Source organism: Geotrypetes seraphini, chromosome 5 (assembly GCF_902459505.1).
Source record: "Geotrypetes seraphini chromosome 5, aGeoSer1.1, whole genome shotgun sequence".
Classification (NCBI taxonomy): domain Eukaryota; kingdom Metazoa; phylum Chordata; class Amphibia; order Gymnophiona; family Dermophiidae; genus Geotrypetes; species Geotrypetes seraphini.
This window is the reverse complement of record NC_047088.1, coordinates 157,641,242-158,781,944: the sequence shown is the minus strand read 5'-3', so window position 1 is coordinate 158,781,944 and position 1,140,703 is coordinate 157,641,242. Positions and strand designations below refer to the sequence as shown.

Sequence of the window (1,140,703 nt, the reverse complement as noted above, 5' to 3'; positions counted from 1 at the left end):
ATCTCAGCTGGGTATAAGATTTCCTCAGTGGAGGTTATTTCCTACAGTAGCACTAAAAATAAGCACTGCTGTATAAAGCACAGACTTGAGGCAGCATTTAAACCTACCTTGGTGGTACACACATTCTCCCAGATTCTATATATGATGCCCAAATTTGCGCACCCGGCTTTTAGACACACTTCTAAGATGCCTGTGCAAATAAATTAAATAATGACCTCCGAACCATTTATAATCAGGTGCTAACAACCAATTATTGATGTGATTTGGCACTTATTAAAATCTGTGCGCACATCTGGATGAATGTTATTCTGTAAGGCATGATGCCTAACTCCCATGTATTTATCTAAAAAGGGTGCATGGTCATCGGCATGTTGGGGGACATTCTGAAAAATTGCACATGGAATTACAGAATACTGCCTAACCATACATAACTTTGGAACAAACATTTACACCAGATTTCAGCAGGAGTAAGTCTGACACCCAAAAGAGGTCGCTCAACAGTTTTTAATTTAATACATTTACGGCCTCTTTTACAAAGCCGCGCTAGCCGCTGCTCTGCGCTAATGGCTCCGAAGCCCATATAGATTTAAAGGGCTTCGGGGCCGTTGTCACGTGGCAGCCACTAGCGTGGCTTTGTAAAAGAGGCCGTTAATGCAGGTACCAAATTTATATTAATTTTCCATTGAAAATTGGATTGTGAGCAAATGCACATGGAAAGAAGTTAAAATAATATACATACTGTGTTACTTATAACTAAAAATAGGCTTGTTGGCCTAATGATTTATTATGCATTGTTCAATATTCAGTGATGATTGCTAACTAATGTCATTATTCCACAGTAAATATAAAATGATTGTTATGTGCAAATGCTGAATGGTAGTCCTCCATTCAGTCAGTATTCATCAGTGTGGTTTTGGAGCAAATTGGATAGGTCTTTCTGTGCTGAGCAACAAGGCGAAGGAGGAGCTGCTTCTGTTCCTTATTCTTTGTGACACTTGAATTATACTGCTGCGTTAAGACAATTGATCTTTCAGCGGAGTTGTTGACTTCTATCATTGATGATTCTGACTGCTTCAAATGCTGGTATTTTGGATCATCTCTCCAGTTTACGGGATCTGTAACCAGAAATTGTTAAGTCTTTTCTTGTCCATTCATGTCAAGAACACCAAAGAAGACATAAGTTCTGTTTGTTATATATGATGCTAGACCAGTGGTAGGCAAACTCATTAGTCAAAAGAGCCAAAGATCAGCAGTACAACGATTAAGATTTCTTTTGAGAGCCAAATTTCTTTTCAAGAACCATGTTTTTAGGAGTCGTTTTAAACTAGCTACTAACATTCAATAAAACCAGATATTATAATAATAATAATCTTATTTATTGACAAAAAATATTTTTTATATTACAATATAAATATGACAAAACATGTATTTAATGACGCCTCGCTCACCGCACGTAGTTGAAATCGATTCGTGGTAGAGCCTAGAGAACGACACGGGGAAAAAATTTGTCCCCGTCTCCATGAGCTCGGTCCCTGTCCCCACAAACCATCTGATCCCATCCACACAAGCCTCGAATAGTTTTATACTTAACTTATTAAAGTATAAAAAAAACCAATATTCTGTACAATTGTCAATTTATAAATCAACGTCTTCTCCCCACTCTTTTCCCCATTTCCCTTCAGCATCTGCTCCCCACTCTCCACTTCTCATGCCCATTTCCCTTCATTGTTCTCAGTCCACTCTCTCTCCACTTCCCTTCAGCAAACACGCATAAAATCAAGCAAGCAATTTTATATCATTTTCATTCTATTCATTCATAGAAATTAAAGTCTAAATAATGCCAGTCACATAACAAAACATGATTTTATAAAAATAATTCCCTGCACAGTCAAGCCTGCAAGGATTACTAGATGTCTTTCAGCAGCTCCCCTCCCTCCCCCTTACTTCTTGGCGATTTTTTTTTTGTCTTCTAGCTGCCCGAGACAGCTTTCATCAAATCGCATGTGGCTGCCAAAACATCTCCTCTAATGCAACTTCCTGTTTCCGGTTGCGTCAGAGGAGAAGTTTCGGCAGCCACACGCGAATTGATGAAAGCCTGCTTAGGCAGCTGGAAGACAAAAAAAAAATTGCCACGAAGGTAAGGGGGAGGGAGATGCCCGATCGGTGACATGCCATTCTCTAGCTCAGGGATACCCACATTTTTTGGGCTTGCGAGCTACTTTTAAAATGATGATCTACCAACAATAAAATTTAAAAAAATACAAAGCACTGTACGCAGAGAAAATTTTAATTATCATTTATATTCCGGGGGATTTTCAAAGAGGTCAAGGCAGATGACTTTATGCAATGTCACCTCAGTAACAACTATACAAAAATAGACAAATATACCCCTTCCCTTTTTACTAAACTGCAATAGCGGTTTTTAGCACAGGGAGCTGCGCTGAATGCCCTGCGCTGCTCATAGGCTCCCTGCGCTAAAAACCGCTATTGTGTTTTAGTAAAAGAGGGCCATAGTGCAAAATATAGATAGCAGATATAAATTCTCAAAACTGACACATTTTGATCACTAAATTAAAAATAAAATCATTTTTCCTACCTTTGTTTGGTAATTTCATCAGTCTCTGGTTGCACTTTATTCTTCTGACTGTGCATCCAATATTTCTTCCCTTCTTTCAGCCTCCTGTATGCTTCCTCTCCTCCAGACCTCATTCCCTCCCCCAACTTTTTCTTTCTTTCTCCCTGCCCCTTTCTTTCTTTCTCTCTCTATGCCCCCTTTCTGTCTGTCGCCCTGTCTTTCTGTCTCCCGTCTCCCTTCTTTCTTTCTGTCTCCCATCTCCCTTCTTTCTTTCTGTCCCCCGTCTCCCTTCATTCTTTCTTACTCCCTGCCCTCCCCCAAGCCACCGCCATTGGGGAACAGGCTGCCGCCGAGTTCTGAGCTCTCCCTGCTTCCCTTCCCCATATAGAGGACGCTGAAGCACCGGGCCGACCAACCTTCTACACCCGATGTCAATTCTAACATCAGAGAGGAAGTTCTGGACCAGCCAGGCAGCAATCAGCTGGCCCGGAACTTTCTCTCCAATGTCAGAATTGACATCGGGTGGGGAAGGTTGGTTGGCCCAGTGCTTCAGCATCCTGTTTACAGGGAAGGGAAACAGGTTGGGCATCCCTGCTCTAGTTAGCAGAGCCACGAGTCACACTCAAGTGGCTAAAGAGCCGCATGCGGCTCGTAAGCCGTAGTTTACCGACCACTGTATGAGGAAGGAAGGGGAGAAGAGGAAGACCTGTGCAGGTATGTACAGGTGAAGATGTGAAGTCCTCTATGGCACTATAGGTGAAGGTAGACCCCCTTGAAAATCCCCAGAATAATAAAAAATAGGCTAATATTGTTTAAAGGCCTAAAATGACTGAGAAGCCTCAAATGGCTGAGAATACACTCTGTTAAAAGCTTGTCAGCTTTGTACACAATCTATTTCTGTGTTCCTGAGAAAAGCATACTTCTGTTTTCCTGAGAAGAGCAAGTCATGCAAAAAGCAATGCTGAAAATAACAATTCTTATGAAAAGCGACCCTCCACCCAAGTCAACATGGCCATCTGTTAGAAGTTTCATAAGAATAAGGACATGAAACTTACATCATAAGAATAAGGATATGAAACTTAGAAGATTAACCACAGTTGGACCCAGGTGTTCAGAATTGAGGATCATGGTATATTAAAAGGACATTTATGGGGAAGTAGAATAGTTCTAGAGAAAAGGGACGTAACGCACAGTATCACTCAAAAACAAGTAAAAATATTAACCAATCAATAAGCTAATAAATGTAATGACGTGTTTAAGTGACCAATGAAAATGTAAAATGTAATGTGCACCAACCTGGGCTTGGGCTATCAAAAGCATATAAAAGAGAGCTCTTTTGGCTATGAAAACAGAACAGATTGACCTGGTGCACCAGAATATGCTTTGTTACTCTATATGTTGTAAGGTTTATTCTTGTAAGCAGTTATTGATTTATTAATAAAAATTATATTACTTATACCAGCATATCTAGTGTCTTGAGGTCAGTTCTTGAAGACCCCAAACAGTGGGCTTCTTCATGTGCTATACCAATGAGACTGAGTGACTTGGGAGGGCAGTTAAGACATGTCACTGAACTTATGGATTGTGGTACCTGAAGGTTTGCCACCATCTTAGACTTTACTTCATTGCTTAGTCTATCATCAGAAAAGACCAGACCAGCCAAAATTTCTGACATGCACCACAGATGTTGGTGAATGTTGTTGAAGCAGCTTTGGTAACAGCCTTGTTTAGATATTTCTGGAGTTCTGAAAGCAAAAGCAAGTCTTGAGTGGTGCTTTAATAGAAAGAGGTGCTTCATTCCAGTAGTGAATGTAGATGAAGCTAACAAAGAGAACCAGTTCTTTGATGTCTTGCATTTCATTGTCAATGAGAACTGCTGAAATAGAAATATCTTAATACTATAGATGGCCTTCGCCATCCACTGTGCATGGCTCCAGCTGCTTAAAATAATGGGTTCACATTATCTGCATCCAGGCAACCAACAAGAACAATTAAACAGAGCTCATGAAGCTCCTTGTAGTCTTTCCTCTGGCCGACCTTGATGAAAATGGTCCAGGGAGCCCAGGTGGGCTTTGGGGGTCAGTTTGGGGGATCTTGTGTTCAGGGGGGATGCCAGCAAGAGGGAGTGGGCATCCCTCATGCTGGGGATTGTTTTGGGGGGTGGCAGTAGGATGGATTGGGCATCCCAACTGCTGGGGATGTTCGTGAGGCGGGGTTTCCCTGCTGCAGCAGCTGAGCGGATCGCAGCAGGGAGAGTCCCTTGCCAGGATCAGCTCAGCGGCAATGCAATTCTCTAACTGGCAGGCAGGTTAGGCAGGGTTAGGCACGATTCTGTATAGGATGCTGGTGTGTGATTTTCAGCCGCTGCTTAGGCAGCAGCTGAGACCGGCGTCCTATACAGAATTTACCCCTTTGTGCCTGATTCTCGAAATGTATGTCCTCATTGAAGGTGATGGTAAGCATCCTATCATCATCTGGCAGCCAATCAGAGAGCACTTTAAAAAAAAAAAAAGTATACGGTGCAGGACACCTACATTGTAGGCCTCTGTAGCGCATAAAGAGATGAGTACCCATGTTTAAGCAAGCCCAAGATGGGGCATGGGTATGGTTTCACCCGGAAGTGGTCTTGTGCAAGCTTAAGCATCGGTACGTGTCTCCGTAGCTGTGAGACAAATGCATTAAATGTAGGCCTTCAAAATGCTGGCCTACATTTAAGACGCCTGTCTGGGAGTGTAGATACGATTCTGAATAGGAAGTCGATGTGTGATTGACATGCGATCGGTGGTTGCTTCTTAGGCGGCCGTCAATATTGGCATCCTATACAAAATGAGGACCTTTGCCTCCAAAGGAAAAAATCTAAGGGACTTATATTTCTCTTAACAAGGTTATACATAATTTGACCATACATCCCGTTTGGAATGGGACCATCCCATGTTTAGGGAGCCTGTCCTGTTGTTCTGGAGCATAGCTTTGGGATGTCAAAATGTCCTGTTTTCAGGGGCCTGACACCAAAATGTCCCGTTTTCAGGGGCCTGACCCCCCGGTACCCCTCCCCCAGTACCTTTTCTTAATCCTGGTGGTTGCCTGCCTCCTGATGTCTTCTGGCAGCGGCAGAGCGGCACGCCTGCCTGGTCCCACGCCGTTCACTGAATGGCTGCCGTTAGTTCTCGTGAGTTCCATGAGAACTGACGGCAGCCAGTCAGTGAGCGGCACGGGACCAGGCAGGTGCGCTGCTCTGTCACTGCCAGAAGACATCAGGAGGCAGCCGCCAGGATTTAAAAAAGGTACTGGGGGGGTTCCAGGATCCGAGGTTCTGGGGGGAGCCGGGGTCCGGGGCCTGGGGGGGTCCTGCTCCGGAGAAAAAAATTAAATGGTCACATTAGTTACACAGTACATAAATATGGCTTTATAAAACAATTATATGGTACAATTGGAGTCTGATCTAAACTTGATATTAGAGGATGAAAATTGGTCATATGTTATTCAATCTATGAATAAGACATCAATTTCAGCACAACTCGGAGAAGCAAACCTTAAGGTGCATAAGTTTGTGCCTACCTTAGTGCCTTTGCACTGAAGGTGATGTGGAGAACAGGGCACATTTTTCTACAGGTGGTGGTCCTGTCCAATCTTAAAGATTTTCTGGGTCTAGATATATACTATTTTTAAAGCTATTTTGGGTATGTGATATACAATTAAAACCGGAATTATACATCTCATGTGTAGGGATTCTTTCCTGCAGAACAAAAAAATCCTTGCAAACTGTCTAGCAGCAAAAGTAGTAATTTCTGCAGTTTGGAAGTCATTAGACGGACCTTCACTGGACAAATGGTATTGGAAACTTCTTTATGTACTCATCATGGAAAAGCTGACAGCAATGAAACTGGGGAGAAGTTTGAGACACACTGGAGGTCTTTACGGAGCCATATGGATTCTTTGGCCTTAGTTCTATAAACGATATCTAAAGTTTGGCTAGATAGGGGTGCCTATCTAGATGCCTACCTTAATCATTTAATAAGCTTAATTGGCACCAATACCTTAGATGAAATTAAAATTAATTGGGTGGTAGGTGTCTAACTTGGTAGGCTTTTGGGTATGTGCCTAGCCTAAGTTGCCTACCATAAAGTGGGTTTGGTTGGAGCAGATCATGGGTGGGTTTTAGGTGTAGGCATCTAAAGTGCAAAGACACTTTCTTGGGCAAGAAGTACCCACATGGAAACACAAGAGAACCAGTATTTAGGTCAACCTGTATGGGCCAGTATTTAGGCCAAGAAAACCCTGGCATAAAAAGGGTACTGTGGATACTTTTTTATTCATTAATTCACAACGCCCAAGATGTAATTGTAATTTGTTTGCTTTTCCATCATTAAAGGGTTGTTTATGCCAGAGCTACTTTCAACAACTCCTATCTTTTCAGGCAGCTTCTTGTGATAAAGAGTTTGTAAATCTGTTAGTTGACTCTGTCTCTTATCAGCAGTTCAGGAAATTATTAAAAACCTACTTATTTAAGAAATGTTTTGTAATCTAGGTCATTTGTTTTTATTGTCACTGTTTCAATTTTCTTTTGCAAACCACATAGAACTCCTAAGGAACTGTGGTATATAAATAAAATTTTATGTTTTGCTATGTTTAGGTGCTGCTAGGTACGATTCTATAAACAGCATCTAACTGAAGATGGACGGGCTCTATGCCCTGCGTTCCTTGGCACCTATGTCTTGGATGCCGTTTATAAAATTGGGGCTTTTGTCTTGACTCAGAATCTTGCTTTGATTTCTTAAGTAACCAAAAGGTATGGTGAAATTTATTGCAATTAAAGTGCTTTATAAGTTAATTTGGATACATTGCCTAATCTCTGCACCTGAAGGGGATGGGGGAGAGGAGGAGGGAGGTTTGGCAACGCAAAATTACGGTATAGCGGTATATAAGAAATCAAATCAAATCAAATCAAAATTGTTATTGAATATTTTTTTTGGGGGGATAGCCCTGCTAAGAGGGTTACTTTCAGATATTTGGAATTTGATAAAGGCTGTTTTTGTATATTACAACTGTTCAATAAATTACAAGTTATTGAAAAAAAATGAAGTCTAAAGAAACTTTGGGGTCCTTTTATCAAGCTGCGCTAACAGGGTTAGCATGTCAGACATTTCATCACGTGCTAACTCCCGTGGCCGGCTAAAAAACTAATGCCTGCTCAATGCAGGCGTTAGCGGCTAGCGCGGCAGGCGCGCGCGGTATTATGTGTGTTAAACCCCTACCGCAGCTTGATAAAAGGGCCCTTTTGTGTTTGCTGTACACATCCCTAATGATCAGCAGAGTTTTACACTCGGAAGGTTCCCAGGTATGTACAAGGAGGCAGGTAGCTCATTAGATTGTCAGTTTAGAGGTTCTGCCAACTGCTAGCCATCAGCAAACCTTCCTAAAATTAACCAGGCAAGATAAATGTCAGCTGGTTTACAATTAATGATCTCCTGAAGAAAAGCAGGTCTTTAAGGGCTCCTTTTATTAATTTGCGATAGCGTTTTTAGCACATGCAGGATTTTAGCGCATGCTAAACCTTCACTACGTGGCTAGAACTAACGCCAGCTCAATGCTTAAATGTTTAAATAGAATAATCTCAAGGAAACTTCTAAAACTTCTAAAAAGATTATGGTGGATAAAAAAGTTAAAAAGTTTAAAAAAAAAGTTTACCTAAATAACTGCTATAAAAGAATGTGGGCCAATGAGGAATAAAAACACTGGTATCCCTACCTCTATTGAACATTACTAAGGGTGGAGGAGGTATACCTGAGGCCACATTTTGCCAGATTTGAAATATATGAGAGCATGTGGAACAACTTGTAATTTTGTGGAGAGGGATATTGGATATTGTGGAGGTTGGGTGAAATATTCGAGACTTGTATTGGTATTGTGTCATCTACCTTGGGAGGAATGGAAAACTTACATTTGTCTACTGTTTGTACCATATGTGTGCAACTAAAGGGCGAGCCAGATAATATGTATGTAAGCAATGTGTTAACCGCTTAGTTTTATGTGGTATACAAATTGTTAAATAAATAAATATCTCATAATATGTATGGAAGTAACTAGCCAGTGCTGTTGTTCATTCTCTGGCTGCTAACTTGTTCTTTACCTCTTGTTGATGTGTTTGTACCTGGTTACCATAGAGCAGGGGTGTCAAAGTCCCTCCTCGAGGGCCGCAATCCAGTCGGGTTTTCAGGATTTCCCCAATGAATATGCATGAAATCTATTTGCATGCACTGCTTTCATTGTATGCTAATAGATCTCATGCATATTCATTGGGGAAATCCTAAAAACCCGACTGGATTGCGGCCCTCGAGGAGGGACTTTGACACCCCTGCCATAGAAGTTAATTTTACCCCAGAAAAGATGCTCCTCAGATTAAATCACTTCTGAATATTTCCATAACAGTTCTAACTTAATAACCAAATAGGACAGGTCAGAATTACAGGGGAAAAAAAGAACTGTTTTATTTGTATTCCTATCATTTCAACATTGTTTTACCCACATTTGCAAAGAAGACAGAACCGTTCATATGTTCATTTGTGGGAGCTGTGACCGCAGCTCAGGTCTTCATAGGAAATCCCTTTAAAAATGAATGATATGAGTTGGTTTCCTCAGTCCAGTGACCAAAAGACTTTTGAGACATGGTTTTCTGTGCTTTTTTTTTTTTTTTCCGAGCTAGTGACAGTTCTGGATGACGTGTTCCTGCGCAGTCCTCGCCACCCTGCTAATGGCCCTTTGATTAATGGGTAGTGTGCAGTTCCCCCTGCTGGAAATGGCTATGAGCATGACAGCTTGTATACAGTTTCCAGCATTATACTGATTTTTAAAGTGTACTAGGGAAGGTTCATAAAGGCAGTAAGGCCAATTGTTCCAGCTCTATCACACAGAGAACCCCACATGACAAACCTTTCTTGATCCATGATAGTTCAAATAATGCATGCCAGTGCGTCAGATACTTTTGGTTCAAGTCTTTTCTGGTGGCTGCTCCGAGACATCTGACTTGCATCACATACAAGCTAATTTATCGAGAACTATTAATAGGCACGGAATAGGAGAAACCCTTCAATTAATCCTGCTCTATGTGAGTTGCTGTTACTGAAAGGCTGCCATGATGACTTGTCAGCCTCCTTCCTATAAGAGAAATAAAAAAGCACATTTAAGCAGAACATACACATTTGGCAGGCTCGTTCTGCTTTTGTAATCCATTAGTTTCAAAGTGGTTTAGCAGAAAATGAGCAAAGAAACAGAATATCCAGCAGTGCAGCTTATTCTTTAGAGCACAGTGCTAACGGTATCAAAGTCCTTAGTGATCTGGGTACTTGGCAGAGATTTAAGGTATTTTGAATGCCTACTGGCATCTTCTTGATTATGTCTAACATAGTACACGACATAGGTAATAACCATGGCAAACCAGCCAAACATTATGATGAACATGGCCACATCTGTCGTCTTCTGCTCGAAACTGCAGAAATCGATCCCTGAATCGAGGAGCCGGATAAGAGACTTCCCAGTGTATTCATCTTGCACAGATGTGTGACATGTAATCTCATCCACGGTCTCGGGATCAAGCTGCAGTTCCTGTAAGGCCACTTGGAGGATGCATTCGCAATGCCAGGGGTTATTAGCAAGTCGGATTTTAGCTCTCACTTTTGCTAGAGCTTCCTTGGAGATACTGTGAATATGATTATTTGAAAGGTCCAGAAGCTTCAGCCTTTCCGTCATCCCTGTGAAAGCTGAAGTTCCTATTTTCTCAATAGAGTTTTGAGATAAGTCCAGCTCCTGCAAGTAGTTCAAATGTCTGAAAGCATTATCAGGGATCTGGGAAATTTTATTAGCATTCAGTTTCAAGAACGCAGTCTCTGCTGGGATATCATTTGGAATGCCTACAAGGTTTCTTGAATTGCAGTAAACGACCATTAACCCAGCATCATCTGAGCAAAGACACTTTCTTGGGCAAGAGGTACCCATGTGAAAACAGAAAAGAACCAAAAAAATCCCTCCTTTTGGAAACAACTTTGCAAACTTAGAAGTCTTCCAAACCAGAATCATTCTGATTAGTCTGTTCAGAATGTAGAAATATGTTTTCCCAAAGTTGCCGAGTACAACCGGCAAGGTTTCATTTATGGACAGGAGTCATCTGCCAGGCAAGTGAGAAGTGGGAGAAATTCCAAAGCATGTTCTGGAAACAAAAAAGGAAACACTATTTATTGTAATAGGACTCACATAACCCCAGTGTTGAAGCAATTGCATTGGTTACCCATACAGCAAAGAGTTCACTTTAAGATTCTTTCAACTATACATCAGATTTTGTATCCTGTTTCCCCGGTTGTCTTACAGGTTTTTTGTTGGTTGTTTTTTCTAAAAAAAAATTATCGGCTTAGAAGGTGTTTGAGATCAGAAAATAGTATGAAACTGAGTTTAGAGGGCAGGATGTCAATCTCTCATGTCAGGATTGGTGCAACGATGCTGGCTGGGGCAGGTGCCAAGCTTTGGAATGTGTTGCGTGGAATTTTGCGATACTGTGCTGGGAGGATGAATTTTAAGAAAATGCTAAAATCTCAACTGTTTGTTAGCGCATTCCTGTATTAGTTCTTTTCTTTTTTTTCTCTTTTATGAGAGCTGTTTGCAATTGTGTCTGTATGTGGTGTTTACCCTGTTTTGATTGTAATCTTTGTAAACCGTATAGTTAATATATGGTATATAAATTTTTTAATAAATAGTACCATGAGCAGGAATGCTGTACAACAAAATTGCACCCCCTTGATATATTGTCACCTTTGGTGTGTATTTGATTAGCCCAATAAATAAATAAAAATAAATAAATAATTGCTGTCAATTAACACCAATTATAGCCAATAATTGGTCATTAACAGCAATTAGCAGCTTATTAGCTAATTCTTATGCATGCAAATGCTCTTACTCTATAACTTATAGACTAAATTTTGTATTTATTTATTTATTTGGTTTTATACCCTGTCCTCTCAGGAGAGATCAGAACGGGTTACAAGTTTACATAAAAAAACTAAGCATGGTAAAATATAACATGACAAACTGGCACAGTGTGACACAGCATGACGAGGTACAACAAAACGTAGGATGGCAGCTTAGCATGATAAATATAATATCGTAAGCCATGGCAAACACAGCATGGCAGACATACGGCGTCTTTTACAAAGGCGAGCTAGCGGCTGCGCTGTGCTAACGGCCCCGAAAACCATAGAGATTTAAAGGGCTTCGGGGCTGTTGCCGTGTGGCTTTGTAAAAGAGGCCGATAGTATTATATATACAAGCGCATATTTGTTGTTCTTCATATCCTTGCTTTCTTATTCTTTTTTATGAGGCTGCTATATTAGATTTTATGCTCAGTTTAATGCATCATTTATATATTTATATTCCATGTCATACATCCGTGCTTTTGCTTTATAGACTTGGTGTATTATGTCCTGTGCGCAGTTTGATACATTATTTATGGTCTTATTTTGCCGCTAGTCCATGGTCTAAGTCAAAAAACCCACCTAAAGTCACCAGATAAGCACTGCAAACACATAAAACAGACCCCCACACACTACCCCAGTGATCACCAACCTCCCCCCCACCCCCATAAAAATTGTAATCATAACCTTAAAATTCTGCCTCCAGACCACCATCACCTGGCCGCCTGGCATAGGAAAGCCTAGTCATCCAGCACAGAGGCAGCTTAAATCATCTTGGGGGTGGGTTACAGAGAAGAGGACCCATGCCCATAAGCCCCTGTAATCACTGCATTGATACTTAAACATGTGCACTGCCCTATACACCCCCAAAACCCTTTTTTACTGGCATATAAGTGGCTCCTGCAGCCATAAGGGCTATTGGGGTGGTAGATAAGTGGGTCTAGGGGATTCTGGAGGTGGTTTGGGGGGGCTCACCATGACCTATAAGGGAGCTGTAGGGAGGAGAAGACATGGCACCCTTTTTGTGAAGTTCACAGCAGTGCCCTGTAAGGTACCCCACTATTTAGGTGGCATGTCTGGGTGTGCAGTCCATCACTTTGCAGACCCCTCCCACGTCCAACAGGGCTTGTTCTAGGCGTTTTGGACTTGGACAGAAAGTTGGACGGAAATGTGGTATAAAGATGGACAATTTAGTGACTTGGACGATCAGATCTGCAGGATGTATAATTAGACGATTTTCGAAATGAAAAAAAAGTTGGACGTATCTTTCGAAAATGTGTCTTATGCTCTTTTTAACTTTGGACGACTTGCGAGATGGACGTAAACGGACTTAGACGTCCCTTTTGATTATGCCCCTCGACATATATATTTATGAATTTGCCATTATATATCTCTTGTTTGGTTTAATACATTATATATTGTTTTATTGATTTGTGTAAGTTTTATGAGTGTATTGTAAGATAGTTTATTTATATAGTTTGATTTGTCTTTTTATGTTTCATCCTTTTTAGTACTATCAGTCCCCTGAGGAAGGCATTCCAGGATGCCGAAACTGGGATCCTAGTCAGGACTTTTTAATGACATTGTGACTTTTATCGCTAATAAATGTAACTGTTTGTGGATTTAGACATCTTGCTTGCCTTTTTTCTTGTTTGTCTGTCACATATTGAGGCAAGTTTCTTCTTTCATTCTTTCTTTGAAACATAGTATGGCAGACATAGTACAGACATAGTATTATATATTCAAGCGTAGCATGGCAAACACGCTAGACAGACGTGGCTAACCTAGTATGACATGACAGTATGGCACTTAATATGGTAGAACCTGGCACGGTGGACATGGGATAACAGATATTATGTAGTGGATATAGCATGTGAATTTGTAGCGTGGTAGACATGGTACATGGTGCCAAAAAATTGGCACCAATAAAAATGAGTGCTAAGCTAGAAGTGGCGCTCAGGGGGAAATTCTATAAGAGGTGCCTAAAGATAGTCACCTAAAGATAGTCACCTAAATAAATAGGCACATAAAGTTAGGCACCCAACTTAATTACCGTAGTAAATTGTCTTCAATTATGAACTTTAACAAGTTCAATTGAAAAAAATAAAAAACTATTTGTGAGATAGGCACAATTCTATAAAAGATGGGTGCCTATCGCATGGCGCCTAGCAGCACCTAACTCCAAAGTAAGCATATTTAGGGGGAGAGAAAGACTTAGGCACCACTAGGCACAATGCTTTAAAGGACTTAGACACCTATAATGTAGGCCTTTGAAACCCTGGCCTATTGTACAAGCGCCTAAAATTTAACTTGGGCGCTGCTAAGCACAATTCTGTAATAGGCACCTAACCTTAGCAGCCTATCTTTTTTAAGCATCAATTATAGAATCTGTCTGTCAAGAATTGGGCTTTCACGGAATTTAGAGTTGAGTGTCATTTATAGAACTGCGCTTACTGCAGGATTCTCTAAACAGCGCCAGTGTTGGTGGCTGCTTTAAAAGAGGCCGATCGTGTGTCAATCACGCAACGGTGCCTCTGGGAAAGACAGATGCTAGAAATGTAGGTCAGGGTTTTCAAGGCCTATATTTCAGGTGCCTATCTTTGATGTGCACCGTGCCTACGTAGGCACTTTATGGCGCCTAACACCACTTCCAGCGCTAGGGAAGGGGAAAGGGATTGGGACTTGTATACCGCCTTTTTGTAGTTTTACAACCACACTCAAAGCGGTTTACATACAGGCACTTCAAGCATTTTCCCTGTCTGTCCCGGTGGGCTCACAATCAATCTATTGGAGGAATGGCCTAGTGGTTAGGGCTGCAGCTTCGGTACCCTGAGGTTGCAGGTTCAAGCCCAGTGCTGCTCCTTGTGACCCTGGTCAAGCCACTTAACCCTCCATTGCCCCAGACCCATTAGTCAGATTGTGAGCCTACTGGGATAGATAGGGAGAAATACTTGAGTACCTGAATGAAAACCACTTAGGCTATAAGTGATCTATAAATACGAAAAATAAATAAATCAATCTAATGTAACTGGGGCAGTAGAGGATTAGGTGACTTGCCCAGAGTCACAAGGAGCAGCATAGGGTTTGAACCCACAGCTTCAGGATGCTGAGGTTGTAGCTCTAACCACTGTGCCACACTCTCCTCATGCCATGTTTATAGTGGCATTAGGCGCTGGTAGGCACCTCCGGAGGTGTGATTCTAACACCTGTTGTTGAGTCACCAGTAGGCACTTCAAATTTACAGTTAATTGGCATTTCCGTGTTGTTAGGCACTGGTAGGGCGCCCGTTGGTGCCTAAGTTAAGGCACCATTTATATAATTTTCCCTTCAGTGCCCAATTTTGGGTGCAAAGAGTTACACCGAAATCAGGCGCAGATCCCACTTTTTTTGTAACCCTGTGCACAAATTCCAGGCACTCACCTGATCCACACACGCCTTTCCCATAGCCATGCCCCCTTTTCATATCCACACGAACAATTTACATGCAGATCCTGGTGCCTAAAGATGAGTGTGTAAATTTCAATTAAGGGCAAGTAGCACCGATAATTGATCATTCACAACCAATTATTAGTACCAATTGACTCATTAAGCAATTGCATTGCTCGCACACATTGGGTGTGTCACCCAAATTACATGCAATAACTCAAAAATATGTGGTACAATTTTGCCTCATTCAGAGAAATCATATCAAATCGAAAGGCCGTTCTAGCTAATTTATTACCCAAATTACATGTGCACAATTTTTAGCACCACATACAGAATTAGGGCATATGTGTGCAACTTTGCACACTAATCGCAAAGTTGGGCCTGAAACATTTTAGAATTAGGGGATCTCTGTATAACCGTAAGTTAAGAACTATTAAACTCACACTGATGTATACATGCAGAAGATTTTACCAGAGGTACAAATAACTGACATATGTATAGGTCCATGTCATACCCTTAAAGAGCTAAAAGTGATTTTTGCGTCCTCCAATATTTCCCTTTTGAAACAATGAAAGACAAATAATAATACTGTACAGTAATTATTATTGTGTCTTCTTGTGTGGTATATCACAGCCAGTGCTGACTGGTTTTAACTCCATTAATTCCGGTACTATTTTGCTTCAGGCACTAATTAGATGGTCTACAGTTTCATCTTTGGCTTGGCAAAATTGGCATTTGCTGTCATTTGAAGTATTTTCAATTTTAGCTTTCATAACATTATTATTATTATTTAAATAAGCAAAGAAAGATAACTTTCAAGATAAATATTGTTCCTGTCTTTATATGTCCTTTTAGTCTCTTTGTCATGGTTTTTATTTTAACCTTAGACATTTGGTAAACACTCCTTCTCTCATATGAAGAGCTTCAGTTTTGAATAATAGCAAACTTTATAAATAGAGCACACACTTTAAAAAGTGATTTACTATTAACCTGTATAGCTTTTAATCTTGACCATGTCTAGTATGTTTTTAAAGCAAAAATCTTACTACAGGAATGAATGGTTAATAAAGTTAATCGGAAATGCTTTCATCAGTTTAAGTTATTGTGAATGTAAAATAAGTTACCTTAGATGAAATAAGGTGATTCTCCATGCTGTCCATCTGGTTGCTACCTTTGGTCACTTATCATCTTTTCCCCCAGCTTCATGTAATTGACATGACAAAGCTGTTCAGTCAATGAAAACAGTAGCAAGAGTTGTTAGAAAACCCAGCTCACTACTTGTTGCCAGTTCAGTTCTCATTGTGCCTCTCTTTGCCACTAACAACAGCATGTGCGTTCGAAGCCAATCACAAGGCACAAGTTCTGTAACTGGAGTCTTTCTCCCCAACAGCAGTAGCCTGTCGAAATAATCCTCTGATTTTTTAAAGCTGCAGTACACATTACCTTCCTTGAAATGTTGATTTGGCTTTGCTTTTTCCCCTTTTAGTTTTATTCTGAGAGCGCTTTTCCTTGCTTCTCTAATATTTGTTTTCTTTGTATGTTGTTTGGAATAAAGGACTGGAACATGTAGGCAAGCATTTTATGTGCTTTTATAAAATTGACTGGCCATTTAAATCAACTGTCTGGGGCTAACGGAGCATTTTTAATGGCACTTAACCGGATAGTGCTGCTAAAAGTAACCAGTTAGTGCCCAAGCCGAAATCAATTATTCTGTGAACATTCCAGGAGTAGAGTCAGCAAGCAGCTGGTTGTGCTGATATTCAGTACTTAACTGTTTAAGATAACTGTATAAATGGGACCACATGAAATGCAGTTCCGTCTTTGTGTGGTTCTTCATAGCCCCCATTCCACCTACCTTTTTGGCTAATCATGGGTTACACCTCAAAGCAGTGTAGGATTTATAGTTCTTGATTTTACCCATTGAAATCATCCTACAGGTCCCATAATGCATCAGGACATCATGATAGGCTTGTCAGAAAAACTGGACTGGTCTAAAATCTCCCTCTTGGAACTGGGTATCTTGGAACTGGGTAATTAGGCAGTGCTGCCATTTCTTCTTGGGTACCATTAAATTTTGCAGGGGGGTGGCTCAGAAAATTTCTGAAAAGTTACTAGAGGTTTCCAAACATATGGGCTAATTACAACTCCACAGAATCTTTCAACTTGATCACTAATGGACAACCAGGAATGCTGAGCAGGTTTGGTAAATATCTCTAATAACATAATAGTAATGGGGAATTTCACACAAATATTTAGAATTGTAAGTTTAAGAATTCAACAAGGAAAACATTTTAACATCGGTTCCAAAATACTTTCCTTAGAACTTACACAGTGCGAGAAATATGCCAGAAGAAAAGACTTTGGAGCAGGGCATACTGGTGTGTCCACCTATCAAAAGTAATTAAACTAGACAGAAGCTAGGGGAAAGTGAAACCCCCTACTGTTGTAGGCCTTTGAGTACTACCTTATTTTCTCAATGGTCAGTCCACCCCTGCTTTGGAGTAAGTCTCTAAAACAGTGTCATAAGGAAAACTGTAGGCCTGTCCTAGATTTCTGACAACCTCATCCTGATGCATTATGGGACCTGCAGCACTGATTTCAATGAGTACAGTCAGGAACTACAGATCCCACACTGCTTTGACATATAAATTTGAAACTAGGACTGGCCCAAAAAAATCTCTCTTTTTGAATTGGGTAGCTTGGCAGCTATGCTTAAGATGCTGTGGGCACTCAAATTTAGTTCAGTCCTTCTATCAGCTTTTTATATATGAGACTGAGTTAGTCTACTGGTATCATTCTGTCACAAAGTCTCTAGATGTGGTATAGGTAGCTACTAGACATGAATTCCTAAGGTTTAAATATTAGACAAGAACAGAATAAGAATTTGAATTGTTCATGGTAAATTTCAATGTCACTTTACCTTCAAGAAGTGCATCTAACACAAAAGAGCAAACAAGGATTTCTGAAAGCAAAGAGCTTAAGAAGATGCTGGACTCCTAAGATATCAAGAAGCAAGCTAAAATTTGGAACCAAATGTACAACTGGACATGAAAACAGAACTGAAGCAGCAGGGAACAAGCTCAAACTGGGGAAGAAATATCCAATCCTGCCTTGTGCTGGTCGTTGTTGGGCCAAATCAGGAAACAGAAACTAAGATTACCTGAGATGTGGCTATGAGTGGGCTGGCTAGAGCCCGGCTCCCAAGAAGAAGAATAGGCTTTTTCTGGAAGACAGATGCCTTTCAACCCCAAGTCACAGGTTTTAGGCTGTCATTTTACATTTCCCATGAATTTCAAACAAATGGTGTTTTGAGCCAACAGATTTACTTAAAGCCTCTTCCCTGTATAAATTTGGACAATAACAGTTGCAGAGGCAAAATATAAATAATATTTACAAAGTCTCTTATTGTTCTTCTCAGCCCTTCTCCTCATTAGAATACGTGGATATTCTCTGCTTAATAACAGTGTATTAAGTAGTAACGATATATTTAAAAGAAAATGATCACTTACAGCCTCTGCTGTTAGAGGCACTGAGTCTCAGGAATTCTGAGGCTCTTAAGCAGTGCTTTTAGGTAACATGTTCCCAGTTTGATACACAATTGTCCCTAGGGAGCCTGTAGCTCTAAGCGATTCTTGCTTTGTCAGTCTCTGGAGCTGTTCCAGGAACTTGTGTAGATGGTAGGTTGTCCTGATCAGCCTACTGGAAATACACAACTGTGCCCAGCTTGTTCTTTACTCAGGTTCCCTGTTCCTACTGTTCCAGTCAGAGTGCACAGCTTAAGTGACTGCCGCCTCTTAAAATGCTCTTAGGTTCCTCCTTATAAACTGTGCTTAACATCTTTTATATCATTTTGGTAACCAAGTTAGGAATTTCAATAGGAAACCATCCAAAGAAATCTAGTCTAATATTGTATAGTATATTCCAAAATTTAAAGGTTCCTTCTGATTTAGAAGAGGCAAAAGCCTTTTCTTTGGGTGTGCCATAGTTACCAATAGATGAAAAGTCACATTATAAAAAATTAAGTTATTGGCATAAAATCTGCCTAATTATGGTACTCACATATGCTCCCATTTGTGTTATGGTGATTACATAGCTTTCTCAATGTCTTGTGAGAGAAATATGTCATTCTATGTGAGGCAAGAAGGACATGCCATTTTCTCCATAATCCATGGCTGCAGGGTCATCCTCCTAGACCAGAGGTTGGCAATCGTTTTAAACCAAAGAGCCAATTTATCCTAAACATTTGACCCAAGATTTACAAAGAGCCGCAATAGGTAGAGAAGGGAGTTTGAGATATTCCAGGTCTCTCACTCTCTCTTCCCACCCCAAGGTCTAGCTTCTCTCGCCTCTTTCTTCCCGCCAACCCCCTGCAGGTCTCTGCACCTCTCTTCCCTCAATCTTCCCTTCCCCACCCATGTCTGTCCTCTTCCCCCCCAACCCATAGAAAAGGTTATCTCCAGGTCCTGACCCTTTAATCTCCCTCCCAGTCCCCAAGCCTACTGAGGTACCTGTTGGTCTAGCGGGGTCTTCATGGCAGGAGTGCAGCCTGGCTGCTGTGACCTTTCGCAGTTGCTCATGGCATATCCTGTAGTACCATGACAGCCATTTTAGAAGGCAGCTACATGGAGGCTGGAGTGATAGGGCCATGCTCCTGCTACAAAGACACCCCCCTCCCCCCCAATGAACCACCAGCTACTTCGGAAGGCTTTGGGGAAGAATCATAGGGTTGGGTGGGAGATTAAAGAGTCAGGGCCTGGAGAGCCACATCTACATGGCAGAAGAGTCGCATGTGGTTCGTGATCCATAGGTTGCCTACCCCTGTCCTAGACCAAGTTCAGAAATCTTTACAATTGCATTTGTCTGTCATTAATAAAGATATCAACAAGAAACATACTTCATCATTAATTAGTTAAAGCATAGGAGCCAACCTTTCAAAATAATGCCTATGTAGGCATTAGGGGTACTCAAGTCTGTAAAAAGGAAAACAAAGTATGGGCACAACTGGCTAGGTTATATTTAGATGTAGAGCACAGCAAATAGTACACATTGGAAGGACTGATAACTGAAAGAAGAGCTAGGGAAGCACTGAATGTTCCACCTGTCTCTCTTCCTCCCCAACTTCATCTCATCTCCACCAATTTACTCCACCCCAATTTTCAATTTCTCCCTCCACCCACAGCCTATCTACACCACAATCAGTCCAGCCTACCCTATCAATACCATCCATACTTGAGCAGGATGATTGTTTTATTTTTGTGAACAAGGAACATGATGTTCCTTTCCATTTCTCTTTCAGTTTGAGACTAGACTAATGGTTATCTCCATTACAAAACATTTTCAGCTCATGACATCATATACTGCCAAAACTGTTCCCCCTTGACCCTTCAGTACAATAAATTGTATATCCTGGTTACTATAAGGCTGGAGGAGAAAGGCAATCTACCAGCTATTTCCCACCCTTGACCCAGCCCAGCTAAACAAAAATCTCTTCACAAATGGAAAAAGGGGGCAATGTCTGGAAAGCAGTATGCTGTATACTGTGACCTCTTGAGGTATTATAAATACTGCCAGGAGGTGCAGGGTGAGGCTTTTCCTGATTAGACCCCAAGTTTAAGCAGAGCCACCTTAAAAGTAAGGAGCAAGTAGTTGCCCACAGAAGCTTACTTGCCCTTTTGACCATATCTCATGTGATGAACTGCATTTCCCAAGGTGCATTGGGCTCTTCAGCTCAGATCTAAGAGAGGGGCTGGATAAACAGCAGTCCTTCCCAGCTGGTACTGATTAACAGCAGTGCAAACAGACAGAGAGAACATAAGAATTGCTGCTGCTGGGTCAGACCAGTGGTCCATCATGCCCAGCAGTCCGCTCCCACGGCGGCCCCTAGATCAAAGACCAGTGCCCTAACTGAGACCAGCCCTACCTGCATATGTTCCAGTTCAGCAGGAACTTGTCTAACTTTGTCTTGAATCCGTGGAGGGTGTTTTCCACTATAACAGCCTCCGGAAGAGCGTTCCAGATTTCTACCACTCTCTGGGTGAAGAAGAACTTCCTTATGTTTGTAAAGAATCGATCCCCTTTTAACTTTAGAGAGTACCCTCTCATTCTTCCTACTTTGGAGAGGGTGAACAACCTGTCTTTATCTACTAAGTCTATTCCCTTCAGTATCTTGAATGTTTCAATCATATCCCCTCTCAGTCTCCTCTTTTCAAGGGAGAAGAGGCCCAGGTTCTCTAATCTCTCGCTGTACGGCAACTCCTCCAGCCCCTTTACCATTTTAGTTGCTCTTCTCTGGACCCTTTCGAGTAGTACCGTGTCCTTCTTCATGTATGATGACCAGTGCTGGATGCAGTATTCCAGGTGAGGGCGTACCATGACCCGGTACAGTGGCATGATAACCTCCGATCTGTTCGTGATCCCTTTCTTAAGCATTCCTAGCATTCTGTTCGCCCTTTTCACTGCCACCGTGCATTGCACGGATGGCTTCATCGACTTGTTGACCAGTACTCCCAAGTCTCTTCCTGGGGGGGGGGGGGTCTCTCCAAGTACTGCCCCGGACATCCTTCCATAGTGTAGAACCCATGAACATCCAGAATCCAGAAGGGAGAGTACAAAGCTTGGATAGTAATGCTGAAGGAAGGGCGCCAGGGAGCCAGATAATAGACTCATGAATTTTGAATGACCAAGCCAGGCTACATAGGATAGGAGCTCAAAGAAAACTTCACTTGTTTTGCCTTAAGGGTTAATTTTTGTGTGAAGAGGAAACGATAGCCAGAGAGAGTAGCATGATGGCAGAAACCCTAGCTGTTTGTTTTCTTACCCATTCTCAAGGTAAATTTGTTTTGAACTGGTGCAGCTTGTGAAGTCTGTAACTACCAGGGAGAATGTGGAAGGGCCTGATCAGAACAGGTGTTTGAGGTGGAGTTCTCCCATCCTTCCATTTTTTTAATCAGTTTGTACCTGGCAGAAGTGAAGCAAAGTAACAGGTAGTGAAAACCAAAAAGACTTGGAAATTGTTCCCATAACAGTAATATTTTCTTTCTTTCTTTCTTTCTTCCTTCCTTTTTTTTTTTTTTTTTTTAAAGAAAAATAAAGAACTGCTTGGTGGGATAGATTCCAATGTTCTTATTATTGGAAGATATCATGTGCAGAGTCTTGCAAAGAACTGTTTCTGGCTAAACCTGGAGCAAGCATTTATAGATAAACTGTCTGTACAGAATTGGGCTAGGCTCCAAACCCTGCTCTATAAATCTTGTTTTGTTTTTACTTTCAAAGCACTAAAGATAAAAGAAAGGATGGAAAGAATTGGTTATTGAAAAGATTTTTTTTTTTTTTAGAAGTTAAAGGACAAGGGACTATTAGTTCTGTACTAAGCTTTGAAATAAATAAAGTGTGATTTGTATGCACAGCACTTCGAGTCAACCTCTTTGATACAGACTGTGAAACTCAGGAGAAAGCTCAGCTTTTGGAGAATAGCTGGTAGGGGACCAGCTTGGCCTTGAGGTTGTCCCCCGGATTTGATGATGCAACTGCCTAAGCAAGAGGAGATCACAATACTAATGCTCAAAGCATGGGAAACAAGGTTCTGGATCTAGAGGGTGTGATGGAAGAAGCTGAGCTGGATTTAGTGGTGATCACAGAAACACGGTTGGTGATGAGTCACAACTGGGATATACAGCCAAACCTTGGATAGCGAGTAATGTGGTGGGCTTCAGTTTCACGCTTACACTTATAAACATAAGCAAATTAGCATTTTTGTATTTGTAACACTTATGTGAAATTATTATGTTCACCATGGTGGTTATATGCATGATTTATAAATAACAAAAATTTTTTTCCACTGAGTTCGCACATTATCTTCATTCCTTAATCTTATAAGTCTATTCGATCTTATATTTGTTAACATGGATCTTTATTTGATTTATTTTTGCACATCAATTTATATTGATTTATGTATTACACATATCCACTTAGCTTTCATATTTATTTTCATTAGGACCTCTGAGGAAGGAGTGTTTTCAGAAACAAAGACCTTGTCAGGTCCCTTGGTTTGTTATAAGGTGGTATTTTTAACTACATAAAATAAAATATTTGGTATAATAAACATTGCCTGCATCTCATATACAGGAATCTGCAGTTTGTTTTTTGTTTTTGCTAAAGATCATATTAATGCCACACAATTTTTTGGAAAATAGATCTTTGGATTATGAGACCAGGCTGAATTTGTTGGAGACTCAAGCTTCGACATGGGTGAAAGACAGTGGGAGTTTACATTTAAAACAGGAGATTTGGGAGAATTGCTGTCAGGAAGAGTCCTCCCTAAGTAAAGGAAGAGTCCCGTTGGACTTGAAAACGGCTAACGCCATTCCACTCCACAAAAAGGGATGCAAGACGGAGGCTGCAAATTACAGACCAGTGAGTCTCACATCGATAGTGAGTAAACTTATAGAAACACTAATCAAACGCCAATTAGATGCAATCCTGAACGAGGAGAATCTATGAGATCCCCATCAACATGGTTTTATGAAGGGAAGGTCCTGCCAATCAAATCTGATCAGCTTCTTCGACTGGGTAACAAGAAAGTTGGATATAGGGAAGTCCCTGGATGTCATGTACTTGGACTTCAGCAAAGCATTTGATAGTGTCCCACACCACAGGTTATTGTGCAAGATGAGTTCGATGGGATTAGGTGAAACATTAACTGCGTGGGTTAAGGACTGGCTTAGAGGTAGACTTCAGAGGGTAGTGGTAAACGGTACTCTCTCCGATACGACGGAGGTGATCAGCGGAGTACCACAGGGCTCGGTCTTGGGCCCAATCCTATTTAACATCTTCGTAAGAAACTTGGCTAAAGGGCTTCGAGGTAAAATTACATTATTCGACGATGACGCCAAACTATGTAACATAGTAGGCAAAAGCACAATAGACAAAAGCACAGTGCCCGACAAAAGCTCAATGCCCGACAGTATGACGCAGGACCTGCTCCTGCTGGAGCATTGATCAAAGACTTGGCAACTAAGTTTCAATGCCAAAAAATGCAAGGTCATGCACCTTGACGGCAAAAATCCATGCAGGACTTACACGCTACATGGTGAGATCCTAGCAAGGACTGTAGCAGAATGTGACTTGGGGGTGATCATTAGCGAAGCCATGAAGACTGCCAATCAAGTGGAGAAAGCTTCATCCAAGGCCAGACAAATCATGGGTTGTATCCATAGAAGCTTCGTCAGCCGTAAGCCCAAGGTCATAATGCCATTGTACAGATCCATCTGGAATATTGTGTACAATTCTGGAGGCTACATTAACAAAAAGACGTGCTGAGAGTTGAGTTGGTTCAGTGAATGGCCACCAGGATGGTCTCAGGACTCAAGGATCTCCCGTATGAGGAACAGCTGGGTAAGTTGCAGCTATACTCACTCGAGTAACGCAGAGAGAGGGGAGACATGATCGAGACGTTCAAATATGTCACGGGCCATAACGAGGTGGAAGAAGATCTCTTTTTTCATAAAGGACCCATGGCAACAAGAGGGCATCCGTTGAAAATCAGGGGAGGGAAATTTCATGGCGACACCAGAAAATATTTCTTCACCGAAAGGGTGGTTGATCGCTGGAATCTTCCACTACAGGTAATTGAGGCCAGCAGTGTGCCAGATTTTAAGAAAAGATGGGATTGGCATGTGGGATCTCTTCATGGAGGAAGTTAGGGGGTGGGTCATTAGTGTGGGCAGACTAGATGGGCCGTGGCCCTTTTCTGCTGTCATTTTCTATGTTTCTAGAAGGTGCAATCTCAGAATTATAAATTTTCCTAAAGCATTTTCAGTTAATGCTCCGGATATGTTTAGAAGATATGTGTCAGCATAGCTATTGCTAGCATTCAGCATTTTCAGTTGGCATAACTAATGTCAGCAAAGGCCTATGGGAAATTATATCAATCTCACTCTGGAATGTAGATGCAAATAGATCCTGAAAGCTTATTCACAGAAAGCATCCAGGAAGACGGTTTCAAGTAGCCCTGATTAAATCATGATCAGCTAAAAGGTGTTAATGTCTGATTAAGAGGGTGCTTAGGACAATGGGTCCAGGTGCACAGATAACTAAAGTTAATCAGAAACTATTGTCAGGGACATACTGGAAATCACATATGACTTCAGCCTATTCTTCTCCTGTCTAGCATGTTTAAGTTCTGTTAAAGCTCAATAGATTCTGGTTTTTAGAATAAGTTTCCAAACTATAAAAGCCCCCTCGCAGCATCACCCCCCTCTCTTGGCTCTCTGGTCTTCTCTTGTTTCTCTTGAGATCTCTTTCTCTGTCTATCTCTCTGTCTATCCTTCTCTTTATCTATGGAACCCGAAACTTAGACCATCACCCCATCCTCCTTTCTCTCTCTCTCTCTCTTGATCTCCCAGGAACTTCAGACTCTCTGTCTCTCTTTTCCTCTGAACTCTGTAAGGCAGGGAAACTGCTTTGCTCTCTCATTAATTGTAATGCTTAATTGTAATGCTTATAAATATTGCTTTCCTGTAAGCTTATTTCTTTAATATATTCTTTATGCAATCACCTCTGGCTGTGTTTCTTATTTGATTCTACTCATAAGAACATAAGAATTTGCCTCCGCTGGGTCAGACCAGAGGTCCATCGCGCCCAGCAGTCCGCATCCGCGGCGGCCCATCAGGTCCATGACCTGTCATGTTATCTTGATTTAGCCCTATAGCCCCCTTGTTTTTATCTATACTCTTTTCATACTCTTACCCTTATCTGTATCCCTCAATCCCCCTATCCTTCAGGAATCCATCCAATCCCTCTTTGAATTCCCGTAGCGTACTCTGCCCAACCACTTCCTCCGGGGGCGCGTTCCATGTGTCCACAACCCTCTGTGTGAAGAAGAACCTCCTGGCATTTGTTCTAAACTTCTCCCCTTCCAGTTTCTCTGAGTGCCCTCTTGTGCCTGTGGTTCCCCGTAGTTTGAATAATCTATCCTTGTCTACCTTCTCCATACCCTTCATGATCTTGAAAGTTTCTATCATGTCCCCCCTAAGCCTCCTCTTTTCCAGGGAGAAGAGCCCCAGCTTGTCCAGCCTGTCAGCGTATGAACAGTCCTCCATACCATTTATCATTTTCGTAGCTCTTCTCTGGACCTTCTCAAGTATCGCCATGTCTTTCTTGAGGTACGCGACCAATATTGGACGCAGTACTCTAGATGCGGGCGCACCATTACACGATACAGTGGCATGATGACTTCCTTCGTCCTGGTTGTAATTCCCTTCTTAATGATGCCCAGCATTCTGTTAGCTTTCTTCGAGGCCGCTGCACATTGCGCTGATGATTTCATGGTTGTATCCACTAGTACACCCAAGTCTTTTTCAAGATTACTCTCCCCCAGCAATGTTCCCCCCATTTTGTAGCTGTACCTCGGGTTCCTTTTCCCTATATGCATGACCTTACATTTTTCTATGTTAAAGCACATTTGCCATTTGTTTGCCCACTCTTCCAGTTTGCTTAGGTCCCTTTGCAGGTCTTCGCACTCCTTTGTGTTCCTAACTCTCCTGGTGAATCTTCTGTGAGGGAACTGAACCTGGGACCTGGCGTGTGTAAGGGCGCCTCTCACATAACCCTACAACCTAACCTTGTGGGGGACCTGACACTCCAAACCTTACATTTTGGGGGCTTGTTTCGGTCCTTCCTGATGATTTCATCTGGGTAAGTAGAATTCAGTTTTTTTCCTTGTATGCACTGTGCAATAGGATTATTGGCTGCCTAAGACAAGGTGAGAGATGGTATTTTCCACTCAAGGTAGAAACAATTCATATATATTGAATTACGGAAATAGGCTCTTTCCTCATTGGGATTATTTGTGTGTGAATGAGTAAGTGTTATGGCTGATTCTTAATTTATGTCTATCCTCTTGCTGTTGGAGTTCTTTTCCATGTATTCCATTGTATTTTAATGATGTAAACCATTTGGATCTGTCGTAATAACAAGTAGTATATCAAGTTTTAATAAAACTAAAACTATATGATCCAGCAATTATAGATTTACCAAGTCCTCCATTAGCTTTACAAAGAAAGGTATTGCTGCTATTGATCTGTAATTAGAAACTAACAAAATGGACTCTTTTAGATTCTTAATTATTGGCATAACTATAATATGTTACTCTTTCTGTAGAAACTCATCTACCTCACGCATATAAGTTAACCAGTCATCGGGTACGACTAGTGTGATGAGCTTTTGGTTTTGTGGTTACTGTAGGGCCACTCCAGAAGATTGCTTTGCTATACCAGGGGAATTTCTGCCAGATTTCTACCAGGTTCTTCAATTGTCTGTAATCACCTTTTCTTGATACACAATTCAGGTGGTAACAGTGTGTGGCAAAAGAAAGCGTAATAAAAAGAACAGATCAATTGCTGCCACATAAGGCTAAGTACTAGCAAACTCTAGAAGAAATGCTGGGACTTAAGGAGTTTAAAAAAAAAATGTATATGTTTATTTGTATTTACTTATTAATTGGGACTTATTAACTGGGACCCCCTTTTATGAAACCGTGTTAGGGCTTTTTATTGCAGGCTGTGGTGGTAAAAGCTCCGGCGATTAAAAAAAACCCTAACACGGCTTCATAAAAGGAGGGGTGTGTTTATGAAGAGATTCACATAAGGTGGTGTACAACCTATGCACAAGTCAGAAGAAAGAGACTTTCATAGAACAGGTGGAATATTTGTAACAGAAGGTAGAATCATGAGTGCAATCAAAACTAATAAATGTTAGGTTAGAAACTGATAATAGAGAATCTTATGAGGACTGTAAAGGACATGAAAGAAAATACAAGATCAAAAATGCTTTTAAATAGACAGGCAAACAGATATAATAGGCCCATTGTGTGCTAATAATCAAAATCTTACAGTGATTTCAAGGAAGAATGGGATAGCCAGTGTTGGTTAATTTATAATGGAGTGACACAATCCCATTTATTTGAATTATAAACAAATTTAATAGTGGTATTTTGGATAAGCTGAAAACATTTCAAAGATGAAAAGGGGAGCTCAAGGACGAGAGCAATGCAATAATCAAGATGTGAAGTTATAAAGACATGAATGAGAGTCAGTAAGAAATGCTTTGGCCAATAAATCTTTTTTTGCGTTACCTCAAAAATGTATGCTTTGAAGGTTAGTTTATTGTCTAGGATAATTTAATTTCAAAGTTGTAGCACACTAAACCAGAAAAAAATAGCTCAAGGTAGATAACAAAATCAAGCCAGTCCATTGTCAGTTACAACTAAAATTCACATCATACAAATAGAGGTTACGTAGAAATCAAATTTATTGTGAACTGAATTATTGCATTGGATTGTACTTCTCAAATAACTATAGGGTAAATATTCAGCTAGCTGTGATAAGCATTTTTCTGCAAACATTATTCTCAGGTATTCGATGCCAGGCAATGTCTGGACTTCAGCATTGAATATTTGATTTACGTGGAGCTGGCTAACACAGAACCAATTAAGTTGTTAATCAGAACATAACTGGCCATGGGGTTGCCGCATTCAGGTAGGACTGTGTTTTAAGCAGTCCTATTTACGCAGTTACCCTGGTCAGTGCTGAATATTGGTACTTAACTAAGCACCAACTCCACCTCCAGAATGTCCCCAAAATAGCTGGTTTTTATTTAGGTGTTAACTGCTAATTTTCAGTGGCGATAACTAGTGCCACTGAAAATTAGTGATTTAACTGGTCAATGGCTGTTCGTGGCCATTGAATCATTTTGAATATCAATCAGTATGGTTTTAATGAACCACAGATTTGTATGTAGTTCTTTTGCTGAGAAGGCTTATTGAGATGGCTTTTGGGAAATCTACTGCTTAATCCTAGGATAAGCAGCATAAAAGCTGTTTTACTAGAATCTAGCTAGGTGTAACCAGGGTTTAAAAGTAGAGAAAAAAATGTATCTCTGTAGCTTTAAGAATTCTGAGCTATACGTGTCACCTTTAGAATTCTGGACAGCACAGCTCTCTCTCAGGATATGTTCTAAAACTGTCAAGGAGAGCAGTTGTTAGGGTGTACTGATAGAGAGAGGTGACAGAGTACTTGTTCTTGTGAAATTTGTCTTTTAAAGATACATTTTCACTTTAGTGATTTAATTTAAACTGAGATTTGTTTGAGATGAGAGATTAGTTTTGTGTTGTGATAGGTGACATGGCTGTCAAGGGTATTTTAGAAATCTCATTTTTGTTAAGGTAATTTACGTTTGTGGTAAAGGTATTGGTAAAATTTAGGGCTCCTTTTACTAAGCTGCGCTAGCGGTTTTAGCGCACGCTTAGCATGCGCTGGATTGCCGCACATGCTAGACGCTAATGCCACCATTTAGCGCCATCTGCTAGCGGATCTGCTAGCGGACAGATTCCGCAGGAGGGGTTACCCGGAAAAATCTATACGTCATGCGCATTTAAGGGCTAGATACGCTCAGAGGGAGTTACTTTTGGGTATTCAAGAGGATGTTGAGGGGAGCACCCAAGAAGTATTGACATGTGTGCTTCCTTATTCGAAGGCCACTAGGATGCTGGTGGGGTATATGCACTGCTACTGGCACATAGTACAGATTCATCCATCTCTTAGTGAGTTCCCTCGTGTGGCATACTCTAGAGGTAGGACCCTGGGGCAGAGATGTGACCCTTTAAAATATGAGAAGAAGACTGTGAGGGAGAGAGGATCCCACAATCTCTGTGGAAAGTGCCAGTGGTGTTCTTCTACCATTATAGGGGAGGTATGGAGACCTCCAGGTAGATCAGTATCTTTATATTCGAATACAATTACAGATTGCACATCTGAAGATGTAATATACGCGATTGTATGCCCCTGCGAGCTGATCTACATTGGTAGAACTAACCGTAAGATCAAGACTCGACTTAATGAACACAAATCACGGATTGTCAACAATGTTGTTCAGGCCCCCTTGGTAACCCACTGGCAAAAATATAAACATGGGGTGGATCAATTGAGGTGGCGTGTGGTGCAGAGAGTCACGGGGAGGGAGGGTGAGAAGGATGTACGGAGATTGAATGAGATTGAACAGAGAACAATTTTTACATTAGATACTGTGGAACCGGGGGGATTGAATGCTGAGATTGACTGGATCACATTGATTGGAGGGTGAATGGACCAATGGACTGCTGCGTGGGGGGGTGTGTCTCATTAAGGAAATTATTTACACTGAGGACGCCGCCGCCATCTTTCACAGACACTACACTTGTGAGTCGGATGACTGCGGCTTCCTTGGTGAGTCTTGATGAGAGAGAGGGGGGGTAGTTATGTTGTTATTAAATTTCTGAATGGGGAGCGGTGAGAGGTTGAGAAATGTCACGGTCACTGCCCTAAGATGTTGTTTATTTGTTATGCAGGGAGACCCTTGAGACAGCACAATCAGTGCGAAACATGTCGGGTCGGACTCCCAGGTCTAGCTGTGCATAGACGTTAAGTATACAATTTTATGCATTTCACAACTTTCTATTTATTGAATTGATAAACTTATAAAAAACTAATTTAAATGCAACCACAGCGCTAAAAACGATTTACCAATGATGAAGCACCACGTAAATCTCTCGCTTTAGAAAAGATTATTATTGCGGTGGAGTGGTGGGGCTGAGGTATTTCGACCAAACTTATTGCTTTATTTTGCTATAACAACCCAGTTACTATATTTATATATGACCATTGAGCGCCATGGCATTAGTTCTTGATGCGTAGCGCATGCTAAAAACGCTAGCACATCTTAGTAAAAGGAGCCCTTAGATATACTGTATTAATATGCTTTTGAGCAGTAGTAATGTTAAATAAAGAAATTAGACTGAAGAAAACAATGTTTCTTGGTAAGTAACTTGGTCAGAGGTTTCCTATAAAATTCAGTGTAGACTGTAGAGGTTCCTCTCTGTAAGAACCAGGTGAAATTAAAAGGAGAAATTGAAAGGGGATAGGTTTAGAACAAACGCCAGGAAGTTTCTTTTTCACACAGAGGGTGGTGGATACCTGGAACGCGCTACCAGAAGAAGTGATAAGCAGGAGCACGCTACAGAGCTTCAAAGAAGGTTTGGATAGGTACCTAGAGGACAAAGGGATTAAGGGGTACAGATAGGAGTAGAGGTAGGTTATAAGGATAGGATTAGAGGATTAGAGGTAAGTTACAAAATTAGTCTGGGACCACTGTTTAGGCGATAGGCCTGATGGGGCCGCCGTGTGAGCTGGGCAGGATGGACCTCTGGTCTGTCCCAGCGGAGGCACCTTCTTATGTTCTTATATGTTTGGTAAAGTAGCTACTTTCATTTAGCTGGTGATAATACCAAAGACTTTGGCTGAAGTTGTTAAAGTTTTGAAGATTGCTGATTAAAGAATTTGTTTAGATACAACTGGTGACAGCTTCTGAGGCAGGGTGTTCCAATTTAAACTTGTGCTCTGCAGTGGTGAATTTACCGTGAGATAAATTTTTAAGTTTTTAGTTCTATTTAGTTTTATTTTGTTGGTTTCTACTTTATTTTGTTCCTTTCATCTACCTTATTCATAGTTTTACAGGGTTCTGTACTTTTTTCTTTTAATTTTCACTCTGACGAGTCAGAAAACATCTTGGATAGGAGGAGTTTGACAGTTATAGAATCACAGCAAAACTGTCAACTAACCTAAAGGCCTGGAACAGTTCATTTTCAGCAGAGGCCCTTCCTACCTGCGTGTGGTGATTGGAGATCGCTGCAGGGAGATCGTTGCTGGAGGCGGGACCAGTGGAGGCATGGTTGATCGCTGCTGGTGGTTGCCTAGGATGGGGCGGCATCTGATCTCTCATTGGGGAGGTGCTGGTGGTGTCTCCGGATCCGTGGAGTGGGACCGTGCCACGGACTCCTCCTCACGGTTGTCTGATGGATGCAGAGTGCTGTATTTTTGGGGAGCTGCCCATGAGCATCTGCCACCCACTGAAAGCAGTGCGGCCCGGCGCTGGATTGTTCTATCTCTGTGCATCTTCTGCCTGGAAGCGAAGAGTCGGGGCTGCAGCAGCTGGAAAGCCCGAGTGATATCTGTCCCATCTGGACTTTTGCCATTGGGATTATTTAAAATATGCTGAGGCAACAGAGCTGCTTCAGGAAATTGAACTTCTGCCAGACTTATTTGATTTTGGTTTTCAATTTTTTCTTCCAGTTTATGAATTATTTTAAATTCTATTCCATTATTTTTACCCCTATTTTTTTTATTTTATTAACTGAATTCTATTGTTTAAAGGTTCCTCCCTTCTATTCTTTCTTACATATTACTTTAATTCATTTAGATATTATTTACATAGATAGTGCTCCTATCTGTAAAGTTAGGGATTTCTATGAAATATTCTACATCCTTCTCTCCTCTCCACTCCTTGCCCTCTATAATCCTCCCTACCCTCTTCTAATCCCTTCCTCTGTAATGTAGCCTAGAGCTTGTATAAGTATGTGCAATGCACAAATGGAATAAATAAATACATTAATTAATTAATGTAAATAAATTAATGTAAATTTGATTAAACCTTGGTTTCTATTTATTTAAGTAAACTGTGTAAAAAGTGGGTGGGATTAGTTTAGGGGTTCTTAATCATCTTTTTGTTTGGGGAAGTTTAGATAGGAATTGAAACTGCATATACATTTACCTAGTTAGTGGTAGGTTTCTTTCTTTTAGTTTTTTTAGTTAGGAAGTAGGTCTCTACTATCATAAGCGCACTGGAAAAGATGCCCACCGTGAAGAAGATCGTCTCAGAAGACTTATTTACCTGAGTCCGCAAGACAAAGAACCTGTAAAAAAAAAAATTTTATACAACGCATCAATTCCAGCTTAGAGGCTGTTGTTTCTGAATGAAAAACACACTCAAAGTTGATAAGAAAACTGAAAAGACATTACTTATCTGATAGATCAGAGGTAGGGAACTCCGGTCCTCGAGAGCCGTATTCCAGACGGGTTTTCAGGATTTCCCCAATTAATATGCATGAGATCTATTTGCATACACTGCTTTCAATGCATATTCATTGGGGAAATCCTGAAAACCCGACTGGAATACGGCTCTCAAGGACCGGAGTTCCCTACCCATGTGATAGATTGATTTTGATAGGTGTAACTTCTGAAGTGTAATTTGTGGTATCTGGAAAAGAAACAAAGGGCTCCTTTTACTAAGCAGCACTAGTGGTTTTAGCGCGTGCATAGTGCGCACTGCAATGCCACGCACGCTAGACGCTAATGCCTCCATTGAGCTGGTGTTAGTTTTTGGCGCGTAGTGCGGGGTTAGCACGCAGCAATGTAGTGCACGCTAAAAACGCTAGCGCACCTTAGTAAAAGGAGCCCAAAGTCATTCTGTTATTTTGCAAAAGTAATAATTTGAATATTGGCATTTTTATATTTAAGAGCAAAACTTTTATTAAAATATATTGTACTCATCAAACATCAAATGTGTCTTTACTCATTTTAAATCATCCCGGTATTTAAATTTATGGGATGAGAAAAATTTAAATGTTAACCTGGTTCTTCTCTAAGGAAACATGGTTAAACCCTCAGATAACATGACTCAATTGTTGAGAATTCTACCTTAGGGAAGGCTCAGGTTACACTTCAGGTTAATGGCGCCTGTTAGATCTGGCTATACTTCTCCCTTTTTGAATATATTGGATCTATTGATTGAATAGTTTAAATGAGAAGGATAAAGTGTTTGATACACAGAATATTTTTCCCTTAGGAGAAATATCTTCCTCCTGAAGAAACACTGAAACACAAAATCGTGTAGAGCAGTGGTTCTCAACCCTGTCCTAGGGGACCCCCTAGCCAGTCGGGTTTTCAAGATATCCCTAATGAATATGCATGAGAGAGATTTACATACCTGTTACGTCCATTATATACAAATCTCTCTCATGCATATTCATTAGGGATATCTTGAAAGTCCGACTGGCTGGGGGGTCCATTAAGAGAGGGTTGAGAACTACTGGTGTAGAGGAAAAATGTTTAGAATATCATGGACTGTTTGAAGCTGACATTTGGACTTTGGGTTTTGCACATCTATTTTAGAGATTTTTTGTTTGATTTTTCACGTTGTATTTTTCACCGGGGGGGGGGGGGGAAGTATAGCCAGACCTAACAACGGGCACCATTAACCTACAGTGTTGGGCAAAGAAATGATTGCAGTACATCTGATCAAGTTAAGTGACTTTAAATGTATTAAGCTTATGTTAAAAGACTTATCTATTCTTTGCTTATTCTGACAGTGAGTTGGTCAGGTAGGCTATTGGTGCCATGATGTTTTAAGTATACCGTTGCTGGCTGGATTGGTGCATGATACACTGAGGGGTCCTTTTACAAAGCCGTGCTAGTGGTTTTATCGCACGCGCCAGATTAGCACACGCTAGCTGGAAATCTACCGCCTGCTCAAAAGGAGGCGGTAGCGTTAAGACCCTAGCAAGGCTTTGTAAAAGGAGCCCTGAGCACTTTATATATAATTTAGAGATAAGAAAATAAAAACATCATTTTAGTTTTGGGGAGATTTTTTTTATTTGATTTATTAGTGAGAGTTTGAAAAATCTTAAATCATTACAAATTGATTTTCTCCTCTTTGTTTGTGTAGTACAGGAGTAAGCAATTCTGGTCCTCGAGAGCTGGAGCCAGGTCAGGTTTTCAGGATATCCACAATGAATATGTATGAGATGGATCTGCAAGCACTGCCTCCTTGAAATGCAAATCTATCTCATGCATATTTATTGTGAATATCCTGAAAACCTGACCTGGCTCCAGCTCTCGAGGACTGGAATTGCCTACCCCTGGTGTAGTATATTAACATTAATGTCTAAAGTGCAACCTCAGAACAGGTTGGAGCTAAATGTTGATGTTGTGAAAACATAGAAAATGGGAGGCATGCCAGGCAGGGCTGGATCTTTCCTATGAAGAACATCTAGATAAGTTGCAGCTTTACTCTCTTGAGGAATGCAGAGAGAGGGGAGACATGATAGAGATGTTCAAATATGTTACTGGCCGTATTGAGGTGGAAGAAGACATCTTTTTTCCTTACAGGACCTACGGTAACAAGAGGGCATCCGTTAAAAATCAAGGGTGGGAGATTTCATGGTGATATTAGGAAGTATTTCTTCACTGAAAGGGTGGTTGATCATTGGAATGATCTTCCACTTCAGGTAGTTGAGGCCAGCAACGTGCTCGATTTTAAGAAAAGATGGAATAAACATGTGAGTTCACTTTGAGGAAGTGCTTAGGGGGGAAGGTTCTAGAGTGGGCAGACTTGTTGGGCCAATGGCCCTTTTCTGCCGTCATATTCTATGTTTCTATGTCCAGAGGCATGTCATGGGTGCTGTAGCATTCTCAATGACTATCTCTGATTCTGGGAATCACGTCAACATACAGGGAATGCAAGAAAACTATTAGGACTTTCACCACCTATAAAGGCAAATAAGTGCTACCATGGCATGTCTCTGTGATTGCTAGCATTGTTGCTGAATGGAAGAGACTGTGAGTCTGATTGCCTTCTCTCTCTACCTAGGTTTACCATATACAAGTCCTCTCGATCCCACCCATTTGCCAGCTGGAGCCCAGCTCTCACCCTTCTGCTCTGCCTGCCCACATAAACCTCACCCCTGCCATCCTTTCCCATACCTATCTGTGAACTTCTTCCACATCCATCCTTGCTCCTGCCCTAAGGCACTGCTTTAGCAAAGCCTTTGACAATGTACCACACAGACAGCTAATAAATAAACTGAGTACTCTTTGGGGATGGGCCCCAAAGTGATGGGCTGGGTCAAGAACTTGTTAAGTGGAAGATGACAGAGGGTAGTGATCAATGGAGATCGCTCTGAGGAAAGGGATGCTACTAGTGGTGTGCCTCAAGGTTCTGTTCTTGGGCCTGTTCTTTTTAACATTTTTATAAGTGATATTGCTGAAGGGCTGTCAGCTACCATTTGCCTCTTTGTGGATGATACTAAAATCTACACTAGAGTAGACACCCTGGATGGTGTGAATGACATGAAGAAAGACCTGGCGAAGCTTGAAGAATGGTCTGAAATTTGGCAGCTAAAATTTAATGCTAAGAAATGCAAAGTCATATAGTTTAGGGGGGTGAAGAACTTTTGTGCATGACGGAAGCGCAGGACTTGGGAGTGATGATCTTAAGGTGGCCAAATAGGTTGAAAAAGTGAGGGCGAAGCTGTTAATAATTTATAATTTTTATAATTTATAATGGTTATAATTTGAAAATGGAAATAAGGTGATTTTATTAGACTAATTTTAATATATTTTTGACTAGTTTTAAGAGACCAAAACCCCCTTCCTCAAGTCAGGAGGAGTACTGACCTGAGGAAGGAGATTTTGGTCTCTGAAAGCTAGTAGAAAAAAGGATATGTCCAATAACATGGTATCTATTTTCCATTTTTGTTTTATTTCTATTTGTTATATTTATAATTGGTATTTGGCAATCTTTTCAAATTTACATCTGCTGTCTTTATATTTCGCATAGTACTAGAAGACATGCATCCCTGTTTATGTAGTGCTGCATTCTATGCAGTATCTGGTTTCTTAGGATGCAGTTTCATTCCCGTCTACATATTCTATTTTTAGCTTGCGGCTATTTATTCTATACTGGGTGAGAGTATATCTGTGCTCTGTGCGTGCATAAAAAGACATGCTTTTCTGTCGGCATTAACTGTGCAGGATCGGTCTGTACTAATCTGGCTTGTTTAGTATTACAATGAGTGTAATGATGTTCTAGTGCTCACTGCAAAGGTTAAGATGCTGCTTTTTCCTAGGTGTGACTTGTGGATTATTACTAAAAATATATATTTTTTCATATAGAGGAGAGGGTGTTTGAAAATGATTGGCCCCGGGTGTCAAATATGCTAGGTATGCCACTGATGGATGGATTCGGAGTTCCAGACTACAGAGTTGTGCGGGGACAGAAATCCCACCCATCCCCGCCCGTCTCCGCCAAGATCATCTCCATCCCCACCCGTCCCCACCAGGATCCTCTCCGTCCCCACCCGTCCCCGTCAGGATCATCTCTGTCCCCACCCATCCCCGTAAAGAATTACCTCCATCCCCGCTCGTCTCCATATAAAGCAGCAATTATTTCTGACAGGATCATCAATTCCACAGTTTCTTTTGTGTATGCGCTGCTGTTTTCCTCGTGGAATCTCTTTGGTGGAACTCTTTTTTTGTTTTCTGTTCAGGTAATTAACTTATAAACCCCCTCTTTTACTAAGGCTGACGTGTCCATTATATTATATGGACGAACCCTGCTTCCAAAGCCTTCCATCCTCATGGGAGTCCCGTTGCCTAGAGAGGGGTCCCCGTGGGAGTCCCATGGGCCAGAGGGGGGTCCCCGTGGGAGTCCCGTGGGTTAGGGGGGATTCCCGTGATCCCCGTTCCCATGCAGACCTCTATTCCAGACCCAATACTACAGCAGTCAGCGCCGATGGTTATCACAGATGCACAGCATGCATGCCCAGTAGAGGTCAGCTCAGGTCACACAGATCACCTTATCTTCTGGAGCGTGTTGTGCGGCAAGCAAAAAAAACCTCCTTTTTCCTCCAGTCTTTTGCATTGCACATAGCCAGCAGCCACCAAGGCCCACAGAGAGAAAGAAAATTCAAGAGGCCAGCCGGGATACGGGAGGGACTTGCTGCACGGTCAGTGCAGGTGCACCAGTGTTCTGCTGCCTAAGTTAGCCTGAAGTTGGGACAAAATAAAATAATACTCTCTGTCCTAAGATTAGGAGCAACTATAAGGAGGATGTATTAGGAAGTTCCTCCCAATTGCCTGTTCCCTGGGAAAGAGAAAAAGAAAAGGCTATGGATTGGCTGCCAGGTCCTCAAAAAATAAACTTCAATAGAATAGATTCTATGGATTTAAGATAAGTAGAGGACTTCTTTTTTTTTTTTAACAATCTGTAACTTGTGCTCTGCATATGTTACTGAGACCTCTGAGGCTGTTTGCTATTTGTGACCATTTGCATGGATAGTTTCCATTGTATGCAAATCATCCTCATACATATTCATTGTGAAAATCTTGAAAACCTGACAGTGTTGTGGACTTCGAGGACCGTGATTGTCCAGCCCTGGCCCAGACAATGGTTCTGCATATTTATCAATATATGTGGGGATTAAAAATAAATAGCAAAAACACCCAGAGTACAGATATATACAAATCTGGTACTTGTATCCAAATAACTATCAAGCTAAAAATTATTAAATAACGTGAAGAGTGTGCGTAGTCCCTCCTCACACATCAGTCACCATAATCAAGAGACCAGATTTAGAGACCCATCATGGCAGCATTCTGTTCCCTTTTTTACCAAACCATAAATTGTATTCCTTGTCATCAACAGCAGATGAATCCAGAGACTAGTGGAATTACGTCCATCAATCAGCAGGTGGAGATAGAGAGCACTGAGATGTCCTCGGGTATATCTTGGAGCCTCCTTGCCAACCAGTATACTCTATCTCCAGCAGGCTGATGAATGGGTTCCTCACAACTCCTGGATTCTGCAGTGGATTTTGAGCCAGGCTTGGCTGCAGCTTCTGGCTTCAGTTTCCTGGATCAGAAAAGAGAAATATTCCTGTGGCTTAGACCTCAGTTGAGAAATATTCTAGTGGCTTAGGCCTCAGATAAGAAATATTCCTGTGGCTTAGGCTTCAGTTGAGAAATATTCCTGTGGCTTAGGCCTAAGTTGAGAAATATTCATGTGGCTTAGGCCTCAGTTGAGAAATATTCCTGTCGCTTGGGCCTCAGTTAAGCTGCTGGATGTTGGCTGTATGGTGCCAACTTTGGGGGGCAACACCTGGACTCTTCCAGGTCCCTTCCCCCCTCCCCCCCCCCCGAAGCACCTGGATATCTAAATCCCGTAAGCTCACTCGTTCTGTGGGCGTGGAGTTACAGAGGTCACCGTTCTCTTTGGAGAGACACCGGTAGGAGGAGTTTTTTTTTACTCCTTTCCTGCGTAGGGAAGCTGAGGCTGCTTCAGCCTTAGTCGCTCACAGTCATGTTTGGAAGTTGATTTTTCACCCTTCCCGTCATTCCTTTTTGGTCAGAGCAGGCAAGGATTGCTCCTGCTCCCATGTGCTATTGGGGTTAGCCTCTGTATGATCGTGGGATACATACTTTCTGTATCTCCTTGGACATGTGCTGCAAGGCAGGATTTAGGGACGGGGGATTTCACGTTCACTTGTTTATTTCCCTCCCTATGTTTGGACTGCTTTGAAACATCCCACTAGTCTCTGGATTCATCTGCTGTTGATGACAAGGAAGGTAAAATTATTTCCTTACCTGATAATTTTCTTTCCTTTAGTCACAGAAGATGACTACCCTGTTGTGGGGTTTGTCGCTCTTAGGCAGTTTGGGCATGCTTTTCGGCTGAAATTGCATTCTTGATTGGTTCGGGTAGCACATGTGAGGGAAAGGAGTTGCATATGTTTCATATGTCTCATATGTTTCATGCCTTTTATGTGCTTTATTTCAACTGCTTTGAGAAGATATATACTGGTTAGCCCGGAGGATGTGCATCCTAGATATAACTGAGGACAATTCAGTGCTCTCTATCTCTACCTGTTGGTTGATGGACGCAATCCAACTAGACTCTGGATTCATCTGCTATGACTAAAGAAAAGAAAATTATCAGGTAAGGACACAATTTTACCATAGTCACATAGTAAGAAAGATGGAATAAATAAATAAATAAAACAAAAGTACTTATCTATGCAACAGTAGTAAAAAAAGAAGTCACTCAGGTGTTTAAGACTCTGCTGCCCAATCTAGAATCAAGTTTTTCAACTTATGGTCCGATGGCGAGGAAATCCCAAACTTCTCCCTTGTAATAAGAAAAACCCAATCAAAAAATGTGCAAGTGTCCTTGTGATAATCCAAACTATGAAAAAATATATTGCCGTTAACACAATGTCGCTCCCCTCGACTTCGGCTGAGTTTCAAATTTCTTCTTCTGGAGGGGTGTGCATGGATGAGTTCTGACAACGCCACCCTGGACTTAAATTCTTGACCATATAAACACTAAAATTAGAATCCATAAATATCCAAGCTGCTGACCAAAGTTCCTGTGAAGCAGCTTTGAGCTGGGATGGAATGGGGGGTGGTGTGGTTAGAGTCATAAATTGCAGGGGTGCCTGTCCTATGTGATTAAACTTGAAAGCCCAATATTGTTGCATCCCATCCACTTGCAGGAACATTGCTGCTGGCGCTGGTAAGTGGCAGGGTTAAGGTTACCATAATTTTCTCTGGGAAACCCCGGACACATGATCCCGCCCTGTTCTGCTTCTAGCTCCACCCTTTTCTGCCCATCCCCACCTACAGATCCACCCAGTTCTACCCCCCACAAAGCCTCCTCTCTTCTTCCAGATGAGCTCCAGCCACGTGCATGCACGTGGATGTGCATGCACGGATGTGTGTGATGTCATCTGCGAATACTCAGAGGCCCTACAGACGAGGCCGAAGCTCGCCGGGTTTTGGAAAGTCTGTCTGGGAGCCCGGACAGTCCTCAAAAAGGAGGACATGTCCAGGTTTCCTGGACGCCTAGTAACTATACGTGGGGGGGGGGGGGGGGGGGTAGGTTTGGGGCAGTGCTCAAGAGGAAGAAAAGTTGAAGGAGAAGGGGAAAAGAAGGGGAATTTCCCTATGGCTGTGGGACAGGGACAGTATGGTTGTCCAGAGAAACCTAAAGTTGGAGAAACTGCAAGTTGAAGTTTTTCCAATGAATTTGATTTTTCTTGATCAGAAAATATATATTTTGTTAATTTTTTAAAGTCCATCTTGGGGTCCCACAAAGCCACTGATTACATAAAGCTCCATCTTTCTTAAAAATGTGCTATTATTGTTGCTTAATGGAGCAAATTTCTTAGTATTATAGCAATAAATTATGTTTTCACACTCAGCAATAATACATTGATAAAAAGACATTACATGCAAAAAATTTGGCAATATTTTATTAAATGAACCTTCAATATCTGCACTTTATTGTGGAAAATAATAGACATTTAACATATGAGGGCCTGCTGAAAAGTCCTCAGCCCAACCAAGAAGAGAATGATGTGGAACCCTGAAACTTACAAGTTATTCCACACTTTTCTTGACACTTTTCATTTCATATCAACGAAAACATAAAAGTCAAAGCTATATTATCAAGAAACTTGCTCCATTAAGCAAAAATAGTAGCACATATTAAGAAAAATGGAGCTTTATTTGATCAGTGGCTTTGAGGGACCTCAGGATGGGCTTTAAAAAATTATTTTCTGATCAAGCACAGTCAAATTCTTGGGAAAAAACTTCAATTCACACAGTTTTTCCAGCTTTAGAATTTTCTGGACAACCCTAAGGAACAGACAAAGGGGTTGATGCAGAAAGCCATAAATTAGAGCCATGTGTGGATGGCTTCTGCTGCAAAATTAAAACCCTGTGACTGTGTGATGAAGTCAATGAGATGCTAATTTCAAGCATGCAGAACTCGTGTGCCAATCAAGAGAAACTTCCAAACACTTGTGCACAATTTCTGTGATGAGAGTGACTCATTGTAAAGGACAGAGTGTCATGAATTTGATATACTGCCTTTCTATGATACAACCAGCATACATATCAATAAGAAAATCTCATATAGATTTGTCTTAATACTTTATAAACTCACAGACCTCAGTGATACCATCTGTATGCCGCTAAACTTTTAGATCATACAGAAAAAATTGGTATCCCTAATCGTCATCGGTCTCATAGTTATTTTGCTATAGTTTTTTAAAGTGTTCCAATAAATATATTTAAATATTAAAGTACTCATCTTATACTACGCGGGTGGGGGGTAAGCACTCCGACGTAGTCCTACGTTTCGCCCGTAAGGGCTGTATCAAGGAAATCCCCCTGCAACATTATTGAAACACTTAAAAAAACTATAGCAAAATATCTATGAGACCGATGACGATTAGGGATACCAAATTTTTCTGTATGATCTAAAAGTTTAGCGGCATACAGACGGTATCACTGAGGTCTGTGAGTTTATAAAGTATTAAGACAAATCTAGATGAGATCTTCTTATTGATATGTATGCTGGTTGACTTGAAGGAAGATCTAAAAAATCTAATAGAGTCAGTGGCTAAATTGTATTTCTATGGTACAACCAAAGTTGTTAGTATTTATATATAGGTACTTTCTCTGTCTCTAGTGGGCTCACAATCTACCTTTTATTTTGCTTGGTTTTTTTGTATATGGAGCATTGGAGGATTAAGGGGCAGATTCTCAAAACTAAAATCTGCCTTTAATGTGCTCGCCAAACCATTTCTAGCTGATTTAGCGGGCATGTATTTTAGCTGCAGATTATCAAAATGGCTTAGGGAGGTCTTTTCCAGGGTTCTAGCAGTCTCCGATACTGCCATGCAAATGTAGTAAAACGAGGTCAAAATGATCACTCCAAGCCAGCCAAAATTTACCGACAGGTCTGAGGTGTCATTGCCTTACTTTCTGATCAGTACCTGAGCACTGACTGGCTCAGTCACTGACAAGAAAGTAAGGTTTGACAGCTCAGACCCTCCCCCCACACACACATACATGCAAATTAAAATAATAAATAATAATTAAAAAACAAATTAAAATTTGGCAGGAGAGATGCCCACTCTCTCCTGCCACATCATTGACACTAATAACTCCCCCCCAGCAGCAGGATTAATGTCCACTCCTTCCCACCACAAAGCAACGCTCCCCCATATCGTTGGCAGCGGGAGAGATGCCCACTACCTCCCACCTCCAACGTCAAACGATTCCCCTCCCCTCCCAACTGCCAACCCTCGGCAATGGGAGGAATGCCCACTCTCTCCTGCTGCCCATGATGCTTCCAATTTTAAGTGATCTAAAAAATTTACAATAGTTATAATTAGCTCATACTTTCTGTGTGGAAATGTAACCCACTAGGCCCATTATGGGGTAGGCTTTATCCAGTAAATCTTATTCTTTCAGAATAAAATGATTGGATACTACAGCACTGTAATTTTCAAAGCAAACTCCTGGTCTCAATTTTTAAAAAATCTAAAGATCCTTCGTGATGATGAGAAAAGAACTTTAAAGTCCAAATACGCCAGACATGGTTTCAAAATAATTCTTCTACTGTAAAAACCATAGCTAACCATCTGCTGACACCAAGTGTTGAGATGGGAAACTGCATGAACCAACAAACAAAAATCACTCCAATGTAAAAAATACACCAGTAAATATACTATAGTGAAAGAAAAGACTCAGATCAACAGAGAGATGTACCCACACTCTTCCACCCTGACATCATAGACAAAAACGTTCACAAAAGTTAAATACTGGAAGGTGGGAGCCTAAAAATAGCCAAGAAAAAATTGTGGAAAAACCACTGATTATATAACCACTGATTATAATCATTTCGTGGCATAAGACCACTGCTTCAGGGCCAACACTCCAGCCTGTGGTTATAATCAGTGGTTTTTCCATGTCAGCCTATGGTTATAATCTGTGGTTTTTCCACGATTTTTTCTTGGCTATTTTTAGGCTCCCACCTACCTGTATTTATCTTTTGCAAAAGTTTTTGCCTGTGATGTCAGGGTGGAAGAGTGTGGGTATACCTCTCCATTGATCTGAGACTTTTCTTTCGCTTTAGTATCATATTTACTGGGGCATAGACGGTGTATTTTTTACACTGGAGTGATTTTTGTTTGTTTGCTGATTATATTTCCCTCCAGTCCTCTCTTTTGTTATTTTGTTGGTTAAACTGCATGAACCAGCATGAATTTTTAAAATGCTGTGCTTGTTTCTTCAAGATTGAAAATAAAGCATTCTTTAAACTAAGGGTTCCCTTTACAAAGGCGCTTTAGGGCCTTAACACGCGGAATAGCGCGCGCTAAAATGCCCCGCACGCTAGCTGCTACCACCTCCTCTTGAGCAGGAGATAGTTTTTCAACTAGCGCATGCTAATCTGGTGCTTGCGCTAAAAACGATAGCGTACCTTCGTAAAAGGAGTCCTAAGTATTCCTACTGAGCAATAAGCTATGAAAAGGCATTCAGAGGCTGGAGACAATTTGCAAACGGTACATATGAACATAAGAATTGCTGCTGCTGGGTCAGACCAGTGGTCCATCATGCCCAGCAGTCCACTCATGCGACGGCCCTTTTGGTCAAAGACCAGCGCCCTGAGACCAGCCTTACCAGTGTACGTCCTTGTTCAGTAGGAACTTGTCTAACTTTGTCTTGAATCCCTGGAGAGTGTTTTCCTCTATGACAGCATCCGGGAGAGCGTTCTAGTTTTCCACCACTCTCTGGGTGAAGAAGAACTTCCTTACATTTGTACGGAATCTATCCCCTTTCAACTTCAGAGAGTGCCCTCTCGTTCTCCCTACCTTGGAGAGGGTGAACAACCTGTCTTTATCTACTAAGTCTATTCCCTTCAGTACCTTGAATGTTTCAATCATGTCCCCTCTCAATCTCCTCTGTTCGAGGGAGAAGAGGCCCAGTTTCTCTAATCTTTCGCTATATGGCAGCTCTTCCAACCCCTTAACCATCTTAGTTGCTCTTCTCTGGACCCTTTCGAATGAATAGAACAATAAGTATATGGAATTGGAAAGGAGCAGCAATCGATAACTTTTGTTTTCACACTGTGAGAGGCGCACACCGAAGTAAACAACAGTGGAGCATTATTGATTGCTGCTCCTTTCCAATTCCATATACTTATTGTTCTATTCATTCAGTGTCCACATATTGGAATACAGAATTTACAATTGAAGGCTGAATAGCCACATAAGCATTATCTCGTCATACATTCAGACTCCTGAGGCAGGGTCGCTTAGGCCCAAAACACGATTGAGTCTTTTAATTCAATAAACGAGATTGAACTCCAATCAGTAACCTTCGTTGTTTTTCTTCGATGTTTTGTGAAGGTAGTATCGTCTGTGTTTTCTGCATAATTAAGAATAGCACATAACTGGATCTGATTTCCCACAACGGGATACTAAATGAAAGTTGAAAAGTTGGAGGAAATGAATACTTCTGCGGTGAAAGGAAATAATTTACTTGAGCAAAATCTTTTCCAGAGAAAGGAAAATGCTAAAACCAGAAGGCATAATCTGAGTTTGAGGGGTGGTAGACGCAAGTTTCAAGTTTATTAGGATTTTATATACCGCCTATCAAGGTTATCTAAGCGGTTTTTACAATCAGGTACTCAAGCATTTTCCCTATCAGTCCCGGTGGGCTCACAATCTATCTAACGTACCTGGGGCTATGGAGGATTAAGTGACTTGCCCAGGGTCACAAGGAGCAGCACGGGGTTTGAACCCACAACCCCAGGGTGCTGAGGCTTTAGATCCAACCACTGCGCCACACACTGCTCACGCTTAAGAGTAATGTTGGAAAATTCTTCTTTAAGGAGAGTGCGCTCCCGAGGGAGGCGGTGACAGAGTTCAAAGGAGCATGGGATGACTACAGAGGATCTATAATCAGAAAATAATGGTAAATATTGAAGAACTAAGGCCAGTACTGGGCAGACTTGCATGCTCTGTGTCCCGTACAGTATATGGCCATTCATTTGAGGATGGGCTAGGATAGTTTATATGGGCTAGAGTGAGCTTTGACGGAGACTCCAGTAGATGGAACCTATGCACAGTACCGAGCAGAGCTCTGGGTTTCTGGCCCAGAAATATCTAAGAAAAAGAACAATTTAAATAAAATCATTAAATTATACAGAGTGTATGTTTGGGCAAGTTTCCAAGTTTATTAGTTTTTAATATCCCAATCATAAAATTAATATCTGACCGGTTAACAATAAAAATTTTAATATAGATTAGAAAGAAATAGTGGGGGTGTGTAAGAAAAATTAGGGTAAACATATATGACACATACAAACAGACTAGAAAGTGAGAATAAGTTGGGAGGAGAAGAAAAGTTACATAATTATTAGAGGAAAATGAGATAGAGGAATGGGATAAAACATGAAGGATGAGGGTGCATGGAAAAGGTGATGCATGCTGAAGAAGGTTGGTTTTTGGAGATAATAATAAATAGAAAATTTATAGATTAAGATTTATCGAAGGCATCTTGAAATAGATAAGTTTTAAGATGGATCTTGAATTTGGGTAGATGAAGTTCGTCACGGAGGTATTGAGGAAGAGAATTCCATAAAGTGGGAGCTATTATAGCATAATTAGTTTTTCTGGTATAGTAGGAGTCTTTTAAGGATGGAATGAAAAGAAGTTTTTGGTCGGTGGATCTTAAAGAACGGGACGAACTTTGGGGTATCAGTAATTTGTCAAGAAATAAAGGTAAGTGAGAGAGTTTGATTTTAAAAGAGAGCAGAATAGTTTTATAAATTATGCGGTGAGTAATAGGGAGCCAATGAGCCTCTTTGGGCAGGCTGGATGGACCATTCAGGTCTTTATCTGCCATCATTTACTATGTTACTGTGTTATTATTTACACACCTATGTGAGCAAACTTGCATATAAATGGCTAGAATTCTGGCATTTACATGTGTACTTGACATCTCATTTCAGGTGGCTCCATATAACCCCTGGCAGAATTTGTCTAACATGTGTACCCCATTTCTTTTATTTTTAACGTGTTTCAATTTCAATTTAAATAAATAAACAAACCATTATACATCATAGAATAGCACAATTATTAAACAAACCATAGCCCTAAAGGAAATAATAAAATGGCTCTATTCAAAAGTTTGCATACCCTTAGGAGCTCAGTCTATAAACGGCGCCTAAATAAATGGTGCCAGACACGTGTCGATCACACCTAGGCACCATTTGCAGAATCGCAGCTAGAAGCACCTATGTAAAAACATAGGCGCCTCTGACACTGGAGGAAGCTCCCTCCAAAGGTGTAAATGGTGGCACACAATTTATATTATTCTATAACATTGCACCTAACTTCCAGGAATGCCTCCTGATTTGCTCATGCTCCTTCTATAGCCACGGAGAAAAAGAAGTGCGATGGGACAATGAACTATCCAGCAAACAAGCACAGCCAGCAGGATGATGTATTGCTGTTTATTAATATCCAAGTCAAATGTTCAAAACCCAACACAGTACTTTGTTTCAGCGCACAAAGTACTGTTCTATGCAGTTTGCTTAGTGCGTTTTGGACACTTGCAGAATTGGATTTCGGATATATTTTTTAATGTCAAAATCTACCCTTCACTGTCAGAACTAATATCACAGTACCCATGATGCAGATGTACTTTGTGCGCCGAAACACAGTACTGCCTCTCTGACACAAATGTGATAAAGTAGGTGGAGCTGACAGGACCTTCCCAAGCGTGTGGACATGAACGCTCTTTAGCGGAGGGGGGCATGCCGCTGGAGGAAGGGGATGGAAGACCCGCGCTGCGTATCTCTCACAAGCGACTCAAGTACCCCTAGGGCAAGGGTAGGCAATTTCGGTCCTCGAGAGCCGGAGCCAGGTCAGGTTTTCAGGATATCCACAATAAATATGCATGAGATAGATTTGCATCTCAAGGAGGCAGTGCATGCAAATCCATCTCATACATATCCTGTGGATATCCTGAAAATCTGACCTGGCTCTGGCTCTCGAGGACCGGAATTGTCTACCCCTGCCCTAGGGGTATGTGTATCACTGTTGAGAAACACTGCTTTACAGGATGGATTAAGGGAGGTTTCCTCTGTAATCCCCTCATTGTCTCCCCCTTCCTCATAATCACAAGGCCGAGAACACATAAATGCAGATATTTTGTCTCGAATGGTGGAAACCCAGGGAGCAGACACTCACCCAGACATGGCTGAGCTGAGGGGGAGAGAACGCGACAGAGTGTCCGAAACCCCGCCACTTCCCCTGCTTGACACTGCTGCCCAGACCCAGAATAAACCTCAGGAAAACCCGGCACTCCCCCTTCTGGCTAAATTGTCTCACAAACACAGCAGCAGTGAGAAAGAGTTCTCCTCAGGAAGGGGGAAGGGGAAGTAGGTTACCAGGAAGTGACTCAGGGGAACTTAAAAGGCCGAGCTAGACCCAGGAGGGGTTTGCTAGAGGGAATCTAGGAGCTGGAGAAACTGGTTGGAAGGGCTTGGCACTGACAGAGTTTGTAGGAGGTATGACTCTACTGCATTTAAACATGCCTTTGTTCTAGCGCATTTTAAGACCTGGAACCAAATGCTGCCTGTTTCCTGCACCAAGAATAAAGACTGTTCAGCACGTTTCATACCCTATGGAGAAAAAAAAATTGCACTTACAAGAATTATGAGAGAGACTCCAAATAATAGGAGAGTGGAAGCAATTAACCAATTAGAGCCTTTTTGCCCTATAGATATGGATCTTCTTAATTTGGCTTCCAGAAATCATGAGTAATTGTAAATCTGAGCACTGGGAACTTGATTTTTAATTAAAATTCTAATTTTCAGTTGAACTGCTCTTGTGAATGTGTGGACAGGATATCTTGGAAATCTGCATCTAACACAGTGAAGTAGCAATGTGTCACAAAGGAATACTGGTATAGCCATTTGGAATGCAGAAAATACTCTAGAATGCATATTACCAGGGAAACCGGAGCATCATGTGTTCAACCATTTCTTTGTCATGCCAACCAAATACAAACTTAATAAATGCAATGCAGAAGTTACCTCTCTTGCAGCCTGGCATTCAGAACTCTCAAGCAGAACAATGTGGTCACCTAGAATGCATTGCAAAGCAGGAAGATCAAGAAGGAAACATACAGATGGCATTTTTCTGCCCTCAGCCACAATTCAAAATGCGCACCCACAAAGTTAGTTCGTCTCCCATTTGTCACTTCTCAGAGTCCAAGATATCAAAGAACAGATATAGTCCTATTGAAATACCTCCATGTAAAGTGCTCAAGCAACGCTATACCAGGTGCCAGCTGCCAGAGCAAATGATACCAACTCTCCACTCCAAAAATGAAGACCAGATAAATGCAAACCTGCTGGAAGGAGGTCACAAAAAAGAATTTTCAGTGGGACACATTTCACCAGGAATTTCTCTGGAGTGCAATGGCTGTCAGGGATTCTTTTGTGAAAGTCAACGAGTTAAAAGGGCCGACGCTGTAAATCCATTTAACTGGAATGAACCTGAGATTTTTCTTCCCCAAACTGAGCCCCTTCTACATGCAAAAGGTTCATTTATTCAACCTCAAAACCATCCTCAGATGAACTTCATGACTGAAAGAAGTACAGTACAACGACATCAAAACAGTCTTCAAATCTGTTGCAAGCAACAAGAGCAAGCCACCATTCCTATGCCAACACCGAGAACTAAAATGGACACAAAATACTGTTTATCTCCAGATTTCTTCAGAAACTGTAAATTATCAGCCATAAGCGCTACTGATTCTCATCATTACAACATTCACCATGCAACAGGAAGTTACTTCCAAGAACCACAGTATGTTCGGAAGGAGAGCACAAGTTTTAATCTTCATCAGTTATGCAGTGTGAATCAAGCCAACAGCCTGCAAAAGTCCAAAATGCACTTTCAGATAAATTCAAATGATCAAGCAAAGGGGCAGGAAAACATTGCTCACTTCACAGGTCAGAACCCAAAGTGAAACCTGAAAAAGTTTCAGACTTTTTCTTTAACATGTTGGGCTCTTTGGGTTCCAAGTTGCTGCTATTAATTCTAGTGTGTGTAACCTGGGGCTCTGGAGGTGAGTATTTATTACTACTCCACAGAAGTTATCACAACAGATAAGAAAAACAAAGGGGTCCTAAGTGAACAGGGAGGCAGTGACCCCAAGGCCTTCACTGGTAGACTCCCAAACCACAGTATTTACCACTGTACTACAAAGAAGCAAGTCTAGTTAAATGTGCTTCTTTCTTAAAAAATCATCTTTATTTTGTGTTTTCTCTCAGATGAAAGATGTACAACAGAAATTAAGTACCAGGTAGTTCAAAGTAAAGACCTCTTGAAAAAAGGAATAATCGTTATTTTTTCTTTATCATATACCTACATTTTAACAGGCAGATCCTCTTTCCTTCTGTTGCAACAGGGCTCTCTTTCTTCTGGCTCTCTTGGCCAGCCTCAATACAGACTCGGTCACATTCTTAATAATAATAACAGTTTATATACCGCAGGACCGTGAAATTCTATGCGGTTTACAATGATTAAAAATGCTACAAATTGAGTAGAACTAACAAAGTTAAAAACTAGTGACTAACAGCTCTAGAGATCAGTTATTGTGGAATAAGATTGTACAAATCAGCTACCCAAATACTTCAGGAACAGATATGTTTTTAGGTGTTTCCTAAATTCCCCATAAGTAGTAGGCATAAGCAGTTGTTCCAGGTCTTTACCCCATAATGCTGCCTGATGTGAGAAAAGATGTTGATGATGTCTTTTAAATTTACATCCTCTAACCGGTGGAGAAACAAAATTCAAGTGTGAACTTCTCTTATATCTATTGGTTGAAAAAGAGAAAAAGTCAGTTATATATTTAGGGGCTGAACCGAATAGTACCTTAAAGCAAAAATATCCAAACTTAAACTTCACGTGCCTCCATCGGCAGCCAATGCAGAAGTCGCTAGGAAGGTGTTACATGATCGAACTTCTTCAACCCAACACTGCCTCCTGGATTTTATATAGGTTGCCATAATATGTGTGCCAAAATTTGAGCCTCAGGAGAGATGCACACACAAATTAATTAACAAGCAGTTAACAATTGGACTAAATCAGCAACAAGTTGGGTTAAATGGTAATAATTAGCATTTGTACACATATCTGCATATTGTGCACATATCTGCACTATTCTTTAACATCAGTGCTTAAATTTTCTAGTGCGCAACTCAAAAGGGGCATGGCCATGAGAGGGGCATGGACATATCGGGGAGGGGGGTGTTCCTAGAAGATAGAAACATAGAAACATAGAAATAGACGGCAGATAAGGGCCCACGGCCCATCTAGTCTGCCCACCTTAATGTCCCTCCCCTACCTTTGCCCTGTGAAGAGATCCCATGTGCCGATCCCATTTGGCCTTAAAATCAGGCACGCTGCTGGCCTCAATCACCTGTAGTGGAAGACTATTCCAGCGATCAACCACTCTTTCAGTGAAAAAGAATTTCCTGGTGTCACCTCGTAGTTTCCCGCCCCTGATTTTCAACGGATGCCCTCTTGTTGTCGTGGGACCCTTGAAAAAGAAGACATCTTCCTCCGCCTCGATGCGGCCCGTAAGATACTTGAACGTCTCGATCATGTCCCCCCTCTCTCTGCGCTCCTCGAGCGAGTATAGCTGTAATTTGTCAAGCCGTTTTTCGTATGGTAGATCCTTGAGTCCCGAGACCATCCGGGTGGCCATTCTTTGCACCGACTCCAGTCTCAGCACATCCTTGCGATAATGCGGCCTCCAGAATTGCACACAGTATTCCAGGTGGGGCCTCACCATGGATCTATACAATGGCATAATGACTTCCGCCTTCCGACTTCTGTGATGTTTTAGAATATTCTCATTTATGTGCCAAATTAAGAACCCAAAAAATAGAGGAGTGGAGGAAAAAACAATCTACAAACTACAACTTTTCACCAAACTACTGAGCAAATCACTCTGAATAAAAGAAAAGGTACAATGACGAAAGCACGCAGTGGCACGTCAGTCGCGTGCAGGTCATTGGCGCATCAACAATCACGCACTGACACCTGCATGCAGGACAATTGCACACCATTTCCAGTGCTTTTATGGCTTATTGGTATTGTTATGAGGGGTGTGTGGAGGAGGGAACCCCCAACCCCCAACTATACTGAAAACTCCCAAACAGCAAGAGAATGGAAATTTTCAGTGTATTGGGGGATTCCCCCTCCCAACCCCCCCCCCCCCCAATGTTAGCGCGACTACTTACAAATGTACTGGGAAGATCAACCCTACCCCCCTCAATATGCCATAAAAGCTCTGGAAACAGTGGTGCGCAATCGTCCTGTGTACAGGTGTCACGCTTCCATTGGGCGGGGTTGGGAGGAGGAACCCCCCCAGTACACTGAAAACTTCAGTTCTCTCGCTGTTTGGGAGTTTGCGCGAGCAGTTTCCCCACCCCCCCAGAACGCTAATAGTAAGGCGTGAAAGCAGCAGAACCGGTGGCGTGCATTGATCCTGCACGCAGATAGCATGGGATTGTCAGTGCGCCAATGTCTGGCGCACTTTTGATGTGCCACCAAAGAAAAAGCCTCAGGTTAACAGTGAGCCTATATATACTCGATCTCCACCACCCACATCGTCGGCATAAAAAACTTTTATTCATGTGATTATTGTCAAATATTAAGCAATTTTTATGTTGAACAATTGAGGACCTCTGAAAAAATATACTTACCAGTAATTGATGGCAAAAAATATAAACTATATTGTTCCACCACTTGTAAATCTCATCATGTGATATATGTCCTTCAGTGCAGTTGCAATATGATGTACAACATAAGAACATAAGAACATAAGCAATGCCTCCACTGAGTCAGACCCGAGGTCCATCGTGCCCAGCAGTCTGCTCACGCGGCCGCCCAACAGGTCCAGGACCTGCGCAGTAGCCCCCTATCTATACCCCTCTATCCCTTTCTTCAGCAGGAAATTGTCCAATCCTTTCTTGAACTCCAGTACCGTACTCTGTCCTATTACGTCCTCTGGAAGTAGTAGTTTAAATCCCACTTTTTCTGCACTTAATAGTCTTTCAACCTTGTTAGAGCAGTGATTACTTAGATTGCGAGCCCACTTAGGGCCCACTAGTATGGTGAAGACAGTGCATCCCTTTCATGTGAAGATTAAAGAACACCGTTTTAATGTATCAAGCTCCTGTCTTCTGTCTTGGTACATTAAAATGGTGCTCATTATTGTTCAGTCAAGTGCTTGTTTATACCCTGCGATTTTTCATTTAGATATACATACAGTGTGATTAGTGGTTTTTCAGACCAATGATTAAGATGGATCCAGTCCATCAGTAACATAGAAATCTCATAATTTCCAAGGGCCAAAACAGATGCTTGGTCTGGACCTCTGAAGTCTTCCTCTGTTAAGTTGTCTAGTAATGAGTTGGGACCCCACATTTCTGTTGTTAATAGGGTGCTACTGTTTTTGTGGGTTTTCCTCATCTTGAATATTGAGAGTTATTATTAATCATTCCAATCTAATGTAATCTAATCTTTTATTTGTGTGTTGCACATACCTATTCAGCTCTAGGCGACATTCAGAGAGGGCTTGAAAGGGGATCAGGAGGAGGGTCTAAAAGGGGCCTTGAAAGGGGGTGAGGGTAAGAGGGGGGCAAGAAATCATAGTTGTCTAGTCAACTTACTGATCTTTACAGATCATATTTGAACAATATCCTTGACTCAATAAAACTTTGACTTGAAAAAAAATACTCACTCTCTCACATCGCAACCTTTTATATCATCATCTAGAAAGTCAGACATACCACTAAGGTTCAGTCTACCAAATTAGGGAGTCCTATTGTGTGAAACATGGTAGCTCCATGGCAGGAGCAACTGGAAACTATTTTGCCCAACTGGAGGGGTGACTCAGCGTCCAGATAAACTGGAGGATGAGGGAAGGATGACGGTATAAGGCAGAGATATGACATGGTTCTGGGGAGTAGAAAAGTTAAAACCAAAGGGGCGAAGCTACTGGGCTAAGCCTTTGATTCCTTCTCTTGCCCCACACTGGTGTTGAGAAGGTATTGGTTGGGTCATTAGGCCACCAGGGACTTGTGGAGAACTCTTCCGTGGAGAGAAGGGACCCTTAGACAAAATGTAGCGTAGGGCAGGAGCAAGGATAAGGCACTGGCCCACGTGATTTTAACTTTTGTAAGGGCAGGGAAATGCGGAGGATTTATTTTTAAACTTTGGAATTAATATTCAGCTGGCAGTGCTGAGCATTTTACTGATCATGGCCAGGAATTCATTGCTGGGCCATATCCAGGTTCCAGCTTTGAATTTTTAGGTATATGGAGCTAATGAAAACATAGCCAGTTAAATGACATATTCAGCTTTTAACCAGCAATAGTGAACCACATAAAGATAGGACTGACTTTTCTGTGGTCCTAGTTATGCGACTGAATATCATCACTTAACCAGTCAAGTGTTGAGTGTGCCTCTGGACTGCTCCAAAATAGCTGATGTTTGGAACTAACCAGGAATATTCAGTGGCATTTAACTGCGATAGATAAAACTGGTCTTTCCCTTAAATCTTATTTGCTACCATTGCAACATTTTTGAAGAAACATGAAAAGCATAGCATGAATTAATATTGATAGATATTATCTGGAAAGGTTTACTGCACAATATTCTCTTTAATTTGTACTCCTAGTTACCTTAGAGCAGTAGTCTCCGATCTTTTTCATGTATACAGCTGCAGCGTGAAAACAAGAAAGCTCTGAGGTCCACCAAAAGATTTCAACTTACACAAACTACTAATTTTGTAAGCCACCTTGACCTTCTTGCTCTGACTGAGTATTGAACATTACAAATTACAGTAATACTAACATTGATTCTACAACACCTCAAAGATGTATTTTAAAAACTCACTTCATATTGAATTGTCAACAGTAGAAAATTCCATACATAAAACACCCGAGTAAAACACTTAAGAGCAAGAATTAAATGAATACATTTCCACGATGTGAAGAGCCTATTCTGTCAGATTTTCAGGATATCCACAATGAATATGTATTACCCCCTCTCATGCATATTCTTTGTGTGTATCCTGAACACCTGACTGGCTCGGTGTTTCCCCCGAAGTGAGTTGAGAACCCCTGCCTTAGAACTATAGATATCAATGACCAGTAGTGGGTCCGTGGCACTAGGTTGTAGGAAACTAGCAATGTCCTTGAAATCAATTCATGGGTTATGGATCAACATGGATCAATAGACTCACAGCAAAGGACATACAACGTCTCCAGCATGTACAAAATGCAGCAATCATACTTCTAGAAAACCTCAATGCCTGCAACCCTGTCTCCTAAGCTCTATCGTCAGCTCGCTGGCTGCCCATAGCCAACGTCATGTTTTCAAGGGCCTGATGCTAGCATTCAAATCCTTTCACAACATGGCGCCAGGCTATATGACAGCCAACCTTCCTCCGTTTGTGCCAAACAGGTTCCTCTGCTCCCAGGATGAAATATGCCTCAAAACACCCCCCCCCCCCCCGGTCATGCCCTTCAACTACAAACCGCCAAACGATGTTCCTACTCCCACTTCATACCGAGCCACTGGAATCAACTGTCTCCACAGATCAAACCCTTTGAAGGCCTCCTCAACTTTAGGAAGCAAATAAAAACATTCTTCTTCACCTAACTCCTCTGCCTACGACCGATGGATTACAAAGAAATGTATATTGGTACTAGATCCTCACTATGTGTCATGTTAGGATATAAACTTGTGTTGATGAACCTTACACTGTAACTATGGCAAATTGAACCTGTATATTATGTATATTGGTATTAGATACCTAGTAAGTGTCAAATTAGGATAAAATCTTGTATTAAAAAACCCTCATACTCTGTTAACTGTATATTATGTATGTTAACCTGGAACCCGTTCTGAGCTCTTTGGGGGAGAATGGGATAGAAAACAAATTAATCCCCCCCCCCTATTACTACACCACGATAGCGGTTATTAGCGCAGGGAGCTGCGCTGAAAGCTCCGTGCTGCTCTGGATGCTTGTAGAGTTCCTATGAGCGTCAGAAGTAGCACGGAGCATTCAGAGCGGCTCCCTGCACTAATAACCGCTATTGCGGTTTAGTAAAGTGTGTGTGTGGGGGGGGGGAGGGATTAAATAAATGCAATGAACGGTCAGAGTTGCAAATGATAATGCACATATTTTCAACTGTTATCTTCTCATATTTTTTAGGTGCTGCTGTAGCACAACCACTTCATGGCATCAGTTCTAGCAGTGGCAGTGGCGTCATTAGCTCCGATTTTCAGCACTGTCCTCTAACAAGTGTCAATGCTCAGAATTTCCACACCTTTCAAGGGAATAACTCTGAACTCTTGTCAGGATTTGCAAATATAGGCTTTCCGAGCACACCAGAGATGAGAAGTAACCAGGTTCTTGCACCAAATGTATGCAATCAAAAGAACCAGTTGTGTGAGCATGGTTTGAACAATCACATAGAAGGTGCGTCAGTATCAGTATGCCAGCCTCAGGAAAGTCTTAATTTGTCAATTCACGGCAATCAGAACTATCAGTACAAGTGCCATTCTAGCCAGAGTAAGAATGAACTGTATTCATCCAAAAATTTGCAGAGTGAGATCAATCTTCAGGTTATACAAACAATGCAGGAAATAAATCTCCCTCTTCAGACCGGAAATGATTCTTTGAACCCTTGTCCACTGACCTCGCCTTCTGATCTGCCTTGCAATTTCACTCAAGACTCTGGAACGCAGACTGTGAAAAATGTTAGTCAGAACCTAGATAGCTCCCCAAAGGATGCCGAAGACAATTATGCTACGGTTACTTTTGAGGATTCTATAGAAATGTTTGATTTGAGTCTGCTGCAGAATGCCCCAACTAAGACCACAGACACCCCGTTTTACCTTTTTGATGAGAGTCAAAGTTTCAATGATGTTTGCTTTACAGTCAATTCTGCCAACATATTCTCTCATCTCCTGGATCTGGAATTATCAAAGCAAAAAGATTTCACTTTAGCTTTGGAGGATCTGAACTTTGAGAATCTGATAGAGCTTGAAACGGCATTCAATGATGACGTATGCTGGAAAGATATTTTAAAACTGTATCATTGTGCAAAAAATGGAAAGATGGACAAAGTACAAAAATTCAACAATATGAAAACATAACTAAAATGAATAAAGAGAACATTGTAATATCATTATACGGAATAAAGAAACTCAGTCCTAATACATATAAAAAGTATAAAATATTTTTTGTCTATTTGACTGATCAGATAACTATGGCCCTCTTTTACAAAGCCACGGTACAGGTTTCTACTACAGACCAAGGTGCAAAATGCCCCAGTGTTGCTTCGATGCTCATAGGAATTCTATGAGCATTGGAGTAACGTTGGAGCATTTAACACTCCGGGCTGTGGTAGAACCTAAGAATTGCCGCTGCTGGGTCAGACCAGTGGTCCATCGTGCCCAGCAGTCTGCTCCCGCGGTGGCCCTTAGGTCAAAGACCAGTGCCCTGAGTCTAGCCTTACCTGCGTACGTTCTGGTTTAGCAGGAACTTGTCTAACTTTGTCTTGAATCCCTGGAGGGTGTTTTCCCCTTTAACAGCCTCCAGTTGAGCGTTCCAGTTTTCCACCATTCTCTGGGTGAAGATCTTCCTTACGTTTGTATGGAATCTGTACCACAGGTTTGTAAAAGTGAAGGTTCATTCATTTTAGGCCTTAATAATATATGAATGTACATACGAGGGGATGCTGAAAAGTTCTCAGCCCAACCAACTTCTTACATTCTGAGTGCTATTTTAACACTGTAGCTGAAAAGAGTGTTATTTTACCCACCTCCTTTACTAACATGTAGTGCGGGTTTTAGCGCCGGCAGTGGCGGTAACTGCTCCGATGCTCATAGAATTCCTATGAGCGTTGGAACAGTTACAGCCGCTGCCGGAGCTAAAACCCACGCTACATGTTAGTAAAGGAGGGGGTTATTTTGTTAAGTGCCAACTTGCAGAAACAAAATTCTATGTTTTGACATTGTTTCAGATGGAACCATGTCCATGTCGTCCTCTTCATTGTTGGGCTGAGAACTTTTCAGCACGTCCTTGTTATCTAAAAATAATAGAGAGAAAAGAAACTTCTGACTGTCTGCAAAGACAAAATGTCAATTTGTGTACAGAAATTCTGTTCAATTTCAGGGTCAAGGCTGAAATAACTATAAAACATTTTGCTCTCTGTAGGTGTTCCCAACTGATCTGCTGATGGGAAACCCTGCAGGAAGCAAAATTTCCTGCTGAATGCATACATCCTTTCATTTTATTTTACAATTAAATGAAAATGTTATGCTTGACATAGACTCATGAGATCAATAATAAACCAAGTATTGCAGCTTGTAATTTTGCTGCTTTGAAAGTGGCATTTTAATATAGAAACAGTAATTGTGGCTAATATACCTTCTACAGCAGGGGTGTCCAACCTGTGGCCCGAAGTATTTTGTGAGGCCCCGGTCAAGGACGATGCAGTGTTTTCCTCTGCTGCCCCCTGGTGTTTACCGTCTTGCCGGCTCCCTCCTCTGTCTTGCTGCAGAGTTTGCATGTTTGTGCAGCCCCAGAAACATTTTTTTTGACCAATGCGGCCCAGTGAAGCCAAAAGGTTGGACACCCCTGTTCTACAGTATATATTTTTTTAATTTATAAAACTTCCAATTACACCAAGCTGTGCCATCATGATTCCTTTGGTAACTCAGCCACAGATACAGAACAGAGCGACAAAACTGGAGCATAAGAAGTTACTCATAAGAAAAGCAGAACAATTTTTCCCAAAATCCAATCTTCCCCCACAAACTTTTGCAATTAAGATTACCAGTTACAGTAAACTTTCTCAGAATATATATTAGCAATCAGATCCAACATGCTTCAAACTCCTGTATCATCATCAGTAGTCTCTGTACATTCATCACATATCCTACCCTTCCCTTATCTCCCGTGGCTGTATTATATCCTATTATCACAGAGAACGTTTTAGTATCCTCTATTCAATTTGTTTCTGTGTTTTCCACCATGCTTCCAAGAATTGCCACAGCTTTTCATGGCTGGACAACTGATGAGTACAAAGAGCTCTGATTTTGTCCATCCTATAGATTTCCCACAATTTAAAATCCTCTTCTATTATTCTATTTGAGATTTTGTTCTTCCAAAACTGGTTCAACGCCCACCTTGCTGCTATCACACTGGTTAACAAGCATTTTGCTACTGGAGTTCTGTCACCTGTACCTTAACAAGGGCCACATGCTGACTCTAAATCTGAAAACAGTTTTCGTCTATCACATACTGTTTTTAATTTATGTGCCAGTTTGTGTTTATATCATTTTCATCAATAACGCTACCGTGAAGCATTGGTATTTTACTGTTTCTGTAACACAATATTGCATTTTAGGGCAACTCATCAATCACATATACCAGAAATTTGAAAGTTTATACTAAAAAGTGATTGTGCTGCTTTTTCTACCTGTGAATTTTTATATTTTATTTGGTTTTGTCTAAGATATTATAATTATGAACAGACAAGGTTGTGTTAACCATCCTGATAATTTCTGTTAAGTCTGCGGACAATTTACTGCACAAGATCAGCAAAGGAATCTGTCCAGCAGACTTCAAAGTGCACACAAGCATTATTTTGGCTGTACAGCTGGCAACCAAGATAAAGCGTGGGCACCTCATATGTGCTGCACTGTCTGTTATTCTGAATTAACACAGTGGCGATGGACAGAAATGGTGATGCGTTTCAGCACCTAAGAAGTACATTTGGTTTCGAGAAAAGTGAAGCTAAAATCAAAGGTGTTTTTGTTGATCCAAAATCCGTGAACTGATCCTTGATGATGCATTCAAACAGAAGCTGAACCCAGCTGAATCAGCAGCATGTGAAGCATTTGTGCTGGTTGTTCAGAGTTTTCTTGGTAATCATAGATCAGAGAATTATGCTGAGCTTGTGGAGAACATGCTGACAACATATCAGCTAATGGGTGCCAGAATGTCACTTAAAATGCACTTTTTATATTCTCACCTCCACTTCTTCCCACCCAATCTTGGTGACGTCAGCGATGAACACGGGGAAAGATTTCATCAAGGTGATGGCAAGCAGATAGGGAAAGTTCAATCACAGTATGATGGGAGACTATTGTTGGTACTTGCAAAGAGAGACAAATGTACAGTACAAGCGTAAAAGTATGTGTCTCAAACATTTCTGAACATGCTGACATCACTTTTGTGTGAGTTAAGAGAGGTGTAAATACATACTGTAACATGTCTCCTTATTGTCTTCATGTTTGTTTTCAGAGTAAACTCCTTAATACAAGTTTGGTGGGACACTGTTCATACTTGCAATATTGTGCCGATATGGCAAAATGTTTTTAAAAAATCAGTAACGTGTATCTCAGAAACCTGACATGCTAGTTGAATTTCAATTACAGATCTAAAATCAGCGTCATTAAATTAACTAAGAACACTTCTGAAGTTCTCAGTAGCAAAGAAAAAACTTTTCTTTGTGGACCAGTGTTATCGGAGAATAGCCCCTTTCTCCAGGGTTATTGCATGTTGAGAATTCATAAACAAACTTCTGGGGTCCTTTCAATAAGTTGTCTTATCTCCTGCAGCAGTTCCTACACATGATCCCAGAACCTTTGTACGTCAGGGTATTCCTACCACAAATGCAACCAACATACTTCTTGCCCGCACCACCTCCAATATAGAAACACAGAAATATGGCGGCAGATAAAGACCAAATGGCCTATCCGCAGCATACACTGTCTCCTGTTCTCCCCCTGAGAGATCCCACATACCTGTCCCATGCTTTCTTGAGTTCAGGCACAGTCTTTATCTCTAATACCTCTACTGAGAGACTATTCCATGCATCCACCACCCTTTCTGTAAAAAGTATTTTCTTAGATTACTCCTGAGCCTATCACCACTTAACTTCATGCTATGCCCTCTCATTCTAGTGCTTCCTTTCAAATGAGACTTTCCTCATGAACATTTGTGTCACAGTGGTATAACGAAGGTGACCAGCACCTGGAGCGGTGGCACCCCTCTCCCCCCACCGCCACACACACACGTGCACGCTCTTTCTCTATACCTTTTTAACTTCTGCATGAGAAGCGATGAACTTGCTGCCCGCGTTGGCTTCGGCGCTTTTTCTGATGTAATTAAATCTTAGCTGCCAAATTTCAGACCAATATTCAAGCTTTGCTAGGTCCTTCCTAGGTTATTCACACCATCAGGGGTGGCTACTCTATTGCAGATTTTAGTATCATCTGCAAAGAGGCAAATATTACCCAATAGCCTTTCAGCAATATTGCTTACAAAAATGTTAAAAAGAACAGCTCCAAGAACCAAATCTTAAGGTACACCACTGGTAACAACCTTTTCCTCAGAGCAATCTCCATTGACCACTAACCTCTGTCGCCTTACATTCAACCAGCTGAACTACTTCAACTAACAGCCAATCTGTCGATCAAATCGTGAAGGATTACGGAAGATTGGAAGGTGGCAAATGTTACACCGAACTTCAAGAAAGGTTCGAGGGATGATCCGAGAAACTACAGACCAGTGAGTCTGACCTCGGTACCGGGAAAGATGGTAGAGACGCTGATAAAGGACCGCATCATTAAGCACCTTGACGGACACAATCTAAAGAGGACCAGTCAGCATGGCTTCAGCAAAGGAAGATCTTGCTTGATGAACTTGCTGCACTTCTTCAAGGGGGTAAACAGACGGATAGACAAGGGTGACCCAGTCGACATTGTATATCTGGATTTTCAGAAGACGTTTGACAAGATTCCGCATGAACGACTACTTCGAAAAATTACGAGCCATGGAATAGAGGGTGAAATACTCACGTGTATTAAAAACTGGTTGGCGGATAGAAACAGAAAGTGGGGCTAAATAGACAATACTCGGACTGGAAAAGCGTCACGAGTGGAGTACCAAAGGGTTCAGTGCTTAGATCCGTGCTCTTCAACATATTTATAAACGACCTGGAAATTGGTATGATGAGCGAGGTAATTAAATTTGCAGACGATACGAAGTTATTCAGAGTAGTGAAGACGCAGAAAGATTGCGAAGACCTGCAACATGACATAAACACGCTCGAGAAATGGGCTGTGACATGACAAATGAGGTTTAATGTGGATAAGTGTAAGGCAGCAGTCTCAAACACGCGGCCCGCGGGCCACATGTGGCTCTCCAGGTTTTATTTGCGGCCCGCGGTCTGGAGGCGATCATTCTCTTCCTTTTGGAGCAGCAGTCGGCTCATTCGTTCAAAATCGTGGGTTGGCGGCTCCTTGCGCTATCCACTCCTGCATCGGAAGCCTCTCTGATGTCACAACATCAGAGAGGCTTCAGACGCAGGCACGGATCTCGCAAGGAGCCGCCATCTGCGGCTTTGAATGAACGAGCCGGCCAGACACGCTGCTGCTCTAGTGGCGTACCAAGGGGGGGGGGGCGGTCCACTGTTCTCCCTAGAGTGTGGCTCGCGGCTCGTCTAGAGCAGTGGTGCCCAACCTGCTTCCCTTCCCTTCTCACTGCTGCCATCGGGGATCAGGCCAGCACCGTGTTCTTTGATCTCCCTGCTTCTCTTCCCTGCGGGGCCAACCAACTCTCGTGGCCCGACGTCAATTCTGACGTCGAGAGGACATTCTGGCTAGCCAATCGCTGCCTGGCTGTCCGGAACGTCCTTTCTGACGTTAGAATTGATGTCGGGCAGCGAGAGTTGGTCGGCCCCGTGCAGAAGAGAAGCAAGGAGATCTTGGCCTGTTCCCGATAGCGGCAGCGGCCTATTCTGCGGCGGCGGTGGCATGGGGGAGGGCAGAAAGAAAGAAAGAAGGTGGGGTGGGGGACAGGGAGCCAGAAAAAAAGCAAAAAATGGGGCACGGAGGAAGGAAGGAAGAAAGAAAGAAGGAGGGGGGGACAGGGAACCAGAAACAAAGCAAAAAATGGGGCACGGAATCAGAGAAAGACAGACATAGAGAAAGAAAGAAAAAGTTGGGGGAGGGAATGAGGTCTGGAGGAGAGGAAGCATACAGGAGGTTGAAAGAAGGGAAGAAGTTTTGGATGCACAGTCAGAAGAATAAAGTGCAACCAGAGACTGATGAAATTACCAAACAAAGGTAGGAAAATGATTTTATTTTCAATTTAGTGATTGAAATGTGCCAGTTTTGAGAAAGAAAAGATATTGAACTTTAAATGTGAGTGCTGCAGAAAAAAATAGAGTACTTGGAGGGCCGCAGAAAAAAATAGTTAATGTCTTATTAAAGAAATGACAATTTTGCATGAGATAAAACTCTTTATAGTTTATATATCTTTCTTTTTAACTGTTAAAGGAAAGTTTTATAAACTATAAAGAGTTTTACCTCATGCAAAATTGTCATTTCTTTAATAAGACATTAACTAATTTTTCTGCAGCCCTCCAAGTACCTACAAATCCAAAATGTGGCCCCGCAAAGGGTTTGAGTTTGAGACCACTGGTGTAAGGTGATGCATGTCGGTAACAAAAATCTTATACACGAATACAGGATGTCTGGTGCGGTACTCGGAGAGATCCCCCCAGGAAAGAGACGGGAGTATTGGTCGACAAGTCAATGAAGCTGGCGGTGGCTTAAGAAGGGGATCATGAATAGATCGGTTATCATGCCGCTGTACCGGGCCATGGTATGACCCCACCTGGAATACTGTGTCCAGCACTGGTTGCAGTACATGAAGAAAGACAAGGTACTACTCGAAAGGGTCCAGAGAAGAGTGACTAAAATGGTTAAGGGGCTGGAGGAATTGCCATACAGAGAGAGGAGACTGAGAGGGGACATGATCGAAACATTCAAAATAATGAAGGGAATAAACTTAGTAGATTGAGATAGGTTGTTCACCCTCTCCAAGGTAGAGAGAATGATAGGGCACTCTCTAAAGTTAAAAAGGGATAGATTCCGTATAAATGTAAAGAAGTTCCTCTTCACCCAGAAAGTGGTAGAAAACTGGAACGTTCTTCCGGAGGCTGTTATAGGGGAAAACAACCTCCAGGGATTCAAGACAAAGTTAGACAAGTTCCTGCTGAACCAGAATGTACATAGGTAAGGCAATGACCTTTGACCTAAGGGCCACCACGTGAGCGGACTGTTGGGCACGATGGACCACTGGTCTGACCCAGCAGCGGCAATTCTTATGTCCATAGTCTTGCTATTACATTACTTGTGGTGCTTTGAAGGGGTTTGATGTTGGAGGGAGAGGAAGTTGGTTGAACACTATGGGGCTCATAATCAAAACTTAAACATGTCTAAAAACCCGTCCAAGTCAGCACTTGGACGACCTCAAAGACAGGTCGTCCAAGTGTCGTAATCAACCCAATTTTCTCGATGTGTTGAGGGATTCTTTAGGCCTCTGAATCCTGCTGTGCGCCCAGAGCTAAAAGGGGAGTATCTGGAGGAGTGGTTAGGGCACGATGTGTGAATGTGTGTGGGGGGGAGGGGAGGCAGGGATGTGGGCCAACCTAGACTTAGTCATCCTGCATGGATAATCGAAGGTTTTACAAGACATCCTGGACAGAACTTAAACGTTGTGAGTTAAACGATGTAAAAACAGGTATAAGTGCCAAAACGATATCAAAAGTGACCAGATAACCACTGCAGAGACAAAGTAAATATCCCCATACACTTCCCCAGTGTTCACTGACCCCATCACACACCCACAAAGATCGGACTAAAAATGTACATACCTGTCTCCAGAACATCAGTACCTATATGACATTTTCTCTGCGTATAGTGTGCTTTGTGATTTTTTTTAATTTTACGGTTACCATTATGAATTAATAAGATATTATGTGTACATGAAAACTGAATGGAAGAAATTGGAGGTGGGATTTGGGGCGGGGTTAGGCAGGATTGGGGTGTGGCTAGGATGGGATTGGGGCGGGGCTAGGACAGGATTGGGGGCGGGACTGACAATTAATAGATATCCTGTTTTGATGAAAAAAATAAATGGTCACGTTAGGTATAGGAAAGCCTAGTACCGCTGCACACAGGTGTCTTAAATAGCCTGTGGGGTGGGCTAGTGAACCATAGAGAGGAGGACCCAGACCCATAAGCCACTCTAACCACTACATTTATGGTGGAATATGTGCACCTCCCCCAAACCCTACTCTACTGCCATATAGGTTTTACCTGCAGCCATAAGGGCTATGGGAGTTATAGACAAGTGGGTATAGTGGGTTTTGGGGGGCTTACCATAACCTATAAGGGAGTTATGGTGAAATATTTATGTTGCACCCTTTTTGTGAAGTTCACAGCAGTGCCCTGTAAGGTGCCCCACTGCTCTGTTGCCATGTCTGGGTGGCCAATCCATTACAAGATTGATCCTCCCATGTCTAAATGGTCTTGTTCTGGGTGTTTGGGTCTTGGGTGAAATTTCAGTCGAAAATGTGGTATAAAGATGGATATACTGGCGGTCTGGACAAACAATAGCCTGGACGTCCACATAGATGATTTTCGAAAAAAAAAAAATAAAAAATTATTCTAGACATATTTTTCAAGAATGGTCATTTTCCCAGTGCCAACTTTGGGCTTCTAGCACCATACGACCAAATTTGACTTAGCCATCTGTTTTGGATTATGCCCCTCCACGTTAAACAGTTAGCCTAATTCTACATATGGTGCTCATAATTGTGCATGCAAATATAAGTGCATACCCAATTTGCATGAACAATTTAATTGATAAGCCAATTAGCAGCGATAATAGGGCACTAATCAATTATTAGTGCTAAATGGCATTAAAATTTGCATGCAAATTTATAGGCCCTGGGATCAGCGTGATCTGAAAAAGGGGTGTAGCCCCTGGAGGCCAGTTTTAGGGAGATCCACACCTAATTTAGGCACGAGACATTTACACCAGTTTTTACTTGGTGTATATCCTACCTAAATTTGGGCATGGATCCTGGTGCCCAATTCTGAGTGTGTTCACAGAATAGCACTTAGCGCTAATTTTTATGGATGCCCAAATCTGGGCACCATTTAAAGAATAAAGTCCATTATGTTTGGCTGCAATGTGCATATATTGTATTGTGTTTAAAACCAATAAAAATATGTTTGGATAAAACCCTAAGGGGCTCATAATCGAAAGAGAAAAATGTCCAAAAAACAGCCTAAGTGGGCAGTTGGATGATCATAAACGAAAGATGTCCAAGTGTTGATAATCAAAACAGGTTTTGGACGTGTTTATAAATAACCTAGGCCTTCCCAGTGCCGCTGAACGACCAGAGCTATATGGGGCGTTTCAGGAGGAGTGTCGAGGGTGGGATTTGGGCGGGATATGGGCCGTGCTAGACTTGGTACATGGTCTAAGTCACAAAATACTATATAAAGTGACCAGATAAGCACTGCAAACACATAGTACAGACCCCACACACTACCCCAGTGATCACCTGGCAGCTTTTCATAGGAAAGCCTAGAAGAGCTACACAGAGGCGGCTTAAGTCATCTTGGGGGTAGGTTAGGGACCCATGGAGATGAGGACCCAGGCCCATAAGCCACTGTAATCACTGCATTCATGGTGAAATGTACATTCCCTCCCAAAAACCCCAAACCCTTTTGTACTGCCATATAAGTGGCTCCTGGAGCCATAAGGGCTAATGGGGTTGTAGACAGGCGGGTATAGTATGTTTTGGGGGATCACCATGACCAATAAGGGAGCTGTAGTGAGATGTTTATGGGGCACACTTTTTGTGAAGTTCACAGCAGTGCCCTGTAAGGTACCCCACTATTCAGGTGCCATGTCTGGGTGTCCAGTCAATCACTTTGCTGACCCCTCGCACGTCCAACAGGGCTTATTCTAGGCATTTTTGACTTGGTGAATATTTGGATGAAAATGTGGTATAAAGATGGATGATTTAGCAGCTTGGACGATCAGATGGCTGGACGTATTATTAGACGATTTTCGGAAAAAAATAAAAATCACAAATAGAGCCCTCCATTTTGATCTGGTTTTGGTACAACTTTTTCCAAAGATTTGGTTGCTTGTGTTTTTTACATCATCTGGGAAGATAATTGCCTTGTTTCACACATGGGTATAGAACAGACGCAACACGGTGCAGTGGATAAACAGAAAAATAAGTGTCTAGTAAATGTTGGATGAATCTGTTGCAGTAACAGTACTACTACTATTTATCATTTCTATAGCACTGCTAGACATACGCAGTGCTGTACATTAAACATATAAGATGCTTGAGCAACTGATGGAGGTACGTTGCAGGTGATAAGGAGTCTGATCAGCAGACAAGGTACTTGTTGCCACATCAGAGGCAGACAAGACACAAGTAATAACATTTAATAGTAGTTCATTTTAATCCAAAATCTACAGTTTTTTTTTTAAAAATCATTAAATTCAGTTGCCAGTTGTCTAAGAGGTGTTAAGTTTTTACATATTGATACTAGCATTTTATACACACTGTTCTATCTAGGTGGAACAACTTGTTTAAGACTAGTCTCAACTAGAGAATGACACAGGGACACAGTCTGTCTCCATCCCTATCCCCATCCCTACCGGCTCTGTTCCAGTCCCCTGCAGTTATCCATGGGTACTAGTCCCCGTGTCATTTTTCACTTTGGGATCTCAAAATGGTGGTACTGACCTCTAGCGGTAGTCTTATGTACTACTGCTAGGGTCAGCCTTGCATCTAAAGATTACAAATTCAACCAAGCACCTAATCAGCTCAGAAAATAGCCTAATGCAACCCCAGCAAAGAAACAGCCCACCAAGTCAAAACTGAATTGCAATGGTTTTGCTGCTTCCTTTGCCAATAGAACAGTGGCTCCCAAACTATGAGTTGGGGGCCCTTAAATAGGGTCACTTTATCAATAGATAGGGTTAGAGAAAGTGGGCTGGTCCTGCTCCCTCTGGATCTCCATTCTGATACTTGTCCAGTAATGGGGGTCAGCATGAGGCCTGTGAGTTAGAAACACAGAAAAATGAAAGCAAATAAAGACCATGTTGGCTATCCACTCTGTTCATGCTATCTACTAGCCCTTTCTCTCCCTTATTCTATGCACTTGTCTCAAGCTTTCTTGAATTCAGATAGAAACATAGAAACATGATGGCAGATAAAGGTCAGACTGTAAAGCTCTCCAATGAGCCTCCTTATTATTTTCACTATCCCACATAACATATTGACCCGTAGTCAATACCATGCGCATAACGTCTAGTATGAAAGTATGCGCTCCAGCCATGGATTCAAAGAACCCGGCTGTGAAATTACTTCTTAAACCTGTCTCTGAGATATATTGCACTAATGTTTCAGCCTTTTTTTCCTGTAAAAGAGCTGGAGATACCTGTGCTGGAGGTATGATTTTTGGATATGTGTTCTGACTTGAATAGTCAGATGGGGGAACGGTTAATGAAATCATTGTCAGCCTGGAATGCGTCTCAGTCCCTACCAAATCCAAGCCACGCTCACACTGAGGCCATACCCATATGGCTGCCAAGGCCAGAGGCTCAGCATACAAAACTTTCCCGACTCTAAGCTAATCTTCTAATGTTAATAATCCCTTGTCTGAATACTGGGAGCAGTGCTCTCCTATCTCTTGTACTAAACAGTTTAATTGTGAATCAGAGGCCTCTCTATCTGTATGTCTCAGAATATTCTTCAATTCTGACAGGGCACGCTGTAAATCTGACAGGGAATTGCCCATACTTACTTGAAGGGATCTCGGAGGATGAGGTGCACCAAGTCTAATCGTCAGACGGAGCAAGCAGGGCGAGGGTTGGCAAAGGTCCCTCTTCGGGCGCCACTTGTAGGAATGCCACAAAGGAAACACAAACACTCAGGCTTAGAGTCGAGAGGAGGCGCTTCAAATGAATGGTCTCTCCCTCTTTTTATTGAGAATCATATCTCCATTAATTACCTAGTTAATGCTCTACAAGGTTATAATTTCATAATGCATTTACAGTGAGGATTAAACCAAGGCAATATATTGTTTATCTATATCAAAGCTACTATCTCACGTGACATATGAATACATAATAACAGTTATAATAAAGTGATTCCCAATGTGTACCTTTCTGATATGTCTCAAATCTTACTATGGCATGTGACAGTCCAAAGGTTATAGTGCATGCTTCTTAAGCTCTCTTGATTAGCCTTGCTCAGGCAAAGTCTGATTGTTGCCCATATAAGGGATGCTTAAACAAGATAAGAGAAAAAGGGTAAATGTATGTCAGGTTAATATGTGGCCAGAGTTTGGGATGCCTCAGCCTTCTGCTCAAGGTGCAACCCTTGTCCTTGCTTAGAATGTATACGTGGCAGGAGGAAGAGGGAGAGGAAATGAGAAACAGGGCCTCAGAACCAAACCCAGGCCTGGATCCACACATAGGCCTCGATCCGCACACAGGGCCTAGGTCGGTGTGCCGACCCGGCCTGCGTTCAGAACCGCCTGCGTGTTAACCCTGCCTGTGTTCTGATGCCCTGGATCAGAACTTATCAGATCTCCATCCCTACAGATTGGTCACTGTAGAAACAGGATACTGGGCTAGATGGACCATTGATCTGACCCAGTATGGCTATTCTTATGTTCTAACTGCTCTTAGTCACTCTTCTAGAAGCTGGGCACACAAATTTTATCATGCAGAACTTCTAGGGAGGGAGGGGGGGGGCGGGATATGGACATGGGAGGACAATTGGTGGATAAAGAGTGTACCTAGAAATTAGGGGTGTAGGTTACAGAATACAAGGAATAATACGTTTAATTGCCAACAGTTAGGTAAAAGCACGTACATCAGCCTTTGACATGACGTATGTATTCACGCATAAAATTAGGCAAGAAACTGTGGACTTATTCTTGCATTCTATAATGGCAGTTCCACATCCTTAACTAGCATCATCCCAGTACCTAAAGTCTGGAGCTCTTTATTTAATAACTTGTAGTAATTCATGATGTTAGCTATCTTTGATTGGGCCCTTTCTAATTCCTGTAAGTGACATTCACTAGAAAATATAATATCTTTCACATTTAAGTAATAGAAAATTGATCATACATACTTTTTAATTAATCAGAATACAAAGGATGCTCAAAGATGCTCAAGAACTATTATGCGTAAAGGTTTAAGATGAAACCCTTTAAGAGCAATTCTATAACCTAGGGGCGCATGCTTGGATGCTAGCAGGACGCCTAGGAGCTATTCTGTAAATACCCACTTAACTTGCATAGTGCATATTTGCAAAGGGACATACTGTAGAGGGGCAGAATATGAGCGAGATAATGTCTGCATGTCCCTGCCACATTTAGGCACCAGCACTTATACCACCTCTATGGTTGGTGTCACTGTGGCCACGTATACGTTCAGCATTCTGATACTAGGTTCTGTAGGGTAACCAGATGTCCGGGAACACCCGGACATGACCTCTTTTTAGAGGACTGTCTGGGTGTCCGTCCGGATTTTGGAAAGCCTGAGCTTGGGGCCGCATCTGGGGGGGGGAGGGTGTTCTCTTAGTATTTGCAGATGCGACGTGTTAACGTCACACACATTTGCACAATGTCATTGTGTCGCATCTGTGCATGCTCAAGGCCTTCCAGACGTGGCCCGAGCTCAGGGAAGAGGACAAAATTTGTATGGGGGCAGAACGGGGCCAGGCCAGGCTGTGGTGGAACAGGGTGTGACTGGGGGTAGAAAAGGCTGGGATCACGTGTCCTCTTTTTTAACTTTAAAAATCTGATAACCCTAGGGTTACACTACTATTTTATAATAGATCCCATTTGTAGAATTGCCTCCTTAGGGATTAATAATCAAAGGCACATCTGGTTAGTGGGCACTGCTAATCCGGTAAGAGCTGGTTGCCAGAATAGTCAATAGCACTAACTGGATACTGCCACCACTTATTTCTTCTGAGCCCTTTGACAGTATCTGGATAATGCTGGAGTAGATAAGGGGAAAGGGTTTGATGGAGGCAGAAGTTATTCAGTTAGAGCAGGGGTAGGGAACTCCAGTCCTCAAGAGCCCTATTCCAGTCAGGTTTTCAGGATTTCCCCAATGAATATGCATTGAAAGCAGTGCATGCACATAGATCTCATGCATGTTCATTGAGGAAATCCTGAAAACCTGACTGGAATACGGCTCTCGAGGACCGGAGTTCCCTACCCTTGAATTAGAGGAATCATTCAGTCCACTAACTTTCTGAATAAAGACTGTCCTAACTTTATCTGGTTAGCCATTCAGTTAGCAGCGTGAGCATTACTGCTAATTAGTTAGTGTTGCCAATCAACCCTGAATCTGGGATATCTAGGCCCTGATTCTATAAATGATGCCTAAAGCTAGGCGCCTAGATCTGTGCGTATTTAGCCAATCTAGGTACCTAACTTAATTTTTTAAATTGGCTAAATTGGCGCCGATAATTGAAAGCGCCATTAAAAAAAACAAAAACGATTAATTAGCTGGTAGGCATCTACACCGAGGTGACTACCAGCAAGTAGGTGTGGTAAGGGTCAGAATCTGGGTAGATTTTGGGTGCGGTTTGACATAGGCGCTAATAGGCAACTAACAGGTGCACTCATTTCGGCCAAGAAAACCATGGCCTAAATGGCAGTGTGCCTACGGATTCAAGACTACTTAGGCGCCATTAGACACAATTCTATAAAGAGCGCCTAGCAGATGACTTACAATTGCGCTCAAAGGTGCCCAAGAGTTAGGCGTCGTTTATAGAATCAAACCCTTAGTGCTGACTGGTATCCAGTTTCCAGCACTGAATATCTAAATAATATTTAACTGTGTCAGTTGGCATTAAAAACAAAAAAAAAAATGACCACTGCGGTTAATATCAGGAGTTAATTTCTTATTATATTTTTTTTTTTATAATTTATATTCCGCATATCCTACAATTCTATGCGGATTACAAATTATTCAGGTACTCAAGCATTATTCCCTAACTGTCCCAGTGGGCTCCCACTCTATCTAATGTACCTGGGGCAATGGGGATTAAGTGACTTGCCTGGGGTCACAAGAAGCAGTGTGGGATATGAACCCATATCCTCAGGGTGTTGAGGCTGCAACTCTAACCACTGCACCACATACTCCTACCACACACCACATACTCCTACCACACACCACACTCCTACCACACACTCCCCATAATAAATCATAGAAAAGAGGCCGTGACTCAATCATTGCTATTTTCTCTTTGAGAGTAAATATGTAATTATAAATCAACCAAAATTGTATCTCAGCTCATTGCAAAAAAAAAGTTTGAGGCTTTATCATATGAATTTTTTATGCTTACACCTAATAGATGAAAAAGTCTGCCTTTCGTGATGGGCATTGAGTCTAATTTCATACTTATATTTGTTTTCACATCTTTCATTTTCTAATTTATATTACGTCCAGCTTTTACTAACTAAGCTGATACAAATCTCTTGCCACTTTTTCCAGCCTCTCCCTATATTCCAGGTTTTTGAAGTTGGAAGCATTGACGCCCCTAAATCCATACATGGCTCCCCACCAGCAGGCAGCCATTACTGCTGTGGAATCGCTGTCTCCCCCATGAAAGAAACCACGGTGTGCCAGTTCAACCCAGGAGTCTTCTGCTCCAAGGATAGCATCGTAGGCAATCATAGGAGCATCATGCCCGCTGCTTCCTCCCCAGCCACTGAAGCTAAGAGATCTGTAGAATTCATCTCTTTCTTTCACGCCGTATACTTCAGGGAAAGATGCCTGTGATTTCCCATCCGAAATCCCTCTTTTGACAAGGTAATCTCGCCAGCGAGTTTCAAAGTATGACCTGCCAAGAAGTCAGAATTGCAAATTAATCTGTGCTGAACTCCACAAGACAGAAAAGCAGAGCAATGGAGTTGGAGTACTAAACTTTCAACTAATTTTTCCTATTGTCTGACTCTGACTCCTACTATGTATAGTTAATCTAAGAGACATTTGATTAATTACAGAAACACATGATATTTCTTTATGTACAAAAGTGTGCCTAATAGACCATCAAACATATTTATTTAAATCTGAACAAAGAACCTGAACAAAAAGCAATCAAATGAAAATATGCAATGCCTTGTTATACACTTACCCCCTATTCTTCGAAACCGCGCTAGCGTTTTTTAGTGCAGAGAGCCACACTGAATGGCCCGCGCTGCTCCCAACGCTCATTGTGTTCCTATGAGCGTCGGGAGCAGTGCGGGCCATTCAATAATAATAATTTTTTTTATTCTTATATACCGCCATGCCCAGTGAGTTCTAGGCGGTTTACATCAATTAGAGTAGTATCTGCGTTGACAAACAGATTTACGGGAGGTGGTGGAAGAAAGGGAAGAGAGAAGCTGTCACGGTTTCGTAGAAGAAGGGGTTAATATTTTAACTAATGCTGGGTTTTACTAAGCTGCGGTAGAGGTTTCTATCATGGTCCGGAGTGCTAAATGCTCTGATGCTCGCAGAATTCCTATGAAAGTCAGAGAATTTAGCGCTCAGGGTCTCAATAGAAACCTCTACTACAGCTTAGAAAAAGGAGCTTTAAATCTCTGAAGAATTTGTCCTCTGTCAAATCTTCCTTCATTGATGCCCTCAAATCTGATCTAATTATTTTCAGAGCAGAGAAAAATCTCTCAATACTAACTTGGGTCAGTGACAAAGCAGTAACCACCAGGACAACATCTAAAAATTTCAAGATTTAACTTATATTTACCAATACCGTACTTTAGATCCAGGACAAAAAAATATAGATGTACTGCATAAAATAATAAATTTACCATAGGCTGTAAGGGGTAAATTCTATAAACGGTGCCCCGATTGTAGTTAGCAGTAGGCATCCTACCGCTGTCTAAATAGCCAATCAGGATGCATGTTTGCTAAAAACAAACAAACAAACTGAGGCAGGCCGCCTACATTTTAGGCGTCTGTTGCGGATGCAGGGAGGCACAAAGGGACATTTAAGCACACGCAAGGCTGGGCATGGGCATGATTTCACCCATAAGTGGCCTTGAGTGAGCTTAAGTGGCCCTAGGTGTCTCCCTAGGGCCGCAATAGGCGCCCGAAATGTAGGCCAACAAAAAAGTGGTCTACATTTCAAATAAACGCAGACGCTAAGCTGATCGCTGCAAGGAAATTTCCCTGCTGAGATCAGCTGAGCGGCCAGGAACATGCCCCCTGCGAAGTCAGCCGGCTGGAGAGATGCCCACTCCCTCTTGCCACCAGCCCGAACCTCTGATACTCCCAACACTCCCTCTACATCCATTTGGCAGGAGTGATGCCCACTCCCTCCTGCCACCAGCCCTCCGAAACCCCAACACTCCCCAATACCTACCCGACATTCTTTGACATTTCCCAACACCTAATCAACACTCCCCAACACACACCCAACATTCTCCAACACTCCCTAACACACCCCAACACTCCCTCACACCTCAACATCCCCCCACCGACACCTTTCGGCACTGGGGAGGGACCTAAGGCTCTGACTGACCAGATGCCTCAGGCTTCTCCCACAGGGTCTTATGCATCCTTCCCAGAGGTTGCACTGGGAGTAACCTAAGACTCCGATTGGTCAGATACCTCTGGCCAGAGGCCACTCCCAGTGCACCCCAGAATGAACTGGGACATTAGATTACAGAGATTAAAAATCCAACATAGCCATGTTTTGCCATGAAGCTTGGGTCTGAGTATATACAGTTAAAATAATCATAACTAATACATAAATATTATAGGCTAAATACAGTAAGTTAGGTGCCATCGACTTGTGTTGGAGTCCTAGTGACTTGATAATGATATCAAGTTTCTGTAGCAAAATACAGAAGTAGATTTCCAGGCCTTTCTTCTGCGCAGTATAAATTCAATGTTGTCGTCCCATCAAATGAGATCTTCTACCTCCAATACTGCCCATTTGGTGATTCCCAGATGAGTGGTACATTGTTAGTCTGACATCTCTGCTGAAACCTGTCTGCCTTGGGAGGCCCTGCTGGGTAGTGAAACTACTGACGGCATAGCTTTCAACTTCACTGATATGTGCAAGCCCCAGTGGCTCGACAAACCCATGTACCATGACTGGAGAAATTCAGTAAAGGGTACCCAAATTTGTATGCTGAAAGAAAAAGAGTACCAATTCTATAAATGATGCTGAAACCTAATGTAAATCCTCACACCTAAATTAGGCACAGATCTACTATTCACACAAATTCTATGTCCTGCCCATGCCCCTCCCAAGGACACATTCCTTTTCCAGTTCTATGTGAAAAATTTACACGTGCATCTAGAATCCCGAGTAGGAAGATAGATGCATAAATTCCAATTATTGCTAATTAGCACCAATAAATGCTAGCACTCAATTCACGATAATTGGCCAGTCATTCAATTAAATTGGGTGCATGTGTCCAAATTTGTACAAATGATTTTGAGCACCATATATAGAATTTGGGGGGTATGAGGGCAATTTATATAACAGTACACTTATATTGAGGCACCTAGAGGACACCTATTCTATATATTTAAAAAATAGCATAACATGGTAAAAAATATGCACCATAGTCCTGACTATAGGGTAATATCCCCCAAACTGCGAGTTGTGCTGCAGAAGGATGAAATATACATTTTTCAACTATGCCTACTTCTCCAGTAGCTGTAGTGAGCCCTTCAGTTTGTACCAAAGCAACTGATCATCACTACAACTTAAGAAACAGGAGGGAGGGGTATGGGGATCATCCCTGATAATACATTTATGTCATGCTCTGTAAGACAAAATTGAACCAAGTTAATCAACCCTTAATATAAACCCAGGTGGAATGAACAACCCACCTGTCAAAGTGCGACCAGCACTAACACATATGGAGCTCTGAGAGACTCACTTTATTTTATTTTTTTATGTTCAGTATTTTATTCTTTATATCATACTGGCAGGAGAAGATCTCCAGCTGTGGACATACACTCTGTCCGAGACAGTAAGCAGGCAAATTCTAACAGGGCAGGATGTCAGGACTCCTACACACATCTACCAGAAAGAAGATTATTGAAGTACTAACCTACAGTAATCTTCCATTCTGTTGCAACGTGTCTATAGGTGACATTACCTAAGCAGACTCCTGAGTGTAGGTCGGGACAGATGAGCCTGCCCTTAAAATGGAGGACCCAAAGGCTGTATCCTCATGTGATGCCACATTAACTCTGTAAAACTTTGTAAATGCATGTAGAGTGGACCACGTAACTGCCTTACAAATCTCCTCGGAAGGGGACTGCCCCAAGACTCTGCCCATGAAGAAGCCACACCTCTAAGTGGAATGTGCTCTCAGGAAATTGGTGGCCGTTTCCCATAGCCAATGTACGCCGATGAGATCGCCTTACAAATCCATCTGGAAAAAGTCACCTTAGATGCTAACATACCCAGCTTAGCAGCATTGGTGATAACAAAAAGATGATCTAAGAGATGAAATGCATTAATCACTTCAAGATAACGAAGAACTTTCCACACATATAGCAAGTTCAATACTTTGTCACTCTTCTTGGAACCCATAGAATGGAACACAGGTAACCTGACCTCCTGATTGATATGAAAGGCTGACACCACCTTTGGCAAAAACGAAGGGCCTTCTCTAAGGAAGACTCCCGCTTCTGTAAGTCTGAGAAACAGCTCTCTGCAAGATAATGCCTGAATCTGAGACTCCTCACTGAGACGATGGTTATCAGGAACACTGTCTTCAATGTCAGATCCGGCAGTGATGCTTCCTGCAAAGGCTCGAATGGAGCCTTACTGAGCCCCCTCAAGACAATGTTAAGATTCCACAATGGGAACGGCTATCATACTGGAGGCCACAACCTGAGCTCTCTCCCGTCAAACACCTGGCTATGTCAGGATGCGAGGCCAAAGAGCCCTTTTCCACTCAGGCTCTGAAACACGAGAGACTCTGGTCTCTTAAAATCATAGCCTGCTGCTCTAACTACTAGGTCACTCCTCCATTCATATCACTGCAGTCAGTTGGAGAACAGGCAAAGCCCAGAGATACAGCAAAACCAAACCAGCTCTGATCATATAGATTAAAGCCATATACAGTTAAAGAAAGGCTGATTTAAAAACTCTTTTAAGAATGACATGTAAATATAATGGATCTGGAAGGCTAACTCTTTTAATCATTATGAGAGTAACTTTATAAAGCTGTTACATCAGGGGCAGCAAAACTTCTTTTGTTTGGGGATGCCCAAACCCGGCCCCTCCCCCGACTCCACCCAAGCGCCGCTCCAGACCCCGCCCCCTATAATAACAGTGCTAATTGTAATGCCATTTCTTCCATTCATTCTTCATATACACACAATATCATCTTAATACCAATATTTAGTAACCACAAAATTAAACTACACAATGCAGACTGAAACATCATTCCTTAATGCCATGCTCTGAAAGTTTTTTCCGCGCTCTCTCTCTCTTAAAGCAGCTAATATAAGGCAAATCAACCCCATTCTACCTCTGTTTAAAATGTAACAAAATTCAAACATGCATATCAGCACATAAAAAAGCCTCTCCTTTCTCAGCCCCCAATGACTGCTGCTTTAATAGGAATTCCATCTACTAGCTCAGGGGTACGCAATTCCGGTCCTCAAAAGCTGGAGACAGGTCAGGTTTTCAGGATATCCACAATAAATATGCGTAAGATAGATTTGCATCTCAAGGAGGCAGTGCATGCAAATCCATTTCATACATACTATCTAGTTTTCATTTTCCCTCCTTTTTACTGAGTCTACCTACAGCTTTCCTTCTCTTTCCCTAATCCCAACTCTTCTATTCCACTTTCACTTATTTCCCAGTATCTCATTAACTATAGCCTCTTTCTTCTTCCCTTCCAATAAATGTCTACCCTGTTTCTTTCCTTCTATCCAGTGTATGCCTTCTTTCTCTCCTCTTCCATCTAGCATCTTCTCTCTCCTTCATTTATTCAGCTTCTTTCCTCTTTCCCCTTTCCATCCAGCATTTGCCCTCTTTATCTCCTCCTTCTCTGTGTTCTATGCTGTAAGGTAGAAATGGCAGGCAAGCTGAACACAGCATGCACAAAGATCTCTAAACTCAGGAAGCTGGAAAACTGGATTTCAAGTCTTCTGACTGCCTCACCTGCCCAGTTATCCCAGTCAGTGACTTCTGAGACCTCTGGATTACACAGGGAAGGTACGCAGTCCGGTCCCGATCCTGGACGTGCCTCCACGGAACCGTGCAGCCTGTGCTCCACCCACTAGCGGACGAACCCTAGGTGAGCTAGCTCCCAATCCCAGAGCTCCAATCTGAAGTGCAGGTTGTCCAGGGAGCTTACTGCAGTGGCAGGTAACCCCCCAGAGGCAGACTTTACTCCAAAGTCTGCGATCTCCCGCCGAAAGGATGTCCCCGCAGGGTATTTCCACAGTACAAGGGCAAACCTGCAAAAAGTATTAAAATAATACACTAAATTTCAAGAAATGAAGCACGAGCAGAAGAGAAGAGCTCCTACAGCTTGGCCTGTAGGAAAACAAAACTGGGATCCAGATAGCATGTCCCAGGAGATGGGCACAGTGGGAGGAGCTCAATCCTATTGACTGAAGTTTCCTACAGCCTCTGGTAATAGGGGATAACTACTTTCCACCAATTCCCAGAATAAAGAGGTATTGTACAGAATTAGAGGTAGAGATAGGATCATGGAAAGGGTATAGATAGAAGAAAAATAGGGATTAATGGGTTATAGACAAAAAGATCACTTACAGGTCATGGACTGATGTGGCCGCCGCGGGAGCAGACTGCTGGGCGCGATGGACCTCTGGTCTGACCCGGCAGAGGCAACTTCTTATGTTCTTATCCAGCTTCTGACCCCTTTCTCTCCTACCATCCAGCATTTGCCCTCTCTCCTCTTCCATCCAGATGCGCCCTCTTTCTCACCTCCCTTCTAGCCAGTGTGTAGCTTTCTTTCTGTCCCTTTCCATCCAGCATCTTCTCCCTTTCTTTCTCCTTCCATCTAACATCTCTCTCTCCATCGTTTATTCAGCTTCTTTCCTCTTTCCCCTTTCCGTCCAGCATTTGCCCTCTTTATCTCCTCCTTCTATCCAGCTTCTGACCTCTTTCTCTCCTACCATCCAGCATTTGCCCTCTCTCTCCTCTTCCATCCAGATGCGCCCCCCTTTCTCGCCTCCCTTTCCAGCCAGTGTGTGCTTTCTTTCTGTCCCTTTCCATCCAGCATCTTCTCTCTCCCCCTCCAGCATCTGCCCCTTCTTCCCGCTTCCATTTAGCCATCTATCCTCTCTCATCTTCCATCTGCTCCCTCCCCTTCTACCCAGAATCTACCACCCTCTCTGTCACCCTACTCCCCTTGCGGCTGGTTCTACAGCAGCAGCAAACAAAAGTACATCCACTACACATGGCTGCACCGGTGCTTGCTTCTGGCCTTGCCCTCTCACGTCATTTCCTGTTCCAGCCAGCAGTCATACATGTGCCCAGTGCAGCCCCAGCGGTGGATATATGTTGGTTTGCTTCTGCCTATTTAAAGTAACAGCAGCGGCACTGACGGCGGCAGGCAAATGGGGAAGGTGGAAACCTTTGGGTGTTTTATGGCATTTGTGGCTTCCCCTGTTCTGACGCCTATGGTTTGCATATGTAAAGCATGATTTACATGCAGAAAAGAGCTTTAATAAAGTCACACTATGGCGCATGTATTATGGAAAGTATATGTATAAAAAGTTTGCTCTTTGTTTTATCTGTGCTATACAGATCCTGGGGACTTAGTTTGGGCAAAGCTGGAGCAGAAATATGAAGCTTGATAACATTTCATAAAAAACATGCACACATTTATGCCATCTTCGAAGCACATGCAAAGTTGTCTATCAGCATGTGTGTGCTCTTGGGTGCGATTTCAGAAGCCTGCTTTATAAAGGCACATAAAACAAGCACTTTATGGACAACTTCTCACACGGGTTTCTTGTTATGAAACCAAGCCCTATAGTTTCATTAACCTTTGATATTTATCCCCATTTGTATATAGCAAATCAACTGGCAGATTCTGTTCTTGTCACAGCTCCAGCATCTAACCATCACTTTTTTTTTTTTTAATAAATCTTTATTAAGTTTAAAACAATCATAGCGCATAACAGTTATTTACACAAATAATTTTTTTAATAAAGTCTATTATATAGTCAACCCACAGATATCACCATATAGGGTAAACACCTCAAAGTGTTAAGAGAATCTGTTAAACGAAAGGACTACAATCTTAAAGCAATCTTCCAGTAAACTGCAATTTTCTGAGCAGCCAGGAAGAACCTAGGGTAATACAAACAGAGAAAAAAACTACAGAGCAGGTACCTTTTGTAATAACATATAACCCAGAGCTAAAATAAAAGATCTACACCCACTACAGATGAAGCATGAATCACTAAATGGAATAATTCCTGTTCCACCAGTTCTAGCTTTCCGGAAGCTATCTATCCTAAAATAAAAACTAAAGCGAAACAAGCTGCAAACACAAGTTCAAAAAGAGAAAAATCATTCATAACCCACAATCTATCAAGCTGCACACTCTGTCACTAAATAGCATAGAACCTTAAAGGCATACCACATTACAAAACTATTCTGTGCAAAAAAGAACATATTGATGCAAATCTATTAAGATGGTATGCATTATTCAGTATAGAAAATACAAAACAGAGTGAGGGAAAGATAAGGGCAGCTCTGTCATTAGGTGAAATGAGGCAGTTGTTCGAGGTGGCAAATCTTCTGGAGAAGCAAGTATCCTAAAATAATGCTGCAGGGGAAGCTTCATTCCGCTTTTGGTCGGGAGGGGGGGGGGGGGGGTTAGAAGCTATGAGGACCTGCAAAGGGACCTGGACAAGCTGGAAGACTGGGCAAACAAATGGCAAATGCGCTTTAACGTGGAAAAATGCAAGGTCATGCATATAGGGAAAAAGAACCCGTTGTTCAACTACAAATTGGGGGGGGGGATTGCTGGGAGACAGCAGTCTAGAGAGAGACTTGGGTGTGCTGGTGGATGCATCACTGAAGCCATCTGCGCAGTGCGCAGCAGCCTCGAAAAAAGCCAACAGGATGCTGGGCATCATAAAGAGGGGCATAACAAACAGGACGCGGGAAGTCATCATGCCATTGTATCGAGCGATGGTGCGTCCACATCTGGAATACTGCGTTCAATATTGGTCGCCGTACCTCAAGAAGGACATGGCGGTACTTGAGAGAGTACAAAGGAGAGCAACGAAACTGGTAAGAGGGCTGGAACACTGCCCATACGCTGAGAGGTTGGATAGGCTGGGGCTCTTCTCTCTGGAAAAGAGGAGGCTCAGGGGAGATATGATAGAGACCTTCAGGATCATGAGGGGCATAGAGAGGGTGGATAGGGAAAGATTCTTCAGGCTGAAAGAGACAACAGGTACGAGGGGGCATTCGGAGAAACTGAAGGGAGATAGGTTCAAAACAAATGCAAGGAAGTTTTTTTTCACCCAAAGGGTCGTAGACACCTGGAATGCGCTACCGGAGGAAGTGATCAGGCAGAGTACGGTACAGGGATTCAAACAGGGATTGGACGGATTCCTGAAGGATAAAGGGATCGTGGGATACTGAGAGAGGTGCTGGGATGTAACATAGGTATAGAAAGCTAACCAGGTAATAAGTATAGAAACCCAACCAGCTCGTGCATGTGCAAGACCGAAGGGTTAGGACTTCGATGGGAAGATAGGACTCAATGGGAAACCAAGGTGGCAAGGGGGCCCCTTCTAGTGATTCAGACAGGTCGTGACCTGTTTGGGCCGCCGCGGGAGCGGACTGCTGGGCAGGATGGACCTATGGTCTGACCCGGCGGAGGCACTGCTTATGTTCTTATGTTCTATGACTTGTGAAGAAGCAGCAGTACCAATAAATTAACAAAACATGAGCACAGGGCCTGTGTTCATATGCACATTGAAGGCTGGGCCATGTCCTCCCTGTATGGAAACAAGTCTGTCAGAAGGGGTGAAACACATCAGAATCTTTAGTGGAGATGATGGAAGAGAGCTGGGAGATGCAGAACCGCAAGGAGGGAAAGCAGAAGAGAGAAGAAATGCTGGACCAAATGGAGAATAGGGGAGAGACAAGATGGGAGCTGCTGGATGGAGGGTAGCAAAAGACAGAGTAAAAGGGGGTCATGTTGTATGCGGGAGAGAGAGGGAGATACTAGAAACAGGTGCAGGAGAGGAAGATATAGGACTCCTTTTACTAAGGTGCGCTATGCTTTTTAGCGCGTGCTAACCACACGCTAAATGCTAACGCATGCATGTTAGTCTATGGACACAGTGCGCGCTAAACGCATGCTAAAACGCTTAGTACACCTTAGTAAAGCAGGGAGATAGAGATTTTGGATGAGGAAGAGATAGAGAATGGAAGGGCTAGAGTAAGGGCAAGAGATGGAAAGGTGTAAGTAGATGCAGTAACAAGAGGGAGACTGAAGACTGGATAAGAAAGAGGAATGATATGAGTGACAGAAAGGTTGAAGAAATAAATGTAAGAAAGCAGAAATGAAAATTTAACTGTCAGGGGTGAATGTAGGAAAGGAAGTGAAGAAATTACTAATAGAAAAGAGACCCTGAAAAGAGTTAAAAAAAAAGGAAAACAGGGACCAAAATGAACAGAATGTAACAGTCAAACAACAAGGATTGAAAACATTTTCTCTTCAACTTAGTAATTTGAATATGGCTGTTATTGGAATGTACAACTGCTATCTTCATATTTTGCAAAGCATAGGTAGAATTGTCTCTCTTTTTCCTCTGAGTTTCTAAAATTTCAGTTTAATTTTTATGTATATATTTCTATTTTTAGTTTGTGATCCCTTACTCTGTATTTGGTAAAAGCATGTGCTTGTTTTGGCCAAGACCTTTTTTGTTAAGGAAAACATTCTCTTTATTCTCAATGGGATAATTCGACAAATTGAACAGTAGCAAATCACTTGGACCTGATGGATACATCCCAGATTACTGATAGAATTGAAAAATGAACTTGCACAGCTATTTATAGTGATTTGTAAATTTTCTTTAAAATCCAGCATAGTACCAGAAGACTGGAAGGCGGCCCTCTGGACACCAATTTTTAAAATGAATTCCAGAGGTGATCAAGAAAATTATAGACCGGTGAATCTGACGTTGGTGCCGGGCAAAATGGCAGAGACCATTATAAAGGACAACATGACAGAATATATACATAAGCATAGATTAATAAGAGAAAGCCAACATGAATTTAGTCAAGGGAAATCATGCCATACCAATCTACTGCATTTCTTTGAAGGGGTGAATTAACATATGGATAAAGGTAAGCCACTTGATATTGTGTATTTGAATTTTTAAAAGGCATTTGACAAAGTACCTCATGAAAGACTTCTGAGGAAATTAGAAAGTCATTGGATAAGAGGTTCCAAAGATTGGAATTGCCTTTGAAGCCCATTCCAGCCTATCTGAATCTTGTCATTTGCAGGACACAGACCGTAACAAGTCTGCCAAGCACCGGCTTTAGTTCTTTAGAGCTGGAGTCCGTCGTCTTAGTGGGGGCGCCAACACCAGTCCTCCTCTCCATCCCCCCTTCCCAAACCCCCTGCCGTGGACATGTGTCCCTTCCCTTCCCCTGTACCTCTTTAATTTTCCTGGTGCGAGCAGCATCACGAAGTTGCTGCCTGCGTCGGTGTCAACTCTCTCTCTGACATCACTTCCGGGTCCCGTGCCTAGGAAGTGACATCAGAGTGAGAGCCAAAACCAAAACGGGCAGTAAGTTTGTGATGCTGCTCGTGCCAGGAAAACTAAAGAGGTACATAGAAGGAAAGGGCGCACATGCACAGCAGGGGGGAGGGGTCGGGAAGGAGCAGGGGAGCAGAGGGCGGGGCAACTCATCCTCACTATGCCACTTCTTGAGAATACCTGTATGTAAACCGCTTTTTGAGTGTGGTTGTAAAACTACAAAACGACAGTATACAAGTCTTAATCCCTTTCCCTACATTGCCCTCTGACAGGATCCTCAGTAAACCAAAACTGCAGACTTGTACACGGTGCAGGCAAATTTTATTTTGACAAATAAATCTTAACTAAAAACCTTTTACCAGACAGGGGACCCAACACGGTCCGTGTTTCGGACAACCTTCATCAGGGGTCCATGGTAATAAAGGTAAAAAGAAATATATCACAAAAAGAAGCCTGGAAAAATAGCGTTTGGTAGCACACCAGTGAATCTCTGAAATGCACTACAAGTTCGTCGACTGTGACCCTTGAGGACCAGAGTTGCACATGTCTGGGATAGGCTTAAACATAAAATACTTACCATGCTTCCAGATTCTCACCCACATCACGCTTTGATTCTTGAATGTAGTTTTTGGCACTGGGCAACACATCTAGCAATCCCTTTCCCCACTCATGGGGAGGTTTGCGATTGATGGCGTAAGAGGTAAACAGCGCAGAGGCCAGTGATCCAAGATAGCCGGTAGGATGATGATGGGTCATACGCCCGCTCTCAATGCTCACTTGAATCAAGTTGACTAACTGCTCAGGATGGCGAAATCTTAGGCCAATACACATTGCTCGCATTGCAGCACCACATCCTCCTCCATGTTTATTAAATGGAAAAATCCAGCCATCAGATTTTTCTGGTTGCAATCGCAGGGCAAAATCCATGCAAGTAGAACCTGGTGAGAGAAAAAAGGAAAAAATAAATAAGAGGACCATTCCAGATAAGCAGCTGGTTCTTGGCCCCATGGATAAGCATGTGATTGCAATAATGAATGCAGCAATTCCCTCTCAGGATTAAAATGACTTAAATTTGTCACCTTTAGTCTCATTAAGTACTGGAGTCTATCACCCCCTCTCTGCCAGTAACTTATCATCATTTTCAGATGGAAGAGGATTGTTTTGATGATTCTCACTCTATGACCTCTCTAGGGCAATTGAGTCCTTTGGTGTCTCCAAATCCTCAGGTATCAGTGAGGGTCAAGTGACCAAGCCATCTCATTTCCCTCTTTAAAGGGAGATATCAGTGGCACAGCTGAAACGTCATCTAATGTTTCAATACTTGATATCTGAAAGGTAGTATTCGATAATCATAGCCTGCAAACGACACTTATAGTTAGGCCAGATAGATAGAGGGCAATTCTATAACATAGGCGCTTTCACTAGGAGTGGCCTAGTGATTAAAGCAGCTGCCTCAGCACCCTGAGGTTGAGTTCAATTCCTACTGCAGCTCCTTGTGACTCGGGGCACATCACTTAACACTTCATTGCCCTAGGTACAGAATAAGTACCTGCCTTTTAGGCAGTGCTGAGCATCGCTGAGCACGATTCTACAAAGGACACCTATCTTGGATGCCCAAACTGCACCTAACTTTAGGCGCGCTTTGCAGAATCAGGACCATAGAAGGGTAAAGAGGATGGCACTTGATATACTGTTTTTTTTCTGTGTGATTACAATCAGAGCAGTTTACATGATTGTAACCACACAGAAAAAGCAGTATATCAAGTGCCATCCTCTTTACCTTTCTATGGTGACTGTGTGAATGTAAGTGGTGACTACTTGTTTTGCCTGATCTTTTTCTTTCCTATTTTGCAATTGGTGTTCTTTCAGTTTTTTTCCGATGAATAAGCCTGTACATTGCTTGACTTACAAGTCAGATATAGAGGTATAGAAAGTCCTAATAAACTACCATATTAATGTTTAGAATAGTAGCTTGTACATGCTTATGTGTACATATATACTATTTATTTATTCTTTATTTAGCCTGTCCTCCCAAAGGAGCCCAGAACGGGTTACAAGAGTACATTCACAGTATAAGCAGGACAAACTTTGGTGGGAAAAACAAACTTGGTGTACATAGAGGTATAAATTTCAGCTTTTACAGTATAGTCATAACATACAGATTTGGAAATATAGACTTAGTAGACATAGGGTGTTTTAAAATTGCAGCATTTTCCAAAAAGACATAGCCTAACATAAGGTAAAATAGCTTTGTAAGTTTGTGCGTCATTGAAGTATGGTGGGTTTTTGATCCGGTGGACCGCTGTAACAATCAGTCAGGGATGCTGATGTAAGCTAAGGAGCTGAAATTCCATAGACTGTTTAAAGATCTGACAGATGGGGGATGATGTGCCATAATCTGGGTATGAAATGGGAATACGAGCGTTTCCGGGCTGTTTCAGATATGAGTGAGCGTCCGTGTGGAATGGCTAGACATTTTTCTGCTTGGGATTTCAGTGATCGGTTAGGGACATAAATTTGTAGTTTTGATGATATTTAGCTTGGTGTCATCTTGTGGAATGTCTTGAAAGCTAGAACTAGGGCTTTAAAAGTGCAGCATTTTCGGATAGGCAGCCAGTGCATGGATCTTAGTGCAGGGGTGACGTGGTTGCGGAAGCCCAGGTTTTTCAGGAGTTGGATTGCAGTGTTTTGCACGCCTTGGAGACGTTTTTTGTGGGTAAGCCTACTAGTAGCGTGTTACAATAATCTAAGTGGGATAACACAAATGCATATAGTAGCTGGGCAAAATCATTCTCTGAAAAGTAAGCATGGATGCACATTAGCTAGCGTAGGTAATAGAAACATGAAGACACTAATTTTGATATATGATCCAAGAGCGACAGGTTTGAGTCGAGAATCACTCCCAGATTGTGGACGTTGTCTATGGCTGTAAGGGTGTCATTTCCCCAGAAGGATGGGCGGGGATATGTGCAGGAATCCTTGTGTGTCCAGAGAAGTTCTGTTTTTGACACGTTGAGCTATAGTTTGTTTGAAGTCATCCAGTTCTTTATTTCAGTTAGGCAGCAATGAGGTTTTTTGATTTGTGCGTCTTGATGTTGACCTAGGGGGAGGTAGAGCTGTATGTCGCCTGCATAAGTGTGGATTTTGATTTGATATTTTTCTATGATGTCGAGTACTGGTACAGGTTGAAGAGGAGTGGGGATAGCAATGCACCCTGGAGTACTCCGTAGCAGAGAGGTTTTGGTTCTGATAAGGAGGGTCCTAGTAGTACTTTCTGAAATCTTTCTTTTAAGAAGGAGGAGAACCATGCCATATCGACATCACCAGTGCGACATCACGGATTCCGATGGAGTGTAGTCTGGACAGGAGAAGTGAGTTATCAATAGTATCAAAGGATTAATAGAACCAGCAATGCGTTTTTACCCTCATCGAGGATTTTCCAGCTGTCATCTACGAAGTATAGAAGCGCCGTTTCTGTGCTGTGGTACTTCATGAATCCTGATTGGAATTCAATGAGTGTCGGGAGCAGCGTGGGCCATTCAGCGCAGCTCCCCGTGCTAGAAAATGCTATCGCAGTTTCGTAAAAGGAGGCCTAATTGTTTTGTTAGCCAATTTAGTTGTGTGCGTATCTTGGGATCATGCAGAAAATTGTGCACCATTTATAGAATCCAGGGGACAGAGTGTATTTGCAAAATGGGAGCAGATTATGGACAGAGCTGACGCCTACATGCATACCTTATAGAACACTTTAACTTAGAATGGTTGTAAAACTATAAAAAGGCGGTATGCAAGTCCCAATTCCTTTGTCAAATTTCTCTGACTCCACTTCTGCCTTGATGTATTCCTAAAACACTCCCAGATAAACTCAATTAATCTTAACATGCTAATGTAATTTTGAAAGATTTTGTATTATCGTTGTCTGTATTCAGTCTCTTCCTCTGTAAACCACTCTGAATTATTTGTGGTATTGCGGTATATAAAAATAAAGTTATTATTATTATTTGGTCTGAGCATTAACACTAGCTATATGGCTGGTCTAAATGGTTGTGCCTAAATACTGTGACCTGGATTCTCTAAACGGTGGCCACCTAAAAAGCAATGTTGACGTTTAGAGAATCGAGCATCCAGGAAAGATAGGAGCTGGAAATGTAGGCCAGGGTTTTCAAGGCCTACATTTCAGGTGCCTATCTTTACTGTGAATTGCACCTAAGTAAGTGCTTTGTGGCACCTAATGCTACTTCCAAAGTTAGCTACGCCTATAGTGGCATTAGATGCTGGTAGGCACCTTCGGAGGTGCGATTTTAGCACCTTTTATTTAGGCGCCGATAGGCGCTTTACATTTGGCGTTGCTTGCCATTTCAAACGGCATTTCCTAATTAACTTAGGCACTGGTAGATATAGAATTTCCCTCTGTATGCATATTCAACCTGTTACGCAGGTATCTACAGAGCAGAGGCCCTCAACCCAGTCCTCGGGACACAACTGGCTGGTCAGGTTTAGACTTTTACCCATTGAGCCTAAGCAGCTCTCACTAATGTCTTTCTTCCTCACATTTGATATGATAGCGTAGGGATCTGCTAAGCTATGATCTTCTCAGGTATTTTCACCTTCACATGGCTAGGATCACTAAGCTCTCATGGTAGGAACCCCTACAACTAAAAGGAAGCATCTGTGGCTCACCGGGTAAAAGCCCTGTGCTCATCTTCTAGAAGTCATGGGTTCAAATCCCAGCACATATTTTAATTGTGACATTCTACCTTACAGGTAAACCTTGATGATCTCACAATGAGGTCAGCATTGTGCAGCTGCACATCTCCATTTGCAATGAACATAAACAGTGCCTCCGCTGGGTCAAACCCGAGGTCCATCATGCCCATCAGTCCGCTCATGCGGCGGCCCATCAGGTCCAGGACCTGCATAGTATCCTCTATCTGTACCCTTCAATCCCCTTTTCCTTCAGGAAATCATCCCATCCCTTCTTGAAACCCAGTAGCGTACTCTGTCGTATCACACTTTCTGGAAGCGCATTCCAGGTGTCCACCACCCTTTGGGTGAAGAAGAACTTCCTAGCATGAAGTAGAAGCCATGCTAAGGTCTGTATCTGGGGTTTTTTCTGTTTTTAAGCTTTTGCAAATAAAGTTATGTATGCAAGCTATATATTTTTTTTCATGTGCTTTCCTTGCTTTCAAGAATAAGCTGATTGGAGCACTGTTTAGTCAGAAAAAAAGAGTAGCTTTTTAGCAAAAAAATCCAAAGCTGGGTTTTTTCATATACTCTGGTTCAGTTAATGGATGTTTTCCTCTAATTAGCAAATAGCATTGCTGTTTGTCCACAAAAATAAAAGGTTTTGCATGAAATATATCTGTTTTGATGTGCCCTGTTTATGTGGTGCCTTTATTAAATGTATTTTGAGCTTAATAAAGCAAAAATAAAAACCCAGAGAGCTATTTAGCAGATCACATTAAGGACATCCAAACTGTGCCTAAGCTCCGTCCATAGAACTCAGGTCTATTTAAAGCCCAAATTATGCTGAAAAATAGACTTACTTTACAATGCCTAAAGGACCTAGTTTTACAATTGCTATACAACTTGCTAGCTCACTGTGTAGCACACTGGTTAAACCTACAGCCTTCTACCCTACTGTTGCTGGTTCGAATCCGTCACTCTCTCTGATGCAAGCAAAATAAATAAAAGTATTAAACAGATCCAACTCCCAGTATCACAATTCCAACTCGCAGTATCACAATTATAATAAAAATCACCATTCTAATAACATCATAATAATAAAATATTATAACATTAAGGACATTTCTTGGACGTCAAACTCACACCTAAAGCTTAATTCTCTAAAGGACGTCTCAAAATTTGGATGCCTAAACAGTGCTGAGCTTTGCTGAGTGCGATTCTACAAAGGCCGCCTATCTTGGACGCCCAAACTGCGCCTAACTTTAGGCGCGCTTTGCAAAATCTGGGCCTAAGGGCCTGATTCTAAAAACAGTGTCCCAATTGTAGGTGATAGTAGACGTCCTACTACCAACTAACAGAACAATCGGAATGCATGTTAAAAAAATAAAAATTGACGGGGCAAATGATGCCTACAATGTAGGCATAGATTGCGTGCATACAGAGACGTCTAGGTACGCCTAAGGCCGGTGTAGGCATGGTTTATGCTGAAGTGGCTTTAGGTGTTCTTAGGCATGCCTAGGCATTTCTAATAGGCGTGTGTCAGATGCCTTAAATGCAGGCCTGTAAAACGCTAGCCTACATTTAAGGCGTCTGTAAAAGAAAATAGTTGTGATTCTGCAAACAGTGCCTACCGATGACTGACATGCAGCGGGTGTCCATTTTGTAGGCATCGTTTTCAGAATCACGCCCTACATCTGCTCAAGAATAGATGGAAATAATCATGTGCAAACTGTGATTCCATCCACGTTGCCTCCTACTGTACAAGCATATGCCAGCTTGCAAAATGCATACTTAGGCTTAATTTGTGCCTGTAAAACAATATTTTACATGTGAAAATGGTTTCATAAAATGAATAATATCAATTCTAATAAAGGATGTGTGATCCAACAGTAATAATAGACGAACCATGTAAAAGCATTAATATAATAAACAAATATTACTTTATTACGTTAATGCTTTTACATGGTTCATCTATTACTTTATTTTATATCATTACCTACCGGTGCACTGGCACCTGTCCTGGTTTTTGCTGCCATTTTCACTTTTATCCCTTTGCTGCTCAGTTATTAGAAAGGATATGCATGGCTTTTATCATCTCCAAGTCCTTATTGTTCTGATGATGTCATATTTTTAGATATACAGTATATATTTTTTATATGCAAAGTTTGTTTAGCCCTTACTTTTTTATACTTTCTCACGATTTTAATGTTGCCACTTAGCCTTGTGATTATAAGAATTCCCATCATGTGCACCAGCACATATTTTACAAACAGTTTCATTACTGAATTTTGTATAATTTTCATTTTGTTTGTGATATATAAATTTATGATCTTAATTTTTGACATTTTGCTTTGTTTTCTCATCCTCTCTAGCACTTTATATCATAGTGCACCAACCATTTAGGTATGTAACCTCATGCACCTTATTATTCCCCCGTCTCCCACAGTTTTCAACATCTACATGGCCGTACTTGGGAACCTATTACAAAGCTTGAAAATCAAGTTCTACATCTACGCTGACGACATCACCTTAGTTTTTCCCCTATCCTCCATATCTCCGGAGACAACAAACCACCTGCATCCACCCTAAAACAAATTGATCTGTGGATGACCGATTTCAAATTAAAACTCAACTCTGAAAAAACCAAATTCTTCCTGGCAAGTCCAAACGACAAAATCAAAGATTCTACAATCTCCTTAAATTGTCATGTCTTTCCTATCACAGATTCCATAAAAATTCTGGGAGTGACACTTGACCACAACCTCACCCTTGAATCTCACACCGACTTACTGGTCAGAAAAGGCTTCTCCACCTTATGGAAACTGAGAACCATCAGAAAGTACTTCAATGCAAGCTCTTTTCGACTACTGGTACAGTCACACATCCTAAGCCTACTAGACTACTGCAACATTATCTACCTGGGGTCCTTCAAAAAAAACATTCAAAGACTCCGCATCATCCAAAAACTCGGCAGTCCAACTGATCTTTGGGCTGAAAAAATGGGAACACATATCCCCCTACTACCAAAAACTCCACTGGCTACCCATGGAAGCAAGAATCCAATTCAATTTTGCCTGTATCTGTTTCAAATCCATTCTTGGTTTGGCCCCATTATACCTGGTTCCCCATTTCTCCTTAAACTGCCCTTCCAGACCCACCCGCAGAGCCCACGTCTTCAGCCACCCAACTCTAAAGGCCTGCCGATACAAAAGTCACCTAAACAGAACACTTGCCTTCCAAGCAGGACATATAAATGACTGCCTGAGCAGAATTATCTCGCACTCCTCATCCTACCTAAACTTCAGGAAATTATTAAAAACTAGCCTTTTCAACCGAACTACAACCTAGCCCTCCCTCCCTCCCCTGCTCCCTAAGTTCTCTTTCCCTACCCTTCGCCCTGCCCACCCACTTTTGTCCCTATTTCATCCGTTCCCCCGCACACGCATATTTATTGTATCTGTATTCGCTGACTGTAACATCTCGCTGATTGACCTGCCCTTCTCTGTTGTAAACCGTATTCGCTGATTCTTTGTTGTATCTGTATTCACTGATAGTAACCATTCGCGTATCTGTATTCACTGTTTGTAACTATTCGCTGATTGTCCAGCCCTTCTTTATTGTAAACCGCCTCGAACTACTACGGCTTTGGCGGTATATAAGAAATAAAATAATAATAATATTCACAGGAAATATTACCTTTCTGTTTCACCGCCACTATTCATATGGTTTCCTTCACTTGGACATTTGGATAGACTTGTCACACCACCTTCACATTCACATATATTTCATCTTGTTTTCACCATTATTACTTTCACATTCATCTCTGTTGGATCACACATCCTTTATTAGAAGTGATATTATCCACGTATTGACACCATTCACATTTTACAGTAATTAATACACATTTTAAATCCTTTATGACCACTAGTCAGTCAGGTTTTCAGGATAGCCCTAATGAATATGCATGAAAGAGATTTGCTTGTAATGAAGATGATAGGAATGCAGATCTGCCCCATGCATATTCATTAGGGCTATCCCGAAAACCCAACTGGCTAGTGGTCCTCCAGGACAAGGTTGGGGACCACTGCTTAAGGACCTTTGAGTAAAGCTTTACAAGACAAAACACAGATCATGTTGGATCCACATTAATGATTTTCGCTCTAGTTGAGCTTGGATTTGTTACATTGTTTTCTCATCTGGATTTGTTTTATCCTATTACTGGACATTAAACATTGTCATCAAGGACATCTGTTTCACAGTTTTTTGTGTACTTTCGGTAGTCTCCTTTCTAACTGTGGAATGATTGGGTTTCTGTTGTGTGCTGTCTATAAAATGACCCTCAATTTGTCTCTAAAACAAGAAATACCATCAGAGTTGTAATGAGCAAACTGCCTGCCTCCACCAGAACAGCAATGGAAAACATTATTTTCTCAAAGTATTACCAGCAGACCGTCCATTCATGTCCTCCATGCTGTCTTTGTATTTCTCTGCAAGGAGAGAATACAGCTTTGGTAGATTGATCTCTTTCCCAGCCTCAATCAGCGCTTCTGCTGTAGCCAGGTGCATGACGGTGTCATCGCTAACTTTCCAGCCCTTTATGTCTATGTTCCCCACCCCTCCCAGTTTAGCCAGCTGCTTGTGAATATCTTCGCCACTTCGGTTGAACTCCCAGCTGCGATTTTTGAATCCTAGGGCGTCACCAGCTGCACTCAGCACCATGGCTGCCACGTATTTCTCAATCAGACCAGAACACATGACGACACTGGATGTAATTCCCTCTTAAACCTGTACAGAAAAATATTCATAGATATTAGTCGCTAATTATAGAGTACAGTTGCGTTCCATAGCATGTTAAACAGATGAGCAGTGGATGAGGCAGTAGGCTCAAACCAATTTATTAATTTGTCAGTATAAAACAGGTGGTAAAAAAAACATAATAATAAGCGTCCAGTAACTTAAATGTCCATCAATCCAACATATTTCAGCACTGGAGTGCCTGTATTAAAAGCAACTTTAACAGGCGCCATTTAGCTAGGTTTAAAAAAGATTTGGATAATTTCCTGAAACAAAAGTAACTTAGTAGATGATTCCAGATAAAGATCCGAATTTCCATAAGCCATTACTAAGATGGACTTGGGAAAATCCACTGCTTATTCCCAGGATAAGCAACATAAAATATGTTCTATTCTTTGGGATCTTGTTAGGTACTTATGACCTGGGTTGGACACTGCTGGAAAAGTATACTGGGATTGACGGACCTTCAGTCTGTCACCATTTGGCAACTCTTATGTTCTTACAAGAATATCTGTAGTTTCTTCTTAATTCCTCTAAGGAACTTTCTAATATAAGAGATATCAGAAGAGCATTCCAGAGCATAAGGCCAGTTACATCTTTGTTCCGATAGTGCCTAAAGAGTCAACATGAAAGGATTGAATAATAAAGACAATTCTGTTGGGAAGATTTTAAAGACCTAATAGGGATATAAGGAATCAGAAATCTTGAGATGTAATGGGGATCCTTATCAACCCTGGATCGGTAGCATGGAATGTTTCTACTCTTTGGGTTTTGACCAGGTACTAGTGACCTGGATTGGCCTCCATGAGAACAGGCTACTGGGCTTGATGGACCATTGATCTGATCCAGTAAGCCTATTCTTATGTTCTTCTATGAGCCAAGTATAACACAATCAAACCATTGTAACATCACTGATAGTGGTCAACGATGCCACTATGATCAGCAGAGCTCTGGAAAATATAAGAACAGTGCCTTTGCAAAAGCAGACAGCCCTCATTCAGGAGAACTGTGATTTATGTTTCCTAATGATTTTCTTTTACTTGGGTTGGGTATTTCATCCCTCCTTTGGTTTCCAAATCACACCTCTTCCAATCAAAAACAAAGTGATATAGTTATATCCTTTTCATTACACAATGTGTCTCACCATTTCTGGATTTAAGCATAGGTAATGTAGGTAATTCAAAAGCGCTGTCATCACTGCCATTCCTCAATCTAGACTGTGTCACTGTCTCCAAATAACTCAGTCCTGGAGCAGCAGCAATGACAACAAATGAACTATACTGAATAAACTGGGGGGAGGGGGTAGTGTCTGGACAAATCCTGCAGCCCCCCGCATGGGTGAGGAGGGCGGCAGGGTGTCAAGTACTTCCTGCTCTCCACTGAATTTGTGCAATGCATTTGCTGCTGCTCCAGCATCCAGTAAAATGAGAGATTGCAGGATGGAATGGAGGAGTCTTAAGTCCCTTTATTTCCTGACTAGTCTTTAAGCCCGTTACATTAACGGGTGCTAGAATAGAGTGTCTATCTGTCTGTGTTTCTTTATCTCTCTCTCCTTGGCCGCTGTCTGTGTCCTTCTGTCTACCCCCCCTCCCCCGAGCAAAGCTGTCTGCCCCCAGCACACACCTCCCACCCAAAGCAGCCCCTTTTCCCTCTCCTTATTTCTCCATGGCCCCTTCTGTCTCCCCCCAGCACACCCCTCCCCCAAAGCAGCCCCCTTTCCTTCTCCCTGTCTCTCCATGGCCCCTTCTGTCTCCCCCAGCACACCCCTCCCCCAAAACAGCCCCCTTTCCTTCTCCTTGTCTCTCCATGGCCCCTTCTGTCTTCCCCCCAGAGTAAAACTGTCTGTCCCCAGCACACCTCCCCCCCAAAGCAGCCCCCTTTCCCTCTTCCTATCTCTCCAAGGCCCCATTCCCTCTCCCTCTGGCCCCCTAAATTAATCCCCCTGCTTACCCTCCCTCCATCCCGGCGTCTTCTGGCCTGCTCCTCTTCAAAGCAGGCCGCAATCATGGTGGCTGGCCCCAGCGAACTTCGCAGGCCGCTCCCCAACCCGGAAGCACGCTCCCCCCCCGACGTCAGAGGGAACGTGCCACCGAGGCCGGAAAGCGGCCCGCGAGGCCCGCCAAAGCCGGCCACGATCGCAGGCTGCCCCGAAGAGGAGGATCAGTGGCAGCGGCAGCAGTGGTGAGCGAGGGCGGGAGGTATGGTCCAGCTTGCTTCGGGTTGGTGAGGTGAGGGCGGGAGGTCTGTTGAGCTTCCTTCGGGTTGGTGAGGGCGGGAGGAGGGGAGTGGCCAGAGTGATCATTGGCCGGGTTCTGAAATGGAACACGGCCACGGATCACACACCACGGCCGCAGTAATCATGCTTTTTTAAAAGTGCATGCGCCACTAACCTTTTATTATATAGGATATGCAGCTTATTGTGCTCACATTGAAATGGTTTACAAAAACATCTTAGGAACCAAAAAACAGAAGAGAAATCAGCTCTCTTTCCTGCAGTATGTTCCATAAATTAATGTGACCATTTATTTTTTTTTCATCAAAATGGGACATCTATTAATTTTCAGTCCCGCCCACAAATATAGTGCAAAATATAGACAGCAGATATAAATTCTCAAAACGGACACATTTTGATCACTAAATTGAAAATAAAATCAGTTTTCCTACCTTTGTTGTCTGCTGATTTCATGAGTCTTCTGACTGTGCCTCCAATATTTCTTTCTTTCTTTAGCCCCATCCCCTTTGGGTCCAGGTCTCCCTCTTTCTTTCTCTAGCCCTATCCCCTTAGGGTGCAGGTTTCTCTCTTTCTTTCTCCAACCCCATCCCCTTTGGGTCCCAGTCTCTCTCTCTCTTTTCCCTCTGTTACCCTCCCCAGATCCAGCGTCTGTTCTCCTTTGTACCAGACCTTTTGGTGGAGGATGGGCTAGGGAGGGCTTCAATGGCTAGGAGGGTGTAGATGGCAGGAATGAGTTTTGACGGAGATTTTGGCAGTTAGAACCCAAGCACAGTACCAGGTAGAGCTTTGGACTCTTGCCCAGAAACAGCTAAGAAGAAAAAATGTAAAACATTTTTAAACTGAATCAGGTTGGGCAGACTGGATGGACCATACGGGTCGTTATCTGTCGTCATCTACTATGTTACTATGTCTCCCTTTCTCTCCCTTCTCTATTACGATCTTGCATCTCCCTGTTCTTTCTCAGGGTCTCTCCCCCTCTTTCTGAACCTCCCATAGTCCTGCATCTCCATCCTGTCTTTCCCCTTTGGTCCAGGCCTTTCTCTCTCTAGCCTTTCTAATCTGTTTACAACCCTTACCCCTTTCTCTGCCTCTTTCTCTCCTTCCTCCCTCCCTCCCTCCTTCCTATGTCCCCCTCACTGCCTTCCAGCCTTTGTCCCACCCCCCGAAGCCACCCATCCTAACTCCCTCCCTGCCGCGCCGAAGCCAGTCAGCCTGCCCGTCTGTCTGCCTCTTTCCCTCCGAAGCTTGGCCTCCAAAGCCTGCACATAGTTTCATCCTTCTTCAAATTTCTACCACCGATTCTTCTGCTCCCCACCTGGTCTGCCACCGCAACCCGCTGCTGCTTCCCGCCCGCCGCCACAGCAACAACTGCAAGAAAGGAAGGTCCAGGCATCGGCCCAGAAGTCTTCTCCCCGACATCAATTCTGATGTCGGAGAGGAAGTTCCGGGCCAGCCAATCGTCAGGATTGACGTCAGGGAGAAGGCTTCTGGGCCGGCGCCTGGACCTTCCTTTCTTGCGGTTGTTGCTGCAGTGGGCGGGGAAGCAGGGAGAGAGCCCATTCTCCCATGATTGCCTGTCCCATTGTCCCCACGCACAGCTTCGGGATGCCGTCTTTGAAAATGGTGTCCCGAAGCTGTGCGTGGGGACAACGGGACAGGGAGTCTGAAAAAGGGACAGTCCCGTTCAAAACGGGACATACGGTCACCTTATCCATAATACACCTTGCTTGGATTCTTATTCCCATCATTGCTAAAAAAAAACAAAAAACAAAAAAAGAGTTAAACTTATTAAACATTCTGTTAAAGAAATAAGGTTCTAGTGATTTACTTTTTACATCTCTGATAAGGGGATTCCATTCAGAGAAAGAAAGGTAAATTATTCCAAACTGAGAGGGCAATTACTAAAAATATACCACTGCCAGTGCAATCAAACCATATTTTTCAAAACGAATATATTTGTAATAGGTACTGTTGACCTGCTCTTAAGGTTCCTTGCTGGGGACACATTGGATCAATAATCATTCTAGAGAAGTACAGTTGATCACTAACTACTCTGAATTATCTTGCATAAAAGTTAATATCTTGAAAGGTATCTTTGAAGAAATAGGCAGAAAGTTTGTTTGGGGGAGGGAGGGGGAGATAACTCTTCTCCCTCAGCCCTGGACCACACCCCTTTTCTTCTTCTCTTAAGCGTTAGCAAAGAAGCTATTCACATGTTTTCGCTTTCACTTCTGAGAACAATGAAGCAGCACTACTGTCGGTTCAAGTTACACCAAGAGATCGGCAGTTTCCCGAGCAATGTTCCTGTGTCAGATCCTAAAATCACGCTGTCACACAAGGGAAAAGTCTGCAGCTTACCTTAAACAGTTCGAAAAGGAGCTCAGCAACTTCCCCAACAAACACATCAATAATTGAACTCTAATCAGTGACTTCACTTCCTAGTTTCGCTGTCCATAGAGCAATGGACATTTTGCTTTCCTTTGCTGCCACTTAGCGGACTGCAGAAGTATAACAATTACCCCATAAACTGCCAATGGAGATGGGGAGAATTTTCATAAGAGCTGCTTTGCTGAAAGTCTCTCAAATACAGTAAAACCTTGGTTTGCCAGCATAATTCGTTCCAAAAACATGCTTCTAATCCAAAACACTCGTATATCAAAGCGAATATCCCCATAAGAAATAATGGAAACTCAGACGATATGTTCCACAAACCATAAGCTTTAATACAAAATACTATATGTACTAATATCGCAGGACCTCGCTTATTTAGAACAGTCACTACACTCCCTCAGCGTCAGAGAGAGAAGAACCATCGGCTCAGTTATGATGATGTGACAGGTGTATACTGTATGTACTCGTATTGCAAGACTTTGCTTGTTTAGATCAGTCACTACACTCCCGCAGCGACAGAGAGAGAAGAACCATCGGCTTGAAAGGTCACTTTGGGAAGCCACAAAACTTAGAGACTTGAAGAAAGCACAGATGGTTTATTAGCATACGTATGCGACTCCCGAGCTCCAAGCTGGCTTCAGAAGTGCCGAAACCAGGACGTTACAGAGATATTTATACATTCTTCTGGCTATACAACTGAATTCTAGAAAAAATTGTTCACGTGTTACTTTTCTTAACAATCATTGGTCCTCAGCTCACACTAGCAGGTCACTAGCAAGTCACTTATCTAGGCCCTGCAGTCTTTCTGTTACATGTCGTTTATGCTGAGATAGCCATAAGAAGTTAGAATGTCCACGCTAACACCCAGTACAGGCAGGCTAGAACATAAGATAAGTTAGGTCTGCAGCTAAACATAATTCAGCATTTTATTAAAGAGAAAACTTAGTTCAACACTTAGGAAAACCAGTCTCAGACTCCTTCAGGCTCAGTTGTGATGATGTGATGCGTGTATACCTAAGGTGACCATACGTCCCATTTTGAACGGGACTTTCCCTTTTTCTGATCCCCTGTCCCATTGTCCACATGCACAGCTTCAGGACGCCGAAATGTCCCGTTTTCAGCGACGGCGTCTTGAATCTGTGTGTGGGAACACCGGGACAGGCATTGTGGGAGAATAGTAATCTCCCTGCTTATTTGCCTGCTGCCGCTACAATAGCTGGAAAGGCAAGTTCAGGTACCGGACCAAAAGCCTTCTTCCTGACATCAATTCTGACGTCGGAGAGGAAGTTCCGGGCCAGCCAACCGCTGCCTGGCTGGCTCGGAACTTCCTCTCTGATGTCAGAATTGATGTCGGGCAAAAGGCTTCTGGGCCGGCACCTGGACTTGCTTTTCCTGCGGTTGCAGCAAAGACAGGAAAGTAGCAGCGGGCGGCATCGTCAGATCAGGGAAGGGGAGAGGAGCAGAAGAATTGGGTAGGCTTCATAGGGAGTGAGAGAGGCAGACAGACAGGCAGGGAGTCCTGTAGTTAGCGTTCTCATATTCAGCGCGGCAGGGAGGGAGGCTGGCTGGCTTCGGTGAGGAGGAGTGGGACAAAGGCTGGAACCAGTGAGAGGGAGGCAGGCAGACAGGCTGGCTTTGGCAAGGGAGGGGCACTAAGGACATAGGAAGGGGCACTAAGGACAGAGGAATGAGGCACTGGGGGCACTAAGGACATGGGAAGGGGCACTAAGGACAAAGGAAGGAGGCACTGGGGACACTAAGGACATGGGAAGGAGGCACTGGGGCACTAAGGACATGGGAAGGGACACTAAGGACATAGGAAGGAGGCACTGGGGGCACTAAGGACATATGAAGGAGCACTGGGGTAACTAAGGACATGGGAAGGGGCACTAAGGACAGAGGAAGGAGGCACTGGGGACACTAAGGACATGGGAAGGAGGCACTGGGGCACTAAGGACATGGGAAGGGACACTAAGGCCATAGGACGGAGGCACTGGGGGCACTAAGGACATGGGAAGGGGCACTAAGGACATAGGAAGCACTAAGGACATAGGACATAGGGGGCACTAAGGACATGGCAAGGGGCACTAAGGACATAGGAAGGAGGCACTGTGGGCACTAAGGACATAGGAAGGAGTACTGAGGCCACTAAGGACATGGGAAGGGGCACTAAGGACATAGGAAGGAGCACTGGGGGCACTAAGGACATGGGAAGGGGCATTAAGGACATAGGAAGGAGCACTGGGGGCATTAAGGACATGGGAAGGAGGCACTGGGGGCATTAAGGACATAAGAAGGAGTACTGGGGGCACTAAGGACATGGGAAGGGGCACTAAGGACATAAGAAGAAGGCACTGGGGGCATTAATGACATAGGAAGGAGCACTGGGGGCACTAAGGACATGGGAAGGAGGCACTGGAGGCACTAAGGACATAAGAAGGAGCACTGGGGGCACTAAGGACATGGGAAGGAGGGAATAGAAAGGGATAATTGTTGGGCATGAGTGCAGAAAGAAATGAAAGAAAGGTTGCGCAGTCAGAAGGAAACGCAACCAAAGACTCATGAAATCACCAGAGAGTAAAGGTAGGAAAAAATGAATTTTATTTTCAATTTGGTGATCAAAATGTGTCAGTTTTGAGAATTTATATCTGCTGTCTATATTTTGCACTATATTTGTCTATTTTTCTATACTGAGGTGACATTGCATATTTTAAAGTCATCTGCCTTGACATCTTTGAGAACCCCCCAAATATAAATAATAATTAACATTTCCTCTGCGTATAGTGTGCTTTGTGGTTTTTAATTTTATGTGTACATGAAAAATGAATGGGATAATTTGGGGGCGGGGCTAGGGCATGATTGTGGCGGGGCAAGGGCGGGATTGGGGTGGGGCGAGGGCAGGTTTGGGGAGGTGGGATTGACAATTAATAGATGTCAGTTTTGATGAAAAAAATAAATGGTCATGTTATGTATACTGTATGTACTCGTATTGCAAGACTTTGTTTAGAACAGTCACTATACTCCTGCAGCGTCAGAGAGAAAAGAACCATCGGCCCAGTTCTGATGTGTGTATGCTCTATGTACTTGTATTGCAAGACCTTGCTTGTATATCAGTGGTCTCAAACTCGCGGCCCTCCAGGTATTATTTTGAGGCCCTCGGTATGTTTATCATAATCAAAAAAGTAAAATAAAACAGTTTCATGATCATATGTCTCTTTAGCTATAAATTACAATATTATTATTAAGACTTAGCCAAAAGGAAAGATTTATAAACTATAAAGAGTTTTACCTCATGCAAAATTGTCATTTCTTTAATAAGACATTAACTATTTTTTTCTGAGGCCCTCTAAGTGCCAATAAATCCAAAATGTGGCCCTGCAAAGGGTTTGAGTTTGAGACCACTGTTGTATATCAAGGTAAAATTTAATAAAACGTTTTGCTTGTCTTGCAAAACACTTGCAAACCAAGTTACTTGCAATCCAAGGTTTTACTGTACTTATTTTTGTATTTGGTCAATTTTCTATACTGTTCTCCCCAGGGAGCTCAAAACGGTTTACATTAATTTATTCAGGTACCCAAGCATTTTTCCCTGTCTGTTCTGGCGGGCTCACAATCTTTCTAATGTACCTGTGGCAATAGGGGGATTAAGTGACTTGCCCAGGGTCACCTATAAATTTTGCATCAGATTAAAAGAAAAAGGAACGTATATGCATGTTTTCCTCTTGAAACTTGCATTGTGGTCCTTGTCTGCTGTCAGTTGCTTTATTTCTATCTAATTTATCACTTCTGTGCTTGCAATGGAATCTGATGGGTGACTAAGGGCTAGATTCACTAAGCAAACCGATTGTGTACCTATCAGTTTGCGAGCCCTTTGTGACCCAATTTCCCTCTGACCCGATTCATTAACCTGTGTCCCGATCATCCTCCAATTTTGGCATACAAATGAGGGGAAACGGCATTCAAATTAGAGAATGACACAGGGAAAAAATTTATCACCATTCCCGCCCCATCCCTGCGAGCTCAGTCTCCGTCCCTGCCCCGTCCTTGTGAGCTCGGTCCCGTCACTGCCTTGTCCCTGTGAGCTCGGTACCGTCCCCGCCTTGCAAACTGTTAGATCCCACCCTCACAAGCCTCAAATAGTTATGTTTTTATACTGAACTTACTTTATTAAAGTATACAAAGAGACAATATTCTGTATAATTGTCATTTTATAAATACAAATAATACAGAGCAAGGATCAACAAAATCCCTGTCTTCCCTCCCTTTCACAAATATCCCCTCCACTACTGTGAAAACTGAAGAAACCAAATTACTACAGAATGCTACATAGAAAAATCAAGCTAACAGAATACTTCAGTCACACATGGCAGGAATAGTGTTAGGGGAATGCAACTAGGACAACTACCCCCCCCCGTTGGAGAGAGCCCTAAGCCAGCTGGAAGCTAAAGAAGCACAGCCAGGGCTTTGCGGTCCCCAGTTATGTCTAATACCAGCTCTAGCAGGATACATATTTCAAAGCTGAAATATTCTAATCACAAAATATAAAATACATTTATTTTTTTCTACCTTTTGTTGTCTGGTAATTTTATTCTTTAAATCACATTGTCTCAGGCTTTGGTTTTTGGATTCCTTCTTTCTTCATCATGGCATGGCTAGCTCCTGAAGGTAAAATTGGCACAAGAGGAGCTGGGGAGGAGATGCTGAGTCTGACCCAGGTGCAAGACTTTTCACCACTTCCACGAGGCGGTGAAAGGTCTTGCCCCCATTTCTGCGGTAAACCTGTTGCAAATGTCTCTATTCCTGCAGATTTACTGCGGTGACCATGGTTTACTGCGGTAAACAGTCCCCGTATCATTCTCTAATTCAAATTATGGCAGGCAGCGATTCACAAACCAAAACCCTGCAACACCGACTGGGCTGGCCAATCACAAACAAGCGATTGCCGAGGACCTTTCCAATTGCCCTACCTTCTGCCACCCTGCTCTCTGCCCTGATTTTCTGCTCTCTGCCCCAAACTCCTGCTTTCAGCCCTGATCTCCTGCTTGCCCCAAACTACTGCAGCCCCGACTCTCCTGCATGTCCCGATCTCCTGCTGCCCTGAACTCCTGCAGACCCGACTCTCCCACCTGCCCCGAACTCTGCATGTGCAGACCATCTACAGGCAAGGAAGATGGAAATGCAGGACTAGAGAGAGGGGTGATAGGAAACAGGAGAAAGAGAGAGAAAGGCAGCAATAGGAGTGCTGGAGAGTGGAGAGAGAGAGATGAGAATAGCTGGTGGGTAGATGAGAGCTGAAAAGGGAACTAGGGTCTAGAGGATGAAAGAAGAATGAGGGTAAAATCAAATGGCAGATATAAACACAGAGAAAAGTGGGAAAAACCATAAAAAGGAAAGATTAGTGGCTGACAAATGTAGCAAAGAAATGGAAAGGCAAACCTGATGGACAGACAAAAGGAAAGTGGTAAAAAGACTGGGGCCAGCCCGAAAAGGAAGAAAAAAAAAAAAGCCCAAACAACAAAGTTAGATGAGACGCTGGATAGAATGGCATAGAACAAGGACAGACAGTGGATTGAAAGGATAGAGAGGGCAGGTGTCATCATGATGGGAGGGGGGGGGGGAATAGAGAGTGCAAAGAGATCAGATGCTGGAAGGAAGGACGAGAGTGAATAGAAGATGAGGAAAGCAGAAACCAGAGATGAAAAAGGTTAAAAAAAATTCTTTTTTTTCTTGTTTTAGGATAAAGTAGCTATACTAATAAATGTTTATAAATAGAAAATGGAAATAAGGTGATATTTTTATTGAACTAATTTTAATACATTTTTGATGAACTTTCAAAGGCCAAAACCCCCTTCCTCAGGTCAAGACAGGATACTGTAACAGCAATATTCCATATTCCATGCAATATTCCATGCTACCAATACAAGGCAAGCAGTGGCTTCCCCATGTCTTTCTCAATAACAGACTATGGACTTTTCTTCCAGGAACTTGTCCAAACCTTTCTTAAAACTAGCTACACTATCCGCTCATACCACATCCTCTGACAACGAGTTCCAGAGCTTAACTATTCTCTGAGTGAAAAATTTCCTCTTATTGGTTTTAAGAGTACCGTATTTTTTTTGCTCCATAAGATGCACCTGACCATAAGACGCATTCAAGATTTAGAGGAGGAAAACAAGAAGAAAAACATTCTAAACCAAATTCTCCCTGCCAGGCTCTACACCGAATCCCACACTCCTTGCCAGGCTCTGCAGCCTGTCCCACTCCCTCCCAGGCTCTGTACCCTGTCCCCTCTCTGGTGGTCTAGTGGTAGGCCGAGACAGGGCACAAGGCAGGCCAGGACAGGGCAGGACAGGCAGGCCTAGTGGCAGGACAGGCAGGCATGCAGGGCCCCCACCCCACCCCCTGAAAGGGCCCCCCACCCGGAGGCAGGCAAGGTCCCCCCTACTTTAATTTCTCCGGCCTTCCAGAGCTGTACGGCAGGAGCTTTCAGCCTCCTGCCCTAACATTCAGCTTTCTCTCCAGTGACAGGCAGAGTCGGAGCGGCAAGAAGGCAGGTGAAAGTTTTTTGCTTACTGCCTTGCCGCTCCGTGAATGGCGGTCCAGCCCTACAGCCTCCTGTCCTTCTCTCCTTTCTCCCCCCGAATTGCACTGGCAGCGGCAGAGTACAAGCAGGTAGGTGTGAGTTTTTTTGCTTCTTGCCTTGTCCCGCATCGCTCTGTGAATGGGGGGGGGGGGGGAAGGTGCATTTTAGAGTGAAAAATACGGTATTTCCCTGTAACTTCACTGCAATGTTTAAGTTGCTGGCCTCTTTCTAGGTAAACCCTTGTTATGCGACTCATGGAGTATTACTAAAAAAATATTTTTCATATAAAAGGGGGGGTGTTAAAAAAATGATGGGTCCTGGGTGTCAAATATACTAGGTACACCACTGCATAGAATTTATTTTGAGAGGGAAAACCTTTAGCTGTTATGATCAAGTTTTATTAACCAGGAGGCCGCTGTGCTTCTATGTTCAGTTGTATTTCAGTGCTCCCATTTTCCTAGCTGCAGGCCATAAGAGGCAAGTTGTAGACAAATTTTAGTGGCATAAATGTTGTGGTAATGATTTATTTTACAAATATTTACAACCATAGTCCAAAATTATGGTGTTGTGTTCCTGTAAAGAAGTAGTTATTTGACCAATAATAAAAAAGAGCTATGATGACCCTGAAGATTTGGATTGATTTTGTCCAATTTTTCATCTGTCTTTTCTGGGCAAATTAATTAAAAAAATAATGGTGCCCTAGTTAGAAACTAATAAAAATGGCCCAGGGACAGATAAGTTTTCACTTAGGGCTCCTTTTACGAAGCCGCATTAGCGGTTTAACACGTGTAATAGCGCACGCTAATTCGCTGGCCGCACTAGCCTCTACCTCTCGATCAGGTGGTAGTTTTTCGGCTAGCGTGGGGGTTAGCGCGTGATAAAAAGTCAATGATAAAAAGTCATAACCCCGCCTCCAGCCAAAGCACTTAAAGCGCAAGCTTTTTTTGCTTTGTCAACCGAAGTTCAGACCCCCTTGTGAGAAAAGTGTTGCCCACAGAAGAGAAGGACTCTGCAGACTTTGGACCCTTGACTCTTATTTACATTGTGTGTAAACCAGAGTGTGAACTCTTCCCCCCATGCAATCCGCTAAGAAGATCGACTGTCGGCTCCGGGCGGCTTTCCCGCAGAGGAGAGAATCCTGCATTCACCGTGGGCCTCATCTGGGGCAGCCTCCTTGGAGCGGCTGGGGCACGGGCAGTGTGTCTGAGAGGGAATGCATGGATGGGAGAACATCGCAGGGGAGGAGACATAGGCATCCTGGGACTGTCTGCCAAGTCTCTTCCCTGAAAAAGCCCTTTCTAGAAACGTCAATCGCTCCTCCTAAACTTACTTGCTCCACTTCATCACTGACGCTGAAACCGTGGATTGAAGACAAAGTTTTATTTTATTTTTCTTTCCAGCTTATGATTTATCTTTAATCTTATCTATTGTTTTGCCTTTTGTCTTTGTTTTGTTCTATTTCTATCATTTAAATTTCTCCAGAATTCTACTGTTCAACGGCTCCCCCTTCTGCTTCTATTCCTTTCTCTCCTCTCTTCTACCTTCCAAAGTATTTAGATCAATGCTGTCTTGTTAAAATGTTTATTTTATTTTTATTTTTCCTCTAACTCTACTTTTCACTTCTCTATTACCCTCCAGGTACTTTAGTTAGATTGTGAGCCTTCGGGACAGTAAGGGAATTTTTCAAGTACCTTTCTTATTTCTAATCTTAATGTATATTTTCTGTAAACCGCTTAGAACCTAACGGATGTAGCGGTATATAAGAAATAAATTACATTACATTACATTACAATGTGCGATAAAGCCGCTAATGCGGCTTCGTAAAAGGAGCCCTTAGGGCAGGGGTGTCCAATGTCGGTCCTCGAGGGCCGAAATCCAGTCGGGTTTTCAGGATTTCCCCAATGAATATGCATTGAAAGCAGTGCATGCACATGCATATTAATTGGGGAAATCCTGAAAACCCGACTGGATTGCGGCCCTCGAGGACCGACATTGGACACCCCTGCCTTAGGGTTTAGCATAGAAACAACCTTTGTATCACTAATAGATAATTATCTTTGGATATGGGGGTACGATTATGTTGTTTGTTCGTCTAGCAGCCTTTAACTAGGGTTACCATATGGCTCCTGAAAAAGGAGAACGGATTAAGATATCCGGGTTTTACTTCCATTGCTTTCAATGGAAGTAAAACTCAGAAGTCTCGATCCATTCTTCTTTTCTGGAGCCATATGGTAACCCTACCTTCAACACTGCTGAAGAACGTAGCAGGTTTTGGTGTCAGGAGCAAGTTTCTGGAATGGTCTGTTAGAAAAAAAAGGTTAGGCTCCTAGCTGGGAATTAAAATAGGGTGTTCTGCAAAGGTTCATCTTGTTCCCTGCCCTCTCTAATGTTTATACAACCATTGCAAAAATGATTGAGAAATCAGTGTTGAATATATTGTGAGCTGAGAGGAAATTGCTTTAATAAACTGTATTGATTAAACACCTGCTGGGCAGAGCTTGGCCATTGGTTGCAGTGCATCAAATTAAAACCGGACCATGAAGTGACGGACCTTTTATGGGTAAGGAATTGGGGTATGCAGGCCATCATTTTTTTATTTGGTTCACTTTCCTATACCCTTCACAAGATTTTTCATTTTGTGTTTTGTTTCAGGGATAACTTCATCAATGCTGCACACAACATTTTCATTTCTATAAAAAGTACTATAATGACTACAAAGGCAAGAAGGCACTATGACAGAAGACTACAAATGAAGAATGGATACAAATTCCTATGACGTCTGAAATGATATGGGAAATGTCAGTGATGTTCCCCACGTCATAGAAACATAGAAATTGACGGCAGATAAGGGCCACGGCCCATCCAGTCTGCCCACCCTAATGACTGTCCTCTGCCTTTACTTTGCGAATAGATCCCACGTGTCGATCCCATTTGGCCTTAAAATCAGGCACGCTGTTGGCCTCAATCACCTGAAGTGGAAGACCATTCCAGCGATCTACCACCCTTTCGGTGAAAAAGAATTTCCCGGTGTCACCGTGCAGTTTCCCGCCTCTGATTTTCCACGGGTGTCCTCTTGTTGCCGTGGGACCCTTGAAAAAGAAGATATCCTCCTCTGCATCGATGCGGCCTGTGAGATACTTGAACGTCTTGATCATGTCTCCCCTCTCTCTGCGCTCCTCGAGCGAGTATAGCTGTAATTTATCTAACCGTTCTTCGTACGGGAGATCCTTCAGTCCCGAGACCATCCGGGTGGCCATTCTCTGGACCGATTCCAGCCTCAGCACATTTCATGTTGTTTTAAATCTGAAAAAGGAAAACAACCACTAAATTTCCCCTGTATAAATAGTGACCGGTCAAATATGCGCAGGACATTGGTGCGCCGACAATTCCGCCCCAAACATATGCGTGCAGGACAAATTTGCCCTGCCCCCCCACCCCTATGCCTTCCCGTTTGCGCTCTGAGGGGGGGGGCGGGGTGTTGGGGGGAATACCCCCAATCCCCTGCATTCTCCGTTTCTTTTCATTTGTATTTCTCCCATTTTTCTCTTGTTTTCAAGCATGTCATGTCTCAGTCAATGATAAGTACAGTGGAACCTCGGTTTGCAAGTAACGTGGTTTGCGAGTGTTTTGCAAGACGAGCACAACACTAAGCAAACTTTCGTCTCACAAACCGAGCACTGCCCCGATAAACGAGCACTTACACTGCAGGAAGCGCCACTTCAGAGGGATTCCTCTTCCGTCTGTCAGCCAGGCTTCCATGCCGGGTGCCTTCCGCATGTTGGAGAGCCTCTATATGAGCTACGCAGCCGAATGCCGTCCCACTTGCATATTGTGTATGATCACGCACAACGTCAATCATCGACGTTGTGTATGATCATACACAACTTGCAGGTGGGATGGCACTTGGCTGCGTAGGCTGAGATAGAGGCTCTCCAACATGCAGAAGGCACCCGGCGTGGAAAACTGGCCGGCGGACGACAGAGGAATCCCCCTGAAGCGGCACTGTGGGGTTCTCCAGTGGCTGGCAGACGGAGGAGGCAGACGGAGACGGCGCTGCAGCACTTGGCACCCGACAGGTAGACACCCCTGGGCCACCCCTCGCCACTTCCTTGGCACCTTTTGGGTTCTGGAACTAATTGTCAGCATTGTCATTATGACCTATGGGGACATGTGCTTTGATATACGAGTACTTTGGATTACGAGCATGTTTCTGGAATGAATTATGCTCGTAAACCAAGGTACCACTGTATGTTAAACGACCTCCCCTTTTTTATATTTTATATTGTAAACCGTTTAGAATTATGATTAGCGTTTCATCAAATTTTAATAAACTTGACATGAAACTTGACAGTGTACCGTATTTTCAATAGTGTGCAACATTGCTCAATAATGCATTGTTTATCAGTAGATGCACTATTAAAGAATAGTGTATGCTATTGTGCCACAGTGTACACCATTTACAATAGTCTCCATGATTATAAAAAGCAAACAAAAAATCTCATATAAAGGAAACTAAACAAAACTAGTCTATTTCAGATTATGGTCAGAGATCCTGAGGCTCAATGCTGGTACAGGTCTGCCACAAACAGAATGAAGACCAGAACTGAACTGAACAAGGTGAAAGGGGATAGACTCAGAATTCACCCCTAGGCTCTCGAGACTACGATGGGAACTCACGGCAGCCATTTTGGATGACTGATCTGCATGGGGCAGGAGTGTAGGAAGATTGCTCTTGCCCCGAAAGATCGCTAGACCACCAGGTAAGGTCCGGGGAGGTCCGGGAGATGGGAGGGAGGAAGAAGTGATTCAGGTTTTAGGAAATTGCGAATAATCGAAATAGCAAGTCCTAAAACCGCGAATCGCGAGGGTGAAGTGTAATCACATGCAGCAGGAAGACAGAAAAAGCACAGTGAGATTGACCAACGGGGTGAATCAGGAATTCATCAAGGTTGTCCATATATAGCAGTGACAGAAAAGAGGCTCTCTGTGTTCAGATTGTTTCTTTGATAATAACTTGAAGTGAGGGGTTGGATTAAGGAATAGAGTAACTTTGCTTTGCTCTGATCAGTGCTGACCACTCCAACTTCAGATTAGAGAGCTGCACGGGAACGGGGACGACGGGAATCATGCATGATCCGCGGGGATCCCGTGGGTTCCCCCTTCGGGTCGCGGGGATCCTGTGGGGACGCCTCCGAGGGTTGCGGGGTTCCGGCGGGGTTGGATGTGAGGCTCGTCTTCTCCCTACGATGTCAGCGCTGACGTCGGAGGGAGGGCTTAAGCAAAGCCCTCCCTCCCTCCAACGTCAGCGCTGACATCAGGAAGACTTCCGTTTCGATCGGCTGTGTGCTGCGATTGGCAGTGGCGTTCCAAGGGGAGGGGGGGAGGGTGGTTCGCCCCGGGTGCAGCCATAGGGGGGGTGCACAGCTGGCCAGGTCCCCTTACCTTTGTGGTGCTTCCTCCGACCGACCGACAACAGGCCCGGTCTGACAAACCTCCCTGCCCTGTAGCCGTGAATCTAAATTACCTTCTTACAGCAACTTCAATACTCCAGCTGCTGTAAGAAGGTAATTTAGAGATTTGTCGGACCGGGCCTGTTCTGTTGTCAGTCGGGCGGGGAAGCGCCACAAAGGTAAGGGGCAGGGAAGGAGAAAGGGAGGAAAGGTGGAGTGGAGAGGAAAAGACGCTTAAGGGAAATGGGTAAAACTGAGGGGAGAGAAGGACACTGAAAGCACTGGGGAAGACAAAGGGGTGGAGAAGGACGCTGAAAGGAAATGGGGAAGATGGGGGGGGGAGAAGGACGCTGAAAGCACATGGGGAAGACATAGGGGGAGAAGGATGCTGAAAGGACATGAGGAAGATGGAGGGAGTGAAGGATGCTGAAAGGACATGGGGAAGACAGAGGGGGGAGAATGACACTGAAAGCACATGGGGAAGACAGAGGGGGAGAAGGACACTGAAAGCACATGGGGAAGACAGAGGGGGATAAGGACGCTGACAGGACATTGGGAAGATGGGGAGGAGAAGGACGCTGAAAGGAAATGGGGAAGAGAGAGTGGGGAGAAGACGCTGGCAGGGAAGAAGACAGAGATGCCAGACTATGGGGGAGCGGAGGGAAGAAGATGGGTGCCAGACCAATTTGGAAGGGGGGAGAAAGGGAGAGGCACAGTAACAGAGCAAATGGAAGATGCAGAGAGAAGAGAGATAGTGGATGGAAGGAATTGAATGAGAACATGAGGAAAACAGAAATCAAGCAACAAAGGTAGGAAAAAAATTCTATTTCTTTTCTTTTCTTTTTTTTTTGCTTTAGGATAAAGTAGTATATTAGTTGTGTTGATAAAAATTTATAAACATTAGAGGCTCTGGTAGAAACCCGTTTACAAAGTATGTATTCTTCCCAATTAATATTTCCAAATTAATAAAGTCCTTTTGCTTTTTTGTAAATGGGTTTCTACCAGAGCCTTTAATTCAGTTGCATAATTAAATGAAATAACTATTTCTGTAGTTTATAGGGAAAGGTGGAGACAGAGGGGATTCTTTGCGGGGACAGAGGGGATTCCTCGCGGGGACAGGTGGGGACGGAGGGATTTCTCATGGGGATGGGTGGGGATGGGTGGGATTCCTCATGGGGATGGGTGGGGATGGGTGGGATTTCTGTCCCCGCGCAACTCTACTTCAGACCCTTCCCTTCTCCCTGCAGGATGGAGGTTGGGGGTGTACTATATTAGGGGACATAGAGGTTCTCATGTTCTCTGGTCTGACTCGGGTAACAGGGGAAACTAGGTATAGCAGAAAAATTTGTTGTACCCTGTCACCAAGCCAGAAATGCAAACCAATCACGGACAATACAAACCAGCACTAGGAGTTGGGCATCATCTTTGCAGTGCACCTCCTCTGTAATTATATCATACTTACGAGGGCCGACTGAAGAATATAGTATGGGAACAACCAAGAGACCCAAATATAGAAAAAAACGTAAAAAAATTTTTTTCGAACGTTCACATGTTGTTATAGGAGGCTTGTGATCCCTAAATCAGTGTTTTTTTTTATTTTGACATTTTAGTAACTTTTGGGGAGGATGTTGTAAAATTGCAACGCTGGGCCTGTAAGGTAGCAGAATTTCAATAGTGTCACTCTCTCTCTGAACACATGTAAGGAATAATTAAAAGTTTACAGCTTATAAAGACCCACCTAAGTTTATGTATATACACAACAACAATAGTATAATAAAGAAAAAAGTAATTTTTATTATCAATTTAATACAAAAAATGAGTATCATATAAAAACGCAAATTTTTCCCTGTGAAGCGCCCATTGACTTCTATCAGCGGTAATCAAGAAATTTCGTGTTTTTGCACAAAAAATTTCATGTTAGCGCAAATCTTTTGGCAGTTTTGTCCCAGCGTTGAATCTTCTCCACTGGTTGTGGGCCAGCAAAGGAAGACACAAGTGTAACCTGTCTGTTGTCAAACCATTTCACAGCACAAATGTTGTGATTTGACTCCACTCTGACATCAAAGCTTCCTCTTCCCTTTTTCTTCAAGCTTTTCTCATCCTCAAGATTACAGTTTGGAAGGCGCACTTGTCTGGCTGTTCCTGTGTAATGAATTCCACAATCCAGCAGCCTAACTATCAATGGGATGCTGGTGAAAAAGTTGTCTGCATAGATAATAATAATAATAATAATAATAACTTTATTCTTGTATACCGCAATACCATGGAAGTTCAATGCGGTTAACAATAGAAGAGACTGTACATTTACAGCGATGATACATATTACAGTGTTGTTACATTTACAGAGATGTTACATAAATAGCAATAATAAAAAGGCATATACTAAAGAAGAGACAGTACGTATATAGCGATGTTACATGTTATAGCGGTGGTAAATGGAGGCAATGAAAAGGCAGGGCAATTAGGTAAAACAGAAATTGAGAAAGAGAGGCCATAGTGGCTTGGGAGGGGGGCGTAGTCAGAGGGAATGGAGGCATGTCGAGGTCAGTAGGATGCAGGGAAGGAGGGAAGGCAGCGTTAGCGGAATTTGTCGAAGAGGTAGGTTTTTAGTGACTTCCTGAACAGGTGGTAGGGCGGGGAGTTGGAGATGAGGGCGGTAAGGCAATTGTTCCATTTGCCCGCTTGGAATGCTAGGGTTCTATCAATGAATCTCTTGTAGAGGCAGCCTTTTAGGGAGGGAAAGGTGAATAGGTGGGCGTTTCGTGTGCGAGAGGGGCCTGCTATTTCAAGGTGCTCAGACAAGTAGATTGGGGAAGATCCTGTAAGAGTTTTGAAACAGAGGCAGGCGAACTTAAAGATGATCCTTGCCTCAACTGGAAGCCAATGGAGTTTAGTGTAGTAGGGGCTAACATGGTCATATTTTTTGAGATCATAGATGAGGCGGACGGCCGCATTTTGGACTGTTCTAAGACGTTTGATGGTATTTTTATAGGATCCCAGGTAAATAATGTTGCAGTAGTCTAATATGCTTAATACCAGAGATTGAACGAGTAGACGGAAGGCTTGGTGGTCGAAGTAGCGTTTGATGGTGCGCAGTTTCCAGAGGGTACAGAAACATTTTTTCACCTGGGCACTGGTATGGTCATCGAAGGTTAGGGTGCGGTCCAGGATGACTCCAAGGATTTTTATGGTGGGTAAGATAGGGTAATCTAGCCCATTCAATCTGAGGGAAGTGTTTGTTAATTTGTGGTTGGGACTCGCTAGGAAGATTTTGGTTTTTTCAGAGTTCAATTTTAATTTGAGTTTTGAGGTCCACAGTTCTAACTTGGTGAGGATAGATGCGATGAGTTTTTCCGTTTCTAGAGTGAGTGAGGTAATGGGGACAATGATGGTGATGTCATCTGCGTATATGAACGATTTTAGGTTAGAGTTTGCTAGGCTTCGTGCCAGAGGGGTCAAGTAAATATTGAATAGGGAGGGGGATAGGGGAGAGCCTTGTGGGACTCCACAAGGGTTACGCCAGTGGTGGGAGAAGGCTCCATTAGTGTGGACCTGGTAGGTACGGTTTGTTAGGAAGCCTGTGAACCAATCTATTACCTGTCCGGAGATGCCGATGGAGTCAAGGCAGTTGAGCATAATGTCGTGGTCGACCAGGTCGAAGGCACTACTCAGGTCGAATTGAAGTATCAGGGCGCTTTTACCCAGAGAGAACAGGTGGAGGAGGTAATTTGTCAGGGCAGCTAGGACGGTTTCGGTGCTATGATTTGGGCGGAAACCGGACTGGGAGTCATGAAGAATATTGAACTTGTCGAGGTAATTCGTAAGGTTGTTGTTGACAAGACCTTCCATGAGTTTTTGGAAGAGTGGTATGTTGGCGATGGGTCTGTAGTTGGTGATGGAAGAGATTGGCTCCTTGGGTTGTTTAGGGATTGGGGAAATGAGGATGTGGCCAAGTTCGGACGGGAAGTATCCCGTGGACAGGCATAGAGATACCCAATTGAAGAGTTCTGCTTTGAATGATGGGGGGGGCGCATTTCATGATGGTGGGAGGACAAGTATCTAATAGGCAGTTGGAATTGGCGTATTTAGAATAAAGTTCGAGGAATAGATTCCAGTCAGGATTTACAAAGGAGGTCCAGGACATGTCGGCTATTGAACCTTCAGTATCTGCTGCGCATAGGTTGAGTGGGGGATCGGGGCTGTGAGCTGAAAGAGACAGTTTTAGAGTGTGGATTTTGTTCGCGAAGTGGTCGGCTAGAGTGATTGCGGAGGGAGGGAGGTCGGAGGTGGAGCGTTTGTAGTTGTGACTATGTGGAAGTGTGGAAGCAAGTTTCATCACAACATCCCCTGATAGTCCAAGTTCAGATCTTGCCCGTATTCCATTCACACTGCCTTGGTACACATCAAAATCACAAAGTATACCAGAGATTCCAGTCCTTGCCCACAGCTTGAACCCCCATGGGTTTGGCTTGCCACGCATGTACTGTTTGATGCTGCTGAATTTCCCCCTGAAAGGGATCATCATTTCATCAACAGAGTTATGTTCTTCAGGGACCACTTTTAGGCATTTCTCTCTGAAAGCATCAAGCCATGGTCTGAGTTTCCAGAGTTTGTCACTTTTTTGTTCCATCTCAGACACGGTTAGATTGTTCACAAAATGTAATGATGTCAACAGAGACTGGAATCTGTTTCGTGACATTACATCAGCGACAGGACTGTATCTTGTGTCTGCTTCCCAGTACATACGGACTCCAGGCATTTGGACAAGACCCATCTTCAGATACATGCCAATCATCTGCTCTATTTCCTTTGTGTTTGTGTTTATAGATGATCCTTTCTTCTGAAAACTGTACTGATTTGTGTTATCTGCCAGAGCGTTGATCATATCTTCTGTCACAAACTTCTGAAAGTACTCCAGTGGTGTGCAGAGGGAATGGACATCATTACTCCAAAGCAGGCAACAGGGTTGTATGACTTCATGGCCAGATAAACAGACCTATTTACACATTCAACCATCCAATGGTGTTGCAGAACTGAACAATAGGTTCTATTAGTAATGTACATGAAGTTTTAAAAAGAAAAAAAATGGGGGAGGGTTTATTTTGTAGCCTTAAATGTGATGTTGTAATATTACAACACTGGGTCTCTGGGGGTTAAATAAGCAGAAAGATAAGTTGCTGAAGTTTTACAGCATGAGTGATGACCAGAAATTAGTTTATGGTCTTATGGTCTGTCTTTTTCTGACTTAACATTACCATTCCAAAATCAAAAAAATTCCAGAAACCAAAATATGCCTGGGCCCAAGGATTTCAGATAAAGGATCTTATACCTGTAATGGTATTGTATTATGATTGCTTTTCCTTTCTTACAGTGTTTGGACCTTTAGTCCACCTTTCTGAATAATGTGTTGCGCAGCAAGTCCCTGTCCCAAAGAGTGTGGAGGGGCATAATCAAAAAAACGTCTAAGTCCCCTTTTGGTCTAAGGCCTTAAACGTTGAAAGTAGAAGCAGGGAAAATGTCCATTATAAAAAAAAACATCCAAAAGGAGGTTTTTTTTTATAATGGCCTGCCTCTACGTTCAGCTGTTTAAACGCCCAGACCACCACTATGTCTAAACTTACACCATATAATCAACCTAAAAAAAGTCTAAGTCCCAAACGCCAAAAACAAGGGCTTTTAGGCGAAGGAGGAGCCTTAGGGCCTGATTGGCCCAGGAGCCTCAAACCCATCCCACAGGGGGTTCAGGGGGGATGGCTATCGTGGGAGGGGGGAGCATCGAGGGCAGGAGGGCCTGGGTTCCCTCCTGCCTGTATCTTAGTGGGGGTGGGGGGTTCACCGGACAGGAGGGCTTGGGCTCCCTCCTGCCCGATCGTAGTTGAGGGGGAGGGCTGATTGCCCTGCTGCGATGCTCACCCCGAAGTGCCGCGGTTCAGAGGGGGGTGGGCGATCACCATTGCGGAAGGAGAAATGAGCCATCTCTCCTGTAGCGATAGTTGCAGTAGGCGGTAGACAGGTTGCTGGGACCGCTGAGCTGCAGCGATCAGCTCAGCGGCCCCTTTTTCGGCACTTATACCTGTTTTGACTTGGTCTAAGTCAAAACGTATAAGTGCCGACTAGACAACCTGCCTAAACTTTTGGTTATACCTGGTGTAAGTCGGCCCACCTCCTGCCCTTTCCCCTCTCTAAAAACGCCTCTTTTTGCTCTATGCATTTAGAGGCAGGGGAAAGGGCTAAGCTTGTTTAAGATATGACTAAAACTAGCTTCGATTATGGGTACTTGGACAATCAGGCTTTTTGATCGTCCAAGTACCCATTTAGGCCACTTTTTAGACATTTTTTTTTTTATTATGAGCCCCTTAGAATTTAACAGCTGGATTTACCAAAGTGTGCCAACTCTGGTAATGTGTGCTATTTGTAAATGGATCCTGTAGTAAATAGCATGCCGTAATGTAGTAGCACCTTTCAGTAAATCTAGCCCTAAGTGGCAGTCTGAAATAATATGAGATAAAAGGCTAGATTTATAAGGTGTGCTGATATGTTACCATGCACTAACACTGTTAATGCATATTACTAGTAAAAAAGGTCTTGCCGTAAATAGTGCATGTTAATATGGTAGAATCTTTTTTATTATTATTACGAAATCGTTTTTATTGGTAAAGAGAATAACAACTCACAACCACAGAACACAGATAAGGATTGTAACTTTCCCAACAACAGGCAAAGGAGGGACACCTCCCCCCCCCCCTAAGAGGACTGGACTCTGATGTCCTCTCAGGGAACAAAGAGCCCCAAAGACCCCCTAACAGACATGGTAGAATCCATTTTAATGAATCCAGCCTACCTGAAAAAGGTACCTGAAAAAGACTGGGACAATATGAGATAAAGGGCTAGGTTCATTAATGTATGCTACTGTGTTATATACCATATATTAACACCATTGGTGCATGTTGTAAGTGAATACGGTAGGTCTTACAGTAAACAAACTCAGAACCATCAGAAAATATTTTGATGCAGTATCATTCCGCTTATTGGTTCAATCTTTCATTCTAAGCACACTTGACTACTGCAACATCATTTATTTAGGTACCTTCAAAAAAACCCTACAAAGACTCCGAATCATCCAAAATTCAGCGGTTCGACTGATCTTTGGGCTGAGAAAATGGAAACACATCAGTCCCTACTATCAAAAACTTCACTGGTTGCCCTTGGAAGCACGAGTTTTGTTAAAAATTTTTTGCCTTTGCTATAAAGCTATTTTCAGCTTGGCCCCTATGTACCTGGTTTCTCAATTTAATCTGGGCAGTTCCATCAGGATTCATTTGTTCTCCTTTCCATCATTAAAGGATTGCCGCTACAAAAGATACCTGGACAGAACTCTTGCCTCCCAGGCAGGTAAATGGAATGACTGGCTGGCTAACATCATCTTCCACTCCTCATATTACCTCAATTTTAGAAAATCAATAAAAACGAATTTGTTTAACCGCCTGTAACCTATGAATCTATTGCTTCACTCCTCCCATCCTGTATCTTATTTATTGTTGACTTTGCTTGTAACTTCTTTGACATTGTATTGTAACTACTTCAATGACCTTGCATTGTATTGTAACTACTTCAGTGACTTTGCATTGTAACTACTCCAGTGACTTTGCATTGTAACTACTTCGCTGATTGTCCAGCGCCTCTTGTTATAAACCGCCTCGAACTATCATGGCTTTGGCGGTATATAAAAAATAAATTATTATTATTATTATTATTATAAACAAAGAATGTTAATGCAATAGGATCTTTTAGTGAACATAGCCATAAGTGAGTAAGTAAGACATCATGTGATAAAGGGCTAGATTTATTAAGGTATGCTATTGTATTACCATCCAGTAACACTTAACACATGTTATAGTGAATAGGTTTTGCAGTAAAAAATGAATGTTAATACAGTATCACTTAAAGCCGCACATAAGAAAACCTAAGATAATCTATATATATATAAAATCGGAGGTATGTATGTGTGTGTGTATGTGCCGCGATCACGCAAAAACGGCTTGACCGATTTGAACGAAACTTGGTATGCAGATTCCTCACTACCTGGGATGATATGTTCTGGGGGTCTCGCGGCCCACCTGCACACGTGGGCGGAGCTACAAACAGAAAATCATATTTCACCCATTCATGTCAATGGAAAAAATGTAAAAAGCTGCCATTCTCACAGTAATTCAAAAACGGCTTAACCGATTTGAACGAAACTTGGTATGCAGATCCCTCACTACCTGGGGTGCTATGTTCTGGGGGTCTCGCGGCCCTCCTGCACACGTAGCCGGAGCTACAAACAGAAAATCAGATTTCACCCATTCATGTCAATGGAAAAAATGTAAGAAACTGCCTTTCTCCCTGTAATTCAAAAACGGCTTGACCGATTTGAACGAAACTTGGGATGCAGATCCCTCACTACCTGGGGTGATATGTTCTGGGGGTCTCGTAGCCCACCTGCACACGTGGGCGGAGCTACAAACAGAAAATCATATTTCACCCATTCAAGTCAATGGAAAAAATGTAAAAAGCTGTGGGACCGCTTTGAACGTAAATTGGTATGCAGATCCCTCACTACCTGGGGTGATATGTTCTGGGGGTCTCGCGGCCCACCTGCACACGTGGGCGGAGCTACAAACAGAAAATCAGATTTCACCCATTCAAGTCATTGGAAAAAATGTTCAAAGCTGTGGGACCGATTTGAACGAAACTTGGTATGCAGATCCCTCACTACCTGGGGTGATATGTTCTGGGGGTCTCGCGGCCCACCTGCACACTTGGGTGGAGCTACAAACAGAAAATCAGATTTCACCCATTCATGTCAATGGAAAATATGTAAAAAGCTGCCATTCTCACATTAATTCAAAAACGGCTTCACCGATTTGAACGAAACTTGGTATGCTGATCCCTCACTACCTGGGTTGATATGTTCTGGGGGTCTCACGGCCCACAACTCTATGTTGCTTGCTCAAGGGTGGGTTCACCCAAGAATTTATATGTTCTTGCTCCAGGAGGTGAAACTAAAATTGTTGTTTATAATCACGTTTTGCGTTAGCTGTATTGTATTCATTTTGTCAAATATTTCACATTATTATTTGAATATTGTACTTTTTATTAAGCTGTAAAAAAATACTTTCATTCACCACTATAAAGTATCTTTATTTGAATCCATTTACAGTGTTATTGCTATAATTAAATACCCGTGCAACGCCGGGGCATTAGCTAGTATGAAATAAAGAACTAGATTTATTAAGGTGTGCTACTACATTACTATGCATTAACACTATTAACACATGCTTGTGAATGGTTCATAGTCATTCGTGCGTGAGACTTCAGCGCGCCGACATTGCAGCGCCGACAATTCGGTGCAAGACACCAGCGCACCGCCTAAAAAGTGACTTTTAAAGACCTCCGACGTGGGGTGTGAGTGGGGAACCCCCCCAAGTTTACTTCATACTCTTCACACTGCCGTTGGGGGGGGGGGGGTTGGGGGTTGGAACCCTCCATTATAGAGTAAACTTAACTTTTTCCAGATTTTTTAGGAAAAAGTTAAGTTTTCTCTATAATGCGGGGGTTGTACCACCCCCACCACCCCCCCAACAGCTGCGCAGTCTAAAGTAAAGTGGGGGGGAGTTCCCTCTCCCACCCCGTCGGAGCTCTTTAAAAGTCACTTTTTATGCGGCGCGCTGGTGTCTTGCGCTGAATTGTCGGCACTGCAATGTCAGCGCGCTGAAATCTCGCGCGCTTTTGTCCTGTCACCCTTGTGAATACTGCGGGTCTTACAATAAATAACACGTGTTAATTTGGTAGCATCTTTTAGTGATTCTAACCCTAAGGGCCATAGTCTATATATGGCTCCCCAAAAGTTGGCGCTGACAAGAGAAGTACTACGTGCAATTCTATAAAAGGTATGCACACCTTACAGAATCACGCTAAACACCAGTGTATGTCACAACTTTTAGACGCACTCATTTAGGCCAAGGAAAACTGGCCTAAATCTCTGCCTAACGCATGAGCATTGGGCGTATTCTGTAAGTGTGCATAAATTCTAGGAACACTCATGATCCATCCATTCTCCTCCCATGGCCATGCCCCCTTTTCATATTCATGCACTAGAACCTGGCGTGCATAATTTTTAATTAATGCCAGTTAGCTCCAGTTATTGGTGTTGATTAGGATTATTACACAATTAAGTTGTACACACAAAATGGCTGCATTCACCAATTTACACATACAGCGTAAGGCACCATATATAGGGCTAGATTCAATAACCTGCCCGATCGTGTCCGATCCGGGCAGATCTGATGTATTCACAAACTGGCAATATTCTAATGGGGGCGATCAGAGGAACGCTCCCATCCGCTGACACAGATCGCTAGTGTGCGATCCCGACGCATGCGCAGACCATCTGTAGATGGTCTGCGCATGCATCTAAGATCCGTCTGGGCCGCGACTTTTTAAAAATAACTCTTACTTTACTTTTAGTAGCCCAGCGAGCCTGTGGTTTTAACCCGCTTTAAACCCGCAGGTTAACACCACGGGTTCACAGTACGGGGAAGGGCAGGAGAGATTTGGGGAAGAGCAGGGCAGCGATTTGGGAGAGAGCAAGGTGATGATTCGGGGCGGCAGGCAGGAGAGATTCAGGGCAGAGCAGACAGGACAGATCCGGGGCAGAGCATCGGGGCGGCAGGCAGGACATTCATGGCAGCAGAGAGCAGAGCGTGCACAGAGCAGGGCAGCAATGGAGCTGGAGAGTCAGAAAGGACATTTGCGACTGGTTCCCAGCAGTCACTTCTTGGGATGATCGGCCAGCCCAGTGGGATCGCAAAATCTGTTTTGTGAATCGCATCCCTGCCTACTTTGCATGCAGTTCCCCTCATTTGCATGCACAGATTGGAATCAGATCAGCAGAGAGGTAAGTGAATCGGGCCGGAGTAAAATTGTGTCGCAAAGGGGTCGCACACTGATCGTTGCATGATCGGTTTGTTTAGTGAATCTAGCCCATAGTATTTGGGGTAAGTGGATACCTAAGACATCGTTTATTTATTTGGATTTTTATCCCATCCTCCCAGAAGAGCTAAGAACGGGATACAAGTTAACATATATAATAAAGAATAACAGGGTTTACATAATCAAGCAGAACAGGGTATAGTAATGTAGAGCATGACAGTACATTTTAGGTCATGACATGATAGGACAATACATAGGGGAGCATGATAGTACTCAAAAACATGGTATTCCTTAATAGGATATGACAGGACAAGATCTCATACAGCATGGGGTGGCGATGTTATGAGTTTGGTATGAGATAGAAACATGATGCCAGATAAAGGCCAAATGGCCCATCCGGTCTTGCCCATCTGCAACATCCACTATCTCCTCCTCTCCTTAAGAGAGCCCACTGCCTGTCCCATGCTAGTAAGAGTGTCAGTAAGGGAAGCATAATTTGAATGCTGATTTTCTTGGTTGTCTTAGCATAGAAACATGATGGCAGATAAAGGCCAAATGGCCCATCCAGTCTGCCCATCTGCAGTAACCATTATCTCTTTTTCGCTCTAAGACAGGGGCAGGGAACTCTGGTCCTCAAGAGCCGTATTCCAGTCGGGTTTTCAGGATTTCCCCAATGAATATGCATTGAAAGCAGTGCATGCAAATAGATCTCATGCATATTCATTGAGGAAATCCTGAAAACCCAACTGGAATACGGCTCTCGAGGACCGGAGTTCCCTACCCCTGCTCTAAGAGATCCCACATACCTATCCCAGGCTTTCTTGAATCAGACACAGTATCTGTCTCCACCACCTCTACTGGGAGACTGTTCCATACATCTACCACCCTTTCTGTAAAAAATGTTTTCTTAGATTATTCCTGAGCCTGTCACCTCTTAACTTCATCCAATGCCCTCTCATTCCAGAGCTTCGTTTCAAATGAGAGACTCGACTCATGTGCATTTATATTATGTAGGCATGTAAACATCTCTATCATATCTCCTCTCTGCCACCTTTCCTCCAAAGTATACAGATAGAGATCTTTAAGTCTGTCCCCATACGCCTTATGACGAAGACTATGCACCATTTTAGTAGCCTTACTTTGGCCCGACTCCTATTGATCTAACCACTAGGCCATGCCTTCTCTGGTCCTTGGAGACTGACTAGGAGTTTTTGCAAAAAGAAGCAGATTTCCGACTGTCTTCATTGCTACAGTGAGACCTGTGTTAAACCAGCTACTCTGTGAAATGGTTTCATTTTATTTGATCTGAGTTCAGCAGGGAAATAATTTACCAAAATGGGGCTGATAAAGCTGTGTGCTAAAAAAAATGGAGCTCTAATTTCTGCTTTCACAATTGCCAGCTAAAATAGAGTCTAGTAGAAGTTAATGCACTCACTGGTATAAATGTAAGCTTGGCGAACAGCGATGATAAATCTCCTTGTCAGCTGCTCTAGCTGCAATGGGCAGTTTCTTTACACAAAACGCACATCGGCTGGCAAAGAGGGAGAGTAATGGTCTATTCAAGAGAATTTGCTGCTTGAAATTCTAGAGCTAGGATTCCTTCCTGCCTTTTTCAATTTAAAGCCTCTTTTATATTAAAATAAGCAGGGAAAGTACAAAGATTTTCGGAATGCTTTTCAACATAGATTTGTAGAAGGGTTGGGTGTGGAGACAGGGGATGTGGGTGTGTTTGAGGTTGATGGTGGAGTAAGTGGGAGATGGATGCCTTTGCTTGAGTGGGTAGGTGAAGACTACATGAGTACTTATGTAACTATCAAGGCAATTCTATAACTGCACATGTGCCCTTATGCATGATTTGTATGTTTGTGTGCATAAAGGGAGGAATTGACACCCACGGATAGATGCTAGGATGATCTGCATTAAGCTAATATTGTGTAAACAGCACTCTGCTTGGAATGTCCTTTACAGAATACAAGCTGATGCATGCATTTAGGGGAAAATTTTATATAGGACGCCGGTCTCAGCAGCTGCCTAAGAAGCGGTTGAGAATCGTAAACTGGTGTCCTATACAGAATCACATCTGCCTTAACGGACAGACGCCTAACCCCGCCTAAGTGCCCCGATGCTCTAACCGACACTCTTGTCACAGGCCAGTTAGAGAATCGCATTGCTATCAGCTGATCGCGGCAAGGGAAACCCCTTGCCACAATCAGCTGAGTGGCTGTGGCAGGGAACCCCCGAATCCCCCCGTGAATTCTCCCAGCAGTAGGGATGCCCACTTCTTCCTGCTGGAACCCCCCCCCCCCCCCGAAACTTATGAATCCCCCAACCAGTGACAACCCCCTCCAGACCCCCCCACTTCCCCCAAGCTTCTAGACCCCCCATCCTGCACCCCACACCCCCTTTACCTATTTGTAGAAAGTCCAGCCAGAGAGATGCTTACAGCCTCCAGCTGGCAGACCTGCCACATCAAAATGGTGGGCTTTCCCCTTTCCGGCGCATTCTGGGATGCACCGGGGAAGGGCCTAAGGCTCCGATTGGCTCAGATGCCTAAGGCCTCCTTCCCAGTGCATCCTGGATGCATTGGGAGTAGCCTAAGGCACAGATTGGCCCAGGTGCCTAAGGCCCCCTCCTATGGAAGGGGCCTGAGGCATCTGAGCCAAACAGAGTCTTAGGCCCGTCCCTGGTGCATCCCAGAATGCAATGGGAAGGGGACGGCCCACCATTTTGGTGTGGTAGACCCAGTGGCATAACAAGGGTGAGTGGCACCCCCCATCTTCTCCACCCCTCCACTCCTTTCCAACCCTCCGCCACATGCGCACAACCCTTCTCTTCCCCCGTACCACTTTAATTTTCCTGACACGAGCAGCATCACCGACTTGCTGCCTGAATCAGTGTCAGCTCTCCCTCTGACGTCACTTCCTAGGCACAGGACCCAGAAGTGACATCAGAGAGAGAGCTAACATTGATGCGGGCAGCAAGTTCGTGATGCTGCTCGCACCAGAAAATTAAAGAGGTATGTGTGGCAGGGGCATCAGGAAGAAGCAGGGGGGGAGGGTAGAGAGGAGGACAGGTGCCATCATCCCCACCAAGAAGGCACTCGGAGCAGAATTCCAAAGGTGAGGTTGCAATATCTAAAAGCAGTACAGTGTATTTGCAGTGCTGCAATCAATAAGCACACTAGGTGGTCACCGAGCGTGGCAAAGAGCACCTGCAGCCACACAAACTCAATGGACCTGGAGACTGAGTGGGCAGCTCTCTAATAAGTATTAACCTGGGTATCTGGCTTTTGGAAATCTCTCTCATTCTTTTTTTCTTCAATGTTATTTTTTTGTCACAATATACAGTCTTTTATTAATAATAATAATAATAATAATCAGTTTATATACCACAAGGCTATAAAGTTCTATGTGGTTTACAATAGTTAAAAAAAAGCAATAAAAGAAGTTGAATATAACTAAAAAAGTTAAAAGCCAATAATTAGAGACACTAAAATGATCAAAATAGTGCATAATAACATTTTTACGAATTAGCTGCCTAAATACTTCGAAAACAGATATGTTTTTAGATGTCTCCTAAATTCCCCATAAGTGTCAGTAAGCAAAAGCAATTGTTCTAAATCCTTACCCCATAACACTGCTTGATATGAAAAAAGATTTTGATGATGTTTTTTAAGTTTACATCCTCTAACAGGCGGGAAAACAAAATTCAGATGCGAGTTTTTCTTATGTCTGTTGGTTGCAAAAATAGGAAATAGATATATTCAGCAGGGCATTCTCTGCTTAAAGATAACCAGATTTTCAGTGAGCTATCCACTTATTTGTGCAGTGTTGAATATAACAGCTTAAACATAAATGGGCGTGTTTGCTTGTCACTGGGCAAGTAAATTTTCAAAATGATTTATTGTATTAATTTTGGGCTGAATATCGCAAAGTTATCTGGATCATAGGATTCATCAACAGACATATGAGTAGTGTGGTGGTGGAGGGTCTGTGGTGTGTGTGGTGAAGGGGAGGGAAGGCTTACAGTTAACTATCTGCTGCAAATATTCGGCTATAATCTGGTTCACTCTACTTATCTCATCCACAGCACTCTTTGCTGTATGTTCAATTACACCCTTTTAAGTATTATAACAATAGATAGAGCACACATGCTAATCTGTTAGTGCGTGCTAAGCTTTAGTAAAAGGGCCCCTATGGTACTTAAGCATGTATTTATTTGCACATGTAAACACATAATTGCCATTTTCCAAAATGGAGATGGGGCTTGTAAATGTGGATATTATAAAATTGCCCCCTAGGTGTCACTCTTAAGTAAGGATGTGCAGGTAAGAAAAATAGTTTCATTTTTCTTCACAATTTTTTTCCCAGTTTTCCAGTATTTTGGGGTTCGTTTCACACATTCCATTTAACAAGGAATTTTTAGTGGTTGCTAAACTGATTTCATGCCTATTCCTTGACTTAGCAATCCTTAACTCGTTAGTACAGTGAAATCAATTTAGTTCATGCTAAAATTGTTTTAAAGGTCACCAATGAACTACCATGCACAATTATGTTTCTTTACTTTAAATTACATTGGCTTCCAATCAACATATGCATTTGGTTTAAGATTCTGTTTGGCCCACAAAGCTCTTCACGTAGGTACGCCTTTGTATCTTTTCTGTTTCATTATTCCACATATATCTAACCATATCCTCCACTCCCTGGATTCACACCTTTAAGGCTTCCCTTCAGTAAGAAAAGGCTCGTTATGAATCTATGAGAAACTCTGTTTTCTTTTTTTCTTGGTCCACAATGATGAAACAATTTATCCCCACCACTTTAGTCTGAACTTTCTCTCAGTAAATTTAAAGCCATACTTAAGACACATTTTTGTAGGCTGTCTGTTGGCCACTGGATGAGACAGGACAGTCTGATTGTTATTGCTTCCAGTATCACCTCTATGCTGATTTCTTCCAGATCTACCTCTCCATACCAAACATCTCTACTGAAACCCAGACCTGAGTCTCAGCCTGCCTGTCCGACACTGCTGCCTGGATGTTTCACCGCCATCTAAAACTGAACATGGCTAAAATGGAGCTGCTCATCTTCCCGCTTTCCCCGTTCTCTGTCTCTGTCTTGTCTGTTCACAATCTCGGGGTCATCTTTAACTCCTCTCTCTCCTTCACTGCCCAGATAAAATACATCGTTAAGACCTGCCGCTTCTTCCTCTATAACATTACCAAAATCTGACCCTTCCTCTCTGAGCACACTACCAAAACCCTTATCCATGTCCTCATCATCTCACGCTTACACTACTGCAACTCGTTAATCTCAGGCCTTCTGCTTAGACATCTCTCTCCCTTCTAATCTGTCCAGAATTGGTCTGCATGGCTTACCGTATTTTCACGTAGATAACTCGCACCCGTGTAAAATGCGCACACGGGTATAGCGCGCAGGAAACCAAAATATATGTAAAAAAAATTTTGTATACCGCGCACACCCGTATACCGCGCATGCTGCCCGACTCTCCCGTCGCCGCCCGACTCTCCTTTCGCCCGCCCCGACTCTCCTCTGGCCACCCCGACTCTCCTCTCCCCCTTGAAGTCCTGTCCCCACCCTGAAAGCCTGATGCCCCCCCGATGTCCGATTCATCCCGCCGCAGGACCGCTCGCACCCCCAGCCCGAAGGACCGCTCGCACGCACCCGCACCCCGAAGGTTCGCTCGCACGCACTCCCACCCGCACCCGCACCCCAACCCTGAAGGACCGCTCGCACCCCCACAGCCTCCCGACCCCCCTCCATCATGTAGAAGCTCCTACCGGTGTCCTGCTGCTTCCTCTTGGCGGTCCCGGCCCTTCTGTGAGCCCTGCGCCTGCACTGCTTCTTCCGGCGGTCCCGCCCTTTCTCTGACGTCAAGCTCTCTTGCCCCGCAGACTCCCCGACATGATCGGGGCAAGAGGGAGCTCAAGCCCTCTTGCCCCAGCCAACCGCGGCACCCCCGACACGATCGGGAAAAGAGGGAGCTCAAGCCCTCTTGCCCCCCCGACTCCCCGACACGATCGGGGCAAAAGGGAGCCCAAGCCCTCTTGCCCCGCCGACTCCCTAACTCCCCGACAATATCGGGCCAGGAGGGAGCCCAAGCCCTCCTGGCTCTGGTGACCCCCCCCCCCCGCTAGTTGTTCAGGCCAGGAGAGAGCCCAAGTCCTCCTGGCCCTGGCGACTCCCCCCCACTAGTTTTTCGGGCCAGGAGGGAGCCCAAACCCTCCTGGCCACGGCGACCCCCTACCCCCACCCCGCACTACATTACGGGCAGGAGGGATCCCAGGCCCTCCTGCCCTCGACGCAAACCCCCTCCCCCCAATGACCGCCTCCCCAAGAACCTCCGACCGCCCCCCCAGCCGACCCGCGACCCCCCTGGCCGACCCCCACGACACCCCCACCCCCTTTCCCCGTACCTTTGTGTAGTTGGCCGGACAGACGGGAGCCAAACCCGCCTGTCCGTCAGGCAGCCAACGACGGAATGAGGCCGGATTGGCCCATCCGTCCCAAAGCTCCGCCTACTGGTGGGGCCTAAGGCGCCTGGGCCAATCAGCCGGTCGGCTGTGTGCTGCTGCAGGACAGGTAGGGAAAAGAAGACGAGCCTCGCGGAATCCCACGACCCTAGGGGCATCCCCACGGGACCCCGGTACCCTAGGGGGTGTCCCCACGGGATCCCCGTGACCCGAAGGGGAAACCCATGGGATCACCGCGGGTCCCACGGGATTCCCGTCGTCCCCGTTCCCGTGCAGCTCTCTACTTTCAACTCCTAACCTCTCTCACCTTGGGTTCTGCATCACCAACCCTATATGTCATATCTGTCTGTCCAAATTAGATTGCAAGCCCTTCTGAGCAGGGACCATCTATTAAATGTCAAAATGTACAGTGCTGCGTATGTCTTTTAGCATTATATGTGATAAATAGTAGTAGTAATAGTATTGTAATGATAATTATGCTTTAAAAAACAACTAATTAACTGATGATGCATGTCTTTCTTTCTTTCTCCTAGCACTATTGTTAATTTGGTATGATTGTGCTCTATCCCATTATCATTTGGCATTCCTTTCACTTCTTTGTTTTAGTGTATTTTAGATTTTGAATGTAAACTGCTTTGACCTGTGAATCAGCAAAGGTGGCGTTGTCAAGCCTGCAAATAAACAAAGGCCAGTGTCTCTCCAGCACACTAAACAAAGCAAATGTTTTTGCGGCACATTATAATTGAAATTGTAAAATTGCAAAACCAATAAAAAATTAAGTATGAGAGTTATTTATTTAAAGATCTGTAAGCTATGTATGGATAATTGTAACAATGGTGAAATTAACCCTGCCACGGTTAGCTACGGCAGTAACAGCTCCAATGCTCATATAATTCCTATGAGCGTCGGAACCGTTACCACTATGACTGGCGCTAAAAACTATGCTATGGTTTTATAAAAGAGTGGGGGTGTAAAGTAGATAGAATTGCTAATCAATGCGAAGGATGTGTTTGTTTTTGAGTATAAATTAACACAAAACGTGGCTCAATAGTTGACAAGCAAACATGCATTTCATCATTCACGTGGTGCAGTGGTTAAAAGCTACAACCTCAACATGCTGGGGTTGTGGGTTCAAGCCCACACTGCTCCTTGTGACCCTGGGCAAGCCACTTATTCCCCCATTGCCCCAGGTACATTAGATAGATTTTGAGCCCACCAGGACAGACAAGGAAAATGCTTGAGTACCTGAATAAACTCATGTAAACCATTCTGAGCTCTCCTGGGGGAATGGTATAGAAAATTGAATGAATAAATACATTTTAATTTCTGTCAGAGCTGATGATCCAAGCTTGCAAAGATAAGAAGATCTAACCGGTAGCAAAGCCTTGATTGCTTTGTTGCTCAAGTTAAGTTAGGATAGCTACTGCATAAAAAATAAAATTATAATTACTTGCCGTTAGTTTTCAAGGATCAATCACGTCAAAGAATGATGCTTGTCTAGGCAGTTGTATCCTTACGCACACAGGCACTCATAACATTGACAGACTTGTGCGTATGCGACATACATGTCATTCATTCTAGTGTATACTTATGAAGGGAATTTTTAAAAATAAAGTAAGAATCTGGAATCTCTCGTGGCACACCCAGAATCTCTCAGGGGGCACACTGCTGTGCCATGACACACAGTTTGAAAGACACTGTTTAGGCAAAGCATGCTTATATGTATGTATATATATATATATATATATATATATATATATATACACACACACAATGAAACAGGAGATGAATACTTTCCAAAACTCGGAAAGTGAAGAACAAACAGCGAAGGAAGACTCTGGTGTTCAATATCTTTTATTGGTATGTCATGAGTCGATACGATCGTGTTTTGGCCTGAAAGGGCCTGCCTCAGGAGTCTATTGGTAAAATGGCGTGATGTTTAATATCTTCCTACAAATGTCACAGAACTCGCTTAAAACATGACAAATACTATGCAAGTGGACGTAGCGATCCACAAGATAAAGACTTAGCCGCTTGTAACAAAACAATCTTCTTCAAGGGAGCGACATACTAATAAAAGATATTGAGAACCAGAGCCTGCCTTCACTGTTTGTTCTTCACTATTTATATACAGTGCTCCCCCGGTCATTCGCGGTCGGTGATTCGCGGTCCCAGTCATTCGTGGTATTTTCTGACCGCGAGTGACCGAGCAGAAGAGGGCAGCTGGAGAGAGCAACCGGAGCGCCGGCGAGAGAAGGAAATCACTTGTGGTATGCTCCGACTGCCTCTTCTTGCACTAAAGTCAGGCCTCACCAATCAGAAGCTGCTTTGACACGCAGCTCCTGATTGCTGAGGCCCGACTTTAGTACAGGAAGAGGAAGTCGGAGCATACCGTGAGTGATTTCCTTCACTTGCCAATGCTCCGGCTGCCCTCTCATGTCTCCCCTGCTAAAATCTGTACTTGTGTTTTTTCAACATTCGCGGGGGTTCCTGGAACGGAACCCCTGCGAATATCGGGGGGAGTACTGTATATATACACATTGAAAACTCCTACATACATAGCCACATATAGATCTGATTACAGGAAAGTTGGCAGAGGAAGAAGTTTAAGTAAGAAGTGCTGCTCACAAAATCCTCCTGTAGACTGTAGCAGAGTGCACAAGGGGAGGGAAGAACAGACAAGAGATCTGTGAGCAGAAATAATTTGGGTCCCTCTAACTCAGTGGTTCTCAACCCTGTCCTGGGGGCCCCCCAGCCAGTCAGGTTCCAATGCTCACACATTTCTGTGACCTTCAGCAGTAAAGATTTTTCATTTACTCTCATAGTTTCTTCTATTGTACTTTTTATCCATATACCTAAATATTTTATACCCTCTTCCTTCCAAAGAAAAGGGAATGTATCAAATAATCCTTTTGTACAATATACATTTAGTGGAAGAACCTCTGATTTGCTCCAGTTTATTTTGTAACCAGATAATTTTCCAAATCTATCAATCAGATCCAGTAAATGCGGAATGGTGGTTTCAGGATTCCTCAAATGAAGCAATATGTCATCTGCATAAGCAGAGACCTTGTATTCCCGACCTGTATAAGGAATACCCTGTATCTCCTCTGCTTGCTGAATAGCCAATAACAAGGGTTCCAAAACAATGTCCAAAAGCAAAGGAGATAACGGACACCCTTGTCTAACTCCCCTTCTAAGACAAAAACATTCAGAAAAATTATTATTAATGTATAATCTTGCATAAAGGGAATTATACAAGGTTTGAATCATTTGTATAAATCCAGAACCAATACCAAACCAATCCATTGCTTGACACATGAAGGTCCATTCCACACGAACAAAGGCCTTCTCTGCATCTGATACAGAGAAAGCCGGATGTTCCATAGTTTTTGTTAGAATTAATATGTGAAAAGCCAGTGTTGTTCGATGAATGTCTCTGAGCAACCAAATGGGTTAATTTGCCTATGAGGAAAGGCTAAAGTGGCTAGGGTTCTTTATTTGGAGAAGAGATGGCTTAGAGGTGATATGATAGATGTTCGTAAAATACTGAATGGAGTGGAAAGGGTAGATGTGAATCATTTATTTACTCTTTCCAAAAATACTAGGTAACTAGGGGACATGCGATGAAGCTACTAAATAGTAAGAACATAAGAACATAAGCAGTGCCTCTGCTGGGTCAGACCACAGGTCCATCACGCCCAGCAGTCCGTTCCCGCGGCGGCCCAACAGATCATGACCTGTCTGAATCACCCCTTGGTTTCTCATCGAAGTCCTATCTTCCCATCAAATTCTTGACCCTTTGTCCCCGCACCCCTTTCAGTATCCTACGATCCCTTTGTCCCTCAGGAATCCGTCCAATCCCTGTTTGAATCCCTGTACTGTATTCTGCCTGATCACTTCCTCTGGGAGCGCATTCCATGTGTCCACGACCCTTTGGGTGAAGAAAAACTTCCTTGCATTTGTCTTGAACCTATTCCCCTTCAGTTTCTCCGAGTGCCCCCTCGTACCCGTTGTCCCTCTCAGTCTGAAGAACCTGTCCCTATCCACCCTCTCTATGCCTCTCAGGATTTTGAAGGTCTCTATCATATCTCCCCTGAGCCTCCTCTTTTCCAGAGAGAAGAGACCCAGCTTATCCAGCCTCTCGGCGTATGGGCAGTTTTCCAGCCCTCTTACCAGCTTTGTTGCTCTCCTTTGGACTCTCTCAAGTACCGCCATGTCCTTCTTGAGGTGCGGCGACCAATACTGAACGCAGTATTCCAGATGCGGGCGCACCATCGCCCGATATAGTGGCATGATGACTTCCCGCGTCCTGTTTGTGATACCCTTCTTTATGATGCCCAGCATCCTGTTGGCTTTTTTCGCCGTTGCTGCACACTGTGCGGATGGCTTCATTGATGCATCCACTAGCACACCCAAGTCTCTCTCAAGTCCGCTGTCTCCCAGCAGTGCCCCCCCCATTTTGTAGTTGAACAACGGGTTCTTATTTCCTATATGCATGACCTTGCATTTCTCAATGTTAAAGCGCATTTGCCATTTGTTTGCCCAGTCTTCCAGCTTGTCCAGGTCCCTTTGCAGGTCCTCACACTCCTCCCTGGTCCTAACTCTGCCGCAGAGTTTGGTATCGTCCGCAAATTTTATAACCTCGCATTTTGCCTCCGTTTCCAGGTCATTGATAAATATGTTGAAGAGTAGCGGCCCCAGCACCAATCCCTGCGGCACACCGCTCGTGACTCCCCGCCAGTCAGAATATTGGCCCTTCACTCCGACCCTCTGCAGTCTACCTGACAGCCAGTGCTTGATCCATCTGTGTACATCCCCGCCCACCCCGTGGTTCCACAGCTTCTTAAGCAGCCTTTCATGTGGCACCTTGTCAAAAGCCTTTTGAAAATCGAGGTAAATGATGTCCATGGGTTCCCCTTTGTCCACCTGATTGCTTATTCCCTCAAAGAAGTACAGTAGGTTTGTAAGGCATGACCTTCCCTTACAGAATCCGTGCTGGCTTGTTCGCAGTAAGTCATTTTTCTCGATGTGTTCGCAAATGTTGTCCTTGATCATCGCTTCCACCATCTTCCCTATAACTGAAGTCAGGCTCACCGGCCTGTAGTTCCCGGGGTCACCCCTCGATCCCTTCTTAAAGATAGGTGTGACATTCACCAGTTTCCAGTCCTCTGGCACCTCTCCTGCTCTCAGGGATAGATTGCAAACATGCTGGATTGTGCCCGCTATTTCCTGTCTTAGTTCCTTTAGAACTCTTGGGTGGATCCCGTCCGGTCCCGGTGATTTGCCGCTTTTTAGCCTGTCTATCTGTTTGAGGACATCCTCCTTACTGTTCCCCCCTCATGAGCTCCTCAGAGTCCGGTATATTGGATGTGTCTTCGCACGTGAAGACCGACGAGAAGAACGTGTTCAACCTCTCAGCTACCTCTTTGTCCTCCTTAATCACTCCTTTCCTATCCCCATCATCCAACGGCCCCACCTCCTCTCTCGCTGGTTGCTTCCCCTTTACGTAACTGAAGAATGCCTTGAAGTTTTTCGCCTCCCTGGCCAGCCTCCTCGTATTCCCTTTTTGCTTTTCTAACCTCTCGGTGACATTCCTTTTGGCAATTCCTGTGCTTCTGGTGATTTTCCTCCGTTGGGTCCTTTTTCCATCTCCGGAAGGACACTTTCTTGTCACTTATTGCCCTCTTTACTTCAGTTGTCATCCAAACTGGGCTTTTTGATGGCTTGTTCTTACAGCCTTTCCTGAAACTGGAGATGTACAGGTTTTGTGCTTCCTGCAGGGTGTCCCTGAATAGGGTCCAGGCGCTTCCTACAGTCTCCATCCTCCCCTTTGGCCATGACTTCCAGTTCACCCATCTTAGCCCTGAGGCTTCTTGCATTCGTGTATAAGCACTGTAGGTCCCGGCGTTTGTCCCCCACCTCTGCTTTTACCTGGACCGCCTTCCCTTGAGTTTCGGGCTGTTCACCCGTTAACTGTGCCTCTGCTTTACCCTCATCCTATACCCTCGCAAATTTCTGCCTCCTCGTGTCCCCTCCACCCCCCTTCCCCGCTTTTCCTTGGAAATTTCCTGCCCTGCCAGCCCCCTCCCATGCTATTGTCCCCTGGGCCTTGGTTTGATCCCTCTTGCTTTGTGGCTCCTCCTCATTGCCTTCTGCTTGTACTCTGGTTCCACCCTGCCCCCTGAATCCCCTGAATCCCCCTGCCGCTTAAGTCCCTCGCATCAAGTTGCTGTTACCTGGTGCTTCCCTCGCTGTCTGATCTCGAGCTCCATCGGTTCCCCGTCCTCCTCCCTGTAGTCATCCCGTTCAGCATCCTTTCTGGATACCGTTGTCCGAAGCGTCATCAGGTCTGCTGTCGGCTTTCCCCCTCTCCTTAGTTTAAAGCCCTCTCGATCTCCTTCTTCATGTTGGCTGCCAGTATTCTTGTTCCTCCTGTGCTCAGGTGCAGGCCGTCCTGCCTGTAGAGCTTGCTCTTTCCCCAGAAGGACGACCAGTTCCTCACAAAGTGGAAGCCCTCATCTTCGCACCATTTTCTCAGCCATACATTCACATCCTGGAGCTCGGCCTGCCTCCTTGCATCTGCCCTCAGGACCGGCAGGATCTCCGAGAAGGCTATCCTCTGTGTCCTCCATTTCAGCTTCCTTCCCAGGACCCTGAACTGGTCCATTAGTGCAGGCATGCTGAAGTTCCTCCGGCTCACATCATTTGTTCCGACGTGGATAATTACTGCTGTCTCCTCTGTTTCGGCTCCGTCCAGGATCCTCTCGATTCTGTCGGCGATGTCCTTTGTCTTAGCCCCTGGGAGACATGTCACTAGCCGGTCCTCTCTCCCTCCGGCCACATGACTGTCCACCTCCCTCAGGATTGAGTCTCCTACAACAATTGCAGTCTTCCCCTTTCTCAGTAGCCTCCTCTGCCTCAGGTCCATATCCTTGGTGTATCTTGGTGCTCCTCCCTCGGGGTCCTGGTTCGCCTCGGCCCTCTCTGTTTGCCCGGCCTCTCCACTAGGTCCATCCTCCGGTGGGTTGTGGCTCTCATCATCTAGGGACGCCTGCCCGTGATGCTGCTGGTCCTGCTCCTCCACCCTCCTGTAGGCTTCTTCGATGTATCTCTCAAGGTCCCTCACCTGATCCCCGATGGAGCTTGCTGTGTCTGGTTCCTCAGACGCCTGGCATGGCTCTTCTAGAGCGTACAGCCCTTCCAGCTCCTGGACCCTGGCCTGCAGTCTCCCGACCTCCTTTTTCAGGCTCTCCAGTTCCCTGCACCGACTGCATATGTACTCCCGCCTTCCCGAGGGGAGGTAGTCGTACATATGGCAGTCCATGCAGTACACTGGAAAGCTCCGCTGTGATCCAGCTGCCTCCATTTCAGTCTATCTGCTCTGCTCTCTGGTCTTTCTCAGCTCTCCTACTCTGGTCTCCGCTCCCTCCTGCTGCTGGTGTCCTCTCTCTCTGCCTGCTGGTGTCTCTCACTCTGCCTGCTGCTGCTGCGTCCTCTCTCCCTCACTGTCTGCTGCTGGTGTCCTCTCCCCGACTCCCCTCTGGTGTGTGCTGACCCTGTAGTGCCTTGGCCCTTCTCAAGGCCCTTCGCAAAGGCGCTCTCGCTAAGGCGAGCGCCTTTGCCGCTTGCCTTCGCCGCGCGCCGAACGGCCACACACCTTTTTAAGGGGGAGCCCGGGCGCTGACGCTGCCTCTGCCTCTGACGTGGTGGGGGGCGAAGCTAACTCTCGCCGTTTACCCCTGCTACTAGCCTGCCTGCCCGCCTTCTGCCTCCTTTGGCGCTCCCCTCTCCTGCTCCTCCGGGCCTCTCCTGCTCATTGCCGCTCTCCTTCTCTCCCTGCCTGCCTGCACGCGGTCCGAGATGCAGGTCGCGCTCCGGCTCAACTCCTTTAAGGGGGATCCCGGGCGCTGACGCTGCCTCTGCCTCTGACACGGTGGGGGGGCGGAGTTAACTCGCGCCGCTTACCCCTGCTGCTAGCCTGCCTGCCCGCAGTCTGCCTCCTTCTTCGCTCCCCTCTCCTGCTCCTCCGGGCCTCTCCTGCTCGTTGCCGCTCTCCTTCTCTCCCTGCCTGCCTGCACGCGGTCCGAGTAGATTTAAAACAATCTGGAGAAGGTTTCAGGTTTATTTAAAATTTGATTATATCGCTTATAGTACTTCTAAGCGATGTACGATTTAAAATTGGGTACAGTATTTCAAATTAAAAAACATATACTAAACCAGAATGATACAATAGGGGCAGGGATTGAAATTAGAGAATAACACGGTGACAAAATTCATCACCGTTCCTGTCCCCGTGGATAACCGCGGTAAACCATCTTCATGTCATTCTTTAAGGAGAGAGGGAAGAATCAGAGTATGAATGGCCACAACCACTGACCTTCAAGCTTTGCTTTGAAGAATGCTGGTGTAGAAGGACCGAGGTTGAAATAGACACTAAAAAAATGACATGGGATTATTTCCCGAGGTTATCCACGGGGACGGTGATGAATTTTGTCACCCTATCATTCTCTAATTGAAATACAATAATTATAGGAAAGAAACATGCAAGGGAAGCACAGAATGGACTGGAATTTGTTGCTGGAGAATGTGGTGAAATCAGCTTAGCAGGGTTTACAAAAAGTTTTAATAATTTCCTAAAAGAGAAGTCCAAAGGCCATTTTTGAGATGGCTTGCGGAAATCCACAGCTTATTCCTAGGATAAGCAGCATAGAATCTGTTTTACTATTTGAGATCTAGCTAGGTACTTGGGACCTGGGTTGGCCACTGTTGGAAACAGGCTACTGGGTTTGATGAACCTTCGCTCTGTCCCAGTATGGTAATTCTTATGTTCTTAAACTTAGTTCTACGCATGCTCATTTCATGTGCAGAACTGATCAATCTTCAAAGTGCTGCTGCTGACTTCTGCTCTCTATTGAATTTCTTCAGCTGGTGGGACTTGGGGATCCCCGCCAGCTATAATACATTTCATTTTAATGTTTATGAGCGAGTAATAGGAAGCAGAGGAAATGGGGAGCTTACTACTACCACTTATGGCCTGCACTGCTCCCAATGCTCATAGAGTTCCTATGAGCGTCGGGAGCAGCGCGGGCCATTCAGCATGGCTCTCTGCGCTAAAAACTGCTAGCGCAGTTTAATAGAAGAGGGAGTTAGTGCTCTGGATGGGGATTGGTTAGTATATATTGTGTTAAACTGGTGCTTAACATGCACATTAAACTGGCAGGTTAGCAGTTAATTTTAATGCACGCTAATAAATGGACTTCAAAGTATCCCTTTTTTAGACTGCTGCTTCCACAGAAACTTCATGCTTGGATTTTGATAAAGGGTTGACTTGACCAAATTGCTTCCATGGCTATTAGGGCCAGATTCTGTATAGGATGCCTATATTAGGTGACATTAGGTGCCCCTAATCAAGGATGCTTAGCGATGCCTAGCATTGGAATCTGTGCTCAACTTTTTTTTAAAAAAATTTGGCATAGTAATTGACCACTCCAGTTTTCAGCCAATCAAAAATAAAATAAAATAGTGGCATTAAGCGCTGTAAAGTGGCTTTGTAGGTGTGATTCTGTGCCTTTTATTTAGGCTTCAAAAAATTATAACTGAGTGGTATTAGTAGTCAGTATACAATAAGAATCAATGCTCCACTCATATGAAATGACCTGTCACTCATTCTTATACTCATCTTAAACCAGTTATCTTTTATTTAGGCATCAGTAGGCACTTTGTTTTTACCGTTGTTTGCCATTTTAAATAGCATTTCTCAGTTAACTGAGGTGCCAGTAGGGCGCCTAAGTTTCTCTGCCTTTCATAGAATATCCCCCTAAGTCAGGGGTAGGGAACTCCAGTCCTTGAGAGCCGTATTCCAGTCGGGTTATATACTTAGGGCAGGGGTAGGGAACTCCGGTCCTCGAGAGCCATATTCCAGTCGGGTTTTCAGGATTTCCCCAAAGAATATGCATGAGATCTATTTGCATGCACTGCTTTCAATGCATATTCTTTGGGGAAATCCTGAAAACCCGACTGGAATATGGCTCTCGAGGACCGGAGTTCCCTACCCCTGCCCTAAGTATATAGCCCTCGATGGAGACTTTCAGGTCCTTTTACTAAGTTGCAGTAGCCAATATAGCGCGTGCTAACTGATTTAGCACACACTAATCAATTTAGTGCATGCTAAACTCTAACGCATCCATAGACTATAATGGGAGTGTTTAGCGTGTGCTAAATTGATTAGTGTGCGCTTTGAGGCTCTATTGAGTCCTGAGACCATCCGGGTGGCCATTCTTTGCACCGACTCCAGTCTCAGCACATCCTTGCGATAATGCGGCCTCCAGAATTGCACACAGTATTCCAGGTGGGGCCTCACCATGGATCTATACAATGGCATAATGACTTCCGCCTTACGACTGACGAAACCCCTTCGTATGCAGCCCATGATTTGTCTTGCCTTGGACGAAGCCTGCTCCACTTGATTGGCAGACTTCATGTCCTCACTGACGATTACCCCCAAGTCTCGTTCTGCTACCGTTTTTGCTAGGAGACTTGGGGGTAATCGTCAGTGAGGACATGAAGTCTGCCAATCAAGTGGAGCAGGCTTCATCCAAGGCAAGACAAATCATGGGCTGCATACGAAGGGGTTTCGTCAGTCGTAAGGCGGAAGTCATTATGCCATTGTATAGATCCATGGTGAGGCCCCACCTGGAATACTGTGTGCAATTCTGGAGGCCGCATTATCGCAAGGATGTGCTGAGACTGGAGTCGGTGCAAAGAATGGCCACCCGGATGGTCTCGGGACTCAAGGATCTACCATACGAAAAACGGCTTGACAAATTACAGCTATACTCGCTCGAGGAGCGCAGAGAGAGGGGGGACATGATCGAGATGTTCAAGTATCTTACGGGCCGCATCGAGGCGGAGGAAGATATCTTCTTTTTCAAGGGTCCCACGACAACAAGAGGGCATCCGTTGAAAATCAGGGGCGGGAAACTACGAGGTGACACCAGGAAATTCTTTTTCACTGAAAGAGTGGTTGATCGCTGGAATAGTCTTCCACTACAGGTGATTGAGGCCAGCAACGTGCCTGATTTTAAGGCCAAATGGGATCGGCACATGGGATCTCTTCACAGGGCAAAGGTAGGAGAGGGACATTAAGGTGGGCAGACTAGATGGGCCGTGGGCCCTTATCTGCCGTCTATTTCTATGTTTCTATATTGTATCTGTACCATCTCTGTGGACTTCTCCAGAGGGTGTAGTTCTTGTATATACCTTGCTGTTTGTATTTGCACTTTTGGTATCAGTGTTGTTCCTGTTATCTTTCTAATAAAAATGATTTAAAAAAAAAAACATTTAGCGCGCCTTTGTAACTTGCTTTTTTTTTACCAAGCATTTCAAACCACCCTCATACATCCCAAACATAGACTGTGACTGCTTGTAAAATATCATTCCTTGTCCAAGATGGATTTGTCACCTTACTCCTGCACTCCCGTTCTCTTAAGAAGATGAGCAGCTAGTAAACCTATCAAATACATACATCTTTGATCCCTGTCTCTTAAGGACTGGCAGAACATAATTATCTCAGGATGAAAGCAGTCTGTACTGTGCCCTTCTCTTAAATTTTAAATTCACAGCTATCATACTTAACAGGTGGCTTTTCCCTGCGTTTAATACTGTGCAAGAAGAATAAAAAGCCCTGTTACTGTACAAGGCCTGTAATTTTGTTAAAAGCAGATGTTGCCTAAAAGCTTCAAGAAATTATATCTTTAAGATATCTGTTCACTTAATGAAGGTATCATCTTTGATAGTTTTGGGTTCTTTTAATCTATTGATTTTGACAGGCTAAAATCAGACTTCTTGTTTGTATGACTGTGTTTTGCCATTTTGTCTTGTTTTCTATATCATTTCCTTGTGTACATGCACATAGAACATCTCATCAGCTCCGTTCTGCTCTTTTCCAGATTTTGGGTGTGTTTATGTTACATATTATTGCCCTCATCACTGGTATCATCTAGCAGTGTTTGGTTTCATTTTTGTCATCTATTCTATAGTAACTACATCATCTTCCAGAACAGTAAATTTTGTTGCCTGTAGTCTATAAATATATTCCAGAAATACTTACATAATAGAGAAGAAACATCACATGGAATTTCTTGGCTGGATAAGGTTCACACTGTGGGTACCACTGAAGCAGTTCTGTAGTACTTCTGTACCTTTTAAAAGCACACATCAAGTCAATTGACCCTACCTGTGTTAAACTGCATTGACTCACATGATAGCATAACTTCAGCAGTTGATTACTTCTGCTAGGTTGTGTATCTGAATGCAACCACTCAATTATGAGCAAGTTAATGGGAAACAACCTCTGGAACAACAACCAATTTGCATATAAAGACACAAAAGAGGGGATGGGCATACACAAATTGCAAAGCCCTTGAATGTCTCTTGGAACATGGTCAGCATGATTATTAAGAAGTAAAAGGTGTATGGCACTGCCAAAATCCTGCGTCCATCCAAACTGGATGCAGAAATGTTGCTTTGACTTGCTCCCCTGCTGCCACCCCCAAATATTTCTGTCAAGGCAGTTTACAAAATCAGTAGCATGTGTAAGAGTGAAATCTTTTGGTGGCCCTCAGAGCTTTCTCGTATTCACACTGCAGACCTTTACATGAAAAACGATGGAGACCAGTGCTCTACTACACCTTACAGGAGAGCACGCTCATTTAAATCGTCCACCTTCAATCATCTGGAATAATCTAGTTACCTTTCTGCAAGATGTCATTACAAGCGCAAGCAAATCATCCTGTCGCATTAATGTGAAAAACTGAAGTAGAAATTGTTCCAGGAACCAAGATGGATACGATTCTGTTCAACACAAACCAGTACCCCATATAAACACAAAAGAGCATTTTCTCTAATTTCTAGTCAGCACTCTTACAAAAACATTAACTTTTATGGCCAGTCACAAGTGGTGCTGACTAAGAGTGCCACCTGCTGGGAAGTATCACATGGCCTGTGAAATGAATTACGTTAACTTTCAAAGTACACTTCTTCCTCTGTATTCGCTGTGATAGGGGATTAACAGAACTGCAAATACAGAAAAATCGCAAATAACTTTTTCATATGTTATTCACTGTTTTCTATTAAAAACCATTGTGAATATAGTGAAACCGCAAATAACATGGTGGGAGACCTGGTCTGTTCCTGAAGGAGAGGCAAAACACACTGAAGAAAGTGCTGGAAATCAGCAATTCTCTCTGTAAACGCTTGGAATCAGCGATTTCTCTATGAAAGCGGATGTAATTTGGGGGGAGGAGTCAGCATGCTAAAAACCGTGAATAATCAAAACCGCAAATCCCTGCCTGGCTGGCCCAGAACGTCCTCTCCGACGTCAGAATTGATGTCGGAAAGAAGACTTCCTGTTGGGTTTAGCAGCTGTAGTGGCAGGGCAGTAAGAGCAGCAGACAAGGGGAAAGATGGGGAGGCTTTTTTTTTTTTTTTTGCGGCAGGGAGGGAAGGAGATAGGTAGGCAGGCAAGCAGGCTGGCTTTGGCCAGGGAGGGAGGGAGAGAGGTAGACAGGCAGGCAGCCTGGCTTTGGCCAAGGAGGGAGGGAGAGAGGTAGACAGGCAGGCAGGCTGGCTTGGGGGGTGGGGGTGGGACAAAGTGTGGAAGGCAGTGAGAGGGACATAGGAAGGAGGCACTGGGGGCACTAAAGACATGGGAAGGGGCACTAAGGACTTGGGAAGGAGGCACTGGGGGCACTAAAGACATGAGAAGGGGCACTAAGGACTTGGGAAGGAGGCACTGGGGGCACTAAAGACATGGGAAGGAAGTACTGGGGGCACTAAGGACAGGAAGGGGCACTAAGGATATGGGAAGGAGGCACAGGGGGCATTAAAGACATAGGAAAAGGCACTAAGGACACAGGACGGAGGCACTGGGGGCACTAATGACACAGGATGGAGGCATTGGGGGCACTAAGGACACAGGATGGAGGCACTGGGGGCACTAAGGACATGGGAAGGAGGCTCTGGGGGCACTAAGGACATGGGAAGGAAGGAGGGAGGGAATAGAAAGGGACAATTGTTGGGCCTGAGTGCAGAAAGAAAGAAAAAAAAGAAAGGATACACAGACAGAAGGAAACGCAACCAGAGACTCATGAAATCACAAGACAACAAAGGTAGGAAAAATGATTTTATTTTTAATTTAGTGATCAAAACGTGTCAGTTTTGAGAATTTATATCTGCTGTCTATATTTTGCACTATATTTGTTTATTTTTCTTTAGTTACTGAGGTGACATTGCATATTTGAAAGTCATTTGCCTTGACATCTTTGAAAACCCCCCAAATATAAAGGATAATTAACATTTTCTCTGCGTGTAGTGTGCTTTGTAGTTTTTTAAAATTGTATGGTTACCATTATGAATTAATAAGATATGTGTACATGAAAAATGAATGGAAGAAATTGGGGGTGGGGGTGGGGTGGGGCTAGGGTGGGATTGGGGCGGGGCTAGGGTGGTTTGGGGGTGGGACTGACAATTAATAGATGTCCCCTTTTAATGAAAAAAATAAATGGTCACGTTACTCATACCCCCTCTAGCATCTCCCCATTTCTCTCATATCTTTTCTCCCCATCCAGTATTACCCCAGCTCTCTCTTTCTTTCTTTCTCTCAATCCAATATTATGCTGTCTTTTGTCCCCCATATAGGATCACTCTCTCTCCCCCTCCATCCAGCATCCCTTGTATCTCTCTCTTTCTCTTCCTTCATCCAGCATCAACCCATCTCTCTGTCTGTCTTCCATCATCCAGTATCATCTTCCTCTCTTTCTCTTTCTCTTTCCAATCCTCTTCCGCTCTCTCTCTCTCTCTCTCCTCTCAGCCAGCATTGCTCCCTCTCTCTCTGTCTTTCTCTTTCCCCATCGGGCATCATCCAAAAGGTTAGCTAAAGACCGAATCAGCAATACCTCACTGTGGCACAAATAGCTGCCAGCAACATCTTCGGGCAGCCTGCATGGGCTCTGCAGGCTTCCCTCTACTGCAGTCCCACATTCAATGATGTCACTTCCTCCTTTTCAATGGGAGCACAGTCAGTGGCGTACCTAGGGTATGTGGCACCCGGGGCCCATCATTTTTTGACACCCCCCCCCCCCCATGTAAAAAAATTTTTTTTTTTTTTTTTTTGCAATAACCATGAAATGGAATAAATGGTCAGAATAGAAACAGGCAGTGAAAATTTTCTTTTATTGAACCTCATATATGTAACCATTATTCCAAACATAACATAACATAAATTATGTCTAAATTGTCATGACATTAGAAGTACATATGGAGTAGTTACAGGTGATGCTTGGGACAGTTCTGATTGTGTTAGTTCGGTTTTATGTGTTTTTTGAATAGAAGGGTTTTTATTTCTTTTTGAAGGTTTTGCAGTCTGTGGTTGATATCAATTGGTTGTAGAGTTGGGGGTCGAGTGTTGCAGCTCGAATGGCTAGGAGGTTGTCGAACAGTTTTTTTCTTTTGACGTTTTTGGTTGGAGGGTGTGTGAATGGTGCACAAGTTCTCCTATGTCTGTTTGAAGTGGATTGAATTATATAGCTGAAGAAATTAGTTACCCCCCCATTCCACACACATTAATTCTCTTCCATTTTTGTTCCCATTATAAAAAACACTGATAAGTTCCCAGAAAAAAAATACATTAAAATAAGAAGTGAAAACAAAGGCCCCTACAGATGAGAACATAACATAAGAATAGCCTAACTGGGTCAGACCAATGGTCCATCATGCCCAGTAGCCCATTCTCATGGTAGCCAATCCAGGACACTAATACCTGGTCAAAACCCAAAGAGTAGCAACATTCCATGCTACCGATCCAGGGCAAGCAGACACTTCCCCCATGTCTTAATAACAGATTATGGACTTTTCCTCCAGGAATTTGTCCAAATCTTTCTTAAAACCAGCTACACTATCTGCTTTTACCATAACTTCTGGCCACTTCATTTTTAAGTTTAGATCTTTCCTTTCAAACAGAGACCTTGCTGGATGTCAAATACAGCACAAGGTAACTTCACATGGACTTAGCTGTGCAGGAAATGTGAATCTCCTCATACACCCACCATATAGTGCAAATATGTGCAAAGGTCTGTTTTTTTCTTTCAATCACTACATAGCCTAATGCCACACAAGCAGCGCTGTTACAAACATATTCTCTAGGTCAATGCTAAGGATAACAAAGTTTCCTTCCTTGGACCAGAAGGAGATAAACCACTGGAAGAGATCCCAAAACAACACCCAAAGACCCACTCAGTGTGTGAATCAGTTGAGTGGAGTGGACTAACTGGGGGGTGGAAATGGGCCCGGAGTTTGCTCAGCAGAATTTCCCAGACCACCTCTTCCTCTCAACACATTGACACGCTGCCACCATCACCACTAGGAACACCTCACTGGGTAGGCCAGCTATGCTATAAACTTTATAAAACACATTATTATATTTTCTTATAAAGCACATATTTTAACTGACCTCTCTGACATCCTCAGCCTTTCCATTCACAAAAATAGAAGGAAGAAAAGTTCCCATTTCCTGCTGTCTCATGTCCCCGGCCTATACAATATTTTTTTTCTGCAGACCCTTCAAAAGTCTGACCAAATCCTCGTTTCACTTGCATTATAAAGTACTGAGGATGCCATCTCTCCCCAATCCCAGGTCCTAAAGTCTAAGACAGTAGCGCAAACTAATGCTGCCAGATACAGGAAAAAAAAATTTTGATTCGATTCAGCCCTATTGAATTGGTTTTTCAATTTGATTTTCCTGCCCAGTTGGGTGATTTTTTTCAAAACTCCTGGTGGGTTTTATAGCTTTTTCACCCCCTTTGGCTTCTCCTAACCACACTGGCGCTGTGGTGTAAATAAAATAAAGAAACAAAAAGGACTTTTCCTCTTTCTGTTAAATCCTAGCTCACGTTTGCAGTCCAACACCAGCTCTGGCAGGATACACATTTCAAATCTGACATGTTATAATCACAAAACAGAAAATAAAATTAATTTTTCTACCTTTTGTTGTCTGGTTATATTTCAAATCTTGTTGGTCCAAGGCTCTGGTTTTCTTCTGATAACTTGCTTGCCAGGGTCTCCTTCTTTCTGCATGCTAACCATCCATCTGCCAACTCTGTCCTCCCTTTCCATTTCCCTTCCCTTCCCAGGAAGTCTGGTATCTTTCCTTTTTTTCATCTCCCTCCACAGATCCACCTTTTCTTAAATACCCTTTCATCCGGCATCTCTCCCTCCTTCCCCACCATCCCAGAGTCCACCATCTCTCCCTTTCTTTTCCTAATTACCCTCCTATCCAGTATCTCTATCCCTCCTCCACACCATCCCTTGTGTCCAATTTCTCTCCCTTTCTGTTCCTTCCCTCCCTAAATCCCATGGTCCATCATCTCTCTCCCTCTCCTCTATTTTCAGACCCATTATTTCTTCCCCCCCCAAAGTTTGGCATATGCATGTCTCTTTGAACACCCCCTTCCCTCCGTGTACTTCTAAATCATGGTCCCCCCCCAAAGGCCTGTCCCCCCTTAAAGGTCTGCCTGTCCCACCTTGAAGGCCTGCACCCCCCTTGAAGGCCTGTCCCTTCCCCTTGTAGACCTGTCCCCCCCTTGAAGGCCTGCCTGCCTGTCCCCCACTTGAAGGCCTGCACTCCCTTGAAGGTCTGCACCCCCCCCCCGAAGGCCTGTCCCCCACTTGAAGGCTTGTACCACCCCCTTGTAGCTTCTCCCCCCCTTGTAGGCCTGTCCCCCCCTTGAAGGCCTACCTGCCTGCCTTTCCCCCCCTTGAAGGCCTGCACCCCCTTGAAGGACTGCACCCCCCCCGAAGGCCTGCACTCCCTTGAAGGTCTGCACCCCCCCGAAGGCCTGTCCCCCCCCTTGTAGGCCTGTCCCCCCTTTAAGGCCTGCCTGCCTGCCTTTCCCCCCCTTGAAGGCCTGTCTCCCCCTTGAAGGCCTGCACCCCCCTTGAAGGCCTGCACCCCCCCTTGAAGGCCTGTCCCCCCCCTTGTAGGCCTGTCCCCCCCCCCTTGTAGGCCTGTCCCCCCCTTGAAGGCCTGCCTGCCTTTCCCCCCTTGAAGGCCTGTTCCCCCCCTTGAAGGCCTGCACCCCCTTGAAGGTCTGCACCCCCCCGAAGGCCTACACCCCCCCCGAAGGCCTGCACCCCCCTGAAGGCCTGCCTGCCCCCCTTGAAGGCCTGCACCCCTTGAAGGTCTGCACCCCCCCCGAAGGCCTGTCCCCCCTTGAAGGCCTGCCTGCCTGCCTGTCACCCCCCTCCCCCTTGAAAGCCTGCTTGCCTGCCCGCCCGCCCCACCCTGAAGGCCTGATGCCCCGACCCACCCCGAAGGACCGCTCGCCCCCCTGGCCTCCCCGCACCACCTATGAAGCAGCCGCAGCAGGATCGCGAAGTCAGCGTCAGCGATCCCTGCGCTGCTTCCTGCGCCACGGTCCCGCCCCTCCTCTGACATCAGAGGAGGGGCGGGATCGCGGCGCAGGAAGCAGCGCAGGGATGCTGACGCTGACTTCGCGATCCTGCTGCGGGCTGCTTCACAGGTGGTGCAGGAAGGTCAGTGGGGCGAGAGGTCCTTCGGGGGTGGCGGGGAACTGAACGGCAAGGCCGGGAACACCCCCTTAGGGCTGGCACCCGGGGCGGCCCGCCCCCCCCGCCCCCTCCTAGGTACGCCACTGAGCACAGTAGAGGGAAGCCTGCAGAGCCAGCAGCAGGTTGCTATTAATTGGAATTGTTACAGACAGGAATGCTGGACTGGGGACAATGGGGAGAAAGTGAAAGATGCTCGTTGGCTGGGGGGGTCAGTGATGAGAGATGTTGGCTGGGGGGCACAAGGGTGAGAGAGATTCTGGCTAGGGGCAGGAATGAGAGAGTTGCTGGTTCTTTGTTTTTCTTAGTATAATTTAATGAAAATACTGAATTGTACTGAAATTCTGGATGATGAGCAACAATATTGTTTAAATGTCTGCAAATACATTTGCAGAATTTTGTAGAATTTGAAAGTGTTGTGCACAGAATTTGGATTTTTTTGGGGGGTACAGAATTCCACCAGGAGTAAAGTAGGAAACATGAAAGCAATTTGAAAGTTGTTTGGAAATCTATGGACTATTGTACTGAGAAGAGTCATTTTGGACTATAACTGGGAAATACAAGTTTATTTTTCTTTTTGAACTCCTTTCTCCTTTCCTCCTCCCAGGTCTGGTATCTGTCTTCTCCCCTTCCCTCCTGCTCTGGCATCTCTCTCTCCAATCCCTTCCTCCACTTCTTTCTTCTCAATTTATTTTCTGCCTCTTAGGACTGAATAGTAAGAGAGAATTTAGACAATTTCTATCTTTCATTGTGTCTACCTATAGCTTGCCACCTCCTTCTTTCACCCTTTCCAGTATCTAACTCTATCCTCTTCCCCCAATCCACACTTTCATTCAGCATCTGTCCCACCACTCTCCCACACTTCCATCTACTGTTCAACCTCTGTCTCGCCCCTTCCATCCACTGTCTTCCCCGCCCTTTCCATCCTGTGTTCGCCCTTGCCCTCTCTCTCTTTCCATATGGCATCTTCCGTCTTTCTATGTCCCTTCAATAAACTGTCTGTCCTGTGCCCCTTCTCTCCTTTGTACATGCTTCATTTCAGCTTCACCCTCCTCCATTTTTTCTGTCTCCACCCCTTCCCCTATGTTCTGGCATCTCTTTCTTCTCCTTTCCTTCCTACACAACCCCATGACCTGGCATCTTTCTGATCTCCTTCTCTTCTATCTCTCCCTCCCCCTTCCATTATCTGGCATTTTCTCTCCTTCCTTGCCCCTGGTCTGGCATCTGTCTCCTTTCCTTCTCTTTCCCTCCTTAGTCTGGTATCTCTTTCTTCGCCTCCCTCCCATGGTCTTGGCATCTCTCTTTCTTCTCCTCTCCCTTCCATGGTCTTCCTTCTCCCTCCTTCCCTCTCTCTCCCCAATTGGGTGCATCAGCATTTTTCTCCTCTCCCCCTAAACTCCCCCCAAATCTGTCATAGTCCTTGCACTACACAATGAATTTCTTCAACGGTACAGAAACACAAGGCCAATCCTTCTCAAAGCACAAGTCTTGCAACAAGAAAAGCTCGGAGAACCGTTTCTGCACAGCACATTCCTTGGTGCAATGTAGCACAAGGCATTCAGTGCTAAGCATCTCCCGGAGGTCTGTGAGTAACTTGAGGGAAGTCCGTGGCATTTACTGTGCTTCTGCCACCTCCGTGTTTGGTAGCCAGGCTGGCGGTAAAGGGCGGCATCACCCCACATGTTATAAGGTCCGGTTTGGGACTCTCGGACTGGCCAGCTAGTGGCCAAGGGAGCTGTTACTTACCCTGCCTTCTAGAGAAGCCCCAGTGAAGGAACGGGACACAGCCACTCACCTCTGGCTCTGGGAAGCAAAGTGTCAGGGGGTGCTGGAGCGGGTGATAGAAAAGTTGGTGGGGAGAGCGGCACTCACCATTTATGTTTCGGCGGAACAGAAACTTTCCACTGGGAGGGAAGGCAACAGCTCGGAGCGCGGCTGTCGCGTCCTTCCCCTGCTCCGGCTCCTTCGGCTGTCTGGATATGTTCTGCTGTGGCCGCGTGAGGGAGATGCGCGGGACACATCTGCTGTTGCAGCTGCCGCCAGCTACCAACAGTCTCATGCCACGTATCAGAGTGCACAGTGTTAGAGCGAACTGGACCCAGGTGAGGGGTTCTAACACTGCGCACACTGGCTTCCCATCTCTTCCGAAACAGGAATGACATAATTTCCTGTTTCAGAGAAGGGAAGCCAGCGCGCACAGTGTTAGAGCTGGTGGCCTGAGTTCAGTTCGTTTGTGGGCAAGAGGGCATTGAGAGAGTGGAAGGGAGGGAAGCTGGCCTCATCAGGCAGTCGGGAGGCCCCCTGCCTGTTTTCTCCCCCCCTAAAGCTGGCCCTGGGGCCACCCTTGGTATTTTTGGGCCCTAGGCACGTGCCTACAGGGCCTATCCTTTAATCTGGCCCTGACAGTGACTGTGCCTTGTCCAAGGAATTACCAGTTTGGAGTTTTGCATTTTTGGCAAGTATTTTTCATGGAGCACGTAGTTAATAAACTTGTGGAATCTGATGCTGGAATATGTGGTTGTCAATGTGACATACAGTAGGATTTGAAAAATGTTCCTGGAAGAAAAGTTCATAAAAAGTATTAGTCTGGTAGATTTGAAGACAGCACCTATCCCTTTAAATGAACTTTGAGAAATCGGTCACCGTTTTTGGTTATGTGTTGGGTATTTGTGATCCTGCCTTGCCAATATCAGAGACAAGGTGTTTGGCTCAAAGGTAGGCATCACAGGTCTAACTCACCATGTTCTTAATCATCCAGATTCTGATAAATTCCTTCTGGCTCCTAGGCTCCCAAAATTGCTTTCTATAAATTGTTTATAAACCATGCTATTACTTATTAATAGTTTGTTCCGTGAATGGTGTTATCCCTAAGATGATATTGATAATGATCCTTGTATAACCATGTCATGAGCGCTGAAATGTGTTTTAACAGTGGAAAGATATCTTACTGTGATGATGGGACATGAGGAGATGGAGTTGCTCACCATACAGTTCTCCCATTCAGCACTGAAAAGTGATGCCTGCTTTATTAGTTAAGAGCATTTTATAAAATCTGATACTGCTGGAGAATAATATCAAGTGAATAGAATGCTGCACAGATATCTATGCATTAATTATGCACTCAAGAAAGAGCAGCCAGCTGTTATAACAACACTGACAGTTGCTATAGCTGTCTAAGAGTCACGCTCAGCTGCAAAGGTCAGCAGAGGCAGAGGCGAGGAAGCATGTGTTAGGGTCATGTATGTCAAAAGAGCAGAGAAAAAGCAGGTCAAGGCAGCTGACCAGGGGACAACAGCAAAGATCAAATCAATGCTACAATGTATCACAGCCAAGTTTAAATTTAAGTTCAAGGTAATGTATTATACTGCCTTACTTAACAAAAGACCAAAGCGGTGTACAGACTAAAACTCACATAGAAAGGAATGCCATGAAAAAATATAGAAAAACCACATACAGCAGAGAAAACCATACACACAGAAAAAGAAAAGATTGATGCAATACTCTGTCCAACAGAAGTACTCTCACCCACCAGAGTCTTAGTAAAGAGAGCCAAAAGCCAACAGAAAAAAAAAATATCTTTAGGGCAGCCTTAAAAGACTTAAGAGGTCTCTTGCCTAAGGGCAGGGAGGAGTATATGGAGGACCTCTCATATACTGACAGATTGAAGAAGCTGGGGCTTTTCTCCCTGGAAAAGCGGAGACTTAGGGGAGACATGATAGAAACCTTCAAGATCATGAAGGGCATAGAAAGAGTAGACAGGGACAGATTTTTTAAATTATGGGGAACCACAAGTACAAGGGGACACTCAGCGAAATTGAAAGGGGGAAGGTTTAGAACAAACGCCAGGAAGTTCTTTTTCACCCAGAGGGTGGTGGATACATGGAACGCGCTGCCGGAAGATGTGATTAACAGGAGCACGCTACAGGGCTTCAAAGAAGGTTTGGATAGGTACCTGGAGGACAAAGGGATTGAGGGGTATAGATAGGAGTAGAGGTAGGTTATAGGGATAGGATTAGAGGATTAGTGGCAGTTACAAAGTTAATCAGGGGCACTGTTCAGGCAATTAGGCCTGATGGGCCGCCGCGGGTGCGGACCGCTGGGCAAGATGGACCTCTGGTCTGCCCCAGCGGAGGCAACTTCTTATGTTCTTATGTTCTTAATTTTGGGGCTTGAAAGAAGAACACTAACGGTATGGTGTATTCATGCTGAGCTGAGGAAGGAGATGGAAGCACCAGTAAGCATGAGTACATGCATTGAAGAGAACGGGTTAGAATATAGGGAATTATCAAAGCAGATAAGTAAGTCAGGGTTCCCCGAAAACAACTCTTTATGCAGAAAGCAAAGTAATAAAGTACAAGCCTTCCTCCTTTTAAGCTGTTATAATAAATGAAATATCACTTTTTAAGAAATGCAATGAGAGGATCCTTAGTTCGGAGATGAACAGTATGTACATATATCTTATTAAGGGCAGATTTGTGTCACTTTGGGGCTCATTTTCAAAAAAGAAAAACATCCAAAAATGTCATAAAGTGGCATTTGGATGTTTTTCTTGCTAAAAATGTCCACATCACTATTTTCAAAACCCCAATTTTAAATGTTTTTTCTAAGTTGTCGACTGCTTGTCTAAATTCCAAGGGGGCAGGTAGAAGGCATATTTTGGGCAGGCTTAGGACATGGATATTTTGCAGTGATAATTTAACATTTAACAAAAAGTCCAGGGTACCATTAAGACGTTTGGGGCTAGACCTGTTTTAAAAACAAATAAGGGCCAAAAGATGCCCAAACTGATCCAATGACCACTGAAAAGATTAAGGCATGACCCCTTCTTACTCCCCCTGTGGTCACTGACCCCCCTCCTACCAACCAAATATGTGAAAGAAACAGTACATACCAGTTTGTGTGACCTCTTCAAATGACCACAAAGACATCTGAGCTGAGCAGAGGAGCATACTAGGGGGTACTGCAGTAAACTGAATGCCAGAATCCTAAGAAACAAGATGGGAGAGTTAGAATATATTGCGCTTAAAGCAAAGATAGATATAATAGGCATCTCTGAGACTTGATGGAAGGAAGATAATCAATGGGACACTGTCATACTGGTGTACAAATTATATCACACTAGCTGATGCCCCGGCATTGCACGGGTATTTAATTATAGCAATAACACTGTAAATGGATTCAAATAAAGATACTTTATAGTGGTGAATGAAAGTATTTTTTTATAGCTTAATAAAAAGTACAATATTCAAATTATAAAGTGAAATATTTGACAAAATGAATACAATACAACTAACGCAAAACGTGATTATAAACAACAATTTTAGTTTCACCTCCTGGAGTAAGAACATATAAATTCTTGGGTGAACCCACCCTTGAGCACGCAAAATAGAGTTGTGGGCCGTGAGACCCCCAGAACATATCACCCCAGGTAGTGAGGGATCTGCATACCAAGTTTCGTTCAAATCGGTCAAGCCGTTTTTGAATTACAGTGAGAATGGCAGCTTTTTACATATTTTCCATTGACATGAATGGGTGAAATCTGATTTTCTGTTTGTAGCTCCGCCCACGTGTGCAGGAGGGCCACGAGACCCCCAGAACATATCACCCCAGGTAGTGAGGGATCTGCATACCAAGTTTCGTTCAAATCGGTCTAGCCGGTTTTGAATTACTGTGAGAATGGCAGCTTTTTACATTTTTTCCATTGACATGAATGGGTGAAATCTGATTTTCTGTTTGTAGCTCCGCCCACGTGTGCAGGTGGGCCGCGAGACCCCCAGAACATATCACCCCAGGTAGTGAGGGATCTGCATACCAAGTTTCGTCCAAATTGGTCACAGTGAGAATGGCAGCTTTTTACATTTTTCCCATTGACATGAATGGGTGAAATCTGATTTTCTGTTTGTAGCTCCGCCCACGTGTGCAGGAGGGCCGCGAGACCCCCAGAACATATCACCCCAAGTAGTGAGGGATCTGCATACCAAGTTTCGTTCAAATCGGTCAAGCCTTTTGTGAATTACTGTGAGAATGGCAGCTTTTTACATTTTTTCCATTGACATGAATGGGTGAAATCTGATTTTCTGTTTGTAGCTCCGCCCACGTGTGCAGGGGGGCCGGGAGACACCCAGAACATATCACCCCAGGTAGTGAGGGATCTGCATACCAAGTTTCGTTCAAATCGGTCAAACCGTTTTTGAATTACTGTGAGAATGGCAGCGTTTTACATTTTTTCCATTGACATGAATGGGTGAAATCCGATTTTCTGTTTGTAGCTCCGCCCACGTGTGCAGGTGGGCCGGGAGACCCCCAGAACATATCATCACAGGTAGTGAGGGATCTGCATACCAATTTTTGTTCAAATCGGTCAAGCCGTTTTTGAATTACTGTGAGAATGGCAGCTTTTTACATTTTTTCCATTGACATGAATGGGTGAAATCTGATTTTATGTTTGTAGCTCCGCCCACGTATGCAGGTGGGCCACGAGACCCCCAGAACATATCATCCCAGGTAGTGAGGGATCTGCATACCAAGTTTCGTTCAAATCGGTCAAGCCGTTTTTGCGTGATCGCGGCACATACACACACACATACATACACACACACATACATACACACATACATACCTCTGATTTTATATATATAGATTGACAGGGTGGATCGAATTGGTGGAGGCGAAACATTATATTTGGTTTTCGCAGTAGCCATTTCAAAATTAGACTATTGCAATGTCCTTTATCTCAGGATTACGACCATTGTAAAGCTCTGCAGGTGATTCAAAATGCTGCTGCACGGTTGATTTATGGTCTAGGAAAATTTGACCATATATCGCCGTGGTTGAAAACTTCATTGACTGACTGTACGATCACGTATTATTTTTAAGACAGTGTTGGTGTTCAAGGTCATTCACCAAGGGATCCCATGCTATTTATCACAGACTATGGCACTTTATAGGCAACTCAGAGAATTGTGATCTGAGGGGGTAGTACAATTGTCATTGACAATTTTCTCGGTAGTGCACTATGAGAGTACTAGGTCCTCCGCTATCTCTTTCATGGGAATAACGCTGTGGAATAAGTTGGCTAGACCACTAAGAGCTCTTGTAGATTTTCAGAAGTTTATTTGTAGAAGCATTTCAATAAATGTCTTTTCTGGGTTATGAATGTTTTTGTATTGATACACTGTCGAGTGCCATAAAATATGGCTGATGTGAAGGAACTACTGTATGTTTCTTATTTTTATATGATTGTTTTTTTTTGTAAAACCACCTAGTTATAGGCGGTTAAATCTTTTAATTAAATAAATAACATATGTTAAGGAGGGCCTTGAATGGAATAGGCTGAAAATTCTACAGAAACTGAAACACACCTTGGATTCCCTATAAGTAGAAATCCCATATGTAAAAGGGAAAAGGATAGGGATAGATTGTACTATTGTCTGCCTGACCAGATGCTGGTGCATGGTCTTTGTCGTAAGGCACATGAGTACAGACTTAAATATCTCAATTTGTATACTTTGGAGGAAAGATGGGAGAGGGGAGATATGATAGAGACGTTTAAATACCTACGTGATGTAAATGCACATGAGTGGAGTTTCATTCATTTGAATGGAAGCTCTGGAATGAGAGGGCATAGGATGAAGTTAAGAGGGGATTGGTTCAGGAGTAATCTAAGGAAATACTTTTTTTTACAGAAAGGGTGGTAGATGCATGGAACAGTCTCTCGGTAGAGGTGGTGGAGACAGAGACTGTGTCTGAACTCAAGAAAGCTTGGGATAGGCACGAGGGATCTCTTAGAGAGAGGAAGAGATAATGGTTATTGCAGATGGGCAGACTAGATGGGCCATTTGGACTTTATCTGCCATCATGTTTCTATGAAATGTTATCAGAAATTATACCAGGATTCAATAGGTATAAATCCTTGTGCCTAAAGTTGGGCATGGATCCTGATGCTACGTGCCCATCTCAGAGCGCCATTTTTTGGGTGCCAAAAATTGGATGTCATTTACAGAATCTCATCAAGGCTTGTTCGACCTACGACCCATGGGCCTGAATTTGGCCCACCAGGTGCTTTTTTCTGGCCTTCGGAAGCTCGACAATTCTTGTGCTTAAAGCCTGCCCTGACTCAGTTCTCTATAAGCATTAGCCACTCAGTGCTGGAAGTTTGGGTTGACCTCATAGTTTAAATTGCAAGACCAACCCAAACTTTCTGAACTACATGGCTGAAGCTTACAGAAAACTAAGTTCTGATGGGGAAGCAGGAATCTCACTGTTTCTTCTATAGCTGAAACCAGGTGAGGAAAAAACAACAAAAAACTGGGTGAAGCCTGGGGAGAAGGGTTAAATGAGTGAGACAGACTGGATGGAGGGTGCATGACAGGAAATAGGAGAGGAGATATGAAGGAAAAAAATAGTTCATATCTGTGCCTTGCATTCAGGGTTCTGTAATCATGTAAAAGTAGAGGTAGGGGTAGTGAGATTAGGAATCGCATGCATCTTGGAAAAGGAAGGTTTTAAGACTAGATTTAAATTTCTCCAGGGAAGCTTCCAATCTGAGCTGGGAAGAGAGCACAATCCATAGGGAGGGGTCAATGACCGAGAAAATGCTGGAACCTGTGACGTCGTAAACTATCAGCCTGTTTTACAAAGCTGCTAGCGGCTGCCATGCGGCAACAGCCCCAAAGCCCTTTAAATCTCTATGGGCTTTGGGGCCGTTATCGCGCAGCAGCCACTAGCACGGCTTTGTAAAACAGGCCCTATGTGTCTTATTATAGGTATTATAAGTAGACTAGTTTTTAAGCCCGTTACATTAACGGGTGCTAGAATAGATGTGTCTGTTTGTCTGTGTTTCTTTCTCTCTCTCTCCTTGGCCGCTGTCTGTGTCCTTCTGTCTCTCACCCCCCCCCCCGCCCCCGAGCAAAGCTGTCTGCCCCATCACACCCCTCCCCCCAAAGCAGCCCCCTTTTCCTCTCCCTGTCTGTCCATGGCCCTTCTGTCTTCCCCCCAGAGCAAAGCTGTCTGTCCCCAACACACCTCCCATCCAAAGCAGCCCCCTTTCCCTCTCCCTATCTCTCCATGGCCTCTTCTGTCTCCCAAAGCAGCCCCCTTTCCCTCTCCCTGTCTCTCCATGGCCCCTTCTGTCTTCCCCCCAGAGCAAAACTGTCTCCCCAGCACACCTCTCCCCCAAAGCAGCCCCTTTTCCTTCTCCCTATCTCTCCATGGCCCCTTCTGTCTCTCCCTAGCACCACCCCTCCCCCAAAGCAGCCCCCTTTCTTTCTCCCTGTCTCTCCATGGCCCCTTCTGTCTCCCCCCAGCACAACCCTCCCCCAAAGCAGCCCCCTTTCCCTCTCCCTCTGGCCCCTGAATTAATCCCCCTGCTTACCCTCCCTCCATCCCGGCATCTTCTGGCCTGCTCCTCTTCAAAGTAGGCCGCGATCATGGTAGCTGGCCCCAGCGAACTTCGCAGGCCACTCCCAAACTCGGAAGCACGCTCCCCCCCGACGCGATCCCGTGCATCAGAGGGAACGTGCCACCGAGGCCGGAAAGTGGCCCACGAGGCACGCAAAAGCCGGCAAAGAGGATCAGCGGTGAGCGAGGGCGGGAGGTATGTTCCAGCTTGCTTCGGGTTGGTGAGGTGAGGGCGGGAGGTGTGTTGAGCTTGCTTTGGGTTGGTGAGGGCGGGAGGAGGGGAGTGGCCAAAGTGATCCCTTGCCGGGTTCTAAAATGGAACACAGCCACGGATCACACACCACAGCGGCAGGAATCACGCTTTTTTAAAAGCGCATGCGCCGCTAATGTTTTATTATATAGGATTTTGTTGTAGTGAGCGGAGGGTGTATGAAGGTATAGAAAAGCATGGAACTTAAGGAACATAACTCTCGTGATTTGATTTGCATGGATTTGTTTTATTCAGTTTTATCAAGTTAAGGGGTTGCAGTTATACAGGCAAAAATAAATCTGTTTCACTGCACAATTGGCTTCTTCATTTAATCCTGATTCTAAATTGTTCAAAATAAAAAGAGAAGTATTGGGAAAACCACAAATTTTACTAATCTGGGCAGTTTTGACTGTGAAGCCATGGCAACATTTTCAGCTGATAAATTGGCTGATTTATAAAAAATCATTGGAGACATGCTTTAGTAAGACCAGCAGAGTACTGTAATAATATTTAGCAGAGATGCTCCTATATGATGGCTATCCTTCCAACTGTTTTTTTTGTTTTTTGATCCATGTCCTTAAGACTCTTTGTACTAAGATGTGGTACATAAGCACTATGCATGCTTACTGCAACTTAAAAGAGTTTATCATGGAACTACTACAGGCAGTTTTAAAGCTGTTCTTAAGTCAGATTTGTATGTAACTCAGAACCTGTAGATTTTAAGATTCTTGCTATCTCTGTTCCCAGCTGACAAAAGGGCCTACTGTCCAGTGTTCCCTCTAAGGTACAGCATGCACAACCACACACTGTTCTTAATTTGGCCAATTCTCATACCTCTTAATTTGGCCATACCTCAGGTGCTATCACCAGTGCAAATTTAGCGAATCTTCGCTGTTGTTCGCCGACCTCATTTGCATGCGCAATTTTTTGAGAATATCTGGGTTTTTAGATTCACTATGAAAATGGCTGCTGTAGCAGACCGTCACATTTTAATGCAGGTTTTGAGAAATCTGGTGCGAGTACTATAAATGAAACACATCAGTTGGCACACTTAAGCACAAACAGTTACACCTGCCATAGACATGGCACCTACATTAAGGCACACCAGTTCTGACTTACAGTGTTCTATAACAGTCTTTTGGAATCCAGACGTCATTATAGAATTGGTTCTCAGTGAGGTACCACATTATAAAATGTATTTATTTCCTGTATTTGATGTGGAGGGCATTTTCGATATGACATCCAAATCTGAGTTTGGACATTTTCTGGAAGATGCCCAAAAATCCAGTACCAAACTCACCCATTTTCAAAACTGCAAAACGTCTATCTTGTTGGTTGGTTTGTTTTTTTGTCAAAAATGGCCTTCTTAGATGTGCTCGCCTTCAGTGTCTATCTTTTTGAACCATTTTTGAAAAAAAAAGCACATCCCAAAGAAAAATGCACAAGGCAAGTCATTGGGATGTAATAGGGGCCAGCATTTTCAGTAGGGTTGCCACATAAACATCTTAGCAAAGCAATGAGGCACCCAGGGGGCACAGCAGTGAACTTCACATAAAAGGCCCAAGTTTACATCTCACCATAACCCACTTAAAGTGTATGAGGAGCCCTCCAAAACCTATTGAACCTAACTTTACACACCAATAGCTCTTATGCCTGCAGGTGGTACCTATTTGATGATCCAATAGGTTTCCACCATAAGTATAATACTTACAGTAGGACATGGGTCTGAGTTCCCATTTCTATGGTTGACTACACTGCCTACCAGGCTTTTCTAGGAACCTGCTTGCTGTTGTGCTACGACTACCGTAGTCATAATATCTGAAGCTATCATACAGGTAGGTATGTATTATTTCATTCACATTTGGGGGTTGGGGGGTTGGAAAGGGGTCAGTGACCAATGGGAGAGAGTGCGTGTATGTGGGGTCACGTTTACATCCCTTAAGTGGTTGTCTGATCATTTGGGGTACCTATTAGGAACTTATGCTTTATGGTGGCCCTTTAAAACAGTGTTGTCGCACAGCAAGCTATTTCCCCCTGAAGCAGCCATTATACACAGCAAAACGAGGTTCCTTGTTGCAGGGATTATTTTGAGAGCCAGAGGATGGGAATTGAAAGGATTTGAATTATCTACAGTTCTGGCGACATTCAGGGGCAGATTCTCAAAACTAAAATCTGCCTTTAACGTGCTCGCTAAACCGGTTCCAGCCGGTTTATCGTGCATGTATTTTAGCGGTGGATTATCAAAATGGCTTACCAAGGTCTTTTCCGAGATTTCTAGCAGTTTCTGATACTATCAAGCAAATGTAGAACAACGAGGTCATGAATATTAAAATGATCACTCTGAGCGATTCTCTCGAGTGATTCTCTACTCTCGACAGGTCTGAGCTGTCTTTGCCTTACTTTCTGATCAGTGCCTGAGTGGTGATTGGCTCAGACACTGACGAGAAAGTAAGGTTTGACAGCTCAGACCTCTCCATGTAAATAACACCCCCCCTCCCTAAACAAAGAAACTCCAAATTGAAGATCGGTAGGAGAGATGCATACTCTCTCCTGCCATGTCGCACAATCACCCAACTCTGCTAACACCCCCCCACACCCCTCCACACACGCAAATTAAAACCCGAATTTTACAGGAGAGATGCCCACTCTCTCCTGCTGCAACATACAATCACCAGACTTTACTAACCCCCGCCGCAACGCAAATAGGGGGGCAGGGTGAGGCCTAAGGCTCTGATTGGCCCAGATGCCTAAGGCCTCTTCCATAGGAAGGGCCTTAAACAACCTGGACCAATCGGAGCACCAAGCCCCTTCCCTGTGCATCCCAGGTTGTACTGGGGAGGGGAAAGCCCACCATTTTGAAGAGGCAGGCTTGTTGGCCAGAGGGAATAGGAATCGCTCTAGGCAGCCATCATATGTAAGATAAGGGGGAGGGATGGGGGTTGTCTGAGGCATGAGGTGGGTTGCGTGGTGGCGAGCAGGAGTAGGCATCTCTCCTGCTGCTGAAGGAGGGTGTCAGCACACATGTACACTGGGCCCCTAGGTACACAAGTACACTGGGCCCCCTGGCCATGCCCCGCCCATGCCTCACCCCGCCCACATCCCACCCCCATTAATCTGTTTTCTTATTTACTTCTTTATTGCCACTTGTTTGGCGGCAGGAGAGAGAGTGGTCATCTGCTGTCGGGGAGGAGGCGGGTTGCTTGACTTTGACAGCTCAATTTGTTGGGGTGTTTTTTTGCATTTATCCTGCGCATGTACCCATGACTATCACCAGTGATGGGCACATGCAAATATAGCGATCCTTCGCTACTCTCTGCTAACTTAATTTGCATGAGCATATTTCGGAGAATGTCTTGCTTTTTTAAAATCACTACAGTAATGGCTGCAACAGCGGCCCTTCAGTTTTTAATACAATTTTATGAGAATCTAGCACTAATTCTTTATGTTTTGGGGAGATTTGTCTCTAGCCGAAAGTCCCCTTGTATGATGATAAATTTTCTTTTTGGAAATGACTTTATTATGCAGTTCTCCATTGCTCCACTCTGTTTGCTCTTCTCTTAGTATTTATTTATAGTCCTTGGGGTCTTTTTTTGAAACTTGGCTGTAAAGTATATGATTTACACTGACATTATTCACTTGTGAATGCCAGTTCTTCTAGTGTTATTGAATTTATCTTGCTATTGCTGATTTTTTTTTTTTAATTTGGTGAAGGAGTGTATGGCTCCAGTGGCGTACCTAGGCTATGTGACCGCAGGGGCCCATAATTTTTTGACACCCCTCCCAAATATTTTAAAAAATATTTTTAGTAACGTTCCTCTGGGTGCAAGCCATGGGGGGGGGGGGGGGGTGTTCCCGGCCTTGGAGTCATGGTCCTGGAACTTCCCTTCTCACGACCCGGCCCGGCTCTAAGGCTCTGGGTACTCCCCGTGGCCCAGCATGTTCCCAGTCTTCTCTCCTGTCCCGTTGCGTCATTGGCAGACATGGAAAGCAAGAAGGCGAGCCACAGGTGACTTAGCAGAATCACTGCCAAGGCCGGCAGCTTTTTCAGCTTTACGGAAGGTAAAGGGGCGTCGGATGGGACAGGAGAGAAGGCTGGGAACATGCTGAGCCATGGAGACTACCCAGAGCCTTGGGGCCGGGCCTTGAGAAGGGAAGTTCCTTGACCATGACTCCAAGGCTGGGAATGCCCCCCTCATGGCTTGCACCCGGGGTGGACCGCACCCCCCTTGGTACGCCAATGGATGGCTCAGAATAAACCTAGTACAAGCAAATAACTCCAAATAGTATGTCCAAATAGTATGCCTAATGAGGTTTATAAACCTTTGAAAGTACTTATGAAAATATACCTTAGAGACCATATATTAATATAGTTCTCAGAATAAACCTGGCATTGAATTTAGAAAGGACTGAGTTACTATGGTTAAGTCATGGGAAGGCTGCCATGAACAGAATGTATATATATATATATATGACTATTTGAACTCACTGTGGCTTTCTGCACAGAAGCTAAAGATTCACAAGCCCTGCTTGAATCAAAGTTTAAAGATTTAGAAGTTCTTCTTGATTCAAAGTAGTCTCTTAAAAATCAAGTAAGAGCAATAACTAAAGCAAAATTTTTAAAATTGCATGTTTATGTTTACTATGGAGATGACACTGGAGGACCTTTCCAGACTAGCATAAAACCAATTTCTTTTTAGATCCACAATTCATCAAGTCGCTAAGACTCGAGCACAAGTCGATGGCACTTAACAAGATGTTTATGTTTATCATCATTTGATATTACCAGTTGGTAAGGTGGTTGTGGTACTTTCTGTCTATGGAGGATTATCATGCAAGTGGTACTTATCTCTGGCACTAAGGAGGTGTTGAAAAGTTCTCAGCTCAACCAACCAACTTCCTACATTCTGAGCGATATTTTGCCATTGTAGCTGAAGAGAGTGTTATCTTATACATTAAGTGCCAATCCGCAGAAATGAAATTCTATGTTTTTGATATTGTTTCAGATCATTGATTGAACTATATCCATGCCATTCTTTCTTGGTTGGAATGAGAACTGTTCAACACCCCCTTGTACTGCTAAGTGTACACTTCTTCCTCCAAATTCACCGGTTTAGGACTCGTGACTTCAGTTATTCATGAGTTTCTAAACCATGACCTACCCCAGCCTCCCGGATCTCTCTGCACTGTATCTGGTGGCCTAGTGGTGAAGTGGGGCAGGAGGGATCTTCCTACACTCCTGCCCTGTGCAGAGCCATGAACAAATATGGCTGCCCTGAGTTTCCACTGTAGTCTCGTGAGACCACGGGAACTCATGGCAGCTTACAGTATCTTGCAATTACATACATGAGTGTAACTTACAGTATAATGGAATTACATACACAAATCCTTGTCAATATTCTATCTAGATCATTTCAAGACAGCATGCCTAGCCTTTCAAATTACACAGCTCCCACTATTTCTGCTTTACCAGCTGAAGCACAATTTCTTCCCTGCCTGGGCATAAACTGTATAAATGCCAATGAACTACTATGACATCTCTCATCAGGGGTTGCTGTACAAGCACATTCCCTTCCAATGCACCATCATCACTTCTCTCAGTAGGCGTTGCTGTACAAGCACATTTCTCTCCTTAAGCAATTACTTATTTTCTTGATGTCTTCAGCCTCCACCATTCCATCAAAATCTGGGGTAGGCACCACAATCATTCTGTTTCTCTGGTGCTGGCCCCCCTCCATAGAAGATGGGGACTGCTCCAGGTCTTTGACATCATCCAAGTCACTGCTAGCATGTGACAAAAAGAACTTTACATTTGACCATTGTTAAGTTTGATTTGATCTAAACAGTACTGCTCTATCAGGCTAGGACCCCCCCCCCCCCTGAATGCTGCAATGTAACCCTTACCTCCCCTATATTAGGGCAGGTGGAGCAAGAGAGTAGTTGAAGCTGCAGGCAAAATGGTGATTTTGCATTTGCAAACTCCCCTCTTCATTCTCTTAGTCTCTACCCAGCTTGACACCACTTCTTAGACTTCCCCTCATTCCTAACTGCAGCTTCCCCTCCCCTCTAAACCACTGGCTACCTCCCATTTTCTTATCCCAGTTCTAACCTGCTTAGAACTACCTATGACCTGGTCCCTTCTTTCATACCTGCCTCCCTTCCCCATCTCGCTGCCTCAAAATATTTTCCCCAGCTAAGTGCCAGATTGCTGCCCGTTTGTGTTTCTGACTTTCTTATGTGAAAAGGTCAGTTCCTTTCTGTTACGTCATACTAGCTAACCCTGTCATTGAAGTCTTCTTGCACTATGCTATTGATCACTCTTTCTTTGAAAACAGTGAAACTATCTGAAACTCACAAGTGTACCTTTTCTATTGCTAGGTCTAGACTGTGGAATTCTTTGCTTACTTGGATTCATGAGAAGAGGAAGTAAAAACTTTTCTTATTAGTCTAGCTCAGGGGTGTCAAAAGTCCCTCCTCGAGGGCCGCAATCCAGTCAGGTTTTCAGGATTTCCCCAATGAATATGCATGAGATCTATTTGCATACACTTTCATTGTATGCTAATAGATCTAATGCATATTCATTGTGGGAAATCCTGAAAATCTGACTGGATTGCGGCCCTCGAGGAGGGACTTTGACACCCCTGTACTAGCTGTTGATGGAGGTGATTAACATTCAATGTGATGTACATCTTTGATGGCAAATTTTTTAATGTAAAGATTTGTAATCCATTTTTATTACTGTAAAGAAATTGTAAATAAATACATTCCTAAAACAATGGTATAATGATACATAAAAATTACTCAATAATACAGTTGGAAAAATGCATCCCTGAAAACCAAGGATCTTTTTCAATTCATATCAACAGCAATTCTTTCACATTATCCTTGGCCTCAGCATCCTTGATTAATATTCCTTCAACAAAAGATTGAAGAACCAAGTTGTAATTTTTTATGGAGTACCATATAATTAGTTTCTAATTTAAGTTTTAGTAACAGAAAATTCCAGATTAGAGGTAACATTATTCTGCAAAGTGCATTTATGGGCACTCAATAGCCTCAAATCTTTAGATGATGGAATTTTTAGGCAATGCTCTTGTTAAGACTTTAATGGCCTCAGAGCTGTATATCTCTGTATCTAGGTACAAAACAAAAAGGTCCAAACTCTTAAACATAAAAAATATATATATATTAAGACAGTTTGAATAAAATACTATATTTGATAGGCAGCCAATGCCATATTATCAGCAGGTGGATAGCCCTCTCATCTTTTTCTGCCTATGATCATCTTAGCAGCTGTATTTTGTCTCAGTGAAAGATGGACAATAATTCTTTGAGACAGGAGCAAGTATATAATATTGTAATAATCTAGATGGGGTAGGAACACCATTTGCATTGCTTTCTTTAAATCCAATCAAGCTAAATAAGGTATCAGTTTTCTCAAAAGCTGAAGATTTAGAAGACCTTTTTTTTTGTTTGTTTCAATCAATGTTTATTAAAATTTTGCAAAATTCAATAATATTCACATCTCAAAATATTGCAAAAAAAAAGAGCAAAGCAGGATTAATAATTCGAGGGCCCCTAGGCACACAAGTACACTGGGTCCCCGCCTCATTTATTTACCTGTTTTCTTTTTTACTTCTTTACTTCCACTTGATTTATTTTTTTTCTTTTGTTTTAAAATTCAAAACAAACAAAAATTACCATGCCAGTGTACAATTTTTCTTCTATGCAACCTTCAAACATCTCTGAACAAATCCTCTCTTCCTTCGGGCTTTGGGAAGTTCACCAACTTATATTTTACATTTGGGTAGGAGGCATGGCAGGAAGAAAATTTAGGGCTCCTTTTACGAAGTCGCAGTAGCGGTTTAACACACGTAATACCGCGCGCTAAACCGCCGGCCACGCTCTTGAGCAGGCAGTAGTTTTTCGGCTAGCGCGGGGGTTAGCGCGTGATTAAAAGTCACTTGCGTTAAAGCCGCTACCGCGGCTTCATAAAAGGAGCCCTTAGTGTCTGTCATTTTATTGGACTAATACATTTCTCAATTAGCTTTCAGAGGTTAAAACCTCTTTCTTCAGGTCAGTAAACTATATTGCTGTTACGGTATCCCTGTCCTGACCTGAAGAAGGGAGTTTTGGTCTCTGAATTAGAAAAAAATGTATTAAAATCAGTCCAATAATAAGAATCACCTTATTTCCATTTCCTATTTTTAAATGTTTATCAACACAGCTACAATAATACATAATCCTAAAGCAAAAAGAAATAGAATTTTTTTTTTCTAACTTTGTTGTCTGGTTTCTGCTTTCCTCATCATTCTCTTCCTTCCATTCACTGTCTGCCCTCTCTCTGCCTCTTCCATATGGCATCTACTCTCTTTCTATGCATCTTCCAGAAACTGTCTGCCACTCCCTACCCCCTTTGGTGTGGCATCCATCTACTTCCCTCCACTCCCCCCATGGTGTGGCATCTGTCTTCTTCCCTTCCATCTCTCCCTCCCTCCCAGCAAATTTTAGCATCTCTATCTCCTCCTTTCCTCCACTCAGATCTGGTATCTGTCTCCTTCCTCCTTTCCTCCCCCTAGATCTGGTATCTGTCTCCTCCCCTTCCCTCCATGCTCTGACATCTCTCTCTTCTCTCCCTTCCTCCTTTTCATCCCTTGTCTTCCTTCTCAATTATTTTCTGCCCTGTGTGTATGCTTGATGTAATCCACCTAGACCTTTGGATAGTGTGGAATAGAAATGTACAAAAATAAATAAATACCTGGTAGGGAGATGGGCTTAATGTTGATGTCTATGCTGGTTGAGCCTTTGAGGCTTGCTTTGTAATACTTATCTATATTGATGTCACTCCTATACCAGGAAAGGATCTGGTAAGTGATCAGTACAATACGGTATATGGGTGGATCATGCCACTGAGTCAGCCACTGACTCATGGCAACAAACACAGTGAGGAATCTATCCTGTGATGTTTAATGGCAGACTACAGGATTGGTTTGCCATTGCTTTCTCCCGCAGTGTGTGGCTCTACTATGTCACTGTTGCCCTACATGGGGCCCCTCAGCCTACATCACCTGGCATTCCCAGGTGGTCCCCCTACTTAGATTCTGACAGTAAAAGCAGGCCTACTCAGGGCAGCCAGGCCATAGGTGATCAGTCCAATACACACTATTTTTTGTTTGTTATTTGGAAGTGTGTCCCCACCCCGACCCATCTCGTACCTTATATGGAAAAATAGAGCAGGAGGCATGCCCAGTCCTTCCTGCCTGCAGGTCTGCCTTTCAAAAATTTGTGGACCTTCCCTTTCCCGGTGCATCCACCATTTTGAAGAAGCAGGTCTGCTGGCCGGAGGGTGTAGGCATCTCTCTGGCCAAACTTCCTTGTAGAGGTACAGGGGGTGGGGGGTTTGGAGGGGGAAGGGATCCTGCCAGCAGGAGGGAGTGGGCATCCCTCCTGCTGATCTCGGGGAAGGGAGGTGTCTGGGGTCAGCTTGTTCAGACAGAAGAGACTAGGCATCCCTCCTGCCAATTTCAGTGGGGGAGGAGGGTATCCCGGGGGGCCCTCATTCAAGCAGGAGGGAGTAGGCATCCCTCCTGCTGATCTTGGGTGGGTGGGTATGTCAGGGGACTCATTCAAGCAGGAGGGAGTGGGCATCCCTCCTGCTGATCTCCGGGGGTCCTCTGTCCACCTCAGTTGGCTGAGCTGATTGTGGCAGGGGAATTCCCTCGATCAGCTGAGCCAGAAGACGCAGTTTCAGGGAGTCCTGCTGGCTCAGCTGATTGGGGATTCCCGTGCCACAATCAGCTGATGACAAGTGGCATCTAACTTTCAAAATTTGGGAAATGTAGGCCAGTATTTTTCAGGCCTACATTTCAGGCGGCTATCTCCCATCAATGGAGATGTGTACCGCTGCTTACGCCCGCCCAAGGCCAGGCAAAATTATGCCAACACTCCACCTTGGGCATGTTTAAGCATCCCTACACATCTCCATAGACAAACTACACATGCCTAAAATATAGGCGTCCATCCTCGCACATTTGTTTTTTAAAAGTGCATCTCAATTGGCTGGTGAGAAGGCAGTAGGACGTCTAATACTGCCTACAATCGGGACGCTGTTTAGACAATCTGCCCCAAATAGTATAATAGTAACAATATGAGTTTAAAAGCTATATGCAATTATCTGATACTGATATAAGCAAATGGTTAAACTGAAACCAAATGACATACATACCTATGAGGGATATACAAACTTCTTTCATTGGCTAAAGATGCATCCAAAGCAGCCTGGAAAATAACCAGAAGTATAACTCATTTATACTACTGATCTAGTCTTCTCATGTGCATTCCAAAAGGGGGTGTGGTTATGGAAGGGGCATGGGCAAGTCAGGGGAATTTCAAAGAATTATGTGCAGTGGTATAGAATTTGGAGGCAGTGCTCCCAAATTGCAAACCAGGATTTACATCAGGTTTCAGTTAGTATAAGTTTTTGATAGAGCAAATGTGTGTCAAGTGCCGTTTTGTAAGGCAGGAGTCCCCAACCCCCAGTCTGTGGCCCACTATCCAGCCATGGCTGTCTGACAGCTGGGTCGCGAGAGATCCCCTTGCGGAACATCTTTCCATCCCTCCTTCCCATCCCGCACAGCAGAACCCCACCGACCCTCCCACCGCAAGGCCGACATACCTCCGTTCCAAACAGCTGCGGCAGCAGCACTGAACAGGCTGATTTGCTGCCTTCCCTGCCGGGGCCTTCCCTCTGCTGCCACGTCACTGATGACAAGGGGATGGGTTGGTGGGGTCATTGGGGTTCTGCTGCACGTGGAGGATGGGAGGGAGAGATAGAAAGGTACTGCACAAAGGGATGGGTTGGCGGGATCATCAGGGTTCTGAAAGCTCAGGGCTCCCACTGATTTTGCATTATGGCAAGTTGTATAATTTCTATTACAATATTATAACTTAATAATAATAGAAATGTAATGTATATTGTGCATAAAACTGCCCAACGAACCCGCCCCAAATCCTCCCCCCCCTCCTCCCCCATTACCAGTCCCTGAAAGATTTGCTTCTATAAAAGCGGTCCTTGGTGTCAAAGGTTGGGGGCCACTGCTGTAAAGAACACTCAGCCTGGAATGCCCTTTATGGAGTTGCACTGAGCAAGTATTTTTCCTGGCACCTAATTTTCGATGCTATTTACTGAATTTGGTCCACAGTGAGCAAAGCTCATGGTTTTTTTCTGATCTTTTTCATTTGGTGATGACATGAAATGACATAGAATATGTTGCTGACATTTCTATTATATCAACAAAGAAAAAAAACCTGAGAGAAAAAACTATATATCATACGGATTCACAACATAAGGAGTGTAATTCAAGAAGAAAGAATCCACTAATCAAATGTACTCATATCATTTAATGCAAACAAGTATATAATAAATAATTTAATTTAATGTCATCATATAGAATAAGGGAGTTGAATCTGTTTTTGAAATGAATTTATATTTATGCTTCACATCTCACATTGGATGGTTTTATTATTGAATATGAATGCATGACTATTTCACCTGCACTTTTCCTGGATGTTTGCACTTATTGGGACATGGATGCACATAAACTTTTGAATTCAAGTACTCTTCAGATGGTTAAGGATGGACAGACATTCTACTTGTCAACACGTTTTTGGACAATAACAGCACAGCCTGAATTTCATCCATTTATGATTGTTTGAATATAGAGCTGTTTAGGCTATTGAACATTATGAAATTTGATGAAGCGCTTCTGTTCCTTCTTCTGAACTGTCTCTCTTCTCTTTATTGCTTTTATTCTATATGATGACATTAAATTAAATTAACTTATTTATTATATACTTGTTTGCATTAAATGATAAGAGTACATTTGATTAGTTGACATTTCTATGCCATTGCAAACAACAATGTATAGCTGCAACAACAAAAAAAAAACCACCCGGAGATTCCACAGAAGGATAAGGAAAAACAAAAAACTATGGAATTGAGGTTCTTGATATAATAGTTTAATGTACATAAAATTCAGCAGGTAACAGGACTATCCAGGCAATACAAGTCAATTAAAAACAATCTGAAGATAATGCAGACCCGTACAGTCGAAAAACGGGCCGTGTCAAATCCATGATTTGAAATTATTATCCACCATATTTATGTGACTTTTTTTTTAGACACTCTGCACATATTTTAATTGCTACCAATAAAGAAGGGTTTTGAAGACCAGGCACACTCTGCTTATTTTCTTGTATCTTGCTGCTGCGTGTGCAGAGGTGCCTGTCTCCGAGGTTGCTGACCCAACATGGTCTGTGTTTCGGCAGTGAAAAGGGCGAACAGAATGCTAGGAATGATAAAGAAGGGGATCACGAACAGATCGGAGAAGGTTATCATTCCGCTGTACCGGGCCATGGTGCGCCCTCATCTGGAATACTGCATACAGCACTGGTCGCCATAAATGAAGAAGGACATGGTACTACTCGAAAGGGTCCAGAGAAGAGCGACTAAGATGGTTAATCGGTTGGAGGAGCTGCCGTACAGCGAAAGATTAGAGAAACTGGGCCTCTTCTCCCTCGAACAGAGGAGATTGAGAGGAGACATGATCGAAACATTCAAGGTACTGAAGGGGATAGACTTAGTAGATAAGGACAGGTTGTTCACCCTCTCCAAGGTAGGGAGAACGAGAGGGCACTCTCTAAAGTTGAAAGGGGATAGATTCTGTACAAATGTATGGAAGTTCTTCTTCACCCAGAGAGTGGTAGAAAACTTGAACACTCTTCCGGAGTCTGTCATAGGCGAAAACACCCTCCAGGAATTCAAGACAAAGTTAGACAAGTTCCTGCTGAACAAGAACATGCGCTGGTAGGGCTAGTCTCAGTTAGGGTGCTGGTCTTTGACCAGAGGGCCGCCGCGTGGGCATGATGGTCCACTGGTCTGACCCAGCAGCGGCAATTCTTATGTTCTTATAACAGCCTTCAGGGGTCCAAGTATAAATATCCCCACCTCTTTTACAAAGCCACACTTGCGTTTTTAGCACCGGCCGCTGAGGTAACAACTTGGAAGCTCACAGGAATTCTATGAGTGTCAGAGCTGTTACTGCGGCAGCCAGCGGTTAAAACGCTAGCACGGCTTTTCTAAAAGAGAGGGATCTTGCCTTGGGAAATAGAGAAAAACACAATGTCTACTAATGGGCGCTAACCCCTGAAGAAGGCTGTTATAGCCGAAACACAGTCCGTTTTGGATCCGCATTATCTACAGATTGTTTTTAATTGACTTGTATTGCCTGGATAAACAACATTGTGTGACATAAAGCAAGCAAGATGTACAAATCATAATTCTAACAAGATATAATGAGTTCTGAATAAAAACGGAGCTTTTATCTGTTTCCAAAATGACCAGTAAGAGTCTATGTATTGATGTACAAGTACAGTAAGCAGACAAGATAATGTTATCCACAATGCACTAAAAACAAAGATGGTTGACACTTATGAACAGTTAACATTGTTTCAGCGCTTCCAGTTCTGTGTTCAGTCACCGCTCATTAGCATTCAATTCCAATACCCATGAAATAAACATAAGATTTAAGACAATGAAAGAGCTAATAGTTAAAATGAGAACTATTTTAAAGCTTTTCCTATAACTTGCCAATGAGACATACCTATATAGCCTTTTGAGTTTTTAATAAAGACCATATTGAAGATATTTTATTATCCAGCCTGGTGACAGAGTTGCCAGGAAATAATTTAAGATCCCGCTGGATCCCACACTTCCTTACCTCAAAGCAGACTTATTGATACAGCTGCCTGGAGTACTCTGTAGGTGCACTAGTGGCAAATTCATGACGTGGGCATGTCTTACCCCATGGTGACAAGCAAGAGATTTGTTAGCAACATTAGCCCTCTTCAAAATAAGTTATTTCAGGACCTGTGTGAGAGCTAAAAATTATAGTTCTACCAAAAGGAAACTTTTTGCTGTTTCTATAACTTGCCTTGAGATTCTCTTTCTTTAAGGGCTAAGTTTACGAAAATTCACTACTGCATTGCTGCCTGCTAACATCATTAATGTACATTATTAGTAACTAGGTCCCATCGCATAAAATGGAACCTGTGGTAAACAATGAGGGTTAATACTTGCTCACATGCCGCTAAAGTGTGCTGTTAGTGCAGAACACTTTATTATGAGGGGGTGCTGAAACGGTCTCAGCTCAATACACGAAGAGAATGATGTGGATATGGTTCCCAATGATCGGAAGCAATGCTAAAACATAGAATTTCATTTCTGCAAATTATCACTTAATGAAATAAGATAACACTCTTTTCAGCTAGAGTGGCAAAACAATGCTCAACATTTAGGAAATTGGTTGGCTGGGCTTAGAACATTTCAGCGCCCCCCCCTCATACATCTAAATGTTGATGGGTTGGAAGTCTCCTAAGCAAATGCAGGAATCTACTAAAGTACAAGGTCTACATTGGCAACATTGAGCTTCATGAAGTTATCTTGTAACCAATGTTCTATCAAGTTCGGGTGCAATTTTAATTCTGAAAGTATTTCATCAATGTGTTTAACCGTAATTAAAATTGGATGTCATCAGCATAAATATCAAGGTTTATAAGCAGCTTACACAGTGGCAGTAGAAAAATATTGAATAGGACAGGTGAAAGGACGGAACATTGTGGACCACCACTGGTAATGAGAATTTTATTGGATCTTGTTTGAGAAATATATACAGCATAGGATCTGTTAGAAAGAAAAGAATGAAACCATTTCTATACAGTGCCTGATAATCTGATGGAAAGTAGTCTGTTAAACAAACTAAACTAAATTATAACTTAAATTTCAATAAATTTTCATGGAATAAAAACAAAAAAAACCCTTAAATTTATAGACCGTGTAATCTCCATAAAAGATGGAGCTAGACTCGGTTAACAATCATAAAGTAAACCAACAATAATAAGATGAAAAGTTTAAAAGAAAAATAGGAGTAAAAGTAAAGCAGGAAGTATAAAATAACAATAAGGAAAATTAGGCAGAACGGGTTGCTAGATGTTTAGAGAATAAAAATGTTTTACGAAAATGTTGAAAGGAGTTTAAGTCTCTAATCATAGATGGAATTGCATTCCAAACCTCCATTAATTTAAATGTGTAAGAATTCACCAGTTTTCCTTTAGATCTAATTCCCTTAAAAGAAGGGACGGAAAGTTTTAATCTCTGTGTATTTTGCAAAAAAGCTAGATCTTTCGGCATTCGTGAATAACGGAACCAGAGGTAGGAAAATACCAAACAGGAGCTTGAAAACAACACAGGCACATTTAAACTAAATCCTGAAAAAGACAGAAAGCCAATGAAGTTTTTCCAGTAAAGGGAATAGGTGGTCAAACTTCTGCTTCCAAACGATCAATTTGGCTGCAATCTTTAAGCAGTACTTGATGATGGATAGAGTCAAACGTGGCTGAGATAATCAAGGCTGACCGGGAGAGAACATTCACCTTGATTAAAACCTAGACGGACAAAGTCCACAAATAATAAAAGAAGGGTCTGAGTGTCATGACAAGACCCCTACCAAACTGATAGGGATCCAAGAGAAAATTATTATGCAAAAAGTCAGTTAGTTGGTCAAAGACTACTTTTTCAAGAACTTTAGCTAGAAAAGGAAGAAGAGATATGGGTCTATAATTATTGACTAAGCTGGGATTTGAGGAGGGCTTCTTAATCATAATCAAGTCCCTCATCAAGGTTTACAGAAAGATCCTTTTCAGCATGTCACTTTTGGTCACCTGTTCCAGTATTTATCTACCAGAAATGATTGAGAATAAACCATACAATGTGGCAATTAAAATCCTAAAAGGCAATGGCATTACTTTAGATGAGAGACATGAGGGTAGGATGCTTAGGTGTTGGTTTGGTTTCCATAGGGGAATTTACAGTATATATACAGTACATGTATCTAAAATGATCAAATTGCTGCATGGCAGATGGGATGGGTCATTTTTGTCTTTATCTGCTGTCATTGTTAGTAACATAGTGGGATCTCAGGAGGTTTCTTCATGCTCACAGTTATGGCATGTCACTTAAACCTCCACTGCCCTGATGAGCCAAAACCTTGTAGCTCGGGATTACCGCCACAGGCCTGTATATTACAGGCCCCTCCACCCAAAAACAGAGCTGTGACCTCAGAATCACCCAGGAGAAGAACCAGCCCTGTTGTACATCATGGCAGCTAGCCGACACTCTATTGGTGCTCCCCCACCACAAGCCCCAACCAATCTGCCGACCAACATCAACGACGTCCCCACACCCATGCCCTGAATGCTAGCCACAGACAGCCACATGACAGCACCCCTGCTAGGCATCTGCAACCACATCTTGCGTGCATCTCACGAATGCCTCTGCTCCCAGGGCAATGATTAGGCACTGACCACCCCAGTTTGACACCCAGAAGACCATAAGTACCCCATTCTACATGGAAGAGGCAAGCCAACATCATCCCAAGCATCAATCACCGCCTTGCCGTATAACTGAACCTCCTACCCTGATGAGCCTGCACCCCAGGAAGTAGAGAGCAACTCAACTGAGATGTACTGGAACCGCTGCTCCGCTTGTTCTCCAGATAACCCACATCTTAAAATGGGAAAAGGAAAAGGCGCAGGAGGCTTGACCTGACAAGATGCAGCCCTCACTCCTAGCCCGCGGGGCTACAACGCGTAAACACGCCAGGGTAATCACCAGCCAAAGAGGAGTACAAGAGGGGACCTCCGGGTATGGTCATAACATACACCCACGATCCCACCTGCCATACTACACCGTCACATGACAGGTACACATACCTCCTTCCGCCGAAGGGAAGCACCAGGACACCACTACCCATTGCAGCCCACCAGTGATGCAAACTTTTCTCCCAGGATGCCGAGAGCTGGAGGTACCCAGAGCCAAACTCTGGATGCGGGACGCCCTCCCCATCCCAAAGTCAATGAAGACAAAAGCACCCCACACCAACTGTCTCTACTCTGCAAGAGAACTGCCTGGCTATGAGGCAATGACAAATAAAGGTACCCACACCCCCGACTAGAAAAACCACAAATTGGATAGGGATGGCTTACCCATCCATAGAGTATGAATCTATCACTGACAGCTCCAACAGAAGAGTCCCATTACGTCCCCAAGGAACCCACCCCTGACTGACCCTCCACAAATTATGCCACACCATGCCACTACCTGGAAGGGCATCAACCCATCCCTCCGGGCCACCCAGTAAACCATGAATGCTACAATACAGCGACCAACCCAGCCAGCGCCCCTTAACACCTCTACCACCAAACAGCTGAAACGGCTCCGCCACAACCAGCCCCACACCTGACCGCAACACATTTCCCTAGCCGCCCCCCCGAAGCACCCTATCGGTGCCCCTTGACCAACATTAATGCACCTCAGCACAAAAGCCACAGATGAGCCACCTTTGAGGCACCGCCAAACTGCTCCTACCTCCGCCAGTGGGACAGGAATGAGGTTAATATGGGACCCAACCAGTAGACCAGAGGTGTGGCTCCCACAACCTAAGCGGCTGGGTCCCAGATCATAACATTGCACAGGACAAGCACCACCCGCCTTACCATAACAGCTAGGACCTGGGGGGGGGGTCAGGCCAGTATCTCCCTGCCTCCACCAGTCCCCTGCAGCCCCTCAGCAGCATTCCCCCGTTCTGACCATAGCATACCTCAAACCACCTGCTCTCTCCCTGAGAGACCACAGCACTAGCTGGTTCAGTCCCCCACCTCAACCCTTGCCGGTCCAGACCCCAGGAGGTTCTGCTGAACCACCTCCATCCAGCCTAAGAAAGCCACCACCTTAACCACCAAACAGAACCCCCCTAGTCCTTCAGCCTGCAAGCAAATAAGGGGGTGATCCAGGGATCCATGATACCCGGGCAGCAGCCACGTGACCATACCACCCCCCCCCAATGTGACCAATGAACCACTGATCCTGCCAATAAAATCAGGACCACATGTTTCTGCCCCAGAATCCGCAGCACCCCTGGTTTCTCCCGAAGGGAAACCCTGACCAGCCCACACAAGGCCGTCTGCCCAGAAGCAGAACTGCTCCAGTTCCGCAGCATGTTGGCCCACCAAGGGGGGGAGGGGGTGCCACAAACCCGTGGCACCTTGATAGCAACCATGCAGCCCAAGCCAGCCACCAGCATGCCCACTGCACAGCCTAGTCCTCCATAAGAGAACCATCAGAACCACCCGGTCCTTTCACGAAAGACACCACAGAGCCACCCGGCCCTTTCCAAAGAGCCACATGCGCCAATGCAGAACAGCCCCCAGATCTGCAGCAAGCCAGCCAAAAAGTGGTGCCCTGGACCCATTGCATCCTGACAGCAGCCACGCAGGAACTCAAGCAACCCCATGCGCAACCGTAGAACAGCTCCCCGCTCTGCGGACTGCAGCAAAGGGTGGACTGTTGTACCCTGGATGCTATGGCAACAGCTCCCCCCCCCTGCAGAAACTCCTGGTCCTGCCCAGCAAGTGTGTTTCCTCCCTGGCAGAACCACTGGTCCTGCCAAGCAAGTGCCTCCCCCCCCTCGCAGAACCTCCAGTCCTGCCAAGCAAGTGCCTCCCCCCCGGTAGAGCTTAAGAACATAAGAATAGCATTACTGGGTCAGACCAATAATCTTTCAAGCCCAATAGCCCGTTCTCATGGTGGCCAATCCAGGTCACTAGTACCTGGCCAAAAACCAAGGAGTAGCAATATTCCATGCTACTGATCCAGAGCAAGCAGTGGCTTCCCCCATGTCTTTCTTAATAACAGACTATGGACTTTTCCTCCAGGAAATTGTCCAAACCTTTCTTAAAACCAGCTACGCTATCTGCTCTTACCACAACCTCTGGCAATGCGTTCCAAAGGTTAACTATTTTCTGAGTGAAAAATATTTCCTACTATTGGTTTTAAAAGTATTTTCCTGTCCCCTAGTCTTTGTAATTTTTGATAGAGTGAAAAATTGATCCACTTGTACCCGTTCTACTCCACTTAGGATTTTGTAGACTTCAGTCATATCTCCCCTCAGCCATCTCTTTTTCAAGCTGAAGAGCCCTAACCCTAACCCTAGCATTAACGACTTTCTTTATACAAGAGGAGTTCCATTCCCCTTTATCATCTTGGTTGCTCTTCTTTGAACCTTTTCTAGCACCACTATATCTTTCTTGAGATAAGGAGACCAGAATTGAACACAATACTCCAAATGAGGTCGCACCATAGAGCGATACAGGGGAATTATAACATTCTTAGTCTTGTTAACCATCCTTTTTAAAAATAATTCCTAGCATCCTGTTTGCTTTTTGGGCCTCCACCGCACATTTGGCGGAAGGTTTCATAGTATTGTCTACTTCGGCCCAACCAAGTAAGTGCCCGTGGAACCTCCCGGTCTCACCAAGCAGATGCCCGTTGAATCTACCTAGTCCCACCGAGCAAATGCCTGCAGAACCTACGCAGTCCCGCTACCCTACCCTACCCCAAAATCCTGCAAATCCCAATAGCCATGAAACACCCAGAAGTGCCCCGTCCTGCCCCAGAGAAGCCACTTACCCACCCAGCTACAAGAGAGCAAAGCAGCTGCCTCAGAACCACTGTGACCCTCAAAAACATGTGCTGCAACTGGTGGTGCCATGGCAGAAGCCACCTAATCTCCTCCAGTACCAAGAAGAAGATGGGCATCAACCTCTGCTACCATCTTCTCCACCACCACTTGATACTCCAGGCAGAATCACCACCACTGACCAACCTGGGAATAGTTCCATTGTGACGCCCCAGGAGTGAGTCCATTTCATGTACCCTGAAACAAGAAAGCAGATACGAACAGCACAAACAACAGAAATATCCAGGGATGGACCCCAGTGACAGGCACTGAATGATGTCATCTCTCGTTCCTGGCCCATGTGGAATGCCTGCTCCTAGCCCAATCCCCACCAGGGCTCGGTGCACTCCCCCTCCCACCCACCGGCTGCCAGCCTACCCAGGGGAACCAAGGTGTGTGGGTTGTTCATTTTTTTTTGTATAATGATGTGGCACCCCAAGCCTCACGCCCTCCGCCTACACGAAGAGGCAGCAGGGGGCAGCTGCAACTCCCAGGACACAGTGCAGGGGTGACCATAGGCCACAACCTGGACCTGTAGGCTCCAGAAAAAACTCACTGACCTCCATGTGCTCGGTGAGCCGCTACAACCTCCCAGCACACAAGCACCCGCAATTCCCCATTCCCGAGTCCTACCAACGCAAATGGCGAACTCGGGCCACCTGCGAAGACTGCCCTAATCGGGAATCCCAGGGGTCAGTACTACTGCACCACTAGCCTTCCAGAAACCTGAAGGCTCACTCTGCATGTCATGCTAGACCCGTCTACTCCCAGCACTAAAGGCGAATACCGCACCATCCACAGCGACCACCATGTCTGCCAACTGCTGCTGCATGCTGCTCCACTCAGGGTCACCAGCATTAGTGGCTCAGAATCCTTCTGGATGTGTTCCAGCACCAAAGCAACAGGCCTCCAGCTCCCTGGACTAATCCCAGAGGACGTGCAACAGTCAGCAAAGCCTTGGCTGGCCCGGCCCTGGGCCACTGTCCCCCACCCCGGCCCAATCCCCTGCCCCAGTTTATCCCCTCACTCCCTGGTCAAAGACAGACCATGGGCCCATACCCACGTAAACCTCCTTGAACTCCTGCCTCACGCTACTACCTACAAACGAACATGATCCACGCACAGGCACAGCAGAGAGATAGCTATGCCGCCATGAATGCACACGTGGGTTTTTTTTTTTTTTTTTTTGTAATTATAGCCGCTAGAGGGGGGGCCCCGTTATTTGATGAGTCCACACCTCCAGATAATAATAATAATAATAATAATAATAACTTTATTCTTATATACCGCCAACAATCTTGCGACTTCTAGGCAGTTTACAGTGAGGTGAAACTGTACAGTCGGTGAATTACAGAGTATAACAGTGACCATCTGATATTAACAACATTAATAATAACAACAGTTTATATACTGCCGGACCGGGAAGTTCCGTGCTATTTACAATGAGTTAGAAAAGTTTCATTAATTGATTGGGACATTCATAGTTTAGAGATTAGAGGTTAGAGGTTAACAGTTTGCAAGATCTGATATGGGTGGAATTACGAAGGGGGCTATTGTCCTTGTTCGTTACCTATGTAATTCAAGAACAGGTATGTTTTTAGGTGTCTCCTAAATTCGCTATAGTTGTTTGAGTGTGTGATTAGTTTTCCTAGGTCTTTGCCCCATAAGGCTGCTTGGTACGATAAAAGTTGTTGATGATGTCTCTTATATCTGCATCCTCTAGCCGGTGGGGAAACAAATTTCAGGTGTGTGCTTCTCTCATGTCTGTTAGTTGGGAATGAGAAGAGGTCTATTATATATTTAGGGGCTAGACCTGATAATACCTTAAAGCAGAGACATCCTAGCTTGAACTTCGTGCGAGCCTCCATTGGCAGCCAGTGCAGGAGTCGGTAGGAAGGGGTTATGTGATCGGACTTCTTCAACCCGAAGATCAACCTGACTGCTGCATTTTGTATAAGTTGTAGTCTCTGCATTTGCTTCCGAGAGATTGCCAGATGGGTAATGTTGCAATAATCAAGGTGGCTTAGTATTAGGGATTGTACCAGAATTCTGAATGCTGAGGTGTCGAAGTATGCTCTAATGGACCTAAGTTTCCAGAGGGTAAAAAATCCTTTTCTGACTAGGGAGTCTACATGGTCTTTCATAGTTAGACCTTGGTCCAGTATTACCCCTAGAACCTTCGTTGTTGGTTGAATAGGGTAATTGAGTTTGTTAATGCGTAGTGATTCTGTCGTGTTATGTGGGTGTGGCGAGGCTATAAAGAATTTAGTTTTATCTGAATTGAGCTTGAGTTTGAATTCTGTGGTCCATCACATGAGTGGGGAACAGGCTGAAAAATTAGAGCACATAGAGGTAAGTAGGGAGGATGTCCTCAAACAGATAGACAGGTTAAAATGCGGCAAATCACCGGGCCCGGACGGGATCCATCCAAGGGTTCTGAAGGAACTAAGACAGGAAATAGCGGGCGCAATACAACATGTTTGCAACCTATCCTTGAAAACTGGTGAGGTGCCAGAGGACTGGAAATTGGCAAATGTCACACCCATCTTCAAGAAGGGATCGAGGGGTGACCCCGGGAACTACAGGCCGGTGAGCCTGACTTCAATTATAGGGAAGATTGTGGAAGCTATGATCAAGGACGGCATTTGCGAGCACATCGAGAGGAATGGCCTACTGAGAACAAGCCAGCACGGATTCTGTAAGGGAAGGTCGTGCCTAACGAACCTTCTATACTTCTTTGAGGGAATAAGCAGTCGGGTGGACAATGGGGAGCCCATAGACATCATTTGCCTCGACTTTCAAAAGGCTTTCGACAAGGTGCCACATGAAAGGCTACTTAAGAAGCTGTGGAACCACGGGGTGGGAGGGGATGTGCACAGATGGATCAAGCACTGGTTGTCGGAAAGACTGCAGAGGGTTGGAGTAAAGGGTCAATATTCTGACTGGCGGGGAGTCACGAGGGTTTGTGCCACAGGGATCGGTGCTGGGGCCTTTACTCTTTAACATATTCATCAATGACCTGGAAAAGGATGCAAAGTGTGAGGTTATAAAATTCGCAGACGATACCAAACTGTGCGGCAGAGTTACGACCAGGGAGGAGTGTGAGGACCTACAAAGGGACCTGGATAAGCTGGAAGACTGGGCAAACAAATGGCAAATGCGCTTCAACGTGGACAAATGCAAGGTCATGCATATAGGGAAAAAGAACCCGTTGTTCAGCTACAAATTAGGGGGGGTATTGTTGGGAGACAGCAGACTCGAGAGAGACTTGGGTGTGCTGGTGGATGCATCACTGAAGCCATCTGCACAGTGCGCAGCAGCCTCGAAAAAAGCCAACAGGATGCTGGGCATCATAAAGAAGGGCATAGCAACCAGAACACAGGAAGTCATCATGCCATTGTATCGAGCGATGGTGCGTCCACATCTGGAATACTGCGTGCAGTATTGGTCGCCGCACCTCAAGAAGGACATGGCGGTACTTGAGAGAGTCCAAAGGAGAGCAACGAAATTGGTAAGAGGGCTGGAACACTGCTCATACGCCGAGAGGCTGGATAGGCTGGGGCTCTTCTCTCTGGAGAAAAGGAGGCTCAGGGGAGATATGATAGAGACCTTCAAGATCATGAAGGGCATAGAGAAGGTGGATAGGGACAGATTCTTCAGACTGAAGGGGACAGCAAATACGAGGGGGCATTCTGAGAAACTGAAGGGAGACAGGTTCAAAACAAATGCAAGGAAGTTTTTTTTCACCCAAAGGGTCGTGGACACTTGGAATGCGCTACCGGAGGAAGTGATCAGGCAGAATACGGTACAAGGATTCAAACAGGGATTGGATGGATTCCTGAGGGATAAAGGGATCGTGGGATACTGAGGGAGGAGCTGGGATGTAACACAAGTATAGGAAGTAAATCAGGTAATGAGTATAAACTAACCGGGTCGTGCATGTGCAAGACCGGAGGGCTAGGACTTCGATAGGAAGGCAGGACTTAAATGGGAAACCAAGGTGGCAAGGGAGCCACTTCTGATGATTCAGACAGGTCTTGACCTGTTTTGGGCCGCCGCGGGAGCGGACTGCTGGGCAGGATGGACCTGTGGTCTGACCCGGCGGAGGCACTGCTTATGTTCTTATGTTCTTATCACCCCCACCTCTGCAGTGAGACCCAAGCAGGCCGGCGAGGCACATGATACTGCCACCCTGTCCCCTTCAGCCCAACATAGAGGCCCAGCACTCTATGTCTGCCATGTGGTCCAATCAGCCGACGGCGATGCACGTGATGTTGCCACCCCAGCTCCCTTCGGCCCAGCAAAGGCCTAGTACAAGAGTGCGGCGGTAGCCGCTACACTCCTTCATGAACGACAATCAAGCCAGCTCCCCAGATCCTGAGGCCCACCATCTCCCCCAGCTCACGCTGCCACCCTGATGTACAGGCCAGTACCCCAGGGCTTATAGGCATTCCCGGCTCCACAACATCCGGCCTGGACCCATAGCGAAGGAGACACTGGTAAAGACAATGGAACACAAACGCCACAGGTACAAACATTACAAAGCCGCCTCTGAGGGACAGGGAAGAACCCTGTATCTCGGAGGCACAAGTCCTATATACCCCATCCATCTTGCCTCGCTCTTCCTCCCCACAGCCAATCACCTCCTGGCTGTTCAACAGGAAGCAGAATTTCCTTCACACCTCCTGCCACCTCCCGCCCTCATCCCAAGCTACCCCCACCTAATCCCTGTGAACTGTTACCCATAGGGCGACCGACTTGGGACATCCAGCCCATTGTTAGCGTCGCCCCTCGAGACCAGCTCTCGGCCTCATATTTCTTTTTTTTAAATTCTTTCCTGTGCACACACCTATCTTTCTGTGCCCAGTGTGCACATTGGGACTGTATGAAATATCTACCATCAATATGCTCTGCTATTTGAACATAGAATAAATAAGCATTTTATCTGGGGTGTTTTTTTAAATCTTTCCTGTGCACTTATACACTGTATCAATGCCTATGTGTAGTGTGTGCCTGTGCGTGCAAAAAAACAGAAGCCTGTCTGGGAGAGCAATCCCCCAGTGTTTTCTTTCCTAGACAGCGCTTCACGAAAGTGGTGCTTCTTCTCCCGTGGGCAATGAAGGCAGTTACCTGGGAACTGCCTCTTGCAGTCTCCTCCCAGCCTCGGAGCTCATGTGACCTGACATCTGCCAGCAGAAAGAACGAGAGCAGCATCTGAACAACGTTGCAAGAAAGGGGAGGCAGCCTGCAGGCTGGAGGCAGAGAGAAAAGCAGCTCCATCCTTCCCTGACACCGGCTGATGATCCCCCTCCCGTGCCAGGTGTCACCCACCGGCTCCTGCGCCGAACTTGTCCTCAACTTTTTTGCACACCGTCCTCTCGCCAGCCCCGGTCAGGTGGAGCTGGAGTTTGCTGGAGGTGGGGAGGAGATGTTGGCTAGCAGTGGTTGCAAGGGGAACGTTCCCGAGCCAGGTTTGGGCTGGTGGGGTTGAGCAGCTCACCTGTGCCTGTCCTCGTCGTCTCCCCCTGTCTTGGTGCATGGATCGGGTCTCCATTAGCCCGTCGCAAGGAAGATGCCAGTCATGAAGGGGTTGCTTGCGCCCCAGAACACTTTCTTGGATACTATAGCCACTCGCTTTGACGGCACCCGTAAGTAATCTTAAAAGCTTCTTTACAAAAGCAGCAGCTTCAAAGATTACAGTTCAGCAGAATTGGTTGTAGATTGACCGAGATGGATTCTACATTGTTAGTGGTGTAGGTCTTTGTCTCTTAGGTCTGTGTTGCTTCCTTTGGCTTTGCTGTCATAAAATTCTAACAATAACACACAGAAATCTGTTCCCTGGGGCATGCCCCTCATTCAGAAGAAACTATTTCGAGGTTTTTCTAGTCTATGTTTAATGCAAGAAAATAGGCTCTTTGTTTAGGATCAGAACAAACAGGATGGGTAGGAGAGGAGGCAGAATGGAACAGTGCTTTCACTACGAGAGGGAAGAAGTTTCTTAGGAGAGTGCATTGTGTTTGCTTTTCTTTATTCTCGTGTTAATTTCATGCTGGATTTTCGAGGATACATTTGAAAGGAGAATCTAACCGATTCTTCAGCTTAAAAACTGATTAGCCAGGGGGACTGTTTGAATGGGAGACGGGATGCTATGACAAATTATACACCAACTGCCAGGCACTGAGGCAGTAAAATAATATTTGTCTGGTCATTCCGAAACGTTTGTTTTACCCATAAAGCACATGCATATTTATCTTCTCAACTGTTCCCACTTTATTATTTCCTGGGATTTCAGACTATGAACTAGAACTAGAGGTTAAACAGATTGAAATAGTGTGAGTGTCATTGAAAAGTCGATCTGAAGAAAATGATTTGCAACTAACTGATTTTTTTTTTTTTATTAAAAAAGTAGGAAGAACTAAGGTTAAGGAAATCTTTTTTTTTTTCTTCAGGATTTGGGTGTTATGTCTCATTTTTCTTTGCTCTAGTTTCTGATGAGATAGGGGCACTAGCAATCTTATTTCAGGACATCTAAACAGCATGTTATATTCCTTACATACAATGATTGATTTCTGTAGGACTGAGCCGCTTCTAGGAACATCAGTGACATGCATTGCCTTTATGCGCTCTCTTTCCATCCTCAGTGAATTTTGGTTCCACAGCTGCAAGCATCACTTCAGCACTATGGACAAAGCCCGTAAACAGAAACCCTCTTGACTGGTGTGAAAAGTTAAAACTACAGTGGAGGAAATGTACAATAACTCAGGCAATACCCACGCAATAAAATGTTCAAAAGACATTATTCCTTAGAACGAAAGCGTACCAATGAATTCACTGAACTATTGCCAAAATGAGCAGCAGTAATTACAATACTCTGGTACATTTCATAGACCTGAAACCTTTTAATTTGCTATTTGCTCTGGTAGGCTGTTCTTAAGCTGCTAATGTGCTGAAGCCAGAATAGTCTACTGTAAGAGATGTATTGCTTTCTGAGTGATCATGCAGGAAACCTAGGGAACAGCCATGCAAACAGCATGCAAAGATTGTATAGCTTACTTACTGTCATCAGCTACTGAAACAAACAAATCTAAGGGAAAGTTTCCAGAAGCCTAGCCTTACAAATGTTTTTATTCCAGTAGAAGCACTACCATAGTGCAGGGGGTGATTTGAATCTTTAAGGGTGTCCATTCTTCTGAATGCAGTAACTTGTTACCTTGTAGATCAATAGGATTTAGTTTTCAGCTTCCTAACCCAGGAAAGCTCTGTATTGAATTTGTTTTCTTCTTCACTGGGGGTGATTCAGATTTTTAAAAAATGGGTTAATGCAATATATTTTAAGAAAATATTACAACCACAGGCACTTATCTAACTAGAACTTATTACAAAGAGCTGTTTTATTCAATAGCAACTCTTAGGGTCTCGTCTAGCAAACTGCATTAACAGTTTTTAGCACAGAAAGCCGTGCTGAATGGCCCGCGCAGTTTGATAGAAGAGGCCCCTAGTGGACATAGTGCTGCATTTCAATCTATCTTTTGAATTAGAAATACTGTATTAAGTGCATGCTAAAATAATGTATAACAACTAATCCACACTAGAATGATTTATGGTTTTGAAATACATATGTGACTTAAAACATTCCTACTGAGCTGAATTTCCAGATAAAAGAGTTCGGAACAATTACAATACTGTATTTGCATTGATAAAGTAAATTCCATGGCAAATGTGACTCTGAGGTGCATGCAATTTGACGAGGTTAGCTTAAGCATGGTATATTATCAAAACAACAGAGGGCTAAATCAATATTGATGAAGTTGTTTGAAGAAATGTGTTCCAGTGATCTAAACCTGCAGGAGTCAGTATTGTTATTCTGTGTAAAACAGCCATAGCATTATTTCATTCATTGTAAACACATAGAAACAATGAACAGAATTCATTCACAAAGTAATGCAGACACCACTAGAAATATGAGCTTAGAGCAGGGGTGTCAAAGTCCCTCCTCGAGGGCCGCAATCCAGTCGGGTTTTCAGGATTTCCCCCAATAAATATGCATGAGATCTATTAGCATACAATGAAAGCAGTGCATGCAAATAGATCTCATGCATATTCATTGGGGAAAACCTGACTGGATTGTGGCCCTCGAGCAGGGACTTTGACACCCCTGGCTTAGAGGTACCTAAATATAAATGTTAGGCAAGTGAAAGCCTCACTGATAATTAGCTATAAACCTTTAAATAAGAGATTTATAACTGTACATCCTTTGATGATAAAAGAAAAAACTTGGAATTTCTTTCAAAAGCATGAACAAATTGTAATGCAGGGCAATCAATTTTATAGTGAAACATTTTACTTTAATCAAAAACATCTACTGTGGTTGAGGTGTTTAGAAATCTTCCTGTAAAATTATGGTATCATTTTTTTTTAAATGAAGCAATATTCTGCAATTCTTTTGGTTGTTTAGAAACTATTGTGTTAATATTCAGCAGCAGCCATGGTATGCGGACACATGTTCACATGCACACACACATGTATACAGTATATGCAGCATCACTCCATGGATAGGTGGTGGCACTACTACTATCTTTCACTTTTGACATTGAATAGGACAGTCCCTGCTCAGAAGAGCTTACAATTTAACTTGGACAGACAGACATGACATATAGGGTTGGGGGATGTAGAACCCAAGGTGAGAGGAGTTAGGAGTTGAAAGCACTCTCGAAGAGGTGGGCTTTTAACTGGGCTTCGAACACTGTAAGAGATGAAGCCCACCGTAGGGATTTGGGCAGCTTGGTAGAAGGCATTGGTGTAGTAAGAGGGAGCGGGGTGTGTGAACCTGAGGGAAGAACACAGGTAGTTGGATTTCCTGATTTACATTGGAGTCCGAGGCTACTTTGGCAGAAGGAAGGAATTGTGTGGAAGGAGACCCCTGCCTCCATAACCCCAAGGAAAAACTCTCTGCATGACAGAGCTAGTAGCTCTGAAACCCTTTTTGCTAGAGCAAAAGCTACTAGAAAAAAAACATCGTAATGGTAAGATCCATCAGAGATGCCTCTCGTAAAGGCTCATATGGAGATTTACTGAGGGACTGCAAAACCAAGTTAAAATTTTACATCGGGAATGGCTGTCACAGAGGAGGATGCAACCACAATGCTCCTTTTAAAAATCTGGCAACATCTGGATCTTTTCTACTCGAGCCCTAAAACACGAGTCTTGCCACTTGTACTTTGAGGGTGCCAACAATCAAATCCCTCTCAAGACCAACCTGGAGAAACACTAGGACCAATGACATTGGAGCCTTCACTGGCTTCACATTCTCTTTAGCATACTAGTGCTGAAATATCTTCCAAGCCTTAGCTTAGGCTGCGACAGTCGCTGATTTCTTAGGTCTAAGGAGGGTAGTAATAAGCAACTCTGAGAAGCTCTTCTATGCTAAGACCAAACCCTCAAGATCCATGCCGGAAGCTGAAAGTGTTCTGGATTCTCCAGGGCAATGCAGTGGCAGTTTGAGATAATTGTCCCTCTATATATGAACCAGCCTCAGCCGATGCATCCAATCTGGAGCAACCAGGATTACTAACTCCGAATGGTTTGCTATTCTTTATATGACCTAGCTTACCATGGGCTATGAGGGAAAAATATACAACAGCCCTTTCTCTAGGCACTGTTGTATTAGTGTCCATGTCAGTGCTTCCGGGCTCAAATCTTCGACAAAAGAATCAAGATACTTTTTTGTAGACTGCCAATGTCATCAATTCAAATGTTGGCTGTCTCCATCAATGCACGAGGCTATTTAAGGCCCTCTGAGACAGGGACCACTCCCCCAGGTCTAAGGTCTGCCGGTTGAGATAGTCAGCCTGTATATTGTCCACTCCCAATATGTGTGCTGCTGATAGAGCTTGCAGGTGAACTTCTGCCCAGCGAAACAGCAACTGGGCCTCCAGTTTCAATGGAGCACTCTTGGTGCTTCCCTGCTTGTTAACAAAGCATTGCCCAAGAAAACCCTGACTGCTTTGCCTTCCAGGGTGTTCTCAAACATCTGTAGGGCCAAGCAGTTGTTCCTCTGCAAGGATGACCATCAGCCCTCTGGATGACCCTCACAATGTACCCCCAGCTGTAAAGGCTGGCATCTGTCATTAAGATTGCCTAAGAGGATATGTGGAATGGCAAGTCTTTGTCCCACGACTCCGGCTGGAGCTACCAAGTCAAACTTTGACATGCCTCCGCCGTCCAGGTCAGCTGCTTCTGCAGAGAATCTGGTGTGGAGACCAGCAGGACAATAGTGCATCTTGGAGAAGATGTAGATGAGTTTTTGCCCACAGAACAACCTCTATGGATGCCATTATCGACCCCAACACCTGCAGATAGAGCCAAGCTGTAGGAGCTGGCAGCACCTGGATCTCTGTAAACTTGCTTCTTAGTTTAGTTTGTGTGGCTCTGGGAAAAAAAAAAACCCAGCCTTCTGCCATTTTGAAGCAAATTCCTAAGTATTCCAGGGATTGCATGGGATCCAAGTGACTCTTCCAAAAGTTGATAATTCAATCTAGGTCTTGCAGAAGTTGGACAACTTGTGCCCCTGTTGTCTCTCCCTTGGATGGCGCTCTGATCAGCCAGTTGTCCAAGTATGGATGCACTTGGATTCTCACCTTTCATAGGTGCACTGCGACAATGACTTTCACCTTAATAAAGACTGAATGGGAGAGCTGAAAACTGGAAAAGTCTTTCCGGTACATGAAACCTCAGGAACTTCATGTGAGCCGGACACATGCAAATATACAAATCTTCCTCTGCCAAATCTAGAGAGGCCAAAATTCTTCCAGTGCCAACAAAGCTAGGACCGAACGCTCGGTCTCCATCCGGAATTGGGGTACCTTAAGTGCTGTATTGACTGACTTGAGATCAAGATTGGTCTCTAGTTGCCTGAGTCTTTCTTGGGCATGATGAAATATATGGAGTAGTTGCTCAAGCTCGATATTTCGGCTGGTACAGTTTCTAAAGCCTGAATATCCAGAATCTGTTTCACCATTGCTCAAACCTGATCGTTTTCTTTAGCTGAGCAGCTGGAGAGACTACAAATAAGTCCAGTGGTCTGAGCAAATCCTTGCCCAAGCCTCCCAATAAGCCGATAACCTCCCTTCAATCTAAAGGGATGCAGTCACTGATCTGGCATCGTGACTTCTTGAAGGCTTCTGCAGGATGTGCAATAGAGGTCTGAGTTCTCCTGGAGTCTCTAAACCTCTGCTGAGATCCTTGAAATGATCTATGGGCAGAGGATCCCACTGAGTATTGAGGAAATCATCAAGGACCCCGGAAGAAATTAAGACCTGTCCTCCCACACCCTTCCCCAGGGGCCCATGTTCTGCTATTTGGCAATGACTTTGGGTGACAATCTGCCACATTGACCATAAGGTCGCCCAGTCCTTTTCCAAAGAGTATTTTCCCCGTAAACAGTAGCTTGCTCAAAGCGGCTTTGGAAGCGGAATCTTCTGCCCATTGTCTGATCCAGAGCATTCCATGGGCAGAGATCAAATAAGCAGAAACCTTGCTCACAACTCTAAAAACATCAGATAGAGCAGTGGTCTCAAACTCAAACCCTTTCCAGGGCCACATTTAGGATTTGTAGGTACTCGGAGGGACTCGGAAAAAATAGTTAATGTCTTATTAAAGAAATGACAAGTTTGCATGAGGTAAAACTCTTTATAGTTTATAAATCTTTCCTTTTGGCTACGTCTTAATAATAATATTGTAATTTATAGCTAAAGAGACATATGATCAAGAAACTGTTTTATTTTACTTTTGTGATTATGATAAACTTACCGAGGACCTCAAAATAATACCTGGCGGACCGCATGTGGCCTTCGGGCTGTGAGTTTGAGACCACTGAGATAGAGCATCTGCTACATAATCCACTCTTGAAATTAAGAGCTGGGAGCATGCGTCATCCCCCACCAATTGGGCTTAACACAATCTGCAATGGCAGGTGCGTGCAACAAAAGAATCCACAGCCGCTGCCTTTAGACCCAAGGCCAGGGCCTCAAATTGTTTTTTGAGGACTAAATGCACTGCGGTATTGAACATCCTTTAAAATTACTCTGCCTTCACTAGGCATCAAAGTACTTTTAGTCACTTGTGCTAGCAACAAATCCACTTTAGGTGGGACAAACAGTGGCTGAAAATCTGGAGCTACCAGATACAATTTTGTTATAGTGCTGGCAAGCCAGGAGTCTCCCAATGCTCTGTTAGCATCTGGGTAATATTTGGACACGAAGGACAAAATGTGGTCTCAGCCTTAGAGCTGCTCATAACTGAAAGTTGATCCTCAAAAGTCTGCGGGAGCTCCAGCTTTAATTCCCACAAGGATTCTGTAATTATCTCTAGCAAAGGCAGCACACCATCAGGTCTTCCCCCTGATCCAGGGCTGCCACAGACTCCTGGCTGATGGTCCCTATCTGAGACCCTGTATCCTCCAAAATTGAGGATTTAGACTAGAGTATTAAAGGCATTCATTCCAGTCCTTCATCAACTGGACTTCTGGATCCTGTGGATGACTTTTGGGCAGGGAAATCACCCTCCGAGAGGAGGAACCCCCCTAGTGCAATCACATGCATGACCCCAGATAGTGCCAAAAGCCCTCCATAATTCAAATAAGCTGCAAACATTAAACTCCCAAAATCTGGAGTAAATGACTGAACAGGAAGCCCCGAGGACTCCTGCAGGGACTCACTTTGTCTCCTTGTGAGACCAAAGGCATGTGCACATCTGCCCTTCGCCGAATCCACTGAGTCGTTAACTGAGGGCTCTAAGAGAGATTTTTGACCCACAAACTGAGCCACCTGTGACTGGAATACCCTAATGGGACTAAGCCCAGTGCACCCCCCACCCCCATGGACGCTCCTCAGCTAGTCATCCAGTGTAAATCTGGTGTTTTGAGGCAGATAGAGGCTTTTAAAACAAAACTGGGAAATCAAAGATGACCACGGTGGTCATGTTTTGGCACCAGAAAAAGGGGACTAAGCCCAGTGATGCATGGACACTCCTCAGCTAGTCATCCAGTGCAAATCTGGTGTTTTGAGGCAGATAGAGGCTCCGGAGTAATCTAAGGCAATACTTTTTTTTTACAGAAAGGGTGGCAGATGCATGGAACAGTCTCCCAGAAGAGGTGGTGGAGGCAGAGACTGTGTCTAAATTCAAAAGGGCCCGGGATAGGCATGTGGGATCTCTCAGAAAGAGAAAGAGATAATGGTTACTGCGGATGGGCAGTCTAGATGGGCCATTTGGCCTTTATCTGCCATCATGTTTCTATGTTTAAAAAAAACTGGGAAATCAAAGATGACCACGGTGGCAGTGTTTTGGGGCCAGAAAACAGCCTGGGGAAGCTGAATAAAAACACAAAACAATTCAGCAAAGGAAGGTAGGAGAACCAAATACTAGCCCCAGAAACCTTTACTGCACCCCCTGATTTTTCCCCTAGACAGCAATAGATTGTACTCACAGTTCTGTTGCAGTACTTTTGGTACTGTGCCTGTTTCAGCTGAAAACAGCAGCTGCGAGCTGGAGAAGACTTCTGCCTCAGGCAAGTATGAAATTTCTTTCCAAATGCTTGTTTCTTCGGGCTGCCAATCAGACCCTGAACATGCCTGCGACTCCAGACCTCCATAACTCTTCACGCATCTTCGGGAGAGGGGTAACACAGCCAGCATCCGATAAAGCCCTCAGGCCTGGCACGGGGCCAGACAGCCTGCTCTCAAGCTCTGGAAATAAGCATGATTGAGCCTTGTTCCTCGGGGAATGGTTCCCTAGCCAGCAAATCGTTATGGCAGGTTGGCCAGGCAGATGCCCTGTAAAAGGGTTGCCCTCCTCAAATCGCGTCGCAGGCAGCCGGGGGGAGGAGGGGGGAGAGGCTAGGGCAGGAGGGGCAGGTCTAGGGGTCCGGATTTTCCAATTGAAATATCTAGCAACCCTAGCCTAGATTGGTTAGGCGTGCCGATCGAGGGGCCTAACATTAGGCATCTTTTATAGAATTAGGGCCTTAGTGGTAGCTACCAAATATGTAAGCCCTTTTGATTCTTGGCCCATATATATTGTTTTGCTAGGAAAACAGCTTTTCTTCCCATATTTTGATACAATTAAATGCTTACATGAATATATTGATGATAAATATACTATGTATACTGGCCAATGAAGGAAATATGGAGTCAACACAGAAAGAGGCAAAAATGATCCACAGCCAGTAGCAGTTAAAAAAGAGAGTGGATCACAAAGAATAGGGTGGAACACTTTTATTAAAACTAGCCCAAAGTGGCCATGTGTTGCCTATTGCAGTCTGATTCAAGGGCAAGAACTAAAAGGGTTTTTTTTTTTTTAAAACAACATACTGTGACTTGGTGAATGAAAAGATCGCAAGCAACAGCCATGATATTCTTCCCCACAGGATTGCTATGTTTGCTTACATAGCAATCTTGTGAGGAAGAGTGCCATGTCTGTTGCCAGCAATTTTTTCCTTCACTAAGTGGAAGTGTGTTGTCAGAAACTTCCCTCTAGCTGATGCCCCTGAAGCAGCCTGCAATAGGCAAAACATGACCATTTGGGGCTAATTTTACTAAAAGGGCTCCACTCTATCTTCCATGATCGATTCTCTTCTTTTGCAATGAAAGAAATAGCCAAGATTGATAAAGAAGCAACCAAAGCTCATTCATCTAAAAGGTTGGGTGGAAATGAAGAGCCAAATTCTATAAACGATGTCCCGATTGTAGGAAGCAGGAGGTGTCCTACCAGTGTCTAACAAACAATCGGGATGGGATGTTTTAAAAAAACATCCCAACTAGGCCGTCTACATTGTAGGCATCTGTTGCAATTGAGGGAGATGCATAGGGATGCTTAAGCTCACCCATAGATGGGTATGGGCGTGGTTTCACCCAGACATGGCTTTGGGCGAGCTTAAGTGATCCTAGATGTCTTCCTAAGGCTGGAATAGGTTCCTGAAATGTAGGCCACTGAAATGCAGGCCTACATTTCAATTAGATATGGCCGCTAAACTGATCGCAACTAAGAAATCTCCCTACCGCGATCAGCTGAGCAGCTGTGGCAGGGAACCCATCCTCTCCCCACAAAGTTGGAAGGCAGGATGGATGCCCATTCTCTCCTTCTGCCACTCCCCTTGAAACATCGCACCCCCACAAGCACAGCAGGAGGGGTGCCCAATTCCTCCTGCCACAACCCAGTTAAGCATCCCTCGGCAGGAGGAGTGCCTAATTCCTCCTGCCGCAACCCCGTTAAGCATCCCCCAGCAGGAGGAGTGCCCAATTCCTCATGCCATCCCCACCCCCAAAGCATCCTCCTGTCACCCAGTGACCACCCCCCTTCTAGGGTTCCCCCTCCACAACTGGAGACCCCCACCCGTCATTCCCCCTAAAAGGAAGACCATCCCCAGCCCCCCCACTCCTTCCCATTACCTTTTAAAATGAAGGTCCATCCAGAGGGAGGCATACACCCTCCAGCAGGCAGGCTCGCCACTAGAAAATGGTAGGCCATCCGCTTTCTGGTGCATTCTGGGATGCACTGGGGAAGAGCCTATAGCCCTGATTGGATCAGATACCTAAGTCCCCTCCCATTGGGGGGACCTTAGGCACCTGGGCCAATCAAAGTCTTAGGCCTCCTTCCCAATGCATCCTAAGACTGCGATTGGCCAGATACCTAAAATCCCTCTCCTCCCTTCATCCGTACCTTTATTTTAAAAGGTACAGGGGGAGTGGGGGTAGTCTTCCTGTTAAGGGGGATACTGGCTGGGGTGTCCAGATGGGTGGGGGGACCCTGGAAGAGGGGGGGGGGTTTGCTGGGTGACTGAGAATGCTTTGGGGGGGTTGCTTCAGGGGGTGGTGGCAGGAGGAATTGGGCACTCCTCCTGCCACGGACAGTTGTGTGTGTGTGGGGGGGGGGGGAGGGCGGTACTGGCAGGAGAAAGTGGGTATCCCTCCTGCCGGCCAACTTGCAGGAGGTTCAGGGATTCGCTGTAGCTGTCACTCAGCTGATCACGGCTGCTGAGACATAGCGTCCTATATAGAATCAGGTCCGAAGGGCACAGAATAAAAACCTATTAAGTCACAAAATTCAAACTTTGACAAAGGCGGTTCTTGTATTCTTTGTATTTTGCACAAAGCCAAAGACACAATAACATTTTGCAATGGATAATATGAGGAACTGATATGTTTTTCAGCAAAATAAGCAAGTAGATAATGAACGAACCCATGAAACAATATGTTAGTAAGAAAAGCCCAGTTTGTCTCTGAAGTGGACGTATCAGGTTTTTGTGCAACACCCTTCATGTGGATTATGATTTATGAGCATAGTACTGTATATTCCTGTAAATATAACATTAAAAAGTACTGAAATAATTTGTAAAGGCTATACTGTATATTAAAATCCTTCTATGCAATCCTTTCTTTTACTGCCTCTTTTACAAAGCCGCACAAGCGGCTGCCCTGCGCTAATGGCCCCGAAGACCATAGAGATTTAAAGGGCTTCAGGGCTGTTGCCACGCGGCAGCCACTAGTGCAGCCTTGTAAAATAAGCCCTTAGTGTGTTGCTAATTTTAACTTATTTGTGCCCATTAAAAATAATCTTCCTTCATTCAATTTTCTATATAGTTCTCTCAAGGGAACTCAGAACGATTTACATGAATTTATTCAGGTACTCAAGCATTTTTCCCTGTCTGTCCCAGTGGACTCATAATCTAATGTACCTGGGGAAATGGGGGCAATAGGTGACTTGTCCTGGGTCACAAGTTGTAGCTTGGATTTGAACGCACAACCTCAGGTTGCTGAGGCTGTAGCTTTAACCACTGCATCACACAGCAGGAAATTTTTACTCGCTCCTCCTGATTTTCCACCCTCGTGAATAGGATTTTTTTTACTAACATTTGTAGTTAGTGTGCAGTAATTGCCAAACTTAACCCCCCCCCCACCCCACTTTTATAAAACTGCAGTGCGGTTTTTAGCGCCAGTCACAGCAGTAACAGCTCGGATGCTCATAGGAATTCTGTGAACATCTGAGCTGATGCCGCCGCAGCTGGCACTAAAAACTGTGCTATGGTTTTAAAAAAAGGGGGGGGGAGGGTTAAGGCACTGCAACTGTAAAATCTCAGGGCCTGATTCTATAAACAGTGCCCAACTCGGTAGGCACCATTGAAAACAGCACCTACTGAATGTCATTCAAACTTGTAGAATTGCGCCTAAGCTGAGTTACAACAATGACAATTTATTATTTCTATAGCGCTACCAGATGCACTCAGCACTATACATTGTACATAGAAGAGATGGTCCATGCTCAGAAGAGCTTACAATTAGAGGTCTGCACGGGAATGGGGATCGCGGGAATTCCCCCCTAACCCATGGGACTCCCATGGGGACCCCCCTCTGACCCACAGGACTCCCACGGGGACCCCCCCTCTAGCCAACGGGACTCCCACGGGGATGGAAGGCTTTGGAAGCAGGGTTCGTCCATATAATATAATGGACACGTCAGCCTTAGTAAAAGAGGGGGTTTATAATTTAATTACCTGAACGGAAAACAAAAAAAGGGTTCCACCAATGAGATTCCACGAGGAAAACAGCAGCGCAAACACAAAAGAATCTGTGGAATTGATGATCCTGTCAGAAGTAATTGCTGCTTTTTATGGGGACGGGCGGGGATGGGGGTAATTCCTTGCGGGGATGGGTGGGGACGGAGAGGATCCTCACGGGGACGGGTGGGGACGGAGAGGATCCTGGTGGGGACGGGCGGGGATGGGTGTGATTTTTGCCCCGCGCAACTCTCTACTTACAGTCTAATTATGACAGACACACAGAGGAAGCTAAAAGGTGGTAGGGGACTATTAAGGGAATGACATACAGATGTGTTAGTTGGATCAGTGTTTAAATGCAGCATCAAATCAGTAAGTTTTTCAGTCTGGCTTTGAATATCGCCAGAGATGGAGCCTGATGTAGCGACCCAGGCAGGTTGTTCCTGTAAGCGTCTACAAGTTACATGCCAATATATTAGGCCAGGGTTTTCTTGGCCTAAAATATCGACGCCTAAGGTGGCGGCCTATCAGTGCTTTACTCTAGCCACACCCAAACTCTACTGATAACCATGCCCACTTTCCGGGTAGGCACCTCAGTGCAGATGCCTATATGGTGCCTACCGATGTAGGTGCCTACCTGAAAATTAATTTTTTAAATAATTTTAATTGGTTTTTAATGGTGCTGTTCAATTAACAGGGCTTACTGAATCAATTTAAAAAAATACCTCCCCCCCCCCTTTTACAAAGCTGCATTAGGCTTTTTTATATCGCCAGCTATGGTGATATTAGCTCCAATGCTCACAGAAATTCTACATGCATTGGAGCTAATACCGGTGATATAAAAGCCTAATGAGGCTTCTTAAAAGGAGGATAAGTTAGGTATCTTCATCTAGGCACCTACGAGTAGGCCGTTTATAGAATCTAGGTCTCAGTGTTAACTGTTGTAGCACTGACAACAGTTTTGGAAGGCTGATGCAGAGAAAAACTGCTACCATACATAAATGTCATGACCAGTAATCCGTCTTGCAGTTAGCTGTACCGGCTGAGGTGGGCATTAATTGGTCTACATTATCTGCTAAGTTATCAGTGGCAAAGGCCTCTATGCATTAACTGTGAGGCGCAGACCTTATCTATTACCCGTGCCAAAATGAACATATTCCCTGCCAGCATGTACTAATTTCCTCATTAAACAGCTAACAGTAGGGGGTCTAAAAAAAACACAAAGGCACCATAATCCTTCAGTTGTGGATGCTAAGAGTTTTTCTTATTTCATTTCGACTCCCATCCTGCCCAGTGAATGCAACAGAACTCATATAGCTACTGTATAACGATAGCACTACAATTCTGTCAATAACTCAGCACATATGTGCTCTTGAATCATTCAGGAATTGTCTCAGTGGAGCAATGACTGGGATTCCCTCCCTCTCGGCGAATGACCTCTTTTCTACAATTTCCCAGCTATACTAAGAAGGCTGAAAAAATTCAGTTTTTGAAACCTGCTTTTCCTCACAAAGAACTGACAATTATTTCTCCCCTTATTTCATTACCTGAAACAGGAGGGGGAGAAGCAACACTGAAATGATTTACAAGCAGGTGTCACAATTATTTATTTATTCATTCAATTTTCTATACTGTTCTCCCAAGGGAGCTCAGAACGGTTTACATTAATTTATTCAGGTACTCAAGAATTTTCCCTAACTGTACCTGGTGCAATGGGGGGATTAAGTGACTTGCCCAGGGTCACGTGGAGCAGCATGGGTTTGATCCCACAACCTCAGGGTGCTGAGGCTGGAGCTTTAGCCACTGCACCACACTATCCCAATTATAGCTGTGAAATATGCTTCTGTTAGGGGGGGGGGGGCAGAGCAGATGGTAAAGGGTTTAATTTAAATGACAGTAATATGCTAATTAAAACAACCTGCCATATTAGTGAGTCTTAAATATTGCATTTAATTCACAATGGGATTTTACTGCAAGATAACACAAGTGTAGAGTTTTTTTAAATTCATTTTAGTTTTTCATTCAAACAATATCTGCTTAATTATACTAAGCTTAAGTAGTTTTATGATTGCCAAAAAGAGGATGTACGCTATCTAGGTTCAAAATCTGGAATGCCCAGAGGTAAGGCACTACTTTACTTCAGTATGGTCCTCTTTTAACAAGCTGCTTTAGGGTTTTTTATCGCCAGCTGCTGCAGTAAAAACTTTGAGGCACATAGGAATTCTATAAGCATTGGAGCTTTTACTGCAGCTGCCGGCGATAAAAAACCCTAACACAGCTTGATAAAAAGGGGCCTATATTTCTTATGACAATATGACATATGTTGACTGCTCTCAGTTTAATATTAGAAGTTGCATCCTACTCTTTTAACCTGAGAAAGTTAGTTTTGCCTGTACTCTGCTTATAGTAACATAAAGGAAGGAAACTGAGGACTCTCCTTTGAACCTTTTGTATTCTTGCAAGGGGGTGCTGAAAAGTTCTCAGCTCAACCAAGAAGAGAATGGCATGGATAAGGATTCAATCAATGATCTGAAACAATGGCAAAACATAGGATTTTGTTTCTGCAAATTGTCACTTAATGAAATAAGATAACACCCTTTTCAACTACAGTAGCAAAATAGGGCTCAGAATTTAGGAAGTAGAGTCCCCTCTTATTGAGCTGTGCAGCACAAAGTAATGTAAATTGTAAAGTTATGATAGGAAGGGAATTGCCTGGCCCCAAAGCTGAAAATCTAAGTCAGAAGAAAGGGTATACAAGAGATAATGGTGGAAATGGTGTGATAAATCAGTCCCAAAGATCGGCTCTTGGTCCTTTGTATTCTTTCTTTGCACATGCAAGTCTACTCTTCACAAAGAGGAAATTGATATTAATTAAATTTAATTTGGTTTACACAGGGTGACTAATCAGTTCATGGGAACTTCCTAAAAAAAATTTTTATGAGGAGTTTACCTGGATATATCCTCAGCAGAGAAAGCGCCCTACAGGGTTTTACCCACAAACATCACCTTCCGTCACCCCGGGAACCTTTGAAGTGCAAAAGTACCTTTTTTATATATGAAGAAATAAATAATAAAGCGCCGTGTGCAAGTTTAGAATCAAATAAATCATCAGTGTGTCAATAAAAATGTTCAAATCAAACAGTTCTTGATGATAGCAGTTTCCTCCACTATATCAAATATGAAGGAAAACTTAGCTTTCATGAGTCCGCAAGCCAGGGATGTGCATTAGGGAGGTTCAAACAAATTAATTAACACACTTTGCTTATCCACAAGGTTAATTTTATTCCTTTATATAAAAATGAAAAAAACAGCATACAAAATTTTACTTAAAACAAACAAAGTTTAAGGCCCCACTTCACTGTTTTTTTAAAACTACCTCTAAGCTTAACAGTATATTGTAATTCTTTTGCACTGTACTACTACTACTACTACTACTTATCACTTATATAGCACAGAAATGCATACGCAGCACTGAACATTTTGACATTTATAGACGGTCCCTGCTTGGAAGAGCTTACAATCTAACTTGGGCAGACAGACATGACATGTAGGCAGTGGCGTACATAGCATATATGACACCTGGAGCCCATCGTTTTTTGACACCTCCCTCAACTATATGAAAAACATGATTTTTAGTAACAATCCACACATCACACAACAAAAGTGTACCTAGGAAAAGGCAACATCTTACATACAGCAGTGAGCAGTAGAACAAGAATAGACATTTCTACTTTTCCTGATCCAATCCCTGCTGTGATATGCCACTGCTTGCAGCCACCCCGGTACACAAACAGATGAAAATATGGCCCCCATACACTCCCCCCCCCCCCCAATAGTCACTGCCTCTCCTGCCCCCCCCCAAAAAAAAAAAAATATCTACATGAAACAGTTCATATCTGTCTCTACAACAGCTGCAGATACTATGTAGCGCTACAAACAGGTCTCTGTAGTAACCTGGTGGTCAGTGCAGTGGATTGCAGAGAAAGAGACCCAAGCCCATATGCCACCCTAACAAGTACACTTGTGGAAAGTGTGAGCCCACCAAAACCCACTGTACTGCAATATAGGTGACATGTGCAGGCATAAGGGCTATTGGGGTGGTAGACAGGTGAGTACAGTAGGTTTTGGGGGAGTTTTGGAGGGCTTACCATATAATGAACAGGGGTTATGGTGAGATGTGAATCTGGTACCTTTAATGTGAAGTTCACAACAGTGCCTGTTAGGGTGCCCCACTACTCTCCTGGCATGTCTGTGTGACCAGTCCATTAAAAATACTGGCCCCTCCAACGTGCAAATGACTTCTTTTAGACATTTTTAATTTGGACTTCTTTTTTTTTCGCTAATAGCAAAAAAGTTAGATGTCTAGCTGGACAAAACATCTCGCTGTACCATTTGTAGGTTCAAAAATGGACATTTACTTCACCAGATTTTTGGATGTTTTTCTCAAAACATCCAAAGTTGGACTTAGTTCGATCAAAAATGCCTCTCCACATCTGTTTTTTGTTGGAAAATATTTTTCTAAAAATTAGGGTCTAATATCTAAAGGATTTATATTTCTCACAACCTCTTTGAAAATATACTAGGGCTTAGACACAGATCGTAAAAAAGGCACCTGAAGTTAGGCACATGGATTGGCGCTTAGCCGATCTAGGCTACTACCAATTATTTAATTAGGCTTTATTGATGCCATTAATTGAAAAATAGAGTTAAAAACAATTTAAAGAATTACCCTCCCTTTATGAAATTGCATTAGGGTTTTTAACACCGGCCATGGTGGTAAAAGCTCCAACGATCATAGAATTCCTATGAGCGTCGGAGCTTTTACCGCTGCGGTCGACAATAATAAAAAACTAAGACGGATTCATAAAAGGGGAGGGGGATTAGGTGAATAGGTGCCTACTACTTTGAGGTAGGCATCTACTCCAAGGCAGCTACCAGAAAATAGATGTGGTTAGGAGTGGATTCCGGGCAGATTTTGTGTGGTATGACTTAGACACACTCAGGCCAAGAAAATCCTGGCATAAATGGGAGTGCACCTCATGTTTCAACGTCTTCAGCGCCTAAGAGCGCTTAGGTGCCACTAGGCGTGATGCTACAAATGACCCCTAGTGCTTGATTAACAATTGCGTTCAACAACACCTACGAGTTAGGAATCAGGGCCTGAGTGCTTAAATTGTTACTCAAAATTTCACTAAGTTCCTAAATTTAGGTGCATTAGAAATGAGAAGTGGATATGAGGTGGGTAAAAAGGGAGCTTGGCAGTTATTTTCAGCACTGGACTCATACATTAGGCTCATAGATTTAAGTGAGAAATAGCAGGTCTAAATTTATACGAATTCAAGTTCCTGAATTTTGATGAACTTTCTGCTTTAAACTTAGGCTCCTAATATTGGTTGAAAATAGGGCTCAAATTTAGGGTTGTTTTTTTTTGTACTAAACCTTGGTGTGCTTTTATGGGCATTAATATGCACTAAGGCCCAGATTCAATAAATGGTACCTGAAGTTGAGCGCCTAAGTTATTTTTTTAAAATGAGTTTAATCGACATCTACTCTTTCCACTCCACTCAGTATTTTATAGACCTCTATCAAATAACCTCTGAGCCAGGGATGGAATCATCACTTGGCTGGTTAAATGCCAATATTCAGCTCTTAACATAATAATAATACTAATAATTTTATTTTTTATATACCATCCAAGCAATAGTTCTGGGCAGTTCACATCAAGAGAATGTTAAATTTCAGTGAAAATACAGAGTCAGAGAATACATTTTGACAAAAATATAAAATCAGAGAATACAACTATAAAATTAATGTACAAATCTTTCAAACAGGTAAGTTTTCATCGACTTTCTAAATGCACAATAGGATTGTGTTTGAGCAATCAAAGAACTCATCCAAGAATTCATTTTTCCAACTTGGAAAGCAAGTGTCTTTTCCAAAGAACTCTTGAAACGACATGCTTTTGGAGTGGGATACATAAACATTCCAGAATTTCTTGTATTCTTACTTGACAAGTATAATTTAAATTGGGAGGATAGGTATGTTGTTATTAAACTGAAGAGTGCTTTAAAACAAATGCAACCAAATTTAAAGATGACTGGGTAGCTATATAAGCCACCCTATCGTTATGCAGTAACCCATGGACGGTTAAATATTGAATATCAATTTAACCAGCTGTATGTTAGCTGGCTCTGTAAAAACTGGATAGTCAATGCTGAAGCCTGGCACTGAATAGGGATAATGCCAGCAGCAGACAGCATAACGCTCACCATCGCCAGCTGAATATTGACCCATAAATTTAGGAGATATGAATTTTTTTTTTTTTAAATTTCCAGACCATGGTTTTTTCCTGCCTCCAGATTGGGTTGATTTAGGTTTTTGAAAGCAAAATCAATATCTTGGTTCATCTCTGGCCTGGCTCCTCTTTTAAATCTTTTGGCTTGTCCATTGCTAGTATCAGAACAAGTGCTAGTCTTTCTATTTTAGTTGACTTGCAGGCATAAATGAGTCTCATACTTGCCCAGTTACAGATTATATGGGATTATTGTCTGCAATTCATTATGAATAACAGTAACTGAAAGAGTGTTTGATTGGAAAGCAGCAGGAGTCAGTGTTAATCTTTGGTTAGCAGCGAGCAAAAGTTGTTACCAGCTGTTCTCTGGTCTCTCTGAAATGAAAGATGGGTCTTTGTTCGCTTTCTGATGGAGAGATGTGTATATCCAAAAAAAAAAAAAAAAAAGCTTTTGCTTTTATTCTTTTCTATCCTATTTTTAAATGAAGTTCCTTTCTTAATGAATGTGTATTATATATTGTATGCCGCTTGGATCCTTTTTTAGGCTGTTATGCGGTATAGAAAGTTTTGAATAAGCATAAACATTAGATTCCGTTAACATCCTTAGCTTGATGAACTAAACAAAGGGATTTTCTCTGTTGGGTTTCTGAGAACAATATTTAGTACATCAGACCCCCAGAGACCAAAGGTAGAAATGAATGGAATAATAGCATTATCTAATTTATTTATTTGAATTTAGCTCACATTCTTCTTGTAGAACAGAGCTGAAGCACATTTGTGGTGGAAATGCAGTATGAGAGTAGTTTTGTTGCCAGTAACATTGCCAATAATGTTTCTCCTCTGTTGGCAAATTAAAACAATATAAGTGGCCAGGAGAGGAATCATGACTACTTATGGATGCCAACTGGTATTTTGCAACATAGATGGGTAAGTGCCAATATGTACACATAAATGCATGCCATTTTGCAAACCATACTAACTACTAACAAGCCTTAATTTTCTTTTGGGAACGGGAAATAAGTAATGGGGGATTAAGAGCGTGCATTCCCTTAATCTGTCCTGTCCTTAATGAACACTTCAGACAAACCTATATGTGGAAGGGAGCAGCTGTAAATTTCAGTGTTGAAATATTGGATCATACACGGGGAATGCATGTGTAGACCTTTGACCACCCATGCTTCCTTGAGATATATATACAATAAAGGTGCATGAGTGGTGGGAAGGGGGCAGGCCAAGACAAGGCATTTATTATGGTTAAGGGACTGGAGGAGTTGCCGTACAGTGAGAGATTAGATAAACTGGGCCTCTTTTCCCTTGAAAAGAGGAGACTGAGAGGGGACATGATCGAAACATTCAAGACAATGAAGGGAATAGACTTAGTAGATAAAGACAGGTTGTTCACCCTCTCCAAGGTAGAGAGTACGAGAGGGCACTCTCTAAAGTTAAAAGGGGATAGATTCTGTACAAACGTAAGGAAGTTCTTCTTCACCCAGAGAATGGTAAGGCTAGACTCAGGGCACTGGTCTTTGACCTAAGATGCGCCGCGTGAGTGGATTGCTGGGCACAATGGATTACTGGTCTGACCCAGTAGCGGCAATTCTTATGTTCTTAAAAAAAAGTTTGAGATAAAGGACAATATCCTTGGTGTTTGTTTATATATATGGAGCTGTTGCTTGAACATTTTTGGAATCTGTGCTGAACTCCATAGAGGGAAAATGAAGCCAGGACTGGGTTAGGGCCCCTCCAGGTGATTTACTCAAGACTGACCTTAGAGGTTAAATGAAGTTCATCGAATAATGGCAAGGAAATAACTTATTTACTTGGAGGACAGAGATTCTGAGGACTTATGAAGAGAGGTCTTTGGGTCACTTGGCCCACGCAGTGTGCTACGGTAAGGGCTCCTTTTACTAAGCTGCGATAGCGGTTTTAGCGTGCACTTAGCACGTGCTGAATTGCTGCGTGCGCTAGACCTTAACGCCAGCATTGAGCTGGTGTTACTTCTAGCCCACGTAGCGTGGGTTTAGCGAGCGCTAAAATCCTGTGTGCCCTAAAAACGCTATCGCAGCATAGTAAAAGGAGTCCTAAGTTAAACAAGTATTTGCAGAATAGTGCTTAGACAGGAAGTTATGTGGGTATGTGCAGAAATGCACATAAGTGCTGATATTCTAAATATTTACGCATGCAATAGCTATGTAAATGTTAGCACCTCTTTATAGAATTGCCCTTATAACTCTTTGCTAACCCATGCCCACCCCTACATTATGTCCATTTTTTATACTCTTAATATTAGGTATTCCCCCCTCCCCCCCTCCACGGATTCTGCATAAGTTACTCAAAGTTGGGCATGAATGCCAAATCTGCACCTATACCAATCAGTCAATAAAGCAATAACAATCAATTATTGGCATCAATCAGCATTAATTAGGATTTAGGTATAGACCTGACCTGCATCCTATTCTATAACATGCACACCTAAATTTTAGCAATATTATGCTGATGACTATCTTTGCATGAATTGTGCCTGGGTAGGCGGTTTAGGCCGCCGAACGCCACTTCTGGTGTTGGCGTTCGGTGGCCTAAAATGCCTATGTAGGCACTATTCTGGTTCTGATTTTCTAGGCGCTGGTATGCGCCTCAAATCTCGGTTAAAAACGCCATTTGGATGGCATTTTTAATTGAGGTATGGCGCATACCGGTGCCTAGAAAATCGGCACCAGTTCAAGAATCCAGGCCTAAGTGGGTAGCTGGTTATATCGCACAATATAACTGGCTATCCACCGATACTGAGCAAATCTCCAGCTGGGTTTGGAGATCAAATTAGACCACTAAAATAGGTGGAATATCTATGGCTTTTTAAAAAACCTAATTGACCTGCCCTGACTATCATCTTGACCAGTTAAATTTAAACTGCCAAAAAACACCAATATATTCAATGCTGATCATCAGAAATGGCCTGGCATTGCATATCTGGACTGACCACTGACTACGGGAATTAGCCCAGCTGACTCCCGAGGTCTGAATCGGCCCCATGATATTTCATAATCTTCATATCTAAATGCGTGCTCCTCCCATGCTCAACTCGTGTGAACCACCTCCTGGCTAAGCACATGCCATTGGATATCAATGCATACTTACAGTAGGTGGAAAATGGTCATTTAGGAGATAAGTATCTGAATAGCATTTCTGTTTTTATACATCTACTTTTTTCAGTCTATAATGGAAAAATCTTTCTAGAGATGTGAATTCATCAACACACATTTGATTCATCAGTGCACCTTAATTTTGGTGCTAAAGCTATTAAATTCATACTAGCCTATACATTTCTACTTATCAGGGTTCTTTTTTATATTTTCAGCTTCTTATGATTCACCTCTTAACCAGTTTCCTCCCTGTTTTAACTGTGAAAGTTATCAACGTGGGCTACTTTTAAAATGGGTTGTTTTACAAGTTCTGCTATTTTAGCACAGGGCCTCATTGCATATAATGGTACCCAATCTTAAATAGCATGAATTATGGTAAAAAAAAAAAAAAAGTCATCTGAATGGCAGCCCATTTTGATAACTTTCCCCTTAAGTGAATTTTTGTTGTTGTTATTATAATTAATATTATGATTATGTCTTTATCTGTGGCACAATACAGCCAACATTGATCTGTATTGACTTCATTAATTTGGGTCCTACCAAGGACTTGGGAATCACAGAAATATGTCCACAAAATGGATATCTTTCTAAGTAAGATAGGGTTTGTTTTGTTTTGTTTTTTTGCAACATTGATGGGTGTTATGTCTTTTAAAATTTAAAACTTTCCAAGTATTTTTGAAGGCCAATCATTATTGCTCCAAGAGTTCCAATCACTGTTAGAATTACCATTGATGTTTTTCTCCAAAGTCTTTCTGCTTCATATTGTAAGTTACAGTATTATTAGTTGTAGTAGAAGTATTGTGGTTTCACATAGCCTGCTAGATGCTCTTGGCTGTGTCTGGTACTCTAAATAGTAAGTCCTTCCCAATGAACTAGGATATTCAGAGGTATCAGAACAGGGTTTGTGAAGTTCCAAGCAGTGCAGCCTTCTATAGTTGAGAGATGGTGATTTTGTTAATGCTCAGTTTGTTCACATGTTGCTCCAAGTCTTTGGATATTGCTCTAAAGGCAACAATTACTACAAGGATGGCAACCGCAGATTTTTCCAGAGCCACTCAACTTCAATCTTCAAGTGTTGATATTTCATTATATATTTTCAACACAGCTGTCTTTTCTCATGGTATTGCCACATCTATCATCCACACAGTTTTTTTATAACCATAGTGATATTGGATGTAATGTGTAGCAAATGTCTGTCAAGTTGATGAGGCTGTCTGCACAATGTGCTGCGGCGGCAAAAAGGGCGACCAGAATGCTAGGAATGATAAAGAAGGGGATTACGAACAGATCAGAGAAGGTTATCATGCCGCTGTACTGGTCCATGGTGCACTCTCACCTAGAGTACTGTGTCCAGCACTGGCCGCCATACATGAAGAAGGACAAGGTACTACTCTAAAGGGTCCAGAGAAGAGCGACTAAATGGTTAAGGGGCTGGAGGAATTGCCGTACAGTGAGAGATTGGAGAAACTGGGTCTCTTCTCCCTTGAAAAGAGGAGACTGAGAGGAGACATAATCGAAACATTCAAAATACTGAAGGGAATAGACTTAGTAGATAAAGACAGACTGTTCACACTCTCCAAGGTAGGGAGAACGAGAGGGCACTCTCTAAAGTTGAAAGGGGATAGATTCCGTACAAACGTAAGGAAGCTCTTCTTCACCCAGAGAGTGGTGTAGAGCTGGAATACTCTTCTGGAGTCTGTTGTAGGGGAAAACACCCTCCAGGGTTTCAAGACTAAGCTGGACAAGTTCCTGCTAAACTGGGATATATGCAGGTGAGGCTGGACTCATTTAGAGCACTGGTCTTTGACCTGGGGGCCGCCGCGTGAGCGGACTGCTGGGAAGGATGGACCACTAGTCTGACCCAGCAGCAGCAATTCTTATGTTCTTATGTTATCTATATTCTGAAGTCCAAGAGGATTTTGGCCTGCTCATTTTCTACCATGGTTTTGATTTTGTGGTGCCACCAATTTGGGGTTGCAGGCAAATTATACTTTCAATAGATATCATAGCTGCTACTTTGTATCTTTCCTTGTAGTAAAGGTGGTTTAAGGAAAAAGAAACAACCAATTGTTTCACACACAATATCTTATTGACGGAGGACCTAACTTGACCAAGGTTTGGCAATAGCCTTCATCAGGGGTCATCTGATTCAAAAGTTAAAAAAAAAATCACAGAGTAGAGCAAAACTTTCTGCCAATGCAATGATGATTGACCTTTATTGATTGTTTTTACCTTTTATTGAAGAATCAGATGACTCCTGTTGCAGGCTAATGCTGAAACCTGGCCAAGGCGGGCCTTCCTTCAGTAAAATATTGTGTATGCATTAGAGAATGACATGGGGACAAATTTTTCCCTGACCCCATGGGAACTCATTTTCCCGTCTCGTCCCTGAAAGTTCTTTTCCTGTCCCTGCCCCATTCCTGCAAGCTATGTCCTCATCTGCACAAGCCTCAAAACACTTTAAAATCATAAGTGTTCGAGGATTGTGCAGTTAAGGCGGATCTTACAGGAATAGGGCAGGGACTTCTTTGATCTTATGTAAGCTTTGTTGATTTACTAATGTTAATGCAGGATCTTGTTTCTCCTCTTCCAGTGTTTGTAGTACCTGTAGCAGTCCCCTTCCACCAATGCTATGAGAAAAAGAAGCCTATCAACATCGCTGAGGGAGCGTAGAGCATAGCTGACAGATACAATTTTTTTTTTTAATTCAAAGTTTCTAGCTCTGCCTTAGTACAGTTTATAATTCCCGTACTGTATTTAGTGATTGTTATGGCCCAGATGTTAATAATAATAATAATAATAACTTTATTTTTGTATACCACCATACCCCGAAGAGTTCTAGGTGGTTCACATTAGTTAGACAGAGATTACAAGTGGTTACATATCAAATTGATCATAGAGTTGCAAACAGCAAGGAGGGAGTAGATACAAGTGGTTACATATCAAATTGATCGTAGAGTTGCGAACATCAAGGAGAGAAGTAGATGGGAGAGTAGGGAGGCGGAATGGATCAGAAGGGGGGGAGGAGGAGGATAGAAAAGGGGTATTAAGGGTCTTGGTCTCGAAATAGGTGAGTTTTGAGTAGTTTTCTAAAGTCGAGGTAGTTGTAGGCTTTGAGGACCATTTGGGCTAGCCAAGGGTTTTGTTTGGCGGCTTGGAAGGCGTAAGTTTTATCGAGGAATTTTTTTGAGTGGCATAGTTTTAAGGAGGGGAAGGCGAAGAGTTGAATTTTACAGGAGTTCTTGTAGTTGTGGTTAAGGGTGAAGTGGGGGGGTGATGTAGCTTGGGGATAAACTAAATATTGTTAATGCCCTCAATGGTATTTTCATCACTGAGTTTAGTCTTTAAGATTTCCTTAACCCTTCTGATGTATTCTTAGGTGATGTTTACAAATGCCTGGGCATTTTACAGGCAGATTTCTTAACTGTCCACTCTCTTGTTGATGCTATTATTGGGCATTTCTGTGCTTCTATGTTAACCATTTTTTACCATTTTCATAGTAAGGGTGGCACACTTGCGTAATCCAAATCCCATGGCAATTTCTTCACTGAAATTTTGGACAGTTTATAGCAGCAATGCAGTAGTTGCAATTTTTCACGGAGCTTCAAATCATCCATGTACAAAAGATGTGAAATTCAGGGAAATGTCTTTCCAGTCTGGTAGCCTACAGGCTGCCTTTCTCAGTATGACTGACAGAATCATAGCAATCACAAACAACAAAGGTGAGAGTGAGTCTCTTTGAAATATTCTTCTTCTGATGTTCAACTGACCCACTGCTTTACTGACAGCTGTCAATTCCATTTTCCACAGACTCATTGCTTTCTGTACAAATTTCTGATGTTTTTCACTCACTCCATTTATAAATCCAACTGTGTGGCAATGAGTCAAAGGCCTTCTTGTAATCAATCCAAGCTACATTCAAGTTTGTTTTTCCAATGTTTGCAGTTTTCCAGGATTATTTATCAATCAGAAGCTGATCTTTCATGCCTCTGGTTTTTCAACAGTTTCCTTTTGTTCCAGCGGAAGCAAATTGTTTTTTTCCCAAGTGGTCCTGGACTGTGTTCGCTATTATTCCTGTCAGCAGTTTGAACATTGTTGGCAGGTAGGTAATTTGTCTGTAGTTGCTTGCAACTGTCCCTTTTGTTGGGTCTTTTTTTTTTTTTTTTTGCAGAAGGCAGGTGTTTCCAGTTGTCAACCAGTCTTCAATCTGCCTTCTTTGCAGTATGCTGTTAAACTGTTCTTTTATTAGATGTAAACTGGTCAAATGTTTGAGCCAGAAACAATGCTCTTTTTAGGGACTGTCCAAATCTTGACCTTTTATTTATCATCATTATTATTAATAATAGGTCAAATATTCAAAATGATTTAAGTAGGCAGGAGAGGCTCCTAACTGCATAAATCGCTTGTGGCTGTCTAACCCCGACATTCAGCATCACTAAACCAAGCAGTGCCATTAAATATCAACTCTGACCACTCATTAAAAAAATGAGCAGATCAGGGGCAGTACAGGGAGTGGTGATGGGGAGGAGCTGGTAGTTAGCAAAGTGCCAGCAGTATTCAGTGCAGCCATTTTTTTTAGGGAAGTTGCAAGGGGCAGGAGCGAGGGGGCTTCGTTCCTACCCTAAATACCCCACAGATCACCAGAGACATCAGGTAGAACTGGGAAGCCTATCTAGGCTCAGGGGAGGACGGGTTTGGGGAGATGTTCAGGGATTTGGTAGGGGGTTTGCATGGTGGTGAGCTGGGGAGGGGGAGGGGAAGATGGGAACTTTTCAGAGGTCGGGAAGGAGATTGATGGGTTTTAAAAGGAAGAAAAGAGTTATGTGGGTCCAGGCCAATATTCAGCCTGGACCCAAATAACTTATGTGGGGCCCAGCACTAAATATCAGGAGCTAATTTAGCAGGTCATGGTCAGTGTTTTAAGAAAACACTGACCACCGCTGGCTGAATATTGGTCAAACAGTGAATAGTATATACCAAATGTATGCAGCCTTCTTCAGAGAAAAATAATGATGGCCTCTGCTTTTTGGCCCTTAAATTGTAACAGATATGAGATGGAGGAAAAATAGGAAGAGTGTGTATATGAAAAATGAATGGAAGAAATGGCATTTTCAATTAGTATTATTATTATGCAGGTGGGGTCTGGGGCGGAGCTTGGCCAGGTCTGGGGCAGAGCTTTTGGGCTCCCCCAAACAAAACAGCGTTCCGCTGCCTATGCTTCAGACACCATGCACAGCAAATTTCTCCTTGCTTAGCTTCCAGGATTTCTACCTCAGTGCTATGGTCAGTCCCTTTTATTACTTCCTGGTCCTGTCCACATGGGCTGACCTTTTCAACAACAGGCTGAACATACCAGCCCTCCTTGCTTAGTGACTGCCCTGAAAATCCCTCCTTTCACACTCAAAGCAGAGACATTTTTAGCGAGGTCACACATACATAGACCCTGTCACAGCTGTACAGTGACCAATCTGATGCTTCCCATTTGTATGGTTGATTTACAACGGTTGCTTATATAGGAGCCAGCTCTGTGAGTGCTGTGGATGCATGAGCATCCCTAATATTGAACCAATTCCTTGACTGTGTTCAGGGAGCGAGAATTTCTGTTGGTCTTAGCATCCACCAATTATTTTGAAATGTTGGCTCCCGTGGTTGCTTACATTGTACTTGCACTAGTTCTGCACATAAAGAAGAAAGTTTTGGCGACAGCTTTGCCCCCTCATGTATTCTTTCCCCATGTAACCCCAATGTATTATATAACATCTGTCTTCTCTCATGTATTCTTTCCCCATGTTTCTCCAATTTATTATGTAACATCTTTATTCATGCATTCTGTAATTCGCTGATTGTCCAGCCAAAAGAACCACCAGACCACCCATCCAACTTCAGACCTATTGCCTCAATACCGCTATATGTCAAAATTACAGAAGGCCTAGTAGCCAAACTCCTCACCAACTACCTAGATGACCATAACCTACTCCACCCCATGCAATCAGGCTTCAGAACTAACTTCAGCACAGAGACACTACTAGGCTCCCTAATGGACACAATCAGACAACACCTTAGCATAGGGAAAAAAATGCTTCTCATACAACTGGACCTAACTGCAGCATTCGACCTAGTTGATCACAACATCCTTCTACAGATCTTGGATGCAATAGGTATCTCAGATAAAGTATACTCTTGGTTTGAAGGCTTCCTAAAATCCAGAACCTACAGTGTAAAATCAAACAAAGAAAAATCAGAACCTTGGTCAAACCCCTGCGGCGTACCGCAAGGATCCCCACTATCCCCTACCCTCTTCAACCTATACACTGCTTCTCTAGGAACACATCTAGACAATCTAGGCATAACCACCTATAGTTATGCAGATGACATTACCATCCTCATCCCATATGATCAGCCTAAACCCACCATAACAAACACACTACACCGAACACTAGAAACAGTCACGATCTGGATGAAAGATCACAAACTTAAACTCAACCCAGACAAAACCAAATTCATCCTCCTCGAAAATGACATAGTCCAAACCATAACCAATTTAGAACTCAACTCAATCAACTATCCCATCCAAACCACCATAAAACTACTTGGCACGACCATAGACAGATGCTGCACCATGCAACCGCAAATAAATAAAACAATACAGAAATCCTTCGCAATCATGAGAAATCTGAGACTAGTCCGGAATTTCTTTGAAAGAACACAATTCCAACTTATAGTACAATCACTAATTCTAGGTCTGCTGGACTACTGCAACATCCTCTTCCTTCCATGCCCTGTTACTATGACTAGACAACTTCAAACAATCCAAAATACAGCTTTGAGACTCATCTACTCATTGAGAAAACATGGCCATATCCACAGAAGCCTACATCAACTCTCATTGGCTACCAATCTAAGAAAGAATACAATTTAAATTCTACTGCATGTTATTTAAAACCCTAAACGGAGACAGCCCATCTTACCTGAACAACCGCCTCATCCAAGCACCCACAACTAGACACAGAAAAACGCACTCCCCATTCATACCTCCCCCGATCAAAGAAGTAAAACGATCAAAACTACACGACGGCCTCCTAGCCACTCAAGCCGCAAGACTGGACAACCAGATCTCCAACCTTCTGACGACCACCCCAGACTACAAGACATTCAGAAAAGAAATAAAAACTATACTTTTCAAGAAATTCCTGAAGCAGCCATAACATCACGTACTCTTAATAACTCTAAAATTGACAATTGATCTACTCTTTACTTCACTAGTAATAATAGTGCTTCCATTGTTACCCCCTTTTAATTCTTTTGCAAGCCGCCTTACCCTTAACAACCCGAGAAATGTTAAAAGATCTACTACTTACCTCTCTAGTTAATCAATAGTTCTCCCATTGTAACCCCCGTTTTATTAATCTTTTGTAAGCCGCCTTGAACCGCAAGGTAATGGCGGAATAGAAATCCCTAATGTAATGTAATGTAATTATTATTATAGTACAGCTATGTTTCTTTTATACAATGGAGAAATGCCAATAGAAGAGATTTATCAGATTCTCTCTTAGGCTTCTGTGACTGGCATCATGCTTGTTGCAGTTTTACAGGTTTCTCTGTACCTGGTCAGGTAGAACCCATCATGCTGTGTTTTTCTTCAGGGTACTCTGTGAGGTCTGCAGTTTGTCTTTATTTATAATGAGTCCTTGTACCTGATTGGTTAGTGCTTGAGGTGAATTTTTTTTATTTATTTAATTCATTTTCTATCCCGTTGTCCCCAGAGTTCAGAACAGCTTACACGTTAAACATACTTATATAGTTGACAGGTTACAATTTGACATAATTACAGAACAAGTTTACTATACAATGAGGCAAGAAAGTCCATTGGTCACCAAGTTGGATTTTGGTGGGAAAATCAGATGTCCCTTCTATAGAGAGGTACCCAAACTTTTACTAAGACATGACTAGTGTTAAATTAAAAAAAATATATAATTAAATCATGAAGTCCATAGAAACGGTGCAGCTTAGTTCATATGAATACATTTGTTGTGTATTAAATGGGGTGGGAGTGCTCTATTGTGCTTCCAAAGTTCCAACACATGGAAAATAGATGTCTTTCTAAGCAGCTCCCACCATTAACTAATTAGCAGCAAGCAGCTTCATACAATGCATATAATTTGTACCAATTTACCCAGCTACAGTAAACTCATTAATTCATCAAGCTAAAGCATTTATATCAGGTGAATAGTATGCCATGCTCCGTCACCAGGTTGATAAATGTACTATTGGGCCTTTTATAGTCTTAATCCATCATCATCAAAATTCCAAATGTATTTGGCATATACAATGGGAACATCTACTTACAATTCCCAGCTAGAGCTAGAAATGGTCTTGAAATTCAGGAACAGTGAAATCCCCCAATGTCCAATTCTCATATCTGTGTCCCTGGAGGTCATTATGCATTTTTCTTTCATGCTCATATGTGAAGCAAGCATCTCAGTTCTCAATCTCAGAAGAAGAAGCAAAGTCATCATGTAGTGGATTTTACCTGTTCGATGAGCTGGTACACAGGAAAAACATCTCTAGAGATGCCAAATTATCTAGTTGCAGGTTAGAGATTAGGGGACAACCCTGTATTATCTGCCACCTTCTGTAGTAGGATTAAGGGAATGAAGGAGTTTGGATTTTCTTCTGCCTTTGGAGTTAGGAGCATCAACTCAATGAAACATCCTTAGTGTTGTCTTTGCCTATTGTCTGCCACATTGCATTTGTTTGCTCAGAGACTTCCATTGAGTAAACTGTTGATTCAGAACAACAACTTTGAAATTGCTTCACTTTTTAATAACAATGCTGAGAGGGCGTAACTACTTATCAACCTCCCAGAGGATTCTGGTCCCAGTCCTGGTGCCTACCCATAAATACTGTTTATATACAGGGGTTATTCACATTCCAGGTACATACTAGGCCAGTGCTTCTCAACAGGGTTCTCAGGGCACACCCAGCTGGTCAGGCATTTAGGTAATCTATAATATGCATGAATAGATTCACATGTACTACCTCTTTGGTATGCAAATCTGCCTAATGCATATTTATCGTGGATATCCTGAACACCCGACTGGCTAGGTGTGTGCTGAGGACTGGGTTGAGAAGCACTGCACTAGGCAACCACCTAGTGGGGCAGATAAATCCCCTGTTACAAATGTACTAGTTAAGTCAGGGGTAGGGAACTCCGGTCCTCGAGAGCCGTATTCCAGTCAGGTGCCGTATTCCAGTTCAGGATTTCCCCAATGAATATGCATATTTGCATGCACTGCTTTCAATGCATATTCATTGGGGAAATCCTGAAAACCCGACTGGAATACTGCTCTCGAGAACCAGAGTTCCATACCCCTGAGTTAGGTAACAAAGGAGGACGGACTGAGACATCCGGTTTTACTTCCATTGCTTTCAATGGAAGTAAAACCCAGATGTTTCAATCTGTTCTCCTTTTTCTGGAGCCATATGGTAACCTTAAAGCCTAAATAGTCAAGTTTAGCAGGGAAGTAAAACACAAATGTTTCAATCTGTCCTCCTTTTTCTGGAGCCATATGTTAACCTTAAAGCCTAAATAGTCAAGTTTAGCAGGGATTTATACCGGGAAGAGAATTTTTTTACTTATTCATTAATGACCTGGAATGAGTGAAGCGATCAAGCATTCAGATGACACAAAACTATAGAAAACAGTGGAGATGTAGCCTAATTGTTAGACCAGTAGCCTGGGTTCAAATCCAAATGATGCACCTTGTAATATTGGGCAAGTCACTTCACTCTCTATTGTTTCAAGGTTATACTATAAAGCAGAGGTAGGCAATCTTGGTCCTCAAGGACTGCAACCCTATTGGGTTTTCAGTATTTCCCCCATGAATATGCATTCATTGAAGAAATTCTGAAACCTGACTGGGTTGCAGCTCATGAGGACTAAGGTTGTTTACCCCTGCTATAAATTGTAGGATAGAGCAGGCGTGGGCAACCACAGTTCTCAAGGGCCACAAACCAACTGGGTTTTCATGATTTCCACAATAAAGTGAAAATTTAACTATGCGGCTATTTGAAGTTCAAGGAATAGAAGCTTGTCACTTCAGATTTAGATTTAGTAGGCCCGAATCCTAAGGAAGAGCCCGATTTTGGGTGAGGGATTTACTACTAATTTACAAATTGTGGGTAAGAGTCATTTCTCTCTAGAGCAGTGGTTCCCAACCCTGTCCTGGAGGAACACCAGGCCAATTATGTTTTCAGGCTAGCCCTAATGAATATGCATGAAGCAAATTTGCATGCCTATCACTTCCATCATATGCAAATCTCTCTCATGCATATTCATTAGGGCTAGCCTGAAAACCCGATTGGCCTGGTGTTCCTCCAGGACAGGGTTGGGAATCACTGCTCTAGAGTATTTTTATTTGGAATAAAGTCCTTTCCACAAGAAGAGGACTGAGAGAAGCCAAGACCTGCATGAAGGCATCAGTTCCTAAGATGACTTGTCTCTTGTGAGAAGAACCCTGTTTTTGATTTGTGACAAGTAAGAAGTTTTGTTTTGCGGTTAGTTCTCTGATGTTTTTGTAGCTTCATAGTCACCTCTATATCAGTGATTCCCAACCCTGTCCTGGAGGAACACCAGGCCAATCGGGTTTTCAGGCTAGCCCTAATGAATATGCATGAGAGAGATTTGCATATGATGGAAGTGATAGGCATGCAAATTTGCTTCATGCATATTCATTAGGGCTAGCCTGAAAACCCAATTGGCCTGGTGTTCCTCCAGGACAGGGTTGGGAACCACTGCAATATCACTCGGATTCATTTGTCTATCTTGGAAGAGAAGTAGAGAAGAAGAGGACAAAGTGGATGTCACACTGGCAGGAGACTAAAGGAGAAGAGTCACTAAGCTGGTATTCAACAAGCAGAGAAAGCTAAGGAGGTACCCATAAGATACAAAAGAGAACTGGAGAGTGGAGATCAAGCTATGGATCAATCATATACACCCTCTTTTACGAAAGCCAGCAGCGTAGGCCGGTGCGGGAATTGAATGGGCATCAAAGCATTTGCTGCATGGCACTCGGCTGCACAGCTTTGTAAAAGGGGGCCATACAGAGGTGCAGTACAGTATAAGATTTTGAAAATGCAATGCAATTTTGACATGTGCATGCACAACCCATGCACTAAAAATTAAAAGTTACTTATTTTGGCCACTGGAGGTGCCCCTCTCCTCTGACTGTGTTAGGAGAGAGATTGGTGAGTCTGTCAAAACAGGCACTTTGAAGCACTCCAAAATGCAACCCTCAAGACCCACTCCAATTCTGTCGAGCAAACTCAAGCCCCCAATCTCTACCTTGCATACAGTAAAGGCTTTAGCTTTTCAGGAGAAGCACTGTCTTCTGTAGTGCTGGAACCTGCTTGACTTTAGCAGAATCTTTAAACCATATTACTGCCTGCAGCGGCAGCCATCTTGAGCAGCAAGACCCTCACCCCCCACAACCAAGAAACAGAAAAAAAAAAGAAAATCAAAATGGCCAGCACCTGGGAAAGTTACAAGTAAAACTTTCCCTTCTCTGAGCTCTCCACCAGCTCTCACTAACCCTGCTTAGTTCAGGGTCACAGGCTTCAGCAAAAAAAACAAACAAACAACAACAAAAAAAACCTGTCAAGCAAAAATAAAACCCTTTTTCATACAGGTAACAAGCAGCCTTAATTCACTTCCATGGCTTCCAAAATAGGCTGTTCGGGCAAGTCTCCCAAATCCATGGCATCAACCTCACTCTGCTCTGCCAGCTCAACATGCTCCTGCTCTGAGGACAAGGGAGCCTCCTCCTGGCTATGTGTTTCTCTGGGTTGCCTCCTCAACTGAGGCTTCCAGGCTTCTAAATCTTCCTGAGCTGCGGAGCCACGCCCAGCCCTGCCCCAAGGGATGGTCACAGCTTTGTTCTGCCTGCCTTTCTGTCTGTTTAGCCAGCAATATCAAAATGGAGGAGCTTAAAGGGACAGAGCCCTGTTTCCCCTGGCTATGTGTGGAATGCATTGAAGGCAGTGTTCTGTGCGATGAGTTATGTCTGGGCTCAGCATGATTACTATATTCTTGCTTTTGCCAATCAGAGTTACATTGGTCAGCCCTAACCAACTTAATGGACGTGTTTCTGCATGTTTCAACTGGCAAAAGGCTGGTCTGAAAGTTGGGCTTGTGACAATATTCATGTTGGGTATCCTGAAAACCCAACTGGTTGCATGTGTCCAAGGGACTAGGTTGAGAACCATTCTTCTAACTCCTTCTTCAAGGATTTCTTGCCTTAATCCAGGGGTTCTCAACCCAATCCTTGGGACACAATTAGCCAGCCAGATTTCAGAATATCCATAATGAATATTCATAAGTTGCATGCACAACTTCCACTGGTGTAGCGAGGATAGGAGGCACCACCCTGTGCCCTAAACTCCGCCTCTCCCTTCCTTCTGTGCCCCTTGTTCCTTCCCCACCTCCAATATCACACTTGTGCCCTCCCTTATACCCGTGCCTCTTTAAATCTTCATCAACGCGAGCAGCTTCTCCAGTCTGTTGCTAGTGCTGGCATTGGCTTTCCCTCTGATGTCACTTCCTGTCCCCACGACCCAGCAGTAATTTCAGAGGGGAGCCAGGCTGGTGTGAGCAGCAGGCTGGAGATGTTGCTTGCAGTGGTGAAAATTTAAAGAGGTATGGGGGAAGGGTGGGTATGAGTGTGGTGTGGGGGTGGAGAGGTGCCGGCGCCCGTGGCAGTCCACCTCCCCCCTTACTATGCCACTGATCTATTCATTAAACCTGACTGGCCAGGCGTGTCCCAAGGACTGAATTGAGAAGCTCTGTTTTAAGAACATAAGAACATAAGCAAGTTATCCTGCCGCTGTATAGAGCAATGGTACGCCCGCATCTGGAGTACTGCGTCCAATACTGGTCGCCGCACCTTAAGAAGGATATGGTGATGCTCGAGAGGGTCCAGAGAAGAGCAACAAAAATGATTAAGGGCATGGAAAACCGTGCATATACCGAAAGGCTGGAGAAGCTGGGACTCTTTATCCTGGAAAAGCGGAGACTTAGAGAGGACATGATAGAGACCTATAAAATCATGAAAGGTATAGAGAAGGTGGAGAGGGACAGATTCTTCAGGCTAGCGGGGACATCAAAAACAAGAGGGCATTCAGAAAAACTGAAAGGAGACAGATTCAAGACGAATGCTAGGAAGTACTTCTTCACTCAGAGGGTGGTGGACACCTGGAATGCGCTTCCAGGAGAGGTGATAGGACAAAGGGTTTCAAAAAGGGCCTGGATGACTTCTTGAAGGAGAAAGGGATTACAGGGTATAGATAGAGGGGTACTATACAGGGTACTTCAGGATTTGGGCATAAACAATTCAGGTGGTGGGAACTTACAGGTCAAGGACCTGGAGGGCCGCTGCGGGAGCTGGCTGCTGGGCACGATGGACCCCTGGTCTGACCCGGCAGAGGCAATACTTATGTTCTTATGTTAATGCCTCTGCCGGGTCACACCTGAAGTCCATCGTGCCCAGCAGTCCAGTCACGCGGCGGCCCAACAGGTCCAGGACTTGTGCAGTAATCCTCTATCTGTACCCCTCTATCCCCTTTTCCAGCATGAAATTGCCCAATCCTTTCTTGAACTCCAGTACCGTACTCTGCCCTATTACGCTCTCTGGAAGCGCATTCCAGGTGTCCACCACACGTTGGGTAAAGAAGAACTTCCTAGCATTCATTTTGAATCTGTTGAATTTGTTTTAAGCACATGGATCCTCCTGTCTTTTTATTTTTCTAGCACCAGGAGTGTGCCACAGGCTGCTTCTTCCTGAGCTGCGTTCTGTTTGCTCCTAATCCTAACCTATTTTACAAGTTCACTAGGGGAGAGGTAAATAATTTAAACTACTTACATTCAGTAGCCCCTGGCTATATTTATGCATTTAACAGACTCAAAAACTCCAGAAGAACAAAACAAAATGTATGAAGTTGGCATCAATGTCAATTACATCCTTGTTAAATTTCAGTTCCCCTGTTGCTGTTCGCTCCTTGTTTTCTGGTATTTCATTTCTCTGTCCTCTGTTTCTTTGAGTTCTCTGATGCAATATTTGTTTTACATTTAAGAGCATAACTTCAACACTATCCTTATACCAGACCCTTAATGCCTGGGTGTTTGCAGAGAACAGTAGGATTGATACTGTGGTCTTCACTTTAAAATGCAGAAATCTGCTCTCTTATCACATATGGATCAAGGCGATCTATTGGCAAGAAGCAGAAAGTACTCATATTTCTGTGCCAGCATGCTTATTTCATTCTTGAACATTTTGGTGCCTCAAGGCACTTGGCAAAGCTTTATAACTAGAAAGTGACATGGTGAACTGAATGAATTAAATCAGAATTGTTAGTACAATCTCGTTTTCTTCCTATTGCTGCAATCAAGTGCTGTCATCACCCTCTTCTACTTTCTTAACATTTCTCTGCTCTCTTTCCTGCAAGAAATTGTAGCTCTTTTTCGTCTATTTTCTGTAAACTGCTCTGCTGACTTGTTGAAGCAAGTAATAAATAAACATATTTCACACTTTTAATTTACAGCGCTCAAAATTTGCCACCATAGGAGTTTACATTCTCAGGCTCCATTGCAGTAAACCATACAACCCCTTCTGCGCGGGAGATAACCTTTGAATTTCCAACACTAATCTTATGAGGGAGTGCTGAAAAATTCTGAGGCCGACCAACCAACTTCCTACATTCTGAGCGTTATTTTGCCACTGCAGCTGACAAGAGTGCTATCTTATTTCATTACGTGCCAATTTGCAGAAACAAAATTCTATGTTTTGACATTGTTTTAGATCATTGGTTGAACCATATCCATGTCATTCTCGTCTTGGTTGGCCTTAGAACTTTTTAGCATTCCCTCGTACTGCTGCAATAAGAAATGGTGCAGGAAAATCAGCATAAAACCGCCGTGCTTAAGGGGTAGTACAATAGGCATAAATATATATATATATATATATATGTATATATATATATATATATATATATATAAACTGCTGGTTAAGAAATAGCTCCTGATGTAAAAAATCACACCAAAATCTAGCACAAATTTGTGCTCAGTTTCTGTCCTTTAATCTTTTTTCCACTGTGTTTAATGCCAGATGCTCGAGTTTTGACTTTTCTGATCAAGTGACAATTAGGAAGCTGCTGAATGCTTTGAAAGGTGCATCTGTTTAGATTTTTGTTTTATGCTCACTTCATGGATATTTGAATCATTTCTATGAAGTTTTCCAGACTCCTGGTGCAGGCTATTGAGCTGAAACATAGGCACATGTCGAGTCAGTAAGAAGTTTGCAAGTTTGAATAAATTGGTTTTAGTTATCTACGCTGTTGTTTCTTCCTTGAATCTTTATGCCAGCTCAACACAATTCACAGATAACCAAAGATCCCTAGCCAAACTGGCCCTCCTCCTCCCTAAAAATATTCCAAATAAGACTCCTATAAAACACCCAGACTCACCTCCCTGACCCCCCAAAAATACTCTATAGTGATTAAATAAAACCCTCCAGACACTATGACCCACCTCCCCCACTCAAACCTACAAAAAGATTTCATGGTGGGCAACATGGACTCTACAGTTGAACCTCTGATGTCCCTCTCTAGAATCTCTGGGCCCCACAGGCCAGCCATCCACTTTTTTTCTGTCTTTTCTGCTTCTGATGTTGCCATCTTTCAGAATAGTGGTGACTGGATCCTACTGGTGCATTGGGCTGTATCGCTAGGGGTCAGACTACCACTACCCTATAAGGTACTAGATAAGGGGAGGAGTCAGTGAGCCCCTAGGGAGTATATTTATGAGGTCAGGAGAAGGGGATGGGAGGTATAAGAGAAATTAGGGGAGTCAGGATATCAGAGGCCCACTGGGCTACTAAGTAAATTTTGTGGAATGAAGATAAAGGCTGAGGTCAGGTATTGCAGAGTGCAGCAAGCTTGTTTTATAGGTTTTAAAAAAAATGCCTCTCATTATCAATGTGTGTCAATCCTTGCCCACATATATTTTAGACTCAATGCATCAATGGCTGTGTATTATTGCTGCAGTGATGCCCCTGTAAAGACTCTGGTGAAACCTCATTTAGAAAATTATGCACCTTCAAAAAGATATAAAAAGGATGGAGTCTGCCCAGAGGAAGGCTACTAAAATAGTGCGTGGTCTTCGTCATAAGGTGTATGGGGACAGACTTAAAGATCTCAATTTGTATACTTTGGAGGAAAGGCGGGAGAGGGGATATATGATAGAGACATTTAAATACCTATGTGATGTAAATGCACATGAGCCAAGCCTCTTTTATTTGAAAAGAAGCTCTGCAATGAGAGGGCATAGGATGAAGTTAAGAGGTGATAGACTCCAGAGTAATCTAAGGAAATACTTTTTTACAGAAAGGGTGGTAGATGCATGGAACAGTCTCCCAGAAGAGGTGGTGGAGACAGAGACTGTCTTTCAATAAAGCCTGGGATAGGCAACGGGGGATCTCTTAAAGAGAGGAAGAGATAATGGTTACTGCGGATGGCAGACTAGATGGGCCATTTGGCCTTTATTTGCCATCATGTTTCTATGATTTTAATGCAAATTTTTTAATACCGAGGTAATTTATATGCCATTATTTTATTGCATCAGAAGTAAAAGGTTTTAGGGTGTGCATGTTTCTCCCCTTTTAATCAATGCTCACTGGCTGCCTGTTGAACATCGAATTAGTTATAAAATTCTACTATTAACCTTTACAACTCATTTATACAATCAACCAGAGTTTATTGATAGTCTCCTTGTTCCTTATTATACCGCTAAATCCCTTCGTTCTATATCACAAAATCTCCTAGTTGTACCATCTTTAAAACTAATTAATACATTGAGATCCAATAATTTTGCTGTCACAGCAAATTCACTGCCTAATCAGTTACGAATGGAATCGTCGATAAAGCAATTTAAAACAAAACTCAAAAACATTTTTATTTGAGGATGCTTTTGAATAAAACTGTCCTTTTTAGGACTAAATCGACTATTGTCCCTACCCTTACCTATTATTTTACCCTTAAGTGTGCTTTCTTCAAATATTGTAGTTCAGTCCTTTTCCCCCAATTGTGTGCAGGTAGTATATGTGTTTGTTAATGTCTACTATCCAACATTGGTTTGTATAATATTTTAACTCTAATTTGTCCTTGAATAAGTGGTATAAAAATGTTTTAATAAACTTGAAACATTAGCTTATTGTGCACTGAAATTTGGTGTAGCAGTCTAACACAATGTTTACTCTTCTGAGGTCTCAGTGTGACAAATACAGGTGAATACAAAATCATTATAATGAGACATAAATATGCCAAATGCTTTTACTAAACCGTGATAGAGCTTTTTACTGCGGGCCAGTGAGGTTAATGCTCCGACGCTCATAGGAACTGAACGAGCTCCGGAGCATTTACCTCACCAGGTACCTCGCGGTAAAAAGCTCTACCGCAGTTTAGTAAAAGTAGGGTTACCTTATGGCTCCAAAAAAAACAGAGGACAGATTGAGACCTGGGTTTTACTTCCATTGCTTTTAATGGAAGTAAAACCCAGATGTCTTAATCTGTCCTTTTTCTGGAGCCATATGGCAATCTTAAGTAAAAGAGCACAAAATAAGTCAATGCCAAAATATCAGAAAAGTATTTCAAAGTATGGTAGAAACGAAAGCACAGTGCTACAGTTCCAAAGAAATATGCGTCATCAAGCTCTTAAAAAAAAATACAGCCTGCCGACTACTAGTAGGCCCGTCGTCTCAAAACACTGACCATCTGGCTCCATGTACAAAAGCAATAGGTGAGTTAGCTCAGATTGTTCCACTCCTTTGTTGCTAAGTTTTCCATATTAAGAAATTACCTTCCAACAGGTCTGGCCTCAGCTGTTTCTGTGCACTGAAGCCATGTGGTCAGTTTATCCCTGGAGCTTGCTCTAAATATTAGAGCGTCATTAAGTCTTCATCTGTATTCTTTCCCCTCCTTCAAAGCATTTTGCATTTCCTCAAAGCTTTAAATAGCTCAGGGAAATTAGTTCCACTTGTCTCTTTCCACTTATTTAAAAGAAAGGTGACATTTAATTAAGCTGTATACAGGCATGCATGGGGCAATAGCAATATCTATGAAATTGAATGTTAAATTATTTTCCATTTTCCAATATGGTAGTTATATCATGAATGGCATATGCAGATGCCTGTCTGTTCTCCAGAGAACTCTACTCCTGCTTACTGCAGTTACCTGAAGGAGCCATAACAAGTAAATGGGTGACCTGAAAGCTACAGATTAGTGTTAAAGGGGATGGGACTTGATATACTGCTTTTTCTGTGTGGTTACAATTAAAGTGGATTACATATTTTAGACAGGTACCGTATTTGCCGGCGTATAAGACGACTTTTCAGTACCTTAAAATCCTCCCCAAAGTCGGGGGGTCAATCTTATACGCCGGGTACTGTTTACATGCCCTTAGTTTACATGCCCTAACATCTCCTTCCTTACCTCCTTACGGTGCTTACGGTACTAGTAAACCTGCCGGGACATCAGCGGGGGCCATGGCGGGACATCAGTGTGACAAGGGTGCCATCTCCTTCATCCTGCGCAGCGGGAAGCAGCGGCGCTCTGGCCCCACCCCTTTTCTCTTTACTACGTCTCTCGCACATGCGGCCGTGTGTGGAATCTAGCCCTTAAGGAAGTTGCGGGGGCGAACAGGAGGCTTTTGAAGGCTGTTAAAGGAAACTGTCATGCCAGCAAACTTGCTAGGGACTTGCCCGGCACTTGCTCTCTCCCTCTATGTGTTATCTTCCTTCTATCATTGACAGTTTCAGTTTGGTTAACAGTTTAGAAAACAAATAGCATGGCAGCTCCCATGGGTTTATTGTTCTATTCAGCTTTAGTGAATTAATTAAAATTGTTGAAATAAATTCTGATGTTCTTTTAAGTTTTATTTGTTGTGCAGAAGGTGTGCGGAAGAAGGGGTAGTCTTATATGGCGAGTATATAACAAACTCTATATTTTAACTGTAAAAGTTGGGGGGTCGTCTTATATGCCCAGTCGTCTTATACGCCGGCAAATACGGTACTTATTTTGTACTTGGGGCAATGACGTGTAAATGACTTGCCCAGACTCACAAGGAGCTGCACTAGGAATTGAACTCACAACCTATTCAAAAGAGTGCTGAGGCAGCTGCTCTAACCACTAGAGACAGACTAGAGTTTTTGGCTCTACAGTTATAACAAAGAAAAATGGGGAGACCCGATGATCCACAGTGAAAACAATCCACCGATGAAAACAAAAACAAAAACTGTGGATACAGATGTTCTAGAGATAATTTATTAAACACTGACATATAAAACCATGAAAAAAGTACAATGCTAAAAAATATGGTGATAAAAATCCACCCAGACCCTAACGGTCCGTGTTTCGGTGAACACGCCTTCCTCAGGCTTAGCATTTTTTTGCTACTTCAGCTTGTCTTCGGTGTTCTTTGCTCACACGTTTAAAGACAAAAGAATGTTTTCAGTCCAATTCTTTATATGTGAGTTTGCAAACCATTGGACCTCTGAGGAAGGCATGTTTGCCGAAACACGGACCGTGTAGGGTCTGGTGGATTTTTATCACCATATTTTTTAGCATTGTACTTTTTTAATTGAATTTTCATGGTTTTATATGTCAGTATTTAATAAATTATCTCCAGAACATCTGTATCCACAGTTTTTGTTTTTGGCTCTACAGTTATGACATTTGTCATTTTACCATTCCTTGACACAAACGATAATGTTCTCTCAGTGATACTATTTAGTTTATTAACTATGCTGCCTCCACTGTAAAACTGCAGAAGCTTTGCATCTTTCAATAATCATTTTGGGCTGGATTCTGCACCTGGCACCTCCAAAAATGGTGCCGGTCCTTTTTCAGTCATATATTGGTGCCAGGTGCAGAATCGTGGCCACGTGTAAAATTTACTGGCCTACATTTCTGTCTACTTTACATGAGAAATGCATCTACAGGGGCTTCTACCAGTGCTTATGGTCACTTCTGGTGCAAGCAATGTCCACTTTGATCATAGGTACCTGTAGGTGCCTCTGTGGACAAGACATTGGCGGCCTGTTCTGTAGGTGCCTACATGAAAAAAAAAATTAGTTTTAAATGCCGTTGTCAATTACTGTGTCATTTATCGCCAATTAAACCAATTAAATTAGGCATCGGTAGGATGCCTACTACCACCTAACTTTTGGCATCCCTACAAGAATCAGGGTCTTTGTAAATCTTGATCGGAAAAATCCATTTATTTCGTTCAGAAGCATAGCTAAGAGTTAATAGAGCCCCTAGTGAAAAAATTGAGGGGTTGATGTGTAGCAAGTGGCAGCAGCTGTATTCTTGAATATTCAGTTGTCAGGCCATAGCCAGGCACTGGCATTGAATATCTAGGCAACCATTGGGCTAGGGTTACCAGATGTTTGGTCTTTCCCCGGACAAGAGACTGTTAGAACATTAGGCCCTCAGGCGAAGTGTTGGTGGTTGGTGGTGCCAAGACCGGTTAAGATGGAAGAAACAGGATTGGAGGTTCTTATCTCAGCATTCTAGCCTTCTCTTACAATAGAAATGTTGAGTATATAATTTTACGATTTTATTCTTTATTTAGATTTAGCTCAGCACTTTTCAGTAGTAGCTCACAGTGACTTTCATTCAGGTGCTCTGGGTGTTTTCCCTGTCCCTTGTCTGCATGCTGTGATGTCTGTCCAGCTTGTAACACATCTAATCTGATTTCCTCAAACTTTGCACCAAAAATAGGATTTCCTCCCCACAAAATAAACTGTTAAACTTACAACTGCAGTGGAGAGTAATGTGTTGTACACTGTGCACAGAATCACAGGTTCAGACTATGCCACAGGGCCAGCTAGCAAAATCCTGCTTAGGTCTCACCTACACAAAGGTCAAGCAAAGACAGTAGCTATCGCTAATAGACACCCCCCCCCCCTTCATTTTATGAAGTCACATTAGGCTTTTTTTTATCACCAGCCGTGGCGGTGTTAGCTCTTGCCACTTTTACCAAAGTCCCCTCTGGGCAGAGAACATAAAGATTGTTTGGGATTCCTACTGCACTGCATTGGGCAAACTTTTGAGGAGACTAAGCAAAGAACACTTTCATTGTCGGGGCCTATTTTACGCAGATCAGAAGTTTGAATGCCACCAACATTTTTAAGAAGTTGCAATGACCAGAAACTTTGGTTATCAATCTGCTTGGTTGCTCATAACTTATTTTAAATGCAGCTGTACATTTTATACCAGTCTCTGATTTGTAGAGTATTAGAGGAACACTGTGATTTATTTGTTAATCACAATGAATTATTCAATGGAGCGCCAGTAAAATTGCGCAGACCTATCTTCGTTGAAGCAATTTTGCAGATGTTCTGTTCTATTTATAAAGCTGATACATGCAAAACAGCTGTTTCCTGTACAGCAGGGGTAGGGAACTCCGGTCCTCGAGAGCCGTATTCCAGTCGGGTTTTCAAGATTTCCCCAATGAATATGCATAAGATCTATGTGCATGCACTGCTTTCAATGCATATTCATTGGGGAAATCCTGAAAACCAATGAAGGCATATGAATGAATTTTTTTTTTTACAGTCTTATGATATCATTTGCATCTAGAGAGAGTGTATGGGGGAGGAGGTCCTCTTTGTTTGTTTTCACATTGAGTGTTATCTTTACTTTTAACATATGTAGTTATTCCCCGCCTACCCCAATGTTTCTGTATGTTTGGTAAACCCCAAACCTATATTTTATGTATTTTATCATTATTCAGTTTTTATTTTTGCATTTCACCTAGAAACCTTGGAAGAGGCGATTAGATCAAATTTTAATAAAACTCTAAAACTTGAAAAAAAAAAACTTAGGGCGTCTTTTACAAAGCCGCACGGCAACAGCCCCGAAATCCTTTAAATCTCTATGGGCTTCGGGGCCGCTAGCGCGGCTTTGTAAAAGAGGCCGTTAGTTTGGGAAAGTCTGCTTGTGATATTGAAACCCCAGGGCCTCACAAAATACTCATCACAGTCCTCTCCCTCTCTTCTCTCAGAATACAATACTTTCCAAGAGAGCCAGTTCTCTCTGGGATGGGAGGGGGGCGTGGGTACTTTCCTTCATGGCCAAAGCATATATTTCTCTCTTCATAAAAAATACTCAGAAACAGATATGGGATGCTCCAACTGTACTAGAAACTAATGCAAAACATTTATTGATTTGAAGGTATTGTACGGCCTTGGATAAACACCACAGAGTACACATCTCCCATCCTTTATCTGTGTCTGTGATCCCTTTCAATACATATTGGACAAGTAGTTTTCTGGTTGCTGGGCAAATCTATTCCCTTCTGCACAAATTAACTGTCTCTTTGGAAGGTGGGGATTTCCTGGTTGCAGCACAGAGTCTATTCCCTTCAACACAAATTTAACAGTCTCTTGCAGGATTCTCTTCTGCAGAGACTCTCTTAACAAAGGGATCTTTCTCCACCATACCTTCTCTTATAGTAAAGCTCCTAGCTGGTGTTTCTCTCTCACTTTCAGTCCTTTGGCTTGTAACTCAAGCCCTCAGATTCATTCTCTGCTTCTGTATTCATATAGAGAGGTGGGTACAACATTTGACTTTTGGAGACAATTTCTCACAAGCAAGGAACTTAAAAATCAAGGAAGTTTTCACAGTGGATATTAATTGGTCCCAAATGGCAAGCCGTAAGCATCATAGCCTCTGTTGGCAAATCTACACAAATCTACCGTACCTCGGGGATATCTCTCTTGCACAAGGCCAAGCCGAACCATTGCAACCACCTCAGAATGGCATTGCATTTTTAATGTATTAGTAACGCCATAAGGAGCTGATGTTTATAATCTAATTAATAGCAGAAACCACCATGTTTATTCTTTTTTTTTCTTCTCATATTTTCAAATGAATTAATCTTCAGCTGTACGGTTTTTTATTGACTTTTCCTCTGTTTGCTTGGAGTTTCCACTCTATTTCCAGAGCAACAAAATTTCCTGTATTTCTTTACCTCTAACACATGATAAACAGTAATCACAGGGGGCAAGGGGGAGAGTAGTTATCTTTTCATTTGCTGGCAATAAGTGTTAAGTCTTCAAAATATCACCAGCTCTAGTAGTAGTGAGAGGAGGCTGGGTTATCCCTATCCCTGTCGGAAAGGTCTTCAGAAGGAGTGTTTAATCAGGATGTGTATTCATTTGAAATATTAAGGAACAGTCAACTACATTATTACCCATGTCATTGGCAAATGAGCAGAATAAATGTGAAAGAGTACATTCAATTCACAACGAGCGTGCACTGTTCATGAGTGTGCACTGTTTCCCGATAATACATGCATGCTCAAGTAGCGCATACATTCATGCACTATTACAAAGTGTGCACTATTCACAAGTGCACACTCTTTCCTCTTAGTATGCACATGTGTGAATAGTGCGCACATTTCTCCAGTATTCACTCTTTTGCAATAGTACACACATGCGTGAGTCGTTGTGAATGCATTCATGTACAACCACACAGCATGCACTATTCATGAGTACAGGCAGTCCTTAAGTTACAGACACCCAACTTAAGTATGACTTGTACTTAAGAACGCAGTTGCGACTTCATTTGATTTCACTGAGCAGTATTTCCAGTGGCATAGATTCCTACATTTTTCCTGTAGCAGATTCAGGAATGATGCATGACCACATTAAGAACAGTGTGTGGTTGTGCATGCTGTACCTTAGAGAGAACACTTGGTCCTTTTATCAGCTGGGAGCAGAGGTAAGCAGCAAGAATCTTAAAATCTTCAAGTTCTGAGTTACATACAAATCTGACTTAAAAACAACTTTAAAAACGTAACTCATTCTTAACCCGGGGACTGCCTGTACACCCTCTTTCCTGATAGTATGTGCATTTGTGTCTAGTGCATGCATTTGTGCACTATTCATGAGTATGCACGCTTTCCTGATTGTATGCGCATACATATGCCTCAGAATAAGAAAAGAGTGTGCACTCTTTGAGCCTGATTCTCGAAAACTGTGCATCCCGAGTGCATGCAGTGGTAGGCAGGTGTCCTACCGCCATCTGGCAGCCAATCGAATGCACTCTTAAAAAAAAACTCTTCCAAAGTAGGATGCCCACATTGTAGTCCTCTAGAGTGTGTCTATGGAGATGTGCAGTGCATCTACTTGGATGCAAAGTGATGCTTAAGCACACCCAAGGAAGGACATGGGCGTGGCTTTGCCTGGAAGGGGCCTTGGGCAGGCCTAAGTGTCGCTATGTGTCTATGTAGATGCGAGACAGACACTTTAAATATAGGCCTGCAAAATGCCGGCCTACATTTCAGGTGCCTGACCAGGCTGTAGACACGATTCTCTTTTAGACGCTATTGTGTGATTGACACGAGATCCGGCGGCTGTTTTCTTAGGCAGCCGCCTGATATCGGCATCCAAAAAGAGATCAGGCCTCTCCTGAATAGAGCACACGTTCTAAGAACACAAAATCCTTTGCTCCTGTGATGACAAAATGGAAAAAAAAAGGGAAAAATGTACATGTCTGAAAATGATAGGAATAATACAGAACATAACATTTTCTGATTTCATACCCCTATTGTTTTAAGCAGTGGATGAAGCTAGGATTTCTGGAGAAAGAATCCAAGAAAACTTATTATGGATTACCCAACATAACCCCTCACCTAAGGTCTGTGATGTGGGACTGTGTCCTCTGCATGCACTTAGATATAATTATTGCTAGAAATTTTAGAGAGTTGTTCAGTAAAATTATGCTGTAATCATAGGACGGTCAGAATGGGGGGATCTACAGGGGCTGTGGCCTCCCCAAAAATTGGTGTGGTTCGGTTCCCCCCACCTCACCTCCTGGCGGCTATAATTTTTAAATTTTCTTTAAAATCTTCCTCCCTCCCTCCTTCCACCTAGCAGGACCCTGCGGCATGATGACCTCTTCAGCTCTGAACTCCCCCACAACTGCCCCCTCCCCGGTTCACTTTATTCTAATGTTCCGGCAGCCGTGGCGCAGCATCCAAGAGAGCCTTCTGCCATCAGCCTGCCCCAGAAGTCTTAATTCAAGAGCTATCCGCCTAGGCGGGAACAGGAAGTTGATGCTGAATTAAGACTTCTGGGACAGGCCAACGGCAGAAGGCTCATCTCGTGGATGCTGCACTGCAGCTGCCGGAACATTTAAAATAACAGTGACCCAGGGGGGAGATGTGGGGGAGTCCAGAGCTGAAGAGATCGTGCTGTAGAGTCCCACTGAGGGAGGGGAAAGGAAGGAAAGAAGAATATATGTTGCATGCCATGGGCTGGGGGGTTGCGAAGGCAGGGAGGACAGATGCTGCACGGGCTGGGAGGGTTTGGGAAGGATAGATGCTGCACAGGCTGGGGGAGGCAGAGGAGGACAGATGTACAGGCTGGGAGGGGGGTTGGGAAAGACAGATGCTGCACAGACTGGAAGGGGGTTAGGAATTACAGATGCACAGGCTGGAGGATTGGAAAGGACAGATGCTGCATGGATGGGGTGCTAGGAAGGAAGAGAAAGAGATACTACCAGTGGGGGAGGGAAGAGAAAATGAAAATGAAAATGTACATAGGTGCATGAAGTGAGAGGGAAGAGAGCTGATATACATGGAGAAAGGAAGAAAGAGGGAGAATTGTTGGACATGATAGTGGTGGAGAGGAGGGAAAGATAAATATTACATTCTGAGGGAGGACAGATGAGTCAAAGAAGGGAAAGATGTGATTCTGGAGAAGGGTGATGAATGGAGAAAGAGGGTTGTCAGACCATTGGAAGGGGAAAGAGAGATGCCAGACCAGAGAAAGGAAGGAGAGAATCTATGTAATGTAAATGCGCATGAGTCAAGTCTCTTTCATTTGAAAGGAAACTCTGCAATGAGAGGGCATAGGATGAAGTTAAGAGGTGATAGGCTCCGGCGTAATCTAAGTAATCTTTTTTACAGAAAGGGTGGTAGATGCATGGAACAGTCTCCCAGAAGTGATGGAGACAGAGACTGTGTCTGAATTCTAAAGGGCATGGGGTAGACACGTAGGATCTCTTGGAGAAAGAGATAATAGTTACTGTGGAAGGGCAGACTAGATGGGCCATTTGGCCTTTATCTGTCATCATGTTTCTATGTTTCTAAGAAAGAGATACCAGACTGCAGGAAGGAAAGGAGAGAAATGTTAGACTATGGGAAGAGGGAGGGAAGGAGAGAGCGATGCAAGACCATGGGAGAGGAGAAAGATGCCAGAACATATAAGGGGATAAGGTGGAAGACAGAGATTCCAGATCACTGGAGAGAGAGGGAGGAGATGGTGCACAGGGATGGAGGGGAAGGGGGAAAGAGAGGGAGCAGATGGTGCACAGAAATGGGTATGGCAGGGAAGAGAGATAGAAGAAATGCTTCTTATGAGATAGATGGGAATAGGGGAGAAGAAAGAGAGAAAATATGGTACACATGGATAGATGGGAAGAGAAGATAAGATACAGAAAAGTAGATTTTGAGAAGAAAGCAGAAAAATGTAAGAAAGTTGAATGATAAAAGTTAATGCCAAATATGAATACAGGGCAGAGAGTGAAGGATAGAAAAACGGCAAATGGATAAGAAGGCCATGGAAACACAAGAGCACAGACAGAAAGAAGTGCAACCAGAGACTGGGAAATGATTAGATTACCAGACAACAAAGTTAGGGAATATGATTTTATTTTCAATTTACTGATTGAAATGTATCAGTTTTGAGAATTTATATATGCTATCTATATTTTTCACTGTCCGTAGTAACATAGTAAATGATCCATCCAGTCTGCCCAAACATGCACTCTATAATTTAATGATGTAATTTAAATTAAACTAAACTAAACTAAACCTCACGTTTGTATGCCGCATCATCTCCATAAAGATAGAGCTTGTTTTTTTCTTAGATATTTCTGGAAGAAATTAATTTCTTTCTATTTCTCAGGTGTTATGACGTATGTAGAGTCTGGCATCTTAGGGTTTCATTTGTGTATATTAGTACTTTTAGTTTGTGGTCCTGTGTTTACATAGGGGTTATTATCTGTGTTCTGCATGTGTGACCAAAAGCAGGTGTTCTGGTAGAAATGAATGTTGAGAAGCATACAGTGTGCTTTGTGTAGTTTAAATTTGTGGCTAACCATTATATTGTTGTGTATATTTGAAAAATGAATGGGAAAAAATGGTATTACAATTAATACTATCATTATTATGGGGGCAGGGTCAGGGGTGGAGCTTGGGTGGAGTCTGGGCAGAACAAATCCAATATTGAGCAAACTTTTGACTATGTTTCTAAGTATATTTATTATTTATATACTGCCTATTAAAGGAGGTTGTCTAAGTGGCTTTTACATTCAGGAACTTGAGCATTTTTTTCCTATCTGTCCTGGCAGGCTGACAATCTAGCTAATATACCTGGGGTAATGGAGGGTTAACTGACTTGCCTGGGGTTACAAGGAACAGCGCTGGACTTGAAACCACAACTGCAGGGTGCTGAGGCTGTAGCTGTAACCACTAGGCCACTCCTCCTCCTCCCCTATGTCCAGGGAGGGGGCAATTTCTATTCTGTTTATTACTACCAATCATTTTGAAAAGTTTGTTCCTATGTCCTAGGCAACCTTTGATTAGTATGATTGTTCCTGTTTTAGAAAACCTTATTTAAAGGGCAGTGTTTGTGAACTGGAGAAACAAATGAGCCTTCTATATCTGATGAGACATGTGTGTGTTAGGGTTGGGGGTGGGGGACTTATTATATCCTGTATCTGTTTTGTGCTGTCTGTTGTTCCTACTAATATTTCCTGACCGAGAGACATCACTTTTTAACTGATCCGGAAAAGCTATCTTTTGAGAAAAGGTTCTGCTGGAGTAGGATAATCAGACATCTGGGAAAACCCGGACATATCCTCTTTTTAGAGGACTGTCCGGGTTCCTGGAGGACTTTCCAAAATCCAGCAGTTTCTACAGGTTTTGAAAAGCCCCGATGAGCTCTGGCCGCATCTGGAGGGCCTCTGAGTATGCACAGATGATGTCACAGACATCGGCGCATGCTCAAGTTTTTATTAAAATTTGATATAATAGCTTATTTTGTTTTGCTAAGTGAAATACAATAATAAAAGTCATTAAAACATACACACAAATAAAGAAAAAAACACATACTATTACAATTTAAGAACTAAATATAAAATAGGGTAAACAAATCGACATACAAACCAACTAATACAGAAGGGTAGAGGGGGTAGAACTACAATTTAGTTTTTTAAAGTTTAAAGGCCGGGAGCTCGTCGGGGAAGAAAATGAAGTTTTGAGGGGTGGGGGGACCTGGGGATAGAATGGAGTGGGACTTGAGGCGGAACTGAGTGGGGCTGGAGGTGGCACAAAGCGGGGATAGTAACATAGTAACATAGTAGATGATGGCAGATAAAGACCCGAATAGTCCATCTAGTCTGCCCAACCTGATTCAATCTAAAAATTTGTTTGTGGGGTTTTTTTTCTTCTTTTTCTTAGCTATTTCTGGGTAAGAATCTAAAGCTCTGCCCAGTACTGTTCTTAGGTTCCAACTCTAGTCCATCTACGCCTTCCCAGCCATAGTTTCAAGTTTCAAGTTTATTATAAAATTTGATTAATCGCTTATTCCAAATTCTAAGCGATGAACAAATCAATAAAATCACAAAAATTGGGGAAACAAACATAACTAACAAAAAAGCCTAAATCTTACAAAATATAATAAAGACTAATTTTATACACATAATAAAAACATGAGGAAAGAATGGGAAAAGAAATACAATCTGCTTAGTAGAAGAAAAGACATTTAAGGTTAAAAACAATAGGAAGGGAAAGAAGAAAGAATCTCCAAAGATATGAAGATAAAATGAATCTCCTAGACAGTTCTTTTAGTCATTAAATGCATCTTTAAAAAGAAAGCTTTTGAGTTTGCTCTTAAATTTCTCCAAATTTTTTTCCTCTCTTAAGTAAATTGGAAGGGAATTCCAAGTTTGAGGAGCTATAATGGAAAAGATGAAGTGTCATCGTGTATTAATAATTTTAAGGAAGGAGGGGATGATTAATAAATGGTGGTCATTAGACCTCAGTAATCTGGCTGAAGTATAAGGAATCAATAATTTGTAAATGAAAGCCGGGGTTTTATATATCAGAGATTTAAAGGTAAGCAAACTTAATTTGTATATTATGCGATGTGTGATAGGAAGCCAGTGTGCTTTTTTAAGTAGAGGAGTCACATGATCAAATTTCTTGGCTTTCATAATAAATTTAATAGATGCGTTCTGGATGATCTGTAAACGTCTAATTTCCTTTTGAGCTATTCCTTTTAATAGGGCATTACAATAATCGTTTTTTGAAATAACCAAGGAATGGATTAATATACTGTATTCAAAGACTTTGGACATAAAAATTTTGACACTGAACGGATTTGCTGAAGTCTGTAAAAAGTTGATTTACAATATTACTAATACTAGTCTTATAGCCCGTTACATTAACGGGTGCTAGAATATATGTGTGTGTCTCTCTCTTTATTTCTTTCTCTCTCTCTCTCTCTCTCCTTAGCCGCTTTCTTTCTTTCTGTCTTTCTTTTTCCTTGGCTGTCCATCACCACCCCTTGCCTGCTCCCCCTGTCCATTCTCCCTTCCTTTTACCTCCCCTGTGTCCACCACCACCCCTTCACAGCTCTCCTTATGCAGCAGCAGCCCTTCTACCTTTGTTTTACCTCCCCCCTGTCCAGCAGCACCTTCCTTCTCCCCCTGTCCAACATTAGGCCTCCGTTCCTTTTTCTTCACCACCACCCCTGTCCATCAGCACTTCTTTCCTTCTCCCCCTGTCTAGCAGTAGGCGTCCCTTCCTTTTTCTCCCCTCCCTCCTCCTTTTTATCCCTATGATATACTTACCTTGCTCTGCCCCTGATCAGAGGCTCCCGACAGCCGCCCAGTTGCACCCATTGGAAAAGTTCCCTCTGCGGCATCCCACACCCCTCCTGACGTGACTCCCGCTGTCTTTCTTTCTGTCTGTCTCTGTCCCTGGCCCCCTTTGTCTGTTTGTCTTTCTGTATATCTCCCTGCCCCTGTGTCTTTCTTCTTTTCTTTCTGTCTCCCTTTCTCCCTCTGTCTGTCCGAAGCAGCATTCCCTCCCCCTCCCCCCACACCAGTTCCCTGTGCACCTGCCCCTGTGTCTTTCTTCTTGTCTTTCTGTCTCCCTTCCTCCCTCTGTCTGTCTGTGCAAAGCAGCATTCCCTCCCCCTTCCATTTCCCTCCCCCCACACCAGTTCCCTGTGCAGCAGCATTAGCGTTTCCTCTACCCCCTTTCTCTTCCCACAGTCGCGACTACAAACGCGGGCCCGAGTCCATTGCCGGCCCCCCCTTCCCTTCCCTTCCCTTCCCTTCCCGCGGGCCCGACTATACATGGCGATTCAAGCAGCGTGTGCAACAGTCTTCACACGCTGCTTCAGGTCCTTCTACTGGCCTGATTTACTCTGGCACGTCCGGAGCAAATCAGGGCAGTAGAAGGGCCCGAAGCAGCGTGTGAAGACTGTTGCACACGCTGCTTGAATCGCCAGTCGGGCCTGCGGTAAGGGAAGAGGGGGGGCGGCAAATGATTCAGGTCCCGGGCAGCGGAAAGTTGCTGGGATCCTCGGTGGGGGCGCTGAGCGGCTGCGATCCCTCTCCTCCCAGACCCCTCCCCCCCGGAGGAACGGAGATCGGCGGCTACAGCCGCTGGCTTCGGCGTCTTCTATCTACTGCGGCCAACCCTAGCGGAAACAGGAAGTAGTCAGAGAGGGCGGGCCGCAGTGGACAGAAGACAGCAAAGCCAGCGTTAAGACAGCATTTAAAAGCGGGAGAGCCGGCGAGAAGGAGGAGGTGGTGGTTTTGGCGTGAGTGAGGGCGGGAGGGGAGGAGTCGCAGGCTGTGCTGTGCTTTCACGATCTGTCTGCCGCATACGCACTCTGGCCACGAGGCCAGACCGTAAGCCGCGCATGCGCACTTCCTAGCTACAGCTCACGGAAAACGGACACACGCATAGGAAGTGCGCATGCGCGGCTTACCATTTTATTATATTAGATGGTCATGGTAGGTTAACTTATAATCGAAGATAACCCCTAGGATCTTAATTCTATTTATCAACTTTAAAGTGGTACCTTTAATAGAAATTGGAAAGATAAGTTTGGAACTATCTTTCCAGGGGAAGAACATAATATTTGATTAATTAATGTTAAGGGCTAATCTGTTGGTGTCAAGCCATTGATGAATCTGTTAAAGTTTCTCATTAATTGCTGATGTCTCAGAAGAACTATTGGGATCCAGCAGGTGTAGAAGCTGGATATCATCTGCGTAAGCAAATACGGTAAAACCAATAGATTGACAGAGTCATGAGAGGTGCGAGAAAAATATTAAACAAAAGAGGAGAAAGAATGGATCCCTGAAGAATACCGTATGATACTGAGAAACTTTCCGAAGTTGTGCTGTTAAAAGACACAGCCCAACCTCCACCAAACGGCCATATACAGACACAGACTGTGCAAGTCTGCCCAGTACTGGCCTTAGTTCTTCAATATTTTCTATTATTTTCTGATTCTAGATCCTCTGTGTTCATCCCATGCTTTTTTGAACTCCGTCACTGTTTTCATCTCCACCACTCTCTTGGGAGCGCATTCCAGGCATCCACCACCCTCTCCATAAAAAAGAATTTCCTTACATTGCTCTTGAGTCTACCACCCCTCATCCTCGAATTATGTCCTCTGGTTTTACCATTTTCCTTTCTCTGGAAAAGATTATGTTCTACATTAATACCTTGCACAACCAAACAGAAATTGACCCTAGTACTCCACAGAATCAAAGAGCAACCAAAAACAAAAACGCTGTGGAAAAGATGTCCAAGATGCAGGCTTTATTGAAGATATAAAATCCACATAATAAAATGTCTAGGATCCATAAGATGGGAATTGTGGACCCAACACGGTCTATGTTTCGATGACCCTGTCTTCCTAAGAGTCCTAAGTCAAAGAACGTGGATCAAAGGCTGAGAACAATCCTGCTCGAGCACTCTGCGTGATAGAGTAATATTATATCAAAAGCCTCATGTGCTGCTTATGGGATTTGTGCAGTGTTCCTACAAAGTGCATCTTATATTTATGCTCTCAGTGGTGATTCGTTAGGCATGCAAATTCAGACTGCAGTTATGTACACTATTGCTATTTAGATAGTAACATAGTAAATAATAGCATCCAGTGATGGACATAGTAAATGGTCCATCCAGTCTACCCATAAGTTATACTCATTAAAAAAATACATGATTAGATTAACTTGTCTCTTCTTTGATATTTCTGGGTCGTAGACTGTAAAGTCTGGTATTGTCCTAGGTTCCAAATGCTGAAGTTGCTGTCCAAGCACACTCCAGCCTATCCAACCATCCTGTTGTACCGTAAAGTCTGGCCAGTAACATCCTCCTATTCCATATTAGTAGAGTTCACATTGATGCCCACCCCAGCCCATCCTACACCGAATCACCATATATGGAACACAGACTGTGCAGGTCTGTCCAATATCAACCTTAGTTCTTTACTTTACATCTTTCATTTTCTAATTAGAGATCCTTTATTTTTATCCCATGCTTTTTTGAATTCCATCACCGTTTTCCTCTTCACCACTTTCCTTGGGAGGGCATTCCAGGCATCTACCACCCTCTCTGTGAAGAAGAATTTCCTAACATTTCTCCTAAGTCTTCCTCCCCGTAACCTCAAATTATGCCCTCTAGTTTTACCATTTTTTCTTCCCTGGAAAAGATTTGGTTCTATATTAATGCCTTTCAAGTATTTAAACATCTGTATCATATCTCCCCTGTCCCTCCTCTCCTCCAGAGTATACATATTTAGGTCTTCCAGTCTTGCTAGAAACAGCTTCCAAAACTGAACACAATACTCTAAGTGCGGCCTCACCAACGATCTATACAGGGGCATCAACACCTCCCTTCGTCTGCTGGTTACTCCTCTTTCTATACAGCCTAGCATCCTTCTGGTTTCAGCCACTGCCTTATCACACAGGTTTCAAAGATAATTTGTGCTTAGAGCCAGGTTCTATAAGTAGCACCGGTGGAAAAAAAGGCACCTAGCGCACATCAATTAAATCTAATCATACTTAGCGGCACCTAGATTTGAGTTAGGCACCACAAAGTGTCTGCAATGTAAGCCAGGGTTTTTCTGGCCTATATTGTAGGCACCTAGCTCAAACCACGTCTACATTTCGCCCCTAAACACGCCTACATTTCAGTACGATGTGGCTAGGCATGGTTAAGCACCTGGGTTTAGGCGTTGCCAAGAAAGTGCCTAGTGACGCCTAACTGGAATTCACGCAAATGTTAATTAATGTTTTAAAAATGTTTTTAATTGAGTTTTAATTATGTTTTCAATTAAAATGGCAATTAAGCTCAATTTTTTTAAAAAATAAGTTCCACGTGAAATTCAGTTAGGAGTCAGTGGGCACCACCTATCTAGGTGCCTAACAGCACCTAACTTAGGTGTCACTTATAGAATCTGGCTCTTGCCCAAAAATAGCTAAGAAGAAAAAATTAAAAATTTAAATTGAATCAGGTTAGGCAGACTGGATGGACCATTCGGGTCTTTATCTGCCATCATTTACTATGTTACTATGTTAGCGCACATCATCCCAACACCTACATTTCAGAGACCTTTTAAGAATTTACTTCTAAAGGCATAGAATTATTCCTAAATTTGTAGAAGGCCCTGACACAGGTTTCAAAGACTAGCCCTATCAGTTTGGGGGATGGATGGAAATTCCTCATTAGACCCAAAGAAGGGAGTGCTAACTGCCGACAGGTATTGAGTTACTCCAATAAAACAATCTCATTCTTTTTCTGTTTGGTGGCCATGTGTTCCCGCGAACCAAGACAGCCTTCCACACTGAGTTACCCATATGACCAGTGTTTTCCAACACGCGACCCCAAAGTCCATTACGGCCCTCAAACAGTTGGTTCAAATGCTCTTCAGATCCTGTAAATTGATTAATTAAAATCTTGCACACTTGACATAGTAACTGCAAACAATCTCTTAAATGTGTTACTCAGGTGTCTCAATTATGGAATTTGTTATGCTGACAATCCAAAATAAAGTGATATTTTAAAATATATCCTTGAAGTGTTATGGAATCAATATTAGTATTCATTTTTAATGTTTAATACCAAGTCTGAACAAGCAGGTCAAGATGGTTTACAAAATTAGTAGTATGTGTAAGCTTGAAATCTTTTGTTGGCCCTCAGAGCTTTCTCGTATTCACACTGAATAAGGTTGGAGACCTCTGCATTAGGCTCTTCCTGCCTCTGAAGCTGGTCTCCCTGTCTGGGCAGGAGCACAACCTTTCAAATCAGTTCCTATGGCAACATAATTTCTTCCCTGTGTATGCTTTGGTGTGTGTGTGTGGGTGTGGGTGGGGGGGTCTTCATTCTTGCAGAAGGTTGAAACCTTTGTTCTGTATTAAGACTTCTCCAAGTTCACCGATATCTTTAATAGTAACAGACTAATAAACTTCACTGTTGCATGTTTATTACCTGGGGGGTGCTGAAAAGTTCTCATCCCCACCTAGAAGAGAATGACATGGATATGGTTCAGTCAGTGATCTGAAACAGTGCCAAAACATTGAATTTTGTTTCTGCAAATTGGCACTTAACAAAATAAGATAATACTCTTCTCAGTAGTGCTGCCCGATTCAGAGAAAAATATTTTGATTCGATTCGATTCAATTCGCCCTGTTGAATCGACTTCCCGATTCGATTCGATTTACTGTTAATGACACAGCTTTTTAAGTTTAAATATTTTATTTAACCAAGGCAATATCATGTCAAAAAATAGGAACATCCAAACTATAACATAGCTGTAAAATTAATTAGAAACATAGATTCACAGCTTCCCCAAAGCAAATCATCCCCAAAGTTTTCCCAGCCCCCCTGCCTGATTCTCAGTTTTTCCAGGCCCCTGCCAATTCTCAGCTTCCATTCCCAGCCCCCCAAGACTCACCAGTCCCCCTGCCGATTTCAGCTTCCACTCCCAGCCCCCCTGCCAATTTCAGCTTGCATCCCCAGCCACCAAGACTCACCAGCCCCCCTGCTGATTTCAGCTTCCATCCCCAGCCCCCAAGACTCACCAGCCCCCTGCCGATTCTGAGCACTCCCTGCCGATTTTCAGCCCCCCCCACTGATTCTCAGCCCCCCCTGCCGATTCTCAGCCCCCCCTGCCGATTCTGAACACCCCCTGCGGATTCTGAGCACCCCCTGCTGATTCTGAGCACCCCCTGCCGATTCTGAGCACCTCCTGCTGATTCTCAGCCCCCCTGCTGATTCTGAGCACCCCCTGCCGATTCTCAGCCCCCCCTGCCAATTCTGAGCCCCCCTGCCAATTCTGAGCCCCCCCTGCCGATTCTCAGCCCCCGTGCTGATTCTGAGCACTCCCTGCCGATTCTCTGCCCCCCTGCCGATTCTGAGGCACCCCTGCCGATTCTGAGCACCCCCTGCTGATTCCCAGCCCCTCCTGCCGATTCTGAGCACCCCCTGCCGATTTTCAGCCCCCCTGCCAATTCTGAGCACCCCCTGCCGATTCTCAGCCCTCCCTGCCGGTTCAGTTACTTGACTGGATGTGGAATTGCGGGAAGAGAGAAGAAATGCAGAGACAGCCAAAAAAATATCCTTTGCTTCCAACTGGTCCGCTACACGAGGTCTGCTCGCTCCCCCTCGACGCTCTCACGTCCTTTAGTTTCTTCTGATGTAACTTCTGGTTTTGCAAAACCGGAAATTACATTAGATGGGAACGAGTCCTGCGGCCGGCAGTGAAAAAAGAATGAAGTTTAATCGGGATGAATCGTTAAGTCCGGTTTTTTACAAAAACGAACCGATTCGAATCAATTTACCTGATTCGAATCGGTGAACCGATTCGAATCGTGAATCGGGCAGCACTACTTCTCAGCTACAAAGGCAAAATAATGCTCAGAATGTAGGAAGTTGGTTGGTTGGGCTGAAAATTTTCAGTACCCCCTCATACTTTCTATCTCTTCAATTTACATTCTTAATAGAGCCATGTTCAGTAAAGACTTTTTTTTCCCATGGGCACAGCTTGTTTTTGAATGTTGCTTCTTTTGTGATCTGTCATTACTGAACATATTTTGTCACTCTCTTTATCTCATCCTCCTCTTGTTTTATCCCTTCTTGTTTTATCCTCATCCCTTCTTGTTTTATTTAGACTTTGCTTTTCCTACTACCCAGTGTACTTGCATTTATAGAAGCAAATGTTTATTTTTGCCTCATCTCATCTTTCTTTTCTTAGGAGCTTCATTCACCATCTTCCATCCATGTGACCTCTCAAGCTCTCTCCCCATCTCATCCAAACCCATTAAATGATCACTTGACCCTATCAATTCATTCATTTCAGAAAAAGCAACTATTCCTTTGTAAACACTCAAAAGCCTGTACACATTAGTCTCCTGTCATATGTGTTTCCCTGTCAGAAAAAAGTAACTAATAAATAAATAAATAATAGGCAAGTAATAGGCAAATGTAGACTCTTATCAGCAAAAAAATAAAAACCACAAGGAGGTAAATTGTATATACTGATATAAGGTGCTGGGAAAATCGTTGTGGAATACAAGCATGCTTAGCGCTATTCTTATAAATTGTGCCTAACCTTAGGCGTGGTTTATAGAATACATGCAATGGCCAGCCCTGCAACTGAAATTAAGACACAACTGTGTATGCCAACTACAACCTGCTGCCAATGGCCATGCATAAAGTTTGCATAGATAAGGCGTATTCTATAACTGTGCATAATTTTTAGCTATGGCCATGACCCAGCCATGCCACCTTTTAAGATCCATGCGTTAGAATTTACATGCACCACTTTATAGAACATGCTTAAAAAGTTGTGCACATTTAATTAATATTAATTAGTGCTGATGATTGCAGGTTAATGGCCAATTATCGATACTGATTGGCTTGTTAAACAATTAAGTTGTGTGTGCAATTTGTACATTCTGGGGGAAAATGTATTTTTTTTTCCTGCTCATTATCATTTGTTAATGGCATGCAATCACATGAGATAAGCCGTTGACATATCTTATGACACTACAGATCCCTAATGAATGACATTACAACTAAAGATTTATTAAGGATGCTGTAAGGTTTGGAGGCATTTTTTGTAAGTATGTGTGTGGGAGGGGGGGAGGGGGTTGCTCAGAAGTTTCCTTATTTAAGTCAGAAGTTTCCTTATTTAAGACTTCAATGTTTGGGATGAATGGTCATTAACATATATGTTCTGCTTGTTCTAGCTGTAAATGCTTTAGCATTTCTAGCGTAGCTATCGTGAAGATGCTTCATTTTTTTCAAGATAGCGTTGAGTATGTAGTTTATTATAAAGCACTACAAGTTCGGGTTATGGCAGAGAATCACACTTTTAGATTATTTTTCACATACTTTTCACTTTGTTGTTAGTATTTTATAAGAACATAAGAACTGCCTTACTGGGTCAGACCAAAGGTCCATCAAGCCCGTTCTCACGGTGGCCAATCCAGGTCACTAGTACTAGGCCAAAACCCAAAGAGTAGCAACATTCCATGCTACCAATCCAGGGCAAGCAGAGGCTTCCCCCATGTCTTTCTCAATAACAGTCTATGGACTTTTCCTCCAGGAAATTGTCCAAAGCCTTCTTAAAACCAGCTACTCTATCCGCTCTTACCACAACTTTTGGCAATGCATTCCAGAGCTTAACTATTCTCTGAGTGAAAAAATATTTCCTCCTATTGGTTTTAAAAGTATTTCCCTGTAACTTCATCTAGTGTCCCCTAGTCTTTGTAATTTTTGACAGAGTGAAAAATCGAACCACTTGCACCCACTTGTACCCACTTGCATTCAAGATTTTGTAGACTTCAGTCATATCTCCCCTCAGCCTTCTCTTTTCCAAGCTGAAGAGCCCTAACCCTTTTACTCTTTCCTCATACAAGTTCCATACAAGAGTGTGGAACAGTGTTTAAAACTACAGCTTCAACACCCTGAGGCTGTGAGTTCAAACCCTCGCTGCTCCTTGTGACCTAATCCCCCCATTTCCCTAGGTACATTAGATAGATTGTGAGCCCACAAAGACAGACAGGGAAAGATGCTTTAGTACCTGAATAAATTCATGTGAACCATTCTGAGCTCCTCTGGGAGAACAGTATAGAAAAATAAATAAATAAAATCTTGGTCGCTCTTCTTTTAATCTTTTCTAGTGCCACTATTTCTTTCTTGAGATAAGGAGACCAGAATCGAATGCAATACTCCAGGTGAGGTCACCATGCGGCGATACAGAGGCATTATGATATTCTTAGTCTTGTTAACCATCCCTATTTTAATAATTGCTAGCATCTTGGTGCTTTTATGGCCACCATCGCACATAGGGCGGAAATTTCCATCACCCAGATCCTTTCCTTGGGCATTAACCCCCAAGGTGAACCTTAGCATCCGGTAACTATGATTTGGGTTATTCTTCCCAATTCACATCACTTTGCATTTGTCCACATTAAATTTCATCTGCTACTTGGACAACCAGTTTAGTGTCATCTGCAAATTTAATCACCTCACTCATCGTTCCAATTTCCAGATCATTTATAAATAAGTTAAATAGTCCTAGTACAGACCCCTGTGTCACTCCACTGTTTACTCTCCTCCATTGGAAAAAAGGACCGTTTAACCCTACCCTCTGTTTTCTATCCAATAACCAATTCCTAATCCACAACCGAACTTTGCCACCTATCCCAAGACTCTTTAATTTTCTCAGGAGCCTCTCATGAGGAACTTTGTCAAAATCTTTCAGAAAATCTAGATACACTATATCAACCGGCTCACCTTTATAAACATGTTTATTTGCACCTTCAAAAAAGTCAAGCAAATTGGTGAGGCAAGATCTCCCTCGCCTGAACCCATGCTGACTCTGTCTCATTAAATCATGCACTTTGTCAATCTTAATTTAGTTTTCAATTTCAGATTATTATCCCTCTCATTTACAAAGCTGCACTAGCATTTTTAGTGCCGGCCATGGCAGTAAGAACTCCAACGCTCATAGAATTCCTAGGAGGGTCGGAGTTTTTACCGCTGTTACCGGCGCTAAAAACGCTAGCGCGGCTTTGTAAAGGAGTGCCTAAATTGCATGTTTTTGGGATTTACACTTAAATGGCATTTCATACATTTTGTTGGTACATGTTATATAGCATTTATTATATGGCTCTTTTTTGCAAATGTGTTTATGATTACCACATATATATTTGGTTGAATTGTTATTCCTTATGCATATTGCATGTTTATTGACATTGTAGACATCTGGTTGTTGTATCACAGTCATTTAGTTTTTTCAGGTATGCGTTTTTAATTTTTACCATATGGGCTCACCTCCTGTCATCACTTTTTTATCTTAAGTTTTAGCATGTGGGTTTACCTTCTGTTATCACTTCTACATTTACTTCTTCATTTTAATTTATTATGATGATCCTTGCTCATTTGTTCTTATTTTTACCAGTATTTATTCAAGGTTATTCATTTTAGTGAATGTTTAAGAGTGGTTATTAAATGTACGTGTTAGTGATTAGAGTTTTTCTCACTATTTACATGAGATTTACATTAGAAACTGCAAATCCACTCAATTCATTTATTATTTTTTTGATACAGTATGGGGCTCATAATCGATAGAGAAAAACGTCCAAAAACCTGCCTAAGTCGGCACTTGGATGAACATTTCTCAAAAACGTCCAAGCGCTGAAAATAAAAATGGGTTTTGGACGTATTTTTTAAACGACCTAGGTCTTCATAGTGCCGCTCAACATCCAAAGCTAAACGAGGCATTTTGGGAGGCATGTCAAGGGTGGTACGCCACTGACCCCACCGCATGCATGCACCCCCTTCCCTGTACCTTTTTAACTTCACTGGCATGATCAGTATCCCAAACCTGCTGCCGGCAGTGCTCTCAGCTCTCCTTCTGACATCACTTCCTGGTTCTACGACCAGTAAATGACTTCAAGGGAGAACAAAGGGTCAGAGCGAGCAGCAGGTTGGAGAATGCTGCTCGCGCCAGTGAAGAGTTAGAGTATAGAGGGGGAAGGAAGGTGCATCAGTGAGGAGGGATGGGGAAGGACCAGGGCCGAAGAGGAGAGGTGTCAGCGACGCCACCAAGACGGCGCCCTGCCCCCACTGCCCCACCTTACTGCGCCACTGGCTATGGAATATGAGCAATGGGCTAGTAAAGAGCTGCATGTGAATCAGATAAGCCTCTAGCTTTTGGTCTACCATAGAGAGGGCAAGAAGTGCTAAGGGAAACACTGGAAAACGGAATGAGAATGAAAGAATAGACACAGGCACTGAGAGCTGGAAGGAATGGGTTGTGAGGGGGAAGAGAGGCTGATGGTGGAGATATCAAAATGTAAAAGAGAGAACAGAGCTTAAATGAATGCAAGCTGGGAGGGCATGGGCTGTGATACGAGATATGTGAGTGAGGGATGGGACGAACAAAAAAAAAAACAGATGAGAACAGGGAAAGGAACTGTGTGGGATTCAATAAGGAGGGGGCTGATAGGGAACAGAGGCTGAGAAAACGATTCTGAGTAGAGGATCAGGTTGGAGGGAAGAAGCCCTAACGGATAAAGAGAAGAATGGAAGTGGCAGAAGGGATAATAATAATAACTTTATTCTTCTATACCGCCATAATCTTGAGACTTCTGGCGGTTTACAACTGAAGAGAGCTGGACAATCAGCGATTTACAGTATGCAGATAGAGAAATTACAGTATACAGAATCTTAGAAATGCAGCAATTACAGTATACAGAATCTTAGAAATGCAGCAATTATAATATACAGTTTGTTAGAAATTCAGAGAGGTCCTTTTGATAAAGTGGTGAAATTACATAATACTGTTTGTTTTAGAATTTTTCAGGGGGGGACATATTAGGTAAAAGGAAAAAAGGAAAAAGAGAGAGGTGTACCGTATTTTCGCGGATATAACGCGCGCGTTATACGCGTTTTTACCTACCGCGCATACCCCTACGCGCGTTATATGCCTGAGCGCGGTAGTACCAAAAGTTTTAAACATAGTTCCCACCCCGCCCGACGCCCGATTCACCCCCCCAGCAGGAGCGCTCGCACCCCCACCCCGAAACGAACCGCGTCGCAACGCGCTCCCACGCCGCACCCGCATCCACGATCGGAGCAAGAGGGAGCCCAAGCCCTCTTGCCCTGCCGAGCTCCCCGACGTGTCCAGATTACATCCCCCCCCGGCCAGGACCACTCGCACCCCACCCCCGAAGGACCGCCGACTTCCGACAATATCGGCCAGAAGGGAGCCCAAACCCTCCTGGCCACGGCGACCCCCTAACCCCACCCCGCACTACATTACGGGCAGGAGGGATCCCAGGCCCTCCTGCCCGCGACGCAAACCCCCCTCCCCCCCCAAACGACCGCCCCCCCCCAAGAACCCTCCGACCGCCCCCCCAGCCGACCTTGCGACCCCCCTGGCCGACCCCCACGACCCCCCCCACCTCCCCTTCCCCGTACCTTTGGTAGTTGGCCGGACAGAACGGGAGCCAAACCCGCCTGTCCGGCAGGCAGCCAACGAAGGAATGAGGCCGGATTGGCCCATCCTTCCTAAAGCTCCGCCTACTGGTGGGGGCCTAAGGCGCGTGGGCCAATCAGAATAGGCCCTGGAGCCTTAGGGTCCCACCTGGGGGCGCGCGGCCTGAGGGCACATGGGCCCAACCCGACCATGTGCCTCAGGCCGCGCCCCCAGGTGGGACCTAAGGCTCCAGGGCCTATTCTGATTGCACCCACGCGCCTTAGGCCCCACAGTAGGCGGAGCTTTAGGACGGATTGGGCCAAACCGGCCTCATTCCTTCGTTGGCTGCCTGCCGGACAGGCGGGTTTGGCTCCCGTCTGTCCGGCCAACTACCAAAGGGTACGGGGAAGGGGGGTGGGGGGGGTCGTGGGGGTCGCGGATCGGCTGGGGGGGCGGTCGGAGGTTCTTGGGGGGGGGCGGTCGTTGGGGGGGGGGAGGGGGGGGTTGCGTCGAGGGCAGGAGGGCCTGGGATCCCTCACTGCCCGTAATGTAGTGCGGGGTGGGGTTAGGGGGTCGCCGTGGTCCAGGAGGGGTTGGCTCCCTCCTGGCCCGATATTGTTGGGGAGTCGGCGGTCCTTCGGGGTGGGGGTGCGAGTGGTCCTGCCGGGGGGGGGATGTATCGGACGTCGGGGGGGGGGCATCAGGCTTTCAGGATGGGGACAGACCTTCAAGGGGGGACAGGACTTCAAGGGGGGACAGTGCAACGGAAAGTCAGGGGGGGTGAACGGAGAGTCGGGACAGCACACGGAAAGTCAGGGCAGTGCACGGAAGTCAGGGGGGGTGAACGGAGAGTCGGGACAGCGCACGGAAAGTCAGGGCAGTGCACGGAAGTCAGGGGGGGGTGAACGGAGAGTCGGGACAGCGCATGGAAAGTCAGGGCGGGCGAAAGGAGCGTCGGGCATCATGCGCGGTATACCCGTGAGCCGCGGTATACAAAAGTTTTTGTCCATATCATCGTGATTTCTGCGCGCTATACCCGTGTGCGCGTTTACACGGGTGCGCGTTATATCCGCGAAAATACGGTAGTTGAAGTTTAGTTGACATATTTGTCGAATAAGGCAGTTTTTATGGTTTTTCTAAAGGCGACGTAGGTCAGTTCAGCTCCATTTATGTAGTTGTCCAGCTAGTGTTGTTGTTTGTTTGCTTGGTACTTAAAAGTTCTGTCCAGGAAGGTTTGTTTTTACAGCCGGTAATGGCTTGGATATGCCGAATAGATTGCAATTTCTGGTTTGTCTCGTGGGGCTGTATAGTACAAAAGTGTGATAATAGGTATGTAGGGGCTAGTCCCCATACTAGCTTGAAGCATATGCAAGCGAACTTGAATATTGTTCGTGCTTCAAATGGCAAGCCAGTGTAGTAGTCTGTAGTAGGGGGCTGATATGGTCACTCTTCTTTAATCCAAATATCAAGCGGACTGGTGTGTTCTGAACTATTCTAAGTTTCCTCACTGTTTTTTTGGAAATGCCCATATAAATGATGTTGCAGTAATCCAGTGTAGAGAGTACTAGTGATTGCACTAGTAGTCTAAATGATAATGGGTCAAAGTATTTTTTGATGGTCTTTAGTTTCCATAATGATAGGAAACACTTTTTTACCACTGAGTTTGTGTGTTCACAACCATTGTCAAAATGATGTGTCTAATGTGACTCCCAATATTTTTATTGTTTTAGTAATTGGGTAGTCATGATCTTTTATATGCAACGTTGTTTTGGTGATTTTGTCTGTTGGGCTTGCAAGAAGACTTTAGTTTTTTTTGTATTTAGTTTCAGCTTGAAATTAATTGTCCAGTGTTCTATTTCGGTCATAATATGAGAAATGTATTCTGAGGTCTCGTTTGTTATGCTGTTCAGTGGGATTAAAATGGAAATGTCATCTGCATATATGTAGTAGTTTAAGTTTAGCTTTTGTAGTAAGTGTCCTAGTGATGACATGATAACCTGGACATACAGATGAATCAACTGGACATACTGGCCTCACTTGTGTATGCTGGACACTACAGACCTATATTTTCCATAGCCAGCCCAGCCTGTACCTTGCTGTCTGTAAACACCTGCAGCTTTGCAATGCTAACGTTCTTTGTCTCCATTCTCTGCTGGGAGGATATTTCTCCAAGGTTCTGCTGAACTGTTATCAGTGTTGTATGACTTCATATGACCAGGCACCCTGGAAAGCCATAAAACTTTTATAATGAGCAAGGATCCCTGACAGGACGATGTGGGTATAGCGAGATGAGAGAACTTGGTACCAAAACATTTGCTCCCTGCTCTGAACCAAGTTAGGGGAACCTAGCAGCTGGATTGTTGAAAGGTCACCTTTTGCCAACTTTCAGCATACAAGGACAACCATCCCGAAGATGCACAGAACTGTAAAACCACTAATTAGCATCTACAGATCTCAGCGCTGGAGAAAGAAAGTTCACCAAGAGTTCTCTGTTTCTGCAAGCCCCCCCCTACTGGGGAGGGGGGGGAATGGAGGTGAGAGAGGCGTGGGACTGAGAGGAAGAGTTAGGTATACATTATTTTATGTACCAATAAGGAATTACATAACCAGAATTCGGGATGGACTTTTTGGAACAAAGGAAGAAATTTGCTCTGTATAAAAAACACGTGCATCTAGGTAAAGCCAGAGAGATTCACTTACTTATGCTACGGGGATCTGCTAGCCCCCTGCTAAGCATATGGGTGCAAGTTCTTCTCTCCTATGCATATTCTGACTGACAATACATTTTCCTGATATGTCCTCTGCTGCTGTAATACTGTAAGTTTTTATACTAACAATAAAACGAATATTGTCTGTTTTGGAAGATACAATGCCGTCATGTAGTTATTCCAATGAGGTAAACAAAGCAGCCTTTGCTTCAGTGATGAGATGTAAATGTTGAATAGTGTTTGGTGATAGTGGTGATCCTTGTGGTACTCCCGAAGGGTTTCTCCAGGAGTTCGAGTATGTCCCATCACTAACCACACGGTAAGATCTCTTTGTTAAGAAACCCTGTATCCAGTTTTTTTACTCTTCCGGTAAGTCCTATTGCTTCTAGACAGTGTAGCATTATTTCGTGATCAACTAGATCAAAAGCACTGCTGAAGTCCAGTTGCAAAATCAGAGCACTTGTTCCATTGCTGAAGAAGCTGTATAGGTGATTAAGGATTGAAGCTAGGACTGTCTCAGTGCTAAAGCCTTTTCTGAATCCTGATTGGTGTTCATTTAGTATGCTAAATTTGTCTAGATAGTTCATTAGCTCCAAGTTGACCAATCCTTCAAGAAGCTTGGTAAATAAGGGGATGCTTGCAATGGGTCTGTAATTGGTTTTTAGGGCTAGTGAGTTTTTTTGGTCTTTAGGGATGGGTGTGATTAGTATATGTCCCATTTCTTCGTGAAATGTTCCTTCCGTGAGAGTGGTTGTTACCCAGTCAAATAGATCCTTTTTAAAATCTAATGTGGCAGTTTTCATGGTCTTGGCAGGACATATGAATGAGACTATGAAGAAAAAAAAATAAGCAACAAAAAAAGTACTTTTTAGATTTTTCTGCTCATGATTTGAATCTATGCTCCCCACAACTGAGCGAGACCAAAATTTATTGGGTGGGAATGTATTATATTGTTAAGAACATAAGAATAGCCTTACTGGGTTGGACCAATGATCCATCAAGCCCAGTAGCCTGTTCTCACGGTGGCCAATCCAGATCACTAGTACCTGGCTAAAACCCAAGGTGTAGCAAAATTCTATGCTACCAATCCAGGGCAAGCAGTGGCTTCTCCCATGTCTTTCTCAATAATAGACTATGGACTTTTCCTCCAGGAACTTGTCCAAATCTTTCTTAAAACCAGCTGCGCTATCCACTCTTACCACATCCTTTGGCAACGCGTTCCAGAGCTTAACTGTTCTCTGAGTGATTGAGATGGGTATCTGCTGGTGTCTGCTCTTGTTTCAACCTTGCAGTCACTGGGGTAAATAAGGTTTTTCATTAGAAGGATGAGGATAGGGAATAAGGTTGAGATAGCATGCAATACCATGAACTGGAAATTTCCCTTTTAAAACTTACTTGATCTTGGCCAGTCTGGTATTGAGAAGTGGGGATTTAACAATAGGGGAATGGAGAGCAATTCCTCAAAAATAAATTATAAATACATATTATCAGTGGCTTAGTAAGGTATTTTAACCTGTACTGTATTTTATATATACCTGTACTTCGCCTAGAAATTCATTGTTAGGCGATTATATCAAATTTTAATAATAAACTTAAAGATACAACCACCCAAACAAGCATCATTCCTTGACATGATTGGTTCTTGAAAACCAATGGTAAGTAATTTTAGATTTATTTTTTATGCAGTAGTTATCCTAACTTGAGCAACACAGCAATCAAGGCCTTGTTATTGTTTGGATCTTTTTATCATTGTAAACTTTGATTTTCAGTTCCAACAGAAATTAAATTTTTTTAAAAAAAGAGAATGACTGCAGATGGTGGTTGATGAAATGCGTGTTTGCTTGTTGACTATCGAGCCCCATTTTGATTTAATTTGCACTCAAAACCAAGCTCATCCATTGCATCGATTAGCAATTCTATTCTATCTACTTTAGTTTCACCGTTGTTACAAACTGCCCATACATAGTTTAAAGAACTTTAAATAAATAACTCTCTTTACCGTGAGCGGGAATTCAAGGGCACGTGCTGCTTCTCCAAGTTCATTGAGTCTTTTATTGATGAGCGGTTCAAGAGCTACGCTTTCATAGCTCACAATTTGAAAGGGTATGACGGCTATTTTGTCATCAGCTATTGCGTGAGAGGATGGCTTTGGGCTTGTTATCACAGGAGGGGGATAAGCTTTTACAAATTAGGTTTGACACGCTGAGCATTCACTGTATAGGTTTCTCTAAATTTTCTGCCCATGAAACTTAGCAGCTCCCACAAGCCATGGGATTTGAATGCAGCAAAGTTAGTGTGACCATGGCTCCAGAAAAAAGGAGAGGGATTGAGACATCCGGGTTTTACTTCCATTGAAAGCAACCAAGATGTCTCAATCTGTTCTCCTTACTTCCATTGCTTTCAATGGAAGTAAAACCCGGATGTCTCAATCCGTCCCCTTTTTTCTGGAGCCATAGGGTCACACTAAGCAAAGTGTACTTTTCTCGTTTTTGTTTTTTTTAATCATCTTTAAGCAATGAGGGGAAAAATGCCTGAGAAAAAATGTTGAGAGCACGATGACTGATGAGAAAGAGGCTTTCACACAATAGTACATCAAGAACAATCATAAGACATTAGATTTACAAAAAGAATTGGCTTTTTACTGCTGGCAGGATGTACATATTATACAACAGGCCTGTGTCCTATACAGAGAAGAAATAATGAAAATGAAAGAGAGGGTTGTAGAGGTAGAAGTAGACGAAATACCAGATGGTGAGGGCTAGAGCACTAAAGAATTGTATCGATCAGTTTAATACACCACAATCATTTCATGTGTATGGCCATGGTCAGATTTATATATTAAAAACTTAGAATGATAACTCTTCCATCACACGATGACTATCATCAACGGTTCAAGAGATATACAACCTCCAGTATCCGGTGGTTGATATACATTGAGGACAACAAACATATACATATCAGGCACGCTCTAAGGCAGGGGTGTCAAAGTCCTTCCTCGAGGGCCGCAATCCAGTTCTATTAGCATACAATGAAAGCAGTGCATGCAAATAGATCTCATGCTTATTCATTGGGGAAATCCTGAAAACCCGACTGTATTGCGGCCCTCGAGGAAGGACTTTGACACCCCTGCTCTAAGGGATAGCGAGGTGCAGGTGGAAGACCACTTTCTGACAGGGCCAGAATTGGGTTTGGCCACCTGCCAATATAAGCAAATTAGGTTTGATGAAAACTATATAACCTTACTACTGATAGTAAATCCGTTCGATATTAGAACAATCACATATGCGAATATCAAGAGAGATTCCATGACAGAAAATTTTTTCTATTCATTTTAGCTGCATAGTTGCCTCTTTCAAAAGAATTACAAAGTTGGAAGATATATAAAAATTACAGATCCTTGAATACTTGTCGGTGTTACTTTCAGTTTTGTCCTATATTTAAGCTTGCAGTTTGCACACTTTTTAAAAGTTAAATAATACCCAAAGGGCTAGGGTTCAGTTCTTCATGCAGAAATGGGTAAATAGGAGAACCTTCAGGTCAGCTTGCTAGCCCAGGTGTTTTTTTTTTTTAAGTGATGGATCTTTCAGTTAATTTTTTTTTCTCTCTGCAGTTTCTAGAAAAGAAATGATTCTGCAGGGGAAAATATATCCTGCCAGCAGAAAATGGTACAATAAGCAGTGTGGAAATTTTTGGCCAGATCTTCAACTTAACACTTTCAGGCAGAAGTCCCATGGTGTTTAATTAATCTCCCTTAGCCTGAAGATAGTTATTTTTATCAGTGCCAGCAGAGATGTTTTCTCTTTACAGAGGCACTTGGCGGTATTTTTCCAGCCTGTTCATTGGTTTATCACAGCTATCACAATGCAGGTTACAACAGAGATACCTCTATGGAAGTTTCAAAGGGAACACAAGTAATCTTCCCAGACCACATTAATGCTTACTGTATGTTGGTGTTTATTCTGTGAAGAATAGATGAGAACAAGCTTTTGTCAAGAGAATGAATGAATTAATATGTTTACCCAGGATTGTAAGTTTGGAATGATCTGCCCTGAAGGTTTTAACCCAAAAAAGATTCAAAGTAATACACTGCAAGGGGCCACTGAAAAGTTCTCATCTCAACCAACAAATTTGGGGCAATCTCCATCAAGGGCTCTACACTTAGTCCGGTGATTTTTCCACTTTGTACATTCCGTTAGACAAATACAGAACAACAACAACAAAAAAAATGCTACAAGAAGAGATAGGAAAACATACCCATATCAGGAGCTCTTGTAATTCATTTAATGCTCCTTTCTTAATGAACACTCAAAAACTATAGAGGTGCACTAGAATTTCATTATCAAGAACAGTCCACCACTGCATATATGCTCAAATCACACTTTGTTCCTCAGAATGCTACACGAAGAAATTGTGTGGTGGCCGTCCTCACTGGAACTTTTTATGATGTGATATTTTGAACAAGTGTGCAACTATTTGCATTTTGAGTTATAATAATCTATAAAGCGTCAGTGCTTATTTATAAAACCTGATAAACGTTATAAAGTGGTGAATGAGGCAGATCCGGTTTAAAAGCTAAGTCATCATCATGTATTGAATAACTTTAGAACGTTTATCATGTTTTATAAATAAGCACTGACAATTTATAAATTATTATAACTTAAAATGCAAATAGTTGCACACTTGTTCAAAATATCACATCATAAAAAGGTCCAGTGAGGATGGCTGCCACACAATTTCTTCGTGTGGCATTTTGAGGAACAAAGTGTTATTTGAGCATATATGCAGTGGTGGACCTTTCTAATGAAATCATTTATAGTAAATAGACCATTGGCAAAAGAAATTAAAGAACTGTTTATGCTTTCCCACCTGCAAATTGTAAGCACAGCATGATATTTTGACAGAATTCCCCTTCATTTTTTATGTTTCCTTTGTTCAATTACGTGTTTGCTGGTTTTCTTTAATGATTACTAAAGCTCTTGGTTCAAAAAGAATTTGCTCTTTTTGTCACCTTTGAAAATTATCTAATTTCAGAAGACACTAATGCAGGGGTTTTCAAATAGCCAGTCAGGTTTTCAGGATATCTAAAATGAATATACAAGAGATACATTTGCATATAAAGGAGGCAATGCATGCAAATGTTCTCATGCATATTCATTGTATGAGGGACTGCTGAAACATTCTCAGCCATATCAAGAATAATAATAATTTTATTTCTTATATACCACTGTACCATAAGTTCAAAGCGGTTTACAACAAGATACATACAGACAGAATGAGATGTAAGGAAAAAAAAAAAACAAGTCGAACTGGGATACAATTACAAATGTCGAGCAAGGAAACTTACAAGTTATTCCACACTTTCATTTAAATTTATATCATTAAAACAAAAAGTGTCAAAGGTGTGGAATAACTTGTAGGTTTCATGGCTCCATATCATTCTCTTCTTGGTTGGGCTAAGAATGTTTCAGCGGCTCCTCATAGGGTCCTGAAAACTTGATTGGTTAGGTGTGTCTAGAGGACTGAAACGAGAACCACTGCCTCCTAGTGACAGGGAGCACCTCATTCAACCTGTAAGAAGCTTGTGAATAAGAGGAAGGAAGTCTCTCTTAAAACAGTCTGCCATGTGTTTGATGAATATGTCAATTTGCTGGTTTGCAGAGCTGATCAACTGGATCTTAATGTAAAAAAAACCCCAAAGGGGTAGTGATCTCTGCTTTTGACTAGGGTGCAAGTGAAGCATCTTAACCATGAGCTAAAGATGCTTTCATCTTGGCCTTTTAGAAGAAACTAAGGGCTCCTTTTACTAGGCTGCGATAGCGGTTTTAGCTTGTGCTTAGCGCACGCAGAAATGCTGCGCACGCTAGACGCTAATGTCAGCATTGAGCTGGCGTTAATTCTAGCTGTGTAGCACGCGCTAAAATTCTACGCGTGCTAAAAACGCTATCGCAGCTTAGTAAAAGGAGCCCTAAGAATCTATATGACATGGGATGAAACCACCAAACTTACAATAACTAGAGAAAAAAAATCTTGACAATGAGCAGCTAAATATTGCTAAACAAATTCCAAAACAATGTCAAAAAAATATTTATAAAGGAGGAAAAGACCTCAGAAGCTATAGACTCATAAACAATGTGTCAAACTTTGCAGCTGGATCACTTCCATTTCAAAAATGTGTTCAACAATATTGTAATTTGATTTAGTGAAAATGTTTGATGTAGATTTGTGAAGGAGTCTATAGTAAGCTGCTACTTTCCCTTAAGAATACTCCCTCACAGAGTCAGGATCACCTTAAAACCCTAGGAATTGTAAAAGGTTGCACCAGAGTTAGGTTAAGGAGGCCCAGAGGGAAGCAGCGAGACCAACTAACATAGAAACATAGAAAGATGACGGCAGAAAAGGGCTATAGCCCACCAAGTCTGCCCACTCTACTGACCCTCCCTATCAAGTCTGAGTGTCTTATTAGGCCTCTGTAGAGATCCCACATAGATGTCCCATTTATTCTTAAAGTCAAGCACGCTGTTGGCCTTGGCCACCTGCTCCGGAAGCTTATTCCAGTGCCCCATCACTCTTTCCGTGAAGAAATACTTCCTAATGTCAGCCGTAAATTTCCCTCCTCTGAGTTTGAGCGGATGCCCTCTTGTGGCCGAGGGTCCCCTGAGTAGGAAGATGTCATCTTCTACCTCAACACGACCCGTGATGTATTTAAACATTTCAATCATGTCTCCCCTCTCCCTGCATTCCTTCAGAGTGTAGAGCTGCAGTTTGTTCAGTCTCTCTTCGTACGAGAGACCCTTGAGCCCCGAGATATTCCTAGTGGCCATCCGCTGAACCGACTCGACTCTAAGCACATCTTTGCGGTAATGTGGCCTCCAGAACTGCACACAGTACTCCAGGTGAGGTCTCACCATGGTTCTGTACAGTGGCATTATGACCTCAGGTTTCCTGCTTACGAAACTTCTATTGATACATCCCATCATTTGTCTTGCCTTGGATGATGCTTTTTCCACCTGATTTGCAACCTTCATGTCTGCACTGATGATCACTCCCAAGTCTCGCTCTACTGTCGTCCTAGCCAACGTTTCTCCATTTAAGGTGTAGGTTTTGCACGGATTCCTGCTACCGAGGTGCATGACCTTACATTTCTTGGCGTTGAAGCCCAGCTGCCATGTTGAGGACCAGCTCTCCAACGTAAGCAGGTCCTGCGTCATACAATCCTGCAAATTATTTTCCCTTACTATATTGCATATTTTGGCGTCATCGGCGAATAATGTTACTTTACCCTGAAGCCCTCGTGTCAAGTCCCTTATGAATATGTTAAAAAGGAGTGGACCCAGGACTGAGCCCTGCGGGACTCCGCTGGTCACTTCCAATGTTTCAGAGAAGGTGCCGTTGACCACCACCCTTTGAAGTCTACCACTCAGCCAATCTTTGACCCAAGTAGTTAGCGTCTCACCTATCCCCATTGATTTCATCTTGCTTAAAAGCCTGCGGTGTGGGACACTGTCAAAAGCTTTACTAAAATCCAAGTACACTATGTCCAGAGACTCCCCGGAGTCCAGCTTCATTGTTACCCAATCAAAGAAGCTGATGAGATTAGATTGGCATGACCTGCCCCTAGTGAATCCATGTTGATTGGGATCCCTCAGATTCCCCTCCTCCAAGATCATGTCTAACTTGCGTTTAAGTAGTGTTTCCATGAGTTTACACACTATCGATGTGAGACTCACTGGTCTGTAATTCGCAGCCTCTGCTCTGCAACCCTTTTTGTGCAGAGGAACGACGTTAGCTGTTTTGCAGTCCAGTGGGACTCTCCCCGTCCATAGGGAAAGATTGAAGAGCATGGCTAATGGCTCTGCCAGGACTCCGCACAGCTCTCTGAAGCTGAGAAACTGCAGCCACTAGTGTGTGTTCAGGTCAGCCAAGTTCAGCTTGGGACCTTGAGGGCTTGTGTTTTGACACAGTCTTTCAGCAGATGCTGAATATAGAGCCAGGTCCCATTATTTCTTCAGACTCAATTGCAACATTCGTAAATTTTCTTACCATTTTCAGCATGCCATTTGTATGACACAAAGGGTGCCATTGCAATACCACCTGCCAAAGTCAGGTGCCATGCCTCCAATCCCAAACTGTACTGCCACAATCACCCCCCCCCTGAATACATTCACCCAGCCTCCTGATCACATCTTATGCCTCCCAAAAGGCACCTGGGACAGGGGCGTCCCTCCCAAACCCTCTTCTCTGCCCCCCACTCCTTCCCCCCTCCTCCGCCAGGCACATGCATCCCTTATTTTCTCCTATACCTCTTTAACATTTCAGGCACGAGCACCATCACCAACTTGCTGTTGGCATTGAATCTCCCTCTGATGTTACTTCCTAGACATGGGAACAGTGACATCAGAGGGAGAGCCAACACTGGTGTGAGCAACAGGTACGAGTTGCTGCTCGCACCATAAAAGAGCTAGAGATATGTTGGAAGGGAGGGGGGGAAGTGAAGGCGCACATGCAGTGGGAAGAGGAGTGGGAAGAAATGGGGGGCAGAGATGAGGATGGGTGCCAGCCCTCTCACCAAGATGGTGCCCGGGGTGGACTGCCCTCCCCCCCCTTACTATGCCACTGCTCAACACCATGTGGATCCTACCAACATTTTCCATGGTTCAATGATCTTTGAGCAGGAACAGTTCCCAGTTGCTCCTGCCCTGCCAGTACCATCTGCATAATGGCATCCCTAGTGGTAGTCTTGCACAATTACTACTTACAGTCATGTTTCCTTATATTGAAACATGACCACTAGTGGCAGTAGAATGAGATCACCACTAGGATTGCCGTTTTGGAGAGACTGCCCTTTGGGAGTTGGGGGAATGTATTTGGGGGGTGATTGTGACTGTGGGGGATGTGATAGAATTAAGGGTAGGGTTGTGCTGGGGAGGAGGAAATGGTACCAGGCTTTGGCCAGGAGCATCAGGTTGTCCCCGGCATGGTAAAACAACTTCAGCTTTTGCTTGGGTGCATACCACAAGTCGCATCCTGCATTTGCAAGCATTGCAAGTAACCCACAGTGACTTAATTAGCACCACAGTAGGGAAGACAAGCTGTGTTAAAGGCTTTTAAGTTGTGCTAAGTGGCAAATAGTGCAACTTAAGGCCTGAACACAGCTTGATAACTTCTGTCCTTGGTGTGTAAGTATGAGGGGCAATCACATGAATGGGCCATGGACGGGTCCTCCAGTTACATGAATAATTTACAGAATACTTCAAAATAGCACCTGTGACCTCCTAGTGGTAGTCAACACTGGCAGAGGTCCAGAATAATGGTGTGTAATTTTATTTGTCAAATCACAAGGTGTTGTACGGTGGCTCACCCGCACGTGTTTCGGCCTGCCTCAGGAGCCTTTGTAAAACAAAACTTGATTGTGTGATATAGATATTAATGAATCACAACACGACCATAAAAATGGTAAAACGCACTGCCTATTCATCTATATCTATCTAAATCTATATCTATATTCTAATAATTTGATTCATTTACATTCATCTCTATCTATGTCTATATCTGAAACATGTGCGTGTGATATGACAAATAAAATTACACACACACCAACATTATTCTGGACCTCTGCTGTTTGTTGGCTTTCCAACTTGTTTGTGGAGGTTTTTCTCCTGGTTTTTGTCTTTCCCCTAGTGGTAGTATCATGATTCTACCACTAGGGGTCATCCTGCCATATAAGTGCACCTGCTTCTGATTAGTTGCAAGTTTGTGTGTTGGCATTTGCGTGCTATCGGAGTTGAATTTGGAATCCTATTTTATAAAGGGACAGAGGTTTAAAGTAGGCACCTTTGTTGGCCTCCTCACATAGGTGTCCTATTATAAAATTAGAGCATGAATGTACATTGTAAGTCACCTATGGTTACCCTCTGTTTATAAAGAGAATCCAATTCCTGCTTGATGTTTGTTTTATTTTTCTTTTCATTTGAAAGGATTTATATTCAGCTGCAGAGATCCTATAGGCTTTGTCTACTTTTAAAAGATGATTGAATTGTGCTTTTAATATCTGAACTAGCAGAGCCAATATCTTTTTTTTTCTCTTTAGAGCCCACTATAGGTCAGTGAGTCTCAATAGTTTTGCTCTGCAGTTATTAAATGTTTTGTTATGTCTTTGTAGACTTGTGTTTTTTTAAAACTAGGACTGGAGCTGCCTTTTGAGGGTTCCGTAATAACTTTGCTCAAGCTAAGACAATGCTGCTGTAAAATCTTTCACTTTCCCTTTATCTCAGTTGCTAAATACTCATTTGCTTTTGATTTAGGCTGAAGCATGATGAATCTCGCTCCATCTTGCATTTCCAGTAGCAAATTCTTTTAGGCTTATCTTACCTACAAGGCAAGGAAGTCTCAGGTGTATTGAAACCAGTCAGTCTCCCTGGTTTCATTAGCTCATTTGTTGAATCTGAGCCTGTAGATATCTTAACAGAAGCTCATTCTACATATGAGAGAACTCGGTGTTAGAATGTGCAAGATCTTTGTCAGAGATCAGGTCACAAAGATCTTCTGTGGCTTCAGCAGATAGAAACAGAACTGCTTCAGCTTACAGATAAATCTCCAATGCAGCTTGCACTATGGAAGCTGCCATGCAGAGGTATCTGTTCTTAGCTCCAAGTCCACAGTTTTAGATAGAGATGTGCATTTGTCAATGCATAATCAGTTCATTAGTGCACACCAACTAAAAGAAAACAAACACTTTAGGAATAAACATAGAGCTACTTACATATTTTTGTGGCAAAACATTTCAAGTCCTGGTATTAGCCATTACAAAATTGTATTGTGCATTATACTTGTACAAGAACTGCTGTTGTCAAAAAATTAATTGTTATGACATCGATTTTTGTGCAATGCCCTTTATTCTGTGCACATCTTTAGTTCTAGATCATATTAAACACTGCTTCAATACTGCTTGGCTGGCCCGGACCTTCTCTCTGATGTCATAATTGACATTGGGAGAAGGCTTTAGGGCCCTTCACTTCCCTTTATGGAGTTGCGGCAAGCGGCAGCAGCGGCGGCGGACCGGAGGGGGAGGAGGAATTGGCGGCGGGTAGGCAGGCTTCGGCAAAGCAGGGAGGGAGGGCAGTTAGGCTTAAGCAGGTCGGGTTGGGTTTCTCATCGGCAGGCCCAGATGATCTGGATGCATTTGAGGATGGTTTGCTAACTGAAGAACTGCCCCTTTGTAGTTCTTCCCAGCACTTTTTTCACAGTGGCTTGCAGGTAATTGAGCACAAGTGCGAGAGTAGCTCTAGCCATGTTAAGGACATGGACCTCGGGCTTTCAGCTACCAGGGTTTGCAGTAATGTGAGAGATGAAGGAAGGAAGGGTTTGCCAGTCAGCCAGCACACTTCTTGCAGTACTTTGCATATCTCTAGCCAGGGGGAATCTTCAGGTTGGCATGTTTTCCTGGGCAGCTCTCCTGCTGTAGGTGATGGCTCCCTTGGGATCAGGAGAAAGTTTGGGATAGAAGGCAAAGAAGTGCAGCCTGCCCGACCAACCCGGCAGTTAGGCTTAGGCAGGCTTCGGTGCGGCAGGGAGGGAGGCAGGCAGGACAAAGTGAGGGGTTTGGGGCACAAACTGGGGACATAGGAAGGAAGGAAGGAGGAAGGGGGCACTAACTTGGGACATAGGAAGGAGGGAGGGAAGGAGGGAATAGAAAGGGACAATTGTTGGACCTTTGTGAGTGAGAGGGAAGGAGATGGTGCACATGGGGAAAAAGAAAGAGGAAAATTGGGCAGCAGTAGCAGTTCGGCAGTGAGAAGGAAGAGTGAGGCAGTTGAGAGGTGTTGTAAACTTGGTTATTAATATAGACTTATATTTTGGATAGTACTACTGCTTTACAATATATAGTGGAACCTTGGTTTACGAGCATAATTCGTTCCAGAAGCATGCTCGTAAACCAAATTACTCGTATATCAAAGTGAGTTTCCCCATTGGAAGTAAGGGAAACTCGCTTGATACGTCCCCCACCCCCTCCGAGGCCAGCAGCGCTGCTCCCCCCCCACGAGAACCAGCATTGCTCCCCCCGCTCGCGAACGCCCCCCGCCCGAACAGCATTCAGTTTTACCCCCCCCCCCCCCACAATCTGGCACCTGCACGCAGCCCACAGGACGTGCTGGTGCTGGTGCCGGTGAAAGAAGTTCCTGCCTCTCGCCTGGGCCTTGAGCATCTGCGCATGCTCAAGGCCTTCTGGAGATCTCCGAGAATCTCGGAGAAAGCGAGAACCAGAAGGCCTTGAGCATGCGCAGATGCTCAAAGCCCAGGCAAGAGGCAGGAACTTCTTTAACCGGCACCGGCACGTCCTGTGGGCTGTGTGCTGGTGCCAGATGGGGGGTAAGACTGAGTACTATACGGGCGGGTGGGGGGGGGGGGCGGTTCGCATGGGGGGGGCGGTTGTGAGCGGGGGGAGCGATGCCATTTCTCAGGGGGGGCCTCGCAAATCAAGTCAACGCTCGGTTTGCGAGACAAGATTTGCAAGAATGTTTTGCTCATCTTGCAAAACCGCGTTACTCACAAACCGAGGTTTGACTGTATTTGAACACTTTTATATATGTATGGAAAGGGTTCAGAGTTAAAGTCCTCAGTAAGTAGGTGGGAAGAGAAGGAAGGGGGATTTGTTCAGAGATGTTTGGGGGTTGCATAGAAGAAAAACTGTTCACTGGTATGCTAATCTTTGTTTGTTTTGAATTTTTTAAAAAAAGAAATACAAGTGGAAATAAAGAAGTAAATAATAAAACAGATAAAAGGGGCAGGTCATGGGCGGGAACGGTTAGGGGGGTCCAGTGCACTTTTGTGACTAGGGGCCCTCTAAGAATTAATCCTGCCCTGACTTTGCCACTGTGTTCCGGGGAGAGGGAGTGGAGGCTATCTTTTTTCTGGGGGAGGGAGGGAGAGTGAAGGACATGGGGTGGAGACGGTTAGTCTTCGGGGGGGGGGGGGGGGGTTGGATTCAGTTTAGGGGCAGGGACAGTTTTGGATCACTTCGATTTCGCCTGAAACTGAGCTCATATTTCAGTCACAGATTTTGTTTGCTCTCTTCAACTGCAGGTAACTAAATGCAGCAAAATTTCCTGTAACTTACAGTGTTAGTACCAGACATGTTTCTCATGCTTCACCACCATGTCAACATCCCCTTGCATTTATGTGCTATGCCTTTTAACATGACCCTTGCTAAATTGCATTTAGCTGCTTTGCTGCCAGATATGAACGCAAGTGTATTTTTATCCACAAAACTGCAGATATTATGTACATCCACGGATACAACTGGCACTTAAATATGGGCACCCAGTTATAGAACTATCTTTTTACAATGCAGTATCTGCAAAATCTTAATGCAGTTTAGTAAAAAAGGTCCCTTCCCTCGTATTTCACAAATAATCTTATTGGTGCTCTCTTTGTTTTTAGGTGCCATCGACTCATGTTTGAGTCATAGCAGCTTGATGAGTTACAGATCTAAAAAGGAATAGGTTTTGTGCTAGTCCGGTAAGGTCCTCCAGTGTCATCCAGGTTGGATAAGTTCCTACTGGAACAGAACATACGCAAGTAAGGCTAGACTCTAATAGGGCACTGGTCTTTGATGTAAGGGCTGCCACGTGCTGGGCATAATGGACCACTGGTCTGACCCAGCAGTGGCAATTCTTATGTTCTTATCTGGTTGCAGGTTCTTTCAATCTTCCCAAACATGATGTCCTTCTCCGGTGATCTCTCTCTCTTCTGACAGTGTGACCAAAATAAGACAGTTGTAACTTCATTTGGGCTTCGAGTGACATAGCCCGTTTGATCTCTTCCAGAATAGATTTGTTAGTTCTTCTGGCGGTCCTCGGCATGCATAACATCCTTCTCCAGCACCAAAGCTCAAATGAGTCAATCTTCTTTCTGTCTTGTTTCCGTATAATGTCCAGCTTTCACATCCGTAATTGTCAACACACTCATTTTCTCTGTGGTCAAGTCTGATCTTCTTTTGGAGTGTTATTTTCTTGCCTTTGAATACTTTGTCGAGAGCCTTCGTTGAAGAGAAACCAAGTGCTATTGTGCGGAGTATTTCTTCCCTGCTAGTTGTTTCTTTGTTTATGAAGGAGCCCAGGAGATTGAAATCCTTTACAACTTCTATTCTATCGCCTTCAAGCTCAAAATCTTCATCATTTTCCTTGTTCATGATCTTCGTCTTGTTTATGTTCAGTTCTAATCCCATTGGTGCTCTCTTTAGCACTGAATAAGAGTGAAGAATAGATCAGGGATATTCTGCTCCATTGAACTCCACTCATTGCAAAACACTTTGGGCTCCTTTTACAAAGCTGCAATAACAATTCCCTCACAGCAAATGCATCGAAGCCCATTCAGTTACTATGGGCTTCAGTGGGTTTGCCATGGGAGAATTTCTACCATGACTTGTAAAAGGAGCCTTTTGTTTTCTTAATGTAATTTAATAGTGGCCTCAGAGATCACTTAGGAGCCCCTTTCTTCACTTCCCTTTAGCACATATAATAATGGGCCAAAATAAATTCAAGGGGTTGGAGGACATATATCTCATGCACAGACATGTAGGTTCCAGTGATTTCTTAGTGCTGATGTTTTTAATGGCACAATTTTTCCTCTTTTTGCTCAGACAGTGCAGTATACAGAAAATGTTTGAACTGCAGCAAAAACGTGTAAAATATGTTGGAATAGATAAGGCTATTTTGATGCATCAGAGCCCTCCATATTAAGCTTTTACAGCTATCGTTGCTATATTATATCAGCAAGATATAGTGGGGATGTTCAAAAGTGAACTGTTCAAAAACAACCCCTGTTGTTTTCTTTTTTTTTTTAAGTTCAAATAATTTTATTGAGATTTTCCAGAAATGAACAAAAACCATATAACAGCAAGATCAAGCTAACAAACTAAGGCAATGCATCATTATATATCATTACATGGAAAGCATTCTGAGATCAGCCATAGCACTGCCAAACTAAATAAGAAACCTAAAATCAAAATAGTCAATTAGAGAGGAAAAAGAAAAAGAATAGGGTTGACTGCTTGGCTATATAATATCCAGATTATCTATTATATATATACATACACAACAGCGATTTCATATCAGACCTGACAATAGTCCAGGAACGGTTGCCAAATGAGGTTTGTTTTTTGAAGAGATCCTTTCCTTTCAGCCGCTACCAATTCAAATTTGGCAATAAGGCAGACTTGATTCCACCATGCAGAATAAGACAGTGTAGATGAATTCTTCCAATTGGATAATATCTGTTTTATAGTAATGGATAACAAAGCTTTAAGTAACTTGGCTTGAGGGTCAAGTAGAGGAGTCTGGAGTCCTTGCTGGCCATACACTACTATCGCTAATGTAATAGGTTCTGTAATGTGTAATATGGCACTGATGGTGCGCCAAGTTTGAGACCAGTAGTGTCGTATAATGGTGCAGTGAAAGATCATATGATCCAAGGTTCCAGGAGATGAATGGCAGGACCAGCATTTACCATCCTGTGGGTTATCCTTATGTGCTATCTTGGCCAGTTTTATTGGAGTCCAGAATGCCTTATGGATGAGGAAAAAGAGGGACTGAGTTGAAGCAGAGGAAGCAAGTGTTGAGTGCGATGTTTTCCAGATGTCACTCCAGTCAGATACTTCAAGTTCTAAACCTGTATCCTTATGCCATATCGAGTATAGAGTAGTAAGTGAGAAGGTATCATGTTTTCTCATGATTTTATACCATTGTGATGCCTCATGCCTGGTGTACGAGATTTGTTCACATAATAGTAACAAATTAGGAAGTTCGTCCTTAATCGGGTGTTGCTTCAAATGTGCTGTTATGGCTGATTTTAGTTGTATCCATTTGAAGAAATGAGTTTGTGGTAGTTTGTTACTTTCCACCAGTCTTTGAAATGGAATCCATGTGGAATTCGAGTAGAGATGGCATAGACGATGAATTCCTTTGGATTGCCATAAAGAGTTGTAAGTCGGTTTATTTTGTATGCGGATTTTACAGTTTCCCCAGAGTGGTAGTTGCGTAGTTTCGTTCCATTTCGGTGAAAACATTGCATCTATGTGTCTTAGAACTGTACAAGTAGATGCCATTATTGGTTGAAGGTGTTGAGAATCCTTCTGTCTAGTAAAAGGTAAATCTGCCAGATGAGTAGCTGTAACAAGCGAGCGTTCCAGTAGTAGCCAACGTGGTGCAGAGGTAACGTCAGTGGTATGAAGCCATCTGGATCCCTGCCTCAGCAAGAAAGCAATATGATAGTTTTTATAATTGGGAAAGTTCACACCTCCTGATTCTTTATCATTTCTGAGCTTTTGTAGACTAATACGGGGTGGTTTGTTGTTCCAAAGGAAAGCTGTAAGTATTTTGTCCAATTTAGCATAGAAGGTAGATTTCATCAAGACTGGTAGCATGCTCAACGTGTAGTTGATTACTGGAGAAACCATCATTTTAATTGTATCCATCCTTCCCCACCAAGATAGTTTCAATGGGGACCAAGAAGACGTTAAGAGTCTAACCGAGTCCAGAATGTGGGCAGCGTTGTGTTCAGAAGTTTCTTCTAGGTCAGGTGTGAAGTGTAAACCAAGGTATTTCAATTTGTCAGGCGACCACATCAGACCAAGATCTTTAATGGACGATCCAATTTCCGGGCAGTTTAATGGCATCACTTCTGATTTGGATAGATTTAGTTTGTAACCAGAATGAGTAGAGTAGTTTGCCAGTAGTTGTAGTAAAGGAGATAAGGATTCAGGTGTGATATACAATAAGATGTCATCCGCATACGCTGACAGTTTGATATCCACCCCAGCATATGTGAATCCTTGTATGTGTGGTGACGCGCGAATTGCAATTAGGAGGGGTTCCAATGCTATGTTGAAGAGCAATGGAGACAGGGGACACCCCTGTCTCGTCCCCCTGCTAGGTGTAAAGGGTAAGGAAAAATGTTGGTTAGCATATATTTTGTTAGTCGGTGATGAGTATAGGACCTTAACCATGTTAATAAATATTGGAGACAATCTAAACCATGACATGACAGCAAACAAATAAGGCCATTCAACACGATCAAAAGCTTTTTCAGCGTCTAATCCAACTGCTACAAGTGGATAATCAATATTTTTGGCTAAGGAGATTACATGAGCAAAAGTTCTAGTGTTGTCGCAAGACAATCGATTGGGCATGAATCCAGTTTGGTCTGTATTAATCAATTTAGGCAATACCAATTGCAATCTAGTGGCTAAAATTTTTGCGTATATTTTAGCGTCTGAGTTGATTAGGGATAGTGGTCTGTAATTACCAACTTTAAGAGGATCTTTGTTTGGTTTAGGCAGTACAATCGTAGTTGCCTCAGTGAAGGATCCCCTAATGTCTCCAGTGGATTGCAAATAGTGATAAAACTCCAGTAAGTGTGGAGAAAGCCATTTTTTAAACACCTGATAAAATTCGGATGGCAGGCCATCAGGTCCGGGTGCTTTGTTAGTAGACATTAGACCTATTGCTTCATTTATTTCTTCTAAAGTTATTTCAGTTTCTAAGCCAACGTTGTCCGATTCATCTAAGCAATTATGTGTAAGGCCATTAAGAAAGGGGATGGAATCCCCAACTTGTTTTGTCTCAGTCGAGTAAAGGGTAGAATAAAATTCGTGAAATTGTGTAAGAATTTCATTGGGATTAGTGACCAGAGTATCATTATCAGTAGTTAGGGCTGAAATTGTGGATTTATTCCTTTTCCCTTTAAGATATGAAACGAGATGCTGGCCACATTTGTTACTATCTGAATAATATTTGGCAGTGTTCATAAAAATCTGTGATGCAGCTGTTTTGCTAAGGCAAGTATTATATTGAAATCTAATGTGTTGTAGTTTCTTAAGAGTTTGCATATCACTAGGGTTCGATTGGTGTAGGATCTCAAGATGTTTAATTTCAGCTTCATAGGTATCCACTTCCAGTTTATTAGTTTTCTTTAGGTGAGCATTATAAGAGATTATAACACCCCTTATATATGCTTTAAATGCATCCCACACTGAAATCCAAGAATTATCTTGGGGTGAGTTTAAAGAGAAATAATCTTGAATTGCTGATTCTATGTGATCACAGAATTGCTTATCCTGGAGGAGACAAGTATTTAATCTCCACGTTCTCTGAGAAGAAGGGACAGGAAGTGTATCCAAGGAAAGGAGGACTGCAGCATGGTCCGATACACTAATTGCTTTTATGTCAGTTTGTGCAATGGATTTAACTAAAGATGAGCTTATCAAAAAGTAGTCAATACGTGAATATGAGGCGTGGGGTGCAGAGAAAAAGGTGTATTCTCTGTCTTCCATATGGGTTATGCGCCACGGATCTATTAATTTAAATTGGGCAATAATATCTTGCAGGCATAACCAGGTTTTTGATTTTTTATGTTTATATATCGATTTTCTGTCTTTCAGGGGGTCGAGGATCAGATTAAAGTCACCACCTATTATAAAAGGGGTGTCTTGATAGGAATTTAATTGATCAGCTATGGTAGTGAAAAATGAGCAGTCCTCAACGTTAGGACCATATATGTTTAGAAGACATAAAGTTTGGGAATTTATAGATATTTTTGTGGATATCCATCTGCCCTGAGTGTCAGTGCTATGTGAGAGAATCTTTATTTGGTTTGTGTTTCTAATGTAAGTTATAACACCATTCTTTTTGTCAACAGCAGGGGAGAATTGAGGCGGGTGAGCCCAGGAGAGAGATAATTTGGCAGAAGAGGTAGCGTCCAAGTGGGTTTCCTGCAGGAATATTACATCCGCAGATAATGTTGAGATGTAATTTAGTATTTTTTTGGATTTAACTGGATTGTTTAAACCTTTAACATTTAAGGTGACACATATAAGAGGCATATATTAGAGAGAAAGTAAGAGCATAGCAAGCATACAACAGTACTTATGTATGTCAGGTCATATGAACTGTGGGTATCAAGGTATATGTGAAGATATAGCCAAGCAGTCAAAAAGAAAAGAATATAAAAACTGAGAATATACATATTATGTGATATATCAAACAGTTTACCACGGGTCAGTGAGCAAGGTGAAACTCCACAGCAGCCCAACTCCGCAGAACCACATTTTCATTAAATATGAACCCCTGTAAAACACAGTCGCAAAGTTATAACAACATTCCAATTATGTGACATTCACTAGTATACCAGTATTATATATTGTAGTGTTGCCAGCATACAGCGATAAATACTGATATTAAACCAGCTGTTATTGAGTCAGGTACAATCAATTGTACTCGGGCTTAATGTTTCCAGGTACTCTGCCAGTTCAGTGGGATTAGTAAAATCTTTCGTATGATTATTATAAGTGACCCTCAAGCGGGCCGGGTACATCATTCCAAATCTCGCTCCCAGTTGCTTTAGTTTAGGGCGATATTCCAGTAGTTGCTTCCTGAGTTTAGCTGTTTGTTTTCCCAGGTCAGGCACAAATAGTAGTGTGTTCCCTTCAAATTTAATCGGTGCCTTAGCACGTGCTTGCTGCATAATTTCAATAACCTGCGAGTAACGTAAGAGGCGCACCACCGTTGGTCTGGGGTATTGCCCGGTTCTGTTAGGCAGCGAATTAGAGGGAACCCGGTGCGCCCGATCTATTTCAAAAGGTAGTTCAAATTTAAGATCAAGCAGTTTGGGAAGAGTAGTGTGTAAAAATTCACTCATATTTCGCCCCTCACGTGATTCAGGAATCCCTAGTATCCGAAAATTATTTCTTCTGGAACGATTACTGAAATCTTCAATTGCTGCCTCTAGCTGTTCTATACGTTTGGTTTGTTTAAGCAGTACTTTAATATTATTTTCAGCTACAGACAGTTTAGTGTCTGTAGCTTGTACCTGGATCTGGAGCTGAGCAAGGTCTTTTTTAAACGCTGCAATCTCTTCCTTGATTTCCTCGTTGTCAGCTTTTACTTCAGACCGCATGGCTCTGAGTTCTTCCAATATGGTCTGTGTTGAGGCCTCCTCGGACTTGGAAGAGAGCGCTTTTTGCGGCGATACCGGATCAGTATTTCGCCGTTTTCCAGGCTTGGTTGAAGCCATCGTGCTTCTGCCAGATTTCTGTGCCGTTAATTTTAATTTTTAATTGCAGAGCGCTCAGGGGTGATCGATACCGGCTACGATTCCGCGGGAGCCGCGTTGCTATGCGTCCGCCATTAAATGCGCTCACTAGCGCCCCACCCCTGTTGTTTTCTGAGTATATAGATAACAGTGATGTTGAAGGAAACCCCTAGGGTTTCATTGTCTGTATAAGAAGAATCAGAGGCTGTGGCAGCAGTAATGAGCACCATGTCCAGGTACATGGCATTCCCCTAATATAGTTGTTTAAGAGTATCTCATACTCTGAACCTAATGTCACCAATGGATAAAAGATGTAGGTAATGAAACATAGGCCCAGTATTTTGGCACTTAAGAGCAAACAGCTTGGAAGAATTTCTCTCATGTTCCCTAATTGGCAAAGGTCTCTAGTTGCATCTTAAATTGTTAATTTAGTGCAATGGACAACTTCCTTTAGGACAGGGATAGGCAATTCCAGGTCCTCGAGAGCCGGAGCCAGGTCAGGTTTTCAGGATAGCCACAATAAATATGCATGATAGATTTGCATCTCAAGGAGGCAGTGCATGCAAATCCATCTCATACATGTTCATTGTGGATATCCTGAAAACCTGGCCTGGCTCCGGCTCTCAAGGACCGGAATTGCCTACCCCTGCACTAGGAAATGGAGATAGATCGGCTACTCGTTGTACTCGTACGTAGGTCACAAACATATCATCATAATCATCAGGCCTGACTTCAGAGTAGAGGTCTGCATGGGAACGGGGATCAAATCTCCCTAACCCACGGGGACCCCCTCTAGCCCACAGGACTCCCACGGGGACCCACCTCTAGTCAACGGGACTCCCACGGGGATGGAAGGCTTTGGAAGCAAGGTTTGTCCATATAATATAATGGACACGTCAGCCATAGTAAAAGAAGGGATTTATAAGTTAATTACCTGAACATAAAACAAAAAAAGGGTTCCACCAAAGAGATTCCACAAGGAAAACAGCAGCACAAACACCAAAGAAACTGTGGAATTGATGATCCTGTCAGAAGTAATTGCTGCTTTTTATGGGGACGAGCGGGGATGGAGATAATTCCTTGCGGGGATGGGTGGGGACAGAGAGGATCCTGACGGGGACGGAGAGGATCCTGGCGGGGACGGGCGGGGATGGGTGGGATTTCTATCCCTGCGCAACACCACAGTCTCCACTGCCTGCGCGCACTCCAGTCTGGATGGTGTCCTGATCAACCAATCATCCAGATATGCGCAACTCTCTACTTCAGAGGTCTAGAGTTTCTTTTCTAGGGATGTTCACTCATTTGAAACAACATGGGAAATATCAGTGTCTTTTACTTTTAGTTCTAAAACTCCAGGAAAGAAGCCAAAATTTGGGGCTTTTCCTGTGTTATATGTTATAAGTCAGATATGCAGTCTTTCCAACCAGTGGCGTAGCGGAGATGAGCGGTGCCCTGGGCGGTGGAGCCTCTCTCCCGACCCCCTGCCCCTTCCCCATATCTTCTTATCTTCGGCACGAGCAGCCATGAACTTGCCGCCCACGTTGGCTTCGGCACGCTCTCTGTCGTCATCCTGGATCCTGGAAGTGACATCAGAGATAGCGCCAAATCCAACGCGAGCAGCAAGTTTGTGGCTGCTTGCACTGAAGTTAAAAAGGGGGGAAAGGAAGAGGCACGTGTGCAGCAGGGGGAGGAGTTGGAAGGAGTGGGGGCGGAGAGCAGGAGGGGTGCCAGCACCCTGGGGAAGACTACACCCAGAGTGGACTGCCCCCCCCCACACCCCATACTACTATTTATTATTTCTATAGCACTGAAAGGCGTACACAGCGCTGTACATTTTAACATACAATAGATAGTTCCTGCTCAAAAGAGCTTACAATCTAATTTAGACAAGACATTTCAGGGTTGGGGAGGTTATAGTGGGTATAGGTATCTGACAGCAGAAAGGGGGAGTTAAGAGTTGAAAGCAGTTTCAAAAAAGTGGGCCTTTAGCTTGGATTTGAACACTGCCAAGGATGGAGCATGACGTATTGATTTAGGCAACCTTATTACACCACTGTTTCCAAAGAGTGTGTGCATGCATGCTCCATTTCTGATGTGTAAACAGTATAATGCACACATGCACTATCAGGAAAAAGTTTTAAACAAATTTCTGAAGATCTAACAAGAATTTCTTCTTAGTGTAGTTTGAAGATCATTCCAAAACTTTATTCCAATAAACTCAAAAGATTTGTTCAGGGTTTCATTTAGGGTGGTAGATGCATGGAATACCGTACATATTCGAATATAATCCTGCCCTGCATAGAGCCGCTAGTGATTGGCTGCCGCGAGTTCTTGCAAGGCTCATGAGAACTCACGGCAGCCAATCACTAGCATCTCTGTGTGGAGCAAGAGCGCGGGAAGACCACTTCTGACCCAGCCCATCACTGGACCACTGGGGATTTTAAAGGTACACTGGGGAGTCGAGGAGGTAAAAGTTTTAACAGTCAGCTGAGATAGGAGACGGGTGGGATCTCTCCTGTCCTGGCCCACCGCTGGACCGCCAGGTCTTACAGTAGGCCCAGTGGAGGCCTGCAAGTCATTGGGAGGGAAGGAGGGAGAGGGGACAGAGTACAGGGCATAGGTTAGGGAGGGAAGACAGGGTACAGAGCCTGGCAGGGCATGGAGGGAGGAGGGAAGGGGGCTAGGGGTAGAAGGCAGGGAAGGCAAGGGGGCTGGGTGCAGAGCCTGGAAGGGCAGGGCACTTGAATATTAACCCCCTGGTTTATATTTGAGTCAACCCTTTTCCCTCCTTTTTTTTTTTGGGGGGGGGGTAAGGTTACCTCACTTTATATTCAGGTTGGCTTATATTCAAATATATACAGTAGTCTCCTTGTAAAGGTGGAGTCAGACTGTGAATTCAAGAAAGTGTGGGACAAGTATTTGGAATCTCTTAGGGAGAGGAGATAGTGGATGCTGCGGATGGGCAGACTGAATGGGCTATTTGGCTTTTATCTGCCGCCATGTTTTTATGTTTCTATTGGTCTGACCCAGTATGGCTATTCTTTGCTATGTTTTTCTGAGTTCAGTAAATCATTTGAAAGTTGATTTATGAACCCTGGGAATCTGAATCTTGCATTCATCCATTCTTTAAAGGGTGTGCTTAACCCAGAGTACTATTTAAAGAATGGCACTAAATGTTAATTTTATTTTCCGGTGCTGATTTGTATAGCACCATTTATAGAATTCCCCCCTATATGGTAGCTCAAGCTGGTACAAATGTTGCTTTCCCAGGGCTCATAAATAAAAATGACAGAATGATTATCTCATTTTTATATTTGTCTGGAGAGCACTCAGTTGTGACAGGCAAGGGGATGCAAGACATTTGCATATTGTTGAGTTTCCTAGAGACAGGGAGACAAACTGCAAAGGTCACACACCAGTTTGAAAAGAATAATATTTAATATAGCCTTGAATGTTTTCCTTTTCCAGAGGAAGGTTTGAGATTGTATAGAAGGGATTTCTGCTCTGGGGACCTTTGGTAGCATCTTGGTCACCTGGACGTCCTCAAATGTTGGGGAGGGGGATGGGATATTTGATTTGAATTAGTTTCTGATAGAATATTAAATGATCTTAAGGTGTAAAATGTTTTTATCTTGTATTGCACTTATTGAAAGTTTTAAAATGAATAAAGAATATTAAAAAAAAAAAAATGTTGGTTGCTTCTTCTAACAGTCTTCTGGGATGGATCTAAACACCAGAGCTAAAGCTTTCAACGTTGTTAATATTTCATTGCCTGAGCAGTATGCATGTTCTCAACCGTCCATTTTCCTCTGAATCTTCACAGCAGTGTCAAAGACTAAATATTATCACCTCTTTTTAGTTTGAATTCAAGGTTGTGGCAGTCATTTTTGAAGATCAGGCCATGCTGGGCAAAAGTGAGTGGACATCGGTCCTTCCCATTTCTCCCTAGACCATTGGGCACCTGCAAAGGTAACCCTGGCTGGGGCCTAAAAAAGTGAGGAATTGAAGCAGACTTAGATTTTCTTTTGGGATGAGTGGGAGGGGGAATCTTAAGGGAGATTCTGAAGTTCAGAGAGGATGAGGTGGGGGGTACCTGGCCAGAATGTATATGTGGGTGCTTGCTAGAGTCACCAGATGTCCAGAAAAACCCGGACATGTCCTCTTTTTAGACGTCGATGGGATGACATCATATGCATACATATAACATCACCACATTAATATCTGTGCATGCACAGACACCTTCCAGACATGGTCCCAATCATTTTTTTTTAATAACCTATCTAGACATTTTGGCCCTTAGTGCATCAATCTTTTTTTGGCCATTTTCGAATATGAAGATGTCCAAATTAAAAATGCACAAAGTCAAGCCATTGGGACATCCAAGCAGCCAGCATTCTTTAGTAAACTGACCATACAGACACCTGAGCAAAGCAGAGGGGCACTCTAGGGTTTACTGCAGTGAATGTCATATTAAAAAGTCCCAGGTACACATGACATCTCTCTCGCTCACCTCCTTCCATCATGCTCTCCAGAATCTGACATCTCTCCCCTTCCTTGAATCATTTCTCCTCCCCCTCACTGTAACATTTATCTCTCCCTTCCTCCTTTCTGACTCCTGTAGTCCAACATCTCCTCTTATTTCTTCCCCCAGCCCAACATTTTCCCCAACGTTCCCTCCAATATTTCTTTCGCTCTGCCTCCTGCACCCTTCCTCTCCTCCGGTCCTCATTCCCTCCCCAACCAACATCTCTCCCTCTCCCTCCATGAGTCCAACTTTTCACTCTCTGCCTCCTGCACACTCTCTCCCCTTCCCCTGAGTATGCCATTTCTCCGTCCCTTTTTTCTGCCCTCCCCATCCAACATCTCTCCCTATCTCTCCATGAGTCCAACACTTTCTGCATGCTCTCTCTCTCTCTCTCCCCTCACCTTCCCTTGTGTGTGACATTTCTACCTACTTCCCACCCCTCCTGTCCATTTCTCCCTCTCTGTATCCTTGTGTGCTTTCTCTGCCTCAGCTCTTCTCTACCTCACCCTTCTATCTACCTTCATTTACGTCCCAAAGGACACTGCTGGTGGCAGCCAATCACATACACTGCCCAGCCAATCGCATACACTGCGGTCCTACCTCTGAGGAAACATAAGTTATGTTAGAAAGGGTGAACCGCAGTAGAGAAAAGATGCCAGTGCTGGCAGCTGGGCAGAGCTATCGGTGACGTACTTTGGCCTCTGGATGATGCTGGGATTATTACCATGGGAATTCTGTGAGAACTGTTCCTGTTCTTGTGGCACTACTGCAGAAAGGCTCACCATTCCCAGGGGATTTCTTGAGATTGTTCCTGTTACCACAGTAATTATTGCGGTAACCACAGTATTACCCATGTCACTCTCTAGTGCTAAGCAATCTAGATGCACTGTTTATAGAACAGCGCCTATCACTTATGTGTATAGCTACCAATTATTGGTGCCAATCACACATGTAAGTGCCACTAGTCTGTAAACTAGGCACCCTGTTGGTACCCAAAATTAGATAACCTACATATATATATCTCACTACAAATGTCACAAAAGAGGAAGCAAAGACCTCAGAGACCTCGTTTGTCAAAACTCCTGTTTTGAAGTTTTTTGACTTCCACAGGTCACATTTCAATCATTTTTCAAAAACTCCTCGTTATGCATTTGTTTTATTGAAAACTTTTTTTAAAAAAAATTGTTACTCATAAATTATTGTTCATAGAAAGCGCCATCATTTAAACTTTCAAAGTTTGAAAAGCACTCATATGAACTCATGATAAATTGCCACGTTTAAATGCCAGCACTGCTCCTCATATCCTACGGGGTCTCCATTTCACCAAATCGCTGAGGCTTCATCAGGGGCTGAGTGCTGAAAAACTTTATAAGAATGAACTCATTCACAAAGATGCCAGCTTGGAAAATTGCTCTTTACCCTTTGTCTTCAAATGCTTAAATTATCTGTCTCCTAAACACATATCCTGACTGCAGCTCACTTCTACTTCCAATAGGGAACTTTGTTTCTCCCAGCAAGCCCTTCTGTCTTCCCAATACCAGTATAAACAAGGTTCAGCATCTGCGAGACTTTATCCATTCAGTTACTTTGCACCCAGAATATGCACGGAAATTTGTTACCTTATTTTCAGAAAAAAATTATTAAAATCTGGCTAGACTCTTCCAGAGCATCCTCATTACTATCCTGCTGCCCCCAACTGTTATAACTGTGCTTTCTTCCTCAGGATTCCCGTTGTCATTTGGTTGTTATCCCTCCACTCCAGTAATTAATCTATCTTGCATCATACTTGTAAACATTGTACTCATCATCCTTTATGTGTAATCATTCTGCCCAGCATTCATGTTTTATTCCAGCACCTGGTCCCAAATTTTGTAACCAGAGCCTAAAGTTAAGCACCTATTTCGGAGGCGCCCAACTAGATAGGCGCCTATCTAAATCGAAGAACAAGCTCAATTAAGCTTTTAATCAGCACTGATTGAAGCATAGGCGCTTATCAAGAAAGAACGATTCTGCAACAAGGCGCCTCTAAAATTTTAGGCGGCCTTCAAAAAAATAGGCGCTATGTATGTTAGGCATGGGCGTGGCTATGTGTTAGGCACCTTCTTACAGAATCCCTGCTCTTAAGTGCTCGCATTGGCGCCTAACTTTTAGTTGTGCCCAGAGCTGGCCCATTTATTGGGCACCTCCAAAATAGGGGCCCAAATAGATGCCGCTCAGCGCCATTCACTAAACAGCACTCAATTTTACTTGAATCACGCTGAACAGTGCCCAATTAGGCGCTTAACTTTTTGGCGCGTCTTATAGAATTTGCCCTCTAATGCATTTGTGCCTGATTATGTTTGCGTGATTCTTCTGCTATCTTTGGATGTCATCTTCCTAAAATATCAAATAAATAGAATTTCCCTGCAAATCCTGCTGATCGCATTTTCTGGAGTATTACCACTAGTCTTGTTTTATTATGTCCATCGCTTTGACATACATGTTAAAAAAAAAAGCAGCGATTCAGCAAATTTGAACAAACATAAAAAAATGTCCTGAAAAAAAGGGATTAACACAGTCTAGGACAGGGTCATTCCAGCTCCAGCTTGTCTTTTTCTAACTCTTGGACTTAGGACCTACTCAACATAGTAACACACATAGTAACACTGGGCTCCTTTTACTAAGCTGCGATAGCAGTTTTAGCACTTGCTAGACGCTAACGCCAGCATTGAGCTGGCGTTAGTTCTAGCCACGTAGCGCGGGTTTAGCGTGTGCTAAAAACGCTATCGCAGCTTAGTATAAAAGGAGCCCATAGTAAATGAAATCAGATAAAGACCTGAACGGTCCATCCAGTCTGCCCATTAGTTATACCCATTAAAAACACATGATTAAATTAACTTGTCTCTTCTTAGATATTTCTGGATCATAGACTGTAAAGTCCACCTGGTATTGTCCTAAGTTCCAAATGCTGAAGTTGCCATCCAACACAGTAGCCTAGCTAAGGGGGGACAAGTTCAGGACTAATGTCAGAAAGTTCTGCTTCACACAGAGAGTGGTTGGCATCTGGAATACTCTCCCAGGGGAGATTATTGCAGAATCGACAGTCCTAGGCTTCAAAAGCAAACTAGATGCATATCTCCTTGAGAGAGGCATATAAAGTATGGTTGGCTATAAAATAAACCAGGTGTATACCTGACAGGGCCTCCGCGTGTGCGGATCGCCGGACTTGATGGACCGAAGGTCTGATCCGGAGATGGCGCTTCTTATGTTCTTATGTTCTAGCTGGCTAATGGCCATTGGTGCAGTTTTCCTACTTGCCTAGGGCTGTTTTGATGATGTGACTATTGCAAATCTTAATTGTAAGCTAATAGTTTGATTGTAAACTGCTCTTAAATCTTGTTTACTGGGCGATATATAAAGTAAATGAATTGCCCCAGCAATGGAACCATTTACTTCTCTACCTCCGAGAAGAATCAGCATTACAACGATTTAAAAGTTCACTAAAAAGCTTCCTTTCAATTGATTCTTTTGGAAATTAGCTTAGCAAAAAGCAAAAAAACACAACTGATTTCTTTAGCTCTGCCATAAATTCAGTGATCTTGAAGAATAAGCTTGCCTAGCTCATAGGGTCCCCTTTCCGCAATGTTTTTTCCCTTTATTGTTCTTTTCTTTTGACATTGTAGTTCTACCCTTTTCCCCACCTTTTCAAGTATGATGTCTAAAAGTTAGTCCATTGTATGTCTCTATGTGATTAAGGGCTCCTTTTACTAAACTGCGATAGCGTTTTTACCACACGCTGAATTGCCGCGTGTGCTAAACCCTCAATGCTCAATGCTAGCGTTAGCGTCTAGCGTTCACGTTAAAACCGTTATCGCAGTATAGTAAAAGGAGCCCTAAGTTTAAATGTACATTGCTTTGAATTTATTACAAAAGCGTTTTTATCAAATTTTAATAAAACTTGTAAACTTGTACTTTAGGAAAGCAATAAAACACACCTCTTCCACAACCGATGGATTACAAAGAAATGTATATTGGTACTAGATCTTTGGTGTGGGTCACGTTAGGATAAAACTTGTATTGAAAAATCTTGCTCTGCAACCATTGCAAATTTAACTTGTAAACTGTATATTTTGTATATTACTACTACTATTTATTATTTCTATAGTGCTGAAAGGCGTAAGTAGCGCTGTACGTTTTAACACACAATAGACAGTTCCTGCTCAGAAGAGCTTACAATCTAATTTAGACAGGACATTTCAGGGTTGGGAAGGTTATAGTGGGTATTAGATCCCTAGTATGTGTTGAGTTAGGATAAAAACTTGTATTGAAAAAACTTGTATACTTCCCCCTCCGTATTCGCGGTGGATATGGGTAGAGTTGGCACGCAAATATTAAAAAACCGTGAATAATATTTGGGCCGGTTCTGTCCCTAACCCCCGTTTCCCCCGAGCTATTTTAAGCCCTGTAAGATCCCCTCCCTTAAGCCTTACCTGGTGGTCTAGCGGGTTTTCAGGGCAGGAGCAATCTTTCCACGCTCCTGCCCCGTGCAGATCGATCACAGGAAATGGCTGCCTTGAGCACCTGTCGTAGTCTCGAGAGACGACAGGAGCTCAAGGCAGCCATTTCCTGTGAGCAATCTGCATGGGGCAGGAGCATGGGAAGATCGCTCCTACCCCAAAAACCCGCTAGACCACCAGGTAAGGCTTAAGGGGGGGACTTACAGAGCTTAAAATAGCCTTAAAAATGAAAATGCAGTTTTGGGTTTAAGACTGCGATTAAGCGAATCCGTAGATACGGAATTTGTGAATATGGAGGGAGAAGTGTACTGCAACTATAACAAATTGTAACCTGTTAACTGTTCTAGCTCTTTGGGCATAACGGGAGAGAAAACGAAATACAGTGGTGCCTCGCATAATGGACGCCTCGCACAGCGAACGCTGCGCATAACGAACTTTTTGTCTTGCTCCCTATAACGAACTTCGTTTCACACAACGAAGTCGCCCGAGGGGCCCGGGGGGGGCGGAACTACTCTCGCCGCTTCCTAATGTGAGCCGGGAACAGCAGCACCCTCCTGTCTGAATGCAGTGTTCCATCATCTCCCTCCACCTTACCTTAGATGCCGAGTTTTCCGGCTTTCTTTTTCGGCCAGCCACACACTTTCAAAGAGCAGCACATGTGCGCATGCTCTGTTGTTCAATCTTCTCCTCTGACGCAACCGGAAACCGGAAGTTGCAGGAGAGAGAACATTGATCAACTTCAGCAGCTGCGCGTGCACAGCTTTTTGAAAGCGTGCGGCTGGGTGAAAAAGAAAGCTGGCAAACTCTGCATATAAGGTGAGGTGGAGGGAGGGAAATGTAGGGCTGCAGAACGAATTATTTTGTTTTACATGTATTCTTATGGGAAAACGCGTTTCACACAACGAACGTTTCACATAACAAACTTGCTCCTGGAACGGATTAAGTTCGTTGTGTGAGGCACCACTGTAAATAAATAAAAGGTATGGACACCAAATTGACTGAGAGTGGAGAGAAACAAATTTATAATTTGCATTTGGAATATTTGGAAGAGGAGCATCCCCCCCCACACACACACATACCCTCCACCATGCACACCCCAGGCTATAACGATGCTGGTGACAGTGCACGATTGCACTTTCATATGGGTCACGCTATGGGGCCTTTTACCAAACTGCAGTAAAAAAACAAAACAAAATGGCCTTAGTGTGTCTTTTTGCAGGTCATTCCTGCGCGCTAAGGCTTTTTTTTTTCCCCACATGGGTAAATTGGCAACTTTTTCTATTTTTTGAATTAATAGTCTATTCTGAATTCAAGAAACTGTGAGACAGGCATGTGGGATTTCTTAGGGAGAGGAGAGTGGATGCTGTGGATGGGCAGACTGGATGGGCCATTTGGTCTTTATCTGCCGCCATGTTTCTATTTTTTTTTAGCGCATGGGAAGCATGCGCAAATCACAAAACTACTGCACCCTGCAGTAAAGCCTTTTTTGCTGCAGTAATCACACATTAGTGCATACCTCAGATTAGTAAAAGGTCCCCTATATGAGTAATTGAAGCACAGAAGTCAGGATCTATTTGCCTGCTAATAAGTGACTTTAGCTCTTGATCAAACTCCCCGATGTGGCCGACGCATGTGAATCCAGTTCATTCCTTTTATCCCTGCTTCTTTTTTGAAGTAACTGACAACCTATTCCAGTGATTCTATCTCCCTTCATGAATCCCATTAATAAGTACTTTCCGAAAATACCAGCTCCACACAAAGACCAGTCAGTATGTGATATTTTGGCAGAGCTGGGCATCTTATTTCAAAACTGAGACACAGACTTCAGTTCAGTAGTATTCCTTTCCTTCGGCCATCACTGCCTGAATGGATTGCTTACAGCTTCCAAGCACTGATAGCTCGTCTAAGTGTTTATTAGAAGTGAACTGTGGCTTATGTTTAATCATACAATTTTCTTAGATGTCTCTAAATCATTAGAGCATAACAAGACAAAAGTCTCACAGGAGTGCTCTTGATGGCTGTGCTGCATTATCAGCCTCTAATTGTTCTGTTCCACCTTCCTCGCTCTACAAAAGGAAGAGATGCCTGCAATAGAAAAATGGGATGTTTAATAGGGGAAAGTAGGTGACTCAATACTAGGAGATGACATAAGAGGTAAGGGCCTTAGGTCTAGGGGCTCAGAAAATTCTGTCTCACCTGTTTCTCAGAAACCGGTTGAAGAATCGGGACATGTTCCAAATTTAGATGCATTATTTTCTTTTGACTAATGAACTTGGCAAGCTGCATATGTAGTGTGGGCAGGCGCTACGAAATCTTCCCACACACAGCTTCTTGAAAATATATTTCATCCCATTTTTGATCTTCTGGCATTTCATATGCTCGATCGAGTAGTCATGAGGCCACTTAACAATAGTGATTGAAGTTCAAATATACAGTAGTCCCTTTGTACTTATCCCTGATGTATCAAGTCCAATGCTTGTAGGTCTAGCACGCTTGAGTGAGTCAACAGTTTCAACAAAATTATCTCTTCTGTAGGTTTATAAGACACCTGGGGGGAAATCTCATTGATCCTCATGAAATACAAACTCATGCAACAACTGCCCTGTATCAACCAGAAAGACTTTAGTACATGTTTTTTAAATGTATAATACTATGTATGTTTGCAGAACTATAGTAGTAGTAAGGGTGAGCGGCGGCCGGGGCAGTGGCACACCTCCCCCACCCCCTTGCTGCACATGTGCCCCCTTCCCTTTCCCTGTACCTTTTCAGCTTCTCCGGCATGAGAAGCATACCCACGACAATGTCAGATTGCCCTTTGATGTCACTTCCTAGGCGCGGGTCCCAAAAGTGATGTCAGAGAGAGCGCCGCTGCCAACGTAGGCAGCAACCTCAAGCTGGGGAAGTAAAAAAATGGTACAGGGAAGGCAAGGGGTGCACGCGGCAAGGAGCTCTTGCCTGGACCTGCGCCGCTCACAAGAACTGGTGGCAGCCATTCAGGGAGCGGCGCAGGGCTGGGTGGGAGCTTGAAAAGCTCACTCCTGTGTGTTGGGTGCGTCGCTGGCTACGAGATCAGAAGGAGGGGCTCAGCGCAGGACAGAAGCTTGAAAATCTTGCTTCTGCCCATACACCGCTGGACCACCAGGGATGCAAATAAAGGTACGCGGGGGAAGGTAAAAAATTGTTAATATCAGCTGGGATGGGAGACGGGAGGGATCTCTCCTGTCCCGGCCTAATGGCAGGCCTGCAGCAAGTCTGGGAGGGTGTCAGGAGGTTACTGGGCGATGACCTGCATAAAGGATGAGACCCCCATTTTTGGGCCATTATTTTTGGCCCAAAAATCTCATTCTATATTCGAGTATATATGGTAATCTAAAAGATGAGATGTCAAAATATGCTTTAATGGTACGTGATTTCCACATTGTATGGAAACCCTTCCGTACCAAAGCGTCCACCTGATCTTGGCTTGGACAAGTTCCTGGAGGAAAAGTCCATATTCTGTTATTGAGACAGGCATGGGGGAAGCCACTTCTTGGAATGTTGTTACTATTTGGGTTTTTGCCAGGTACTAGTGACCTGGATTGGCCACCATGATGATGACCTACTGGGCTAGATGAACCATAGTTGACCCAGTAACGCTATTCTTATGTTCTTATGCAAAAATTTAAATTTGGTTTGCCATATAAGAACATAAGCAGTGCCTCTGCTGGGTCAGACCAGAGGTCCATCATGCCCAGCAGTCCGCTCACACGGCGGCCCATCATGTCCAGGACCTGTATAGTAATCCTCTGTCTATACCCTTCTATCCCCTTTTCCTTCAGGAAATTATCTAATCCCTTCTTGAACCCCAAAACCGTACTCTGTCCTATCATACCCTCTAGAAGCGCATTCCAGGTGTCCACTACCCTTTGGGTGAAGAAGAACTTCCTACCATTGGTTCTGAATCTATCCCCTCTTAACTTCTCTGAATGCCCTCTTGTTCTTCTAGTTTTTGAACGTTTGAAGAATCTGTCCCTCTCCACTTTCTCCATGCCCTTCATGATCTTGTAGGTCTCTATCATGTCCCCTCTAAGTCTCCGTTTTTCTAGGGAAAAGAGCCCCAATTTCTCCAATCTTTCAACATATGAAAGGTTTTCCATACCTTTTATCAATCGTGTCACTCTTTTCTGAACCCTCTTGAGTATCGCCATATTCTTCTTAAGGTACGGCGACCAATATTGGACGCAGTACTCCAGATGTGGGCGCACCATCGCCCGATACAACGGCAGGATAACTTCTTTCATTCTGGTTGTAATATCTTTCTTGATAGTACCCAGCATTCTATTCGCCTTCTTAGAGGCCACTGCGCACTGTGCCGATGGCTTCATTGCGTTGTCCACTATTACCCCCAAGTCCTTTTCTTGGGTACTTTTACCCATTACCAGCCCTCCCATCGTATAGCTGTAATTCGGGTTTCTGTTTCCTACGCAAGACTTTACATTTCTCTACATTAAACTTCATCTGCCATCTCGTCGCCCACTCTCCTAGTTTGTTCAGGTCCCTTTGTAAATCTTTGCAGTCCTCTTTAGTCCCAACTCCACTAAATAGTTTGGTGTCGTCTGCAAATTTTATTACTTCGCACTTCGTCCCTGTTTCTAGATCATTTATAAATACATTGAACAGCAGCAGTCCGAGTACCGACCCCTGCGGAACACCACTCGTGACCCTCCTCCAGTCTGAGTAATGGCCCTTCACTCCTACCCTTTGCTTTCTACCCACCAACAAATTTTTGATCCATCTATGTACGTCTCCTTCCACCCCCATGGTTCTTCAGTTTCCGTAGTAGGCGTTCATGGAGTACCTTGTCAAAGGCTTTTTGGAAAGCTAAGTATATGATGTCTATGGGGTCCCCTTTGTCCATCCGTTTGTTAATACCTTTGAAGAAGTGCAATAAGTTCATTACCTTGCAGAAGCTTACCTTGCAGAAGCTATGTTGGCTTGTTATTATCAGTTTATTCTTTTCTAGATGTTCGTCAATGCTGTCTTTTATCAGTGCTTCTGCCATCTTCCCCGGATCCGAAGTCAAACTTATCGGTCTGTAGTTCCCCGGGTACCTCTCGTTCCTTTTTTAAAGATGGGCGTTACATTAGCTATCTTCCAATCCTCCTGGATCACGCCTGTTTTCAGGGATAGATTACAAACCTGCTGTAGTAGTTCCACTATTTCCTCCTTTAGTTCTTTCAATACCCTAGTGTGGATTCCGTCCGGGCCCGGAGATTTGTCAGTTTTTAATCTATCTATCTGCTTCATAATCTCTTTACCTCCTTGTTTCCACATACCTTTTCTTCTCATCTATTTCATACAATCTTGCAACAAAACTGTGCAGAAACTAAAGCTGTCTTTGTTTTTTTCACAATGTAAATACGCCATACAGTGCCCATGCTCCAAGGTCACGTCAGTCCACACCCTTCTTTAGTCTACTTTCTCTCCTTTTACTTTATAAATTTCTGGGTGATATATTAGATTCACACAACTAGCCAAATGTTAACTGCCACCGTACCTTATTTGTAAGCCTCTCAGCTACTTAAAGGCAAGCTGTTGATTTAGTTAAAGCACTGATTGCAGTGAAGTGCAGGATGTAGTCTATTGGCAAGACATTAGCAGATTGATATATGTAATGTTCAAGGCTATGCAGAGAATTAGTTAACTGAAGCAAGAGTGTGTATCTCACTGAACAGCATCTGGACCATGTGTCTCATAGGGACCGCTTTAGAAGGAAATAAATCTTTTCAAATCACAAATAATAAAGCTAGGATGTGTCCTAATCAGGCCTGAAGGTGTTAGTGCTGGTGCCACTCAGTTCGTCAGGATTAAGTGACCTACAAACACAGGATATTCAGTCTGTTTTTGCTCATAAAGAAATTATAAATTATTTGGGCAGGCATGTTTTAACTATACACTTTATCATTTTCAGTACAAGTGTATCCCTTGACATTATATCAGTTATATGAAAAATAACCTGTCAGTTCTTGGCTGCTTATCACTTATTTTTCTTATTATAGTATTTATGATCTTGGAATTTTTTGTTTGTTTGCTTGCACTCAGCCTTTTATTGTTCATGTCAAGATTTCTGTTACACTTAAATAGGATGATGCATTATGCACTTATGAGACTGAAAAAGACCTGGGTATTCAGGTGAACAGTAAATCAGAATTCAGTGTAGTTTGTGGTCGACATACCCACTTTCACACTTGGATGCTATGTGGTGCTGTCATGTAACTCTAGTAGGGGCTGGAACCCTGAAACATGAAATGAACACACTGTGGAAAAGGGAGTGTAGATGGGTATGTACCACTTCCCAGTCTTGAATCACAGATCCATGCCCTAATGTTTGCCTCAGAGAAGGGCTGTGGACAGAATTAACCTTGAACATTAAATGCTGGTGCATGTCCAAACTGCAGCATTGAATATCTTGGTTAGTGCTACACCTCATTCATTATCTAGGCACTAACCAGCCTAGTGCCTGGTTAAAATGAGGACCACCTTTTTGCAGGCCAGGGGGAAAAGCCAAGATGGCTGTTGAGCAGACCTCCTACTACGTCACCTAGTCTAGTGAGGAAATACAAAAGCCAAACGACATATGGCTTTGCCCTAAACCAAAAGGGGACTCACTTAACCCAAACAAATATTATACATTTTGCTTTGGCCTCAGTTTGGCATTTCTGGAGCTGTACTGGGGCTTAAGGTGATGCTGACTCAAGGTGCGTCTTCATTCAGTGACCTCAACATATTGCTTAGCCTCGACATCCATTCACCTTCTCTGATGCCTAGAAAACTCTCAACTGGATCAGGTGGCTTAGATGTGGAACAGAGAAGAGAGGTTTCTCTTATTGGAATATCTTCTCAGAAGGGCAAAAGAGTGTGAAAGCAGTGGATCCCAATGCTTCGGTGTCAATGGAAGCTTCCAGAGGAAGACTGCAAACTATTGGTGAGATCCCTTCCAGGAATATTACACCGTATGAAGCAGCTTTGTCTCTTAAACCTCCAGTAGTAACTTTGGACTTAATTTGGGCTGCTTTACAAAAACAGAAGTTCCCATGGCTTCTCTGGTATAGGTTTTACCCAATCAGGATTGTTGTCCCAACATGATAAAGTGATAGAACAGAAATTTATAGTTTTGTCACCAGATTTTGTACAGCTCACCCAAAGTGGGGTGTACAAGTTTGGGTACAGATCACAGATCAGTATGTAAACTAATTAGTTAATTAGGTGATAATCAATTATTGGCATTAACAAGTGTGTAATGGCAGTAATTAATAATAATAATAATAATAATAATAATAATAACTTTATTTCTTCTATACCACCATAATCTTACGACTTCTAGGCGTTATGAACCAGTTTCTATAAATGGCACTAGGGTATAGATTCACTAAGCAAACTGATCGTGTACCAATTGGTTTGCGACCCGATTTTACTCCGGCCTGATTCACTTGCACTCTGTGCCAATCCGATTCCGATCTGTGCATGCAAATGAGGGGAATGGCATGCAAAGTAGTCAGAGATGCGATTCACTAAATAAGTCTTGGAAACCGACTGGGCTGGCTGATCAGCCCAAGAAGCGACTGCTGGGGACCAGTAGCCAACGTCCTTTCCGACTGTCCTCGGCCTGCCCCCAGCCCGGCAGCCCACCTCTGCCATTCCGCTCTCTGCCCCTTCCAGCCGAGCCCTGCTGAACTCTGAACTTGTTTATTGGGGTCAAGTCCAAAAAAAGCATTACAAAATACATTTTAAACAAACTGATGAAGCTACTCGTCCTGGCAGACAAGCCTGCTGTTCAGTAAAATAAACTCAAAAAGTACCCAAAATTTGACTGATATTCATGGGGTTCAGCACTTGCCGAAAGCTCCAGAATCCTGCTTATTAAATGAGAGAAATCAAGAACTTCTAGTGTTATGCCAATATCTTTATCTCAGTAAACCCATAGGGGTTCAAAATCTTTGGGAGGTGAAATAATATACAAACCTGTGTAGAGTTAAAATGCTGAAAGAATGTTTCCATGAATTACAATAGAGAGTGCTTGTAAGCGGACTCTAAGGGGAAGAGGCTGCTGCCACCGGGGATCGCCCTTCCCTGGGAGGGCAGGAGAGTCGAGGCCAGTAAAAAAAAAAAAAAAAAATCCTGTGAAAACAGACACCAAAAGCATGTGCAGACCATCTCCATGATCGCACACTAGCAATCCGTGCGGTCGGAAGGGGGTGTTCCTCTGATCACCCTCATTTTAATTTTTTTGTTTTGTGAATTGGTTGGGCCTGCACGGATCGGGCACGGGGAGTCAGGTTAGTGAATCTAGCCCTAGGTGTCTAGATTAGCAGCGCCTAGCGGCACCTAGCTGAATTTTGTATGCAAGTCAAATTAAAATAGAAAGAGAAAAAGTTTCCTCTACCTAGCTACGACTTTTTTCAGTTCCTACTTTTGGAAATTTTTCCTCATTCCTGTTTGCAGAATTCTTCTGGCTGAGTAATATTGTTGCATGTACGGCATATTTGAGCTCTCCCTGCAAACTTTTAATGATATTGAAGCACAGAGGATGTGGAGATCGTTCCAAAATCTTCATCTTTCTTTCCTGTAGGTACTTCATTGTTAATATTGAGGTATATGTCAGATCATTGCCTCAATGAAATACAATGGGCCAATGAAAAGTTCTCAGCCCAACCAATAAAGTTGGAGCAGTCTCCATCAAGGGTATACACTTAGTCCAGGGATTTTCTACTGTTTTTCTGTATTTTTCCAATGGAATGAAAAAAGTGGAAAATCACTTTGTTCTTTATAATAGTTTCTTCAAATATATCTTGTGTGCTGTGACCGAAAAGTTGAATTTTTGTTTTATTAATCCAAAACACTTTAAGAACAATTCTATAATTGAATGTGTGCAGTTACAAGCACTGTGTACTTAAGTGCGCATAAAAAACATTTAAATGAGTAAGTACTTTACACACTATAATTCAAGGTACCATGTAAGTCCTATAGTACATAAATGCTTGGGGGTGTACTCATGAGGGACATTTTCAAAAAGGACGTCTTAAGTCCGCTTTGGATATCACCTGCAAGACGTCCAAATTCAGAGGCTCAGAAGCATCCATTTTCGAAAGGCGAACTACTAGACATCCAAATAATTTTTTTTTTTTTTAAATCGCCAAAGGATGTCCAACCTTAGGACGCCTAACTTTAAACAACATTTTTAACCACAGAAACGTCCATGTCCACAACATTCAAATCAAGACCATTTGGACATAGGAATGGCCTACATTGTAATGAACTGACTACATAGGCATGCCAACAGAGCAGTAGGACACCTTAGAGGTTGCTGCTATGAACTTCACATAAAGGGTGCTAGATGTACATCTCACCATAACTCCTTTATAATTTATGGTGAACCCCTAAAAACTCCATCAAAACCTACTATACCCACCTGTCTACTATCCCAATAACCCTTATAGCTACAGGTGGCACCTATAAGAAAGTAGAGTAGGATTTTGGTGGCCTCACACTTTCTACCATAAAGGTTGTGGTTAGAATGGCTTATGGGCCTGGGTCCTCTTCTCTATGGTTCACTAGCCTACCTACCAAGGTACTTAAGGCACCTTTGTGATGCTCTAGAAGGCTTTCACATACCAAGTGCTTCTGTTCTAGAGACAGGTATGTACCATCTTTTGAGATCTTTGTGGAGTGGGATGAGGTTAGTGACCACTGATGGGGGTGCTCATTACTTAATCCCTGCAGTGGTCATCTGGTAAGTTTGGGTACCTTTGTGGCACTTAGACAGTTTTAAAACAAGTCTAGCTCAGAACATTTAAGTTTCATCTGCATTGTATAGTGTAATGTTGTACAGGGAATCTGTATTCAAGAGTTACCCAGATAATAAGACTGCCATCAAATCATTTGCAAATTCTCAAGTGATCAACAGACAAATATAATGTTAGGGTTATCAGCTGATGCAGGGTCATAAGGGAAAAGCTGAACCAGTCAAGATCTCATTGCAAATATACATTTGTAATGTTTTTACAGAACTTAACCGAGTTAAATTTGTTGGTTTTCCCCCAAGGATTCAACATGAAAACATAACACTTCAATATATTTGATCTTGGAAATGTGCACATGCACTGGTGCAGCATCAGAATGGACTCAGCATGGGTAGCCAGTTTTAATCATGACCTGAAAGCCCTTTCCTTCATAACCCGAAATCGTTAACTGTTCAAAATCACAGGTCTCTGGAATGACCTTACTATCCCGCTGCGGAACCTGAGCTCCCTCCACTTATTCTGCAAGCAACTAAAAGCCTGGCTCTTCTCTAACATGTAATTTCTTTTTTCCCTTACTTTACCACTCGATCTATAAACTTCTGTAAACCTTTTCCTACCCTTTCTTATTTTTAAGTTCTTGTAAACCGTGCCGAGCTCTACTTCCGTGGAGATGATGCGGTATATAAACTTAAGGTTTAGTTTAGTTTAGTTTAATTCCTAGAACATCTTTATTCTTATTACACGGAGATAAAGTTGTAACCACTAAATAGTAAAGGGTTTTCTTCTTGAGAACTCTTGGGTATATCACATTCCGGGAAACCGTCACTTCTGTTAAGAGTATTTCCTAGAATAACACGCATGAAGGAGATGAACTTCTCTGGGTCACCATTCCACTGTAGAAAGTGAATGTTTGAACAGTGCAGCAGTGGAAGACTTTTGTGACTTCACAATTGGATAGTGGCTTACACTGTGACATTTTTTTGTAAAGCGAAAGTCTGTAACTGATGTACCCATGGCAACTCGAACCAGCAGCAAGGTGCCAAACAGCAAAACCATAATGGCTGAATAAACAGCTCATCCAGGCTACACCACATGAGGTAATGAGCTTAAATGAGCACTCCCACATCTCATATAGACTATCACCTGTGATAACTAGCTTCTGCGGTAGTACCTTGATACCGCGTCCTAGGCTACTGGCTATTGTAAGTGAATATCATAATGGAACTGCATAGTCCTGTCAACAAAAGGCATCTTGCATTGCATAAACTGAATGCTTCTAACAATGTTTCCATACAAAGACACATCAGTAAGTCATTGTTCCTTAGGAGAATTAGGGCTTACATTAAATTAATGGGCTGTGTCGTGGAAATAATGTCAGGTGAAAAGAGTAAAGAAACACATACTGTGATTTTATAAAGAAACACAATACCTAGTGTTTATCAAGCTAACAACAAGGTATAGTGTTTTAACAGTATTTATTTATTTTTTATTTAAAAAATTTCTAACCCGCTTAAACCTAGTCGGTTTACAAAATACAAACACAATTAAATTCAGACCCACAAACATTTGCGATAACAACATCCAATTCAACCAACATTCACCGCTACCATTAATGTGATCCCATCATCTAAAACTTCTGTAAGCCCAAACACCTTCAATATCTTCTTAACTCTGAACATCAGCGAGTAGTCTAATAATCCTATCAAATTGTTCAACGGAATAACACTTGATTCAGCTAACTTTCATCATTACCAGCAAAATAATCCAATCATTTAAAAGCTTCTGCAGAGTTGTTTTCAACACCTTCTTGAATCTCTCTATATCAGAGAGTAATCTCAATGATCCTGTTAACTTGTTCCATAAAGAAACACCTTCTGTTGAAATTATAGATGCCCTAATACAGTAGTACCTTGGTTTGCAAGCATAATTCGTTCCAGAAGCATGCTCGTAATCCAAAGTGCTCGCATATCAAAGTGAGTTTCCCCATAAGAAGTAATGGAAACTCGGATGATTCGTTCTACATCCCCAAAACTGGCTGGTGTGAGGGAAAAGTTGTGTGCGTAAGATGTGCACATAGGCTGTGACTGGTTATGCGACTGCATTAGTTTTCATCCTTCTCCCCCTCTCCCAAACAGATTTTACTGCAGCCACTAACTTGGGGGGGGGGGGGGAGTTTTCGCTACCTGGGATGTGACCCATGATACCCATTCATTCAGACATACAGTATTCACACCCAGTGGTACCTGCTGAGTCTGCCCACCGACAATCTCACAGCTTTCCTTCTGTTCCCGTTCCCAGCCAAAGGTTTGTGGACATGATGTGCACATGTGAGCTTTCCTTGCTGTGTCGCTGCAGACAAGTTCTTCTCTCCCTGACTGGTCTTGTCAGTGTTTTTTGCTGTTTGCGCCATTGGCACAAGCTTTTTGTTTTCTCCCCGGGTATCTTTTTAACATCTTTCCTTCTCCAGTGGCCCGTCTGCCTGCTACAATTTCTCTCCTCTAAGGTGTCCCACTTTGACGGACACAGGAAGTAGCGTCAGAAGAGGGCTTTCCAGGCTTGAGACGTCACGGATCTGCTCAGGATTCTCCAAGACATCCAAGTATCTGGGTAGGATCGCACTCGTGTATCGAGACAACGCTCGGCTTGCGAGTTAAAAATTGCGGGACTGTTTTGCTCATCTTGCAAAATACTTGCAAACCACGTTACTCACAAACTGATGTATAACTGTACTTGCAAAATGTATATGTAATAGTTCATCTGTTACCACTTGCATGATTCCTTCTGATCTTAATGATCTAGTTGGATGATACAAACTTACCACTTGTGTCAGGTACCAAGGAATCTTAAAGATCAATACCAGAACTTTAAAAATGATACATTTAACAGGTAACAAATGAAGGTGTTTTAACAATGGAGTTAAATGATCAAGTCTGTTTCCACCACATATCAGCCTGTATGCAAATGAATAGAGTCCAACATACTTTTGATGAGCGTACAGTTAACACAAACACTTTGATAAAACAACGTGATGACTATATTATCAGAGCAATTCTATAAACCAGGTGCTAACAGGTATGCATGTGTTATATGTATAATCTAGCATGCAGCCTAGGTGCTATTCTGAAAATACCACTTAGCTGTCATGGGGACGGATTCAGCAAATGGCACCAAAAATTAGGCACTTATTTGGATAAATGGCTACTAATCCAGGCAAATGGCTCTTTGAGATTGTGTGCCCATTAGGATCTTTTTTGCTTTGACTGCAGCAGCTCTTTGTTGCACTTCTCATGAAGCTGCATCCTTAGGCGACTGCCTATCTTATGCAATGGTTAAGGCAAGCCTAGTTAGATGGTAGCCATGCTACTGAATATCGACCTTATTAATGGCTAATGTTGCAATATCATATCATCTGACATTTCACTCATTGGCTCAGTCATCATGTTTTGAGGCAAAATGATGTTGGAAAAACATTTTTTTTTAATTTCTCAGGATGTACATCTGCTTCTTTAAGCAATGCATATTTTAAAACAATTTGCCATCTGAAAGTCGGCAGCACACACAGTCTCTTTACAGATGACATTACTGGCCTTCACAGTGCTATCATTTTTATTCCTCATTTGCAGAAATATATTTTGCCAAAATTCTGTAGCTTCTTATCTCAGCAGGTTTGCCAGCATAAGCCTTGTGTACCAGAAGACTTTAGCTGGCTGCAGTGTCATAGTAATTTGCTATTTTTCACTTTTTAATATCAACCTGTTGTTTCTCATCCAGAGAGCCTTCCAGCTTATGGGCAAGTTAAAAATAATAAATATGTTGTACTCTCGTATATTATAGAAACATAGAATATGATGGCAACTAAAGACCCCCAAGGCTTTTCTAGTCTGCTCAATTTCATTCCTCTTGCGATGTCAGAGGCTTGAATTCATCACTGGATTTCCTTCCACTTCTTTGCAGCTAAGCACCTGGGCCAGTCAGGGCCTTAGACCCCTCCCTGGTGCACCTCATGGAAATAGATGGAGCTGAAAGGGTCAATTTGCAGCAGTTTGTCTGGGTTCTGGAGCCCCAACGAGCTCTGGCCGCATTTGGTAGGCCTCTGAGCTTGCACAGATGACGTCACACATATCCGCATGTGCTCCAGGTCTTCCAAACTCGGCCGGAGCTCATCGGGGAAGAAGAGAAGAGGCTTTGTGGGGGCGGGGTCAGAGGCGGAACAGGGTGGGGCCATGTGTCCGGGGTTTTGCAGACTAAAATATGGTAACCCTAGTCAGGCGTCATGTTCCATTCACAGATAGGAGGGAAAAGGCAACATAAAACTAGTCCATAAATGTAGCAATGTACTCATGTGGCCCATTCCTGTGTACCTTATTAGCTGTCAGTAAAGTAGGCACATTTTACTTGTCCCTGGCCTGGCTCCTCAAAGTTACCAGGGAAATTTCTAGCAATTATTCAGGTCCAAAGTAAAAATCTGTAAGGTTTCAAGTGGAACTTGGCCTACCAGACTGTAGCAGGTGCAGTTCACATGTAAGTGGTAAAGTCACCTTCCATGGGGCATCACTGCTTCCCTCTAGGCCTCCTTAATCTAGCTATGGCCTAAGCTTATATACTTCCTGGACCATTCCCTCTTGGCTCCACCCCTCCTGTGTCGCTTTCCCCTTGGATTGGACTATGGGTTTTAAGGTAGCTTTGACACTTTGAGGGAATGCTATTAAGGGAGAGGGGCAATATCCTATAGACTCCCTCAGAGGCATATATGTACACATGTGTGCACATTTGGGTGTAAATGTCAAATATGCACCTAAGTGCTATTCTGTAAATCTGCACAAAACTTACATTGCGCAAATTTTACAAGTAGCTGAACAAATGGGCAGAGTCTGAGCAGAGCATGAGTGGAACTCCCATTTACTCACGTTTCTAGCATTTTAGCAAGAGCGTATGGCATCTCCATGGCTGGCCTAAGCTAATTAACATTCGGAAAAATTAAAAGGGGACAGATTCAAAACGAATGCTAGGAAGTTTTTCTTGACCCAGTGTGTGGTGGACACCTGGAATGCACTTCCAGAGGGCATAATAGGGCAGAGTACGGTACTGGGGTTCAAGAAAGGATTGGACAATTTCCTGCTGGAAAAAGGGATAGAGGGGTATAGATAGAGGATTACTGCACAGGTCCTGGACTTGTTGGGCCACCGCGTGAGTGGACTGCTGGGCACGATGGACCTCAGGTCTGACCCAGTGGAGGCATTGCTTATGTTCTTATGTTCTTAACAAATGCTAATGTTATATAATTAACAAATGCCAGCACCTAAGTTAATTAACAAACACCCCTTAAAACAGCAAAAATGACACCATTAAAGCGCCTACCGGTATCTAAATAATACATGCTGGAATCGCTTCTATGTATGTGCTTTAGGCCGTTGAAGGCTATTATGGACATGGCTATCACTGGAAGTGGCATTCGGCGGCCTAAAGCCGTGATTCATAAGAAAGATAGGCACTGGATATGTAGACCCGGAAAACCCTAGCCTACATTTCCAGCACCCATCTTTCGTAGAGACAGGATTCTCTATAGGGCACCATCATGTGATTGACACGCGATTGGCACCCTATAGAGAATCCAGGTCTAAGTGCTTGCATCTAACTGAATATGTATGTATATAACTGGATATGCTAATACCCTATAAAGAAAAGTAGACATCCACTTTCCATTATAGAATGGGAAACATATGGGCACTCTGGTACACTGTTATAGAATTATCCTCTACATGGAGAAGTTATTAAACTGTGTTAAAGTATGGCATTTTACTGCAGCTTAGCATACCATGAGAATCACTAACCTCTCGCAGTACATGAATAACACAAAATGTGATCAACTTCACAAACTGTGTTATTTAGCTCTCTGGCAACATTGGGCTATACACGGGAAACTGACAGTGTTGATGGTCAGTCTAGAAGAGGTATGCAGGCAGATTGATAGGCTGAAAAATGATAAATCCCCGGGACTGGATGGCATCATCCGAGGGTAATCAAGGAACTGAAAGGGGCTATAGCTGAACTGCTTCAACTAATAGCCAATCTGTCGATCAAATCGTAAAGGATTCCGGAAGACTGGAAGGTGGTGAATGTTACGTTGATCTTCAAGAAAGGTTCGAGGGGTGATCCGGGAAACTACAGACCAGTGAGTCTGACCTCAGTACCGGGAAAGATGGTAGAGGCGCTGATAAAGGACCGCATCATTGAGCACCTTGATGGACACGATCTGATGAGGACCAACCAGCATGGCTTCAGCAAAGGAAAATCTTGCTTGACGAACTTGCTGCACTTCTTCGAGGGAGTAAACAGGCGGATAGACAAGGGTGACCTGGTAGACATTGTATATAATAATAATAATAATAATTTTATATTTATATACCGCCTAACCAAAAATGGTTCTAGGCGGTTTACAACAAATAAGCACAAGTCATCCAGCGGAGAGTACAATTTAAAAAGATAAAACAAAATACAATAAATAAGAATTGGTCCTACAGTAGAAATGGATTTTCAGAAGGCGTTCGACAAGGTTCCGCATGAATGACTACTTCAAAAAATTGTGAGCCATGGAATCGAGGGTGAGATACGTGGATTAAAAACTGGCTGGCAGATAGGAAACAGAGAGTGGAGGTAAATGGACAATACTCAGACTGGAAAAGTGTCACGAGTGGAGTGTCACAGGGTTCGGTGCTTGGACCCATGCTCTTCAACATAGTTATAAACGATCTGGAAATTGGTACGACAAGTGAGGTGATTAAATTTGCGGATGATACGAAGTTACTCAGAGTAGTGAAGATGCAGGATTGCGAAGATCTGCAATGTGACATAAACATGCTTGAGAAATGGACCGTGACATGGCAAATGAGGTTCAATGTGGATAAGTGTATGGTAATGCATGTCGGTAACAAAAATCTTATACATGAATACAAGATGTCCGGGGTGGTACTTGGAGAGACCCCCCCGAGAAAGAGACTTGGGAGTACTGGTTGACAAGTTGATGAAGCCATCCGCGCAATGTGTGGTGGCGGCGAAAAAGGCAAACAGAATGCTAGGAATGATTAAGAAGGGGATCATGAACAGATCGGAGAGGGTTATCATGCCACTGTAGCAGGCCTTGGTCACCATACAAGAAGAAGGACACGGTACTACTTCAAAGGGTTAAGAGAAGAGTGACTAAAATGGTAAAGGGGCTAGAGGAGTTGCTGTACAGCGAGAGACTAGAGAAACTGGGCCTCTTCTCCCTTGAAAAGAGGAGACTGAGAGGGGATATGATAGAAACATTCAAGATACTGAAGGGAATAGATTTAGTAGATAAAGACAGGTTGTTCACCCTCTCCAAGGTAAGGAGAACGAGAGGGCACTCTCTAAAGTTAAAAGGTGATAGATTCCGTACAAACACAAGGAAGTTCTTCACCCAGAGAGTGGTAGAAAACTGGAATGTACTTCCGGAGGCTGTTATAGGGGAAAACACCCTTCAGGGATTCAAGACAAAGTTAGACAAGTTCCTGCTGAACCGGAGCATACGCAGGTAGGGCTGGTCTCGGTTAGGGCACTGGTCTTTGACCTAGGGGCCGTTGCGTGAGCACAATGGACCACTGGTCTGACCCAGCAGCGGCAATTCTTATGTTCTTAACGCCCAATGCTCCCAGGGATTCTTCTGAAAAAGCCAGAGCAGCACAAATGTAAAGTGCTTTTTCTCCCTCTGCAACAAAATAGCCCCAAAGAACCCATTCAATGACCCACCCTGGGAGGCTCACCCTGGACCTACCTCTTTCATTTCCTAGTGGCCTAGGTGTACTGGGGCAGTTGGAGTTGGGTGCAAAATAGCACTAGTAACTCCTAATGGTAGTCTTGTGGTACTACTATTAGAATGCAAACCACAATATAAGCTGTGTTTGATTTGCATAAAAATAAGGTGCTCTGTAAGCATTTGCCTTCTTTACATCTCATTAACATGCAGCTAGTGTGTGTTACAGTAAAATAACACACAGTTTTCCTATTTAATCCATGTTCACGGGCAAAAATTATGCACTATTCCCTTAACAAACATTAATAATTACCTCCTAACCCCTCAGTCAGCGGGGGAAGGGGGGATATTCCAGTAGATGATGTTGCCTTCTCTCTTTCCCTGCTATTTGAGTGTATCTATTCTGCAGTATACCCAAGTATTAATAACATCAAAGAGAAAGTCATACCACAGCACTAGAACCAATCCATGAGGCTGGCTTGCAATGTGTTTCATTTTTGTTGCAATATTTGCTTGCACAGCAGGGTGTAGAACTGATTCTTCGGCAGATATTTTATGAAAAATATTCAGTACCGCACACATTGCTGTATGCCAGACAACACAGGTTGAATACAATTTTTAATTTGTTTTTCTGTGGCATCATCCAACACTAGGAAACAGGATAATTTCAAGCAATATGTTTTGCAGAGTCTTTGTTAGACAAGAGCTCTGTTCAGATTTAGAAATGGCCGAATCGAGAGCACAGCTGGAACATCATGCTTGATTGCATTTCACACAAAATGTTCTCACTCTCCATTTAATACTATGTGTGAAAGATATTAGATGGCTCTGGGTCATCAAAGGCAGATGTTCTAGTTCTGTTTCTCTGCACACCTATTTCTAAACTGATTATTTTGCAAGGAAAAGCCAGCTTATTAATCTTTTCTTTAACCTGCACGAAAAAAAACGGACACAACTTAATGTTCTAAAGACATAAGCGACTAATAAGTGCCATAATTAAAATTCCTAAGGGGCATCATTTTCATTTGGCATGAACTTTATGACATGTGCCATCCTTTTATGGTGTATTGCCAGCCTGTGGTTTGAGCTACATTAATGTGCTGCATTGCATGTTGCAGATAAATAAATAAGAAATAAAGTGAATCCACCTCTATGTAGAAAAACATGTTTCCTGGGTATTCTTAACTTTCAAGAGCAGTCAGGCATTCTTGCTCATGGCAAAATTACGATTTTAATAAGAAGACAATTCTTATGACAGTGTGGGGGTAATTACTGATCTATGTTAAGGCAGTAACTTATAAAACTTGCCTCTTAGCAAACATTAGATGGCAATATCGTGCGGTATATTACTGTAACACATGTTAGTTTCAGTTACCCTGGGATACATAATAATGAGATATAAAACATGTAAATGCATGGAAAACAACCTCCTTATTATGTAAATCAAATGACACAGCTTGTGGTGAATTTCTCGAGCTTCACTATTCCCGGAGAAATAATGCCAGCTTAAAGCCGACATTATCTTCCTACTCAGGAGCAGTGGACGCTAACATGTGGCTCAGTACTCCTAAGGAACTTCTCTTAAAGGGGTTCGACAATAAGAACAGTCTGGTGGTCTGGTGGTTTCTCCCACCTCTTCCCCATGAAGATACCTCCACCCCAAAGATGCATACCATGAGGTCAATGCAAGCCCTGCTACCTGGACTCCCATCAAGAGACCCCCATTATGTAAAGTTCTATGTGATAGAGGTAAGAATAATAGTAATAACACCTATAATAGAGCCAATTCAGGAAGAATTCTAAATATGCCCATATTCTATAAATGGCGCCATAAGTTAGACGCGTAACTTAAGTGACTTTAAAATTGTTTAAAATCAGGTGCCTACAAAACTGGCACCAAGATCGCATTTACGGTGGTGCCTAAGGACACCTAAGGTCAAAGTAGGCGTTGCTAACACCGGAAAAGACCTTAGACGTCCTTAGGTGCCGCTGTAGATGCAACTCACATCAAACATACATGCTGAAAAAGTAGGCCTCATAACCCCTGTTTGAGGTAGCTACGATTCTACAAATAGCACCATTGTGTGATTGACATGCGATTGGCGGCCATCAGATGAAGTTCAACGTTGAGAAATGTAAAGTATCACATGTGGGAATCAGAAACTTGAGGTACAACTATACGATAGAAGGGATATTATTGAACAAGAGTACCCAAGAAAGGGACTTGGGGGTAATGGTGGACATGACAATGAAGCCGACGGCACAGTGTGCAGTGTCCGCTAAGAGAGCGAATAGAATGCTAGGTATAATCAAGAAGGGGATTACAACCAGAACGAAAGAAGTTATCCTGCCGTTGTATCGGGCGATGGTGCGTCCGCATCTGGAATAATGCGTCCAATATTGGTAGCCGTACCTTAAGAAGGATATGGCGTTACTCGAGAGGGTTCAGAGGAGAGCGACATGTCTGATAAAAGGTATGGAAAACCTTTCATACGCTGAGAGATTGGAGAAGCTGGGTCTCTTTTCCCTGGAGAAGAGGAGACTCGGAGGGGATATGATAGAGACTTACAAAATCATGAAGGGCATAGAGAGAGTAGAGAGGGACAGTTCTTCAAACTCTCGCAAAATAAAAGAACAAGAAGCACTCGGAAAAGTTGAAAGGGGACAGATTCAGAACGAATGCTAGGAAGTTCTTCTTTACCCAATGTGTGGTGGACACCTGGAATGCGCTTCCAGATGACGTACTAGGACAGAGTACGGTACTGGGGTTCAAGAAAGGATTGGACAATTTCCTGCTGGAAAAGGGGATAGAGGGGTATAGATAGAGGATTACTGCACAGGTCCTGGACCTGTTGGGCCACCGCGTGAGCGGACTGCTGGGCACGATGGACCTCAGGTCTGACCCAGCGGAGGCATTGCTTATGTTCTTATGTTATCTTTTAGGTGGCCACCGATACCGGCGCTGTATGTAGAATCTGGCCTGTACAGGGAAATTTTAGGAAAAAAAGGAGCCTCAAATGGTAAAATGGTTTCAAGCGTAGATATTGCTTATCTCAAGCTTGGGTAGCTATAAATACATTCAGAAATATCTGCAATTTTTCTCCACAAAACAAGAAATCTCTTTACATAATGGACTCAATTCTATAAATGGTGCCCATACTTGGGCGCTGATATAAATGGTACTCGGGAATTGGGTGCCATTTATATAATAAGAACATAAGAATTGCCACTGCTGGGTCAGACCAGTGGTCCATCGTGCCCAGCAGTCTGCTCACGCGGCAGCCCCTAGGTCAAAGACCAGTGTTTGGTGTTAGGATCCATGCCCAATCTTGAGCATGAGGATCTACACCAACTAAAACCTGATGCAAATTCTCTTGCCTAAATTTGGCGCAGATCTCCCTTATTTAGTAAAACTATGCACATATTCCAGGAATGCCCCTGACTTGCCCATGTCCATCCTTTGGCAACGTCTTCTTTTTGGATCCATGCATAAATTTTATGCACAGATCCCAGTACCTAAAGATACATGTACAAATTTAAATTAATGCTAATTAGTGACAATAATTGACTTAACACCCAATTATCAGTGCCAATTGGTTTATTTATTAATTAAATTATTTTTTATTTTTAAAAAATTTATATACTGTTTAAACCTAAACGGTTTATATATCGTTACATACATAATTCAATAAAACAAATAAAATCAAACAAACATTAACATATAATCATCTGAAAATCACGTAAAATGCCCATCAAAAGGACAACCGCAAAGATCAGTTCCTAGAAAAAAGCATTAACAAATTACTGCGTTTTTAATAGTTTTCTGAAATTACCCTTGTCATGACATTTTCATAACTGACCGATAAGTGAATTCCACAATTTGACCCCCGCACAGCAAAAGGCCATTTTACTGGTCTCATCATATTTTAAATTAACATTTGTTTTTAATAACGCTGAGTTCTCAGAACGCAGAGACCTAGATGGTAATAATTTGACATCTTACTTTTAAACAATTCAGGTATGGTTCCATACAAGAACTGATGGCAAATCATTTTTGCTTTATATTGAGATCTAAAAACAACAGGCAGCCAATGTAATTGTTGAAGATAGGGCAAGATGTGATCGTATTTAGATATACCTGTTTTCAATCTTGCTGCGGCGTTCTGCACAACTTGCAATGTCCTGCATCTTGTCTTAGTTATTCCAAGATATAGGACATTGCAATAGTCAAGTCTGAACTACTGTGCGGAAATCGTAAGGAGACAACATAGGATTTACGCAATGCAATAAGTGTATTTGCGCAAAACATGCTTGTACAGTTTGTGCAATATGGTGCACAGTTTTGCATGCCAAATACAGAATTAGAGTGAATGCAGTCCAGCTGTGCCCAGTTAGCTTTCCAGGTGTCAGCATTGAATATCCAGTGCCAATTAAGCTAGTGGTGATCAGAGTTTAAGAAAACACTGAATAGTGCTAAATATTGACCGGTATGTTTCTATGTTGCAAGCTTTAGATTAAAATACAATAGAGAACATTCAATGATTTAAAACTCATCAGTTGGCATGGGTGTGTCTTATCTGTGTGTCAGTGTATCAAGATTGTAATGTAAGTTGCATGCATACCATTGGAACTTAGATGAACACCCCAACTGATGTTTACTGCTACTACTATTAGTAATTATTTCTAGAGCGCTATGTAGCCCTGTACAGAGTTAAGAATAAGAAAGTCCCTGCTCAAAAGAGCAAGCAGGATGCCAGGGTGGGGGATAAAGTTAGGGGAGATGGTTAATCCGCTGGCTAGAGTGGTGAGCAGTGGTTATGAGGGTTATGAGTTGAAGGCTGTCTCAAAAAGGTAGGCTTTCAGCATACTTTTGAACAAGAGAAGGGGTGTGGTGGATGGACTCAGGTAGTTAATTCCAGTTAGATGAAAGGAACGAAGTCTGGAATTTGGCAGTGGAGGAGAAAGGTACAGATAAAAGCAGCTTATCCGAGGAAGGAAGTTCTCAGGGAGGTGTATAAGGAGAGATAAGAGAGGATAGATACTGATAAGTTGTGGTATGAACACACTTGTAGGTTAATAACACTGGCCAGCACTCATTTTGGTGCCTCAAATGTTAGACCTGTTTCTGGGTATATTTGGCCTGCTGATTCCAAAAATGGCACCAGTTTTCACCTATCAGCTCTAGTTTTTGAGATACAGAACATGTGCCATATACCACTCTGCTTGCCAATTAAAATATCAGGATATATATATATATTTTGTAATCATATTTTAATGTAGTGTTTAAATTAATATCTTTTAAGCATGAAGGAAACATTTTAAAAATTAAAAGAAAAGTGTATAACATGAAAATCTACTTATTTCATAAAAAAATCATGTTTGATACAAACATTTGACACACAAGAAGCTCCTTTTGTAAGACTTCCGAGAGTGGGATCTGCCAGGACAATCCCGCATAAGATTCCAACAATAGTCTGTCATCATGTGTGCATCCCATATTCCTTGGTATCTGGCTTCCATTGGTGAAATCTTTCAACTTGCTCTTCACTTGTCACCAAGGTTCTCTGGAAAGAGATCTAAGTGACTGTGCAGATAATGGACTTTGTTATGCCTAAGGCCAGGGGGTAACTGAAACTCAGCATACTACGTGACATGTCTCCTCAAGTCTGCTTATCTGCTATCCTGACCAAATGTGACCTGGGTGTTGCCAACACAAAGAACAAAAGAACAGTAAAACCAGGTTGACCAGGTGTCCGAGTGAAGAAAGCTGGTTTCTGCAACAAGCCTGCTTATGTGCTATCCTGACCTCTTGATCACAATGACCTGAGTGTTGCCAAAACAAAGAACAAAAGAATAGGACCGGGTGTGCTTGAGTCGTAGTGAAGGAAGCTGGTTACTGCAGGATCGGCTTGTATAACTATAAACTCAGCAGTTCTCACCCTATATAAGAAATGGGATTGTCGCCTAGAATCAGAAACCATCTCGTTGCAACCACAGGGCCATCCCGTGCCCTACCCACCTATCAATCGCAGGGATTCCTGAATGTGAAGGATGGTGATGCCTGGGATCACGGTGAAGTTATTCTATTTTTATATTCATCTATATATATAAGTGTAATAAAGGGTTATTGTCTATGCTTTTATATTGTCTGTGTGCTTTTCTGAGTGTCACTGATCATCCCATCTGACAGATATAAGTGGCGGAACAGACTTTAACACTCATGTTATAGTCATGCCTGTTGAAATGAAAGAGCATATCCTCTACTCATTGTGTGTAGTTGTCTGCCTTCATGTTGCCAAGAAAATTTTTCACAACACGAACAAATGAAGACCAGGCACATGATTCAATTTTATTCACTGATGCTATGAAATGTGGGCCATTTATAAGTTGTCTGATCTGTGGACCATCGAAAATTCCTACCTTCAGCTCTTCCATAGTAAGTCCAGGTAACATATGCACTATGGAGCTCATAATCAAAACTTAAACACGTCTAAAAACATGCCCAATTCAACACTTGGATGACCTGTTTATTTGGACGACCTATAAGACAGGTATAAGTGCCAAAAAGGTATCCAAAGTGACCATATAATCACTGAAAAGACAAAGTAAAGACCCCCACACACTCCCCCAGTGTTTACTGAACCCCCTCGCCCCCCCCCCCCAAAGATCAGAATAAAAAAGTACATACCTGTCTCCAGAACATCAGTACCTGGTATAGGAAAGCCTAGTACAGCTGCACACAGGAGTCTTAAGTAGCCTGAGGGTTGGGCTAGTGAACCATAGAGAGGAGGACAAAGGCCCATAAACCACTCTAACCACTAAATTTATGGTGGAATATGTGTGTCCCCAATCCCCCCCAAAAAAATCCTACTCTACTGCCATATACTGTAGGTGCCACCTGCAGCCATAAGGGCTATTGGGGTTATAGACAGGCGGGTATAGCGGATTTTGAGGGTGTATTGGGGGGCTCACCATAACCTAAAAGGGAGTTCTGGTGGGATGTTTAGCTGGCACCCTTTTTTTGTAACCTGGAAATTTTCCAAATTTCTCAATCAGTTCAAGTAAATAAGGAATGGCTGTCACAGGATTTCTCAAATAGAGCAATATATCGTCCGCATAAGCAGAGACCTTATATTCCCGATCTCTACGAGGAATACCCTGTATCTCCTCTGTTTGCTGAATAGCTAATAACAAGGGTTCCCATACAATATCAAAAAGCAGAGGAGATAAGGGACAACCTTGTCTAACCCCCCTTTGCAACCTAAAACTTTTTGAAAAATTATTATTAATATACAGTTTAGCAACAAGGGAGCTATACAATGTTGGCACCCTTTTTTTGAAATTCACAGCAGTGCCCCGTAAGGTGCCCTACTGCTCTGTTGCCATGTCTGGGTGGCCAGTCCATTACATGATTGGCCCCTCCCATGTCCAAATGGTCTTGTTCTGGATTTTTGGGATTTGGCCAAAATTTTGGTCGAAAATGTGGTATAAAGATAGATGTTCTGGCAGTCTGGACAAACAATAGCCTGGATGTCCAGATAGATGATTTTCAGAAAAAAAAAAAAAAAAAAAATTCTAGACATATTTTTTGAAAATGAGCATTTTCCCACTGTCAACTTTGGACATACACTCATATCGGACTTAGGAGTATGTTTTGATTAGGCCCCTCCACGTATTCAATGCACGAACCGTCTTTATACAAAGCCTTTACAAATTGTTTCATCAGGCCTAGTTTTATATGTAGTGGTGGCAGTATGATTCTATCTCATGCTGCCAAAGGTTCATTGATTACATTTTGTCCTCCAACCACTATATATTCCCTCAGAGGCCAATCTTTTTTTGCCCAAAATTAATGTTTGGCTCTACTATCCCAAAGGCATAAAAAGTAAGGATACTTTGTATAGCCACCATATCTAAGAAACTAGAGCTGATATGGTCGATCCAATGCAATTTTCTGAATCAGCGCCCCAAATAACCCCAGGAACAGGACAAAAAAACCCAAAGGCACCAAAACATTTTTTTTCTTGTTGTTGGCCTGTGTAATAGGAATATGAACCGTATGCGGAGGCAGATAGGGAGCCAGTGAAGTGATTTGAGGAGAGGGGTAAGGTGAGTGTAGTAAGATTGGAAGAAAAGCCATGTAGCTGAGTTTTGCACCAATTGCAGGGGAGAGAGGTGGTTCATCAGGAGACCTGTTAGAAGTAAATTGCAGTAGTCTAAGTGTGAGTTTACAAGAGTGTGGACAAGGGTCCGGGTTGTGTGCTCAGAGTGGAAGGGGCAAATTTTGGTGATGTAGAGATAGAAGCGACAGGCTTTAGCAGTCTGTTGGATGTGTGTAGAAAATGAGAGATCAGAGTCAAAGACAACTCCAAGATTGTGAGTAGAGGAGATTGGAATGATAGTAGTATTGTTTAAAGAGATGGAGAACAGAGGGAGAGGAGCAGAGGGTTTAGGAAGAAAGAGAAACAGCTCAATCTTGGACATGTTTAGCTTCAGATGGTGGTAAGACATCCAGGCAGCAATATCAGCCAAACAGACTGAGACTTTTTCTTGAACTTCACATGATATTTCAGGTATAGAGAGCTAGATCTGGGAGTCATCGGCATATAGGTGATACTGGAATCCATTGGAGGAGATCAGGGCACTGAGGGAAGAGATGCAGAGAAAGAAAAGAACAGGTCATAAGACCGAAACCTGGGGTATGCCAACTGCAAGTGGAATAGCAGCAGACAAGGACCCACCAATACATGCCCTAAAGGTGCAATGGGAGAGGTAGGAGGCAAACCAGGAATGGACAGATTTGTGGAATCCAAGCGAGGGCAGCATATCAAGGAGTAAGTATGGGCTCCTTTTAGTAAGGTGTGCTAGCGTTTTTAGCGCACACAGGAAATTACCGCACACTACACCACGCGCTATGCTTTTAAAACTAACGCCAGCTCAATGCTGGCGTTAAGGTCTAGCGCGCAGGGCTATTCCGCGCATTAAAGCCCTAGCACACCTTAGTAAAAGGAGCCCTATGTATTTTTGCTGTAATGCTAGGACAGTACAGTACAGTTCCATGAACCCCCGCAAATTTAGAAAAACCGCAAATACGATTTTTAGGCAGGGGAGAATGGAGAGGGCAGCTGGAAAGGCAGGAGAGGGCAGCCGGAGCGCCAGCGAGTGAAGTAAATCACATGCTGTATGCTCCGAACGCCTCTTCCTGTACTAAAGTCGGGCCTCACCACTCAGGAGCTGCTTTGGTAAGGCCCGACTTTAGTACAGGAAGAGGCAGTTGGAGCATACAACGAGTGATTTCTTTCACTCATCGGCGCTCCGGCTGCCCTCTCCTGCTGCCTTCTCCTGCCTGGTCATTTGTGGTTGGAAAATACCGCAAATAACCGGGACTGCGAACTGCCGAACGCGAATTCGCGGGGAAACACTGTATTCTCTAAAGGAAAGTAGACACTAGTGCTCCTGAATAGAACAGGCTCCGCCTACCAGGCTCCCAATGATAGAATTACCCTATATGAATTAATTTACAATTGGCCTTTGGAAAACATAAATCTTCAAAGTCAATTTACACAATTCACACACACACAATTAGATTTTCAAAAGTGAGTGAAAAAGATGCAACCTCACTCCCCCTAACCTTGTCCACAGGAAGAACTTTGCTTCAGCCAGGCTAATTTACACCCATATAGGTGATCCATTGGTTAAACCACATACTTGTGCATTCCCCATGAGGAAAGCACTGTTTTACACACACAAATGCTTTTTTTTTAAAAGTACCCCTCCTTATGGAAACTATTTGATGCATGAACAGTAAGAAGTGCATGTAACAGTCTTTGTTCACCTTTAAGAAAACTTGAAAAAAAAGGTAAAAAGTAATTGAGCACAGAGAGGAATAATGTTAAAAGCCATTTCCACAGGTAAAGAATGGCTTTACCCACAGAAGAGTCCTTCTAAAAAAAAATTGTTGTTTTATTATGTGGGTAAAAGTGTTCTTAGTAAACCTTGTTTGTGCATATTTTTGCTCATACCATATTTTGGGAGAATCATTCTTGGGAGGATGTGAGTCTGGGTGGAGTTTTCATTTAAATGCATGGTTTTAGATTTTAATGAGTTTCGATAGAAATCTTCAAGACAAAACTATAGTACTTGTATCATAATAGGAGTAATAACTATCTGCGAGTATTTTTGCTGGGGTAATTTTCAGAGTGATCTCAGGGCACTTGGGTGTGCAAGTTTGCTTTGAATATTAAGTGCATTTTATAGTATGTAACAGAGGGCAGATTTATGTGGACTTTCGCCAAAAGAGGATTTTGAATAGACCCGGCTCAAAGTTGCAGAAGGCGATATCATTCACGTTAAAAGATGAGTGAACTCCTTTAGTCTTTCTAGGTTTTGTAGAAGCACACTTCCACCATCACTCCAGTATAGAAAAAGAAATCTGACTGAGCATGCCTGTGGTCTGACATCACCATGGCCTGTGGGCATTAAACTAAACACTTATACCCACACTCTAGTGAATTCACAGCCCCATTTAAATATTCCATCTAAGGCTCAGTGACTCAGCTTCCTAGGAAACAACAGGGAGTGTGCCTTATGATGAAAGTTGAAAAGCACAGTAGAACCAAAATATTGTTCCACACGTACCAACTCGATTACATCAACAAAATTGTACGAAAAACAAGGAAATGGAAAAAGTCGGTACCGAAATATATACAATTAGCAATGTGTTGTGCTAATTGCTTCCTCACAGTGGGAAAGCAATTAAGCATCTCTGAAGCATAAAGTTATAATGGTTACTGGTAAGGGATGAGAAATAATATACTGTAGTTAATCTCTGACTCCTAATACACAGGTCTTCACCCAAGTACTTAGATCTCATGAAAGAATTCACATTTTTCAGTATAACAAGAAAATATAATATAAATATAGTAGGTGTTAATTTGGGGAATGACCTTACCTACATTGTATACCAGCACTCTATAATAATTATGAACAGATACTTGAGCATTTAAGGAAGAACTAGAATTTTATTTTACAGAGCAAGTTTATTTACAATACTATGTAGGCAATGTAATAATTTTAGCTCTAAAGGTAGCACTGGCGTGTGGTCGGGACCTTCAGGGGATTTACCTCATTCCCTAAAGGCCCTGAGATCACTGATCTGAATTTGATTGGTTGAGCAGGCATCAGGCAGATGCTGCTAAGCCAGTCAAATTCAGATCAGTACTGTTAGGGTCTTTAGGGAATGAGGTAAATCACCTGAAAGTCCCGACCACACGCCAGTGCTACATTTAGAGCTAAAATTATTACATCAGAGAATCCCCCGCCCAAAAGCCCTGCTTTTTTTTTTGGGGGGGGGGAGGAAGGGGGTTACTTTTTTGTCTGATTCAGTTTGACTGGTTGAGCAGGCTACCTACTCAACAAATCAAACTGCAGCAAGCAAAAAGTAAATAAAAAAGCAGGGTTATAGAGCTGGGGATTCTCTGAATCCCCTGAAAGCCCTCACCACACGCCAATAAAATATAGGGGTCTTTAAACAAGGAGAATATGCCACAAGATAGAATATTGTTAGAGAGACTGATTAATTATGCTAGGAGAAAGTAACTCACCATGAAGATCTTGAGGATAGTTTGAGGAGAAGATGATCCATTGCTGGAAGAAAAGTTCTTCGGTTACAGAATGGTTGGGAGTGAAACATGGAGACTTGGATGCAGGGATTTCAGCAAGGTGTGTTGCTGTCCCAGAAGCAATCCCAAGAGGAGGGAGCTTAGGTGAATCTTCCCCTTTTATGGGCTACAGGAGCTGGGGACAGGTGGTACGTTTAGCAGACCAATCAAAATTCAGGAATAGTTCAAAATTGTTTTCTTGATATGTCTGGTGATTGTCATCTGGTTTGGCTGGTCACATGCTTCCTAGCTGGGAAGAGCCCTGATGGGATTAAAGAGAATCATTGTCTGGGAGTTTCAGTGGCTTTTGTCTCATTCCAAACCAGTTACATAGCGAGAGTAGGAGATGCTCAAGGTGGTGGCACTTCCTCACACTCTGCCCCCCTTCCCGCTCCTTTCCCACTCCCCACATCACACTTGCACTATCCCTTTCTCCCATACCTCTTTAAATCTTCACAAGCAAGAGCAGCTTTTCCAGCCTGCTGCTCGCACCGGCGTTGGCTTTCCCTCTGTCACTTCCTGGTCCCATTTTGTCTCCGCTGCTTCCTGTGTCTTCTGATAATTCCCTTCCAGTCCATATGCCTTTTCTCCTCTCTTCTGTCTTGTTTCATCCCCTCACCACTCCTGTCTTTGATATACCAATTTTTCCTTTTTAGCTCTTCCTGCCTTTTTTTTTAACTTTTCTGCCTCTCTGACTACTCAAATTTCACCCTCGTCTTTTTTACTTTTCAACTACTTACTAACTTTTCTTATCCCTTTCTCATACTCTAGCTCTCCCATTTCCTTTCTCATGCCTTCTCCAGTCTCCTATTCCCTAAACATCTCTCTTTCCTCCCCCAGATCTGGTATCTGTCTCCTAAACTAAACTAAACTAAAACTTAATTTTATAGACCGAGTCATCAACCAAAAGGAGCTCGACTCGGTTTACAATAATGTAAAAAAATAATACATAAATTTTACAAGAAAAAGTAGACTAAAATAGTTAATTTCCAAAATATTTAGCAAACAAAAGAGTTTTCAGAACTTTCTGGACTAAAGCAACTAAATTTCTTAAAGTAAGCGGTAAAGCATTCCAGAATTCAGTTAATTTTAAAGCAAAAGAATAAATAAATTTTGTAAAGGTTCTGTTTTTACCACTGAGAGAGGGAAATGTAAGTTTTAATTTTTGAGAACTTCTGGCAAGATGAGATCTATGAACATTCTAGTCTAAAGGAATCAAAGTGGTAAAATGCCAAATAGGATCTTAAATGCAATACAAATGCACTTAAACTAATTTCTGAGATACACTGGAAGCCAATGTAGTTCCTTGAGCAGAGGGGTTACATGATCAAATTTACTCTTACCAAAGATAATTTTAGCTGCAGTGTTCTGTATTAATTGAAGTCTCTTCAGACTGACCTTTGAAAGACCAAAATACACTGAATTGCAGTAATCCAGCCTTGACAAAATGATTGATTGAACCATGCTCTGGCATCTCTCTTTTGTCTCCTCTTCCTTTTCTTTTCTTCCCTGGTCTTCCTTCTCAATTCATTTTCTGCCTCTATAAAGATTAAATTATTTCATACTGTCCAGTCCTCAATTTCCCTCTTTTCATTATGTCAACCTACAGCTTTCCACCTCTTTCCCTCACCCCTTCCAATATCTCACTAACTCTATCCTCTTCCCCCAATCCAGCTTGTGCCCTTTTTTCTTTATCCCCTACTTCCATCCAATATGTGCTTTCTCTCTCCTCCCCACTTCCATCCAGCATCTTCTCCACTCTATCCTCCCCAATTACTTCTAGTATCTGCCCTCTCTCTCCTCCCCACTTCCATCTAGCGTCTTCTCCCCCTTCTATCTCCATTTTCATTCAGTGTCTGCTCTCCCCTCTCTCTTCACTTCCACTCAGCATCTGTTCACCTCTCCTTCCCACTTCCTTCCATCATCTGCACCCCTCTCTCACTCCCCCCCTCTACTTCCATCCAGTGTCTGTCCCCCCTTTTCTCCACACAATAAACCTAAAGCACCACTCAACCTCTTTCCCTTGTCGGGTCATCTCTCTCCATTCCCTTCACTTTCGTGGGCGCTTTTCAAACTCAAAGTTTTCTCTCTAGAGAGGCTTCTCCTTTTATGTGACCTCCTGTTTCCATCTGGGTGGATCATATCAGAGGAGAAGCTTTGGGGCAGCCACGTGCAACTAATGAGAATGGCTGCCATGTCCGGGCCCCTCTGAGAGAGAACACTGAGTTTGAAAAGCATTGCGAAGGTGAGGGGAAAATAGGAAGATGGTCCGACAAGGGGAAGAAATGCCTGGACCGTGGGACCCCCTGTTGCTGTGGGGCCCAGGACAGCTGCCCTGTTTGCCCTCCCCTAATGCTAACTCTGCCAGGCCTGTTATTACTTAGGCTACAAGCCCAAAGAGTTAAACTGCTTGACTATCATTCAGGGTATTGAGAGGGGAAGACTGTAGAAACAAATTCTAGACTGCTTAGAAGAAGCTTGTCACTTCCCTCTCTACCAGCAGGAACAGAATTGATTGAAAAAGAAGTGAATAGTGCCTGGGATAAATCTGATGTTCTCTCCCTGTTAGCATAATCAGAAGTTTGATTGCTGATTGCCTTAGAGTGAGGTTCACTCATTGAAATCAAGAAGCAAGAGAAATTAATTTGTAGTGTGTGAAGGGATAAGTTACTGACAATCCTTGGGGCTGAAACCAGATTTAAAGGATATTACTAATGAATATACATGAGTCAAATTTGAATATAGTTGGCTTGATATACATCTGAATCTATCTCATGCATATTAGGGGAAAGCCTGCTACTCTTCTTGTGGTCCTTGAAGATCTGTAAATTATGCTAGAGCAGAGGTTCTCAACTCAGGCTTGGATGCACTAAAGTCAGTGATTGTTGCTAAACCAGTTTTGACTGCTTTAGCGACAATCACATTTGCTGACCCAATGCATAAAACGGCTCACAGTGTATTTTTCCCCTCAATTGCCCATTTTCTGATTCAGCCTGCAATTTAGCCAAGCGATTGACACATTCACATTGCTTGGCTATGCGCACACCCACAAAACAGGGGATTTAGTGATCCCAAAAAAGCGACTGGTCAAGATCAGTCGATTACCTGTCTAACCATAGTTCAATTCTTTTTTTTAAGTTCAAACAATTTTTATTGATGCAAACAACAACAAATACAACATTAAAACTTGTATAACAATGATGATGCATCAAATATAATAATATGATGATCATATTGATGTGGTCAATATTACATACAACACCAAGGTGCTTAGAATAATAATGAGGCATCGATGCTGGGCGTATTACACATGCACAATATCTGCTCCATTAGAAAATAAAAATAAAAATTGCTCCCCCCCACCAATGACAACATTCCCTGACATGCCCCTGAAGCACCAGCACCACACCTCTCTCCGCAGCAATGAAAATGTCATGAGGGAAGCACACTCCCTCCTGCCACCAGATGCTCCCCCGACCCTCTCTGCCCAAACCCACCCAGTACCTTTTCACAAGTTGGGAACAGGAGGGATGCGGTCCCATGTGTTCTGAGGCCCGCCAGTCCAAAATGGTGGGCTTTCCCTTTTTCGGTGCATTATGTGATGCACGGGGAGGGGCCTTAAGCATCTGAATCAATCATGGCCTTAGGCTTCTCCCTCTGTATCCCGTGGAGGGGGGAGGGGCATGGGAGCATCCCTCCTGCCAATTTTTTTCTTGCATGAAAGGGGGGATCGGCAAGGTAGGAGGGAATGTGTATCCCTCCTTCCAATTTTCGCTGGCTTGGGGGCAGGTTCGGTCCCCAGTGCCAGTTCATCAGGGAGATGTCGGGGAGGGTTATCATCATTGGGGGAGGGGCTTTTTTTAAAATTGGGCAGATATTGTCCATCTCCCCCCTCCTGGACATCACAGGCCTCTCCTGGGCCTACCTTAAGCCCTGATAGCCAAGCGGTGAACTGGGACAGGAGCAAACCCTTCTGTGTCCTGTCCCAGCTGGCTCTGCTTCATCCTACCCCTTTCTGCCTCCTGGACCTAATCATGACATATCTGGTAGTCTTGTGGTGAGTCAGGGCAGGAGCGATCCTCCTACACTCCTGTCCTGTGCAGTCCCGCTACAGAAAATGGCTCCAGGCAGGAGCTATCGGGCTGGGGCTACCAAGCTGAAGCTGGGTTTGGGATTGGGGCTACCAGGCTGGGGCTGGCCAGGACAGGGCACCTCAGGGAACATAAGAACATAAGAATTGCCATCTCCGGTCAGACCCTGGATCCATCAAGTCCGGTGATCCGCACACGCGGAGGCCCCGCCAGGTGTACCCTGGCATAGTTTTAGTCCCCATATCACTTGGCACAGGTGGGGGAGGGAGGAGAGAGAGCATTACTGTACTTGGATATAAACCCTTGATGTATATTCTAGTCAACATTTTTCCCCTTTTTTGGGGGAAAAAAGGTTACCTCAGTTTATATTCGGATTAGTTTATATTCAAGTATTCAAGTGGTTGCCATTCCTCCTGAAAGTGAAACTGGCATGGGATATATCTGATCTGTGGTTTAGGTGGGAAGGTGTGGCTCAAGGTGGGAAGGTATGGCTCACTGGTAGAGCTGCCACCTCTGCATCCAGAGGTTGTAAGATCAACTCCCAGTTCTACTCCTTGTGACCCTGGCTAAGTCACTCAATCCTCCAGTGCCCACCACTTTGAATGCCAAAGTCACAAAAAGGCAGTATTCAAGTCCTCATTCCTTTTGAAAATTACATATGGATGTTTATAGCACTAAAATGTCTGACCTAAATATCTCAAAGAAAGTGGAATGAAATAAAAATTAACTTTGTTAATTCAATTGCACTGATAGATCATAAATGGAAGAAGGCAAAACCTCAGACCATATTGCTACGTCTCATAACAGCCAAAGGCTATTGACAAATGCAATATTATGATTTCAATCATTGGTCTGCCTCCATCCTTTTCATGTGAATGCAATAATTCATTAAGTGCTATAATGGATATTAAAAAAAAAATTTCAATAGATTTTATAATTTTGTATAAATAAAGTTGCATGAGGTCATATAAAAAGTTATGTGCAAAATGGCAATTCTGTGCAAGAATAGCAATTTTATCATAAATAGATAAAGATTTCAAAGTTTATCATTGAAACTGACTCTTTTAGGAAATTATCCAAACCTTTTTTAAACCCCACTAAGTTAACTGATTTCACTATATTTTCTGGCAATGAACTCCAGAGTTTAATTACACGTGAATATTTGAAGAGCTATTTGGGAGGGGGCACGCATGGCGGGGAAGAGTGCAGAGGGTCTACAGCATGGCGATGCTGGATGCTATAGCTCCAGGCACTTCCTCTCACTACAACATTGATTTCAAGTTGACTATCGTTTCTAAAATGCCATTCTAAATGGGTTTTTTTTTTTATCCAGTAAAAAATTTTTAATCTCATAAGAAAATAAAACCTCCCATATAACAATAATTTATCAAATCAGAAATCCATCTAAAACAAAGGTAGCACCCTATCCTTTAAAAATCCCTAATATATAAATTTATTAAAATTATACAAATTTATTGTTAAGAAAAGGATCTTTCAAACTTAAAAGAATAAAATATACAAATAAATGCAAGTTGACTGCTGAGAGATAAAAAAAACAAAAATTTTAACATAAGTAACTAGCCACCAAAAAGAAAAATCTTCAGTACATTTGATAAAATATGCCATTCCACATGAGCCTTCCGGTATTAAATTGATCCATTCAAAAAACTGTATCAACTCTCTATGCTTTACTCTTTCGTTATTCCAACTTTTCATTCTAAATGTTTTTTAAATAACTTATTTATTCTCTTGTCTTTCTTTTAAAACATACATGTTAAGATTTTTAAGTCTGTTCATACCCTTTATGCCAAAGACAATAAATAATCTTAGTAGCCACTCTCTGTACTAACTCTAGTTTATATCCTTAAAAAATAAACAATTCTAAAGATTAGAACCCACAAGAGAAAATCTTCTTCTATCTTATACCTAATCTCTCAAGAGGAAGGAATGGATAGAAGACTATGAAATTAATTTGGCATCCAAGTAAGAGTTTTTGCCATGCACGGATGCCACTTTTAGTGTGACAGTAGTATTTTTCTTTATTCCCATCAATGACCCACGCTAATTTCTCCATTAGAATGCGAGCACTTACAAACACCTATTTTCTACAGACAACTTTTCAGTGCTAAAAAATATATTCTATTTTTTTAACATATGGGAAGCATGAACAGAACCCAAAAGTATAATGAGGTTATTTTACTTTGGTTTTTGGGCCCTAATGCAACTTGCAGTGTATCATCACAAGTCACATAAGGAGATTGCATAGTAATGAGATGCAAAAATGCAGTCTTATTTTGGACACACTGTCAGAAGAGAGAGATCAATAGAGAAGGGCATCATGTTTAGGAACATTGAAAGAACCAGGCAGAGCGGGTGACCTTCAGTCAGATGGCTGGAAATGTTGAAAGCAACCATGGGGATGATGCTAGAGGACCTTACTAGACTAGCGCAAAACCAATTTCTTTTTAGATTTGTAATTCATCAAGTCGCTAGGACTCAAACACAAGTCAACGACACCTAACACAATAACACACAGCAACTTAAATATCACTACACTCTCCCCCCTCTTTATTCCTATGGATGGCTCAACATTTAGCTTGCGCTGTTTAACAGATAAAAGAGGGGGGGGGGAGGGGATTATATTTGGAAAAGAAGTGGTAGGGCCAAGTTGTGGCAAAGGTAAATTACCATATGCCACACAAAATGATATTCAAAGTTTCTAATACCAGGAACTATGTGCTCATACTCTTTAATACAGGACAGCAGAAGAGACCTCAGTGTTTCTCAGGAATATCCTGTGAAACTGTCTATGGCAATAAATATATTGTCATAGAGAAATACATCCCTGGTCTCAGCTATTTCCACTGCCTGATAAAACTTCCTTCTCACTTATTATCTCTCTTTTGTTATTCAAATTATTATTGAGGATGATCAAAATATAGAGAAGAGAAAGCACTTATCTTAATTGTTTCTTCTGGTAATGTAAAATCACCGCAGAATGCAGTTTAAGAAGAAGCGAGGTAGAATAACTATCTCGCTTAAAGAAGTCGATCTCCTTTTCCAGAGTCAACCTCTTACTTTCAACGATATCCCGACAGGCCCTGTTTCGCCCTACGGCTGCATCAGGGGATTATCTAAAAGAATAAAGCGTAAAATATATTAGGATTCTCTATCTTCCTATTTAATAAACAACCTTCAAATTTATATTCACTTACTTTTAAGGAACGAGCTACTGCTTCAATGATTTCCTCATAAAGAAATGGCGCCCCGGCGTTCAGGCAGTGGAAATAGCTGAGACCAGGGATGTATTTCTCTATGACAATATATTTATTGCCATAGACAGTTTCACAGGATATTCCTGAGAAACACTGAGGTCTCTTCTGCTGTCCTGTATTAAAGAGTATGAGCACATAGTTCCTGGTATTAGAAACTTTGAATATCATTTTGTGTGGCATATGACTTTTTGAAGATATTCAGCTTGTACTGAGATAAAGGTAAATTACCACCACTTATAGTCCTGTAAGATGAATTCCCCGCTTTGTGACTATAAATGTCTAAACATTATCCTTATATTTTTATGGATAAGCAAATTATACATTTACTGAGCTCCTACCGTGTTTCCCCGAAAATAAGACCTACCCCGAAAATAAGCCCCAGCAGGATTTTCGGGGTAGGTCTTAATATAAGCCCTACCCCCAAAATAAGACCTAGTCCCGGGATTCGCCGGTAGTTTCCCTTCCCTCTCTCCTTCCCTCCCATTCCTTGTGCAGCAGGACCCTTGAGCAAGTACTCCCCCTGAGCACCCGCTCCCGCCGTGCAGCTGAACTCCCATCCAAACCCCGCTGACTGCAAGCGAGCCCTACATACCTCCCTAAGCAGCGTCGGGCCGTCAGCACTCTAAACAGGATGCTTCGGCCTTGTCCACCCATGAATTCACTGTTGCGTTACTGATGCCCAAGGTGACTAACAATAAAACATACATAGTAGCTACAATTAGAAAAAATAAAATAGAAAAAAACCAAAGAAATCTTTACACTTGATATTTTTATCACATTTTTGTAATGTTTCAAAAATTATTATATATCAAAGTATTCTAATTTCTCTTCATTCTGCATTTCACTTTCAATGAGCTTTTCTGAAAACCTAGGCATAAACATACAGCTGCTTTATCAATATTTAGTTTTAAAAATGCCTAGTGATTTCTTCCACAGATGGTGGAATCCATATACTTGATTATTGGGGTATGAACTGCAGGCCTAGCTACGCTACTTAGTTTTTGATGTGGCTTTTCATCTTTATTTATAACCTTTATGAGGCCAATTACTAAGTTTACATCATTGTCATTTAGACTTAATACTACTCTTTTATAACTCTCTGGTAAAAATAAAATTTAGAACACACTTCAGATGCAGCTCCTTACAAGCTGCTCTTTATTGATCCTGTATGTTTTTTTACAACCCCTTATCAGGCAATCGTGATGTTTTCCTGCTTGGAACATCCATTACGCAGCCATAACAGTCATTTTGATGAATGTTGTACCACGTTTTTAAAGGAATACAATACATATTCAAATGTACAATTTAGGGCAAGACGGATTGGAAGGGGCTGGAATTAGCTTTGATGACAACTCCAGCAGTGTGGGACAGTGTAACTGATGTTGGACAGACTTCTATGGTCTCCGTCTCATATGCAGCAAGACAACTCAGGAGAAATTATGTGTGTTTTATACCACATTCATATCATCTGCATACAGGTCTGTCTCGGTAGGAGGAGGGGCAGAACATCTTATACTGGAACTTAGCAAGTAAAATGAATAATTTTGTTGCTTTGTTATTGCTTTAACATTGCCTTGAGAATGAATGTGACTGTTTGGCAGACTGGAAGGACCACGCAGGTCTTTAACTGCCATCATGTACTATGTTAATGACAATGTTAATAGCTACAATTTATGATATATTACCTCAGACTGTATGTATAATTTCATAACAATTTGATAACTTTATGTAGCATTAATAATTCTTTATAATATATTTAACGATATACAAAATTTTATGTCACAATATGTTGCCTGTAACCTGCCTAGAACTCTAATTAATAAGGATTCAGTGAGATATAAGATTGCACATAACATGCTCTGGGGGCAGTGGTGTATTAAGGGAGGGGAAGGGTGAGAGGCGTGGTCCGCCCCATGCACCATGTTGGTGGGGGTCACCAGCGCCCCTCCTCCTCTCTGCCCCCTTGATCTCTTCCCACTCCTCCCCTCGCCACGCGCACCCCCTTCTCTTCCCCATACCTTTAGCTGCTCACCACTGTGAGCAACAACTTCAACGTGTTCTTAGCGACCGCATCAGCTCTCCCACTGATGTCATTTCTGGGTGCCGTGCATAGGAAGTGATGTCAGAGGGAGAGCCTCCTGGGTCGCAAGGAGCATGATGAAGTTGTAACTCAGCTCAGTGGTAAACAGCTAGAGGTACAGGGCAGGGAAGGGTGTGCGCGTGCATGGCAGGGGTGATCGGGGAACGAGCGGAGGAGGGGGCAGAGATAAGGGCAGGGGAAGGGTGCCTCTTACCCTCGCTACACCACTGTCTGGGGGGGGAGGGGAATTTTTTCTTAAAATTTCCTTAAGAACATAAGAATAGCCCTACTGACTCAGCCCAATGGACCATCAAGCCCAGTAGCCCGTTCTCACGGTAGCCAATCCAGGTCACTAGTACCTAACCAAAACCCAAGGAGTAGCAATATTCCATGCTACCAATACAGGGCAAGCAGTGGCTTCCCCCATGTCTTTCTCAATAACACACTATGGACTTTTCCTCTAGGAACTTATCCAAACCTTTCTTAAAACTAGCCACGCTATCCGCTCTTACCACATCCTCTGGCAACGTGTTCCAGAGCTTAAATGTTCTCTGAGTGAAAAAAAATTTCCTCCTATTGGTTTTAAAAGTATTTCCCTATAACTTCATCGAGTGTCCCCTTGTTCTACATGGAAACCTCTCTCTGCTAATCCGGTGGTTTTACAGATTCATGAAGGACTTTTCAATGTCAAATCTCTTCTCAAACCGCCTCCAGTGGTTTGGGACCTCAGTGTTGTTCTTGCTCAATTGATGAAGCCTCCATTTGAACCAATGTCTACAGCTCATCTGAAGTATCTCACTTGGAAAGTGGTGTTTCTCATTGCCCTCACTTCTGCTCGAAGAGTCAGTGAGCTGCAAGCTTTAGTTGCTGATCCACCTTCTCTGTGTTCCATCATGACAAGGTGGTCTTCCGTACTCATCCTAAATTTGTCCCTAAAGTGGTTTCAGAATTTCATCTCAACCAATCCATTGTTACGGTGGTAACAGCTTGGACGCTCATAGAATTCCTATGAGCATTGGAGCTGTTACTGCCATGGCCGCTGCAGTGAGATAACTTTGGACACGTCTTTTCACTAATTTAAACTAAGTTTAAAAGTTTCTTTAATTTTCATGATTTTGAACATGGACATTTGAGCAATTAAGTTACTTAAAATTATAGGAAAGTACATGAAAAACCTCCTAACTGACTAAAGATGGAGCAACGATAGATATCATGGAAGCACATTTAAGGGCCTGTCCCTGCTTGTGATTTCTACACCTGCTATGGTTCCGAGCTCTGCCAGTCAGTTTAATGGTTGTTAAATCACATGTGTTCTAATTTTGTTTTTGTTGAGTTTTCACTCCTTTGGGACACTCCATTTTTAGAATATTATTTTTTCATCCAGGAGCGCATTTGGAGCTAAAAAAACATGCTACAGTTTTGTAAAAGGGGTGGGGGAGGAGGTTAGTGCATGGTCAATTATCCCCTGTGATAGTGGGTTTTAGCGTAGGACAGCACACTGAATGCTCTACACTGTTCCCGACACTTATAGAGTTCCTATGAGCATCGGAAGCAGCGCAGGCCATTCAGCGCGCCAGCCTGCGCTACAAAATGCTATTGCGGTTTTCTAAAAGGGGGGATATATAATGTAATAAATAAATAAAGTTTAAAAAATTGCACATAACATGTTACTGTGTTACTATTCAAAGGTGCTTTTGGGGGTAAAGACTGTATACTGGTCCTATCTCAACCCATCAGCTGAAATCGCAAGCATCTTTAGGCTTTGATTTTTTATTGGTTTTCTGATGACCTTCCACAGCTGTTGGTTCCACCTAGCAGGAGCAAGAATAGCACAAGTAGAATGGATAGATAGCTGAAATGTATTCTAGTCCCCCATATTTTCTTGCCAGTGAAGGCCCATTGTTTACCTAAACAAAACAACAATCCAAAAAACCTCCTCTAATCACGTCTCTGTTATTCCAACCACGCTAATTCTTGAATCATGTTCCACCCTATAAAACCATGTAACTAAAGTTTCTCTGCTACCTCTGCTGCTTCTCGCTTTTCCAGCTAATGATCTGCTTCAGCATCTGCTGCAATCTGGAATTGTTCCGCATTCGCAGAATCCACCCCGTAGTCATTAACAAGTGGGTGAAAATCTGACTGCTGTCCAGCATACAGAGCTTTCTGTGACTTCATCAGTGTCTGTGTCTATTATTTCCTCTGTGTTCTATTCTCTATCATCGTTCACATTATAAGGGCAATTCTAGAACTGCATGCATGCATTTATTTACTGCTTATTCACATAAACAGGGTATCTGCACTTTCAATTACAGGGGTGGAGGAGTAGCCTGACGGTTAGTGAGGTTGGCTGGGGAACTGAGTTTTTCTCACTGCAGCTCCTTGTGACCCTGAGCAAGTCACTTTAATCTTCCATTGCCCCGAGAATAAACCTTAGGGGGAGGGGTTAATTTACTAAGGTATGCTAACCAATTCAGCATATGCTAATTGTTAGCATGCGCTAAATCCATTAGCGCACCTTAGTAAAATGATCCCTTAGATTGTGAGCCCACTAAGGACAGAGAAAGTATCTGCCTATAATATAAGTAAAGTGCTTTGCTTGTACCACAGAAAGCCAGTCTATCAAATCCATGATCCTTTATTTACACCTGTAAGTGACAAGTCAGCTGCTTCAGTACTATTCCATAAGGGTGTATGTATAGGGTTGTCCATTTGGAAAATCTGGACCCCCTTAAACCCGCCCCCACAGGCCCGCCCAGTTCCACCCATCCCCACTGTTTGAGCCAGAGGTTATCCAGCTACCAGTGATATTCAGACCACTAACTGGCTAACTAATTGGATAAAGTTAAGAGAGAATTTAATTCATTTTGCATTCTGAATATTGCCACTAAACATATAGCACCACTGGTCAGTGCCGATTCCCAGATATTCAACATCTGCTGGTTTCCAAATATTAGTGCTTAATATCTGGTGAGTTGCTTTTTTTTTTTACTTGCAAAGTCAATGTTTTAAACATCTCTGACTCTCTTAGGTTGAATCTCAGCCCCTTAATATTTTTAAGCCCATTTCTCATTCTTTTATTTACTACACTGGCTATGCTCAGATTTCACTCTGAAACCAGGCAAAGGTCCCGATGCACAAAAAGTTTCCTTGCAAGTAAGATTGGCAAAAGGGGTGCCCACTCCCTCCTGCCTTTGCCACCGCTGCCTGGACCTCCCAACATTCCCCCTCCCCCCCCCCCACGTACCGTCTAATGAAGATAGTCAGGAGGGATGCCCACTCCCTCCTGCCAGCCTCTTCAAAATGGCAGTCCTTCCCCCTTCCCGGTGTATCCTGGGATGTACTGGGAAGGGCCTAATCCCTGATTGGCTGTCTTCATTAGAAGGTTTGGAGGTGTGGGGAACTGCTGATCCTATGGGGGGGGTAAGGTCCTGACATGACCTTTTTTATAATGGGCACATCTGTGTCCATTAAAAAATTTGCTCTGTGTATTCCAAACAGCTGAACAGCAAGGGAAGCCCTGAAGCCGCCTGTGGCTTCGGAGAGTCCTACAGCTCAGTCGATTAGGACAAGGAGAGCAGCTTGACAGGAAGGAAGAGCTGTGCCTAGTGATTGCTCTTCTGAGCAAGCACCAGGCACAATTCCTCCACCTTTTTACCTGCAATTCTCTGCACAAATAGCATGCATATAATTTGCATGGTATTGTGCTGAGCATCGCTAGTAAAAGAAAATCACTCTCGTAATGGTATTTTTTTTTACTATGGTTGCAGAGCTTTGCGCATCTGGGCTAAGCAGGCTAGGGGGCTCATAATCGAAAAACATCCAAAAACCGACCTAAGTCGGCACTTGGACGAACATTTCTCAAAAACGTCCAAGTGCCGATAATAAAAATGGGTTTTGGATGTATTTTTAAATGACCTAGGCCTTCATAGTGCCGCTGAACGACCAAAGCTAAACGGGGCATTTCGGGAGGCGTGTCGAGGGCGGGAGTTGGGCGGGACGTGGGCCGGCTTAGACTTAGTCATACAGCATGTATAACCAAAAGTTATACAGCCCACGATCGACGGAAAACTCACCTAAAGTCACCAGATAAGCACTGCAAATACATAAAAAAAGACCCCCACATACTACCCCAGTGATCACCAACCCCCCCCATAAAAATTTTATTCATAACTTTAAAATTCTGCCTCCAGACCATCATCACCTGGCTGCCTGGCATAGGAAAGCCTAGTCGTCCAGCATAGAGGCGGCTTAAGTCATCTTGGGGGTGGGTTAGGGACCCATAGAGAGATGGACCCATGCCCATAAGCCCCTGTAATCACTGCATTGATATTGAAACATGTGCACTTCCCTATACACCCCCAAAACCCTTTTGTACTGGCATATAAATGGCTTCTGCAGCCATAAGGGCTATTGAGGTGGTAGATAAGTGGGTCTAGGGGATTCTGGAGGTGGTTTGGGGGGGCTCACCGTAACCTATAAGGGAGCTGTAGGGAGGAGAAGCCTTGGCACCCTTTTTGTAAAGTTCACAGCAGTGTCCTGTAAGATACCCCACTATTTAGGTGGCATGTCTGTGTTTGCAGTCCATCACTTTGCAGATCCCTCCCACATCCAACAGGGCTTGTTCTAGGCGTTTTGGACTTGGACGGAAAGTTGGACGAAAATGTGGTATAAAGATTTAGTGGCTTGGACGATCAGATCAGCAGGATGTATAATTAGACGATTTTTGAAACGAAAAAAAAGTTGGACGTATTTTTCGAAAATGTGTCTTAAGCTCTTTTTAACTTTGGACGACTTGCGAAATGGACGTAAATGGACTTAGACATCCCTTTCGATTTTGCCCCTCTAGGTGTATAAGCACATTTTCATAGGTTTTCCTGGAAACAGAAAAAGGAAGAAAGTGGATGGGAGATTTCTTCCTTTCACTGCTTTGTGACCAGAACACTTTGAGAGGAAGAATTCTTCCTGCTGTGTCACACAATGATAATAATTTGAACATCTGCAAAAACCTCAAGGAAGCAGTATCGTTTAGGGGGCAAAGTATTTCTGCCAGTGTTGTTCAAAATACTAGGTCAAAGTACTTACATAAAAATAAATATATATTTTAATACTTAAGTAAAAGTACAGTGAAAACACATTAAAAACTTTATTTAAGTGAAACTAAAAAAGTCATTGCCTAATATTACTTGTTCAGTAAAAAAGTAAAACTATCATAACTACAGTGAATACAAGTATTGTTAACGTTTTTATCCCAACAACTTAATTTACTCTGCATTTCAATCCACTTTTTAGTGAAACTAAATTTTTGAAAATGACTGTTATTCATGGGAGTTTGCTTTTGAGTCATTAATACAGCATAGCTAAAAAGGAGTTTATCAACTGTACTAGCAGAAAGTGGATTGTTCAGTCTGATTTAAAAAAATCGCGCAGGCTAGGCTGCAGTATTACTGATGTCTTCTGACTTCATCCGCAGGTATTGATCAAGGGAATCTCTGTCTGTAACATTTGACTTCTGCATAGCAAAGAGTACTTTATCATCATTATTGTCATTATCGTCTGCATTAGTAATGCTGTCTAATTCATCACTTGCATCTTCATCTTTATATTCATTATCATTGTCATGCTGTCCAGTTACAAAGTTGGAATCATTGTTCTAAACAATCGCCTAAATCGTATCCTTCCATCCAGAACAAGGAGATCACAGACCCCTTTCTCCTACCCATCACTCAAAGGCACTCAGCGCAAAAAGCTATATGATAACCTCCTAGCAACGCAAGCAGCAAAACTCGAACCCTCCATCTCCAAATTGTTAACCACAACATCTGACACCAAAGCATTCCGTAAAGAAATCAAAACTCTCCTATTCAAAAAGTATATTCAACCTACTTAAACTCTCCCTCCTCTTATCCCCTCTATAACTTTCCCAAGTATAGTCCACTCCCTGGTACTATCTTCCCAATGTCCCAAATAAGTAACCGGTAACCCAAGTAATCAACCTGATTCCTAACATCTCATATTAAAACCATCTACCTAACATCGTTAGGAAACCAGATAATTCTCTATGTAACGTAACCAGAAATAATTTCCTATGTAATGTAATTTCCTATGTAATGTAACTTCCTATGTTATGTAATTCCCTATGTAATGTAAGATAACCGGATAATCTTCTATGTAACGTAACCAGAAATAATTTCCTATGTAATGTAATCTGAACCCCAATTCTGTAACCTGTTTTAGCAATTTTCCAATGTAATGCATCCTCCTGAAAATGTCCAGCTCTCTTCCACTGTAATCCGCTTTGAACCGCAAGGTATAAGCGGAATATAAATCACTAATGTAATATAATTATCATCGTCATGCTGTCCAGTTACAAAGTTGGAATCATTGTTCTAACAGTTTTTCGTCTAATAGCAAACTCTGTTTGAATATCTTCAAAAGCTGATTGTAAGAACGTCAGATGTATGGGAACCCTTCACTCTTAATGACTTGGCAAACCAAGCAGAAACCCGGCAAAAGGCACAAACCCAAAGCGCAGGAGAAACAGTGTAAAAAAGTTTCTCCTGCGCTTTGAGTTTGTGCCGTTTACAAGGTTTCTGCTTGGTTTGCCAAGTCATTTATGTTACTCTACATTTGCAAAAGGTTGTGCATTTAACATCTTGGATCCCTGAGGAAGGTGTGTTTTGCGAAACATGGCCCATGTTGGGTCGTCCGCTGACAAATGTGGACATTGTATTTTAAAGGATTGTATTGAATAAAGTAGCATCAAGAACATTGGTTTTCCACAGTTTTATTTGTTTTGGATTGTCCTTGTTCTCCTGTGGAAATCTGGGTCTTCTCTTCTTGTTGTGTCTATTTGGCTGGAAACCAATAACCAGCTCAACAAACAGAAGCAACTCCACTGTTCTTATAGGCTATATTCACTGCACAGAAAAAATTAAGAGGAGATGTCCCACTGTTTCAATGATGAGTGCAATAGCAAAATCTTGTCCCCAATTTTGCTCTTTCGTTTGGTTTATTGAAGAATCGTCATTTACATCTTGCATTGACTTTTACTTTGTACTGCAAACATCAGATGTAACTGAGTAAAGGTAGTAAAAAATGATGAAATTATTACTTCAGTAAAACCAAAATATGTTATCCTGTACTTCTTTACAAATTAAAATAACAAAACATTTACTTAAGTACAGTAACGTTTACTTAGTCACTATACAACACTAACTTCACATAAAAGAAGAGAGGGATGCAGGGATAATTATATCTGATGATCTTAAGGTAGCTAAATAGGCACATAAGAACTTAAGAGTTGCCATACTGGGCCAGAAAGAAGCCTAGTATCCTGTTTCCAACAGTAACCAACCAAGGTCATAAGTACCTGGCAAGATCCCAAACAGCAAAACAGATTTTATGCTGCTTCTTGTGGGAATAAGCAGTGGATTTCCTCAAGTCCATCTTAATAATGGCTTATGGACTTTTCTTTTAGGAAGTTATCTAAACCTTTTTTAAACTCTGCTATGCTAATTGCTTTCACCACATTTTCTGCCAACAAATTCCAGAGTTTACAGGTATTTGCATATTGAATGAAGAAATATTTTCTCTAGTTTGTTCTAAATTTACTGCTTAGTAGCTTCATTGCATGCCCCAGTCCTAGTATTTTTAGAAAGAGTAAACAAATGATTCACATCTACCCATTCCATTTCACTCACTGTTTTATAGACCATGGAGCAATATAAAGGCATTGTAACATTCTCATCTTTTTTTTTTTATTCCTTTCCTGATAATCCCTAACATTCTATTTCCTTTCTTAGCCACTGTTGCACACTGAGATGAGGGTTTCAAGGTATCCTCAACGGCAACACCTTGATCCTTTTCCTGGATGGTAGTTCCAATGTGGAACCTTTCATCACATATCTATAATTCAGATTCCTTTTTCCCGCATGTATCACTTCATACTTGCTCACATTTAATGCCATCTGCCATTTTGATGCCCAGTCTCTCTCGCAAGGACCTCTTACAAATTAAGCCGATCGTGTACCGATCGATTTGCGAACCCTTTGTGACCCGATTTCCTTCCAACTCAATTCACTAACCTGTGTCCCGAACATCCTCCGATCCGCGCATGCAAATGAGGGGGAATGGCATTCAAATGATGGCAGGCAGTGATTCACTAACAAAGAACCTACAACACCGACTGGGCTGGTCAAACACAAACAAGCGACTGCTGAGAATCAGTCGCTCAGGTCCTTTCGGACTGCCCTGCCTTCTGCCGCCCTGCTCTCTGCCCTGTTTTTCTGCTCTCAGCCCCAATCTCCTGCCTGCTCCGAACTCCTGCAGCCCCGACTCTCCCACCTTCCCCGTAGTGCAAGCCCATGGTTTTAACTCACAGGCTTAAAGTGGGTTAAAACCACGGGCATAGGAAGAAAAAAAAAGTAAAAAAAAAAATTTCCTGCTCTGCCGAGCACAGAGGGCCAGAGCATGCACAGACCATCTACAGATGGTCTGCGCATGCTCAAGGATTGCTCTTCAGTGATCCAATTCAGTCTGTTGGGGGCGTGATTCTGATCACCCTCATTTGCATGAGGGAAATTTGTGAATCAGCCCCCTGGACACGGATCGGATTGGATCCCTCACGGATCAGATCCGATCTGTGCCCTTATTGAATCTAGCCCTTTGTGTCTTCAGCAAATTTAATTATCTCACTAATTATTTCCATCTCTAGATCATTGATAAATATATTAAAAAGCAGTGGTCCCAGCACAGACCCCTGGGGGTCCCCCCTATTTAAATCTCCACCACGTTTGAAAACCAATATCACTCTTCCTGCGTAAGAAGTAATTTAAACCCTCATTGGCTCACAAATAATTATTGGAGTGAATACTGAAGAATCCAAAAATCACTAAAGATATATGAGGATCTTCTAAAGGAGGAGAAAAAAGCCTCAGACTCGTGCCTGCTGCTGCAATTTAACAAGCACCCAGGCTTCAATCAGAGCTACCTCATCGGCATAAAATAAAATCCTCCTCCATCCATGCCTCCAAATCTTTTTCTTTATTTTAAATATAAATATAAATGTAAAATTTTTGGGTTTTATTTAGTTCAATTTTAAATATTGAAATGCATTCAAACCACAAAGTTGAGAGCCAAACCTCTGATACTCCTATTGCAACAGATTGTGTCAGGGTGCGACCATAAAATTGCTTCCTGCTAGTGTATAGGAACTGTGTACGGATGTGTGCTAGTATGAAATGTTGGAATGTTAACGTTCTACTATTTCAAGCACTTATCTCTTTATAATATAATTCCGCATCCAACAGTCCTTCTTCCACCACAATTGTTCCATATACAACGGCTTGACACTGCTGCTACAGGCAAGTCTGCTCAGCCCATGCCTGTAGCAGCAGTGTTAAGCCATTGTATATCTTCCAGTGTTAGAGAGATTTGTTCCAATTTCTCTGATTCATCAGCAACAAATGCTATTTATGGCACTGGTATTTCCCCCCACCTCTTGCTTGGTGAAGACTGAAGCAAAAAATTAATTTAATCTCTCCATTTTGGCCTTGTCTTCCCTTAGTGCCCCTTTACCCCTCGGCCATCTAGAGCAGTGGTTCCCAACCCTGTCCTGGAGGAACACCAGGCCAATTGGGTTTTCAGGCTAGCCCTAATGAATATGCATGAAGCAAATTTGCATGCCTATCACTTCCATCATATGCAAATCTCTCTCATGCATATTCATTAGGGCTAGCCTGAAAACCCGATTGGCCTGGTGTTCCTCCAGGACAGGGTTGGGAATCACTGATCTAGAGGTCCAATTGATTCTTCTCCTGGATTCTTGATTCTAATATATGTAAAAAAATTTTTTACTATGGAGCTCATTTTCAAAAAAAGATAGACATCCAAAAAACAGTTCAAACTGGCATTTGAACATCTTACTAGTCAAAATATCCATGTGGCCATTTTTGAAATTGACTTTCTAGACGTCTTTCTGGTTGTTTTGTCTCCAGTGCATTTAAATCTTAAGGGGGCATGTTAGAGGTGGGTTTTGGGTGGGCTTAGGGCAGGCTTAGGACTTGGATGTTCTGCATGGGATAATCAAACTTTTAACAAATCATCCAGGGTACCATTTAGATGTTTGGGGCTCGACCTGTTTTAAAAACAAATAAGGCTAAAAAGGTGCCCAAACTGACCAGATGACAACTGGAGGGATTAACAAAAAGATAGACTGGTAAAACTTAAGGTTTAAGATACCAAAAGTATTTGTGTACTCTCAGATACCCGTCTCTTAGATCAACGAAGTTTTCACTAAGGTTGTATATACGGGTTCAGATATCAATCATTGAGTACCAAAATTGCAAATAATATTGTGAAGTGCTATAAAGTGCTAAGTGAACTCAAAGTAAGTATGAAAATAAATCTGTTGCACTTATCTTAATGCACCCAATACACCCAATTTCTGAAAATAAATACATAAATGAAGAAAGATATTAGAAATTTCTTAAACCTTTAAGAATGAAACATGTGAGCGTGCCTACGATAATAAAATCTTAAAATATATATGAATAAGCTTACTTGTGTTGTCTCGAGTTTACAAGACAAAAAATGGCGCTTTGGCATCGAAGACGCCGACGCATGCGTTGTTATAAGCTACCTAATTACTCTATGCGCATGCGTGAAAGATACCGTATGGTTAAAAAATGTTTCATGAAAATATGCATATACATAATTATCTTAACTTGAAAATTCAATAAAATACTCTCCAGTCAATATTGTTGTTGAGACCCTTAGGTGACATGGTTTGTAGTCTGTAAATCCACCTGATTTCTTTTTGAGCAAGCCGTTTTCTTCTATCTCCCCCTCTAATGTTGTTTTCCTCTTTATCAATACAAAAATATTTGAGATCCTGAAATTTATGTTTTGCAGTAGAGCAATGTTCTACGAGTGGAGCTGTCATCTTATTGTGTTTTATATTGGATTTATGTTCAATGATGCGTGTGGGTATGACGACCAGAAGTTTTAAAACACGCATCATTGAACATCATTGCTCTACTGCAAAACATAAATTTCAGGATCTCAAATATTTTTGTATTGATAAAGAGGAAAACAACATTAGAGGGGGAGATAGAAGAAAACGGCTTGCTCAAAAAGAAATCAGGTGGATTTACAGACTACAAACCATGTCACCTAAGGGTCTCAACAACAATATTGACTGGAGAGTATTTTATTGAATTTTCAAGTTAAGATAATTATGTATATGCATATTTTCATGAAACATTTTTTAACCATACGGTATCTTTCACGCATGCGCATAGAGTAATTAGGTAGCTTATAACAACGCATGCGTCGGCGTCTTCGATGCCAAAGCGCCATTTTTTGTCTTGTAAACTCGAGACAACACAAGTAAGCTTATTCATATATATTTTAAGATTTTATTATCGTAGGCACGCTCACATGTTTCATTCTTAAAGGTTTAAGAAATTTCTAATATCTTTCTTCATTTATGTATTTATTTTCAGAAATTGGGTGTATTGGGTGCATTAAGATAAGTGCAACAGATTTATTTTCATACTTACTTTGAGTTCACTTAGCACTTTATAGCACTTCACAATATTATTTGCAATTTTGGTACTCAATGATTGATATCTGAACCCGTATATACAACCTTAGTGAAAACTTCGTTGATCTAAGAGACGGGTATCTGAGAGTACACAAATACTTTTGGTATCTTAAACCTTAAGTTTTACCAGTCTATCTTTTTGTTTATCAGTGGATTTTTTAGACTTGGTACATTGGTTCACATTCAGTTTTGCAACTGGAGGGATTAAGCCATGACTCACCCTTACTTCCCCAGTGCTTACTGATCCCCTCCTATCACCCAAAGATATGAAAAAACAGTACATTCCAGCCTGTATTATAGCTTCAGATGTCCACACAGACAACTGAGCACAGCAGAGTAGAGGGACGCTCTAAGGAGTACTGCAGTGAACACATAAAAAGCCCCAGGTACACATGTCACTATAACAGAGGCAAACAAAGGGGAAGGGGGAGCTGTGTGGGGGGGGGGTAGTCCATTCTCAGTGCAGCCCATAAGGGGGTGCTCAGAGTGAGGGCTGGTGTCATGATCCCACTTTGGGAACTTTCGGCAGTGGCAGTATTCAGAATTTGCTGCTCTACTGGCATCGGGCCTTCTTCTCTGCCAGCTCCTGCTTTCACAGAAAAAGGAAGTAGGTAGGACCTGGCAGAGAGGAAGGCCTGACACCGGCAAAAGCAGCGAGTTCTGAACGCTGCGCTGCTGGCTGGGGCTGACAGAGGGAGGGAGGGGAGGGGGAGAGAAATGCTGTACTCGACTGGGGAGAGGGAGGGAGACCAGGGAAGGGAGAGGAGAGGATAGAGACACCAGACCATGCAGAAGGGAGGGAGGGAAAGGAAGGAAGGAAGGAAAGGAGATGTCAGACCAAAGGACAAATGGAAGAGATGCCATGGTATTGGGGGGAGGGAAGAGAAGGAGACAGAGATGCCAGACCATTGAGAAAGGAGGAGGGAGGAGATACCAGAGCATGGAGGAGGTGGGAGAGATGGAAGGGTAGGAGAGGATAGAGATGCCAGGGCAGGAGTGGATGGAAGGGAAGGAGACTGAGATGCCAGACCATTGGGAAAGGAAGGAAAGGAGATGCCAGAGCATGGAGGGAGAGGGAGAAATTGAAGGGAAGGCGAGGAAAGGAAAGAGATGCAAGTGCATTGGGGGAGGGGGGAGGAAAGGAGACTGAGATGCTAGACCATTGGGAAGGAAGGGAGGGAGGGAAGGAAAGGAAGGAATGGAGATGCCAGAGCAATGAAAGAGAGGGAGATATGGAAGGAGGATGGAGATATGGAAGGAGGAGAGAGATCCCAGGGCATAGGTTAAGGGAAGCAGATGCCAGACCATGGGGTGAGTTAGGATGGGAAGGAGAGAAGGAAAGGAGAAGAAAGGGATGCCAGAGCATGGAGGAGGGAGTGGAGACAGAAGAAAAAAATTGAAGAGACAGAGAAAGAGGGCAGATCCTGGATGGAATGGAGAGTGAAGATGATAAAAGCAGAAACCAGAGATGACAAAAGATAGAAAAACATTTTTATTTTGTTGCTTTAGAATAAAGTAGTATTGTAGCTATATTGATAAACATTTATAAATAGAAAATGGAAATAAGGTAATCTTTTTATTGGACTAATTTTAATACATTTTTTACTAACTTTTGGAGACTAAAATCCACTTCCTCAGGCAGTACCAAAGGGGGGTGGAGGGGGCTGTCAGCCTCAGATGTAGCTCCTAGGGGGTGGTCCTCCAATCCCTTTTTATATGGGGGGTGTTAAAAGATGATCGGCCCCGGGTATCACATACCCAAGGTACGCCACTGCACTATAACATGCTTATATTGTATGGCGAGCCCTTCAAACCCACGCAAAACCTACTATACCTAATCTTGGAAATGCTGGATTATTGCAACATCTTGTACCTAATGCCACAGCTATATTTAATTGTTACCAAGCCAGGCAGTGGATGGAACTTACAGATTATCTAGTAGTCAAAAACCTGTGGAGAAAAAAGCCTCAAACTTAAGTTGCAGCATAACTTCTAGCTGCCTTCAATCTTAACACTGGCATTAAAAAAACTCCACAGAGAACTTGCTTCATATTTCAAAAAGGTCCAAACCACTGTACAGGAAAGTTATAAAATCACTTATCTTTAGCTGGAGAAGCAACCACTCAGTTCATAATCTGCGCATGCGCAGAGGCCCTTCAGATATCGGGGAAGGAGATAAGTGGTTTGGCTGGGGGTGTGGCTGGGGGCGGAATGGGGCAGGGCTGGGGGCATGGCCAAGTGTCCTCATTTAAAAAAAATGAAATCTGGCAACCCTACTAAGGATTCAATACCTACTGGTGCCTGAGACCACTTAGGCATTGCTAGGTCTGATTCTATAAATGGCGCCTAGCAGATGATTAACAATTGCACTCTACAGCACCTAGGAGTTAGGTTCCATTTATAGAATCAGGCCCTTTGGGAGTACAGGGTTGTAGAATAGTGCATAGGCAAATTAACTCCAATTAACCTCAATTGGTTGTTAGTCTTGAAATGAAAAATTAGTTTGTATGTGCATCTGGACTCTGTGCCCAAATTTGGGCTCCCAACTTTTGGCTACCTATATAGGATCTGGAAGTACTTCAGAGCTTACAGGTATTCAGATCAACTGAGTCATAATTAAGGGAACTGAATCAGGACACTAACCTAAGGATGACATGGGGATTTAAGTTTGTCTTGGTCCCCGTGGTTAACTACCGGAAACCATCCCGTGTCATTCTGTAGTGTCTATCTCAACCCCAGTCCTTCTACACCAGCAAGGCTTCAATGCAAGGCTTGAGAGTCAGTGGCTGTGCCCATTCATACTCTGATTCTTACGTGAGTCAAGTAAAGGATAATGAACCTATTGTGACATCACTGATATGGAATGAGGCATTATGACATCACAATATCTGCTCTGGATACCAGAGACTGTCATTCTTTAGTGTCTATTTCAACTTTAGTTCTTCTACACCAGCATTCTTCAATGCAAGGCTTGAGGGTCAGTGGCTGTGCCCGTTCATACTCTGATTCTTCCTTTTCTCCTTAAAGAATGACACAGAATACTCTCACTTCTCACCACCTCATAATACCTACTCAAGAATAGACTTCTTTCTTATATCCTCCTCTCTCATTCAGGACCTGGCAAACAATGTTATTCACCCAATCTCTCTTACAGATCATGCGGCCACCTCCCTACACCTACTTATCTCTGCCCCCCGCAAAGAATTTTCTTCTTGGAGACTAAACAATGCTTTACTCTTAGACTCAGAAATAGCTGACAAAATTCAATCTTTCACTGCTGAATTCTTCGAACTTAACTCCAAAGATCCAGAAATTTGCCCATCCATTGTCTGGGAGGCTTATAAAGTCTCCCTTAGGGGTGAACTTATCAACCTCGCCTCTTGGAAAAAGAAACAATCCATGAAAAAAGAGAAAGACTTAGAATCTTCTATCAAAGAGTTAGAACTACAACATATGTCTACCCACTTACATGATCCATCTATTTTTCAACGTATACAAAATCTTAAATACGAATTTAACACTTTAGTTTCCAGTACTGCTAGACGGGATATTTTTATCTCAACCTCTGGACATTATATGGGAGACAACCTTATGGGACGCCCTTTGGCTAGATATCTTAAAACTAAATCCAAACGCCTACATATCACAGCCATTCAAAACCCATTGGGGCAGATGGTTAAAACCCGGTCTCTGATCTCTTCTCAATTTGAAAACTTCTATACTACTTTATATAAATCTGATTTTTCTGCTTCAGAATCGGGGATAGACTCTTTTCTTGCTTCTTTGGTTCATCCGACCTTATCGGACTCTGTGAAATTGAAACTGGACTCTCCCATTACTGTATCTGAAATAGAAGCCGCAATATCAGCTATGCCTACCGGCAAAGCCCCAGGTCCTGACGGGTTTACCAATGAATTTTTTAAGCAGTTTCGTAATCTTCTGGCTCCTCATCTTCTTTCTTACTACGAATTCCTCCACTCTGATCCAGACAAACAATTCAACTTCACTGAGGCCACTATAGTAGTCATTCCCAAACCTGACAGAGACCCTACCTTGGTTAAAAACTTTCGCCCCATTTCTCTTCTTAATTTAGATTACAAGATCATGGCAAAACTTCTTGCACTGAGACTCAACAAAGTGATCCCCTCTCTTATTCACAAAGATCAAACGGGGTTTATTAAACAAAGGTTCATAGGAGACAATATACGCCTCTTTCATCATATTAATGCCCATGCTAAAACACTCTCAGATCCCGTAATCGGTTTGGCCATAGATGCCGAAAAGGCCTTTGACCGAGTTGAATGGCCTTTTCTATTCCAAATTTTAAAGTGGTACAACTTTGGCCCGTTCTATACAGATTGGATTAAAACTTTATATCATCAACCCACAGCTCGCATTTTAATTAATAATTCTCTCTCCAACAAATTCTCCCTACATAGAGGCACTCGCCAGGGCTGCCCTCTGTCGCCGCTGCTATTTAATTTAGCGTTGGAACCTCTCCTCTCTGCTATCCGACAATGCCCAACAATAACAGGAATTGAAACCACTTATTGTCACATCAAATTAGCAGCATACGCTGATGATGTCCTTCTCTTTATCCGAGATCCTGTTGCTTCCCTTCCCTCACTCGTTAATATTGTCTCTCATTACTCCAAGCTTTCTGGATACTCAGTTAACTGGGAAAAATCAGAAATTTTCCCTCTTAATGATCTCATTTACCCCTCAGATCTCGCCCAATTTCCCTTCACGTGGTCACACGGAGCTGTAAAATACTTGGGAGTGTTAATACATAAAGATCCGATTCAAACTCAAGATCTAAACATATCTAAAATTAAAAGTTTAGTTCTTAACACCCTGTCTCGTTGGTCTCCACTCTTCCTTTCATGGTGGGGCAGAATAGCTTCTATCAAAATGACCCTCACTCCTCAGATAAACTATACCCTCTCAATGCTTCCCTCCTTATGCAAGAAGAAATTTTTTCATTGGTTGAATAAGAAAATATCTGACTTTGTGTGGAATAACAAAAAACCTCGTATTGCTCTCGACAAGCTGAAAGCCTCTAAAATTAATGGGGGTTTGAATGTACCAGATTTTTATTTTTATTATATCGCATCATTGGCCAAATATGGAGCCTATTGGATTATTAACCCTAATACCCAAGACTCACCAACCTGGTTTGACCTGGAACGGTTTTTATGTGCACCATTACATGTTTCATGCTTGTTGACGGTGCCAGTGCCCAAACTTTTGAGAAAATACTCCTTATTGAGTGCAACGCAGCATGCCCTTCATATACTAGACGTAATCGCAGAGATTTCAATTAAAGACAGTCCACTCTTGTCCATTTGGAATAACCCCAAAATCCAAATCAATAGTAAATCTCTTTCATGGAAAAGGTGGCAGCGGGCTGGTTTGTGGTCTCTCCATCAGATAACCACTCTCACTTCGTTTGTTCCCTTTGTCACAATTTGCTCTACTTACTCATTGTCTCCTTCTGCTTACTCACAGTGGCTTTCTCTTACTAAGACGTTATCTTCTATGTCTATACGCTTTGATTATATGACATCCATTCACACTTTGTATCACTGGTCCACATTGGCTACATCAAAAGGTAAAGCGATATCTCTCTTTTATAGTATTCTAAGAGATCACTCTTTCACATTTTCCTCTCATTCCATGAAACATTGGGAATCTATGCTGACAACCTCACTTACTGATGTTGACTGGGAACTCTTCTGGTCATCGACAAACCGACCTCTTTTATCATCCAGAGTCTCACAATCAATGTTCTTCATTATGTGGAATGCGGTATGGACACCCTTTCGGATGTGGAAAGCTAACCTAAAACAAGACTCTATATGTTGGAATTGTATGAAAGAAGCTGGGACTCTTGATCACATGCTTTTCCACTGTGCTAAAGTTCGTTCCTTTTGGACATGCATTTGGGACACCATAAAGTCTATTACCAATTGTTCAGAAGAAATTTCCTTTGACATTATAATTCTCCGATCTCAACACCCTTGTTTTACACAGTCTAACTGTCCTCCTAAACTCATTGATGCAATGTTTGTGACTGCCCTTATGCACATCTTGAAAAATTGGAAGTCCTCTTCATTACTAAACTATACCTTTTGGTGGAATTCTTTGAGCATGTATCATAAATTTGAATCATATGCTTATGAAAAGAAAAATATAATTCGACTTTCCAAAAGTTTGACACAATGTAAATCACCCTGGAAATTCCTGGACTCATATGTTCAATCTATTTCATAGACACTCCTCTCTTCTTCTTCTTCTTTTTCTTTACCTTCATCTTTTTCCTCATTTTATTCTTTTTCTTTCTTCTTTCAATTTCTCTTTCCTCTTATCTTTTCTTTTATTATCTTTTCATGAACAGTCCTAGTACTTTAGATCTTTTAAAACGATTCAATTCTACATTGCACAATATAACTGAATACTTGTTATACTAAATGTTTTGTTTTATTTTTTGATACCCTGTACTTGAACTGTTTCTTATATTTTTTCAAAAAACTCAATAAAAAATATTGAACGAAGAATGACACAGAGATGGTTTCCCATGGTTAACCATGGGGATGGGGACAGAGACAAATTCTATCCTCGTGTCATTCAGCTGTAACTTCTGCCATCTCCATTTTTACTTGAAGGAGAACTGAAATTAAATAAACATCTTTTGGAAAGAGACATATCTAGCACGACTGCCAAGAAATTCAAAAGTGCTCACAGCCAGTGTATACATTATTAAAATGAAATTAACAACAGAATCGGAATATTACATTTTAATTTCATGAAGACTAATTAAAATAAGCCATGAAAGAGCCCTTCATGTTAAAAAAAAAAAAAAAAAGGCTCAGCAAGAAAATACCACACTTTTCGCTTCTGAGCATTATATAACATTTGAGGCAAACCAGTGTCACAAGCCACTAAAGAGGCACTCAGGACCGATTCTGCTGACATCGAGATAACCCACTTTCCAGCTAGTACTCGATAGCCTAGTACTCCATGGAGCTCATTTAGCTATTTAACATAGTTTTAGAAGAAGCTATATGTACGAAGGATCCATTATTAGAATTTAGCCCTACACAGCATTATTGTTGTTGGCATTGCCATAAGAATATAAGAAAAGCCATGCTGACTCAGACCAAATCCATCAATGAAGATCTCTGTGTCACAAGTACCTGGCAACAGGACCATCTCGAGCTGGAAATCTACCCTATGCAATGTGCCCCCTTGTGCTCCTATCCTGTCTACTGCATTGCATTCAAGCAGGGGATGCAATGGATGGAGTGCATTTTTGGTAACCTAACCTCCCATGTGCCCTGTGATACTGTAATCCCTGCACATAGCTCGCTACAGCTCTGCCTGGCAATTTCACGATGTAGATTTAATTCTCACAGTCTAACTAGTGCCATCTTGGCACTGAGATTCCATTTTAGAATACTAAGTTGGCAGTGGTGTGCCCATGTTTAAACATGCTCTGAAGTTAGGCATTTATATTGGTACACCTAGCTGATCTTCTTAATTGGCAAAATTGGCATTGGCAGGGGAGTGTGTGGGACAGTGGTTAGAGCTACAGCCCCAGCACCCTGGGGTTGTGGGTTCAAATCCCACACTACTCTTTGTGACCCTGGGCAAGTCACTTAATTCCCCATTGCCCCAGGTACATTAGATAGAGTGTGAGCCCGCCGGGACAGATAGGGAAAAATGCTTGACTACCTGAATAATTTGTAATCCACATAGAATTGTAGGATATGCGGAATATAAATAATTAAATTAATTTTAAAGAGAAAAAAACAATTTAAAAATGATTAAAAAAAATTAATTAGCTGATAGGTATCTAACACAGTAGATGCCTACACTGAGGTGCCTACAACCAAATAGGTGTGGTTAAGGGCAGATCTGGGGCAGATTTTGAGCGTGGTTTAACTTAGGTGCACTCATTTAGGGCAAGAAAACCCTGGTTCAAATGGCAATGCACTTAAGCTTTCAGAGAGATAGTCTAAAACCGGTGCCTAAACTTAGACACCAGTGGGCACCAGTATCGGCTCCGGTATGCCTACCAGTGCCTAAGACCATTTCAACGCCTTTAAGGCGTGATTCTATAAATCCCACTTAACAGATGATTAACTATTGTGCTCAACAGCATCTAGCAGCTACAGTAGGTGCCATTTATAGAATCAGGGCCATAATTTATATTATCCTATAGACTACATATGTATTGGGTTACCAGATGTCCAGATTTCCCCGGACAGCTTTTCAAAACCTGGAACTTCGTCCGGGTTTTGAAAAGCTTCCAACAAATCACCATCGGGCAGTAGATACCCTGCTGCCCAACGAGAGCATGCAGCTGGGGTGGGGCTAGGGCGGGATTAGGGGCAGGACTGGGGTGTAATGGGCAGGGATGGGTGTAACTGAGCAGACCTGGGGGGGGGGTCTAGGGGGTAACACTGCACATGTAGCTAGGGGCCTTGCCCTAGCAGGTTTGTGCTCTGTCCACATATATGCCCCCTTGCAGTTAGGAGCTATGGCACTTAGGTTCAATCCTGTATCCTCAAGTATCAAGAAAACTAAATGCTATTAATAGTAACAGGTTATCAATTTCATGTTTTAGTTCTTTCAGGTCTCCAGAATGAATACCATCCAGTCCTGGTGATTTGTTGCTCTTGTCAATTTGATCTATTACATCTTCTAGACTTACACTGAAGCACTTTAGTTGCCCTGAAACATTAAAATCAAAGGAGGATTACAGTGTAGGTATGACTTAGATGTACACCTTATTAAATCCCAAGGCAAAGAAATAATTTATTTTTTTCTCCTATTACCTTATCCTCCTTGAGTACTCTTTTTACCCCTTGGCTGTCCAGCAGACCAAATAACTCCCTCATCAACTCTTTGCTTTGGATATACAGTAGAACCTTGGTTTACGAGCATAATTTGTTCCAGAAGCATGCTCGTAAACCAAATTGCTCGTATATCAAAGCAAGTTTCCCCATAGGAAGTAAGGGAAACTGCTTTGATTTGTTCCACCTCCTCCCCCCCCCCCACGAGGCTACCAGTGTTGCTCCATTCTCCCCCCCTTGAGGAATCCGACGCTGTTCCAAACCTCTCCCCGCGAACCGGCATCTCCCCCCCGCTCGCGTTGCCCCCCCCTCCACCGCGATCCTACTTTCCCCCCTCCCGAGCAGTAAATGACACCCTTTACCCGACTTGGCACCAGTGCTGGTGCCCGAAGATCCTCCCTCTTCTGGCGCGGCTGGGCGGTGCGTCGGAGATCCTCCTTCTTCTGGTCTGGGCTGGGCTGGGACTGGCTTTGAGCATTTGCACATGCTCAAAGCCTTCTGGTCTCGCTCTCTCTGAGATTGAGAGCGCGACCAGAAGACTTTGAGCATGTGCAAATGCTCAAAGCCAGTCCAGCCCAGCCCAGACCAGAAGAAGGAGGATCTCCAACGCACCGCCCAGCCCAGGCCGCGCCAGAAGAGGAAGGATCTTCGGGCACCGGCACTGGTGACAAGTCGGGTAAAGGGTGTCATTGACTTCTCGGGGGGGAGGGGAAGTAGGATCGCGGTGGAGGGGGGCAACGCGAGCGGGGTGGGATGCCGGATCGCTGGGGGGGATGCCGGATCACGGGGGGGGGGGGCACTCGTACTGCGAGGCAAGCTCGGTTTACGAGGCACCAAGTTTGCAAATGTTTTGCTCGTCTTGCAAAACACTCGCAAACTGGTGCACTCGTAAACTGAGGTACCACTGTACTTAATTTTTTTTTTAAAATATCTTTATTGAATTTTCAAACTACAATTGTGCAACAAGTAATTCATATACATAAAATATTACAAGAAAAGCACAATAACATTTTTTAGTAATAGTTCGTACTTCTGTATCAAGCTTCTTTTCAAATTCTCTGTTGGCCTGCTTATTTTTTCATATTTAATTTGTCTCTGTAACAAGATGACATCTGTATATACTAAATAAAGTCCTGTTTCACATTTCTGCTGCATCTTTTCTTGAATATGTTGCTTCAAACTGTAATACAAATTTGGCTCATATCTGTAACGATGTAAAAGTATTAACATTTGTGTCATCTGGGGTAATGTATAAATTGAGCTGGTAATCAGCCAATTCACTTCTGAATTAGCAAATGTCAATTTCACAGAAATAAATCCCTATAACAAAATAAAACAAAGAAAGAATCAAGGCGCATTTTTCTGTGTAAGATTCAAGTATACAAATGAAACATTTTAGCACTAGGTGTGGGTGAAATCCCATGGACAGCTAAGATCAGCATGATTGTAACAGGAATGACTGAGTGGATGTATTTGAATAGTTAGAGTTATCTTCATATATATGGACAGACAGATGGTCAAACCTTCTATTGCATAGAACAAAATATGCCTCATAGTTATCATAATTTGCCACCAATTGGCAATGTTGACAGAGAAACAAAAGATTATGCAAGCACATGGACAGTGACCTACCTCCTGGGTCTTAAAGCCAATTCCTCCAGAGCAGAGCTGAGGGCAGTGGCAGTGCAGTGGAAGAATTCAGTTTCTAATGGTGCACACCTTTCAGAATCATGTTCAGTAATTCAAGTTCTTTATTGCTTAATATAGCTCTTATCGAGGAACGGCTGGATAAATTACGGCTATACTCACTCGAGGAACGCAGAGAGAGGGGAGACATGATCGAGACGTTCAAATACCTCACGGGCCGTATCGAGGTAGAAGAAGATATCTTCTTTTTCAAAGGTCCGACGGCGACAAGAGGACATACATGGAAAATCAGGGGCGGGAAATTGCACGGCGACACCAGGAAATACTTTTTCACCGAAAGAGTGGTTGATCGCTGGAATAGACTTCCACTTCAGGTGATTGAGGCGAGCAGCGTGCCTGATTTTAAGAAGAAATGGGATCGTCACGTGGGATCTCTGCACAGAGATAAATAGGGGAGGGTCATTGGGGTGGGCAGACTAGATGGGCCACGGCCCTTATCTGCCGTCTTTTTCTATGTTTCTATGTTTATCAAAAAATAACATCTAAGTAATTTCTCAATCAATGCTATAAGACAATAAAATAAAGTCAGAAGAAAGGTATATGTGGAGGGCCATTTTTTAAAAGGACGTCTAAGTCTGACATTGACGTTTCCCGCTAAATGTCCAAAGTCGGAAGCATAGAAACATCCATTGTCAAAAGCCGATGTACAAAAATATGTATATATATATTTAAAATCGCCTAGTTGGATGTCTTGGCTGACAGGTTATCCAATCTTTAGGATGCCTAACTTTATACTTCATTTTCAACCACAAAAAAGTCCAAGTTGAAAATGTCCAAATCTATACCATCTGGACATGGGAGTAGCCATCACTGTGATGGACTGGCAACACAGAGATGCCAACAGAGCAGAACAGAGGACAACATAACCCCCTTATAATTTTTGCTCAGCCTTCCAAAACTCCCCCAAAACCTGCTAGACCCATCTGTCTACCATCTCAATAGTCCTTATGGCTACAGGTAGCACCTATAAGAATATAAGAAGATAAGAAAAGCCTTACTGGGTCAGACTAATGATCCTTCTAGCCCAGTAGCCTGTCTTCATAGTGGCCAATCCAGATCACTATCACCTGGAAACCCCCCAAATAGTAGCAACATTCCATACTGCCAATCCAGGGCAAGCAGTGGTTTTCCCCATGTCTGTCTCAATAACAGACTATGGACATTTTCTCCAGGAAATTATCCAAACCTTTCTTAAAACCAGCTACGTTAACTGCTCTTACCACAACCTCTGGCAAAATGTGCCAGAGCTTAACTATTATTCTCTGAGTGAAAAAATATTTACTCCTATTGGTTTTAAAAGTATTTCCCTGTAACTTCATCGAGTGTCCCCCTAGTCTTTGTAATTTTTGATGGAGTAAAAAATTGATCCACTTGTACCCATTCTATAACACTCAGGATTTTGTATACTTAATCATATATCCCCTTGGCTGTTTCTTATGCCTAACTAGATGTCTAGAAAATTGACTTTGAAAATCGGAACAAGGGATTGAGGGGTACAGATAAGAGCAGTGGAAAGTTTAGAGATAAGTGTTGAGGTAGGCATAAAATTAGTCAAGGACTGCAGATCAGGCAATATACCTGATGGGCCACCGCGTGAGCGGACCGCCGGGCTAGATGGACCTCTGGTCTGCCCCGGCGGAGGCGACTACTTATGTACTTATGTACTTATGTCCTGGCGATTAGGACATCCAAGTGTCGACTTATAATGGGTTTTGTCCATTTTTATTTTTTGATTATGAGCCCTATAACATACTTATTGAATGTATATAGAAAAAATAAAAATAAGACAGATTTGGCTTCCACTGAATAACCAGATCTGGTGCCTGTATTTGCCTGCAAAACCCAAAATATTTTTCAAATAAATACATTTTCACATCTAGTTTAAATTTTTTAGTGGATGATTCCAAACATAAATACATTTGTAAAGAATTGTATTATGATGGACCAATTACATTAAAAATAGTGGTATGAATTGAAATGAATTCTGTTAGTCAAAAAGAAGGGATTACCAGGAGCTTTTGTTGACAAGAATGTAAATTTATTGATGGTATATATGGTATTAATAATTCTGACTGAAAAGAGTGGTAAACCTGATGATTGTATTTTATGTGCCAGCATTTGGATCTTGTAAGGAATTTGTGCAGAAATTGCTAACTAGGGGAGTAATATGGACTCTTTGCTCCAGAGATTAATTTTACAGCAGTTCTCTATACCAGGGGTGGGCAACTCCGGTCCTTGAGGGCCGGAATCCAGTCAGGTTTTCAGGATTTCCCCAATGAATATGCATTGACAGCAGTACATGCAAATAGATCTCATGCATATTCATTGGGGAAATCCTGAAAACCCGACTGGATTCCGGCCATCGAGGACCGGAGTTGCCCACCCCTGCTCTATACTAATGAAAGTCTCCTTAAGCCCAGCTGTCAAACATGTTGGAATAAAGAATTACAGTAATAATTGGGGTCCACTTACTAAGCTGCAGTATAAAACGGCTGTAGTGTACCTTTATAAAGGTTTTTCCTATAAGCTAAGACCACTTTTACTGCAGCATTATAATGGATGATTTTGTATTTCTCCTTTTGATGACCATGCACTAATGTTACCGTTAGCATAGGCTATTAAAAAATATTAGCAGGTGCAGGGGCTAGAGCAAGATGGCTGCTTAAGGTGCTTCCTAGATGCCATTTGAACTTTTTTTCTTTAACTATCGATGGTAAAAAGGAAATCAAAGACCTAGGTTTCCCCCCATTGAAGCGACTTCTATTACCTCTGTTTCTGGGCCAATGGACAACTATGTGTAGTGGACTTCGGGCACCCAGAGACTGGAGCAAATCTCAGCTGGGGGATGCTTGGAGGCAGAAGCCAGCTTGTCCCTCCTCAAGGATGTCACCTTGTCTCAGGAGGACTGGAGTCTACTGGTGCACCCTCAGTCTAAGGAGGTAGCTATGGAGGCCCTCCTAGAACAAGATGTTTCCCCAGTACACCAAGACTGCGAAGGAGGAGTGGAATCTGCGGTTGAGGTGGAATTGGGAGAGTCATCAAGAACACTGGTTGAAAGCTTGCAACAATATTCCAGCTTGGAGTCAAAGAAGTTATTTACCCCTGTATTAGATTCAGGTACTCAGATTTGCTTAAAGGGTTCTAGAATGGATGCAAAGGTCCGTTGCAAAGGCCTAAGGCCTTTAATTTAGAAACATTATGGAAAGCGATTTCAGCTATGCAATTATCTTTGGCAAGTCAGATACAAATTCTCTCCTCTCAATGTACAATGGTTCTTTCAGAAAATTTGGTAATTAAAAATGAGTATCAAATATGGAATCTAAAATTGTGGATTATGGAACTAAATTGAATACTTTGGAGGCTCAAGCTTTAACCTGGATAAAAGATAGTGGTAATTTACACTTTAAAGTGGAAAATTTGGAGAATGCAGTTAGAAGATATAATCTCAGGTTAATCAATTTTCCTTGGGTACCTTCAGTATCTGCTCAAGATATGTTTTAAAGATATTTAACTGAGATATTGACAGTTCCAGAAGCTTCTTATCCTCCTCTTTCTAAGATTTATTACCTTCCTGGAAAGAAGAATCAAAGTTCCATTCATCAGGCTTTACCTACAGATAGTTTGGACTTAAGAAATCTTATAGAGGGATCAGATGTAGAGACATCAGCTTCAGCAACTCTTTTGGTTCAGTTTGCTATTGATTCAGATAGAGAATGGTTGCTCAAATTGTTTTTTAAGTATAGAGATATTTTGTTTATGACATTTAGGGCTCCTTTTACAAAGGTGCGCTAGCGTTTTTAACGCACACACTGGATTAGCGCGCACTATAGCGTGAACTAGCCGAAAATCTACCACCTGCTCAAAAGGAGGCGGTAGCAGCTAGTGCGTGCGGCATTGTAGCGTGCGCTATTCCGCGCGTTAAGGCCCTAGCGCAGATTTGTAAAAGGAGCCCTTAAAATAAGAATGTATCCCGATGTGTCAAGGTCAACCCAGAATAGAAGGAAACAATTTATTTTATTAAGACCTCGGGTCTTGCAGTTAGGCACTACGTTTGTTCTAAGATACCCATATAAATGTGTTATTACTTATCAAGCATATGATATGTGTTTTTTTGTACCTCAACACTTATCTAGCTTTATTTCTGGCATAAATCAAGTCACAACTAGTACTCTCTAAGCTGTTTGCTATTTCTGTTGAAGGTTAAGATTGCTAGATCTCTCTCAAGCGCCATCTTTTTTCCTTGTAACATTTCCTTGTATCGTATTATTTCTGCCATTTTCTGATAGCCTTTTCCCTCTTCATTGTGGTTTGATTATTACAATGTAGGCAAGATTGATATTTCCCTTTTTTTTCTCTGAGAAGAGAGCATTATGTTCTTTATCTCAGATTTTTTTTCTTCTCTGTACATTGTTAAAATTGCCTTTTGACTGATATTGTAATATATATTTAAAAATTGCAATTAAAAAAAAATATTAGCATGTGAGCACTTACTGCAGGTGGTAAGGGCCCAGATGCTAATTCTATGCTAATCATTTAGCTAACTAATTAGCATAGAAATGCTCATTTTCTGCCCCCAGACATACCACCTTCGCAATAAAATTAAAAATATTTTTTAGTATGCTGTTTGGGCCATATTATTTAAACAGCGCCTAAAATATTAGGAATTTATCAGGAAAGGAATGGAAAACAAAAATGAAAAATGTTTTAATGCCTTTGTGTGTAATCACACCTTGAATACTGTGTGCAATTCTGGCCACCGCATCTGAAAATATAGCAGAATTAGAAAAGGTACAGAGAAGGGCAATGAAAATGATAAAGGGGAGGGGATGACTTCCCTATGAGAAAAGGCTAAAGTGGCTAGGGCTCTTCAGCTTTGAGAAGGGATATCTCATGAGAGATATAATTGAGGTGTATAAAATACTGAGTGGAGTGCAGTGCATAGTGAGGGTGAGAGGTGCCCAGAGCGGTGTTGCCCCTCCCCTGCCCTCTTCCTTGTCTTCCGCTTCTTCCTCACCCCACTGCCATGCACACGTGCCCACCTCTTCCCTACCCTGTACCTTTTTTAACTTCCCTGGCGCAAGCAGCTTTGCCAACTCACTACTCACATCGGCGTCAGCTCTCCCTCTGTCATGACTTCCTAAGCACAGGACCCAGAAGTGACATCAGAGGGAGAGCTGACGCCGATGTGGGGGTGAGTTGGTAATGCTGCTCGTACTGGAGAAATTAAGAGGTACAGGGTAGGGAAGGGGTGTGTGCGGAAAAAGGGTACAGGGAAGGAGTGGAGAGAAGGAGGGGTGCTGGTGCCCTTACTAAGACAGTGCCTGGGGCAGACCGCTTCCCCCTTACTATGCCACTGGTGGAGTGGAGTGGATAGATTCGAATCACTTGTTTACTCTTTCCAAAAATAGTAGGATTAGGGGACATGCAGTGAAGCTACTATATAGTAAATTAAAAACAAACTAGAGATAATATTTCTTCACTCAACATATGATTAAACTTTGGAATTTTTTACCAGAGAATGTGGTGAAAGCAGTTAGCTTAGCAGGGTTTTTAAAAAAAAAGCTTTTGATAATTTCCTCAAAGAAAAATCCATAAGCCATTGTTAAGATGGACATGGAAAAATCCACTGTTTATTTCTAGGAACAACAGCATAAAATCTTTTCTACACTTTTAGTATATTGCCAGGTACTTGTGACCTGGATTAGTGACTGTTGAAAACAGGATGCTGGGCTTGATGGATCTTCGATCTGTCTCAGTATGGCAACTCTTATTCTTAAGTTCTTACCCAAGTACTATTGTATAAATACATGTTTTGCACAATGTATATTTGTAAGGCTGCATACATATGGGGAGAATGTCCACTTACATATAAGTATAACTTACAAAATACTGGGTTACACATGTTTCTGCTACATGTAAGCAAGTTTCAAGTTTATTTATTATTTGATTAATCGCCTATTCCAAATACTAAGCGATGTACACATGGTAAAATAAATTTCTAAAATATACATAAAATAGACCATATCATTAACAAGGGTATAAATCACAAAAACAAACTAATTAAAACAGAACAAGCATACAATAGGACAGGTGGGGTAGAAATACAATCTTAGATAGGAAAGAATCAACAATTAAAGGTAAAACAAAATAGGAGTAGGAGGACAAATAAATAATTAAAGATAAGAATAGACAAAAGAGCAAATAGCGAAAGAGCAAATTAACATTTCAATTAGGTAATGAACGCATCTTTAAAAAGAAAGCTCTTAAGTTGGCTCTTAAATTTTTCCAGATTCTTCTCCTCTCTTAAATATAGCGGGAGTGAATTCCATGTCTGAGGCGCAGTAACAGTAAAAATAAATTGCCTTCGAGTGTTGATAATTTTGAGAGTAGGAATGACCAACAAAAGTTGGTCATTTGATCTTAAATATTTGGGAGAATTATATGGTATTAATGCTTTATAAATAAAAGCAGGGGTTTTATATAATAACGATTTAAATGTAAGTAAAGATAATTTGTATAAAATACGATGTGATACTGGAAGCCAATGTGCATTTTGAAGTAATGGAGTTACATGGTCGAACTTCTTAGCTCCCATAATTAATTTGATAGAGGCATTCTGAATTATCTGCAATCTTCTAATTTCTTTTTGAGCCATTCCCTTGAATAATGAATTGCAGTAATCAATTTTTGAAATAATCATTGAATGAATTAATATATTCAATGATTTAGGACATAGAAATTTTGAAATGGCCCGTATTTGACGTAGTCTGTAGAAAGTAGCTTTAACCACATAACTAACGTGGTCATGGTAGGTTAGGTTTTCATCTAAAATCACACCTAAAATTCGAATCTTATTTATCTGTTTAAGAGTAACCCCTTGGATGGAAATAGGAACAGCGAGTTTATGATTGTCTTTTCAAGGGAAGACAAAAGGATATAGGCTGGTATGTCAAATGTTTATACCCGTGGAGCTCTCAGATACCTACACCGTCAAATCATAAACGATTGTTCAAACGGCTCATGTAGGTATAAGTATCAATCATTGAGCTCCACTCCAATGATTGATACTTATACCTACATGAGCCGTTTGAACAATCGTTTATGATTTGACGGTGTAGGTATCTGAGAGCTCCACGGGTATAAACATTTGACATACCAGCCTATATCCTTTTGTCTGCATCCAGATTTATGAGGCTGGGAGCCATTATATCTTGATTGAGTGTTTCCAAGGGAAGAGCAAGGTATTAGTTTTATTAATATTTAAGGATAATCTATTGTTATCAAGCCATAAATGAATCTGGTTTAATTTCTCATTGATAGCTGAAATTTCAGACAAACTATTAGGGTCAAGAGGGGATCACTGCTAGGGGTAAGCAACCTTGAAAGAGACCTGGGGGTGATGGTGGACACAACATTGAAAGCATCAACTCAGTGTGCAAAGGCCTCAAAGAAAGCGAACAGAATGTTGGGTATCATCAAAAAGGGTATCACAACCAGGACGAAGGAAGTCATCATGCCGCTGTATCGTGCAATGGTGCGCCCACATCTGGAGTACTGTGTCCAGTACTGGTCGCCGTACCTCAAGAAGGACATGGCAGTACTCGAGGGGGTCCAGAGGAGAGCAACTAAAATGATAAAAGGTATGGAAAACTTTTCGTATGCTGACAGGTTGAAGATGCTGGGGCACTTCTCCCTGGAAAAGCGGAGACTTAGAGGAGACATGATAGAAACCTTCAAAATCCTGAGGGGCATAGAGAAAGTGGACAGGGACAGATTTTTCAGACTATGGGAAACCACTAACACAAGGGGTCACTCGGAGAAATTGAGAGGGGACAGGTTTAGAACAAATGCTAGGAGGTTCTTTTTTACCCAGAGGGTGGTGGACACATAGAACGCGCTTCCGGAGGTTGTGATAGCCCAGAGCACATTGCAGGGTTTCAAGGAAGGTTTAGACAAGTTCCTAAAAGATAAGGGGATTGAGGGTTACAGACAAAAAGAAGAGGTAGGTTACAGAAATGGACAGGAACCACATTACAGGTCATAGACCTGACGGGCCGCCGCGGGAGTGGACCGCTGGGCGCGATGGACCAATGGTCTGCCCCAGTGGTGGCAACTTCTTATGTTCTTATGTTCTAAGAGGATGTAAAAGTTGTATATCATCTGCATAGGCAAATACGGAGAAGCCAATGGATTGGCAAAGAGTCATAAGAGGAGCAAAAAATATATTAAACAGAAGTGGGGACAGGATAGAACCTTGTGGAATACCATATGTGGCTGAGAAACTAGCAGAAATAGAATCATTAAAGGAAACTATAGAAGAGCGGTTGTCCAAATATGATCTAAACCAAAGTAGGACTTGCTCAGTAATGCCTATGGATTGTAGTCTATTCAATAAGAGATTGTGATCAATCGTATCAAAAGCTGCCGAGAGGTCAATCGAGATCAAAAGAACAGAAGAATGATGATCCAAATGATAGAGTATAGATGATGTCATGCCTATCAAAGAATGTTCAGTAGAGTGGTGTTGCCGGAAACCCGTTTGATTTGGGTGTAGAATATTTGTTTGTTCTATAAAGTTTGATATTTGGTTGAATACTATTTTCTCTGTTATTTTTGCCAAAAATTGGATATTTGAAATTGGCCTATAGTTTGATTTCTCTTCGATACTTATTTTGTGGTCTTTGACAATAGGGTAAATAATGGAGGTTTTCCAATCCCTAGGCATAATGCTGTGCTGTAAGCTTTCATTGATCAGAAAAAGTATTGAGGGTCCAAAAATATCAAAGTACCGTTTAAGAATAAAAGGGGGGATTGACTCAGTTTGCATACCCTTTGCGTTAATTGTTTTGATCAGAGATTCAAGTTCTTCAATGGAAGGAAGATGAAATTGCGCGCATTTTGCAGATAGTAAAGAAGAAGATTCTACGGCATCTTGTTCAATCATTATCATTCCATTTTTACTAAACTTTTCCCTAATGTTTTTAACTTTATCCATAAAATAAGTTGCAAGTTCTTGTGCTGTTGGTAGATGGCTGGAAGATTGATCTAGTTTTTGGAAGAGGGAGTCACTGATTTTAGAATTTTGTATAGAGAAGAAACGTTTCTGGCTTTTAAAATTTGGTCAGAATAATATTTCTTTTTGGCTTGATTTATTTTTTCCTTGTAAATATTTATGGCTGGCATAAGTACAGGCACCTAGATTACAGGCACACTGATACTAGGATATGCTTGAGTTCTATAGTAGAATCTAGGCAACTTGATTATGTTACAGGATAAGCTCCTATATAGGATAAGCTCCTGTTACAGGATAAGCTAACGGCACCTACATGGGGGCACCCAGTATTAGAATTACCCCCTTATTGAAAATCAGTGCTTAGATCCTAATGTTTTCCCCCAAGATAAATCCATCCCTCTTGACACCCATTTTTTAGGGCCCTATAGTTAGGGTTAGAGAAAAATCTTTAGCATCAATTTAATAATTCAGCCCTCATAAATGCTTATAACAGACAATTTAGGAGTATTAACGCTCAAAGTTAGGAGCATAAACCCTTTGAATATCAACCTATACATTTTTCTAGTAAAAATGATGTTAGTTATACCATATCTGGTTGCTTATTTATTTAATTGATTTAAAGTTGGATTGAATTTGATATACCACTTGAACATAAGTATTAAGTGGTTTATAATACTAATACATAGGCATTGAGCTATTCTCTCTGTCTTGAACGGGCTCACAATCTAATTAAAGCATATAAGAGAAGACAGAGATATATAATTAAGAGAGAAGGGAAAAAAAGTACCCCAGTGAAAATATAGAACATTTGAAACAAAACAAACTCCCCCCCCCCCCCCGAAGATCCAAGAAAATGAAGTATTATAGTTCCACTAGTTTTTTAGCCCGTTACATTAACGGGTGCTAGAATAGATGTGTAGACTTAGGCATTTCTTTCTTTCTTTATCTTTCTTTCTTTCTCCCTGCCCCCTGCATGTCTGTCTTTCTTTATGTCTCTCTCCCTGGCCCCCTGTATGTCTGTCTTTCTTTCTATCTTTCCCCCCTGTCCAGCAGCACCCCTTCCCTGCTCCCCCTGTCTAGCAATACCCTTCTCCCTTCCTTTTACCTCCCCCCTGTCCAACAGCACCCTTTCTCTGCTCCCCTGTCCAGCAGTAGCCCTTTTCCCTTCCTTTTCCCTCCCCCCCATTCCAGCAGCACCCCTTCCCTGCTCTTATCTGATAAGTCTCCCGTGTTTTCTGAAGCAGCTCTGCCAGGACCCACTGTAGGCTCCTTATTCAGCAGGCTCCTTTTTCAGCTGGGGAAACCGCTGCATGCATCGCAAACTGCCACCGCTGCTGGGGAAACCGCCGCATGCATCGCAAATCGCCACAGGCTCCTTCTATTGTTCATGCGGTGGCATGGCCCCACGGATCACGGAACACGGAGATTGAAGTGCGTATGTGCGCTAAGGGTTTTATTATAGCGGATTAAAAGGAAAAAATAACAATATAAATTTATAAATATCAATGTCATGAAAATGAGAACGATTAAAAATTAAATTAAAGTAAACTCTAGACAGTTTATAGTTCCAAGCTTCATTTTGGACTAAAAACAGAACAAACGCCTCAATTTTATTATTCAAGAAATTGTAGGGTTATCCGAATTTCCCTGGACATGTCCTCTGGCACTCTGTCTGGGTTTTGAAAAGAAATTGCATTGGGAGGGGGCATCTGCGCATGCGCAGATGCAATGTGGTGGCGGGGTGGGGATGGGTAGAACTGGGCAGGCCTGGGGGGTGGATCTAGAGGTCCAGATTTTACTGATGTAAAATCTTGTAACCCTAAGAAAGTGACATCCATAACATTGGAATACTGTCATTGAAGCATTATGGACAGGACTATGGTGGTAGTGCAATTGTTGATATTCTGCTGCTGCTGCTGCTGCTGCTGCTTTGGTTGAGAAAGACCTGAAGCTATCTATTTATAATCAGTTACTGGCAGCTGTTATGCTCTTATGCCAGAGCTATATCATGCAACAACATGGAAGGCATAGAACAGTGATTCTAAACCTCATTCTTATAACCCCACAGTCCAGGGGTCGGCAATCTGCGGGTTGTGAGCCATATGTGGTTCTTCTTGCATGTGACTGCGGCTCTCCAGGCCCCAACTCTTTAATCTCCCTCCAAACTCCCCCATCCCCCCTCCCCTGGGCCTACTGATGTACCTGGTGGTCTAGTGAGGGTCTTTGTGGCAGGAGCACGACCCTCTCGTTCCTGCCTCTTGCAGTTGCTCGCAGAATTTCCTGTAGTACCACAAGCTGCCGCAAGAGGTTACAAGCAGTCATTTTAGAAGGCAGCCATGAGGAAGCAGGAGCAAGCGGGCCACACTCTTGCCACAAAGACCCCTGCTGGACCACCAAGTACCTCGGTAGGCTCGGGGGAAGGGAATCATAGGACTGGGAGGGAGATGAAAGGGTCAGGGCCTGGAGAGGGGAGAGAACCTTGGCTATGGGTTAGTGGAAGAGGCAGGGGATGGAGAGTGGGTGGGATGAGAGGTGCAGAGTCCTGTGAGGGGGATGGAGTTGAGAGAAGCTACACCTTGCAGTTCTTTGTAAATCTTGGGTCAAACATTTTGGATAAATTGGCTCTTTGTTGTAAGAAAGTTGCTGACCCTTGCCATATTCTATCATTTTATAGACATTCTCAGTTATTATTCATGAGATGAATCTGTTGTGCATATTTTAGATTTCCAGTGAATACCATGCATCTCATGATTCTTCTTTCTGCATATCGTGCAATCTTGATGGGTTGCGGAGGCACAGGGACAGGTTTGGGGTATGCCTGGAAGCTTAACAAGAAAAGATACAAGCAGAAGACATATTCTATAACCCAACAAAGTTCTCTCAGTTAATTGTTCATCATTTCTATTGGGAAAAGCAGAGATAGAAGTAGTATAGGAAGCTGGTGCTGGAAATTAATCAGAGAAATGGAATATCTGCCAGAAGAGCAGAGACAAGATTACTAGATGTTAATTGAAAATGTTTGTTAAGTAATTGCTTAATTTTGCTATGGTCACATCTTCCATTGTGATCTGCAGCAACCACAAAGATGCAGTTTGGATCATGTAAAAGGCAATGATTTAACACAGTTACAGATTAGTAAAGGGGCACGTACTATAAATGCAGCTATAATGATCGGGGCAACCTTCCAGTGTGACTCTCGGTCCATGCAAAACATAAGAGAATCAAATCAAGTCCCCACAGGGGGATAATTCTGTCATGCCAATGCTGAGCATTAATGCCTGGATTCTCTAAAAGTCACTGAAAGTTAAGCACCATCAGGCACCTAGATTGTACCTATTGGCGTTTAACTTAAGTTGTTTTACTTGGTTTTGAGTGGTGCCATGAAAAACCAATTAAAAACGGATTTATAAAAAATGAGGCACTGCTAGGCACCCTCTGGGACTGGCACATTACATTACATTGGTGTCTTCTATCCCGCCAATACCTTTCAGTTCTAGGCGGTTTACAACAAGAATTGGCCTGGGCATTCTCATGGAGATTATAAGGTTAATAGATGTAGTATGCGTCGAGATCTGGGTCGATCAGGTTTAGTTAGATCATTTGACAAATTTCTTGAGTAGAATAGTTTTAAGTACTTTCCTGAATGTTTTGAGTTGGGCATCGTGGGCAGCAGATTGGAGAGGTGGCGGTCTAGTCTCACTACTCTGGTGGCTAATAGTCCGCCATATATTGTTTTGCTTTGTATGCCTTTGATTAGGGGGTGGATAAAGTGTGCTTGAGTTCTCCTTGGTCTGGATGTGTTTGACCTGATTAGGCGATTGCTCAGACAGCTTGGTCCGTTTCCATTTAGGGCTTTGAATAGGGTGCAGTAGAATTTATAGTGTGATTCTCGGAAAGCAGTAATAATGTGGTCATATTTTTTCAGCTAGTAAATCAGTCTAAGAGCTGTATTTTGGACTGTTTGTAATTGTTTCAGCATGTTGGTAGGGCATGACAGATACAGTAGTCCAGGAGTCCTAGGATTAGCGATTGTACTAAGAGTTTGAATCGTTTGTTGTCGGAGTATTTTCAGATTTGCCTTAAGTTGCGCATGGCTTTATGGTGCCTTAAGTTGCACACTGGGTTCATGGTGCCTAGTGGCGCCTAGTGATGTCAAAGCCTAGAAGTGGTTGTGTTTAAGGGTGGCACTGGACTTCAGAATCACTAGGCACTACTGACAGAATTTAGCGTTATTAAAAACAAATGCTAATCCAAAATATGCTGAGACCAGTAAAATGGTCTTCTGCGGTGCGGGGGTCAAATTATGGACTCACTTGTCAGTCAATTACGTAAATGTTATGACAAAGGTAATTTCAGAAAACTATTAAAAGCGCAGTTATTTGTTAATGCATGTTTTTAGGAACTAATCTTTGCGACTGTTCTTCTATCATTAAAGCATATGCTCTAATACTTAATTTTAATCAGACTGTACGTATAGGTCGTAATCTCCTTTACCTCTTTTCCACGTTTTCCATGTTTAGCCATGCTTTCAAGATTAATTTCTATTACCCTCCAGTTGTTTTTCCCCTAAACGTATCTCTATTTTCTTTAAAGATTGTAGTTCACCCTCCTTTCCTTTTGTACTGGTAATTATTTGTACGTATACACTGTATGTTTACTTGTATAAAGTTGTTTTATTGTTTGTTTCCTAATTTTAAATTGTCATACGCATTGAAGTATTTGACATTGCGTGTACAACAAATTTTTAATAAACTTGAAACTTGAAAGGCACTTTATGTGATTTTCTGATGATTATATGCTAATGTTTGTTTTTATTTGTCTTACTGAATTATGTATGTAACGATATGTAAACCGTTTAGGTTCAAACGGTATATACAGTTTTAAAATAAATAAATAAACGTAGGCTTGTAAAACCTGGCCTATATTTCCAGAGCCTAGGATCCTTTCCAGTTGCCAGTATCCTCGATTCTGGAAGCGGTGCCTGTCCATGATTGATGCGTAGCAGGCACCGCTTACAGAATCAGCCCCTAAGTGCCAACTTTATAAAGGCATCTGCTAAGTGCTGTTCTATAACGAGTGCAAGCCTGGTGTAAGTCCTGGTGCCCAAGTTATGCCCGGAGACCCATTATTCTATAAAAGCAACAAAGAGAAGGTCAAAATACACTCCACAAATGTCCAATAAAAAAAAGCACAAAGGGCCTCAATGAACTGGAAACTAAACTAGTTTCCAGTTTATTGAGGCCATTTGTGGTTTTTGTTGTTGCCGTTGAACCCATTATTCTATAACATTGCATGCAACTTTTTGGAATATCCTGGACCTGCTCATGCCCCTTCTATGGCCATGCTCTCAGATTTAAGCACCCGATGTTATAGCGCAGCACGCAGCCAGATGTGTGCGCAAAAACAAATTGGTTCCAATTAACAATAGTTGATTGTTAGCATCCAAATTATTGCTTATTTAACAGCCAATCATGCACCTTGGAAGCATGTCCAACTTTGGGTGCCCAAATCTGGATGCCATATATAGAATCCCAGGGGATGATATAATATTCTATAAGCAGTGGCGTACCAAGCTAGAGGGGGGGAGGAGGGAGGCGGTCCATCCCAGGTGCAGCCCATAAGGCCGGGTGCTCCCAGGGCCAGCATCATCAGGGAACTTCTTCCGGCGGTGTTCACGATTCTCTGCTCTGCCGGTCCTGCCTTTTCGGAAGCAGGAAGTAGGCGGGACAAGCAGGATCAGCAGAGCGGAAGACCCAACGCTGTCAAGAGTAGTGAGTTGTGAAACATTGCCCGCAATAAAAGGCAAGTTTTCAGGAGGGGGTGACAGAGAAAGAGAGAGATCATGAGAGTGGGGAGTTCAGATGAGGGGAACCCAAGAGAAAAGAAGGGAGGGGGTAGAGAAGATAGATGCAGGCCATTGCATGGGGGTGAGAATGTAAGAGCTTAGTGCAAGTGAGCCTCCTATTACTGCTGGTGAGGGGGGTGGGGAAGGTCTGCAGAGGGAGAGGTGAGAAGAAGGAGCAGAGGCGCTGGTAAGGAAGAGAGGCACAGGTGCCAGCTGAAGCATGTCCATGCGAGAGGCATGTCCTGTAAGTACCGGTAGTCAGCCAGCGCCAGCGCCTTTCCTCCTCTCTGGCATCTCGGGGCAGGGACACACTAGTGTCCTGTAGTACACTTTCTGCGATACACTGGCATAAAGTTTCAGAAAGAGTGCATCCTTTCTCCAAATAGTGCTCCTCTTTCAAAAGTATGTGCAGTCAACAACTTTGCTTCTGAACTGAAAAATAATTGACCAATAAAACAACTGAAACAAGCATGACATGAAACAAACATTTCCTCACTGTCCACCTCTAATGATAACCGTTATCATGCTTTGATAGCATAAAGCCAATTAATTTGCTGCAATGGTATCTGCCACTTACTGTTGCAATTATGCCCAGCTGATCTATAAAAGAAGCTTAATGCCACGTGACTTTCTGACAGATTTATAACTTTTCTCAGCGTTTGCAATACAGACTGGAATCCTGATGGTTTCAAATATAGAAACAATGGCTAATTGAACAGATGTAATATTATTTTCTTTTAATAATGATGTATGCAAATGAAGCAGAAAAGGAATGATTAGAGTTTGATGTTTTTCAGTTGCTGAAAACAATGATATTCAAGCTGGCTGAATAAACTAGTGGTGACTTTGACAGCAATTTGCAGGTGGGTGCAAATGCTCTATGGGGGAACAGAGGCAGAAGGAGCCAGAGGCTTCTTGGAAAAAAAGCTCATAGTTTGCATTGCAAAACGAGAAATTTTTCTACAGAAATAAGTCATGTTGACTAACTTTCAAGCTGCTGCATTTGTGTTGCCAATAACAAGAATATTTTCCCAACTAAGAACCTCAAGGTAGAAAGAGTGCCTGCATTATTACAAACCACTAAACATAAATGTTTTGGTAGTCTTTGTTCTAAGAAAGGTTTTGGTTAGTGTCTCTCAAACTGTGTGCCATGGCACAGTGGTGTGCCCTGAAGAGATTCCGGGTGTGGCACGAGAGATTCCAGAATTTTACTATATTTTTTAAAATTCTCATCATAAGTATACACTAGAATAGTGCACGTCGCATACGCAAGAGTCTGTTGATCAAATCGTGCACTCAGCACTGTTGCTCATACCCTTCATGGTCTAACGTGGCACAATGATGACACTCAGGCGCTTGTCAACTCAAGTGGAATTTATTTGGCCGCAGCCATAACAGCACAATTACATCAAACTGTTATCAACTGAACATCATAATCAAGCATAAACGGTGATGAACTGTACACAGTAACCGCACTTCAGAAAATGGCATAACACACAATGTACATCACCAGGCAACATATAAGGAACTGATGGTCAGGCGCACAGCATCTGGCTCTCTATCCCGCACAATGTGGGGCGCCGTACAAGCTTCCCCATCTCACCGGACCCTTCCCGTTCAAGGAGGTGTCCCCTCGTCAGCTGTACGTTGTTGTGAAGATCATGGCCTGGCCCCCTGCCGTCCAAGCAAGGCGACGTGCCCCATGTCTTAACCACTGTAAAGATGTCAGCCTTCTACCCATATGCTGTGCTTACCTGCCACTACCCGTGATAGCGAAACCTCGCTTATCGCGGGTTCCCCCCAAGTGTCATGGCTGCGGCCCCGCACACGTTAACATATGCCATATATCCAGACCGATGTCGGAGCAGTGTACCCCGCCAGTACAGACGCGGACCTTGTGTTTTATTATTATATATACATCCACCTATTGAGTTTCTTGCGAGTTAGTTATCTCCACGGCTGTGCGAGATCTCACACCTTTTATACTTACCGGGGTATAATAGTTATCTCCACGGCTGTGCGAGATCTCACACCTTTCATACTTACCGGGGTATAATAGTTATCTCCACGGCTGTGCGAGATCTCACACCTTTCATACTTACGGGGTATAATAGTTATCTCCACGGCTGTGCGAGATCTCACACCTTTCATACTTACCGGGTATAATATAGGACCACAATAAGGTAGTGTGGGGAAGCCTGCTGTCTGAGGATATTATTGGTCTGTGGGGAAGCCTGCAGGCTGAGGATAACATTCGTCTACATTTTACTTGTTGAGTCCCCACAGAATCAATGTACTGAGGAACTTCCGCTGTTAAAACCATACCCAAGGTACCTATACCCTGCAACTGTGACCCTAAGTATCCCGTCACCACCCTAATCTCAGCATGTGAGACCAGTAAATGCTTTCGCAAACGATCATTCATGTAAACCCTAATTATCTCTTGAGGTGCTGTAAGCCGTAAGTTAAACCTCGTAATGTAAAACGTAAGTATGAAGGTCCTTGAGGTACTGTGCGCCCAAATGTGAGGCAACATCCCTCCCTCAACCTGATGTAAACCGAATAGTAACATCCATAAACCGAATGTATATCCAACATCCATCCCTCCACCTGATGTAGAACGAATAGTAACATCCATAAACCGAATGTATCCATGATTTTCGATTTGTAATTTTGCTACCAATCTAGGGAAAACACTGTTGAGGAAATGTCACCTGATAGGGAAGGTTCTTCGGCTAAACTATAAGGTAAACGATGTAAACCCCACAATAATGTAAGGTAGTGCCACTCTTGAGGTTATGTAACCTGATATAAACCATCCACGATGTAAACCGCGCATTGTAAAATCCATCACCCAAATGTAGACCCCTGACCCGAATGTAGACCCTGATTTACAAACAGCAATAAACTCTATGTGAGCCCTATGTAGCGCCCGATCATCCGCCCCATAACCCTTCATAACCTTCATAAAACTGAGCGTTCGTCGGGGACTCCTTACGTTATTTCCTTCTGAGTAGGGGACTCCTTACGTTCTTCTCTCCCAGATGCCTGTGAGTGATGTAAGCTGGTCCTACGGCTAAGGTCTCCGGTAATCAGCGAGGTGATAAGGGATGATAGTAAGGCCATGTAGCTGATGACGAGAGTTGAGTGAGGCAAGAAAAACAGTTAATATAGGAGGTACACACACTGTTGTCAGTAGCATCACCCCGTATAAGGGCGCGGTATGGTCAAGGAGACCTCAAGGAAGGCAAATGAGGGCTCAAGGCCTACGTCTTACTTCCCGTTCTGCAGGTAATAAGGTCGTAAGCACAGTGGTATTGAGTGAGGCACAAAAACAATTAATACATGCATGAGGTACGCATGAAGTGAGGGCAACACAACCCTTGCCTGTAGCCCCCGTATAAGGGGCCACCATGGTCATGGAGAAAATCAAGGAAGCCAAATATAAGTAGGAATTCGTAGATGCATGGAGGAAGAAATTGATACAATGGAGACCAAGAGTCTTATTTGAAGAGGGATTGATACTACCTGGAAATGGTCCCCTCGATTGTAGGATTCAGGGAGGATGAAAGTTTTTAGTGGTGAACTGACCATGTTAAGGATGGTACCTAGATGCGTACTCCTGGTGTACGAACGATCCGCTGTTAGGCCCAGTTAAGGATGGTACCTAGATGCGTAATCCTGGTGTACTTAAGATGAGGAGCTGCTCCTGGCGCCCAACTCATGGGCGCCCCTACTCGGAACAGATCCGCTGTTAGGCCCAGGAAGAGGACATAGTAAATCGTTGGGTAACATATTAATGTATTAATGATGAAGCAATTATGAGCTAACATTTATGATGTGGAAAAGGCTGGGATATGAAAGCAGATCTCATTGTGTGTCTCCCATAACCTCACATAGAAGAAGTTGGTGGCTAAGGAAAGGGGTCTATCTTTGTGACTCAACCAGCATGAGTTGAATCTCTCGGTCTCAGGATAGATAATGGGGGAGTCTAGATGGTCCTGACGGGTCTCCCTCGCCATCCGGTTTAATGAGATACAGGGGACATCTTTTATTACTTCACTATAAACTAGGTGGACTTGATGAGGCTTCTTACAGGGGAGCAGTATCGCCGAGGGACTTGGGGCTGAAAGGCCGAAGGGAAGTAGATGAAGCTGTCCGTGAAGACGTCACTCTCGAGCGGGCACTCCCCATAATTGAAAGGGGACCGGAGGGCAGGAAGTTCTCCTTGACCCAGAGAGCGGTAGAAAACCGGAACAATACTCCGGGATCTATCATAAGGGAAAAACACCCTCCATGTATTCAGGAGAAATCCAGACAAGTTCCGCTGAACCGGAGCCTATACAGGCAGAGCCGACCAGAAGGCCGCCGCCCAAGTGGACTGCTGGGCACGCTGGACCGCCGGTCCGACCCCGCAGCCACAAATCCTATGTTCTTAACCTCGGTGCTAAATTAATAAAGAAAAGATACCTATGTGAGAGAACAATCAAGGCAGTTGTGTGAGGAAACAAGGGTAACATGAGTCCAGAAAATTTTTTTTTTTTTTTTTGATTGTTTTGGACACTTAAGAAGAGACTATCCCATAATACCAACTGTCCAAATTGCTATGTTAATAGATTTAAAGGTCCTCCGCAGTCAAATCCCCCGGATAAGAATTATAGTATCATTCTAACATGATGATTGGACAGATGGCTAGGCTAGAGATAACCCCGAAAGCAGTGAATTTAAAGACTATGTACTTTTAACAGGCTGTGGCTTTCCCCATGTCTTTCTCAAAATCAGACTATGGACCTATCCCTGGAAACCTGTCCAAACATTTTCCAAACCAGCTCCAGAGCCCAACTCTTATTATCTGAAAATATTTCCTCCTATAAGTTTTAAAAGTATTTACCTGTAATTTCATCCCTCAGTCTGTAATTTTGAAAATTCGATCCGCTTCTACTCCACTCAGGGTTTTGTAGACTTCAATCACATCTCCCCCAAGCAAACAGATCTGAAAGCAACAATGGGCTTAATTCCAAAATGTAAAATTATAATCTTTTATCTTGGAGAACTGAATTTTGGAGTTCATCCTGGGGACTAGAAATAAAACTAAAAAGTTAACGCATGTAAAGAATATAACAGGTTATATTAACAGGTACCGTATTTTCACGCAAATAACACGCACCCGTATAAAACGCGCACACGTGTATAGCGCGCAGAAATCACGATGATAAGCACAAAAACTTTGGTATAACGCGCTCACGATTATACCGCGCATGCTGCCCGACTCTCCGTTCACCCCCCTGACTTCCGTGCACTGCCCCGCCTCTCCGTGCGCTGTCCCGACTCTCCGTTCACCCCCCCTGACTTCCGTGCACTGCCCCGCCTCTCCGTGCGCTGTCCCGACTCTCCGTTCACCCCCCCTGACTTCCGTGCACTGCCCCGCCTCTCCGTGCGCTGTCCCGACTCTCCGTTCACCCCCCCCTGACTTCCATGCACTGCCCTGACTTTCCGTGCGCTGTCCCGACTCTCCGTTCACCCCCCCTGACTTCCGTGCACTGCCCTGACTTTCCGTGCGCTGTCCCGACTCTCCGTTCACCCCCCTGACTTCCGTGCACTGCCCCGCCTCTCCGTGCGCTGTCCCGACTCTCCGTTCACCCCCCCCCGACGTCCGATTCATCCCCCCCCCGGCAGGACCATTCGCACCCCCACCCCGAAGGACCGCCGACTCCCCGACAATATCGGGCCAGGAGGGAGCCCAAACCCTCCTGGCCACGGCGACCCCCTACCCCCCACCCCGCACTACATTACGGGCAGGAGGGATCCCAGGCCCTCCTGCCCTCGACGCAAACCCCTCTCCCCCCCAACGACCGCCCCCCCCAAGAACCTCCGACCGCTCCCCCAGCCGACCCGCGACCCCCCCCTGGCGACCCCCACGACCCCCCCACCCCCCTTCCCCGTACCTTTGGTAGTTGGGCCAGAAGGGAGCCCAAACCCTCCTGGCCACGGCGACCCCCTAACCCCACCCCGCACTACATTACGGGCAGGAGGGATCCCAGGCCCTCCTGCCCTCGATGCAAACCCCCCTCCCCCCCAACGACCGCCCCCCCCAAGAACCTCCGACCGCTCCCCCAGCCGACCCGCGACCCCCCTGGCGACCCCCACGACCCCCCCACCCCCCTTCCCCGTACCTTTGGAAGTTGGCCGGACAGACGGGAGCCAAACCCGCCTGTCCGGCAGGCAGCCAACGAAGGAATGAGGCCGGATTGGCCCATCCGTCCTAAAGCTCCGCCTACTGGTGGGGCCTAAGGCGCGTGGGCCAATCAGAATAGGCCCTGGAGCCTTAGGTCCCACCTGGGGGCGCGGCCTGAGGCACATGGGCCCAACCCGACCATGTGCCTCAGGCCGCGCCCCCAGGTGGGACCTAAGGCTCCAGGGCCTATTCTGATTGGCCCACGCGCCTTAGGCCCCACCAGTAGGCGGAGCTTTAGGACGGATGGGCCAATCCGGCCTCATTCCTTCGTTGGCTGCCTGCCGGACAGGCGGGTTTGGCTCCCGTCTGTCCGGCCAACTTCCAAAGGTACGGGGAAGGGGGGTGGGGGGGTCGTGGGGGTCGGCCAGGGGGGTCGCGGGTCGGCTGGGGGGGCGGTCGGAGGTTCTTGGGGGGGGACGGTCGTTGGGGGGGAGGGGGGTTTGCGTCGAGGGCAGGAGGGCCTGGGATCCCTCCTGCCCGTAATGTAGTGCGGGGTGGGGTTAGGGGGTCGCCGTGGCCAGGAGGGTTTGGGCTCCCTTCTGGCCCGATATTGTCGGGAAGTCGGCGGTCCTTCGGGGTGGGGGTGCGAGTGGTCCTGCCGGGGGGGGGGGATGTATCGGACGTCGGGGAGTCGGCCGGGCAAGAGGGCTTGGGCTCCCTCTTGCTCCGATCGTGGATGCGGGTGCGGGTGGGAGCGCGTGCGAGTGGTCGTTCGGGGTGGGGGTGCGAGTGGTCCTGCTGGGGGGGTGAATCGGGCGTCGGGCGGGGTGGGAACTATGTTTGAAAACTTTCGTATACCGCGCTCACGCATATAACGCGCGAGGGGTATGCGCGGTAGGTAAAAACGCGTATAACGCGCGCGTTATATGCGTGAAAATACGGTAACTCTTTGTTGCAATGTACAAACATCATATACTCTGTATATCATGTTAATAATTTTATAGATGTAAATTACTGTCCATATTTATATCTGTGAGTGGAACAGGGCATGCCAGGACAGTAGTTATAGAAAATCAGTGAGAGCTGCGTTCAGGCCCCAGGAACTAACAACAAATCAGTGCAGAGACTAGATTTGGTAATCACAGCCCTTCACACAGCTTTCCCAAAGAGAAGCACTGAATACGTGAACTAATTCCATCTCCTCTGAGCCGGGCATACCCTCAGTCCTTCTATCGCCAGAGCTGAGTTACCAGAAACGTAGAGCACCAGAACCTTCCAGAATTTACAGCTGCTTTCCGCGAAACGAATAAAGAGAACTATAGAGCAACTGCTTTTCTGTCTAAAGGAAAAAGCCACAGGAATGCTGACATAGCTTGACTTGAATGGGAGAATGTCACTTTAAAGACAGACCACAGACAGAACAAGTTTTGCAGCAGTCGCGAAACACGTCAGAACCCAGAGTTTTTCAAAAGCGATTTCATTGACATCGGATAACTTGAATGTTCACTGAAATATTTGTGAATGGACAAATACTACGCTAAATAAGTGCAATGATTGAGAGTCCAGACACAGATTTTTAAGAGCTTGGGCGTGTCCCATAGTTTGGTCTGCGATTTAAAACTCTGAGCATTGTTTAAAAGGAGCAATTGAGTCCTGGTGTGATATTGTGAAAGCATTATCTATTGTGCCAGGTGTGTGTAATTACTATTGATAGTTTGGATCTGGCCGATTTACCTAAACTTCCATTAGTTTTGTGGGCATTTCCTAAAACTGACATATTATAATCAATAAATTGAGAAAAATGTTTTTTCAACCTCTGATATCTAAGCATTGCTTTTATTCTTTCCAAGGTCTCCTGTCTTCTTGACCCTTCTTTTCTCTACCTACTATGCATCTTTTTTTTTTTTTTTTTTTTTTGTCCTTGTCCATCCTGTTCAGTATCTCTCCTGTGCTCCTGTCCTTAATCTCACCCAACATTCAGCAGCTTCTCTCTCACTATCCCTATCTTCCCTCCATAATCAACATCTGATATCCTTCTCAGCAATAGAATTAACCTTATTTTATATTATATTTGAAAGCACTTTAATTCCAACACTTATTATTATTACCCGATGAGGAAATCAAACTGAACGCCAAAATGCGCTACGGCGCCGCCCACCTCCCGCCAGCTAACCCCGACGTGGGAAACGCACACCGGGCCACCCCACCGCCACCGCCCGAGGTGAAGAACCCGCTCCACCGCGGCCGCCGGATCCCTCCCCTAGCCAGACCGGCAGCGCCGAGAAGCCGGCACCGGATGGAAGCCGGGCCTGGGCCGCCAAGGGCACCCGGTCTGGATGGCCTCTCGCGCTCGCATGGGAGCACCGCGTGCGCCACGTGGCCGATGGTGACCTGCCACCCCGCTTCCGGTCGGCTAATGCTCACCTTTTGTACGGCCAAGCTCTGCAGGGGCACAGGAGCGCTGCAGCGCTTCTTTGCCAGCGCCTCTGCAGGCCGGGGAAAATGGGGCAGTCTAGGGTGCAGCAGCAAGGCTGTCCCCAGGACTTCAGCATCGGGACTGGGCCAGCCACTGCTGTCTGACGTGGGGCGCACTTGTAGGCAGCAACAGGATAGCCGCTCCAGCCGCCGGAGGAACCCAAAGCCGTTCGTCTCGGCGGGCTCTGGCAGGCCGCGGCTCAACAAGGGAGAGTCGGGGTGGGTGAGACGCGACCCGCGCGACCCAGCAGGAGTGAGCGCACGCAGAGCGAGCCGGCGAAACACATGGGGAGACAAACCCAAGTCGCGTCGATCTCTCCGGACCGCCGTCGGGAAAAGGGGCGACCTCCCTTCCGCTTCCCCCTCATCTCTTAACCCTCCCCTCCCCCCTCCCTCGCTGATTGGTGTTTCCTATCCTCCTCCCCCCCCCCCCCCTCCTATCTATTCGCTCCGGCTTCCGGCCGATTTGGCCTAGCTCCTCCCTATACGGGATCGGAGCTTGTTCTATCTCTGGAAATATAAGTGCTCTGTGCAGTGGTAGAAGTTTGGGTAAAAGAATTTAGTTGAAGGTTGATAAGAACATGATCTGACCAAGGGAGGGAGTAAGTTTGGAATTCTTGAAAGATATGGCTGATTGCTATTGGGCTAAGTATCATAAGAACATAAGAAGTTGCCTCCGCCGGGTCAGACCAAAGGTCCATCGTGCACAGCAGTCCGCACCCGTGGCGGCCCATCAGGTCCATGACCTGTAAGGTGGTCCTTGTCTAAGCCCTTTAATCCCTCTCATTTTTTCCTATCGATACTCTTTTTATAACCTGCCTCTACCTCTATCTGTATCCCTCAATCTCCCTATCTATCTATACCCTTTCTATAGCCTATCTCTACCTCTATCTGTATCCTATCTGTACCCTTTCTATAGCCATCATGTCAGTGGTATGTCCGGCAGAATGAATAGAAAATGAGAGTAGTAGAGTTAGGGAGAGATCTGAAATTAAAGTTGGGAGCTCTGATGTGTTGGGGTGATTAGGCAGATTGAAATGTATCAAGGGTCCCCCATGGCCGCTATTGTCATCCGACTCTAAGCACTTCAGGAGTCGGAAGACAATAGCGGCCGTGGGGGACCCTTGATAAAGCACACCAGTGCGAAACATGTCGAGTCATTCCCTCCCGGGTCACGCTTTATAAGATAAGTGAAATTTAAAAGATAAGTTAGCAAAAGCCTATTTATGCCTATTTAAAGGTTATTAAATGATATTTATGGAGTTTATTATTAAATTATTTGAATTACCGGTAAATTAAAATTAAAACACAAATGCAGGGGCTAGTGATGAAGAGCCACATAATTCTTCCCGCTTGAAATTCTTGTTAGGTGGTGGAGTGGTGGGTCTGAGGCCTGTATGCTAAATAAGGTCAAATGACGATTGGCATCTAGCACTGCATTGGTATTGATATGTAGGTGCTGGATATATTTTGGCTTTAACATCTAAGATTTTGAGAATTTAGTTAGGGTCACTAGATTCTGCAATTAAGGCTTTTAGCGGCACCTAACTTAGACATGTTTAGAGAATCTGGCCCTCTGGGCTCACACACTAACCGGTCTCCCCACCCCCTTTTTATAAAACTGTAGCATGTTTTGTTTATTTTTTTTGCACCGGCCACGGCGGGAACAGTTCTGATGCTCATACGAATTCTATGAGCGTCCGAGCTCTTACCATCATGGCCGGTGCTAAAAAACGCGTTACAGTTTTGTAAAAGGGAGGTGTTAGTGCAAAGCACAGAACACACCTACTCTCCATCCCCAGATACCCCCGCTAATACTATAAAATAAATTCTATTTTTTAGTGCGTGGGACGTGCTTGCTGATCCCCCAAACTACCAAAGGATGCCTGAGCCTGCCTTGCAGTAGCACTTTTTAACCTATAGTAAGCATGCAGCTTAGGAAAGGAACCTTCAAATATTTTGAGATATAAAAGTACTGTATCTGATCTAAAGTTATTAAACAGTTGGGACAAACATAATGTGAACAATTAAAAATTTCATAATAATAATAACAACGTATATACTGCAGTACCATGAAGTTCTGTGCAGTTTACAAAAGATTAAAAATACAATTGAATAAGAGATAGAAATAAAATGATTAGAATAAAATGATACGAATCTAAATAGATTACTAAGCTTACAATTATCCAATTTGATTCATTTATTTCATAAACCACTCAAAGAGATAAAAATATCAGGCAGTTCCTATTGCAGAATTAAATACCAAAAATAACTATAATAAAATATAATATTAACAGAAAATTCACCAAGTTCAATACAAATAATCATTATAAAATGCATAATACACAAAACATTAGGTTTTTTTTCCTCCCTAAACAAAGGGCTCCTTTTACGAAGTTGCAATAACGGTTTAAAGCGCGTAATAGCGTGTGCTAAACCGCCAGCCGCACTAGCCGCTACCGCCTCCTCTTGAGCAGGCAGTAGTTTTTCGGCTAGTGCGGGGGTAGTGCATGATTAAATGTCGCGTGCGTTAAAGCCGTTACCGCGGCTTCATAAAAGGAGCCCTAAGGATGTATAATTCAGATTTTCCCTTAGGACTGTACTGAATTCATCATCAGATTTCCATTCCCCCCTCCCCCCAAGACATAGATCTATAGAGAGATTCAGAGAAAGAGAGAGAAATAGAGAGAGAAGATCACCCAATCGTCCATATATTTTTTTAAACACTAGGGTGGAGGTTAAATATATTACATATTACTCACCACGATCATTATGGTTAGCAGTGCTAAATATATGTAGATTAATAGTTTTAAAATTTTGATAAACCACCCTTCAATAATATATCAGAGTGGGATACAACATTGAAATATCAAATAAGGAATACAGTTCCATCTTAATTACAGCTTAGTCATATCCCCCTTTTCACGAAGTCATACTAGCAGCTGCCATTTGGCAAAAGCCCCAAAGCCCTTTAAATCCCTATGGGCTTCAGGGCAGTTACCGCAGCAGCCTGCGCCATTAGACTTTGTAAAAGAGGGGGATAGTTAAATATGTAGTGATTACTGGCCGCATAAACTCTATGGCTAATGGTGACATTCAGCTGATATTCCTATAACTATCTGCATAACTAAAGCCTTGTTGCTATCTGCAATACAACGAAGGCCCCTGGGGATCTGTGGCAGCTCTATCATCAGTGGCGAAGTAAGGAGAAAGCTGTTTTCATGGATTGTTTGAAGATTTTGCACAGCAGTTTTTAACATTTTCTTATTTAGGACATGAATTAACACTTCAAGGGATTTAATTAATTTATTGATCACGTGGGCTATGCCGGCAGCGATTCATCTTTAAACTGACAGCACTTCGCTTACTACCTGAAGACACTCTTGTAACAGTGAGACGAGCTAAGTACCAAGTCTTCAATAAGTTTTGATCTGCAGTTATTGAATATTGATATGGGACAATTTAGCAATAATATTGGCAGGCAGGCAGGACGTGCTATGATGCTTAAATAACATCCACACAATGCACTGCTGCCGGTGCTGGATGGGTGGTATTGACTGTGCACATCATATTTGAAAATATTTTTTTTAATTTTTTTCCATTATACAATATTTTGTTTTGTTTTGCATGTTCAATATTGAATGTTTAGTTTTTTGAATTCCAATAATATTTATAGTTAGGTATTGGGAATTCGGTATTTAATTTGAGTATTCTCCTAAACAGATTTTATATTGTAGTAAGGAGGGGCCAGGGGGGAGATCCACCCCAGGTACCATGTTGGTGGGGGTGCTGGCACCCCTCTTCCCACTCCTCCCCTCGTCACGTATGCACCCCCTTCCCTTCCCCATACCTCTATTTGTTCACCATCATGAGCAACAACTTCAGCATGCTCCTCGTGATTGCATCGTCTCTCCCGCTGATGTCACTTTCAGGTGCCACTCACAGGAAGTGATGTCAGAAGGAGAGCCAACGCAGTCGCGAGGAGCACGTTGAAGTTCTTGTTGCTTATGGTAGTGAACAACTAGAAGTATGGGGGAAGGGAAGGGAGCGCATGTGTGGCAAGGGAACCGGGGAAGGAGTGGGGGGGCTGGGACAAGGGTGGGGGAAGGGTGCCACTGCCCCGGGCACCTCTCACACTTGCTACACCACTGCCCATCATCCTCATCATCGTGTAGGGAGCTCAGTATAGAAAAAAAATAAAAAGTAAAAAAACTGCTCCAGCCTCTGTGGCCCTAGGTGGCAATGCACACATCAAACTCATATTACTTCACATTGACTCACTTGGCACAGGCATTCAATTCTTCACTTTTTCACTTATTCCTCAGTCCACACGCAACAGTGATTCTGTTTCATAGAAACATGACGGCAGATAAAGGCCAAATGGCCCATCTAGTCTGCCCATCTGCAGTAACCATTATCTCTTTATCTCTCTCTCAGAGATTCCACGTGCCTATCCCACTCTTTCTTGAATTCAGACACAGTCTCTGTCTCCACTACTTCTTCCGGGAGACTGTTCCAAGCATTTACCACCCTTTCTGTAAAAATGTATTTCCTGTGATTACTCTGGAGCCTACCACCTGTTAACTTCATCCTAAGCCCTCTCATTCCAGAGGTTCCTTTCAATTGAAAGAGACCAGACTCATAGAAACATGATGGCAGATAAAGGCCAAATGGCCCATCTAGTCTGCCCATCTGCAGTAACCATTATCTCTTTCTCTCTCCGAGAGATCCCACCTGCCTATCCCAGACCCTCTTGAATTCAGACTAAGTCTCTGTCTCCATGCATCTACCACCCTTTCTGTAATAAAGTATTTCCTCAGATTACTCTGGAGCCTATCATCTCTTAATATCATCCTCTGCATTCTTGTTGAAGAGTTTCCTTTCAAATGAGAGAGACTCGACTCATTCTATATCCTCTTATATTTATGCTGATAATGTTTTGCTTCTCTAGTACCTGATCCTGATGTTCTTAACTCCCCTCCAGAACTGTTCAGATTCTGGTGCCCACTGGCTGTCTTCTAATAGACTTGTCCTAAATGCAGATAAAACCATTTCTTGTTGGAGTACTAGAGATCGATCAAAACTAGACTTACTGATTAATTTCATGGGTTCTTCTATACCCTCCGTTGACTCTTTTTGCTACCCTGGAGTCTTTCTCAGTTCCAGGCTCTTGTTCATTCTGCAGATTTCCTTTCTATCAAGTTCTGTTCTTTACGCTTTGTCAATTATGTTCCATTAAGTGCTTTACTCATGCTTTACTCATGATTTGTTTCATGTTCTTTTAATGGCTCTACTAATAACTAATTTTGATTATTGTAATATTATCTACTCTGTCCTGCCAAATTATTCTCTAAAGAAATTATAATCTTTACGAAAACAGTGCTATTTACCTACTCTGCCATGCTATAAGATCAGATCGTGTCACATCTGTGCTCAAACATCATCATTGGATACTAATGCCTTACTGCCTGGAACGCACCTGAGCAGGAAGCTCCATGGAGCACTGCCGTGCCCACTGAATATGGTCCCCATCCGCCTACGGAAGCCTAGAAGAGAGGAGGACCCCAGGAGGGGGCAGGAAAGAGACAAGAGTAGACTCTGCACTGTATGCTTGGGAGAAGGGGCAGGAAGGAGGCAGGGAGGACCACGTAGTTTTTCATATGGGTCTCCCTCCTTCTCTGGCATACCTTATGATACCTTATATTCCCTTAGGCTCTGCTTCTTCACTGAATTGCTATCGGATGGTGATCTCAGGTCCAAGACATGCCCAGCATGAATTGACAAGACACAGTGCTTTCTTTTTCACCGTGTCTGCTCTTTGCGATTCCCTTCCCTTAGAAATCTGTAGGGAACTCTTCCTGCCCCGTTTCAAATCAATTATAAAACTCGTTTTTTTAAACAAGTTTTCTGTTTGCCATTGTGATAGAACCTGTGTAAGCGATTACAGCTTTGTACGCTTGTCCCTCCTTCATCTCTCCTAATGTTACCTTTCTTCCCCTCTTGGTGAACTCCTTTGGATGAGTGCCTGACCTATCCTATTTGGATATCGTAGTTCTTTTTTTTCCGTTCTCTCTTTTTTTTTTTTATTCATTTTCAAATTTACAATAAGTGTAACAATATATTCAAACAAATTAACAATAAATATAACACTTAATAATCATCAATGGTACAAATAATATGCTCTTATCTCCCACCCTTCCCACCCTTTCTTTTTTTTTTTTTTAATTCTTTATTTATTGGATTATTCATTACAATACCTTAGTAACAAACATTCAAGAATGAACACAAAAATTGCAAGTGTAAATTCCATTCAAGGAACAACAAAAATATATGAGGAAACTAATCAACCATATCCTAGTCCACATTATTACTGGTAGCCAGTATTTTAAATTAAAACATCAAATCTTTATATGTACTATCTAGGAACAGGCAAATGGCTTTTATATATATTATACATCATCCTCCAAAAGTAAACTCAATATTAAAAATTAAACTTTCAACAAAGGTTTATCTTTAATAAAATCTTCCACCTGGGCTGGATCAAAAAACACATATTTATCACTTCCATATGAAATCAAGCATTTACACGGAAATTTCAAAAAAAAAGTAGCTCCGACTGCCAAAACCTTAGGTTTTAGCTGAAGGAACTGTTTCCTCTTGAACTGAGTTTGTCTAGAGACATCTGGAAAAATTATCACCCGTTGACCACAAAACATTTCTTGTTTTTTTCAGGAAATATAATTTCAAAATATCTTGTTTTTCAAGCTCTGTCTTAAAGGTCACGAGAAGAGTTGCTCGTTTATCAATTATGTCTTTAGATGACTCCAAAAACTGTGATACATTCAAACTATCAGGTAACACTATTCTATCCATTCCACCTTCATCTACCTTTTCCTTGGTATCTCTTGAGATCTTCCCACCCTTTCTTATCATATAATCAATACCTTATACAATATGTAACAATAAATTTACCCTCCCCTCCCCCCTCACAATCAAACTTGGAAGCATTGGATGGTAGCAGGAATACGTTTATTAGATGATGTTATCTCTAATGGTAAAATGCTTGAATTTTCACAGTTGCAACATAAATATAGTCTTAATAAATCAAAATGTTTTAGATGGTTGCAACTGAAGCAAGCCATTCAGGCGAGGTTCCCTGAATGGAAAAACCTTAGTAATCATTTTAGTATGGAGTTCTTATACTTTCAGGCAGACTTCTTGGGTCACCAGGCCGCCCAGTGGTATAAATTGCTGACTGGATTTATTAAAAAGAAACTAAACACTGGTCTGAGAGACATTTGGAGTATTGAGATTAAGCACCAAATTACTGTGTCTTAATGGCCACGAATTTGGACTTGGAGGATGAGATGTACAGTGTCGGCATCTATGAGACAAACTTGTTTATTTCTGTTACATAGAGCATTATGGACCCCTGTTCGATTACAAAAATGTGATAGCTCTAAGTCTAATAAATGTTGGCACTGTCATCTCGAAGCAGGGATTTTAGATCATTTATTATTCTATTGTCCATTTATTATGAATTTCTAGAAATCAATTTGGGACCAAATTAATTGTTTATTAGACAACACAGTGGCATTGTCATATGATACTGTGCTATTTGGTATGGCAATGAGAACAAAAAGTCAGATTTCTACAAATAATAACAAATTATTACATATAATGACTGGGGTTGCCATTCAACAAATTACATATAATTGGAAAAACTGGAGTATATTAAATTGTAATTTCTGGTGGAATTCCTTATGTCATGTTTATAAAATGGAAAGATTTATTGCAATACAGCGCGGTTTTTTCAGGAAATTTCAGGATGTGTGGGAGCCATTTACAAAGTATTGTACCGATTAGATGACATTTTATTTTATTTTTTCTGTTCTCTGATATTTAGGGCTCCTTTTACAAAGGTACGCTAGCGTTTTTAGCGCACGCACCGGATTAGCGTGCGCTAGCCAAAAAACTACCGCCTGCTCACGAGGCGGTAGTGGCTAGCGCGTGGGGCAGAGCAAATCTGAAATAAGAATAAAGTGCAGCAAGCAGCAGGCATATTACTTTCACAGCAGCATCAATCATTGTCCTGCATTCTGCCCTATGCACTGAGAAGAAATGGATCAGTTAAAACTTCTATCATGCCAGGTCAGTGAGTCCATGCTGGCCTGATTGTCAATCGCTCTGTGTGTGTGTGTGTGAATGAGATTGACTGTGAGGGACAGATACACAAAACTCTGGTGCTGTTCCTCTACAGTGCCAGAGAAACACTAGTCTGATTTTAGCGACTAATATTCAACACTAACAGTATGCAAATTATATACACGCTATTAGTGTTGAGCATTGGTCACTAAAGAAGTCAGAACTTCCTAGGGCATGCCCACAAGATAGGGTTATTAGATTTTACTTTAGTAAAATCCGGAACCCCCTAGACCCGCCCCAAGGCCCGCTCAGTTCCACCCACCCCCGCTCCGTTACACCCCAGTAGCCTCACCTTAAAAAAATCCATGGTGGTCCAATGGACCTCCCTCCAAGCCAACCCAACCCCCTCCCCATCCAAAATATAAATATCTCTAGTAAACTCCTGACCTGACCCATTCCCCCAGACCCTCAAAAATATTCTTTGTGGTCCAGTGGCTGGGCCAGACTGGGCCATCCAACTCAACAACCCTCCTCTCCCAAACCATGTGGGCCATGACCCCCATGTGGGCAGGAGGGATGCCCACTCCTTCATGCCTCAGGGACCACCTCTTCAAAATGGCAGCACCCCGCCCCTGTCTGGTGCATCCTGGGATGCACTGGGAGGGGCCTAAACACCATATAAGGAGTTGTTTTTGGGTTTTTTTTTTTTTTGCTTAACTGGTGCTTAGGCTCTCCCAGTTCATCCCAGGGTGTACTGGATAAAGGCATGGCATCACCATTTTGAAGAGGCAAGCCTGAGGCAGGAAGCAGTAGGCATCCCTCCTACTACTACTTTAGAAAAGGTACAGGGGAGTCGGGAATTTTGAGAGGTCCCGGTTCACATGATTGAGAAGGGTCAAAGGGTTATTGAGCTGGGGGCTGGGTCAGGGGGTGGATCAGGGGGAGGGCCCACTGGACCACCAGGGATATTTTATTTTGATGCAGGAGGGGTCAGTTTGTGTCAGGGGTGGTCCGCTAGACCAAAAATAAATATATATATAGGACCAGAGAGATTACCTATAATTTGGAGGGGGTGGAGCCGGGCCAAGATGGCGGCGCTGTGCTAGGACCCTGAGACCTGCTCTCGTTCGGAGGAGTTTTTGTACCTGAGTTCTATTATGCCGCACACAAAGCGAAAGGGTACAGTGAGGGTGTTTTCCTCCTCAACACCATCAGCGTCCTTAAATCAACCGACAATCGAGCAATGCCTAGCAACACTTGCCTCAAGACTGGGTGAGTTAAGCCCCGCAATGGGGGAGAGTCAGAGGCGCTCAACCCTGCTGGGGCACGAGATCTCTCTCTCGCCCTCACCGGATGTCCCACCTCCCTGTCTGGCAGAGACAGCTGCACTGGAGGATGAGAGCTCGGTGGCCAGAGATGCCCCCGATGTCTCCGTGGAGAGTGGCTCCATGGCAGAAGAACCTCTGCAGGTGTTGACCAGCTCTGGGAACTTGGCTCCTGACAGAGAGGACACTTTAGGAGTCATCTTGGAAACACTCCAGAGAGTGGATGTAGCGACCTGGAAGACTTCAGAAGAGGTAAAGAATTTGGGGAAGGAAATGGATAATTTTACAAAGGTTTTTGAACAGACAAATACTGAAACAAAAAATTCCATAATTAAATTACAAAATGAAGTCCAGACTTTACAAGTTTAAAGAACCGCAGCAATAAAAGACAGTGTTATGTTACAACAGAAAATAGAAAATATAGAGAACTTTAATCGCCGGTTGAATGTAAGGATTCTAAATTTTCCGAAAACTCCTGGAATTTCTTCAAATGAATTTCTGTTGTTAAAACCAGGTGTTATAGCTCTAGGGGCAACTTTCTTTCTTCATCACCCATGTAAATGCGTGATATTGCATCAAATGCAAAAATATGTATTCTTTGAACCTAGTCAACTTATAGCCTTCTTGGCAATGGCTCCCCTGAAAAAAGGAGGAGAGATATGAGTACTCATTGATTATATGACCTTCTAGATCAGCCTATACAATCCTTAATCATATAGATTGCTATTTTGTAATTTCTTATTATATTCTTCGCCGATTCTACATCTTGGATTAGATGAGGACTTGAGTTAAAGTTAAGCTATATATGTATATATATGTATATGTTTATGGATATTTGTGTTATGATAACAGATAATAATCTGTTTTGTTCTGTATTATATTGTAATCTGCATTATATTTTATTTTCTGCCTAACTTTACCTTTCTGTACAAGTTTATACTTGTTATATTAATTGAAAAATTTTAAAAAAATAATAATAAAAAAAAAATATATATATATGGTGGAAATTTTGAAATATTCTTCTGAACATATACTCCCATTGAACAAAATTTATTATCTTCCACCATTTACAAAAAAACTTCAGGAGGTTAAGGAAAGAGAGGGTGAAATTAAACAAACTCCGCAAATTAATATGGAAAATATATCTGCTTTTTTGGAAGAATCTGAGAGAGCGGAGAGAGCTACAATATTGATTTCCTTTGTTTTCCAACAGGACTTGGACTCATTTATGAAACAGTACTTTAGATCTTCAAAATCTTTATTTTATGGGGAAAATAAATACTTGGATGTTTCAAAAACAGCACAGGAAAGATGAAAACCGTTTTTATCTTTAAGGCAGGAAACAATGGCATTAGGAGCCTCTTTCCTGTTGGCATACCCCTGTAAATATGTTGTAAAGTATACACAAGTTAAATATGCATTCTTTCTTCCTGACCAGCTAAAGTCCTTTCTGGAGTTGAAAAAGATAACTTGAAGTTTGGACCCAGTGTAATTAGAGTGGCAAGTTAATTGTGTTATGGCCTTTCTTCATAAATTGTTTTCTTCTTATTTATTAAGCTTCTTTTCATTCTGAGCCAACTCCTCCTTGATTTGTGGTCTAAGGAAGGATAATCGGATATGCCACAGGCTTTGTTTTCTTTTGAATGTATAATACATCTTTATACTGTATTTCTCTAACAAGAAGTTAATTTTCTTGTAAACTTGTTGAAAATAATAAAGAATTAAAGTTAAAAAAAGAGAGATTATCTATAATTTCACAAAAATACTTTTCATGTGTAATCTTCAATCTTTGAAAAATAAATACAGTGATAAGCATTCTGCTATTACACTTATCTCTGATGAACTAATGCTTATAACGTTAATTGTCTTAATAAAGAGGAGAGGCCTCAGATCCCCTTGTGTTGTCAGTGAATTAACTCACCAACCACACTAGATAGGGTAAGAACCTCATCGGCACTCTCCCTCTCCTGCCTATTGGTACCACAAAAAATCTTTAAAAATTTCTTATATGATTCATATAAAGAACTTAGCTCTCTTAGGCAGGGGATTCTTGTTATTCTCTTTATCTCTTCTTGTTTGTCTTTTGCTTCTAGTCCATTCCCGCCTAGCTGGCGTTTCGCTATATAGCTGCGTCAGGGCGGTTGTTGAGTTAATTCACTGACAACACACAGAGATCTGAGGCCTCTCCTCTTTATTAAGACAATTAACGTTATAAGCATTAGTTCGTCAGAGATAAGTGTAATAGCAGAATGCTTATCACTGTATTTCTTTTTCAAACAGATTGAAGATTACACATGAGAGGTATTTTTGTGGTCCGCTAGACCCCCACAGATATTTTAGTTTTGGTTGGAGGTGTGCTTTATGACTTTCCTGTTGTTGGTGCCTGAGCCAATCAGCAGTCAGATACTGACAGGAAAGTAAAGGTAGGGAGCCCTACCAACAGCTCTGAGCTATCAGTAATTTAAAAAGGGGTTTTGTGTGATCCATTTTGGGCATTGCACAGAATCTGCTAACTTCATCGAGTGTCCCCTAGTCTTTGTAATTTTTGAAGGCGTATTAATGACCCCATTTTACTACCATTTTAATATAATAACATAGCAAATGAACAATCCATCCAGTCTGCCCATTAGTTATACCCATTAAAAATACATGATTAAATTAACTTGTCTCTTCTTTGATATTTCTAGGTAATAGACTGTAAAGTCCACTTAGTATTGTCTTAGGTTCCAAATGCTGAAGTTGCTGTCCAAGGTCACTCCAGTTTATCCAACCATCCTGTTTGCAGGATATCTACCATAAAGTTTGGCTAGTAATGTCCTCATGTTCCATGTTAATGAAGCTCTAATTGATGCCCTCCCCAGCCCATCCTACACTAAATCACCACATATGGGGCACAGACTGTGCAAGTCTATCCAGTACTTGGCTTAGTTTTATCGTTTACATCCTTCATTTTCTAATTAGAGATCCTCTATATTTATCTCGTGCTTTTTTTTATTCCATCACTGTTTTTCTCTCCACCACTTCCCTCAGGAAGGCATTCCAGGCATCTGCCACCCTCTCCGTGAAAAAGAATTTCCTAACATTGCTCTTGAGTTTTCCTCCCTGCAACCTCAAATTATGCCCTCTAGTTTTACCATTTTCTCTTTAAACGTCTCTATCATATCTTCCCTGTCTCTCCTCTCCTCCAGAGTATACATATTTAGGTCTTCCAGTCTCTTCTCATACTTCTTTTGGTTCAAACCCCTTACCATTTTCATCGCCTTCCTCTGGACCACTTCAAGTCTTTTTATTTCCTTCACCAGACACAGCCTCCAAAACTGAACACAATACTCCAAGTGTGGCCTCACCAATGACCTATATAGGGGCATCAACACATCTCTTCTTCTGGTTATTCCTCTTTCTATACAGCCTAGCATCCTTCAGGCTATAGCTACCACCTTATTACACTGTTTAGATGCCTTTAGATCCTCAGACACGACCACTCCAAGGTCCCCTTCTCCGTCAGTGCTTATCAACCTCACACCTCCCAGCACATATGGTTCCCTCGGATTTCTAACCCCCTGCCCCCTCAAATGCATCACTCTGCACTTCTTCGCATTGAATTTTAGTTGCCAGATGTTAGACCATTCTTCTAACTTTTGCAGATCCTTTTTCATTTTTTCTACTCCCTCCGGGGTGTCCACTCTGTTACAAATCCTGGTATCATCTGCAAAAAGGCTAACATTATGTTCTAAACCTTCAGCAATGTCGCTCACAAACATATTGAACAGAATCGGTCCCAGCACCGATCCCTGAGGCACTCCACTACTCAACTTTCCTTCCTCCTAGCGAATTCCATTAACAACCAGCTTCTAATCCAGTTCACCACTTTGTAATGACCTCGTTGTACTACATTTGCATGGCAGAGTCAGAGGCCGCTAGGAAGCTTAGAAAAGACCACAGTGAGCCATTCTGAGAATCAGGTGGTAAAATACTGCCATGTTAAACTGGCTGGAAGATGTTTAGCGAGCATTGTTAAAGGCACTGTGAGTTTTGAGAATCTGACCCTCAGTACATACAACTGTTTAAAAATTTAAAAAAAACTTTGGGGTCTTGTCCGTATTTTGGCTCTTGTTAATTATTTTAATTTTGATCCCCTCAGTTTAATTGTATTGTATTGTATATCGCCTAGAATGTTAATTATATTTTTAATAAAATCTTGAAACCTTGAAAAGGTGATGTTTCTTTTGAAACCTAGTCTGCGTTTGCTGTTGCAGGAGGGGGGGAGGGAAGTACTTTTTCTTTCAACTATCCATTTAAATATAGCTCACATAAAACATCTTTTGAATCCTTGTTTTTTTTTTCTTTCTGAATCAGACCAGTTTAAGGTCTTTCTGCAGACTCATGGCAGAGCTGAATGCAATATATATTTGAATAATATATTTGTATTATACTTTGTACAACGTGTAGTTTCTCTATATGGATCTGTAGGTACCTTTCACTCTTCTTTTGTCCCTGTTCTCTGGTTACTCCAGGCTGGATGAACTCTTCCTCCGGTCATTTTTTAGCCTTGAAAGAATGGAATACTTTCTAATTCTGTTGAAGAAAACATTGGATTATGAAATAGGAATGAAAGAACTTAATGGACAAATTTATAATCTAGGTGGCTGCATTTACATGCCTCTTGTGTGCATAAATGTACAGAATACTATCACTTATACACTTAAGAGAGCGATTATATAACTGACCATCCCTTTTATAAAACCACAGAAGCAATTTTTTGTGCAGGCTGGTGTGCTGAATGCTCTATGCTGCTCCCGATGCTCTTAGGGACTCTGTGAGTGTCGGGAGCAGTGCAGAGCATTCAGCAAGCTGGCCTGTGCTAAAAAACGCTTTCGAGGTTTTGTAAAAGGGATTTGTGTGAGTGTTACAAAGTAGGTGACTAGGTGCAGCATGCATAATGTGACCATATGTCCTGTTTTGAACGGGACTGTCTCATTTTTAGATTCCCTGTCACGTTGTCCCCACGCATAGCTTCGGGATGCCGAAATGTCCTGTTTTCAGAGATAGCATCTCGAAGCTGTGCGTGGGGACAATGGGATAGGTGCTCGCAGAGCCTGGGCTCTCTCCCTGCTTCCCTGCCGCCGATGCAGCAACAGGGCCAGGTGAGGTGAGTGCAGCGACTGCACAATGGCCGGCCCACAAGCCTTCTCCCCGACTTCATAGTGCCGCTGAACGACCAAAGCTAAACGGGGCGTTTCGGGAGGCGTGTCACCTGGCCTCCTGGCATAGGAAAGCCTAGTCGTGCTGCACAGAGGTGTCTTAAACCGTCTTGGGGGTGGGTTAGGGACCCATAGAGAGATGGACCCATGCCCATAAGCCACTGTAATCACTGCATTGATATTGAAACCCTTTTGTACTAGCATATAAGTGGCTCCTGCAGCCATAAGGGCTATTGGGGTGGTAGATAAGTGGGTCTATGGGATTCTGGAAGTGGTTTGGGGGGCTCACCATAACCTATAAGGGAGCTGTAGGGAGAAGACATGGTACCCTTTTTGTGAAGTTCTCAGCAGTGCCCTGTAAGATACCCCATTGTTTAGGTAGCATGTCTGGGTGTGCAGCCCATCACTTTGCAGACTCCTCCCACATCTAACAGGGCTTGTTCTAGGCGTTTTGGACTTGGACGGAAAGTTGGATGAAAATGTGGTATAAAGAGAGACGATTTAGTGGCTTGGACGATCAGATCGGCAGGACGATTAGACGATTGGACGATTTTCAAAATGAAAAAAAAATTTGGGCGTATTTTTCGAAAATGTGTCTTAAGCTCTTTTTAACTTTGGACGACTTGTGAGATGGATGTAAACGGACTTAGATGTCCCTTTCGATTATGCCCTTCTACGGCTTTATTTGTTGTTACTATCTCTGATTATGTGCCAAGTGGAATGAGATTATCTTTAAAACACAGTAAAGTTACAGACCTTTTTAGTGTGACCTCCTAATTGAGCAGTGGTGCTGTTTACTACGAGGAACCCTTTTCCAATGAAATGCTGGCCATTGTTGGCATTAGGGCCTCAGTGAAGAGATCAACCTTTCTTTGAACATGATGCTAATTCACTAGGAGGAGCTGGGAACCGAATGTAAAACAAACTTGAAATAAAAGTCACTGTGTTTCTGCTGATTAAACTGAGTTAATTGAACTGTGTTTTAGCCTATGATCTTTGTGACTATCATACAGCGCCCCCTACACTTCTGGAGGATTTTATGCCTTTGAGGAGGCACTGTTAGATCCATGAGGACCCTTGAAGTCCTGAGCTGTGCCCTGAGGCGTTTCCTCATTTAGGCATATCATAACTTGATATTTATCTAACAAATATTTATTGATATTCATAACCTGGACATTAGTTGTCTGTGGAGTAATGTATAGCAGAATTTTGTTGTGGATGAAACTAAATGATGGCTCCCAGTTCTAGAATTGCCCCCATAATGTAACAGTAGTTTTTCATGAAATTAATAATAAGCCTTCAAGAAAATATGGAGAAAGCAGCAGTCTGGAGAAGGCAATAAGTAAGCCAGAAGCTAGGGGGGAAAAAAAGAAAGAAAGAAAGACGTGCTTTGGAAGATGAAAAATGAAAGTTTCAAGAAGAAAGGGTTGATGAATTTGTCTTTATGCTTAATAATGCATGTATGAGGCCTGTTTGTGTAATTTCTCAAAAGACATAGTCTGCTTTCCAGCGCAGCAATTTAGAATGCCATTACATAACAATGCATGCAAAATTCAATAAGACTTCTCCGCCTGTCAGTCACCTGAGCAAAAGTAAAATTAACAACGTATTGCTGTGCTAAAAGGCCAGAAAAAAATAATTCAAAGATTGAAGTCCGTTGCAGAGAGTTTGACAAAGGCGTCTTTTGAAATTGCATGGATTTTAGCAAGACGTAGAAAGGCATTGAGATTGTCAAAGGGTGATTTTTGGCTACAGTGGAAATCCATTTTGTGAGTTTCAATAACAGTTAATAGATAGTTTAACAGTAAAATGCTTTATGGAAGTGGATGAAAGCACAGATATAAATGACATCTCACAACTGTATGGTAGGTCCATTTCATCAAATAAGAATTATTTTGGGAAGAACTGTTGACATTTGAAAGACATCTCACCTTACTTGATATTTTTTTTGCAGAGAATAAATTGATTTGGGCAAACCTAACATCTGTGTGGACAGATTGGTCTAATGAGGAAACAAGTGGAAATGCCAAATTTTGCTGCATTTCTTTCCATCATATACCAAGAAACAACTGTGGGAAAAGAAAAAAAAATGCAGTGCAACGTGACATACAGCTAGAGATAAGAGTGGTCAATTTTCTTATTAGAAGAGCTCTGAATTACTGACAGTTCCGAGTCTTTGCAGTAGAGTTTGAGACAGAGAACAATAATCTGGTTGTACATCATGACGTAGATGATTATTTCGTGGAAAGGTCTATGAAAGATTTTTGAGTCTCCTTCTTAAGTTTCATAAATATCTTGAAATGTAGGGGAAGAAAGAAAAAGAGTTGGAGACCCAAATTATATATCCAAGCTGTTTTTTTTAAGACTGACATCACATGTCATCTGGATGCACTAAAGCCCTGATTCTATAAAAGGCACCTAGAGTGGAGCGCCTACCGATCTAGGCGTCTAACAATTTTTTTAACTGGATAATTAGCTCTGATGATTGAAAGTGGTATTAAAAATGATTAAAAATTTTAAAAAAATTAATTAGTTGGTAGGCGCCTAATTCAGTAGGCACCTAACACCTTGCAGTAGATGTCTAAACCGAGGCATCTACACAGAAAGTAGACATGGCTAGGGGCAGAGTTTAGGCATGAATTGAGTTAGGTGCCAGCATATTAGTCTAAGATAACCCTTAATATACTGGCGCCTAAGTCAATTTAGGCACTGCTAACTTTGACTGGCATGTGGTGGGTGCCACTTTGCTAGGCACCTGCCAAGTTAGTCGCTGTTTGTAGAAGGAAAATAGAGAAAGTGCCCAGTAATATGATGTAAGCTATAACTGCTTTTGAAAAGTTTCAAGTTTATTAGGTGTTTATGTACCGCCTATCAAGGTTATCTAAGCGGTTTTACAATCAGGTACTCATACATTTTCCCTAAATAAGATTACAGCATTTTTCAACCTAGACTTGCCACCAGTGGCATAGTAAGAGGGGGGGGGCGAGGGGGACAGTACACCCCAGACACCATGTTGGTGGGGGCACCAGCACCTTTCCTCCTCGCTGCCCACTCCGCCTCTTCCTACTCCTCTCCTCGCCAGGCGTGCGCCCCCCTTCCCTTCTCCATACCTCTAGTTGTTCACTGCCATGAGCAACAACTTCGACGTGTTCTTTGCGACTACGTCAGTTCACCCGCTGATGTGATGTCACTTCCAGTTTCCACGCATAGGAAGTGACATCAGAAGGAGAGTCGCCGGGGTCATAAGGAGCATGTTGAAGTTGTTACTCATGGCGGTGAACAACTAGAGGTATGGGGGGAGGGAAGGGGGCACGTGCACGGCAGGAGGGCTCAGGGAAGGAGTGGGGGGGGGGGAGATGAGGGTGGGAGGGGCACCTCCACCCTTCACTATGCCACTGGTGGCCACCACAGAAAATCTCAATCTTTTGAAACATTTCAACTATAATTTGTTTGCACAGGTATTGGAAGAATTGAAGGGAGAAGTTTGAATCTAGATTTAAGGAGATAATGGAATGCAAAGAGAGGTCACTCTGTGGCACTTATAAAAAGATATGAATAATAGCTGAATATGGCTATCTGGATAATTTCATATCTTCTTCTTTGCAACTCTCCTTTCCACCACTATCCCTATAATTCTATAACCTTACCCCCAAATTTCATATATCTCACCTATAAAGTTGGCAACAACTAGTGCGGTGCTAAGTATGATTATATACAAGGTGTGAGCCCATTGTGGATGCCCAGTCACCTCTCCTGCCCCCATTTAACTGCTGTCCCACCTCTCACCCACCCATCTTGAAATTCCAGTTAACCATCCTGCCCCCACTCAATAAAGCCGGGTTTTGGACGTATTTAAAAACGACCTAGCCCTTCATAGTGCCGCTCAACGTCCAAAGCTAAACAGGAGGCATGTCGAGGGCGGGAGTTGGGCAGGACGTGGGCCGGCTTAGACTTAGTCATACTGCATGTATAACCGAAAATTTAACAACAGAGCCTACATGGAACTTGGACGTTGTGACTTAGACCATGTAAAACATGGTCTAAGTTACAAAAACCCACCTAAACTCACCAGATTAGCACTGCAAACACATAACACAGACCCCCACACACTACCCCAGTGATCACCAACCCCTCCCCACCCCCATAAAAATTTTATTCACAACTTAAAATTTCAGCCTCCAGACCATCATCACCTGGCCGCTTGGCATAGGAAAGCCTAGTCGTCCAGCCCAGAAGAGGCTTAAGTTATCTTGGGGGTGGGTTAGGGACCCATAGAGAGGAGGACCCATGCCCATAAGCCACTGTAATCACTGCATTGATATTGAAGCATGTGCACTTCCCTATACACCCCCAAAACCATTTTTTACTGGCATATAAGTGGCTCCTGCAGCCATACGGGCTATTAGGGTGGTAGATAAGTTGGTCTAGGGGATTCTGGAGGTGGTTTGGGAGGCTCATCATGACTTATAAGGGAGCTGTAGGGAGGAGAAGCCATGGCACCCTTTTTGTGAAGTTCACAGCAGTGCCCTGTAAGGTACCCCACTATTTAGATGGCATGCAGTCCATCACTTTGCAGACCCCTCCCACGTCCAACAGGGCTTGTTCTAGGCGTTTTGGACTTGGACGGAAAGTTGGACGGAAATGTGGTATAAAGATAGACGATTTAGTGGCTTGGATGATCAGATCGGCAGGACGTATAATTAGACGATTTTCGAAACAAAAAAAAAGTTGGACGTATCTTTCAAAAATGTGTCTTAGGCTCTTTTTAATTTTGGACGACTTGCGATATGGACGTAAACGGACTTAGACGTCCCTTTCGATTATGCCCCTCCACAGATCTAAAATCAGACTTGCCAGCCTGCCCATTCATATGCTTTTGTGTACTTTAACCAAGAAGGCTATAAGTTAACTGTTACCCCAGGCGCACATAAGTTCAGAGTACTATGAGTACTACACTTTTCTTGACACTTTTTGTTTAATTTTATATCATTGAAACAAAATGTGTGGAATAATTTGTAAGTTTCATTGCTCCACATTATTCTCTTCTTCGTTGGGCTGAGAACTTTTCAGCAGCCCCTCGTATTCCAATAATTGGCAGAGGGTATGATTTTCCTTCAGAACAATTGAATTGTCTTTAGGATAGAGGATAAAATATTTAAAAAGGTATTCTTGATTTCTCTAATGGAACAATGACTACTGTTATCAGTTTCAGTCAATCATCTTATCTTCTATAATTCTATTCCATTGCATTTTGCTATCTGTACTGTTGACATTTAATAAAACACAAAATACAGAATTGCGCTTCCATGCACAGACCTGGAAACCTCTTGTTAATTTAAATTAAAATGCTTATCTGGCTTCTGTTGACTAGGTTATAGATCAATATTGGCTATGGCTCATATCAAGCTCAGATGTTGGTCTTTGCACCCATTGTTAGCTCCTATGTGCAATACACTATAAGTTGACACAATTATCAGTCTTTATTTTAAACAGATACTGCCATCTACACAAATACCAAATGATGACAATGATCAGCTTATTCTTCTGTTTGCTCTATCCAGTCTGCACATTTTCTATTTGATGAGTTTGAATTTTGTGCTTGTAAATGCGAGGGGACTACAAGAGCTAAAAACATGCATTATGGTGGTAGGAGCTGTAGGCTTTCAATAGGGGTGTACAGGGTTAAAAAAAAAAATAATAATAATTTTTTTAATGTCGTGTATTGTTTATAGTGGTGTATCGCAAACTGTGTGCTACAGCACACTAGTGTGCCCTGGAAGACTCCAGGTGTGCCCCGAGATGCCAATGAAGAGAGTTGCCAGTGCCAGCTGACTGCTTACAGGATGTGTCTCTTGCGGCAAGCGGCACGTCCTGTAGTCAGTCAGCTGGCACCTGTGCCTCTCTTCCTTGCCGGCACCTCTGCTCCTTCTCCTCACTTTTCCTTCTGCAGTACCCCCCCATCCCCCTACACACACACACACTGGCGGTAATAGGAGCCCCAAAGCCATGGCTGGAGGACATCCATGCATGCATAGACATCGACGTAATGATGTCATACATGTGTGTGATGTCATCGCATCGACATCCATGCATTTCCAGGCTCTCCATCTGCAGCCCCGAGTTTAGTATGCCAGCAGTTTAAAAAGTTTGCAACACACTGGTTTATAGAAATATATATTTTTTTTTACCTTCTTTTAATTATGAGGGTAATGTTATCAATAGCATGCACTATTCACAGCAGTGCACACAACTACTCAAAAAGCCCACACTATTATCCAATAGTGGGCTTATTCATAATTAGGGTGCATTATTGTGCAATAGTGCACATTATCCCCTGGATTCTATACAGATTGCCCAAGTTTGGGTGCAGATCCTAAATCTATGCACAAACTAATTAGTTAATGAGTATTCATTTTCCAGAGGAAAAAGAAAAATAGATAAACCAAGAAATTTTTATCTCCTAAATAGTCCACAATAAGAGGGGAGTGAGTTCACAATAAAAAGAGTATCAATTGAAGGGAAAAAAAAAAAGAAATAAAGAATAATGCATCCACACAATTCCAGCAATATATCTCTTACTTGAGCATTTTACACTTGACGGCAAACAATCTTCTTGAGATCAATAAAAGATTTCAACTGTTCAGGAATAAAAAAGCAACATAATTCAAGCCACTGAAATGTATGAGGCACTTACATGGATAGAGCAACATAAATAAGGCCTCCAGATCCAAAATGTCCTGTTTAAAGTTTAAAAAAACCCTCCGACATTCTTGTGTCACTTTAGTCACATCTGGGAAGACCCAAATTTTCTGTCCAAGAACGAGAGCATTTGAATTACGAAGGTTATCATGCCGCTGTACTGGGCCATGGTACGTCCTCACCTGGAATACTGTGTCCAGAACTGGTCACCGTACATGAAGAAAGACACGGTAACACTCGAAAGGGTCCAGAGAAGAACGACTAAAATGGTAAAGAGGCTGGAGGAGTTGCCGTACAGTGAGAGATTAGAGAAACTGGGCCTCTTCTTCCTTGAAAAGAGGAGACTGAGAGGGGACATGATAGAAACATTCAAGATACTGAAGGGAATAGACTTAGTAGATAAAGACAGGTTGTTCACCCTCTCCAAGGTAGGAAAAATGAGAGAGCACTCTCTAAAGTTAAAAGGGGATAGATTCCATAAAAATGTAAGGAAGTTCTTCTTCAACCAGAGAGTGGTGGAAAACTGGAACGCTCTTCCAGAGGCTGTTATAGGGGAAAACAGCCTCCAGGGATTCAAGACAAGGTTAGACAAGTTCCTGCTGAACCGGAACATATGCAGGTAGGGATGGTCTCAGGGCACTGGTCTTTGACCTGGGGGCCGCTGTGTGAGCGGACTGCTGGGCATGATGGACCACTGGTCTGACTCTGCAGCGGCAACGTCTTATGTTCATATGTTCTTAATATTATTCAGATCTTGTTCAAAAACAAAACCAGCAACTAAAATAACTCATTGAAGACTTTCAGTCACTGATTGCTCCAAAATCTCAGATAAATTATTCAAATCCAATTTCTGATTTTCAAGGCCAACAGAAGATTGCATTGGAACATCACCATCTTGGGTATTTCTCAAATAAAATACTCTATTCATAGTAGGAGCCATCTCCAAGGAAAAATGTAGAACTTCCAAAAAGTATTTTTTTAAGCAAAACTTTTGGCAAAATCCCAGGATCCATAGACGAATTCAAAAACCGAAGATTTAATCTTTCTGTTGAAATTTTCAATCTGCTCTATCTTTCTCATTATCTTTTACGGCAACAGATCTGAATTCTTGTAGAGAAGAAATATCTAATTGAAATTGTTGAGGAAAGAGTAGTTAATGAACTGTTAACAATCAATAATTGTTGTTACTTGGTTCTCATTTGGGTTTACATGTGGATGTGCCCTTCAACCTGTTCTGTAGAGTGTGTACCTAAATTTTGTAGCATGCAACTCAGAATGAGCCTTGCGCAGGTCAGGGGAGTTCCCAGAAATGAGGATCAATGTTATAGAATAGGGCCATTTATACGCCCTCCTGCAATTACTTGCATGCCGGCATTTACATCAGATTTCATCAGGCATAAGTGCCACACCCAACATTAGGCATGAAATCTATGCTAAGCAAGTAGTCTATCAAGGGTACCCTGCGCAGCGCCTTCATAGAATGCTAGTTTAACAAGGACCCTCCTTGCGCCTAACTCTGCATGCCATTTATAGAATTCCCCCCGGGACATCAGATTTAAAGACAACATTGTGCAATATTTCCTGTTGTTCTTGATTAAAAATGCTATGAAACCAAGAGCACCTCCCCCACAACCACAGAACAGCAGCTCCCCATTGAGGTCTAGCCTCCAATGTCCAAATTGTGTCCTGGAAGTTTTCTACAATGCTTCCATGCAGGGCTGTGATGTTGCTGACCAGCATGTGCCAGTGACATCCATCCCTATCAGCCTGTGTCTCTCAAACCTCCCTCCTCCCCACCTAGGTTTATGCCACAAGTCTCTCTCTCTCTCTCAAACCTTCCCCACTTTTCAACACCGTACCTGTGTACCACTGCTTTCTCTCTCAAATCTCTTGTCTGACAACTTTCATCCAACCACTACCATAGAAACATAGAAATAGACGGCAGATAAGGGCCACGGCCCATCAAGTCTGCCCACTCCAATGACCCTCCTTATCTATCTTTGCGGATAGATCCCACATGTTTGTCCCATTTGGCCTTAAAATCTGGCACGCTTCTGGCCTCAATAACCTGAAGTGGAAGACTATTCCAGCGATCAACCACCCTTTCGGTGAAGAAGAACTTCCTAGTGTCACCGTGCAGTTTCCCGCCCCTGATTTTCCACTGATGTCTCCTTGTTGCCGCGGGACCCTTGAAAAAGAAGATATCCTCTTCCACTTCGATGCGACCCGTGAGGTACTTGAATGTCTCGATCATATCTCCCCTCTCTCTACGTTCCTCGAGTGAGTAGAGCTGCAACTTCCCTAACCGCTCCTCGTATGGGAGCTCCTTGAGTCCCGAGACCATCCTGGTGGCCATTCTCTGGACCGATTCCAGTCTCAGTACATCCTTGCGGTAATGTGGCTTCCAAAATTGCACACAGTACTCCAGGTGCGGTCTCACCATGGATCTATACAGTGGCATAATGACTTCAGGTTTACGGCTGACGAAACTCCTGCGTATGCAACCTTTGATTTGCCTTGCTTTGGATGAAACTTGCTCAACTTGATTTGCAGACTTCATGTCTTCCCTGACAATCACCCCTAAGTCTCTTTCTGCTTCAGTTTTTGTCAAGATCTCACCATTTAGGGTATAAATCTTGCATGGATTTCGGCTTCCCAGGTGCATGACTTTGCATTTTTTGGCATTGAAACTGAGTTGCCAGGACCTAGACCAGTGCTCCAGTAGAAGTAGGTCATGCATCATATCATCTGCCATTGAATTATTGTCTGTTGTGCTCTTGTTCACTACATTGCTTAGCTTGGCATCATCGGCGAATAATGTTATTCTTCCTCGGAGCCTTGTAATAAAAACACAAGTCTACTGATATATTAATATTAACTGGGTACCAGAATATAAATCTTTTGAATATTGTCCCCATATGTCCAGTGTATGGAATCCCACCTCTTCTTGAAAACTCTTCAGCATAGCTTTGAAAGGTGACTGGAGGCTGGCACAAGGTATCTTCTGGATCTGGTGTCCAGAGATCAGAATTGGGTCACCTTTGGCACTGGAGACTGTAATTTGTGTTATTTTGGAACTTCTAAATTTTTGTTGAAGAAATTGTAGACCATTCAAAATATTGTCGCAGAGCTGATTTTTTCAGCTCAATATTCTGACAGTCATGCCTCTCCTGCTGCGATCCTTGCACTGATTGCCAGTTGTGGCACTGATATAATTTAAAATATGTACTTTTGTTTATAGGACCTTGTGTGATGTGGCACCTTCTTATTTATCCCTCCCCCCTTTTATAAAACCATAGTGTGTTTTTTTAGCGCCAGCCACTATTATATTTATTAGTACAGATATTTCTCATAGGTCAGCTAGAAACTCGTTTACTTGTTTTTCTCCTAATCCAAGAGTGTTTTTATTAAAAAGGGATTTTTATGCTTCTTTGTCTTATCAAGCCATACATATTTGGAATTCAGTTTCTTCAGGGATACAAAGAATTAGCTCTTACCTATTGTTCTGAAAAATTCTAAAAGTGTATCTTTTTAAAGAAAATTATTTTGGTTGATTCTGTAATTTTAAATAGATATTTTTTAGTGATTTGCTATGTTTAATCTCCATTGAATGTTCAGAAAATAATAATTTTTGGTCTGCAAGGAACCTTGCAGAATATATGGAATATAAGATTGTATTGTTTTATTGTACCCAGGGTCAATTGTGATTCATCATAGTAAAATTGGCTGTCCTTCAACCAGTCTAGCTTAGAAGTACATGTGGGTTTTGATGAGGAGGTTGGAGAATGTAGGAAGCTTGAGAAAACAATAAGTAAGCTAGAAGCCACATGTCCTTTAAGCTTCAAAAATAAGATTTGTGAAAGCATTCCTGTGGCTCCTTCACTTTGTTGATGCAGAATTTGCAATCTGTCATTGTAATTCAAGTAAGGTAGCCCAGATGTTCAATGGTCAATTTTTTTCCTTTGCTTTCTTTTCACAGTATTTATTGATGAAAATATAGCTTTACAGGTCTACATACTGATGAAAACTGATAGTACATTTTGCACAGTTTTCAGAACTTTCCAGAAATGAAAAAAACAGTCTTAAGTTCAAGTTTTAATACAACATTTGGCTGAAGTTCCAAAGTTTCGTTCTCCAGTTTAAACACAATCAGATCTTCTGAGATAACCACTCTGAGTTTTGGAACATGAACGAGCTGTATGCGGAGGGTGAATAATGATGTAATCTTGTTTTCATAAGCAGTTACACCTTACAACATATTACTGGGAAGTTTCCATTTCCCTTGCAAATGGAGATTCAATGCATTCAAATGACACATGATGTCAGTCAAAAACACCAGCTTGATTATCCAGTCTAGATTATCCAGCTCTTTCTCCTTCTTCCTCTTCATTTCAAAGAATTCATGAAACTATAAAAGGAGACACCTGCATTTTTCATAGATCTTTCCACAAAATAATCATCTTTTTAAGAACATAAGAATAGCCTTACTGGATCAGGCCAATGGTCCATCTAGCCCAGTATCCTGTCTTCACAGAGACCAATCCAAGTCACAAGTGCCTGACAAAAACCCAAATAGTAGCAGCATTCCCATACCACCAATCCAGGGCAAACAGTGGCTTCTCCCATGTCTGTCTCAACAGCAGTTTATGGACTTTTCCTCCAGCTACATTAACCGCTCATACCACATCCTCTGGCAATGCATTCCAGAGCTTAACTATTCTCTGAGTGAAAAAAAATATTTCCTCCTATTGGTTTTAAAAGTATTACTCTGTAACTTCGAGTGTCCCCTAGTCTTTGTAAATCTTGATGCAGTAAAAAAAAATATTGTACCTGTTCTACACCACTCCGGATTTTGTAGACTTCAATCATACTCCTCACTGCCATCTCTTTTCCAAGCTGAAGAGCCCTATCCTCTTTAGTCATTTCTCATAAGAGAGGAGTCCCATCCCCTTTATCGCTCTTCTTTGAACCTTTTCTAGTGCTGCCATATCTTTTTTGAAATGAAACCAGAACTGAATGCAATACTCAAGGTGAGGTCACACCATTGAGTGAAATAGAGGCATTAAGAACATAAGAACATAAGCAGTGCCTCCGCCGGGTCAGACCATAGGTCCATCCCGCCCAGCAGTCCGCTCCCGCGGCGGCCCGAACAGGTCACGGCCTGTCTGAGTCACCAGAAGGGGCCCCCTTGCCACCTTGGTTTCCCATTGAGTCCTATCTTCCCATCGAAGTCCTAACCCTCCGGTCTTGCACATCCACGACCTGGTTGGATTTCTATACTTATTTCCTGGTTAGCTTTCTATACCTGTGTTACATCCCAGAACCTCTCTCAGTATCCCACGATCCCCCTATCCCTCAGGAATCCGTCCAATCCCTGTTTGAACCCTTGTACCGTACTCTGCCTTATCACTTCCTCTGGTAGCGCATTCCAAGTGTCCACGACCCTTTGGGTGAAAAAAACTTCCTTGCATTTGTTCTGAACCTATTTCCCTTCAGTTTCTCCGAATGCCCCCTCGTGCCTGTTGACCCCTTCAGCCTGAAGAATCTGTCCCTATCCACCCTCTCTATGCCCCTCATGATCTTGAAGGTCTCTATCATATCTCCCCTGAGCCTCCTCTTTTCCAGCATTCTATTGCTTTCCAAAGAGTATAGCAAACAAGTATCCACTTGTATCGAAATACAGATAAAGAACCTACACAATTCATAAGGAAAAAACAAACAAAGTAAAAACAAACATTATCTTCCTTTGACCTCAAATGGGAAGAGGGTAGAAGCTTAAGAAAATAAAGGAGTATACAAAGGAAAACATTATATCACAAAGGCTTAACACTTAAAATGGTGGAATTATCTAATCTCCAGTAAACATTCTTAAATTATACATTTCATATCTATGAAGGTTTTCAACTGCTCAGGTGAAAAGAAAAGATATTTATTGCTCCGATAGTGGACTCTTCATTTACAAGAATATTCCAGGGAAAAAGTTGCCCAAAGATTTAAAGTATCTTGTTTTAAAGCAAGAAAAGCTTTCTATGATCTTCAGTGGATTTAGTGACATCTGGAAAAATCCATATACGTTGTCCAAAAATTAAAGGGCTCCTTTTACTAAGCTGCAATAGCGTTTTTAGCGTGTGCAGAATTTTAACATGCGTTAAACCCACGCTACGTGGCTAGAACTAATGCCAGCTCAATGCTGGCATTAGCGGTTAACACACGCGGCAATTCTGTGTGCACTAAGTGCGCGCTAAAACCGCTATTGCAGCTTAGTAAAAGGAGCCCAAAGCATGAGCATTTTGAAAGTAAAGTTTCATAATTGCATTTAAATTTTGTTCGAATACAAATGAAGCAATTATTGTTGCTCTCGATGTTATCTCAGTGACAGATTCTTCCAAAATAGTTGATATATCACTAATATCAATGTTATTATCATTTAAGTTTCCTACCAAAACTTGCCCCAGTGGATGCTTAGTAATATGTGGAATAGAGTATACCTTATTCAAAGGTAGAATCATTTCAGAGGAATATTTCAAAACAAGAATCAAATATTTCTTAAACGTCTCCAGAGGAGAAATCCCCTTGGCCATAGGAAACTTCAAAAAGCGAAGATTTAATCGCCTATTATGATTCTTAATCTGTTCAATTTTTCTGTGAATAGTTAATTTATCTACAACAGTTATGTTCATAAATTCTTGAAGATTCATCACGTTGCTGTACAAAATAATCATCTTATGTCATTACATACAACAAATCGTTGTTCTCTGTCTCAAATTCTGCTACTTGGACTCAGAACTGTCAGTAATTCAGATCTCTTGCTGAATCTGCAAAATGAAAAAATTCTATGTTTAATTAACTTATTCTTAAATTCTCTGACATTCCACTCATAGTCAAATGTGAAAAATGATGTTTTCTCCAGAGATCCTCAAAATGTCAAAGCCTGTACTTAGCTAGTCTAAGACTAGATATAAACAAGGGAACATTATCAACAGTGGTATAGCGAGGGTAGGAGGTGCCTGGGGCAGTGGCACCTACATGCCCCCTCTCTTCCCTCCTCGCTCCTTCTACACACCCCCACTCCTTCCCCACCCCACTACACTCGTGCCCTCCCAGTGTGAGCAGCTTCTCTGGCCTGTTGCTCATGCTGGTGTTGGCTTTCCCTCTGATGTCGCGACCCAGAAGTGATTTCAGAGGGGCACCAAGTTGGTGCAAGCAGCAGGCTGGAAAAGTTGCTCGTGTTGGCAAAGATTTAAAGAGGTGAGGGAGGTAAGGGGGAAGGGAGGGTGTGAGTGTGGCAAAGGGAGGTGGAGAGGTACTGGCACCCAGGGAGGTCTGTCCCCCCACTCCCTGTCACCCCTTATTACGCCACTGATTATCAATACTTTAATCTGATACTACCTGCAAAGGAGCTATAGAATTTAAAGTGCTCTCCAAGGTATGATTCCATTCATGGGCCTGTTCCTTCAATCAAAGAAAAGGACGGTATTAAAGTTGAGATTAGTAAGTTGTGTAAATGAGTCAATTGTTAATAAATGAAAATCCCTGTGCCTTCTTGGTGATGATATTGATACAATCTTTGGGGGGGGGGGGGGTGAAAATCAAATTTCCAGAGGATAGCAGGCAGTGATGATCTATCCAAGGCAGCAAGTAAGATGAACAGTGTAAGAATAAATTAATCAAATGATAAGAGAAAACCCCATTATCTATAGTGCCCAGCAATATCCACAGGGATATCCACCATAGCTATCAACACATCTACTAAAATAGAAAAATCCCTATTACACAAAAAGGAAAGATCATCAAAGTATATATTAAAGTCATCCACAAGAACTCAGGGCTCTTTTTACAAAGGCGCGTTAGGACCTTAACGCGCAGAATAGTGCGTGCTAAATTGCCATGTGTGCTAGCCGCTACCGCCTACTCTTGAGCAGGCGGTAGTTTATCGGCTAGCACGCGCTCTAGCGCATGCTAACCCGACGCGTGCGCTAAAAAACGCTAGCGCACCTTCGTAAAAGGAGCCCTAAGTTTCTAACTCTATTTCCATGACTCTATTTCCATAGAAATCAAGTCAATTCCTTGTAAAAATAGAGAAGACATGATGGATGGGGAGAAAAAAAAATCAGAAGAAAATCCAGTTTGTGTGAAAGGGACAAACTGACTTCTAGTTTTTCAATAACGAATGATGGGAAGGAGGAACATACTTTTGCGTAAGAATCCACCTCTTGGAGGGAAAGTTAGGCTCACATAAATACCCAGCAACCCAGCGGGGAAGGGTCTTTTGTTTTTTCTCTCTGATCCCTTGCCAGAATACCTCTATGCAAAGGGACAAGATTTTGGCAGAGTCCCTGGCCATGTCTCTAACATGAATGCAAAGGGACTACAATATAGTTGAATCTCCAAGCTGCAGCATCTTCTAATTTAATGCAGAGAGGTCTTTGACTCGCACAGTTGCTGACCCTGAGGGAACCAGCCTCAGAGCCTATAAATCTGCTGGATGCTTCCAGGAAACACAGGAATGGGGAGCCTGTTTTTCTACCACTGCCGAAGAGAAATAGAAACAGAGGCAAAGAAAAGATAAGAAGTGCTAGATCCAAGCAACTTTTCGAAGATAAAGCATCACTATACCACAGATGTTCATCAGAGCAAAGTCTATCCTGAGAACTGCAAATAGGAAAGGAGAATAAGGAAGAAAAAAAGCATTACCTCTTGCTTTAATTATCTTCACTGGAATATACAAGAGGTTTAAATAGTTGGAGACATTATCCTTGTTAATTGGCTATCCAAGTTCAGTAAACACTCCATAGTATTGAGCATATTAAATGTGGACTGATTTATTGACTATAAGGAGAGCATGGAAAGTGCAGATTCTGTGCCAACTAGCATTCCACCTACCCTAGCCTTGGATCTGCCCTCAACCAATCCAAATAAAAAAATACATCTGTATAGGCCATCTGATGTCAAACCCAAACTTAGGGTTACTTTTGCATTTTTGCTGGCCTTTTAACAGAGCAACACGTTGTTCGATTTTTCTTTTTCTCATATGACTGATAGGTGGATAATTTTCAATGAATTTTGCATGCATTATTATGTAATGAAGTACTAAATTGCTATGCTTGAAAGCAGACTGTGTCTTTTGACAAATTAAACACAATCTTGATGCATGCATTATTAAAGTACAAAGACAGACTCATTAGTCTACTTTTCATGAAACTTTCATTTTTCATCTTCCAATGCACATTTTTCTTTTCCAGCTTCTCTTATGGGGAAATTTTATAAGAGGTGCCTAAAGTTAGGTGCCTATCTTAATTAGTAAATTGGCTTCAATAATGAGCGTTAACAAGCTCATAATTGAAAAAAAAAATACATTTAATTGGAAGGTAGGCATGGGTTAAAGACTGGCTCAGTGGTAGACTTCAGAGGGTGGTGGTAAATGGTACTCCCTCAGAAACGTCGGAAGTGACCAGTGGAGTGCCGCAGGGCTCGGTCATGGGTCCGATACTATTTAATATCTTTGTACGAGACCTGCCTCAGGGACTTTGAGGTAAAATTACATTATTTGCCAATGATGCTAAGCAATGCAACGTTGTGGACAGCGCAACTGTGCCCGACACTATGAGGCAGGACCTACTTTTACTGGAACAATGGTCTAATACTTGGCAACTGAGTTTTAATGCCAAAAAGTGTAAGGTTATGCACCTTGGTAGTGGTAACCCCTGCAGAACATATACCCTGAATGGTGAAAACTTAACAAGAACTGTCGCAGAACGGGACCTGGGTGTAATCATTAGTGAAGATATGAAAACTGCCAATCAAATGGAGAGAGCTTCAGCCAAGACTAGACAAATGCTGAGTTGCATCCTAAGAAGTTTTGTCAGCCGAAAGCCTGAAGTTATAATGCCGTTGTACAGCTCCATAGTGAGACCTCATCTGCAGTACTGTGTTCAGTTTTGGAGGCCTCATTATCAAAAGGTTGTGAAGAAAATAGAATCGGTTCAGCAAATGGCCACTAAGATGGTCTCAGGACTCAAGGATCTCCCATATAAAGAACGTCTAAGCAGGCTGCAGTTATATTCTCTCGAAGAACGTAGAGAGAGGGGAGACATGATAGAGACATTCAAATATCTTACAGGCCGTACTGAGGTGGAAGAAGATATCTTTTTCCCTACGGGTCCCATGGCAACAAGAAGGCATCCGCTCAAACTCAAGGGTGGGAGACTTCATGGTGACATCAGGAAATACTTCTTCACCGAAAGGGTGGTTGATTGCTGGAATGGTCTTCCACGTCAGGTAGTTGAGGCCAGTAATGTGCTCGACTTCAAGGGACGATGGGATAAACATGTGGGTTCACTCTGGGGCAGTGGCGTACCTAGCATATGTGACACCCGGGGCCCATCATTTTTTGGCACCCCCCCTATCTGTACAAAAAACATGATTTTTAGTAACAAGCTACATGTCACACATGAGTACCTAGGAAAAGGCAGCATCTTACATACTGCAGTGAGCAATACAACATCAATACACCCATTGTAAAACTAAACAAGCCAGACTAGTACAGATCAATCCTACACCGACAATCCTAACAGAAAACCATGTCTTTCGAACACACAGAACACAGAAAACACCTTCGCTTAGTATGGAATATGTCATCACAAACTAACCCCTCCCCCTTTTACAAAACTGTAGTGTGAATTTTAGCCACGGTGGTAAAAGCTCCAACACTCATAGAATTCTGAGCATCAGAGCTGCTACCACCACGGCTGGTGCTAAAAAACGCTACACAGTTTTATAAAAGGGGGGATAAAATAGAAATACATAGACAAAGGTTAAATTGAACCAGCAAGAAGCTGGCCTCTGCATACAATGCAACACCACAGAAACAGTGACACAGGTCTCCTAAAGCAATAAATAAATAGAAAATTTTTGTTCTACCTTTGTCTTCTCTGGGTTCTGCTTTCCTCATCTTCTTGTTACTCTCTTCCTTCCATCCACTGTCTCTCTTCTCTCTGCATCTTCCATTTGCTCTATTACTGTGCCTTGCTCTTTCTCCCTCCTTCCAAATTGGTCTGGCACCCATCTTCTTCCCTCCGCTCCTCCCATAGTCTGGCATCTCTGTCTTCTTCCCTGCCAGCGTCTTCTCCCAACTCTCTCTTCCCCATTTCCCTTCAGCGTCTTCTCCCCACTCTCTCTTCCCCATTTTCCTGCAGCATCTTTTCCCCACTCTCTGTTCCACATTTCTATTCAGCATCTTCTTCCCACTCTGTCTTCCCCATGTGCTTTCAGTGTACTTCTCCCCCCTCTGTCTTCACCATGTGCTTTCAGCGTCCTTCTCCCCCCTCTGTTTTACCCTGTTTTCCTCTCCACCCCACCTTTTTTTCCTTTCTCCCTCCCTGCCCCCTACCTTTCTCCCCCCCCCGGCCCGGACAACAGGCCCGGTCCAACAAACCTCCCTGCCCTGTGGCCGGCGATGTCTAAAATGCCTTCTTACACCAGCCGGAGCATTGTAGTTGCATATGGCTGCTGTAAAGGTTGTCTCTGATGTCTTTATCTTCCTAGCTCCTTTCCTATAACCCTTCATTGTAGCTCCTTTTCAACCTAACCCTGTAAACCGTGCCGAGCTCTACGCTTGTGGAGATGGCGCGGTATACAAACCTAAGGTTTAGTTTAGTTTAGAATGAAGTAAACATGCTGCCTTCAGTGACCCAGTTCTGGCCTCCTTTTTTTTTTTCAGTGACACCTTCTAAAGCCGCCGCCACCCCAAGCTTGTCTTCCCTGCATCGGGCCGACCAGCCTTCCTCTCCCCGACATCAATTCAGCCATCGGAGAGGAAGTTCAGCCCAGCTAGGCAGCGATTGGCTGGCCCAAACTTCCTCTCCGACGGCAGAATTGACGTCGGGGAGAAGCAGGCTGATCGGCCCGGTACAGTTTTCCGGACCTGGCCGGCTGTGCACCCCCCCCTAAGGCTGCACCTGGGGCGGACCTCCCCCCCACCCCCCCTTAGTACGCCACTGCTCTGGGGAAATGCTTAGGGGGAAGGGTTCTTTTAGAGGGAGGGTTCTTTGAGTGGGCAGACTTGTTGGGCTGACGGCCCTTTACTGCCTTCATACTCTATGTTTCTATCTTCTTAGGCACAATTCTACAAAAGATAGGCACAATTCTACAAAAGATAGGCGCCTGTTGCATGGTGCTTATGGGTACCTAACACCAAAGTAGGCGTTGAGAAAGACTTAGGTGCTGCAAGATATTGAATGCCTCACCTTCTCCACTGGTCATACCAAAAGCCACACCTTTACCCTGATCTACAGAGCTCTAAGCTTCTCTACGAATGCCCTAGATGACCTCAAAAAGGTCATCAGCAAGCTAATTATCTCCCACCAACGAATCACCATCCTTGGCAATTTCAACTTTACAAACTATCCCAAGACAGCCAGGACACCACTCGAATTCATAACAACACTATCAGACTTAGGTTTCTACCAGATCATCACCTCAATCACCTACGCTGCGGGCCATAGTCTAAACCTAGTCTTAACACAAAAACTAAACTAAAACTTGTTTTTTTAGACTGGATCATCAACCAAAATGGAGCTCAACTCGATTAACACTAAGTAAAACATAATACAAAAACGGAAACAGAGACATAATCTGAATTAGAGAAACAAAATGACTAATTTCCAAAATGTTTGGCAAACAAAAAAGTCTTCAGTGCTTTTTGGAATAATAAGAAGGGGCCAAAACTTCTTAATGATAGCGGCAAATTGAAAGACCAAACCACCAACCCTCACATCCAGCATTACATCTCTGAACCAGTACCCTGGTCCGATCACTACTTTATTACGTTCCATCTCACAAACACAGAAACCGTGACCAAAAACACCACCCCACTCAAAAAGATACTCAACCCTAACTCCGTCAACCTAGAAAAGCTATCATCCAGCATCTTTAAAGTAGCTGAAATGACTGGGCCCAAACCGACACCCATCAAAGAAGTCACATCAAACTGACACACACAAGTCAAGACTCTGTATGAAAACCCTCTCCATCTATTTCCAAGAAAAAAATCGATTGCATACATGCAAATCTTGATTCAACACCTCAAAGCCCAGCAAACTCCCAGAATTACCCCCCCCCCAAATGAGAGAACCCAGAACTGAAACCCTCAATCACTTTGAACCAGCCTCTCATGACAACCTAGCAAAAATAATCACTGCGCCAAATCTCCTGATGGCCACAAAAGACGCCTTCATTAAATCAGTCCTACCTCTAATAAATTCCTCCCTGCAATTGGGAACAGTACTGCAAAGCTGGAAATCAGTAATCACCAGGCTGATCATAAAAAAAAGACCCTGGATCCGAATGAACCTATCAACTACAGACCAGTCTCTAACCTTCCCAAGATCCTTGAAAAGACTGTACTATTGCAACTCCAGACCTTTGTTGACAGACAGAATACCTTCTCCCCTTACCAATCTGAGTTCAGAAAATTCCATAGCACAGAAACAGTCCTAACAAACATTATCAATGACTGCTGGATCATGCAAGACAATGAAAACGATGGACTACTGGTCCTTCAAGATCTCAGAGCTGCCTTCAATACCATTTATCACCCCCGTCTCCTTGCCAGACTTAAAAATATTGGAATTAATGATCAAGCACTCGGATGATTCTCATCATTCCTGAGCAATAGGACCCAAATAGTGCTATATAGTCTATCACAACCTTAACCAATAAAATATGGAGTACATGTCCTCTCTTCTATTCACCCTCTACATCAGACCAGTGGTAGACATCATCTTAAAATACCAAATAAAGATCCACTTGTTTGCTAACGACACACAACGGTACCTACTGCTAGGGCAGGATTAATTATTTGAGGGCCCCTAGGTACACAAGTACACTGGGCCCCCTAGCCATGACCTGCCCCTGCCCCACCCATACCCCACCCCTGCCCCGTTCCATTTATTTACCTGTTTCTTATTTACTTCTTTATTTCCACTTGTATTTCTTTTTTTCTTTTATTATAATATTCAAAACAAACAACAAAGATTACCATACCAGTGCCAGTGTACAGTTTTAGTTCTATGCAAGCCTCAAACATCTCTGAACAAAAAAGATGGAGTCGGTCCAGAGGAAGGCTACTAAAATGGTGTGTGGTCTTCATTCTAAGGCGTATGGGGACAGACTTAAAGATTTAAATATGTATGGACATTAGCTGCTGAAAATATATGCAAACTATGTAACGTGTAGAAATATTGACACAGAACTGTTACTCAGATGTTAAAAAAATCAAAAAATATATATAAGGAACCGGATAGTGTTATGTACTAACACAGCACCTGAGAAATATGCAGTAAGCAAAACCAAAGGACCTGACCTACCAGCCAGAAAAGATAATAAAAGAAATAAATATTGTAGTGCAAACTAGCTGTCTTACAATGTGAACAAGGACCCTAAAAATGTGGATAACTTCAATGAAATATAAGAAGAATTAAGGTCGCAAATAAGCCACAGAGAAAGTCTTATGAAGTTGCAAAAAACATAAATAAATTTGCTGTCCATATGGATTACAGGGGGTTATGAACTCACTCTGCAATGTGCAATTAGAAAAAAACCTCAACATACATATATTTAAACAACTGCATAAAAATGCCATGCATAATTAAAAACCCAAAGACACTGAGTGCTTGAGACAATAATCTAATGAGATAGTATGGAAACCAGATCTGTGAAAATCTATTTAAAAAAAGTCAGAGCTGCATATTTAAAATACAGTCAAAACTACATATATTTAACCAGCTGTGTAAAAAAAGCTGTGCATAATTTAAATACCAGGGACGCCGATTGCTATGCCGGCTATAAAAAGTGCACAGTTAAAGAAAACGAGAAAACATTTGTTATTTTTGTTTTGCTTTGCTTTCTCTTATTATTTTTAGCCTACTTTTATTCTATTTTATGTTTTTTTTCTGGTTTTTTGATTTGGTCTGGCTCAGTTTGTTTGGTTTTTTTTTTTTGTCCCTGCTGTTCAGCCTGGTAGCTGTCTGGCTGCTGACTACAATGGTCAAGTCAGCCCTTCTGCCTACCCGCTGTTGTTCTGAGATGGGAGTCCATCCCCCGGCTCTTCTTTGCCAGCCTCCTCTGCCGCTTCTTCAGCCTGTCCAACCAGGCTAGAGAGGAGCTGCAGGAGCGACGTCGGTGCCGTGTTAGTAAGTGCAGCTGGCGATCGGTGTTAGGGAGAGCTGAGCACATGGAGAGCGTGAAAAGAGGAAGACTGACAGGAAGGAGCAGGAGATGCGAAGGAGCCAGCCGGATACCCCTGCTGCCTACAAGCAGCCGCCTGAGACATATCGCCACCTACCACCACAGCCCGTCCAGGTGTGGAGCTCTCCCCAGCCCATCTTGCAGCTGCCAGCACTAACCCAGTTTCAGCCACCACAGCTGTAATGAGCGCGGAGAGGCCTGTTGCCGATCTTACCCGCCTTGAGGAGGGGGGCACATTGCCAATCGATGCTGGGGAGGGCCATGTTTGGAAAAAAATTTTGAGTGGTCTGTTTGCCCTCCTTCAGCGGGCCCCCCCCATACCATTTCGGGCCCTAGGCACGTGCCTACTGGGCCTATCCTTTAATCCGATCCTGCCTACTGCTAGGCTCAAACCAAGATGCTCAAATCTCCCAACTACACAAATGCATCTCTGAAATAAGAAGATGGATTACCCAAAACAAGAAGCAACTAAATGCAGCAAAAACTGAGCTCCTCTGGATATGGAGAGGTGACCCCAAGTTTGCCTACCCGTCAGTCTCTTGGGACTCGGTCACCCTGATGGCCAAAGACAAAGTACACAGCCTAGAGGTGATCCTTGATGGCGATCTTTCATTCTCTGACCATATCTCCCAAACAGTATCCGCCTCATTCTATTACTTCCGGCAGCTATGGAAAATCAAATGATACTTCTCGGAATTGGACTTCTCTCAGCTACGCTATGCCTTTGTCCTCTCCCATATGGACTACTGTAACGTGCTCCATCAATTACAAAGAGTGCAAAATACTGCCATCTGACTCCTAAAGAATCTCCGCATATGAGACCCAATCGCCACCTGGTGGCAAGCTGCCCACTGGCTGCCAGTCGACAAATGATATATATTCAAAGGCCTAGTAATGGCCTCCAAACTCTTCCACAACATTGTAGCAGCCTATATGGCTTCCAAACTTCCACTCTATGCCTAGAACTGACTGCTTTGCACGCAAGAAGAAAAGCAATTGCACGCGCCCTTGGGACATGCCCTCCACCTTGAGAATCTGGTGTAGTGATTAAAGCTGCAGCCTCAGCACCCTGAGGTTGTGGGTTCAAACCCATGCTGCTCCTTGTGACCCTGGGCAGATTGCCTGATCCCCCATTGCTCCAGGTACATTAGATAGATTGTGAGTCTGCCAGGACAGATAGGGAAAAATGGTTGAGTACCTGAATAAATTAATGTAAACAGTTCTGAGCTCCCCTAGGAGAATAGTATAGAAAACTGAATAAATAAATAGATGCAATTCTCTAAAGGATTTAGGAGCCTACATTATAAGTACCTAAATTTTAAGTTAGGTGCCACTAAGCATGATTCTGTAATGTGTGCCTAAGTGTGATTGATATGCAATAGATGCCTATCTTTTTAGGTGACAATTACAGAATCTGGCCCTCAGTGAACATTTCTTCTTAATCTTACTGCATTGCATAGGGGAATTAAGTGAAGAGGTAAGTTTTTATTGCTTTCCTAAAGTTTAGAAGCCTTTCAAGAGATCTGATCTGTGGGGGCAGTTGATTCCAGTAGCTTGGTATGAAATGCAAGTAGTATCTTCGCTCTGAAGTTGAAGGGCATGACCAAGGGGGTATTTGGAGATGTGTTTCTTCCTGGGAGCAAAGCGGCCTGCCTGGGACATATGGAGGAATTTAGCTGACATAACATAAGCATTGCCTCTGCCGGGTCAGACCAGTGCCCATCAGAATCCTCCTGCGGCGGCTCCCCAGGTCCATGACCTGTAAGTGATCCTTTACCTAAATCTTTTATTCCCTAATCATTTAATATCCTGTATAGTAACCCTCTATATATACCCTTCAATCCCCTTCTCCTTCAGGAAATCATCCAATCCCTTTTTAAAACCCAATATCGTACTCTGTCCTATCACCTCTTCTGGAAGCGCATTCCAGGTGTCTACCACCCTCTGAGTGAAGAAGAACTTCCTAGCATTTGTTCTGAATCTGTCTCCTTTCAATTTTTCTGAATATCCTCTTGTTTTTGTTGTCCCCGCTAGTCTGAAGAATCTGTCCCTCTCCACCTTCTCTATGCCTTTCATGATCTTATAAGTCTCTATCATGTCCCCTCTAAGTTTCTATTTTTCCAGGGAAAAGAGCCCCAGCTTCTCTAGCCTTTCAGCATATGAAAGGTTTTCCATGCCTTTTATCATCCTTGTTGCTCTTCTCTGGACCCTCTCAAGTATCACCTTATCCTTCATAAGGTACGGCGACCAGTATTGGACGCAGTACTCCAGATGGGGGCACACCATCGCCCGATACTGTGGAAGGATAACTTCCTTTGTTCTGGTCGTGATACCTTTTTTGATAATGCCCAACATTCTGTTCGCCTTCTTTGAGGCCGCTGCGCATTGTGCCGCTGGCTTCATTGTTATATCCACCAATACCCCCAAGCCCTTTTCTAGGTTGCCTTCTCCCAGTACCATCCCTCCCATCGTATAGCTATACATCGGGTTCCCTTTCCCTATGTGCAAGACTTTACATTTCTCTACATTGAAGCTCATCTGCCATTTTTTTGCCCACTCACTCAGTTTGTTCAGGTCTCTTTGTAGTTCTTTACATTCCTCAACAGTTTTAACCCTACTGGAGAGTTTTGTGTCGTCCGCGAATTTTATAACTTCGCACTTCGTCCCTGTTTCCAGGTCATTAATGAATATATTGAACAGCAGCGGTCCCAGTACTGACCCCTGTGGGACACCACTCATGACCCCTTTCCAGTCAGAGTAGTGTATACTAGTATCAAGCCCTTGAAATGCAGAGTTTGGCTATGGGTAGCCAGTGGGCTAATGATATAACCTGAGAGATGAGGTCCTAGGTGTGCAAATTCTTTAGGATTCTGATTGCTACATTTTCTATACACTGAAGGCATTGTACATTCTTTGTCAGTCCAATGAATAGTGAGAGAATGAAGGCATAGATGGATAAAGTCAGCTTCTGTGAAGTAGTTCCTTCTTTTCCAGAGTTGCTGGAGATAGTAGAATGAGGAAGAGACCGCTTGAGAAATATGGCTGGAGAGAGATAGGTGTGAGTCGAGGAGTATCCCTAGGCTGCGTGCATGGTCTTTCACACTCAAGCACTTTCATTTTCACATAACTTCAACAATCTTTAAAGCTCAAACAATTTTGCAAAAATGTGCTGTATACCTGCAGATACAAAATTCAAAACATATCAATTTAAACTCATTAGAAAATGCAGCCAATACTTATCTTTAAAGTAGACCTTTTTCTGCTGATGTATTGCTAAAAATTTGGGTTTCTTTTTGTGGATAGTAGTGTAGTTTATTTTTTATTTTAATATCTTTATTCATTTTAAAGCTTAAAATAAGTGCAACATATTATACAGACATTTTACACTTTAACATGTAGTGCAGTTTATTAAAACACCAGGAATGTGTTCTGAGTGAGATCTGTTGTATAAGTGCAAGGCATTCCATCATGTTTAGTAAAATATGTATCCATTAATTTTAGAATAATGTAGTACAGATTTTATTTATTAATATAGGAATGCAGAACATTTTGTAAAGTTCAGCTGAAAAAGAAAGAAAGCTGATGACGCTTTCAATAGAACCCCCAAGGTAAAATCTGAATTATAAATCTTTGCTTTAGTGAGAACAAGTAATGATTTTGTGTGATCTCATTTTAAATCCACAAAGAACCCAAGGCTGTTTTTAAAGATATTCCCTGTATCTTTTGATGTTTTATTTATCAAATAAAAGATGAACTGTGTTTGACTGGAAAGTAGCAGATCAAAGACATATGTACAGAATGAATATACAGGTTCTCACTGAGTTTCACGTTAGGACCTGGAATCCAAATGCAAGAGCTGTGGCCTTTAGATCCCAATCAGGCCATACACGTATTCTAATGATCATCAGTTATGTGTCATATAAACATCAATCATTTGGAGCTACGGAACATCGAGGTGCGAGGTGATCAATTGAGAGACCTTTCAGGGAAATACCTGGAAAATGTCACAAGCACCCAAGAATATCAACATGAAAAATGAATGTTCCTAATTAATTACAGAGACACAATCTTTATTTAATTTCAATTTGGAGGGAAAAACAAACAATGGGTAATTAAGGAAGGCTGGCTGTAAAGGATTGACTAAAATGAGTACTTTAAAAATCTTATATGTTCTAAGAAGCAGTCGTAAATCCTGACATTGATATACTGGGACACCACATGTATCCCTTTCTGAAATAAGAAATACGCATGTAGTTTTTGGTTTTACCCAATCCAAGTTCAGATTACATCTCCTTGTAATCTACACATAGAATGGCATTTTCCAAATCAGAACCTTCCAAATCAGAACATTCCAAACAGACTTCTGCCTCACATGTATTTTTGAAAGTGAGATGGACAACCATGTACTGGAAACATCCAGCATGAATATCTATTTTACAGACTGAAACAGGGAAAAACAGGAGACATGGACATCTGCATAGTAGCATTCATAGAAAATGGCCACACTGATATCAATACAGAACAGAGGGTCAGTCTAGTGGTTAGAACAGTAGACTGTAAACTAAGTGACCCAGGTTTAAATCTCACTTTAATTCTTTGCTATGGGGAATATTTGGCCCATGACATCAGCGGTTTTTTAAGCTTTTGAACTGAACCTGGATATTCAATGCCAGCCATGTCCGGGCTCGAGCATTAAAATATCCAGCTACCCAAGCCAGCCAGAAGTTAACTTTGCACCATCTGATATAGACTGGTGCAAGATTAGGTTGCAAAAAATATTAGGACTGGTTTAATTCTTTGTTTTTTGTAATTGTGAGCTCTCCAGGAACAGAAAAATGTATCTATTTTATTTCGATTTTTATCCCGTCCTCCCGGGAGCTCAGAATGGGTTACAATACGACATTCACAAGTAAATTTAAGGACAAACTGGTTGTAAACAAGGAGGATTCTGTCTGCTAGTGTCAGTTTAAGCTGAAGGGGTAGGTCTTCACTGCTGTTCAGAAGGCCATCAGTGGTGTCTACTATACCTGAATGTAGCCTTTAGGCTTGTAGTTAGCTTACATATTTAGGTATAGTAGGTATTTTCTGTTTCTGGAGGACTCTCAAAAAAAAAAAAAATTGAAGTGGGATTTGAACCTGGGTCCAGTGGAGTTCCAAGGGGGAGGGGGTGGTCCATCCTGGGTGCAGAGAAAGAGGACAGATGCTGGATGGAAAGAATAGAATGATGAGAAGAAGAAAGCAGAAACCAGAGATGACAAAAGGTAGAAAAACATATTTTTGTTGCTTTGGAATAAAGCGGTATTGTAGCTGTATTGATGTACATTTATAAATATAAGATTGATATAAGGTATTCTTTTGTTGGACTAATTTTAATACATTTTTTTTTTGCTAACTTTCAGAGACTAGAATCCCCTTCCTCAGATCAGGACAGGATAACAGCTGTATTTGCATGCCTGTCACCTCTATTATTTGCAAATCTACCTCATACATATTCATTACACACTAAACAATTTTGGAACTTATCATATCAATTCAATAGCTCTACTATACTAGAATATATTTTATAAACACAAAGAGCTATATTTGCTACAAATTTATAAACTAAAATTTCCACACATTCATTAATCACTTCTTTTTATTTTATACTGTTTGTTAAAAAAAAAAATTCACCCCACACATGTGTTAATACTTCATATCATATAAATATACACATAAATAACTTACTAAAACCATAACAACCTACCCAACTAACCCAATAAATAAGTTAATATCAAAACCACTCTATTGCAGTATTGTCCATATACTGGCCAAAAAGTTCTTGATATTGTGCAAACATCACTTCATGAATGGTAGTCCAATAGATGTTATCTTCATATTCCTTGTATCGCTGTTCACCATAAACTGAGCACAATTGCCCAACACAAATCTGTGTTACGCCTGTTGGCAACGTCTGGGGCTACAGGCTGATCTTGGCTTCAGTAATGAATCTTAGTTCTAAAAATACATAACACACACTGCTTATAATCCTAATTACAACATGCCAAATTATAATCCTCATAATTAAACATCAAAATCATTCATCAAAATCATATAATGTTCCTACCTTGTTATTCATTATACAATATATTTGTGTACCACACACCAGTGGGTGTTAAAAAATGCTGGTGCCCAATCCATGACATTACTGTGAAACAAATATGACCAGAGCATAAGCAGAGTCATGTAACTTTAAACGCAGGAAATCATTTTCCTGTCCCGGCGAGTTCTTTTCCTGTCTCTGCCCCATTTCTGCAAGCTCTGTCCTCATCTGCACAAGCCTCAAACACTTTAAAATCATACGTATTCGAGACTTGTGTGGTTAAGGCAGAGCTTACAGGAATGGGGCAGGGACATGGACAGCGACAAAACTCACAGGGACGGAATGAGGAAATTGAGTTCCTGCGGAGACGGGGAAAAATTTATCCCCTCGTTATACTCTGCTGACTACCCTAGCCAGCAGTTTAACCATTCCCTCTGACTGTAACCCCTACCCTGGCTCCTGCTTGTCATTTTTAGATTGTAAGCTCACTTGAGCAGGGACTGTCTCCTATGTGACTCTGTACAGTGCTGCGTACATCTGGTAGCGCCCTAGAAATAAGTAATAGTAATATGGAGGACTCAATTTCATCACTGTGCAGTGTCTGCTGTATCTGAATATTCAGCACCAGCTCCTATCCAGATACCCGTGCTAAATATCCAGATTTTATTTAAACATCATAGCCAGCATTTAAAAAGATCACCAATCATAGAGTTTAAATATAGACCAGATAGTATGTTATTGTTGACAAAGATCTTGAAGCTGTCAGCAGCATGGGATTGTGACATGGGTGCTCACATGTCGTGAATCTTCACTAACATTTGCTGTAGAGTTTTGGAGGCAACGTCAGCTGCCTGTTGTAGAAATGATAAACTCGCTATTGCTGGCAGCATTGCTGTTTCTCCATCCAGACATGCGGGGCTGTGGCTGTACCAGTAACACAAGGTACTCGTGTGCATGTTTCTCATTTATTAATAAAAGAGCAGACGAGGATGAGTCAGTTTGTTCTCAGCTGCTACCACCATGTAGTGCTTTGTTTTCTCTTAATCCTACAACATGATGAGGTTAACTCTAAATTGCACAGAAAATATGCTCATAGAATTTGAAATGTCTAACTATGGAAGGTTTAGTCAGCAAGACTAGCAGGTTAGGTAGCACTGCTGAACATCCACATTGAAACATCCACATTAAAGGCAAAACAAACAGTGATGACCATCAGTGAAGTGGCAAAACAGTCCAAAGAAACATTGAAAAATGATCTTTAATAATAACAAACAGAACCCAACATGGCCATGTTTTGGCAAGTGTTGCCTGAATCAGGGAGCTGTAAATTCCATGCCATATATCCATATATCAACTGTTGACCAATATCAATTTACAGCTCTAGCATCCAACTTTCTCACTGCTTGCCGGAACAAAATATTAGTAGCAATCAAACTTCATGCAGTGCACTGCTGCTCCCCAAAACTGGGCTGGTCAGGGGCAGACCAAGGGAGGAGCTGGGGCTTATGCGGGCCTAGCGATATTAGGCAAGGTGAGTTTAGGACAGCTTAAAAGCTATTCTTTATATACCCACTACCTTTATGCAGGCCCCAGAAGAATATCAAGCCTTTTTTGTTTTGTTTTCAAGTGCCCCAGAATCCTCAATCCCCCCCTCCCATTTCCCCACAACAATATTCTGTTCTCCCAGCCCATGGCCATACCCTAAATACCCGGTGATCCAGTGGGGAATCATTGGGGCTGGAGCAAAGTTCCCTCATTCCTACCCTTTATCTGTGCCTGGGAAAATGTCTGCTGCTTGTGGTACTGCCCCCAAATACCGCCCCTCCCCCACACACAATAGACCACTAGGTATTTAGGTAGGCTTGGGGGTCCTGAGGGGAGAAAGATTTGGCTGTGGGCTAGGGGTAGGGAGCAAGAGGAGGGAGCATTGTTGATGGGGGAGGATTGGAAACCCAGCTGAATATTGGCAAGCCTGCATAAGCTCCAGGAGGACAGGCCACCTAGCATTATGCCCTGATATTTACTACTGGTGCCTGGAAATAGCCCGGTTTATGTTTGCCTAAAAAAGGCTAATTTGATTTTCTCATTTACATTCCAACATAACAGGAAAGGAGTAAAAAGCAAGAGCATCAGATATTTCTACTTATCTTTTATAGTTAAGCTCTTTGTTAATGTCATTTCTTGTTGAGAACTTCAGAGTAGGAAGTCCACAAAAATCCGAGGGTCATATATTAGATCCAGGGATCAGTGGCATACCTAGCATATGTGACACCTGGGGCCCATCATTTTTTGACATCCACCCCCCATCTTTATTAAAAATATGATTTTAGTAACAATCCACATATCGCACAACAAGAGGAAAAGGCAGCATCTTAAACACTGCAGTGAGCACTAGAACACCAACACATACATTGTAAAACTAAACAAGCCAGATCCCACACAGTCAATTGATCCTGTAGTCAATGCCAACTGAAAACTATGTTTTTTTCTTACACACAGAACAGAGATACACTCTCGCCCAATATAGAATAATCACAAACTAAAAATAGAAATATGTAGACAAAAGTTAAACTGAAACGCCAAGAAACCAGACTCTGCATACAATACAACTTCACAACACCACAAAAACAGTAATACATGTCCTCTAATACTGTGCAAAGTATAAAGACAGTAGATGTAAATTTGAAAAAACTGATACATAACAATCACCACTTTACAAATTAACAAATAAAAATAAAACAAATAATGAGAAATAAGAAAATACCATTTTATTGGACTAATCCATTTTTCAATTAGCTTTCAGAGGCCACATCTTTCTTCAGAACAGTACAGTATATTGCTGTTATGGTATCCTGTTCTGAGGAAAGGGGTTTAGTCCCAATAATTGCCTTATTTCCATTTCCTATTTATAAACTTTTATCAATACAGTTACAATACTACTTGATTCTAAGTAAAGCAACAAAAAAATATTTTTACCTTTTGTTGTTTCTGCTTTAATCATCTCCTCTTTGCTCTCTTCTGTCCTCTCTCCCTTCCATGCAACATCTGCCCTCTCTTTGCCCTTTCCACCCAGCTTCTGCTCTCTCTCCATCTACTGCCCACACTCTCTCTGCCCCTTCCATTTACTATCCACCCTCTCTCTCTTTCATATGGCATCTTCCCTCTTTCTGTGTCCCTTCAATAAACTGTATATCGGGGTCCCTTCTCTCCTTTGCACATGATTCATTTCAGCTTCACCCCCTCTCCATATTCCTGTCTACACCCTATCCCCTATGCTTTGGCATTTCTCTCTTTCTCTTCTCCTTTCCTTCCTTCCTTCCTACTCCACACCATGGTGTGGTATCTCTATCTCCTTCCCTTCCCTCCCCCATGCCATGGCATCTCTTCCTCCCCTTCCATGGTCTGGTATCTCCTTTCTTTTTTCCCTTTCCCTCCCTCCCATGGACTTGGCATCTCTGGTTCCTCTACCTTGTCTTCCTTCTCCCTCCTTCCCTCTCTCTCTCTCTCTCCCCAATTGGGTGCTGCTGCAGCAGCATTTCTCCCCCCCTTCCCTGTGCAGCATCAGCATTTCTCCCCCCCCCTTCCCTATGCAGCATCAGCATTTCTCCCCCCCTTCCCTGTGCAGCAGTAACATCTCTTCCCTGACCAGCATGTCTGGCCGATTCCCCTGCTCAAAGCCGAGGGCGTCTACACCTCATGGGATCCGCGGCTGTGTTGGAAGCCTTCTCTCTGAGGGAACGCTTCCGACGCAGCCGTGGATCGTGCGAGGAGCCGACGCCCATGGCTTTGAGCAGGGGAGCCGGCCAGAAGTGAAACAACCGCCAAAGGGAGCACAAGTTGGGACGTGGACACCTCTGTTTACAGAAGGGGTGCCCACACTTTTTGGACTTGCAAGCTACTTTTAAAATGACCAAGTCAAAATGATCTATCAACAATAAAATTTTTAAAAAAACACAAAGCACACTGTACGCAGAGAAAATGTTAATTATCATTTATATTCGGGGTTTTTTTCAAAGAGGTCAAGGCAGATGACTCTATGCAATGTCACCTCAGTAACAACTATACAAAAATAGACAAATACCCCTGTCCTTTTTACTAAACCGCAATAGTGTTTTTTAGTGTAGGGAGCTGTGATGAATGCCCCGCGCTGCTCTCGACGCTCATAGGCTCCCTGCGCTAAAATCCGCTATTACGGTTTAGTAAAAGGGGGCCATAGTGTAAAATATAGACAGCAGTTATAAATTCTCAAAACGGACACATTTTGATCACTAAATTGAAAATAAAATCATTTTCCTACTTTTTTTGTCTGGTGATTTCATGAGTCTCTGGTCCTTCTTCTGTAAACCAATATTTCTTTCTTTCTGCCTATCTTTCTCTCTCCCCATGCTCCCCCCCTTTCTTTCTGCCTTTCTTTCTCTCTCCCCCTGGCCTCCCTCTTTATTTCTGTCTTTCTTTCTCTCTCCCCCTAGTCCCACTCTTTATTTCTGCCTTTTTTTCTCTCCCCCTGGTCCCCCTCTTTATTTCTGCCTTTCTTTCTCTCTCCTCCTGGTCCCCCTCTTTATTTCTGCCTTTCTTTCTCTCTCCCCCTGGTCCCCCTCTTTATTTCTGCCTTTCTTTCGCTCTCCCCATGGTCCCCCTCTTTATTTCTGCCTTTCTTTCTCTCTCCCCCTGCTTGCTTGTCTTTCTTTCTTTCTCTCTCTCTCTCACCCTGGCCGCACCAAGCCATCCTGCCGATTTTTCCACTTCCCCGATTCTTTCCCTACTCCCACCCCTAAACCAGCAGCCGATTTCTCCCTGCATCTTCCCCGAGCCAGGCCTGGCACATACATGCGCCGGGCCCACAAGATTTCACCTCCGGCGTCAGTTCTAATGGGGAGGAAGTTCCAGGCCAGCCAGACAGCGATTGGCTGGCCCAGAACTTCCTCTCCGATGTTAGAATTGATGCCGGAAGTGAAGTCTTGAGGGCCCTGCACTTTTTCCCCACCCACCAGCCCGCCTCACCTTTTGCCTCTACCTACCACGCAGCAGGCCAGCAAAGCACAACCCATGAGAGCCCACACGATGGATTGAAGTCATGTTGCCGGCTGGGTTAAGTTCGCCCTGGGGTTTGGAGATCGCCTCGCTGGAGTGACTCTGCGGGGGAGCCGGTGCCGGGATGCGGTGGTTAGATGGAGCACTTTTCATAGGGAGGGTGACTGGCTGTGCACCCCTTTGGGGCGTGCACCCGGGGCAGACCGCCCCCCTGCCTCCCCTTTGTACGCCACTGCCAGGGATCAATCCAATGTCCGATGGGACCCATTTCACCCCATTACAGGGGCTTCCTCAGGGAAAAAAGTTGGGTTTTTCTTCATGAGCGTACTGCTTCTATCACAATTCTCCAGCCAAGGTCACCATGGAGCGATACAGAGGCATTATAAAATTCTTAGTCTTATTAACCATCCCTTTTTAAAATAAATCCTAGCATCCCGTTTGCGTTTTTGGCCACCGCCGCATATTGGGCGGAAGATTTCATCGTATTGTATACGATGACACCCAGATCCTTTTCATGGGGGCTAACCCACAAGGTGGACCCTAGCATCCGGTAACTGTGATTCAGGTTATTCTTCCCAATGTGCATCACTTTGCATTTGTCTACATTAAATTTAATCTGCCACTTAGATGCCCAGTCCTCCAATTTCCTAAGGTCTGCCTACAATTTTTCACAATCTGCATGTGTTTTAACAACTTTGAACAGTTTAGTGTCATCTGCAAATTTAGTCACCTCACTCGTGGTTCCAATTTACAGATCATTTATAAATAAGTTAAACAGCACTGGTCCCAGTACAGATCCATGTGGCACTCCACTATTTACTCTTCTCCATTGAGAACGGCTCAAGAAAAAGGCAGCCAAAATCAGAACAGTCGATCAAGCATGGTCCCTACTAAAAAATACCTACATTCCGCAGATATCCAAAGGAAGGAAAAATAAAAACAAAGGAGAACCAGCTTGGCTAACTAAAGAGGTGAAGGATGCAGTAAGGGATAAGAGGAACTCGTTTAAAAAATGGAAACGCGAACACACAACGGAGGCCTGGAGCAGTCACAAGGTCAACCAGAAGAAGTGTCACAAGGCGGTAAGAGACGCTAAAAAAGCATATGAGGAAAAGATAGCGCAAGAAGCCAAAAACTTCAAGTCCTTTTTTAGATACATAAAAGGGAAAAAAAACAGCTAAGGAGGCAGTAGGCCCTCTCGACGACCAAGGAAGAAAAGGGTGCATCAAGGAAGACAAACAGATTGCAGATAGGCTAAACACATTCTTTGCATCTGATTTAACTGAGGAGGATACTGCATCAATGCCAGAAACAGGGAGAGCATTTAAAGGAGAAATTGAGGATAGCCTAACCACAGTAAATGTGGATTTGGACATGATATACTATCAGATCGACAAACTAAGAAGTGACAAATCCCCTGGACCAGATGGAATTCACCCGAGAGTGCTAAAGGAGCTTAAGGTAGAAATCGGAGAACTTTTACAATCCCTAACTAACTTGTCAATTAGAACCGGGCGAATACCAGATGACTGGAAGATAGCAAATGTCACTCCAATCTTCAAAAAAGGATCGAGAGGAGAACCGGGCAACTATAGACCTGTGAGTTTTACGTCGGTTCCTGGGAAGATGGTTGAAGCACTAATAAAGGATAGCATAGTGCAACACCTGGAAAACCACGACCTGATGAGAGCTAGTCAGCATGGCTTCAGGAAGGGGAAGTCATGTTTGATAAACTTACTTCAATTTTTTGAGGAGGTGAACAAACAAATCGATAATGGTGAACCAGTGGATATAATATACTTGGACTTCCAGAAAGCGTTTGACAAGGTTCCACACACAAGGCTTCTGAAGAAACTACAAAGGAGATATACTAAGATGGATGGGCAAATGGCTGGAAAACAGATTGCAGAGGGTGGGCATAAATGGGAAGTTCTCGGACTGGGAAAAGGTGACGAGCAGTGTACCCCAGGATTCGGTCCTTGGGCCCATCTTGTTCAATATCTTCATAAACGACCTGGAAGAAGAAACAACAAGTAATTTAATCAAGTTTGCAGACGACACAAAACTATGTAAGGCAGTTGGGTCACAAAAGGACAGAGAAGAACTCCAGAGAGATTTGAACCAGCTAGAGAAATGGGCAGAAAAATGGCAGATGAAGTTTAACATAGACAAATGCAAAGTGATGCACCTGGGTAAGAAAAACAAGGAACATGAATATAAAATGTTAGGTGTAACATTGGGCAAGAGCGAACAAGAAAGGGACCTGGGGGTACTGATAGACAGGACCCTGTAGCCATCAGCACAATGCGCAGCGGCAGCAAAGAAAGCAAACAGGATGTTGGGCATGATAAAGAAGGGGATCACAAGTAGATCGGAGGACATCATAATGCCGCTTTACAGAGCAATGGTCAGACCACACTTGGAATACTGTGTCCAACACTGGTCTCCCTACCTAAAGAAGGATATAACCCTGCTGGAGAGGGTGCAAAGACGAGCCACGAAGCTAGTTAAAGGTATCAAAAACTTGAGCTACAAAGAAAGCCTCGGAAAACTGGGATTGTTCACCCTCGAGAAGAGAAGACTGCGAGGGGCATGATAGAGACTTTTAAAATACTAAAAGGATTCGACAAAATAGATCAAGAAACACCGTTATTCACATTGTCCAATGTGACTCGGACAAGAGGTCATGGATTGAAGCTGAGGGGCACCAGGCCCAGGACAAATATCAGGAAATTCTGCTTCGCACAATGAGTGGTGGACGCTTGGAACGCACTCCCGGAGGAGGTCGTGATGGAGACCACCATTCCGGGATTCAAGGGCAAGTTGGATGCACACCTTCTCGCAAATCACATTGAGGGATACGAGTAAACAAGGTTTCTCAACAGGGAACACCTGGCTTGGCCTCCGCGGGTGCGGGTCACCGGACTGGATGGACCTAGGGTCTGATCCGACGAAGCCACTTCTTATGTTCTTATGAGAAAAATAACCATTTAACCCTACCCTCTGTTTTCTATCCAATAACCAAATCCCAATCCACAAATGAACTTGTGCATTCATTTTGCTTATTCATTATACAGATGATGTACAATTTTTTCCCTATGGTTAATTGGTAAAGTAAATTGAAAGATAAATTGATTTTGTGTTTACATGCAATGAATGACTGGATGATGCATCAAAAATTATGTAGGAAGGTCTGAAGATCTATCATGGCCTGAAGTTGTTGAAGTAGATGCTATAATGCTTCCAGTTTGGGCGAAAGGTGAACATTTTGGGTATCTGATTGGATTTAAGTTAACAAGTGTTAACTGTGGTTAAGTCTGCTGTCTTTCATATGAAGCCTTTAAGTAGATGAAAACCAATGTTAGCACCTTAAGATTTTTGGCTTGTATAGTGTTGCAGAGGTTGGACTACTGTAATGCTCTATATTTGGGGATAGCATTATCCAGATGTAGAGCAGGTGATGCGCGTCTAATTTATGGTGGTAGTAAGTTTGAACATGTTACCCCCTCTATTATGTCAACTACATATGCTACCTAATAGATCTTACTAACCTTTAGGGCTCCTTTTACAAAGATGCGCTAAGCGTTTTAGCGCACGCTAAGTGCCAACTGCTAACGCATTCATGTTAGTCTATGGACACATTAGCGTATAGCATGTGCATAGATTTAGTGTTCAAACTGCTTAGCGCACCTTTGTAAAAGAGGGGCGTATTAGGGCTCCTTTTACAAAGGTGCTCTAACATAGAAACATAGAAATAGACGGCAGATAAGGGCCACGGCCCATCTAGTCTGCCCACCCTAATGTCCCTCCCCTTCCTTCGCCCTGTGAATAGATCCCTCCCCTACCTTCGCCCTGTGAATAGATCCCATGTGACGATCCCATTTGGCCTTAAAATCAGGCACGCTGCTGGCCTCGATCACATGCAGTGGAAGACTATTCCAGCGATCAACCACCCTTTCTGTGAAAAATAATTTCCTGGTGTCAGCTCGTAGTTTCCCTCCCCTAATTTTCCACAGGTGCCCTCTTGTTGTCGTGGGACCCTTGAAAAGGAAGATATCTTCCTCCGCCTCTATGCGGCCCGTGAGATACTTGAACGTCTCAATCATGTCCCCCCTCTTTCTGCGCTCCTCAAGTGAGTATAGCTGCAATTTGTCTAGCCGTTCCTCATATGGGAGATCCTTGAGTCCTGAGACCATCCGGATGGCCATTCTCTGAACCGACTCCAGTCTCAGCACATCCTTGTGATAATGCGGCCTCCAGAATTGCACACAGTATTCCAGATGGGGCCTCACCATGGATCTATACAATGGCATAATGACTTCCGGCTTACGGCTGACGAAACCCCTGCGTATGACTTGTCTTGCTTTGGATGAAGCTTGCTCCACTTGATTGGCAGCCTTCATGTCCTCGCTGACGATCACCCCTAAGTCGCGTTCTGCTACCGTTCTTGTAAGGATCTCGCCATTAAGGGTATAAGTCTTGCATGGATTTTGGCTGCCCAGGTGCATAACTTTGCATTTTTTGGCATTGAAGCTGAGTTGCCAGGACCTAGACCAGCGCTCCAGTAGGAGTAGGTCGTGCATCATGTTGTCGGGCATTGAAACATCATCTATTGTGCATTTGCCCACTAAATTACTTAGTTTGGCGTCATCGGCGAATAATGTTATTTTACCCCGAAGCCCTTCTGCCAAGTCCCTTAAAAAGATGTTGAATAGGATTGGGCCCAAGACCGAGCCCTGTGGCACTCCACTGATCACCTCCGTCATTTCAGAGGGTGTGCTGTTCACCACCACCTTTTGAAGCCTACCTCCAAGCCAGTTCCCAACCCATTTCGTCAATGTGTCACCTAATCCTATAGAACTCATCTTGCTCAGCAACCTGCAGTGTGGTGAGCAAGATGAGTTCTATAGGATTAGGTGACACATTGACGAAATGGGTTGGGAACTGGCTTGGAGGTAGGCTTCAAAGGGGTGGTGGTGAATGGCACACCCTCTGAAATGACGGAGGTGATCAGTGGAGTGCCACAGGGCTCGGTTTTAGCGGGCAGTAACCACACGCTAACTGCTAATGCGTGCATGTTAGTCTATGGATTGTGACGATGCCGGTGCCGGCTTGAACTATGGCCCCGGTCAGCGCCCCGAATAGCCTGCGGTCCACGTGCTTCCAGGATAGGCTGGAAGTCCTGCTGGTTTCTTATTCAATAAAGAAGCACAAAAAGTCAGGAACAAATAAAGATCAAAATATAAATAAGTCTCAATTTATTGAGTCCACAAACCCTTAACAGGATTCAGTTCATTCATTTCATGAACAAAAGAAAACATGAAAGAAAAACCGGGTTATAAAATAGACAAAGCCCACACCTTCCTTGTAGGTAATTAACAGGTGAGTAATTCCATAGTCTGTAATAGTCCAATCTTAATACATCTGCCTTCACCAAGCAGGGCAGAAATGAGATTATGCACTTTCTTTGTGGAATGGAAGTGCTGCAATCAGGCCTGGGTTGAAGCAGGCCTGTCCCAACCAACTCACAAACAGTTGGTGGGGGAGGGGAGTAGTTGAATCCACTTATTTAAATCTGCTTTTAAACAGTATGCCACAATTGGCCCCACAATCCCAACCAAGGATCTTGTGTGGATTCTCCCCAATCTACCACCCCTATATAGAGTCCAAATTGCAGTCTCAATCAGCCTCCAAAAGGCAAACACAAAGAAAAAACTTTCAAACAAAATAAACCTGATTTGAGACTTCCAGGTTTAGGCACCTTTGCAGTGTGAGCCCAGCACTGCTCACCGGCTCCACACAGGTACTGCAGGTTTTCAAAATCCCCAACAGTCCATAAAACTAAGCACAGCAAACAGTAAAGGAATTGCCCTTAGCTTTCATCCATTGCAGTGGTTTCTGAATCCATGGCAGTGTCCATAAATTCCATGGCCTCTGGGTTGGCTGGCTGGCTGGCTTCAGAGACAGGGGTAACATCTGCCATCTCTACATCCTGATTCTGAGAGGGTTCAGGAGCCCAGTCCCTTGAGCCTCCTTCCTGGGTTGCTCCAGGACAGACTGATTTGTTTCTCCTGAGCTGAGCCTCTAAAGCCCTAAGCTGGACACGCCCTAACCTACAGGGGGGAGGGACGATCTGTAGCTTCTGCTGGGCTTTCTGATTAGCCCTAATTGGGCTCAGTAGTTGTGCCTTGGCTGTGTTGTGAGCCTGCCTCCTAGGCTGTTCTTTTATCAAAGGCACCTCCTGCTGCACCGGGCTATTCCCACTCTCATCTTTCCCTCCCCAGTCCTCTTGTTGTAGGGCACCCTTGCCAATGACTGAGCTCTGGGAACTGTTTGTAGGAGGGCTGCTGTACTGGTCTGCTCTCCTAACAGTCAGGGGTTTTTGTCCCTTCTCTGGCACAAACCTCACTCTGGTGTCGGGTTTGTGACAGGATGCATTAGCATTTAGCGCGTGTGTAGATGTAGCGTGTGCTAAAAATGCTTAGCACACCTTTGTTAAAGAGGGGGTTAATGTTTTTGGTACTGATTTTTCATCAAGAAGTACTCTGATATTTGTCAAATACCATTTCGTTATATCATCCATGTCAATCCTTGAGATCAGAGGTGGCAATGCAATTGTCCGTGGATGGAATACAGCAAATAAAATATGCTAGTACAGTAAAACTTTGGTTTACGAGCATAAATCTAACTAAACTAAACTAAACTAAGCCTTAGGTTTATATACCGTATCTTCTCCACGGAAGTGGAGCTCGACACGGTTTACAAAGTTTAAAAAATATGGGAAGAGAGAAGAGAAAGAGTTTACAAAGCATAAAAAGAGGGGATGTAATCAGGAGAAGAGATGTTATATGCTAGAGAAGAGCCAGGTTTTCAGTTGTTTTCGGAATAGTTGGAGGGAGCCCAGGTTCCGCAGCGGGAAACATTCTTGTAATCCAAAACACTCATATATCAGAGCAAATTTCTCCATAAGAAATAATGGAAACTCAGACGATTCGTTACACAACCCAAAATCTTTAATACAAAATACTATACGTACTTGTATTGCAAGACCTCGCTCGTTTAGAACAGTCACTACACTCCTGCAGCATCAGAGAGAGAACTATCGGCTTAGTTGTGATGTGTGTATACTGTATGTACTTGTATTGCAAGACATTGCTTGTATATCAAGTTAAAATGTAATAAAATGTTTTGCTTGTCTTGCAAAACGCTTGCAAACCAAGTTACTTGCAATCCAAGGTTTTACTGTACTAGGAACAGGGCCATTTCAGAAGCTAGGGTGCAATTGTGGAATAATTTGGTTTGGACAGCTGAGATTGATTGAAGATGTGCAACAATTTAAGCAGCTTCTAAAATGTTTAAATCTTCACTAACACTATTTTTGTTTTCTGATGTGTTTAATTCTATATGTATTCATTTATATGAATAACATTTTGATTCATTACAATCATTTCACCTTAATGTTCTGCAAGCTATTTCTCTCCTTTCCCCTCCCCCTTTTTACCCCCCCCCATCTTTCCTGTCAAAAATTGGAGTTCTCTTCCTTATTTTTCTTTTTTTTTAAATTCTTTATTGATTTTCCAAACTTCAATAGTGCAATACACAAATATATCACATATAATAAATCAATATAAGCACATTTAACTTACAAATATACATAACCAACCATTTTATCCCCCACTCCCCCACCCACCCAATGATTATATAATAAAACACAGAAGCGTAGATTTCCCCAATAACATTACCTTATTCAAATTAGTCACATCCTTCCATCCTCCCACCCATCCCAAGTATAAATATTCAGAGATCAAATTATGACAGAAATAACCCCCCACCCCCCGGATATGTACGAAAATAAACAAAAACTGACTCACAATCAAGGACCTACTATAGTGAGGTAATATAAGATGTCAACGGGCCCCAAACCAATTAAATTATATTACCAAGGCCCAAACTATCAGCATTCATCCTTTCATATCTATTAGGTAGAGCAAAGATTTGTCCACCAGAAAGGAAAATTTAAACGGTCGTAATCCTTCCAATTACAGGTAATCATCTGCATGGCTATCCTTTGGGGGGCTTAACATGTAATAATGTTCCACAAATGACCGCCTCATACGTCAGTGGAATTGATGATTCCAATATGTTGTTAATCTTACCCCATATTGACCTCCTTATTTTTCCATGTTGTTTTTCCCTTTGTCAGGGGCTTGTCTGTACATATTTATTATTGTGTATTTTATTGATGGATGTAAGTGCTGTTTTTTCAAATAACTTGTATGAATTCTTGAATGCACTGTTTTTAGATTGAAAATGAATAAAGATATACAAAAAAATAATAATTTATTTTTATTTTAAAAATTTCTATACTGTTTAAATCTAAACGGTTTACATAATTTTAAAACAAAAATATGATAAAATAAACATACAGACAATCCTCAGAAATCATGCCGACAAAATAATACCATAGCTTGCACCTAACTTAAATAATTCATCAACTCTGCCAGAGAGGAAAATTAAGGCATCTACAAATAACTGCGTCTTAAGTAATTTTCTAAACATGTGGGATCTCTTCATGGAAGAAATTAGGGGGGGGGGGTCATTAGAGTGGGCAGACTTGATAGGTCGTGGCCCTTTTCTGCCATTATTTTCTATGTTTCTATGTTTATTTATACCTTTGTTTGTATTTGCTATTTTTGTACGATATTTTATTGTAAACTGTTTAGACATTTTAGATAGGCATTTTTAATTATTATGAATATGCATGCGAAAAAGGTAGTATATCAAATTTTAAATAAACTTAAAACTTGAAACTCTTTTTTAAAGTTTTATAAGGAGTAGCAAAAAATGCTGGATGCATATCTTAGGGCTCCTTTTACTAAGGTGCGCTAGCGTTTTTAGCGCACGCAGAAAATTATCACGCGCTATACCGCAAGGTATGCTTCTAGAATAATGCCAGTTCAATGCTGGCGTTAAGGTCTAGCGTGTGCGGCAATTTAGCGTGCGCTATTCCGCGCATTAAGACCCAAACTCACCTTAGTAAAAGGAGCCCTTAATGTCTTTAATGAATTTATGTTAAGGATTTTAATTATGTTTTGTTATAATTTTGTATGTATTTTAGAACCCGCTTAGGTTAAAGCAGGCTATAAGTCTTTTAAATAAATAAATATTGCAATCTGTGGAAGCAATTTCAACTAGTGGCTGGGAGTTCTACAGACATGGGGGGAGGGGTAGAGGGAAGGAAAGATGGGAGTAAACAGATAAAAAGGATGACAGAGAAAGAAAAAAAGACAGCAAAGTCATATCATAGGAGGGAGTGCTAGAAAGCTCTTAGCCCAACCAAGAAGAGAATGATATGTATATGGTTCAATTAATGATCTGAAGCAATGGGGGTCTTTTACTAAGGGCTCCTTTTATGAAAGTGCACTAGCATTTAAGGTGCACGCACCGGATTAGCGCGCGCTAGCCAAAAATCTACCGCCTGCTCAAAAGGAGGCGGTAGCGGCTCGCGTACGTGTCAATTTAGCACGCGCTATTCCGTGCATTCAGGCCCTAGCGCACCTTTGTAAAAGACCCATCAAAAAACATCGAATTTCGTTTCTGCAAATTAGCACTTAACAAAGTAAGATAACACTCTTAAGTTAAAGTGGCAAAAAGACGCTCAGAATTTAGGAAGTTGGTTGGTTGGGCTGAGAACTTTTCAGCACCCCCCTCTTATGAGTTTTTTTTTGCTTTTGGGTCTCATATGATAGTTTATATGTTATCTGTGTATCTAAGGATTTTGTATTGTTTTGTGTGGATGTGCTTTTGCAATGTGTTCTCTTTCTGAATAAAAAGGATTTCAAAATTAAAAAAAACAAAACAAAACCAAAAAACAAGAATCCTGCAAAGGGCACAATTTCATTGAACTACAAACAGCATATCTGCCTACTAGTGACTATACAGTACTTAGAGCCATCATTAAGTCAAATTTCTCTGCACACCCCAGGAGAATCTTTTTTTTTTCTAGTCTTTACAAATCACCTTTTTTTCCAGAAGACTGCAAGGAGGAATCATTAAGATCGATCTGGATAAGCGGCACGTTTCCATCCTTTCTCCTGGGCTGCACGCTGCGCTGCGTTTCTCATTGATTCCACTGTTGCTGCTTTTGCGCTATTGATTTCAGTACTGTTTCCTGAGTAAGGGTACCTTATCTCTGGCAGCTGTTTCCAAATGCTTTCTACAAGCCAGGAACAAAGACTCAGCAACAGACAATAGTGAAGTTGAAGGTTTTTCCACTGTCATTTCGTCACTATTTGCTGATGAACTGCCACTGGACCAACCTGTGGGGAATACCAACAAAACCGAACCTTTCTGAATCTTAACTTTCAAATAAATGCTAATGAGGTTGCAGGCTGTCTTTTTATCTGTTCTGGGGGGGGAGGGGGAGGGGTCATGAAGGACAAGGTAATCCATGTCCTCCTTTTGTTATTGATTTCTGTAAGCAAAGTAAGACTGTAAAATTTCAGGAAGCACTGAAAGAGGAGTGCCATGAAAAGGATACCAGATGCATGGACCGGACTCAGGAAGTGCCGAAGACAAATATGGTTTCATGCACAGAGCAGCAGTTCATCCTAAAACCACAGTAAAATGCTTATCCCCAGCTTCCAAAAAGCAGGAAGTACCCTGCATGGAGTAGCAGTTGCAATCCTAAATAGATTGCGTGCTGAAAAGTTCTCAGCCCAAACAAGAGAATGACGTGGATGTGGTTCGATCAATGATCAGAAACAATGTAAAAAAAAACATTGAATTTTGTTTCTGCAAATTGGCACTTAACGAAATAAGATAACACTCTTTTCAACTACAGTGGCAAAATAATAGAATTTAGGAAGTTGGTTGGTTGGGCTGAGAACTTTTCAGCACCCCCTGGTAAATTAAGCCCTGATGCTCTAAAATTGCCATCAAAATCCCTTGGGTCACTGTACTGTAGTGCCAGTAACCTCAACAATTTCAAAATGACCAGCGATGGCCAAAGAACCTCACATGCAAATGAGGTTTGTGGAGGTCCACGGAAGTCCCATCTGATCAGTCATTGGAGAAAGTGACAGACATGCAGAATAGTCCATGGAAAAAGGCATAAATAAATGTGTGCATGTGCCAAGAAATGCTACATCGTAGGCACAGATGTGTCAATCATAGGTGAGCAGATGCTATTGGATAGAGGGGAGGGGGCGGAGAACTACTAGCAAACTATGAACTAGCATAAGATGTGCCTTTTATTTCAAAGCGTGCTTGTGATGCGGTTTTTAACACATGCGTGCTTCTTCATTTGTTATTTTAAAAACATTTTCCCATTGGTAATACAATTTGTATCTGGATAAATATATAGGATAAATTTACTGAGAAATTTGATGGTAACATCTGCCAGGTTTTGGATTGTATTTTTATTATTATTTTTTAATTTCCATGACATGCAATCATCATTCCCAGCCACAGACACACAAGTCTGAGACATGCTTTTAACAGTACCAGCACCCCTGGACCAGCCGGTAATTTTGGGGTGTTAAAAGTCAGCACTTCACTTTGTGCATCACCAGGCAATGTCAGAGCATCGCCTGGAGTGCCCGTTTTAATATTAATAACCTCATCGTATTACATTTGCATAGCAAAGTCGGAGGCTGCAATTATGAAATTTAGGTCAGACACATATGAAACAATAAACTTTGATGTGATAAAAGTATTATTAGTGTAAAAGTAGGTGAAATAGTAAAAAACAAAGACTCGTGAGCACCCCCTCATATCTGCTGATATTCAGTGGTATTTAACCGGACCATTAATAATAATAATAATAATAATAATTTTATTTCTTATATACCGCTGTACCGTGAGGTTCTAAGCGGTTTACAGTAGAAACAGAAGAAATGCAATAAGTAAGATTAATTAAGATGAAGAGAAAGTACTTAGAGTTCCCTGACTGTCCCAAAGGCTCACATTCTTGCTAAAGTACTTGAGAAAAATAAATTACCGGTAGTTAGGTTATAAACATAGAGTAGCAGAAGGTATGAAAACAGTTCATAGGAAAATTAATTTCGAATACATTATACATTATATATTGTTCAAGGTGGAATACAAATTATAGGAATTACCAAAAGATTTGCATAATATAGATTATCTAGATAAATTACATAACAGTGATTCGTGTACATTACATGGTGTGGTAGAGGATTCAATTTTGAGAATTACATATCAAGGGAATCAAGTGATAACAGAATATAGTGGAGATTATCAGTATATACGGTTTACAGATTGGAAGTTACCTAATAATGAAGCCATAGCCAACGATTTGTGGGCAGTCTGGGGGAGGACAAGGCACTTGCAGCCAGATTCTGTAATTGGTGTCTAAAGTTAATTGCCTATTGCATGTCAATCACACTTAGGTGCCCATTACAGAACCACGCTTAGCGGCACCTAACTTAAATTTTAGCCGGCTGATATATAGGCCAGGGTTTTAAAGGTCTACCTTATAGCCACCTTAGTCCTTTAAAGAATCATGCCTAGTGGTGTCTAAGGCCTGCTTTTACGAAGGTGCATTAGTGATTAATACGCGTTAGCAGTTTAACGCGCGTAATAGTGTGCGCTAAACCGCCAGACGCGCTAGCCGCTACCGCCTCCTTTTAAGCAGGCAGTAGTTTTTCGGCTAGCGCGGAGGTTAGCGCGTGATGAAAAGTCATGCGCATTAAACCCGCTAACGCGCCTTCGTAAAAGGAGCCCTAAGTCTTTCTCCACCCTTAAACATGCCTACTTTGGTGGTAGGCACCAATAGGTGCCATGCGCTAGGTGCCTATCTTTTGTAGAATCACGCCTAAGAAGATAGATGTCTATCTCCCAATGAAATTTTATTTATTTAAATTATGAGCTTGTTAAAGCTCATTATTGAAGCCAATTTACTAATTAACTCCCCCTTTTACGAACGCATAGCATGGGTTTTAGCACCGGCAGCGGCGGTAAGTGCTCAGGCGCTCAAAGAATTCCTAAGAGCATTGGAACAGTTACCGCTGCTGCCGACACTAAAACCCGTGCTATGCGTTTAGGTGCCTAATTGTAGGCACCTTTTAGACAATTTTCCCCTAATGCATCTAAATCCCAATGGTCAGTGCTATACCACTTAATTCAACCAGACAATTCAGACCGCATAGAACTCTTTGTCCAGTTTCACTTAAGCAGTTCAGTGCTGAATATCAAATTTAATAGGATAAGAAATAGCTGGCCGCACAAAACCAGGCATTCACCGCTGGTACCCAAACATGGACTGGCATTGAATATTTGGGCATAACGCTAGCAGCAGCCAAAAATATGCTGACCAACACTGGCTCCCTTAGATTGCCCCTATTTACTAGCATTCCTCATGCCTAAAAATGAGTGCTTTCTCCTAGAATTACTCCCATTAGTGTGCGCTTGGTACCTAACACAGTATGAAGACTGAGACATATTTTTAGATTTTATGACCAATACCTTTTCTTGTATGTTTAAGTGGAAATTAGTCTATGGAGATTATCTTGTCCTATTCACATCCCCTCATCTTCTGTTTTCCTTTAGTCCATCTTGTCTCTGTTTGTATAATCTCTCGTATTTTGTTCTGTCTTTGGGAATATGATTTTATATTGTAATCTACCTTGATATTATCACTGAAAGGCAGTGTAACAAATCAAGCAAAAAAAAAAAAAATGCTGTCTTTCCACTCTATTTCTTTCTTTTTTTTTTTATTCTTTATTTATTTTCTAAACTTCAAAAGTGCAATACACAAATATATATCATATAATCTAATATAATAAAAGGCTAAGCCGCGCATGCGCACTCCCATCGTGTGTTCCGTTTTCCGTGCGCTGTAGAGCACCTCAGATAGGAGTGCGCATGCGCGCGAAACATTCTCTCTCCTCCCCCGAGGAGGATGTCAGACGCGGCGGCTGTCAACTGTGCTGTTCTTCGGTCTGCCCTGCTCCTGCAAAGAGGCGCCGCTGCCGCGTCTTTCAACTAAGGTAAGGAGCTGGGCAGACCGATCCAGGGGAGCTTTTAAAATCTTCAGGCGCGAGCGGCGGCTTGCCGCACGCGCCCCAATGCCAAGCGACTTTTTAAAATCTTCAGACGTGAGCCTACTCACACCGTTTAACCACTGGCCTCACTATCTTCTCTCCACTGTGGCCTGCCCTCTCACAACTTCCTGTTTCCGCTAGGGTTGGCCGCAGTGTAGAGAAGACACCGAGGCCAGCAACAGCGCGGTGCAGCGCTTTTCTTTGAGGCAAGTAGAGCGTATGCACAGGGGGAGTAGGAAATGAATTTTGATGGACGGGGGAGGGGAACAGGGGGAGCAGGCAAGGGGTGGGTGCACAAGGAAGGGGGGTATGCTGCTGCTAGACATGGAAAGGAGGGAATGTTGCTGCTCAGGGAAGGAGAGAATGCTGCTTCTGTACAGGGAAGTGTGGGGGAATGCTGCTGTACTAGGAAGGGGGAATGCTGCTGCACAGGGAAGGAGGGGAATGCTGTTGCTGCTACACAGAGAAGGAGGGGAATGTGCTGTTGCTGCACAGGGAAGTGGGGGAGGGAGGGAAGGGAAAGGGGGCCAGGGAGCAATCTTGGTTTGCTTTGGGGGGAGACAAAAGAGGGCCAGGCAGGCAGCGCACAAGAATGAAAGACAGCAGGCAGAGAGAGAGATAGAAAGAAATAAACACAGACAGACAAAGGGGGCCAGGGAGAGAGACAGATAGAAAGAAAGACAGACAGACAGTGGGAGGGAGAGAGACATAAAAGGGAAGAAAGAGACAGGGGCAGAAAGAGACATAGAAAGAAAGAAAGAAAGACAGATAGACATATTCTAGCACCCATTAATGTAACGGGCTTAATGACTAGTATGTTAATAAAAGCACATTCAACTTACCAATATGCATAACCAACCATTTTCTCCTCCCCACCCCCCACCCAATGATAATTCAATAAAACACAGAAACATCTATCCCAATAACCTTACCCTATTCAGATTAAAAATATCCTCCCCCTCTCCTCCCACCCCAGGTGGACATACTCAAAAGTCAAATTAGGACAGAAATAGCCCCCTCCCACCCACCTCTTCCTGGATGTGTACAAAAATAAATAAAAACTGACTCATAATCAAAGACCTACTATACTGAAGTAATATATGATGTCAACGGCCCCCAAACCAGCTTAGATAAATTACTGTGCCCCAAACTATCGGCATTCATTTTTTGCTAATTGATTGCCATTTAATATCTACCTCTGACTAGTGTTAGCTTACTGACTTGAGCCCGTTGCCAAGTGCAGGATAAAGAGCATGATCACACTATATTGAACCAGCTACTGAAAGGGCTTAGTGAACTGGAAATAGAGAGCCTGAAAGACTGAAAGCCTGGACAGGAGACAAGAGATAACATACAACTGTAGCCCTAGACCAGTGGTTCCCAACTCTGTCCTGGAGAACCACCAGCCAGTCAGGTTTTCCAGATAACCCTAATGTATATACATGGGGAAGATTTTCATGCCTGTCACCTAAATTATATGCAAATCTCTCTCATGCATATTCATTAGGGTTATCCGAAAAACCCGACTGGCTGGAGAGGCTAATGCCTCCATAGAGCTGGCGTTAGTATTTTCCACGTAGAGCAGGGGTTAGCGTGCGCTAATCTTCCGCACACGCTAAAAACGCTAGCACACCTTAGTAAAAGGAGCCCTTAGTAAAAGAGGGTCTTTATTTATTAGGATTTATTGACTGTTTTTTTTTGTTTTTTTTAAGAAATCCACCCAAGGCTGGAAATTTGAATTCTGGGTTGCAGCTGAACCTGGCACTGAGCTGTCATTGTCAAATGAGATCTATGATTTCTAGGCCATTTTTAGAACTACACCCGGTTAATCATGTCAGGCAGTATTTGCCACCTCTTCTTCTAGGCTCGAGTTTTAATTTGAATTCAACTGAATATTGTGAAGCTTTTTTATTCAGGCTTGCCTGCCTATTTACCATAATTTATATGCTCCAATTGATACGAAGCTTGGTAGCACAACACTTGATGCGATGGGATGGGGGTCAAGTGGATTAGCTTTGTATTACACCTGTCCTGAATACAGTGCAGTGGTGGCTTGTAACATATATGATACACTATATATTTTTTTTCCAGGCTTTGAAGAGTAATGATTCATGTTATCTGAAGGACACGCTGGTCCCATAGGTACCAGAATATGCATTGAATTCAGCACTTAGGACCTTTTTTGAGTTCCTTCAAGGCCAATAATATCACTTTCTCTGTGACTTCTCCAGCTTTCTGGAGTAATTTACTGCTGGGTTTGCTAGATAGGGTAACTGCATGGCTTTGTAAACAGCTCAAAGCATTCTTATAATGTTGCAACGGGGAAATAGAGGAATTTTCTTTTAGTTTTTCTGTCTGTTCTTGGGTTGCTGGAAGGGTTGTTTGTCCAGAGTAATTGTTTATGTCTATTTATGTTGATTGTGTGTATTTTATGTACACTTAGGAGGGAATTCATAGAGGGGCACTAACCAATTAGAGAATGCTAAATGCTAATAAACCATTATATTCCTATGAGCGTCATAGCATTTAGCGTGTGTTAACCATTAGCACGTGCTAAATTGGTTAGCAGATGCTAAATTGGCTAGCACCTCTTGATGAATTCTCCCCTTATTTAAGGTTCCTTTTATAAAGCCATGGTAGCGGCTCCTGCTGCGGTAATTGCTCCAACGTCCACAGGGACTTAGGCCAGGATTCACTAACCTGCCCGATCCGGGCAGGTCCAATGAATTCAGCAAACGTCAACATGCAGATGAGGGCGATCGGAGGAGCGCCTCCATCTGCAGGCACGGATCGCTCTATAGTGATCCCCGCGCATGGATTTTTTTTCTTCTTCTTTTTTTTTTTACACTGAGCGCAGCCAGGGAATCTGAAAAGTGCTGGACCTCAGGACCGGCATAGATTTTTTAAATAGCCAATTGAGGAACTTTTGGGAGCCCATAGTTTTAACCCGCTTAAGCCCGCGGATTAAAACCACAGGCTTGCAGTGCGGAGAAGGGTGGGAGAGTTGGGGCAGGCAGGCAGGGTGTTCGGGTTCAGGGATGGAAGGCAGGCATGGTCGGGGCATGCAGGCACGTTCGAGGCTGCAGGAGGCATTCGGGGCAGCAGGAGATCGGGGCTGAAAAGGCAGAGAGCAGGGCTGTAGAAGGCAGGGCAGTTACAAACGGCTTCAGAGACTGGTCCTCAGAAATTGCTTTTTTTTGATTGGCCAGCCCAGTCGGTGTTGCAGGGTTTTGTTTAGTGGATCGCGTCCCTGCCTACTTTGCATGCCGTTGCCCTCATTTGCATACGTGTATCGGAGAATGATTGGACGACAGGTATGCGAATAGGGCTGATAAGGGGTCGCAAACTGATCGGTACATGATTGGTTTGCTTTGTGAATCTAGCCTTTAATTGGCATCGGAGCATTTGCTGCAAGGCAGCCACAACTGCAGCTTTGTAAGAAAGGGGGTTATTTATTTATTTATTGGGATTTATTAACCACCTTTATGAAAATATTCACCCAGGGTGGTTTGATCAGTTTTTTAACTGGAGTTGTGGTTTATAATCTATATATGATAAATAAAATAATGTTTGTGACATTGAACAGTAGGAGAAGGGAATGTCATTGCCCCCCTTGATACAGGCAGCTAGATTCCTCTCTAAACTCTCGGCAATGCAGATATCTAGGAGTTGTGTTGTTGAGTTGAGTTGAGTTGTATTTTTCAGTTTCGTAAGATGTTAAAAACTTTACTGTTCGTGTATACTTTGGTGAAATGAGAATGAATATTGATTCATGCTTTTATAATTTGTTTCAGGTCATTTAGGGTGTTGTTATTTTCAGAACATTTGTTTCGCTGGATTCTATGTAGGGTTTTTTTATTTTTCTTTAGTTTTAGTTTTAAGATATTTTTTTGTTGTCCGATGGACTGTTGTCTGTTTAATTTAAATTGTATTTGTGGAGACTGTGAACTATCAGATCTTTCTTTGAATTTGCAGCCTTCAGCTTACTGGTTCAGTCATTATTACTGAGTCTTCTTGATTACAGTAACACTGTTTATTTGACAGTCACCAAGAAGAACTAGCGAGACTTGTATTAATACAGAACACAGTGGTTAGACTGATCTATGGTTTGAAGAAATATGATCATGTCACATCGTTCTATTGTGAGTTGCACTGGCTGCCTATGGAGGCACAGGTATTTAAACTGGATTGTTTTTGTTATAAGGCTTTATATGGTACAGCTCCCCCTTTACTTGGTAAATATTAGACTCTCTATAGCTTCATAAAACACAGTAGAAAAACTCATGCCCTTTTTAACTTTCCTTCTGTACAGGGCTGCAGAAGTAAGAAATTTCATAATCAGACCTTAGCGTTTCAGGCGGCTCTTTACAATAAAGAACTTCGAACATTGTTGCTCACAGCATGCTCATAAACATTTTAGCTAAATCAAACAAAAGCACTATAATTTAAATGTAGGTGCTTACTTCATACATCAATGTGGTAGCTAGGAATTACTTTCTTTCCTGCTATACAAGCAACCATATTAGATCCTAACCGACCCTCAGTGGCACCACTCAGGACTCAAACTTTTCATTGTCCTGAGCTTTACGTGTCTGCTCGTCACTGGGTCTAATGATCTTTTTCATAGAGCTTAATATTTTTTTCTTAAACTTTTTAACTTTTTATTCTTTTATATTTTTATAGTTTTGTACTTAGCTTTAGACTGTGGCTAAGTCCTCTTGGCTCGAGATGTCAGTATTTATAAGGGATGTCATAGCCGACATGTTTCGCCTAAATAGCTTTATCAAGGCTTCATCCCTGCAAATATGACCAGCAAAGCCACGTATTCATAACTTATATAAATATAGGTTTACAGTAATATAGGTTTACAGTTTACACCCCGCTAGCTATCGCCTTACCGAAATACTAGCAGACTCCTTACCTCTTTACCGCCGACAACCACTGTAACCGCCAATTCTTTACACCGGAAGCGGCAGCGTTTTTTCATTTAAATATCTAGGGCTGTCTGAAAAGCCCGAGGGCACGTGATGATGTGAACTCCGGCGTAAAAGACTGTCCTATACAGTATTTATTAATTTATTTATTGTCGGACTGAATCCACCCTCCTAATTATTATTCTACATAATGGGTTAGACTAGCGACATACACTCTAACTCATTATTAAGCCCGTAAGGGGATACTGTGTTTAAAACATAGATCCACCGTTGCTCCTTATAATTTAACATTTCTTCCACATTTACCACTCCCTCCCTCCCTTCATTTAACTGATCAATTATTCTCCATTTTAACTGACTTGGCTCATGTTGTTGACTAATACAATGCTCTACTATTGGGGCTTGTAACGTTCTAGTTTTTATTCTTGATTTGTGTTCATTCAATCTTATATGAATAGGACGAGATGTGCGCCCTACATAAACCAAGTTGCAGGGACAGATCAACATGTAAATCACTTTTTCTGTTTTACAATTTGTAAATCCTGAAGCTGTTATTCTTTTCTTTGTTTGGGGATCTGTCCACGTTGTACCTTCAATGGTGTTAACACACCATTGACAGCCGTCACACTTCCTATGACTCCCTACTATATTTTTATGTCTAATACCCGTCTTTTGTTGTTGTAAAATTTGACCAATAGTTTTTCCTCTTTTAAAAGAGAACATAGGGATCTCTGTAAAACTTTCATGAAGCTGTAGAATTTGCCAGTGACGTTTTATTTGGCTTATCAGTTCCTTCCCTGCTTCAGAATATGGTAACACACAAATAAGATTATCTATTTCTTCAACCTTATTCTTTTCATGTAGTAGCAGTTCTCTATTAGCATATTTAGCTCGTGTATATGCATGACGAATAGATTTAGTTGGATAACCACGAGCTTTAAATCTATCCTATAGTTCATTAGCCGCTTCTTTAAAATCTTTTATATCTGAAGAAACTCTTCTTACTCTAAGGAACTGACTCACTGGAAGGTTAAATTTTAAGTGGTAAGGGTGGTAACTAGAAAAATGAAGTAGCGCATTATGGGAGATTGATTTTCTAAACAATTTTGTATTCAGTTGAGTATTTTGTTTATCCAATTGCATATCCAAAAATTCAATAGTATTCTCATGACAAGTAGGGGTGAACTGGAGATGGGGGTCTCTAGTATTTATCCAATCCAAAAATTGTTTCAGTTCTTGTTCTGTGCCCTGCCAGAGACACAAAATATCATCCATGAAGGGTCGGTTAGGATCTAATATGGTTGCTTGTATAGCAGGAAAGAAAGTAATTCCTAGCTACCACATTGACATAAACATTTTAGAACACAGCTGAATGTATTCTTCTTCTTCTTTTTTTTTTATATAAATCTTTATTGATTTTCAAGTAGCAACAGTGCATTACATATGAAGCTGAACATATAACAAATCAAAAAAAGCACTTTGAACTTACATATAATTGAAAGTAATATTTCCCCCCCCCCACCCCTTTATTTAATCAATAATAAAAATGCAATTCTTCTTCCAATAACCCATTCTTATTTAAAATAATACCCCATTCCCACCCTGGATGTGTAAGGAAATCAGACATAAACAAAAGAAAAATGACAACTACATAGAAGCAATAAAAGATGCCAATGGGCCCCACACCAAGTTAAATACCTTACTATGCCCCCAAATTTCAGCATTCATTTTTCCATATTTGTATCTGGAGCATAAGTTCGCCCACCAGAAAGGAAAATTAAGTCGATCATAGTTCTTCCAATTACATGTTATCATCTGTATGGCTATTCCTAACTGAATGTATTCTTGTGAATTTTATTTGAAAGTTATAAATAAACAAAAATTTTTTTTTTAAAGAACACAACTGAAGACCTATCTTTTTTCCAAGCACTTGACTAACTAACTTATTCTATTCCCTGGATCATGTTTACAGTTAATAATCTTTTGTAAACCGCGTTGAATTTACAACCACGCTGTTAACAAGTACAGTACAATGTAATGTAAATTTTTAGATTTCTAGCTCCTTGAGAAAAACAGAGCAAGCAGAAAGGGGGGAGTGGATGATATGATACATAAAAGTTGAGTAACAAACATGTTAGAAATGTCAATAGTACAATTTAATTGAGCTTCCTTAATTACCTCTTTTCCTTCATGCCTCAAGCAGGGACACAGTCTAAAAGTCATACGAAAAGAGTTATGTCTCATGGTTCAAGAACAAAATGTCTTTTCTGATCTCTGTCCAGCCACTTAGCTACGATAAGAGAATTTTGTTTTCTCTTTATTCATGGGCTCTTTCCGTAGATATTTTTACAAATTGCCGTGAGGTTGTTAAAGATTTGGAAAAGCCTTTTATTTTTGTAGTACCAAGTTAGTTACAAGTCCTTCTGCAGGAAAGAACTATAGGGAACCAAGATGCAATTTTCCCCCTCTGGCTGAACAATTTAATTTGATGTATTTGTAAATAGTACTGGCGTAATTTTTGCCTTTGCGACTTGTTTTCTTTTGTTACTGTCGCTTTTCAGCTTCTCTCTGCAATTGAGGACTTTTGTATGTTTCAATCATGGTTATTGGAAATGAACAGGTACAATAACATTCAAGAAAATGAGAGGGCTGACCACAGCTTCCGAGAACAAAGCACAAGAAAGTTAGTGCAGTACAGTCCCTACAAACAAGACCCACATTTCCACAATCTTAAGGCCCTGCTCAATCTAATTCCAACCTCCCAAACCCACCCCCTGAAACCCGCTCTGCACATCCCAAGAAATACAATACACAAAACAAGGACCACAGACCAGGGTTAAAGAAAGTTCAAAAATCTGCTTCGTGCAACATGTGGCATAAAATCCCAAAAAGGTTCCCAAGTCTGTTGGAACAATTGACCTTTAGAAGAGGATAGGGAATGAATAACTTGTTTCTCCAGTTTCAGGAGCAATATCATGTGAGTGCACCAGACATTCCAAAGTGGCGCAGCAGGAGTCAACCAGGTGAGCAGGATCACTCTTTTCCCCACTGTCACAGCTTTATGAAGGAACCTTTGTAAGTTTTGGAGATAGGCCATGTCCCACCAGGAGCCACAAACAAGAGAGCAGAAAGTCCCTGATTGGCTCAGATGCCTCAGGCCCCTCCCAAGGGAGGAGCCAGAGGTATCTGAGCCAATCAGGCTGATGCACAGGGAGGGGCCTAAGGCCCAGTGTCATCGCAGAGGAGCTGGAGCAGGAGGTGTTTTCAGTACCTCCTGCTTCCAACATCAAAGGTACAGGGCCTGGAGGGGCCTACGGTGGCAGGAGGGAGTGAGCATCCCACCAGCCTATTTCTTTGGGGGGAGGTATTTGTGGGCAGGAGGGAATGGGCATCCCTCCTGCCATTTCTTTTTATGGAGCAGACAGGCGCTTTTGGGACAAGAGGGAGTGGGCATCCCTCCTGCCTTTCTCTTCGGGGAGGGGGAGGTCTTTCCAGGCAGGAGGGAGTAGGCATCCCTCCTGTTATCTTTTTGGGGTTCCAGGGCAGGGGGGGGCGGTGGCTCAGGAGTGCTAGCGTGAGGGGGTGGCTTTTTTAATGGGACAGATGGCGTGCAGAACATTTGTTCCATTTTTAAAAAAAGCAGAAGCCATGACAGCAGTGACAGGAGGCTGTTTCCCCTGTCATTATTATTAGGGCTCTGCATTGTGTCAATCGCTCACTGAGCGATTGAGTCGGTGGGTTTGCATGCAAATGATTTGTATATCTGTGCAAATCATTTGCATGCAAATTTAATAGTGAATCAATCACTGTTGGAGAATTGGCCAGAGAATCAGCCTACAGCAATTGAGTCGCTATTGTTAGTGAATCTAGGGCATAGACTGGAATTACTGTTAATTTCCAGTATCACTCTGACAATGGCTTCTGACTGACCATAACTATCTTTGCCAGAACATACAGCTGGGGCCCATTCTCTGTCTTAAGCACCGGACCTTAGCACATCTTTTGAACCTTAGTGTTGTGCCAAGGCCTTTTGTTAATTTTAAGCACTGATAATTTAGATGTAATTGCCATAAGCCTTAAGTCTATCTGCATTGACATCCCCCAAGTTCAGATATGATTGATATAATCTTCAATAGGCCTTTGCTGACATTGGTTAGGCAAACAGAAAATGCTGGCAGTTATCAATGTAATGGTGAGCTGCCATCTCCCATACTCACTTTTATTCTTTTAAATGGAGGCGAGCTTGTGTTACCATTCTATATGGCATGCAATTTTGCAACTGTTTTGTAAACAGCCAGTTTGTCCTTCTAAGATGCCTCTCTCTTATCTCCATTATTGCATCAGCAAGTCCTCTTATCCTTAACAGTCTCTGAGCTATGAAGATAAACAGTTCCCATTATGAGTCCAGACCTCTGTCTGAGGTTGGGTCATGATTATTGGGCAGGGAAAACCAATACACTACCTCTTACTCATCATGGAGAAAATGAACAGTGCATAAGGGATGCAGGAAGTTTCTTAGGAGGTTTAGGCTTAAAGGTACCAAGATGCCATGAGCTGGATATGAGGGTATGGGAAGAGACCATATGCTATGTCTGACCCTGGTATGCAGTGCAATAGAACTTGTCAGAATAGCCAAATTAGAATCAAATTAGTCAAAAAAGCAAACTAGATGCATATCTCCTTGAGAGAGGCATATAAAGATATGGTTTGCTATAAAATAAGCCAGGTGAATACCTAGCAGGGCCTCCGCGTGTGCGGATCGCCGGACTTGATGGACCGAAGGTCTGATCCGGAGATGGCGCTTCTTATGTTCTTATGTTCTTAAATTAGTAAGTGTCAGAGATAGATACTGGAAAATCATGAATGTTGTTGTTAGGTGCCAACGACTCATGCTCAAGTCCTAGCTACGATGAATTACGGATCTGAAAAGAAATCTGTTTTGTGCTAGTCCGGAAAGGTCCTCCAGTGTCATCCCCATGGTTGTTTTCAATGTGTTCAGCCAACTCATGGCAGGTTTCCCTCTTTGCCTGGTTCCTTTGAACTTCCCAAACATGATGTCCTTCTCTAGTGATCTCTCTCTTCTGGTGGGGTGACCAAAATAAGACAGTCATAACTTCATTATTTGGACTTTGAGTGGCATAGTTGGTTTGATGTAATCTAATCTTTGGTTTATATACCGGTCATCTCCCAGTGGAGCTCGACTTGGTTCACATATAATTAAGACTAGAGTACATAGCAGAAAACATAGGAGAAGGAAGAACTAATTAAAACCTAAAGTACATAAGAAAAGCATAAGAAAAATAACTATAATATTATCATTTCATTGAGGCTGTAGTTAAACCATTTAAAAATTGCAAGAACAACAAAGTTTTCAGGAATTTACGAAATAATTGCAGCTGGCCTAAAAGCCTAATGGAGTCAGGAAGTTCATTCCAGATCTCTACAAACTTGAAAACAAACGCTCGACTTAGCTTCCCAGCAGATTTAATTCCCTTAAAGGAAGGGAAGGCTAACATATCTTTGTGTGTTTCTCAAATGGCAAAGTCTAAGGGTATTCCAACATAAGGGGATAAAAGGATCAAGTATTCCATAGAGAAGCTTGAAGATTATCATGCACATTTAAACTGGATCCTAAAGCGAACTGGGAGCCAGTGAAGTTTTATCAACAAAGGGGAAACATGATCATACTTTCGTTTCCCAAAAATGAGCTTAGCTGCAGTATTCTGTATTAACTGAAGTCATTTTAGACTGCTCTGCTTAATGCCCAGATAAACTGAGATACAATAATCTAGCTGAGAAAGCACAGTGGATTGTACCAATACTGAGAAATGTTCTTGATGGAATAGTGCTCTGACCTTCCTCAACATGCACAGACTAAAAAAACTTTTTTGTCAAGGAATTTATCTGTTCATGAAATGTAAGTGATGAGTCCAATATGACACCCAGGACTCTAGATGAAAAATCTATGTGTAATGCGATACCCGTTTTTAATGTAACAGAGGAAGGGAGGTTTTCTAATTTTGGCAGCATTCAGTTTCATTTGAATAGACAAAGCCCACAGTTGAAGTTTAGAAATGCAGCAGTCTATACTAGGAATCAGGTTGTTAAGATCAGGATCAACTTCTAATAAAATGAAAATATCGTCGGCATAGGTATATATAGAATCTGCTGATGAAAGACAAAAAATTTTCAGAGAAGTCATATATACATTAAACAAGATTGGCGACAGCAGAAAGCCCTGTGGCACCCCACAGCTGGATTTGTTAGTTCTTCTGGCAGTCCACAACATGCCTAAAATCCTTCCCCAGCATCAAAGCTAAAATGGGTTAATCTTGTTTCTGTAGTGCCCAGCTTTCGCATCTGTAATTGATCACTGAGAAAATGAGTGCTTGAACAAGTCTGATCTTTGTTTAGTGTTGCCTCCTTGCCTTTGAATACTTTGTCAAGAGTCTTCATTGAAGAGCGACCAAATACCATCCTATGGAATATTTCCTCCCTGCTAGTTGTTTCTTTGTTTACAGAAGAGCTCAAGAGATTGAAATCCTTTACAACTTCTATTCTATTGCCTTCAAGCTCCTCATCATTTTCTGTGTTCATGATCTTCATCTTGTTTATGTTCAGTTCTAATCCCATGTTATGACTTTTGGTTTTGACTTTTCTCAGTAGATACAGCATGTCTTCTTTGCTGCTGGTGATGAGCATTGTATAATCTGCATAGCGCAGGTTGTTTATATTTTGGCCACCAACTTTGAAACCGACACTCTTCTTTCAAATTTGCTTTTCTAAAGATGGTTTCACTGTACAGGTTGAACAGGTAAGGTGACAAGATGCATCCTTGCCTGAAGCTACATTTTATTGGAAACCAATCAATGTTTCCATACTCAGTTCTCACTGCAGCTTCTTGATTTTCTTATAGGCTCTCTATCAGCTGAGTTATGTGTTTGGGTATTCCCATTTGAACTAGAGTTCTCCATAGTTTATTGTGATCCACACAGTCAAAAGATTTGCTGTAATCGATGAAGCAAAGGTATAGGGGTTTTGAGTATTCTTTCCTCTTGTCCAATACCCATCTAACATTGGCCATAATGTCTCTTGTTCCTCGATCTTTTTTGAAACCAGCCTGAATTTCAGGTAGTTCTTGCTCAACGTATGATTCGTGATTATTTTGCTGGTGTGTGGAATTACTGCAATTGTTCTGTAGTTGTTACAATCCTTGACGACACCTTTCTTCGGTATAGGTATGAACAGTGATCTTCTCCAATCGGTTGGCCATGTTTTTTCCTTCCAAATCTGTTGATACAGTCAAGTGAGGGCCATGATAGCATCTTCTGAGCCTTTTATTAATTCAATTGGAATACCGTTGATACCAGGTGACTTGTTTTTTGACAAAGCTTTAATCTATGACTTCTTCTTTTAATATATTTGGTTTTCCTTTGGCTTCGGTTTCCAGTTCAATTTCTCCAATGTTATCCTCATTGCCTTGTTTGTATAAATTTTCCGTATATTTTTTCTATCACTTTTTAATGCTTTCTGGATCATTCAGTATCATTCTATTGTCATCTTTAAGCATCCCCAGTCGAGGCTGGAATTTCTGCCACAATCTCTTAATCTCCTGAAAAGCTAATCTGTTTTTTCCTATTTATATGTTCTGATTAAATTTTTTGACAAATATCCTTGAGATATCATTCTTTGTCTTGCCAAACTTGATGCTGAAAAACTCGGTTCATTTGTGATACTTTTTCTCTATCACCAGATAGTTTTGCTTGTCTTCTTTCTTCTGCTTCTTTTCTGGTTTCTTCTGAGATCCAAGGTGATTTCATGGCTTTTTTTTTCTTCTGGAGTGTTTTTATAGCTTCATCACTAATTACAGTTTTGATGTCATTCCATAACTCTCCGGGCTCTCTATCTCCTGTATCATGCAAGGCAAACCTGTTGTTTAGTTTTATCCAATAGTCTGATGTAATGTTTCCAATGTCATATTTTGGGAGGTCTCTAATAATCTCCTTCTTGCGAAGCTTCACTGATCTTGCATATCATAAGATCATGGTCGCTTCCACAATCAGCTCCTGGTTTAGTCCTTGCAGTCAAAACTGCAGATTTCCATCTCTGTCCTATGCAGATGTAGTCTATTTGATTTCGATACATGCCATTTGGGGAGGTCCATATGTACTAGCGACATTTGTGGTGTTGGAAATGCGTATTCATGACACTGGTGACCCCTTATGGTACTATCATTAAGAATCAAGCAGTCATGTAAGGGCCTTATGCTCATTGTATATAGCAGCTTGATCTTTAAAAGCAGTACTACAAGACAACCACTAGGGATCGCTGGTGTCTTTTAAATCTGGCACCAGAAAAGGTAGGAGTGACTTGAAGTTGCTTCTGTCCCCAACACACTAAACTCTAGTGTGTTGACAAGTAAGTTCAAGGGCGCTTTCAGAACTAAGGGGGTTTTGTATGGGAAATTATGTAGGGCCTATGGACTAGGGGGAAAAATAATTGGGTGAGTATATGGGCTGGGGGGAATGTTATTCAAAGGGGCAGCTCATCATTTATGAGCACTGACTGGGCAGCAGCTTTGCAACCTGATAGCTTCCAGGACAGCAACTTATTTTACCCTCTGATAATAATCTGGCTTCAGTGGCATAGTAAGGGGGAGCGAGAGGGGTGATCTGTCCCGGGCGCCATGTTGGTGGGGGCACCAGTACCCCTCCTCCTCTTTGTCCCCTCCGCCTCTTCCCTCTCCTCCCCTTGCCACGTGTGCGCCCCCTTCCCTTCCCCGTACCTCTAGTTGTTGGCCATGTGAGCAACAACTTCAACATGTTTCTCGTGACACATCAGCTCTCCTGCTGACATTACTTCCAGGTGCCGTGCATAGGAAGTGATGTCATAGGGAGAGCTTGTGAGGAGTACGTTGAGGCTGTTACTTGCAGTGGTGAACAACTAGAGGTATGGGGGGAAGGGAAAGACAGGGAAGGAGCAGGGGTGGGGGAGTGGCGCCTCCGACCCGAACACCTCTTACCCTTACTACGCCACTATCTGGCTTGCAGTATTCATTAGAAATGGTATTATTCAATTTATGTAGTACTGAGCTGTTTTGCATATATATACATGCATTGCATATTATTTATTTATTCAGCATTTACTATACCATTTGCAAGACAAAGTGGTTTACTATACGAGTACATCCCATGGTACTTCACATTAATGTGAATATTGTTTAACACACATTATAGGGCAAGTAAAGCACTCCCTCTCTCCCTACTCCTTCTTTCGTTGTTCCTCCTTCCCCCAATCCCCCCAATTTAAAAATGAAATACCTTTGCTGGCATGGCTGCCTAAGTCCTTCCAGGTGAAGACTCAGAAGCCCACTAACCCTCTTTGGAATATCACAGCATTCAGTGAGAGTCCCCCATGTATGGTCAGATCTTGTGCATGAACTAAGCATGTATGAGAACCGAACATGCACTTTTTAAAAAAAAAATTCAATTTATATACCGTTCTCCCAAGGGAGCTCAGAACGGTTTACATTAATTTATTCAGGTACTGAAATATTTTTCCCTTTCTGGCCTGGCAGGCTCACAATCTATCTAATATACCTAGGACAATGGGGAGATTAAGGGCTCCTTTTACGAAGCGGTTCAATGCATGTAATAGCACATGCTAATCTGCCAGCCGCGCTAGAAACTACCGCCTCCTCTTGAGCAGGTGGTAGTTTTTCGACTAGCGCAGGGGTTAGTGCGCGCTAAAAAGGAACGTGCGATAAAGCTGCTAACGTGGCTTCGTCAAAAGAGCCCTAAGTGACTTGCCCAGGGTCACAAGGAGCAGTGAGGGTTTGAACCCATAACCTCAAGGTTCCGAGGCTGTAGCTTTAACCACTGCGCCATGCTCTCCTGCACATGGTGCCAGTGTCAGTGGTTTGGAGCACTGCTGCAGATTTACCATGGTTTTCTGAAGAGAACTGATGCACTTTTGAGTCTTCAGCTGGCAAAAGCTTGGGGATTCTTGCCGCTATATGACTGCTGGGTGGATCTGAGGCAAACGTGGATGGGCCCAGGCCCATCTATTCCTGGCCTGTACAGTTATACAGTATATTGACTTCATTATGTCTAAGTGATACAATATAGGAAGTTATTATATTATTATTATTATTTTATTTCTTATATACTGCCAAAGCCGTAGTAGTTCGAGGCGGTTTACAATAAAGAAGGGCTGGACAATCAGCGAATAGTTACAAACAGTGAATACAGATACAGATACGCGAATAGTTACTATCAGTGAATACAGATACAACAAAGAATCAGCGAATATGGTTTACAACAGAGAAGGGCAGGTCAATCAGCGGGATGTTACAGTCAGTGAATACAGATACAATAAATATGCGTGTGCGGGGGAACGGGCGAAATAGGGACAAAAGTGGGTGGGCAGTGCGGAGGGTAGGGAAAGAGAACTTGGGGAGCAGGGGAGGGAGGAAGGGCTAGGTTGTAGTTCGGTTGAATAGGCTAGTTTTTAATAATTTCCTGAAGTTTAGGTAGGATGAGGAGTGCGAGATAATTCTGCTTAGCCAGTCATTTATATGACCTGCTTGGAAGGCAAGTGTTCTGTTTAGGTGATTTTTGTATCGGCAGGCCTTTAGAGTTGGGTGGCTGAAGACGTGGGCTCTACGGGTGGGTCTGGAAGGGCAGTTTAAGGAGAAATGGGGAACCAGGTATAATAGGGCCAAACCAAGAATGGATTTGAAACAGATACAGGCAAACTTGAATTGGATTCTTGCTTCCATTGGTAGCCAGTGGATTTTTTGGTAGTAGGGGGATATGTGTTCCCATTTTTTTCAGCCCAAAGATCAGTCGGATTGCCGAGTTTTGGATGATGCGGAGTCTTTGAATGGTTTTTTTGAAGGACCCCAGGTAGATAATGTTGCAGTAGTCGAGTAGGCTTAGGATGTATGACTGTACCAGTAGTCGAAAAGAGCTTGCATCGAAGTACTTTCTGATGGTTCTCAGTTTCCATAAGGCGGAGAAGCCTTTTCTGACCAATATTCACACTTGAATAATTAAAGCATCACTTTATATTAGCTGTTAGCTATTTTTTTCAGCAGCTAAATAATGTCTGCACATATCTTCACACACACTTTGCAAAAGTTTGATAAACTGTAAAACAATCTCTTGCCTCTCCCCCAATAAATTTTTAAAAAATCTGTATCAATACATAATGTTGTGCTGATACTTGATATTCAAAGGATTTGAACTCTTAACTTTCCTAAATTAGCATCTTTGAACTAGGCAGAGATTTAACACTGATTTTCAGCTTGAGATATCGAACTTAGGAGTCCTGCAGTAAGGGTCTCTTTTACAAAGCTGTTTAGCGTGGGCTGCTGCATTAACAGCCCCGAAGCCCATAGGGTTTTAAAGGGCTTCGGAACCATTGACTTGCAACAGTCACTAGCTTGGCTTTGTAAAATGGGGAGGGGGGATAAATGCCAAATTAGCACACGCTAACCACGCAATATAAAATATTTTTAATTTTTTCTAAGGAATTGTATCTGGAAGTGAAGAGCGGACATTCCTGCACTAATTAGTGAAGTTAATGCAGGAATACCGCCTGAGCCCTAATCACCTACAAATTGGGTGGTGGTAAATGATCATGTGGTAAAAAAATTTTAATTGCTGTGCGCTAGTGGCAATATTAGCACATGGCCATTGGTATTCAAAAAAACCCCAAAAGACCATTTTTATAGCTGCAGCTTAGTAAAAATCATCTTTTAGCATCCTAAAACCTCTATTTTAAAAGAATCCCTAATGTAATTTGTGTCATTTACCCATGTATATCACACCCATGTGAAAAAGGCAATTTCAGAAAGATGATATACAGTACACACATGGAGGAAACCAGGATGCAGAAAGTTCAAAAGGTCATGTCTTGGGAGTAGTTTAGGTATAGCTTAGACGGGCAATAAGCCTATATGTGTATTGTCCTGTCTTACATTTGGAATACAAATTCATATTAACAAGTTTCCCTGTTGGGTTTTTGCACCAGTTCAGAGTCATGTACAATGTTTAAAAAGTGCTCCTTTCACCTAGAGCTGTGCAAGAGGGATTACAGGAGTAATTCTAAAGAAATAAAACATAAGAACATAAGCAGTGCCTCTGCTGGGTCAGACCAGAGGTCCATCGTGCCCAGCAGTCCACTCACACAGCGGCCCATCAGGTCCAGGACCTGTATAGTAATCCTCTATCTATACCCTTCTATCACCTTTTTTTTCAGGAAATCGTCTAATCCCTTCTTGAACCCCAATACCGTACTCTGTCTTATCACACCCTCTGGAAGCGCATTCCAAGTGTCACCACCCTTTGGGTGAAGAAGAACTTCCTAGCATTGGTTCTGAATCTGTCCCCTCCTAATTTTTCCGAATGCCCTCTTGTAGTTTTTGAAAGTTTGAAGAATCTGTCCCTCTCCACTTTCTCTATGCCCTTCATGATCTTATAAGTCTCTATCATGTCCCCTCTAAGTCTCCGCTTTTCCAGGAAAAAGAGCCCCAATTTCTCTAATCTTTCAGCATATGAAAGGTTTTCCATACCTTTTATCAGTTGCGTTGCTCTCCTCTGAACCCTCTCGAGTATCTCCATATCCTTTCTAAGGTACGGAGACCAATATTGGACGCAGTACTCCAGATGCGGGCGCACCATCGCTTGATACAATGGCAGGATAACTTCTTTTGTTCTGGTTGTAATACCTTTCTTGATAATACATAGCATTCTATTAGCTCTCTTAGCGGCACGGTTTACAAGAACTTAAAATATAGGAAGAGAAGGAAAAAAAAGGTTTACATGAACTTATATATAGAAGAGAAGAGTAAGGGGGGATAGAATTACATTTTAGTGAAAAGCCAGGTTTTCAGTTGCTTGCGGAATAATTGGGAGCCCAGGTTCCGCAACGGGGTAGTAAGGTCGTTCCAAAGACCTGTGATTCTGAAGAGAAGGGATTTTCCCATTTGCCTGCATAGCGAATACCGTGTAGAGAGGGAAAGGATAATTTATACCTTTGGGCGGGTCTGGTAGAGTCAGGACTCGAGGAGTTATAAGATAGTGGGATTAAGGGAGGAAGGATACCGTGAATGATCTTAAAAACCAGGCAGGAGCATTTGAAATGGATTCTGGAAATCACTGGGAGCCAGTGAAGTTTGGCTAGGAGTGGGGAGACATGGTCAGACTTGCGTTTTGCAAAGATCAACTTGGCTGCAGTATTCTGGATTAGCTGGAGTCTTTGAAGACTTTTTTGTTGGTAGGCTTAAGTAGATGGCATTGCGGTAGCCTAATTTGGAGAGGATGATGGATTGGACAAGGACGGCAAAATGTTGTTGGCGAAAATAGGATTTTACTTTCCTCAGCATGTGGAGACTGAAAAAGCATGATTTAGCCAAGGAGTTGAGGTGGTCATTGAGGGAGAGAGAAGAATCGATAATGATGCCAAGGACCTTGCTTGAGAACTCAAGCTGCAGTGCAGTGCCTGAGGGTAGTGCGAAGAGGGTGGGCAGGTGTTCTAATTTTGGGTCGAGCCAGAGTAATTTTGTTTTTGATTCATTCAATTTCATCTGTACTGAGAAGGACCAGGAATGGAGTCTCATTATGCAAACTGTAATGTTCTCATGGAGGTTGGTGAGGTTCTGGTCTGTCTCAAGGAGGACAAGGATGTCATCAGCGTATGTGTAGATTGTTTCAAGGGGGGATAATTGGAGGAGTTTCAGGGAGGACATATAGATGTTAAAGAGAATAGGGAATAGGGGTGATCCTTGAGGGACACCGCAAGATGGTGTCCAAGGAACGGACATGGTGCCATTTGTGTTGACAGTGTAGGAGCGAGAGCGTAGGAAGTTTGAGAACCACTTTAGGACGGTGGATTCAATTCCTATCTCGGAAAGTTGATAAAATAGTATGTCTTGGTGGACAACATCAAAAGCTGCAGAGAGATCGAATTGTAATAGGACAACGAATTTGTTACGAGAATGTAGTTGTTGCACCTTAGAAATTAAGGAAACTAGGAGGGATTCGGTGCTGAAGCTGGGTCTGAAGCCATATTGGTAGGGATGGAGGATGGAGAATCTCTCTAGGTAAGAAGAGAGCTGGGTGGCAACTATGGCCTCTAGCAGTTTAGTTAGGAGAGGGATATTTGCTATGGGGCGGTAGTTAGATGGTAAGGAAGAGTCGAGATCGGCCTTTTTCAGAAGAGGGGACAAGGCAATGTATCCCATTTCTGTGGAGAACAGGCCCGATAGTAAAGCAGAATTTATAAACCTGGTAAGGGAGGAGATGGCCTGCGCAGGAATGTTTTCGTAAAGGTAGGAAGGGAAAGGATCCAGGATGCAATTGCAGGATTTCAGTTTGAGACAGAGTTTAGAGATCTGGGATTTGGATACAAGTTCAAAGGCAGTTTAGGATCTATCAGCAGGGATAGGGTTGGAATCGTTGGGAGGCAGAGAATTGTAAGAGACTGCTGGGGGGAAAGAACTCCGTAAGGTAGTAATCTTTTCATTGAAAAATTTAGCTAGGTCGTTTGCAGATGGGGGGGAAAGGGGAAAGGTGGAGTCGTTTTTTGAGGTTAGGTTGTGCCAGATGTTGAACAGTGTACTATTTTGGTTTTTTGATCTGGTGATTTTATCTCCATAGAAATTCTTCCTTGCTTTTTTAGTACTGTGTTATAGAACTTGATGTTGTCTCTCCAGGATTGTCTGTCTGAAGGGGATTTCGATTTTTTTCCATTTACGTTCCAGGGCTCGACATTTCTGCTTTAATTCCCTGTGGTATGGAAGATACCAGGAAGCCTTGCGGGAGTGGGAGATAGGTTTAGTAGACAAAGGGGCAAGAGCACAGTATGTAGTCCCGGAAAGGGTTACCCAATTATGCCAGTTGGAATCTGAGTAGGCATGTTTAGGAAAAGGGGGGAGTTGGTTGAGAAATTGGGTCCAGAACAGTTCACTCGTGATTTTTTTGCGGTAGGTGATAGAGTTTGTGGGTCGGGGTGGAGTGCCAAGATGAGACATGAAAATGGGAAGGCAGAAAGAGCCTAGAAGATGATCAGACCAGGTGACATGTTCCCAACGAGCCTCTTCGGCAGACGTTTTGTGCTCGGTCAGGTCAAGGAAGCTGATGATGTCTAGTGTATGCCCCTTATCGTGGGTAGGGGTGGGCAAAGGAGCGGTGAAGCCTAGGGAGGTGAGGAAGTCTTTGAATTCGGTTGCATCTTTGCTGGTGTTATCGTCTAGATAGAGATTAATATCTCCAATGATCAGTAGTCTCTGGAATTTTAGGAAGGCCCTTGTTATGGTCTCTAGAACGAGTTCAGAGGATTTGTTCCAGGGGGTTGGTGGGCGGTAAAGTAACAGGATACCTAATGGGTAGGGATGAAGTTCATCGTTGACTGAAGCTAACATGAATTCTAAAGAGGTATAGCTGCCCTTTTCAAGGAGCTGGACCTCGAAGAATGATTTGTAAAGCAGAGCCAGGCCTCCTCCTTTCTGGTTAATTCTAGGTGAGAAGAGGCCATAGTGGCCAGGGGGACAGAGTTCGTTTTGTGTGAATAAATCATCTTTTTCGATCCATGATTCTGTGATGCACAAGAAACCCGGATCGAAGTCTCCGAGTAGGTCTTTTAGTATTTGGGTCTTATTGCGGACTGATCTGGTGTTACAGTAGAGTGTTGGGACTGGGGTGAGAGAGTCGGAGGTAAGGTTGGGTAGGTTGGCTGGAGGAACAGGCTTTAAAGAGGTGTGATTGACTCCTCAGTGTTTTTTGAAAGGGTGGGTTCTAGTGCGTACTGGTGCGCGGATTCTGAGACCAGGGCAGATGTTGTTGGAGTCCAGAACTGCTAATAAGCAGCATGATCATCAATGCAATAATTCCTGCATCTAGTCAATTTCATATACACTTCTCCCTCCGTATTCGCTGTGATAGGGGATTAACAGATCCGCAAATACTGAAAAACCGTGAATAACTTTTTTATATGTTATTTGCTGTTTTCTATTAAAAACCATCATGAATATGGTGAAACCGTGAATAGCATGGTAGGAGACCTGGCCTGTTCTTGAAGGAGAGGCAAAACATGGTGAAGAAAGTGCTTGGAATCAGCGATTTCTCTATGCAAGCTGATGTAATTTGGGGGGAGGAGCCGGCAAGCTAAAAAACATGAATAATCGAAACCGCGAATACTGAGGGAGAAGCGTAATAGGTACATATACCATTTCTGGTCACTAGTAGTTGCTCATAAATCTAAAGAGATGAGAATAACTGATTTATGCTGGGCCAGGAAGTATTGTACAGTTGTGGTTAAACCTATAAGTGCGTGTTCAGTAGAATGGTTACTCCGGAAACCAGTTTGACTAGGGTGAAGAGCTTGAGTTTTGTCACAATAGTCTGAGATTTGGTTGAATATGATTTTTTCCGTTACCTTTGCAATAAATGGAAGGGTAGAAACTGGTCTGTAATTAAAACAGTCTTGAGTGCTTTCTTTATTATTTTTTATCGTGCTAACTGCTTATTGCTCCTTAAGTTTCTAAATTTAAGTGCTCATTGGTTTTGTTTTTAATAATGACCTCTTTGTTTCCATGTCAACAGTGTATCAGTGGCATCTTAACGGATTTATGGGACAAATACATATTCACTCTGGGAGTATAAATGCAGAAATAAACACAGCAAAAGCAAAAAGAGGAACCACTCCATTTTAATTATGCTTGTATTATACTTGCAGTAATTATAAATCATTTTAATTAGAATTTAAGGACCAAAAGAGTTTATGCGGCACTGTAACAGCACATTCATCATGCAGAGTAGCCCAGCTTAATTATGTTTATTTATACCTTACAGTGGCCTTAATTATAAGATGTTGCAATTTAGGAAATATGAGAAAATCCGACACGAGAATTTTGTCGTTCATGTCTAGAATGAGAATTGCTTTTATTGGTCTAGGTTTTAGGAATTCTGCAAATTAAAAATAGAAGATTTGCATGATAAAATAGCAGCTGATGTGTGTTGGAAGATTGAATAGCAGCACTACAAAGAAAAAAGGCGAGACCCAATGGTCCACAGTGAAACAATCCTCCGATGAAAACAAAAAACTGTGGATACAGGTATTCAAGAGATAATTTATTATATACTGACATATAAAAACATGAAAATTCAATGAAAAAAGTACAATGATAAAAAATACAGTGATAAAAATCCAACTGGATCCTACATGGTCCATGTTTCAGCGAACACGCCTTCCTCAGGGGTCCAATGGTTTGCAAACTCACATATAAAGAATTGGACTGAAAACAGTCTATTGTCTTTAAACATGCGGTGTTCTTTGCTCACATGTTTAAAGACAATAGACTGTTTTCAGTCCAATTCTTTATATGTGAGTTTGCAAACCATTGGACCACTGAGGAAGACGTGTTCGCCGAAACACAGACTGTGTAGGGTCCGGTTGAATTTTTACCACACTATTTTTTATCACTGTACTGTTTTCATTGAATTTTCATATTTTTATATGTCAGTATATAATAAATTATCTCCAGAACATCTGTATCCACAGTTTTATGTTTTTGTTTTCATCGGAAGATTTAATAGGTCAGTGGTCGACAAACTTTTTACAGCAAAGAGTCAATTTATCCAACATGTTTGATCCTAGATTTACAAAGAGCCGCAAGTTATAGCTTCTCTTCCCTCCAACCCCTCGCAGATCTCTGCACCTCTCAACCCTCCCTCCCCTGCCCCTCCCTCAAACCATAGCCAAGGTTGTAGAAATAGTAGAAGTAGTAGTATGTTCATATATTTTCTGCTTTACATGTACATATTTTCTTCTCTGTAAAATAACTACCGACAGCTACTTTTACAAAAATGCAGTAACATTTTGCTTTGCTCTTGTGTTTACTACAAATGTTAACACGCAATAAGTGCAAAGGCTGTGTGGTAACTGTTGGAGGCATGCCCAGCTTTCCTCTGCAGTGACTACACAGAGTGTACTTTATTGCATGTTAACACTGTCTGCAGTCATGATAAGGTGGTACAGTAATCTCTTTCACCTTAGCCTCATAGGTCTCAACGAGCCAATGAGTACTTACTTTGAATTGCACCTTTAAATCTGTGCCTAATGTGCAGCATTGACTAGGATTGCCATCTGTACACAGAGGGGCAATCCAGGATGATAAAAATGAAACCAGTTGGCCAGCCTAACAGTGATCAATAAACAGTGTGCTAAGGGCTTAGCCCTAGCATTTCTATGAATGTTAGAACTGATTGAGAGTTAATAGCATTCTGAGTAAACTGTGCTATTGATGGGTCATATCGGATTATTCTGTCAGGCATTCAGTTACTGTATTTAATAAATCCTGTCTAAAACAATTATATGAGATCAGAAAGATTTCCATTTTAAATGATGGTTTGTATCAAGTGTTGCTCTGCAAAATATGCTTGAGACCAGAGGAAAGAAGACGACCCCCCTTAAGGTTTCAGCCTGCCTTTCACGGTCTTTACTGCAAGGTGTAATTTTAAAATCCCATGAAACTGAAATGCTCAGCAGTGACAGTGCAAAACTCTTGAAGTGCAATTAGCTTGTCTTTTAATGGATGCAGTTGTTTTTCTGCACATTTTTACTCAGTGCCAAATTTATGTCTTTTGAGCAAAATTTCAAAATGAACTGGAAAATAAATGAACTGCATGCGATGTACATGATTATATGTCTATTTTTATTTGTACACGAACAAAAGAGGCAAGTGAGATATCTAAATCAATCAATTATATCGAAGTAGAAAGTCTCTGTATGGTTGTTTGTCTCGTCAACAGACTTGGAGTCAGATTTATGGGCTGGAAAAAAAAAAAGCAAGCTTACTAAAACGTGCATGTGGTGGAGGAAGGGATTACATGTATGTAGAATTTAAGGTTGGAATGAACATTCAGAAATTTACCATGCTAGAAATAAAAATACCAAGCCAGCAGAAGAGAGATCTTGCCTTGAAATGTAGCACACAAACAAAAGAGACAAGTGAGATATCTAAATCAACCAACGGTAAGTTTATTGATGTAGAAAGTCTAAGTATGGTTGTTTGTCTCATCAACAGAGTATGAAAACTAAGGTCCCAACTAGGATCCCAGTTTCGGCAGTATGAATGGCCTTCCTTAGGGGACTTACAAACAACGATCGCTTGCTGAACAAGAATATACCTCATTGTAGAAAGGCAGCGGCAAAATGTATTGGCATCTTCCAACTCTTGGCGCAGAGAGTTGGAAGACGCCAACATGTTTGGCCGCTGCTTTTTCTACGGTGAGGTATATTCTCATTCAGCAAGCGATTGTTGTTTGTAAGTCCCCTGAGGAAGGCAGTTCATACCCTTAAATTGGTAAATAACAAATTATGTGTGTGCAATGGTGTAACGAGGGTGGGAGGTGCCCAGAGTGTTGGCTTCCCCTCGCCCTCTTCTCCAGCCCCCTGCTCCTTCCCCACCTCTCCACCCCCTGCCACATGCATGCACACCCCTTCACTTCCCCCATATCTCTCTAACTTCCCCGGCGTGAGCAGCATCTCCAACATGCTGCCTGTGCTGGCTATCCCTCTGATGTGGGACCCGGACGTGACATCATAGGGAGAGCTGACACCAATGCAAGCAGCAGATTAGAGCTGTTGCTCGTCCTGGTGAAGAGCTAGAGGTATGGTGGGGGAGAAGTGAAGGTACACACGTGCAGCAGGGAGGTGTAGGAAGCAGAGGGGAGTGGAGAGCGGAGAGGGGGGAGACGTGCCAGCACCCAGGGCAGTCCGCCCTCGCGCTGCCTATTATTACATCACTGAGTGCATGCATCAAGTGAAAATTGCCCTCCTTCAATATACTTAAAATATACGACTTGTGAACGACATGCCTATTTTTAGTTACATTACGTTCCTAGGAGAGGCAGGATCAGAAAATAACATGCAAGATTGCATTTTCAAATGTACTTGCGTTATTTTCCATAAACAAATATTCACACAAAATGCAAGGACAAATTCCACTACTTTTTGCCCATGGCGAACTCTGAGTCCTGAGTGAAAACATGACTGTACTTTCTCTTTGAAAACTGGTGTGAAAACTTTGGATGAAAATGACTTCACCGTGGACAATTTGAACATCTCTCTTTAACACAAGAGAGGACCGTGGTTCAACAGTCATTGAAATCATCAAAACTTCTCTGTAGTGTCTTCTTTCAATTTTCTTAGAAGTTGGATTAAGCTATTCTTAGGATGGACCAATTAACATTATTTAGTGATGCATTAGTGGGTTCCCACAGAGAATCTCCCATGAAGGAACACCTTGTATGCCTGTGAGCAAACAGTATTTCTTCTGTACCTTCTCCTGTTCCCCCAAGATTTAATTTGTAGAACTGTTGTCTAATTATTTTGATGATCAAACCCTGGTGGCCTAGCTTCATGTTCAATATGGAGATTCACTTTGTTATAGGTCACTTTTAAAAATTCTGTCAATTTTATCATTTATTTTATATGACTATCAAAATGTTTAGGAAAGTGGACAATAATTTCACAATGGTATTTAGGTGATTCTGCTCTTCTTTCCTTCATCCAAATTACAAACTACTGTAGAAATCCCTTTTACAAAGCTATAGTAGTGAATTATGGTGCGGCAAACATGACACAGCCTATAACTGAATGGGCTACATCGCATTTGCTGCACAGGAATCGCTACCACAGCTTTGTAAAAGGAGTCCTAGCTGTATTAACAATATGTAAATACGAGGGGCCACTGAAAAGTTCTCAGCCCGACCAAGAAGTGAATGTTGTGGAGCCATGAAACTTACAAGTTATTCCACACTTTTCTTTTCAATGATATGAAATGATTCTCTTAGGCTTCCGTGACTGGCGTCATGATTATAGCAGGTTTATGGGGTCTTGCCACGTCAAGACCCAGAAACTTGCTACGATATGAAATGAGATGAACAGTGTTAAGAAAAGTGTAGAATAACTTGTCAGTTTCATGGCTCCACATCATTCTCTTCTTGATTGGGCTGTTTTCAGTGGCCCCTCGTAATTGTGCTGAGGGGAAAACCATATTGGGAAATCATGGCTAAGTCACAAATTTGAGAAGCGTTTCACACAAACTTGCTGTAACAGAATACTAATGATTTAATGAAAGGAAAAGCTGTGATATGTATTTTTTTTAATGTATAGCTCTCTCTATCTAAAATTGTAGATGAAGTATAAAAAAACATGCACAATAATAAATTAGTTTGTATAGCCCAGATTCTCTAAACAGCGCCCAAACTCAGTGACAAATGCCAATTAAATGACGCGTTTCACTGATTTTCAAGGCTCCTACCAGCGCCTAAAAAACTGACACCGAAATTGTGCCTTCATAGGCACTTTATGGCATCTAATGCCACTGTAGGCGTGGCTAATGCCGGAAGTACGTTAGGTGCTATAAAGCACCTATGGAAGTGCAATTCACAACAGAGGTAGGCACCAGAAATGTAGGCCTGGAAAACCCTACCTTTGCTGGAAGCACGATTCTCTAATTGCAGCATGATTGACATGCGATTAGCAGCCCCCAACAACAGCACCGGTTAGAGAACCCAGGCCTAAGTGCTTCCAGATTACTGTTTCAAAACTATTCCACACATTTTTTGTAAATAAATACAATTTGATCTTTCACTTAATACTGAAATATTGAATCATTGCAGCATCACATGATACCTTTGGAGTTACTGAGGGAACGGTCCACATAAAGCCTGCTGTAATCAGCATTTTTTAAATGCTGACTGTCAGAACAGCAGAAGCAGAGTGTAGTGGGCCCAGATGGGAACAAAAGAAACAAGCACTACCCCGTCAGATAGTGAGGGTTAGAAAGTACAAGTATATTCAAGAAAAAAACCTTAAAACTCTTGTTTGCACAAGTGTTCTGAGTGAGCTGGTGATAAGATTGTTCTCTTAGGTTTCTGTGGCTGGTGTCATGATTGTTGCTGGGTCTTGCGTCTGGATAGGTAGAACTGATATTTCAGCCATCATGCTGTGGCGTTTTCCGCGGTGTGCAGTTTGTGTTTATATATAGTGGATCATTAAACCTTATTGGCTGGAGCTTGAGGTGATTGAGGCAGGAAAGTCCATTTGTCAGAAATTTGAATTTTGGAGGGAAAATCCATTGGAAGTCTAAGAGAACATATAGCCCAGCTTTATGGGGATAACCTTATATATATATATATATATATATATATATATATATTTATATATTTATTGAATTTCTAAATTACATACTATATATAATATATACAAACAAATAAACACAGTTAATACAGTAAAAGACCTATACATTAGTCATGAGATGCCATAATAGGACCATATTAACAATTCCAAAATAATTTAATTACAGTAATTAACCAAGGATTCCCAAGTTTTATTAAATTTTCTCAAATTGCCACACTTAACCGCAAGTATTTTTTCATGTTTTGCATACAAACATACCAAATTCCACCAATTATTATAATCCAATTTTGAAGAGTCTTTCCAATGTATAAGAATTAATTTAATAATTATCATAACTAAATTCCTTAAAAACTGGGCTTTATAATTGCCTATCTCATCATCCAAATCAGTAGTACCCAAAAAAACTAATCTATAAGATTAAGGATGTGAGATAGAAAGCAAATCAGAAATGGAAGACCATACTTTAATTCAAAATCATTCACATAAGGGCATGTAAAGGGCATATGGTCCAAGGTGTCAATTGCTGAATTACAAGACCAACAAATATTATTCTGTTTGTTGTTAATTTTGGATAATTTCCATGACATCCACAACGCTTTAATTGTGACTGACGGACTTTCCTGCCTCAATCACCTCAAGCCCCATCCAATCAGGTTTGAGGACCCACTATACTCATATGTAAAGACAAAGTGCAGACCTCATAGCATATCCTGAAGAAATCTGCAACATAACTAGCACCTATAGCACCCATATAACCACTGGCTCCTTCCACTGCTGCCCCTTGTACCACCTCTGACCTACCATCTTTTAGCATGGGCGGTCAGAAATTATATCCAGTTGCACTGCCCAGTTTAGTGACACTGAGGGCCTGTTTTACAAAGCTAGCGGCTACAGATCAGTAACGGCCCCAAAGCCCACAGAGATTTAAAGGGCTTCAGAGCTATTGCCGCGTGGCAGCCGCTAGCGCGGCTTTGTAAAACAGGCCCTGAATATTGGTGGTTGAGTGGCTCATCACTCTGGCCTGCTTAAATCACTCTGCCCATGGTTTGTACACATGATTAGAGATAGAGCATTGTATTTTCACAGTCTTTGCAATAGGTCACTTGAAAATGATGTGTCAAAAAGGTTTCATAATAGGTGATAATTTGTGTCATGGAAATGACTGTTTCATGGCAGAGCGCACTGTGTTGCAGTTAAAAAAATCAATATTAAGGAGTGGAGGAAACCTAATGCAAACACTACATTTAAACCTCTCCACCAAAATACTTTAAATAACCACTGTGAGCATGTCCTCATAGCAGAGAAGGAACAAATTCCAGACTTGGAGTGTTATAGAATTCCAGGGATCTGTGTCCAGCTTGCATGCCAAAATTTTCAGCAGGTTATCAGCAGGTGAAAGTCTTCAAATTTGACTGTGGGTGCTGTTCTCAGCAGCCATTGTGCGATTTTAAGCAGTAGCACAGGGCAGGAACAAGTGGTGTTCATTTCTACCCTGAAGAGATTACTAGACTAATGGAAATTCCTGAGGAAACCCTACAGGTGGTCGGACAGGATGAGGTGGTGGTGGAAAGTGATATGGGGAAAGTGTGATCATGAGGGGGATTTTTCGACCAAAAATCCAAACCCAGTTCTCAGGTTGATTTCGATGCTGAATCCAAAACCAAAACTGAAATTCCAATCTCTACACTTGATGTAAAATGGAGGTCCATATGTGAGATAAATGAACCTTGAAAGACAAAGGCTCAGATTCTGAAAACTGCACTGATTTTATAGGCGTCGGTAGGTCACCCAAACTGAAACATGTCATTGAAACAATGTTTTTTTTTTAAGTTCAATATTTTTTATTGAGTTTTTTGAAAAAATATAAGAAACAGTTCAAGTACAGGGTATCAAAAAATAAAACAAAACATTTAGTATAACAAATATTCAGTTATATTGTGCAATGTAGAATTGAATCGTTTTAAAAGATCTAAAGTACTAGGACTGTTCATGAAAAGATAATAAAAGAAAAGATAAGAGGAAAGAGAAATTGAAGGAAGAAAGAAAAAGAATAAAATGAGGAAAAAGATGAAGGTAAAGAAAAAGAAGAAGAAGAAGAGAGGAGTGTCTATGAAATAGATTGAACATATGAGTCTAGGAATTTCCAGGGTGATTTACATTGTGTCAATGTTTTTAACTGAGTTTTAAGGTGTCTACTGGCGCTTACAAAATCAGCATCAGAATTGAGCCTACATAAGGCGCTTTAGCCTGCTGAATGCCACTGTGGGCATGGCCAACACCAGAAGTGATGTTATGCATCCTACAGCGCCTACGTAGGTACGATTCATGCAGAGATAGATGCTGGAAATGTAGGCCTGGAAAACCCTGGCCTACATTTCTGGCAACTATCTTTCCCCGCTGGGGCGATTCTGTAAATGGCACCAATGCGTGATTGACAGGCGATCGGCGACTGCTTTTAAGGTGGCCACCGATATCATCACCATTTATAAAATTTGGGTGTAAAGCCTAGATTTAACAAATGGCACAGATTTTGTAGGCAAAAGTATGCTACCCAAACTCAGCTAAAAATGCTGTTGAAGCAACATTTAAGGCGACTACAAAATCGGCTCTGGAATTGTGCCTACGTAGGTGCTTTAGGCTGCCAAACACCACTGTGAGCATGACCAACACCAGAAGTGGCGTTAGGCATCCTACATAGGCATGTTTCACGCAGAGATAGGGGCCGGAAATGTAGGCCCGGAAAACCATGGCCTACATTTCGGGCACCTATCTTTCCCCACTGGTACGATTCTGTAAATGTCACCGATGCGTTATTGGCATGTGATCAACGGCCACTTAAAAGGCGGCTGATGATATCGGCGCTGTTTATAGAATCCAGGTGAAACTGTTTGAATGTAAAGCCAATGCTTTCACATTTTTTTTCTAAAATTATATGCATGCATTTTCTTTACTGAATATTAATATTCTTAAATGCTACTGGATTAATTCTAATAGAAAATAATTCTATTAACTTTCTCTATTTTGGGTCTATATATATCAGATTAGGCAAATTATTGTAATGCAAATTGAGAAAAATATGTATTAATCCCCATAGACTACACAGAATTGAAGAAGTGAATAGAAAGAAAAATTAACCTTTTTGTCTTTTATGAAATTATTATAGTTCTGAGCATGTTTTCAATAGAAGACTTTTCTTGACCATGTACTCACAACGTTTTCCTGTGTCAAGACTGAGAACTTTAGACTTGGCAGCACATAATTATGCCATGTAAAATATGCCTTGCAATTATGAACAGCAGGAAACTGCATACCAAGGGTGGGACTACAACTGCCAGCACCATGCAAAATGTACAAGCACATTTCTCCCTTCCCCCTCCACAGCAGCCGGTCTCATCCTACATATGGTAATGAGGCAGGCTGTTCTTTTCTCCTGAGGGAAATCCCATTTATAGAGACCTCTGAAGTAATAATCTCTACAAAGCAACTCAGAGGTGCAAACATACGTGAAAGGGAATGCTATCCCCAGATGATGTTACCTTGAGGTATTCCTAAAACAGGCTACTGTAAAACAGGTCACCAGTATGAAAACACTAGAATAGATTGCCTTCAGGGAAAATAAGACTGCAGCTAATTCAAGTCCTAAAATGTCCAATTAAAATCAAGAATAGAATGAGGAGCTGTACAGCATCAAAACATGGAGCAGGAATGGTCACAGCCACCTGAGTCAGCATCTCATTAGTGGCTTGAAATGAATATGCATATCAGCTGAGACTGATGAAATGTAATGGCAACAGTGAACATGTAATATAAACATGCGTGGAAGGAATATTTGGATATACAACACATTACTTGTGCAATTCTAGAACAGAAGGTGCCGCCTGGTAAGGGTTTATTCTAGGAAAGTAGGTAGGTACCTACTTTTTTTTATAGTCTAACATAGGGGTGTCAAATTCAATCACATTAAGGGGCCGAAATCTAAAACACAGGCTAAGTTGCGGGCCAGCCCCCGCCCAATCTCCGCCCCAGCCCCCGCCCCCATAATAGTACTAATTGTTACACCATTTTTTCTATTCATTTTTCTTATATACACACAATATAATCTTATTAACAACACAAAATGGTTAACCACAAAATTAAACTACACAGGCGTAGGCTTGCCATAATCTTTTCTGTACTTCATTAGAATCTGTCGTCCATCATGACTACACATATGCTTTCTTAGCTCTTTTATCAGGATTAGGCTATGAGTTGTGAAATCCTAGTAGTCATTGATGTTCCACGTGTTCAAACGGGGGGAAAGGGGAAGGGGAGCTGGGCTTCATTAGAAGAGTGAGGGTCTTCCCCAGGTACCTGTGCTCTTATGTCTTCTGTGTCAATGCAGCCTTGGGAGATGAAGTAAGTTCTGAGAGTATGTCCAAAGGTGATCAGGCCAGCCAGAAGCTCTCATTCCCATGCAGGTTTGACAGATTGTTGTCCTGTGCTGGAAAGTACTTGCATAGCATTCAAGCAGTATATCTTCTGGCCGGCTTCCTCCTCATTTCCACAGTGTGCTCAAAGCCGTGGGCAGCGGCTCCAAAGCACATCCTGCGCCTGAGAACAGTTGGCAATGTTCCATCTAAGCGGTGGGTGAGTCTTCCAACTGCATTTCTGCAGTTGAGTTTTCAATGACTAGGGGCAGGCACATTCTCTGGAGTCCTGCCCCTAACTATTGAAAATGTGATACTGAGGCAGTGCCCTCCACTGACAGGCATGTAGATGGAGGACTACTGCTCGTTATAAAGGGAACATTGTTGGTTATAGAGTGCTATTTTAAATGCCCATTTCTCTAAAGCAGACAATGGTGTTCATGGAGACTATATTCAGATGTTTTTCCTTTTTAACTTTTGGAGAACCAAAGACATGTATGTGATAAGTTTCTTGACACCAATCTCCATGCATCTTTCAGGAATCATCTGCTTCATCTCACTTGTGTGAAACAGAAGGTATATTACAGCATTTTTACAGAAGAGAACAGAAGCAAGGCCTCCTGATAAATCAGGAGGTATCTTGAAGTCATTGTTTGAAGCAGTGTATGTTTGGAGAGTTAAAATAAATACTTGCAGCATCTGTGATGGTAGCTGAGCAGTGTCCAAATTAGAATATGTGATTTTGTTAACAAGCTTTAGCACAAGCTGTTTGGTTACTGCAGAATAAAAGGAAACAGCATAAGGAGATTACAGTTTTGGTCATGGCTATATCTGCTGTGTGTTGTTTTCTTCTTTCATGACCAACATTCCATCAGAAGAATTTTGAAAACTATATTAAAAGTCATTTGCCTTAGAGAGAGCTAAAAACATAGACATCAATGCAGAGCTAGCATGGTGACAATAGAAAACACTTGCATCAGTGTTTAAATTAACATCTATTTTCAGCACTTTCATATCTATAATCAGAAGTGTTGAATATACTGTATATGCAATGCAGTCACTGTACAGATGCTACCTGTTTAGGTTTGTCCACACTGAACCCTGTTTTATATAAAACATAGATATAGAATTAAGATGTTGGATCCATTCGATTCTAATAGCATTTTAGAAAAGGGTCTGCTGATACAGAAACATTTCTAAAATACCTGCTTGAGTACATGTGTATTTGCTGGTAAATGTATTTGTATTTGCATCTTTGCTTTCCTGACCACTTATCCAACTTCCCTTAGCTTTTCCAGATATTATTGCCTGTCTTCTTCTTTCTGCAATCTCTTGTAGTTGATGAAGGCTAACCTCTTTTTTCTTACCCTTTTAGTTATTACTTTTGCAAACCAAAGCAGCCTTCTTTTTCTCTTTAATTTACTGTCCTAACAAAAAGTTTTGTTGCCCTTAAAATAACTCCTTCCAGTTTTGCTCAATGCTTTTTTAGTTCCTCCAGATGTTCACATCCAGCTGACAACTCCCATGAAGTATTCTCCTATCTTGATAAAGCTTTTCTAAAGATCAGCACCCTCGCTTTTGAATGAACTTTTTCCATGTGTGTATTAATATTGAACCTCACCATCCAGTGTTCACTAGATGTTAGATGATCGCTTACTATAATATCAGAAACACTCTTCCTACTCATAAACACTGGGTCTAGTATGACTCCATCCCACATGAATTTTATTAACAACTGCTTGAACAGTTTTACCTCTAGAAAATCCAGTCTAAGATCTCCCCACTTTTAGATGACAACACAACAGAGATGCCCCAATCAATATCCAGGATATTACCACTCATGCACAGTCTTCTACTTAATTTCTGTTAACCGCATCACACTTCATGGTGTATCGCGGTATACAAATACAATTTTGTTATGTTATGTTAATATTATTAAGCTTACCTGTTAGCAGTACTTCCCCATTAATAGCTATATTTTGAATGTCTTCAATTAAATCTCTGTCTACTTCTGCCTGTGAAGGAGGGCTGTATACCACACCATTGTAAAGAATTTCTATTCCATCTTTCCAGATTAACCTACAGTGCTTTTTCCATACCCCAGTCTTGCAATTCTGTCGCTATAATATTATCTTTAACATATAACGCCACTCCTCTTCCCTTTTTCCCTATTCTGTCAATTCCTAAATATATCATAGTCTGGTATATCCCAGCCATGGTTCTCCATAAACCATGTTTCTGACCATCACTAAATCAAAGTCAGCCTCTTCCTTCACAGCTTCTTGATCCAGAACATTATTTCCTATACTATGAGCATTAGTATACACAGTTTTCCAGATGTTGTTCTTTCCCCAAATCTTTTGAAGAGGGATTTAATATTTTACTTTCCTGGGGGCTTTGTTCACTCATCTCCAGTTATTGTAGTTTAAAGCCTTCTCTAATAGCTTATCAGTGCTGTGGAAGATACTTCATCCCTTCTTTGATAGATAAACATCATCTTTGCCCAGAAACCTTAGGAAACTCATCCTATGGTCCAGGAAATTGTAACTGGATAACACAATCTATGTAACCCTGCATTCATCTCCAGGGGGAAAAAAATCTTTTTGACCTTTTTCACAATTATGAGACAGCAACCCCAAAACTTATACTCATTTAATGATCTTTCCAAACTTATTTCATCATAGGTGCATCCAGTAAAACACACTGACTAGAGCAAATAAGACATCTGGGTACATAAGAAATGAGCATCTGAGACAAATACCTAGGCCCTACCTCATGCACAGTAACTTTTCTCCAACACAATCCCCCCCACCCCCACCACCCCCGTTTACAAAACCATAATGCGTTTTTTAGCACCAGTCGTGATGGTAACAGCTTCCATGATCAGAGAATTCCTATGAGTGTCGGAGCTGTTACCGCCACGGCTGGCACTAAAAACCGTGATACAGCTTTGTAAAAGGGAGAGAGGGACTGAATTTCCCAATAATAGAATCTTTGTTTTTTTATCTATTCAAAACTAAAACATTCTACACCAGTGGTTCCCAACCCTGTCCTAGAGGACCACCAGGCCAATCGGGTTTTCAGGCTAGCCCTAATGAATATGCATAAGAGAGATTTGCTTATAATGGAAGTGACAGGCATGCAAATCTGTTCCATGCATATTCATTAGGGCTATCCTGAAAACCCGATTGGCCTGGTGTTCCTCCTGGACAGGGTTGGGAACTGGGAACCACTGTTCTACACCAACCATATTTCAGTTTTCTAAAGACAATCATTTACTCTAGTTTAGCCACATCTTCATTAGATCTCAAAGGAACAAAGAGTCGTAGATCATCCAGTTGAGTTATAAAAATTTCTTTATTCTGCTTTTTTGAGTTACAGCCCCCCTCCCTCATAAGCACCTTTCTTTGCTTGCCCCCTTTCTATCTCTATCTATAAATATACTTGTATATATTTTTCATCTATCTATATATGAAGTGGGGTAGATATTCAGCTACCAGTATGTAGCATTTTTCAAAATTATCTCCTGATATTCACCTGAGGCCTGCATAAGACAATTATGCAGGCCCCAGTTGATTTTTGGCCAGGACCCAAATAACTTTAACCCCCTCCACAAGCCTCCACAGTAGCCCAACTGCTTCCCTTACCTCTCCCCATCCCATGCAAGTAGACAGCTCCTTCCCCTACAGAATGCCTCCCAACAACCTCTCCCCCCCCAGCCCAGGTAGGCTCCCCTCCTTCCCCGGGCCTACCTGTATCCCTGGTGTTCCAGGATAATGGAGGCACTAGTTAAGCCTACTTGCTCCTAGCCCTAATACTCATAGCTGCCTTCACAAAATGGCTGCTGTGACCTCTTGCAGCTGCTTGAAGTACTTCACAGGTACAAGAGTTCTTGGCAGCCATTTTCTAAGGCAGGAACGAGTGGGCTTTGCTTCGGCCCCCATTGACCTACTGAACCACCTGGGATAAAAGGTGCTATGTTATGAGCTTTATGTTATGAGTGTTATGAGCTATCCTAACTTAGCCAGGATAGCTATGCAGGTCCTGGCACTGAATATTGCCAGCTCCTCCCCAATACTACACTAGAAGAATCCATGACCTGCCTTCTCTGCTACTTAACACCAGGGAAATGGAATATAGCAAAACCAGAATTCCAAGATTTTGTATTCTGAAACTTTCTGCATACAACCTGATCCTAGGAGATCTAAACCTCCACCTCGAAGACAGAGGTAGAAAACCTTCTTTTATAACTTGAAGTTCTATCCTACAAGATTCTAGACCCCCAAACCACACATGAAAAAGGCTACTAACTTGACATAGCAGCTTTCATGACCCAACAATGCACTCTGCCAGAGATTCATACTGCAAACGGAGCCTGTCTCGCTCCCTCTGGTCAGGAAGGTGGTATCGCTAAGAAATGTACCATGTAGGGTCTGGCAGGACAATCATACGTGTATTACAAATTCAGACTTTTATTTGTACTTTTATTGTGAAGAGCGAATAATAAATCATCTTTCAGAACATTCACATCCATAGTCTTTTGTTTTCATCTTTGGATTGTTTTTACTGTGGAACATCGGGTCTTCTTTTTTGTTTTGTTGTGTGGCAGACCACTATGTATGCACCTTCAATATCAACTGGGCACAAGGCAGAATCAAACAAAAAAACCCCAAAGATTAATCTATGAATCATGTCAACATATCGATCCTTCCAACTTCTGGAATAAAGCAGATGTCATGATCCAAGAATATAATCTCAAAGAATTAATCTCCCTATGGTACACACTAAGTATAGCTATCCTAGATGATCTGACACAAGTACAAACAAAGAACAGAATCAGTAGACGACCAGAGAAATGATTCAACAATGAACTACTTCAACTCAAAAAGCAATGGAGAAGACTCGAAAAAGAATGGAGAAAAAGAAACCAAGAATACACAAAAGCAGCATGGAGAAAACTAAACAAACAATACAAGAAAAAACAAGGAGAAAAGAAAGATGTACTATACTAACCAGATAGGTATAGAAGTTCGAGAAATTAAAAACCTATTCAAATTACTAAAAGAACTCACTGACACCAGACACTACCTGGCCACCAATGACACCTAAGTAGCAAAATTCTTTAGAAACAAGATCACAACAACCAGGACCACCTTCGCTAGAACCCCAAACCACTTTGACGAGATTTTGTTGCCACCCACAGAAAAAGAGTCCTTTGCAGCAGACAGGACATGGACCAACTTCCCAACAATACCATGGCTCAACAAAAATAGACTATAAAAAATACAGCCACACAGCATGTGATCTCAACCACTGCTCCCATATCTGTTAAAAGCCTCCAATCCAAAATGCCGCACCCACCTCATGCAATGGGTCCCATGTCTGCTTAAGATGGCATATTCTCACAAGATCTCAATGAGATCACCATCACTTCTATTTTGAAAGACTCAAATGGTGTGACAGATCTACCATCCAACTACAGACCCCTAGCCTTGATACCACTACACATCAAGATAATGGAAGGCCTAGTGGCAAAATACCTTACCAACTACCTAGAAGACCACAACTTACTCCACCCCTTACAATCTGGCTTCAGGACCAACTACAGCACAGAAACACTACTAGGCTCTCTCCTGGACACAGCCCAACAACAACTGAGCAAAGGCAACAAAATGCTGATCATACAACTTGATCTCACTGCAGCATTTGATCTGGTAGATCATGACATCCTACTACAAATATTGGAAGCAATAGGAATCACAGGTAGGGTTCACACATGGTACCAAGGGTTCCTACAATCCAGAATATGCAGAGTAAAGACACACACACACAAAAAAACCCCAGAATCATGGTCCAAACCCTGTGGTATACCCCAAGGGTATCCACTATCTCCAATGATTTTCAACCTCTACATCGCCTCCGTTGGTACCTGCTTGGACAAACTAGGCTAACAACATACAGCTACGCAGATGACATCACCATTCTCCTTCCTTTTGACCAACCAATCCTCTCCGTAACAAACTACACAGAACAATAGAAACAGTGGCACAATGGATGAAAGAACACAAGCTAAAGCTGAACCCAGACAAAACAAAATTTCTACTTCTTCAACAGAACAAAACCCCAACCATAACAAACAGAAACAAACTCTATCACATTACAAACTTAGAAATAAACTCTATCACATGCCCCATTCAATCCACCCTAAAACTACTTGGGGTGATGATATACAGATGCTGTACCATACAAACTCAAACCAAAAAAACAGTCCAGAAATTCTTCACAGTCATGCGAAACAAAAGACAAATCCGAAAATTCTTTGTCAGAAAACAATTCCAACTCCTGGTCCAGTCCCTAGTCCTGGGACTTCTAGATTACTGCAATATCCTATACCTACCATGCCCTGCAGTCATGATAAAACAATTACAAACAGTATAAAATGTAGCCCTCAGACTGATCTATTCACTGAACAAGTACGACCACATCACCGCTGCATACCTAGACACTCACTGGCTCCCAATACAAGCACAAATACTATTCAAATTTTACTGTCTACTATTCAAAGCCTTGAATGGCGACAGCCCAACCTACTTGAACAATTGCCATATCCGGAACAACTCAGCCAGACCAAGCAGAACTCAGACACCATTTACTCACCCCCCAATCAGAAGCACACAGCGCACTTAAATGTACAATGGCCTACTTGCCACTCAGGCAGCAAAACTAGACACCACCTCTCCAATCTATTGATCACAACACCTTCAGAAGAGAAGTAAAAACTTTGTCATTCAGGAACTTTATCAAGACAAACTAACGTTGAAACTGATCATTTCAATCTATTTTCGGATCCTATAACTTTCCGTTTAAATAACAAACCTGTAATTTAACCTTTTATTTGATCCTAATCCTGTAATTCGCCTGGATATGTCCAGAATACCTCTTTTGTCATTCTCTTCTTTTGTAATTCCCCTGGATATGTCCAGAATGCCTCTTTTGTAAGCCGCCTAGAACCGCAAGGGGGGTGGGGGCTGGTCAGAGCTGATATTCAGTGCCTTTACTTGGTTAATGCCCCCTTTTATCAAGCTGTGCTAGAGGTTTTTAGTGTGGGCCAGTTAGGTAAGTGCTTCAACGCTCATAGAAATTCTATGAGCGTTGGAGCATTTACCGCATCGGCTCATACTAAAAACTTCTAGCACAGTGTGATAAAAGGGGCCCTAAGTGTTTCTCAATATCTGCAATTAGGTGGTCCCAGCTGATTTAAGCAGGCCAGGGCCTCTCCTGCCCATTTAAATCACTTTGAAAATCAGCCAAAATCTGTCTATTTATCTTTCTATGCATAAACACTCACAGTCATATATACTGTATATACACCTATATTTATTGGTCTTTTTTTCTATTTTGTGAAAATAATTTTTCATTGTGTCTGCAAATACCTTGTATAATTCATTGTTTTGTGCTTGTGGTAGCTGCATTGCAACTATCATAACCACAGTGCTAGCCTCTGGAACTTGTCCAGTCCACAACGGTTTTATTACACTCTGAATGAACTGCTGAGGAAAGTCAGTTTAAGGTCTTGAGAGAGAGTACCTCTGGTAATATGACCTGCCACTGCAGTCAGATGCAAGGCAAGGCAGGAAGAAGTGCAAGTTTATTGCCTAGCCAGCCTGGGAGCCATTTACAGCATCAGCCAAATGATCTTAACCAGAAAATAATGGCACTCTGTAGTCAAAAAAAGCTTGCCAGGTTTGAGATTTTAAACCTGAGAAAGAGGAACACTGTGAACTAGGGAACTGAATTTGAAGATGTTTAAAAACCGCTGAAGGATGCTGCAGAGATTGAAATGCTAAGGGCTCCTTTTATCAAGGTGCGCTACGGGGGTTAGCGCGTCGGACATTTCATTACGCGCTAACCTCTGCGGCAAAATACTAATGCCTTGTCAATGGAGGCATTAGTGGCTAGCGCAGCAGGCAGTTTAACGCGCGGTATTCCGCGTGTTAAACCCCCTATCGCGCCTTGATAAAAGGACCTCTAAATGTCTGTCTTTTACTAATGTTGAACTGGTTTTGCAATACAGGCAGTCCCCGAGTTACAGACGACCAACTTAAGTATGACTCATACTTAAGAACATGGTTGTGGCTTCGCTTTATTTCACTGAGCAGTATTTCCAGTGGCATAGACTCCTACACTTCTCCTGTAGCAGATTCAGGAATGAGGCATGGCCACATTAAGAACAGTGTGTGGTTGTGCATTCTTTATCTTAGAACACTGGTAGGGACAATTGGCCCTTTTGTCAGCTGGAAGCAGAATCTTAAAATCTACAAGTTCTAAATTACATATAAATCTGACTTAAGATCAGCTTTAATAACGTAACTCATTCTTAATCCGGGGATTGTCTATATATTATGCCCTCCCCACCCCTCCTCCATCATAAGTTGTTCACAGCAAGGTGAGGGAGGGTGAAGTAGAGGGATAATAAGTCTTCATTTGAATGAGAAGGGTGACAAGGCCGGGCTTAGATGTGTCACTAGCCACTGGAGAAGCCGGTTTCAATTCCTGTCAGGCAAGCTTAGTTGGGGTAGTTTTCCCCCTGAGTTCAAAGGAGGGGTGGGGGCTGTTAGTTGTACAATATTAAGTAGTTTGAAGGAATAGTGGGGAAGGGAAAGGAGTAGGAAAGTGTTGGTTTTTGTTTTTTTTTGGGGGGGGGGGTTGCAGCTTTGGGCAATATTCAAGGGAAGAACTGATATTTTCTAATTTTTGATTCTATATTGGATTGCTGGTAAGGGTCAATGTTTCTGCAATATGAATGCTTCTGCAATATGGGTGTTATTACTATGTAGAGCTGGGGGGAATATTGTGTAATGTTTATTGGTCTATCTAGATACTCCTCAGCCTTGTGTCACTACAGGCTGTGGAAATGAAAAAAGTGGGATACAGAGGGGAATGCATGTTTGACTAGGATGATAATATCTAGTCGAAATTACATGTATATGCCATTCGGGAGACACAGTGTTTTGCAATTAATGAAGTTCATGTTAACTTTGAAGTCATGGATGTTAATAAAGCTGCAGCTATGTTTTGCCTCCAAGAGGTGCTCCGTTGATTATTAGCTCCTTTGGGTGAGACTGATCAGTGTTATGGTACTTTGGAGAGCTCCAGATTTCATAATATTCTTCTCGTTTTTTTACATCAGGGCAACAAATTTCCTTCCATTTTCTAGTTCTTCTTTTTCTCTCTTGTACTTCTGAATGATAGTCTTCCTTAATAGTTTAGGAGAAAATAGTGATATTCCATTCTCTTCTATAGAAACTCCATGCAATATGGGGACAACCCTACAAAGGTAACCCAAATTGGGCACCTAGGGCCTGATTCTATAAATGGCACCTAGGTTAGGTGCTGCAAATACCATAATCGCAGAAGCATAGCGATGCCTAACTAACTCCCCTCCCCCCCCCCATAAGGCTTTTTTTTATAATCACCGGCAGAGACGGTAGAAGCTCCGACACTCATAGAATTCCTATGAGCATTGGAGCATCAGGTCCATACTGTCGGTCTTAGTAAAAAGGGGGAAAATTAGGGCAGGCTTTTATGTAGTCCCATTTATGTGGTAAACCTGGCTGCTTAAGGGCTAAATATCAGCACTTGTTTTATTTATGTATTTGAGCAGATTTAATATACCACCATTCAAAATACTATCATGGCAATGTACATTGGTATAAACAGAAACATAATTAAAAAAAAAAAATCCACAAGAAAGACAAATGAAACAATAAGAACCAAAAAGCAGAGAATAGAAATAGCACAACAATAAAAAATCCAGATAATATTTTGTGGGAAAACAAGGAATTGAATAAAACATAAGTAAAATCAATAAAATTACTACATGCTGATCTAACTCTTAATGCATGACCTGCGATGGAAAATGCTGGGCAAGCATCCAATAATTTGCCTGTAATATTTCCATTAATTTTTTTTGTGTGTGTGTTAAACTGTGCTAACTGCAAAATCTAACATACTTCAATAAAAGGACTCCAAAGAATGATATAAATAGTCATGCGATTTGTGAGAATAGTAACAAACTATGGTGTTAGATTGGCAAAGCACAAACACTGCATTAGGAAGTACCACTTGCTAAACGGCCCCATTCTGAACCTGGTGTGTGGCGACTGGTGATCACTCCTGCCCTGGCCTCACTAGACCACAGAGATTACTAAAGATAGGTCCTGAGGGACCTGTGGAAGGGTGGTGGGTGCATTGAGTGATTATAAGGATCTTCAGGGCAGGAAGCATCAGATGGTGTGGTTGTTTTCAGGGAAGCCTTAGGAGGGGGTTCTTTGGGTCAGGGGGACATTGGAAGGAGAGGGTTGTATTGGGGGGGGGCATCAACAGTTGGCTGGCCCTTTTAGGAAGCCTGGGAAAAGGTGACATTGTAAATTACTGTATCTGGTATTTTTTATAAGCATATAAGAAAAACAAAGACCCTGCTCTCAGGCAGAAATTTTAAAAATAGATGCATTTGATGACTTTATAAACCAGGAATATAATAACAGAAGCTTCAGGTTTTTCATCTAGAAAGTGCTCTAATTAAAAACATGTAGTGATGTAGAATGTCTTCTTCTAGGTAATAGTAGAATGTATGTATGTGAGCGTCTGTGTGTGTGCTGAGAGTGTAAAGAGCTTTCTGTTACTAAATATATTTTGAATTGAAGCTAAACTCCTACAGCTTTTCCTTGTTGAAGCAAAAATTCTCACCCTCCTGATCTTTTGTGACAGGGTACATGAATGACTGGTAGACACAGGAGGTTGTATGAAAGTCTAGCACAGTGTCAAGAAAAAACTCCAGTCAAATGCTTGAGATGACTGTCAAAGGGCTGCCAGGGTTGTGGAGTTTTACAAATCTCTCCCTATACAGGATCTCCTATAATTTTCACACTCTGAAATGTGCCTTTAAGAAACATTACTTCTCAAAAGGGAGTCCATAGAGAATGCTCATTATGGGCCAGAATGCATCTACCTGATCATAGATTCATTAGATGAAAGTATGATTCTTTTTTGGTTGTTTTTTTTACCTTTAGGTCAATGGACTTTGTCATAATATCTCAGAGAACAAATCTACTTGTACAGTAGTTTGATTTACTTCATCTGAACTATCTCACTGGGTCTTAAAAATATACAGTCTCTTTTAGCTTCTAGATAACTTGTAGTGATCAGTCACAAGGTATAGAAAACACAATTAATACAATTATAATGTACTAGTTTTTTAGCCCGTTACATTAACGGGTGCTAGAATAGATGTGTAGACTTAGGCATTTCTTTCTTTCTCTCTGCACCCTGTCTGTCTTTTTTTCTCTCTGCCCCCTGTCTGTTTTCCCTTCTCCCTTACTTTTACCTCTCCCATGTTCAGCAGCACCCCTTCCCTGTGCCCCTTGTCCAGCAATAGCCCTTCTCCATTCCTTTTACCCCTTCCCTGCTTCTCCTGTCCAGCAGTAGCCCTTCTATGTTCCTTTTACCTCCCCCCTGTCCAGTAGTACCCCTTCTCCCTTACCTGCTGACTGTCCAGCATCCGCTAGGCTGGGCAGCCTCGGGGCTTTTGCTAGGCCGACCTGTTTCGCATTATCGAAGTGGGCCAGCCTAGCAAATGCCCTGTGGCTGCTGCCGTTGCTGGTCCGGGAGTGAGAAGGAAAGGCATCATCAGAAGTCAGCCGACGTCAGAGATCGGGGCAGGAACGTTGCTGGGGAAACCGCTGCACGTGTTGCAAACTGCCAAAGGCTGCTACTGTGTATGCGGTGACATGAAGTTTCAACTGTGCAAGCACGCTAAGGGTTTTATTATAGCGGATAAGGTTAGCAGTTGTTAATTTTTACTGGTTAGGTTTAGGCAAATTTTGAGGCAAACATAACTACATTTTCAGCAAATGAGAAACTTAAATCTAGCTGCTCAAATTTGACCAGGTAGATTTAAAACCCACTATTTGTACAGTTGGGTTCTCTACCCATGTTCAAACTGTAGGAGTAGGAGTATGAATGGAAAAAAAAATGTTAGATTTTCGTTTGATTTCTAATTGAGGTTTTTATTAGGTAAATCATATGTAATGCTTATTGACTTTATACAAATTAATGCTGGCTTTTGCAAAGCTGTGGTAGAGGTTTCTAATGTGGGCTGGCAATGTAAATGCTTTGAAACTCATAGAATTCCTATGAGCGTTACAGCAATTATCTCGCCAGTCTGCGGAAGAAACCTTAACTGTGGTTTTGAAAAAGGAGTCCTTAAATCAGATATTTTATGCAATTGGGCCAGATTCAGTAAATGGTGCTGAAAAATAGGCACCAGGAAAAATCCATGATCAGCATTCCTCTATAAAAAATATATTTTTTAAAAAAACCCAACGCTCCAGGCTGAGCACTCTTATAGAATAACACTTAGCATGAATTGTTGCACCCAACTTTGGGAACAAGTGAAACTTGGTGGAAATTCCCGGTGCTCAAATTGGGAGCACATTCCCCATATTCTCAAATACTGTGCCCAAACATTTGGAACACTCCTGACCCACCCATGACTGTCTCATGGCCACACCCCCTGGGAGCCCTTCATTATAGAATAGCAGGCAAGCAGATGTGCACGCAAACCCTAATTGGTACCAATTAACATCAATAATTGATTGGTGTGCGTTAGGTACTATCGACTCGTGTTCAAGTCCTAGCGACTTGATGAAAATCATCAAGTTGTTGTGGTAGAATACAGAAGTAGTTTGCTGGGCCTTTCTTCTGCGCAGCATAGATTTGATGTTGTTGCTATTGTTGCATCAAACGCGATCCTCCACCTCCAACACGGCCCATCTCCTGCTGCCCAGATGCATGGTGCATCGTTAATCTGACATCTCCGCTGAAACCTGTCCGCCTTGGGAGGCCCTGCTGGTAGTGAAACTACCGACGGCATAGCTTTCAGCTTCACAGATGCGCGCAAACGGCGGTGGCATGACAAGCCCATGTACCACTGTTATCCCACACGTATTGAGTGCTAATGGATTGTTAACCAATGAAGTTGCAAATGCACCTCTGGATCGCATCCACATTTGAACATATGAATTTGAGTGAGCTTTATAGAATCCAAGGGATAAAGTCAATTTTGAAGGCCATTCTTGAATGGTTACATGGGATATGCATATAAAGGTTGTAATTTTGTAACAGGATGCCTATGTGAGAAGTTCCAAAAGTTTCTATTTTAAGCTTATTTTTTTTAAAAAAAAAGGTTTAGGTGCCTATGTGCCTTTATAAAATAGGATTTGGGTGAGAGTTTTGATGAGGACGTGTGGGAAATCTGGGTTAGCATTAGTAAACCTACTTTGTCTGTTTCAATTGCTCAGATCCTTTTTTATGTTGCCCATCGGGCAATGTGGACTACTTATAAAATTTCTCGGCTGTCTGATGATGGGTCAGGTGTATGTTGGTCTTGTAAGCTAGATATTCAGTAGGTACTTTTTATCATATATTTTTTTTTTTTTGCTCTGTAATAAAAGTAGGGCAAGATTGTTTGATGTGCTTTTGGGTTTCACAATTCAACACATCTTATCGGTATGGAAACATAACACTGCTTGGTGGGTTTGCCTTACATGGAAATATGAGGATGTAATTGTTATTCAAAAAAAGTGTGGTTACCCAGTTCAGGAAGGCTTGGGCTCCTTCAGATGTTTACTGTTTGTTAACTGAGTTTTAGTTTAGTTTTTGCATTTCTATTTCACTGGACTTCTATTCTCTCCTGATTGTATTGTTGTTTGGAGGTGTTATAAGGGGAGGGGAAGATTGTATTGTATTTTAAACTAATAAAAAATATTTAAACCTATAAAATAGAATCCAAGATCTAGCAGCACTAACATACAAATGCCAAGGCACAGATTTACATTTTCTCCGAAGAAGGTATACATTTCGACATATACACTCTGGGGCTCATAATCAAAACTTTAAAACGTCCAAAAACCAGCCTAGGTCGGCAGTTGGACATCCTACTAGCAAGGACGTCCAAGTGCCAATAATCAAAACCCACTTTCTGGTTGTGCAGCAGAACTTCCAAGCTGCTGTACATCCAGAGATCAAAGAGGCGTGTTTGGAAGTATGTTATGGGCGGGCTTCAACCTGAACGTATTGCAGCCATAATCAAACTTTTCCTAGAGGGAGCTTAGACGCCGTCAGTTAGACCTGTTTGAATTACATCTAAGTTCCACAAAGGTGCACAAACTGACAAGAAGATCACTGGAGGATTTAAGGCATGACCACCCCTTACTCCACCAGTGGTCACGACCCCCTCCCACCACCCAAAAAGTTAAAAATAAATCCCCAAAACCCATAGGCTTCCCATCAGCTGATCGTGGCAGAGAAATCCCCATCAGCTGAGTCAGTTTCAGGGATTCCTGGTGGCTCAGCTGATGAGGATTCCTCCTGTCTGGATCAGCAGAGCTGCAGAGCCCTACACCCCTCCCCCAACATCCCCTGACATCCTGGACCTCCCCCTGACATCTTCAATATCCTGCTATCCCCCACAACTCCCTGACATCCCTGATATCCCGCTGACATCCCAGACCTTCCCCACCATCCCCTGACATCTCCGCCCCCATCCCCCCAACATTTCTGGGCCTCCCTCCCACATCCCTGGACCCCACCCCTTCAGATGAGAAAACAGCAAGAGGAAAGCCCACTCCCTCCTGTCGACAGGGCCACATGCTGCAACTGATGGAGCTTCTTCCTCCCGATGCATCATGGGAGGGGGAAACCCCATAATTTGCAGCACGTGACCCTTCTTGTTTTGAAGCGTTCCATTAGATGATTGGAACACACTTGGCATAAAAATGGGCAGGATGGTATTGAGAAGCAGTGTGTGAATACAAACAAAAGCTAAAGGAGAAACTCAGGACTTTTTTTTTTTTTTTTACTTTATTTTACCTTTAGTTTTTAATGCCAACAAAAAGTGCAATACAATTTACATACAAATAATAATAATCAAATAAGCACTTTTATACAATCAGAATCTATACAAAAGATAAAAATTCCCTCCCCCATCCATCATTACCATCAGGAATAATACCAAAACATAAGATATACCCCCTCCCGCTCCGCTCCCCCCACCCCCCGATGGACTTACTATTCGACTTTAGTAAGTAAAAATGTGATTGATACTAAAGAGCTATTTAAGTTGGTTTCCTAGTTCACTGATGTGAACATTACAGGAGAGCCCTCCATCTCATGAGTCCTTGGTGCTTTATTTTAGCTCTAAACAATATGACCTGGAGTTCTTTCAGGAATCTGGATTGCTTGTTATGTAAGAAGCTTTTTACTAAATATGCACATTCTTACTGTCCCTTAGATTCTTATTCCTCTGCATTAACATGGAAAGCTTCATCAAAATTTCAAATTGATCTTTTTGAGTGGGTTTCAATAATGCTAGAACAAGGGAACTTTCTTCTAAACGAGGGTCATTTTATAGTGACCCCAATTATCAAAAAGCTTAAAGAATCTATCACTCAAGTTTCTAACTATAGGCCTATTGCCTTAATTCCATTCTTTGTAAAGCTGTTAGAAGGATTGGTTCATTCATAATTGTTAAATTATCTGGAGCAGTATGCCCTTTTACATGACTGTCAATCAGGTTTTGGACCTTTATACAGCACTGAGATAGTACTGGCATCACTTTACATATGGTCTATTTAGCAGAGGGCTAGGTGCATTGGTTTTGCAACTGAACTTAAGTAGTGTGTTTGATCCTGATCATGAAATACTCCTTTTCTGCTTAGATTCCTTTGGACTTTTGAGAAATGTTGTTTGTTTTTTTTTTTTTTTTAAATATCTACCTGTCATCTTTGGGTATAAGATTGACTGAGCAGGGGATTAAGCACTATAGCTACAGTATACTGACAAAATAACCATTGTGCTTCCAGTCTGTCCTCTCTGCCATCCTCTGAGACTAGCAGGGTGGAAAATATGCTGTCAGTTGTTGAAAAATGGATGACTGATTTTAGGTTAAAGTTGAATAAAGGTTCTTCCTAGCTACGCTGACCAATTTATGGGAAGATAACTTGGTCTTGAATGGAATTGCTTATCCTTTGGCCTCCAATATTAAAATTCTGGGTCTGCCGCTTGATAAGAATCTGTCCATGGTCTCCCATGTAGATGCAGTTGTCGGAAAGGCCTTCCCCATGCTCTGGAAACTTAGGTCTATAAGATTGTATTTTAAGTATTCCTTTTTAATTACTCTACAAAGCAGGATACAATTAACCAAATTAACTATCTAAAAAAGTATTTAATACATATAATATAACTAGACAGGTTTTTATTTAAATATACTGTATTTTTATTAAATAACACAAATCTTAACACTATATTAAACATTAAACATAAATGCACTTCCAGTTACTAAAATCTGCATTATCCCACAATATAGTGGAAGAAAACCTGGAGCTTGTACTTAGTCCATTCACAAGCCTTTTCTGATGAAAATAAAGCTGTTCCATATCATAGTCTATGTGTATTATTTCATTTTTCCAGTATTCTCCAATGTTCCAACAAGCACGTATTGATTCTTAGACAAAGCTGTTATAATGCCTTCTCACTCCAATTCAGACTGTGTCCAGCCAGCCCGACTGTTTGTATCCTGTCTGAGGGGAGAGTGGGTTTGTGAACCCATGCAGTTGCTAATCTATAATGAGCAGTAAAGAAGTTGAAAACCTGCCACAGTTTCAGCTCCTGAAGACACTGGAATAGCGAAACGTGGTGCTATGTCGGGCTGGCTGGACACAGTCTGAATTGGAGTGAGAAGGCATTATAACAGCTTTGTCTAAGAATCAATGCGTGCTTGTTGGAACATTGGAGAACACTGGAGAAATGAAATAATACACACAGACTATGATGTGGAACAGCTTTATTTTCATCAGAAAAGGCTTGTGAATGGACTGAATACAAGCTCCAGGTTTTCTTCCACTGTATTGTGGGATAATACACCTTTTCAACTACTGGTGCAGTCTTTAGTACTCCATGTTTTGGACTACTGCAACATTGTATACTTGGGGGTTTTGGTGGATAAAACAATGAAACCGGTGGCACAATGCGCAGCGGCCTCAAAAAAGGCGAACAGAATGTTGGGCATTATCAAAAAAGGTATCACTACCAGAACCAAGGAAGTTATCCTCGGCTGTATAGGGCGATGGTGCGACCGCATCTGGAGTTCTGCGTTCAGTACTGGTCGCCGTACCTTAAGAAGGATATGGCGATACTCGAGAGGATCCAAATAAGAGCAACAAAAATGATAAAGGGCATGGAAAACCTTTCATATGCTGAGAGGCTGGAGAAGATGGGGCTCTTTTCCCTGGAAAAGCAGAGACTTAGAGGGGATATGATAGAAACTTACAAGATCATGAAGGGTATAGAGAAGGTAGAGAGGTACAGATTCTTCAGACTGGCGGGGGCAACAAAAACTAGAGGGCACTCAAAAAAATTGAAAGGAGATAGGTTCAGAACAAATGCTAGGAAGTTCACTCAGAGGGTGGTGGACACCTCTGCTCTACCACCTCCTCTGGAATGTGTTTCCAGAGGAGGTGGTAGAGCAGAGTACGATTTTGGGTTTCAAAATGGGATTGGATGAGTTCTTGAAGGAAAAGGGGATTGAGGGGTACAATTAGAGGGTTACTGTATAGTACAAAATGCTTTAGAGCACAATTCTTCAACCGCCGGTCCACGGACTGGTGTCGTTCCGCAGAAAATTTCTGCCGGTCCGCGCAGGGCCGGCGAGATCAATTCGGCAGTTAAATTTCCTGCCGACTGCGGTTCCTGCTCACTAATGTTCCTCCCAGCCTCAGGCGATTAAGACAGGCTGCCGACGTCGGGGCCTTCCCTCTCTGAGTCTCACCTGTTTGGAAACAGGAAGTTGAAACAAAATAGACGGGACTCAGAGAGTGAAGGTCCCGATGTGGCAGCCTGTCTTGATCGCCACCCCTGCCGAGTTGCTGAAGAGGGCCGCGGAGAGAGCTTCAGATTCAGGTGCAGGTGGAGGGAGATGGTCAGCGTGTGCGAGCAAGATCCTGGGGAGCCTTCACAGTGACTTCCTCCCCTCCCACCAGCTCTCCTACTTGCCAGGGCAGTGATTTACCTGCAACTTCCTGCAGGCAAGTACTGAGAGCTGCTGGAAGGGGAGACAGCCACTGTAGGAGGCAGGGAAGCTGCTAGATAAAGGGAGAGCTGTTACTGGACTTGGAGAGAGTTAGAAGGAGAGATGCTGCTGGGAGGGGAGGAGGGAAAGGGATGGGAAGAGAAGAGAGTTAATGTTGGATAGAGGGAGGAGGGAAGGGAGAAGAAGGAGAGATGCTGCTGGAAGGGGATGAGGGAAAGGGATGGGAAGAGAGTTAATGTTGGATAGAAGGAGGAGGGAAGGGAGAAGAAGGAGAGATGCTGCTGAGAGGGGAGGAGGGAAAGGGATGGGAAGAGAGTTAATGTTGGATAGAGGGAGGAGGGAAGGGAGAAGGAAAAAAAGGAAGGAGGGAAGGGAGAAAGAAAAAAGGAAGGAAACAGCTGGCAGGGAGATTACAGGAGGGGAAGGGGGTCAGGGTGGAATGGAGAGATCAGATGAGGGAAAGGGGAGAGAGAGGAATGAGAAAGTAGAGACATTGATGCTGAAAAGGGGGTCAGCAGAGAAATGAGAGAGGGATAAAGATGTTAGATCTGGTGTAGGAGAGATAAAAATGAAGAAGGCAGTGAAGCTGAAATGAATGATGTCAAAAAGGAGAGGAGGAACAGGCTGGATGGACAGGGACTAGGGGCATAGAAAGAAGTCAGATACATATTGAAGGGGGAGAGGGCAGACATTGGATGGAATGGGCAGATGCTGGAAGGAAAAGAGTGAAAAGAAGATGAAAGCAGAAACCAGAGACAACAAAAGGTAGAAAAAAAATAATTTTATTTCTATTTTGTCATTAGAATATATCAGATTTGAAATATATATCCTGCTAGAGACATAACTGGAGACTGCAATATTCTGTTAGCATGATATTTCTATGTAGCATTCTATAATAACTTGGCTTGTTCAGTTTTCTTGATAGTAGAGGAGATATATGTGAAGGGGAGGGGAGACATGGGTTTTGTTGGTCCGTGCTCTGTATATTTGTATTTATAAAATCACAATTGTTCAAAATATTGTTTCTTTTTATACTTTAATAAAATACGTTCAATATAAAATCATAATTGCGGCTTATGCAGATGGGATCAGATGGTTTGCGGGGACCGAGCTCGTGGAGATGGGGCGTAAACGGGGTTTTTAAATTTTAGTCCTAGTAGTTTGCCGGTCCACAAAATAATTATTTTATTTCTGCCGGTCCACGGGTGTAAAAAGGTTGAAGAACCACTGCTTTAGAGTAATAGATCACTTACAGGTCATTGACCTGGGTGCTGCCGCGGGAGCGGACTGCTGGGCATGATGGACCTATGGTCTGACTCGGCAGAGGCGATGCTTATGTTCTTATGTTATGTTCTTATGTTGGCAGGTCAGCAGAAACATTTTCATAAATTGTGCATAATCCAGAATACAGCCGTGCACTTAATTTTTAACTTGAAAGAATCAGATCATGTGACACCATATTATCAAAGATTGCACTGGCTTCATGTAGAGGCCAGAGTGCTATTCAAATTCGGTTGTATTTTCTATAAAGTTTTTGACTGACCAGTTTTATTAACCATATCAGGTCATTCTTTGTGCAACCCTTCATTTTTTGTTTTCACTTCTATAAAGGGTTATTTGTAAATTGGCAGCTTTCCTATCAGTTGGGATTCTGAGTTTCAACCTCTGGTTTTGGCTTCAACATCTTACATGCATTTTAGAACGTTGTTGAAAAACGTATCTGTATTCTAAATTTATTGCAGAGTAATATGAGCCTATTAAGATTGTTAACAATGTGTGTTTTTCATTGGATATGTTCAGTCCTTATTTTTTTGTGAACTGTCTCGAACTGAAAGATACTGCAGTAAATAAATAATTATCTGCTCATTATTAAATTAATTTACATGCAGAACTGACCTGATTCTATAACTTGCATATACAAATTTATGCAACTCTCTAGAATTAAGGGAGTGGTGCTGGAGCAATTAGATGTATTTTCACTCCACCACTATCTTTATAGCTTTTTAATATCTACAAATAAGGAAATTATACATTGACTGGCCAACAGTAAACATGACTTTCTTTCTGCTGAGCAAGTCAGTAATAACGTGTACAAGATGCAGGCAGAATTTATTGTGACAAATATAAATTTATAAAAACCTTTTTACCAAACAAGGGACCTGACACGGTCCGTGTTTCGGACAAACCTTCGTCGGGGGTCCAATATGCAAAAAGGCTTGAAAAATATGCCACAAAAAATATAGATTAAAAAATCATAAACCAAAAGGTCCAATACGCCGAGAATCGCCAACTGCTGTAAAGACGCTTTACAGCAGTTGACGATTCTCGGCGTATTGGACCTTTTGGTTTATGATTTTTTAATCTATATTTTTTGTGGCATATTTTTCAAACCTTTTTGCATATTGGACCCCCGACGAAGGTTTGTCCGAAACACGGACCGTGTCGGGTCCCTTGTTTGGTGAAAAGGTTTTTATAAATTTATATTTGTCACAATAAATTCTGCCTGCATCTTGTACACATCTGCAGTTTGTTTTTGTTTGTTCCTGGTTGGTTTTTTCTGCAGACAAGGTTGGACCCCTCCTTCCTTTTTTGTTGCTCCCAAGTCAGTAATAATATCATTTCATAAGAGCAGAGGGGAGAGTACAAACATATAATAGTGAAACAAAACAGAATATTTGCTCATAACCATTGATAAGAATTTGAGCTTCCATAATGCAGGGCACCCACAGAAGTAACTGAGATTGAGAAATGTTTTTAAACTGCTCCTTGTTTTCTTGTTATAACCTGGGGTGTTTCCTATTAGTGTATGAAGTGAAAATAGCTACTGTGCAGACATCCATCTGTTTCAGCTCCATGGGGCTTCTTATATCTTGGCTCTAAAATGCAGTGAATAAATAATGTTCCTGTTTCTAGCACAGAAAAGCGAAAAGAATGAGACACATTCTGTAACATAGATAAAGCTAAATTTAAATATTCGAACCAGAAATTATGACGTTTAAATGTAATCGTTTTCACTGGAGTCGGTCATCATAGTGATGACTCAGGATACTTTAGTAGAAAGAAATGACTCTACATTGCTCTGTGTTTGTGTTTTTAGAGGAAGATGTAGGCTCCAGTTTAGCTTGGGGTTTCCTACTCCTCAGGCGAAATGGAGCAACGGTTCACAGAAGTGTTAATGACATAGGTGGTTCATCTTGCAGGGACTGGATTTCAAAAGCGATCTGAAGTGGCTGCATCCTGCTAGTTCAGTAACTGGCCCAGTTTCTCTGTCTGAGGTTTCTCATGTCAAATGATTTAAAAGTACCCAGTTCTTTCTCCATTACTGAGATTAATAAAGATAAGAATTCTGTTTAAAACTGTGTAATCCTGGATAGAATTTCACAAGTATATATTTGCTCAGCCAATTATCTTATTTAACAAAATCTCTTTTTTCCGCCCTTCATGGGAGTGCACCCAAAAATAATTGCATAAAATGGCAATTATTTAATGTGTATATTCTTCAAGGAAGGCACATTAGAGCTTACACAGGATGTTTACAGCACTTTATAGTAACTAAGGACTCCTTTTACAAAGCTGTGTTAGGGCATTATCGTGCAGAATAGCACACGTTACATTGCCATGCGGGCTAGACGCTAATGCTAGCATTGAGCTGGCATTAGTTCTAGTCATGTAGCACGTGGTATAGCGTGCGGTAATATCCTGCGTGTGCTAAAAACACTAGCGCACCTTAGTAAAAGGAGCCCTAAGTAAATGTAACTAATTACTGTACTTAATATTTTATCATTTTTACTTATAAAGAAGTACAGGATAACATTTGTTACTTATACTGAAGTGATAATTTCACCAATTTTCACTATTTTTATCTAGTTACATCTGATGTTTGCAGTTAAAGGTAAAAGCAGACATAAAATATAAATGATGTTTTTTCGGTAAATGAAATTGTACAGCATAACCTGGAACATGATTTTGCTACTGCAAACCTCATCATACAAACAATTGATCGTTTCATTTTAAGTTTTGCTATTCAGTGAATATGGCCCAGAAGAACAGTGAAGTTGCCTGTGTATATAGAATTAGTAAGTAGACCAGTAAGTACTGGTCTCCAGCCAGACAGAACAGTGGTGAGTTGAGTCATTTTGAAGTGGAGCTGAAGTTGATAGCAGTTCTTGGTAAACCTACAACAGACTGCTGGTCATTCCAAGGAAAATTATACATTGGAGTTACTATTCAATGGATTGATAGTCTTCAGAAAGGAAGTCTGCTTGTCTGGTCCCAAGACTGAAGGGTTCCCACATATTTGATGTTCTTGCACCAGTTCTCAAAGATATTCAAACAAGAGTTTGCCTTAAAATGAAAAATTGTGTCCTCTTAGTAAGCTTTTTTTGTCCGTTTGGGCGCCTTATTTGGACACTCTTTCCCCTCTGATTAAAAGCCAAGTTCTCAACCGGTTGCGTAAGTCAGTGGTGCCTGTGTTGCCAGTGGGTTAATGGGAGGGGGGAGGGGAGGGGGATTGGTATGGGGGAGGAGGGGCAACTTCTCTTGTTGGGTGGGATTTGGCCTAGTCTGGGTATAAGAACCCAACCCGGACTCTACCGATCTCTGCCCGTTTGGGTAGTTTGCTGTTGATGTTTCTGTTACTGTATTCTGTAGCCTGATAATGTTATTGTACTTGATCTGTTTGGCCTTTATCATTTAATAAACTGTTCTGAAAAAAAAAAAAAAGAATTAAAAAAAGAAATTGTTCCAACAACTACAATTGAAAGCCTTCTCTGTAATTGGCCAGTAAGGAGATCCTAACAAAGATGAAGATGCAAGTGATGAATTATATCACACTGCTTCTAATGTAGAGCATAATGACAATGATGATGATAAAGTATTCTTCGCTAAATGGAATCAAGTGTTTCAGATAAAGGTTCCCTTGATCAATATCTACAGACCCAGTCAAAAGATATTAGTAATGTTGCAGCCTGGCTTGATTTAAAGGAATGTTTTACTCAGCCTGATCAATCCATTTTCTGCCAGTGCAGTTGTTGAACATATTTTTTTATCTTTGCTGGTTTAATAATGACTTACAAGTATACGTGCACAAGACACAGTCATTTTCAAAATGTAGTTTATTAAAAGCAAAGTGGATTGAAGAGCATTAAAATTGTTGGGATAGAAGCATTAACAATAGTCACATTCATTGTAGTTATGAAACTTTTACTTGTTATTCAAAAAGTATTATTAGGCAGTAACTTTTTTACTTAAGAAAATTTTTAATATATTTTTACTTAAGTATTTAAAAAAATACATGTATTTCTACTTTTACTTAAGTACTTTGACCAACACTGTATACAGCATATCCAAATAAAAATGACCTATGACTTACAAGTGAAAGAATGAAGGGAATAAGAGAACCAGATTCTCTAAATCCACCGTGCATTTAGCAATGGCGCTAAACCATCATTAAATGCACTTTACCACCCGATTATTAAAACGGCTCACCGTGGTCTTTTCCATGCTTTCTAGCAGCCTCTGATTGCACTATGCAAATGTAGTACAATGAGGTCATTAAGATTTAAACTGTAGTGTAACGAGTTCATAAATATTAAAATGACCTCTCCGGGCAATTCTCAAAAAGGAATTTACGAGGAATTGGGGCTGATATTTACCAGTAGGGTCTGAGCTCTTGTAGCCTTACTTTCCTGTCATTGCCTGAGTGATGATTGGCTCAAGCAAAATAAAACAGCTTAGACCCGCCACCATGAATAGCCCTGATTCCTTTTAAATGGAGTCCCCAAAAAGCATGGTAGTCTATTGTACCCCCCCATTGCTGCCCCCTGACAATGCCCCCCTTACCCATACAGAAGACTAGCTGGAGGGATGCCCCCGACATCAAGCCCCCCGACAACCTCCCACCATACCAAGCCTGGTGGTCTAGTGGGCCATCCTCTGTCTGACCCCCTGTACCCTTTGGCAGCAAGCTCCCCCCAACCCCTCACAGCCCCACACCACACCAAGCATGGTGGTCTAGTGGGCCGACCCTACCCCCCGCTCTCTGACACATACTTTTTTTAGAAGAACCAGCAGGAGGGATGCTCACTCACTCCCACCAGTAGGACTGCATTTTCAAAATAGCAGGCCCTCCCCTTCCCGGTGCATCCTGGGATGCTCTGAGAGGGAGGGGCCTAAGACTTTGATTCGCTAAGGCCCCTCCCATAGGAGGGGTCTTAGGTGCCTGGACCAATCAGGGCCTTAGGCCTCCACTGGTGCATCCCAGGATGCACAGGGAAGGGGAAGTCCACCATTTTGAAGAGGTGAACCTGTCAGAGGAGAATGAGCATCCCTCCTTCCAGTCTTCTAAAAAAAAGTAGGAAGGGATCGGATGGGGGACATCTCATTAGACCACCAGGCTTGGTGTAGTAGGGGGCTTTGAGGGCTGTCAGGGGGTAGCTTGCTGCCGAGGGTAGCAGGATGTCGGAGGGATGGCCCAGTAGTCCACCTAGGAGAGAGCTTGCTATCAGAGGTGAGCTTTTTTTAATAGGCTCATCCCTTGTGTGTTTACTGTGCACACATAACAGCTACTCCCATTTAAAAATAAAAAAAACAGCCCCTGCTCTCCTTGCATGCTGGTTCAGACATGGAGAGCAAGGGCTATGTTTTGGTTTTTTACTGGCAGGCAGGAGGAGCTATGCTAGCAATTTTTCTTCTGAGCAGAGCTCCCCTCCTCCCCCCCCCCCCCTCCATTTACCGGCAATTTTCTGCACACATAGCATGCATATATTTTTTTACCGTGGTGTTGGAGCTTAGAGAATCTGCTCTTAAGAAAGGAATGAGACAGGGGAAATGAGATAACTAGAAGATATGGATAGGGCAGAAGGTGAGGAAAAGAGATGGAAATTTGCTAGCTAGATGAAAAATAAAAAGGAGGAAATTCAGCACTGAAGTTCCTATTATATCACAAGCTCACCATGATTTGTTTCAGTTCTTCCAGGGGTTGATTTAATTGAATCAAAACAAATCTCAATGAATTTAGAAGATATAATAGGCTAAACTGATATGCTATAGAACAGCAAATCACCTGGACTGAAAGGTGCATATCCCAAATTACTGAAAGAACTCAAAAATTAAATTGCTGACATCATAGGAGCTAACTTTTCAAAATTATTGGAGGTGCTAAACCCACTAGAAATGACTCCTTCCTAGTAACAGTCAAGGAGTTTGCTCAATGTTGGGGGTGCTCAAGCACCCACAGCACCCATAGAGCTTGCTCCTATGGCTGATACACAATTAGTATTACAATTGTCTAAGACAGGGCTGCCCAAGTCCGATCCTCGAGATCTACTGGCTGGCCAGGTTTTCAGGATATCCACAATGAATATGCATGAGAGAGATTTGCATGCCAAGAAGGCAGTGCAGGCAAATCTTTCTCATGCATATTCATTGTGGATATCCTGAAAACCTGGTCTGCCAGTAGATTTTGAGGACTGGACTTGGGCAGCCCTGGTCTAAGATAACCTAAGATTGGAGGGTGGTCAACATAACATCAGTTTTTTAAAAGGGTTCCAGGAATGATCCAGGAAATTACAGAATGATCAGCTTGATATCTGTGCTCAACTAAATGGTAGAAACTATTATAAAGGACAAAATTGCTGAGGGAGTTGCTGGATAGTGGCTGCTGAACTGACTGGAGGGGTGAGAAAAAGACAAACACTATATTGGATACCAGACAGAGGCTACCTGTGAGATCAGCGGGTGGCCTTTTGGAAAACTACACTTCAGGCCCAAGGAGATTGGAGTTGCTGGATAGTGGCTGCTAACCTCATCAAAGGGGTGAGATCAAGACAGGCACTGTATTAGATACCTGCTGGAGGACACCTGTGAAGTCAACAGGGGGGCCTTACAGAACACTACAAGTACCCTGCAGAGGCTATGGCATATGGCAGCAGGTGTGCAGCCGAAGGGACATGACCAAAGGGGCATGCACCTCTGAGCCCCTCCAAAGTCTGAAGGAGGTTGGGAGGCCAGAGACTGGAATTAAACTTTGAATAGTCTCTATGTCTTTTATAGATAAGTAGCTTCTATATTGATGATTATGCTATAAGTGGTATATAAATAAATAAAGTTATATTTTACTACATTCAAGTCTATTAAAGATCCACCTAGTAAGATTGAATTTAAGCTTTTGTAAAAAGACCCCTCAAAGGTTTTGCTATATTTGCATGTAATGAGATTGTAAACAGAATGCTATATATTAGTTTCCTACATATGAGTGGTTACTGAAAAGTTCTCAGCCTAACGAAGAAGAGAATGATGTGGATATGGTTCAATCAATGATCTGAAACACCGTCAAACAGAGAATTTTGTTTCTGCAAATGGGCACTTAGCGAAATAAGATAACACTCTTTTCAGCACAGTGGCAAATTAATGCTCAGAATTTAGGAAGTGCTGGTTGGTTGGGCTGAGAACTTTTCAGCATCCCCTCATAGAACAGGTTTAATTCTTTCCATATTTTATGCACCCTAGCACTTGAACCCAGACGCTGTGCTAACTGATTATTTATGAGTCTGCTTATTATTATCCTGTGCTATCATTTTCACTCTGATTTGGAATGTGCAAAAATCTAATTTGCTTCCATTTTTAACCTGTGGATTTTCCTTACAGTTTCCTGATATAAATGGCAGTTCTTCCAAGAAGGTTCCATAGGCATATATAAAGGAAGGCATTGGTTTATATATATACACAGTCTGCAAGTTAAATACTTAGCAGCAAAGACAAAATCCAGAATTAACGGCAGACAAAAATTTGGAGCAGACACAAATGCCAAATGAGCAAAGCAAATTAACCAACCTCAGAGGGCTTAACATTTTGCATTAATGTGTTGTATTTCCTAAACCTTCAGTTAAATGCTAATCGTAATCCACAGTGCAACGGAACTGTAGCTCCAGCCCGATTTAAAGGAACTCCAATTTCATTATTGCCCTTGCAGGGTGATATATAAAGCTACTATTATGGAATTCAAGTTCATTTAAATGTGTCTGGAAAAAATAGGGTTTTTTTCATGTATCCCCAGCAAACACTTATAACTGGGTAACTCCATTTCTCTGCCCCATATGCAAGCGATAGGAGGCTATTTTTTAAAGGAAACTAGGCACTTAAGTTTCATTAAGTTTCTGACCTCTTATTTTCTACATATATCCAACATACTGCTAAGACCTGTCACTTCTATCTCTTCAATATCACCAAAATTCACCCTTTCCTCTCTGAGCACACTACCCGAACCCTTGTCCAAGCTCTCGTAACCTCACGCTTAGATTACTGCAATCTACTCCTAACTGATATCCCTCGGTGTCGCCTCTCCCCCTTGCAATCTGCGCAAAACTCTGCTGCGTGACTCATCTTCTACCAACCTCGCTACGCTCATGTCATCCCTCTCCTTAAGTCACTTCACTGGCTCCCTATCTGCCATCAAGATCTTATTGCTGACCTACAAGTGTGCTAATTCTGCTGCCCCTCAATATCTCTCCCCGCTTCTCTCTCCTTATACACCTCCCAGAGAACTTTGTTCCTCAGTTAAGTCATTCTTAATGTTACCCTTCTCCTCCACTGCCAATTCCAGACTTCAATCGTTTCATCTAGCTGGCCCCTATGCCTGGAATAAATGACCAGAATTTGTCCATCAAGCCCCTTCCCTTCCCTTGTTTAAAAGCAGACTGAAAACCCACCTTTTTGATATAGCTTTCAATCCTTTTTGATATAGCTTACTCCTGTGCCCTACAACCCAGCCAGCTGATTAACCGTTCCTCTTAACTCTATCCATGACATCTTGTTTGTCTGTCTTGCCTGTTTAGTTTGTAAGCTCTTTCAAGCAAGGACTGTTTTCTTATTCTTTGTGACTCTGTACAGTGCTGTGTGTGCCCGGTAGCATTATAGAAATAATTAGTAGTAGTATCTGGTTATATGTAGTAGTATTGACTGGTTAAATGTTACATTGTGGAGTGCTAGGGAGGTAAAATTCCTAGATATCATAAATGACTGCTTCTTGGAGCAACTGGTCCAGGAACCGATAAGAAGGGATGCTATTTTAGATTTGGTCATTAGTGGAATGCAAGACATAGTACAGGAGTTAAGTTGTATCATGTATGCTTAAGTGGAAGCCTTGCCTATGTCTCACCCATGCTCTACCCATTTGTACCTCCTCCTGACAAATACTAGCTATGCCAGTTATGCTGATAGTTGCATTATAGTGCCTAGCGCTTCAGCGAGTATGTGCATACCAGGGATGTAGCCAGACACCCAATTTTGAGTGGGCCTAGACCCAGGTTGAGTAGGATAGATCTTTCCCTCTCCCGCCCAGCTCCTGCCCCTGCACTCTGGTGTCTCAGGCCATCCTTTTCCCTCCTGGGCAATCCGGCCTTCTGGCATGGCAGTATTTCAAGCCCATGTGAGCCTCCCCATCCCCCCAGCACACTGGTGTATCAAGCCTGCCACCGCATACCTTTTAGAGAGCCATTTTTTTGCCAGCAGTAAGCAGCATGACTGTTACACGACACTTACACAGGTTCCACAGCCTTCCTTCTGATGTATTTGGCCTAAATGGAAACAGAAAGTTACATCAGAAGGGAGGTTGTGTGGCCAGTGCAAGCAGCATGTATCAGTCATGCTGCTCAGTGCCGGTGAAGATTGGCTTTCTAAAAATATGCGGCAGGAGAGATTTCAGGAGTTGGGTGGCCCACTCAGGCTGACTCATGACTATGCCACGGGTGCACACATATTAGTGTAAGACATGGAGAAATGTTGTGCCTTGGTTATAGAATTGCTCTTAAACTAAACTAAACCTTAAGTTTGTATACCACATCATCTCCATAAAGATAGAGCTCGACACAGTTTACAGGTAATTCAATAATTGAGGGAAGGACATAATAAGAAATTAGAGGTTATGAAGAGGATAGCTAGCTTTACATTTTAAATAGATAGCTTTATGTTTTCAGATGCTTTCGGAATAATTGGAATGAGCCTAGGTTCTGCAACGGGGGAGGGAGGTTATTCCAAAGCTCAGTGAATTTGAAGAAAAGGGATTTCCCTAATTTACCTGCATACATGACACTTTTTAATGAGGGGAAAGAGGGTAATTCTATAACAGATGCCCAATATAAGCAAAAGTTATGGTGCCTATTCTATTAAAAAAAAAAAGTTGATATAGAGAGATTTCATAGTTGCTACAGTTAATACAAACAATTTTTACAGGTTGCCTGAATTTGCAGATCAATATGATGAGTTCAGCAGTATTGCAAGATTCCTGTCCTGAGAATTTAAGGGGTCCTCACAGTTTCCAAAGAGATTTTAATGTCAGGTACCTGTCCACGTGTGTTAAGAACCCATAGAATCTCTTTTTTACTTAATTTCAGCCACAGGTGAGCATGGTTGGGCATGGACCCACCCAGAAGAGATGCAACTTTACCGTGACTGGCAGGAGTTCCAAGCCCCATCAGCTGAAGAGTTCTTCCTCCAGCAGCTGGAACTCTTACCACACTTGATAGTGTCATAGGCACCGTAAGAGCGATGGGCTCTGACCTACTTGTGATAGGAATTTGGCTCCTGGGCGGTCACTGTGAGCTGCACAGGGATTTTTGGGAGACCAGAGAAATTCTGGTGTACAATTCTGGAGGTCGCATTATCAAAAAGATGTGCGGAGAGTTGAGTCAGTTCAGCGAATGGCCACCTGGATGGTCTCAGGACTCAAGGATCTCCCATATGAGGAATGGCTGGATAAGATGCAGCTGTAATCACTCGAGGAACTCAGAGAGAGGGGAGACATGATCGAGACGTTCAAATATGTCATGGGCCGGATCGAGGTGGAAGAAGATCTCTTTTGTCTTAAAGGACCCACGTCTACAAGATGGCATCTGTTGAAAATCAGGGGTGGGAAATTTCATGGCGACAACAGAAAATATTTCTTCACCGAAAGGGTGATTAATCGCTGTAATAATTTTCCACAACAAGTAATTGAGGTCAGCAGCATGCCAGATTTTAAGAAAAGATGGGATTGGCTTGTGGGATCTCTTTATGGAGGTAGTTAGGGGGTGGGTCATTAGAGTGGGCAGAATAGATGGGCCGTGGCCCTTTTCTGCCATCATTTTTCTATGTTTCTAACCAGAGACTTTTCAAAAAGTTTATTCATAAGAAACAAAAACCAAAATGTTCAGCTTGGTTACAACAAAAGCAGTTTGTGCAATAAGAAAAAACACAAGCAAAAACAAGATTCAAACAGTGTCAGCATGCTCCACAACATATGAGTGCCTCTGCAGGCACAGAAAAAAAAAGAAATAAAAAATACCCCACTTTTTAAACAGTCCTTCAGGACTGTTACTGTACAACTTCGCTTTCCAGCACTTGACTGGTCTCACTGGTCTCACTCCTTTCCCAGCAGGGGCAAGCTTATCTCAGTCCTGGCTTCCAGCAGCCATTGAGTTTTCTCCTCCTGGGCTAATCAGTGCTGAGCAAACAAACAGGTGATTAGAAAGTTCTGTTTCTGGTCCGCTCCTCATAGCAAGCAGAGAAAAAACAGTCTTAAAAGTCACATTAAAAAACCAAGACATGAAAACAAAACACACTTCTTTCAGGTATTACTAATGTGACCATTTATTTTTTTTCATCAAAAGGGGACATCTATTAATTGCCAGTCCAGCCCCCAATCCAGCCCTAGTCCCGCCCCAATCCCGCCCTAGCCCCGCCTCAACCCTGCCCTAGCCCCCCCCCCAATACCGCCCCCAATTTCTTCCATTCATTTTTCATGTACACATAATATCTTCATATTAATTCATAATGGTAACCTCAAAATTAAAAAAACTACAAAGCACACTATACGCAGAGAAAATGTTAATTATCATTTGGGGTTTTCAAAGATGTCAAGGCAAATGACTTTAAAATATGCAATGTCACCTCAGTAACTATAGAAAAATAGACAAATATAGTGCAAAATATAGACAGCAGATATAAATTCTCAAAACTGACAAGTTTTGATCACTAAACTGAAAATAAAATAATTTTTCCTACCTTTGCTGTCTGGTGATTTCATGAGTCTCTGGTTCTTACTGTGTATCCTTTCTTTCATTTCTTTCTTTCTGCACTCAGGCCCAACAATTGTCCCTTTCTATTCCCTCCCTCCTTCCTTCCTATGTCCTTAGTGCCCCCAGTGCCTCCTTCCCATGTCCATAGTACCCCCAGTGCCTCTGTCCTGTGTCCTTAGTGCCCCAGTGCCTCCTTCCAATGTGCATAGTGCCCCCAGTGTCTCTGTCCTTAGTGCCCCAGTGCTTCCTTCCCATGTCCATAGTGCCCCCAATGCCTCCTTACCATGTCTATAGTACCTCCAGTGCCTTTGTCCTGTGTCCTTAGTGCCCCCAGTGCCTACTTCCCATGTCCATAATGCCCCCAATGCCTCCTTCACATGTCCATAGTGCCCCCATTGCCTGTCCTGTGTCCCTAGTGTCCCCAGTGCCTCCTTCCTATGTCTTCTCTTGCCTTTGTCCCTCCCCCCGAAGCCAGCCTACCTTCCTACTTCCTTCCCTCTCTCCAGTGCCTGATTCAACCCCTCACCCCCGCGATTCAACACTCCCCCCCCGCGGATTCAACACCCCCCACCCGCAGATTCAAACCCCCCCGTGGATTCAAACCCCCTGCCTGCCCGCCCGTGTACCGCCGCTGCCTTCCAGTCTGCCTCCCTGCTGCGCCGATTGAAACGCTGGACCGCCGCCGCTGCTTCTTGACTTCTTCCCGACGTCAATTTTGACGTCGGAGAGGAAGTTCGGGGCCAGCCAATCGCTGTCTGGCCCGAACTTCCTCTCTGATGTCAAAATTGACATCGGGAAGAAGCCATGAAGCAGCGGCTGCGACCCAACGTTTCAATCGGCGTGGCAGGGAGGGAAAGTGATCGGCTGTCCTGGTGCCCCGCGCACAGCTTCAGGACGCTGTCCCTGAAAACGGGACATTTTTGGTGTCCCGAAGCGGTGGGTCGGGACAACGGGATGGTCGGCCCATTGAAAACGGGACGTATGGTCACCTTAGGTATTACCAGCAGCAGGGAAAAAGAAAAAGGTAAGTTTGTTCCTGACTTAGACTTCTAGCTTTCTTGGAAAAAAAAAAACAACTTCATAAATCTAAAAGGCATTAAAGCTCACTTGCCTTAGTGTTCCAACACACTTCCATTGATTGCTCTGCTGCTTCCATCTGTTCGTATGGTACAGTCTCCATGGCCTGGTCCCACTGGCTCTCGGGTTCTGGCAGTCCCTCACTAGCCTCTACCAATTCCATGGCCTCTGACCTCTCCTGCCCATTTAGAACCTTCAGCCCTGAGCACTGTGTGTATCTCAAGTGTCTGGCATTCCTTTCCTTCTCCTTCTCCTCAAGCTGCTCTACCTTCCTGTGTAAAAAGACACAGCCACGCCCCAAACCTTCAGGTGTTGCAGGTGCTCTAGATGCTTGTCTCCCTCACCTCTGTAATTTCAGGGAATAGCTCTAGAGCAGTGTTTTTCAAACCCTGTTCCGCGGCACACTAGTGTGCCGCGAGATGTTGCCTGGTGTGCCGCAGGGCCGCCATCAGGGCAGTACTACCAGTCCTGCATTCAGGGGCCCGGAGCTGACAGGGAGCCCGGGCTCCCCCAGGGTCCTAGGCAGTGTTCTAAGGCAGGGGCGCCAGTAGCTCGCCAAGGCAAAGTGAGTCGATCACCCAGGACTCACTTTGTCTTGGCGATCTAATCTATCGAGCCGATAAGTCTTCTTCTCCCCGACGTCAATTCTGCAGTCGGAGAGGAAGTTCGGGCCAGCCAATCGCTGCCTGGCTGGGCGGAACTTCCTCTCCGATTGCAGAATTGACGTCGGGGAGAGGAAGACTGATCAGCCCGAAGCAGGGAGAGCATGCGTCGGCGTCGGCTTTGGGGCCTGTTATCCATTGGTGGGTCCTGTTCCCCGATGGCAGCGGCAGTGGCAGTGGCTTGGGGAACGGCAGGGAGAAAGAAAGAAAGGGGGCAGGCAGGGAAACAGAAGGAAAGAAGAGAAACAGAAAAAAAGAAAGAAAGGTCAGGGAGAGAGGAAGAAAAAGTTGGGGGAGGGAATGAGGTGTGGAGGAGAGAAAGCATACAGGCTGATAGAAGGGAAGAAAGATTGGATGCACAGTCAGAAGAAGAAAGTGCAACCAGAAATCACCAGACAAGGTAGGAAAAATGATTTTATTTTAAATTTAGCAAAGTGGAGGCAGTATTACCACAGTTTTCAAAGGAATTTGCCCAAATAACTTAATAGTTAACTGGGTAAATTTCCAGAGATGAAAACTTCCCTTCACTTACTATGCACAGTTCTGAATTTATATCTGCTGTCTATATTTTACAATATGGTCACCTTTTACTAAACCGCAATAGTGGTTTTTAGCGCAGGGAGCCTATGAGCGTCAAGATTCCAGCCAGAATATCAGCTTTGTGTTCAGCCAAACAGGCCCAGGTTTCGCACTGAATAAAGTATTTTATAATTTTTCACTATTCTGTTTACTTAATATTTCATAATAAAGTAATTATAAAATACTTTATTTGTGTTTATTTGATTCCTATTCAAGAGAATTACTTTATATATAGTCAATATAGGACAGAGTTAAATTTTTTAACATTTTCTAATGGTGGTGTGCCTCGTGATTTTTTTCATGAAACAAGTGTGCCTTTGCCCAAAAAAGGTTGAAAAACACTGCTCTAGAGCAGGGGTGTCAAAGTCCCTCCTCGAGGACTGTAATCAGTCGAGTTGTCAGGATTTCCCCAATGAATATGCATGAGATCTATTTGCATGCACTGCTTTCATTGTATGCTAATAGATCTCATGCATATTCATTGGGGAAATCCTGAAAACCCGACTGGATTGTGGCCCTCGAGGAGGGACTTTGACACCCCTGCTCTAGAGTGACATGGGCTAGGAAGTGCAAGCTCCTCACCACTCAAACTCCCTCTAGAGCAGTGGTTCCCAAACCTGTCCTGGGGGACCCCCAGCCAGTCAGGTTTTCAAGATATCCCTAATGAATATGCATGAGAGAGATTTGCATATAATGGAAGTGACAGGTATGCAAATCTCTCTCATGCATATTTATTAGGGATATCTTGAAAACCTGACTGGCTGGGAGTCCCCCAGGACAGGTTTGGGAACCACAGCTCTAGAGGAATCAGCGGGAATATCCTCAAACCTATCTGCATGAAGTTTAAACTGTGCTGTGTTTTCTCTCTTGATCCAGTGTGTGCTCTACTTTGGGGACATCTCTAGCAGACATAGGTTGCACATCACAATAGTCATTGGCAATGAATCCGGGCTGTCACTGCTGCCAGTACATCAAGCATGCTCAGTTTTCACATGTGTGAAAACTGAGCACGTAATGGGTGGCAGCAGCTGTGGTGACAGATTAGGGACTGTGCCCAAATACAGGAAGAGCACACAGTATTGTATAAGTTTATGATTTATTAAAACTTCTTATTATGACAGGGATAGCGATTCAATTAATTACAAAAAAATTGGAAAAACTGGGATAGACTGAATTTTAACTTCTGGTGGGAAACCCTATGCCAAGTTTATAGATACGAGCGAATGAATTCGGAACAGCTGGGATATTACAAAAAATTTAATGAGACTTGGAGGCCTTGGCGACATTTGTAAAAAGTGATCAATAGTATAAGCCTTTAATTTCTAAAAGGAGGTTCACACACATCCAGGGAGGGAAGGAGAGAAATATATATTGTATTATTCCTTGATGGATGTAGTGGAAGGGGGGGGAATATAGTTTGTATTGTTATTGATCGATTGTAAGTGCTGTCTATGATAATAACTGTATGTAAAATTTAATGCACTTTGTTCTTCTTTTGAAAATTAATAAAGAAGTTAAAAAAAAAAATCTTTGACATACCACACATCCTGACAAGTATAACAGAGTGGATTACATAAAATGATATTTAAATAAGAAGAAAGGAGCACCTTTAATGATTAAGGTGCACTGGTTACCTGTATAGGCATATATGACTTTTAAAGTAAATACCATGGTCTTTAAAATTTTATATGGTCAGGCTCCACAATATATGTTTGCACTTGTATCTTAAGTCTGGAAAGAAGATACATGATGCTAAAGTTCTAAATGGGACTGTGTAATAGGGGATTTCAGAGTTTTCTCATTGAGGATGAAATTCTGAGAAACTCCAGTTCCAGCCAAGGAAGGAATTTTCTGCTCTGGATAAGGACTAAGTTTTTTCATTGGGATATAGAGTTGAATTGTTATCCTTGGAGTTTTGTTTTTCCAGAGTGAGTGGAGATTTTCTACAAATGTTGGCTTGGAACATTTGAACATTTAAGCCCGGATTCTATAAACGGTGTCCCGATAGTAGGCAGCAGTAGGCATCCTACTGCTGTCTAACTGGCCAATCGGGACGCACATTTTTTAAAAAAGCTCCCAAGGCAGGTCGCCTACATTGGAGGCTAGACGTGGGCGTGGTTTGCCCCGGAACTAACCTTAGGTGAACCTAGGCAGCCTTACACGTCTCCTTAGTCCAGCGGAAGACGCGTACCATGTAAATAAACGTGATCACTAAACATTGCAGCAAGGGATCTCCCCCCCTCCCAACAAACGCGGCAGGAAGGATGCCCAATCCCTCCTGCTGGAAACCCCCCATCATAGATAACACAATGACCTCTCCCCACGCGCAGAACCCCCATCCACTGACGACCCCCCCCCCCCACATGCTGAATCCCCCCCGCTAAGCTTTAACAATGGCCGAATGGGTCTTTCCACCATCCGGCTGGTAGGTCCACCTCCGTCTAAATGAGGTGAGCATGCCTCTTCCCAGAGCATTCTGGGATGCACCTTGGAGGGGCCTAAGGCCAGATTGGCCCAGGTGCCTAAGGCCCCTCCTATGGGTGGGGCCCTAGGCATATGGGCCAACCGGAATCTTATGTTGGCCCATGTGCATAAGGCCCTGCCCATAGGAGGGGCCTTAGGCACCTGGGCCAATCAGGCCTTAGTCCCCTCCCCGGTGCATCCCACAATGCACCGGGAAGGGGCAGGCCCACCTCATTTTGATGGAGGTGGGTCTGCCAGCTAGATGGTGGGAAGACTCAGCCGGCTGGCCATCGTTAAAGGTTAGCGGGGGCTTCAGAGAGGGGGGTCATCTGCATGTGTGTGGGGTCTTTGGGAGGTGGGGGGTCATAGGGTTATCTAGGGTGGGGGGTTTCTGGCTGGAGGGATTGGGCACCCTCCTGCCGGTGATCTTCAGGGGGTGGGGGGTGTTCTGGCAGGAGGGATTGGGCATCCCTCCTGCAGCATTCGTTTGGGGAGAGGGGTCTGGCAGCCGCAGCCACGGCTGCTAAACTTATTGTAGCAGGGAGATCCCTTGCCACGATAAACTTAGTGACCACGTCTACAATAACCCAATTCTCTAACTGGCATCCGTAACATGGACATTGATTAGAAAATCAGGTTTACCTTAAGCGGCCTTAGGTCTGAATCTGTATAGGACGCCTGGTCTCAGAAGCCGATGGGCGTCCTATACAGAATCCGGGCCTTATTGTGTTTGGATTTTCATTGACTGCCTCAACTTTTGTATATTCTTTCACATCTCAATTTTGCATTTTCATTTGATGAAGATTTTTCCTTTTTTGTGCTTTCCTACTGTGGATTGGGAATATATTCTGCTTGATTGTTGGAGGAGTTTTTTTTATGACATATAATGAACTGAGAGCTCACTCTGCAGTCTCACTCTTTAGGTCTTTTTCTTCACAAACGAGTGTAACATTTTCATTTCCCATTACCAGTAGAAGGGGATAAAAAATTTATTGTATGTACTGTGTAATATCTCCAATGAAGATTATATTTATGTTTGAAGCTGGGCTGATACTAGAAAGATTGAAAGCAGAGTAATTTGTGATGCATTACTGATCTATCTGTTAGAAGATTTTTGAATGAACTTTGGAAGTTTTTGCACGTTTGAAAATCAAGGGAAGTTTTTCTGCATCACATAAAGAAGTCTGAACAGCTATCCTTATTTTCTGAGGCTTTTCCTACCCCTCGAAAGTGATGGCTTCACTAGTGGTGGGCTGATTATAATGGTTTATATAGATGAGTACTTACTGTTGTTTGAACCTGAATCTTTGCCATCTTTTCATAAGGTGACACAATTAAGGGAATGAAGAATACTACATATTCCGTTTGGAAAAGGGGTTAAATATGACAAGTTTGTGTATCCACTTTTCCTTTTACTGCTACACAGATATTGGATATTGGATTATCTGCGGGTTACTTACAATTACAGAAATGTCTTAAAACTTGGCTGTTTCAAAAGGGTATATTGTGATATGAATTTTAAATATGTTAAATAATGATTATTCTTTGAATTTTCCCTAGATGTTACTACGGGATCCTTTTACTAAGGTGCGCTAGCGTTTTTAGTGCATGCAGGAAAATACCGTGCGCTACGCTTCTAGAACTAATGCCAGCTCAATGTTCGCGTTAAGGTCTAGCGTGCACTATTCCGCGCGTTAAAGCCCAAGTGCACCTTAGTAAAAGGAGCCTTAAGTTGTTTTGGACTTGTTATCAGCACTGAACTTAACAAGTTATATATAAGCTGTAACTATTGTGTTCAAACTAGTTCTGGTATTCTTAAACAGGATAGGAGAGAATAAAAAGAGAGACTGTAGAATAGGTTAGTATGTCCTTCACTGTCCAGTTAATTGCCTAATCACAATACATTTTCTCAAATAAATGAGTCTTGAGGGCCAGACAAAACTTCATAAAAGATTTATTCATGTGCAGGGCCAGGGGAAGAGAATGCCAGAGAAAGGGAGCAGTACAGAAAAAAAGTGCCATGACGGGATAATTCCAAATAATCCTGATGTGGAGAAGGGGGCATCTGTGGAAAATCAGGGGCGGGAAACTGCACGGTGACACCGGGAAATTCTTTTTCACTGAAAGGGTGGTTGATCGCTGGAATAGTCTTCCACTTCAGGTGATTGAGGCCAGCAGCGTGCCTGATTTTAAGGCCAAATGGGATCGACACGTGGGATCTATTCACAGAGTAAGGTAGGGGAGGGTCATTAGGGTGGGCAGACTAGATGGGCCGTTGCCCTTATCTGCCGTCTATTTCTATGTTTCTATGTTTCTAAGGTTTATGTGAGCGACTGTCAAGCAGCAAAAGGCTCCGCGGGGTACATGGAGAATCTTTGCCAACTTAAAAATACTTGTATTTGTATTACTGAGACTCTTTCGCCCATGTTAACACTCGGAAACACCTGATCTCCAAACGGTGCTTTCCTTCTGTTCTGCGAGTCCTGCCCATGTGCCATCTATGCTCTCCCTCCATGCATGTCCTATATAGAATAATGCTTAGGGTGCTTACAAGTGTGAGTACTACTTTACTCTGCATTTATGAAATCCCCAAATTTCTGCACTACTAATCTTTAAGGCACTCAGGGGCTGATTCTGTAACGGGCACCACTCCTAGACACCACTCCCAGAATTGTGGCTTGACTGGACCCTAGGCACTGTAAATGTAGGCCGGGGTTTCACAGGCCTTCATTTCCAGTGCTTAAGGTCCCGTCATAATCAGGGCCAGTGGCACACAGTGATGCCAAAGTCTGTCAAAGTCCCTAACCACACCCACTTCTGGTCTTCACCATGCGTCACTATGCGCTGCTAGCTGCCAGGGACCTAGGCTCCAGTCCTGGAAGCCATATAGCGGCGCCTTTTTTTGTAATTAACTTTTAATTGGTTTTAAACGACACAGGCCTCAGCTTTGTACTATTTGTAGCGCACGGATTTTTCAATGCACAACTAAGGGCTCCTTTTACTAAGGTGCGCTAGCGTTTTTAGCGCACGCAGGAAATTACCGCATGCTACGCTTCTAGAACTAACACCAGCTCAATGCTGGTGTTAAGGTCTAGCGCGCACGGCAATGTAGCGCGTGCTATTCTGCGCGTTACAGCCCTAACGCGGCTTAGTAAAAGGAGCCCCAAATGGCAGGAAAGGAACGGTATAGTGTTATGAAGGTTCCTAAATTATCGTGGTCAGAACTGCATTAGCAATGACCGGATGGTGGTAACTGAGCAAAGTGATGCACATTGGGAAGAATAACCTGAATCACAGTTACCGGATGCTAGGGTCCACCTTGGGGGTTAGCGCCCAAGAAAAGGATCTGGGTATCATTGTAGACAATACGATGAAACCTTTTGCCCAATGTGCGGCGGCAGCCAAAAAAGCAAACAGGATGCTGGGAATTATTTAAAAAGGGATGGTTAACAAGACTAAGAATGTCATAATGCCCCTGTATCGATCCATGGTGCGACCTCATCTGGAGTATTGCGTTCAATTCTGGCCTCCTTAACTCAAGAAAGATATAGCGGCGCTAGAAAAGGTTGAAAGAAGAGCGACCAAGATGGCAAACGGGATGGAACTCCTCTCGTATGAGGAAAGACTAAAATGGTTAGGGCTCTTCAGCTTGGAAAAGAGATGGCTGAGGGGAGAAATGATTGAAGTCTACAAAATCCTGAGTGGAGTGGAACCGGTACAAGTGGATTTTTCACTCCGTCAAAAATTAAAAAGACTAGGAGACACTCGATGAAGATACATGGAAATACTTTTAAAACCAATAGGATGAAATTTTTTTTCACTCAGAGAATAGTTAAGCTCTGGAACGCATTGCCAGAGGATGTGGTAAGAGCAGATAGCGTAGCTGGTTTTAAGTAAGGTTTGGACAAGTTCATGGAGGAAAAGGCCATAGTCTGTTACTGAGAAAGACATGGGGAAAGCCACTGCTTGCCCTGTAGCAGTAGCATGGAATATTGCTACACCTTGGGTTTTGGCCAGGTACTAGTGACCTGGATTGGCCACCGTGAGAACGGGCTACTGGGCTTGATGGACCATGGGTCTGACCCAGTAAGGCTATTCTTATGTTCTTATGTATACTGTCTTGACCTGCTTGCCAGAATAGATGGGATAACAAATTCAAAATCAGCAATAAACAAAAATTAACAAAGATGCGTACAACCATAAGCTTCTTGTTATAGAATTGCTCTTATAATGTTGTTAAATGTAGGAATAATTTGAAACATCCCCAAGATATTTTACTGAAATTTGACCTGAAATTTCTCTGTTTTGGGTGTTTGCCTAGGTTTCTTCTGGCAGGTAACATCTGGTACCATTGATCTGTGCATTTTGTTTTGTTCCAATAAAGGATATCCACATGTACAGTAGACTTGACTTTCTGGCTCAGGTGGAATGTGCTCCAGTTGTATTTCCTATGTGTGAGAATCCTGTTATGTAAAATTCATCACCCGTACACTCACGAAACTTGAAGTCTGTCATGCAGCAATCAGATTAACAGCAGTAGGACAAGGCCTGGGATTCTCTCTCTCATGATCACAGAAACCCTACCACATACTAAATATTCTGTAGTCTTTGTAGCTCAGACATCATCCTGACAGCACTCCGACTCCCCTGTCTCTCTCCCATCATAGTGCTATTCCTATATGATATGCTGCTTCAAAGAGCTGTCAAAAAGAAAGAGGTTTGAACAAGGAAAATCATAGAGAAGGACTACAGGTGAAGTGCTATGAGCAGATTTTTGGCATGAGCTGAACAGAGTTTACTCCTTGTACTCTCCCATCAGTTTAGACACAAGAAACACACGTACTCAGAGAAAATAATTCTATAAATTGGCTCCTAGACGTATGGGCCACTTGCGTGCATCATAGTCACCAACAGTGAGTAATTAAACATGAATGAATAAAGTAGTTCCTAAGTTAGGGTTACCAGACGTCCGGGAAAACCTGGACATGTCCTTTTTTTAGAGGACATGTCCGGGAAAACCTGGACATGTCCTTTTTTTAGAGGACCGTCCGGGCTCCCAGATGGACTTTCCGAAACCCGGCATTTGTCCAAGTTTTGGAAAGCCCGTACCAGTTCCGGCCGCATCTAGAGGGCCTCTTAGAATGCGCAGATGATGTCACACACATCTGCGCATGCTCCAGGCCCTCCAGACGCGGTCGGAGCTGGTTGTAGAAGAGAGGAAGCTTGCCAGGGGGTGGCACTGGGGGCATAACGTGACGGGACTGGGAGTGAAATGGGATGGAGCTGGAGGCAGAATGGGGCAGGGCTGGAGGTGAAACAGGGAAGGGTTATGTGTCTGGGGTTTTCTTTTTCAAAATATGGTAACCCTAGCCTAAGTGCTATCATGCATAATTGCAGAAGGCATATATCTAGATGGAGCTTTGGCGTGTTTTCAAGTGAAGTGCATAACTTAAAGAATACTATCAGTTATGCACATCCTTTGGCACATGTAGGGCATCGACATGGTGTAAATGGTTGTGCCAAAATGTAAGCATGCCCACCTGTCAATTTTTGCTGATATTCTATGATGGCAATTTGTTGCACAGATGCCATTATAGTATTGGCACCCAGCACTTGGCTTGTCTAAATGGAAGAGTGCCTAAATAGAGGTATTCATTTAAGAAATTGCTTCCATAATGTTCACACATATAGGAGGAATTCTATATATGGTGCAGAAAGTTGGTCACTGAGAGGATCCGTACTGAGGGGCTGATTCTACAAATGGGCGTTCTAATTGTAGGTGGCGGCAAGCATCCTACCGCCATCTCACAGCCAATCAGCCGCATGTTTCAAAAGAAACACAGGAGACTGTTTCACCCATGTTCAAGCCGCAGATAAATTCTTTGGACATGCTTGAAGGAGACGCCCGTGATTCAGCTATGACAGCAAAACATGGATTCATGCCTGGTGAAATAGTATCCAACTTACTAATCTTGAAGTGCTATAGATAAGTTAACTATTTTCTAAATATATTTAAAAAGATTGAAAATAAATACATGGATATAAAAAGTTTGAGCTAATAAAGAGAGTGGAAAAGTCCTTTCAGATTCGGCGTTAAGCTATATAATCTTTAAGGCTACATCTCAGAAGGTCGTTTCTCTATAAGTAATGGTTTCTTTAAATATTTAAGGTATATACCCATAATACGTGATTAGAATAATGGCATACATGCCATACATATATATGCACATGTACATATTAACGCCAAAATTCTGTCAAAGCATTATTCTCTAAACAATGTGCATATTAATGATGTCAAGTCCTATGTTAATTGGTGTTCCGCCACTTATTTCTGTCAAATGGGATGATCAGTGACACTCAGAAAAGCACACAGACAATATAAAGCATAAACAATAACACTTTATTATACTTATATATATAGATGAATATAAGAATAAAATAGCATCAACGTATCTCAGGCAAACACTCTTCCTTCATAATTGGGAATCCCTCAATTAATAGGCGAGTAGACACGGGAGGCTGCCCCTTTAGACATCTTGGATCCTGTTCCTGGAGACGTCTTGGATTCTAAGGTTAGAGGCAAGTCCCGTCTTTTATATTGGGTGAAAAGCCGGAAAAGCTGCTGGGTTCTTAGTAAAGCAGCTGGTCCTGGTCTTTTGTTCCTTGTTTTGACAACACCTAGGTCAAGGAGGTGTTGCAGAGACCGGCCCATCTGGCTTTACTGATGTTATTTGAGAGACACGCAGGCAAAAGGAAGTCAGGATGTCAGAGAAGCAGACTTTGATGTTATCCAAGAGGTGTTACAGAGCCCGGTTTCCCATCGAGAGACAACGCAGGCAAAAGGAAGTCAGGATGTTAGTTAAGCTGGGAGGTGTTGAAGAAATCAGCTTCCCATCCTTTTGATGCGGTTTGGGCAACTCCCAGGTCAAAAAGGTCAAGATAGCAGATACTTGTTGTGGAAACCTTTGATGTTGTCTTGGCAACACCCAGATCAGATAAGCAGACTTGAGGAGACATATCAGTAGTATGCAGAGTTTCAGTTACCCCCCTGGCCATCTGCATAACAGTCCACCCCTGGATCCTCAAGTCTGCACCTCCCAATAAGAAATCATCCGCATAAAGGGAGAGAGTGTCCATTTGTATACACAATAGGTAAATCCACAATTAAGAAATGTTAACATAAGAATAACTAAACAAATATAGATTAAGGAATGAAGAAACACCTTTTTGTGCTGTAGCCCTCCCTCTAGTAAAAGCATCCCACCAAGGGTGTGCAGTGGTAGCTTCAATGTGATCTGTCACAGAATGCAAGTACATTGTTGATTTGCTTTATTTAGGATTGCTATATTTTGCATGGCTTTCTTTATAGATGGCAATAAAATACATCGGCAAAAGAAAAATTAATATTTACATTTGATATACACATACTGAAAAGGGAGCTTGAATAGCAGGAATAACAGTACTGCTAGCAACAAATACATTTTTATGTGATATTTCTTGTATAAAGGTATAACCTTGCGGTGGAATGGTCCATTGGCACAAATTGTCATCTATTTGTTGCCCATGATAAGTGGGAAACCCTAATTGGGGTCCCAATGTCAAAGGCATCACCGTAAAAGGACACATTGTTTCATTTCAAAATTACACCATTTTCTATCTAAGGGTACAGAATGTGATGTGGTTTTAAATAACATTAACTGATCATATCGTAGTATTAGTTCATAATTATGTACAGTATTTGGCACCCATTCACCTTCCCATCTAAATACATCTGCTACTCTGGAGCCAAAATATGCTTGTTTGCCAGCCAGTATTTCAGAAACAATAGTATTTACTATACCTCAGGTTCTACATTTAGGTAAAAGGGAAAATGGGAAAATTAATTTTCCCTTCATAAATTATTTCCTTATGTTCTAAACCTGGTATTCTTGCATTCCCTAATATTTCTTGCTAATTAGGCATTTTACTTGAAAGTATCACGTATAAGGAATCATGGAAATTAATAATCTTATTAATATTATATTTGTGCTCTTACTCATGGCTTACATACTTTTAGGGTAGCTTCATATTCACCATCGCTCACTGCAGTTATCTGGTATCCTGTTTTTCTTAGCAGCTTTGGTTAGGGTCTGGCTATGCTCCAGTTTCAACAGGCTTGCTATGCCACTCACATGCCTTCACTCACGTAAGAGTCAAGTGCACCACCCCCAGAGACCAGCCCTAATGTGAAGTGGCAGGATATAGGCTCACTTCTATTCCCAAGTCGGTGCCACATTATAGCGTCATGGCACGGCACTGTATGTCTGGTTTCGGGTCATCATCTTCTCGATTTGGTGAAATTTTCTCTTAACCCAGCATGTTAGTCAAATCATAAGAATAAGAGAGCAGAGCTGACCAATTCTATCACAAAGGGATGAAAGTCTATATGGAATAACATTTCCCAGTACGTGATTTTCCAAGGAAAATATTTCATCATGACTGTTTAGCTTCAATGCTTTAGTTACAATAAACACCCTGTACTGCTATTATTCTAAGGGTAATGCTATATCCCACTTTCCCTTCCCCTCACCAGCTCTCTGACTGGGAAAATTAATAGCATACACAGATGACTGAAAGCATAATATAGGTTTATTCATACAATTTTATAATAATGAAATCATGCAGTAAGGAATCAATAATTTGTTACCATATATATTGCATCATCACTCTGATATCGGAGGACCAGCGACCATCAGAGGCAGCGCATTCATTTCATATCAGCATCACACGGCTCATCAGCAGTGGAGAAGTCCTGATTCCACTGAGTTCTGCCTGTCTTTTTATGCCCAGATTATGGTCAGGATCCGGTTTATGTATCGTGCTCAAACATGAGCATATAGGCACTTTTTTACTCAAAGTATTATGGTCAGGATCCGGTTTGTCTATGTGCTCAAACATGAACATATCACAGACAAGGTCACTAACCATTTATGCACATCCTGTCTTTCCCCCCCCCCCTTCTCTCGATTGAATCATCCATATCCTGTCTTGACTAAATCTGGCTCGCCAGGTGCAAGTTATCTTTCTGAACTCTAGTTCCCCTTTTAAAAAAAGAAAGTTGTTATTTGGTATTAGGATCCTTTTAGTAGAAGATGGTTTCTTAAACAGCCATTGTTACTAAAAACAACTCTCATATCATATATATCCCATACGTATCACATTCGGTCCTTAACAATGAGTGTTGTATGTAACCATCATCACTTTTTGTTGTTTACAACAAATGCCATATGCCACATAACAATTCCAGATAGATAAAATTATTACCAGAATAACAACTATTAACAGAGGATGGATGATCCAATCCAGAGTCGTTTTGGCTGAAGGTGAGTATCCTAAAAATATATCCCACCAATGATGTGAAGTAGCATCAGCTATTCCTGACCCTATTGTCACTATCGAGTCTGCTGCAATAGTGGTGGTAAGCTGATGAGCCATAATACTTTGATTTAGGTATCGGATGGCACTCTGTATTTTGGTTGATCAGTTACTACACATACTACTTGTGGTGCTATTTCGACCATATACCTATAGGTTATTGGCATAATAGTCCATTCACATTTGTTTACAGTATTTTGCAATAAACATGGCTCATATACAGCAGATTGTAATTTACAAACTTTTCCACTTAAAGTGTTATCACAAAAAGTTAAATCATGAGTACGATTATACATATCTATCACCTGTCCATAAAAGGTGGGGGTCCAAAAGTGTTGATTTGAAACTGACCCAATTAATAAAGGCATCACTATGTATTTACACATTATACTCTGTTTGGTTACATTGTATATGGTAAAATATCCTTGACATAGGGTTTCCTCACACCTTATCTTTGAACTAGGTATTTGTAGCCAATGGCCTGCACGAATTACATCAGAAAAAACGGCCCTCCACACTTGTTCATTTGCTGTCAAAAGTTGTGTTTGAAAGACATTTTTCTGTTGTTGCTGCTGTAATGTTTGCAAAGAACATATAGTCCAATTGATTATGTGAGTAATATTAGTATCTACAAGGAAGGTTAGAGAATTACTAGCATTAAAAAGATCTAACATATCATTAGTTAAAGCATCATTAATTTTACTTCCAGGTGCTACAATTTTGTATTGCCTGCCATTTCTGTTTCGTATTTAATTCTGGGAACACAGTCTTTAAGCAACATAGAAGTGACACATGGGCAGTGACATTTACCACTACTTGACTCTGATATAGGGCATAAAAGATATACCCTCTTCTGTCATTGTGAGGGCCTTTCCATATGTCCACATTAGTTGTGATGTTAGCTATTGTACATCTCTGTCCTTTTTCACAACTAAACTTTTCCTGTTGTCGTCTGCTGGTAGCACTTCTCCATCCCCATTGAAATCGAGCATTGTCATCCAAAACCAGATGCCTAGCCGGAGTCCATCCTTCTACGTGACCCAAAGATACGATACCAAGGACTGTGACTACGCATAGGACGATTAGGGTTTCCTGTAAAATTAAACACAATATTACTCCCGTAGGTAACATTTCTCCTGTGGGACATATTCTCATTTTTCTACACCGGGCCTCATTATCAATAGCGTACGGTCTTGTCCCACTGCTATCACCTCAGCGGGAGAAGGGGGACCATTTCGGTTGCTAATCCATATTTTGGCCCCAACATTTACAGTATTCAATTCTGTAGGGGCTGTGGTTTCTCTCACCGGAGCTATATATATATAGGAATTAGCAACAGTTGTGCAATTCTTTCTCCCTGTGCTATTATTACCTCCTCCGCACCTAAGTTAATTAGTATTACCCTAACCTCCCCTTGATAGTCAGCATCAATTACCCCTCCCAAGACAGTTATTCCTTTTAAGGCATAACTGGATCTGGTTACCAATTGCTCATAATGTTCTTTCGGAATTTTTCTCTGTGTTCTCCACAGCTCTAGTGGTGGAATGTGGTACTGCTGGTAGTGTAAATCCTGGAAGGAAAGCACATGTTCATTAATAAAAGAACAAAGAAAAGAAACACATGGTACGTTTTCCCCTCTGCAAACATGACTAATTCTTGTATTGCAGAGTCACTGTCTCTGTGTTGAATTGTTGAAAAGATCCTGAAACACAAAACACACAGATTAAATAGACTTATTTCAGGGTCCTGTGGTACCATATGGCCACAGGAAAATTTAAACAGGCAGATTCTTTATTAGGTTCCTATCCTGAAGAGCTTACTTGTAAAAAGTAAGCAAAATTTCAATTCCGAATCCATCCACTTACATAAAAGTTTATTATACTTATTATTTTCCGGTAACAAGGTTAACAAGCCTTTTGTTTCATATTTATTTAAATTTAAACAAAAATATAGGTACTTAACCTCTATTTTTCTTAATCATTTTATTTTTAAACTTCCCAAGTTTAATTTTAAAATGCATTTAAATTTAATTACTCCCTAATCATACATTTCGGGCAATGCATACTTTTAAAAATACTTTATAAACCATGCAGGGGCACAAAAATTCATATTCAAAACTAATTTGAAACACTGAGATAAAGGCAAGGAAACTTTTTTTCTTTTGCACACCGTCACAAACACAATATTTCTTTTAAGCATGGCATCTATTGCTAGAATAAATCTTTCTTCTTTTCAGAAAAGTATTCTTTTACTGTAACATGCCTGAGATCCGGCTTTCACATACCTTACCTTCAAACAAATGTGCTGTATAAACCAGCAGGCACTCTTACAACTGCCAGAACACGTAACTATCTGGCTTGACAAAATTATTTGTCTCAAATCACATTCCTTATTCTAACATACTTTGCATTCAATTTCCAGCCTTGAAACCAGCTAGACTTTTTAAACCTTTATTTTTCTTTCCTAAACCATCTCGTTTAAATATCACTTTCTAATTCCTTCTGATCCTACAGTTCTGTTCTTCCAACATTCTTATAATCTTTCTTTAACATATTTTGTTGTTTTTTTTTCTTGTTCTCGTACAGAACTTTCAGACAAACAGCTCCTAAACTACTAAAGTACCTTAATTATTCTTAACAGCACAGATCTACACTGCCAAAACTCTTTTGAACTTAAATCAACATACGCAAACATTCTTTGTTTCTTGAACATCAAAAACAACAAGAACTTTTCCCCACGGCTGATCGGAATTCCAAACAGCATACATTTCCCTGTGTATGCTCGTAAAGTTTTCATTCTAAAAATCTAAAAATCCTCCTGCTGCTAACAAGGTAATTGCAAGTTACTACATTTGAAATCCACAATATGTTAATATTTAAGCACATTTTAAAGATAGATACCTATTTCTGAAAGATATCTCAGCAGCTCAGACAAAGAAAATCTCCATACTGTGGAATTTCCCTCCTTCTCTTCTTTTTATACTTATATTGTGCCACTTTTACAGCTGCTCTTTCTGCTACATCCTGATAATGTTCCAGTTTATCCTTTAATAATTTACTATTACATTCCAGCACCAGACACCGTCCCTCTAATTCTAACCTACTCTGTTCTACTCTCCCTTTCTCATTAAGTGCCGTCTGCAACCGCTTGTGCACCCCACGGTATGCAAAGGCCAACACCCAACTCCTTCGAGCCAGGGTAACTGCTTCACCTGTTTTCACAGGGATTGTTTCAAGTACTTGTACACCATTCTTTGGTTTAAGTGCCGTCTGCAACCGCTTGTGCACCCCACGGTATGCAGAGGCCAACACCCAACTCCTTCGAGCCAGGGTAACTGCTTCACCTGTTTTCACAGGGATTATTTCAAGTACTTGTACCACATTCTTTGGTTCAAATTCCCTTAATTCCTTATCCCATGATTCCGCCAATCCATGATTGGCCATTTCTGCCGCTATTATTTCATACGGGTCCCCGGTCCAGCCAGGTATCCCTGCAGGTTCTTTTTTAGATTTCTCCTTACGCCGGAACATTGTTCGGTCTTATTTAGGGAGATCCTGCCAACTACGCCAATTAATGTACTGCTATTATTCTAAGGGTAATGCTATATCCCACTTTCCCTTCCCCTCACCAGCTCTCTGACTGGGAAAATTAATAGCATACACAGATGACTGAAAGCATAATATAGGTTTATTCATACAATTTTATAATAATGAAATCATGCAGTAAGGAATCAATAATTTGTTACCATATATATTGCATCATCACTCTGATATCGGAGGACCAGCGACCATCAGAGGCAGCGCATTCATTTCATATCAGCATCACACGGCTCATCAGCAGTGGAGAAGTCCCGATTCCACTGAGTTCTGCCTGTCTTTTTATGCCCAGATTATGGTCAGGATCCGGTTTATGTATCGTGCTCAAACATGAGCATATAGGCACTTTTTTACTCAAAGTATTATGGTCAGGATCCGGTTTGTCTATGTGCTCAAACATGAACATATCACAGACAAGGTCACTAACCATTTATGCACATCCTGTCTTTCCCCCCCCCTTCTCTCGATTGAATCATCCATATCCTGTCTTGACTAAATCTGGCTCGCCAGGTGCAAGTTATCTTTCTGAACTCTAGTTCCCCTTTTAAAAAAAGAAAGTTGTTATTTGGTATTAGGATCCTTTTAGTAGAAGATGGTTTCTTAAACAGCCATTGTTACTAAAAACAACTCTCATATCATATATATCCCATACGTATCACACACCCCTAGTGTTAAAAGAGAAGATAAGAAAAAGAAAAAGGAGAAAAACCACTTTATGTACAGAATGTGATAAGATGTGACACAATTCTTGTGTGTAAGGTAGTATTTGTTTGAGATAAAAGAAACAACACTAATGCACTTAAAGGTATTCTGTAGGACATTCAGAAAATACACCTTTTTTTGTTCTGGACATAATTATTATGTCACTTAAAAGAGACCATAAACACGTACTGATGGTAATACCAAAATAACTTATGTCAGAGATGTGCACTGCACTGTTTATACCTGGTAAGTTAAATAAAGAGAGAGCATTTTTTTATTTTATTTAGCAAATATCAAATACCAATGAGCACCATTTTACCAGGTATAAAGCTTTCTAATTTTTTCTCTTCAGATATCCTCTTATAATATAACCCCTAACTAAAATATAATTGGGCTGTATGAGCCATAGCATAAAATCATTGTGAGCATGGTTTTCATAAGATACTTTCTTGTAAGTGGGGGAATCTTTTTTGGAAAGGGATATGGTACCATTTGGACTAATAGAAGGAGTGGAATAAACTCTGGAAATGGCCAATGTGCGATGTTTATTGGGGTGCCCCATAAGCTAAAACAGACAACACATAACAGAAACAGACAAACACAGAGCTCCGGCATGCTTTCTTCCATCGGTAATGATTCAGGGTTGAATTTAATCTGTAAATAAGCACACTATTAATCAAAAGAGTCATAAACAAATTTGGTATCCATTGGATTCCCACTATCAGGTCACAGTGCTGGAAGTATTTTAAATATGGCACAGTGAAATTGGTTCTCCTGACCATGTCTGGATACTAAGCTTCTAAAAGAAAGAGAGATAAAAACTTAAGTTAATTGCTCTATATAGTTTTACTGGTCTTCTTTCTATTTTCTTCCATTTCAAAGCTCTGTCACACAATCATAAGAGAATGCAAGCAGGGACGTTTTCATCTATAAAACATACAAGAGAAGTTTACGTGCAGGTACAGTGGTTCACACTGTTAGTGTTTGAGGTAAAGGACACATTTGCAAAATCACTTGGAGTGCAACTTCCTTATACTATCTAACAAAACTTTATACATTATGAAGGTCACTTAGCAATATTTCTACTTTTTTATTGTCCAACCTACCCCATATGTTACCCCAGATGTGAAATATGTTGCCTCCAGAATCCAACAAGGCCCAAGTCTGTTTTTTTTTTACTTTGGGGAGAAGGGAAGTTTACAATTTTCTGTTTAACTTTCTCTATCACCTCTCGGCATCCTTTTGCCCACTTTCTGCTATAATCTTGTGATAGAAAGTGGGACTATGTAAGTATTTTTGTGGTAGTCTGGTAGATGTATATTGCCTCCCTTGCCAAGTGAATGCAAATTGTTCTGGACATTGCTCCACTATAGGAATAGTAAAAAATGCATTGGTTCATGTTTACAATTTTTGTGGAGATCGGTACTACTATTGGTTTCCCCACCACTACTGATCTCATAGGAATGTCTGGCAATTTACCAAAACTATAGATTCCATCGGAAAGCTGTAATGTTAACCCTTTTAGGATATCTAGCCCTATTATATTTTAAGGAATCCCATAGATTAATACAGTATATTCCCAAATTGGTAATTGTCCAATTTTAAAATTTGTAATTTTTTTTTTTCTTCCTGCTTGTATAATTTTCCCCCCAATCCTGATATTTATATTCCTCCACCCCAGTGTCCACTACAGCTTGTACCTTTTGCTCCCCAGATTTCTACTAAATATTTATCTCTACCTGCGGACGCTGTTCTAATTTGGTCCAGGCAAACACTGAGGCTCGGCATTCACATTATTGATCCTCCCAACACTTCCACCCTTTTAAATCAGGATAAAGAATGGAAGCAGTTTCCTCAGGGGGAGCCGTTGGCACCAAAATATCCTCCCTCTCTCCTTTGTTCATTTGTGCTTGAGACATAGATTTCTTTCCCAGTCCTCTACTTTTGTACATTTCCCATAATGTCCTTGTATTCTTCCCATCTATTTCTTCCCCCTTTACACCATCTTTTATTAATTTCAAAAACATATTCCTCCGAGACACCCGATTAGCCCTGTTTGAATTGGATTGTCCTTTTCTCTTTTTATCAAAAGTATTTTGAGGTCCCCAGTCCCCCCGATCTCCTAACTGTCGGACCGCTTCTAAGGCTTCCAAAATAGTCCTGTCTATTTGATTGATCAACAAAGTTATCATTACCTGTTTGTATGCCGGTGCAGCATACTTAATAATTTTATTTCTCATGGACACAGTAAAAGGTAATGACATATATATGTCAGTGTGACCTATTACTAAGGCTACCTTCATAGTCTCCTCCTTAATTTTCATTTGAGCATCTTTTAATGTATACCAAATTTTATCATTTGAGGGCTAATCAGATTCAAGTGGATATCGCTTCGTGACACCCCTACTAATTATCTCTGCATTTTTTGCAAGATAAGGATCCTTCCGTAACGCATTTTGTACTGCTACTTCTTGACTAATTTGAACAAATTTAGGGGCATCTGTGGCATCCAACATAATCCCTGCTGCGCCCAGCTCCTGCACCCGAATTACCCATTGTATTAGTGGTTCCCCAGGCTGCTGTGTAAAGCGTGCCATCGTATCCATGATTTCATGTGGAGTAACATCCTTCATAACATTATTTCTAGTTAGATTTTCTCCTGTACAGACTTCCCTGTAATCTTTGTCTTCTCACAGGCTCTGCTTCTAAACTTTCTGCCTGTTCTCCTTCAACACATATATCCTCCTCACTGTTATTATAATTTGAATCCCAAATATCCCCATCCCGTTTGTTTGGATTCCAATCAGCCGGCAGATGATAAATTAAGATTTTAACTTTTCTGTAACTCACTTTCCGCCTCCGTTTCTTATATTTATATTGTGCACATTTTTCTGTTACATTTTGATAGGTGTCTACCTTATCCATTAACAACTTATTCTGACATTGTAGCATTTTAATGGCATGCTGTTGATTACACCTTTTCTTTCCCAGCTCTCCCAATTTCAATTGTAATTCCTGTTTAGCTTCATGCAAATTTCTCCAGTCTGACAAAATCATCCTTCCTTGTCTAGAAATTCCTTCTTGCTCTTCTCCTTTTGAGATTTTCACCTTTTGTAAGGAGGCACATAATTCATGTGGATCCCCACTTCCAAAAGTACAGGATTCACATAATCCTGCTTCTACAGACCACTCAGTGGCCATTAATTTACCTATACTGTCATTCCCATTCGGAATGGAGGGTTTGGGAGCCTGCTCCTCAACCCCTTGTTTTCTAGGTAGCTTTTCTGACCACATTGATCAACCCCACTTCTGGTACCAATTTGTTCCGCCACTTATTTCTGTCAAATGGGATGATCAGTGACACTCAGAAAAGCACACAGACAATATAAAGCATAAACAATAACACTTTATTATACTTATATATAGATGAATATAAGAATAAAATAGCATCACCGTATCTCAGGCAAACACTCTTCCTTCATAATTGGGAATCCCTCAATTAATAGGCGAGTAGACACGGGAGACTGCCCCTTTAGACATCTTGGATCCTGTTCCTGGAGACGTCTTGGATTCTAAGGTTAGAGGCAAGTCCCGTCTTTTATATTGGGTGAAAAGCTGGAAAAGCTGCTGGGTTCTTAGTAAAGCAGCTGGTCCTGGTCTTTTGTTCCTTGTTTTGACAACACCTAGGTCAAGGAGGTGTTGCAGAGACCGGCCCATCTGGCTTTACTGATGTTATTTGAGAGACACGCAGGCAAAAGGAAGTCAGGATGTCAGAGAAGCAGACTTTGATGTTATCCAGGAGGTGTTACAGAGCCCGGTTTCCCATTGAGAGACAACGCAGGCAAAAGGAAGTCAGGATGTTAGTTAAGCTGGGAGGTGTTGAAGAAATCAGCTTCCCATCCTTTTGATGTGGTTTGGGCAACTCCCAGGTCAAAAAGGTCAAGATAGCAGATACTTGTTGTGGAAACCTTTGATGTTGTCTTGGCAACACCCAGATCAGATAAGCAGACTTGAGGAGACATATCAGTAGTATGCAGAGTTTCAGTTATCCCCCTGGCCATCTGCATAACAATTGGTATGCCCCAGGTTCTGTTTAGGTCACCCAAATTTGGGTGTGTATCCTAGATCTGCATGTAAACGAATTAGTCAATTGGCATTAACAATCAATAACTGGTGTTAACAAGCAATTACATGGCAGTAGTCTGGAGTTATGTACAGATTTGGCCTATACCCTACTCTATAACATGCGTGCTAGAGAATGACACAGGGACAAATTTTTCCCCGTCCCCACTGGAAATCATTGTCCTGTTCCGTCCCCATGAGTTCTTTTCCTGTCCCTGCCCCATTCCTGCAAGCTCTGTCCTCATCTGCCCAAGCCTCAAACACTTTAAAATCATAAGTAGCAACATTCTAGAGCTCAGATTGTGATGTCATAATGCCTCATTCCACCAATGCCTAAGCTCTGTCCTCATCTGCAGAAGCCTCAAAACACTTTAAAATCATAACTAGCAACATTCTAGAGCTCAGATTGTGATGTCATAATGCTTCATTCCACCAATACCTAAGCTCTGTCCTCATCTGCACAAGCCTCAAACACTTTAAAATCATAAGTGTTCGAGGCTTGTGCGGTTAAGGCAGAGCTTACAGGAATGGAGCAGGGACAGGGACAAAACTCACGGGGATGGGATGGGGAAATTGAGTGCCTGTAGTGACGGGGACAAATTCGTCCCCATGTCATTCTCTAATGCGTGCCTAAATTTCATAAGGGGGTGGGCTGTGGGTGGGGATTAGTCAAATCAGGGGCATTCCCAGAAAATAGGTGTGATGTTATAGGAACACCTGCATTTGTGCACATAACTGCCATCAATAGTATTTACACCTGTTTTAGCAAATGTAAATGCTTGCGTCCAAAGTTAGGTGTGAGAAACGAACCAAGCTAGTATTCTGTAAAACGTGCATTGTGCAAAGAACCCTTGTCTTAGTGCCGATCATACGAGGGCATGCTGAAAAGTTCTCAGCCCAACCAACCAACTTCCCAAATTCTGAGCATTATTTTGTCATTATAGTTGAAAAGAGTGTTATCTTATTTCGCTAAGGGCCAATTTGCAGAAATGAAATTCAAAGTTTGGAAATTGTTTCAGATCATCGATTAAACCATATCTATGTCATTCGCTTCTTGGATGGGCTGAGAACTTTTCAGCGTCTCCTCATAATGGAGCTTAACTTTGGGCACCATTCACTGAATCAGGCTCATGGTGTCTTGAATCATATTTCTGGATGCTTTTTGACAAGAGCTGCCATGATTTAAATCTCTTTAAGAATTTGAAAAAAAAAATTAATGAATGCATTTATGATTTTGAACATGTAGCATACTTTAGGGGCACTGGTGAATGATAATTTAAAAGCAGATTGAGAACTTTAGAATGAGAAACCTTTGCATCACAATTGATACTATCCCCTCTTTTTATCTTTAAAATAATCTTTTAGGACATAAATTGGTAATTCTTGATTTTAGGAAACCAAACCAAAACTGCAGAAAATGTACAAGGTGCAGGAATTTATTCAATAAAAGTCATAAAAACATATGTAAAAACATCAATAATATAATTGTATCCAAAGACTGGTTCTTGTTGTCATGCATACTGGACCCAACACGGTCCGTGTTTCAAAAAATACTTTTTCCTTAGGGGTCCAAGATGTACAGTATGTAGAGCAGGGGTAGGGAACTCCGGTTCTGGAAAGCCATATTCCAGTCGGGTTTTCAGGATTTCCCCAATGAGTATGCATGAGATCTATTTGCATGCACTGCTTTCAATGCATATTCATTGGGGAAATCCTGAAAACCCGACTGGAATACGGCTCTCGAGAACTGGAGTTCCCTACCCCTGATGTAGAGTGTCAGGAACCAAATGGAAATAATCGTACAAAATCTCAAATAACAGACAAAAAGCTCTCCTGTCTGAAACACTGCGGAAGAAGTGTTTTTTGAAACACGGACCATGTTGGGTCTGGTACGCATGACAAGAACCAGTCTTTGGATACAATTATTTTATTGATATTTTTACATATGTTTTTATGAATTTATTGAATAAATTCCTGCACCTTGTACATTGTCTGCAGTTTTGTTTTGGTTTCCTGCCTTGCATCTTTACTGCAGTTCCTGTTGGTTTCTTTTTGCTTTGCCTTACTAATTCTTGATTTTAACATTTTAGGCAAGAGAAAGACATGGGGAAGTCACTGCTTGCCCTGGATCAGTAACATGGATTGTTGCTACTCTTTGGGTTTTGGCCAGGTACTAGGGACCTGAATTGGCCACCGTGAGGATGAGCTACTGGACTAGATGGACCATTGGTCTGACCCAGTAAAGCATGTTCTTATGAGATGTATGCATTAATATTTGCTTCTCTGTTTCCTTTATGTAGAGCCTTGCCTATTCCCTGAAATGTGCAATTCTAACTTAGCATGTTTGACATTTGTAAATTGCATATTCAGCAACATATTAATCTTTATTAACTATGTCACCTACAGAATAGATAAAGAAATTCTTAGTCCATGAAGAGTAAAAGAAGCTAGACAGTTACTTGCAAAGTACAATTCATAATTACAAAGGGCTGTTTTATGAAAGTGCAATATGTTTACCATAAGTGCAAAGTCTGTGTGAAAAATGCAGGGGGCGTTCCCTACATCTGCCCTATATTTACCTCAAAGGGCTGAGGGGAGATATGATTGAAGTCTACAAAATCCTGAGTGGAGTAGAATGGGTACAAGTGGATCGATTTTTCACTCCGTCAAAAATTACAAAGACTAAGGGACACTCAATGAAACTGAAGGGTAATACTTTTAAAACCAATAGGAGGAAATATTTTTTCACTCAGAGAATAGTTACGCTCTGGAATGCGTTGTCAGATGTTGTGGTAAAAGCAGATGGCGTAGCTGGTTTTAAGAAAGGTTTGGACAAATTCCTGGAGGAAAAGTCTATAGTGTGTTATTAAGACATGGGGGAAGTCTCTGCTTGCCCTGGATCGGTAGCATGTAATGTTGCTACTCTTTGGGTTTTGGCCAGATACTAGTGACCTGGATTGGCCACCGTGAGAACGGGCTACTGGACTTGATGGACTATTTGTCTGACCCAGTAAGGCTATTCTTATGTTGTTATGACACTCAATGAATGGGTACACCATTACATGCAATGGCAGACAGCATGGGAACACTCATGCTGTCTGCCACGGCATGTAATGCAGTGCTGGCCCGTTCTCCCAAAATAAATACATAAAAAATAGCTGCAGTAGCACTCTGAAATATCCTTCACCTTCTAGTCTCCTCCTTCTAATCTTTTGTTCTGATCCCCTCCTCCAAATCCCCCCTTCTGACTCCCTAACACATCCTCACCTTCCAACTCCCTAACACATCCTCACCTTCCAATTCCCCAACTCATCCCCACTTTCCAAACCTGTCTAAAAGTGATATACTCCCATCTCATCTGATTCCCCTCCCTGTCCACAAACAAACCATGCAAACAAGCCCCACTCCTGCAATAATGGTCCATTTGACTATGATGGGACCGATCCCGCTCCAATCCTATCTGGGACTTCATCGAGATCCAAAATGCCACTGATACCCCCTATTGGTAGACTTATGGTACTACAGGTAGGGGGCATCCCTGTAGTTTTGTGCAGTTGTGACTGCTAGCCAATGGTACTTTTTCCACTAATAAACTATCATTGCCGGATTCCCCCCTTGCTCTGTTCCAGAACTCCAATGCATTGCCCCTACCAGCAATAAACAGCTAGCACAGAGCTTTTTACTTTGCTGGCTATTTTAATGCATTCTAGCTGTCACCATGGGTCCACATTTACATCTAATGCTCAGTAACACCCAAACATCACAGTAAAAGTAACACACAAAATCCTTGTCTGAAATAAAAAGGATACCCTTTGATCATTCATCAAAGAATGGTTGACTAAAGCCTCTACTCATGTAAACATAAACAAAATGAAATCATCATTATTCCAATTTCATAATACCACTGTATGGATGTAATGAGCACAGTAGGACAATAGACAATCACTGGTAACAGTCAAGAAATTGCTTCCTCTGACAGCTGTTCAAAAGAATCAAGCTAGCACAGCACCGATTCTTATGGAAATGCAGCACATGATTTCCCGCCTGGGGGCAGACACATTCAAAGAGACCAGCATTCAAGGGCTTGATGCAGCAGAAAACTATTGGGTCAGTTTTCAGACCCAATTTCAGAACCAGTTTCCAGTCAGTGAACGCATTTAAATTTTATTTATTTATTTTATTTTTAAAATTTATAGACTGCTTAAATCTAAGCGGTTTCTATGCAAAACAGACATAATATTCAATCAAACAATACATTTCACGTTAACATCATTACAACCAATTTCTACTACATTTACCATCTAATAAAATATACTGTACTCAACATAAATTCAAGCTTAAGCCCCTTCATGTTCCAGACCTAATCATAACATTCTGTATGAGGGCGAGAGTAAAAATCAGATAATTTTTTATTCAATATACAGTGCTCCCCTGCGAATTTGCAGTCGGTGGTTCGCGGTCCCAGTCATTCACAGTATTTTCTGACCGCGTATGACCGAGCAGGGGAGACAGGAGAGGTAGCTGGAGAGGCAGGACAGGGCAGCTGGAGCGCCGGCGAGTGAAAGAAATCACTCTGTGTATTCTCTGACCGCCTCTTCCTGTACTAAAGTCGTGCCTTACCAAAATCTTTAATACAAAATACTATACATACTCGTATTGCAAGACCTCGCTCATTTAGAACAGTCACTACATTCCTGCAGTGTCAGAGAGAGAAGAACCATCGGCTCAGTTGTGATGTGTGTATTCTGTATGAACTTGTATTGCAAGACATTGCTTGAATATCAAGTTATTTGCAATCCAAGGTTTTACTATACATACTATATATATACATATATATATATATATATATATATACAGTATATACATATATACGCTGATGTGCTTCATCTTACCATGCCATGTACTGTCACACTTTATATTGCTCATCATATAATGTTCTACCCTACTAAGTCACCTCCAGTGGTATAATATATAGCCTCCACTGTATAAGATTCCACCATACTATGTACTATATTCTATAGCTGACCATGCCATGTTGTCATACAATATTTTGCCACATTTGTCATACTGTCATCTTTTCTCTCTCACTCTACTATACTATACTTCTTATCTTTTACATTATATTTGCCATACTAGGTCTACCATGCTAGGTTATATCATATTACATGTCATACAATAGTGTCATTCTAGGGTAGCCATGCTTGTAATACTATGCCCATCATGCTATGTCTCACCATACCATGTTTTGTCATGAAGTTTCAAGTTTATTATTGATTTGATATACCGCCTATCATAAAGTCTAAGCGGTTTACAAAATATAATTAAAAATATATGATAAATGAAGGGGGTTATAAACAGAACCAAATACAAATAGAAAAAACCAGAAACATGGTACAAAAGGGAGGCTGGAATAAGATTACATTGTTATTTTCAAAAAAAGCATGGGACAGGCAGATGGGATCTACTAGGGAGAGAAGATAGTGGATGCTGCAGATGGGAAAACATCTTTAAACTCACTAGAGAATTTTCCATTCTATGGGAAAAAGAAACATAGAAACATGATGGCAGATAAAGGCCAAATGACAGATCCAGTTTGACTATCTGCAGCATCCATTATCTTCTCTCCCTAGGAGATCCCAAGTGCCTGTCCCATGCTTTCTTGAATTCAGACACAGTCTATGTCTCCACCACCTCTTCCAGGAGACTTTCTGAAAAAAATGTATTTTCTTTGATTTACTCCTGAGCCTGTCACCTCTTAACTTCATTCTACGGCTTCTTATTCCAGAGCTTCCTTTTATGCCAAGTATGTATTTAAATCTCTCTCCCGCCTTTCCTTCAAAGTAAACATATTGAGATCTTTGAGTCTGTCACCATACACTTTATGATAAATACCACCAACCATTTTAGTAGCCTTCCTCTAGATGAGAGATGTCAAAGTCCCTGCTCGAGGGCCGCAATCCAGTCAGGTTTTCAGGATTTCCCCAATGAATATGCATGAGATCTATTAGCATACAATGAAAACAGTACATGCAAATAGATCTTATGCATATTTATTGGGGAAATTTCAAAAACCCGAGTGGATTGTGGCCCTCGAGGAAGGACTTTGACACCCCTGCTCTAGACCAGCTCCATCCTGTTTATATCTTTTTGAAGGTTTGGTCTCCAGAATTGTACACAATATTCTAAATGAGGTCTCACCAGAGTCTTATACAGGGGTATCAATGTTTTCTTTTTCCTACTGGCCATACCTCTCCCTATGTACCCTATCATCCTTCTAGCTTTCGCCTTCACCTTTTGATTATCAGATGTCAGGTCAAAAGCGCGCCGGGACAAAGGCGCGCGCAGCACAGAGGCGCGCGCCAAAGAAAATTACTGTTTTTAGGAGCTCCGACGGGGGGGGCGTGGGAGGGAACCCCCCCACTTTATTTAATACAGATCGCACCGCGTTGTGGGGGTGTTGTGGGGGGTTTGGGGGGTTGTAACCCCCCACATTTTACTGAAAAACTTCACTTTTTCCCTGTTTTTAGGGAAAAAGTTAAGTTTCCAGTAAAATGTGGGGGGTTACAATCCCTCAAACCCCTCACAACGCCGCCACGATCTGTATTAAGTAAAGTGGGGGGCTCCCCAACAAAACCCCCCGTCGGAGCCCCTAAAAACAGTAATTTTCTTCGGTGCGCGCCTCCGTCTTGCGCTCAGTTGTCGGCGCGTGCCTTTGTCTTCCGCGATTATGTCTATGAACTGATTATCACATACTATCACACCCAAATCCCAATCCTCTTTCATGCACAAAAGTTCTTCACTCCCTAAACTGTACTGTTCCCTCAGATTTTTTACCAACGGACTTTCCCACCCAAATTCAAATTGGTGACCAACAGACTTTCCTGCCACATTCACCTCATGCCCCAACCAATCAGGTTTGAGGACCAGTATATATAAAGACAAACTGCAGATCTCAAAGATTTCCCTGAAGAAAGCCACAACATGATGGCTGAAACCTTGGTTCTACCTGACCATACTTGGCAAAACCTAGAAAACTGCACCAAGCATAATACCAGCCACAGAAGCCTAAGAGAACAACTTTTCTACCTCATTTTTTGTGCTTTTCCTCTGTATACTGAAGTAGAGATTAGCAGATCAGATTTTCAGGTTCTACAGAGCACCAAGTGCAAATAAGTGAGCGTTGATCTTGGCATTGAGAAACCATTATTTTTAGTTTGAAATGAGGATCAATGAAGTTTAGATAGTGGTACAAGAGATGATAGCAATTAAAGACCAAAATGGCTCACTTGGACTGTTCTTTTCAAATATGGATATGAATAATTTAATTTGGCCGACTTACAAAATTTCTTGGCAAGAAAAAGTAACATTTGCAAAGTGCTGAACAGAGTTGAACTGAGACCTGTAAGAATAATATATACCTATCAGACTCAAACAGTTGGAAACCCATTTGGAAATAGTTGTAGGCTGTTATGTAGTTTCTTATCTTGTGATTTTGCCACTCATGATGGCTTGACACATTTGTTAACTTGCAATACAAATATGTGTGCATATTTCCTAAGAATTACCTGTATCATAAATACATATTTCTGTTAGAAGGCTTTCATGTGTTCAACAGAGCCTAAATCTTCACTGTCTCTGACTTTTCATGATTATTTTGGTAATACTGTGTAACTATTTTTTTTTTTTTTTTTTTGTTACTGGGTAATAAGTGTTCTTTCTTAATTGCCTATGCCACAAAAGTATAGAAAAATGGCTATCATTCCCCTCAAACTTTGCTTTTGTGACCAGGGCTTTTATATTTTGAAATTTACCTTTTTTGCTGAACATTCCAGATTTGATGAAAGTGTGAAAGTCATAGATCAGAGGAAGGGTCACTAAGCTTTTTCCACCTTCTTCATCCATCAAGATGGGCTCTACTTCTGCCACAATGTGACCAGTCTGAGGCATTTGGAAACACCTATAACCAGAAAGAGTGGTGGCTTCAAAGCTGAGTTGCCCCATAATGGAAACAAGTATCCATCTCTTTCACTGGCTCATTCAGTGCACCTCAAAGAGTATCACAACAACATCAAGACCCTTCTAGTTGCTTTGAAGTATAATGAGTATGGCTGGGAAGTCAACTGAGACTTCAAAATGGTGGCATTCCTAATGGGTCTCCAAAAGTTTCCCTGCTATCTGTACCTTTGGGACAGCAGGGACACAACGATGGGACTGGCCACAGTGGACTGAGTTCTCTGTGGGGAGAAACAATGTCCAATGGGAACCATTGGTGGACCCCCAGAAGGTGCTGATGCCACCACTGCACATCAAATTGGGCCTAATGAAACAATTTGTCAGAGCTCTAGATAAGGAGTCAGCAGCCTTCAAGTACCTTCAGGACTAAACTGTCTGAGGCAAAGGTCAAAACAGGTGTCTTCATCGGACCACAGATAAAAAAGATCCTGGAGTGCAAGGAATTTCCCAAGAAGCTAACTAGGAAAGAGAAAGCATATCGGAACAGCTTTGTCGCAGTGGTTTGGGACTTCCTGGGCAATCACAGGGTCAAAACCTATTACATTACATTATTACATTACATTAGAGATTTCTATTCCGCCATTACCTTGCGGTTCAAGGCAGATTACCAAAGATTTATGGTTGGTCTGTTACAAGAAGAGATCAGTGGTCATGACTAGTGAAGGTAGAGAATAGGGCGGGTATTTTCTGAGAGTTAGGAAGAAGATAGGTGGAAGGAGGTATTCGTGATGTTAAGACTTAATCAGGGATTTCTTGAAGAGCATGGTCTTTATTTCTTTTCTGAATAATCTGTAGTCTGTGGTTGTTATCAGTAGATTGGAGATTTGGTTATCCAGTTTAGAAACATAGAAACATAGAAAAAAGCGGCAGAAAAGGGCTATAGCCCACCAAGTCTGCCCATTCCAAGTATCCCCCCCCTGAATTTACTCCCTTAAAGATCCCACGTGAGTATCCCATTTTTTCTTAAAATCCGTCACTTTGCTGGCCGTTATCACCTGGAGTGGGAGTCTGTTCCAATGATCCACCACTCTTTCGATGAAGAAGTACTTCCTGGAGTCGCCATGAAACTTCCCTCCCCTGATTTTCAGCGGATGCCCTCTGGTGGTTGAGGGTCCCATGAGCCAGAAGATATCATCTTCTGACTCGATGCGTCCCGTGATGTACTTATACGTTTCAATCATATCTCCCCATTCTCTTCTTTCCTCAAGTGAGTACAGACGCAATTTCTTTAGTCTTTCCTCATACGTGAGATCCTTGAGCCCCTGGTGGCCGTTCGCTGAACCGACTCGATCCTCAGCACGTCCTTTCGGTAGTGTGGTCTCCAAAACTGAACACAGTACTTCAAGTGAGGCCTCACCATGGCTCTGTACAACGCTGCTTGAGTGGCTAGGAAGCCGTCGTAAAAGTTTTCCGTTTAACTTCTTTGATTGGCGGGTGTGAGTTTTTCTATGTCTGGTTGAGGTCTGCCGAAGAGAGAGCTGAGAAGGGGAGCAGGAAGCGGTTGTTGATTCACTGCTCTGAGAGGAGGCAGGCGGCGTCGGTGCTGAGCACCGAAGGAAGTAGTCAGGAGGACAGCAGGCTCGGGGTAGCGGCGAGAGTTCGCTCCGCCCCCCCCACGCGTCACAGGCAGCGCCGGACTCCCCCTTAAAGGGGAGGAGCCAGCGCGGCACACGCGGTGCCGAAGAGAGAGCTGAGAAGGGGAGCAGGAAGCGGTTGTTGATTCACTGCTCTGAGAGGAGGCAGGCGGCGTCGGTGCTGAGCACCGAAGGAAGTAGTCAGGAGGACAGCAGGCTCGGGGTAGCGGCGAGAGTTCGCTCCGCCCCCCCCACGCGTCACAGGCAGCGCCGGACTCCCCCTTAAAGGGGAGGAGCCAGCGCGGCACACGCGGTGCCGAAGAGAGAGCTGAGAAGGGGAGCAGGAAGCGGTTGTTGATTCACTGCTCTGAGAGGAGGCAGGCGGCGTCGGTGCTGAGCACCGAAGGAAGTAGTCAGGAGGACAGCAGGCTCGGGGTAGCGGCGAGAGTTCGCTCCGCCCCCCCCACGCGTCACAGGCAGCGCCGGACTCCCCCTTAAAGGGGAGGAGCCAGCGGCGCCCAGCCGTTCGGCGCCCGGCGAAGGCGCGCGGCAAAGGCGCTCGCCTTAGCGAGAGCGCCTTTGTGAAGGGCCTCAAGAAGGGCCAAGTTACTAGACCCAGGAGCACCAGGGAAAGACTGAAGGGTACAGAAGAAGCAGGCGCAGAAGGAACGAACACACACAAGCAACAGTAAGGTAAGGTAGAGCACAGCACACACAAGAAGTAGGCAGTAAGGCAAGAAGCAGGTGCAGAAAGAAGCAGGCTCACAAGGAACACGTAGTCTTAAGTGTTATATTAAAGTAGGAACAACTATGGAAGCAGAGGGAAACCAGAAGATGAGCTTTCCAGTGTTCTGCACCGACTGTCATATGTATGACTACCTCCCCTCGTGGAGACAGTCGTATGTATGCGGTCGGTGTCAGGAGCTGGAAAGCTTGAAGAAGGAAGTCAAGCGACTAGAGGACAGGATACAGGAGCTAGAAGGACTTTACACCACGGAGGACCCAATCAGGACAACTGAAGACTTCATGAGCGAGAGGCACATCGAGGAGGAAGTCAGGGAACTCGAGAAATTCATTGAGGAGGCATACAGAAAGAGGGTGGAAGAGAACGAACTTCAGATGAAAGAAGAAATTACAGCAACATCGAAGGGAGAGCAAGAAACAGAAGACCACAAAGAAGACACCGACGGAGGAAAAACGCAAGAAGGCGAGAAATTGACCAGTCGATGCCCAGAGGAAGAAAGAGAGAAACATACCGAGGACATCGACCTGAGACCGAAGCGAACATTGAAGAAGGGAAGGTCAGCGATCCTAGTGGGGGACTCGATCCTGAGGCAGGTGGACAGCCACATAGCAGGAGGGAGAGAGGACCGACTGGTGACCTGCCTCCCGGGAGCGAGAGCCAAGGACATCGTGGACAAAATTGGAAAGATCCTGGAAGGAGCGGAGACGGAAGAGACTACAGTAATGATCCACATCGGGACAAACGATGTCAGCAGGAGGGACTATAGAAGAAACACACTGATAGAACAGTTCAAGATTCTGGGAATGAAGCTGAAGATGAGGACCCAGAAGATAGCGTTCTCAGAGATCTTACCGGTGCCGAGGGCAGATGTGAAAAGGCAAGAGGAACTACAATCAATAAATGCATGGATGAGGAGATGGTGTGAGGAAGAAGGATTCCACTTCGTGAGGAACTGGACGACGTTCTGGGGCAAGAGCAAGCTCTACAGGAGAGATGGACTGCACCTGAGTGCAGCGGGAACTAGACTTCTAGCAAACAACATCAAGAGAGGAATAGAACAAGCTTTAAACTAACAAGAAGGGGAAAGCCGACAGTCGACCAAGCGTCGATGATTCGGAAAAAGGTATCTTGTGAAGATACTAAGGAGATAAAAGGCTGGGATGGAACAAGGGACAAATTACAGGAGTCGACTAACAAAGGAGAGGAGATTAGAAAGATCACAACCAAAGAGAAGAATCTAATGACCAAAGAGAAGAATCTAATGACCAAAGCACAGGGAAAGGAATTGAAGGCAACAAAATTCCAGGAGCTGAATTGCATATATACTAATGCAAGGAGCCTAAGAAACAAAATGGGAGAATTAGAAGCCATGGCCATTGCAGAGAACATAGACATCATTGGAATCTCCGAAACATGGTGGAATGAGGAAAGCAGATGGGATACCGCACTGCCGGGGTACAAACTCTATCGCCAAGACAGATTAGGACAGAAAGGCGGAGGAATAGCACTATACATAAAAGAAAACATACAATCGACAAGAATGGACATAGCAGAGACGGCCAACAAGCTAGAATCGCTATGGATTAAAATACCAGGAAGGAAAGGGCCTGAAATAAAGATAGGTCTATACTATCGTCCACCTGGACAAACCGGAGAAATCGATGAAGAAATGGAAGCCGAGATGAAGCGAGAATGCAAAAGCGGTAACACAGTTATTATGGGAGACTTCAACTACCCTGGGATAGACTGGAGTCTTGGAAGCTCAAGATGCGCCAGGGAGGCAGACTTTCTAGAGGCTGTACAAGATTGCTTCATGGAGCAGCTTGTTAGAGAACCGACGAGAGGAAATGCCACTCTCGATCTAATCCTAAATGGGCTAAGGGAACCTGCAAAGGAAGTGGAAGTAGTGGGACCGTTGGGAAACAGCGATCATAATATGATCAAGTTCAAGGTGGAAATAGGAATACTGAAAGGAAAGAGAACCATAGCGACAACTTTTAACTTCAAGAAGGGAAACTACGAAGCAATGAGAGGAATGGTAAAGAAGAAACTTAGGAACACTTCCAAAAAATGGCATACGGTAGAACATGCCTGGTCCTTTTTCAAGAATACAGTGAGCGAGGCTCAAAATCTGTATATCCCCAAATTCAGAAAAGGGTGCAACAAGAGTCGAACAAAAGACCCGGCGTGGATAACTAAAATAGTGAAGGAAGCGATAGGCATTAAGAAAAACTCATTCAGAAAATGGAAAAAGGACAAATCTGAGGGAAACTGGAAAGATCACAGAAAGTATCAAAAAGAATGTCATCGTGTGGTTCGAAAAGCCAAAAAAGAGTATGAAGAGAGGCTAGCCAGGGAAGCACGAAATTTCAAGCCGTTCTTTAGATATATTAAAGGGAAACAGCCAGCTAGGGAAGAGGTGGGACCACTGGACGACGGAGACCAGAAGGGAGCGGTGAAGGAAGAGAAAGAGGTCGCAGAAAGACTTAACATGTTCTTTTCATCGGTATTTACAAACGAAGACACAACCAACATACCGGAACCTGAACAAATCTTCAAGGGAAATCAAGCACAAAAGTTAACATCCATGGAAGTGAGCCTTGATGAGGTGCGCAGGCAGATAGAAAAACTAAAAACTGACAAATCGCCGGGTCCGGATGGAATCCATCCAAGGGTTCTGAAGGAACTAAAGGAGGAAATAGCAGAACTACTGCAGCAAATTTGCAACCTATCTCTGAAAACAGGTGTGATTCCGGAGGATTGGAAGATAGCCAACGTAACGCCCATCTTTAAAAAGGGATCAAGAGGGGACCCGGGAAACTACAGACCGGTGAGTCTGACCTCGGTTCCGGGGAAAATGGCGGAAGTACTGATAAAAGAAAACATCGATAAACATTTTGAAAGAAACGAACTTCTGAAAACCAGCCAACATGGTTTCTGCAGGGGAAGATCGTGCCTGACTAACTTACTGCACTTCTTCGAAGGAATTAACAAACAAATGGACAGAGGAGACCCCATAGACATCATATACCTAGATTTCCAGAAAGCCTTTGACAAGGTGCCTCATGAACGTCTACTCCGGAAACTGAAGAACCATGGGGTGGACGGAGACGTACATAGATGGATCAGAAACTGGTTAGAAGGTAGGAAACAGAGGGTAGGGGTGAAGGGCCACTACTCAGACTGGAGAAAGGTCACGAGTGGTGTTCCGCAGGGCTCGGTGCTCGGGCCGCTGCTTTTTAACATATTCATAAATGATCTAGAAACAGGGACGAAGTGTGAGATAATAAAATTTGCGGACGACACCAAACTATTTAGTAGAGCTCGGACAAAGGAGGACTGCGAAGAATTGCAAAGAGACTTGGACAAACTAGGGGAATGGGCAGAGAGATGGCAGATGAAATTCAATGTTGGGAAGTGTAAAGTATTGCATGTGGGAAGCAAAAACTCGAGGTATAATTATGTGATGGGAGGGAAGTTTTTGAATGAGAGTGCACAAGAAAGGGACTTAGGGGTGATGGTGGACATGACAATGAAGCCGACAGCACAGTGCGCAGCTGCCGCTAAGAGAGCGAATAGAATGCTAGGTATAATCAAGAAAGGTATTACAACCAGAACGAAAGAAGTTATCCTGCCGCTGTATCGGGCAATGGTGCGTCCACATCTTGAGTACTGCGTCCAGTATTGGTCACCGTACCTTAAAAAGGATATGGCATTGCTCGAGAGAGTTCAGAGGAGAGCAACACGACTGATTAAGGGGATGGAAAACCTTTCATATGCTGAGAGATTGGAAAAACTGGGACTCTTTTCCCTAGAAAAGAGAAGATTAAGAGGGGATATGATAGAGACTTACAAGATCATGAAGGGCATAGAGAGAGTAGAGAGGGACAGATTCTTCAAACTTTCAGAAAATAAAAAAACAAGAGGGCATTCGGAAAAGTTGAAAGGAGGCAAATTCAAAACTAATGCTAGGAAGTTCTTCTTTACACAACGTGTGGTGGACACCTGGAATACAATTCCAGAGGAAGTTATAGGGCAGAGTACAGTACTGGGGTTTAAGAAAGGTTTGGACAAATTCCTGCTGGGAAAGGGGATAGAGGGGTATAGATAGAAATTTACTGCACAGGTCCTGGACCTGTTGGGCCGCCGCGTGAGCGGACTGCTGGGCGCGATGGACCTCGGGTCTGACCCAGCGGAGGCATTTCTTATGTTCTTATGTTCTTATGTTATATTGATGTGTCGATTGTTCAGGTAGATTGGGCTGTCTCCGTTTATGGTTTTAAATAGCGTGCAGTAAAATTTGAATAGTGTTGTTTCCTGAATTGGGAGCCAGTGTGAGTTCATGAATTCTTCAGTAATGTGGTCGTATTTCTTTAAGGAGCAGATGAGTCTTAGTGCTATATTTTGAACTGTTTGCAGTTGTTTGGTCATTGTTGCAGGGCAGGGGAGGTAGAGAATGTTGCAATAATCCAGGATATCCAGGATAAGGGATTGTACTATGAGCTGAAATTGTTCTCTTTCGAAGAATTTGCATACTTGTCTTAGGTTTCTCATAACGGCAAAAGATTTCTGTATTGTTTTGTTTATTTGTGGTTGCATGGTGCAGCATCTGTCTATTGTCATGCCTAGTAGTTTTAGGGTGGTTTGAATGGGGTAATTGATCGAGTTGATTTCTATGTTGATAATAGTTGGGGCTTTGTTATTTTCGAGTCACGGCAGAAGCAGGGCAATGCTCGGGACAGAGAGCAGGAGAGTCGGGGCAGAAGCAGGGTGGCGTTCGGGGCAGAGAGAGCAGGAGAAGAGAACTGGAAAGTCGGGGCAGAGAGCAGGAGATGCAGTCAGAAAGCAGTCCTCTGCAGTCACTTGTTTGTTCATCGGCCAGCCAGTCCATGTTGCAGTTTTTGGTTAGTGAATCGCTGCCTGCCTACATTTGAATGCCGTTCCCACTCATTTGCATGCATGGATCGGAGGATAATCGGGACAGAGGTTAGTGAATCAGGTTGGAGGGAAATCAGATCGCAAACCGATCTGTACATGATCGGTTTGCTTAGTGAATCTAGCCCTATGTTCTCACTATAATCCACACAGCGAATGAAAAAATATACTTAACTTAAAGTCGTTAACAATGATATAATTCACTGTCCAAAATGTGTCAGCTGGCCACCCTGCTTTACAGAGCTCCGTTTCGGAGGACACAGCCTCCTTCTTTGGGAGCAATCACACTGTTCAAGATGGGATAGATGATCGTGAAAAGAGGATCTCAAGTTGCAAATGGCGCTTGGGTGTGGAAACGCTCACTGTAGGCTAATTTTGAAAGAATAATTTCATATACTTTTAGACATTCTTTTGTGCTTTGTTAGTGCATGATCAGACATCACTCTTCCTCTAACTTGCTACCTTGCTGTCTTGTCCTTTATAGTCTCATGACATTGCTTAAATGGCAGCTGCACCCTAACTTGTTAGTTAATAGAAAACATATTTTGCGAATTCCATTACTTTAAATGTGTTAGGTTGCTTCTCCGATTTGAACAGAAAGCAAACTTTTGCTATGAATCAGTTTAACTTTTCGACATTAGTGTTAAATGAGCAGTTTCCAAAGATAAACATATCTAAACAGAGGAGCTCTCTGCTTCATGGCTAATGGCATCTCTCGAAGACACCATTATTCTCAGTTTGTGAAGCATTAATCAGCTGCCAGGGGATTCCGGTGATGCTAAAACAATTATGTGTTGCGATAACCGCACTAGAGAAGAGAAACAACACGTTCAGTTAGATAGATGGCAATGGGACTGGCTGACTCACCCAGGAAACCGCTAAGAATATCTTAGTTTATTGTTCCCTATCCTCTTTTTGATAAACTAAGCATCCTTTGGAAACATTCCAGGAAGTGCCTCTCAGACAAAATAGGAAGACTTCTGGCAGGATAATCAAATATACACTGACTAGGTATTGTCCCCACCAGATACAATGGTTTATGGTTTATATGATTAAGGGAATTAATTTCTACTGCTACTACTACTATCTATCATTTCTATAGCTTTGAAAGATATATGCAGCACTTAGGCACACAAAATACCATATTGTGTGTCTAAGTGCTTTGAAAATGAGCCCCTCAATATACTTCCTTAAATGTGAACACATCAAAGCAGTTTACAGATTAAAAAATAATAAATTAAGAAAAGAGCACCAATTCAAAAATAGGAAAGGTGAAAAGGATATAAATAACACCTGCTGTGCCTGCTGTACCAGTCCATTGAAGCCTGTTGAAGTAGGTACATGTTCAGGGCTGCTTGAAATTTACTGAATTAGCCTCTGAGAAAATGGCTATCTTCTTATATTAGTTTACCGGGATCAAATCTCTAAATGTACTATAATCATATAAAGAAACCGGTATGGAGTATTTTCAAATCGTTTCAATGAATTATGAGTATGCCTCAGCCCCACCACTCCACCTCTGTGCTAGCTCTTAACTGCGGCGAGATTTATGTGGCACTTCATCATTGGCCACTCATAGTCATTTTAAATCTGCTAGTCTTGTTTTTTAATTCTTTTTTTGTATCTTTTTTATGTGTACCTATAAAACCACTGCTAGGGGTGAGTAACCTAGAAAGGGACCTGGGGGTGATGGTCGACTCATCACTGAAACCATCGGCGCAATGTGCGACAGCCTCAAAGAAAGCAAACAGAATGCTGGGCATCATCAAAAAGGGTATCACAACCCGGATGAAGGAAGTCATCATGCCGCTGTATCGCGCAATGGTGCGCCCGCACCTGGAGTACTGTGTTCAATACTGGTCGCCGTACCTCAAGAAGGACATGGCGGTACTCGAGGGAGTGCAGAAGAGGGCTACTAAGCTGATAAAAGGTATGGAAAATTTTCCATACGCTGACAGGTTAAAAATGCTGGGGCTGTTCTCCCTGGAGAAGAGGAGACTTAGAGGGGACATGATAGAAACCTTCAAAATCCTTAAGGGCATAGAGAGAGTAAATAAGGACAGATTCTTCAAACTGAGAGGAGCCACAAGCACTAGGGGTCACTCGGAGAAGTTGAAAGGGGACAGGTTTAGAACAAATGCTAGAAAATTCTTTTTTACGCAGAGGGTGGTAGACACATGGAACGCGCTTCCGGAGGAAGTGATAGGCCAGAACTCTGTACAGGGATTCAAGAAGGGTTTTGATAGGTTCCTGGAGGATAAAGGGATAGAGGGGTACAGATAGAACTTGAGGTAGGTTATAGAAGTGGTCAGAAACCACTTCACAGGTCGCAGACCTGATGGGCCGCCGCGGGAGCGGACCGCTGGGCGAGATGGACCTCGGTCTGACCCAATGGAGGCAACTCTTATGTTCTTATGGTCTAAACCATCTTAGCTGACAGAATCAAATGTACTTAATTGTACTTAGCTTTAAGTAGCATAGCTAAATCCAGCCAACGCCGGGGAGTTTAACCCAACATGTTTTGCACCATACAGGCGCTGTGTCGAGGGTCTCCCGAGGTGCAGCGTGTCATCCGACTCATTCAGTGTCTAGAGTAGAATGAGTCGGATGACACGCTGCACCTCGGGAGACCCTCGACACAGCGCCTGTATGGTGCAAAACATGTTGGGTTAAACTCCCCGGCGTTGGCTGGATTTAGCTATGCTACTTAAAGCTAAGTACAATTAAGTACATTTGATTCTTACAGCTAAGATGGTTTTATAGGTACACATAAAAAAGATACAAAAAAAGAATTAAAAAACAAGACTAGCAGATTTAAAATGACTATGAGCGGCCAATGATGAAGTGCCACATAAATCTGGCCGCAGTTAAGAGCTACCACAGCGGTGGAGTGGTGGGGCTGAGGCATACTCATAATTCATTGAAACGATTTGAAAATACTCCATACCGGTTTCTTTATATGATTATAGTACATTTTGAAATTTACTGAATGGCATGGCTTTCTAGAATAAAGAAATGACACAAACAAATGTGCAATAGGAAGTTGAATTTAGATGGGCAGCCCGAATAGAAGAATATATGTAATTCTCTTGGATGGTTTGTGGGGTATGGTAATTGATGTTAGAACACCACTGTGTATGGTATTGTATAGGCAACCAATGATGCTACGTCAGAAGAGCAGTGATGTGAGCACGCTGCCTGGCGTAAGAGAAAATTCCTATAGCCATATTTTGTACAATTTGGTGACTTTTAAGTAAATAGTGAGGAAGTCCAGAATAAACGATGGTGCAGAAATCAAGCCATAATCCAATTAGGTCCTGATTCTATAAATGGCGCCTAACTTCTATGCACCATTGAGCATAAATATCAGTTGCTTGATGTCATTTATAGAATTTCGCCTAGCAGTGCTTAAGTAATCTTAGGTGCCAGTAGGCATTGAAACCTTACGTGCACCTTACGTGCACTTAGAACATAAGAATTGCCGCTGCTGGGTCAGACCAGTGGTCCATCGTGCCCAGCAGTCCACTCACATGGTGGCCCTTAGGTCAAAGACCAGTGCCCTAACTGAGACTAGCCTTACCTGTGTACGTTCTGAATCCGTGGAGGGTATTTTCCCCTATAACAGACTCCGGAAGAGCATTCCAGTTCTCTACCACTCTCTGGGTGAAGAAGAACTTCCTTACGTTAGGCACCTAAGTCAAACCAGGCTTAAAATCCACTCAGACTTCACCCCTAACCATGCCTTCTTTTTGGTAGGCACCGTGGAGTAGACGCCTACCGCAAAGTCTACCGAGTTAGGCATCTACCAGCTAATTCATCTTTTAAAATCAATTTTTTTTATTGCTTTTTAATGATGCTTTCAATTAATGGCACCGATTGAGCTAATTAAGAAAATTAAGTTAGGCACCTAGATCAGCTACGTGTGCCGATTTAGGCAACTAACTTCATGGTCATTTATAAAATCTAGGCCTTCGTGCATAAAGATTTTTTTTTTGTTCTATTATGTTCTAGTCTTTATCTCTCCCTCCCCTTCCTGATTTTTATTTTGTTATATTGTCCAACCAATATCACTGCACAACAAAGTTTTTGCTTCCTGAACACTGCTGGGTGTTTCTTATAGAATTTTGGGTGCTGATCATGAATATTACATCAAAAATTACCCATCACGTACCATTTCAGAGAAATCTTCAATTTTGTCGTGATTTTTTCTTATATTTGGATGCAAACAATTTTTTCTCCCATAAGTGTCTTATCAACAACGGTTTGTGCCGCCTGGGTATGTCCATGCATAAAATCTAGCCAGGTTGGAAGCTGTTTTATGGAAGATGACATCCTGGGCATGTCTGGGCAGGTCTGAACGAGCTTGCGCTGTCTCACCATGCTATAATGGTGGCTTCCATACACCGATCCTGCTCATTTGGTTAATATAGATAGTCCGTGTGTGTATATAGTATCAGTATAGTAAAGTATAGTAGTATAGTAGCTGTAGCAATATAACAGTAAGTAAGCTTGATGCTATAGACGTTTTGGTGTCGGGCAATATGTCTCGTCGGTGTCGTAACAGCCGCGACACATTCTGCTATATCTGTGGGGAATATACACTTACGCCTCAGAGACGTTCGATGACTGCCCTTGTAAAGAAAGCCTATCATCTGTATTTTGGCTGCAAAATAGGTGATCAAGACAAGCAATGGGCGCCTCACATTTGCTGTGCGACATGTGCTGTTAGTCTGAGAGCCTGGCTCAGAGGTACTCGAAAGACGATGCCATTTGCTGTTCCGATGATATGGCGAGAACAGAAAGACCATGTGACGGACTGTTATTTCTGTTTGACTAATGTGTCTGGTTTCTCTGCCAAAAACAAGAAGTCAATTGAATATCCTAATCTGCCTTCAGCAATGAGACCCATGCCACATGATGACAGTCTTCCAGTTCCGAAACCACCAGAGGATTGGACCTTAGACGAACCAGATGAAGAAACTGCAGTGCAGGGTTCTAACAGTGACATTGACCCGGATTTTGAACCATCCTCATCAGGCGATCCACATCTGATAACACAGTCCGAATTGAACGATTTGGTCAGAGATTTGGGTCTGTCAAAAGCAAAAGCTGAGCTGCTAGGTTCGAGACTGCAGGAATGGTGTTTGCTATCACCAGGTACGAAAATTTCTGTGTTTCGAGACCGGCATCATGATATAACCAAATTTTTTGCACAAGTCGACAGTCTCTGTTTCTGTTGTGACATTGAAGGATTGTTCTCGGTCTTTGGTTGTGATCACAACCCGGAAGAGTGGCGTCTTTTCATTGATTCGTCAATGTTAAGCCTGAAAGCTGTTCTGTTGCACAATGGCAACGTTTATCCTTCAGTACCTGTTGGCTATGCAGCACATATGAAAGAAACATATGAGAATATGGAAATGTTACTAAAGTATGTCCAGTATACCAGGTATAACTGGAATATCTGTGGAGACCTCAAAGTCGTTGCTCTGTTACTAGGACTGCAGCTTGGCTATACAAAGTACTGCTGTTTCATCTGCGAATGGGACAGCCGAGACAGAGAGTCGCACTATTCTAGAAAGAACTGGCCACTCCGTAAAAAGTTAGTTCCAGGACAGAAAAATGTAGCACATGAATCGCTTGTTGACCCGACAAAGATATTTTTGCCTCCTCTTCACATTAAACTGGGACTCATGAAGAATTTTGTGAAAGCAATGAACAAGGAAGGGGAAGGTTTTCGTTATTTAAGACAGATGTTCCCAAGAATAACTGATGCCAAGATCAAAGAGGGTATTTTTGTTGGCCCCCAGATCAGACATGTTATGAGTGACAAGCGATTTGAAGATCTGTTAGTTGGGCCGGAAAAAATTGGCTGGAAAGCCTTGAAAGACGTTGTTGACAATTTTCTGGGCAATTACAGAGCCCCAAACTACATTCAGCTGGTAGACAAACTTCTCAAAGCATACAAGAGAATGAAGTGCAATATGTCACTCAAGATTCATTTCCTCCATTCACACTTGGACTTCTTCCCCGCAAATCTCGGTGCTGTGAGTGACGAGCACGGTGAAAGGTTTCATCAAGACATAGCTACGATGGAGAAACGATACCAGGGCAATTGGAATCCGTCAATGCTTGCCGACTATTGTTGGATGCTACAACGTGATGCACCAGACACTGAATATAAAAGAAACTCGGGAGCAAAACACTTTTAATTCTGTTTCATTTAGTCGCTTGTGCGAAACGTAAACTTGACTATATATTTTATTGTCAGTAAACATAAAAATGTCTATTTCTCATAGTTCTTACGTGATGCAGTAAAACCAAAACCATATTTGAGCATACCAAGTTGGTACCTGTCATAATCACCAAAAACTTTTCAGGAATCAAGACTTAACCAAAAAATTGTTGTGCAGTGTATTCAGCTCCTGGCCAGTAAAATAGCACTTAGCTAGTTAAGTGCTAATATTCAGTGGTAGATTTCTGCCCTGAACATGCCTACAACCATGTTGCATACAAATATGTCAGAAATCACAACAAGGAAAAAAACCTCAATTCTCCACTTGGGTCCTACCTACATCTCAGCCTCATATCAGCAACACAGAGTACTTTCACATTTGGCTTTCTCCACCTCAGGATCATTTGGCAAATATAGGCATCATCACCTTATAGGCCAGCACTGTTTTGGAACTCTTTGATAACACCAATTGGTGCAATTGCTAATATTGCACCTCAAATACCAGTTTTGGCATTTTGCCACATGGACCATCATTTGTCAGAGACTACTTGACATTTGTTTGATCTGATCTGTTGTATTTGTTTGTATTGTTTTATCATTTTATGATTGATGTTTATAATAAACCTGGTAGCATTCATTTCATCGACTCCACTTATTCTTGCACCTGTGTATGTAAGAGATTTGTTGTTGTGGTGCATACAAGTAGGTGCCTATGTGAAAGAGTAAGGGGTTATCTTCTGCTAATGCTACAATCCCACCTCCATACAGCAGGGGCTGCCAGCTCAAGATTAATTGGACTACATGTCCCAGACTGCAAAGGGCTTTATAGCTCAGTGCTGAGTTACCTTAACAAGATTACCTGCTGAGTCAGGAGGTGGGGTTCAGCAGGGAGGTGTTTATCTGTCACAGAGGAGAATCATTAGAGAGGTCCCAGAGTGAGAGGATCCTGAAGGATAGGGTTACCAGATTTTACTTATGTAAAATCCAGACCCATAGACCCACCCCCAGGCCTGCCCAGTTACGCCCATCCCCGCCCCGTTACTCCCATGCCATTCCCCAGCCTCCATCCTAGCAGATGCCCTTCCCAACGCGATCTGCTTTTTCAAAACCCGGCCAAAGTGCCAGGTTTTGAAAAGCCGTTCAGATGCCCGGACATGTCCGGGTAAATCCGGATTCTGGATGTCTGGTAACCCTAATGAAGAAGAGAAACCTTCCCTAGTGGTGGCTGCATTCAAGCCCTGGGGAGGACTGGAGTGAGAAAATAGCTGAGAACCCATCCAAGAAACCACTAGAGAGGAGAGCTTCTAAGCCAAAAACTCTGTAAACGGAAGTGCTTGTTTAAAGGTGACTGTCCTGTGCTTGTGGTATGGCAGCTGAGCTGAAGCCAGTTGAGATTGTTGTTGGAGAAAAGGGGTTTCTTTCTCCTAGATGTTCTACTATTTAGACTATTTAACAAGTGCTTTAAACCTGAGAGAACTGGGGAAATTGACCAAAACCTGAGGTTGCTGGACTGAATGTGATAAGGCTAACTACCTGAAGTGTACAGGATGCTGCACTAGACACAAGATATAAAAGTTAAAAGCATATCTTGCCTTTCCTAAGTCTATGAGAGAATAGGTTCACGTAGATGTCTCAATGAAACATTTTGTTGCACCTTCTAAAGTGGTTTATGTGTGCTGATTGGGTGAATATGCAGGGTTCCTGGAAAACCCAGCCAGAAATCTCTCACAGTCTACTTTGCCTTAGGACTTGCTTGTACACAGGGAGAGGTGGGTTATTTTGTAGAAGGCATTTTACAAGCATATACTGGCATATAGAACAGGGGAGGAGCAGCCTAATGGTTATTGCAGTGGCCTGAGAACCAGGATCATTGGGTTCAATTCCCACTGCAACTCCCTGTGACTCACCAAACTCTCCATTGCCCCAAACATAAAGGCCCAGATTTTGTAACTGGCACCTTTGTCAGTGGCCACCTTCAAAGCAGCCACCAATCATACAATGGCACCAGGTACAGAACTGTGCCTCTTGCAAAGGTAGGTGCTAGAAATGTAGGCAGGGGTTTTCCAGGTCTATATTTTCAGTGCCTACTTTTACATTACATTACATTAGTGAATTCTATTCCGCCAATACCTTGATTATATTGCAGTAGTCAAGAATAGATAAAATTAATGCGTGAACTAATAATCTAAAAGAAGTAGGGTCAAAGTATTTTTTAATAGAACACAATTTCCATAATGCAAAGAAACATTTCTTAACAAGCATATCGGTATGTTCCCCCAGGGTTAAATGGCGGTCAAATATAACTCCTAAAATTTTAAGAGATGAGACTATTGGATATTCTTGTCCTCTTAAATAAAGAGTTTTATCTGTAATTTTATCGTTAGGACTAGCCAGGAAAAATCTAGAGCAGTGTCCCGCAAACTTTCTCGAGCTGTAGCTCACTAAAGATAGAGGCTGCAACTCGAGGCACCCAGAAGTACGCAGACGTCACTGTGATGATGTCACGCACATGCACGTCACATGCAAAGGCCCTCTAGATGGGCCCAGAGATGTCGGAGGGGGGGGATGGGGGTGCCAGCAGGGAAGAGGGCCAGAGAGAAGGAGAAGCACTGGAGCCCACTGATTGCCTATAGGACGGGCCTCTCGTAGTATAAGTGGTGGTTGGTTGCAGCATTTTGCTAATTTATATTAGATGGATAAGATAATTTGCTTTATACTGTTGCATGCTGGGAATTTTAGATTTCTGGTGGGAATTTTAGATTTCTGGTGGAATATCTGTTGGAAGCACCCTGGAGTAGGCTGGCCAACTCTGTTAGGATGTCAGGGGCATTGCCTGTCAGGATCTTAAAGGCAGTGATGCCTAATTTAGACTTGATCCTTGTGGTAATGGGCAGGCAATGTAGTTTCATATAACAGGGATTTGAGGTTCCAATTTCCATAGTCCGTATATGAGTCTTACTGCTGCATTGTGAGCTACTTGTAGATGCGATAGCAGCGTTTTAGCGCAAAGTCTAATTGAGATAGGGTTAGGGCTTGCACTAAAATTCTGAAAGTGTCTGTTTCAAAGTATTTTCTGATGGATTTTAGCTTTCTTATCACAAGGAAAGATTGCTTTGTTATTGCATTGAATGTCTGGATTTCTGGAGTCAGTTAACACATAGCCAGTATAGTGCGATATTCAGCATTAACTGGCTATGATTTACCACATAAAGATAGGACTGACTTTTATGTGGTCCTATTTATGCAGTTAACTAGGCTGGTTAAGAGCTGAATATTGGCACTTAACTGTCCATGTGCCAATTCCGTCATCGGAACTTTCCCAAAATAGCCGGTTTTGATTTCAATGTTGACCAGTTGTTTTCAGTGCACTAACCAATAAAGTGTCATAAACCATTTCTGACCAGTTAGATTGCATTGAATATTGACTCTCAAATGTTTACCAAGACTTTTAACTATATACCCAGATATTCAGTATCAGACCATATTCGGTTGCTGATGCCTATATATCCTAATATAGGGTGGTCATCAGAAGTTATTCAGTAATAATGATATTCAGTGTCGGCATCTGGATAACTTCTGGCTCTAGACTCAGACTGACTTGACACTAAAGCCCAGATTCTGTAACCGGTGCCATTGTTGACAGCTGCCTTAAAAGCAGCCAATGATCACGTGTCAATTATGCGATGGTGCCGGGTACAGAATCTTGCCTCCGGCAAAAGTAGGCACCAGAAATGTAGGCCAGGGGTTTTCAGGCCTACATTTCTGGCTCTTACCTTTGAAATGAATCGCGCCTCTGTAGGTGCTTTGGGCCGCATAATGCCACTTCCAGCATTATCCACATCCACAATGGCATTAGGCATCCTAAATTGCCCCCAAACCCTCCCACAATTTTCCTCAGCAGTAGGGATCACCCGCGAACCCCCTGCCTGCAAGCATCGTGGCAGGATGCCCAGTTCCTCTTACACACCCATGCAAACCCAGCCCCAATCTTCGTCAGCAGGACAGATGCCCAATCTCTCCTGCTGATACTCCTGACTCCCCCCCTCAATCTTCCCCGGCTGGAGGGATGCCCAATCCCTCCTGCCACGATCCCCCGTGAAACTACTCCTGCAAGTATCACGGCAGGAGGGATGCCCAATCCCACCTGCCGACACCCCCACCCTCAAAAAGTTTTGCTGGCAGGAGGGATGCCCAGTCCCTCCTGCCGACACCCCCCCACCCCTGAAAGTTCGCTGGCAGGAAGGGTACCCTGACCCTCCTGCCGACACCCCCACTCACCCATGAAATTTCACTGACAGGAGGGATACCCTTTCCCTCCTGCCAACACTGCCCACCCTCCAAAAACTTTGCCCCCACCCCCACGAGAATGCACTGGGAGATGGGCCTAAGATTCCAGTTGGCCCAGGTGCCTAAGGCCCCTCCCAGGTAGGGTTTGGAGGGGTCCCGATGGGAGTGGGGGGTCCAGATTGGGGTGGGGGTAAATGCTCAGGGGTGGGGGGTGTCAGCATGAGGGACTTGGCATCCCTTCTGTCAGCGAACATTCGGGCAGGATTCACAGGTGTCAGCAGGAGGAACTGGGTATCCTTCCTGACAAGATGCTTGCAGGGGGGGGTTCATGGGGGATCATGGCAGGAGAGGAATAGAACAGGCTTTAAACTAAGAAGAAGGGGAAAGCCGACAGTCGACCAAGCGTCGACGATTCGGAAGAAGGTATCCCATGAAGATACTAAAGGAAAAAAGGCTGGGAAGAAACAATGATCAAATTACAGGAGTTGACTAATACAGAAGAGGAGGTTAGAAGTATTGTAGCACAAGAGAATAAACTAAAGACCGAAGCACAGGGAAAGGAAATGAAGACAAGAAAATACCAGGATCTAAATTGCATATATACTAATGCAAGGAGCCTAAGAAACAAAATGGGGGAATTGGAATCCATGGCCAATGCAGAAGACATAGACATCATTGGAGTCTCTGAAACGTGGTGGAATGAAGAAAACAAATGGGATACAGCACTGCCAGGGTACAAGCTCTATCGCCAGGACAGGTCAGGACAGAAAAGAGGTGGAATAGCCCTATACATAAAAGAAAGCATACAATCGACAAAAATGGACAAAGCAGAGACGACCAACAACCTGGAATCGTTATGGGTTAAAATACTGGGAAGGAAAGGGCCAGAAATAAAGATGGGTCTATACTATATTCCACCCGGGCAAACCAGAGATATAGATGAAGAAATGGAAGACGAGATGAAGCGTGAATGCAAAAGCGGTAACACGGTTTTTATGGGAGACTTCAACTATCCTGGGATAGATTGGAGACTTGGAAGCTCAAAATGCGCTAGGGAGACAGAATTCCTAGAGGCTATACAAGATTGCTTCATGGAGCAGCTTGTAAGAGACCCGACGAGAGGAAATGCCACTCTGGATCTAATCCTAAACGGGTTAAAGGGACCTGCAAAGGAAGTGGAAATAGTAGGACCGTTGGGAAACAGCGATCATAATATGATCAAGTTCAAGGTCGAAGTAGGAATACCGAAAGGAAATAGAACCATAGAGACAACTTTCAACTTCAGGAAAGGAAACTATGAAGCAATGAGGAAAATGGTAAGGAAGAAACTTAGGAACACTTCCAGAAAATGGCAAATGGTAGAACATGCCTGGTCTTTTTTCAAGGACACTGTGAGCGAGGCGCAAAATCTGTATATCCCCAGATTCAGAAAGGGGTGCAAAAAGAGTCGAACAAAAGACCCGGCGTGGATAACTAAAATAGTGAAGGAAGCGATAGGCAATAAGAAATATTCATTCAGGAAATGGAAAAAGGACAAAACTGAGGACAACTGGAAAGAGCACAGGAAGTATCAAAAAGAATGTCACCGTGTGGTTCGAAAAGCCAAAAGAGAGTATGAAGAGAGGCTAGCCAGGGAAGCTCGAAATTTCAAACCGTTCTTTAGATATGTTAAAGGGAAGCTACCAGCCAGGGAGGAGGTGGGACCGCTGGATGATGGAGACAGGAAGGGAGTGGTGAAGGAAGAGAAAGAAGTAGTAGAAAGACTTAACATGTTCTTTTCGTCTGTATTTACAAATGAAGACACATCCAACATACCGGAACCTGAGCAAATCTTCAAGGGAGATCAAGCAGAAAAATTAACATCCATGGAAGTGAGCCTGGAAGACGTACGCAGGCAGCTAGAAAAACTAAAAACTGACAAATCCCCGGGTCCGGACGGAATCCATCCAAGGGTTCTGAAGGAACTAAAACATGAGATAGCGGAACTACTGCAGCAAATTTGCAATCTATCCCTGAAAACAGGCGTGATCCCAGAGGACTGGAAGATAGCCAATGTTACGCCCATCTTTAAAAAGGGATCAAGAGGTGACCCGGGCAACTACAGACCGGTGAGTCTGACCTCGGTTCCAGGGAAAATGGTGGAAGCACTTATAAAGGACAACATTGATGAACATTTTGAAAGAAACAAACTTCTGACAACCAGTCAACATGGTTTCAGCAAGGGGAGATCATGCCTAACTAACTTATTGCACTTCTTCGAAGGAATTAACAAACGGATGGACAGAGGTGACCCCATAGACATCATATATCTAGACTTCCAAAAAGCCTTTGACAAAGTACCCCACGAACGCCTACTTCGGAAACTGAAGAACCATGGGGTGGAGGGAGATGTACATAGATGGATCAGAAACTGGTTGGCGGTTAGGAAACAGAGGGTGGGAGTGAAGGGCCACTACTCGGACTGGAGGAGGGTCACGAGTGGTGTCCCGCAGGGCTCGGTGCTTGGGCCGTTGCTATTTAATATATTCATAAATGATCTAGAAACAGGGACGAAGTGTGAGATAATAAAATTTGCGGACGACACCAAACTATTTAGTGGAGCTCGGACTAAAGAGGACTGCGAAGAATTGCAAAGAGACTTGAACAAACTAGGGGAATGGGCGACGAGATGGCAGATGAAGTTCAACGTTGAGAAATGTAAAGTACTACATGTGGGAAGCAGAAACCCGAGGTGCAGCTATACGATGGGAGGGATATTACTGAAGGAGAGTACCCAAGAAAGGGACTTGGGGGTAATGGTGAACATGACAATGAAGCCGACGGCACAGTGCGCAGCGGCCGCTAAGAAGGCAAATAGAATGCTAGGCATAATCAAGAAGGGTATTACAACCAGAACCAAAGAAGTTATCCTGCCGTTGTATCGGGCGATGGTGCATCCTCATATGGAGTACTGCGTCCAATATTGGTCGCCGTACCTTAAGAATGATATGGCGTTACTCGAGAGGGTTCAGAGAAGAGCTACACGTCTGATAAAAGGGATAGAAAACCTTTCATACGCTGAGAGATTAGAAAAAATGGGACTCTTTTCCCAGGAGAAGAGGAGACTTAGAGGGGATATGATAGAGACTTACAAGATCATGAAAGGCATAGAGAGAGTAGAGAGGGACAGATTCTTCAAACTTTCGAATAATAAAAGAACAAGAGGGCACTCGGAAAAGTTGAAAGGGGACAGATTCAGAACGAATGCTAGGAAGTTCTTCTTTACCCAGCGTGTGGTGGACACCTGGAATGCGCTTCCAGAGGACGTAATAGGGCAGAGTACGGTACTGGGGTTCAAGAAAGGATTGGACAATTTCCTGCTGGAAAAGGGGATAGAGGGGTATAGATAGAGGATTACAGTCCAGGTCCTGGACCTGTTGGGCCACCGCGTGTGCGGACTGCTGGGCACGATGGACCTCTGGTCTGACCCAGTGGAGGCACTGCTTATGTTCTTATGTTCACAAAAAGGTTTGTCGCCCTTACAATAACTCCTTTCAGTTTTGCCCACCGCAAGGTACAAGCGGAATAGAAATCAGTAATGTAATGTAATGTAATGTAATGTAATTTCCACTCCTTCCAGATGTTCTCATCCAGACAACAATTCCTTGATGTAAACCCCCCATCCAAACAAAGTTAGTTTTGTAAAAGTTTAGAACCTTTGCTTTTGAATGAGCCCTCTCTATACACATCTTAATATTAAACTGTACCATGCAGTGATCACTGGATGCCAGATGATCACTTTCCCCGTTTGCAAGCACTAAGTCCAGTATGACCCCCATCCCAAGTGGGTTCCATTATCAACTGCTGAACAGTTTTCCTTGTAGAGAATCCAGGATCTCCCTACTTCTAGAAGACCCCGCAATAGGGATACCCCAATCAACATATGTCATGTTAAAATCACCTATTAGCAAGACATCCCCTTTTTTAGATATATTTTGAAAGTCTACTATTAAATCTTCATCTACTTCTTCCGTCTGTGAAGGAGGCCTGTATATCACACCAATGTAAATATATTCACCATTCCCTCTTTCCAAATTGATCCACAGTGCCTCTTCCTTGCCCTGCAGATCCTGCAATTGTGTGGCTTTAATATGATCTTTAACATATAACACTACTCCCCTTCCTTTTCTACCTACCCTGACTTTCCTGAACATATTATAGCCCGGTATAACTACATCCCAGTCATGGTTCTCCATCAACCACATCTCCGTGATCACCACTATATCCAACTCCTCTTCTTCCATCCAGAATCTTGTTTCCCATACTTCAAACATTAGTATATACTGCTTTCCAAACATTGCCCCCTTTTCCCATCCATGTAGAGGTACTCAGTGATTTACTTACCTGAGGGCTTATACTCACCCAGGAGCTTTGATCACCCTGTCCCATCACTTCTAGTTTAAATCCCTCTTCAGTAGATTAGCCAGCCTGCCAGCAAAGACACTTTTTCCCTTCTTTAATAGATGCATACCATCCCTGCTCAGCAGCCCTTGGAAAATCACCCCATGGTCCAGGAAACCAAAATGCTCTTGACGACACCATCCACATAGGCACGAATTCATCTCCAGGATGCAAGCTTCTCTACCCTGGCCTTTACCCTCGACAGGGAGGATGGACGAGAATACCACCTGCGCACCTGACTGCTTCACCTTCTCTCCCAGAGCCAAAGTCACTTTTGACACATTCGCAGGGGTACCTGGCAGTATCATTAGTGCCAAAGTGGATGAGCAGCATCGGATAGTAGTCATCAGGTTTGATGAGTCTCAGCAAGCTCTCTGTAACATCTTGGATTTTGGCACCAGGTATTCAGCATACCTCTTGTGACATCGTCTGGTCTGCAGATGGACGCTTCTGTACTCCTCAAAAGTGAATCGCCAACTACCATTACCTTAAGCCTCCTAGTGGTCAAAGATCCAGTAATTTTTTGGATCTCTAGCTTTGGTCCTTCTTCTCCTTGGGATGCTCTCATCTCCTCCACTTTCAGCACAGCATACCGGTTCTTCAGTTCAAGGGCAGGGGTTGAGTACCAATCTTGCAGTGTTCCGTAATCTAAGTCCAGCTGCCTTCCCTCAGCATAGCCTCTTCTTCCCCACTGCTGGAAATCTTTGACGTCTCATGAACCATTTCATCGATGTACCTCTCATTTTCATGGATGATTCTTATTTTTGCCATCTCGTCTCTCAGTTCTTTTACTTCCTTCATGAGGGATTTAAGCTGAAGACAGCTTGTACATGGAACTACCCCCTATGCCTGGGTAACATTTTCTGTCTGCACAGAGACAGAAGTTGTAACCTGAACAGCTTTGGTAATATGATGTTTCCCAGCCATACTGTGGTGCAGAAGTACTTACACCTGGAAGAAAAAAAGAAAGGACAGAAAAATCCTACCAAAGTAATTCTTTGTCCTGGTTGGATGGAGAGCCTATAAATCAAAAAGCTCTGCCTCGGAGTGGGTGGGAGATAATTAAACTAACACCAGAGCCTTTCCTCAACAGCTATTTGTGCCCTAATCTGATGATATGCCCTGAAATGCAACCTAAATTATTAATCTAAACTAAACTAAACCTTACGTTTGTATACTGCATCATCTTCATAAAGATAGAGTTTGGCACGGTTTACAGGTAAATTCAATAAATGAAGGAAGGACATAATAAGAAATTACAGGTTATGAAGAGGATAGCTAGCTTTACATTTTAAATAGATAGCTTTATGTTTTGGAGAAAAGCCAGGTTTTCAGATGCTTTCGGAATAATTGGAATGAGCCTAGGTTCCGCAGCGGGGCAGGGAAGTTATTCCAAATCTCAGTGAATTTGAAAAAAAGGGATTTCCCTAATTTATCTGCATACATGACGCCTTTTAACGAGGGGAAAGATAGTTTGAGTTTGTGGGAGGATCTGGTAGTGTCAGGTCTTGAAGAATTCCAGGATAGTGGATTTAGGGGATGAAGAATGCCATGTAGGATCTTGAATATTAGGCAGGTACATTTAAAGTGAATCCTAGAAATCACCGGAAGCCATGAAGTTTTGACAGAAGTGGGGAAACATGGTCAAATTTGGTTTTTGCGAAGATCAACCTAGCTGCAGTGTTCTGGATTCGCTGAAGTCTTTGAAGATTTTTATTGGTTAGACTTAGATCGATGGAATTACAATAGTCCAGTCTGGAAAGAATGATTGATTGTACAAGGACAGCAAAATGTTGTTGGTGGAAGCAGGATCTCACTTTCCTCAACATGTGAAGACTAAAAAAACATTTTTTTACCAGAGAGTTGAGATGATCATTAAAGGAAAGTGTAGAGTCAATAATGATGCCCAAAACTTTGCTTGAGAATTCGATCTGCAGTGTGGGACCAGAAGATAGTGGAATGAGCGTGGGTAACTGATCTAATTTTGGGCCAAGCCAGAGTAGTTTTGTTTTGGACTCATTCAGCTTCATTTGTACAAATAAGGCCCAGGACTGGAGTTTCGTTATGCAAGCTGTTATATTTTCGGTGAGGTTAGTGAGGTTCAAATCTATCTCAAGAAGGACAAGGATGTCATCTGCATATGTAAATAGAGTTTCAAAGAGAGATAGATAGAAGAATTTCAAAGAAGACATATAAATGTTGAAAAGAATAGGGGACAGAGGTGATCCTTGGGGAACACCACATAGCGGTCTCCAAGGAGAAGACATATTTCCATTCATGTTAACAGTGTAAGAGTGGGATTGTAAAAATTTTGAGAACCAGTCTAAGACTGTGGAATCAATGCCTATCTCAGAAAGTTGGTAAATTAGGATATCATGGTGGACAACATCAAAGGCTGCAGATAGATCAAATTGTAGTAGGATAGCAAACTTATTACGAGATTGAAGCTGTTGGATCTTTGAGATTAAAGAGGCCAGCAGGGATTCAGTGCTGAAATTGGGTCTGAAGCCATATTAGCAAGGTAATAGAATGGAGAATCTCTTTAAGTAAGATGAGAGCTGAGTGGATATAATAGCCTCAGCATTTTGGTCAGGAGAGGAATATTTGTTATAGGATGATAGCTGGAAGGGGAGGTAGGGTCTAGATCAGCTTTTTTCAGAAGTGGGGTCAGGGCAATATGTCCCATTTGTACGGAAAATAGGCCAGATAGTAAGACTGAGTTGATCAATCTGGTGAGAAATGAAATAGCCTGCGCGGGAATTTTCTTATAAAGGTAGGAAAGGCACATTTGCAGGATCTTAATTTGTGGCACAGTTTAGAGACCTGGGCTTCGGATACATGCTCAAAGACTGTCCAGGATCTGTCTACTGGGATAGGGTTAGTGTTGCTGGGCACCAGAGAATTGTAAGTGACTGCTGATGGAAAAGAGCTTCTTATAGTAGCAACCTTTTAATTAAAGAATTTTGCTAGGTCATCCACTGCTAGAGAGGAGGGGAGAATAGAGGAATCATTTTTAGAAGTTAAGGAGCGCCAGGTGTTAAACAATGTGCTGCTCTGGTTATTGGATCTGGTGATTTTGTCACCATAAAAATTCTTCCTTGCTTTTTTTAGTACTGTATTGTAGAACTTGATACTGTCCCTCCAGAACTGTCTATCTGCGAGGGATTTTGATTTTTTTTCCATTTACGCTCTAGTACACGACATTTCTGCTTTAGTTCTCTGTGGTACGGAAGATACCACGGGGCCTTAAGGGAGTAGGAGGCTGTTTCAGTAGATAGAGGCTAAAATTCTGTTTTGTATTAAACCCTAACAGACTCTAAAGGTTATACTATTGCCTGACTGATTTTGCTGAGCTAAAAAAAGAGAACTACAAACATATAACCTACTAAAATCTAAGTTTACCTTTCCCAAGTTTTAATACCACCTGACAAGATGTTCCAATGGATGTTTGTTTTTTTCTCTCAGCAGAGCAAATCCTCTCAGTACCTCTTCAGGTGTGAGGAACAGGGTGAGTTTCCGGATCAGGTGAGAGGGTTTGCGGATTAGGTGTTTCAGGTTTGTGCAGATTGTCTTTGTTAAGATCAGCTGGAGGAATGTGAAGAGTAATTTAGGAGTAGTATAAGAGTAATTTGAGCCTAGGGATGGATGGACTGTGGGGTGGGTGGGTGGGCAGAGGCAAAAAGTAGTTCACAGGTTGCTACAATCTCTCTCTTAGAACCAGGCTTACTGAGGGCTAGGACATTCCTCCCCTCAAGGGTCACCTGTGGAATCTGATCTGTTAAGAAAGTCCTCAGTTTCTAGCAATGGTCTAAAGAATCAGTTTTCACCTCGTTGCCATTTTTGCTATGCTGTCCAAGGTCCATAATCCTGTGCTACGACTAACAACCTTTGTTTTTAGTTTTAAGCTCACCATTTATTGATCATTTCAGTGTCATGTTTTGATTAATTCTGATTTCCAATGTAACACTCTGTATTTGTGCTTTAACCAATTGTTTTTCCTCATTTTCTGGTCTAACTCTTTAAATAGAGTTTGTTTTTTTCCCTTTTTTTGGCAAATTCTCTTGCCTCCTTCCCCACATGTGCTGATAAATTCTTATTTATTCCTCCTACTTGTTGGAATGTCTGCTCAGGCTCAAGGATGGAAACCAATTTTGGCTGTTCACTTTCTCGCTGTTGGGATCTGTTGGTGTTAAGCACAGCTGGTGGCTATTCATGACATGTGTTGTTAATCTAATCTAATCTTCAGTTTATATACCGGGTCATCTCCCAATGGAGCTTGACTTGGTTCACATATAATTAAGACTAGAGTACATAGCAAAAAAAAGCATAAGAGAAATAAGAACTATAATTAAAAACTAGAATACATAGTAAAAAGCATGAGAGAAATAAGAACTATAGTATTATCATTTCGTTGAGACTAGTTAAACCATTTAAAAATTGCGAGAATAACATAGGTATCAGGGATTTACGAAATAATTGCAGCTGGCCTAAAAGCCTAATGGAGTCAGGAAGTTCATTCCAGATCTCTACAAATTTGAAAACAAAAGATCGACTGCGCTTCCCGGTAGATTTAATTCCCTTAAAGGAAGGGAAGGATAGCTTATATCTTTGTGTATTTCTCAAATGGCAAAGTTTAAGGGTATTCCAACATAAGGGATCAAAAGGATCAAATATTCCGTAGAGAAGCTTGAAGATTATGCATGCACATTTAAACTGGATCCTAAAGTGGAGAGGATGCGGTATATAAACTTAAGGTTTAGTTTAGTTTAGTTTAAAGTGAACTGGGAGCCAGTGAACATAAGAACATAGGAATTGCTTCTGCTATGTCAGACCAGTGGTCCATCGTGCCCAGCAGTCCGCTCACGCGGCAGCCCTTAGATCAAAGAGAAGTTCCCTAACTGAGACTCAACAAAGGGGAAACATGATCATACTTTTGTTTCCCATAGATGAGCTTAGCTGCAGTGTTCTATATTAACTGAAGTTGTTTTAGACTGCCTTGCTTAATGCCCAGATAAACTGAGATACAGTAATCTAGCTATGCAAGCACAATGGATTGTATCAACACCCAGGACACTAGATGAAAAATCCATATGTAGTGAAATACCTGTTTTCAGTATGACAGAAGGGAGGTTTTCTAATCTTGGCCCAACCCAAAGCAATTTGGTTTTAGCAGCGTTCAATTTCATTTGAATAGTGGTCCCATTGTTTCAAAAATATGTACCCAGAGATACCTATCAGTTTTAAATGGAGTCCCCCTTGTATTCAGCACTATTTAACCAGTCAGACATGGCCGCTGTGGTAGACAGCAAAAATACTGCCCACTGCTAAATGAATATTGAGCTTATTAAGTTCATTTTTATTTGATATACTGCCACAGCTTCATTCGTGGTACATGGGCTTGTTGTGCCACTGGGCCTTGCACACATCTGAGAAGTGGAAAGCTATTCCGTCGGTAGTTTTAATACCAGTAGAGCCTCCCAAGGTGGGCAGGTTTTGGCAAAGATGTCAGACTAACGATGCACCACCCAGGTGGTGGTGTAAGGGGATCAACGAATACTAGGGAAGTGTGTGTAGGGTTTTATACTTTGTCTCTGCAGTGGTCACTTTGAATATCTTTTTGACACTTATACCTATTTTTACATTGTCTAACTCACAATGTTTAAGTTTCATCCAGGAGGTCTGGTAAAACATTTGCTTATCCCTGCAGGATGACTAAGGACTCCTTTTACTAAGCTGCGTTAGCATTTTTAGTGCATACTGCAGATTAGCGCATGCTGCCTCCTGCGCTATGCGCCAAGAACTACCGCCAGCTCAATGCGTCTAGCGTGTGTGGCAATTCTGCACACGCTAAGCGCAAGCTAAAACCACTATTGCAGCTTAGTAAGTATGCTCACAGTTTTGGCTGTGAGCACGTAACACTGGCTGAGCCAGATGTGAAGGAGGAAGGAGGTAAGGGTTAAAGTTTAGTGGGCTGTGGGAGGAGGGAAGGGAAGAATAGGGAGGTAGGGGATGCTGATGACATTCAGCTTATACATCAGCTAGACTATAATAATTCCGACGAAATAACATCCGTCAACAGGAAACTAGAACTTGTCCATCAATGGCTCGAGACTAACCGAGTATCCTTGAATATAGAAAAAACCAAGGTTATGTTTTTCCCATGGAAGGATGATCAAATGCTCCTGTTTCCTATCATTATTAAAGGTTCAACTTTGCAATCAACAAGTAGCATTAAGATCCTTGGGGTTATCTTTGATAGTAAATTCACTTTCCACGAACATATCAGTAGTATTGTTAGATCCACATTTTTTAGTCTACGGCAAATTCGCTCAGTTTCAAAATTTTTATACCCCAAATCTCTAAATATTTTAATTCACTCATTAGTAATTTCCAAAATAGATTATTGAAACGCTTTGTTCAAAGGTATTGCTTTAAAAGAAATCCGTCGATTATAGATTATACAAAATGCCTCAATAAAACTCATAAAAAAAGCAAAAAAATTTGATCATGTTACTCCATTACTTAGGGAAGCACATTGGCTTCCTGTAGCTCATCGAATAACTTACAAATTAAGCCTATTAGCTTTTAAATGTCTTCTATGCAAATCTCCTTCCTTTATTTACAGAGTTTTGATTCCCTATACTCCACTTAGATCACTTAGATCCATCGATCAACATCTTCTGACAGTTCCTTCTCTTAAAACTATAAATACACGGCGAAATTCAATCTTTTCTGTCACAGCACCCCAAACTTGGAATTCACTCCCAATCAATATTCGAGAAGAATCTGAATTGGTTCGATTTAAAAGCAAGCTTAAATGCTTTCTTTTTAAAGATGCATTTGACGGCTGAGAAAACTAGAACGTACGATTTGACTTGGGCTTTTTACAGATCCCTGTGTATTTAATTCTCTTGCTTTTTTTTAAATTTACCTCCCTAATGTTGTTGACCTTATATGTTCCCTTTAACTATCCTAAAAAATTGTATTTCTTTTCCTTCTCCTTTCCCCTTGTTTCACCCGTTTGTTTAAAGCTTTTAATTATATTGTCAGTCTCCCTTTATTATCGTAAGTTTATATAATTATACTATGTTGAATAAGTGATTAATCAAATATGGAATAAACTTGGAACTTGGAAACTTGGATAGGCATGAAAGGATTAGCGGGATTGGAGGGGTAGTGGGTAGTGGGAGGGAATTGTTGAGGAACAGTGAGCCGGGATTGGTGGGAGGTACTGTGAGGAGAGGGGACTTTATAGAGTATTTTTTGGCGGTTCGCAGTATTTTGGGTTGGGAGGGAGGTTGGTAGGGTGAGGGTTGTTGAAGGACAAAGTTCCCGCCCTTCTCCCCCTCTTTTTCCTGGTTTTTCAGGGTTTGGGAAAGGGGGTCCTGGATTCTTTGGGATGGGTGGTTGGGTTGGTCGTAGTTTTATTGGCAGAAAAATTGAGGTTTGGGGAAAAATGTGGACCAGTGTGACTAAGAAAATGACGGGGGATTTGTTTTTGAGCGGCTTATGTGTGACACCGCCATGGGTGGCGGCAGGACTCTGACAGACCGCGAGCCCTGTTGGGGGTGGGGTATGGGGATTGTGGGGACATTTTTGTATATGGAGATAGTTCGGCACCGACTAGCTCCTGGGGTTGTGATTATTATGTTACACTGGTATGCTACACTGTTTTTTGATGGATGGTTATCACTTATGGATTTGTTGTACTTTGGGAGTTAATAAAGCTGCGGCCCAAATTTTGCCATTAATTTGTTTGGTGTTGTTATTATTATTAGGGTTGAGGGAATCATTAGCAGAGAGGTGCGAATGACAGAGTTAAAGGAGCCCTAAGTATAGGTCGGCTCCCATCCCACCCACATACTGCCCTAGCCACTCCTCTAGATATGCCCCTATCAGCTCTGGGCACACAGTGGCACTCAGTGGCAGAAAAAGTCCCACGGCATGTCCAGAAAGTTGGTTTCATTATTGGCACTTGAACGAACTTTCTTTTAGGTCATCCAAGTGCCAACTCGGCCTTGTTTTAAGATGTGTTTAAGTTTTGATTATGAGCACCCTAATGTTTCAGGTAAAAGTAGAATGTAAACATCTGTTTAAAGTAAATTAAAGTGTTGTATGATGTTGCTATCATTTGGGTTTTTGCCAGATACTTGTGTCCTGGATTGGCCACATGTGGAAACATGATACTGGGCTAGATGGTTCATTGGTCTGACCCAGTATGGCTGTTCTTATGTTCTTATGTCATCAACCATTCCTAGAGGCATCTTTGTGTTGGTTACTGTGTCATGTTGTAAGGATTGTATCTTAAGGGATTTCTTGTGTGGTTGCATTGGCAAGTCAGATAGCCTTATTTGCATAATCATTTATTATGAAAAGGTTTTTTTTTTAAATTAGTCATTTTTTTTAATACAATAAAATAGCAAATGCATTATTATATAGATAGACCTTATGAGGCTCATAATCGAAAGAGAAAAACGTCCAAAAACCGGCCTAAGTCAGCACTTGGACAAACATTTCCTAAATATGTCCAAGTGCCGATAATAAAAACGGGTTTTGGACGTATTTCTAAACAACCTAGGCCTTCATAGTGCCACTGAATGACCAAAGCTAAATGGGGCATTTCAGGAGGAGTGTGAGGGCGGGAGTTGGGCGGGACATGGGCCGGCTTAGACTTAGTCGTACAGCATGTATAACTGAAAGTTATGCAGCCCAGGATTGACAGAACTTGGACGTTGTGATTTAGACCATGTAAAGCATGTAAAGTCACCACATAAGCACTGCAAACACATAAAACAGACCCACACACACTGCCCCAGTGATCACCGATCCCCCAACCCCATAAAAATCATAATCACACCTTTAAAATTCAGCCTCCAGACCATCATCACCTGGCAGCCTGGCATAGGAATGCCTAGTCGTCCAGCACAGAGGCGGCTTAAGCTGTCTTGGGGGTGGTTTAGGGACTCATGGAGAGGAGAACCCATGCCCATAAGCCCCTGTAATCACTGCATTGAAACTTAAACAGGTGCACTTCCCTATACACCCCCAAAACCCTTTTGTACTGGCATATAAGTGGCTCCTGCAGCCATAGGGCTATTGGGTTGGTAGATAAGTGGGTCTAGGGAATTCTGGAGGTAGTTTGGGGTGCTCACCGTGACCTATGAGGAGAAGACATTGCACCCTTTTTGTGAAGTTCACAGCAGTGCCCTGTAAGGTACCCCACTATTTAGGTGCCATATCTGGGTATTCAGTCCATCACTTTGCAGACCCCTCTCAAGTCCAACAGGGCTTGTTCTAAATGTTTTTGACTTGGACGAAAAGTTGGACGAAAATGTGGTATAAAGATGGATGATTTAGCGACTTGGATGATCAGATCGGCAGGACATATAGTTAGACAATTTTCAAAACAAAAAAATTTTGGACGTATGTTTCGAAAATGTGTCCTAGGCTGTTTTTTTACTTTGGACGACTTGCGACTTAGACGAAAACGGACTTAAATGTTCCTTTCGATTATGCCCTCTACGTGTTTGTATTATACCTCCTGCTGTATGTTTAATCTATCTTATTTTCCTATGAAAAGTGGGATATTTAAATTAGAATATATATGCTATGCTTCATTTCAATGCAAGTTATAAACAACTGTGATAAGAAATAAAAATTGTATTGTTAACAAACTCAAACATTTTGTTTAGATGCACTTCTGAAAAGCTAAAGGCATTATAGCTTTGATCTTGTACCTCACAACAAGCGGGCATGTGTCTCTAATACATACCCTGGTTTGCATTATAGCTGCCTTGCAAAAGCCCTGAAACTAAAAAGTAAATCACTTAGAAAGTGTAAAAGTGTAGTTTTCTTCTTTCTTTTGCAGATAGCAACTTTGTGCTTGGGAATGCTCAGGTACTTAACCTGTTCCCCATCGTCTACTGCTCAGATGGATTCTGTGACCTTACTGGCTACGCCCGGGCTGAAGTGATGCAGAAAAGCTGTGCTTGTAAGTTCCTGTATGGGCTGGAAACCAGTGAGCAGCTGAAGATTCAGATCCAGAAAGCCCTGGATGAGAAGAGAGAGTTCAAAACAGAAATCATCCTGAACAAAAAGAGTGGTGAGTAAGCATTGATGGACTTTCTCATATTTGTCATAGAAATGACTGAAGGACCCCCCGAATCACCTGCTTCCTATGGCAGTATAGAGATGAGAACATGGTACATGGATGATGTTACATCTAATCAGGGAACAATGGATACATTTCTAAGGATTAGATTTATTCCACAAACACAAGGAGGAACACACGTCTCTGGAGGTCCAGGAAATAAAAGTTTATTCAAATGAATCAAATAAAAAAAATGTCAGGATTTATATCAGGTACAATATTATGTATTGCTGATGTTTAGTGCTTATGAAGTGAGACTTGGACCCTACATGATCTGTGTTTTGGCTACATTCAGCCTTCCTCAGACTTCTAAAAGTTTATCAAGGCTTCAGGTATTGCACAATTTGTGTCACCTCTCCTAGGACCTCTGAGGAAGGCTGAATGTCAGCGACACATAATATTGTACCTGATATAAATCTTGAGATTGTTTTTATTTGATTCATTTGAATAAACTTATATTTCCTGGACCTCCAGAGACTTGTGTTCCTCCTTGTGCTTTTGGACTTTCAATTTTGTTTATGGAACACCGGTCCTTTTCTTTGGTTTGTTGTTAGATTTATTCCACCACAGAAACATTTTGCTATAGCTACTGATACAAGGATTGGCTTTCAGGAAGGAATTTACAGCTATGGGACAGAAAAGGCATGCGCTGCCCATGGTTTTATGATTCTTTTGCTACATGGTAAATGCACAGCAGTTGCACAGTAATTTGAAAATAACTTTAAATCAACTGAGTGTTTATTTCATTTCAATTACTATTACTTGTACGTGCTATAAGTCCTTAGGGAGCCTGCCTGTTTGCAGTAGGCAGCATTATATCGTTTTGATTGTCACTCTTTTTAAGAAAGGTATAAAAAATGCTTGGGAAATCCAACACAGAAGAAATTACTCTGGAAAATAGGCATTTACCACATGAGTAAACATGGAGTGGGAAAAGATAAAACATGGTGTAATTATTTAGTCAGAAAATGGTCCCAGCCAACCCCCTACCCCTCCACCCTCCCGTCCCATCCCTGAGGTATCAAAGAACTACAAATCCCCAGGGTTGGGTGGGTTTGTGATGGCATGGGTTGTGCGTAGATGTGTGAGTTGTGGTGACTGGTTTATCTGTGAGTGTGTGTATGGTGATGCAGCGGTTGTATGATCGTCTAGGGGTAAACCAAAAATGGTGGTGGAGCACTTTGATTGTTCTTCCTGAAAATTTCACCTTCTGAAATCTGCTGATGACTACTGGATGTGTTTTGCTTTCTATCTTACTGTAGTGCTGTGTTTTCTAGTGGGTAGGTTCCTTTTGAGGGCCTTGTTGCTTTTGAAGCTTCTTTGTCGTATATGGTTGGATTTTTTTTGCATTTTTCAAGAGTTTGTATTTTGCTTGTATGCGACCCTTTCCACTTTCAATACAATAAGTTTTAAAAAAGAAAATGGTCCCAGTTTGCAAAATAGCTTCTCTTTATATAAGCACATGTAATTAATGCTCATCTGGTTGACCAAATGAGCAGGATTGATATTTATGAATTCAGTCAGCTTGTTGGGTCACATTTCTCTAACTAGTCTCTTGGCATTTCCCATTTAATCCCCCATTCAGGTAGCAATAAGGTTCAACTTTGCTTAGCTAGTCCTTAAAACGAAAACAACAGAGCCTAAGGCAAAGCTTTCTTGAAGTGTTCGCTATGCTCCTGTTGGGTGACAAGAAAAGGGAAAAGATCATTCAAAAATGAAAGAGCAGTCTATAAGTTTCTTCTTAGTTAATGGTTGGAATTGACAACTCTAACACACTATGGGATAAATACCACAAATTGAGCCAAAATTTAAGTGCCGGGATGATGCACACTAAACACAAATTCTACAACTGCAGTTCTATAGTGTAAGTTTGTAGTTTCATGCCTAACTTTAGGCATGCTAATCTCAAAAAGTTTTTTTGATGATACAATTCTATGCTCAGAGTCCACAAATCAGTTTAATTATTATTATACACTCCAAGCAAACCCTAAATATTTTTCGTTTAAATCGATACCGGCGGTTGTGGTAGGAGATGTTTTTGAATGTATATAAATAATGTGTTATGAAACTATTAGGTGTTTAGGGTTGATTTATTTTACAGTTTGCTGGATGAGGTATGAACACCGATATGATTCTGTTTTATAGGAAGGACCATTGAAACACAATGTGCGAAACATGTCGGGTCTAACCCTCCTGAACTGAGTTACTGACCAAACTAAAGAATAATGAAGTGGCCTAAATGGGTACTTGGACGATCAAAAAGCCTGATTGTCTAAGTACCCATAACCAAAGCTTAGGCCTTTCTCCTGCTTCTAAACGCATAGAGCGAAAAGAGACATTTTTAGCGGCGGGGAAAATGTGGGAGGGGGCGGGAGGTGGGTTGACCTAGACATAGCCATACAGCTGGTATAACCAAAGGTTTAGGCAGGTTGCCTAGTCGGCACTTATACGTTATGACTTAGACCAAGTCAAAACAGGTAAAAGTGCTGAAAAAGGGGCCGCTGAGCTGATCGTGGCTGCCATGATCAACTCAGCGGCCCCAGCAACCTGCCTACCCCGTACTACAACATTTGCAGCAGGAGAGATGACTCATCTCTCCTGCCGCAATTGTGATCACCCACCTCCCCGAATCGCGGCACTTCGGGGTGAGGATCATGGCAGGGCATCTCCCCTGCCGCAATCCTCACTCCTAAGTGTTGCGGTCCGGGGGGTGGGCGATCACCATCATGGCAGGAGAGATGATCCATCTCTCCTGCCGTGATCCACCCCCCCCCCCCCCCCAGCAATGATCAGGGCATGAGGGAGCCCAAGCCCTCTTGCCTGTACAACCCGCACCCTCCCCGACACGATCAGAGCAGGAGGGAGCCTAAGCCCTCCTACCCCAGTGACCCCCCCAACCTCCATCTCCACTAAAATATAGGCAGGAGTGATCCCAGGCCCTCCTGCCCCAACACAGCCTCCCATGTCTGGTTCCCCCGCACCCCTGATTGTCCCCCTGAACATTCCCCCACTTGCCAACCCGCGAGACCCCTCGCCGACCCCACCCCCACCCCCACACTCCACATACACCCTTACCTGAAGAACTTTGGACAGATGGACGGGTCCCAAGTCCGTCCGTCCAACAGGCCCGCCATCCTCAGAATGGTGGGACTTAGACCCTGATTGGCCCAGGTTCCTCAAGCTCTGCCCACAGGTGGGGCCTGAGGTGCCTGGGTCAACCGGAATAGACCAAGTTGCCTTAGGCTCCTCCTATGGGCGGGGCCTTAGGCACATGGGCTGGGTTAGGCGTTTGGGACTTAGGCTTTTTTGGGGGTTGATTATAGGTTGTTAGTGTAGACGTAGTGGTGGTCTGGGCATTTAAACAGCTGAACGTAGAGGCAGGCTATTATTTAAAAAAACCCTCCTTTTGGACGTGTTTTTTTTTTAGAATGGACATTTTCCCTGCTTCTACTTTCAGCATTTAGGTCCTAGGCCAAAAGAGGACTTAGACTTTTTTTAATTATTATTATGCCCCTCCACGTCTTTTTAAAAAAAACCTTTATCTATTATTGATTTATTTCTAACTTATCTATGAATTGCGGTAAATATGAAATTATAAAGCACTATACACTTTAATAGAACAATTAAGCTAAATGTTGCATGAAGCACAGAGCACTTTATAAATTAATTGAAGTGAAAAAATTTTAAGAAAAGAGCCGATGAGGATATTACCACATAAAGTTCCCGCTATGAAATATATTTGATGCTGTGGAGTGGTGGGGCTGAGGCTCATAATTTTCTTTAAATGAAAAATATTTGAGGGTTGCATGGAGTGTATAATAAAAATTAACTTTAGGCATGAGCACCTATGCCATGTCAAAGCCTGGTGTAAGTGCTTGTACCTAGCACATAGCTTCTAGTATTCAAATACAAGTGTGCATACCTCCATGACCTGCCCATGTCCCCTCCCATGGCCATGCCCCCTAGAAGACACACAACATAAAATAAGCGCACAGTTTCTAGAATAACAACTAAGGTCAGTTGCACATGCAACTACCAATTAGAGCCAATTAATACCCTTTTATGCCAATAATTAGCTGTTAACTCCAATTAACAATTATTAAATTTAAATTGCATGCACAACTGACCTTATTCTGAAAATTAAGTACCCAACTTTGCATGCTAAGCAAAACGTTGACCGTCTAAGTTTATAGAATTAGGGGATATATTTTGGCCTTCCTAAAAAAGAGGTTTAAAGGGAATTCATCAAGAGTCATTATAATAATAACAGTTTAATAATAATAATAATAATAATAATAATAACAGTTTATATACCACAGGACCGTGAAGTTCTATGTGGTTTACAATGATTAGAAAGATGCTACAAATTGAGTGTAAGTCACGTTAGGAATGTAAGTCACGTTAATTGACCCTTAAACAGGCCTGACGTCGCAGTTCTATAATAGAGCGGTGATATCTAAATTGCCATGCATTAAGGAGTAATGAGATACATAATATGCAAATGCATGTTTTGCATCTTATTACTATGCATATGTCCTAATGCAATTTGTAGTGATACACTGCAAGTCATGTTAGGAGCCAAAACCATGGTTAAATAACCCCAGCTTTTTGCTGAGTTAAGCCATGGCCCGATGCTCTTGGGCTGCAGCAGGGAGTTCTTCCTGGACCCAAACCCCCCTTGTATGCCCCATGGCCCACTGAACAGCCCCTAGTGGCTATCTGACAACTCATTGGTAGTCCAGGGACTTCTGGTGGGGTCCAAAGGGGGTCCGGTGGGACCATGAGGGGCATCTAGTAGGGTCCTAGGGTGTCAAGAGGTAGGTAGGGCAGGCTAGGATGCATTCTGTCTGAGAAGAGGGAGATGATTGGTTGGGAGATTGAGAGCGATTGGTTGGGGGATAGAGAGCGGTGGGTCTTGGGAGAGGCATAAAGGACCGGGACCTCCGAGGCTCAGGGCCTGTTCCTGATCCTTGGAGGCGGCCTCCCTCCCGCCCTTTCCTCCTAGGTCATGTGGTATTGGGGCATGGGATGTTGCAGCTACTGGGTACTTGGCTCATCCAGCGATAAGCGGTTGGCTGACAGTAAGCTGCGGAAGCTGATTCCATTGAGTCGGGTGACCTAGAAATGGGGCATGGAGGTCCATGCCACCCCCCCCCCCCAGGCCCTTGCTGACGTGACAGGGCCAGGGGGCTATATCTATGGTGGTTTCTCTTGGCACTTACGTTGTAGCTCGGGAGTTATTATTCAACTGTTAATGTTTGCACTAATTTTGGTTTCCAATAAACAGAGCTGCGGCTGGTTTTCCCAACTGAAAGTGTCCGTGTTTTGATTTATGTAGGCATGTTGCCAAGTGATATATATGCTACTAAGAAAAGGGAGGTGGGGGGGGTCGAGAGGTCAATGGTGCCTTTCCAGATCCCAATGCCTGTCCAGATCCCTGAACAAGTGATTTAACCAACCAGGAACCATTTCTGACTAGTTAAATTATTTTGAATATCAATCCCTTGGTTTTCATGTGCTATTGTGCTAAGCGTTAGTAGATAAAGTAAACTGGTTAGTGCTGTATATTGGCACCCCCTTAAATTAAACAAGTTTTCCAGTTAAAATTAACCATTGAGATGCCTGGGATATTTCACCTGTAGTATTACTTCCCAAATTAACCAGAGTATTGATCTCATTAATATAATGTTAAATTGCTTATGGATGGATGATGCCACTGATCCCTGGCAACACACACACAGTGAGGAATCTACCCTGTAATGTTTCACAGCAGAGTACATAAATGGTTTGCCATTGCCTTCTCCTGCATGGTTCTACTTTGTCACTGCTGCCCAACATAGGGTCCCTCAGCCTACAGCACCTGGCATTCCCAGTTGGTCTCTCATCCAGATACTAGACGGGCCTGATGCTGCTTAGCTTCAGATAGTACAAGCATGCCTACCCAGGGCAGCCAGGCTATAGGCTAAACTGTGTATTGTTGATGCACAAATTGCTACACATTCTATGCCATGCTGTTCTTAGACAGAGACTGCACAACCCATTTTATTGTATTTTAATTGCCTTGTTTGTTTGCATCATTCTTTGGTGTCTTCCATTTTTAGATAATAGCTAGCTATTAAAATGAATCCCTGTATTACAATCTGCTTTGGCATAATGTACATGAGGAAGCAGATGCAAAATGTAAGTCAGTAAATAACATACTCTTTGACTATTAGCAAAAAAACATCACAGAGGGAGCAGTATACAATTTAAAGTATAAGTAAACAAATAAATGTACCTAACGTCTGTGCATACATCATCTTTATTCAAACAATTATATCATTTTGTGTTCCCAGACAAGCTTTCCAATTTTTTTTTTTTTGTTTTTGCAGCTGGTTTCAATGCAGATTTGGGAAATGTTATGGATAATGATCATGCTAATAAGTTATGATAGAAAGTCATTCAAACGGCCAGTTATAATTAGAATAGTGTGCCCAATCTGTGATCCATGGATTTGGGGGATCCACAGGACATAGAAAAGAAGTATTTTCATGCAGGTATAATCCATATGAGTAGAATATAGAGGAATGTAGAGGAAGAATCAGCAACTGTTGTGGATATCATAGGAATAGCGTCAGTAATTTCAGAGGACAGAAGAAAGTGAACCTGTGGGGTAGAATCACACAGGTGGTGGTGCAGGAGGAAGAGAAAAATGGTGAGGACTGGTTTGGGTCAAAGACAGACTGGTAGAGACAGGAAAGGGGAAAGGAGTTACAGAGGGCCAGTAGGAACAGGCTTGGCATCAAGGAGAGGGGGTCTGCAATAAATGGTGGGATTGAACAGGGGTTTCCACAATTTTGGGAGGGCCACACAACCCAAAAGGTTGGGAGTCTCTGAACCAGAAAATTCCATTAAATAAGCCATTAAATAGTGTATATTAATGGGGGCTCTAGCACTGCCCCAACTGTTCAAAAATAGAGAAAGCCATAGCAGCAGCTGGGGCTGAGAGGGGGTTACCCATGCCTGATTTCCCTGATACTACAATCCTTCTCAGCAAACCCCCCTCCTGATATCAGCTCACTAAGAGCAGAACCCCCAAGCCTGAGCTCGTCCAACATCAAACACCAACCCCCAAGCAGATCCCACCCTGACCCTCATTACGCCTGTCTGGTGCCACTACATAATTACCAGGAATGTCCTATCAGGGTCTGATGTTAGGGGTGGGATCTACTTGGGTTGGAGTTTCTGATAAAGGGATTCTGCCATTGGAAGTGCTGATGCCTATAGCAAAGATCTAGCCTGGAATATTAGTTGATTGATATCGATTTTTCTTCTTAGCTAAACTAAAGTAATCTCAACATATACAGAGTACCATATTGAAAACTTTGGCCATAGAATTTTGATTTCATTCAGTGGGAACAGTGATTTTAGAAAACTGCATGTGGGGAAAATTTTGCTGTTCCTTATGGAAAGAGTTCCAGTCGTTGGCAGTGCTCCCTAAAACACTAACCTGCTTCTATATTAACCTCTCTTCCCCAATCATGACCTCTCCCCCAACTGCAGATCCCCCTCATGGTTTTTCCACTAATGACTTAATGCCTCCATTGCTCTCCTGACAGCCCCTCTCATGCCTCCCCCCTACCATAATCCCCTCAATGATGCATAGTAGCAAAAACTGGGCCCCAACCCAATTCCATCCCTGGCTTTAATGGGGATCCCTAGGGTCTAGATGCCTAAGTCTAGACGCCTCATTGTTAAGCTCAAAATGGCTTCCAAGACTACAAGCAGTAATATTACCTCTAGGGGTCAGACTTCCACATATGGGTATTTTGCCATTCCATCCCATTTAACACGTTTGCTGCCCTTTTCTGTATTTTTTCTTGGTCTGTCATATCCTTTTTGAGATATAGTGAGCAGAATGAGATACAGTACTCAAGATGTAGTCATGTCATGGCATCATTGTATTCCAAGTTTTGTTTTTTTATTCCATTCTGAATGTCTAATGACTCTCACCACATAGTGATCTAAATCATTCAATATATTCTTACAGAAATTCCAAGATCCTTTCCTTTCTGGTAACTGCTAGGATGGAACCTAACACTCGGGTCCTTTTACAAAGATGTGCTGCCAAGAACTGCATGCTAAATGCCGAGCTGCCCCTTTTATTCCCATGGCAGTGCATCTATGTAAAAATCCGCCACTGTGTGAACAAAGGGTTATTTCCCTCTTCTGTTTCACCTTCCTCTGCCTTTTAGATACAGTACTTAACTTAGTTCTCCAGTCTCATACGATAATTTGTAGTTTCTAATAATCAATTCATGATGTAACAAATTTGAATTGTTTTGTGCTATCTGAAAATGTGATTATCTTGCTCATAGCTCCATTTTCCAGATCATTAATGGATATGCAAAACATCTGCCCAATATAGCTCACTTGGGTATTCCACTACTCATTTCTTTCTGTTGAGCAAACTGATAATTTTACCTTACTTTGTTTTCTTTTCACTTTGAAAAAAACAAAAAAGAAGAAAGTTCATAAAAGCTTTCTTCAGTCCTACCTGACCCACCTTGTTCATGTTACCTTCCCTTACAGGTTTTTCTTTCTGATGAAAAACTCCAACAAACTTGAAATTATATCATCCTAAAGAGAGGCTGACTGAATTTCGGTTTCAGTTCTAAAACTGGCCCGAAATCTGGGTTCAGTCATGCTTTGATTCCAACCAAAAATGCAAGTGACCACTCTCTACCTGCCGCACCCCCACCAGAATGAGTCCTCCTAGACTGGCCACCACCCCTCCCCTTGGGAGAGAGTGGTTCCCACTGGGCTTGTCATCATCCCTGCCACGCCCCCAACCCTTTCACATTCCTACCACCTGAAAACCATCCCTGCAACCTACCTTTAAATGCCCTGGTGGTCTAGTGGCCTCTTCCAGGAAAGAGCAAAGCCCAGTTGCTCTTGCCCATGCCAGTTACTCAGCCAAAATGGCTTTCAGGTTTTCCTGCAACAGCCTTTTAAGACTGCCATGGGAGATCCCAGAAGCTATTTTGCAATTGGAACGAGCATGGGCAAGAGCAATCCTCAGTCACTTCTGCCCATGTCCGTTCCAATCATAAAGGGCCTGATTCTATAAATGGCGCCTATACTACTACTACTTATCACTTATATAGTGCTGTACATTTTGTCAATCAACCGCTAGGCACTGCTTATAAAATTATGCTTAGCGGCGCCTAGGCATGTTTAGGTGTTGCTGAGTGGCCCTGTGGTAGGCACTGGTATATTAGGCTGTTTTCCTAGCATAATTTACTGGTGCCTAACACAGACGCCCCGTAACCACACTTACTTTTCAGGTAGGCATTGCTAGGTGCCAAACAGTATACCACATGCAACACTAATTATTTATTTTATTTTTTTAAATCGGTTTTTAAAGGTGTGGTCAGTTACCATGCCAATTAAAAAAAAATTGTATGCAAATTTTAGTTAAATGTCTGATTAGGGCGCCTAATCTAGACACTGTTTATAGAATTGGACCTAAAATGTCTGCTGGGACCTCCTGCAGCAGTCACATAAGGCTGCTGCAGGGAAGTCCAGTCAGACATTTTGACTGAGGAACTGGCAAGGGCAAGAGCAACTGGGAATTGTTCTTGCCTGGAAGAGGCCACTAAACCACTAAAATATTTAAAGGTAGGCTGAGGAACAATCTTTTGAATAGTTGGATTATGGCAGCTGTGACCTTTTGCTTCAATGTCCCTGGGCTTAGGAATTGAGTACAGATTTTTTTACTCACAGTGCTACCACTAAACCAGTGAGTCTGTCTATGATTATGAGAGCAGTTAGCATTTTTTAAAATTGTACTTTATTGTTACTGTGTGTGCTAATTACATAAGAACATAAGCAATGCCTCTGCTGGGTCAGACCTGAGGTCCATCTTGCCCAGCAGTCTGCTCACGCGGCGGCCCAACAGGTCCAGGACCTGAGCAGTAATCCTCTATTTATACCCTTCTATTCCCTTTTCCAGCAGAAAAATGTCCAATCCTCTCTTAAATCCCAGTACTGTATTCTGCCCTATAACGTCCTCTGGAAGCGCATTCCAAGTGTCCACCACACGTTGGGTAAAGAAGAACTTCCTGGCATTTGTATTGAATCTGTCCCCTTTCAACTTTTCCGAATGCCCTCTTGTTCTTTTATTTTTTGAAAGTTTGAAGAATCTGTCCCTCTCTACTCTCTCTATGCCCCTCATGATCTTATAAGTCTCCATCATATCCCCTCTAAGTCTCCTCTTCTCCAGAGAAAAGAGACCCAGTTTCTCCAATCTCTCAGCGTATGAAAGGTTTTCCATACCTTTTATCAGACATGTCGCTCTCCTCTGAACCCTTTCGAGTAACGCCATATCCTTCTTAAGGTACGGCGACCAAAATTGGACGCAGTACTCCAGATGCGGACGCACCATCGCCCGATACAACGGCAGGATAACTTATTTTGTTCTGATCGCAATACCCTTCTTGATTATACCAAGTATTCTATTCGCTCTCTTAGCGGCTACTGCGCACTGTGCCATCGGCTTCATTGTCATGTCCACCATTACCCCCAAGTCCCTTTCCTGTGTACTCTCATTCAATAATATCCCTCCCATCGTATAGTTGTACCTCAAGTTTCTGCTTCCCATATGTAATACTTTACATTTCTCAACGTTGAACTTCATCTGCCACCTCGTCGCCCATTCCCCTAGCTTGTTCAAGTCTCTTTGCAATTCCTCACAGTCCTCTTTAGTCCGAGCTCCCCTAAATAGTTTGGTGTCATCTGCAAATTTTATTATATCACACTTTGTCCCTGTTTCTAGATCATTTATGTATATATTAAATAACAGCGGCCCGAGCACCGAGCCCTGCGGAACACCACTCGTGACCCTCCTCCAGTCAGAGTAGTGGCCCTTCAACCCTACCCTTTGTTTCCTACCTGCCAACCAGTTTCTGATCCATCTATGTACGTCTCCGTCCATTCCATAGTTCTTCAGTTTCCGGAGTAATCGTTCATGAGGCACCTTGTCAAAGGCTTTTTGGAAATCAAGGTATATGATGTCTATGGGGTCACCTCTGTCCATCTGTTTGTTAATTCCTTCGAAGAAGTGTAGTAAGTTGGTTAGGCACGATCTCCCCCTGCAGAAACCATGTTGGCTGGTTATCAGAAGTTTGTTTCTTTCCAAGTGATCATCGATGTTTTCTTTTATCAGTGCTTCCGCCATTTTTCCCGGAACCGAGGTCAGACTCACCGGTCTGTAGTTTCCCGGGTCACCTCTTGATCCCTTTTTAAAGATGGGCGTGATGTTGGCCGTCTTCCAATCCTCCAGGATCTCGCCTGTTTTCAGGGATAGGTTGCATATTTGCTGCAGTAGTTCTGCTATCTCCTCCTTTAGTTCCTTCAGAACCCTTGGATGGATTCCGTCCAGATCTGGAGATTTGTCAATTTTTAGTTTATCTATCTGCCTGCGCACATCTTCAAAGCTCACTTCCATGAATGTTAATTTTTCTGCTTGATTTCCATTGAAGAATTGCTCAGGTTCCGGTATGTTGGTTGTGTCTTCGTTCGTAAATACAGACGAAAAGAACATGTTCAGTCTTTCCGTAACTTCTTTCTCCTCCTTCACTACTCCCTTCCTGACTCCATCATTCAGCGGTCCCACCTCCTCCCTAGCTGGCTGTTTCCCTTTAACATATCTAAAGAACGGTTTGAAATTTCGAGCCTCCCTGGCTAACTTCTCTTCATACTCTCTTTTGGCTTTTCGAACCACACGGTGACATTCTTTTTGATACTTCCTTTGCTCTATCCATTTCCCTTCAGTTTTGTCCTTTTTCCATCTCCTGTTTCTTCACAGATTTTTTTTATTATCTTCTAGCTAGACAAAAATTGATTTTATAATACATTAGTGTGAAAAAATAATTTTGATTCAGAATAAGAAAAAAAAATCCAGAGGAGAAATGTAAGGTCTTGCACATAGGGAAGGGGAACTCCATGTACAGCTATACGATGGGAGGGAGGGTACTGGGGGAAGGCAACCAAGAAAAAGATCTGGGGGTATTGGTGGATAACAGAATGAAGCCAGCAGCGCAATGTGCAGCGGCCTCAAAGAAAGCGAGCAGAATGTTGGGCATTATCAAAAAAGGTATCACTACCAGAACGAAGGAAGTTATCCTGCCACTGTATCGAGCAATGGTGCGCCCACATCTGGAATACTGCGTCCAATACTGGTCGCCATACCTCAAGAAGGACATGGCAATACTCGAGAGGGTCCAGAGGAGAGCAACGAGGATGATAAAGGGCATGGAGAACCTTTCATATGCCGAACGGTTGGACAAGCTGGGGCTCTTTACCCTGGAAAAGCGGAGACTGAGAGGGGACATGATAGAGACTTATAAAATCATGAAAGGTGGAGCGGGACAGATTCTTTAGACTAGCGGGGCAACAAAAACAAGAGGTCATTCAGAAAAACTGAGAGGAGACAGATTCATAACGAATGCAAGGAAGTTCTTCTTCACTCAACGGGTGGTAGACACCTGGAACGCGCTTCCCGGAGAGGTGATAAGACAGAGTACAATTCTGGGGTTCAAAAAAGGACTGGATGACTTACTGGAAGCGAAGGGGATAACAGGGTACAGATAGAGGTTTACCTTACAGGACATTAAGCGAACAGGATATGGACGTTTTAGGTTAGGTAGGGAACACTTACAGGTCATGGACCTGGGGGGCCGCCATGGAAGCGGACTGCCGGGCACGATGGACCCCTAGTCTGACCCGGCAGAGGCAATTCTTATGTTATTATATGAACAGAAAGACCAAAACAAGATATTATGTCTGATATATTTTCAGTTTAAAAGTGAATATACCAAGCTGCTATGGTTAGGATGGCATGTGTTATCTCCAAAACTACAGTGGCTGTGCCAGATTGTTATAACTGGGATACATACCAGGTTATTTTCATGAGCTGACACGAACAGGGATGGCTAATGGGCGGGATGCTGTGGTAGACTGCAATTGTTATAATGATACCGAGTTATTTTTAGAATTATAAGTAACTATAGCAGGTTACAATGGTTCAGAGAGACACCAGAGCATTCACCAGTTTCTTGTTTATTCCTGCAGTTTCATATGATTTCTATACAGTAGTTACTGGATTGTTTTCAAATATAAAATGAATGGGCCTGTTGTATGCTTCCATAGAAACATGATGGTAGATAAAGGCCAAATGGCCCATCTAGTCTGCCCATCAGCAGTAACCATTATCTCTTTCTCTCTCTGAGAGATCCCACTTGCCTATCCCACACCTTCTTGAATTCCGAAACAGCCTCTGTCTCCACCAGTTTTTCCAGGAGACTGTTCCACACATCTACCACCCTTTCTGTAAAAAAGTATTTCCTTAGATTACTCTTGAGCCTATCACCTCTTAACTTCAACCTATGCCCTCTCATTCCAGAGCTTCCTTTCAAATGAAAGAGACTCGACTCATGCACATTTATGCCACATAGGTATTTAAATGCCTCTATCATATCTCCCCTCTCCCGCCTTTCCTCTAAAGTATACATATTGAGATCTTTAAGTCTGACTCTATACACCTTATGATGAAGATCACGCACCATTTTAGTAGCTTTTCTCTAAACTGACTCCATCCTTTTTATATCTTTTTGTTAAAACTAGAGCTTTAGGGATGGAAGTAGAAAAAAAAAGACTACCAGAGTGAAAGTATTGTATTTTTAATCTGTTGCGTGCTTCAATAATTCCGTGAAATTAAAGGGCCTATAAAAGGCTCCTTCATATTTCATGCATACTTGACGGAAGAAGTAAAGTAGCAATATTTAATAACAGGAAACTAATAATAGCCCAAATATTTTCCAGATAATGGTTGCTGAAAATCCTTATAGACCATGTTAGTACTCTCTGAATAGTGCCAAGGAGCTGTGTGGGTATTACATGGGTAGAGCATTAAATTCGCCAAGGACAAGCAGATATAATATTCTCACATGTGGTTGATGTCATCCACGCAACCCGATACAGACACATACCAAGTGCAATGTCATTTTAAATTTTAAGGCAGTGCCCATACCATGTGAATGTCAATGCCTTCCCGCCTGATGTCAGCTTGCAAGATCTGCAGTTCTTCTTCGGAGCTGAGAAACTATCATCTTCAGTGTTCTCTTCAGCGCATCAAACATTTTTCAAATTTTGGTGCCTCTCCGTCATTATTTCCCTTAGCTTTTTGTCATCATTCTTTATTTTTATCGAGTTCCTCCATTCCTACCAAGTTTGGTTTATTTGTCACAACTTTTCATTTTTGGCTTTTGAGCCACTTTGAGTCTTTTTTCTTCTTGGGAACATTGATAGTTTTCAGGTTGCTTTCTATTTAAGCTCGCCAGGCCATTGAGCCCTTTGACTTTGCATTGGCTGTTTCCCCCTCCATATCCAAATCGGTACCTAATAGCTTTAAGAAATTATCTTGATGCAATAGGAACATCGCAGGCTCTAATCTGCATAATTGGTGTGTCCGGTGCCTAGGACCTGAACATAAGACTTTGACTGTGTCCTCTGGTCACTGAAAGCCCACAAAGTTCAATTCAAAAAACTTTATAGTATGGCGTCAGCATCAACATCAAACATGGCTGGGGATTCGGAATCAGATGTTCAACTTCTCAAGACCCCAGCATTGATATTTCTATCAGCTGCATCAACACTGCATTGGGAGCAAAGGGGTCAACTCAGCACCAAGACTCTACTTCTTCATTATCAATGCCCTAAGTGTTGGGGGACCTGGCATACAAAAAGGCTAAGAAGTATAAACATTCTTCATCCTTTTAGGCATACCACTGCATCCTCCCAAGCATCGACATGTAGATGATCATTCTCCATCCATCCAGCTGATGTTTCTGCACAGGCGTACCTTGACATTGAGGTCTCCCCATGCCTCACTAACTGGTACAAAATTAAATTAAAAAAATAAATAAAGTTTTAATTAGTCATCTGACTACTCACAGAAATCAAACTCTGGTGATACCAAAAGTGGTGTGCTAAGACATATCTCACAAAATATAATGTGAATATGGCCACATTAAGAAGCCCTCCGATATATACTTATCACCAATACAGTGACAATTGTATATGGAAGCCACTAAGAAGGTAACGAACTTGGTTTATGTTTCATAGTGCAACCTCTTTAACCCACCACAATTCAGGGCTCCTTTCACGAAGCTGCGTTAGGGCATTAACGCGCAAAATAGCGCGCGCTACATTGCTGCGCACGCTAGATGCTAACACCAGCATTGAGCTGGCATTAGTTCTAGCCGCGTAGCGTGCGGTGTAGCGCACGGTAATATCCTGTGCGCTAAAACACTTTGTAAAAGGAGCCCATAGTGATAGAAATATCAAAATATGTGTTAATTGATGCTTATCTACTTCTCATCCACAATCTAATTTAAACCCCCCTCCGTCCCTTTTTTCAAGCTGCACTTGAGGTTTTTAGCACAGGCCAGGGTGGTAAATGCTCCAACGCTCATAGAATTCCTATGAGTGTTGGAGCACTTACCTCACTGACCCGTGCTAAAAACCTCTAGTGCAGCTTGATAAAGGGTGGGGGCAAATTAGAACTTATGCTTCTATAAACGCTGAATAATAGAGAACAGCAAATGAATAAAAGCTGATACTTAACTGGGCAATTTTCAGTTCTTTCAAAGTGCCTTTAAGCTACCCTGACAAAACCTGACACAGTGGATTTCATCAATCCAGCTGCCTCAGAGACTCGGGTGAGCCACGCTCATGTGGTTGTGCAGGAGAAAGTTTCCCAAACGTGCTACTCTGGCATTTCACAGTCAAGAAATGGTGGCTTGCCGGATCCTGGCAAAAAGCTTCCTAAAAATGACATCATCAAACTTTATTGAACTAGCAAAAATACAGTAGACAATTCAAAGATATTAAACAAATAGCAAGCTGAGGCAGCCAGTGTGACAAAACCCACAGTGTTGAGCATTGATTGGGATAATTGGGATAATTGACAATGCATTTTGTCCTAAAGGCATTGCCAATTATCAGTGCTGTTAATAATTAAGTTGTGCGAGCAACTTTGGTTACACTGTACCCTGAACCTGGCCCTTACCGTTTACAGTCCAAAATTTCAGAATTCAAAGCACAGTGTTCTTATTTGTTGGTTGAACTAGTAAAAGAGAAATGAATAATCTGCATAAAAGATTACCTAAAAATCTTGCATAATGCTGAAACACGACAATGTTGGGTTTCATTTATACAAAGAAAATGAAGCAAAAAGAAGAATTAAGGGCTCATTTTACAAAGCTGCGCCAGGGCCTTAACGCGTGCACTCAATTGCCACACACGCTAGCCGCTACCGCCTCCAGGCGGTAGATTTTCAGCTAATCCAGTGCGTGCACTAAAACCGCTAGCGCACCTTCGTAAAAGGAGCCCTAAGATGCAGGTTTTTTTTGTTTTCAGATAAGCTTTATATCTCTTTGAAAGTATAAACAGTGATATTTTATACAAAAAGAACAAATGTAGTTGCTAAATAGAACAAATTGATTACTGAAAATCAAAACAAAAATTAAAATCTATAACACTGTACCATAACAAAGACCCTTTGTTATGTAATACCTATTTTATTCTTTAAATAATTTGTCCAAAAGCTTCTCATTCTTAAGGCTGGGAACGCAATACGTTTTAAAGAATCTTATTGATTTTGAGGTTTTATCAAGATTGGAGAGGAAATAAGTCTAATAATATTTTTAAAAGATTTCTTGCATGTAAACTCTGTTTTTCACTCATAGAAGGCCTCATAAACCCTTCCCCCCTTTTACAAAACTGCGGAAGCGGTTTTTAGTGCAGGATGGCGCACTAAATGCTCTGCGCTGTTTCTGACACTCATAGGAACTCTACGAGTGTCGGGAGCATCACAGAGCATTCAGCGCGCTGGCCTGCTTTAAAAACCGCTTTCGCAGCTTTGTAAAAGGGGGTAAAATTATCCTATGGTTGATGTTTCCACGTACAGTGACAAGAAGACATGCATTTTCACACAACCCATGTGTATGGGGTAGTATTTGAGTAGTTCAAAGAATAAGTACTTATCTATCTACAGTACTTCACCTGAGGACCTGTAAATTTATTTATTTATGTATTTTAAAACCTTTATATTCCGCAAATCGCAAACATCTCTGCGGATTATAAAAAACATACAAATAAAATAATACAAACAATCAAAAAACAACAATCAAACACTAAAATCACAGATTAAATTATACTATATATCATAAGTGCATTTTTTACTATACACAGTTCGCTTCATAAATCAACAAAAGCTTCCTGAAAGAAAAATGCGTAGGGCTCATGACACTGAAAACCCTAGAACGGATTGTAACTCTGGTGATAGTACGCAAAGGTGGGACTTGCAAAAGATGTTGAGATTGTGATCGCAGCAAATGAAATGAACATATGGTTGAATCAAAGAGCTCATAATTTTGGCAACATGTCCTGAAGGGCTTTAAACACCAAAATTAAGATTTTAAACTTAACGCCATAACACTGTACAAAGGTGCATTTTAGCCATGATTGTCCAGATTCTGTGAGGCTATTTTATATAGACACATTCGTAGATGCTTATGGACTATACAAACAGAAGTTTATTACCGGACAGCTAGAATAGAATCCAAACAAGTGCCTATTTTGAGGCTCCTTATAAAAACCTATATTTGTCTTTCAAAAACTGTCTAAAATATGCACCTTGTTGGACTTCCAGCCTAGGTGATCTGCTGTAAAATTATACTTCTATTGTCTATTTTCACAGAGAAGTATCTGAGCAGATAGCAGTAGTTATGGCCAGAAAACAGAAAAAGTGTGAGGTGGAAGTTACGCAGTGACAACATTAAAAGAACTTGTGTACAGGCTGCCCCCAAATTACAGATGCCCAACTTAAGTATGACTCATATTTAAGAACGCGTTTACGGCTTCATTTGATTTCACTGAGCAGAATTTCCAATGGCATAGACTCCTACACCTCTCCCGTAGCAGATTCAGGAATGATGCATGGCCACATTAAGAACATGCTATACCTTACAGGGAACACGCGGTCCTTTTGTCAGCTGGGAGCAGAGGTAAGCAACAAGAATCTTAAAATCGACAAATTCTGAGTTGCATAGAAATCTGATTTAAGAACAGCTTTAAAAATGTAACTCGTTCTTAACCCGGGGACTGCCTTTATATTATTTTTACAAAGTGGTATTTAGCTTTGTATCAAAACAAGAAGGAAGAGAGAGGTGTAACAATGCCAGGCAAGGTAGATGTATCATGAAGACTTTTTATTGAAATAACATGGCTGTGTTTCGGTGGCAACATCTGCATCAGCAATGAGTCATAAGAACATAAGAAGTTGCCTCCACTGGGTCAGACCAGAGGTCCATCGTGCCCAGCGGTCCGCTCCCGTGGCGGCCCATCAAGTCCACGACCTGTGAAGTGGTTTCTGACTATTTCTGTAACCTACCTCCACTTCTATCTGTACCCCTCAATCCCCTTTTCTTTCAGGAACCTATCTAGACCCTCCTTGAACCCCTGTAGCGTGCTCTGGCCTATCACAGCCTCCGGGAGCGCGTTCCATGTGTCCACCACCCTCTGGGTGAAAAAGAACTTCCTAGCATTTGTTCTAAACCTGTCCTTTTTCAATTTCTCCGAGTGCCCCCTTGTACTTGTGGCTCCCCATAGCCTGAAGAATCTGTCCCTGTCCACCTTCTCTATGCCCTTCATGATTTTGAAGGTTTCTATCATGTCTCCTCTAAGTCTCCGTTTTTCCAGGGAGAATAGCCCCAGCATTTCCAATCTGTCAGCGTATGAGAAGTTTTCCATACCCTTTATCAGTTTTGTCGCTCTTCTCTGGACTCCCTCAAGTACCGCCATGTCCTTTTTGAGGTACGGTGACCAGTACTGGACACAGTACTCCAGATGTGGGCGCACCTTTGCCCGATACAGCGGCAAAATTACTTCCTTCGTCCTGGTCGTGATACCCTTTTTGATGATACCCAACATTCTATTTGCTTTCCTTGAGGCTGTCGCACACTGTGCTGATGCTTTCAGTGTTGTGTCCACTGTCTGAAGAGCCGAGGTCTCTCTGGTCTCAGTATACGTGGTGATACACACAGCTCTGAGCAAAGTGATGAGGACCGTACGAGGGGGTGCTGAAAGGTTCTCAGCCCAGCCAAACAGCTTACTAAATTCGGAATGTTATTTTGCCACTGTAGCTGACAAGCGTGTTAGCTTATTTCTTTAAGTACTAATATGCAGAAACAATTTCTATGTTTTGACATTGTTTCAGATTGAACCCTATCCATGCCATTCTCTTCTTGGTTGGGCTGAAAACTTTATGGCACACCGTCGTATATAGGCTCTTCAGGAAAGTGCTGTAAAACTCAGTGTGCTCTCACATATTAACCTAGCTCCCTTTCTTAAGAACAGCCTTACTGAGTCAGACCAATGGTCCATCAAGCCCAGTAGCCCGTTCTCAAGGTAGCCAATCCAGGTCCCTAGTACCTGGCCAAAACCCAAAGAGTAACAACATTCCATGCTACCGATCCAGGACAAGCAGAGGCTTCCCCCATGTATTAACAGACTATGGACTTTTCCTCCAGGAATTTGTCCAAACCTTTCTTAAAACCAACTATGCTATCCGCTCTTACCACAACCTCTGGCAACACGTTCCAGAGCTTAACTATTCTCTGAGCGAAAAAATATGTCCTCCTATTGATTTTAAAAGTGTTTCCCTGCAATTCCATCTGTGCTACCACTGCTCCCTGGCTAATGCTGAGAGAGGGAAGGGCATTTCCGCAGAAAAGCAAAGCATACTGTGTTATGAGAACTGAAAAACGAAGCATGTCTGATCTCACACCAGCCTCCTTTATGATCCAGGTGTCTAATTTTAAATCTCCATTCCCTCGCATATGGGTTGTTAGTACGCTGATAACTGTTCTATATTAAATCTATCCAAGGAAGAGCGCACTTTGAATGGAAGACACAGCACATTTTACATTACGTCTAAGGCGCGTAGAAAAACAGTATTATTCACCCTCTATCTATCAAAAATGCTGATCCTATGTGGTTATTATTATATTCATGAAGTAGCCTCTGGAAATTTACTTATACCGATGAGCACTGTTGTGTTAGCAGGAATTATATTCATAGGGTTGGATTATGTCCTGTTATCTCTCATTCACAGCACTGGATTGCTCAAAAGTAGCTAGGACAAGCACCATCACCTAGACTTTGAGAATCTACCAAATCCCATTCATTGTGAATAGGATCCTCCATATTTGTTTGATTTTTAATTTTTTTTTTATTTATAAAACATGATATGTCATATAAGAACATGTTTCAAAACAAACAACCAAAAAAGAAACAACCCAATCAATATTCTGCCAGTGGCGGTGAATGTTATTTTAAATGCCAAACACACAGGCTGAATTTGATCCTGATATTCAATGCTGGGCCGTGTACAGCCAGCAATCAATATTCAGGGCTCACCAGAAAGAAGGAAGCCAGGTCCTGGCCAATATTCAACTCCTCGCACAATCACTGCAACTTCCCTCCTGATCCCCAAAAGAGTACAGGGTTTCCCCATGAATTTGCAGTTCGTGAATCATGGACTCGCTCATTTGCGGTCTGCTCCAACAGCCTCTTCCTGTAGTAAAGTTGGGCTACACCAATCAGGAGCTGCATATAAGCAGCTCCTGATTGGTGTAGCCCGACTTTACTACAGGAAGAGGCGGTCGAAGCAGACCATGAGTTTGTATGTTTTTCTTTACCCGCTGGCACTCCAGCTACCCTCTCCTGCCTTTCCAGCTGCCCTCTGCCTTTTGATAAGTCAAAATTTACAGGGGTTCCTGGAACAGAACCCCTGTGAATTTTGGGGGAGTACTGTACTGTCAAACAAACCAGGAGAAAGATCTCCACAATCCAAGCAGAAACAAATAAACCACAGTGGAGATATGAAGTAATGTTGGTGTGCAATTTATTCAACAATCATACAAGTCTGTGGTGTAGCCTACAATGAATGAAACACCTCATCCAAGTATTATGAATTCTAATGAAGATACCGTACCAGTCTCTACACATACGAGCAGCTAAATCTTGGATGATGTGTTTCATTCATTGTAGGCTACACCACTCAAGTAACTGAATATTTTCAATAAGACTCCTGAGGCAGGTCATATTGGCTGAAACACATGCGTGTCGAGCCATCGCACAGACTTTTATGATTGTTGAATAAATCTACTGAACCCTTCTTGGGCACTAGGAAGTATATGGAGTATCTGGCCAAGCCCTATTTTTCTGGCAGCACTGGCTCTATTACCTGTATTTCTATAAGTCTCTGTTAGGGGATGGGTGAACTCGAGCCTATACCTTCCCGAATGATCTCTACAACAAAAAGTTTGATGAGATTTGCTCGCAGACCTCTGCATTCACGGAGAACTTTCCTCATATCCTCAGGAGGAAGACCAGCCCTGGCGTCATTGTGTCTTATTGGAGGCTGAAGAGGGACAAGAACCAAAGGCTTGGCCTTGCCTAGGTCCTGTGAATCTTTGTCTTGATTACTGAAAGGATCTCTGAGATAAGACTCTACCCGAGTACTGTTAAAAGTGCCTGGAATTATGAAAATTAGACCACCTAGAACCTCTAGAAGTTCATGGTCTCCCCCACACATACCTCCTCCCCAGTGTTTGTTATTTTAAATCTTCGGGCAGCATCAATGAGATGATTGTGCTGCCATTGGCCTGTCCCAGAAGTCTTCATTCAGCAGGAATTTCCTTTTTCCAAAAAGACGGGCTGCTGCTGAATGAAGGGATCCGGAGCAGGCCGATGGCAGCACGCTGATCTCATTGACGCTGCCCGAAGATTTAAAATAACAAATACTGGGGAGGAGGTAGGTGTGGGGGAGTCAGGAGCTGAAGAAAGAGGTCATGCAGCATGGTCCCACTTGGGGGAAGGAAGGAAAGAACATGTGATACACAGCAGCCAGTGGGGAGCACAGCCACTACCCATTTTGGCAGAGGCCATGGCCCCTGTGGCCATGTGGTCCCCCCATTCTGATTACTATGCTGTAGCCTGTGATGATACTCGGTGGCACTCTTCAGTTAGGTGCCACTGAATATTGATGCCAGAACCAGTCGGCAATGATTTAACCGGGTAGGACTCATCCTAATCTATTAAATTATGCTGAATGTTGACACCACTATCCTCCAGATTCCATAGCCGGATGCTATCCTCCAGATTCCATATATGGTGCTGAGATTTCAGTACCAGAAAAAATTGGTACAGAACTCCGTTCTATAACTGGCACTCTATTTATAGAATAGCATGTAGAGTCCATTTCCATGCCAAAATTTGGGTGCCATTATTTATGCCAGCTGAAACCTGGTATAAGTGCCTGTTTGGGAATGGGACTTTTATAAAACTCCCTTAGGAACTTCCTGCCAGTATCCTGATCATGCCCCTTTTTGAGTTGCACACTAGGGGATTTAGCTGCATGGATTATTGAATAGGGTACAGGGACATATGAATGCAAATTTCAATTATTTCCAGTTAACTGCAATTTCTCACCCCCAGCCCCGCACAGCATTCCCTCCATGGTCTCACACAGCTGTCTGCAGAGCAGCATTCACAACTCGCTGTTCCTGCTTGCTTCGGGCCTTCCTCACTGTCGGGTCCCACCTACTTTGTTTCCGCGAAGGCAGGACCCGGCAGTGAGGAAGGCCCAAAGTAAGCAGGAGCAGCGAGCTGAAGCCTCCCTCCCTGCCCTATTTCCCGCCGATACCACTGTAGCCAGCAAGCTACTTCACCCATGCTCCGGGACTCTAACACTGTGCTTGCCAGTTTCGCTTCTCCTCCCTCCCCCTCATGACGTAACTTCTGGTTTCATCAGAGAAGAGTCGGGAAGCCAGCAAGCGCAGCGTTAGAGCCCCAGAACATGGAAGAAGTCACTTGCAGGCTACGGCGGGACATAGGGCAGCTACCCTGCTTGCTCCTCCCTAATGCCGGGCAATTTTTTGGGGAGGCCAAGCCCCTGTGCTCCCCCCACCCCCGTTCTGACGCCTATGGTTGAATCTGTGCATTATGTATTAACAAGCCAAATTATGTTTTCATTGGGAGATTCAAGGTTATGAAATGCATTGCTGGGTAGTTTAAGATTATGCAGAAATGCGGTACATTTTAGGCGATTACTTAAAACTCGCTTGTTTCTGGCAGAGTATTCTGATTGAATATTGGTATTAAGAAGAGGGATGAACTGGAGATAAATGTGAAGCTGTTTTTATTTGTATATGTTTGTGAGTTGTTTGTTGAGAATCAATTATGTATTTTTTATTGTAACCTACCTAGGTGTTAAGAGAGCAAGAAATTTTTTTAAATAAATAAATATTGGGCCTAATAGTTTTTAAAAGCCATTTTTCCATTTTGTCTCTGCAAAAATTAATCCATACTGTCACTGTAATCCCTATAGAACTATAAAGCCATGGGTGATATGTTTCCCATGCCTCTCACAACAACGTAACTTTCCTCTACAATGCAATGTGCAATATACTAATGCTGCCCGATTCAGGGAAAAAAATTTCAATTCAATTCAGCCTATTGAATCGATTTTTCGATTCGATTCAATTTTCCTGCCCTACTGGGTGTTTTTTGGTTTTTTTTTCCAAATATCCTGGTGGGTTTATTTTATAGCTTCTTCACCCCTTTTATAGCCTCTTTACCCCCTTTGCCCTCTCCTACCCACACTAGCACTGTGGTGTAAACAAACAAAAAATACTTTTCCTCTCTATGTTCATGATCTAACACCAGCTCTGGCAGGATACATATTTCAAATCTGACATATTGTAATCACAAAACAGAAAATAAAATTATTTTTTCTACCTTTTGTTGTCTGATCATTATTGAAATCATGTTGGTCCCATGCTCTGGCTGTCTTCTGATAACTTGCTGCCCATTTGTCATTTTCTTCCATCTCTGTCCTCCCCTTCTGTTTCCCTTCCCTCCCCCAGAGGTCTGGCATCTTTCCTTTTTTTTTTTTTTGTCTCCATCCCCGCAGCTGCAGCGATGGACCCCACTTTCCCCAGATCCACCATCTATCTTTTTCTCAACATAAGAACATAAAAACATAAGCAATGCCTCTGCTGGGTCAGACCTGAGGTCCATCGTGCCCAGCAGTCCGCTCTCGCAGCAGCCCAACAAGTCCTGGACCTGTGTAGTAATCCTCTATCTATACCCCTCTTTTCCCTTTCTCCAGCCCTATTACGTCCTCTGGAAGCGCATTCCAGGTGTCCACCACATGTTGGGTAAAGAAGAACTTCCTAGCATTCGTTTTGAATCTGTCCCCTTTCAACTTTTCCGAATGCCCTCTTGTTCTTTTATTTTTTTGAAAGTTTGAAGAATCTGTCCCTCTCTATGCCCTTCATGATCTTGTAAGTCTCTATCATATCCCCTCTAAGTCTCCTCTTCTCCAGAGAAAAGAGACCCAATTTCTCAGCGTATGAAAGTATTTCCATACCTTTTATCAGACGTGTCGCTCTCCTCTGAACCCTTTTGAGTAACGCCATATCCTTCTTAAGGTACGGCGACCAAAATTGGACGCAGTACTCCAGATGCGGGCGGACGCACCATCGCCCGATACAACGGCGATGGTTCTGGTCACAATACCCTTCTTGATTATACCAAGTATTCTATTCGCTCTCTTAGCGGCCGCTGCGCCCTGTGCCATCGGCTTCATTGTCATGTTCACCATTACCCCAAGTCCCTTTCCTGTGTACGCTCATTGAATAATATCCCTCCCATCGTATAGTTGTACCTCAAGTTTCTGCTTCCCATATGTAATACTTTACATTTCTCAACGTTGAACTTCATCTGCCACCTCGTCGCCCATTCCCCTAGCTTGTTCAAGTCTCTTTGCAATTCCTCACAGTCCTCTTTAGTCCGAGCTCCCCTAAATAGTTTGGTGTCATCTGCAAATTTTATTATATCACATTTTGTCCCTGTTTCTAGATCATTTATGTATATATTAAATAACAGCGGCCCGAGCACCGAGCCGTGCGGAACACCACTCGTGACCCTCCTCCAATCCGAGTAGTGACCCTTCACTCCTACCCTCTGCTTCCTACCCTCCAACCAGTTTCTGATCCATCTATGTACGTCTCCTTCCACCCCATGGTTCTTCAGTTTCTGGAGTAGACGTTCATGGGGCACCTTGTCAGAGGCTTTTTGGAAATCTAGATATATGATGTCTATGGGGTCTCCTCTGTCCATTTGTTTGTTAATTCCCTCGAAGAAGTGCAATAAGTTTGTTAGGCACGTTCTCCCCTTGCAGAAACCATGTTGGCTGGTTATCAGAAGTTCGTTCCTTTCAAAATGTTCATCGATGTTTTCTTTTATCAGTGCTTCTGAAGTCAGACTCACCGGTCTGTAGTTTCCCGGGTCACCTCTTGATCCCTTTTTAAAGATGGGCGTAACGTTGGCTATCTTCCAATCCTCTGGAATCATGCCTGTTTTCAGGGATAGGTTGCAAATTTGCTGTAGTAGTTCCGCTATCTTCTCCTTTAATTCCTTCAGAACCCTTGGATGTATTCTGTCCGGACCCGGGGATTTGTCAGTTTTTAGTTTTTCTATCTGCCTGCGCATGTCTTCAAGGCTCACTTCTATGGATGTTAATTTTTCATCCAGCATCTTTCCCTCCTTCTCCACCACCCCAGGGTCTACCATCTCTCCCTTTCTCTTCTCAATTACCCTCCTATCCAGTATTTCTATCCCCCTCCACACCATCCCTTGTGTCCAACTTCTCTCCCTTTTCTGTTCCTTCCCTCCCTAAATCCCATTGTCCACCATATCTCTCCTTCTCCTCTGTTTTTAGACCCATTATTTCTTTCCCCCCATTCCCTCCCTCCATGCACTTCTACACCAGGGCCCCCTCCCCGAAGGCCTGTCCCCCCCCTGAAGGCCTGCACTCCCCCCAAAGGCCTGTCTCCTCTGAAGGTCTGCACCCCCCCCCCTGAAGGCCTGTCTCTCCCTGAAGATCTGTCTCCCTCTTGAAGGCCTGCCCCCCTGAAGGCCTGTCTCACCCTGAAGGCCTCACCCCCCTGAGGGCCTGTACCCCCCTGAAGGCTTGCCTCCCTTGAAGGCCTGCCCCCAAAGGCCTGCATGTTCCCCCCCCCCAGCCTCCCGGTCTTACCTTTTTCTGCCCATGACATCAGAGGAGGGGTGGGACTGTGGCAGAGTGAACGTGCTCCTGAAGATGATGACAGCCTGCAAGGATCGCTAAAGCACCGGCGATCCTCTCTGCAAGCTGCTCCACTGATATAATTAAAGAAAAGGTAAGAGAGGGAGACCAAGGGGGAAGCCAGAGGACACCAGCACTTCCTGACTGACCCTCCCCACTCGCCCCCTAAAACAGGAGCGGCAGTGGACGGCCAGCAAGAGGCAGCACTGACGCTCCTGCTTTAGGAGAAATGAAGGCATGGGGAGGAGGTTTGGCATTTGTCTGACAGGCCAATTTGTCTGGTAGGCCAATTTTTTTTCAAAACCAAATCGATTTGAATTGATTCACCCGAAGTGAATCGGTGAATCGATTCGAATTGGGAATCTGGCAGTACTAGTAACTACTTCTCCTCTTCAACAATGTAACCTTCCTCTACAAAGTGATGTAACTATCTACCCTTGATACTTCATGGGCTTCTTATCTTGTAAATGGCCTTGAACCTGTACTGGATAAGTGCAATTCAGAAATCTTGATTAGATTAGATTAATGGCTTTCTCATTACAAAACATTCATTTCTTTTTCTTATTTCTTATTTGAATGGTTTTTCACTTTACTTATGGTTATATTTTACACATCCAGGGAAGGGGGGTGGGTGGGAGGGAGGGAGAAGGTTAGTGTATAGGGATTAGTTTATTAAGGTTTTGTAAGTATTAATGTATGATTATTTTGAATACATTGAAATCAGGGGAGGTGGAGAGGGTGAAAATGATTCTTAAGTATTTTATTGTTGGATGTAAGTGCTGTTTTTCAAATAACTTGAAAATGAATTATTTTATGCACTGATTTTGGTTTGAAAATGAATAAAGATATTAAAAAATATATATATATTAGATTAATGGCTTTCTCATTACAAAACATTCATTTCTTTTTCTTATTTCTATTAGTATTTGAGGGCAGGGCAGGATTAACCAATAGGCCCAGTAGGCACGTACCTAGGGCCCGAAATGGTCATGGGGGCCCGATGAAGGAGGGCATCAACCTAATTTTTTCCAAACTGTAATGGACCCCCCCCCCTCGATCAGCAATTTGGCTCCCCCCTCCCCCCCCCCATCGACAGAAAGTAAGACAAGCAAGCAACGCGGGTAAAAAAAGCAACGGGAACTGTAATTTTGCAAGCGGTGCTGCTTGCCCAAAGCTTTCCTCTGACGCAACTTCTTTTTTCTGCCTGGGCGCATAGTGGGGTGGGGCGGGGCAGGGGGCTCAGTGTACTTGTGTGCCTAGGGGCCTTTGATGAATTAATCCTGCCCTGTTTGAGGGTAAGACCTATATTTGCAAAATGAAATATGGGTGCTGAGCATTTATCGTATCTGCTTATTTTGTATGATATGTGGATGAAATTTATATGTGTCTATATTTATGGTTGTTTTGTAATACTGTGAATGTATTACTGTAACCCACCTTGCTAAAGGGAGTATAACTAAATAAATTATAAACTATCTGAAAAGCAGAAAGAACATTTTGTATACTACATATCCCTTCTATTCAAGTTTTCTCATAGCATGCGCTTATAGAAAACTTTTTATAATACAGGTGTTGAAGAGCTTTGGAAAGAACGGGGATTTTTTTTTTTTTTTAACTTTATTTCTCTTCTGAGTGATTCCAGAGTGGTAAAATCAGCCAAGACATTTCTGTCAGCTCATCGTGAGATGCCGAAGTGTTAGCATTAGCAGCTGGCATGTCTGCTCTGGCCCTTCTCCAACCCGCAGTACTAATGGAGAAAATAATTAGAGAAACAATCATTTGGGTCGACATGAACCAAGTTCACTCTTTACGAAAATATATTATGTTTTTTTTCATGTTCAAAACTATAGCTATGAGGATTGACTTTTCTTGCTCTAATTTACCCCCGAGTCAAAAAGCAGCAGTGGTTTTAAAGACTTGCAATAAATTAACTTTATCAGTATCACACATGCGGGGATGTAGCTAGGCATTTTATTTATTGCATATAATTGCCTTATACTAAGCATTTTGAAGTTCGCTATTAGTGCAGCTAAGAGAACCTTCCCCTTTCAGACAGGAGCCTGACCCTTACTGAATGACTATATTATTTTAATGTTTTCAACCAGTGATATGTCACAAAGAAGCACCAGCCTGCTCTCTATGCCAATTGCAGGAAAACAGTTTCTTTTGTGAATTCCGTAATATTTCAAGCATATGCAGAGAGAGCAGCAGTACTCACCCTCAATCAATTACAAAGCTTTAGAGCTAAGGTGTTATCTATATTCATTAACTGCCTGGAAAAAGTCACCCAAAGTGGTTTACAATACAATATATTGAATAGTGGCAGATGAAATTTAATGTGGACAAATGCAAAGTGATGCATATTGGGAAGAATAACCCAAATCACAGTTACTGCATGCTAGGGTCGACCTTGGGGGTTAGCACCCAAGAAAGGGATCAGGGGGTCATGTAGACAATACAATGAAACCTTCCACCCAATGTGCGGTGGCGGCCAATAAAGCAAACGAGATGTTAGGAATTATTTAAAAGGGATGGTTAACAAGACTAAAGATATTATAATGCCTCTGTATCGATCCATGGTGCAACCTCATCTAGAGTATTTTGTTCAATTCTCCTTATCTCAAGAAACATATAGCCGCATTAGAAAAGGTTCAAAGAAGAGTGACCAAGATGATAAAGGGGATGAAACTTCTGTAGAATGAGGAAAGACTAAAAAGGTTAGGGCTCTTCAGCTTGGAAAAGAAAAAGCTGAGGGGAGATATGATTGAAGTTTACAAAATCCTGAGTGAAGTAGAACAGATACAAGTGGATCGATTTTTCACTCCGTCAATGCAGCAGGGAAATTTTAAGAAATTTCAGAATAATTGGGAGCCATTAACAAGATACTGTAAAGATTGAAATTACTGCATAGAATAAATATTAATTTTTTTTTCCTTCTGTTCATACACGTCCAGGGTGGGGTGGGTGGGAATATTTTATAATTTCTTTCGCTTATGAATAATTTTTGGGTATAAGGGAGGGGGGATAATTAACGCGAGTTAGAATTTGAAGATATATTAAGTGATGTTAAAGTATAAAATGTATGTATTTTATGTTACACTTATTGTGAGTTTAAAAATGAATAAAGATTAAAAAAAAAAATTACAAAGACTAGGGGATGCTCGAAGTTACAGGGAAATACTTTTAAAACCAATAGGAGGAAATTTTTTTTCACTCAGAGAATAGCTAAGCTCTGGAACGCATTGCCAGAGGTTGCGGTAGGAGTAGTTTTAAGAAAGGTTTGGATAAGTTCCTGGAGGAAAAGTCCATAGTCTGTTATTGAGAAAGACATGGGGGAAGCCACTGCTTGCCCTGGAACGGTAACATGGAATATTGCTACTCCTTGGGTTTTGGCCAGGTACTAGTGATCTGGATTGGCCACCATGAGAACGGGCTACTGCGCTTGATGGACCATTGGTCTGACCCAGTAAGGCTATTCTTATGTTCTTATGAAGTAATGTTGATCTCATACATGTCAACTATGCTCTGAAGGTTCCACACTTTCACATGGAAACTATGCAGTCAGTCATCACAGTGGTAGCTCTGGGGAAATTTCTAGCTTCCCTAGACTTGACGGAAGCCTACCTGCACATTCACATATTTCCAGAATACAGGAGATTCCTGAGATTCCATGTGCTGGAAATACATTATCAGCTCTTGGTGCACCCCTTTGGGTTGGCAAAGCACCCCGCATGTTCACCAAGGTGATGGTGGTGGAAGCAGTGCCTCTCTGCAGGGTAGAATTGAAGGTGCTTCCATATCTGTGCTGGCTGATCAGAGCTCTGTCATTATTGGAAGGGGAATAAGCAGTGGCTCAAGTGGTCCAGTTCTTATAGAGCCTGGGCTGAATAGTGAATTTTCAAAAGAGCCAACTGGTTCTGTCCCAATCCCTGGAATACTTAGGAGTACTATTCAACATGGAAGAAGGCTGGGTCTATCTTAAAGAGGCACGCAGGCAGATTTTCACTCAGATAATGGATATGAAGGCCAGACCAACTCCATCTGCATGGCACTACCTCCAAGTACTAGGTTTCATGGCAGCCACTATAGATGTGATCCCTTGGGCGAAAGCTCATATGCATCCTCTCCAGAACGCATTACTGTCTTGGTGATCTCCACAGATGGACTCCCTTCAAATGATTCTCCCGTGACTCTGGAATCCTGCCACAATACAAGTAGGGCCTTTTCCAGAGGGAGCAACAATTTTGAAACCTGCTTCCATGTCTATGTGGGGGAGATCTGCACATTTGTCCTCCCGCATACAGCTTTCTAAAATTGCTGCTCCATCTGAAAGTAGAGGGACTATGATATGCAGTCCTGCTCTGTTTTACAGAATGTTATATGTTTAACCAAGTCTCTGTAGAATAGTATAAGAATTATCCATATCCTGACTTAGATGTATGAAATCCCCCCTCTATATTCTATCTACAATCTGTCTCATATTGTACATGCAAATATCTATACCATGACTTCAATCTAGGCACATGTTCTGCAGTAATTCATGAATACACATAGGTGTCTATTGGGTCTTTTTACAATGCTAAATGTCAAGCCACCCATTCTATTCCAATGGGTGGCTTGGCAATTAACTTATGCTACTTGGCAAGGTACCTTTGTAAAAACCCACTAATGCATCTTTAGAGTGGTCTGAAAATAGGTGTGTTTCAGTCTTGTTTTAAAATTACCCCCTTATATGATCTGAATTCATTGTGGTTTCCTAATATAGTTAATATAATTGTATCTTGTGGTTTATGACTAGCCCCCCTTCCCCCTTTCACAAAACCGTAGCATTGGTTTTTAGCGCTGGTCGCGACAGTAACAGCTCCAATGCTCATAGGAATTTTATGAGCGTCGGAGCTGTTACTGCTGCGGCCAGCAGTAAAAAATGCTCTACGGTTTTGTAATAGGGGGGATAAATAAACTTTAAAAAAAAAAAACAAAATTAAAAAATTGTCTCTGAAGGAATGAATACTCTGATCCTGAGAACGTGAATAATAATAATTTAAAAAACTGCTTGGGCCTGAATTAAACTAAACCTCTCTCTAGTCACATCATGCTCAGATATCCTTTGATGAAGACAGAATGCAGAAATTATGCCCATAATATTTCATGCCTTCTGCATTTTCTCAAAAAGGTCTGTAGATCATTGTTCCTCCAAAGCAGTGGTTCCCAAACCTGTCCTGGGGGACCCCCAGGCAGTCAGGTTTTCAAGATATCTCTAATGAATATGCATGAGAGAGATTTGCATACCTGTCACTTTCATTATATGCAAATCTCTCTCATGCATATTAATTAGGGATATCTTGAAAACCTGACTGGCTGGGGGTCCCCCAGGACAGGTTTGGGAACCACTGCTTTGGAGGAACAATGATCTACAGACCTTTTTGAGAAAATGCAGAAGGCATGAAATATTATGGGCATAATTTCTGCATTCTGTCTTCATCAAAGGATATCTGAGCATGATGTGACTAGAGAGAGGTTTAGTTTAATTCAGGCCCAAGCTGTTTTTTTAATTATTATTATTCACGTTCTCAGGATCAGAGTATTCATTCCTTCAGAGACAATACATTTGCAACACAATTGTTGGTTTCATAGGAAAGTGTCGAACATCCATCAACAAACCCATCACTCTATATGTGATATTCTGTCTAAAGCATCAGAGCCACTAAAAAATTAATGCATTAAACCACACAGGAATCTGTTCCGATGGAAGTTCTGCCATAGGAGAATAACTGCAAATGCAAACACAGCTGTGCTCCTCTGTGACTTGTGAAAATGCTCTTAAATGCTTAGTAATGGTATACCTATTGCTGCTTCACATCCTAAAATCAAATACTATATTTTTCATCAAAGAGTTCTTTTTTTTTTTTTTAACAGAGCTATGTAGTTGTGCAAATTATTTGCTGGTTAGATTTCAAATGAGCATTTATGTTCACTGGTGAATGTATACGTCTACTCTCTGTAGAATTGTATAAGCCTCCAGTGACCTGCATCAACTGGATCATCCAAAATCAAAACCAGAGTTGCAAAGTTACGCAATGACTACAATCTGTGAGTTGAAATATATATCTGTAATTACTTCCTATCTTTAAGAGTCTAATAGAATAATGAAACCAAGATTTTATTTATTTAATTTAAAAATTTTACATAGGGCTCCTATTACAAAGGTGCGCTAGCGTTTTTAGCACACGCACCAGATTAGCGCATGCTATAGCGCGCGCTACCCAAAAAACTACCGCCTGCTCAAGAAGAGGCGGTAGTGGCTAGAGCGTGCGGCATTTTAGCGCGCGCACCTAATGCACCTTGGTAAAAGGAGCCCATAGTTTACAGACATAGTTTTAAAACAAGAACATTGTAAAATATGCATACAAATAAACCTTCAAAATCACGAGTACAAAGTAATACCATAACTTTGCATAATAACAATCATGAGTAATTCATCAATTCTACCAGAGAAGAAAATTATTTCTAGATAAAGGCATCTACAAATAACTGCGTCTTTAGTAATTTTCTAAACATACCCCTTTCACGACAATTCCGTATCTGACCCACCAAAGAGTTCCATATCTTAACTCCTGCGTCAACAAAAGGTCAGTTTTATCAGTCTCAACAAGCCTTGGATTCACAGTCGTCTTCTGTAAAGATCCCTTAACCAGTGTTGTAGCGAGGGTGAGTGGCTTCCAGGGCGATGGTGCCCTCCCTATCCTTTTTTACATTCCCCTTCTTGCTCCTTCCTGACTACCCTGCTGCGTTCGCTCCTTCCCTTCCCCGTACCTCTTTAATTTTCCTGGTGCAAGCAGCATCGCGAACTTGCTGCTCATGTTGTGTCTGTTGTCCCTTTGATGTCACTTCCTAGGCATGGGACCCAGAAGTGATGTCAGAGAGAGCCAACACCGATGCAGGCAACAAGTTCGTAATGCTGCTCACGCTCGGGACAATTAAAGAGATATGAGGGAAGAGAAGGGGTGCACACACATAGTAGGGGGTTGGGAAGGAGCATGGGGACAAAGAGGAGGTTGGGTGCTGGAACCCCCACCAAGACAGTGCCTGGGATGGACCCCACCCCCTTTACTACATCACTGCCCTCAACCCCTACTGCATTAAACTTCCAGAGGAAATTCACACAGGAATGTAAAAGGAAAAAGTATGTCTTACCTGGTAATTTTCTTTCCACTAATTGCATCAGATGAGTCCCTGAAGAATAGCTTATATCCATCTACCAGCAGGTGGAAATAGAGGATAAAGATGAATTCTTTCTATATATAGGCCAGTCCTTGTATCAGTCAATAACAAAGCAGAAAGAGCCCTAACAGAATCAGGGCAGGATTAATTTGTCAAGGGTCCCTAGGTACACAAGTACACTGGGCCCCCTGCCCCACCCCACCTACTCCCTTCTGTCTCCCTTCTCCCCACATCCATCATCTGCTCTGCCTTGCCCCCCTTCTCTCTCCCTCTACCCCAGGCCCATCCACTCACCTTTCACTCCGATTTTTTTTTTTTTAGAACGGCGACACCTCCCCAAGCATCGATCGGCAACACAGCGCCACCATCAGCAAAGCGAGCCCTCCCCCGATCGGCAACACGGACCCCCCCCAATCGGCAATGCAGCCCTCCCATCGACAGAAAGTAAGACAAACAAGCAACGCGGGTAAGAAAGGCAACGGGAACTGTAATTTTGCAAGCGGTGCTGCTTGCCCAAATCTTCCCTCTGACGCGCCCAGGTGGGAACAGGAAACTGCATCAGAGGGAAGCTTTGGGCAAGCAGCACCGCTTGCAAAATTACAGTTCCCATTGCCTTTCTTACCCACGTTGCTTGCTTGTCTTACTTTTCGTCGATGAGGGGGGGGGGGCCACATTGCCGATCAGGGGGCCCGCATTGCCGATAGATGCTGGAGGGGCCTATCCCCGTTTGGAAAAACAATGTTGATGCCCTCCTTCATCGGTCTCCCCTGACCATTTCGGGCCCTAGGCATGTGCCTACTGGGCCTATTGGTTAATCCGGCCCTGAACAGAATCAGACTTCGTCCTCACACCAATCAATAACCAGTGTGTTCTTCCCCTTAACCAAAGTATGCAGAACAAAGCAAGAAACGAGAATCAGGGTGGGAAAGCTGGACTCATCTATTACAATGAGTCCCTGAAGAGTAGTACCCAAGCAGTCTTTAAGAAGGGCGGGACACTGAGTCTGCAGCGGAAAACCCCAATTCCCTGAATGTAGCATCCACTCTAGCTGCAATATCCAGTTGATAATGCTTCAAAAACCTACATTGTCAACCAGCATATCTCTTCCAAAGAAAAAGCCTTTGACTCCACCTAAGACATGGGTACTGCTCGCATAGAGTGTGCCTGTAGCAGCACAGGAGGAGACTTGTCTGCCAGTACATAAGCTGAAGAAATTGCCTCCTTAATCTATTGTGTAATAGTAGAAACATAGAATCATGATGGCAGATAAAGGCCAAATGGCCCATCTAGTCTGCCCATCCACAGTAACCATTATCTCTTCCTCTCTCTAATAGAAACATAGAAACATCTCCTTCCTCTTTCTTATCCCTATTCCCATCTATCTATAAACAGCATTTCTTCTATCTCTCTTCCCTTTCCCACCCCTCCCATCCCTGTGCACCATGTCCTCCCTTTCTCTCCCCTTCCATCCTTGTGTATCATCTCTTCACTCTCTTTCCCTCTCCTATGGCCCGACATCTGTCTTCCCCTTTTCCTCCCTTCTATGGTCTGGAATATTTATCCTCTCCTTCCCACAGTCTGGCATCTCTCTCCCCTTCTTCCTTTTCCTCTTCCCTCCTTTGTGATCTGGAATCTCCCTGTCTTTCCCTTCCCCTCCCCCTGGCCTTAGTCTGGAATCCCTCCATCCTCTTTCCTTTCTCTGGTCTGACATCTCTCTCCTTCCCTTCCCCCCTTCTGTGGTCTGGAACCTCTATCTGACCCTTCCCTTTCTTTCCCTGGAAGTCTGGCATCTTTCTTGCTCTCCTGTCTCAGAAACATTACTATTACCACCATTACCTTGGAAAAGGTCTTGAGTGCTATCTCAAGATCAAATGGCATTGTCTAAAACTGGAAGTGCTGCCCCAGCACCACAAAGTGCAAGAAGCACTGACGAGGGGGCTAGATAGAGATATGCAAGTAAGTATTCTTGGCCAGGGAAGTAAAAAACTTCCCTGGCTGAACTTCTGCAATGACTGAACACAAAGCCTAGAAGCAGAAATGTCTCACTTTCAAGTACTCATTGACTTGTTTGTAATCCAGCCCTAAGTGGATCATGCCACCTTTCTTTGGGACCACAAATAGATGGAGTAGCAACCCAGACCTTTCACCTGCTTGGGCACTGGCACAACCGCCCCCAAGCCCAGAAGATTCTGCAATGTGTCCAGAATCACTTGCCACATGTTCAGGGTAGAACTGGGTGGGCCTAGGGGAGGGTCTACGGGGTCCGTATTTTACTATAGTAAAATCTGGCAACCCTACCTAAATCCTTCACCAACTTTTCCAGATTCTCACCAAACAAAAGCTTTCTCCTGAAGGGTAACCTGATAAGACACTGCTTAGATGCTGCATCTGCCATCCAAGTCACAGCCACAACAGCCATCGAGCCATTTCCATGGAAGCCATCTGCTTGGCTGAGTCCTGGACAAGATCATAGAGTGCATCAGTGAGGTATGCCAGTCCTGTCTTCAAGGAGGGAAGTGGAAGTGACATGGCCTCATCATATCTGGCTAGGGCATCTGCCACTTGCTGCACCCAGCTCAGGCATGCCTTAGCTGCATAGAAGCTGCAAACTGAAGCCTGCAATTACAATGCCACCATCTCAAAGGAGAATTTAAGGAAAGTCTCTGGCTTCCTATCATACATCTTTGAGGGCAATGCTCCCTTCCACTGGCAGTGTCTTTTATTTTCTTTTTTTTTGTGACTGCTGCCACCAAGGTGACAATCTTGGGTAGGTAAAGCTTATCCAGATCATCCTACGTCAAAGATACAAACATGATATGACTCAAGCCACCTTCAACTCTGAATCTGGAATGGACCATTGCACAGTAATAGGCTCCTGCATGACTGGGAAAGACCTAGGGGACTTCATAGTACTCACCATGAAAGAGTTCATGGAGGCTGCACACGTGGAGGCCGGAGGAGAAGTCTTAAGTATCTCCAGAGCCTGGGGCACCCTTTATGTGAAGTTCACAGCAGTGCCCTATAAGGTACTCCGCTACTCTGGTTCAATGGTTGTGTGGCCAGTCCATCACTTTGCTGACCCTGTCCACATCCAAAAGGTCTTATTCTGGGCGTTCTTAACTTGGATGAATTTTTGGACGAGAATGGGGTATAACGATAGACGACTTAGTGGTCTGGACAATCAAATGGCTGGTCGTCCAACCAGACGACTTTTGGGGGAGAAATATTTTGGACGTGTTTTTCGGGAATGGACATTTTACTTAGTTGACTTTGAGCGACTAGCGACTTAGGCCAAAAACGGACTTAGACGTTTCTTTTGATTATGCCCCTCTATGCGTACCTTAGAGAATCACACGTAGCACTAGTGTGTGCCATAACTTATAGAAGCATCCATTTAGGCTATTTAAAACCAGGCCTGAATACCTAGGTCTAAGTTATGCGCTGGCTCATTGGTTAGTGCATAACTTTTAGGAATGTCCAAGATCCACCTTTGGTCACATCCCTTTTAGATTCACGCACTGAACATGGCACATAACACTTTCTACAATACGCCTACTAAGTTGTGCATATAACTTCTAATTGATGCTAATTAGCATAAATTAGCAAGCATTAATTGGCAAGTATTGGTGCCAATCTATTTATTTATTTAAAACATTTTTAATCCCTCTTTATCCAATTAAGTTATTTATGCACATTGTCTGCGCATATTGATGTGCACACACAACCTTATAAACCATGTACAGAATTTGGGGGTAAGGCTATTTTTTACAGAGGGGTAAAATGGCCAAAATTCTGATTTTTCCATTAATGGTCACATGCTAATTTTCCAATTAGTGCATGGCCATCAGCGTATAAGCTTCTACTGCCATCTTTTTTTATAGCTGGTAGGGACTCATTTGCTAATTGATTAGCACATGGCAATGCCAATGCTCTAACCAATTTGTATAGATGCACCCACTGTTTGCCCCTAGACACACCTCCTCTGTGAAAAATATATTTTAGTGCATGGTTTAATGTGCATAAGCAAAAATTACTGCAGGGCACCTCAGCACACCCTGTGCTATCCCATTTTAAACTGTGGTAACCACATGTTAATGCTTACTGCAGCTTTGTCAATGGGAGTGCTATATCCAAGACTTGTAAATCGATCACGAGTAGAGAATGACATGGTGACTGTTTCCCGTGGTAAACTGCAGAAAAAACACAGGAATGGGGAAAAATTGGCCAATTGTTGGGTTCAGGAACAAGGCTTTTCACCGCGAAACAGGAAGTTACATCGGAAAGAGGGACTCAGCTTGAGGAAGGCCCCAGAGCAGGCCTGCAACATTGCCTTTTCTTTGCTGAAGTGTCTAAGATGCTGGTAGGCCTGGGGTGGAAGGCGCAAAGGGCCCAACCTCGTAGAGGAGTTGCAGAGGGTTGGTTTTTTTTTTGCCATTTTTAAACTACAGGGTTTGCTGGTGTTGCAGGACCCATGATCGGGGTGAGGGGGGCTGCTGCACTTGCGATCATGGGGGGCTGCTGCTGTACCTGCAAAGGGAGAGGGGGTTGCTTGGGTTCTGGATCTATGAGGGGATGCTGACTGGCTGATGCCAGAGCTGGAGCTGAAGGGAAGGGAGACAGGTGCCAGATTTGGTCTGGGGATTGGGGGAAGGAAAAGTGGTGCTTGGTCCATGTGGTGGAGGGACTGGAGCTGGAGGGAAGGGAGAAATGCCAGATCCACACCTGGGCACTGAAAAGAGGGGATATAGGTGTTGGACCCATGGGAAGGGGGCTAGAGGGAAGGAAGAGAGGTGCAGGACCTGCAAGGAGGAGGAGAGAGAAGGGAAGGGAAAGAGAGAAGCTGAACCAAGGGGGTGAAGAAAGAGTGTGTGGAATATTGAATATAGTGAAGAGAGGTAGGAAAAAGAGAGGGTGAGAGACACATTGGTATAAGGGAGTAAGAGAGGGGAGAAACTGGCACAGGGAGATATAAAAAAAAAAAAAGAGGGGAGATGGTGGGCATGGATGGGAACATATGAACAGGGTCAAAAAGGGAAATGCTGTAAGGGGATGGTATATGGACACAGAGGGGTAATGAGAGAAATGGGAGGGTATATGGACACAGAGAGAAGACTGCTAGACATGGAGGAGAATAAGAACTCAGAAGGAAGATGCTGGACTTAGGGGGTGGGGGCATAGGGATATAGAAGACTGATAATGAACACAGGGGGAGGGGATCATAGAATGGTGAGAAAATGAAGGCAGGGAGATGGGCACAGGAGAAATACTAGAAAAGGATGTATAGGAGACATAGAGAAGGGAGATGCTGAATATGGGGAACAATACATACACAGAGATAGAAGATGGATGGTAAGTATGGAGAAAGAAGAAATGTCAAATAGTCAATAGACCCTGGCAAGTGAGTTAAGAGGACAAAAGAAAATAGAGACCAGTGCTTGAGACCAACATGATTTGAAGAATAAAATGATGAGACAACAAAAGGTAGAAAAAAATAATTTTATTTTCTATTTTGTGATTAGAATATATCAGATTTGAAATATGTATCCTGCTAGAGCTGGTGTTAGACATAACTGGGGACCGCAAAGCCCAGACCGTGCTTCTTTAGCTTCCAGCTGGCTTAGGGATCTCTCTGAACAGGGGGCCCTAGTTGAATGAAGTATTCTGTTAGCTTGATTTTTCTATGTAGCATTCTGTAGTAATTTGGCTTGTTCAGTTTTCTTTATAGTGGAGGGGATATTTGTGAGGGGGAGAAAGGGGTTTTGTCGATCCTTGCTCTGTATTATTTGTGATTTATAAAATGACAATTGTACAGAATATTGTTTCTTTTTATACTTTAATAAAAATAAGTTCAATATAAAATCATAACTATTCAGGCATGTGCAGATGGGATCAGACGGCTTGTGGGAATGGGGACCGAGCTCAAGGGGACAGGGCGGGGACGGAGATCAAGCTCATAGGGACAGGGAGGGTACAGGGAAGGATCTCGCGGGGATGTGGACAAAATTTTTCCCTGTGTCATTCTCTAATATTTATGAGTAGATGTTGAATGGACCATGTCATTAGGGTGTTAGTAGTTGAAGTCATAGAAGTAATTCAATGGGCAGAAAAATAAATCCGAACAAGTACTCTTGTGTATGTGTGGATGATTCAACCACTTGTAATGATCCTAATAAGAACATGACATACAATCAGTTACTAGATTAGAAAACAATACATCATCTAAATGTAAATTACAGTCACCTAAAATAATGAGCTTATTATGGTCATTATTAAGCAATGAGAACCATTTCAAAAAAATATGAGTGTCCAATGCAAAGAGATGGGAAAAGGGCACATAGACAGTAAAAATTTAACTACATATAATTTTGAACAAATACAACTTCAGAAAACTGAGGAAAAGATGCCAAGGATGACAAAGATTTTCAGTGATGGGGAAGTGTAGCATTCTCTTCTTTGGTCTTCTGTTCAGTTTCCCAGCATTTGTGTCTGTCAAGTGACTACAGCCAAAAAGTATCAGACTGCAGCCCTCAGGCACTTGGACCTTCTACACATGCCTATTCCACCTGACTCCTAGAGCTAATAGAAGAAGAAAGAAAATTTTGGACTGAAAATGATCCCTGGCAAAAGAGGAGAGGATTCTGGAACTAGAAGAAGCTTTTGGGGAGATCCATGCCTGGAGCAGAGAGAGGAAAGAAAATGGCTTACCAGCAGAAACCACAGAGGAGCTGTCAGTGTTGAATCCCCAGTTGCATTCCAGCGAACATGCAATGTTACTGTTGAAGAAGCAAGTGTACAGGCCTCCAAAAACCCAGCAGACGAGCCTGCTTTCAAGACTGAAAGAATGATTTGCTGTGGTGGGATCCCATCAGCCACCCCTCTTTTTCACCATCTCATGAAGTGGAGATCTTTCTTCCAGATATGAGGCTGTAAATGATGCCCCCCAAATCAGCCCTGAAAAACTTTCTCCTAGGTCAAGAAGTCTTAAGCACAGAATTTTTATTTGAAATCACAGTGTTTCTGAGCTTTTCTTTGCCCACTCTTAACATAGCTTATAGAAAATATTTTCTGGCTAGAACAGTTCTGAGCAATCCATAGTAAATCAAAATTGTTCCAAAAGTCCCCAGTTTCAGTGCTCAGTTCAGAGAGAGGGATTGCACCCTCATGCTGACTTTCACAAACAGGGTTGCAGTTCTTAAAATGTGTCCCAGAGCTATAGTCCCCATTTCTTTCTGATAGTTCAATAACTCTGAATAACAAAGTTCAAATGCAGGTGCTTACATGAAAAAAAGAGCAGCCTGGCTTATTTTAAAAATGACAGAATTAGCAGCCCCTCCCTCCCCCCATTAAGTTGCTCAGTATCATGCACTCCAGCTTTTGCTAGGAAATACCTATTAAAATGATTACCCTATATGACTACAGGTTTGTTCTTAAAAAGCAAGGTAAAGCAAACCTTCTTCCCTCTTAGGCTTGCTCCCTATTCCATGGCCTCCATCAAGCCTAATCAAATAAGAAAGAATTACAAACTGGTGGTGGTGGGTGGGTGGGAGAGAGGTTCTACCTCGGTTCTGGGGCTGCTTTGTGTCTCACTCTTTGCTTGAAGCTACCACTCTCTAATTTGGGACAGTTCATTGCCTATTCATGATCAAACCGGGGATTCTCCCTGGTCTCTTCCTTGTGCTCTCTACTGGTGAGCAATGGCTTTGAGCTAGATTGATGTCATTCTCTGCATACACGCTGAAACCGTGGATTGAAGACAAAGTTTTATTTTATTTTTCTTTCCAGCTTATGATTTATCTTTAATCTTATCTATTGTTTTGCCTTTTGTCTTTGTTTTGTTCTATTTCTATCATTTAAATTTCTCCAGAATTCTACAGGTACTTTAGTTAGATTGTGAGCCTTCGGGACAGTAAGGGAACTTTTCAAGTACCTTTCTTATTTCTAATCTTAATGTATATTTTCTGTAAACCGCTTAGAACCTAACGGATGTAGCGGTATATAAGAAATAAATTACATTACTGGCTGAGCTACCTGAATAAATTCTTTCTTTCACCTTCCCTTTGTCTTGGGAAAAGCTATCTCAGGTAAAGGGAATTCAGCCTCAGTGTTCAGAGGAACTTTAAAGTTACTTTTTCTTTGTAGCCCATCCCTGCGTTCTTTTCCTTTTCACTCAGGGGGTTGAATGGTTATCTTCACACTGTTCTGCAGTAGTTGGTTTACTAATTGGAACAGATAAATAAAACATTGCGTTCTCTTCACTGGCTGCAAAGTTCTTTCAAGTAGTTCCTGCCGAAACACTAACTTGCTGTTGCTACCAGGATAAACATACTGTATAGCAGTGTCTCGCAAACTTTTCAAAGCCGCGGCACATTAAACAATGTGCCCAAGGCTGGAGGCATCCAGAAGTGTGTGGACGTTGATGTAGTGATGTCCAGCGCATGTGTGATGTCATCACATCGATATCTGTGCATGTGCAAAGGCCCTCCAGACAGAACCCTGAGCCGCCAGTGGGGAATACTGGAAGGGAAGAGGCATGGAGAGGCGCCAGGGAGGAGGAGAGGCACTAGCCGCGAGAGGCGTGTCCTGTAGGCAGTCAGCCAGTGCCTATTCTCCTCCACTGCATCTCGCGACACACCTGGAATGTCGGGCAGCACACAGTTTGAAATACACATTGTTAGTCCTTATATTAGGGATGGTGTGGTAGCCGTGTTAATTCACTTTTAAAGGTAATATAAATAAAGGACATAAAGGAAATAAGGTAATACCTTTTTAATTGGACTAACTTACCCTCCATTTTAGAAAGCCGCACTGCCGACCCTCCCATAGGAATAGAATGGGTGGTTTAGCATGAATGTAGCTCCAGTTGCTCGGCAGCACAGCTCTGTAAAAGGGGATTAATGCATTTCTTGCTTCGGTTTCAAAGGTAGCCCTTCTTCAGAAATGCATTGTTAGTCCAATAAAAAAGGTATAATCTTATTTTCTTTATGTTTATTACATTAGGGGTGAGAAGGGTAAAAGCTGAGGCTCATTTTGGGGTCATATGTTTACCCTTTCCGTTTTTTAGACTTGTTTCGATTTTTTCCAACATTTTATGTTAAAAATATTTTAAGGCACATCAGAACTTTAAGGAGCTTGAAACAACTTTACGCATATTAATTCATAGCTTAATGCATGTTAAATCAATTATGCACAAGAACATTTGTTAAGGCATACTAATAAACCCGATGCATGCAAAAGAATGGGTGTCCCTGCTTTATACGTGTGATGAGATTCTGGACATTAGTCCCAACTGAAAGCACGTCCTGAATGTATCATCATGGCAAGCATTTGCCCTAGCACTCAACTCTTCAGAGGAAAAAAAAAGAAGTCTGCCAAGCACATTTTAAGTTCAAATGTTCGATTTAAGTATTTTGATTTATGCTATGTTTGTCCTCGATCATTATTATTTCTGAAACCAGTTTGTGCTCTATGAGGGTACATACTGACAGCTGAGCACTGATTGCACACCTGAGACTTTGGAATGATGGTATGAGGGTTCACTGAAAAGTTCTCAGCCCAAGCAAGAAGCGAATGGCATGGTTGTGGTTCAATCAATGATCTGAAACAATGTCAAAACATAGACGTTTGTTTCTGCAGTTTGGCACTAAACAAAATAAGATAACATTCTCTTCAGCTATAGTGGCAAAATAACTCTCAGAATTTAGGAAGTTGGTTGTTGGACTGATAACCTTTCAGCATCCCCTGGTATATATTATCACCTTGGGAGTTATGGTCTGCTGAGAGGATCCACTTATGTTGACCACCGAGGGAGTGCATGGGGGATGATCCAATGTAGCATTAAAAATCTGAAAAAGCAACTGCAGAAAAGTCTGCAAATTTAATCACCTCACTCATCGTTCCAATTTCCAGATCATTTATAAATAAGTTAAATAGCACCGGTCCCAGTACAAACCCCTGCAGCACTCCACTGTTTACTCTCCTCCATTGAGAAAAATGACCATCTAACCCTACCCTCTGTTTTTTATCCGATAACCAATTCCTAATCCACAACTGAACTTTGCCACCTATCCCATGACACTTTAATTTTTTCTCAGGCCTCTCGTAAGGAACTTTATCAAAAGCTTTCTGAAAATCTAGATATACTATATCAACCGGCTCACCTTTATCAACATGTTTATTCACGCCTTCAAAGAAGTCAAGCAAATTTGTGAGGCAAGATCTCCCTCAGCTGAACCCATGCTGACTCCATCTCATTAAATCATGCTTGTCTACATGTTCCACAATTTTATTTTTTATAATTGTTTCTATCATTTTGCCCAGCACTGAAGTGAGGCTTACTGGTCTGTAATTTCCCAGATCTCCCTTGGAGCCCTTTTTAAAAATTGGCGTAACATTGGTCACCCTCCAATCTTCAGGTACTACAGACGATTTTAGCAACAGGTTACAGATCACTAACAGCAGGTCAGCAATTTCATTTTTGAGTTCTTTTAATACCCTGGGATGTATAAAGAGATTTTCATATCCTTTATATCTAAATAAGCTTCTGAAAACTCTGGAAGCTCTGACCCCTTTCTAGCTACTCTAGGGGGAAGTGTCTTCCTTGTTTCCCACTTGCCTCACGTGTCTCTGAAGCTCCACCTCAGAACTGGTCCCTTTTGGATGGTCCCTCATCCTGTCTGGTCATTGGAGCCAAAGACTACATTTCCCATGCATTTGAGGGGCCTCCCAGCTGGCTTAACTCAGCCACAGTTTCGCCTTCTGCCCCTACACAAAGCCACAAAACTGTTTCTCTCCTCTCATTACTCCCAATGATTTTGTGGTCACTCTCTCAGACAGTTTTGGTTTTTTAAAAAATTATTATCTCTGAGACTTGATACTCCCTGGTTTCCCGTATAGAGTAAGGGAAATAGGCTCTTTTCTCCCTATTCTCAAAGGGGTACTGGTTTTCCCTTTATGTGTACAACTAGAAAACCAGGCCACTGTATGGGGAAAAAGAAAGGAAGAAATATTTCACTTCCTGGTTTCCTGGTTAAACACATAAAGGGAAAACCAGTACCCCTTTGAGAATGGGGAGAAAAGATACAAGATACAGAAGGGAATAGACTTAGTATATAAAGATAGGTTATTCACCTTCTCCAAGGTAGGGCACTCTTTAAAGTTTAAAGGGAATAGATTCCGTACAAATGTAAGGAAGTTCTTCTTCACCCAGAGAGTGGTGGAAAACTGGAATGCTCTTCCGGAGGCTGTTATAGGGGAAATCACCCTCCATGGATTTAAGACAAAGCTGGACGGGTTCCTGTTGAACCAAAACGTAAGCAGGTAGGGCTGGTCTCAGGGCACTGGTCTTGACCTGGGGGCCACTGCGGGAGCGGACTGCTGGGCACGATGGGCTACTGGTCTGACCCAGCAGCGGCAAATTCTTATATTCTTATGTTCTTACATGTATGCACATATGACAAAATTCTGCCTAAGGGCTATTCTGTAAATATGCACATATCTTACATAGACTTATCCATAAAATTCAACCTTAAGTCTAACAAACTTACCCCCTCTTTTACGAACGCATAGCGTGGGTTTTAGTGCCGGCAGTGGCAGTAACTGATCTGACACTCATAGGAATTCTATGAGCATCGGAGCAGTTACTACTGCCGGCGCAAAAACCTGCGCTATGTGTTTGTAAAAGAGGGGGTTAATTTTCTCAAAAAATCAAATAAATTTTTCACGTATACCAACAGAGTAGAAGCTACCCTCTATTTTAACTTTATGATTTCAATTTCTAATTTTGTGTTCTTTAATTTAAAACTTTTAAGGGATATCTTCCAGTGTGAGGATTTAGCTGACCCAAGCCATACTCAAAAGAGTTATCGGCTTATCTGCTCTAGTTTTAGCCAATATATGTCCCAGAAAGGGTACTCCACTATTGGCCGCACACCATCATCGGATATCCCTAGTGTGCTAGTGCAAATCAGTGTATAATAAATACTATTTCTAACACACTTAACTTATACTCTGTGAAGATCAGTGAAATTAAGTTCAAGACAACAAATCAATGAAAGCAAAAATAATCACAGTAACTTAGCTTATAATTCAATCTTCATGTCCAGCAATGAAGACGACTTCTGTTTGATCTCTCTGCTACTCATTGTTCATATTGCAATGGATGAACGAGTAGCAGAGAGACCAAACAGAAGTTGCCTTCATTGCTGGATATGAAGATTGAATTATAAGCTAAGTTACTGTGATTATTTTTGCTTTCATTGATTTGTTGTCTTGAACTTAATTTCACTGATATTCACAGAGTATAAGTTACGTCTCTATAAAGAGCTGCAAATAGTAGGATTCTAGTCATTTAAGCAAATTTTTTAAGATCCTATGTGTAAAAATAGCGTTTTATGTGTGGGCAGATAAGTCCATAAGTGGCTGCATAGATTTACATAGGAACTACACATGTAAATGCCGATATTCTAGTCAGTTACATGCGCATCTGACATTAATCTAGCTATGCGCTCTCTTGTATCTTACGCAATGTGAACTTTGCAGGTGAGTGTTCACAGGATGGAACATATGGGTGTGGAGATACTTACACAAGTAGCTTATAGAATATTATAGGATATAAACTAGTCTTCCAAACTGAAGTGTGAGCATTCACACCAGTTCTGTGGTTGGAGTCATGTGCTCTCACCTAAACATATAGGTGAGTATGTACAACCCCCCCCTCCCCTTCTGAAAAACATATCTGTGGTTAAAACAGTGATGGTGGATTTTTCAGGTGGTCACTGAATTTTGGCTATGGCTAGAAAAGACCTGTAGGAGGAATAGAAGGTCCCCTTTTTCCATGAGGGAGGGGCAAGTATATAAAAGGGGAGGGCAGAGCACATTCCTGGCTTTTTGGTTGTTCCTTTCTCCCACCAAAGCCCTGAGATTCCCGGAGAGGTCAATTCTCATCAGCCAATCACTGAGTGGTGTGGGACCAGGCAAGAAGCATAAAGGTCACGCTCCTGCGTTGCACCGTTCTGCTATCAAAGCCAGCCATCCAGCAGGAGAGCATGCTGGACCACCGCAACATTAAAAAGGAACGGGGGGGGGGGGGGGAAGGTGTATTAGCTCCATAAGACACACCCATTTTTCCAACCCTTTTTGGAGGGTAGAAAAACTATGTCTTATGGAGCAAAAAAATACAGTACGCCACTGTTTCCGGTACATATTTTTATCCTAACTCGACACATACTAGGTATCTAATACCAATATACATGATATACAGTTTACAGGTTGGAATTATATTTGTTGCTCATTATCTTGTACTTTAATTATCAATTGCTCGCCAACAGGTATTGAACTTTAAGATTGCTATTGGGCTCAGTATCTGGATATCATAAAGGGGCAAAGATGAGATGAAAGTTTGGTAGGGGCAGGGATTGAGAGGGGAAAAATGTATGCTATTCATTTTCTGGAAGACTTTGCATATTGGGATAATCTCACTGCTCATAGTAACTTTTGTTTTTCCTAATCCTGCCAAATGAAAGTGGGCTAAAATTGCACAGGGTGGAATCAACTCGCTATGCCACATTAATATTGATTACGCTTCCACAGCACAATACAAGACAGGAGGGATGCCATACAGGGCAAATAAAGCTGTTCTGCCAGCTAATTAAAGGCTTGTGTGTATAAAATTATAGTAACATTTTGCTTGCAGTTTAAAAAAGATTAACTTTCTAGTTGATCATAAATGCTAGGATTGTGCTTCTACTTCAGCGGTTTCTCTTGCTCATAAATTGGAAGCAGTAAACCAGCTCGTCTACAGCAGGCCAATGCAGTCATTTGACTGCATGAGTTATGGTGGGTACCATACTAAAATGATCTCCGCACATGGGCTGAATAGCCCTACTGGGAAAAACAGTATTTGGTAGAAACAGTTCACATAGAAGCCAAGGCAGAGATTTAGATTCTGGTCTGCAGAGCACAGAATCTATATGAAAAAAAATATCAGGCTCTGAAATCCCAGATTATTTCTGTTATGTCAATTACTTGGTGTGTAAGGCCTGAATTATGATTTTTGTCATGATATTTTATAGGGATGTGCATTCATTAGAGTGCATTTGGTTAATTAGTGTTCCTTAAAACCTTTCATGCATGCTAAGTTGGTTTAACGCACATTGACCTATGAAGTAATGCATGTGTGAAGGCCCATTTTAGACAGAACTTTGAAATTGGAATTGATACATCCAGGTTGGGATGTGCCCAGTTCTGGAAGTATTTTAGAAAAGGATCAGCCAATTACAACCTTTTCTAAAATACATGCCAACATGTACACATCTACAAGGGTATTTCAGAACCTTTACATGTAAATGTCAAAACATGTCTGCTGTTTTAGAAAGCTATATGTGTAAAAGCTCCTAATTAAGCACAGAGGCCACAATATTACTGCACTTGTGATTATGAGGAAGGGGGAGACAATGAGGGGATTACAGAGGAAACTTCCCTTAATCCATCCTGTAAATCAGTGTTTCTCAACATACGGTACGCATACCCCTAGGGGTATGTGAGCCACTTGTGGAGGGTACATGAAACAGGTCTCCCACCCCCTTCCTCCATGGCATGCCCCCCTCCGCCGAGGAGCCTTCACATTCACATGCTCAGGGAGGTCCTCTCAGCTCCACCCACTTTGACACATTTGTGTCAGAGGGGCAGTACCAACAGGGCCTCACAAGCAATAGACTCGAAGACTCTACGTCAGTTAAGCTAGCACCAGTAGCAGGCCTTGTATAGACTCCGGACTCCCTGATAGGCAGTTTTGAGGGTGGAAGAAGATGGAGGGATCTTCATCGCTAGAGTTAGCTTGGTGTTGCCTGGACTGCAGGACCATCCCGGCTTCTGCCTTCTGGGTCTGCCGGGGTGGCCCCACAGTCCGGGCAACACCAAGCTAACTCCATCGATGAATAGCCCTCATCTTCTGTCACCCTCCCGCTGCCTTTCAGGGACTCTGGAGTCTATACAAGGCCCAGCACTGGTGCTAGCTTAACTGACGCAGAGCCTTTGAGTCTATCCCCTCGTGAGGCCCTGTTGGTACCGCCCCTCTGAAGCAAACATGTCAAAATGGGTGGAGCCGACAGGGCCTTCCAGAGCGCACGGACGTGAAGGCTCTTCTTTGAAGTTAGCACTGGTGCTGGGCACTGTGTGGAATCCAGATTCAAAATCAGGCAGTGGTAGGGCAGCAGAAGGAGGAAAGTTAGAGGAGGAGAAACTCTTGACTAGCTGGGGGGGGTAGAGGGAGAGAAGAAGCGATGTTGGACTGAGGGATATGAGGAAATGGAGAGAGTTGGTAAGGTTGGCTGGTTGGTTGGCTGGCTGGATGTGGAGAAATGCTGGACATGGATAGAGGACAAGGGGAGAAGAGATATGATTCTTATGGGATGGAGAGGAAGGGAAGAAAGAGGACAAAATGCACATGGATGGAGGAGAGGGAAGGGGAACTGAAGAGAAAGGGAATATATGCACATATATGCAATATATGGATGAAGAGGAAAAGAAGAAAGAGGAAGAAGGTGCACATGGATAAAGTGGAATGGAAGGAAATAGAGAGAAGAGATGCACATGGCTGTAAGGGAAAAGGAGAGGGGGAAAGATGCATATGGATGGAGGAAGGGAGGGGCATGAACTTGGGACACAGAAAAAAGGGAGGAAATAGAAAGGGAGAATTGTTGGGCATGAGTGTGTGAGTGAGAGAAAAAGAGATGGTGCACATGGGGAAAGGAAGAAAGAAGAAAATTGATGGGCATAGAGAGAAAGAGTGAAGTAGAGATGTATGGGGAAGCGAAGGATGAGAGGGAGAAATGTTGGATATGATCATGGAGAGGGAACAGTGGGACAGATTGAAAGGGATGCAAGGGGGAGGAATGTTGGACATAGTGGTGGAGGGAATAGTTTGTCTGCGGGCGGAAGCTTCTCCTCTGACGCAACCGGAAGTTGTATCAGAGGAGAAGCTTCTGCCTACAGACGCACGCGACTTCAGGCAGGCTCCAGCAACTTGAACACTGTAAAGTAAAATGCGCCAGAAGGGAAGAGGGAGGGAGATGCTCGGACCGCACAAGGGGTGCTGAAGGGCGGTGGAAAGGAACAGTCACTGAAGGGGGTGGCAAGAGGGAAGGTTGTGGTGGAAAGGAAAGAAACAGATGCTGAAGGGGGATGGAGAAGAACAGACGCTGAAAGTAAATGGAGAAGAGAGAGTGGGGAGAGGACACTGAAGGGAAATGGGAAACAGAGAGTGGGGAGAAGACGCTGAAGGGAAATGGGGAACAGAGAGTGGGGAGAAGATGCTGGAAGGGAAGAAGACAGAGATGCCAGACTATGGGGGCAGTGGAGGGAAGAAGATGGGTGCCAGACCAATTGGTGGGAGGGGGTTGGAGGAAGCAATGGAAGGGAGAGGCACAGTAACAGAGCAAATGGAAGACACAGAGAGAAGGCAGATAGTGGATGGAAGGAACTGAATGAGGAGAACATGAAACCAGACAACAAAGCAGAAACCAAACAACAAAGGTAGAAAAAAAATTATATTTCTATTTCTATTTCATTTCTTTCTTTCTTTTTTTTTTTTGCTTTAGTATAAAGTAGTATATTAGTTGTGTTGATAAAAATTTATACACAACTCTTTCTCTAGTTCAGAAGGCAGAACATTGATTTATACGGAAGGAATAAGCTAAATATTGCAGTACTGAGGCTTGTATGGATGCTGCGGGGACAGTGGTCACGGGGACGGGGATGGAATGAGGACAGTGGTTGCGGGGATGGGGTGGGGATGGGGATGGTGGTCGCAGGGACGGGGCGGTGACAGGGACAAATTTTTTCCCCATGTCATTCTCTAGATGCACAGTCAGAAGGAAGTGCAACCAGAAAATAATAAAATTACCAGGCAACAAAGGTAGGGAAAAGGGTTTTATTTTCAGTTTAGTGATCGAAATGCTTCAGTTTTGAGAATTAATATCTATTGTCTATATTTTGCACTTTGTCTATTTGTAACTGTTCCTGAGGTGACATTACATATTTTAAAGTCATCTGCCTTGACCTCTTTGAAAAAAATGAATATAAATGATAATTAACATTTCCTATGCGTATAGTGTGCTTTGTGCTTTTCAATTTTGTGGTTACCATTATATATTGCTATTAAAATTATATTGTGTGTATATGAAAAATGAATGGAAAAAACTGAATTATAATCAGTACTATTATAGTTGATTTTTGTTAGACTTAGGGGGTACTTGGTTTCAAGAAGTTGAGAAACACTTCTGTAAAGGGCTGTCCAAAACGAGCACTCAGGAGCAGCTATAAATGTAGACACTGACATATTTTGGCATCAACATCCATTTCCTTCATGGGGAATGCATGTGTAGATTTTAGTTCCGTCCAAGCCCAGTTCAAACCATGCTCACTTGCCATTTACATATAGTGCAGAATTAAACATGTAAATACCAGCTCACTTATAATTGGGTTTCCAAGATACATTTGTTTATTTATTGGAGCTTGATAAATCACCTGTACTATCTTGCAGACCAAAGCGGTGTACAAATCAAAACATTATTAGAAATTGTTTGCACAATGGTAGTTAGGAAATTTAATAATGATTAAAAAAAAGAAACTGGAAAATAACTACAAAATTAAACAGGACAGGAATCATGCACTCAAGGTTAATCAAATAGGCAGGTTGGGGGAGATAGGGAAAACATCATGAATAGGACTTCTAAAATACTTGTCTAAGAGAGTCATTTTTAATAGGATGTCTAACGGCCTCTTTTACAAAGCCGCCCATAGAGCTTTAAAGGGCTTCGGGGCTTTTGTTGCGCGGCTTTGTAAAAGAGGCCGTAAGTCTGAGTTTGTTAAAGTTTACTTATCAACAAACTCTTTATGTTCTTATGGCAGATCTCATCTATTATATAATACTTATCGCTGCTACCAGGATCCTCAGATAGCCTTTCAAGTAATATAACTCACTGAAGACAACACTCTTCATCGATATTTTCTTTTAAATAATATGCTTTTAATTTTTTATATTTTTAATTTACTGTATGTTCGCATTGTAGCATGATCGCATGAATTAATATGTAACTTGGATTTTTCTCGCAGTTGCACTCCTTCCAACGCATTTCAAAATTCTTCTTTGGGGTCGGGGTTATATTATAAATTCATGCTAATGGTTTTTAAACTGATCTGCTTACAAAGCTGATAGCTCACATTTAGCTCTCCAGGCTGCAGTAAACACCTCTACCGCAGTTTATAGGTCCTTTCATTAAGGTACGCTAACTGATTTAGGTACGCTAACTGATTTAGCACGTGCAAACTGATTTAGTGCACGCTAAATGCTAACACATCCATAGAATATAATGGACGCATTAGCGTTTAGCATGCGCTAAATCAGTTTGCATGCACTAAATCAGCTAGCACACCTTAGTAAAAGAGGGGGTTAGTAAAAGAGGGTCAAAGATAGGTCAGCTATTTATGCATTCCTATTTATGTGCTAACCTTGCCTGTTAGTGGTGAATATCGGGTCCTAAGTGTGACCCGCCCTTGAAATGCCCCGTGATAGCTGGTATGTGCTAATTGTGATAACTGGTTATCTCTCACTGAATATTCATGGATAGCAGGTTCTGAGTGATTTAAACAATCAGCAGCCATTGCCAATTGTTTAAATCAGTGTTCTTCAACTGCCGGTCCCCCGTGCAAGGCCGGCGAGATTGACACACTTAAATTTCCTGCCGGGTGTATAGCAATGTGGCACCAGTCTTGAGCTCCCCGACTGCTGTTCCACCCAGCCTTGGGCTCCAGGCGGTGCGCGGGGCTAGTGTGTGGATTGGGGCCATCGGCAGCATTTGGGCCTTCCCTCCACAACGGCTCGCTTGTGTGTCGAGAGTCCGCCCACATGTGGGATGCGTGCAGGCACCCGGCGGTTGAGAAGGTACATCTGGGTGCAGCGGGTTGAGCCCATGTGGCTAAGAGGTCGTGCCGTGTTCGCTGGCTGCTGCCGGGTTGTTGACAGCATCCAAGGGTGAGTGAGTGGTGCGGCGCTGGCCCTGAGCTTTCCTGTTGGCAGGCTGCTCATTTGTGGTGACTCGACGGCAGGGCGGTGGGTAGGGGCCTCCGGCTCATCTTAGGCGGCAGGGCCTGTGGTGCAATACTATTTGTGCTGGCTGAGGGGGGACGCGAATGTGCAGGGTGCACGGGAGTTTGGGAGCAGGTATGAGCGAGATCATGGGGAGACTTCGACAGTAGCTGTCTCCCCTCCCAGCAGCTCTCGTATTTGCCAATGCAGTGATTCACTTTGGCAACTTCCTCTTTCCTCAGAGGTGGCAAAGGACCCAACGCTGCCTAAATGAATCACTGCTGCAAGCAAGTACTGAAAGCAGGAGGGAGGGAAGGGTAGGAAGCCACTGTTGGAGGCTGGTAAGCTGCTGGATAAAGGGAGAGCTGCTGCTGGACCTGGAGGGAGGTAGAAGGAGATATGCTGCTGGGAGGGGAGGAGGGAAAAGGATGGGAAGAGAGTTACTTTTGGATAGGGGGATGAGGGAAGGGAGAAGGAAAAAGGAAGGAAACAACTGGCAGGAAGATTAGAGGAGGGGAAGGGGGAAGGGGTCAGGGTGGAATGGAGAGATCAGATGAGGGAAAGGGGAGAGACAGGAATGAGAAAGTAGAAAGAGATTGATGGTAAAAAGAGGGTCAGTAGAGAAATGAGAGAGGGACAAAGATGTTAGATCTGGTGTAGCAGAGATAAAAATGAAGAGAGAAGTGAAGCTGGAATGAATCATGTAAAAAGGAGTGAGGGGTACAGGCTGAATGGAAAGGGGAGAGGGGCATAGAAAGAAGGCAGATACCATATGGAAGGGGGAGAGGGCAGACAATGGATGGAAAGGGCAGATGCTGGATTGAAGAGACAGGGCAGACACTGGAAGGAAAAGAATGAAAAAAAGATAAAAGCAGAAACCAGAGATAACAAAAGGTAGAAAAAAATAATTTTATTTCTATTTTGGCATTAGAATAGATCAGATTTGAAATATATATCCTGCTAGAGACATACCTGGGGACTGCAAAGCCCAGGCAGTGCTTCTTTAGCTTCCAGCTGGTTTAGGGCTCTCTCTGACCATGGGGCACTCCCCTAACACTATTCCTGTCATGTGTGACTGCGGTATTCTGTTAGCATGATATTTATGTGTAACATTCTGTAATAATTTGGCTTGTTCAGTTTTCTTGATAGTAGAGGTGATATATGTGAAGGGGAGGGGAAACAGGGGTTTTGTTGATCCTTGCTCTGTATATATGCATTTATAAAATGACAATTGTACAGAATATTGTTTCTTTTTATACTTTAATAAAATACATTCAATATAAAATCATAACTGAGGCTTGTGCGGATGGGATCAGATGGTTTGCGGGGACCGAGCTCATGGAGATGGGGCGGAAATGTGGTTTTTTTTAAATTTCAGTCTTAGAAGTTTGCCGGTCCACAAAATAATTATTTTATTTCCGCTGGTCCATAGGTGTAAAAAGGTTGAAGAAGGTTTAAATCACTCTAAAAGCTCATCATAAAATGCATTCTTCTTTACAAGGAGGGTAGTGGATGCCTGGAATGTGCTCTCGAGAGATGAAAACAGTGACGGAGTTCAAAAAAGAGTGGGATGAACAGAGGATCTAGAATCAGAAAATAATAGCAAATATTGAAAAACTAAGGCCAGTACTGGGCAGACTTGTACAATCTGTTTCTGTATATGGCCGTTTGATGGAGGATGGGTTGGGGAAGGCTTCAATGGCTGGGATGGGCTGGAGTGAGCTTTGACAGAGACTTCAGTAGTTGGAACCTAAGAACAGTACCAGGCAGAGCTTTGGATTCTTGCCCAGAAATAGCTAAGAAGAAAAAAACCCCAACAACAACATATTTTTAGATTGAATCAGGTTGGGCAGACTGGATGGACCATTCAGGTCTTCATCTGCCGTTATCTACTATGTTACTATGAATATTGGTCACTCACATGGGAAAAACATTCAGCATAAAGGGATCCTTCACATGTTCATCCTCTAATGTGATATATATCATTCAGTGCAAAAAGTGCAAATAGACATGTTACATCAGTGAAACAATAGTGGGCTTTTCACTCGGCTTATTGAGCCCATGTCCTGCACACAACTTCTACGGAACAGTTTATTTCCGACTGGCATTTTTATACATGTATCTTTACCATAGGACTTCATAGGGACCCCTGAAGAAGACATTCTGTCGAAACAAGGACCGTGTTGGGACCAGGGTACAAAGCTTTTCAGCGGACTGCATCCTAGAGGTTTTTATGTGGTTTGCCAAGTTTTAATATTATTTTAATATTAATAAAGTCCATCTCAGGAACATCATTTTTCCACATTGTTTTTTGTTTCTGCATCGGTGAAACAAGCCAAATTGTAAAGACCAGAATCAACCTACGTGGATATCATATTAAGAATTGCAATACCAACTAGGACAGCACTTTGGAAAAACTGAGTACTGCACCAATGATTTTATGGTGAGAATACTAAAAGGGAACTTTAAGGCAATCCAAGAACGTAAAACCTTTGAAATCAAAATGATAAAGTATTTTGACACCTATGAGCATTGGGAGCAGCGCGGAGCTTTCAGCATGGCTCCCTGCACTAATAACCACTATCACGATTTAGTAAAAGGAGGAGTAGGTGACTTATTACTCTCTTCTGCTTGGTGCCCTGTTAAATTATCCTCCACATTTACTGGTCACTGGTAAATTTATAACTTCTTCTAAAAATGGTGCTTTAAAATTATATTGTTTTTTAGCTAGATTTAAAGCTACAACCCAATATTCAGCAGGGTGCTGACTGGTTAGAGTTATCCACATAAACTCTTTCTTTGGTTAACTTTAGCTAGATATTTAAAAGATTTAAACAGAGACACCTGACCGCTGTATATAGCTGGTTGAAATTATTTGGAATGCTGCTACTATTTGGGTTTTTGCCAGGTACTTGTGACTTGAATTGGCCTCCACGAAGACAGGATACTGGACTAGATAGACCATTGGTCTGACAAAGTAAGGCTATTCTTTTGTTCTAAATTTTAGGACAACTAATTTGGTGGCGTAATGTATCTGATTCACTTTATACAGGTTGCACTAGCTGGCAAAACTAAAGCCCTGCTCCTCAACTAAACTAAGGTCATATCCCAGACTCTATCCTAAGATAATTAGATACATTTGGTTGGGCCAAGAAGAAAAAATGTATTTAGTAAGCAGCAGGAGAGGAGAAAATTACAGTAAACATAAATATGTTTGGGTAACTCCTGAAATTAACTAAGGCCCTCTTTTACTAAGCCAAGGTAAAGGTTTCTACCGCAGCCCAGGGCGCTAAATGCCCTATAGAATTCCTATGAGCGTTGGAGCAGCGTTGGAGCATTTAGCGCTTTAGGCTGCAGTAGAAACCACAGCTTAGTAAAAAGGGGGGGGAAGGGGGGGTAAAATAGTCTTCTGAATATCAGCTTTCTAGATGTTTAGTGGTTAAAAATGGATTAATATTCTAGTTTATTATTTATATTACGCCTTTGTACTAGGTGGGTCACAAAAATACATGCATAATAAAATGGAAAGATAAACAGCATACGAAATTCGTTACAAAGCAATCATCAATAAACATACATCAACGAAGGGTCATCACAGAAGAGCGCCTTAGAGGAAGATGGTCTTAATATCAGTTAACGCCATAAAATTCCACTATGTCAGGAGACATATTTCATCTGGCAAAAAAGCTGTCGCTTCGACAGTTTCTTAAACTGGGCCAGATTTTTCTGCTGACGAACATACTCTGGAAGCTTGTTCCACTGCACAGGTCCAGTGCAAGAAAAAAAAACATTTTTTCTGATTGCTTCATATTGAAGAGTTTTATACGATGGAATTACTAGGTCAGAATGACCTGCAGAGCGCAATTGCCTAGCAGGTGCATATGGCACAATACAATTCTGCAAATGTACAGGAGAAAGTTGATGACAATTTGTATTTTACATTATATTCCACTGTCAGCTAATACATCAGAATGAAATATGCAGTTACATGCTCAAACCTACAAATCCCATACAATAAGTGAACAATTGAATTCTGAGCAACCTGCAGGTCTCGGAGACAAGATGATGGAATCCCCAAGAGCACGATGTTACAATAGTTCAAGCCCTCAAGGACAGTAGACTGCACCACCTGTTTAAACTCAAAGTTGGATAAATACATTTGTAACTTACTGAGCATTTGCAGCTTAAAATAAACCTTCTTGATTATATTCTGAACATGAGATCAAAAAGTTAATTGAGAATCCAAAATCGCCCCAAGATAGTTAACTTCTGCAGAAAAACACAGGGGTCCTTTTACTAAGGCGTGCTAATCGATTTAGCGCGCACTAACTGATTTAGCACGCGATAATCAAGTTAGCAAGCACCCATAGAATATAATGGGCGCCTTAGCATTTAGCATGCCTTAGTAAAAGGACCCCACAATGTGTTATTTAAAACAGTCATACTTTTTGGACATTCTAACTACACATCCTTTGCTACAATCATAAGTTTAGTTTTAGCAATATTAAACATCATCTTATTAGCAGTTAACCACTTCCTCACTTCTGCCAATACAACATTCAAGCACATGATAGCTTGCCGGGCCTAAGTTTCCAGACAGATTTTCAAGGGCATCAGGTCGCCAAGTGGTATAAATTAATATCTGAACATTTGGACAAAAAACCTAAAACAAATTTAAAAGACATTTGGAGTATTGAAACTAAGCAGCATATTTCTGCTACGCAATGGCCATGGATTTGGACTTGGAGAATGAGATGTACAGCGTCAGCATCTATGAGACAAACTTGGGGGGGGTTTTTTGTTATATAGAATTTTTTGGACCCCAGTTCGTTTACAAAAGTTAAATAATTCAAAGTCTAATAAATGCTGGCACTGTCACCTTGAAATAGGGACATTGGATCATTTGTTATTTTACTGCCCCTTGATAATCAATTTTTGGAAATCAATAGAGGGGAAAATTAATATGATACTCGGTGTCTCTATACCATTGTTCTATGACGTGGTCCTATTTGGGACATTGTTGAAATCTAAAAGTCCAATAGACACTCATAAAAGTAGTCTTCTGATTATGACGGGGGTGGCCATGCAATTGATAACCAGAAACTGGAAGAACTGGGACAGATTAAATTTTTCTTTTTGGTGGGAAACACTCTGTTTGTATTACAGATATGAAAGAATGAATGCAAAACAATTGGGAACTAATAAAAAATTTAAAGAAATTTGGGGTCCATTAGAGGCATTCATTAAACAGAATATTGATTGAATTGATTAAAACCTTAATTCCTAGATGATTTCTACACACTTCCAGATAGGGAGGGAGGGGTATAGGGTAATTTGTCTTAATATTTGTTCGAAGATAAGTGCTGTACCATGTTAAATCTGAATGTATATTTGTTTGCACTTTGTATAAGTTTTGAAAATGAATAAAGATTTACCAAAAAAAAAAAAAAATTTTTCACAAAGGAAGCAGATACAAGTTAAACAGCACTGCACAGAGCAAACACACACACACACACTGCATTCTGTCTTTTAGAAAAGACTCAAACCAATGCAACACTACCCCTCTTAACCCACATTCAGCAAATCCACTGAACAAAATATCATGATTTAATGTATCAAACGCTGCAGCGGTATCTAGAAAAACCATTAAATAGTACCTTGCTCAAAACCAGCATGGAGTTCATCCAATGTAGTCATCAGCAACATTTCCATACTATAAGCCTTACGAAAAGCATATTGAATATCCAACACAGGACATCGCGGTAAATGTTCATTTAATTGATGGTACACAACTCTTTCCACAACTTTAGCTAAAGTCGGAAAGACTGAAATTGGTTTAAAATTAGATATTTGATCAAAACCTAGCTTGGGATCTTTAAAAGTAGGCTGAATTGTAGCAACCTTCAAAGGATTTGGCAGAACACCTCATTTCAACATCAGTTTAACCACATTTGCCAATATATGTTGAAATGTTTGCCCCATATCGTTCAGAATTGCCGGTGAGCAGATATCTCCTGGCACCTGGGGGGAACATTACTAAAAATATTTTTTACATTTGGGGGTGTCAAAAAACAATGGGCCCTGGGTGTCACATACCCTAGGTATGCCTCTGCGTGTCAGTAGTGGGCTAAATTATGCTTACCCATCGGTCTCATAAGCAACAAACAGTTCTCTGAGCACTAAGTAGTTGTATAAAGTTTAAGGTGCTAAGCATACCCTTATGTGCATTTTCATTTATCTGTTTCCAGAAAAAGAAGGACAGATTGCGACATCCGGGTTTTACTTCCACTGAAAGCAATGGAAATAAAACCCAGATTTAGACATCAACCCTAGTAGGATTACCATATGGCTCCAGAAAAACGAGGACGGATTGAGACATCCGGATTTTACTTCCATTGAAAGCACAGGAACTAGGACAAATTGAGACATCCATGTTTTACTTCTATTGAAAGCAATGGAAGTAAAACCCAGATGTCTCAATTCGTCTTCCTTTTTCTGGAGCCATAAAGTAACCCTATCCCGAGCATCCTTGAACCACTTCTACCTTCAGCAAGCTGTCGATAAGCTCTTAAGTTACTTTTTTTTGTCTCTCACCTTCCTCCAGATTGTTGCAGAAAGAAAGAATGAATGACCTAATTCACTCCCAGTGAGCCCATCAAAGGTTATGAAATATCTTCAGTGCAGGTCAAAAATTCTTTGATTTGAAAGGTGGGCAAAAATTCAAAGACCCGAATCTAAAGCAGCCACTGAAAACATAACATCAGGCTACCCTTTGATGATTGAACAGTGATATTTTTTCATCATTACTTTGTATGAGCTCCTGTGAGGAAAATAACTTGATTTAATAAACTGCTTATAAAAGATTTTGCACTGCAGATATTCTTCTGATCTTGATGTGTTGTGTGTGTCATTTGGGAGGAATATGGAATCAGAACTATGGGAGTCTTCAACTCATTTCTGCCTTAGGCAGTGGGATATCATCACAGAGGCCCCCTGTTGTCTTATAGACCAGCAGGAGACTGACAGATTTGCAGTAGAGGGATAGAACTACTGCCAGACCTCTGTAATGCAAAATTCCAAAGCAGGAAGAGAGTCCCTCTTGCATGCTAACTGTCTCTAAAAGTTCTCGGCAAAGAAAATGGACAGATAGTTGGAAAGCAGGGAAGTGTAACATGGAGAGACAAAGCAATGAATGTAATGCAAGCTGGTTGATTGTTCAACAAGACCTTTGATTCTCTGAAGAATCTAGTCAGTACTCTGTAGCACTGGGTTTCAAGCAGAGCATAAATATGTTAGGCCTAAACCAAGTCAAACCTTCAAAGAGAATAATATGACACTTTAATTTTCAGGATTGTTTTTCAAAATAATGATGATAGTGTGGTTGCCATGCTAGTGCACTCGAAAGTATACAATAGATGAAAAGAGAATGTCTGAAAATGAATGTAGTTCTGAAGAGAGGAAAAAACATTAAACTTGCAGGTATGACCAGGAAATGAAGCTCCAGTATGACAGATAGAAAAAAAAAATCACTTCCATCACACCAAGGCTCAAGGAAAACCCAAACATCAAATAGCAGAGGGACCCATGAAAACTCCTATCTCAGAGAATGACATATCTCATAGCTGAGACTGAAATAACAGTCAAGTGCCTCAGGGAAGAGAGGGAGGGGCTGTTGAAGAAGCTATTGAAGAGGACTGTTTGTGACTTTTACAGCAGCCCTGCACCAAGCTGTGAGATGTTGCAGTTAGGACTTAATTAGTCTAATTGGAAAAGCCAGCATAACTGTGCAGAAGTTTGTTTTTGAGTTTGGGGTTGTTGTTTTTTTTTTTTGTTTTTTTTTTTTTGGGGGGGGAGTTGTTTGTTTTTTATTGTTGAAAAGAAGTTGTTCTAATGGACATCTGCTGGGGGGGGGGGGGGGACAAGGAGAACGATATGCAGAGGAAATGAAGTATTCATGTTGAACAGTGATAGTGTTCTGACAGGATTTTGGTAACCTGAACTAAAGAATATGCCTTTAAGGCATTCAGGAATTGTGTAAGAAAGCCCTGGGTCAGTTGAGGCTTTAATGCCTTTTTCCCTAGAAGCCACTTGAAAAGAGTTCTTAAAAGAATCATACTATTGAAGAAAAAATGTGGTGTTTACTCCCTACTGTTTGTTTGTTTTTTTTAAAGTAAGGGACATGTTTTCAACCGCTATCTCTAAATTGTTTTTGACCATAAGAATCATTGATGATCTCTGTCTAAAGAAGACTCCCCTGCTCTTCCTATTTACTGAATAATATCAATAGACTCTCAAAACCATCCCCCCATCAGGAGTCAACAGAGGCAAAGTCTTAAGTTTAGCAATTGTGTTAATCTAAGCAAGGGGTTCTCAACCCAATCCTCAGAACACAAGATACCCACTATGGGCCTGATATTGAAATCATAAGAATGGCCATACTGGGACAGACTGAAGATACATCAAGCCCAGTATCCTGTTTCCAATAATGGCCAACCCAGGTCCCAAGTACCTAGCTAGATCCCCAGTAGTAAAACTGATTTTATGCTGCTTATCCTTGGAATAAGCAGTGGATTTCCCCAAGCCATCTCAATAATGACCTATGGACTTCTCTTTTAGGAAATTATTCAAATCTTTTTTAAACCCTGCTAAGCTAACAGATTTCACCAGTCTCCGGCAATGAATTCCAGATTTTAATTATACATTGTATAAGAAACATTTTTTCCAATTTGTTTTAAATCTTCTACTTAGTAGCTTCATTGCATGCCCCCTAGTCCTAGTATTTTTGGAAAGAGTAAACAAGCGATTCACATTTATCCTTTCCACTCCACTCAGTATTTTAAAGACCTCTATCATATTACACTTTTGCCATCTTCTCCAAGCTGAAGAGCCCTAGCCATTTTAGCCTTTCCTCATAGGGAAGTCGTCCCATCCCTTTTATCATTTTTGTCACCCTTTTCTGAACCTTTTCTAATTCCGCTATATATTTATTTTGAGATATGGCAACCAGAACTGCACACAGTATTCAAGGTGCGGCCGTACATTAGAAAGATACAAGGACATTATAATATTTTTATCTTTGGTTTCCATTCCTTTCCTGATAATTCCATTTGCTTTCTTAGCCGCCAACACACATTGAGCTGAGGGTGTCAACGTATCCTTAACGATGATACATAGATCCTTTTCCTGGGCAGTGACTCCCAACGTGGAGCCCTGCATCTTGTAGCTATAGCTTCCTCTTTTCCACATGTATCACTTTGTACTTGCTCACATTACACCGGCATTCATATATAAACTACTAATCCCTTACTATCCATGCAGAGCCTTAAGATCCAACCAACAAAATTTACTAACTATTCCTTCGCTCAAGATTATCAACACAAGACGGCAGTTTATTTTTTCTGTAACCGCTCCACAGATTTGGAACGCTCTTCCAATTTACCTACGAAATGAGCATGATCTGAGAAAATTTAAAAGTAATCTAAAAACATTTCTTTTTAAAGATGCCTTTGATATTTAATCCATTAATTTTTTTGACTAATGTTTTTTTTCTATTATATTTCATTATTTGTTTTCCTCATGTATTTTCCCTTTTTTGTTCTGCTTTTCTATCTTGAATTGTATTTCGCTTCCCTTTATTGCCTTATGTTATGAGTATGTTGGACTATTTTTTAATTTTATGTTATTATTTATAGTCTGTAATGTATTGTTTCCCTCTGAATGTATCTTAAATTGTTAGAGTCCTGACACACCTTCACCCCCTCCCTCACTTACCCGAAGCAGCAGCAGCAGCCAGTTAGCAGAGACAGTGCTGTAAACAGGCTGTTTATGTGAGTGTGTGTGTGTGTGGGGGGGGGTTTCCAGAAATGTGTTTGTGTAGGTCTGGCCCTGCAAGGTGAAGGGCAGGAGAGGGGAAGTAGACCTATAAGTGGGGGGGAGGGGGGAGAGAAAGTGACCCAGACCATAAAGGAGGGTGGAAAGGGAAGAACAGATGCTGAACCTATAAGTGAGGGTGGGGGCATGGTAGAGAGGGGAAGAGCATGAGATGGGAAGAGAGATAAAATTATTTTTAGAGTAACTCTTCAGAAACTGAAGAACCATGGGGTGGAAGGAGATGTACATAGATGGATCAGGAATTGGTTGGCGGGTAGGAAGCAGAGGGTGGGAGTGAAGGGCCACAACTCGGACTGGAGGAAGGTAACGAGTGGTGTCCTGCAGGGGTCAGTGCTCGGACCGCTGCTATTCAATATATTTATAAATGACATAGAAACAGGGACGAAGTGCGAAATTAAAAAAAAATTTACAGATGACACCAAACTATTTAATGGTGCTCGGACTAAAGAGGACTGCGAAGAATTACAAAGGGACCTGAACAAGCTAGGGGAGTGGGCGAAGAGATGGCAGATGAAGTTCAATGTAGAGAAATGTAAAGTATTGCATGTAGGAAGCAAAAGCCCGAGGTACAGCTATACGATGGGAGGGCTGTTATTGAGTGAGAGTTCCCAAAAAAGGGACTTGGGGGTAATAGTGGCATGACAATGAAGCCATCGGCACAATGCGCAGCAGCTGCTAAGAAAGCGAATAGAATGCTAGGTATAATCAAGAAGGGTATTACAACCAGAACAAAATAAGTTATCCTGCCATTGTATTGGATGATGGTGCGTCCGCATCTGGAGTACTGCGTCCAATATTGGTCGCTGTATCTTAAGAAGGATATGGCGATACTCGAGAGGGTTCAGAGGAGAGCGACACGTTTGATAAAGGGTATGGAAAACCTTTCATACACTGAGAGACTGGAGAAACTGGGGCTTTTTTCCCTGGAGAAGAGGAGAATTCGAGGAGATATGATAGAGACTTACAAGATCATGAAGGGCATAGAGAAAGTAGAGAGGGACAGGTTCTTCAAACTTTCAAAAAATACAAGAACGAGAGGGCATTTGGAAAAATTGAAAGGGGACAGATTCAGAACCAATGCTAGGAAGTTTTTCTTCACCCAACGGGTTGTGGACACCTGGAATGCGCTTCCAGAGGGCGTGATAGGACAGAGTACGGTATTAGGGTTCAAGAAGGGATTGGACAATTTTCAGAAGGAAAAGGGGATAGAGGGGAATAGATAGAAGACTACTACACAGGTCCTGGACCTGTTGGGCCGCCACGCGAGTGGACTGCTGGGCACGATGGACCTCTGGTCTGACCCAGCAGAGGCACTTCTTATGTTCTTATGTAACCAGAAACTACAGTTATCTAGCATCTACCAATTCCCATGGGTGCCAGATAACTGAGAGTTTGCTGTATTTAAAGAAACAGTACTTTTCAACAAATGATAGAATGTGGGATAAACTGAAAACAATTCACATCCCAAAATGATCCCACTACCCTACACAGTAAGTGTAACCAGAAGCGAAAAGGATCTCAGAAATCTGCTAGATTATCACTGAAAGGCTGCCTACTATATATTAAGATGTGTGAGCTGTTTATGTTTAATTCATCATGACCTTTAAGATATTCATATAATAATTGTTTTTTTTTGAATCACAGAAAATATTTATAAAAATATTAAAAAGATACAATAACATTAGAATATTATTAGAGAGGTTTTTCAGGATTGATAATTGCAATCTGGAACTGTTAAAGTCTTGATTTATTGTTCTTCATTTGTGAACTACACTATTAACCCTTCTCTATTGAGAATATTGACCATTTAAACCTACTCTGTTTTCTGTCTTTCAAACAGTTCTTAATCCATAATTGGACATTACCACTTATCCCATGACTTTCTAATTTCCTCAGAAGTCTTTCATAAGGTACTTTGTCAAATACCTTTTGAAAATCCAAATACGCAGTATCAACTGGCTCACCTTTATCCACATGTTCATTCACCCCTTCAAAGAAATGCATTTCTCTCATTAATCCATGCTTGTCATTATATTCTTTATAATAGTCTCTACCATTTCACCTGGCACCAACATCAGACTCATTGGTCTATAATTTCTCAGATCATCTCTAGAACCTTTTATAAAAATTGCCATCAAGTTGGCCACCATCCAATCTTCTAGTACTATGCTGAATTTTAAAGAAAAATTACAAATGACTAACAATAGCCCTGCAAGTTCATTTTTCAATTCTATCATCACTCTGGGATGTATACCATCTGGTCCAGGCAATTTGCTACTGTTCAATTTGTCAAATTGACCTATTACATCTTCCAGTGTTACAGAAATTTGTTTGAGTTTCTCTGATTCATCAGAACTGAATACCATTTCTGGCACTGGTAACTCTCCCTCATCCTGTTCAGTGAAGACTGAAGCAAATAATTTATTTAGGGCTCCTTTTACTAAGGTGCACTAGTGTTTTTTAGTGCACACAGGATATTACCGCGTGCTATGTGGCTAGAACTAACACCAGGACAGGAGCATATTTCCCCTTTGCATTTCATATTATTACTCCTGCAGTCCCATTACAAGTTCATGTTGCCACTCAACAATTCATAGCGCCACTCGACAGAGCTCCTTCATCAGGAGTGGAGATTAAAGTGCTGGTGCAATGAAACACATAAGGAACAATATCCTGGCAAGGCGACAGGGGATCCTCAAGCTTTGCTGGATTGCACAAACAGGCTTGAGGATCCCCTGTCACCTTGCCAGGATATTGTTTCTTATGTGTTTCATTGCACCTGCACTTTAATCTCCGCTCCTGATGAAGGTGTTGAAACGAAGCTCTGTCGAGTGGCGCTATGAATTGTTGAGTGGCAGCATGAACTTGTAAGGGGACTCAGCTAAGTACCCTCCATTGACAAACTTTTCAATGAATTTTTTCAATGAATCTTCATTTTATTGACAAACTTCTTAATGAATTTTTTCTAGTGTTTACAATGAATTTTGAAAATAACTTATTGAGTGGTATTATGATCTTTTAATGGGGCTCAGTTAAGCACACTTCATCAAACAATTTTTGAATGAATTTTGTATGTGAGCACATTGCACTTTCACATTTTTGATCTATATTGTTGATTTTGGGAGTTTATTAAGTCTTTATTTTTCCTTTTCCTAATTGGTTTGAATGTTTGTTTAAGACTTATATAGTGTTTTGATTAATTAATTTCACAAAATTGGACTAAATGATGTATGGAGCAGTTCTTATTTAGACTTATTGTCTGGTGATGGTCATCTATGAGTTACTGCCCGGACCCACAGTCCCCTTCCATATCATGAGATGGGTCCATACTGATGTCCATTATATTAATTTTTCTTAAATATTTAATACTTAATTAAGTCCAAACATTCTCACCAAAGGGAACAAGAGTGTTAGCCAATTACGGTTTGGCTATTAGATTGGACATTATTGGCAGTTTTAATTTTATAAAACATTAATGTGTCCAGTGCCATTGCTGGCTGGCTAAATGCTTCTGAAGATGATTCCATTGATTTTATTTCATTTCACTCTGAGCACTTGCTTGTTTCTGAGAAAAACGTATTTTAAACGAAGTGGCTCCCACGCATACGAACCCTTTTTAGAAGCTTTTCTGTTAATGAAAATGTCTTTAAAAAATTACTATGTGTGCATTCCTCTGGAAAAAATTATTCTCTTAAAAATATTATACTCACAAGAACATTGATCATAACAATTCCTTCAGAAGGGAAATCAACTGAATTATTGTCAACATTTTTAGTAATTTGGCTTGTCTAAGATGAAGTTGTGTTGTTGCTCCTCTGCAATTAACACTGAAAGGAAATTACATTCTGATCCATGTTTCTAGATTAAACCATCCTACATCTCTGGGAATGAGTAAGATATCCAAGACTAGCACTAGCCAGTTGATGTACAGTTCCCTCAGGAGCTTCTTCATACAGAACATGTGTTTGCATAGTTCAGATGCATGCTAGTCATAATCCCTTATCCAGTGGCTCAGGTGGCAAGTGTTGTGTCCTGACAGGAAAAAAGTAGAGCACCACGCCTTGGGATATATGCAGTCAAACAAAAAGGCAAGGAAGGAGTCTTTCCAAGTCTTTATAAAGACTTATCACTGTTGTGTCCTGCCACTTAGAATGGTTATGGTTTAATCCCTAAGTCAGATTCTCTATACCTTTAGTCATCTTAAACCATAGATTTCACAGAGGCAGCATTAACAGACCCTGGGTCAAGGAAGTAGGGATTGAGGGATTACAAGGATCCAGAAGGAGCATTGGCATATGGCCTTTGATTGATGGTTTGTCCTTACATAACCAGACCTGGCATGTCATGATGGAGGAATGAGATAATACAACAGGTCAAATATGCCCAAGTAGTTGCTTGCAAGTAAGAATATAAGAATACCTTACTGGGTCAGACCAATGGTTCATATAGCCCAGTATCCCGTATTCATGGTGGCCAATCCTGGTCACAAGTACCAGGGAAAAATGAATTGCTCATGGAGCCAGATCCATATCATTCTTCCAATTGAACTTGAAACACAAATGTCTTTGTCATAAGGCGTATGGGGATAGACTTAAATATCTCAATCTGTATACTTTGGAGGAAAGGCGTTGGAGGGGATATATGCTACAGCCATTTAAATAACTATGTGATGTAAATATGCATGAGTCGAGTCTCTTTCATTTGAAAAGAAGCTCTGGAATGAGAGGGCATAGCCACCAAAGCAGCTAAACTGGACAGACAAATCACCATTCAACCACAGACTACAAAACCTTCAAGAAAGATGCTAAAACCCTTCTCTTCAAAAAATACATAAAACCTATCTAACATGACCAGTTCCTACCCAAACCCCACCTACCCACTCTATAACCTTAATATACTCTAAAATGCTTCTAACTACCCAAATAATGCTAACATTCCTCTATTTACCCAACACTTACCACCTTAAGATCTCGACAACTCTCTGGTAATTCTTATTACCCAACATTTATCACCTTAAGATCTCGACAACTCTTTGGTAATTCTTATGTAACTCTTATGACATCTCTTATGCTATTCCTGTAAACTTTTATGTAATCTCTGAAAACTTTTATGTAATCCACTTTGAACCGCAAGGTATTGGTGGAATAGAAATCACTAATGTAATTTAATGTAATGAAGTTAAGAGGTGACAGGCTCCAGAGTAATCTAAGGAAATACTTTTTTACAGAAAGGGTTGTAGATACGTGGAACAGTTTCCAAGTAAAGGTGGTGGAGATAGAGACTGTGTCTGATTTCAAGAAAGCCTGGGATAGTCATGTGGGATCTCTTAGAGAAAGGAAGAGAAAATGGATACTGCGGATGGGCAGTCTGGATGGGTCATCTGCCATCATGTTTCTATATTTCTATGTAATGCTAGAATTTTATGAAGACACATAGACACCTATGGAGGTAATGTTCAGCCTGTGGCCATAAGCAGCTTGCATCTAAGGGAGAAGAAAGGTTAGTAAACGGCATGGATGGACAGACTGGATGGGCCATATGCAGGGAAATTCTATACATGACACTTAACATTGAGCACACAATTTAATTGCGTAGTGAGCTTATTAGAACCAATAATTGCAATAATTTAGATTTTTGCACACATATTTCTAAGCGCTATTCTATAAAGATGCACACTTCAAATCCTTTAGTGTGCAATTGAAAAGTGGGTGTGGCCATGGGAGGGGCATGGGTAAGTCAGGGGCACTCACTAAATATGTGCACACTATTATAGAATTTTGCACTTAACTTAAGCATGGGGATTTGTTGGTGTAACCATTCTTACCTAAAGGTTGGGTGTGGATTCCTATCTTAAGCACCATTTATAGAATAGCACTCACTGCACATTTTTGGCACTCAAATTTGGGCACCAGTCAGTGGCACCTCCTACCCTTGCTACGTCACTGAATGGTGCCCAAATTTGAGTGCCCTATGCCACATGTGCACCTATCCTTCCCCTGTACATCTTTAACTTTTCACCGGTGCAAGCAGCTTCTCCATCCTGCTACCTATGCTGAAAGTGACCAGGAAGTGATTTCAGAGGGAGAGCCTAGACCAGTGCAAGCTGCAGGTTGGAGTTGCTGTGCGCACTGGCGAAGAGTCAATGAGACGCAAGGGGGGGAGCAGAAAGGAGGAGCGGTATCGGCGCCCCCACCAAGATGAGGTTGGTGGAGAGTACCGAATACTCACTCAATTTGCATGTGCCCATTGCTGGTGATAGCGATGGGCACATATGCAGAAAAAAATGCAAAAAAGAAAATAAAAAAAATCCCACAACAGCGGGAGAGATGTTCAATCTCTCCCACTGCCACACAATACTCCTCCTGCAGTGGGAGAGATGCCCACTCTCTGCCACTGCCAAGCATACCTACCCCCAGCAGCGAGAGAGATACCCATTCTCTCCCACTGCATCACAATACCCCCTCCCTGCCTCCGAACCCTCTTCCCTGTACCTTTAATTAGATAGCTGACCGGAAGGATGCCTATTCCCTCCAGCCAGCTGGCCTGCCTCTTCCAAAATGGACCTTCCCGATGCATCCTGGGATGCACAGGGAAGGGGCCTTGGCCCAGGTTGTATAAGGCTCTTCCCTGTATACACCAGGAAGGGGCCTAAGGCTCTGATTGGCCCGGATGCCCCATAGGAGGGGCCTTAGCCATCTGGGCCAGTCAGAGCCATAGGCCCCTTCCCAGTGCATCCAGGGAGGGGCCTGAGGCTCTGATTGGCCCAGTTTGTATAAGACCCCTCCTATGGGAGGGGCCTTAAACAACTTGGGCCAATCAGAGCCCCAGGCCCCTCCCCAGTGCATCCCAGGATTGGAAGAGGTGGGCCAGCTGGTCAGAGGGAGTAGGCATCACTCTGGTCAGCCATCTAATTAAAGGTTCGGGGAGAGGGGTCAGAGGCAAGAGGTATTGTGATGCAGCGGGAGAGAATGGGCATCTCTCCAACTGCTGAGAGGGGTTCACTTGGCAGTGGGTGAGTGGGTATCTCTTCCACTGCTAGGGGGTGGTTTGCTTGGCGGTGGGAGAGAGTGGGCATCTTTCCCGCTGCAGATGGGTGGGGGGTGTTGTGTGGCAGCAAGATAGAATGGGTATCTCTCCTGCTGTTGAGGGGGAGGGGTTGCTTCTTAAAATTGATTTTCTAGTAGTATACGACACTGCTGTGCCGGGGTTTTAAACAGTGCTGTCACTGATTTTTGTCACCAAAAGCCAACGCTGCTCTTGAAGAATGGCTTGGTGATTTTGAAGAATCCACCAGAGTGCTCATTTCAATATTGAAGAGCCCATTTGCATGGCAGTGTCGGAGACCGCTAGCAACCTCACTAAAAACAGAGACAAGCCATTTTGATAATCTGCCGCTAAAATGCATGCAGGCTAAACCATCGGAAAACAGTTTAGCGACGGTGTTAAACTTTTGAGAATCTGGGCCTCAGTTCCTATTAAGCACTAAGCACAAACAGGCACTGCTATTGTCAAGAACTATGCTGATAAGCAGCTGGAAACAATGGAGGTGACCAAAGCAATGGTCAATTAAACCATGCAGCTTATAACACTATGTAATGCTAAATGCTATCCTATATCGTATATAGGCCCTAAGCTAGGGCCCTAAGCTAGGTACTGTATTACAGTACAGGGGCACTCCTGGAATTTGCAGTTTTACAGAATAAGGGAGATCCGTGCCTAATTTAGGAATGAGAATTTACACCAGGTTTACACCACCTAAAACTGGGCACAGATCCCAGCGCCAATGCTATTCCATAAATGGCTTATAGAATAGCACTTAGCGCTAATTTTATTGATACCCAAATATGAGCGCCATTTATAGAAATGAGTCCTAAATCCATGATAGAATAAGTAATCTGTTATGCACCAATGTTTCTGGCTTGGACTCTCTACCTGGCCCTGATTTTTTTAGGCGTCAGTAGGCACCCAAGCTCAGCAAAAAAAAAAAAAAAAAAACCCCATCATTTAAACAATGTCTTAAATAGAGTTTCAGGGCACCTACCAGCACCTAAAAAATCAGCACTGAAATCACGCCTCCATAGGCACTTTAGGACATCTAATGCCACAGTGGTAGCGGGCCATTCTTACATGCGGGTTCTGGGAGTTGCGCAGGGATGGCACTGTATTTCAGGTGTCTCTTCCGCGCTGGCTCACTTGTATAGCCCTAAGATTCCTGGACGGACACACCCATGCTTCCCATGAACCCCAAGCGGACCGGCAAAATCGGAAGCCCCAACAGACAGAAAAGTTACCCAAAGGCTTACCCAAAAAGTTGCCTCCGAGGGACTGGGAAGCACATGTTCCTCGGAGGCATGAAGACTATATATCCTTACCCATCATGCCCTGCTTCCCTTCTCATAGCCAATCACTCTCCGGCCATCTGGTGGGAAATCACCTCCCTCCTCACCTACCTCTTCTCTCCCACTTTTACCCTATTACCTCCCTCCAAGCCTTTCAAGCAGTCTCACTACAGGTGACCAACTTGGGCCATCCAGCCCACTGTTAGTCGCCCGTCGAGACTAGCTCTTGGACTCTTTTTTCTAATCCATCAATAATAAATTTGCATTTAAAAGGGATTAGAAGCCTGGTATTTCTGAACATCTCTTAGACATGAACAAGAACCCAGAAATTCTGTAAATTTTTTTATAATACTGTCTACCTTTTCTTATTGATCATTTCACCTTCTCTTTGCTTTTGTTTCCATCTGCCTATCAGCATTGGTTAATATTTTGCCTTTCCAGCTTTTTTTTGTTTTTAAAAGCATCTTTATCCCTGGCTTTATTTTACAAATCCACATTTCATACTTTCATGTTATCAGTTATGTTGAGCCTTAGGTCTTTAAATCTTTTTTTTTTTTATGTTCTTTCATTTCCTCAGAAGATTTGCTTGCCCTGATATTAATGATGCCAGCATTTTTGCGTTTTAGAAAATAACTTTGATGTGCTTCACTAAACATTCTTCTACTCATGGTTCTATCCCTTGTAATCAGATATACTATAGATCACTGAACAAGAAAGACATGCAGAAATGACATTTAAAAACAATCTTAGTGGGAGTCCACTGACTCTGAAGCTAGGGTAATTTAAACACTATATTGGGCCCTAGGAAAATATACATATCTAGGTCCCCCCACTATGGGCCCCTATTTCTTATTTTCTCATCCTGCAATAGAGTTACTTTTACTATTTCCCTGCTGCTGCCTCCTTCTGAGGTCTTCATTCATGGCCTACCCCCTATACTTACCCAAGTTACTTCTAGAGAGGTGAAAACGGCAGGGCCTAGCTCTGGGTGCGATGGCATGAATAATTTGTGAGTGCGCATGGGGACTAGTATATATTTTAAATAAGGTGGCATACAGGTGAGAAAAATCAGGGAAACTGAGCAAGTCATTTCTACCCTTCATTGGCTCTGGTACAAACCAGTGGAGTCAAGGGTGGCCTTCTCTGAAGAGTATGATTTATAGATTTAAGATTCAAACAAATGTTTTACAAAAGGAAGAAGCAAATTTAAATTCAATCCAAACTCCAGCATGATCCGATAAAATAATTGGGTCTATGCTGGCTTTTGTAGTCTGCTGAGTTAATTGAACTGAAACAAAAATGTAAATTCCCAAGCATTAAAATGAAGAATCTGCCATATATCTTTCAAGCCACAGGACTGTACTAAATTATCTAAGCCCAATGATTTTATTAGTTTACTGGGTTGTTTATCCAGCAATGGATCTATAATAGCATTAAAGTCCCCCCCCCCCCCATATTAAATTAGAAGTAGCCAGTGGCAGAATCAACTGCTGAAGAGTTTTGAAAAATTCAGCCTGATTTGAATTAGGGGCATAAATATTAAAAAGAGTCAAAATATCTTTTCCTGAGCTCATGTGTATCTGAATACATCTTCCCATAGGATCTGCTGAAATTACACTAAATGCAGCTGAGCATTTTTTATTTACTAGGATAGCCATTCCAGCCTTCTTTCCCACTGCAGGAGTGAAAAAACTATGCTTAACCCACCACCCTTCCAACTTTTTCAATTCAATAGCAGATAGGTGAGTTTCCTGTATAAAATATATGTCCGCCTCCTGCTGTTTTAAAAAAATTGAGGTTTTTTTCCCTCTTAATAGGATGGTTAATGAAAATATTTAATGAAAATGGTTAATGAAAATATAGGACATTCAATAAAAATATTTTTAAAGACATCTTAAATGATTTACAATAAAATTCAAATTATTTCCCTTCCAACCATAAGAAACTTTATTAAGCAATCCCTATACACATCCAGAACCCCATTAAACCCACTACCCTCCCTAACCCCTCCCCTAAAAAAATTCATGTGAACTTGGATACAGATTAAATAGACACACAAAACCACTATCGCCACCCACTGCCCCACAATTTATAGTATACCATTCATCCTATATCTCTCTTTTAATTTAATTTCTTCATCCCTAAATGAACTAGAATCATTCATAACTAAGTAAGATCATTACTAATCCTGAAAATTAATTAAAACTAAATTAAATATGATTAAAAACTATAGTTATTATAGATAAAATAACCTTTCACATCAACCCTGCAGAATAATCTTATAAAGGATAATATTCAGTAAAGAAATTAGAGTATTAATAAAAACTTATTAGAATGTAATAATAATGTAATTCAACACTCATGTTTCTGTATATTGCTTTCTTCCCCAATCTTCCTCCTGGTGCTTCTGCTCCAAAGATCCCTCGGCATTTCTCTATCAGTTGACAAATATCTATGGCATGCAAGTCCGAAGCAAACTACCATTGTATAGAGAGGCCCCACTGACAAAGAAGATACAAATCTGCACAATGCTCTTTAATGCTCCCATATACTGACTAATACTATGGGCTCCTTTTATTATGGTGTGTTAGGGCCTTATCGCACGGAATAGCACATGGTAAATTGCCAAGCGCATTAGAACTTAATGCCAGCATTGAGCTGGCGTTAATCTAGAAGCGTACCACATGGTTTAGCGCACGGTAATTTTGTGTGTGTGCTAAAAACGCTAGTGCACCTTAGTAAAAGGAGCCCTATGTTAAATCTTTCAATATAAAAGTCTGGAAAGCTGACCCACCTCTCCTTTGAGACTCCAAATGATCGTTAATCATTTCCATCAAGTTACTGTACATCTGATCTGAGTGCAGCTGGCAGACATATGTATACACACAACTGTAAATCTATTCATAGGAGATCGGGATATAGTCCCGAGGACTCTGGATTTAAAGATGATCAATGGCACTGTTCAAATTTGGCCAATATGTGCTCTTGTAATCTTTGGGGGTGTTCGCCAGCTTTTGTGATTGGGGTCTTTGGTGTTGAGGCACACCTAGGAGGGTTTCGTAGGCCTTGAGTTCATTGCCGTGGTTGGGCTGGGGATGGGGGCTTTCTGCCACCACCGCCCGCCAGCTTTTTTGGTTGGGGTCTCTGGGGAGGGCCGTCCTCCTCCTCCATGCCCTTGTCATCCACGCTTTCCCCGTTCCCACAACTGTAAAGTGGCAACTGCCAGTGCTTTTCCTTTTTGGGGGGGAGGGTCACACTTAAGATTGCCATGACCCCTTGACCATGGGCAAATGATCTATGTTATTTACTCAAAGTCTTCAGCTTCAGTAAAGAGATGTGAAGAGTTTATAAATTGTATAAAAGCAGTTTACTCATGGAGCCTCAGTGGTAAATTCCTCCAACTTTCAAGCCAGGACATTCTGCACTTGCAGTCCTGATCGCCAAACTGCTCCCACCCCCTGGAAGTGAACAGACTAAAGTAAATATCTCCACTCTCCAATCAGAGTACTGAAAAAGATGTCCCACCCCAGCAAAGCATCAATCCCATTTTTGAGATTACAGAAATTGCTCAGGGAAGCAATTTTCCATAAAAATAACTTCAAAAATAAATGAAAAAAAACCCACAAAATAAATAAAGATCAAAATAAAAATTGGCAAGACATACCCATCTTCTATTTTAACAGATCCAAAACCCAACAAAAAACAAATAAAACTTTGAAGACATAAAATAGAACGGCAAGTTAACTGCCTCGCTAACTGACAGCAACTGTCAATTCTCTCAATTACACTTCCATATGATGTTGATGCATTTGTATAAATTCCTCAAGTTTCTTCAGGTCCCAAAAATGAGTGGTACTGTTGTTAAATGTAACCCGCATGACAGCAGAATAAAATAAATTGTACCTTGCCCCTAAATCCCGAAGCTGTCCACAAAAATTAAAAAACTGCTTTCTGACAGAAGCTATCTGCCTTTCAAAATCCGGAAGAAAGTGAAGTTTTTTTTATCTTGCCATTTCACTGTTTTTAACTGTTTAGCAGCCTCAAAAATCTGCATTACATGTTGAAAACACAATACTTTAATTAGCATTGGTCTAGGTCCCCTCTGATTGCTCTGAATATGAGGAGGCACCCTGTGTGCTCTCTCGATTTCAAACGGCTCCAGAAAATGAAGGGATAAAACTTCAGGAATGAGAGTGGTGAGGAATGCAATAGGGTTTTTCCCTTCCAATCCCTCTGGGATTCCTAAAATATGGACATTTTCTCTCCTGCTTCTGTTTTCCATCTCCTCCAACTCAGCAGAGATCTTCAGCAATAATTTTGTGATCCAAACGGCTCTGATAAGCAGCGTCCTCCACTGCCATAACCCTCTGCTCTAATTGTTCAGCATGAGCATTGCTTACTGTCATTTGATGGGACAAGTTAGAAACCTCACTCTGAAGTCCATTTAATTTCGATGTAGTCTCCTTAAGCAGTTCTTTTATTATCTGGAGATCCACTATAACGTGTTCCATAAGTTTGTTGGATTTCTTAGGCAAAGGAATCTTAGATGGTGTACGGCAGGGGTAGGGAACTCTGGTCCTCGAGAGCCGTATTCAAGTCGGGTTTTCAGGATTTCCCCAATGAATATGCATGAGATCTATTTGCATGCGATGCTTTCAATGCATATTCATTGGAGAAATCCTGAAAACCTGACTGGAATACGGCTCTCGAGGACTGAAGTTCCCTACCCCTGGTATAGGGGGATCAACTTTCAACCTCTTGGCATTTCCCCCAATGAAAAAGCAATATCTGTCTTATTTTGCTTTCCCATATCTGAGATTTAGTATGGCAGTATTTCAAAAAAATAGAGAAAAAGGATGTATTGTAGTCCTCCAGAGTGTTCATGTATGTGAGACAGGGGAGAGCAGTGAGATCATGCTGCCATCTTCACTCGTGGCCAAGCTCCCCCCCCCCCCCCCCCCCCCCCGATTAATCAAATTTTAATAAAACTTGGAAACTTGGAAAACTTGGACATCCCAGAGGATCTTTCAAATTCATATGTATTTTAGTGAGAAAATACAAAATTGGAATAAGAGGTTCTTTGTTGTTAAGAAATCTATGATCTTTAGATGTTTAAAAAAACCTTTCTCTACTGCATCTTTTGTTAACCTAGATATCCTCTTCTGTAATTTGATGGTTGGATCAAGCTTCAAAGGTTCATACATGGATTTATCTTCTAAATGGTGTGAGGCTTCTGCTAAATATGATGTTTTATCCATAACAATGTTGGAACCTTTCTAATGATGTTGGTGTCATCTTTCTTCAAATCATCCATTGCTACTCTCAAATTTTGGGGTAAATTATTAAATCCCTTCTTATTGGTAACTGCTTCATCATTCACTTCTTTCAATACTTTCAGTTTGAAGATGTGAATTACATTGTCAATAGGTCCTGGAGGACACCATTTAGAAATAGGTTTAGTGATTGACCTGTCCAGTTTATCTTCCCTGCCATAGAAGAAAATCTTGAGCTGTAATTTCCTAATAAATCTCTCAAAATCAATATTATACTGAAAAGAGTTGAAAGAATTGGAGGGAACAAAGGATAAACCATTCTGTAGTAAGTCCAAATTGTTGACATTTAATATTATCTTGGAAAGATTGATCACCACTGATTGTTGTATTGTGTTCTGTTCTGCTGTGATCTCATTTGGGGATGTCTCCTAGGAAATCCTCTGTTGGTATTACCTCTCCTTCTTTGATTGTTTTGTTTTGTTTTTTTTGCCTAAAAAAAGACTGAGAGTTACCGCTGCTGAACAAGGAAGATGAATCACTGGAAGAAGCATTACTGTAAGAAATGGAACTGCTTGCATTTGGATCTATAATGGCTACAATTCTATTTTCTGTGGTGGAAGTCCATGGATGCACTGTTATTGTTTTTGTAATCTGTGTCATCTCTATTAATTTTTTTTCATTTTATTCCTTTTTAGCTGTTCTTTCATTTTCTCTACATTTTCTTTTAGCCTTTAATGTTGTTCGTCATACTCACTCTGAGAAATTGCTCGCTTTAGTTTTTCCAATTCATTGTCAACATCCTATTTTATTGATGTACAAACTTCCTTAATTTTTTCGATAATAAGAAGCATTAATTAATGAAAAAATGAAAACACACACAATAGAACTTACTTGTTTGTCCCTACATATCTGTTGACATATTCAGCAACAATGTTGATTTAAAAATGTCGCCTTTAAATAAAGGACGCCAGCGCATGCGTAGAGCAATAGAAAATGGATTTTAATTTTAGCATCTAAAATAAAGGCTAATTTTATGCATAGTTGTAAAATTAGTGATGCATTATTTACTGAATCACTAACTAGAATGATATTTTTAAAAACATACTGATGCCTAAACATACTGGATACAAGCTTATCCGCTGGCATAGTTAATGCTTATACTGTGCCTTTTAAAAAGTGATACCTTTATTCACAAAACTCACTGACTAGGGCAATAGGGAATTGTAGGACTTGATAAATAGTCTGGAACAAATTATGTTATCCAGGTCTATAATACGCTGATTTGCATGTAACACATCTCATTACTTTTAATGTATGTTGTTCCTGATTTACTTCTGTGTTATACAGATTAATGCACGTCCTGCCAATTAAAGTGCATTATTGGCAAATAACTTTGGTAAACTAGTTAACAGTACTTTGTGGTAACACAGATTAGTACATTTTAAAGTGATTTTTGGTTCCTTTATATCATTCAGCCCTGCAGATGCCAGTGTATTTCCATATAACAAATTTATCACAACTTAAAGGAATAAATATGTGCTACTATCACAGATCCCAAATATTTTAAGCTCTTGGGAATCATGATACCATAGGGATATAGTAAAGGAAACACATGTGAATATCAGGGCCAAATAAAGGGCACTAACAATGGTAACAGTGATGTAGCAACATTTTGCAGTTTAATAAACATTTTGCAGTTTAATAAACATTCAAAAAATATATATACCATATATACTTGAATATAAGTCAATCTGAATATAAGTCGAGACCCTCATTTCCCCCCCCCCAAAAAAAAAGGAGGAAAAATGATTGACTCGAATATAAGATGGGGGCTTAATATTCAAGTGCCCTGACAAGACCTGCACCCAGCGCCCACTCACTCATTCACTCACTCACTCCCCTGCTAGGCTCTGCACCCAGCCCCCTTCCCTCCCTGCCCTCCCAGGCTTTGCACCCAGCCCTCCTCACTCCCTGCCAGGCTCTGCAACATGTCCCCCTCCCTTGCAGCAGCCAATCAGTCAGCGGTCTCAAAACGGAGCAGGAGGGAAGATCACTCCTGCTCCATGCATCGGCCTGCTACCAGGAACCCGAAGTATGTGGGGAAGATGGGAGGAAGGTGTGGTTGTCAATTTCAGCAGGCACAGGAGGCAGAAGGGATTCCTCCTGTCCCACCCACCTCAAGGCGGGGGTGCGCAGGGGAGGCAGGAGTTTTTGGATTCGCCCAGGACGGGAGACATGGGGATCCCTCATGTCCCAGCCCACCGCTGGACCAGCGGGTCATGCGGCAGGCTTTGTGGAGGCCTGTAATAGGTCAGGGAGTGGGCAGGTAGGTGATGGCCCAAATATAAGCTGAAACCCCCATTTTGGGGCTATTTTTGGGCCCAAAAATCTCTGCTTATATTTGAGTATATAAAAGTCACAAAAAATCTAGCCAACAGTGAAAGTTTGTGTGTGTGTGCTGCCTGATTGCAGCATTTTAACTACTTGAATTTTTTGTGACTTTTATATTGTTGTTTTCAAATATGCAGCCAAGGACCCATTAAGACCCCTGAGGAAAGCATTTTTAGTTTTGCCAAAATACGGCCAAGTTGGGTCACTTGTAATTTTATATATGATTTGTTTTTTATTGAGGGTCACTTGTGACTGTATACAGTATATCCTTTGTGGATTGTTTTTATGCTTTGTTTTTACTCTTATTAAACTACAACTGGTATATCCAATCCTGTTCCACAATTTTTGTTGTCTTTCTGTTTCATTTCTCTTGTGGAACCCTGTGGTGCTATTTGCATTTCGTTGTTTTGTCCTATCCATTTTGAACATATCCGTAATATTGTAAGTATTGACTGAAAAATAAGCAAAACCAGGAAATGCTGTGATGTACAATTTCTGCTCCATCCTTCTCTGATTATGGGAATGAATAAATATGTTTGCTACTAGACAACACCTCCCCCTAGTTCAGCGGTCTCAAACACGCGGCCCACGTGCTGCATGTGGCTCTCCAGGTTTTATTTGCGGCCCGCGGTCTGGACGTGATCAACAGCATTTCTCTTCCCCTTTCCCTTCCTTTTGGAGCAGCAGCGTGTCTGGCCGGCTCGTTCCGTTCAAAGCCGCGGGTTGGCAGCTCCTCACACTATCCACTCCTGCATCGGAAGCCTCTCTGACGTCACAACATCAGAGAGGCTTCAGACGCAGGTGCGGATCTTGCAAGGAGCCACCTCCTGCAGCTTTGAACGGAACGAGCTGGCCAGACATGCTGCTGTTCCACAAGGAAGAGAACGGAAGGGGAGGGGAAAGAGAAATGCTTCTGCTACATAGGAAAGGGGGACCCTAGGGAAATGCTGCTGCTGCTATACAGGGAAAGGGAGAGGGAGGGAAAGGGGAAGAGAAATGCCTCTCCTGCACAGGAAAGGGGGAAGGGAAATGCTGCTTCTGTTGCTGCTGCACCCAATTGGGGAAAGAGAGGGAAGGAAGGAGAAGGGAGAGGAGAGGAACAAGAGAAGAAGCCAAGTTCATGGGAGGTAGGAAAGGAAAGGAGATATCAGACCATGGAGGGGGAGGGAGAGATGCCAGGGCATGGGGGAAGGGAAAGAGACAGATGCCAGACCAGGAGAAAGGAAGGAAGGAGGGAGGGAGAGAAAGGAAGGAAAGAGATGCCAGACCATGGAAATAGGACGGAAGAAGAGAGAGATAGGAAGGGAAAGTAAGACATGGAAACGTAGATTTTGAAAAGAAAGTAGAAAAATTGAACATTAAGTTAATGTCAAAGATGGATGCAAGGCAGAAAGTGAAGATGGAGAGAAAAACAGGCAAAGGACAAGAAGGCCCTGGAAACATAGTTGAGAGCACAGAAAAATAAAGTCACCAGACAACAAAGGTAGGGAAAATGATTTTATTTTCAATATAGTGATTGAAATGTGCCAGTTTTGAGAAAGAAAAGATATTAAACTTTAAATGGGAGAGCTGCAGAAAAAATAGAGTACTTGGAGTGCCACAGAAAAAATAGTTAATGTCTTATTAAAGAAATGACAATTTTGCATGAGGTAAAACTCTTTATAGTTTATATATCTTTCCTTTTAACTGTTAAAGGAAAGTTTTATAAACTATAAAGAGTTTTACCTCATGCAAAATTGTCATTTCTTTAATAAGACATTAACTATTTTTTTCTGCGGCCCTCCAAGTACCTACAAATCAAAAATGTGGCCCCGCAAAGGGTTTGAGTTTGAGACCACTGCCCTAGTTCTACTGCATAGTCAAAGAGATCAAATTACCACCAAATGGGATTCAGAAGATGACAAATCAGGCAAAAAAATCCCCATAACAACATTGTTTAGAAAATACCAGTTAAAATAAAACAAGAATAAAGATTACTTTAGTTATATAAAATGAACAAATTTGTTCTTGCCTTTTAACACTGACCTGCCTGTGAAAGGTTTGGGTGGTTATGGTTTGACCTTTTCTATTTATGCTTTGTGAACGGAGGGAAAACATTAAAAAAGCAAATACTGTAGATCTAAAGGCCCAGATTGAATCATTGTGTTCTCTTTTCCTTAGCTGCATGTAAATAGAAGGACTGTAATGGTAGAGTAAATGTTGGTGGGAAAACATAAGTCTATTAGACCTTCAACATTTGAATATCAGATCTTTTAATTTCACTTTTATTACAGCTGGCAACCAAGAATGTGCAAAAAGAACCATTTATTCTGGGAGAGAAATTCATAATAAGAAGCCTGTCTGAAAGTCAATAAAAGCACCTATTTTATTGTTATTTTACAAAGGAAACATAGGGGCCTTTATAAAACATGGTCCTACAAAGACCTTCATCCAGTAGCAAACAAATTCACAAACACAATTTTACACCTGCTCTCTCTACCAAGAGCGAGGCAGTGAGGGCAGTTTGCCCTGGGTGTAGACAGTGGGGCATGCATGGAGTGGTCATGGGGCTGCTTTCTGCATGCATGTGACCATTGGTTCTGCCGGACCCCACCTCCTCTGACATCAGCTTCCTATGCCGGGGAAGGGGACCAGCACAACTGACATCTGTGCGCATGGGAACCTCAGGCCACGTGACCACTCCAAGCACCCCTACACCCACACATACTGCCTGGAGGAGATGGGAGTGCTCTGCCCCAGGTGGCAACTGACCCAAGTATGTCACTGCAAGCTCTGAAAGTTTAAATGAGTATACATACCCTATGGGAGTAACTCACTAGCTGGGTGCAACAATTTAGGCATATAGATGTCATGTGCTGAGCAGCAATTCTGTATCGGCATATGTGCCCCAAGATGCCATTCTAGAATGCCAACATAAGTCAGCATTGGCACGTTTAAATGTAGGGATACCCACTAATATCAGGTCTATGGCAGGCATAAATGGGTGTGTCTAAATATGGCAGTTACACATGTATCATACAGGATTAAATACCATGGCTACCACCGCTACTGACTGAGTAGCCTTGCTTCAAACCTAATGCCCCCAGCCAAGAGTGTGTGCTCATTCCAACCCTCCCCCCACAACCTTGCATAGACCAGATGCTTTACCCTTATACTGTAAATGCCCTCTGTCCTCTCCCCTTCCAACAGTATACGCATGATTAACCATGTAGCTCTAAAACGTTATGATTGTATTGTTTCTACCCTACAATATAGAATGTACCGCTACCCCTGTACCCCAAACACTATGAATGTACTACTGTGACCCGTTCTGAGCTCCTGGGTAGGACGGGATATAAAACTGAAATAAATAAATAAAGTATTTTGCATGTTGCCCATGTAACTATTAGAAATGCCTATGGCCCGCCCCATTCCTCCCCTAAATGACAGTATTGGGGTATGTCTGGACCAAGTCAAGTTTTATGGCACCCTTTTGCTTTCGTGCCTCTTTCATGGGGCCAGTCCGTGTGGCTATATTGCTTTCAACATCCAAAGGAGATACACGAGATAGGAGATAGGAGGTAAAAGGGGCACATCTCAGGAGATGGATTTGGGGGGAATGGTGTCTTAGGATCTCTTGGTGACGAATAATGCAAAAACGATGAAATCAATATTCAAAAGTGCATGCAGTTGGCCGTGGGTGCTGACCACATACATTTCTGTATTGTAAAACTAAGCTGGTGGTTTAATGCATAGCTTTGGCTGTTTAAATCACTAATAAATCCTTTTATTAAAATGAAGCAATTTTTACGCTTACTACACTTTAATAGCACAAATTAATGCATTGTAAGTGCAAAGGTTAAGAACATAAGAATTGCCGCTGCTGGGTCAGACTAGTGGTCCATCATGCCCAGCAGTCCGCTCCCGCGGCGGCCCCTAGGTCAAAGACCAGTGCTCTAACTGAGATCAGCCCTACCTGTGTACGTTCTGGTTCAGCAGGAACTTGTCTAACTTTGTCTTGAATCCCTGAAGGGTGTTTTCCCCTATAATAGCCTCCAGAAGAGCGTTCCAGTTTTCTACCACTCTCTGGGTGAAGAAGAACTTCCTTACGTTTGTATGGAATCTATCACCTTTTAACTTTAGAGAGTGCCCTTTCATTCTCCCTACCTTGGAGAGAATGAACAACCTGTCCTTATCTACCAAGTCTATTCCCTTCAGTACCTTGAATGTTTCGATCATGTCCCCTCTCAATCTCCTTTGTTCGAGGGAGAAGAGGCCCAGTTTCTCTAATCTTTCGCTATACGGCAGCTCCTCCAACCCCTTAACCATCTTAGTCGCTCTTCCCTGGACTCTTTCAAGTAATACCATGTCCTTCTTCATGTACGGTGACCAGTGCTGGACACAGTATTCCAGGTGGGGGCATACCATGGCTCGGTACAGCAGCATAATAACCTTCTCCGATCTGTTCGTGATCCCTTTCTTAATCATTCCTAGCATTCTGTTTGCCCTTTTTGCCACCGCATTGCGCGAACAGCTTCATCAACTTATCGACAAGTACTCCCAAGTCTCTTTCCTGGGGGGTCTCTCCAAGTACCGCCCAGGACATCCTGTATTCGTGTATAAGATTTTTGTTACCGACATGCATCACTTTACACTTATCCACATTGAACCTCATTTGACATATTGCGGCCCATTTCTCGAGTGTGTTTATGTCACGTTGCAGATCTTTGCAATTCTCCTGCGTCTTCACTACTCTGAATAACTTAGTATCGTCTGCAAATTTAATCACCTCACTCGTTGTGCAGTAATTGATGGTGGCATGTTTAACATGTCCCTTGCACTTACTCCATAGAAACAATTACTACACTTGTTTGTTAACATTTAATGTGCACGAATTTGTCTGTTAACTGCTTAAACTGATTTTGGTAAAGGACCATTAAATGGCCAAAAATATCTATCTTAATGTTGTACAGGATTTAAGCTTAATTCTCTGGATGACTTGAACCGTTGCTTCCATACAAACAGCAAATGCACCTGAGGTTGTGGGCTCAAACCCCACACTGCTCTCTGTGACCCTGGGAAGTCACTTAATCCTCCACTGTCCCAGGTACATTAGACAGATCGTGAACCCACCAGGACAGATAGGGAAACTGTTGGAATTTTCTGTATATAAACCGCTTTGAGTGTGGTTGTAAAACTACATAAAGGCGGTATACAAATCCCCAATCCCAATCCCAACTTTAAACATTTGTCTGTTTCAGTAATTCTATTAACATATTTTGGATCACTGAAAACCTGCATAACTTTTAGAATATGGGCTCCCATCCCGCTCATGTGCAACTAAGTAACAGCTAGAGTTACTGTTTGTTTTAGTAACTTGGTCTCACTAAATGTGAATGAGGCCTGTAGTAAAAACAAGACCAAAAAAGGAACAAAAATGCCTATATTTATGAGGGGCCGTTGAAAAGTTCTCAGCCGAATGAACAAACTTGGGGCAGTCTCCATTAAGGGCTATACTCTTAGTGCAGTGATTTTCCTTGTTTTTTGTTCCATATTTTTCCGATGGAATGAAAAAAGTGGAAAATCACTGGACTAGCCCCCTCTTTTACTAAGGTGCGCTAACTGATTAGCGCACTAATCAAATTAGCGCGTACTAAATGCTAACGCATCCATAGACTAACATGCATGCGTTTAGCGCACGCTAAATCGATTAGCGCACCTTAGTAAAAGAGGGCCGAAGTGTATAGCCCTCGAAGGAGACTGCCCCAGTTTTGTTGGTGGGGCTGAGAACTTTTCGGCGGCCCCTTGTATAGTCAAAGAAGTCACAAAAAAGGTCAAGAAAAATCACAGAATCAGGATAAAAGTGTAAACAAAACTGTTGATGAATAAGCACAATGGTTGTTAGCAATTAATCAATTCTCAGTTGTGGATGGCTGTGTAGAAGACCACAGAGTGTTGTAGAGCAGGACCCAACATGGTCTGTGTTTCAGGAGTCAATGCCTTCCTTAGGAGTCCAATTCAAACACAGTCTAATCTAACACATCTGAGATGAACGTTCTTGTACAGAGGGAGCAGAGTGAAAAGAAGCAGAGGAAGCAGGAGCTGAAGGATAAGAACATAAGAATTGCTGTTGCTGGGTCATACCAGTGGTCCATCGAGCTCAGCAGTCTGCTCCTGCGGTGGCCCTTAGGTCAAAGATCAGTGCCCCGAGTCTAGTCTTACCTGTGTACGTTCTGGTTCAGCAGGAACTTAACTAACTTTGTCTTGAATCCCTGGAAGGTGTTTTCCCCTATAACAGCCTCCAGATGAGCATTCCAGTTTTCCACCACTCTCTGGGTGAAGAAGAACTTCCTTACGTTTGTATGGAATCTATCCCCTTTTAACTTCAGAGAGTGCCCTCTCATTCTTCCTACCTTGGAGAGGGTGAACAACCTGTTTTTATCTACTAAGTCTATTCCCTTCAAATGTTTCGATCATCTCCCCAGATGATCGAAAGGGAGAAGAGACCCAGTTTCTCTAATCTCTTGCTGTACGACAACTCCTTCAGCCCCTTAACCATTTTAGTCGCTCTTCTCTGGACCCTTTTGAGTAGTAATATGCCCTTCTTCATGTACGGCGACCAGTGCTGGACGCAGTATTCCAGGTGGGGGCATACCATGGCTCGGTACAGCAGCATGATAACCTTCTCCGATCTGTTTGTGATCCCATTCTTAATCATTCCTAGCATTCTGTTCACCCTTTTCGCCGCCACCGTGCATTGTGCAGATGGCTTTATTGACTTGCCTAGCAGTACTCCCAAGTCTCTTTCCTGTGGGATCTCTCCGAGTACTGCACCAGACATCCTGTATTTGTGTATAAGATTTTTGTTACCGACATGCATCACCTTACACTTATCCACGTTAAACCTCATTTGCCATGTCGCGACCCATTTCTCAAGAATGTTTATGCCACATTGCAGGTCTTCGCAATCCTGTGTCTTTACTACTCTGGAGAGAAGAGATGTGTTTGATTAGACTGTGTTCGCAACTGAGAATTGATTAGTTGGTGACAGCAACCATTGTGTTTACTCAGCAATTTTGTTTGCACTTCTTATTAAATTTTGTTGTTTTATCATGATACTATGATTTTTACTGATGCCTAGAAACATAGAAACTTAATGGCAAATAAAGGTCAAATGGTCCATCCAGTCTGCCCATCTGCAGTATTCACTATCCCTAAGAGATCTCATGTGCCTGTCCCATGCTTTCTTGAATTCAGACAGTTTTTGTCTCTACCATCTCTACTGGGAGACTATTCCATGTATCTACAACCTTTTCTATAAAAAGTATTTCATTAGATTACTCCTGAGCCTATCAACTCTTAACCGAATTCAATGCCCTCCAATTCTGGTTTGGGCTGAACTGGGTGGGACTGGGGGGCATAATGGGGTAGCTTAAGATATGGTAACCCTAGATCTGCAGGGGCAGTTGATTCCAATAGCTCGGTATGAAGTGGGAGTAGGAACGTCATTTGGCAGTTTGCAGTTGAAGGGCATGATCAGGGAGTGTTTTGAGGTATATTTCATCCTGAGAGCGGAAGGACCTGTTCAGCACATACTGAGGAAGCTTGATTATCATGTAATCCTGTGTCATGTCATGCAAGGATTTGAACGCTAGCATCAGGCCCTTGAAGACACATTTGGCTATGGTAAGCCAGTGAACTGAGGATAGAGCCTGGGAGACAGGGTCATGGGCATGGAGGTTTTTTAGAAGTCTGATTGCCGCATTTTGTACATGCTGGAGATGCTGTACAATCTTCGCTGTGAGACCGTTGAATAGTGCATTGCAGTAGCCCATGCAGGACAGAACTAAGACATAGAGTAGTTGAGTAAAGTCAGACTCAGAAACGTAGTTCCTTATTTTTCGGAGCTTTCACAGGTAGTAAAATGAGGAAGATACCACTTGAGAGATATGGTTGGAAAGCAATAGGTTGGTCTTTTACAATTATGGTAGTTGAGTTCCAGTGTAACGAGGGATGGGTGCAGTTGCAGTGTTCTTTGCAGATCCAAAGGAGTTCCATTTTGGAGGTGTTTAGTTGTAATTTGTTGACGGACATCCAGTTTTTGATTTCCGTGAGGCAGTTTAGGAGTTTTGTGATCTGGGTGTCACAGTTTTCTCCTAGCAGTAGTTATAGCTGGATATCATCTGTGAAGGAGTGAATCTGTATTTGGTATTTGTGGGCTATGTCTAGGACAGGTCTAATGTAGAGATTGTATAACAGGTGGGATAGCAGAGCACCCTGTGGAGCATTGTATTTGATTGGTCTTGGTTTCAATAGTGAATCGTTGAGCAGTACACTTTGGGATCTATTATTCAGGAAGGAGGTGAGCCATTATAATGTAGCATCTCAGATTCCAATTTCAGAGACCTGTACATTGAGGAGAGGATAGTTAATAGTGTTGAACACTACACTAAGATCCAGTAACACCAGAAGGATATCTCCCCCTCTTTTTCTTCCTACCCTGGCTTTCTTGAACAGATTATTGCCTGGTATAACTATATCCTAGTCAAGGGTCTCTGTGAACCACATCTCCATGATTGCCACTAAATGCAACTTAGCCTGTAGATCAAGAACCTTGTTTCTAATACTTTGAGCATTAGCATACCGCTTTCCAGACATTGCCCCTTTTTCTCATTGGTGTAAAGGTATTTAGTGATTCACTTACCTGAGGGCTTCTACTTACCTGGGGGTTTGATCACCCTGCCCTAACAATTCTAGTTTAAATCCATTTTCAGTAGGTTAGCGGTAAAAGAACAGAAATTAACAAGTGGATACTTGTAATCAGTCTATTGAACTTCAAAGCAAGGCAGGCTTGGGGCTTCCTGTGGCACAGGGGACCAGAGCAATTGCCCTGGTTCTCCAATCCCAACACCAGAGCCCTAGGCATAAAATCCCTGCTAAACAGTATTGCAATCTACAGTCAAACAAACTTTGGTGTCTGCAGAAGGTACTGAAAAATAAAATGAAAAGATTTAAGCAGTAAGTAATTTTCCAGTGGGTTATTGGTACTATGACAAACCTATAGGTGATACAAATATGATCAAAAATATATTAAAGGATTTTTCCAGTTTTGCATCTATGGAAAATTGTTCACTACATTTTGCCTCTAATGACCACCAGCAAGAATCATTGCTAGAAAAATAGCAATATTCTCTATTCAGTTTGAAGTATCTGAAACCTCTTCCAAAATCAGGCATATTAATACTGTCAGTCCTTGTAATCACATTTTTTCTAGGCTTTTACTACATCTCAAAAAATACAGTTATCATTTTGGTAAATTATTTTGTCAAGAGCTACAAAGTTGAGCGTTCCAACTTCCAACCTCTGAATGCAAGATTAAAATATGTTTTTCTTGATTTTCTTGGTTTCTCTTGCATAGACTAAAAGAGATCTTTCAGCTAGCCTTGTGGCAGATGTTAATGACATTTTTAAAAACAGATGTTGAATCCCCTTGTTTGCTAGGGCCCTCGTCCTTGGCCTTTGCTCCCAGCCCTTAAGGGCTGCCAACAGGTCATGTTATTCACATATCCCTAATAAATATGCATGTGAGAGATTAACATACAATGGTAGTAGTAGGTATACAAATCTCTTTCATGCATATTCATTAGGGATAACCTGAAAACAAGACCTGTTGGTGGCCTACAAAGATTTGGAATAAATTTCAAGGACCTAAGCAGGCTCCTTTTCCCAGTGAGGTTAACTGGTGATGGTGGAATGTTTATCCGCCATACTGTGTAGTTTCTCAGAAAGCTAAGTTTCAAGTTTATTTAAATTTCATATATCGCTTAAAAATTGTCAAAGTGCTGTACATTACATTTAAAAAAAAGTATAAAACTAAGGCCGTCCTCAGCTCATGATTTTTAACCCTAAAGCTGGCTGAGAGAAGAGAGACTGCATAGCAGGTGGGAGTCCCAAGGCTTCCAGATAGAAAGTGCTCTGTAAACTTGAATGTGGATTGTGTCAGTAGTGGATAACTGCTAAAGCATAAACTGTGATGCTGAGGAGTTTTACATTTTGTACTTTACTGCTATTTTGCCTTTCCTATTTATTTGTATGAACTTTCAGTAAACTTCTAGTTTGGAACAAAAACCTGGACTGAGGTTTTTGGAGTAGAGTATAAAATGAGTGAGTGGTTCCTTAAGGCTTCTCGGCCTCTGTTAGTCCTGTCCTAGAATCCATTCAAGACACTGCAGAAATAGGCAGCTGCTGCAGCCTCTGAGGAAGGGTCAACTGAACCATTAGGTAAGGCCAGGTTGTCATCTAGGGCAGCAACTTCCAGTAATGAGTAAAGAGAAACTGAAATTGATATGTTACAAATGCCCTGACAGGTAAAACATCAAGAAGGGAAGCAGCTTTCCAACACCCATTACCCTCATTATGTCATACAACTATCCATTTTTACAAGACTTTTCTGGGATGGGTAGTATTGCTACAATCTCAATTGTTGAGCTTTATATCAAAATGTGAGGGGAAGGGGCTAGGAGCTTGAATATTAATTAAGGGAGAATGTGAAATGTTGAAAGTTTGCCTAGGGAGCTTAATACCTATATACCGGCTTGCTCTGAAGAAACCCTGTAGCCTCAAACTCTACATAAATTATGTCCCATCAAGAATGACAAGTGGGTTGCACATTTAAAGGACGATGGATGCCTGGAATGTATTCCCTGAATAGGTGCTATAAGACTTATAGTATGGCTGCATTGGGTCTTACAAGAAGATAGCAGGGTAATCTCCATGGAGTGACAATGGTTAAAACTAAAACTTAAATGACAATTGGAAAGCCAGATGTATTGTACAGTGGCATCACTAATTTTGGTAATTGTTTGGATTTTTATAAAATTGGCAGTAAGATGGATATATATATATATATATATACATATATATTATATATATATATATATATATATATGTGTGTGTTTGTGTGTGTGGAGGGGCATAATCAAAAAAATAAGTCCCATTTTGGCCTAAGGCCCTAAACGTTGAAAGTAGAAGCAGGGAAAATGTCCATTATTTAAAAAAAATGTCCAAAAGGAGGGTTTTCTTAAAAAATAATGGCCTGCCTCTACGTTCAGCTGTTTAAATGCCCAGACTACCACTACGTCTACACTTACCACATATAATGAACCCCAAAAAAACCTAAGTCCCAAAAACCCAAAGCCAGGCCTTTTAGGCGAAGGAGGAGCCAGTCCTTCACCTAAAAGCTGTATTCTGTAACCGGTGTCTGTCAAAAACAACACCGGTTATAGAATCTACCCCCCCCCACCAACAACGATCCGGGCAGGAGGGAGCCCAAACCCTCCTGCTCCAGCGACCCCCCCTCCCCCGACAACAATCTGGGCAGGAGGGAGCCCAACCCCTCCTGTTTAGGCAACCCCCTTCAACAAGATCGGGCAGGAGGGAGCTCAACCCCTCCTGCCCTGCGACACCTACCCCTACAAGATCAGGCGGGAGGGAGCTCCAACCCCTCCTGCCTGGCAACACCCCCCGACAAGATCTTAGTGGGGGTGGGGGTAGGGGTTGCCTGGGCAGGAGGGGTTGGGCTCCCTCCTGCCTGATCATGTTGGGGGGGGTGTTGCCAGGCAAGAGGGGTTGGGCTTCCTCCTGCCCGATCTTGTTGGGGGGGATGTCGCCAGGCAGGAGAGGTTGGGTTCCCTCCTGCCCGATCTTGTAGGGGGGGGTGTCGCTGGGCAGGAGGGGTTGAGCTCCCTCCTGCCCGATCTTGTAGGGGGGTGTCACGGGGCAGGAGGGGTTGAGCTCCCTCCTGCCCGATCTTGTAGGGGGGTATCGCGGGGCAAGAGGGGTTGAGCTCCCTCCTGCCCGATCTTGTAGGGGGTGTCACGGGGCAGGAGGGGTTGAGCTCCCTCCTGCCCAATCTTGTTGGGGGGGTGTCACTGGGCAGGAGGGATTGGGCTCCCTCCTGCCTGATCTTGTAAGGGGGTGTGACGCCAGGCAGGAGGGCTTGGGCTCCCTCCTGCCCGGATCGAGTCGCGGGGGAGGGGTGGATCGCTGCAGGACAGATGGCTCATTTCTCCTGCGGTGATCGTGATCATCCACCCCACCCCCACCCTCAAATGGCGGCACTTCTGGGTAAGGATCGCCGGCAGGGGAGATGCCCTGCCTCGATGCTCACCCCGAAGTGCCGTGATTCGGGAGGGGCGATCACCATCGTGGCAGGAGAGATGAGCCATCTCTCCTGCAGCAGTAGTTGCAGTAGGTGGTAGGCAGGTTGCTGGGCCGCTGAGCTGCAGCAATCAGCTCAGCGGCCCCTTTTTCGGCACTTATACCTGTTTTGACTTAGTCTAAGTCAAAACGTATTAGTGCCGACTAGGCAACCTGCCTAAACTTTTGGTTATACCTGCTGTACGCCTATGTCGCTCTTTTCTTTCCTCTAAAAATGCCTCTTTTTGCTTTATGCGTTTAGAGGCAGGGGAAAGGCCTAAGCTGGTTTTAGATACGTCTAAAACCAGCTTTGGTTATGGGTACTTGGACAATCAGGCTTTTTGATCATCCAAGTACCTATTTAGGCCACTTTTTAGACCTTTTTTTATTATTATTATTATGAGCCCCATATTGTTTTAAATTATTTATATTCTGCATATCCTAAAATTCTAGGTGGATTACAAATTATTCAGGCACTCAAGCATTTTTCCCTATCTGTCCTAGTGTGCTCACACTCTTATCTAATGGATCTGGGGCACTGGGGGATTAAGTGACTTGCCCAGGGTCACAAGCATCAATGTAGGATTTCAACCTACAACCCCAGGGTACTGGGGTACTGGGGTTGTAGCTCTAACCACTGCACCATACACTCACCATTTAGTATTGGTCTCTAAGGATCATATAGGAAGATGGCAATGTCAGGAATGATCTACCAGTGGAGGTAATGAACACCAGTATTCTAAATTTGCTTGGAACAAATTCAAAAGATAGTGGTTGCAAGTTAAGGTAAAAGACACAGAGGAAGAGGAGTTGATGTTAAGCTAAGTATGGGAATTTATAGGTTCATGTACCCAAAGGAAAAGAGGCACAACTGAGTAAGACATTCATTTTCAAAGCATATAGACATTTCAAAATGTCCAGACAAATGTCCTCCTGGACATTTCTAAATAGCATGTCTAAATAGCAAATTTGAAAGGACAGAATAAATATCTAACACGGCAGTCTGTCCAAATAGAAAGGGAGTGTGTAGGGGGAGAAACTGATACTTTGATTGAGAACCTGACCATTGCAAGGATTCAGCCCATGCCTAGGGTTACCAGATTTCCTCTTAAAAAAAGAGGACAACTACCCCATCACACTCTGCCCCCCAGACCCTCCCCCACATGAACCACATGTCTCCTTCCCCGAGCTCAGGGCCATGTCTGAACAGGGCAGGATTAATTCGTTGAGAGCCCCTAGGCACATAAGTACACTGGGCCCCCTGCCCCGTCCCACCCCACCATGCACCCAGGCGGAAACAGGAAGCTACGACAGAGGGAAACTTTGAGCAAGCAGCACCGCTTGCACAATTACAGTTCCCGTTGCCTTTCTTACCCGCGTTGCTTGCTTGTCTTACTTTCCGTCGATGGGGGGGGGAGCCGTGTTGCAGATCGGGGTGGGGTCCTCATTGCCGATCGATGCTGGAGGGGCCCATCGCTGTTTGGAAAAAACAATGTTGATGCCCTCCTTCATCGGGCCCCCCTGACCATTTCGGGCCCTAGGCATGTGCCTACTTGGTCTATTGGTTAATCCTGCCCTGTGTCTGAATGTCCTCTGCGCACGCACAGACATTGATGCGATGATGTCATGCACATGTTCATATGCGTGCGATGTCGCCACATCAAGGTCCGCACATGTGCAGAGGACATCCATGTACATCCCTGAGCTCATGACCTTCCAAAACCCGGACCTTCCCAAAAACTGCCAAGTTTTGAAAAGCCATCTGGGCAACCTGATCCTCTAAAAAGAGGGTATGTCTGGGTTTTCCTGGACATTTGGTAACCCTAGCCATGACCCCTCCGTAATTCCCCAGTGGATACTGTCTCTCCTGAAAGTGAAACCGGAAAGGAATACCAGGCTCTATGATAGCCTCAGGTATTACAATCATTCTGACCAACATAAAAAGTCAGTGTGAGGTATAGCCTAGTGGTTAGTGCAGTGGACTTTAAACCAATAGACAGTATGTATGGTTTCACACATGGAATCTAGGGCTGGCCAGCAGGACATTATTATTATTTGGTCTCCTTTTTGGATACTTTAACCCCCGCAGATTGTAGTTATTTACTCAACTTATAATTAGCTCTCTCTTGTCCTGTGTTCTCTCTCTGGGCTTCTCAGCCCACACTCGGGATTCATAGGCCATGGTGGTGACCTGAAGTTTTCAGGCTAATACACACCTAATTTGGGAGGGGGGGGGAGGAATTCTGCGGGGAGTGGGGGATGGGGTAAAAATTTACAAAGTTGTTCTTTATGATTCACTGATTTTTGTGCTTAATACTTGTTTGATCTGATTTGTTTACTGATTTCTGTTGTTCCTCTTATTGTGCAATAAAGATGATTGTTTAAAAAAAAAAAAAACCAACCATCCCAATAGACACTGGTTCAAATCCCGCTTTAACTCATATTTTTAATTGTGAGCCTTCCAGAAACAGAAATATACATAGAAACATAGAAAAATGAAAGCAGATAAAGACCATAGGGTCTATCTAGTCTGCCTATTCGTGACATAGTAAGAGGGGGTGCTCTGCCCCAGGCACTGTTTTGTTAAGGGCATTGCACCCCTCCTCCTATCCACACCCCTACCCTCACACTCCTCTCCTTGCTATGCGTGCACACCCCTTGCCTTCCCCATACCTTTTTAACTTCCCTGGCATGAAGTTGCTGCCCACATCAGCATTGGCGCTCTCTCTGATGTCACTTATGGGACCTACGCCTAGGAAGTGATGTCAAAAGGTGAGCTGACACCGACATGGGTATGTTGCTCATGCCAGTGAAGTTAAAAAAAGGTACGGGGAAAGGGAAGGGGACACGTGCGCAGCAGTGATAAGTTGAGCATTTCACTTTTGATAATGGCTCTCAGCACAAAATCATTCAGCTCATAGTCATTTTGAAACAGAAAATCTGGACTTTTTCCTGTTTGAAAATGGCTATGAGTTTGACTTTTTTTTTACATTATGAGCTGGACATCCCAGTTCTGACTTTTCAAAAATGCCCTTCCACATGGGCCCATTTGATGGCTTTGTACCATCATTTACTACGACAGTGGCGTACCTAGGGTATGTGGCACCCGGGGCCCATCATTTTTTGACACCCCCCCCCATCTAAAAAAATATTTTTTGTAATGACCATGAAACGGAATTACATTACATTACATTACATTACATTAGGGATTTCTATTCCGCCCTTACCTTGCGGTTCAAGGCGGCTTACAAAAGATTTATAAACTGAGTTACAATGGAGGAACCGATGATAAATTAGGGTGGTAAATAGATAATTTCGGGCAAGGATAAGTACAGTTTACAGGAAGTGTGTAAATGGAGGTTACATTAGTAGCATAGTTGTTATTGCTGGTGTAGTAAGGGTAGATTTTTGTCTATTTTGGCGTTGTTAATAGTAGGTGAAGTTAGGGCTGATTTAGGAATTTCTTAAAAAGTATTGTTTTTATTTCTTTTCTGAATGTCTTATAGTCTGATGTGGTCATCAGCAGGTTAGAGATCCGGGTATCCAGTTTTGCGGCTTGAGTGGCTAGGAGGCCGTCATGAAGCTTTGATCTTTTTACTTCATTGATCGGAGGAGGTATAAGAACATAAGAAGTTGCCTCCGCTGGGTCAGACACGAGGTCCATCGTGCCCAGCAGTCCGCACCCGCGGCGGCCCATCAGGCCCATGACCTGTAATGCGATCCTTCTCTAATCCCTTTTATCCTTCTATCTATACTCTGTCTAAAACCTATCTTTACCCCTATTTGTATCCTTCAATCCCCCTATCGTTCAGGAATTTATCCAAACCTTCCTTGAACCCCCGTAGTGTACTCTGTCCTATCACAACCTCCGGAAGCGCATTCCAGGTGTCCACCACCCTCTGTAAAGAAGAACTTCCTAGCATTGGTTCTAAAATTGTCCCCTTTCAGCTTCTCTGAGTGCCCCCTGGTGCTTGTGGTTCCCAATAATCTGAAGATTCTGTCCCTTTCCACCCTCTCTATGCCCTTCATGATCTTGAAAGTCTCTATCATGTCTCCTCTGAGTCTCCTCTTTTCAAGGGAGAAGAGCCCCAGCCTTCCCAACCTGTCTGTGTATGAAAGGTTTTCCATACCTGTTATCATTTTCGTCGCTCTTCTCTGGACCCTTTCAAGTATCGCCATGACCTTCTTGAGGTACGGTGACCAATACTGGACACAGTACTCCAGATGCGGATGAACCATCGCACGATACAGCGGCATGATGACTTCCTTCTTCCTGGTTGTAATGCCCTTCTTAATAATACCCAACATTCTGTTTGCTTTCTTGGAGGCCGCTGCACATTGTGCCGTTGGTTTCATTGTAGTATCTACCAGTACCCCCAAGTCTTTTTCAAGATTACTATCCCCTAGCACTGACCCCCCCATTTTGTAGCTGAACATCGGGTTTTTTTTTCCTAAATGCATGACCTTGCATTTCTCTATATTAAAGCGCATTTGCCATTTGCTTGCCCACTCCTCCAGTTTGTTTAGGTCCCTTTGTAGGTCTTCACATTCTTCCGTGGTTCTAACCCTGCTGCAGAGTTTGGTGTCATCCGCAAATTTTATAACTTCACACTTCGTCCCTGCTTCTAGGTCGTTTATGAATACATTGAACAACAGCGGTCCGAGCACCGACCCCTGGGGAACACCGCTCGTGACCTTCCGCCAGTCCGAGTAGTGTCCCTTCACTCCGACCCGTTGCTTTCTGTCTGCCAACCAGTGTTTAATCCATCTGTGTACGTCCCCTTCCACCCCGTGGCTCCACAGCTTCCTAAGAAGCCGCTCATGGGGCACCGTGTCAAAGGCCTTTTGGAAGTCGAGATAGATGATGTCTATGGGTTCTCCTTTGTCCATCTGGCTGTTTATCCCTTCAAAAAAGTGCAGTAGGTTCGTTTGGCACGATCTTCCCTTGCAGAAGCCGTGCTGGCTCACTTTTAGTTGTCCATTTTTTTCTATGTGTTCGCAGATGGTGTCCTTTATTAGTGCCTCCATCATCTTGCCTGGGACTGAAGTCAGGCTTACTGGCCTGTAGTTCCCCGGGTCACCCCTCGATCCCTTTTTAAAGATAGGTGTGATATTTGCTATTTTCCAGTCCTCCGGGATCTCCCCAGTTTTCAAGGACAAGTTGCAAATTTGTCGGAGAGTTTCCGCTATTTCGTTCCTTAGCTCTTTTAGAACCCTTGGGTGGATTCCGTCCGGGCCCGGTGATTTGTCGCATTTTAGTCTGTCTATCTATTTGAGGACCTCCTCATGGCTTATCTCTATATGCACCAGTTTTTCCTCTTGATCTCCACTTATGATCTCTTCTGGTTCTGGTACATTCGATGTGTCCTCGCTCGTGAAGATCGACGAGAAGAACTTGTTTAACCTGTCGGCTACCTCTTTTTCCTCTTTTACCACCCCCTTTCTGTCTCCATCATCCAACGGTCCAACTTCCTCCCTCGCCGGTTTTTTCCCCTTGACGTATCTGAAGAACGATTTGAAGTCTCTGGATTTCTCAGCCAGCTTTTCCTCGTATTCTCTCTTTGCTTTCCTAACCACTCGGTGACATTCTTTCTGGTAATTTTTGTGTTCTTTCCGGTTTTCCTCGGTTTGGTCCTTTTTCCATTTTCGGAACGATTTTCTTTTATCTCCTATCGCCCTCTTTACTTCTGTCGTTATCCATACCGGGTCTTTTGTTCAATTTTTTTGCACCCTTTCCTAAACCTGGGAATGTACAGGTTTTGTGTTTCCAGCACCGTGTCCTTGAATATGGACCATGCTTGGGGAGTGCGCTTTTCTGTGCCTGAATTTGGATGCTTGGTTGAGGCGGTTATTCAGGTAAGAAGGACTGTCTCCATTTAGGGATTTAAATAGCATGCAGTAGAATTTGAATTGTATTCTTTCTTGGATTGGTAGCCAATCTGAGTTGATATAAGCTTCTGTGATGTGGTCATATTTTCTCAATGAGAAGATGGTCAGAATAGAAATAGGCAGTGAAAATTTTCTTATATTCCAAACATAACATAACATAAATTATGTCTGAATTGTCATGACATCAGAAGTACATATGGAGTAGTTGCAGGTGATGCTTGGGACAGTTCTGATTGTGTTAGTACGGTTTTATGTGTTTTTTGAATAGAAGGGTTTTTATTTCTTTTTGAAGGTTTTGCAGTCTGTGGTCGATGTCAATTGGTTGTAGAGTTGGGGGTCGAGTGTTGCAGTTCGAATGGCTAGGAGGTTGTCGAACAGTTTTTTCTTTTGACGTTTTTGGTTGGAGGGTGTGTGAATGGTGCGTGAGTTCTCCTATGTCTGTTTGAAGTGGATTGAATTATTTAGCTGAAGAAATTAGTTACCCCCTCATCCCACACACATTAATTCTCTTCCATTTTTGTTCCCATTATAAAAAACACTGATAAGTTCCCAGAAAAAAAATACATTAAAATAAGAAGTGAAAACAAAGGCCCCTACACCTGAGAACATAACATAACAATAGCCTAACTGGGTCAGACCAATGGTCCATCATGCCCAGTAGCCCATTCTCATGGTAGCCAATCCAGGACACTAATACCTGGTCAAAACCCAAAGAGTAGCAACATTCCATGCTACTGATCCAGGGCAAGCAGACACTTCCCCCATGTCTTAATAACAGATTATGGACTTTTCCTCCAGGAATTTGTCCAAATCTTTCTTAAAACCAGCTACACTATCTGCTTTTACCATAACTTCTGGCCAATTTATTTTTAAGTTTAGATCTTTCCTTTCAAACAGAGACCTTGCTAGATGTCAAATACAGCACAAGGTAACTTCACATGGACTTAGCTGTGCAGGAAATGTGAATCTCCTCATACACCCACCATATAGTGCAAAAATGTGCAAAGGTCTGTTTTTTTCTTTCGATCACTACATAGCCTAATGCCAAACAAGCAGCGCTGTTACAAACATATTCTGTAGGTCAATGCTAAGGATAACAAAGTTTCCTTCCTTGGACCAGAAGGAAATACTGATAAACCACTGGAAGAGATCCCAAAACAACACCCAAAGACCCACTCAGTGTGTGAACCAGTTGAGTGGAGTGGACTAACTGGGGGGTGAAAATGGGCCCGGAGTTTGCTCAGCAGAATTTCCCAGACCACCTCTTCCTCTCAACACATTGACACGCTGCCACCATCACCACTAGGAACACCTCACTGGGTAGGCCAGCTATGCTATAAACTTTATAAAACACATTATTATATTTTCTTATAAAGCACATATTTTAACTGAACTCTCTGACATCCTCAGCCTTTCCATTCACAAAAATAGAAGGAAGAAAAGTTCCCATTTCCTGCAGTCTCATGTCCCCAGCCTATACAATATTTTTTTTCTGCAGACCCTTCAAAAGTCTGACCAAATCTCGTTTCACTTGCATTATAAAGTACTGAGGATGCCATCTCTCCCCAATCCCAGGTCCTAAAGTCTAAGACAGTAGCGCAAACTAATGCTGCCAAATTCAGGAAAAAAAATTTCAATTCGATTCAGCCTATTGAATTGGTTTTTCAATTTGATTTTCCTGCCCAGTTGGATGATTTTTTTCAAAACTCCTGGTGGGTTTTATAGCTTTTTCACCCCCTTTGGCTTCTCCTAACCACACTGGCACTGTGGTGTAAATAAAATAAAGAAACAAAAATGACTTTTCCTCTCTCTGTTAAATCCTAGCTCACGTTTGCAGTCCAACACCAGCTCTGGCAGGATACACATTTCAAATCTGACATATTATAATCACAAAACAGAAAATAAAATTAATTTTTCTACCTTTTGTTGTCTGGTTATATTTCAAATCTTGTTGGTCCAAGGCTCTGGTTTTCTTCTGATAACTTGCTTGCCAGGGCCTCATTCTTTCTTCTTTCTGCATGCTAACCATCCATCTGCCAACTCTGTCCTCCCTTTCCATTTCCCTTCCCTTCCCAGGAAGTCTGGTATCTTTCCTTTTTTTCATCTCCCTCCACAGATCCACCTTTTCTTAACTACCCTTTCATCCGGCATCTCTCCCTCCTTCCCCACCACCCCAGAGTCCACCATCTCTCCCTTTCTTTTCCTAATTACCCTCCTATCCAGTATCTCTATCCCTCCTCCACACCATGCCTTATGTCCAATTTCTCTCCCTTTCTGTTCCTTCCCTCCCTAAATCCCATGGTCCATCATCTCTCTCCCTCTCCTCTATTTTCAGACCCATTATTTCTTCCCCCCCCCAAAGTTTGGCATATGCATGTCTCTTTGAAAACCCCCTTCCCTCAGTGTACTTCTAAACCAGGGTCCCCACCAAAGGCCTGTCCCCCCTTAAAGGTCTGCCTGTCCCCCCTTGAAGGCCTACACCCCCCTTGAAGGCCTGTCCCACCCCCTTGTAGGCCTGTCCCCCCCTTGTAGGCCTGTCCCCCCCTTGAAGGCCTGCCTGCCTGTCCCCCCCTTGAAGGCCTGCACCCCCTTGAAGGTCTGCACCCCCCCACGAAGGCCTGTCCCCCCTTGAAGGCCTGTCCCACCCCCTTGTAGCTTGTCCCCCCTCCTTGTAGGCCTGTCCCCCCTTGAAGGCCTGCCTGCCTGTCCCCCCCTTGAAGGCCTGCACCCCCTTGAAGGTCTGCACCCCCCCAAAGGCCTGCACCCCCCTGAAGGCCTGCACCCCCCTTGAAGGCCTGTCCCACCCCCTTGCAGCTTGTCCCCCCCTTGTAGGCCTGTCCCCCCTTGAAGGCCTGCCTGCCTGTCCCCCCCTTGAAGGCCTGTCCCCCCCTTGAAGGTCTGCACCCCTCCAAAGGCCTGCACCCCCCCGAAGGCCTGCACCCCCTTGAAGGCCTGTCCCACCCCCTTGTAGCTTGTTCCCCCCCTTGTAGGCCTGTCCCCCCTTGAAGGCCTGCCTGCCTGTCCCCCCCTTGAAGGCCTGTCCCCCCCCCTTGAAGGCCTGCACCCCGTTGAAGGTCTGCACCCCCCTGAAGGCCTGCACCCCCCGAAGGCCTGCACCCCCCCGAAGGCCTGCACCTCCCTTGAAGGCCTGTCCCCCCCTTGAAGGCATGTACCCCCTTGAAGGTCTGCACCCCCCGAAGGCCTGCCCCCCCGAAGGCCTGTCCCCCCCCTTGAAGGCCTGCCTGCCTCCCCTTGAAGGCCTGCCTGCCCCCCCTTCAAGGCCTGTCCCTCCACCTTGTAGCTTGTCCCCCCCTTGTAGACCTGTCCCCCCTTGAAGGCCTGCCTGCCTGTCCCCCCCTTGAAGACCTGTCCCTCCCTTGAAGGCCTGCACCCCGTTGAAGGTCTGCACCCCCCGAAGGCCTGCACCCCCCCGAAGGCCTGTACCCCCCTTGAAGGCCTGTCCCCCCCTTGAAGGCCTGCACCCCCTTGAAGGTCTGCACCCCCCGAAGGCCTGCACCCCCGAAGGCCTGTCCCCCCCCTTGAAGGCCTGCCTGCCCCCCCTTGAAGGCCTGCCTGCCCCCCCTTGAAGGCCTGTCCCACCCCCTTGTAGCTTGCCCCCCCCCCCCTTGTAGGCTTGTCCCCTCTTGAAGGCCTGCCTGCCTGTCCCCCCCTTGAAGGCCTGTCTCCCCCTTGAAGGCCTGCACCCCCTTGAAGGTCTGCACCTCCTTGAAGGTCTGCACACCCCCCCGAAGGCCTGTCCCCCCCCCTTGAAGGCCTGCACCCCTTGAAGTTCTGCACACACCCCCGAAGGCCTGTCCCCCCCCTTGAAGACCTACCCCCCCTTGAAGGCCTGCCTGCCTGTCACCCCCCTCCCCCTTGAAAGCCTGCCTGCCTGCCCACCCGCCCCACCCTGAAAGCCTGATGCCCCGACCCACCCCGAAGGACCGCTCGCCCCCCTGGCCTCTCCGCACCACCTATGAAGCAGCCGCAGCAGGATCGCGACGTCAGCGATCCCTGCGCTGCTTAGGCGCTGCTTCCTGTGCTGCGGTCCCGCCCCTCCTCTGACGTGGTGCAGGAAGCTCAGTGGGGCGAGCGGTCCTTCGGGGGTGGGGGGGACTGAACGGCAAGGCCGGGAGCACCCCCTCAGGGCTGGCACCCGGGGCGCACCGCCCCCCCCCCCCCCCTTGGTACGCCACTGTACTACGATACTACATATGAAGACCCTTTTTACATAGAACATTGAGATCAGAACAGAGATATTCAGGTAGGTATGTTATTCATTCTGGGGGTATTCTATGAAGAGCTCTGTGGAACACAGAGCCTTTTGTAAAATACATATAAAGACATGCATGAGTGCACATGTAATTGCCAGCATGCACAGCAGGAGCAGCCATTTTGCATGTACTGTATACACATGAAAAAATACAAGCGGCATGAACTCGGTCACTTTCATGTAGAAGTGGCAATTTCACAACTTCCATACATAGATAGCACTGAATCCACATATAGCTGAGCCACCTTACAAACATACAAGCGCCACTAATTAAATAGCGAGGTTCCAATTTTTAACTCTTTTTTTTTATTTTGGTGGTAGAAATAAAAAGTGGAGCACTAAGGAAAATTATTCCCTTAATCCCTCATATTAAGCCCAAAATAAACAGTTTTGAAAATATGAACATGCCTCTGAGCCAGTGTAAGTCTCGAAGGGGAAATATTTCCCCCATATATAAGAACATAAGAATTGCCGCTGTTGGGTCAGACCAGTGGTCCATTATGACCAGCAGTCCACTCATGTGGCGGCTCTCTGGTCAAAGACCAGCGCCCTAACTGAGACTAGTCCTACCTGTGTACTGGTTCAGCAGGAACTTGTCTAACTTTGTCTTGAATCCTTGGAGGGTGTTTTCCCCTATGGCAGGGGTGTCCAATGTCGGTCCTCGAGGGCCGCAATCCATTCGGGTTTTCAGGATTTCCCCAATGAATATGTATGAGATCTATTAGCATACAATGAAAGCACTACATGCAAATAGATCTCATGCATATTCATTGGGGAAATCCTGAAAACCCGATTGGATTGCGGCCCTCGAGGACCGACATTGGACACCCCTGCCCTATGGTATTCCTATTTAAAATGGAATGCATGTAGAAATTTTTAGTCCATAGAAGCCACACCTAAACCATGCCCACCGTACCCCTTTGAAATCCCTATATGACGTAAATCTTCATGTGTGAGCCAGTGGCTTTCTGAAATCATCATTTATACAGGCTTGTGATCTACATATAAATGCCACTGCTTACACGTGGAAATGCTCTCAAATAACCTCCTATATATTTTACTTTGGCTGTACTACTTAATCGTGTTGTATATCCATGCCAAGACAGTATAAAAGAAGCATCACATTCACAGGGTAGAGAGCAAAACACTATAGTTTAGTAGAATTCAATGGCTTCACATCAGCAGGGTGGAATAATAAAATATAATGTAAAATATTGAGAAACAATTGTCTCATTAGCACATAATATGGATATTGTTTTACACAGTGCACATAAATTACAGCCTGAGGAAAGTACAGCTGTCCTTTAATAGGGTAATCATAAAAAATGCTTATCTTCATTTCTGGGAAATTTCTAGCATTACCCTCTTTCAGAAGGTTAATCCAGAAACTACAGTATCAATTTCTATAGTGTTACAATTTGTCATTTTCATTAATTCAATAATTTCAGTTTCATTTTCCGCAGCCTTCAGATTTATGGTTTCTCTTCACCTTAGAACCCCTTATATTTTCATGCACAATTCATTATAAGCACATCAGTGATGTCAGATGTACAACTGCAATTATGGCTATATCACAAATCATACTCTTTGGCTCAGGGTCTACTCATGGAGCACAGAAATAAGAGGGCCATAGAGGCCTGGAACAACCTCTCAGCAGAGGTGACAGAATTAAGAATGCACCGGGGGGACAGATACAGAGAGCAGTAGAAACAGAGCTGGGTTGAATTTGGGTAAAAGTAATGCATGTGGATTTAGATATAGAAATTTATGTGATCATATACCTATATAAGCAGCCAAGAAATGTCAAGTCGTATATAAGAATATAATGCAATTTTGCCATGTGAAATAATAAATAGCCATGAGGCATACAAAGAACTATGACTGACATCTGGAATATAGCCTTACTACATCAGTGTGGGTTGGAGCACAGCCTTTTATTTCGACATCTACTAATAAAGTTGTATTAAAAAAAATACAGTCAAATATCTCATCCTGACTCTACCCCCAGACCACCGCAACAACTTCCCTATGAGGAAAGGTTAAAGCGGCTAGGGCCCTTCAGCTTGGAGAAGAGACAGCTAAGGAGTGATAGAGGTCTATATAATACTGAGTGGAGTAGAAAATGTAGATGTGAATCACTTGTTTACTCTTTCCAAAAATACTAGGACTAGGGGCATGCAATGAAGCTTCTAAGTAGTAGATTTAAAACAAACCAGAGAAAATATTTCTTCACACTATGTGTAATTAAACTCTGGAATTTGTTGCCAGAGAATGCAGTGAAATCAGTTAGCTTAGCGGGGTTTAAAAAAGATTTGGATAATTTCCTAAAAGAGAAGTCCATAGGCCATTATTGAGATGGTTTGGGGAAATCTACTGCTTATTCCTAAGATAAGCAGCATAAAATCTTTTTCACTACTTGGGATCTCGCTAGGTACTTAGGACCTGGGTTGGTCACTGTTCGAAACAGGATACTGGGCTTAAAGGATTTTCTGTCTGTCCCAGTATGGCAATTCTTATGTTCTCAGTTATTCCACACTTTTCTTGATACTTTTCATTTCTTTTCATATCATTGAAACAAAAAGTGTCAAGAAAAGTCTGGAATAACTTGTAAGTTTCATTGCTCCACATCATTCTCTTCTTGGTTGGGCTCAGAACTTTTCAGCAGCCCCTCGTACTTGGGGTCCAAAGGACTTGGTGAGCAAAGAAGTAAAATGATTGGGCTAGATTAACAGATTGAGAAGAGTAATTACCTAGTAAAGTATGCCTAGTACTATTTTATAAGAAGCGTATCTGTGTTTGTGATTAGCCCTTTTCTCCTGAGGCAGCAGGATAATGTGAAACAAGGCTCTTGTCAAGGAAGGGACTTGGATTTGGATTTTCTGCCACTGGCCAGGAGTGCTGATGGAATGCTGCATATGAACTTTGGGACTGAGATATTTGTGTAAGACGGGACTTATATTTAATTGCACCTAGAAGGTGTTATGAGACTCTCCTGAGAACTGAGACTAAGAGGGGAGAGCTCTGAAGATTTACAGCACAGCCGTGTGAACTTTTCTATGTTTCTGCAAAAAGATGTCCCATTAATGTGCAGCTAAGTATTTGGTTTGTTTGTGTTTGTGTTTTGTTACGTGTAAGTTTTTTGTATTACCACACTTTTAGACATTAGGGAGTATAGTTCTGTATGCTTATAAGACTCTACATCTAGCAACACCATGGTTTTTATTCCCCTGTGGGTGGAGTTTTTTCCTGGGTGTTTGCTGGCTGTAAGAGGAGCCGATGATTGATGCAGGTCAGCTGTGTAGCTGAATACTTTAGGGGCTCTGGCGTTTTTCGCCGTGCCTCCAGCTCTGATGCTCGTTTTGTGCAAAGTGAGCGATTTATGTTAATGGCCTATAATCCTCAGTGTCTAATTTATTTTGTCAGAGTGGGTTATCTATGTACCATAAGAGCCATTTTACACATCTACAGTGTATTACCACATATTCACACAAATAACTTTATAAAATGTCCATATGTCTTTTTTTCTGGCATGTTAATATTGTCTGAAGGGTTATTGTGAGACAGAGGGCTCCTTTTACAAAGCTACGCTAGCGGTTTTAGCACGCACTTAGCGCACGCTAAATTTCCATGCGCGCTAGATGTTAATGCCACCATTGAGTTGCCATTAGTTTTTACACGTAGTGTGGGGTTAACGTGCACTAATCAGCAGTGCGTGCTAAAAACGCTAGCGCACCTTAGTAAAAGGAGCCCAGAGTAATTCTCTATAGCTGGATGGAAATCTTTCTTTGATGGGTATCATTTATTTATTTCATTCAAAAATCTTCAGATTCTATAAAATTCAACAATTGTTTTCCATTCACTACATCTTAGTGTGGTCTTGAAGGTTCCATTCATTTCTAGAACTGATGCATTGTTAAGGTCTACTGACATTTGAATGAATCTATGCATAGGCTTCCAACATGTGTCAGGAATAAATTATCCACAAATTTGTCCACATTTCCATTCAAATCATTTCAGAAGGTGATCATTCCCTGGGGTAGTTTACACTTACACAAATCCATCTTTGCCTTTTGTTGTGGAAAAGGTGAATGACTACTCATTAAAGGTGATTGTCAAATGAATTTACAACTTTCCGGATTTCTCTCAATTTCTTGAGCATCATACGATTTCTTGCAGTTAAAGATGAAAGTTAAATCAATTTATCATTAAGACTTTTTATCTAGTAAGAATGATAATCAATTGGCTGGGATAAATCCCTGAGTTGTGTGCAACTGGCATATTTCACTGTCTGACTGTTCACTAATGTTGAAAGTGCTTATGTTGACAGCTAACTTTTGTACAAGAATAAACACATAAAAAGATCCAAAATGAGCAATTACTGACGACATCTCCAGAACATTGCAGCCACTCTTTCAATTAAATAAGCACAGCTCAGTAATAGAAGCATTCAAAAATGCAGTTCAGGAACAGAAATGTGGAAAACTTAATATCCCACAGAGATCATGTAATGGCTTTTAAACAAGCGATAATGACAAAGTTCAGTCCCTTTTTACTTTATTACTAAGAACATAAGAATTGCCATTCTAGGGAAGGAAGCAATGTAATGTGACAAAGTGGCTATTTACATCATTTGAACTACAGTCCCTGAAGGTAAATTGCTGAGCCAGTCCAACAATCTTACCTGTCTTCTGGTGCAACCTCTTTGGCGTACCAATTGCTTTTTTTTTTTAGCAAGAGGTTGCCATGGTTTCCAAATACCATGCCATTGACTTTCAAGAATGGCAGTTGTGTAAGGCTGATGATGGGGAAGCAGCATGGTGATGATCATGTGTTTCAAAACAAAAGGGCAATGAGAGGAGATGTAGCTTGAACATTTGCAGCTAATTAAAGGAGGATATGTCTGAATTCCAAAAACAGCTCTGGGACATTCAAAACTGATGTGAAGGCAGTCCAGGAGGAGCTCTCGGTGCTTGGCACTGACTGAGGGCAGGATAGATGAGTAAGCAGAAGCCATGGTAGGAGTGAAAAAGCAGATGGAGGCGCTTTAGAAGACTAATGAGGAGCTGATGGCAAAAATACAGGACTTAGAGAATCAGAGCAGGAGATGCAACTTCCAGTTCTGAGGCATACTTGAGACTTATATTGATTGGGCATGATATTCAGACTGCAGGAAGTAAGCTGGCTATCTCCTACAATCAGTGCTGATCCCAGATATTCAGTATTTCTGGTGACCGTCATAGAATATCTAGTTTATATTTTGGCCAACTCAAACTTAAAAGGCTACGTTGATTTTAAGTGCTGGCTGACTAAATTATACTGGCCAAAGTTAGACCAGCTATTTGCAAATCACGGTTTGGCCATTAAACTTGGCTGGTTAGTGCTTAAAATTGGTGGTATAGCTGGTCAAGGTTTAGCTGCTAATTGCTAATATTCAATGGAAATAGCTAGCCATCTCCATTAGCAACTATCCAAACATTATTTAACTGGCCAGGAGTTGTTCCTGGCCAGTTAAATAGTGATGAATATTGGGCAGATTGTATCCAAATGGAGAATAAAGTTGTGAAAAATCTCATGTAGGTGAGTCATGAGTCTTAAGGGCTGTGAAAATAGAAAAGACCCACTGACCCAATTTGATGAAAGATATTATTTCCTGCTTCCATAGTTACTATGATAAATAGGCAGTGGCAGCAAAAGCAAGTGCGATGGACACTCTGAACTGGGGCAACGGTGACCTTTAGAGAGCACTCAGCTTTTTCTATGGCTTGTCTATGTGATGTGAACATAATAACATTACTGCAAAACTGAAAGAGAGATATCTTGGCCCTGATTCTATAAATGACACCTATCTTCTAGGTGCCGTTGAGTGAATTATCAATCATTCGCTATGTGCCATTTATAGATTCGTGCCTAGCAGTGCCTAAGCAGTCTTAGGCACTGATAGGCATTGAAATCGTAAGCACACTCCTATTTATGCCAAGGTTTTCTTGACCTAAATGAAGTATCTTAAGTCAAACCATGTCCACAATCTGTATAGAATCCACCCAGAATCTGTCTCCAGCTATGCCTGTTTTCTGGTAGGCACCATGGAGTAGACACCTACTTCAAAATGGTAGGCACTTACCAAGTTAGGTGCCTACTAGATAATTAATTTAAAAAAAAAATCTAATGGCATTTTCAATTAATGGTGCCAATTGAACCAATTAAGAAAATTAAGTTAGGCACCTAGATCAGCTAGGCATGCCAATCTAGGCACCTAACTTCAAGTGCCATTTATAGAATCTGGGCCCTTAAGTATAGATGGATGCATCTATTTGGTCTGATCTTCACTGCAGAGAGAATAACATAAGTCAAGTGATAGAGCAGAGGTTGCTGAGAAACTGGGATTACCAGCTGGAGACATCAGAGGAGAAGAGACTGCAAGTGTCTAAAGCCAACTCCTGCTGGCAGAGAGTTTTGAGTGACAGAGGCAAGCTGTTTCAACAATTTCTGACCTGGGGCATAGGGGTTTGGCCAAGTACTAGTGGATCAAAAGGAGGTTGCTGGACAGTGGCTGCTTAAACAGACTTTGAGTGATTCAATCAAACTTGAAGGCTCACTTGGGACTAGTCTATTAAAGGCTGTCCAGATGAGAGGGGGCTTGAGTGCTGAAGGAAGAAATGGTTGTATGTGATAGGAGAACAGGGAGGGTGGTAATTTTTGGTGATGGGTGTAGAAGCAATGCAGAGATTGTTTCCTTTAGTTTGGGCTTCTGGGTTTGGGTTCTAGCAGGTGTTGTTTTGAGCTGTGAGTAGGAAAAGTTGGTAGAGGAAACTTCAGGCTGGGTTGGGGTGAATAAGAGATAGGTAAAGGAGAGAAAAATGGGGGTAAGAAACTTGAGATGGGTCCTCAATAAGAGCATGTCAAGCCTGTTATTTGGAGACTGTTCACTTCCACTTTTTATTTAAGATAACATAAGAACATAAGAACTGCCATCTCCGGATCAGACCCATGGTCCATCTAGTCCGGCGATCCGCACACGCGGAGGCCCTATCAGGTATATACCTGATGTAGTTTTAGTCACCCATAACCCTCTATGCCTCTCGTAAAATAGCACTACTGTACTTTATGCACCGTTTGGATACAATCTGCCCAACATTCAGCACTATTTAACTGGCCAGGAACAACTTCTGGCCAGTTAAATAGCATTTGGATAGCTGCTAATGGAAACAGCTGGCTATTTCTGTTGAATATTAGCTATTAGCTGCTAAAACTTTAGGATGCTTTCAATTAATGCCAAGGTCTTGAATTCTGCCTTCCATAAGCAGGTTCCAAGGCAAAAAGTGCCTTGATCTACCTGGTATAAAAGACGTACCTCTTCAGAAAAGATGAGAAATATTACACTGTGAATGTTTCCTATGACCTTTTTATGCTTCAATATCCAAGAGAGGAAAAGAGAAGGGATGGCCATCCTCCTTTCATAGGATCTTCAAGTCAAGATTCAGCTTAGGGATCGGGGATGGGGACTAATTTATAGGTATGAGATTTCCTGGGGACAGACATATTGAATTAAGTCTCTGCATATTCTCCCAGTGTTAACTAGGGCAGATTTTATGCAGGCTTGAAGTTAAGCTGTTGGAGATAGGAGAGGATTGATGGATCTTGGGAGGGGATTTTAATATTACCTTAGCATTAAATCATATACATCTGGCTAGGGGAACAATTGAGCTGGCAGAACTTGTATTAGATTACATTACATTACATTGATATCTTCTATCCCGCCAATACCTTTCAGTTCTAGGCAGTTTACAACAAGAAATTAGCCTGGGCATTCCCAGGGAGATTACAAGGTATAGTATAGTATGTGTCGGGATCTGGGAATGGTCGATACGGTTTGGTTAGATCATTTGACAAATTTCTTGAATAGATGTCTGAAGATTTAAGAATCTAGTGGGGAAAGAGTTCACATTTTATTTCTGTGCTTCATTTTTGCGCATACAGGGGAGGGGAGCTGAACAAGCGGCGGCTGTAGCAGCAGGAGAGCGGGTCAGAGGAGACAGGCGGAGACAGGCGAAGGAGAAGGCAGGGGACGGTGGGAGCAAGGAGCGGGTAGTGGCGAGAGTTAGCTCCGCCCACCCGTACCGCGTCACCACCGACGTCAGCGCCCGGACTCCCCCCTTAATAGGAAGGGAGCCGCGGGCGAAGAACACAGCAGCCGCGAGGAGGGGAGCTGAACAAGCGGCGGCTGTAGCAGCAGGAGAGCGGGTCAGAGGAGACAGGCGGAGACAGGCGAAGGAGAAGGCAGGGGACGGTGGGAGCAAGGAGCGGGTAGTGACGAGAGTTAGCTCCGCCCACCCGCACCGCGTCACCACCGACGTCAGCGCCCGGACTCCCCCCTTAATAGGAAGGGAGCCAACGGCGCACAGCCGTTCGGTGCGCGCCTTTGCGAAGGAGCCTTGCGAGGGAGACAGAAACACCAAGAAATCACCTTCTTTTCTCTTTTCTCTCTGCAGGAGCACACCAGCACTTTACGGGAGCGATGGAGGACCCAGGATCCCAGAGGTACTTTCCGGTATACTGCACAGAGTGCAATATGTACGACTACCTCCCCTTGGGAAGGCGGGAGTACATATGCAGTCGGTGTCAGGAACTGGAAAACCTGAGGATGGAGGTCAGCAGATTGAGGGTCAGGGTCCAGGAACTGGAGGGACTGCGCACCACAGAGGTGGTCTACCCAGGACACAGACGGAGCAGACCCCATTGTGGACCAGGTGAGGGACCTCGAGAGATTCATCGAGGAGGCCTATAGGAAGGTGGAGGAACGGGATCTGCAGCAGCACAGACGGATGTCGGCAGACGAGACCCAAGATCCACAAGGCGACACCGGGGAAGGGCCTAGCGGAGGAACCACGCAAGAGGAGGAGTCCACGACTCCCCGGGACCCCGAGGGAGAGACACCACACTACACCGAGGACACGGACCTGAGGCAGAGGAGGTTGCTGAGGAAAAGGAAGTCTGCTATTGTGGTGGGAGACTCGATCTTGAGAGAGGTAGACAGTCACGTAGCTGGAGGAAGGGAGGACCGGCTAGTGACTTGTCTCCCAGGGGCCAAGACACGAGACATCACTGACAGGATTGAGAGGATCCTGGACGGAGCAGAGACAGAGGAGACTGCGGTAATAATCCACGTCGGAACGAATGATGTGAGCCGGAGGAACTTCAGCATGGCCACACTGACTGACCAGTTCAGGGTCCTGGGACGAAAGCTGAGGCGGAGCACACGGAGGATAGCATTCTCGGAGATCCTGCCTGTACCGAGAGCAGATGCAAAGAGGCAGGCAGACCTCCAAGCTGTGAATGCATGGTTGAGGAGATGGTGCCAGGAGGAGGGCTTCCACTTTGTGAGGAACTGGACGTCCTTCTGGGGAAAGAGCAAGCTCTACCGGCGGGACGGCCTGCACCTGAGCACAGCGGGAACAAGACTACTGGCAGCCAATGTGAGGAAGGAGATCGAGACGGCTTTAAACTGAGGAGAGGGGGAAAGCCGACAGCTGATCTGATGTTGACGCTTCGGACAACAGTATCCAGAACAGATTCTGAACGGGCTTACTGCAGGGAGGAAGCAGAGGGACCGGAAGATCTTAGAATCAGACAGCGAGGGAAACATCAGGTAAAGGGAGCTTGCTGGGAGAAAACTAATGGGCATGGAGACACAGGGAGACTGGGTGGCACGAGGGCGAAAGCCGAGGGTAATATAGAGGTACCACAAGGCGAGGGGGATCAAACAGAAGCTCAAGGGATGATAGCCCAAGAGGGGGCCGGTAGGGCTAGAAAACCCAGAGGAAAAGTGGGGAAGTGGGGTGGCTGGAATGTGGGGAAGCTGAAAACTAAGAGGGTAAAGGCTGAGGGCAAAGTAGAAGCACAGGGAACGGGAAAACAGCCCGAAATCCAAGGGCAAGTGGCCCAGGTAAATGCAGAGGTGGAAGAAAAACAACGGGACCTGCGGTGCTTATACGCAAATGCAAGAAGCCTCATGGCCAAGATGGGTGAACTAGAAGTCGTGGCCAAGGGGGAGGACCTGGATATAATTGGAATTGTAGAAACCTGGTGGACAGAGGAAAATCAATGGGATGTGGCGCTGCCGGGGTACAAACTCTACAGGAGGGACAGGACCCACAAGAAGGGGGGAGGCATAGCACTATATATAAAGGACTCTATCCACTCGGTCGGGATGGATATGGCAACGAAGGTAGAGGGGCTGGAATCGCTATGGGTCAAATTACCGGGAAACAAGGGTGCAGGTATAAAACTGGGGCTGTACTATCGACCACCTGGTACGCCAGAAGGAGTTGGACATGACTTGGAAGCGGAATTGAGACAGGAATGCAGGACTGGAAGTGTAACAGTGATGGGGGACTTCAACTACCCGGGAATAGACTGGAGTACGGGTCACTCCAACTGCACTAGGGAGACAGGATTTGTTGAAGCTGTGAAGGACTGCTTCATGGAGGAACTAGTCAAAGAACCGACGCGAGGGGGTACTACTCTTGACCTCATCCTAAACGGATTAGGGGGGCCTGCAAGAGGGATAGAAGTGGGAGGACCACTAGGCAACAGTGATCACAACACGATCAGATTCACATTAGAAAGAGAGACACCCATAGTAAGGAGGACCGCAACAACTGCGCTGAACTTCAAGAAAGGGAACTATGTTGCTATGAGGGAAATGGTGGGGAGGAAGCTCAGAAACATCTTTAGGATGGAGACTGTGGGAAGCGCCTGGACCCTATTCAGGGACACCCTGCAGGAAGCACAGAGAATGTACGTCCCCAGTTTCAGGAAAGGCTGCAAGAACAAGCGATCAAAGGACCCGGTTTGGATGTCAACAGAAGTAAAGAGGGCAATAAAGGACAAAAAAGTATCCTTCCAGAGATGGAAAAAGGACCCAACGGAGGAAAATCACCAGGCGCACAGGAAATGCCAAAAGGAATGCCACCGGGAGGTTAGAAAAGCAAAGGGGAAATACGAAGAGGGGCTGGTCAGGGAGGCGAAAAACTTCAAGGCATTCTTCAGTTACGTTAAGGGGAAGCGACCAGCGAGAGAGGAGGTGGGGCCGTTGGACGATGGGGATAGGAAGGGAGTGATTAAGGAGGATAAAGAGGTAGCTGAGAGGTTGAACACGTTCTTCTCGTCGGTTTTCACGAGCAAAGACACATCTAATATACCGGACTCAGAGGAGCTCATGAGTGGGGAACAGGCTGAAAAATTGGAACACATAGAGGTAAGTAAGGAGGATGTCCTCAAACAGATAGACAGGCTGAAATGCGGCAAATCACCGGGCCCGGACGGGATCCACCCAAGGGTTCTGAAGGAACTAAGACAAGAAATAGCGGTCACAATCCAGCATGTTTGCAACCTATCCTTGAAAACTGGTGAGGTTCCAGAGGACTGGAAATTGGCGAATGTCACACCTATCTTCAAGAAGGGTTCGAGGGGTGACCCCGGAAACTACAGGCCGGTGAGCCTGACTTCAATTATAGGGAAGATGGTGGAAGCTATGATCAAGGACGGCATTTGCGAGCACATCGAGAGGAATGGCCTACTGAGAACAAGCCAGCACGGATTCTGTAAGGGAAGGTCGTGCCTAACGAACCTTCTGTACTTCTTTGAGGGAATAAACAGTCGGGTGGACAATGGGGAACCCATAGACATCATTTACCTCGATTTTCAAAAGGCTTTCGACAAGGTGCCACATGAAAGGCTGCTTAAGAAGCTGTGGAACCACGGGGTGGGAGGGGATGTGCACAGATGGATCAAGCACTGGTTGTCGGGTAGACTGCAGAGGGTCGGAGTAAAGGGTCAATATTCTGACTGGAGGGGAGTCACAAGCGGTGTGCCACAGGGGTCGGTGCTGGGGCCGTTACTCTTTAACATATTTATCAATGACCTGGAAAAGGAGGCAAAGTGCGAGGTTATAAAATTTGCAGACGATACCAAACTGTGCGGCAGAGTTAAGACCAGGGAGGAGTGTGAGGACCTACAAAGGGACCTTGACAAGCTGGAAGACTGGGCAAACAAATGGCAAATGCGCTTTAACGTGGACAAATGCAAGGTCATGCATATAGGGAAAAAGAACCCGTTGTTCAACTACAAATTGGGGGGGGGGTATTGTTGGGAGACAGCAGACTTGAGAGAGACTTGGGTGTGCTGGTGGATGCATCACTGAAGCCATCTGCACAGTGCGCAGCAGCCTTGAAAAAAGCCAACAGGATGCTGGGCATCATAAAGAAGGGCATAACAACCAGAACACGGGAAGTCATCATGCCATTGTATCGAGCGATGGTGCATCCACATCGGAATACTGCGTTCAGTATTGGTCGCTGCACCTCAGGAAGGACATGGCGGTACTTGAGAGAGTACAAAGGAGAGCAACGAAAATGGTAAAAGGGCTGGAACACTGCCCATACGCCGAGAGGTTGGATAGGCTGGGGCTCTTCTCTCTGGAGAAGAGGAGGCTCAGGGGAGATATGATAGAGACCTTCAAGATCATGAGGGGCATAAAGAGGGTGGATAGGGACAGATTCTTCAGACTGAAAGGGACAGCGAATACGAGGGGGCATTCGGAGAAACTGAAGGGAGATAGGTTCAAAACAAATGCAAGGAAGTTTTTTTTCACCCAAAGGGTCGTGGACACTTGGAATGCGCTACCGGAGGAAGTGATCAGGCAGAGTACGGTACAAGGATTCAAACAGGGATTGGACGGATTCCTGAGGGATAAAGGGATCGCGGGATACGGAGGGAGGAGCTGGGATGTAACACAAGTATAAAAAGCTAACTAAGTAATGAGTATAGAAACCAAACCAGGTCGTGCATGTGCAAGACCGGAAGGTTAGGACTTCGATAGGAAGACAGGACTTAAATGAGAAACCAGGGTGGCAAGGGAGCCTCTTCTGGTGATACAGACAGGTCGTGACCAGTCTGGGCCGCCGCGGGAGCGGACTGCCGGGCAGGATGGACCTATGGTCTGACCTGGCGGAGGCACTGCTTATGTTCTTATGTTCTTATTTGATCAATGTAATGATTCATAAAGTAAGGGATGTGAGGATTGGAAATAAGGTATGATCAGATCATAGCTCAGTTTGAGTAGAGTGGCATATGAAACCTAAACAGTTAGGGTTAAAGTTTTGCTCTCTACTAGATGATAAGGAAGTGGTGAAAAACCTGGAAGCATGCAATTCAAAAAGTACTTTCAACATATTGATCAGGAGAATCTGCTCTGGGGTGCATTTAAGGTAGTTATTAGGACCTGAAGTGAAATATTCAGCACATACAAAGGCAAGTTAGAAAGCAGCTCATGTGCAAGAAGCTTATCATATTAGCAGCACCACAGGAACAATTATAATCATGGGCAACAAAAATTAACCATAACTTAAATAAAACTAAGCAAATTTAATCCAAAGATCAAGGAGAAAGAGAGGGAATCAGGAAGGGAAATTTCTGGCCTCTAAGCCAAGGAGGCAGAGGGTGCATAAAATGACAGTACAAGTGAAAAGGGGAAGGATGTGTTTGGACCTGGAGGACATTCAGGAGGCCTTCTTTGATTTTTACTATGATCTGTACTCCTTGAAGTGTGTAGGAGAGAGTTAAGATTTGAATCATGAGTGTTTTCAGGCTTCCTTTATTTTTCATTGCGGTATTTGGATGTTAAGCTTGCTGTTACATGTGCTATAAATGTAAGCATCTTATTTTTGGGACTATTAAAAAGGCTCTGTTTTTTTGTAGCTGATACATATAAAATGTTTCTGTTTGCCAGAGAACAATGAAGTTGTGTTTTTTTTTTTGTATACCTCAACTAAATCAAGGACTGGCTTGTGGCAGTGCACCTTGGTTGTGTGTACTAGGTCCCTACTTTCTCTTTTAAGGGTTAAATTAGTTTGCACTTTGTCATACTCTGTGTTTCTATCTGTTTATACCACTATTTATGTTTAGAGAGATGTTTTATATCTTCTCTTTTGCCTATTTCTCTCTGTGCAATTACAGTATATGACTGCTGAGCATCTAAATACAATGATTATATTATCTAATTGATATTTATATGTATCGTTTCTTTGAATATAAATGGTGTTCACCACTCCATTAAGTGAACCAAATTATTCCACTATCTGAAGAAAGAGTGTGTTGACATATTGCAGGAGACACACTTGTCAGAACTATGAGTAGCATTATCTAAGCTTAGAGAGACCTGAAAAGGGGTAGGATATTTCTTCCTTGCTATCTGAATGTTTACACCATTCAAAAATTTGTTATAAGCTGTTATGACTGTTCAGACCTGTGATGAACTATTTGTGAAGTAATGTTAAATACTATCAGGGTTGTAGTTTGTAATGTTTATGCTCCTAAAATTGACAACCCAGAATTCCTCCAGACATTATTCAGACAGATAAACCCATATATTGATGTATCCTTAATTATGGGGCATGATGTTAATTTGCCATTATACTAGATATTTGATCGGCAATCTTAGAACAGACCATCAAGTCCATGATCTCACCTGATCTTGATAGCAGTAATGAGGCAGTTTGGCTTCATTGGCACCTGGCAGATACTAAAGCTAGACAAAAGAGACAAAACCTTGTTTTTTACATACCCTAATTTAACGTGTAGAAGGATTGACTATGTGCAGCTGTCTAAGAAGCTGGTCCCATCTTTAACAGAAGCATTCATTAGACCAATTTTGAAATCAGAAACACAGCACTTGGAGTTGATATGCAGGGGATGCACTTGCCCAATCAAATGCTCTGTTGGGATCTAAATACTGAATTGCTAGCAAATGAGGATTATTATTATATATTTTTTTAAATGCAGAAAGTCACTGCTGATTGTTTTGACAAGAATAACATTGGAGACCATCCTTCAGCAACATTCTGGATTCATACTCGACCCTTCACTGACCTTGCAATTTTCATCACCTCCCTACACCATCCCTACCATCTTAATTTTCTTCCCCGCATCTCCCCGCTCAAAAAAAAAAAAAAAAAGATTTTATGCAATTTTATGGGCCTAAGGCATTGCAAATAAACAAATTAAGTCTGTAGTGGGGGAGCGGGTTTCCTAACTTTTATTTTTATTGAAAGAACAGCAGTAAAAGTGCAACTTGTGAGGCGTGCTGGGTTCTGAATTGTACACAGAAAGCCAAACATCAGCTCAATACCAGTGATATATTAGTCCAGACAATAATTTTAGTTCTAATTTTTCATACACAAAACATATCAAGAACAACCCTCAGAATATCACACACAAATAAAATTAGTGTACAGCAAACCAATAGTACAAGGCTTATCCCCTCTTCTACAAAGCCGCACTAGCGGCTGCCGTGCAGTAATGGCTCCGAAGCCCATAGAGATTTAAAGGGCTTTGGAGCTGTTGCCACGCGGTAGCCGCTAGAGTGGCTTGTAGAAGAGGGGGTTAGTGCTTTTCTTAGTGTGAAGGCAAACCAAAAAGCACAATGTCCATTTCCAAGCAACAAAACAAAGCCAGCATAAAAGAAAAAAAAAAAAAAATCAATCAAGTACAGCCCTCAGAATATCAGATGCAGGTAACTTACACTATCTTTTACAAAGCCACTTGGCAATGGTATGTGGTGCAATTACTGCAGGCCTCCCTGGTAATCGGCTTTGTAAAAGAGGGCCTTAGTGGTTTTCTTTCAGTCATTTCCATGAACCTTGAAACCTACAGTATACAGGCAATCCTTAACCTATAGCACATGGCTTATTGCATTTTCTGTGAGAAACCAAACAGGACGCGCTTCAGAAAAATGAGGATGGATTGAGATATCTGGGTTTTACTTCCATTTTTCTAGAGCCATATAGTAAACCTAGTGCCAGGGCTGGATTAACCAATAGGCCAAGTAGGCACGTGCCTAGGGCCTGAAATGGTCAGGGGGGCCTAATGAAGGAGGGCATCAAGATTGTTTTTTCCAAACGGCGATGGGCCCCTCCAGCATCGATTGGCAATGCGGGCTCCCCCGATCTGCAACACGGGCCCCACCCCGATAGGCAACGTGGCCCTCCCCATCGACGGAAAGTAAGACAAGCAAGCAACATCAACAGGAACTGTAATTGTGCAAGCGGTGCTGCTTGCCCAAAGCTTCTCTCTGACGCAGCTTCCTGTTTCCACCTGGGTGCATGGTGGGATGGGGCGGGGCAGGGGGGCCCAGTGTACTTGTGTGCCTAGGGGCCCTCGACGAATTAATCCTGGCCTGCCTAGTGCAGTGGTTTCCACTAATTTTTAAGTGAGGCTGTTCTGAGTTCAAAACAGCTAAAGGAGAGATGAAAAATATCTTCCTACTTGGGGCCATGACACCATTAACGCTTCTCAACCTTTATTACTATCAGAGCACCTAGTTGATCACACATGCAGAACGCATAAGAGCATAAGAATAGTCTTACTGGGTTAGATCAATGGTCCATCTAGCCCAGTATTTTATCTTCATGGAGGCCAGTCCAAGTCATAAGTACTTGGCAAAACCCAATTAGTAGCAGCGTCCCATGCTTCTAATCCAGGAAAAGCAGTGGCTAAGTCCATAGGCCATCCCCAGTTTGTGCAGCAGTCTTTTTTTCCTTCCCACCTCTACTCTACAGCAGCTTCTCTTTTTCCCTCCCTTCCCATCCACCCCCATTCAGCAGCCTATGTTTCCCTACCTTCCCATCCATCCCCATTCAGCAGCCTATGTTTTCTATCTGTCCCCATACTGCAGCCTCTATTTCCTTCCCTTCCCATCCAGCCCCGTACAATAGCCTCTGTTTTGTTCCCTTCCCATCTATACCCACTCCCTCCCTGGTAGGGCAGTCTCTCTATTTCCCTCCCACCCCCTGCACATCAGCCTCTCTGTTTCTCTCCCATCCCTCCCGCCCTTTACAACCACCCAAGCCTGTACAGCAGTCTCTCTGTTTCCCTTCCACTCCCATACAGCAGCCTCTGTTTCCCTCCCTTACCATCCTCCCCCTGTACAATACCCTCTCTGTTTCTCTCCCTTCCCTTCCACACACCATAGAGCAGCTTCAGTTTCCCTCCCTTCCCATACATCCCCCATACAACAGCCTCTTTTTCCCTCCTTTCCCATCCACCCCCATGTACAACAGCATCTCTGTTTCCCTCCTTCATCTTACCTCACCTCACTTCACCTCATGCAACATTCGCTTCTACTCGGTTCGAGGGTAAGAAAGATCCCCAGTCTTTCCTGCCTTCTGCCACTGCTTGACTCACCACTAAGACATTTTCAAAATGGTTGCCGAAACTTAACCTAGGTGCCTTTTTTGGATTTCAGACTTTGAACTATGTGAAACTTTTAATTTAAAATGAAGTGTAAAATAAGTGAAACAAGCATAACTGTATAGTGTCTTACTTTGATTAATACAGACATTATGAATTGTACATGCATATATTTACATCAGTTTTGCCCACAATTTCTGCAGAATTTGTGCTGCATTTATAAAGATAAATAAACACATATATGTCTTTATAAAATTGGCTGCAAATGGGTACTTTTTTGGTCTTGTACCAGTTGTAAAATTATTTTCAATTTGTACAGTATTCAGTGCTATTTAATTAATCAGGAATGGCTGAATATTAGTGGTTAGTGGCTTAAACTTGGATTAATATATTGCACGATAGCTGCCAATTTTAAGCACTGACCAGTGAAGTTTAGCAGCCAAATCAGGCCATGCAAAAAAGTAGATTTATCTGAACAGGGATCTGGTGGAAGCTTCATTGATAGATGGAAACATGTACCTTTTTTGTTGCATTGTTCTTGCAACCATGTGGATCAAATGTAGGAGAACCTATGGCCTCTTGTAGATTGGAGAGGGTACCTATTATGGCCTTAATGTAACCAGTGTAAGATGAAGTATGGTCAGACTCTACTTTGCTCAAAAGCCAGCATATGGATCCTGGATTCCAACATTCAAATGGAATAGAACAATACTGCTACTGTCCATGGTGCTGATCAAGCCAACATGCTGTCTATGACCATGGTTCATGAATTGAAACCTATTGGGAAACCCCATAAAATGCAGCCCCCCCCCCCCCCATTTAAAAAAATATGATGGTGCTGGATGGACTCAATAAGTTATGAAAAACTGAGTGCCTCTCTGACTCAGATGTTTCTTCTGCAGGGATTATTATATGAATTAGAGAGTTGGTATTGGAGAGTGAGACTAGTTTGGAGAAAACCCTGGTGAATGCTGCTTTCTTTCCATATATCACTTGTAGTTCTATAGGGTCAGAGGGAAGGGGTGACGAGGGCTTAACTATGTAGCCTATAGACTCCCCACCAACACATACAAACACATATAAATACACAATGATGTGGGCTCCAATCAGTCACCACAGATGGAAAAGGCAGAAACCGCACTGAGGAAATCCAAAGTAATCAAACCTGTTGAGAGAAATGGAGAATGTACAGAACTAAGCCACCCAACAGTGCCAAAATAGCAATAAAGGCCTTGTATCGGGTCATTAAATGAGCCTTGACTAGGGGAGTGTTTGTTTGACCTTTTGATAGCAAGAAGCCACTTTGTCTGATGCAGCTTATGCATCAATAAATTGGTTTATTTATTAAATACCACCAGCATCTATCATTTTTACTACTACTTGGAGCTGCACCAAGTTACCTAAACAACCGCCTATACTGCAATCTCACACACAATAAGGAAAACTCAAAGCCTATTCACCTACCCACCTCTCAATGGTACTCGACGCAAGAAACTTTACGACAACCTTCTGGCGACTCAGGCAGCGAAAATTGACCCTACCGTCTCCAAACTGCTGACCAAAACAACAGACATTAAAGTGTTCCGAAAAGAAATAAAAACTCTTCTATTCAAAAAACACCTCCCATCATTCTAGCCTCCATCCTACTCGCACATGCATATTCCTTCATGAATACCACCCCTATAGTATCTCCTAGCCAATTCTTCAAACCATATCCCCAATATATATTCAGAAACCTAAACAAGCAACCTCCATCTGTAACCAGAATATTTCTTCTCTCAACGTTATGTAATAATCTTCTATAACCTGAATGTGTTGTTATTCTTACTTGATATGTAAACTTCCTGGAAATGTCCAGATTTCTTCTAATTTTGTAATCCGCTTAGAACCGCAAGGCACAAGCGGAATAGAAATCACTAATGTAATGTAATGTAATATGGGCTCTTGGGGAGTTTTCCTCTGCTTGACAAAACTATCTTATAGTTACATCAATGCAGTTTCATGAATTTCCCACAGGAGGCTAAATAATGCTCTCTCTCTCTCCTATATAAATGTGACTTCCTGAAAAATGCCTCTGCTGTAAAATCAGTGGTGGAAGATTTTTCAGGTGGTCACTAAATCTTTACTGGCTAGAGAACCTTTGTGGGAGGAATTGAAGATCCCTTTTCCCATGAGGGAAGGGGGAGGTTATAAAAGAGGAGAAATTGTGATCCTGACTTTTGGTTATTTCTTTTTCCCTTTTCAGAGCCCTGAGACCAATGGGGACTCTTGAAGAAGTTTGGGAAGGAACTGAGGAAAACAAAACCAGTGTGCTTTTTTGTTGTTCCTTTGTCCTGCCAAAGCCCAAGACCGAGGGAGATTCTCAGAGAGATTTGGGAGGGAACTGACAAGACTGTGTAAATAGTTGGAACTAAAAAGGAACTGGAAATGACAGGGAGGAAATCTACTGATGGAACCAAATTATCTGCCTTCCTTGCTGAAGAAATTGTAAATAATTGACTCTACCGGGAATTGGAAGTGACAGGAGGAAATCTGTTAATGGAACCAGAGTGTCTGCCTTTCACTGAGTATGTGTAAATAGTTTAAAGACTGTTCCTTAATCAACTTCAATAAAGTTCCAGTTTGTTTCACTCATATCTCAGACTGAGCTGTTGTTTCATTGGAAAGGAGAGTGAGACGTTTGAGTGGAGTAAGTGAAATCCCGGAGTTGTCCACCCCCAGCCTGCGCCCAAGCGCGAGTGTGAAATGTGAGTCAGTGACTGACGATAGCCACTACCACCTGCTGTGTTGTTTCATCTTTTTGTGAGCCCTGATGTCGGGCAGGTGAACCCCACCCCCCAACCGAACAAGCTGGCCAGAGCCCCATGCCACGTGGTGGGGAGGCGGGAAGCCATGGCTACATAAATATTTTTGAAAACTTAGGCTTTGTTCTAGTAGTCTCTCTTCCTGTACTAAGGTGCTTCTCTTGTCACCAACTTGTTCAGATTCCAAGAAGTGAAGATTATCTTGTCATGTTGTAGTGATGTTTATGAGATCTGAGAGAATGCCTTACAATCTCATGGAAACACTACATCTATCAAGCTGTTATTATCCTGTTCCTTAAATACAGGAATTATTTAGGACATTTGCTGTTTCTTGCCTCATTCTTTTCTTTTAATACTTACTAAATAGTCCTGGCTATTGTTAAGGCTTCACAGTTTCAATGTATGTTGGCCACATGCCTGCTATCCGCCCACTTTACCAACACTTACAGACACAATAATTTCATAATTAAACACCATGCAGGATCCCATTCGTTAGAGCAATCAGCTGTAATGTTCATTATGTCTTCTAACAGACATACAGTTATTATTAAACATGAAACATCCCATTGCCAAATAAGGAAAGACAGTAACAGTGGTTCCCTACCAGCAGGCAAACCATCATTAGCAACTAGAGCTACCATTTTAGGCTCTATTCTTGATGGTTAGATTGCGTAGTTTGCATTCATTTACAGAAAGTAAAGTGCTGAACAGAAGAACACCCTCTCTGATGCCCATCTAACTCCAGGTTAAAACAACTGTTTATGCTTTTCTAGGGAAAGTCAGCATTATGCTAAGTAGAATTTGCTGAATAGGAAAAAGAAAGCAAAGACTGGGATTATACCACCATTATCTCAAGACATTCAATAGGCAACACAATGAGCTATATGAATTGTATTAAAGGAAGAAGGGAAAGAGAGACTTGGGAAGGAGACTACCACAACCCGTGATCCCCCCCCCCCCCCCAACATCAGAAAACTGAGCTCTCCTTCCTCAGGAACATCTCACTCCCTCAATCCCCCCCTCACCCATTGTCTGTCCAAAAACATGTCCTTCCTTCAGCACCTGTGTCAAAGTGGGTGGAGAGAAGGATTCTTGTCTGTGATCAGGCTCAAAAGTATAGCCAGTTTTCAGATGTGATGGGACTAAGTGTGGCCACAGAGGTGAGTACACACGTTTTTTGTGTCTGTGGCTATAAAATCAAAAAGTCTCCTCCAAAATCCTCTCCCCAAGCATACACACCAGGCATAAAAATTCCCTGATGCATATAATTGGTATGCAGTATAACGTCTGAGCTTAGACTACTGCAACTTGTTACTCCCAGGCCTTCCACTTATCTATCTCACTCCCCTCCAATCCATCCAGAATTTGGCTACACAACTCATATTCCAGGAGAACCTCTATACTCATGTTAACCCTCTCCTAAAGTCACTTCATTGGCTTCCCATCCATTTCAAAATACAATTTAAACTCCTCTTACTAACCTACAAATGCACTCACTCAGCTGCCCCTCACTGTCTCTCTTCACTTATCTCCCCCTATGTTCTCCCCTATGAGCTCTGCTCAGCTGGTAAGTTCCTCCTATTTGTGCCCTTCTCTTCAACTGCCAGCTCCAGACTCCATCCCTTCTATCTTGCTGCGCCGTATGCTTGGAACAAGCTGCCCAAATTCAAATGGCGGGCTCCATCTGTGGCAGTGTTCAAGGCCTAGTTAGAAGCCCACCTCTTCGAGAATGCTTTTGACTCCTAATTCCTCTCACCTTTGGGTTCTGCATCCCCAATTCTATATGACATGTCTGTCTGTCCAAGTTAGATTATAAGCTCTTCCAAGCAGGGACCGTCTATAAATGTCAAAATGTACAGCACTGCGTACACCTTTCAGCGCTATATAAGTGATAAGTAGTAGCAGTAATAGTAGTCTGGACAATCACACAAACCTCACACTTGAAATGTACCTGAAGGAGACTGGTAAGTATTACAATAAAAATCTTAGGTGTACAAAATACACAAAAACAGAGCTATGAAAACAATGGGGACAATATTCAACCTGGCAGTCTTTTTTTTTTTTTTTTTTTAACACTGTCCAATGCTGGCTTAATTAGTACAATATCTGGGTGCTGGCACTGAATACCCAAGAAAGTTAAAATAGCTATCTGGATTTCACTGTTGCTCAGATAACTCCTAACTCTACCCTAGCTCTGAGGACAGGATGGTATCTACCCAATCATCCATCTTTCCCCTCCTTAAGGCACCTTATGCTATGGAATTCATCTAGTTTTCAGCTCGTTTCCTCTTCTTCCCTTATGAGAACAGGCTGCATTGTTGTCTTTTCCTTCTCCTTAGCTTCTTGGCTAGAAGACTAAGGTCCCGATGGACCCCAGGGTAAAAGACCCATCATTATGAGCATTTCATTTTCCTCCTTACTGGACTCTCTAGGGGAAAAAAAAAGAAAATAAGTCTCTTCCTGCATTCCTATTTTAAACTTCCCTCCACATTTTTGAAGATGTACTGCTATTGGGCTACTTCTGGATATAATTAGTCTAGTGAAGGCTTGCCTAACCTATGGCCAGTTTAGCGACGGCATTAAAGTTTTGAGAATCTGGGCTCTGTGACTTATATCAAGTATTAACTGATGATAGTAAATTAAAGCCTTTTCAGGAGTTACAGAACACTCAGTCCCTGCATGCATCTGATTATGATGCTTATCTCCAACTTCATCACTATGCTAACAGTCTTGAATGGGCACATTTATGAGAGAATGTCCATGATACACTTAGTACTGCATATACATTTGATTCTCAGCAGCGAGTTCTATTAGCATATCATCACAGGTTCCTGCAACAAGTGACAGCTATGCTGGATTATGCATGTTAGCCTCTGCTTGGAATAGACTTGTCTCTTGATCTGATAGCATCTCACCTGGAGGAGTGTTTTCGGAACATGAAAAACCTGTCTGGTTCAGCACTTTTGTGGGAGTTAAAATATAAATATATTTTGTGCTTGTATGTTTCTTCAACTTGAACTTACATGGCTACAATTAGCATAGTGGCTCACTGTCCTAAATGTGACTCCAGCCACTTTGGGACATTTGAACATAAGAATAGCTTTACTGGGTCAGACCAATGGTCTATCTAGCACAGTATCCCATCTTCATGGAGACCAGTCAAGTTTTGATGTTGTCTCAAGATACAGTCTTTTTGGCAACAAGTCTTTCAAAATGTTTCATCTCAATGGTCCCTGCATTTTAGACAGATTTCCATGCTTTTGTTTGATCTCTTGAGGGCTTGTTTGTTTTTAGTGATCTTGTTAGCAAAGAAGTCCATTTTGTTGTGTTGGTTGGAGGCTGACTGTTGACAACCTGAAGGATATAAATGATAACTTTACTTTCTTTGGAACAACTGGATGTTACGGACATGACTTCTTCCAAAGGGATTGCTTTTTAAAGGACTTGGGAGAGATTTGGGGTACGCTTACACTATTGGCTCATAGCAGATTGTTGAATTAAATTTATGTTGACCATATCTTCTTTTATGTCTCATGCAGCAGCTCTGGAGGTGGCATGGAGAAAGGGGGAGAAAAATTAAAATTATAGTAGAAACATTTCTATCCATTTTATTATCCATGGTTTGGTTGATGATGTGTTCTGCATAAGAATTTGTATTGTTGGACTGTTTTTAATAAAAATGATTTTAAACATATAGTAAGTGATCTGGAAATTGGAACAATAAGTGAGGTGATCAAATTTTCAGATAACATGAACTATTCCAAGTTATTAAATTGCATGCAAACTGTTCAAAATTGCAAGAAGACTTTGTGAAACTGGAAGACTGGGCATCCAAATGGCAGATGAAAATTAATGTGGACAAATGATGCACAATGAGAAGAACAACTCAAATTTTAGCTAAATGAGGCTAGAATCTACATTGGGAATGACCACCCATGAAAATGATCTACAAACATGTCATCATGGACAATACTTTGAAATCTGCTCAGTGTGCAGTAGTAGCCAAAGAACCAAACAGAATGTTAGAAATTATTTTAAAAATGAATAGATCATAAAACAAATCATTTTATAATGCTTCTGTACAGTGGCGTACCTAGCATATGTGACACCCGGAGCCTATCATTTTTGGACACATACACCCCCATCTATATGAAAAATATGATTTTTAGTAACAATCCACATATCGCACAACAAGAGTGTACCTAGGAAAAGGCAGCATCTTAAACACTGCAGTGAGCACTAGAACACCAACACATATATTGTAAAACTAAACAAGCCAGATTCTGCATAGTCAATTGATCCTGTACAGTTGATGCTATAAGAAAGCCATGTCCCTTTCATACACACAGATAGATACACTCTCGCCCAATATGGAATAATCACAAACTAAAAATAGAAATATATAGACAAAAGTTAAACTGAACCGCCAAGAAACCAGACTCTGCATACAATGCAACACTACAACACCACAGAAACAGTAATACATGTCCTCTAATACTGTGCAAAATATAAAGACAGTAGATGTAAATTTGAAAAAACTGATACATAACAATCACTACTTTACAAATTAACAAATAAAAATAAAACAAATAATGAGAAATAAAAAAATACCATTTTATTGGACTAATCCCCATAAGCTCAGTCCCCATCCCCGCAAACCATCTTATTCTATCCACACAAGCCTTGAATTGTTTTATATTGAACTTATTATATTAAAGTATAAAAAGAAACAATATTCTATACAATTGTCAATTTATAAATCAGCGTCTTCTCCCCACTCTCTCTTCCCCATTTCCCTTCAGCGTCCTTAGCCCACTCTCTCTCCACTTTCCTTCAGCGCATGCACATAAAACCAAGCAAGTAATTTTATATCATTTTCATTCTATTCATTCATAGAAATTAAAGTCTAAATAATGCCAGTCACGTAACAAAACATGATTTTATAAAAATAATTCCCTGCACAGTCAAGCCTGCAAGGAATGCTAGATGTCTTTCAGCAGCTCCCCTCCCTTACCTTCGTGGCCAAGTCAAAATGATCTACCAACAATAAAATTTTAAAAACACAAAGCACACTGTACGCAGAGAAAATGTTAATTATCATTTATATTCCGCAGGTTTTCAAAGAGGTCAAGGCAGATGACTTTATGCTATGTCACCTCATTAACAACTATACAAAAATAGACAAATATACCCCCTCCCTTTTTACTAAACCGCGGTAGCGGTTTTTAGCGCAGGGAGCTTCGCTGAATGCCCTCAACGCTCATAGGCTCCCTGCGCTAAAAAACGCTATTGCGGTTTAGTAAAGGGGGCCATAGTGCAAAATATAGACAGCAGATATAAATTCTCAAAACGGACACATTTTGGTAATTTCATCAGTCTCTGGTTGCACTTTATTCTTCTGACTGTGCATCCAATATTTCTTCCCTTCTTTCAGCCTTCTGTATGCTTCCTCTCCTCCAGACCTCATTCCCTCCCCAAACTTTTTCTTTATTTCACCCTGCCCCCTTCTTTCTTTCTCTCTCCATGCTTCCTTTCTTTCTGTATGTCTGTCTTTCTCTCTCTCTCTTCTTATCCCATTTCTTTCTTGGTTTCACCCTTCCCCCTTCTTTCTTTCTCTCTACATGCCCTCTTTCTTTCTTTCTCTCTGTCTGTCTTTCTCTCTCTTTCTCCGTGCCCTATTTTTTTCTTTTTCTTTGTTTCACCCTGCCCCCTTTCTTTCTGGCTCCCTGTTCCCCCCCCCCCCCGTTTCTTTCTTTCTCCCTCCCCTCCCTTCCCACATGCCACCGCCTTTGGGAAAATGGTGCCACTGCCGCTGGGGAATAGGCTGCCACTGCCGCCATCGGAAACAGGCCGGCTCTGAGTTCGCCCTGCTTCTCTTCCCTGCGGGGCCAACCAACTCTCGCCACCCAACGTCAATTCTCATGTCGGAGAGGACGTTCCGGGCCAGCCAGGCAGCGATTGGCTAGCCCAGAACATCCTCTCTGATGTCAGACTTGACGTCGGGCAGCGAGAGTTGGTCGACCCTACAGGGAAGAAAAGAAGGGAGAACTCGGCCGGCTTGTTTCTGATGACGGAAGTGGAAGCCTTTCCCCGGCCGCAGCCTATTCCCCGGTAGGTGGCCAGCTGTGCACCCCCTTGGGGCATGCACCCGGGGCAGACGGCCCCCACCCTCCTCCCCACTTGGTTCGCCACTGCTTCTGTATTGCTTCATGATGCAACCTACCCTTGAGAATTGTGTGCAGTTCTGGTCATTACATTTTAAGACAGATATAGTGGAATTAGAAAAGATGCAAAAGAGAGTAACTAAAAATGATGAAGGTAATGGAATTCCTCTCATGAGAAAAAGATTGAGGGGTTGATATTCAAAGCAGAAATTGCTCCTGGCCAGTTCAATTGCTTGTTCAAGGCTAACCAATCATTTTCAGTAGCAGTTAATTAATTTCAGCAGTTAATTAGTTTCAGCAGTTAATTAGTTCAGCAGTTCAATGAGTTTAAGTAGTTTCAGTAGTTAATTAGTTTCAGTAGTTAGTGCTGCTGAAAATGTTCAGTTAGTGCCAAATTCAAAACCATTCATTTTGAGGCATTCTGGTGGTGGTTAAGTACCAATTTTCAGCACTGAACCAGCCAAGGTCACCACATAAATAGGACCACATAAGAGTCAAGTCTATCTTTATCCGGTGCTACATGGCTGAATATCGCCCCTAACCACATATGCTCTAGGTGGCTCCACAAACTTGGAAATTCAATGTTGAAGCCTGGACATGTCCAGCATTGAATTTCCAAGCATAACACTGGTAATGGTCAGAAAAATGCTGAGTGCTGCTGGATAAAAATCAGCATTAGGGCTTTTCAAATTGGAGAAGAGTAAATGCAAATTATTGTTTACTCTTTCTAAAAATAAAAATAGAGGATGCGTCATGAATTCACATCTTAATACAATTAAAACAAGTGGGAGAAAATATTATTACATTCAATGCATTGTTAAGTACTGGAACTCACTGCCAGTTAGCGCAGCTGGATTTAACAAAAGTTTGGATATGTTCCTGGAGGTCAAGTCTACAAAATGCTATTTAGGTAGACCCAGGGAAAGTTACTCCTTTTTCCTCGGGGCTAATAGCACGGAATCTTGCTATTTCTTAACCTGGAATAGCCACTGTTAGAAGCAGGATACTGGACTAAATGGACCTTTGGCCTGACCCAGCATGCCAATTTTTATGTTCTTGACTAAGGTCCGTATTCTCTATATGGCGCCGATATCAGCAACCGCCTAAAAAGCGGCCGTCAATCGCATGCCGATCATGTGATGGCAACTTATAGAGAATAGCACCTCTGGGAAAGATAGACGCTGAAAATGTAGGCTAGAGTTATCCAGGCCTACATTTCTGGTGCCTATCTTTGTCATGAATCAAACCTATGTAGGCATTTTAGGCCACCTAATGACACTTCCATTGTTAGCCACGCCCACGGTTGTGTTAGGCGGCTTAAAGTGCATACAGAGGTATGATTTGGGCCAGAAGGCCCTTTGAAACTCAGTTAAAAACATCATTTAAACAGTATTTTGGGTTTTGTTTTGTTTTTTTACTGAGCTTGCACGCCTACCAGCGCCTAAAAATATTGATGCTAGTTAGAGAATCTGGGCCTCGGTGTATATATTTCATAACAAACTGAAGAGGACAAAAGGGAGAAGACAAGGAAACTAGTGGCACTTTAGAGATTTATTCGTACAAAAAAAGCATAGCAGAGGCGGTAGTTACTGTATAGAAAAACATGTAGATAGATATAATGTGTTGGGAGGACGGGGGGGGGGGTGTATAACAATGCAATGTACACCATAAATGCTATTATCTTGGTGCAGCTAATTAAATGAGGATACAATGTACAGAGGGATGAAGGGAAAAGACCCTATAGTGTTATCATAGTTACTGTAAACCAATTAACACTTCCTCCTCTACTACACTTTACGCCTCTGACAGAGTAGATTATTGTCCTCAAAGGTTTATCCTAAATAAATCTGTTGGCTTATAAAGTGCCACTAGCTTCTATGTTTTTTTTGCTGTTCAACTCTGGAACTTTTATAGGAAAAATCTTTAACTCTTTTAGCAGTCAAAATAACGTTGTGCGCTGTACACGTCCCTCAACATGCAATGAATCCTATGAGAACCAAGGGAGAGAAAGCTTCGTCACTGCTGAGTTGTACAAACAGCTGTTGGTGATACGTTTTCTAGTTGTCGGTAACATTAACTTGCACTAAAATCACTGAAGTAGTTTAGGGAGTTATGATTGCGGAACATGATGGGGATAACTTTATAAAGGGTTTACAGTTGCAGGCAGTTGACATGTGTATATAGGTGTGTATTTTATAACCCACGGTGTCGATATTCGAAAGGGTTGATCACAGCAGGAGAGGCTTCTGCCTGGTTAAATTCCGCTGAGAGAACCAGCTGCTTAATTTAACTTAAGTGGTTAGAGCTGCTGAACATTTTCGCTAATAGGCCATCTCCTAACTGGATAGGATAGGGGTGGGCTGAAGGCAGAGGTAGGGCTGTGCAACAACAAAGCTTGTTAGCAGCTAACCAGCTAAATAACTGGTTAAAGTTAAGACAGCAAAACTTTATGTGATAAGTTAACCGTGCTGAATATCAGCCAGTTCCCAGTTAACCTCCGAGTCAGCAAACATACCCATATATTCAGCACTGGGAGCCACATGTGTCGCATGACTTAGTTCAGTCCACAGTTGGAAGTGACTTGTAAGCTGCTTACCGCTACAGGCTGAATATCATGTGTTGACTCCATGACTCTGTCTGTATCCTACCCAGACTCTCCCTCAGATATGTTTATACACAGGTCACACTCAAATAAATACTATGAGAAATATGCAAAGCTGCAGCCACCTAGTCGCCCATCCTGAAATACATCTCCCCCCACCCCCACCCCCACACAGCCTGTCATACCCAGCCTCAACACCCTCCAGGATGACCATATACCTTGCCTCCATCATCTCACAAACACAACACCCCCATCCTCCCCCCCCCCCCATACACACTCTGCCCCATAATCTTCCACCCCTACCTCTCCCCTGCATAACCCTGCCCTCACACACACATAACAATATAAGCACAAATATAGACATGATACCACTCACAACCCTTAAATAGCTCCCATCCACTCAGGGCTGGCCCAACCATTAGGCAAGGCTAGGAGTGGGCAGCAAAAAGCAACTGCAAACAAAGCAACACAATAGATTCTGCCAGCCACATAAATGCAAAGAACTATCAATGTATATTTTTACCTGCAGAATAACTAGGCAAATTTCAAATCGCACATACACACACCAAAGTTTAATACTTAAAAGTATGATGTCTAGTTTGGAACATGAGAATGTTACTGGCCAGACTTTATGGTAGATATCCTGCGGCCAGGATGTTTGGATAGGCTGGAGTGAGCTTGGAAGGCAACTTCAGCATTTGGAACCTAAGACAATACCACATGGACTTTACAGTCTATGACCCGGAAATATCAAAAAAGAGACAAGTTCATTTAATCATGTATTTGTAATGGGTATAACTAATGAGCAGACTTCATGGACCGTTCAGGTCTTTAACTGCCGTCATTTACTATGTTACTATGTCTTGGGATAGGGGAGATATACCCAGTAATGATCATATTTATTAGTTTATAACACTTCAGCAGATGATGTGTTTTGCCTAAAAGCAATGGCTTTATACTATCTTCAGTAGGTGCTCTGTATGAATGTTCTTAGGTCTTTCCATTTTTATGTAGTTATTTTCCTTTTAAAATGTTATATATTTTGTAAACTACTTGGAACTGTTGGAAGCTGAAGTGATATATCAAATTTTAATAAAGCATAAAACATTAGGGGCCTGAAAGTTAATCGAGCTAGGGGGATGAAGGTTTGCCTAGAACACCCACCCTGGGCACGCAGGGCAGATGCGTACCTACATTAATTGGTAATGGACTTTCATGCACAACTGTCTATGTGCTATTCTATAACACTGCGTGCCCAAAAGGTCTTGCATGCAACCCAAAAAGGGGAATGGCTGTGGGAGGGGCATGGGCAGGGCAGGGGCATTCCAGATATTTAAGTGCGGTATTATAGAATTCTGGGATTGCACGCCACAGACGCAAATCAGGATTTACACCAGATTTCAGCAAGCATAACTCCCCATAACCAAAGTTGAGCATAGGAGTTGGCTCTAAGCGCTATTCTATAAAGGACGCCTTTCATGGAGTGCCCTTTATGGAATATGAGTTCACAACTTTCAGATAGAGGTTGTATCGCTAGGTATCTTGAATGGAAACGCTGTACATGCTCATTTGCCTGTCCGGAAGGCAGCCAACGACGGAATGAGGCCGGATTGGCCCATCCGTCCCAAAGCTCCGCCTACTGGTGGGGCCTAAGGCGCGTGGGCCAATCAGAATAGGCCCTGGAGCCTTAGGTCCCACCTGGGGGCGCGGCCTGAGGCACAGGCCTATTCTGATTGGCCCACGCGCCTTAGGCCCCACCAGTAGGCGGAGCTTTGGGACGGATGGGCCAATCCGGCCTCATTCCGTCGTTGGCTGCCTGCCGGACAGGCGGGTTTGGCTCCCGTCTGTCCGGCCAACTACCAAAGGTACGGGGAAGGGGGGTGGGGGTGTCGTGGGGGTCGGCCAGGGGGGTCGCGGGTCGGCTGGGGGGGGCGGTCGGAGGTTCTTGGGGGGGGCAGTCGTTGGAGGGAGGGGGGTTTGCGTCGAGGGCAGGAGGGCCTGGGATCCCTCCTGCCCGTAATGTAGTGCGGGGTGGGGGTAGGGGGTCGCCGTGGCCAGGAGGGTTTGGGCTCCCTCCTGGCCCGATATTGTCGGGGAGTCGGCCGGGCAAGAGGGCTTGGGCTCCCTCTTGCTCCGATCGCGGGTGCGGGTGGGAGCGCGTGCGAGCGGTCGTTCGGGTGGGGGTGCGAGCGGTCCTGCTGGGGGGGTGAATCGGGCGTCGGGCAGGGTGGGAACTATGTAGAAAAACTTTTGTATACCGCGCTCACGCGTATAACGCGCGAGGGTTATGCGCGGTAGGTAAAAACGCGTATAACGCGTGCGTTATATGCGTGAAAATACGGTACTCTGACACCAACACAGGACCGACACTTTAAATCTATCTCAGTGTGAACCATACCAAGTCAAACTCAAGAGAGTTTGGAACAGGAAATGACTCCAGTTTCTTGAGCAGCTTTCAAGAAATGTTTTCAGGTCCACAAAGAATGAATAGATTTGAGCAAATGAAGACATTCAGAAAATACAACTCAATGGTAATATGAATGGGAAAGAGATGGAAGCATACGGTGGTGACAGAAAGGCAGAAAAATTATTTCAGGCAGCGAATTAAAAGAAAACCTAAGTCTCTGTTCAGTGCTTACAAGCGAGGTTGAAAGTTTGATCATTTAAATATCAAATGTCTTCTGTTCCTGGGTTGTTCTGATCATAAAGTCTTTCCTGCAGTGGCCAGGTTCTGAAAAATTTTCACCACCATGGAATTACATTATCCGTTGTGATATGTAATTCTGTGTGTATTCTTTTTGATATGTACGAGTATTTCCTCTTGCATATGATATCATGCATATTGTTAATATACATGTCTTTATATCTTCAAAAAGAGAAACAATCCAACAATAGGAACATAATATATGGAAAATGCAGCAGGCACTACCAGAAATAATTATACTACCTCTTTGCCACCTTATTATTATGCTGTCTTATCTAGGACCTGATATTGAAAGTGAATTATGTAATTTCTGTTGGCAATCAGGACTGAGCCAGACATAGAAGTGTGTGACATCATCCAGCAGAGCCAGGATGAAATTGCTCTCTAAGAGCTCAGAACTGTAATGTAAAATTCTGAGCATATGCTTCTGTGCAGAATAGTCAAGAATCCTCCATGAAAAAGGTTTCAAACTACTGGCACAGTAGCCCTGAGGCCAGTCACCCAAAGAGCAGAGACCCTTGAGGTACCTAAGCTCACAGGGCAGCCACTTCTTGAGCATCTGAAGCCATGTCTCTAGTTTACCTTTTTCCTCATTTTGTGTTGCATAGACCATCAAGAGAAACTAGAAACTTCTACTTATTTGCTTATTCAAAAATTAATGGGTGTAGGTACAAGACCTTCTTTGATAGGACCCTAGCATTTCAAGCTGGTAGGCAACAATCTTGGTTAGGTAAATGTATTCAGCAAGCTATGTTATCCTATTGCAGTTTTCAGAAATTAATTAAGACCACTTTGGTCGATAAGTTTATTACTTAGTGAGTTTTATTATTGAAATTCTATTTTACAAATATTTGTATTTTTTACTGTATTATTGTATTTTGCTGATTGTCCAGCGTTTTTTTGTGTAAACCACCTAGAACTTTTGGTTATGGCGGTATAAAAGACTGAAGTTATTATTATTATTATGTACTGGAGATTTGCTCTTTGGAGGAAAAATTAAAATATTCCTTTATAGCAGATCAGTGAAACCCTCAGGAAGTTGCAAGACTGACTCAGCCCCATTGGCTGTTTTTGAACTTTGGAAATTTCTGATGCAACAGGAAAAGATATAGTTGGGAGCTGAGAGGCACTGATAGTGAAGTTGAACTGTCACCAACTTAAAAAAAAAAATGAGAAAAGTTCTTGCCTGTTTTGTACCAAGAAGGCTCCTTTGAAACCAGAGTTAAGCCAGCCCTCCAGCCAGATGTTTGACATCATCCGTGCATGCTCAGAGGCTCTCCAGACACTGCCAGAGCATTCCAAAAGCCAGACAACTACTGGGTTTTAGAAAGTCTGTCCGGGCACCCGACCCGGACAGTCCTCTAAAACGAGGACATGTCTGAGTTTTCCCAGACATCTGGTAACCCTAACTCCGCTGCCAGTGCAGGAATATTGGGCATCTTTGGTGATCCTTTAACTTTATGCCTCTTCTCAATTAACTTTCATGCCCCTGATCTATCCCCTCTCCCAAAACATCATGGAGTCAATACTCATGAAAGGGAAAGGGCCTTTCTGTGGTTACAATTAAAGTGGTTTACATATTTTAAACAGGTATTTATTTAGCAAAGGAGAGTTAAGCAACTTGTCCAGAGTCACAGAGTTCGTGGGAATCAAAGCCTGTTCCCCAGGTTCTCAGGCTACTACACTAACCACTAGGCCGGGAGTAGGGACGAGGGCAGCGATTCAGTCAAGTTTTCAGGATTTCCACATGGAATATGCATGAGATCTATTTGCATACAATGGAGGTAGTGCATGCAAATAGATCTCATGCATATTCATTAGGGAAATCCTGAAAATCCAGCTGGATTGTGGCCCTTGTTTCCCACTCCTGCACTAGGCTACTCCTTTACTTCAAGGGATTTAACTGGCCAGAAATTACTTCTGGCAGGTCAAATTACTTGTTTGGGGTTTATTAGTCATATTCAGTGGCACTTAACTAGAGAAAGCCACTGAAAATGTCTGGTTAGCACTTAAGCTGAAACTGGCTGTTTTGGGAGTATTCTAGAAGTGGAGTCAGTATAAAGAGAACCGCATAAAAGTAAGTCCTATCTTTATGCAGTTCACCATAACAGGTTAAATGCTGGATATTGCCAGCTCTCTGGGCCAGCTCTCTACAAAAGCTGCCAAAATTTAGGCGACGGTAGCCACCCTACTGCATTTAATAATTAGAAAGCCTGACTAGGAGTTTCATTCCAATCCCATAACTTCTCTGAGGTTCATTGTTCTTTCCCTTCCTATTGTCTTTTTACCATAACTGTCTTCTCTTCTATCAATCAATTTGTATTTCTTTTCCCATCCTTTCCTCGTGTTTTATTATGTTTGTAAAGTCTGTTAGTCTTCAATATGTTTTGTAAGGTTTAGTTCTCTGCTTGTTTTATTGCCCCCTTAATTTTGTAATTTTACTGATATGTTCATTGCTTAGAATTTTGAATAAGCGAGCAATCAAATTTATAATAAACTTGAAGTTGATTGGTTTCATTGGGTTTAAGTGGTGTGATAATTTGTTGTGCCATTAAAACCCACATTAGTTTCAAGTTTCAAGTTTTATTTTGATTTGATAAATCGCTTATTCAAATTTACTAAGTGAGATACAATATAATAAAAATGAACATACATTTAGACATACTGTTTAAAATTTAAAAATAATGGGTTAGACCGACAAACTTACAGACTACCGTAATTGATACACAAGGGATGGAGGAATAAAGTTACAAATCAGTGCTTTAAAGTAGAAAAAAGAACCATAGATGGAGAAAAAAAACATTAGGGAAGGGGTAGTATAATCCTGGAAGGTAACTACTTTACAATTTGAGTATAATTTAAAGATTAAAATCATTTTTAAAAAGAAAACTTTTTAAGTTATTTTTAAAACGGCTGAGATCGTTTTCCTCTCTTATATATTGAGGCAAAGTGTTCCAAAGTTGTGGGGCCATCACCGAAAACATATCATGGCGTCTGGTTCTGATAACTTTCAATGAAGGGACTACTATGAGATTTTGGATTATAGATTGGAGGGAGCGCGGTGTATTATAAGGAATAAGCATTTTATTAATAAATTGTGGTTCATTGGTGGACAGAGTTTTAAATACTAAGTAATATTTTAAAGGTGATATGATGGTTGATTGGAAACCAGTGTGAATTGATCAGGAAAGGAGTAACGTGATCATAATTTTTACCGTTATGAATAAGTTTAACGGCTGTGTTTTGTATTATTTGAAGACGCTTCTTTTCTTTTTGTGTGATGTTTATTAATAATGAATTGCAATAATCAAGTTTAGCGATAATTAAGGAGTGGATTAAAATGTTTAGTGATTTTGGCTCGAGAAACTTAGAAATCGAGCGAATCATGCGTAATCTATAGAAGCAGAATTTAACAGTATTACTTATATGTTCGTGATAGGAGAACTTATCGTCAATAATGACACCCAATATTTTTAAAGATGTTACTATATCCAGATGAATGTTATTAAGAGTGAAAGGAATACTCCAAAAATAAATAACTGCCGCCACACAGTCTCTGGAAATGGCACTTAGGTCCCTGGCAGCTAGTGGCACATTCCGAAGCCTGGAAGTGCAGACTAAGTCAAAACTATACTGGGGAAACCAAAAACGTTTGGTCTAATATCACTGGGAGTGATTGAAGAAAGGTATCTAGAAACTGCAAAAAATCACTCTCCTATAAAACATTCAAACTCCTTAAAATGCTATGAATATCTTCATATGTAGTCAAAAATATGCTCAGAGACATAGGGCTTCTTTTACGAAGGCGCGTTAGGGCCTTAATGTGTGGAATAGTGTGCGCTAAAATGCCCCGCGCGCTAGCCGCTACCGCATCCTCTTGAGCAGGCAGTAGTTTTTTGGCTAGCGCACGCTAATCCAGTGTGTGCGCTAAAAACGCTAGCGTACCTTCGTAAAAGGAGCCCTCAGAGGCAAAAACAAAGAGCGAACCCCAAGAATGTCGCCTCACCACCCAATCATTGCACATGATTGAACAAACATCAAAAACGTCCTGTCTTCGCTGCTTGTGCAGTCTAAATGGTGATATACTTAATTGGTTGAATTATAACAAAAGAACTTATCTTTTATTGAGGGTTCCGACGTGGCCCGTTTCGTTCATGTCATTTTTTTTTTTTGCCATTTTGAGCGCAGTGGAAGCAGCCTGCATTTTTGAAGGAGCTGATTAAAATTGTTTTTGAGACAGACGCCACCTTTAAACTCTTTGTTTGAATCTTGCATATCGGTTCCCTGACACAGGAACGAAATGGAACCGCGTCGGAACTCTCAATAAAGATAAGTTCTTTTGTTATAATTCAACCAACTAAGTATATCACCATTTAGACTGCACAAGCAGCAAAGAAAGATCGTTTTTGATGTTTGTTCAATCATATGCAATGATTGGGTGGTGAGGCGACATTCTTGGGGTTCGCCCCTTATTTTTGGCTCTATCCCCCTCTTCTACAAAGCCACGCTAGCGGCTGCTGCGCGGCAACAGCCCCGAAGCCCTTTAAATCTCTATGGGCTTCAGGGCCGTTACTGCGTGGCTTTGTAGAAGACGGGGTATGTCTCTGAGCATATTTTTGACTACATATGAAGATATTCCTAGCATTTTAAGGAGTTTGAATGTTTAATAGAAGTGTGATTTTTTGCAGTTTCTAGAAGCCTGGAAGTGGGCATATTTAGGGAATGTACCAAAATTCACTGTCACTATTCACCGCTGGCTGTGATTCAGGAATGACCCTGGGTGCTGATAATGTAGGCCTGTAAAACCCTGGCATACATTTCCGGTGCCTGGGGTCCTTGAGAACCGCAAATCTGTATGTGGCATCCAGGCAACTGTTTTAAATGCCTGGAAATTCAATGTCAGAGCTCGGACATGACATGTCATTGAATTTCTGGGAATAATGCTGGCAGTGGTCAGAAGATGCTGATTGCCACCAGCTTAATATCAATCCTTACGTTTTTAAATACTAAATGGTTTGTGTGTGTGTGTGCCAAATAATGAGGGCAGTTTCCAAAAGTCATTTTCTAGTTAACTGAGCAGTTTGAAAATTGCTTACCCTTCCTGATGGTAACAGTATACATTGATGGTTCTTTGTGTGTATGTGTGTGTGTGTGTGTGTCAATTAGGATCTATTGTTTTTACTTTGACTACAGCAGCTCTTTGCTGCCTCTCCAGAAGATGCTGTCCAAGGTAACCACCTAGGGCTCCTTTTACGAAGCCGCATTAGCGGCTTTATCACACGCACATTTTTAGCGGATGCGGTAGCGGCTAGCGTGGCTGGCAAATTGACGCAAGCTATTACGTGCGTTAAATCGCTAACGCAGCTTCATAAAAGAAGCCCCTAATCTGGCATATGGTTGGGCCAGCCCTGAGTGAATTCTCAATTTTGAGCTACCATGGAATTTTCAAAACAATATCTATAAACCTGCTCTGGCCTTGATCACAGGTGTTTTTATGCTTAACAGATACAGAACCCTATTTTTAAACAGATTTGATCTTTGATATGTCTGTATAAATATGTGACTTTACAGTTCTTTCGCTTCTTAGACTAATTAAATCTTTTCCATAGGTGCCTCCTTCTGGTGTCTCCTGGACATCGTTCCTATAAAAAATGAGAAAGGGGAAGTAGTGCTTTTCCTAGCCTCTCACAAGGATATTACGGATACCAAGAATAATCTCTCCCCGAATAGTAGACGTCACACAGGTAAGAAGCATGATCTAAAATCTTCAGCCATAAAATCTTATGTTCCATTTGACCCTTAGTTATGGGTGAAATTATTGCGACAGTTGTGATTTACATCTTTTTATATATTTGCATAACTCTAATTCAGTTCAAATACTTTTTAGTCTAGAACAGGTCTTCTCAACCCAGTTCTAGGGTCACACCAAGTCCTACCTGGTTTTCAGAATATCCACAATGAGCAGGTAATAAGTTGCACACATGTGCATAAAAGATTCAAATGATGGTGTTTTTGAACTGTTTGGCTGAGCAGCAGAAGTCCCATTACTAGTGTTCCCATTTGAGTATTTGAGGCTGAACAAGTTGTTTGATAACTATTCATTTGATAAAGATGATAAGGATTTATTGCAGAAAGTACGGCTTGAATTACCATGCTGTGAACAAGTAAATGATTTAGCTATTTCAACTCTTGAAGAAGAATTGTGAAACACAGAATCTGGGTCGAGTTGAACGAGGGGGAGGTTTATGCAAGAAGGATTCTGCATGACAATTTGGAGGCACTGATGAAGTGACTTTGGAGGAGATAAGTTTGCACAGCCATCTGTTTACATCAAGGAGGGGCTGCATAGGGTAGCTGTTGATTATTTGGGACAGAGTCAATTTGGCTGACACGAAAGAGAGACATTAACTGTATTTAAGCCAATCTTGGTGCAATATACAAAACTTATAGGGCTCGTTTTATTAAGGTGCGCTAGCATTTTTAGCATGCGCTAACCCCACGCTATGTGCCAAACTAATGCCAGTTCAATGCTGGCGTTAGCGTCTAGCGTGCATGGCAATTCAGCATGCGGTAAGCGTGTGCTAAAACCGCTAGTGAAGCATAGTAAAAGGAGCCCATAATGTTTTAATCTATTTTTGAGATAGTGGACACGTGAAATTTGACTATAATATATTTAAATGAAAAAGGATATCTAACATTAAAGCAATTTAACATAAATGTAAGGATACATGTAGCTTTTTAAAAAAGGGCAATGAATATGCATGAGATTGATTGGCATGTTGTGTATCCCCAGATTTTAAATATTTTATATAATCGCTTAGTATTACGATAGGCAATATATCAAATAATCATTAAAACTTAAAACTTGATGTACAGTACTTCCTCCTTGGTATGCAAATCTATCTCATGCATATTCATTATGGCAGGGGTCCCCAAAGTCCCTCCTTGAGGGCCTAATCCAGTCGGGTTTTCAGGATTTCCCCAATGAATATGCATGAGATCTATGTGCATGCACTGCTTTCAATGCATATTCATTGAGGAAATCCTGAAAACCCGATTGGATTCAGCCCTCAAGGAGGGACTTTGGGGACCCATACATTTTGGTATCCAAAAAACCTGATGGGACTTGGCGTGTTCCAAGGACTGGGTTCTGAAGGCCTCATTGCTTCATGAAAACATACATTTTTAGTTGTATTTAATTTTATTTATTGTATTTCAACAATTTCTAACCCGCCTAACACCTAAGCAGCTTACAAAACTACATTCATAATAAGTTAATAAAGCAGACTTAATTGCAGAATATGTAGTCACTCCAATGTAGATACACTTCACATTGCAGGCTGAAATGATCAAATCAGAATTGATCTGTTTTCACCTGTTAGACTTGTTGCACAGTGGAAGCCATTAAAAAGCCTTGTGTGGCTTTAAATTACAGTGTTTATATGTGTAAATGGCTAACACAGTGTATATAATTATTTTAGAAAGTTGTGATTTACATGCGTAGATCTATGAGCATGTGGTTTCCAAGGGGGAATGTGGGCTCATTTTGGATGGGGCAAAAAGAGAAGATAAATACAGTATATTTCCAAATTTAGAAAATTTAGAAACACATGCATAATTTTTAAAAATCTGGATATCGGCATTTATACCTGCTACAAGGCACAGCTTTGAGGGGACTCTTGTGCTTATTAGTCCACCCTTTGGTATTTAAAACCACTTTCTGTGCATGAAAGTGAAGCGGGACTTGGAGCTGAATGTATTAAGGTGGTCAACAGGACCTATATACAATACGCTCTGCAGTTTGGTCCTGTGTTGAGCAGCTCACTATTCCGTAGGTGGGCTGGGAGAGGACTGCGCACACTGGCGCAACTGATAGTGGGGGGCGAGCTACTATCCTTTTCCGCTCTTCGTGATGAGTACAGCTTGGATGATTCTGGCTTCTTTGTTTACAGTCAAAACTTTTATGCTGTGTAAGGTGCTGCCTCATTGGGGACGAGAGAATTATGCCCTTCTTAAGGTCTTTCATTTGGGGGTCTGGAGAGGATTTATCTCTAGGCTTTACAAGGCCCTCATGCTTTATTCTTCTCTAGAATGCAAGTACAAAGCTAAGTGGGAGGGCCTTCTGGGTCAGCCTTTTACTAAAGATCAATGGGACGGAATATACAGAAGCCTTTTGAAAGTTTCCATTACTACTAACTTAGTTGAGCATGGATATAAGATTTTGCTCCAGTAGTATTACACCCCTGCGTGATTGCGGGCGGTGTATAACTGCTGGAGGGGTTGCGCCCAATTAGGTACTTTTTTGCACATCTGGTGGGATTGCCCTAAAGTGCAAGAATATTGGAATCAAGTTTCAATTTTATTGCAAGATATTTTACGTTATCATACCGCTTTGATACATGTGTTTTTCTTCTCAGTGGTCCGGTAGTGGGACTTGAGAATGGAGCTCAGTAGCTGGTAGCTTTAGTTGTTACTGCAGCAAGAGTTTGCTTGGCTTCTTATTGGAAATGAGCTCCAGTACCATCTGTGGTACCATCTGTGTATTTGATGACTACACTGACAGCAATGCGTAAAGACACCATGTTTTATTTTCTCCAAGTGTGGAAGCCTTATAGAGTTTGGCAACCCTTGCCACCTTGATGGGTTTTGCATCACGCCCCTTTGCGCTCTTTTTCATTTAGTAGGGGTTTACTGGTTGGGATATTGTTTCCTTTTGGGGTTTGTCATTGCTAAGGGTGGGGGGAGGGAGGGATTGGGAGGTGTTTACATCTTTATATAGGATGTCTTTTCTGTTGAGGGAGGGCTCTTTGAGTGGGCAGACTTGTTGGGCCAACGGCCCATTTCTGCCGTCATACTCTATGTTTCTATTTTTGGAAGCTGCATATTCTTTTGTCTGTAGCAATGCTTTTTTTATTGTGTTCCCTTTTCTTTTCGTAGTTCTGTACGCTACTGTTTATTCTCAATAAAATAAAATAAATCTTCTGAGAATAGGTGCCCAATAGTGCTTTAGGCTTTGATATACAAATTTCACCAGTAGCATAAGAGGTTTTTCATTATTCTCATTACTTTGTGGATAATGCAAATTTTGCTTTAGTCACCCATGCCATGATTACCTCATAATTTGATTATTCTAATTCTTTTTTATTATGATCTGTGTCCAAAAAGCTTGAAAAGATTATAATTGGTACAAAATATAACTGTTCATGTAATGATGAATACTTAATTTCATGATCACATTAGTCTACTTTAAAGTCTTAGATAAAAATGTCAAGTTTGCCAGAACTGCTAACCGTGATTTTAAAGCTCTCAGAGGCAACAGTCCATTGTATTTAGCTGTTTCTCTATATGCAACTATTAGGGACTTGTGTTCTTTCCAAGAAGCTTTCTTAATTATTTTTTCATTATCTGGAGCCTGCTAATACGCATTTTTCAAGGCAGTACCAAGACTGTGGAATTATTTCCCTGGAGAGATTAATTTATGTCAAGGTCTTTTGATTTTTCAATCCATGGCCAAAACTTGACCCTCCACACAGCCATCTAGACAACAGTTTTCAAAGGCTTTTCTGTGAATAAACCTGTAGTATGTGCACAGAAATCGGGCCTTTGAAATTGTTTAACACATACACATTTGTATATACAAACCTCTGTGTGGCTAATACGCGTAAGTAGGTGTGTTTCAGAGGCATTCCACGAGAGGGTTGGCTTGGAGAGTCCCCTTATCTACATGCTTTTGAATTAGAAAAGCATGCAGTAAGAAAGGGCAGATCAAATATGTTTATATCATTTCATTTCCCATGTCATTTGCAGCATTAGATTAAAAAATAAACAATCTATAATTTTCTAGACCACTTGATCCCACTGGTCCTGAGAGGTTGCAAATAGCAAGACCCATAAAGCAGAATATAGACTAAAATACAATGTTTTAGATTAAAAAACAACAAAGCTGAGGTAGCCTTTTTTCTCCCAGAAAGGAAGAAACATAGAAACATGATGGCAGATAAAGGCCAAATGGCCCATCTAGTCTGCCCATCCACAGTAACCATTATCTCTTTCTCCGAGAGATCCCACGTGCCTATCCCAGGCCCTTTTGAATTCAGAAAAATGGTTGGCTCAGATATAAGCTGGGGTGGGGGATTAATATTCAAGTGCCCCCACTCCCACTCCCTCTCCTACCCTGTACCCTCTCCCTGCCTCCCAACGCCTTGCAGGGCCTGCCATAAGACCTGCTGGTCCAGCGGTGAGTCCTCTCATCTCCTGTCCCGGCTGACTCTAAAAACTTTTACTTCCCTCCCGCCTCCCCATGTACCTTTTGTATTCCCTGGCGGTCTCACGGTGGGCTGGGACAAGAGGGATACCTTCTGCCTCCTGTGCCCACCAACTCTAGAAACCTTTACTTCTCTACCACCTTCCCTGCATACCTTTTGAATTTTCTGGCAGACCATGACCATTTTTACCTACTTCTCACCTCCCTTGCATACCTTTCAATTCCCTGGTGGTCCAGTGGTGAACCGAGCAAGAGCAATCTTCCCGTGCTCCTGCTTGGCGCAGAGCTGCTGGCTGAATGACTGCTACGAGTTCTCGCCACATAGTTAGCCACACCCACTTAGTGACGTTAGTCGACCTAAAGCACCTTCAGCATTTTTAATTGTTTGGGTGCCTACCGGTACCTAACAAAATTGGCGCCAGTTAGAGAATCTGGGCCTAAGAGTGCATCCTCTTTGCAAGCAGTGTGCATAGAGTAGCTGTAAGAGTGCACACAATTTGAAAAAAGAGTGCATTTTTTCAGAAAGAGTGTGCATTCTTTTCTACACATATAGGGCAGAGCATGGAAGAGGCACGGGTGTGTCTCATATTTATATGCATATCTTACAGGATACCATAAGTTGTGTGTCTAGCTTGTTGCATTTAGGCATGTTCCTTTTCCATCTGTCACTGACCTGGTATATGCAGGCATGTCAAAATGTGAGTGCGCAAATGTCGACAGGCTGGTATTCTATAATGGTATCTTGGCACCCAGATGCCGTTATAGAATTAGCACTTAGAATGCAGCAACAAGAAAATTCCAAAGAATATTTAACATTTCAAAGGCAACTCAGGAAGATCTGTATTTTTCCTAAAACCTACCATAGTTTCCTGAGACTCGCCTGAATGTAATTACCCATCAATTTATGGCACATGCTAGTTTTATTTAAATACTCTATTCCCATGCATGTTTGCTATGCCATTGCTTAAATTAAAGAGCATTACTGAGCAGAATTATTTGCTTTAAATATTTAAACAGCTATCATCATTCTACGTCCTCAAAATGATGAAAAGCTGTAATACACGGTGTTCCCCTCACCCTCTTTTGGGAGAAGAATAATGTAGAAAGATGTTAGAACCGATTATTATACCTTAATGCAAAACATTTGTTTTCTATATATCCCCTTTTCAGCAAATAAACCAAGCTTTATCTATGCTAGCTAGGTTATGCCTGTGTGCGGTGGGGAGGAAAGGAATATATTGTAATTTTCTTGAAGGGTACCCACCAAAAATGTAAAACCCTTGGCACTTGTACAAATGTTCCTTTCTAGAACAAGCTTCAGCCCCAAAATTCTGTATATGATGATTAAAATTGTGCATGCAAATGTGGGTTCATGCCCAATTTGGCACTCAATTTAATTGAAAATTGAGCCAATTAGCACCAATAATTGGGTATTATCAATTACTGGCATGAATTGGCAACGATGTGAATTTACACACGTATCTTCCTGGTTGGGATTCTATAAAGACGAGCACGAAAATTTCGCTGCATGGATCTGAAAAGGGAGCATGGCCACTGGAGGGGCCTAGGCAGTGGCATAGCGAGTGTAGGAGGTGCCAGAGGCAGTGGCAGCCCCCATGCCCTCCTCCCCACCCCCTCATTCCTTCCCTACCCCCATGCCATGCTTGCACCCTCCCTTCCCCCACCCCATACCTTTTTAAATCTTCGACAGCACGAGCAGCTTCTCTGGCCTGCTGCTCATACTGGCTTTGGCTTTCCCCTCTGATGTCACTTCCTGGCCTTGCGACCCAGAAGTGATTTCCGAGGGCTGTCGGGCCCGAGCAAGCTCACACTGGTGAAGATTTAAAGAGGTTTCGCAGAGGGGAGAAGGGAGGGCACGAGCATGGTATGGTGGGGCAGGAAAGAAGTGTCAGTGCCCCCACCAAGGAGGCACCTGGGGCGGTCTGCCCCCGCCCCCATACTATGCCACTGGGTCTGGGTAGATCAGGGGCACTGCTAGAACTGGCATGCAAATGTTACACAACATGATAGATCTGTATCTAATTTAGGCACTAGACTTTACACCAGGTTTCAGTTGGTGTCAATTCTTGCGCCCAAAATTGGATGTAGATCCCGGCACTAAGCACTATTCTATAAACAGTGGCCAACTTGGAACACTGTTTACAGAAGAGCGCTTAGGGGTCATTCCATGTCAAGTGGTCCAGAGCTTCCTACTTGACCATCTCAGAAATTGATGACATTTTTTTAGGGGATATATTGGGACTTCTAATAAAGATATCCAGAGTTTGGGGGACATGGTCTCAACCAGGTCCAGAGTTAGGGGCCCCTTTATCTGGGCCACATTTTTGTATCCACGGAAGATATTGAGCGGGGACCCTCCTTGAAACTGGACCAGGTGACATGGAATTGCCCTTAGCACTCATTTTTTCAGCACCCATATGCCCTTATACAAAGTTATAACAGCTCTGAGGCAGACTTGATTTTACATCTTTTATAAAGTAAAAGCAGTTTAAGTTTAACACTGGAGCAAATATGACAGCTCATAGAATCCTTAATGCAGCCACTTAGGTGGAACGTAGTTTATAATATATATATATTTTTAAATATTTCTTACAATCTTACAAAATTCAAAGTAAAGATATGGACACATAAAAACAAGAAAAGTAAATATACATCTCAAATTGAGAAATAAAGGAAGTCCATCTAGCCCACAAAAAGTTTATAATTTATTAAAAATTTGCTATACTGCTCATGTTGACTCACAGAAACGAGTTTAAAATAAAAGCGTTTGAAAAGAACTCCATATAATAGGGTGATTGACTCAATCTGCACCAGGGCTAGCCTGCCACACACACTAACCAAATCAGTTCCTTATACCAGTGGCATAGTAAGAGTGAGCGATGCCTGGAGTGTTGGTGCCCCTCCCCTGCCCTTTTCCCCGCCCCCGCAGGCATGCACCCTTCCCTTTCCCTGTACCTTTTTTAATTTCTCCGGCATGAGCAGGATAGACGACTCAGTTGGTTTGTTGGTTGGGGAGGCCATAAATATTTTGGTCTTTTCTGGGTTTAGCTTTAGTTTGGAGTTTGTTGACCATTGTTCTATTTGGTTGATGATAGATGAGATGAAGTGTCTAATTTTGGTTGACAATGTAGAGATGGGGGACGATGATTGTGATGTCATCCGTGTAGATGTATGATTGAAGGTTCGGATTGGATAGTTCCTGGCCTAGGGAGGACATGTATAGGTTAAATAGGGTGGGGGATAGTGGGAAGCCTTGGGGGTACCACAGGGGTTGGTCCAAGCCTAGGAGTAGTTTTGCTCGCTGGTGACTTGGTAAGATTGGTTTTTTAGGAAGCCTTTAAACCAGTTGAGAACGTGGCCCGAGATACCTATGGCATCTAGACGACTTAGTAGGTTGTCATGGTCCACCAGGTCGAAGGCGCTGATAAGGTCGAATTGGAGTATTAGTGCTCCCTGAGCTGAGTAGTTTTGCGATGTGATCTATGATGGAGGCTAAGGCAGTTTCAGTGCTGTGGTATGATCAGAATCCTGACTGGTATGCGTAAAGGATTGAGAATTTATCTAGGTAGTTTGTGAGGGCATCGTTATTCAGATCTTCCATCAGTTTGATGAAGAAGTGGATATTGGCTACTGGTCTGTAGTTGGATGTTGTAGCTATGGGGTTGTTGTGGTTCTTTACAATGGTCGCGATGAGGATGTGGTCCAAATAGTTTGGAAAATAGCTGTTTGCCATTAGATGAGAGATCCAGTTAAAGAGCATGGCTTTGAAGGGGGTGGAGGCTGCTCTCATGATGGTGGGTGTGCAGTTGTCTAGGCGGCAGAAGGTTTTTGCATATTTATTATAGAGCTTGAGAAATAGGAACTAGTTAGGGGGTTCAAAGTGGCTCCAGTTCATGTCTATCAGGATTGAGTCAGAGTGTGGTTATTGGGGGTGGAGCTAGATGGTAGATTTTGGAAGGAGGCCCTGAAATTGAGGACTTTTGACTTGAAGTAGAGTGCAAAGTTCTCAATAGTTGGTAGTTGTGTGGAGGAGGATCTTTTGTGGTGATCAGTTTCAAGAAGTGAGTTGATTAATTACATTACATTACAGATTTCTATTCCGCTACTACCTTTCGGCTCAAAACGGATTACAAAAAGAGTTATGGAGGAAGGGTTACAATGTTAGATCATAGAAGGTTTCCAAGAGAGGGAAAAGTAGGATCTGGGGTTAGGGAGGGGATGGTAAGAGGGGGGTTAAGCTTTATCATGGTATTAAGCTTTATTAAGGGATTTCTTGAAGAGTATAATTTTTATTTCCTTTCTGAACATCTTGTAGTCTGGGGTTGTTGTCAATAGGTTGGAGACTTGGTTGTCTATCTACGCTGCCTGAGTGGCCAGTAGTCCGTTGTATAGTTTTTTCCTTTTTACTTCTTTGATTGGGGGGTAAGTGAATGGGGTGTGTGTTTTTCTATGCCTGGTAGAGGTGGTTTGGATGAGGCGGTCATTTAGGTAGGTTGGGCTGTCTCCATTTATAGTTTTAAATAGTATACAGTAGAATTTAAATTGAATTCTTTCCTGGATTGGAAGCCAATGAGAATTGATGAATGCCTCAGTAACGTGATCATGTTTTTTCAATGAATAGACGAGTCTCAGAGCTGTATTCTGAATTGTCTGTAGTTGTTTAATCATTATTGCAGGGCAGGGGAGGTAGAGGATGTTGCAATAGTCTAGGATACTTAGGATTAGAGATTGTACTAGGAGCTGAATTTGTGTTTTTTCGAAGAATTTTCGGACTTGTCTAAGGTTTCTCATAACTGCGAAAGATTTCTGTATTGTTTTGTTAATTTGTGGTTGCATGGTGCAGCCTTTGTCAATAGTCATACCTAGAAGTTTTAGGGTGGTTTGCAAAGGGTAGTTGATAGAGTTGATTTCTAAGTTGGTTATGGTTGGGATTTTGTTATTTTCTAAGAGGATGAATTTAGTTTTGTCTGGGTTGAGTTTCAGTTTGTGGTCTTCCATCCAAGCTGTAACTGTAGCTAGAGTTCTGTGTTGTGTGTCTGACATTAAGAGCATTGGTTGGTCGAAAGGAATGAGGATGGCGATGTCATCAGCATAGCTATAAGAGGATAGGCCTTGTTTGTTCAGGTAAACGCCAAGAGAGGCCGTATATAGGTTGAAGAGAGTAGGGGACAGTGGGGACCCTTGTGGAACGCCGCAGGGGTTGGCCCAAGGTTTGGATTTTTCTTTGTCTGATTTTACTTTGTATGTTCTGGATTTTAAGAAACCTTCAAACCATGAGTATACTTTATCTGAGATGCCAATTGAGTCCAAGATTTGCAGTAGGATGTTATGGTCTACCAGGTCAAATGCCGCCGTCAGGTCCAACTGTATGAGCAGCATTTTTTTTCCAATGCTGAGGTGTTGTCTAGCTGTGTCGATAAGGGAGCCTGTGTCGATAAGGGAGTAGTGTCTCTGTGCTGAAGTTAGTTCTGAAGCCAGATTGCATGGGATGGAGTAAGTTATGGTCCTCGAGATAGTTGGTGAGGAATTTGGCTACTAATCCTTCTGTTAGTTTGATATATAGAGGTATTGAGGCTATTGGTCTGTAGTTGGATGAGAAGTCTGTTGGTCCTTTTGGGTCTTTTAAGATTGGGGTGATGATGATTTCGCTGAGGTCATTCGGGAAAATGCCATCTGTGAGCATGGTTTGTATCCAGTGTAGGAGTAAGGTACGGAACTTAGTGCTCGCTGATGACAGGAGATATGGCAGGCAGTGGTTGAGGTCACATGATGCGTGGCTGTACTTATTGTAGAGTTTGTTGAATTCGGTCCAATGTATCTTAGGGAATTGGGACCAAGATCTGTCTGCAGCACAAGATTCATTTTCTGTGGGGAGTATTGTGACTTCGAGTAGGTGGGTTGGGTTACTAATGAGAGTAGCTCTGGTGTTTGTAATTTTATTCTTGAAGTGTTCAGCTAGGAGGGAGGCTGAAGGGGAGGAGTTATTGTTAGTGGTCAAATAGGGTATGGTGTTAGTTAGATCTTTTAATATTTGGAATAGTTTTTTGGTGTCTTGGGTTTCCGTGCTTATTAGGTTGGTGTAATGTTTTTTTCTCTTTTCTTTTAATAAAAGTTTGTATTGTTTGTTAATTTTTTTCCAGGCGGTTTTCGTGTGATCTTGGTTGGTTTTTCTCCATTTTTTCCATTAATCTGAAGAGTTCTTTGTTGTTGATTGTGGGGGATCCTATTTTGTTGGAGTAGAAGGCCTGTCGATTTTCCATGGTGATTCTTTTGTACTCATGGATTTTGGATCTCCATCTTGCTTTGTCCTCTTCCTTCTTTGTTTTGTTCCAGATTCTTTCAAGTTGGCGTGCTTTTCTTTTAAGTGAAGTTAGTTCCGTGTCATACCACCCGTCGATTATGTATCATCTGTTATTGCCTTTCTTTAGTGGGGTGATTTTGTCTAGATTCTGGTTGCTGAGGGTGATCCAGGAAGTGTTGAAATCTATTTCATTGTTTGGATCAGCTAGTATATCGAATTGGGACCAGAATTCTGTAGGATTGAGGGAGGGTCTGAAGGTTGTTGTAGGGTTATCCGTTCTGTGTTTTTTAGATGTGTGATGGTGTGGGTTGCTCCATAGTATTTGAAAGTTGGCCCTCAGGTGGTCCAACCAGATGGTGTCTGTCCAGGTTACATCTAGGGCTTCTTAGGTATTTATAAATTATACATTTATATGTATATTTTCCAGACAATTTGATGTTTTTGAGGGTTCAGAAAACTGATGTCTATTGGAGTTTATGTGACATAGGTACTATGGGGGTGTGCTAAAAAGTTCTCCGCCCAGCCAACCAATGAGCTAAATTCTGAGCGTTATTTTGCCTCTGTAGTGAAGAGTGTTATCTTATTTCATTAAGTGCCAATTTGCAGAAACAAAATTCTAAGTTTTGACTGTTTCAGATCATTGATTGAACCATATTCATACCATTCTCATTTTAGTTGGGCTAACTTTTCAACACCCACTCATATTGCCTTTTTTTGGTGGAATTAAACATGGATCTCTCTTAGATATCTAAGAGAAACAGAGAAAAATGAAGTATGACTTAAAGTGTAATGGACAAGACAGATCTGAACTAAATTGAAATGAAATAGGGGGAAAACTGAGAATAGCTTCCAAAAAGATGATCAAATGAGATGGTTTTCAAAATGCATATTTTAGACTGTTAGTATATTATGCATTTAAGAAATATGATGTCTCTAACTGGAGAACACCCCAAGAAGCTGCTGACTTAATTTGCCTTTTGGCTTAACTAGCATAATTGATTAAATTATAATTTGAAATATTATATAAAGATAAAATAACCTGCATGTGTTGAATAACTGAGTAATCTCTTCTAAACTTTAATAAATGAGGCTACAAGCTTGGAAATGTCTAACAAATTGAAAAAAAAAGTAATTAAATTAGGAAGCAGTCTGCATCCTGCTGAGAGAAAGGCTCTTCAGGATTTAATATGAATATAACGATACCTTTACCACAGAGCATCATAGTATAATAAATGGAATCCTTTGCTCACCAGAGAGAATACGTTGACATTGAATGTAAATGCAAAGAAATGGAAAATAGTGGCTTTTCTTTAGAGCTATAGCTAGTTCAAAATGATGCTGGAGGAGGGGCACAACTATCATAGCCACACTGGATCCTGTCTGTTAATACAGTCAAAATATTCCTCTATTTCTCCATGTCCATGAAATGTAAAAATACAATTCCACAAAGAAACAGAAGCATATCAAAAATTGAAATCCTAACTTAGGTCTTCAAATAAGCTACAAACTCCTTTCACAGCAATCTTCTTTAGCACTACGTAGAAAGGAAATCCCCTATTGCAATGTGGCAGTATCAAATATTAGGGAGGGATTCAACAGGAGAGATGCAAAAGTTTAGTATCAAATCAGCTGCACTGCACAATCCCAAGTACAAGATAAAAAAATGTAGTGGTTCTCTGTGGTCAGACCACTGAAAAGTTCTCAGCCCAAACAACAAAGTTGGGGCAGTCTCCATTGAGGGCTAGACTCTTAGTCTAGTGATTTTCTACTTTTTTCATTCTGTTGGAAAAATACAAAACAAAAAAAGTAGAAAATTGCTGGACAAAGTATATAGCCCTCAATTGGTTGGGCAGAGAACTTTTCAGCGGCCCCCTCATAAGTCTCAGATCAGCTTTGTCCTGGCCAGCTGATGGTGCTGTCATCAGCCTCTGGTATGTGCTGTAGCCACTTGGAATTTCCTCCTTTGGTTACTACGGTAAAAGGATCTAAAAAGTATTTGCTTCCTTACTAATTGTCTCCATCAGGGATGTGCATTTGTTTGAAATGACACAGGAAATATCAATGAAAATCCTCATGTTAAAACTATTTATTAAGTATTTATTTATAAAATTGCAAATATATGATCCAGTGAGGAAGTAGTACTTAAAGCCTGGAACAATGAGTTTTTTTGAGCCCTAGGTGGTATTTCTGAGGGTCACTGAAGAAGGGCTGGTTATGAGGTCAATTACAGAGGGTATTAAAAAAATATAAGCTCTTAGTGGATGAATCCTCATGTTGTGGCATATCATTTTCAAATGAAAATGATAAGAAAGTCACAAAATGTTGGTATTGATATTCACCTGCTATTAGCATTGCAAGTATGACTGGAAATTCAATGCCAGGCCATGTCTGGGCTTCAGCATTGAATTACCAAGTTTGTGGAGCCAGCTAAAGCATACCCGGTTAAGTGTGATATTCAGCACTTAACTAACTCTGTGGCACCACACAAAGATAGGACTGACTTTTATGTGGTACAATTTATGCGGTTACCTTGGCTGGTTAAGTCCCAAATATCAGCACTTAAACTAGCCAAGTGCTGACTCCATCTCCAGACTGTTCTCAGAATAACCAATTTTGAGATGGGTGCTAATAGGACATTTTCAGTGGCACTACCTGGTTAAGGAGGAGTGGCCTAGTAGTTAGAGCAGATGCCTCAGAACCCTGAGGTTCTGAGTTTGATTCTCACTACAGCCCCTTGTGACTCTGGGCAAGGCACTTAAAACTTAATTGCCCCATGTAAACCACACAGATAAAGCAGTTTTGTGCTGCTGGAAAATTACTGGTTAGGCTCAAACAAGCAATTTAACCAGCCAGGAGTCATTTCTGCTGGTTACGAGCAGATTGCTTTGGATATCCAACCGCAGTGGCATAGTAAGGGTAGGAGGCGCCTGCGCCCCCCCTCCCTCCTCTCTGTGCCCCCACTCCTTCCATGCACCCCACTCCTTCCCTCCCCCATTCCACACTTGTACTCTCCCTTCCTCCCTCTTAATCTTCAATAGCACAGTAAAAAAGGTACCTATATGGTCTTAAAAACTCACAAAGTGCAAGCAATATGTTTGGTTGCTCTTATGTTGGTCTAATAAAACATCTCTCACCCAAAACGATTTCAGTAAATGAGTTCAAATTCAAAAAATATGGGAGCAATCACAGTTTGAAATCAGTTGACATGTACTAATATATTTTTGGACCTTTCCATGCCAGGCACCCAACTTGCCGAATGGTTGGTTAATTTTAAGTTTAACGCAGTACTTTTCCCACAGGAGAGTCTTAACAGCCACTTTTCTGTTATGTAACTTTCCGGCCTAATTAGTGCACTAAAATGTGACAAATCTACAGATCCTTAGGAAAAGGAATGTCATGAGCCCATTATACCCTGTCTAAACTCATCTCTTTCTCTCTTCTAGTTTTCTTGCTGTAATTGCATATGACATGTAAAGGGCTCTTTAGACAGGTAGAATGCAAGGGGGAAAGGGAAGCAAATTGCTGAAGGTTAATATGATAGAGGTGGGCAGCGTGCTCCGGAGAAGGGTAGCACAGACATACAGACAGACCACACTCTGAGCATTCAAGAAAAAACTCTTTAATTAAACAGTAGTGCAGAGCCTGTTTCTTCACAGGCAACTATAAGTTTGTGTTCTTCAAAGAAAACAAGTAGGCTTTTCCCCAGTCTTTTCCCAAACACAAGTCCCATTCTCCAAAGGGCTTGACACGCCCCAAACAGTCTTTATTTTAGATGCAGGAAACTGGCAGCATTTGGTCCCAGGTCTTAGCAGGCACTAGAACAAATGCAGGTTTTAAAATGCAGTAGAGTCTTACTTCCTACAAACTCTGTTAATGCCAAGCCCTTTCAACCAGCTTCTCCAGCTCCTAGGTTCCCTCTAGCACACCTCTTCTCCTCCTGGGTCTGGCTCGGCCTTTTAAGTTCCCCTGAGTCACTTCCTGGTTTCCTACTTTTCTCCCCTCTCCCCTTCCCCCTCCCTGGGAGAAACTCTTTCAAAGTGCTGGTGTGGTTGTGAGACAAATTAGCCAGGAGGGGGAGTGCCGGGTTTTCCTGAGGTTTATTCTGAGCAGCAGTGTCACACAGGGGAAGTGGTAGGGTTTCATACACTCTGGGCTCCTTTTACTAAGCTGCGCTAGTGGTTTTAGCACGCGCTGTATTGCCATGCACGCTAGACGCTAACGCCAGCATTGAGCTGGCATTATTTCTTGGTGCTTAGAGCGGGATTAGCTAAAAACACTAGCACACCATATAAAAGGAGCCCTCTGTCACAGTTAACATGATACAGGGACCTTTCATTTAAACTTTATGCAATAATTAACCACTGTTCAAAAAATGAAACAGAATCCTTTAAGAATACTGTCCTCTCCAGCTCAGCTTCTTCCTTTCTATTTTTCGTGAGCATCCCTGGGCCTGACGTATATTTGTCCTCTCTTCCTCCTCTTGGTTTGTGGTGTGCCCATATTTTACTTCATGCTGAAGAGAACTATGATTGCAATGGATTGTGTGATACCAAGTCAAGGCCTGCATTTTATCAAGCAGCTTATGGTGCAAAGGATGTTTGGAAATGGGATCTCCTATGTGGACTTTCTTGTACAGTGCAAACTGGAGAAAAAAATTCTTGGCATCTGCTTAATTTCAATGTTGTCTACAAGGAAACCTAAAACAGTATTACAGCTAATGGCATAATTTAGCCAGGCCCATTCATAAAGCTCAAGGCATGAAGAATTTGAAAAAGTATTAAATATAATTTTTGATACTTGAAAGGAAGATTTAGATTTACTGGATGGAATAATTGTTTCCCTTCTTGCACATCACATTAAAATAAAGAACATTAGATCAATAACTGTTTGGGTCAATATTCAAAGGGATTTATACCCTCAATAGCTAGCTTAAATACTGCACCTGATGTCAGTTATGTGCATAAGCGGTAGTACTTTATAATCTGTGCATTCCTATCTTGGGTACACCCCACACTTTCCATGCCTCTCCTATGTCCCATGTATACAACAGATTTTGCATGCGCAATTTCTAGAATACTAAGTTGAGATGCATGTAACTGCTAAGTAGTATCAGTTAGCACCAATTAGAACCTCATTATTAAATTCATTTATGCACGCAAGTGACCTTATTCTATAACTTGTGTGCACAAATTTGTGCGCTAACCCCCAGATTCTATAACTGTGGCTAAAGCTGTACGCACAAATCTATGTGTATTCTAATTGGTGCATGCGTCTTGATTTGTTAACAAGCCAATCCGCATGGATAATTGCCAATTAACAAGCAATTATTGGCATTAATTGGAGCTAATTAGAATTTATGCCCACAACTGGCATGGTCAGGGGAGAGGCATGAGCGTGTCATCGACGTTCCTAAAAGTTAGGCGTACTGTTATGGAATAAGCCCAATGTGCGCACACTTTAGGCTCAGGCATTTATGCCAGGATTTCATTGGCATAAATGGCAGCACCTACATTTTAGTTTCAGGGATGGATGCTACGCATATTCTATAAGCCGTGCCTCGCTCCAGATGCAGGTTATAGAATAGCGCTAAGCATGGATTTTTTTTTTTCCCACCAATTTTTTATAGGTAACATAAATAGAATTTCCCCCTAAGTGTATATATTTTTAGAAATTGGGGGGTGAAGTTATCAATATGGACTACTGTTAAGATGGGTTATTTTACCATTACTATTTTGCACAAGTCTCATTTTATGCAATGAGACCTGGTTACTAATAGCAGGAGTTAACAATAAAATAACCCATTTTAATGATGATATTGATAACTTCGACCCTGAATGTATTTGTACCCTATCTGTGCATTTTCAGCAGCGTTTATCCAGATAGTACTACTGAGAGCCCATCCAACCACATAGCACTCTATGGATTGTTCCAGGGCATAGTTAAGGTGGTGCATGTCCAGATGCTCAATGATATAGAGAGCAGCCTTCTTCAGTCATTATCTGCGTAGCAATGTGGTTTAATTTAAGTTAGAAAAAAAATAGCTGTCATAAATTAAACTGTTTAATTGGCCGATGCCAGTAGTAGGATTTAAGCTAAATTGGACTGCTGAGACTGTGGTGTAATGTTTGGTATTCTATTGATTTTGTTTTAAACTGTTTATTTCATATACTATATGTTATTTTGAGCTCTACTTAGGTATAGGTGGAATATAAATGTATAAATTTAAACCTACACCTAAATATTGTACTGTTAAAACACCAGCAGTGCAAAAAATAAAATTAAAGATGTAGTTTGTTGGATAAACAATGGAAAAACACCCCCTCTCCAACTATTCTTTCACTCTTCCTCAACTTATTTTGCATCTTACACTCAGGTTTTGTGTTTTTCTTTTCTGACTGTCCTAAGGGGGGATAGTAGATGGCATGGCTAGCCAGACTAGATAGTCCATATGGTCTTTATCTGCCTTCATTTTTCTCGGTTTCAAAGGTAATATTGTAGAACCCAGATAAGCAAATCCAAATGTTACAGAATTTGCCAAGTTAAAGAGCATACATTATCAAGAAAGCAACCTGCCATAACCTTCCAGCAGACAGCTTTGTGTATGTCAGATACTAAATTAGAAATGACATTGATCAAAAGAATGAGCTTGCACTGTAGCAAACCATAAAACTGAATAGGCAAGTTAATATTTGGTGTTACTACATATGTAACTAGACATTTTCAAAGAGATTCCATGTTTGATCAATAATGCAAAGACTGGGCCCATTGCAGTTTAAATTAATAAACAGTAACATAGATTTAGGTGATTCTTAGTCCCAGTTCCTGCTCCTCAGGCAGACCAGGGCTGGATATATCACCTTACCTTTGATTTGCAGCATGCAATAGATAATAAAATAATATTTGCATGTAGGCTAGTATTAAAAACAGGCACAGCGTTAAAACAAAGGTACGTGTTTAAAAGTGGTTTGGAAATATGAAACAATAAGGTATAGACTTATCTGCCTTGCAACTCTGTGAAGAGAGCTACAAAAATTCCCCTTCAAGCTCCGTCCTCTTTACTAAAAACTACCCCTTCCCACATTGCCCCATTCTTCTCTATCAATCCCCTGGACATATCTTGTATGGAAGCGAGAGTACTTCTAGTGATAGTACTGAGACTACCACTAGGGGTCATCGACTCCATTTTGCAGCTGCTGCAGGATAGGAAGGGAGCAGAGGGGGCTTAGGGACACTAGATCACCAGGAATTACCTCCAGCTAGGTCCTGGGGCTAAGGAGTCCAGGGCATGGAGAGAGGAGTGGGTTTTGGTCAAGGGGAAGGGGCTTGATTGCATGGGAGGGACTTGTAGGAGGATGGTACCTAATTTTGCAGATCTATCTGATGTGTAGCCATTATGGTTATCTGAAAATCCAAATGGCTAAACATGCCTGTAGGAGAGCATTGAGGTTCTGCTCTATTGTATACTCTTTCGGCAGGTTAATTCCTAGACTCTGGCTATGTTGCATTTAAAACGCAGATTAATTCACTGATCACCTCATGGGTTTCTCTTTCCTCGGTAGATGATGATTTGGAGATCTATACAGACACCAGACCCCCAGGCTTCAATGCAAACAGGAGACGAAGCAGGGCCGTCCTGTATCATCTTTCTGGGCACCTGCAAAAACAGGACAAGAGCAAGCTCAAGTTAAACAATGTATGTATGAACCAGTATTGACTGGCACACTAAGAACTTCAGTTTTGACTAAGGGTAGCCCTAGATGTTATTGAGTCCTGTAATAATGTGATCAAACAATAGCATTTATTGTTTTGTGCTTGTGGCATACCATGTATAATGATTCTGGTAAGTCCAAAGAACTTCTGCTATTACTGACAATGAGGCTGGGTAACGTAATCCTACAAAAAACCTGTATAACCAGTGAAATATGGTGTGATCTTTCTCTACCATTTAATCTTGTTTAACAGCAATTTTTCAATGCTTTCAGAATTATTAGCAAGGGCATCATTAGCACTGCAGTGCACACATACCTCCAATAGTGCCCAAATTTAAGCATACAATTGGACCCACAGTTATAGAATAGGGCAAGTTATGTGCATAACATAATTAACTCTTTGAAATTAAATTGGTGATAAATACCAATAACTATCATTAACAAGAACTGATTTGCAGTTGCGTACAACAAACTTATGCCCCTATTCTATATACAGCCCACCAGATATTCAGCAATATTTATAGTAATTGACCAGGAACAGCAGCTCCTGGCCAAGTTAATTAGCACTTAGCAGGGTAAGCGCTAATATTCAGCATGAGATGGCTGCTGCTTATGTTGCCAGATGTAGCCGGTTAGCACCAATATTCATTGACTCACCAGCTAAGTTGAGCGGCCAGTTAGACCTACGTAAATAGCAGGTCTCTCTTTGGCTGCTCTATCTTAGCCGACCAGCCAACTAAATAAATCCTGGAAATTCAATGCCATTCTGAGTATCGGGCCCAGTGTGCTTAACTTCTCTGGCACTCAAGTGGAAAGTGGGCATTAATATGGGAGGCGCATGGTGTGTTGGGGAGTTCTGACTACCCTTGATTGCACTTTATAGAATAGTTGCATCTATATGCCCAACTGCCGCATGTAGATGCCACCATTTACGCAAGCCTTGAACAAGGCATAAGTGTTTGTATCTAAAATTTGGTGCATAACTGCAGACATGCACTTGTTTTCTATAGCAGATTTATAGTAGCTTAGCACCCAGTTTTTGGTTTCTTTTAGCAACCTATGTAGAATTTATTTCCTAGCTCCTGTGCCCAAACCTGCTATAGTGCTCTGAATCTCAGCCACAGCCCAATGCTGTCCTGTCTCCACCTCCAAGCCAGATGCAGACAAGACAGCATTTGGAGGTCCAAGTTTGGTTGCATCAGAACTGCACAATGGGCACAAGTTAGGCTGTTAGAGGCAAATGGGGCAGTCTGATTTGTGGCCTCAGTTCCTTGCGGCTCCCAGATCCTTTATACCTGTGCAGATGCAGATAGGGTTACCAGACATCCGGATTTACCCAGGCCTGTCCTCTTTTTAGAGGGTATGTCCGGGCGCCTGGATGACTTTTCAAAACCCAGCACTTTGTCCAGGTTTTGAAAAGCAGATCATGTTGGGAGGGGGCATCTGCACATGTGCGGATGCCCTCCCGACCAACGAGAACAGGCTGAGAGGGCAGGGCTAGGGGGTGAGGCCAGAGCGTGGTGTGGGCGTAATGGGGTGGGGATGAGTGGAGCTGGGCAGACCTGGGGGCGGGTCTAGATGCAGAGCCATGAAGTTCAAACAACTTGTCATTGAACAGTTTGTAGCTGAGGACCCATGGAGGTATGGTCAGCATTGGAGGGCAGGCATTGAATACACAGTAGGTCCACACATCTACTTTCTCTCCTCTCGTTCCTTGACAGTCACAGCTGAACCAAGCTATTGGTTTTGCATCCTTGCCCTCTTCCTCTTTCTGACATTTGTGAAGGGGATGAGAGAAGATGAAAATGGGAGGAAGAAATGACCGGGTAGGAGAAAAGAAACAGAAAAAAAGAAGCTGGAGACAGGGAACGAGATGAGAGATAATTGGGATGGAAAGTAATGGAATGTAAGTTAGGCCTAGAGAGCTGGTAAGTATACTGTAGAGGATAGAACTGGTGGATTAGAGAGTGGGTAAAAGAAGGAGAAAAGAAGAACAGAGAGAGATGAGAAGAATGGAAAGGGAGGTTGAGAGCTAGAGATGTGAAAAGAAGGAGATTGTGGACTGAAGAATGATAATGGGAAAGAAGAAAGGCTGATGTCCAGCTAGGTGTAGATAAACAGAAAAGAAAGAGATGGATGAAAAGGAAGGATCAACATCAGGTAGAAATGAAAAGAAGAAATTGAAGAAGGTAGAAGAAGAAAAAAAATGAAGACATACAAATGGACAGGAGACCCTAGGAAAGGGATTAGAAGAGACAGAGTAAAGAAGAGGAGAGACTGGGGCCAATATGATTTAAAATAAGTTAAATGTCCATATGACAAAAATAGAACGCAGCATTTTATTCTTAGAAAGATGAAACATAGAAACATAGAAAGATGACGGCAGAAAAGGGCCAAGGCCCATCAAGTCTGCCCACTCTATAGACCCTCCCCTTAAGATTAGCCAATGTTTTGCCCTGACCCACGTAGGGATCCCACATGGGCGTCCCATTTATTCTTAAAATCTGGCACGCTGCTGGCCTCGATCACCTGTACTGGAAGCTTGTTCCATTGATCAATCACTCGCTCCGTGAAGAAATACTTCCTGTTTAATGATTAGAATATATCATCTTTTGGAATATCTGGCGAAGGATATAAAAAGATTTGAAGTAGTCCAGAGGAAGGCAATGAAAATGGTAAGGGGTCTGAGCCAAAAGAAGTATGAGAAGAGACTGGAAGATCTAAATATGTATACTCTAGAGGAGAGGAGGGACAGGGGAGATATAATACAGATGTTTAAATACTTAAAATGTATTAATATAGAACCAGAGAAGAGCAAATGGTAAAACTAGAGAGTATAAATTGAGGTTGTGGGGAGGAAGACTTAGGAGTAATGTTAGAAAATTATTTTTTACCAAGAGGGTGATGGATGCCTGGAATGCCCTCCCGAATGAAGTGGTGGAGAGGAAAATGGTGGCGCAATTCAAAAAGGCATGGGCTAAACACAGAGGATCTCTAATTAGAAAATGAATGGTATAAATTAAAGAACTAAGGCTGGTACTTTACAGACTTGCAAGGTCTGTGTCCCATATAATAGTATTTCAGTGTAGAATGGGCTAGGGAGGGCATCAATGGGAACTCCAGTAACTTGGAACATGAGGACATTACTGGCCAGACTTTACGGTAGCTATCCTGCTAATAACGGGATGGCTGGATAGACTGGAGTGAGCTTGAACAGCAACTCCAGGAGTTGTAACCTAGGACAGGACCAGGTGGACTTTACAGCCTATGGCCCAGAAACTCATGTCAAAGAAAAAAAGCAAGTTAATTTAATCATAAATTTATAATACGTATAACTAATGGGCAGACGGGCTGGACCATTCAGGCTTTTATCTGCCGTCATTTACTATGTTACGATGATATCAGTATATGTTCAAATGCATACCTTTTTCTGTTGCTATGATATTGCACCACATGCACAGCCTGGTTTCTCGGGTTTTCTTTTACATTTTTCTTTCTGCATTTTTAATTTGTGGTCATTTGTTTTGTATTTGGTGACTGTCCATCTGGCACAGGTGAGATTTCCTGCTAATGTGTCTGTAGGAATGTATATCAGTCAGGTTTGTTTTGTTTTTCCCAGTATAAAGGGTATTGCTGTTTCAGGGCCTATTGTAATATTCGCAGCATTGCCTTTTATAAAGCATTTTCTGACTGTAAAGCATGTTTTACATATGAAAAAAAAATGGCTTTTATAAAGTTGCATGAGTGTACAGTATATGCATATAAAAGTAAATATGCCAATAAGGAAAAACATGTTTCCATAGATCACTTGTAGCTAGTCCCAGAGCATAACTTAGGCAGACTAGAGGCAGAGTTGTAATATCCATAAGTACCTACATGTATAGATTACATGCACCCATTTATATGTACCAAAGAACAGGTATAAATTTGATTTTGTCAAACAGCTGCCAGCTGGAAAAGCTGATTTTTACTGCTGCAAAGGCTCTCTGAAGTGGTATAAATTTTAAATGTGGATATGTAAATTTCTGACTCTTTTTCAATTGATTGTTGCTGCCCCTGATGTAGACACTGTATCAATTAAACATGTTGGGCGTTGTGTAGAAACTAAGTTTGGAACAGCCAATATTCAGCCACTGGGAAGTAGTACAGTAGGCGCTGACCGCAGATATTCAATGCTGGGCCATTTCTGATGACCAGCATTGAATATCAGGGGGGGGGACACTATTTATTGTCTTATAGACTGTTATATTAATTCTATATTTAATGGAGGATTAATTTTTTGAGACTCCATTTAAAGCTGTGGTAGTGGCTGCTGCTGCTGCTGTGGAAATTGCCCCAACACCCATAGGGATTTAATGGGCCGAGTGGCAGCCACTACTGTAGCTTTGTAAAGGGGAGATTTGTCTTTTTGAGATGTAAAAATTAAAAATTGAAAGGAAAAAGAAAGAAATGTTATGAGCCATTTTAGTCATATTCAGAAACATAGAGCCAAATATACGGTATACCTATAATTTACATAAAAGTTTTACCCATACCACAAAGTTTCAGTTTCTTCTATAGATCAATCAGAGCATTAAATACCCCAAACCATTCTAAATATAAAAAACCCCCAAAAATAACAATAGAAAGTATATCTTGAAAAAGTAAAGCAGGACAAAACCCGTTAGGAAAAAAAATTACATTTATTTACAAGTCAGTGTGGACACCTTTTACTAAAGCTGTGGCAAAAGTGGCCTTAGAGCAATTTACTGCATGTCTTTGCAGTGCGTCTTGGCCACTTTTGCCGTGATCAGAAATTTTCCCATTTTCCTAATGAATGGCCAAGCACTAATTTTGGTATTAGTGTATGGCCTAATTGTATCAAACACACTGATAAAAGGAAAAAAAAACATTAAAACAAAATAAAAATCTCAAGTTGATCTGAGGGCACCCTTTACTGGTCTTTCCCATACACTAAGGCTATTTTTACCATAGCACTAAAAAAGCTTTTTTTTCCCCTATTATTTATTTAATTAATGGCCTTGAACTATTGCTATTTGCAAACATTACCACATGAAAACTTACTACCGTACTACCTATTTTGTAGATAGTAAGGAACTAATTCTATAAACGGTGCATAAATTGACCGGCGCTTAGAAAAATGGCACTGGCCGTGTGTCAGTCATGCTTAGACACCGTTTACATAATCGCGGCTAGCAGCATCTATATTAAAACTTAGGTGCCTGAAATGTAGGTGAGGGTTTTAAAGGCCTACATTTCAGGTGCCTACATTTTTGGAGAATCACATTAGGGCTCCTTTTACGAAGGTGTGTTAGGGCCTTAACGCGCGGAATAGCGTGCGCTAAAATGCCGTGTGCGCTAGCCGCTACTGCCTCCTCTTGAGCAGGCGATAGGTTTTCAGCTAGCCCGCGCTAATCCGGTGTGTGCGCTAAAAACGCAGTGCACCTTCGTAAATGGAGCCCTTAGTGGTGCCAATCAGGATGCACGTTTTCTAAAAAAAAAACAAAAAAAACTGAGAAAGGCCACCTACACTGTAGGTGCCTGTTGCGGGTGCGGGACACTGAAGCTTGCCGGAAGTGGCCTTGGGCAAGCTTAAGTGGCCCTGGACATTTCCCTAGGGCCATGACAGGTGCCTGAAATGTAGGCCACAAAACGCTGGCCTACATTTCAAATAGATGCAGCCGCTAAGCTGATGGCAACAAAAGAAATCTCCCTGCCGCGATCAGCTGAGCGGCTGCGGCAGGGAACCAACGAACCCCCACCCCCACCCAACAAGCTGGCTGGCAGGAAAGATGCCCACTCCCTTTCTCTGCCACCCTAAACCCCCCCAACACTGTTTGAGGCAGGAGGGATGCCCATTCCCTCCCGCCACCGACCCTGAACCCCCTGACACTGTCTGTAGAAGGAGGGATGCCCACTCCCTCCTGCCACTGGCCCCATCGATCCCCTGAACACCCATAGGAGGGGCCTTAGGCACCTGGGCCAACTGGAGTCTAGGCCCCTCTCCGGTGCATCCCAGAATGCACTGGAAAGAGGAAGGCCCAACATTTTGGAAGAGATAGGTCTGCCAGCAGGTAGGAATGGACATTCCTAAATGGATGGAGGGGTTTGGGAGGCATCAAGAGGATGTTGGGGTATCAGGGAGTGTCAGGGTGTCAAGATGTTAGGGTGTCAGGGAGTGTCAGGGGTGTTGGGTATGTTGGGGGAGTGTCGGTGGGTTTGGGGAATGTCGGGTGGGTGTTATGGAGTGTTGGGGAGTTTCAGGTGGGTGTTGGGGAGTGTCAGGGGTTTGGGAGATTGACAGGGCCAGCTCCAGGAGGGAGTGGGCATCCCTCCTGCTGTGGACAGTGTCAGGGGGATTCCCTGCCACTGCCATTCAGCTGATCATGACAGGGAGATTCCCTTGCCATGATCAGCTGATGGCAAGGGATCAGACCCAATTTTCTAACCAGACGTGATTCTGTATTGCCCAATTAATTTTTTTTTCTTACCAATTATTGAGGCTATTAAGGGTATTTTGCCAATTAAATTAGGCACCTAAGAAGTACCTAACTTTAGGTGCCCTTTATAGACTCACCTCTAAGGCCCTGATTCTGTAAATGGCATCTAAAGTTAGGCACTACATCAGTAGCACCTAGCTGATGTAGGCACCTAACTTAATTGTTTAATAGGCTTACTCAGCAGTGGAGTAGTAAGGGGGGATGCGGACCGTCCCAGGTGCGGAGTTCCTAAGGTGCAGAGTTCTTCCTCCTCTCTGCCTCCCCCCACTCGCTCACCCGCCCACTCGCTCGCTTGCTTCCCGTCCCTCTACTTGCCGTGTGGGCCCCTTGCCTTTTGGCGCTCTCTCCGATGTCACTTCTGGAACGTCAAAGGGGAGCTGACACCTACGTGGGCAGCATACTGCTCATGCTGGAGAAGTTTAAAAGGTACAGGGAAAGGAAAGGGGGAAGAGGGCAGGGGTGGGGTGCCACCGCTCTGGGCGCCGCTCACCCTTACCATGCCATGGTTAATCAGTACTGATAATTGAAAATCAGCACCTCTTAATTGACATATAATGCATTTCAGCTAGGTATGCATAGTACTAGATGCCTACCATAAAGTAGGCATGGTTAAGAGGCGGATCTTGTTTTGCATGTAGGCGCATGTTTTGGACTAGATGTATTCATTAAGGACATGAGAAACCCCTGGCATATATTGCTTACACCTAATATTAGGATAACTATCGACGTCAGAAGTGCATTTAAGCATGTTTCTATAGAGTGTACTTAACTTTTATAGAACCATGCTTAAGTGCCACACTAATTAACACTTAATTGCCACACTAATTGGCCATACTAATTAACATCAAAGATTCATCAATTTTCTTGAATGGGCTAGTCTTTCTGATTGCGGATTCCATAAAAATTCTGGGAGTTACTCTGGACCGCTATCTTACCCTTGAAGCGCACACAGACTCGTTGGTCAGAAGAGGCTTCTCAACATTGGGGAAATTGAGAACCATCAGAAAGTACTTTGATACTATCTCACTCCGCTTACTGGTACAATCCTCCATTCTAAGCTCACTCGACTACTGTAACATCATTTATCTGGGGTCTTTCAAAAAAAATCACTCAAAGACTCCAAATCATCCAAAATTCGGCAATCCGATTGATTTTTGGGTTAAAAAAATGGGAACAACTAACTCCCTACTACCAAAAGCTCCACTGGCTGCCCCTCGAAGCGAGAATGATGTTCAAATTTGCCTGCCTCTGTTTCAAATCCATTCTAGGTTCGGCCCCCTTATACTTGGTTCCCCATTTCAACTTAGAATGTCCATCCAAACCCAAACGCAGACTACACCTATTTAACCACTCAACACTAAAGGCCTGCCATTACAAAAGATACCTGAACAGAACACTTGCCTTCCAAGCAGGTCAACTGAACGATTGGCTGGGTAACATTATCACAAACTCCTCATCCTATCTAAGTTTCAGAAAACTTGTAAAAACAAACTTGTTTAACCAATTTGTAACCAAGTCCTTTCAAGCCTCTCCTCTCCAACCCTAACCGAATTGTTCCCAAAATCTCTTGCCTCACCTCTGTACCATGCTCTCCTGTATTTTGATGATCTTACATTGTACCTGTATTCGCTGTTTGTCCAGCTCTTCTTTATTGTAAACCGCCTTGAACTACTATGGCTTTGGCAGTATATAAGAATAAAATTATTATTATAGAATCTGGCTCCAAAGGTTCCCATGATATCCGCACCGTACCTAGTTAATGTGCAGTAATGTAGATGCACTAACAGGTTAAGGCAGGAATAGCCACTCTCCTCCCCTGACACACACCCCTGAAAAAAACATACAAAAAATTATTTAGCACTTGGTTAGCTCTCACAGATGTCAAAAATACCACAGGACGCTTTAGGCTATCCAGTGATACTCCATTTTTTTGTTTGCCCCAAATCACATAGAGCTGTAGTGGGGTTTGAACTGAAATGAACTTGCTGCTGCTCTAACCATTAAGCTATTCCTACTCACACACTTAGGGTTCCTTTTACTACGATGCGCTTTGCGCGCGCTCCAATGCCACGCGCACTAGACACTAACACCTCCATAGAGCTGGCATTAGTTTTTCCACATAGCGCAGGAGTTAGCGTGCGTTAATCTTCAGCACGCGCTAAAAACACTACCGCAGCTTAGTGAAAGGAACCCTTAAACTCAGTTTGAGTGTGCAAGTGTTCAAACATGGCTTTCATAAACTAATGTGCCGGTAGAAACTCAAAATCAAAGCAAGCAGTTCAAAAACTCCATTTTGTCATTCTCCTTCTTCAAAGGTCCCTCATTAATAAAAACACATATATTACTTCAATGTGCACAAAATATAGTTCTAAAGTGCTTAAAACAGGCTCTGGATGCAGAAATAACTTTATAAAAGTACCAAGTATTATAAAGTCAGAAACAATCTGTATTAGCACAGTTTGACACTGTAAAAACTTCACTGAGATAAGTAAGACTGATTGTGGCAGCAAAAGCTGCTGCTGTTCCTTTCTCATGGTTGTCTTACTTTGTCAGCAATCACACACAACTTACTTCTTCATAAAATACATGATTTATCAAGGGTTTTGTTCTGCTCTCAGCTACAGTTGAAGTTGTGGAAAATCAGCTCTCTCTACCCCAAACTAAGTCATATATAAAGATTGATGAAGCATGCCAGTGTTTCCATTGTAAGCAAGGAATGCTACGACAGGAACGGTGAAAATGCTACCTCCTCAGAAATAGTGTTCTAAGTGTCATTATTATCTTCCTCTCACTGCTCCAGAGTTCTGTCAAGAAGCAGGTATACTGAATCCAGGTAACTTTTCCAGTTTATTCCAGATTGCCCATCAAAAATGGTGTCTTGCTAGACTAGTCCAGAGCGGTGGTTATGTCACCCTTCCTACAGATGGAGGCAGATAACCTAGCTTTTCCAGGGACATCACCAATATATGGAGTGGTGCTTACTGGATCTCCTCAGGATTCTTCTGTCTTCAGCAAATGGTGCAGGTTGGACTAATACAATAGGATTCAGAGATAGGTCTGACTTGCTAGGGTATCGTTTACAGCCTACAGGCTCCTTTTTTGGAACCGTCTTTAAATTTATGCACAGATCTTGTGCCTAGAATTACATGCATAAATTTTAATTAATCCCAATTAGCACTGATAATTGCTTGTTAACATCCCAATTATCGGTGCTAATTGGCTCATTATTTAATATATTGCACACGCATATTTAGTGCTTTTTATAGAATTAGGCTGAAAGTGTGCAGAATTTTCAAATATTGTTGCACAAAATTTTCAATTTTTTTTTTTGTGTGCAGAATTCCCCCAGGAGTTGAGTTTGTACCTGAAACTATAATGAGTGAAGCAACTTGTCCAAGTTCACAAAGAGCATCAGTAGAATTTAGATCCAAGCTTCTTTGGGACTCAACCTAGTGCTCTAAGCACTAGGCTACCACTCCAGCTTATTCCTCACTATGAAAGGAGGCCATAGTATTTGATTAGAAAAGTTTTGTTCATTGCCCCAAGAAATATGGTAACATTTAAAGGAGCTGCACAGGGAATTGGAGCTGCTCCTATTTGCTGCATCTACAGTTGAGCATACACAATGTGTGCAGAACATACCAGAGGGAGAGGGGCCACTAGAGTCTTTGCACATGTGGTGCCAAGGCTCCACTGTGCCATAGTTAATTGCCAGTAGTGAATAAACTGGGCAATATACTTTTTTCAGTTCAACAGGACAGGAAAGGACAGGAGAGGTATGTTTGTAATGAGTGCAGGAAAGAGAGACAAGGAATAAAAGGATCATGGGAGAAGGGGAGAGAGAGAGAGGGGAGCTACCCATGGACAGTGGGGCAAGGAAGAATGAGAAGAACCATGGTACATGGATTTGGGGGCAAGGTAAAGAGAGGGAAATAGTGCACATGGATAGTGAGGCAAAGAAGAGAGGGGAACCATGACACTTGGAATGGGGGACAAGGAAGAAAGAGGAGGACTGCAGCATATAGATTTGGGAGCAGGGATATGGGAACCATTGGGATGATACCATTGGATAGAAAGAAGGAGAGAGATTCTGGAGCATGGGGGTAGGAAAGGGAGATAGGGAAGAAGGGAAATGAAGGAGACCATATGTGGGTGAAATAATTTTATGTGGGGAAGATTTTGTGCGAGTGAGTGGATGAGGAGGATTTTATGTAGAAGGTAGGCAAGCAGGAGGAAGCAGGACACGGTGGGAACGAGGAGCGGGTAGCGGCGAGAGTTAGCTCCGCCCACCCGCACCGCGTCATCACCAGCGTCGGCGCCGGACTCCCTTAACAGGAAGGGAGCCAGCGGCGCACAGCCGTTCGGCGCGCGGCGAAGGCGAGCGGCAAAGGCGCTCGCCTTAGCGAGAGCGCCTTTGCGAAGAGCCGTAAGAAGAGCCAGACCGCTACACCCTAGAACACAAGGAGAGGCAGCACGGTAAGTGGTAGCAGGCACACAGGGAAAGGGTAACAAGGGCACAGGAGGAAAGCCGCATACAGACAAGAGAAGCAAGAGGGACAGAAGGCACTGAAGACAGGAAAACAGGTAGGTCCAGGGAGGCCGCACCCACACAAAACAAAAGAGTAGCGACAGACACAGAGGGCATAGAAGTGTAGCAGTAAGAACAGAAGACAGATAAAGGACAGGCACAGAGAGCACAAGAGTGTAGCAGTAAGAACAGAAGACAGATAAAAGAGACAAACCCAAGAGTTAACAGGGGGAACTCACAAAAGCTGAAGGCAGTGGTGGAGGGTTAAGAAAAGACAAACTCAAGCAAAAAGGTTCTGACAGGCAGAGAGGGCTACGAAGAACAGGACAGGCGGAAGGAAGCAGAGGACAAAGAGGATCAAGAAGAGCCAGAATCAAGAGTGAGTGCGCAAGCAAAGAGCATACGAACCTCTAGAAGGCGGACAAGCATGGAAGCTGAAGGAGCCCAGGGATTGAGCTTCCCAGTGTTCTGCACGGACTGCCACATGTACGACTATCTCCCCTCGGGGAGACAGTTGTATGTGTGCGGACGATGTCAGGAACTGAAGAGCTTGAAGAGTGAGGTCAGTCACCTGAAGCACAGGATCCAGGAACTAGAGGGACTCTACATCTCAGAAGACCCATTCCTGACAGCCGATTACCCAACGAGAGAGAGGCACTTCAAGGAACAGGTCAAGGAACTTGAGAAGTTCATTGAGGATGCCTACAGGAGAGTAGAAGAAGAACCCGAGCATAGCACGCACAAGGAGGATGAGCTGAGCGAAGGACACAAGCTATCCGACATGAACGAGGAAGGATCCCATGGAGGGTACTCGCAGGAGGAAGAAGCAGGATCCTACCAGAACCTAGAGGGAGAAGAAATGAGTGCCACCGAAGACACTGATATGTGACCACAGCGGAGACTGAAAGAAGGGAAATCTGCAATCCTGGTGGGAGACTCGATCTTGAGACAGGTGGACAGTCACATAGCAGGAGGGAGAGAGGATCGGCTGGTGACCTGTCTCCCAGGAGCAAGAACCAGGGACATCATCGACAGAATCGAAAGGATCCTGGAGGGAGCAGAGACGGAAGAGACGGCAGTGATGGTCCATGTCGGGACGAACGATGTAGCCAGGAGAGACTACAGCAGGAAGGCACTCACCGAACAATTCATGATCTTGGGAAGGAAGCTGAAGATGAGGACACAGAGGATAGCGTTCTCGGAGATCCTACCAGTACCGAGGGCTGATGTGAAGAGGCAGACGGAACTACAAGCAATAAATGCTTGGCTGAGGAGATGGTGTGAAGAAGAGGGGTTTCAATTCGTGAGGAACTGGACAACGTTCTGGGGCAAGAACAAGCTCTACAGGAGAGATGGATTACACCTGAGCACGGCGGGAACTAGACTACTAGCAAGCAACATCAAGAGAGGAATAGAGCAAGCTTTAAACTGAGAGGAAGGGGAAAGCCGACAGTCAACCAGATGTTGATGATTCGGAAGACAGTATCCCAAAAGGATACTGAGTGGGGAAAGTGCAGGGAAGACACCAACAACGTCAAACAAGCAATGGAATACCAGCAGAGCCAGACAAATCAGGAAAGGGATAGGAGGAATCTACTACATGGGGAAGTCAACAAGGGGCAAGAAGAAGAAAATGAACGTAATGAAGAAACACACCACGCCCCACAGGAGGAAGACAAGAGAGACAATAAACAAAAGTCTGCAGAACAAGAAGGGGACGGAAAGGAAAATGGATCGCAAGGGAAACCAACAAGAAAACAAATCCATCGAGACTTAAACTGTATGTACACTAATGCAAGAAGCCTGACAAACAAAATGGGGGAACTAGAAACCAGGGCCAAAGATGAGAACCTAGACATCATAGCAATCACGGAAACATGGTGGAACGAGGACAACAAATGGGACACAGCACTACCAGGGTACAAGCTCTACCGAAGAGACAGGACACATCAGAAAGGAGGAGGAATAGCACTTTATGTAACGGATACAATTCAATCGATCAGAGTGGACACACCAACAATTAATGAACAACTGGAATCAATATGGGTTAAAATACCAGGAAGAAAGGGAACCGAGATAAAGATGGGGCTGTACTACCGCCCGCCCGGACAAACAGAAGCAATAGATGAAGAACTGAGAGCTGAGTTGAGGCGAGAATGTAAAAACGCTAACACCATAGTTATGGGAGATTTCAACTACCCAGGGATAGACTGGAGCCATGGAGTTTCCAATTGTTCAAAGGAATTGGAGTTCCTAGAGGCTGTAGGGGACTGTTACTTGGAACAGCTCGTCAAAGAACCAACGAGAGGGGCAGCTATTCTGGATTTAATCCTTAATGGGCTGAGAGGACCTGCCCAAGAAGTGGAAGTAGCGGGACCTTTAGGGAACAGTGACCACAACACGATCCAATTCAAAGTGGAACTAAGTATGCCAAAGGGGAAGAGAACCACTGTAACAACGTTCAACCAGTTTCTGACGGAGACGTACATAGATGGATCAGAAACTGGTTGGCGGGTAGGAAACAGAGGGTAGGGGTGAAGGGCCACTACTCGGACTGGATGGGGGTCACGAGTGGTGTTCCGCAGGGCTCAGTGCTCGGGCCGCTGCTATTTAATATATTCATAAATGATCTAGAAACAGGCACGAAGTGTGAGATAATAAAATTTGCGGACGATACAAAACTATTTAGTGGAGCTGGGACTAAAGAGGAATGCGAAGAATTGCAAAGGGACTTGAACAAATTGGGGGAATGGGCAGCGAGATGGCAGATGAAGTTCAACGTTGAGAAATGTAAAGTATTGCATGTTGGAAACAGAAACCCGAGGTACAACTATACGATGGGAGGGATATTATTGAATGAGAGCAACCAAGAAAGGGACTTGGGGGTAATGGTGGACATGACAATGAAGCCGACGGCACAGTGCGCAACAGCCGCTAAGAAAGCAAATAGAATGCTAGGCATAATCAAGAAGGGTATTACAACAAGGACAAAAGAAGTTATCCTGCCATTGTATCGGGCGATGGTGCGCCCGCATCTGGAATACTGCGTCCAATATTGGTCTCCGTACCTTAGGAAGGATATGGCGTTACTCGAGAGGGTTCAGAGGAGAGCGACACGCTTGATAAAAGGGATGGAAAACCTCTCATACGCTGAGAGATTGGAGAAACTGGGTCTCTTTTCCCTGGAGAAGAGGAGACTTAGAGGGGATATGATAGAGACTTATAAGATCATGAAGGGCATAGAGAGAGTAGAGAAGGACAGATTCTTCAAACTTTCGAAAAATAAAAGAACAAGAGGACACTTGGAAAAGTTGAAAGGGGACAGATTTAAAACGAATGCTAGGAAGTTCTTCTTTACCCAACGAGTGGTGGACACCTGGAATGCGCTTCCAGAGGGAGTAATAGGGCAGAGTACAGTACAGGGGTTTAAGAAAGGATTGGACAATTTCCTGCTGGAAAAGGGGATAGAGGGGTATAAATAGAGGATTACTGCACAGGTCCTGGACCTGTTGGGCCGCCGCGTGAGCGGACTGCTGGGCATGATGGACCTCAGGTCTGACCCAGCAGAGGCATTGCTTATGTTCTTATGTTCTTAACTTCAAGAAAGGGAACTATGATGCCATGAGACACATGGTAAAGAGAAAACTCAAGAACAGCACCAGAAAGGCACTGACGGTGGACCAAGCCTGGACCCTTTTTAAGGACACAGTGAACGAGGCGCAAAGCCGATATATACCCAGATTTAGAAAAGGGGGCAGAAAGAATCAAGCAAAGGACCCAGCATGGTTAACAAGAGAAGTTAAGAAGGTGGTAGGAGATAAGAAAAAATCCTTCAGGACATGGAAAAAGGATAAAACTGAGGAAAATTGGAAAAAGCACAGGAAGCACCAAAAAGAATGCCACCGCGTAGTCAGAACAGCAAAGAGAGAATATGAAGAGAAACTTGCAAAGGAGGCACGGAACTTTAAACCTTTTTTTCGATATGTGAAAGGGAAACAGCCGGCGAGGGAGGAAGTGGGACCCCTGGATGAGGGGGATAGGAAAGGAGTGGTAAAGGAGGAAAAGGAAGTGGCGGACAGACTAAACACGTTCTTCTCGTCGGTCTTCACAAAAGAGGACACATCCAATGTTCCGGAACCGGAAAAATTCTTCAAGGGGGACCAAGAGGAAAAATTATCGTGCATGGAGGTAAGCCTCGAAGACGTACTCAAACAGATAGATAGGCTAAAAACTGACAAATCGCCAGGCCCGGACGGAATTCACCCAAGAATACTAAGAGAACTTAGAAACGAAATAGCGGAGTTACTGCAACAGATTTGTAACCTATCCCTGAAAACAGGGGTAATACCGGAAGACTGGAGGATAGCAAATGTTACACCTATCTTCAAGAAAGGAACCAGAGGCGACCCGGGGAATTATAGACCGGTCAGCTTGACCTCAGTTCCGGGGAAGATGGCCGAATCATTGATCAAGAACAGTATCAGTGAGCACATAGAAAAAAATAAGCTGATGAGAACAAGCCAGCATGGTTTCTGTACTGGAAGATCCTGCCAAACAAACCTACTGCACTTCTTCGAGGGGATAAGCGGACATTTGGACAAAGGTGACCCCATAGATATAGTATACCTAGACTTCCAGAAAGCCTTCGACAAGGTACCTCATGAGCGCCTTCTAAGGAAACTGTGGAACCACGGGGTGGAAGGGGACATACACAGATGGATCAAAAACTGGTTGGCAAACAGGAAACAGAGGGTAGGAGTAAAGGGACACTATTCTGACTGGAAAGGGGTCACAAGTGGCGTCCCACAAGGGTCAGTGCTGGGACCGCTGCTATTCAATATATTTATTAATGACTTGGAAACAGGGACAAAGTGTGAAGTTATAAAATTTGCGGATGACACAAAACTCTCCGGTAAGGTTAGATCTGTAGAGGAATGTAAAAAACTCCAAAGGGATCTGGACAAACTGAGGAGTAAGGGAATCCAGGGGTACAATTAGAGGGTTACTATACAAGACAAAATGCTCTTGAGTAATAGATCACTACAGGTCATTGACCTGGGGGGCCGCCGCGGGAGCGGACTGCTGGGCATGATGGACCTATGGTCTGACTCGGCAGAGGCCATGCTTATGTGCTTATATATGAGATAATTTGTGGGGGCAATTACAGTATATGTGGGGCGGTGGGGGAGGGAGAGGAAATCTTATGTATGTGGCTCCTGAAGGGTAGTGTTGATGTTTATGAGACCCTTCTTCATGTAAAAAAAGTTGCCCGTTCCTGGACAACAGCAATAAAATCAAAGAGGGCAATACAAAATAATCAGATGTTATTCTTACAGTACTGCTTCTTCTTAAAAGGGTTATGCTAATTTTCGAACTTGAACCATTAGTTGAATTTTATTGAAATCTTGGATATCAGTTGAGTACATGGTATGCTGTTCAGTTTGCAATATGGGTCTTCTAGGAGCTGCTCTAGAAGGTTGTCATTGCTCTTTCCCATGATTTTTTCTAGTCTAACAGCTTCTGTTCCTATGGGACATTGCCAGTATGGGTGAAATGATCAAGAATGAAACAGAAACATGATGGCAGATAAAGGCCATATGGCCCATCTAGTCTGCCCATCTGCAGTAACCATTATCTCTTTCTCTCTCCGAGAGATCCCACGTGCCTATCCCAGGCCCTTTTGAATTCAGACAAAGTCTTTGTCTTCACCACCTCTTCTGGGAGACTGTTCCATGCATCTACCACCCTTTCTGAAAAAAAGTATTTCCTTAGATTACTCTGGAGCCTGTCACCTCTTAACTTCATCCTATGCCCTCTGATTGCAGAGTTTCCTTTCAAATGAAAGAGACTCGACTTTACATTATATAGGTATTTATACATCTCTGTCATATCTCCCCTCTCCTGCCTTTCCTCTAAAGTATTCAGAATGAGATCTTTAAGTTTGTCCCCATACGCCTTATGATGAAGACCACATACCATTTTAGTAGCCTTCCTCTGGAATCAACTCCATCCTTTTTATATCTTTTTGAAGGTGTGGCCTCCAGAATTGTACACAATATTCTAAATGAGGTCTCACCAAAGTCTTATACAGGGGCATCAATACCTCCTTTTTCCTACTAGCAATACCTCTCCTTATGCAACCTAGCATCTTTCTAGCTTTCGCCGTCACCTTTTCAACTGGTTTGGCCACCTTAAGATCATCACATACAATCACACCTAAGTCCCACTCTTCTGTCGTGCACATAAGCTCTTCACTCCCTAATCTGTACCGTTCTCTCGGGTTTTTGCAGCCCAAATGCATGACCGTGCATTTCTTAGCATTAAATTTTAGCTGCCAAATTCTTCAAGCTTCACCAGGTCTTTCTTCATGTTATTCACACCATCCGGCGTGCCTACTCTATTACAGGTTTTTGTGTCATCCGCAAAGAGGCAAATCTTACCCAACAACCCTTCAATAATATCATTTATAAAAATGTTACAAAGAACAGGCCCAAGAACAGAACCTTGAGGCACACCATTGATAACATCCCTTTCCTCAGAGCGATCTCCATTGATCACTACTTTCTGTCGCCTTTTACTCAACCAGTTCTTCTCCCAGCCCATAACTTTAGGACCCATCCCGAGGGCACTCAGTTTATTTATTAGACATCTGTGTGGAACACTGTCAAAGGCTTTGCTAAAATCTAAATACACCATATCTAGCACACATCCTCTATCCAATTCTCTGGTCATCCAGTCAAAGAAATTGATCAGATTTGTCTGACAAGACCTACCTCTAGTGAATCCATGTTGCCTCCGGTCCTGTAATCCACAGGATTCCAGAAACTTGACCATTCTCTGTTTTAAAAGTGTTTCCATTAATTTACTTACCACAGAAGTCAGACTTACCGGTCTGTAATTCCCTACTTCTTCCTTACTTCCACTTTTGTGGAGAGGGACCACATCCGCCCTTCTAAAGTCCTCCGGTACCACTCCAGACTCTAGAGACTCATTGAAAAGGTCAGTCAGTGGAGCTACCAGAACTTCCCTAAGCTCCTTCAACATCCTCGGATGTACACCATCTGGCCCTATCGCTTTATCTACCTTTATTTTAGCTAGCTCCTCACAACACAACCCTCTGAAAATCAATCAGAGTCTATTACTCCTCCATCCTTATTCACGTTTGTCTTCTGCGGTCCCGCTCTGAGCACTTTAGCCATGAACACAGAACAGAAATATCTGTTAAGCAATTTGGCCTTTTCTTTATCAGCTTTTACATATTCCTTCCCTTCACCTTTGAGTCTCACAATGCCACTTTTGCACTCGTTCCTATCACTAATATATCTAAAAAATGTCTTGTTTCCCCATTTTACCATGCCAGCTATTTATTCATCCATTTGCATCTTTGCTTTCCTGACTATAAGACTAGCCGCTCATAACTTTTCCATATATTTTTGCTTGACTTCCTCTTTCTGCGATCTTTTGTAGTTTATGAAAGCTAACCTCTTGTTCCTTACCTTCTCAGCTACTACTTTTGAGAACCAAAGCGGTACGTTCCTCACAAAAAGGTTTGTCGCCCTTACAATAACTCCTTTCAGTTTTGCCCACTGCATTTCCACTCCTTCCAGACTTTCCCACTCAGACAACAATTCCTTGACATAAATCCCCATCCAAACAAAGTAAGTTTTTTTAAAGTCTAGAACCTTTGCTTTTGAATGAGCCCTCTCTATACCCATCTTAATATTAAACTGTACCATGCAGTGATCACTGGATTCCAGATGATCACCCACTGTAACCTCAGAAACACTTTCCCCGTTTGTAAGCACTAAGTCCAGTATGACCCCATCCCATGTGGGTTCCATTACCAACTGCTGGAATAGTTCTCCTTGTAGAGAATCCAGAATCTCCCTACTTCTAGAAGACCCTGCAATAGGGATACTCCAATCAACATCCGGCAAGTTAAAATAACCTATTAGCAAGACTTCTCCTTTTTTAGATATATTCTGAATGTTTACTGTTAAATCTCTATCTACTTCTTCCGTCTATGAAGGAGGCCTGTATATCACACCAATGTAAATATATTCACCATTCCCTCTTTCCAAATTGCCCTGCAGATCCTGCAATTGTGTGGCTTTAATATGTTTTTTTAACATATAACGCTACTCCTCCTCCTTTTCTTCCTACCCTGTCTTTCCTGAACAGATTATAGCCTGGTATAACTACATCCCAGTCATAGTTCTCTGTGAACCATGTCTCTGTGATCTCCACTATATCCAACTCCTCTTCTTCCATCACAGCTTCTAGATCCAGAATCTTGTTCCCTTACTTCGAGCATTAGTATATACTGCTTTCCATTCATTGCCCCCTTTTCCCATTCGTGTAGAGGTATTAAGTGATTTACTTACCTGAGGGATTATACTTACCCGGGAGCTTTGATCACTCTACCCCATCACTTCTAATTTAAAGCCCTCTTTAGCAGATTAACCAGCCTCCTGGCAAAGACACGTCTTCCCTTCTTTGATAGATGCACACAATCCCTGCTCAGCAGCCCTTGGAAGGTCATCCCATGGTCTAGGAAGCCAAAATGTTCTCGACGACACCATCCACGTAGCTAAGCATTCATCTCCAGGATGCGAGCTTCTCTGCCTTGGCCTTTACCCTCGACAGGGAGGATGGACGAGAATACCACCTGCGCACCTGACTGCTTCACCTTCTCTCCCAGAGCCACAAAGTCACTTTTGACACATTTGCAGGGGTATCTGGCAGTATCATTAGTGCCAATGTGGATGAGCAGCATCGGATAGCAGTCATCAGGCTTGATGAGTCTCAGCAAGCTCTCCATAACATCTTGAATTTTGGTTCCAGGCTGACAGCATACCTCTCGTGACATCATGTCTGCTCTGCAGACACTTTTGTACCCTTCAGAAGGGAATTGCCAACTGCTACTACCTCACGCCTCCTAGTGGTTACTGATCCAGTACTTTTGGGGATTTCAAGCTCTGGTTCTTCCTCTCCTTGGGTTAGAAACATAGAAACATAGAAAAATGACGGCAGAAAAGGGCCAAAGCCCATCAAGTCTGCCCACTCCAGTGACCCTTCCCCCATGGGTTTGCTCACCAACCTCCTGCCCTTACCTCATTAGAGATCCCACATGAATATCCCATTTATTTTTGAAATCTGCCACGCTGTTGGCCTCAATCACCTGCCGTGGGAGTTCATTCCAATGATCGACCACCCTCTCAGTGAAGAAATACTTTCTGGAGTCCCCATGAAATTTCCCTCCCCTGATTTTCAGCGGATGCCCTCTGGTGGACGAAGGTCCCATAAGACGAAAGATATCCTCTTCCACCTCGATACGACCCGTGATATATTTAAATGTCTCAATCATGTCTCCTCTCTCTCTTCGTTCTTCAAGTGAGTACAGCTGCAATTTATTCAGCCTTACTTGCTCTCACCTCCTCCACTTCCAGGACAGCATAATGGTTCTTCAGTTCAAGAGTGGGAGTAGTCACAGTACCAAGCTTGCAGTGTTTCATAATCTGAGTCCAGCTGTCTTCCCTCAGCACAGCCTCTTCTTCCCCACTACTGGAAATCTTTGACACCTCATGAACCATTTCATTGATGTACATCTCATTCTCATGGATGCTTCCCAATCTTGCCACCTCCTCTCTCAGTTCCTTTACTTCCTTCATGAGGGATTCAAGCTGAAGACAGCTTGTACTTGGAACTGCTCCCTATGCCTGGGTAACATTTTCTGTCTGCACAGAGACAGAAGTTGTAACTTAAGCAGAAGCTTTGGTGATACCATGTTTCCTAGCCATACTGTGGTGCAGAAGAACTTATATCTAGAAGAATAAATAAAGAATAGGGCAGAAAAATCCTACCAAATTAATGCCCTGTTCCAGAGGCAGACAGTAGTTCACAGGTTGCTATAAGTAAAGAAATGAGCTAGGGGTTGGCCTGCCAGAAACTACAATTCTCCCTCCGTATTTGCGGTTTCAGCAATCACGGTTTTGATTATTCGCAGTTTTTAGCTTGCTGGCTCCTTTCCCCAAATTACATCAGCTTGCATAGAGAAATCGCTCATTCCAAGCATTTACAGAGAAAATCACTGATTCCCAGCACTTTCTTCATCGTGTTTTGCCTCTCCTTCGGGAACAGGCCAGGTCTCCCACCATGTTATTTGCGGTTTCACCATATTTATGATGATTTTTAACAGAAAACAGCGAATAATATATGAAAAAGTTATTCATGGTTTTTCTGTATTTGCAGATCTGTTAATCTTCTATCACAGCGAATATTTAATGCTGATCCTCTACAACCTCTCTCTTAGAACCAGGCTTACTGAGGGTTAGGCACTAGGCCAGCATTCCTCCCCTCAAGGGACACCTGTGGAGTCTGATCTCTTAAGAAAGTCCTGCTTCCTGGATTACCAAGATGAGAGCATGGCATCTCCCAGCCAACATAGGTAGTGCCCAGAAAGGTCTGCATATGTTTGAATAAACAGGAATAAAAAAAACCCCTCTGAAACTCTCAGAAATGTCCCTTAAAGATTTATTTCCAACAGTGTTTTCTTGTTGTTGTTGTTGTTGTTGTTTGGGGGGGGGGGGGTCTATTGGCTTGTAGTATAAAATTGATTGTTACTAGTCTATAATTAAAAGAGGCATTCTTTAATTTAACATAAGATACATAATTATTCACAATCTCTGTTGCACTTGGTGTGTATTCTGTATTATTCCTTTTTATTTTTTTAATGTTTCTTATGATTTTTTTTTCATGCCATTTCCTTGTTGATTAGCCCCGTGAAAGGAAAGAAAATTCCATTTTATCAAGCAAATGTCCAGTCTGAAAAACCCACAGGTCTTAATTAGTGAGTAACAATCAGTATACAGTACATATTTGACGTCTGTTATACATGTTTTACAATGTATTCATTTCCCTCTGCATTAGAAACCAGTATAAAATCCATATCAATTGTCTTGGGTTCCCCTGCATCAAATATGAGCAAAAACCTTCTCATTATTCATCTCTGCATTTGTGTCTCGTGTTCCTTCCTAGTTTGAACATTTTTTTATGGTGAAGATTTTATTCTTCTTCATGGAATTTAAACATGTAAATAAAAAAAATTTACATCCTCAAACTGCTCAATTTAATCTGGAGCCTCCCAAAAGGGACAGAATAAACCACCTGCGTATTCTATGTACAGTGCTGTGTACGTCTAGTGGCACTATAGAAATGATAAGTAGTAGTTGTAGTAGTAGTATCAAAGGCTTTACTGAAATCTAAGCAGCCCACAGCCAGCATACGTCCTCAATCTGGTTCATTTGTCACCAATTCACAGAAATCAGTTAGATTCACTTGGCATGGTCTACCGATGGTGAAACCATGCTGCCCTGGATCTCACATCCCGTTAGATTAAAATTGACTATCCTTTTCTTCAGTAGTCTCTCCATTTATCTTTCTCACCACCAAAGTTAAACGTACTGATCTGCAGTGTCCCATCTCTTCTCTGTTCCCACTTTTATGAAACGGAACTACATCAGCCTTTCTCCAATCCTATGAAACTCCCCACCACCCACCCCCATTTCCAAGGATCTACAAAACACATCCTTTAGATGAGAAGACCTTCCAGTACCTCTCTGAAGACCTTCCAGTACCTCTCTGATCTCCTTCAGTATTCTTGGATGTATCTCATTGGGTCCTATTGCTTTGTCCATTTTCAGTTTTGCAAGCAGTTCATAAACACTTTCTTCTATGAATAGTATGTTACCTACACCACCCCCATACATATCTCTTTTGAATGGTGTTATCTATATGTACGCGGGCAAATCAAAAATGAACGGCAATTGTTAATTACACAATAACCAGAACAGAGCTAGCAAAATGCAACATATGCACTCGTACATTGCTTGTTCAATAGTTTGTCCATGCACAGTGCAGCCTTTAGTCATGTGGCAGCCACGTGGTCAGAAATATGGACGCTCCATTGCAAGATTGCACCATCGAAGAACAACATTCAGTAGTGTGCTTTCTTTGGGCAGGGAGTGAAACCTGTGGAAATTCACCATCGGATATTGACAACGAAGGGTTGATGAGTGGATAAAAAGCTTTAAAGTGGGAAGAACAGGTGTAACCGACGAAGGTCATTCTGGTCACCCATCAACATTGTACACATTGACAGGGTGGATGCTTTGATTAGAGAAGACCAACAGATAACGGTGTCTCAATTGGCTGCAAATTTGGATATTGGCTATGGATTGTTGTCTATCAATCATGGTTAATTGTCTCTGCATAAGACACTCCCTCCTATTACCTAACCTGGCATTTTTAAAAAAAATATTTTTAACCATTGTTATTGGTACCACCTCAATTTGAGGGAACATATTGTTCTAAAATAATTTATTTCTGCCCCAAAAGCCTCTAACATTTGCTCCTGTGTGTTAACAAAACTGGTTAGATTTAATAAATAGCATCCAAAGTTTTGTGCCTGGATGATCTGTGATAAGCTAGTATTCTGTAAAAGACTCTCTGCACGAAGTATCCTTTATACGAGTATCCTAGCTTAGTGTGCATTTCGGCCCTGATTCTAAAAGATTGGTTCAGAGGAATGTAGCACATGGCGCTTGTCAATCTTCCGTTAGGTGCTGTTTATAGAATTTTGCCTAGCAGCGCCTAAAATGGACTTAGGTGTCAGTAGGTGTCAAAATCTTAGAAGCCTCCTATTTATTCCAGGTGATTTCTTGCCCTAAATACTGGCACCTAAGGCCAATTTAGGCACCTAGATGCAAAACATGCCCGAGATCTATCCATGATCCATCCCTAACTGTGCCCACTCTCTGATGCTTTGGGTTAGGTACCTACCAGCCAATTAATTTTAATTTTTGACAAATTATGAACTCATTATTGCTCATAAATGGCACTGATTAAGCTAATTAAAAAATTACATGCCTAGATTGACTAGATGCGCCCATCTGGGTACCATTTATAGAATATGGATCTTCATGCCTAACTTTGGGTGTGAGCATTTATGCATGCCAAAGGCTACTGAAAATGCATCTACCCATCTACCTTTAGTTAGGCACACAAACCCAAATATTCTATAACAGCATGCCTAAATCCTGGAAACGCCTCTGACCTGCTCATGTCCCTCCCATGGGCATGCCCCCTTTGAAATTGTGTGCAATGAAAATTAGGTAGGTATATTTTAAATAGAGCATAAAAAGCAAAAACAGAACCCAATACTTCCGCAGTAAGAGGATAGCAGCCAAAAGCAAAGAAGGACTGTGGAAATAATGTTCGTGATGCAGGATTTTATTCCAGCAGTGAAAAATGACAACTCAGTGACGGGAGTTGAAGCGGGTGAATCGACGCTCAAATCCCTTAAGAAGCGGCGGGGTAGCGGTTGTATTGAAGTAATCGCTATGCTCTAAGCTGATCCCTTAAGAAGCCGGTTTTTTCCTGCTTTCAAGCCCCAGATTTTTGTGGAAATCTATTGAAAAGATATTGAGAAGACAGCGTTTTTCAGATAAGTGATTTCATTATAAAGATTGATAAGACTGATATTATTATTGAAATAGACTGTTTTTTTGAAAAGTGTTTCTGAAATTGCGTCTTCATTCTTTTTGGGAGTTTTTTAACCAAGGATGTGTCTGCTGGCTTCAAGTTCTATTTGAAACCAGTTTGTCTATGTGGGTAGCTATTTTGAGAGCCCCTATTGGACACTGAGGTCTTTTCTCCCTTTTAGAGAAGATCTGACACGAAAGCTTGAGCACATTGAGGGTGTGTTTTCTTTGATACTGACATCAGTGATATCTACATATGTATTAAAGGATAGGGACCCTACACGGCCTGTGTTTCGACTAAATCATCTTCCTCAGGGGTCCTAAAAGTTACATGAATAAAGCTGTTATATGAAAAAGACAGTTATATGAAAAAGAAACCATGTTTCAATTGTATGTGAATGTCAATGATGTGACAATATTGACAATTGGTGTAAAATAAATATGTGAAAAGGTGACGAATAGTGACAAAAGTGTAGTAATGCCAATGGCTGGTGAGCCAAGTGAGAATAGTGAAAAATGAGGCATATGTGTAGGTGTATGTGCCATGTGATAGACGTGATTTGGCCAAAATAGAGATGAAATACCAAATCTCAGTGTAACTCATGCTAATTGATAGATGCAATAAATAGAGCATAGGGCATATCTGTGCATAACTTCTAATTACTACCAATTAAGTACTTGTTAACCACAGTAATTGATTGTTAGTGTCTAATTGATTAATTGTAGTTATTACACACAGATCCGTGATCTGTGCATAAATTTGGGTGACCTAGACAGAATCTGGAGGTATATGTCCAGATAGCAATCAAGTTTTATTCTTGCAGAAAACTTTTAGGGTATTTGTAGCAGCTTAATTGTTATGTAAGAAATGTTGCTACTCTTTAGGTCAGCCAATAAGTTTTTTTTAATGCTTTATGATGCATCCTTGAGGTTCAATTATAATTTTAAATGAAGACACCATTTCTAATTGCTGTAAAGTGTATTGACATTTATGGCATAACAGCCATTCCTGAACTGATTTTTATAACCTATAATGAACAGGTTTTCAAATTAAAGAGAAATAAGGCTAATGCAAAACTTGCGTTGAGATAGCAAACATTATGTATTTGCACTTAAATGTGGTCCTCTCAGAATGAAATCTATAATCATTTTATACACTGTGATTTAATTGAATGCAAAAAAGGCACTTACAAAAATATTAATAACTATAAATGTCACTAAATTCTGAATGTTCCTGTATTTGGAAGAAGCCAAATGAGCAATTCAGTCTCTAGAGAGAAGAAATACTGATTGCTTTACCTGAAGTAAATATCATAGCGCTATGATATAAGGGAGAGAGTTGCCCAGGAAGATTACATAAAATGAGGAGCATAACACAGTATATTTATTTATTTATTTATTCAATTTTTTAGCCCGTCCTCCCAAAAGAGCCCAGAACGGGTTACAATGAATATATTGGTGCATTAAAATTATAAGTAAGATAGGTACTTAGAAATTCCCTTACTGTCCCGAAGGCTTACAATCTAACTAAAGTACCAGGAAAAATGACAATTAGAAGAGTAATAAAGAAAGAAAATAGAGATAGAGGAGAAAAATAAGAAAATAAACATACTAATAAGATTACAATGATCTAAAGGAATTTGAAAGGTTAAAAAGAGGGCAGATAAGAATAGATGCAGAGGGAGAACCGTTGAAGCAATAGAATTCTGGGGAAATTTAAATGAAATTTGAACGATAAAATAAAACAAAATAAGTGGTAAAACAATAAGTATATAATATAAGGGGTTCTGAAAAGGTGGGAAAGGCAAAGTGCCTCAGGTCTCTGCATATACCCATGGTTCTTTTATAAAAAGTGGTCCAGGCTGAAAGGAGAAATAAAAATAGCTATGACCTTTATATGAGGAAAATAAATATAAACAAGAGACGTGGGGGTTTAAAGGTTGTTGGCAAGGCCCCGGAAAAGGTACTGCTGCTGTTGTGTGTTAGACTATTGCAATATTATATACTTGGGATCTTTTAAGAAAACCATCAAACAGCTGAGAATCGTTCAGAATGCTGCAGTCCATCTCATCTACAGTCTCAAGAAACTGGATCATGTAAGCCCATATTACAAAAAACTACCCTTGCTGCCCATGGAAGCAAGGGTTATTTTTAAGTTTGCTTGCCTTTGCTTCAAAACCATAACAGCCAATCTATCTATAAATTAAATACGATATATAGAACCACCAAAATAAACCAAAATGAAACTGGAGATAATTTCTTTTCTCTTTTTTTCTTTATTTATAAATGGGGACAAGCCTCAGAATATTGACTATTAGATTTTCACCCATTCAGGGTTCTTTCAAAGAGAAAGACATTTATTTTCTCTTACTCACATTCACATCACTGGCTTGAACCCATCCTCCCTACATTCTTTCTAACATTAAGTATAAATTTTATTTCCTCAATAATTTTCATTAAAACTGCTATTTAATACTATTTAATGCTATTTGATACTAAAAGTACTGTGTAATTCATTCATAACATACACTATTTAAACCTCACAGTTCATTTCAGAGACTCTGGACCTACAGAAAGTTGGGAGGCGGGAGGGACCTTAGGCGCCTTGGCCAATCTGGCCTAGGGATCATGTGGGTTGGGCAGGGAAGGGGCAGGCCCGCCTTATTTGGATGGAGGCAGGCCTGCTGGCCGGATGGTGCAAGGACTCATCTAGCCAACTTGCGGGTAAGCACTTGGGGGAGGTTCTGGGGTGGGGGGGTTTCATTGGGGGATTGAAGTGTTTTGATGGAGGGGTCATTGGGAGAGTCCTGCAGGAGGGGTTGGGTATCCTCCTACTGGCAATCTTTGGGGGGTGGGGCCTACCGGCAGGAAGGGTTGAGCACCTTCCTGCCGGTGATCGTGGGGTTCTGTGGGCAGGAGGGGTTGGGTACCCTCCTGCCACGATCGTCAGGGGTGGGGTGGAGTGGGGGGGTCTACTGGTAGGAAGGGTTGAGCACCTTCCTGCTGGCGATCATGGGTTTTGTTGGCAGGACGGGATGGGCACCCTCCTGCTGCGATCATCCCCGGAAGATTGTCGGCCGTAGCCGCGGCTGCTATAAAAATCACTGCAGGGACATCCCTTGCCGCGATTAAGTATTTTGCTGGCCTACATTGTAAGCATCTCTCGCTCTACTAGGGAGACGCGTAGGGCTGCCTAGGTTCACCTAAATTCTGAGTGTTACTTTCCCACTGTAGCTGAAAAGAGTGTCATCTTATTTCATTAAGTGCCAATTTGCAGAAACATGGAAGTGCATGTATGTCTCAATTACCATCAAACAAAGACTCATCACTACCATTGTGTTCCCAATTGCGACATATGGCTGCAAGACATGGACACTTATAAAAGCAGATAGAAAAAAAATCTTAGCCTTTGAGCTGTGGTGCTGGAGAAGACTTCTACAAATCCTATGGACTGCTAGGATCACCAACAAAGATGTTCTTGATCATATAACATAGAAACCCAGAGTTGCCCCTGGAAGGCAGGATTACCAGACAGAAACTGACCTATTTTGGACATGCGATGAGGGTGAATTCACTAGAATAGGAGGTGCAACTCAGAATGGTCAGTGGTAAAAGGAAGTAGGGGAGACCAAAGGCCCATTGGCTGGATACCATCAAGAATGACATGGGAATGAACATCAAGCAATTGAAAGAAGTCGAGGAAAACAGGGAAGCATGGCAAGGACTCGTCTACAGAGTATCCAAGGGTCAGACACGACTGAAAGGATAGTAGTAGTAATAGTAGTACTAGTACACTTCTCCCTCCGTATTCACGGTTTCAGCAATCGTGGTTTCGATTATTCGCAGTTTTTAAGCTTGCTGGCTCCTCCCCCCAAATTATATCAGCTTGCATAGAGAAATCGCTGATTCTAAGCATTTACAGAGAAAATCGCTGATTCCCAGCACTTTCTTCATTGTGTTTTGCCTCTCTTTCAGGAATAGGCCAGGTCTCCCACCATGTGATTCGCGGTTTCACCATATTCACAATGGTTTTTAATAGAAAACAGTGAATCTAATATAATAAAACCCTTACCCGCGCATGCGCAGTTGAAATGGTATAATCCCTGCCACCGTGATTTGTGCCTCTGTAGCCATGTTCCATTTGCGGCACGTGTGGCAGATTGCAGTGCATGCGGCAGTTTCAGCAACGGTGAGAGCAACGACAGGAGGGTTCACTGCTGAGAGCAATGGCAAGAGGGTGTTCTTTGGCCTGGATGAGGCCGGCAGGGTGCAGGTGCTACAAGGCGTCCGGCTGCTACTGCTGCACAGGGAAGTGGAGGGGGAGAGGGAAAGGGGGCTGCTTTGGGGGAGGGGTGTGCTGGGGAGCAGGCAGAAATCTTGGTTTGCTCTGGGGAAGGAAACAGAAGGGGGCCACGTAGGGATAGGCAGGCATGGCGCAACAGAGAGAGAGAGGCAGGCAGGGGGCCAGGGAGAGAGACAGACAGATAAGGGGCCAGGGAGAGACACAGACAGAATGACAAACAGACAGGGGGCCAGAGAGACAGACAGAAAAACAGACAGCGGCCAAAGAGAGAGAGAGAGACAAAGAAAAAAAAAGACAGACAGCGGCCGAGAGAGAGAGAAAGAAAGACAGACAGATAGACAGACAGACAGACAGGGGGCTAGGGAGAGACACAGACAGAAAGAATGACTGACAGACAGGGGGCCAAAGAGACAGACAGAAAGAAAGATAGACAGACAGCCAGTGGCCAAGGAGAGAGAGAGAGACAGAAAGAAAGTCAGGACGATTGGGCGGTTTATAAATTTTTGAATAAACTTGAAACTTGACAGAAAGCAGCCAAGGAGAGAGAGAGACAGAAAGAAAGAAAGACAGACAGACAGAAAACAGCCAAGGAGAGAGAGAGAGAGAGAGACAGACAGACAGAAAGAAAGAAAGACAGATAGACAGCGGCCAAGGAGAGAGAGAGAAAGAAAGACAGACAGACACATCTTTTCTAGTACCCATTAATGTAACTGGCTTAAAGACTAGTAACATATGAAAAAGTTGTTTGCAGTTTTTCTGTATTCGCGGGTCTATTAATCCCCTATCACAGCGAATATGGAGGGAGAAATGTGTGTTCTAGGTGAAGAGTGTCTGCAATTTAATATATTATATTTTTATAACACGTATTATGTGCCCAAAATTCAAATAGAACCAAGAAGAGAAAGAAGGTCCAACCTAGTCTGCAGTAGAAAAACCGAGCAGGAACAAACCAAAACTGCAGAAATGTACAACGATGTAGGCAAAATTTATTGTGACAACCAAAATACATTAAAAACCTTTTTACCAAACAAGCGACCCAACACGGTCCGTGTTTCGGACAACCTTTATCAGGGGTCCGTGGTAGAAAAGGGAAAAGAGCATGTGTCACAAAAAAATGTTGAAAAATACAGTAAAAACAAACCAATGGTTTATCACGCCGAGTGTAATAAACCATTGGTTTGTTTTTACTGTATTTTTCAACATTTTTTTGTGACACATGCTCTTTTCCCTTTTCTACCACGGACCCCTGATAAAGGTTGTCCGAAACACGGACCGTGTTGGGTCGCTTGTTTGGTAAAAAGGTTTTTAATGTATTTTGGTTGTCACAATAAATTTTGCCTACATCGTTGTACATTTCTGCAGTTTTGGTTTGTTTGTTCCCAAAATTCAAATGACACATCCTCTTCTTTTTTTCAAAACTTTCAATACACAAAGAGGGGTCTTTAACTATAGTGAGTTAAGTTTTTGTACTTACCATGCCTTAACAGCAAAATGTAATCCGTAGTAAAGCGCAAAGGTTGTGTGCTAATTGTTGGGGGTGTATTTAGCATATCCTCTGCTGTTACCACACTGAAAACTGCACTAGTGTATATACACTTGGTTGCAAATAGCATGGATGCCCTTAGAACTAAATTCTGAATATGGTGTCAGAAAATCAGCATGGAATAAAAATGCTTTTAGTCACTGTTCCTTTTAAGCCGAGCAGGAATCCTCCATATAAAGCCCTGCCAGTAATACCAGGTCTTGAGATTTTGGGTCCCAATGCACTCATACTGTTAAAATCTTGAATTTCTGAGCACCCCTATGATTTTCAATTATATTTGTATTTTAAGAGCGCAGTCAGAAGAAACCTCTAAAAAAGTAACACTTGATTCCTATAAAAATAGGGGGGAAATAGCTAGGTTTCACTGAGTAAGGTATTAGGGTACTGCCTGCACCTAGCTTTAGGTCAGAAAACCCCCTCAGTATTAAAAGCAGTTTGGAATTGGGGGCAAATTCATCTGAAGAAGTACCACTTCATCTGAAGACGTATGTAGCTGCTTGAAGATTAATAAAGAGTCTTTAGCATGGAGGGATTCATTGTGGTTGATTTTGTATCTGCTCTAACGAATTCATTATCAAAGGGATTTGATTGATTGATTTGGATTTAGCACAAGCCTTTTTCAGTAGTAGCACAAGACTAGCTATTTCCTTATCCCCAAAGCTTAAAACCTAAGTTATCTACTTATTAAGCTGTGTTACGTCAATAATATGCATTATTTGCCAATTAGCAGGCATTTCTTGGTAACAATGTGCATTATTTGCCAATAACTCAGGGCTCCGTTTATTAAGCTAGCGGTTTTAGCACGCGCTTAATGCACGCTGAATTGCCGCGTGCACTAGACGCTAATGGTAACATTGAACTGGCGTTAGTTCTTGGCGCGTAGCGCAGGGTTAGCGCACGCAGCAATGCAGCACGCGCTAAAAACGTTAGCGCACCTTAGTAAAAGGAGCCCTCAGTTTAAAGGGAGATTTCTGTTGCAAAACAGGTTAAATAATAATGAGCTGTGAAGCATGCCAATACATGCAAATCAGCTCATTATTATACAAAATGAATAAAACAGCTTGTGGTAAAATTCAAAAGCTATATGTTCAGCAAGAATGAACACGACCTGTGGTCTACTAATTTTCCTGTGGCTTTTATATTATTTCCATAGAATTTCTACCATCCAGCTAACAATTCCTTGAGGTATTCCCCCCCCCCTTGATAAAGTTATTTCTTATGAAGTCTAGGATTTTTGAATGAACCCTCTCTATGTGTACTTAATATTGAACCATACCGTGTGGTGTTCACTGGACCCACATAAGAACCCACAATAACATAAGAAACACTCTTCCAGTTTATAAGTGTCAGATCTAATATGGCTCCCTCTCATGTGGGTTCCATCACTAGTTTCTGGAAAAGTTCTCTCTACAAGAAAAAATGTCCCTACTTCTGAATGGCACTGCAGCAGATACGTACCAATCAACATCCAGCAAATCTAATTCACCTATCAATAGTACTTCCATTTTCATAGTTATAATGTGAATGTCCTCAATGAAATCTAATCTAATCTAATCTAATCTTCCATTTGTGAGTCGCATATACTGTACCTATACAGTCTCAAGGCCTGTATAGATATAACTTCCTCTGCCTGTATATTATACCAATGTAAAGAGTTATTTCATTCTCTCTTTACAGATTAACACATAAGGAGAAATTCTATAAATGGCACCTTAATTTAGGCGCTGGTAGGTACCCTACTGGTGCCTAAGTTAAGAGGGAAATGCCATTCTAAACAGAACTTTCAACATGTCTACTGGTGCCTAAACAAATGGCACCAGAATTGTGCCTCTGGAGGCAGCTACTGGTGCCTAACGCCCATTTAGATATGGCTAATGCCGGAAGTAAGGCGCAATTCATGTCAAAGGTAGGTGCTGGAAATGTAGGCCTTGAAACCCTGGCCTATATTGCTGGTGCCTATCTTTGCCAGAGGTGTGATTCTTTAAATGGCACCGCTGCATGATTAACACATGATCGGCAGCTGCTTTTAAGATGGCCACCAACAACAGCGCTGTTTAGAGAATCGAGCAGATAGTGCCATCTCCATACCTTATAATCTCTGAGGTTCTGTTACTTTAAAAATATATTCAACACATATTACCACTCCTTTTCCCTTTTTACCTAATCTGTCCTTGAATAAATTATAGACTAGTATAATTATATGCCAGTCATGGTTCTCCATGAACCATATTCCTTTGACTATCCTAAATCCAAGTCAGCCTTTTCGATCACACGCTATAAACCCAGAACCTTTTTCTCATACTATAGGCATCGGTGACGTAGTAAGAGGGGAGGACCGCCTTGGGCGCCGTCTTGGTGTGGGCACCAGCACTCTTCAACCCTGTCATACTTGTGCACTCCCTTCCTCCTATACCTTTTTAAATCTTCATCAGTGCGAACAACTTCTCCGGCCTTGCACTAATTTATAGAATAGCACCAAAGAGTTTCCATGTAGCTCTGCAAAGGAAACATAACAATGAGAGGCAATTGGGTGGGTCAGGTGTGTTACCTTAAAAGCACAAGTGTTATAGAATAGTGCAAATCAGTGCCCACCTTGGGCCAGGATTTACACATGGTTTCAGTTGGTGTAAATCCTTGCACCTGAAAGTCTGGACCCATGGCCACACCCCCTAGGCCCACTCAGTTCTGCCTCATTCTGCCTGTCACGCCATGTTCCACCCCCAGCCCCGCCCCCAGATGGCATCTGTGTGTGCGTGAATGTGACATCATTGCGTTGCATCTGCCCAGATGCCCCTTCCCAACGCAAGTTTGACAGGAAGCTTTTCAAAACCCGGAGAAAGTGCCGGGTTTTGAAAAGCTGTCCAGACCCCCGGACATGTCCTCGAAAAGGAGCACATGTCCGGGGAAATCCGGATGTCTGGTAACCCTACTTGTGCCCAAACCTGGGTGTGGTTCCTGTTGCTATTATATAAAGGAAATGCCCATTATAGAACACTGTTCAGTGCTGATTTTTTTTTTTCTGCCCTGAATTTTGAGCAGCATTTACTGAATTCAGCTCTGTGTGTGTAAATACCAGAACTGATATTTATGCACACGTATGCACTCATAATGTCAATAGTGCCTTGAAAGAGCTATTCTGTAACTACCTGCTTAACTTACAAAGCAGGTATTTGCAAGCAGGGTGTACATAGAGGAGGATCATGGGCAGACCAAAGGGAGGGCTCCCATTTACATTTGCAACCTATAGAGTACTGTCAGTGGCATAGTAAGGGGCTCCGTATTGGTAAGGGCTCAGGCACCCATCCTCCTTTCCACCCCCCTCCGCTCCTTCCCCGCCCTCACACTACCTGTTGGTGTAAGCTGAGTTTCCCTCAGTTTTCCGTCCACCTACCTATGTAGGCCAAGCCTCCCCAACAAACTGCACATCATCCACCTGTAAGCAGAGACCGAATATCCTGTTTGCACCACCCACCTATAAATGTGGGCTGATTCTCCATCTTCACCTTGTCCACCTGTAGGATTGGGTCAAATGTCAACTGGACTCTCCTCACAATTTGGAGTAAAATTAGTGCAGGTCCTGGTAGATCTCTCCAAAGTCTAAATCAAACCCCAGTGCTTGAACTTCAGATAGTTATTGGTTTAAGCATCCACAACAAAACCAAAGAAGAATGTTCATAGTAGCTGCATTATTAGCGTCAACAATAACCATCACAAAAAAATAATGTCTCAGGTCAGGAAGGGAAGAGAATGAGGGTGTCCATGCTCTGAGTCTGAAGACAACAGTAAAGTAAAGAAACAATTGCACTAGAGCAGGCTGCTCTGTGTAAGAGTAAGATCAGAGGAGTGGGAAGGCTCTGCTGGTTACTTTGGAGAAGAAACTTCTGAAACTCCCCTTCACAATATCTATAAACATTTTTTTGCTGAAAAATAGTGATAAGCTCAGTTATCTGAAAAGCTGTAGAAAAAGACTTTTGTGACCAATACCAGTGTAGTAGGTGTTGGCCATTGTACAATACTTGTACAACGAATGCAAGGAACCAAAATGGGGCAGAAATAGCAGTCCTGTGTGACAACAAATTGATCTTAAAGCCAGAAGGTTCTCAAGGTTTTTCTACTATATTGTAGCAAATTGTATCTTATTTTACTGTATAATTTTAGAATTTTATAGCATAATTTTAGTATTTTTATTGTATAATTTTAGTACTATTTAGAGTACTGTATTTTTAATCATTGTTTGTATAAAGTTATTAACGTATGTAAACTGCCTAGAACTTTGCAGTAGGGCGGTATATAAATAAATTATTATTATTATTATTACTGTATGTGCCCGTTTATTGTTTATTTAAAGCTTCTATACTGCTAACTAATGACTATGAAGTCAGCTCAGAGAGGTTTACATAATTAGCTTTGATGGAAATATGAACATTAACTTCAGTAATGATGATACAATACACGAGCTACAAAATATGAATATAGAATACTGCATACGTATTCTGTATGAATTTACAAAGGGAGCATTGCCATGGGAGGGGCATGGATGAGCCAGAGGTGTGCTCTTAAAATGCATGGAATGTTCTAGAACAATGGTTCCCAACCCTGTCCTGGAGGACCACCAGCCAGTCAGGTTTTCAGGATAGCCCTAATGAATATGCATGAGACAGATTTGCATGCCTGCCACCTCCATGATATGCAAATCTCTCTTATGCATATTCATTAGGGCTATCCTGAAAACCTGACTGGCTGGTGGTCCTCCAGGACAGGGTTGGGAACCACTGTTCTAGAATTCAGGGGATCTGCACACGTTGAGTGCTGGTATAACTCAGTGAACCAAAAGCTGAGTGTGTATCCAGGTACCACATGCTATTCTATAAAGGGTGCTGATTCCAGAACATCAATTATAGAATACCATTCCGCACCAATTTTTTGGCACTGAACTTTGAGCATCATTTCTTTCTTTGTTGTAGTGGGTTTTATTTTTTTCTTTAGCAGTTTTATAAAAGCCCATTATGACTCATGGCAGCAGTTTATTCATTCTGCATTATGCTGGGACTTAGAGCAGTGATCCCCCTTGAGATGCACCGCACTATCCAATTTGTGTTTTGTTCAGTCCCAAAATTACTCTTTCAATGTTAGGCGTTTGAATAGTGTAGAAACTTTGTTAACCTGTAATGCTTTGCTCCCAGAATAATTCTGAAGTATAAAACTGAGACACTTCTGCAAGTCCTGAAACACCCTAACTGCTGGAACCCTCCTCTTTAAAACAATAATTATATTAAGGCTTTTTGTTTGTTTATGCAGGTATAATGCATAAAATACTACTTATAAAATGATTCACTGTGTACAAGTATATGTACTGGCAACAACATACATTCTCTGAGGTGGAGTTTGGGCAGAGTGTAAGCAGAGTTACAATGTACAACCACACTTTATAAAATACACAAGATTGTGTGCACTTTACATGTGAATATCTGCACCTCTCTGAAGCTAGTGCACCTGACAATGGTTTCAATTAAGCCATGATTTCTGCAGCTTTACAGCAGCAATTTTATAAAGATACATAGAGGGGCATTTTTGATAGGACATCTAAGTCTAACTTTGAACGTTTTCCACAAGACATCCAAAAATTGGGGCAGAGAAGTGTCCATTTTCAAAATCACTAGTCCAAATTTTTTTTGAAAATGACTTTGTTGGACATCTTGACCACCAGGATGTTCAACCTTAGAATATGTTACTTTTTTCACTATGTTTGCCCACAAAAATGTACAAATTCAAAATATCTAAATCCAGACCATGGACATGCCAACAGAGCAATGGGGCACCTTAGAAGGCACTGCTGTGAATTTTACATAAAGGGTGCCAGATATACTGTACATCTCATCATAACCCCCTTATCATTTATGGTGAGCCCTCCAATACTCCCCCAAAACCTTCAATACCACCCCAGGTGACACCTAAATGGCCGTATAATAGGGTTTTGGTGACCTCACATTTTCCACCATAAATGTAGTGGTTATCGTGGCTTATGGGCCTGGGTCCTCCTCTCTATGGTTCACTAGCCCATCCACCAGGCTACTTAAGACACTTGTGTGATGCTCTACTAGGTTTTCCCATAACAGGTGCTGCCGTTATAGACACAGGTAATTGTGGGGTGGGGGGGGGGGACAATGACTACCGGGAGAGTTTGAGAGGGTCATTACTTAATCTCTCCGGTGGTCATCTGATCAGTTTTGGTACCTTTTTTGGAACTTCGACTTTTTTAAAACAGATCTAGCTCCAGACATCTATGTTCCATCCTGGACGTCATGGAAAATATTCAGTTATCACCACAAGATATCCAAGTGCTAAGTCCACCCATAACAGGCCCCTAACACACCCCTTTGAATTTTGGATGCAGAGCATCTAAGTCTAGCAAGATATCCTAAAAGTGACTTCAAAAATCAGCACTTGAACATTTTGCGAGAAAAACATCCAAGTGCCTATTTATGTCATTTTTTGTATGTTGTAGAGGGGCATAATAAAAAAAAGTCTAACTCCCCTTTTGGCCTAGGCCCGAAATGCTGAAAGTAGAAGCAGGGAAAATGTCCATTCTCAAAAAAAAAAATCCAAAAGGAGGGTTTTTTAAAATAATGGCCTGCCTCTACATTCAGCTTTTTAAACGCCCAGCCACCACTACGTCTACACTAACAACATATAATCAACCAAAAAAAAAGCCTATGTCCCAAATGGTATGGGGGGGGGGGGAGGCGTGGCTCGCCGGAGCAGGAAGGCTTGGGTTCCCTCCTGCCCCAATCATGTCGGGAGGGGTGGGGAGTTGCTGGGCAGGAGGGCCTGGGCTCCTTCCTGCCGATCCGATCGGAGAAGGGGGGTAGATCGCGGTAGGAGAGATTGGATATCTCTCCTGCCACGGGATTGTTATTGCGGCAGGGGAGATGAGCCATCTCTCCTGCCGCAATGGTTGCAGTGGAGGGTGGGCAGGTTGCCGGGGACACTGAGCTCATCGTGGCAGCTGCGATGAGCTCAGCGGCCCTTTTTTCGGCACTTATACCTGTTTTGACTTGGTCTAAGACGAAACGTATAAGTGCCGACTAGGCAACCTGTTAAATGTTTTGGTTATACCTGCTGTATGACTATGTCTAGGTTGGTCCACTTCCCACCAACCTGCCGCCCTTTCCCCTCCTCTAAAAACACCTCTTTTCGCTCTATGCATTTAGAAGCAGGGGAAAGGCCTAAGCTGGTTTTAGATACGTCTAAAACCAGCTTTGGTTATGGGTACTTGGACGATCAGGCTTTTTGATCATCCAAGTACCCATTTAGGCCACTTTGTAGACATTTGGGTTTTTTTTATTATGAGCCCTTTAGTGTTTGAAAATGCACCTAATAGGTGCCGGATTATTTCAAGTACAGGGCGAATCAGAAATGAAAGGCAATTGTTAAATTACGTGATAACCAAAACAAAGCAAGCAAAATGCAAAATATGTACTCATACATTGCCTGTTGGATAGTTCGTCCATTCACAGTGACTCTCATGTGGTAGCCATAAGGTCAGAAACATTGACGCTCCATTGCAAGATTGCACCATCGAAGAACACAGTAGTGTGCTTTCTTTGGGCAGAGGGAGGAAACCTGTGGAAAAACACCATCACTCAGTAAGTAGTCATAATACCATGAATCAACAAAAGATTTATAAGTGAATAAAATGGTTTAAAGTGGGAAGAACAGGTGTAACCAACGAAAGTCATTTTGGTCACCCATCAACATTGCACACACAAGGGCACATTGACAGGACGGATGCCTTGATTAGAGAAGACCGACAGTTGAAGGTATCTCAGAGGATTCAAATTTGGATATTAGCTATGGATCTGTATTTGCTATAATGCATGATAACTTGAGATTCAAGAAAGTCTGTGCACAATGGGTTCCCAAACAGTTTATTGATCTGCACAAGCAACAGCATGTAGAGGTTGTGACCCAGTTACTGAGATGGTATGAAGAAGATTTGAGTATTTTGGAGAGAATTGTTACTGGCGACAAGACATGGGTGCATCACTGTGATCTGGAAAACAAAAGGTAAAGCATGATGAAGTTAAGGAAGTGGTGCTCACCTGGCTTTGGGAGCAGCCGAAAAACTTCTCTGCAGGAATGCAGAAGCTAGTTGGACGATACAACAAATGCGTCATCTTGCATGGGGACTATGTGGAAAAGTGATATGTTCAATTGCTCACAGTTACTTCTATTAGTCATTAAATGCATTTTGCCTTTACTTTTTGATTTACCCTCGTAAAAATCAGTGTCATAGTTGGGGGGGGAGAGGAACTTGGGAATACTGTCCCCCCAATTAGTTGTTTTCCTTGCTATGACTGGCAGGGATCCACAAACCCTGCCAGCTGAAGAACACTTCTTCCTCTTCCGCCAGTTCGACAACCAGAACTCTTTAAGCTCTTCAGCCAGCAACAGTCTCCCTAAGCTGCTGCTTCCATTGTGCTATAGCTACCAGATCCCCCTGCCCTTAGAATATGGGCCAGATGGCAGAGGGTGTGGAGAAAATTTGATGCCCACCCACTTTAGGCTCAAGCCCCTCCAAAATTGACTGTCTGGCTACACCACTGGTAAAAAAATACTCAAATAACATTATGGAATAGAATGCTACTTACAATGTCGACATAGTGCCATTAAAGCATTTGAATAGACAGCATAGGGTATAAGTGGAGGTGAAACATATAGACAATAACAATGTCTGCTGTTCTTCTTCCAATACCTCCTGCCATAGAAAAATGATAGTGGATAAAGTCCATATACCTATCTACTCATGCTTATTTTATATATCACCTTTCCTCTACAGATATCAAAACAGGTTATAAGTACTCTAAGCATTTTCCCTATGTCCTAGCAGGCTCACAATTTAACTATGGTACCTGGGGCAATGGAAGGTTAAATGACTTGCCTAGGGTCACAAGGAGAAGCACTGGGATTGAACCTGTAACCACAGCGTGCTGAGGCAGTAGCTCGAACTGCTAGGCAACATCCATACCAGCCACTAAGTTCTACAATCCCCTCCTCTCCCTCCAGGATCCTCTGTGTTTGTGCTATGATTATTTGGTATTTATTTATTTAATTAGTTTTCTATCCCATTGTCCCCAAAGAGCTCAGAACGGGTTACAGGTTAAACATTTATTGCTCAAATACTTCTCAGAACAGGAGTAAAAAAAATTCTGTCTCCCTTGGTGACGCGTAGCTCCATTATTTCCTAAGGGAGGAGAAATAGCTTTTCTGTTCTATTTTCTTCACACAGTTATTTATGGGTGTAGCCTGTGCCACTCCGATTCCATTGAAATGGACTATGAAAAAAAATATCAGACATGAGATTTTCAATGGCTGCATTTCAGTCATCTCTCAATGCTATTAAAAAGCATTGCAATCGCCACAACACACTGTGGAATTATCTTTCGAAAAACAGCTTTGACTCTCCTTATCTACTGCACTAACAGGAGAACAAACCCGCCAGCCACACGTTCTTCTTTCCCCAAGCATTCATACATCATCCTCACACTCAAATTGTTACAGCTACATTATCTGAGCTATAGAGAACATTTCCATTCTGCTTTCTCCTTGCTGAAGGATGCCTGCATTTTCCCCTTCTGCTGTCTGATTCCACCCCCTCCTGATGTTAAATTGTAAATAATTCTTAAATGGTGGCCTGCTGTGAATTGGAACACCTCTAGACAGGAGCAGCAGAATGCCATTTTGTGTGGTGATGCCCAAGCTCCGCCCCAAACCATGCCCAAGCTTTGCCTCAGACTCCACCCCATAATAATACAGTAGTACTTATTGTAATGCCGTTTCTTCCATTCATTCTTCATATACATGCAATATAATTTTATTACAGTAACAATATATAATGGTAACCACAAAATTAAACTACACTGAAACATCTGCATTCTTTATTGACCACTGAAACATCTGCATTCTTTATCGACCATGACAACGTATTCAGCTGTCTAGATGCCCTAGGTATCTCGGGCCACGTACTTAACTGGTTTAAGTCATCAGTGAGAAAACCTACTCCCAGGCTTGGACCAACCCCTGCAGTGTCCCTCAAGGCTCCCCCTTATCCTCCACCCTTTTTAATCTGTACATGGCCTCCTTAGGACAGGAACTATCCAAACTGAACCTCCAATCTCACATCTATGTGGATGATATCACAATCATCATCCCCATCTCTGCACTGTCAACCGAAACCAGTCACTTTGTCGATCTATCATCAACCAAGTAGAACAATGGACAACAAACTCCGAATTAAAATTAAACTTGGAAAAGACCAAAATATTTATGGCCTCCCCGACAAACAAACCAACTGTATCTACTATCGACCTAAATGGAAGAAACTTCCCAATCAACCCAACCATCAAAATCCTAGGCATAACACTAGACCAGCAACTGACACTCAAAGCCCATACCAACATCTTAATCAAAAAATGCTTCCACTTACTATGGAAACTCCACATGCTAAAACCATTCTTAAATTTCACTTCATTCAGACTGTTGGTCCAATCTCTGGTCCTAAGCTGGACTATTGCAACATAATCTACCTAGGATCTCACAAGGAAACCATCAAGAAATTGAGACTTAGCAAGAACACAGCCGTCCGACTAAACTTTGGCTTGAAAAAATCTGACCACATCATTCCATACTACAAGAAATTCCACTGGCTACCTATAGAGGCAAAAATAGTTTTCAAATTAAGTTGCCTCTGCTTCAAGACTCTTTTCGGCACCGCACCCACCTACCTCCTGAAACACCTCAACCTGTAGGACAAACTCCACTTTTCATGCAGAACACTGCTGTTCGAATTCCCTTTCCCCAAAGGATGCAAATTCAAAAGATTCCTCAACAGAACACTCTCCTTTCAAGCAAGGGACTGGAACAACACCTTAAGTGACCTAATCCTGAACTCTCTAACATACCACTCTTTCAGAAAATCACTAAAAACCCATCTATTTGACAAATTTACCTGATCCTCCAAATCTGCTCGATACCTACCTCATCTTATATACCTCTTCCTCCCACCCTATGCCATCTCATCACATAACTGTCTTTCTATCCCTCCCCAGTTTTAATTGATGTTACCTTGCTATTCTTACAGCACCTCTTGTTGTACACCATCTTGAATTGAAAAGGTATGATGGGATATAAATAAAGCTATTATTAATGCCATGTTCTGAAAGGAGTTTTACTTCTCTCTCTCTTTTACAACAAGACTAATCAACCCCCTTCTACCTCTATTTAAAATGTAATAAAAATCAAACATCCAGATCGCCACATTGAAAAGCCTCTCTCCTTTCTCAATCCCCAATAACTGCTGTTTAATAGGTATTTCATCACTAGTTTAACAATATTTAATGCAGTTGTACCATTCCATATCTAATTCATAAAGTGGCACCTGAAAAATGGAAATGAAAATTGTCAAACTACTAAAATTTTTCTTTTACTACTGATAATGGGTTATAAACAACATTTGGGACAGCCCCCCTCATGCTCTACAATTCCTTCCCCGATGCTTTCCTTTACAGTTCCCCCCTGCTTTCCAGACCCCCTCCCTGATGCTCTCCTCTACAGCCCCCCCCCCATATTCTCCATCTCACTCCCTGATGCTCTCCCAAGAAGCCACAGTATAACACTGGAGAAAGCTAAAAATTAATTCATGTTTCCCTGTACTGTGCAAAATATAAAGATTAGCTGAAGTAAATTTCAAAAGCTGATATATTACAACCATTACACTGTAAGTTAACAAATACAAATAAAACTAAACTTGGGTAATAGGATACCATTTTATTGGACTTTTAGAGGCCAAAACTTCCTTCCTTAGGTCAGGACAGTATACAGCAATTATTGTACCCTGTTCTGATATGAGGAAGGAAGGTTTGGTCTCCTAGCATTAATCAAAAATGTATTAAAACTAGTCCAATAAAAATATATCACCTTATTTCCATTTCCATTAATAATTAACATTTATTAACACAGCTACCACACTACTTTATCCTAAACTACAAATAAATTTTTAATTTTTTCTACTTTTGGATGTCTGGTCATTTACTTTTTCGAATTGTGTTGGTCCCATTCTCTGTTTTCTGTTTTCCTTGTTTTCCTCTTAACTCTCTTACCAAGATGTACTACCAATTTGTCATTTTTCTCTTCTTTCTTCTCCTTTTCCATTTAGCTTTCTTCAATTTTTTTCTGCCTCTTTCCAGATTTAGGCCCTCTTTTGCTAAGCCGCAGTAGAGGTTTCTACTATGGCCCAGAGCACTAAATCCTCTAACACTCATAGGCATTCTATAAGTGTCAGAGCAGCATCGGAGTATTTAGTGCTCCAGGGCACAGTAGAACCTCTACCATGGCTTAGTAAATGAGGGAGTTAATTCTTTCCTACTATAGTTAATATGTAGAAATAAAACATAAAGGAAAAAAAATAATATATTTTTATTGGACTAACTTACACACACACACCCCTCCTTTTACGAAGCTGTGTTAGGCTTTTTTATCGCTGGCTGTGATGGTATTAGGTACTACGCTCATATAATTCCAATTTTAAAAAGGTGGGTTTTTTTTTCCTTTACGTTTTGTTTTATTTCTACATATAACCTTGAATAGTGGACTGACACAGCCACCACATCATTTCTGACTATACAGTCTATAGTTTCCCCCTTTTTTTCTTTTTACTGTGTCTGCCTACAGCTTGCCATCTCTTTCATTCACTCTGACACTCCTGTTTCACTTCTTATTATTTCCCTGTCTATCATCGTTTTTCTCTCCCATTCAGCATTTTACCCTGTCTCCCACTTCCGTGCAGTATCTACTCCTCTTCTCTCTTCTACTCTTCCACCCAGCATCTGCCCTCTCCCTTTCTTCCCTCCCATCTAGGGTCTGACCTCCTCTTGCCCCTTTCCTTCCAGCATCTGCTCTCTCCTTCCTTCTATTCAACATCTGCTTCCTCTCCCCTTCCATCTAGCACCTGACCCCTTCTCTCCCCCTTCATCTAGCATCTGATTATCTTCCTCTTTATATCCTGCATCCCTCTTTTCTCTACTCACATGTAATACAGTGTCTGTCTCCCTCCCTGTCCATCCTGAGTCTCTCCCCCTCCTCCTGAGTTTGCCTCCTCCTGCTACATCCAGGTGGCAGCGTGGAGCCACTATTCATCCCCACAGCTGCCGGTTCACCCCCTTCTGACATCACTTTCAGTTCCGGGGAAGAGCTGGCAGCAAGGATGAATAGAGGGGCAGCCACAAGGATGAATAGAGTGGGGAGGGAAAGAAGCAGAAGGGAAATGTATATCAGCTAAGAAGTACAGGCCTCCAGGAATGTTTGAAGTGAGATGGCAGAGGTTTTAAACTGATTGTGTGTGAGGGGCACAAAATTTTAACAGATAGTGGGCTGCTGCATAAATAGTGGTTTATCTCAAGAGGCGGTAGTTTGCTAAATTGTCATTTAACAGCCAATGTGGAGTGGAAAATAAATTGTGCATCTTTTTTGTGCCTATATCTTTTGTTTTGCTGTTGTAGTGGGGAGATTTTAGAGGGTGCCATGCCACCTGTGGCTCCTCCCATTCCAATGCCCATGCCTCTAGAGAGGCAACACAAATGAGGTTCTCGTTTTGTTACCTCAAGAGTACATGCTCTTTAACTAAGGATATTCAGGGCACAGCAGACCTGCCAAATCTCCCTTTTTTTTTTTTTTTTTTTTTGCCATTCTTGCAAAAATGAGAAAAAGGATTTTTATAGCTGTAGTAAAAATGGCATTAGCACACAGGAAAGACCTATATAAGGGCATTCTAAAGTCACTTTTTATTTTTTAACAAAGCTTATTAAAAAGACCCCTTGTAAAATTAGCATTCTAGCACCAGGACCAGCATTAGGGAGGGGCAAACAAGGCAGCTGCCCTGGGCCCCCATAGTTCCAGGGGGCCTTGTAGCCTGGCATCTTTTCCCCAGCACAGCCTGACTTAAGCAGCCTGCAACTTTCCTCTCTCTTTCGCCCTCCCACTCCCGGAAGTTCAATGGTGCTCCTAACCTACCTCAATCGCTGTTCACAGGGACATCGCAACAATTGAAAGGAGCTGCCCCAGGGCTTCAATAAGGAGGCAACTTCCTGTTCCATGTAGGCAGGACACATCATGGGGAAGACTGAGGCCCCGGGGCAGCTCCTTTCTATCACTGTGGTGTTCCTGCCGGTAGCAATTAAGGCACATTAGCACCATTGAACTGTAGGGAGCTGGCAGGAGGGAGAGATACTGGAATCATGGGGAGGGGGAAGAGGGAGAACAACTTGACCTGCAATGAAACAGGAAAGGGAACTTCTGCTGTGCTGGACTGGGAGGGAGGGAAGATGGAGGTACAGACATGAAGAGGTACTGGAGAGAGAGGGAGAGGGCAAGAAAGATGCTGGACCAACTTGAAAGGGGACGAATGACTGGCTGAATGACTAGGGGAAGAAAAAGGAAAAGATGCTTGATGGATGAGAGAGGACACATACTGGAGATCTATGAAGGACACATATAGAACTGGGGAGTGGGATGAGATAGATCCTGGCCCCAGGGTGGGGGTACAAAGAAGGGAATAGAGAGGGGAGGGACAGGGAGGCAGTGAAAAGATGCTGGTAATGGAAGGAAAAGGGATATGCATATAGTGGGTCAACACTGCATGGGAGTGGGGTGGTGAGAATAGGGACACAGGGAAGGAATGCTGATCACAGGAGGGGATACAGTCGAAGAGGGAAATTCAGAACAGGGCAAGACAAAGGTTTAGAGGGGAAACTGACAAATATAATGGCTGGATCAGGACACTTTGAGAGCAGATGCTGAAACTGGAGGAAGAAAAGAGAAAGACACAAAGGGGGTGCAAAATGATGTAGGAGGCAACCAATCAGAGTTTCTGCCACAGGGAATTATTTTTATAGACTTGAAGGTGAGGGGAACAGGAGAGGAATATCAGGTTGTGCTTGGGAGAAGGGGAAGAGGTGCCGGGCTATAGGGTCTCCTGGAACTATTTTAAGCTAGTTGCAGGAGAAGGTGATGAGAAAGTGGGGATAATGCTATACCAGAAGAGTAGAAGGGGACTGGAGGAAAAAATAATGGACCCAGAAACTTAGGGAGGGGGAGGAGAGATGATGGATAATGAAAGAAAGGGAAGAAGAAAGGAGAGATATTAGATGTAGGAGTAAAGAACTAAAAGAGAATGATCAGTATATCAGAGATGGGTGTATTGAGAGAATTAAACAAGAAAAAGCTAAATGGATACCAGTCACTAGAAAGAGAATTAGCAGAAGACACAGAAAGGCAGAAGAGATAAACTGGGACCAAAATAATAGAAAAATAGCATGTCTAGACAATAAAGGTCGATAAAAGGTATTTTATTTTGAATTTAAGTGAAATATGTTAGCTTTGGGATATGTGTATTATGTTCAGTTGCACAGCCAGACAGCTGATTGGGGGGGGAGGGGGAGCCCAAAGTAGGTGAGGCCCATATTTTCTCCATGTTTGTCCCCTGCCCAACTGCAAAATATACTGCAAATAACTGATCTGGCAGAGATTTCTGGCTGCCAGACTGAAGTCTTGTCCCTCTAGTTCAGCAGCCAGATCTTTCCACGCTCTGCAGCCAATGGCAACTCAGGAACACTGCAGCTGGCTGCAGAGCTTGGAGATTTTTGACTGCCAGATTGGAGAAGGAAGACGAGAAGATGGTCTTCAGCTGGCAGGGTTTTGGGATCCATACCAGCTATAGTAAAAGAGCTGGCTAATTTTGGTGGGACACTTATGGCTGTGCCACAGATTATGTTCAGTACAAAAAGAAATGCACTTCCATTTTTATTTCACCAGTGTTGCAGTCAGTGGCGTAGTGAAGGGGGGGCGGTCTGCCCCAGGCGCAGTCTTGGTAAGGGTGCCGGCACCCATCCTCCTTTCTGGCCCCCTTCCTGCCGCACATGTGCCCCCTTCCCTCGTACCTTTTTAATTTTCCCTGTGCAATCAGCATTACGAACTTGCTGCCCACGGCAGTGTCACCTCTCTCTGACGTCACCTCTGGGCCCCACACCTAGGAAGTGATGCCAGAGGGATAGCCGACACGATGCGGGCAGCAAGTTCATAATGCTGCTTGCGCCTGGAAAATTGAAAAGGTATGCAGGAAGGGAAGGAGGCTCACGTGCGGTGGGGGGGATCGGGAACGAGTGTGGGGTGTGGGGTGGAGAAGAGGTCAGGGGAGGGGGTGCCATGCCCCAGGCGCCATTCACCCTCGCCACGCCACTGGTTGTGGTACTTGCTGAGTTTAATTCCTTGGGGTTCCCAGTTCAATTTTGGTCTTCATATTTCTGGTTCTATTTGCAGTCCCTTGTTCTGTATTTGGGGAAGGGCTGTGTTTTGTGTGTGAGGAAGTCATCTCATTTAAAGTGGTTTTACGTGTGGTAACATTGGGGAAATCAGGGGAGGGTGAGAGACAGGGAGGAGAGAGACCTGGGGCCCCCCTCCTTAATTTCTGCCCAAGGTCCCAGCATGTCTAACACCAGCCCTGCCTAGCGCATACAGATTTCAGTGTTAAGATCGTAAGAACATGAGAATAGCCTTAGTGGGTCAGACCAAAGGTCCATCAAGTCCGGTAGCCTGTTCTCACAGTGGCCAATCCAGGTCACTAGTGCCTGGCCAAAAACCAAATAGTAGCAACATTCCAAGCTACCGATCCAGGGCAAGCAGTGGCTTCCCCCATGTCTGTCTCAATAACAGACTATGGACTTTTCCTCCAGGAAATTGTCTAACCCTTCTTAAAACCAGCTACCGCTATCCGCTCTTAGTACAACCTCTGGCAATGCGTTCTCTGAGTGAAAAAATATTTCCCTGTAACTTCACAGAGCTCCTGAGTGCATCCCGTGGTACTCTGGGTTTTTTTCTGCATTAGGCACATATTAGTAAAAGGACCCTCTAATGTACCATCCTAGAAATATGCGATGGATGTGTTGTCCAAGATGCCAAGATTCTGTCTCGTGCAAAATGTTTGAAGGCAAAACTTTTCTGTTATGACATGACCTGTAGAAAATGACTCTGCTCGGTAGGTGAGAAATAAAATTAACAGACCCTTTTACTAAGCTGCAGTAAGCATTTCCATTTCTTTTTTTTAAAAAAATATTTGATATACTGCCCATCAGTACAGCCATCCGAGCGGTTCACAATCTAATCAAGAACTCTAAATATTTTTTCCTATCTATCCCAGCAGGCTCATAATCTAGCTAATGTATGCTTACTGGAGGTCATAAACACTTAATAATAATAATAATAATAACTTTATTTTTGTATACCGCAGTACCAGAATAGTTCAGAGCGGTTTACATGACAAGAGACTGTACATCTACAGCGAAATTTACAAATAAGTCAATCAATCAATATAACTTACAGCCTGTTTTACAAAGCCACGCTAGCGGCTGCCACGTGGCAACTGCCCCGAAGCCCTTTAAATCTCTATGGGCTTCGGGGCCGTTACCACGCAGCAGCTGCTAGCGTGGCTTCATAAAACAGGCCCTTAAGGGTCCCACAGTACTTTTTGACTAGACATTCACTTCCCAAGTGCTAAAAAAAATATTTTTTATTTTTAGTGCTGGGGGTGTTTTTAGGGGTGGAAAGTAGGCGTGTTCTGTGCTAATCGGTTAGCATGGCTACGTTGCTGCATGGCAAACGATTAGTACGTGATTAGCGTGGGGGCTCGTACCACCTAGAAAATAGGTTTCGGTAAGTGTTCCCATGTTAACGGCCTCTCGTTAATGGAGAAATTAGCACCTGGCTATTAAAAGAGCAAATGGAAAATGTGGCCATTATACAGCCCTGCTGAAAGCATCCTCAGCATGCTGGAAAGCCCCACACTAGTGACAGCACAGTCCACTTTTTAGCGCAGCTATGAAAAAGGGCCCAAAATCTATGTATCAGGTTCCTGTGGTGCTTGATCACAAAATGCGTCAAGTGACTTACACTAAAATATTCCAGACACCACAAGAAAAGGGATCAAAAAGTGCCCGAACAATAAGCAACTACAAAAACAGCTTAATAGATGTCCTTGATGGGTTCTATCTACCTTTAATCTTCTAGTTCCCCCTACATCAGCATCCTGCTTTTTATTTATGTTATTGAAAATCTTGTTTTCTAAATTTGATCTAGTGATAGAATAAATATTATTATTATTATTATTATTTAATTCTTTATTGATTTTTAAATAATAACAGTGCACTACAATGAATTATCAAGAGCAAATCAGAAAAGCATTTTATACATACAAACATTTTAAAACAAATCATTTTCTCCCCCATTCCCTTAACTAGCAATAATTAAAAATATATACTTATACCTGTGGAGGGGCATAATCGAAAGGGACGTCTAAGTCCATTTATGTCCATCTCGCAAATTGTCCAAAGTTAAAAAGAGCCTAAGACACATTTTCGAAAGATACATCCAACTTTTTTTGACTTTCGAAAATCGTCTAATTATACGTCCTGCCGATCTGATCGTCCAAGCCATCTTTATACCACATTTCCGTCCAACTTTCCGTCGAAGTCCAAAACACCCAGAACAAGTCTTGTTGGACGTGGGAGGGGTCTGTAAAGTGATGGACTGCACACCCAGACATACCACTTAAATAGTGGGGTACCTTACAGGGCACTGCTGTGAACTTCACAAAAAGAGTGCCATGGCTTCTCCTCACTACAGCTCCCTTATAGGTGACAGTGAGCCCCCCCAAACCACCTCCAGAATCCCCTAGACCCACTTATCTACTACCCCAATAGCCCTTATGGCTACAGGAGCTACTTATATGCCAGTAAAAAAGGGTTTTGGGGGTGTATAGGGCAGTGCACATGTTTCAGTATCAATGCAGTGATTACAGGGGCTTATGGGCATGGGTCCTCCTTTCTATGGGTCCTTAACCCACCCCCAAGATGACTTAAGCTGCCTCTGGGCTGGACGACTAGGCTTTCCTATGCCAGGCTGCCAGGTGATGATGGTCTGGAGGCTGAAATTTAAAGTTGTGAATAAAATTTTTATGGGGGTGGGGGGGTTGGTGATCACTGGGGTAGTATGTGGGGGTCTGTGTTATGTGTTTTCAGTGCTTATCTGGTGAGTTTAAGTGGGTTTTTTTGACAGACCATGTTTTACATGGTCTAAATCACAACGTCCAAGTTCCGTCTAGTCTCTGTTGTAAAACTTTCGGTTATAAATGTTGTATGACTAAGTCTAAGCCGGCCCACGTCCCGCCCAACTCCCGCCCTCAACACGCTTCCCGAAACGCCCCATTTAGCTTTGGACGTTGAGCGGCACTATGAAGGCCTAGGTCATTTTTAAATATGTCCAAAACCCGGTTTTATTCTCGGCGCTTGGACGTTTTTGAGAAATGTTCGTCTACGTGCCGATTTAGGCTGGTTTTTGGACGTTTTTCTCTTTTGATTATGAGCCCCATAGTTTCCATAAACTATATACCATACATATTACTATCCTCCCTCCTTCCCACCCTGGATGTGCAAGGAAGTAATCTAATAAGAAAAAGTACATGTCAGCTAATGTGTCCCTATATATGTAGTCAATGGACTCCACACCTTATTAAATGCATTACTATGTCCTAAACATTCAGGCCCTGATTCTACATAGTGCGTCCTGATTTTAGGCAGCTGTCTAATCAGCCAATCGGGATACATGTTTTTTTAAAAAAAAATGCTCCCCAGGCAGGCTTTCTATATTGAAGGCGAGGCCCGCAAGACACCTAAGCTCGCCTAAGGGCCTTAGGCAGGCCTTACGTGAACCTAGGGTGCCCAATCCCTCCTGCTATAAGTATACCGACCGCCCCCCACACCCCCCGACACTACCGATCGCTGGCAGGAGGGTGCCCAATCCCTCCTGCCAGAAGATGCCCCCCCCGACACAACCGACCGCCCCCCCCCGACAACCGACACTACCGATCGCTGGCAGGAGGGTGCCAATCCCTCCTGCCGGAAGATGCACCCCCTCCGCACCCCCCCCCCCCCCGCGCTAACAGCCCTCAAACCTCCCCCCAACCAAACTACCCTTTCCTTGTTGGCCAGACGGGACTTGCCCGTGCAGTCGGCAGGCCCGTCTCGTCGAAATGAGGCGGGCTCGCCCCTTCCCGGCCCATCCTTCTGAAGCCTAAGGCCTGATTGGCCCAGGCTCTAGAAGCCTGGACCAATCAGGCCTTAGGCAAAGCGGGTCCGCCCATCCCCACTAAGTCTAAGGCCTGATTGGCCCAGGCTCCTTAGAGCACCGGATTAGCGCGCACTAGCCAAAAAACTACCGCCTGCTCAAGAGGAGGCTGTAGCGGCTAGCGCATGTGGCATTTTAGTGTGCGCTATTCCGCACGTTAAGGCCATAACGTGCCTTCGTAAAAGGAGCCCTTGCTTTATATTGCTATGAAAATTCTCTAAATTTCTTTACTTCGTTTTCCTTAAATCAGTGGGAACAATCAGATCCAGAATAATATCACCAAATAGAGATGTGGAATAGAAGCTTACAGGTTCATTCAGTTTGTGGTGTTGTGTATATCATAACCATTCCTTATTAGAGCATGAGATTGCCAGTGACCAAATGCTCTCATCTGAGGCATAACAAAGAGTTAATATGTAATGATGCTATTACAAGACTCCTTAGCACTGAATTACTTTATAAAGCATGGATGTCCCTAAATCAGGGGAGGCTATTCCGGTCCTCGAGAGCCGGAGCCAGGCCAGGTTTTCAGGATATCCACAATGAATATGTATGAGATGGATTTGCATGCACTGCTTCCTTGAGATGCAAATCATGCAGGTTTATTGTGGATATCCTGAAAACCTGACCTGGCTCTGGCTCTCGAGGACCGGAATTGCTTAACCCTTCCCTAAATCAATTATGAATTGGGCATGGTCAATAAAGATCAATTCAAAAACTCTCCTGCCTGTGAGTGTGGAGACACCAAGAAAGCAGTGAAACACTTGACAATTTACTGTCCTCAATACAGATTTGATGAAGCTCCTTATTAACCTTATCAAAGAAAAACACATTGAGAAGAATTGTTAGGCAGCTCTCCTTTCTGAGCACACTGCCAAAACCTTTATCCACACTCTCATCATCTCTGCTTAGATTACTGCAACTTGCTTCTCTCAGGTCTTCCACTCAACTATCTCTCTCCCCTCCATTCCATGCAAAATTCTGCTGCACAACTTATATTCCGCAAGAGCTGCCTTACATTACGACTCTTCTCACTGGCTCCCCATCCATTTCCAAATACAATTCAAACTCTTCTTACTCACCCACAAGTGCAATGACTCTGCAGCTCCTCAAAATCTCTCCTCACTTATCGCCCCCTATGCTCCTCCCCATGAACTCCAATCATTGGGCAAGTCCCTCCTAACCGTACCCTTCTTCTCCACTGCCAACTTCAGACTCCGTTCCTTCAGTCTTGCTGTGCCATATGTATGAAACAGACTACCTAAGTCATTATGTCAGGCTCCATCTTTTGCAGTATTCAAATCCAGGCTAAAAGCTCACGTTTTCAAGGCTACTTTCAATTCCTAACTCCCATTCACCATAAAATTACCTATGTCCTTCCTATAATTCTCTCTGCAAGGAACTCACATACCTTTATATGTCCTCTCTGTCTGTCCAAACTAGATTGTAAGCTCTTCAGAGCAGGGACCATCTATTACGTGCCAAATATTCAACACTGCGTACGCCTTTCAGCGCAATAGAAATGTCAAATAGTAACATAACATAACTTTATTCTTCTATACCGCCATAACCAACTGATTTCTAGGCGGTTTACACCAAAGAAGACAGGACAATCAGTGAAATACAAGGTGATAGGAAAATACAAAATATTTCTTATAAGTAGTAGAATCACACAAGTGTCTTAAATAGCCAAGAGGGTAGACTAGTGAACCATAGAGAGAAGAATCCAGGCCCATAAGCCACTCTAACCACTACATTTATGGTGGAAAGTATGAAGCCACCAAAACTCTACTATACTGCTATATAGGTGCCATCTGCAGCAATAAGCGTTATTAGGGTGGTAGAGAGGTGGGTATAGTAGGTTATAGGAGAGTTTTGGAGGGCCCATCATAAATTATAAAGGGGTTATGGTGTGATGTACATCTGGCACCCTTTATATGAAGTTCACAGCAGTGCCCTCTAAGGTGCCCCACTGCTCTATTGGCATGTCTATGTGGCCAGTCCATTACAGTACTGATCCCTCCCACGTCTAAATGGTGCTGATTTGGACATTTGTAACTTAGACTTTTGTGGTCAAAAATGATGAATAACTTTAGATGTCCTGGCAGTGGAGACATTTTGGCAGCCAAGATGTCCAAGTAGGCAATTTTCAAAGATATATATATATATATATATATTTGGATGTCCCTTTTAAAAATGGATGTTTTGCCTTAAAACCTAAAGCAGTGGAATTGGGAGCAACCTATTTTTTAAAAATTTCCTTGTAAGTGTCTCCTACATATCCATGATAAAGGCTACGTTTTCTGGGACCCATTGCAATTAGAATCATTTCTCCAGGGTAGTAAAACTTAGTTGGTTTGTATTATTATATTCAGATTATAATTAGTATAACGATACCTCTCTTAGAGTAAAGGAAATATTTATTTTCTTTTTGATTACCTTAATATTTGCCTATTTAAATTGAAGGTCCCCTCTCATTTCGTGGGCTAGATGGACTTCCTTTATTTCTCAATTTGAGATGTACAAATACTTTTCTTCTTTTTTGTCCATATCTTTACTTTGATTTCCTTAACATTGTAAGAAATATTTTCAATTAAAAAAAGGATGTTTCTCCACCCCTGAATTTGGACATTTAGCTGGAAATGTCTAAATTTGGATTTATCCAACAACAAAAAACCTCCCAAACCCCAAGAATAGAAACTAGACAAGGGAGAGAGACAAAAGCAGAGACGGCTCAACTATATTCACCAACCTATCAATGATGTTTAAGATGTAAGTAGATTAAACGGGAGAGCCCTCAGTAACACAGCCACCCACTAGAGAACCAGTGGAACTTGAGATTTACTATGACATCTGATCAATATCAAATAGCTTTTTTGGACGTATGGGGCCAGAAGTCCAACCAAACCCTAACCACCACTGTCTACAGAAATAATTATTTAAGCTACACCAGTTGTCACCCCACTAAGCTTAAACAATCTCTTCCTATAAGCCAGTTCCTCCGTATTCGGAGGTTATGTACAGATACTGATGAGTTCCGTATTCAAGCCCGGAAATTATACCACAGATTTAGAGAGCGAGGATACCCGCATCGTGTCCTGCAGAATGCCTATCACAGAACCCTTTATGCCAACCGGGCCTTGTTGCTGTCCTCCACTTCCCCTCAAAAAGAGGTTAAAACAGTCTGTGTGTTGTCGTTTTCTGATCAAGCGGCCACTGTTGCTCAAAGCATCAAAAAGCACTGGCATATTCTCCAGCTTCATTCCATCTTTCATGAACCTCCCTGCATAGCATATTCTCATGCCAAAAATGTTGCAGACTATGTGGTTCATTCCAGATATATTGCTGAACATAACCATAAGATCCAGGAGGGACAGCACTCAATATGCAGTGATACCTGTGATTTGTGCAAGGTTACTATTGAGGGTAATACATGGCAACACCCTAAGACTCTTAAGACATATGCTCTCAAATCTGTCACCACATGTAGTTCTATGTGGGTGATATATGTTATTACATGCTCTTGTCGTATGGTATACGTGGGCTGTACTCAAAGGAAAATCAAAACACGCTTGATTGAGCACCGCTCACGTATCAATACCAGGTCAATGAATTCCCCGCTGGTGCCTCATTGTATCCTTTTGGGACATACCTTTCAGGATTTACGTTGGTCTATTATTGAACAGGTTTATGAGAGTCATCAGGGAGATAAAGTACTGTGGTTACAACGGAGGGAGCAATATTGGATTTTTGAACTCCAAGCGTTAGCTCCTATGAGACATAATGACTATATTGAATGGCAACATACCTTTTAATTTATTGTTTTTTGAAAGTTAGTTTTGCTTTTTTTTTTATTGAATTTTTTTGCAGTTCATTTTTTCAGCTGACTCCGGGCCGTGTTTTTCTGGTCTCTTTGAAGTTCTCTGGAGTCAGGTGTTTTTTCTTTCTTTTTTCTTGTCCAATTACCTTTTGGGTCTGCTGTTTAAATTGGAGGCGTTCTTTTCAGTTCAGTGCCATTTCCTGCTTTGTCAATCCTTGCTGTGCCGGATGATTTGGATGGTCACAGCGCAGTCCAGCTGTTCCTGAAGAAGGGGGTGTGCACCCCCGAAACGGAGTCCCATTGGACGAAGAATATCTTTGCTGGCTGTTTGTTTTCACGGAGAAGCTAAGTACTTCCTATTGTTTTTTGCTTGGCTGGACTTGGACGTTTTCTGGCCCCCTGGACAAGGGGCAGAGACAATCGTAGTGGATGGTAAAGTGTGTTTTTTTGATTTATGTATATCTTTTTTCACACTTAGCACTGTTGGGTGCACTTTATTGTAAAAAATACGGAGTAGAGCCCGGGGATGTTTCACAGTTAACACTCGTTTGGGTGTAAGCAGTGGCGTACCTAGGGGGGGGCGGGGGGGCGGGCCGCCCCGGGTACCAGCCCTAAGGGGGTGTTCCCGGCCTTGCCGTTCAGTCCCCCGCCACCCCCGAAGGACCGCTCGCCCCACTGACCTTCCTGCACCACCTGTGAAGCAGCCTGCAGCAGGATCGCGAAGTCAGCGTCAGCATCCCTGCGCTGCTTCCTGCGCCGCGATCCCGCCCCCTCCTCTGACATCAGAGGAGGGGCGGGACCGTGGCGCAGGAAGCAGCGCAGGGATCGCTGACGCTGACTTCGCGATCCTGCTGCGGTTGCTTCATAGGTGGTGCGGGGAGGCCAGGGGGGCGAGCGGTCCTTCGGGGTGGGTCGGGGCATCAGGCCTTCAGGGTGGGGCGGGCGGGCAGGCAAGCAGGCTTTCAAGGGGGAGGGGGGTGACAGGCAGGCAGGCAGGCCTTCAAGGGGGGACAGGCCTTCGGGGGGGGGTGCAGACCTTCAAGGGGTGCAGGCCTTCAAGGGGGGCAGGCAGGCCTTCAGGGGGGTGCAGGCCTTCGGGGGGGGGTGTAGGCCTTTGGGGGGGTGCAGACCTTCAAGGGGGTACAGGCCTTCAAGGGGGGGAACAGGCCTTCAAGGGGGGAAAGGCAGGCAGGCCTTCAAGGGGGGGACAGGCCTACAAGGGGGGGGGACAGGCCTACAAGGGGGGGGGGACAGGCCTTCAAGGGGGGGAAAGGCAGGCAGGCAGGCCTTAAAGGGGGGACAGGCCTACAAGGGGGGGGACAGGCCTACAAGAGGGTGGGACAGGCCTTCAAGGGGGGGACAGGCCTTCGGGGGGGTGCAGACCTTCAAGGGAGTGCAGGCCTTCGGGGGGGGGTGCAGTCCTTCAAGGGGGTGCAGGCCTTCAAGGGGGGGAAAGGCAGGCAGGCAGGCCTTCAAGGGGGGGACAGGCCTACAAGGGGAGAGAAGCTACAAGGGGGTGGTACAAGCCTTCAAGTGGGGGGACAGGCCTTCGGGGGGGGGGGTGCAGACCTTCAAGGGAGTGCAGGCCTTCGAGGGGGGTGGTGCAGGCCTTCAAGGGGGTGCAGGCCTTCAAGGGGGGACAGGCCTTCAAGGGGGGAAAGGCAGGCAGGCAGGCCTTCAAGGGGGGACAGGCCTACAAGGGGGGGGGAGAAGCTACAAGGGGGTGGGACAGGCCTTCAAGTGGGGGACAGGCCTTCGGGGGGGTGCAGGCCTTCGGGGGGTGCAGACCTTCAAGGGGGGGACAGGCAGGCAGGCCTTCAAGGGGGGGGACAGGCCTACAAGGGGAAGGGACAGGCCTTCAAGGGGGGTGCAGGCCTTCAAGGTGGGACAGGCAGACCTTTAAGGGGGGACAGGCCTTTGGGGGGGGACCATGATTTAGAAGTACACGGTGGGAAGGGGGTGTTCAAAGAGACATGCATATGCCAAACTTTGGGGGGGGGGAAGAAATAATGGGTCTGAAAATAGAGGAGAGGGAGAGAGATGATGGACCATGGGATTTAGGGAGGGAAGGAACAGAAAGGGAGAGAAATTGGACACAAGGGATGGTGTGGAGGAGGGATAGAGATACTAGATAGGAGGGTAATTAGGAAAAGAAACGGAGAGATGGTGGACTCTGGGATGGTGGGGAAGGAGGGAGAGATGCCGGATGAAAGGGTATTTAAGAAAAGGTGGATCTGTGGAGGGAGATGAAAAAAAGGAAAGATACCAGACTTCCTGGGAAGGGAAGGGAAATGGAAAGGGAGGACAGAGTTGGCAGATGGATGGTTAGCATGCAGAAAGAAGGAGACCCTGGCAAGCAAGTTATCAGAAGAAAACCAGAGCCTTGGACCAACAAGATTTGAAATATAACCAGACAACAAAAGGTAGAAAAATTAATTTTATTTTCTGTTTTGTGATTATAACATGTCAGATTTGAAATGTGTATCCTGCCAGAGCTGGTGTTGGACTGCAAACGTGAGCTAGGATTTAACAGAAAGAGGAAAAGTCCTTTTTGTTTCTTTATTTTATTTACACCACAGCGCCAGTGTGGTTAGGAGAAGCCAAAGGGGGTGAAAAAGCTATAAAACCCACCAGGAGTTTTGAAAAAAATCACCCAACTGGGCAGGAAAATCGAATTGAAAAACCAATTCAATAGGGCTGAATCGAATCAAAATTTTTTTTTCCTGTATCTGGCAGCATTAGTTTGCGCTACTGTCTTAGACTTTAGGACCTGGGATTGGGGAGAGATGGCATCCTCAGTACTTTATAATGCAAGTGAAACGAGGATTTGGTCAGACTTTTGAAGGGTCTGCAGAAAAAAATATTGTATAGGCCGGGGACATGAGACAGCAGGAAATGGGAACTTTTCTTCCTTCTATTTTTGTGAATGGAAAGGCTGAGGATGTCAGAGAGGTCAGTTAAAATATGTGCTTTATAAGAAAATATAATAATGTGTTTTATAAAGTTTATAGCATAGCTGGCCTACCCAGTGAGGTGTTCCTAGTGGTGATGGTGGCAGCGTGTCAATGTGTTGAGAGGAAGAGGTGGTCTGGGAAATTCTGCTGAGCAAACTCCGGGCCCATTTCCACCCCCCAGTTAGTCCACTCCACTCAACTGATTCACACACTGAGTGGGTCTTTGGGTGTTGTTTTGGGATCTCTTCCAGTGGTTTATCTCCTTCTGGTCCAAGGAAGGAAACTTTGTTATCCTTAGCATTGACCTACAGAATATGTTTGTAACAGCGCTGCTTGTGTGGCATTAGGCTATGTAGTGATCGAAAGAAAAAAACAGACCTTTGCACATTTTTGCACTATATGGTGGGTGTATGAGGAGATTCACATTTCCTGCACAGCTAAGTCCATGTGAAGTTACCTTGTGCTGTATTTGACATCTAGCAAGGTCTCTGTTTGAAAGGAAAGATCTAAACTTAAAAATGAAGTGGCCAGAAGTTATGGTAAAAGCAGATAGTGTAGCTGGTTTTAAGAAAGATTTGGACAAATTCCTGGAGGAAAAGTCCATAATCTGTTATTAAGACATGGGGGAAGTGTCTGCTTGCCCTGGATCGGTAGCATGGAATGTTGCTACTCTTTGGGTTTTGACCAGGTATTAGTGTCCTGGATTGGCTACCATGAGAATGGGCTACTGGGCATGATGGACCATTGGTCTGACCCAGTTAGGCTATTCTTATGTTATGTTCTCATCTGTAGGGGCCTTTGTTTTCACTTCTTATTTTAATGTATTTTTTTTCTGGGAACTTATCAGTGTTTTTTATAATGGGAACAAAAATGGAAGAGAATTAATGTGTGTGGAATGTGGGGTAACTAATTTCTTCAGCTAAATAATTCAATCCACTTCAAACAGACATAGGAGAACTTGTGCACCATTCACACACCCTCCAACCAAAAACGTCAAAAGAAAAAAACTGTTCGACAACCTCCTAGCCATTCGAGCTGCAACACTCGACCCCCAACTCTACAACCAATTGATATCAACCACAGACTGCAAAACCTTCAAAAAGAAATAAAAACCCTTCTATTCAAAAAACACATAAAACCGAACTAACACAATCAGAACTGTCCCAAGCATCACCTGCAACTACTCCATATGTACTTCTAATGTCATGACAATTTAGACATAATTTATGTTATGTTATGTTTGGAATAATGGTTACATATATGAGGTTCAATAAAAGAAAATTTTCACTGCCTGTTTCTTTTTTTTTATCTTTATTCCTTTTTATTTCTTTCAACAAGTGTACAATATTATTACAATTAATTCACATAACTCACTTGACATTCTTAAACAATATTATTATACATGTTTTAATACCCCCCATCCACCTCCCATCCCTTCCCATATCAACAAAATATTTCATCCAAACTTATACATACTTGTACATCCCTCTTTCATAATACAATTAATCTTACATTAAATCTGTCCCTCCCCCCACCCTTTCTTCCTCAAACTCTTTATTCATTTTATTATACAAAGTAATGCACAACAATATATATCTCATCATAGTACATATATCCCCTTATATTTCATAACAACATATTTCCAATAAATTTACCCTCTTTCCTTTTCTATTCATACCTATATACCATGTTTCTTATATCCATTAATCAGTTGAAATATACCGCTAGCTAACTAAATTATCCTATCCCCCCCACCCCACCCCATTTCTATAAATTATCCCCTAAGGAAAAAGAATAAATCTTAATCATTATAATAATCAATTAATGGCCTCCACACCTCTTGAAACCTTTTAAAATACCCCCTTTGTACTGCAAGAAATCTTTCCATCTTGTACATATGACAAACTGAGTTCCACCAGAAACTACAATTCAGTCTAGAACAGTCTTTCCAATTAGTTGTTATTTGCTGAATTCCCACTCCAGTAAGAATCATCAATAATTTGTTGTTTGCTGCAGATATCTGACTTTTGGCCCTCATACACATTCCAAAAACCACTGTGTCATAGGATAATGCCACATGACTCTCCATTAATATGTTGACTTGATCCCAGATTGATATCCAAAATGCCTGAATACATGGACAATAAAATAAAAGATGGTCTAAAGTTCCAACTTCAATTTTACAATGCCAGCATCTATTAGACTTAGAGCAATCTAATTTTTGTAATCTAGTAGGGGTCCAGAATGCTCTATGCAACAAAAAGAACCATGTTTGCCTAATAGATGCTGACATCGTACCTTTAATTCTCCAAGACCAAATACGTGGCCATTGAGATGCATTAATCTGATGCTTAATCTCAATGCTCCAAATATCTCTTAATCCATTTTTAGGCTTCTTATTCAAATAATTAGATATAATTTTATACCACTTTGCGGCCTGATGACCCAGAAAATCTGCCTGGAAACATAAGAATTCTAAGCTGTAATGATCATTTAAAGATTTCCATTCAGGGAACCCCACCTGAATAGCCTGCTTCAATTGCAACCACTTAAAACTTTGTTTTTTATTCAGACCATATTTATGTTGCAATTGTGAAAATTCAAGCATCTTACCATTATCAATTACTTCCGTTAATGATCTTATACCTGCTTTAATCCAATCTTTCCAGACAACCTTAAACCCGCCTATTTGTATCTTGGAGTTTATCCAAATAGTCTGTTGTTTCGATTTTAAAATAGAATCAGTAGTTAATTTGTCTATAAACCTTAATGTTTTCCAAGTATCCATTAATACTCTATTGTCCTTACGTATTCTAGGCACCTTTATACCAAGCAAAAGATCAAGCCTAAGTGGAAAGATAAGTGATCTCTCCACCTTTAACCACTCTGGTAATTGTTCCAAAAGCTCTGGGAGGACCCAATACATACCTTGGCGCATGATATAGGCCTGATGATACCTATAAAAATTGGGAAAATTTACCCCACCCTCCTCAATTGGTCTTTGCAAAGACACTAAAGCCACTCTTGCAATTTTACCCAGCCAAATAAATTTAACCAGAATACTATTTAATTTTTTATAGAAAGACCCCTGAAAAAACACTGGTATCATTGGAAATGTCGATTGGAATTTTATGGGATGCTTTCAAAGCAACTATGAGAGGACAAATTATATCATATTCTGCATATAAAAAGAAACAGCTAAGAAAGCAATATGTAAATTTGGAAAAAGAAATTAAAAATTTGGAATTAAAATTGGTTAATAAATGGGAACAGGAGACATTTCAAATATTGTTAAAAAAAAAATGTGAATATAATGAAATTTCCTCTGGGTTAGTAAGGAAAGATATTTTTGCTCAACAAGCGGTATATTATGGTAGTACAAATAAGGCTGGAAGATTATTGGCTAATTATTTAAAAGCAAAGAAAAGGAAGGAAAAAATAAACATAATTAAAGATGAGTTAGGCAATTCACATTCTCAAATTGGAAATATATTAAAACAATTTTTAAAATATTATAAGTCACTGTATTCTTCGGAGTCTTATTTAAATAAAGAGAAAGATGGGTTGGATTTTTTGAGTTTAATTGAAGGTCCTAAGGTTCCTGATCATATAAAAGGAAGTTTAGATAAACCTATATCATTAAAAGAGTTACAAATGGCATTGAAATCCCTTAGAGTTGGGACCGCTCCAGGTGGAGATGGATTTACAGTAGAGTTTTATAAAGAATTTCAAATTTCCCTATTACCATATTTATTAAAATTATATCAGGATCAACTGAATAAAGGTTGTATATCAGGCACTATGGCAGAATCTTTAACTATTGTTTTGCCAAAGCCAAATAAAGATCCAACATTGGTGTCAAATTACAGGCCTATATCTTTAATAAATGTAGATGGTAAATTATTAGCTAAGATTTTAGCATTAAGATTGGCTAAAGCTCTTCCGCATATAATAGGAATGAATCAAACTGGATTTGTTGCTCAGAGACACTCTTCTAATAATACTAGACTGGCATTTCAGATGTATTATTTAACAAAACAAATTAATGATCCGGCTTTTTCGGTATCACTAGATGCTGAAAAGGCTTTTGATCGTGTAGAATGGAATTTCATGTATCAAGCTATGGAGTGGTTTGGTATTGGATCCGGATTTATACAAATGATTCAAACACTGTATAGCTCCCCAACTGCTCGCTTATATATAAATAATAATATTTCAGATGCTTTTAAGTTGCAAAGGGGAGTTAGACAAGGTTGTCCATTATCTCCTTTGCTCTTTGATATAGTTCTTGAACCCTTATTATTAGCTATTCGACAGGCAAAGGACATACAGGGTATTCCATGTGCTGGAGTGGATTATAAAGTATCCGCTTATGCAGATGATATTTTGCTTCATTTGAGAAATCCGGAAACAACAATTCCATGTCTACTGAAGGTAATAGATACATTTGGAAAATTCTCAGGATACAAAATAAATTGGACTAAATCAGAGATTTTACCTTTAAATGTGCATTGTATAAAAGGTATATTTGATTCTTTCCCTTTTATATGGAAAGAGGATGGAATAAAGTACTTAGGTATTTGGTTGAATAAAACACTCGAAGAGACAATGAGAATAAATCAAAAAATTTTATTACAAAAAGTAACAGAGATGTGTGAGCAATGGAATCCTTTACATTTGTCCTGGTGGGGAAGAGTTCAAACTGTTAAAATGATGATTTTGCCTGTGGTTTGCTATCACTGCCTGTTTCTATTGTGACCATTTATTCCATTTCATGGTTATTGCAAAAAAAAAAAAAAAAAAAATTTTTTTACATGGGGGGGGGGGGGGTGTCAAAAAATGATGGGCCCCGGGTGCCACATACCCTAGGTACGCCACTGGGTGTAAGCCATGTGACAGCCTTTTCCACTGGTTCTCTAATGGGTGGCTGTGTTACTGAGGGCTCTCCCGTTTAATCTACTTACATCTTAAACATCATTGATAGGTTGGTGAATGTAGTTGAGCCGTCTCTGCTTTTGTCTCTCTCCCTTGTCTAGTTTCTATTCTTGGGGTTTGGGAGGTTTTTTGTTGTTGGATTTGTCTATTCACCTTCCAATTTTTTCGGGTTTTTCTGATTTCTTTAAATTTGGATTTAGACATCCTATCAAAAATGGCCTTCTATGTCTTTCACCATGTGCAAGACAGACCATTCAAGTCTGTCCAGCATCAGCCTCAGTTCCCACTGTTCTTGCCCAAGGTAACACCTCTACAGCTGTGTTGCGTTTCCTTCTTATTTCTATTTGAGCATCACTTGTGTATATCCCATGCATTTTTGAATTTGTTCACAGTTTTAGATTCTATCACCTCTCTCAGACAGGTATTCCATGCACCCACCACCCTCTCTGTGAAAATATATTTCCTGACATTATTCCTGAGTCTACCTCCCTGCAAACTCCATTCATGTCCTCTAGTTCCACTGCCCCATGTCTCTAAAAGAGGTTTCTTTGAATATTAATACCTTTCAAATACTTAAAGGTCTGTATTATATCACCTGTCTCTCTTCTTTTTTCCAGTGTATACATATTCAAGTCCATCAGCTTCTTCTCATATGTCTTATGGCGAAAACACTGCACCATTTTTGTCGCTTTCCTCTGAACTGCTTCAAGTCTAGTTACATTCTGGTAAAGATGTGGCCTCCAAAACTGGAAACATCACTCCAATGGGGCCTCACCAATGACTTGTACAGAGACATCAACACCTCCTTTCTTCTGCTAGTTACGCCTCTCTCTATTCAGCCTAGCATTCTTTGGCACCGCCTAGTCACATTGTTTTGCTGCCTTGAGATCTTCAGAAACCATCACCCCAAGGTGTCTCTCCTGATCTGTGCATGTCAGTCTCTCAACACATAACATATACTGTTCTCTTGGATTTCTGCATCCCAAGTGCATCACTGCATTTCTTCACATTACATTTTAACTGTCAAACATTAGCCATTCTTCTAATTTTTGTACATCCCTTCTCATTCCCCACACCCATCAGGGAGTCCACTTTGTTGCAATCTTAGGGCTCCTTTTACTAAACTGCGCTAGTGGTTTTAATGCCACGCACCCTCGACGCTAACACCTGCATTGAGCTGGCATTAGTTTTTCTGCTTAGGGCGGGGGTTAGCGCGCGCTAAAAGCCCTACCGCAGCTTAGTAAAAGGAGCAAACTTTTCTTTCCAACCCTTCAGCAAATGTCACTCACAAATATGTTGAGTAGGATGGTCTCAGTACAGATAAGGCACTCCACTACTTAACATCTATATCCTCTGAGAAGACTTCATTAACTAACTAAGGAGGAGTGTGTGGCGCGGTGGTTGAAGCTACAGCCTCAGCACCCTGGGGTTGTGGGTTCAAACCCCACGCTGCTCCTTGTGACCCTGGGCAAGTCACTTAATCCTCCAGAGCCCCAGGTACGTTAGAGAGATTGTGAGCCCGCCGGGACAGATAGGGAAAATGCTTGAGTACCTGATTGTAAAACCGCTTAGAAAACCTTGATAGGCGGTATATAAAATCCTAATAAACTTAAACTTAAACTTAAACTTAATTGCCCTCAGTCATCTATCAGTCAACCAGTTCTCAATCCAATTCACTTCATGTCCAAATTTTAGCCCGCTGAGTTTATTTATGAGCCTTCTGTGAGGGACTGTGCTAAAGGCCTTAAACCTTCTTGTCATTGGTTAAAAACTTTGTGATGAAAAAGAAAAACTTTTTGCATCTGTAGCCAATTTTGCAAAAAATGACTTCCCGTCCCATGCCAGGGTTAAGAACTGTTGGATTAGCAATTTTCCCTTGCATGTAAGTATATCATAATGCCCACCAATCTCTTTTTTCTCTAAAGACATATCCAATTTCTTTTTGAATTGATTTAATGTTCTGACCATCGTAACTATTACTGCTGACAAAGTGTTCCACAATTTTATGACTTGTACAGTTGAGTTATATTGGGGAGGCCTTCTCATTTCTTTGGAATCCCACTCCTCTGACTTCCAAATTTTATAATTGATTGTTAAAGCTAGTCAGTGTCATTCAGTTAAATGACCTCTAAGCTTTGTCCCTGAAATATATTATGCACATTTGAGCTGTAAGAGAACATTTGAGCTGTAAGAGAACATCTATTTAAAGCACAAGGAATTTAACAATCCTGGCACAGAATTGAAACTGAAATACACAAACCCTCAAATTCTGTATACGGTGCCTTAAGTTGAACACACAAATTGATGTGCACAGCTGGTTTGCATGTTAAACTTAATTGATTAATTGACCTAATCGGTGCCAAATATTGCCAGTTAACACCTTGTAATCAATGCTAATTGGCACTAATTAAAAGATACATGCACAAATTGGAAAGCATGATTCTATAAAAAGCATGTGCCAATTCTAGAGTATGAATATGAAAAGGGGGCATGGCCAGGGAAGAGGCATGGATATATCGTGGGCATTCCTATAAGTTATGTATGTTGTCATAGAATTTGCCTAATCTACGCACAAGTTAGGCGCAGGCATTTCAGCCTGGTATTAGCTGGCCTAAATGGTGCACCTAAAAGTTATGTAACACATAGGCACTTAGCACGATTCTATAAAAGGTACACGCACCTTGTAGAATCACACTAAGTGCTGTTCTAGTCTGTGCCAGTTTTTATGGGTGTTATATATAGAATCAGGCACAAAAATGATTTAGCAAGATGTTTATTAATTAATTAAGTCATTATTTAAAAATTTATATACCGCATACAACCATGCGGTTTCCATATCGCATACATAGAATCTTGTTTCCCTCCGATTATCACATATAACATAGACATGTCAAAACAACATCGTTAATCATCCCTGTTATAATAGGGATAGAGCACAAATTCAATCAATTCAGATGTACAAACAAGCTTTAAATCATACATTGATGTCAGAAAAATTCTAGAAGACGATTATCAACTGAAATACATCTTAGCATAAGAAGACATTGGCAAATAATTGAGTTTTCAGCATTTTCTTTAAATTCATCCTCCCCGTACAAAACCGCAAGATACCAGGTAGAGAATGACACGGGGAAAAAATCTGTCCCCGTCACCGCCCCGTCACCGGCCCACCATCCTCTGCACCGCCCCGTCACCGCCGATCCCTTCACCGCCCCGTCACCGTCACCGCCATCCCTTTCACCGCCCCGTCACCGCCACTGCCATCCCATTCACCGCCCCGTCACCGTCCCCGCTGCATCCATATAAGCCTTTTTCCTTTCACTCCCTCCTTCCAATTTGAGCCGGGAACACTAGCGATCGCACGGTCCCGCGGCCACTACCTGCCTGCCCGGTCGATCCTGGTGTTTGGCCGGCTCTCTCCCTTCTCCTCACCTTGGTTTGTGGGTTTTCTTTTTCGGCAACCTGCGCGCTTTCCCAGGGAGCCGCACACGCGCGGCTGCTCAGTGTTCGATCTTCTGCTCTGCTGCAACTTCCTGTTTCCGGTTGCGTCAGAGCAGAAGATCGAGGCTGAGCAGCGGCGGGTGTGCGCGGCTCTCTGGTAGCGTGCGGGTCGCCGAGGAGGAGGATCTGCGGACTGGGGTGAGGAGAGGGGAGAGAGCTGGCTGGACACTGGAATCGATTGGGCGGGCGGGTGTGAGCTGCGGGGACCGCGCGATCCTTCATGCCTCACTGCGGGGGACAAGACCATTCACCGCCCCGCGGGCGGTGAATGGCCTTGTCCCCGTCGCCGCAGCGACTGCTAGTTTTCTTCCCCGTTTTCGGCGGGTGACCCGCGGCTAAAATGCGGTAGCCGCGGGTAAACCGCCACCGTGTCATTCTCTAATACCAGGCAAGGCATTCCATAGTTGTACGCCAGCCACAGATATCAATGATGCTCAGATCCTAGCATGCATAGTCGACATTCTACCCTCCAAATTTAATTTCATCCCATTTATATCTCTAAGCTCTTTTCTCGGGTTATAGATCTGGAAGAATTATTGTAAGATCTTTGAGGAAGCATGATACAATGTCTGATGTATAATCACAACAATCTTAAACTGCACTCTTTGTTGCATAGTTAGCCAGTGTAGTTTCTTCAACACAGGAGTTATATGGGTACTCCTAGGAACCCCTGTGATTAATCTTGCAGCGGAGTTGAAAAGCATCTGCAAAGCCCTCAACTTCCCTTTCACAACTCCTAAGTATAGTGAATTACAATAATCCACCCTACTCAGGATCAACGTCTGAACCACAGTACGGAAATTGTGTGTTGGTAATATTGGCTTCAATCTATAAAGCATTTGAAGTTGCATGTATCCCACCCTGATTATTTTTAATATTTGGGTTTTCATTGTCAAACAGCTATCTAAGCATACTCCCAGGACAGTCATCTCCTTTCTTACCGGCAGTTCCCCCCCATAACAACCACATTTTTCAACTCAAAATTGCTCTTTGGATGTGTGGCATCTTCAGATATAAGCTGCACAAACATTATGAAAATAGATTCAACAACTTTTCATAAAATCTGGAAAAACAAAAATTTTCTAATCTACTTACTTTTATCCTAATTTCTGCAAAGAGAAAATTTATATAATCAAGCCCTGATTCTATAAAGTCCACCTAAAGTTGGGCACCGATATCGGTACTGATTCTATAAAACTTGGTGCCCATTATAGAATTACACTTAAGCGTTTAAACATCCCCATTTATACCATTTATACCAGGATTTTTTTGCCTAAAGTTAGGTGCCGATAACAAAGCCTAATAGCACCTAATTCACAAAGAGGCATCTAACTCGAAAATGGGCGCCCCTAACCATGCCCTCTTATAGTGTAATTGCTTCAGGCTAGGCAACTAATTTTTCAATTATGTTCAATTAAAACCAATTGTGAGGTATTGAGTACCAATATTGCAACCAATTAAGCCTATTAAGTTAGGCGTTGATATTGGCGTCTAACTTTAAGTGGACCTTATAGAATCAGAACCTCACTGACTCCACAAATAACTTCATAATAAGTGTGCTCTCGTAACCTCACTCTTAGACCTCTCTCTCCCCCAACTTATCTTCTGCCAGCCTATCTACACTCACCTTATTCCTCTTCTCAAATCACTTCACTGGCTCCCTTTCCACCTCCATATACAGTTCAAACTCCTATTACTAACCTGCAAGTGTGTTCATGCCGTAGCCCCTCAGTATCTCTCCTCTCTTCTTTCTCATACACCTCCCCGAGAACTCCATTCTTCAGATAAGCTCTTTTATCTGTACCCTTCTCCTCCACTGCCAATTCCAGACTTCATTCCTTTCATCTAGCTGCTCCCTATGCCTGGAATAAATTACCTGAGTTTGTCCAAGTCCCTTCCCTTGCCTTGTTTAAAAGCAGACTGAAAATCCACCTTTTTGATATAGCCTTCAATCCTTAACTCTACTCCCCACTGCCCACCAACCCAGCCAGCAGATTAACCGTTCCCCTTAATTATATCCATGATATCCTGTTTGTCTGACTTGTCTGTTTAGATTGTAAACTCTTTCAAGCTGTTATAAGCAATGACCCTGAGTAGTTAAAAGATTAATGGCACTCAATGTGGGCTAAATTGCGTCCAAATTAGGGCTGCATCAGGGGTAATGTTCTGTTGGGGCTGCTTCTCCTCCTTGCTTCCCTTCTAACATGCAGGTTGTTTTACATCTTCTGGCATTTTGTGGGCTTACCTGAGATGTTTCCTCATATTCTGGAAAGTTGTATCTTATCAGAACTTCCTTCCTTGTTAAATAAGGGGCCCTTATATCTTGAGCGCGTATAACGTTTCAACCACAAGCAAGATTGGGAACCCTTGTCCTAAAGTAGTCATTGCGCGAATTCATAATTATGCTAATAAGGACGAACAATGTTGATGCCCTCCTTCATCTGGCCCCGTGACCATTTCAGGCCCTAGGCAGATGCCTACTGGGCCTATTGGTTAATCCTGCCCTGCCTATTCTCTGTACCGTTTTAATGCTTCTCTCCATCCCTCCAATTCTCCTTGCTCATGGGTACTTCTCTTTCTCCTTCTAATTCCCCTCTCCTGTGGGTGCTTCTTTTTCTCTCTCCTTCCAACCCCCTACACGAGTGTCTCCCTCTTTCTCTTTCCAACCTCCTCATCTACTGTTTCTGTCTTTCCCCTCCCATCCAGCACTATTGTACTTCATGATCTTTCTTCAGTACTCTCTCCTTTCCATAATGCTTCCCCAGCCCTCCCTTCCTCCATGCTGTTTCTCTAGCCCTCTCTCCCTCCCTCCATGCTGTTTCTCCAGCCCCCTCCCCTCCCAATGTTGATTCTTCCTCCTCCGACCTCCAATGCAGCTTCCCCTCATTACCTCTCTCTCTAGCTCCTGATTCCCCCACCTACCTTCTTCCTGACTGCTATATTTTAATCTTTGAGCAGCTGACAGCAGTAACAAGGTGAGCTTGTTGCTGCTGTCCTGCCCCAGAAGTCACCTCTCTGCAGTGACTTCCTGTTTCTGCATAAATGGGGGTAAGGTCTTGAAGAGAAGTATGTTTTAATGTTATATCTATTCTATATATGTAGGTTGTAAACCACTTAGATTTGTAGATTTGCAGTATATAAGAAATTTTTAAATAAATAAATGTTACAATGGCCTGTGCCATGTGATATATTAATGACTGGTGTAGAGGAACTGTAACAAGTGCAAATAATTACTAAAATTTAAAACCCACCTTTGGGGGGTCACAATGCAGGTTAGGGGCCTGATGGAGAAGACTGTGGTGCAGGCCCATGTGAAGGCTATGGGGGCCCAAAGAGTTTGGGAACAGCATGACAAATCCTGCCATGACTCGGAGACACTTGCTATTTTTGCGCCCCGGGCCAGCAAGACAGGGGAAGGCTTCAGTTGTTCTCCCAGCAACCACAGCATTTGTTTTTACTGTTTGCCAGCCACCAGGAGGAGAGGGAGTGTGGCCAATGGTGCATGCGCTAGGCCATACATGTGTAACGTGACCATTTATTTTTTTCCTCAAAACGGGACAGGACCCTCACATCCATTCCCCCCGCCCCCGGATCCTTCCAGGATCCTCTGGATCCCATTAAATATTATTATTACGAAATCTTTTTTATTGGCAAAGAGAATAACAACTCACAACCACAGAATACAGATAAGGATTGTAACTATTCCATTAAATATAATGCAAAATATAGAAAGCAGATATAAATTCTCAAAAGTGACACATTTTGATCACTAAATTTAAAATAAAATCATTTTTCCTACCTTTATCTAGTGATTTAATGACCCTCTGGTTGCACTTCCTTCTGACTGTCCATCCTCTCTTTCATTTCTTTCTCTTTCTTTCTGTCTCCCTGCCCCCCCCCAAGTCATCCTGCTTCCCTGAATCACCCTGCTTCCCCTGCCCCCAACAAGCCAAGCCCCCCTGCTTCCCCGACGCAGCCTGCTTCTCCTGCCCCGACAAGCGAAGCCAGCCTGTTTCCCCGATGCAGCCTGCTTCCCCTGCCCCTCCAACAAGCCAAGCCAGCCTACTTCCCCGACGCAGCCTGCTTCCCCTGCCCCCCGACGCACCCTAGCCAAACCACCCTGCTTTCCCAACACAGCCTGCTTTCCCTGCCCCCGACAAGCCAAGCCACCCTGCTTTCCCTGCCCCCCGACAAGCCAAGCCAGCCTGCTTCCCCTGCCCCCACGCACCCTGCTTCCCTGACCCAGGAACATCAAGGCATATGCAGCGACTGCACTGCAAAAGCGCCAAACCTACAAGTCTTCTCTCCGCCCCGCCTGCCCCCCCCCCAGCCCACCGTCAATTCTGAGAAGTTCCGGGCCAGCTGGCCCGGAACTTCCTCTCTGATGTTAGAATTGATGTCAGGAAGAAGGCTTCTGGGCGACAAGCAGCAGCAGTGGCAAACCAGGGGAGGGGGTGGTTTGAAACGGCGCTGAAGGGAGGCTGGTAAGCAGCGGCAGCGATGGACCGGGGGGGAGGGGGGTTGAATAAGGTGCTGGAGAGAGGCTAGCTTTGGCGTGGCAGGGAGGGAGGGGAAGCGATTGCCTGTCCCGTTGTCCCCGCGCACAGCTTCGGAACGCTGTCCCTGAAAATGGGACATTTCAGCATCCCAAAGTTGTGCGTGGGGACAATGGGACAGGGGATCCAAAAACAGGACGGTCCCGTTCAAAACGGGACGTATGGTCACCTTATACATGTGTGAAGAAGAGGAGAAGCCACTGGGCTGGCGGGAGGCCTAGTGTTTCTGCGGGGGTGCATCAGAAGACCAGAGCCAGCCAGGACAAGGAGAGGGGCCTGAGAAAGACACCAATGGTGGCATTCAAGTGTTGGGATCCTGGCCAGGTGAAAGCCAGGATCCAGATAGAAAGCTGGAGGCCCAATTGACCATTGACTATGTGAGCTGTGTGTGCATGACTAGTGTGTACATGCAGGAAGGAGGCAGAGATTGGAAGAGAACAAGGCCCTAGGACTACCACAAAGGTGGTATTTTTGTTGGCGGATCCTGGACAGAAGAGGGCCAAGTCCCGGGGGGCAGACAGGCCTAAGAAGGCTGCAGGCCATAAGGGCATGTACACAGTTAGCATGGAGGATAGGAGGGAGAGAGTGTGCTTGTGCAAAACCTGATGTCCCCAGATGCGGAAAGGCGTGAAAATCATGCTCTCCAATAGGCTGCTCTGCCCAGCAACAAAGGAGCAGCCTAGCAGAGTCCCAGCACCTCTCATGTTCTGGGCACAAGAGGACAGAGAGCAGAGGAGGCAGACACAGCTACAGTATAGCTGTGGCTTAATTTTTAAAGTCCCCTGGGACCTGGGCTTTAACACAGCCCAGGGATAGTCTATCAGTGCAGGCAGGATGGGAAGAGCAGGTAAGGTTGCTGCCTGAATGTGTAAGTTGTACATGTGTGAGTGAGGATTCCAAGCAGTGAATGAGTTCTGAACCTGAAAAAAAAAAAGTTTGGCAGTTGGGACGGACTTTAAAGCAGGAAGAATGCTTTCTATGTGAGTGTATCCTGGGAGGATTCGTATTGGGTTAATTTGAGTTAAAACATCTAAGTTTTAGTAGGGCTGTAGAGGCTTGGTATTTTAAAGCTGTCTGTGTGAATTTGAAGCATTTCAGAACATTTTTTGTGGTTTTCTAAAAACAGTTTGTGTGATGACAACCTTCAGCAAGAGCTCGGAGAGGTAGGGAAAGGGAGCTGGAGGAGTCCTTATGACTGAAAAGCATATTTGAACCTATTTTGGTGAAGGTCTGAATAATTTTATGTGATTTCTGAGTCTTGTGATGGTTGGGAGGAGCACTTTGGGGCTGGAGTCTGATTCTTTGCTTTAAATAATTAACAAAAGCTGTACTTTGAAAGAACTCCTGGAAGTGAATTCTCTTTTCCTCCGCTGAGCAAAGCTGCGGCTAGTGCAGGAACAGGGAATGAAAGCAGCCTTGGGACTGTGGGAGCTGCAATACAAATTTCTTTTGTACTTGTACAGTATATTTCTCTAGCATGAGCAGACAAGGTTACAATTAGCATTACGGCTCACTGTCCTAAATGTGTCTTTCATCGAGCCATTTTGGGACATATGGTTTAGTGATGACCCGAAATACAGCCTTTTGGGCAACAAGTCTTTCAAAATATTTCATCTCAATGGTCCCAGCATTTTGGTTTGACTCCCATGCTTTTGCTGGAAGAACAAGATTTATTGTAGATACTCTAATTCATGCTGATGTGGCCTTGAGGGTTGATTATTGTAACAGTTTATATTATGGTTTACCAAAATATCAACTGAAAAAAATCCCAGTTAGTATAAAAGATGGTGGCTCAGTTATTGAAAAACAAAAAATCATTTGATCATATGATGCCACTTTTGGCTGACCTACACTGGCTACCCATGGAGCAATGTATTCATTTTAAGATATTATATTTAGTATTCACTGCTTTGCAGTTAGAGGATCCAGTGTATTTATGGTTATGGTTATATTTATCTGACCTGTAGCAGCAATATAATCTAACCAGAGGTCTTAGGTTGGCTTCTGAAGGTCTTTTGGAGAGACCAAAAAGCATTAAATTACAATCCACTTACAATTTGGGGCTGGAGGGAGGCCTAGTGTTTCTGCGGGGATGTTACAGAAGACCAGAGCCAGCCAGGATGAGCAGAGGGGCCTGAGAGAGACACCGAACGTGGCATTCAAGTGTTGGGACCCTGGCCAGGTAGAAGCCAGGATCCAGATAGAAGGCTAGAGGAAGCTTTTACAATTTTAGGGCCCAAACATTGGAATGAATTAACTTTAGAATTGCATCAGATATATTTCTATGTTCAATAAAAAAAAATATATGTAATACCTACTGTTTGTTCATTTGTATGACACTGTTTTAGATAAAAAATCAATAAAGATTAAAAAAAAAAAGCTTGATTTTTTAGGAAATATTTCTTTGAAGCTGTGTAATGGAGTTTTATAGGTAGTATATGATGACTTGTGTTATATATTTTGAATTTGAAGAACAAAAAGAAGAGACTGCAGGGATGATGTACAGGACGCCAAGACTTTGTTAAGCAATCATAAAACACATAAAACAGTTTGTTTCCAAAAGGGGACTGGACCCAACACGGTCTGCGCATACGAGGATACGAGGCGATGATATCACACGCATGTGCAGATGCAAGGTGATGACCTTGCACATAGGTGTGTGACCTCACCACATTGCATCTGCGCGTCCACGGATGTCATCCCGACATCGGAAGCTTTTCAAAACCCAGACAAAGTGCCAGGTTTTGAAAATCCATCTGGACCCTCGGACATGTCTGGGGAAATCTGGACGTCTGGTAACCCTACTCAGGAGTCAAAATTCAAAACAACTTAATCAGCTAGAAATGATTCCTGGTCGTTTAAATTGCTTGAACCAGATAGTGCCACTGAAAATGTCCAGTTAGCACCTAAGTCAAAACTGATTACTTTGTGGGCACTCTGGGGGTGAACTCGGCACTTAATCATTAAGTGCTAATATGAACCACATATTGTATAGATAGGACTGTGTTTTATGGGTCCCATTTATATCGACACAACCACATACATGCCAACTCAGATGCTAACTGAATATTCAGCAGCTCTAATGACCACTAAATATTTGCAATTAGCAAAGGACAATCATAAATTGCTTTAAGTATCAGTTCGCCTGATATTCAGCCTGCTGTGGTCAGCATTTTTTAAATGCCACCTGCAGCATGGTTTTGATATCTGGTGTTATCATGTGAATCTCTAGGTTTCTGTAGAGTTACTTGGTCAAACCAATACTCTTGCTGTGGTCTGTCTCAATTACAACTTCTCTACTGAAGCAGATGATTCCCTTTTGATTCTGTTAGGGAACGGGCTTACCAGAGGTTAGGCAAGACACCAGCATTGCTCTCCTGAGGATCACCCACCTTGACTTCTTTCAGAATGCAAGGTTCAATTTCCACCTACTTTGTCGATTACGATGAGAAAATCTGTCTCATCTGTCTCAGCTTCGAATAGATCCATAAGTCAAGATAAGAATTAAGAAGACAATGTATGTAGTTTAGAAAATAAGTGATAACTCCATTATATCCATCCCTCCAGTTGAAAAACTATGCAAATCATCCATCATGCAAATTACAGCTCACCTTGAGTAAGGCAGGATTAGAAGACTAGGACATCCCCTTTTGATATGGACAGTAAAATATTATTTCAAACGTTGGGGGTTCTCTTTCATTGATGGAACCCTTATGAGCATGGGAGAAGTTCATCACCCACAAGAATGATCACATAGTTCTTCTCCCTCAATTTCCCCCCTCTATTGCTCCCTTTCCTCTATTTCCTCCTCCTCCTCACCAGAGGACTCCCATATCATCTCCTCTTCCTCTTCCATACAACACTTCCTTACTTATAGGCTTGTACTTTAGGGGTACCTTCCTTATTGATTGGAACTCTCTCAGAGGGGCTCTCATACCAGGAGAAAGGACTCTTCTTGTGTTCTCTGATCTCCTTACACTTCCCTTTTTGCAATTGTGGGATCTCAGGAAGATTCTTCTTCAAATGGGAGGAGATTTTCTTTACTCCCTCCATAGGTTCCCTATTTTTCTCATCACACTGGATAGTTAATGTTGGTATCCGGATACCCACAGTGCTGAATATCAAGGTATAACCTAGCCATTGCTACTTATCCAGGTACTGATCAAATTCAAACTGGTACCTGGATAAGCACCCAAATAAAATTACGTCAGCCTTTTTGCTAACCTGACTATCCAGCTAGTTACCTAGTTAGTGAACTGACTATAGCCACTAACTGGGTAAATGTCAGTTCTGTCCCCATAATGCCCTGGCTTTACCTGGATAGTGCCAGTGCACTCTGTCCAAATTTTCAGCTACATAATCTGGATATTGTCTCTGGATATCCAGTTATGGAGCCAATGAGAATCTGGAAGCTGTTCCTACACAGATAAGCCCCACTGTTCTCTATAAGCTGTATGGGAGTTCTCTGGCTACAGTGTTGCCAGTAGGGGATGCTGTGTCACCATTTTCAAAAGTGAGGGACAGGCAAGTTCCACAGGATTCCAGGGATCTAGCCTCTTTCTAGTGATTAAAAATGTAATATTAAGTACCACCCCACCCCCACTGGCAGCAGTGTAGCTAGAAGACTCCCATTCAGCCTAGAGGAAACAGTGAATACCACCCCAAAAAGTTTGCCTATATTCTGTATGTTAGTGACTCTATTTTGTGCTCAATACAAGTGAAATATCAGTGATATTCTAACGGATTCCTTTTTTCCCACAGAATGTGTTCGGAGAGAAACCTGCCATTCCTGAGTACAAAGTAGCTGCAATCCAAAAATCTCGATTCATTTTGCTGCATTATGGCACTTTCAAGGCTGGTTGGGACTGGCTTATCCTGCTGGCCACCTTCTATGTAGCTGTGACTGTCCCTTACAATGTCTGCTTCAGCATTGCCCGAGATGACAACCATGCTTCAACTCGGAGCCCAAGTGTCAGCGACATCTTTGTGGAGATCCTGTTCATGCTTGGTAAGTGCTTTCTTCCTTCCATCTACATGTCAGATCTGTATGAAAGGAGGGAGGAAGGAAAGGAAAGCTAACTCAGGCTCGATGCTCAAAAGTTATCTGTGCCAGTAAGACACATTAAAGTCAGTCTTACTGGCACGGAAGCTCAGCCTCCAGTGCTCAAAAGGGTTCTCGGGGGCTTTTACTGATCCCAGTAAAAACCATTGAAAACCCTATGCAAATACATTACAAGGAGCTCATTAGTATTTAAAAGAGCACTCCTTGTAATGCTCAAAAAGAAACACTTACTTGTTACAGGCAAAATTTTCTGGCAGATCTGGAGCTGCCGGTAGCTTTTAGTGTGTGTGTTGTGTTTCTGTATGTTTAGCACACACAATACATTTGCAACAGCTGTGCCCATTTTAGGTCCAAAAAATACCCCCAAGCCTGCAGCAGTGCCAGCAGCCACTGTTCTTCATCTACTGGCTCAGCTGATCAGCTAGGCAGAGGGAGAGCAAAGGATACCAGCAGGAGGAAGAAGCAGTGACATCAGCCTGTAGGAACTACTGGGCCTCCTCAGAAGAGCTGTGCCTACCCATTTGCTCCTCTGAGCAGGTACCAGACACAATTCATCCCCCTTTTACTGGGCTACTCCACACAAATAGCATGCATATGATTTGAATACTATTTGTGCTGAGCATAGCCCGGCAAAACAAAATATATATTTTTTACCAGGTTGCTGGAGCTTTGTGCATCCTGGCCTCAGACTAGTTCTTCTAGCACTCCTGAAGTACCTATTTCTTTTTATCCATGCTCAAAATGAAATACAGGAAGTCACCATTCAACACGCCCTCTATAGTAGGATGAGCATTAGAGAATGACACGTTGACAAAATTCATCACCGTTCCCGTCCCCGCGGATAACCGTGGGAAATAATCCCATGTCATTTTCTAGTGTCTATTTCAACCTCAGTCCTTCTACACCAGCATTCTTCAAAGCAAAACTTGCGGGTCAGTGATTGTGCCCAATTATACTCTGATTCTTCCCTCTCTCCTTAAAGAATGACATGAAGATGGTTTCCCGCGGTTATCCGCAGGGACGGAAACGGTGATGAATTTTGTCACCGTGTCATTCTCTAATGAGCATGTCTGTCATGTTGCCTCCCATTCCATTTGTAGATGGAAATAAGCCCCTAATTTAGTCTCGTGTAGCTGTGCCCTCCTTCACTTGATACTTGGAGAGCATGTCCCATCTACTGTGACTCAGATCCAGGGCCGTATTAAAGGGTAGGCCCAGTAGGCATGTGCCTCAGGCCCGAAAACATCAGGGGGTCCCACCAGTGTGATGCTATGACCAGGGCCAGCGTTAGGGAAGGGCAAATAGGGCAGCTCCAGGGGGCTCCGCTGTCCGGACATCTTTTCCCCTTGTCAGGCCATCTCCCTCCCTTCCCCTCATCTGTGCGGTGCTTTCCCAAACCAGTTTTATCTCTCAGAGGGGCCCTGATGCAGCAGTCATTCTTACTAGTTGCACGCATGTGGCTGCCCTGAAGCTTGTCCTCTGACGTAATCCAGCAGAAACCGGAAGTTGCATCAGAGAAAAAGCTTTGGGTCAGCCACATGCAACTAGTGAGAATGGCTTCCCCATTAGGGCCCATCTGAGAGAGAAAAATGATTTGGGAAAGCGCTGCAAAGGTGAAGGGAAGGGAGGGAGATGGCCCAATAAGGGGACGAGGTTGAGTGGTGCTTTAGGTTTATTGTGTGGAGAAAGAGGGGAACAGATACTGAATGGAAGTAGGGGGGTGATAGAGGGGTACAGACATTGAATGGAAGAGGGGTGAGAGAGGGGAGTAGATTCTGGAAGGAAGTGGGGAGGAGAGAAGGAAAAAGGGCACATGCTGGATTGAGAGAAGAGGATATTCTGGAAGGGGTGAGGGAAAGAGGTGACAAGCTGTAGGTAGATAAAATGAAAGAAGGAAATTGAGGACTGAATATTAAGAAAGATTTTAGAGGCAGAAAATAAATTGAGAATAAAGACCAGGAAAGAATAGGAGGAAGGGAGAGGAGAGATAGAGTTGCCAGAGCATGGGAGAAGGGGAGGAAAGAGATACCAGATCTGAGGGGAGGAAAGGAGGAGAGAGAGATGCTAAAATCTGCTGGGAGAGAGAGATGGAAGGGAAAAAGATAGATGCTACACCATGGGAGAACGGGAAGTAGATGAATGTCAAGCTCCAACGAGAGATGACCCGGTATATAAACTGAAGACTAGATTAGATTAGACCAATGGGGGGGAGGGAGAGATGGAAGGAAGAGGCAGATAGTTTCTGGAAGAGGCATAGAAAGAGAGCATATAACATATGGAAGAGGCAGAGTGAGGGCAGACAGTGGATGGAAGGAAGAGAATGATGCAAAGATGAGAAAAGCAGAAATCAGACAACAAAGGTATTTCTTTCTTTTTGCTTTAGGATAAAGTATTAAACATTTATAAATAGAAAATGGAAATAAGATAATCCTTTTTATTGGACTAATTGTAATACATTTTTTACTAGTTATGAAATTCAGAGACCAAAACTCCCTTTCTCTGCAAATTAAATACAGTGAAACCTTGGTTTACAAGCATAATTCGTTCCAGAAGCATGCTCGTAAACCAAAGTGCTCATATATCAAAGCGAGTTTCCCCATAGAAAGTAAGGGAAACTCACTTGATTTGTTACCCCCCCTCCCCCTCGAGGCCACCAGCACTGCTTCACCTCACTCCCCTACCTTGAGGCCACTGGCGCGCTTCCCCCCCACCCCCCTCGAGAACTGGCATCTCCCCCATCCACAAACACCTCCCCCCCCCGCTCGTGAACGCCCCTCCCCCCAGTGAACCAGCATCCCCCGCCCGCCCAAACACAAGCCCTTACCCTTACCGTCACGCAGCACCAACCCACAGGACGTGCCGGTGCCCGAAGATCCTGCCTATTGCCTGGGCTGGGCCTTGAGCATCTGCGCATGCTCAAGGCCTTCAGGCTCCCTTTCTCTCTCTGAGAGATTCCACATGTCTATCCCAGGCCCTCTTGAATAAGAAAGCTTTAATCATTCCTATCTGCATAAAATCTTCACCAATATATATGGACATCAGTATACTATTGGGTGTAATTCTAGACAATAAACTTGCCTACTATAAACAAATAAGTTTGGGTGTCCAAAAATTTTTCTACAAATTAAAGATGATACGATCCATTTCAACTCTCCTAAAACCAGCCTCTCTCAACATTCTTATCCATTTTCTAGTTATTTCTCACCTTGATAACACAGAAGGAAATCAGAAGATTGCAAATTCTTCACAACACAGCAGTAAAAATCATATATAAAGCAAAAAAATATATATATATATATATTGATCACGAGACCCCTCTTCTTATGGATGCTCATTGATTGCCCATTTCTCATCGCATAACATTTAAAATCTTACTTCTCACTCTTAAAACAAGACTAGAACATTCTCCAGCTTTACATTGATAAAATTTTTATTCCATATACCATATCAAGAGCATTACAATCCAATCACTAAAGTCTCCTGGCAATCCCCTCAATACATCAAATTGTTTATGACACAACACTTAAAATCAATTTTTTCTATTACTGTCCCCTCCTTATGGAATGCTATGCCACAACGTCTTAGACAGGAATCCTGTATAACAGGGGTGTCAAACTCAATCACATTAAGGGACCGAAATCCAAAACACATGCTAAGTCACGGGCCAGACTCCGGCCCCATAATAATACTAATTATAACACCATTTTTTCCATTCATTTTTCATATATACATACACAATATAATCTTATTAACACATAATGGTAATGGTTAACCACAAAATTAAACTACACAAAACACACACTGTATGCTTCTCAACATTCATTCCTACCAGAACACAGATAACCCCTATGCAAATACGGGACCAAAAACTACTAATATATTTTACTAATATATTTTTTTAAAATACCCTAATTTTCAAGATTTTGCATGCAGTACAACCCCCAGAGAAAAAGAAACAAATGTATTTCTTCCTGAGCAGTACAAAAGATAGACAGCAGATTAAAATGCTCAAAATTGACACAATTCAAACACTAATTTGAAAATAAAACCATTCCCCCTACCTTTGTTGTCTCCCTCCCTTCATGATGTGCCTCCCTCCGGCGGGTGCCTAACCTTCTGGCTGGCTCCAACCTGGCCGTTTTATGCAGCCCGCGGTCTGATGCTCCCCGGTGTCATCTTGTGGCCGGCTCCCTCCTCCTCACAGCCTTAGTGTGCACGGAGCTGCGTGCAGCGGCTCCTCATGCATCCTGCACCTGAACAGGAAGCCTTCTCTCTGACGTCGCAATGTCAGAAGGAATGCTTCTGGATGAGGTGTGGGACACACAAGGAGCCGCTGCCTGCGGCTCTGTGCATATTACGGCTGTGAGGAGGAGGGAGCCGGCCACAATATAAAACTGGGGGCAACGGACCGCGGGCCACATAAAATGACCAGGCGGACTGGATTTGGCCCGCGGGCCTTGAGTTTGACACCTGTGCTCTCTAAGAAAGTTCAAATCAAATCTTAAATCATTCTTGTTTAAAGACACATTAAATATATGAGAAAAATGTCTCAAGTGAGTAAAATCTTATGTTTTAAATTTTTTATTCATTTTCATATATCAACAAGTGTAACATAGAAATTTAAAAAGATCTCATAAAACATACACTTGAATTCCTTTCATGTATCACTGTAAATACAATATATTATTCTGTATTTATAAACAATAATACCTAAAATATCTGTATTACCTAATATGTATAATAATTGTTGTTAAAATTTAAACCCCTCTTTTCCCTCCCCTCTCAATACATATAACAATTATAATAAAATATTGACAAATATTTTATGAGATAAATTAAATAAGATGAAACCCACCCTTCTTAATAAGAGTTTTATTATGGGAAAATGATTTCATTCATTACAGAATTCTGCTAATGGTCCCAAGTGAGTAAAATCTTTACTCTCCCTTACCTTGTGTATTTTTCCGTTTTCCTCCTCTTTATTTTTTCTAAAGGCAATAGTATTCCCCTCCTTTTTACCATCATGTTCTCATGTTGGATGAATAGTATTTCCCTTGTAATTTTGTATTATTTTTTTAATCTTGTTTTTATATTTTACATAACTAATTTTATTATAAACCATTAGATGTTTCTGATAGATGGTATATCAAGGAATAAATAAACTTGAAACTTGAATGTGTCCAGTGTGTCTATTGGTCTGGATGGTAAGGGAAGGGGAATGTGTTTAGTAGTGGTTAATATAGGACCCAGTTCACGTGGCCTATATCAGGGGTCTCAAAGTCCCTCCTTGAGGGCCGCAATCCAGTCGGGTTTTCAGGATTTCCCCAATGAATATGCATGAGATCTATGTGCATGCACTGCTTTCAATGCATATTAATTGGGGAAATCCTGAAAACCCAACTGGATTGCGGCCCTCAAGGAGGGACTTTGAGATCCCTGGCCTATATAGTACCTGGTTAAAATAGGATATCAGGGACTGTGATAAGTCCTGGGATGACAGTGGTGCAATGGTCAGGCCTTATACGAACTTTATGTAAATTGAACTCATAATACCAACATATTAGCTCATGTCCTATGAAAAGTCTATGAAAATATTTTAAATGGATGTAATTGAAGCAGGCTATTCAGGTAGGGTTCCCTGAATGGAAGGGTCTTAATACTCAATATAGTTTGCAGGTTCTTTGTTTTCAGGCGGATTTTTTGGGACACCAAGCCGCAAAATGGTATAAATTGTTAAATGGATTTCTAAATAAAAAAAAGAAAACTGGACTTAGGGATATTTGGAGTATTGAGATTGGACAGACAATTTCTGCGTCTCAATGGCCACGATTTTGGTCCTGGAGGTTAAGGTCTACAAGGTCAGTATCTTTGAGTCAAACATGGATGTTTTTGTTACATCGAGTTTTATGGACCCCTACGCGTTTGCAAAAGATAGATAGTACTAGGTCTAATAGATGCTGGCATTGTAGATTAGAAGTTGGGACATTAGATCATTTAATTTTTTTTTGTCCCTGTGTAAATGCTTTTTGGAAACTAATTTGGCCCCAAATTAATAAATTATTAGAAAACCATGTAGGACTCTCATATGACACTATATTATTTGGTACAGCAATGAGAACTCAGAGTCCGATTTCTGCAAACAATAACAAGTTATTATTAATATTAACAGGGGTCGCCATGCAACAAATTACTCAAAATTGGAAAAATTATACTAAATTAAATTATACATTTTGGTGGAATTCAGTTTGTCACATATATAAGATGGAAAAGGTGTTAGTGTTACAACAAGGGAATCTTCATAATTTTAAAAAAATTTGGGAACCATTGACTAATTATTCCAATGATCAGACATAAGAACATAAGAACATAAGATCCTTGCGGGTCAACATCTTAGCACATGGATAGTAGATATATAGGGGAGGGGTGGGAAATGTATATCATATGGAATTACGAATATTGATAAAAAGGGGGGTATATATTCTATATTACAAGATGATTTGTTTGTAAATACAAGTGATATACGAAATTTGATTATAATATGTTTAATTTACTTGTAAGAATTAAAAAATGAATAAATAAAAAGTTAAAAAAAAAAAAGAAAAGTCTGCAATACATCTGTTATTGTGATCTGGGTCTCTGGTCAATAGGAGTCATGGGTCCCTAACTACCTATCACAAGTGATTAAATTAGATGGAAGCTATTGTTGTGGGCCCTTAGGCACTGGCCTCCCGAGCTCTATCTTTATAGAGAAGATGTGGTATATAAACTTAAGATTTAGTTTAGTTTTAGTTTGTCTCAATGGTCAGTCTGACCCTGCATATGTGGTGAGTATATCACGGCCTCTTCATATAAGATTGGATTGCTTCTTTTGCTGGCCTAATTTATGCTTTGAAGTTATTGAGAGAGAAGCTACATTTCATTGCTCTTTGCTTAGCCCCAGCTTACCTCCAACCTTGCTTCCTAATTAATGCATATTTTTATGCATATTACACCCAGCCATGAGTTATATGAATAAAATAATGTGTATAACTAGCCTGAATATTTTAGGAAAAAGTTACCTGCATTGAATATGTAAACCGCTTTGGTTGTATGAAGGAAAGGCGGTATATCAAGTTTATGACCCTGGACATATGAGGTTGGCATAAGCACCACCCACAGAAGTAATTTCAGTATCAGGGCTTATTATTTTTTATTCTGCTATTCACACATCACCATGTATAAAATTATGCCCATAAACAACTTAAAGGTTTTTTGAATGTTTTATCTATTAATATTAATAATAATAATAACAACAATTTATTCTTATATACCATCCACTTTCACTCAACAATAACATCTTTCAAATTAACATTTTTTTCTTAGAATATGGCACAAATGTGTAAGCATGTATAAAAAAATATTTTGTGGCCAACAGTTGACAAATAGTCCCTCTCTCCTTCCCTAATTACCAATCTAACTCTCATAAACCAGCATTAGAAAAACCACTAGTGTGATTCCTTCACAGCAATCTCAACATATCATTATGTATTCAAAAACTCACTTCCCCCTACGTTAACATTCAACACCCACTCCTTATTCCCCCCATGGGCTCAGTACTTACATGTTAGTAACAGGCTAAGGGCCCTTTGAGGCAGTCTTTCCCTCTAACCTGAATATCTATAAAGACCTATATGATTGACATAAACACTGACCTCATAAGTCTTTAAGTTTTATAGAAACAAAGAAAAGTGAAGGAGATAAATACCATATGGCCTATCCAGTCTGCCCGACTATACCATCTACTATCATTTCTTTTCCCTTAAAGATTGTATGTACTTGTCCCAAGCTTATAAACCCACAACTATAGATTATACTGTATGATCATAATTATGCATATTACCATCCTTAAAATTAAAAAATATACAGTATATGATGTCAGCTTAGGTGGCAGCCACATAAATCTTTTTGAGAATCAGGGCTTTTATGTTTTGTTTTATTTAACTGAATTCTGGACCCACAGAAGTACGATAGATTATACAACCAGTCTTAATATATTTTTAAAGACTCATGAGGTCAACATAGACACCAACCATATAAATCTTGTTAATGTATCAAGGCTTATGTATTTTTTATTCTACTCTGGATCAACATCATTGAAAACAATAAAGAACATTTGTAGAGGAGGAACTGCTTCTTGGAATATCAATAAAATATAGCAAGAAAAGAACAAATTGTCTATAAAATACTGAAAGGACTGGATATGAATTGATTATTTACTCTTTCCAAAAATAATAGGACTAGGGGGCATGCAATGAAGCTATTAAATAGTAAATTTACAACAAACCAGAGAAAATATTTCTTCACTCAACGTGTAATTAAACTCTGGAATTAATTGTCAAAGAATGAAAGCAGTTAGCTTAGCAGGGTTTAAAAGAGGTTTGGATAACTTCCTAAAAGAAAAGTCCATGAACCATTATTAAGATAGACTTGGGGAAATTCACTTCTTATTCCTAGGATAAGCAGCATAAAATATGTTTTACTCTTTGGGATATTGCCAGGTACATGTAACATGGGTTGGAAACAGGATACAGGGCTTGATGGACCTTTGGTCTGTCCTAGTATGGCAACCTTTGGTCTGTTCCAGTATGTGTCACTGTCCTGTACAGAAAGGTTTGATCTTAGATTTCAACCATTCTACTCAAATGGTTTCCACTGAGACTGCAAATGATTTTCATACAAAGGAAGCAGTTTAAATCAGAGCTTCCGAAACTGTGGGTCACAAAACCTGCCTTTAGGGTCATGACCTAGGTGGGATCTCCAAAGGTGCATTATTATTTGTACCTTCAGAGGGTCATACAATTTTATTTGGCTGCAATCATGGTGTCATGGACACAAAAAGATTAGGAAGCACTGGTTTAAAATGCATGAAAAAATGTGAAAGAAACTTTGCAATCAAATGTTTTATTTTTTGGTTACTGCTAAAAAAAAGCAAAAAAAAACCAACAAACACTACAGAAAACAATACTCATACTTTTTCTGATTATTATGCAAGTAACTTCTAAGGCGCTTTCAAACAGAGTTTTCAGAAAACAACTAAAATTTGATTTTGACTTTCCTAAATCCATTTCTACTTTTTGAAAAATCCTTCAAGTCTGAAAATGGTAACAAAATTTGTTTTATGTATGGTTGTTTGAGAAGGAGTATTTAGTACCCTAGCATGGTCCCCACATTTGGAAATACTTTTAAAAAATGGCAAGAAAATGGGTGCAATGCAGTGACATTTCTAGAACAGAAAAAAAGTTGGAGAGAGCTGCAGGTTTGTGCAAGCTGGAAAGAAAGCAAACTGTCCCGGGAGGGCAACAGCATACCGTATTTTCACATAGATAACGCGCACCCGTGTAAAACGCGCACACGGGTATAGCGCGCAAAAAACACAAATTTATGTACAGAAATTTTTATATACCGCGCACACCCGTATACCGCACATGCTGCCCGACTCTCCCGTCGCCGCCTGACTCTCCTCTGGCCACCCCGACTCTCCTTTCGCCCGCCCGACTCTCCTCTCTCCCTTGAAGTCCTGTCCCCACCCTGAAAGCCTGATGCCCCCCCGACGTCCGATTCACCCCCCCAGGACCGCTCGCACCCCCACCCCGAAGGACCGCTCGCACGCACCCGCACCCCCACCCCAAAGGACCGCTCGCACGCACTCCCACTCGCACCCGCACCCCCACCCTGAAGGATCGCTCGCACCCTCACATCCTCCCGACCCCCCCATCATGTAGAAGCTCCTACCGGTGTCCTGCTGCTTCCTCTTAGCGGTCCCGACTCCCCGACACGATCGGGGCAAGAGGGAGCTCAAGCCCTCTTGCCCCAGCCAACCGCGGCACCCCTGACACGATCGGGGCAAGAGGGAGCTCAAGCCCTCTTGCCCCAGCCAACCGCGGCACCCCCGACACGATCGGGGCAAGAGGGAGCTCAAGCCCTCTTGCCCCCCCGACTCCCCGACACGATCGGGGCAAAAGGGAGCCCAAGCCCTCTTGCCCCGCCGACTCCCCAACTCCCCGACAATATCGGGCCAGGAAGGAGCCCAAGTCCTCCTGGCTCTTGCGAACCCCCCCCCCCCCCGCTAGTTGTTCGGGCCAGGAGGGAGCCCAAACCCTCCTGGCCACGGCGACCCCCTACCCCCACCCCGCACTACATTACGGGCAGGAGGGATTCCAGGCCCTCCTGCCCTCGACGCAAACCCCCCTCCCCCCAACGACCGCCCCCCCAAAGAACCTCCGACCGCCCCCCAGCCGACCCGCGACCCCCCTGGCCGACCCCCACAACACCCCCACCCCCTTCCCCGTACCTTTGTATAGTTGGCCGGACAGACGGGAGCCAAACCCGCCTGTCTGGCAGGCAGCCAACGACGGAATGAGGCTGGATTGGCCCATCCGTCCCAAAGCTCCGCCTACTGGTGGGGCCTAAGGTGCCTGGGCCAATCCGCCCTCATTCCGTCGTTGGCTGCCTGCCGGACAGGCGGGTTTGGCTCCCGTCTGTCCAGCCAACTATACAAAGGTACGGGGAAGGGGGGTGGGGGTGTCATGGGGGTCGGCTGGGGGGGCGGTCAGAGGTTCTTGGGGGGGGCGGTCGTTGGGGGGATGGGGGTTTGCGTCAAGGGCAGGAGGGCCTGGGATCCCTCCTGCCCATAATGTAGTGCGGGGTGGGGGTAGGGGGGTCACCGTGGCCAGGAGGGTTTGGGCTCCCTCCTGGCCCGAACAACTAGCGGGGGGGGTCGCCAGGGCCAGGAGGACTTGGGCTCCCTCCTGGCCCGATATTGTCGGGGAGTTGGGGAGTCGGCGGGGAAAGAGGGCTTGGGCTCCCTTTTGCCCCGATCGTGTCGGGGAGTCAGGGGGGCAAGAGGGCTTGAGCTCCCTCTTGCCCCGATCGTATCGGGGGTGCCGCGGTTGGCTGGGGCAAGAGGGCTTGAGCTCCCTTTTGCCCCGATCGTGTCGGGACCGCCAAGAGGAAGCAGCAGGACACCGGTAGGAGCTTCTACATGATGGGGGGGGGTCGGGAGGCTGTGGGGGTGCGAGCGGTCCTTCAGGGTGGGGGTGTGGGTGGGGGTGTGGGTGGGGGTGTGAGTGCGTGCGAGCGGTCCTTCGGGGTGGGGGTGCGGGTCCGTGCGAGCGGTCCTTCGGGGTGGGGGTGCGAGCGGTCCTGCAGGGGGGGGGGTGAATCAGACGTGGGGGGGGAACTATGTAAAAAAATTTTTGTACAACGCGCTCACGCATATAACGCGCAAGGGTGTGCGCGGTACGTAAAAACCACGTATAACGCGCGCGTTATATGCGAGAAAATACGGTAACTGTTCTTGTCCTTTGCTTAACTACATGGATCATTTAGGCCATAATTTCACTCGACTTCAAAATCATCTGAATTTGTTGGAAGCAAATTGGATAATTGAACGAGTAAAGAAAAACATCCCCCAATGAATTTGCATGGCCATTTCCCATCTTTTCCATTAGCACTGAATGCTAGTTATCCCTATCAATTTCCCTTAGTCAAATCACAAAGAAAACATACTGTCATTGAACTGTTGAACATGATAATAATAAGTTTGTTCACTGCTTTTGAAATATAATGGAGTTTGATCTAATGTACTTAGAGCCTAATTGCTCAGAATTATTCCAGCACAGCTCCTGGGCACATGAGACATTTCCCTTCCAGCATCAGGGCTGGTGTTAGACATGCTGGGGCCCGGGGCAGAAATTAACCCCCCACTCCCCCCACACACAATTCCTCTCTTACATGCCCCCTACCTTCCCTCCTTCCCCACCAACCCCGGGTCCACCAATGCCCTCCTATCTAGCATCCCTCCCTTCATTTTAAAATCAGCTGCTTTAGGGGCCCCCCATGGATCAGGATGTCCTTCCTTTCTCTCCACCCAGCTCCAAAGTTCTCCTCACTTGTAAAATATGAAGGAGGTTTCTGGTGCAGCAGTGATTTTCTAGCGCTGCCCCACAGCCTCCTCAGCACTATTCCTCTGCTGTGGGCCACCCAAGAGGAAACAGGAAGTTGCATCAGAGGGGGGTGGATTACGGAAAAGGAAAAGCACCAAGGAGTCTGCGGGCATCACTAGAGAATTGCTGCTGTGTCGTTGATCTCCTTACAGTTTTACAGGTGAGGGGGGCTTTGGAACCAGGTGGGAGAAAGGGAAGGAGATCTCAGTCCACGGGGACCCCCTAGAACTGAGAGGCCTAGGGCAGCTATCCTGTTTGTGCCCCTCCCAATGCTGGCCCTGTCCAGCATATGTCACATTTCCATTTTTTTATATAAGGGCATTTTGGAAATTCAAAACATTCTATTGAGTCCTTGATGATATTTATGTTTCATTCCATTAGGGCCAGTTTTGATCATGGGGCGTGTTCTGTCCCCGCTTTATGTGGGCATTTGCTCAGTTTCTTGTATAAGAACAAGTTTAAGTGTTTATGTTAAGATGTATAAGTAAGGTGTGCTCTGTGGATTTAAATCCCCAGAGGGCTTTGCTTCTCCCAGAGGGTTTTGCTTCTCCCAGAGAGCTAGGCTGTATCCATAGTGCTTAAGCCTGCTCTTCTTCTTCAGTCTGAGAGAGAACAATTGCCATATTTGTGGACCGCGTGGCTGTATGAGAACCTGAGTCTGGCATTGTACTCCTACCCAGTTTTCGCCTTTATTCCTAACAATCTAACACAGCTTAAGTTCTTTATCTGAGTCTGGAAAACAGAGTTATTTCCATAAGGTGTGTGGACACATTCCCAGATCTCTTTGAATAGCATGGGCTCGTAGAGTAAGAAAATTCTGTGACAAAGTTGAACTGCCTTGAAGTCATCAGTTGCTTCATGTTATTAAAGAAAGCTGTTCAAGAAATACAGAGATACTAAGATTACAGAAGTAAGGTTAACTGAATAAAAGCTTCATATAATTGCCAATATAACTCAGAGTAAGTTTAACAGTATTTGGAGTCCTGTTTTTCAGAACAAAACCTGAAGGGATTCAGTGAGGAAATCTATAAAGACTGTTCAGTGAAGCTGTAAACTGTTCAGTAAGCTATACTGTATTTCCTCATATATAGGCTGTGGCCTATATGTGGGTTTTGCAAGCTGGCCCAGTGGGTATGGATTGCATATCTGGGGTGGCCTATACAGCATTTTAAAATCATTCCCTGCCCTCCCCTTACTTCCCATACTGGTGGCGGCTTCCTCGAATCGTGTGCCAGTGTTGCAGAACAGGAACGATCTTTGCTTCTGCAGGCCAGCCCCATGCTGCTTCCTGTATGGCTTTGCTGTCAGTTCTTGCAGGACTCTTCACGTGGGACTCGCATCCTGTGAGAACTGACAGCAAAGCCATACAGAAAGTAATGCTGGACTGGCCTGCGGATGCAAAGATCGTTCCTGCTCTGCAATGCTGGCGGCATGATTATAGGAGGCCACCATCAGCAAGGGAGAGTGGGGGGATGATTTTAAAATGCTGTATAGGCTGCCCAGTTACTGGTAGATAAGCCGCAGCTATTAAAATGGGGCGGCTTATCTACCAGTTTATTAACTTATATAGGCATTTTTTGCGGCCTCTACATGGGGGCAGCCTATACAGGAGGGCGGCCTGTATGTGGGGAAATATGGTAGTCAGCACAGGGGGGAATACATGATGTAGATTTCACTGCAGCATTTGACATGATCCATCACAATATTTTACCAGAGAAGGCGCATGATTATTAGAAAGAGAAAGCATCTGTGTTTTAATCAAATTCAATTTTAAGGTGTTGGCTCTCATCCAACTCTTAATCACTGTAACATGCATACCCAGTACCTGTAATAAGTCTTTTACTGAAATTTTTTATCAGAAAATAAAACTGTATATCATTAGCATATATTCATGCTTGCATTCCCAAACAGGCTAAAATATGACACAATGGAACAATATAGAAATTAAAGAGTACTGCAGAAAGAGCAGATGCTGTGGTATGCCTGCTTGAACAAAATACCAACCAGATGCTTGGTTCCCATCATGTACCTGATAACACTGGTTGGAACAGAAAAGATTTGAATCAGTTCCAAACAACATATTTTGGAACTTCTCTAGTACTATAGAACTTCTCCAGATTTTTTAGCTTCTCTAGTGAAATATCGTGATGAATCATATCAAATGCTGCAGTGATGTCTAACATGACCATCATTTATTCCTCCCCATTATCAAAACTGGCCCTAATGGAATCAAACATAGATAATCATCAAGGTCTCAGCAGAATGTTTTGGATGAAAACCATCCTGAATCAGATCTAAAAGACCGTTTGTATCCCCAAAATCTTGTAATTGATTCAGTACGGCTTTTTCAAGATCTTGACCAAAAACATCAAAGATGAAATCGGACAATAATTGCCCAGTTCAGTTAGATTCAAATTCTAATTTTTTTTATAAGGGGCATATAGATGGTCTTTTCAATAGCTTGGGAACAACGCCCTCTCTCAAAGAACAGTTCACCATTGAGGTAATGATTGAGAAAAAAAATCAGATTTCAAACATTTTATTAATACAGGAGGACAATCATCTAAACAGCAGAGCTTACTATTCAAAGAACTTATAATCTGCCTTATTTGATCAGCTGAAATCTCTGGAAATTCAGAACAAGTCACACCTGCATCACTGGCTAATTCAGTGGCGAAAGAACCATGAAAAGATGCAAGAATATCAAAGCAACAACAAAAGAATCACTTTAGATGTTCACATTTTCCACATGAGATTTGGTCATCAACTTCCTCGCTATCTTGAATAATTCCTGTGCGGTATAAATCAATTTATCATAATATTCCCTCTTGGCAAATAGAGTGATGTATAATCTTTTCTGCTACTATGCTCTGCTGGCTCAAAATGGCCACCAAGAAATCTACCAGTATAATTGCCAGGGTCAGACTTAGAAGGGGGAAGCCTGCCCCTAGGGGTAATGCTATGATATTACTGCTAGAAATCTCAGTGGCCATTTTGAGCCAGCAGACCATCATAACTGGAGCAAGAGAGCATTACTTCCACCCCATTAGACCCCAGGGATCTCTGATAAAGCCAAAGATGGAAGAGTGTGGTGGGAAAATAGGGAGTCTGCAATGGGGGACCACATTTAGGTACTTTGAGTCATGAGGTGTGTAAACCAATGTGGAGAAGGCACCATGTGGTGGGCAATTGTCCTCATGTGGGGAGGTGGTGCGGGGAACTGCCAGGGTGACCACAAGTGGAGAATATGCCAAAAGGAGATGGATTCAGTGGGTCATGATCAGGAGGAACACAGGTTGACGTGAGGGGGTTGGTGCCACAGAGAGGGAGATTGCTGCCTTCAGGGAAGGGGCATGTGGAATCAAATAATAATAATAATTTTAGGTTTTTTGTATACCGCTATACCAGAAGTTCAAAGTGGTTCACAACAAGGGAATACATACAATTAGTAAATAGAATACATAATAAGACAGTCGATAAAGAATACATCAGGAAGCATGGAGAGTTAAATCAATGACCATTGTTAAATGTGCGCATATCAAATAGCCGTGTCTTTAGTGATTTTTGAAAATCTAGGTAGGACGAAGCTTCTAGTATAGGTTTTCCAAGCCAAGTATTCAGTTTGGCGGCCTGGAACTGTCGAAGAACTTCTTGTATTGGCATGATTTTAAAGCAGGATGGTTAAATAAGTTTATTCTGTGTATACTCTTATTTGAGTTATTTAAAGAAAACTGAGAAGCAAGATAGTCTGGTAGCATTCCAAAGGCTGCTTTATAGCAGATACAACATAAGAACATAAGAACTGCCATCTCCGGATCAGACCCATGGTCCATCGAGTCCGGCGATCCGCACACGCGGAGGCCCAGTCAGGTATACACCTGATGCAGTTTTAGTCACCCATATCCCTCTATGCCTCTCGTAAGGAGATGTGCATCTAATTTGCCTTTGAATCCCAGCACAGTGGATTCCTTAATAACCTCCTTTGGGAGAGCATTCCAGGCGTCTACCACTCGCTGCGTAAAGCAGAACTTCCTGACATTTGTCCTGGACTTGTCCCCCCTTAGCTTCAAACCATGTCCTCTTGTCCGTGTCGCATTGGACAATGTAAATAATTTATTTTCCTGCTCTATTTTATCGATGCCTTTCAGCATTTTGAACGTCTCGATCATGTCCCCTCGCAGCCTCCTCTTCTCAAGGGAGAACAGTCCCAGTTTCTTGAGTCGTTCCTCATATTCCAAGTTCTCCATACCTCTTATTAGCTTCGTTGCTCGTCTCTGCACCCTCTCCAGCAGTTTTATATCCTTCTTTAGGTTGGGAGACCAATGTTGGACACAGTATTCCAAGTGTGGTCTGACCATTGCTCTATAAAGCAGCATTATGACTTTCTCCGATCTACTCGTGATTCCTTTCTTTATCATGCCTAACATTCTGTTTGCTTTCTTTGCCGCTGCCGCGCATTGTGCCGACGGCTTCAGGGTCCTATCTATCAGTACACCCAGGTCCTTTTCTTGTTCGCTCTTACCCAGAGTTGCGCCTGACATTCTATACTCGTGTTCCTTATTCTTACTACCTAAATGCATTACTTTGCATTTCTCCACGTTGAACTTCATCTGCCATTGCTCTGCCCATTTCTCTAACTGATACAAGTCGCTCTGGAGTTCCTCGCTATCCTCCTGCGATCTGATTGCCCGGCATAGCTTTGTGTCGTCTGCAAACTTAATGATCTCACTGGATATTCAGTCTTCCAGGTCATTGATATAATATTAAATAGGATCGGCCCATGTACCGAGCCCTGGGACACACCACTAGTCACTTTCTCCCAGTCTGAGAATTTCCCATTTATGCCCACTCTCTGCTTTCTGTTTTCCAGCCATTTGCCTATCCACCTTTATATATCTCCCTCTATTCCATGGCTTTGTAGTTTCCTGAGAAGTCTTTCATGTGGAGCTTTGTCGAATGCTTTCTGGAAGTCCAAATATATTATGTCCACCGGCATTCCACTATCAATTTGCTTATTCATGGTCTCAAAAAATTGAAGTAAATTCGTTTAAACATGATTTCCCTTTCCTGAACCCATGTTGACTGGGTTTCATCAAGTCGTGTGTTTCTAGTTGCCGGACTATGCTATCCTTGATCAGTGCTTCAACCATCTTTCCAGGGACAGACGTAAGGCTCACAGGTCTGTAGTTGCCCGGTTCCCCTCTCGATCCTTTTTTGAAAATTGGCGTGACATTCGCTATCTTCCAGTCATCTGGTATCTGTCCAGTTCTGATTGTCAGATTGGCAAGTTTTTGCAATAGCTCTCCGATTTCAACCTTCAATTCCTTTAAAACTCTCGGGTGAATTCCATCCGGTCCAGGGGATTTGTCACTTTTAAGTTTGTCGATCTGGTAGTATATCTGGTCCAACTCCACTTCAACTGTGGTGAGGCTGTCTTCTATTACTCCACTAAACACTTTCACTGCTTCTGGTATTTTAGCGGTATCCTCCTCCGTAAAGACGGACGCAAAGAAGGAATTTAGTTTGTCTGCAATTTGTTTATCTTCCTTGATGTACCCTTTTCTTCCCTGGTCGTCCAGGGGTCCCACCGCCTCTTTTGCGGGTTTTTTCCCTTTCACGTATCTAAAGAAGGGTTTGAAGTTTTTGGCCTCTTGCGCTATTTTTTCCTCATAATCCTTTTTGGCATCCCTCACCGCCTTGTGACATTTCTTCTGATCATCTTTAACAGAACTCTGGACTCCACTGGCAACCAGTAAAGTTTTTGGTAAAACGGGGTGATGTGCTCCCATTTTTTAAATCCAAAAATGAGGCAAACAGCAATATTCTGAATCAGTCTGAGTTTTTTGAGTATTTTTTTATAAGCTCCCAAATCCTATATAATAAAATCCTAGAGCGCGCATGCGCTCTTGAAACTTCGTGATCCCTGCCGCTGTGATTTCTGATCCGTGGCCGCGTTCCATTTTAGAACGCGGAGGTAGGGATCACTCTAGCCACTCCCCTCCTCCCACCCTCACTCACCAACCGCTGGAGGAAGCGCAGGCAAGCTCTCTCCCTGCCCGCATCCTCGCCACCCCGATTGGTGCTGCCGGCTGCTGCTGGGTGGAGGGTTTCGTGGAGCGCCGCCACACGCCAACACCTTCCCAGTCTCCTGAGCCACGTCCTCGCCACCCCGATTGCCGGCATTCAGTCTTCACGCTTCCGCTGCGCAGGCGGGGATCGGAAAGGGTAAGGGAGCTGAGTCAGCGGGGGTTGGGCTGGGAGGGAAGAGAAGCGTCTGCCTCAGGTTTTTCAAGGCCTGGCTTCTTTGGGCAGCAGCAGCGTTTACAATTCGCTGCTGTTGCCGGCTTCAGGCCTTCCTCTCTGGCGGGTCCTGCCTACTTTCTGTTTCAGGAAGACGACCCGACAGTGAGAAAGACCTGAAGCCGGCAACAGCAATGAATTGTGAATGCTGCTGCTGCTGCCCGATGAAGTTCAAGGAGGAAAGGGAGCAGAGAGGGAGAGAATGGCTTGGAGGGAAGAAGATATGGCAGGGCATGGATGGAAGGAGGAATGTATGCCAGACCAAGGGAAAAGGAAGGGGGAAAGGAAGGAGGAGATGCCATATGGAACAGAGAGAGAGAGGGCGGACACTGGATGGAAAGAGAAGAGAGAGCAGTGAATGGAAGGGGCAAGACAGAGGGTGAACAGTAGATAGAAGGGGTAGAGAGAGAGGGAGACAGACACTGAATGGAAGTGTGGGGGAGAGGAGGGACAGCCACTGAATGGAAGTCTGAGGGACAGGGGGAGCAGACCTTGGAAGGAAGTGGAGAGGAGAAAGAAAGAAGGGCACATGCAGGATTGAGGGAAGAGGATAGAGTTAGAAATAAAGATAGACAGACAGGGGGCCAGGGAGAGACAGACAGAAAGAATGACAGACAGACAGCATCCAAGGAGAGAAAGACAAATAAAAAAAAAACCAGACAGACATGTGCCCTAGCACCCGTTAATGTAACGGGCTTAAACACTAGTAGATAATATTGAGGTAATCTAAGAGGATCAGAATGGAAAGAAGGTTCGTCAAAAAATTTTTTGCTGGTGCTAAGCTTCCATAAGACTGAAATACATTTCTTAAACAGTAGGTCAACATGTTGTTCCAGAGTCAGATGTTTGTCGATCGTTACACCCAGTATTTTTATTGTCTGTTCAATATTATATTTCCGCCCACTCACGTGAATTGTAGTTTCTTTTATCTTATTGTTAGGTGTTGCTAGAAAGAATTTGGTTTTTTCAGTATTTAATTTTAATTTGAAGGCGGACATCCAAAGCTCAATCTGATTTATAATGTTTGCTAAGGAGTTAATAAAATCAAGTGACAAATGGGTTAACGGTATGACTACAATGATCTCATCTACATAAATGTAGAAGTTGAGTTTTAGACTTTGCAGTAAATTACCCAATGAAATAAGATACACGTTAAACAGCGTAGGGGATAGATGGGAACCCTGCGGCACCCTGCAAGTGTTGTCCCAGCTATAAGAGAGGGTGTCGTCCTTAAACACCTGGTAGGATCTTTTGCCCAGAAAACCTTGAAACCAGTTTAAAACATTCCCTGCAATAACGATGGATTCCAGGCATTTCAGTAAGATTGTATGGTCTACTAAGTCAAAAGCACAGCTCAGGTCCAACTGCAAAATCATAGCGCTTGTGCCTTGACTGAAGAGGGAATGTAGATAATTTAATAGTGAGGCCATAACTGTTTCAGTGCTGAAACCCGATCTGAAACCAGATTGGTTATTATGCAAGAAATTGAACTTGTCTAAATAAGTTGTCAGTGCTGCATTTACTGTCCCTTCCATTAATTTAGTGATCAGCGGGATGCTTGCAATGGATCTGAAATTAGCTATATTCTCTGATGATTCCTTGATATTCTTTATGATAGGTGTTATCATAATTGTCAGGGAGTGTTTGCAGAAGGACATAAAACATCAGTGAATGATTGAGGGGTTCCCGGATTTACAGCTGCTTTTACAGCCAGGACATAGACCTGCCCTGGGGCAGCTTTAAATTTCAATACCTATTTATTTCAATGCAGATGTGGATTCTATATGTGAAATAGGTAATCCACATCTGTAATGTATGCCCACCCAGATCAATCCTTCTACCTGCCCTACCTACCGATACCTCCTTGCCAAATGTACATACACAGCCTTGCCACCTGTTAATAGCCCCTTTACTGAAATGACATTTAAATGTGTTGACCTCTTCAGATGTTCAAATGTTGCCATTTAACATATGGGGGTGCCTCTAATATAAGGTCCTGTACTATATCGGTACCATTAGTGTCTTTTGGCCCCAGAGATCAATTGTCAAAAATGATCAGTATCATAATTATGCTCCTTATCTGCTCTTGTTTGTTTCAGTTCTTCCTTGTTTGGAAATGGCTTTATGATCAGGTCACAGTCTTGCATGGCCCCCATTCCCTGCTTTTGGTTATCATCGCATTCCTTTCATTCCTGCTGTGTAAAACCAATTGAAGATATTCTTTTTCTTCTTCAAAGCATTCTTAATCACAGCAGAAATGTTTTCTTCCCTGACATTACATCAATAATTCACTATGTAAGCTATATTTTTTTTAAAAAAGGATTTAGAGTCAAAGGAATTACTTAGAAATATGATTTAAAATATTTAAGATGTTTTAGGTCATGTTATTGAGGTTTCAGTTTGAAGGTCATATATTACAGACTCACAAAACACAGCCATGTTGTGGGCTCTTTTACAAATCTAAACTCTTTATATATGCATGAATAGCTATTTTTTTACTATAGCAAATTACGAAAAAATTATACAGCACTAACAAGAATAAAACTCAATTTATAGAGTCATTTTGACTGTTGCTGTGGCTTTCTTTAACCTCATTATCCCAGAAATAAATATATCTGGGGAAAGTAAATAACTTGCATGTCTCAGAATATCATCCAGATATGCGACGGACATTTAATCATGCCTCATAATTAAGATGTTTCATAATGAGCAGATCCTATGTGGCAATGGAAAAAACTCATTGCAAAGATTTTCTTTTAATTTTCTCTTAATGTTTCACTCTTATTTTCCAATGTTGTTCGATATTTAACCCATTAGTGTTCTGCTTCTATGGACTTCTAGCTTAATCAGAGTCTGCCCTAATGGATTAAGAGATAATAAATAGAAATGGAACAGGAAAATAAGATGACACCACTTTTCTTGGACTAACAATACATTTTTGAACTAACTTTCGAAAGCCAGATCTTCAGTTCAGAACAATGTGAACAAAAGACAAACGGTACTGGTAGATGCCTTGATTGTCCCTAATGGCACTTAAATTGCTTTAATTGGCTTTAATCGATGTGTTATTTGACATCATTTAAAACCAATTAAAAACTAATTTTAAAAAAGTAGGCCAGAATTGTACCTACATTATGTCAGCTAGTGGTGCATATGGTCAAAGTAGACATGGTTAGGGGCAGAGATGACCTTAGGCGCTTCTATGCTCGATTCTCAAAAAATCATAGGCATCAGTAATATAGGCCTTTAAAATCGCGGCCTACATTACTGGCACCTAAGTTTTTTTCTTAGGCAGTAGTAACCGCAATTCTGTTAACTGTGCCCAGGCGTGATTGGCACATGGCCGGCACCATTTTTTAAGGTGCCCAGTGGCGTACCAAGGGGAGTGCGGAGTGGGCGGTCCGCCCCGGGTGCACGGCTTGGGGGTGTGCACAGCCGGCCAGTTGCCAGGTCCAGATCCTCCTGCCCTTCCTTTCCCCCGGTCTGCGCTCGGGGCTCGCGCCTGCCTGGTCCTGTGCTGCCGCCCAAATGGTGCTGTTGGTTCTCGCGAGACTCGCGGGAGTTGACAGCACCATTCAAGCGGCGGCGCGAGACCAGGCAGGTGCGCTCGGGGCTCACACCTACCTATTACTGCCGCAGCAGATGGGGACTTGGGCGGCTGTCCAGCAGGGGAGGCTGCCGATGCAGCGCTGGACTGCCAGGATTGCATCAAAGTACCGGGGGGGTGAGGGGATGTTTAAAATACCAGGATAGCCATCTAGGGAGGGAGGGAGGGATTTTAAAAGGTACCGAAGGTGGGAAGATGTTTAAAATACCAGGTTAGCCGTCTAGGGAGGGAAGGAGGGATTTTAAAAAGTATAGGGGGTATGATTAAAAAAGTTACTGGGGGGTACGTAGGGGGATGATTTAAGGTACTGGGGTGTATGGGGGGATGATTTAGGGTACGTGAGGGGTATGGGGTCAGCCTGCCTGTCATTAGGCCTGCCTGCCTGCCACTAGGCGTGCCTGCCCTGTGCCCTGCCCCTGCCTACCACTAGACCACCAGAGGGGGGACAGGGTACCGAGCCTGGCAGGGAGGGGGGACAGGGTGCTGACAAGGAGTATGGAGTTGGGTACAGAGCCTGGCAGGGAGAATTAGGTTCAGAATGTTACTTTTTTCTTGTTTCCCTCCTCTAAATCTAGGGTGCATCTTGTGGTCAGGTGCGTCTTATGCCACCAGTGCCTCCTTCTATGAACGCCAGAGCTGTTACCACTGTGGCTAAAATCCACACTACAGTTTTGTAAAAGAGGGAGGTGTTAGTTTGTGATTACATATTCCATACTAGGCGAAGGTGTTTTCTGTGTGTTCGAAAGACATGGTTTTCTGTTAGGATTGACGGTTTAGGATTGATCTGTACTAGTCTGGCTTGTTTAGTTTTACAATGGGTGTATTGATGTTGTACTGCTTACTGAAGTGTGTAAGATGCTGCCTTTTCCTAGGTACTCATGTGTGACGTGTGGCTTGTTACTAAAAATCATGTTTTTTGTACAGATATGGGGGGGGGGTCAAAAAATGATGGGCCCCGGGTGTCACATATGCTATGTACGCCACTGAAGGTGCCTGCCAATTTAGGTACCAGAATCTGGGCCTATATGAATATATAAGTTGAACATACTTTATCCTAACACATCATTCATATGTACTTGAGTTTCCTCCAATTTTTTCTACCCTCTTCTCTCTACAGTCCAGCCATCTTATCAGCAGTCTTCTTTAGAAAGCTGTGATCACTGCTTTCTTCATAGGCATCCGGTATAAGAACTGCAGGCCACCAGCTCTCACTTCAGGCCCTATCTGGACTTCTGGGTTGTCCACATCAGAGCTGCTTCTGGTGCTAACATCTCTCCCTTTCTGAGTGCATCATCTCTCTTGCCCCCTCCATGCCATAGGTCCTGCATCTCTCCTTTTTACATTCCCCCTCCTCCTTCTGGTTCCAGTGTCGATCCCTCTCCCTGACTCCCTGTGGTCCCTCTAACTTGGAAAGGGAAAGTGGATAATATATGATATACTGCCTTTCTGTGGTTACAATCAAAGCAGTTTACATATTATATACACGAAACATTGGAGGGTTAAGTGACGTGCCCAGAGTACAAGAAGCTGCCCAGAGTCATTTTCATTGTCCTTCTCTGTACTTTTTCTAATGTAACGGAATTAGAAAATAATAATAATAATAATAATAATAATTTTATTCTTATATACCGCCATACCTAAAAAGTTCTAGGCAGTTCACAACAAGGTGAGCTAATACATGGGATACAGATAAAATACAAATTAGAATAATGGACTTAAAAACAGATAAAGACAGAAAGCATTTACAATATAATGCAGAAAAAACCATCATGGCAAGGAAAGAAGTAATACACAGAACAGATAAAATACATCAAGTTGAATATAAGGAACTTGATTGAAAAAATGAAGCAGGATGCATTAAGATATCAGCCTATTAAAGAGTTGAGTCTTTATCAATTTTCTAAAATCAAGATAGGAAAGGTATAGAGAAGGGCAATGAAAATGATAAAAGGAATGGGATGACTTCCCTTTGAAGAAAGGGCTCTTCAGCTTGAAGAAGAGACGGCTCAGGGGTGATATGATAGAGGTCTATAAAATACTGAGTGGAGTGGAAAGGGTAGATGTGAATCCAAAAATACTAGGACTAGGGGTAATAAGATGATGCTACTAAGTAGTAGATTCAAAACAAACTGGAGAAAATATATCTTCACACAACGTGTAATTAAACTCTGGAATTCGTTGCCAGGGAATGTGGTGAAATCAATAAGGTTAGTAGATTTTTTAAAAGGTTTGGATAATTTCCTAAAAGAAAAGTCTATAGGCCATAATTAATATGGTCATTATTGAGATCCCACAGGAGAGGACTTAGGCACCTGGGCCAATCAGGGCCTTAGGCCCTTCCCAGTGCATCCCAGGGTGCATTGGGGAGGGAAAAGCCCACCATTTTGAAAAAGTGGGCTTGCCGGTAGGAGGGATTATACATCCCTCTTATCAGTCTTCTACTCAAGGTATAGTGGGGAGGTCATTCAGGCAGGAGGGAGTTGGCATCCTTGCCAATTTTGGGTGTGGGTTTTGGGGTGCCCTCAAGCAAGAGGGAGTGGACATCCTTCCTGCTAATTTTGGGAGTGTGTGTGTAGGAGGAGGGGGAATTGGTCTGTCAGTGGTTGAGAGCGAGGGAAAGAGAGAGCAAATTGGGGATCTCCTGCCAATTCAGCTGATCACAACAGGGGAATCCCCAATCAGCTAGACTGGCAGGACTCCCCAAAGCCACAGTTTTGGAGAGTCCTACCGGCTCAACTGATCAGGGATTCCTCTGCCACGATTAGTTGATGGCAGGTTGAGGACTATTGTCTTAATCCCCTAACAAAGATAGGCAACAGAAAAGTAGGCCAGGGTTTTATGGGCCTACATTTGTGGTACCTATCTTTGTATGAATCACACCTATGTAGGCGCTGTAGGCTGCCTAACACCACTGCCAGCATTGGCCACGCCTACTTTAACATGTGGCAGCCTGAAGTGCTTACTTAGGCATGATCCCAGCACCTTTTATTTAGGCACTGGTAGGTGCCTCAACCTGCCATTTTTTGCCATTTCTAACAGCATTTTTCAATTAATAAAGGCGTCAGTAGGGCACCTATGACTGCCTAGGTTTAGGCAACGGTTTTAGAATTTTTCTCTTATAAGTGGTCTTTAAATACTAAAATAAAAAATAAATAAATAAGTGCTACTGAGAATGATTGGATAGCTGTGAACAAGCAATTTAACTGGTCTGCAGCTGCTTCCAGCCACTTAAATCAAGATGAATATTGACCAGAATGTATTCACAATCCTTAACATTTAATATCTAAAGGATAAAAAGGATATTATGCAAATAAATGCTTTAACAAATAAGAATTAAAATTATAAATGCAAAATTATTGATTCAAAAAGAAAAAGCGTGCTTACAATTGGTTGATCCCACAAAATGGCACATCATTCAAAATACCAGTGAAAACATTAAAGCCCGGATTCCGTAAACAGTGCCTACATCGGCCAGTGCCTTAAAAAATGGTGCCGGCTATATGTAAATCACACGTATACGCCATTAACAGAATTGCAGCTACTGAAAAACTTAGGCTCCGGCAATGTAGGCCTGGGATTTAAAGGTCTATATTACCAGTGCCTAAGTTGGACATCATGTTTGAGAAGATCGAAGGAACCAGGCGAAGAGGGTGATCTGCAATCAGATGGCTGGACATGTGGAAAACAACCATGGGGATGATGCTGGAGGACCTTTCCAGACAAGCACAAAATCGATTTCTTTTTTGATCCGCAATATATCAAGTCGCTAGGACTTGAGCACAAGTTGATGGCACCTAACAACACGTTTGACAGATAATCATGTATAGAGGTGCCTAAGGTCATCTCCACCCCTAACCATGCTTACATTGACTCTAGCCGCTGCTAGGCATCATGCTTAGATGCAATTTTGGCACCTACTGTTTTAAACAACTTTTTAATTGGTTTTAAATGGTGCAGTTTATTACCGCTCCAACTAAAATCAATTAAAGCAATTAAGTTAGGTGGCTGTAGGGAAATAACACTCCGTTCATTTTATATTGTGCTCTATAACTCTGATATCTAGTACAGTAGGACGCCGATTATCCAAACTTCAATTATCCAGATGTCCAATTATCCAGACTGTTTCCAGCGATAGGCAATAAGAAAAATTCATTCAGGAAATGGAAAAAGGACAAAACTGAAGGGAACCATAAGGAGCACAGGAAGTATCAAAAAGAATGTCACCGTGTGGTTCGAAAAGCCAAAAGAGAGTATGAAGAGAGGCTAGCCAGGGAGGCACGAAATTTCAAACCGTTCTTCAGATATGTTAAAGGGAAACAGCCAGCTAGGGAGGAGGTGGGACCGCTGGACGAAGGAGACAAGAAGGGAGCGGTGAAGGAGGAGAAAGAAGTCGCAGAAAGACTCAACATGTTCTTCTCGTCTGTATTTACAAACGAAGACACAACCTACATACCGGAACCTGAACAAATCTTCAATGGAAATCAAGCAGAAAAATTAACATCCATGGAAGTGAGCCTTGATGATGTACATAGGCAGATAGAAAAACTTAAAACTGACAAATCCCCGGGTCCGGACGGAATCCATCCCAGGGTTCTGAAGGAATTAAAGGAGGAGATAGCGAAACTACTGCAGCAAATTTGCAACCTATCCTTGAAAACAGGCATGATCCCGGAGGATTGGAAGATAGCCAATGTCACGCCCATCTTTAAAAAGGGATCAAGAGGTGACCCGGGAAACTACAGACCAGTGAGTTTGACCTCGGTTCCGGGGAAACTGGCGGAAACACTGATTAAAGAACACATCGATGAACATCTGGAAAGAAACGAACTTTTGAAAACAACCCAACATGGTTTCTGCAGGGGGAGATCGTGCCTAACGAACTTATTGCACTTCTTCGAAGGTATTAACAAACGGATGGACAGAGGAGACCCCATAGACATTATATACCTTGATTTCCAAAAAGCCTTTGACAAGGTGCCTCACGAACGTCTACTCCGGAAACTGAAGAACCATGGAGTGGACGGAGACGTACATAGATGGATCAGAAACTGGTTGGCGGGTAGGAAACAGAGGGTAGGGGTGAAAGGCCACTACTCGGACTGGATGAGGGTCACGAGTGGTGTTCCGCAGGGCTCAGTGCTCGGGCCGCTGTTATTTAATATATTCATAAATGATCTAGAAACAGGCACGAAGTGTGAGATAATAAAATTTGCGGACGATACAAAACTATTTAGTGGAGCTGGGACTAAAGAGGAATGTGAAGAATTGCAAAGGGACTTGAACAAATTGGGGGAATGGGCGGCGAGATGGCAGATGAAGTTCAACGTTGAGAAATGTAAAGTATTGCATGTTGGAAACAGAAACCCGAGGTACAACTATACGATGGGAGGGATATTATTGAATGAGAGCAACCAAGAAAGGGACTTGGGGGTAATGGTGGACATGACAATGAAGCCGACGGCACAGTGCGCAACAGCTGCTAAGAAAGCAAATAGAATGCTAGGCATAATCAAGAAGGGTATTACAACAAGGACAAAAGAAGTTATCCTGCCATTGTATCGGGCGATGGTGCGCCCGCATCTGGAATACTGCGTCCAATATTGGTCTCCGTACCTTAGGAAGGATATGGCGTTACTCGAGAGGGTTCAGAGGAGAGCGACACGCTTGATAAAAGGGATGGAAAACCTCTCATACGCTGAGAGATTGGAGAAACTGGGTCTCTTTTCCCTGGAGAAGAGGAGACTTAGAGGGGATATGATAGAGACTTATAAGATCATGAAGGGCATAGAGAGAGTAGAGAAGGACAGATTCTTCAAACTTTCGAAAAATAAAAGAACAAGAGGACACTTGGAAAAGTTGAAAGGGGACAGATTTAAAACGAATGCTAGGAAGTTCTTCTTTACCCAACGAGTGGTGGACACCTGGAATGCGCTTCCAGAGGGCGTAATAGGGCAGAGTACAGTACAGGGGTTTAAGAAAGGATTGGACATTTTCCTGCTGGAAAAGGGGATAGAAGGGTATAGATAGAGGATTACTGCACAGGTCCTGGACCTGTTGGGCCACCGCGTGTGCGGACTGCTGGGCACGATGGACCTCTGGTCTGACCCAGCAGAGGCATTGCTTATGTTCTTATGTTATGTTCTTATGTTATTGTTTAAATTTATATATAATAATCACAAATAGTTTGGCCTTACCTAAACCGCGAAGCTGGCACTAGAGCTGAGGAGGCAACTTCCGCTTAGTGTAATGGAGCTCAATGGAGCTTCCACATTTCACCTCTGCTTCATCAGGACCAAAATACACCCATGTGTTGCGCTGCTGACTTGTTTGGTCAACTTACATGCGTTCATTGTAAACAGTCCTCTAAGAACCTGCATGTCATTCATTCAAAATGGCATTGAAACATAAAGAATGCTTTGGCAAAAAAGTGTATCCCTTTAAGTATTTCCGTTTGAATTTTTTTTGCCAAAACATTCTTATCCCCACTCTAGGTCATTAGGGCTTTATGTATATTGCTGTTCACTTGAAGCCTGGGGGTTTACATATTGGACAATAAATACATGTTGGATCACGTTTGACCATCACCTTGACACTTCTGCACTTATCCTTAGCCTTCACTCATACCATCTACATCACTCTAGAGGTCTTTTATCCTCCAGGAAATGGCACTAGTCACCTTTTCCACATTAATATTTGCCTATTTTTCACAATTTTCACTCACAAGGTCTTAATTTTACTTTTAATGCCACTAAACTTTCATCAAGCACACATCAAGAAACATATCATGTTACACTCATTTATTTTCATCCATAGGACCCCTGAAGAAAACAATAGTGTCGAAACACGGACCGTGTTGGGTACAATTGTTTCCAGTGGTACAGGCCCTAGACGTTTTTATGTGGATTATTTATTTGTTCTAATAAAATCTTCATTTTCGACATCTACTCTCCACAAGTTTTTTGTTTTTGGTGTTGTTCGTGGATATCTGGATAACAGCTTTCTGAAATTGGTATTTATGCATGTATAAATATAAGTGAATATATTTGTAAAACAAAGGCCTTAGCCTCAATATCTAATATTAAAAAATGTGAGAATCATGTTGGTTTGTACATGCTTTAAAATATGTGCCTGGCTTTATAGTGCTCTACTGAAATGTACCACAAATCATGCACTATTGTATAATCTAAATGGGGCTAGGAATGATACCAGGGAACACATGGCAAACAAATTAAGCAAGGAATAGAGACATGCTGTCTCCTGACAGCATGAAGTTTAGACCATAAATATCCACAGCAGGATATGAGTCATCTTGGTTTACAGTATCATTGGTTTATTATTTTCATTTCTATTTATTGTACAACAAATAAAATAAAACATTTTCTCCCGGAGTGAAACTTTACTCATAAGGCTTGCAGTATTTTGCAGTTGTCTTTTCACTTGAAAGAATTATTTTCAGATTAAGACATCACAGATAATTTTTCCTAGCAAACCTATCACTGCTAACATGGAAATGTATTGCCACGTGTACAACAATGGACAGTTTGGGCTCTTTTTCTGGCCGGAATATTTCAAATCACATAATCCAACTTTTATCAGACTAATCATTTATCTCCTTACTCCCACGTCTGTCAATACACTGCCTTTCACTATGGAGGCCTGAAAAGATTTTATATCATTTTCTCTGTTGACTCAAGTGAACGCACCACTGGTAATGATTGTAGGGTTTATTCTGCATGGACCTACAAAGTAAATAACCAGAGGGAGCTCCAGCCACTGTACATCAGCATCTATCTGTGGTAATTTTATCATCTTTTTCCTGTTTTTGTGGCCAAAAATGCATGGCCCAAAGTGCATATGATGATGGGTACTTTGCCCATTGTACAGGACACAATATTCCAAGTGGGGCCTCACCAACAGCCTGTATAGGGACATCAACACCAGTAAAAGAAAGAAGATGTTGATTCCCCTGTACAGATCATTGGTGAGACCCCACTTGGAATATTGTGTTCAATTTTGGAGACTGTATCTGGCAAAGGACATAGGAAGACTTGAAGCGATCCAAAAGGAAGGCAACAAAAATGGTAGGAAGTTTGCACCAAAAGACGTATGAGGAGAGACTGGAAGCTCTGAATATACAGTATATACCTTAGATGAAAGGAGGGATGGGGAGATATGATTCAGACGTTTAGATATCTGAAAGGTATTAACGCAGAACAAAATCTTTTTCAGAGAAAGGAAAATGGTAAAACCAGAGGACATAATTTGAGGTTGAGGGGTGGTAGATTCAAGAGTAATGTTAGGAAATTCTTCTTTTCGGAGAGTGTTGTTGATGCCTGGAATGTGCTCCCAAGGGAAGTGGGGGGAAAGGAAAACAGTGACAGAGTTCATAAACGTGGGATGAACACAGAGGATCTCTAATCAGAAAATAATGGTATATATTGAAGAACTAAGGCCAGTACTAGGCAGACTTGCACGGTCTGGACTTCCAGAAAGCCTTCGAAAAGGTACCTCACGAGCGCCTACTAAGGAAACTGTGGAACCACGGAGTGGAAGGGGAAATACACGATGGATCAGAAACTGGCTGGCGAACAAGAAACAGAGGGTAGGAGTAAAAGGTCACTATTCTGACTGGAAAGGGGTCACGAGTGGTGTCCCGCAAGGGTCAATGCTGGGACCGCTGCTGTTCAATATATTTATTAATGACCAGGAAGCAGGGACGAAGTGTGAAATTATAAAATTTGCGGACGACACAAAACTCTCCGGTAAAGTTAGAACAGTTGAGGAATGTAAAGAACTTCAAAGGGACCTGAACAAACTGAATGAGTGGGCAATTAAATGGCAGATGAGCTTCAATGTAGAGAAATGTAAAGTTAAGCACATAGGGAAAGGAAACCCGATGTACAATTACACGATGGGGGGATGATATTGGGGGAAGGCAACCTAGAAAAGGACTTGGGGGTTATGGTGGATAAAACCCTGAAACTGGCGGCACAATGCGCAGCGGCCTCAAAAAAGGCAAACAGAATGTTGGGCATTATCAAAAAAGGTATCGCTACCAGAACCAAGGAAGTTATCCTCCCGCTGTATAGGGCGATGGTGCGACCGTATCTGGAGTACTGCATTCAATACTGGTCGCCGTACCTTAAGAAGAATATGGCGATACTTGAGAGGGTCCAGCGAAGAGCAACAAAAATGATACAGGGCATGGAAAACCTTTCGTATGCTGAAAGACTGGAGAAGCTGGGGCTCTTTACCCTGGAAAAGCGGAGACTTAGAGGGGATATGATAGAAACTTTCAAGATCATGAAGGGTATAGAGAGGGACAGATTCTTCAGACTGGCGGGGGCAACAAAGACTAGAGGGCACTCGGAAAAATTGAAGGGAGACAGATTCAGAACAAATGCTAGGAAGTTCTTCTTCACTCAGAGGGTGGTGGACACCTGGAATGCGCTTCCAGAGGAGATGGTAGAGCAGAGTACAATTTTGGACTTCAAAATGGGCTTGGACAAGTTCCTGAAAGAAAAGGGGATTGAAGGGTACAATTAGAGGGTTACTGTACAATACAAAATGCTTTATAGTAATAGATCACTTACGGGTCATTGACCTGGGGGGCTGCCGCGGGAGCGGACTGCTGGGCATGATGGACCTATGGTCTGACTCGGCAGAGGCGATGCTTATGTTCTTATGTATATGGCCATTTGATTAAGGATGGGCTGGGGAGGGCTTCAACAGCTAGGATGGTTTAGATGGGCTGGAGTGAGCGTTGACGGAGACTTCAGTAGATGGAACCTAAGCACAGTACAAAGCTTTGGGTTTCTGGCCCAGAAATAGCTAGGAAAAAGGACAATTTAAATTAGTAATTTAACGAAAGGGCACGGTTGGGCAGACCAGATGGACCATTCGGATCTTTATCTGCCGTCATTTATTATGTAACTATATTAGGTTATAAGCCATCAATGCAGCCATGTAAATAGCTGACAATATAGGCTAGTTGAAATTTGCAATCATTAGTGCTGTCCTGTATTCAATATAAACTGTGTTAAAAAAAAAAAAAACATACAGAGCTTGTTTACTGCAGAAATCTGTAAAACTTGACCAAAGCAGGATACTGGGCTTGATGAACCTTTGGCCTATCCCAGTACAGACACATTTATGTTATGTTCTTAGTGCCCTTATCCATAAAGCAGTTGCCATTATTCAGATAAGTGCTTTTGAGTATTAACCTGATAGTTTCTATCAGCTATCTTTCTTTGCAGGTAAAGCCAAAGCAAATTAGCTGGTAGATTTTCTTTGATAATTCACTGCTACAGTACAAATGTGAGTGGAAAAGTACCCATGTACTTTGCCCCTGCTATATCTGTGGGTAGACTTTGGTGGAGTAAACCAAGTCATTTCTTCTTTGAAAATCTGTAAACTTTACATGGATATAAAATTGCCAACATGGCAGGCTTAGTGTAAACCTGCTCCCATAACAGACCTTGACAATACAACTGTGCATGAGAACCAGCATTGAAGGTCTGTACTGAGTCTAAAACCCGCCGCCATGTTATTGCCCGGGTGCTTAATATCCCTTTTCTTTATTTTCTTGTGCCTTTAGATATTCTGTTAAATTTCCGTACAACTTATGTCAGCAAGTCTGGGCAGGTGGTGTATGATCCCCGCTCGATCTGCGTACACTATGCAACTACCTGGTTCTTTGTGGACCTCATTGCTGCCCTTCCCTTTGACCTTCTCTATGCATTCAGCGTCAATGTGGTAAGTAGAATACCATCTTCGGCACACTAAAGACAACTGTTCACTGCTTTCTTATCATCCAAGGATGTAATGATTAGAGCAACAGCCTCAGCACCCTGACATTGTGGGTTCAAATCCCATGCTGCTCCTTGTGACCCTGGGCAAGTCACTCAAGCCTCCATTGCCACAGGTACGTTAGACAGATTTGAGCCCACCAGGACAGATAGGGAAAATGCTTGAATACCTGATTGTAAACCATTTAGATAACTTTGATAGGTGGTATATAAATACCTAAAATAAATAATTTTTCTATTTCAAAAAACAAGGATAAATAAGCAGTGCCCTTGAGCCCTCAATCTATAGTGATCTTTCCTAATCTCCAGTGTTTCTTTCTCTATACACTGTGTTATCTACTTATTTAAGAGCCCTTTGTCTCTCGGTGGGTTTTGGTGCCCCCATCTCTGCAGTGATGCCCCCCACCAAACAGACACACGGTGGAGTGGGGTTTTTTGCTGACCATGTGGAGGGAAGGGACATGCAGGCTCCTGAAATGGTGCTGTCAGAGGCAGGGAATTTTGACACCCTTTATGCAGCCTGTCCCAAGCCAACGCCTCATTAGCTCACCTATTAAACTGGTTCTGAGACTGAAATACTCATTTTGGTCAATATTTAAAGCCATTTATACATTTCACAGATATTTGGCCCTTATGTGGATAATGCCAGGCTGAAGTTTCAACACTGACTTAATACAAACCATTTACTAGGGATCTGAATATTGGATGGAGCAAGGGCAGTTTTTCAAATTATTTGGATAGCCATGATCAGCCGCAGATGGATAAAGTATTATACATTTAGTTTAGGCCTCTTAGATAGCAATGGGAGTAAGTGGCCAATACATATATTCAGTGCCACTGACTGTACGTACAAAGGGCAATTCTATAGTACCACTGGGTAATTTTTGTGCCAATTGCATATGTGCATGTACAGAATGTCAGTACTTCCACTTATGTGCCCAGGTTAAGCAGGTTCCTGCCTGCTTAAATCATGCTTAGCAGGCAGGCTTCCAATATTCAACAGTACTTAGCTGGGCAGTGTAGCTTAATAATGGCACTAACCTGCCATCTTGAAACCAGGCAAGAGAGGGGAATTAATGTTTAAAATATTTAATGTTTAAAAAAATTGATATACTGCTCAACATCTTACAAACCCAAGTGGTGTCGTGGAGAATCAGGATAGTGCCAGCAATATCCAATACCACTGTCCATATAGCAAGTAGGTAGATAAAGCCATACCTAACAGCAGTCCTAACTATGTCTGCTTTGCTGTGCGGGTGCTGGCAACGAATATCAGAGCCACCAGTGCCACTAGACGCAGGAACGAATAGGGTTCACTCCTGCCCATCATAACCACTGGACCAGCAGGGATGGTGAGATACACCAAGGAAGCTTACTGAGATGAGAAAGCATGTTTAGTTTGAGGGGAGGAGAAGAATCAGGTCATATAAGGAGATACTTGATTGGTTCAGTGAGGTTGGGAGGGTGGATTGGGTCATGGGGTGGAGAGCGTTTATGTTTAATATTGACTGGAACCCACATAAGATCTTGTGGCCAAGACATGTCTGGTCATACCCAGATATTCAGTACCAATATCAAGATATGGCCAAGTATTGAATATCCAGGCCTAATCTAGCTAGTCACATTGTGCTGCATTTAAAAAAATGCTGAACACTGCTGGCTTTATATTGACCAAACAGATTTTACTTTCACCCAAGCCACACCCAGATCTATAAAATCTCTATGTGGTGTGGGTTGCCATATGCAAATAACAGTTTTCTGAAACTGATATACACAAGTGCTGCTATTACACATGGCTATGTTTCTACAATAATAGCCATAGTCTAAAATTTTGATTCACTAACCTTTTTACTGTGGACACAGAGAGAGGCTAAAAGCCCTAATAAATCACACCCTGAGTGGAATTTATTTTCTGTCAACTGTAATAAGGGAATGGCTGCTACACATAGAGTTACCAGATTTTTGTCCGAAGAAACCTAGACATGTGGCCCCCGCCCTGTTCCGCCTTTAGCCACACCCCAGTCTACCTCCACTCCCACCCCATTCTGCCTCTAGCCTCACCCCCCGCAAAGCCTTGTCTTTGTTTTCCAACCTCCGGGCAACATCTGGAGGGTCTCTGAGCATGCGCAAATGCTTGTGATGTCAGCGCATGCTCAGAGGCCCTCCAGATGCGGCCGGGAGGTCGGGGCTTTCCAAATCTCGAAAAACAGGTTTTGAAAAGTCTGTCTGGGCACCCAGACAGTCCTCTAAAAAGAGGACATGTCTGGGTTTTCCCGAACATCTGGTAACCCTAGTTACCCACAGCTAGCAATCTGATAGCAGCCTCAGTAAACACACTCAGTAGTACTACATGACTGGCACGCAGCATTGACTCATTACAGAGGCAGAAAGAGATCTGAGGCTCTGACTCTGGAAGTCTTCTGTCTTTCTGCAGTATTTTGGCGTTCACCTGCTGAAGACAGTCCGACTGCTGAGACTGCTCCGCCTGCTGCAGAAGCTGGACCGGTATTCACAGTACAGTGCTGTGGTCCTCACACTGCTTATGTCCATGTTTGCTTTGCTTGCCCACTGGATGGCTTGTGTCTGGTATTTCATTGGTCAGAAAGAGGTCAATGACCTGCACACTTGGGAGATTGGTAAGTGCTGACTACATCTATATAGCACTATATCAGCTCAACTTGCAGATTAAGGTAACTCACTTGCTCTAATTGTATCATGTTATGGAACTGGAGGGGCATCAATTCAGACTTTCTTTCAGAACTCTTTTAAGATGCATTAATACAAATGAAGCCATATAGGTAGAAATTCTATAAGTGGGTGCCTCGTTTTAGGCACTCCAGTGCTACAAATGTACCCTGTTTTGGTTATAGACTAACACTTCTCCCTCCGGATTCACGGGGGATAGTGACAGAGCTGGACCACGAATGGTGAAATACCGCGAATATCTTCTGGTCCGGCTCTGACCCACCCCCGCCTCCTTCCCAGCATCCTGGCCTTACCTAGTGGTCTAGCGGGCTTTCGGGGCAGGAGTGATCTTCCTACGTTTCTGCCCCATGCTGATCGCCAATAGGAAATGGCTGCCATGAGTTCCCGTAGTCTCTCGAGACTACGACAGGAATTCCCCACAGCCATTTCCTATTGGCGATCTACACAGGACAGGAGCGTAGGAAGATTGCTCCTGTCCCGAAAGCCCGCTAGACCACCAGGTAAGGCCGGGACGCTGGTGGGAAGGCTAAACTATGGGGGGTTTTTTCTTTTTTTCCCCTCTCCCAAAAATCGTGAATATGTGAAATCGCGATTGCCAAAACCGCGAATGGGGAGGGGGAAGTGTACTAGCATTATCTGGCTCTCTTGTGCTTTACATTTATGCACTTGTAGTGACACCAGCTATAGACTTGAGGTAAATGTAGATGCCTAATTGCAATGAGAGTGTGCATGACTTAACACCGGTGCTGATCAATCTTTTTGTGGCCATGGCCTCATGATGGCGACCAAATGAAATCATGTGACCCCCCTGAGGTGCACTTATGGAGAGACACCCAGGCCATGATCGCAAATGTAGGTTTTTTGACCCTATAGGGGATCCAACCCATAGTTTAAACAAATCTGATATACAGTATTCTGTGTATGGAAAAACACAGCCATATCTTGCCTATGCATAGACTCCCTTTATATTTGCACAGGATAGCATTCACACACACCCTTATAGAATAGCTATTAGGGCACATACAAGCATAGGTGCTACTGTTCTCTGCATTTCCTCATGCAAAGGGGCACGTACCAGTGAGTGCCTATTTATAGAACTGGATGGAGACCTATGTAAAAATGGAAACACTTATTTCACCTGTACAGATTGGGGGTAACTTTGTAAGACTTCTTTTTACAATGTTTTATGTGCGAAAATAGAGGCTCATAAAAATTTCCCAGGAAAGCACACACATAGAAGGGGGAATTCTATAAATGGTGCTCAAAATTCAGTGTCAGAAAAAAAATCAGCACTAGGCACAATTCTATCAAGAGTGCATACCCTTTATAGAATTGCTTATAGGGGGAAATTCTACAAACAGTGCCTCCACAGGTGTTTTAGGCCACTTTTTTTGTTTTTTTTAAGTTCAAAAAAGTTTTATTTATTTTCAATCATAAAAATAAACAAGTAATGAACATGTCACAACAGAGCATCCATAAAACAATAGTAAAAGTTTGTACACAAGGCATGGCTAATGCTGGAAGTGGCATTAGGCAGCCTAAAGCGCCTATGTAAGTGTGATTCATGACAAAAATAGGCACCGGAAATATAGGCCTGGAAAACCCTGGCCTATATTTCTGGCACTTATAGTTCCCGGAGGAGCGATTCTGTATACAGTGATTGACATGTGATCAACAGCCGCTTTTGAGGCAGCCACCAATATCAGCGCCGTATAGGCCAGTGTTCTTCAACCTTTTTACACCCGTGGACCGGCAGAAAAAAAAGAATTATTTTGTGGACCGGCAAACTACTAGGACTAAAATTTAAAAACCCCGTTTCCGCCCCATCTCCGCGAGCTCGGTCCCCACAAATCATCTGATCCCATCCACACAAGCCTCAGTTATGATTTTATATTGAATGTATTTTATTAAAGTATAAAAAGAAACAATATTCTGTAGAATTGTCATTTTATAAATACAAATAATTCAGAGCAAGGATCAACAAAACCCCTGTCTCCCCTCCCCTTAACATATATCCCCTCTACTATCAAAAAAACTGAACAAGCCAAATTATTACAGAATGCTACACAGAAATATCATGCTAACAGAATACTGAAGTAACACATGACAGGAATAGTTTTAGGGGAGTGCAACTAGGGCAACTGCCCCCTGGTCAGAGAGCGCCCTAAGCCAGCTGGAAGCTAAAGAAGCACTGCCTGGGTTTTGCAGTCCCCAGTTATGTCTAACACCAGCTCTAGCAGGATATATATTTCAAATCTGATATATTCTAATCACAAAATAGAAATAAAATTATTTTTTTCTACCTTTTGTCGTCTCTGGTTTCTGCTTTCAATCTTTTTTTCACTCTCTCTGTCTCTTCAATCCAGCATCTGCCCCTTCCATATGGTATCTGTCTTCTTTCTATGTCCCTCTCCCCTTTCCATCCAGCTTGTGCCCCTCTCTCCTTTTTACATGATTCATTCCATCTTCACTGCTCTCTTCATTTTTATCTCTCCTACACCAGATCTATCATCGTTGTCCCTCTGCTTATTTTTCTGCTGACCCCTTCCTATCATCAATCTCTCTACTTTCTCATACCTGTGTCTCCCCTTCCCCTCCTCTAATCTCTCTGCCAGCTGTTTCCTTCCTTTTTTCATTCTCCCTTCCCTCCTCCTCCTGTCCAGCAGTAACTCTCTTCCCTTCCTCCCCTCCCAGCAGCATCTCTCCGTCTCCCTCTCCAGTAGCAGCTGTCCCTTTTTTTCCTAGCCCAGCAGCTTCCCAGATTCCTTTCCCTCCTCCCCTCCCAGAAGCATCTCTCCTTCTTCTCCCTCTCCAGTAGCAGCTGTCCCTTTTTTTTCCTTGCCCAGCAGCTTCCCAGATTCCTTTCCCTCCTCCCCTCCCAGAAGCATCTCTCCATCTCCTTCTCCCTCTCCAGTAGCAGCTGTCCCTTTTTTTCCTTGCCCAGCAGCTTCCCAGATTCCTTTCCCTCCTCCCCTCCCAGAAGCATCTCTCCTTCTCCTTCTCCCTCTCCAGTAGCAGCTGTCCTTTTTTTTCCTGGCCCAGCAGCTTCCCAGATTCCTTTCCCTCCTCCCCTCCCAGATGCATCTCTCCTTCTCCTTCTCCTTCTCCCTCTCCAGTAGCAGCTGTCCCTTTTTTTTCCTGGCCCAGCAGCTTCCCAGATTCCTTTCCCTCCTCCCCTCCCAGAAGCATCTCTCCTTCTCCCTTTCCAGTAGCAGCTGGCCCTTTTTTCCCCTGCCCAGCAGCTTCCCAGACTCTGATAGTGGTTTTCTCCCCTCCCAGCAGCTCTTCTTACTTCCCAGCGCAGCGATTCACGAAGGCAGCCTCGGATCCTTTGTTGGGTCGCGCCGCCTCTGAGGAAAGAGGAAGTTGCATCATCAGAGGCAGCCGCGACTCAGCAAAAGCCCCGAGGCTGCCTTCGTGAATCGCTGCGCTGGGAGGTAAAGGAGAGCTGAAGAGAGGGGAGAAAGCCACTGTCGGAGGCTCCCCAAGATCTCTCCGGCCCAGCGCATGCTTCCGATGCTGATCTTTCCGGTCCTGCGCGGACCGGCAGGAAGTTGAAATGAGTCAATATTGCCGGTCCTGTGCGGACCGGCAAAAATTTCCTGCGGACCGACACCGGTCCGCGGACCGGCGGTTGAAGAACTGTGGTATAGGCAATCTAGGCCATATCACCAATTCCTGTACCTAACTTTAGGTGCCAGCATTTACAGCTGCTGAAACCTGGTATAAATGCTGGTGCCCAAGTTAAGTGCAATGAGACTTTATTCTATAACTATAAGCACATTTAGGAATGATCCTGACACGCCCGTGGCCACACCCCCTTTTGAGCTGCATGCTGAGTTAGGAATCATGCCTTACAGAATAGTACACAGCCAGATATATGCACAAATATTAACAAGTGCCAATTAATTTCAGTAATTGGTTATTAGCATCCAGTAATTGATAGGGGCTTGTTAATTAATTGCATGTGCATCTTAGACGTGTGCCCAAATTTGGGCCTGCAAATCTAGGCACCAAATAAAGAATCTAGGGGAAAACATACACAGTAAGGATAATTTTATAAAATTGAAACTAGTTATACGATTTCATGCTCTTAATTTGTGCCTATTTCATAAAGTCATGTATTTGCACATTTGACTTTATAAAATATTACAGTATGTACAGTAGTTTACTGTAATATGAGAGTACATGTAAACTTATGGGTGCTAGATTGAGGGCTAGTTTAGGAGGGGCCGCTGAGCCAATCAGGGCATTAGGCTCCTCCCTGTGCATCACATGATACACCTGGGCGGGGCCTAAGGCCCAGGCAGATGCATCGCTGGAGTCGGAGGAGCAGGAGGGACTGAGCACCCTTCCTGCTCTCAACTTGGACGTACTGGGATGCTGGGCCGGGGGTGGGCCGGGCCGGGGGTGGGAGGCCTACCGAGCAGGAAGGACTGAGCGCCCCTCCTGCTCCCAACTTTATGGTGCTGAGGGTGGGCAGTGCCGGTCAGGGGGGAGGTGAGTGCCGTGCCAGTCGGGGGGTGAGTCGGTTGGTAGCAGGAGGGAGTTGGCATCCCTCCTGCCATATTCACACGGGTGGGTAGGGCAGCATCGGGTGGTGGCAGGAGGGAGTAGGCATCTATCCTGCTATTTGTGGGTCGCCGGGGGTGGGATCAAGTTTGTTGGGGGGGGCCCTCAGATGTTTTTTGATAGGTCTGCCTGTCTTTTCTTTTTTTTATGGGGCAGATATTTTGCGTGTGTAACACATGCAAAATATCTGTGCCATGGAAAAAAAATGAATAAAAAAGACAGGCATGCCTGTCAAAAAACCTGCAGACCTGTAGGTAACTTAATTACTGACAGGTCTGCAGCAGTCAGGTTTGACAATAGTAAAACCTGATTCAAAATAGCCAAGTAAATGTTAGTGAATCAATCGCTTGGCTATTTTGTATGGGATATTACTAATTTGCATGCATGGATTGGGATCGGATCGCTACACAAGTTAGTGAAACGGGTCGGAGGGAAATCAGGTCGCAAAGGGCTCGCAAACCGATCAGTACACGATTGGTTTTCTTTGTGAATCTAGCCCATAGTCCACATGAGTTGTCAACTTGAACCAAAAACAAAGTTTTACTTTAGTTCCAATTAATGACACAAGAAATAGCTCAATAGTTCATATATAGATTACCAGTTTATTTAAAATTGTCCTTTGCTTCTCCTCTACAGTACAGGAAAAAAAATACTTTTAAAGATGTTAATTACTGTTCCCTTCTTTACAGATTGTAAAGTTTGATTATTAGTTCCTTGATGGAAAACTAGCAGCCAGCTTAATGACAATTTACAGCTATCAGGCATTAAAGCTCTGCAATCTGCACATGCTTTGATGGCCAAATTTAATGTATTTCTCCTCTGCTTTAGATGTAGCCAGTCTTTTAGGTGGTACAGAGTTGTAGCCTGGATGATATACACAATTCCAAAAAATCTCCTTCTCCTTTTCCTGGATCCTTCTGAGGTGCAGTGGTTCCTCATTCCACTACACAGTGCTAGGTAGTGCTGCCCAATTCAGGAAAAAAAAATTTGATTCGATTCGATTCAGCCTACACGGCCCCATAGCTTCATCCACTTTCAGTTTTTCAAGTTGTTTAGAAACGGGTATAATATCAACTTCATTTTCAGATGCACCTTTATCAGCCATCTGAGGTCCTACTCTGGGATTTTCTTTGATGAAAACAGAACAGAAGCATTTGTTAAACACCTCTACTTTTTCCTCATCATTGTCCACGTAGCATTTCATAGTATCTTTCAGTCTCGCTGGAACAAAATGCTTTTGAAATTGTTCTCAACCAGTGGACCCTGGGTTCATGGAACTGGAAGAGTAATGTCAGTATATGCTGAGAAATAATGGTATGGTTTACAATAGGAGTAGTGGGAAGATTGGATAAAAAGACTTCATGGAATTACAGTTGTTTTGCAAGCATGCACTGGGTAGATCAGTGAGCTACTTCTCCTATGCTGTCAATGAAGAAATGGGGGAGGGAGGGGCTGCTAGCTCAATATGCTTAGAGAGCAACAGAGAATTGCCATACATTACAAAGAACTGCAATATTACACAAATCTGTAGTCCAAGGGCACAATCTCATCTTAAAGGCATAGACAATGTATACTCTATACAAAACAACAAGCAGCATGCCACCATGAATATGGAGCAGAACAGCAGTATTCTATGAATTTTTAAGTGTCAGAAATGGTTACCTATTTTAGAATGAGGGGGATGGGGGTGGAGAAGAGCAAAGAGAGAATATGAAGAGAGGCTAGCCAGGGAAGCACAACATTTCAAACAGTTCTTCAGATATGTTAAAGGGAAGCAGCCGGCAAGGGAGGAGGTGGGACCGCTGGATGACGGAGATAGGAAAGGAGTGGTGAAGGAGGAAAAAGAAGTGGCAGATAGACTAAACATGTTCTTTTTGTCAGTATTTACAAAAGAGGACACATCCAAAGTGCCGGAACCTGAAAAAATCTTCAAAGGAGATCAAGCAGAAAAATTAACATCCATGGAGGTAAGCCTTGAAGACATATACAAGCAGATAGATAGATTAAAAACTGACAAATCTCCAGGCCTGGACGGAATCCACCCTAGGGTATTGAAAGAACTAAAGGAGGAAATAGCGGAACTACTACAGCAGATTTGTAATCTATCCCTGAAAACAGGCTTGATCCCGGAGGATTAGAAGATAGCTAATGTTACGCCCATCTTTAAGAAAGGATCGAGATGTGACCCGGGGAACTACAGACTGGTAAGTTTGACTTCAGTTCCGGTGAAGATGGAGGAAGCGCTGATAAAAGACAGTATCGATGAGCATCTAGAAAGGAATAAACTGATAAAAACAATCCAACATGGCTTCTGCAAGGAAAGATTGTGCCTAATGAACTTACTGTACTTCTTCGAAGGAATAAACAAATGGATGGACAAAGGGGACCCAATAGACATCGTGTACTTAGATTTCCAAAAAGCCTTCGACAAGGTACCCCATGAACGCCTGCTACGGTAACTGAAGAACCATGGGGTGGAAGGAGAAGTACACAGATGGATCAAAAATTGGTTGGCGGGTAGAAAGCAAAGGGTAGGAGTGAAGGGCCACTATTCGGCCTGGAGGAGGGTCATGAGTGATGTTCCACAGGGGTCGATACTCGGACCGCTGCTGTTCAATTTATTTATAAATGATCTAGAAATAAGAACGAAGTGCGAAGTAATAAAATTCGCAGACAACACCAAACTATTTAGTGGTTGGGACTAAAGAGGACTGTGAGGATTTACAAAGAGACCTGAACAAATTAGAAGAGTGGGCGACGAGATGGCAGATGAAGTTTAATGTAGAGAAATGTAACGTCTTGCATTTAGGAAACAATAACCTGAAGTACAGCTACATGATGGGAGGGCTGGTAATGGGTGAAAGTACCCTAGAAAAGGACTTGGGGGTAATAGTGGACAAGACAATGAAGCCGTCGGCACAGTGAGCAGTGGCCTCTAAGAAGGCGAATAAAATGCTAGGTATTATCAAGAAAAGTATTACAACCAGAACAAAAGAAGTTATCCTGCCATTGTATCGGGCGATGGTGCGCCCACATCTGGAGTACTGTGTCCAATATTGGTCGCCGTACCTTAAGAAGGATATGGCGATACTCCAGCATTTTTATTTAGGTTACTTATCCCCTATTCAGTTAAAAGAATCTTACGATCTAGTGAACGGAACCTTTTATCAATTCCTTCGCTAAAAATTATTAGTACACGAAGACAATTTATCTTCTCATGTACAGCACCCCAGATTTGGAATGCGCTTCCCATGTTTTTACGGGAGGAGAAAGTGTTTGGGAAATTTAAAAGCGAGTTAAAAACCTTTCTGTTTAAAGATGCATTTGCAAATTAATTAAATTTTATTTTATAGTGTTATTTTAGTGAATTATTTTGCCTTTTTTTGTTTTTCCAACTTCCTTTTGTATTTTCCCTGTATGTTCTTTCTTTACTATAAAAAATGTATTTCATCCCCTCTTACCTTTTGTTTATATTATAATTAATTTAGTGTATGTAATGTTTTTGTTTCCTAATGAATGTATATTTTACTGTACATCGCTTAGAAATCCGATTAAGCGATTAAACAAGCCAACTAATAAACTTGAAACTTGAGAGGGTCCAGAAAAGAGCAACACGATTGATAAAAGGTATGGAAAACCTTTCATATGCTGAAAGATTGGAGAAACTGGGGCTCTTTTCCCTGGAGAAGTGGAGACTTAGAAGGGACATGATAGAGACTTATAAGATCATGAAGGGCATAGAGAAAGTGGAGAAGGACAGATTCTTCAAACTTTCAAAACTACAAGAACGAGAGGATATTCAGAAAAATTAAGAGGGGACAGATTTAGAACCAATGCTAGGAAGTTCTTCTTCAACCAAAGGGTGGTGGACACCTGGAATGCGCTTCCAGAGGGTGTGATAGGACAGAGTACAGTATTGGGGTTCAAGAAGGGATTAGATGATTTCCTGAAGGAAAAAGGGATAGAAGGGTATAGATAGAGGATTACTATACAGGTCCCGGACCTGATGGGCCGCCGCGTGAGTGGACTGCTGGGCATGATGGACCTCTGGTCTGATCCAGCAGAGGCACTGGTTATGTTATGTTCTTATGACAGAAAAAGACCAGTTGGCCCATTACATATGAACATAAGAATGGCCTTACTGGGTCAGTCCAATGGTTCATCTAGCTCAGTATCCTGTCTTCACAGTGGCCAATCTAAGACACAAATACCTGAGAAAAAAAGAAATAGTAGTAACATTCCATGCTACCAATTCAGGGCTAGCAGTGGCTTCCTCCATGACTGTCTCAATAGCAAACTATGAACTTTTCCTCCAAAAAATTGTCCAAACCTTTCTTAAAACCAACTACATTAACCTCTCTTAGCACAACCTCTGGCTTAACTATTCTCTGAGTAAAAAAATATTTCCTCCTGTTGGTTTTAAAAGTATTTCCCAATAATTGGAAAAATCACAAAAACCTTAGCTACACATTTTGGTGGAATTCATTATGCCGTATATTTAAAATGGAACGTGCAATAGCAGTACAAAGAGGGACATATACTAACTTTATAAAAATATGGGGGCCATTGGCAAAATATTGTGATGAATAGTCATTGAGTCTTCCCTTTTCCTTTTCTTTTTTTTTTTTAGCACACAAAAGGGGGGAGGGAGTTGGGAATAATTTTACATAATATGATATAATATGCTATATAATATGTGTGTTTATTTTTATTGAAAATGTGATAAAGGATGGGTGGTTGGGGGAGGGTTATTGCATCACTAGATTTTTATGTGGTAGAAATTAATGTGCTATTGTGAAATAACTTGTATATATATTCTTTTGTGCACTTGCTGTTCAATTTGAAAATGAATAAAGAATTAAAAAAACAAAACAAAACGTATTTACCTGTAACTTCATTGGGAATCCCCTAGACTTTGACAGAGTACAAAAATCATTCTACATATACCCCGTTCTACACCACTCAAGATTTTGTAGACTTCAATCATGTCTCCCCTCAGCCATCTCTTTTCCAAACTGAAGAGCCCTAACCTTTTTAGTCTTTCCTAATACAAGAGGAGTTCCATCCCCTTTACCATTTTGGTCACTCTTCTTTGAACCTTTTCTAGTTCCACTATACCTTTTTTAAGATAAGGAGACCAAAACTGAACACAATACTCAATGTGAAGTTGCACAATGGAGTGATACAGAGGCATTATAACACTCTTGGGGCTCCTTTTACAAAGCCGTGCTAGAGCCTTAACGCGCGGAATAGCACGCGCTAAATTGCCACGCGTGCTAGCTGCTACCACCTCCTTTTGAGCAGGCGGTAGGTTTTCTGCTAGCGCACGCTAATCCGCTGCGTGCGTTAAAAACACTAGCGCACCTTTGTAAAAGGAGCGCTTGGGCTTGTTCATCATCCCTTTTCCAATAAATCCTAGCATCTAGTTGCTTTGACTGCCGCCACACATTGGGTGGAAGGTTTCAGCATATTGTCTACAATGACACTCAGATCTTTTCCTTGGGCACTGCCCAGTTTTACTCTGACCACACTACAAGGATACATCCCAGCTGCCTATCGTAGAGGTCTGTCCTCCACATTCAAATCATTTTTTGTCTTCTGCCACATTGGTTCATCATAATCCTCAATACATGAGAATACAAAACTCCATTACAACTATTTTAAATACAATTCCCAGCCCCTCTCCTCATTTTTTTTCTAGTTTTCAGATTAACGCTGGCTGAATATTAAGGTCATAGGTTTCCTTGGTCCTGCTGCACAGTAACCAGCTACTACTAGCTTTCACTACTAGTGCTGGAACTAACCTATCAATACCAAACTAGTTTGTTTACAGGGAGCTGTAGCCTATTGGTATTAACTTGGCAATTCCAGGATCTGCAGTATTTCTGGTGTCAGGTCAAAAGCGTGCCGGGACAAAGGCACGCCCAGACAATTGAGCGCAGCGCGGGGGTGTGCGCCGCCGAAAATTACTGTTTTTAGGACTCCGACGGGGGGTCGTGGGGGGAACCCCCCCACACTTTACTTAATAGAGATCGCACTGCGTTGTGGGGGCGTTGTGGGGGGGTTTGGGGGGTTGTAACCCCCCACATTTTACTGAAAACTTCACTTTTTCCCTGTTTTTAGGGGAAAAGTTAAGTTTACAGTAAAATGTGGACGATTACAACCCCCAAACCCCCCATAACGCCGGCGCGATCTCTATTAAGTAAACTGGGGGGCTCCCCAACAAAACCCCCGTCGGATCCCCTAAAAACTGTAATTTTCTTCGGTGCGCACCTCCGTCTTGCGCTCCTTTGTCGGCGTGCCCCTTTGTCTTTCACGGGGTTGTCTATGAACCGTATTTCTAGGGCATGCATCCTTTATCTGCTCTTGGTTTCACTATTTAGCTTTCTTCTTATCTCAGTTTCTTAAAAGACTGAAGATTACGAGCCATGTTGTGACAGCTTAGGATGGTCTGTTCCATTCTGATAATCTATTAGCATAATTTGTACTTGGACATAATTAGATCCTAATATAAGTCCTGATAAGAAAAATGAAAGAAAGAAAGAAAGATAAAGCCACTGAGGGCCAGATTCTGTAAATTGTGTCTACAAAAATGGATGCCAGTTGCATGTCAATCACACTTAGGCGCCGTTAACAAAATCACGGCTAACAACACCTAAGAAAAAACTTAGACTACTGCAATATAAGCCAGTGTTTTAATGGCCTACATTGCAGGCATCTAAGTTCTTTTGTAAATCGAGCCTAACTGCACCTAAGTCCTGCTCTGCCCCTAACAATGTCCACTTAGACATAAGGAGCTGTTAGGCGTCCTGCTGTAGACGCATTACTGGTATCTACACTGTATATGCCTTCCGGTGCCTACATTTTTAATGTGTTTTTAATCAGTTTTAAACAACACAGTCAATTACCGTGCCAATTAAAATAATTAAGTTAGGCAGCAGCAGGGTGCCTACCACCGCCTAACTTACAGTGCCATTTATAGAATATGGCTCTAAGTAAATAACTCAAGAAAAGGATAAATTATTCAATAATACGTATTCTTATGTGTTAAGTACATGAACTCTTTGTTCAGTGACTGGTAGCACCTCCTGAAGTAGTAATAATGTCAGCTACTGTAAATCTTTCCTGTAACAGCAAATTACTCTTGAATACTCTGGCCCATTTTTTCCTCCTTCAACTCTATAAATATCTTATCCCAGGACAAGCAGGCAGCATATTCTTGACTGATGGGTGACGGCACCGACGGAGCCCCGGTACGGACAATTTTAGAGTGATTGCACTCTAAGAACTTTTAGAAAGTTCTAGCTCGGCCGCACCGCGCACGCGCGAGTGCCTTCCCGCCCGACAGAGGCGCGCGGTCCCTCAGTTTCTTAGTTTCCGCGGAGCTAAGAAGACGCGTTTTCAACGGCTGTTGAAATTTTCTTAACTTGCCTTCCCGCTCGCGTAAACTTTTTGGCTTACATTGCCTTTTTTCTTTCTTTCCATTTTGTTTGAAAAAAAAAAAAAAAAAAAAACTTTCATTTTTTTCTTCAATTTTCGGTTTTCCCCGGCGGGGCCTTCTGCCACCATCGAAGCCTCGGCCTTCGATTTGGCGGAAGCCGTTTTTACTTTCATGCCCCCTCAACCGGGTTTTAAAAAGTGCCAGCGGTGTGCTAGGCCTATATCTCTCACGGACCCACACAACTGGTGTTTACAGTGTTTGGGTCCTGAGCATCAGGCCTCTTCTTGCACCCGCTGTGCTACTTTAAAAAAACGGACATTAAAAAATCGCCAAATTCAGCAGCGATTGTTGTTCGGTGCCGAGATGTCCGACCCCGTTCCTTCGACTCCGGCTTCGGCACCGATTCAGTCGGCACCCTCGTCTTCGACGCCGCGTGATTCCACACCGGCATCTCAACAGTCAGGTAAGCCGGCTAAGAAGCCTTCCCCGCTGGAACGTCTTCCGGCCTCGAGTGCAGTGAGTCCAATCCTGCCGCCTGTAAGACACCAGCGGAAGCGCTCCACCCCTATAGAGGTGAGTCCCTCGACATCGGGCTCCTCATCTCCGGGGCGTCGAGCGGCACCGCAGGTACCGCAGAAGAAAAAAGCGGTACCGGTGCCATCCCTCGATGACCGCATTACGGCCATCCTTCAGGTGCAGCTTAAGGAGCAATTAGAACGACTCCTTCCTGCTATCATGACACCGAACCTTCCGGTGCCAGTCCGCACCGAGCCACCGGTACCGGTTGTGGATCAACCCGTATCGATACCGATTGTGGAACCCGTGTTGCCTGCTTCCACTGTCTCGGTACCGCTTCACCTAACCTCATCGGTATCGATGCCAGTCCTTGCACCGGAGCCGAGAGCTCACCATCAATCGGTGCAGACTTCGGCACCGGTGCGACCGATAACTTCTCCTGACTCGGTATCGATGAGGTCGGGTAAGTCGGTGCGCAAAACCCGACACATGCAAACGTCGACACCTGAGTCTCGGGACCATTCTTCCCATGTCAGAGACCCTGATCTGTGGGGAGACTCAGAGGAACCCTTTCTTTCTGAAGGCGAATGTTCCTCAGAGGAGGAGGATTCGGCTGTCCCTGACCCATCCTCCAAACAGGCCACTTCCTCTTTCTCTAGTTTTTTGAAAGAGATGTGTGAGTCCTTGTCCATTCCTTTGGAGGCTGAATCCAAAAAGTCTAAAGCTTTTTTGGATGCCCTTGATTTTGATCAGCCTCCAAAGGAATTCTTGAAACTCCCCCTTCATGACATCTTGAGGGAAACTTTCTATAAGAATTTAGAGACTCCTTTAACTGTCCCAGGGGCCCCACGTAAACTGGATTCTCTATATAAGGTAATTCCCATTCCTGGGTTCGACAAACCTCAACTTCCACATGAATCCTTATTTGTCGAATCCACCCTTAAAAAGACTTCAGGAGCGAGTGTATATGCATCTGTCCCTCCTGGCAGAGAAGGAAGGGCCATGGATAAATTTGGTAAGAGGCTCTACCAAAATGCTATGTTGGCAAATAGGGCTGGTAATTATGCTTTTCATTTTTCTTTTTATTTAAAGCATCTCCTTACCACCATGGCTTCTTTCGAAAAATATCTTCCTTCACGAAAGCATCCTGCTTTTCACACATGCTTGTCGTCTCTTCTACAATTACGTAAGTTTATGGTTAGATCCATATATGACACCTTTGAACTAACATCCAGAGCGACAGCAATGTCAGTAGCTATGCGTCGTTTGGCCTGGCTTCGGGTATCCGAGCTTGATGTTAACCATCAAGATCGGTTAGCCAATGCCCCATGCCTAGGGGATGAGCTCTTTGGGGATTCCATGGACTCAACCACACAAAAGCTCTCTGCTCATGAGACGCGCTGGGATACCCTGCTCAAGAATAAAAAGAAGCCTCCTCCGCCAAGACCATATAGGCAGCAATCGGCCTATCAACGCCGCTTCACAGCTCGTCCATTGCCTACCACTGCTCAGCAACCTAGGCGTCAGAGGCAACAACAACGTCAGCCTCCCAGACAACAGCAGCAGCAACAAGCTGTAAAACAACCTCCTCAGCAAAAGTCACAGCCCTTTTGACTTCATTCTCCACAGTATAGCCAGTATCCCTATTCCTGCTCTCCTGCCTCAGCCTATAGGAGGTCGACTTTCTCTGTTCCTCAGCCGGTGGGAAGTAATCACATCGGACCAATGGGTCCTCAACATCATCCGCCACGGCTACTCTCTCAACTTTCAGACTCTTCCACCTCAAAGCCTGCCAAAAGAGTCTGCTTTGAACAGTCCTCAATCGGCCCTCCTTATTCAGGAGGTCCAATCCCTCCTCCTTCTGAACGCTATAGAGGAAGTTCCTCTAGATCAAAAGGGGCAGGGATTCTACTCCCGTTACTTTCTAGTTCCCAAAAAGACAGGAGATCTCAGACCCATCCTAGATCTTCGCGATCTCAACATTCATCTAGTAAAAGAAAAATTCAAGATACTTTCTTTAGCCATCCTTTATCCCCTTCTAAATCAAAACGACTGGCTATGCTCCCTCGATCTCAAAGAGGCTTACACTCACATACCGATCAATGTAACCTCAAGACCATATCTCCGATTCATGATCAATCATTGTCATTACCAGTACAAGGTGCTGCCCTTCGGTCTTGCCTCATCTCCAAGGGTATTCACCAAATGTCTCATTGTGGTAGCGGCATTTCTACGCTCTCACCACCTGCATGTATTTCCTTACCTGGACGACTGGTTGATCAAAGACACATCCGCTCAAGCAGTCCTTCTGGCCACCAACCAAACCATCCAGTTTCTACAACTTCTGGGATTCGAGATCAATCTACCCAAATCTCATATCATTCCCACTCAGAGACTGCAATTCATTGGAGCGATCCTGGATACACTCCTAATGAGAGCTTTCCTACCATCCAATCGTCTCCAGACTCTTCAGTCTCTATGTCACCAGGTGCTTCCACTGCCGTCCATCTCAGCAAGACAAATGATGGTACTCTTGGGGCACATGGCATCCACAGTTCATGTCACACCTCATGCCCGTCTTCACCTGCGCACTCCTCAATGGACCCTTGCTACCCAGTGGTCCCAAGCGTCGGATCCTTGCTCACGACACATATCTGTGACATCATCTCTTCGTTAGTCTCTTCAATGGTGGTTGGTATCCTCAAATCTATCCAGAGGTCTTCTGTTCCATCAGCCTCCTCATCAACTAGTCATCACCACCGACGCCTCTCTGTACGCATGGGGAGCTCACTTGAACGAGTTCCAGACTCAAGGTCTTTGGTCAGCCCAGGAAAGGAAGCATCAAATCAATTTCCTGGAACTCAGAGCGATGTTTTACGCCCTCAAGGCCTTCCAACACCTTCTCTTTCCTCAGGTCCTTCTGTTGTGCACAGACAATCAGGTTGCGATGTACTACATCAACAAACAGGGTGGGACAGGCTCTCGCCTTTTATGCCAGGAAGCCCAGAAGATCTGGACTTGGGCCATAGATCATCATCTCTTCCTCAAAGCTATTTACATTCAGGGGGCTCAGAATTCTTTAGCGGACAAACTCAGCAGAATTCTCCAACCTCACGAGTGGACACTCGATCCCGTAACTCTGCAGTCTATCTTCGATCAATGGGGCACTCCTCAGATAGACCTCTTTGCAGCTCCTCACAATCATCAGCTGCCCCTATTCTGCTCCAGACTTTACTCTCCGCACCGTCTAACAGCAGATGCTTTTCTCCTCGACTGGTCGAATCTGTTCCTGTACGCCTTCCCTCCTCTGCCTCTCATGTTGAGAACCTTGTTCAAGCTCAAGAGGGAACGAGCCACCATGATTCTGATTGCTCCGAGGTGGCCCAGGCAACATTGGTTCTCCCTTCTACTTCAACTCAGTTCCAGGGAACCTTTTCTTCTTCCTCTGTTTCCTTCTCTGCTTACGCAACAGCAGGGAACCCTTCTGCATCCCAACCTCCAGTCTCTACACCTGACGGCTTGGTATCTCTCGGGCTGAACGCGACTGATACTCTTTTGTCTCAGCCCGTTCGTTCCATTCTGGATGCCTCCAGGAAACCAGCCACTCTACAATGTTACCATCAAAAGTGGACGAGATTTTCTTCCTGGTGTCTTCTTCATCATCTTGATCCCACCTCCCTGGCAGTGGAGACGTTGTTAGATTATCTTCTTTCTTTGTCTAACTCTGGCCTGAAATCCTCTTCCATCAGGGTCCACCTCAGTGCCATTGCAGCTTTTCATGAGCCAGTCCATGGAAAACTTCTTTCAGCTCATCCCCTGGTGTCAAGGTTCATGCGTGGGCTTTTCAATGTTAAACCACCTCTTAAAGCCCCTCCGGTTATCTGGGATCTCAATGTGGTTCTTTCAGCTTTAATGAAACCTCCATTTGAACCTTTAGCTACTTCTCCTTTCAAGTTTCTCACTTGGAAAGTACTTTTCCTTATTGCTCTTACCTCTGCCAGGAGAGTCAGTGAGCTTCATGCACTGGTTGCAGATCCACCTTTTACGGTTTTTCACCATGACAAGGTGGTTCTGCGTACACATCCAAAGTTTCTCCCCAAGGTTGTTTCTGAATTTCATCTCAACCAATCCATTGTTCTACCGGTTTTCTTTCCAAAACCTCATTCTCATTCTGGGGAACAAGCTCTGCATACTTTGGATTGTAAAAGGGCTCTTGCTTACTATCTGGAGCGTACGAAACCCCACAGATCAGTTCCCCAGCTTTTTCTGTCCTTTGATCCGAATAAATTGGGACGTCCTGTTTCTAAACGTACGTTGTCTAATTGGCTGGCAGCGTGCATTTCATTCTGTTATGCTCAGACCGGACTGACACTGGAAGGTTCTGTCACGGCCCATAGAGTCAGAGCAATGGCAGCATCTGTAGCTTTCCTCCGTTCCACTCCTATTGAGGAAATCTGCAAAGCTGCTACTTGGTCCTCAGTTCACACTTTTACATCTCATTATTGTCTGGATGCATTCTCCAGAAGGGATGGTCACTTCGGCCAATCTGTTTTACAAAATTTGTTTTCTTAATGGCCAACCTTCCCTCCATCCCTCTTTTTGTTAGCTTAGAGGTCACCCATCAGTCAAGAATATGCTGCCTGCTTGTCCTGGGATAAAGCACAGTTACTTACCGTAACAGGTGTTATCCAGGGACAGCAGGCAGATATTCTTGCGTCCCACCCACCTCCCCGGGTTGGCTTCTTAGCTGGCTTATACTAACTGAGGGACCGCGCGCCTCTGTCGGGCGGGAAGGCACTCGCGCGTGCGCGGTGCGGCCGAGCTAGAACTTTCTAAAAGTTCTTAGAGTGCAATCACTCTAAAATTGTCCGTACCGGGGCTCCGTCGGTGCCGTCACCCATCAGTCAAGAATATCTGCCTGCTGTCCCTGGATAACACCTGTTACGGTAAGTAACTGTGCTTTCCTTGCAGGAACAGTTTGCTTCAGGTTTCACCACAAAAATTCAATACTTTTAGGTCAGGTATTGATTTGGGCAATCCAAAACAACAACTATAAAACTTAATTTCACATAAGATTTTAGGTAGAAAAATTGCCTTCCAAGTTGGGATGTTCAAAATTTGTAGTGTATTTCACAAAAGGATCACTGAACACAGAGGGGAGGGGGGGTCTATATTCAATGCAATTTAATCAGCCAGAAATTGGTCCTGGCCAGTTAAGTTCTGGGATAATTACTAATTTTCATCAGCAGTTAACTAGTTAGTTCTCCTGATGCCTAAGTTAATTGAAAAATGCCATCAGAAACAGCAAAAAACAGCAGTGTTGAAGCACCTACTGATGCCTAAATAAAAAGCAGCTGGAATTGCGGCTAGGTAGCCACTTTAGGCTGCGGAATGCCAAAGTATGTATGGCCAAAGCTGGAAGTCAAAGAAGTTAAATGCTATCCTCAAACTCTCCTCTCCCTGGTTTACTGAAACCCTAAGAGCCAAAAAGATAGAACTAAGAAGATCAGAAAGAAAATGGTACAAATCCAGACTGAGTGCAGACAAACCTAGCTGGAGGAACCTGCATCAAGAATACAAACAAGCCACACTTGATGCCAAAAAGGCCTATTACTCCCAACAACTACCTGTTCCCAAAAATCCTGTTCTCACTAACAAAAAAAGTTATTCGTAGCATCACAAGGAGACATCTAAATCCTAAACTCAGACCTCAACAGCGAAATGCTCTTAGACTTCTTTGCTGACAAAATACACTCCCACCAGGACCCTACCACACAACTAACTCCAACTCCCCACAACCCAATCAGAATACCCAAATCTTCATCTGAAATCCTAAATCATTTTGAAACTGTCTCATTTGAAGACCTAACCAAGATACTAAACTCCATTAACACTTCTGGCTCCATCCTGGATCCCTACCCATCACACCTCCTAGTTGCTGCCAATGATGCCTTTGTAAGCTCAATTCTTCCTCCTTATAGTCAGACTCAGTCCCTTTAAACTGGAAATCAGCCATTATCAGGCTGATTTTTTTTTAAACCTACACTCGTCCCCGGTATCCCCAACAACTTTAGGCCTGGCTCCAACCTACCCTTTATGTCCAAGATCCTAGAAAAAACTGTATTTAACCAACTCCTCTCCTACATCAACAGGAAGCCCTATCCACCTACCAGTCGGGATTCAGGAAATTTCACAGCATGGAAACCGTCCTACTTGACATTATTGGTGACTGATGGAAACTCATGGACAAGGGAAATGATGTCCTTCTGGGGCTACTTGATCTCAGTGCAGCCTTCAACACAATTGACCATTACCTCCTCATTATGCGACTTCCAATGGAAATCTTAGGCCCCCTCCCAGTATATCCCAGGGGGCCTAAGGCGCTGATTGGCCCTGGTGCCTAAGGCACCTCCTATGGGTGGGGCCTTAGGCGCCTGGGCCAATCAGTGCCGTAGGCACCAGGAAGCCTGCCATTATGAAGAGGCAGGCCTGCCTGCTGGAGGGAGTAGGTATCCCTCCGGTCAGCCTGACTACAAAAGGTACAGGGGGGAGATCAAGGTGGGCTTAGCGGTGCCGGGGTGGTGTTTTGAGATTTGGGGGGGTGTTGGTGGTTGGGGGTGTCAGGGATTCAAACCCCGCACTGTTCTTTGTGACCCTGTGCAAGTCACTTAATCCTTCACTGCCTCAGGTACATTAGATAGACTGAGCCCATCAGGACAGATAGGGAAAATGCTTGAAGTACCTGTATGTAAACTGCTTTGAGTGTGGTTGTAAAACTGCAAAAAGACGATATACAAGTCCCAATCCCTATCCCTATCTTCTCAGCCTGATATTTCTGGGACATTAAAATGATGCTGCTTATGAGGCTGATCGCAGCAGTGATATTCATATACCTTAGGAGTCAGTAACTGTGGTATAAGCTGCCCAAATCCCTATGGTGGGCTCTGTCTCTGCCAGTGTTCACGGACTGTTTAAAAGCCCACCTCTTTGAGAGTGCTTTCGACTCACCTTGGGTTCTGAATCTTCTACCTCTATGTCATGGCTGTCTGTCCAAGTTAGATCGTCAGCTCTTCTGAGAAGGGACCGCCTATTAATGTCAAAATGTACAGTGTTGCGTACACCTTTCAGCGCTATATAAGTGATAAGTAGTAGTAGTAGTAGGTATACCAAGTTTATTTAAAATCTAATAATCTGCTTATCAGGTTTCTAAGCGGTGTCCAAAAATCTAAAATTGGGATGAGGCATAAAATAAGACACACAGTCGTATTAAAAGAAAAGGGAAAGAGAGAGAACCACATCGTCAAAATAGGAAAGGAATATATTTAAGGGTTATACATGAGGAGGGGGCCCATCTGTTATAATAAAGGTTTAATGGGAAAAATTTACAGGTCAAAGTCAAATTAGAGGCTTATACTGAGCCCAGGGCAGAGCTTCTGGATGCCTTAGACCAAAGGTGTCAAAGTCAGTCCTTGAGAGCTGCAATCTAGCTGAGTTTTTAGGATTTCCCCAATGAATATGCATGAGATCTATTAGCATGCAATGAAAGCAGTACATGCAAATAGATCTCATGCATATTCATTGTGGAAAACCTGACTGGATTGCGGCCCTCGAGGACCAACTTTGACACCCCTGCCTTAGACTATGAAGAATCTCCTAAGGAACTTCTCAAGTTACCATTACCTAATCTGCTTAAGGAGGCCCTTTTTCAAAACTGGGAGAATCCTCTTTCTGTCACTGCAGCTCCAAGGAAAATTGATTCTCTCTACAGAATTATTTCTTGCTTGGGATCTGACAAACTACAGCTACAACACCAATTGCTGCTGGTGGAGTCAACCCTTAAGAAATTCTCCAGTACCAGAGTTTATACTTCTGCACCACAGGAGCGTGAGGGTCATATAATGGACAAATTTGGTCACCGTCTCTACCAAAACTCTATGTTAGCCAAAAGAATGTTCAAATACAAGTTCTACATGTCATTCTACTTTAAACATCTTGTAAAGAAGTTGGCTCTTGAATGAGAGGGCATAGGATGAAGTTAAGAGGTGATAGGCTCAGGAGTAATCTAAAGAAACACTTTTATTACAGAAAGCATGGTAGATGCATGGAACAGTCTCCCAGAAGAAGTGGTGGAGACAGAGACTGTGTCTGAATTCAAGAAGACGTGGGATAGGCACGTGGCCTTTATGTGCCATCATGTTTCTATGTTCCTGCTTTTAGAAAATGTTTAAAAAAAACACTTGTTTGATAAGTTTGTCAAATAATTATGTAATTTTCATTTATCATCTTTTATCTTTTTAATCTGATGTATTTTTCGCTGATTGTACTGATCTTCTTAGTTGTTAACTGCCTGGAACTTCGTGGTTGGGCAGTATATAGGAATAAATATATTATTATTATTATTATTTTCCCCAAACATTTTGAGGACTTTCAACAAACTACTCACAGTCCTTTCCAAATTAGAAAATATATGGCTCAGACGGCATTTGATGCATTTGAGATGTCATCCAAAGCATTTGCCATGTCCATGGCTATGAAGCGTCTGGCTTGGCTATGAGTTTCAGAAAGAGATATTAATCTTCAGGACTATCTAGCCAACATTCCATGTCTGGGGAAGAGCTCTTTGGGGATAGAGTAGAGGTGATCTTCTCTGCAGGCTGCTCCTATAAGGTAAATGATGCGGGGAGGCCAGGGGGGAAGCAGGAGGCCAGGAGGGAAGCTGGATGTCAGGGGGGGAACCAGACGCCAGGGGGGGAACCGGACGCCAGCACTTCCTGACTGAACCTCCCCCCTCGCCCTCTAAAGTAGGTGCAGCAGCGGCCGGCTAGCAAAAGCAGCGCTGCCGCTCCTGCTTTAGGGAGGGAGGGAAGGAGGGTCAGCCGAATTGGGAAGCCAATTTTTTTGTGTGTTTTAAAATCGATTCGAATCGATTCACCCGAAGTGAATCGGTGAACCGATTTGAATCGTGAATCGAGCAGCACTACTTTCCACAACACAGTTGACGATAACATTTCTTCAACAGCTAAGATTCAAAGTCAATTTTCCAAAGTCTCAACTTCAACCTTCCCAAAAACTGCAATTCATAGGAGCCCTACTCAACACTATTCATCTATGGGCTTTCCTTCCTCAACAAAAACAAGACACTTTGCTTCACCTTTGCAAGCAGGTTTTTCTTCTACAAACCATTTCAGCCAGACAGATGAAGCGGCTCTTGGGCCATATGGCATCCACAGTCCATGTTACCCCCTTTGTAAGACTCCTCCTCAGACCAGCACAGTGGACCCTAGCCTCTCAATGATCTCAAGCTCTCAATTCCTTCTTTCAAAAGATTACAGTCAGTGGTGGATTGATCTGACCAATCTTTCCAGAGGTCTACTATTTCCCATCCCTCCACATCAGAAAGTGCTCACCATAGATGCGTCCATGTATGCTTGGGGAGCTCTCCTGGACGGTCTTTGCTCACAAGGTTTCTGGTCTATTCAAGAAAAGACATTCCACATCAACCTATTAGAGCTCAGAGCAATTTGAAATGCTCTACAAACCTTTCAAAGCAGCCTTTCCAATCAAGTCCTCCCGGTTCGCACAGACAATCAAGTAGCGATGTATTACATCAATAAGCAAGGAAGAATAGGCTCTCTCCCTCTGTGCCAAGAAGCCAAGTACATTTGGAACTGGGTGATCGCTCGAAACATATTTCTCAAAGCTGTGAATGTGCAAGGGTCTCAGAAGTTTCAAGTTTATTTAGGTCTTGATATACTGCTTTTATAAACAAAGCGGTTTCCAATTTATACAAATTATTTAAAAGTTTTTTAAAAATATATAAAAGAGGAAACAAATTCACAATTACAGAACAGACATAACATGATACATATGGACAGATGGGGAGGATACATTGCTTAAAATGAAAGAAAGGGGAGGAAGAATACAAAAGGAGTAAAGAGGTATTTTGAATGAGGAAAGCTAAGTATGAATCTCAAAAGCATCTCTAAAAAGAAATGTTTTGAGATTAGATTTAAAGTTGTTAAGATTCTTTTCTTGTCTCAGGGTCAGTGGTAGAGCATTCCACAGTGTGGGTGCAATTATCGAAAAGATAGCTGACGAACTGAGGGAACTGCTATAAGAATTTGTTGGGAAGAACGTAGTCTCCTATGCGAATCATAAGGGATCAGCAATCTGTTTATGAATGAGGGAATATGATTAGAACGGACTTTGAAACAAGAAGTAATAGTTTGAAAGTAATCCTATGTGAAATAGGTACAGTGAGCTTTCCTGAGGAGAGGGGTAACATGGTCGAATTTCTTAGCATTAAAGATGATTTTTACAGCAGTGTTTTGAATAATTTGTAATCTCCTGATCTCTTTTTGAGTGATGCCTTGGTAAAGTGAATTGCAATAATCCAAGGTTGAGGTTACTAACGAATGGATAAGAATGTTGATTGAATTAGGGTTGAGTAGTGACCTGAGGGATCTAATCATTTTTAGTTTAAAGAAACATTTTTGTACCACTGAGCTGATCTGAGATTTAAAGGATAATATGTTGTCAAGGATCACTCCTAGAATTTTAATATTTGGTACAAAGTGAATTGGGATTGAAGAAATACATATTGGGAATGCAAGGGTTTCATTTTGATCCTGCAAAAAAAGCATACATTTGTTTTTTGATATATTAAGGGAAAGAAGATTTTGGCAGAGCCAGTCATACACAAGATGCAATTTTTTATTAATATCCATGATTTCAGCTTGATTGTGTCTCTGGACTGGATGGATTAGTTGGATGTCATCTGCATAGGCATAAAATATGAATGCAACTGATTGGGCGATGGGTAACAATGGTGCAAGAAACAGGTTAAATAACATGGGCCCTTGTGGAACCCCAACAAAATCTCAGCAGATTTCTTCGACTGCACCAGTGAACTCTCAACTCCAAAGTATTACGACACATTTTTTTATTGTGGGGAACTCCTCAGATAGATCTGTTTGACTCTCCCCACAATCACAAATTTCCTCAATATCGTTCCAGGCAGTAAACCTCTCAACATCTGAAAGCAGATGCTTTCCTTCTGGATTGGACAGACATTGCATTTCCTCCAGTTCCTCTCATTTTCAAGATGTTAGTCTACCCAAGACAGAGTCAGCCACAATGATCCTGATAGCTCTTCGTTGTCCCAGACAACCTTGGTACTCCTTTCTACTTTAGCTGTGCGCCAGTGATCCAATTCTCTTGCATATCTTTCCATCTTTGCTCACTCAGAGTCAAGGGTCTCTCTTATATCCCAATCTGAAATTGCTGCACCTCACAGCTTGGTACCTTTCGGCCTGACTTCAGCATTTCCTAATCTGTCTGACACAGTATAAGCCATTATAGCTGCTTCTAGAAAGTCCTCTAGTCAGCAGTGTTATTAACAAAATGGACATGTTTCAATATGTGGTGTATTCTCCACCAACAAGACATTCCATCTTTCTCTCTATCATCAGTATTTGAATTATCTTCTCAATCTTTCCAATTCTGGCCTAGAAACTACTTCGGTCAGACACCTCAGTGGTATTAGCTCACCTCTGTGCTATTAGTTCACTTCAGTGCTATTAGTTGTGACCAGTCAGGCTCTGTGCCTGATGTGTTCCCAGTTAAGAATCCTAAGAAAGGTAGAGTTAGGGCTAAAAATGTCATTTATAAGCCTATATTGGGCTAAAGGCACTTAGATTTTAGATCAGATTCTAATATTTGCACAATATACTAAAGGTAAATAGATGTTGCTTATGTAGATTCTTTATCAAACAAATTCATATTAGTGCAATATTTTTTTATAGGACTTTAGAAGTGACGCTCGTTGGACCACAACATCAGCCAAAGTTCCCTGATTATGCTAAGGATATCTTGTCAAAAAATGAGTCTTTCTTAGATGAACCTGATTATGAAGAGATAGAGACCCTCCCCAGTGACAGAGCAGTAAAAGGGAGGACTATAAACATAACATAAACAGGGCTCTACTTTTAGAAAGCCTTGTACTTTTCAGGAAGTCCACCGGGGGAGCCCAGGAGAGCCACAGGTGAGAGCAAGCACATACAGGCTGGGGCATGGCTCTCACACTGAAAAGCCAGCAGCGTTTTTCCCTCATTCAGAGAGGTCAGGGAGGAAGGAAGGTACTCTTTCTAAAGTGTAGGAAATCAGCCTAGGTGAGGGTAATGACCTGGACCCCCATGGAGGTGGAGGAGACTGCTTCGAGCCTGGAAGGTACAACACTATTCCAAGAGGAGCCTATGGAGATCCTAGAAGAAGTGGTGCCAGACATAGAAGCCATGGAAGTGAGTTTGGCTAGTAAAACTTACTGATTTCAGAACTGTGTTTTTGCTGAGAAATTTAGAAAGGAAATTTCTTCTTTGAACAGTTTTTTGTGTTTGTTGTTTTGTTCCTGAATGGAGATTATGTGGGACTATTTGCATTGCCAATCCTAAGTTTGCAACAATTGTCTGAAGCTGGAAGTTTTTAAGCTGGAAGTTTTTTTTTTTTTTTTTTTTTTAAGAAGCCACAGCATTGCTTAAGTCCTGTGTATGGAAAGGGAGCACTTTTTGTGCTCTATAAAGACTTTCATTCTACACTGCAGTTTTTGCTGGAAATGTTTTGGTTGAACTATGTTTTGAATTTTGAAATTCCAAGGAAGCTGGGAATTGTATGGGGAGAAGTTTGCCAATATCTAGGGAGGGATTTATGAAAGCTTAACTCAGCTTGTGAAAGTAAACTTGGCAATTCTCCTGCCCTCAGCTCAGGAAAGAGCTGGAGGCTTCCATAGTGTTTTGTGGTTTTTTAAAAAAAAAATTTTGAAGAGACAGAAATATGAATTTTGTGCTGTTAAAATGAATATACTTGCTGGGACTACGCAGTATCCACAGCACTTTTAGTTTTGGGGTTTCAAAACAAAGTTAGACAAGTTCCTTTGACCTAAGGGCCGCCGCGTGAGCGGACTGCTAGGCACGATGGCCCATTGGTTTGACCCAGCAGCGGCAATTCTTATGTTCTTATGTTTTTTGAAAAGTCCAGACGTAGGTGAGGCCTAATTTCAGCAGACTGCACCATTCACAGTATTCCATCATGATAAGGTGGTTCTCTGCACCCATCCTAAATTCTTCCCAAAAGTGGTCATGGAATTTCATCTCAGTCAATCCATGGTGCTACCAGTTTTCTTCCCAAAGTCTCATGCTCAATCTGGAGAAACATCTTTTCACACCCTGGACTGTAAGTGTGCCTTGGCTTACTAAACCACATAGGACTTCAACTCATCTGTTCATCTCCTTTGAACCTAACAGATTGGGCAAACCTGTAACCAAAAGAACTACAGTACTCCCCCAAAATTGGTGGGGGTTCTGTTTCAGGAACCCCTGCAAATTTCGAAAAACTGGGCAGCTGGGGTGCCAGCGGGTGCTTAAATTGTACTTACAAAGCCGGGCACATTTGCCGACCGCCTCGTCCTGGTGCTAAAGCCATGGTTACACCAATCAGGAGCTGCTTTGATATGCCAGATAGCATGTCAAAGAAGCTCCTGATTGATGTAACCATGACTTTAGTACCAGGAAGAGGCGGTCGGAAAATACCGTGAATTACTGAGTCTGCGATTTGCAAACCGTGAATTTGCAGGGGTTTACTGTATTTCCACTTAGCTAGTGGCCTATATTTCTTTCTGCTATGCTCAGGCTGAGCTGCAGCTCAAGGGTCATGTATAAACACACAAAGTGCAAGCAATGGCAGCATCAGTAGCTTTCTTACGTTCCGCTCCCATTGATGAAATTTGCAAAGCAGCTACATGGTCCTCAATTCACACCTCACTACTGTCTACATACCTATTCCAGATGAGATCATCGTTTCGGCCAAGCAGTATTACAGAATTTGTTTTCTTCTTAATGGCCAGCTCTCCCTCCATCCCTTTATGTTCAGCTAGGGAGTCTCACATGTGAGAATTTGCTGCCTACTTGTCCTAGGATTTAGCACAGTTACTTACTGTAATAGGTGTTATCCGGGGACAGCAGGCAAATATTCTCACAACCTTCCCACATCCCTTGGTTGGCTTCTTAGCTTGTTAATGGAACTGAGGAACCACAAGCGAGTCAGTCAGGAAGGCACTCGCGAATGAATGGTATGGGCAGTCGCAAAGCTTCTTAAAACTTAAATGATAGTTCACTTTTAACACTTTCCGTACCGGGCTCCATGCCTGCTGTCCCTAGATAACACCCGTTATGGTAAGTAACTGTGTTTACATGGTCTGAAGAGATACTATAATGTTTCTATATTTTATAAGAAACATCATTGGCTGCCTATAGAGAAGCTCATAGAGTTATAAACTGTCTGATTCATCATATTATATAGGCAGAGGCTTCCGAACAACTCACTTTGTTCTTTTCACTTTTGCATTATTCATCTAATAGATTGAGTAATACATTTTTATTGCAGTTTCTTAGAGGTATACATTTTAAATGTCAATTTAATTCTTCTTTTACATATGCTCCTATTTACCCTATACAAATAAGGACAGAAGCTACGGTAGTTATTGGAAATTTCGTGGAATGTTGAAAACATTTTTATATTGATAGATTGTAAAAATGAGTTATTTTAGTTAAAGAATTGTAAGGACATCTTTTTTATCCAAAGAATTGTATTTTCCCATAGAATTATTATGGCTTCTTTTTTATGTAAATCACCTTGAACTAAATGATATTAGAGTGATTCAGACATCTTGTATTAGATTAGATTAGAACTCTGCCCCTACACTGCTTAAACTATGCTCCCAGGAATACATATAGCACAGTGTATATAGAAGTGCATGTTTTATACACAGCTGATTTGTTTCTTTTGTGAGTCACATGACACACAAAAGAAACTAATCAGCTGTGTAATAAAACAGTCCTAAATGCTGTGTTTATACAAAAGTTCCCATTGCCTGTAATGCGAAGCTTTTCCATCGTGGAGATGAACTCCAAAAATTACTGCCGCGTGTGCCCTGTCATTTTCATTTCCGTATGCAAATTCAGGGTAGGATCAAGCTCCCTCTTCAAAGATGAGAACCGTGGAAGAACATACTGTAATTTTCTGCACTAGTGACTGAGATATTTATCAGCTGGGCTGCCAAAGTTGTCGTTTTATTAGCACAATAAAAACACAGAAAATTAATTTGTGATGGTTTAATAAAACTGGAAGTGAAGCCTAGTGCATACAAAACCAACAGAAATACTGTTGATTCAGTCTTTGACCATGTTGCAGGGGAGGGAGGTTAGTGTTATAAAAGGTTGTCTCAGAAAATCACCTAGGTTATGCCTACTTTATAAAAGCAAGAAAAGAATTAAACACTATAACCCCCCTCTTTTACTAAGGTGCGCTAACCGATTTAGCTTACGCAAACTAATTTAGCATGCACTAATCGAATTAGCGTGCTAAACAACTGTTTTATGCTCCAAACTGACAAAATCCCTGTGGACATTATTTGGAGAGTCTGTAATGTGACCCTGAGAGGAGAAAAACTAATCTTTATTTATGTCCTTATTTTTTAAGGAAATAAACTATCTGAAAAAGAAAGAAACACATGGGTCAATATTCAGCTGGCATTGTCAGGGTTGTTTTCAAATGCTAGCCACGGCTTTTAAATAAAGCACAGATATTCAACACTGCTAACCAAATGTGAATGATGCTGAATATCAGGTAGAATAGACTAACATGCACGCGTTAGCGTCTAGTGCACGCTAATTCGATTAATTCATGCTAAATCAGTTAGTGCACTTTAGTAAAAGGACCTATAAGGGCCATCCAGATTCAGGAAATAAAATGAGTTTATTCTGGGAACCGACATGGTCCGTGCTTTGGCAGATACTGCCAGTCTTAGGGGTCTAAAATAATATAAGAAATAATTAAGACATACGATATAATAAAAAAAACATATAAAAATAATGTTATTAATTTGAGAAGTTATAAAAAAGACTGACCAAAAAGAATACCTATTAGGTGTTCTTTAAAATAATTTAGGGGGTGCGAAAATGGGTGGGTCAGTGGTAGTCTGGTGGCGAGTCAGAGGCGTTAATTTCAGTTATGTGCATATAGAATATAGTCAAATCTCAAATTAATCACAGCTATATGATTTCAATATCATGTAGCTGTGATTAATTTGAGATTTGATTAAATAATTATCACAGAATAACATTGTATATCTCCCCAGTTGTTTGTGTAAGCATATAGAATATAGACAAGTTTAATATAATCATGTTCTGCATGCATAAAATGCTTTACCCACAGAAAATGTTTTATAAAATTACCCACATAGGAGATAATTTTTTAATATCATTCCTATACATCTGTGGCCACATACACACTTACATGAGTCTTGTAAAATAGCAGACAGTGTAGAAATATGGACTTTGATGGTGATCGTAGGCGCCAGCTCTGTGGGTGTTGTGAGCACTTCCAATATTTTTGGGACCTCACATGACCGGTGGTCTTCATTGCAAGGCCTATGGTCGGAGACCTTTTGGGCGGCTCGCACAGCAGTCTGGGCTTCCATCCCCCACCCCCTTTGCGGGATCTATTGCTGCAGCCACTCTTTCACTCTTCAGGCTGCTGGCAGCATGAGTGAAGTACACACGCTTTGGTGACCCAAAAGCTTTTCCTCTGCTTCCTGTCCCCATTTAGGCGGGAAGCAGTAGCAGATGGAAATCTTCTAGGCCTCCATAAGCAGCGTGTTTACTTCATTCATGCTGCCGGTGGCCCAAAGAGTGCAAGAGTAGCTGCCTTACCGGATCCCCTGGAGGGGAAGTATACAGGGGGGTCACTGGGGAATCACGGGGAGGGGGGGAATGTTCATTAGAGAGATGCTGGACTGTGGAGAAGGGGGAAAAAAATAAAAGAAAGATGCCAAACCTTTGGAGGAGGGAAGGGAAAGGGAAAGGAAGGACAGAGATGCCAGACCAAGGTAGGGAGGAGGAGGAGATAAGAGAAGATACCAGACCTGAATACTTGGATCATCTTCATACCATCTCAGGAACTGGGTCGCAACCTCCACACGCTGGTGCTTGTTCAGACCAGGAAGCTGCTTGGGAACCTAGCATGCGCAGACTTTCCTGTATCCCAAGTCATCTTGCATTATGGAAAATGGTGATCCATAGCAGGTATCTAAATTTGCAGCCAATTGACACACTGTTGTCTGTCGGTCTTCTTTAATCAAGGCATCCACCCTGTCGATGTGCTCTTATGTGCATGATGTTGATGGGCGACCTGAACAACCTTCGTCAGTTACACTTGTTCTTCCTCCTTTAAACCTTTTTACCCACTCAAAAACCTTTTGTTGATTCATGGTGCTATGTCCATACTGAGTCAATATCCAACAGAGAATTTCCACACGTTTCACTCCCTCTGCCTAAAGAAAGCGCACTACTTCATGTTGTTCTTCAATGGTGCAATTTTGCAATGGAGCATCCATATTTCTGACCTCATCATGACTGCCACATGACTAAAGGCCGAGGACTACACTGTGTGTGGATGAACTATCCAAAAGGAAATGTACGAGTACATATGTTGCATTTTGCTAGTTCTGTTCAAGTTATCATGTAATTTAACAATTGCCTTTAATTTTTGTTTTGCCCTCGTATTTAAGATCTGTGACAGAACAGGCCTGAACTGTTTAACATTTAGGGCTCCTTTTACGAAGGTGCGCTAGGGTTTTTAGTGCATGCACAAAATTACCACGTGCCAAAAAATGCAAAGTCATGCACCTGGGCAGCCAAAATCCATGCAAGACTTACACCCTTAATGGCGAGATCCTAACAAGAACTGAAGCAGAACGAGACTTAGGGGTGATCGTCAGTGAGAACATGAAGATTGCCAATCAAGTGGAGCAAGCTTCATCCAAGGCAAGGCAAATCATAGGTTGCATACGCAGGAGTTTCGTCAGCCGTAAGCCTGAAGTCATTATGCCATTGTATAGATCCATGGTGAGGCCCCACCTGGAATACTGTGTGCAATTCTGGAGGCCGCATTACCGTAAGGATGTGCTGAGACTGGAGTCGGTCCAGAGAATGGCCACCCGGATGGTCTCAGGACTCAAGGATCTCCCGTACGAGGAACGGCTGGATAAGTTGCAGCTGTACTCACTCGAGGAACGCAGAGAGAGGGGTGACATGATTGAGACATTCAAGTATCTCACGGGCCGCATCGAAGTGGAAGAAGATATCTTCTTTTTCAAGGGTCTCACAGCAACTAGGGGGCATCCGTGGAAAATCAGGGGCGGGAAACTGCACGGGGACACCAGGAAATTCTTTTTCACTGAAAGGGTGGTTGATCGCTGGAATAGTCTTCCACTTCAGGTTATTGAGGCCAGCAGCGTGCCTGATTTTAAGGCCAAATGGGATAGACACGTGGGATAGACACAGAGAAAGGTAGGGGAGGGTCATTGGGGTGGGCAGACTAGATGGGCCGTAGCCCTTATCTGCCGTCTATTTCTATGTTTCTATGTTTCTATAGCGTGTGGTAGCCGAAAATCTACCGCCTCCTAAAAAGGAGGCAGTAGTGGCTAGCGTGCTCGGGAATTAAACGCGCTATTGCGTGCATTAAGGCCCTAGCGCACCTTTGTAAAAGGAGCCCTTAGTTTTGGAAGAGAGAGAATTCAGTGTATTCTTTCATCTTCTATACTCTTTGGTAATATAGAATTTCCCCGTTTCATAGCATTATTTAAGACACATTTTTTTACTCTTTTTTTTCAAGAGACAGGCAAATGGATTGGCTGAAGTAAACGATAACTTTCTATTTTTATTTGTACGTCTTGGCTTGAATGAATGTATGCTGATTCATTCATTGGAGTTCCTATCATTTTCATAATTTACTCCCACCTTCAACAAAACTATAGCGCAGTTTTTAGCGTCAGCTAAGGCGGTAACAGCTACGACGCTCATAGAATTCCTACGAGCATCGGAGCTGTTACCGCCAAGGCCAGTGCTAAAAACCACGCTACAGTTTTGTAAAAGGGGGGATTAATTAGTTTATGTACACTGTTTTGTTCCTTGAATGATGTGAGTGGTATATCAAGCCAATAAATAAATATATATATATTCACATGCAGAAGACAATACACAACTGTTTTATGCTCCAAAGTGACAAAATCCCTGTGGACATTATTTGGAGAGTCTGTAATGTGACCCTGAGAGGAGAAAAACTAATCTTTATTTATGTCCTTATTTTTTAAGGAAATAATAAACTATCTGAAAAAGAAAGAAACACATGGATCAATATTCAGCTGCCATGGTCAGGGTTGTTTTCAAATGCTAGCCACGGCTTTTAAATAAAGCACAGATATTCAACACTGCTAACCAAATACGAATGATGCTGAATATCAGGTAGAATAGGAATGGCCACCACTATCTGGATAGTTATGATATTCAGACCACTATCAGTGGAACATGACCAAATAAGGGGAAATATGCTTATAAAGAGACACCTCTATCCCAGACCAGATGCCAGTCCAGACCAGAGAAGAGGAGAAATGCAAGACTAGGGAAGGGGAGAGATACCAGATCATCAGGAAAGGGAAGGGAAGAGGAGAGATGCCAGACCATGGAAGGGAAGGGAAAGGAAGGAGAAAGATGCCATAATGTGGGAAGGAGAGGAGAAAGATGGAAACATAAAGGCCTAATGGCTCATCCAGTCTACCCATCCATAGCATCCACTATCTCCATCTCTCCCTAAGAAAAACTACATGCCTTTCCCATGCTTTCTCGAAATCAGACACAATCTTTGTCTCCATCACCTCTTCCGGGAGCCTATTCCATGCATCTACCACCCTTTCTGTGAAAAAAGTATTTCCTTAAATCACTCCCGAGTCTATCACCTCTTAACTTCATCCTACACTCTCTCATTTCAGAGCTTCCTTTCAAATGAGATTCACCTCATGCACATTTATGCCATGTAGATATTTAAATGTCTCTATCATATCTCCCCTCTCCTACCTTTCCTCCAAAGTATACATATTGAGATCTTTAAATCTGGGCCCATATACCTTATGACAAAGACCACTAAACATTTTAATAGCCTTCCTCTGGACTGACACCATCCTATTTATATCTTTTTGAAGGTGTACTCTCCAGAATTGTACACTATATTCTAAATGAGGCCTCACCAGTCTTATAGAGGGGCTTCAATACCTCATTTTTCCTACTGACCATACCTCTCCCTATACACCCTAGTATTCTTATACCTTTTGCCATCACCTGGAGTCGGTGCAAAGAATGGCCACCCGGATGGTCTCGGGACTCAAGGATCTACCATACGAAAAACGGCTTGACAAATTACAGCTATACTCGCTCGAGGAGCGCAGAGAGAGGGGGGACATGATCGAGACGTTCAAGTATCTTACGGGCCGCATAGAGGCGGAGGAAGATATCTTCTTTTTCAAGGGTCCCACGACAACAAGAGGGCATCCGTTGAAAATCAGGGGTGGGAAACTACGAGGTGACACCAGGAAATTCTTTTTCACTGAAAGAGTGGTTGATCGCTGGAATAGTCTTCCACTACAGGTGATTGAGGCCAGCAGCGTGCCTGATTTTAAGGCCAAATGGGATCGGCACATGGGATCTATTCACAGGGCAAAGGTAGGGGAGGGACATTAAGGTGGGCAGACTAGATGGGCCGTGGGCCCTTATCTGCCGTCTATTTCTATGTTTCTATGTTTCTATGTTTCTTTTCAACCTGTTTGGCCATCTTAAGATCATCACATGCTATCACATCCAAGTCCTGTTCCTCTTTTGTGCACAAAAGTTCTTCACCCCCTATACTATACCGTTCCCTTTGGTTTTTGCAGCCCAAATGCATATTTGTAGGTGTGATCTAATTTTATAAGAGACCATTTATTTGCATAAATCAGCATTTACCTACAACGATAGTTTATAAAATTATTTTGTGCATTTAAATCTGTTGATGCTGTTACGTAGCTGCAAATCTGTTTTAGTATATCTATATATTCTGTAAGGAGGGGAGTTTTATAACAAGTCACTTAAAAATTTTTGAAACATGCACATATTTCATGCTTATCTCACAAGGGTAAAACCAAAATGTCTTCACACCAACAAAATATAAATTTAGAAAATAAATAACATATCCCCCCCCCCCCTTTTATAAAACCAAATTAAGTTTTTTTTATCGGCAGCCACTGCGGTATTAGCTCCAAAGCTCATACGAATTCTATGAGCGTCGGAACTAATACCATCACAAATGGAAATAAAAAAAGCCTAATGTGGCTTTGTAAAAGGAGCCCATAATTTTAACTAAAAAAATCTGGAATGAACTTTAGTGTCAATGTGTCTTTATAAAATGAGCACCCAGACCATACAGTAATGCAAACATAAAAATTTATACCTGCTTCAGGGCAAATGCAAATACAAGTATTCTTGCATATAGGTGTGCATGTTATAAAATACACATATACATTATAACTTCACCCTGAGCATAACTAAACCCATATTACATGCTTAAAGTCTTCCGGTTCCTACTCAAAAATCTCAGTTTATATTCAAGTATATACAGTAAGTACACATGCTATTGGCAGTATACCTACGTAAACACCCATATGCAGTCATGCAATTTTAGAAAAGCCCCTTTTCAAAATATAAAAGAGCCTTTGCACAAAGAAAAACCTTTCTAAAATGACCTCCATAATCCATTTCTATAAAATCCATTCCTATTTTGGTTTTTGAAATGTAGACTTGGCATTCACTGATTCTTACAGATTACCTGTGATCACTGAGTAGTTTCTTGTCTGTAAAACCAATTTTTCAAAATATTTATGGCACCAATCTATAATTCCAAAAATGCTGTATGAGAATGAAGGAACTGCAAAATGATTGCTTGTATCTTATTCTGTGCTGCTAAAGCACTTTTCAATATCATTTTCTGTCCCCTGCAGTATAATTTACTGATCTTTTCTCTCAGTAATGTATGCTGACTTTCTGTATCTTCTTTCACTCCTATATATTGTGACCAGGCATGGCCAAACTGGGCTTAGCAAGTGACTGTCCCTAGGGCACACAAACCTTAGCTGAGCAGTTTTGTGAGGTTCTTTTGGTAGCTTGGTATGGGTATAATATAGAGTTTCAACAACAATAGTGCAGTTTCTTGGTATAATTTATTGTTCCCAAATCTTAAACAAACTTCCAGATGGGATTTTCAGGTTTGCATCCCCTTGTATCATTTCAGCATTCAGACAACAAAACAATTTTCAATTCCAAGCCCTCAATATCAGAAAAGAAAAAAAAAAATCTTGTCCAAACTGCAAACTTTTCTTTTGCCAGGCATAACTCCCCTTGGGGATTAAACTTAGTAGCCCAAGGAAGGGATCTTCTGCATTTCCCTTAACAAAAATGGCTGGCTGGTGGCTTGGAAGGGTTCCACAAAATATCAGCTGTACATTGATCTGGTGCACAATGCATTTCACCAAGGCCCCTTTATCCTGAAGAGATTAACATATTTCCATCGCTTCCATGCTAGGCAAAACTATCCATCCATCACCATCCATCTCACTATCTTGCTCAGAATCACCTTTCTCAATAGCCTCTTCCTCACTAACCTCTGCCTGGGCTTGTTGCTATGAGGTGGGCTGTGGCTTTCTGGTTCTCTGTGCTCACCGGAGGAGCCTGCTTTTCTCCTCCGGCCCCCCCCCCCCTGCACCGAGGAGAGGAGCGTGGGAGCCCTGCTCCGCCCCCCTCCCGACACAGGAGAGCCGACTTTTCAAGACATCCTCACCGGAGGAGCCTGCTTTTCTCCTCCGGCCCCCTCTGCATCGAGGAGAGGAGCGTGGGAGCCCTGCTCCGCCCCCCTCCAGACACAGGAGAGCCGTCCTTTCAAAACATCCTCTTTTTCAGAAAGGGCCGCTCTGACATACCTTGCCTGGTCCAAATCCCCTTTCTTACCCGACTGAAACTTCTTACAGGACAGTATCTAGCTGCTCTGATACCATCCAGTTGACTACTTATCCAGCTTAGCTTGTTCTCCAGTTGTTCTGATCCTTACCTCATTTATTGTTTTTAAATACCACTTATTATTCCTACATGTTATTATCCTGCTACCAAGTTTGATTTTCCAGCTGCTCTGATTCTTACCCCACCTACTACTGACCATCCAGTTCATAACCTAGCAGACTACCCAGTTCACTTTCCTGTCGCTTATCCAGTTTAGATATCATTGTTCACCCTCTGCTAAGGATCGGGCTCCATGCCAACCTTCTTCCTCTTCTGACACAAATTGCCTAGCTCTTCCCCCGATAAAGCTCTTCCCCCAATAAAAAAAAAAAATCTCTCATCATGAAGCCGCCTTCATGGCTCCTTCTCCTCCTGCTCTGCTCTTCTCCCTACACCACCCCCTGCTTGAAACCTCCTTCCCCTAACCTTCCCGACCCCTCAATTGACTTTAACTTCTGCCCTAGCCTCAGAATTCCCATGTTGCTGCGCACCAGAAACCATCCCTCCAAAAAAAACCCCTCGAAGAGTCAACCATGCATCCTTAAAGCCTGTTCCCTCCGCCAATCTCCCCAACCTTGCTTCCGACTCGCTCACCCCAGTCCCAACAGTCTATTGCAACGCCAGATCCGCTTGCAATAAGATTCAAATCCTGAAAGACCTACTCGAGGACTCCGACCCGGGATTCCTATGCATCACGGAATCCTGGATCACGAAAGATGACATATTTACACAAAATGAACTCTGCTCCCACGGCTACCAAGGTCTCTTCTCTCCCAGAACTAACCGAATAGGAGGCGGTCTGGCCCTAATTTACAAATCATTCTTCGATGTCCAGCTCATCGAAAAGAGCAGCCACACCTCTCTAGAATACATGCTGGCCTCGGTCAATGACGAACTCCAACCTCACCCATGGGTATCCTACTTCTTTACCGCCCATCTACCCCTTGGAATAAATCCTCTGATCTCGTTCTCGAAACCATATCAAATGCCTTCCTCAAATTTCAAAGACTCTTGATCATTGGGGACATCAATCTCCACCTTGATGACAACTCCATCAAGGATATGATCGAACTGAAGAGCTTCCTCACCTTTCTTGGTTTCCCCCCCCCTTCACCATCCCCAACCCATGAAAAGGGACACACTCTAGACCTCATTAGTTTCCTTGATCTTACTGCCTACAAAACCTCAGCCGGTGATACCCACTGGGAAAAGGTCCCCTGGTCTGACCACTTCCTTGGGACCTTCTCCCTCCCCATTTTCATGTCGCATCTCAGGGCTCCTCCCCGCTCCTCTAATTCCATCACCTTTCGCAAAAAAATTTCAAGCGACTTGTTCTGGACAAAATTCCTCAAACAATTCTCCTCTGCTCCTAAGCCTGCAGACCCTGAATCCAACTGGCATATCTGGACCGCCCTCTCCGAGTCCACCTACCACTCCCTCGCCCCCCTTTCCACCAAATCCATCTCCTACCCTCGCAAAGCCCCCTGGTACCTCCCTTATCACAGAGAACTAAAGCAGAAATGTCGAGCTCTGGAGCACATATGGAAAAAATCTAACTCCCCTATAGATAAACAGTCCTGGAGAGCCAACATTAAGCTCTACAATTCAGCACTAGAAAAAGCAAGGAAGAACTTCTACGGCGAGAAAATCTCCAGATCCAACAACCAGAGTAGTACACTTTTCAAAATCTGGCGCTCTCTAACCTCCAAAAAAGACTCTACCTCTCTCCCCTCCTCTCCCTCAGCCGAAGTTCTAGCAAAATTCTTCAATGAAAAGATCACTACCTTATGATGCTCCTTCCCACCTGCAGTCTCCTACAACTCCCTGGTGCTCACTGACTCCAACCCTACTCTATTGGCCTCTAGCACTATTCCAGCCGACAGACTCTGGGCTGCCTTTGAGCACGTATCCGAATCCCTCATCCTCAAACTCTATCTCAAAATGAAATCTTGCAACTGTTCTTTAGACCCTTTCCCCTCCTACCTCTACGAGGAAATACCCACTCAGGCCATCTCTTCCATTACCAAACTCTTAAACTCCGCCCTACATTCGGGCCTTTTCTCCCTATAAATGGGCCATATCGCCTTATCCCCTCTATTGAAAAAACCCGACCTCGACCCTTCCACACCTTCCAGCTATCGCCCAATAGCAAATATCCCTCTCCTAACCAAGATGCTCGAATCTATCATATCGACCCAACTCTCATCCTACCTAGAGAAATTCTCCATTCTCCTACCCTACCAATATGGCTTTCGCCCCAATTTCAGCACCGAATCCCTATTGACCTCCCTAATCTCCAAGGTTCAACAACTTCACTCCCGCAACAAGTTCGCTGCCCTCCTGCAATTCGATCTTTCCGCCGCTTTCGATGTTGTTCACCATGATATTCTAATTTACCAACTGTCCGAGATTGGCATCACCTCTACAGTCCTTTAATGGTTCTCAAAATTCCTTCGTTCCTGATCCTACACTGTCAACATGAATGGCACCTCATCCTCCCCCTGGATACCAATCTGTGGAGTCCCGCAAGGTTCACCTCTATCTCCTATCCTTTTCAACATTTATATGTCCTCTCTAAAACTCCTCCATCTATCCCCCCTTGAAACAATTTACACCTATGCTGATGACATCCTTGTCCTTCTCAAGACCGACCCAAACCTCACTAATCTCTCAGAGAACATATCCTCTTATATCTCGAACCTCCAATCCTGGGCCCACACCGTCCAAATGAAATTGAATGAATCCAAGACAAAACTACTTTGGCTTGGCCCAAAATTAGTTCAGCTACCCACCTCAATCCCACTGTCCTCTGGCTCCACTCTGCAGCTCGAATTCTCCAGCAAGGTCCTGGGTGTCATCATTGATTCTACATTGTCCTTCAATGACCACCTCAACTCCCTGGTAAAAAAATGCTATTTCAGCCTACACATGCTGAGGAAAGTAAGATCCTGTTTCCATCAAAAACATTTCGCCGTTCTCGTCCAATCCATCATCCTCTCCAGACTGGACTATTGCAATTCTATCTTCATAAGCCTAATGAAGAAAAATCTTCACAGACTCCAACGGATTCAAAATGCCGCGGCCAAGCTTATCTTTGCAAAAAGTAAATTCGATCACGTCTCACCGCTCCTTCCAAGCTTCATTGGCTTCCGATAATTTCCAGAGTCCACTTCAAATGCATCTGCCTAACTTTCAAGATCCTCCACGGCATCCTTCTTCCATTAATTCCACTTTTTTGGAACTCCTCGAATCCTAATACCACCAGACCTACCCAAAAATCAAAATTATCCTTCCCCTCATTAAAAGGCATTTCCCACCCAGGAAAACTGGGGACTTCCCTCCCCTTCAGATTCACCGAGCTCTGGAAGAACCTTACCTCCCCTCTTCGGAACCTGAGTGCTCTCCAACCCTTCCGTAAACATCTGAAAACCTGGCTTTTCTCAAGAATCTAACACTCCCTCCTCATCTGACATCCTAGCCCTCTAACATTCTTCTTTCCTCTGATCTTCATCTAGCCCTTTCCTTGTAGTTCCTTTCTCATTACAATTCCTGTAAACCGTGCCGAGCTCCACGACCATGGAGATGGTGCGGTATACAAACCTAAGGTTTAGTTTAGTTTAGTTTAGTTTAGTGCTTGCAATTTGTTGCTTGGGTCTGGAGCAGGTGTGCACTCTGAGGCTAGCCCTTGAACTCTTTCTGTGGGAAATCTAAACCCTTTGCTTTCACTGCAGGGAGCTGATTTGTCCTCCCTGCAGGTGTGTTAGGGTAGCCTGCCCTCAGAGAACTTCTCACCAGACCTAAACCAGTTTGAGCTTGTTTGGGTGTGGCCAGTATTCCATTCCTGCTCTTTCCTTTCCCTGGCCCTATGGCTGCTGGGAGATGTAGTCTTTCCATCTGTTTTCCCACAACTGGCTTAGGTAAAGCTAAATCAGATCTGCCTGCTTTAGGCGCAGGGCTTTAGGAGGTTTCATTGCTGGAAGGCTTGGCTTGTAAGTATTCCTAGGGGCTGCTTTGGGACTCTCCTAAGCAGGCTTAGGAATACTTTCAAAGGTTTTAACCTCATTTCCCTCATCTGGCAAGGCTTCCTCGCTAGGAACAGGGGCCGCCCTGTGACAATATGTATACACTTTCCTGCTCATGTTGTTTTCAGTTTTTAGTCAGCATGTTATTTTCAGTTTTAATTAGCTTTCCTTCAAACAAGCTTTTCATACAACGTTTGTCCTGCATAGAAGTCATTCTGATATCATATAAGAAGTTTCTCACTATTTGGGTTGTTTTTCTAAATGATAGGGCACAAAGAATGTAAAGGTTGAAATAATTTACAAATAGTAGGCATGATGTTATGTGTGGGTCATTAGTATCCTAAGGGTTAAGGTTAAACTTATAGCCCAATGAGTTCATAAATTTTTACATGAGTGCATAAACTCAAATTAATGCACATTAATATAGGTTAGTAAACCCATTGAAGGTAGGAATGTATAGTTCTGTGTAAACATTTAGGTAACCCTAGTCAAACGATATGTTTTTAATGAATTCCTAAATTAATACAAACTAACATAATATCGACATCGTATATTATTAAACATGAAAAATTTTAATTCACACGAAATATTTGTGTATTTTACAGATGAAAAATTATTTCAAAAAATGAATATGGCTGGTATAAAATTTACAGTATACTCTTTTCCAGTTGATTCATTACAACTATTTTTTAAAAGCTGTCAATAAGACCCAAAAGGTTTGGGGGGGAAATTCTATAACTGCGCACCCCTTTTTAGGTGCTCCTGTGCTGAGTGGTGACATCCTATTCCGAGTACCCAGATTCTGTTATAAAATATTAACATAACCCTTACATTTACACAGCCACATTTGCACCAGCCATAGACTTTGGTAATTATAGTTGCGTAAATGTAGCAAGGGTGCACACAAGATACAAACTTTTTTACGGTGCACAAGTGACAGCTCCGCCTTTGTAAGCACCCTTTGCATTTACACATTACACGGCTTACATATATCCTTACATAATAGTATTTAGTCACTTTGGGGCTGATTCTATAAACAGGGCCTAGCAGCGTCTAACCTGTAAGCATCGCTCTGCGTGATTGTCAATCAACTGCTAAGTGTCCTGTACAGAATCACTCCTAGCAGCGCCTAAGCAGACGCAGGTGTCACTAGGTGTCCTAGAGGTAGGTACCAATGTATTTGTCCAGTTTTTACCTGGCCTAATTTCCCGGCACCTACCTCAGCTGCCTAGTGATGCCTAAGTTACGCCTATTCTCCACCCCTAACCAGGCCTACTTTTCAATTAGGCATTGTTAGGCATCGGAGGGTGCCTTGACTCAGGCATTGCTAGGTGCTGTGTGGATATCTGTGCACAACCTAAATTGAGCATTAAAATAATGATTTTTTAAATCAATTTTTAATGTCGTGGTCAATTACTATGCCATTTAAACCAATTAAAAACAATTAGGTTGCATTCAGAGCTAAGATAGGTATCGCTAGGCATTCACAACTAGGGTGCCTAGCATCACCTAAACTAGGAACCATATAATAATAATAATTTTATTTTTATATACCGCCTAACCAGCAATTCATAGCGGTATACACAATAGGTACTCAGCATACAATATAATAATATCATACATAATAAAATTCTAAGTAACTAATACAAGTATTAAAACTAATGAATAAGGAAAACACAATATAAACTAAAATAAGTATAGATAAAAAGATTAAAGGCTCCTTTTACAAAGGTGCGCCAGGGCTTCAATGCGTGGAATAGCGTGCGCTAAAATGCCCCGTGCACTTGCCGCTACTGCCTCCTCTTGAGCAGGCAGTAGTTTTTCGGCTAGCGCATGCTATTGCTTGCGCTAATCCGGTGCGCACGCTAAAAATGCTAGCGCACCTTTGTAAAAGGAGCCCTAAAAGTACATTATAACTACATGATAATATAAAAATCAATAATGTATATTATATGGTTTAAATAAGTGGGTTTTAAGATCTTTTCGAAATTGATAGTAAGTAAGAAATGGAGCAATAAGAAGATTCAAACATGAATTCATTAATACTGCTTGGAATGCTAAGGTCCTATCTATGTAAATGAACACTTATTCACAATAGTGCTGGTATTCTGTACACTTACACAGGTGCCCAGTTATAAAATTTCCCCATGTAGTGATTTATTAAACCTTCAGATAGTCAGGTGACAACAATACCATGTATGAAAAAATATTTAGATCATTCTAACATCTCAGCTTGTGATTTTTTGCTCGTCTACGTTCAACAATCGTAGGTTCATTGAAGCAGTTGTCTAAGCCTTTCAAAATGAAGATGATTCACCGTTTACAAAAATGAAAGGCAAATAAAGAAACTGTTATCCCTCTTTCTCTAACTAGTTGCCTAAATGTAGGCACCATGGGCCCAATTCTATAAAAGGTGCCTAGTGGCGCCTAACATGTAGGTGCCACTCTGCACAGTTGTCAGTTTGTCAATCAACCGCTAGGCGTCCTTTATAGAATCATGCCTAGTGGTGACTAGGCATGCTTAGACATCGCTAGGTGCCACTATATTAGGCCAGGATTTTCCTGACCTAATTTCCAGCACCTAACTGCAACGCCTAGTGACACTTAAGTCAACCTATTTTTCGCCCTTAAGCATTCCTACTTTTCAGTTAGGCGTTGTTAGACGTCAAAAGGAGCCTTGACTTAGATGTTGCTAGGTGCTACATGGATATCCACACGCAATCTAAGTTGATAATTAAAATTGTTTTTTAAATTGGGTATTATGGTCAATTACCACAATAAATGTGTAATCCCATACATCAAATGATCCCATGTTTTAATATCTTAATCTTATCGATATTTTAAATTTAATAGTATGCTCAGAGGCCTGGAGACTTCCTGAGCAGCTTACACCAGAGCTAAAGTCTCACCTGACAATCATTGCATATGTGCACTTATTTCTTTATGTGCTTCAATTGGGAAAATCATTCAAAACACTTGGCAGCATCAAAATTATGTTAAAAGGACTTATCTTGAAAAACTGTTTGGGTCCCGACATGGCCCATGTTTCGTATCTGCTTCATGGAACCCAATAGAAAGTCCAAACACTGCTCAAAATGTGGGTCTCTAAAATAAAAAATATATATCACATTGTCAAAAACACATTAAAAGCTTTCAAATGTCAAACTTCATATGCATATTTCAAGGCTGAACCAAAGAGTACCTTAATTTTCTTACAGATCTTCTCCATTCACCCGAATTCAATTGAGTAACTGACAAAAGACCCCATGGTTTAATGCTGTTTAATCAACCCGGTCATCACCTAAACTGCATGATGACGTCCATGCTGTTATCCAATGAGAGTGACATTCTATCAAGCATATTCTCCATTCAATGTCATTATTGAGACCATTGGGAGAAATTGTTCCCAACCTATACGAGTATATCCAATTTTGTTCTTTTTTCCATAATTGGTTCCCTGAAGCAGATACAAAACATGGTCCATGTCGGGACCCTAACAGTTTTTCAAGATATCCGTTTAATATATTTTTGATACTGCCAAGTTGTTTTGAATGATTTTTCCAATTGAAGCATATAAAAAAAATATGTGTACATATGCAGTGATTGGCAGGTGATACTTTAGTTCTGGGGTAAGCTCCTCAGGAGGTCTCTGGGTCTCTGCGCATATTGTTACATTTAAAATATCGATAAGATTAAGATATTAAAGCGTGTGATCATTCAGCACTCTAGGGTCATCTCGTAGCCCACTTTTTTGAAGCTGCTTTCAACTCTTAACTGACTGTAAGATATCTATACCCATTGTATCACTCCTTCTACCAGAAACTCCCCAACCCTGAGATGTCCCGTCTGTCCAAATTAGATTGTAAGCTCTTCTGAGCAGGGACCATCTATTAAATATCAGTGCTATAGAAATGATAAGTGGTAGTACCTTTCCCCAGATCGAGCCTACACAATACAGGAGTTGGTCATTGTGTCAGTCTACTTTAAAGGGAATAAATAGAAAAAAAAAAATAAGATAAGGAAGGAAAATAAGATGACAACTTTTGTGTTGGACTAACACAGGAGTTTTCAACCCAGTCTTCAGGACACTCAGCCGGTCAGATGAGATAGATTTGCATGCACTGCCTTCATTGTATATGCATATCTATATCATTTATGTTCAATGTGGATACCCTAAAATCTGACTGACCAGGTGTTTACTGATGACTGAGTTGAAAATCCCTGAACTAACGATAAATGTTTTACAGTATGTCTAGCCTCTGTAGAGTTTCTCCTATTTTTGTGGGAGGGGGGAGGTTTGAAAGAAAAGTATAACTGAGCAACTATACTGTATAGTGAAATTAAAAAGAAATTGAGCCTGCTTCAGCATTTAAAAAAATGCTTGCTGTGCTAACTGCATTTCTGCAAGCTGATGTGTTTACAGTTTAAAACAAAGTCGGCCCTACAGCAGATAATTATCATTAGGAGTCTATGGGCTTTCTCTGCTAGAGACATCATGGCTCCCCAGCAGTCTTTAAACAAACTCATTTGCAGATTTCTAGTCAGCATGGTGGGAATTAATAATAAGAAAAAGAAAATATAAAAGATGAGCAATTTAAAGAAAACAGTATCCTAATTGCATTCGAACTTGCTCTTTTCCACTTTATGGAAATAAAATAAAAGAGTTATTCCAGGGCTAAGCTGAAGCTTGAACAAAAGTTTGTCAGCGTTCTATGCTATTTCTTTAGTATTCAATTTTATTAAATATTTTGTCTAAACCTTAAATGTGAAATGTTTATGTTTTAATGGTTCATAGACTCCAGTAAAATAGGGATGTGCGCAGGGCAAAACATTTTGATTTGTATTTGGATTATTTCAGCTTTTTACTTGATTTTCAGATTTATTTTAACTTTATTATACTTTGTTTTATTTAGAATAGAGTAGACATCCAGGAAATTCCGGACATGTCCTCTTTTTAGAGGACTGTACAGGGGCCTGGACGGACTTTCCAAAACCCAGCAGTTTGTCCAGGTTTTGGAAAGTCCCGACGAGCTCCGGCCGCATCTGGAGGGCCTCTGAGCATGTGCCAATGATGTGACACACATCCTTGCATGCTCCAGGCCCTCCAGACATGGCCGGAGCTCGTCGGGGAAGAAGAGAGGAGGATTTGTGGGGATGTGACAGGGGGCGGACCATGGCGGGGCTAGAGGCGGAACTGAGTGGGGCCGTGGTAGAATGGGGTGGGGCTGGAAGCAGAACAGGGCGGGGCCATGTATCTGGGGTTTTGCGGTCCAAAATATGGTAACCCTAATTTAGAGGCCTTTTTTCTAAAGTACAATACAATCTGGGCTTAACACGTTTTATTGTAGGATTTTCCTGTGTGCTAAACCCAGATTTAATCTGCCACTATTTAGAGCATTGTTATGGTTATGTAATCAATAATCTATTATAATCTATTACTGCCTATATACCGCTGGAATAATCTTCCACAACAGGTAATTGAGGCCAGCAGCGTGCCAGATTTTAAGAAAAGATGGGATTGGCATGTGAGATCTCTTCATGGAGGTAGTTAGGGGGTGGGCCATTAGTGTGGGCAGACTAGATGGGCCGTGACCCTTTTCTGCCATCATTTTCTATGTTTCTATGTTTCTATTATGTCAAGCTCCATCCCTGGCAGTTTCAAATCCAGGCTAAAAGCCCACTTTTTCAAGGTTGCTTTTAACTCCTAACCCCTACTCGTTTGTAAAGCACCCATGCCTGAGAAACTCCCTATACCCTACTTGTCCTGTTTGTCTGTTTGATTACATTGTAAGCTCTACTGAGCAGGGACTATCTCTTGAATGTTTTAATGTATAGCGCTGTGTAGGTTTAGCAGCGCTATAGAAATGATAAGAAGTGGTAGTACTAATGTTCCTATTAGCATGTACAAAAAATTTATACAGGAGGACTTCAGCCCATATTCTTTAAATGGCACCTTAGGTGCCCTACCAGCGCTGTTTAAAAATGATTAATCGCAAGACAAGAATTGGAAATGTCGTATACAGACTGGTGAACTCAAATATATGGTGGAAATGTCCTTTAATTCATCCAACAACAACTCAATGACTTGACATATACATGTTTCGGCCAGAATGGCCTGCCTCAGGAGTCTTCTGTCAGCAAAAATGGATTTGTCAGCGACGGAAGACTCCTGAGGCAGGCCATTCAGTCTCAGTCGGAGAATACCGCGAATGACCGGGACCGCAAATGACCGGGGGAACATTGTATATGTTTAATTTTCTAAATTATTAACACAGTTTTCTCCATGTTGTCATATGAGGCAATTAAAAAAAATTAGCGCAGGTGCACCTACCTTCACCTATTTTGTAGGTAGTAAGGGCTCATGTACTAATCTTCTACTAATTAGCATACAATAACATAGATGCACTAACCGATTAGTGCAGAAATGCCAACTCTCCACTCCAAGATATATTCCCTTGACTAAACAATTAAAAATATTTTTAGTACATTTTATTTATTATTTATTTCGATTTCTATCCCGTTCTCCCAGAAGCTCAGAAGGAGTTACAAGTAAACATTCACAATCGTTTGAAAACAGACTAGTCATGACAACAAATAGGTTACAGTAGACAATAACAGAGCTTATTCTAAAAACCAGACTGGTCATAGTGAAGAGTACTAGGAGAAGTATATTGAGGAGGCAGTTTTTAATGGCTCGATTGGCGGAAGAAGAAGGTCTTTACTGCTCTGCGGAAGCTCATTAGTGAGTCTAGTGACCTGATCTGTGTGGGTAGTCGGTTCCATAGCTGAGGTAGGAAATGGCTGTAGGATCTTTTGTACACTGTACTCATTCGGAGGGATTTCCTTGCGGGAATACTGAGTCTTTGTTCTGCTTTGGAGCGGAGGGGGCAGTTAGGGGTGTATAGGCGTAGCTTGGATGCTATGTAGGCTGGGATTTTTTGATAGAATCTCTTGTGTGTCATGACCAGGGCTTTGAAGATGCATCGCTTTTCGACTGGTAACCAGTGAGCTGCATAGATCGCTGGAGTAATGGGGTCATGGTAGCTGAGGTTGTATAGGAGCCGAATTGCTGAGTTCTGGACTTTTTGGAGGCTTTTTAGATCTCTTGCATTAAATAGGGAGTTACAGTAGTCTAGTCTAGAGAGTATGTAGGCATATAGCATTGGGCTAAGTCTGTTTCTGGGAGGTAGGGTTTGATCCTTCGCAGTTGGCGTAGGTAGTAAAAAGATGTGGAAACCACCTGCGAGACATGGATAGCATGTTGTTATACGCTATGCCCTTGGCCAAGCCACTAGGCAGCACTAGCACTGACAGACCTTCCGGATCTAGGCATGTTCCTCTGGAATGGGGTAACCCTTCAAGTATATCTTACAGTATAATTGTCCCAAAAAGAGAGACACCAGTGCAACTTCAGACTTAAGCTAAGAAACATTTATTCAGGTCTTTATTTGTTCACAGTTCAAATCATCAGTAAATGAAACAAGGAAAACATACAACCAAAACATTCTTCACAGCATTGGTTTAAAGTCCATGTATTTCACACCCAGCCTGGTCTTACAGGCTTAAAACCTGCCTCTTCATCAGAACTGGGAGACAAATAGAAATATTACCCTCCCAGTGGAAAAATAGAAAAATACACTGCTTGAGACACTCATAATATGTGTATAGCTTGCACTGCAGGGCACATGAAGCTATAAGGCTCTAAGGACCAGATTCTCAAAACTTTAACGCCATCGCTAAACTGTTTACCGATGGTTTAGCCCAGTGGTCTCAAACCTGCAGCCCAGGGGCCACATGCGGTCCGCCAGGTACTATTTTGTGGCCCTCGGTATGTTACCATTGTTCTGGAAAGTTGCCCGCCTCACTGCTGTAACCTTACGCAAGCGCTTTCCTGTGTCTGTAAGCGATTGTTTGGAGTGGAGAGGAAAGTTGCGTACAAATGCAGGAAAGCGCTTGCGTGAGGTTACAGCAGTGAGGCGGGCAATGTTCCAGAATGTAAAGTAGCTATCGGAGGCAGTGCAACTTGTGCGTGTGTACGTAATCTCATGAACTCTTGAGAAAGTCGGCACCTCTCCTAGTGGTGACTGCTTGATGTAAGATGGTGGTTATGTCTGGTGCTGGAGGAGGTGAGAGCTGAAGGTGGTTGCGGACGCCACCACTGGACACTTAAGGCACAAGTTTTCCGGGCACAAGTCAGATATTGATTCTCCCCTCTACAAAAGAGCCTAGAGGATTACATCAAAATCTTGTCTCTTGCAGTTGATACTTTAGAATCTAAAGCAGTGTTCTTCAACCTTTTTACACCTATGGACCGGCAAAAATAAAATAATTATTTTGTGGACCTGCAAACTACTAGGACTGAAATTTTAAAACCCATTTCTGCCCCGTCTCCACGAGCTCAGTCCCTGCAAACCATCTGATCCCATACGCACAAGTCTCAGTTATGATTTTATATTGAATGTATTTTATTAAAGTATAAAAAGAAACAATATTCTGTACAATTGTCATTTTATAAATACAAATAATACAGAGCAAGGATCAACAAAATTCCTGTCTCCCCTCCCCTTCACATACATCCCCTCTACTATCAAGAAAACTGAATAAGCCAAATTATTACAGAATGCTACACAGAAATATCATGCTAACAGAATACCACAGTCACACATGAGAGGAGTGCAACTAGGGCAACTGCCCCCTGGTCAGAGAGAACCCTAAGCCAGCTAGAAACTAAAGAAGCACTGCCTGGGCTTTGCAGACCCCAGTTATGTCTAAAACCAGCTCTAGCAGGATATATATTTCAAATCAGACATATTCTAATCACAAAATAGACATAAAATTATTTTTTTCTACCTTTTGTTGTCTCTGATTTCTGCTTTCATCTTCTTATCACCTCTTTCTTCCAGCGTTTACTCTCCCTGTCTCTTCAATCCAGCATCTGCCCCTTCCATCCACTGTCTGCCCTCTCCCCCTTCCATATGGTATCTGTCTTCTTTCTATGCCCCTTTCTCCTTTCCATCCAGCCTGAACCCCCCTCTCTCCTTTTTACATGATTCATTCCAGCTTCACTGCTCTCTTCATTTTTATCTGTCCTATACCAGATCTAGCATCTTTGTCCCTCTCTGCTTATTTCTCTGCTGACCCCTTCCCATCATCAAGCTCTCTACTTTCTCATTCCTCTCTCTCCCCTTCCCCTCCTCTAATCTCCCTGCCAGCTGTTTCCTTCCTTTTTTCCTTCTCCCCTCCTTCCTCCTCCTGTCCAGAAGTAACTCTCTTCCCTTCCCCTCCTCCCCTCCCAGCAGCATCTCTCTTTCTCCTTCCCTCCAGGTCCAGTAACAGCTTTCCCTTTATTTTCCCTTGTTCAATAGCTTCCCAGACTCCTTTTCCTCCTCTCCTCCCAGCAGTATCTCTCCTTCTCCCTCCCTCCAGGTCCAGTAGTAGCTGTCCCTTTTATTCCCTTGTCCAGAAGCTTCCCGGACTCCTTTACCCTCCTCCCCTCCCAGCAGCATCTCTCCTTCTCCCTCCCTCCAGGTCCAGTTACAGCAATCCCTTTATTTTCCCTTGTCCAGCAGCTTCCCAGACTCGTTTCCCTCCTCCCTTCCCAGCAGCATCTCTCCTTCTCCTTCCCTCCAGGTCCAGTAGCAGCTGTCCCTTTTTTCCCCTTGTCCAGCAGCTTCCCGGACTTCAACAGTGGCTTTCTCCCCTCCCAGCAGCTCTCCATTCTTGCCAACGCAGCCATTCACTAAGGCAGCCATGGGTCTTTTAATGGGTCACACCGCCTCTGAGGAAAGAGGAAGTTGTATCACGGCTGCCAAAGTGAATCACTGCATTGGCAAGTACCGAGAGCTGCTGGGAGGGGAATAAGCCATTGTCGGAGGCTCCCCATGATCTCGCTGACCCTGCGCAGACTGGCAGGAAATTGCAGCTCATCAATCTCGCCGGCCCTGTGCAGACTGGCAGGAAATTGCAGCTCATCGATCTCGCTGGCCCTGTGCGGACCGGCAAGAATTTTCTACGGATCAGCGGTAGAAGAACGCTGATCTATAGCACAATTTTGCATGAGTGAAAAACTATCTAAACTTCACTTTCTGCATATTGCACTGCTTTCAGCTATGTATAGCTAAAATTATCAGAAGCAATTAAGGAAGGATTTATAAACTATAACGAGTTTTACTTCATGCAGAGTTGTCATTTCTTTAATAAGACATTAACTATTTTTTCTGCAGCCCTCCAAGTAACTACAAATCCAAAATGTGGCCCTGCAAAGGGTTTGAGACCACTGGTTTAGCCTGTACACATTTTAACTGCAGATTATCAAAACAGATTATCTCTGTCAATAGCGAGCATTCTGTCTCCGACAATGATATGCAAATGGACTCACCAACATTGAAATGAGCCCTCCAGTGGATTCTTAAGAAATGCCGAGCCATTTTCAAAAAGTGGCGTCAGCTTTTGGTGACAAAAATAAGTGACTGGTCCAAGGGTGCTGGTCAGTGTCAGAGACTGCTAGAAAGCCAGTGTTGTGATGCAGCAGGAGAGATACCCATTCTCTCCCACTGCATCACAACACCATTCCCCTTCAGGAGTGGTGAACAACCCCTCCTCCCCCCCCCCCCCGCAATGGCGGCAACACCCCTTACTACATCAGGAGAGATGCCCACACTTTCCGGCCATGCGCCACACCCCCACATCCCCGCAGCGGGATAGATATCCATTCTCCCCCACTGACAAGTGACCCCCCTGGCACCATAGAAAACCTCCCCCCACACCTCCGATGCCCCTTCCCCCTTCCCTCCAAATTGATGCATGGAGGTACATGGACTCCCTCCTCCTCGAAGTCCTGTGTTGTCAGAAATGGGCCTTCACCTCCACGGTGCATCTTGGGATGCACCGGGGAGGAGTCTGAGGCTCTAATTGGCCCAGGGGAGAGGCCTCAAACAACTTGGGCCAATCAGAGCCTCAGGACCCTCCCCAGATGCACCAGGAAGTGGCCTAAGGCTCTGATTGGCCCAGACACCCCATAGGAGAGGCCTTAGGCATCCTGGTCAGCTCTTCTGACGCTGGGGAATGTGTTTTCCCTCAATTTCTTAGTGGCAAATCTGGAACCAGGGCTGGATTTGTCACAGTATGCACATTTGGAACCTGAGAGTGCTCCACAGTAAGCTTTTTTAAGCTGAAGTAAGCACATCACAGTGCTTACTTCAGCTTAGTAACAGCATAGTTACTTATAACTGGGGTTAACAGTAAAATAATACATCTTAAAGGTAACCTATGTTGATAACTTCCATTCTAATTTGCAGCCCTTACATGTGTAAATTTGTAAAATGGGGCAGTTACACAAGGAAGCACTTTCAAATAGACATTGCAAAAATCATCACTTCCCCGTGTAACTGCTAACATTTCCATGTGAAGCTGCTGGGTCCATGCTATTCATTTTTTTCTACATGCTGGCAAATACACATTCACTCCTGCAGGTATTCTAGAAAAAGTTCTGCATCAACAGGTAAAGGGGATGGGACTTGATATACTACTTTTTCTGTGCGGTTTACACAATCAAAGCAGCTTACATACAAGGGGCTGCTGTAAAGTTCTTAGTCCAACCAAGAAGATAATGAAATGAAGCCATGAAACTTACAAGTTATTCCACACTTTTCTTGACACTTTTCACTTCATTTCATATCATTGAAATGAAAAGTGTGGAGTAACTTGTAAGTTGCATGGCTCCACATCATTCTCTTCTTGGGCTAAGAACTTTTCAGCGGCCCCTTGTATTTTTAGACAGGTACTTATTTTGTACCTGGGGCAATGCAGTGTTAAGTGACTTACCCAGAGTCACAAGGAGCTGCAGTGGGAATCAAACTCACAACTTCAGGATGCTGAGACAGCTGCTCTAACCGCTAGGCCACTCCTCCACTCCTGGTCCTTGTCCAAAATACCACCAGAACTGAGAACGTCAAGACCTAGACATCTCATTTCCAGATCTTTATGTTCTACACCAGTGTTTCTCAACTTCTTCAAGCCAAATACCCCCTAAGTCTAACAAATATCAACCGAGTACCCCTGCCAAAGCTCTGCACCTGACCCCATCCTCATAATAATAGTATTAATTGTAATGCAATTTCTTCCATCCATTTTTCATATACACACAATATAATCTTAATACAAAATGGTAACCACAAAATAAAAAAAAACAACACAAAGCACACTGTATGCACAGAAAATGTTAAATTATCATTTATATTCACTTTTTTTTTCTCAAAGAGATCAAGGCAGATGACTTTAAAATATGCAATGTGACCTCAGTAACAACTATAGAAAAATAGACAAATATAGTGCAAAAAATAGACAGCAGATATAAATTCTCAAAACTGACACATTTTGATCACTAAATTGAAAATAAAATCATTTTTCCTACCTTTATTGTCTAGCGATTTCATTAGTCTCTGGTTGCACTTCCTTGTGACTGTACATCCAATATTTCTTTCTTTCTGCCTCCTGCATGCTTCCTCTCTTCCGTACCTCATTCTCTTCCCCAACCAACATCTCTCTCTGTCCCTCCATGAGTCCAACTTTTCTTCCTCCCCTCTCCCTCCCCCCCCCTCCCGCTGACCTGAAAGGCTGGTGTCAGCTCTGACATCGGAGGGAATCCCTCTGGGTCGACTTTGATGGAGGGGGGAAGGCTAGAAGGAGGGATCCCCAGCTGCGGCTTGACAAGAGGGTGGAGGGTTGGAAGGAAGGATTCCTGGTGGCGGTTTCGACAGGAGCATGGAGGACAGGAAGGAGGGATTCCAGGCAGCGGCTTTGGCATGCAGACAGGCATCCTCTCCGGTGGCAGAGATTTTAACACATTTGTAGGAAAATGCATTTTAAATCAGTTTAACCTGAGCTATTTATTTTAAGAAGTACTAACAAATTGAATCTGCACTAAAGAATGAACATATCTACAGTGAAACTTTAACAGCTAGATGGGCTGAGCATATTCCCCATACACTCTGCTTCTACTATTAGTACCACTTATCATTTCTATAGCACAACTAGATACATAAGATGTAGTCAAAAAGAGAGGCAAACCAGGGGCAGTGATCAACAGATGAACCTGGAACAAAGAACACACAGTGACACCAGTACAGTACAACCAAAGATGATCTATTGGATGAAAACAGACTTGACACAGTTTTTCACTTTTTTCTGCATTGACACTCGAACTGCCGATTGAATCGTTGCTGATTTACAATACAGTAAAACCTTGGACTGCAAGTAACTTGGTTTGCAAGTGTTTTGCAAGACAAGCAAAATATTTGATAAAATTTTAACTTGATATACAAGCAATGTCTTGCAATACAAGTACATACAGTATACACATATCACAACTGACATGATGGTTCTCTCTCTGACACTGCAAGAGTGTAGTGACTGTTCTAAACAAGCAAACTCTTGCAATATGACTACATACAGTATACACGCATCACATCATCACAATTGAGCCGATGGTTCTTCTCTCTCTGACGCTGCAAGTGTGTAGTGACTGTTCTTTTATTTTTTTTTTTTAATTAAGCTTTATGAAAAGATACAGTCCAAAAATGCATTCAGATACATGTACGACACCGGGATCTCGAAACTAATAACACTTAGTGTAACACAGCAGTAACTACAATCAATTGTAATTGGGTTTGAAACCTTCTAAGAGATCCAAAGTACTTGGACTGCTTATAAGAAAACAGAAAGAAAGAAAGAAGGAGAGAAAAGAGAAAGGAAAGAGAAGGAGAGAAAGAGAGAGAGAAAGAGAAAGAAAGAAAGACAGGAGTGTCTATGAAACAGAACTAACATAGGAGTCTAAGAATTTCCAAGGTGAGTTGCATAGTGTCATGTTCATGGATAGTCGAGCAATATTTTTCTTCTCATAAGCATATGATTCAAATTTATGATACATGTACAAAGATTTCCACCAAAAAGTATAATCCAATGATGAAGAGGATTTCCAATTCTTCAATATATGCATAAGGGCAGTCACCAACATAGTGTCAATAAGTTTAGGAGGACAATTCGAAAGAACAAAGCATGGGTGCTGAGATCTGAGAATTATAATATCCAAGGAAAGTTCATCCGAACAGTTGGTAACATGCTTTATAGTGTAGTGACTGTTCTAAACAAGCAAAGTCTTGCAATATGAGTGCATAGAGTATACACGCGTCACATCATCACAACTGAGCCGATGGTTCTTCTCTCTCTGATGCTTCAGAAGTTTAGTGACTTTTCTAAATTAGCGAGATCTTGCAATACAAGTATGTATAGTATTTTGTATTAAAGTTTCTGGGTTGTGGAACAAATCGTCTGAGTTTCCATCATTTATTATGGGAAAATTTGCTTTGATATATTACTTTGGATTACAAGCATGCTTCTGGAACAAATTATGCTTGCAAACCAAGGTTTGACTGTACTTTTAAGACCAAGATCTGGTTGGTTGTTCACCTACAATGTTAAGTCTGTGTGCAAAGCTGAAATTATACCCCTGATGCAAGCAACTGCCAAAACATAGTTATGCTGGATCTGTATTCATCCAATAAATCACCTTTGGGGTGCCTTATTGGTGTCACAGTGTATTCTTTCACCCACTGACTGTTCATCTTGGACTGTCTGTACCAGGTCCATCCGTTGAACAAACATGCGCAAGACCACTCCTGTTTTTGACAGAGCTTACAATCTATTCAAGGAAAATAAGGGATTACAGTTACCGATATATTTATTATGGTAAGCAGTGGCGTAGTGAGGGTGAGAGGCACCCGTGGCGGAGGTGCCACTTTCCTGATCCCCCCTTCCCCTGTATCTCTAGTTGTTCACTGCTGCAAGTAACAACTTCAACGTGCTCCTCGCGACCCCAGCAGTTCTCCCTTTGACGCCACTTCCTATGCGCAGCACCCGGAAGTGACGTCAGTGGCAGAACTGATGCAGTCGCGAGGAATACATTGAAGTTGTTGCTCATGGCGGCTAACAACTAGAGGTGCAGGGGAAGGGGGACGCACGTGGCGAAGGGAGGAGTGGGAAGAAGAGGAGGGGTGCTGGTGCCCCCACCAACATGGTCCCCGGGGTGGACCGCCCTCTCCCCCTTTACTACACCACTGATGGTAAGAAAAGAAGTGGTAGAGAAACACCTTACATGCACCTTCTTCCCTAACCATAATCCTTAGAACTGGATAATAGGAAATGCCGGTCTGCCATGAGGGATCATGACAAGCAATAGTTAAAGCTGAAATACTAACTAGTACAAGATGGGGTACCACAGGGAGAAGTCATAAGAATACCAATTTACATTTATGTGACTTTTCAACAAAATAGAATCACAGTATGCTCAATTGTTTGACAATTATAGGATTTATATGCATGCAGCCTCCTAACTCATGGATGCCTAAATGTGCTAGCTACCCTGCAGAACAGCATCTGAAGGCAAACAGAAATGCACAGTTGGTCAAGCTAAAGGGCCTTAACAGGCTAAAAGTATACTTGCAAATATGAGAGTAATTAGTTGTTAGAAGAGAGATCCAGGAGAGAAAGCAACATGTCTTAATTTCTCATTGAACTATGTTGCATGTAGCCTATTTAGAAGGGCGAGCGTAAAATAAGGTTGAGCTTTGGACATAAAAATAGGAAGATCCCCACCAATGAGAACATAGGGATGTGGAAAAATGTCAAATTTTTTATTAATCATTATTTATTACATATTTCAAATGAAATACAATAAATGAAAAATACAGCATAGTCCACATTAATGGGAGGAGATAAGAAATTATTTTAACAATTATTTGCTAAGAAATATGGACCCTATCGACCTTTTCCCTTCTTAACTGAATACGCCCTCTAAATCAACCTATCCCACATCAGAAACTTCTTTTTAATCAACAATCTTTCAAGCTGAGAAAGCTCAAAGCAAATATATCTATTAGATTGTAAAGTAATTGCACATTTGCAAGGAAATTGAAGAAAGAAGTTACCACCCAGGGATGTAACTCTATCCTTCAATTTCAAAAATTCCTTGCAACGTAGTTGTGTGGACCTAGCCACATCCGGAGAAATCTGGATGGACTACCAAAAAACGGATAATTTTTATTTTGAAAATATTTTTTTCAAAACATTTAGGGGCAAATTCTTAGGTGACCAAATAAATTGAATAATAAGCCCAATTAAAGACTTTAACAAGCAATAATTGGAAATTAGACATCCAAGGCTTTGCGCGATTCACAAAATAGGCATCCAGAATTTCATAGACACCCATTAGAAAATGCTGCACCTAACGGGATAGGCGTAGGTGTGATTTTAATAAGGACGTCCATTTACAGAATCGCATGCCACTCTGCATCCTAACGTGTCTACAATCTCGCCTAAAATGTAGGCGTTGCTAAACCAGGTCTACTTTTGAGCGTGAGTTAGGCACTAGCTAGGTGTGAGCTAGGCATGGGTTAGGCATGCTGGAGGTGTTCAGATATAGTGGTTTTGATTTTGTTTTCTCGGGGTAAAGAATACTCCAGTTTGATATTAAGGTAATAAGATATTTAATAATGCATTATTCAAGCAAAGCTCATGAACAAATGTATTACATACTAAACCTCATTCCCAAAGTTTAAGAAAATAAGAGAAACCCTACTCACAATAGCTATGGTTCAGAGCAATTAGACATGTCTGATGCACAATCTTGACATCATATGATATCATCAATATGCACCTAGATAGCAGAGTGTCATAAAAAATAAGAAGCCCTACCTAAATGGAAGTTCCTGTAGCTCAGTGGTTAACAGTACTTTTTCTATCTTCCACAGGTCATGGGTTCAAATCCACCCCCATACCTTAACAGCTTCTTTTTGGTCTCATAAGATAGTATGGGTTGTGGACTTTGCCATTTACATTTGCACTCTGTCATTTTCAGGGTCCAGAGGGAAACTTGTTCTTACTCTGAGAAGGCTTATTTTTACTCTGATCTCCTAAGGTATCATCTCACATGGCAGGAACCCCTGCCTAAAAGGAAGCTCCTGTGGCTCAGTGGTTAAAGGCACTTCATCCATCTTCCACAGGTTAGTGGCAATCTGCCATCTAGGTGCATATTGATGATGTCACAATGATATCAAGATTGTGCATCAGACATGCCCACTTGCTCTGAACCACAGTTATTGTGAGTACTCTTTACACCAAAAAACAGAAGGTTTAGTATACTGGTCATGTGCTTTGATTGAGGAACACAGAGGCCAAGGAGTTTTTTTGGAAAACAGCAGAGTAATTGGACAAGTGTTGAAGGTACATGTTTGATATTTATCCTAGAGAAATGACTGCTTGTGAATCAAGAGGATATAAGCTTGGCTTTTAAATTGACATATAGCTTAATGGCAGAATGTGATTAGAGCTACAGCCTTAGCACCCTGAGGTTATGGGATCAAATCCCTCACTGCTCCTTATGGCCCTGGGCAAATCACTTTAACCCCTCATTGCCCCAGGTATACTAGATAAGAGTTTGAGCCCATCGGGACAGAAGGGAAATATGATAAAGTTGCTAAATGTAAATGTCATTTAGGATATAAGTGGTATTTAAATTATTAAAAGTCTAGTGTTTAAGCCCATTACATTTACGGGTGCTAGTAAAGCCTCCTTCCCTCAGCTCCAAACCCATTTCACCCCCCCCAACCCCCTTCTCCCATCTTTTCCTTTTCATCCCCAGCCCCCTTTTCTCACAAGCAGCATTTTCCTCCCCACCCCACTTCCCTGTACCGTAGCAGCATCCCCTCCCCCTCCATTTCCCTGTGCAGCAGCATTTCCCTCCCCCACCCCACTTCCCTGTGCAGCAGCACCTCTTCCAAGCTCCCCTGTCCCTCTTCCCTGCTCCTACAGTCTAGCAGCACCTCTTCCGTGCTTCCCCTGTTGTTATTATAAGGATTTTTTATATACCGCCTAACAAGGTTATCTAAGCGGTTTTACAATCAGGTACTCAAGCATTTTCCCTATCTGTCCCGGTGGGCTCACAATCAGTGCTCCCTCTAAGCGGGCGGGTGTTGTGGGCAATTTTTTTTTCGCTGTGCGCTACAAATATCGGGCGCCAGCGCCAACTCGCCCGATTCTCCAGTCTCGCCGCCCTGCCATCTCCGTACGCCGTGCGCTGTGACGTAAACTTGTGCGCTGCGATGCAATATTTTGTGCGCCAGCGCACGCCAGCGCAGCTTAGAGGGAACACTGCTCACAATCTATCTAATGTACCTGGGGCTATGGAGGATTAAGTGACTTGCCCAGGATCACAAGGAGCAGCGCGGGGTTTGAACCCACAACCCCAGGGTGCTGAGGCTGTAGCTTCAACCACTGCGCCGCACACTCTTCCCCTGTCTCTAGAAGACAAACTCACTGAGCACGTCCACCGTCCGGTGCCGGGCCACGAAGCAGGCGTCCTCCCCGTAGCACATGCCGTCCGCGGAAGAGGAGCAGAGCGCAGGGAAGAGGGAGGGTGAGCCTGTTAGAGCCGGTTCCTGCGCATCTGCCATGAGGTGAGCCAACCCACTGCCATTTTCCACTTTCGGCGTCGTGTTCCGGACGCAGTAGCCGGGGAGCCAGGCCCCCTAAGCTCATGCTCCGTTAATATTCAGATGCGATCATCTCTCTGTCTCGCAGCAGGCTTGCCGGCTCCAGCCAGACAAAGTTCATTTTTTAGTTCAAAGCTGACGCTGCGTCTCCTCTCTTGATCCCTGCCAGAGTCGGAAGTCTGGCAGGGATTTATTTTTTCAATGTTTACATAAAGACCCTTTTATTTTGCATCTGAGAAAAAAGGATGTGTGGCCCCGTCCCATTCTACCCCCGTCCCCACTCTATTTCACTCCCCCCCAACCACAGCCCCACGCAAACCTCATCTCTTCGGGCCAAGTCTGGAGTACATCTGTGTGCACGAGTGTGACATCATCTCGTTGCATCCACGCATGCACAGATGCACTCCAAGCCTGTTCTCAACAGCTTTTCAAAACCCAGATAAAGTGCTGGGTTTTGAAAAGCCGTCTGGATACCCAGACAGTCCTCTAAAAAGAGGACATGTCCGGGTAAATCCGGATGTCTGGTAACCCTACCCTGAAGCAAGCATTGTGTCAAAACAAATAGAGCATTTAGGTGTAATGAAAACAATGGACTAACAGTAGATAGTTATATTGCTGTGTGACAGCACTTTTTGGATTTTTGGCAACTTTCCATATGTAGGGCCATTTTACCAAGCTTAAAACAGCTTAACACAGAGTTCCTGAGGCGTCCCGAGCTAAGTTGCAAATGAGTGGACGCTACCCATATGATTTTTTAGCTGAGGAGGTATACCAGGGCAGAAAGTGGGTGCTTCTGTGCCATTCAATGCAGCATAAGATTTTATATATGTAATATGTAAACCACATAGTTGTATGAGGTGTATACATTTTTAATAATATATAAATACTTTACCACATGCTAACCGATTTGCGGCGGTAAGAGCTCATATACTACTTTGTTAATGGTCGCACACCAATGGCGACATTAGCATGTGGCCATTAAATCAGAAAATGGCCATTTTCCATCTGTTGCAAAAAGTCACCTTAGTGCACTGGAAAGACCCATGTAAGGGCATGCTAAGACTAGTTTTTGCTGCAACTTTCTGGAAGAGCTCTTTTTTGTTGTATGTAGTTATATGATTTACGATTAAAAATTTTCTATTATTCCTTTATAACTTGCATTTCCCGGTTGCGTAGCGTATTTTGAGATTAAGAAATAAAGTCCAAACAAGGGATTTTACATTTTTTTTTCAGTTTTTGTCCTTTTTTATGTAACATTTTCTATTAAATTCTAAGAACATATGGTCCCTCTAGCCTAGTATCCTATTTTCAACATAGGCCAATCCATGTCAAAAGTGCCTGACAGAAACCCAAATAGCAACATTCTATTACTGACCTGAACTTCCAGAGTTAAGCCTGCATCCAACTGAACCCCCAAGAGTTTAATTTCAGTTTTGAATTTAACATTCATATTTTACAGTTTCACCTCTTCTATAGCGTCAACTTGATTTCCCTTCCCCCAATATTGCATTAAATGTGGCAGTTTTAACCATATTACATTTGTCTTATCCAAATTTAACTTCAAAGAATGTTGTGGCATCCAATTGAAAACCACCATTAACACATCATTCATTAAAACTTTAACTGAAGACACATCAGGTAGTACAGCAAAGATTAATACAATATCATCAGCATAGAAAAAATAACACATTTTTCTGGAGCAATAAAATAAACCCCTCTTCTACAAAGCCGCACTAGCAGCTGCCGTGTGGCAACAGCCCCGAAGCCCTTTAAATCTCTATGGACTTCGAGGCCGTTACCGCGCGGCTTTGTAGAAGAGGGGGTAAGTTAAAAAGAATGGGGGAAAGGGGAAAACTCTGGGGAACTCCTTGGGTCATCTATCATTGCTGTCATTGAAAGATTCTCTTGCCAACTAGACATCTGTTCTTAAGAAAACCTTCCATCCGTTTTCAAACCTTCCCTCCTATACCCATCCCATCCATTAAAGACAAAAGCAAGTCATGATTGACTAAATCAAATGCTGCAGATAAATCTAATTGAATCAGCAACACTTCCACATTTTTATCAAAGTAATTTCTCACTTTAGATGTAAGCGCCAGAAGAACTTTTTCAATGCTATAAAGTGTACAGAATCCTGATTGAAAAGGATACAACAGATCAAAACGTTCTATATATTCCTGAACCTGTAATTGCTTCTATGACTTTAGTTAAGGTTGGAAGATTAGCTACCAGTTGATAATTCCCACAATCTGTAGGATTCAGGTCATCTCCTTTTCATAAGGGATTTAACAAAATTTTTCCCATATCTTTCGAATAGATTTCATGTTGTAGTAGTGAGTTTATCAAATTAGTAAACCATTAGAACAGATTATCTGGCAATGAGGTTAACAACGTTGCAGCACAAGGGGTCTAGTCTACAACCCCCTTTGGAAAATCATAGAACCACTGTCTTAACATCATGCATGTCAACCAGCTTAAATGAATTCCACATATAATCTACCAGAATAACCTCTAAAATTTCATCTGTTTCTACTTGAGTAATAACTAACTCTACATCCACCTGTGGTAGGGATGTTACAATCTTATTTACCTTAGACTGAAAAAATCTGCAGTGTTCTGAGCAGTAATTAGGATTAGAACTCTGACTAATGTTCTCAGAAATAAAGTGCTTCTTTGCCAACTGTATTTTTTTAATGATATATACAGACCTTCCTGCTAATAAGATCTTCTTTCTTCATTTTTACCCAACATCTTTCCAACTGTCTAACTTTGCATTTGAATATATTTAACTCAGGAGTAAACCATGCTTCTTTCTTCTCCATAACTTTCTTCGTTTGGAAAGAAGCAATTCTGTCCCTCTCTTTCCTCTTAGTCCCTCTCCTTTATCCTTCATTGTAGTTCCTTTCCTCTTAATTCTGTAAACCGTGCCGAGCTCTGCGCTTGCGGAGATGGTGCGGTATACAAACCTAAGGTTTAGTTTGGTTTAGTTTAATATTATCCAAAACTTTTGTTATTGTCACTGCCCAAATTTGAAAGTTTTTGTTCAGGCTGATTCAAATCCAATTGAGTTTGTGATAAACAAACATCTATCTTATTCTATAAACTCTCTACAAAGATACAACCTCTTGTTGTAATTATCTTATCTGGTTTTGCCATCTGACACCTTAGTGTAATAAGCTGGACATTAAATTCATTTTTAAAAATGGTCCGACCATGGTACTGGTTGAGTTTTCCTACCATCATATCAATTGTCCAGTACCCAACTTAGCAGAAGCAATAATATCAAGCATATGCCCTACTACATGAGAACTACCTTGATTTATCACATACAGACCAATTTCTGTTTTAAAAAAATTTATACAATAAAAACATATCTCCTCTAGAATCAATTTCCATATATAAATTCAAATCACCCATCAGAACAATACAACCCAATTTCAATTGAATTTGAGCTTCAAAGGTATAGATCTCTTCCATCACATTTCTCCATACACCCAAAGATTTAGATTACTACTAATCCTATACTGTTCAATAATAGTAAGAAACTTAATTTAACAGCCAAACATTCTAAATTAAGTGATTGATAACTATCTACCAAATCTACCTCCAGAACTATTTTATAAACTATAGATATACCCCAGTGTATCGCAAACTGTGTGCCTCATGAGATTTCAGGTGTACTGCGAGATGCTGGGGAGGAGGAGAGGCACCGGCTCCAGTTGAATGCCTACAGGACGTGCCTCTCACGGAGAGAAGGCACATCTTGTAGACAATCAGCCAGTGCCAGTGCCTCTCCTCTCCTAGTGTCTTCCCTTCCAGCACCTCCTACTGGTGGCTCAGGGCCCATCTGGAGGGCCTTCGCGTATGCACAGAAGTTGATGTAATGACATCACGCATGCATGTGACATCATTGTGTTGACATCCATGCACTTCCATTTGCCTCGAGCTGTGGCCACTATGTTTAGTGTGCCATGACTCAACAAAATTTGCGAGACACTGATATAACCCCTTCATGTTTAACTTCTTTATTTAAGGAAAGTATGCCAACACCAAGAGGTCAGACTAAATTCTGAATCACAGCACTCTCCTTTTCAAACCAAGTCTCTGTAAAATTAGCAAGACCCAGATCTTTTTCCTTATTAGATCCCTTATTAAATCATATTTATTACATAATGAATATACATTAATATAACAAGTTGGAATTAGTATTAAATCATTCTTTGGTTGCCACAAAGATGATAGCCTAATATGTCTTAGAAAATGTTTTCTTAGTACATTCCAGATCTCCACTTTCTAGGTCAATGCCCTAACTGAACTTTTATTTTTGCGCTAATTTATTGACAATTGATTAATTGGGCATAGTTTATCTTAGATCATAATTGTCTCATTAAATTTTTAGTCCTTCCCCCCCCCCCCCCGTCATCTTAAATACCTCTATTTTATCTTCTAATAACCCTTCAACTCCCTCCCTATTCCCTTCCCCTAAATTACCATACAGAACTGAAAAAAAATGAAAATCCAGGTTACAATAATCTCAGCCATACTTTAAAACCAACCCAAACCTAAAACCTAATTCAAAACTTTACCAATCACTCTCACCCTCATTCATAACCAACAAAAGGACAAGCACAATATCTCAGTTTTGGCTTGGTCTAATCCACCCAAGGTTGATCATGTCACAGGTGGGCGGGTCTACAAGGCACACTAAGGGAAACTTGTGCAGGTCAGCAAGATGAACCCACCAGGCACAGGATAGAAAGATGGACAAAAAAACCAAGTTTGCTATAGCTAATGTGCAATATCTCTTTCCTGGCTTTCTTTACTTTAAATACTACTCTGTTCACCCAAGATCGATGATGTCACAGGCGAGCAGGTCTACTAGCCACACCAAGAGAAACTCAAACACGTCAGCAAAATGAACCCAGCAGGCATGGTGGACACAAAAAAAGTTTGCTATTGCTAAAGTGCAATGTCTCAGACCTGGAGTTCTTTAAATAGTACTCTGTTCACCCGAGATTGATGATGTCACAAGTGGGTGGTGCTACCAGCCACACCGAGGGAAACTCAAACAGGTAAGCAAGATGAACCCAGCAGGCACATAATAGGGAAGACAGGGCATTCCAAAAGCAAGGTTACAATAGAGGCCACAGCAAACCAGGTTTCCTTAAATATCGAGAAAACTGATTATAAAGATTGCAAATTATCCATGTCAACTGCTGAGCAAATTGTAAATAAGAATGACGAACATTGTTTGAAATTTCTGTATGTAAATGCCAGAAGCCTAAAATCAAGATGGGAAAATTAGAATATATTGCACTAGATGAAAAGATAGATATGATAGGTGTATCTGAGATCTGGTGGAAGGAAGATAACCAGTGGGACACTGTCATACTGAGGTACAAATTATATCACAATGATAGGGTGCATCAAATTAGTAGAGGCATAGTGTTATATGTTAAAGAGGTCCTTGAATTAAATAGGCTAAAAATCCTATTGGTAGAAATTCTAGGTATAAAGGGGAAAAAGCTATAGAAGTGTACTACCATCTGCCTGACAAGGATGAATAGACATGTGCTGAAATGTTATCAGAAATTAGAGAGGCTAATAAACTGTGTAACAATAATAATGGGTGACTGGGTAAATGTAACATAAGGACATGCTAGGGAGATAAAATTCCTTGATGAAAGTAAGGACTTCTTTATGGAGCAGCTGGTTCAGGAACCGACAAGAAGTGAATCAATTCTAGATCTAGCTCTTAGAGGAGCACATGAGTTGGTGCAGGAAGTTCTTAGTGGATAACATGACTTGGTACTGACATTTACACTGCTCCAAGAAAGGGATAATTGTTAATTAACCACCCATTTGGACTAGGGATTTACAGAAATGATTAAAGGGGCAATTGTTTAACAGCACCTCAAAAATCCAACAATGTGGCGTCAGAGGAGAAGCTTCCACCCACACACACGCAACTGCAGGCAGGCAGGCTCAGCCGGCTTCAGCAACTTACTTTACTAATGCATGGCGAAGGTAAGGGGGAGGGAGGGAGATAGATTCGGTAGGTAGGAAGAAGGGAGGGGGCCGCGTGTGATCGGTGACCATGCGTGTTCCCTCCCTTAACTGCGGGGACAAGGCCATTCACCTCTCCAAGGAGCGGTGGATGGCCTTGTCCCCATGCCTGCAGTGAGCACTTCCCCCCTCCCCCCACCATGTCAGCGGATTACCCGAGGCTAGCCGCCACCGTGTCATTCTCTACTGCAAGCCACATGTGAATAACCGTCAGTCTTATAGGCATTTTATAAAAGCTCCATGAACATTGGAGCATAGTGTGATTCTATTTGGTTGAAAAGTCACATAAATATAAATGTAAATACTTGGCAAATTGGACTGTTATGACTTGAGACATCCTTTTCTTACCCAGACAATCTATGCAAAATTGGGCTTCACATGTCGTTGCATAATTCTGAAATAATGTATCTTTTGCCCAAAGTTTTATTTTCTGGTAAATTCTGGAAGGGAAAATAGTCCACTGTAAAAAATCATGCAAATACTTCTGCAAAGAGTGCCATGGAACCAGTGGCGTAGTGAGGGTAAGTGGCACCCCTTGCCTGCTCCTCCCGACTTCTCCTGCCGTGCACGCGCCACCCTTCCCTTCGCCCATACCTTTTTAATTTTCCAGGCGAGAACAACAGCACAAACTTGCTAAACTAAACTAAACCTTAAGTTTATATACTGCATCCTCTCCATAAAGATAGAGCTCGGCACGGTTTACAGGAACTTTAATATAAGGAAGGAAAAACATAATAAGAATTAGTGATTATAAAGAGGGTGAAACATAGAGTATGACGGCAGAAGAGGGCCGGCGGCCCAACAAGTCTGCCCACTCAAGAACCCTCCCTCCCTGGGTTATCCATCTTTTGAGCATAACTCTGTAGCACCCCCACCTGTTTGTCCATTGACTCTTGAAGTCGAGCATGATATTGGTCTCGACCACCTGGCATGGAAGTTTATTCCATCGATCAATCACCTGTTCGGTGAAGAAGTATTTCCTGGTGTCACCATGGAATCTTCCCCCTTAAGTTTTAGCAGATGCCCTCTTGTCGCCGTGGGACCCTTTAGAAAAAAGATTTCTTCCTCCACTTCAGTGCAACCCGTGATGTAGTTAAATGTTTCTATCATGTCCCCCCTTTCTCTGCGCTCCTCGAGAGAATATAAGCGCAGTCTGGTTAGACGTTCTTCATATGGGATGTCTTTAAGTCCTGAGACCATCCTAGTGGCCATTCTCTGGATCGACTCCATTCTTTTCACATCCTTTTGATAATGTGGCCTCCAAAACTGGACACAGTACTCCAGGTGAGGTCTCACCATGGATCTGTATAACGGTAGTATGACTTCGGCTGATAAAGCTCCTTCTGATGCAACCCAGCATTTGTCTAGCCTTTGCTGAAGCTTTCTCCACCTGATTGGCAGCTTTCATATCATCCCGGATGAGTATTCCCAAGTCCCTTTCTGCAGTAGTTCTTGTTAAGTTTTCACCATTCAAGGTGTATGTTCTGCATGGATTTCCGCTCCCAAGGTGCATTACTTTACATTTTTTGGCATTAAAGTTTAGTTGCCAAGTACTGGACCATTGTTCCAATAAAAGTAGGTCCTGCTCCATAGTGCTGGGACTGGTTGCACTGTCAGGTTCTGTTGCCCTGCCCACAATGTTGCGAGATTTACAGATTTGCATTTTTGAGAATAGCCAAGTTTTCAGATGCTTTCGGAATAATTGGAAAGAGTCCAGATTCCTTAGCAGGGCAGGAAGGTTATTCCAAAGCTCAGTAGTTTTGAAGAAAAGAGATTTCCCTAATTTTCTAGCATAGATAATGCCTTTTGTTGGCTATCCCTAGGTGCCAGAAGTGATGTCAGAGAGAGGCAACACTGACATAGGCAACAAGTTTGTAATGCTGCTTACGCTGGAAAAATTAAAGAGGTGGAAGGGAAGGGGCGCATACGAGTGGCGGCGGGTGGGGCAGAGAGGAGGACAGGTGCCTGCACCCTTTCCAAAGGCCACGCCGGGGGTGGACCACACCCCTCCTGCACCCCCCTTACTATACCAGTGCATAGAACACTGGTCTCTAAATGCTAATGCTAATGCTGGCTTTTATAAAGCCACAATAGTGGTTTCCACTTCAGGCTGGCAAGGTAACTGCTCCGACACTAAGAATTTCTATGAGTGTCGGAGCATTTACTTCGCCAGCTCATTGTAGAAACCTCTACCACGGCTTTGTAAAAGGAGCCCTTAATTTTAAACATCAGGCCTAAGTGCTATAATATTATGTACATAAGATATTACTCGATAGTTTTTATTTTGTATTGCTCTGTTTTTTGTTGGTTGACTTTGTTGAAGGGGGGGGGGGGGGGTTTGCCTACCAGGAAATGAGAGCCTAGAGCAAAAGATATGCTGCGTAAAATTATGCAGTCAGAAAAATAGGCAAACCTTTTAGCTATTATATAATCAACCCTTGTAAAGATCCTCAGCAACACCACTTAGGGCTCAAAGTCTCTCATTGCCCTAAGCTTTATGTGTCCAATCGTCACTGGATCTACTTTTCTAGATTTTCTATTTTTCTTATTTTCTTATTTCAAGAGCGTAATATTTACCTTTGTTTAGTATATTCATTAATTTCATAACTTTTATAGTAAGCAAATATTTAGCTCTAAACTGAGTAGTCTCTGGCTAGGGATTCTGATGCCCGACATGTTTCGCACAGACAGCTTTCTCAAGGCTTGACCCCTAGGGAAACAAAATCTTATTAACATCTATACACCCTCTATTTTGCAAATAAAGTTTAAACTTTAACTAAGCAGCAATCCTTTTTCTCCACTTATCTAACAAATAAACCGCCAGTGGCTGCGACCACTAAACCCTCAGAAATGGCGGCTGTGTTTTACTTTGGTTTTAAATAAAGCAGGGAGCCCGCTCAGCTGAGGCCTATGTCATCACGTTGCTCAGATTTTGACGGGCCCGCCCACCATTATTTTGATTGGATAACTCCAATAACTCCTTAGAATCCCTCCCCCAGGCTTTGATCTAACACGGAATTCTATGAGACGAAGCTTTGACTGCCATGGCCGGCGATATAAAAGCCTAACATGGATTCATAAAAGGGAGGGGGGTAGTTATGAAGCCACATTAGGATTTTTTATCACCAGCTACGGCGGTAAAAGCTCCAATAACTCATATAATTCATATCAGTGTCAGAGCTTTTATCGCCGTGGCCTACAATAAAAATCCCTAACGCAGCTTCATAAAAAGGGAGGTGGGGGTATTTGTTAATTTGTAAAGTGATTATTGCTATTTCTCTGTTTTTTTCAAATTTATATCTGCAATCTTTATATTTTGCACAATATTAGGGGACATGCATCACTGTTTCTGTGGTGTTGCATTGTATGCAAAGTCCAGCTTCTTGGTGGTTCAGTTTAACATTTGTCTACATATTTCTATTTTATACCCCACCCCACCCCCTTTTACAAAACCATAACATGTTTTTTAGCGCCTGCTGCAGTGGTAACAGCTCCGATGCTCATAAGAATTCTATGAGCATTGGAACTGTTACAACCATAGCCGGTGCTAAAAACTACATTATGGTTTTGTAAAAGGTGGGGGTGGGGGGTTAGTTTGTGATTACATATTCCATACTAGGCAAAGGTGTTTTCTGTGTTCTGTGTATATGAAAGACATGGTTCTCTGTTAACACTGACTGTGCAGGATCAATCTGTACTAGTCTGGTTTATTTAGTTTTACAATGGGTATATTGATGTTCTCCGGCTCACTGCAGGATGTAAGATGCTGCCTTTTCCTAGGTACACTCTTGTGTGACATGTGAATTGTTACTAAAAGTCATGTTTTTCATATAGATGAGGGGGGTGTCAAAAAATGATAGGCCCCGGGTGTCACATATGCTAGGTACGCCACTGTTCATGAGATCCATTTGTGTGCACTGCTTCCATTGTATACAAATAGATCTCATGCATATTCATTTGTGAAATCCTGAAATTCCGACCTGGAGACGGCTGAGGTTGGATGCCCCTGTACTAGAACATATGTATTGGTTTGTAAAAATACATTTTAATTGTGTTTTCTAACAATTTGTTTTCTTTTTTTACTTTCCTAGGTTGGCTACATGAGTTAGCTAAGCGCCTAGGTACGCCTTACTGCTCTGCAATCGTTGCAAAGTCACATGACTCCATCAATAGCACTGACCTAGTGACCTACATGAATGACAGTCATGAGGAGAATAGCACAGGCTGCAATCAGATTGGGGGCCCCACCATCCGTAGCTCTTATATTACATCGCTCTACTTTGCACTCAGCAGCCTGACCAGTGTGGGTTTTGGGAACGTATCGGCAAACACAGACACAGAGAAGATCTTTTCCATTTGCACAATGCTAATTGGAGGTGAGCCCATGATCAATTCTGAATCTCTTTACTATGTCCATGATATATGTAGCAATAGGAAGAGCCCGTAGGACAGGGCTTCCCAAAACTGTCTTGGCGACTTATAACCCATCAAATTCTCAAACTATTTACAATGAGTATGCTTGAGAACAATTTGCACACACTGGAAGCTCACTATGGGGAAAGTTCTATGACAAGATACCCCCTTGTAGGTGTTCAATGCCACAGGGTAACAATCCATTCTGAAATAGCAGATTCTTTTACAAAATGTTAGCATAACCCGGCATCGGTGCGCCTAATGTTTACATACTGGTAATCACACCAGTCATAAACCTTGCATAGCTACAGTTGTGCAAATGCAACAAGAGTGCATGTAGCTTACAAAATTCTGTAATTTGCATATAAGCACCAGCTCTGCTCATGCTCTTCCCATGCTCCGCCCTTATGAATACCTCTTGCATTTATATAAAGTGCCACTTAAAGGCACCTTCACAAAATAATACTTAGTTACTTTGTCTACCACTTACCATGAATAAGTTTACACTTACCCGCAAAAGGGCTAGTATTTTGTACATTTATGTGCACAAGTAGTACACAATTCAAGTGCCCAGTTATACAGTTGTCCTATATATGCAAACCTCATGCATATGGTATACCTCATGCATTTTTATTATGGGTGTTGTGGAACCCATCCAGTGGCATATTGAGGGTGAGTGGTGCCCCTCCTCTGCTCCTTCCCAACACTCTCACCCCTGCCACGTGTACGTCACCCTTCCCTTCCCCGTACCTCTGTAATTTTTCTGGCACGAGCAGCATCATGAACTTGCTGCCCGCGTCTTGTCTGCTCTCCCTCTCACGTCACTTCCTAGGCACGGGACCCAAAAGTGACATCAGAGAAAGCCGAAACCATTGCGGGCAGCAAGTTCATGATGCAGCTCGTGCCGGGAAAATTAAAGAGGTTATGAGGGAAGGGGTGCACGTGTGCAGCAGAGGGGGTCAGGAGGGAATGGGGAGGGCAGAGAGGAGGGTGGCACCCCTTTACTAAGCCACTGAAGCCATCTGGCAGTGGGATCTCCAAGACAGGTATGGGAAGCACTGCCATAGAGTTCTATTGCCTGAAACTGTATAGAAATTGGTTTATTAACAACTGTAGAACCCTTTACAGTGTTCCCCCGTGAATTCGCAGTTTGCAAACCGCGGATTCACTCATTCACAGTCTGTTCCGACCACCTCTTCCTGCGTGTCAAAGCAGCTCCTGATTGGTGTAGCCTGACTTTACTACAGGAAGAGGTGGTCGGAGCAGATCGCGAGTGATTTTCTTCACCCGCCAGAGCTCCAGCTGCCCTCTCCTGCCTCACCTGCCTTTTGACAAACAAAAAACCGCATTCGCAGCTTTTCAAAATTTGCGGGGATTCCTGGAATGGAACCCCCGCGAATTTCGGGGGAGTACTGTAGTTCTAGAAAGGATGTATTAAATTAAATTAAATAGCTGGAGCTATTCCAATTTGTTTAAACACCAGCTCTTGCTATTTTGATGATTTTCAGCTGTTCTTGTTTTGTTGATAAAAACAGAACTGCAAATCCCCAAATGCTGAGGTAGAGGAATGCTGCGCAAGACAAAAACGTGTTTATTTGTAACAATCTGCTTATTTTTCTACTCTTACCATTTATGTTATGTAAAAGGAAATAGCATACCAAAGATAGGATTTTTAGAATAAATTCATTGCATTCCATAAATGCCCCAGATCAGGGTAACCAGGGGATTAGATGCTAGTGGTTAATTATATTGGCATTCCTCTTCCATCACAAAAAGGGTAAGAGTATTGGACAGAGTAACTGATGACAGATCAAAATCAACTGGTCCATCCAGTCTGCATACTACTTTTTCTTCCCTTCTACTATACTGCCATTTTGAATTGCTGAGCGCACAAATCCCATACCTAAATCAACCCCCCAATTATGCCCTCCATCTCAAACATGTTCAATTTGATGTTAGATAGAATGTGAGCCTGCCAGGACAGATAGGGAAAAATGCTTGAGTACCTGAATGTACACCACTTAGGCTATAAGTGGAATATAAATGCTAAAAATAAATAAATAAACTTTAATAATAATAATTTATTTCTTTTATACCGTTATACCAGAAGTTCGAAGCAATTCACAACAAAAAATAACATACAATCAATATCTCAAATATAGAATAAACAGTCAGTATCTGAATACAAAATAAAAACAGTCAATAAAAGGATACATCTGATAAGATCAATAAAATTAAGACAATGGCACAATTAAGATATAAAAAGCTGTTAAGAGTTCATGATAGATTGAGCAGTAACATGACTAAGAAGAAGACATATCAAACAATCGTGTTCTTTTATTGTTTTTCTTTTCATCATTCTGGGGCTTTGTTTGCTCTCTTTTTTTAAAAATTAATTTAATTTATTTATATACCGTTTATATCCTAAGCGGTGTACATTCAGGTACTTTATCATATTTCCCTATCTGTCCCGGCAGGCTGAAACTTTATCTAGTGTACCTGGGGCAATGAGGGGATTAAGTGACTTGCCCAGGATCACAAGGAGCAGCAAGGGATTTGAACCCACAGCCTCAGGCTGTAGCCCTAACCCCTGCGCCAGTCCTCTTTCTTGTTCATAATCTAGTATCCCCTTCCTGCCTGTTTGCCCTATAAAAAATAAAATCTGAGGGGGTCCCTGGCCTTCCCACCTTGACTTTGTACATGAAAATGATTTTTTGTATCCAGGCACTTTTTTCAGCTCTGCCCCCTCCCCAGAATCTCTCATACCAAAGCCCTTATCTGCTTCCCACTTGATATCTATCATTGGTCTTAGAACTCTACAATAATTGCACTGGAAGATGGAATCTGTCCTCTGCACTTGGGAGAGTGGAGTTCAGAGTCTTCCCACCAGGTCTAGTCCTACTTAGGGTTAACATATTTTCTTATGCAAAACCCCGGACCCATGACCCCACCCACCCCATTCCACCTCCAGCCCTACCCCGTTCAGCTCCAGCCCAACCCTGTTCCACTTCTAGCCTCGCCCTGTTCAGCCTCCAGCCCCAACCTGTTCTGCCCCCAACCCCGCCCCCCACACAGCCTCCTCTCTTCCCTGACGAGCTCCAGCCATGTCTGGAGGGCCTGGAGCATGCGTGAATGTGTGTGACATCACCAACACATGCTCAGAGGCCTTCCAAATGCAGCTGGAGCTTGTCAGGGCTTTCCAAAACCCGGACAAACTGCTGGGTTTTGGAAAGTCTGTCCGTGAACCTGGATGGTCCTCTAAAAAGAGGACATGCCCGGGTTTTCCCAGATGTCTGGTGACCCTAATCCTACCATTAAGTAATTGTGTTTTTCATACATGGCCTTCCATTGACCGACATATAAAAGTTAGATTGTGAACTTACTAGGAACAAAGAAAGTACCTGTATGTAATACAGTATATGTAAACTGCTTTGGTTGTTCCACAGAAAGGTAGTATACTAAATCCATGACCCTTTACCTTTCTGTCCTGCTTTTAGCTGTTTCTGACTTATGCAAATGAAGTACCACAATGAGTTTGCACATGGCCCCTCTACCCTATGTATGGGCCATCCCTATCTCTCACACACAAGGAAGCCTACCTGGACTTTGATTTTCTAGTATGGGAACCCTGGACTAAGACCTTCCAAATACAGGGGTCTCAAACTTGAGTTTTTCAAGCCAGAGAGCATCTGATTCAAGGGGACATCTTTTGTCTTGGAAAGGTTGAACAAGCCAAGTTCTGTCTTTGCTTCTGTATTTTTCCCTGTTTGAGGCAAAATTTTGGTAGATCCATGGACCCTATGGCCCATGCCCTAATTATGTTTTAATTCAGTAGCTAGAGCAGTGTTTGTTAATCTTTATGTGGTCAAAACCCAATGATAACAGCCATATCAAATTGTATGACCCCCTCAGAAGTGCAAAATAATTATGCATCTGTGAAGAGCCCATCCAAATTTGGGTTTTGTGACCCCTTTTGGAATCTCAACCTACAGTTTGGAAATCTATGATTTAGAGGTTTGAGGTAATCCAGGGGTCTCTAACCTGAAGACCGGTGAGTCTGACATTAGTGCCGGACAAAATGGTAGAGACTATTATAAAGAACAAAATGACAGAACATATACAGTACATAAGCATAGATTAATAAAAGAAAGCCAACATGGGTTTAGTCAAGAGAAATCTTGCTTCACCAATCTACTGCATATATTTGAAGGGGTGAATGAACATGTAGATAAAGATGAGCCAGTTGATATTATGTTTTTGGATTTTCAAAAGGCCAATAGTCAATGGCTTTTAACTTGAAAACCGCTGTCCATGGAGAGAATTCTTCAAAACTCAGAACAGAAAATAATCTGAGGAAACCAGGTCAGGACTGTAGGGTAGATGGTTCAACTGCTGAAACCCACATTCTTGGATGGCAGCCTGTGATTGTCGTGAAGAAATAGCATACCTGTTGTGAGTTTTCCTCATCTTTTCTCTTTGAATGACTCCCACAAAGTGATCATAGGGTTGGCGTAACTCTCCCCAGTTATGGTTGTCTTGTGTGGCTTCAACTCCAGAAGCAAAAGTCCTTCATCATCCCAGAAGACTGTTGCTATGACTTTGCCTGCTGATTTTTCTGTCTTGAACTTTTTGGGAGTGGGGGATGATTTGTGCTTCCACTCCATTGACTCCATTTTGGACTCAGGATCTCTGTGATAGACCCAAGTCCCATCGCCAGTCACCAAATGATGAAAAAAAATTAATTTGGTCTTTTCGGAGCATCTCCAAGCCTCTTGGCCTTTTGACAAGGTGTCAGCTTTCATGAAACCCATATTACACTAATCTTGGATGCCCAACTTTTCATGAATTATTTTCTAAACTGTACCTGCTGAGATGCCCATCTCTTCATCTATCTGAATTCAAGAAACTTTGGAACAAGTACACTAGATCTTTAAGGGAGAGGAAGGGATAATATATGACATGGTTAGGCAGACTAGATAGAACATATGATCTCTATCTGCCTTCATTTTTCTCTGTTTCTTGAACAAAATTCTATATATGTCACCTAATAAAGGCGCTGAAAAAACCTACTCTTAGCACTATTCTGTAAACTTTCTCCAGAGTTAGGCATGGTTTAGCACCTGTCCGTTTGATTAACATTTAGGTGTGGCCATTTATACCAATGAAAACCCAGTATAAAAGCCTGTACCTAAACTGTGCACAAATAATATATATTCTATAACATTGTGCCTAACTTTTAGGAATGCCCATGACTCGCCCAAGCACCTTCCCTGGCCACACCCCCTTTTGGGATCTGCACAATAGAATTTACATGCACCACTTTATAGAATATGCTTAGAAAATTGTGCATATAAATACTAATTAGCTCCAGTTAGTGCCAATAATCATTTATTTAGCAATTATCCATGCTGATTAGTGTGTTAATCAATTAAGTTACACATGTAAATTGGCAATGCACACAGATTTGCATGCTCAACTTTGGTTGTAGTATATAGAATCTGGAGGACTGTAATTACAGTATTTGACCTGCTCTTGAAAAGACCTTTTGTTACTTTAGTGCAGGGCTGCCCAAGTCCGGTCCTTGAGATCTACTGGCAGGCCAGGTTTTCTGGATATCCACAATGAGCATGCATGAGAGAGATTTGCATACCAAGAAGGCAGTGCAGGCAAATCTCTCTCATGCATATTCATTGCGGATATCCAGAAAACCTGGTCTGCCAGTAGCTATCGAGGACCGGACTTGGGCAGCCCTGCAGTTTAGTTGATCATAATGAAATTTTGCTTGTATTTATTTTTATTTAGTTTTTGAGGGGGGGGGTTTGTTTGTTTTTTGTAAAATTAGTTAAGACACTGCAGACTATAAATGGCACTTAATCCAGTTCTCCTTTTCTTTGTCATCATTCTTCTACTTGCCCCCAGATGTTCAGCCCTGCCAATAACACAAATGTCGGATATAATTCATTTCTTGCAGAAGTAACGTCTGGTGCCTCGCTGCTGTCTGCCTTTATTTATTCTTGTTTACCAGACAAGCCGATCAAATGAGATTTACAACTTTCAAATGCCTCCTTGCTATGAATGCGGCAAACTCGGTTCATTATTTTTAAGCCAGCATTTCTATGTGTAAATGATAAATGCAAAGAGGCAGCTAATAATACCAAAAGATTTTGAGAGAGTGAGTGAAATATTAAAGCTGTGGACTCGATGCACTATTAAGGACACAATGTAAGTGCTATGGAGAGAAAAGTAATGAAGTGAATTTATAGGCTCTTCTCTCAGTTAAGGTACCCTGCTTTTACTTTTTTTGTTAAACCTATGGCTCTCTGCCATTCCCTTCATTTCTGCTTGACTTCATGATATCCTCTGTCTTAGCCACATTGCCTTCCCCCATTTCCTTAGCATTTTTTACCTATGATTTCTGTTATTTCTGTCTGATATCTTTTATCTATTCATCTACTATTTTCCCATTATCTTTATTTATAAATCCTGCATGATTTTCCCCAGTTCATGTTTATGCTTGTATCATTTGTCAAATGAGCCACCTGTTACCACTATATGTCTTCTATATTATTCTATTTAGCTCCATTACATATCCCACAGTAATGCCACCATCTGCAACTGGGTGAAAAGGATTAGAAAGAGAGGGAAATGCTGGCTTTACTTCCGGATCCATGTTTGATCTCTACTGCCCTCAAATCCAGTCCTAGAAGTCCACAACCCAGCCTACAAATTCACTCACTCAGCTGCCCCTCACTATCTCTCTTCACTTATCTCCTCCTATGATACCCACCCTACCCCCTCCCTCCTTGAGCTCCGCTCAGCTGGTAAGTCCCTCCTATCTGTGCCCTTCTCTTCAACTGCCTCCAGACCCCGTCTCTGGCAGTGTTCAAGACCCATTTAAAAGCCCTCCTTTTTGAGAGTGCTTTCGATTCCTAACTCCTCTCACCTTGGGTTCTGCATCCCCTATCCTCTATGTCATGTCTGTCTGTCCAAATTAGATTGTAAGCTCTTCTGAGCAGGGACTGTTTATAAATGTCAAAATGAACAGCGCTATGTACACCTTTTAGTGCTATATAAGTGATAAGTAGTAGTATTAGTAGTTGTTTTCATGATTTCCACAGTGAATATGTAGAAGGTCTAAATTATATGCTTTGGAAGCAGTTACTGCAAATAGATCTCATACTTATTCATTGTGGAAATCGTGAAAACCAGGCTGGGTTGTGGACCACCAGGACTGGATTTGCGAATCCTCGGTCTATTGACTGGACTATAGGCTCCACTGCCACAGACTCTGTCTTCAGCAAGGCACTGTAGACACCTTGTAGTGCTATTTAAATCAGGGATGTACACAGGCAAAAATAAATTGATTCATTATCAGAAAATTTGGAGGTTATTTCCTCTGATTTTCGTTCTTCTTTTTTTCTTCATTTCACATATTTGTGTTACTGGAAAAAAAAAAAAATGAATGTACAATAGAGCTTTTCAATGCCCAGAAATCAATTGTGTGCATGTTAATAAGAACATAAGAACATAAGAAATGCCTTCACCAGATCAGACCTAGGTCCATCCTGTCCGGCGTTTCGCGCACGCGGTGGCCCTTTTAAGTACATCTTTTGGGAGACCCGGATTTCCCGTATCCCTCGATATGGTTTTCAAGAAGATGTGCATCCAACTTGTGCTTGAAACCCAGAACAGTAGTCTCCGCCACAACCTCCTCCGGGAGAGCATTTCAAGCACCAACCACTCGCTGTGAGAAACAGAACTTCCTGATGTTTGTCCTGAATCTGCTGCCACTCAGTTTCAGGCTGTGACCCCTTGTCCATGTGACTTCCAAAAATGTTAACAATGCTGCTTCTTGGTCTATTTTATCAAATCCTTTTAATATTTTAAAAGTCTCTATCAGATCACCTCACAGTCTTCTCTTCTCTAGGGCGAACAGTCCCAGTTTACTGAGATGTTCCTCATAGCTCAAATTCTCCATTCCTCTGACTAGTTTCGTGGCTCGTCTCTGCACCCTCTCCAGCAGAGTTATATCTTTCTTAAGGTATGGAGACCAGTGTTGGACACAGTATTCCAAGTGAGGTCTGACCATTGCTCTGTAAAGTGGCATTATGACCTCTTCCGATCTACTCGTGATCCCCTTCTTAATCATGCCCAACATCCTGTTTGCTTTCTTCGCCGCCGCCGCCACACATTGAGCCGTAGGCTTTAGGGTTCTGTCTATCAGTACCCCTAAATCCCTTTCTTGTTCGCATTTGGCTAATGTCACCCCCCAACATCTTATATTCATGTTCTTTGTTATTCTTTCCTAGATGCATCACCTTGCATTTGTCTATGTTAAAACTCATCTGCCACTTTTTTGCCCAAGTTTCCAGCTGGTTTAGATCCTTCTGGAGATCCTCGCAGTCCCCTAGAGAGCCAACCACCCGACATAGTTTTGTATCATCTGCAAACTTCGTTATATTGCATGTTGTTTCCTCTTCAAGGTCATTTATAAAAATATTAAACAAAATAGGCCCAAGAACCGAACCCTGGGGGACGCCACTAGTCACTCTCTCCCAGTCCGAGTATTGCTCATTTATGCTCACCCTTTGCCTTCTGTTCTCTAGCCATTTGCCAATCCATCTGTGCACTTCTCCTCCTATTCCATGGCTCAGTAGTTTTCTCATAAGCCTTTCATGCGGAACCTTGTCGAACGCTTTCTGGAAATCCAAGTAAACTATGTCCACTGGATCTCCACTATCCAAATGTTTGTTCACCTCCTCGAAGAAATGAAGCAAATTTGTCAAACATGACTTCCCTTTCCTAAAGCCGTGTTGACTAGCCCTTATTAAGTTGTGATCCTCCAAGTGTTGTACAATGTTGTCTTTAATTAGTGCTTCAATTATCTTCCCAGGAACTGATGTGAGGCTCACAGGTCTGTAATTTCCTGGTTCACCTCTTGATCCTTTTTTGAATATTGGTATGACGTTTGCTATCCTCCAGTCCTCTGGTATTTGCCCGGTTCTAATTGACATGTTAGCTAAGGATTGCAATAGTTCGCAATTTCTATGTTAATGCTAATGAAATCAACTTTGTGTGCAGTAACATTTTTAAGGTATCTTACCAAACTGAGGGACCCTTTTATAAAGCTGCAGTAAGTGCTAACACATGCTTACCACAAGAACAAAAAAAAAAAAAATGGCATACTGCAGGATGTACTGAAGCATCCCACCTTAATTTTGGAATGTGTAAGAAGAGTGGGCACGTTTTGCGCTAATCAGTTAGCACGGCTATGTTGCTATATTAGGTTTCAAGTTTATTAGGTTTTTATATACCGCCTATCAAGATTATCTAAGCAGTTTTACAATCAGGTACTCAAGTAACCAATTAGCATATGATCCCATACCACATACATAATGGGTGGCAGTAAGATCTCACATGCTAATGTGCTTTAATGGCCACATGCTAATGACAAAATTGGCATATGGCCATTAATTAAAAAAAATAAAAAAAAGGAAATTCAGCCATCTAACCCTTGCGGTAAAAATAGTCTTAATGCACAAAAAGACCCATGTAAGGGCACACTAAGGCCACTTTTTACTGCTGTTTACTACTACTACTATTTGATATTTATAAAGCACTACCAGACGCATGCAACGCTGTTGAACAAACAAGAGAGGGTTCTTACTCAAAAGAGCTTACAATCTAATTAAGACGAACATAGGACAAAGGCTTATGCTGTTTAGTAAAAGGGCCCCTGAATGCACACTAACAAATGCATACTCCCAGGGGTGTAGCGAGGGTAGGAGGTGTCTGAGGCGGTGCCCCCCTCCCCCCACACCCTCTCTTCTGCTTCCTGCTTCTTCTGTACCATCCCCCGCTCCTTCCACACATCCCACACCACACTCTCACCCCTGTACCTCTTTAAATCTTTGCCAGCGTGAGCAGCTTCTCTGGCCTGCTGCTCACACTGGTGTTGGCTTTCCCTCTGATGTCACTTCCTGGCCCCGCAACTGATTTCAAAGGTAGCCAGGCTGGCGAGAGCAGCAAGCCAGAGTAGTTGTTCACGCTGGGGGAAATTTAAAGAGATATGGGGGGGCAGGGAAAGTAGGGCACAAGTGTGCCGTGGGGGGCGGAAAGATGCCAGTGCCCCCACCAAGACAGTACCTGGGGGTGGACTGCCCCAGCCCCACTCCCTTACTATATAATTTTAGATTGTACATAGATAGTGTGTTCTATGAAACTCTATCATGTGCTGAAATGTCTCAGTATTCTCCTGTTGTGAACCGCCCAGAACTACTGGTTGGGCGGTATACAAGAAAATACATTATTATTAAGAGCATAACATAAGAACGTAAGCGTCGCCTCTGCTGAGTCAGACCATGGGTCCATCTCGCCCAGCAGTCCGCACCCGCGGCAGCCCCCCAGGTCCATGACCTGTAAGTGATCTTTTACCTAAAACATTTTATTCCCTATTCATTTAATATCCTGTATAGTAACCATCTAACTATCCCCTTCAATCCCCTTTTCCTTCAGGAAATCATCCAATCCCTTTTTGAAACCCAAAATTGTACTCTACCCTACCACCTCCTCTGGAAGCGCATTCCAGGCATCCACCACCCTTTGAGTGAAGAAGAACTTCCTAGCGTTTGTTCTGAAACTGTCACCTTTTCGTTTTTTTTGAATGCCCTCTTGTTTTTGTTGCCCCCGCTAGTCTGAAGAATCTGTCCCTCTCCACCATCTCTATCCCCTTCAAGATCTTATAAGTTTCTATCATGTCCCCTCCGCTTTTCCACTCCTAAGTATGCCACTCCTAATGTAAATGTTTAATAAAGGTATCAGTAGTCGTTGTGAGGGCAATTCTAGAGCAGGGCGCTTAGGAGCCTTTTTACTAAGGTGCACGAAAATCTAGACTTAGCACTAATGTTCGCCTTAGTGCACAGTACCTGTAAAACATTAACATGAGAGCAATTACTGCCTCCTATTTTAGGAGGTGCTCACAGCTCCCATGTTAATCCTACTATATCCACTTGTGCTAATCAGAATGCACTAGCTGGATAATGCTTCTATGCCCATTCTCCACCCATGATGCCTCCTGCAAAAAATATTTTTTAAAAAACAGCTAACATGTGGTTTAGTGTACATTAACAGACAAAATGGCATAAAATGTTTTAACGTGTTTAATGCAGTAAGTCTTATCTCACATACTAAATGCACTTACAGGAAAATTCTATAAATGCCACCTACATCGGCGCGCCTTGTCAATGTAGGTGCCTAATTTGATTGTTTAATAGACTTAAATGATGCCAATAATTGACAATCAGCATCTCATAATTGGCATAAATCGTACTTATATTTTATGTTAGGCATCTAATTTGGTAGGCATCTGGTCTAAGGCACCACCTACCACAAAGTAGGCATGGTTAGGGGGTGGATCGTGGGTGTATTTTGTATGTAAGCACCTATTCTGGACTTAGGCATTGATAGGCGCCTAACTTAGATGCAGGTTTCTAGGCCAAGATAAGCTTGGCATAAATATGGTGTGCCTAAAAGTTAAGATGCGCCTAACTTATAAAGGATTGTGCTTTACGCCACACTAGACATTCACATGCTGTATTTACTTTTCCATCGGTCAAAGGCTGTAAATTTAAAAGATATCATCAACACCTTCTATCCTATCAAGTGGCATCTTGGGACAAGGATTTGAATCATTTAATTATGTCCTCTAACACTTACCATCAATTCAGATGACATTTATAAACATTTTTGGTCACGCGATTCTTTGGGCAATTGAAGTATTCCATCTATTTTTTTTCTTTTGTAAACCAAATACTTAACGGTACTGCGGTATAGAAGTGAGTTTTTGTTATGTTAAAGGAGAAGTCCATAGGCCATTATTGAGATGGCTTGCGGGAAATACATTGCTTATTCTTAGGATAAGAAGGATAAAATCTGTTTCACTACTTGGGATCTATCTAGGTACTTGGGACCTGGGTTGCCCACTGCTGGAAACAGGATACTGGGCTTGATTGACCCTCGGTCTGTCCCTGTATGGCAGTTCTTATGGCAAGTCAGACAAGATATTCAGTGGCACTACCCAGTTAAGAGCCATTGAATATCGGCATATGGCCAGCTCAGCAGGATTTAACAGGGTAGGAGTCTCTCCTACCCAGTTAATCATTTTTGAATTCTGGCCCCCATGAAATCCATGCTTATCCATACATAAACTATATATTATACAGTATTTTAAGAGGAATTAGTTATCCTTGTTTTGCTCCTTTCCAAATCCTCAGAGGTGGTACATTTGTTCCATAGCTTGCACAAATGTAATTTGACCCTTTTTTTTTGTTTTTTAGTTAATTAGGGCCCTTTTCACTCTGAATAATTTACAGGTCATGGACTTTCTTCTTGGAAGTATTTTCCTATGCATTAAGACTAGTTGTTTGTTCCTGCTTTCGGTAATGAATAATCATTTTGCATGAAATGTCAAACTGTGCCATGAGCTAATTGGGTATTAACTGTCCAGTTTACACTGACAGTTGCTAAAAATGGCTCTGAGTGTGGGTTCTGGTGAGGTGACATGAATAGAAAACCTGCCAGCAAATTATCTCTAGCAGTTCAGAAGGATAGATTGGATGATCATATCAGCTCTGTACTATAGTCTAGTATTTCTTTCTTAAAAAGTATACAGCTCTTTTTTTGTAGGCTATAAACAATTTGATCAATATTCTAAAGCACTTCTTCAAATAATAGCACCCGCCATCTGGGTAATTGCCTCTGACTGAGATAATTCCTCTGAATACCCTCTTACAGACCTCCTCAGCACTATAAAAGTAATTCTATAAACTGGCACCTAGAGATACACGCCACTTACACATATCAAAGATGCCATTATTTGATAGCTAGCCACCTATGTGCACTAGCCCCTGGATGAACTATATATTATATATGTATTATATTATATGTGTCTGACTTTGTGGTTGCCATATGACTAAAGACCAAGCACTGCACTATGTATGAATGAACTATCCAACAGGCAATGTACGAGAACATATGTTGCCTTTTGCTAGCTCTATTCCAGTTATCGCATATACAGCACATATATATAAGGGTGAATCAAAAATTAAAGGCAATTGTTAAATTATGTGATAACTGGAATAGAGCTAGCAAAATGCAACATATGTTCTCGTACATTGCCTGTTGGATAGTTCATCCACACACAGTGCAGCGCTCGGCCTTTAGTCATATGGCAAGCACAAGGTCAGAAACATTGACGCCCTATTGCAAGATTGCGCCATCGAAGAACAACATGCAGTAGTGCCCTTCTACAAGAAAATCATGTTAACCTTCTTTTTAGTTAACTACAACCCGGGAAAAATAATAATATTTAACCGTGATAATACATCAACAGTTAAATTCGCATCACAGTATCGGAAATATAAATACTCATCTAATATAATAAAATGCTAGCCGCGCATGCGCACTCCATCTGCGTGTTCTGTTTTCCGTGCGCTGTAGGGCACCGGTAGAAGTGCGCTTGCGTGCGAAGCTCTCTCTCTCTCCCTCCCCCCCAAGGCGGATGTTGGCCGCGTGGCTGTCGGCGGCCTGAGGCGGATGTCAGCCGCGGCGGCTGTCGGTGGTTGCAGGCCACGGTGGCTGTTGGCCGTGGCGGCTGTCGGCGGATGCTGGCCATGGCGGCTGAGCCCGGACGGCATTTAAAAATAAAACAGGCAAGTTTTTAAAGTCCTGAAAAGTCGTCGGCAGTATACTTCACGGCCGATGGCTTTTCAAACCCCCCACCACCACCGCCGCTGTACCTTTTAAAACCCTCCCCCCCAGCTTTGTGGTTAAGGACTGGCTTCTTCGGGCAGCAGCAGTGTTTAAAATTCGCTGCTGTTGCCGGCTTCAGGCCTTCCTCTCTGGTGGGTACTGCCTACTTCATGTTTTCATGAAGTAGACAGGACCCGCCAGAGAGGAAGACCTGAAGCCGGCACCAGCAATTAATTATAAATCTATCCTCTGCATCCCTATCCATTCAATGTTTTCCCTCTGTATCTCTTTCCCTAGTCTACCACATGTTCAGTATCTCTTCTCTGTGTCTCTATCTTACTCTGTCCAGCATTCCACTCTGTGCCACTATTCCTCCCTTTGTGTCCAGTATTGCCTCTCTGTGTCCCTATTTCTATGCTCCCTCCATACCCAGCATCTCTTTGCTTTTTTCCTGAACCTTCCCAAGTTCACTTTCTCTTCTATCTCTTCCTTTCCTCATGCAACCACCACCCCTTAACCTCCCCCCCCTAGTCCAGCATCTCTTTTCTTTCCTTCTCTCCCTTCATGATCCAGGGTCTCTCTCTCTCCTCTTGGTCTAGAATTTCTCTCTTCCTCCCTTCTTACTTCAAGGAATCTCTCTGTCTCCCTCCTTGGTCCAAGGTATATGTATCTCTCCCTCCTTGGTCTAGCATCTGTCTTTTTTCCCTCCCTCCTTCCTTGGTCCAGGATGTCTCTCTCTCTGCCCCCCCCCCTTTTGTTTCCATGGTCCAGGGTGTCTCTTTCTTTTCCCCCTTACCTTCTTAGTCAAAGGGAAGTGGGGTGGGAGGGAAATGCTGCAGCACAGGGAAATGGAGGGGCAGAAAAAGGAACGGAGGCATACTGCTTGGAAGGGGGGAGCAGTAAAAAGGGGTTGATGGACAGGGGAAGAGGTGCTGATGGACAAGGGGGGCAGAAAAATGAAGGCAGGCCTACTGCTGGACGGGGGGAGCAAGAAGGAGGTGATGATGGACGGGGGGAGGTAAAACAAAGGGAGAAGGGCTGCTGCTGGATAAGGTGAGCAGTGATGGGGTGGTGTAGGACACAGGGGAGGTAAAAGGAAGGGAGAATGGACAGGGGGAGCAGGCAAGGAGTAGTGGTGGACAGCCAAGGAGAAAAGAAAGAAAGAAAGACAGAAAGACAGAAAGTGGCTAAGGAGAGAGAAAAAAAAATAAAGACAGACACATACACATATATTCTAGCACCCGTTAATGTAACGGGCTATAAGACTAGTTATATACATAAATAAATAGTGCTCAGACCCACAACCTATTAGTGTTCAAGTGTTTAGAACCAAACAGAGGCTGCCATCAGACCATCATTGCACTAGAAATTTCTGTACCACCATAGTTAAACCTCTGTTCACAATCTGAACAATAATAACAGAATCACTTATCTTTCTGTGGGTACAACCAAAGCAGTTTGCAAATATTACCCTCTTTTACGAACATATAGCGTGGGTTTTAGCGCCGGCAGTGGCTGTAACTACTCCAGTGCTCATAGGATTCCTATGAGCGTCAGAGCAATTACCACCACTGCCAACAGTAAAACCCGCGCTATGCGCTCGTAAAAGAGGGGGCTTATATGCAGTATTTTTTTTGTCCTTAGTGGACTCACAACCTAAGTCTTGAACCTGGGTCAATTGAGGGTTAAATGACAAGGAGCTACAGTGGGAATTAAACCCAGGTTGGTAGATCAAAAGAACTGTCCATAAAATGCCAAAAATAGTGTTGCGGAGGATGAAAAAACACCATGAACACTTAAATTAATTATTAATATCCCCCTCCCCCTTTTACAAAAGAGTGCAAGAGGTTTTTAGCACCGGCTGGCACACTGAATGCTCTGCGCTACTCCGATGGTCCTAAATTCAAATGAGCATCAGGCCGGCTGGCACTAAACATCTCTTGTGCGCTTTTGTAAAAGGGGGAAGGGAGGGAGGATTAGTGAACTGTTAATTTGAAAGGAGAAAAAAGTCTCAGATCCCCCCCCCCCCCAGGTAGCACCACTGCTCTGCTCTCAGACTATATAGGGTGAATCACTTAATTGGCTAAAACTAAAAATTCACTAATGTTGGTTTTTACTAAGCCACGGTAGAGGTTTCTCTGGCGGCCCAAAGTATTAAATGCTCTGACACTGCTCCAACACTCATATGAGTGTCTAAGCAGTGTCGAAGCATTTTGCGGTCCAGGCCGCAGTAGTAACCTCTGCTGTGGCTTTTTAAATGGAGCCTCAAATTGATAATTCATTTAAGTGTTTGTGGTGCTTGTTTCATCGTCTGCAACACTATTTTTGGCATTTTGTGGGTAGTTCTTATGGTCTACCAAATCAGTTGAACTTCTCCACTTGCTGGTTTATTTGCTGAATGAAACCCAGTTCCCCAGGTTCTCAGCCCATTAGGCTACTCCTCCTCTCCAATGGGCTAGCTGGCTGCTCATAATCAGATACTCAATGCCAGTGCCTGGACATGACCCTGCATTGAATATTCAGGCATAATGCTGATAGCAGCCAAAAAAAAAAAGCGCAAACCACCGCCAGCTGAATATTTAATTCTATATAAGCTTAGCTTAAATAAGACATCACCATTACACTTCTTGCCTATCTCCATAACATGGTCATCTTCCCAATAGTAATTATTTTAACTTCTCCAAGTCTATTGGCTTTTCATGAGCTAGAGCTTGTTTTCTTACAGCTCTGATGCATGCAGTGGTCTTTGGAAATGTGACTGCCATCATTCAGAGGATGTACTCCCGACGCTCTCTCTACCACACCCGTACCAAGGATTTGAAAGATTTCATCCGGGTACATCGGATCCCTAAGCAGCTAAAGCAACGCATGCTGGAGTGTTTCCAGACCACATGGTCCGTTAACAATGGCATCGATGCCAATGAAGTAAGTGATATCATTTCTCTCTTTTCATCTTTACATTGTTCCATGCCAGTCTTCTGTCTTTCTGCAATAAAATATTCAGAACACCTCCATTGATATGAGGTTGAGTCTACTTTATTCCTGAACTACAGTAGATTTAGTTGTAATTGCATAAATACATAAAAATGAGTTGTGGAGTCAATTTTGTGTCAGTGCCCACCAAAATGGAATTTAAAATAATAAAATAAATCAATATTATCCAGACTTTGCAAGCCTACCACACATCTATATTATAAAATAAGGCCCATGTTGAGAATGACATGGTGCCCAAATTTGTCACTGTCACTGTCCCTGTCCCCATGAATAACTGCGGGAAACCATCTTGATGTCATTCTTTAAGAAGAGAAGGAAGAATCAGAGTATGATTGGGCACAACCACTGACCCTCAAGCCTTACATTGAAGAATGCTGGTGTTGAAGGACTGAGGTTGAGATAGACACTAAAGAATGACAGTCTATGGTATCCAGAGCTGATATTGTGATGTCATAATGCCTCATTCCACCAATGCCTAAGAGCCAACTTCATCAGTGATGTCACAATGGGTTCATTATCCTAGAATTGGCTCACATAAGAATCAGAGTATGAATGGGCACAGCCACTGACCCTCAAGCCTTGCATTTTAGAATGCTGGTATAGAAGGACTGAGGTTGAGATAGACACTAAAGAATGACATGGTTACATAGGCATCAGAACAGGGCTACAGGGGCCATGGCCTCCCCAAATATTGGTGGTCGATAGTTGGCTCCCGCTCTCTCACCTGTTTCCCTGTTTCTCTCACCTGTTGTACTTTATATCTTCGGGGCAGCCGCCACACACCGTCACCAAGCAGGTTTGCCCCGGAATCCTTCATTCTACTTCCGGGGGCAGGTTTTCTTATTGATGCTGTGCGGCGGCTGCACCAAAGATTTAAGGTACAAGGGTCATTACATAAATAATGCACACTATTTTTTTTTATTATTTACATGTTTTGTTTTTTTTTTTTCCAAGTATTTCTTTACAATTCTTCAATATAGTTTCCCTGCTTTGCAATGACCAAGTCCCAACGTCCGGGAAGCTTCATTATTCCATCCAAGATCCCATTTTTATTCAGTTGCCGAATGGCTTGAGTAAAGGCAGAAGAAAGCACTTCCAGAAGTTGTTTCAACTTTGGGAAAAAATCAAAGTCTGGTGGACTTATGTATGGACTGTAGGGAGCATGAGGTAACCCCTCCCAGCCGTATTTGCATAGTTTTTCAATGACGACATTCCATATGTGCAAGCAAGCATTGTCGTGAAGAATGTGTGGCCCAGCCAAGAGCAACTGAGGTCAAGTTTTGTGCATTTTTCTGCGGTATACTGATGTTAGTGGAATCCCTGTGGTTTTAGAAAGTTCCTCACATGTCGCACGACGATTTTGTTCAAGAGCATCAGACACGAATTTCACACATTGTTCATCGGTTGTTGATTTCGGCCTTCTTGGTCTTGCTTCATCATCTATGCTCACACGACCACTCCGAAAATGAGTTGCCTACGAGAAACTGTACTACAGTCCACTGTTAACTCAACACAAACTTCATGTAACGCACTGTGGATTTCTGTCGGATTTTTGCCACAGAGTTTCAATCATAATGTACGACCTCTGATCGTCAACAGACACAGTACCCGAGACACCTGCAGCCTCCATTTCCCGCACTTGTCATACCCACACTATGTACACTGCAAAGCGCCTAAGCACAAGTCCTGCTGCTTCACGCACTGAAGTGAAAGTGAAACAAGGTTTACTGCAATTGCATCATCCACTCTTCAATGTTGCCAAACTGTGCATTTTTAATGAAATGATCCTTGTACAACGCTGGGAGGAGGTAGGAGGTGCAGTCGGAAGCTGGAGATGGGCCGTGCCGCAAGATTCTGCTGGGGCTAGGGCGGAGCTCCTGCCCCCCCCCAAAAAAAACCCCCCAAACTATGCACGGAATGGTTTCTCGTGGTTATCCATGGGGACAGGGATAGTGACAAATTCTGTCACCATGTCATTCTTTACATGGAACATCACTCTCCAAGGAGTAGGCCTGCAATGTGACCATCATTTGTCTTTACCTAGCACTGGCCTTACTTCCCAACTACTAGAGCTGCTGTCAAAGCCCACTGTAGCCCATTTATAGCCATTGTGCCATATTCAGGACACACACTATAGAAATCTGCCTGACGTTGGCCTTACTTCCCATCTACTAAGTTACTGTCTAAGCACTGCTAAGTTTTGCCGTGAATCAATGCTTTCTCTGCATATGGATAACCTGAGTTTATAAACAAACCACAGTGAGATATGCAGTAATGTTGGTATGTAGAAACCAGTACGGTATCTTCATTATTTAGAATTCATAACACTTGGATGAGATATTTCATTCATTGTAGGCTACACCACGCAAGTAACTGAACATTTTCAATAAGGCTCCTGAGGCGGGCCACATTGGCCGAAACACGGGCGTGTCGAGCTCTCACACAGATTTTCATAATTGTTGAATAAATTGCACACTAACGTTACTGCATATCTCCACTGCGGTTTGTTTATTTCTGTTTGGATTGTGGAGATCTTTGCTCCTGGTTTGTCTGACCTAATCTGAGTTCATCCCACATATTTTTGAATTCTGTCACTGTTTTTGTCTCCCATAGTATTAAAAAAATATTATTCAAAAAGGTTTAACCAGGCAGGAGAGGCTCCTGCCCAATTACACCCTGCTGAGTAACCTGGAATTTGATATTTAATGGCACTTAGGGCTCCTTTTACAAAGCCATGGCAACGGTTTGACGCGCCTAATAGCACGCGCTAAACTGCCGGCCACGCTCGCTGCTACCGCCTCCTCTTGAGCAGGCAGTAGTTTCTCGGCTAGCGCGGGGGAATGCATGGATGGGAGAACATCGCAGGGGAGGAGACATAGGCATCCTGGGACTGTCGGCCAAGTCTCTTCCCTGAAGAAGCCCTTTCTGGAAACGTCAATCGCTCCTCCTAAACTTACTTGCTCCACTTCATCACTGACGCTGAAACCGTGGATTGAAGACAAAGTTTTATTTTATTTTTCTTTCCAGCTTATGATTTATCTTTAATCTTATCTATTGTTTTGCCTTTTGTCTTTGTTTTGTTCTATTTCTATCATTTAAATTTCTCCAGAATTCTACTGTTCAACGGCTCCCCCTTCTGCTTCTATTCCTTTCTCTCCTCTCTTCTACCTTCCAAAGTATTTAGATCAATGCTGTCTTGTTAAAATGTTTATTTTATTTTTATTTTTCCTCTAACTCTACTTTTCACTTCTCTATTACCCTCCAGGTACTTTAGTTAGATTGTGAGCCTTCGGGACAGTAAGGGAATTTTTCAAGTACCTTTCTTATTTCTAATCTTAATGTATATTTTCTGTAAACTGCTTAGAACCTAACGGATGTAGCGGTATATAAGAAATAAATTACATTACATTACATTACATTAGCGCATGATTAAAAGTCGCGCACGATTAAGCCGCCAACGCGACTTCGTAAAAGGAGCCCTTAATCATTTCTAATGTTCCTCCTCCTCTCCAGCACATCTGAAAAATAGCTTTGTCACCACTTTTTACATCTCTAGCCTTTTTAAATTCTGTATATATTTTTGCTATCCCTATTTCTCTCTTTGTTTGTATGAGTTTTATCTGGTAATGTTTTCTGCGTTCCTCTTCTTGCATTCTTCTGTGCAGAAAAATGCCATCTCTTTTTGCCTTTCTTTTTTCAGCCACTTGTTTGGAGAACCATATTGATTTTCTATTTCTCTTGCTTTTGTTACTTTCTTTGCACAAAGACAGTTCTGTTGCTATATTAATAGTTCCTCTCAACTGGAAAAATGTCCAAACAGATTAGCCATCATTCTAACTTCTGGACTTGAATGAAAAAAATCATTAGAATTCTTTCAAAATCCAGAAAGTTAAAATAACAGAACCTCCAGGGTAGCATTTTCAGAAGTGCTCCCTGTTCTATGCTCAGGTCCCAAAAGACAGGCAGAACTCTAGAGTAGAGAATGACACAGGGACAAATTTTCCCCGTCCCGTCCTCACAAATATTATTGCTGTCTCTGTCCCTGCCCCATTCCTATAAGCTCTGCCTTAACCGCACAAGCCTTGAGCACTTATGATTTTAAAGTGTTTGAGGCATGTGCAGATGAGGACAGAGCTTAGGCATTGGTGGAATGAAGCATTATGACATCACAATCTGAGCTCTAGAATGTTGCTATTTGTGATTTTAAAGTGTTTGAGGATTGTGCAGATGAGGACAGAGCTTAGGCATTGGTGGAATGAGGCATTATGACATCACAATATGAGCTCTAGAATGTTGCTATTTGTGATTTTAAAGTGTTTGAGGATTGTACAGATGAGGACAGAGCTTAGGCATTGGTGGAATGAGGCATTATGACATCACAATATGAGCTCTAGAATGTTGCTATTTGTGATTTTAAAGTGTTTGAGGATTGTACAGATGAGGACAGAGCTTAGGCATTGGTGGAATGAGGCATTATGACATCACAATATGAGCTCTAGAATGTTGCTATTTGTGATTTTAAAGTGTTTGAGGCTTGTGCAGACGAGGACGGAGCTTGCAGGAATGGGATAGGGACAGAAAAATGAGTTCTCGCGAGGACGGTGAAAAATCTGTCCTCTTGTCATTCTCTACTACGGAGTCTCAGTGCTTGGATGAGGCGATGATACAGGGAGAAGGGTTTTAGATTTGTTAGGAACTAGGCTTCTTAAACATGCATCCTCTGGCTGGGGGAAGGACAAAGAATGTCAGATTTCATGAAGAGTGAAGAGAATTGTTAAATACAAAGTGATCCAGTAAATAACCAGGCAGCAAGCCATGAAGTGCCTTATAACAGAAACAACCTGACTTAAACCTAATACATGCCTTCTGATCTTTTAAAATTGAAAATCAGATGAATTGCCATGTTTTGTAACATACAGAGCCTTTGAAGGTGCTTCTGGTTATCAGACAGCATAACTTTATTACAATAATCTATAACTGATAAAACTAAAGACTGCACCAACAGTTGAAATGCTGTAGTGTCCAAATATGATCTGACAGAAACATAGAAACATGACAGCAGATAAAGGTCAAATGGCCCATCTTGTCTGCCCATCCTTAGTAACCATTATCTCTTTCTCTCTCTGAGAGATCCCACGTGCCTATCCCAGGCCTAATTGAATTCAGACACAGTCTCTGTTTCCACCACATCTTCCAGGAGACTGTTCCACGCATCTACCACCCTTTCCGTAGATGGAGCATACAGTAATTTCCAAAGAGCGCAAAACCCCTTGCTCACAATTTTAGCTACTTATTTATGCATTCATTTTTCTATACCACTTTACATGAAGAACTATTGTATTGAGATTCTGATTATAAAACTGTTTCGCTTAACAGCTGCTGAGGGATTTCCCAGATGAGTTAAGAGCCGACATCGCTATGCATCTAAACAAGGAAATTCTCCAGCTGCCCATCTTTGAATCTGCAAGCCGTGGGTGCCTACGCTCTCTCTCTCTGAGTATTAAAACCTCTTTCTGTGCGCCTGGAGAATACCTGATCCGTCAGGGAGATGCTCTACAAGCCATTTACTTTGTCTGCTCAGGTTCCATGGAGGTCCTGAAAGACAACACTGTGCTGGCTATTCTGGGTAGGTAGAAATTGCTCCAAACCTTCTTTGGTTTTTTATATATTGGGATCAATATTCAAAAGAGTTTAACTAGGCAGGAGAAGCTCCTGCCAGGTTAAACCCCACTGAGCAAGCTGGCAGCTGATATTCAATGGAACTTAACCAGTTCCGTATGTGAGGTATGCTAGTATCAGAGCCGTAGCTATTTCGGTGGCAGGGGTGAAACTTTGGTTGGACAATAGAGAATGAATAATAACTTTCAGAGTTTTAAAAATGATTAAAAACATCTCTTTTTATAGAAGCTTTGTAAGTGGTTAAGAAGCAGTGACTGAAGGAATGAAGTGATTAATGGAAATATTATCTGTATATTGTTTTGTTTTATTGTGTTTTATACTCTTTTTTGGCGTTTTTATCTTATGATTATGTTTATTTTATTTGTAATTTGCTTTGGTGCAAGCGGAACATATATTTTTAAATAAATAAATATCTCTTCTAACTGATCAATGAGAAGAAAGGGAGTCCAAATCACACAGTAGAAAATATCAACAAAAAATGCACCATGTAGTACAATCCCCACAATACCAGAATGCTATCCAAAAGCACAGCGATCCTGTTCCTTAAGGTTTGGAGTCTCCCACAGTTCAGTCTCGCCCTTCTCCAATTTGCTGATTTCGTATGTAAAGATGATTTGTCTTTTTTCATTTTCTTCTGCCATTTGTATCTCACGCATGGCTGTGGATGCCACACCCTCTTACGTACTACATTGATCCCTGATGCAAACATTTATTCTAAAACAAGGCCCGTGTCAGGCCCTTTAAAAAACGTTCTGCTCTCCTTATCCTGGAGACCCTTAGTGCTTTTTTTGCTGCTATCTTTGCTAACTGGCCACCTCCTAATCAGATAGATTAGGGGTGGTTCAGAGGCAATTTAGCTAATTAGCAGCGATATTCAGGCTAAGTAACCACATAAAGGGGGTCTTTTTATGAAAGCGCGCTAGCCGATTTAGCACACGCTAAATACTAACGTGTCCATTATATTCTACGGATGCGTTAGCATTTAGCGTGCGCTAAATTGGCTAGCATGCCTTAGTAAAAGACCCCCAAAGTTAGGACAGCAAAACAGCTGGATATTCAGTACCAGAAGCTGTGCATGCCTAATCTGGTATTTCTGAGTCACGCTATGCCTAAGTAGGTTCAAATTACAGAATGAATAAACTACATTATAGTATTTTGAGGAGGACAGAATTATGAATAGGGTAATAGAGATGAGAGGATGAAGGTTCTTGATTTTACTGGTGGGATTTAGTGATATTAATTATTTTGAATTAGTTGTTTTAGCTGCACTTTGATGTGACTGTTTTAGAGCACTTATAGCTCAAATAATTGATGGTTCAAACCAAAAATTCCATCCAGAACATTTACATATTGTCAATCAAAGGTACAGAACTGGATGTTAAAGTTCTATCTTCTTTGGCCTCAGACCCACCACTCCACCGCTTAGAAAGTACTTTTAGCTGGGAGAATTACATGGCTCTTCATCATCAGCCCAATATCATATTTTAAATTCTCTAGTACATTTAAATTAGCAATTAGTTATAGTAAAAGCTCAAAGATTTAGAAGCTCAAAAGTTTTAGCATTCAAAAAAGTTTTAAAACTTAGTTTTAGTAAATGCAACCCAGTGTGCTTTATCAAGGGTTCCCCTAAAGAAAGGAAAACACAGTCAATACCCTCCATTAAACTGCTTTTCTCTAGTCATATAAGTTTAATACTGCCAACTTTTAAAATGTAACTCACCATGGCCACTATTGTCATCAGACTCCTATAATGCTCAGAGAGTAAGATGGCAGCGGCATCCTGACAACCCTCTTAAATACACCATTCAAAACAGCTGATATCCCCTAACTCCCATTGGACGAGGTCATTATCCTATCAGTGAAGCCCATTCCACCTCCATATTCAAGCCCCGTGGTTCAACAGTGTCCAGCTGGTAGATTAAACGCCTTTCCCTTTCATTTAGAAGTTTTTTCATATTACCCCCCCCCCCACCCCCACCCTTCTTGAATATTATCGATGACTCGCCATTACATCTCCTCCACCTTATGCCCTTTTCTCATCCAATATTTTAGAGCACTTGCATATATTTTATTTGCTATTAATAAAGAGGGTTTGAAGACCAGGCACGCTGTGCTCCTTCTCTTGGAATTGGATTTTTTTTTTTGTGCAGAGTTGACTGTCTCCTTTGTGGTGGTTGCTCTCCCCATCCCCACCCCAAACACACACAAGAAATTTTGTTCAAAATTTAGCTCAGGGATATAAATGAACCAAGATCTCATCTGCATCTCAAAGCTAAATTTCACTAAAATGAGCACTTTCTTGGGTTAATACAAGAAGCCCTATATTTACTTTCATTTCTTAATAACTTCTATCAATAAGCCCCAAATGATTTACAATCCAAGCATTTCAAAATACAAACAACCATAAAAATATCTCATAATCCCAGCTTAATGCCACATCCCCATCATCCCATTCCTTGTACTCCAATTCATTCACCCACAAACCACTTTATCGCCTATCTCATTCCTGCCACTTAATAAATATTCCTGTCACTCAAAATACTACGTATTTGCATAAGGCTACACAAATAGTCATGCTTTGTACCATTTCCTAAATTGGTGACATTTTGCTCTGTATTTTTAGGAACCTGGAAAATGATTTCCGTAGAGGATACATACATAGAGCTGATTTTGTCATATAAATCAGATTCCTCTTTTGTTGTCTGTGTCTGAAAATGGAACTGGCAACATTCTAATTCTGAAATATCAGGCAGCTTGTTTCTGAATTAAATCTGTTGGAGACAGCACAGCAGGGGACTGATTTCATTATTAGTGGCAGAGTACATTTTGTCCTATGTTACTTTTTCAAAATATTTCACCTGAAAAGTTTCATTTAAAAAAATGGAACAGGAAATCATAGGAAGTTAACTACCCCTCCCCCTTTTTTTTTTTAACTAACCCGCGAAAGTGATTATTAGCACAGGGAGCCGCCCTGAATGCACCGCGCTGCTCCCGACGCTCATAGGAACTCTTTGAGCATCGGGAGCACTGCGGAGCATTCAGCACGGCTCTCTGCACTAAAAACTTCTATTGCATTTTAGTATGTAAAGGTCAGTGCCCAAAAGATTTGTTTATTTGTCTTTGGAAGTTAACTTGACAAATCTTTGGGGATTTTAAATTACCACTGCATCCCTCACCAAGAGGATAAATTCTGTCTGAACAAAATCAATGCCGACTCAAAATTCACCTACATACAAAGAGGCATTCAGGACTGGCCAGATAAAGTTAGAAAACAACTTTTGTTGGGAAAATGGCTGTTCTAAAGATCTCCAGGTAAAGTTATCTGGATGGCTTTATCTGAATATATGCTCACTTTTGTGGCATTTGCCTCTCGCTTTTTTATTAAGCCTTTATAAGAAATCCTAAAAGATTCCTGTTTTATACAGACAATGTAGGCATCTTTGTGAATTTCTAAGAATATGTTCCTGAATCCAGCCCCTCTAATGCACAATTGCTGATGCTCTGATTGCAGGTGCAAATTACATGTGTGTTCTTCTATGAGGAGCAAAAGCAGACTTCTACCATACTGCTTTGTGACTTCACTTTTTGGACTTACTGTCCTCTTTCATATATATGTATATCCTTTTATAAAGGCCTTGATTCTATAAAGTCTGCCTAAAGTTAGGCGCTAATATAGGCTCTTACTTTGAGCAATAGGCTTAATCAGTTGCCTATATTGGTACAACATCTCATAAATCAGCTTTAATTGGACTTAATTAAAAGTTAGGTGCCCAACTCACAAAACTCAGTTCTATAAAATGTAGCCCAAAGCACCTACATTAAAAGTGGACATGGTTAGAGATGGATCTTGGGCATGTTTTTGAGTTAGGTACCCCTTTGTGAATCAGGTACCTTTAGGCTCTGATATCAGCACGTAACTTTAGGCATAGTAAAACTCTGGCAAAAATTGGGGTCACCTAAATGTTAGGATGCTGATCAATGCCAAAGCACGTTTAGGCGATGCTAAGCATAATTCTATTATGGGCACCTAAGTTTAATAGAATTTAAGCCTGTATCTAATAGTAGTATCAGCGCTTAACTTTAGGCGGACTTTATAGAATCAGGGACAAAATGTCTCACAAAATATTTGCTTTGCTTTGCCTGACTTGTAAATGCAAGCTGCCTCTCGAGAGAAGGGGAGCAATTTCTCCAGATGGGTTCACTTTGTGCATAATTTAACCAAGCGTTCAAAATGGATGGTGCTCGACTAGAGACAACCCATCAACAGAAATGGAGAAAAAAGCTTCAGATACATAGGGTAGTTCTCACTTTAATAGTGCACATATGCTGCAATTTTACATTATAGGCATTAAAAAAACTCCACACACTGACCAAGTTTTTTGTCTGAAAGCAAAGCAAACCGTCGTTGTGTATGCAGTACTTATCTCTTCCCATATAGGTCCTGGTCAAATGTTCTCTTCATCCCAATATGCCTCACCAACAGCTTGCCAAAAAGACAGAGCCCAATAAGGAAGTCAGGCAACTACAAAAATAAGCCTGACAAGGTTCCTTGTTTCTCCAGACTTAGCTGGTTGCTTCTGGGAATTATTGCAAAACCAAACCGACATGCACAAACACTCTAGCTCTTACTAGTTGCACTTAGCAGGTTAATTTGTTGTTTATTGATCTTTGCTCTATTGGATAAGTTTCAGAGCAGAACAGAACATGTCTGTTGCAATCAGCTCAGCGGCCCAGGCAACCCGTCCCCCTGCACCGGTAACTATCTCAGCAGGAGAGAGGCCAATTTGCTCTTGCCGTGATCCCCGTGACCCTACCCCCCACCCCCAAATATTTCCTGGCAGGAGAGATGCCTAATTTCTCCTGCCGAGATCCCACAAACCTTCCCCGAATGTTTCCTGGCAGAAGGATGCCTAATTCCTCCTGCCGGACACAATACCCCTCCACACGAACACCCATGCTATCGCTGGCAGGAGGGTGCCCAATCTCTCCTGCCAGACACAACCCCCTCCAAACAAACACCCACGTGATTGCTGGCAGGAAGGTGCCCAATCCCTCCTGCCAGACAAGCCCCCCACCCTGAACCCCCCCCCCCGAACACTCCCTCCACTCCCACCCGGACTCTCCCTAACCCCCCCCAACCCCCCAGACCCCTCTCTAACCTTAGCAGATGACCAGACAGGTCCTTCCTCCGGCCAGCCGGTAGGCCCACCTTCCTCATAATGGCAGGCATGCCCCTTCCCAATGCATTGTGGGATGCACCAGGGAGTTAGGGGGAGTCCGAGTGGGGGTGTGTGTGCATGGTCCATTAGGGGTTTGGGGTGGGGGGTTGTCTGGCAGGAGGGATTGGGCACCCTCCTGCCTGCGATCACACGGGTGTTCGTGTGGGAAGTTTGTGTCCTGTAGGAGGGATTGGACACCCTGCTGCTGGGAAACATTCAGGAAAGGTTTCGGGGATCACGGCAGGAGAGATTAGGCATCTCTTGCAATGGAGCATCCATTTTTCCGACCCATGGCTGCTACACAATTAAAGGCTGAATGCTGCACTGTACATGGACGAACTATCCAATAGGCAATGTACAAGTAAATTTATTTTAAAAATTTATACCCCACTTAAAAACCTACGTCACTTCCAAATAACATACACAATCATCTAAACCAGTGGTTCCCAACCCTGTCCTGGAGGAACACCAGGCCAATTGGGTTTTCAGGCTAGCCCTAATGAATATGCATGAAGCAAATTTGCATGCCTATCACTTCCATCATATGCAAATCTCTCTCATGCATATTCATTAGGGCTAGCCTGAAAACCCGATTGGCCTGGTGTTCCTCCAGGACAGGGTTGGGAATCACTGATCTAAACAACATTACATATACGCATAAGATAAAACTGCTTAATATCTGCACAAATGTTCAACTTCTCGCTTACTCACAAAAATGCACTTACAAACAATTGTGTCTTTAGCAGTTATTTAAAGATTGCCCCACCAGCACACAAACGTGCTTGCCCCAGCAATGCATTCCAAAGTTTCACCCCAGCTACTGAGAACACTGAATCGCTTTTTTTTTACCTAATGTATCTTAGCTACTTTATCCACTGACAACCTCATATTACTCTCAGATCTTAATGCCCTCCCAGAACGATATATCTCCAGAATGTCATAAAAATATGCAGTGGCTACATGATATACAGTCTGATGGATTATATACAGCACTATCTATTGGACAGGAAGCCAGTGCAATTGTCTCAAAATAGGTGTCACATGGGTATTTCTCTAGCTCTGTTCCTGTTAGTGCGTAATCTAATAATTGTCTTTAATTTTTGACTTACCCTCATATATTTAGTACTCTCCCTCTATCCAACTCGCTGGTCACCGAGTCAAAAAAATTGATCAGATTTGTCTGATAAGACCAGTCTCTATGGAAAGAAACCATGTTTCCTCAGGTCCTGTAACCCATTGGATTCCAGATCATAAGAATTGCCATATTGGGATAGACTGAAAATCCATCAAGCCCAGCATTTTGTTTCCAACAATGGCCAACCCAGGTTCCAAGTACCTAGCTAAATCCCAAGTAGTAAAACAGATTTTATCTACTTATCCTAGGAATAAGCAGTGGATTTCCCCAAGCCATCTCAATAATGGCCTATGGACTTCTCTTTTTGGAAATTATTCAAAACTTTTTAAAACTATTCTCTGTTTTAAAAGTGTTTCCATTAATTTACTTACCACAGAAGTCAGACTTACCAGCTGTAGTTCCCTATATCTTCCTTACTTATGCTTTTCTGGAGAAGGACCACTGCCCTTCTCCAGTCCTACAGTACCACTCCCAACTCTAGAGAAGCACTGAAAAGGTCAGCCAATGGAGCCACCAGAACCTCCCTAACTTCCTTCTCTACCCTTGATGTTTGTCATCTGGGTCCATCTTTAGTTTAGCTAGCTCCTCACAAGCACAGTCCTCTGAAAATTGATCAGGGTCTACCATACATCAATTCCTGTTTTTGTTTGTCCTCTGCAGTCCTGCTCTCAGCCCTTCAGCTGTGAAGGAACTTAAAGAGGTCTTGTCAGATAATTTTGATCAATTTCTTTGACTGAGTTACTAGAGAATTGGATAGAGAGAATGCACTAGATGTGGTATATTTATATTCTAGCAAAGCATTTGACAGTGTTCCACACAAGCTTCTAATAAATAAACTGAGTGCCCTCGGGATGGGCTCCAAAGCAATGGATTGGGTCAGGAACTGGTTGAATGGAAGGCAAGAGAGGATAGTGATCAATGGAGATCACTCTGAGGAAAGGGATGTTACTGGTGGTATGCCTCAAGGTTCAGTTCATGGTCCTGTTCCTTTTAACATTTTAGTAAGCAATATTGCTGTCTGGTAAGATTTGCCTCTTTGCGAATGATACCAAAATCTGCAATATAGTAGACACCCTTGAAGGTGTGGATAACAGGAGAAAGAACCTAGTGAATCTTGAGGAATGGTCCAGTTTAGGGAGTGAAGAACTTTCATGCACATAAGAGGAGCGGGACTTGGGTATGATAGTTTGTGATGATCTTAAAGTGGCCAAATAGGTTGCAAAGGTGATGGTGAAAGCTAGAAGGATAGATGTGAAACAAATATGAAAATAACAAAACCCATCAAAATAGCTTGCTTGCAGGAAATACTACTATGGGACATATTGTGTCATGTTTCTATAAAATGCTACAAGCATGGTTTGAGGATCCTAATATACTACAGAAATTATGGTAGCATGCTAACCATGAACTAATGGATCAGCAGCAGATTGATGATGTTCAGTCATAGTCAAATAGACCACTTATTCTGATGGTAAAAAGCTATCTGGATCCTTCTAAAAGCCCATTGAATTGATGCTGAGGAGCCCAATGTTTGCGCATCTCTTTCAATTGGAAAGAAGCACTGGAATAAGCAAGGATAGGATGAAGGTGAAATTAGATAAACTTAGAAATAATCTATGAAAATACTTTTTATGGAAAGAGTGATGAATGCATGAAATGGCCACCTGATGGAGATGAAGACTGTATCGGAATTCAAGAAAGCATGGCACAGGCACATAGGATCTCAAAGGGTTAGTAGATAGTGGATGGACAGACTGGATAGGCCATATGGTCTTTATCTGCCATCATTTTCTATGTTTTTTAATGCTATTTTGTTGTCTGGCAATAGCAGTTTTCTGGTAGCATGGGTAGGATAGGATTACTAATAGTATTCTAGAGTTGAAGAGCAAGTGTACACCTGTGACTGTTTTTCTGAGAAGCTACAGAATGAATTACTGGAGAAGCTACATCCACACAGATATTTTTCTTTGCTGCTACCATAAGGTCTAAACTACAAAACTGAAAATAAGGATCTTCGATACACTTTCAGTTTTGATGGAACTCATTGCTAAATGCAAACTGGCAGCTGTAAGACACTAACTTTACTAGGGAGTACATAATACTTTGGGAGCCAGTAGAAAAATTGTGTGCTTGAGCTAAAACTGAGTGTAAGTATTCTACATCACTCATGTTGGGTTGGTTTACAAAGGGTCTGGCTTCCTATCTACATGTATCTAATTTCCGTTTTACTTTCCTATCTAGCTGCAAGGGCATTATTGTATATGAGGTGGTTGGAGTGGGAGGACATTAGAAGATGGATTTTGTTGGTTTTGGTTTAATTTTTAAAAATTGATAACTTTAAAATCTTTTTTTCTTTTTTATAAATCTTTATTCATTTTCAAATCTTATACCAAGTGTACAATGTTCATACATAAAATTCATACAAATCACTTGACATTCTTATTAATTATTGTCTAAAAACATATGAGTATTCCCTCCCCCATCCAACCCATTCATCAAGAATAAACACATTGAACACATAACATACCTCCCCATCCCTATACTAAAAATCTTTACTCCTTGTGAGACTTTTAACAAGTGAACAATACCCAAAGATAATATTGAAATTGTATATGCAAACCCATATCTCACTCTATTTCCCCCAAATTATAAAACTGAACAATATAATAAGAACCCTTCCCCTCTCTAATAATTTAAGGTGTATATTTCAATAAAAAGTAAGAAAAATGGTATTCAATCATCACAAAAAGATGTCAATGGATCCCAGATTTTAATAAAAGTCTTATAATTTCCATTATGTATAGCTAGTGATCTTTCCATTTTAAACATATGACATAATGAATTCCATCAAAAATTGAAATTAAGTCTACTGCAATCTTTCCAATTGGTAGTGATTTGTTGAATGGCAACTCCAGTCATGATTAATAAAAGTTTATTATTAGATGAAGATATCTGACTCTTTTTTCTCATAGCTGTTTCAAATAACACTGTATCATAAGATAGTGCTACATGATTTTCCAGTAAACAATTTACTTGATCCCAGATGGAATTCCAAAAGGCTAAAATATAGGGACAATAAAATAAAAGATGATCTAAAGTTCCTATTTCAAGATTACAATGCCAGCATCTATTAGACTTTGAACTATTCAACTTCTGTAATCTAACTGGGGTCCAAAATGCTCTATGCAAAAGAAAAAACCATGTTTGTCTCATAGATGCTGACACTGTACATTTCATTCTCCAAGACCAAATTTGTGGCCATTGATAAGCCGAAATCTGATGCTTAATCTCAATGCTCCAAATATCCCTAAGGCCGTTTTTAGGTTTCTTTTTAAAACTTTAAAATCTTTTGATTGCTCACCTCACCCTAAAATCTCAAGGTGAGATAAAAACAGATCTTCACAAATCATTCATCCCCTTGATACTAAAGATTCTCTTTCCTTCCCCGGTCTCTACATACAAGTATTTCTTGTTTTTAACCATTTCTTATAATCAGCTGCCATAACTTCAAAGGGCTTAAATTCCATAGGTTGTGACCCAGACAACAAAATGTGCATGCTTTAGTTTGATTATAGTCTTGTCTTCTCATGTATTCTTTTTTTTTAGTTCCAAAATTTTATTGGAATTTTATACAAGAAATAAAAATTCAAACATGAGAGAATATATAATCGAAAAAAATTGCACTTAAAATAACACAATTATAACATAGCATAGGGTATTTCAAAAAAATCATTTAAACCAGCCCACCCAACCCCAAATGCAGAGAGTGAAATTACACCAACATCCATACCTCTACATTCATGCATTACATTTAGTCCAACAAGTTCTCATCTACTATCAACATATTCTTATATGGGTGATCATAATCTCTGAAATTTAGCTTTTTACCTCTTTTCCATTATTACAGCCTCATATTTTCTTGTCAAACAAACAGAGTTCCACCAAAACTTGTTTTGTGGGATGTAAACTTCTTGATGACACATACTCTTTTAAGTGCTTCTTTAAATATATCAGAACATCTAATTTGATGGCAGTAAACCACAGGCATCAAATTTTAAACTTTATTCTTTGTTCTATTGGAGCCACTGTAAATCAGTCAAAATAGGTGTGATATGATCCTGGATCTTTTTATTCATCAATAGTCAACCAGCCATATTTTGAACCAGTTGTAATTTCTTCAACTGTTACTTTGGTAAACTGCTTTATGAGATGTTGCAGTAGTCCAATCTGGATATTACAAAAGCATGCACTAGTAGAACTAACAGATGTCTAAGGTACCTTATTAAATTAATATTTGTAAAACCAACCCACAGAACACAAAAAAATGTGCTCCTCAAATCTTAATCTAATTCCTCTAACATGCATTTATTTAAGGTTACCAAGGCTTCATCTTGCTCTTTCCCTGCTTCTATACAAAGTTGAATATTGACTATATATAAATGACATAGGGGCTCATTTTCGAAAGAGAAAAATGTGGCACAAAGCAACAGAGGGACGTTTTTCTCTTCAAAAAGTCCAATTCACTATTTTTGAAACACATTTTTTGGTGGCAAGTCAAATGTGCGCAAGACAAAAGCACATGGACAATTGCGCATAGGCAAGTGAGCGCAAGACAATTGACTGCAATCACAATTGAGCCCAAGACAATTGAGCGCAAGACAATTCAGTGCAAGACAATTGAACATAAGAATTGCCGCTGCTGGGTCAGACCAGTGGTCCATTGTGCCCAGCAGTCCGCTCCCGCGGTGGCCCCCAGGTCAAAGACCAGCACCCTAACCGAGACCAGCCCTACCTGCGTACGTTTTAGTTCTGCAGGAACTTGTCTAACTTTGTCTTGAATCCCTGGAGGGTGTTTTCCCCTACGACAACCTCCGGAAGAGCGTTCCAGTTTTCTACCACTCTCTGGGTGAAGAAGAATTTCCTTATGTTTGTACGGAATCTATCCCCTTTTAACTTTAGAGAGTGCCCTCTCGTTTTCCCTACCTTGGAGAGGGTGAACAACCTGTCTTTAGCTACTAAGTCTATTTCCTTCATTATCTTGAACGTTTCAATCATGTCCCCTCTCAGTCTCCTCTTTTCAAGGGAGAAGAGGCCCAGTTTCTCTAATCTCTCACTGTATGACAACTCCTCTAGCCCCTTAACCATTTTAGTCGCTCTTCTCTGGACTCTTTTGAGTATTACTGTGTCCTTCTTCAAGTACGGTGACCAGTGCTGGTCGCAGTATTCCAGGTGAGGGCGTACCATGGCCCATTACAGCGGCATGATAACCTTCTCCGATCTGTCCTTGATCCCCTTCTTAATCATTCCAAGCATTCTGTTTGCCCTTTTTGCCGCTACTGGACGGCTTCATCAACTTGTCGACCAGTACTCCCAAGTCTCTTTCCTGGGGTGTCATAAAATGTTAACAACACAATCACGCGCATGTTCACGTAAAGATGTCATTGTCATCATACGTGACGGTGTTTTGCAACTGCATTTTTATCACTATGGTTACCTAGGCTCTTTGTGCTTAGAATATAAGTCATGTTTGCTCCTTTTATATGTGCTGAGAACAGCCCGCCTTTTTTTGCGCTGCCTGACTGTGTCTATTATAGGTAAAGGTCTGGTCTTGCTAGAACTTGCTCTATAACAGGTATTTGTCTTGCGCGGATTTCACTCGCCTTTGGTAAAGATTATCATGTAAATGTAATTAGCAATTAGCTTTAACACATTTTGTGAACTCGTAGAATAAAAATATCCTGCAAGAAAAACACAAATAAATGATTACAGGTGGTAAACTTAGAATAATGTAAATAACAGAACTTACTGAATGTTACACACCTCTAGTAGGTGGCCTGGTTAGATTAGCATTTGACTATGAACCAGGAGAGAGGAGGGATGAATCAGGTTAGCTTGGATCAGAGAATAGACACTGCAGGCATAGGAAGAAGGCACTAGGGGCATCAGACCACAATACTGAAAACACAATATGGAAAGCACAATATGTCTTGCGCTCATTTGACTATGAACCTACTGCAAACATAATACGGACCTATGCCCATTTACCTTACGCTATAAGATCCTGCGCGCTATAAGATTATGCGCAAGACATTAACATAAGGATGTAATGTACGTCATTGTCATACATGACTGTTTTGCAAATGCATTTTTAATCACTATGGTTACCTAGCCTCTTGTCTTGTGCGCTTGTCTTGCGATATAAAGTCCTGCATGCTATTGTCTTGTGCTCAGATGTTTTGTGCTCACTTGTCTTGTGCTCACTTGTCTTGCTCGTGCATTTGACTATGAATCCTTTGCGCTCAGTTGTTTTACGCTCAGTTGTCTCGCGCTCAGACGTCTTGCGCTCAGACGCATTTGTCCGCACGCATTTGTCTTGCACACATTTGCCTATGAACCCATTTTTTAGACAGGTTCCTATACAGTTCATATGCAATGCATCTAAATCTCAAAGGGGTATATTGAGTGTATTTTGGGCAGGACTACGGCAGGCTTATGATTTGGATGTTTCTGCAGTAATAGAACATTGTAGAAAATATCCAGGGCAAAACTGGACGTTTGAGGCTGGTCCTGTTTCAATAATGAATAAATGTTAAAAAAAAAAAAAAATGTCCAAACTGACCAGACAATCACTGAAGGGATTAAGATATGACCCCTCCCCCAGTGGTTATTGACTCCCTCTCACTCACCAAAGATGTGAATGAAACAGTACATATCAGCCTGTATGACAGCTTCAGATGTTATGTCCAGTCCTATTAGAGCAGCAAGCATGTTCCTGGAGTGGTCGAGTGGTCGGTGCAGTGGACTATAGAGATAGGAGGACACTGGTCTATATCCCACTCTAACTAGTACACTTATAGTGGAATGTGTGAGCTCTCCAAAACTCATCAAAACCTTCTGTACCAAATGTCTTTATCTGAAGTATACTGAATATTGTTTTATCCATCTTGCATATCTACCAAATAGCCCCTTTCTCAACAGTTATTTGACAAACCCTGAATATCCAAAGATATTTGCCATCCAAAAAGGCTATAATGACCTCAATCCCATTTTAAAAACATCAATCACAGAACAGATTAGAAACCTCCAAAAATACAGGTTAATTATGCTCCAGTATTTATGCTCTTGCTGCCACTAAGTGAAAGCAAAAAACAGCTTTTAGTGACAGAATATACTCCATTTCTGTCGACATTGTGCATGTCCTGTTTAAATTAATGTCTCATGTCCAACAGCAATGCATGTGTAAAGGGAAATTGCAAATCCATTATTCCTTTTCATGAACCTGGTGATATCATAAAATGCTTGGTCATGACTCTTGCAGTATTTTAGATAGTAATTTCCCTTGATGGATTTATAGCCTGAGTATCACCACTTGGCTTTACATCATATTGTGTGTAATGACAATAATGTCCCCTCAGGGCTACCTTTCATGTAGTGTCAGTTCAGTGACTTAACCTAAGATGAGGCTCTAGTCTACACTGTTTACAAATGATTTATTTATTCTTGGAAAGTGAACTTAGAGTTCCTTTCCTGTTTTAACATTCCTACATAAGACATAACACAATTGGAAATGCTTTCCTATAATACTTTAATGTGAAAAGCGACTTCTACCAAGTATAAAGCCTGTTTTACATGTACAAAAGGGCTTTTATATATTTGTGTAACCACATACACACATAAAAAGTACACACATGCAAAATGTATACCTATTTTGATACCTGTTTTGATCTGCCTGGTATAGTTTGGCCATCTTAGAGAGTCTGGGCTCTAATATATGGGCATATTTTATCAAATATATGCATACACTAGAACCCAAATTCTATACTGCCCAAGGCCCTGCAACAGCCCAGCACAGAGTATTGGTGTCAGTTTCAATGAGCACCAGAATGGTAAGTTCAGTGCTGGTTGAGTGGGGTTGGAGGATAGAGGTCAGTAGGGCCAGTCATCGAGGGCTGGGGGGGATTGAGGAAAGTAGCACCAGTCATTGAGGGGAAGAGTTTATGAAGGACAGTAATGCCAGTCATGGGGGGGGAAGATTTGTTGAGAACAGTAACACTAGTCATCAAGGGGGTGTAGAGGACAGAAGCGCCAGCAATTGGGAGGGGGGTGATGGAAGACAGAAGCACCTGTCATGAGAGTAGTGGGAAGGACAGCAGGACCAGTCATGGAGGGAGGGAAGAAGCTGGAGAACAAGATAACCTTCTAGAATGTACATAGCCTGTACAAATAAATACTACAGGACATGGAAGAGTCAATATCTATTGACTGGACTCTTGAGGCAAACATTAAGTATACATCTCATACCATCTCATATTTCACTCTTCTAGCAGTGGTTTAGGTTTCTCTCTTACAAGTTATTCTACACTTTCTTTATACTTTTCAGTTCAATTATATGAAATGACTGGGTGGCCAAACAGGTTAAAAAGGCAACAGCGAAAGCTAAAAGGATGCTAGTGTGCACAGGAAGAGGTATGGCCATTAGGAAAAAAGAGGTTTTGATTCTGTTCTGTAAGACTCTGGTGAGACCTCATTTAAAATATTGTGTACAATTCTGGAGACTGCACCTTCAAAAAGATATAAACAGGATGAAGTCAGTTCAAAGGAAGGCCACTAAAATGGTTGGTGGTCTTCATCATAAGGCATATGGGAACAGACTTAGGGGTCCTTTTATCAAGCCGCAGTAGCGGGGTTAACGTGTCGGATATTTCATCACACGCTAACCCCCACGGCCGGCTAAAACACTAATGCCTGCTCAATGCAGGCATTAGCGGCTAACGCAGCAGGTGGTTTTACACGCGGTATTACACACGTTAAACCCCTACCGCAGCTTGATAAAAGGACCCCATAAAGATCTTTGGAGAAAAGGTAGGAAAGGGGAGATATGATAAGAAACATTTAAGTACCTACGTGGCATAAATGTGCATGAGTTGAGTCTCTTTCTTCTTTTTTTTTCTTTATTCTTTATTAAATTTTCAGTTCTTACAAAAGTGCAATATAACATACTTGTCATAAATCTGAGAATTAAGCACTTATAAACATTCAGAAACAGTTCATCAACCCTTAACAAAAATCCCCCTCCCTTCCCTTCCAGAAAAAAAACTTAAATCAGAAGATCATTTAAAACATATACCTCCCCCCCCCTCCGGCTGTGCAATTATTTATCAAACAAAATTAAAACTACAATAATTCTACAAAAGACATCAATGGGCCCCAAATTAATTTAAAAATTTTTGTGTTCCCTGAGAAATCAGCATTTGTTTTTTCATATTTATACAATAAACATAAATTTGCCCACCAGAACGTAAAGCTAAGACGATCCCAATTTTTCCAGTTGTGCGCAATCAACTGTACAGTTGTACCCATCATAATTAAGAAGAGTCGCCTTTTATATTTATCTAAGGGATCCTTTACATGCAACACAGTTCCACAAATCACTATCTCATAATTCAAAGGGATCGCAGATTCTAAAATATTATTAATATGTCCCCAAATCGACTTCCAAAAATTCAGTATCATAGGGCAATAAAACAGTAAGTGATCCAATGTTGAGTTTCTTTCATCTGAAAGGAAGCTCTGGAATGAGAGGAAATAGAATGAAGTTAAGAGGTGATAGGCTCAGGAATAATATAAGGATATACTTTTTTACAGAAAGGGTGGTAGATGCATGGAATAGTCTCCTTCTTCACTCAGAGGGTGGTGGACACCTGAAACTCGCTTCTAGAAGAGGTGGTAGAGCAGAGTACGATTTTGGGTTTCAAAATGGGATTGGACGAGTTCTTGAAGGAAAAGGAGATTGAAGGGTATAATTAGAGGGATACTATACAGGCAAAATGTCTTAAATAATAGATAACTTACAGGTCATTGACCTGGGGGGCCGCCGCAGGAGCGGACTGCTGGGCATGATGGACCTGTGGTCTGACTCGGCAGAGGTGATGCTTATGTTCTTATGTTGAGACAAAGACTGTGTCTGAATTCAAAGCGCATGGGACAGGCATATGGGATCTCTTAGGGAGAGTAGGAGATAGTGGATGCTGCAGATGGGCAGGCTGGATAGGCCATTTGGCTTTTGTCTGCCATCATGTTTCTCTGTTTCTAAAATACAAAAGTGTCTTGATCAGTGCATTAACCCTGTCTCTGGGAATGCTCCAATAAATCAAGTAATAGCAACACATGTGTGAATCTGCATGTACCAATATGGAAAATGAGTTATGCATTCAGTGGAGGGTAGTGAAAACATACCTCTCCTATCTGGATATATATAATATATATATATATGTATCTGGACAAAACTGGGAAATTTTATTGTTAACCAAATAAGAAGAGGTAGATTTAGGAGAAGGGCAAAGATAGTGCAGGAAATTAACTGTTAGCAGAATCATTTAGCCTGCTGACCTAAATCTAAATCAATAATGCCAGCATGACCATTGCATAATATATATATTCTGCTTCCCTTAGATAGTAGTGTTGAATATATGTTAAATGCCTGAAAATTGACCACATAATCTTTAACTATCAGTGAATGTTTTGAAATTTGTTTGAAAGCAGTTTCCAAATCACTTGAAGAAATTTAAGAGGACTATATCTTTAAGTCAATGTGTACATGACAAGATCTAGCTTACACAATAAAAATGAAAGCCAAATGTAATGGTCTCCAGGTGAAGAAAGCAGTGCTGATGAGTTGTGTTTCTGTATTTTTAGGTAAAGGAGATTTGATTGGTTCTGACTTTTTAAATAAGGATCAGGTGATCAAGACCAATGCCAACGTGAAGGCCCTAACTTACTGTGACCTCCAGTACATCAGCCTAAAAGGCATGAGAGAAGTTCTGGAACTGTACCCTGAATATTCCCAGAAATTCATTGCTGAAATCCAGCATGACTTGACGTACAATCTGCGGGAAGGAAGTGAAGCGGATGTAAGTGACCTCCAACAAATACTCATTATAGCTTCCAATGCTCATTGGTAATAAATATTTATATCCGACACCTTTAGACCAAATTGAAATGAAGATTAATTAACTTCTAAGAGTATGGCATCATGAATGATGCAGGAAATGTTTGTGGGTGGGAATGATATTGCTTGAAAAGTTGATCGCTCAAGATTAATGTATGCAGACCACAAGTATAGCAGAATTAACAAAACACAGGAGTAGCACAGATTACCCAATGACCATACTCTTTTCTTGGCAATGCATGTAATACCATGCTTAAAAATTTCTACATATCAACATCAAGCCACTTATTTGATGTATGTGTACTGAAAGTGATGTATAAATAAGTCTAAGAATTTTCATTCCAAATATACTGCCTCGGTTTTATTTTTGCATGACTCGTCTTTGTAAAATGAATTCTTGACAATCTCATTATTTCTTTCAGTGAATACACTACAGCAGGGCTTTCCAACCTGTCCTGGGAACATTACAGCCAGTCGGCTTTTTGGATATTCACAGTAAACAAGCAAAAGATAGATTTCTTACAGTGAAGGTACTTCATGCAGATCTATCTTATGCCTGTTCATTATGGGTATCCTGAATATCCAAACAGCTGTGCGATCCCAGAATATATTTGGGAAGTCCTGGAGTGCAGCTTGGTCTTTCTGTATCTACACTCAGTTTTGGTCCAAATATGTAACAAATTCTGATCTCATTCTATCTATTGATGGATGGATTACCCATATGTTCTAAGGTTTTCTGACTTTCAGCATATCTTCAGGAGATGGATTTCTGCTTAGGTTAACTGTGTATAATAAATGTAAGAATATTCCAGTATGTTCCCTGAACAGAAGAAGGGATGGTGCAAAGCACATCAGCTTTCTGACCATGTAAGAGAGTCTCCTAGTGAGATATACTTATTTATTAAATGGATCTAAATCACCATAATATTTTTTATTGAGACATTTGTTTGTAAAACTAAATGGATTCATACTTTCCTCACTGGACATATGGGCATAGCTGGAAGCTGAGGACTCCTGGTGCCTTTTGTACCTCTTTTAGTCTGGCTTTTTCCATTAGGGAGAAGACAAACTTCAAGACCCTCAGTGCTTTGGACCTCTTAACTACTGGTTACAATAATCACATAAGAAACTGCAGAACTGATGTACTTAATGCAGGAACTTTGTTTTAGTCAATAAAATGTTTTGTAGTGGTCCACCTTTGTTTGGAAACAAGGACCCGATATGGTTTCAATTAACACATCTTCAGGATGTTCCTTTTGTGATGAATCATGTAGAGCACAACAACTTACAGAAGATTTCAGAGCTTGTGAAACAGCTTTTGTTGTCAGCTTCGCACTGAGAAGCACCTCTTTCTGTTCGGCTGTTTCACAAGCTCTGAAGTCTTCTGTACATTGGTATGCTCCACATGGTTCATCACAAAAGGAATACCTTGGAACCCTAAGGAAGATGTATTAATTGAAACACGGACCGTGTCGGGTCCCTGTTTCCAAACAACAGTGGGCCACTACAAAGCATAAAGTACTGTACATCAATTCTGCAGTTTCTTTTTTCGATTTCGTTGTTTGACACTTACTATGGACTCATTGGATTCCTTTCATTATGACTACAATAATCACACAGTCATAGAGATCTGGGCTGTTCCAGAAAGTTATGAAATGGCAATAATTTGGCAATGACATCTAGATAGAAAGAAAAAAATACAAAACAGCAACAAAATTATAGTTCATAAATCAGCAACAAAGGTTTTGACTCCCAAATCCCTTTTCAAGATACTTTTTAGAGACTTTCCCTAACTTTGAATAAGTGCTACCTAATTCTAGTTGAGGACTCTTTGTCAACTGCCACAGTGAGAATTCCCTCCACTAATGATTCTCCTCTGAGGATTCTCTCACAGTTTGTACTGCTAAGGTCCACTTTGCCACTGTTTGCTTGTTGAGCCCTGTTTTGTAGAAGATATACACTCTCTGAAGCTTTTCTGCTCTGAAGTGCAGATTCACATCTTTTTCAGTTTTGGGAGCCACTTCTCTGGACAAACAAGTGGAGAATATTCTTCTTTGCAGTGAAGCAACATCTGATTCTTGCACAAAGCTTCTCACAATTACACCAGATATCACTCTCCAGCAGCTTTATGGACTCCCACCTTGAATTCTGAATAGTCTATAACAGGGGTTCTCAACTCAGTCTTCAGGATACACCAAGCCATCTTAAAATCCAGACTTGTTGGGTGTATCTCGAGGAGTGGGTAGAGAATCACTGGTCTAGGGGGAAAGGGTTCTGAAATCAAGTTTCCAAGTTTATTATAACTTTTTATCCTGCACATTATGGTAAAACCTTGGTAGCTTACAATTCTAAATAAATTATAAGGGGTTTATCTTATACACCCCCTTTTACAAAACCGTAATAGCGGATTTTAGCGTAGGCCAGCGCACTGAATGCTCTGCACTGCTCCCGACGCTCATAGAACTCTGAGTGTCAGGAGCAGTGCAGAGCATTCAGGGCACCGGCCTGTGCTATAAACCATTATCATGGCTTTGTAAAAGGGGGGGAGGGTGTTAAGTAGACTAGACAGTGAGGGTAAATAATAGAAATATATTTATTTAAGAAAAAGAAGGGACGGGTAAAACATAAGGTAATGTGCTTATCTTTCCTTTTTCAACAATTTACTACAGAGCTACATCAAAATTTATTGAAAAGCTTTGTTAAAAAGAAAAGTTTTTAACTCACATTTCAAAAGTCCCAAGTTACTGTGTAGTCGCATGTTTTTTGGCAAAGAGTAGTACCTCAAACTAAAAATGAGGAATTTCATATATGTTCGTGGACTAGCGTATTTTCACGCAGATAACGCGCACCCGTGTAAAACGCGCACACGGGTATAGCGCGCAGAAACCATGATTTTATGTACAAAAACTTTTGTATACCGCGCTCACGGGTATACCGCGCATGCAGCCCGACTGTCCTTTCGCCCGCCCCGACTCTCCTCTGGCCACCCCGACTCTCCTTTCGCCCTCCCCGACTCTCCGTGGTAGGGTTGGACCCATGTGCCTCAGGACGCGCCCCCAGGTGGGACCTAAGGCTCCAGGGCCTATTCTGATTGGCCCACGCGCCTTAGGCCCCACCAGTAGGCGGAGCTTTGGGACGGATGGGCCAATCCGGCCTCATTCCGTCGTTGGCTGCCTGCCGGACAGGCAGGTTTGGCTCCCATCTGTCCAGCCAACTACCAAAGGTACGGGGAAGGGGGGTGGGGGTGTCGTGGGGGTCGGCCAGGGGGGTCGCGGGTTGGCTGGGGGGGCAGTCGGAGGTTCTTGGGGAGGGGCGGTCGTTGGAGGGAGGGGGGTTTGCGTCGAGGGCAGGAGGGCCTGGGATCCCTCCTGCCCGTAATGTAGTGCGGGGTGGGGGTAGGGGGTCGCCGTGGCCAGGAGGGTTTGGGCTCCCTCCTGGCCCGATATTGTCGGGGAGTTGGGGAGTCGGCCGGGCAAGAGGGCTTGGGCTCCCTCTTGCTCCGATCGTGGATGCGGGTGCGGGTGGGAGCGCGTGCGAGCGGTTGTTCGGGGTGGGGGTGCGAGCGGTCCTGCTGGGGGGGGTGAATCGGGCGTCGGGCGGGGTGGGAACTATGTAAAAAAAAATTTGTATACCGCGCTCACGCGTATAACGCGCGAGGGGTATGCGCGGTAGGTAAAAACATGTATAACGCGCGCGTTATATGCGTGAAAATACGGTACTTCTCTATATGTTGGAATGACTAATAATTTCTGATCTACGTGTTCGACATGATGAATATGGAATCAGAAGTTGCAAAAGATACGGCGGTTCATTTGTCATCAAAGTTTTGAATACTAACAAAATAATTTTATAAGAGATTCTTTGAATAGTTGGTAACCAATGAGCCTGCTTAAGTAAAAGGATAACATAATCATATTTCCTTGCATTATTTATTATCGAATTGCTGTATTTTGAATGATTTGAATTCTGCATATCTCTTTATGAGTTATTCCAGTTAAAAGTGAATTACGATAGTCAATCTGCTGGATAATGAATGAATTATCATATTCAGTGCTGAAGGCAATATACAGTAAGGGCTTATAATAATAAAAAAAGTTCAAAAAGTGGCCTAAGTTGGTACATGGACAATCAAAAAGATAGATCATCCAAGTGCAATAATCAAAGCTGGTTTTAGTTGTATCTAAAACCAGCATAGGCCTTTACCCTACCTCTGAACACCTAGAGAGAAAAGGGGCATTTTTAGAGGAGTGGAGAGGGCAGGAGGTGGGCCAACCTAGGCTTACTCCTTCTTCTACGAAACCGCGTTAGCGGTTTTTAGCGCAGAGAGCCGCGTTGCTCCTTATGCTCATAGGAACTCAATGAGCATCGGGAGCAGCGCGGGCCATTAAAAACTGCACTAAAAACCGCTAGTGTGGTTTCGTAGAAGAGGGGGTTAGTCATCTGGCAGCCATAACCAAAAAAATTTGACAGGTTGCCAGATGAAACTTATATGTTTTGTCTTAGACTAAGTCAAAACAGGTATAAGTTCCGAATAGGGGCCGCTGAGCTGATCGCGGCTGCTGCAATCAGCTCAGCAGCCCAGGCAACCTGTCCCCCCCCACCCCACACCGGTAACGATCACGGCAGGAGAGATGCCTAATCTCTCCTTTCACGATCCCCTCCCACAACTTCATGATTACTGGCAGGAGGGGGCCCAAGCCCTCCTGCCAGGAAACCTCCCTCGAACCCATGATCACAGGCAGAAGGGAGCTCAAGCCCTCCTGCTGGCCAACCTTCCCTCCCCCCCAAATCCCGCAATCGTCAATGGCCAAACCGAGGGAACCAAGAAGGCAAGCACCAACCCCAGAACCCTCTGACCAGGGGCACACTGAAGGAGACCACTAAAAAAAAAAAAATTCAGACGGCGATAGCCCAGCCCCCCACAGTGATCGGCAACACCGCCCCCCCTTGTTCGGCGAAACAGGGCCCTCCACCCCCCCTCGATCAATGAAACAGGGCCGGTGACTGCTTTTTCCCGCCGCTGCCGAAGCCTGTAAATAACTTTAACACATACCGCAGGGCTCTAACAGTGCGTGTGACACTACCGGCTTCCCTCCTCCTCCTCCTCCATCAACCAAATGGGAAGTTATGTCATGAGGAGGGAGGAAGGAGGAAGGAAGCCGTCGGCAGCACGCACACTGTTAGAGCCCCGTGGCGTGTGTTAAAGTTATTTACAGGCTTCGGCAGCGGTGGGAGAAAGCAGTCGCTGGCCCTGTTTCGCCAATTGAGGGTGGGTGGGGGGGCCCTGTTTAGCCGATCGAGGGGGGGGGCCGGTGTTGCCAATCGCTGCGGGGGGGGGAGGGCTTCGGCAGAGGCAGGAGAAAGCAGTAAATGAGAGGAAGTCACAGGCCTGGGGAGGGGAAGATGGAAGAGCAGTAGAAATACGTTATGTTGGAGCAGGGGATGAGAGGGAGGGAGAAAAGGGGAAATATTGGACAAGGGCAGGAGGGGTGCTAGATCATAGGGTGACAGGGGGGAGAGAACAACAGGAAAGAGAGTGGAAGCTATCTTTGACCCTGAGGGGGAGGGAAGAGAGAGGTGATGAGATGATTGATCATGGGGAGAGGGACAGAAGGGAATAGAGATGGGATAGTAAGATAGTGAAGGAAAAAGGACAGGGAGATGTCAGGAGAAGAGATGCTGGGCTACAAGAATGGAGGGAGGGGTTATGCTGGAAATTTTGAAATTGTGGAACCGACCAAGGGACAGGGGTGGCAAGGACATGAATGAGAGGAAGATAACCTCTAGCCCCTCACCGCTGCTGCTTTCCCACATGCGCCTGACGCTGACGGCACAAGTTCTTCCCACTTCCATCATCTGCCCTATTCTCTCCTTCCCTCCACCCCAGGCAATTCACTGAGGGGGGCAGGATAACTGATGGAATTGCTTGGGGTGGAGAGAGAGAGAAGGGGGCAGATGATGGAAGTGGGGAGAACTTGTGCCGTCAGCTTCAGGTGCATATGGGAAAGCAGCAGCAGTGGTGAGGAGGTGAGGGGCCCTCACCTCCTCCCACTGCTGCTGCTGCTTTCCCACATGCTGAATGGGGGGAAGAAGATAGAGTTAGTGAGAAAGAGGAGGGATGAAGGAAAGGGGTGGCAAGCTATGGGTAGACACAGTGAAAAGAGGGAAACTGAGGACTGAATAGTAAGAAAGAATTTAATTTAGACGGAGGCAGGAAATAGAGAAGAGAGAAGAGAATTCCCAGAAACGGGGGAGACAGATATCAGATCTGAGTGGAGGAAATGAGAAGAGAAAAACACTAAAAACCACAGGAGGGGAGAAAAGGAGAGATAGAATGAGAGAGATGCCAGACCAAGTGGAATGAACTCCCACAGCAGATGATTGAGGCCAACAGCGTGGCAGATTTCAAAAATAAATGGGATATTCATGTGGGATCTCTAATGATGTAAAGGCAGGGAGTGGTGAGCAAAATCAAGGAGAAGGGTCACTAGAGTGGGCAGACTTGATGGGCTTTGGTCCTTTTCTGCCGTCATTTTTCTATGTTTCTATGTTTCTAAGTGGGGAACAGAGGGAAGATGATGGATGCTAGACCAAAGAGGGGCAGGGGGAGCAGAAGGAGAGATGGCAGAGGGAGGTAGAGATTTTCTGGAAAGGGCAGACACTGGATAGAAGGAAGCGAATGACAAGAAGATGAGGAAAGCATAAACCACATGACAGAGGTAGAAAAAAAGTCTATTTTTGATTTTATTGCTTTTGGATAAAGTAATATTTTAGCTGTGTTGATAAATGTTTAGAAATAGAAATGGTGATCCTTTTATTGGACTAATTTTAATATATTTTTAGCTAACTTTCAGAGACCAAATTCTCCTTCCTCAGGTCAGGATAGGATACTGTAACAGCAGTATACTTTACTGTCCTAAAGAAAGAGGGTTTGACCTCTAAAAGCTAATTAAAAAATGTATTAGTCCAATAAAATGGTTTCTTATTTTCCATTTTTTGTTTTATTTCTCTTTTTTTTCAAATTTACATCTGCTATCTTTATATTTTGTTCTGTATTGGGGGATATGCACCACTGATTCTTCACCCCTAAACTGTACCGTTCCTTCAGTTTATAATACAAGGCAACATGCTGAATGCTTTGTACTGCTCCGATGGTCACAGAACTCCTATGATCGTCAGAACAGCACAGAACATTGAGCCCGCCAGCCAGCGCTAAAAACATCTTCCGTAAAAAGGGGGTAGGGAGTTTAGTTTGTGATTACTTATTCCATACTGAGTGAGGGTGGTTCTGTGTCCTGTGTATATGAAAGATATGGTTTTCTGTTAACGTTGACCAGCCTTGTTGGCGAAATGCATCAGGCATGGTTCCTGGGATCACCTTGAATATACCTGATTTGAATCTCCTTATTGGCTGCCTATCTTCTTTTGTTCCACATTGGATTCTTTGGTGGACCGCTTGCCTTATTGTTTTGTTATAAATTAACATACATGGAGTGGAACATACTAGAATGGTTACCCATATGTATGTATTTTTATACATACATATGGGTTACAGTTGGACGACATAGAGTGAGGCAGTTGAGAGGAGTTGCAAACTTGGTTATTAATATAGACTTATGTTTCGGATAGTATTACTGCTTTAAAATGCATTTGAACACTTTTATATATTTATGGAAAGGGTTTAGAGTTAAAGTCCTGGGCAAGTAGGTGGGAAGGGAAGGAAGGGGGGTTTTGTTCAGAGATATTTGGGAGTTGCATAGAAGAAAAACTGCACTGGTATGCTAATCTTTGTTTTGAATTTTTTAAAAAAGAAATACAAGTGGAAATAAAGAAGTAAATAAGAAAACAGATAAATGGGGGCGGGACAGGGGCGGAGCATGGGTGGGTGGGGGAGGACAGGGGTGGGGCATGGGTGGGGTAGGGGTGGGGCATGGGCAGGGCAGGGCCAAGGGGCCTGGCATACTTGGGTGCTTAGAGGCCCTCGAAGAATTAATCCTGCCCTGGTAATAAATGTGCATGCCATGCCTCAATTGTATGCAAACCTATCTCATGCATATTCATTGTGGGCATTCTGTAAAACTGACTGGATGTCCCGAGGACTAGGTTGAAAATCCCTAGTCTAGGGAGACAAAGAACTAAAATGTCTGCATCATTCTGTTTCTATGATATTCACTCCTAGTCCTGAGAAGCTGCCAACAGGTCAGGTTTTCAGGATACCCTAATGAATATGCATGAGGGATCCTACTGCCTCTGTTATATACAAATCTCTTGTGCATATCCATTTGATGTATCCTGGAAATTGGACTGGGAGTGAATACCAAGGCTTTATTAAACTTGAGACATATCCCATGAAACACTTCTTGTCATACATCACTGTGTGTGACTGTGAATACAATTTAGCTTCAAGGAACTTAGCCCAAATGGAGGTTTTACCCAAAAGAGTCAACCATCTCACCTCATAACTTCACATCCCTAGTACCTTGAATTCAAAACATAAAATATAAAACATAGCACGTATCTGTTTGAAGTGCTCATATAGCCAACACAGCCAAAACTCAATGGGCCTGCCTGTTTCACAGGAGCATCATCAAGAGTGGCTACCAAATCTCACATATTGTAAATAATCAGAATAGCAAATGACATACCAGTTTTCAGACATAATATCCTCCTCTAAGGCCAAATGCTCAACTAACATAGAATTTATATTCACCCCATAAGCTCACACAAGCAATCACATATTAAGACATCACATCCATTAACCAATCACACAACACTCCCCCTTCAATCATTCACCCCATGCACGACTCACTCGACCAGTCCCAAGCTTGAAAACTTGTAGTTCTGTTTGGTTGTGCATATATGTGCTTGTCTTCCAGAAGGAAATGTATTTTAGTCACATGTTTTTTCTGATTATTTACAGAATGTGAGATTTGGCAGATACTCCTGATGAAACTCTTGTGAAACGAGTAGCCCCATTGAGTTTTGGATTTGTTGGCTATATATGCACTTCAAACAGATAAATGCTACATTTTATATTCTCTTGAGTAAATAAAAACTGGAACATATATGTTTTGAAGAAAAAAAAAAGGTACTAGGGATGTGAAGTTATGAAGTGAGATGGTGGACTCTTGAGTAAAACCTCCATTTGAGCCAAAGCAGTTGAGCGTTTAGCTGTAACTTTGCTGAAGTCCCTTGAAGCCATATTGTGAATTGTGACTTTTTAGTATTCCTTTGTGTGTTGAGAGTTCTGTGAGAAATAAAATTCAAAATATGGCAATCTGACATTTGTCAGGTTCAAAAAAACTTTAGTTAATTAATATGTGCTGCTTTACAAAAATCTATTTTTTTATTTTTATTTTGGAGTGTTCAATATATTGCTGCATGGACATCTGTTAGAATAAGCTGCTTTCTAACTGTCTAGCAAAACCTCCCCATGGCTTATGTTTCTAATCATTCTGTGCAGTATAATATAAATAATGCCAGCAGAATAGAATATTGTGACAGCATAATAGCCTCCTGCTTTGAAAATAGGCATATATTAAAATGAGGGGATTTTTATGCAAACTGTAAAGGTGTCAAATCACAAAGAGCAGCTTTCTCATGTTAACTCATAGGTCCAGAATCAGACTGGTCTTAGGGGAGTGAATGCTGTACAGTTGTATAAGAGCAGCCTGATTTCTGTCCACTGATATTTTTAAAGGGTAAAATAGAAACAGGGACAGTACAAGGGTATTAGGCAGCTTAACAGAACCTTAAGCCTTACATCACCCCTCCCCCCCCACCCAAGATACTGATAGCTAAAATCATCTCATCACTATCTTCCAATGAAAATCCTGTAAATAACACATAATGGGGTGTAGTTATTAAGCGTAACAGCATAATTTACTGTGGGAGTCACTAAACTGCACTATTCTACTCCCATGGAACATCAGGTCACTAACACATGGCATGGCCTGATACTAGTGGGAAGCATCTTTAAAGGAGCCGGTACTTTTTGATATCTCATGAACTTCCCACCCACAGATAATCCCCTCGAATGCCAGTCAAATCTTCTTACCTCCCTCCCTTGAAATCACACACCCTGCACACAGATACACCCCTTTTCTCCCTGAGAAGGCATCCATTCATTCACCTACCAGCAAGGTACACCTCCCCCAGTGGTGTAGTAAGGGAGGGCAAATAGGACACCGGCACCTCCCTGCCCCCCCCCATGCCATGCTCACGCCCTCCCTTTCCTGCGTCCTGTACCTTTTTAAAATCTTTGCCAGCACGAGCAACTACTCTAGCCTGTTGCTTGCGCAGGCCTGGCTCCCTCTGAAATCACTTCTGGATCGCAGGGCCAGGAAATGATGTCAGAGGGAAAGCCAGCATGAGCGGCAGGCAGAGAAGCTGCTCGTGCTGGCGAAGATTTAGAGGGACGGGGTGAGAAGGAGCGGCGAAAGTGTGGCATGGGGGCACCGAAGGAGCAGGGGGTGGAGAGGAGGGCAGGGAGGCATCACCACCCTGGGCACCTCCCACCATTGCTATACCACTGCTCTCCACTGCCAAGTCAAGCATGCCACCCTCCATGAAATGTATCCCTCCCCCCAAGACACCCTAATGTGTTAGACACCCTAGGGTTCCTTTTACTAAGCTGCGATAGCGTTTTTAGCGAACGCAGGATTTTAGCGCGTGCTAAACCCGCGCTATACAACTAGAACTAACGCCAGCTCGTGCTAAAACCACTATCACAGCTTAGTAAAAGGAGCCCCTAGTGTGTAAGTATCTCCTTTTTAATATACAGAATTGTTTCTGCTGATATTGGTCTCCTGTACAAAACTCTAAGCAGAGTAAAAATTCATACCCTTAAGGGCAAGAAACTAAAAGTGCAAGCTTACAGTATCATCTGCATATCAAAATACCGTTATTTTCCCTGCTTCATAGAAATCACCAAGGAAAGTGCCAGCACTCGCACATACAGTATATGCAGGATAAAGATCACTATCGTGGCTGGGAAGATACTTAACATCCAGTGCTTCTATGTTTGGAAGCAAACATAAATAACATGAAAGCTGGGAATATCCAATGAATAGGGGAAAAGATTCTATACAATAACAGTCTCACATATGTCCTCCTCTTTTCCTCCCTCCTCCCATTTCAGTCCCTGCTTCATTGTACCTCTTTTTTCCAACTCATTTCCTTGACCATTTCTTCCTCTTCCCTGTTGATGCTCGATTCTCTTTCCGTCTTTCCTTTTCTCTTTTCAACTTGATCCTTCCTCTCACCTTCTTTTTCCAGTTACCTAATGGTTGCAACCAAGTCTTATTCCTGTGACTTACCAAAAACCAAGCTGCTTTCAAATTGCATGCAATCCTGTGGGACTCTGAAAGAGTGGCCAGCTGCCACTGTCTTCTCCCTGCTGACACATGCTTATGGTTTCACAGGAAGTAATATACAATCCACAAAGCCACTGGAAGGGCCTGCTGTGAGAAATGCAGACTTTAGAAACAGAGGCAACAGAGGCTCCCCATAAAAACGAAAAAGAATCCACAAAGCACAACAGGACACAGGAGTGAAAAGTTAAAATTCTTTATTTCAAATTTCAAACTACACCAACAAAACACTGGAGCCTAGACCCAACACGGGCCGTGTTTTGGCAAATTTAGGCTTCCTCAGGGGTCCTCAGAAGGTAAAGCAATCAAATACACAAAAGAAAAAATAATAAAAATATGAACATAAAAACTTGATGATACCACATTTTGATAATACTACATAAGATGCATAAAAATATGAAATCTAATATATAAAATAATATGAACATAAATTACATAATGATGATGCATTGCAATAATACTGCATAAGACACATAAAAATAACACATTGCAACAATACTACATAAGATCCATAGTAATATCAATTTAAAAAAACCCACGGTGTGGACAACAACCTGGACATCCATCAGCCTGAGCCCCAGTGCTAGTTGCTTATCTAGATAGTGTGCCTTCCTTTTCTTTTAACCGTATATTTAAAATAAAAATTAAAAAAATTGAGACAAGATGGACCTTGAACATCAAGTTCGTTCTTCCATAGCATATGGTCATTGCACCTGGTTTCCTAATTTTACAGATTCAACCACCACCTGGTTGTTTGATTTAATTGGTTCTGCCCCATGAAATATCATAATAGCTCTCAATTCAGTCCTTCTATTTCACTCAGTAATTGCGAACCTCAGGCTAACAATCAAGTGGAATTTAAAAGCAATCTTACCCAGGGAAATGACTTTGAATATTGTTCTCCCTATCCATTTAGGTTCTGACCTGCCCTTCTACCCCCCACCTCTCTCTACTTCTTGTCTATTCTTTCTTCTTCTTTTTTTAATCTGAATCAAAGTGGAATTGGCAAAGTAACATATAACATTGTAACATAGTAGATGACGGCAGATAAAGATCCGAATGGTCCATCTAGTCTGCCCAACCTGATTCAATCTAAAAATTTGTTGGTTTATTTTCTTCTTCTTCTTATCTATTTCTGGGCAAGAATCCAAAGCTCTGCCCAGTACAGTTCTTAGGTTCCAACTACTGAAAAGTTCTTTTTATTATATAGACTTACACCAAAAAAGCATTACAATTCAATACATTACAAATTGACAGCAGCAAATATCATATAAATAATACAAACATAAACTGACATTTCACTATCCCCACACCAAACCTGTACATATGAAAGTAAACAGCCCCAAACCCTGTACACAAAATGACTAGAACCCTCCCCCCCTCCCAGCAATAAATAAACATAAATACAAAAACTCAGTTAAAACAAAAACTGTAACACGCGTCAGGGAGGCCGAAGCCACACCTCCTTCCACAGTAAACGCCACTGCTGTTCGCTCCTTCTTTTTCTCTCTGCTTCTGCAACTTGGCACACTGCACGCACCACATCCATCGCCACTGTGTCCGGTGCCAGCTATCGCTGCCTCAGCGACATCTGGCAACGTGCCATCCAAATGAAATACTTCAGTATGGATAAAATAATTAAAAAAGTTTCACCATACACCCTCTTCCCCCCACCACCCCCATAAATCCAATCCGCATAACTCAGACTTTCAAACAAACCCACCTGAAACCCCAAATCCCTGGCCACCCTCCTCCCCACCTCAACTGAAAAGGGGCAAAAACACAAAAAATGTTCCATTGTGTCTAACACTCCCTGGCACTCCCCCCTTGGACACTCCCTGTCAGTCACAGGTCTACACTTTAGATTCGCCCGGACATACATCTTGCCATGCAGTGCCAGCCATGCCACATCGAAGTACATAGGGGGCAGGCCTGGCATCGCCACATAACGGAGTGCCTGCTGTTCACTTATCACCGGGCAATCCTTCAGCAGAGGTTCCACCGCATAACACTGGTGCAGCACTCTTTCCGTCCATGTCTTCCTCCCCTCCACCACTTCATCCACCGTTACCCTCCAACTCCTAACTAAACGGGCCATGTCCGCCTGACCCGGCACCCCTGCCAAAACTCCCACCACCCGCTTATTCCCTATTTCCACTCCCCCCAACCAGTCTTTCCAAAACACTGTATCCCACGTCTGAACACTTTCCACCCATGCCATCCTTTCCTGCTGTCCCCTCACCAACCCCCCCAAATGAAACTGGAGGAAGAGGGAGGAGAAAAAAAGAATGGGGTTCACCATCCCCAAGCCCCCTTGTTCTTTCGCCAAATACGTTACCCCCCGCTTTATTGGATTTAAGCGGTTACCCCAGAGGCACTGAAAAAAAAGACTGTACATCATAGTGTGCAACCCCTGCGGGAGCAAACACACATAACTAAGGAATAGGAACAAAGGAACCAAATATACTTTCATTAGACGCACCCGTTCCAGAAATGTCAGCTTCCACTGCTTCCAGGCTTCCACCTTCTGCCGCCCTTCCTGGATTTTTCCCTTCCAATTCTCCATTTGATACGCCTCATCCCCACTGAAGACTACCCCCAGCACCTTCACCCTCCCCTCTGGAGGCAAGAACCCACTTGTACTCTCCACCTCCCATGCCGGATCCCCGAGTTTCAACAAATGACTCTTTTCCTGGTTAATGCACGCCCCTGTGGCTCCTGAATACTCTCCCAGTTTTTCCTCCATCCACCTAAACTCTCTATTTGAAGACACAAACACAGAGATGTCATCGGCATATGCCACCACCCTGACCTTTGTGCCTTCCCCCATATCTATCCCTGTTAAACCCCCATCCTTCTCCAGCCGCTGCAGCAATGGATCGATGGCAAATACATATAGCAATGGACTTAAGGGACAGCCCTGTCTCACCCCTTTCCCAATGGAGAAACGCTCCCCCCTCCACCCATTCACCAAGGGAAAGGTTGCTGCCTCCCTATACAGAGTCTTCAACCCCTCCACAAACTGCACAGGAATCCCATACTTTGTAAGAACCCCCCACAGATATTTGTATGGCACCCTATCAAAGGCTGTGGCTTGGTCCAAGCTAACAAGCACCCGCCACCCCTGGGCCCTCCGACCCCTCTCAACTGCCTCTCTTACTGTTATCGCTGCTTCTATCGCCCCCCTCCCTTGCACGCCACACATCTGTGCTGGTGCCAGTACTGATGCTGCCACCTCTCCCAGTCTTGCGCACATCATCTTTGCTAAAATTTTCCTATCTGTATTAAGCAAAGAAATTGGCCTCCAATTTCCCACCCTTGCTTCTTTCCCTGGCTTCGCAATCAAAACCAATACTGACTCCCTCATGGACCTCGGCAGAACAGGCTGACAGCTAAGCTCCGTAAACAGCCGCACCAAGAAAGGTATCATCTGCTCACAAAATGTCTTAAAAAACTCGGTTGTCAACCAATCTGGACCGGGTGATTTCCCTCTGGTCAGGCCGGCTATCGCCTGTCTTACCTCCTCCACCGTCCATGGGCCATTCAGCGCTTCTACCTGCTCCTCTGTTAACCCTCCCCCCACCCCAGGGGTCCCCTCTATATATTCCTCCCACCCCTCCCTTTCCTCTTGCCCAACTTCAAAGAGCCCCCCAAAATGCTCTCCCACCACCCTCAATATCCCTTCTCGTGACTCCTGCTCTATCCCCACATTGTCCCACAAACTCCCCACCTTCCGCCGCCTGACCCTCTCTTTGCATGCCCTGAAAGGGTCCGGTGAGATGAAATGCCCATAGTCCCTCTCCCACACTAAGGACCTATATCTATCGTACTGTAGTGCTTCAATTTTTCCCTTGAGTACCTGAATCCCCTCCCCCTTTTCACCCCTTCCACCCTCCAATTTAATTCCTTCCTCAGGGCTACCAGCCTCCCCTCCCTATTTTGTGATGCCCTCCTACTTATTTTCTTGAAAAAACCCTTGATCCTACCCTTCACAACCTCTCACCATCCCCCCAATGATCCGTACGCGCTTACAGTAGACAGCTGGTCTGTCCAGAACTCCCTAAAGGCCTCCTGTACACTCTCCTCCTGGAGCCATGCATTGTTGAGCCTCCACAGACCCCTACCCATAACTGGGTTCTTCCCCCCTATCTGTATGCTCACCAAAGCGTGATCTGTAAATTCAATATACTGCACTTGGGAAGGGTCCTGACAGTCTTCCCTCCTTACAAAAAACCTGTCGATACGACTGCGGCATTTCCCCCTGCCAAACGTAAACCCCCCTTGCTTCCCAAAAACTGTATAAATATCAACCAGCCCTGCCCCCTCCCCCACCTGTTTCAAAAATAATTCATCATATCCTAAAGAAAATTTCCTCCCTTCCCTATCCTCCTGCCTCACCACTGCATTAAAATCCCCTCCCCACACCACCCTCCTGGCCGTGTATAAATATGGTCTGATCCGGGAGATTAGAGCTTTACGCTCCCACTTCCTCTGAGGACCGTAGATGTTCACCAACCTTACCTCCTCTCCCTCCACCCTTACATCCATATCTGCCCCCTCCCCCCACCCAATTCCACCACCCTATGCACTTCCACCGCCCTGGAGTTAAACAGAATTGCCACCCCCCCATAAGCCTCCTGGGCTAATACCCAGTATGACGGCCCCCATTTCCAGTCCCTTTTAGCTTTCCACAATAAACTTGGATGGTCAACCCTTGTTTCTTGCAACATGATAACATCCAATTGTTTGGAAGCCAGGAACTCATAAACCAGAAACCGCTTTCTCTCCGTTCGGAGACTAGCAACATTCAAAGTTGCAATATTCAAACCGGGACCCCCCATCATGATACTAATTTAGTTTTCTTCCCCCCCCTTCTCTTCGCTCCCTTCTTCCATTTCCCTCTTCACCACCACCCCTGGCGGGACCGCCTCGCCCTCCGCCAGAATCAACTCTTCCCCAATTCCTTCCCTATCCTTATCTTCCCCTTCCTTAATCACATCCCTCCCCACCAGCAAAACATCCTCTCCATCTACTTCCATACCCTCCTTCCCACCCACCTCTGTATTTAGAAAAGCCCCTCTCCCATCCCCTTCCTCTCCCACTGTCTCAACCCACAACCTCTCCAGAATCACCGCTGGGTATTCCTGCTGCCCTCCCTCCCGACCTTTCTTCCCTTTCCTCTTCTGGGACACCCCACCTCCATCCTCTTCCTCCTGTGCCAATACACTAAACCTATTAGTATCCTCAACCCTATCTCCCCTTCTTTTCCTCTGGTGTTTCCCCACCTTCTTACTACGTACCTTTTCCCATGTACCCTCATCCCCACCCCCACCCTCTCTCTCAAGTTTCAAGTTTATTAAAATTTGATAAATCGCTTATTACATACTAAGCGAGTAACATAAAATATAAGATAGATCAAGAGTTCATTATACATCATTGAAGTGGGTTAAAAACAAACAAACATGATACATAAGGGAATGGAAAGTAAGAGAGAACAATTACAATATTAATATTTATCTTAATTATGAGGAAAAGAAAAACAAGTAGGGAAAAAACATGAGGAATGGGATTGAAATTGATAAAAATGAATTATTTAAACATTAAATATTAAATAAGATGAATTATTTTAAACATTAAAAGCATCTCTGAATAAAAATGTTTTTAAAATATTTTTGAATTTGTTGAGATCTTATATGTAAGGGCAAGGCATTCCAGGTTTGAGGGGCCATTACAGAGTATATGTCGTGACGTCTGGTTCCGATAATTTTCAGAGAAGGAATCATTAGCAGTCTGCCCACTCTCCCCCTCTGCTTCCTGCACCAGCCCTTCACCCTGCCTCACCTTTTCCTGGCTATCTTCCTGACCATCCTCCTGATCCCGTTCCTCCTCCTGGGCCCGCTCCTGCGGTTCCTCCCCTCCCCCATTATTTTCCTCTCGCCACCTGTTATGTGCAGCCCTCGGACACTTGCTGAACGGGTGTCCCAGACATCCACACAAGTTGCACCGAATGAGATCACACTCCTCCCCAATATGCCCCTTCCCTCCACATTTTACACACATCAGGGTAGGACACACCATACTTAGATGCCTAAACGATCCACATCGAAAACATACCCTGGGCTGTCCCTTGTAAAAACATTGGATGCACTCTCTCCCAATTATGCCACTGGTGGAACATGCTGTATCACATTACCCACTTGACTTAGCTTCATGCTGGCCGTCCATCCACCAGCCCAGACCCTACTCGGGTCCATGATCTTCACTAATGGAGTCCGAAGCACCCCATACCGATTCAACCAGTATGTCAGGTCTGAACTGGGGATGGACTCATTTCTCACCAACTCTGTCACTTGCACAAGGTCAGGCTAACTCACAGGTATGGCTTTAAATTCTGCCCACTGCTCCCTCCCCCTCACCTCCTCATATTTTTCCCAAAATAACTCTAAACCCCTCTGTTTCTGGAAACTGATGTCATACTCCGGAACCATTACCGGATGAATACAGGCATACAGGTCCTCAGGGATGAAGCCCAACCCCAGAACCATTCTCAACACCCTGTCCCTTGCTGGCATATTCCCCACCCCCACCCACTTCAACTGAACCACATTTCTTCTCTTGAAAATACCCACCTCTCCCCCTCCCCCGCTACCCCACCCCCCACCACCATTCCCATTCCCTCCACCATCCTCCCTCCTCCCCCCACTCTCCCCTTGCGCATTCCCCCTCCCCCGATTCCTACCCCCCTGTCCCGATCCCCCAGCCACCACATCTGCAAAAGATATTCCCCGTTTAACCCCTTTCCGGGCACCATGCCCACCACCACCAGATCCCCCACCCTCTCCCACCCCCTCCCCCTCCCCAACACCCCCATTCACATCCATAGGGATCTGTCCTGCATTCAGTTCTTTCAACTGCAGTTCTTTAGAACAAGGCAAAACTTGCTTTGTCCATTGCTGCCGTTGTGGCAGCACAGCTTCATCACCTACAGCCACCTCCTACTGTATTTCTCTCTGTAGATTATCAGGTTCCAGCTCCTGACTCCACTCCACTCCTTCCAACACACTGGAAACACCTCTTTGCTGTACTCTGCACTTTGAATTAGGCTGAGTTCCCTCAGCACAGCTCAGATAAGACTCCACCTCTTTCTCAGTCATATTCTCAGTCACATTCTCAGTTCCACAAACGATTTCACCACCAGTTCTTGGGAACTCCACCCCTGAGCTGCATTCTGGGATTTTCCTTGCCGATGGAACTCAGGTGTTTCCAAACCAGGCTGCTGCTCAATCACTTTCAAATCACATTCCTCCTCCTCCTCCAAGAATTTTAGCAAGTTACTGGGCAAACTAGTCTCAGCTGCCTGCTGTTCCAGCACTCCCTCAGGTGCTTTTATTAAAGTTTGTGGTAGCTCAATTTCTGTTTGTGATTTCTCAGTCCCTGCTAATGCTTGCTCAAACTCTATATGAAGTTTTTCAGTCCCTGCTTGTTCCAGGTAGTTCACTCTTTGTGTGGCTTTCTTCTTCCTGCGCTCCTTTGTCCGCCCCTCCTCCACTCTGGTTTCTGCTGTGTCTGCACTCTTTTCCCAGCTGTACCAATTCAGGCTGTCTCCCAACTTTTCTCCAGTAGCCTCTGTGGTAGCTTTTTCTTCCACTGCTGTGGGAGTTTCCTGCACTTCTTCCAACTGTCCTGATTCTGCACAGGGTTCTTCTGCAGAAACTGCTGCCTGTAATTTCCCCTGTTGTCCCTGCAGCCCTGCCATTCTCTCTCTGTTCCGATACACTTCAGCCATGGGGTTAGACACATCTTTTGTAATACCAGCCATCTCTGTTATGCAGTTCTCCACCTGCCGCTGAAGGTATTGCTGTTCTTTCTTATACTTTTTCTTTTGCTTCTCTGGAGCCAGCTTATACAGAGTGGACACCATACGTTGTTTCTTTTGTAAGTCCTGCAGCTTTTTCTCCAGTCCAGCCATCCCCTTAACTGTTAATATGGCTCTTGTGGCCAAATCCATGTCCTTCTCCACCTCCTCCTCCCCACTGAAAATATCCTCCTCTGACCCTTGTGAGAACTCCATATCCTCTACCACTGTAACAGCCTGGGCTTTCTTCCTGCCCATCTCCACCTCCAACTCCCAGGCCCTGCCAGACCCCTGTTGTACCTTCATGCTCCTTGGTGTCAATTCTGGAACAGGAACCCTTCCTCTAGGAGCTCTGGGGTCTGGCTCTTCTGGCCTCCTCCAGCCTGATGGCCCAGGCTTTTCACCATCTGGTTCCCTCCTTCCTTCCATATTAGGCCCTCCAAACCAGGACCTTCCCTGAGAAGGGACCCCAGGTTTCATAGCTCTGCCTGGGGCACAGAGCTAGGCCCAGCTCCCACCTTCCACAGGCCTCTGGTTCCCAGTTGCAGCTCTCTCTTCAGCTCCTCTCACAACCACAGTCACACACAGATTGGTTCCAACTACTGAAGTCTCCGTCAAAGCTCACTCCAGTCCATCTACACCCTCCCAGCCATTGAAGCCCTTCCTAGCCCATCCTCCACCAAATGGCCCTATACAGACACAGGCCGTGCAAGTCTGCCTAGTACTGGCCTTAGTTCTTCAATATTTACTATTATTTTCTGATTCTAGATCGTCACCATTTTCATCTCTACCACCTATCTCGGGAGCGCATTCCAGGCATCCACCACCCTCTCCGTAAAGAAGAATGTCCTTTAATTGCTCTTGAGTCTACCACCCCTCAACCTCAAATTATGTCCTCTGGTTTTACCAGTTTCCTTTCTCTGGTTATCAGGTTACAGAACAAGCCCCAAAGCCATTTTCCCCCCTAAAACATTCTCAGCAGGGTATAACTCTTGAATCCAAGCTTCCCAATTTGCTACTAAATTAAAGCAGAGCCTCCTGTATATCCTCCCTGGACACTTGATTTCCAAGGATAGATATTGTCCTGTAGTTCATCTCCCTTATTTGGACCCAAGATTCTGAGGGCTTCAGCCATGTCAGGAGAGTTCCTCAGCTTTGACCAAGCCGGTCATTAGGAATGGAAGTCTCTAGAGTTCATTGCTGATTCTGAAGATGAGAGAGGATGAGCCCAAAGAAAGAAATCCAGACGGGATGCGAGGGGTGCGTGTACAATCAGAAAAGCAAAGCAGGGAATGTTACGCTTGCTGATATTTAAGGTAAACAATCATCTGGGCTGATGCTATAATAAGAAAGGAAGGTAGCTGGGTAATTTAGTCGAGACGAGAAGACATATTTGAGTGTTATAAGCAACTGAAGAGAAAATAAAGGCACCCAAGAGCTGACTGTAACTAGAAAAGTACACTACTCTAGCCTAAAGACAGAAAAGGAAAACCAATTTTAGAGATAGGGGATTGAAGAGAAGCTACTGACAAGGCAGGTCCCTCTGTCTCAAGCCAGCCCAAACAATATGCCTTTTTCGATAATTAAGAACAGCATTAAATGAGGGCAGCTGTGCAGAAGGGGGACAAACAAAATGGTCAGAATGTTTGTGGTAGATTAGCATTGCCAGACATGGGGGGAAACAAATGTGCTGGGGAAACAAACAATGTTACAGAGGTCAAAGCTGTTTAGCTGCAAAAACATTTTTCAGAAAAATGTTACGCTTTCCTAGAGTTGACAGAGGAAGAAATAGAAACTAAACTTGACAGTAGCTGGAATTGGGAGAGAGTAGTAGAAAAAAAAAAATGGTTCACGGTTTATTAAATTTGATATACTGCCTCTCATTACAAAATATAGCGAGGAGATTTACAATAAAACCAATTAGAGATTGGGAAAAGAATGCCAAGAAACAAGACTATCTTCTGCTTTCTTTCGATAGGATTTTCCCCTGCTCTCTCCTCACCCATCATCTCATCCTCCTAGCAACAGAAAGCAAAATGTTTGCTTTAACATAGTAAATGACAACAGATAAAGACTTGTTTGGCCCATCTAGTCTGCCCAACAAGGCGGCTACAGTGGTACCTGCTAAACCATGCAGGTTATATCCCCCTTTACCCTATTTAAAGTGTGAAGGTCATTTAAGTTTTGCTTTGGTTAAATACTCTTTCTATAATTGGGATTTTCTCTGTTTATCCTATGCATTTTTTTAATTCCATCACTGATTTTGTCCCTACCACCATCACCACTGCAAGGGTATTCTGGGCATCAACCATCTTCTCTGTGAAAATGTATGCCTAAATCTAACTCTGCATCCCCAGGAAAGACACTTAGGAGTACTGGTCGACAAGTCGACGAAGCTGTCCGCGCAATGTGCAGCGGCGGCAAAAAGGGCGAACAGAATTCTAGGAATTATTAAGAAGGGGATCACGAACAGATCGGAAAAGGTTATCATGCCGCTGTACCGGGCCATGGTACGCCCCCACCTGGAATACTGCATCCAGCACTGGTCGCCTTACTTAAAGGACACAGTACTGCTTGAAAGGGTCCAAAGAAGAGCAACTAAAATGGTTAAGGGGCTGGAGGAGCTGTCGTACAGTGAGAGATTAGAGAAACTGGGCCTCTTCTCCCTTGAAAAGAGGAGACTGAGATGGGACATGATCGAAACATTCAAGATAATGAAGGTAATAGACTTAGTAGATAAAGACAGGTAGAAAGAACGAGAGGGCACTCTCTAAAGTTAAAAGGGGATAGATTCCGTACAAACGCAAGGAAGTTCTTCTTCACCCAGAGAGTGGTGGAAAACTGGAATGCTCTTCTGGAGGCTGTTATAGGGGAAAACACCCTCCAGGGATTCAAGATAAAGTTAGACAAGTTCCTGCTGAACCGGAAAGTACGCAGGTAAGGCTAGACTCAGTCAGGGCACTGGTCTTTGACTTATGGGCTGCGGTGGGAGTGGACTGCTGGGCACGACGGACCACTGGTCTGACCCAGCAGCGGCAATTCTTATGTTCTTATGTCCTCTAGTTCTACTGCTTCCCTGGTATCGCCAAATGTAATGGCCATTGTAACTTCTGTGAATGTTGGCTTGTAACCCGTTCTGAGCTCCCGGGAGGACGGGATAGAAATCAAATCAAATGAATAAATAAATAGTGCAGGTTGTCCTGGCTTTCTCTGTACAGTGGTGCCTGAGTTCTAGCTATATATGTCAGCATGGTCTATCCATGAGGAGAACAGCTTTCAAAATGTTCACACAGGTTAAACACATTTACCCAAGTTAACCAGGTTTTTCAAAATTGCCCATTCTCTGTGCTGATAAAAATATGTGGGCTGTTTCATAGCCTTGTGGTGCAATCAGTAAGTCACTTGTCTGCCGGGTCTACTATCTAAGTTCAAATCCTACACTAGGATTTCTGAACGCTAGCTGGCACCTGGTCATCTCAAAGGGAAGAAGACAATTCCAGCATAAGTCCAAAGCCCTGAGTCACTTTTCATTTCATAAATTCATCCTATTGAATACCATAGACTGCTTTGTTTCTTTACCTCCTCCACTGTTGCTTTTGTCTGATCTAGCCAACTCAACCATCCATCCAGTTTAGTCAGTAAGTCCCAGATTTTCTAACAGGCGCTAATTTTTTAGGCTCCGGTAGGCGCCTATGCTTCAAAAAAATGCTGTTGAAATGATATTTTTAGCTGAGTTTCAAGGTGCTGGAATCACACCTCGTTAGATGCTTTAGGCCGGCTAACACCGTTGTAGGCGTGGCTTACATCGGAAGTGGCCTTAGGTAGGCTAATGCACCTACTCAAGCGCGATTCACATGAAAGGTAGGTGCCAGAGATGTAGGCCTGGAAAACCTTGGCCTACATTTCTGGTGCCTGATTTTGACAGAGGCATGATTCTGTATCCGGTGCCATTGTGTGATTGACACGCGATCGATGGCTACTTTGAAGGCACTGTTGCTTCCTAATGCCATAAACTCATCATTTTATGTATCCTTCTTGTAAAGAACAGCTTACTTAACAGTATGCATCCGTTAGCAAAATAGAAATAATAAACAGTAGTAGTAGTACTACTTATTATAATGTGCGTGTCATAAACGTTTTGTTCTTTTGTAAAAGTATATACAGTCTTTTGGTGTAGCAATACTCACAACACAGCTCTATGAATATCTTTATCCTCGTAGGAACACACTGCATGGCCGTGAATAAGTGAAAATACCTGTGAATAGCAAAAATGGATTACTCTTTATTTTGCATGAGTAAGCAAATCTGTGACTATGAAACATACAGACTTGTAGCAAGATTACACGGTAGATGGCTTTGGCATGGGAGGCAAAAAGTGACTGAGGAAGGCAATGGCAAACTATATGTTTTTTTGTTTACAGCATTTATATTCTAATTATAACCTAAGTGGTGTACATTTTCCCTATCTGTCCTGGCAGGCTCACACTCTATCTAATGCACCTGGGGCAATGGGGGATTAAGTGATTTGCTCAGGGTCACAAGGAGCAGTGTGGGATTTGAACCCACAACCTCAGGGTACCGTGGCTCTAACCACTGCACCACTCGCTCCCTGCTAATAGTCTGCCAAGAAACCATCACACAAATGGCTGTCTCCATAAGTTATCTATGTGTTGTGTACAGGGAGACTACCTTTAATTTTGGTACATTCATAACATAAGTACTTTTAGCAACAGGGAAATGGGGTGTTCCTGAGGGTAGAGGGAAGTACATATGCAGTTTTGATTTTAGAATCTGTGCATGTACTGTTCCTTGTAGACCTGGCCCACAAAGAATTCAGGTGCAGAGTACCTGTGAACTTTGCTGGTGGGATTTTCAGAAAATTAGCTTGAAGATTAGACCCTGCAACCTACCCGACATAAGAAAAATTGTCCCAAAAGTGCATGATACGTACACATCCATTCAGAGTGCCCCATGATTTTGTACTACCAAGAGAACTGCTGTTTGCAAGTCTGTTAGCAACATATAATTACATGCTTTAAAACTTGAAATCAGCTCCTAAATCCATACTGTGTTTTCGCATTGCATTGTTGCAGCATAGTGAGAATGACCTGACTCACAAAGAGACAGGTGTACAACAGCATGGATGATTGGAGCTGATTTAGAATTCCTCACAGCATATTTCAAAGGGGGCAGAATATCCCAGAGCCTTTCATCCGCTTGAAGAACAAATGCCTTGTTCTAAGAATAGCTCTTGCAGCTAAATATAGGCACAGCTTGTTTCTCTTGCAATGGACCTGCCTGCGGGAAAAATCACCGGGGAAACTATAAATAGAATTATAATATGCCTGCTCCTTCTACACTGCCAATCTAATTACCAAAGCCAAGTGAAGGATGGTTTTAAATGCTTCTCGACTAGCACAAAGGACATAAAGCCATTTTCCTGATTTATTATGGAATCCTATTTATGTTCTTGCTGTTGTATCTAACTCAGAACTCCAGGCTTTAAGATTGTGTTTGCAATTCTGTTCTACACCAAGGCTATTATGCAGTTATGATTCAACAATTGCTACTTTATTATTTCTTCAGCTGTCGCAAACATTGTTTAAAATGAGCCCTGACGGTTGTAATATTCATCAAGCTTTAAGCAGTCACAATTTTGAGCAAGAAGGATCTGAGCACCATGATCATCTGTCTATGAATTTGGAAGTGGGACTGGATATTTTTTATACTCAGTTAAAAAAAGGGCACTTTTGCTCTTATCTTTTTTCATACTTATCTTAAATTGTAATACTGTGATTAAGTTCTGTCCTCCAGTGTTGTGTTAGTTAATTACAGTTACTAGTTACCCCTTAGCCTAAAGTAACTAGTTACCATCATATACTCATTTAGGTAAGTAATTGATTACTGATTACAATTACCTGCTTAGAGTAATTAATTGATTTTCCTTTACCAATACCATATCCAAGAATACTTAGATTACATGAAAAGGTAAAATATCCATCTTAAACATAACCACAGTGTGAATATTGCATAACTTCATCTCTTGATGTTTATTTATTTCAGCGAGGTGGAATGGGGCGTGACTTGGATGGAACAGGGCAGAGCTGGGTAGAATTGGGCGGGGCAGGGCCAAGGGTCCAGATTTTACAATAGTAAAATCTGGTAACCCTAAGCAAGAGCGAATGAGCATAGCTCCTCCCTGTTCTCCCACTAGACCATAAAAGATCAGGCAAGGTAAATCCATAGGATCCTGGAGGAGGGGAATTGTGGATGTCAAAGAGAAGAGAGGGGGAATGGAGGAACTTGCCTAGTGCTTGTGGGGGCATGGGAGGGAGGGAAAGAGATTGAAGGGATTTGGCTGGTGTTTGGATGGGGGACAGTGGGAAGGAGGGGTATCCTGCAAAGGGTTCAAATGCTTCCAGGGGGAAGGCAGGGAGGGAGATCAGAAGTGGGGCTCATGTGTTTCTGTAGGATGGGAGGGAGGAAAGGGGATGGCAACAAGTCAAGTCAGGATACAAAAGCTAACCAGGCACCAGACAATGTTATGTACTGGTATGTGTTATTTTTATGTATGTTATCATGGAAACCGCTGAGACTCCAGGCGGTTTATAAATTTTTTAAATTAAACAAATAAATATTTACACCTGTACGTGGTTAACTTGCCACATAAAGTTAAGACAGCCTTTTTTCTGGCTAACTTTGTGCAGTTGCTCAGATGGTTAGTGGACTGAAGATTGCTGCTAAGCAGTTTTGGCATGGAGGGTTAGAGGGGATCAGAGCTGACAGTGGGTCATCTTTTGTGACCCATGACCCATGTGATCCATCATGCCTTTGACCCATGAACCACTGTGTATTTTCCCAGCTCCAGACACTGCATCAGCAAATAAGGCTACTATCCAATGTCCGTGATTGAGATGGTTTACAGTTATTCTTAGACATCTTGACTGATATTTCACTACTCTTACATAGCTGTTAGAACTCCGAGCACATCATAACATGTAAACATAGAATTAAACTGAATTCAACAATCATCCTAGAGAAATAATTTTGCTGCTTTTTTCACTTTATCACAGTACACTAAAATCAGAAGGAAAAATCTTATTATTTTCAGCATTATATTAAAATTTTGAACTGCTACAGATATATTTTATTGTGGGTCAGTTGGGCACGGACACTGACCCGTGATCCACATGACCATCCAATATTTGTGACCCATGACCCATTGACCTATTTTCAGCTCTGGAGGGGATATTCAGTAGCCCTATCTGGTTAAGTGCCACTGGAAATTGTGTACATCTCAACCTAGACAAGTCTACTTTAGACACATACAATCCCTCTACATCAATACGATCTTACTTATTCAGGGGAATTCTATAAATGGCGCTTAAATTTAGGCATTAATTCTGCACCCAACTTTAGGAATGGAAACGTGTTCTAGCATGTGCCAAAAAGTGGGCTGAAATGCCTAGTTATAGGATAACACCTATGTGTATCTGCGTGCAAAGGGATATCTCAATTCCTATCTCTACATACTATCCAAAGTAGGACTTCATAAGCATTTAAATACTGTTATTTGTATTACTATTATAAATTGCTTGTAAGTTTCATTAGGTGGTATAATAAATTGAATTAAACTAAGGTATGTGGATACTTTCCCTTTGACTATTACCCCATAGAAAGTACACTTGCACATTTCTACTGCTTAGTATGTACAAATTTCCCAATTCACTTAATCTAATCTGTTTAGAACCTTTGCAAGATTTGGCGGAATATCACATTTTAATAAACATAAACATGTGCATATTTTAAAAATATCAAAACTCTATCCTCCCAGGAATGCTTCCTTTCAGGTTAGATAAATGTAGGCAAGCAATAAGTAGAATCTGTCTGTTCAAGTGGTCAGATAAATACTATCAACAAAGAAACAGTCCCCACTCTCGAACTGTAAAGTCACTTGGCTAGTAGATAACAATTTGCAAAAAGCTCCCGACTCTGAGGCTTTTTTTCCCCTAACTAAGTTTGGTAAAAAAAAAAAAGTTGTTATCTACTAGACAAGTGACTTTACAGTTCAAGAGTGGGGACTGTTTCCTTGTTGATAGATAAATGTAGGAACACATGCAGACTGTTTGGGAATAAATTTAGGCACATAATCAATGCAATTTTATAAATTGATATCTCTGCACAAAAACATTACTCTGTGTATGGAGATGCCTTTGACATTGTCCTTTAAAAGAGCCCCTAAAGCCCCTCACTGTCAAAAATAACTGTATAAAGTGGATTCCAGAAACCTGCAGTTTCATATCTGCCAAAATTCCTCTATCAAGACTATGTTTTTCATAGGGATGGTCTGTCATTTGCAATAAATCAAAAATGAACACTGATTCTGTATTTAGCTAGTAATTAATTTAGATTCAATTTAGATATTAACCTTTGAACACATCAATTTAAATTCTACGGGGACACGCCTCAGATTTAGGAGTATATCTTTCCCAAACTGGGACTTTTTCAAGAGAAAAATGAATTATTCTCTTGCCTCCTTATAACATCATTGGCGTATTCCCCACCTCTCTACCAACTTATTAATTTATTTATTAACTTAATTTAAAATTTATATAACCTGCAAAAATTGTATAACCTACATTAATTTTTCATATAAATACTTACTAATTTTATTCCCATTAATTGAATAATTTAATCCTTAAAGCTTATTAAATTTAAACAGAACTTAATTAATTATTTTGGTATGAGGTACACATAAACTCTAACGAATCAGTGTGGCATCTTTGAAACTCAAGACCAACCCCATACTTCATCTTTTTCGTTCATCTAGTAAATCTTCTTCGGGATTAACTCATCCAAATTTTACAATTCAATTCATTTCAATCCAATTCATTTCCTCTATATGTTTTCGACATATTATTTCTTTACTGGTTGAAAGTACTCAAGGTGATTAAAATGCTAAAATGCTCATATATTCCTATACTGTGTGTAATTCATTTCTTCAGTTCATACTCAATTCAATAAATTAATAAGTTGGTAGGGAGGTGGAGAATACGCCAGTGATGTTATAAGGAGGCAAGAGAATAATTCAGTTTGGGAAAGATATACTCCTAAATCTGAGGCATGTCCCCGTAGAATTTAAACTGATTTGTTCAAAGGTTAATATCTAAATTGAATCAATCTAATTTAATTAATAGTTAAATATAGAATCAGTGTTCATTTTTGATTTTTTGCAAATGGTCTTTAACATTTGTTTATTTTGCTAATAGATTGCCATTTGACTTTTATATTATTCTGTCATTTGCAATGATATATCCCATGTCAGCACATGTCATTAACCAACGGAACAAATCAGGAAAAAACATGCCTCAGTATTCAGTTAGTGCCAAAATGATTCCTGGATAATGCTGGGCCCTGTCCATCTTCAGCATTGAATATCCAGGTTTGTTTGGGGGGTTTTAGCCATCTAACACAGCCTGTTCAGTCAATATTCAGTCCTTGCCCACATAAGCTAAATTACTTAAAGGCAGATGTGCTATTTATGTGACCCAATTTAAGCAGTTTACTTATGCGGTAAGGGGCTAAATATCAACCCTTAACCCAACTGCACCCCTGTAATGCCCAAGAGTTAAGTGCTTTTGAATTCAATGCTAACCAATCATCTTCAGCAGAGATTACCAGATAAGAGGTGCTGAAAATGACTGGATAATCACCAAAAGCAATTTAACCGGTTGTGGCCAGTTCCAGCTGGTTAAATCATTTTGAATATCGGCTGGATAGCATTTTGTGTTTTGTTGCTTGCCAATAACAGTGAAAAAAGAGGGAGATACAGCCGTATATATATGAAAAATCAAGAGAAAATGTACTGTGTGTTCAGTTACCAGAAAAACCCACTCACACCCAATCATCAACCAAAAAGAGACAGAAAAACATAATAATAATAAATATAGAAAAACGGAGAAAAACAGGCCTCATTCACGAGTAGCCGGGACTAAACAGTACCCTAAGCCACTCGTATCATCACTGGTCCAAAAAACTCCGTACATGTATATTATTGCAGTCAAACTTTCATTTTATAAACTGCTTTTCAAAAGTTTATTTTCTCTCAAGTATATCAATTTTGTGTGAATAAAAGGTTAATTCTGTGTAAAACAAGTTGTAATGGCTACAGTTAGGAGTGAAAAAATGATTTCAAATTCATATCAAAGCATATAAAGCATGTGAGGGTTTTACCAAAACTTATCTCGGGGAATGCTTCTCTCATCACTGGTAATCTTTTCATCCAATATATCAAAATACTTGTACTTGTTTCCCAGTACTTGTTCTTGTTCCCGACAGAAAGCACTTCTGTTTAGCCCTATCAGGGCTACTTCAGGGGAAAAGTTCAGTGAAGTTTGCTTAACATTGCTCTCCCCAAACACTTTCACAAGATAAGAAAGTAGCAGCACGCGAGTCCCTGTTAGAAAGGATTAGTAAATATATAGATTAAAAACTTCATCCTTTTTTGAAGACGATTAAATCATATATTCAAGATACAACACATTTTAAAAGAAATCTTAAAGACCTCGAATCAGACATTCCTTATAATGGTATTCTTGTCACGTTGGATGTCTGTTCCTTATACACCAATATTCCCCAAGATGAGGCCCTTCAAGTCCTGGAACTACTTTGGAATTCTAGACCAGATTCTGCCAATGTTCCAACCCAATTTTTATCAAAACTAAGTTCTATTGCATTGAAAACCAACTATTTCATCTTTAATGGAGATTTTTTTAAACTTTCAGGAATAGCAATGGGTTACGAGGCTTGGGTAGTGAGGCTTGGGAGTAAGCTTAATTGGAGACAGCTGGGACTTCGTGGACAGCTAAGTTTTTCTTTTTTTCTTGCTCAAGTTGCAATATTTATGACTGTGCCTCTGGACTGCAATCTTTTTTCACACAATGTTTGTATGTGAGATTTTGGCTTGCTGGATGTGAGGTGTTTTTTTTTGGGGGGGCTGCTATTGTTCCTCATTTTTTCACCACTGTTTTTGATATAGTGAAGACACATAAGTGGATTGGTTTTTTTAGCCATACGAAGCTTAACTGAGGTTTTTTCTCCACTTTTTTTCTGTGTCTTCTTTTTTTCAGACTGTGGGTGTATGTGTGATATGTTGGTGGCCTAGAAGTATCCCATAAGACCCTTGAATGTTCGATTTAGGGCACATTTAATGTCCCTATCCTTAGTTAGTTTGAAGTGGCATCCTTTGCCCCCACTATAGCTAATTTATTTATGTCATGGTTTGAAGATAATCTAATTTATAAACTGCCAGAATTTCAACATGTATTAAAATGGTGGCAGTTCATTGATGATGTTTTTTTGATTGGGGAGGCATTGTACAATAGCTCCTAGAATTTGAAAGAGTCATTAATCATTGTTATACCTCTATTAAATATACAATGTCGTACAGTACAACTCAAATTAATTTTTTAGATGTTTTGATTCGATGGAAAATTAACATTGTTGAGATTTGATAGCATGCATCCCACTCATTTGAAAACAAGTATCCCGTTTGCATAGTTTTTAAGGTACGCAATTTTAAGGAAAATTTTCTCCAAGAAGCAAAAATTCTGGAACAGAGATTTATATCTCAAGACTATCCCCATCCTCTGGTTAAAAAAAGCCAAGAAACGCGCATTGAATACTCCCAGGGAGGCTCTTCTAGAATACAGACAACCTCAAAAAGAGAAGGATATGATTCCTTGTATAATTAAGCAGACTCAGATGTCACAAAAAGTTATTTAAAAATATTTTTTAAAAATCTAACTTTGCTTAGGACTCTTCTATGTTTTGCAAATAAAAAATGTATTTTTTTCTCAGTCAAGGACAAAAATTTAGGAGATTGGCTGTGCCATACATCTGAAGTATTTGATAATGAAGAAGAGATTAGTATACAGGGTCATAGCCCCTATGGACATTGTGCTAATTGCAGCATTATGGTTACCATTTCTAGTTTTGTTAACCCCACAGATGGTAAAAACTACATTAAAACATAACTCTAATTGTCAATCATCCAATGTGATTTATGCAATTCAATGTTCGTGTGAGCTTTTATATATAGGGAAGACATCACGTACTTTAACAGTTAGATTAACTGAACATAAGAGTTGTTTGAATACCCGTAGAATGTCAGCTCCAATAATAGCTCACTGTGTAGAACTTCAACACACTTTCAATAATTTGAGCTGTTGGGTGATTGAAAAATTAACTCCATCATTAAGAAGAGGTGATATCAAGAAACTATTATGGCAAAAAGAACAACAGTGGATTCATCGCTTGCAAACCCTGGACCATTTGGATCTGAATACCACATATGAATGGCAACCGTTCCATTGAATTAGTAATACTGTTTTTACTGATATTTTTTTATTATTATTATTTTACTTTGGGATACTATCGCTGTAAAATAGGTTTTGTATTTCTGAACCGTTCCTTCCTTTTTTGACAATCTCATGTTTAGCATATCACGCATCACGTTTGTGATGATGTCATGACACCCGGCTCCTTCCTTTTTTGAACGAACTGGGCGCGTCTCTAAGTCTCGTGGCCATTTTGTGGATTGCTACTGCTACTTGCTTTTCTTGTGAAAGTGTTTGGGGAGAGCAATGTTAAGCAAACTTCACTGAACTTTTCCCCTGAAGTAGCCCTGATAGGGCTAAACAGAAGTGCTTTCTGTCGGGAACAAGAACAAGTACTGGGAAACAAGTACAAGTATTTTGATATATTGGATGAAAAGATTACCAGTGTTGAGAGAAGCGTACCCTGAGATAAGTTTTGGTAAAACCCTCACATGCTTTATATGCTTTGATATGAATTTGAAATCATTTTTTCACTCCTAGCTGTAGCCATTACAACTTGTTTTACACAGAATTAACCTTTTATTCACACAAAATTGATATACTTGACAGAAAATGAACTTTTGAAAAGCAGTTTATGAAATGAAAGACTGATTGTAATAATATACATGTACGGAGTTTTTTTTGGACCAGTGATGATACGAGTGGCTTAGGTACTGTTTAGTCCCGGCTACTCATGGATGAGGCCTGTTTTTCTATTATTATTATTATGTTTTTCTGACTGTTTTTTGTTTGATGATTGGGTGTGAGTGGATTTTTCTGGTAACTGAACACACATTACGTTTTCTCTTGATTTGCCAATAACAGTACCATTCTTTGCAAATAGCGTGTAATATCTACAAAGCATGCACACTAGTTTCAAAGCTTTCATGCATGCACTGTTAGAAAAGAGTGAGCACTCTTTCCAAAAGAGTGCACCTTTTTTTGAAAATACTTTACACTCTTTGCAAAAAAAACAGGTGCACTCTAAAAGATATTGCCTCTGAAATAAAAGTCAAGACTAACCAAAATGAACAAAACGAACAATGTTACAAACGACATAGGAAACGAAACAAAAATGATTGTGCTGTTCATCCGTAATTTTTCATGGGTGCCATTAAGATCCTTGATACGAGCATTGAGTTGAAATAATAAATATCATTGCACTTAGAGATAGATAGTAAATGGTGTGGGCTAGCAAGCGTATCTTAGCAGATCTAAACAAGCTACCTAGGGAGGATTAACGGGCATTTGCATGTAAAGAAGAGGGTATAGTGGTTGAGATTAGTTTTGGAACCAGTTGTCACTCTCAATCAATGTACATAATTTATAGAGCCAAGTAACCTGTCTAACACTGCTGAAATGTTTTCATTACAGTCGGCGGTGAAGCAAATTCTGCACGATATGCCGTTCAATAGAATTTGCATAAGCTAAGTGCTTGAGTGGGAAAGTGACAAGAGGGATTTCATAGAAATTCATAGAGGAAGACACAGAACAAGGATACTAACTCAGATTTGGAGGTCTAGGTAATGTGGTAAATAGCACATTTTGCAGGACTGTTTTCGTTTTAGCTGAAACTTAGCTTACTGAAGGAGGGTTGTTTTGAATGATCTACGCCATCCAAGATATCAAACAAAATGAGGTGAATCTTGAACCTTAATATCAATTGCTCATACAACCCTGTCAAATTGAGGCATAAAATGAGGCCTTTTTTCCCTTTAAGCTAGTGAAAAAATAACTAGAGTTCCAGAGGTGCAGAACTATTGTTAGTAATTTGTAATTTTTTTTTTTTTTTAATCCTGCATAGTACCGGAAGATTGGAGGGTGGCCAATGTGACACCGATTTTTAAAAAGGGTTCCAGAGATGATCCAAAAAATTATAGACCAGTGAGTCTGACGGTGCCAAGCAAAATGGTAGAGACTATTAAAAAAAAAGAGCATAATGACAGAGCATATATATGAGCATGAATTAATGAGAGAAAGCCAACATGGATTTAGTCAAGAGAAATCTTGAATCACCAATCTAATACATTTCTTTGGAGGGGTGAATGAACATGTGGATAAAGGTGAGCCAGTTGATATTGTGCATTTGGATTTTCAAAAGGCAAAAGTACCTCATGAAAAACTTCTGAGGAAATTAGAATGTTATGGGATAGGAGGTAATATTTTATTATGCATTAATAGCTGGTTGAAAGATAGAAATCAGAGAGCAGGTTTAAATGGTCAATATTTTAAATACAGAAGAGTAAATAGTGGGGTTACCCAGAGGTCTGTGCTGGGACCACTGCTTTTTAACATATTTATCAATGATCTAGAGATGGGAATAACTAGTGAAATTATTAAATTTGCTGATGACACAAAGTTGTTAAATCGCAAGAGGATTGTGAAAAATTGAAAGAGAACCTTATGAGACTGGGCATCAAAATGACAGATGATGTTTAATATGAATAAGATGCATGTGGGAAAGATGGACCCGGACTATAGCTACGTGATACAGGGTTCCATGTTAGGAGTCACTGCCCAGAAAAACGATCTGCGTAGGTGTCATCATTGAGGATTCATTTAAACCCTCAGCTCAGTGTGCGATAGCTAAGAAAGCAAATAGAATATTAGGAATTGTCAGGAAAGCAATGGAAAACAAAGATAAAAAGGTTATAATGCCTTTGTATTGCTCTATGGTATGGCCTTACCTCGTATATTGTGTGCAATTCTGATCGCCGTATTTCAGATATAACGGAATTTGAAAAGGTACAGAGAAAGGCAATGATCATTTTTAAAGGGATGGAACGACCTCCCTTTGAGGAAAGGCAAAAATGGCTAGGGCTCTTCAACTTGGAGAAGAGACTGCTTAGGGGAGATTTGATAGAGGTCTATAAAATACTGAGTAGAGTGGAAAGGATAGATGTGAGTTGCTTGTTTACTCTTTCCAAAAATACTAGGACTAGGGGACATGTAATAAAGCTACTAAGTCATAGTTTTAAAACAAACTGGAGAAAATTTTTCTTTACTCAACGTGTAATCAAACTCTGGAATTCGCTGCTGGAGAATGTGGTGAAATCAGTTAGCTTAGGTTTGGATAATTTCCTAAAAGAGAAGTCTATAGGCCATTATTGAGATGGCTTGGGGAAATCCACTGCTTATTCCTAGGATAAGCAGCATAAAATCTGTTGTACTCGGGAAATAGTTAATTTCCCCAACGTGACATATGCTAAAACCAATGCAGGTGCATACATTTCTGCTGATCTCTGCACAATTCAGATCAGAGAGCTGAAGAGAGACTGAAAAGTGGAGAGCTACAGATTCCAGGGTGGCAGTGAGAAGCAGAAAAAGTCAGAGGGCTAGAAAGTGGCAAAGAAGAGCTGCAGATTCCACTCAAGGTGGCAGTGAGAAGCAGAAAAGGTTAGAGGACTGGAAAATGGCAAAGAGAGATGCAGATTCCACTGAGAAAGATAAGTTGTTGAAGTTTTACAGTGAGAGTGATGGCCTGAAAAACATTGCATAGGGCAAAAAATGAAGATTTAGTTTGTATGATGATTGAATGGGTTTGGCAAAGAATAATAATAATAATAATAATAACTTTATTCTTGTATACCGCAATACCATGGAAGTTCTATGCGGTTAACAATAGAAGAGACTGTACATTTACAGCGAAGTTACATATTACATTGACATGGTCAAAGAAGGCATGAACGCATGTCATTGACTGGTTTGATGGTAATGAAGCAAGCCAAAAAATATCATCAAGAATTGAACATTGACCCTGAATGTGACTATTCTGAAATTTGACTACAGAAATTTAAGAAGCGCCATGGTGTTAAATATCTCAAAATCTGTGGTGAAAAAGCTTCTGCTGATTACGAGGCAGCTGAAAGATACATTGATGAAATTGCTAAGAGGATATCTGATGGAAACCTTGGTCCTGAACAAATTTACAAAGCTGATGAAAGAGTTCTCTAGAAAAACACTGACAACAACTGATGAACGAGCACTATCTGATTTTAAGGACACAAAGAACAGGGTAACTGTTCTTGCATGTACCAATGCTATGAGAACACACAAATTAAAGTTGGCAGTGATTGGAAAAAGCCAACATCCACAATGCTTCAAGTGTGTACATCATCTACCTGTGGACTATTATGCTAACAAGAAAATATGGGTAGCCAGAGACACATTTAGTGATTGGTTCCATAACCAATGTAGCCCTGATTCTTGTAACAGCACTCTAAGTTAGGCAGTGGTAGGCACCCTACCAGTGCCTAACTTAATTGTTTTAATTGGTGATAACATCATGGCAATTGACCGTGTCATTTTAAACCAATTAAAAATACATTAGAAGAATGCCTACAAAGAACAATGGCTCTCTCCCTCCATAGAGGTACCTACCAGTGCCTACATTGAAAGTAATCATGGTTTATGCCAGAAGTGAATATAGACACCAGTAGGCACCTTTATGAATGCGATTCTCGTCGATAGAAGGCACCAGAAATGTAGACCTATATCTGGCCTACATTTCCGGCATCTACTTTCAACATGACATGCAAACGGCATCGTTTACAGAATCCTGGCCTTTGTGCCAGCAGCAAGAGCTCATTGTAGAGAAGCTGGACTGGAGAACTGTGAAGTTTTACTAGATCTAGACAACTGCTCTACACATCCACCTCAAGAACTTATTGTGAAAAGAATTGTTTCTGCCATTTACCTCCCACCCAAAGTTGCATCCTTACTACAGCCTTGTGACCAAGAAATTTTACGTTCCATCAAGACCAAGTATAAGGACAGTTTTCTAAATTATATTATTGATACAATTAACAGAGGCATAAGAATTCAAGACTTTCTCAAGGAGTTCAGTCTTAAGGATGCCATTTATGAGCTTGCCAATGCCTGGAAATATGTAACTAAATCAACATTATAAAATGCTTGGCATAAACTTTGGCCATTAACAATGTTCAATGAAACTGAACCTGAAGAGAAAGATTTTGGTGGGGCACATGGTCGGGTTGGGCCCATGTGCCTCAGGCCCCGCCCCCAGGAGGGACCTAAGGCTCCCGGGCCTATTCTGATTGGCCCAGGCGCCTTAGGCCACACCAGTAGGCGGAGCTTTGGGACGGATGGGCCAATCCGGCCTCATTCCGTCGTTGGTTGCCTGCCGGACAGGCGGGTTTGGCTCCCGTCTGTCCGGCCAACTACACAAAGGTACGGGGAAGGCGGGTGGGGGTGTCGTGGGTGTCGGCCAGGGGGGTCGCGGGTCGGCTGGGGGGGCGGTCGGAGGTTCTTGGGGGGGGCGGTCGTTGGGGGGAGGGGGGTTTGCGTCGAGGGCAGGAGGGCCTGGGATAGCTCCTGCCCGTAATGTAGTGCGGGGGGGGGGTAGGGGGTCGCCGTGGCCAGGAGGGTTTGGCTCCCTCCTGGCCCGATATTGTCGGGGAGTTGGGGAGTCGGCGGGGCAAGAGGGCTTGGGCTCCCTTTTGCTGCGATCGTGTCGGGGGGGGGGGCAAGAGGGCTTGAGCTCCCTCTTGCCCCGATCGTGTCGGGGGTGCCGCGGTTGGCTGGGGCAAGAGGGTTTCAGCTCCCTCTTGCCCCGATTGTGTCGGGGGTGCCGCGGTTGGCTGGGGCAAGAGGACGGGAGTGCGAGCGAGCGGTCCTTCGGGGTGGGAGTGCGAGCGGTCCTGCGTTGGGGTGAATCGGACGTCGGGGGGGGGGAATCAGGTTTTCAGGGTGGGGACAGGACTTCAAGGGGGAGAGGAGAGTCGGGGCGGGCGAAAGGAGAGTCAGGGTGGCCAGAGGAGAGTCGGGGCGGGCGAAAGGAGAGTCGGGCGGCGACGGGAGAGTCGGGCAGCATGCGCGGTATATAAAAATTTCTGTACATAGATTTGTGTTTCCCGCGCGCTATACCCGTGTGCGCGTTTTACACGGGTGCGCGTTATCTACGTGAAAATACGGTAATTAGGCAGATGACACTGAAAGTTTTTTAAAAGACCTCCACTGTTCTTGCACCATCATCAGATAGCCAAATACAGACAGACAAGGATGCATATTGGACATTTATGACTAAAAAAGACTGTGTGTGACTAAACTTGGAACAAGTTTGTGTTTGAAGTGCGTAATGTCTGCAATTCTTTCCCCAGTAACGCGCTCTCTTTCAACCCCTTTTAGAAAGCACTAGTAAAGGCTTTGTTAAAGGGGTCCTTTCTGAATAATGCAACTCTTTCCTCTGTTGTGCGTACTCTTTCCATAAACAACATGGTGCTCGTTCATAAGCTGTTGTCAGTGTTGGAAAATTGTTCAGCTGTGCACTCCTATATTTTATTTTATTATGGGGTCCACTTATTAAGGTGCGTTAACCAATTTAGCACAAGCTAAAGATTAGGGCAAGCTAAATGTTAAGGCATCCATTATATCCTATGGGTATCTTAGCATTTAGCGCATGTTAATCTTTGGTGCGCGCTAAATCAGTTAGTGCACCTTAATAAAAGGACCCCTATATATTTTATTTTATATCTGTCCTACATGAAAATTTGAGGCAGTGACATGTTAGCCAGTGCAGGCAAGTTTGTGTTTAAAGTGCTTGAAGTGTTTAATGTTTGCCTTATTATTAATTTTTTTTTTTTTTTTTTTAAACAAGGTTGTTGGCAATTTTATAGTCTGTCTTTTTCTGACTTAATATTACCATTCTGAAAACCCAAAAACCCCAAATATGCCTGGTCCCAAGGATTTCAGATAAAGATCTTGTACCTGTACAAGTATTCATAGTTCGATCTTAAAATTTCCCTTTTATGAGCATCCAGTCTTCAGCCTGGCATGCTACTCATAGATAATACAGTAAAATGAGTTTTAGGTTCAAAATAAATTAAACTAACGCAATAATTTCCCCAATGTGTCTTTCCTTATCATTTTCTTTTCTTGCAAGGTTATAAATCAACTGAAAACCAAGACTTTTTTGTTGTTTTTATTATGTTATAAATTGTTCCTATTCCTTGAAACATTATTAGGTCAAATTTGATAAGAGACTCTGCAGTATCTTTACTTATCATAGTTTCACAGTTAATTGAAATTTTATATACCGCCTTATCAAAATTCAAAGCGGTTTTACAAAATTTATTTTAAAAAGAAGGGAACAGCAAAACAACATCAGAAAGCGAGAGACAAAGGACTCACAAAAAGACAGGACATGCTGAAACGAGAGGAGACGGGGAGGAACTACAATATTTGGAAAGAAAAGAACAAAAAGAGGAAAGAACAAAAGGAGGGGGAGAACGAGGGACTCCGCTAAATTGGCTGACCTAACGAAGGCTTAAAACGTTCTTAAAAGGACAATCATAAATCAAACACCTCTTTAAAAAGAAAGGTTTTTAAGATAGATTTAAAGTTATTTAAGGATGTGATGTCCCTTAAGTAGATTGGAGCCGAGTTCCAAAGCGAGGGGGCCGTTCTCATGGTATTGATGTGCCTTAAAGATGGGATAGAAAGCAGACAATACAAAAAATGTTTAAATTTACATTTCAGATTCACTATCCAGCTATTATGGAGATAAGTCTATAAGGAACTGCTAATGTTAGGCAGCAAGCATATGCATAAAAGCTGGTATTATAACTTTTTACATGTGTATGTAAATACAAGAGTGGTTTGAAAAGTATGGTAAAAAATCAAATTAAACAATGTAGTCTCCATCGAAGACTAGACTTAGTCATCCTGCAGGGATGATCAAATGTTTGATGAGACTGTCTAGGCGAAACTTATATATTGTGAGTTAAACGATGCAAAGACAGGTACAAGTACCAAAAAGGTATGAAAAGTGACCAGATAACCACTGCAGAGACAAAATAAAACCCACATACTCCTGAGCCATGCCCAAGTCATGCCTGGGGCTCTGATTGACCCGGACGCCCCATAGGAGGGGCCTTAGATATCCAGGCTAATCAGAGCCTTAAGCCCCCTCTCGGTGCATTTGGGAAGGGATCCGAGGCTCTGATTGGCCCAGGTTATTTAAGTCCCTGGACCATTTGCTGATTTTTGTCACCAAAAGCTGACACCACTCTTAGAAAACGGCTCGGCAATTGGTACGAATCCACCAGAGTGCTCATTTCAATGTTGAAGAGCCCATTTGTATGTCAGTGTCAGAGACTGCTAGAAACCTCGCTATAGACCAATGGTCTCAAACTCAAACCCTTTGAAGGGTCACATTTTGGATTTGTAGGTTACTTGGAGGGCCTCAGAAAAAATAGTTAATGTCTTATTAAAGAAATGACAATTTTGCATGAGGTAAAACTCATTATAGTTTATAAATCTTTCCTTTTGGCTAAATCTTAATAATAATAATATTGTAATTTATAGCTAAAGAGACATATGATCAAGAAACTTTTATTTTACTTTTGTGATTATGATAAACATACCGAGGGCCTCAAAATAGTATCTGGCGGGCTGCGAGTTTGAGACCACTGCTATAGACAGAGATGAGCCATTTTGATAATTTGCCGCTAAAATACATGCAGGCTAAACCGTCGGAAAACAGTTTAGCGACGGCGTTAAAGTTTTGAGAATCAGGGCCCAAGTTCTTAACTACATTCCTTTTCCCTGGGAGCTAAAAGTGGTGAATAAAGACCGTTTCCTTCACACGGCCTCCTTCACTAGAGCTTAAGTCTAGTAAAATCAATAAAACAGCTGAATCTTTATCCAAAACAATAGAGGCAGTCATCTAATAAAACTACAGCTGTCTGTGCTGTGGTATGGTCTACATTCTGATAACTACAAACCATCCCTTGATAAACCAGCGCTCATTCAGTAAGTTGATAATCTCCCATTGGTCATTCAGTAAGTTGATAATCTTTTCACTTTGATGCTCATGACAACAAAAGATGACTAATGAAGTGAATGCATAAGTAGAGGCATACTCAAGGGGAAGAGACAACAAGCTGCCAGAATCAAGAAACATTCTCTTCAACAAAGGATAAATTGCTGTAGTTTGCAAGCTAGCAGGAAGAAGGCCTTCCCTTAATGAAGCATTAAAAATACATGATAGCTGATCTACTTGCCCCTTTTTTGCAGTAACAATTCATGAGGGAGAAGGATTAAGCATTTCAGGAGCTGAATTATTCACAGGTATAATTCTAAAGATTTCTTCCACCATAACAACACTCAACTGTTCATCTTAACCACTTAGTTACAATTAAAATATTCTCTCTTAATGATTCTCTTGTCTCATTCATACCCTATCTAATCTTATTCTGTTTCTCATAGAAATGAAACACGACCTTGTATAGTTCTCTAAGGGGCTACTACAGCAAGGAGAGGAGTGTTTGAAATAGTTCCCTCAGTGATTTTGTTAATTCAGATAATGTACATGAATATACACTTTTCTTCACCCTAGCAAGTGCTTTATTGTAATTAAAACATAAGCATAAGCATTTGTCATATTGGTATAGACCAGGGATCTCAAAGTCCCTACTTGAGGGCCGCAATCCAGTTGGGTTTTCAGGATTTCCCCCAATGAATATGCATTGAAAGCAGTGCATGCACATAGATCTCATACATATTCATTGGGGAAATCCTGAAAACCCGACTGGATTGCGGCCCTCAAGGAGGGACTTTGAGACCCCTGGTATAGACCAACAGTCCATCAGGCCCAGTACCCTGTTTCCAACAGTGATCAGTCCAGATCACAAGTATCCAGGAAGATCCATAAAAAGTAAAACAAATTTTACTTTTCCCAGCTACTTATCCCAGAAATAAGCAGTGGATTTTCTAATGTCCATCTGATTTCAAGAAAACTTGGGACAAGTACATTGGATCTCAAAGGGAGAAGAAGAGATAGTAGATAGCATGAATAGGCAGACTAGTTAGACCATATGGTCTTTATCTGCCTTCTATGTTCTAATGATGGTCCAAGGACTTTTCTTTAAAGAAATGGCGCCGTTGACGACTTCGGAAAAGGTAGGCGCCTTAAAAGTAGGCCAGGGTTTTCAAGGCCTACATTTCTGGTGCCTACCTTTTATGTGACAGAATGTGTAGTTACTATAATGAGAAAGGAGGGACGGTTCTTGATACAGCCTATCGGTGAAACATGTCAAATGACAGGTCCCTTCCCAATATGAACAACAAAACAAAAAAAGATAAGTTTGTAGCTTATTGAACTTAAAAATTGCTCAACATTTTGATTAAATTATTGACTACAGCACTTTAATTAAATAAGCACTTTGTGGCATAAAGCACTTTATAGAAAAGCACTTTAAAAATCGCCAAAAGAGTTTATAGCAGGTCCAATGAGGAGGCCAGTGCTGAAAGTACCATAGCCATTGAAAACACTTGGCTGATACTGGCACTTCTGAGGTCCTTGCTAAACTTAAAGAATATGATACTATGTTGATTTGAACTACCTTTTATGTGAAGCCAGCTTTACACCGCCTAACACAACTTCCAATGTTAGCTATGCCTTCAATGGTGTTAGGCAACATAAAGCACCTCCCGTAGGCGCGATTTCAGTGCTATTTTGTTAGGCGCCTTGAATGTTGTTTTAAGACCGCTTTTAAACAGCATTTTGCGGTTAACTTAAGTGCTGGTAGGGCACCTACTGGCACCTAAGTTAAGGCGACTTTTGTAGAATATGGGCCAATGTGCATAAGCATCCTGTTATTCTATAAGAACATGCATAAGGCTAAGTATGTTTAACTACAGGTGATAATCCCCCATCCACGTAGACTAAGATGAGTACAGTTTTTACTTTAAAAGTATTTTTTCTACTCTAAACTATTTAAAGAAACTATGGGCTCCTTTTACTAAGGTGCGTTAGGGCCTTAACACGCAGAATAGCGTGCACTACATTGCCATGTGTGCTAGACCTTAACGCCAGCATTAAGCTGGCATTATTCTAGAAGCATAGCGCGCGGTTTAGCACATGTTAATTTTGTGCGTGCGCTAAAAACGCTAGCGCACCTTAGTAAAAGGAGCCCTATATTTAAAGCATATTTATTAAAAAAACAATAAATGAGACCAATGACGATTTTGTTGCTGATATGCCGTATAGGAAAAAGTTCAACACTTATACTAGCTGCACCGCTGAGGTCTGTGAATGAATTATCTTAAGGCTTCCTGATTGAGATTTGTATAACTTGAGCCTTAATAGAGAATATCATTGAAAGTTTATAGTCAGTAGTTGCTTGTAACTACAAGAGAGGCATGGGTAGGACATTGGTAGGGCTTCCAGTTACGCATGCAACTTACAATTTTTCTCTGCATATACAGCATCCCCATCTGCACAAAAGTAGAAGGTGTAAAAGGTATGTGGATCCTTTTCCTAGACTTTTTTTTTTTTTTTAATTTATTGAGTTTTCAATTTATACCAAGCAAGAAAACTTGTACAGAAAGGAAAATATACACAAGTCACAATTACCCTCCCCCCCTTTTACAAAACCGCGCAAGAGGTTTTTAGTGCCAGCTGGTGTGTTGAATGCTCTGCGCTGCTCCGATGGTCATAGACTTCCAATGAATGTTAGCACAGCGCAGAGCATTCAGCATGCCGGCTGGTGCTAAGAAACTCTTGTGCGGTTTTATAAGAAGTGGGGGGAATATCAGGAAATACTACTGTATATAAGAAACTATTACGTATATATTCCTCAAGTCCACAATTGAAGATCTAAGATTACAATAACTGGCATCGAAAACAAAAAATTAAATATAAGAAAAATCGCCACCTAAGGCCTGTGAAGTAGGGAACATCTATTAATTAATAGAGAGCTAATTGCTAAAATTTTCTAGATTGCCCTCAATACGCTTTGGGGCTCATAATCGAAAGAGGAAAACGTCCAAAAACCGGCCTAAGTCGGCACTTGGACGAACATTTCTCAAAAGCGTCCAAGCGCCGATAATAAAACCGGGTTTTGGACGTATTTAAAAATGACCTAGGCCTTCATAGTGCCGCTCAACGTACAAAGCTAAACGGGGCGTTTCAGGAGGCGTGTCGAGGGCGGGAGTTGGGCGGGATGTGGGCTGGCTTAGACTTTGTCGTACAGCATGTATAACCGAAAGTTTAACAACAGAGCCTAGACGGAACTTGGACGTTGTGACTTAGACCATGTAAAACATGGTCTAAGTCACAAAAACCCACCTAAACTCACCAGATAAGCACTGCAAACACATAACACAGACCCCCACACACTACCCCAGTGATCACCAACCCCCCACACCCCCATAAAAATTTTATTCACAACTTTAAATTTCAGCCTCCAGACCATCATCACCTGGCCGCCGGGCATAGGAAAGCCTAGTCGCCAGCCTAGAGGCAGCTTAAGTTACCTTGGGGGTGGGTTAGGGACCAATAGAGAGGAGGACCCATGCCCATAAGCCCCTGTAATCACTGCATTACTTAAACATGTGCACTGCCCTATACACCCCCAAAACCCTTTTTACTGGCATATAAGTGGCTTCTGCAGCCATAAGGGCTATTGGGGTGGTAGATAAGTGGGTCTAGGGGATTCTGGAGGTGATTTGGGGGGGCTCATCGTCACCTATAAGGGAGCTGTAGTGAGGAGAAGCCATGGCACCCTTTTTGTGAAGTTCACAGCAATGCCCTTTAAGGTACCCCGCTATTTAGGTGGCATGTCTGGGTGTGCAGTCCATCACTTTGCAGACTCCTCCCACATCCAACAGGGCTTGTTCTAGGCGTTTTGGACTTGTAGGAACTCTGTGAGTGTCAGGAGCAGTGCAGAGCATTCAGCATTATGATTTGAGGCTATCGCTTGAGGATACACATGAGGTACATTATTTAAAAAAACATGAATGGCAGCAATCTCTATGGCTGGTCCACAGTTATGGAATGCTTTGAATGGTCTATTACGGCTATGTCAGGAACTGAAATCTTTAAAAAAATATTTTAAAACTCACCTATTTATAAGAGCATTCCTTTTGATTAGGGGATATATTTTTTTCCTTTTCCTGCTAAGCCTGATTGATTACTTGTAAAGATTTGTGAGTTTGGTGTACTGTTATCATTTTAATTTAGATTTGTGTATGTGAATATTGAAATCCACTTAGATTATAAACGGAATAGAAATTTTTAAAATAAATAAATTAATATGTTTGCTGTGTAGTTTTGAATACCATACTATACAGTTTCTTTTACCCCGCAAAGTGTCAACAAGGAACCAATGCGGTTTATAGTAGAGATACCCACAAATCGGGTTCCACAAATTTAACAGATATTCAAGAGAAATTAATAGAAAAAAGATATGGCTTCGACATTTTCCTAAACTGATACGAGTATGACTCAAGTTGACATAAATATAATGGTAAACTATTCAAAACTTTGGGTCCTTGATATTAAATAGTAGATTCATATAATTGATTACAATGGATATGTAGTGGAGAGGGAAAATTTAATTTAAAACAATGTCTTTGTGCTGGATTTTGTGTTATTTTGCAAAATGTTTGGCCCTATTTAAAAGCAGGCCTTTGGCACCCAAAATAACAACGCTCAAAACTCCACTTTCTATAAAGTCACCACACAAACAAAAACCCATCTGATTTATACAAAGTGTCTGGTAGTGGAAGGAGTGTGTGCTGTTTCTGAGGTGATAATTGCAATCTGGATTGCTTTATAACATTGGGGAATATGGAGTTTATGATATGATACAGAACTGGGAGATATAGAGTTTATATTGAGATTCTGTCCAAACCTGCAGAGAATCTAGACTTCACTCCCACATAGAACAATTGTTGACTGATACTATCAATTATAACTGTAGTTTTACCTGATAGCTAAAACTAGCTGTGGGGAAAAAACTAGCTGTGGGGGGGGGGGGTTGTGGTTTTTTTTTTTTAATGCATAGAAGGCCAAGGTGTTTCCTATGCTAATTTTTAAAAAGGGGTTTAGAGGAATGGGTGGGTGATGTAGTGATGGGGATGATGTGCAGAAATGTCACTTTGGATCCCCCCCATACCTTGCTTACCCCCTTTTTTGCTATCCCAAATATTTCTGTCTAGAGACACCAGTGCTTAACATGAGCACTCAAAGAGCGATACAGTATAATACTATAAATGAACTTCACGGTTTCCCCCCCTTTCCCATCTGAGACTAATTTCTGAAATTTCTAATTAAATGCCAAGAACATTTCTTCAGTGTATAAGTCAATTAAAGGGAATGGTTGTCATTAGCACAGTTTGCCGAAAGCAGGGGGAGTTCAGCAGTAATGAGATTCCAGGGAGCTTTGCCCTGTTATTGCTGTTCTCCAGGCAAATGAGATGAGAACCATGCTGATTCTTGATCAGACAACAAAAAGGTTCGAATGGAGCTTGTTGAGGCCTTTACATATTCTGCACTGGGAGATTTGGGGCAGATAAGAGATGTCTTACACGACAAGTCAAGAAGTATTCATCTCAGCAGCAGGCTTCCTGAAGCTGGGAAATATGTTATTGAAGACCAGAGATTACATCTTTTCCATTGTCACCTACGATGAAATGGTAGTGGATAATTTGGACCCTGGCTGGTCATCATTAAATCCATCTGTTATAGTTGTTCCTTTTTCTTTATTTAACTTTGTTTTTGGGAATACTCTAGGGTTTATGAAAATAAGCACAGCTAGGTGTCATATATGCAAAGGTTACAAGAATAGGAGCCAGTTTTTCAAAATGATTGGGGGTGCTCAACTCAGCCCACATTTGGTATGAAATGACCTAGGGCTCCTTTTACTGAGCTGCGAGAGCGTTTTTAGTGCACGCAGAATTTTAGCGCGCGCCAAACCCACGCTGCGCGGCTTGAACTGACGCCAGCTCAATGCTGCCATTAGCGTCTAATGCGTGGGGCAATTTGGCACGCGCTAAAACCGCTAGCGCAGCTTTGTAAAAGGAGCCCCTAGTTTTAGGTTAATGGAGCACACATAGAAAACCAACTAGCAGAAAAGTGTTCACCAAGTTTTGATGGTATGTACTTTCCCAGTAGGCAGAGCACTGTTCCCTCTCTGATCTAGCCAGTACATGCCTGCAAAATCACTGTACTTCCATCAAGTCTTTTAATCCTGCCTCTCTTGCTGTAACCTACCATCCCCATCCTTATTGTAAACTACCGTAGTACAGTTACATTTAAATCATTTATATTCCACTATTGCCAACAAATAGTTCGTGTCGGTGAATAGGAGAACCACAAGTTCAATAATTACTGTGTGATGAGTGATTGAAAGTACTTTGATAAATCAGATGCAGAATCACTCCAAAATAATAAATAGTAGTTCATAAAGATAATATCAACTTATAATGAAACCGTGCTTGGAGACATGGAGGTGACAACAAGGGGCGAACCCCTAAACTATCACCTCACCACCCAATCATTGCATATTCAATATATTTTCAGTTGATATCTTAAACATCTTCATTAACTGTGTACCCACAGGTTGATACTTTTTCATACTGTAATGATTCAATAACTCTTCAAAAAAGAAATTATCTTAAATCCCAGGTTCCGACGTGGCCAGTTTCGATCCTGGGTCAGGGAACCAAAAAGTTTGAACTGGTGGAGGAAACATTGTGCTAGTTACAGCTTTAAATGATTTCAGATTTTTGAGACATCCCCACCCTTGAAGCACCATTTTGGAGTCAAACATTTTGGTTCCCTGACGCAGGATCGAAACGGGCCACATCGAAACCTGGGATTAACTTGGGGCTCATTTTTTTTTTGGTTTTCCCTTCACTTAATTCATCATTGTTATTTCCCTTTAGTCCATTTAATAGCTTCTAGCCTCACATACAGTACATGACACTTTTTTGTACTCTTTTTGCACTCAGTAAGTGCATTTTCCATCAAACACTTTTTGTGTACACAACACTTACACTTCTCACTTGCACCATTCTTCATGCAAAGCATATGGTTCCATATCACGTGGTTCTTTATTCGCTATTTTTCATTTATTTTTTTATTCTTTATGTCTTCCACTGGTTCTTTCATATTCTCTCACACTCTTCCTTTGTCACCACTTAATAATTATTATATATCCCTTGGTGATGTAACTCTTTCCACCCATTAGGACCCCCGATGAGGACTTGTTGATCGAAACACGGATCATAGAAACATAGAAACATAGAAAGTGACGGCAGATAAGGGCCAAGGCCCATCAAGTCTGCCCACACCTATGACCCTCCCCTACCTCCCTTTGCGAAGAGAACCCACCATTCGATCCCATTTAGCTTTAAAATCAGGCACACTGCTGGCCTCAATCACCTGTAACAGAAGACCATTCCATCGATCCACCACCCTCTCGGTGAAGAAGTACTTCCTGGTGTCGCCATGCAATGTCCCTCCCCTGATTTTCCATGGATGCCCTCGTGGTGACAAGGGTTCCTTGAAGAAGAAGATATCCTCCCCCACCTCGATGCGGTGCGTGAGGTATTTGAATGTTTCGATCATGTCCCCCCTCTCCCTGCGTTCCTCTAGAGAGTAGAGCTGCAATTTATTCAGCCGTTCCTCATACGGGAGATCCCTGAGCCCAGTGACCATCCATGTGGCCATTCGCTGGACCGATTTAAGTCTCAGCACATCTTTGTGGTAATGTGGTCTCCAGAATTGTACACAGTATTCCAGATGGGGTCTCACCATGGCATTATGACTTCGGGCTTACGGCTAACGAAACTCCTGCGTATGCAACCTATGATTTGTCTGGCTTTAGATGAAGCTTTCTCCACCTGAGTAGCAGTCTTCATGTCCTCACTGATGATTACCCCTAAGTCTCGTTCCGCTACAGTTCTCTCTAGGATCTCACCATTAAGAGTGTAAGTCTTACATGGATTTTTGTTGCCAAGGTGCATGACCTTGCATTTTTTGGCATTGAAGTTTAGTTGCCAGGTCCTGGACCAATTTTCCAATAGGAGGAGGTCGTGTGCCATACTATCGGTCTTGGATTTGTTGTCAGGTACTGTTGTGTTCTTGTCTACTATATTGCATAATTTGGCGTCATCGGCGAATAACGTTAATTTACCCTGAAGCCCCTCAGCCAAGTCCCTTATGAAGAAGTTGAATAAGATTGGGCCCAAGACCGAGCCCTGCGGTACTCCACTTATCACCTCTGTCGTTTCGGAGGGGGAGCCATTCACCACCACCCTCTGAAGTCTACCTCCTAGCCAGTCCCCCACCCATGTAGTCAAGGTATCACCCAAACCTATAGAGCTCATCTTGCTCAACAACCTGCGGGGTGGTACGCTATCGAATGCTTTGCTGAAATCTAAGTACATGACGTCCAGGGACTCCCCAATATCCAGCTTCCTCGTCACCCAGTCAAAGAAGCTGATCAGGTTGGATTGACAAGACCTCCCCTTTGTGAACCCATGTTGACGGGGATCTCGCAGATTCCCCTCGTTCAGGACCATATTCAATTGGTGTTTGATTAGAGTTTCCATTAGTTTGCTCACTATTGATGTGAGACTCACTGGTCTGTAGTTCGTAGCTTCCGTCCTGCTTCCTTTTTTGTGGAGTGGAATGACATTAGCCGTTTTCCAGTCTAGCGGGACTTTTCCTTTGCTAAGGGAGAGATTGAAGAGTGTTGATAGTGGTTTCGCCAAGGTGTCTCTTAACTCCCTGAGTACTCTGGGGTGTATGTTGTCTGGCCCCATAGCTTTGTGAACCTTGAGTTTGGATAGTTCACTGTAGACACTACTGGGCATAAACACGAAGCTGCAAAACGGGTCTATCGAGCTATCCCCTGTTGGTAGCTGAGGGCCGGGTCCCTGCGCCTCACGGGTGAAGACTGAGCAAAAGTATTCATTTAACAGTTTAGCCTTCTCGGAGTCTGATTCTACATAGTTCCCGTCCGGTTTCCTAAGGCGTACTATCCCTCCTGTGTTCCTGTTTCCATCACTAATATACCTAAAGAATGCTTTATCACCCTTTTTGATGTTCTTTGCTAGATTCTCCTCCATCTGCAATTTGGCCTCTCTGACTGCCGTTTTGACGGCTCTTGACTTGGCCAGATAGTCTTCCCTGGAGCCCTGCTTCCCTGAATGTTTGAAGGAGATGAATGCTCTTTTCTTCTCTTTTATGAGGTTTGAGACCTCCGTAGAGAACCACTGCGGTTTGTTTTTTCTTCGTCGTTTACTTACAGATTTAATAAATCGGTTTGTTGCTTCGTGTATGGTAGCTTTCAGTGTTGACCACAATTCCTCTACATTATCAGTCTCTGCTTGGTTTTGTAGCGACTGATGGATGAATTCCCCCATGTTCTCGAAGTTGGTGTCCTTGAAGCTGAGGACCTTAGTTAATGTGTTGGATTTGGTGAAACCTTTTCAGAGGTTAAACCATACCATGTTGTGGTCACTGGATGACAGAGTGTCTCCCACAGAGACCTCTGTGACACTTTCTCCGTTGGTAAGTATTAGGTCTAGAATCGCCTGATCCCTAGTTGGCTCCAAAACCATTTGCTTGAGTCTTGCTCCCTTTATAGAGTTTAATAGCCTTCTGCTGCTGCCGGTCGCAGAGGAAAGTGTATTCCAATTCACATCAGGCATATTGAAGTCACCCAATAATACTGTGTCCCCACGCAAGGTGATATTCTCTATATCCTCGATTAATTCCAAATCAAGGTCTTCCTGTTGCCTTGGAGGTCTGTATACTATGCCAAGGTACAGGCACTTGCCCTTTCCCCTGGCCAAATTTACCCAAAGGGATTCCCCTGTGTACCTAACATCTGTGATTCTGGTAACTTTGATGTCATCTTTGGCATATAGTGCTACCCCTCCTCCCATTTTGCCCTCCCTGTCTCTGCAGAACAAATTGTAACCCGGTATGACCATGTCCCACCTGTGGGAGTCCATGAGCCAGGTTTCGGATATCGCCACCACATCTAGGTCGGCGTCACTCATTTCCGTCTCCAATTCCAGAATCTTGTTGCCTAAACTGTGGGCATTGACATACATAGCCTTCCAAATCCTAGGTTTGTTATGGCTATCTAGTGATATTCCCGATTGAGCTCCATCGGCTCCTTTGGTATTGTTTGCAATGTGTATTCTCCTTAGACCCTGAAACACAGTGTGAACTTACCCCGGACTCGAAAATGTCAGTATCCCCCCCGAACATGGAAATGTGAGCACCCCCCTCAGACCCATGATTGCTATGTGTATATACCTCAGATCCCAAATTGTATTTGCAGCTTACTTCATTAGGTAGATTATTAGTGCCCGTACCCTCCCCCAACTTACCTAGTTTAAAGCCCTATGGAGTAGGCAGGCTAATCGGTGTCCAAAGACTTCTTCTCTCTGCTGGACAGGTGCAACCCGTCTGGTCCCTGTAGTCCTTGTAGTGCCCCTCCTTGGTTCAGGAACCCGAAGTTCATCTCCTTGCACCATCCTTGCAGCCAGTCGTTTGCCTTCTGGATCCAATTCTCTCTGGCTCTTCTCTTGCCCCTTACTGGAAGGATAGAGGAGAACACAACCTGTGCATCCAACCTCCTCAGCTTCTCACCCAGGGCACCAAAGTCCTCAGGTATCCTCTCCGGGGTGCTCCTGGCGGTATCGTTGGTTCCGACATTGATAAGAAGCATGGGGAAGTGGTCTTGGGGCTTGATGAGTCTGTCCAAGCAGGCGGTTACATCCCGGATCCTGGCTCCTGGCAAACAGCAAACCTCTCTCGATTGAATATCTGGTCTGAAGATTGGGCCCTCTGTGCCCCTCAGCATTGAATCCCCAATTACCACCACTCTACGCTTCTTAGGGGGGGGCCGTTCTGATGTCTCTGGGACCGGAACCTCCTGCTGGATATCTTCCTGTTCCTCTGGGACCGGAACCTCCTGCTGGATATCTTCCTGTTCCTCATTGTCAGGTCCTCCCTGAAGCAGCTGGAATCTGTTCCTCAATGGGATATGCGGGATTGATGTAGAACTACCCTGTGTGTGAGAAAAAGAGACAGCATATGAGGAAGGTTTTTTGTGTTTGCCTGTGGAGGAGGTTACCAGCTGCCAGGAGTCAGCGTCGTCAGCCTCCTCCTGAATTCCAATTGTTGGTCCCAATGTAGCATGATTGGTGGTTTTGGACGTCCCGAGGATGGTCCTGCCAGGTTCCTGTACGGTGATCTGGGACAGTTCCTGGATGACTTCATCGATGTAGGCCTCGTCGTCCCGGATACTTCTTAAGTGCGTGACCTCCTCTCTCAGGCTATTCAGTTCTTGTAAAAGGCTGTTATCTAGTTGATCCGTCGTTTCTGTCTGCGTAGAAACTGTAGCCATTTTTGTGGGGATGGCCTCGGTCTGTACAGATACCTCTGTGCTCTGTCTCAGCTCTCCCTCTGTTTCCGTGGCCACCCCCTCGATCCCTTTGGTGACTGGACCGCCTGCCTTGATTGTAGTCCTGTCAGGACTCCATGATCTGTAAAGGTGGTCTGTTTGTATGCAACAAATATCTTGTTGGTTTAAATAAACATTTGCCTGCATCTTGTACAGTTGTCTGCAGTTTCTTTTTGGTTTTCATCGTTTGTGCCCTCACTGCAGATTTGTTAGATTTTTGCTTTGTTCAACTTAACATTAGTGCTTGCACTACCAATATAAATTGATCTTGATGCAAATATTTCCTAATACATCTAAGTTTTCTTAAAGTCCAAAGAGCACTTCTAGCAGGATAATTAATCTGAGTGTCCATAGTCAGTTTGCTGTCTAGAATAATTCCCAGCAGTTTTAAAGATTACATTACATTACTGATTTCTATTCCGCCATTACCTTGCAGTTCAAGGCGGATTACATTCAAACTAAAACAAAATTACATTCAAAATTTGAAGGAATAGAATAAGAGGTGACATAGAATTTTTAAGGTAATATATATTGGATAAAGAGTTACCAAAGGGAAGTGAAGGTCTTTAGGAGATAAGAATAGGGTGAAATTATGGGTTTTAGATAACTTATAATGAATGCCATCTACTTTAAGGGCTCCTTTTACTAAGGTGCGTTAGTGGTTTTAGCGCAGCTTAGTGAGCACTAAACGCTAACGCTTCCATAGAGCTTGCGTTAGTATTTTTCATTTAGCGCGTGGTTTGCGCACGCTAATCTTAAGCGCATGCTAAAAACTCTAGCGCACCTTAGTAAAAGGAGTCCTAAGAGTTAAACCTTCCCCTTGTATGTCTTTGGAACCAATTAATAAGAATTTAGAGCTTCTTTTATCAAGGTGCGGTAGGGGTTTAACGCACAGAATACCGCGTGTTAAACCGCCTAACGCGCTAGCTACTAACGCCTCCATTGACGAGGCATTAGTATTTTGGCTTGCCGCAGGGGTTAGCGCGTGCTGAAATGTCCGACGCGCTAACCCCCATAGCGTACCTTGATAAAAGGAGCCCTTAGTTCTATCTTAGTTTTATCTTGTGAAAAAAAAGTGAAATTTTCTGGTTAATATCTTGTAATATATTATCCAATTGAAACAAGACAGTAGTATTATCAGCATAGATAAACATGCAATAAACTGCTGTCTCTAATTTTTTTTCCTATTGAGAGTAATACATTGAATAAAATAAACAAAACGTCTTGCATCTTGTCTCTGTAGGATCTGAATGACAAAAACCCTTGAAACCAAGTCAATATATTTCCAACTATTCCTATGTTATTTAAAGCATTAAGAAGAACTTTATTATCTATCAAATCAAACGCACTTGAAAGGTCTAGCTGCATAATAAGACCTCATTTTCCCTTGCCCATATGCTCAAGATGGAATCTAAATTGAGACAAATGCAGTATGTCAAAGCGATCCAAATAATCCACCAATTATTCCTTTACTAGACCCTCTATAATTCTTACAAAGTAAGGGATAGATGCTTTTGGTCTGTAATTTGTAGCTACATTCTTAGATAGTTTAGAATTCTTCATTATAGCCTAGGTGTAAGAATAATTTCTCCATACTCTTTTGAAAAGAATTAAACTCATTGAAAGTAGATTTTCTATCCATTGTAACAAAATAGATCTAAATTCCTGCGGGGCAGACTTTAAGAAAGTCACTTATCAAGAAAGCAATGAGATTTAGCATATTTGTTATATATTCTATCTAAATCAGCTATATTCAGCTATAATCTGAAATCAGAAGCTCCTATGCTTAATATACCTCAAACCCAACACGCTTTATTTGATACACTTCTTATTATAGCATTAAGACTTATACTCTCCAATTGGAAGACGTTTGATTCAATTTCAGTACATTTTTGGTTTCAATCTGTACTACTCCAACATAAACGTGAAATGTTGATCTCTACTTACACACCTCTGTCTTCCAAGGTCCATCTTAAATGGACTGTCTTTATGGACTACCTGGATTCTCCCTAATCTATCTTTCTCACTGCATTTTTCATAAATATTTATCTTTCTCATTCTCTTTACTTGCCATCTTCTTTTTTTCTCTCTTATCTCTTTCTTCTTTTCCTTCCTTGGCCTCTGAGGGACTCTTTTCTCTTTTCTATCCTCTATTTCCCTTTTTTTCCCTTAGATAGCCTTCCCTCCCGACGTTACTCTTTTCCTCTTCCCCTTTTTCTTTCTTTCCCTTTCCTCCCTTGTCTTCTTAACCTCCTTTTACTATCTCCCCTTGCTTGCACATGAATATTGCAATTTCCTTACCATTATCCCTGGAAAATACTTTTCATTATTAATTCTTATGATTGTCCACTATTGTTATTATATTATCTGTACACCCTCTTTTCTTTTTGTATTTTACAAAAATTCAATAAATTTTCAAGTAAAAAAAAAATTAAAAAGCTATATTATTTGAGCAAAAGTACTCCAAATCATGTCTGTCGGACAATAGTCTGTCATTAAGAAATTATCTGAATACTATACCTAAATCACAAGGGGCTCCTTTTACTAAGCTGCGATAGCGGTTTTAGTGCGTGCTTAGCGCGCGCTGGATTGCCCCGCGTGCTAGACCCTAATGCCAGCGTAGCGCGGATATAGCGTGCTAAAATTCTACATGCACTAAAAACGCTATCACAGCTTAGTAAAAGGTCTCTCATGTACAGTATATGCAGTTCTGCAAACAAATTATTTATCTTCATTTGAAAATAATCTGTTAATTGAATAACTGAAGGGGCTAATTCACCTCTTAATGTGTGCTGAAATTACTCTCTCAGTTCCCTGAACCCACAGCACACTGGTTGAGAGTGGACTCCCATAGCAGAGGCTATAGTTCTTTCCAAGCAACAGAACTGTAAATTATTTTTCTCATTGTTTTCAGTTACTACATTAAAGAAACTTTGCTTTACAATTGGAAGTCCATTCTGTGATGTTATATGCCTACAGTGCTGGGTTTAAACTGCCTGATAATTCCCATGGAAAGATCAGATCAATAATGCTTGCTGAAATGTTACATCTAGTATTCTGTAAAGAATAGAAAATGCTGCCTTTTCTTTATAAAATAGACTTTAAATAGGTCCAGGGGTAGGGAACTCCGGTCCTCGAGAGCTGTATTCCAGTCGGGTTTTCAGGATTTCCCCAATGAATATGCATTGAAAGCAATGCATGCAAATAGATCTCATGCATATTCATTGAGGAAATCCTGAAAACCCGACTGGAATACGGCTCTCGAGGACTGGAGTTCCCTACCCCTGGGTTAGGCAGTCTGTTATAGAATTACCCTCATGATTTAGAACAGGGGTGTCCAATGTCGGTCCTCGAGGGCCGCAGTCCAGTCGGGTTTTCAGGATTTCCCCAATGAATATGCATGAGATCTATTTGCATGCACTGCTTTCAATGCATATTCATTGGGGAAATCCTGAAAACCCGACTGGACTGCGGCCCTCGAGGACCGACATTGGACACCCCTGATTTAGAAGGATATGGGGTTGAGGCACTACTATAGCAATACCCACTTTTTCAGAGTGCCCTGAACAGCCACATTGGTTACACACTCCAAAGCTATCCCGGAGCTGAGCCAGGAGTTGATTAGCAGAACAGTCCAAGGAATAAGAAAGGAAGTCAGAATTCAGTAGCTGGCCCAAGAAGGAACCAACCAAGAAACTCGAATAGTTTGGAGACGATGCACCCTTTACTCACTTCCAACCTCTATGTCTCCTGTCAGCTCTTTCTCCTGCTGCCATGCTATTTCTTCAGGCTGATGTAGCATGATGAGTCCATCTGGTCCATCCCCCTTGTCTCGGATCTAAAAGGGGCCTGGTCGTTTTATTTCTGGGAAAAAGAGAAATGATGATAATCTCCATTCATTCTTTATTTGAGACTTGACTACAGGGCATTTCCATTATAGAGCTGTCAAAGAGGAGGAATTTTTCAGAGATTTTGCACACCATGGTGTCACATAAGCCACAACTCCACTATATCCCACCGCCCCCGCCCCCATGTCCCTCCAGGAAAAAAAAAAATTACTTATTTATCCTGGTGACTGTAAAGAAGGAGGACAAGGGCTAAATACCAACTACTCCCCACCTTTGACCCTGCCCAGGTAGCACATGAATTTTTATTGCTTATTCTTGGTCTTTTCTCATGCTTTTTTTTAACTTTCATGTTTCTTCTCTTTTATAAATTCTTTTGTCTACATTTCTCTATCTTCCATGTGTTTGTTTCCCCAGAGCCTTTTAGTCTCACTTTCTCATCTCACTTCATATGCTTTCCTCAGCTATTTGTCTCTTCTCTCCTTTCACTTTTTTTCAGTCCTTCTTTCCCAGTACAAAACAGCTACTCTTCAGTAGCTTGTGTTCCCTCTGCCTGCTCCTCTTCCAGAACATGTCTCCTTTGTATAACTCCCTTCCCCTATCACAGCTCATTCTCTCTCCCCAAGTTCCTCTCACCTAAGGTTATCATATGTCCGAGCAAACCCAGACATGTCCTCTCTTTAGAGGACTGTCCAGGTGTCTAGACTGCTTTTTAAGATCTCTCCCTCTCTCTTCTCCCTCCTTTGCTATTAGCTCTTCATCCCCCCTACCTCAAAGTCTGATACCTCCCCACGAGGGACCAGCACCTCTTCATCATCCCTTCCCCAACCAGGACAAAATTAAAAAGAGCTATTGTAAGGGCAACAAACCATTTTGTAAGGAAAGTAAGTAAAAGTAAGAGGAAAATAAGGCCGCTTTGGTTCTCAAAAGTAGTAGCTGAAAAGGTAATAAAAAAAGAGGTTAACTTTCATAAACTACAAAAGATCATAGAAAAAGGAAGACCGGCAAAAATACCTGGAAAAATTAATAGAAGCTGGTCAAGTAGACAGGAAAGCAAAGCTACTAATGGAAGAAAAATTAGCCGGCACAGTAAAACAAGGGGACAAGACATCTTAGGTATATTAGTGATAGGAAGAAATGTAAAAAGTGGTACCCTCCTGTCTCACCTCACACAAACCTTCCAGGCCACGTCTGGAAGGCCTCTGAGCATGTGCAGATGTGATGTGATGACATCACATGCATGCCCGCATGCATGTGACGACATTATATTGCATCCACACATGCTTGGTGGCTCTCCAGATGCGACCCTGAGCTTGAGGTCTTCCAAAACTTGGACAAGCTGCCAGGTTTTAGAAATCTGTCCTGACACTTGGACAGTTATCTAAAATGAGAACATGTCCGGTTTTTCCCAGACATCTGGTAACCCTAATTTGAACCCCATTCTATAATGAAAGTAGGTGCCCGCTTCTCTTTATGACTTACCAGCATAAACCACCTTACACATGCCTTTGTAGGTGTGAGAGGGTGAGGAAATCTTTTGTTCACTGTATCTTTCAAAGGTTTCAAAGTGCAGGAAGTCAGCAGAGAACTACTATTGCCTCCGATATCATAGCAACAGGGAAGCTGTTTGCACATTAAATAGACTCCTTCTACTGCCAAGAGCAGAGAGCTACTATTGGCTGTTTTGATTCAGAGGTTTTTTCCCCCAGCCTGAAAACAGTGAAAATGAAGAGGCAGAGAACAGTTGGAGTGAGAAAGGGAAGTGAGCAGTTTGGAGTAGGGAGGAGCAACCTGTCTCTCTCTGGTTAATAGTTTTGTGGGAGCTAGTAGAGAGTTTCTCTAAGCAGATGGCTACATTTATTCATATAGCTTTGGGGGATCAGTGTCCCAGAACCCTGAACATATTGGCAAAGGGAGAATTTCTATTTGTCCTATTTACTCTCCTTTTACATGATGGTGTTCTTCTGGCCTGCCTCCTGTGCACATAATCAGCCACATAGGAGGCATAAGTGCTAATCCCAAATCTACGTGTAAAATAATGGGCCAGTTAGATGCTAACAATTAATTATTGGTATTAAAAAGCCCTTAATTGATAGTACTTAGGAGTTACACGGGGGTCTGCCCTACACTCTAATCTATAACATGTATGCCTACATTTCATAGCAAGTGACTCAAAGGGGGAATGGACAAGGGAGGGGCATAGGTGGGTGAGGGGCATTCCCAGAGATGAGGCACAATGTAACTCAAAGGGGGTGTGGCCATGGGAGGAACATGGGTGGGTCAGGGGAATTCCCGTAAATTAGGTATCACCTTAAGCAGGGATGCACGGAGGCGACTCCTCCCTCCTGCCCTCCCTCCATCTAACAGAACGGCCCCACACTTGTGGCCCCCCAGGTACTATTCTGCAGCCCGCGGTCTGGCCAGCTCCCTTACAGTCCCTGACCGAAGTTATTTTTAAGTTCAAAGCTGCCGTGGCAACTCCTCTCACAGCCACACCTGCGTCGGTAGCCTCTCTGACATCACGTCAGAGAGAAGGCTTCCGACGCATGCGGGGATCGTGAGAGGAGTCGCCACAGCAGCTTTGAACTTAAAAATAACTCCAGCAAGGGACTAAGGGATCCGTGTCAGGAGGTAGTTAAATAAGCTGATATGTTAGAAGTAATTTGTATGTTTGAATTTTACCGCGCCCACACGCTTTGAAATCTTTTGCAAACTCTCCTTCGGTTCCCTGAGGCAGGAATGAAACGTGTCACGTCGGAACCCGCAAGCTAAAGATAAGTTTGCTGTTTCAGACCAATAACATAATGTTTATTGTTTTTTGAAATAATGTAGCTTTGAGCACCAATGTAAACATTTATAACAGTGACAAGGTTTACAACTAGTTTTCTGAATTATGCGATGATTGGACGGTGAGGTGGTAGTGTTGGGGTTCCCCTGTTATCACCTCCATTTCTCTGAGCATATAAATTCACTAACAGTTGTACACAATTATAAGCATGTGATCATCTACTATTGAGTGATTATTTCATATTGTTTTTGTCATCGATTTTAATCACTCTACTCTCGACTTTTTAGAGAGGTTCTTGCTCCATTTTTGTTTGTGTGTCCAACTGATAGCAGGTGTGCAAAATCCAGATATTTTATAGCATCATATCTAATTTCTGGGTATGCCCCTGACTCGCTCATGTCCCTCTCTTGGCCACATCCTCTTTGAGTTACATGCTGCAAATTTAGGTGCACATCTAATATAATAAAATGCATGCGAACTCCTACCTGCGTGTTCCCTGATCTGTATGTCCGTGGAGGAAGGAGTGCGCATGCACGCCTACAATTGCCCCACACTCGCGGCCCTCCAATGCATCAGAGCCGGAGGGAAGGGGAGTGGGAGGCAAGAAGTTTGGCAGCAGTGACGCCATCCCTTCTTTGTTTGCAGTTCCGAGCCGCTGAGGACTCTCCTGAAGGCCCTGGCGGAGGGTTGGCCGCTGTCCCTGCACGGGACTGGCGAGCTGAAGGTGGTCTGGGCGACGGCCACCGGCGGCTCGAACCTCCGTAGGCACAAATCCCTCTCCAACCTCTCCTGCCTCACCGATGCCGAAAAGAAGCCCCGCCGGACATCCTTGGCACCCGCCCAGGCCCCGCTGTCGCTCTCCCTTTTGCGAAAAGTTCGCAAAAGGGTTCTGGAGACTGCAGGAGCAGGAGAGGGAGGAGGAGGAAAGGAAGAGAAGAGAGCCACACACCCATCTTCCTCCTCTTCTGCACTGCCCCAGCGCCGCAATACCTGCTGCCTTACTGGGGGGCCCGCCCTCGGTGGTCAGGTAACCTGCTGTCACTGACGCCTACACCCTAGGCCCGCGGTGGTTGTGTTCTGCGTGAGGCGATTTCCAAATCTCAACAGGATGGCTTGCGCCGAGCCCCTTCTCAAATAAGCCTGTTTGGGGAAGGGAAATATTTGGATTTAATTTGGGTGGTGTGTGTGCTGGGGAATCAGTGAATAATCTTACATTATTTTAGGTAAAGGGGGTGTTGGGAAGGGGGGAAGGGAACAATCTTGCTTCCAGTTGGGGAGAGGGGTGTGATTTGTTGGGGACAGGAAACAATCTTGCTTTGATTTGGGGGGAGGGTTTTAATTGGTTGAGAACAATAAACTATCTTGGTTTTCTTTGGGGGGAGGGGTGTGATTGGGAGAAAGGCTACTGCTGGACAGGGAACATGGGAGGAAAAAGGAAGGGAGAAGATACAGAAAGAAAGAAAGACTGACAGACAACCAGGGAGAGAGACAATAAGATGGGGGGCCAGGGAAGAGACAGAGACACACAGGGGGACAGAGACAGAAAGAAAGAAAGGGGGGCAGGGAGAGAGAACAAAAACATAAAGTAAGAAAGAAAGAAATGCCTCAGCGACCCATTGTGTTAAAAGTCTACGCATCTATTCTAGCACCCGTTAATGTAATGGGCTTAAACACTAGTGTTCTATAATAGAATGTAGGGCAAATCCTCACCTAGATCCTAATTACTGCCAATTAAGTGCTTGATAACTCCAGTAATTGTTAGCATCTAATTGATTCATTATTTTATGCACAGATCTGGGATCAGTGCCCAAATTCGGGCAACCTATACAGAACCCAGGGGAATGTGGTTGCCAAATATTCCTGTGCTTGGCACCTGCATGGGAACAGTGTATTAGAACGTACATATGGAGATCTGAAAATGCAATGACTGCAGTGCTTATGCCTTGATTTCCTTAACCTCTCCCTGACCCCTCCCCCTTTCTTGTGTGTAATGCTATACACTAGGTTGTGAACAGCGTGTTCATTTTTACCAGTACTGAGAGAGAAAAAAAAATCAAATCGTGTTCTTAAGCAGGTAAACACATTTATCTTTGTGAACAGTGCTGATTATTGTCCCATTAATTTTCTGTCACTGCACTGGGTTTTTTTTCTTTCTTTTTTCTTTTAAATTTAAAGGCACAAAGCATCTATTTGTTCACATTTTAGTTTGGAATTATGTTTCTTCAGTTCTTTCTTAGTAAATGGAAAACTAAGCTTTATTTCATAACTGATACACCCACAAATGTGATATACATACTTTAAAAAGCAGAACTCTTCCAGGTTGCTTGCACTAACTTTGGTAAGATACAGTAACGCAGTAGATGGTGGCAGATAAGGACAGAAATGCCTTGTATAGGAGAGAGGAGATGAAAAGTGGTCATCGAGGCCTTAGAACTTCCGTTGAGAAATCAGTGCTGGCAAAGTCCAAATCACGGGTGTTATGTAATGACTATTGGGGGGTCCAAAAAAATACGTGATGTTCCTTATAGTCATACAATTAACACATCAGCATTCAATTTCAGTTGAATAAACAGGAAAAGTTATGCTTAGACTCACCTACCTTGGGCGATCATTAGAACAGGAACTTGTAGCTTCTAGTAATAACATGACTACATCTCCTAACTACTTAGTTATTTCACCCCAGTAGCATCGCTAACTTTAAAAGTATAAGAACATAAGAATAGCCTTACTGATCCATCTAGCCCAGTAGCCCATCCACGTGGTGGCCAATCCAGGTCACTAGTACCTGGAAAAAACCAAAATAGTAGCAACATTCCATGATCCAGTCAATAATGAAAGAGATTTAATATGGTTTAAATCATACTTTATTGGTCAGCCATCAATATTCAGCTTCACTTAATCAGGCAGTACTGCTGAATTTTGGTACTAATTGATCATTTCAAAAGAGGGTAGGAAAAGGGTGTTCTTGAGGCAGAGTTGGAGAGGAGCTAGAAGCTATATGGGTGCCAGGAATATTCAATACTGGTGCCTGCATAACTAAGTGACCAATTTGAACCGTACAAATAGCAGTCCTAACTTTGGTCATTTAGTTATGCAGGTGACCAAAGCACCCACAGAGCTATCAGAAGTGGCCTGAAACTCATTGCCCCTTCCTCTCATCCCCAATCAGCATGAGCACCCCCTCCCACCCATCCCCAATCAGCCTCAGGAACCATTCTTAACCCACCCTTAACCCACCCTTAACCCACTCTTAACCCACCCACCTGAGTCCTAGCAAGGTCCCCTAGGTCTACCTATCATCTCTGGAGGTCCAGTGTTTCCTGGCGTAGGAGCAAACTTCATTCTTTCCTGCTCCTTGCAGTTCCTCAAAAAAAAATTTTACTGCAACCTCTAGTGGTAGTATCACATTCTAGCAGAAGAATCACTAACTATTACTAAAAGTCATGGCAGCCATTTTCTTAGAGGAACCATAGGAAGCAGGAGGTTTGCTCCAGATCAATGGACCTTTGGAATACCAGGGATGATAGGTAGGCCAGGAGGAGGTCTGATAGAGCTCAGGGCAAGGTCAGGAAAGGGTGCCAGTGTTGATCAGGAGTTGGGGTTTAGAGGGGGGTGACAATGCTGATGGAGGAAGGGTGCTGCTGATGCTAATTGTAAAAGTAAAGAGTAGCCTAATGGTTAGTGAAGTGGACTTTGATCTTGGCAAACTGGGTTTGATTCCTACTGCAGATATAAAAAAAACTTAGATTGTAGTGCAAAGGGCAAAGGATTCTAGGCAATAGGTTATCTCCCTCTTCCTGCAAACTGTTTGTAGAAGGATGTCAATCACATCTTTCAACTCCACCTCCTTCCCCAGTGGGCTATACTGTCATCTTCAGTTTTTCCTTCTGCAAGCAAATTTAGAAGGTGTTTCTGATCTTCTCTGACAACTTTTATTATTTTCCGGGTTTATTCTTGAAATTTTGAGGCTTCGGTGCCAAAAGGACCCCAGTTAGTCTGGGGCAGTTCTGCCTGGGAAAAGACCTAGATTTTCATAGCAGTAGCTAGCAGGACAACCATTTAGGTCCCTGTATAGCCAGCCTGCAATAACTTTTTGGATCTTGGGGTCTGTTCCCCTAGAAGCTAGCTCGCATCCCTGATTTATCAGAAACTTGAGTGCAGACTTTATGGTCACATGGCAGTCCAAGGGCTTTAACAAGTGCCGGCTGCATTTTACCTTCCCCCTTCATGGTGCATAATCTTTTTGGAGGTTGAGGTTTTGGTCCAGCTTTGGCCTGACTAGCAGTCCAACGATAACAGCATTTGGATGTGCAGAATCCAGTCCAGAGGCAGAAGTCTTCTCTATGATTTCCAGCTAGAGTTTAAGCTGAAGCAGGTAGGCACCAGTACAGCTCTGTGTGTACTGGCTATTGCAGCCTATGGGGAAAATCGGGGGGGGGGGGGGGGGGGGGGGGGCTTTGAAGTTTTAAATTTTAAGGGTTTCTGGGGCCAGAGACAGGGTCCCCTACCTCAAAAAACACTTTCTATAATTTTCTGAAGTTTAGTGAAGCTTCCCTGGACCTTTTTTTGTGCAAGATTCCTCCCATGGCGACCATCTTGAATTTCCCAATTTTATTTAAAAAGACTCTGTCTCAAAGCCCCTTGATTTTGATTAAAATCAGTTGGGACGGACTCTTCAGGCCTTTCCACCCCTGTATCATACCAGCTTTGTGCTGGATGGCTGAGGACCGTCCAAGCGCCACATGCCGCGGGGCACCTGACAGGGCAGAGCCATGTGCTTAGCCACCTCCAATACCTCAGGGACTGGAGAATTACAGAGGGCTTGTTTTTCAGGGAAGAAATTACTTCTGGAGCCCTTAAACCATGCATCTGCACTTTGCAAAGTGCAGAAGCATGGTTACAACAGAGCCCAAGAGAGAGCAAGCTGAGTCCCTGCAGGAGTCATCTGGCCTTTCTGGACAGGGCTTTACCCCTGACTTTGTGATCTTAATGTGAAAATCCTACTTAAATTTTCAGGGTTCTTGTGTGCCATCTGCGGGCAAGCCAGGGGCTATGAAAGAGGATCTTCCCTCTCAGAGCACTCTCTCCCCAGGAAAGAAGGCTAATCAGGACCCAGAAGGCCAGTCAGATAGAGACAGAGAAGAATGGGGGTTCCAATTCTATGCCTTTATTGTCCCAGAGTGAGCAGTCACTGCTAGGGGATTCAGGTTCTCAGTCAAAGATAGTTGTCAAGAGGCAGTGGTGGCCCTTGGCCAGGGGGAGGACCTCTCAGTGTGCCATCTTTTTATGTCAGTGACATGGTTGGATATTATCATGGATTCACTGCAGGAATTAAAGTCGGATTCTTCACAGACCCAGGCTACCCAGGGCTCGGTTATGAGTGGCACTCTGTTAATCACAGAGCATTGGGACTCCCCAGAGGATTCCTTACGGATGGCTAAGAAGATGTCAAAGCTTTACCCTATAGCTCCTGATTTTCAGTAGCTCTTGGTACAGCCTAAAGTGAGCCAAGTTGCTCAGGTTATCAAGCATTTTTTAAAAGTAATTTTAAAGGATACAAAGGATCGCAGGATGGATTGTTGCTCTTAAAAGCCAATTTGAGGCCCTGGCTCTGGGGACTAAAGTTGTTGCTGCGGCCTCCTTCATGGCACCTAGGTTACATTGGATTCAAGAAACAGATGACGTTGTATGCCCCCAGTTTGTGCTAGCGGGGATGTATTATGTGGCAGTTGCTCTCTATGTCATCATTAGAGTTTTAAGCAAAGCTGCTTACTTGATTTCTGCCCACATAATGCCCTAGATCAGACAATATGTGAGGGATTTAGCTTCTAAAGCCACATTGAGCAGGCTTCTGTTTAAGGCCAGATGCTCTTTGGTAAGGGATTGAATGCTCTTATGGCCAGTGTGGCAAATCATCACCCTAAGGCCTTGCTAGACAACAGACTTTGGGCCCCTAGAGGGTCTGGTTGGGGTAATTTTCAAGGATCTCGGAGATCTTGTCAGTACCTTGGAAGTTCTTCTACTCAGAGACTGTATTAAGGGTCAATGCAGAGGTTTGGTGGTACCAGAAAGCCCCAGGCCATTGGGTCTCACACTGCAGCAGCCTCTAAGAAAGCCCAATGACGCCAGGTCCCTGGCCATGCCTCCACAGATAGAAGGATGATTGTTGGCTTACTTGGATGCTTGGGCACAGATCTGCCCAGACCACTGGGTCCTGGATATTATCCATGAGGATTACAAGATCAAATTCTGTTGACCTCTGCCAGACCCCTTGTAGACTTTCCAGCCAAATGACCAGAAAAGCAGGCAAAGTCTAGGTGACAGTAAAAAAGCTATTTGATATTCAAGCCATAGATCCCTTACCCACTGAAGAATCAGGCTTAGGCAGATACGATATATATTTCATAGTGCCCAATAAAGGCTCAGATGACTGAAGTACATTTCTGAATCTGAAGTCAGTAAATGCGGTATTGAGAGTAACTCACTTCTGCATTGAAACTATGCAGTCAGTAATTGCAGCAGTAGCAGCGGAAGAAGTTATGGACTCCCTGGATTTGACAGAGGCTTATCTTCACATTCCCATGTTTCCAGAACACAGGAAGTGCTTGAGATTCCATATCCTAGAGAAGTCTTCCAGTTCTCTGCCCTGCCCTTCAGTCTGGCAACAACACCATGCACCTTCAACAAGGTGATGGTTGTGGTAGCAATGCATCTTCACAAGGCGGGAATGCAGGTGCATCCATACTTGGACAATTGGATGCTCAGAGCCTAGTCCAAATCAGAAGGGGAACAAGTGGTGACTCAAGTAATCCACATCCTGCAAGGCCTAGGTTGGATAGTTAACTACCAGAAGAGACATTTGAAACTGATTCAGTGCCTGGAGTACCTAGGGATTGGTTTCAACATGACAGAGAACAATAACTTCCTTCCCATGCCATGCAAGCAGAAACTCAGGAAACAAATTTCGGAAAAAGCTTTTTCTGGCAGTTTGAATATACTTTGTGGTGTGAGAGCTTTTCAGTTTTGAAATGTTGTCGTATCACTAACTTTAACATTACTGAAGTTTAAAAGACTACAGCCAGTTTTCCAGCAATCGTGAGTGGGTCTCCTGACGAAGGACACGAAACAGGGCCGCGTCGGGACCCCAAACCCCTCATTGAGCTAAGTTATGATTCTATTAATCACGCTTAAGTGATGTTCTGACAAGTATAAAACAAGCATAAGAAGAAAGGAGAAAATCCTATACTTTATATCATTTCAAGAACTGTAACAATTTTTATTAACTAACATCCTGGCTTGAAGTATGATCTCTACAGAAACAGTTGCAATGACTGGGAGGTAAACTCTGTTCCCATTCTAGGGGGGTGCGTTCCCCCCTTGTTGAGTTTCACATTTCTGAGCAACGTAAAACATATTGATTACACTTCATAGACAGGTTTGTGTTGAATGCAAAGTCAGTTCATATATTATTTATCAAAGCAATTTCTGACTTCTTCTAGTTTTCACTAGTGACATCCCCGCCATCTCATAAGGAAAATTATTTGCTCCTAAGGCTTGGCACTACCTCCAGGTTCTGGGGTCAATGGCGGCAACCATAGAAGTGGTTCCTTGGGCGAGGGCACATATGTTCCCTCTCCAGTATTCCCTATTATCCCTCTGGTCCCCACAGGCAGACTCGCTCCAGCGACTGCTTTCCTAGTCAGTGGACTCACAAAAATGCTTGTATTGATGGCTCTGCCCAGACTCTAGGTCGAAGAGTGTGCCTCTGCACATATCCTCCTGGTTGATATTGATTACAGATGCCAGCCTTTACGGATGAGAAGGTCATTGCAACAGGCATTCAATTCAGGGCTGTGGTCTCTTTCTCAGAGAAATGGTCTATCAATCGTCTGGGGTGAGGTTTCATTCATCTGGCATTGCAGATGGGGGAGAACTCCCTGGAAGGATAGGCAGTGTGAGTGTTCTTGGGCATTGCCAAAGCAGTAGTTTATGTAAACTGACAGAGTTTCACCAGGTGTGCCAAAGCAGGAGTTTATGTAAACTGACAGGGTTGCACCAGGTGTGCTCCCTTACATCTGGAGGCTCAAATGTTATTCCATTTGGCAGAAGCCCACCTACTGGCACTCTTAGCAGCTCAGGCAGTAGGAGCAGAGAATGTATAAGCCAATTGTCTCAGCCAACAGATCTTGGACCCAGGAGAGTGGTTATTGTCTGAGAAGACGTTCAATCACATTGTTCAGCGTTGGGGATGACCAATAAGTTTTTTAAATTAAGTTTCAAGTTTTTATTAAAATTTGATTAAATCGCATATCTATTTCCTAAGTGATGTAATGAATCTTATGGCCTCAGCTATAAACAAGAAAGTAGATCACTTCTGCAGCTGATGCTTAAAGCCTGGAAGTGCCAGATTGGACACTCTGGTTCAACCTTGGCTGGGGGAAGGGATGCCTGCATGTTCCTCCATGGCCCATGATAGGCTAAATCATCTGCAGAATAGCAAATCTCCCAGGGCTAGTGGTCCTAGTGGCTCCAGAATGGCCACATTGGCCATGGTTTGTGGATCTAGTTCATTTCCTGAGTAACAAGAGCTTCAAGTTATCAGTTCATTTGGATCTACTCAGTCAGGGTCCAGTTCCCATGGAGGATCTAGAATAGAGAATGACATGGTGACACAATTCATCACCGTTCCCGTCCCCGCGGGAAACCATCTTCATGTCATTCTTTAAAGAGAGAGGGAAGAATCAGAGTATGAATGGCCACAACCACTGACCCACAAGCTTTGCTTTGAAGAATGCTGGTATAGAAGGACTGAGGTTGAAATAGACACTAGAAAATGACATGGGATTATTTCCCGTGGTTATCCGCGGGACGGGAACGGTGATGAATTTTGTCAGCGTGTCATTCTCTAATCCAGAACACTTCAAGCTTACAGTATGACTCTTGAGTGCAAAGCCTTAGTGAAGAAAGGATACTCAGAAGTAGTTATGCAATGTTGTGTGACAGAAGAAATAGAACCCTTCCAAACCCCGATTTCCATGGTCCTAACCTTTCTGTAGCCTGGTCTTGAAAAGAGGCTGTCGGTTGACTCTCCTAAAGTAGGTCTCTCATGTTTTAAAGCTCAAGTGGAAAAGGGTTCCCTGGAAGCTCCTCTAGATGTGGCTAGGGTCCTGAAGGGGGCGCTCAGACTGTGTCCTCTGGTGCATATGCCTTTCTCGTCATGGAACCTTATCATTGTGTTGAAGGGGCTCAGTAAAGCTCTGTACGAGCCTCTAAAGGAGACATCACTGCTAGATCTTTCTGCTAAAACAGTGTTCTAGTGGCAATCATTTCTGCAAGAAGAGTCTCGGAGTTACAGACACTATCATGTAGAGAACAGTTTCTTAAGATTACAGAAACCAGAAATTGCTTTGCGCACAGTTCCTTCGTTCTTACCGAAGGTTGTTTTCACCTTCCATTTCAATCATGAAGTCTGTTTACCAGCGTTCTAGCCCACAAGCTTGAAGAAACAGTACAAAGTGTTGAAATTGCTGAATGTACGGAGAGTTCTTCTCCACTACCTGGAAGAAACCAATGAATTTCATCCCACAGACCTTTTTGTTTTGACCAGCCAGGCTAGACAGGTCAGGACAGTTTCTAAAGAATCCATTTCTAGATGGATTTGAATGGTGACATATTTGACATACATTGGCTGGGGCAAGCAGCTGCCTCTCTCTCTCTCAAAGTGCATTTCTCTGAAAGTGAGACTTCCTCATGGGCAAAGACCAGGGCAATCTTGTCTGAGGAGATTTGCAGGGCAGTTACATGGTCTACTCTTCATACCTATACAAAGTTTTACAGAGTGGATGTAGTGGCACCAGTGGACACAACCTTGGTTTTAAGGTCAGGTTAATCTGTCCCATGCTAATCTGTCCCAAGATAGACACAAGAGACTGCTTTGGTATGTTACCTATCATCCAGAATCCTTTGCCCTTTGCGCTACAAGGGAAAATTAGGTTCTTACCTCAATAATTTTCTTTGTAGTAGAAGGGCAAAGAATTCCAGACACCTGCCCTGTCAGTTACTTCGCCTGCTTTCTGACTTTGATAGATGTGTATATCCAGAGCTGGGGAATTTTCGCTGCCAGTTGGAAAAGAAAGAAACATATCAGGGGGAAAAAAAACAAGGAAGATCTCAAATTTGTATGGGATGAGACTTTCAGTTCTCCATTTGAGTTAGTACTGGTTGCACGCAGACAGGTGGGTTGTTCGTTCCACCTAGGCTTTTGATGTTGATTATTAATATTATTTATTATATTTGTTACAGAGCAGAACAGAATTAATTTGTCAAAGAGGCTCCCCATGCCACTCCTTTGTATTTTCTTAGTTACAGTGGTGATTGACTGCTTTGGTACAAACTGAAGGTGGCAGTACAGTCCACTGGGGAAGGAAGTGGAGCTGAAAGATGTGGTTGACATCCTTCTGCAAAATGTTCACAGGAAGAGAGAGACAACCTATTGTCTGGCATCCTTTGCCCTTCTACTACAAAGAAAATTATCGAGGTAAGTACCTAATATTTCCTTGTGAGAGCACTAGGGATAGGTACCTGCACATAATATATACAGTGCTGTGTATATCTAGTAGCACTATAGAAATGATTAGTAGTAGAGTGAGAGGCGGTATCAATGCTTATTAAGAGGGGCGGGAGTCGGGTATATGGCTCCAGAAAAATGTACTTCCTGCAGCATCTCTGAACTATACCAAATTTTCTCGTTAACTGCACGATATGATAATCTCCACTTCATAGACTTTCAAAGGTTCTATAATGTACCTCTACTGCATTCTTGCACTGCACTAAACTATATCTCCATAAATTGTACTGTAAGTCGCCTTGAACTTTTTTAGGCATAGCGCGACTCATAAATCCCTCATTAGATTAAATTGAGACATCCAGGCTTTACTTCCAATCAATGGAAGTAAAACCCAGATGTCTCAGTCTATCCTCCTTGTTCTGGAGCCATATGGTAATCCTAGGTAGGAGGAGGTGCTAATGATAATTGGAAGGGTGGGAAGAGGATCTGATACAACTCAAAACAAAAGGGGTGTTCTGGTGCTTATGAAGGGGTTGTATGGCCTATTCTTATGTAGATCCTGGCCAATATTCATTTAGGATCCATATAAGTATCTTATTCAGATCCCACCTGAATATATTAGCTGGTACCTCACCTGTATACATCCCAAATGCTATCTTCAGTTTGGTCAGACTCTAATATTCAATGCTAGTTCCCAGTCATGACCCTGCATTGATTATCTGGACCTAATTCTTCTCACAGCAATCAGCAATCAGATAATTATCCAGGTATCAGCAGTACCCAGAAAATTTCTGATTTCACCTTAGCTTTGCCTACAAATTGCCCCATTACTACCTGGATAGTGCTGAGGTGGTCAGCGAGGATTTTCAGCAGCATTATCTGAGTAGTGGCTTTGAATATTAGGCCCTTTATTTCTAAAACTGATCGTGTAACTTTTTTTTTTTCCAGTATATGGAAAATGAATTTATGCAGTCTTGCAAGCTCAGTATCTTTAGATTATAGTTATATTTATCAACAAGAGACATCAAAGAATCAGTAAAGATCCCTTTGCCCATCAAAACACTTGTAACATTCTCTTCTCTTTGTAGCTGGAGCATGAAAGCAATGGCGACCTGATCCAGAAACTTCCATCCATCTTGGAAGATGAAGAGGCCGAAGATGATGAACGTTGTCCACTGTCTGCAAGCACCAGGAGCATAAATGCTTTGGAAAACTCACTAAATCTGCCCAAAGCATTCAGCTCCCCCATGCTTTCACCGCTATCCCCTCGAGCTTTCAAGACACCAACCAAAAAAGCGGTCAGCTTTGGCACTCTGATTAATGGTAACGATGACATCAAATCCAAACACAAATCAGGGGATGAAGGAAGACCGTGCAAGCTCCAGCTCCCTGTTCTCAGCATCAGTGCTCCTCCTGTGCTGAGCCCCAGGTATGCATCTAGAAATTTCCCTGTGAAATCCTTTACATTATGGCTGCATGGCCTTATGGAGGACAGAAAATTTCATGCAACTCCTCTGCCTTGCTGACAAGTATAACAGTGCTAGATCAGAGATGCCTTTATTTTCTGCAATTCAGCAACAGGATTTTCCATTTGTAAAAATTGTGGCTTATTGCCCATGCACATTGCGCCCAATTATCAATGCTACCACAGCCTCCTTGTTGATTCCCTCCTACTGACATACTGCTGGCCTGCACCTGTCTCTTTCCATCTGTGCTGGCTCATCCTCAGTGCTGCTGTCATGCTCCCACTGCAACTTGCTTTCTGCTAGACTGGCAACCAGGCTATAGCTGCCTCCCTTCCACCTAGTCTACCAAGTCATCACACCACCCTTTCACAATCAAATGGCTCGCAGTAAATAGAGCTGTGTGATGCTGGCAGTAGAAAATAGGCAGTTACAGCAGGAAGCAGTTGCAGAGAGAGGAGATCTTTGGACATGAGTCCTGCAGAGAAATTTTGAAGATGAGAAGGAAAATTAGAGTAAAGAGGAGGATAGAGAAGAGAAGGAGAGGTCAGGAATGAGAGCACAGAGAAGAAAAAAAGGGAAGCTAGAAAAGAACAGAAATGATTTTAGAGAGAGAGGACAGGTGGAAGGAAACTATAAAGAGTAATAACATGAAAGAAAAAGGAGAAGATTAAAAAGAATGACTTTGAGAGTTAGGAAGATAGATCTCCCCCTCTTCTACAAAGCCACGCGGTAACGGCACCGAAGCCCATAGAGATTTAAAGGGCTTCACGGCTGTTGCCGCATGGCTTTGTAGAAGAGGGGGTAGGGGAGGGCATCTTCAGAAAGGGGAGAGACATATTGTACTGATAGAGGGGGGATGTAACAAAAGAAGAAATAGAAGACAGGCTAGAGCAGGGGTAGACAATTCCGGTCCTCGAGAGCCGGAGCCAGGTCCTTGAGAGCCGGAGCCAGGTCAGGTTTTCAGGATATCCACAATGAATATGTAAGAGATGGATCTGCATTCACTACCTCCTTGAGATGCAAATCTCTCTCATGCATATTTATTGTGGATATCCTGAAAACCTGACCTTGCTCCGGCTCACGAAAACTGGAATTGCCTACCACTGGGCTAGAGGAAGTGAGAAAAAAAGGTTTAAAAAGCACAAGAACTTAAAATGGAGACAGGGAGTAAGAACAACAACAACAAAAAGATCCAGAAACGCCCAACAATGACTGGAAAACTGTATATTTCTTAAAGGTAAATATTTTTGTACACAGTAAGTAATGTGGTGCAAATGTCAGATAGATGTAACTTCAGATGTGCCACAAGGATTGGCGTCGTCAATTTTGCATATATATGGCTCCAGTTGGAAGGCTTTTGGAATGTTAGAAGGGAGATACAAAATACATGCTGATGATGTACAATTTGTTTCCTTTTAAGAAATCAGCCAGTGAAAGAATTTTGTTTTTAGTTTTGTGTTTAAGATCAATTAAAGCTTGGTTGACAGCAAACAGATTTAGTCTGCATATTATGAAAACACAGGTTCTCTTTTTATCCGGCGTAGCCTCTGCTGTTTTTCCCTCTGCATTCTGGTTTGATGGTATTCAGATACCAACTGGGAGCTGTGATATTTAGGGATAATTTCAGATACATCTTTACTGAGGCCACCTTTTAAGTCTATCACACAAAAAGTCTTCTATAAATTAGAAGTACTTCCCTACCTATGAGATTTTTTGAAATTTTGCAGGGTTTTGTGTTTACAAGCATTGCAAGTAGGCCAAAATGTGACCTCAAAATTTCATGTTTTAAGCATACCTCTCCTATCCTTATGCAGCTGAATTGGTTGCCTATTATTAAGAGAATTTGGTTTAGGATTGCAACATTGATAAAGTTCTTAAACGATGAAACTCTCTTGCATACGAGCATTTCATCTGCTTTGAAAATTTATTGACCAAGAGAACTTTGCATTTATCCGATAAAGGCCTTCTCGGTGTGCTTTCCTGTCACCATATCAGGCTAGATAAATACCGTTCTGTTTTTTATAATCACTGGGGAAGCATTATGGATTGCTGTGCCATTTACTCATAGTTTGCATTTCATATCCTCTACGCTCTCATCTAGAAATCATGAAAGCTCATAGTTCATTGTTTCAAATAAGCAACTCCTGCTTAACTAGACCTGTGGCTTAATATGTACAGTATGTTTTGTTCTCTTATTTCATGTCTGGAAACACATTATGATGATATTTTGAATAAGGAGCATAGTTAAGAATAATTATGCTATGTAGTGGAGCTATGGATGTGAACTCATTTTGATGTTTTATGTGGTGGATACATACTTTTAAGCATCTTTATGTTATGGTTTTCTTCTACTTTTTATGTTTTTATTGTATGTATTATGTTTTCATAGATAGATAGATATGGCATTATTTATATTTGTTTCCCACCTAGACATTGGAGATACAAATGGTATATGAGTTTATAAAAATATGCTGTAGAATCTTGAAAACTGATCTACATAATTAACTAACCCTGGTCACCAAGTTTGGTCACCAAGTGTACCCATGAGCCAACTGATGTAGCCTAGTATTTCTCAAAGGTCCTGAAACAAGCTCTTTAGTTTCTTCTCTTTAAAGGGGAGCCAAACTTTCCAGACAGTGGACTCTTCCATTAGTAGTTGGGAAATCAGTCACTCAGGTGGGCAGCTAACTTGTCCTGTGCAACTGCTGTGTGATCTGAGAGTAATATACAGTGGTGCCTCACACAACGAACTTAATTCGTTCCAGGAGCAAGTTTGTTATGCGAAAAGTTCGTTATGTGAAACGCGTTTTCCCATAACAATACATGTTAAAAAAAATAATTCGTTCTGCAGCATAAAATATGCTAAGATGACATAAAAAAAGATAAATTTGTCAAAATGGTGGTCTTGCTGAGGCCAAACTCTTTGACGAGGTCACACTGTTTTACCCCACATTCACTCCTTCTAATTATTTCCCGTTTCATTTCAACAGAAATCACCTTCCTGCTTTTTTTAGAAGCCATGATATATAAAAAATATTGAGTTTATCTTAAAAGGACGACTGTATACAGTGAGAGAGGGCAGTTAAGCGCAGTGACTAACAACTGCCTGCAGTGCCTGCGCGGAAGGATGCAATACATCGGCAGCTCGGGCGACTTCGTTGTGTGAAACGAAGTTCGTTGTGTGAAACGAAGTTCGTTGTGTGAAACGAAGTTCGTTGTGTGAAACGAAGTTCGTTGTGTGAATCAAGACATGAAGTTCGTTGTGTGAAGCGTTCGTTGTGCGAGGCGTTCGTTATGCGAGGCACCACTGTACTTGAATTTGTACCCTGCAAAGCGAACACTTGCTGAAAAATTTAGCAAAGAGACCTTCCTAAATTTAGCCATATAGCAGCTGAATATCGCCAGCTATCTGTATAGTGGCAGCATTCATTCACCACTCTATATGTATACTCAGCTCCTCGCTTCTGTAACACTGAATCCAAGTAAAATATTTAAACACTGTAGCTGGTGTTTAAAAAATCATCTAATCACCATTGAAAGCTGCAGTGCTTCCCATTAGAAACATAGAAACATAGAAATAGACGGCAGATAAGGGCCACGGCCCATTCAGTCTGCCCACCCAATGACCCTCCCTATCTATCTCTGCAAATAGATCCCACATGTCTATCCCATTTGGCAAAGAGGCCTGAATTTATCCATATAGCAGCTGAATATCGTCAGCTATCTGTATAGTGGCAGCATTCATTCACCACTCTATATGTATACTCAGCTCCTCGCTTCTGTAACACTGAATCCAAGTAAAATATTTAAACACTGTAGCTGGTGTTTAAAAAATCATCTAATCACCATTGAAAGCTGCAGTGCTTCCCATTAGAAACATAGAAACATAGAAATAGACGGCAGATAAGGGCCACGGCCCATCCAGTCTGCCCACCTAATGACCCTCCCTATCTATCTCTGCGAATAGATCCCACATGTCTATCCCATTTGCAGCAGAATTCAAAATGGCCCTGGAGTCATAGGAGCAAGCTTTGAGATTCCTTATCACCCCTAATATTGAGCAAACTCCTTTATCGTGTCCAGGGAGCAGTAATTTGGATTGCATTTGGTGTCCTGAATCATTTTCAAATGTTGCTGCCTACACTGGGAGTATGGAAGAAAAAATAGACAGGGGCTTTACTATTTTTCTGTCAATTCAGTTAACTGATTCAGCAATTTTATTTTATGTTTTTTGAAAGAGAAATGAAGGAGTATAAATCCCCTAGATCAGGGCCTAACAAAAAGGAGAAAAGGTATCATGTGGGAAATTCCTATTTGCAAAATATCTGTTTGTGGAAGATGATCCATTGTTGAGAGGAATGCCTTTGTATTTAAGCGTGGGTGCTGTTCTATAACGGGGCATGTAACTGTATTTACATACCGATCTCTCATTTCAGTCCTGTTTTGGCACCTTTCATTTATTAGAATTTGTTTCCACCAGTAGCATAGTAAGGGGGGAAGTGGACCGCCCTGGGTGCTGTCTTGATCAGGGCAGGATTAATTCGTCGGGAGCCCCTAGGCACACAAGTACACTGGGCCCCCTGCCCCGCCCCCACCCCACCATGCACCCAGGCGGAAACAGGAAGCTGCGTCAGAGGGAATCTTTGGGCAAGCAGCACCGCTTGCACAATTACAGTTCCCGTTGCCTTTCTTACCCGCGTTGCTTGCTTGTCTTACTTTCCGTCAATGGGGGGTTGCCAATCGGGGGGGCCCGCATTGCCGATCGATGCTGGAGGGGCCCATCGCCATTTGGAAAAAACATTGTTGATGCCTTCCTTCATTGGGCCCCCCTGACCATTTTGGGCCTAGGCGCATGCCTATTTGGCCTATTGGTTAATCCTGCCCTGATCTTGATGGGGGCACCAGCATCTCTCCTCCTCTCCACCCTCGGCCCTACCCCACCCCTCCCTACCATGCACGCACTAGAAAGTGATGTCAGAAGGAGAGCTGAAGCCAGCGCAAGCAGCAGGTTGGAGATGCTGCTCGCAACGGCGAAGTTAAAAAGGTATGGGGGAAGTAAAGTGGCCGGCATGGCTGGGAACAGGGAAGGAGTGGGGAGGCCGAGAAGATGGCAGGGGGCACCGCCGCCACAAGCACATCCTACCCTCGCTATGCCACTGGTTAGCAGCTGTATAAGCTTAGCACCTAACATTAGGCACTATATATAGAATTCCCCAACGTGTTTGTGGGCGCAATTGGCTGCCCACACTCACTGTGGGGTTAATTTAAAAAAAAAAAAAAATCATCCTAGAAGTGGCATAAAGGGGCAAATTGACATTTTTCTCACCAACCCCTTTAATTCTCTATTTTCGTAACCTATTGTCTAGATGGATTTCTATGCTGTTCATTCGCAGTTTGCCTAAATCTCAAGGGGGCGTGTTAGAGGTGAGGTGTGGACAGGACTAGGATGGGCTTATGACCTGGATGGTTTTCTGCCATAATTAAGTAAAAATAAGAAAAAGGATCTGCAAAAGTTAGAGGAATGGTCTAATGCCTGGCAACTAAAATTCAATGCAAAGAAATGCAGAGTAGTGCATTTGGGGATTAATAATTGGAAGGAACCGTATGTGCTGGGAGGTGAGAAGCTGATATGCACGGACGGGGAGAGGGACCTTGGGGTGATAGTATCCAAAGATCTAAAGGCAAAAAAACAGTGTGACAGAGTGGTGGCTGCTGCCAGAAGGATGCTGGGCTGTAAAAAGAGAGGCGTAGCCAGTAGAAGGAAGAAGGTGTTGATGCCCCTGTACAGGTCATTGGTAAGGCTTCACTTGGAGTATTGTGTTCAGTTTTGGAAACCGTATCTGGTGAAGGATGTAAGAATACTTGAAGCGGTCCAGAGGAGGGCAACGAAAATGATAGGAGGCTTGCGCCAGAAGACGTATGAGGAGAGACTGGAAGCCCTGAATATGTATACCCTAGAGGAAAGGAGGGACAGGGGAGATATGATTCAGACGTTCAAATACTTGAAGGGTATTAACATAGAACAAAATCTTTTCCAGAGAAAAGAAAATGATAAAACCAGAGGACATAATTTGAGGATGAGGGGTGGTAGATTCAAGAGCAATGTAAGGAAATTCTACTTTATGGAGAGGGTGATAGATGCCTGGAATGCGCTCCCGAGAGAGGTAGTAGAGAGGAAAATGGTGATGGAGTTCAAAGAAGTGTGGGATGAACACAGAGGATTTAGAATCAGAAAATAATAGTAAATATTGAACTAAGGCCAGTACTGGGCAGACTTGCACAGTATGTGTCTGTACATGGCCTTTTGGTTGAGGATGGGCTGGTGAGGTCTTCAATGGCTGGGAGGGTGTAGATGGTCTGGAGTAGGTTTTAACAGAGATTTCGGCAGTTTTTTGGATTCTTGCCCAGAAATAGCTAAGAAGAAAAAATTTAAATTGAATCAGGTTGGGCAGACCGGATGGACCATTCGGGTCTTTATCTGCTGTCATCTACTATGTTACTATGTTTTAGAATACGTCCAGGGCACAATTTAGATGTTTGAGGCTAGAACTGTTTTAATAATAAATAAGTGCCAAAAAAGTACCAAAACTAACCAGATGACCACTGGAGGGATGTGGGCATGACCCCACCACCACCACCACCACACTCCCCCAGTGGTCACTGACCTCCTCCCACTCCCCCTCAAAGAGGTAAATGAAACAGTACATACCTGCCTGTATAACAGCTTCAGATGTTCTGGGCAATCCTATTAGACCTGAAAGCAGATCTCTGGAGTAGCCTGATGGTCAGTGCAGTGGACTATAACGAAGGTGACCCAGGCCCATATCCTACTCTAACTACTACACTTGTAGTGGAGCATGTGAGCCTTCCAAAAACCTACTGGACCATCATATAGGTGACACCTCCAGGCATTAAGGATATGGAGGTAGTTTACAGCTAGGTCCAGTAGGTTTTCAGAATGCTTTCCACACAATATCAAATCATCAAAACAGTCCAGAAAGCATTTCCAGTCATGTGCAACCTAAGGCAAATCCAAAAATATTTCAACAACGAACAATTCAGACTCCTGGTCCAGTCCCTAATCCTCGGACTCCTGGACTACTGGAACATCCTTTACCTGTCATGCCCTGCCAACATATTAAAACAACTACAAACAGTACAAAATACAGCTCTTAGATTGATATACTCACTGAAGAAATACGACCATATTACATCCACATTCCAAGACTCGCACTGACTCCCAGTACAAGCACTGCACCCTCTACAAAGCCCTGAATGGAGACGGACTATGCTATCTAAACAATTGCCTAATCAGGAACACTACATCTAGACCAAGGAGAACACAGGCACACTTTACCCACCCCCCAGTCAAAGGCATGCAAAGTAAAGAAATATATGACGGACTATTAGCAACCCAAGCAGCAAGACTAGACCGCCACCTTGCCAATCTGATAACCACAACGCCCAACTACAAAACCTTCAAGAAAGAATTGAAAACCATGCTATTCAAGAAATTTGTCAATTGATCTTACTAAACCTTCTCAACTCCCAGATCCTAATGCTTTTTCCTGCTATCAACCTTGTAATCTCTCTTGGAACGCCCAGGCCAATTCTTTTGTAAACCGCCTAGAACTGAAAAGTATTGGCGGGATAGAAGACACCAATGTAATGTAATGTAACAATATAAGGGGGTAGAGGTAAGATGTGTACCCGAGACCTTCTATGTGAACTATGAAGTTCAATGCAGTGCACCTCCTAAAATGCCCCACTCCTCTGCTGGAATGTCTGTGTGGCCAGTCTACTAAAAATGCTGGCCCCCTCCTACATCCCAATGGCTTGTTTGTGCATTTTTCTTTTGCCCATGTTTTGTTTTGTTTTTTCAAAAATGGTTCAAAAAGATAGACGTACATCTGAAAAATAGCCATTTTGAAGAAAACAAGATAGATTTGGTACTGGATTATTTTGCATCTTCTGTAAAACATCCAACTCAGATTTGGACGTCATATCAAAAATGGCCCTCCACGTGTCACAAGTGCTGAGCCAGGACCACTAGCAGCCCTCCCATAGGATAGGGCACATCAAGACACCCCCTGTGGAATGACTAAAACTACTAGACACGATTTCCCCAGATGTAGGGGAAAGGAACAGAGGCTATTGAAGAAAACAATTTTTTTTTTCTTTGAGGTTACAGAGAGGCAGACAATAACTGGCAAGGAGGAATGTTTAAGTGAACTTTTGTTAGAGGTGGGAAATGGGGCAAAAGTGAAAAGAAAGCAGAGGAAAATAAGCAAATTCAAGCGGTATGTGCTGTTATTTTCTATGCTTCTATGTTTCACAATATCAACAGTAATAATATAGTTTTACACTGTTTGTGTAAGTTACCTTTTCAAAGGCATAATTATCAACACGGGCTACCCTTAAGATGTGTTATTTTACCGTTAACTCCACTTAGCAATTAGGTCTCATTATGTAAGATGGGACCTGTGCTAAAACAGAACAAGTTAGTGGTAAAACAAGGCCTCTTAATAGTACCATTGATGAGGACATCCGAGTGTGTGTGTCATGTAGTATATTAGAACAAGATCAGCTGATGTATAGCCTGTTCCAAAATACATGAGAAGTGGACATCCAAGTGCTGGCTACGTCCAATATGAACTTCCATTTTACACACTGAAATATCCAAACTGTGAATGGAACAAGCCAGAGGACATGGATGTCTGTGTGACAGCAGAGAATCAGAGGTTACAGGTTCAACTTGCACAGAACATGTTTGTAATTTTCTTTTTCTTTTTATTGTGAGTCATCTAGGGACAGAAAAAAAATCTCCTGAAACTTCCCTTACTTCCTCCAGAGAAGAACTGCTCAATGGAGCACGATTCTGTAACTTGGATATGCCATGTTCTAGGTCTCTATCTTTTAAACTATGGACATCCTTTCCCCTTCTGAAATCGGAATTGGGCATCCATTTGGTTCCTCCCTAGTCCCACCCAAAACACACCCAGACTATGCTTTGCCATTAGAACATACTATAGTTTTACATATCCATATCCTTGCTTTGTAAAATCAGGATTTGGACATCCGTGCAATATGAATGTTGAAATGTCGAAACATTCAAGATATTGAAGGGAACTGACATAGTAGAGAAAGAGAGACTGTTCACCCTCTCCAAGGTGAAGAGAATGAAAGGGCACTCGCTAAAATTAAAAGAACATAAGAATTGCCGCTGCTGGGTCAGACCAGTGGTCCATCCTGCCCAGTAGTCCGCTCACGCGGTGGCCCTCAGGTCAAAGACCAGTGCTCTAAATGAGTCCAGCCTCACCTGCGTACATTCCAGTTTAGCAGGAACTTGTCCAACTTTGTTTTGAAACCCTGAGGTGTGTTTTCCCCTATAACAGATTCCGGAAGAGCGTTCCAGTTTTCCACCACTCTCTGGGTGAATAAGAATTTCCTTATGTTTGTACGAAATCTATCCCCTTTCAACTTTAGAGAGTGCCCTCTCGTTTTCCCTACCTTGGAAAGGGTGAACAGTCTGTCTTTATCTACTAAGTCTATTCCCTTCAGTATTTTGAACGTTTCGATCAAGTCCCCTCTCAGTCTCCTCTTTTCAAGGGAGAAGAGGCCCAGTTTCTTCAATCTTTCACTGTACAACAACTCCTCCAGTCCCTTAACCATTTTAGTTGCTCTTCTCTGGACCCTTTCGAGTAGTACCATGTCCTTTTTCATGTACAGCGACCAGTGCTGGACACAGTATTCCAGGTGAGGGCGCACCATGGCCAGGTACAGCGGCATGATAACCCTCTCCGATCTGTTCGTGATCCCCTTTTTAATCAATCATTCCTAGCATTCTGTTCGCCTTTTTCGCCACCGCCACATATTGCATGGACGGCTTCATCAACATATCGATCAGAACTCCCAAGTCTCTTTCCTGGGAGGTCTCTCCAAGTACAGCCCCGGACATCCTGTATTCGTGCATGAGATTTTTGTTACCAACATGCATCACCTTACACTTATCCATGTTGAACCTCATTTGCCATGTCGCAGCCCATTTCTCAAGCATGCTTATGTCACGTTGTAGATCTTCGCAATCCTCCTGCGTCTTCACTACTCTGAATAGCTTAGTATCGTCCGCAAATTTAATCACCTCGCTCATCGTATCAATTTCCAGATTGTTTATAAAGATGTTGAAGAGCACAGGTCCAAGCACCGAGCCCTGCGGCACCCCACTGATGAGCTCTTCCAGTCCGAGTATTGTCCATTTATCCCCACTCTCCGTTTCCTATACTCCACCCAGTTTTTGATCCACGTGAGTATTTCACTCTCCATGATTCGCAATCTTCCGAAGTAGTCGTTCATTTGGAACCTTGTCGAACGCCTTCTGAAAATCCAGATAAACAATGTCGACTGGATCGCCCTTGTCTATCCACCTGTTTACCCCCTCAAAGAAGTGCAGCAAGTTCGTCAGAAAAGATCTGCCTTTGCTGAAGCCGTGCTGTCTGGTCCTCATCAGACCGTGTCCGTCAAGTTGATCAATGATGCAGTCCTTTATCAATGCCTCTACCATCTTTCCCAGTAGCGAGGTCAGACTCACCGGTCTGTAGTTTCCAGGATCTCCCCTCGAACCCTTTTTGAAGATCGGCGTAATATTTGCCACCTTCCAGTCTTCCAGAATCTTCCCCGATTTGAATGGCAGGTTGGCTATTAGTTGAAGCAATTCAGCTATAGTCCCTATCAGTTCCTTGATGACCCTCGGATGGATGCCATCCGGTCCCGGGGATTTATCGCTCTTTAGCCTATCAATCTGTCTGTATACCTCTTCTAGACTGACCGTCAGCCCTGTCAGTTTCCTGTCTTCATTTCCAGCATAGAGCCTGATGGGTTCCAGTATGCTGCGTATATCCTCTTCAGTAAATACAGACGCAAAAAATGTGTTCAGTTTTTCAGCGATTTCTTTATCTTCCTTTAGTACTCCCTTTATTCCATGGTCATCCAATGGCCCCACCGCTTCCTTCGAGGGTTGTTTCCTCTTAATGTATCAAAAGAACGGCTTGAAGCTTTTCGCCTCCATGGCTATTTTTTCCTCGTAGTCTCTTTTGGCTCCTTTTACCGCCTTATGGCACCTGCGTTGATGTTGTTTGTGCTTATTCCAGTTTTCGTCCGTTTTTTACCTTTTCCATTCCTTAAACGAAGTTTTCTTGTCTCTGTTCGCTTCCTTCACCTCTACAGTGAGCCACACCGGTTCTTTGTTCTTTTTCCTCTTGGATCCTTTGTTGATACATGGTATATGAAGATCTTGTGCCTCGGTGACTGTGTCCTTAAAAAGGATCCAAGCTTACTCTAGTGTTTTTACAGCGCTTATCCTCTTCTTAATCTTCTTCCCCGCCATGAGTCTTATCCCTTCATAATTCCCTTTTCGGAAGTTCAATGCCGTGGTCGTTGTTCTGGTCCGATATTTCACCCCTGTATACAGGTCGAAGCGGATCATGTGATCGCTGTTTCCCAGCGTTCCTTCTACTTCTATACCTTGTGCCGGTCCTCGTAGTCTGTTTAAAATTAAGTCCAGTATTGCATTTCCTCTAGTATTTTCCTTGGCAAGTTGATCCAGGAAGCAATCTCCTACATGGCAAGTTGTTCCAGGAAGCAATCTCCTACAGCATCCAGGAACTTGGTCTCCCTAGCACAGCCGGAGGTGCCTAGGTTCCAGTCTATCCCCGGATAGTTGAAGTCACCCATGATAACTGTGTTGCCTCCCTTGCAGTTGCGTTTAATCTCGTCCGTCATTTCTCCGGACTGCCCTGGGGGTCAGTAGTAGATGCTGATCTTCATTTCCAGTCCATTCGTTCCTCCGTACAATCTTTCAAACCTGGGATCTGGAACCTTTCAAAGCAAATACCTATTGATATCATGGCTTTTTTCATGTTATTTACTGCTTTGCTGTTTCTACTTATATACTAAACATTTTGAAAATCAATAAAGATATTTGAGAAAAAAAAAGCAAATACCTATTTTATTTTGCACAAAATAATAGGATTCACAACCCTGTCATGAATTGGGACACACATAAATTGCTTCTTCCTGTGTTTACACCCCCCACAGCATTCACACTCTTCTTCCTTTCCCTTATACTGTAATCATATATATTAGTTGCATTCTCTTTCACTCCCTCCATTTGTCCCCAGCAGTTACATTTTCTCTCTCCCTTTCTCTTCCCATCCTCAGTTTCATTCTATATTTCCTTCTCTCTCTTTTCTCCAGAAGTCATATTAACTGTTTCCTTCACCCCCCATTCCCAGCAGTCACATTATCTCTCTTTACTGCCCCCCAGCAATCAGTCTTCCTCCCTCTCTGTCCCCAGCAGTCACATTTATTTATTTATTTATTCATTCATTCAAATTTTCTATACCGTTCTCCCAAAGGAGCTAAGAACGGTTTACATTAATTTATTCAGGTACTTGGGCATTTTCCTCTCTTTGTCCCGATAGGCTTACAATTTATCTAATGTACCTGGGGGGGGAATAAGTGACTTGTCCTGGGACTTGTCCAGGGTCACAATGAGCAGCATGGATTTGGTGTCCTTGCAGATAACTGCGGGAAACCATCCCAATGTCATTCTTTAAGGAGAGAGAGAAGAATCAGAGTATGAACAGGAACAGCCACTGACCCTCAAGCCTTGCATTGAAGAATGCTGGTGTAGAATGACTGAGGTTGAGATAGACACTAAAGAATGGCAGTCTGGTATCCAGAGCTTAGATTGTGATGTCATAATGCCTCATTCCACCAGTGCCTAAGAGTCAACCTCATCAGTGATGTCACAATGGTTTCATTATCCTATAATTGGCTCACAAAAGAATCAGAGAATGAATGAGCACAGCCACTGACCCTCAAGCCTTGCATTGAAGAATGCTGATGTAGGACTGAGGTTGAGATAGACACTAAAGAATAACACAGGATGGTTTCCCGCAATTATTCCCAGGGACGGGGATGATGACAAATTCTGTCACTGTGTCATTCTCTAGTTTTGAACCCACAAGCTCAGGGTGCTGAGGCTGTAGCTTTAACCACTCCCCTCATTTTCTTTTTTTTCCCACCACCCCTCTTGACCCCTTCAACTTCTTTCTTTTCCTTTTTTATTGTGAGCTAGTGCTGGATGGTGTTTTTTCATAGACATTTCAGCTGCTTAAGCAGCCTATTTACCAGCCTGCACCTCATGCCACTTCCCTCATTAGTCTTTACATCAGGGGGGATCAGTTAGTTGACAGACCTGCATACCGCTTTGTGCTGCTGTTACAGACTCTGCCTTGCCGCAAGGACCTTATTGATGGAACCATACTTCACTGCTGTTTCCTCCTGTGCTAATTGCCCTGGGGACTTCCTAATCTAATCCAGATGTTCAAACTGAACCAGTGTGCAATCATTATGGGAATGCAATTATGATCAGAGGGAACTATAAAAGGCTAGCCCAGTGATTCTCAAACCTGGTCCAGGGAGCATCCCAGCCAGTTAGGGTTACATGAATGAGACAAATCTGCCTGAGGTGAAGGCAGTGCATGCAAATCTCTCTCATGGTTTTTCATTGTAGATATCCTGAAAACCTAACTGGCTGGAGTACCTCCAGGATTGGGTTTGAGAATTACTGCGCTAGCATTCACAAAGAATAAAAGGATCATTAAAAAAAAAAAAAAAGAACATAGGCCTAGAATCACTAAACTCACCGCTGTTGGGCGATCCGTGGCCGAGTCTTGCCGAGCAACCGATTCACAACAGCTTCAGCATTGCAAATGATGTGACCGGATGCACGATCGAGACATATGTGCACATCATCCTTGTTGGTTGTAGATGTGATTTGCGCATGCGCTAGCTCTTAGCACAAGCGAGGTCAAAGGGGGAGGGGTGGCTGTAGTTTGTTGCTGGCCCTACGAGTGGACATATTTAAAAAGGAATCATTTCAGTGCAGCCAGATTATGGAACAGAACATGCTTTTGTAGGAACAGAACACGCTTTAAACCCACAGGTTAAAATCAAGGGCCGCACTGGATCGTGGGGAGGTTGAGCCTTTGGCACTGTCTCCTTTCGCTTTAGCTCCCCATAACTCTGGCAGCCGAAGTCACTTTCCTGGGGACCCACACGCTGTCACCCTCTCCCTGCAAATGCCACTGCTCTGAGCCTAGGGAGAGGAACCCTGCCATTGCCAGAGAGGGGAGGGAGGGAGTGTGGAGAGGTCTTGAGAAAAGGAGAGGAGAACAGGCGGGCAGGGTTTGCTGGACCTTCGCTGGTTGTTTTGTAACCTCGATACTGGGACTTCAGGGCGGCAGAGAGCAGGAGAGTCAGCAAGGACAGTAGCAACTGGTCCTCAGCAGTCGCTTCATTTCAGATCAGCAACCCCAATCGGTGTTTCTTCTTCTGCTTAGTGAACCGCTGCCTTCCTACTTATGCATGCCATTTCCCCTCATTTCCACATGCGGATTGGATCAGATCGGATGGGAGATTGATCGGCCAGAAGGTTAGTGACGGGTTGGAGTCGGGAAATGCTCGCAAACTGGTCGGGACACAATCGTTGAGTTAGTGAATCTAGCCCATAGTACAGAATATAAAAAAGCTCTGACAACCCAGTAAAAAATACCGGTTTAGAAGCAAATTTGTTTTGCCGGGCTATGCTCAGCACAAATAGCATGCAAATTATATGCATGCTATAGGGCTCATAAGAAAAAAAAGGTTCAAAAAGTGGCCTAAATCGGTACTTGTACGATCAAAAAGCCAGATAATCAAAGCTGGCTTTAGATGTATCTAAAACCAGCTTAGGCCTCTAAACGCCTAGAACAAAGAGGCATTTTTAGAGGAGGGGATGGGAAGGAGGTGGGCCATCTTAAACTTAGTCATACAGCAAGTATAACCAAAAACTTTAACAGGTTGCCCAGTCAGAACTTATATGTTTTGACTTAGACCAAGTCAAAACAGGTATAAGTTCCGAATAGGGACCGCTGAGCTGATCGCGGCTGCCGCGATCAGTTCAGCAGCCCCAGCAACCTGCTCACCACAACGATCATGGCAGGAGAGATGCATCATCACCCCTGCCGCAATCGCAATCCCCCTAAACTGCCACGAACCGTGACAGGAGAGATGCCCAATATCTCTTGCCACAATCGCAATCGCGATCCACCCCCCACCCCTGACTCCCTCAAATACTGGCAGGAGAGAGCACAACCCCTCCTACCAAGGTGCACCCCCCCACGCAACCCCACCCCACCCCGACAATACTAGAAGGTGACTCCCCACCCCCCTCAAATATGGGCAGGAGGGATCCCAGGCCCTCCTGCCCACGGTGCACCCCCCTGCGACCGCCCCCCCCCCCCCCGAGCCTCCGATCGGCTCCCCTAACCCTGTGACCCCCGACACCCCCCCCCCCTTGAACTTACATTAAGATGGACGGGTCTCAAGCCCACTCGCCATCCTCCGAATGGCAGTCCTAGGGCCTGATTGGGCCAGGCACCTAAGGCCCCACCCATAGGAGGGGCCTTAGGCACCTGGACCAACCGGAATTGGCCCAGTTGCCTTAGGCCCTCCTGTGGGTGGGGCCTTAGGCACATGGGCTGGGTTGCTCTGACGCTCATAGGAATTCTATGAGCATCAGAACAGTTACCGCTTCTGCTGGCGCTAAAACCAGCACTATGCACATAAGTGTAACTGACCTGGTAATGCATTCCAAAGTTTCACTCCTGCTATTGAAAACATGCAGGCTCTAATTTTTGCATGAAGTATGTTTGTCTCTGTCCACTGACAGCCTCATAGCACTTTCAGATATTAATGCCATCCCTGGACGGTATACTTCTAAGATTCCTGATTCACTAAAGGATATGGCATTAAGAAGGTAATTTATCAAAGGCGCTTTATCTGCCTGACGTTGTTGACGGTTAAACGTCTGATCTTGCAACACTGGACCCAGTCGGGGGCTATCCCCTTGGACTGTTGGATCCTTCAAATGCATGAGTTAGCCCGCTTTGAGCTTGGTTATTATAAACATTCTACTAATCCTGAGGTACTGGAATACTTAGCCTTATGGCAGGTGTTCGTACATCTACCTATGGTTTCCAGATTGGGGGGGTCAGGGGGAGTGTGATTGATGGGGGTATGGATGTGGGATATGCTTGTGGGAGTGGATGGTGTGCTTGTATGGGCAGCTGATGAGTTCTTTGTTTAGGGGGTTTCGCAGGTGGATTTGTTTGGTTGTTATATATAGAAAAAATACTTGTTGGGGTTGCCCTGAGAGACACTTCATTTTTGCTTTTGGATATATGTAGAGGTCTCCTTGGATGTGTTATGCACTTCTGACTGAGTTCATTGTATTTTTGTTGACCATTGTTCTATTCTTTTTTTGTATTTTATTGGTCTCTCTTGTTGACTCCTCAATAAACATATTTTCAAAAAAAAAAAAGAAGGTAATTTAAATTTTGTACATATGTGGTCACGTCAGTATAGTAACGGTCTCTTATAAAATACCAATTGATGTAAAGTACAGATGACAACATGATGGTGTGTACTTTGTTAGGGACGGAGTTTGGGTGTGACATGGGTGCAGCTCACAAATGAATCAGTAGATTATAAAATTATAATCTACACATGTACTTGAATAATCTAAGCACAGACATTTACATACACAAGCACGCATGCGCACAGACCCAGATATGAGCCTGTCCTACCTTAGTTCATTGTAACTAGCAGTTTAAACTGTTGTTAGGATCCAGGCAGTGAGAATAGAGGACTGGAAGGCCATTCTAGACACAGGAATGGAGGAGTGAAGTTTCTGCATCTGGTGAAAAGCAAAAGATAAATGAATCCTCTCCAAAATAAATTACAATACGTATGTCTGGGAGAAGTCATTCTAACCGCAACGTAGGGGCTCATTTTCAAAAGAGCAAAATGTCCAAAAAAAATGACAAAAATGGCATTTGGATGTTTTAATCAGCAAAATGTCCAAATGCCAATTTCCAAAACTCGTTTTTTAGATGCATTCCAGTTCATTTTCCCTGCAGTATGACTAAATCTTAAAGGGGTATGTTAGAGGTATGTTTTGGATAGGATTAGGTTCAGGATTAGCACCTGGACATCTTGCAGGGATAATCAAACCTTTTTGAAGACATCCAGTGCATCATTTAGATGTTCAGAGTTAGATCTGTTTTAAAAGTGAATAAAGGCAAAAAGGAACCCAAACTTGGGGTTACCATTTGTCAAGGAAAACCCGGACATGCCCTCTTTTTTTTTTAAAGGACTGTCTGGTCGCCTGGAGGGATTTCCAAAACACAGTAGTTTGTCTGGGTTTTGGAGATCCTGATCTCAGACGCCACATCTGGATGCCTTTGCGCTTGTGCAGCCGTCACCATGACATCAAATGCCGTCACGATGACATCAAATGCATGCACACATGTGTGTGATGTCATTACGTCAATGTTCCTGCATGCGTGAAGGCTTCCAAATGCGGCCTTTGAGCTCAGGGAGGTTCATGGGGGGGGGGGGGGGGCAGGGATTTTATATTGCTGTATTTGCAGGTTAATCCTTGAATGTTGCCAGGAAAAGATTAATAAATGTGATCGTTTTGAGGAATATCATGCCTTTAAATTTGATTCCAAGGCTTTTAAAACACTTATGAAAACACACATACATATTTAGCTTGGTAGTGGCTGATTATCAGTGCCGCATGGCCTGTTAAACCATTAAGTTGTACGCACAATGTGGCTGCATGGTCAAATTTGTGTGCAAAACTTGTTTCCACATATAGAATCGGGGATGTGTGTCCAAGCATATAGCATATTGCAATTCTACTTCAGCTCTGCCTAAATTATGCCACCAGGAACACCTAAGTGAAGATCCAATAAAAGTAAGTGTAATAATACTATAAATGGTGAAACCAGAGGGCATAATTTGAGGCTGAGCAGTGTGAGATTCAAGTGCAATGTAAGGAAATTCTTCTTTATGGAGAGGGTGGTGGATGCCTGGAATGCACTCTGAGAGAGCTGGTGGAGAGGAAAACGGTGACGGAGTTCAAAAAAAGCGTGGGATGAGCACAGAGGATCTAAAATCAGGAAATAATAGTAAATATTGAAGAACTAAGGCCAGTACTGGGTAGACTTGCACGGTCTGTGTCTGTATATGGCCGTTTGGTTGAGGATGGGCTGGGGAGGGCTTCAATGGCCGGGAGGGTGTAGATGGGCTGGAGTGAGCTTTGACGGAGACTTCAGTAGTTGGAACCAGTCTGTGTGTGACTTTGGTTGTGAGAGGAGCTGAAAAGAGAGCTGCAACTGAGAACCAGAGGCCTGTGGAAGGTGGGAGCTGGGCCTAGCTCTGTGCCCCAGGCAGAGCTATGAAGCCTGGGGTCCCTTCTCAGGGAAGATCCTTGTTTGGAGGGCCTACTATGGAAGGAAGGAGGGACCCAGATGGTGAAAAGCCTGGGCCATCAGGCTGGAGGAGGCCAGAAGAGCCAGACCCCAGAGCTCCTAGAGGAAGGGTTCCTGTTCAAGAATTGATACCAAGGAGCATGAAGGTTCAACAGGGGTCTGGCAGGGCCTGGGAGTTGGAGGTGGAGATGGGCAGGAAGAAAGCCCAGGCTGTTACAGTGGTGGAGGATATGGAGGACTCACAAGGGTCACAGGAGGATATTTTCAGTGGGGAGGAGGAGGTGGAGAAGGACATGGATTTGGCCAAAAGAGCCATATTAACAGTTAAGGGGATGGCTGGACTGGAGAAAAAGCTGCAGGACTTACAAAAGAAACAACGTATGGTGTCCACTCTGTATAAGCTGGCTCCAGAGAAGCAAAAGAAAAAGTATAAGAAAGAACAGCAATACCTTCAGCGGCAGGTGGAGAACTGCATAACAGAGATGGCTGGTATTACAAAAGATGTGTCTAACCCCAAGGCTGAAGTGTATCGGAACAGAGAGAGAATGGCAGGGCTGCAGAGACACCAGGGGAAATTACAGGCAGCAGTTTTTGTAGAAGAACCCTGTGCAGAAGCAGGACAGTTGAAAGAAGTGCAGGAAACTCCCACAGCAGTGGAAGAAAAAGCTACCACAGAGGCTACTGGAGAAAAGTTGGGAGACAGCCTGAATTGGTACAGCTGGGAAAAGAGTGCAGACACAGCAGAAACCAGAGTGGAGGAGGGGCAGACAAAGGAGCGCAGGAAGAAGAAAGCCACACAAAGAGTGAACTACCTGGAACAAGCAGGGACTGAAAAACTTCATATAGAGTTTGAGCAAGCATTAGCAGGAACTGAGAAACCACAAACAAGAAATTGAGCTACCACAAACTTTAATAAAAGCACCTGAGGGAGCGCTGGAACAGCAGGCAGCTGAGACTAGTTTACCCAGTAACTTGCTAAAATTCTTGGAGGAGGAGGAGGAATGTGATTTGAAAGTGATTGATCAGCAGCCTGGATTGGAAACACCTGAGTTCCATCGACAAGGAAAATCCCAGAATGCAGCTCAGGGGAGGAGTTCCCAAGAACTGGTGGGTGGAATCTTTTGTGGGACTGAGAATGTGACTGAGAAAGGGGTGGAGTCTTCTCTGAGCTGTGCTGAGGGAACTCAGCCTAATTCAAAGTGCAGAGTACAGCAAAGAGGTGTTTCCAGCGTGTTGGAAGGAGTGGAGTGGAGTCAGGAGCTGGAACCTGAGAATCTACAAAGAGAAATACAGCAGGAGGTGGCTGTAGGTGATGAAGCTGTGCTGCCACAACGGCAGCAATGGACAAAGCAAGTTTTGCCTTGTTCTAAAGAACTGCAGTTGAAAGAACTGAATGCAGGACAGATCCCTATGGATGTGAATGGGGGTGTTGGGGAGGGGGTGGAAGAGGGTAAGGGATCTGGGGGTGGTGGGCATGGTGCCCGGAAAGGGGTTAAACGGGGAATATCTTTTGCAGATGTGGTGGCTGGGGGATCGGGGCAGGGGGGTAGGAATCGGGGGAGGGGGAATGCGCAAGGGGAGAGTGGGGGGAGGAGGGAGGATGGTGGAGGGAATGGGAATGGTGGGGGGGGTAGCGGGGGAGGGGGAGAGGGGGTATTTTCAAGAGAAGAAATGTGGTTCAGTTGAAGTGGGTGGGGGTGGGGAATATGCCAACAAGGGACAAGGTGTTGAGAATGGTTCTGGGGTTGGGCTTCATCCCTGAGGACCTGTATGCCTGTATTCATCCGGTAATGGTTCCGGAGTATGACATCAGTTTCCAGAGACAGAGGGGTTTAGAGTTATTTTGGGAAAAATATGAGGGGGTGAGGGGGAGGGAGCAGTGGGCAGAATTTAAAGCCATACCTGTGAGTAAGCCTGACCTTGTGCAAGTGACAGTGTTGGTGAGAAATGAGTCCATCCCCAGTTCAGACCTGACATACTGGTTGAATCGGTATGGGGTGCTTCGGACTCCATTAGTGAAGATCATGGACCCGAGTAGGGTCTGGGCTGGTGGATGGACGGCCAGCATGAAGCTAAGTCAAGTGGGTAATGTGATACAGCATGTTCCACCAGTGGCATACATTGGGAGAGAGCGCATCCAATGTTTTTACAAGGGGCAGCCCAGGGTATGTTTTCGATGTGGATCGTTTAGGCATCTAAGTATGGTGTGTCCTACCCTGATGTGTGTAAAATGTGGAGGGAAGGGGCATATTGGGGAGGAGTGTGACCTCATTCGGTGCAACTTGTGTGGATGTCTGGGACACCCGTTCAGCAAGTGTCCGAGGGCTGCACATAACAGGTGGCGAGAGGAAAATGATGGGGGAGGGGAGGAACCGCAGGAGCAGGCCCAGGTGGAGGAACGGGATCAGGAGGGTGGTCAGGAAGATAGCCAGGAAAAGGTGAGGCAGGGTGAAGGGCTGGTGCAGGAAGCAGAGGGGGAGAGAGAGGGTGGGGGTGGGGATGAGGGTACATGGGAAAAGGTACGTAGTAAGAAGATGGGGAAACACCAGAGGAAAAGAAGGGGAGATAGGCTTGAGGATACTAATAGGTTTAGTGTATTGGCACAGGAGGAAGAGGATGGAAGTGGGGTGTCCCAGAAGAGGAAAGGGAAGAAAGGTCGGGAGGGAGGGCAGCAGGAATACCCGGCGGTGATTCTGGAGAGGTTGCAGGTTGAGACAGTGGGAGAGGAAGGGGATGGGGGAGGGGCTTTTCTAAATACAGAGGTGGGTGGGAAGGAGGGTATGGAAGTAGATGGAGGGGATGTTTTGCTGGTTGGGAGGGATGTGATTAAGAAAGGGGAAGATAAGGAAAGGGAAGGAATTGGGGAAGAGTTGATTCTGGCGGAGGGCGAGGCGGTCCCGCCAGGGGTGGTGGTGAAGAGGGGAATGGAAGAAGGGAGCGGAGAGAAGGGGGGGAAGAAATCTAAATTAGTGTCATGATGGGGGGTCCCGGTTTGAATATTGCAACTTTGAATGTTGCTAGTCTCCGAACGGAGAGAAAGCGGTTTCTGGTTTATGAGTTCCTGGCTTCCAAACAATTGGATGTTATCATGTTGCAAGAAACAAGGGTTGACCACCCAAGTTTATTGGGGAAAGCTAAAAGGGACTGGAAATGGGGGCCGTCATACTGGGTATTAGCCCAGGAGGCTTAAGGGGGGGTGGCAATTCTGTTTAACTCCAGGGCGGTGGAAGTGCATAGGGTGGTGGAATTGGATGGGGGGAGGGGGCAGATATTGGATGTAAGGGTGGAGGGAGAGGAGGTAAGGTTGGTGAACATCTACGGTCCTCAGAGGAAGTGGGAGCGTAAAGCTCTAATCTCCCGGATCAGACCATATTTATACACGTCCAGGAGGGTGGTGTGGGGAGGGGATTTTAATGTAGTGGTGAGGCAGGAGGATAGGGAAGGGAGGAAATTTTCTTTAGGATATGATGAATTATTTTTGAAACAGGTGGGGGAGGGGGCAGGGCTGGTTGATATTTATACAGTTTTTGGGAAGCAAGGGGGATTTACGTTTGGCAGGGGGAAATGCCGCAGTCGTATCGACAGGTTTTTTGTAAGGAGGGAAGACTGTCAGGACCCTCCCCAAGTGCAGCATGTTGAATTTACAGATCACGCTTTGGTGAGCATACAGGTAGGGGGGAAGAACCCAGTTATGGGTAGGGGTCTGTGGAGGCTCAACAATGCATGGCTCCAGGAGGAGAGTGTACAGGAGGCCTTTAGGGAGTTCTGGACAGACCAGCTGTCTACTGTAAGCGCATACGGGTCATTGGGGGGATGGTGGGAAGTTGTGAAGGGTAGGATCAAGGGTTTTTTCAAGAAAATAAGTAGGAGGGCATCACAAAATAGGGAAGGGAGGCTGGTAGCCCTGAGGAAGGAATTAAATTGGAGGATGGAAGGGGGTGAAAAGGGGGAGGGGATTCAGGTACTCAAGGGAAAAATTGAAGCACTACAGTATGATAGATATAGGTCCTTAGTGTGGGAGAGGGACTATGGGCATTTCATCTCACCGGACCCTTTCAAGGCATGCAAAGAGAGGGTCAGGTGGCGGAAGGTGGGGAGTTTGTGGGACAATGAGGGGATAGAGCAGGAGTCATGAGAAGGAATATTGAGGGTGGTCGGAGAGCATTTGGGGGGGCTCTTTGAAGTTGGGCAAGAGGAAAGGGAGGAGTGGGAGGAATATATAGAGGGGACCCCGGGGGTGGGGGGAGGGTTATCAGAGGAGCAGGCAGAAGCGCTGAATGGCCCATGGATGGTGGAGGAGGTAAGACGGGCGATAGCCGGCCTGACCAGAGGGAAATCACCCGGTCCAGATGGGTTGACAGCCGAGTTTTTTAAGACATTTTGTGAGCAGATGATACCTTTCTTGGTGCGGCTGTTTACAGAACTTAGCTGTCAGCCTGTTCTGCCGAGGTCCATGAGGGAGGCGGTATTGGTTTTGATTGCGAAGCCAGGGAAGGAAGGGTCAAGGGTGGGAAATTGGAGGCCGATTTCTTTGCTTAATACAGATAGGAAAATTTTAGCAAAGATGATGTGCGCAAGACTGGGAGAGGTGGCAGCATCAGTACTGGCACCAGCACAGATGTGTGGCGTGCAGGGGAGGGGGGCGATAGAAGCAGCGGTAACAGTAAGAGAGGCAGTTGAGAGGGTCGGAGGGCCCAGGGGGGGCGGGTGCTTGTTAGTTTGGACCAAGCCACAGCCTTTGATAGGGTGCCATACAAATATTTGTGGGGGGTTCTTACAAAGTATGGGATTCCTGTGCAGTTTGTGGAAAGGTTGAAGACTCTGTATAGGGAGGCAGCAACCTTTCCCTTGGTGAATGGGTGGAGGGGGGAGCGTTTCTCCATTGGGAAAGGGGTGAGACAGGGCTGTCCCTTAAGTCCATTGCTATATGTATTTGCCAACGATCCATTGCTGCAGCGGCTGGAGAAGGGTGGGGGTTTAACAGGGATAGATATGGGGGAAGGCACAAAGGTCAGGGTGGTGGCATATGCCGATGACATCTCTGTATTTGTGTCTTCAAATAGAGAGTTTAGGTGGATGGAGGAAAAACTGGGAGAGTATTCAGGTGCCACAGGGGCGTGCATTAACCAGGAAAAGAGTCATTTGTTGAAACTCGGGGATCCGGCATGGGAGGTAGAGAGTACAAGTGGGTTCTTGCCTCCAAAGGGGAGGGTTAGGGTGCTGGGGGTTGTCTTCAGTGGGGATGAGGCGTATCAAATGGAGAATTGGAAGGGAAAAATCCAGGAAGGGCGGCAGAAGGTGGAAGCCTGGAAGCAGTGGAAGCTGACATTTCTGGAACGGGTGCATCTAATGAAAGTATATTTGGTTCCTTTGTTCTTATTCCTTAGTTATGTGTGTTTGCTCCCGCAGGGGTTGCACGCTACGATGTATAGTCTTTTTTTTCAGTGCCTCTGGGGTAACCGCTTAAATCCAATAAAGAGGGGGGTAAAGTATTTGGCAAAAGAACAAGGGGGCTTGGGGATGGTGAACCCCATTCTTTTTTTCTCCTCCCTCTTCCTCCAGTTCCATTTGGGGGGGTTGGTGAGGGGACAGCAGGAAAGGGTGGCATGGGTAGAAAGTGTTCAAACTTGGGGTACAGTGTTTTGGAAAGACTGGTTGGGGGGAGTGGAAATAGGGAAGAAGCGGGTGGTGGGGGTTTTGGCAGGGGTGCCGGGTCAGGCGGACATGGCCCGTTTAGTTAAAAGTTGGAGGGTAACGGTGGATGAAGTGGTGGAGGGGAGGAAGACATGGACGGAAAGAGTGCTGCACCAGTGTTATGCAGTGGAACCTCTGCTGAAGGATTGCCCGGGGATATGTCAACAGCAGGCACTCCGTTATGTGGCGATGCCACACCTGCCCCCTAAGTACTTCGATGTGGCATGGCTGGCACTGCATGGCAAGATGTATGTCCGGGCGAATCTAAAGTGTAGACCTGTGACTGACAGGGAGTGTCCAAGGGGGGAGTGCCAGGGAGTGTTAGAGACAATGGAACATTTTTTGTGTTTTTGCCCCTTTTCAGTTGAGGTGGGGAGGAGGGTGGCCAGGGATTTGGGGTTTCAGGTGGGTTTGTTTGAAAGTCTGAGTTATGCGGATTGGGTTTATGGGGGTGGTGGGGGGAAGAGGGTGTATGGTGAAACTTTTTTTATTATTTTATCCATACTGAAGTATTTCATTTGGATGGCACGTTGCCAGATGTCGCTGAGGCAGCGACAGCTGGCACCGGACACAGTGGCGATGGATGTGGTGCGGGCAGTGTGCCAAGTTGCAGAAGCAGAGAGAAAAAGGAGGAGTGAACAGCAGTGGCGTTTATTGTGGAAGGGGGTGCGGCTTCAGCCTCCCTGACGCGTGTTACAGTTTTTGTTTTAACTGAGTTTTTGTATTTATGTTTATTTATTGCTGGGAGGGAGGGGGGGGTTTCTAGTCATTTTGTGTACAGGGTTTGGGGATGTGTAGTTTCATATGTACAGGTTTGGTGTGGGGATAGTGAAATGTCAGTTTATGTTTGTATTATTTGTATGATATTTGCTGCTGTCACTTTGTAATGTATTGAATTGTAATGCTTTTTTGGTGTAAGTCTATATAATAAAAATAACTTTTCAGTAGTTGGAACGTAAGCACAGTACCAGGCAGAGCTTTGGATTCTTGCCCAGAAATAGCTAAGAAGAAAAAAAAAATTAAATTGAGTCAGGTTGGGCAGACTGGATGGACCATTCGGGTCTTTATCTGCCGTCATCTACTAAGTTACTATGTATATGTTACAGTACAATTTTATAAATTCCGGGGTTTTTTTGCTTATAAAGCGGGCTTTGCATGTGGCAAAAGCTTTATAAAATTATGGCCCATCAGTATTAACAGCCTTTTGAAGCACTCAAAAACAGTACTCTTGTTCATTACAAAGTACATAATATAACTTGCTTCTTGGCAGCCTATTCATTTTGCCAGCAGTTTCCTACATTTCATCCAGTTACTAATGTGGTGCCCTGCTGCAAATGGAGAGATGATGAGAGGAATTTTAAATCCATCAGCCTTTAACTTTCTGTTGGGTCCTGGTGTAGGTCTCATTTGGGGCCAGTAGCTCTTTGAATTCTTCATAGTGTTATACAGATTCTCTTTGACAAACCCACAGCTGCTGTAAAAACCCTCAGGCCAATATTCAAAGGATGGTCTACACATAACAGATTTTCATAAAATATATGCAGCTAATATGCCAGATTAGTCTTCTACAGTGGCAAGCACAAATATCTAACTAAGAAAGCAAGCAGTGGGAGTGGTAAAAAAAATATATTTGCGGGTCTCCACCACTTCCAACTTTATCCAAGTTTCCAAGTTTATTTACATTTTAATATACCGACCATCAACTCGTATCTGGCTGGTTTACAAAACTAAAAACATAATAGTAAATTTTTTTAAAAAAATTTTAGCGGAGTAAAAAGAAATAGGTACTACATGAAGTAGATGAAGAAAATGATGTATAAGGACTTAGGGGAGAGTAGGAGAGGAACGTTTATCCCTCCTTCTCACCCTATATGCTTCTACTGTCCACCCCACCCCAACTCTATGTACACACAGTAACACCCTGTTTCTTTCAAAACTTCATATCTTTTTTCTTCCCTTGAAAGCAGGAGACTGAACCTAGGTCTGTAGCTACCAGAAGAATCTGATGCAGAGAGTGGAGACCTGGGGCAGGAAAGAGGGGCAGCAGTGTAAGTGGAGACGTAGAACAGACAGCAGTGATCCTTGGAGACCAAGATTGAGGGTAATGGGATGGCTGACACTGGTGAACGCAGAGATCCAGAGTAAGATATTGCAGTAAGCGTTAAGGTACAGGACAGAAGTGATAATCAGGGGTCGGTGTCAACGTTCCTTCACTATTCCTTATGGCCGTATAGTACAAATAGGCATTATTAGAATAGAGCTGCCAAAGAAAACTACTATGAATCCTTCTAGATGAGATATAGCACGATACGGCTTCTGCTTGTGTTTCTTTTCACACTCGGCTGGTAATGAAATCATTTTTTCACATAACTTTTTGTGACAAACAAGAATTCTTGCCTGTGGCTACCTGAGCAGAACTAATAAGAATACTCCAAGCATCCTCCTGCGGTTTTACTGAATGACTGGGTGCATGTGTGGCAGATTTACAGCAAATGGAGGGTCAAGCACATCACCTCTGTGTCATGTCTGGGCTCTTCCAGCCCCGTCTAACAGGAATTTCAAATCTTTCAAAACTCAGCCAGCAACACACAAAGCCCTGTGGATGAGGCAGACAGCTGGCCTCCCCAGCAACTACTGAATGTGCAAAAAAAAGATTATTCTTTTGAATGTACAATATATCTGGTTTAAGAAATGCAACCTTGAACAACTTTAGTTAGAGACAAGGGAATCTTAAAGTTAATCTGTTGCCCATCTAGGACAAGGTCTGCAGATAGGGGAGAAACTGGTGTAACAAGTTATTTAATGTTTAAAAGCATTTCTGTACCAAGACAGGGAACCAACCTGGAAGTAACTGAAATAATTGTAAAACCCAATTTTTAAACTGTCTAGTGCAACTCCTGAGACATAACGATGAGCCAAAAATAACCTACTTAAACTTATAACTATGTACAGTGGTACCTTGGTTTACAAGCATAATTCGTACCAGAAGCATGCTCGTAAACCAAAGTACTTGTATATCAAAGCAACTTTCCCCATATGCCATAATGGCAACGCTGACAATTCGTTCACAACCCAAAAGGTGCCGAGGAAGTGGTGAGGGGTGGCCCAGGGGTGTGTACCTGTCAGGTGCCGGGTGCTGTAGCGCCGTCTCTAGGAAACACCTCCTCCGTCTGCCAGCCGCTGGAGAACCCCTGAGCCCACACATCGCCACTTCAGGAGGATTCCTCTTCCGTCCGCCGGTCAGCCTTACACGCCGGGTGCTTTCTGCATGTTGGAGAGCCTAAGAGAGCCCACGCAGCCGAGTGCAGTCCCACCTGCACGTTGCATATGATCACGCGCAACGTCGATGATTGACGTTGTGCATGATCATACGCAACGTGCAGGTGGGAGACAAAAGTTTGCAGAGTGTTTTGCTTGTCTTGCAAAACCCTCGCAAACCGCTTTACTCGCAAACCGAGGTTCCACTGTATTTGTAACTATGACCTAACTGTATTAATAACTGTAATGATCTACCTGTACTAGCAAGTCTATTGAATGTCTGTGCCAAACTGTCCATTGTAACTTCCTGGGTAACTGACCCAACCTCTTGTAATGTAATCTGACTTTGAACTGAATAGGTAAAAGTAGAATAGAAAATCTGATCAATATAACAAGTGTTTTCCAAACAGCATTTGAAAATATAATCAAGGTGGCACAGTGATCCATTAAGGAAACTTCGCTATATAGGAAGAATACAAGGAAAAATAATTTTATACAGCAAACCTAAACTTAAAAATAATGGGTCACTAAACATTAGTCTACAAGACAAGGGAGGGGCAAAGTTTTTATAAACTACAAAAGATCACAGAAAGAGGAAGACAGGCTAAAATATCTGGAAAAATTAGGAGAAGCTGGTCAAGTAGTCAGGAAAGCAAAGATACAAGTGGAAGACAAAATAGCTGACATGGTAAAATTAAGTAAATTAGTGATAGGAAGAAGTGCAAAAGTGGCATTCTGAGACTCAAAGGTGAAGGGGAGAAATATATAGAAGCTAATAAAGATAAGGCTGAATTGCTTAACAAATATTTCTGTTCTGTGTTCACAGCTGAAGCGCCAGGAACAGGACCACAGAAGACAAACACAAATAGTGATAGAGGTGTGGTAGACCCTGATCGATTTTCAGAGGATTGTGTTTGTGAGGAGCTAGCTAAACTGAAGGTGGACAAATCAATGGGGCCAGATGGTGTACATCTGAGGGTACTGAAGGAACTTAGAAAAGTTCTGTCGGCTCCACTGCCGGACTTTTTCAATGATTCTCTAGAATTGGGAGTGGTACTGGAAGACTGGAGAAGGGTGGATGTGGTCCCTCTCTACAAAAGTGGAAGTAAGGAAGAAGTAGGGAACTAAAGGCTGGTAAGTCTGACTCCTATGGTAAGTAAATTAATGGAAATGCTTCTAAAACAGAGAAAAGTGAAGTTTCTGGAATCCAGTGGATTATAAGACCCAAGGCAACATGGATTCATTAGAGGCAGGTTTTGTCAGACAAATATGATCAATTTCTTTGACTGGGTGACCAGAGAATTTGATAGAGGGAGTGTGCTAAATGTGGTGTATTTAGATAAGTGTCCCGCAAACTTTTCCGGCCGGCGGCACACTAAATACAGTGCCTCAGCCGGAAGATACCCGGAAGGTGATGCAATGACATCACATGCATGCGTGACATCATCACATCAACGTCCACGCATGTGTGGAAGCCCATCTTGCCGTGAACCTGCCATTACAGGGATCTGGGAGGTGCAGGGAGAAGAGGAGAGATGCCAGCCAAGGGGAGAGTTGTCCACGCAGGCTGATTTCCTACAGGACATGCCTCTCGCTGCAAGAGGCACATCCTGTAGGCAGGCAGCTGGCATGGATGACTCTCCTCGCCAGTGTGTTGCGGCATACCAGAAATCTCAGGAGACACACTGATGTACCACGGCACACAGTTTGCAATATACTGATTTAGATTTTAGCAAAGCCTTTGACAATATTCCACACAGGTGTCTACCCTTGGGATGAACCCCAAAGTAACAGACTAGGCCAGGAACTGGTTGTGTAGAAGACAACAGAGGATAGTGGTCAATGGAGATCTCTCTGATGAAGTTACCAGTCATGTACCTCAAGGTTTGGTTTTTGGGCCTGTTCTTTTTAACATTTGTAAGTGATATTGCTGAAGGGCTGCAATGGAGTAGACACCTCTGATGGTATGAACATGAGGAAGGACCAAGCGAAGCTTGATGAATGGTCTGAAATTTGGCAGCTAAGATTTAATGCTAAGAAACATAAGGTCATGCACTTGGAATGCAAATATCCAAGGGAACGATACAGTTTAGGGAGTGAAGAGCCTTTGTGCATGAAAGAATAGCAGTACTTGGTACTGATGGTATGTGATGATTTTATGGTGGCCAAACAGGTCAAGAAGATGATGGCGGAAACTAGAAGGATGCTAGGGTGCATAGGGAGAGGTATTGCCAGTAGGAAAAAGGAGGTATTGATGCCCCTGTATAAAGTCTCTGGTGAAACCTCATTTAGAATATTGTGTACAATTCTGGAGATTCACCTTTTGGTCTTCGTCATAAGGTGTATGGGGACAGACTTAAAAATCTCCATATGTATACTTTGGAGGAAAGGTGGGAGAGGAGAGAGATGATAGAGACATTTAAATATCCATAAAAGAAAAAGAACAAGGAACCGGTGTGGCTCACTGTAGAGGTAAAGGAAGCAATCAGAGACAAGAAAACTTTGTTTAAGGAATGGAAAATGTCAAGAATGGACGAAATCTGGAATAAGCACAAACAACATCAATGCAGGTGCCATAAGGTGGGGGGCCAGAAGAGACTATGAAGAAAATATAGCCAAGGAGGTGAAATACTTCAAGCTGTTCTTTCGATATATAAAGGGGAAATGACCCAGAAAAGGAAGCAGTGGGACCGTTGGATGACCATGGAATAAAGGGAGTACTAAAGGAAGACAAAGCAATCGCTGACAAACTGAACATATTTTTTGTGTCTGTATTTACCGAAGAGGATATACACAGCATACCATAACCCATCAGGTTATATGCTGGAAATGAAGACAGGAAACTGACAGGGTTGCCAGTCAGTCTAGAAGAGGTACGCAGGCAGATCGATAGGCTTAAAAGCGATAAATCCCTGGGACCAGATGGCATCCATCAAGGGTCATCAAGGAACTGAAAAGGACTATAGCTAAACTGCTTCAACTAATAGCCAATATGTCGAACAAATCGGGAAAGATTCCGGAAGACTGGAAGGTGGCAAATGTTACGCCGATCTTCAAAAAAGATTCAAGGGGAAATCATGGAAACTAAAGACCGGTGAGTCTGACCTCGGTACTGGGAAAGATGGTAGAGGCGCTGATAAAGGACCGCATCATTGATCACCTTGACAGACACGGTCTGATGAAGACCAGCCAGCATGGTTTCAGCAAAGGCAGATCTTGTTTGATGAACTTGCTGCACTTCTTCGAGGGAGTAAGCAGGCAGATAGACAAGGGCGACCCAGTCAACATTGTATATCTGGATTTTCAGAAGACTTTCGACAAGGTTCCACATGAACGACTACTTCGGAAAATTGCGAGCCATGGAATCGAGGGTGAAATACTCACATGGATTAAAGACTGGCTGGAGTATAGGAAACAGAGAGTGGGGGTAAATGGACAATACTCGGACTGGAAGAGCGTCACCAGTGGGGTGCCGCAGGGCTCAGTGCTTGGACCCGTGCTCTTCAACATCTTTATAAAAGATCTGGACATTGGTACGACGAATGAGGTGATTAAATTTGCGGACAATATGAAGTTTTTCAGAGTAGTGTAGACACAGAGGGATTGCGAAGATCTGCAACGTGACATAATCAAGCTCGAGAAATGGGCATCGACAGGGCAAATGAGGTTCAACGTGGATAAGTGTAAAGTGATGCATATCGGTAACAAAAATCTCATGCAGGAATACAGGATATCCAGGGCAGTACTTGGAGAGACCTCCCAGGAAAGAGACTTAGGAGTTCTGATCGACAAGTTGATAAAGCCATCTGTGGGGTTTGAGGCACCTGGGCCAATCAGGCCCTAAGGCCCGCCATTCTGAGAAAGGCGGGCATGCCGGGTGGACAGGTTTGGGATCCGACCGTTCGGCCAACTTCTTTCAGGTAAAGGGGGTATTGCGGGGTCAGTGGGTGGGGGGGGCGATCGGGGGTTTGTCATGGGCAGGAAGGCCTGGGATCCCTCCTGCCTGTATCTTAGTGGAGGTGGGGGGTAGGGGGAGTCACTGGGACAGGATGAGTTGGTCTCCCGCCTGCTTGGATCATGTCGGGGGGTGGGATCTTCGGGCAGGATGGCTTGGGCTCCCTCCTGCCCGATCTGATTGGGGGGGGGGCTGCGTCAGGAAAGGAGGGGTTGGGCTCCCTCCTGCCCGATCCGATCGGGGGGGGGGGGTGGATCGCGGCAGGAGAGATTGGCTATTTCTCCTGCCACGATAGCAATCCGAAGTGCCGCGGTTGGCGGCACTTCCAAGTATCATTATCACAGCAGGGGAGATGAGCCATGATTATTGCAGTGGGGGGTAGGCAGGTTGCCGATGCTGCTGAGCTGATCGCGGCAGCTGCGATCAGCTCAGCGGCCCCTTTTTCAGCGGCCCCTTTTTCAGTTCAAGTTTCAAGTTTATTAGGATTTTATATACCGCCTATCAAGGTTATCTAAGCGGTTTTTACAATCAGGTACCTAAGCACTTATACTTGCTTTGACTTGGTCAAAACATATAAGTGCCAAGTAGGCAACCTGTCTAAACTTTTGGTTATACCTGCTGTACGCCTATGTCTAGGTCGGCCCACCTCCCGCCCTTTCCCCTCCTCTAAAAACTCCTCTTTTCATTCTATGCATACTTGGACGATCAGGCTTTTTGATCATCCAAGTACAGTACCCATTTAGGCCACTTTGTACACGTTTTTGTTTTTTGATTATGAGCCCCTTAGCATACATCATTTTGGTGCCTAAATTTTGGTGCTCTTTATCTGTTGAATCTGTCCCTAAATGCTTAACACAGTGTAGTAAAAGGGCCCTTATTTGTTAGTAGAGAAAAATTTGGATGTCATGTAGAGAGATAGAGTTGTGTATGAAATACAGTACAGGCACAATATTCTTTAGCCAAAATCCTTGGGACCAGGCATATTTTGGTTTTTGGAATTTTTGGGTTTTTAGAATGATAATGTTAAGTTCTGTTGCGGGGAACCCAGGAGCTTGCTCCAAACAAATTTCATGGATTTTTCATTGACAGGGATGGGAAGACACAGGGCATGGAATCAATGTTTTACTGAATCTATATGAATCACATCACATCACTGATTAGGAAATTTGTAAAAAGACAGAGAAAAAGAACAGCAAGACCTGCCCATCAAGTAAGAGAGAGAGAGACAGCAATTTGTTGATCGACATTTGATAAAACAAAAATAATAAGTATAAGCTGACTTCAGCCATAAGCTACAGTGTATGGCCGTCCCTAATTGTACTTTGGAGCCTCTTATACCCCATATCATCAGCTATGTAGTTACACTTATTATAAGGGAGTAGAGAGTTGTGCGGGGACAGAAATCCCACCCATCCCCGCCAGGATCCTCTCCGTTCCCACCCATCACCACCAGGATCCTCTCCGTCCCCACCCGTCCCCGTCAGGATCCTCTCTGTCCCCACCCATCCCCGCAAGGAATTATCTCCATCCCTGCCCGTCCCCATAAAAAGCAGCAATTACTTCTGACAGGATCATCAATTCCACAGTTTCTTTTGTGTTTGCACTGCTGTTTTCCTTGTGGAATCTCTTTGGTGGAACCCTTTTTTTGTTTTCTGTTCAGGTAATTAACTTATAAATCCCTTCTTTTACTAAGGCTGACGTGTCCTTTATATTATATGGACGAACCCTGCTTCCAAAGCCTTCCATCCCCATGGGAGTCCCGTTGGCTAGAGGGGGGTCCCCGTGGGAGTCCCATGGGTTAGGGGGGATTCCTTCGGGACCCCCACAGGACCCGCAGGATTCCCGCGATCCCTGTTCCCATACAGACCTCTATAAGGGAGATGACAAGCTGAAGAGCTCTAGTCTTTTGCAATACCATAGCGGGATAACTAATACCAGAGATTAAAAAACTAAGGGTCTGAGTCAATATAGCACAAGTGGAAGCATGGAGACTGGGATATTTATATAAGAGCCAGGAAAAGAAAATGTATTTCAGCTTTCATCAGTACTACTCCTTAAACTTCAGTGATTGTTTTTGTCTAGAACATTTCTATGACAATCCAAGGAATTGATTAGAAAACTCACCCTCAAATGTCTTGCCACAACATAGCTGCAATAATTATTCCTTTGTTTAGCACTTTCCTTTGAAACTGTAAAAGGAAAGATAAGTGGTCATTATTATCCCACCTAGAGACAGAAAATGTATTTAATTACTCCTATGCCATGTCCTGGGGAGAGATCACACTATGACATCAATGCTACTGAAACCCAGAGCAGCATGATCTGTTAGTTATTATTAGCTTCATCCCGTCCATTATCTACAAGAAATGCTTCCCCTAATACCTTCTCTATTTCAGTTGCAAATGCTGTAAAAAAAATCATGCAGACTGAATACAAATTATTCCTCATAAGGGGATTTTTAGAAGCCAGCTAATTTAGTTCAACTAGTGAAGAGTACTCTAAAATTATTTGCAGTGGCCATTAGCAAAATTTAAAGCTTTTATAATTCAACTCATGTCAGCCTCTTAAAGGTCTCAGCTATAGAGAACCGCTTCTATTCGGTCACTGAGGCTAACACTGTCCCATCACAATAGCATTTTACACTTGTGCAAAAAAGATGACAAATAGGAGGAGTGGGTTTTCTTTTTTTTTTTTAAATTAACTCGTATTTCAGTCAACAGATACCGGTAATACACTTCTCCCTTCGTATTCGCGGTTTCAGCATTCACGGTTTCGATTATTCACGGTTTTTAGCTTGCTGGCTCCTCCCCCCAAATTACATCAGCTTACATAGAGAAATTGCTGATTCCAAGCATTTACAGAGAAAATCACCGATTCCCAGCACTTTCTTCATCATGTTTTGCCTCTGCTTCAGGGACAGGCCAGGTCTACCACCGTGTTATTCGCGGTTTCACCATATTCACAATGGTTTTTAATAGAAAACAGCGAATAACATATGAAAAAGTTATTTGCGTTTTTTTCTGTATTTGTGGTTCTGTTAATCCCCTATCACAGCGAATACGGAGGGAGAAGTGCATGCACATATGTCTGCATATAGTGGCAAGAACCACATGACTAATGCAGCATAATAGGTGATGTATTACAATCATATATAAAGAGAATACTACAAGGGGGGTGCTGAAAAGTTCTCAGCCCAGCCAAGCAACTTCCTAAATGCTGAGTGTTATTTTGCCACTGTAGCTGGAAAGAGTCTTATCTTATTTCGTTAAGTGCCAATTTCCAGAAACAAAATTCTATGATTTGACATTGTTTTGAAAGAAATAAACTTCTAATCACAAGCCAACATGGCTTCTGTAAGGGGAGATCGTGCCTAACGAACTTACTGCACTTCTTCAAAGGAATTAACAAACGGATGGACAAAGGGGACCCCCATAGACATCGTATATTTAGATTTCCAAAGAGCCTTTGACAAGGTACCCCATGAACGCCTACTTCGGAAACTGAAGAACCATGGGGTGGAAGGAGACGTGCACAGATGGATTCGAAATTGGTTGGCGGGGAGGAAGCAGAGGGTAGGAATAAAAGGCCATTACTCAGACTGGAGGAGGGTCATGAGTGGTATTCCACAGGGGTCGGTGCTCGGACCGCTGCTATTCAATATATTTATAAATGATATAGAGAAGAGGGACGAAGTGCGAAATAATATTTAGTGCTGCTCTGACTAAAGAGGACTGCGAAGAATTACAAAGGGACCTGAATAAGCTAGGGGAGTGGGCGATGAGATGGCAGATGAAGTTCAATGTAGAGAAATGTAAAGTATTGCATGTGGGAATGCGAAAACCGAGGTACAGCTATACGATGGAAGGGATGTTATTGACTGAGAGTACCCAAGAAAGGGAGTAATAGTGGACAAGACAATGAAGCCGTTAGCACAGTGTGCTGCGGCCGCTAAGAAAGCAAATAGAATGCTAGGTATAATCAAGAAGTCTATTACAACCAGAATGAAGGAAGTTATCCTGCCGTTGTATCGGGCGATGGTGCACCCGCATCTGGAGTACTGCGTCCAGTATTGGTCGTCGTACCTTAAGAAGGATATGACGATACTTGAGAGGGTTCAGAGGAGAGCGACGCGTTTGATAAAAGGTATGGAAAACCTTTCATACACTGAAAGACTGGAGAAACTAGGACTCTTCCCTGGAGAAGAGGAGGATTAGAGGGGATATGATAGAGACTTACAAGATCATGAAAGGCATAGAGAAAGTGGAGAGGGACAGATTCTTCGAACTTTCGAAAACTACAAGAACGAGAGGGTATTCGGAAAAGCTGAAAGGGGACAGATTCAAAACCAATGCTAGGAAGTTTTTCTTCACCCAGCGGGAGGTGGACACCTGGAATGCGCTTCCAGAGGGCGTGAGTATGGTATTAGGGTTCAAGAAGGGATTGGACAATTTTCTGAAGGAAAAGGGGATAGAGAGGTATAGATAGAGGACTAATACACAGGTCCTGGACCTGTTGGGCCACTTCACAAGCAGACTGCTGGGCACGATGGACCCCTGGACACGATGGACCCCTGGTCTGGCCCAGAAAGGCACTTCTTATGTTCTTATTACATCAGGCACATAAGGCATCAGTTTGTGCCCAGGTATTTTGTGTGGCAGGCCCTCAATCGTGGAATGCTCTGCCAGAATCAATTCATCATGTAAATGCATTTTTAACTTGTTGTAAATATCTGAAGACATATTATTTTCTAAATGCTTTTTCTTAAGTTATAATGGGATTTGGTTGCAAATATGAACTGTTTTATGTATTTGTTTATTATTAGGGTTTTTTTTAATATACCGCTTATCAAGGTTATCTAAGCGGTTTTACAATCAGATACTTAAGCAATTTCCCTATCTGTCCCGGTGGGCTTACAGTCTATCTAACGTACCTGGGGCTATGGAGGACTGAGTGACTTGCCCAGGGTCACAAGGAGTAGCACGGGATTTGAAACCACAACCCCAGGGTGCTGAGGCTGTAGCTCCAACCACTGTGAATTGTGTATGTCTACAGTACTTCCCCAAAATTTGCAGGGGTTCCGTTCCCCCACGAATTTTGAAAAACCGTGAATGCGGTTTTTCACCTGTCAAAAGGCATGGGAGACAGGAGAGGGCAACTGAAGAGGCAGGAGAGGACAGCTGGAGCACCGACGGATGAAGAAAATCACTCACGTTCTACTTCAACCACCTCTTCCTGTAGTAAAGTCGGGCTACACCAATCAGGAGCTGCTTTGACATGCAGCTCCTGATTGGTGTAGCCCGACTTTACTACAGGAAGAGGCGGGGGAACACTGTATATGTAAACTGCATAGATTATGGGATAAATAAAAATAAATATTTGGGGGCACAGAGTCGTAGAGGGGTGACCCACTAGACCACCAGGTATTCTTTTAAGGGGGGGTGCGATTGATCAGATTGGAGTGAGAGAAGGGGTGCTGCTAGATACCACTTCAACCAACCCTTCTATGCTGCTCCAGACCTACCAAATATTTTCCACACACAACATGGATCAAACTTTTTTTTTTTGCATGGCTGGGGGAATACTTAATGACCTCATTAACATACCCTTACTATTTCGAAAAGCCCTGAAGACATTCTTTTATGCTAAACATTTTGGAAATTAAACCATTTTTATCTTTTAATTTAGATTTTTTTTTTTTTAGTTCATCTGTGTTCCTCTGTATTATGTTACCATTTAGTGTTAACCGAGTCAAGCTCCATTTTGGTTGATGACCCGGTCTATAAAACTAAATTTTAGTTTAGTTTAATGCATATTAATGAGGTCTGCACTCATGGTTTCCATACAAGTTAACAACACCCATACTGAAACCATTTCTAAATTGGTCAGGGAGTTAGAACCATGGTAATGTTTTTTCATAGACCCCTGAGGGTCTGCTTTCCTTCTGCTACTACTACTATTACTATCCATTCAGTCATGTCCGACCTTTAGATACTCTGTAGGCCAGTCCTTGCCATGCTTCCCTTTTATCCAAGGTTTCTTTCAATTACTTGATGTTCATTTCTGTGTCATTCTTGATGGTATCCAGCCAATGAGTCTTTGGTCTCCCCTGCTTCCTTTTACCACTGACCGTTCCAAGTAGCACCTCCTTTTCTAGTTAATTCACATGTCCAAAATAGGTCAGTTTTTGTCTGGTAATCTTGCCGTCCTGGGACAATTCTGGGTTTATATGATCAAGAACATCTTTACTGGTGAGCCTAGCTGTCCATGGGGATTATAGAAGTCTTCTCCAGCACCACAGCTCAAAGGTATTGATTTTTCTTCTGTCTGCTTTCGTGAGTGTCCATGCCTCACAGCCATATGTCACGATTGGGAACATAATCAGTCTATATTTGAAGGCAACTGAGACGTCCTTGCATTTCCATGCTCATCATGGCTCATGCCCCAGTGCTAATCAATGCTTGATCTCTGCTGTCAAACCACTATTGTGATCAATGAGTGACCCGAAAAAAATGAAGTTGTCAACAAGTTGTTTCTTCATTGTTGATCTTTATGTGAACTTTCTTCTTCACAGTAGTCATTATTTTGGTCTTCTTTATGTTCAGGTAAAGTTCCATCTTCTTGCTTTCTTCTTTCAGCTTCTTGAAGTCCTTCTCACTCTCTGCCAGCACAAATCCCCATTCCTTATTTTCCCTCCTCATATCTTAACAAACCCCGAGTCTCTTCTTTCCTCACAGTCCTCTTCACATTCTCATTGCCCCAAATTTCAGCCCTGCTCTCTCACCTCCACTTTCTGAACTTTGAACAACTAAAGAAAGAGAGGCACCAGTGGCAGATAGACTGTAAAAGCAATGGGCCATTGGCATTGGGCCACATAAGGGAGCAAGTAATTGTGAGAATTCCCTGAAGCAGGGAAATGAGAAGAGGCCACAGCAGACAAGTTCCTGATTGCATTGGGCAGCATATTGTGCATTCCTGTAGATTTCTTGCACATACCAATTCACTTTAGACTCTTTGGCCACCCCTTCTCAACAATCATGATCACCCCAACACTACGCCTCCCAGAATAATCTGGGTACATGGACTATTTGACAACTGCCTATCTTGCCCACCCTTCTTTCTAGGAAAAGTACTTTCTATTGTTTCTTTGAGTTTATGTGGTTGTTGAGATATATTACTTTGCTTTGACTTTGGCTGTGTCTTTGGTATACCTGAGATGCTACTGCCCCAGACAACTGCCTAATCTTGCTTCTGGCTGATCAGTACAAATTAGAGGACAAATAGAACAAATAGCAATCACATAGAGGCCTGCTCAGGAGTGCACAAAGATGCCAAGAAAACAGAAGACACCAGTATGCCAATGTAAGAGGTTTATTGGAAAACTCAATGTGTTTGCATTTCAGCAAATGCCTTTGTCGGTGGTACCGTGTACGACACCGATGGTGAAAAGACTGTCCCAAAATTTTGGTATTGATATTTGATCATGATAGGTATTTTGGTCTGTAGAGGTAGTTGCGTCTTGGATCAAGAGGTTGCAGGGAGGGATAGCAATGATGCTTTCAAAGACAAAATTGTACCTTCCTAATGCGATCAGAGATGTCAACCAATAAAGTGCAAAACACCTTCACAAAGGATCAGAAACATACTTGTTCAAGATTTTAAGAGCAGATGTCACTGGGTTTATTTTAGAATCCCAAAACACAACCAAAAACTCTTATCCAAATATACTGTGTGAGGGCACCTTCAGAGGAAAGGAGGAAAAGCCTCAGACTCCAATCTGCTGCAATTAGAATTTATGCACAGTGGCATAGTAAAGGGGGGTGGTCTGCCCCAAGCGTCATCTTGGTGAGAGCACTGGCACCCATCCTCCTCTATCCCCCACCGCCGTGCCCCTCCACGTTTATAGCATGTGCAAGTTAAGCATTCAGCCCTTTCCATAATTAATTTGTTGAGCTTCCCTAAAGAGAGAGGGAAGATGGTTTGTCTTTCGAAAATGGTTGTTTTCTTACTGCTGACTTTGGACATCCAGCGCCATATGCCCAAATTAGACTTAGACTGATATTTTGAAAATGCCCCTCCACGTTTATAGCATATGCAAGTTAAGCATTCACGGTTCTATGATTAATTTGTTGAGCTTCCCTAAAGAGGGAAGGAAGTGGCCTAGTCATTAGAGCCCCTCCCTCACCCTCTTCTCCATCCCTCACCTCCACACATCCCTTCCCCGCTCCCTCCTGCCAAGCATGCGCCACTTCCCTTCCTCCGTACCTCTGTAACATTCATGGTGCAAGCAGCAACCCCCAAGTTGCTGTCATGCCAGCGTTAGCTCTTCCTCTGAAGTCACTTCCTGGACCCATGCCTAGGAAGTAATGTAAGAGGAAGAGCCAACGCTGGTGCAACAGCAGCTTGGCGGTTGTTGCTCACGCCATGAACATTACAGAGATACGGCAAAAGGGAAGTGGCACATGCGTGACGGGAAGGAGTGTGTGGAAGGGGATGGAGAAGAGGGCGTGGAGGGGCTTTATTGACTAGGCTACTTCCTTCCCTCTTTAGGGAAGCTCAACAAATTAATCATAGAACCCTGAATGCTTAACTTGCATATGCTATAAATGTGGAGGGGCATTTTCAAAATATCAGTCTAAGTCTAATTTGGGCATATGGCGCTGGACGTCCAAAGTCAGCAGTAAGAAAACAACCATTTTCGAAAGACAAACCATCATACGTCTAGAAATATATATATATATATATATATATAGTTTTTTGTGTTTTTTTTTTAAATCCTCTATCTGGAAGTCCAACAGGTCTAGGCCCAACAGGTCTAGGACCTGTGCAGTAGCTCTCTATCTATACCCCTCTATCCCTTTTTCCAGTAGGAAATTGTCCAATCCTTTCTTGAACCCATGCACCGTACTCTGCCCTATTACGCTCTCTGGAAGCGCATTCCAGATGTCCACAACACGCTGGGTAAAGAAAAACTTCCTAGCATTCGTTTTGAATCTGTCCCCTTTCAGCTTTTCCGAATGCCCTCTTGTTCTTTTATGTTCTGAAAGTTTGAAGAATCTGTCCCTCTCTACTCTCTCTATGCCCTTCATGATCTTGTAGGTTTCTATCATGTCCCCTCTAAATCTCCGCTTTTCCAGGGAGAAGAGCCCCAATCTCTCCAGTCTTTCAGTGTATGAAAGGTTTTCCATGCCTTTAATCATTCGTGTCGCTCTCCTCTGAACCCTCTCAAGTATTGCCATATCCTTCTTAAGATACGGTGACCAATACTGGACACAGTACTCCAGGTGCGGGCGCACCATTGCCCGATACAACGGCAGGATGACTTCTTTCGTTCTCTAGAGCGCTTTGCTTTAAACACACTAACAAAATAAAAAATACTACATCTTGGAATTGTCTGTTGCCTTAAAAAAATCAAAATGTAAAATATTGTCAAAACGTCAAAGCATACTGATCCATTCAGCACAATATATGGAGGAAGTTATTAGCCTGAGAAATGGCCTCATGTTGTTTATAGTATATGGAAATATGGGCAACAGGAACTGATTTATCTTTCAAATGAGCAGATGATCCAACGGGAATGAGAAATGAGGATTGTAGGCTGCCTAGTGTTGTCATGGCTACCTTGAGGACCAAAATCCATCATGAAGAGACACGACCTCATTTTGATTCACTAAATTGTGTCTTATTGTTAGTGCTAGAAGAGAAAAGGGGAAAAATTATAAAATAATTTACTAAAAAGACAAGTATTCTGCTGGCTGATAGCACTTAATGAAAAAGAAGTCTGGTCTCAAACCATGAATGCTTTGGAAAAGTTTTCAGGCCATGAATAATTGTCCTGCACTGTGTGATCTGAAGGACATTATTACTGCCATACAGTATACTGTATTACGGATCATTTACCTAGAAGATAGCCCCTTGATGGGTCTTATTGTTGATTATGGTTGTTTTCCAAAGGTTTTCTCCCATTCTTTGTGCAAAGCAAGATTAGATGCAATAATTTCCTGACCCCATTTGCGAGCTCTATTACAACACATCAAGAAGCAGGATTCCCAATATCTACTATACAGTCTGCATTGAACTTTTTCCAGTACATTTCAAAGACAAACTGAAATGAAGACATAGACTCAAATGCGCCAGTACTTAGAAGTCTGTTCCAAAAACTTGCCAACATAATACATTTCTTTTAAAAAGGGTAAACTTATAACAGGAAGTCTAGGTTGGACGTCTAATATGTGTCTTTAAAATTAAACCTGACAATCGCAGCCACAATATACAATACAGGAACTGGCATGAATGATGAATGTATGTGATCAAAGTGTGCACGTTTATGTAAGTGCACAATTTATACCAACGAGCAAACAGAGGAATTGTCTCTGCATAGAATCAGACCAACAAAGAAAAGCAAAAGAGAAAAACACCAAAAATGGCATAAAGTGGCAATTGGACGGACATTTTGTTTGCTAAAACGTCTAAATTGCCATTTTCAAAACACATTATTTAGACGGCTCTCTATGTTGTTTGAACTGCATCCAAATTTCAAGGGAGCATGTTTGTCATTATAATGGACTTATGATTTGGATGTTTTGGGATGTTTTTCTGCAATGATGGAACATTGCAGTAATGGAACTTTACAGAAAGCATACATGGCAAAATTTGAATATAAAAATTGGCAAACTGGGACAGACCGAAGGTCCATCAAGCCCAGTATTCTGTTTCCAACAGTAGCCAACCCAGGTCCCAAATACCTAGCTAGATCCCAAGTAATAAAACTGATTTTATGCTGCTTATCCTAGGAATCATTAGTGGATTTCCCCAAGCCATCTCAATAACGACCTATAGCCTTCTCTTTTAGGAAATTATCCAAACCTTTTTTAAACCCCACTAAGCTAACTGATTTCACCACATTCTCTGGCAATGAAAGAGTTTAATTACACGTTGTGGGAAAAAATATTTTCTCTGGTTTGTTTTAAATCTACTACTTAGTAGCTTTATCACATATGCCCTAGTCATAGTATTTTTGAAAAAAGTAAACAAGCGATTCACATCTACCCTTTCCACTTCACTCATTATTTTATAGACCTCTATCTTATCTGTCCCCCCCCCACCCCCCGATCTGTCTCTTCTCCAAGCTGAAGAGACCAAGCAGCTTTAACCTTTCCTCATAGGGAAATTGTCCCATCCCTTTTATCATTTTCATCACCCTTTTCTGTACCTTTTCTAATTCTGCTATACCTTTATTGAGATACGGCGAACAGAACTGCACACAGTATTTGAGGTGCGGCCGTACCATACAAGGGCATTATAACATTTCATCTTTGCTTTCCATTCATTTGCTGATAATTCCTAACATTCTATTTATTTTCTTAGCCGCCACCACTACACATTGAGCTGAGAGTTTCAATGCATCCTCAACAATGACACCTAGATCCTTTTCTTGGGCAGTGACTGCTAACATAGAACTCAGCATCACATAGCTATAGTTAGGGTTCCTCTTTACCACATGCATCACTTTGCATTTGCTCACGTTAAATGTCATCTGTCATCTCCCAGTCTCACAAGGTCCTCTTGCAGTTTTTCACAATCCTCTTGCAAATTAACAACTTTGATCAATTTTGTATCATCAGCAAATTTTATTATCTCACTAGTTATTCTCATCTCTAGATCATTGATAAGTATGTTAACAAGCAGCAGTCCAAGTACAGACCCCTGGGGAGCCCTACTACTTACCACATAACAAACTACAACTCACAAACCTACTACTTATCCTTCTCCATTGAGAATATTGACCATTTAAACCTACTCTCTGTTCTTTCAACCAGTTCTTAATCCATAGGATATTACCTCCTATCCCTTGACTTTCTAATTTCCTCAGAAGTCTTTCATGAGGTACTTTGTCAAATGTTTTTTGAAAATCCAAATACACAATATCAACCAGCTTACCTTTATCCACATGTTCATTCACCCCTTCAAAGAAATGCAGTACATTGGTAAGGCAAGATTTCCCTTTTGGCTTTCTCTCATCTATGCTTATTTATATGTTCTGTCATTTTGTTCTTTATAATAGTCTCTACCATTTTGCCTGGCACCAATGTCAGACTCACCAATCTAATTTCCCAGGTCAGATCTGGAACCCTTTTTAAAAATCGTTGTCATGTTAGCCACCCTCCAGTCTTCTGGTACTATGCTGGATTTTAGACAAAAATTACAAATTACTAACAATAGCTCTGCAATTTCATTTTTCAAATTCTATCAGTATTCTCGGATGTACACCGTCTGGTCCAGGAGATTTGCTACTGTTCAGTTTGTCAAATTGATCCATTACATCATTCAGTGTTAAAGAGATTTGTTTGAGTTTCTCCGATTCATCAGAATTGAATATCATTTCTGGCACTGGTAACCTCCCCCATATCTTCTTCCGTGAAGACCGAGGCAAGGAATTCATTTAATTTCTCCGCTATAGCCTTGTCTTCCCTGTGAGCCCCTTTTTCCCTCGGTCATCTAGACCAGTGTTTCTCAACTTGGTCCTGGAATACCCCCTTGCCAGTCAGGTTTTCAGGATATCCACATTGAATTTGCATAAACTTGATTTGCATACACTGCCTCCATTATATGCAAATGTCTTTCATACATATTCATTCTGGATATCTTGAAAACCTGACTGGCAAGGGGGTACTCCAGGACCAAGTTGAGAAATACTGGTCTAGACTAGACTTCGGTCATCTAGCCTAGACCAAGGCAAAGAATTCATTTAGTCTCTCCACTATTTCCTTGTCTTCCTTGAGAGCCCCTTTTATCCCTTGGTTACCCAAAGAATGCATAGAGAGAGACATAACCAGTAGAAGAAAGCAGTGGCGTACCTAGGGTATGTGGCACCCGGGGCCCATCATTTTTTGACACACACCCCCCCCCCCCCCCCCCTCTGTAAAAAAATATTTTTTGTAATGACCATGAAACAGAATAAATGGTCAGAATAGAAACAGGCAGTGAAAATTTTCTTATATTCCAAACATAACATAACATAAATTATGTCTGAATTGTCATGACATCAGAAGTACATATGGAGTAGTTGCAGGTGATGCTTGGGACAGTTCTGATTGTGTTAGATCGGTTTTATGTGTTTTTTGAATAGAAGGATTTTTATTTCTTTTTGAAGGTTTTGCAGTCTGTGGTCGATGTCAATTGGTTGTAGAGTTGGGGGTCGAGTGTTGCAGCTCGACTGGCTAGGAGGTTGTCGAACAGTTTTTTTCTTTTGACGTTTTTGGTTGGAGGGTGTGTGAATGGTGCGTGAGTTCTCCTATGTCTGTTTGAAGTGGATTGAATTATTTAGCTGAAGAAATTAGTTACCCCCTCATCCCACACACATTAATTCTCTTCCATTTTTGTTCCCATTATAAAAAACACTGATAAGTTCCCAGAAAAAAAATACATTAAAATAAGAAGTGAAAACAAAGGCCCCTACAGATGAGAACATAACATAAGAATAGCCTAACTGGGTCAGACCAATGGTCCATCATGCCCAGTAGCCCATTCTCATGGTAGCCAATCCAGGACACTAATACCTGGTCAAAACCTAAAGAGTAGCAACATTCCATGCTACCGATCCAGGGCAAGCAGACACTTCCCCCATGTCTTAATAACAGATTATGGACTTTTCCTCCAGGAATTTGTCCAAATCTTTCTTAAAACCAGCTACACTATCTGCTTTTACCATAACTTCTGGCCACTTCATTTTTAAGTTTAGATCTTTCCTTTCAAACAGAGACCTTGCTAGATGTCAAATACAGCACAAGGTAACTTCACATGGACTTAGCTGTGCAGGAAATGTGAATCTCCTCATACACCCACCATATAATGCAAAAATGTGCAAAGGTCTGTTTTTTTCTTTCGATCACTACATAGCCTAATGCCACACAAGCAGCGCTGTTACAAACATATTCTGTAGGTCAATGCTAAGGATAACAAAGTTTCCTTCCTTGGACCAGAAGGAGATAAACCACTGGAAGAGATCCCAAAACAACACCCAAAGACCCACTCAGTGTGTGAACCAGTTGAGTGGAGTGGACTAACTGGGGGGTGGAAATGGGCCCGGAGTTTGCTCAGCAGAATTTCCCAGACCACCTCTTCCTCTCAACACATTGACACGCTGCCACCATCACCACTAGGAACACCTCACTGGGTAGGCCAGCTATGCTATAAACTTTATAAAACACATTATTATATTTTCTTATAAAGCACATATTTTAACTGAACTCTCTGACATCCTCAGCCTTTCCATTCACAAAAATAGAAGGAAGAAAAGTTCCCATTTCCTGCTGTCTCATGTCCCCGGCCTATACAATATTTTTTTTCTGCAGACCCTTCAAAAGTCTGACCAAATCCTCGTTTCACTTGCATTATAAAGTACTGAGGATGCCATCTCTCCCCAATCCCAGGTCCTAAAGTCTAAGACAGTAGTGCAAACTAATGCTGCCAGATACAGGAAAAAAAAATTTTGATTCGATTCAGCCCTATTGAATTGGTTTTTCAATTCGATTTTCCTGCCCAGTTGGGTGATTTTTTTCAAAACTCCTGGTGGGTTTTATAGCTTTTTCACCCCCTTTGGCTTCTCCTAACCACACTGGCGCTGTGGTGTAAATAAAATAAAGAAACAAAAAGGACTTTTCCTCTCTCTGTTAAATCCTAGCTCACGTTTGCAGTCCAACACCAGCTCTGGCAGGATACACATTTCAAATCTGACATATTATAATCACAAAACAGAAAATAAAATTAATTTTTCTACCTTTTGTTGTCTGGTTATATTTCAAATCTTGTTGGTCCAAGGCTCTGGTTTTCTTCTGATAACTTGCTTGCCAGGGTCTCCTTCTTTCTGCATGCTAACCATCCATCTGCCAACTCTGTCCTCCCTTTCCATTTCCCTTCCCTTCCCAGGAAGTCTGATATCTTTCCTTTTTTTCATCTCCCTCCACAGATCCACCTTTTCTTAAATACCCTTTCATCCGGCATCTCTCCCTCCTTCCCCACCATCCCAGAGTCCACCATCTCTCCCTTTCTTTTCCTAATTACCCTCCTATCCAGTATCTCTATCTCTCCTCCACACCATCCCTTGTGTCCAATTTCTCTCCCTTTCTGTTTCTTCCCTCCCTAAATCCCATGGTCCATCATCTCTCTCCCTCTCCTCTATTTTCAGACCCATTATTTCTTCCCCCCCCCCCCAAAGTTTGGCATATGCACGTCTCTTTGAACACCCCCTTCCCTCCGTGTACTTCTAAATCATGGTCCCCCCCAAAGGCCTGTCCCCCCTTAAAGGTCTGCCTGTCCCCCCTTGAAGGCCTGCACCCCCCTTGAAGGCCTGTCCCATCCCCTTGTAGGCCTGTCCCCCCCTTGAAGGCCTGCCTGCCTGTCCCCCCCTTGAAGGCCTGCACCCCCCCGAAGGCCAGTCCCCCACTTGAAGACCTGTCCCACCCCCTTGTAGCTTCTCCCCCCCTTGTAGGCCTGTCCCCCCTTGAAGGCCTGCCTGCCTGCCTTTCCCCCCCTTGAAGGCCTGCACCCCCTTGAAGGCCTGCACCCCCCCGAAGGCCTGCACTCCCTTGAAGGTCTGCACCCCCCCCCCCCCCGAAGGCCTGTTCCCCCCTTGTAGGCCTGTCCCCCCTTTAAGGCCTGCCTGCCTGCCTTTCCCCCCCTTGAAGGCCTGTCTCCCCCTTGAAGGCCTGCACCCCCCCTTGAAGGCCTGCACCCCCCCCTTGAAGGCCTGTCCCACCCCCTTGTAGGCCTGTCCCCCCCTTGAAGACCTGCCTGCCTTTCCTCCCTTGAAGGCCTGCACCCCCTTGAAGGTCTGCACCCCCCAAAGGCCTACACCCCCCCCCCCGAAGGCCTGCACCCCCCCTGAAGGCCTGCACCCCTTGAAGGTCTGCGCCCCCCCCCCCCCGAAGGCCTGTCCCCCCTTGAAGGCCTGCCTGCCTGCCTGTCACCCCCTTCCCCTTGAAAGCCTGCTTGCCTGCCCGCCCGCCCCACCCTGAAGGCCTGATGCCCCGACCCACCCCGAAGGACCGCTCGCCCCCCTGGCCTCCCCGCACCACCTATGAAGCAGCCGCAGCAGGATCGCGAAGTCAGCGTCAGCGATCCCTGCGCTGCTTCCTGCACCACGGTCCCGCCCCTCCTCTGACGTCAGAGGTGGGGCGGAATCGCGGCGCAGGAAGCAGCGCAGGGATCGCTGACGCTGACTTCGCGATCCTGCTGCGGGCTGCTTCACAGGTGGTGCAGGAAGGTCAGTGGGGCGAGCGGTCCTTCGGGGGTGGCGGGGGACTGAACGGCAAGGCCGGGACACCCCCTTAGGGCTGGCACCCGGGGCGCACCGCCCCCCACCGCCCCCCCCCCCCCCCCCCGCCCCCACCTTGGTACGCCACTGGAAGAAAGTCAGTGCAGCCCTGGATGAAATGCACATTGGTGTCTCAAGAGCTAAGAAACTCTTTGACTATTTATACACAGGTACTAATTACAATTAAAATAAAAGGCACAGGTGTGGATTCTTATGCTTCATTGCCATCTCAACCTGTGAGTGTCAACTTAAATATATATCAGCCCAAATATTCAAGGGTTTGTAAACTTTTGATTAGGACAATCTGTGTGAGTTCAGTTACCATTAAGATTACTAAAGAATACACACAATTCTGTGATGATAAACAGCTTCATCTGAATTAAAGAATGGTGTTTTGCAGGATCATTCATATGTTCGACAAAGGGATATATATGTAAACTTATGATCACAACTATAGGTACAGAAAACAGGTGCCAATATGTACTTTCACTTTCAGGTTTGCTCGGACTCGCACACCTTTGGTTTTCACTCCCAGTGTGCTTAGAGGCTTGCACGGGCTTCCTTCCACTTCTAAAATAAATTATAATCAGCACATTTTAAGGTGAAAAAAAAATCCTCTCTTCAAATGGAAGGTTTCCAGCAGTAAGGGCAGGGATTTTGTTTGCACTGTTTTCTGAGCATTAAGGAGGGAATAGCAAATGATCTCATTTACATCTTGTTTGACTACATTTAAATAAAATTTGCTCAGATCTTTAGCATGACTGTTGTTTCCTGTGCTGCAGCCATCTGAACATTCTGTGCAGATTAACCCCAATGCTAGTCCAGTTCTAATCAGCTCTAGTGCTGGTGTTAGATTCTGAGCATTGGCCCACTAGATTTTACATATTCAAGCATGATGACTTTGGGGACATGATGAGGGAGATATATGAAATGAAAAAGAGAGTCAGAAAAAGAAAGAAATTACTGATAAACTCTGGAAATCCATCTCAACAAAATGTTTTTCAATAAAAATCCTAGTGAACCAGTTAATTTGGTCAATCAATTATTGTTCCTGCCTGTGCTGTTTTATGAAGTGCAAATAAACTATATCAGGAGCTGTGCTAAAGTGGCTTGGAGAAGAGACAGCTGAGGGAAAATATCATAGAGGTCTATAAAATGCTGAGTGGAGTGGAATGGGTAGACGTCAATCGCTTGTTTACTCTTTTCAAAAATACTAGGACTAGGGGGCATGCAATGAAGCTACTAAGTAGTAAATTTAAAATGAATTAGAGACAATATTTCTTCACATAATATGTAATTAAACTCTGGAATTCGTTGCCAGAGAATGTGATGAAAGCAGTTAGCTTAGCAGGGTTTTAAAAAAAAGTTTGGATAATTTCCTAAAACAAGTTCATAAACCATTGTTAAAAATGGACTTGGGGAAGTCCAATGCTTATTCCTAAGTTAAGCAGCATAAAATCTGTCTTACTCCTTTGGTCATTATCTTACTCCTTTGGTCATTGTTGGAAACAGGATATTGGGCTTGATCGACCTTTGGTCTGTCCCAGTATGGCAACTCTTATATTCCTATATTAATCTGTTGACTCGTTTTTGACCACTAGTTTTAAGTTTACGATCAGCTGCTGAAAAGATTTCAGCCCAGCCAAGAAGAGAATGATTTGGAACTATGAAACTTACAAGTTGCTCCATACTTTTCTTGACACCGTTCGCTTCAATGATATGAAATTAAATGAAAGTGTCAAGAAAGGTGTGGAAAAACTTGTAAATTTCATGGCTCCACATCATTCTCGGTTGGGCTGAGAACTTTTCAGCGGCCCCTCATATTTGAACTCAGGGGCCCATGAGAGGAGAGATTTCCTATAGCCTTTGTTCCTTTACTACTAATCCAGAAGGGAAGCACTGGAGATAAAGCAGAATGCACAAAAAGGCAGACTTGAAAACAAAGGAACAATTTTATGTTGAGGATTTCACTTAGGTGCCAAAATCAATGAAAACAGTTTTAATCAAGCCAATTGTGACGCTTCAAGACAGCTTTCCATAGGGAAGATTAAAAAGGCAGTTGCTTTCACTCCTGCTTCCTGCTAAATCCAGTAATTAACTGCTGGCTTCTTTGGAATATGTACGAATCATCTCAAAAGTGCCTGCACAGGAAGCTGAAGGAATCAGTCTGTTAGCAAAAGGCTTTGGAGAAGTCTGTTGTACAGGACTTGAACAAACCTTTCAAGGAAAAGAGATAAGAATTCAGGTGTGTTTAGCATACATAATTGGTTTGCGTGTGCTTGAGCAGACTCATTTTCTTGTAGCAGAATGGGTGCGTGTTCAGATGAAAAGTTACCGCAGGGCTGTTTTGCATTTCATTTCTCTCTCTTTATCATGGCATTTTTGTTCTTTTCTTACTTTACTGATACAGTATTATCTGTCATAGTTCAATTATTATGATTAGGTTGGATATTCAAAAGCATTTATCCACTATGGGGGCAATTCTATGACTAGGCACCCCCATCTATTTGGCACCTAATCACTTGTATCCTCTTCTCCTCCTGTATCTTCCGGCCCTCCATTGTTCTCCCTACCCTTTTCTAACCCCTTCCTCTGTAATGTCGCCAAGAGCTTGTATAGGTATGTGCAATGCACAAATGGAAGAAAAGAAATAAAATAAAATAGATACCCAAAGGGCATGCAGTAGAAGCATATCCTAGAATGGAATTTAGACACCCAGGTTCTATTATAGAATACTAACATAATTGGCTATCAACTTGTCTAACTCACTCAGCATTCTAAGAATCAAGCATTTTGTAGCATCATAAATTTACCTCTGTAGTTTCAAAATATCTGAATGTTATATAGGTAAAATGTATCTACGGTATATAGCCTTGCAGTTGCTTTGTCAGTGGATTGACTTATGTGAAAAAACAAAAACCAATTCATGCATATTTGAAACTCTAATATTATTACATGTGTAATAATATAATGTTTTGTGCTTCTCAGGGGCATTTTCAAAACTCTAAGATGTCCAAAAATGGCATAAATTGGCATTGGATGTCCTAATCGTTGGGACAGGGGGGAGGTAAAACAAAGGGACAAGGGCTGCTGCTGCATAAGGAGAGCAGTGGTGGTGGACACAGGGGAGGTAAAAGGAAGGGAAAATGGACAGGGGGAGCAGGCAAGGGGTGGTGATGGACAGCCAAGGAAAAAGAAAGGCAGAAAGAAAAAAAGCGGCTAAGGAGAGAGAGAGAAAAAAATAAAGACAGACACACACACATATGTTCTAGCACCCGTTAATGTAACGGGCTTAAAGACTAGTTAAATAAATATAGATGCCACCTGCAGCCATAAGGGCTATTGGGCTAATAGACAGTTGGGTATAATAGGTTTGGGGAGAGTTTTGGAAGGCTCACCATACATTAAAAGGGGATTATGGTGAGATGTACCTCTGGCACCCTTTCTATGAATTTCACAGCATTGCCCTCTAAAGGTGCCATACTCTACTGGTATGTCTATGTAGCTAGTCCATTACAATGTTGGCCCCTCCCACATCCAAATGGTCTGAATTAGGATGTTTTGAACTTGGTTTTGTGGTTGAAAATGGGAAATTAAGTTGGACGTCCTAAGGGTTAGATGTCCTGGTGGCCAAGACATCTGACAATTTTAAAAAAAAAATTTGAGATATCGTGCGGTGTTGCCGGTTTTGAAAATGGACGTTTCTCCACCTTCGACTTTAGATGTCTTGCGGGAAATGTCCTAAATCGGACTTAGATGTTCTATCAAAAATGTTATTGGTTCTAATGGTGGGTTCCAGATTGTCTCTAGTTATTTGGGTTTTTTAATGTGCTTGAGCAAATGTAGTGACTATGCCTAGTGCACTCAGATAAATTTCCTTTGCTGGACAGAGATTTCATTCCCTCTAGTTGAAATAAATTCCACTCCATACCCATCCCTCCCAAGTGAAGGCTTTCTATGGGCATGTTTGACTGGCAACTTACATGTTATAGCTGAACCCAAACCATCAGTATAATTTGCCTACTTTCTTGGGGGGAGGGGGAATGGTAAAGAGGTTATAGTGGCAGGATGGTGGCAATTCAGCATTAGCATCTGCAGCATTTGAGGGGGCGCTGACCCCTGCCCACACCTACCCAAACTATACCTATGAAAACAATTCATTCCTCATAAGGAAATAGGGGTTCCAACAAAGATAATTTCTACAATCTCCCATAGCATACGTTCAAACACACAGCAGTGCAGAACTGAGCAATAAATCAGAATATTTAGTAAAAAATCTATTTCTGGCAATTAACATGCTGGGATGATAACCTTGAAGCTTGATTCAGAATACCTCTGTTGCTGCTCGTGATCTTGGACAAGTCACTTAGGGGTAAATTCTGTAAATAGCACTCAGAATTAGACACCTGGTAAAATCAGTGCTAAGTTCTATTCTGTAAAGGGTGACTCAGGCTGAGCATCAAAATTTGGCACAAAAACTTTTACCTACTAAAACCTGATGTAAGTGCTGGTGTGCAAGTTAGGGGCATATAATCTTGTTATAAAAGAGTGCATAGGCACATGTAAGTCCAAATTAGTTCCAATTAAATCCAATTGTTAAAACCAAATTGACAAATTGACGAGCGCTTTTCCAAAATCCACTGTCCATTTTCAGTTTTGAGTTAGATGGTTAATTTCATTAATCAAGGCAAGATTCATTTATTTTAGCTTATTCCTGTGCCAAAACTCACTAAATCCCTGAGTTTTGGCACAGGAATAAGCCACGGTAAATGAATCTTGCCTTGATGATCAAACACCTTGGTATGTGACCTGGTACATCTGCAGAGAGGCGGGTAGGAAACAGAGGGTAGGAGTGAAGGGCCACTACTCGGACTGGAGGAGGGTCACGAGTGGGGTCCCGCAGGGCTCAGTACTAGGGCCGCTGCTATTTAATATATTCATAAATGATCTAGAAACAGGGACGAAGTGTGAGATAATAAAATTTGCGGATGACACCAAACTATTTAGTAGAGCTCGGACTAAAGAAGACTGTGAAGAACTGCAAAGGGACTTGAACAAACTAGGGGAATGGGCGACGAGAAGGCAGATGAAGTTCAATGTTGAGAAATGTAAAGTATTACATGTGGGAAACAGAAACCCGAGGTACAACTATACGATGGGAGGGATGTTTTTAAATGAGAGTACCCAAGAAAGGGACTTGGGGGTAATGGTGGACTTGACAATGAAGCCGACGGCACAGTGCGCAGCGGCTGCTAAGAAGGCAAATAGAATGCTAGGCATCATCAAAAAGGGTATTACAACCAGAACGAAAGAAGTTATCTTGCCATTGTATCGAGCGATGGTGCGTCCGCATCTGGAGTACTGCGTCCAATATTGGTCGCCGTACCTTAAGAAGGATATGGCAATACTCGAAAGGGTTCAGAGGAGAGCGACGCGTCTGATAAAAGGGATTGAAAACCTTTCATACGCTGAGAGATTGGAAAAACTGGGACTCTTTTCCCTGGAGAAGAGAAGACTTAGAGGGGATATGATAGAGACTTACAAGATCATGAAGGGCATAGAGAGAGTAGAGAGGGACAGATTCTTCAAACTTTCAAATAATAAAAGAACAAGAGGACATTCGGAAAAGTTGAAAGGGGACAGATTCAAAACAAATGCTAGGAAGTTCTTCTTTACCCAGCGTGTGGTGGACACCTGGAATGCGCTTCCAGAGGGCGTAATAGGGCAGAGTACGGTACTGGGGTTCAAGAAGGAATTGGACAATTTCCTGCTGGAAAAGGGGATAGAGTGGTATAGATAGAGGATTACTGCACAGGTCCTAGACCTGTTGGCCGCCGCGTGAGCGGACTGCTGGGCACGATGGACCTCAGGTCTGACCCAGTAGAGGCATTTCTTATGTTCTTATGTTCTCTGTGCTGCTCTACTAGGCTTTCCTATGCCAGGTGCTGATGTTCTGGAGGCAGATATGTAAATTTTTTATTCCATTTTTTTATGGAGGTGGAGGGGGGTCAGTAATCACTGGGGGAGTGTGTGGGGGTCTGTGCTTTGTGTCTACAATGGTTATTCTGCTCATTTTGGAGACCTTCTGGGCACTTAGACCTGGTTTTACAAGGCCTAAATCTAGGCAGTCTTGTTACACTTTATACTAAGTCTAGGCCAGCCCCTGTCCTGCCCAGATCCCGCCCTCACCACTCCTCCTAAAACGCCCCTTTTAGCTCTGGGCATACAGCAGCACTGAAAGGGCCTAAGTCGTTTTGAGATACGTCTAAAACCTGGTTCGATTATTGGCATTTGGATGACTTGTCTTACAGATCGTCCAAGTGCCGATTTAGGCCAGTTTTTAGACGCATTTCTGTTTTGATTATGAACTCCATAGTGTTCCTAAGAGTTCATCTCTTTCTGCAGCATTATTTAATATTTTTCTCATGCCACTTTGCACAAAGTTGAAATATTTGGGAATTGAAAATCGTCTTTACGCTGATGATATTCAGTTTGTATTTAAGATTTTGTCAATTCATGCTGAAACATTAGATTTCTTGAATTTCTCTTTAGATAAGATCAGTAATTGACTGTTTGATAATCATCCCAAATTGAATATGGAGAAAGAAATCATTTTGCTTTTGAGTCATGTTATTCATGATTTCCAACATTGGTTACATTTAAGGAAGTGACGATTTCATTTGTAATAACACTTAAAACTTTAGAGGAGTATATTTAGATACTTCTTTGAAGATGAAAGAGCATGTTTCTTATATTGTTAAAAAAAAAAATAAAAAAATTTTAAGCTGAGGTATATTAGATAGACTGTAAGCCCACCAGGACAGAAAGGGGAAAATGCTTGAAGTACCTGTATGTAAACTGCTTTGAAGTCAGAGTTAACCAGTTCTAATTTTCGTTTGGTTATTCAAAGTCTGATTTTTCCACATTTTGACTATTGTAATTCCTTGCTAATGGGTGTTGCTAAGAAACATTTGAGATAGTTACAGGCTGCTCAGAACTCTGTGGCAAGGTTAATTACTGGAACTTCTAGATGTAAACATATATCACTCCTGTTCTTAAAGAATTGCTTTGGTTGCCAGTTGAGTATCGTATTTGTTATAAATTGTTGCTACTTGTTTTTAAAACATTGGCTGGCAGGAAATCTCCAGTTTTGTTAGACTCCCTTTGTATTTATCGACCAACACAGAGCTTTCATTCCTTGAACAGAAATGCCCTGGTGATCCCATCTGTTCATAAAATTCACCACGAAGAATATAGGAAATCTATATTCTACGTGCATGGACCACCGTTATGGAACCAATTACCTGAGCAACTATGAGGGCTTGGTAGTGTTGACTGTTTCAAGATTTTGTTGAAAACGTTTTTGTTTAGGGAGATATATCAATGTTGATTTTATTGTTTCGCACTCTAATATCACAGCTTTAAATATATGATAAGTTAAATAAATATGTAAAGTGCTCAGACCCTACAACTAAAACTGTTCAGTGATTTCACTAAACTATGGTTGCCATTGGGACCATCATTGTCTTTACTGTCCCATCACCTCCTGTTGTTATCTTAATATTTCGCAATGAAATTGGTTGTAAAGAAAGTTGACATATTTTGCTGCTTATTCCTAACACTAGTGAATTTGATATTTATATCCCGATTATTTATTTCCTCCAAAAATAACTGCAATTCTGCATCACCACCAGTCCACACAAAAAACACATCATCTATATATCTTTTCCAGCATAGTACTTTATGAAAATACTGGGAAGTGTACACAAAGGTTTCCTCAAAACTAGACATGTATACACAAGCTAATGTGGGAGCCACTGTGGCTCCCATTGCGACTCCCTTGGTTTGAAGAAACAACTTATTTTCAAATATAAAATAATTAACCATCAGCTGTTTTGCTTCAGAAATGTTTAACTTTATTGTTTGATTTCCAACCAAGGAAGTCGCTGCTGACTGGGGGACATTTGTGTATAAAAACACCACGTCAGCTGTTACCATAATGGAATCCTCCGATATCCTTGCCTCTGAAAGCTCCTCCTTCTGAAAGAAAATGAGCTGAATCTTTAATATAAGACTTGGCCATGGGAACAAGATCTTTTAAATAACCATCCACATATTGAGACAACGGCTCCATAACAGAGCTGATGCCCACCACTATGGGGTGTCCCAGGGTTTGTTTTTTTTAAGGGACTTGTGTATTTTTGGAATAAAATAGATTTCAGGAGTCTGGGGAAAATCCTGAGCGAGAAATCTCAATTCTTTAGAAGAAATCAAGCCCTCACCGTGGGCCTTATTTAGAATCTGATCTACTGTATTTTTTGACATCAAGTGTAGGATCCTGCATGAGCTCGCTATAATACCTAGTATCTAGTAACTGTCGATATGCTTCTCTCGTATACTTGTTGAAGTCTTGGATCACGATGCCTCCCCCTTTATCGGCCCTTCTGTTAAGGGAAATATCATGGACACTGTCTTTCCTATCAAGAATTAAGAATTCCACCCATTACTGACCAGATCAATATCTTATAAACATTAATTTTGAAAAATTCTTTTTTCTAAATTTGTAGCTAGCCAATTCTTGCATATTGCATCATCTCTGTATTCACTCATAGCATAATCTTTTGTAAACCGCATTGAACTAAGGGCTCCTTTTACAAAGGTGCAATAGCGGTTTTAGCACACGCTAAAATGCCGTGCACTAGCTGCTACCACCTCCTTTTAAGCAGGCGACAGTTTTTCAGCTAGCGTGCGCTATAGCGCTTGCTAATCTTGTGCATGCGCTAAAAACGCTAGCGCACCTTCGTAAAAGGAGCCCTAAGGGTTATGCGGTATAGAAATCTGTTATTATGTTATGTTATAATCAATTGATCTCTTTGGAAATTTTTTTATTATTTTACGTTGATGAGACAAATTGAACTGGATGTTATAATTATGCTGTTCCATAATATCAATGTCTTGCAAAACTAAATGCTCAAATGCTGCTATTGAAGCATCTGGAGGGCCTGGGAGGGATCCACCGTGATTTATATTTAAGGCTAGCAGGAGGGCTGGTATCTGTATTAGAGCTTGTTTTGTCTTGAAAAAAACGCTTTAAATCTCAACATTCTGAAAAATCTAAACAAATGAGTACGAGAGTCAAATCCATCATACAGGATACTGGGAACATATGACAAACCTTGGGAAAGGATCTCTTCCTCCTCTTGAATAAAAACTCTAGAGGATAAATTAAATATTCCAATATTTACTGGTGGTTGAGTTTCTTGTTTCTGGTAACGCTTCTTGTTTCTGCTCTGATCAAATCCTGATGCGGAACATATTTATTTAACTTATCATATATTTAAAGCTGTGATATTAGAGTTCAACTAAATATATCATCACAGAATATTTAATATATTGTGTTGATTTTATTGTTTTGACATTTATTAAATAATTGCTGTTATAAATTATGTATGTTTGTTGGAATCTGCCTAGAAATGTCGATAGAGCAGAATATAAATTTTTTTAGTAAATAGAAAAATAAATTAAGTTATGGTGTGCCAAGGAGCAGGAAGAGTTGGAGAGGGCTCCCATTACAATGATCCTTATCAGATCTCGAAAAGGGTCTTGCAGTTTCATCCCTCAAAATGCAGAGCTGGTATCTCGTGCTTTCAGGCTCGGAACAGCTTTCAATTTCTGGCTTCTCACCCAGATGTCACTCGGTTTTTGAGGGGGGCTCTCAGGCTGAAATCCCCATTGTGCGGACTGTTCCCAACGGGACCTCAATGTAGTCTTGAAGGGCCTGGCCTGTGCTCTATGCAAGCCTCTTTTGGAGGCTACCCTGCAAGACCTTATGATCAAGACAGTGTTTTTGATTGCAATAGTCTTGGTAAGAAGGATCTTAGAATTGCAGACCCTCTCCTGCAGGGAGCCATTTCTCCATTTCATGGAGTCAGGTGTTTATACATGGTTCCTTCCTTTCTTCAGAAGATGGTCTCCGCCTTCCATGTTAATCAGTAACTTTGTCTACTTAGGTGACGGAAATGTAAGCCAGGGTTATAAAAGCCTACATATCAGGCATCTAAGTTTTTGGAGAATTGTGCTTAGCAGTGGCTAAGTCATGCTCTTCCCATATAAATGTCCACTTAGGCATTAGGCGCCACTAAATGCCATGCAATAGGCAGGGCAGGATTAATTTGTTGAGGTTCCTAGGCACACAAGTACACTTGGCCCCCTTGCCCCGCCCCACCCCACCCCACCCACCATGCACCCAGGCGGAAACAGGAAGCTGCGTCAGAGGGAAGTTTTGGGCAAGCAGCACCACTTGCACAATTACATTCCCATTGCCTTTCTTACCCGCGTTGCTTGCTTGTCTTACTTTCCGTCGATGGGGGGGTCGCATTGCCGATCGGGGGGGCCACGTTGCCGATCGATGCTGGAGGGGACCATCGCCATTTGGAAAAAACAATGTTGCTGCCTTCCTTCATCGGGCCCCCCTGACCATTTCGGGCCCTAGGCACGTGCCTACTTGGCCTATTGGTTAATCCTGCCCTGGCGATAGGGGCCTACTTTTTATAGAATCAGGTAGGCCCCTATCGCCCAATTTTTTTTTTTTAATTGTTGAAGCTATTAAGGGGATTTTGCCAATCCTCTTATCAAGCTGCAGTAGAGATTTACAGCATCGAATTCCTATGAGCATCAGAACACTTACCGCACCAACCTGTTCTAAAAACCTCTAGCACAGCTTGATAAAAGGGGGGGATAAGTTAGGTGCCTAAAAGGCGCTGTTTAGAGAATCTTGCCCTAAGCACCTCCTAAATAGAAGGTAGTCACCAATGAAGAGGCCGCTGCTAGCCCCTTCAAAGTATTTTAATAACCTCACACCGACAACCCAAATGCTGTATATGATATCTGTTTATTAGTAAGTGGTAAGTGGTCCCGTGTTAACTTTTTGCAGGTAACATAGAAGATGACGGCAGATAAGGGCCATAGCCCATCAGGTCTGCCCACTCTACTGACCCACCCCCAAGTCTACTATCCTAGGAATCCCACTCCTGGTGTCAGGTTCCCTTGGCTTAACCCTCTAAGCAGGGGTGTCAAAGTCCCTCCTCAAGGGCCGGAATCCAGTCGGGTTTTCTGGATTTCCCCAATGAATATGCATTGAAAGCAGTGCATGCAAATAGATCTCATGCAGATTCATTGGGGAAATCCTGAAAACCCGACTGGATTCTGGCCCTCGAGGACCGACTTTGACACCTGTGCTCTAAGGGATCCCACATGGGCATCCCATTTGCTCTTAAATTCTTGCACGCTGTTTGCCTCGATCACCTGCACCAGGAGCTCGTTCCAAGGATCAACCACTCTCTCGGTGAAGAAATATTTCCTGGTGTCGCCATGAAATTTCCCGCCTCTGAGTTTGAGCGGATGCCCTCTTGTGGCTGACGGTCCTTTGAGAAAGAGAATCTCTTCTTCCATCTCGATACAGCTGGTAATATACTTAAACGTCTCGATCATGTCTCCCTCTCCCTATGTTTCTCGAGTGAGTAGTGTGCTCTAATGGCAACATTCACACATAACCTGCAAAAACAAAATGAAAAATGTTTTTGATTAGTGCCATGATGGTGTTTTTCTGTATGGTTAAATGAGATTGTGATTCAAAGCTTAGTGCACAGAAAATCTCACATTAAGACGCGCTAAACCCAGATTCTAACGCCCTTTGGTAAAAGGGGCCCCTTAATTTGAAAGCCGTTTAAACATTTTGATAATAGACTGATAAGACTATTCATACAGATTGCTGTCTGCTTATGACTGGTTTCCTGGTAGAGTGTTAAAGATAATTGGAAAAAATTTGTAATTAAAAAAAAAAAAAAGTGTCAGCTCAGTGCAGGCCCTGCAGTCTGTGCTCAAAATTTTCTGTGGATTAAAGGATGAATAATGGTGCAGAGGAGGGGGAAGTGTTCTGGAAGTACTACATCCTTTAGGATAATGCAGATCTTATCTATTTTTTATCACCTTGTCTAGAGTACAGCACTTCAGAACAAGCATTAGAGATTCAGTTCTGCTAAAAGCACAGAAGTGAGGTTAGGACTACAGTCTTGCTTCAGGAGTTACCTGGGGTGCTGCAGTGCTATTCACAGCATTCACCTATAATCTAATTATGCAGTCTTTGGCAAAGCTAATTTCTAAAGAAAAAAAACCACTAAAATTGGGGGGAGCATTAAATCTTGGGCACCAGTATGCAATTTCTAGGCACCACGGTGACCTGGCGCTCAGGATATGTTAAGCTCTGCCTTAGATATTTCTGAGACTCTCCCTTTCCACCCCACCATTGGCATCTTTCATAGCAAGAATGCAGAGAGTCAGTTTTCCTGCCTTCTGTGCAGGATAGACTTATAGAAAGACCACCCAGCTTTTGTTTCTTTTGACTCCATAGATCTTCTAATGTGGTGACACAAAACATTATTTCCAGTTGGGTAGTAGACTGCATCTCCTTTGGTATACTAGGGCAGGATAGACCTTAGAGGGGCCTTAGTGATTTTGAATGCCAGTCTCAAATCTTCCTTCCTGGAGAAAATTTGCAAAGCAGTAATGTGAAGTTGCAGTCTCATATTCACATCGCATTGCTTGGATACACATTGCCATCAGTACAGTAGGTTTGGATGCTCTGTCCTTCTAAACCTTTTCAGGATAGGCAGTATAGCTCTATATCACTTTTCTGCCAGCGATGGTTGAGTCCCCATAAGCAGACAACACAGATCTTTAGAGTAGATGAGTTTGAGAAGGTTAGCCCACTATTGGGAGAGTTACACTGGCTGCCAATGAAAAAAAAAAAAAAAAGGAGTCCATTTCAAGTTTGCTTGCATGACCTACAAAGCAATTTATAGAGATAACTCTGGCTAGAATCGGGCATCAAGGTTCCCTGCTCCATCCATAACTCAAGAAAGACACAATGCCTCAAGCTGACCTTTATCCCAGGACAAGCAGGCAGCCTATTCTCAACACATCATCCATGGAACCCCTATGCGAATAGCTTTGCAAGCTGATTTGCTTGCAGAACTTAGAATGTTCCCAACTGCAGCACCATGCATGCGCGAGTGCCTTCCCGCCCAAGCAAGGGCGCACGTCTCCTCAGTTCTCAGTTTCCGTGGAGCCAAGAAGTCATGTTTTCAACGCTCTGCGCTAGACTCAGTTCTAATACTTCGTGCCTTCTCTCACCACGACTCATGTTCTGTTATTTTTCAGGGTCGCTGTGTTTTTGCGCATTTTAATTTCTAAAAAAAACCCAAAACTTTAATTTGATTTCTTTTGTCACGGCAAGGCCTGCTTTGCGGCCTCTACTGGCAGGTTTCGATTTTGCTGAGGCCATCTTTCTGCCTATGTCCAGGCCAGTCCACAGGTCCAGCGGTATGGCTCCACTAACCCCGGTCTCAACCTCAACCTCAGATCCGGTCTAGTCTTCTACGGGGCTCCTGCCTTCTACCTCACCTTCATCAAACCTTCCTCATTTTGAAAGTCCACGTCCTCAATCAAATCTGCCACATCTTCTCCTGAGGAGCCGCTTTCCTCACTGTCTTCCTCAGGTCAAGTAGCGCAGCAGTCTGTTCCAGCAGTGATTCTGAAGCTGCCCAAGAAGCATGTCTCCAAATCGAGGTGTCATTCTTCTTCCTCAGAGACTATAGCCATACCAAATGTTCCAGCTCAAGTCTCGGTTTCACATTTGCAGGCTATGATCCAGATCATTATGCCTCAGGAGTTTGGTAATATGCTTGCCAAACATAATCCTGCCTCAACTCTGCTTCCTGCAGCCCAGTCTGAGCACTGAGCAGTACCACAAGGAGTCAAGTCTTTGCGAGTGCCTCGAGCTGAACCTATACACTCTATGCAAGGAGTCGAGTCTTTGCAACAGTCTAGAACCTTAGCATTCTGTACAAGGAGCCGAATCCTTGCCAGTGCCTCGAGATACCTCGACACAAGGAGCTTAGTCCTTTTTGGTGTCTCGACCTCGATCTCCAGCTTCCTGCCCTCCTTCCTCACATAAGGCGCTGCCCTTTGAGCCAGGGCCAGGACTCCTCTACATTTTCTCTCAGCGGAACCTGCCTGATTCGATGCACTGTTCTCCACATCAGCTGAGATACCCATCGAGGCCCAAGTCCTCTTCTTGAGACAGGCCTCATTTCTCCAGACCTTGAGACTCTTCAAGGCCTCCAGCAGAGCCTTACCACTATGGTTTTTCTCCAGTGAGGGATTCTATCCATTCTCTCTGTCAGTCCTCTGTACCTGCATATTCAACCTCAGGTATCAGTAATCCAGAGAGGCTTCACCTTTGTTCTCTGCTTTGCGAGGTGCCTCGAGGTCACATTCCTTGGAGCAGATGTTTTTTTTCTTTTTTCCTTACCAAATACTCTATGAAATATTTAGAGGAAATGTCCTCCTGTAGAGTCTCTTACATTGCACCATAATAGACTTCTTTCTCAAACTTTCAAGCGGAATCTTGAGACACCTTATTCCATTCCTGCTGTACCAGGAAAGATGGAAACTTGTTACAGGATGGTCCACTGTAAGGGCTTTGAGAAATCTCAGTTATCCCATCAGCCTTTCTCGTGGAATCTTCTCTGACAAGGACCAATCCTGTCATAGTTTATACCACTGTCCATCTTGGAAGAGAGGGCAGGACCATGGATTTGGTTGTGGTTTCTACCAAATAACATCGTCTTTCAGAGTTTCAGCATGTGACTACCACTCTGTCTCAACTCCATATGCATCTCCTTCAATCTTCCTATGATGCATTTGAACTTGCCTCGTGGGTCGCCGCCTTTTCAGTAGCGATGTACAGGCTTGCCTGGCTCCGCACTATAGACATGGACCCCAATCTACAAGATTGTCTAGCCACATTCCTTGCCAAGGCAATGAATTTGTTTGACGATTCCATCAAGGCAGCTACTCAATGATTTTCTGAACATGAAACATCATTTTCTTCCATCATTCATCCTAAGCCTAAGCCTAAGCCTTCCATTTTCTCAGAGGCGTTTTCCACAAAGAGCAGCTCCTTATACAAGAGCACCTTCTCAGAAACAACCACAACAGCAGCAGCAGAGGCAACAGAAACCTTAGACTCCTGCTGTGCCCAAGCCTCTCAGCTCTTTTTATCATCAGGAAAGGATATTCTCTTCCTTTCATCCAGGTTCCTCCAGACCTGCCTCCAAAAGAGTCTTCCTTCCAATCCATCCCAGATCGCCCTTCTTCTTCAGGAAGCTCAATCTCTGCTTCCTCTCCGTGACAGAGGAAGTTCCGCTGGAACAGCAGAGTAGGGGGTTTTACTCCCATTACTTCCTAGTCCTGAAGAAGACAGGCGATCTGCGACCCATTTTGAATCTCATTGATTATGTTCTCTAGATCTCATAGACTTACACTCACATTCCCATTCATCCAGCTTCTCGACAGTTCCTCAGATTTCGGGTGGAAAATCTGCATTTTCAGTACAGAATGCTACCTTTCAGCCTGGCTTCATCTCCAAGAGTGTTCACCAAATGCATAGTTGTAGTAGCAGCAGCTCTGCGGAACCATGGGCTCCAGGTGTTCCTGTACCTGGACGACTGGCTCATCAAGGATTCCACAGCTCAAGGAGTTATTGTAGCAACCGAATGGACTACGTGGTTCCTACAAAGTTTGGGGTTTGAAATCTACTTTCCCAAATCCCAGCTACAGCTCTCTCAGAATTTACAGTTCATCAGAGCTGTCATGGACACTGTCTGACTCAGAGCACTCCTTCTTCAACAATGTCAGGATGCTCTCATTCGTCTCTGCCACAATGTGTCTTCCTTGACTACAATTTCAGCAAGACACATGATGGTCCTCCTAGGTCACATAGCCTCGACAGTTCACGCGACTCCTTTCGCCAGACTTCACCTCAGAATTCCTCAGCGGACCCTGGCATCTCAGTGGGCGCAGATTTGCGACCCACTATCTCAACACATTACAGTAACTCCTTCGTTGAGACAGTCTCTCCACTGGCTCACCATTTCAGACCCCCCCCCCCCCATCAGCAGGTCCTCATGACAGATTCCTCGACCTATGCTTGGGGGGGCCTTATCGATGGTCGCCGTACTCAAGGCTATTAGTCCAGCACAGATCACGATTGTCATATCAATCTGTTGGAACTCGGAGTGATCTTCAATGTTCTCAAAAAGCTTTTCAACATCTTCTTCACAACTAGGTAGCCCTCATTCGGACAGACAACCAAGTAGCCATGTACTACATCAATAAGCAGGGAGGAACAGGATCTCTCCCTCTTTGTCAGGAAGCTCAAAAGGTGTGGCACTGGGCAATCCATCACAACACCTTCATGAAAGCAATCTACATTCAAGGAGAGAAAAACTGTCTGGTGGACAAATTAAGTCGTCTTCTGCAACCTCACGAATTGACACAATTCCTCGCCTCTCCATCACATTTTTTCTCAATGGGGAACTCCTCAGATAGATCTCTTTGTATCTCCCCCACTACCACAAACTGCCTCAGTTCTGCTCCAGGATATACACTCCTCATCGCCTCGAGGCAGATACTTTCCTTCTGGAATAGACAAATCAGTTTCTCTATGCGTTCCTTCCATTTCCTCTGATTCTCAAGACTCTTGTCAAACTCAAACAGGAGGATGCCACCATGATTCTGATTGCTCCTCAGTGGCCCAGGCAACCTTAGTTCTCCCTTCTACTTCAACTCAGCAGCAGGGAGCCAATGCTTTTACCAGTTTTTCCCTTTCTGCTTACAGAGTCAGGGGTCTCTACTTCATCCCAACCTGCAGTCTCTATACCCGATAGCTTGGTACCTCTCAACTTAACTGCCACTCTACAGTTTTCTCAATCTGTACAGGACATTTTAGAGGCTTCTAGAAAGCCTACCACTAAACGCTACAATCAGAAATGGACTAGATTTTCTGCTTGGTACACCATTCATCACAAGGTGCCTCAATCTACCTCCTTGTTTTCAGTTTTGGATTAACTGTTCCACTTACCACAATCAGGCATCAAATCCACATCCATTTGAGTCCATCTCAGTGCGATCGCTGCTTTTCATCAGCCTATTGATGGGCAACCTCTTTCAGCTCATCCTGTGGTTTCCAGATTTCTGAAAGGACTTTTCAATGTCAAACCACCTCTCAAACCTCCTCCAGTGGTTTGGGATCTCAATGTTGGTCTTGCTCAATTGATGAAGCCTCCTTTTGAACCAATGAATTCAGCTCATCATAAATATCTCACTTGGAAAGTGTTTTTTTTTCTCATTGCTCTTACGTCCGTTTGCAGGGTCAGCGAGCTACAAGCTTTAGTAGCGGACCCACCTTTCACAGTATTCCATCATGACAATGTGGTCCTCCGTACTCAACCAATCTATTGTACTTCCAGTGTTTTTTCCAAAGCCTCATCCTCATCCTGTTATGGTAAGTAACTGTACTTTCCTTCTCCCCTCCCCCCCCCCCACCAAGTTTAATGGGAAAAAAACCCTATTTGACTCTACCTTCAAATTCCAGGGTCACAAAGTCTAGAATAGCCTACTACTATATCTATGTCAGGCCCCTTTGTACTACAACTTCAAGAAAATGTTAAAAACCTATCTCTTTTCCTTGCAATTGTCTGACTGCTATCCTCCAATGCTCTCTAGAATCTTGTGGTAATTGTAATGATTGATTTCAAATCTCATTGTTAACCGCAATGAATCCTTGTTGACAGTTGCAGGGTATAAGAAAATATATGGCATGGTATTTGCATTATCCTCTTCTGTTCTTCATTGTCCTTGCATCTGGCATAAAACGGAAGGCAACTAAGGACATGACAGGCTTCTTGGATTCTGCATAAGCTCCCTAGTCAAGAGGTAGAGGGAAATTCTACCACGAATCAAGCCAGAAAAATTAACACAGCATGCTCAAAGTAATAAGCATACAAATGCATGCATGTTATAACACACACAAATATATCCCTGGTGGTTTAATGGGTCCCCCTACAGTACATAAATATAAACCCCACCCCACTCTCAGCCTTAAAGAATATCCTGGTGGTCAGCCTCTTCCCCTTCCCTGTCACAAATTAGCACGGTGGTCCAGTTATCCACCACCCTCTTCCTCACATATCTTTTGTAGGAAGGAGGAGTGAGCTTCCGCCTTAACAATGGTAGTACCTCGGTCCACACAAGGCATCTTGGGATGTACTGGGCAGGGCCTAGTTACCATATAAGAAAGCACTAATTGAGTACTAATACATGCTATTGCAAACACAGGAAAAAACAAAATTTTGGTTTTTTTATCTTATCTTTATGTTATTTTAGATGAATGCATACCTCTAGCACGTATAAAGTAATTCTATGAGCTTATATTTAGATACCTGTCAGGCTGTATCCAAGACAGCTGCCCCTTGTGCCCATAGGTAAAAACAGCCATATCTCTTTGCCCCTTCAGTCCCAACATCTCGCTTCTCGCTCCCTCTGGTGATCCACATTGTAAGTGACTGTTTATGAACTGGAAGCAACAAGATGAAAACAAGAAAAAGCAAGGACCCTCTGGCCGAGAACCAGGTGCATTTGTACCAGCCAAAAACTCTGGTCTTATCTCTAGTTCCTTGCTCAGCCGTACAGGTTCTTTAAAATCCACAATTTGTCAACACACAAATCCTGCAGTAGGCTAAGCAGAAAATAACAAAATCCCATTGTGTTCAAAGTTTATTTATATCGTGTCGGACAAAGTTTTATGATGGATCTAGGGATAATCCTGAATCCCTGTTAGCAAAGCCACTTTCACCCACTGGAGATAATTTAATAGTTTTTCTTCCCCCCCCCCCCCCCCCCCCATAGCATATACATTATTTTGCCCATGGAAAAAGGCTTTTATAAAACAACAATACATTTTCAAAGAAATGTTGTGAGTACTAACAATTGTGAACCACAAACCTCCTAAAAGCACATATCAAGCTGTGATGTAATCTATTCATTAAACAAATAAGAGACAAGGAGACCTCACTGACCTTGATGAAGATCTGAGATAGGTCCCAGTAACTATTTTCTTCAAAGATTTTTTTAAACACTTATTTTTGTGTAATATAAATTTCAATCTTACTGCTGAAAACATATCAAAGAACATTTGCTTTTCATTTTATTTTATAGATGGTTCTCTGAGGATTATTTGTTTATTTGTCTGATTATGTTTTTTATAATTTTATGTATGTAAAATTATATAAACCATTTAGAAATTTTAAAAATAAATAAAATATTGAAAGTGCAATCAAACAGAGCAAAAATCATAAGGAAAAAGGGCACTTAGCTTTAGATTTCCAGCGGGACCACCACCATTTCACTCTACTCATGTTGGCTTCCTCTGGGGATTAAAAATTTGGTTGCCTATAGAATTTAAACTATACTGAAACACACACACAAAAAAAGTTAAAATGAGCATGCAGTAATAATTTAACCATATCTCTTTACTAATTTTCTCCTTTTAATTTTGAGTTTTATATAAGATAGGTCAAATACCATGCCATATATGCAAATACCATGCCATATATTTTCTTATACCCTGCAACTGTCAACAAGGATTCATTGCGGTTAACAATGAGATTTGAGATCAATCAAACAATGACCTATCTTATAGAAAACTCAAAATTAAAAGGAGAAAATTAGTAAAGAGATATGGTTAAATTATTACTGCATGCTCATTTTAACTTTTTTTGTGTGTGTGTTTCAGTATAGTTTAAATTCTATGGGCAACCAAATTTTTTATATATATATATATATATATATATATATATATATATATATATATATATATATATATAACAAAATCTCACTGCTGCCCGCTCTGTGCACCTGCCCTAGATCACATGTGCATGTCAAGCTGATGATTTTGAAATGCTACATAAGAGCTCAGCACAACTCAGGGCCTCCATCCTCTTCTCTGTCACTCCATGATTATTGCTATTTCAGATCAGTCCAGTCAGGCCATTGGAATTCATGTTGATCTGGGCTCCAGATTTTATGAAATATTTCGACTTTTCTTCTATTTGTTTAAATGAGTTTCCCCCCCCCCCCCCAGAAAAACTTCAACTTATTTAACCATCTCACAACAACCAGGCCAGAATCTTACCATCCTCCAGCCCAATAAAGGTTCAGTGGTGGGCACTATTTAAATAATTTTGAAAATCATTAATGACTATAGACAAAGAGAGAGCATCATTTTTTATATTCTCCTTTTCTACTTAGAGATGTACAGACAGAGTCATGTGTAAAGTCTGTGTCTAGTCATTTACAAAGAACACCTAATAGTGTTGATAGATATCATAGAATTCCATTAAATGACTCTGTTTTGATCATTAAAAAACAATGTTTGTTGCATCTGAAGGAAATGCATCAGAGCCTGCTGCACTGATTCATGAGATAAAGCAAAAACAGGCCATTAAAAATAAATCTCTTTTGAGACATGTATTCCAGTTTTACTTTGCTGCCTCTCTGACTTGAAGCAAACCTGGAAATGAGTTTTATGTTTATAGTTACTAATAAATTGAGAGCACTGAACCATGGAAATGATCAGGTTGACTAAGCTCAGTTTGGATATTCAGTCCCTCAATTTGTTTAATAATTGGCATTTCCCTACCATCCAGTGAAGGAAACTGGCATTTGAAATTGAAATTTGGCCGATCTATACTCACATAGAATCAATCAAAACATTGAATATGCAGATAATTAATTATAAAAAATAACAGGCCCTATACAGAGCCAGCACAATCCATTCCTCCTGTACATTGGCAGATTCTGTTCTAAAGTACTAGTGAAACTTGAGACACATTAACCTGCACATCTCAATTTCCAATTCTATGACTTGTCTAAAAAGGGCAGCACATATAACTGAGGGCTCCTTTTACTAGGGTGCGCTAGCGTTTTTAGCGCACGCAGGAAATTACCGCGCGCTACACTTCTAGAACTAACGCCTGCTCAATGCTGGCGTTAAGGTCTATTGCGCACGTCAATGTAATGCGCGCTATTCCGTGCGTTAAAGCTCTAATGCGGCCTAGTAAAAGGAGCCCTGAGTTTAATTTAGGGCAGCTGTTTTTTCTTCACTAAATTAAACCCCCTTGCTGCATGGATAATAGTTGAATATTCTCAGCATACAAGCTTGACTCTACAACGATCCACACAATATACGGTATTTGGCTTGGAATGTTTCATACTCTATAAGCTTATTGTAAGGCTGTGTACATTTCTATAAGACATACTAAGCCACCGAGGTATTTTCCTCCAAATAAATATATTGTGTGGATCAGTGTAGAGTCAAGCTTATAAAATGAGATTGGTCTGTTACATTAATGTTACAGCCATAAGTTCTATCTTATTGTAAGTTTGATTTAATTGTTGAATATTGCCACTGTGGAAGCAACTCTATAAGTGGGAACCTCCTTATAGGCCTATGATGCCTTGACACCCAGCTTCCATTATAGTAGCCTGACCTGGCATCAGTATGCCTTGCGCCCACAATTACAGTATATATCAGTCATAGACCTGCTGAATTGCAACTTGGACTTGCTGTATTCTGTACACATATAATTGGAAAATAGGCCTATATTCCAACCATGTGGATGCCTCCTTAATTTACTAGCTATTCCACTTATGTATACCCTTACAAAATAGTGCTTAGGTGCCCTGCTCAGTGTACATATGTATGCAAGTGCTAGTATTTTGCAAGTACCCAATTATATAATTGTCTTTTGTATGTTAGCATAGGCTTCGGAACGGGGGAGACCACAGGGGCCATGGCCTCCCCATAAATTGGTGGCCACTGGTTGGTGCCCGCCCTCTGACCCAGTTCCCAGTGTTGTACTTTAAATCTTTGGCGCAGCCACCATGCAGCGTCAACAAGCTCGTTCACACTGCACAGAAGCTGCCCTGAAGATTTAAAGTACAATGCCGGGAGGAGGTAGGGGGTGAAGTCGGGAGCTGGTGACAGGCCATGCCACATAATTCTGCTGAGACTAGGGCAGAGCTCCTGGGCCCCCCACCCCCAAACTAAACAGCGTTCCGCTGCCTATGGTTAGTATCTAAGTGGGAATCAGAATTAGAGAGTTGCAGAGACAGAAATCCCACCCATCCTCGCCTGTCCCTGCCAGGATCCTCTTTGTCCCCACCCATCCCCGCATGGAATTACCTCCATCCTCGTCCATCCCCATAAAAAGCAGCAATTACTTCTGCCAGGATCATCAATTTCACAGTTTTTGTGTTTGTGTTGTTTTCCTTGTGGAATCTCTTTGGTGGAACCCTTTTTTTGTTTTCTGTTCAGGTAATTAACTTATAAACCCCCTCTTTTACTAAGGCTGACGTGTCCATTATATTATATGGACGAACTCTGATTCCAAAGCCTTCCATCCCGGTGGGAGTCCCATGGGCCAGAGGGGGGTCCCCGTGGGAGTCCCGTGGGTTAGGGGGGATTCCTGCGGGACAACCGCAGGACCCGCGGGATTCCCGCCATCCCCATTCCCATGCAGACCTCTAATCAGAATTTATCCAACCAAAAGTTAAGTTATTGTTATATTATATTTAGTTATTGATGAATTTTCAAGAAGGTGTTTTTATGACCTATGATTACATGAAATCTTGTTTAATTGATCAGCTTTGGCTGTTTTAAAACGACATTAGAAGGTGTTGGAGGCCTTTTTCCCCTCTTGTTTATCACATGCCTCACAGATGGTTTTGATTTAGCTTACATATGTGGGATTATTGTTAACATTTGAGAGATTTTTTTTCAGCTGTACTTTGTAGGCTGATCTTTTGATTATTTTACTTGTAGAGTTTTTTTGTCTTTTTTTTTGTTGTTGTTGTTAAGTAGTATCTAAGTGAAACATTCTTGCTCTGCTTTGGAACTATCTGGATATTCCCAGTGTTTAGCTAGAATTTCTGTGGTACTCCCCTTATGAACGGTAGTTCTGTAACTGGGCACCAAAATATAGCACCCACTTTCCACAGGCTGTGAGCTTGTTCTATAACAGCAAATAATTTCTGTTATAGAATATTAATGTAATTTGGCAGTCATACATCTGTGTCAATAGCAGGTGTAGATGCATGTGCCTAAATGTGTCACTTTTGCACGTAACCTACAATATGTTTTAAGATACATAAGTGGGAGACATGACCAGGCTCCTCCCCCATGAACACCTCCTAGCTTTTACACACTCACGGCAGTTGTGTGCTACTATTCATTTTTTTTATAGTGCTACCAGATGCACACAGTGCTGTACATTAAACACGCAATAGACAGTCCCTGCTTGAAAGAGCTTACAATCTAATTAGACCACACTGGATAAAAATTGTGAATAAATATATATAGTTCATATAGGGAAATATAAAGGGATGAAGAGCTAGAGAGGGTCAGGGACTTCAAAGGACATGACAAATACAGTATTCCCCCGTGAATTTGCGGTTCACGGTTTCACTCATTCACGGTATTCTCTGACCGCCTCTTCCTGTACTAAAGTCGGGCTACACCAATCAGGAGCTGCATGTCAAAGCAACTCCCGATTCGTGTAGCCTGACTTTAGTACAGGAAGAGGCGGTCGGAGCATACCGCGAGTGATTTCCTTCACTCTCCGGTGCTCCAGCTGCCCTCTCCTGCCTCCCCAGGCGAAAAACTATATTCACGGTTTTTCGATATTCGTTGGGGTTCCTGGAATGGAACCCCCGCGAATAACAGGGGAGTACTGTATGGTTCTTTACAATCAGTGGGGTTATAGAACAACTGAGCACACACCTAGCATTTATGCATATAGCTGTTAGCTATACAGTATGTGTAAGGTCTAGGATTTTATTCTTTTCATGTGCAATTTGCAACTAACTTTAGAATGAGCGGAATAGTGCCAAAAAAAATTCACTGATAGGGAGCTTGTACATTTAGGCCCGGGTTCTCTAAATGATACCATTGTCGGTGGATGACTTAGAAGCAGCCACCGATCGCATGTCAATCACACGATGGCACTGTTTAGAGAACTGCGCCTCTAGCAAAGGTAGGTACCAGAAATGTAGGCCAGGGTTTTCAAGGCCTACATTACAGGTGCCTACCTTTGATGTGGAATCACACCTTTAGGTGCTTTACAGTGCCTAATGCCTCATTGGGTGGTAACCACCCATAAAGAGCCAATGGAGGCGCGATTCCGGCACCAGTTTTTATAGGTGCTTTGAAAATCAGTTTAAAATGTTAAGGTTCCATTTACAGAATATGGGCCTTAGAGCCTGATTCTATAAAGTGGGCCTAAAATTTAGATGTAGATGCAAGTGCCTAAAGCAGCGGGAAGCTGCAAAACAAGGGGCCCTTGGGAATTGCTTTTCCTCTCTGGCTGGATATATGGACTGCTGAAAATAAGCTACTTTGTATTGGATGTGAAGTTTCACCAACTCAACTGAAAATCTTGCCTTTAAGATAAGTGCTTATTTTGACATTTTCTTAAACTGCAGTTGATTTCCATAAGGGATTCTGATTTGGAATGATAGTCTGGGTTTTTGTATAACAGTCTTTCTCCTCTCATTTTATAAGAGTTTTTTTTACTATTCTGTTTTGCCCGACTGTTAAGAGCAAGCCAGTGATATGAGCTGGGCTTCTACGGGCCTGGCAGTGATTTTTTTCTTCTTTTTTAAAACTTTGGAGTCCGTGGTTTTAACCCGCTTAAGCCCGTAGGTTAAAACCACGGGCTTGCACTGCGGGGAAGGGTGGGAGAGTTGGGGCAGGCAGGCGTTCGGGGCCGCAACTTTTTTTATTTTTTTAACTTTGCTTTTTTTAAGAGCATCAGGGCAGAGCAGGCAAGAGAAGAGCATCGGAGCGGTAGTGGAAGTTCAGAGCAGAGGATTTCAGGCCGGCAGTGGAAGATCGGGGCAGAGTGCAGGGCGGCAATGGAGCAGGAGATTCGGCAGAGATGTGTGTGACTGGTCCCCAGCAGTCGCTTCTATTCTTGATCGGCCAGCCCAATTGGTGTCCCAAATTTGTTTGGCGAATCGCGTCCCTGCCTACTTTGCATGTGTTTCCCCTCATTTGCATGCACGGATTTGAAGAGGATCACAGGAAAGGTTTGTGAATCGGGCCAGAGGGAAATCTGCTCGCCAAGGGGTCGCAAATCGATCGGTACACGATCGGTGTGCTTGGTGAATCTAGCCCTTAGTCAGTATTCTATAAACTGGACACACAGCTTCCTTAGTATGCAACTACAAGGGGATGTGGACCGGGGAGGGATTGAGCAGGTCTCTGACCATATTCAGAATTAAACTAAAAAAAACCCAGACATCTTTTAGAAGCTGCTTTTAGTATTCATATCTGTTTTAATCATCCCCATGATAACTCCCCAATCCCTTATTTGTCAGTCTCGAATAGATTATAAGTCGTTTTGAGCAAAGACTGTCTCGTATGCGTTTTATATAGTGCACTGCACATGTCTGCTAGCGTTAGAGACGTGATAAGTAGTAGGATAAGGCCTCATAAAAAATGTGTATTATGGTGACCCGTGCAACAGGAATAGCCATTTCGTGAAAGAAACACATTCAAAATAGAATGGCGTCACTCAGGGCTTTGTATGTGTAAGGAATGGGTATTGCTATGTGTGTGTGTTAGATCCAGATTTTGTAAAACTGCACATCCAAATGGTGCCAATCAGCACTGTGACAACGGGCTGAGCAAGTGGTGCAGCCATCGAGGGTGCAAATATGGACGGCTGCAAAAAGGGCTCCCAGTCCATCATTTCTTCTCATTAGCCATAGTGAAGTGGGCGAGGTAGGGAGGTGCCAGTAGGCAAGTCACACAGGGCCGGATTCTGTAACAGGCCGCCGATCATGTGTCAATCACACATCAGTGCCAATTTCAGAATCTTGCCTACGGGAAGGATAGACACTGGAAATGTAGGCCAGGGTTTTCTGGGCCTAATTTCTGCCACCTATCTTTAAGTGAATTGCACCTATGTATAGCGTGACCATATGGCTCCAGAAAAAAGGGGACAGATTGAGACATCCGGGTTTTACTTCCATTGAAAGCAATGGAAGTAAGGAGAACAGATTGAGACATCTTGGTTGCTTTCAATGTAAGTAAAACCCGGATGTCTCAATCTGTCCCCTTTTTTCTGGAGCCATATGGTCACACTACCTATGTAGGTACTTTAGACCACCTAATGCCACTTCTAGCGTTGACCTTGCCTGCTTTTGAGTTCAGCAGCCTAAAGCACCCATGTAGGCATGATTCCATTGTTTTGTTTTGTTTTTAATACAGGCACTGATAGAAATAGCACAAAAAGGGTTAGGTTGATGAGCCTAACAGCAATCAATTAACTTAGACGCCGGTAAGGCACCAGTTTTAGAATTTTCCCCATAGGATGCAGCTATAGCTAATTAAGCTTACAAATTTTTTGTTCTTGTTGTTGAGGTGGTTTTAAATAAAGAATGACACAGGGACAAATTTTTCCCCCGTCCCATCCCTGTTCCTGCCCCATTCCTGTAAGCTCTGCCTTAACCACACAAGGCTCGAACACTTATGATTTTAAAGTGTTTGAGGCTTGTGCAGATGAGGACTGAGCTTGAAGGACTAGGGCAGGAACAAGAAAAGAACTCTCCGGAATGGGACAGGAAAATGAGTTCCCGTGGGGAGGGGTAAAATTTGTCCTCATGTCATTCTCTAGTTTTAAACACCAGAGAGAAAAGTAAAATCACCCCCACAATCATTCCTCTAGAGCAGTGGTTCCCAACCCTGTCCTGGAGGACCACCAGGCCAGTCGGGTTTTCAGGCTAGCTCTGATAAATATGCATGAGAGATTTGCATATAATGGAAGTGACAGGCATGCAAATCTGCTCCATGCATATTCGCTAGGGCTAGCCTGAAAACCCGATTGGCCTGGTGGTCCTCCAGGACAGGGTTGGGAACCACTGCTCTAGAGCCCAGATCCAAATAAGCTTTTAGATGGCATCGATGCCAAACTTGGAGCAAACAGCAAAGCCAACATGAAAATGTCTATACACATTATAAATTTGCCCAAACCATACGTATAACATGCTCCTTTGAGGTCTATCTCATGCATATTCATTGTAGACATCCTGAAAACCAGACTGGCAAGGAAGTATATCAGGACCTGCTTGAGAAACACTGGTATATCCTACCCCCAACCCACCCCAACTCCAGCCTTATGATAAAGCTGTAGCAAATAAAAACTGAATGGACATGAAATGGACACTTTGCCCACACAAATCGGGAAAAGCTGTTGAAGCCACTGATGAGCCAAACATTGGTGCTGGGTCGATGGTGCTGAGATGCAGTAAAATGAGAGAGCTTACAGGCATAGATTTTGGCATTACGCAAGTGCTTTATCAGCCCAAAGAAGCTATACAGACTTAAGCAATTAGAAGTCTGAACACAAGGAGCATCGTGGCTTCTATCGACCAAAAGGTATCCTGTACACTTTACTTCGAGTAATCTTTTCCTTTATGGTGAGATTAATTGGAACCCACACTTTTTCTAATTTGGAATTGTAAATATATTGCCTCATTATTTGCATCGTGCCAAGCCTATATACAGTATATACAATGTACATAGCAGACAACGTATGGCGGCTGTCATAAGACATAAAAAGTACTTTCTGTAACCCTTGCAATTCAATGGTATTAGCTTCTGCTGGATCTTTATTACCTGCTTTGTATATGGACAACAGTCGTGTTCTCCCTGCTGTTCCTACCAGTGCAATAGGAAATAAAATACTTCATTACAACCATTCTGAGAACATACTGTTTGCTTTGCTCTAGGTACAGTAAACATGCAAATTCTGCAACTGCTGTACTACTTTCATTAAGTCAAATTAATTTCTAAAAAAACAAATTCTTGCACTGATAGTAACACAGAGGCCCAGAGGGTTGGAGATGCCAGAAAACGGACACTGTCTCATTTCACTTTGTAAACATTTGAGAATTCCCCAGGGAGAGAGTCCTTTCTCTCCATACTTCACTGTCTGAAGAAGCTAGTAATTTACATGTTCTGCTTTTCACTGTGCTTGTTCCAGATTTGTGGATGGGATTGAAACTGACAGCTCACCTTCAGCTGGGAAGACATTCGAGTTCTGCATGAAGCAGCTGAACCAGGAAGGCTCTGCAGGATCTTGCAACACAGGTAACCGGAGCTGTGGTGTCAGCACTGCCCTTTCTACCTCTCGCTCTCCACCAGTTCTGGTGCAAGATTTTTTTTTGTGAAAATGGCGGTTGTTGCTAAGACAAACTCTGTTTCAAGAAGCAACTATCTATTCATTAGTAATATAGAGGCCGATATTTAATTTTAGAATCTATATTCCGCGTTCTCCCTCAACAGAGCACCTAATAATCGAGATACCACGGGACACAGTCAGGTATCCTGCGCTAAGTGCCAAATGTGTGCACAGTAATCATGCACAAAAATTTTTTTTTTACATTTTTTTTGAGAGGCCAGAGTGGACATTCCTGTGCTAATCAGCGAGTGCAGCTACAGTACCACACACTAACTAGTTAAAGCAGGAACAGTGAGTGAGACCTTGCCACCTACAAAATAGGTGTTGGCCAAGTACACATGTACTATTTTTTTGTAATGGCCACATACTAATGTTAACATGGGCCTTCCAGCTTCAGGAAAATCCAGTAAAATTGACTGTAATTGAACCCAACACAGGCCGTGTTTTGGCGTAAAATGCCCGCCTCAGGGGACCATTTAAGTCAATTCAGAAGCACATCTGAAGTGAGGAGATGGGAAGCATTAATTTGCACATAAAATTTTAGACAGAGAACTTAGAATCACCTCCAGTCCTTGTAATGGCAGTTTCAAATGTCTGGAGTGCTGTCATCAGTGGCGTACCAAGGGGGGGAGGTCCGCCCCAGGTGCAAGCCCTGAGGGGGTGCTCCCGGTCTTGAAGTCATTGGCGTCCGGTCCCCCCCCCCTCCCGATGTCCGGTTCTCCCCCTTCCCCCCACCGGCCTCCCCGCACCTTTTACCGTAGAGAAGCAGCCTGCAGTAAGATCACGATGCCAGCGATCTTTGTGCTGCTTCGGTGCTGTTTCCTCTGCCACAGTCCCGTCCCTCCTCTGATGTCTGATGTAAATGGTGCAGGGAGGCCAGGTGGATGAGCAGTCCTTCGGGGTGGGGGGGGGGGGGGCAGGGAAGCAGGCCTTCACGGTAGGGTGGGCAGGCAGGCCTTGGGGGGGAGACAAGCCTTCAAAGGGGGGGGCCCTGGTGTAGAAGTACACGGAGAGAAGGGGGGGTTCAAAGAGACATGCATATGCCAGACTTTGGGGAGGGGAAGAAATAATGGGTCTGAAAATAGAGGAGAGGGATAGAGATGATGGACCATGGGATTTAGGGAGGGAAGAAACAGAAAGGGAAAGAAGTTGGACACAAGGGATGGTGCAGAGGGGGGATTGAGATACTGGATAGGAGGGTAGTTGGGAAAAGAAAGGGAGAGATGGTGGACCCTGGGGTGGTGGGGAAGGAGGGAGAGATGAAAAGGTAGTTAAGAAAAGGTGGATCTGTGGAGGGAAGATGAAAAAAAGGAAAGATGCTAGACCTCCTGGGGAGGGAAGGGAAATGGAAGGGGAGGACAGAGATGGCAGATGGATGGTTAGCATGCAGAAAGAAGAAAGGAGACCCTGGCAAGCAAGTTATCAGAAGACAACCAGAGCCTTGGACCAACAAGATTTGAAAAACAACAAGACAAAAGATAGAAAAACTAATTGTATTTTCTGTTTTGTGATTATAATATGTCAGATTTGAAATGTGTATCCTGCCAGAGCTGGTGTTAAACCGCAAACATGAGCTAGGATTTAACAGAGAGAGGAAAAGTCCTTTTTGTTTCTTTATTTTATTTACACCATAGCGCCAGTGTGGGTAGGAGAAGCCAAAGGGAGTGTGAAAAAGCTATAAAATAAACCCACCAGGATGTTTGGAAAAAAAAAGACACCCCAATTGGGCAGGAAAATTGAATCAAATTTTTTTTTCCTGACTCAGGCAGCGCTAGTTTACGCTACTGTCTTAGACTTTAGGACCTGGGATTGGGGAGAGATGGCATCCTCAGTACTTTATAATGCAAGTAAAACGAGGATTTGGTCAGACTTTTGAAGGGTCTGCAGAAGAAAAATATTGTATAGGCCGGGGACATGAGATAGCATGAAATGGAAACTTTTCTTCCTTCTGTTTTTGTGAATGGCAAGGCTGAGGATGTCAAGAGAGTTCAGTTAAAATATGTTTCTCCTTGTGGTCCAAGGAAGGAAACTTTGTTAACCTTAGCACTGACCTTCAGAATATGTTTGTAACAGCGCTGCTTGTGTGGCATTAGGCTGTGTAGTGATCGAAAGAAAAAAAAAAAACAGACCTTTGCATATTTTTGCACTATATGGTGGCTGTATGAGGAGATTCACATTTCCTGCACAGCTAAGTTCGTGTGAAGTTACCTTGTGCTGTATTTGGCATCTAGCAAGGTCTCTGTTTGGAAGGAAAGATCTAAGCTTAAAAATGAAGTGGCCAGAAGTTATGGTAAAAGCAGATAGTGTAGCTGGTTTTAAGAAAGATTTGGACAAATTCCTGGAGGAAAAGTCCATAATCTGTTATTAAGACATGGGGGAAGTGTCTGCTTGCCCTGGATCGGTAGCATGGAATGTTGCTACTCTTTGGGTTTTGACCAGGTACTAGTGACCTGGATTGGCTACCATGAGAATGGGCTACAGGTCATGATAGACCATTGGTCTGACCCAGTTAGGCTATTCTTATGTTATGTTCTCATCTGTAGGGGCCTTTATTTTCACTTCTTATTTTAATGTATTTTTTTTCTGGGAACAAAAATGGAAGAGAATTAATGTGTGTGGAATGGGGGGTAACTAATTTCTTCAGCTAAATAATTCAATCCACCTCAACCAGACATAGGAGAACTCACGCACCATTCACACACCCTCCAACCAAAAACATTTTAAAAAAACAAACAAACACTGTTCGACAACCTCCTAACCATTCGAGCTGCAACACGCGACCCCCAACTCTACAACTTATTGACCTCGACCAGACTACAAAACCTTCAAAAAAGAAATAAACCCTTCTAGTCAAAAAAAAAACATATAAAACTGAACTAACACAATCAGAACTGTCCCAAGCATCACCAGCAACTACTCCTTATCCCAGGACAAGCAGGCAGCATATTCTTGACTGATGGGTGACGGCACCGACGGAGCCCCGGTACGGACAATTTTAGAGTGATTGCACTCTAAGAACTTTAGAAAGTTCTAGCTCGGCCGCACCGCGCACGCGCGAGTGCCTTCCCGCCCGACAGAGGCGCGCGGTCCCTCAGTTTCTTAGTTTCCGCGGAGCTAAGAAGACGCGTTTTTTTCAACGGCTGTTGAAACTTTTTTTCTATTGCCTTCCCGCTCGCGTAAACTTTTTGGCTTTGGCCTTATTTCGTTTCTTTTTTTTTTTTCTTTTGTAAAAAAAAAAATATATATATTTTTTCTTAATTTGATTTTCCCCGGCGGGGCCTTCTGCCACCATCGAAGCCTCGGCCTTCGATTTGGCGGAAGCCGTTTTTCCTTTCATGCCCCCTCAACCGGGTTTTAAAAAGTGCCAGCGGTGTGCTAGGCCTATATCTCTCACGGACCCACACAACTGGTGTTTACAGTGTTTGGGTCCTGAGCATCAGGCCTCTACTTGCACCCGCTGTGCTACTCTAAAAAAACGGACATTAAAAAATTGCCAGATACAGCAGCGATTACTGTTCGGTACCGAGATGTCCGACCCCGTTCCTTCGACTCCGGCTTCGGCACCGATTCAGTCGGCACCCTCATCTTCGACGCCGCGTGATTCCACACCGGCATCTCAACAGTCAGGTAAGCCGGCTAAGAAGCCTTCCCCGCTGGAACGTCTTCCGGCCTCGAGTGCAGTGAGTCCAATCCTGCCGCCTGTAAGACGCCAGCGGAAGCGCTCCGCCCCTATAGAGGTGAGTCCCTCGACATCGGGCTCCTCATCTCCGGGGCGTCGAGCGGCACCGCAGGTACCGCAGAAGAAAAAAGCGGTACCGGTGCCATCCCTCGATGACCGCATTACGGCCATCCTTCAGGTGCAGCTTAAGGAGCAATTAGAAAGACTCCTTCCTGCTATCATGACACCGAACCTTCCGGTGCCGGCCCGCACCGAGCTATCGGTACCGGTTGTGGAACACCCCGTATCGATACCGATTGTGGAACCCGTATTACCCGCTTCCACTGTTTCGGTACCGCTTCACCTAACCTCATCGGTATCGATGCCAGTTCTTGCACCGGAGCCGAGAGCTCACCATCAATCGGTACAGACTTCGGCACCGGTGCGACCGATAACATCTCCTGACTCGGTATCGATGAGGTCGGGTAAGTCGGTGCGCAAAACCCGACACATTCAAACGTCGACACCGGAGTCTCAGGACCATGCTTCCCATGTCAGGGATCCTGATCTGTGGGGGGACTCAGAGGAACCCTTTCTTTCTGAAGGCGAATGTTCCTCAGAGGAGGAGGATTCGGCTGTCCCTGACCCATCCTCCAAACAGGTCACTTCCTCTTTCTCCTGTTTTTTGAAAGAGATGTGTGAATCCTTGTCCATTCCTTTGGAGGCTGAATCCAAAAAGTCTAAAGCTTTTTTGGATGCCCTTGATTTTGATCAGCCTCCAAAGGAATTTTTGAAACTTCCCCTTCATGACATCTTGAGGGAAACTTTCTATAAAAATTTAGAGACTCCTTTAACTGTCCCAGGGGCCCCACGTAAACTGGATTCTCTATATAAAGTAATTCCCATTCCTGGGTTCGACAAACCTCAACTTCCACACGAGTCATTATTTGTCGAATCCACCCTTAAAAAGACTTCAGGAGCCAGTGTATATGCATCTGTCCCTCCTGGCAGAGAAGGAAGGGCCATGGATAAATTTGGTAAGAGGCTCTACCAAAATGCTATGTTAGCAAATAGGGCTAGTAATTATGCTTTTCATTTCTCTTTTTATTTAAAGCATCTCCTTACCACCATGGCTTCTTTCGAAAAATATCTTCCTTCACGAAAGCATTCCTCTTTTCACACCTGCTTGTCGTCTCTTTTCCAATTGCGTAAGTTTATGGTTAGATCCATATATGACACCTTTGAACTTACATCCAGAGCGACAGCAATGTCGGTGGCTATGCGCCGTTTGGCCTGGCTTCGGGTATCCGAGCTTGATGTTAACCATCAAGATCGGTTAGCCAACGCCCCGTGCCTAGGGGATGAGCTCTTTGGGGATTCCATGGACTCAACCACACAAAAGCTCTCGGCTCATGAGACGCGCTGGGATACTCTGCTTAAAAATAAAAAGAAGCCTCCTCCACCAAAACCATATAGACAGCAGTCGGCCTATCAACGCCGCTTCACAGCTCGTCCATTAACTACCACTGCTCAGCAACCCAGGCGTCAGAGGCAACAACAACGTCAGCCTCCCAGACAGCAGCAGCAACAACAATCTGTGAAACAACCTCCTCAGCAGAAGTCACAGCCCTTTTGACTTCATTCTCCACAGTATAGCCAGTATCCCTATTCCTGCTCTCCTGCCTCAGCCTATAGGAGGTCGACTTTCTCTGTTCCTCAGCCGGTGGGAAGTAATCACGTCGGACCAATGGGTCCTCAACATCATCCGCCACGGCTACTCTCTCAACTTTCAGACTCTTCCACCTCAAAGCCTGCCAAAAGAGTCTGCTTTGAACAGTCCTCAATCGGCCCTCCTTATTCAGGAGGTCCAATCCCTCCTCCTTCTGAACGCTATAGAAGAAGTTCCTCTAGATCAAAAGGGGCAGGGATTCTACTCCCGTTATTTTCTAGTCCCCAAAAAAACTGGAGATCTCAGACCCATCCTAGATCTTCGCGATCTCAACAAACATCTGGTAAAAGAAAAATTCAAGATGCTTTCTTTAGCCATCCTTTATCCCCTTCTAAATCAAAACGACTGGCTATGCTCCCTCGATCTCAAAGAGGCTTACACTCACATACCGATCAATGTAACCTCAAGACCATATCTCCGATTCATGATCAATCATTGTCATTACCAATACAAGGTACTGCCCTTCGGTCTAGCCTCATCTCCAAGGGTATTCACCAAATGTCTCATTGTGGTAGCGGCATTTCTACGCTCTCACTACCTTCATGTATTCCCTTACCTGGACGACTGGTTGATCAAAGCCACATCCGCTCAAGCAGTTCTCCTGGCCACCAACCAAACCATCCAGTTTCTACAAATTCTGGGGTTCGAGATCAATCTACCCAAATCTCATATCATCCCCACTCAAAGACTTCAATTCATTGGAGCGATCCTAGATACACTCCAAATGAGAGCTTTCCTACCATCCAATCGTCTTCAGACCCTTCAGTCTCTATGTCAGCAGGTGCTTTCACTACCTTCCATCTCAGCCAGACAGATGATGGTTCTCTTGGGGCACATGGCATCCACAGTTCATGTCACACCTCACGCACGTCTTCACCTGCGCACTCCTCAATGGACCCTTGCTACTCAGTGGTCCCAAGCGTCGGATCCTTGCTCACGACACATATCTGTGACATTATCTCTGCGTCAGTCTCTTCAATGGTGGTTGGTGTCCTCAAATCTATCCAGAGGTCTTCTGTTCCATCAGCCTCCTCATCAACTAGTCATCACCACCGACGCCTCTCTGTATGCATGGGGAGCTCACTTGAACGAGTTCCAGACTCAAGGTTTTTGGACAGCCCAGGAAAAGAAGCATCAAATCAATTTCCTGGAACTCAGAGCGATGTTTTATGCCCTCAAGGCCTTCCAACATCTTCTCTTTCCTCAGGTCCTTCTGTTGTGCACAGACAATCAGGTTGCGATGTACTACATCAACAAACAGGGTGGGACAGGCTCTCGCCTTTTATGCCAGGAAGCCCAGAAGATCTGGACTTGGGCCATAGATCACCATCTCTTCCTGAAAGCTATATACATTCAGGGGGCACAGAATTCTTTAGCGGACAAACTCAGCAGAATTCTCCAACCTCACGAGTGGACACTCGATCCTGTAACTCTGCAGTCTATCTTCACTCAATGGGGCACTCCTCAGATAGACCTCTTTGCAGCTCCTCACAATCATCAGCTGCCCCTATTCTGCTCCAGACTTTACTCTCCACACCGTCTAGCAGCAGATGCTTTTCTCCTCGACTGGTCGAATCTGTTCCTGTACGCCTTCCCTCCTCTGCCTCTCATGTTGAGAACCTTGTTCAAGCTCAAGAGGGAAAGAGCCACCATGATTCTAATTGCTCCGAGGTGGCCCAGGCAACATTGGTTCTCCCTTCTACTTCAACTCAGTTCCAGGGAACCTTTTCTTCTTCCTCTGTTTCCATCTCTGCTTACGCAACAGCAGGAAACCCTTCTACATCCCAACCTCCAGTCTCTGCATCTGACAGCTTGGTATCTCTCGGGCTGACTTCGACTGATACTCTTTTGTCGCAGCCCGTTCGTTCCATTCTGGATGCCTCCAGGAAACCAGCCACTCTGCAATGTTACCATCAAAAGTGGACGAGATTTTCTTCCTGGTGTCTTCTTCATCATCTTGATCCCACTTCCCTGGCAGTGGAGACGTTGTTGGATTATTTGCTTTCTTTGTCTGACTCTGGCCTTAAGTCCTCTTCCATCAGAGTCCACCTCAGTGCCATTGCAGCTTTTCATGAGCCAGTCCATGGAAAACTTCTTTCAGCTCATCCCCTGGTATCCAGGTTCATGCGTGGACTTTTCAATGTGAAACCACCTCTTAAAGCCCCTCCTGTTCTCTGGGATCTCAATGTGGTTCTTTCCGCCTTGATGAAGCCTCCATTTGAACCATTGGCTACATCTACTTTCAAGTTTCTCACTTGGAAAGTGCTTTTCCTTATTGCTCTTACCTCTGCCAGGAGGGTCAGTGAGCTTCATGCACTTGTCGCAGATCCACCTTTTACGGTTTTTCACCATGACAAGGTGGTTTTGCGTACACATCCAAAGTTTCTCCCTAAGGTTGTCTCTGAATTCCATCTCAACCAATCCATTGTTCTACCGGTTTTCTTTCCAAAACCTCATTCTCATTCTGGGGAACAAGCTCTGCATACTTTGGATTGTAAACGGGCTCTAGCTTACTATCTAGAGCGTACGAAACCCCACAGATCAGTTCCTCAACTTTTTCTGTCCTTTGATCCGAATAAATTGGGACGTCCTGTTTCTAAACGTACGTTGTCTAATTGGCTGGCAGCGTGCATTTCATTCTGTTATGCTCAGACCGGACTGACACTGGAAGGTTCTGTCACGGCCCATAGAGTCAGAGCTATGGCAGCATCTGTAGCTTTCCTCCGTTCCACTCCTATTGAGGAAATCTGCAAAGCTGCTACTTGGTCCTCAGTTCACACTTTTACATCTCATTATTGTCTGGATGCATTCTCCAGACGGGATGGACACTTCGGCCAATCTGTTTTGCAAAATTTGTTTTCATAATGGCCAACCTTCCCTCCATCCCTCTTTTTGTTAGCTTGGAGGTCACCCATCAGTCAAGAATATGCTGCCTGCTTGTCCTGGGATAAAGCACAGTTACTTACCGTAACAGGTGTTATCCAGGGACAGCAGGCAGATATTCTTGCGTCCCACCCACCTCCCCGGGTTGGCTTCTTAGCTGGCTTACACTAACTGAGGGACCGCGCGCCTCTGTCGGGCGGGAAGGCACTCGCGCGTGCGCGGTGCGGCCGAGCTAGAACTTTCTAAAGTTCTTAGAGTGCAATCACTCTAAAATTGTCCGTACCGGGGCTCCGTCGGTGCCGTCACCCATCAGTCAAGAATATCTGCCTGCTGTCCCTGGATAACACCTGTTACGGTAAGTAACTGTGCTATATGTACTTCTGATGTCATGACAATTCAGACATAATTTATGTTATGTTAGGAATAATGGTTACATATGAGGTTCAATAAAATAAAATTTTCACTGCCTGCTTCTATTGACCATTTATTCCATTTCATGATTATTATAAAAAATAATTTTTTTAATTGGGGGGGTGTCAAAAAATGATGGGCCCTGGGTGCCACATACCCTAGGTACGCCACTGGCTGTCATGTTTCTCTATTTCTACTTTTTAACTGCACTTTAGTAAAAGGATCCCTAAGTTAGGCATTCATTTTCAGCCAAGCCTAAGAGCCTAGGTTTTCACCTGAAAATGTACCTCAGTTCATGATCCGACAACTACGACTTATTTTTATATAGTGCTACTAGACATGAACAAGAAACACATATAAGGCAGTTCCTGCTCGACAAAGTTTACCATCCATTCAAGGCAGACAAACAGGAGAAATAAAGGATTAGGGAATTACTTATTAAAACAGACATATGTACTGAACATATGCTGCGAGCAGGAATCCCCAAGCTGCTATCACACCAGCATCGGCTCTTCCTCTGATGCACTTCCTAGACACTGGTCCAGGAAGTGACATCAGAGGAAGAGCTGATGCTGGCGCAACAACAGGTTGGGGGTTGCTGCTCACACCAGAAACATTACAGAGGTATGTGGGAAGGGAAGCAGCGTGCATGCACGGCAGCAGGAGGGGGGATGGAGAGGAGGGCGGGTGCCTGCGCCCTCTCCAAGATGGCGCCTGAGATGGACCCCCCATTACTACGCCATTGAGTGGAAGAGAGAAAAGAACAAATAAGAGAAGATTTATCCAATAAACAGCGTTCTCATGAGGCATGTAGGGAGAGAGAACTCAGGAGCTGTAGAATTAATGCACTTCATAGTCAATAATCAAGTCTCCTAAATTTAGGCCTGCTATTCATTTGCCTAGATTTTAACAAAGGCAGGGTAATTTTAAAACAGGGGGGCCAATGCAGAAGACAAATAGGTATATATTTTGTAGCCTACTCCAGTGGTTCACAAACCTGGTACTGGAAGCCCTCCAGCCAGTCAGGTTTTCAGGATATTCACAATGAATATTCATGAGAAAGATTTTCATGCATCGCCTCCACGGCATGGAAATTTCTAATCTATGTGCTTTCTTGAATAAACTAGGCATTCAAGAGCAGGTAAAAATGTCTGTACCTCATACCACCTTTGCTAGCATTGTATAAAGACCCATGGTTGCCTACATAAGAATAGCCTTACTGGGTCAGACCAATGGTCCATCAAGCCCAGTAGCCCGTTCTCACGATAGCCAATCCAGGTCACTAGTACCTGGCCAAAACCCAAGGTGTAGCAATATTCCATGCTACCAATACAGAGCAAGCAGTGGCTTCCCCCATGTCTTTCTCAATAACAGACTATGGACTTATCCTCCAGGAACTTCCAAACCTTTCTTAAAACCAGCTACACTATTCACTCTTACCGCATCCTCTGGCAACACGTTTCAGAGCTTAACTATTCTCTAAGTGAAAAAAAAAAATACCTCCCATTGGGTTTAAAAGTATTTCCCTGTAACTTCAGCGAGTGTCCCCTAGACTTTGTAATTTTTGATGGAGTGAAAAATTGATCCACTTGTACATTCTACTCCACTCAGGATTTTGTAGACTTCAATCATATCTCCCCCTCAGCCATCTCTTTTCCAAGCTGAAAAGCCCAGTGGCATACCTAGCCTATGTGACATCTAGGTCCCATCATTTTTTGACACACACCCCCATATCTGTATGAAAAACATGATTTTTAGTAACAATGCAAAACGTCACACAAGAGTATACCTAGGAAAAGGCAGCATCTTACATACTACAGTGAGCAATACAACATCAATACAGTATAATCTCATTATAACGGACTTCAAGGAACCTGGAAAAACAGTTCATTATATCCAGAGTTCGTTATATCCAGAGTTGCATTTTTTTTTTAAACAAAAAACAAACTTTAGGTCAACTTGAAACAACGTACAATCGATGAACAACAGTCAATGCACAAGCATTTCAGCAACATCAATAACAAAACTCAGCAAAACATTGGTAGGGCACAAAATGATTGCAAAACCAGAACACTAAAAGATGTTCTAAAGCATTAAGTCATACTGTACTAGAAAGAAAAATACTCTCTCATTTTCTTCTGGGCTGCATTTTGTAGGCAGAGCCTGCATGTCTGTTATAGCCGAACAAAACTACAGCTAAAAGCGGCTCTGGGGACCAAATTGGTTGTTCGTTATATCCAAAAGTCCGTTATATGCGAGTCTGCTATATGCAATGATTTTCTATATGTTTATAAAGGCACACGGCCGGGACCAGTGGACCTCATCCACTATAGGTGAGGTTCCATTATAAGCGAGTCTGTTATAACAAGATTATACTATACATCCATTGTAAAACTAAACAAGCCAGACTAGTACAGATCAATCCTGTAGTCAATCCTAACAAAACCATGTCTTTCGAACACACATAACACAGAAAACACCTTTGCCTAGTATGGAATATGTAATCACAAACTAACCCCTCCCCCTTTTAAAAAACTGTAGTGTGGATTTTAGTCATGGTGGTAACAACTCTGATGCTCATAGAATTCTGAGCATCAGAGCTGCTACCACCACAGCTGGTGCTAAAAAACACTCCAGAGTTTTGTAAAAGGGGGGGATAAAATAGAAATACATAGACAAAGATTAAATTGAACCAGCAAGAAGCTGGACTCTGCATACAATGCAACAGTGACACATGTCTCCTAAAGCAATAAATAAATAAATAGAAAAAAAAAAAATTTCTACCTTTGTCTTCTCTGGTTTCTGCTTTCCTCATTTTCTTGTTACTCTCTTCCTTTCATCCACAGTCCGCCATGTCTCTGCCCATATAGGGCATCTTCTCTCCTTCTATGCACCTTCCAGAAACTGTATGCCTTCCCCTTCCATCTCTCCTTTCACCCCCATGGGTCTGGCATCTCTCTCCTCTCCTTCCCTCTCCCACACCTCTTCTCTGCAATCCCTTTTTCCCCTCCTTTATTTTCTGCATCTGTCTAAATTACGTTCTTACTACCCTGTCATCAATTTTTTTTACTGTCCTTTTTTACAGCTTGCCACCTCTTTCCCTCACCCCTCCAGTATTTCACTAACTCAATTCTTTTCCCCCCACCATATGCCCTCCTTTTATTTATCCCCTCCTTCCATCATGTGCCCTCTTTCTCTACCCCTTTCATCTAGTACCTTCTCCTCTCTTGTCCACTTCCATCTAGCATCTGCTCCCCATTCCCTTCCTGCATCTGCTCCCTTATCTCTCCCATCCGCACTTCCATCCAGCATAGGCTCCCCCTCTACCCTCCCCACTACCATCCAATGTCTGCCCTTTCTCTCTCCATCCACCCCTCTTCAATTAGCATCTACCCCTTGTCTCTCCCTTCCCCCACTTCCATCAGCATCTGCCCCCTTTCTTTCCCTCCAATCCAATGCCATCCAGTATCCTTCCCCCTTATGTCTCTCTCCCCTTTCCCTGCACACCGATTCCATCAGTACCACACTTCAATACCACCCTGCCCCCTTTCTCTCCTTCCATCACTCTTCTATACCAGCAGCCCTGCTCCCTTCTCTCCCTTCATGCAGCAAGGTCCCGTGATTACTGTAGCTGCCGGTTGCCAGTCCACTCCATTCCAATGTACTTGCTCTGGAGCAGAGTTGGCAGCCACGCTGAGGTGCAGGAAGGTCTCGCGATAACTAGGTCTGCCGGCTCTACTCTGGAAGAAGTAAGTTACATTGGAGGGGGTGGACCCAGCAGATGCAGGGAGTTGCTGAGGTGCATGTCCTGTTGCACAGTAGGGCAGGATGATCCGGACCTGGACCTGGCCGGCTGTAAACACTCCCCCCTCCAGGACATGCACCCGGGGCGGGGCGGGGCGGGTCTGTGCCCCGCCCCCCCTTCCCCCCCTCAGTACACCACTGGAAGAGCCCTATCCGTTTTAGTCTTTCCTCATACAAGAGGAGTTCCATCCCCTTTACCATCTTGGTCACTCTTCTTGGAACCTTTTCTAGCGCCACTATATCTTTCTTGAGATAAGGAAACCAGAAATGAACGCAATACTCCAGGTGAGGTCGCACCATGGAGTGATACATTCTTAGTCTTGTTAACAATCCCTTTTTTAATAATTCCCAGCATCCTGTTTGCTTTTTTGGCTGCCGCCGCACATTGGGCAAAAGGTCTCATCGTATTGTCTACAATAATACCCAGATCCTTTTCTTGGGTGCTAACCCCCAAGGTGGACCCTAGCATCCGGTAATTGTGATTCAGGTTATTCGTCTTTATAAAATACTGGTACTAAGTTGTCATATACTTGCCCTCCTAAACCTCCAGTGCCTCTAAAATGACCCTTTATTTATACATTCAGTGGCATCTAAATAGTGCTGCTTAATGTCCAGTGATGAAACTGCGATGCATATTTTAGCTCTATTCATGTTTTAGATGTCTGCAAAGTGGCATTTAAACAACCATATTCCATGAATGACTAAATACTAAATTTTATAAAGGCAGAATATGAATATGTAAAACTGCTTTATATAAACATAGATCAAGGGGGAGTGGTCTGGACGTGTTTTGGGCAGGTCTAGGAAGGGGCCAAAATATGGACATCCAGCTCTGATTGTAGAAGGGGAAAGGATTCCCATACTTAGCTTGTCCAGGTTACAGAAAGGGGCTCTGATTATTTTTCCACTGAAAGGTGTAAGGGAAATAAAAAGTAGATATTTCCTGTCCCTGGAGGGCATACAATTTAAAAAACAAAACAAAACACCAAAACAAAACAAAACACAAATTTCAAAAAGCTGCACTGGGACTTCAACCTGCAACTTCTGATTCTCCTTCATACAGATGGCTGTTTTATAATATGGATGTTCCTCTGCTGCCACACAGTCCTGCTCATAGTTTGGATGTTTCAGTTTGTAAAATGGAGCTTCATGCTGGACATAGTCAGAACCTGAACATCCATTTTCATGTATTTTACAACGGCTGTATGTCAGTAGATCCTGTTTGAAAATACAGTGGTGCCTCGCATAACGAACGCCTCGCACAACGAACGCTGCACACAACGAACTTCATGTCTTGATTCACACAACGAACTTCGTTTCACACAACGAACTTCACACAACGAACTTCGTTTCACACAACGAACTTCGTTTCACACAACGAAGTCGCCCGAGCTGCCGATGTATTGCATCCTTCCGCGCAGGCACTGCAGGCAGTCGTTAGTCACTGCGCTTAACTGCCCTCTCTCACTGTATACAGTCGTCCTTTTAAGATAAACTCAATATTTTTTATATATCATGGCTTCTAAAAAAAGCAGGAAGGTGATTTCTGTTGAAATGAAACGGGAAATAATTAGAAGGAGTGAATGTGGGGTAAAACAGTGTGACCTCGTCAAAGAGTTTTTTTCACCATTTTGACAAATTTATCTTTTTTTATGTCATCTTAGCATATTTTATGCTGCAGAACGAATTATTTTTTTTAACATGTATTGTTATGGGAAAACGCGTTTCACATAACAAACTTTTCGCATAACAAACTTGCTCCTGGAACGAATTAAGTTCGTTGTGTGAGGCACCACTGTACATGAGACATGGATATCCATATTTGATGTACAGACTTGGACAACCTTTTTAAAATTCTGCTCTGCATCAATCCTTATATATAAGAATAGCCTTACTTGGTCAGACCAATAGTCCATCAAGCCCAGTAGCCCATTCTCACGGTGGCCAATCCAGGTAACTAGTACCTGGCCAAAACCCAAAGGAGTAGCAACATTCCAGAACCCCAAAGAGTAACAAAAGATTCCATGCAGAACCCCCAAAGAGTAGCAAGATTCCATGCAGAACCCCATACAGATTCCATGCTACCGATCCAGAGCAAGCAGTGACTTCCCCCATGTCTTAATAACAGACTATGGACTCTTCCTCCAGGAACCCATCCAAACATATAGGCCATGATTCTCTAACCATGCCGATCTTATAGGTGCCAGTAGGTGCCCAAGCTCAGTTAAAAAAACAAAAACAAAACACCCTTTAAGCAATGTTTTTAACTGAGTTAAAATGGAGCTTTTAAAAACAACAATGTACAGAAATGGAATTTTCAAAATTATATTAGTGAACACATGAGTCTTACGGACAAATATAAAGTAGAACAAAGACAATTTAAAGTCAAAAAATTCTGAAGAGATGAAATAGATTTTACAAAAGGATATATTTATCCGTGCATGAATCGAAATTTGAAAACAAGAAGACAACGACAAAGTAAGAAAAAGGTTGGGTTCACTTTATCCACCAGTGAGTCGTCGTCAGAGGGAGAAGGCACCATTCAAAAGAAGAAATCTATTAATCAAACGGAGATGCCACAACATACTCTCGGACTCGTTTTTTTAAGACTTCCATCTGTAGAAAGTCAAACATCAGAGGCAAATCTTTATTTCACACCAGATTTGGTGCATGTAACTCAGGTTAGTAGCAATTCAAATGAGTTCAAAAATACAAGCAAAACAATAGTCCTTGCACAAAAAACCAATCCATTTTGTTTCCTTTATGTGGCTTGTTGCCATCTACCAACTTCAATTTCAGCCTTTTAATGGCCTTCTCTGAGGCTTTCAGATCTACACCTGCCACAAGGGCTAGGCCCTTCCCGGCCCAGTCACAGTTTTCCACCTGGCCTGTTCAACCAGACTCTGCTATGACTTCTTGTAAGTCCTTTCACTGGGGAAAAGTTCTCCTTTTGGTTTTAATAATCACAAATACCCCCAGAGGTGCTGGGATCTGTACCCACCCTGTAGATTTTGGTATACTATCATTCCAACCAAGATCCCACTAGATGTTGAATAAAGTGTTCCCCAGTGTCCTGTGGCCAGCAGTGCCTTAGGTAACTAATTTTCATGCACCGTCCCCAAACAGCATCACAGAAAAACAAAACCCAGTCCTGCTTGAATGTAGGCAGTGCAGTTTTTCCTGCAAGTTCCATACAAGAAGTGGCAAAGACTTTAAATAATACAGCCTGGCTAGTCTGAAATCCTTCACCAACAATTTCCTTTTGATAAACTCCAAACTCTTCCTACTGTACCTCAGCCACATTCCATTAATTCAGGGTCAGTAGCGTATGAAAAATCCTCATTCAATTCTATATCATTTTCATTTATGAATGAGTCCTCAACAAAATCCTCCCTTATATCTGCCATTCTGGAGTATAAGGCTCTGGTGCACTTCTGTTTACTGGCAGAAAAGGTCTGGTTCCCTTCTGTCTCCCTGCTGGGTTCCTCCTGTGTGGCTCAATGTGTGGCCGCCTGAAACAAGGAACCCTACCCTTTTCTCTCTCAGTGGCTAACTGCCTGTGCTGGAGTGCAGGTGTGCCCTTGGTTCTGACTAATTCTGAGCTCAGGTGCTTGTTTAGCTGGCTCAAACCAGTTCTGGATTTGCTAGACACTGGAGCTGTTCCAGTCCTGGCTTTAGGAATTCTCTGTCCTTGGTCTGATGGGATATGTAGTCCTGTTACCTTGCTTTTCAATTGCTGCTTAGAAAAAGGTAAACAGGCATGAGGAGTCTCTAGCTCCTTCTGTGCACTGCTATGCAAAGGCATTTTCTGTCTTGGCAATGCCCTAGGAAGAATTTTAGGCTTATCTACTGTTTGCTCCTGGGACAATGTCCTACTTTGCTCATCAGTTCTAGGGCACTGCAAGGATTCCTTTGCCTTCACAGGGGGTTCCTTGTGACAGTGTGTAGGCAACTAGATATTCCTGGCGATTATTTAGCCTTGGGCCTTGATCCCACTCCACAGTTACAAGAACGAATTATTGAACTTGTTAAATTTGGTTTTGAACAGAGGTTCTTAACTCCATCTGAATGTAAGTTCCTAGTGGTGACTGGTCCTAAATGCCCTGTTTTTTACACGCTTCCCAAGTTACATAAACGTCTGGTCCACCCTCCTGGTAGGCCTATCGTTTCTGGAATAGGCTCTCTCCTCAAACCACGATCTGATTTCTTGGACTATTTTTTTCAACTATTTGTTAAACAATCTTTTTCCTATGTAAAAGATACATCGAAAAATCAGAAACATTTTCTTTACTGACCATTCCAAAGGATGGTTGGTCACCTTGGATGTCCAATCTCTCTATACTGTTATTCCTCAGGATGAGGCTTTGGCTGTCATTGCTCGATTTTTGAACAAGAGCTCTGACCCCATTAGGATACCCACTGAATTTGTGATTCATCTAGCTCGTCTGGTGATATGTCAGTTTTACCTCATGCAAAATTGTCATTTCTTTAATAAGACATTAACTGTTTTTTTCTGAGGCCCTCCAAGTACCTACAAATCCAAAATGTGGCCCTGCACAGGGTTTGAGCTTGAGACCACTGCTCAAACTGTGCAGGTGTCCTCTACCTACAGTCCTGCCAGTGGGGAGGTGATGTTTCACTATCATATTTTTAATACTGAGAAGCAAACAGGATCATCCCAAAACAGACATGTGCCCTGTGCGACACAACCCCTAGAGCTCCATTCCCACCCGCTGTGTCACAGCCAAGCAAGAAAGGCAATGGATAGGACACAGTTTTGGAGCCCCTGCCTCCCTTGCGCTCTGGGCAGCTGCACTGTCCACACATAGCTCACTACGGCCTTGGGAATAAGCAAGTTCTGTAGGACTCCAGGGAACCTGCCTTTCGACTGGCAGCAATGCCGTAGGAGGATTCCCGCCCAGCATAGAAGGAACAATGGCTACTAATAAAAAAGGTGTGAGCAAAATCCAAATGATTTGTAAATAAACTTTAAAAAATGCTGTCAGTAATACAGCAGTCCCATTCCAGTCGACTTTCAGCACTGAGTAGAGAATCACATGGGGGCAAAGATTGTCCCCCCCGCCTCCCTGTCCTCACAGCCTCTGTCTCCATCCCCACCCTGTCCATGCAGGCTCCGTCTCTATCCCCGCCCCATCCCCGCTGACTCTGTCCTCATTTGTACAAGCCTCGAACACTTATGATTTTATATTTAAATATTTTTATTAAAGCATAAAAAGGAACAATATTCTGTACAACTGTTTATAAATCACAAATAGAGCCTTCTATTTTGATCTGGTTTTGGTACAACCTTCCCAAAGATTCCGTTGCTTATAATTTTATTTCATCTGGGAAGGTAATTGGATTGTCTTTCAGACATGAGTATAGAAGAGAACGATAGAAGTCTGATGAACAGAAAAGACTCTTGTTGCCACATCAAAGGCAGACAAGAAAAAAAAGGATGTCATTTAACAGGGGTTCAATTAAATCCAAAAGCAGCTTCTGCAGGTTTTTTTAAATTATTGAATTCAGTTGCCAATTGTCTAAGATGTGTTAAGTTTTTATATATTGATACTAGTCTCAAGTTTAATTAGAGAACGACATAGGGAGAAAGTTTGTCCTTGTACCCTCAGGCTCTGTCTCTGTCCCCATCCCTGCCCTGACCCCCAGGTTCTGTTCCCATCCCCACCACGCGATTAACCGCAGGTACCCTTACCTGTGTCATTCTCTAACGCCAAGGTCTTGTTTTGCCTTTGCTCAGGCTACTTTAGATGCAGTTTAGCTTATAAGGGGGGGGGGGGGGGTTTTGTGCTTTGTTCCCCTTTTAGCTTTACCCCTGACACAGCCTAAGGACAAAATGTGGCCACTGAAAAACACTGGCATTCTGCAGTGCTTTTGACTACATTTGCAATCTACCTGATGGTCCGTATTTATTTTTTCTTGCAGGAGAAAATACAGAAACCAGGAAAAGTATTCAGAAGTTGAATCAAGAAGTAAGTAAACAACATTCCCAGAAATCACTAAGGCTCCCTTTTACTAAGTCGCAATAGAGGTTTTTACTGCGGCCTGGGGCACTAAATGCTCTGACACTGCTTTGATGCTCATAGGAATTCAATGAGCGTCAGAGCAGCATTGGAGCATATAGTGCTGCAGGCCACAGTAAAAACCTCTATCACAGCTTAGTAAAGGGGGTAGGGACGGGGAAAGTTGTTAAGTAGATTTAACAAGGTAAAAGCTAACAGACTATTTTTATATCCACAGTGAGATTTTTTACTTTTAGTATGAAGAACATTTTAATAGTTTATTCAAACTTACTATACCACCATGGACTATCTGGCAGATCTAGGCGGTTTACAATTCTAAAAGGAACAATATTTATTTATTTAAAAATTTATATAACGCATGCAACTATGCGGTTTCAAGTTTATTTCATTTCTTTGATTACTTCGCATAGTCCAAATCCAATGCGATTTACATAAGTTCAAAAATTGAATAAAATTTTAAAAACCGACAAACATAACATTCACTACTAATACATTAATACATGTAAGGAGGGAAGCGGTTGACAGCAATTGACATAAATACAATTCTAAAAAAAAATAAAACCAGGGGAGGGTCAAGACACAGAAGGTTGGGGAACAGGTACCCACTTAATTCTATTAGATCATCTTCCTGAAGTTATTATAGGTTATAACATATCTATTAGAAAGCGTCCTTGAATAGCCAGCTTTTTAGGAGATTTTTTAACTTGCTCAGTGCTTTTTCTTCTCTTATATTAAATGGCAATGAATTCCAGATTTGTGGGGCTGTGGCCGAAAAAACCATATCTCTCCTAGAATATATAACTTTTAAGGAAGGCACTACTAGCAGAGCTTTATCTTCAGATCTTAAGGATTTTATGGGAGAGTATGGTATTAGATATCTTTCCAAAAATCAGGACAGGAACTACTTATCTTGATAAGACAGAGTTTATCATTCAAACAAGAAGCTAAGGGGCTCATAATCGAAAGAGAAAAACGTCTAAAAACCGGCCTAAGTCGGCACTTGGACGAACATTGTCCAAATATGTCCAAGTGCCGATAATAAAAATGGTATTTCTAAACGACCTATGCCTTCATAGTGCCGCTGAACGACCAAAGCTAAACGGGGCGTTTCACAAGGAGTGTCGAGGGCGGGAGTTGGGTGGGACATGGGCCAGCTTAGACTTAGTCATACAGCATGTATAACCGAAAGTTATACAGCACAGGACTGACAGAACTTGGACGTTGTGACTTAGACCATGTAAAACAGGGGTGCCCAATAGGTCGATCGCGATCGACCAGTAGCTCACCAAGGCAAAGTGAGTCGATCACCTAGCACTCACTTTGCCTTGGCGATCTATCGGGCCGATCAGTCTTCCTCTCTCCGACGTCAATTCTGCCGTCGGAGAGGAAGTTCGGGCCAGCCAATCGCTGCCTGGCTGGGCGGAACTTCCTCTCCGACGGCAGAATTGACATTGGGGAGAGGAATGCTGGTCGGCCCGAAGCAGGGAGAGCATGGGTGGCGTCGGCGTCGGTTTTGGGGCCTGTTATCCATTGGTGGCGTTTTGGCTCCTGTTCCCCGATGGCAGCGGCAGTGGCAGTGGCTTGGGGAAGGGCAGGGAGAAAGAAAGAAAGGGGGCAGGCAGGGAGACAGAAGGAAAGAAGAAAAAAAGAAAGGGGGCATGAAGAGAGAAAGAAAGAAAGGTCAGGGAGAGAGGAAGAAAAAGTTGGGGGAGGGAATGAGGTGTGGAGGAGAGGAAGCATACAGGCTGAAAGAAAGATTGGATGCACAGTCAGAAGAAGAAAGTGCAACCAGAGACTCATGAAATCACCAGACAAGGTAGGAAAAATGATTTTATTTTAAATTTAGTGATCAAAATGTGTCTGAATTTATATCTGCTGTCTATATTTTACAATATGGTCCCCTTTTACTAAACCGCAATAATGGTTTTTAGCGCAGGGAGCCTATGAGCGTCGAGAGCAGCGCTGGGCATTCAGCGCAGCTCCCTGCACTAAAAACTGCTATTGTGGTTTAGTAAAAAGGGAGGGCGGTGGGTATTTGTCTATTTTTGTATGGTTGTTACTGAGGTGACAGTGCATAGAGTCACCTGCTTTGACCTCTTTGAAAAAACCCCGGAATAGGAATGATAATTAACAATTCTATGCGTACAGTGTGCGTTGTGTTTTTTTAAAATTTTATTGTTGGTAGATCATTTTGACTTGGTCATTTTAAAAGTAGCTCGCGAGTCAAAAAAGTGTGGGCAGCCCTGATGTAAAACATGGTCTAAGTCACAAAACCCACCTAAAGTCACCAGATAAGCACTGCAAACACATAAAACAGACCCCCCACACACTACCCCAGTGATCACCGACCCCCCCCCACCCCCATAAAAATATTAATCACACCTTTAAAATTCAGCCTTCAGACCAACATCACCTGGCCACCTGGCATAGGAAAGCCTAGTCGTCCAGCACAGAGGCGGCTTAAGCCGTCTTGAGGGTGCGTTAAGGAAGTCAGTTTGACTATGGCGGTATAGAAAAATAAAGTTATTATTATTATCATGGAGAGGAGGACCCATGCCCATAAGCCCCTGTAATCACTGCATTGATACTTAAACATGTGCACTCCCATATACACCCCCAAAACCTTTTTTACTGGCATATAAGTGGCTCCTGCAGCCATAAGGGCTATTAGGGTGGTAGATAAGTCGATCTAGGGGATCTGGAGGTGGTTTAGGGGTCTCACCATGACCTATAAGGGAGCTGTGGTGAGAAGAAGACATGGCACCATTTTTGTGAAGTTCACTGCAGTGCCCTGTAAGGTGCCCCATTATTTAGGTGCCATGTCTGGGTGTTCAGTCCATCACTTTGCAGACCCCTCCCATGTCCAACAGGGATTGTTTTAGGCGTTTGTTACTTGGACGAAAATGTGGTATAAAGATGGACGATTTAGCAACTTGGAAGATCAGATCTGCAGGACGTATAATTAGACGATTTTCGAAAAAAAAAAAAAATTTTTTCGACGTATTTGTCGAAAATTTGTCCTAGGCTGTTTTTTACTTTGGACAACTTGCGAGTTAGACAAAAACAGACTTAGACGTTCCTTTCGATTATGCCCCTCCACGCCTTCTAGACCAATAGAGGATGGTAAAAAAAGGGCAGATAGGAAGGAAGAATGGAGAATAGCTGGAGATGGGTGAAATGACCCTATGAGAGATTGTAAGCTTCGGTGAACAGTTAGGTTTATATTATTGTTTTGAATTTTTTTCAGTGATGACATGCTGCAAAATAGAGGGCACGCTGTCTGGTGAATTCTATCTAAGCAAAAAATAGTGACAGTTTTCACCTACTTACAAACAAGTGTTTTCTACTGCTTTAAAAGCTATTCACACTGGCCTCAAGGAGCCCAGTGCAAGCAAGCTTTATGCTTTGAATGTCCTACAGTAAGGTGTATTACATATCCCCATGATATGAACCTAATGTGCCCCTGGTGCAGGCAGTCTGCTGCCAGAACATCTCGGGCTTTAACTAGCACATTTGTGTGATGGGACAACACAAACACACTGGGCCAATAGTCAAAGCAATTAAAGCGGGCAGGGACTTCTGCCTGCTTAAATCGCTTCCCAGTGCCTAAGTGAGTATATTCAGCAGCACTTAACAGGAGAAAGCCACTGGAATAACCCCACAGACCACCCAACTAAAAAGTGGGCAGATCAGAGTCAGCGCCATTGGGCAGCATTAGGGAGGAGCTCCAAGTTTTACGGGTGTTGGCAATATTTAGTGCCAGCACCTGCATAGGTAAGCGGCCTAATTTAGGATAGCTCAAAAACAGGGAGAATTCTGGTTAGGATGATACAGAGAATCCATGTCTGCAGTAGAAAACCTGAACTTTGGGATTTAGACCTGCTCGAGCACCAGTGTCTGCTGTATGGGTAGTGCTAAATCCCGACATCATCAGTCATCCCCTCCCCATTACAATCCTATCCTGATGCCAACACCCCTGCTCTAATGTAAATATAAATGATGAGAACCCTCAAGCCACATCAGCTGAGGACTTTCTCTGAAGGTAATCGAGGGTCCCTTTTGCCAAGTTTAACAGGCAAAAGCAGCATCCCCAAGTCACAGATGCTGGCACCTCAGTGGCTCAGGGATGCTACCAGCAACTGCTACGCTTCATGGAGGGGAGTTCTGGCCACCTTTGGAGGAAGTCCTCAGTAGGAGGTGCTAGGGGATCCCCACCAGCCACAGCAAAGATCAGCAAGTACTTCAGCACTGGAGAAATAAAACCAGAAATGCATTTTCTTTTCTGTTGAACACAATACAAAGACATCTGCTATATATATTTCTCAAAGCTAACATATTTCAGTCAATAAGTCCCTTTGTTTACTTTTGTTGTCTATAGATTTGTTTTTACATCAAGTTAGTTCCAGTTTCTCTTTTTTTCCACTTTCCTGTCTTCTGCAAATTCTTCTTCAAGTGGTTGCTGTCCATTGATTTCTCCTACCATGGTTCAGCATTTCTCTCTTCTCTCCCTCCCATTGTACAGCATTCTCACTCCCTTTTCTCCTGAATCATTCTCCCTCTTTTTCCCCTTCCCTCTCCTGCACAGCATTTCTTCCTCTCTCCTCCACCCCCATGTGCAACATGTCTTCCTCTCTCTCACACTGTCCACCATCAGTTGCATACCAAGGGGGGGCGGGGGATGGTCCACCCCGGGTGCACACCCCAAGGGGGTGCACAGCTGGCCACCTACCAGGGAATAGACTGCCGCCAGGGAAAGGCTGCCATTGCCGCCATTGGGAACGGGCAGAGCCGAGTTCTCCCTCCCTGTTTTCTTCCCCGCGGGCCGACCAACTCTCGCCGCCCGATGTCAATTCTGACATCGGAGAGGACGTTCTGGGCCAGTCAATCGCTGCCTGGCTGGCCCGGAACGTCCTCTCTGATGTTAGAATTGACGTCGGGTGGCGAGAGTTGGTCGGCCCCATGGGGAAGAAAAGCAGGGCGAACTCGGCCCCGGCCTCTTCCCGACGGCCAGTGGCAGAATTTCCCCGGCGGCGGTGGCAGCAGCATGTTTCCCAATGGCGGTGGCATGGGGGAGGGCAGGGAGAAAGAAAGAAAAAAAGGTGGGGGAGACAGGGAGCCAGAAAGAAAGAAAGGGGGGGACAGGGAGCCAGAAAGAAAGAAAGGGGGCAGGGTGAAAAAAAAAAGAAAGAAAGAAAGAAAGAAATGGGGTATGGGGAGAGAGAGAGAAAGACAGACATAGAGAAAGAAAGGGGGCATGGAGAGAGAAAGAAAGAAGGGGGCAGGGTGAAAGAAAGAAAAATGGGGCATGGAGAGAGAGAGAGAGTAAGACAAACAGAGAAAGAAAGGGGGCATGGGGAGAGAGAAAGAAAGAAGGGATAGGGTGAAAGAAAGAAAGAAATGGGGCACAGAGAGAGAGAAAGATAGACAGAAAAAGAAAGGGGGCATGGAGAGAGAAAGACGGGGCAGGGTGAAAGAAAGAAAGAAATGGAGCATGGAGAGACTGAGATAGAGAAAGAAAGGGGGCATGGAGAGAGAAAGAAAGAAGGGGGCAGGGTAAAAGAAAGAAAAATGGGGCATGGAGAGAGAGAGAGAAAGACAAACAAACAGAGAAAGAAAGGGGGCATGGGGAGAGAGAAAGAAAGAAGGGGTAGGGTAAAAGAAAGAAAGAAATGGGGCATGGAAAGAGAGAGAAAGACAGACAGAGAAAGAAAGGGGGCATGGAGAGAGAAAGAAAGAACGGGGCAGGGTGAAAGAAAGAAAGAAATGGGGCACGGAGAGAGAGAGAGAAAGACAGACATACAGAAAGAAAGGGGGCATGGAGAGAGAAAGAAAGAAGGGGGCAGGATGAAACAAAGAAAAAGCCTATATTCTGCGTCAAGGTATATATTGGATCCTCCCAGAGCCCATTGAAAATATACCAGATTGGTTCTGGTTAGAATGGAGACTCATGTTTCCTTTACGTCTGAGTCATGTTATCAGTATTCAAATGCCAAGGTTATATAAGGAACACAAAATATTTGTTGATACCTGGAAAACTTTAAGGTATATAAGTAATCTAACTCCTATTCCAATAAATAAATCAATGACTCAAACAATTTGGCTAAACCCAAAGATCAAGGTTGGCGGTTTTAAAATTATCTGGAAACATTGGATGATTGCTGGAATTCGTATTTTAGAGGATGTAATGAATAAAGGTAAACTGCTTGAGTTTTCACAATTGCAAAATAAATTTGGTTTAAATAAATCACAATATTTCAGATGGTTGCAATTGAAGCAGGCCATTTAGGTGGGGTTCCCTGAATGGAAAAACCTTAATAATTATCATAGTATGGAATTTTTATGTTTTCAGATAGATTCCATGGGTCACCAGGCCGCAATGTGGTATAAATTGATATCTGGATTTGTAAATTAAAAAAAAAAAATGGTCTTAGAGACATTTGGAGCATTGAAATCAAGCATCAGATGAATGCATCTCAATAGCCACGACTTTGGTCTTGGAGGTTAAGGTGTACAATATCAGCATCTATGAGACAAACATGGTTTTTTCTTTTACATAGAGCCTTTTGGACCCCTGTTCGTTTACATAGAATTGATAACTCTAAGTCTAATAGATGCTGGCACTGTAATCTAGAAGTGGGGACATTAGATCATCTTTTATTTTATTGTCCATTCATATTACTATTTTGGAAATCAATTTGGCCTCAAATAAATAGGATGTTGGAAAATCCGGTAGCCTTGACATATGATACGATTTTGTTTGGTACTGCAATGAGAGCTCGGAGTCAAATCTCGTCAAATAATAACAAACTTTTATTTATATTGACTGGAGTAGCAAGTTCAACAAATAACATATAATTGGAAAAATTATGACAGATTAAATTACAATTTTTGGTGGAATTCAGTTTGCCATATATATAAGATGGAGCGTACATTTGCATCACAAAAAGGTTATATCGATAAGTTTAAAAAGATTTGGGGACCATTAATAGATTTTTGTAATGATTGATATAATTTTTCCCATAATAAGATACTGGATAAAGGAGGGGGGGTTGGTTTATTCTCTTTATCATAAATTATAAATAAATTATTATAATAGTTGTTATATTGTGTGCAACTAACAAAATAAGGGGAGGGAAAGGGATTCATAATTGAATAATAGTTGATAAAATTATTAAAAATTTTTATATGATGTCTAAAATTATAGTAAGGATTATATAAGATATGATGTATGTACAATATGTTATGGAAATATCAAGTGTATATTTAAGATAATTGGATGAATCTTTATGACACACTTGTTGTTATATGAAGAAAAAATCAATAAAAATTTAAAACATTTAAAAAAAAGAAAAAGTTGGGGGAGGGAATGAGGTCTGGAGGAGAGGAAGCATAGAGGAGACTGAAAGAAGGGAAGAAATATTGGATGCACAGTCAGAAGAATAAAGTGCAACCAGAGACTGATGAATTACCAAACAAAGGTAGGAAAAATGATTTTATTTTCAATTTAGTGATCAAAATGTGTCCGTTTTGAGAATTTATATATTGTGTCTATATTTTGCACTATGGCCCCCTTTTAGCGCAGGGAGCTTATGAGCGTCGAGAGCAGCGTGGGGCATTCAGCGCAGCTCCCTGTGTTAAAAAATGCAATCGCGGTTTAGTAAAAAGGGAGGGGCTATATTTGTCTATTTTTGTATAGTTGTTACTGAGGTGACATTGCATAAAGTCATCTGCCTTGACCTCTTTGAAAACCCGCAGAATATAAATGATAATTAACATTTTCTCTGCATACAGTGTGCTTTGTGTTTTTAAAATTTTATTGTTGGTAGATCATTTTGACTTGGCCACGAAGGTAAGAAGGAGGGAGGGAGGGTAGCTGCTGAAAGACATCTAGTAATCCTTGCAGGCTTGACTGTGCAGGGAATTATTTTTGTAAAATCATGTTTTGTTATATGACTGGCATTATTTAGACTTTAATTTCTATGAATGAATAGAATGAAAATGATATAAAATGACTTGCTTGTTTTTATGTGTGTGCGCTGAAGGAAAATGGAGAGAGAGTGGGCTGAGGACGCTGAAGGGAAATGGGGAAGAGAGAGTGGGGAGAAGACGCTGATTTATAAATTGACAATTGTACAGAATATTGTTTCTTTTTATACTTTAATATAATAAGTTCAATATAAAACAATTCAAGGCTTGTGTGGATGGAATCAGGTGGTTTGTGGGGAAGGGGACCAAGCTTACGGGGATTAGTTCAATAAAATGGTATTTTCTTATTTCTCATTATTTGTTTTATTTTTATTTGTTAATTTGTAAAGTGGTGATTGTTATGTATCAGTTTTTTTCAAATTTACATCTACTGTCTTTATATTTTGCACAGTATTAGAGGACATGTATTACTGTTTTTGTGGTGCTGTGGTGTTGCATTGTATGCTGAGTCTGGTTTCTTAAAAAAAGTAGCTTAAGGTGATGTTATAGGTCACCCTAATTACCTTATACCCATACTATTCTCACAATTATTCTCAGCCCTCAGAGATGCCACCAGGGGCATCTACTTTTTCTGAGACTTCACCTTATACAAAATTTATTTGTTTAAGCCTATTATCCGAGTCTGGTTTCTTGGCAGTTCAGTTTAACTTTTGTCTACATATTTCTATTTTTAGTTTGTGATTATTCCATATTGGGCGAGGGTGTATCTGTCTGTGTGTATGAAAGGGACATGGCTTTCAGATAGCATCGACTGTACAGGATCAATTGATTGTGCAGGATCTGGCTTGTTTAGTTTTACAATGTATGTGTTGGTGTTCTAGTGCTCACTGCAGTGTTTAAGACGCTGCCTTTTTCTAGGTACACTCTTGTGCAATATGTGGATTGTTACTAAAAATCATATTTTTCATATAGATGGGGGGGGTGTCAAAAAATGATGGGCCCCGGGTATCATATATGCTAGGTACGCCACTGTCAACCATCTCTATCATATTCTCCCCCTTGCTGCAAAGGGAGTGAGGAAAGAGAGAGAGCAAGAGGAGGATCAAGGTTGCATTTCTCCCACCCCCTCTACTACCACATCAAACATTTCTCCCTCTCTCATCCCCTGGACTATGTGCAGCATCTTTCATCCCTGCCCACCAGCCCCATGCCCAACATTTCTCCTTTTCTCACCCCTCTCCCTCCACCACCATGTCCAACATTCCTCCCTCTTGCATCCCTTTCAATCTGTCCCACTGTTCCCTCTCCACCACCATATCCAAAATTTCTCCCTCTCATCTTTCTCTTTCCCATGCATCTCTACCTCACTCCTCTACCTCACTCCTCTCCCTCCCTATGCCCAAAAATTCTCCATTTTCTTCTTTTCCCCATGTGCACCATCTATATTTCCCTCTCACTCATATACCCATGCCCAACAATTCTCCCTTTCTATTCAGTCCCCCACCTCACCACCTCTTTCCCTCCCTCCTTCCATACTATGTTCTAAGTTCATTTCCTCTTCCTCTCTCCCTTCTGTGTCCCAAGTTTGTGCCCCCTCCCTCTCTCCTTCCTTCCAGCCTTTTTCCAGCCTTCTGTATCCCAATTTCATGCTCCTCCCATGTTCCAATGTGCTCTTTCCTTTGTCCTGTTCATGCCCCCTCTCTCTCCCTTCCTTGCCCCAATGCACTCACTACCTCCCTCCCTTCTGTGACCCAAGTACTTGTGCCCTCCTCCCATGAATGTGCACCAGACAGTCTCTAGGTGGGCCATCTCCTTCCTGTCATATTCGCTTCTTTGCAGGGCCGCAGACAGCAGTTCCTGCAGGCTGCACATGGGTGAACAAGAAGTCTTCTCTCTGATGTCAGAGGGAAGACTTCTGAGTCAGCTGCATGCGGTGTGCAGAGAGAGCTGCACGCGGCATTATGGAGGAGTGAGTATGGCTGGAGAGCAGAAAAAAGGAGGCACTAGCAAGCTAAACTCTTGGGAGCCCCCTGAGGTACCTCCATCCTTGCGGGATTCTCATGATCCCAGAGGGATCCCATCAGCCCTGTAACTGTGCAGCTCTCTAATCCCAAGTAAAGGTTGAGACCCAGGAATTATTAATCTTAACTAGGGTTGCAAGATTTCCTCTATAATAAAAAGAGGATACCTGTCCCACCACAAACCCCGCACCATTCCGCCTCCAGTTCTGCACTGTACCTCCCTCAGTCCCGCCCCCACACGAACCTCCCTGAGCTCGGCACCACGTCTTGAGGGCATCTGTGCATGTATAGATGTCAACGTGATGATGTCACATGTATGTGCACATGCATATGACTACATTGCATGCGCAGATGCCCTCTAGACGTGGCCCTGAGGTCAAGGACTTCCAAAACCCAGACAAACTGTAGGGTTTTGGAAATCCCTCCAAGCACCTAGACCAGGGGTCTGCAACCTTTAAGACATAAAGAGCCACTTGGACCCGTTTTCGAAAAGAAAAAAAAACTTGGAGCCGCAAAACCATTATAAAACAAATCTAACACTGCATATATTGTTTCTTATCTTAATGCTATATACAGGATCACTAAATTGAAAATAAAATCATTTTTCCTACCTTTGCTATTTGGTGATTTCATGAGTCTCTGGTTGCACTTTCTTCTTCTGACTGTGCATCCAATCTTTCTTCCTTTCTTTCAGCCTCCTGTATGTTTCCTCTCCTCCAGACCCCATTCTCTCCCCCAACTTTTTCTTTCTGTCTCCCTGTTCCCCCTTCTTTCTGTCTCCGTGCCCTCCCCCAAGCCACTCGGTTTGCTGCCACCGCAATCGGGGAACAGCCCCCAAGCCACTGCCGTCCCAAGCTTTCCCTGCAGAAGTGTTGCGCTGACCAGCATTCCGCTCCCTGACGTCAATTCTGACGTAGGAGAGGAAGTTCCGGGCCAACAAGGCATTTCTCCTCATTCCATCCAGCCTGAGCCCCATCTCTCCTTGATCCAGCATTTCCCTTCTGTGTCTGTCAGAATTACCATTCCACCTATTTTCCAGCATCACCCTTCTTTGTGTCCATCTCACCTATATCCCTATCTCACCACTTTTTCAGAATCTTCATTTGTCTCTATCCTTGTCTTTACCCCATGTTCACCATTTGCCCTTTCAATGTCTTTATCCCCCCCCCCCCACTTTTTCAGCATTACTTCTATGTCTCTATTTCACCTTCTCTTCATGTCCCCTCTGTATCTCTATCCTTATTCAGTAGGTCCTGCTTACCCTTTCTCTTCTTTGTGTCACTATCTCCATTTTCAGCTTTCCCCCCTTTTCCTTTGTTACTGCACCCTGTAGCTAGAATCTTTCCACCCTCCCTCCACTCCGGCCCAGCCCAGTATGAAAGATTTCCTTTTGTTTCCCTCCCCTCTCTCTTTCTCTCTCTCTTCTGCTCCCTCACCCACGAGTCCTGCATCTGGCCCTCTCCCTTCTACCTGCACCTGGCAACACCCCCCTGCTCCGCGGCTCTCTTCAGCAACTCGTCAGCAGCAGTGATCAAGACAAGCTGCCGACATCGAGGCCTTCCCTCTACGAGTCCCGCCTTTGTGGAAAAAGGAAGTTGAAACAAGCGGAACTCGCAGAGGGTAGGCCCCGACGTCAGAAGCTGCTGCTGAGTTGCCGAAGAGAGCCGCGGAGCAGGGGATGTGGCCGGAAGCAGGTAGAAGGGAGAGGGAGATAGGAAGGCTGTAGATCTCCGGAGCATGACACCGACCCTGGCCAGGATGATTTCTTTTTCAGGCACCTTACAAGTCCAGCGTCGCGGCGGGAAATAGCCATGCTGAGCAGTGAGCTCAGCACTACACAGATGAAAGCCTTGCTTGCTGATTGGTCCGGCGGCATGGCGGGACGGGGCCGCCGGACCAATCAGCAAGCAAGGCTTTCATCTGTGTATGTGCTGAGCTCACTGCTCAGCATGGCTATTTCCCGCCGCGACGCTGGACTTGTAAGGTGCATGCCTGCGTGACACACTACCGGAGCCGCAGCAAAGGTGGAAAAGAGCCGCATGCGGCTCTGGAGCCGCAGGTTGCCGACCCCCGACCTAGACAAATCTCTAAAAAGAGGACATGTCTGGGTTTTCCTGGACATCTGGTAACCTTAACCTTAAAAACAACTGTAGCGGGAGTGGAGTTGATGAACTTGGAAAGACCAAATTTATGTAAAATTAACATTTAATGCTAAAATAATATAAGCAATGCAGTTCACTTTATTGTCCATTGGACCATCTACCGGTGTTGATCTACATTGTCATTGTACAATATGTGAACTGTAGCGCTGTTTGCTTTTCAGACTTTGTGAACTGCATTGCTTTTATTATTTTAGTATTAAATGTTAATTTTGCATAAATGTTGTCTTTCCAAGTTCATCAACTCCACTCCCCCTACAGTTTTTGTGGTTCCTCTGTTTTTTTGAGTGGAGCACCAAGGTTTCCTTGTTTGCTAGGGTCTCACTTTATTGTCCACTGGACCATATACTGGTGTATAATGATCTGAAATTGATATATATTATCATTGTACAACATGTGATCTGTATCTCTGTGTACTTGTCATATTTTGTGAACTGCATCGCTTTTATTATTTTAGCATTAAACGTTAATTATGCATAAATGTGGTCTTTCCAAATTCTTCAACTCTTACAGCTGTTTTTGTGGTTCCTCCATTTTTTGATTGGAGCACCGAGGTTTCCTTGTTTGCTGTTGAACCCTAACCTTAACTCATAACAGAGAACAGGAGGTCACAGAGTTAAACAGTTATCTAAAGCATAAGAGAGGATGTTACCCAGCTGTAGAAGCGGAAGTCCTTACAAAGTTCTCCAGTAAGACTGGAGCAGCAGGTAGTGGGGCTGCTTTCTGAATTAAAGGAGGCAAAAGAATTCACCCGGCTTGCAGAGGAATGATAAGAGAATGTCTTGGCTGAACTTAACCAATCCCATGACCAACGCAGACAACTGGAGATCCAAGTGGAAGTGCTGCACAGTGAGGAAGCTTAGTTTAAAAGAGAGTACCATGTAAAGGTGGAAAGAAACCCAATTGTGAAACAGTGAAGGAAGTGCTAACTAAGAGGACAGCAAAGGAAGTGAAGCAACTATTAGTAATGCTTGCGAGACCCAGGTCCGGTCGACCAAGAGGGAACTATTCTTCCAAATGGAAGATGTAAAGGGGCTCCTTGAAGAAAGACTGCCAATCAAGTAGAGAAAGCTTCATCCAAGGCTAGGCAAATGCTGGGTTGCATCCGAAGAAGTTTTGTCAGCCGAAAGCCCTAAGTTGTAATGCCATTGTACAGGTCCATGATGAGACCTCATCTGGAATATTGTGTTCAATTTTGGAGGCCACATTATCAAAAGGATGTGCTGAGAGTGGAGTCGGTTCAGCGAATGGCCACCAGGATGGTCTCAGGACTCAAGGATCTCCCGTATGAGGAACGTCTAGGTAAGTTGCAGCTATACTCTCTCGAGGAACACAGAGAGAGGGGAGACATGATAGAGACATTCAAATATGTTACTGGCCGTATTGAGGTAGAAGAAGATATCTTTTTCCATACAGGACCTACGGCAACAAGAGGGCATCCGTTGAAAATCAGGAGTGGGAGATTTCATAGCGACACTAGGAAGTATTTCTTCACCGAAAAGGTGGTTGATTGTTGGAATGATCTTCCACTTCAGGTAATTGAGGCAAGCAACGTGCTCGATTAAGCATGTGGGTTCACTTCGAGGAAGTGCTTAGGGGGGAGGGTCCTTAGAGTGGGCAGACTTATTGGGCCGGTGGCCCTTTTCTGCTGTCATGTTCTATGTTTCTTTGACTGGATGTCCAAAGGGGCCTGGTAGAGGCTGTTCAGATTGCTTTCTAGAAGCTTGAGCTGCTGTAAAAACCCAGATCTAGACTTCAGAATGCTTGGGTCCAGGCAATTTTTTAAAAAATGCAAGGAAGAAATAAGTGTTCGCTAAGATTAAGACTAGGACCAGAACTGGCAAGCCAGGAAAAGAGCAGCCTGACCAAGGCTGAGAAGGAGGAACAATCCGGCACCTCGGAGCTAGGGATGACAGTTAAGACTGCTGATTTGTGGAGGAGGTTATCTTGAGAAAATGATAGCAACACCAGGAAAGAGCAACAGGTATCACTAGGAAGAGTGACTATTATATGAACCTGATGCTGGAGGTCTACCCTGAATCTAGGGTAAAGCTTCAGCTTTACACGAAAGATAACCTGGGACCAGAAAATTCTGTAACTGAACCAGGCTCTTCATTTGTGAAGCTGGACAATAGATTAAGCACAAAAGAGTGGGTAGAGCAGAAAAGTCTTATGTAGAGACACCTCAGAAAAGTATGGTATAGTCAATAAGGATCTCATGAAGGAATGTTCTTCTTTGTGATCCTAGTTGTGGGTGTTTCAATGGAGCAGAGAGTCACAGAGCAGAGTTTGGAAGCTCGCCCTGTATTACAGAAGCCAGGTGCTTCATGCAGATTCAGAAACAGGAGACAGGAAACAAAGAGATGCAGGGCTGGGAGCCTTTGAAGCTAATCTTTCCTTGCCTATAGATGAGAAGGGAAGTGGGTCACTGAATGAACAGAGTTTCTGGATCCAAAAAGGGATTCCTGGCCTACGTATTCTGATTTGGAATGCTCAGCAGGGAACTGCGTGGAGAGTTGATTGGAAACAAACGATCTGAATAATTCAGAATCTGAAAGCAAATTATTCAAGGGTAAATGATCAAAAACAAATCTAACCAAAAATGTTTTGCATATGCATCCGTAACAGATACCCTGTCATTGACATTTTGGTTGAATAAGTGAAGGATGCATTAAAACCATAATGAAAGGAAAAGGTTATAAACCTACCTTCACAATGGCAAACTTTACTAACAGGTTACCTAGGTAGGAAGAACAGTTGCTCCTGTGCTTTCTCATAACATAGCTTCATAAAACCTGCAGAAATTGCAGATAAAAGGCACCTGGGTGGGCATATACTTGCTCAGGCATAGGAATCATTTACACAAGTATTTTAGCAACTGCATTTGCACTTCACAACTCTACCTGTGCTCCACCCAAACTATGACCCACAACTACATGTACACACAGGTAATAATGCTAAACCAGAAATTTCTTAACCTTCAAACACTACTATATAAGACAGTGTATCGCAGACTGTGTGCTGCCGCCCACTAGTGAGCTGCGGCGAGATTCCGGATATGCTATGAGACGCTGGCGAGGAGAAGAGATGCAGGCGCCAGCTGACTGCTTACAGGACATGCCTCTCGCGGCGAAAGCACGTCCTGTAGTCACTCAGCCAGTGCTGGTGCCTCTCCTCCTTCAGCATCCCAATACCAGCATAGTGATAATAGGCTCAGGGCCACATCTGGATGGCCTACACATATGCGTGGACTTAGACGTGTTGACATCACACATGCATGTGACCTCATCACATCGACATTCGTGTATTTACGGATGCCCTGTAGCTGTGACCCTGAGTTTAGTGTGTCGCAACTACAAAAAGTTTGCGGGACACCGATATAAGAACTGCAGACTAAAAGTTATCTTTAATTAACCGCTTACGTTTTCTATCTCTTTGTTAAGAGTACACGTGACAGTAGAAGAGCCAACCAACTGGATGCAGAGCCCTTCCCTCCTGCTTTATCCCGCCCATCTTTCCAAGCGAAGATTGTAGTTCTACCCTTTCCCCTCAAGGTCTTGTCTAGATTATCTCACCTACCCCCTCTCTAGAATGTAAGCCACTTAGACGTACCCTGTGATAGTACCCTGCTAAAACCGCTAGCGCGCCTTTGTAAAAGGAGCCCTAAGTCTCTGGTATTTGGATTTATTCTGTGAATATCTTTTTGTGGCTATATAATAATTTATGATATTCTGCTTGTATAGTTATTTTTTGTCAAGATAGTAGATATGTCATAGTTTTTAAGTGCTACTCTATCCAGAGCAGTGGTCTCAAACTCGTGGCCCGCCAGGTACTATTTTGAGGCCCTCGGTATGTTTATCATAATCACATAAGTAATAAAACAGTTTCTTGATCAGATGTCTCCTTTAACTATAAATTACAATATTATTATTAAGACTTAGCCAAAAGGAAAGATTTATAAACCATAAAGAGTTTTACCTCATGCAAAATTGTCATTTCTTTAATAAAACATTAACTATTTTTTCTGCAGCCCTTCAAGTACCTACAGATCCAAAATGTGGCCCTGTTTGAGAGCACTGATCTAGAGTGTATTCCAAAATGCTATTATACTTGTTTTGTCATACCTATTGCTATCCTTCTGTGCAAGCCAATAACAGTGATATCTTTGTCTGCAGATGCTCAGCCTTACTCAACAAGTAACTCAACTGAGCAAGGATCTGAATGAGATGCTGCAGCTTATCCGTCCCCTTTTACTGACCCAAACATATATTCCATCTCCTGCGGTCAGCCTTTTGACATCAACTCTCAATAACACCTACAGCAATAGCAGTGGCTTTAGCAGCAGCCTTCAGTCACAGGCTGCCATCACCAGCATTACTGGACAGAACTTTTCTGGGCAAACAAAACCTGATTACATCCAGGCGAACATGTGGTCTGAGATGTACTCTGAAGCTGAGCCATTACCACCAGCACAACCTATCTTAGAGCCTGCAGGTCACTTACCTAGGAAGAATGTCCATCAAGCTTTGTCCTTAGATTCCTTCCTCAGACATTCATGCCACCATTACACGGGTCATCGAACCTGTGGCTCTCAGACTATAAACCAGACTCTGTCTCCATGTCACAACAACTTACCACAGACAGAGCTCACCACCAAGAGCACAGTGGCACCAAGTTCTTCATCTCCAATGGTAGCACCTCATCTCCATCTCAGTCGACAGCCTGAGACAAAGAAAGACATTGTGAACCCATCCTTGATGCGACCATTCTGTGCACCTGTGGACTCAGACTCTTTAAGGGACAGGATAGTGGACCTATTAGGTCCAGAAATGGTTGCAAGAGACTTGAAAGAATCCTCTTCTCCAACCGCATCATTGGAACTGATTCAAAATTCGTCAGGAGGGTCACAGGGAGATATCATCCGGTTTATTGATGATGAGGGCACCAATGTTTAAAAGGGACTCCAAACGAATAAAGGCCATATTATTGCACTGTTATTTAATAACTTTCAGTTGAAGAAATTCTGCACTGAGGAAGAGACTTTGATATTTATTTATTTTGGGGCACAGGTGGGGGGAGGGGGTGGTAATAGGAATCATACTGATCAGAGGCCAGGAAATCTATGTTGAGGGAATGAGTAGTTGCTGCAAGATTTACTTTTTTGCAACAGAGCTGCTAAAAAGAGTGTGTTCCAAGTAATTAAACAAATGAGGTCAAGGGAACAAAGAAGGTTGGCTGCAGACTGTGAACACCATCTCTAAGCTTGGATTACCCATAGATATTTATTTTAGCATGGTCTTTTTTTTGCCCAAAAATGAGCCAAAAAAAATGTTGACGTGAGAGAGAGAGAGTGAGTGTGTCATCTGCTATAAATACATTGTGCTTGGTTTAACATCTTTTGAAAAAGGACCTTATTTTTCTACATTTGTTACTTAAAAAAAGAGGCTTTATATAAAAACATTTTTTGGTTTGCAAAAATGGGACAACAAACATGTTTACTAAAAAAAACAAAAATAGATCAATTCATTGAATGCATGGCATCTAATCGCATGAGGGGAGGGAGCTGGGGAATGGATCGGTTCTGCTTTAATAAAGGTAATGCAATTGAAAGGATACAGATATGGTCATATTGAAAATGAGTGTAAAAACTGTTTCTGTATAGACTGAATTTGTAAATTAAACTGACGCCACCAGAGGAGCCCATCTGTTGAGGGTTGCTTGGACTCCCTGGCAAATAATGGGTCCCAGCAGTACTAACATCTTTATCTCTTATTAAAGAGTGAGACAGGCAGATTCAGACACTGAATCCAAGAGAATACAGTTTTGGCAAAGGACATGAAGTCACTACCGCATGAAATATGAAATAGGAATGAAATTATCCATGGATGAAGAGACTTGAAAGAGAAAACTGAATTCACTTTTTAATTGTTGTTGGGGTTTTTTTGTAGTCTGTGAGGTTTAAGAATTGGCTCCACGTTTCTCATTACTTTCTATCTTTAGGTATGCCTCCCTGTTTATCAAGAAGCATTAACATTGGTCTCAGAGAACACAGTGTACAGTATACTGCTTTCACACGAGAAGGAATGCAAAATCGTACTAGTGTATTTTTAAATGGTTCCATACAAGCCAGGGCAGAACAGAAGATGCTTATCAATTTGCAATTGCTGTTCTCTGTTGCACCATTAGAACTTATGCATATCATTTTCCCAGCATCAGACAAATAGGTCATGTCAGAAGCACCTCTCCCAAGTTCTAAAACCTTCTAAGTGGTCTCTCCTTTCTGTTTGATAAAAAGGAAGGAAAAATGACAATGCTGAAATTCTAAAAAAGAACAGCAATTAAAGATATCTACTGCAATTACCCTTTCTACAAAGATACATTTTCCAGGTTAGTCCATTGTTGTTCATGGCATCGACCAACAAACACCACAGAGTAAACAAAGAGAGAAAACACATGAACTAGTCCATAGGTCCAGATGGTTGGGTTTGATTCCAGTCCCTGGGCTGAGGATACTACAGAGGCACCATGCAGCGACAGCACCAATGTCCAGATTCAGGGTCCATGATTTCAGGACTCCCAAAGGAGCCCCCAGTATATGGCTGCTAGCTGAGGAGCATTACTGCAATAACTAGACTAAAGCAAGGAAGAAGATATAAAATAAAGGGGAAATCCCCAGGTAACTGCATATGTAAGCTGATGGCACAACATCCCTGCCCTGGTTCTGAAGGAGCAGGAAGAATATGAGGAGGCAAAAAGTGTGCGCATGTATTAGATTACTTTTTTTTTTTAATCTTTATTGATTTTCAAACAACAACTGTGCAAAACAAAACCGCACATTGATCTTGAGCAATCATTTTAACCCTCCCACCCACCTAATAAATAATCAAGAAAAACAAATACATAGAATCTTTTAATATTTTTCCCCCAATTAAAATATTAGAACAACCTCTCCCCTCCCCCACCCTACCCTAAGTAAAATATAGACAGCACTAGGGGAAATAACAGCCAAGGGGCCTTAAGTAGGTGGGAGCTGACTATTTCCTTGAGAACAGCCCCTTAGACATTGACAGGTCAACTCTGGAATCCCAACTAGAGGCAATGCCTAAATAATTCATAAATAAAAATAGGATGACCTAAGGTTATGCTTATGTTTATTAAATTTCATGATATACCATCGCTCACAATAAATCAAAGCTGTTTACAAACAGTGTTGATTAAAGAACAGAACTCTATTTATGACAGGAAAGGCTGGACATAAAGGGCCAGATTCTCAAAATTTACCATGCCCTTAATGATGGTGCTAAACTGGTTCCAGTCGGTTTAGCATACCAGTATTTTACCACCCAATTATCAGAACGACTCACTGTGGTCTTTTCTGAGCTTCCTAGCAGTCTCTGACTGTCATGCAAATGTAGCACAATGAGGTCATTAATATTAATATTAAAATGGTAGTAAAATGTGCTCATTAATATTTAAAGGAGCACTCCAGGTGATTCTCTATCATCACCGGGTGCTTCCCTAACCTCGTTGTGCCACATTTGTGAGCAATGTTTTCCGGCAGGGTCTGAGCTGTCGTATCTTTACTTATTAGTCAGTGCCTGAGTGCTGATTGGCTCAGGCACTCACAGGAAAAGTAAGGTCTGACAGCTTAGACACCCCCCTAAATAAAAAAAAAAAAAACCAGACACCTGATTCCTCCCTCCCACCAATCTCACACAGGACTGTTCAATGCCCCCGATGATGCCGGCACCACCCTCCCCCCAACACTGCCAGCACCTTTAAATTGAAGGACAACAAGAGAGATGCCCACTCCTTCCCGCTACTTGTGTCCCCGTCCCCTGACATCCCCCGCACTTTAAATTGAAGGACGGCAGGAAGGATGCCCAATCTCTCCCACCACCGAGATACCCCGCCCCCCCACCCCCCCAACAACCATTCCCCATACCTTTAAGAAGAAGGCCGACCAAAGGGATGCCAACTCCCTCCAGCCGGCAGACCTGCCTCTTCAAAATAGCAGGCCTTCCCCATGGGGCCCAAATCTCTGATTGGCCCAGGTGCCTAAGGCCTCTCCCATAGGGGGGTTGTTGGGAGGCTGTCGGGGAGGGGGGGTTCTTATGGGGTGGGGAACCCCACAGCAGGAAGGAGTGGGCATCCCTCTTGCCGATCTTGTACAGGGTGCTTGGGGGGGGGGAGGTCGGGCAGCAGGAGACGAGGGATGGTGTCAGCGGGAGGGGGGAACATTTCCCTTTACTGCGCTCCCTGCCGGTCAATCAGCTGAGCCAGCAGGACTTGAAGAGACCTGTGGCTCAGTTGATCGGGACAGGGAGAGCAGCTTTAGCAGACGGGAGGAGCTGTGCTCTGAGCAAGTGCCAGGCACAGTTCCTCCTACTCTTCACTGGCGATTCTCCGCACAAATAGCATACATATAATTTGCTTGCTATTGTGCTGAGAATCACCTGTAAAATAAAAATCGCTCCCACTATGGCCACATCGAATCACCAAATTTTACTGGCAAGTTTTGGGAATCTGACCCAAAGAAATTAGAGAGTTAGGAAAATAAGAGTGAATGAAGAGAGAGTCAGTCAGGGAAGTGAGTCATTTCCATATAGAGAAAAAAAAAAGTACAGATATGCTGTCCAGGGGAGGAAATAGCAGACCACTGATGCAGGGAATGCTATGCTGAACAGCTAGGTTTTCAGTTGAGATTTAAATCTCTTCTAGGGTTGTACTGATTGGAAAGAGATGGGGAATGAATAGGGACAGTGTAGAAAAATGCAGTGTCTAGTTGAGAACAAAAGATGGGAGGAATAGTGAGTCTGTGTCTAGCAGAAGAGCGCAGTGTTCGGTCGGGAGTATAATGGGAGGTTTAAGAGGACAAGTACACTGGGGATGCTGTGTGAAGAACTTTGTGTGAGGGTCAGAATCCTGTGTTATATTCTACACAACTAATAATCTACCATCTAAGTGGATCAGCTTTTTCATGCTCCTACAGCAATGGTTTCCAAACCTGTCCTGGGTTCGGAACTCGCAACTTTGGTTATTCACATTTTTTTGTCTGGGTGACCCACCCCTGCCTCCCGGATCTCTCCACTTACTTTTTAAAACCTGATATTCTAGCGGTGAAGCAGGGCAGGAGCGATCTTCCTATACTCCTGCCCTGTGCAGAACTGGGAATAAAAATGGCTGCTGTGAGTTTCCGTGGTCTTGCGGGAGATCATAGCAGCCATTTTTGTTTCAAGTTTATTAGGTATTTATATACCACCTATCAAGGTTATCTAAGCAGTTTTACAATCAGGTACTCAAGCATTTTCCCCATCTGTCCCGGTGGGCTCACAATCTATTTAATATACTTGGGGCTATGGAAGACTGAGTGACTTGCCAAGGGTCACAAGGAGCAGTGCTGGATTTGAACCCACAACCCCAGGGTACTGAGGCTGTAGCTTCAACCACTGCACCACACGCTCCTCCCAGCTCTGCATGGGGCAGGAGCGTAAGAAGATTGCTCCTGCCCAGCTTCACCGCTAGACCACTAGGCTTCATAAATAATGTACAGTGGAGAGGTCCGGGAGGCAGGAGTAGGTCAGAGTCGGCCATAAAGTTATTCACAATTTTTTTGTATTCGTGGGCTGGCTTTGCCCCTAACCTCTGCAAATATGGAGGGGAATGTGAATATGCACTGTCTCTATTGTATGCAATCTCTCTCATGATTATTCATTGTGGATATCTTGAAAACCTGATTAACTGGGAAGTCACAGAACAGAGTTGGGAAACACTACCCTATAGATTCAACCATGTCAGAGTCTAACAATGACAAGTGAGATCTGTTAGCCAATTTGAAACAATTTATTTGCTCATAGGAGTTCAAGTTTACTACAAGGCAAAACTTTTCTTGAAGTTCAGTGTGTGAATGGTAGCCTTGAAGGCATGAAGGCACCTTGTTTGGCCAGATGGAACTCCAATACTCCTTTAGCAAGACAGTTTGGATATACAGTATTTATTACACCATCTTGCTTTGAGCAAATTGATATAAAAAGGATCAGATATTAGGCTTTGAAATTGACTATGCAAGCTAAAATCAGTCACAATACATACATACATGCATGTGACCATTCAGGGTAGGTGTTAAAATGCGAAATAATCAATTTATTTAACATCAGGGGTTTTTCCAGCTGAGTTACATGTGGAGAAGTGAATCATATTTATACGCAAGGGTCGTTGATGGAAAGTTTTGAGCACCTGAAGACTTGCTTGAAACTCAAAACTAAAGCCTACATAGAAATCAGTTTCCTTTCTGTTAGTGAATGCAAAATGCCATCTGGAGAGAGAGGCGTCTGATAAAGCTGGGTTTTAAACCAAACTCTTTCAGTAATAAAGGTAAGAATTCAATAAACAGTGCTGAAACTTAAAGGGTATAGCATTTAACATGGATCCCACACTTAAGTTTTGTACCAGACTTACGCCTGCTGAAACCTGGTGTACACGCCGGCACCCATGTTAAGCACGATTACTGGATTTACAGAACCCTCTAAACAAAATTTATATATATATATATATATATACATATATGAAGAATAATTAATTATAAGTGTAGATACCGAGAGTCCTCAGTTTTCACAACTCTGCACAGGTGCCCCTTTGTAAGAAGAGTTGTTAATTTTAATTTACTCAAACGAGTAACTTAATGTGAAACATCCCCAGACCTCACAGTATAGTGCACTAAATCAAAATATAATTGTGACGTGAAAAGTATGTCCCACAGTCTCTAATAAATAACCACTGAAATCTCCCATTCAGAAGAAATTTCATCCTGTACAACATCCAAAACTTGATCATGAAGTGTACTTATCTTGAAACCAGCCCGATTCCATAGTGTGCCATATAACAATTTGCTCAATATGTTCGCCCATTGCATTGAAAGAATTCTTTTGTGAATATTGTGCCATCTTTCGGTTATTGGGTTTGTAGACCGAAAGCATAATTAGGCACAGAACTTTTCAGAAAGCCCCTAATACACCCCATGGACATGCCTCCTTGTGAGGTATGAACCATGAGAGTTAGGTGCTGTGCATTTAGCATGCATCCAGATGAACACACAAATTTTGGTAAGTGCCAATACTAATAATTGGTTGTTCACACCTAATTCTTATTGGTTCCGAACTCATTATCCAATTTATTTGCACATGCACTATAAATAGAATTTGAGGGAAAAGGCTTAGTCTAATTGGCAGCTGAAAACATTTCCCCATATAAAATTGTCTGACCCTCTGAATTTGTTGGAGTAGAAGAAAGTGCACTGGGTTTGAAAGAACAGATATGACAAGACGATTCAACTGTAATAGTGTAACTTTACTTACCTCAGAAATAAGGGTCAACAAACAAGTTATAGATGATACCTTTTATTGGATTAACCTGATATATCTAGTCGAAAGAAAAAACAAAACTGAAAGAGGCTAACATCTGTAGAAGCCAAAATACAGAATACCACATAAATCAAATTAAAAATCACAACCCACATAATTTGGTTTTATATGTTGCAGTTGATGCAATAAATCTTTCTAGTGCAATAGGCACATCATTCCTGAACTCTTGGATAGTCAATCCCTTCCCATGAGATCTGTGTAGAGTGTCATTAGCATTTTCTTCATTCCGCCTTCTATTGCTCTGGGCTGTCTTGTACCTCCTCAGTTTGTCTCTCTATATGTGAGATGGTAGAAGCCTGTCTGTTCTGCTCAAATTTATTTTTCATTTAATTTGGGATTTTTCATATGATGGAGAGGCTTTTTGTTCATGCTGCAAAGGCTTCCAGCTTGGGACATCTCTAGCTGTGGGAGAGCTCAGACTCTGAGGTCAGAAGTTTGCAGCCAAGGGGCAGACTGCTTTGCAGTGCATCCACTTGGTCAGCCTGATACAATACTATCAGTCCAGATACAAGGCTCACCCCAGGTTCTGTCAGCAGTGGGCCTGAGCACATGCTGAGTGGCTCCATGGCAGGTTTTTTTTCCCCCTGGATTAGGACCAACTGGATTTCCTCCCCAATGTGCGGATTCTGCTGGAGGTTGAGGACTCCAGAAGGTTGGAGGGTTGGAGAGGGAGTCAGAAGAAGCAAGCATTTCAGTGTCTAGGCTTGTTTGAGGCAGAAGTTCTCCCATTTCTCTGGCTGTGAAAGGTCACTTTGGGCAGCCACAAAACTTAGAGACTTGAAGAAAGCACAGATGTTTATTCACATATGCGGACCCCTGAGCCCCAAGCTGCACCCGGGGCGGACACCCCCCCCCCCCCCCCCGTCCCCTCTTGGTATGCCACTGCCTGCAGTCTTTCTGTTACATGTCAGGGAGGGTGGAATACAATATCATGTATGCTGAGATAGCCATAAGAAGCTAGAATGACCAAGCTAAAACATCCAGTGCAGGCAGGCTCGAACATGAGATAAGTTAGGTCTGCAGCTAAACATAATTCAGCATTTTATTAAAGAGAAAACTTAGTTCAACACTTAGGAAAACCAGTCCCAGACTCCTTCAGCTGCAGTTTTAGCCTAGCCAGCTCCCAGCACAAGCATGGCGCAGGGAGTACAAGGTTGACAGCCTGGGGCAGAAAATAAGGGGTGGGAGCTGAAAGTGATTTTTTTTTGTTCTAGGGTTAGTGCTAGGATCCCTACCTCTAAAATCCCCAAATCACAAATTTTTGACCCCTAGTATAGCTCCCAAGGGGTCGTTTTTAGCACTAAAATTGCTGCTGCGATGGCCATCTTGGATTTCCCAGTTTGAAAATAAAAGCTTCTATCTGCTTCAAAACACCTCAATTTTGCTTAATATCAGATGGGATAGACTCCTCGGACCAGGATACATCTAATTCATGCCAGATTTGCTCTGGATGGTGGACAGAACCATCCGTATGACACATAAGGGGGACAGCAGCCTCAGGCTTAGTTCCCTTGGGGGTTTGAGATCCCAGATGGCTCAAGTTCCAGGCCAAAAGTCTTGGTTAGAGTTAGAAAAAGCAAAAATCCCCGACAAAGTGCAGCTGTGTACCTTTCACAAAACCCCAGAAAGTGACACGGGAGCGATCGCAAGGGACCTCAGGGTGTCCTGGGCACAGTTTTGCTCCAGAATTTATCAATATGCTGTATGAAGTATATTTGCTTAACAGCGACCAGGTGCAACCCTCGGGGTTTAAGGCAATGCTGGCACTCAGGGTATATCCCACCAAGGGTGCAATTTTCCCTCAATGGAGCCATGCAGAAGAGATGGGGGTTCAGTGAGAGTCAGTTTCCATGCCTTTACTTTCCAAGTCTGGATCCTTAGAAGCAGGGGACTCTGCATCACTTCTGGGAGATCCAGATTCATATTAGGATCAGGTGGAGACTCAGGATCTGGGAGAGGACCCAATTGTGTGTAGGCTGTTTAAGCCCTCAGCACTTCCAGAGATAATTGCAGAGGCTCTCTGAGAATTAAAGATAGAGACTCCTCAGTCTTCAGCTGTGTAGTGCTTACTTATGAGCAGCACTAAGGCCAGTCCATGTTCTTTCCCTCCCATTAGGACATTACTAAGATGTCAATGAACCATTGCTAGGCCCCAGATTGGCCCCTTTGGGTGGCCATGGCCATGGCGATGCTTTACCCAATAGATGCAGATTTTAACCGTTTGTCCCATCAAAGGTGGGATTCCCTGGTGGCGAAAGTTACCAAGCGTACTTTTCTCCCTAGCAAAGGTGGAGTGGTGTTAAAAGATACTTAGGACCGCAGACTGGATTTTGTCTTCAAGAAGCAGTTTGATGTTGTAGCTGTGGGATTAAAGGCAGCAGTGGCGGCGGCGTATATAGCACATGCCTGCCAGTCCAAGCTGTGCCATGATTCAGAGGCTGATACCAGCAGGGATCAGAGGTTACTCATGTCTGGAGTGGATTATGTTGTGGATGCTCTTTATGATACTTTCAGTCTTGAGCAAAATATCAGCCTACGCTATCTCTGCCCAAAGAATGCTGTGGATTAGACAGTGGGCAGGGGACTCTTCCGCCAAGGTAACACTTAACAAACTACCTTTCAAAAGACAACTGCTCTTTAGGAAAGGTCTGGATGACTTCATGGCAAGTGTGCAGGATAACAACTAAAGTGTTTAACTAACAGCAGACCGAGAACCCCTAGGGGGTCAGGTCATGATAATTTTCATAGCTGTAGGTGTTTTCAACAGTACTTGGGAAATGCAGCAGTCTAGAGATTGTCCTGAGGCACAAGACAGAGATTTGGAGGTGCCAGGTGCCCTCAGTCATCAGGATCTCACCCCACTCCCAAGAATGTTATGATGACAGGTCAGCAGCCGGACCTCCAAAAGTCAGCGGGAGGTTAGCACCCTATTAGAAGGCATGGGCAGAGATCACTTCAGACCGCTGGGTACTGGAGATAATTCAGAAGGGGTACAACCTGAGATCTTTCATCCCCTCCCAGACCTTTTTGTGGACTATCTAGCAGGAAGACCAGATGAAGCAGTCAAAGTTCAAGTGATGGTGCAGAGGCTGCTGGATCTAGTGGCCATAGAACTCAAACCAAACAAAGAATCGGACATAGTTAGATTCTCCATATATTTTATAGTGCCCAAAAGAGACTCAGAAGACTTGAGGCCAATTCTGGATCTCAAGTTGATCAATATGGCCCTCAAAATACCTCACTTCCACATGGAGATGGTACGGTTGGTCATTGCTTCAGTGGAGCTGGGGGAATTTCGTACCTCACTGGATTTGACAGAAGCCTATCTGCACATTCCCATCTGTATGGAGCACAGGAGGTTCTTACAATTCCATGTTCTGGAGCAGTTCTTAGCCCAGCAGTTCAAGTTCTTAGCCCTGCCATTTGGTCTTGCCATAGCACCATGCACCTTCATGGTGGTACCTTAATTGTGGTAGCAGCAGTGTACCTCCATGAGATGGGGATAAGGTGTGATAAGAACACCATCTGAAGCCAAAGGAAGTACAGCAGGTGGTTCAGCTCCTGTAAGACCTGGGCAGAGTGGTCAACTTTCAGAAAAGGCACCAGGAACCATGTCTTCAGCCTATATAGGGAGCAGAAAGCAACCTCCCATATCTTTAAAGGTGCATTCAACTAGGGGAGTAGCATCCTCCTGAGTGGAGGTTACAACAGTTCCACTTGAAGAGATTTGCAGAGCAGCCACGTGGTCCTCCCTGTATACTTACACAAAATTTTACAGGGTGGACATGGCGACCACATTGGACTCAGCATTCAGATTGTCCATACTTTCAGCAGGATCATCTGTCCCGCCCTAGATTCTGGGGACTGCTTTGATATATCCCATGAGTTCAGGAATGATGTGCCTATTGCACTACAAGGGAAGATTAGGTATTTACCTTGATAATCTTCTTTCTAGTAAATAGTCACATCATTCCTGAAACCTGCCCTGTCCATTGTTAATTAGTCTGCTTACTACCTCAGACAAGGGAAGAGTGTGGCGCAGTGGTTAAAGCTACAGCCTCAGCACCCTGGGGTTGTGGGTTCAAACCCATGCTGCTCCTTGTGACCCTGGGCAAGTCACTTAATCTCCCCCATTGCCCCAGGTACATTAGCTAGATTGTGAGCCCACCGGGACAGACAGGGAAACAAATGCTAGAGTACCTGAATAAATTAATGTAAACCGTTCTGAGCTCTCCTGGGAGAATGGTATAAAAAAAATTGAATAAATAAAAAATAGATTGAATAAGCCAGAAAGTCTGGATTGCTTGTTTCTTTCCTTTAGGGACAAGGATAGGGGATGGGACAGTTATTTTAGTGCATTCAAAAGGTATCCTTCAGAACTCTAAGACTTTTAGTCCAGGTAGCACTCAGGTAGGTGGCTAGTTTTGTTCAACCTCGTTATATGTTTAACCATTTATGTTTCATGTCATATGTTTATATGATTTGAGCAAAAGTCTTGTTTCTCTAGGGCTGACCATCTGCTTTGCTACGAACTGGGGAGGTACAGGATATCCCAGAATAATAGGAGGCGGAGTGAAGAAAATTCTAATGAGGCATTCTACATAGATTTCATGGGAAGGGACTGACTATCCAAGAGTTCAGGAATGATGTGCCTATTGCATTAGAAAGAAGAATACCGAGTTAGAGTAAATTATAAAGGGAAGATTAGATATGTATCTGCTTGGATCATTGATCTGCTGTGGTATTCTGTAATCTGATGTTTCTTGCTACGTTACTTCAAACACTGGTGATAAGAACCATTAAGCCTTGTATCTCCTATATTATGTGTTATGCCAACAGAACTCCATTCATTGGATAAATCCCTCTTATCTGTACCCTTCTCCTCTACTGCCAATTCCAGACTCTGCCTCTTCTATCATGCTGGAACAGACTGCCTGAGTCCAATATGTCAAGCTCTGTCTCTAGCAGTATTCAAATCCAAGGCAAAAGCCCACTTATGGAGGTTGCCTTCAACTCCTAACTCCCACTAATTGTGAGATACCTATGCCCATCTTATCATTCTCTCTGCAAGAAACTCCCCAACTCCAGCGATATCCTGGCTCACGGATTCCCATGGGTGGGATATGGCTATACCAGGATACAACTTACTTTGTCGAGACAGAGAGGGCAAAACAGGGGAAGGGGTAGCACTATACACTAAGGAGGACATCAAAGTTACCAGGATCATGGACATCAAGTACACCGGGGAATCCCTTTGGGTGAACCTGGCCAGGGGGAATGATAAATGCCTGTATCTTGGGGTTGTATACAGACCTCCAAGACAAGAGGAAAACATAGATATAGAACTAATCGAAGATATAGAGACCATCACTTTGCATGGAGACATAGTGTTGTTAGGGGACTTCAATATGCCTGATGCAGATTGGAACAAACTTTCCGCTACAACCAGCGGCAGCAAAAGGCTACTAACCTCCATAAAGGGAGCACAACTCAGACAGATGGTATTGAAACCCACTAGAGGGTCAGGTGATACTGGACCTGGTACTCACCAATCTGGTAGGCGATAAGTTGGCCTCCAGTGACCACAACATGTTGTGGTTTCACCTCAGGAAAGGATTCACTAGATCTAACACATCCACAAAGGTCCTCAACTTTAGGGGCACTAACTTCAATAACATGAGTAATTTCGTTTATCGAGTGCTGCAAAATCAGGCCGCAACTGATAATGTAGAGGCAATGTGGTCAGCTCTGAAATCTACACTACACAAAGCAACCAACCTCTACATAAAAACAGTAAGTAAACGGCGGAGGAACAATAAACCTCAGTGGTTCTCTGCGGAGATCTCGGACCTCGTAAAAAAGAAGTAAAAAGCATTTATCTCCTGCAAACAATCAGGAAAATGAGAGATCAAACAAGACTATCTGGCCAAGTCTAGAGCCGTCAAAACAGCAGTCAGAGAGGCCAAACTCTGGATGAAAGAGAATCTAGCAGAGAACATTAAAAAAGACGATAAATCCTTCTTCAGGTGTATCAGTGACAGAAAAAGGAAAACGGATGGGATTGTGCGTCTTAAGAAACCAGATAGGAACTATGAAGAATCGGACTCCGATAAAGCCGAACTACTAAATGAATACTTCTGCTCAGTCTTTACCTGCGAGGTGCTGGGATCCGGTCCACAGCTGCACACAAGGGAAAGCTCGGAAGACCCATTTTGAGATTTTGAGTTTACGGCCAGCAGCGTCTACTACGAACTTTCAAGGCTCAAAGTGAACAAAGCCATGGGACCTGACAAACTACATCCCAGGGTGCTTAGAGAGTTGAGTGATGTCCTAGAGGAACCATTATCCACGCTCTTCAATCTTTCCCTGAGTACAGGAAGAGTCCCATTGGACTGGAAAACAGCTAACGTCATTCCATTCCACAAAAAGGAATGCAGGACGGAGGCTGAAAACTACAGACCAGTGAGCCTCACATCAATAGTGTGTAAAATTATGGAAACACTAATCAAACACAAATTAGATACGATCCTGAATGACAAGAATCTACGAGACCCCAATCAACATGGATTTACAAAGGGAAGGTCCTGCCAATCCAATCTGATCAGCTTCTTTGACTGGGTAACGAAAAAGCTGTATATGGGGGAGTCCCTGGACGTCGTGTACTTGGACTTCAGTAAGGCTTTTGATAGTGTCCCACACCGCAGGTTATTGAGCAAGATGAGTTCGATGAGATTAGGAGAAATGTTAACTGCATGGGTAAAAGACTGGCTCAGTGGTAGACTTCAGAGGGTGGTGGTGAACAGTACTCTCTCTGAAAGTCAGAAGTGATCAGTGGAGTGCCGCAGGGTTCGGTCTTGGGTCTGATCCTATTTAATATCTTCGTAAAAGACCTTGCTCAAGGGCTTCGAGGGAAAATTGCATTATTCGCCGATGACGCCAAACTATGCAACATAGTAGGCAAAAGCACAGTGCCCGACTGCATGATGCAGGACCTACTCTTACTGGAACATTGGTCCTCAACTTGCCAACTAAGTTTTAATGCCAAAAAGTGTAAGGTCATGCACCTTGGCAACAGAAATCCATGCAGAACTTACACCCTAAATGGTGAGACCTAGGCAAGAACTACAGCAGAACGGGACTTGGGAGTAATCATTAGTGAAGACATGAAGTCTGCCAATCAAGTGGAGAAAGCTTCATCCAAGGCTAGACAAATGATGAGTTGTATCTGAAGAAGCTTCGTCAGTGGAAGACCAAAGTAATAATGCCGTTGTACAGATCCATGGTGAGACCTCATCTGGAATATTGTGTACAATTCTGGAGACCGCATTATCAAAAAGATGTGCAGAGAATGGAGTCGGTTCAGCGAATGGCCACCAGGATTGTCTCAGGACTCAAGGATCTCCTGTATGAGGAAAGGCTGGGTAAGTTGCAGCTATACTCACTTGAGGAGCGTAGAGAGAGGGGAGACATGATTGAGACATTCAAATATGTCACGGGCCGTATTGAGGTAGAAGAGGATATCTTTTTTCTTAAAGAACCTAGGACGACAAGAGGACATCCGTTGAAACTCAGGGGTGGGAGATTTTATAGTGACACCAGGAAGTACTTCTTCACCGAAAGGATGGTAGATCATTGGAATAATCTTCCACTGCAGGTAATTCAGACCAGCAGCACGCTGGCCTTTAAGAGAAATGGGATAAGCATGTGGGATCACTTCAGGGAAGAATTTAGGGGGTGGGTCATTAGAGTGGGCAGACTTGTTGGGCCGTGGCCCTTTTCTGCCTTCATCTTCTATGTTTCTATCTGTCTCATTTGTTTTGTCTGTCCTAATTAGATTGTAAGCTCTTCTGAGCAGGGATTATCTATTACATGTTGAATGTACAGTGCTGCATATGCCTTTCAGAGTTAATAGAATAATAATAATAAGTAGTAGTAATAAGTACAGTCTCATAGACTCCTGGTTAAACAAAGCTGTGTGTGCCATTTCAAGAACAGACTTGGACAATTTTCCCCCTTGCAGTACATGCTGCTCTACCACTTTTCCAGAGAAGGAAAAATGGTAAAACAAGAGAACATGAATTCTGGTTGCAGAGCGGTAGACATAGGAGTAATGTAAGAAAATTATTTTCAACAGAGAGGATGCCCTCCCAAAGAAGGTGGTGGAGACAAATACTGTGACGGAATTCAAAAAGGTATTGAATGAACACAGAAATTAAAGCAGACTTATTATTATCCCTTTCCTGGAAAGAAGGAAATGGTCTGCTATTCAGGTTCTCATAAGATACTACAAGAAGAAAATATTGTAGTCGCCATGATATTCTATTTAATGTGTAGAAAAGAGAGGCCAGTATTTAAAATTATATATATATATACATACACACTGTACTCCTAAATTTAGGCATCTAGGGTAGGTTCCTAAATTATTGTCATTTCCAGTCAAACTGGAAAGTCAAACTAGAAGTCTAACCTTTAAGCTGAAAATTTACCTAAATTTAGGTCCTTAAAAGTTATGGGGCTCATAATCGAAAGAGAAAAATTTCCAAAAACCAGCCTAAGTCGGCATTTGGATGAACATTTCTCAAAAATGTCCAAGCGCCGATAATAAAACCAGGTTTTGGATGTATTTCTAAACAACCTAGACCTTCATAGTGCCACTGAACGACCAAAGCTAAATGGGGCATTTCAGGAGGCTTGTCAAGGACGGGAATTGGGCGGGACGTGGGCCGGCTTAGACTTAGTCGTACAGCATGTAAAACCAAAAGTTTAACAACAGAGCCTAGACGGAGCTTGGATGTTGTGACTTAGACCATGTAAAACATGGTCTAAGTCACAAAAACCCACCTAAACTCACCAAATAAGCACTGCAAACACATAACACAGACCCCCACAAACTACCCCAGTGATCACCAACCCCCCACCCGACAAAAATTTTATTCACAACTTTAAATTTCAGCCTCCAGACCATCATCACCTGGCTGCCTGGCATAGGAAAGCCTAGTCGTCCAACCCAGAGGCAGCTTAAGTCATCTTGGGGGTGGGTTAGGGACCCATAGAGAGGAGGACCCATGCCCATAAGCCTCTGTAATCACTGCATTGATACTGAAATGTGCACTGCCCTATTCACCCCAAAACCCTTTTTTACTGGCATATAAGTGGCTCCTGCAGCCATAAGGGCTATTGGGGTGGTAAATAAGTGGGTCTAAGGGATTCTGGAGGTGGTTTGGGGGTTCACCATCACCTATAAGGGAGCTGTAGTGAGGAGAAGCCATGGCACCCTTTTTGTGATGTTCACAGCAGTGCCCTGTAATGTACCCTACTATTTAGGAGGCATGTCTGGGTGTGCAGTCCATCACTTTGCAGACCCTTCCCATGTCCAACAGGGCTTGTTCTAGGTGTTTTGGACTTGGACGGAAAGTTGGACGGAAATGTGGTATAAAGATGGACGATTTAGCAGCTTTGACAATCAGATCGGCAGGACTTATAATTAGACGATTTTCGAAAGTAAAAAAAAGTTGGACGTATCTTTCGAAAATGTGTCTTAGGCTCTTTTTAATTTTGGACGACTTGCGAGATGGATGTAAACGACTTAGACGTCCCTTTCGATTATGCCCCTCCACGCTCCTAAATTTAGGCCTACCATTCAATTGCCTAGCAGCTGCTTGAAGAGAAAAGGCTCACACTAGAATTCTCCCACCCAAAGAAACTGGAAGTCACAAGGGCTGCTGGGAACTGTAGTTAACATGTAAAACAATCAACTTCCAGCACACCTCCGGTATAACAATAAATTGTCTTCTTGGCAGCCAACTGAGCCACAAAGCATAGCATGACAGGGTCTTAACCTAACAAAGTTATGCAGGAAGCACTGTACAACTGTGACAATCTTGACCACTGATTCAGGCATTTGCCAAAACATGAGCTATATCGGGTCCTTCAATAAAATCTGCTTCCGGTTTCAACCTTTTGGCTCTGCCTTCTTGTTCCAGCTTTGGCCCACTTCACAGGTTTGCTTTAATCAAGACACTTATGAAATCAGACTTTTCTTTTGGGAATCTGACACATTTTTATTATATCAGATGTGAAAATTTTAAAAAAATTTTATTGATCATAAACTTAATAGCGGCAGGCAAGTTTCTCTTGACAATAAACTAGGGGGTTGATATTCAGGGTGATTTAAGGAAGAAACTAAGGATTTTAACACTGATGTTGTTATCCATCTGGAAACAAATGACCTGGCCAACAACTCCACACTTGCAGCACAGAAAGCTTTTCGGGAGCTTGGTGAGGGCGTGAAACCTTTTGTAAAGACTTTAGCTTTTTCTGAAATACTGCCTGCATATGGAAAGGGAGAGCAAAGAGTGAAAAACACAGAGGACTTTAATAGATGGCTCAAAGCCTGGTGTCATCAAGAAGGCTTCAGGTACATAGGAGGATGGGGAAATACATGGAAGGACAAGAAGCTATATTGCACTGATGGGCTACATATTACTACAGCAGGAAAAAGAAACCTTGCAGAGAAATTTAGACAATATTTTTCTAGGCATTTAAACTAGAAGGTGGGGGTGGTGTATACACGAAGGACAATTATAGAGACCACCCCCGGCAAAAGAAAAGATGTGATAGTAGTAAAGACTGCAACATAAGCAATATCAGCAACTCATTTCTTAGTATTGCAATGGAAAGTGAAACGACACAAAAATCCATACGAAAAAGGAGATTATCACTGAAAAATAGCTGGAAAGCGATGACCACAAATGCTCACAGTCTAAGCAACAAAGTTCATGATCTGCAAGCCCTGATGTTAGAGGCAGATCTAGATATTGTCGCCATCACAGAGACATGGTTCAGTGAATCATATGGATGGGATGCAAACATACCGGGATATAATCTTTTTAGGAAGGACAGAGATGGTCATAAAGGTGGAGGAGTAACTCTTTATGTAAAGATCAATATCCAAGCGACCGAAATGCAAGGGACCTGGGGAGAGGAAGAAGCGACATGGATTGCTCTGAAAAGAGAAGATGGAACTTCTATCTACGTGGGTGTAGTCTACAGACCTCCGACTCAATCGCAGCAAATTGATAAGGATCTGATTGTGGATATCCAAAAGTTTGAAAGGAAAGAGGAGGTTCTGCTGTTGGGAGATTTCAACCTGCCGGATGCGGACTGGAATGTTCCGTCTGCAGAATCGGAAAGAAGTAGGGAGATAGTGGATGCCTTTCAAGAGGCTCTGCTCAGACAAATGGTGACGGAACCCACAAGGGAAAAAGCGATATTGGATCTGGTCCTCACAAATGGAGAGAGTATCTCTAATGTTCAAGTGGGTGCTCACCTGGGAAGTAGCGATCATCAAACGGTTTGGTTTGATATAATGGCTAAAGTGGAGAGCGGCCGCACGATACTTAAAGTCCTAGATTTCAAATGTATGGACTTTAATGCAATGGGAAAGTACCTGAAGAAAGAGCTGTTAGGATGGGAGGACTTAAGAGAAGTGGAAAGACAGTGGTCTAAGCTGAAAGGAGCGATAAAAATGGCTACGGACCTTTATGTGAAGAAAATCAATAAAAACATGAGAAAAAGGAAGCCGATATGGTTCTCCAACCTAGAGGCTGAGAATATAAAGGCGAAAGAGTTGGCGTTCATGAAATATAAAAAAAAAACATGAAGAGGAGAGCAGAAAGGACTACAGGGTGAAACTGAAAGAAGCCAAGAGAGAGATACGTTTGGCGAAGGCACAGGCGGAAGAACAAATGGCTAAAAATGTAAAAAAGGGAAATACAAATTTTTTCAGATATATTAGTGAAAGGAGGAAGATAAAAAATGGAATTGCTAGGCTAAAAGATGCTGGGAACCAATATGTGGAGAGTGATGAGGAGAAAGCAAATGTGCTAAACAAATACTTCTGTTCTGTGTCCACAGAAGAAAATCCTGGAGAAGGACCGAGATTATCTGGCAAAGTTACACGAGAAAATGGAGTAGATTCTGCGCCGTTCAGGAAGGAGGGTGTTTATGAGCAACTTGAAAAACTGAAGGTGGACAAAGCGATGGGACCAGACGGGATCCATTCCAGGATACTAAGGGAGCTCAGAGAGGTTCTGGCGAGTCCTATTAAAGACTTGTTCAAACAAATCTCTGGAGACGGGAGTGATACCTGGGGATTGGAGGAGAGCGGATGTGGTCCCTATTCATAAAAGTGGTCACAGGGATGAAGCAGGAAACTACAGGCCAGTGAGCCTCACTTCAGTTGTTGGAAAAATAATGGAAGTTTTGCTGAAAGAAAGGATAGTGTACTTCCTTGAATCTAATGGGTTACAGGATCCGAGGCAACATGGCTTTACAAAAGGTAAATCGTGCCAAACGAACCTGATTGAATTTTTTGATTGGGTGACCAGAGAGCTGGATCGAGGACATATGCTAGATGTAATTTACTTGGATTTCAACAAAGCCTTTGATACAGTTCCTCATAGGAGGCTGTTGAACAAACTTGAAGGGCTGAAGTTAGGACCCAAAGTGGTGAACTGGGTCAGAAACTGGCTGTCGGACAGATGCCAGAGAGTGGTGGTTAATGGATGTCGCTCAAAGGAAGGAAAGGTGACTAGTGGAGTCCCTCAGGGTTCGGTGCAGGGGCCAATCCTGTTCAATATGTTTGTGAGTTACATTGCTGAAGGGTTAGAAGGAAAAGTGTGCCTTTTTGCAGATGATACCAAGATTTGTAACAGAGTAGACACCGAAGAGGGAGTGGAAAATATGAATAAGGATCTGCAAAAGTTATAGGAATGGTCTAATGCCTGGCAACTAAAATTCAATGCAAAGAAATGCAGAGTAATGCATTTGGGGATTAATAATAGGAAGGAACCATATATGCTGGGAGGAGAGAAGCTGATATGCACGGACGGGGAGAGGGACCTTGGGGTTATAGTGTCCGAAGATCTAAAGGTGAAAAAACAGTGTGACAAGGCAGTGGCTGCTGCCAGAGGGATGCTGGGCTGTATAAAGAGAGGTGTAGTCAGTAGAAGGAAGAAGGTGTTGATGCCCCTGTACAGGTCATTGGTAAGGCCCCACTTGGAGTATTGTGTTCAGTTATGGAGACCGTATCTGGCGAAAGATGTAAGAAGACTTGAGGCGGTCCAGAGGAGAGCGACGAAAATGATAGGAGGCTTGCGCCAGAAGACGTATGAGGAGAGACTGGAAGCCCTGAATATGTATACCCTAGAGGAAAGGAGAGACAGGGGAGATATGATTCAGACGTTCAAATACTTGAAGGGTATTAACGTAAAACAAAATCTTTTCCAGAGAAAGGAAAATGGTAAAACCAGAGGACATAATTTGAGGTTGAGGGGTGGTAGATTCAGGGGCAATGTTAGGAAATTCTACTTTACGGAGAGGGTAGTGGATGCCTGGAATGCGCTCCCGAGAGAGGTGGTGGAGAGTAAAACTGTGACTGAATTCAAAGAAGCGTGGGATGAACACAGAAGATTTAGAATCAGAAAATAATATTAAATATTGAACTAGGCCAGTACTGGGCAGACTTGCACGGTCTGTGTCTGTGTATGGCCGTTTGGTGGAGGATGGGCTGGGGAGGGCTTCAATGGCTGGGAGGGTGTAGATGGGCTGGAGTAAGTCTTAACAGAGATTTCGGCAGTTGGAACCCAAGCACAGTACCGGGTAAAGCTTTGGATTCTTTCCCAGAAATAGCTAAGAAGAAAAAAATTTTTAAATTGAATCAGGTTGGGCAGACTGGATGGATCATTCGGGTCTTTATCTGCCGTCATCTACTATGTTACTATGTTACTATGTTAAGTGGGCAGAAGAGAATGTTGCCCAGGGTTCCCCTATTCCTTCAGAAAAAGGAGGACAAATTGAGGCATCTGGATTTTACTTCCACTGAAAGCAATGGAAGTAAAAATGGATTGGAAGTAAAACCTGGATGTCTCAATCCATCCTCCTTTTTCTGGAGCCTTATGGTAACCCTATTCTTGCATGTTTAAAAACCATGCAGAGTGGGCCAGCTACCAATATTCAGCTGCACTTAACTAGACAGTGCTGCTGAATCTCAAGTCTGATTGCTAAGGCATTGGCTGACTAATGCTTGTCAATCTGCAGGAGGAGCCAGCATTTAACCAGTTTGTGGCAATATTTAGTCTATGAAGCAGTTAAGTACAAAAATTTAGGACAGCAAAAATTTTCTCCTAAATATGGGGTCCTTTTACTAAGTTGCCCTAATGGATTTAGCATATGCAAATTGTTAGGGCATCATTAGGAATAAAACGGACTTCTTAGCTTTGAGCACACACTAAATCCCTAGCACATCTTAGTAAAAGGAGCCCTATATCCATTAAGCTAACCACTCGCCGGTCTGATTATTGATGTATGACCAGTTGATTTTCAAGTATTTGCTCTGATCTAGATAGTCAATGTCAGTGTCCGACAATTCAGCCTGTGACTCTCAGCTGCTTAAAAACCACTGACTACAATGGGCTGAATATCCAGTAGTAGAGAATGACATGGTGACAAAATTCATCACAATTCCCATCCTGCGGAAAACCATCCCATGTCATTCTTTGAGAGAGAAAAATCAAAGTATGAATGGGCACAACCACTGACCCTCAAAGCCTTGCATTGAAGAATACTGGTTTAGAAGGAGGTTGAGATAGACACTAAAGAATGGCACAAGATGGTTTCCCGCAGTTATCCGTGGGGACGGGAACTGTGATGAATTCTCGATCCAGTAGATAAGTTATTTTTCTTTCTAGTCAGCATACTCAGCTTCCTTATACAACTGCTCCACCTAGTGGTGCACATGAATATTCAAATTTAGTTCCATGGATAAAAGCAGTATTTTACTAGTGAAAATGGGTATTTTGATAATTGCGTACCCTTAATGCAAGCAAATGTTTTGTTAAACAATGTGTATAGTTTTATGTAAAGGTGGGTAATAATCAGGGAGGAAAAGAATTACAAAGCTTTTATCCAAACAAAATTGTCTGCCTAAAAGCACATATAAATCTTTGCAAGTAATCAGGGGGGGGAACAATAACGAAAGCAAAAATACAGCTCACTTTTGTATTTATTGGTACACATTCCTCAGATATGCAAGTGTGGCAACAAGGATTATTTACTTGTACTTCCAGAGATCTGGCATGATTATTATCATTTAATATTATCATTTAATAAAATTTTCTATGCCACCTGATCCAACCTATCTCTTGGAAATATATATTGCCAATAGGCTATCCAGCTGGCTGGCCCAATTGTTTCACTTTTCTCTCCCTTTCCATCTGAGCAGTCTCCTCAAGAACCAATTTTACCTCCACATCCACTTTCCCTAGGCATCCTGTTTTGCACATCAGCAACTGTAACTCAACCTCCACTGTTGTACTGTGCTGCAAAGTAAATGTTTCACTTCACTTATACTGCAACCACTTTGGGACCTGCTTAATGCCCACATATGGGTGACTACTGAGTACAGTCTAGACTTGAGCGCCTGTTCCCTGAACTGATAATGATCACAACCCAGAAGAATAATGAAGGTATGTAAGAAAAGTATCAGTTGCTATGAAACTGGTGATACTTGTTAGAGAATGACACGGTGGATGTTACCCGCGAGTAGCCACGGGTAACCCGCCAAAAGGGTGGAGGGGGGAAAGGTACTCACTGCAGGTACAGGGACAAGGCCATCCACCACCCCGTGGAGCGGTGAATGGCCTTGTCCCCACAGTTAAGGGAGGGAACGCGCACGGTCACCGATTGCACCCCCTGCCTCCTTCCTACCTACCCACCCGAATCTATCTCCCTCCCTTACCTTCATGGTGTGTTTTAAGGTTTCAAACTTGTTGAAAGCCACCAGAGCGTATGTGCAGTCGCGTGCATGTGGGGCAGAAGCTTTTCCTCTGATGCAACTTCTGGTTGCGTCAGAGGAGAAGCTTCCGCCCACACACGCACATGACCATGAACACTGTGGCAGCTTTTAACAAGTCTGAAACCTTAAAATGCGCCGAGAAGGTAAGGGGGAGGGAGGGACATGCATGGACCACTCGAGGGGTGCCGAAGGGCAATGAGGTGACGAGAAGGGTGGATGCTGCGGGGATGGGGCGGTGAAGGGGATGGCGGGAATGAGGTGGTGAAGGGGACGGCGGGGCCGAGGATATGGCGATGAAGGGGACGGTGGTCCAGTGAAGGGGAAGTGACAGGGCCAGATTTTTTTCCCCTTCATTCTCTAATACTTGTTTGATGATAAGGGAGCTTATTTACAATATTAAGTTTTTGCAGATGATAGGTATTACTGTAAATGCAAACATTTCTGCATTAGTGTTTGAGGGCTTAGGAGAAGGCATGTTCTGTATTGTTGCTTGCTTTTGTCATAACATGCATTATGCTTTACTCATGTTAACAACAGCATGCCCCTCCCCCTACCTCTAGACTTCCCCCTACCTCTAGACTCCCACATTATGGGGCTCATAATAATAAAAAAACATCTAAAAAGTGGCCTAAATGGCTACTTGGACGATCAAAAAGCCTGATCGTCCAAGTACCCATAATAAAAGCTGGGCCTTTCCCATGCCTCTAAATGCACAGAGAGAAAAGAGGCATTTTTAGAAGCAGGGAAAGGGTGGGCGGTGGGCCGACCTACACCTAGGCGTACATGTATAACCAAAACATTTGACAGGTTGCCTAGTCGGCACGTATACTTTCTGACTTAGACCAAGTCAAAACAGGTATAAGTGCCGAAAAAGGGGCCCCTGAGCTGATAGCGGCTGGTGCGATCAGTTCAGCGGCCCGGCAACCTACCCACCCCACACCGCAACAATCGGGGCAGGAGAGATGCCTCATCTCCCCTACCGCAATGCAATCACCCCTCTACCCGAACTGCCGCAACCCGCAGCAGGAGAAATGCCCAATCTCTCCTGCCGCGGGTTGTGGCAGTTCGTGTAGAGGAGTGATCGCATCGCGGCAGGGGAGATAACCAATCTCTCCTGCCATGATACATCACCCCTCCCCCCCGACATCGGGGCAAAAGGGAGCCCAAGCCCTCCTGCCCCGCGGCACCCCCGAACTCCCGATTATGTTCAGGGCAGGAAGGAGCCCAAGCCCTCCTGCCCCGTGATCCCCAAACCCCCCCCCCACCCCCACCGAGTCCGATCCAGCCAGGAGGGAGCCCAAGCCCTCCTGGCCACTCGACCTCCACCCCCTACAAGATCAGGCAGGAGAGAGCCCTACCCCTCCTCCCAGGTGGACCCCCTACCCTGTCACAAACCCGGCACCAGAGTTAGGTTTGTGCCAGAGAAGGGACAAAAACCCCTGACTGTTAGGAGAGCAGACCAGTACAGCAGCCCTCCTACAAACAGTGCCCAGAACTCTGGCATTGGCAAGGGCGCCCTAGAACAAGAGGTCTGGGAGGAGGGAAAACCAGAAGAGAGCATAAGGGTCTCTAAACCTAGAATTGCTCCTGTTAAAACTCCACTGGGGTATAGTCCCCCAATGGGAAAAATATCGCAAAATAATAAATATCACAGTATTCCCATATATCTGAAAAAGTGTAAATCACTTATATCTTAAAAAGTGTCTGTGTAGGAAGAGGCCTCAGTAACGGAGCCCACGCACAGTCGTATTCACAGACTGAGATATTCGGCGTGGTTGTGCTGCTCCTTGACTCCAATCATCGGCCTTCTTCCTATGTTTATATGTGTATTCTATCTATGATTACTCAATAATAAATATAATAAAAATAGGTATTCTTATTAGTGTCATATGAATCAATATCTTTTTTTATCTTTTTAATGCTAATATCGTTTTTTTCTTTTTATAGTATATCTACACTTCTTTCATCTCATTCCATTCAATAGAGACTAAACTGACAGAAATTTCAAACAGATCTAGTTTAGCTGTTATTAAACACTTTAGTTATGAAAAAAAGTACTTAGCTTTTAACAGTGCTTGTGTATCAAGGAGATACCAACGTGGCCAGCGTTTCGTGGAACTCAACTTATGTCCACTGATTCAGGGCCATTTTTACACGTACCAAGCCACTGCAAAAAGAATCCAAAATTAGTACAAGATAGTCTATTTAGAAGTCTCATATTATAGCAAGTTCTTACTTACTTTTGTGTAACAAACTAACAGCAGTCTCCGTGAGGCTGAAAATGGCGACAGCCTCTATTTCACAGGCTAGGTAACGTAATGACGTCAGACCGACTGACAGCTTGTGTTGGGGCGTAACTAATTACCGAATTCGTAACTTAAAGACACACATACTGAAGTTATAAATCAGCAAAGTCAATAGAAGTGTTGCCATTCTATGTGTTTATTCAACCCATTAGGATATAGGGTATTTAAACGATTGATCCAGCGTTGTTCATGCTGGGCTAAAGATCTACGAAAATCTCCCCCTCTCATGTTTGGTCTAAGTACTTCTATAATAATAGCCCGTAGTGTTGAAAAATCTTGATTTTTTGCTATACAATGCCTAACTAATGGGGCACCCAAATTGTGGTTCTTAATAGTACTCTTATGTTCAGTGAGACGAACACTAAATCTACAGGATGTTTGTCCAATGTAGATTAGATTGCACGGACATTTCAGAGCATAAATAACACCTTGTGTTTTGTAATTTGAAGTGTGTTTAAGGATATATTCTTTTTTGTCTTTTGGGTTCTGAAATCTGTTGGTACATTCCATTATCCCGTACATCGAACATTCCCCACACTTATCATGACCCCGATGTTCCACAGTCTCTAGTTTTTTATTCTGGGGGAGCTGTGAGGGGCATAATATTTCTTTCAAATTTCTAGTGCGATGATAAGCAATCCTCAGAGAGTAATCTTTAAACGTACCAGCAATTTTTAACATCTCCCAGTGTTTCCTGAGCGAGCGTGCAATTTGAAAACTATTCTTAGAGTATGTCAGCACACACGTCATTTGCTTCTCACTTGTTGTAATATCTGTCATTTGTTTAGCTCTCAGTAAAAGTTCACGGTGGTTATAGTAAGCTCTTTTATAAGCTTTAGTGATAACATTCATAGGATAACCACGTTGTAAAAACTTTTCCTTCAACCGATTTGCCTGATACTTAAATTCCATAGCAGATGTACAGATTCTTCTACTTCTCAAGAACTGCGAAAAAGGTAGACTTGTTTTAAGAGACCTGGGATGTGCACTGGAAAAATGTAGAGTTGCATTACAATCCGTGGGCTTCGTGTATACTTTTGTGCTAAATGCACCATCTATGATTTTGATATGCACATCCTGTTAAAACTCCCCATAGGAGACAAGCTCCTATACAGCCCAGCCCCCATCTGCTTAGGCTAATAGAAAAACAGCAGAAAGCTCAGAACCAGGCTGCCCAACCCCCATACAGAGTAGGGCTTGGCTCTCTGAAGGCTGGACAAATAGAACAGAGCAAGCTGAGTAAAGTCAGTCTGGAAGGAGACTTATGGCCAGGTGCTTCCAGGTTCCAAACCAAGAATGAGGTTGAGATGAGAGACCTGGATGAGCTGTCTCTGCCAAGTCTGCTTGATGGTCTACAGACTGAGGAACCTATGGACCTTACCTGGGAGCCTGAGGAAATTCCCAAGGAGGAAAGCTAAGTTTCTCTTTGTGTTTTTGGCACTGCATTTTGTTTGGGACTTGTGCTAACTGCTTGTGAGTGGGAAGCATTGTTAAAGGCTCCACTCCTAAAGAACTCTCTTCAATTAGGGAAGGACTGTGAACTGTGTTTTTGAATGTGGGGATTTTGTTTTTTCCTCATGTGAAAAGAAGAGTTTGCTACTGATTGAAGTTAATGGGAGTTGGGGGAGAATCCACCAACCATCCTTGGGTTGGGTTTGTGGGGCCAATTTTTGGCAAGCTGATTTAAAGCTGATATAGGGTGGATTCGGCTACTCCCTTCCCCCACCAGCGTGCATAGCTGGTTGGGCAGGCCGGTTACAAACCAGGCCTCTGCAACATTGCTCTCAAGGAGTGAAGCAACCTTATGAAAGACTCTTGCAAACCTGGACAATTATTGAGACTTTATTTTTCCCTTTTAGTAGCTCAGACATTGGACTTGATAGGGCTGAGCTGCTGGAGACTGTTTGTGGGAATTACCTGTTTGTACCTGCCAGGAAGGTGTGGACTACATTTTTAAAGCCCAGGTTTTGTTTTTTGCCTTTTTCATTTATGTTTCTTTGAAGTGGACAATCTAACCACGGAGAAAGTATTTCATTGCCAATAAAGTGAGACACCATTTGATGAAAGAACTTTATTAATCCTGACCAATTGATTCTTTTCTTATTTTTAGCCAGCAGGACCTTCAACTTATTTTGAAGGCACGTATAAGTCGGTCGTGGCTGAGCGGTGAACGGGGCCTAAGTCAGAACCCGACACCGGCAACGCCACAACCCCCACCCCCACTAAAATAGGAGCAGGAGGGATCCCAGGTCCTCCTGCCCTCGTCTCAACCCCCCCCCCACAACCGCCCCCCGGGATCGACCCACCCCCTGGACATCATTGGGTGGACGGACAGGTGCCAAGCCCGGCCAGCCGGCAGGCCAGCAAGCACAGGAATGGGGTCGGATTGGCCCAGGTGGCTCAAACCCCGCCCACAGGTAGGGCCTGAGGCGGCTGGGCCAACCAGAATAGGCCCGGGAGCCTTAGGCCCCTCCTTTGGGCAGGGCCTTAGGCACAGGGACCCAACCCGGGGGGGGTGTCGTGGGGTCAGCGGGGGGGTCACGGGTCAGCCAATCGGGGGTTCATGGGGGGTGGCCGTGGGCGGGGTTGAGTCAAGGGCAGGAGGGCCTGAGATCCCTATTGTAGTGGGGGGGGGGGGGGGTAGGGGGTCCGCCTGGACAGGAGGGGTTGTGCTCTCTCCTTCCCGATCTTGTAGGGGGTGGGGGTCGAGTGGCCATGAGGGCTTGGGCTCCCTCCTGGCCGGATCAGACTCGGAGGAGGGGGTTTGGGGATCGCGAGGCAGGAGGGCTTGGGCTCCCTCCTGCCCCAATAGTGTCAGGGGAGGTCAGGGGTGCCATGGGGCAAGAGGGCATGGTCCTCTTGCCCCAATGTCGGGGGGGGGGGTGATGTATCATGGCAGGAGAGATTGGCTATCTCCCTTGCCGCGATGCGATCACTCCTCTTCACGAACTGCCACAACCTGCGGCAGGAGAGATTGGGCATTTCTCCTGCTGCGGGTTGCGGGCCAGGAGGGCTTGGGCTCCCTCCTGGCCGGATCAGACTCGGAGAGGGTGGGGTTTGGGGATCACGAGGCAGGAGGGCTTGGGCTCCCTCCTGCCCCGAACATAATGGGGGGGGGGTTCGGGGGTGCCGTGGGGCAAGAGGGCTTGGGCTCCCTCTTGCCCCGATGTCGTGGGAAGTGGGGTGGATTCTGTAACCGGTGTTGTTTTTGACAGACACCGGTTACAGAATCCAGCTTTTAAGTGAAGGACTGGCTCTTCCTTTGCCTAAAAGCCCTTGTTTTGGACGTTTGGGGCTTAGGCTTTTTTTAGGTTGATTATATGGTATAAGTTTAGATGTAGTGGTGGTCTGGGCATTTAAACAACTGAATGTAGAGGAAGGCCATTATAAAAAAATAAAAAAAACCCTCCTTTTGGACGTGTTTTTTTTTTGATAATGGATATTTTCCCTGCTTCTACTTTCAACGTTTAAGGCCTTAGGCCAAAAGGGGACTTAGATATTTTTTTTTTATTATGCCCCTCCACGTGTTTAATGCAGGATCAAAAACGCTATCTTAACTTAGCAGTAAGATTTAATGAGCAGAACTTTAAACACCTATAACTGTTTGGGGAGGCTAAAGTGGGTTGGGGTACAATGGGCTAAGCTTGGGCAAATTAATGCTGGGTTTTACTAAATGACGCTAGAGGTTTTTAGCATAGGCTGGTGAGGTAAATGCTCCAACACTCATAAGAATTCCATGAGCATTTACCATGCCAGCCCGCAATACCTACCACTGTTTAGTAAAAGGAGCCCTAAAATTGTTAAGACCATTATTGATGGTATTATACATACTTAATACACTCCAGGAATTATGTACCAAAAAATAAAAATAAAACAACATACATATTTAACAGAATAGTATTTGTAATATTCTGGAAATATATGCAGTTACTTTCACACTTGGCTCCCTGTCACCCCTAGCCCCTCAGTCCAGCATTTTCCTGTAGACTATGGTGTTCAGCAGCACAACAAAGTCTGTGGTTACTGGTAACTATAAAATGATTTTCTTATAAAAACATGATGGCAGATAAAGGCCAAATGGCCCATCCAATCTTCCCATCCACAGTAACCAGTGATTTTCAACCTTCCTAATGCCACAACCCTTTAATACAGTTCCTCATGTTATGGTGACCCCCAATCATAATATTATTTTCATTGCTACTTCATAACTGTAATTTTGCTACTGTTATGAATGTAAATATCTGATATGCAGGATGTATTTTCATTGTTACAAATTGAACATAAAGCATAGTGATTAATCACAAAAACAATATGTAATTATATATTGTGAAATATTTCTTTTTAATTACAAATAAATGTATGTGGGTGTATGCATGTGGGCAGACCCGCCTGGAGACAGATAGAGGAGTGGTGTCTCGGTTCCTAAGACCAGGGTTCTCCAACCTTTTGACACCTATGGACCGGCAATCCTTGGCCAGCAGTGAAGAAATACATTCTTCCTGGAATCTGGTACTAATACACAATTCCAACCAATACATGCCAACATTGAGCAAGGGATGATACTCCTTCTCATAACAGGAACTGTGAACAATGACAATTCAGCTTCTGAAGTCCATGAAAGTAAGCATTGTCCAAAAATTAACTGTTTTTATAGCACTCTAAAATAGTCCAAGCTTTGCCTGAGGACTTTAACAACTGGCCCAGATGACTATCTCATGAAAATGGCCATAATTATAGATGCTATTGCTTAAGAGAATAATTTTCACAGTCCCTTTTGAGTTTGACATCATTTTCATACCTCTTTGGCCTACATTTTAAACTTTTCATACCCCTTTGGCCTACATTTTAAACGGGATGCTCTAAAGCAGAGGCATTAACCTTGGAACACAAGGCAGGGAGACCAAAAGAGTGAAATGTCTTCCAGGATCCTCAGCTACCAGGAGTTCCAGGCAAATACTGACTATAATTAAGGAAGAAACTAAGGATTTTAACGCTGACGTTGTTAGCCATCTGGGAACAAATGACCTGGCCAACAACTCCACACTTGCAGCACAGAAAGCTTTTTGGGAGCTTGGTGAGGGCTTAAAACGTTTTGTAGACTTTAGCTTTTTCTGAAATACTGCCTGCATATAGAAAGGGAGAACAAAGAGTGAAAAACACAGAGGACTTTAATAGATGGCTCAAAGCCTAGTGTCATCAAGAAGGCTTCAGGTACATAGGAGGATAGTAACATAGTAGATGACGGCAGATAAAGACCTGAATGGTCCATCCAGTCTGCCCAATTTGATTCAATTTAAATTTTTTAATTTTTTCTTCTTAGCTTTTTCTGGGCAAGAATCCAAAGCTCTACTCGGTACTGTGTTTGGGTTCCTACTGCCGAAATCTCCGCTAAAACCTACTCCAGCACATCTACACCCTCTCAGACATTGAAGACCTCCCCAGCCTATCCTCCACCAATTGGCCATATACAGACACAGACTGTGCAAGTCTGCCCAGTACTGGCCTTAGTTCAATTTTTAATATTATTTTCTGATTCTAGATCCTCTGTGTTCATCCCACACTTCTTTGAACTCAGTCACAGTTCATCTGAAATACTAGCCTGCTCTCTCAATTCCAAATCCCTGGCCGCCTCCCTAACATAAGAACATAAGAAATGCCTGCACCGGATCAGACCTGGGGTCCATCTAGTCCGGCAATCCGCACACGCAGAGGCTCAGCCAGGCACACTTTATTCTATATCCCACCAAAAAAATGGACTCTAGCCAAAGAGGACTTTGCGGAAGCCTTACTTACTAACTCCTTAACAAGCCCATACAACCTACTGTGCGGGGACATCAACATCCACCTAGACCAACTTGATCAACCAAAAGTATCAGATTTTTGGTCAGTTATCTCCCAACTAAGCTTCTTCAAACCCCCTCCAATCAAAACTCACCAAAGAGGTCATCAGCTAGACCTGGTGACCTTCTCCTCCAAAGTCCTGTCCAGCCCAAAATTACATTGGAGACAAGCCAATTGGACAGACTCCCTATGGTCTGATCACAGACTCTGTGAATTTTCCATTGGCTGCCAACAAAAAACCTCAAAAAACAACAAAACTAGAAACATCCAAACTCACACCACCAGGGGAAAGATAGACCCAGAGGAATTCTGGTCTCTCTACGAAAAGAACACAAAACAAAGCGAAGAAATAGAACAACTTATGACCGTCTGGATCACTGACAGCACAAACATTTTAAATGAAATTGCCCCCATAAAAACCCGCCAAATCAGAACTACAAAGCAGGAGGAATGGTTTGACGCAGAGCTGCTACTGATGAAGAAGGATCTTAGAAAATCTGAAAGAGTATAGCTAAAGTCCGGGAACCCAGGAACACAGAGTCACCTGGAGACTTAAACTAAAAACCTATAAAAATCTTACCAAGGAAAAACAAAAAAAATTCTACTCACACAAAATTGGTGACTTTACAAATAACAGTAGCAACCTCTTTAAGCTGGTTAATGACTTATACAACATAGAGACACTCACTAACAACCATGAAGAATCCACACTAACCGCAAACGCCTTAGCTGATTTCTTCATCTCCAAGATCCAAAAACTAAGATCTACTTTACCTACCTCGTCCAATTCTTTCCCATTCTTCCAGACACTGACATATTCAAACCAGACCAAGGGTCCAGAGCAGATCTAAATTGGAACCAATTCACAACACTCAACTGGAAAACCTTCAACAAACTCTACAACAAATATTCTAACTCCTTCTGCAAACTGGACACCTGCCCCCCAAATGTCATGAAAACTGCTCCAATCCACTTCAAAACCAACATGCTAACCTGGGTTAACTTCCTACTTTCCTCAGGAAACTTCCCACCAGAGCAAGGCCATATTATGTTAACCCCTATCATAAAAAACCACGATAGAACCCCCAAACGCCCCATCTAATTACAGACCAATCGCTAGCATCCCACTATTCACCAATATTGCAGAAGGGGTGGTAAAAGCTGAACTCACAGCATATCTGGATAAATTCAACATACTTAGCGACAATCGGGCTTTCGCGCAGACCACAGCACCGAAACCATCATAGCAGCCTTACTTGACCACTTGCACACACTCTTTAGTCATGGCTCCAGCGCCTTCATCCTTCAACTCGACCTGAGTAGTGCTTTTGACCTAGTCGACCTCAACATTCTCCTAGAATGCCTGACCCACATTGGAATCTCCGACCAGGTCCTCAACTGGTTTCACGGGTTCCTATGAAACAGATCCTACAGGGTACTCAAAAATGACTCTTCCTCATATAGCTGGGATAACTCCTGCGGTGTGCCGCAGGGCTCCCCCCTGTCCTCCATCCTATTTAATATCTACCTTGCCTCCTTGGGTAACCTCCTTCATAACCTCAAGCTCGAATTCTTCATATATGCAGATGACATCACAATAACCATCCCACTTACCAGCTTCTCCCCAGAACTACTCACCTACATCACAAGCATACTTAATCATATAGAACTCTGGATGCTTTCCTATAGACTAAAACTAAACCCGGACAAAACAAAATTCTTCCTAGCCTCCCCCAACGACAAAATCAAAGACACCACAATCCAAGTGAAAGTGAAAGACTCAGCAGGCCCTTTATGATAAAATCTCCCATGAATATACCGGTACTTTCTTAAAACAAAAAATACCATGTGGCTGAGCCACTGTAATGTGACCAAGTACAAGAGCTAGAGTTGGAACAAGATCCTGCTCCCCTCTGTTCTGGTAAAAGGGGTAGGTATACTGATTGAAGGTACGGCTGGAAACCTTTTCTAAATGTTCTAGAGAAAAGGAAAGTTAGTGAAATGAACATAAGAATATAAGCAATGCCTCTGCTGGGTCAGACCTGAGGTCCATCGTGCCTAGCAGTCCGCTCACGCGGCGGCCCAACAGGTCCAGAACCTGTGCAGTAATCCTCTATCTATACCCCTCTATCCCCTTTTCCAGCAGGAAATTGTCCAATCCTTTCTTGAACCCCAGTACCACACTCTGCCCTATTACGCTCTCTGGAAGCGCATTCCAGGTGTCCACCACACATTGGGTAAAGAAGAACTTCCTAGCATTCGTTTTGAATCTGTCTCCTTTCAACTTTTCTGAATGCCCACTTGTTCTTTTATTATTCGAAAGTTTGAAGATCTGTCCCTCTCTACTCTCTCTATGCCCTTCATGATCTTGTAATTCTCTATCATATCCCCTCTAAGTCTCCTCTTCTCCAGGGAAAAGAGATCCAGTTTCTCTAATCTCTCAGCGTATGAAAGGTTTTCCATCCCCTTTATCAGACGTGTCGCTCTCCTCTGAACCCTCTCGAATAACGCCATGTCCTTCTTAAGGTACGGCGACTAATACTAGACGCAGTACTCCAGAAGCGGACGCACCATCGCCTGATACAATGGCAGGATAACTTCTTTCGTTCTGGTTGTAATACCTTTCTTGATTATGTCTAGCATTCAGTTTGCCTTCTTAGCGGCCGCTGCACACTGTGCCGTCGGCTTCATTGTCATGTCCACCATTACCCCCAAGTCCTTTTCTTGGGTACTCTCATTTAATAACATCCCTCCCATCGTATAGTTGTACCTCGGGTTTCTGTTTACCACATGTAATACTTTACATTTCTCAACGTTGAACTTCATCTGCCATCTCATCACCTATTCCCCTAGTTTGTTCAAGTCCCTTTGCAATTCTTCACAGTCCTCTACTAAATAGTTTGGTGTCATCCGCAAATTTTATTATCTCACACTTCATCACTGTTTCTAGATCATTTATGAATATATTAAATAGCAGCGGCCCGAGCACCGAGCCTTGTGAGACCCCACTCGTGACCCTCCTCCAGTCCGAGTAGTGGCCCTTCATTCCTACCCTCTGTTTCCTACCCGCCAACCAGTTTCTGATCCATCTATGTAAGTCTCCTTCCACCCCATGGTTCTTCAGTTTCCGGAGTTAAGTTCTATTGAGGCAAAGGATTAACAGAAAAGGGGCTTTGGGTAGCCACTGGCAGGTCAGTGTACAAAGTCCCAGACCAAAAAAAAAAAAATCAGCATTCATTAAATCTTGTTAAAATGTTTATTTTATTTTTATTTTTCCTCTAACTCTACTTTTCACTTCTCTATTACCCTCCAGGTACTTTAGTTAGATTGTGAGCCTTCGGGACAGTAAGGGAATTTTTCAAGTACCTTTCCTATTTCTAATCTTAATGTATATTTTCTGTAAACCGCTTAGAACCTAACGGATGTAGCGGTATATAAGAAATAAATTACATTACATTACATTAACTCTTCTGGGTTCTTAAATTAGCAAAGCCTGAAAACAAAGAACTAGAGGCTTGATTGATGAAGGCTATTTTGAGCTCTTGCATCTATGGGAAAAGGGTTTCTAAATTGGCTCTAGAAGCGTGTTGGAAAGCTCCATGCTGGTAGGACAAAGCATCCTAAAGTGTAGCTAGATTCCAGATGGAGTTTTTATTTGGTATTGTTGTGTTATTTAAAAACTCACTCTTTCAAAATTGTGGAATTCACCAATGTCCTCAAAATAGGCAGTCATACAAGCTCATAAATATCAATGTACAGGCACTGGAGCCGAATCGGAAATCTCAAGTGCTCACTATCAAAAGTCCCAAAATTATATTTGAGTCAGATGACTTACATAGTGAGCTATCATCGTATCCGATTATTTACTCCACAACTATACCTATACTTTATTTAAATATTCTTATTTTTATTATTCTTTCTTTCTTTTTTACTTTTTTATTTTTTTATTCTCCACTCCCTTTAAAATATACGGAGTTACTTAGCTTTATTCAGTTTCCGTTTTTATTTCTGTCAGTGTTTAATCTATTTCTTCTTATTTTCTTCTACGGAAGATCTCCGTTTCGCTCCCAATGTTTACAAAGGAGCTTCCTCAGGGCAAACACTAAAAATAAAACATAAATATTTCAAAAAAAGGGGGAAGGATATTTCTCAATTCAAACATATTACTTGTACTAAAAGAGAGAGGGTGCATGGGAACGCCAAAGGGCAAACTCATGTTTAAGAACTTAGACCCTAAGTCCCATAACGTTTCTTATATTGCCGATTTTATCAGTATGTTAGAGGACAGTAGTACCTATTTTTATAAACTACTAAAACCTTATCTTTAAACCTAAGTCCCCTACATTAATCAACCATATGTACATAATCCATACATTTCCCATAAACGGACCATATCTGGTACCAGCTCAACACCTTACATCAAGACATAGGCTGGAAATAGACAGGCAGCTGCTTTTCACAGCGACTCAGCATGTCCACGAGTCAATTGTAAAATGGCCACAGCCTTTCGATCTTTAAACTAAAGGCGTCTGACGTCATTTCCGGTCAATAATCCCGCTAGACAACCCAAGTAAAGCGGCCATATTGTCGGAAAAGATACAAAATTCAGACAAACATATATATACCCTTTCCAAAACAAACAAGTATATACACATATTTATTTTAAACAAATAAATATGTACATATTTCCTTAAAGTCAAAAGAAAATATTTCTTTCAAGTCAAAAGAAAATGCTTGTTTACAATCAAAAGAAAACCTGCCAGTTTATAGCCACATTTAGACCTCGAGGATGGATACTGTGTAACCGATCAATCCACCTCTGTTCAACTTGCAAAAGTCTTTTCCCCCTGTCTCCTCCTCTTACAGATTTCTCAACTCTATCGATCACCATACATCTTAATTGTTCAAAAGTGTGTTCATATTGGATACAATGGGCTACTAATGGAGCTTCCTTCCTTTGCAGGTTCAGACATGATTTATGCTCTGCCATCCTTATGTTGAATTGTCTAATAGTCTTCCCAACATAAATTTTTTGGCATGGGCATTTGATAACATATACTACAAAATCAGTCTTACATGTAGTAATGTACCGCAAATGATATTTTTTGTAATTTATAGGATTTTCAAACATGTCACCCTGCATTGTGAGTGGGCAGACTTGACATTTGCCACACTGTGAATGAAACCCTCTACTTTTGTCCGATATTGAAAATAAGTCCGGTTTGAGTCTTAAGTATTCTCTAAATAGGTACTGCTGTCCTCTAACATACTGATAAAATCGGCAATATAAGAAACGTTATGGGACTTAGGGTCTAAGTTCTTAAACATGAGTTTGCCCTTTGGCGTTCCCATGCACCCTCTCTCTTTTAGTACAAGTAATATGTTTGAATTGAGAAATATCCTTCCCCCTTTTTTTGAAATATTTATGTTTTATTTTTAGTGTTTGCCCTGAGGAAGCTCCTTTGTAAACATTGGGAGCGAAACGGAGATCTTCCGTAGAAGAAAA

At 42.7% G+C, this 1,140,703-nt stretch overlaps 3 protein-coding genes across 3 annotated transcripts; 1 reads left to right on the top strand and 2 right to left on the bottom strand.

Annotated features, from left to right (window-relative positions):
* Positions 1–9,076: 9,076 nt before the first annotated feature.
* LOC117361466 (leucine-rich repeat-containing protein 3-like) lies at positions 9,077–16,257 on the bottom strand. The gene is made up of 2 exons (XM_033946851.1): positions 16,083–16,257; positions 9,077–10,778 (listed from the first exon to the last, which is right to left on the bottom strand). Exon 2 carries the CDS (start codon positions 10,646–10,648, stop codon positions 9,872–9,874), a length of 777 nt encoding a protein of 258 aa, XP_033802742.1. The 5' UTR covers positions 10,649–10,778; positions 16,083–16,257; the 3' UTR covers positions 9,077–9,871.
* Positions 16,258–71,711: 55,454 nt separating this feature from the next.
* Positions 71,712–97,446, bottom strand: ADPRH (ADP-ribosylarginine hydrolase). Its single transcript, XM_033945683.1, has 4 exons — positions 97,324–97,446; positions 92,381–92,723; positions 83,830–84,190; positions 71,712–72,336 (listed from the first exon to the last, which is right to left on the bottom strand). The coding sequence occupies exons 2-4, from the start codon at positions 92,691–92,693 to the stop codon at positions 71,949–71,951; spliced, it is 1,062 nt and encodes a 353-aa protein (XP_033801574.1). The 5' UTR covers positions 92,694–92,723; positions 97,324–97,446; the 3' UTR covers positions 71,712–71,948.
* Positions 97,447–546,430: 448,984 nt separating this feature from the next.
* On the top strand, positions 546,431–1,105,700 carry LOC117360399 (potassium voltage-gated channel subfamily H member 8-like). Its single transcript, XM_033944108.1, has 16 exons — positions 546,431–546,464; positions 546,787–547,020; positions 684,997–685,131; positions 689,082–689,084; positions 703,533–703,666; positions 778,854–779,100; positions 811,643–811,800; positions 814,288–814,489; positions 882,780–883,064; positions 899,576–899,775; positions 905,221–905,470; positions 922,573–922,787; positions 992,955–993,295; positions 1,068,945–1,069,051; positions 1,087,571–1,087,617; positions 1,103,950–1,105,700. The coding sequence occupies exons 1-16, from the start codon at positions 546,431–546,433 to the stop codon at positions 1,104,727–1,104,729; spliced, it is 3,372 nt and encodes a 1,123-aa protein (XP_033799999.1). The 3' UTR covers positions 1,104,730–1,105,700.
* The last annotated feature ends 35,003 nt before the right edge of the window (positions 1,105,701–1,140,703 follow it).

What these genes read in the sequence shown, in the direction of transcription:
- LOC117360399 (XM_033944108.1), top strand. Translation starts at nt 546,431, where the DNA reads ATGCCCTCTACGTGTTTGTATTATACCTCCTGCT. An exon ending in GGAGATCCTGTTCATGCTTG is followed by an intron (nt 779,101 to 811,642) that starts GTAAGTGCTTTC and finishes TTGTGCCTTTAG; the next exon opens with ATATTCTGTTAAATTTCCGT. An exon ending in CCTGCACACTTGGGAGATTG is followed by an intron (nt 814,490 to 882,779) that starts GTAAGTGCTGAC and finishes TTACTTTCCTAG; the next exon opens with GTTGGCTACATGAGTTAGCT.
- ADPRH (XM_033945683.1), bottom strand. Translation starts at nt 92,693, where the DNA reads ATGTGTTCTGGTCTGATTGAGAAATACGTGGCAGCCATGGTGCTGAGT. An exon ending in CATGAATGGACGGTCTGCTG is followed by an intron (nt 84,191 to 92,380) that starts GTAATACTTTGA and finishes TTCTCTCACCAG; the next exon opens with GTTCTACTTGCATGGATTTT. An exon ending in GGTGAGAATCTGGAAGCATG is followed by an intron (nt 72,337 to 83,829) that starts GTAAGTATTTTA and finishes ACTTCTTGGCAG; the next exon opens with GTCATACTTTGAAACTCGCT.
- LOC117361466 (XM_033946851.1), bottom strand. Translation starts at nt 10,648, where the DNA reads ATGATTCTGGTTTGGAAGACTTCTAAGTTTGCAAAGTTGTTTCCAAAA.